Raw genomic sequence first — 1,142,910 nt, forward strand, 5'->3', positions numbered from 1 at the left:
CAGGTATCAGGCATCATCAGAACAAAATATCTTACCATAGTGAATGAGTGGGGGAGTGCAGAGTGGAGACCCAAAGCCCATTTATAGGTCACTGGACATCCCCATAGAGAAGGGTCTTGGGGTGGAAAGGAGACAGTCAGGGTGCAATGTAGCAATGATGAAAACTACCACTATTCTCTAGTTCCTAAATGCTTCCTCCCCGCTCCCTCCCACTGTCATGATCCAAATCCTACCATGCAAGTCTCACTAGACCAGCGGATGTGCACTGGTACAGATGGGAACTGGAAACATGGGGAATCCAGGGCGGATGATCCCCTCTGGACCAGAGGTGTGAATGGCAATACTGGGAGGGCATAGGGAGGGTGGGTTGGAAAGGGGGAACCGATTTCAAGGATCTACATATGACCTCCTCCCTTGGGGACATACAACAGAAAAGTGGGGGAAGGGAGACGTGGGACAGAGCAAGATATGAATAAATAATAATTTATAAATTATCAAGCGTTCATGAGGAAAGGGGTAGTGGGGGGAGGGGAAAATGAGGACCTGATTGATGCCAGGGGCTTGGGTGGAAAACAAGTGTTTTAAGAATGATGAGGGCAACAAATGTACAAAGGTGCTTTGACACAATTGATATATCTATGGATTGTGATAGGAGTTGTATGAGCCTCTAATAAAATTATTTAAAAAAAGAAAAATGCGGAGCTGAAGCCAGGGGCTTAAGTGGATAGCAAAAGTTTTGAGAATGATGAGGGAACTGAATGTGCAAATGTGCTTTACACAACTGATGTATGTATGGGTTGTGATAAGAATTGTATGAGCCCCTAATAAAATGATTTAAAAAAAGAAACAAACTTCCACATCAAGAATTAAAGAAAATAAAAGCAAAATAAACCCAACAAGCAGAAGGAAGAATTTAATAAAGAACAACAAATCAACAAAATTTATACCAGAACTACAATAGAGTAAATTAATAAAGCAGAGACTTGGCTTAGAAAAACTTAATATAATAAACAAACCTCTATCAAGGCTAACAAAGAAAAAGACAGACTCAGTGACCAATTTCAGGAGCGAAACAAGAATATCACCATAGACTATGAAGGTATCAAAGTGCTAATAGATGAAGAATACACTACAATTTACAATTTGATTGACATGGACTACTTTCATACAAACTACTACAAATCACTCAATATCATGGATGCACAAATTATAAATTTAAATATCTATATTATATAATTGAAGTGACAAACTTAAATCAAAGGAGAATGTATCAGGTGTTGGCAGGGATAAATGGATTAATAAGACAAAAGGAAAGTGGTTTTGTCTATAAAAGGTTAACTTTAGAAAGGAATCTTATACATAACTGAAATAATTTATATTTTCACTGTATCATAATCACTATACTAGCTTAATATTGTCCTATAGTTTTTAAGATTTTATTATTGAGGAAACTATAACAAGTACACCAACTCTATGTAATTTCTCATACTTGAATTAAATTTACACACATATCAAAATTTTTAATTAGTGAAAAAATAAAGGAGGAATGGCATTCTGTCACCTATATAATTACCAAAATAAAAAAGTAAATGTGGCATCATCTAGAAATATATTGAAATCAATTAATATTTTTTCAGAAAATTTATTTTTAAAATTCTCATGCACATAAAATATAATAGAGCTTTAAAGAAATTATTGATGTTTTTAGACTTCACATATTCATTAGCATGTGTACTTGTCATTTTCTTTGTCCTGAAGGATTTTCAGTAGAGTTTTCACAGACATGTAATGTACTCAAGGGGTTGTGTCCCCAAAGGCTCCAGGCTTTAAATTAGTAATTGTTTTTGGATTTGTTCTCATAGTTGCTGTTAAAAACATCTGGAGGTAATAATTTTCTTTTTGTACTGGTACAGGTATGCTTGTTTTCATTTTATATGTGAGGATCAATTTTTGTCATTTCAATAAAATAATCATTGATTAAATATCTACTTATTTCTGGGAACAGTGTGTAGTATCATTACATTATACTGCCTTGTCTTTCTATTGACCTATCAGAGAAGAGTTGGATAGTTTATGTAAATTTGCTAAAACCTCAAAGACAGTCAATGGCAAGGTTGGAATTTGATACCAGGCCTATTGTAACAACAGTGCTCCTATGCCATGATGATACTGCTAACAAATCCTGCTTAGAGACATCTGTTGTTCGGTGCTGCTGAGTAGCTTGTGACTTATAGGGAGGCTATGAACAACAGAAACCAGCAATAAAGCACTGTCTGTGCCTGAGCCGGTCTCACAATCTTTCCTAGGGTTGAGCCATTGTTGCATCCACGGTGTCAATTCATTTTACTGAGGGCTGTCTTCTTCTCCATGTCCCCTCTACTGTAGCCATTTACACTCTACATTTTAAAGCTTTTATCCAATCAATGTCTATGCCTAGGAAGACATTATCTTTATATAGGAAGACAATGTCTTTATCTAGGAAGACATTCGGCCAGAATGTTTCTTAGAAGAGAGCATGATGTGGCTTTGTCTCACATATTTTAGACATGTTGTCTTCAGAGACCAGTCCCTAGAAAAGGATATCATGCTTGGTAAAGTAGAGGGTTAGCAAAAATGAGGAAGATTCTGGACAAGATGGACTGATACAGTGGCTGCAACAATAACATAAAATAACTATGTTTCATATGAGTCTCTATGAGTTAGAACTGATTTGAGAGCACCTAACAAAAGTCACATGCCTAGCTGATAACGTTTCTATCTCTGTCTTATGCAATGATTAGGAAGCTAGGACTCTCCAATTCAGATATTTAATTTTATCATGTTCACAATGTGGTATGATTCTGTCCATTAATCCACGTGCAATATTCAAGGAACTCATTTTGGCTTTAGAGTTTAACAGCAGTGTGTCTGGTTGAGCCCATGGCTGCAGATGCTGAAGTATTTGCATGAGCACCTGTGAGGGCATGGGTGTATGTGTACATTTGCAGAGGAAGTTCAGTCTGTTTGACAGCGAATTCACACAGGAACAAATGGGTAATTTTGAAATTTATGGTTATCTTAAAAAGAGAAAATATGACAAATATTTGGGTTAGCATAGTCAATGAAACACAAGTAATTATATTCCTGGTATTCTCTGCATTCAACCAAGATCCATTTCACATCAACAGTAATAGTTCTTGTTCCACATCCTCTTCTGAATTTAGTCTGAATCTCTGGTAACTCCTTGTCATTTTACTGCCTTAACTATTGTTGGGAATTTTTCAGAACAGTTTTAATTGCATATGATAAATCTAAGATATTGCTGTATGATTTGTGCATTGTATTGGGTCGTGTTTTTTTGGAGTGGGTACAAATGTAGAATTCTTCCAGTCAGTTGGTCAAGTAGCTGTCTTCCAAATTTCTTGGCAAAATGAATGGATGCCTTCAGTGCTTCATCACCTTGTTGAGACACTTCAATTGATATTTCACTTGGTATTTCATCAATTCCTGGATCCTTGTTGCTGGCTAATGCTTTCAGTACAATTGGACTTCTTCCTTTAGTGTCACTGATTCTTGCTCATATGCTGCTTGTTGAAATAATGGAATCACATCTAGTTCTCTTTAATACAGATCTATATATTCTTCCCATCTTCTTTTAATGCTTCCTGCATCATTCAATATATTTCCTCATCAAATCTTTAAATATTACACTTTGAAGCTTGAATTTTTCTTGAGTTTTTCAGTCAAAGATACGCTGAGCAAGTTCTTCCTTTTTGTCTTTCTAACTCTAGCTCTTTACACATTTCATTAAAATATTGTGTTTGTCTTCTCTAGCTGCCCTTTGAAATGTTCTGCTCAGCTCTTGAATTTGTCTTGGCTATTCTATGATTAAGAGTAAGTTTCAGAGTCTCTTCTGACATCCACATTGACCTTTTCTTTCTTTCCTGTGCTTTTAATGAACTCTTGCTCTCCTCATGTGTGATATTCTTGAAGTCTTCCCCCAGCTTTCGGGTCCTCTGTCCGTAGTGTTCAATGGGTCAAATCTGTTCTTGAGATATTCTCGAAATTCAGGTCGTCTTCTTGGATACTGAAGGTCATATGTTGGGGACATGTTTTCAAGGAGGACTGGTGACATATTGATTATGCATTGGGCTGCTGACTACAAGTTAAGGAGCTTGGTATTTCCAGCTGCTCCTGGGAAGAAAGATGAGACCTTCTACTGTAAATAGTAACAGTCTTGGAAACCCACATGGGCATTTCCTTTTTTAAAATCATTTTATTGGGGGCTCTTACAGCTCTTATCTGAATACATACAAGCAGAAGCTATTTATACAGCTTGTTATATAATCCTTTCTGCCATAAAATTACAGAAAATCTAAGTTTCTCTGCTTCTATTTTAAAACTTTGTATTATTCCTGGTAACTAGAATTTAAAACTGTAGTGCTTTAAGTTTTTTTTACCTTTACTTCTATATCTAACTAGTCTTCATGTCTTGTCAACTTTTCCCTCATGAAACTTGTTGCTTGCATATATTTTTCTAAAACCTTAACTTTATTATCCTTCTTTCATTGTGCCCACTCTAAGCATAACTGCGTGTGGTAGTTACACGATTTTATGCCAACTTGAAAAAGAATGAAGGGGTGGAGTCTAGTCTGATAATCAGGTCACAGCCTGATTGATCCCTCCTCTGGAGCGTGGCTTTCTCATGAAGATTCTGGGAATTTCTTCCTCCCTTGAGGTGGGACACACTCTCTCTCTGCTAGATATTTCCTGTTGACAAAACACATGGAGCCATGCTGATGGAAGCCAGAGCCCTGGAACTGGAAGAGCTATACACAGACCTGCACCAGGGCTGAGATGTGTCCACTGACACTGAATCTACCACTGGTCTGTTATCATCCTACATTTGCATCATTGCATGTGCTGTGTGAGTCTAAAAAGGAATTTATGGACAATACCGGACATATAGGCTAATATTGGACTTATGGACTTCATCTGGACTGTGCTTGGATGTTTTCTCAATGTACGTTTGTTCTGATATATAGGTCTCCCTTACACACACACAAGAATCCATACACCAACTGTATCAAACACTTTGTACACATGTTGTCATCATCATTCCAAAACATTTTCTTTCTTTTTGAGCCCTCCTTGGTATTAGCTGCCCTTTTTTACTTCTCTCCCTTAAATAAATGATAAACTATTACTATTTTCAAAATATATACCATCTGTTCTCTCCCTTAACCCACTTTTCTGTTGATCTTCCCCTTCTGGGGTTGGTGGTGGGGTGTCTTATTGGTTGATCATTGATTTGGTTTCTCCTTTCTCCCCTTTCCCAGCCACCTTCTGTCTACCCTCATGGTATTACTACCCCCTTACTGTTCCTGCTGGGTTTATCTATTTGGATTCTGTGTTTGAGAACTCTTATCTGTACCATTGTACATGCTCTGGACTAGCAGGAGTTTTAAGGTAGAACTGGGGTCATGATAGTGGTGGTGGTGGAGGGGGTTGTGGAGGAGGAAGTATTAAAGAACAAAGGAATGTTGTGTGTTTCATCAGTGCTATACTGCTGCAGCCTGGCTGCAAAGGGGGCATTTCCATCCTGTCCTATAGGATCACTGTGTGTGAGACTTGACACGATGACAGTGAGTCTAGGTTTTGAGTTGGTTTGGACTTGTTTACATTTTCCTCACCTTCAACTTGCACATACATATGAGCAATTGATAGTCTTGTCTACAGTTGGTTCCTGGCCTAGTTTTAGCTGCTGATGTTGAGTTTCTTCATCATCTCTTCCCATAGATTAGTCAACTTGATTTCTGTATCTTCCATCTGGACAAGTCCATGTATATAGTTGCCTTTTGTGTTGTTGAAAAAGGTATATGCTAAGACTAAGTCGCTGGCCTTCCAAAATTCTATTATGCCATCTCCAGTTCATTTCTATTTTTATGGATAGGATTGGGTTGTGATTAAGCCCTAATCCCACACCCTTTTCCTTGGTGCATCTTTAGACTGGACCTGAATAAAGGGTATGAACCAAGCCATATCCTTTGTTCCGTGGGGGCATTTTTAAGTTTACTAGAGGATGTGTCTTAAGACCCCATTCTTTGTTGAGAGTATGATAAGCTGAAAGACAAACCCTACCTCCATCAAGCCATTCCTGAGTATATAGGAGCCATCTGGGACATGGAGAGAAATCCCAGGGACATTTTGAAGAGCACATCTAAGACCTTATCTGATGTGGTGGACACCACTGAGACCAGATGCACCAGAAACTGTGGCATGGAGACAGAAAAGTTCACCAAGACTATGAAGTCCCTTCTACTCTGGCCCAAGACTAAGGGACTGTGAGCCAGAGCAAGCGGTGGGCCGGCTTCCTGAGTCATGTATGTGAAGGCCAAGGGGTCATGTGACCAAGAAACACCGGAGCAGAGCTAGGTTTGTCTGCTGGCTGAGGAGAGGTGTTCCTCTGGACAAGTGACAGTATAGTTTTGCTGATCCTGACTTGTGGTGACCTAATTAACTCCCTGAATTGTAAGGACTGTGTGTGAGTTGTTGTGGCCAATGCAGCAAATTACCAAACCCAGCAAAGATTTGAGTGCTGTGGCAAGAATGTTGGTGTGAGGATAGAGTAAAGAAGGATGTAGAGTGAAGGCATTTGACCATGCCTGTGGCAATAGGGAAGCCAGGAGACGTCAGCTATGTCCACTTCCAATGCCATTTGCCACAGTGGAATTAGGATTGTGTTGGTGGATGAAAGGCATTCACTTTAGAACTCATAGTAGATCTCACAATTTGGCATGAGGAAGAGCTTTCCAGAAGTTAATGTCCTGTGAGTATTCTAATGGGGATGTAAATTGGTGAGAAGTAGAAAAATGGAATCCTCTGCTAACAGCTTCATGTCATGCAGAGTCCCAAGCAACTCTGGAGCAAGCCAAGACTTCCAGAAGTAATCTGACTAACAGGTCTGTCTGCCCCTTAAACTGGCCCAACTCTCCTGAATCAGATACACTGCTTGCTTATGAGAGGGATCTCTCTCTCATCTTCATCTCATCTCCACTCTTTTCTTTCCAGGACTCAAGCATCCTCACTTGTATCCTATCATGGTGAAAACGCCTTGGGTCTTGGATGTGCATTTTTTGGGATTTTGTGTTTGTGTGAAAACCACAGCCTGCAGTTGAGTGACAGATCTCCTCTGTCCTCTCAGTTAGCATGTACTGAATCCCGTCGTAAAACTAGCATCGATCATGACTGCAAATCCACTGTGATGTAAGAAATGAGACCTCACCTGCCCTGTGGATATTGATGTATTCTGACATATCTGCCTCTCTTTCATCATGGTTTTGGCTTAAGAATCTTGTGGTACTGGGCTTTTGATTCATGTAATGGCCATATTTTTAATATGATCCAATGAGAAACTATTCTTCATGGGAGATGTAAACTAACTACATGATGCAAATATAAGTTGAGCATGACATGCTTAAAAATCAATGTTTGTATATCTGACCTGACTTCAATGAATGCATATATATACATATATATATCAGTCTTATGTGAGATATAGTTTATAATAGCATTTTATGAAATAACAAATTTAAACATAATTATCTATGTTGAAATTTTTATTACATGCCCTGTACACATAAGTATTCAGAGTATAAGATTTCCATTCTAATTTCTGCTTGTTCTGCTTTCAGTGGGCACCATTTCCAATCACTATAGATGGAAACTGGAAACTACACAATTGTGACAGAGTTCATTATTTTGGGATTAACAGAGGATCCGACAGTGGGTGCTATTTTATTTGTTATGTTTCTGGCAATCTATGTTGTCACTTTCATGGGAAACATCAGCATCATCATGTTAATCAGAAGCAGCCCTCAGCTTCATACTCCAATGTACCTTTTTCTCTGCCATTTGGCTTTTGTGGACATTGGGTATTCCTCGTCAGTCACTCCTGTCATGCTCATGGGCTTCTTAAGGGAGGAAACAGCTCTCCCTGTTATGGGATGTGTAGCTCAATTCTGTTCTGTGGTCATATTTGGGACAACCGAGGGCTTCCTGCTGGCTGTCATGGCCTATGATCGTTATGTGGCCATCTGCTCACCCCTGCTCTACTCCACTCAGATGTCCCCTAGAATATGTATGATCTTGGTGGGAATATGCTACCTAGGTGGGTGTGTAAATGCCTGGACATACACTGGCTGTTTATTACGTCTGTCCTTCTGTGGACCCAATGTAGTCAACCACTTTTTCTGTGACTATTCACCACTGTTGAAGCTTTCTTGTTCTTATGATTTTACTTCTGACATCATACCAGCCATCTCTTCTGGCTCCATCATTGTGGTCACAGTGTTTGTCATAGCTGTCTCCTATGTCTACATCCTCATCACCATCCTGAAGATGCGCTCCACTGAGGGGCACCGCAAGGCCTTCTCTACCTGCACCTCCCACCTTACTACAGTCACTTTATACTATGGAACCCTTACATTCGTTTATGTGATGCCCAAGTCCAGCTATTCCTCTGACCAGAACAAGGTGGTGTCTGTGTTCTACACGGTGGTCATCCCCATGTTGAATCCTCTCATCTACAGTCTCAGGAACAAAGATGTCAAAGAGGCCATGAAAAAACTGATGGCTAGAACAAACTGGTGGTCTTGAATAAGTCTGATATTAAGAATAAATTTCACTTTACTTTAATATGTTTTCAAGTATACATGTAGATACATTATTTTAGGAATATTTAAATAGAAAATATCTGTTTCATACTTTCTCCCTTTCACATATTGCACCTGTAAGTACAGATATTTTGAAAAAAAGTTTGTGCTCCTTGAATGTAGCTAACATCTGTGGACACTTCTGAAATTTTAAAAATGGGAAATCAATATTATTGTGTTCCCCAAGATATCTGCCCCCGAAAGATATGATCTTCATGATTTACATACACAAAGGTGTAACTCATTGATGATGGTGGTTATGAACCATCACCATGTATGAACCAAAACTGACTCAATGGCATCGAACATCAATAGAGTTACCTGTAGTCAGATGTTTATAACCTAGATTCTCCGTCTATTGCAATTCTTCCATGACGCTCAATAGTACTTGCTTCTAAAAAAATGCCCATAATACTCAGCCAGTCCTTACATTTCACCTACCTAAGGGGACTTTTTCTCTCATACTTGATTATTCTCTAGACTTTGCATTTTTGCGGTTGTTGTTTTTTTCCAGTTTTTCTAAGCCATCTGCATTGTCGTTGATATGTGCCAACTGAATAGGAAACAACAGCAGCATTTATTCTCAGTCCAATTTTATCCTTAGTTTGTACAGTACTTTCTAATTGTCCATCAGTGCCTATAGCTACCTGTTTACTAGAATTGAAAACACAATGTTCATAATAAACAATGATGTAAAATAGAATTCTTAACTTATGCAAATGAAAAACACCTTTCAATACTTTAATTGTGAAATATTTAAGTGATATGAATAATTCAAAAGTCACACAACCCAGGCTTTGTTTTCTGCTATTTCTTGTAAGGTCACTTAGGAATACATTTTCAAGCCATTTAATTTCTTCAGAACTCTGTAATGAGTCTACCTTATGCCTGAAATTATGCAATGTAAGATGGAAGGCAAGGTATTGTCGTCTCCATGCAGCACAATTAGGCTTAGTTCCCTGGGGGTTACAATGAGAGCTCTGGGCCACCAGAGACCAGTAGCCCTGGACACCACTTCAAGTTTGCTCCGTTCCATTAGACACCAGGAGGGATGTCTCTTTAGACCTAGAGCTCATCATGATACACACAGTATATCTTTCATATTTTGGCATATTATTGGGACATTTGTGCTTTTAACAAATAAAATAACTAAATTTGTGTTGTTCGCATGTGTTTTAGAATGTAGATGATATTCTTAGAATAATTTCCTTTCTATTTGACACTACTTCATTTATACTTCTCAAAATTTGCCAAGTTCCACAGGTTTCTTCTTCCCTGTGTCTACAGAGCAGAAATAGTGCCAATCATGTGAGAATATTGATTCTGAAACCAGTGTGGGGATAAAGAAAATGAACAAATTGTTTCATTACTAAGAAAAATTAAAATTTTCTTTTACCTTTATTAATTCATTTGTAACTTTTCCTCTCGTTATGGAAATTTATGGCCTGTGTTATTTTACCCTGTATAGAATATATTATGCTCCTTGTAGGCAGGTAGGGAGTCCTGTGACATGGTTACATATTGGTTTCTGTTCCGCAATGTTGGCAGTTCGAAACCACCAGTAGCTCCATAGGAGAAAGACAGGGGGCATTCTACTCCTATAAAGATTTACAGTTGCAGAAACCCACAGTTTTTGTCACAGAAACACAGTTCTACCCTGTCTTATAGGGTTGCTATGAGTCAGTATTGACTCAATGGCAGTGAGTTTGGTTTGGTTCTATAAGCAGGTCTACTGGTGACAGTCTGCTTTCATCTTGCATGAGGAAGACTATTTCTCACTCAGTTTTGAACGATAATTTTGCTGGATCTGAAATATTTATTATGTATTTTTCTATGTTTTTTATTTTTGCTGTTGTTTCTATATGAAGCCCAGGACAATATGAACCTATAGAGACAACAACTAGAATAAGGGTTCCATGAGGTTGAGGGTGGGCTTTATTGGGGGTTACAATATTGCTTGATGTAACGGAACTATTAATGGTATGATGCCTGTATTAGTTCCTAATAAAATGATTTGAAAAAAATTATAAATTGGTGTGTGTGTTTGTTTCAATATTTTAAATACCTGATTCTGCTATCTTATTGCTTCCATAGATTTTAAAAGAAACATGATATAATTCTCTTTTTTTCCTCTCTACAGATAAAGTGTCTTTCTTTTCCAGCACTTTCAAAAGTTTCTCATTGCTTTGGTACCATCATTAAGTGGGATGATTTTCCCCCTTCTTTGTTGTTTATACTACTTGGTATTTTCTCAGCTTCCTTAACCCCACTGTTTATAGTCTAAGCAACAGAAAAAAAGCAGACAGCCCTCAGGAAAGTAATTGGCAGTTAAAATACACTTATTTCTCATCCATAATGAATAGATATTAAATAAAATAATTCTGAACTTTTAAAAATGTACAGGTTTGTGATACATAAAGGTTGAGAGTTTGGAGTACTTCTAAAAAATACCATCATTTTGTGTACAAAGCAATTGAGGTATTCTTTGCCTTCTATGAAATGGCTTCACCCTTTTTGTGCTACAAAACAGAATGCAATTTTAAAGTACTTGTAAATGTTTCAGATTTTAACATAAATGTGAACTGTTATAAAACATTTGTGTGTGTATATGTATATATATGTACATATGTGTAATACATACCCTTATATAGGCAGTAAGTATATCAAACATGTTTTCAAGAATATTTTCTTAAGAGTAGCTGCTTTGAGGAAGGAAAATATTTCAGTAATAAAGAGAAAGTAAGTCGGCTGCTTTTCTTACAGAGCTTAACACAAAAGTCTGGGACTAATTTTGAGGAAAAGACCATAATAAAGAGAAAATGGAAAACATTTTCTTTTTGCATTTTGTAGGAGTTTAATCATGTTCCCCAAGATGTGCTTAAGTCCCTACTTGTACAATGTGTGACTATGACTTTCTTTGGAAATAGAATGCTTATAAATGTAATCAAGTTAAAATAAGGTCATATTGGATTAAAGTGAAGTATAATTCAATGATTGGTATACCTATACAACAAGGTAAATGTGTACACAATAACAAAGAGATAATGTTATAGCATGAACCTGACAGATTAGAATATTGCATCCACAAAACAAGCAACAGCAAGAATTACTGGTAACTAACACAAGACTTAATTGGCAAGGAAGAATCCCTTTTGCGAGCCTTCAGAGATGCTATGGCTTTATCAGTGCCTTGCTTTCACACTGATAACCTCTACAACCATAAAGAATAACTGTATGTAGTCTTAAGCCATTCAGTTAAATAACCCTTTTTTACAGGAGTCATAGGAATCTAATTCGAATTTTGATACCAGGTAGTGGGGTGTTCCTATAACAAATACCTATCAATGTAAAGGGAGCTTTGGGCTAGTGTATGGATAGAAACCAAAAGAAATGTTACGGTGGCAAGATTAACACATACTAGAGGGACCCTGTAGAAATCAGCGCAGGAGAGTCACTGAGAGGAAATTCCACACTGCGAAGTCACAGGAGGAGCTTCATAAGTAGGTACAGATCCACTAGGTTTTGAAGAGCTGAGGGCTTTTGGCTGACCACTGTGGAGCCCAGCTAAGGCTTAACCTTATCCCTGCTACAGTCTCAGCCAGAGCTAGACTCCTACGACCAGCTCAAGAGCTTTACTTCAACCCAGCCACAGCTTGCCACTGCCTTTGGGCACCGTGTAAACCCCTCCAGCCCCACGGTCAGATGATCGGGGCTCATTATATCTTTACTTTTGTTTCCCTCTCTTTTTTATCTCCCACCCTCCACAGGCTCAGTGGGTTCATTTCCCCTCCCCCTCCGCTCTTTCCTCTCACATGCCACTGTTGGTCTCCAGGACACTCCCCGTGCCAAGGGCAATGATACCTGCTTCCACCTAGCTTGGAGAGTAACACCCTTTGCAGATTAACACTTGGCTGGGGAAATCCTGCCCATCTTCTGCTGCAGAGGAACTCATGCCTACGTTCCAAGGCATTTTAAGCAGCTAGGCAAAGTCCAGCTTTCCTAAGTGGCATGGGGTGTGAGGGTGCGCTGCCATGATCCCATGTGGTTCAGGGAACGTCCTCCTCCCTGCTATAGTGTCTTACACAGCCTAAGGCAGCTATGCGAAAACTCTCCAGCAATCCATGTTGCATTGGAAAATCTGCTGTAAAAGATTAATTTATGCTTTGGGCAAAAAAGGTCACTTTGAAGACGAAGGCGCATTTGACCCAAGCAATGATATTTTTCAATGACCTTATATGCATGTGAAATCTGAGCAATGAATCAAGAACAAATATCTTGATTCCTTTGGATTATGGTGTCGACAAAAAATTAAATGTACCATGTATAGCCAGAAGAATGAACACATCTGTCGTGGAAGAAGTACAGCCAGATGTTCCTTAATAGAAAAGATGTGAAGCTTCACCTGACATACTTAGGGCATGTTATAAATAAGGACAAGTCCCTGGGGGTAAGATAGGATGTTTGGTGAAGCAATTCAGTGCAGGAAAGAAAGACCCTTAATAACCAGTGGGTGCAAGAGTGACCTCAAACATGAACAACTATCATGAAGATTACCCAGGCCTGGGTAGATTCGTCCCTTGTACATGGACCCACTGTGATTCAAACTGAGTTGACAGAACCTACTATGCACACTTGGTGAGTAAGACTACTGATAAGAAACTGATGCAATAAATGAGATTTGTAGATAAATAAATCTAATGATGTACACCCAATTAAAAAAAAAGGATCCTTGCCTACCAAGGATTGCCAGAAGACCTGCACTCACTGAACACAAATAGGAGATTGCCACATAGAACAACCCCATCCAGAGGGAAACAAAGAAAACAGCTCTCAAGATAGCACTGGCTCAAGGGTGGAAATAAGGCAAAAACGAACACACACACACACACACACACTTACACACAGCATGCTGTTAAGAAAGAGAGATAGGAAAATACCCCCCCAAAAAAAGATACGAGATGACATCACAGAGTCCACAGAGGGATGTAATAACCCTAAATATCAATGTACTGAACTCAGGAATTAATAGGCGTATGCTAGCAACCTGGCTTACAAAATACAATCTGTCAATCTGCTGCCTACAGGAGACACAGCTCAAGATTACAGACAAAAATAGGCTGAGGATCAAAGGCTGGAGAAAAATATATCAAACAAATGGCAATTCAATACAAGAAAGAGTTGAAATCCTAATATCGGACAACATTGATCTCAAGGTGCAAGCCATAACAAGAGATAATGAGGGGCACTACATAATGCTTCAGGGAAAAGTAGACCAAGACCAGTGAGCATAATAAATATATATTCACCCAATGAGAGAAACATGGAATTCATCTAATATTCCGAAAGATGAAAAATGAAATTATAGGCTCAACTATTATAATAGGTGACTTTAATACACCACTCTCCGAGAAAGACAGATCACAGGGAAAGAAGCACAAAAGGAGGCTACAGATCTAAACATTAACATTAGACAACTTGACCTGATAGTTTCAGAGCTTTCCACCCAAAAGCAAAGGAATTCACATTATTTTCAAGCACATATGGCACAAACTCCAAGATAGACCACATGCTGGGACACAAATCGAATCTATGTAAATTCAAGCACATAGAGATCATGCAGACTTCTCTCTCTGACCATAATGCCATAAGGCTGGAAACCAACAAAAGGACAATTAAGAATACACGGGCAAACAATTGGAGGATCAATAACTATTGCAAAAGGAGTGGGTACTGGCCCAGATCAGAGATGAAATCAGGAAGTTTCTAGAAACCAATGAGAATGAAAATACGACATACCAAAACCTTTGGGAGACAGCAAAGGCACTTACCAGAGGAAGCTTGCTAGCAATGCAAGCATGTATGAAAAGGGAAGAGAGGCTTATGATTGATATGCTGACACAAAACTTACAGCAATTAGAGCAGAGCCAACAGGACAATCCAACTAATAGAAAAATAAAAGACATACCATATATATTCATGAATAAGCTGAGTTTATCAGCACAATTTTAATGCAGTTTTGCATAACATTGGGTGCCTTGGCTGATATTCTAGTCGACACACTAGAGAATAGATGGTTATAAAAATCAGGTGTGAGATTTATGAGAGGGAAAACAGCAAAACTATGCAAAAATGTAAGGCAGTTCTTTGAAAGAATAAACCAAATTGACAGACCTCAGGCAAAGTTCATCAAAGAAAGGAAGGAACAAATTTCAATATCAAGGATCAGGGATGATACAGGGGACATTACAACAGACCCTAAGGAAATCAAAAGGATAGTTTTACAGTACTATGAAGCCATGCACTCCAATGAATTCAGCTTGGAAGACGTATGTGATAGGTAGTTTTATTGTGCCAACCTGGCCAATTAAAACATGTGGGATTAACAAGGTTGCAGTTTGATTGGAGGGCTAAGAGATAAATGGCTCAGCAAACCCCATCTCTCTCTCTCTCTCTCACTTCCTTGCTTGTGATCGGACCAGCATGTGGCTCCTAGTACTCTGCCTCCACTTCTGAGCTACACTACCTGTGGTACTGCCAACCTGTGGATCATGTTGCTAGTGCTTAAGGTTCCCTCGAGACCTGCTTCATCATACTTGGGACTGTCTGATCTTGTCATCTTGCTGATTGTTGGTGACCCGCCTGTGTTTGCTGCCTGTGTCCAGGCTGCCTGAATTGCCGTACTGAAGACTCAGCTATCTGATTTCTTGACATTGGACCCAGCGGTTCTTGTGATTTAAAGGACTTCCAGTATATTAACAGTCAATGGAAGTGAGTTGAACTGAACCCTTTGTACTGCTGTTCAGGCTAAATAGCTGGGAAATTCCGTTGTGCTGTATATATCTATATCAATATCTCTATATCTAATTTATCTCTCTATATATATATATATAATGATAAGTGTCCTGGTTTTGTTTCTCTAGAGAACCCTGTCTATCACAATTTGGACAAATAGTTGGCAGAACAATCCCTCCCTACACTATCCCAGATGGATGTCAAGAATCTCAACAGACCCACAGCAATAGAAGAAACAGACAAGTTTATCAACGGATTATCAACTAAAAATGCCCTGGACCAGAGTGTTTCACAGGAGAATTCTACGAAGTATTCAGGGAGGAACTGACACCAATCCTACACAAACTCTTCCAGAACATAGAAAAATATGGCAAACTCTTTCTATGAAGCTGGTATAACTGATACTTAACAGGATATGGATCCTACAAAAATCGAGAACTTCAGACCAATATCCCTAATGAACACTTATATATAATCCTTAAGAAAACACTGGCCAAGGACGTGGCACCTCACAAGCTACATCTAGAAAACACTCCTAAAGGCCAACGAACTGACCTTGAACAACTAGCAATTTTTCTTTTAATATTTGCTATCTTTTTGTTTTGTTTTTTTATTTGTTTTGTTTTTTACCTTGTAAATTTTGTATGTTAGTGGCTTTTCTGCTTATCAGCGTGTCGATGTTGCTTCTGTCAAAGCCACGTTCTTATGTGCCACTTGGGCGCTATCAACGTCATCTGCATTAGTATGCACATATTACTATATCAGCAGGTCCACCTAGACAAGACAGGCTGGACAAATAATGAGAAAAGAAAACAACAGGACCAATGGTCCTGGAGGGACATGAGAGCGTGGGAGGTAGGGGAAGGGAGGAGGTGTCACCCAACACAGGGACAAGGGAACAGCGAGTGGTTCAAAACCAGAGGAGGGAAGGACTGGTAGGGCGTGACCAAGAGCAAGGTAACTGAGAGGAATTACTGAAACCAAAATGAAGGCTAAACATGGTAATGGGACAGGAGGAAAGTGAAAGGAAATAGAGGAAAGGAGTAGGATGCAAAGTGCATACAGAGAAGCCTAAATACAGACATGTACATATGTAAATATATTTATGATTATGGGGGCAATAGACTCATGTGCATATATTTATAGGTTCAATAGTAGGGTAGCAGATGGACATTGGGCCTCCTCATGCATAATCCCCCAATACAATAGCACCTCGCCCAGCTAAACAGTCATTGCAGGATACCCACCTTCCCGACATGATCACTGAAGACAGACGTGTGTGTAAGCAAACGTGGTGAAGAAAGCTGATGGTGCCCGGCTATCAAAAAGATATAGCATCTGGGGTCTTAAAGGCTTGAAGGCAAATAAGCGACCATCTAGCTCAGAAGCAACAAAGCCCACAGAAAAGCACATGGCCTAAGCGAATACAAGGTGTTGAATGGACCATGTAGCAGACACCAAGGAACAAAAACAATCATTGTGTGATCACCTTCCTCACATAATCGCTGAAGACAAAAGTGTGCATAAGCAAGTGTGGTGAAGAAGGCTGATGGTGCCCGGCTACTGAGAGATATAGCGTCTGGGGACTTAAAGGCTTGAAAGCAAACAAGCGGCCATCTAGTCCAGAAGCAACCAAGCCCACACGGAAGTAGCACACCAACGTAGGTGATCGTGAAGGGCAGAGGAGACCAGGTCTCCAACAACAAAGGTGGGGTGGTCATGAGAATCCCATCACCGTGAAAGAGGGGGAGTACATGACGGGGACCCAATGCCCATCTGTAGAGAGCTGGACATCCCTTCTAGAGGGGTAGTGGGGAGGAGATGAGTCACTCAGGGTTCAGTGTAGCAACAATGAAACTAAAAACCTTCCTCTAGTTCCTGAACGCTTCCTCCCCTCCCAATTACCATGACCCCAATTCTACCTTGCGGACCTGGTTATACCAGAGGATGTACAGCGGTGCAGTAGGGATCTGGAAACACAGGGAATCTAGGACAGACGAACCCCTCAACACCAGTGGTGGGAATGGTGACACCAGGAGGGAAGGGGGTGTAAAAAGGGAGAACCGATCTCGGAGATCTATGTGTAACCTCCTCTCTGGGAGATGGGCAATGGAGAGGCGGGTGAGGGGAGATGCCGGGGAGTGTAAGATAAGATATAATAATTATTTTTAAACTACCAAGGGACCAGGGGTGGGATCGGGGAGGGAGGGGGACAGGGAAAAAAAAAGGGAAACTGAGCTGATTCCAGGAACCCAAGTGGAAGGTGAATTATGAGAATGATGAGTGCAATGAATGTATAAGGGTGATTTGCTCAATTGATGTATGTACAGATTGTGATAAGAGCCTTATGAGCCCCAATAAAAAGATTTAAAAAAAATTAATTCACCATGACCAAGTGGGATTCATACTAGGGATGCAGAGATGCTTCAACATAAGAAACACCCTTAGTAGCATTCAATACATTGACATAAAAAATTATATGACCCATATGATAATAAAGATAGATGTGGAAAAAGCATTCAACAATATCCCAATCCAATTCCTGCTAAAGACACTCAAGAAGACAAGACTGGAAGAAAAATTCCTCAATAGAACACAAACTATATATGAAAAACCAACAGCCAACGTGGTAGTCAATGGAGAAAAGACGAACACAATCCCACTGCAAAAGGGGACCTGACAAGGATGCCCCTTGTCCCCATTTTAGTTAATATCATACTGGAGTTCCTAGCTAAAATCATAAGGAAAAGAAAATATATCAAAGGTATTTGTCTAGGAAGGAAGAGGTGGAACTATCGTTATTCCCAGATGATATGATTTTATATATGGAAAACCCCAAAAGTTCTACAAGGGGTGTATTGGAAGTGGTAGAGGAATGTGGCAGAGAGGCAGGATGTAAGATCAACAAAGAGAAGTCTATTGGACTGCTATACACATCAGACAAGACCGCAGAAGAGGTGATAAAAGGTAGTACCCTTCACAATAGCCAAGCACAAATAAAATATCTGGGGATATAACTGATTAAAAAAGCATAAGATCTGTACAAGGAAAACTACAGAAAACTAGTATAAGAAACCAAAAGTGATCTCAATAAATGGAAGAATACCCCATGCTGGTGGGTTGGAAGACTCAATGTAGTAAAATGTCAATTCTTCCCAAGGCACTATGAAGTTTAATGCAACCCTGATACAAATAGCATTATCTTTCTTCAAAGAACTGTTAAAACTGATTACCAACTTCATATGGAGAGAACTCCTCAAGAAGGATAAAGTGGCAGGGCTTGCTTTACCTGACTTTAGCACCTATATACAGTCACAGTGGTCAAAGCAGTGTGGTATTTGTATAATGACAGATACTCAGATCAATGGAAAACAACTGAAAATCCAGAAGTAACTGATCTTTCGTAAGGGTCCAAAAAATATCAAATTGGAAGCAGATGCCCTTTTCAACAAGTGGTGCTGAAAAAAATGGATATCTATCTGCAGAAAAAGAAGCAAGACCCTTACCTCAATCCATGAACAAGAATATACTCAAGGTGGATCTCAGATATTAGTTTTATCAATGAGGGATTTGGGACATCTGAGAACTTTGGTATAGGGAATACATAGGGAATACATAGGCTATCAGAAATATGGAAGGACACAAATACAGATGAGGCACAAATTCCTCTCAGGTGGGGTCTTAAAAAGGCTTGAAGATAAACAATGGGGCACCTAGTGGAGAAGCAACCAAGCCCACATGGAAGAAACACACCATCCTGTGTGATCATGAGCTTTTGGATCAGGTATAAGGAATCAAAGACTCAAAAACAAAGCAAACAAACAAAAAGCATATCAATGGGAATGAGGAGAAGGGCCAAGTGGAGACCCAAAGTCCATCAGTAGTCATTTGGACACCACCTGTCAGAAGGGCTACAAGGAAGAGAAAAGCCAGTCAGGGTGCAGTAGAGCACCCACAAAACACACATGTGTTAGTCTGGGTAAACTAGGGAAACAAATCCACAGAAACTCAGAAGTATAAGAGAGAGTTTTATATAAATGGTAAGTGTATATTAAGAAAGCATCCCAACCCAGAGCTGTCCAAGCATATAAGTTCAATATTAGCCTCTATGTCTGACACCAATCTACAAAGTCCTACTTTATCTCACAAAACACACGCAATGATGCCAACTGCAGGAGGAAAGCTGAATCAGTGTGTGTAAGCATCTCAGCGCTGGCAGGGGTCTCCACAAGGCTACTTCAGCGCCCATGGATGCATCAGGGTAGGCCCATGCGACTTCTCCTCAGGGATGTCTCAGAGGAAATGAGCCTTGCCAGCTGAAGGAGGGCACTGGCAAAGGCAGCTGCACCCTGGTCCGACCATCAGAAAGCAAGAGACCGGAGAATTAGAAAGGTGAGACTTACCGAGTGATTTATGTCTCTGCCTTTGAATTAATACCACATGTGTCTACCGACCAGGTTGGCACAATAAACCTTAACTATCTCACACAACCTTCCTCTAGTTCAGTGGTTCTCAACCTTCCTAATGCCAAGACCCTTTAATACAGTTCCCCCCAACCATAAAATTATTTTTGTTGCTACATCATAACTGTAAATTTGCTACGGTTATGAATTGGGTGACCACTGTGAAAGGGTCGTTAGACCCCCAAAGGGGTCACAACTCCTAGTTCTTTAATGCTTCCACTCCTCCCACTACCATGACCCCAATTCTATCTTAAATATCAGGCTAGACCAGAACATGAATACTGGTGCAGACAAGAGCTCGCAACACATGGAATTCAGAGCACATAAACCCCTCAGGACCAATAGGGGAGCAGCAATACTAGGAAGGTAAGGTTAAGGAAGGAGTATAAGGGGGGAACCTGTCACAATGATAAATATATGCCCCCATCCTAGGGGGATGGACAGCAGAAAAGTGGGTGAAATGAGATAGGAGAGGTGTAACACATGAAAAGACAATCGAAAAAATTTTATAACTTATGAAGGTGATTTGGTGAAGGAAGGGTGGTTGAGGGATGGGGGAAAATGAGGAGCTGATGCCAGGGACTCAAGAAGAAAGAAAATGTTTTGAAAAAAATGATGACAACATCTGTACAGATGTGTTTGACACAATATATGTATGTATGGATTAGTATAAGTTGTAAGAGCCCCCAATTTTTAAAAAGGCAGAAAAGATCAACGGTGTTTCAAAAGCCACTGTGAAATTTGTTCATAATCATAAAGTAGCTAAGGCTACTCTATGGAAGAAATGATGATGTCAAAGAGCTGCTTTGAAAATATTAAAAAACACCTCAAGAAGACAAAGCGAAATGTTATAACAAAATATGCAAAGACCTACATTTATACAACCAATAAGGAAGAACACAATTAGGATATCTTAAACTGAAACAACCCAAGAAAATATTCAAACCTATAGTTCAATATTGAAAGGCTCTTTAGGGAAAACATTGAATGATGCAGGAAGCATCAAGAGAAGATGGAAAGAATACACAGAGCCACTGTACCTAGAAAAGCAAGTTAAATTTCATCATTTTAGGAGGTAGTCTATGCACAAGAACCAATGACACTGAAAAAGAAGTTCAATTTGTACTGAAAGCATTAGGTGAAAACAGGCTCCAGGAATTGAAGGGATACCAATTTAAATGTTGCAACACGCTGATTAAGCACAGGCAGAATTTTATTATGTATGCTAGGAAATTTTAAAGACAAATACTTGGCAACCAACTGGAAAGGATCCATATTTGTACATAGTCTAAATAAAGGCGGGGCCGTCGACTCAATTACTCCCTCAATGCAAGAAGACTTTGTTCCATTAAACTGGTATTCCTGACATGATCGCTAAAGAAAAAGCTGGTGCATAAGCGAAAATGGTGAAGAAAGCTGATGGTGCCTGGCTATGAAAAGATATAGAGTCTGGGGTCTTAAAGGCTTGAAAATAAACAAGCAGCCTTCTAGCTGAGAAACAACAAAGCCCATATGGAAGAAGCACACCAGCCTGTGTGATCACGATTTGTCAAGGGGATCAGAAGTATCAGGTATCAAAGACCCAGAACAAAAAAATCATATCCATGTGAATAAGGGTGAGGGCTGAGTGGAGTGGATACCCAAAGTCCATCTGTAAGCTATTGGACATCCCCTCACAGAAGAGTCAGTAGGAAGAGAAAAGCCAGTAGAGGTGCAGTATAGCACTGCAGAAACATACAACTTTCCTTTAGTTCTTTAATTCTTCCTCTGCACCACTATCATAATCCCAATTGACAAATCTGGCTAGACCAGAGCACTCACACTGGTAGAGATAAGAACTCAAAACACAGGAATGTGGGACAGATAAACTCTTCAGAACCAACAATGAGAGTAGCGACACTAGGAGGAGAGAAAAAGGGGAAACTGATCACAACGACCAACATATAATCCCTTTCCCCAGAGGGAAGAACAACAGAAAAGTTGGAGAAGGGATACCGTGGTCAGTATAATACATGAAATAATAATAATAATTTATAAATAATCAAGGGTTCAAGAAGGAGGGAGGGTGGGAGAGGGAAGGGGGAAAAAAGGGAGCTGACCAAGAGCTCAAGTAGAAAGAAAATGTTTGGAAATGATGATGGTGCCATATGTACAAATGTGCCAGACACAATGCATGTATTGTGATAAGAGTTGTAAGAGCCCCCAATAAAATGATTGAAAACTGAAAGAAAGAAAGGTGTACCAACTGAATGCTCAAATTATAGAACAATATCATTGATATCATATGCAAGTAAAATCTTGCTGAAGATCACCCAACGATGGTTGCAGCAGTACATTGACAGAGAGCTGCCAGAGGTTCAGGCAGGATGCAGAAGATGATTTAGAACAAGGGATCTCATTGGTGATGTCAGATGGATTTTGGCTGAAAGCACAGAATACCAGAAAAATGTTTATTGTGTTTCATTGACTATGCTAAGGGATTCAAACTATGGATAGCCTTGAGAAGAATGGGAGTTCCTTAACACTTCAATGTGCTCATGTGGAATTTGGGCATGGATCAAGAAGCAGGTGTGTGATCAGAACAAGGTAATACTACATGGTTTAAAACCAAGAAAGGGTCAGGGTTGTGTACTTTCACCATACTTATTCAATTATTATGTTGAGCAAAGAATAGTAGAATCTGGCTTCTATGAAAAAGAATGTGGCATCCAGATTAGAGGATTAATTTCTAGGCTAAAATGTAGGTATCTGCTTTTACAGCCTCCCTGTATTGTTCCAGTACCCTCCTGTAGGTGGATCAATTATTTCTGGGTTTTCTATTCTGTTCCATTGGACTCTATCATTGTTCCAGGACTCGGCTTTCCTGGGTCTCTTCCCTTTCCATATGCAGTTGATCATTAGTTTCTCCATTTATTAAAAGAATGAAGTTGGTATTTGTGTTGGGATTGCATTGTATCTATAGATTGCTTTAGGTAGTATTTACTTTTTCACAGTACTAAGTTGCCCATCCATGAGTATGGGATATTCTTCCATTATGCGGTTCTATTTTGGTTTCCTGTAATAGTTTTCTGAGTTTTCTTTGTACAGATCTTTTGTTTCTTTGGTTAGGTTTTCCCCTATATATTTTATTTTTGTGTGGTTATTATGAATAGTACTGTTTTCTAAATATCTTTTTCAGAGCTCTCTTCACTGGTATACAGGTATCCAAATTCATTTCTGCTTGTTTATCTTGTATCCCCGCTAGTTTGCTAAATCCCTTAATAGGCTAAAGTCTTGGATCTTCATCAGCAAGTACTTCAAGTCCTCCTCAATTTCAGAAAGCATAGCTGTTTCATCTGCATATCAAAGCTTTTTAATGAGCTTTTCTCCAATCCTAATGCCATTTCCCTCAAATAAGCCCAGCTTCTCAGATTATTTTCTTTACCTGCAGATTGAATTAGTCTCATGAAAGTATATAATCCTATCATACACCTTTCCTGATTTTAAACCATTCAATAGCCTCTTGTTCTATTCAAACAGCTATTTCTTGGTCTGTGTACAGGTTCTGCATGAGCACAATAAAGTGTCCTGGAAATTTCATTCTTTGCTAATTATCCTTAATTTGTAATGATCTACACAGTCAGATATCTGTGTTTGCCTAGTCAATAAAACACAAACATCTTTCTAGGATTGTATTATTTCATCTAAGATCCATCTGACATCAGCAAAGATGTCCCTCATTGTACATCTTCTGGTGGTTCCGTACAAAACAATTTTCATAATATGCATAGTCAGGAACTCTCCTGTAGCTGAACAAATGAAGTACTAAGTCATTTTCAGCATATATTCATAGTATTCTAGAGTTTCAAAAGTTATTGCATTAAGTCTTAAGAAAAATGTTAGCATGAAAAATAATTGTGTATTATTAGGGATATATGTATGAAGAATTATTTTATTAAATGTCCATAACATAGACTTTTGTTTTATATCTAGTAAATACTGTTCTAGTTTAATTATTGTATTAGGTTGTGTTGTCTAGAGAACAAACCAGTGACACTCTACTATGTACAAGAAAGAACTTTATATCCAGAAGCAAGTTTACATCTAAAGGGTGTCCCAGCCCAGTCCAACTCAAGTTCATAGGCCCAATTCTAGCTGGGCTCTCTTCAGACTCAGGATGATCCCTGGTGGTGCTGTGGATCAGATATTGACCTGCTAACTTTAAGATAAGCAGTTCAAACCCACTTGTAGATACACAGAAGATAGATGTGACTGTTTGCTCAAAAAGATATACAGTTTTGGAAACCCTATAGGGGCACTTAGAGTTAAACTTGACACAATGGCAGATTTTTTAGTTTAAAAAATGTCTAAGAAGAAAATGTTGCTAAGTGTTGTAACGTTGATTTTTGACATGTAGCAGCCTCATGTACCATAGTTTTTGTTTGTTTTTTCTTTATTTCTCTTATTTTTCCCAACAGTTTTATTGGCATATAATATACACACCATACAATTGAGTAGTTCAATCATTCAATCATATCAAGGGTAATTTTTAATACCCACATCTATCTTAGAGCATCACTATCATGCCCCTCCACCACCACCCCTCCACCTATGGTACCACAGAATTTTCTAGTTTTTAATCGTTACAGAAGAAAATCACCAGGTCTTTCCTCAGAGTGACGGGGTGGGTTTGAAGTACTGACTTTCCAGTTAACAGCCCAGAGTGCTTAAAGAACTGTTCTCAAATGGAAAGTGCGTAGCACTAAATTCATACATTATAATAGAGTGTCAAAACTCCCACCTGAAGAACTTAGAAAAATAAGAGCACAATAAACCCAAGCAAGCAGACAGAAGTAAATAATAAAGAACAACAAACCAATGAAATTTATAACAGGACAATAGAATAAATTAATAGAGCAAAGAACTGGCTCTGAAAAACTTAATATAATAGACAAACCTCTACCAAGGCTAACAAAGAAAAAGAGAGACTCAATGACCAATGTCAGGAGTGAACCAGGAACATCACCACAGACTCTGAAGGTGTCAGAGTGCTAATAGGTGAAGTATACACTACAATTTACAATTTGTTTGACATGGACTACTTTCATACAAACTACCACAACTCACTCAATATCATGGATACACAAATTATAAATTTAAATATCTATATAATATTATTGAAGTGACAAACTTAAATCAAAGGAGAATGTATAAGGGGTTGCCAGGGATTAAGGGATGAATGAGGCAGGAAGAACGTGCTTTTGTCTATAAGAGGTTAAATTTAGAAGGAATCTTTATACATAATTGAAATAGTTTACATTTTGACTGTATCATAATCACTATACTAGCTTAATATTGTACTATAGTTTTAAAGATTTTATTATTGAGCACATTATGTAACAAGAACATCGACTGTGTAATTTCTTATAATTGCATTAAATTTACACATATCTCAAATTTTTTTAATTAGTGAAAAATAAAAGAGGAATGACCAATATTCGGTCACATATATAATTACCAAAATAAAAAAGTAAAAGTGGCACCATCTAAATATATATGGAAAACAATTGCTGTTTTTTCTCAGAAAGATTTATAAAAAAATCTCATGTACATAAAATGTAAATAGAGCTTTAAAGAATTTATTGATATTTTTAGACTTCACATATTCACTAGCATGTGTACTTGTCATTTTCTTTGTCCTGAAGGATTTTCAGTAGAGTTTTCACAAACATGTCATGTGCTCAAAGGTTTGTGTCCCCAAAGGCCCCAAATCACACATAAGTAAGGCTGTGCATTGCAGTCGTAGTTTTTTTTGGATTTGTTCTCATAGTAGATGTTAAAAACATCTGCAGGTAATCATTTTCTTTTTGTGCCGGTACAGGTATGGTTGTTTTCATTTTATATGAGAGGATAAAGTTTTGTCATTTCAAGGAAATAATCATTTATTAAATATCTATTTCTGTGAGCAGTGGGTAGTATCGTTACATTATAGTGTAAGATCTTTCTATTGATCTATCAGAAAGAGTTGGATAGTTTATGTAAATTTGCTAAAACCTCAAAGACAGTCAATGGCAAGGTCAGAATTTGATACCAGGCCTATTGTAACAACAGTGCTCCTATGCCATGATGACACTGCTAACAAATACTGCTTAGAGACATCTGCTGTTCCGTGCTGCTGAGTAGCTTGTGACTTATAGGGAGGCTATGTACAACAGAAACCAACAATAAAGCACTGTCTGTGCCTGAGCCGGTCTCACAATCTTCCCTAGGGTTGAGCCATTGTTGCATCCACGGTGTCAATTCATTTTACTGAGGGCTGTCTTCTTCTCCATGTCCCCTCTACTGTAGCCATTTACACTCTACATTTTAAAGCTTTTATCCAATCAATGTCTATGCCTAGGAAGACATTATCTTTATATAGGAAGACAATGTCTTTATCTAGGAAGACATTCGGCCAGAATGTTTCTTAGAAGAGAGCATGATGTGGCTTTGTCTCACATATTTTAGACATGTTGTCTTCAGAGACCGGTCCCTAGAAAAGGATATCATGCTTGGTAAAGTAGAGGGTGAGCAAAAATGAGGAAGATTCTGGACAAGATGGATTGATACAGTGGCTGCAACAATGGCTCAAACATAACTATGGTTTTACATGGGTTGCTATGTATTAGACCTGATTTGACAGCATTAACAAGAAAATCACATGCCTATTTAATGAAAGTTTCTAGCTCTGTCTTATGCAATGATTAGGAAGCTAGGACTCTCCAATTCAGATATTCAATTTTATCATGTTCACAATATGGTATGATTCTGTCCATTAATCCACGTACAATATTCAAGGAACTCATTTTGGCTTTAGAGTTTAACAGCAGTGTGTCTGGTTGAGCCCATGGCTGCAGATGCTGAAGTATTTGCATGAGCACCTGTGTGGGCATGGGTGTATGTGTACGTTTGCAGAGGGAGGGAGTTTAGTCTGTTTGACAGTGAATTCACACAGGAACAAATGGGTAATTTTGAAATTTATGGTTATTTTAAAAAGAGAAAACATGACAAATACTGGGATTGTGATTATTGTGGACTCTTGACAATAATAATGCTATAATAAAGAATGGAAGTTCTCAGAAATAAGTAAACTTTATATTAAATGGTATAGTAAATTATCTCTTCTCATTTTCTAGCATAAGAGTAAAGGCTGTAATTGATAAACATCTAGCGAAATTTTGACATATGGAATAAAAATTGCCTCTTGTTTTTGCCCTAAGTATCTCTTCTTGTTCTTTCTGTATCGTGTATCCTTGGTATTCCTTTGCTCCAGCCTATCTTTTTCAATGGTTTTTATATCACTTTGCTTTTAAAATTTATTTTTGGGCATCAGCTGTGTATTTAAAATATGTAAGAGCGTTATGGTTGCAGACCACAAAGCTCTTCTATAGAGAAACTTGAAGCACTGTATTGATCTGACTATGCATAGCTTATGGGTTGTAGAATATTAGCAGTGGTTTGATTGTGAAGGTTGCAGAGTTCTATTATCTCATGCAGATTAGCAATCCTAGAATCTATTTTACAATGCTCACACAACTCCTCGGGTAGCTCATTAACTTTGAGGGCAGCCCATTCCAATGAAAGTTTGAAAGTTCTTCCAATGTACTGAACAGGTATTTCATGTACCTGAAGACTAATAAGAAGTAACTACTGGAGTAGTGCAAAATAAATCAAACGCAACACGATATCTTTCATGAGCCATATCTCGCCTAAGCGATTAGTTTAAAAGCCATTTGCCTTCTGCTCCTCTCTACTCCGACCCTCAGCCAATTAACACAGAATGCTATTTACTACCCTTTTAATGGAACTAACATATTCTTCCCTTTCTTCTTCATACTTCTTGTCCATATTGGTTTTTAATTCTGTCATTTAATTCCAACTTCTACTACCAATAATCCTGCTCACTCATAGCCATTATAACCTACAAATACAAGTTCAAAACATATTCTCCAATATTTTCTCATATTTATAACTAAGGTTCTGCATTTTATTTACAATTTCATGAGACTCTTGCTACCTTTTGTTAAATCCAATTTATCCTTTTAGTAATGTCTACTCATCATTAACCTGTGCTGACCTTGGGAGAGGTGTCGTTTAAGTATGGGAACATTATGGGCCATTATTCTGGTCAAATTCCATTTTCTTCCACCCTCTGGGAGGCTGGATGTTCATGTCTGTCATCACCACCCTTCATCTCTCAATATGCTATAGTTGCTCATAAGACTTAGTGAAAGTATAATTTGCATAGCCCAAGCACTCAAATTTAGTTTATTTTTCAAGAGTTATGGACCATAGAAAAGGAATTCAGTGTAACAGTCTTATATTTTATGTAACCTCATGTAAAACAGCAGGTGTTAATTAAAAACAAACCAAACGCATTGCCATGTGTCAATTCCAACTCATCGCGACCCTACAGAGACCCACTGAGTTTCTCAGACTTTCAATCTTCACAGGAATATTTAAACTCATCTTTCTCCCAGTGTCCTTGAACCACTGTCCTTGAGGTTAGCAGTTCAATGTGTAGCCAGGAGAGGTGATAAATGTTGGTAGATTCTATGTTTCTTGACTATTAAATCCAATGATCCTATCTTCCACCCTCCTATAATCACCAACTCACATGATCTGAATTTAGAGCCTAGGCATTGTCATTTCCAAAAACTGTAGTCTTTCCATAATTTCAATTTTAAGCATTCCAAACGAATCACAGCCAGCTCTCATATTTTCATTCCCGCCAAGAGACTAAATATAGAAAATTTCCATCTTTGCCTAGCTTAAATTTAATGGCTACTTATTTTACTTTATATCATATATCTACCCTCAAATGACTTCTCTTGTTCGTAAAAAATATAATTACAATTTCATGTACCAAACACCCATATCTGTTCAACGAAAAATAGACACATCAATTCCTTGGGTTCTGGATACTGAAGGAGGCTCTTTATCATCTGACTTACAGACTTTCTTAACCTTGTGTGTACTTCTTCACTTAAAAAAATCATTTTATAGGGGGCTTGTACAACTCTTATCACAGTCCATATACATCCATTGTGTTAAGCACATTTGTACATTTGTTGCCATCATCATTCTCAAAATATTTGCTTTCTACTTAAGCCCTTAATATCAGTTCCTCATTTTCCCCCTCTCTCCCTGCCCTCCCCCCATGAACCTTTGATAATATATAAATTATCATTTTGTCATGTCTTACACTGTCTGACATCTCCCTGAACCCACTTTTTTGTTGTCTGTCTCCCTGGGAGGAGGTTATATGTAGAACCTTGTAATAGGTTCCCCCTTTCTATCCCACCTTCCCTCCACCCACTTGGTATCGCCACTCTCAGCACTGGTTCTGAGGGGTTCATCTTTCCTGGATTCCCTTTGTTTCCAGTTCCTTTCTGTACCAGTGTACATCCTCTGGTCTAGCCAGATTTGTAAGGTAGAACTGGGATCATGATAAGGGAGGGGAGGGGGGGAGAAGCATTTAGGAACTAGAGGAAAGTTGTATTTCATCATTGCTCCACTGCACCCTGACTGGTTTGTCTCCTCCCTGCGACCCTTCTGTCAGGGGATGTTCAGTTGCCTACAGATGGGCTTTGGGTCCCCACTCTGCACTCCTCCTCATTCACAATAATATGTTTCTTTTGTTCTTTGATGCCTGATACCTAATCCTGTCGACACCTTATGATCCCACAGGCTGGTGTGCTTCTTCCATGTGGCTTTGTTGCTTTTCAGCTAGATGTGCCTATTTCTTTATATGAATGGCAAAACCACCCTTTTACAAGTGCTATCTACATAAAATTTAATTTAAATAACCTTTTTGTACATGTAATGATCCAAAGTTGTTTCATGGTATCCTATTCAGGAATTATAGTGAAGGTAGGTGTATGCTATATAAATATGGCCATCAATGAGGAAGAAAAATGCTTCTTGAGCATGGAATCTAGGAATATGGTTTTTAGTTTTAGTTCATTTATGAGAAATGAATTAAAATGAGTTGCTTTTTACAGATATCAGTTTTTACCTTTGTGGAATGGGAGAAATGCAGTGGAATATTATGCCAGCCTTTGAATATGGACATCCCATGAATCCCTGTGGAAACTCTTATGCTGAAATAACTATCCAGATAGGTATGTCCCACAGGTATAGGAGGAAATATAGCCTGTCCACAGTCTAATTAATCCTCCACAGCTTATATAAAAGAATTCTTTTTGTCAGAGTTTCGAATCCAGTTACGCCTGAATTGGATCCTTTTTCCACGACTTTCTGATTATATCATTTGTGTTAAGTTATCTATTATTTTGAGCTTCTTTTATTCTCAAAAGTAAAATAATAATACTATTAGTAGTAACAACTCCAAGGGTTATTATTCCTAACATAGGTCTAGACTCATAGAGATGCTGACATAAAGAATTCATTTACATACAAAGCTTCTACATTTGTTTCTATGGCCCTTCCAGCCATAATTCTTTAGGTGATATATTAGAATTATGAGCTTTGCTTCTGTATACAATACAATTTTGGAGGGTGGTTTTTACTACACTAATGGACAAGATTCTTGTTGTTATTGTTAAGTGCCAATGAGTCTGTTGCAACCCTTAGTAATCCTGTGTGAAACAAACAAACAGCACCCGTTCCTGTGCCATCGTAGATCTGTTCTTATGCCTGAGCCCATTGTTGCAGCCACTGTGTCAATCCACCTCTTTGAGGCATTTCTTAATCCTGTCTCTCCACTTTATCAAGTTTGATGTCCTTCTCCAGGGACTGGTTTCTCCTGAGACCATGTCTAACATCCAAGAGACAACGTCTTATCATCTTTGCCATTTAGAAGCATTCTGTGTGTACTTCCTCCAAAACGTATTTGTTTACTCTTCTGGCAGTTCATAGTACTTTCAATATTTGTCACCAACACTACACTTCAAACACATCCATTTTTATCAAGTCTTCCTTATTCAATGTCCAACTTTCACATGCATATGAAGCAATAGAACATATCATGGCTTGGGTCAGGTGCACCTTAGTCCTCATAGTAAGCTCCTTTCTTTTCAACACTTTAAAGAGGTCCGCTGCAGCATATTTACCTAATGTGATCTCTTGACTTTAGAGTGCATAAACATTGAGTGTGGTTCCAGAAAGATAAAATCCTTGATAACTTCAATCTTTCCCCCATTTATTACGATGTCACCTATCAGGCGAGTTGTGAGGATTTTTGTCTTCTTTACATTGAGTTGTAATCCATACTGAAGGACCTAATCTGTGACATTCAAGTGCTTCATCCTCTTCACTTTCAGCAAGCAAGGTTGTATCCTAAGCCTTCCTCTAATCCTGATGCCACATTCTTCCTCTAAGCCAGCTTCTCTGATGATTTGTTCAGCATACCTTACTGAATAGGTATGGTGAAAGGATACAACCTTGATGCACACCTTTCTTGGCCTTAAATCATGTGGTATTCCCTAGTTGTGTTTGTATAACCACCTCTTGACCCATGTACAACTTCTGCATACGCACAAGTAAGTGCTCAGGAATTCCCATTCTTCTCAAGGCGAGCCATAGTTTTTATGAACCACACAGTTGAATACCTTGGCATAGTCAATAATAAACAAGAAAACATCTATCTAGTATTCTCTGATTTCAGCCAAGATCCATCTGACATCAGCAATGATATCTTGTTCCACATTCTCTTCTGAATCTGGTCTGAACCTCTGGTAACTCCTGGCTAATGTACTGCTGCAACCATTGTTGGGACATCTTCAGAAAAAATTTACTTGCATGTGATATCAATGATATTGTTCTATAATTTGTGGATTCTGTTATATCATCTTTCTTGGAGTGGATACAGATATGGATTTTTCCCAGTCAGTTGGCCAAGTAGCTGTCTTCCAAATTTCTTGACATAAATGAAGTAATGCCTTCGGTGGTTCATCACCTTGTTGAGACACTTCAATTGATATTTCAGTTGGTATTTCATCAGTTACTGGATCCTTGTTGCTGGCTAATGCTTTCAGTACAATTGGACTTCTTCCTTTAGTGTCGCTGGTTCTTGCTCATATGCTGCTTGTTGAAATAATGGACTGACATCTAGTTCCCTTTGCTACAGGGGCTCCGTGGGTTCTTCCATCTTCTTTTGAAGCTTCCTGCATCATTCAATATATTTCTCATTGACTCTTTAAATATTACACTTTGAAGTGTGAATTTTTCTTGAGTTCTTTCAGTCTAAGATATGCTGAGCATGTTCTTACTTTTTGTCTCTCTAACTCTAGCTCTTTACACATTTCAATACAATATTTTGTTTTGACTTCTCTAGCTGCCATTTTAAATGTTGTGCTCCGCTCTTTGACTTCATCATCTCTTGCATTTGTCATAGCTATTTTATGATTAAGAGTAAGTTTCAGAGTCTCTTCCAACATCTGCATTGACCTTTTCTTTCTTTCCTGTGCTTTTAACGAACTCTTGCTCTCTTCATGCGTGATATTCTTGAAGTCTTCCCCCAGCTTTCGGGTCCTTTGTCAGTAGTGTTCAATGGGTCAAATCTGTTCTTGAGACATTCTCAAAATTCAGGTCGTCTACTTGGATACTGAAGGTCATATGTTGGCTCTTGGGGATGTGTTTTCAAGGAGCCCAGGTGACATATTGATTATGTATTGGGCTGCTGATCACAAGTTAAGCAATTTGGTACCGCCAGCTACTTCTGGGAAGAAAGATGAGGTTTCTACTCTAAATAGTTACAGTCTTGGAAACCCACAATGGGCATTTCTTTCTTTTAAAAAAATCATTTTATGTACAGATGTGCTTTACACAATTGATGTATATTTGGATTGTGATAAGAGTTGTATGAGCCCCTAATAAAACATTTTTAAAACAAATCATTTTATTGAGGGCTCTTACAAGAATCCATACAAGAAGAAGCCATTTCTACATCTTGTTATGTAATAGTTTCTGCCATAAAGATACAGAAAATCTAAGTTTCTAGACTTCTATTTTAAAACTTCATAATACTTGTCTTGGTAACTAGAATTTGACACTGTAGTGTTTTATTTTATTTTTGCCTTTTCTTATATTTCTAGCCCATTGTCATGTTTCATTAATTTTTCCCTTATGAAACTTGTTGCTTGCACTAACTTTTCTAGAAACTTCAACCCTATTATCCTCATTTCATTGTGCTCAACTATAATGATAACTGTGTGTGGTAGTTACACAATTTTATACCAACTTGAAAAAGAATGATGGGGTGGAGTCTAGTCTGTCAATTAGGTCACAGCCTGATTGATCCTTCCTTGTGAGCGTGGCTTCCTCATGAAGATTCTCGGAACTTCTTCCTCTCTGGAAGTGGGACACACTCTCTCTCCACTTGATTTTTTCTGTTGACAAATCACACGGAGCCATGCTGATGGAAGTCAGAGCCCTGGAACTGGGGGAGCTATGAGGAGACCCGCACCAGGACTGAGATGTGTCTACTCCCACTGGATATATGAATGGTCTGTGATCATGCTACATTTGGCATTGTTGTGTGTGCATCTAAAGAGGAATTTATGGACAGTACCAGACATATGGGTTAATATTGGACTTATGAACTTGATCTGGACTGGGCTGGGATATTTTCTTAATATATGTTTGCCCTTTGAAATATAGCTCTTTCTTACACACACACATATACACACACACAAGAATCCATACATCAATTGTATCAAGCACTTTTGTACATATGTTGCCATCATCCTTTCAAAACATTTTCCTTCTACTTGAGCCCTTGGTATCAGCTCCTCTTTTTTTAACCTCTCTCCCCTTGATAAATTATAAATCATTAGCGTTTTCATATCTTACACTATCTACTGTCTCCCTTCAACTACTTTTCTGTTGTTCTTCCATCGCTGGGGGAGGGGGCAGGGTGTGTTATATGTTGATCATTGGATTGGTTTCTCCTTTCTCCCCCTTCTCCCCCGACCCTCATGGCATCACTGCACCCACTACTGTTCCTAATGGGTTTATCTATCTTGCATTCCGGGTTTGAGAACTCTTATCTGTACCAGTGGACATGCTCTGGACTAGCGTGATTTGTAAAGTAGAACTGTGGTCATGATAGTGGAGGGGAGGGGGCATTGTGGAGGTAGTAGCATTAAAGAATGAAAGCCCAGACTTCAACCCAGTGCCGCAAGGTGTGAATGCAATATCCCGGCATGGAGTAGGGAACCAGTGGAGAGGTCTGGGGGGTTGGCCCCAGCACCATAAATTAAGTGGATTCCTGCCCCTCCCCCAAAAAGAATTTGTTCCAAAGGACGACATTGACTCTGCAGCTCCGGGAGATGGACATATCTGATCAGAGCACACGGGAGCAGATGAAGGGGCAGGAGGAGAGAGTGGAGCACAGCCTGGCCCACCAGGCCATGAAGATGATGTTCCTGTGTAGAGCAGCCAGTCCACAGAGAGAACAACATGGCTGGCCCTACTATGAGAAATGATGCCCCTCAGTGACTAAGGGCGATACAGGGGACAGCACCGGAGACACAGTGTGGGAATTGCACCTGACCTGATCCCACCACACCGAGGCAAATCACTGGGGGAGTGCAGCGGAACAGCAAGGGAATGGAGTGGCAAGGTCCCCAGGGAATGCTGAAAGTGGACTTTGGGGCCAGGGCGTGGTGCCCCAACAGACTGGACTGGAAAACACTCCTAAAGGTCAGCAAACGATCCCTGAACTAACTACAAGCTTTTCTCTTAAAAAAAAAGAAAGAATGAAAGCAGGGGTGTCAAATTGGCAGCCTGTGGGCCACATGTGGCCCCCGAGGTAATTTTTTGTGGTCCACGATAAATAAAATGTAATGAGGGAATTGTGTGTACTGTATTGCCTCCATCTCGCCTAAGCGCTATTTGCTCCATAACAATTTGTTCTAATTTAATTTTATTTCAGAGTATCATGGGCCACAAAAAATCACCTTGGGGGCTGCATGCAGCCTGCAGGCCACCAGTTTGATACTTCTGAACTAGAGGAATGTTGTGTGTTTCACTGGTGCTATACTGCTGCCGCCTGGCTGCAAAGCGGCATTTCTACCCTGTCCTATAGGATCACTATGAGTGAGACTTGACACAATGACAGTGAGTTTAGGTTTTGAGTTGGTTTGGACTTGTTTGCATTTTCCTCACCTTCAACTTGCATGTACCTATGAGCAATTCATGGTCTGCTCTACAGTTGGTTCTGGCCTAGTTTTAGCTGCTATTGAGTTTCTTCATCTTCCCTTCCCACAGATTAATTTGGCTTCTATATATTCCACCTGGACAAGTTCATGTATATAGTTGTCTTTTGTGCTGTTGAAAACATGCTAAGAATAAGTCGCTGACCTTCCAAAATGCAATCATGCCATCTGCAGTTTCATTTCTATCTTTATTGACAGGTTTGGGGTGTGATTAAGCCCTAATCACATACCCTTTTCCTTGGGGGCATCTTTAAGTTTACTAGAGGATATATCTTAAGACACCATCTTTTGTTTCCCTGGGGGTATGATCAGCATAAAGACAAACTTTACCTCCATCAAAGCCATTCCTCAGTATATAGGAGCCATCTGGGACACAGAGAGAAATCCCAGGGACATTTTGAAGAGCATATCCAAGACCATTTTCTGATGTGGTGGTGGCCATGAGACCAGATGCACCAGAAACTCTGGCATGGAGACACAAAGGAGGAGCACCAAGAATATGAAGTCCCTTCCCATCTGACCAAAGACTATGGGACTATGAGACAAAGCAACTGGTAGGCTGGCTTCCTGGCTCATGAAGTGAAGGCCAAGGGGTCACATGGCCAAGAAACTCTGGAGCACAGAAAGGTTTCTCTACTGGCTGAGGAGAGGTGTTACTCTGGACTAATCACTGTATCCTTACTGTTTGCTGATCCTGAACTGTGGTGACCTAATTAACTCCTTGAATTGTAAGTACTGTCTGTGAGTTGTGTGTGGTCAATGCAGCAAATTACCAAACCCAGCATAGATTTGAGTGCTGTGGCAAGAATGTTGGTGTCAGGACAAAGTAAAGTCGGATGGAGGTGAAGGCATTTGACTGACCCATGCCTCGTGGCAATAGAGAAGCCAGAAAAAGTCAGCTATGTCCACCTCCATTGCCATTTTCCACAGAATTAGGATTTTGATGATGGATGAAAGGCATTCACTTTAGAATTCATAGCAGGGCTGGCAAGTGAGCATGAGGAAGAGCTTTCCAGAAGCTGATGTCCTGTGATTATTTTAATGAGGATGGAAATTGGTGAGAAATACAAATATGGCATCCCCTGCTGACATCCCTAGTTCATTCGGAGTCCTATGCACCTTGGGAGCATGCCAAGACTTCCAGAAATAACCTGACTAACATGTCTGACTTCCCCTTAAACTGGCCTTATTATCATGAATCAGATAGAGTGTTTGATTTGGGGAGGAATCTCTCTCCTCTCTCTAATCTTCATTTCCTCTCCACTCTTTCCTTTCCAGGACTCAAGCATCCTCACTTGTATCCTATCATGGTGCAATTGTCTTGGGTCTTGGATGTGCATTCTTTTTGGGATTTTGTGTTTGTGTGAAAACCACAGCCTGCAGTTGAGTGACTGACCTCCTCTGTCCTCTCAGTTAGCATGTACTGAATCCCGTCGTAAAACTAGCATTGATCATGACTGCAAATCCTCTTTGATGTAAGATATGAGATCTCACCTGTTCTGTTGAATGGCTGCTCTTGTCTGTGGATATTGACCTATTCTGACATGTCTGCCTCTCTTTCATCATGTTTTTGGCTTAAGAATGTTTTGTTACTGGGTTTTTAATTCATGTAATGGCCATATCTTTAATATGCTCCTATGAGAAACTATTCTTCATGGGAGATGTAAACTAACCACATGATGCAAATATGAGTTGAGCATGCTGTGCTTAAAAAGGAGTTTTGTGAGTATTTCTGATCTGACTTCAGTGGACACATTTGTATGTCTTACGTGAGGTATTGTATACTAAAGCATTTTATGAAACAACAAAATTTAACATAATTATCCATGTTGTAATATTTATTACATGTCATTGTAAACATAAGTATCCAGAGTATAAGATTTCCATTCTAATTTCTGCTTGTTCTGCTTTCAGTGGGCACCATTTCCAATCACTATAGATGGAAACTGGAAACTACACAATTGTGACAGAGTTCATTATTTTGGGATTAACAGAGGATCCTACAGCTGGTGCTATTTTATTTGTTATGTTTCTGGCAATCTATGTTGTCACTTTCATGGGAAACATCAGCATCATCATGTTAATCAGAAGCAGCCCTCAGCTTCATACTCCAATGTACCTTTTTCTCTGCCATTTGGCTTTTGTGGATATTGGGTATTCCTCATCAGTTACTCCGCTCATGCTCATGGGTTTCTTAAGGGAGGAAACAGCTCTCCCTGTTATGGGCTGTATAGCTCAACTCTGTTCTGTGGTCACATTTGGGACAGCCGAGTGCTTCCTGTTGGCTGTCATGGCCTATGATCGTTATGTGGCCATCTGTTCGCCTCTGCTCTACTCCACTCAGATGTCCCCTAGAATATGTATGATCCTGGTGGGGATATGCTACCTAGGTGGGTGTGTAAATGCCTGGACATTTACTGGCTGTTTATTACGTCTGTCCTTCTGTGGACCCAATGTAGTCAACCACTTTTTCTGTGACTATTCACCACTGTTGAAGCTTTCTTGTTCTCATGATTCTACTTCTGACATCACACCAGCCATCTCTTCTGGCTCCATCATTGTGGTCACAGTGTTTGTCATAGCTGTCTCCTATGTCTACATCCTCATCACCATCCTAAAGATGCCCTCCACTGAGGGGCACCGCAAGGCGTTCTCTACCTGCACCTCCCACCTTACTGCAGTCACTCTATACTATGGAACCATTACATTCATTTATGTAATGCCCAAGTCCAGCTATTCCTCTGACCAGAACAAGGTGGTGTCTGTGTTTTACACCGTGGTCATCCCCATGTTGAATCCTCTCATTTACAGTCTCAGGAACAAAGAGGTTAAAGAGGCCATGAAAAAACTGATAGCTAGAACACACTGATGGTCTTGAACAATCTGATTTTAGGAATAAACTCTGCAATTAATTCCCTGAGGAAAACAAAATATGGACTTTGGGGCCAGGGTAGGCACCTCATCAGACTCTACCAGAATATACTCATAAAGGTCAACAAACCGACCTCCAATTATTTATAGGTTTTTCTTTTGTTGTTGTTGTTCTTTTGCTTTTGTGCTTATTATTGTTTTTGCATGTCTACATAGATAAGATAGGCAGAAAAAACATTCTGAAGGAGAAAACAATGGGACTGCCGGTTATGGGGGGACATCGGCGAGTGCAGGTGAGGGAATGGTAGGGGTTGCCAACTAACCCGGGCAGAAGGGAAGAAGAAGTGATCTAAAATCTATGGTGAGGAGGGTTTAGGAAGTATGATGGGGCTTGATCAAGTGCAATGCAGGCGAGAGGAATTACTGAATCCTGAATGAAGGTTGAACATGACAGTGGGACAAAACGAAAGTAAAAAGAAACAGAGGAAAGGTGTAAGAGGCAAAGGACATTTATAGAGTTCTAATATAAGCATGTATTTATGTTAATATATTTATATAAAACAATAGGGAAATCTATGTACATATATTTATATGTTAAGTCATAAGGTAGCAAACGGACATTGGGCCTCTACTCTAGTACTCCTTCAACACAAAAACACCGTGTTCTAACAACCCAGCAGTCTGTGATGCTCACCTTCCCAATATGATTGCTGAAGACAAAATGGGTGCATATTCAAATGTGGTGAAGAAAGCTGATGGTGCCCGGCTATCAAAAGATATAGTGTCAGAGGTTTTTAAGGTTTGAAGATAAACAAGCAGACATTTAGCTTAGAAGCAACAAAACCCACATGAAAGAAACACACCAGTCTGTGTGATCATGAAGTATCAATGGGATTAAGTATCAGGCATCAAAGACCCAGAACAAAAAATGATATCTATCTGAATGAGGGGGAGGTCAGAGTGGAGACCCAAAGTCCATCTGAAGACAATTGGACATCCCCTCACAGTGGATCACAATAAAGATGAGCCAGTCATGGTGCAGTATAGCACTGATGAAATAACTTTAATCTAGTTATTTAATGCTTCCTCCCCCACCCCTGACCCCCTCTATCATGACTCCAATTCTACCTAACAAATTCAGCTAGACCAGAGCATTTACACTGGTACAGATAAACGCTCACAACACAGGGAATCCGGGTTGGATAAACCCCTCAGGTCCAATTATAAGAGTAGCAATATCAGGAAGGAAGGGGAAGGTGTGGGGAGGTAGAAAAGAGTAACTGATCACAATGATCGACCTATAACCCCCTCCCAGGGGGACAAACAACAGAAAAGTGGGTGAAGGAAGACAGAGGTCTGTATAAGACATGAAAAAAATAATACTTTATAAATATCAAGGGTTCATGAAGGGGGGGGGAAAGAGGAGGAAAATTAGCTGATACCAAGGGCTCAAGTAGAAAGAATATGTTTTGAAATGATGATGGCAACATATGTACAAATAAGCTTGACACACTGGATGGATGGATGGATTGTGATAAGAGCTGTAAGAGCCCCCAATATAATGATTTTAAAAAAGAATAAAATGTGTACAGTGAGTACCTTGCCTGTAGATGAAAGGATGACATACTAAGTAAATTTCAGTTTATATTAATATGTTTCAAGTCACATGTGGAAACATTAGGATAGGAATATTTAAGTAGGAAATAGCTGTGTTATACTTGCTCCCTTCCACATTTTCTGCATCTGTACGTATAGATATTTTGAAATAATCTTTGTGCTCTTTGAATGCAGTAACATCTGTGGACACATCTGAAACTTTAAAATGGGAAATCAATACTAGTGTATTCCCAAGGTATCTTCACCTTAAAGATATGATCTCCATGCTTTACAGACACTCTAAAACAGTGGTTCTCAACCTGTGGATCCTGACCCTTTTTCTTTGGGGGGGGGGGGGCGTCTAACAACCCTTTCATAGAGGTCGCCTAAGAAGTTCAGAAAACACAAATTTTCGATGATCTTAGGAACCTAGACACTGCTCCTCTGGCTGTCTCCAGATGGGTACGCCAACATGCAGTTAAGTCCACTTATGAATACCCAGCATGAAGCATGTTACCATGCTACACCATGCTTCAAGACAAAATTTATTTGTAATTAGAAATAAATATTTCACAATATATAATTTTGTTTTTGTGATTAATCACTATGCTTTAATTATGTTCAATTAGTAACAATGAAAATGCATCCTGCTATAAGGCATCATGCAAAAAAAATATAAGTGTGTGTATGCATGTGTATATGTATATATGTATGTATATATATATGTATATATATATATCATATTAAATGAAGGGGGAAGTGCAGAGTGGAGACCCAAGGCCCAAGTGTCGACCAATGGAGATCCCCTCATAGAGGGGTTTAGGAGAGGAGATGGGTTAATTAGGGTGTGAGGTAGTATCGATGAAGAACACAGCTTTCCCCCGGATCCTGGATGCTTCCTCCCCCCAACTACCATGATCCGAATTCTACCTTGCAGGGCTGGATAGGACAGAGGCTGTACACTGGTGCATATGAGGGTTGGAGGTACAGGGAATCCAGAGTGGATGATACCTTCAGGACCAAGGGTGTGAGGGACGATGCTGGGAGAGTGGAGGGTGAGTGGGTTGGAAAGGGGGAACTGATTACAAGGATCCACATGTGACCTCTTCCCTGGGAGAGGGACAGCAGAGAAGGGGGGAAGGGAGACTCCGGATAGGGCAAGATATGACAAAACAACGATGTATAAATTACCAAGGGCATATGAGGGAGGGGGGAATGGGGAGGGAGGGGGGGAAAAAAAAGAGGACCTGATGCAAGGGGCTTAAGTGGAGAGCAAATGCCTTGAGAATGATTGGGGCAGGGAATGTATGGATGTGCTTTATACAATTGATGTATGTATATGTATGGATTGTGGTAAGAGTTGTATGAGTCCCTAATAAAATGTAAAAGAAGAAAAGAGAAAAAAATGATTAGGGCAAAGACTGTACAGATGTGCTTTATACAATTGACGTATGTATATGCATGAACTGTGAAAAGAATTGTATGAGCCCCAATAAATTGTTAAAATTAAAAAAAATGATTAGGGCAAAGAATGTACAGATGTGCTTTATACAATTGATGTATGTATATGTATGGATTGTGATAAGAGTTGTATGAGCCCCTAATAAAACGTTTAAAAAAAAAAAGAAAATGCATCCTGCATATCAGATATTTATAGCAAAATTATAGTTATGGAGTAGCAACAAAAATAATTTTATGTTTGGGGGTCACCACAACATGAGCAACTGTATTAAATAAAGGGTCACGGCATTGGGAAGGTTGAGAATCACGGTTCTAAAAGTTATTGATGGTTATGGTTAGAACATTTCTGTTTCCCTGTGATCCATGCCGACCAATAGGGTCTCTTCTGAAGTTCCTCTGCAAGTGAATCTGATCCAATCAACTCAAAAGATATCTGAAGACATTTTCACGAAGCTACTAGCTCTTCTTTTTTTCCCCAAATCTTTTTTAAAAACTACCTTAAGGGATCAGGTCAGGTGCAATTCCCACACTGTGTCTCCGGTGCTGTCCCCTGTATCGCCCTTAGTCACTGAGGGGCATCATGTCACATAGTAGGGCCAGCCATGTTGTTCTCTCTGTGGACTGGCTGCTCTACTCAGGAACATCATCATCACAGCCTGGTGGGCCAGGCTGTGCTCCACTCTCTCCTCCTGCCCCTTCATCTGCTCCCGTGTGCTCTGATCAGATATGTCCATCTCCCGGAGCTGCAGAGTCAATGTTGTCCTTTGGAACAAATTCTTTTTGGGGGAGGGGCAGGAATCCACTTAATTTATGGTGGTGGGGCCAGCCTCCCAGACCTCTCCACTGGTTCCCTCCTCCACGCCGGGATATTGCATTCACACCTTGCGACACTGGGTTGAAGTCTGGTCCCACTTTCCCTGTGGAGATATAAACAATACCCTCCCCTTGGGTGGATTAATGCCCCATGACCCCACTACCCTATTCTTCCTTGATCCCACCACACCGAGGCAAATCACTGGGGGAGTGCAGTGGAACAGCAAGGGAATGGAGTGGCAAGGTCCCCAGGGAATGCTGAAAGTGGACTTTGGGGCCAGGGCATGGTGCCCCAATAGACTGGACTGGAAAACTCTCCTAAGGGCCAGCAAACCATCCCTGAACTAACTACAAGCTTTTCTCTTGTGAACTGTTTTGTTCTGTTCTTTGTCAGTGGTTTGTTTTTGTTGTTTTGCTGTCTGGTTGTATACTGTTGCTTTGTTTTCCTCTGTCTTGTGTTCGTGCATGTTAGTGACTCCACAGGTCTGTCTGAATAGGACAGGCTGGATGAACTATCTGGAGGAAAAACAACGGGACCGACAGTTCCGGGGGGACTTGGGGTGGGGGGGTAGGGGAGGTAAGGAAGTGGTGTTAACAAACCCAGGGACAAGGGAAAAACATGGGACCCCAAATGGTAGTGAGTGGGGAGTGGCAGGCATGGTGGGAAATGATCAAGGGTAAGGTTGCTTAGAGAAGAGGTATACTCTAGCCCAGGTGGCGATGAAGCATGGTAGTAGGGCAGGAGGAAAGTCAAGGGAGATGGAGGAAAGAGCTAGGAGTCAAAGGACATTCATGGAGGTCTGGACAAAGACATGTACATGCAAATATATATAGGAGGATGGGGAAATAGATCTATGTGTCTATATTTATAGGTCAAGTATTAAGGTGGCGGAAGGACCTTGGGCCTCTACTCAAACACTCCCTCAGTGCATGAATACTTCTTTTATTAAATTGGAACTCTATGATGCTCACTCTCCTGACACAACGGCTGGAGCCAAAGTGGGTGAACAAGTAAATGTGGTGAAGGAAGCTGATGGTGACCGGCTATCAAAAGAGATAGTGACTGGGGTCTTAAAGGCTTGAAGATAAACAAGCGGCCATCTAGCTCAGAAGCAACAAAGTCCACATGGAAGAACACACCAGCCTGTGTGATCGAGTGGTCCCAAAGGGATCAGTTACCAGGCATCAAAGAACAAAAAATCATATCATTGACTGCACATCTCCATGATAGGATCGCTGAAGACAAATGGGTGCATAAGCAAATGTGGTGAAGAAAGCTGATGGTGCCCGGCTATCAAAAGGGATAGTGTCTGGGGTCTTAAAGGCTTGAAGGTGAACAAGCGGCCATCAAGCTCAGAAGCAAAAAAGCCCACATGGAAGAAGCACACTGGCCAGTGCGATCACAAGGTGCCAAGGGACCAGGTATGTATGTATGTGTATATATGTGTATATGTATATATACCATATTAAATGAAGGGGGAAGTGCAGAGTGGAGACCCAAGGCCCAAGGGTCGGCCAATGGAGATCCCCTCATAGAGGCGTTTAGGAGAGGAGATGGGTTAATTAGGGTGTGAGGTAGTGCCGATGAAGAACACAGCTTTCCCCCAGATCCTGGATGCTTCCTCCCCCCAACTACCATGATCCGAATTCTACCTTGCAGGCCTGGATAGGACAGAGGCTGTACACTGGTACATATGAGGGCTGGAGGTACAGGGAATCCAGGGTGGATGATACCTTCAGGACCAAGGGTGTGAGGGACGATGCTGGGAGAGTGGAGGGTGAGTGGGTTGGAAAGGGGGAACTGATTACAAGGATCCACATGTGACCTCTTCCCTGGGAGAGGGACAGCAGAGAAGGGGGGAAGGGAGACTCCGGATAGGGCAAGATATGACAAAATAACGAGGTATAAATTACCAAGGGCACATGAGGGAGGGGGGAAAGGGGAGGGAGGGGGAAAAAAAAAGAGGACCTGATGCAAGGGGCTTAAGTGGAGAGCAAATGCCTTGAGAATGATTGGGGCAGGGAATGTATGGATGTGCTTTATACAATTGATGTATGTACATGTATGGATGGTGATAAGAGTTGTATGAGTCCCTAATAAAATGTAAAAAAAGAAAAGAGGAGAAAAAAATGATTAGGGCAAAGACTTACAGATGTGCTTTATACAATTGATGTATGTATATGTATGAACTGTGATAAGAATTGTATGAGCCCCTAATAAATTGTTAAAATTAAAAAAAATGTCCAAAGGAAAAAAAAAAAAACTACCTTAAGGAGCTCCTGAAGGGACAGAGTACTCTGAACGAATAGGGATGATTCAGCTCAGTGTGGGTAAAGAATTAAATTATCCCAGTGTGCACTTTTTGTAGGTTGCTTCAGTCTTGGAAAATGTATATTGTGTACATATATACTGTATGCTGACCCATTCTTCCAGTTCTAATGCTAAAGCCTCCGACACTGGAAAACTCAAATATCTTACCCATGATCTCACTGGAACTACTGCAACAGCCCTGAATGCTCTCCTTAGACCAGATTAATTCCCATTTTCAGAACTGAAGATACTTTAGTATCTAGAAATTAAACTGTTTATTCTCCAGTTAGTTTTCCTAGGTAAATATTTATTTTAATAAAAAGAGATACCTTTGTAGAAGGTGTTTTCCCTCTCAGCAAAAGCAAAAATACCAGATTACTCTGAATACAAGTTAGCTTGTGTTACTTTGATCTAATCATCAACAATGATTCTATTGGCGTCCACATAAAGATCACTTGCTTTAAGGAGTGGGAGAAGTGGCATGCCTTATTTCTTGACATCTGAATGGCAGTTCCATGATAGGATGTTGAAACTAAATGTCTGATTGTAGTTCCTTGAATTCAACTTCTCCAGGCTCCAGTTTTAAGCATCAAATTTTCTGAGCTTAATTAGTTTTTACCCCAAAGTAACCAGGAGTTGTTTGGATTTCCTCTATTCACCCCGATTGTTATACTAGTGGCTGCACATAGGACCAAAGAGTTCTACTCAAAAGCCTCAAGGATATCTTAATGTCCTCTGGAATCCTTTTCCTGTATCAAGGAAGAGAGATGGTTGCCCTTCTCTCCTGGAAGCTTGTTCAGCATTCAGGGAAATTAACCCACTTACCTACTTGAGGACATTTTGCATTTGGGGAAATTTTGCATTTCCCCTAGAGTTCACAAAAAGTAGGAAAGAAGAAATTTAATCCTTACAATATTTTCTTAAATATAACCTAAAATTATTTGGAGAGCAATTTTTTCCATATGTCTTAATTTAAGCTGTAGACAACCTCAACATGATTACCCTCATGAATTCATATGCAATTTGAAAGCTGTTATGACTTCTGCTTTTCAAAATGTGCTTTGAACTGCTCTTATACCTAGCTTTGTATTAATGAGGCAGTATTAGTGGAGGGCGTGTCTTAAGACAATCTCCTTTGGGGTATAAAAGAGATGAAATTAACAAACCAAGATGGGGGAACAGAGGTGCCAATGGTTTGAAAGTCAAGCAGAACTGACAAGAGAGAACGCTGACCTTTAGAGCTGACACCCTGGACTCCGGGCCTCTTACACTGTGAAGAAATCATCTCTGGTTAGTTAAAGACACCCGTTTTGCAAAATACACGTGATAAGTAAGACCGAGCTTTTGTCTTCCTACCACCAGGATGTACGTATCCGAGGGGAATTTGCGTTCTTTCAGGGTGAGCGTCTGTAGTATGTTATTTCCCTCGTGTGAAAGCCGCCTCTACTGCTCATCATTCAGCACACTGTTTGAATTGCTTTTCCAAGCAACACCCTTCCCCCCCCCCCCCAAACAGCAATGAGAATAGGAACCAACAGCTGCCAAGTTTATTCTGGCATCAGGCAACCCCGCGAGTTACTGAGTAGCCCTGTTCCGTGCCATTCTCTCGGCTGTCCTGCGCAAAGACAATGATGGATCTTTCTTCTGTGGAACCGCCAGCCTCTACCTTAAGACTGAAACCACCCACGGAGGTCGAGTCCATCCTATGTACGGTTTCCACGGCTTCACGTTGTTATAGGACTCAGATGCATATGAGACAAATGAAGATACCATGGCTGGAAGATCTCCGCAGTAACTGCCAGAGAAGTTGGGCAGTGAGAATTTCACCATAAAGCCACGTAGACCCAGTATCTTAAAGGGGGGGAGCAGCAATGCCTGCTGACAGACTCCCCATTACCAGTTACCATTGATCAAGGGCATGCCCTGCTCCTGTGAGTCTCGCTGCTCCCTGGCATAGCATTCCATCCCACCCCAGCCCCAACCTGTGAGGGAACCCAGCACAACCGCTGGCTTCTGGGCGATAGCTAATTGTGGGTAGCTTGGTGCAGACATAATCAGTATCCAAACTTAACTTTTTACCATCCTGCCCCTTATCCCATTTTCCTTCTTTCCTGCTTTATTCTCCGTGCCTTCCCCATCCACAGGCCTTCCATGAGCATCCTGGCTGCGCTTCATCTAAAACACGTTTAGTTGTTCCTTTTGGCAGTGCTGGGTACGTTGAAGATTCTTCACCAGCAGCCTAATTCAAATGCATTCTTCTTCGGTCTTCCTTAGACAATGTCCAACTTTCACGTGCACATGAGGTGTTTGGAAAGCCGGTGGTTTGGTTCAGGTGCACCATAGTCTTCAGAGTAACCCCCTCGTTTTTGAACACTCTAAAGAACTTCCGTGCAGCACAGTTCCCTAATGCAATGCTTAGCAATGTTCAGGGACACAACTGTCAAGAGATCAAATGATGCGCTTGTGCTTACTAGCCCTTTAATCCACAGGGAACCTGGTAAGCCTAGTCCCACTTTTGCCTGCAAATCTGTTTGCCTCAAGAATCTGTTTTGCGTGTAGTAATGTTGTTTACATGCCACTTTCTATGGGAAGCTTGGGAACCACAAATTCATTTGCCTTTGCCAACCTTTCTTTAAGAAGCATGGAGTCACTTGCGCTTACCTGTCTATTTTTTCCTCAAAGAATATGGGAAGAAGCATGGAGTCACTTGTACTTACTGGTCAGAATTTCTGTTGAGAGCATGGTAAGCACAGATCCACCTGTGCCTAACTGTTCATTTTTTTTTTGCACTAAAAGGACCATAAGCACAGAGTCACTTGTGCTTGGTGTCCCTTGTGCTACCTCTGTCCACATGGAGCTTGGTAAATACACATTATTTGTGCTTATCAGCCTGACACCCCCCCACCCCCCACCCCTGGGAGTGTGGTAAGCATGGAGTCACTTGTTTTACTACCAGCTAGGTTTTTCTCAGGGAGCTTGGTAAGCAGACAGCCACTTGTGTTTACCAGGTTCTTCCTTAGGGAGTATGGTAAGCAGGAGTTTACTTGTGCATACCTTCCCATTTGTAAAACCAAACCAAACCAAGGTCACCATAGAATTGTGCTTACCCGCTAGTCTTTTCCAAGAGACACACGGACCCAGAATTTGTGCTTCCCGGTTTGTGCTTCCTTTGGCCGCAGGATCAGCACCGAGTCACTTGGCAGAATGTCTGTTGGGAGCATGGTAGGCAGGGTCCCATTTTGGTTGCCAATCCTTTTCTCTTCAGGGAGTCTGGTAAGCATGGAACCTCTTTACTGACCAGCTGATTTTCCATGGGGAGCTGGTAGACACCAATCAATTTGTGTCTACCAGTCTTCATTCCATGGAGAAGGTAGTGAGCAAGGTCACATTTTTGCTTACCATTCCATTTTCCCCTAGGGAGAGTAGTGACCATGTAGTTACTTGTGCTTACTTACCCATTTTTGCATGAAGAACAAGGGAAGCACAGAATCACTTTTGTTTACCAGTTAGTTTTTCTACCAAGAGCATGGTAAACACACATAAACTTGAGTTTACCTGCTTGTTTTTATATCTGGGGTGTGCTAAGCACAGAGTCACTTGTGCTTACCAGCCTGGACATCCACTAGAGCATGGTGAAGCATAGAGCTACTTGTCCTAACTGGCCGCTTATCCACAAAGAGCTTGGTAAGCCAGTCCACTCTTCCTTACCAAGCATTGTCTCCACAGGGAGTCTGCTAGACACTGAGCTACTTGGATTTTCCAGCCTGTGTTTCCATGGAGAGCATGGTAGGCAACCACCCAGTTGTGCTTACTAGCCCATTTTCCATGGGGAAGGTGGTAAGCAAAGTCATACTTCTCTTTACCACTGTTTTTCCTCAGGAAGTATGGTATGCCCAGAGTCACTTGTGCTTCCCACCCCGTTTTACTTGGGGAATATGATAAGCACAGAGCTATTTGCCTTACCAGGTTGTTTTTAGTAAGGGAGTGAGGTAAGCGCACAGTGACTTATGCTTACAAGGCTGTTTTACTCAGGAGGCACAGTGCCTCCTTGTTTATCATGCTCCTGGACATAAAGTGAGTTTGTATTGACCGTGCTTAGCAATTTTAGGAGGATGGAGTGGTGAGCTCAAGTGTCTGCATACTTACCATACTCCTCATGGAAGCATGACTGCTAAGCACAAATTGCTCATTGCTTACCACGTTTATTGTCATTATCTCCAAGGCATAATGAGCCAACAAGAATAAGTGCTTTGTGCTTACCATACCCCCCCCCCCCAGTCTGGCAAGGATGAGTACCTATGCGCTATCATGCTCCTTGATGAACACTGGGCAGGTAAGCACATGTGATGCCGTGATTACCCTTTTTGTTGAAAAAATGCACTGGTAAATGCACAGTAAACACACATACTTACCACGCTCTTCATTGAAAAACAGGCCATTAAGCACAAGTGTCTGGCACTCCTGTCAAAGCTGGGCACCAATACAAACACAAGTGCTTCCATGCTCACCACTCTCCCCACGCAATAAGAAGGCAGGGAGAACAAGGGCGCCCACGCCCATAGGCACCCAAAGACAGGCTGGGGTGCTAAGCACAAGGGGCTCAGAACTCACCAGTAACTGTTTAGTGCATCAAGTGCATTTGTGCTTACCAAAATATTCATCAGAAAATGGGCTGGTAAGCACAAAAAATTGACCAGTAAGCTCAGTTCTTACCACACTCCCCATTAAACAAATGGGCTGGTAAGCACAAGTGCCTGGGTGCTTACCACCGTCCATGTTGAAGACCAGGCCAGTAAGCACAAGTCACTTCATGGTTTGCATGATCCCTAAGGAAAGATAGGTTGGTATGCATAAGTGCCTCCATGCCTACAACGTCCTGCAAGGAAAAATGAGTAAATACAAATGCTCCTTATGAAAAAAACAGGCCAGTAAGCACATATACCTTCGTGCTTACTAAACTCTCCACTGAAAAATGAGCTGGTAAGCACAAAGGGCTCCCTTCTTTCCATGACCACTTAGTATAAAGCTGGTAAGTATAAGAGCTTATTTTACTAAAAGGACATGGTAAGCACAAGTGCCTTTTTGTCTACCACATCTACAAGGAAAAATAGGCCAGCAAGTATGTGCCTTCATGCTTACCAAGTCCCCATTGAAAAACATGTAGATAAACACACCTAGCTCACTGCTTACCACACTTTGGGCTCAAGCATAACAATCCTTATGAGGATGGAAGAGGGCTGGACAGTGTTTTGTTTTGTTTTTCCGAGGGGTCATTGTGAACCAGACCTGACTCAATGGCATTGAACAATAGAGTTGCCTGTAGTCAGATGTTTATAACCTAGATTCTTCCTCTATGGCAATGCTTCCTTGATGCTCAACAGTACTTGCTTCTAACAAAATGCACATAATACTGAACCAGCCTTCCATTTCACCTACCTAAGGGGACTTTTTCTCTTATACTTGATTATCCTCTAGACTTTGCAATTCTGGGTTTGGGGTGCTTTGAGGGGGGATTGCAGAGTTTCTAAGCCATCTGCATTGTCGTTGATGTGTGCCAACTGAATGGGCAACAACAGCAGCATGTATTCTCAGTCCAATTTTGTTCAGTACCTTCTAATTGTCCAATAATACCCACAGCTACCTGCTTATTAGATTTTAGAACACAATGTTCATAGTAAATTATAATATAAAATAAAATTCTTAACTTATGCCAAGGAGAATCACCTTTCAATACTTTAATTGTGAAACACTGAAGTGACGTGAATAATTTTCTTTTAAGGTCTCACAACCCAAGCTTTGTTTTCTATTTCTTATAAGATCACTTAGGAATACTTGTTCAAGCCATTTAGGTTCTTCAAAACTCTGCAATGAGCCCACCTTATGCCTGAAAGTATGCAGCATATTATGGAAAACAAGGTATTGTCTTTTCCATTCAGTACAGTTAGGCTTAGTTCCCTGGGGATTACAATGAGAGTTCTGGGCCACCAGAGACCAGTAGCCCTGGACACCACTTCAAGTTTTTCCCATTCCATTAGACACCAGGAGGGATGTCTCTTTAGACCTAGAGCTCATCAGGATACACACAGAGTATCTTTCATATTTTGGCATATCATTGTGAAATTTGTTCTTATAACAAATAAAGAATTAAGTTTGTGTTGTTCATATATGTTTCAGATTGTAGGTGATATTCTTAGAATAATTTCTATTCAACACAACTTCATTTATACTTCTGAAATTTTCCAAGTTCCACAGGTTTATTCTGCCCTGTGTCTAAGGAATACTGATTCTGCAACCAGTATGGAGAAGGGAGGGATAAAGAAAATGAACACTCTGATTAATAAGAAAAGTAAACATTTTCTTTTACTTTTATTAATTCTTTTGTAACTTTTCCCCTCCTTATGGAAATTTATGACCTGTGTTATTCTACCCTGTATACAATATTTTATGTTCTTTGTGGTCAGGCAGGGAGTCCTGTGACATGGTTACATATTGGGCTGTGATCTGCAAGTTTGGCAGTTCAAAACCACCAATAGCTCCACAGAGAAAGACAGGGGACTTTATACCCCTGTAAAGAATTGCAGTCTCAGACACCCACAGGGGCAGTTCTACCCTGTCTTATATGGTCGCTATGACTCAATGGCAGTGAGTTTGGTTTGGTTTTGTGGGCAGGTCTACAGGTGACAGTCTGCCTGAGTTTTGTGTGAGGAAGACTTTATTTCTCCTTCACTTGTGAGGGATAATTTTGCTGGACCTTGAATCTTTGCTATGTTTTTTCTATTGGTTTTTTTGTCATATGAAACCCAGACAACAACTAGAATAAGGGTTCCGGGGTGTGTGGATGGAGGGTTGGAAGGGGATGGTAGCAATTGTCCAATACTGCTTCATGTGAGTGAACTATGTAAAGGTATAATGGCTGGATTAGCTCCTAATAAAATGGTTTGAAAAAAATAATTCTAGATTGGCGTGTGTGTTTGTGTTTGTGTGTGTGTGTTTCTCTCAATATTTTAAATGTGACTCCACTTTCTTCTTGCTTGAATGGGGGTTTTAAAAAGAAGTGTGTTTTAATTCTCTTTTATTCTATCTATGGATAAGGTGGGGTGTTTTTTCCTTTCTTGGCATTTTCGAGATTTACTCTCTGCTTTGGCTTTCTGTACCATGCTTAAGTGTATTTTTTTTTCTTTTGGCTGTTTATCCTACTTGCCTTTTCTGAGCTTCCTTAACCCATGGTTTATAGTCTAAGAAACAGAGAAATGCAGATAGTCCTCAGGAAAGTAATAGAGAGTTCAAATAAGCTTTTTTCTCTTCCACAAAGAATAGATAATAAAGAAAATATTCTGAACATTTTAAAATGCACAGCTTTGTGGTAAATAAAAGTTGAGACATTGGAGTACTTCCCCAAACTATCAACATTTTACATGCAAAGCAACTAAGGTATTAATTGCCTGCTATGAAATGGCTTCACCATTTTTGAAGTATAAAACAGAATGCAATTTTAAAGTACTTATAAATGTTACATATTTTCACATAAATATGAATTCATTAAAAAACATTTGTATGTGTGTATATGTACATATATGTAATACATACCCATACATAGGCAGTAAGTATATCAAAACATGTTTTTAAGAATATTTTCTTGAGAGTAGTTGCTTTGAGGAAGGAAAAAATTTCAATAATAAATGGAAAGTAAGACTGTTGCTTTCCTTACAAAGCTTAACACAAAAAAATTAGAACTAAGTATGAGGAAATGACGATAAGAGAAAATAGAAAACATTTTATTATTGCAGTTTGTATGAGTTTAGATGTGCTGAAATCCCTACTTCTACAATCTGTGACTGTGACCATATTCAGAAATAGAATGTTTGTAGATGCAATCAAGTTAAAATAAGGTCATATTGGATTGGCGTGAGCTCTAATCCAATAGCTGGTATGCTTATAACAAAAGGGAAATGTGTATACAATAATACTGAGAGCTAATGCTGGAATATTACATCCACAAGACGAGGAATGGCAAGAAATTACTGTCAACTACCAGAAGACAGAAGGGACAAGGAAGAAGCCTTTTTTAGAACCCTCAGAGACCCCATGGCCTTATCAGTGCCTTGTTTTCACACTGATAACCTCTAAAACCATAAAGAATAAATGTCTGTTGTCCTAAAAGTCCTTTAGTTACATTGTCCCTTTTGACAGGAGTCATAGGAATCTAATATGGATTTTGAGACCATACCTAACAATGTATATGGATTAAAAACTACAAGAAACGTTAGGTACTTGAGAGAAAAGGCCTAAGCTGACTTCAAAAAATTGGTTTAAATATGAATTTTAATGGTAAATTGTTGAGAGATCCATAAGGGAGAGAGAAGAGTTCTAGAGAAAGCTCTGATTGTCTTAAACATAGAGTGAGATGAATACACATATTGCTGTTTTGTATGATTTTCTGTATAAGAAATTCAGGAGAGTCAAATCTACAGAGACAGTAACTGGATTAATACTTACCTAAGGTCATGGCACCAGAGGACGGGGAACTGGGGAGCTAGCAGGAATGAGCAGAAGAAGACAGTGTTCTGAAATGGATGTGGCGATGACTGCACACCTCTCCTTACTGTGACTCACTGAATGATAACATGTGTGCGGTATAGGCCAATAAAACCATTCTTAAAAGCTTGTAACAGAAAAACATGACTTGTTCCCTCCCTGAAGATTTTAACAACTTAATGAAAACTATCTAGCTTGTGCTTTGAAAGTGGATAAAGAGAACCGCTTTTTAGGTGTTTTTCCCATGGAAACTGATATATTAAAAATGTCTATTTGGGGGGTGGTCCTTAATTTTATCAGTTAGATTTTTATGAGAAATCCAACATGCAGCCATTTCAATCAAGCTTCTCAATCTGCTTGAAAAGAATCAAGTAAAGTAGTCTATCAAAATGTTGTTGAAAATTTTCTCTATATTATAGCTGTTTTCTCTTTAAAATTTCCCCCCTTGATGTGTTTGTGCTTCTTTTTAATTGAGTAAACTAATTACCTGCCCTCTCTCTATCCTTCTCCTTTCCTCGCTCCTTTAGTAAAAGTCCCTCTTTCCCCAAATGCAATAGCTATTTTGCAAATATTTGGTTCCCAAGCAAATTTATATTACCACATATATATGTGCACTTGGGTAGATAGACAGAGATATATAATACAGCATCTAGAGATTTTATTAATTCTTCATCCACTCTGTAAAAGGGAAATGGTGATGTTAGCTAATTATAAGATTGCTTTAAATAGAGATTCATTATCTTTATTGGAAGTACTCCACATTCTCACTTCTATTTATCAAAACAATATGCATTTTAAAGGTTTGGATTTCTTTTGTTTAAATTCAGAGTGATGAGCCTATTTGCACGACTCATTACTTTGCGGAGGGCTGTCTGCATTTCTCTGTTTCTTAGACTGTAAACAATGGGGTTAAGCAGAGGTGTCAGCACTGTGTATATCACAGCCATCAGCATATCTTCACGAAACGATGCACTGTTCTTGGGTTTCAGATAGACAGAACAAGCAAATCCATAGTGAATGGACACCACCGTGAGGTGGGAGGAGCAAGTTGAGAAGGCCTTAGACCTTCCCTTTGCGGAGGGCATCTTCACAACCACAGACACAATGAAGACATAGGAAACCATAATCAGAATAAAGCTGCCCACCAGCACCAAGACAGAGAGCACAAAAATAACCATTTCATGGAAAAATGTGTAATCACAAGCAAGCAAAACCACAGGGGAGATGTCACAAAAAAAGTGCTGGATGGTTTTAGAGTCACAAAAAGACACGTTGAATACTATACAGACGATTGTGAGCGAAACCATAATCCCAACTGCAAAAGAGGCCAGCATCTGCTGAAAGCAAACCTTTCGGGTCATCCGAATGGGATAGTGCAGTGGGTTGTGGATGGCAATGTAACGATCATAAGACATGGCAGTTAAGATGAAACAATTATTGCTTGACAACCCGAAAAAGAAGAACATCTGCGTGGCACACTCAGGGAGAGAAATCACCTTGGTTCCCGATAGCAAGTCGGCCAGCATTCGGGGGATGATGACCATCGTGGTACAGGTTTCTGAAAAGGAAAGGCCACACAGGAAGAAGTACATGGGTGTATGAAGGTTGTGGCTGAGCTTGATGGCCACCATTATGAGCACATTTGCAGCTATGATGGTCACATGGGAGAGAAAAACCACCACAAAGAGGAGATGCTGTAGAGCTGGGAAACTGGTAAATCCCCACAGAAGAAATGTGTCCCCTCTCGTATGATTATTCATCTTCCTGCTGGGCTGAGGGCATTCCTCCTGTAATTTCAAAGCTGCTTGAGATCAAGATCTGAGATGATTATAAAATGTTCCTTCTGCATTTATGTCACCTGGCCTAATAGCAGAGGCTTCCAAGCCAAGGAAAGGTAGCTCAACATGAGAGTTAAGATATGGAACTACGTGCACCAAGCTGACATGAAAGACAGGAGTCTTAGTAGAAGAATCTATGTGCATTTCAGAGTCGTCACAAATACCTTCTTGGCGCCCAGTTGCATCAGTCCTCCGTCTTCCTCCCGCAGTCAGGGCATGCAGGAAAGAGAGAAAGTGTGCACTGGGGTGGGGGCAGTGCTCAAGTCCTGATCTACAGGACCATGCCCCTAATATCTATAAAATACTTAGGTATGATCTAAAAGTATCCAGGAATATAGAAGGCCTGAACAATTTTGACTGAATCTATAAAAACAATTCCTCCCCCACCACAAAAATTTTATTTTGGAAAAGTAAGGAACGTTTTTGAAAGGTAATTTTCTTTGAAAGAAGTTTCATCTTCAGAGATGTTCCTCTGTACTTCAGAGGATACCTGGCTGAGAGTTCTGCCAAAAAGTAGACCTGATAAAAGAATTTACAATATTAAAATTTATACTGGCTTCCGAACCATGAGATGATGTTAACTAAATTAAGATTTGAACTGTCTAACAACGGTCTCCCAACCAGGTGTAATTTGGAATTAAAATGGTTATGGAAATGCTACTTCAGTTCAGAATGGCATATATTTGTCATGATGGCCTGATCAATCCTTGTATTTTCAACAAAAAAACTCAGGTGTATTCTAACACACATTCTAGTCAAAAAGGGCTGCTTTGCAATACAGCCCTGATAAAAATTAACGCAGGGTTCCAAAGTTATTGTTTTCAAGTTATATTTTTATTTTCACCCTTTCTACCTACTCTGTATGTAAAAAGATAGCATGAATGCGATTGAGGATTATGCCTGCAATTTGAGTTTCAGCTCGGGCACTTTTGTACGCCAAAGGAAAGTAAGATAATAAGAAGCTTCATGGAGGGAGAAAGGCAGAGACAGAAACGCTGGGAAATGTTCTATAGGATGCACAGAGTTAGGAGAAAAAAGGAAGAGGTATACCTTTCATCGATGAGTTTCTTGATGCATGAAATTTCTGAGCCCAGAATAAAGTAAGAGGCAATTATGGTGAATGATTTTTTCCTCAACCTTTGAAATGTGCTGGACCATATGCTAGATGTTTGGTAGAATTATCTCATTTAACTCTCCAATAACTCTGTGAAGTAAGTATTTTCATCTTTAATTTAGAAAATATTAAAATCATAGAATAGGTAAGTCATTACCCACAACCAAAATATTATTCAGCAAATATTGACAAGTGCCTATTATGGGTCTAGCTATTTCAAGCTTGGGAAATGGAGGTGGGTATATATGATTGATCTCTTTTATCTCGGGTAGAGAAAAATGTCCTAAAGAAAAAAACCTTTAAGATATGTGAGAGTTGTTGCTTGGGTGCTACTTTGGAGTACATAGTAGGAAAGTCCTATCTGTAGAAATGGCACCCAGCTGCAGTTAAAATTCTAGTAAGCAGCTAATTTTGTAAAGATCAAAGAAAAGAAGAATTCGATTAGGTGGTAGTATCTCATACAAAAACTCTTAGGGTAATAATTTATAAATTATCAAGGGTTCATGATGTAGGGGGGAGTGACAAGGGAGGGGAAAACTGAGGAGCTGATGCCAGGAACTTAGGTAGAGAGCAAATGTTTTGAGAATGATGAGGGCAATTAATGTACAAATGTGTTTTACACAATTGATGGATGTATGGATTGTGATAAGAGTTGTATGAACCCCTAGTAAAACGATAAAAACCCTTAGTATGAACAAGCTTGACATGTTCAAGTAATATCAAGTTAGCCAGTATAGCCAGAATGCCACTCATCTAGCCTCTTCAATAACTTTTCTGATGTTGTATTTTTCCCATTTTTGAGAATAGAATGGCTTAGAGAGCTAGTGAATTTGTCAAAGTGATAAAGTTGGTAGTAAAATTTTTATTCACAGCCAGGAAGAGGGACTTTGGAAACCACCTTCTTGACTGCTAGATAAATCTCGTTCTGTCTTGAGGAGTGCCGCATGACATTCAGGTCTCACCACCTACTGCTCACTTCTTCATATGTGAACATCCCAGTGCTGCCAGCATGACATGATCTTTGAGACTCTTAGGTGCACACTTTGTTTCCTCTGTTCTTCTCTGTTTCATCAAGTGCCATTTTATTCCAAACACAAAACAGATTTCTTCTTCTCAAGGCTTCTTAGGAAATCTTCTCTAGCAACTCTGATACATTTCACTACTTTTTAGTCTGTATTCACATATGATCATATTATGGTAACATTTTTACATGTTTGACTCCTATATCATAAAAGCAAAGGCTTAGTAAGCAACTTTTGCCCCTAAATTGCAGCCTAAGACATGTCTGCATCATGCTGTTTCCATGAATAAATGGAGTGCCATTTTCCATGAACAATCCTACATTCCATGAACACATATATTATGTTCACTGACTAATTCTTCCCAATTCTACTGTTTCTCTATTGAGTATTTATTTTATTTGGTCTTTGATAAAGGTAGTTTGCTTCTTCCTTCAGTAGATTTGAAGACCCATGAAGATATAGTCATGTCACCTAGCAATATAACATTTGTAATTCAGTGTTTAACCCTTTCCTGAGTAATTGAATAAATCATGGTATCCATTCCCAAAATGAAAAACCCATCAAAATTCTAGAAGTGGTTGGTGTAAATAAAGCATAGCAGAAAATAATTATTTCATAATTCTAGACATTATATTTTGATTTTCACAACTAATCTGTAAGATTATCATGTTGAGTTGTGTTATTGTGATGCTAGAAGTCACTGATACTTATTTAAAATTCAAGAAGGATTATTCATGCTGAATAGGTTTCATTAGATATTACAGACTAAGACAGACTAGAAAAAGACCTAGACATCTAGTTTCAAAATTTTAACAAGTAGAAATTTCACGAATAGCAGCAAAACATTGCCTGTAGAGGTTAGTACAAAGAGGAAGATGCCCAACAAGATAAATTGACACATGGGCTGAGCAGTGGGCTCATGTTTTTGTTGTTGTTCTGTTGTAGCTATGGTCACTATGATGCAGAACTGACTTGACAGCACCTAACAACAAGATAGCTTGATTTACTGAGGCATCCAGACATACTGACACACTTGTCCTCTATCATGAGGCCTAGTGGAATTTCCTGGGGAGCCTTCCCAAACGCTATACATCCCTGCTTACATTCAAACCCTTGTCTCTGGATGGTCTTTCCAATAGTGGAGAATTAAGTTTCAAAAGAATGTGACATTAGTAGGTTTGACAAGTCTCACTGGGATTATTCTACTTTTTGTTTCAATAAATTTTATGGGTATCCAATACCTAAAGGAAATACTGATTGAGAATATGTCAATATGACATTATTCACTTGTAGAAGAAATTGAAGATGATTTCTGGCTAACATTTTACAATAAGTTCACCCTTCTTGATTTATACCACTAATATAAATGGAAAGGAACATAACTGTTTCTTATCGCTGAAACCTCTGTCCAGGGTTTGTCAAGTATCTGCAAAAGCCCTAGCAGAGAGCTGTTGTTTTCAGAATGCCTTCCCCTCCTGCCTCTTTTTCTACATAGCAAGACTTACAGGAATTTTGGACTGCTTTGGGATTTTGGACTATGTAGACTTCTTGTCTCATCTTCTTATCAAAGCGCTTGACAGTGGTCCCTGGCCTGCTTTCCTAGTGTACATCAAAATCATGGCTAAACTGGGGAGTGCTGGTCTATGATGTCACTTCTCCCTCCTCTCTGGAATGAATGGAAGGTTTCCCCCCTCCTTCCCCAAAGGTAGGTAACTTTGATTCCTGCTTATCTCCTGCTATCAAGTCAATCCCAGCCAATAGTGACCCATTATAACAGTGGTTCTCAACCTTCCTAATGCCGCAACCCTTTAATACAGGTTCCTCATGTTGTGGTGACCCCCAACCATAAATTATTTTCGTTGCTATTTCATCACTGTAAGTTTGCTACTGTTATGAATCGGGTGATTCATGTGAAAGGGGCGTTCAACTCCCAAAGGGTCATGACCAACAGATTTAGAATGGTTGTTCTATAAATTTACTCAGTCTGTAAACCATTAGGAAGTAGAAAATCTCATTTTTCTTCCCAGGAGAGGCTGGTGGTTCACCTTGCAGTTAGCAACCCAAAGAGTAACCCATTACACAGCCTGGGCATCTTTCTTTTTTTTTTTTATAGGGTTTGTGAGGCTATCATTTAAAAATGTTTTAATGTTTTATTGACATATAATGCATATATCATATAATTCAATGGTTTAAATCAGTGGTTCTCAACCTTCCAAATGCTGTGACCCTTTCATACAGTTCCTCATGTTATGGTGACTCCCCAACCATAAAGTTATTTTTGTTGCTACTTCATAACTGTACTTTTGCTACTCGCCTGGGCATCTTTCATTCCTGATTAATGGACACTTTTCAAAGAAATAGGCCCATATTTACCACCAAGTCTTTGGAAAACTGGATTTGATGAATATAAAAGTGAGAGTTGATAGAGCTTTTCTCTGTTTGTTTTTTTAATATAGTTTTAAATATATTGATACTTTAAATTATTTGGAAAATAAAGAATATTGTTTATGGAATTACAGGTATTACAGGTGGTTAGAATTACAGGTGGTTAGAATATTTGGGCAAATTTATACATTTCAGAGGTTCACAAGGTTCACATTTTTACTGGGTAATAATGGCTATTTGCTTCCCTCTCCATATGTAAAAAGCGAGTTTCCTTAGGTATTTCCATGAGGATATTTCAGATTCATGAAGGGAATAATTGCTGCTCTGATAAATCACAATTGCATAAATATGATGTAGTGGTTTTGAGTTTGAAACCACCAGCAGCTCTGCAGGAGAAAGACAGGCCTTTCTACTCCTGTGAACAGTTACAGACTCAGAAACCTGTAGGGGTCACTATGACTCAGCCTTGACTCGGTAGCAGTGAGTTTGGACTTGGGGGTTTTGGGGTGTCCACTCTGGCCAAGAGCTTTTTTAAGGGAGGGAGAAGACACATAAAGATCCAAATTGTTTATGGTTTAATGTATTAATTTTATATAGTGAAATTTGATGCCTATACATTTATAATTAGGTTATGGATGAAAGATGGAAATTTCTCAAGGAATTTATATTCTTTTTAAAAAATATTTTACTACCTTTTGCTGAATTCTATTGATTTGATGATAATATACAAACACTTAAATTGTTCTTGCTAAATGCCACTGAGTTGGTTCTGAGTCACAGCAAGGCCTGTACAACAAAACAGAACTGTCTCATAGAGTTTCCAAGGCTGTAATCCTCGAGGTCTTTCTACCAAGGATGGGCTCAAACTGCTGATCCTTTGAATTTACAATTGCACCAGCAATGCTCCATAGCTTTAAGATGACACTTGGAATTATATGTGTGTTTATTGTTTAATTGGATGGGATTGAGCAGAATTAGAGTCCGGAATTTGAAGTAAAGTTTTTTTAATCTACTGTGTAAATGTGAATAAATAATTTAATTGTTCTCCTCTATAAAATGGGCAAGAATATATACATTCTTGTTGGGTTGCCATAGCTATGCACACAAACTAGCATATAGTAAGTGTTCAGTACCTGCTGGGTCCCTTCTATTTGGTAAAACATACATCAAGTTGTAGGCGACTCTTCCCTAACAGACCTTCTAACGAGTTATTTCTCATACTGCCTCATTCCTTGGCCTACCACAACAAACCCCTCTCTATTCACTTGGCTTTTACCTGGTTTGCAGTCTTATTTTCTATTTACAATTTTTCTAATCTCCCCTTATCGTTTTTATCTATGTGCCAACTATTTCAGAAACAGGAAAACAAAAATAGTATTTCTCTTCAGAATGGTGTCCTTAGTGTCTTTAGGACCTTCTAATTTCTCCATTAATACTCATAGCTACTTGACTACTAATAGGCAAAAATCAACTTTTAGGATAAATAAAAAAATAAAGCAGAATTCTCACCTTATGTCAAAGGAGAATCACCTCCAATCTCTTAAAATCAGGAAAAATTAGGAAGCCTCACAACTCATACAAACTTTCTACAATTTTATAATGCTTTAAGGGATACATTTTGAAGCCATTTGGTCCTTTGAATGGCTCTGATGAGTCTGCCCTATGTCTGAAATTATGAACTCGCTTATGGATGATAGAGTATTGTCTTTTTCATTCTATATGGCTGGAGTCCAATTCACCATGGATTATAATGAGAGATTTGAGGACCCCTGAGGCCCTAACCCCTTGGCACTACTTTGAGATTCCTACTTTCAATCATATACCTGGAAGAGTCTCTTCTGTGTACCTAGACATCATTGTGATGCCCATAAAATATTGATTTTTTTCTTACGTGCCTTTAGGATTTTCAGTGGTTTATTTTTGTTTAACTGAACATGAAATGAATACGTTGAAATTCAACTTGTTAAAATATATTTCAAAATGTAGATGATTCCCCTTGTGTTTATTTTTACTTTCTATTTAATGCATTTTTAAAATGCTTTTGAAAATTTGTCAAATGCACAAATCTCTTCTGTTCTGCCCCAGGAATAGAGATAGGATCTAAAGAGGCTAGATATACAAAGCTATTTACCAGAGATTAAGTAAGACTAAGAGTTGAAAAATAACATGAATACATAATATGACTTTTGTGATTTTTTTTGATGAGTCAACTTACTGAAGAGGAAAATGTACTGTTTTCCAAATACTCACTTACTGCATTGTCATTTGAAAAACATATATTTAACTTAAAAGCATCTTACTGTGAGATATATTCTACATATCCACTAAGAAAATTGTTCAGAGCTTATCCAAAAATAATAACAACAACAAAACTCACTGCTATCAGTTCGATTTCAAGTCAATTATCATTCATAATGACTCTCGAACAGAATAGAACTGTCATTGTGGGTTTTGTACACTGTAACTCCTTACTGAAATAGCAAGCTTCATCTTTCTCCTCCCACCGAGTGGCTGGTGTTTTCTAACTGCTGACTTTGCAGTTCTGAGCTAATTGTGTAACCCTGGAGGTGTCTAGGGCTATTTCTGGGATCATATTGTTGTGTAATAAACCTCCCTACACTTTCAACTCACTAGCATTGAGTTGATTTCGAACTCATAACATACTATAAAAATTCCAAACTCACTGCCGAGACTATAATTCTTTACGGGGATATCCCTATCTTTCTTCCTCAGAGCTGTTGGTTGTATTGAACTGTTGACCTTGTTGATTACAGCTCAACTCCTATGCACTATGCTACCAGGGATCCCTTACCATCTTATATAACAGAGTAAAACTTGCCCTCTGGGTTTCTGAGGCTGTACATCTTTATAGGAGCAGAAAATATCATCTATCTCCTGTTCCCTATCCTTAATGGCTTTGAATAACACTTAGTATAGATGTGTAGGCAAGGTTTTGTAGATACAACAGGAAACAAAAAAATTCATTCACTCATAGTCTGAGTACTAATCCTGCCTATAGTGTATGAACTTAATTGGGGCTTTGGCCTCTCTGTGTGCAAATGGTAGGTGGATTCCAAAGTAAAGTATCACATAAGAGCAAGATAGATAATACATCATTTTTATACCCTGTCTGTTATACTTTATTCAATTCACTGAGTCAGACACAAATTCTGCACAAATTCTGAAAGAGAGAAATAATAAGTTTATCTTATTAAAATGTTAAGGGAGAGTTTAGATTCCTTTGGGAGCAAATGTTGACGAGTAACTTGCATTTCACTCATTTCTTTTTTTCCCTTGTAATATTCTAAATTTGTTTTACAATTTCCTTTTGCAATACATCAACCCACTTAAGGTTCCTGTGGAAGTCAGAAGCTGAGTAAGATTACTAGATGGTAAAATATAACATTGGAATCTTAAAATTAAATACTCCATATCTTTTTTTATTTGCTCATTTATTTTGCATGCCATTTAAATAAAACAAAATTTAAAAGGTGCAGTATATTTAATACATATAAAAATATGTATTATGAATGAAAGGATCTTATAGTTAAACCTCCCCCCACCCTGCAATTACAATACTATCTTTACATTATCATGTAGGTTCAATGAAGGATTAATTTGAGTGATATAGTTATGATCTTAGTATGAACCTTCAGTATACAGGGAAGACACAACAAATATGAATCAATGGAAGCACTTACTAATATATGTCAGGAAATTTAGAAGACAGCTTCTTGACCAGCAGACTGGAATAGATCCATACTTATACCCATCCAAAGAAAGGTGACTTAATAGAGGTAGTTCTATCCTGCCCTATAAGGTCGCTGTAAGTCAACATTGACTTGGTAGCAGTGCAAATAATGTCCCAGGAGGTTAACTGATAATGTTTTCAAACATAAAATGACAATGATGTTTCTAATGTGAACCAGAGACATATATAAACCATAGACTCCACAGAAAACATTCATAAGGAACTTCCGGGAAAATGGCGATTGAGTAACACATGCCAAAGGGACTCTGCAGAATTTAGCCCAGGAAAGTTACTAAGAGGGAAATTCGAAACTGCTGGATCACAGAGGTAGCATCGTAAAGATATGTAGGAACAGATCCACAAGGTTTTGAGGATCTGGGGGCTTTTGACTTACCACAGTGGAGGTTGCTGTGGCTTGACCTTAGCCCTGCCACTGTATCAGCCAGAGCCGGAACTATTTGGAGCCAGTGCAGGGGCTTTTTTCTCAATACAGCCACAGTTTACCACCCCCTCAGGGTAGGGATTAAACCCTTACAGCCCAACAGGCAAGGATCAAGGCTCAGCTTTATTGCTACTTTTGTTTCTCTTCTCTCTGTCGCCTTACAGTCTCGACAGGCTTATTTTTGGTCTTCTCTTTGTCTCTTCCCTGTTCTCTCACACACCACTGCTGACCTCCAGATCACTCCCCTTTACCTAGGGCATTTACACCTAACCCCCATTTAGGTGAGCTCTACCCTGTGCAGCATAGCCCAAGGCTGGAGAAATCCTGGTCAACTTCCACCAGGGGATATTCCACCCAACTTCTCACAGGTAAATTCCTGCCTGTATGGCTGGGGGAGCTACGATTTTTCTTCTGTTGCCCGATGTGACTGAGTGAATTTCCTCCCGACTACATTAGTGCTTCACACAGCCTAAGACAGCTTAGACAACACTCACCAACGTTCCAAGCTGCTACAGGAACCTCTTTCCAACCTCCGCAGTGATCTACCTACCTAGGGCAATTCCACCCACCATTCGCGGTGTTCTACACCAAAGCAGAAAACGCACCAGCTTTCTGGGTACTTGCCTTAAGAGTGAAGCCACAGGAAGATACAGTGTTAGGCTAATTCCATCATAAAATTAGCTGTAGGCAGTTTGAAGAAGCATTCATACGAGTCTTCCAGAAAGACCAGTGCTCCTCAATTCCCTGGAAAAAGGTACCTGGCTCCTCTAAAACAATGTACTGCAAACAGCAATCAGCCCCAACAACCTCAATGAAAAAACAGGAGAAACAAAAGGCAATGGCAGAAGATGTCCTGAACATAACAACATGCATAGAAGAAGTAGACATTGAGCTGCCCCAGAAAAAAATTTTCAGAATGCAGCTTGGAGTCATACAGGATATGAAGGAAATAATACAGAAAAAGGATGAAATGATAAAGGAGGTAAAGTCCACACAACAAAGGAAAATAAAAGAGCATAGGAAGAAGATAACAAAAACTAGTAGCAGACTCATGGACCTCAAGAATCGACTGGAGGAAGCAGGCAACTGCAACAGTGACTTGTAGGATAGCCAAGTAGACTTTAACAAATGTGAAAAAAAAATCTAATAAGATCATCAGAGAAGTTGAAGAAAATCCAAGAGCTATGTCTGATGCTATGAAGAGGAAAACATAAGAATAATTGGATTATCGGAGGAAGACACAAAAAATAAGTCATTGGAAACAAAAATTGTGAGAGCATTCTTGGAGGTAAACTTCCCCAGCTGAATGAATGAAAACCTGTCAACCATTCAGGAGGCTGAAAGAACACCAGCTAGACTGAATCCCAAGAAGTTATGAAGGCACATAATAGTTAAACTATCCAACTTAGAGGAAAGGATGAGAATAATGAGAGCTGATAGGGAAAAACAAGCAATAACATCAAAAAGGTTTCCAAATAAGAATATGTTCAGACCTATCAGCAGAAACTATGGAGGAGAGTGGAGAGTAACATGTTCCAAAAATTGAAGGAAAACAATGCAAACCCAAGAATACTCCACCCAGCTAAATTATCGATCAAGACAGATAGAAAGTAAGAGTCTTCCCAGACAAGGAAAAACTCAAAGAATACGTTAGAAGAAACCAAGCCCTAAAAAAGATCATTGCCAATCCAGTATGTGCAGAAAAACAACACTCACCAAGCATAAATAAGAGATCGCAAATAGAACAACATCACCCAGAGGACAACAAAGAGAAAAAAGACCCCAAGAGAGTATTGTGTTAGGGATGGATAGAAATCAAGAATGACACACACACACACATGCACAACAGTCTAATGAGAAAGTAGGAAAGCACCCAACACAAAAGGTATAAGATGACATCACAGAATGCTCAGATGGAGATAATAACCCTGAATATCAATGGCCTGAATTCAGGCATTAAAAGACTGAGGCTAGCTGACTGGCTTAGAAAACACAACCCATCAATCTGCTGCCTATAGGAGACAACTCTCAAGGCTACAGACAAAAATAGGCTGAGAATCAAAGGTTGGAGAAAGGCATACCAAGGAAACAGCAATTCAAAAAAAAGAGCAAGGATTGCAATCCTACTCTCGAATAAAATTGACCTCAAAGTGTAAACCATAAAAAGAGCTAAGGTGGGACATTATATAATGCTCAAGGAAATGGTAAACAAAGAACCACTAAGCATTGTAAACATATATTCCCTGAATGAGAGACCCACTGAATACATCAACCAAACATGCCAAAAGATAAAACAAGAAACCACAGCCTCAACAATTATTTTGGATAACTTCAATACAATGCTCTCTGAGAAAGACATATCACAGGAAAAGAAACTCAACAAGGAGGCTAGAGAGCTAAACACTACAATCAGACAATTTGACAGGATAGATATTTTCAGAGCTTTTCGTCCAAATACAAAAAGTTCACATTCTTTTTAAGTCCACATGGCACATATTCTTAGATAGACCACATGCTGGGACCCATAATTTCAAGCACATTATTATCATACAGACCACTCTACCAGACCACTGTGTCTTAGGGCTGGAAATCAACAAAAGGAAGATGAAGAAAACAAGAGCGAAAAATTGGAGGATGAATAACTCAACTGAAAAAGGAGTGCGTGCTGGCACAGATCAGAGATGAAATTAGAAAATTTCTGGAAAACAATGAGAATGAGAACACGGTGTACCAAAATTTATGGGACAGAGCAAACGCAGTTATTAGAAGAAGTTTCATACTAATACATGCACATCTGAAAAGGGAAGAGAGATTCATAATTGATATGCTGGCACAAAATTAATAACTAAAGCAGTCAGCAAGACAATCCTACTAATAGCAAAAGGAAATAATAAAATCAGGGCTGAGATTCAAAGGAGGGAAAATAAGAAAACAATGGAAAAATTAATGCTGCTAAAAGTTGGTTCTTTGAAGGTTAACAGACTGGTGGCAAACTTAACCAAATAATAGAGGGAACAAATTTCAATAGCAAGAAGAGGGATGAAAGTGGGGACATTACAACAGACCCCAATGAAATCACAAGGATAATTGCACAGTACTACATAGGATTGTACCCCCAATGAATTCAACAATTTGGAAGACATGGACAAATTCTTGGAAAAACAATCCCAAGATTGTCCCTAATGGATGTCAAGAATCTCAACAGACCCATAGCAATAGAAGAAATAGACAAGGTTATCAAGGGATTACAAACAAAAAAATCCCCTGGACCAGATGGCTTCACAGAAGAATTCTACCAAGCATTTAGGGAAGAACTAACACCAAACCTACACAAATTCTTCCAGAACATAGAAAAAGACGACAAACTCCTGAACTCCTTCTAGGAAGCTAGTATAGCTCTGATACCGAAACCAGGCAAGTATCCCATAAGAACTGAAAACTACAGACCAATATCCCTAATGAACATAGGTGCAAAAATCCTTAAAAATACTAGCCAATAGAATACAAAATTATATAAAACAATAACTCACCATGACCAAGTGGGATTCATACCAGGGATGCAGGGATGGTTCAACATATAAAAGACCGTTAGTATCATTCACCACCTTGACGTGAAAAATTATAAGAACCTCATGATAATATTGATAGTTGTAGACAAAGCACTCGACAACATCCAAAACCAATTCCTGTTTATTTTGTCATTGTACTTTGTTAAATCTTTTTTAGTGCTATCCTTAGGAGTACAAGTGATTTAAAAAATCCTCATTGAAATAAAGCTGATTCCAACTCATAAAGAGGGTTTCTGAGACTATAACTCTTTCTTCATAGGGTAGACAGTGGGTGATGGTTTAATACATCTGGCCAACATCTAGCTGAGAAGCAACAAAGCCCACATGGAAGAAGCACACCAGCCTTTGTGATCATGACATATCAATGGGATCAAGATTCAGGCATCAAATAAAATAAAACCTTTATCATTGTGAATGAGGGGGAGTGCAGAGAGGAGACTGAAAGCCCATCTGTAGGAAACTGGACATCCCCTTACAGAAGGGTCATGGGGATGAGATGAGACACTCAAGTTAAAGTATAGCAACAATGAAATATACAACTTTCCTCTAGTTCTTAAATGATTCCTGCCCCCACTATCATGATCCCAATTCTACTTTACTAATCTGGCTAGACCAAATGATGTACACTGTAACAGATAAGAACTGGAAACACAGGAAATCGAGGACAGATGAAGCCCTCAGGATCAATAACAAGAGTGGTGATACCAGAATGGTAAGGGTCAGGTGAGGTAGAAACGGGGAAGCAATCACAAGGATTAACATATAACTCCTCCCTCCCTGGGGGACAGACAGAAAAGTGAGTGGGGGGAAATGTTGGGCAGTGTAAGACATGACAAAATAATAAGAATTTATAAATTATCAAGGGTTCATGAAGGAGGGGTGGCAGGGTGGGAGGGGAAAAACTGAGGAGCTGATACCAAGGGTTCAAGGAGAAAGAAATGGTTTGAGAAAGATGATGGCAACAAATGCACAAATGTGCTTTACACAATGGATGGATATATAGATTGTGATAAGTTGTATGAGCCCCCAATAAAATGATTTTTTAAAAAGCCCTTCTGGTCTGGAAGGTAGCAATCCAATACATAACCTACTCCCCCACCAGGGCTCCTCGCAGTGACAATACATCCAGAGACCCTAGCAGGCACAAGAGAGGAGGATTTATATGTCCCCCATTCTGTTTGTTTTGACCCTATCACCCTTTGTCCACACTAAAGTTTTTCCATGCATTTTTCATGTTATTCTCTCTTTTCAGGTATTGAAACATCATTCACTGATGTAGTTTTTGGTGTTCCATATTTTCTAAGAATTTAACCCATCATTGCTTCAGTACACTAGATTATATTCTGAACATTAGCAAGGACTTTGCTAAGTACAACTATTTTATTAACATCCACAAGTACAATGCTATTTGCACAGAGGAATAGAAGACTAGAATTCACACTTTCCACAGAAGGAGAGTAAATTGCCATTCTCTTAACATCATGAAGCAATGAGACTATAGTACAATACTACAGTCCTAAAATTCTTGTATGGATTTCTAGAGTTCTTCCTGTGATTTCTTATCCTGATAACTCAGAGACAAGTTTTAGACCAATTTCCCCCTCAAAATTCTGTGTTAAGGCTACTAAGTACCTGAAAGTATAAAGTCTTTTATAATATAGAGTGAGGTGTCCTCGCCATTCCTAAAAGTCAGTGTTCTGTTCATTGAAGATCTTAATGAGAGTCCTGGGACCACGAGAGACCAATTCCTTGAGATCACTCTCTTAAATGTCTTGAGATTTTATTCTGTGATTCTATCACCCAATGTGATTCTAACAAAATGGTTTTCTAAATCCTAACATAACATAAAGACTTTTAAATGATCTTTGCTCTCATTCTTTTGAGCAATAATGCAAATTACTGAAATCCAATTTTTTAAAAATATGTGTTGGAATATAAATTATTCCCTCGAGCACATTTTACTTCCACAATTTTCTTTATTATATAATTTTGAAATCTTATGAAGTGACTTGGGTCTTTTTTTTGCCCTATTTTCAAGGCAAGAGAAGGGTGTGTCAGGAGAATATATTACCAGGGTATCATTCAGAAGAAAGTGAGCAGAAAGAAATTAATATAAAAAATAGAAATGAATATACTCTTTGGTCCCAGTGGTTGCCCTGTAATGAGATAATTCTGCTGTAGAAGACCTTGCTGAAAAGGAAAATCCACTTTCACCAAAATCACTAGTAGTTGCATGGCCATTAGTGATAGCTACAATGGTTCCTAATTTCCATTTTCAAGCTTGGCAAGTTTGACAAGCTTTCCAAGAACTAAATTTAATATAGTATACTATCAAATCTTAGCTCCAGAATAATATATATTATGAAGGCTATTGCCTGTCAAGGGAGGGAAAACTGTGAGCTCTAAAACAAATTAAAAGGCAGTTCTTTCGCATTCTAGCTGTTACAGATTTCATAGTGGTTGTCTATAACTATAAATTAGTACTTTTTAAAGGTATGTCTATATTTTTATATCCTTTTCCAGGCTACTGGGTACATACACCAGTTTCTTTAAGAGCTGGCTGCTAATAGCTCATAACTATATTCTTGAGAGCTGCAATAAGAAAAAAGTCATACTATTGATTGGAAGTATTTGGAAGTCTACAGTCTCCATTGAGTCTGCCATGGGCAGTAACTCAAAAGGAAATGCTTACATAATCAAACAATCAGATAAAACAAACAAATCCACCATGCGTCAAGATGTGACAGCTCTGAGGTGCCATTTCTTCTCTATGGTGTCCTGTGAGATCTGGATGAAGTTAATTTCATCTGAGCGCACATCTTCATTGCCTGGTTCTTCTATTGTTTCATGCAGGAAGAGATCTCACATAAGAGCCATGAATTGCTTGCATAAGAATTGTTGCACAAGGCTCTGATTTTGGAGAAGTTGTAATAAATTTAATGTGTACATGAGAATAAGGACTTACTGCATTTTATTAGGTGTCCTCATGTGTAATACAACCATTCTTCTGTCAGTTTGTTCTACTGGGGTGGTTTGTGTGTTTCAGTGACGCTGGAAGATATGCTACCAGTATTGCAAACTCCACTAGAGTCACCCATGGTGGGAAGATTTCAGTGGTGCTCCTAGACTAACAAGGATTAGGAAAAAAAGAGTCTATAGATATGCTTTAAAAATAAGACAATTAAAACTTTACGGATAGCCACAGAATATTGTTAGATACAATGCTAGAAGCTGAGATCCTAAGGTTGGAAAGCACTCAATATGCGACAGGAAGAGCTGCCTCCTCAAAGAACAGTAACTTTAATGACATGAATGAAATAAAGCCTTCTGGATCTTCATTTTCTTATGTGGCATAAATCAAAATGAGATGCAGCAGATGCAACATTTATTAGTAATCAAACATGGAATGTGCAAAGTATGAATTGAAGAAAATTGGAAGTCATTTAATATGAAATGAAAGGCTGAAGATTGATATTCCAGGCATTAGTAATTTGCAAGAGACTAGTATAGGATATTTTGAATCTGGCAATCATATGGACAACTATTCCTGGAATTGCAAATTAAGGAGGAATGCTGTTGCATTCACTTCTGAAAGAACAACTCAAGATCTATCCTAAAATGCATTGCTGTCCGTGGTAGGGTAATACCTACTTCCTACAAGGAAGGCTAGTTAATGTAATTATTACTCAAATACACCAACTGTACATGCCATAGATCAATAAATTGAAGATTTTAAAGAACAGCTGTAGTCTGAAGTTGATGAAACATACACTCAATATACATTGATGATTACTGGTGATTGGAATATGAACATTGGAAATAAAGAAGAAAGGATGGTACATGAAAACCATGGCACTGGTAATCAGAACAAAGCTGAAGATCACAGTGTTGAACTCATCAAGAACTCTGCCATGACTTATTCATTGGAAGTACTTTTTCTACTGCTTGCTTCTAGCATGAAAAACTGAAACAGTATTTATATGATGTAAACATAAAATTTGTTCTACTATAAGTTTCATAAATATCTTAGAATTTTCCATATAAAGTTATGTTCACATGGAGACAGGTTTTGTTTCTTTGTAAGTTCAGCTTATTTCAAGGTTTTGGACATCCAGAAAGATGTTGAGTAGAAGTCATCAGGATGAATGACTAGCTTTTTCCTAAATTTTAAAAAATGATGTTTGCTAGTTTTGCTATTATTATTCCACATACTCTCTTTTCTGATCTCTATTGGATTATTTGAAAGTACTTTAAAATTCCATTTTAATTAATCATTAAAATTAACTACATTTTTCTACATTACATTTTTAGTGGTTGCCCTGAGGATTAAAATACATGTCACGAGCATTTCAGTTTAGCTATAGTGAATATTTTAGTGGCTAAGATAAAATAGCAAACTTTATTATTTTCCTTCTACTGACAATCTGCTACAGTTACATATGTGTTATACTAATATAAATACCCCATGATATAATGTTGTAATTTTGTCTTATGCTTTATGTATTTTAAAAGAATTAGGAGGCAAAATATTTTTAACATTTTATTAGGGACTCATAAAACTCTTATCACAATCCATACATACATCACTTATGTAAAACACATCTGTACATTCTTTACCCTCATCAACTTCAAAGCATTTGTTTTCTACGTAAGCCCTTTGCATCAGGTCTTCATTTTTTCCCCTCCCTCCCCGCTTCTCCTTCACTCATGAGCCCTTGATAATTTATACATTATTATTTTGTCATATCTTACCCTGTCCCATGTCTCCCTTCACCCCTTTTCTGTTGTCCGACCCCAGGGAGGAGTCACATGTAGATCCTTGTAATCGGTTCCCCTTTCCAACCCACTCACCCTCTACCCTCCCAGTATCGCCCCTCACACCCTTGGTCCTGGAGGTATCATCCGCCCTGGATTCCCTGTGCCTCCAGCTCCCATATGCACCAGTGTACATCCTCTGCTCTATCTAGACTTGCAAGGTAGAATTCGGATCATGGTAGTTGGGGGGAAACGAAGCATTTAGGAACTGGAGGAAAGGTGTATTCTTCATCAGTGATACATCGCACCCCGACTGACTCATCTCCTCCCCTAGACCCCTCTGTGAGGGGATCTCCAGTGACTGACAAATGGGCTTTGGGTCTCCACTCTACAGTGCCCCATTCATTCACTATGGCAAGATGTTTTTTCTGATGATGCCTTATACCCGATCCCTTTGACACCTCGAGATCTCACAGGCTGGTGTGCTTCTTCCATGTGGACTTTGCTGCTTCTGAGCTAGATGGCTGCTGTTTACCTTCAAGCCTTTAAGACCTCAGACACTATCTCTTTTGATAGTTGGGCACCATCAGCTTTCTTCACCACATATGCTTACTCACCCGCTTTGGCTTCAGCGGTTGTGTCTGGAGGGTGAGCATCACAGAATGCCAATTTAATAGAAGAAAGTATTCATGCATTGAGCGAGTGCTTGAGTAGAGCCCCAAGGTCCTTCCACCACCTTAATACTAAACCTATAAATATAGGCTCATAGATCTATTTCCCCATCTATATATATATGTACATGTCTTTGTCTAGACCTCTATAGATGCCCTTCAGGAGGTAAAATATTTTTATATTAATGCACATATTTATAATTTTGGATTGCTTTCATACATCCTAGAAAATTAGAAATTTCGATTCACCTCTGTGATGCCTTAATATTAATAAAGCAAATCTCATTTCCCTGAATAGTAATTTTTTGTTTTGACCTTTTCAGAACAGGAAGTTGGACATGAGAATTTTTATGCAAAATAGACCCCAGGCAAGTTCTTCTTGTCCATATCACAGCTAAATATTCAGAACAGTGCCCAAACTATTGCTTTGTCACCATTGCAGATATGGTGAGTCACTCATTTTTCAAGATTCATTTGTGCTGTCTCATGGACTTCCAGCAAAAAAGAAGTAAATTATCTGAACACATTTTCTCTTATGAACATTAATCTAATTATGCAAAAATACCCTTTCCTTATTCATCTAGATTTAGGCTTGATTATCTTCTACATTTATTTGTATGTGAACATTTATAAGAAAATTTTAGTGGGGAGCAGTGAGGGAGGGAGAAAATGAGGAGCTGATACCAAGGACTCAAGCAGAAAATACATGTTGTTTTGAGAACGATGATGGCAACAAATGTATAAATGTGCATGACACAATGGATGAATGTATGGATTGTAAGAAGAGTTGTACAAGCCCGCAATAAAATGTTTTTTTAAATAGAAACATTTAGTTTAAAATTTCTTAAAATAAACACATATGTCAAAGTGTAGAATTCACTGTATGCAATCATAAACATCATAGACAAAAATTGGTTCCCTTTGCACACTTATAGAATATAAAAGTTTCTGGAAAAAAGGATTCAGGACAATACAGCAAAAGGGAGTTTCATTTTTTAACTGCTTCTACATCAATGTCTCCCTTATCAATTTTCTCTTCCTTATTAGTTAGCTTTAATTAGGAAACTGACCAGATAAACTACTTCTTTGAAAAGTGGGGACATTGTGTAAGATGGTGACAGAGTAACTCATACCAGAGGGACTCCACAGAATTCAGCCCAGGAGAGTTGCGTAGAAGGAAATTCAACATTGCTGGAATGCAGGAGTAGCATCATAAAGGTAAGTAGGCACAGACCCACAAGGTTTTGAGGAGCTGGGGGCTTTGGCTTACCACAGTGGAAGCCGGCTAGGGCTTGACCTTAGCCCCACCACTGTCTGCCAGAGTAGGGATCATTTGGAGCCCTTGAGGGGGCTTACTCTCAACACAGCCACAGTTTGTTGCCACCTCCGGGCAGGGACTAAATCTTTGTAGCTCCATGGGCAGGGATTGAGGATCAGCTACATTATTACTTTTGTTTCCCTCTCTTATCTATATCCCCCCCCCCCCGCACAGTCTAATTGCGTTTAGTTTTTAATTATTTTCCCTCCTCTTTGTCTCTTTCCTGTTCTCTCACACTCCACTGCTGACTTCCAGACCACTCTCCTTTACATGGGGCAATTATGTCTACATCATACTCAGCTAGGCGAGCTCCACCCTGTGCAGCCAGTCTGAGGCCGGGGAAAGGTCTGCCGACCTCCACCAGGGGATACTCTGCCCAACTTCTTACCAGAGAATTCCTGCTTGTGTGCCTAGGGGCCTAAGGCAGCTCAGCCAACACTTGTCAATGTTCCAAGCTCTTCAGAAACCTCTGCCCAACCTCCGCAACACACCAGCCTTCTGGCGCACTCCCCTGAGAGGTAAGTCACAGGAGAATAAAGTGGTAGGTTAACTCCATAGTGAAATTAGCTGTAGGCAGTTCGAAGAAGCAATCTTACAAGTCTCCCAGAGAGAGTGAGTGCGCTTTGACACACTGGAAAATGGCACCTGGCTCATCTAAAACAATGCAATGAAAACAGCCATCAGCCCCAACGACCTCAATGAAAAAACAGGCGAAACAAAAGGCAATGCCAGATGATGTCCTGAACACAATGACATGCATACAAGAAGCAGGCATTGAGCTGTCACAGAAAGAAATTTTGAGAATGCTGCTTAGACTCATATACGATACGAGGTAAACAATACATAAAAAGGTTGAAATGATAGCGGAGATAAACGCCATACACCAAAGGGAAATACAGGAGCTTAGGGAAGAGATAACAAAACCTGTAGCAGACACACGAACCTCGAGAATCAATTGGAGGAAGCAGAGAACCGAATCAGTTACTTGGAGGACACCAAAGCAAACTTTAACAAACGCGAACAAAAATCTCATAAGATCATCAGAGAAGCTGAAGAAAACCTAAGAGCTATATCTGATGCTATGAAGCAGAACAACATTAGAATTGTTGGCTTACTGGAGGAAGACACAAAAAAGAAGTCATCTGAAACAAAAGTGAGAGAATCCTTGGAGGAAAACTTCCCCAGCTTAATGAATGAAAACCAGGCAGGAGGCTGAAAGAACACCAGCTAGACTGAATCCCAAGAAGAAGTCACCAAGGAACATAATAGTTAAACAATCCAACCTTGAGGAACTGGAGAAAATCATGAGAGCAACTAGGGAAAAACAAACAATAACATATAAAGGTTCTTAAATAAGAATATGCTCAACCTATCAGAAAAAAGTATGAAGAAGAGAAAGTGAAGTAACATATTCCAAAAATTGAAGGAAAACAATGCAAACGCAAGAATATCCTACCCAGCCAAATTACCCAGCCAAATTATCAATCAAGCTAGATGGAGAAGGTAGAGTCTTCCCAGACAAGGAAAAACTCAAACAATACGTTAGAAGAAACCCCGTTCTACAAAAGATCCTTGCAGACCCAGTATGGGCAGAAAAAAAAATACTTACCAAGCATAAATAATAGACTATCACATAGAACAACCTCAGCCAGAGGTCAACAAAGAGAAAAAAGACCCCAAGATAGCATTGGCTTAAGGATGGAAACAAGTCAAGAATGATACACACACACACACACACACACACGAATGAGAAAAGAAGGTGGGAAAAGACCCAACACAAAAGGTATAAGATCACATCACAGAGTCTGCAGATAGAGATAATAACGCGGAATATCAATGGCCTGAATCCAGGCATTAAAAGACTGAGACTAGAAGACTGGCTTAGAAAACACAACCCAGCAATCTGCTGTCTACAGGAGACACATCTCAAGGCTACAGACAAAAATAGGCTGATAGTCAAAGACTAGAGAAAGACATACTAAACAAACAACAATTCAAAAAAAAAGCAAGGGTTGCAATCTTACTCTCGGATAAAATTGACCTCAAAGTGCAAACCATAAAAAAAGATAAGGAGGGACAGTATATAATGGACAATCCTTGAACCAACTACAAGCTTTTCTTTCTTGTTGTGTTTTGTTTATTGTCATTGCTTTGTTGTTGTTGCTTTGTTGTATATTGTTGCTTGGTTTTGCTCTGTATTGTTTTTGTGCATGTTCTTATCTCCGCATGTCTGTCTAAATAAGATGAGCTGGATGAACAATCTGGAGGAGAAAACAATGGGAGCAACAATTCTGGGGGGACCTGGGGGAGGAGGAGCTGGGGGGAAAGGTAGTGGTGTTAATAAACCCAGAAACAAAGGAATAAGTGGTCCAAATCGGTGGTGAGGTGAGTGTGGGAGGCCTGGTAGGGCATGATCAAGGGTAATGTAAACAAGAGGAATTACTGAAAACCAAATGAAAGCTGAGCATGATAGTGGGACAATAGGAAAGTCAAAGGAAATAAAGGAAAGCGCTAGGAGGCAAAGGGCATTTATAGAGGTCTAAATAAAGGCATGTACATTTGCAAATATATTTATATATGTGGATGTGGAAATATATCTATGTGCGTATATTTATAGGTTTAGTATTAAGGTAGCAGAAGGACATTGAGCCTCCACTCAAGTACTCCCTCAATGCAAGAATAGCTTCTTCTATTAGATTGGCATTCTATGATGCTCACCTTCCCGACACAACCACTGAAGACAAAGCGGGTGAATTTAAGTAAATGTGGTGAAGAAAGTTTATGTTGCCCAGCTATCAAAAGATATAGTTTCTGGGGTCTTAATAGCTTGAAGATAACAAAGCAACTATCTAGCTCAGAAGCAACAAAGCCCACATGGAAGAAGCACACCAGCCTGTGTGATCATAAGGTGCTGAAGGGATCAGGAATCAGGCATCAAAGAACAAAAAATCATATTGTTGTGTGCTCACCTCCCTGATACGATCACTGAAGACAAATGGGTGCATAAGGAAATGTGGCAAAGAAAACTGATACTGCCTGTCTATCAAAATATATCGTATCTGGGGTCTTAAAGGCTGAAGGTAAACAAGTGGCTATCTAGCTCAGAAGCAATAAAGCCCACATGGAAGAAGCACACCAGCCTGTGTGATCATGAGGTGTCGAAGGTATCAGGTATCAGACATCACCAGAATGGGAAATCACATCATGGTTAATGAGGTGGGGAATGCTGAGTGGAGACCCAGAGCTCATTTGTGGGCCACTGGACCCCGCTTTGCAGAGGGGTCTTGGGAGGAGACTAGCCAGTCAGGGTGCGACGTAGCAACAATGAAACATACAACTTTCCTCTGGTTCCTAAATGCTTCCTCTTCCCCCACTGTCATGATCCCAATTCTACCTTGCAAATCTGGCTAGACCAGAAGATTTGCAGTGGTACAGATAGGAATTGGAGGCACAGGGAATCCAGGGTGGATGATCCCTTCAGGACCAGTGGTGTGGGTGGTGATGTTGGGAGGGTGGGCTGGAAAGGGGGAACTGATTACATGGATATGCATGTGACCTCCTCCCTGGAGGACGGACAACAGAAGAGTGGGTGAAGGGAGATGTCGTCGGACAGGGCAGGATATGGCAGGATGGTAGTTTGTAAATTGTCGAGAGTTCCGTGAGGGCGTGGGGAGTGGGGAGGGAGGGGCGAAATGAAGAGCTGATGACAGGGGCTTAGGTGGAGAGCAAATTTTTTTTAGACTGGTGAGGCAATGAATGTACAAATGTGCTTTACACAATTGATGTACGTATGGATTGTGATAAGAGTTGTATGAGCCCCTAATAAACTTTTTTTTTTTAAAAGAAAGAAAAGTTATGCTGATCGTCTGTTTCAGGCTTCATCTTCAAAATTGCCTGGTCTCTTCTTAAATCAAGTTATCTATTTGTAAATTGATGATTTATTAGGGCTAAGTCTACATAAATATTTTGTAATGCATCACAGAGATAACAAAATGTATTCAGAGATAATATTTAGGTAACAAACAACTTTTTATTATACTTCTCAAGAATTATTTGAAAGTTATAGAACTATACATGGGCATCTATAGAGACACAAAAGAATAAATTGATCACTTGAGAATTCAGAGTCCTATGTGATTTGAACTGCTCTACGTCCACTCCGAACCATTATACTACTCCGTGGTGCACTTGAAATCACAATTGAATCTCCAGGGATTGTCTGAGATTTTATCCCCAAAAGGCAAACAATAATAAAAGGATAGCTACAGACTCACAGTGATTTTAGAATTATTACTGAAAGATGAGTAAGTTCTTATTCCTAGAGGTAAGAAGTTTGGGTGTTTGTTGTCAATATTTTGGTGACTGAATATGCTGTATGGATTTTCATTATCATTAAAAAAATACATTACTTCCTAAACTTGCCTGTACTCCATGCCAAGATTGGAAAATGAAGTAAATATAATCTAACAATCAGTTAGTAAGAAACTTTAGCTAATTTACTGTTTCCAGAATCAATTTTATGTGAATAAAAAGGAAACTTCAAGTTGTTAGGAATCCATCTGATCAGAAACCCACATAGTCATTTAAAAATATCTTGAAAAGTTGCTTGGCCATTGTGCTAATCAATTTACTAACGAGATGCTTTGACATTTATCGCTAGTAAATAGCTTGGCAGAAAAACTTACACTGTTTATAAGCCTGAATACTTTACCGCTAGACAAAACTTGGGATATAAAATCCCCAAAATTGGTGATATGAACCAATTTAGCCAACAGCTGGTTGGTCTTGTGTAAATTTCTAAAACAATTTTTAGGCTACACAATATTCATCTGTATTTTATGATCTTATTTATTTAGATGAATGTATTTTACTTATGACTTCATTATCAAAGTGCTTTGCATAGTAATTTGACTGATATTTCAAACTATAAGTAGACCCGAGCAACAATCAATTACAATTGCAGACTGTTGAGTGTGTATACATCATATTATTAATAGTATTTACAGTTCCTAGTTTGCTAATGTTGTAATTCTCAGATATTCCACATCAGATACTCAATATTTTGACTTATTTACTGTTCAAAGCATTCTGGATAGCAGGATATATATAATAAAAATAATTGATTTACACCAGAATCAATTTATGCTGGAGTCATTAAAACAAAGCCCTGCTGAAGTCCAGGACTTCCTGTATTTGATGAAACAATAACATATTAATTATACATATTTTAAAATTAAACAAATTTATAAGATGTGACTTCATTCATCTCTAATCTGAAATACGCTTCTGGTATATAATCAAAAACAATTGAATTATTTCTTTTTTTAAAAAAAATGAACTTACTTAACTGATTTCATTCATTCCCATTGAGTTAATTCTGACTCATGGTGACCCTATTGGGCAGAGTAAAACTATCCCTTTGGGTCTTCCAGGCGGCAATCTTTGGAGGAGCAGAAAACATCATTATTTCCCTGCACAATAACTGGTGAGTTTGAACTACTGACCCAGTGGTTAGCAACTCAAAGAATAATCCACTACACCACCAGGGCTCCTCTTATTTAACTAACAGACATCACAAAATACATAGCTAGCCAGACTTCTTTCATGTATTAGCTTCCAAATAGCTTTAGGGACCATCCAATACCCATCTATTCTCAAGTGCACTGGGTTTCAAGATAAGTACTACATATCTTCATTTATAATTGTTACTATATAAATATTAGATTTCCTGTAACTCATATTTTGATTCTAAACTTGCTGTGCAACCTTGTGCAAGGTGCATAACCTCTTTCAGACTCAGTTTCCTCAACCACAAAATAATAATGAAACTACTAACTATTATTTTATGCAACAATGGAAATATAAATGCATGAATAATTCTTAGCCCTACTATCATTTACAAAGTTGGGAATAATTACAGCTTTTTCTCAAGTTCATTACGAAACCTATGTTCTTCTTGGTCATTGTACTCACCATTCCTTTTAGTTACACTTATTGGTCTCTCTCTCTATATATATATTTTTTCAAACTAGTTGCTTTAATTCCAGATGGTACAGAATTCTGGGCATCACAGAGACTGAGCAGCTCTGGCAGGTTCTGGACTGGGTTCACTCTGACCTCACAGTTAAGACAGAAATGGCTGAGTGAGAAGAACTAAACATTGTATGATTTTTCTTCTTCTTTTTTACAAAAGTTTATTCTTAAATGTACAGCAGGCTCCAAGACAACACTTCATTCTAACTATAAGTGGCAACAAAAGTTCTAGTAGGGAATCTAGATGTCTACACAAGAACGGGATCAAGGGCCATCATTGCCTCAGCCACCAAGAACAGCTCACTTTTTGCCAGATTTCTTAATTCCACCTGTGGCCAGGGGCCCCTTCCCCGCGGCCTTCGCCTTTAGCTCCTCCAGTTTCTTTTGTTCTTCTTTCTGTTTCTGCTTGAAAGCCTTCTCTTCCTCGTCCATCTCCTTGTTCTGCTTCTTGGGTTGTTTCAGGGGCTTCTTCTTGCCACCTTCGCGGCCCGACATGGCGCCTGCCGCCCCTTCCCCAGACCTGCCACCGAAAGCCGGTCTCTATATTTTTATTCTTAATTTTTAAAGCATTTTAAATGCAATTTTAGAGATTAATGAAAAAGAGTCATACACTGACTTTTTGGTTTTGCTGCTAAAAACTGGATATAAAAATAAATAAAAATGGGATTAAGAAAGTATATGTGTACATTCATTTGCATATAAGTAAAATGTGTCATAACATGTTAACATGCAATGACACTTGAATGGTATCATTCTTTATACTGAATTCCCACATATGTATTAACACAAGTAAAGCCATACATAACTCCCTCAATGCAATATTTTTTTGGTTACAGGTCTATTTTGATGTCAACTACAGTGTCTCATGGATTCCCTGGTGGATGCAAACCACACTTCAGTGACAGAGTTCATTTTATTAGGTTTAACAAGTGATCCTACCCTTCAGGTCATCCTCTTCATGGTAATCCTGTGCATTTATCTGGTAACCATATCTGGCAATCTCAGCACAATCATTCTTATCAGAATCTCTACCCAACTCCATCACCCTATGTATTTTTTCCTGAGCCATTTGGCATTGGCTGATATAGGTTATTCATCCTCTGTCACACCCAATATGCTCATAAACTTCTTGGTAGAGAAACAAACAATCTCCTATCTTGGATGTGCCCTCCAACTTGGGTCAGCCGTTTTCTTTGGGACAGTTGAGTGCTTCCTTCTGGCTGCCATGGCCTATGATCGCTTTGTAGCCATCTGCAACCCACTGCTTTATTCAACCAAAATGTCCACACAAGTTTGTGTCCAATTACTCTCTGTGGCTTATGTAGGTGGTTTTCTCAATGCATCCTGCTTCACGGTTTCTTTCTTCTGTATATTCTTCTGTGGACCAAATAGGGTCAATCACTTTTTCTGCGATTTTTCTCCTTTAGTGGAACTTTCCTGTTCTGATGTCACTATACCTGCAGTTGTATCCTCATTTTTTGCAGGCTTCATCATTGTGGTCACAGTGTTTATCATAGTTGTCTCCTATGTCTACATCCTCATCACCATCCTGAAGATGCGCTCCACTGAGGGCCGCCGCAAAGCCTTCTCTACCTGCACCTCCCACCTAACTGCAGTCACTCTGTTCTATGGAACCATTACATTCATTTATGTGATGCCCAAGTCCAACTACTCCTCTGACCAGAACAAGGTGGTGTCTGTGTTCTACATGGTGGTGATCCCCATGTTGAATCCCCTCATCTACAGTCTCAGGAATAATGAGATTAAAGGCGCTCTCAAGAGAGAGCTTGGTAGGAAAATACTTTCTAAGTAAAATTTATTATGTTGAGTTTGATACAAAACTACTATTCATGTAATATTTTTTATAAAATTAGATATCTTAGCTAAATTTATCTGCATATCATTCATTCATTAAAGGAGGCATATTGATTACTTTAAGTATTTCCAATATTCTCTAGGTCAGTGGAAGATGCATGGTAAACAGACATGTACACTCCCATGTAATTTATCTCCTAGCATAGGAGACACACAGCACAATTAACAAGGAAGTGATTAGTATGGAGTGAAATGTGTGTCTCCCAAAATATCTGCTGAAAAACTATCCCGTATTCTTGCGTGCAATTTTGATAGGATATTCTTTGTTATTCTAATTAGACCATTCCCATGTGCTAAACCTAATCACATCTGAGTTATAAAAAATGCAGTCGTGCAGACACAAGAGGGAAGAGACGATATCCGATGATGATGACAGAAACACATGATGATTCTAAAAGGCCAGGAATTCCAAGGATTTCCAATGATTAAAACACAAAAGAGACAAAGAAAGTCCCTATAAAACCAAACCATTCATTAGAATTTCTAGCTTCCCAAAATGAAAAAAAGTCAGGATGCTTTTCCCCTACCTTTCCTACTCTTGTGTTATTTCGGAGTTTGTCACTATTTTAAAATTTCTATTTCATTTGGTCTACTGGTATTTTAGTCATACCTATTTGTCTGTGGTACCTAACACCAACTTCTGTATTAGCTTTAGTGAAGGCTCTCAGGGATGTGACATATGTATGTAATTTCCATTTTATAGCTATTACCAATTAACATGAAATATAGAGACCCAGAAAAAGAAATCATAAGTATCAAGGAGGAAATAAATGGCATGGAAAACAGACAAACAAAAATAAACAAGAAAAAATATATAGGAGAAGTAGCTAGTCCTTTGAAAGGATTAACAAAATAGATCATTAGCAAAATTAACAAAGGGAAAAATATGAAAATACCCAGAATAAGAGATGAAAATGGTAATGTTACAACAAGCCCAAATGAATTAAAAATAATAATGCCACAATACTACAAAATCTCAAATTCGACAATCTAGAAGAAATAGACAGGTACTTAGAAACACACTGCCACTCAAATTAGTGCAGACAAATATTGAGAAACTCAACAGACCCAGAACAAATAAGAAATAGAGCAAATTATTAAGAAACTACTAATCAAGAAAAGACCAGAACCAGATAGTTTCATGGGGTAATTCTACCAAATATTCAAAGAAAATCTGATACCAATATTACACAAACTCTTCCAGAAAACAGGCAGTACAGCTCACAATAGCAAGAAACTAGAAGCAGTCCATATGCCCAACAGTGGAAGAATGGATAAACAAATTGTGGTACATACACACACTGCACTACTACGCATTGCTAAAAAACAGTGATGAATGCATGAAACACCACATGACATGAAAGGATGTGGAAACCATTAGGCTGAGTGAAGTAACTCCATCACAAAAGGACAAGTATTGTATGAGTCCACTATTATAAGGACAAACAGCAATTAAACAAATCTTAGAGACCAATTGCTGAACAAAAGAAAAGTCTACCTACTGACCATGAACCATATCCCGCCTCCCTTTTATGTACCTCACAAAAGCCATCTTAAAAGAGGAGACCTCACATTGCCTGGGGACATTCCTTCAAAATGGTCAGATGGGAAGATACAATCCACTTGCGGTTATACAACATTGAGACAAGACTGGGACAAATTAACGGACATCCAGCCCATCCCCATCCCCACCCACAGGAGGGGAAGGACAACCTTGCTGGAAAATCAAGCCAAGGTAGGGGGAGCAAACAATGTTTGTGGGAGGGGAGAGGGAGCACTAGAACTCATGGTGATTACACACTCATGTTAAAATTGACTTAACCGTGGAGGAAAAACAGAAGTGTTCTAAAATTGATTGTGGTAATGATTGTACAAATCTTCTTAATATGATTAAACTATTGAATTGTATGATATGTGGATAAAGTGCCAATAAAACTATTTAAAAATAGAACTGTAGCTGTCTACCTCTCCTACAATCTTTATGTTAAGTTGTTATATGTGTAAATTTATATAACACAAGAAATTTCTATACCTTTTGCTTTATTCAATTATATCTAAAAAGAATTAAAAGTAGTGCAATATATTTTTAGATTAGTCCAGATATTGACATATTTAAATATTTCTTCATTTAGTTACAAATCCAAGTTTCTATTTCTCATCCTAAGGCTAGAGAACATCCATTTTACCTTACAGATGTTGCTTTGACATCTACTTCAGAGCAGGGGAAAAAGGCCATTCAGAGAGTAAATGCCCAATACGGTGAACACACAATTTTCCCCAGACTGTATTATTGATGTGTACTAACAAATGTTTTCAAAATTGAACCCTGGCAGAGGTCCAACCTATGGTGAGTTCCTGAATTCTGAGACCCACAGATGGTTTTCTCACTGAATACACACAAAAACACACACATATAAACTAAAATGGAATACACACACATCTATAAACTAAAACTGAAAAACACACACACATCTATAAACTAAAACAATGTTCCAGAAGCATACTAGGACCATCTCTTAAGAGCATTTATTGAACTCTGGCAATACCACCCTAGGCTCTATCTTTATAAATATATGTTTGTGTTTGCTACTTGCTTTTGTCCAAAGAATCCCTATTTGTAGCTTTTGTAAGTATGGTCTTTTTAAAAAACAAATTCCATTAATTCTCCATATTTGTAAATGTTCTTATTTCTCCCTTGTATTTGAGGAATAATTTTGGTAGATAAATAATTCTTGGTTAGTAATTTTTTTCTTTCAGAGTTTTCTGCATGCAATTCCCTTGCTTTCTTGCCTGTATGATTTTGACTGAATAATCTGAACTTAGTTGTATTGGCTCCCCTTTGTAGATAGCTTTTTGTTTTTCCTGTTCTCAGGATTTCATTTTGATGTTGGAGACTTTGATTATGATATGACATAATGATTTTCTTTTGATGTCTGCCCTGTTTATATTCTTTTAGCCTCTGTAATGGTTATTGTTGCCTCTTTCGCATGTTAAGTAAGTTTTCTTCTAGAAACTCTTGGATTATTTTCCCTCTGGTTTTTGTCTGTTTATGTTCAGGAACCTCTACTAGGTGCTTGTTATTCCTCTAGACGTTGTTGTTCAATACTATGTGCAACAGAAACAACGGTCAGGTGCTGTGGCATCCTCACAAGTGCTCCTGTGTGTGATGCAACCACTGTGTCAGCCCATCGTGTTGAAAACCTTCCTCTTTTTAACTGCCCACTACTTTATCAAGTAGGATGTCCTCCTCCAAGGACTTGCCTCTCTTGGTAACCTATTCAATGTATGTGAGGGGAAGGCTCACCCTTCTTGCCTCTAAGGAACATTCTGGCTGTACTTCTTGCGAGAGAGATTTGTTCCTTTGGCAGTCCGTGATACTGTCAATACCCTTCCCAGCACCATAATTCAAATACTCAATCTTCCTCTTGAGAGTGTCCAGGTGATTCTTGGACTTTCTGTGGACTTTGGGGGTTCTATTTATGGATTGCTCATTGAGCACACTGTTTACTGCCCCAGAGGACCACGGGAAAAATCCCAGGGTCTGCAAAAGCAGATACCTACACTTTACCCTGCTTTATAGGCTACTGTTTAAAAGTTTTTAACTTCCAGGGGGACACTGAGTAATTTCTTTTCTGAAAAAGGGGCAGTAAACGAATTAAATTTGGGAACCTATGATCTAGCAGTACCTATCGTACTGAGAGATTTGTCTTGAACTCAATAATATGGCCTTCTGTTTTTCAGTTCTACTGCTTTACTCTTTCAAAATCCAAACCAAACTCACTGCCATGGAACTGATTCTAACTCATGGTGACCCGATAGGACAAGGTAGAATTGCCTCTGTGGGTTTCTGAATGTAAGTCAATGGTAGTAGAAAGCCTCCTCTCTCCACCACAAAGAGCCTGGTGGTTTTGAACTGCTGACCTTGAAGATTATAGTCCAATGTGTAACCACAACATTATCAGGGCACCTCTTTCAAAGCATTATCTATTTCCAATATCTTAATACTAATCTTCTAGATTTCTATTTACTACTGCTTTTTATGGCTTCTCATTTTTAATTTATTTTGTCAGATTGTTTTTGTAGTATTTTCCTGAATGGTTGTAATGCTTTCTTTTTCCATGACTCTCTATCATTCTCTCCATCCACTGACAGTGCCTAAGAATCATTATTCTGAATTCATTTCCTGGTAGTTCCAATGCCTTTTCTTCCTCAATAGGTAATCTGATTCTGTATCATTGACACATGTTTGAATCATTCTGTTCTGTTTCCTCAGACGAACTGAAATAGTCTGTTGTCTCTAAGATATTGTGGTGTTTTTTTCATTTGTGTCTATTTGTTGATCAAGTAGTAACAGAGTGGGTGGTGGTCCTTTCCCACTAAGTATAGCTGCAGAAGGTAGAAGCATGTTTGGGGACAGTTGTCTTCATTGGGCCCATCAAGAAAATAATAATAATAAAACAAAACAAATGAATGGAAAACACATCACACACACACACACACACACACACACACACACACCATGAAACTGTAAATCAGAGCAAGGATCCTTTACCTTTCTCAACCACCAGGGTGTGCTTATCAAGGTTTTGCTAGTGTGCCCACTGGAGTGCACCCACAGACTGGGTGAGGTGAGAGGCTGTGACTCTTCTGCTTGTCAGGGCACTGTGGGGACTTAGGGATGGTTTCACCACTTTCATATCCAATGTCTCTTTGATGCTGGTTTATCAAAACAAGAAGGATGGGGGCTCAAATCCAACACAGAACCAGTCAATGCTTTTTATCAAGGCCCTACACAGCAGTTCATTTTTGCAGTTGCCAGAATTTATGGATATTTAGAATGAGTCCACCTCTTTGCAACTGTCCTGATGGTTTATCAAAATGAATGAACACACAAATAAATTAAAGAAGGAAAACGCCAAGCAAGTTCTTCCAACTGCTTTCTTTCAGCCCCAGAGCCCTCCAGGGGATTACAGCCTCCACTGGGGCTGAGGAGATCACGGCAAGACTCACTGATGTGGAGCATATCGCTGGGGGCTGATATACCCTCCATGCACCAAGGAAGTCTGTGGAACTGGGATGAGGCAGTTCCCCTGAGTCTGCCATACGGTATGGTGGTACAACCTGGTCTGCCCCTCTTTCAGCCTAGAATTGCAGCTCTGCAGTTGTGGAAGGAGGGGTGAAACTGGCCAACGGTTACACAAGAGCTCAGATGCTCCTCCATTCACCCATGGGCATGGGAAGTAAGGCAAGGACCCACCTTTCTTGCTGTTGAAAGTTGGAGATTGCCTTGCACTCTAAGCAGAGTTCGTTGCTTGGCTGTTGGTTGGCCAGTGTAGAATGTGTTGGTCTGCTTGGTCCCTGTGTATTGATTCTGCCTTTTGTTCTCTCAATCAGGTTTCAACTTATTTATCTTTCTTTTTTTCAGAGATTCAAGCATCTAGATTTTCCCTCTGTATCTATGTTCTCACATCTTTGTTGTATAGGGGTTGAGCAACTCATCAGTCTAGGCCACCACCTTGCCCCAAGTCTTGAACTTTTAACATAACTTGTAAAGCTATATGAACATACTGTAGTAATTTATGTGTCAACATGATAAGGCTATACTTCTCAGTCACTTGGCAGACACTACATATAACTTCCAATTTTGTGATCTGATGTGATCACAGCCAGTCAGTTGAAAGAGGAGTTTGTCAACCTTTTCAACCGTGAGTCAGCAGAGGCCTATAGCTTGACTCTAGTAGTATGCCTAATTTTACAAGCCATTCCCTTGAGATAAATCTGTATATGTATACACGAGTATTTATGTATAAACTTCACATGTTTTGCTTTTCTAGAGAACCCAGTCTAAGAAAGTAAAAAGAAAACATAAGGTAATACACCTTCATTTGATAAGTTCCTTTATGTAAATAATTTCTAAGCCCAGAATATAGTAGGAAGCAATTGTGGTACACAATGTTTTCTCAACACTTGAAATGTGCAGGACTATATGCTAGATGTCTGGTAGAATTATCTCCTTTAATTCTCTAACAACTCTGTGAAGTATGCATTTTTTATCATTTTTTAATCCCTAGGTTAAAAAAGCATACATAAAGGAATAGAATAGGTAAGTGCCCATCCACTTGGGAAAATACAAGGTGTTGTCACATGCATATGATCTCAGCACACAGAGAGAATAACATTATAATGGAAAAAGGTGCACGATTAAGAGAGAGCGGGTACCTATGGTGCCACTTTGGAGTATGTAGGGGGAAGTTTTATCTATAGACATGGCACACAGTGGCAGTTTTCATTCCGTTATCAGTCTATCATATACAGACTCAAGGGAAAAGCTATTAGAACATAAACAAAAACTATTAGAATGGACGAGTTTAACAATTAATAGCAAGTTAGCCACTATGTCCAGAATACCTCTCATGTAGCCTCTTCAACTACTTTTCAGTTACTGTATTTTACACATTTGAAAACAAAACAAAAGGGCAGTGTGACTTAGAGAGTCACTTAATATACCAAGATGATAAAGTTGGTAGGAAAATGATCTGTTATCACAGCCGGGAAGCGTGACTTTGGAGACAACTTTCTTGACTTCAAAAGAAACTGGTCTCTCTATCTTCAAGCCCCTGAGTTTGGCATTAAGGTAGTATCTCCTGCCACCCACCTCTACTGTAAGTAGAACATCCCAGTCCTGTCAGCATAACATCTTCTCTTCACAGATTATTTTTCTTTACTGTCCTTCTCTTTTCATAAACCGCACAATTCAAGTCTCACATTCTTAAAAGCCTTCCCTAACCACTCTGATCAATTTCACCCTTATTTCTTCTGTTTTTATATCTGGTTGTGTATTAGCCTTATAATGCCTGAATTTTTAATTTCAGGGGAAATATTGTTTTGTTTTTATTCTTTACTTTCATAGTTGTCAATATATATAAATATATACATTTAATTAAATGTCACAAAAATGTCACACTTGGCATTATGGGGGTAGGTGACATTACACAAGTTTGCATCATGTTGGCATTGTGACATTTCAATGAATGAACAGGAACTCTCATTTGATTTTTTTTTAATGTACTGACTAATTCTCCCAAAGTTTACCATTTCTCTATTAAGTATTTGCTTTATTTGACCATTTACCAAAGAAGGTTGTTTCCTCCTTTGATAGATCTTAAGATCCATTAAGGCACAGCTATGTCACCTAGCAATGCAACATATATGAATTCAGTGTTGAACCCATTGTTGCCTAATTGAATAAACTGTAGTGCAACAAGTCTTTATCTCAAAGATGGGTTCAAATTGCTCACTTTAATAAGAAAACCTACCAAAACTCTAGAAATGATCATCTTGGAGCTTAAAAATAGTTATTTTCTTCATTCTAGACATTATAACTTGATTTGCCCCATCTGTCTGTCCAATTGTTATGCTGTGGCTTTTTGTGAATTATTATAATACTGGAAGCTTTGCCTCTGGTATTTCAAGTGCCAGAGGGTCACCCATGTTGAACAAGCTTCAGCAGATTTTTCCAGATTAAGACAGACTAGGACAAAGGACCTGAAAAATCAACTTCTAAAACTTTGTCAGGTGAACACATTATAAATAGCAGCAAAAAACATTGCCAGTTGAATTGAAAAAGAGGAAGACCGTCAACAAGATGAATCGATACACTGGCTGCAACTATGCACTCAAATATAACAATTGTAAGGATGGCTCGGGACTGGGCAGGGTTCATTCTACGCAAAAGTACTTAACAAGATAACTTGATTTACTGAGGCACCAAGTCACGTTGGACTGGCACACTGGTCTTCTGTCAGGGTGCACACTGGAATTGGCTAGAGAGACTTTGCAAGAGTTTTTCATCCCTACTAACTCTCAATCCATGTTCTTGGTAGCTTTTCCAAGAGGAGAAAAGAAAGTTTCCTAAAAATGTGACATAGGTAGTCTGAAAAATGTGTGTTGAAATTCTGTTGCCTTGTATTTATTTCTGTTTATAATAAATTCTAAGTGTAATATTCATAGGAAGTATTGGGTAAGGTTGAGTATTGATTGAGAATGTTAATATAACACTATTCACATAACCACAGTGATGCTTATGGATCCTGAAAAACAGAAATTGAGCTTGTTTGCTGGCTAGTATTATGTGATAAATTCATTCTCGCCTTAGTTCCTATCACTGACATAGACTGAAATGGACATAACTGTTTCCTATCCCAGACACCCTTGTCCAGTGTTTGGCAAGCATCTGCCCTGGCAGAAAACAATTGCTCTTAGAATTCCTTTCTTTTCTTCTTTGAGATAGCATGACTTACAGGAATGTGGAAATGCTTCTGAATGTGGAAATACTCCTGTTATCTCCTTTGTCTCATTCTCTTTTCAAGACTCTAGGCAATGGACACTGGTCTGCTTCTGAAGATGCACATTAAAATTATGCGCAGACTGTGGAGGGCTGGGTCTACCATGTCCCTTTTCCCTCCTCTCTGGAATGAATAGGAAGGATTTTTGTTTGCTTGTTTGTTTTCTCCCCACAAAGTTAGCCTTAATCCCTGCTGACAGACTGCCATTAGGTGATTCTAACTTGGAGAAACCCTGTATAGTGTTTCTAAGACAGTAAATCTTTAAGGGAGCAGAAGGTGGGATGTTTCTCCTGTGTAGTGCCTGCTGGGATTAAACTGATAACCTTGTGGATAGCAACCCAACAAATACTCATAAGGTCACTGGGACTCCTTTATTTCTTCCTTAATGGACATTTTTTGAGCGGGAGAGACGTGGTGAATATTTAATACCATGTCTTGGGAAAACTGAATTCAATTCTCATTCGGCACAAAGCCAAACAAACAAACAAACAAACAAAAACCGAAAAAAAAAAAAACCCTCACTGCCATGAAGTAGAGTCTGACTTATCCTGCCTGACCTTATAGAACAGAGCGGAATTGCCTCTGTGGATTTCCAAGACTGTAACTCTTTATGGAAGAAGAAAGCCTCATCCTTTAGAGCAGATGGTGGTTTTGAATGGCCAACCTTTCAGTTAGCGAGTTGATATAGGATGTCTGTATGATTTCCTACCTAGTTTGGAAAACATTCAATTACCTAGAAAATAAAGAGGTATGCTTTCTTGAGCTGCAAGTGTGAATAATGGTTAGAACATTTGACCAAATTTACACATTGCAGAGTTCCATAAGTTCATGCTATTACTGGCTGAAAGTGATGATGAAAATTGCTTCATATATGTGAAAAGCTAACTTCCCTAGGTATTTCCATGAGAATATGTCAGATCCATGAATGCAATGATTGCTGCTCTTATAAATCACAACAGCATAGTTATGAAATTAAGTGCTCCCTTTGATCAATAGTTTTTTTTAAGTGAGGCGGAAGACACAAAAGATCCAGACTGTTTATGATTCATTGTGCTAAGTATGTATAGTGAAATTTGATGCCTACATGTTTATAATTAAATTATGGGTAAAACTATAAAATTACAGAAAGGATGTATTTATTTTTCATTTTACCCTTTTGTGCTCAATTTTGTTGATGCAGTAACATAGAGCAAATAGAACTAAAATTGTTGCTTTTGTTGGGTGCCATTGAGTTGATTCTGAATTATGGCAATCCTATACAACAGACTAGAACTGAGCAGGGCAACAAGTCTTTCTCCAAAGAATGGGTTAAACTCACTGACCTTTAGGTTCAAGGGCTTAACAAATGTACCAGCCTCCTTAGCTTGAAGATTACACCTGTAATTTCATAAGCCTTTATTGTTTAATTGCATAGGGATTGAGCAGAACTAGAGAGCAAGGCTTAAAGTAAAATTTGTTGTCTATCATCCCCTTACAGAAGGGTTGCAGGGAGGAGATGAGCCTGTCAGGGTGCAGTCAGCGTAGCACCGATGAAACACAACTTTCCTCTAGTTCTTTAAAGCTTCCTTCCCCCAACTATCATGACCCCAGTTCTACCTTACAGATCCGGCCAGACCAGAGCATGTACACTGGTACAGATAAGAGCTAGAAATACAGGAAATACAAGACAGATAAACCCCTCAAGACCAATATGTGATTGGCAATTCCAGGAGTGAAAAGGGATGGTGGGGGAGAAAGGGAGAGCCGACCACAATGATCTACACATAACTCTTTCCCTGGGGGATGGACAACAGAAAAGTGGGTTAAAGGAGACATTGGACTGTGTAAGACATGAAAAAATAGTAATGATAAATTATCAAGAGTTAGTGAGGTAGGGAAAGTGGGGGAGGGAGGGAGGAATGAGCTGATACCAAGGGCTCAAGTAGAAGGAAAATGTTTTGAATATGATGATGGCAACAAATTTACAAATATGCTTCACACAATGAATGGATGTATGGATTGTGATAAGAGTTGTATGAGCTCCCAATAAAATGATTTTTTAAAAACTCTGTCTATCAAGTAATTTAATCTTTTTGATATTAATTTTCTCTATAAGATGAACACAAAAATATATCTTTTCTTGCTTGCCATGGCTGTGCACACAAAGTAGTACATAGTAATTGCTCAGTGCTTGCTGTGTACCTTCATCTGCTGAAACATATATCAATTAATGACAACTCTGCCTTCATAGGTATGCAACAATACTCTCCTCTAACAAGTTATGTGGGAGCAAACCTCTCTCCTTTATCTGACCTTGGTCTGGGGTTTGCAGACTTATTTTCTGCTTACAGATTTTCTAATTCCACTTATTTTTTTGTTGATGGGCCAAATATGCCAGGAATAAGAACACAAAAATAGTGTTTCTCTCCAGCTCAATGGTGCCCTTAGTTTATCCAGTACTTTCTACTTTGTCTATTAATGCCCATAGCTACTTGGGTAATAATAGACAAAACAGAATATTCAGGATAAAGAGAAATGTAAAATAAAAGTCCCACCTTATGTCAGAGAAGCATGGCTTTCTGATCTCTTAAAATCAGGAAAATTTTAAGGAAAAAAATTAGGAACAATTTGAGGCTCACAACTTATTCAAACTTCTCTGTAATTTTTAAAATGCTATTTAAGGAACCGTGTTTATTCCATTTGGTCCACTGAATAGCCTTGCTGAGTCCACTGTATGTCTGAAAGCCTGAGGTTTCCTATGTAAGACAGAGTGTTGCCATCTCCCTTCTGCACGACTGGAGAGAATTTCCAGGAGGATTACAACCAGAGATTTGAGGGCTCCTGAGACCAGGGCCCCTTGGCATTACTCTGAGTTTCTCTTCTTTAGGTACCTGGAAGATGTGCTTCTGTGTACCTAGTCATAATTGTAATAGCCACAAAAGATTCAATTTATCATGACAGGCCATCATCATTTTCAGTGATGTTTGTTTATTTTTCTGAACAAAAATTAAGATATTGAAATTCAACGTGTTAAAATATATTTTGGAATGTGAATGATTCCCTCATATATATCTTACTTTCTGTTCAATCCCAGTTTTAAAAATATTTTTGAAAAAATTCCCACTCCCACAGGTCTCTTTTGTTCTATGCAAAGGAGAGTAAGGGCTTAAATTGACTAGACTTACAAGGCTGTTTGGGAGAGAATCGATAATAAGAAGGGTTGATTTTATATATAATATGATTGATGTGATTATTTTCTGATGAGACAACTCTTCTGTAGTAGGCCTTACTAAAGGGAAAAATAATTCTGCCACCTCCTGCTAAATCCTCAGTTTTTAAACTATTATTTTTAAGTATAAACTCCAAATAAAAGCATTTTACTTTGATTTCTGCATATCCAATAAATAGATTGTTCTGGGCTTATACTTTTGTCTAACAAACATCCCTGGCATGCATGGCTTTAGATAATACAATATTTATAGACATATATAGACAGGGTTTGGTATATAAATTAGGAGACATCAAAATTTTGTTCACACACAAGTCTGAATGATGATGATGGCTGTTGTGTGCATCTTAATTACTGTTTGGCTTCTCTATAAATATGGAACATTGATTCCATAGATGAAATCACATGAGAACAAGGCAGATACTGTATCACTCTTTAGACCTTACCTGCCTCAGTAACTTTGCATTCTATTCAACAAGGTAGCTACTAAACTCTGCACAAATTTTGGAAGAAAAACATAGTAAGTTCCTTTTATTAATTTTATTAATTCTTTAGTGAGGGTTCAGATTTTTTCTGGGAGCAAATTAATTTTTTTCTGGGAGTAAATTTATTTTTATTTTTCTCACTTTATTAAAAAATTTAAAATTATTTTATTGGGGCTCATACAACTCTATCACAGTCCATACATACATACATTGTGTCAAGCACATTTGTACATTCTTTGCCTTCATCATTCTCAAAACATTTGTTCTCCACTTAAGCCCTTGACATCACCTCATTTCCCCTCTCCCTCATGAACCCTTGATAACTTATAAATTATTACTTTGTCATATCTTACGCTATCCAACATCTCCCTTCACCCACTTTTCTTTTGTCCGTCCTCCAGGGAGGTTATATTTAGGTCCCTGTAATCGGTTCCCCCTTTCCACCCCACCCTCCCTCCACCCTCCCAGTATCACCACAAATTATTTCATTTTTTGAATATGCTATATCTTGCTTTACCATTTTCTTCTGCCCCCTATCAGTCAACCCATTTGAGATTCCTGTAGGAGGCAGAGGCTGAATAAGTCTATGAGGTGGTAAAACACTGGATTGGAATATACTTGGCATGCCATCCAGGTAAATCAACAAATTTTAAAAGTGTGGTGTATTTAATTTTTAAAAAATATGAATTGTGAAAAAGACCTTAAAATTAAGCTTTCTTTTAAAATAACACTAATACTTTTTTATTGTCACTGTAATATTCTAGGCTTAATGTAAATAATTAATTTGGATAATATAGTTATACTCTTAAAATGAGAATTCACAGTATGGTCAGGAAAAAAAAAGGGCAAACAATGACACTGTCCTAGATATGGGGGCCTGTTGTGCCCCGGGCATGAGGCATGGTGATGGTTGTTTTGCTGTTACTAAGTGCTATCAAGTTGATTCTGACTTATTGCGGGCCTTAAGTATAAGGGAACAAAATGAAGTGCTGCCCTTTAGTGGGCCAGCCTCCCAACCTTTGCTATGTTTGAGTCATTGTGTCCATCCATCTCATTGAGGACCTTCCTCTGTTTCATCAATCCTTTACCAAGTGTGATGAGCTCCTCCAAAGGATTACTCTCTTTTCTCCCCCTTCTCAGCTCTCCTCCATCCTTCCACTTCTGTCGCCTTCGAGTTACAGTTCTGGGGCAGTTTGTGTAGTCCAAGCTTCTCAGTGTTTGGGCAATTAAGATTCAGCAATTTCCCATGACATGACAACACAATGTAAACACCTCAATAAGAGATCTTTTATGAGCAGCAAATCAGTTGTAAGAAGACTGGGGTGGAAGATGACATTGAACGAAAGAATTTTATGTGAATGGCTATATTGGAATGAGTAAGATGTAAATGAAAATATTATTTTTAAAAAGGTAAATTACAGAAAAAGAAAGATTAGGGTGAGGTTGTTAGTTCTTATTAGGTTCCCTGGAGTCGGCTCCAACTCATAAAGATCACCGTGCAGTAGAATGACACACTGCGAGGTCCTACGTCCTGCTCACAACTGTTGTTGGAGCCCATTGTTATAGCCACTGTATCAATACAGATTGTCAACGGTATCCCTCTTTTTTGCTACCCCTCTACTCGATCAAGGTTGATGTCCTTCCCCAGGGACTGTTCTCTCCTGACAATATGTCCAAAGTCCCTGAGACAAAGTCTCACTATCCTAGCTTCTAAGGAGCATTTTTGTTTGTTCTTTTTTCAGTCTATTATACTTTCTAAATTCTTCATCAGCACAATATTTCAAGTGGACCATTCATCTCTGATCTTTTCTATTCAGTGTTCAACTTCCACTTGCATCTGATAAAAAATACCCTGGCTTAGACGAGATGTACTTTCTTCCCTCAAGGTAACATCCTTGTTTCTCAGCTCATTATAGAGGTCTTGTACAGCAGAGTTACCTAATGCCATGTGTCCACTGATCTCTTCCATGCAGCTTCCATGAGAAATGATTGTGAATCCCAGAAAGATAAAATCCTTGACAAATTTGATATTTTCTTGAATTATCGTGGTGCTGCCAACTGATCCAGTTGTTTGGATCTGTGTTTCTTACCTTGACTTGTAATCCAAACCAAAGGCTGGCAGCCTGATCTTCATCAGCAAGGGCTTCATATCCTCCTCACGCTCAGCAAGCAAGGTTGTGTCATCTGCATGTGGCAGGTCGTTAATAAGCCTTCCTGCAATCTTGATGCTGCCTGTTTCTTCATATATCCCAGGTTCTCTGATTATTTGCTCAGCATACAAATTGAATTAGTCTGATGGAAAGATACTATTTTGATTTCTTCATTTTAAATGATGCATTCTTCCATTGTTCTATTCACACAACTTTCTCTTCATCTATACACAGTTTCTGTGGGGCCATAACTAAGTGTTCTGGAATTGTTAATCTTCTCAAGGCCATCCATAGTTTGTTATGGTCCACACAGTCATAGGCTTTGCATAACATTAAAACACAAGTAAACAGATTTTTGTTGTTCTCTTCTTCCAGCCAAGATCCATGTGACATCAGTAACGACCATATATCCTCGAATATAAGCCTGTCTGAGTAAAAGCCGAGGTACCCAATTATTACCTGAGAAACCAGAAAAACTGATTGACTCGAGTATAAGCCTAGGGTGGAAAATGCAGAAACTATTGGTGAGTTTCAATAATCAAATGAGAATAAAATTACTAAAAATTGAGACATCAGTGGGGTAATGTATTTAAATATTTATTTTAAATAAAAACATAAATAAAAGGATAACAAGTCATTTAACATTAGTAAACCAGCACAGTAAGTGGAAAAGAGGTTCAACAAAAGCAATAAGGTATCAACAATGATACCTTAAGAGTACTATTTCCTGAGCTCAATCAGCAGCCAAGCTAAAATGCAAAGAGTTAAAATCTTTCAAAGCTGAATTCCTCATCATGATCTGTATCCCAATGCAGAGCTTCAGCTGGTATGAGATCATCATAGACGCTGTCTTCACTGAGATCGCAGTCATCACCATCACTGCTGTCATTTTCATACAAAGTACAATCTTCACTGCCATCCATAGCATTACTAAAACTACATTTCTGGAAGGCACGTCTCACCATGTCTTCTGGGATGTCTTCCCATGCATCTCGAACCCACTTTGCTATTACCAGTAACTCTATGTCAGGCTTCTTGAGATTTCCTCCTTTTGTTAGCTGGGCTTCACCAGATGACATCCATTCATGCCACATCCTTCGCATATGGTCTTTAAAAGGCTTATTCAAAGATACATCCAGAGGCTGCAGGACAGATATAAGCCCACCTGGAATAACGGCTAAAGTAACTTTACTAGATTTTGCCAATTTTTTTATGTCATCTGATAGGTGGGCTCTGAACATATCTCAAACAAGTAGCGATGGCCTTTTCTTTAAGACTGTTCCTGGTCGTCGGTTCCAAATTTCTTCCAGCCATTTTTTGTTCCGTCTTCATCCATCCAGCCTTTAACATGTGCACGCACATTAATTCTTGGTGGGAAATTGATCTTTTTAGGCAAGGTCTTTCTTTCTTTTTTTCCCCTTAGGGGAGAGCGCGAACGCAGCCCCCCACTACCACAAATTATGCAGTCGAGTTTCCCACATTTGGGGAAATCGCAGGGGTCAGCACATCCGGAGTGCAATGGATAAGCCTAGCCCTGGGAAAACCACCTTCGTGATCATGGTATCTCCCCTTAGGCAAGGTCTTTCTTTTAAAAATAATGATGATGCAGCTTAGTTCCATTAGCCAAACATGATAATACAACTGTAAAATGTTTGTTTTGTTTTTCATTTCCTGTGGTTTTGAGAAAAAATGTTTTTTTCTCCTAAAATTGCCACAGTTCTGTTGCTTGGAAGATCAAAAGTCATGGCAGTTTCATCCATATTCCCAATATCTGCCAGGTCATAATTATAAATCCTTCTTTGTTTTTTAATAAATGACTGGAATGCCATACTTTTTCTTCAAGGTCTTGTGGCAATTTCTGGGAAATCTTTGTTCTTTGTCTCAAACATAGGCCAAACCTATTCATGAAGGGGGTACACCATCCTGCTGAAGCAGCAAAGTTTTCAATGCCTGGTGCTTTACATTTGTCATCCTCAGCCATTTGTAGAGCACATATGCAGATTCCCATGCATGTTATGCAGTAACCATTTTGATGACACTCCATAACCCATTTATGCAATTCACTCTCTAGAGCCCCATAAAAAGATGTTAAACCACAAAGAGCTTTATAAGCTTTTGGAATCTGTTCCAAGTCAACCTTCAGTTTCTGCTACTCCCTCGCTGCTTTTCATCAACACATAATTCCCTACTTGCAATACTGTTATTGCTCTCTTCTGCTCTTGACACAACCCTCATTTTGAAACCAGACTTATGTGACCGGCATTTTTGTTTTGGTTCAAGAGTATCCATTTCTAATAGGATTAAAAAAAACAAGACTTTGAGAAAGAACTTTCATGGTAATGCCCCCCAAGAGACCAGAGGGGAGAGATGGAGTGCAGCCACAAACACATCCTTACCAGTTCAGCTGCCGGCACAAGTGAATCATTATGGGTGCTTCTGCGAATTGGAGCCGTCCACGTCATAGGATGACTCTGATTGGTTAGATGTGAGTAAACAATCATTCAAAGCCTTGCAGTGTCAGCGGGGCTTTGAATCAACAGCGGAGGAACGGCAATCACCAGCGAGATAATGGGCGCTTGTCCCGTTACCTCCCGGGGGGGGGGGGGGGAGGAGGGTGCAGGCAGATGTTACACCTTGCTGGGGTACCACTGACCTGTTTATAAGCCAAACCTCAATTTTTCAGCACATTTTTTGTGCTGAAAACTCGACTTATACATGAGTATATATGGGATATCTCTTGTTCCACGCCCTCTTTTGAATCCAGCCTGCACCTCTGGCAGCTCCTGTCAAGGAGTAGTATCAAGGTAGTATCGTTGGATGATTTTCAGCAACATTTTGCTTTCATGTATATCAATGATATTGTTCTATAATATGTGCATCCTATTGGGTCACCTTTCTCTGGAATGGATACAAATATGGATCTCTTCATGTCAGTTGGCTATGTTAACTGTCATTCAAATTTCTTGGCACAGAAGAGTGAATGTTTCCATTGTTTCACCAGCTTGTTGAAATATTTCTATTGGTGTTCTTTCCATCATTGGAGACTTGTTTTAGCTAATACCTTTAGTGTGTAGCTTGAACTTCTTCCTTCAATATCATTGGTTCTTGTTCATATACTAACTCCTGAAATGATTGAAAATTAACTAAATCTTTTTGATAGTTTATGACTTTGTTGTCTTTCCATGTCACTTTGATGTTTCCATCTTTTGCCCATAACATCTTTCAGTATTGCAACTCCGAGTTTGAATTTTTTAGGTTTTTTTTTCAGCTTAAAATATGTTGGGAATGGTCTTCCCTTTTTGTTTTCTAACTCTAGGTCTTTGAATATTTCATTATCATAGTTTGTCTTCTACATCTGCCCTTTGAAAAATATGTTAACTTCCTTTACTTCATCATTTCTTCCATTTGCCTTAGCTACTCTACTCTTAAGCACAAATTTCAGAATCTCTTCTGACATTTATTTTGACTTTTTTTCTTTCTTTCTTGTCTTTTTAAAAAATCATTTTATTAGGGACTCATACAATTCTTATCACAATCCATACATACATCAATTGTGTAAAGCACATTTATACACTCATTGCCCTCATCATTCTCAAAACATTTGCTCTCCACTTAAGCCCCTGGCATCAGTTCCTCATTTTTCCCCTCCCTCACCACTCCCTCCTCCCTTACGAACCCCAGATAATTTATAAATTATTATTTTTTCATGTCTTACACTCTCCAATGTCTCCTTTCACCCACTTTTCTGTTGTCCATCCCCCAGGGAGGAGGTTATATGTAGATCCTTGTAATCAGTTCCCCCTTACCAACCCACCTCCCTCCACCCTCCCAGTACTGCCACTTGCACCACTGGTCCTGAAGGGATCATCCTCCCTGGATTCCCTGTGTTTCCAGTTCCTATCTGTACCAGTGTACATCTCTGGTCTAGTCATATTTGTAAGGTAGAATTGGGATCATGGTAGTGGGGGTTGGGGGAGGAAGCATTTAGGAACTAGAGGAAGGTTGTGTGTTTCATTGTTTCTACACTGCACCCTGACTGGCTAGCCTCCTCCCCACGACTCTTCTGTAAGGGGATGTTCAGTTGCCCACACTCGTCCTCATTCACAACAATATGATATTTTGTTCTTTGATGCCTGGTACCTCATCCCTTTGACACCTCGTGATCACACATGCTGCTGCACTTCTTCCATGTGGGTTTTGTTGCTTCTCAGCTAGAAGGCTGCTTTTACCTTCAAGCCTGTAAGATCCCAGACGCTATGTCTTTTGATAGCTAGGTACCACCAGCTTTCTTCACCACATTTGCTTATGCACCCACTTTGTCTTCAGCGATTATGTCCGGAAGGTGAGCATCATGGAATGCCAGTTTCATAGAACCAAATATTCTTGCATTGAGGGAGTACTTGAGTGGAAGCCCAATGTCCATCTGCTACCTTAATACTAAACCTATAAATATATGCACATAGGTCTATTTCCACATCCTCATATGTAAATATATTTAAATATGTACATGCCTGTATTTAGACCTCTATACATTCCCTTTACCTCCTAGCTCTCTCCTCTATTTCCTTTTACTTTCCACTTGTCCCACTATCATGCTTAGCCTTTATTTGGGTTTCAATAATTCCTCTTGGTTACATTACTCTTAGGCATGCCCTACCTGACCTCCTACACTCTCCTCACCACCGATTTGGATCACTTGTTGTTCCCTTGTCCCTGGGTTTGTTACCACCACTACATTTCCCCCCACCTCCCACTCTCCTATGACCTCCTAGTCCCATTATTTTCTCTTCCAGATTGTTCATCTAGCCTATCTTATTTAGACAGACCTGAGGTGATAACATGCACAAAAACAAGACAGAGCAAAACCAAGCAACAAAATAAAATAAAACAACAAGCCAATGACAAAAAAAACCCCAAAAACACAACAAGAAAGAAAAGCTTATAGTTAGTTCAAGGACTGCCTTTTGGCCTTTAGGCATGCTTTCCAGTCAAGTCTGATGGGGCGCCAAGCCCTGGGCCCAAAGTCCGTTTTTAGTATTCCCTAGGGATTTTATTGCTCTGTTCCCCTTGCTATTCCATTCCACGCCCTCAGTGTTTTGCCTCAGTGTGGTGGGATCAGATTTGGCAGAATTCCCACACTGTGTCTCCAGTGTTGTCCCCTGTAGTGATATGGGTCAGTGAGGAGTGTGGTGTCTCAGAGTGGGACCAGCCATATGGTCCTCTCTGTGGAATGGCTGCTCTGAGCAGGAATATCATCCTCAAGGGTTGGTGGGCTAGGATGTGCACGACTCTCTCTTCCTCCCCTTTCATTTGCTCCTGTGTGCTCTGATCAGACATGTCCCTCTCCTGGGGCTGAAGATCCAGTGAGGTCCTGTGAAATAAATTCTTCTGCGGGGAGAGGCAGGTGTCCACATAGTTGGGATTGGGGCCGGCCCCTCAGACCTCTCCACTGGTCTTTCCTGTCTTTTCAATGATTTATTTTTCCCTTCATGAATGATGTCCTTGGTATCATGCCACAGCTCATCAGGTCTTCTGTGTTTAGTATTCTATGCGGCCAGCTGGTTCTTGAGAAATTCTCAAAATTCCGGTGGGAGACACTGAAGACTGTGATTTAGCTATCAAGGACTTGTTTTAGTTGTCTTTAGCTTCAACTGGAACTTACATATGAGTAATTCATGGTGTTTCACAGTTAGCCCCTGGCTTCCTTTGAACTACTGATATTGAGCTTCTCCATTATCTATTTTCACAGATGTAGTCAGCTTTATTTCTACATATTTCATCTAGAGAAGTCTATGTACATAGTTGCCATTCATGTTGTTGAAACACAGCCTTTGCAATGAAGTTGTTGGTCTTGCAAAATTCTATCATATACTCTCCAGCTTCACATCTATACCACAGCCATCTTTCCAACTACTATCCCTTGCTCTGTTTCCAACATTTGCATTCCAATCTCCAATAACTATCGATGCATTCAATTGCTTGAATGATCAATTTCAGACTGAAGCCTTTGTTAAAATCCTTCAGATTCTGCATCACTAGCATTCGTGCTTGGTGCATAAATTTGAATAAGAATTGTATTGGCTGATTTTGTCCATCTAGATGGATGCAACACCCTTACTAAGATCACTAGGCTAATCCAATGACGCTCTGTACTTGTGGTGGTGGTATCATATTTTCTATATGGAACTGAGAAGGCTGTGGCCCCATTTTTGTACCCAGACCTTTGTTTAAGGTGGCAACAGTGGCTCCACTGACAACATCCTGGGGTTTTTTCTGCATTACAAACAACTTTATTCAATTTAGAAAAACAGACAATTTTTTAAACATACCTAACCAAAATGGACATAATGGGAAATACAAATTCTAAATAGTTTGACATACTTTCATGTTACTAAATCTGTAATTAAAAATCTATCCACAAAGAAAAATGTAACTCCAAATGGCTTCAGTTCTTTCAAACACTTAAGTAAGAAGTAACGCTAATATTACACAAATGCTGCTAGAGTAGAGAAAAAGAGAAACACTTCCAGCTTGTTAACACCATTCACATAACTTTAATATAAAAACTTTACAAGGTTAATACAAGAAGAAAAAACTATAGGTCAACCTCTCTCATGAATTCTAATATAAACAAAATTTGTAGAAAGCACATTAGATTATGACCAAGTGTGGTTTATTATGGTAATATAAATTCATATTAACATTTGAAACCAGTCATTGTAATTCACCAAAGTTACACAATAAAAGTTTTGTGCCATTTTGGTGGACTCAGAATAAACATTTAATTTTATGTAACTCTCATTCAAAAAAAAAAAACTCTTAGCAAAGTAGGAATTCAAGGGAATCTACTTTACTGTGATGAAATGAAGCTTATAATTAACATCATTCGATTTTAAAAGTTTATTGATATAAACATTCACATATGATAGTTAAGTCATTTTTAAAAGGGTTGGATATGCATCATCACAATCAGTTCTACTGCTCCTGCCCTCCTCCCACTTTTATCGTTTGCTCCTCAATTCCCCTCACCCTTCCCATCCACCACCTCCCAGGCCCCAACCTCATTTTCTCTAAAGCATCACAGCGGTTATTGTCTCCTCTAAGCTTCCACTCCTTCTGTGCTTCATTTACTAGGAAAATGATTTTAAAAAAATAAAGGATAAAAAATAAACTAAAGGAAAAACAATAAAAATAAAAATAAAGCAAAACAGAAATATAAAAAAATAAAGAGTAAGAAAGAAAAGACCACAAGAAATATTTTAAAAGCCAGAGAAGGAATTTCTGTTATGTAACAAGTGAGAAATATATGAATCTCAAGCAATTCAAATCAGGTCAAGATTATCATATGATAACGTGATTCAACCCACCATATTCAAGTTTATAATAATCTCTGTCTGTAGTAAAACTGTCCGAATCCCTCACCAATGACAATTGGGGATCTGCCAGAGGCTTAATCTGGCAAGATGCTCTGATGATGGATTTTGGGCTCCCACTGTCCTCCATAGCCATCTGCAAATTGGGTGTTCAAATTGAACCACTCATACTCTTCCCTTCATTATATTTGAATTTTGTTATCATCTTTGGACAACGCAGGCTGGCTTGCTTCTTCCATGCAGACTTGGTAGATGCCCCACTTAGATGACTGCTTGTCTGAATACAAGCTTTTAAGACCCCATATACTTTTCCAATTGATAACTGGGCACCATGTTCTTTCCTCACCACACTTTGCTATAGCCCCTTAGCTTCAATGATCTCTTCATGAAGCCGAGTAGCAAGCAGAACCTAAGTCATCCTGAATGCCATTCCTTTGTTTTTCCTTAAAGAATAAAACCTGTTCATTAATAAATAACTCTTTTAAAACTCTGCCTCCCTCTTTTATTGACTACAGGATGCTAGCAGTCTGACATTTTTCTTTTTTTAGTTTGTGACTCTTTCAGTGCAAGTTGGCAATATATCTGCTGATATGGTTAATTAGATCCATGCATCACACGCTTAATCGCTTTAGTAAAGTTTACCTCATCAAATCCTCGATGTTTCTCCAGAGTATGCATTCGCATACCTTTGCATATATGAGGCTGAGCATTTTCCATACTATCAAGTTTGGGGTCCTTTTTGCTTCATGTATACACAATTAATCTGTTTTTCTCTTACATACGATAAACAGCCAAGAGTACCTAAGCTTACCTTTCAGACTTTTATTGCACATCTAAAATAAAGATGCTAGTTAATCAGTTGCAATTTGACATTTCACCCAGCAGCGGATCACAGTTCAGCAAAGTCCACTGTATAACGAGGGACACTTTCTTCAGGTTTCTAAAACATGTTCCTCACCTCTGTCTGTGACAGCACCAAAAGTACCTGTACCATTCATATTTCTGCTAACATCTGTTCACAGTGATATGTACATTCATCTTACTCGACACTTAAGACAATCAAAGCTCTCTTCAGAACTCTTCTATCTCTCTTGTGGATCCCTCAACAGATTTACCTTGAAAATTCATATTTTACCAAACTTTTCAAGTCAGTCTAGGCCTTTTCTTTCAAGTACCTGATATTTCCAGTAGTTTCTACCCATACACCAGCCCAAAGCACCCTCTACATTGATAGGCATTTGTTATAGGAACACCCACTACTTGGTATCACAATCCATATTTGTTTCCTATGACTCCTGTCAAAAAAGGACTGTTTAACTGAATGGCTTTTAGGACAACAGCCATTTGTGCCGTGTGGTTTTAGAGGTTATCAGGGAAAATAAGGCACTGATCATGGCGTCTCTGAAGGCTCTCAAATGGGATTCTTCCTTACCTCTTCTATCTTATGGTAGGTGACAGTAACATGCTGTTCCTCCTTTTGCAGGTGCAATATTCCGATCTGCCAGAGTCATCCAATAGCATTAGCTCTCAGTATTACTGTGTACACATTTCCCTTTTTTATAAGGATACCGGCCATTGGATTAGACCTCACTCCAATCTAATGTGATCTTACTTTAACTTGGTTACATCTATAAACATTCTACTTCCAAATATGGTCACAATTTCAGATCATAAGAGCAGGGACTTCAGCACATCTTGGGGAACATGATTAAACCCATACAAACTACAATAATAAAATAAAATGCTTTCAGTTTTCCTCATACTTAGTCTAATTACATATAGTCATCTCCTCATACTTAGTTCTAATTGTTTGTGTTAATCTTTATAAGGAAAGCAGCAGTCTTACTCTCTATTTATTAATGAAGTTTTTCCTTCCCCAAAGCAACTAACTCAAGAAAATCTTCTTAAAAACATGTTTTGATATACTTACTAGATATATATGGATCTGCCTTACATATATGAACACAAAAACACATATAAATGTTTTGTAACATAAATTCATATTTATGTTAAAAATGTAACATTTACAAGTACTTTAAAATTGCATTGTTTTGTAGTACAAAAAATGGTGAAGCCACTTCATAGCAGGCAATTAATACTTTAATTACTTCATAGAAAATGATGATAATTTTTGGAAGTACTCCACTCCTGCAACTTTTATTTAGCTCAAAGCTGTGAATTTTGAAAGGTTCAGAAGTATTTTATTTACTATTTATTCTTTGTGGAAGAGAAATAAGACTATTTGCCCTGCTGATTACCTTGCGGAGGGCTGTCTGCATTTCTCTGTTTCTTAGACTGTAAACAATGGGATTAAGCAGAGGTGTCAGTACTGTATAAGTCACAGCCATCAGCATATCTTCACGAAACGATGCACTGTTCTTGGGTTTCAGATAGACAGAACAAGCAAATCCATAGTGAATGGACACCACCGTGAGGTGGGAGGAACAAGTTGAGAAGGCCTTAGACCTTCCCTTTGCGGAGGGCATCTTCACAACCACAGACACAATGAAGATATAGGAAACCATAATCAGAATAAAGCTGCCCATCAGCACCAAGGCAGACAGCACAAAAATAACCATTTCGTGGAAAAACGTGTAATCACAAGCAAGCAAGACCACAGGGGAGATGTCACAGAAGAAGTGATGTATTATTTTGGAGCCACAAAATGGCAAGCTGAATGCAGTGAGAACAATACCTAGAGAAATCAAGAACCCAGCCACAAAAGAGGCTGTCATCAACTGACAGCAGATTTTGCCAGTTATCAGCATGTGGTAGTTCAGTGGGTTGTGGATGGCAGTGTAACGGTCATAGGACATGGCAGCCATGATGAAGCAGTTGTTGGCTGCTAATGCAAAAAAGAAAAACATTTGTGTAGCACATTCAGGAAGAGAGATAATGTTGCTCTCTGATACCAAATCCACTAGCATCCGAGGGAGGATGACCACAGTGGCACACGTTTCTGATAAAGAAAGGCCACAGAGGAAAAAGTACATGGGAGTGTGAAGGCTGCGACTGAGCTTGATGGCCACCATTATGGACCCATTTGCAAGCAGGATGGTCATATGGGAGAAGAAAATCACCACAAAGAGGAGACCTTTCAAGTCTGGGAAACTGGAAAACCCCCACAGAAGAAATGTAGTCACTGCTGTCTGGTTGCGCATCCTTTGGGGTGCTCAGCAACTTTCTTCCACAAGGTCCAGGTATGCTTCAGGTGAACACATTGAATTGCTTTTGGAAAACTTCTGCACTAACGTCAACTGGTCTTTAATCAAAGCCTCCCAATCAATGGCAAGGCAACTCTTAATGGGAGAGCCTGAGTCAAAGGAGCTAGATGCTTCTAGCTGATGTCAAGGTCAGTTGTCTAAGTGAGGAGAAGAAATATTTTAATAGGAGAATCTGTATTGTCATAGATTGAATCCAAATATTTTCTCAGAAATTACTCAATGAAGCATTCCTTTCCTCTATTCTATTTAGAACTCAGCCTCTGGCTAGATCATAACGTTTTATAGGCATAGAATGCCTCGTCTTTCTTCTGAGAAGCGGCAGGTAGCTTTGAACTGCTGATCTGGCTGGTAGCACCTCAACTCATAACTGTGCCACCAGGGCTCCAATTACAAATCCAAGGACTCTAAGGCGGGAAACTTGTCTTCTCCAGAAGACCTTCATCCAAGTCCCACAGGACTTTTGTAGACTGCCATGCAAACTCTCCTCTCACCGTTTCCCAGGGTATTTACCTCTAAATGGAAACAGTTTTTCAATCTTAATGCTTCATGTACATTTAATTTATAACTATCCAATTCTTGCCTCTATTAATAAAGAATCTCAAATTCCTCTGGCAAATGTCTAGTGCACAAATATCCTCCAACCATTGAAAGCAAGACTTTGAGACAGAACTGGCCTTATTTCCCCACATAAAAACTGTCCCCTTATATTTCCTATTTGAGTTATTTATAAACATCTGAGAGAACCCCAATAAGACTCCTTCCTCACTGTTATACCAAGTTATTGCTTCCAAAATGCCATTTTATGGCATCTCTATCTTCATTTTTAATTCCCTCTGTTGCTCTCAATCTATCAAAAAATGTGTTGCTTTTTCAGGTATTTTTCAAAAGTCTCCAACATGTTTATTTCATGCACAACACTGTGACCAGTTGTTGGGATCTTTAACACAGAATATATAAACTCACCAATAACTTTTTCAAAAACTGAAATCTACAGATTGCTTAAAGGATGAAATCCTAAAACCTCAATATGGTCTTCAATGCTCTTCCAACACGAATTCCCAAATGCCACTCCAGCTAGAGAACTCCTGGCTCAGACAGCAGTCTCCTTCATTTTCCCAATATATCATGACTGTCATGTGACTTCTTACATGATGAGATTCCCTATGTCTCAAATCACCCTACTCTATTTAACTTCCTACCTTGAAGCCCATTGACTCCTAATTTTCTCTCATTCATATTTCTTGAGATTACTGGATCATAAGTTTTAAAAAGTCACTGGATTCTATTCTATCACTTATTTGTACTGGTACTTCTACAGCTCTCTAGAACAACATTTCTCAACCTGTAGGTCATGACCTCTTTGGAGGTCAAATGACCATTTCACAGGGGTTGCCCAATTCATAACAGTAGCAAAATTACAGTTATAAAGTAGCAATGAAATAATTTTATTTAAATACATTAGGATATGTATTAAAGGGTCATGGCATTAGGAAGGTTGGGAACCACTGGAAAATGTACAGTAATGTTTTTTCACCTACTATAGCTTTTCAAGCCAGATGTTGAATCTCTGGTCATGCTACTTCTTTTCACTACAGACCTCTTTTTTAATATTCTTTACAGATTAGAGAATACTAATAACTGTTAGCCTTTGGTGTATGCTTTAGTTATACACTTTCATATATACTGTTAGCTATTATAAAAGATCAAAACTATTGGTATACTCATGGTTGTAATGGAGTGTCGTGGCTCAGTTACATAATTTTCCAAAGGTGATATAGCTGATAGTTAAAGGTGCTCATACTCACAAAGGCAGTGAGAGATCTGGAGACCTACTTGATTGGCTAGTCAATTATCTGTCCTCCACAAGTGCAAAGGCTCTAGCATGTCATTCAGTATCTTATCTACCCACGCACCTCTCCTACTAAGAAACTTCCCAGGCGGGGAATGTGTCACTGCTTCCCAAGCGTGAAATGACCTGTTGTATCTATTCCACATTGTACACATTGTTTTCTCTAACTTGCATAACCATTCCTGCTCTTCTCTGCCTGCTAAAACCTAGCTGTTTAAAAGATCATTCAAATACCACCTCCCCAAAGAAGCCTCGTTAAGCCTCCTGTGTTTAGTACTTTATTTTCCTAGGTATATATCCTATTTTCTTGTGATAAAGTCTTTTAAGAGCTTGACACACACACACAAAAGAGCTTGACACACACATGTTATACATAGAAGAGACTTAATGGATAATTTTGTATTACTAATTTGCAGGCTAAGTGAATACTTATAGGATTTTGAATAAGACTAGTTTACGGACAGGAGGAATGAATGAAATCCTATTTTCTTCAGAAAGCCTCACATAATTGTTTCTTAGGTATGAACCAATTATTCCGTAGTTCTTAATTTGCCCGACTTAGTATTTATTTCCTGGGGAAATGTACTGATAACCACCTGTTGGTCCCTCAACACATTTTAAGAATCATGAGGCAAGACCATAACCTCTATCAATGATAATACTTACCACGTGCTTCTCTAATTACAGTCAAGAACAGTGGAAAGGAAATACACCTGAACTAAGTCTTCTATAAAACTCCATCTGACCACAGACCAGGGAAGTGATGAGCCTTGCTAACTAACATACAGAGTGCATTGGAAAGTGGATTATTGCAGATTCAGTTAGGGTAACATTCAATACTTTGTTATTTGATATCTCTTTTGACCCATTTAAAATTTGTTCAAGTTTTAAATATTTTCTTTCTTTTGATTGAGGTTTTTCTCTGTTGTACTGTGTTATTTGCTAGCTTTTTTCCATAGGGGGTATGTTTTTCCATACACAAAATCCAAGATCTATAAGTAAATCTATAGAGACAGTAACTGCATCTTTGTTTCCTAGGAATATGACAGGTCAGGAGGTTGACGATGATGGGAAATAGGGAGCTAATAATGAGGACAAGAAGGAAGAAAATGTTCTAAATTTCATTTGTGGTAATAGTGTACAACTCTTCTTGATATAATTGAACTATTGAATTACATGGTATGTGGATTATGTGCCCATAATTTTTTTAGTTTTTTCATTTAAAAAGGATGAACAAAATCCACAATATTTCTCAATCCCTTGGAAGTGGTTTCCTTAGAGCAACCATCCATTCCCATGCACAACACTACCCTTGACAAATCATAGTTGACATGCATAAATGGTCAAATTCCATCGGGCATATCAGAATCACTGGAGGAAGTTTATTAAAATAGTATGTACTTAAACCACCATACATTTTGACAAGCTTCTAAATCTTCAGGCTATCAGGTATCAGGGAATGAGTTTTTTGTGGATTTTTTCCCAAAGAAATCCTGGTGGTAACATGCTGTGCTGCAGGTAGAACCCACTCAGCAAGAAGACAGATGGAGCAGTTTAATTCCTCAAACATTTATAACCATAAAATTTTAGGGGGCAATTCTCTGCCCTACTGGGTTCCTCTGAGAAAAAAATTTACTTGGATATGGTAGGTTTATAATTTTGTCATTGTACTTTGTAAAATCCTTTTTAGTGTTTTCCTTAGGAGTACAAGTGATAAAAAAAAAAAACCCAACAAAACAAAACACTACTCACCGAAAGAAAGCTGATTCCAACTCATAAGAAAGGTTTCCGAGACTGCAACTCATTCTTTATAGGGGTAGACAGTGGGTGATGTTTGAAAACTTCTGTCCTTCATCTACTGAGAGGAAACAAAGCCCATATGGAAGAAGTACACCAGACTGAGTGATCACGAGGTGTCAATGGGATCAGGTATGAGGCATCAAAGAACAAAAAAAATCATATCATTCTGAATGAGGGGAGTGCGGAGTGGAGACCCAAAGCCCATCTGTAGGCAATTGGATATCTCCTTATAGAAGGATCGCATGGAGGAGACTAGCCAGTCAGGGTGCAGTATAGCAATGATAAAACATATAACTTTCCTCTAGCTTTTAATGCTTCCTCCCCCCACTATCATGATTCCAATTCTACCTTACAAATCTGGCAGTCCAGAGGATGTACACTGGTACAGATAGGAACTGGAAACATAGGAAATCTAGGACAGATAAAACCCTCAGGACCAATAATGAAAGTAGTGATACCAGGAGGATAAGGGGAAGATAGGGTAGAAGGGGGGACCCGATCACAAGGATCTGTATATAACCCCTTCCCTCGCGGACAGACAACAGAAAAATGCGTGAGGGGAGACGCCGGACAGCATAAGACATGAAAAAATATTAATAATTTATAAATTATCAAGAGTTCATGAGGGTGAGGGAACTGGGAGAGAGGGGAGAAAATGAGGAGCTGATATCAAGGGCTCAAGTAGAAAGAAAACATTTTTTAAATGATGATGGCAACAAATGTACAAATGTTCTTGACACATGGATGTATGTATGGATTGTGATAAGAGTTGTATTAACCGCCAATAAGATGATTTTTAAAAAACACAAAAACTCTGGACTTAAAGTTAGCAGCCCAACATGTAACCCACTAGACACCACCAGGACTCCTCGCAGTGAGAATATACCAGTATGACTACCTATCCAGGTATATGACTATATACCTAGCAGATATTGGAGAGGAGGATTCATATGTTCCCCCTTCTGTTTGTTTTGACTCTGTCACCCTTTGTCCACACCACCATTTTACCTTGTGTTTTTCACATTATTCTCTGTTTTCAGGTCTTCAAACACCAGTCACTCAGGTAGTTTTCTGTGTTCCATCTTTTCTAAGAATTTAACCTATCATTTCTTCAGCACACTAGAATATATTCTTAACATTGGCAAGGAATTTTCTAAGTACAACTATTTTCTTAACATCCACAAGTACAACAATGCTATTTGTACAGAGGAATTGAAGACTAGAATTCACACTTTCCACAGAAAGAGAGTAAGTGTCCATTCTCTTAACATCATGAAGTAATGAGACTATAGGACAATACTAACGTAGAACAACTGCTGTATGGCTTTTTTGAGTTCTTCCTGTAATTTCATATACTGATAACTCAGAGATAAGTTTTAGACCAATTTCACCCTCAAAATTCTGTGTTCAGTCTAATCAGTACCTGAAATTATAGTCTTCTATAATATACAGTGAGATGTCCTCTCCATTCCTAAAAGTCAGTGTTGTGTTCATTGAAGATTTTAATGAGAGTCCTGGGACCACGAGAGACCAATATCTTGAGATCACTCTCTTAAATGTCTTGAGTCCTGTGTTCTGTGATTCTATCACCTAGTGTGATTCTTACAAAATGGCTTTCTCAATCCTAACATAATATAAAAACTTTTCAATAATCTTTGCTCTCATTCTTTTGAGTAACAATGAAAATTATTGAAATCCAATCTGTGAAAAGTATGTGTTGAAAAATAAATTATTCCCTCAAGCACATTTTACTTCCACAATTTTATTTATTTTATAATTTTGAAAATTTACCAAGTCCCTTGGGTGCTTTTGCCCTATTTTCAAGGCAAAAGAAGGGTACGTCAGGAGAAGTAATTACCTGGGGATTATTCAGAAGAAAGTGAGCAGAAAGAAATGAACATACATTTTGATCACTATGATTGCCTTGTAATGAGGCAATTCTGCTGTAGTAGACCTTGCTGAAAAGGAAAATCCACTTTCACCGAAATCACTAGTAATGCATGGCCATTAGTGGTATCCACAATGGATCCTAACTGCCATGCTTATCAATTTGGCAAGCTTTCCAGGAACTAAATTTAATATAGTATATTACAAAATCTTAGCTCCAGAATAATGGGTGTGTGTGTGTGTGTGTGTGTGTGTGTGTGTGTATTAAAGGCTGTAGCCTGTCAAGGGAGGAAAAATTGTGAGCTCTAAAAAAAAAAGGTATTTCTTTCTAACAGGCATTCTGACTGTTACTAATGTCATAGTAGTTGTGTATAACTATAAATTAGTACCTTTTGAAGTTGGTAGATATTTTTATACCCTTTACCATGCTAATGAGTACACAAACTAGTTTCTTTAAGAGCTGGCTGCTAATGGCTCATAGCTGTACTCTTGAGAGCTGCAATATGAAGAATGTATTTGGAAGTATTTGGAAGTGCATACTCTTACCTTAGAGTCACCCATGGGCAATAGCTCAAAGGGAAATGATTACATAATCAAACAAGCAGATAAAAAATGCACCATGCCTTAAGATATGACAGCTCTGAGGTGTCATTTCTTCTCTATGGTGTCTTGGGAGATCTGGATGGAGTTACATTTCATCTGAGCTCACATCTTCATTGCCTGGTTCCTCTCTTGTTCAAGCAGTAATAGACCTCACATCAGAGCCATAAGTTGCTTGCATAAGAATTGCTGCACAAGGCTCTGGTTTTGGAGAACAAGTCGTAAGACAGTCAATGTGTACAGGAGAATGAAGTGCCCTCTGTGTAATACGACCATACTTCCGTCAATTTGTTGTACTGTGGAGGTTTGTGTGTTTCTGTGATGCTAGAAGATATGCCCATCAGTATTGCAAACTCCACTAAAGTCACCCATGGTGGGCAGATTTCAGTGGTGTTTCTAGACTAACTAGGAAAAAAAGAGTCTGTAGATATGCTTTGAAAATAAGACAATTAAAACTTTATGGATAGCCACAAAATATTGTCAGATACAATGCTGAAAGCTGAGATACTCAGGTTGGAAAGTACCCAAAATATGACTGGGGAAGAGTTGCCTCCTCAAAGAACAGTAACTTTAATGACATGAATCTTCATTTTATCATGTGGCATAAATCAAAATGAGAAGTAGCCACTGCGACATTTATTAATAATCAAATATGTGACGTGCAAAGTATGAATTGAAGAAAATTGGAAGTCATTTAATATGGAATGAAAGGTTGAAGATTGATATTCCAGGCATTAGCAATTTGCAAGAGACTAGTATAGGCTATTTTGAATCTGGCAATCATATGGACAACTATTCCTGGAACTGCAAATTAAGGAGGGATGCTGTTGCATTCACTTCCGAAAGAACAACTCAAGATCTATCCTAAAATGCATTGCTGTCCGTGGTAGGGTAATACCTACTTCCTACAAGGAAGGCTAGTTAATGTAATTATTACTCAAATACACCAACTGCACATGCCATAGATCAATAAATTGAAGATTTTAAAGAACAGCTGTAGTCTGAAGTTGATGAAACATACACTCAATATACATTGATGATCACTGGTGATTGGAATACAAATATTGGAAATACAGAAGAAAGGATGGTACATGAAAATCATGGCATTGGTAATCAGAACAATGCTGGAGATCACAGCGTCAAACTCAGCAAGAACTCTGCGATGACTTGTTCATTGGAAGTACTTTTTCTACTGCTTGCTTCTAGCATGAAAAACTGAAACAGTATTTTTATGATGTAAACTTGCTAAATTAGTTCTAGTATTAGTTTAATAAATTTCTTAGAATTCTCCATAGTTTTACTTCTTTGTAAGTTCAGCTTATTTCAAAGTTTTGGACATTAACAAAGATGTTGACTAGAAGTCATGAGGATGGACCTTCCTAGCATTTTCCTAAATCATTAAGAATGATGTTTGCTGGAGATTTTACAAAGAGGCTCTGTATACCCTTTGCTGTTATTGTTATTTCTCATACACTCTTGCCTGATTTCTTTTGGATTATTTGAAAGTACTTTAAAATTCTATTTTAATTAGTCATTGAAATTAATTCTATTTCTCTGCATTGCATTTTTAGTGGTTGCCCTAAGGATTAAAATACATGTCACCAGCATTTCAATTTAGTTATAGTGAATGTTTTAGTGATTAAAATAAAATAGCAAACTTTATTAATTTCCTTCTACTGACATTGTGCTACAGTTACATATGTGCTATACTAATATACATTAAAGACCCCATGATATAATGGTATATTTTTGTCTTCTGCTTTATGTATTGTAAAAGAATTAGGAGGCATACAAAGTATTTTTGTATTAATGCACATATTTATTGTTTTGGGTTGACTTCATTCTAGAAAATTAGAAAGTCTCACTTATCTCTTTGATGCCTTAATGTCAGAGCAAATCTCATTTCCCTGTATAGAAACTTTGTTCTGACCTTCTTTTCAGAACATTCAGTTGGTCATGAAGACTTTTGATGTAAAATAAACACCGTGAAAATCCCCCTGGTCCATATCACAGTTGAATGTTCAAAATACTGCTCGGTCACCATTACAGATATGGTGAGTCACTCATTTTCCAAGATGGATTTGCAGCTTTCTCATAGACTTCTACAAAAAAAGAAGTAAATTCTGCACATCAATGTCTCCCTATAAATTTCCTCTTCTTTACTTCTAGATGAAATCATGAGCATATTTCATTGAATTTGGGCCATCATCAATTATTAATATCTGAAGGAGTCTTTAATAAGTTTTTTTTAAAATAGACTTAAAGGACAAAAATATAAATTGATGTCTCAACATAATTTCAATTAAGTTTAAGACATTATTATAAATGATACCAGCCATTTAGTCTATACCTAAAGAACTGAAGTTCCTGGAGTTTAACCATGTCGATTTATTATTGTTATTATTTTCCTTTATTAACTGTAAAAAAGTGGAAGTCATTTTAATTATATTTTATGATTAGAAAATAAAAAGTCAGAAGGAGCCAAATAAGAATTGTAAGGTGGATGTCTAATGATTTCTCATAAAAAATAAATAGAACGCTTATAAAATTGGCCCCGTTAGCTGATGGTGCCTGGCTATCAAAAGATATAGTATCTAGGTTCTTAAAGACTTGAAGGTAAACAAGTGGCCATCTAGCTCAGAAGCAACAAAATGCACATGGAAGAAGCACATTAGCCTGTGTGATCACAAAGTGCCGAAGGGCTCAGTTATCAGGCATTAAAAAAAATCATATCATTGTGTGCTCACCTACCAGATGAAATCGCTGAAGACAAATGGGTGCATAAGCAAATGTGGTGAAGAAAGCTGGTGGTACCTAGCTATCAAAAGACATAGCGTCTGGGGTCTTACAGGCTTGAAGGTAAAAGCAGCCTTCTAGCTGAGAAGCAACAAAACCCACATGGAAGAAGTGCAGCAGCATGTGTGATCACGAGGTGTCAAAGGGATGAGGTACCAGGCATCAAAGAACAAAATATCATATTGTTGTGAATGATGATGAGTGCGGGCTGGGGAGCCAAAGCACATCTGTAGGCAACTGGATATCCCTTTACAGAAGGGTCGTGGGGAGGAGACTAGCCAGTCAGGGTGGAGTGTAGCAACAATGAAACACACAACCTTCCTCTAGTTCCTAAATGCTTCCTCCCCCAACCCCCACTACCATGATCCCAATTCTACCTTACAAATATGGCTAGACCAGAGGATGTACACTGGTACAGATAGGAACTGGAAACACAGGGAATCCAGGGCAGATGATCCCTTCAGGACCAGTGGTGAGAGTGGCGATACCAGGAGGGTAAAGGGAAGGTGGGGAAGAGAGGGAGAACCGATTATAAGGATCTACATATATATTACCCCCACCCCAACCCCACATAAAAAGAGAAGGAAAAGCCCCCCACTTAACACCACACAGCAAAGTACTTTTGGTGCATGATCGGTCCCTCCCTTTAAACATCCCTACCATTCTCTGGAGAGAGGCAAGCAGCCTTCCCTCTCTGCCTTGGATTCTGAAGCAGTTCTTATTTGTCTCATCCCTGACCTGGCCAGACGTTTTTCTTTTATTTTTAATTTTATTATTATTATTATTATTATTAAAAGATACCAATGTGAGAGAAACCTTTTTTTAAAAAAGGCTCTACATATAACCTCCTCCCTGGGTGACGGACAACAGAAAAGTGGGTGAAGGGAAATGTTGGACAGTGCACGATATGACAAAATAATGATTTATAAATTATCAAGGGTTCATGAGGGAGTGGGGAGTGGGGAGGAAAGGGGAAAATGAGGAGCTGATGCGAGGGGCTTACGTGGAGAGCAAATGTTTTGAGAATGATAAGGGTAACAAATGTAGAAATGTGCTTTATAAAATTGGTGTGCATGTGGATTTTGATAAGTTGTATGAGCCCCAATAAAATTATTTAAATAAATTGGCCTTGTTGGATGAGAGATGCGAATGGAAGCGTCTTGGTGGAGAAGGCCTCTCTGGTGAAACTTTTTCAGGTGCTTTTCTGCTAAAATATTGACTAACTTGCTTAAACACTCTCATAATAAGCAGATGTTATCATTCTTTGGCCTTCTAGAAAGTTAACAAAGAAAATGCCTTAACGTTTGCTCTTGACTGGTTCGTTTAGCTTTCCCTGGACCACTGCCACGCCTCGGTAACCATTGTTGGGTTGTGATTTGTTTTCAGGTTGATGTTGGCAAAGACATCTTTCTTGTCCGGTTACACTTCTTCTGAGGAATGCATCAGGATGTCCTACTTGTTTAAAACCTCCATTGAAAGTGTTGCTCATATATGCAGCTGATATGGGTGCAACATTTTTTGCCATCTATTCAGCGGACAGAATTGTATACACTGAACCAATTAGATGTCTATGGTGTTGGATATTGTTTCTGCTGTTAATCATTAGTTAGCTTTAATTAGGGAACACACAAGATAAACTGTTTCTTTGAAAAGTGATGCTGATGGTCTGTTTCAACATTTCCTGGTCTCTTCTTAAATCGAGTTATCTATTTGTAAATGATGATTTATTTGGGGCTAGTCTACATAAAAATTTTGTAATGCATCACTGAGATATCAAAATGAATTCAGAAATAATATTTGGATAATGAACAACTTTTTATTGTACTCCTCAAGAATTATTTGAAAGGTATAGAACTATGCATGGGCGTCCATAGACACAACAAAGAATAAATTGATCTCTTGAGAATTCACAGAGTCCTATGTGATTTGAATTGCTCTACATCCAACTCTGAACCATCGGACTACTCCATGGTGTACTTGAAATCACAACTGAATCTCCAAGGATCGTCAGACATGTCATCCCCAAAAGGTAAACAGTAATAAAAGGACAGCTATAGACTCACGGTGATTTTAGAATCATTACTGAAAGATGAGTGAGTTCTTATTCCAAGAGGTAAGAATTTTGGGTGTTTGTTGTCAATGTTTTGGTGAATAAATATGCTCTCCTGATTTTCATTATCATTTTAAAATACATTACTTCCTAAAATTGCCTATAATCCATGCCAATATTGGAAAATTGAGTAGATATAATCTAGCAATCAGCTAGTAAGAAACTTTAGCTAATTTGTTGTTTACACAATCAATTTTATGTAAATAAAAGGGGAACTTCAAGTTGTCAGGATTCCATCTGATCAGAAATTCACATAGGCATTTAAAAATACCTAAAAAGTTGTTTGACCATTATGATAATCAATTTACTAACTTTGAGATGCTTGGATATTTATTACTAGTAAATAGCTTGGCAGAAAAACTTAAATTGTTTATGAGTCTGAATGCTTTACTGCTAGACAAAACTTGGGATATAAAATCAAAAAGTTGGTGATATGAGCCAATTTAGCCAACAACTGGTTGGGCTTGTGTAAATTTCTTAAAATTTTAGACAACACAATATTCATCTGTATTTTATGGTCTTACTAATTTTTATAAATATATTTTAATTATGGCTTCATTATCAAAGTACATTGCATAATTAAACTGATATTTCAAACTATAAGTAGACTCCAAACAATTATCAACTATAATTACTTGTTGTGTGTGCATATATGTGCATATCATATTATTAATAGTGCTTGCAGTGCATAGTTTGCTAATGTTTTAATTCACAGATATTCCCTTGCAGATGCCCAATATTATGACTTATTTACTGTTCAAAGCACTCTTTATAGCAGGATACATATACTAAAAATAAATGACTTACACAAGAACCAATTTATGCTGGAATCATTAAAACAAAGCCCTGCTGAAGTCCTGGGCTTCTTGTATTTGATAAAAATAATATGTTAATTATAAATATTTCAAATTTAAAAGTTTATAAAATATGATTGCATTCATCTCTAATCTGAAATACCTTTATGGTAGTATTATAAAAAACAATTGAATATTTTTATTTTTTAGAAAATGAACTTACTTAACTGGTCTCATTCATTCCCATTGAGTTAATTCTGACTCATGGTGAACCTATTGGGCAGAGTAGAACTATCCCTTTGGGTCTTCCATGCAGTAATCTTTGGGGGAGCAGAAAACATCATTATTTTCCCCTGCAGAATAGCTGGTGAGTTTGAACTGCTGACCCAGTGGTTAGCAGCTCAAGGTATAATCCACTACATCACGAGACCTCCTCTTATGTAACTAACAGACATTGCAAAATACATAGCTAACCAGACTTCTCTCACGTATTAGCTTCCACATAGCATTAGGGACAATCCAATACCAATCTATTCTCAAGTACACTGGGTTTCAAGATAGGTACTACATATCTTCATTTATAATAGTTACTATGGAAATCTTAGATTTCCTGCCATCCATATTTTGATTCTACACGTGCTACACAACCTTGTGAAAGTTATATAATTTCTTTCAGACTCAGTTTCCTCAGCCACAAAATAATAATGAAACTATTATTTTATGTAAAAATGGAAATATAAATGCATGAATAATTCTTAGCCCTACTATGATTTACTAAGGTGGGAATAATTACAGCTTTTTCTCAAGTTCAATACAAAACCTTGCTCTTCTTGGTCATTGTACTCACTATACCTTTTAGTTACTCTTATCAGTCTCTATACTTTTATTCTTCAGTTTTTAAAGCATTTTAAATGCAATTTTTTTTTAGAGGAGAGGGAGGGAGGGAGGGAGGGAGTGGGAGGAGGGAAGGAAGGAATGAGGGACTTAAATGCAATTTTAGAGATTAATAAAAAATGGAAAAGAATCATACACTGACTTTTTTGTTTTTCTGCTTAAAACAGTTTATAAATAAAAATAAGAAGAGTATATGTGTACATTCATTTGCATACATGTAAAATGAGTCATTGCATGTTCATATGCAATGACACTTGTATGGTATCATTCTTTATACTGAATTCCCACATATGTATTAACACAAGTAAAGCCATGCATAACTCCCTCAATGCAATATTTTTTTTGGTTACAGGTCTATTTTGATGTCAACTACAGTGTCTCATGGATTCCCTGGTGGATGCAAACCACACTTCAGTGACAGGGTTCATTTTATTAGGCTTAACAAGTGATCCTACCCTTCAGGTCATCCTCTTCATGGTAATCCTGTGCATATATCTGGTAACCATATCTGGCAATCTCAGCACAATCATTCTTATCAGAATCTCTACCCAACTCCATCACCCTATGTATTTTTTCCTGAGCCATTTGGCATTGGCTGATATAGGTTATTCATCCTCTGTCACACCCAATATGCTCATAAACTTCTTGGTAGAGAAACAAACAATCTCCTATCTTGGATGTGCCTTCCAACTTGGGTCAGCCGTTTTCTTTGGGACAGTTGAGTGCTTCCTTCTGGCTGCCATGGCCTATGATCGCTTTGTAGCCATCTGCAACCCACTGCTTTATTCAACCAAAATGTCCACACAAGTTTGTGTCCAATTACTCTCTGTGGCTTATGTAGGTGGTTTTCTCAATGCATCCTGCTTCACGATTTCTTTCTTCTGTATATTCTTCTGTGGACCAAATAGGGTCAATCACTTTTTCTGTGATTTTTCTCCTTTAGTGAAACTTTCCTGTTTTGATGTCACTATACCTGCAGTGGTGCCCTCATTTTCTGCAGGTTCCATCATTGTGGTCACAGTGTTTATCATAGTTGTCTCCTATGTCTACATCCTCATCACCATCCTGAAGATGCGCTCCACTGAGGGCCGCCGCAAAGCCTTCTCTACCTGCACCTCCCACCTAACTGCAGTCACTCTGTTCTATGGAACCATTACATTCATTTATGTGATGCCCAAGTCCAGCTACTCCTCTGACCAGAACAAGGTGGTGTCTGTGTTCTACATGGTGGTTATCCCCATGTTGAATCCTCTCATCTACAGTCTCAGGAATAATGAGATTAAAGGCGCTCTCAAGAGAGAGCTTGGTAGAAAAATACTTTCTAAGTAAAATTTATTATGTTGAGTTTGATAGAAAAACTACTATTCATGCAATATTTTAAAAAACTTAGAAACTGTAGCTAAATTATATCTGCATATCATGCATTGATTAAAGCAAGCATATTGAGTACTTTAAGTATTCCTGATATTCTCTAGGTCGGTGGAAGATGCATGTACAAACAAAGATGTACGCTCCCATGTAATTTATCTCCTAGCATAGGAGGCACACAGCACAATTAACAAGCAAGTGATTAGTATGGATCGAACTGTGTGTCCCCCAAAATATCTGCTGAAAAACTAACCCTTATTCCTGTGTAATTTTGATTGGAAATTCTCTTTGTTATTCTAATCAGAGTATTCCAATATTCTAAACCTAATTATTACATCTGAGTTATAAAAAATGCAGATATGCAGACGCTGGATGGAGGAATGATATCTGATGTGGATGACAGAGACACATGATGAGTCTAAAAGGCCAGGAATTCAAAGGATTTCCAGTGATTAAAAAACAAAAGAGACAAAGAAAGCCCCTATAAAGCCAAACCATGCATTACAATTTCTAGCTTCCTGAAATGAAGAAAATGTCAGGTTATTTTTCCCCTAACTTTCCTACTCTTGCTTTGTTTTGGATTATGTCAATATTTTTAAAATTCTATTTTATTTGATCTACTGGTATTTTATTCATATTTGTCAATGGTACCTAACAAGAACTTTTGTATTATTTTTAGTGGTTGCTAACAGGGATATGATAATTGTATGTAATTTCCATTTTATAGCTATTACCAATTAAAATTAATTATAGAGACCCAGGAAAAGAAATCATAAGTGACATGGAAAAGAAACAAAAATAGACAACAAAAAATAAACAGGAGAAGCTTGTTCTTTGAAAGGATTAACAAAATAGACCATTGGAAAACTTAATAAAGGGAAAAAAAGATGCAAATACCCAGAATAAGAGGTGAAAATGGTGATGTTACAACAAACCGAGAGAAATTAAAAATATTAAAACATGGTACTACAAAAAGTGTATTTCAATTCAACAATCTAGACAAAATAGTGTCCTAGAAACACACTGTCCACTCAAATTAGTGCACACGGAATTGAAAAACTCAACAAACCAATAACAAAAAAAGAAACAGAGCAAGTTATTAAGAAACTATTAAACAAGAAAAGACCAGGACCAGACAGTTTCACGGGGAAATTCTACCAAATATTCAAAGATCTGACACCAATATTAAACAAACTCTTCCAGAACATAGAAAACGGGCAGTACAGCTCACAACAGGAAGAAACTAGAAGCCGTCCATATGCTCAACAGTGGAAGAATGGCTACATTATGGTACATTCACACACTGCAATACTACGCATCCCTAAAAACAGTAATGTGGAAGGACGTGTGAAGTAACTCAATCACAAAGGGACAAATATTGTATGAGTCCACTAAAATAAGGGCAAACACCAATTAAACAAATCTTAGAGACCAATTCCTGAACAAAAGAGAAGTCTACCTACTGGCCATGAACCATATACCACCTCACAAGAGCCATCTTGAAAGAAGAGACCTCACATTGCCTGGGGACATTCCTTCAAGAGGGGCAGATGGAAGGATACAATCCACTTGCAGTTATACAACATTGAGACAAGACGAATTAAAGGACTAATTAAAGGACCCCCACCCACCAGTCACAGAAGGGGCAGGACAACCTTGTGTGGAAAATCAAGACAAGGTAGGGGGAGCAAACAATGTTTGTGGAGGGCGGGAGGGAGCACTAGAACTGATGGTGATTACTGAACTCATTTTTAAAGTGACATAACCATGGAGGAAAAAATTAATATTCTAAAATTTATTATGCTAATGATTATGCTAATATGGATTCTTAATGTGATTAAACTATTGAATTGTGTGATATGTGGATAAAGGGCCAATAAAACTTTTAAAAATTGAGAGAATTGCAGCTGTCTCTGTTTATCCACCTCTCCTACAATTTTATGCTAAAGTTGTTATATGTGTTAATTTATGTATTGCTTTATTCAATTATATTTTAAAAGAGTTAACAGTAGTACAATATATTTTTAGATTAGTACAGATATTGACAAATTTAAAGATTTCTTCATTTAGTTACAAATCCACGTTACTAATTCTCATCCTAACTTTACTTTATAGATGTTTGCTTTGACGTCTACTTTAGAGCACTGAAAAAGGCCATTCAGATGCCCATTACAGTGAACACACAATTTTCCCCAGGCTGTATTATTGATGTGTACTAAGAAATGTTTTCAAACTTGAACCCTGTCCAATCTATGGTGAGTGTCTGAATTCTGGGATTCACATATGGTTTTCTCACATGTGGTTTTCTCACATATGGTTTTCTCAAAACAAAAACAAAAAACCTGTAACTAAAATTGTATACCAGAAACATACTGAGACCACCTCTTAAGAGCATTTATAGAACTCTGACAATACAACGCTAGGCTCTATCTTTATAAATATATATTTGTGTTTGCAACTTGCTTCTGTCCAAAGAATCCCTATCTGTAGTTTTTATAAGTTTGTTCTTTTTTATTTTAATTCCTTTAATTCTTCATATTTGTAACTGTTCTAATTTCTCCCTTGTATTTGAGTGATAATTTTGGTAGCTAAATAATACTTTGTTCATAATTTTTTCTTTCAGAGTTTATATAATTCCAGTGCTTTCTTGCCTGTATGATTTTGACTGAAAAATCTGATCTTAGTTGTATTGGATCCCTTTTGTAGATAGCTTTTTGTTTTTATTGTTCTCAGGATTTGATTTTGATTTTGGAGACTTTGATTATGATATGACATGAGATTTTCTTTTGTAGTCTGTCCTGTTTATATTCTTTTAGCCTCTGTAATGGTTATTGTTGCCTCTTTCGCATGTTAAATAAGTTTTCTTCTAGAAGCTCTTGGATTATTTTCCCTCTGGTTTTTGTCTGTTTATGTTCAGGAACCTCTACTAGGTGCTTGTTATTCCTCTAGATGTTGTTGTTCAATGCTATGTGCAACAGAAACAACGGTCAGATGCTGTGGCATCCTCACAAGTGCTCCTGTGTGTGATGCAACCACTGTGTCAGCCCATAGTGTTGAAAGTCTTCCTCTTTTTAACTGCCCGCTACTTTATCAAGTAGGATGTCCTCCTCTAAGGACTTGCCTCTCTTGGTAACCTATTCAAAATATGTGAGGGGAAGGCTCACCCTAAGACTAGACTGAGATGAGCCGACTGGCTTAGAAAACACCACCCATCAATCTGCTGCCTACGGGAGACACATCTCAAGGCTACAGACAAAAATAGGCTGAGAACCAAAGGCTGGAGAATGTGCTACTAAGCAAACAGCAATACAAAAAAAGCAGGGGTTACAATCCTAATCTAGCATAAAATTGACCTCAAACTGCAAACCATAAAAAGAGATAAGGAGGGACACTATATAATGCTCAAGGGAATGGTAGGTGAAGAATCACTAGCATTGTAAACATATATTCCCCGAATGAGAGACTGATTGAATATGTCAACCAAATACCCCCAAAGATAAAAAAAGAAATACAGACTCAACAATTATAGTGGGTGACTTCAATACATCGTTCTCTGAGAAAGATAGATCACAGGGAAAGAAACTTAACAAGGAGACTAGAGAGCTAAACTCCACAATTAGACAATTTGACCTGATAGATATTTACAGAGCTTTTCATCCAATACAAAAAATGTCATATTCTTTTCAAGTCCCCATGGCACATATTCGAAGATAGACCACATGCTGGGGCTTAAGGCAAATCTACATAAATTTAAGCACATCGAAATAATACAGACCCCTCTCTCTGACCACTGTGCCATAAGACTGGAAATCAAAAAAAGGAAGACAAAGAAAGTAAGAGCAAATAATTGGAGGATGAATAACTCTCTACTGCAAAAGGAGTGTGTATTGGACAGGGTTCTCTAGAGAGACAAACCAGATTGCTAGTAATTATATATAAATATACTTATAAAGATAGATATATAATTCAAGAATAAACCGTTAAATTATATACAGATAGATAATACAAGAAATTAACAGTTAAATTATAAAGCAGTGAGACACTAGCAGTCCTTCAAATTTTGAGAGCTGCCAGTTGCCAGTCCCCTTCTGTAGAGAGAGCTGGGCTATATATACCCAGGCAGCAAACAGCAAGGCAGGTCCCCAACTGTCAGTTCAGTCCCCAACTCCAGAGATGAACATTCCAATCGTGTGGGCTTAAAGGGACCTCAACTTACAGCGACACAGTCCACAGGCTAGGCATCCCACAAGTAGTGAGGCACAGAACAACCAAGGTGAGGCTCACCGAGCCATTTATCCTTCTGCCCTTCAGTTAATCCTACTTGTGTTTATAGGCCAGGCTGGCACAATAAACTATAACAGAGTGCAAACTGGCGCAGATCAGAGATGAAATTAGGAAATTTCTAGAAACCAATGAAAATGAGCACACAACGTACCAAAACTTAAGGCACACAGCAAAGGCAGTCATCAGAGGTAGTTTCATAGCAATACATGCACACCTGAGAAAGGAAGAGAGACTCATGATTGATATACTGGCACAAAAATTACAAAAACTAGAGCAGAGTCAGCAGGACAATCCTACTAATAGCAAAAGAAAAGAAATTATAAAAATCAGAGCGGAGATCCAGGAGAGGGAAAATAAGAAACTTATGGAAAAATTAATATTGCTAAAAGTTGGTTCTTTGAAAGGATAAACAGAATCGATAGAGCACTGGCAAACTTAACCAAAGAAAGGAGGGAACAAATTCAATAGCAAGATTAAGGGATGAAAGAGGGGTCATTACAACAGACCCTAATGAAATCAAAAGGATAGTTACACAGTACTACAAAGGATTGTACTCCAGTGAATTCAACAATTTGGAAGACATGGGCTAAATTCTTGGAAAAACAATCCCTCCCTAGACTAACCACGGTGGATGTCAAGAATCTCAACAGACCCATAGCAATAGAAGAAATAGAAAAGGTCATCAAGGGATTACCAACAAAAAAAATCCCCTGAACCAGATGACTTCACTGGAGAGTTTTACCAAGCATTTAGGGAAGAACTAACACCAAGTCTACACAAACTCCTCCAGAACATAGAAAAAGATGGCAAACTCCCAAACTCCTTCTATGAAGCTAGTATAACTCTGATACCCAAACTGGGCAAGGATCCCACAAGAATCAAGAACTACAGACCAATATCCCTAATGAATATTGATGCAAAACTCCTTAACAAAATAACACAGAATATAAAAGTATATAAAACAAATAATTCACCATGACCAAGAGGAATTCATACAAGGGATGTAGGGATGGTTCAACATATGAAATACCATTAGTATTATTCTTCACATTAACATGAAAAACTCGAAGAACAACGTGATAATATTGATAGATGCAGAAAAGCACTCGACAACATCCAACACTAATTTCTGTTTAAGACACTTGAGAAGATAGGAATGGAAGGAAAGTTCCTCAAGACAATACAAGCTATATATGTAAAACCAACAGCCAACGTGTTAGTCAATGGAGAAAAAACTAACACAATCCGACTGAAAAGGGGGACCAGACAAGGATGTCCCTTGTCCCCACTCTTATTTAATATCGTGCTGGAGGTTTGAGCTAACAGCATAAGGCAAAGAAGATACATCAAAGGTATTTGTCTGGGGAAGGAAGAGGTGAAATTATCGTTATTTGCAGATGATATTATTTTATATATGGAAAATCCCAAAAGTTCCACAAGGGGAGTATTGGAAGCAATAAAGGAGTTTGGCAGAATGGGAGGATACAAGATCAACAAACAGAAGTCCATCAGACTGTTATACTATACACATTAGATAAGACCACAGACGAAGAGATCAAAAAGGTGGTACCCTTCACAATAGCCAAATACAAATTAAAATATCTAGGGATATACCTGACTAAAAAGACAAAAGATCTATATGGGGAAAACTATAAAACACTATTACAAAATAACAAGAGTGACCTCAACAAATGGAACAATACCCTATGCTCGTGGATTGGAAAACTCAATATAGTTAAGATGTCAGTTCTGCCTAAAGCACTATATAAATTTAATGCAATACCGATACAATTACCCTCATCTTTCATCAAAGAAATGGAAAAAGTTATTACCAACTTCACATGGAGAGGGAAGAAGCCCAGAATTAGCAGAGAACTCCTAAAGAAGAAGGACACCGTGGGAGGGCTTGCTTTACCAAACTTTAGCATATACTATACAGCCACAGTTGTCAAAACTGATGGTATTGGTACAATGACAGATACTCAGATCAATGCAAAAGAACTGAAAACCCAGAAATAAAATCATCAGCATACAGACAACTGATCTTTGATAAGGTCCCCCAAAAGATCAAATGGGAAGCAGATGCTCTCTTTAACAAGTGGTGCTGGAAAAAAATGGATATTTACCTGCAGAAAATTGAAGCAAGACCCTTATCTCACTCCATGCACAAGAATAAACTAAAGGTGGATCACAGACTTTGAAGTTAAACCCCAAACTATTAGCGCCATCAATGAGGGAATTGGGACCAACTTGAGAACTTGGGCGCAGGGGATACACAGGCTACCAGAAATAGGGAAGGACACACACACAGAGGAGGCACAAATTGGCAAATGGGATATACTGAAGATAAAACACTTGTGTACATCGAAAGAATTCACCAAGAGAGTAATAAGAGATTCCACAGACTGGGAAAACATCTTTAGCAATGACACATCAGACAAAGGCCTTATTACTAAAATCTACAATACTCTGCTAGCTTCTAAAAAGAAAAACACTAATAGCCCACTTGAGAGGTGGGCAAAGGACTTGAACAGAAGTTTCACAGGGGCAGAAATCCGAATGGCCAACAAACATATGAGAAAATGTTCCCGATCTTTAGCCATAAGAGAAATGCAAATTAAAACAACAATGAGGTACCACCTGACACCCTCAAAGGTAGCCCAATTCAAAAAATCAGAAAGCAACAAGTGTTGGAGGGGCTGTGGGGAGACAGGAACTCTCATCCACTGCTGGTGGACCTGTAAGTATGTACAGCCACTATGGAAATCAATCTGGCGATATCTAAAACAAATGGAAATAGAGTTACCATATGACCCAGCAATCCCCCTACTAGGTATATACCCAGAAGAGACAAGAAACAACCAAGGCTAGATATCTGTGCTCCAATGTTCATTGCGGCACAGTTCACAACTGCAAGGAGCTGGAAGCAACCCAAATTTCCATCAACTGACGAATGGATTAAAAAACTGTGGTATATACATACAATGGAGTACTATGCATCACTAAAAAGCAGTGATGAACGTATGAAGCACATAGCGGCATGGGAAGAACTGGAGGAAATCATGCTAAGCGAAGTAAGCCAAGCACAAAAGGACAAGTACAACATGAGCCCGCTGAGGTAAGTATTAAAAAAAATGGAAAGGGACATAGGGAATAAGCTGTATACAAACATTCTTGGGGTGCGAACCATGTAGTATGGCAGAGACCAGATCAAATCCAGTGATGCACATGGTAGACAACTGGGGAGGAGGTGGGGAAAGGGAAAAAAAGAGGATGAATATAAGGAAAATAAAGGGAGTGGGGGCATGGGGCACTAACTCACCCAATGGGAGAGTATGTTTATATCTCCACAGGGAAAGAGGGAACAGACTTCAACCCAGTGCCGCAAGGTGTGACTGCATCATTCCGGCGAGTAGTAGGGAACCAGTGGAGAGGTCTGGGAGGCTGGCCCCAGCACCAAATATTAAGTGGATGCCTGCCCCTCTCCCCAGAAGAATTTGTTTCACAGGACAACATTGAATCTGCAGCTCCGGGAGAGGGTCATATCTGATCAGAGCACATGGGAGCAGATGAAAGGAGAGTTGGAGAGAGTGGAGCACATCCTGGCCCACCAGGCCCTGAGGATGATGACCCTAATTAGAGCAGCCAGTCTACAAAGAGGACCATATGGCCAGCCCCACTATGAGATAACACGTCTCTCAGTGACTCATGGCTCTGCAGCACTGGAGACAGTGTGGGAATTGTGCCTGACCTGATCCTACCACACAGAGGCAAAGCACTGGGGGAGTGCAGTGGAACAGCAAGGGAATGGAGTGGCAAGGTCCCCAGGGAAAGCTGAAAGTGGACTTGGGGGCCAGGGCATGTTGCCCCAACAGACTAGACTGGAAAACACTCCTAAGGGCCAACAAATGATCCTTGAACTAACTACAAGATTTTATTTCTTGATGTGTTTTGTTTTGTTCTTTGTCAGTGGTTTGCTGTTGTTGTTTTGTTGTATACTGTTGCTTGGTTTTGCTCTGTCTTGTTTTTGTGCATGTTATTATCTCCACAGGTCTGTCTAAATAAGATAGGCTACATGAACTATCTGGAGGAAAAACAAGAGGACCAACTGTTCCGGGGGACATGTGATAGGGGGAGATGGGGAAGTAAGGATGTGGTGTTAACAAACCCAGGGACAAGGGAACAACATGGGATGCAAATTGGTGGTGAGGTGGGTGTGGCAGGCCTGGTAGGGAATGATCAAGGATAAGGTAATGAAGAGGTATAGCTGAAACCCATGTGTGGACGGAGCATGATAGTGGGACAGGAGGAAATTCAAGGGAAATAGAGGAAAGAGCTAGGAGGCAAAGGGCATTTATAGGATTCTAGACAAAGACATGTACATATGCAAAATATATGAGGATGGGGAAATAGATCTATGTGCCTATATTTATAGGTTTAGTATTAAGGTGGCGGAAGGACCTTGGACCTCTACTCAAGCACTCCCTCAATGCATGAATACTTTCTTCTATTAAATTGGAATTCTATGATGCTCACCCTCCTGATACAACCGCTGAAGCCAAAGAGAGTGAACAAGCAAATGTGGTGAAGAAAGCTGGTGGTGCCAGGCTATCAAAAGATATAGCATTTGGGGTCATTAAGGCTTGAAGGTAAACAAGTGGCCATCTAGCTCAGAAGCCACAAAGGCCACATGGAAGAAGCACACCAGCCTGTGCGATCATGAGGTGTTGAGAGGATCAGGTATAAGGCATCATCAGAACAAAAAAATCTTACCATTGTGAATGAAGAGGAAAGTGCAGAGTGGAGACCCAAAGCCCATTTGTCGGCCACTGGAGATCCCATTGAAGAGTGGTCTAGGGGAGGAGATGAGTCAATCAGGGTGCGATGTAGCATCGACAAAGAATACAGCTTTCCTCCAGTTCCTAAATTCTTCCTCCCCACGAACTATCATGATCCGAATTCTACCTTGCAAGTCTGGATAGAGCAGAGGATGTACATTGGTACAGAGGGGATCCAGGGCGGATGATACCTTCAGGATCAGGGGTGTGATGGGCAATACTGGGAGGGTAGAGGGTGAGTGGGTTGGAAAGAGGGAACCTATTACAAGGATCTACATGTGACCTCCTCCCTTGGGGACACACAACAGTAAAGGGGGTGAAGGGAGACATCGTACAGGGCAAGATATGATAAAATAATAATTTATAAATTATCAAGGGCTCATCAGGGAGGGGGAACAGGGAAGGAGGGGGAAAAAAGAGGACCTAATGCAAAGGGCTTAAGTGGAGAGCAAATGCCTTGAAAATGATGAGGACAAAGAATGGACAGATGTGCTTTATACAACTTATGTATGTATGGATTGTGATAGGAGCTGTATGATTCCCTAATGTTTTAAAAAAGAAAGAAAATACATTTCTGTTTTATAAAGCCACCCATTGTTATTTTTGTTACAGCATCAATAGGTAACTAAGACAGAATTATTAAAGTATCTAAAAATTAGTATGAAAATGAATATCTGAAAAAAAAAACCATATATATATACCATAGTGAATGGAGGGGGAAGTGCAGAGTGGAGATCCAAGGCCCATTTGTCGGCCACTGGAGATCCCCTCATAGAGGGGTTTAGGAGAGAAGATGGGTCAGTCAGGGTGTGATGTAGTACCGATGAAGAACACAGCTTTCCCCCAGATCCTGGATGCTTCCTCCCCCCAACTACCATGATCCGAATTCTACCTTGCAGGACTGGATAGGGCAGAGGTTGTACACTGGTGCATGTGGGAGCTGGAGGCACAGGGAATCCAGGGTAGATGATACCTTCAGGACCAGGGGTGTGAGGGGCGATGCTGGGAGAGTTGAGGGTGAGTGGGTTGTAAAGGGGCAACTGATAACAAGGATCCACATGCGACTTCCTCGCTGGGAGACGGACGGCAGAGAAGGGGGGGAAGGGAGACTCCGGATAGAGCAAGATATGACAAAATAACAATCTATAAATTATCAAGGGCTCGTGATGGAGGGGGGAAAAAAAGAGGACCTGATGCAAAGGGCTTAAATGGAGAGCAAATGCTTTGAAAATGATTAGGGCAAAGAATGTACAGATGTGCTTTATACAATTGATGTATGTATGTGTATGGATAGTGATGAGTTGTATGAGCCCCTAATAAAATGTTTTTAAAAATGAATATCTGCAGATATGAGTCTAATATCCATAATGGAATGGGTTCTACACTACTGTATAGCTTATAAGTCTTTTATTTATTACTTTTTGTTGTGAATTGAGTGAAGATTAACAGAGCAGATGATTTTACAGCCAACACTTCATGTACATTTTGTTTCATGTCATTCATTAAAATCACATCAATTTACCGTTTGCTATTTCCACGACTTCTTTCCCAACCCACTGAACTTTGTATTTGCATGAATGCGGTCCTTGTGATCATAATGGTGGATTATGCTAATACAGGTGGAGGAAAGACAGGATGTCTTACCTCCAGACATGAAGAATGTCTAAGAGCCACACGGGATATTATAGATATGAGGTTTAAATTTCATTCAGGGTAATGTTTCAGGTGTGCATATGAGTCATTTAAAATAAATGGATATATTATTTTATAGATAAAATAAATAAAATGAAATTATTTTAATAAACACCTTGCTCTGGCTGTTTTGTGGATAGGCAAGTCTAGATGGACAACTATAGCGCTGATGAGATGGAGGGAATGTATTTGAAAGCAATTTTGGAGATAAAATCAACCAGCATTGAACACTCGCTGGTGCACAAGAGTGAATTAGGGTCCCAAGTGCTGGCACAATGCTCAGCCCCAGAGGGTAAGCCTAGCCATTCCTTAGGAACTTAGGCAAGTAGTTTCACATATGAAGAGAACAATGTAAATGAGGGACCACTACTAAGTGGTTGTCTGTGAGACACATCACTCTTGCAGAGTACCTGGATGGCGGCAGCAGTTAATACTCTACACTCAGTCTAACAGTCTATACTCAGTCTAACAGTTTACACTCAGTCTAACAGTCTACACTAAGTCTGAACTGAAATTAAACTTGGATCTACTTTTACCAGTTAAGTATGCTTCAGTGAGTAGATTAAACTCCTAAATCTCAGATCTCATGTATAAAATGAGATGATTAGCACTACTACTCACACCAAATGATTGTGAGGCTTAAATGAGATGAGGTGTGTATAGTATTAAGCACAATGCTAGTCAAAGAGTAAGCTCTGAATGCAAGTTGATCATTATCATTAATAGTAAACCCCTCTTTATTCACTTAGTCATGTAATCTATAAAATAGTAAAAGTAGCAGTCATTCCTATGAAGTAGGAACTCTTTTTACTCCACAGTTCTCCGTTATGATATCTATTTGTTAACTTCTACTGGAAGCTGATATGTATAAGTATTAAAATAATTTGTTTCACATGTGTTCCACCACTTATTCCCTGAGGTACCAATTAGAGATTTTTACACATTTTACTACCAAGTCCCTCCCACTACAGTTGAGTTGACTGAAACACACAAGGATCCTATAGGACAGAATAGAATTTCCCATGGGATTTCCAAGACTGCAATTTTTATGACAGCAAACTGACATTTTTTTCTCCCACAAACCACCTAGCAGGTTTGAACTACCAGACTTTCAGTTAGCCACTGAATGCTTAATTACTGTGCCATACTTATAAAATGTGAAATGAATGAAGTTAAAGTTACATCATTACATATGAATTTTAGTCTTTGATATAAAATATTAAAGAAATAGAACCAATATTGAATTAGGAGAAAATTCATTTAACCCCAAAATTGTGAAATGAAAGTGCATCAACATCTATAGAGAAACAAGAATAAATAAATGTATGCATTTATATAGACATAAGAACCTTCAAAAACCCACTGTCATCAAGTTGAATCCAATTCATAAAAACCGTATATAGGTCTCAAAACTCAAACTCATTGAGTCGATTCTAATGCATAGTGACTCTATAGAACAAGATATGGAACTGCCCTGTGAGTCAGAGACTGTAAAATTTTATAGTACTAGAAAGCTGTGGTAGTTACGTAATTTCATGTCAACCTTATAAAAAGAATGAAGGAGTGGAGTCTAGCCTGGCAATCAGGTCACAGCCTTCCTTCCTCCATGGAGGTGGGACACACTTACTCTGCTTCACATTCCAGTTGACAAGCAACATGGAGCCATGCTGATGACAGCCAGAGCCCTGGAGATGTATCCACCGCCCTTGGACCTACAGGATTTTCCACCTACCAGACCATGATGTTCCTGCATTCGGCATCATTGAATGTGCTGCCTGAGTCTGAAAAGGAATTCATGGGCTAATATCTGATTTGTGGGCTAATATCTGAACTTATGGCCCTGATCTGGACTGGGCTGGGTTGTTTTTGTTGGTGTGTAATTATTTCTTGATATAAAGTTCTCTCCTATACACGTATGAATATTCCACGATTTGTTTCTCTAGTCAACCTGGACTAATACAATAACCTTGTGTCTTTTCCCCACATAAAAGATGATGTTTTTAAGTTTTTGGGAAACGGAATGAGAAGACTGAAATTTTTCCATGAATATTTTAAAGCCCCATCTTAATCCACTAAATTGATAGAACCTTTAGGATTAGTTGTATTTGCATGATTTGGATTTATCAATTTCCACTAGAGAGTATGATAATAATCCTTGGTGCTTTTGAATTACAGTTGAATCATTAAGAACCTTCAGAGATTTATTCCCAAAGCAAACAATTATAGAAAGACAGAAAGACAACATGGCTGCTATATAAACACCAACTGTGTCTTCCAATGTCCTACTACTGAATGATGCATAGATCCTTCTTTCTAGAGGTAAGATTGTATGTTTTGTGAATAAATCTGATGCCTTGACATTCATTTGTCATTTGAGAACACTGTACTCATAAGCCACAGTTGGGTAACCCAGCAGAAGTAATAAAATGGTTATCTAGCGAATAACTTCACCTGAATTAAGTTCCCACAGACAAATCAGTGTGAACAAAATGAGCATGACTCAAATTACTAAGATTCCTCACTTATCAATCCCTACAATGAGAAACATGGACTTTTAATATGCCCACATAAAGCATTCAGCCATACTCGAACAAAATTATTAACTTCCACATGCTTTGGGTATTTCTGATTTTAAATATCTTTGCAGAAAGATTTGCTTTGTTTATGGGTCTGAATGCTTTAGGGACACAGTAAACAAGACAAAATGAACAAAGCCCAGAATGAAACGCTAGAAAATGAGTGGATGATGTTCAATCTGCCCACTAGTTAAATGATCCTGAGCCTTCAACGTTTTTAAACTAGGAGGCTTTACCTGATTCAGTTGTCTATTGTACTGACCCATTTAAAAGCTGTTTTCTTTAAAAATAAAAACATGAAACAGAAATATACATGGAGTAAGCCTTCGGTGAATCCTCTGCAACCATAGGCCAGGTATGAGAACAGCCTTGCTTTCATGCAGAGTGCAATGGAAATTGGATTGTTTTGGGGGCAGTTAGGTTAACTTTGAACACCTTATCATTTGATCTCCCCTTTGACCCATTTTAAATTTGTTCTAGTTTTTAACAATTCTGCCTTCTTTTTGATTGAGGTTTTTCTGTATTACTGCTATTGCTGTTAGTTTTGTTTTTGTTGCTTTTGTAATGTTTTCTTGGAGGTATGGCAGGGGAGGTTGGGAGAAAGTGCAGAGCTAAAAATAATGGGCACAAGAAAGAAGAAAAAGTTCTAAAATTGATTGTGGTAATAATTGTACAACTCTTCTTGATGTGACTGAATTATTGAGTCAAATCTTGATGTGACTGAATTATTGAATTATTGAGTTGTCTGATGTGGATTATATGTCAATAAAACTGTTTTAAAAGAATAAGAGTTGTATGAGCCCCCTGTAAAATGAATTTTTAAAAATAGGATTGATAAAAAATGGGTGAAGGGAGAAAAAAAAATAGGATTTCAGTCTACAAGACTTCCACTAGAAAACATTGGTACAGTACGAAATAATTTGATTTATATAAATACATGTGTTTTAATTAAACCATTCCACTGCCACTGAGTCAATTCTCAATACAGGTTGTTTGAGACTGAAAATCACTAAATGGGTAGAGTTTCATCTTTCTGTTAGAAAGAGACTGGTGGGTGTGAACTGCTGACCTTGCTGTTCACAGCCCGACATAACCCATGATGCCACCAAGGCTCCTTGTATGTTAATTATATCCTGAATTCTAACCATATAGTGTCTTGCATAGTGATTAGATTGATATTTCAAATTACCTGATAAAACAATAATTTTTAAACATTTAACAAATTTATAATAGGTTCCAATTTTTTTCTACCTTAATATTTCTTCATGGTATTAATATCAAGAACAATTGCAGTTCTTCTTTTAAAAAACCAATTTCTCCATTTTATAAAAGTTGGCAGGTTTTGAGGGCCATATAACTAACTAGGCAAGTTGGCACTTTTTTTTTTCAAGCAGCAGCAATTTTTATTGAGAGACCTAAACTGAAAATAGGTTTAGAACATAATTAAAAAAAATAAAACAGCAAAAGTAGCAAAAAATATATGACCTTTTAAAAAACATTTTCCTTCTTTTTTCCTTTTTATCTTTGTTTTTAATATATAGCAACTGATGCCTCCCAGCCACCAGGAGCATCTTACCCAATGGGTAAATATCTGGTAACAACCCTTTTTAAAAAGACATGTAAATATATACTCAGATTTATACATTTTGTGTTTTCTTCATAGCTACGTACAAAGCCCCCAGGATGGGGCTGGGCCCCGGGGCCACAACACTGTACCCAGCCTTGTCCTCACCAGCCTCTGGTACCAGGTATTTGGTCAGTAAAGCAAATTAATATCAGAATTAATAAACCACTGGCACCATCTCTCTGGAGCAGAGGTCACCTTCCGTTGAGGCCCAAAGCATGGACACCCCACCCCACTCCCCACTGCTGCAGCCCTGAGGAGAGGCACTTCTTTTATACACGGATTGTCCAAAAATCTCAGGCGCCGGGTGATGTGAACATTTTGTACTCAACTACCATAAAACTCACAGGGAAGAAGACAGTATGGAGTTTAGTTCTATGTTGTAGCACAGGGTTGCCAGTTTTCCAGGGTCACAGCAACGGCTTGATTTCTTGCGTTTACTCCTTTCTCCCATCCCTTCGCCTCCCTTCCCCTCTTATTACAAAGCTCAACATTTTCTGATTTCAAAGAACTTTGTAATAAGACAAGAAAAGAAGTAGAGATGGATGAATAAGTCAATTGAGCTCAAAAGCTTTGTGATCTCTTATTCATCCATGTCTATATTCCAAGTGTACTTGCATTATTTAGTTACATTTATGGGCTAGATTCAAACTCCCTGTGTTGTTTCATGTTCTGATTACTATGTAACTTTCGGTAAGTCATTGATTCTTCCCTTTCTCCATTTTCTTTATAAAGGAGATATAATAAAAGAGCTTACTATTAAAACAGAACTATACACACAAACTCTCCATTCTAGAAGAAACAGAAATATATCATGAAATAAGTTATTTGCTGTTTCTAATGAGTGGAATTTATCAAATTTGAGTCCATCAAATATAGATGGACTCATTATACATAAATAAGCTTTGGGATTCTTAAGAAATGATTAAGCATATTAAATCAAACTTTGCTTGAATGATAACTTTGCTTATAATGAATTCCATACAGATATTAATGCAAATGAAATCACCAAATTCCTAACTCCTTTAATGTAATTTTGCATCACAGCTTCTTTTTATACCAGCTAAGTTGGGTTGTGGATTTCTTGGTAGATGGGAACCAGAATGTTCATAAATATGCATCTAGTAATTCTCTAGGTTTATATAAGTGCTTTTCTCCATGTTTGTACTATTTCCTTTAATTTTCATTCTTTTTTAGCCAGTGTGTTAATCTGTGTTGACTAGAGAAACAAATCCATTGACACACATATGTATGTAAGAAAGAGATTTATATACAAGAGCAATTGAACATTGAGAAAACATCCCTGCCCAGTCCAGATCAAGTCCATAAGCCCGATATTAGCCCATATGTCCAAGATCAATCTTTAAAGTCCTTTACGGACTCATGAAACACATGGAATGGCGCGGAATGTAATCACAGGCCAGTGGGTAGAAAGTCTTTGAATTTAGTATCATTGGAAACATCTCAACTCTGGCAGGGTTCTCTGCATCAGGGTGGGTCCACGTGTCTTCTCAGCCGCTCTTTGAATTTAGTATCATTGGAAACATCTCAACTCTGGCAGGGTTCTCTGCATCAGGGTGGGTCCACGTGTCTTCTCAGCCGCTATGTCCCCCAGGGTGTGAAGAGAGTCTCCCACCTCCAAGAAGGAAAAATCAGATTTCCCAGAATTCTCAAGAGAAGGCCATACCCACACAGAAGCCTCATTGGCCATGATCTGTTTGAGAGACTAGACTCCACCCTTTCACTCATACTCCTCTCAAATTGACAATTATATAACTACCACATCGAGATTAGACCATTTATCTCTTTTTCTGTTTTAGACTCTGCTTAACTTTTTAGCCATCTTGTTAATACATGTCTTCATTTCTTTTTAAAAAAATTTTTTTAAACTATTAGGGGCTCATACAGCTCTTATCACTGTCCATACATATACATACATCAATTGTATAAAGCACATCTGTACATTCTTTGCCCTAATCATTTTTTTTCTCTTCTTTTTTTTTACATTTTATTAGGGACTCATACAACTCTTATCACAATCCATACATATACATACATCAATTGTATAAATCACATCCATACATTTCCTGCCCCAATCATTCTCAAAGCATTTGCTCTCCATTTAAGCCCTTTGCATCAGGTCTGCTTTTTTTTTCCCCCTCCCTCCCCGCTCCCCCCTCCCTAATGTGCCTTTGGTAATTTATACATCGTTATTTCATCATATCTTGCCCTATCCGGAGTCTCCCCCGCCCCCCCCCCTTCTCTGCCGTCCCTCTCCCAGGGAGGAGGTCACATGTGGATCCTTGTAATCAGTTCCCCCTTTCCAACCCACTCACCCTCCACTCTCTCAGTATCTCCCCTCACACCCTTGGTCCTGAAGGTATCATCCACCCTGGATTCCCTGTGCCTCCAGTCCTCATATGTACCAGTGTACAACCTCTGCCCTATCCAGTCCTGCAAGGTAGAATTCGGATCATGGTTGTTGGGGGGAGGAAGCATCCAGGATCTGGGGGAAAGCTGTGTTCTTCATCGGTACTACCTCGCACCCTCATTGACCCATCTCCTCTCCTGAACCCCTCTGTGAGGGGATCTCCATTGGCTGACACTTGGGCCTTGGGTCTCCACTCTGCACTTCCCCCTTCATTCAATATGGTGTGTATATATATATATATATATATATATATATATATACACACACACACATATATATACATACACATATATACACATACACATATATACACATGCACATATAAATACATATACACACATATATCTTTTTTTTTTGCATGATTCCTTTATACCTGGTCCCTTTGGCACCTCGTGATCGCACTGGCCGGTGTGCTTCTTCCATGTGGGCTTTTTTGCTTCTGAGCTTGATGGCCGCTTGTTCACCTTCAAGCCTTTAAGACCCCACACACTATCTCTCTTGATAGCCGGGCACAATCAGCTTTCTTCACCACATTTGCTTATGCACCCATTTGTCTTCAGTGATCCTATCATGGAGGTGTGCAGTCAATGGTATGATTTTTTTGTTCTTTGATGCCTGATAACTGATCCCTTCGGGACCACTCAATCACACAGGCTGGTGTGTTCTTCCATGTGGACTTTGTTGCTTCTGAGCTTGATGGTCGCTTGTTTATCTTCAAGCCTTTAAGACCCCAGTCACTATCTCTTTTGATAGCCGGGCACCATCAGCTTTCTTCACCACATTTACTTGTTCACCCACTTTGGCTCCAGCCGTTGTGTCTGGAGAGTGAGCATCATAGAGTTCCAATTTAATAAAAGAAAATATTCGTGCATTGAGGGAGTGTTTGAGTAGAGGCCCAAGGTATATCTTCATTTCTATAATACGGCCTAATCATCAACCTCAATGATTGCTTAATATTTTGTTGAATGTATGTATTATAATTTATTTTTTGTTCAATAGTTCAATCATATCAAGAAGAGTTATACAATCATTAATTACCACAATCAATTTTAGAACTTTTTTCCCTTAGGCTCATTGTTACTAGCTCCCAATTCCCTGACCCCCTTCCAAATCCCCAAGAAAACAATTTCCACCGTGCGTCTCTAGTGTTGTCCCCCATGGTGCTATGGGTAAGTGAGGAACGTTGCTTCTCGTGGTGGGGCCAGCCCTATGGTCCTCTCTGTGAATTGGCTGCTCTGAGCAGAAATATTGTCCTCAAGGCTTGGTGGGCCAAGATGTGCTCACTCTTTTTCCCGCCCCCCTCATTGGCTCCTGTGTGCTCTGATCAGACATGTCCCTCTTCTTGAGCTGTAGCTTCAGTGCTGTCCTCTGAAATGAATTCTGGGGGAGGGGGTGGACAGGGAGCTGTCAACTTAGTTGGTAAGGCCGGTCCCTCAGGCCTCTCCATTGTATCCCTGCTTCATGTCAATGTGTTGCGTTCTTCTCTTAGAGCACTGGGTTAAAAACTGGTCCCTCTTTCCCTTCCCTGTGGTGATAGAAATAACACCTTCCCCTTGGGTGGGTTGGTGCCCTGTTTCCCTGGCTACCCATGTCTTTTTTTTGTTACTCCCTCCTTTTTAGTTGGCTACCATATGTATCCCCGAGTTTAGTCTGGCCCCTGCCATATTACCTGGACCTCACCGCAGGGATGTATGTATACAGTAGCTTGTTCCCTATGTCCCTTCGGAATTTTTGAGCTTACCTCAGCGGACTCATGTACTTGTTCGCTTGTGCTTGGCTTACTTCACTTAGCATAATTTCCTCCAGTTCTTCCAACATGGTGATGTGCTTCGTGCGTTCATCACTGCTTTTTAGGAATGCATAGTACTCCATTGTATGTATGTACCACGGTTTTTTAATCTATTCATCTGTTGATGGAACTTTGGGTTGTTTCAAACTCCTTACATTGTGAACTGCACCACGCATATTTTATTACTTATAATCCTTGGATCACACAGGCTGGTATGCTTCTTCCATGCCAACTTAGTAGATACCTCACTTAAATGACTGCTTGTTTGAAAACAAGCCTTTAAGACTTACACACTTCTTTCTGATAGCTGGGCACCATCTAGCTTCTTCACCACACTTTGCTATAGCACCCATATCTTCATTGACCTCTTCATGAGGTTGAGCATAAAGCAGGGCTATATCACAAAAACTCATTGTCCTTAGAACTTTTTTTCCCTATGATTTGCTCTGTTAGTTGAACTTTCCTATTCTGATATTAATATCCCTGCAGGTTAATATTTCACAGTATTTCATAAAACAATAATATGCTCATAATAAATATTAACAATATAAAGCAAATAAATTATAGCTGACTATTCTTCACTAATTAGAAATTATATAGTGGTATTAATATCAAGAACAATTATCTTCTTAAAAAAGATATTTAAAAAGATGAATCTATTTCACTGTATGATAAATGAATTATATGTCAATAAAACTGTTTAATACATAAAATGAAAAAGCCTTAGTTTAACTGATAGAATTAAGCCATTAATAACTTTCTGCCATTTGTCATCACAGGTGTTTTTTGAACCAGCTACATAGTCTCATGGATTCCCTGGTGGATAAAAACTACACTAGAGTGACAGGGTTCATTTTATTGGGATTAACAGATGATCCTGTCCTTCAGGTCACCCTCTTCATGGTCTTCCTAGTCATCTACCTGCTGACTGTCTTTGGCAATCTCAGCACAATCATTCTCATAAGAATCTCTTCTCAACTCCACCATCCTATGTATTTTTTCCTGAGCCAGTTAGCATTGGCAGACATAGGCTGTACATCCTCTGTCACACCAAATATGCTTGCAAACTTTCTAGTAGAAAGACATACGATCACCTATCTTGGGTGTACCATCCAACTTGGCATAGCTGTTTTCTTTGGGACATTTGAATGCTTTCTTCTGGCTGTGATGGCTTATGATCGCTTTGTAGCAATCTGCAACCCACTGCTTTATTCAACCAAAATGACCACACAAGTTTGTGTCCAGTTATCCTCTATGGCTTATATAGGTGCTGTTCTCAATGCCTCCTGCTTTACAATTTCCTTCCTTTGTTTATTCTTTTGTGGACCAAATAGGATCAATCATTTTTTCTGCGATTTTTCGCCTTTAGTGGAACTTTCCTGTTTTGATGTCACTATACCTGCAGTGGTACCCTCATTTTCTGCAGGTTCCATCATTGTGGTCACAGTATTTATCATAGTTGTCTCCTATGTCTACATCCTCATCACCATCCTGAAGATGCGCTCCACTGAGGGCCGCCACAAAGCTTTCTCTACCTGCACCTCCCACCTAACTGCAGTCACTCTGTTCTATGGAACCATTACATTCATTTATGTGATGCCCAAGTCCAGCTACTCCTCTGACCAGAACAAGGTGGTGTCTGTGTTCTACATGGTGGTCATCCCCATGTTGAATCCTCTCATCTACAGTCTCAGGAATAATGAGATAAAGGGGGCTCTCAAGAGAGTGCTTGGTAGAAAAATATTTTCTAAATGAAACCCGTTGGGTTTGATGCATCACTTAAAATTAAAATAATATTAAAATAAACTTATTTCCTATGTTTAAAATATATTTGTACGGCATTAGCCAACATAGAACTTAATAGAAAAGGTAGTGTGGATTTTCAGATAGTAAATAAGAGACCAATACTAACAACTCCAATGAAATTTATAATTAGGAAACACATATTGATTATATATAAAATTTATTAATCTGATGAAAATAGTTTCGATGTTTGTTCATGTATTATTTTTATGCAAGCAATTCTACATCATAAGTCAAGTTTATTGAATCTTTAAACCCTTAACCATAAGCCCAACTGCATCAAGTCAATTCCAATTCATAGCCTCAATGTATGCAGTTTCTTGGGCTGTAAATCTTTATGAGAAGAGATAGCCACAAAAGTGACTGTGCCCCTGCAAATGCTAAATTAACTTCTATATGTTTCTTATTCTTTGCTTTTCAAGTGTAAAATGGAATAGTTTATTTGTTCTACCTGGCCTGGAAGATTTTTTTTCTGACTACTTGTTTATCATTTTGTAACTGTCAATAGATACTATGCCATTCTATTTCCTATGACTTGTAGGAAATTTTGAGTTAATATTTACTTAACTTTTTGGTATTTAGCCCATTGAATATTGATGCTTTCATGTTGATATAATAAATTTAACTATTTGTAACTGTACAAATTCTCTTGGGCCTACGGAAAACTGCTGGCATTCTCATATCAAATATGCTTAAGTTAAATGAACAGGGAATATTGAGGAAATATGAAGCAAATAAATCTAAAAGTTTCTTTATTAAAGGATATTAATTATGTATTTTAATGAATTGAATTGAGTATCTCCCGAAATATGTGTTGGAATCTGACCCCTACCAATAATAATCTGATATAAAATGATCGCATTCAACCATGTAATGTGCTTGAGTCAATCAATTAATCAATTAGTTGATGTTTTGTAGTATAAAATAGGACCTAAACACAATCACTTGAATGACAGAAAAAGAAACACACACACAAACAGGCACAGACACAAGTGGAGAAGATGGACATCATACAGAGACTGTGGATGAGACAAGGAACCAAGGGATGCCTATGACAAGCTTTTTCTTATGATGTAATATATTCATGTACACCTTTATTAAGTGAACATTTATTTCATATACAAAATAGTCTTGCTATGTTTAATTACACATGCTTAAAGAGGACAAGGAAATTACATAAAAATAATCAATAGCAGTAGTTTTTCAAGAATATATGTTCTTAAAGAGAACAGTAGACTTGGTTCCTACAGTCAAAGCAATTAGACTGATTGAAAAATTAATAATTTATCAAAGAAGCCATTATGATTCTTATATGATATATATTATACCACTTAATTTGCTGTTGTAACCATATTCTTGAGGTATTAAATTCAAAACTATAGTGCTTTAAAAATAGGCATTTATTTGCTCTTATTTATGATCAAAATTATCTAAACTGTGTTACAAGTATGACCATTTTTAAAAACAATTTATTAGGGGCTCATACAACTCTTATCACAGTCCATACATATACATACATCAATTGTATAAAGCACATCTGTACATTCTTTGCCCTAATCAGTTTCTTTTTTTTCTCCTCTTTTCTTTTTTTACATTTTATTAGGGACTCATACAACTCTTATCACACTCCATACATATACATACATCAATTGTATAAAGCACATCCATACATTCCCTGCCCCAATCATTCTCAAAGCATTTGCTCTCCACTTAAGCCCTTTGCATCAGGTCCTCTTTTTTTTACACCCTCCCTCCCTGCACCCCCTCTCCCTCATGTGCCCTTGGTAATTTATACATCGTTATTTTGTCATATCTTGCCCTATCCGGAGTCTCCCTTCCCCCCATTCTCTGCCATCCCTCTCCCAGGGAGGAGGTCACATATGGATCATTGTAATCAGTTCCCCCTTTCCAACCCACTCACCCTCCACTCTCCCAGCATCGCCCCTCACACCCTTGGTCCTGAAGGTATCATCCACCCTGGATTCCCTGTGCCTCCAGCCCTCATATGTACCAGTGTACAACCTTTGCCCTATCCACCCCTGCAAGGTAGAATTCGGATCATGGTAGTTGGGGGGAGGAAGAATCCAGGATCTGGGGGAAAGCTGTGTTCTTCATCGGTACTACCTCGCACCCTAATTAACCCATCTCCTCTCCTAAACACCTCTATGAGTGGATCTCCATTGGCCAACACTTGGGCCTTGGGTCTCCACTCTGCACTTTCCCCTTCATTCATTATGGTGTATATATATATATATACACACACACATATATATACATATACACACATATATCTTTTTTTTTTTTTTGCATGATGCCTTATACCTGGTCCTTTTGACACCTCGTGATCGCACTGGCTGGTGTGCTTCTTCCATGTGGGTTTTTTTGCTTCTGAGCTAGATGGCCGCTTGTTCACCTTCAAGCCTTTAAGACCCCAGACACTATCTCTTTTGATAGCCGGGCACCATCAGCTTTCTTCGCCACATTTGCTTATGCACCCGTTTGTCTTCGGCGATCCTATCATGGAGGTGTGCAGTCAATGATATGATTTTTTGTTCTTTGATGCCTGATAACTGATCCGTTCGGGACCACGTGATCACACAGGCTGGTGTGTTCTTCCATGTGGGCTTTGTTGCTTCTGAGCTAGATGGCCGCTTGTTCACCTTCAAGCCTTTAAGACCCCAGACACTATCTCTTTTGATAGCCGGGCACCATCAGCTTTCTTCACCACATTTACTTGTTTACACACTTTGGCTCCAGCAGTTGTGAGTATGACCATTTTTAAGGAGAGAATTACCATGGACAAGACTGTGATATGAACCTTTAGTGTCCAGAACTGAAAGCAGACTTCTGTTCTTTAAAACCAGTCACTGTAGTGCTTCTGCTACACCATCACTAAGTAACTAAGACAGAGATACTGAATTATCTAAAAAAAGTTTAGGGGTGGGGTACTAGACTATTATATTCTTTAAGAGTCATTTAAAATAAATACATCCATTTTAATAGACATAGATATGAATAAAATAAAGTAATTTCAATAACTAACTCTAGCTGTTTTGTGAATGGGCAACCATGCATGTATGGGAAAGTCTAAAGTCTAAAGTCATAAGAACAACTATTCCAGTGGTAAGATGGAGAGTGGATTGGAAAGCAATATGGGATGTAAGATCAACAGAAGTTAATCACTAGGCTGAGCAGTGATTCTCAACCTTCCTAATTTTGAGACCCTTCAATATAATTCATGTTGTGGTGATCCCCCAACCACAAAATTATTTTTTGTTGCTCCTTCATAACTATAATTTTGCTACTGTTATGAATCATATGAACCCTGTAAAAGGGGCCTTACCTAAAGGGGTCACGACCCACAGGTTGAGAACCACTGAGCTATAGTATGAGAGGAAATTAGGTTTCCATGAATTGGTTTGATGCTCAAGCCAAGAAAGTAGACCTAGCCACTTTCAGGGAATTTGGCAAGCCATTTAGATATTGTAATAATTGCATAAACATATAAGTACATAGAAGTAGTCAGCAATGACTACTAAGTGGTCATTATTGCGACACATATCTTGAAAGGTGACTGGATGACAACAAAACTTAAAAGGAAACATTCTGTACTAAGTCCAATCTGAATTTGAAACCTGGATCAAATTTTACTAATTGAATACCCTGGAGTGAGAAGATTAATCTCCTAAGCCTCAGGTCTCTAACTTATAAAATGAGAATAATAGTAATATGTATCATACCAAGGAATTGTAGCAATTACATGAGCTTGGCAAAGAGTAAGTACTGAATGCAAGTTGGTTAGTATCATCAATGATAAACCCTAGTCTCACGAAGGTAGGTGCATGAGATAGGACTTTATAAATTTAGGAAATTCTATTGCGTCTTTAGGTTGAACATACCTACTCAAACCTCATTCCCTGAGTCATATAAACTATAAAGTAGTGGGCATTCCTTTGAGCAGTAGTATGAGAAATTAAAGTTTATCAAGAAGACATTTAAATTTTTTTACTTCATAGTTCTCTAAGAATCAAACATTCAAGATATTTATTTTATAACTTTCTCTAGAAGAAATATGTGTAAGTATTAAAATAATTTTGATCTTAAAAATCCAACTACATGGTATTTCGCCTCATATTCCCCAAGGTACCACAAGGAGATTCTTATATCTACTGCTACCAAACTCCACCCATTCTTGTTGTGTCAAGTCAAACACAAAGTGATCCTATAAGACAGAATAGGAGGGAGAAAAAAAAGACAGAATAAGAACTGCCGCATAGAGTTTCCTAAGCTATGATCTTTATGGAAACAGACTGCCACACTTTTTCCCCTGTCGTGGCTGATGGGTTTCAACCACCAACCTCTCAGTAAGCAGTTGAGCACTTAAACAATGTGCCACCAGGGTTTATATATGACTACAGATATTTTGAAAACAAATTCATGCCAACTGAATGTTGCTAAGTTTATATAGTTCTTAAAAATCATTTTATTGGGGAATCACAGTTCTTATCACAATCCATAAATCCGTTCATTGTGTCAAGCACATTTGTACATATGTTGCCATCATCATTTTCAAAACATTTTCATTCTACTTGAGCCCTTGGTATCAGATCATTTCCCCCCTCCCTTACACTCCCTCTCTCCCTCATAATCCCTTGATAATTCATAAATTTTTCCTCATGTCTTATACTGATTGCTGTCTCCCTTCACCCGCTTTTCTGTTGTCCATCTCCCTGGGAGTGGGTGTAGTTGATCACTGTGATCAATTCTCCTTTTCTTCCCCTACCTTCCTCTTACCCTCCTGGTATCGTTGCTACTCTTTTTATTGGTCCTGGGGGGGTTAACTGTCCTGGAATCCCTGCACTGCGAGCTCTTGTCTATACCAGTGTACATGCTCTGATCTAGTCATATTTGTAAGGTAGAATTAGGGTCATGACAGTGGGGAAGGAGGGTGGGTATTAAAAAACTAGAGGAAAATTGTATTTTGTTTTCTCAGTGCTACACTGCACTGACTGGCTTGTCTCTTCCTTATAACCCTTCTGTAAGGGATGTTCATTTGTCTGCAGATAGACTTTGGGTCTCCAATCCATCCTCCCCTGAGTTTGCATCTTTACCTATGAAATTTAGTCTTTAACCTAAAATATCAAAAGTGAACAGAGACCCAACATTTAGTTAGAAGATAATCTAATATACTCCCAATAATTATGTGATGAAAGTATACCTACGTCTTCAAAACTCAGTCAAACCCAACTCCCTGACATGGAGGCAATGCCAGCTCATGGCTACCCTACGATACGGGCTACGTCTATGGGAGGTGAAAACCCGTCTTTCCCCCAGGGAGCAGCAGGTGGCTTCACTGCTGATCATGCAGCGAGCAGCCCACTGTTTAGCCACTACACCACCAGGGCTCCTCACAATGTCTACAGTGAATCAAAGCAAAACAAATGTGCTCATACAGACTGAAAATACACAAACACACAAACCCCCAAACCAAACCCATGAATAGGAAGTCAATTCCAGATCACATCAACTCTATATAGATCAGGGACTATAAATCTTTATATCGCCTCATCTTTCTCCCACATGTACAAGAGGGATTCAAAAAAATTTGAGGAAGAATAAAACTAAGAGATAGTGTGATTTTTTACACAAACATGTTTAAGCTCCCTCGTGGACCACTTAAGAATTGATAGAACCTTAAAAACCAATTGTGTTTGTGTGATTTGAGTTGCTCAGGTTTCACTAGGGGATGTAATGATGATCTTTGGTGCTTTGTAATTCACACTTGAATCTTTGGAATCTGTAGAGATGTATTCCCAAAGGAAAACAATAATAGAAAGTAGTATGGCTGCTATATAAACATGACTTTCCATTTACTACTTACTGAAAGATGAATAATTATTTCCAGAGGTAAGAGGGTTTTTTTCTTTTGTGAATGAATCTGATGTACTGATACTCATTTGTCATTTTAGAACACAGAGTTCTCTTAAGATTGTGTCTGTATTCCCTAACCGTAGTTAAGTAACAGGGAAACACAATTAAACAGTCAAGAAATAAATAACTTTTACGGAATTAACTAAATTCCCACCAATAGGTTGGTGTGACAATATGAGCATGACTCAAATGATCACGATTCCTATTGGCACCCCTCATGATGAAAATATTGGACTTTATCTAAACATCGCACCCAGGAGCCTGGTGGTGCTGTTGGCTAACCATTTCGTTAGTAACAGCAAATCCAGGAGGGAGGGGGAAGCAGAGGGAAGGGTGTTCAGCAAGAGAAAGACGAAGCTATCTGCCCCCATAAGGGTTTATAGCTGTGGAAACCCTACACAGATGCTAACCATTGGAACTGACTTAATGAGTTTGGCTTGGTTTATATTTTTTTACACAAAGCATTAGACCATCAGGCTAATGAAGGCACCAGCTTTCAAATACACTGGGAGTTTAATATTTAAAGTATCTTTTCTGAAAGACTGACTTTGTTAATGGGCCTGAATAGAAGTCCTGGTGGCCTAGTATTAGTATTAAGCATTAGGCTGCTAACCACAAGGTCAGCAGTTCAAAACCACCAGCTGCTACACAGAAGAATGAGACGCTTTCTACTGCTTTAAAGAATTTGAGTCCTGGAAACTCATGAGGGGCAGCTCTACCCTGTCCTTTATGGTCACCGCTATGAATTAGAATGGACTAATTGACTTGATGGCAGTGACTACACACACACACACACACACACACACACACACACACACACACACAAATGCTTAGGGACACAAAGGCCAGAATGAAAAGCTAAAAAATGAGCAGATTATGACCAACCTGGTTGGGTGATTCTAGGTAAAGTTCCTAACTCAGCTATGTATCATGTTAAACAGAATAGGATTTCACTCTATGGAACTTCAACTAGAAAACATTGGTACAGTAAATAGGGGTTACAATTATCTAAATGAATGCACTTAAGTATATCCTGAATATTAATTCTATAGTGTTTTGCACAGTTTTTAGATTGATATTTGAAAGTACTTGTTAAAACAATAAACTATAATTCTTAAAAATATTTCATCAATTTATTCCATCTCTACCTTCATATTTTTTGTTTTATTAGTTATCAAGAGCTATTATTTTTCTCCTTTTGAACAATGTTTTCCCTTTTTTAAAAAAAGTTATTAGACTGTGAACTATATAACTAACTTGTCAAAAAACTCAGGCCCTAGGTGATGCAAGCACTAGTGCTCAACTACTAATTAATAGACTTCCATACAGATCACAGCTAAGAAAACATTGTGGAGCCTAGTTCTGCTCTTTAACATCAAATGTTGCTGAGTCCAACTTCACAGCAATAGCTTTGTTTTCTGCTGGGCCTTTTGTTTGTTTGTTTGTTTGTTTTTTTAGTTACAAAGACATGTACATCACTTTATTATAAGTATTATTTAATTTCAATTATTGGCTGGATGCAAACTGTCTGGGGTTCATGTCCTGATGCCACCAATTGGTATGTATTAATGATAGGTAATTTATTTGTACTTTTCAACTGACACCCAAATTAAAATAATAAGCAGATGTAGTTTTATTTTCTAGAAACTAAAATAGAACTGTATTTAGAAACTCTTCGTCTAGGAAAGAAAAAGAATATGTTGTTTGAAGCAAGTTACCTGATGTTTCTAATAAAAGCACTTGATCTGTACAAGAAATACAGATGGACTCATTACTGCATACAAATGTAAAAACTCTGGGACTCTTATAATAAATTCCATATAGGTATTAATGAAAATAAAACCACTAAATTCCTTAACTTCTCTAATATAATTTTTCATCACAGCTCCTTTTGGTACCAGTGACTTGTACCATCAATCGAATCAATTCCCTGGTAGATGGGAACCAAAATATCATCAGTGTCCAATAATCCTCTGTGTTTTAAATAGGTGCTTTCCTCACACTCGTTGTTCTACTATTTGTTTTTATTTTTCATTCTACTTTAGTCAGATTGGATCAATCTTTTGTTTCTAGATTTTCTCCTTTAATTGAACTTTCCTGTTCTGTTGTTAATTAGTATTCCTGCAGATTGATGTTTTGTGCTCCTTCATAAAATAATAATATGCTAATTAAAATATTTAATACATTTATAATAGCCAACTCTATTCTTCCCTAATTTGAAATTCATTGATGGTATTAATATTATTATCAAGAACAATTATATTTCTCTTTATAATAATGTCTTTGATTAACTGATAGATTTTATAAACTATATAACTAACTCAGGATCTCTCTCTTGTACATTAACTATCACACAGCTAAAGGGCTAATTTCTCATCAATTTCCAAGTATACGCAACTTTATCAAAATAATTATTTAGTTTCATTTATAATATACTTATTACAGTGCTACACTGCATTCACACTCCAATGTCTATATCATAATTATAACACTTCCTATGAAACCTTAGGTAAGTAATTTAACCTTTCCAGTATCCAGTTTCTTTATATACAATGGGAATAATTTATAAAATGAGAATAATGAAATACTGAGCATTATTGCGTGGAAAGTAGAACTACACACACTTCATGATTCTCATATATTTACAATTTAGTATGCATTAAACAAACAACCGCTATTAGGTTAATTTATATTACATAGTACCACATTTTTCTTTATTGATGTACTGATCAGTCCTTCTATTATTTGCATAGGTCTTATATTTTTCGATCTATATATTTAAAGGCACTTAAGTATACTTTATTGTGAATTAGATGAATGTTATCAGTCTTATATTCACCAATTTATATGTACTATCTCAATTTATACATTGGAGTCCCCTCAGCCATGCCACCTCCTGTTCATTCCTCCTTTTTCCCTAACTTGCTGGGCTTTGTCCTGAGTAATTGCTGCCTTTTGACCATAAATGGTTGATTATTCCACAGAGGAGGGAATTCAGTTCCAGATCTGCAGGGCTGTGAAGGATCATTGTCTTGGAACCCATTCATCTCCTCTTTTTTAAAAGGAGAACATTTATTGAGTCTTAAATGGGCAAAGACAGGACAACTTCAGAGATTTATCATGCAGAGGAGAGAAAATATTAGCAAGATGCCATAATGTGACTAAGCGTTAGCTGTGATATATAGTTTTAAAAAGGACATGGGCAAACATGAGGAGCTGATACCAAGGGCTCAAGTAGAAAGCAGATGTTTTGAGTATGATGATGGCAACAAATGTACAGGTGTGCTTGACACAATGGATGGATGGATGGATGGATGGATGGATGGATGGATGGATGGATGGATGGATGGATTGTGATAAATGTTGTACCAGGCCCCAATAAAAAGATATTAAAATAAAATAAAATATTTTTTAAAAGGACATGAGAGGTAAGCGAAAACCATCACATAAACTGGTTCATATAGATCAATAGAGCACAGTTACCAATGGGGCTCCGGGCATGGGATAAGGGCTGTGATTGGGCCGCTTGCATTATGTAAGGCAAAGGAGCAGATTACATTGGCACTAAAAGACATTTGGAAGGCACTTTTCAAAAAATCTTAATACTTAGTGACATATTGTTCATATACTATACAAGTCAATCATTTAAACATATATAATAAATATAAACCCTATATTTATTATTTTGTAAGCAATCATCACTGAAATATATTTTAGAACATTTTATTTAATCTTATACTCATTATTATTAGCTCCCCATTTCCTCCCAACCTCCCCTGATACAACTCTAAGAAACTATTAATCCAATTACTGTATCTATAGATTTTCCTGTCCTGGATTTCATATAAAGAAAATGTATAATCCCCTACCCCAACAACACTAACAAAATAAAACACAGCAAAACCTCAATCCAAAAGAAAGCAGAAAATAATCAAAACTAGAACAAATTTGGATCAAAAGGAAGAACAAATAAATGATAAGTTATTAAACTTTAACCTAACTACATTGGCACTAATCCACTCCCCATTTCTCTCTATCTGAAGGCAGCCTGTTCCCATTTCTAGTCAATGGTAGTGAGGCGTCTACAGAGGCTTAATCCACATGGAGACTCTACAAATTGACTTGGGGTTTTCACTGTCTTCCATAGTCTTCTGCATATTAGGTGGTCAGAATTCAAGCGGTAATACAGTTCACTCCTCTGGTCTTGGAATTTATTATTTATAATCCTTGGATCACACAGGTTGGTGTGTTTCTACTACGTGGACTAGCCTAAGGCCTCACTTCGATGGTTATTTGACAAGCCTTTAATACACCTGACACTATTCTTTCTGATAGCCAGGCACCATCTGATTTCTTCACTACACTTTGAAATAGCACCCATATTTTTAGTGATCTCTTCATGAGGGCAAATATTGAGTAGCGGTATGACATAAAAACTATTGGTTCATAGGCTAGGACTACAAATAAATGCAAGGTCAATATTCACTCATTTATCGCTGATTTATATATGTACTAGTCTACTTTAGAGATTTAATCTCATTTATAATATAATTACAGAAGAAATAGATTGCATTCTCACTCTGGGGTTCCCATCTTGATTATACCTCTCCCTATGTAACTTTAGGTAAGTGACAACCTTTTCAGTCTCAGTAGTTTCCCTATATATAAAATGGAATAAAATCCTTAATATTACTTAATGGGAATTAAAACAGAACTATACACACACTCAGTATCATTTTGCTTGGGAACATTATAAATTATTCCTATGGGGCATATGGTAATTCTATTCATAGTAGCATTAATTTAGCCAATGACAGAACTCAAAATACTGTTGAGAAAAGCAATGGGCCCATATATAGGGCAGTTTTTTAAACTAAAATACGTGGATTGTTGATTTGTACAGATTGAAACCTCAAGTGAGAGGACACATTTTACACAACAATGTATAGAGAAAAAGCAGAACTTTCAGAAATGCTCATTCACTAAAGCAGAAGTATACATGCTAACCTAAAACATTTCATTAAAAAACAAAGAAAACATGAAAATATCAAATATATGGTGGTCTTCAATTGCCATTTATTGAATCAAAGTCCAATATATTTCAAAGTCATAACCTTGGGATAGTACTCATCTGAGTCTTCTCACAGTAGGGTGTTTCAGTCATAAATCCATGGGAATATTTCAGTTCCTTTAATCTGCTACAGGTGTGTTTAAGGTAAAGTCTGGTTTGCTTAGTGGGGGTTCCAAATTGGATCCTTTTGGGTGTGGCCTATGAAGGATGTTGTGCACTTTGAAAAAAAATGTCTAATGTCTTGTTGTTTAGAGCACATGGCCTGGGTCACAAAGGGCTGCATAGAAACTCAGTCAAAAGTGCCTGATTAGGAACATAATACTGGGGAAAGCAGGGAGGGAGGGGAAAATGAGGTGCTGATGCCAGGGGCTTAAGCAGAGAGCAAATGTTTTAAGAATGATGAGGGCAACAAATGTACAAATATGCTTTATACTTTATACAATTGATGTATGTATGGATTATGATAAGAGTTGTTTGAGCCCTCAATAAAATGATTTTTTAAAAGATCATAATACCAAGTATACTGTCCATTGGGGGTCTATATAAGTAATGTTAAGTGTTGTTCCCAACGGCACATTGCCCCACCTGGCTTATTCATCAATGGAAATGAAATCACTTTCTTTGACACACACATGCCCTCCTAGCTCTGGACTTGAATTTCTGTTAAGGTTCACAGAGCACCCTTGTAGACTTTGTAGATTTAGGGTAACCATGGGACAATGTTATATGAAAGGAAATGATTGGTCTTCTCCCTCTACCTGCAACATGAGAAACTGACCCCCGCTGAATTTAGGCTTCCTCTAATGAAGTGTTTTCTAAGATGTACCAAAGAGGGGTGATATACGGATCATGAGAATTAGGTGGGCACATCACTTCATTGCCTGGGAGACTAGATAAAAAATTATACAAACAGAGAACAGATGCTTTCCTTTGTCTTGGCATTTACCCTTACAGTAGTAGTCTCACACAACATTTGTCCTTTTGTGATCAAATAACTTCGCTCAGCATAATGGTTTCCAGGTCCTATAATGTAGTGAAGTATTTTGCGGGCCCATCCCTGTTTTTGAGGGATACATAATTGAATGGATGTTTGTAAAATGTTAAAAAAAAAAGAAGAAAATAACATTATTTGAAGCAGGTTAACAGATGTTTCTAATAAAAGTAATTTTTAAATATAGTTGGACTCAATATTGCACATATATCCATTTCTTAGAGACTGTAAACACTACATTCCTTAAAATCTGATTGCTTGCATAAAAATTTGTTTATTATGACTTCTACATATATATTAACAAAAATGAAACTCATGACTTATTTATTGCACTTTTTGATCACAGGTGCTTTTAATACCATCTGCATACATTGCCTCATGAATTCCCTGATGGATAAAAACCACACTGAAATGACTGGGTTTATTTTATTGGGTTTAACAGATAATTCAATCCTTCAGGTCATCCTCTTCATGGTCTTCCTATTCATCTACCTGCTGACTGTGTTTGGCAATCTCAGCACAATTCTTCTTATCCAAGTTTCTTCTCAACTTCATCATCCTATGTATTTTCTCCTGAGCCACTTGGCTTTTGCTGACTTAGGTTACTCATCTCCTGTCACACCCAATATGCTCGTAAACTTTCTGGCGGAGAAACATACAATCTCCTATCTTGGATGTACCATCCAGCTTGCCTCAGTTGTTTTCTTTGGGACAGTTGAGTGCTTCCTTCTGGCTGCCATGGCCTATGATCGCTTTGTAGCCATCTGCAACCCACTGCTTTATTCAACCAAAATGTCCACACAAGTTTGTGTCCATTTACTCTCTGTGGCTTATGTAGGTGGTTTTCTCAATGCATCCTGCTTCACAGTTTCTTTCTTTTGTTTATTCTTCTGTGGACCAAATAGGATCAATCACTTTTTCTGTGATTTTCCTCCTTTAGTGGAACTTTCCTGTTCTGATGTCACTATACCTGCAGTGGTACCCTCATTTTCTGCAGGTTCCATCATTGTGGTCACAGTGTTTGTCATAGCTGTCTCCTATGTCTACATCCTCATCACCATCCTGAAGATGCGCTCCACTGAGGGCTGCCGCAAAGCCTTCTCTACCTGCACCTCCCACCTAACTGCAGTCACTCTGTTCTATGGAACCATTACGTTCGTTTATGTGATGCCCAAGTCCAGCTACTCCTCTGACCAGAACAAGGTGGTGTCTGTGTTCTACATGGTCGTCATCCCCATGCTGAATCCTCTCATCTATAGTCTCAGGAATAATGAGATTAAGGGGGCTCTCAAGAGAGAGCTTGGTAGAAAACTATTATTTTGATAAAATCTTTTATTCTGTAGGCTTTCATCTAATAACATACCATAAATATAGTCATAAAAGAAAATTTTGTTCTTGTGGTTAAAATACATCTGCACATTATCTGGTGTGGGACTCTGTTGTAAATAAGTAGCTGACTTTTCAAATATCAAAGAGTAAATTAGAGACCTTAGTATGTAGCCTTTAATGACTTTACAGTTAAGAAACAAATACTTTCATGTGAAAAAAAACCTTAATGTGTAATGTATTATGCTGTAAATGCTTTTGGAAAAGATGATCATATCTTCCCAACATATTTTTTAAAAAATCAAAGTTATTGCATTCCCAAACCATTAAGATTGTGTTTATTTTCAGCAGTAGCTTTTCCTGACATGAGCTTGACAACATTAATTATGCCTTGACTAAGTACATTATGAGAGGAAATTGCAAAATGGAACCAGAAAATAAAATTGCTAGATAGGTTATTCTCATAGAAAGGTTATGTTCTGAGGATACATAACATTCTTGTCTGTGCTGATGGTCTCTGACTCAAGCCTTTTTCGGAATTATGGGTATCCCCATAAAAGTATGGGACCTCTCTAACCTGTAAATTCTTCAACAAATTATAAGAGATAACTTCCTCTGTGGGAATCAACTGTACATTCCAACTCTTTAGTTACTGAGTGAACCAAACTCTTTGATTAACTTGCTTTTAGTCAGGTCATAGTCTAACAGAAACTTCCAGAGGACTGGATTGCTCTCAATATGCTTCTATATGTTGCTGGTTATCATATTTATTTCTGTTTCCTTGTCTCCATTTTAGTGTTTTAGGCCATGTACAAATTATCAAAAACTAATCATCTCCCTTCACCCTTAATCTGTTCTTCCCCAATATTCTATATCCCAGTAAGAAGGCTGATCATCCAGAACAATTATGTTTTTAATTCCTGTTTTACCAGAGGATGTAAAAGAGACACAGAAAGGTTAGCTAAATGTCTGGGCACTGAGGTACAATAGGGGGATTATCTCCTTCCAATGAGAAGCAATGAGTATTTTCTACTTTCACTGGGAAAGTATCAACAAGGCAGGTGGGAGAAGCGACTGTGTATCCAGTTCCATCAGTCTTTAACAAATTGGTGTGAATCAGTGCTCTACTCGTGCAAGTGTGGTGAGAAGAAGACCCAACAGGAAGCTGAACATACTCATTTGGCCCTCATACTACACCTGAGCCTGGGGATGACTGCTAAAAATATTGAGGATGGTTACACAATATGGAGAGAATAAATAATGTCACTGAATTGTCCACTTAAAAATGGTTAAAATGTAAAATATTTGGTCATATATATTTTGTCACAATAATTTTTAAAAGGAGACTCAATAGTCTTAAAATATAGTATTCAAAAAGTCCAGAACACAATTTGAAAGACCACTGGCTATACAAAGAACCAGAATTCTCACAACTTGAATGAGAAAAGACAATAGACACTAATAACAATATTAATCATGTGTTGAAATTATCTGTCAAGGATTTTAAAGCAGCATAAAATGTTTCATCAATTATTCACTAATTTTCTTGGAATAAATGAAATACAAAAAATGTGGTTGATAATTGCTGTTAAAGAGTTGTTGGAGTAAAACTTGCTTAACATAATGAAAGAAGAAAAGATATGCACTCAAGACAAGAATCCCAAGGGAAGCTTAGGAAAAACTAAATATTAGCTATAAAGAGTACCTATAAGATTAAACTGATTCACAGCAGAAATTAGGCAAGCAAGAAGAAAATGCGATGACATATATAAAACTCTGAAAGAAAAAAATTGTCAACCAAGAATCATATATCCAGAAAAATTGACCCTCAAAAATATGTATATATATATATAGAACATTTATAGATAAACAGAAATTAAAGGACTTTGTGAAAACCAGGCCAATCTTACAAGAAATACTAAGTTCATTTTTGGACAGAGAAGTAACAACAGCAGACAACAACCTGAATTAGCATAAATGACAATGCCACCGAAATGTTAACCCTGATACAGATAAACCCAAAGAAAAGCAAACTTGAAAGATTGAAAATATAGAACTAGAGATATCAATTTGTAATGAAATGACAAAGGAAAAGAGGGAACAGTGCAGTTATAGAACTTCCAAATGGAAAGAAAGGCAGATTTCAAGAACTTGGATAAACGGAGGACAATGTAAAATCAGAGTAAGGTTAGTAAAAATGGTGGAGGTGGAGGAGAACACCGAGCAGTGAAACAGTTCAAGGCCACAGAGGAAAACTGTTATACATACAACCCTGTAATAAGGATGATGTGCAAGTAGATGTATGAATAGACACGTGGGCTCTGCAAGTGTGGGAAGGAGAGAAGGAATGCATGTATAGCTGTATGTGGGTATTTACTTTTGCTACAACTATAACCATATATGTGGTACAGTACACAAGGGGAAATGTTATGAAACCTTGTTGGACATAACCAGGGGGAGAGGGCTGCTGGGCCCAAGGGCTCAGGACTATGGTCTCAAGGGACGCCAGGGGCAATTAACATAACATAGTACACAAAATCTATAACCTCCTTTAGTGAGTAGTGACGAGTTTAAAAAAACTCATGGACATAGGGGGACGGTAGGAAACTGATTACAATGATCGACACATAACCAACACCCCCACCCCTACCCAGGGGAGCAAACAACAGAAATCGTGGGGGAAGGGCAATAGCGGTTGGTGTAAGATATGAAAATAATAAATATTTATAATTTATTAAGGTGTCATGAGGGTGGGAGGGGGAGGGAGAGAAAAAAAGAGCAACTGATACCAAGGGCTCAAATAAAAAGTAAATGTGTAGGAAATAATGGTGGTAACATACATACAAATATACTTAATGAAGTTGATATATGGATTGTTATAAGAATCCCCCGATAAAATGATGTTTTTATTTAAAAAATGAACTCCTGAGCCGTCACCTAAAGTGCAATCGACAATAACGGTTATGTAAATAAATTACATTAAGATGCTTACTGGAACGTGTCAAAGCAGCTTTTACATACCAATGGTAATATACAGAAATATTTACGAGAAGGTGCAGTTTCTTGGGTTAATTGAGACCAGGATGTAACATGCTTGGTTTAGTACCTGTGTCTCAATGAAACGTGGGGTACTTAGCAGTCTCATTAGGTCTTCCATAAACGTTCTTTTTGAGGAGCAGGAAAGACTTCCAAACACTTCAATAAGGAATAATTCTATCATTCTAATTATTTTAGCAAACAAATAATCACTAAGTCAAAAGAATAGCTTTCCCCTATTATTTCCTCCTCCCACTCCAACACTCTCTTACAATTTAAGCCAAAGGTTATCTAAGTTGGAAGTTACCTTAGTATCATTATGAACACCCAGTTAAGTACATAACTGTTCTGAATATGAGACATGCTTCTAGGAAGTCAAGGATAGTCTCTTTCCCTTCCATTAGCTAAATAAAAAGGAGATATAAATCTAAAGAACGCCATGGCATACAGTGGGACACAGGAGGAGACAAACCAGGCAGGGTGCAGTATAGTACCAATGAAAAGTACAACTTTCCTCCAATTCAGTGGTCCTCAAACTTCCTCCTGCCACAACCCTTAAATACCAGTTCCTCATGTTGTGGTGACCCCCAACATTACTTTCATTGCTACTTCATCACTGTAATTTTGCTACTGTTATGAACCGTAATGCAAATACTTGATATGCAGGATGTATTTTCATTGTTACAAATTGAACATACATAAACATAACTAAAGCATAGTGATTAATCACAAAACAATATGTAATTATATATTGCGAATTATTTTTAATCATTTTATTAGGAGCTCATAAACCCTTAACACAATCCATACATACATCAATTGTGTAAAGCACATTTGTACATTCACTGCCTTCATCATTCTCAAAACATGCGCTCTTGACCCAAGCCCCTGGCATCAGTTCATTTTTCCCCTCCCTCCATGCTACCCCCTCCCTCCTGAACCTTTGATAATTTATAAATTATTATTTTGTCATATCTTGCACTATCCGATGTCTCCCTTCACCCACTTTTCTGTTGTCTGTCCCCCAGGGAAGAGGTTATATGTAGATCTTTGTAACCGGTTTCCACTTTCCAACCCACCCACCTTACACCCTCCCAGTATTGCCACTCACACCACTGGTCCTGAAGGGATCTTCCACCCTGGATTCCCTGTTTCCAGTTCCTATCTGTACCAGTGTACATGCTATGGTCTAGCCAGATTGGTAAGATAGAATTGAGATCATGGTAGTGGGTGTTGGGTGGAGGAATCGTTTAGGAACTAGAGGAAAGTTTCATGTCTCATTGTTGCTACACTGCACCCTGACTGGTTCATCTCCTCCCGAGACCCTCCTGTAAAGGGATGTCCAGTGGCCTACAAATGGGCTTTGAGTCTCCAGTCCACACTCCTCCCCTCATTCACAACAATATGATTTTTTGTTTTTATGATTCCTGATACTTGATAACTTCGACACCTCATGATCGCACAGGCGGGTGTGTTTCTTCCATGTGGGCTTTGTTGCTTCTGAGCTAGATGGCCACTTGTTTACCTTCAAGCCTTTAAGACCCCAGATGCAATATCTTTCGATAGCTGGGCACCATCAGCTTTCTTCACATTTGCTTATGCACGTGCTTTGTCTTCAGCGATTGTGGCGGGAAGGTGAGCATCATAGAATGCCAATTTAATAGAACAAAGCATTCTTGCATTGAGGGAATACTTGAGTGGAGGCCCATTGTTCATCTGCTACCTTATTATTAAACCAATAAATATGTGCACATAGATCTATTTCCCCATCTTCATATCTAAATATATTTACATATGTACATGCCTTTATTTAGACCTCTAAAAAGTCCCTTTGCCTCCTACCTCTCTCCTCCATTTCCTTTGACTTACCTCTTGTCCCATAATCATACTCAGTCTTCATTTGGGTTTCAGTAATTCCTCTTGGTTACATTACCCTTGATCCCACCCTACCAGGCCTCCTACACCCTCCTGACCACCGATTTGGATCACTCGTTGTTCCCTTGCCCCTGGGTTTGTTGACACCACTACCTTTCCCCGCTCCTCCCCTTTTCCCATGTCCCCCCGGAACCGTTGGTCCCATTGTTTTCTCCTCCAGATTGTTCATCCAGCCTATTTTATTTAGACAGACCTGCAGAGATAATAACAAGCACAAAAACAAGACAGAGCAAAACCAAGCAACAATATACAACAAAACACAACAACAACAAACTAATGACAAATAAAAGCACAACAAGAAAGAAAAGCTTGTAGTTAGTTCAAGGACTGTTTGTTGGCTTTGAGGAATGTTTTCCAGTCCAGTCTGTTGGGGCACCAAGCCCTGGCCCCCAAATCCACTTTTAGCTTTCCCTGTGGACTTCGCTGCTCCATTCCCTTGCTGTTCTGTTGCGCCCCTTTAGTGTTTTGCCTAGGTGTGGCGGGACCAGATCTGGCACAATTCCCGCACTGTGTCTCCAGTGTTGGCCTCTGTAGGGCTATGGGTCAGCGAAGGACGTCGTGTCTCATAGTGTGACTGGCCATGTCGTCTTCTCTATCAACTGGCTGCTCTGAGCGGGAACATCATCTTCAAGGACTGGTGGGCCAGGATGTGCTCCACTCTCTTCTACCACTTCATCTGCTCCTGTGTGCTCCAATTAGATATGTCCCTCTCCTGTGGTTGCAAATTCAGTACCATCCTCTAAAATAAATTCTTTGGGGGGTGGGGGTCAAGTGTCCGCATAGTTGAGATTGAGGCCGGCCCCTCAGACCTCTCCACTGGTTCCCTACTCCACGCTGGCATGTTGCATTCACATCTTGGAGCACTGGGTTGAAGTCTGGTCCCTCTTTCCCTGTGGAGATACAAACAGTACCCTCCCCTTGGATGTGTTAGTGCCCTGTGCCCCTGCTACCCATTTCTTTATTATTATTTTTTCCCCTTTCCCCACCTCCTTTTTAGTTGGCTACCATATATAATCCCTGGATTTGGTCTGATCCCTGCCATACTGCCTGGTCCTCACCCCAGGAATGTTTGTATATAGTAGCTTTTTCCATATGCCCTTTTGCATTTTTTTAAAAGCTTATCTCATTGAACTCATGTTGTAATTGTCCTTTTGTGCTTGACTTACTTCGCTTAGCAGGTTTTCCTCCAGTTTTTCCCATGCAGCGATATGCTTCATACATTCATCACTGCTTTTCAGTGATGCCTAGTACTCCATTGTAGGTATGTACCACAGCTTTATAAACCACTCCTCATTTGATAGAAATTTGGGTTGTTTCCAACTACATGCAATTGTGAACTGTGCCACAATGAATATTGGAGCACAGATCTCTGACTTTGGTTTGTTTATTGCCTCTTCTGGGTATATGCCCAGTAGGGGGATTGCTGGGTCGTATGGTAACGTGATTTCCATCTATTTTAGATACTGCCAGATCAATTTCCATAGTGGATGTACATACCTACAGGTCCACCAGCAGTTGATGAGAGTTCCTGTCTCACTACAGCCCCTCCAACACTTGTTACTTTCTGATATTTTGAACTGGGCTACCTTTGAGGGTGTTAGGTGGTACCTCATTGTTGTTTTAATTTGCATTTCTCTTAATGGCTAAAGATTGGGAACATTTTCTCATATGTTTGTTGGCCATTCGGATTTCTGGCCCTGTGACATTTCTGTTCAGGTCCTTTTCCCACCTCCTCAGTGGGCAATAAGTTTTTTTCTCTTTGGAAGCTAACAGAGCATTGTAGATTTTAATAATAAGGTCTTTGTCTGATGTGTCGTTGCTAAAGATGTTTTCCCAGTCTGTGGACTCTCTTACTCTCTCAGTGAATTATTTCAATGTACACAGGTGTTTTATCTTCAGAATATCGCACTTGTCAATTTGTGTCTCCCTGTATTTGTGTCCTTCCCTATTTCTGATAGTCTATGTATTCCCTGTGCCAAAGTTCTCAGGTTGGTCCTAATTCCCTTATTGATGGTCCTAATTGTTTGGGGTTTAACTTCAAGGTCTGTAATATACCTTGAGTTTATTCTTGTTCATGGAGTGAGATAAGGACCTTGCTTCATTTTTCTGCAGGTAGATATCCATTTTATTTAGCACCACATGTTAAAGAGGGCATCTGCTTCCCATTGGATTTTGGGGGGCCCTTATCAAAGATCAGTTGGCTGTATGCTGATGATTTTATTTCTTGGTTTTCAGTGCTTTTGCATTGGTCTGAGTATCTGTCATTGTACCAATACAACCATGCAGTTTTGACAACTGTGGCTGTATCCTATGGGTTAAAGTGTGAAACCAAGCCCTCCCACTGTGGCCTCCTTCTTGATGAGTTCTCTGCTAATTCTGGGCTTCTTGCCTTTCCATATGATGTTGGTAATCAGTTTTCTATTTCATTGATGAAAGATGAGGGTAATTGTTTCCAGATTGCATTAAACTTTATATAGTGCCTTAGCCAGAATTCACATCTTTACTACATTGAGTCTTCCAATCCACGAGCATGGGATAGTCTTCCGTTTGTTGAGGTCGTTCTTGGTTTCTTGTAATGGTGTTCTGTAGCTTTCCCCACATAGATCTTTTGTTCTTTTAGTTAGGCATATCCCTATATATTTCAATTTATGTTTGGCTATTGTGAAGGGTACCGCCTTTTTTATCTCCTCTTCTATGGTCTTCTCCGATGTGTATAGCAGTCCGATGGACTTCTGTTTGTTCATCTTGTATCCTACCATTCTGTCAAACTCCTCTATTGCATCCAGTACTCCCCTGTGGAGGTTTGGGGATTTTCCATATATAAAATCATATCATCTGCAAATAACAATAGTTTAACCTCTTCCTTCCCCAGACAAATACCTTTGATGTCTTTTCCTTGCCTTATGCCGTTAGCTTAAACCTCCAGCACGTTATTAAATAAGAATGGGGACAAGGGGCATCCTTGTCTGTTCCCCTTTTTCAGTTGGATTGTGTTAGTCTTTTCTCCACTGACTACCACGTTGGTTGTTGGTTTTTGATATTTAGCTGGTATTGTCTTGAGGAATTTTCCTTCCATTTCTCTTTTCAAGTGTATTAAACAGGAATTGGTGTTGGGTGTTGTCAAATGCTTTTTTCTGCATATATCGATATTATCATGTGGTTCCTATAGTTTTTACTGTCAATGTGGCGAATGATACAAATGGTCTTTCGTATGTTGAACCATCCCTCAATCCCTGGTATGAATCCCACTTGGTCATAGTGAATTATTTGTTTTATACACGTTTGTGTTATATTGGCCAATATTTTTTTAAGGATTTTTGCATAGATGTTCATTAGGGATATTGGTCTGTAGTTCTCGATTCTTGTGGGATCCTTGCCCGGTTTGGGTATCAGAGTTATACTGCCTTCATAGAAGGAGTTCAGGAGTTTGCCATCTTTTTCTATGTTCTGAGAGGAGTTTGTGTAGGATTGGTGTTAGTTCTTCCCTGAATGTTTGGTAGAATTCTCCAGTGAAGCCATCTGGGCCAGGGAATTTTTTATTGGTAATCCCTTGATAACCTTGTCTATTTCTTCTATTGCTATGGGTTTGTTGAGATTCTTGACATATTTTGGGGTCAGTCTAGGGGGGGGGGGAGTGTTTTTCTAAGAATGTGTCCATGTCTTCCGAGTTGTTGAATTCATTGGAGTACAATCATTTGTAGTGCTATGTAATTATCCTTTTGATTTCATTAGGGTCTGTTGTAATGTCCCCTCTTTCATCTCTGATTTTTGCTATTGAAATTTGTTCCCTCCTTTTTTGGTTAGGTTTGCCAGTTGTCTGTCAATTCTGCTTATCCTTTCAAAGAACCAACTTTTAGCAGCATTATTTTTTTCCACGGTTTTCTGATTTTCCCTCTCCTGAATTTCAGCTGATTTTTATTATTTCTTTTCTTTTGCTATTAGTAGTATTGTCCTGCTGACTCTGCTCTAGTTGTTGTAAATTTTGTGCCAGCATATCAATCATGCATCTCTCTTCCTTTTTGATGTGTGCATGTATTGCTATGAAACTTCCTCTGATAACTGCCTTTGCTGTGTCCCATACGTTTTGGTACATTGTGTTCTCATTCTCATTGGTTGCTAGAAATTTCCTACTTTGGTCTCCGGTCTGTGCCAGTACACACTCCTTTTAAAGTAGAGTTATTCATCCTCCAGTTGTTTACTCTTGCTTTCTTTGTCTTCCTTTTGTTGATTTCCAGCTTTATAGCACAGTGGTGAGAGAGGTCTGTATGATATCAATGTGCTTAAATGTACGTAGATTCGCCTTATGCCCCAGCATATGGTTTACCTTCAAATATGTGCCATGTGGGCTTGAAAAGGATGTGAAATTTTTTGTATTTGGATGTAAAGCTCTGTAAATATCTATCAGGTCAAATTGTCTAATTGTAGTGTATAGATCTCTAGCTTCCTTGCTGAGTTTCTTTCCCTGTGATCTATCTTTCTCAGAGAGCAGTGTATTTAAGTCACCCACTATAATTGTTGAGGCTGTGATTTCTTTTTTAATCTTTTGGAGTGTTTGGTTGACGTATTCAGCGGATCTCTCATTCGGGGAATATAAGTTTACACCGCTTCGTGGTTCTTTGTCTACCATTCCATTGAGTGTCCCTCCTTTTCTCTTTCTATTATTTACACTTTGAGGTCTATTTTACCGAGATTAGGATTGCAACCCGTTCTTTTCAATTGCTGTTTGCTTGGTATGCTTTTCTCCAGCCTTTGATTCTCAGCCTATTTTTTGTCTGTAGCCTTGAGATGTGTCTCCTGTAGGCAGCAGATTGCTGCTGTTGTGTTTTATAAGCCAGTCTGTTAGCTTCAGTCTTTTAATGCCTGAATTCAGGCCATTGATTTCAGGGTTATTATCTCAATCTGCGGACTCTGTGATATCATATTATATATTTTGTGTTGGGAGTTTTCCTACCTTCCTTTCTTAGTGGTGTGTGTGTGTGTGTGTGTGTGTGTGTGTGTGTGTGTGTGTGTGTGTGTGATTCTTGACGTCTTTCTATCTTTAAGCCAATGCTACATTTGGGTCTGTTTTCTCTTTGTTGCCCTCTGGGTGAGGTTGCTCTATGTGGCGGTCTCTTATTTATGCTTGGTGAGTGTTGTTCTTCTGCCCATACTGGGTCAGCAAGGATATTTTGTAGGGCTGGGTTTCTTCTAATATATTCTTTGAGTTTTTCCTTGTCCTTGTTTTCCTCTTACTTTTCTATCTATCTTGATCGATAATTTGGCTCGGTACAGTATTTTTGGGTTTGTGTTGTTTTCCTTCAATTTTTGGAATATGTTACTCCACTCCTTTTCTTCATAGTTTCTGCTGATATGTCTGAGTATATTATTATTTTGGAACCTTTATATGTGCTTGTTTGTTTTTCCCTAACTGCTCTAATGATTTTCTCCATTTCCTCAAAGTTGGATAGTTTAACTATTATATGCCTCGTAACTTCTTCTTGGGATTCAGTCTAGCTGGTGTTCTTTCAGCCTCCTGAATAGTAGCCTAGTTTTCATTCATTAAGCTGTTAAAGTTTTCCTCCAAGATTTCTCTTACTATTATTGTAGATGACTTCTTTGTTGTATCTCCCTCTGGTAATCCAATAATTCTAATGGTGATCTTCTTCATAGCATCAGAAATAGCTCTTAGGTTTTCTTCAGCTTCTTTGATGATCTTATTAGATATTTGTTCGTGTTTGTTAAAGTCTGCTTTGCTGTCCTCCAAGTCACTGATGCAGTTCTTCCACTCGATTCTCAAAGCCCATGTATCTGCTACTGGTTTTTATTATCTCCTCCCTAAGCTCTTGTATTTCCCTTTGGTCTATGGACTTTATCTCCTCTATCATTTCATCATTTTTCTGTATTATTTCCCTCTCATTTTTCTGTTTCCCTCTTATCCTGTATGACTCCAACCAGCATTCTGAAAATTTTATTCCATGGAAGTTCAATGTCTGCTTCTTCTATGCATGTCTTCATGTTCAGGACATCTTTTGCTTCTCCTGTTTGTTTTTTTGTTGAGTTCGTTGGAGCTGATGGCTGTTTGCGTTGCATTGTTTTAGGGGAGCCAGGTGCCATTTTCCAGGGAGTCAAAGAGCACTGCTCTCTCTGGGAAACTTTTAGGAATGCTTCTTCGAACTGCCTACAGCTAATTTCACTGTGGAATTAACCTACCACTTTATCTTCCTGTGGCTTCCCTCTCAGGGGTATGCATCCGAAGACTGGTGGATTTCCTGCATTGGTATTGCAGAGGTTGGGTAGAGTCTCCTACAGAAGCTGGGAATGTTCATGAGTATTGGCCAAGCTGCCTTAGGCCTGTGTGGCCCCCAGTGACATTAGACAACAGAGGGAAAATAGGAGTTCCCCCTGCCATACACACAGGAATTCCCTGGTAAGAAGTTTGGAGGAGTACCTCCTCTTAGAGGTCGTCAGGGCTTTCCACAGCCTTGGGCTAGCCACACAGTGATGAGCTCACTTAGCTGGGTGTGTCACAGGCATAAATGCCCTAGGCTAATGGTTGTGGTCTGGAAGTCAGCAGTGGAGTGTGAGAGAACAAGAAAGAGACAAAGAGAAAAAAAGTAAAAAGCAATCCTTAAACTTAAGTATCAATGTAGCTGAGCCCTGATCCCTGCCTGTAGAGCTAAAAGGGTTTGATCCCTGCCCCGAGACAGCAGCAAACTGTGGCTGTATTTAGAGTAAGTCCCCGTGCCACCTTGAAGTGATCCCGGCTCCAGCCAAGACAGTGGTTGGGCTAAAATCAAACCATAGCCGGCCTCCACTGTGGTGCACCAAAAGCACCCAGCCTCTCAAAACCTTGTGAATCTGTGCCTACTTATCTTTAGGATGCTCCTCCTGTGATCCAGCAATGTTGAATTTCTCCCTTACTAACTCTCCTGGGCTGATTTCTGCAGAATACTTCTGGTATGTGTTACCCAGTCGCCATCTTCCTGGAAGTCCCCATGTGAAATATTTATATGTTTCCCAAAGGGGTTGAAACCCACAGGTTGAGAACCACTGCCCTAATTCTTCAATGTGCCCCCTATAATGTTACCACTATCATGACCCCAATTCTACCTTACAAATCTGGCTAAACCAGAGTATGTACATGGGTACAGATAAGAGCTGGAAACACAGGGAATCCAGGACAGATAACCTCTGAGAACCAATATTGAGAGTAGCAATACCAGAGGGTAAGCAGAATGTGGTGGGGAGGGGGAAAGAGAGGGAACTGATCTCAATGTTCTACATATAACAACAGAAAAGTGGGTAAAGGGAGATATCAGTCAGTGTAAGACATGAAAAAAAAATCTATAAATATTCAAGGTTCATGAGGGAGGGAGGATGGGCGTGAAAGGGGGAAAATGAGGAGCTGATACTAAGGGCTCTGGTGGAAAGAAAATTATGATGGCAACAAATGTACGAATGTGCTTGACACAATGTATGTATGTATGTATGTATTGTAATAAGAGCTGTATGAGCCCCCAATAAAATGATTTATTTTTTTTTAATAAAGGTCAACTTGACCTTAATGAGTCATCTGTCACCATAAGTCATTTCTTTCTCTTTTTTTCATAAGTAATTTTTATACAATACACCAAATGCACTTTCCTCAAAGGAGCCAGCAAAAGGAACACTGGAAGATTTACATTGTTCTATTACGCTGCATATTCATCTATCACACACATAAAAACATCCACTTTATCATCATAGCATGCATTCAATTGTTACCTAACCAAAGAAGTGCTCAATGGTTTGCATTACGTTGGCAAGCTAAATGGACAGCACTGATTTTACAAAGTTTTCCTTGGAATTTAGCATCAATAGTTCTTTTTCTGAAAGGTGAGTGTTATATATAAAGATTTGCTAAAAGCAGAAATGAAAAACAAAAGGATGACTTCACTCTTGACCCTTATGACTCCTGTTGCTGCAACAAGAGCTCCCCTCACAATGGTAATCCTGGGCACCTACAGCATGCTTACCAGGAGGTCCAGAGGAAAGGATGAATGTTTTACCCTAATCAATGTAATTTGTGAGCTTGTGTTATTACAGATATGAAATCAGGAAGGAAACTGATGGATATCCAGACTGGGTGAGGTTGACAACCCCAGGTGCTCTATGCATCATCAAAAGTGACCTAAGCATTTAGGGAAAGGATATTTGAGTAGTCAGAATGCCTGGTCCATGTTGCATACCAAAAAAGACCTTAAACAAAAACCCATGTCTATAGAGTGAATTTCATCTCATGGTGATCGTATAAGATAAGGTAGAATTGCCTCTGTGGGTTTTTGAGACTGTAACTCTTTATGGGAGTAGAAAGTCCAATCTGTCTCCTGCACAGTGGTTGGTGGTTTCAAATTGCTGACCTTGCAGTTAATAGCTCAAGGAGTAACAACCCCACCACCATATGTAATAGGATACCACATCAGGGAGCTCAAAAAGGACTCTAGATTTTTGTTGTTGTTTTGGGGTTTTTGTTTGCTTGCTTGTTGTTGTTTTATATATACAGTAAGTCCCTGGGTTAGGATCTTCTGACTTACAGACAACTCTTATCTTCCCATCAATGTTATGTTACTTCCCTTACTTTGAAACAATAGAAACAGCAACTCTTTGCAACAAATTATTTATCGCATTCACCTTTATGTGTAACACAGGCAACTTTTAATTAATAAAAAGGCTTTGAACCCTTTCTTGCATTTATGCTGCATTCTTCTTCATAGAATCGTTTCTCTGATTATTTTCTCAGCATACAGATTACCATATAGATTTAAGTATAAACCAACCCAAATATAAGCCAATGCACCTAATTTTATCACAACAACTGCATTAAAAATGTGCTGAAAATGACAGGGAAGGAAGAGAGAATGGAGCACACCCAGGTCTACTAAACCTTGAGGAGGATAGCCCTGCTCAGAGCAGCCTATAATGCACAGAGAGAAGCAGATGGCTGGCCCCACTAAAACACAACATTTCTCACTGACCCATAGCTCTACAGGGAACAACACTGGAGACACAGTGCGAGAAATGCACCCAATCTGACCCCACCAAACCAAGAAAAACCACTAAGGGCCTGCAACAGATAGCAAGGGGAACAGAGCAAGGAAGTCCCAAGGGAATACCAAAAATAGACTTTGGGTCCAGGGCGTGGTACCCCATTAAACTCAACCAGAAAACACTCCTAAAGGTTAAAAAAAAACAAAAAACAAACAAAACAAAAACATACCTGGAACTATTAACAGGTTCTTTTTTTTGTCATTGGTTTTCTTATTGTTGTTTTGTATTCTTTTGTTGCTTTGTTTTGTGCATATTCTTCTCTCTACAGGTCTATCTACATAAGATAGGCTGGATAAACAATCTGGAAGAGAAAACAATGAGATAAAAAGTTCCTGAGGGACATGGGAGAAGCAGAGGCAGGGGGAAAGAAGTGGTTGTTAACAAACCCAGGGACAAGGAACAACAGGTGATCCAAAATTGATGGCAAGGAGGGTGTAGGAAGCCTGGTAGGGCTTTAACTAGGGCAGTGTAACAGACGAATTACTGAAGCCCAAATTAAGGCTGAGCATGATAGTGGGACTAGAGGAAAGCAAAAAGAAATAGAGGAAAGAACTAGGAGGTAAAGGGCATTCATAGAAGTGTAAGTACAGGCATGTACATATGTAAATATATTTATATATGAGGATGGGGAAATAGATCTATGTGCATTGATTTATTGGTTTAATATTAAGGTAGCAGATGGACATTGGGCCTCTAAGAACACTTTGTTCTATTAAACTGACATTCCATGATGCTCATCTTCTCAACACAATCGCTGAAGACAAAGCAGGTGCATAAGCAAATGTGGTGAAGAAAGCTGATGGTGCCCGGCTAGCAAAAGATAGAGCATTCTGGGATCTTAAAGGTTTGAAGATAAACAAGTGGCCACCTAGCTGAGAAGCAACAAAGCCCACCTAAAGGAAGCACAGCAGCATGCATGATCACAAGGTGTCGATGGAATCAGGTATCAGGCATCAAAGAACAAAAAATCATATCATTGAGGATTAGGGGGAGTGTGGAGTGGAGACCCAAACCCCATCTGTAGACAACTAGACATCTCCTTACAGAAGGGTTGCTTGGAGGAGATGAGCCAATTAGGGTGTACTATAGCAACAATGAAACATACAACTTCCCCTAGTTCATTAAAGCTTTCCCCCCACCTCCACTAACATGATCCCACTTTACATTACAAATCCTGCTAGATTAGAGGATGTACACTGGTACAGATGAGAACTGGTAAAACAGGAAATCCAGTACAGATAAACCCCTCAGGACCAATAATGAGAGTAGCAATACCAGGAGTGGATAGGGGAAGTTGGGCTAGAAAGGGGGAACCGATCGCAAGGATCTACATATAACCCCCTCCCTGGGGGCAGAAAATAGAAAAGTGGGTGAAGGGGGACATCAGACAGTGTAAGACATGACAAAATAATAGTAACTTATAAATTATAAAGGGTTTGTGAGGGAGGGGGTGGGGAGGGAAGGGGAAAAATAAGGAGCTGATAGCAAGGGTTCAAGTGGAAAGAAAATGTTTTGAGAATGATGATGGTAATAAATGTATCAACATGCTTAACACAATGAATGAATGGATGGATGGATGGATTGTGATAAGAGTTGTACGAGCCCCTAATAAAATGATTTTAAAAAGAAAAAAAAAGATATACTAGCTGTGGATGATCACATCAATTTACCTGTCTAATAATCCTTTCCTAAAAGTGAATTTGACCTGGTTAAAATGAATTTATATTAACTTAAAGGGCTTACATCTTTCTCCTCATAAGAATAATATGCTTGAGAATTTGACCTGATTATAATGAATTTATGTTAACTTATAGGGCTTACATCTTTCTCCTCATAAGAATAATATGCTTCCATTAAGAAGTTTCAAAAATGTGAGATTTTAAAATTGTGAAACTATTTGCCTCTATGTTAAAGGGTTTTTAAAAAGTGCTGAAAAACTTGCCTTATACACAGTATATACAGTAAATGAAGTATGGTGAATGGATCCACCCCTGATGCACACCTTTCCTGATTTTAAACTATGCAGTAGGTGTTTTGGAATCCCTATTCTTCTCAAGGCTATTGAATGCCCTTTAACAATCAATGAAACATAAGTAAACACCTTTCTGATATTCTTTGTTTTCAGCCAAGATCCATATAACATCAGTAATGATGTCCCTTGTTCCATGTCCTCGTCTGAATCCAACCGGAACCTCTCGAAGCTCCTGTACTACTGCAACCGCTGTTGGATGATCTACAGAAAAAATTTTATTTGCTATGATATGAATAATATTGTTCTGTAATTTAAGCATTCTGTTGGGTCACCTTTCTTTGGAATGGGTATAAATAGGAATCACTTTCAGTCAGTTGGCTGTCTTCCAAATGTCCTTGGATAGCCAATAAGTGTTTCCATGCTTCATCAGCTTGTTGGAAGATTTCAATTGATATCCAATCAATTTCTGGAGACTTGTTTTTTTTGTTTGCTTTTTTTCTCCTCTTTTCTTTTTTTACATTTTATTAGGGACCCATACAACTCTTATCACATTCCATACATATACATACATCAATTGTATAAAGCACATCCATACATTCCCTGCCCCAATCATTCTCAAAGCATTTGCTCTCCACTTAAGCCCCTTGCATCAGGTCCTCTTTTTTTTCCCCCTCCCTCCCCTTTTCCCCCTCCCTCATGTGCCCTTGGTAATTTATACATCGTTATTGTGTCATATCTTGCCCTATCTGGAGTCTCCCTTCTCCCCCTTCTCTGCTGTCTCTCTCCCAGGGAAGAGGTCACATGTGGATCCTTGTAATCAGTTCCCCCTTTCCAACCCACTTCACCCTCCACTCTCCCAGCATCGTCCCTCACACCCTTGGTCCTGAAGGTATCATCCACCCTGGATTCCCTGTACCTCCAGCCCTCATATGTACCAGTGTACAGCTTCTGCCCTATCCAGCCCTGCAAGGTAGAATGCGGATCATGGTAGTTGGGGGGAGGAAGCATCCAGGATCTGGGGGAAAACTGTGTTCTTCATCGGTACTACCTCGCACCCTGACTGACCCATCTCCTCTCCTAAACCCCTCGAGCCTTGTTTTTGGCTAATGCTTTCAGTGCAGTTTGAACTTCTTCCTTCAGTACCACTGGTTCTTGCTCAGATGCTTGCTCCTGAAATGGTCCAACATTGCCAATTTTCGTTTTGGTATAGTGATTCTGTGTGTTTTCTCTATGTCCTTTTGATGCTTCCTGCATCCTTCATTAGTTTGCTCATGGAATCTTTCAATATCGCAACTCAAAGCTTGACTTTTTTCTTGAGTTCTTTAAGTTGAGATATGCTGAACATGTTCTTCTTTTTAGTTTTCTAATTACAGGTTTTGCACACATCATTATATAGTTTGCCTTCTTGAGTTCACCTTTAAAATTTTCTGTTCAGTTCTTTATAATTTTTTCCATTTGACTTAGTTCTTCTATGATTAAGAACAAGTTTAAGAGTCTCTTCTGACACCTACTTTAATGTCTTTCTTTAAAATCATTTTACTGGGAGCTCATACAACTCTCATCACAATCCATCTATACATCCATTGTGTCTAGCACACTTGCACATGTGTTGCCATCATCATTCTCAAAACATTTGCCTTCTGTTTGAGCCCCTGGTATCAGCTCATTTTTCCCCTCCATCCCTGCTACCCGTTTCCTCATGAACCCTGATAATTTAGAAATTATTATTATGTTGTCATTTTTTGCACTATCCAATGTCTCCCATCCCCCACTTTTCTATTATCCAGCCCCCAGGGAGGAGGTTATATGTAGATCCTTGTAATCAGTTTCCCCTTTCCACCCCACCCTCCCCCCCCACCCACCCAGTATTGCCACTCTCACCACTGGTCCTGAAGGGATTGTTCTGCTTCCAGTTCCTGCCTGTACCAGTGTACATCCTCTGGTCTAGCCAGATTTGTAAGATAAGATAGAATTGGGATCATGATAGTGGGTGGGGGGAGGGAGAAGCATTTAGGAACCGAGAGAAAAGTTGTATGTTTCATCGTTGCTACACTGCATACTGACTGGCTCGTCTCCTCTCTGCAACCCTTCTGTGAGTGGGTGTCTAGTTGCCTACAGATGGATCTTGGGTCCCCAATCTGCACTCACCCTCATTCACAATCATTTGATTTTTTTGTTCTTTGATACCTGATACCTTCAACACCTCATGACCACACAGGCTGGTGTGCTTCTTCCATGTAGGCTTTGCTGCTTCTGAATTAGATAGCCCCTTGTTTACCTTTAAGCCTTTAAGACCCCAGATGCTATAGCTTTTGCTAGCCGGGCACCATCATCTTTCTTCACCACTTTTGCTTATGCACCCATTTGTCGTCAGTGATCATATTGGGAAGGTGAGCACACATTTTCAGAACATTTTCTTTCTACTTGAGCCATTTTCCCTTCCTCCTCCACTCTCCCTCATCAAGGATAATTTATAAACTATTATTATTTCATGGCTTATACTGACCGATGTCTCTCGTCACCTACTTTTATGTTGTCTGGCCCCCTGGGAGGGGGTTTTATGTAGATTATTGTGATCGGTTTCTCTAATGTCTTTCTAATGACCTTTGCATTTCTTCATGTATGATGTTCTTTATGTCCTTCCACAGCTCACCAGGTCTTTTGTCATTAATATCCAATGCAACAAATCTGTTCTTGACATTTTCTCAAAATTCAGGTGGGATGGACTCAATGTTGTAGTTTGACTCCCATGGACTTATTTTAATGTTATTCCACTTTAACCTGAACGTACACATGAACAATTGATGGTTTGTTCCGTCGTTGGCCCCTGGCCTCATTTTGGCTGCTGATGTTAATCTAATTTGACAGATATATTCAAGTTGATTTCTCTGTACCTCACCTGTAGAAGTCCATGTGTCTAGCTGCCATTTGTGTTGTTTAAAAAAAGGTATCTGCTGTGAACAAGTACTTGGTCTTGCAAGTTTTCATAATATGCCCCGCTTGATCATTGGCCCCATGAAGGAAACACAGAAGATCTGGGTGCTATAGCAAATGTGGTGAAGAAATTAGATGGTACCGGCTATCATACAGAATATCATCTGCGGTCTTAAAGGTTTGTTTCAAAATAAGCTCCCATCTAAGTGAGACTTCAACAAAGCCCCCTAGAGGAAGCACACCAAAGTCCATGATTCAAGGATTGGAAATTACATACCATACATTCTTGAATATAAGCCAACCTGAATATTAGCTGAGACACCTAAATTTTACCACTAAAACTGCATAAACAGTATGCTGAAAAAACTTGGCTTAAACACAAGTACATACGGCAATACAAATCTGATAGACTTAAATTGTGAGATTTTGGTATGCAGAAGGCTATGGATGCCAGTGGAAGCCCAAAATACATTTATAGGATTCTTCAAAGGGAATAAGCCTCCAATGATTTCTAATCATACTTGAGGGATGATAACTCTGCGTATCAGACAGAGTATTAGAGAGACAACTATAGTAGATTAAAATGATAGATCGGGCTTTAATGTTTAATACCTTGTCATTTGATATCCCTTCTGACACACTTTGGGCTGGATCTGGTTTTTACCATTTTCTGGGTTTTTTTTTTCATAATGGGGTTTATCTCTGTTGCATTTCTTCATTGTTGGTAGCCTTCTTGACTCTGTTAGGTGTCTTCTTTTTCTTTGTTTTTAAGTATATGAAGCCCAGGATGGGTGAATCTATAGAGATATCAACTAAAATAAGAGTTCTTGAGGGTTATTTTTGGGGAGGTGGCAGGAGTAAGAGGAAGTTGATATCAAGTAGTTTAAGAAGGAAAAATGTTTGGAAATTAATTTGGTAGCAATTTTACAACTCTGTTTGATGTGATTGAACTATGGAATGGTATGATACATGGATTAGCTCCTAATAAAATGGTTTGGAGAGAAAAATCATGAAAACTCCAGCTTTGTTTCTATCACTAAGAAAAAATAACTTTAAGATCTTGGTCCAATATTCCTACTAAACTTTTAGGTCAGCACAGCAACCAAAAGCAATGTTTGAAATCCTCTTCCCCATCTCTTCCTAAATTATTCACAAATATGAAGAGAATGATCTTGTCTGTAGTCTTTGAGACTGGAGGTAATTACCAACCACCAAAGCTTAGAAGATACGTGAGGTAATAGACAAGAGACTTATGCACACTCTGACAATTTTAATAAACTTAAGGAAATCACCCAGAAGCGTGACGAGACTCAGCCTCCTTTTTAAGCCGTTTAACTGATGCTCTAACCCTATACACCCGTTTGAAACCAGCTTCCCTGACTGGGGCTACAGTCCTTACTACTCATTTTATTACCCATTGTAGTAAGCCCTACACATAGGGGAAAAAGCTTAAAAAGGCGGATGAAGGCCCTCAAACCTCGATCTGAGATTTAGTGTATATGGTATTCAAGGTTAACAGTTGCAAGGTGCAGGCAGAGTCAGCGCGATGCCTGGTTCCAGCAGAAGGTAAATTTTCACAGCCAAGCCTTAGTAGCAGCCCTGTGGTCAATGGCCTAGAGGGCCCCAAAGGAGCAGTGTGCAGTGGGGGTGCATGGGAACAATGACCAACCTGGTGCCTGCTTCAAGTGTGGAGAATAAGGGTACTGGTCATAGAAATTCCACAGGCCTAGAGCTCCAACCAAACCCTGCCCAGTGTGTGGTCAGAGCAGTCACTGGAAGTCCGACTATCATTGGAAAAGCTACAGGTCACTGCATCTCCACAGGGAGGGATGTCCTTCCAACTCCTGACCCGCTGTTGGATTTGCTGGGGTTGGCTGAAGACTAGTGGGACCTGGACTTAAAGACCCCCATCACCCTCCCCAAGCCCGGGGTAATAGTCAAGGTAGCAGATAAGTCGATTTCCTTCTTAATAAACACAGGGGCTACCTTCTCTGTCCTGCCCTCATTTTCAGGGCTGAGCAGTCCTTCTTCAATCTCAATCATGGGTATCGATTGCAAGCCTTCCTGTCCCGGCGTACTACCCCTTTCTTTTGCTCCCTGGATGGTACACCTTTTATTCACTCCTTCCTTATAATCCTTTTGTGCCTGATCCCTCTGTTGGGAAGAGACATTTTAAATAAGCTACGGGCCTCTTTACACCGTACTTCTAGTCTCAAAGCACCTCCCAAGTAGTGCAACTTCACTGACTCCTTGCTGAAGCCCGTGAATCTCACCCAAAAGTACAGAATAAACTTCTCCTTTTCTTTCTCTTTGGCCTGGTCTCAGTTTAGCTTTGCGGTGAACTTAAGAGTTTTATGTGTCTTATGTGTTTTATGTGTCCAAGCTGAACTTGGAAAGTCACAGTACCTTCCCTATGATAAGAATTGCCACAGTGAAGGTATAACCAAATTATAGGTATTGCATTCTCATTATTCTCTTTTCTACTTAACCCTGTGACTCCAAGTTTTACCTGTCCTATAGCATTGCTAAAAGTCAGCAACAACTCAAGGCAGTGTGGGTTTTGTTTGTTTGTTTTGTTTTTAATACAATTGCTGAGTCAGAATCAACTGGATGGCAGTGAATTTGAGGGTTTTTTTCATGGAGATAAGAATGTTATTTCCATTGGTGGTGAGGTGGGTGTGGGAGGCCTGGTAGGGTATGAACAAGGGTAATGTAATGAAGAGGTATTGCTGAAACCCAGGTGGGGACGGAACATGATATTGGCAGAGGACTGCAGTGAGGTGGGAAGTACAGGTAGAGAAGGCTTTGTTCCTCCCCTCAGTAGAGCGCATATTCAGGATGGAATGGAGGATGTAGCTATAGGATACGACTATGGTACACAATGTGCTTACAAGAACTGACCCAGATGTGATAGCAGGAGATATTTCAGCAATATAAACATGACCACAAGAGAGCTCCAAGAGTGGGAAGAGGTCACAGAAAAAATGGTTGATTTTATTTGGTCCACAGAAGGACAAGTTCATTAAACAGCCAGTAAAGGATGAAGCATTCATACATCCACCCAGGTAAGAAGCCCCCAATAGAAGGAAGCTAACTGTTGGGGACATTTGTGTGGAGTAGAGGAGGGGAGAGCAGATGGCCACATAACGATCATAAGCCATAGTGGCCAGAAGGAAGCACTCTGTAGTACCAAAAGTGACATCAGAGCCAAGCTGGACTATGCAGCCAATGACAGGAATAGTAGTTCTCTCTTTCAAGAAACTCAGGAGCATGACTGGTGTGACTGATGTGGAGAACCCAATGTCCACAAAGGCCAAATGGCTGAGGAAAAGGTACATTGGAGTGTGAAGCTGAGGACTGCTTCGGATTAAGATGATTATGCTGATATTGCCAACTATGGTAACTATATAGACTGCTAAAAATACCACAAATAAGATGGCACATAGTGTGGGATTATCTGTTAACCCCAAAATAATGAACTCCGTCACGGTTGTATGGTTTTCAGTCTCCATCTATCCATTCATTGGTGCCTGGTGGCACAGAGAGTTGGGTGTTGGACTGCTAACCACAGATCTGTGGTTCAAGCCTACAAGTTGTTCTGTGGGACAAATGTGAAACTATCGTTTCTCATGAGAGTCACAACCTTGGCAATGTTCTATACAGTAGCCATGAGTCAGAATCAACTTAATGGCAGTGAGTTTGGCTATTGAAATAAGAACCTGGAGAGATTAAATTGCCTAAAATGACTCTATAATGTCTATGTCTAAAAATAACCTTACAATCAGATTTTTAAATGGAAACTTTACCTCATTTATATGGGATATTTCATGTCCACAAATTTTCTTTTCAAATTTACTGTTTAAAATGGAATGATCTTAGCATCCAGCTATTCTACTCCTATTTGCACCCTAGAGAAAGTCTTCCCCAGATGCCCAGGAGATATGTAAAAGGATATTCACAGCATCATTGATTCTAATAACAAATTTTTAAACAACCTAAGTGTGTTTTGAAAGGCCAGGTCTTGATTTTCTACTCCCATCTCAAATATTCTTCTTTCCCAGTAATTTTTCTTAGTAAATGCTAATTCCATTTGTCCAGTTGATTGGGCCAACAAACATTGAGTTAACTTTGGCATCCTTCCTACTTCTCCTGGAATAAAACAGTACATTCTTAGTTATAATCATTTATACCATAGTTAGACTATGTCTGCATTCAAGCTGAGAAAGTCAAGGTTATAAAGTATAGATTCTGGATATTCTGCTAAATCCAACAAGATATATTCCCCACACTATATTTTTGTATGTTGTGGGAGTGCATTAAACAATAAGACGAGTCCAGGTATTTTTATGGACTAAGATTAAATGGGGACCTGCAATAGGGTAAGTTTTCATTTAATCAGTTCTATAGTAAGGACATTTAAGGGAGTTTAGAAGGTAGAAATGGAAGTAATCACTCTAAAAAAGCTAAGAGATTAGAGTGAAAGACAAATTAGCATTACAGAAAAATGGTGACTATATTCAAAATAGAATACACAATCAAGGACAGGAAAATATAGGTTAGTAATTTTTAATCCTGTAAGAGTCAACTTAAACTTGCTTTTTCATCCTAAACCTCTATTTAAAGAAAGTAAAAGGAAATATCCATGCACAACAGTCAGCAATTATGCTTTTCGCCAAGTGTCGAGTTTGATTCTACATAATTATAAGTCAGTCAATGTTACATGTGCACCATCACAATGTTATATCATGTGATTAATAGTACTAGGACTAGGTAGGTTACAAAAGTCTTCTGATCTTTTATTTCCTTACCTGGGAATAATAATACATACCTCAGATGATCATTGTCTTAAATGATATAATGTAATCAAAGCCATCAAGCACTGTTTATACAACAAATAGATGCTAATGTATTAATATTTTACTTGGAAAAGTCAGCTTGTAAATTCTGGCACAAATAGAAGAATCAAATATTTCTGTACATTAATAAATAGCATGTGTGTCCTACTTATACATCCACTGAAAGGGTGGGGAAATGCAACAAGGGACTGTTATGGTGCACAAAGCTATATTTAAGAAAGACTGAAGTCATTTGGGATACAATCCCTTAATTACTAGTGTTGGAAAATTATATTGGCAATCCACTGGGATAAAAAAATTACATGGCGATGTACAGGTGAATATTATACCCTTGTATTCCCAAAGGGTCCATTTACTTTTTCATTAAAAATTTCCAAAAATAAATTACAACTTTTTGTTTTCTTTGGCAAGGAACTGATTTTTAGAGAAACACAATGTGGCTGTAAAAATCTTACCAGAAATGTGACTATATTCAGTGACCCAAGTTTTCATATCACACATGCTTAGAGATAATTTTGGTTTGCCAGTATAATTTGTTTCAAATAAGTATGCAATAGAATTGCAACATTACTTCAATGTGATGTCACTCAAACTTAAAAATAAATGTATTTTCTCTGTCTTATAGATTTACCCTATAGCATATAAGATTCAAAGGGACTTCAAAAAGTTCAGGGAAAATTCCATTATTTCTTAATTCTGTACATCTCACAAGTGTTAACAGGCATTTCTCATACACATACACCCCTTTGACTCACCAACATGTGTGCTTTCCAATACAATAATGACGCTCTTACAAACCTCTCACACATTGATTGACAGAAGGTCAAAGATACCTAGTGACAGTTTACTCTGATTGTGGTCCTAGACCATGGCCACACGGAAGAATATTATGAACCAACCATGAAAGCTAGTGATGAAGATACTGAAGAATTCTACCAACATCTTCAGTTGGAAACTGATCAAACTTGCAATCAAGATGCATTGATAATTATTGGCGAACGGAATGCAAAAGTTGCAAATAAAGTGGAAGGATCAGTAGTTGGAAAATGTCTTGGTGATAGAAATGAAGCTAGAGACCACATGATAGAATTTTGCAACACCAATGGCTTATCTATAGCAAATACTTTTTTCAACAATACAAATGGTGACTATATACCTGGATTTCTCTAGCTAGAATACAGAGAAATCAAACTGACTACATCAGAGATGATGAAGTTCAATATCGTCAACTAACATCAGGCCAGGGGCTAATTTTTTTTCTGATGGAGCACAATTCAATGTAAGAAGAAACAGTTGCAAACATCCTTTAGTAATTGGAATTTGGAATGTACAAAGTATGAATCTAAGAAAATTGGAATTAGTTAAGAATAAAATGGAATGCATGAGGAATATATATATTCTAGATGTTAGTGAACTGAAATTGATTGGTATTGGCCACTTTGAATCAGAAAATAATATTATTTACTATGCCAGGAATGACATGATCAAAAAGAATGTGTTGCTAAAAAAGAAGTTCTTCAACAAGACAGATTGACACAGTGGCTGCAGCAACAGGCTCAAACTTAAGAACAATAGTGAGGATGGAGCAGGACCAGGCAGTGTTTCCTTCTGTTGTGCATAGGGTTGCTATGAGTTGGAACTGACTTGAGAGCCATTAATAAAAATAACAAATAGCAGTATTCCCCAGCATGGGTGATACCACTCCTTAGGGAGTACATGAATGATCCACAGGCCTGCAAATGCAGATACCTAGACTTTATCCTAGATTATGGGCACAAAATTTTTAATGGTCAGGGTGGTCAGAATGATTTTTTTCCCAGCCAACAGGAGTGGTAAACCAAATAATTTTAAGGAATTTATGCTGTGTGTGTAATCATCATTATTTATAAAATCTTTTAGGATATTTTCTATAATATTTGCTTTTGAAATTCCATCACACATTTTTTGGGAAGTACTTTTTGTTCTTCCTGGTTAGTACTTAAGGAAACCAGTCGAGGATTCCTATCTTACTCAAAACTCTTTTCTCCCACCCTCACTGCCCACCAAATTACTTCATGAGGGTTTTCTTGTTCTATCACAACCCTCATCCCACTATTCTTGCTCTCTGTTCTGGAATTTCCACTAAATGCATGATGGAACTTGTAAATTTATTCTCTCTCTCTCTCTCTCTCTCTCTCTCTCTCTCTCTCTCTCTCTCTTTCTCTCTCTCTCTCTCCCTCCCTCCCTCCCCCTCCCTCCCTCTCCCTCTCCCTTTCCCTCTCTGTCTCTCTCATTTAGTCCAACTCCTTAACCTTTTGTTTTGCATTTAGGAAGTATTCATCACCTCAAGTTTTGAAATCACTAATAGAATTCTTCCTGAGTGTCCATTTTTGTTACTCAAACCTCTGTTGAGAATTTTCTCTTTTTTTACCCCTATAATACATTTTTTAAATCATTTTATTGGGGGCTCATACTACTCTTATCTCAATCCATACATACATCCATTGTGTTAAGCACATTTGTACATTTGTTGCCATCATCATCCTCAAAACATTTGTTTTCTACTTGAGCCCTTGCTATCAGCTTATTTCCCCCCCCTCCCTCCCTTATGAACCCTTGATAATATGTAAATTATTTTTTTCATGTCTCACACTGTCTAATGTCTCCCTTTACCCACTTTTCTGTTGTCCATCCCCTAGTGAGGGGGTTATATGTAGATCACTGTCATTGGTTCCTCCTTTCTCCCCCACCTTCCCCTTCCCCTCCTGGTATCACTACCTCATTATTGGTCCTGCGGGGTTTTATCTGTCCTGGACAATACATTTTTACAACTATCTGAAGTTGAAATATTTCCTCATCTTACATATATATATATACATGTTGCTGATACTATTGCCGAGGACAAACAGGTGCATAAGCAAATGTGGCGAAGACAGCTGATGGTGCCCAGCTATCAAAAGAGATAGTGTCTGGGGTCTTAAAGGCTTGAAGGTGAACAAGCGGCCATCTAGCTCAAAAGCAACAAAGCCCACACGGAAGCATACCAGCCTGTGCGATCACAAGGTGCCAAAGGGATCAGGTATATGGCATCATCCAAAAAATATATATAGTGAATGAAGGGGGAAGTGCAGAGTGGAGACCCAAAGCCCATTTGTCGGCCACTGGAGATCCCCCACAGAGGGTTCTAGGGGAGGAGATGAGTCAGTCAGGGTGCGATGTAGCACCGATGAAGAATACAGCTTTCTCCCAGATCCTGGATGCTTCCTCCCCTTCAACTACTATGATCCGAATTCCACCTTGCAAGACTGGATAGAGCAGCAGTTGTACACTGGTGCACATCGGAGCTGGAGGCACAGGGAATCCAGGGTGGATGATACCACCAGGGGTCTGAGGGGCGATACTGGGAGAGTAGAGGGTGAGTGGGTTGGAAAGGGGGAACCGATTACAAGGATCTACATGTGACATCCTCCCTGGGGGACAGACAACAGAGAAGGGGGTGAAGGGAGATGCTTGATAGGGCAAGATATGACAAAATAATAATCTATAAATTATCAAGGGCTCATGAGGGAGAGGGGTGCGGGGAGGGAGGGGAAAAAAGAAGAGGACCTGATGCAAAAGGCTTAAGTGGAGAGCAAATGCTTTGAAAATGATTAGGGCAAAGAACGTATAGATGTGCTTTATACAATCGATGTGTGTATATGTATAGATTGTGATAAGAGTTGTATGAGCCCCTAATAAAATGTTTAAAAATATATATGCATGTTGCTATTGTTAGGGACCATCATTTCCAACTTATAGCCACCCTGTACAACAGATGAAACATCAGGTGCTGTGCCACCCTTACAACTGTTATATTTGAGCCCATTCGTGCAGCCTCTGTGTCAATCCATCTCATCAGGTATATTCCTTTGTTTCACTGCCCTTCTATGTTACCAAGCATAAGATCATTTTTAGGGACTGGTCTCCCAGGGACTGGTCTCTCCAGTTAACATATCCAAAGTATGTGAGACTAAGTCTTGTTGCTTTCCCTTATCTAAGGATCATTCTAGCTGTATTTCTTCCAAGACAGATTGGTTGGTTCTTTTGACAGTCTGTGGTACTTTCAATATTCTTCACCAGCACCATGATTCAAATGCATTGATTCTTCTATGGTCTTCCTTATTCAATGTCAAACTTTCACAAACACATGAGGGGAATGAAAATACCATGGCTTGGTCCTCACCCCTGTGGCTGCACAAGATAGGAAGGCTCCGCTGTGATCCACACTCATGGAGCTGCTGGGAAGAATAGGATGGGGCTCCTGGCCCTCTCCCTACCCCACCCCAAGCCAGTGTTCTCTTCTTGAGGTGAGCCCTGTGAGGACGGGCAGTCAGGCACCCACTTGGACCTCCTGCTCCATACTGTTTCAGGGCTTGCACCAAAAGAGTGGGTGGAGCCTGAGGGGTGGTAGGCCAGCTCTCTCTGGGGGAATCACACAAGGTCCCAGGCCCCTGGGGAGGGCAGGTTAATCACGGAGCAGACTGTCAAGGGGAAAAGCTGAGAGCATAGAGGGAGACTGAAGGGACCTGCTGCAGCCCGGGCTCCTCACCAGCCCCTGAAATGAAGAGCAGCTGCTTCCTGGAAATAACCCTACTCACCCACCCTGTGTACACAGCAAGGCCTGAGACTCTTTCTGACAGGCTGGACCCCCACACACCTCTGACTTCTGCCAGGGTTGGGAGCCCAACTCCTCAAAAGGCGTCTCCTGAGAATTAAAATCAACACAGCTCCCTGTCTGGTCCAGGTGCCCGGCTTATACCATCCAACAGGAGACTAGAGAGCTTGCCAGGTAAACACAGGGCCTCACTAATTTGACCTGACTTTCAAAAGCTTAGCTGTGCCATCTTATTTCCAAAAGGGGTTGAACATAAATTTTGCCCCTGACACAAAACAAAGCTGAGAAGGCCAGAATGGACAGGGAAGAGGATGAATGGAAACCCAGGGAGTAAACTAGAAGAGTTCTCTTACATTGAAGGGGTTACAACCCAAATCACAAAACAAGATGTGTACCATTGGTAAAATGGGAAACTGCTAAGCTCTATAAACTTCCATCCAGACTGCAATTAAAAAGTAAAAGTATCTTGGAAAAGAAAATACTACGGCTTGGGCCACACATGTCTTAATGCTCAAAGGGACATCCTTACTCTTCAACACTTTAAAGATATCTGTGCAGATTTACCCAGGGAAATGCACTATTGGATTTCTTGAATGCTACATCCATGAGGATTGAATGTGGATCCACGTAAGATGAAATCCTGACTTCAGTTTTTTTCCTTCATTTATCATGTTATCTACTGGTTCAGTTGTGACAATTTTTGTTTGCTTTATAAGTTGCAATTCACACTGAAGCAAGTGCTTCAAGTCCTCCTCACTTTCAGCATGCAAGTTTGTGTTATCTGCTTATGTCAGGTTATTAATAAGCCTTCTTTCAATCCTGTACTGCATACTTCTTCATATAATCCAGCTTCTCTTATTATTTGCTCAGCATACAAACAACACACTTGCTTTCAAGTTGCCAATAAGCATTCCTCCAATCCTGAGACTGCATGCTTCTTCATATAGTCCAATTTCTTGGATTATTTGCCCAGTATACAGATGGAATAAGTATAGTGAAAGGATACAACCATGACACGCAGCTTCTTTATTTGAAACATAGTTCTGTTCCTACAACTCCCTCTGTTCATTTATAGGTTCTGAATGAGCAAAATGATGTATTCTGAAATTCTCGTTTTTCTCATGGTTATTCATAAATGTCTTGGTATAGTCAATGAAATACAAGTAAACATCTTTCTGGTATTTTCTGTTTTCAACCAAGATTTATCTGACATAAGCAATGATACCCCTTGTTCCATGTTGTGTTAGACCAGGTTAACTAGACAAACAAAACAAGGGACACTCATGTATACGATAGAACTTTATATCAAAGAGTAATTGTATATTAGAAAACATCCCCGCCCAATTCAGATCAAGTCATATGTCCAATTAGCCCATAAGTCTGATACTAGTCCATAAATCACTCTGCAGACATGCAGTCACATGCAATGATGTAAAATGTAAGAATATCACAGGCCACTGGGTGCAAAGTCTTGTGGATTCAATGGCAGTGGATGCATCTTCAGGGCCCTGGTTGCCATCAGCATGGCTCCATGTGGTTTGTCAGTAGGAATGTGTTGAGAGAGAGAGTAGGTCCCACCTTTAGGGAGGAAGAGAGGAAGCTCCCACAATCCTCATGAGAAGAGCATACCCACAAGGAAGCATCATCAGACTGTTCCCTGCTTGACAGGCTAGATTCCACCTCTTCACTCTATTTATCAAGTTGACACAAGATTATGTAATAACTACATATCTTCTGAATCCAGCTTGAATTTCTGGCAGCTACATGTAAATGCACTGATGCACTTGTTGAATTGTCTTCAACAACATTTGTATATGATATTGTTTGATAATCCAGTTTGTTGGGTACTTTCTTTGGAATGTGTACAAATACGCATTTCCTCTAGTCAGTTGGCCAGGGACTTGTCCTCCAAATGTCTTTGTATAGACAAGTGAAGGCTTCCAGTGCTTAATAAGCTTGTTGAAATATTTCATTCAGTGTTCTTTCAATTCCTTGTTTCTGGCTAATCCCTTCAGTACAACTTGGACTTCTTCCTTCAGTGGCATTGGTTCTTGATCATATGCTACCTTCTGGAAGGGTTGAATATAGACTAGTTATTTTTTATATAGTGACTGTGTGTTCCATCCTTCTTTTTTTTATGTTTCCTACATAGTTCCGCTTTGCCCATGTTGTTGCTGTTGTTAGTTCCAACCCATAGTGAACCTATGTATAACACTACCCAATCCTGTGTCATCCTCAATTGTGTTTATGTTTAAGCCCATTGCTGCAGTTACTGTGTACATCCATCTTGTCAGAGGTCTTCTTCTTCTTCACTGACCCCCTACTTTAGCAAGCATGATGTCCTTCTCTGGAATCTAATTTTTCCTGACAAGATGCTCAAAGTACAGGAGATGAAATATTGACATCCCTGTCTCTAAGGAGCATTCTGACTGTACTTCTACAAAGATAGATTTGTTCTTTCTTTTGTCTGTCCATGATACTTCCAATATTCTTCACCAGCACCATAATTCAAATGCATTCATTCTTCTTCCATCTCCCTTATTCAATGTCCAACTTCCAGATACATATAAGTTGACTGAAAATACCATGGCTTGGATCACGCATGCCTTAGCCTCAAAGTAATAGCCTTGTTTTTCAACACGTTAGAGAGATCTTTTGCAGCAGATTTACCCACTCCAATGTGGTCGTGTGATTTCTTGAATGCTCTTCCATGAGCAATGATTATGGATCCAAGCAAGATAACATCCTTAAAAGTTCAATTTTTCCTCCACTTATAATTTTACCTATGGTCCAGTTGAGAGGAGTTTTGTTTTCTTTACATTACATTGTAATCCATACTCAAGGCTGCAATACTTGTTCTTGATGAGCAAATGCTTCAAGTCCTCCTCACTTTCAGCAATCAAGATTGTGTCATCTGCATAATGAAAGTTATTAATAAGCCTTCCTCCAATCCTGATGCAGCACTCTTCTCTTTTGTTTAATCCAGCTTCAATGGTTATTTTCTCAGCCTACAGATTGAATAAGTATAGTGATAAGATACAACCCTGACACACACCATGAACAAGGAACAGGCTATCCATTTTGAGGAATTTTGCTCATAGAATCTTTTAATATTGCAACTCTAGACTTTATTTTTTTCTTCAATTCTTTTACCTTGAGATTTGCTAAGCATGTTCTTCTTTTTGTGTTTTCTAACTCCAAGTCATTACACATTTCTTTATAATACTTTGCTTTGTCTTCTTAAGCTGCCCATTGAAATTTTCTGTTTAACTTTCACTTCCTCATTTCGTTCATTTGCTTTAGTTACTCTACAATCAAGAGAAAATTACAGAGTCTCTTTTGGCATCAAATTTGATCTTTTATTTCCTGCATTTTAATGATCTTTTGTTTTCTTCATATATTATGTTCTTGATGGCATCCCACAGCTTGTCAAGTTTTCTGTTATTAGAGTTCAATAAATCAATCTATTTTTGAGCTGTTCTCAAAATTCAGTTGGAATACACTCAAGGTCTTATTTGGGCTCTCATTGATGTAGTTTGTCTTTAACGTCAACCCAGACTTACAAGTGAGTAATTGGTGGTCTATTTGACATCAGTCCCTGGATCCTTTTTGGCTGATGATATTGAACATCTCCATTGTCATTTCCCATATGTGTTAGTCTGGGTAGACTAGAGAAACAAATTCATAAACACTCACATGTATATAAGAGAGGTTTATATACAACAGCAATTGAATAAAATTGAGGAAAATGTCCCCATCAAGTCCATAAGTCCAATATTAGCCCATATGTCCAAAACCAATCTATAAAGTCCTCTTCAGACTCATGAAACACATGCAATGATGCTGAATGCAGGAAGATCACAGGCCAGTGAGTGCAAAGTCAGTGGCAGAAGCATCTCAGTGCTGGCTGGGGCCTCCATGTGGCTTCTCCAGATCCAGACATCTGGTTGCATCAGGGCAGGTCCATGTTGCTTCTCCTCAGGGATGTCTCACAGGAAGTGAGCAGAGAGAGAGTCTCCAAGGAAGTGAGCAGAGAAAGAAAGTGTGTCTTCTGCCTCCATGGAGGAAATCCAGGAATTCCCAGAAGAAGGCCATGCCCACACAGAGGCCTCATTGTCTATATCCCAATTGACAGCTAGACTCCACCCCTACACGCTTAATACTCTCAAGTCCCAAATTGACACCAGATTATGTAACTACCACACCACAGATGTAGTCAATTTGATTTCTGTGTATTCCATCTGGATAAGTCCACTTATACAGGCTTTCTTTATGTTTTTTTTAAAAAGGTATTTGCAATGAAAACACTGTTGGGCTTTCAAAATTCTATCATGGAGTCTTTAGTTTCATTTCTATCTCCAAGGTCATATTTTCCAGTTATTGTTCTTTCTCCTTTGTTTCCAACTTTTGTATCCCAATTGACAGTAATTATCAATGCACTCTGGTTGCATGTTTGGTCAATTTCAGATTGAAGTTGTTGGCTGGTAAAATTCTATTTCTTAATCACTAGCTTTGCTGGTTGGGGTGTAAATGTGAATAATAGTTGTAGTAATGGGACTTCCTTGTATGTTTATAAATATTATCCTATCACTGATAGCATTGTACTTCAAGATAGATCTTGAAATGTCCTTTATAACGATGAACACAACTCCATTCCTCTTCAATTTTTCATTCCCGGCATAGTAAACCGTATGACTATCTAATTCAAAATACCAATACCAGCCCATTTAAGCTCACTAATGGATTAGGATAGAGGCCCCTGGTGGTGTCGTGGTTACACACTGGCCTGCAATCTGCATGGTCGGGAGTTTGAAACCACCAGCAGCTCTGCGGAAGAAAGGCTGGGCTTCCTAATCCTGCAAATAGTCTTGGAAACCCTCAGGGGATCACTGAGTCAGCATTGACTCTAGGGCAGTGAGAGTTAATGCCTTTGGTTTCCATCTTTGTGCATCCTATTTCATTATTCATGATTTCCAGTTTTAGGATTTTCAAAATTCCTCAGAAGGGGACAGTTTGTCCCTTCTTCATAATATATTCTTAATCTGGAAGATCTGCTAAAAGCTTGGGTGATCCTGCTGGTGTCTGAAAACTCAGTGGCACAGCTTCCTGAAACATAGCAAACCACCACAATACAATAGTGGACAGACAAGTGGTGGATATATTTTTTTTTTTTTTCCGAATGTTGGGTGGTACAGTCAGTCCTGCGGTGCTCTCAATAAGGGCTACTCTCTCCACCCCTTTTGTCTAGGAGGAGTGTATCAGCAGAGTCTTGCTTCATCAGACCCAGCCTTCTTAGTCCTCCAGGGATATTTATATTTATGTTCATATGTATCACCTTTATTTTAAGTTTTTTATTAACTGTTTCCTTGGGAAATTTTTTTTTCTTTAATCCTCCCATTTGCTGATCCTTTTTCCACAGTATTAGTTATTTGGATTTTTAAAATGTATTAATTTATTCTGAATGATGTACTCAAATTTCTATTTTTAATTATATTTTAGTATTTATGTAAATGTCATAAATATTTACCACAACCACCTCCAGGCTCACTGGGAAAGGAACAGGATGCTCTGCCAAGTCAGAGTTCTAGTTTACTCCTTCCTCCTCCTCCTGGAAGTTGGCAGCCACCTGGAGTGCGGTCTTAGACTTAAAACTCCCCTCTTCTCTCTCAAAGGAAAACACTACAGCTGGCTCCTGCTCGGGACAAGGAATTGCTAAAATGACTAGTGTCTGCTAGAGTATCCCCCAAAATAGCCTCTCTGTTGTCCGGGAAATTTCTCCTGCTGACTTTTGCTTTTATCTCTAAGGTCTTACCAACCCTAGAACTTTTTGGCAGATTTCTCCTGCAAGCATGTTAGGCTGTGATCCATTACTACAAGGTGGCTCCTAGGAAGCTCCAATGATGTGATAAACACAGTAGCCAGAGAGACAGAGGGCAGTGAGAAAAATCACAGGAGTGAGTAGTTTATGATGGTAACATTTCTGATAAACAGAGAAGAATGCTGTATTATTTCCATAGATAGCTGGATGCAGAAAGAAATGTATAAACACACAAGAATGCTATCAATGGTTGAGTTGATATTGGGATAGGGTGTGGGGCCTGGTACCAAATAATGACTGGAGATTAAGGCAGTGATCTTGCTCTCTGCCAATGAAGGCAATCTCAGTTCACAGTGACCTTACAGGACAAGATAGAAATGCCCTGTGGGCGCCGAGCCTGTCATTCCTGGGAGTAGAACCCCTTATTTCTCTCATAGAGCAGCTCCTGCTCACCTTGTGATTAGCGGCCCAAGGTGTAACCACGATGCCACCAGAGCTCCTTTACTAATTGTACATACTGGATTCAAGTATGAGTGGATTTCAAAGAAGTTCATGGAAACCCTCCAATGTATTTTAATTCCAATTTTCCATGAACTTTGTCTTTTTCCTCCAAGAGCTTAGCGAAATAAAGAATGTTAAGTCACATCTCCTTGGGTCAAAGGTTGGGGCTACAGACTTTTGAAAGCCCAAGTCTTGCCCAAGATTCTGAGTTTCAATGCCATGCCTCACAAAGGCCCATGATGTTACCTACAAGGCTGGAAACTATGCAGAAGAGCAACGTCTGCATGGCCGCTGTGGCACCCAGTTATCACCTCATGGAAGTGTTTGCCACTTCAGGCTTCCTCTTTATTCCTAGCACCTGAGAATTTCATTTTCCTGTTTGGGAGCTTAACGACATTTAAAATAATAGTTTTCAAGTTTTTATTTACAAACACTAGCACACACACACACAAAGAAATAAAAAAGAATGGTTTCTTTCTTTCTAAATCCAGCTTTTTGGTTGCTGATAGTTAAAAAGGAATTTTCAACAGTAAGTTTGTTTTTGGTTCTGGAAAAATGAAAAACTCCTTACTGTAATGCAAATTATAGCAGGATGTGTTTAAGTGTGGGACTTCATAAACTGCTTGTACCTGGAACACTGAGATCTTTTATGGGTTTGGGGGGTACTGCAGTACTTTTGTGGTTTTTTTAAAGAATGCTTTGATTTCATTAGCTTTGATTACTAAGTCTACTCAATTTGTGATTGCGTATAGGAAAGAACACTTGTTTGTGATTGATTCAGGCAGGCATTTGTGTAAATCCTAATTTTGCCAATTCCTAACTTTATGGCCTTGGGAAATTAACCTAAGTCTCAATTTCCACATCTACAAAATGAAGATAATCATTATTAATTTATAGGGTTGTTATAAGATGTTACTGAGTCTGTTACAGACTGTGCCAACATATTTGGTGGTTTATACATTGTTGTTGTTGTTGTTGTTAGGTGCCATCCAGCCCATTCTGACCCATCGAAACCCTCTGCACAACAGAACAAAACCCTGCCAGGTCCCCTAAGCTCCTCACGTTTTTCCTATTCTTGAGTCCATTGTTGCAGCCACGGTGTCAATCCATCTCTTTTCCCTCCTTTCACTGCCCCTCTACTTTTCCAAATATGACATACTTCCCCAGGGACTGGTCGTTCCTGAAAGCATGTCCAAAGCATGTAAAATGAAGCCTCACCATTCTTGCCTCCAAGGAGCACTCTGGTCACACCTCTTCCAAGGGAGTACCATTTGTCCTTTTAGCAGTTCATGGTACTTTCAATATTCTTCTCCAGGACCACAATTCAACCACATCTTCTTTGGTCTTCCTTATTCAGTGTCCAACTTTCACACATACACGAAGCAATTGAAAACACCATGGCTTGGGCCAGGCATACCCTAATCCTCAAAGTAACATCTTTGCTTTCAACACTCAACATTTCAACCATTCAACAAGCAGTCTTGTGCAGCAGATTTTCCTAACGCAACTTATCTTTTGATCTCTTGAATACTGCTTCCATGAACATTGATTGTAGATCCAAACAGGACAGAATCCTTTTTTCCATTTATCATGGTGTTACCTATTGGTCCAGTCATGAGAATTTTGGTCATCTTTACAATGAGTTGTAACACATACAGAAAGCTACAATCCTTGCTCTTCATCAGCAACTTCTTCAAGTTCTCCCAGATTTCAGCAAGCAAGGGTTTGTTATCTGTATATCACAGAATGCCAATAATAATTGTTACCTTTCCTTTTTTTGCTCTCCCTCTATTTATGTTTTTCTCTGGCATCATTGTAAATGTCCGTCCTTTGCTCTTTAGGATAGTTTTCAAGTTTTTTTTTTTTCACATCACTGAAGCAAGCTGTGGTGGAGACAACTCAACTTAACTGGCACCAATGTAAATTTTTATTTGTTTTTACATCTATCTTTGTAGTTTGCTCTTATATATATATTTTTTTTTCAGTGTTCTGCCCTTTACTTTCATCTGGACTTGTTTTGGGTTCTGTTTTTTTCTACCTGTTTTGTTCTTATAGACTTTTATTTTTTGTGGTAGATAGGACTTCTTGGATTCACTTGTATATGGGAAAACAAACACTCCACTCTATTTATTTCTAAATTTAGGTTCCTAAGTAATTTTCTAAAACATTGGTTTTCTCTTATCAGGACAGTGCTATATGTGTTCATATTTTTAATCTCGTTCACATCGTTCTTGATTATTGCTGTTATTTACTCAGTCTAGATGAAGGAGATTTTTAGAGAAATTTGGGGCTTACCAATTAGCAGTGTAAGTGGCTTGCTCTTACTTCCAAACCTTTTTCTCTACAGTATAAAATTGAGGGATACTGATAGTACGGCTTATATCCATGTCTAGGTAAAATAATATTACATGAGGGTGCTTCCAAATTCATGGAGAAAGAATAAAAAGACAATGGAATTTTTCTGATAGTGCATTATCAAAGATTTAGCCCTATCCTTTGTATGTGTGAAGTTCCCATCACCTCTACTGAGTCCCTGTGTAGGGCAAATAGCATAGTTTGCAATCTCTCATAGGCATTCAAATGATGTAGCTTGGTGAAGAGTGACACATCATCTCCTTATTCACCTACTTCACCTTTTCCTCTTTTAACCACCATAAGGAAATGTAGAACTAGTTCCCAGATCACACTACTATCAAGGTTTTTCTAGTTTCTCCGCCTCTAGAATAATTCATTTGTTGCTACCATACCTCTCAGAATTAGATACCCTAATGTTTTCAGGGGGTTGAAGTATTTACTCTGTAGAGTATGTTTCTACATGTTGTTGTTGTTAGGTGCCACCAAGTTGGTTCCTACTCATAGCATTCCTTTGTACAACAGAACAAAACACCACCCAGTCCATGCCAGCCTCACAGTTGTTATGTTTGAGCCTGCCATTGTCACCACTGTGTCAATCCATCTTGTTGCGGTTCTTCCTCTTTGTGCTGCACCTGTATTTACCAACAATGATGTTCGTTTCCAGGGACTGGTCTCTCCAGATAACAGATCCAGATGAAGTCTCACCATATTTGCCGCTAAAGAGTATTTTGACTGTACTTCTTCCAAGATAGGTTTTGGCAGTCCATGGTACTTTCAAGATTCCTTGCCAGCACCGCAATGCCAGTACATTGATTCTTTCCCTGTCTTCCTTATTCAATGTCAAACTTTCACATGCATATGAGGTAACTGAAAATTCCATGGCTTGGGTCAGGGGCACCTTAGTCCTCAAAGTAACACCCTTGCTTTTCAACAATGTCCTGTGCAGATTTAACCAACACAGTGCATTGTCTGATTTATTGATTGTGAATCCTAACAAGGTGAAATCTTGGACAATGTCAATATTTTCTCCATTTATCATGATGTTACTTATTGGTACAGTTTTGAGGATTTTTTATTTCTTTCCATTAAGTTGTAATCCATATTGAAGGAAACCTTATTCTTCACCATCAAGTGTTTTAAGTCCTCCTTACTTTCAGCAACCAAGGTTGTGTCATCTGTACATTGAAAGTTGTTATGCAGTCTTCTCCAGTCCTGATGCCACATATTTCATTAGATAGTCCAGCATTTCTGATTATTTGCTTAGCCTACAAGATGGCACAAATATAGTGAAAGGATACACACCCGACTCACATTTTAAACCACACAGTGTCCCCTTGTTCTGTTTGCTCACTCCTCTTGGTCTGTGTACAGGTTCTGCATGAGCACATTAGAGTGTTCTGGAATTCCCATTCTTTTCGTGGTTATCCATAGTATGCTATGATCCACACAACCAAAGGCCTTTGCTTATTCAATATGTTTTTTTCAACCCAAATCCAACTGATGTCAGCAATGATATCCCTTGTTCCACATCCTCTTCTGAATCTGGCCTAAATTTCTGGAAGATCTCTGTCAATGTACTGCTAACACTGTTGTTGAGTGATCACCAGCAAAATTGTACTTGCATGTGATATTAATATTCTATAATTTGAGCATTCTCTTGGATCACTTTCTTTGAAATGGATATACATGAGAATCTCTTTTAGTCAGGTGGCCAAAGAGCTGTCTTTTACATTTATTGGCATAGAGGAGTGAGTGCTTCCAGTACATCACCAGCTTGTTGAAACATTTCAATTGGTATTCCACCAATTCCTGTAGCCTTGTTTTTAGCTACTGCCTTCAGTGCAGGTTGGATTTCTTCCTTCAGTACCATTAGCTCTTGTTCATATGCTACCTCTTGAAATGGCTGAATGTCCACTAGTTCTGTTGGGTACAATGACTGTATTCTTTCTATCTTCTTTTGATGTTTCTTCCGCCATTCAATATTTTGTCCATAAAATCTTTCAATATTGCAATTCCAAGCTTGCCATGTTGTTCCAGTACTCACCATTTGAGATATGCTTAGTGTCTTCTTCTTTTTGTTTGTCTAACTCTAGGTCTTTGCACATTTCATTATAACACTTTGTCTTCTTGAACTGCTCTTTGAAAAATTCTATTCACTTCTTTAACTTCATTTTTCCATTTGCCTTACCTACTCTATGATTAAGCACAAGTGTCAGAGTCCCTTCTGACATCCACTCTGATCTTTTCTTTCTTTCCTATCTTTTTAAGCCCCTTCTGCTTTCTTCATGAATAATGATTTGATGTCACCCCACAGTTAATGAGGTCTTCTGGTGTTCAGTGTGCCAGATCTGTTGTTGAGATGTTCTCAAAATTCAGATGTTATATACTGAATGTTACATTTGGCTCTTGTAGACTTAATCTAACTTTCTTCAGATTCCACCAGAACTTACATATGAGCAATTGATCCTCTGTTCCACAGTCGGCCCCTGGCCTGTTTTATCTGCTGACATTGTGCTTCTCCATCATCATGAGAAGAGCAGTGGGCTTCTTGGCCCATAGAGTGAGAAAGCTGTGTGTCTTTGGGTAGTAAGTTCACCTCTATTCACTTAATCTAGGGAGCTTGGATTGTTGACACATGGAGCTAGAGTGGACCACCTTTATCCCAAGGCATATGGTGCAGTGGAGTGCCCTTTGGGTATTTATCAGCAACATTGAGAAAGCTTTGTAATGTTGTTCTAGCAGGGCAAACGGGCTGCACAAACCAGAGAGAAGCATGCCTTTGGGCATGGCCTGGAAGAGCCTCTTCTGACCAGAACTGTATGCTGAACATATCTGATCTAAACACTAATCTGTGAACTTTTCTAATAAACCTATCAGTGTGAGCATTGTCTATGAACTCAGTGTGGCCATAGCAATGGATTCTTGAACCGAGGGGCCATGGGAGACAGTTGGTATCAGAATGGATAAAGAAGGTTGGAGAATAGAGGCATGCCTGAGCTTTATTTCATAGCAATTAGTCTTGGCTTGATATAAAGTTTGACTCCCTTTCCCTTTGTGAAGTGAGAGGGGGCCAGACCTGGATCCCATGCCAATCACTTAAAATATCCATAAGGATGTTATGGGCTTCTGGTTTTATATGCAGAATATTTAGATTCTCAAATGCCCCCAATGAGCAGTCTAGTAGCATGACTCCGTCCGTGAGTGTGATACCAAGTGATCTTTTACCTCTTCCTGCTTTCTAACACATGCTGCTGACATCTGGCTACATCTGATCTGCAGCCAGCATCATCTGACGTTTGGCAAATAAGTGAAAGAAAATGTCTTCTAGACTGACAGATTGTTTGCAAGCATGTAGGAAAAGTTTCCAAAATAAGGACAACTTTGATATCTAATCCATGTGTTGGAAAAAATGGTTCCTATACAAAGGAGAGAATATATTTGCAAATGAAAACCCAGACAGCAGGCATTTTGCTAACCAGGTTCACTCTAGGGCACACTGTGCTGCTGTGGGTGTAATGGGACAGGCAACTTGACGCCAGCATGACTGTCTGTGTGGAGAACTCCTCTCATCTCTCTAAGATATTTGCATGAAACCACATTCAGAAATATCATGTGAACAGGGTTGAATGTCTTGGTTAATGAATTACCTTCTTTTAAATTAGGTTCTTTCTGGTTGCCCACATTTATTTTTGTTTGTCTCAGCTTCTCCAAAATTTCAGAGAAAAAACTCAGACCTAAAATGCCTATAAGGAGGACCAAGCTGGTTTTACTGCTAGGAATACTCTGTTTGGAACAAGGACAATTTGTAACCCACTCTCGTCACAAAGGTAAGTTTCAAATGAAATGTTTAACTACTGTTTCTAAAAGAATAACCTTTACTGACAACCAGCATCATAATTGCACTCCATACTTATTTGGAAAATGGAAGAAGCAAATATATTTGAGAGATATCATTGTCTTTTGTGTAATTATGTAGGTCTTTTTCCCCCACTGCAGTAAGCACATAGCTAGTCACTGCCATCAGTTAACTTCAACTCACAGTGACCCCACCGAACTAAGCAGAACTGTCCCTGTAGGTCTCCAAGGCTATAAACCTTTACAGAAACAGAAAGACTCAGCTGTCTCCAGGAGTTAGCAGCCTAATACGTATTCCTTGCTCCTGTGGGTTTCCAAGACTACCTTTTTACAGGAGTAGAAAGCCTCATCAGTCTCCTGCAGAGTAGGTGATAGTTTGAATTGCTGACTTTGTGCTTAGCAGCCCACCGTGTAACCACTATGCCACCAGAGTTCCTGGTACACACAATACAAAAGGCAGATATTTAAAGCAGTGTGAAGAGATGAAGGAAGTTGAGTAATTCCAAACTGAGGCATAAGGATTGAAGGATTCATCCAGGCAAAAAGAGTGAAATGCTTATGAGTCCAAGCTTTTCTGGGAAATGTGGGAAAGAATGATCTGCAGCATGGGCACTGGATGGACCAGCCAGGAATGTCCAGACTCATTTTGAAATGATGAGTTGAAAAACACATTGAGGACGAACACCAAAACAGCCAATTTCTCAGAAAGTCTCCACAAAGAAAAGGTTGTCTTGCATTACTTGGCACTTTTTCTATTCTAATACCACAGCATGTGTGAATGAGGACACTGTCATCCTCAAAGGAACCGTATATTGCTCAAAGAGACATCCGTGTACAGAATTAAATTCAACCAAGATGCATTGAATTTTGTCTCATGTTCAACCTCATGGGTAGGATAGAAGAGATGCATGCATTTATAATCTAATAAATACTATGGTAATAACAAATCAAGCAAACAAATTTTGTGTAGCAAATATAGAAGACTGAGATATTTATAAGGTTCAGGTCTTATCTTTGAGGAGCACAATGTCTGGTTGGGGGGAAAGATGTAGAAATGACCACGATAAGTATCACAGGAAAGGTGTAGCCTGCTACTGGAAGCCCCTGAGGGACCACAGAGTCCAGAATCACAAAGGGGCTATAGTCCTGCTGACTCAGGGGAAGCCTACCGCTGAGCTTTACTCTCCCCACAGGAAAAGTAGATCTCTTCATGATATTCTTTTTCTACACAGTAAGTGCTGAGCAACCCTTGTATTGCATATTATATTGAATACCAACAAGTACCTTAATACCATTTTTGTGATATTTCTATGTGCCCATTGTCCTATACAGTGTGTTTGTTTCTTACTTAGAAGAGTTTTCTGCATCCTTAAGTCTTAGGAGCTACCTAACAAAAACAAACCCTCTAACACCCCGTAGAGTCTGTCTCATAATAATCTTAGAGCTACTCAATTTTTGCCTTATTTTTTCACCAGCTTCCACCTGTGGGCGGAGTCTAGTTAAACCACATCCTTGGAATTATTTTAACATTTTCAGCCGCATTGTTGGTGGAAGCCAAGTGGAAAGGGGATCTTATCCCTGGCAGGTGAGTCCCTGGGAACCTCATCTGATGCGTGGACTGTAAGCTGGTTCACTGTAGGAGCTTCCAGAATCACCTGCTATTTATTCATCAGTGTGCTCCTTCCTACCTACTTTTTTATCATATATTTCAGGATCTCTCATCAAAGATCCAAGTTTCTCCTTATGTGCATCAATTGAGTTTAGGAAAGGTGTGGGCAGAATAGCTGTGTGAACTCTTTAAGTTATTCCACTAATTAGAAATACCACCCCAAGCCTTCAGCTCCTAAGACAAATAATTTCATGCTGAGGAGCTGAAAAACTTCTTAATCTACAATTTTAAAAAATTCCGATTCGTTAAGTATCTTCAAAACAGGAGTATTTTGGTGTAGTTTCAAAAGACCGAGGAAGTCCAAGGTATCACATCCAAGGGTCTAATTTGTGTTTGAGGTGGAAGGTTTGTACCAGTACCTTCAGGCCTCATAGGATAGCCAAGAAAGTTGCTTCCTCAGTAACTAGCATCTAAGAATTCTCCCTCAATCTGATCTCCTGGTCCTTCCATCCCATGGAAATGACTTTGTGTTTCAGTTCCCAGTATCTTCCTTTATTGTCTTTGAAACTCTACCCATTCTCCTGAGAATTAGGTTCCATTCTTGCCTTTTATTTTTTCAAAGTGATTTCTCTTTATTTTTCTTCTCTTGGGTAAACCATGCTAACTTTTAAATCAATGAACCCTTGGTTGACCAAGTTGTGTTCAGTTGGTGGAGTGAATGACTAAGTCAATCAAGTTGCTGATTAGCAGAGTAACTTGATTAGTCAATTGAATTGTTGATTGATCAGTTAATCGGTCTAGTCAAATCATTGTCAACATTGGCTCACTAAATTCTACTTACTCTTTGCTCTAGGCCAGTGGTTCTCAACCTTCCTAATGCTTTGACCCTTTAATACAGTTCCTCATGTTGTGGTGACCCACCCACCCCCAACCAGAAAATTATTTTCATTGCTACTTCATAATTGTAATTTTGCTACTGTTATGAATCAGGCCACCCCTGTGAAAGGGTCATTCGACCCCCAAAGGGAACGTGACCCACAGGTTGAGAACCACTGCTCTAGGCTCTTCTTATTCTAGCCTCTTCTTTGAATTGCATTTTGTTCTATTTTTCATTAAATGGAGCCCTGGTGGTGTAGTAGTTTGAAACTACATGCTGCTCCATGGGTGAAAGATGGGACTTTCTGCTCTTGTAAACAGTTAAAGTCCTGAAAACTCAAAGGGGTCATTTTACCCTGTCCTATGTGGTTGCTATAAGTTATCATTGACTCTGTGGCAGTGAGTTGAGTTGATTATTAATAAATAGATATAAGTTAAAGGTAGTTATTCTAATATGTCACCTTTCCCCCCCAATCCTAACTATGGGAGAATATTCATTAAAAATATTCACTGGTATGCTTTCATTTATTTTAAGTCAAATCGAATACTGTAGAAAAGATAAACCAAGATAGTGAGCCTGTTGATGAGGTAGATTAAGGAACAGGTTTGACAAAGTTTTTGAAGCTAAATGGTTAGGAATTTAAGAATATGGTTATTGCTATTGTCGGTAAGTGCTCTTGGGTCAGTTCTGACATATAGAGCCCCTACATACAACAGAATAAAGCACTGTCAGTCCTCTATCAGCCTCGTAATTACTGTTTTACTGTTTTAGCCTGTTCTTGCAGAACTCTCTTTTCACTGACTTGCTACTTCATCAAGCATGACATCCTTCTTCAGGAAGTGGGTTCTCCTGACAATATTTCCAAAGTGCATGGGACACAGTCTCATCATCCCCTCTCTAAGGAGCATTCTACCTGTACTTCTCCCTAAATAATTTGTTGTTCTTCTGCTGGCAGTCCATGGTACTTTCGATATTCTTTGCCAACCCCATATTTCAAGTGCATCAATTCTGTGTTTTGCCTTATTTGTTATCCAGCTTGCATATACATGTAAGGCCATTAAAAATATCAACCTTTGGTCAGTGACATTCTTGCTTTTCAAAGAGGCCATTTGCAACAGGCTTGTCCAGTGAAATATATCCTTTGGATCCTTGACTGCTACTCCCTGGGTGTTGATCTGGATTCAAATAAAATGAAAGGTTGTACAATTTCAATCTTTCCTCCATTTATCATGATTGTGTCTATTTGTCGAGTTGTGATCATTTTGGTGTTCTTTACATTGACTTGCAATATATACAGAAAGCTGCGGTCTTTGATTTTCATCAGCAAGTGCTTCAGTCCTCTTCACTCTCGGCAAACATATGGTCCAGCTTCTCAAATTATTTCCTCAATGTGCAGTTTCATTAAATATGGCAAAAGGAGACAAACCTGACACACCATTTCTGATTTTAAACCATGCAGAATTCCCTTGTTCTGTTCAAAGGACTGCTGATTGGTCTATGGACAGGTTCCACATAAAGATAATGAAGTGTCCTTCAGAACGTTCAGACATAGCTTGTTAAGATCAACACAGCTAAATGCTTTTGCATAGGCAATACAAGAAAACATCTTTCTGGTATCCTCTCCTTTTAGCCAAGCCCCATCGAACATCATCAATGGTATCCTTGTTCCATGCCTTCTTCTGCATCTTGTTTTAAAGTCTTACAGCTGTTGATGTACTAGCTTAGCTGTTCTTAAATTACCTTCAGCACAATGTTACTTGCATGTGGCATTACTGATATTTTTAAAATAATTTCTGCATGTTGTTGGGTCATCTTTATTTGAAATGACACAAATATGGATCTCTTCCAGTTGGTCAGGTAGCTATCTTCCAAACTTCTTGGTATTGATTAGTGAATGCTTCTAGTGTTGCATCAGTTTATTGAAATTTAAATTAGTATTCCATCAATTTCCAGAGACTTATTTTTGGCCAGTGCCTTCAGTGCAGTTTGGACTTCATCCTTTACCATCATCAGTTATTGATCATATACTATGCTTTGGAATGGCTGAGCAGTGATCAATTCTTTTGGGGACAGTGACTCTGAATTCGTTCCATCTTCTTTGGATCTTTCCTGCATCTTTCAATATTTGCCCATAAAATCCTTCACAATTGAAACTCGTGGCTTGAATCTTTTCTTCAGTCCTTTCAGCTTGAGATCTACTGAATGTGGTCTTGTGTTTTGGTTTTCTAACTCCAGGTCTTTGCACATTTCAATATGACATGAGACACAGTATGACAGTAGATCTATATTATTCCCCTGAAAGGCTTGGAGAAATGAGAGTATATGTATGAAGTCCCCTAACCCTGAACTTTCTCCCAAATATCTTCAGCTAACTTTGGCTATACTTTATATGCTTTTACTTTTTTATAATGTTTATGTGTTAGAGCAACAGGTCTAGGTCAATGATAATTTTAAAATAAATATCTATAATATTGACAGCTAAGTATACTACAACCCTTAATTATTTCAAGTTAATTAATTGCCCTGCTGACCAAGGGTGGGGATATTCTGATCACAACATGATCGTCTTTCTATGATTTAGTAGGATGTGTTTCACCCTTTTACAGTCCAAGATTCCTAATATTTTTTAGTGAAATTTCCAGGTCTTTTGTATTTGTTTGGTTGTTTGTTTGTTTTCTAGCATATATGCAACTTTCATTTGGGGGGATGTCAGGGCATTAACTTGCTCCCATTTAAAGTATTTGAAATTCAGGTATCTCTGAAACGAAAGCAGAAGCATTTCTGTGGTGGAACCATCATCTCTGCAGAGTGGGTGATCACAGCTGCGCATTGTGTAGCAAACAGGTAGGGAGGCCTCACCCACCAATGAAGGTCAGTTCCTCTTCCCTTTCTTTTCGTGGCAGCTGCAAGGTGCTGTGTGGTGGATGCTGGGGCTACACTTTGTTGTAGTGGGGGAACAGTCTTATTACAAAACACCAATTGGGCTCAGTGTCATTGTGAGACAGTAAAACATACATTCCTTGCAGGAATAGAATGTTTACTTAAATACAACTATAAGTTAATAAAAAGTAATAGTTATCCATTATCAAAGTGAGCAATTTTTTTAAAGTACCACAAACATAAATTTGTCAAAGTTCATTATTGGGTTTCTTAAAATCCAATGGGAAAAAAGATACATTATGCATCATAAGAAATCAATTTGTAAAGACACTAAGCAGTGGCCAAGAAAGCAGGCTCTCTGTCATCCTTCCTATTGATCTTGCCTCGTAGCCTCCATCTAAAAACCCTCATCCTTTTATCACTTTCCTTTGTTCTCCAAATATTATATTATTTTGAATGTTCCTGGTACATACCATGATGCAGTCATATCATGTCCCTATATTTGTCCTCGTTCATTTACACTTTTCAACCATTGCCTGAAGGCTTAGTTGGTACAGGCACTAGTAAGTATCAACGGTATAATCCTTCCCACGGAGAGTTGCTGGCCTAAAGGAAGGGAACAGATAATTCCACTGCGATGGGGCAGGTGACAATGTTAGAGAGAGACTATGTTACTCGCTGTTCACTGCCATTGAATCATTCCAACTCACAATGACAAAGCAGAACTACCCATATGGGTTTCCAAGACTATTACTCTTTTTTTGTTTTCCATTTTATGGGCACGTAATACCCATATCATAAAAATCAATAATTCAATCACATCAAGAATCATACGATCATTATCCCAATTCAATTTTAGAACATTTTTCCTTTATCATAGCTAAATCACTTTTAAAATGAGTTATGTTTAAAAAGCTGTGTAATCACAATCAGTTATAGTGCTCCCTCAGTGCTCCTGCATACATTGTTTGCTCTCTTAATACCCTCCCCCTCCCTGTCTCCCACTCCCCAGCCCTACCTCCCCTATAAACCCTTGCCTCAATTATTATCACTATGTATCTACTCCTGACCTTGTATTTAGAAACCCAAAGGTAACCCACTGTGCCACCAGGCTTCCCGTTGTACTGCGTTAGTTACCTAATATAACCAAGTGTACCTAGAGTCACGTTGGGGAATGAAGAATACACCAAGAGGGCATTTCTAAAGCTATGAATCCATGTTCAATGTATCTTACCAAGCTCCTTTCAGAAAACACTGCCCCAAATACATGGGACTAGAATGGTCTTTACATACTAGCTCTCTACATTACAAAACAGAAAGTAGGGAAGGAGAAGATCCCTGCCTCCTGTTCTGGGGATCAGTCCGGAAGGCCAAAGCGCACAAACTCTCTGGGCCATCTGAGAAATGGCCCTTCACAATAAACACTGTGCATAAAGCCTCTGACATTGAAGCAGCACACTAGTTGAGAGTCATGAATCATTCCCACAGGAGCATACTGACATGGAGGCCAACCTCCTGACTAAGATGGCTGAATATTCTCTTCTGGGGCTTTACACCTCTGTTGTGGTGCTGGTTGTTTGTGCCGTCCAGTCAGTGCTGACCCACAGCTATCCTGGGCACAACGAAACATTGCACAGTCCTGCATCATCCTCATAATTGTTCCTGAGTTACAATGTATATGCATTCAATGTGTATGAAATGGAAATTCCTACATCTTCTTAGCTGTGTTGAAATTATTCTTATTTTCCTCTGCTTAGCAGTCATACATATCACATAGTTCAATCCTATCATTCGAAGAGGCCAGGTTGTCAACCATGATAGTGTACTCAGAGGTTCAATGAAAATCCATCCACTTTGCTGTTTCCTCTTCGCAGGAAGATTGCTTCATCATTGTACGTTACTGCTGGCGAACATGACTTGAGTCAGACAGAACCAGGAGAACAAAACCTCACCATTAAAACCATCATCAAACACCCCTATTTCACCATCAAGAAACCAATGGACTATGACATCGCCCTTTTGAGGATGACTGGAACTTTCCGTTTTGGTAAACATTTGAAGCCAGGAGAGAGTCCTTGTCTTACCCTGAATGATCAACCTTATGTGCTCCACAACTTTTGTTTCACAGCACATTCCCAGCAGTGCAAGGGAAGGAGCATATATGCCCCACAGTCTGGATCAGAGACTTTGCAGCAGGAGTGTGGTGTGAAAGACACTCTACTCAAAATTTGTTTTGCTTTGGTTCAGGATACAGAATCTGGAAAAGTTCGTCCTGAGAGATGGAGAGAGTATGTTCACAGAAGGTCTTCCTTTGTCTGACAAATGGCCCCTGGAGATGTCAGAAAGAAATGTCACCCCTCCCACATGGTTTCTAGAGATTAATTGTTAACTGGTGAATAGTGTATAATGCCCTTTATCCCTTTGATAAAGTAAACCCGTGTTTTCATTTCTGCAGGCCAGTTTGTGGGGCCCATGTGTCTTCCAGAGCCAGGAGAGCGATTTGAGGCTGGATTTATTTGTACAACTGCCGGATGGGGCCGCTTATCAGAAAGTAGGAACTTATATGTCATTTCACCTAATCACCGGTCAGAATTTCTTGAGGGATAACCAGAGATTGAATTGTTGATCTATTTTTTTAAGTTGTGTACTTATTTTTAAAGACGGGGAGAAAATCTTATTGTATTTAGATTTTCAGTTCTTTCCAAAAGAAACAAATCTAAATGAGGCATCTTCAACTCACAAAGGATGAAAGAGTGCCTTACCAAGACTCCTGTCTGTCTTTCAGATGGCCTCCTCCCACAAGTTCTGCAGGAAGTGAACCTGCCCATTTTGACCCAGAAAGAATGTTCAGCTGCTCTGTTAACCCTAAAGAAGCCTATCAGTGAGGGGACCTTTCTCTGCACAGGCTTCCCGGAGGGAGGGAGAGATGCATGTCAGGTAGGCAGGACTTATTAAGCTGATGGGCTCAGGCAGGGCTTCCTTTGTTAGCAGTGAGGTGCTGCTGAAAGCAAGCTGGAGGGGGAAATGGACTTTGGAAAGAAGGGTCAGGAATTATAAGGGACAAGATCAAATAAAGGATCCATGTAAGTAACCAATTGTTTCAAAGAAGAGTGAGCTCTCTTTCCTTCATTAGAAAACAAAGATAGAGATCATGCCAGCAATGAGTTCTCGCACCCCTGACGGCTGGCTCTTCACCACTTACAGACTTTCCACTTTGTAGCTAATGGGGAGCTTAATTTCCTCTACTCTTCCTGTAACCACGACCTGAGGTCAGTTTTACTGCTGGGCAAGGCTTCTTCTAAGACTGAGGAAGAAAGTCTCTTGCTTCGATGAAGGCCTGGGATGGGGGAAAGGAGATGGACGTGATGGGCTCAAGTTGGTATTTGAGGATCACATGGGAACTGTGCTTGTCAGTTCTTCGAGACCCCAAGTCCATGTGATTAAAAGTGAAGGAACTTCAATGATCCTCATTTGGCACTGGGTGGGGGGAAAGGGTGGGGACTTTAGGGCACAGATGCTGACAAAGATGGTAACAGAGCCTTTTGTCCCTGCAGGGAGATTCGGGAGGTGCCCTCATGTGCCCAAATAAGAAAGGAACCTGGACACTGGCTGGTGTGACCTCATGGGGCTTGGGCTGTGGTCGAGGCTGGAGAAACAATATGGACAGAAATGATCAAGGATCCCCTGGAATCTTCACAGACCTTAGTAAAGTGCTGCCATGGATCCAGAAACACATCCAAACTGGTAATGAAGCCAGGGTGAAAGGTCACGAAGCTGGCACTCAGGGCCAGACAGAGGCTCTGCGCCTGTTGCCAGGGTAGCACATAAGGAACCATCCTTGACCATGTCTGAGTCACTGGCGTTGAGTCAATTCCGACTCACAGCAACCCCACAGGGCAGGGTAGAACTGCCCTAGGGTAGAACTGCGGGCTTCCTAGACTGTAACTTTTCACCGCAGTAGAAAGCCTTGTCTGTGTCGCACAGGGCAGCTGGTTTTGAACTGCTGACCTGTCAAGTTCTACCTTTTCCAGAATGTCGTTCATAGTTGGAATCATAGAGGATGTAGCTTTTTTAAACACTGGCTTCTTTCATTTAGCAATATGCATTTAATTCCTGTTATGTAGATTATATATATCTTTTGATTTTTGATTGCTCATTTCTTTGTATTGTGGAATAGTATTCTATTATATAAGTGTACCATAATTTGTGCCATCATTTATTGAAAGACATCATGGTTTCTCCCAATTTTTGAAAATTATTAATAAAGCTGCTATGAACAATACTATACAGGTTTTTGTGTGGACATATTTTCAATTCATTTTGGTAAATCCATAGAAGTAGAATTGCTGGATCATGCAGTAAGTCTATGTTTAGCTTTGCTGGAAACTGTTAGACATACAAAGTGGTTGTACCATTTTGTTTTCTCACCAGAGTTCCTATGACCCATATACTTGTCTGCATTTGGTGTTGGCAGTGTTTCAGATTTTAGCCCATTGATAGATGTTTGGATTTGAGTCATTCTAATCATTGTATGTGGTATCTCATTTTAATTTGCAATTCCCTATTGATATATGATTCTGAGCATCTCTCCATAGGCTCATTTGCTAAGGGCATGCCTATCATGATGACGTATTCAGATATTTTGCCTGTTTTGTAATTGGGTGTTTGTTTTTGTTGAGTTTAAAGCATTCTTCATATATTTAGATACAAGTTCTTTATCAGATACATATTTTGCAAATATGCTCTCCCAGTCTATGACTTGTCTTTTCATTCTTGAAACAGTGTTTTTTACCAAAGTTTTATTTTAAGAAGTCCCATTTATCTTTGTTTATCTTTTATGGGTCATTCTTTTGGTGGTCTATCTAAAGATTCTGTACCAAACTCAACCTCCCCGAGATTTTCCCCTATCTTCTATAAATTACATAATTTTACATTTATATTTAGGCCTGTGATCCATTTTGAGTTAATTGTTGTGAAAAGAGTATTGCCTGGATCCAGATTTCTTTTTCTTTACGGGTGCTCATTGTTCTAAGTACAATTTGTTGAAGAGACCACCATTTCTCCATTGAATTGACTTTTCTCCTTTGTCAAAGCTTAGTTGGCTACGTTTGTGTGGGTCTGTTTCTGGCTTTCTATCATATTCCACTCATCTCCCTGCCTACTCTTCCACCATTGCCTTCATCACTGGGCTTACAATATATCTTGAAGTCAGGCAGTGCTAGTCTCTGTGTTGCTCTTTAGTACTATGATTTAGGAGGTCCTTTGCGTTTACATATCAACTTTGTTGATAACTGCAAAATAACTTGCTGGGATTTTTATTGATATTGCATTGAATCTGTATATCAAGTTGAAGGAATTAATATTTGATAAGATCTTCCTATCCATAAATTTGGAATGCATCTCCATTTATTTTGAGTTTTGAAATTTCTTTCATCAGTTTTGTAGTCTGCCTCATGTAAACCTTGAACATATTTTCTCAAATTTATATCTAAGTATTTCATTTTTCTGAATGATAATATAAGTGGTGTTATATTTCAAATTCCAACTATCGATTGCTAGCATATGAGGGGCTTCAAACATTTGTGGGGAAACTCCATTACTTTTTAATTCAAATTTTCCACAAGCTTTTTTGAGTCCCCTGGTACAGAGAAGTAATTGGCTTTTGTATATCCATCTTGGATACTACAATTTACTCCAGTCACTTAGTAATCCCAGCAGTTTTGGGGCAATTCTTTGAGATTTTCTATAATCATATAATCTATGAAGAAAGGAAGTTTTATTTCTTCCTTCTTAAATCTGGATGACTTTTCTTTTTCTTGTGGTACCTAGGACTTGCAGTACAATGTTAAAGAGGAGTTGTGACAGGATGACTTGTCCTGTTCCTGATCTTCAGGGGAAGCATCTAGTTTCTACTCATTAAGGGTGATATTACCTGGAGAGTTTTTGTTGATGTTCTTTATGAAATTGAAAAAGTTCTCCCACAATTCCTAGTTTGTTGGGCGATTTTATAATGAATGTTGGATTTTCTCGCATTATTTTTCTGTATCAATTGAAATGATTGTGATTTTTCTTCCTTAGCCTGTTAATTGTGGTGAATTACATGAATTTTTTAAAATATTGAACCAAACTTAAGTACCTGGAATAAATCCACTTGAATTTATTAAAATTTTAATACATTATAATTTAATATCTTCATAAAAATTAAAGTTTTATGAAAGACACTGTTACAGAAATGAAGTTATACACAGTATATAATTCTTTTTATACATTGTTAAATTTTATTTGCTAAAACTTTGTTGAGGATTTTTGCCTCCATATTCATGAGAAATATTGGCTTAAAATTTCTTTGCGTGTACTATCTTTGTCTGATTTTGGTATTAGGATAATGCTGGCCTCAGAAAAATGGGTTGGAAAGGGTTCTTTTCACTTCTATTTTCTGAAACAAACTGTAGACAGTTACTATCATTTATTCTTTAAATGACTGGTAGAATTCACTAGTGAAACCATCTGGGACTGGTACTCTCTTTAGTAGAAGTTTATTTATTGTTGCTCCAAGTTATTTAATAGCTATAGACCCTGTCAGATTATGTATTCTCCTTTTGTGTGTTTTGGTAGACTGTCTTTCAAAGAATGTACCATTAAATTTAAATGACCAATTTGTGAACACAGAGTTGTTCAGAATATCCCTTTATTACCTTTTTAATTCGTGAGATCGATTGTGAATGGCCCCTCTTTCATTTCTGATATTAGTAACTTATACTTTCTCTCTCTCTGTTAGCCTGGCTAGTGGTTTATCAATTTAGGAAACCAATTTTCAGTTTCACTGGTTTTAGCTAATAATTTTCTGTTTTTAATTTAATTGATTTCTACTCCAATATTAATTTCTTTTATTCATTTCTAGTATTCATTTATTATCTTTATTTTCTTCTGCTTGTTTTGAATTTGCTCATCTTCAACTTTTCTGAGGTGGAGCTTATTGATTTTAGATTATTCATCTTTCCTAATATTCAATGCTATAAATTTCCCAAGTACTTTTGCTGTAGCCTGCAAATTTTGATAAACTGTATTTTCATTTTCATTTAGTTAAAATATTTTAATCTCTTAAGAGACTTCTTATGCCCATGTGTTATTTAGAATTGTGTTGGTCAATCTCAAAATATTTGTGGATTTACTACTATCTTTCTGATATTGATTTCTAGATTAATTTGATTGTATTTATTATACTTTGCTTGATTGCTATTCATTTAAATTTACAAGGGCATATTTTATGCCTCAGAATATAGTCTATCTTGGTGAACATTCCATGTGGGCCAACAAAGAGTATATATTATGTTATTGTTGGATGAATTATTCTATAAATGTCCATTAAATCCAGTTAATATGATGCTATTCAGTTCTATTTTACATCTACTGACTTTCCGCCTACTGAATTTGTCAATTATGTACTCATAGAGACGCACTGAAGTTTCAACTATTTGGCTATTTTTCCTTGTAGTTCTGTCCAGGTTTGTCATATATTTTGATGTTCTAGTTATAGGTGAATAAATATTTAGGACAGTTATGTCTTCCTGGAGAATTGATTCTTTCATCACTATGTAATACCCCTCTCGAGTCCTTACAGCTTCCCTGGCTCTGAGAGCTACTTTTCAGAGACTAATATAACTACTCCAGCTTTTCTTTCAGTAGCACTAGCTAATCATTTTTACTTTAATATCTCTCTGCCTTTATATTTAAGATGGGTTTCTTATAGGCAACACATTGTTTGGTCTTGTTTTTTTATCCACGCTTGTGGCAGTCAGTCTTGGCCATTTAGTTGGTCTGTTTAGACTGATCACATTTAAAGTGATTGATAATAAAAATCATATTTATAACTCTTTTCTATTCATTACCTTTGCATCTTGTTTCCCTTCTTTTTCCTTTTTTGGTTGCATTCTTTTTCCTTTTTTCCCTTTCAAATCATTTTATTAGGACCTAATCCAGACATCATATCATTCCATAGTTCACCAGTCTTTCTTTTAATAAACTTTTCCTCCTTTTATTACATTAAAAAAGTAAAGTTCAATTTATATGCAATCGATTCCACCCATTTTAATTAACACTTTCCAAGTTTGGTAATTGAGTGCATGATTTGGGTGAGCAGTTAGAGAGAAACTGGTTTCCATTTCACATCACACACATTTTGATTTGTGACTGGTTGCACTGTAGCAGCACTCTTCCCACTTCCTGTCTGTGCTTACCATTTCTAATCCTTCTTCTTGCCTATCCTTTCCTGTCTTCTGAGCTGTATCCTGGGGCAAATTCTGCCCTATTGGTTTCTTATGGTTGGTTCTTCTAGTGCAGTGGTTCTCAACCTTCCTAATGCCGTGACACTCTAATACAGTTCCTCATGTTGTGGTAACCCCGTATGCGGACATATCTGCATGTGGGCAGACCTGCCTGAAGACAGATAGAGGAGCAGTTTCTCAGTTCCTAAGACCATCAGAAATATGGCCTTAGGCGACCCCTGTGAAAGGATCGTTTGACCCCCAAAGGGGTCACAACATATAGGTTGAGAACTGATGTTCGAGTGAGTTCATACCTCCCTGGTATTCACATTTTAGGCCTATCTATTGTTTGGCTATAGTTGTGTCACACAAGTGAGTTCAGTTCCCAGGTTTGAATATTGTCTAAGGGCCAAAGTTTTGGGCCTTCCTAGATTTTAATTGAGACTTTTAAATGATTCAATTTTCTCTTAGTATATCAATTATATAATTTTTAAAAGGTGTAGTTGTCCTAGAGTTTAGAATATGCATTTATAACTAATCTAAGCCTACTTTTAAATAATAATATACTACTTCACAAGGAGCACCTTATATAGGACTGGGAACCAGAAGGCTCCTTTTATTAATCAGACAGATGAGTTAATTCCAACTTTATTTCTGCCTCCAAGTCTAATTTAATCATTTTCTTAATTAACTGGTGGCTGCTGACCTCAATAAGACTATGCAAGCTATGATCGTTACATAATCTCATGTCAACATTGAGGGTATTAAGAGTAAAGGGATGGAGTCTAGCCTGTTAATCAGATCACAGCCTGCTGGTGCCTTCTTGTGGACATGGCCTTCTCATGAGGATTCTGGGAAATTCCTCTCTCTTCTTCACCTTCCTGATGAGGATTCATATTCAGAGAGCTGGAGAAGTCACGTGGAGACCAGTTGCTTCCACTGGTATTGTATCCACAAGACTTTACACCCACCAGCTCGTGATCTTCCTGCATTCAGCATGATATAATGTGCTGTGTGAGTCTGAAGAGAAATTCATGGACTAATATTGGACATATGGGCTGATACTGGACGTATGGTCTTGATCTGAAGTGGGCGAGAATGTTTTCTTAATATACAATTATTCTTCCATATAAAGCTCTTTCCTATACGTATATGGATGTCCCTGGATTTGTTTCTCTAGTCAACCCGTTCTAACACACAAGCCTTTCTCAAAGAGGCTTATTCAAATTACTTCAGTAAAAATGTATCATTGTTTTCAAGGGCATGATACAATGGCAGGTATCAGAGCCCTAAGTTCAAGCCAGCTACTTGTGAACCCATTTGCACTTATGGGCAAGTTATTTCATGCAAAATGAAGATAGACCAGATGATCTCTTCTTTCAAGATAGTCACTGACTGTTTCTCAGTTAGGCCATTCAATAAAGAGAGGAAAGCTATCTCCTTAAAACATCAGAAGCCCCAAGACGAGATTTTCATAGTTGCACGCTGATTTATTGACATATTGTTCAAATATCACAAACTTTGATTCACATCTTTTTCTCTCTTTCCCAGGCAAACGAAGCAAGAGTTCCAGAGGTGGGTATCTCTCCTAGCCTGTGCATGAGTGGACATTTAGCATTATGAATATGAGTTCCACTTATAATCAGAAGTCTGAACGTAATCTTCACCCTCACTAGGTATAAAATCACCACTAGGGGGACCCACAGTCATTCCAGCCATTGAGGTCTTCATGTGCCTAGCAAGAGCCCAGGCTTCCTGTCCACCCACTTCTTGTCAGTCTAGGACACCATTTTAATTCTACAATCATTTTCCAATTCCTTGCTTTGGATCAGTCACTCGAGGAATGAAGGTGGAATGATGGAGATGCTCTTAGTCAACTCTGCTCCTTGTCCTGAATGTGACCTACTTATATAGGATTCTTACTCTCTGAGCCATGTTATAATTCAGCAATGAATTTATTCTGTTACTGGTCAAGCTCCATCTCATATCTGGACTTCAATTTCCTTATCCATAAAAAAAAGAATTTGGACCAGATAGCACCTAAGGAAGGAGCTCTAGTAATGTAGTGGGTTATGCATTGAGTTGATAACCTCAAGGTTGGCAGTTCAAACCTACCAGCTGCTCTGAAGGGGAAAGATGAGGCTTTCTGTCCTGTAAAGATTTACAGCCTCAGAAACCCACAGGGGCAGTTCTACCCTGTTTTATAGAGTTGCTATGAGTCAGCATAAACTCAATCACAGTGGGTTGGGTTTTGAATTGGGTTCCTAAGGGATCTTTAGCTCAACTATTTAAAGGTCTATGGAACTATTTTAAAAAAAAAACACTAATGTAAGAAGATAGTAAGCAGAAAGCTCAGATAAATGAGGCTATTTGAAGCTGAAAAATACAAGGGAAGCTTTAGAGCAGCAGTTCTCAGCCTGTGGGTCGCGACCCCTTTAGGGGGTCGAACGGCCCTTTCACAGGGGTCACCTGATTCATAGCAAATTCAAAATTATAGTTATGAAGTAGCAAAGAAAATAATTTTATGGTTGAGGGGTCACCACAACATAAGGAACTGTATTAAAGGGTCATAGCATTAGGAAGATTGAGAACCACTTCTTTAGAGCATAGATCGCTTCTACGTTCAATAATTAAGAATTAGGAGGATTTTTTAAAGGCCCAACTATGATGTAGAAGAAGAAATGTGCTCCAAATCAAGGACTCATCTTTATTAAAGAATAGATACTAAAACGTACAGGTAGAAAAATGTAGGGCATAGTTGTGACTTGGCCAGAGGCACTGACATGTGGAATGTGTGACAGAATAGTATAAGGAAGAACATTAGGACGATAATTTGAGATCAAACTATGGAGTCAGTTGATCAATTACTAGATCAGATTATGTCAGTCAAAAAGGTCTGAGTCATTATCGAGTATAAGGAAGTTAATTAATTAGATCAATACATTGGAGCTTTATTGTAGCAGATCAATAATAACATTTATGAGGTGGGTTGGATGAGAAGAATATTTCAAGAGAGAATAAATAGAGGCTTAAATAAAGGCAAAGCTAAAAGAATAAAATGGAGGAAAAAGAAACAAAAAGAATGAAAACTTGGTAGTCAATTTGATTACTAACAGAGATTTAAAAAAACCTACAGCCTTGATTATCAATTACAACTCAATGTAAAAACAAAACCAAAAAACCCTCCATTCTGGACCACTAGATAACATCATGATAAACAAAGAAATGACTGACATTTTCCAGAATTTCACAGATCCAAAATCAATGCCCAAAGAAGAAACAGGCAAGAAGTCGAACAATATGTTTCACTGGGCAAAAGACCTCTGTAAAATGTTACAGAGCAAAGCTATCGCTTTGAGGGGTAAGGCAAGCCCCATATGCATACCGCAGGTAGACAGTGCATGCGGAAGACGGGAGAAGGACAAATGCATATCGACTCAGTGTTCATGGAGACGGCAGTCGGGAAATGCAAGGATGCACTGCATTCAGTAAATCTGCTGCACATGAACGCTTTAGAGTGTTGAGGAGCACTGTGAGGCACTGTGAGGAGCACGGTGCGCCTGACCCGAGCCAGGGTGTTTGCAGTTACTTCACATGAAAGTTGGACCATGGCTGAGGGACAGCGAAGAAGAATTGATGCATTTGAACCATGGTAGTAGAGAACATTGAAAGTACCATGGGTTTCCAAAAGCAAAAACAAATCTGTTTGGGGAAAGTACAGCCAGAATGTTCCTTAGACGCAAGGATGGGGAGACTGCATCTCAGGTACTTTGGACATGTCATCAGGAGTGACCAGTCCCTGGACAAGGACATCACGCTCGGTCAAGTGAAAAAGAGGAAGGAGCTCAACAAGGTGGACACAGTGGCAACAACACTGGGTTCAAACAGAACAACAATTATGAGAATGGGGCAGGGTCAGACTTGAGTCAAAATTGACTCAATGGTACCTAACCACAACTGGTCAAGTTGATGAAAAGCCATGAAAGAGGGAGGAGTTGAGGAAGGTACCAAAGTTTCGAGGCTGACGGTGCAGAAAGGAACATAAATGTCATGAAATCAGAAATGGAATCAATTTTCCCAGATCCAGAAGAATTCCACTGGGGGTATGCCACATTTTAGGAATACATAGGTGGAGATATCCAAGAAACGTTTGTAAAACCAGGTCTGATGTTCAGAAAGATTGAAAAAAAAGTTAAACAGGGGCCATAGATAAGCCTGGCCAGAGGGCTCATGTATCGAGAAAAAACAAGGACTCCAAATAGTATTTGAGGGACACCTGTATTTACAACCACGACTTGTCTGCCACTCTGTTGTATTGTGGTGGTTCATATGTTGCTGAGACGCTATGTCACTGGTACTTCAAATGGCAGCAGGGTCACCCAAAGTGAAGTATTTATAAGGTGGAAGCATAGGGTCAGAAAAAGAAAACTTAGGAGAAGAAACTATGTTCTCAAGAGAAAGCAGAACCTAAAACACAAGACAAAAAGCAAGTCTTCAAAGAAGAAATGACTATGTGAAGAAAGGTAGAATGTATCAGGTGTCAGTGAGGCCAAAAAGGAGATGAACCAGAGGTCACAATGTTTACAGATTCTGGAAGGAGGGAGCTAGCCTAGCTAGTCACCGCTGTTAGCACTGATTGTCTATGGCTTTCCTACCCAGCCTTATGCGGCATGCAGGATGGTGTGGTCAGCGGACCTGAGGGGAAACTGTCCTTCCCAGAAAGCCCCCACCTATATTATGAGAGCAGCCAGTAAGTAGTCCTCCTCTACCCCCTCTTCCTTTGCCCTCCTCCAGTCTGCCTGTGCCCCTTACAGGCCTGTGATAGCCAGTTTCTGGCTGGAAATAACACCCTCTCAATGTATCTACTTGCAGACTGTGTGTCTGGACCCTGTTAGTACCAAAGGAAATGCATGTGTTGCTCCATTTTTCCCACTTGGATGCAGAGTCTTGCCAACACAATTACTTGTCGATATATTCTTTAGGAGACAGGCTTATTGGTGAGTGAATTTTCAAATAGCAATCTGGAACTAGTGCACGGGAGGCGTACTGGGGCCTTGTTACGACATGCCTGGCACTGACACATTTGAGTGCCATTCTTGTCCCTAACTCTGAGACTCAGAATAGGGCACGTTAGCTCCGTGTGATACCTCCAAGGCCAGAGGCCAATTTACTTGTTGTACCTTCCAACCAGGCTTTCTGGACCCATTTGCTAGGCCTGCAGTCTATCCAGAATAAAATCAAGACAAACCCAGATTGTAGGAGCTCTCAATCCAGAGACTGCTTTTCTTTTTACTTTTTTTCATCAAGCGACAGAGACAAATACTCATACATAGACTATCATGAGACAGGGGTAACCTGAAACAAGTGGATTAAAGATTCTGTGGTTCTCAACTGGGGGAAGATTTTTCCCACAGAAAATATTTGGTAATGTTTTGGAAGCATTTTGGGTGGTTTCTAGTATCTAGTGGATGGAGCCCAGGAACGCCACCAAACCTCCAAGAGTTCACAAGATGACCTCAACCCCAAAGGAGTTTTAGTTAAAAATGTTAATACTGTTGAGATTGAGAAACTCAGGTTTGCATAATCCTGAAGTACAATGTCAAATTCCTTTCTTCTTAAGCCTTTTGATGAGCACTATTGCCTATATGCTGAAATAACCTTCCTTTTCTTGCTTCAGGGAAATTCTGTGGAGAAGACCTCTTTTCATCTGTTCGCATTGGCTCCGACTCTATACGACTGAAGTTCATCTCTGACAGCACAGATTATGCTACCGGGTTTAATCTCACCTACAAAGCTTTGAAACCAAACTATCTTCCCGGTAAAATCACTTATCTTTCCCATATGACCTCCAGGTGTTCTTTAAACCTCCAGGGTTCATAGGAATTATGTGGAGGGCCCGGGATACTACCTCAAGGCCTGCTGGGCTCTATAAAGGACGCGGAGTCGAGAGAAGCAGACTTGGGCTCATTGTGCCCGCAGCAGAACTCAAAGGGCCTGATGGGTTTGGATTGTTGGTGCACAACGCGCTTCCTTCATTCTGGTTGTGTCTGAGATTAATTTCAGGCAGAATTTAGGGGAGACAGGAGAAAGGATGAAAAGAAGTTCTTTTTGCTGGGGTAATGAGTGCCATTTGTTTGGATGCTTTGCCTTGTGTTTCAGACTCAGGCTGTGGCTCCTTAGTTGTCCTTTTTGAAGAAGGCCACATACAGAGTCTTCACTATCCTGGAAACTACAACAACAGGGCTAACTGTAACTGGATTTTTCAAGCCCCCAAGCATCATCAAATTAAGGTACAAAGTTGCCCTTACTTTCCTATGTTTTCTCCACAGAATAGCTAACATAAACAACAGGTCAGAAAATTTTATCTGATTTGTTCACTGCTATGTCCCAAATAGCACACACAATTCATTAAAAACATTGCCAACAAGTCAATTCCAACTCATAACAAATGCTTGCTGAATAATCAACCAGTTTTTCCTCTGCAACCACCCATTCTCACCACTAGGTGACACTGGCGCTCTTTAATTTGTTGAGTGCTGTCCTAATCTGTGGCTGATGATTCCTTTTATCAATCCCTAGTTAAGGGTTCATAAAGGAGGGGGGAACGGCGGGGGGTGGGGGTGGAGGGTGGGATGAGGAACTGATACCAAGGGCTCAAGTAGAAAGCAAATGTTTTGAGAATGATGAGGGCAACAAAGGTACAAATGTGTTTAAAACACTGGATGTATATATGGATTGTGATAAGTGTTGTAAGAGCCCCAATAAAATGATTCAAAAAGGGGGCACTTTCATAGAGACCCTTAGGACAGGGCAGAACTGCCACTGTGGGTTTCTGAAACTATAATTGTTCATGGGAGTAGAAAGCTCCATCTTCTCCCTCAGCGAGGTTGGTTTCAAGCTGCTGACCTTAGTGGCCTTGGGCTACTAACCATTATGCCAATGAAATGGACTCTGTGGAATGGGTTTGAGTGTTAAGAGCTTTAGAAACCTTGATAGTATACTGGTATGTACAGGGCTGCTAACTATAAAGTCAACAGTTTGAAGCCCCCAGCTGCTTCTTGGGAAAAAGATATGGCTTTCTACTCTCCTAAAGAGTTAAAGTCACAGTTCTACCCTGTCCTATAGGGTCACTATGAGTCAGAATTTTCTCAGTGGCAATAAGTTTGGATTTTTTTTAGTCCATTCTAGAAATAAGCATTTTCTTCTCTTAAAAAGGGGTTTTTTTTTAAGTTGTGATTTGAGTGAAGATTTACAGAGAAATGGGTTTTCTATCCAGCACTCCATACACACTGTTTTGTGACACTGATTACAGTCCCCACAGTGTCACCACCCTTTTCCTAGTGTGCCCCATACTTCCTTCCCACCCCCTTCCTGCTTTCTGCCCTTCATCCCTGAGCAAATGCTGCCCTTTAAATCTCTACAGATTGATGCTTCTACGGACTGCCACCTTGTTGATGGTCTCATTCTGCAGCCCGGTGTAGGGTCTGGTTCAGTTCCAAGCCTGAATGGGGTCTTAAAGACTGTGGTCAGTAGGGTTCCACCAAACTCGGTTAGACCAGTAAACTCGGTGTTGTTCATGAGTTTGCATTTTGTTATACACACACACACACACACACACACACACACCACCCCCCATCCAGGACCTCCTATTGCAGTCTCTTTCAGAGAAGTCAGACAGTATCAGGGGAAAATAAGCATTTTCAATCTTATCAAATTAATTAAAAACCGTTTAAAATACTTGAAATTAACTGTAACAAAGCCAATGACAATCAGCCCAAATCACCAAACCTTTTGAGAGAAGAGGGACAGAGTCAGTACGCGAAGAAAACTAGATTACAACAGGTTTAGGGAGTTATAGGTGAACTTAGAGGGGTAGTGGAAGAAGATGCACTGGTTGGTCATTCAAAGTATGGACGGCTTTGAATGTCAGGGGTAGAGTTTATTTAACATCCAACTAGTAGAAATTCTTGCTCTTTGTTTGTTTATTAAGCACTAGCAAGCCACCTAGGGTGCCCAGATAGCACAGCAGTTAGATGTCTGGGTGCTCATCAAAAGCTGAGTGGTTCAATTCCACCAGCAGCTCTACAGAAAGATGTGGAAATCTGCTACCTTAAAGTTTACAGCCTTGGACTGCCTATGAGGCAGTTTACTCTGTCATGGAGGCTCACTGTGGGTCAGAATCAATGCCACAGCCATGGGTTTGGCTTTTTTGGTTTAGCAGGTCACTTGTAGAGATGTCACCAGGCAGTAAAACAGGATGAGGTGGGAATTAGACATATAATTGTTTCTCTTGAAATAATATTGAGAATAAGAGAATGTATTAAGGGAAGCACAGAGGATCGTGGCTGACAAAACCTCAGCATTGTCTTATATGAGAGTAAGTTAAAAACAGCGCTGCTTCTAGGGTTCTATTTCCTGCATGCACTTGCGTATTTATCCCAAACAGAACACTTTTAGCACGTCTCTGTGATGGTTCTCTAATGCACAATAGTTGTTCCTTTGCCAGGAATTGCTGCAGCACAGGGGGTTACCCATGGGACTGCTAACCTTGAAGTTAGTATCCATTCAGAACCACCAGCAGCTCTGTGGGAGAAAGATTGGACTTTCTACCCCCATAAACAGTTACAGTCTCAGAAAACAACAGGGGTTGTATGAGTCAGCACTGACTCGATTGCAGTGAGTTTGGCTTTTCGGAGATTTTTGTTAGGGTGTCTTCTAAAAAAATGGTCCAATCAAAACTGGGGCCTCCCCGGGGATCTGCTAGGCCAGTTAAATTCGAAAGGTTTGAAGATCATGGCATTTTGGGCTCTAACAGGATGATCTTGATAGATTTTCTTGAAGGACACAGGGCAATAAGGGGGACATAGCAGAAAGAAGTTTTAAGAAAACTAAAACCTGCATTGGTAAGAAAAAGCCAGGCCAGTTGTGTGAAGGAGTTTTTCCCATTACAACAATGTGCCTGCTCCTGAGGGCTGTGCTACCAGGAGCGCTTGGTCAAGAAGCCTTATCCCATCTGGGATCTTGGTCCACAATGGTCTGAGAGACTCCAGGACGCCCCAAACTGCCCTTTGTCCTGGCGCAGAGCCCAAGTGCACTGCATTCCTCAGAAAAGGTTAGAGAGAAGGAAGTGCGCCTGCTGAAATGCACAGACCGAGATGGAGGAGATGCCCGGAACGAAAGCTCCGCAGTTTGCTGCTTTTGTTTAATCAGGTTTCTATGCTTTTATAGCATCGCTTTGTGAGGTATTCTTACAGTGAAGAGACAGACATCTAAGAGGCAGGAGAACCTGCTTGATAGCCAAGAGAAGTGAACCTTTCATTACAAAAATGAAGGGCGTCAAACCAAAGAAAATGCTTTCAGGACCTGTGATACATCACTTTTTCCTCAGTATTTCACCTCACCCATGATTCAACAATGAATGACGAGGAGCCGGGATACAGACTGACCTCTGAGATTAGATTCCAGAGCAAGCTGAATAACCTGGAATTACTTCCTCTTGGTGTAACACTGGTTCTTCTCAGCTTTCATTTCAGAGTCTGGAAACAGAAGAAAATGGAGACTGCACTTGTGACTACGTGGCAGTGCACGGGGATGTGGAACGGAAGGAGGAGATAGGTTCGTGGAGCCTCGGGGTCCTCTGGTTTGGGCTCAGCCTTGACACAGAGATTGTCCTCTGCAACGTGGGGCTGGGAGAGAGACTCAACCATTGGAACCAAAAGTGCTGAAGGCCCACAAGGAACTAGAGACGGGGAAGCCACGTGTTACTGAAATACACCCTGTGGGCAGAACAGTTCCCTGGGCTTTTCCCATGGGAGGGCTTGGGAAATGAAAGCAAAAACAAAGTCGCTGCCACTGGGTGGAACCCAACTCATGGTGACCCTGGAGGTCAGTGTAGAGCTGCCCCTGTGGGCTTCCGAGACTGTAACTCTTTACAGGAGTAGAAAGCCCCAACTTTCTCCCAAGGATCGGCTGGTGGTGTCAAACTGCTGACCTGTCAGTATTAAAATGCATGCATATTTGAAAGACACAAACTGCCTTACTGTTTTGAAAATGGATTGTGATGTCCATCAGAAATGCCCATTACTCAACGATTACCAATAGGATGACATTATTTCTCCTTTTCCTTGCCATGTTGCTTGGCCTGGCACTTGACAATATCTTGCCTGGACTTGGTTTGAGCCAGCTCGCTTGTGTGGCTTTGCCCTCCCTGCCCCTGTGCTGAGCTCCTCTGGCGTAATGTTCATCAGCTTCCAGTCAAATGAAAACATGACCTTCAGTGGCTTCCAGGCTATAGTCTCCTTCATTTTTGAAGCAGGTAAGAAGAGAGAAGTACAAACTCCTCGGGTCCCTTTCCTCATCCTCATAGGGTGGTAGTAGTAAATAGGACTGGATCTTGGTCTGTGGTAACTAGAGGGTGATCTTTGAAAAGTCCCCAACCTTACAATGGAACAGTGATGTAGGTCTAATAAGAATGTCCTCTTACAGGGCACTAACCCAACCAAGGGAAGGGTATTATTTATATCTCCGCTTGGAAAGGGGGACCAGACTTCAACCCAATATTCCAAGACTTGAATGCAACATACAGGCATGAAGCAAGGAACCAATAGAGAGGTCTGAGGGGCTGGCCCCAATACCAAATACGTGGACAGCTCCCCTGCTATGCCACTGCAGCAGAAGAATTCCCTTCAGAGGACAGCACTGAAGCTACAGCTCAGGGAGAGGGACATGGCTGATCAGATCACCCAGAAGCAAATCAAGGGGGAGGAAGAGAGAGTGGAACACATCCTGGCCCACCAAGCCCTGAGGACAATATTCATGCTCAGAGCAGCCAAAGCATAGAGAGGACCATAGGGTCAGCTCCACCATGAGACACAACGTCCCTCACTGACCCATAACACTGTGGGTGACAACACTGGAGACAGTAAGGGAATTGCACCCGATCTGACCCCAGCACACTGAGGTGAAACATGAAGGGTGTGCAACAGAATAGCAAAGAGAACAGAGCAATAAAGTCCCCAGGGAATATAAAAAATAGACTTTGGGACCAGAGAGTAGCTCCCCCATCAGACTCAACCAGAAAACACTCCTAAAGGTCAACAAACAGACCCTAAACTATTTACAGACATTGTGTGTGTGTGTGTGTGTGTGTGTGTGTTGGGGCTTTTGTTGTTTTCTTTTTGTTGCTTTCTTTTGCTCTGTCTTGGATTTTGTGCATATTATTATCTCTGCAGATCTATCTAGATAAGATAGGTGGGATAAGCAATCTGGAGGAGAAAGCAACAGGAATGACAGTTCCTGGGGGGACATGGGAGACGGGGAGACGGGGGAAAGGAAGTGGGTGCTAACAAATCCAGAGACAAAGGGACAAGTGATCCAAAATCGATGGTGAGGAGAGTGTATGTAGGAGGCCTGGTAGAGCTTGATCAAGGGTAATGTAACGGAGAGGAATTACCGAAACCCAAATGAAGGCTGAGCATGATAGTGGGACGAAAGGAAAATAAAAGGAAATAGAGGAAAGAACTAGGAGGCAAGGGTACTTATAGAGGTCTATACAGGCATGTACATATGTAAATATACTTTTATATGATGATGGAGAAATAGATCTATGTGCATATATTTATAGGTTTAGTATTAATGTAGCAGATGGACATTGGACCTCCACTCAAGTACTCCCTCAATGCAAGAACATTTTGTTCTGTTAAACTGGCATCCCATGATGCTCACCTTCCCAACACGACCACTAAAGACAAAGCGAGTGCATAAGCAAATGTGGTGAAGAAAGCTGATGGTGCCCAGCTATCTTGGCTATCAAAAGATATAGCATCTGGGGTCTTAAAGGCTTGAAGTTAAACAAGTGGCCAGCTAGCTGAGATACAACAAAGCCCACATGGACGAAGCACACCAGCCTGTGTGATCACAAGGTGTCAAAGGGATCAGGTATCAGGCATTATCGGAACAAAAAAAAAATCATATCATTGTGAATGAAGGGGGAGTGCGGAGTGGAGACCCAAAGCCTATCTGTAGGCAATTGGATATCCCCTTATGGAAGAGTCGTGGGGAGGAGATGAGCCAGTCAGTGTACAATATAACAACGACGACTTTCCCCTAGTTCCTGAATGCTTCCACTCCCCCCCTGCCCCCGCGACTATCATGATGCCAATTTTACCTTACAAATCCATCTAGACCAGAGCATGTACACTGGTATAGATAATAGCTGGAAACACAGGGGATCCAGGGCAGATAAACCCCTAGAACCAATACTGAGAGTAGCAATATCAGGAGGGGACGGGAAAGGTAGGGGAGAAATGGGAAACCGATCACAATGATGTACATATAACCCCCTTCCTGGGGGATGGACAACAGAAAAATGGGTGAAGGGAGACATCAGACAGTGTAAGACATGAAAAAAGAATAATAATTTATAAATTATCAAGGGTTCATGAGAGAGGGAATGTGAAGGGAGGGTAAAAAAATGAGCTGAAACCAAGGGCTCAAATAGAAAGAAAATGCTTTGAGAATGATGATGGCAGCAAATGTACAAATGTGCTTGACACGATGGATGGATGGATGGATGGATGGATGGATGGATGGATGGATGGATGGATGGATGGATTATTATATGAATTGTATGAGCCCACAATAAAATGATTTAAAAAAAAGAAAGTAGTGAGGTTTAACCCATTAACACCTGCTCAGTCATAAGCAAGTATGCAGCACATCATAAGGGCTCAGAAGGGAGACTCATTTTTTTTACCAAGCTCTATCCCCTAGACACTTGAATTACCCCACTTCCTTCCAAACCCTCATACCCATGATCCCTCTGAACATATTACACAACAACTGCTATCTGCTTCCCAAGCTATTTCTTTTTCTTAGGAACTGAGCAGGTGCTAATGGCAAAGACAGGTTATTGTTAAAGTGCTCCGTGTTTCATTCAAATGCCAAGAGACTCCAGTTGACTGAGGTGCCCCAGAAACTGAAAAAGATCTCCACATATAATTGTTGATAAATTCCCAAGCCTGGCATTCTTTTGAGAGTTAATCAACTGTCTACTCTTACCAACAGATTCAAACATTTCCACACCCAAGGATGAGCCAATACTTCTGGAGAGTCCCTGGAATGTACTACGTGGAGTAACTAATGTTTCTGGTAAGCTGGTCTGTCTAGACTATGTGATACAATGGGTATTTCAGTCAGGGCTCTACCAAGGAGCAAAACCAGTAAATACAATATCAGGAATTCGTGTATATGATTTAAGGGATTGGCTAAGTCTGAAATCCATGGGACAGAAATTCAGGTAGGAAAGCCCACAGGTAAGTAGGAGTTCAACAGTTAAGAGGTTCTTCCTGTTCACATGTACCAAATGCACACACAAAGGCGGTGCTAAGATATTATCTGGGCTTGATGGTGAGGAAGACCCAGACATGATAAAGATGCATCTCCATGCTCCCCTCCTAGATGACCTCCATGAAGTTACTTCCCTACCACCCAGATGTCTTTCCAGCTGGCTTGTGGAAAGCAAGGAAGTCTCAGGTGGCTCCTGGCCATGGCAGGTCAGCCTTCAGGCTGCCGACAAACATCTCTGTGAAGGAGCCCTCATCGGGAAGACCTGGGTAGTCACCGCTGCTCATTGCTTCTCTGATAGGTAAGCCCATCTGGGGGACAGAATGGAGTGGGGGCTGGTGGTTTCAGCTGGTTAATTAGTAATCATTCAGCCATCACCTCTGATACTGACCAAGGTCACTTCTCTGTTCATCACTGTCATGGGCAACCTCTCTTCCCAGACAGACCTTGAGCTCCCCAGGTGATCAGGCAGGTTCCTTCCCTTCACACTGTGTTCTACGACTTCGTGAAAACTAGTCCAAGGATGAAGTATTGCTTGGGAGAGAACCTTTGTTTAATATGTCAAAGGCTAAAAGTCCATAATAAATTCAGACACGGATTACTACCTAAAATGTAACGACATTACAGCAGACAGCAACCCCGCCATCACAGAAATGTACTGAGATAACCAGTGGAATATAAAATAAAAGGGAAGCCACCACCCGCTCTAGAACACAGGTAAAGGCATTCTTCAAATTCCAGAAGCTAAGGAGTAGTGCTATGTATGGCTCGGATGGCACCAGACCGAAGCAGCTATGTAGGTCCTGCCCCATAATGCCCCCTTAGGGGGAAGTGGTGTGGTGTCCAGGAACGTAGGTAGAGAAGCTGACAGAGCTGTCTAATATGCCCATACTTAGAAATGCTAGTGCTGGAAATACAGGTAAACACTTGTTCAACAATATGAATCTAATGGGGGTGTACATACATATAAACTATCTTCTCCAAGTATGCTCTGCCAACTCTCAAGTTCCCATCCTGAATGACTACTTGTAGATCCCACAGCACATGTCACCAGAGGTATGCTTACTGTGAAATTAGATCACGAAGTGTAAGCACAAATCCCATGCTTGTGAACGGATTTATAATGGCATACCCTTTTTCTCACAGAGACCCCAAAGTGAATAGGCTTCAAGCTATTCAAAACCTGCAGCCAATTTTGATGGTACCCTTCCAAGAGAGTTCAACAGAATGAAAAGTTAAATAATAGATTGTGATAAATAAAAACAGTGTAAACATTAAGGAAAAGTCAACAATAAGAAATGCAAAACTCCAGATAATGAAGTAAGGGGTATGATCTAGGAAGGGCCCAACAGACATTCACAGGATTGCAAGCAGTCTGTTCCTTAGTATGGATCCTGGTATCTGGATGTTCAACAGAAACATGTTTTAAATCGTTGACTTTCTGGTTAGCAAATGAGCACGTAACCAGGGAGCCACTCAGGCTCCTTTTATATATGTATATTGTATTCCATGTTTTAAAAAGCAATAACCAATAGCAAAGATAGTGAAGAGAATTTACTAGTGTTCACATTTAGTGTAGAGCAAAAAAATTATATTATCATGTTTATTATGTAATATTACAATTATATTATTGTTTCGCAGTGCTATAAATGTAAGATAGTATGACTCAAAAGGATAACATGAAAAAGCAAATATGTACTGGAAACAATAAGAATACAGTCAAATGGTCATTTTTTTAAAAAAATAATCATTTATTGGCCATATCGAAGAGTGTGAGTAAAGAGCGGGGTTGAAAGTATAAAATATGGAGCCAGATTGCCTGAATTTGTGGCCTTTTTCTGCAGCTCCAGGTATAACAACTCTGGCTGAGTTACTTGATCTCTGCCATGCTCTTGTTGTTGCTGTTAGGTGACTGGCAGGTCCGTTAGAGTTGACAGAGACCCTACGTGCAACAGCACGAAACACCACCCGGTCCTGCACCATCTTCACAGTTGCGAGGTTTGACCCCCTTGTTACAGCCAGTGTGTCAATTCATCCCCTTAACGGTCTTCCTCTTTTCCCCCGAAACACTACTGTACCAACCAATAGTCCCTTTTCCTGATCACAGTGGTCCTTATAACATGTCCAAAGTATGTGAGGCAAAGTCTTGCTATCCTGGCTTCCAAGGAATGTCTCGGCTGTACTTTCTCCAAGACAAATTTCCTAGTTCTTCTGGCAGTCCCTGGTTCTTTCAATACTCTTCACCAACACCATCATTCAAATGCATCAATTCTTCTCCGATCTTCCTTACTAATTGTCTAGCTTCCATATATGTATGAGGCAACTGAAAATACCATGGTTTGGATCAGGTGCACCTTAGTCTTTGTCACATCCCTCCTTTTCAACACTTTAAAGTGGTCTTGTGTAGCAGATCTGCCCAATGCAATACATTGTTCAACTCCTTGGCTGTACTTATACGAACACTGATTGAGGATACAAGCAACATGAAATCCGAACAACTTCAGTATCCTCCCCATTTATCATATTGTTGTACACTGGTTCGGTTATGAGGATTTTTGCTTTCTTTACACTGAGTTACAATCCAGACAAAAAGCTGTAGTCTTTGATTTCATTAGCAAGTGCTTCAAGGCCTCTTTGCTGTCAGCAAGCAAAGTTGTGTCATCTGCATATGACAGGTTGCTAATAAGCCAACCCAATCCAGATGCTATATTTTCATATAGCCCAGCTTCTCAAATTATTTACTCAGCATAATATTGAAAGAGCCTGGGGAAAGGGCACAACTCTGACTTTACACCATGCAGTGACCCCTATCTATTTAACTAGATAGATAGGGTCTCTGTACAGGTTCTGCATGAGCACAATTAAGAGCTCTAGACTTTCCACCCTGTCCAATGTAATCCATAATGTGGTATGAGCCACCCAGTGGATTGCCTTTGCAGAGCCAATAAAACACAAGTAAGCACTTTCCTGGTATAACCTGCTTTGAACCAGCATCCATCTGACGGCACTGAGAACCCTTGTGTCAAGCCCTCTTCTGAATCCAGCTTGAATTTCCAGTAGTTCTTTGTCGGGGTACCACTGCAGCCACTTTTGAATCATCTTCAACAAAAATGTACGGAGCATGTGATATTCATGATAGTATTCAATAATTTCCACATTGTATTGGGTCACCTTTCTTTGGAAGGGGTGTGAATATGGATCTCTTCCAGTCGGCTGGCCAGTCCTTCAAATTTCTTGGCATAGACTAGTAAGTGCTTCCAGTGCTTCATCAACTTGTTGAAACATTTCAATTGATATTCTGTCAATTCCAGGAGCCTTGCTTTTCACTAAAGCCTTCAGTGCAGCTTGGCCTTCTTCCTTCAATACCATTGGTTCTTGATCAGATATTACTTTTTGAAATGGTTGAACATTAACCAATTTTTATTGGTACCATGACCTTGTGTATCCCTTCCATTGGTACAGTGGCTCTGAGTATTCCTTCCATCTTCTTTGTAACCATGACAGCAACACACAAGCCACCACAAGCTGATATTCAAATCGTGGTGCTCATGTAAAGATGCCAGTTATGTTTTTGAAAAGGTATTTGCAATGAAGCTTTGTTGGTCTTGCAAGCTTTTATCATGTGATATCCATCTGCATTTCTACCAGCATAATAATATTTTCCAACTACAGATCCTTCCTCTTTGTTTACGACTTTCACATTCCAATCACCAGTAATTATCAATGCATCTTGATGACACATTCTATAAATTTGATACTGAAGAAGTTGGTAGAATTCTATTTCTTCCTATCTTCATAGTTGGTGGGCAAATTTGAATTGAGTTGTATTAACTGAATCTTTGTAGACATATGAACATTATCCTATCGTTGACAGCACTGTCTTCACGACAGGCCTTGAAATGTTCTGTTTGATGTCAATTGTGGCATCATTTCTCTTGAATTTTTAATTCCCTGTAAACCAAATGATTTTCCCATTCAAAATGACCAGTACCAGTCTATTTCCGCTCACTAGTGCCTAGGAAAATGATTTTTATTGTGCTCCATTTCAAGTTTTCCGATTCATACTTCATACATTCCACATTCCCACTGCGAATAAATGGCTGTAGTTGTCTCGTCTGGTGTGGAGGCATGCTCCATCAGCAAAGGAAGGACTGGAAAGCTGTGCTCCAGCCGCATCACTAACAGCAACTCTACTTGGAGGAGGCAGCTCTTCTCCACTCATGTTTGGAGTGCCTTCTGTTTGGAGGGACTCATCTTTTGGCACTATCTCAGACAACGTTCCACTGCTATTCATAAGGCTTTCGGTGGCTAATCCACCAAAAGAGGCCTGCTGATTTCTTCTTCCTCATCTGTTCTTAGTCTTAGTCTGGAAGCTCTGCAGAAACCTGCTCACGCCAGTGACCCTGCGGGTATCTGCAATAGCTGCACACAAACCAGCACAAGATGACAGAGGAGACCATCTCTGTCCTGCACCTCCTCATGTTGTACACCTTGCATTTGTTTATATAAAATGATTAAAATAGAGCTTGAGACAGAGTAGGTACCATTTTGCAAATGCTGTCTATTGTCTGTTTAAAAACGATCTCTGTTTACAAGTGCTGTCTGGCAAATTCAATTGTAAAATCGCATTCAAAATAGAATCCCCCAAATCTGGTCATTCATTTTGTAAGATATCTTCAAGATCCCTATGCATTAAGAAGCTTTATTGATAAAGAAAATACAAAAAAAGAGAGAGAAATGTACCTACATTTCCTGAATGGAAAATTTAATTGTTTTTCTATGTCAATTATCCCCCATCCTTGCTTATGAATTTAAATAAAATCTTATCATAATTCCAAAGTTATTTTTTTTCAAGAACCTTACAAAATTTAACCCAAAATTAATCCTGGAAATCTAGAATGGTATATCCAAGATTTTAAAATAATAAGTGGAAAACTTGTAATCCCAGATATGCTCTATAAATATCATTAAAAGAAGTAAAATATTTACATCAGAATAGACAGATTCATGTCACAATGACCAAGATTGCAGCTTGTTTCCCCCTGATCCCTGCCTGGTTCCGTGGAGAGCTTCTAACCACACAGATTGTAATGAGATGACCCCTTTGCTTCCACTCCTCAGAGGACAAAGTGCTGCTGCCTGGGTGGCGACTGCAGGTGTCCATGACATGGGCAAAGGCTCTGCTCAGGTAAGAGGCCTCTCAGTCTCTTGGCTGCCAGGTTTTCACCTTGAAGGCTACAGCCCCACTAGATGGTGCAGTTCCCAGTGTTGGCCTGCCTTGATTAATGGATATCCGTGGCCCTATACTCCAGTATAGGGTCCTCATTGTCATCAAGTCAATTTGGACTCGTAGTGACCCTGTAAGAGAGGACCGAACTTCCCCGGTGGGCTTCTGAGACTGTCCTTCTTCATGGCAGTAGGAAGCCTCCCCTTCCTCCCTTGGAGTGGCTATTGGTTGTGAATCATTGACCTTCCAATGAGCAGCCCAAAGTGTGACCACTATGCGGCCAGGGTTCGAGATCATAGGATACAGCTTGAACAGTATTTCCCTTCATATCACTAGAGAAGCGAGGGGATGCAAAATCAATTTCAAGTGTTTCTATTTGTGTACACTCGCCCACACTTCACAATGAAGGTCCTCTTCATTGTGCAATTTACCACTAAAGATGTCCTTGTTTCTAGAGCCAACAAAGAGGTGAATAGAAATATCAACGTCATTTAACAGGCCTTCCTTAGGCCCACCCTTGGCTGGAGCTAAGCTAAGGGATCAAACACCATCCCACAACACAGCAACTGCTGGCACCTCAAATTGTTTCTTCTTTTAGGGGAATTCAAGGACCCCAATCTCTGAACACTTCCACTCTTTGATGGGTATATTTCACGCTCTTTTTGTCTTATCAGAAAAGGTTTATCAAGCATGTTATAATCCACCCTGCCTTCAACATCACCACTCTGGACTATGACTTGGCACTGATGCAGCTGGCCGAACCACTTCAGTTCAATCAGCACATTCGCCCCGTCTGCCTACCTGAGAGAGGCCAGGTGTTGCCCGCTTCCAGCGTGTGCAGAGTTTCAGGATGGAGGACCCAGACTACAGGTCTGTGAAGCCCTTGCACACCATCCTGGGTTCCTTAAAGTACCTCTGTAGGGCTTCTCAAATTCCAACATCTTTATACCTTTGCTCTGCAGCTTCTCATAAGTCTGCTGTGGGGTGAAAAGGTAAGAGATGCTAATCCCCATTTGAAAAAAAAACAAAAACACAGAAAGGTCAGCAGTTTGAAATCACCAGAATCTCCCACTCCATGGGAGAAAGAGGAGATTTTCTACTCTACTCCTGTAAAGAGTTACAGTCTCAGATCCCCACTGGGTTTCTATCCTGTCATCTAGTGTCACTATGAATTTGCATCTACTTGATGGCAATGAGTTGAGTGAGAAGCTACATCATCTTGGCCTTCTAAATCATGAAGACAGTAGAACTGTTCAAGTTCTTCATAGGGTTTGTGAGACTATAAATCTTTATAAGAGCAGACTGCCTCATCTTTGTCCTATGGAGTGGACAGTAGGTTTGAACTGATGATCTTATATTAGCAGCCCAACACTTAACCCACTATGCAATCAAGACTTTAAAAAGTTCATGGACTCCCCAGAAGAATGTAATACAGAGGACAGCACTGAAGAGAGTGGTGGATCTGTTCAGACCACACTGGTGCAAACTAAGAGGGAAAGAGAGTTGACCTCATCATGGCCTACCATGGGTACAAATTATGAGGGAAAGAGAGAGAGTGTGTGGACCTCATCATGGCCTTCCCCAGGTACAAACTCTGAGGGAAAGAGATTGAGAGAGAGAGAGAGAGAGAACACCTCATCATGGCCTACCAAGGCCTGGGGATGATATCCCTGCTCGGAACAGCACATGCACAGAGAGGACAGTAGGCCAGGCCCCACCATGAGACATGACGTTCCCTCACTGACCCATAGTGCTATGGGGGAGAGCATTGGAGACACTGCAGAATGAGTGCCTGGTCTGCCCCCACACAGTGGGCAAAATGTGAAGGAAGTACAATATGGCAGCAAGGGGAGCAAAGTAACAAAGTCCTCAGGGAATCCTTAAAATAGATTTCTGACTCAGGGGACAAGGCTTGGCACCTCACCAGACACGATTGGAAAACACTAATAAGGACCACCAGATAGACCTCAACTACTATCTTTTTTTTCTTTTGCTCCAGGTCTATCTGTATAAGATAGGCAGGACAACAATCCCAAGAAGAAAACAATAGGCCTGGCGGTCCCAGGGGGATGAGAGAGGAGGGGCCAGGGAGGGGGAGCAGGGAGCAGGGAGTCAACACATTTAGGGATGAGGGAACAACAAGAGATCTAAAATGGATGATGAGGAAGGTATATAATGTCTGGTGGAGTTTCATCAAGTGCAATGTATCCAAGAGGAATTACGGAGAGCCAAATGGAGGGTGAGCATGATAGGAAGAAAGTGAAAGGAAATAGAGGAAAGAACTGGGAGGGAAAAGCTATTTATAGAGGTATAGCTATAGGCATGTATATATGCAAATATATTAATTTATAATGAAAAGGATAGAGGCCAATGTACATATATTGATTGATATGTTAAGTACTAAGATAGCATATGGATTTTGAGTCTCTATTCAAGCCCTCCCTGAACACAAGAACATTTTGTTCTAATAACCTGGCAATCTTTGATAATCACCTTCCCAAGCTAATTGGTGAAGACAAAATGGGTGCATAATCAAATGTGGTGAAGAAAGCTGAGGGTGCCCGGCTATCAAAAGATATAGCATGGGGGTCTTAAAAGCTTGAGGATAAACAAGCAGCCATCTAGATGAGAAGCAACAAAGCCCACATGGAAGAAGCATACCTGTGTGATCATGAGATATCAATGGGATCAGGTATCAAAAGATCCAAAACAAACAATTATATCAATGTGAAAGAGGGGGTTTGGAGTGGAGACCCAAAGCCCATGTGTAGACAATTGGACATCCCCCCACAGAAGGGTTAGACCAGGGTGCAGAATAGCGCCAACAAAACATACATCATTCCTCTAGTTGCTGAATGCTTCCTCCCCACAGCTAGCATGACCCAGTTCTACCTTACAAATCTGGCTAAACCAGAGTACACACATTGATACAAATAAAAACTCTTGACACATGGAATTCAGGACAGATAAAACCCTCAGGAACAGTAGTGAGAGTAGTGCTACCATGAAGGTTCGGGGACAGTGTGCAAGGAGGAGGAGGAGGAGGAGGGAGAGAAAGGGGGAACCCATCACAAGGTTGGATATATACAGCTGCCCCACCCCTTGAGGGTGATGACGAATAACGGAAATGTGGGTGAAGGTAGACAACGAACAGTGTCAGACATGAAATAATAATAATTTATAATTGATCATTATAATAATGAATTATAATTGAGAGTGAGAAGGGTAGGTGTAGGGAGGGGAAAAAGAGTAGCTGATACCAAGGGCTCAAGTAGAAAGAAAATATTTTGGAAATATTGATGACAACATATGTACAAGTATGATTAACACAGTTGAATGATGGATTGTTACATAATTTGTAGAAGCCTCCCAATAAAATGATTAATAATAACTTTTTTGAAGTTCATTGAAAAAATGAATTGGAAGCTAATGAATTTTTCCATGAGTTTTTTTAAGCTTCTGCATGTGTGTGTGCAAGCACAGGTGCAGTGTGATAGCTTACTGTTTTTTAGGTGCTGTCCAATAGGTTTCCATACATCGAGACCCTATGAAAGCAGAAAGAAACTGCCTGGCCCTTTGCCATGCACACATTTTTGCCATGTGTGAGCCCACTGCAGCCACTGGGTTAATCTGCCTCACTGAGGGGCTTCCTTTTGCCCCTGACCCTTTACCAATCATGGTGTCCTTCTCCAGAGACTGGGTCCCTCCCGAGAACATGACCAATTTAAGTAGGACCAAGTCTCCCATTAAGGAGTAGTTGGCTTATACTTATTCCAATACAGATTTATTTTTTCTTAAGGCAGCTCACGATATAGTCAATATTCTTTATCAACACATCAAGTCAAAGGCATCAATTCTTCTTTGGTTTTCCTTATTCATTGTCTAGCTTTCACAAGCATACGAGGCAACTGAACATCCCAGGGCTTGGGTAGTTCGTAGGATCCATCCTAATCCAATGTCTGCTGTCCTTCTAAGAAGAGACAAGAGGGCCATTTCTCTATCAGTCCGGAAGGATGTTTGTGGGGAAGAACCGCCATGTCCCCTCCCCGCCCCACCTTGTGCTTTGACAAAACCTCAGAGATGAGGCCTCCTGACAAGGCACCTGTGGGCTCATATTGGTGCAGCATTCATGATGTCTCTAGGGGGGTGCTGCTGTCTATATGGTCACAGTTACTTAGTTGAGAAAGAAGGCATGTGCAGATTTCTATAGAAATCATGATTATATGAAGGATTTTGGTAGCTTTAAAAGTGCAAAGTGACTGTGGAATGAAAGAATTTATTCAGATCATTCCATGAACATCACTGGCTGAACTATGAAGTATGACTGTGGGCTAAGGAGTAGTTTCTATTGATAAATAAACAAACAATTAACAAATGAAAAGAAGAAGAAGAAGAAGACCAGAGGCACACAGGGAGAACATTGCTTAACAACAGATTAGAGTGTTGCATCTACAAACCCAAGAATGCCAAGAATTGTCAGCAACACCAAAAGCTGTGAGAGAGGCATGGGACATCTTTGGCCCTAGAACCTGTCGTGAGCACCGCCCTGCGACGACTACACTTTGATCTGGAACTTCCAACAGCCAGAAATGTGAGCATATATTTCTATTGTTATGGGTATCTGCTTTGTAGACATTTTGTGACAGGAGCCTCCAGAACCAAATTAACACACTTCTTTCTCCAGTGGAGCAGAAACGTTTCCCTTATAAATCATTGTCCATATGGATAATATGCCCAAGTGATCCTTTGAAAAAATACTCTGTCTGGGGCCCTTCATTGACTTAACAAGAGATATTCATTGATTTCAAGGTGGAGAGGCATCCAAAAGACGACAGCAACTTACAATCCCCATCCTTGCCCCTGAAGCATGCCAGGAATATTATGGGTCACTCTCTCCGGAAATGGTCCAGAGAGTACTGTGTGCTGGCTTCCCTGGAGAGGAAGGCAAGAAGTCCTGCTGGGTAAGCACTCCCCCACCCTTTCTCCCCTGCTGCATTGGAGAGCTCCATGAGCTGCCTACTGTGGGGACGAGTCCAGTACTTTTGACCAAAGGTCTCTGCTGCCATACTGAGGGATACTCTTCAGTCTCTGCTGCCATACCGGGGATCCTCTTCAGTCTCTGCTGCCATACTGGGGGATCCTCTTCAGTCTCTGCTGCCATACCGGGATCCTCTTCAGTCTCTGCTGCCATACCGGGGATCCTCTTCAGTCTCTGCTGCTATATTGGGGGATCCTCTTCAGTCTCTGCTGCCATACCGGGGATCCTCTTCAGTCTCTGCTGCCATACCGGGGATCCTCTTCAGTCTCTGCTGCTATATTGGGGGATCCTCTTCAGTCTCTGCTGCCATACCGGGGATCCTCTTCAGTCTCTGCTGTCATACCGGGGATCCTCCTCATTCTCTGCTGCCATACCGGGATCCTCTTCAGTCTCTGCTGCTATACTGGGGGATCCTCTTCAGTCTCTGCTGCCATACCGGGGATCCTCTTCAGTCTGCTGCCATACCGGGGATCCTCTTCAGTCTCTGCTGCCATATCGGGGATCCTCTTCAGTCTCTGCTGCCATATCGGGGATCCTCCTCAGTCTCTGCTGCTATACTGGGGACCCTCCTCAGTTTCTGCTGCCATACTGGGGATCCTCTTCAGTCTCTGCTCCTATACTGGGGGGATCCTCTTCAGTCTCTGCTGCCATACTGGGGGATCCTCTTCAGTCTCTGCTGCCATACTGGGGGAAGCTATTTGTCAGTATCCCCAGTTTTCCACAGCAGGCATTTTTAAGAACCTTATTTTGGGAATGTAACAGAGCTTTTTAAAGAAACTCTGTATGAATCTCTAGACATTTTCTACTGTCAGCTAGGAAGTAAGCAAACGAGTCCTCCTCTCATCTTTGCAGTACTTAGGCTTCCTTTGTCTCTGACTCCAGCCAGCATTGAGTCACTATTTGCATTGACCTAGGTACAACAGGTAAGTAGATGGCTTCTGTAGATCAACCGTGTCATGCTGGCAGAGGTGGATTATAGTCAGTGAGACTCCTCAACTGTTTCCAAGAAAATTAATAAACATACATCTATGTTAAACTAGCAAACAAAATTATGTCACAAGATTAATTCTGCAGCTTATCTATCAAGGCTGATGGCCCACAAATCCTTACTTATTACCAGGAGGGCATTGCCAGTTTAGGAGCCCTGATGACACTGTCAAGTAAGCATCGGACTGCTAGCCAGAGGGCAGTGGTTCCAACCCCCAGCAGCTCCTCAGGAGAGCTGAGGCTACCTGCTCCTAGAAAGAGTCCCAGCTTTGGAAATCCGATAGAGGGCTGCTATGAGTCGGAATTGACTCAGTGGCAATGGGTTGGGTTGGGTTTGGGTTTTGTTGGGTTTTTTTGCCAGTTAAAGATGACAGGGTTGTGGCTCAATCATCTGCTCTCAGTGTGTAACGCCCCAGGACCCCAGTAGAAATGCTCTCTTGCCCCTCCCAGATGTCTTTCTCTTCCTCTCTATTACAGGCCATCACCATTTGGTCCTTTTTCCACTTCATGCTCAGTAATCTGAGCATTTCAGGAGAGCTTGTATGCATACCATAGTAAGCACCTATTCCTACTGCTTAGCTCAGATCTCTTATATTCCTTTAGGATGATGCTGGAAGCCCCTTGGTCTGTTTTCTGGAAGATTCTGGGCATGATGTCATCTTTGGAATAACTAGCCAGGGTATGAACTGTGGACAGATTCACCACCCAAGTCTATACACAAGCATCCACGCCTTCATGGACTGGATCAGTCTGCACCTCCATGACAACGGCGCCTGAAAAGGCTTTTTAAGGAGCTAATGAAACTGTCCCAGAAGGAACATTGGCTCACCTTCCCACAAATATCAAAAGCACCCTTGAAAACTCCCTTCTCACCTCCGTATATTATTAAGAATGTGTGCTGCTTTGAAACTTGAGGTCTTCTTCAGTACAAACAGATTCATTTGTGGGGATGAGGGTTTTTCTTTTCTATTCTGAGAGTTTTTAAAATGTGTATTAGTACTTGCTTGTTCATCATGAGGAAATAGAAACCAACATAGAGTATATGGCATTTACTGATAAGCATGCTTTGCATTCAATTTTTTAAAAATCAAAATGCCTGAGAGAATAACGATAGCTAATTCTAACATATACCTTCTGTGGTAGTTACATAATTTGTTATTAACTTGAGACTTAAGAGTGAAGGGGTGGGGTTTAGCCTGTCAATCAAGTCACAGCTTGTTGACCTCATTTGGAGGCGCTAAAGAGATAAAAAGCTTGCTGGAGGCAGGACACATATTCATTCCCTGTGAGACATTCCTTCTGACAAGACAAATGGAGCGACGCTAGAGCCCTGGAGTCAGAGCCATGTAGTGACTCCTGCCAGTGCTGAGATGCTTCCACTGCCACTAGATCCACAAGACTTTACACCTACTGGCCTGTGATCTTCCTGCATTCGGCATCATTGCATGTGTTGTGTAAGTCTGAAGAGGAATTTATAGACTGGTATCAGACATATAGGCTAATATCGGATTTATGGACTTGATCTAGACTTGGCTGGGATGTTTTTCAATATTCAATTGCTCTTGTATATAAAGCTTTTTCTTATACACATATCAGTCTCCCTGGGTTTGGTTCTCTAGTCTACCTGGATGAACATACCTTTTTATGTGTTAAGCTCTATTCTAAATATTTCACATAAATTAACTCAAAGAGTCATTGTGGAACCCTATGAGGTAAGTATCACTATCCTCCTCCTCGTTTGAAAAATGGTGAATCTGAGGCATGAAAATATTCATAAATATCCCCTGGATCAAATCTCTTATAAATTGGTGGAGCAGGGATTAGATCTCGGCTATGCTGCCTCTCAGGTAGGTATATTTGATATAATTATCCCCAGTAGAGAGATGATGAAGATGGATATCAGAATAATTATGCCATAGAGCTAAAATCCATAGCACATCTCCATTTGAAAAAATAAATCCTGTTAACAGGAAGGTCCCAAGTTCAGTTCAAGCCACAGGATTATTTTTTAAAGTAGGACCTTTAGGCCAATTCTTTTTCCCATAGACAATAGAATCCAGTGAAATACCTGGAATGCAAGAAAATGTGCAAGTAAGACAGGTTCTGGCAATAGGCTCCCAAAGTCAGAGCCATGTGAATGCTAGGGAGCACGAGTTTGCTCTACCAGGGATGTTGCCAGCACGAGTTCAAATCAAGTCTATGACAACTCGTTTGCTTGTTGGCTTTGGTTTGTAGTATGTGCAGCCATCTAGAGCGGTAAAGAGAAAAGTGAAGCCACATCCCTGATCCCATTCCTGATCCCTGAAGTGGGAATCAACTCCATGGCAAAGAGCCCTGGTCTCACTGGGAACACAGGGACAGTTATGGACTACTTCAAGACTGGGCCTGGTAAAATCCAGGACATCTGGAGTGCTCCAACATTTCTATGGGGTGAAAGTAAGATGGAATTGACTGAGAGTTACTGGCGAGGATGAAAGTGGTTTGAGAGCATGTTCAAGAGAAATGGGAGGAGGAATAATGCAGAAAGCATGGAATGAAGAGAATTTTATTATAACCAGGAACGTGTAAGGAAGAGTACCTAGTCCCTAATAAAATGTAAAAGAAGAAAAGAGAAAAAAAATGATTAGGGCAAAGACTGTACAGATGTGCTTTATACAATTGATGTATGTATATATATGAACTGTGAAAAGAATTGTATGAGCCCCAATAAATTGTTAAAATTAAAAAAAAAAAAAAAAGATAAGAGCCAGGGAGGCCCAGACCTCCCACAAGAGAGGAAATGAGAAATCAGAGCATAAACAGAGTAACTCAGGGAACGCTGAAAAGAGAAAAATAGTAGAATCAATAAAACCTGAATCTGTTTTTTTTAAAAGATCCACAAAATTGGCACATCTTTAGCCAAAGTGGCAAAGAAAAGATGCAAAGAATGTTTGCATTTATAAATAAAGTGAGAGTGAGGACATTAAAAAAAAAAAGAGTACCTATAAGGAGATATAGACTCAAGTGATACTGCCTCTATTATCATGGGAAAAATTATAGCACATATGTATACTAGTAGAAATGACCAAGGAGAGAGGGAGAACTGATGCTGAAGGAGGCAGATGGGAGAATTGCTGGGCATGTTCTTGAGCACATGAGAGAGGAAGAGAACTTGAACACAAGAGGTGCGTCTGGTCAGATTGGAACGCAACAGGATTGCCAAGTGCCAGGCAGGAAGGCTGAGAAACAGGTACTTTCTGAATTAATTTTCACCGAGGAATAATTTCACATTTGCTCTAAACAAAACTTCAGGCTAGCAAGGCTAACATCTCAGTGCAAACAGCCCTGCATCCAAAAGCGTCATTTGACATACCTGGGCCTCAGAATTTCCATGTTAAAACATGGGGTAGGGGGTCCTCTTTCCATTTGAAATCAGACATCAAACTTATGTTTCAGTGTTCTCAAAACCCAAATGCATTTCTGTATCATTGGCTACAGTGGTACAGAGGAAGCACATCAGGCTGGATTTAGAAACAAGGGGTTGAGTCAGCTTTGCCACTTCCAAGCCGTGTGACCTTGATCAACGCATGAAATCACTCAGAGATTCTAGCTCCAAATTAAAGTGGCTGTAAAATAATTAGAAAAAAATTTCAGCAAAATGTTTTGTTATGGGAAAATGCATTGTATTATAGTTCTATGACAATGACGGATTTTTGAGCCTGTGAATGGATGCATGTTACTGCTGACTTTATGGATGGCCTGTCCTGATTTGACTTTGCTAATGGAGGCGGACTCACAATGTACCAACTGGAATGAAGACTCTTTACATCAAAGAACGTGCTTGTCTCCTCAGAGCACTGGGCAGTACAGAAATTGGATATAAGTGGGTAGTATAGAAATTGGATACCCAAATTAGGGGGCTAAAGGCACGAAGTGGCTGGCTGACAAACCACATGATTACGGTGTAGGTGCTCACATAACTACAGTTGTTATGCATAGAATATTTTTGTTTTGTCATTTATAAAGTATTATGTTTAAGTGAGGCTGGAACATTTTGAGTTGTATGTACTTTAGTTTTATCCTGTTAGGCACAAATAGGGTTTTACTATTGTCTTTGTTTTACAAAGTATATATGGCTGAAGAGTTGTATAAAGGTGTCAAATTGAGAAGGGTGGTCTGTGGTAGTAAAATAGTTTCATGTCAACTTGATAAGTATAGTGCTGGAGTCTAGCCTGTCAATTAGGTCACAGCCTGATGATGCCTTCTTGTGGGTGTGGCCTTCTCATAAGGATTCTGGGAACTTCCTCTCTTTCTCCCTGGAAGTGGACTACACACTCTGCTTCTCCTTCCTGCTGGCAAGCCACTGGGAGACCTGCTGGAGACCTGCAGGACCCCTGGAGATGCATCCACTGCCCTTAAAATCATAGGACTTTTCAACCACCTGCCTGTGATCTTCCTGCATTCTGCATCATTACATGTGGCTGCGTGAGTCTGAAGATATTTATGAACTATGTGTTAGGCAGGGTTCTCTAGAGAAATAAAACCAGGACACATATGTATATATATATATGTATTAGAAGAAGGAATATAATAGCTAATTAGTCCACACAGCATTAAAGAGGGCTCAGGTCAACTCCCTTTTGTGGAACAGTTACTGTACTGAAAGTCCTTCAACTCACAGAGGGTGCTTTGGTCCAAGGCCAAGGAGCAGACAGCAGAGTCTTCCCTCAGGCAAAAGAGGGAGTTTGCCCAAAGGCAGCAGACAGCAGGATGGGTCAGCAACAGTCAATAGCACAGGAGCTTGGTGAAGCAGGTCCGGACAGGATATCAAACCCAAGCAAATATAAGGCTTGCAGAGCCATTTATCTCTTTGCCATCCAATCAAACTGCAACCTGATTAATCTCTGCCCACATGTTCCTATTGGCCAGTTTGGTACAATAAACCTAACTATCACAGACTAGTATCACACTTCGGGGCTAATATCAAACTTATAGGCTTGATCAGGACTGGGCTAGGATGTTTTTGCGATATACAGTTACTCTTTGATATAAAGCTCATTCTTATATGTATATGAGTGTCTCTGGATTTGTTTCTCTAGTCAACTCATCTAAGACAATCAGCATCATAATAGAAAATTTAATACAATTTGCTCAATTCTTCTTGGTTTCTTTAAAAAAAAAACTGTTAACAGAAACAAATACTTTTTCCAAAAGATCTGGGTTTTGCCCCATAAGAGACAATGAAGCAGAGGTAGAGGCAAGTTTGTGAGTAATAAAATGCCTTGTTGGGTGGGGGATTGCTTCCCCCGACTTTTGTTTGAGGATTCTCCCCTTCTCCCCTTCCTAGAACACAGATGTTTATCGACTATGAAAAAGCATTGTCCCGTGTGGACCCTAACCAACTGTGGATAGCTTTGAGAGGAATGGGAATCCCAAAACATTACATGGTGCTCACTTGGAACCTGTACGTGGATCAGGAGGCAGTTGTGTTGTTAGGACCAGTGAGTACTACATGGTTTTCAATAAGGAAAGGTATGAGTCAGGCTCGCATCCTCTCACCATACTTACTCAATATTTGTTCTGAGCAAATCATCATAGAAACTGGATTGCATGAAGAAGAAGGTGGCATTCATACTAGAGAAAGACTTATTAACTTGTGATAAGCAAGTGATGCAACCTTGCCTGCTGAAAGTGAGGAGGTCTTGAAGCACTTGCTGATGAAGATCAAGGAGTGCAGCCTTCAGTATGGATGACAACTCAATGTGAAGAAAACCAAAACCCTCACAACTAGACTCGTAGGTAACATCGTGTTCAATGGAGAAAAGATTGAAGCTGTCAAGGGTTTCATCCTACTTGGACCCACAATGCTCATGGAAGTAGCAGTCAAAAGATCAGACAACACATTGCATTGGGTCAATCTGCTACACGAGACCTCTTTAAAGTGGTAGAGAGCAAGGAGGTTATTTTGAGGATTAAGGCCCCTTACTCAAGCTGTGGCATTTTCTTTGAATCACATTTCACGTGCATGTGAAAGTTGGAGATTGAATAAGGAATCTGACCCAAGAAGAACTGGTGCATTTCAATTATGGTGCTGGTGAAGAATAATGTAAGTCCCATGGACTGCCAAAAGAACGAACAAATCTGTCTTTGAAGATGTTCAATCATAATACTCCTTAGAGTCAAAGATGCCAAGACATTGTCTCATGTACTTTGGACGTGATGTCAGGAGAGATCAGTCCCTGGAGAAGGACATCATTCTTGGTTAAGTAGTGGAGCACAAAAAAAAGAGACAACTTTCAACAAAATGAATTAACACAGTAGCTGCACTGGTGGGCTCAGACATAGAATAGCTGTGAGGATGGCTCGGGGCTGGGCAGTGTTTCCTTCTGTTGTACATAGATCTCTGAGTCGGAACCGACTCGACAGCACCTAACAACAACCCCTTCCTAGAGGTCATTTTTTCTCCTATTATAGATCTGAAGTTCATGGTCTCAGGCTGGCCAAGCTAGTGGAACTTTCCACAGTGAACTATACTTGTTTTCCCATTTGCTTCCCATTGTGGAGACAACCATAACAATGAACTCAGAATCACTACCTTCCAAAAACTCTAACCCAACCCCTATCACAGCAGATGTCACTTGGTAAGAGTTGATGCAATTGCTATAAATACTGGTGGAGAAATTGACTGTATGGTTGGCAGAGCTCTGCAGACATAGCTGCTCAGGAAAGATCCCCCTGGTGTGGGAGGGATGACAGGAATAGGACTCAACAAGCTATTCCTTGGACTCTTCCGCACCACTGTTGCTGGAAAACGCTCATCATTCCTGGTTTCTCAATCCTCTTGTTTTCATAGCCTCTTAACAGGTCAGACCCACATTGCCCAGTACAAGGGATCCCTATAGTTTACATCCTTGAAAAGGGCTGTCAAGGAAATCCAGATTTCAGCAATAGTCTGCACTGATCACTGTGCTTAGAGTGGGTGAAATGCTCCCCAGCGGAGTCTCATAAGGCTCACCGTGGTCAACTATGTCTGTCTGCTGAGCTTTGTTCAGGATGACAATTTTACAAAATGCAGGCTGCACAGGCTCAAGCCACAGTGAAGACAGAGCGACAATGTGGCAGCCTGACAGAGACAACAAGCTGAAGACATGGCCAGGTCACAGGAGGATGCTCCAGAAAGCCGTTCGCATTCGAACAGGGAACCACCATGAGAGTAATAAGAGCATGGGAAGCAGCTTTCTGTGATCCAAGTCACAGAATATGTTCTTTAAGGAAACAAGAATAGTATCTCATTTGGTGGCTGAGTTTCCTATCACTGCTGTAATAAGTATGAATTCATTCTCTTGCAATCCTGGAGGCAAACGGTCTGTGGTTAGTTTCAATAGGTTAAAACAGAAGTATGGACAGGCTGCTTCCTTGAAGAGGCAGCGAGGGAAGGATCAGCCTCTCGGACGCTGCAGTTTCTAGTGGTCACCTACATTCTTTGGGATGCGCTCCTTGCTCCATTTTCAGGGAGCCTCCCTTTAATCTGCTTCCATCATCACATCACTTTCTCCAACATCCCTCCATAAAGACTGTGTGATTCGATCAGAAAATCCAGGATAATTTCCCCATCCTTAACTTAATCACATCTGTCAAGTCCCTTTGCCATATAAAATAACATTCACACATTCCGGATATTAGGATTCAGGTATGTTGTGGGGGAGGACACTATTCAGTCTAAAACCACTTAGGATTAACAGCGAGGATTTAAAAGGCAGTCAAGTTGTTCATGGCATCGAATGGAAATAAATCATTTTCAAGGTTAAAAACCTAATGGAGGGAAAAATGAGGAGCTGATACCAAGGGCTCAAGTAGAAAGCAAATGTTTTGAGAATGATGATGGCAACAAATGTACAAATGTGCTTGACACAATGGATGGATGTATGGATTGTGATAAGAGTTGTATGAGCCCCATATAAAATGATTTTCTTAAAACCTAATGGAAAGTCCAAAAAAGCCTGAAATGTGCTTGGAGAGCTCACACTCCTCTGCTTGGACAGGGGAGACTTGGAGAAGGGGGCATGGTGTCTGCACCCACCAAGTGCAAGCTGAGGGGGTGGAGTCTCATATAGGCGCCAACAGTTATAACAGACATATTTCTCAGCAAACCCCAACTGAGGGTTTGATCTTTGCCAAGCTGGAGATTTAGAGATAGCAGCCATGTGTGCACAGTTTATTTTGAGTAAAAGAAAACTAATTAAAGATGATCCCAAACCCAGCTGCGTATATTGCATGTGAGGGGCAGCCATAGAGCATGCAGGAATGCTAAGAAAGGGGGTCATTGCCTTCTCAAACTGGGTGGGAGCCTAGGGAAATAGCTATATTCTACCTTGCTCTAAAGATTAATAAAGATTTGCCACCTACCCCTCTGGTGACACTGAAGAACCAGGTAGGGAGAATGAGAAGGGAAAAAGGCAGTTAGAAGCAAACCACTAAGAACGACTCAGAAGAAAGATACTTTGGATTCCTAAGCCAAAAATAAAAGCTCAAACAGAGAAAATTCATGCATTCATTCATTTTCTGCAATGAATTTTTATTGAGCAGTTACCAATCGCTTGACACTGTCCTGATAGGGGGCACTGTGGGCTAAGCCACAAGGCTGGTGGGTCAAATCAACCAGCTGCTTAGAAGGAGAAGGATGAGACTTGGAAATCCCAAGGAGCAGTTCCACTCTCTTCTATAGGCTCACTCTGAGTCAGAATTGACTAGATGGTGGTGGGTTCACTTTTTTCTTTTGATCCTGATACAGCAGGAGTTAAAACAGATCAAATAAGTCCTGTGCTTAAGGATAGAAAGGGGGAAACCGGGACTGTCCCTATCCCACTGGTCAGCAAGTATTTATCCAATACATACTGGAAAGTGTACTAAGTGCTATAGGGCAGAGACTAAATCATTCATTCACTCATTAAATATTTTTTTTGAATACGGACTATGTGATAGGCACTTGATAAACTATAGGAACAGGATCCTGCCATCATGAAACTTCAAACGTGGTGTAGAGTCAGTCAGTAAATCATCAAATATTCCAGGTATATAATTACAAATTGCAGTAAAAGCTACGACTAGAATGTGAAGTGTGCATGCAGTTAAAATTGGGGGATTGGAGAGGGCATGTCTAAGGAACTGATATCTGAGTTGAGCCCTGAAGACTGGGTATGAGAAAGAGGTGTTTGTTAGAAACTACTATAATTAGGGCAGTAGCATTGGTTCAGGGCTAGGCAACTAGAAGGATGTGAGAGAGTAAGGACATAGAACCAGACTCGTCAACGCCAAAGGTGGAATTGCAGGCCAGAGTCCTGGCAAGGACAATTCAAAAAATACTACAGAAACACATTCTCCATATATAAAAAGTTAAATTGAATCCTTGCCTCATTTCTCTCTCTCTTACACACACACACACACACACACACACACACACACACACACACACACACCCCGATTCCAGTAAAAACTGTAAGTCTTGACGACCGGCAAGATGCAAAGCAATAATGGCCATAAAGCCAAAAGAAAGACGGACAAACCTGACTGCATTAAAGTTACAAATTCCATTCATCAAAAGATGTCACCAAAACCAACCCAACAACGGCCAGGAAAGATTGAAAGGCGGGTGGGCGACCCGAGGCAGGAAAGGGAAGTGACAAACAGAGACCACGAGGCGTAGGAAAGACCCTTAAACATCGGTAGGAAACATCCAACTCAAGAGGAAAATGGGCAAGTAACCCTGAACAGGTTTTGTTTCGTTTTCGGGAAAAGAAACATAGGAAAGACGCTTCTCCTCGCGGAACCATTTCGTAAAGCAGAACGAGCTCAAAGCCCATCGTGTGGTCGTTGGTGGTGCGGCAGGCGCCCGGCGCTCCGCGGAGACGCGCCTTTAGCGGGGCCACGACCACAAGTCCCGCGGCCGCCATGGCCGTGAATCTGAGGTTGGCTTGCGACGCTCAAAGAGGAAGACGGCAGGGGAAGGCCCCGACGCCCGCGTAGGGGTCGTGCGACGGGGGGCTGGCCCTCCGCGAACCCGGGTGGGGGAGGGGAGGCCCGAGGTTCTGACGTGCCCTTGAAGAACCCCCATAACCGCCTCCCATGGGGCCAGGGGGTCGGTGCTTGTCATCCTTTCGCCCCCCAGTCGTGAGTGGCGGACAGAATGGCTGCGTGAATGCCTCTAACGGGATCCTCCCGCCGCACCCCCAACCCGGGGCCCGGCCCAAGCAGGCCCCGAGCGGGAGTCCTTACCTGTGTCCTCGGGGTTAATCGCCGTCGCCAGGCCTCGCTGGGGGCGCCTCCTGGCTGCCCAGAGGCCGGCTTCCCTCCTCCCCTCCTTCCTTCGTCCCACGTCGCCACCCTCCTTGGGGCGCTCCGAGGGGACGGGGCGCTCTGAGGGGACGGACGCTCCGAGGGGACTGGACGCTCTGAGGGGACGGGGCGGGAGCAGGGCGGACGGCCCCGGAATTAACCAGGGATGTTTCACCAGGGACTCAGAGGGCCTAGCGCCCCGACGGGCGCCCCCGAGGCCGAGGACGTCCCAGAATTCAGCGCGGCGTGAGGCCGGCCGGCGGGACAGAAGGACGGACGGGGCCCACGCCTCCGAGTGAGGGAGGGAGAGCGCCGGGACGCGCTGCTGCGGAGGAGCGGCGTGGAGAGCGAGGCCCTCCTGACCGCCAGGCGGAGCTGCCGGGCGGCACCCACGCGTCCGCCGACCGACCCGAGCGGGCGACGCGCTCCGGGCTCCTGGGCCAGGCCCTGCCCGACGACGGCATGTTCGGCTGCGCCTTCCCATTCCGGGTGCGCTCAGGGGGCAGCGTGGGGGGCCTGCAGAGCGCAGACTGGTGGGGAGCCGGATGGAGTCGGATGGGGCGGGCAGTGGGGCACGGGCCTAGAAAGGCCAGCTCCGCTCAGGCCAAGCTAGGACCCCCCAGCCCAACCCAGATCGCCAAGGAGGGCGCCGGGGTGGGTGGGAGGCCTGTGGGCCTGCCAGGCTGGGCGGAGATCAGGGACTCTCCAGATCCACACGTTCCACCGACTTGACATGGGGGTGCCCACCCCACCCCACGATTCTGCCCTGTATTTAGCTAGGGTCAGGGCATGAGCCTGGCAGCGCTGGGGGCCTGGGCCACAGGGATCAACGTGTGGCCTAGCCGCTGGCCGCTGAGTGCACAGGGCTCCATCACCTCCCATGAGGCAGTGAGGTCAGGCAGCACCCCCTGGGAAGAGCCCCATCCTAGCCAGCCAGTGTGGGAGAGGCGAGCCCAAGCCCGGGCCACCCGCAGCTGCAGCCGCCTTGGTGGGATGGAGTCTTCAACCCACCGCCTACAGCCTAGGCCCCATTTCTGCTCCTGGGGGTTGCCGTCTCCATTTGGAATTGCCTACTTAGAAGCAGTGACATTAGAGAAAAAGTGGCCCTCACCCCTTCCACTTCAAAGAGCAGATTCTTTTCGATGCTGGTTTTCCATCACCGTGGACCTGGCCTGGGCCCGGGTGCTGATTCTTTTCTCATATGGGCTAACCTGCCTTCACTTTTAGATTATTTCCTTCTGCCTCGTTTGTTTGTTTGTGGCATAACTTGGTATCTCCTAATGCTTTTTTGTGCGGGGAGAGTGCACTGCGCCTGAGGCAGGGGCTGCCCTGCTCACATTGTGTCTGTTCAGGACCCGTCCCTGCTCCTGGCCATCACTGTCATTGGGCTGACGGTGGTCATGGTGGCCCTGAAGACCAGGAACTCAAGAAGAAGAAAGCTGATCACCTTGCAGGATCCTGAAACCAAATACCCTCTGCCCTTGATTGAGAAAGAGGTACCGGGTTGGACCCCCTGCCCTCTGCCAGTAGGGGACAAGTCTTGCAGAATGGACTGGGCGGGGAGGGCAGTTAGAAATGTCATGGCCTTAGGTTTGTGACCCACTCCCCTTTTTTTCACAAGCTGGGGAAGCATCAAATGAAGCTCTTTTCCCCGGCATCTGAGTTGCCCAGCAAAGTTTCTAGTCCTTGTATTTTCTGGTGTTTGCCATTTGTTTGTTTTTAGGAAATCAGCCACAATACCCGGAGGTTTCGCTTCGGACTGCCCTCGGCGGACCACATCTTAGGGCTGCCTATAGGTGAGCGGGGTTTGGTGTCATCATCTTGCCTGGAGACTTGCAGCGCTAGACACTATTCCTAGCAGAAGCACAGCTGGAGCCTCCCGAGCACACGGGATGGGGAGCCAGGCACGGAGGTAGTAGAGCCCCTCTTCTCTTTGTTCAGTGTAGGCCCACACAAGAGTGGTGGCTCCGTGAGCCTCAGTGTCAGAGGTGAGACTAGAGGTCAGAGATCAAAGATATCATCCCCAAAATGGGGGGGGGGAAGGGTTTGAATCTCAAAATCATTAAAAGAAAGAAAAGGCCCAGGCTTACAGTTCTGATACGGAGTGGTGGGACCCCCGAGGGTATGGCCCGTAGTCATCCTTCAGACCTCCTGGCTCAGTTTTCAGTCACCAGAGAGGTCTGTATGGTGGACAGTCACACCGGGGAGGCACCCAGTCCTTAGAATTATCAACCGTCTGAGATTGAAGAGCGGCATTTGCCCATGACTGTTCTGAAGGCCAGAGGGGTCGGAAAGGAGGAGGAATGGGAATGGCAAGCACAGGGAGGAAGTAGGAAAAAAGCGCTACTCCATTGTGGGACTTGCATCAGTGATGTGAAGCAAAATGTGTATGCACTGCTTAAGGGAAAATGGATTTTCTTTGTAAACCTTTACTCCGTTCACCAGAAAGTTAAATAAAGAACTATAAAAATCTAGCCTCTCATCCCAGGTTCCTTGCTGGGTGACCTGAGGCAATTCCCTCGAACTCTCTGAGCCTCAGGCTATGAAATTCTGTTTCCCAAGCCCTTGGGCGATTATGAGGCTAAATTGCTTGGAAAATGTGAAAGTTTAGAAACTGGGAAATTCTGTGCACACATGATAGGTGTCTTGATTTCTTACTGCTGCTGTAACAAGCACACGTGTGTGGCTTTAAAGAACAGAGATCTATTTTCTTTGCAGCCCCATTCTAGGGGCTACAAATCAGACACCGCTTCTCCAACCACCATGTGTTTTTCTGTGGGAACCTTAGACCGATACCAGAAGGGAACCCATGATGAAAAGTAACCCTCACTATTTTAAGGTTCAAAATGATGGCCTGTTCGCTATAGCCATCAGATGGCTCAACTCAGTACTCCAAACCAAATTCACTGCCAATGATTCTGACTCATAGCAATCCTATAGGACGGATTAGAATGCTTCTTTGGGTTTCCAAGAGTAGATTTCCATGACTATACAGCATCATCCTTTTCCTCAGAGCAGCTGGTGAGTTTGAAGCATGAACTCTGTGGTTAGAAGCTCATAGAGTGATCCACTTTGCCACAGGCTCCCTAGTGAGGTACAAAAGCCTCAGCCGGACCCAGGAGCCCTGTGGTCTAGGGGGTGACACTGCAAGGTCAGCCGTTTGAAATCACCAGGTGCCCTTGGGAGAAAGGGGCGGCTTTCTACTCCGGTAAAGAATTATAGGCCAGAAACCCATGAGGGCAGTTCTATGGCAATGAGTTCAGTGTGGGTTGATTCTCAGGACCTGGAGGTCCAGAGACGCTTCGTAGAAAGTGTCGGCACAGCTTGCCTCCATGATGGCGTTCCTAATCCTTGGGCACAGGATAACACTGAACTTGTCTAGACCAGCTGAGGAAATTACACACTCAGGGCCCTTTTCAGTTCTGGATCCATCAGAGCTGGCTGTCTGGCTGCCTTCCATTCCTGTCTGGCATGGGGGGCTGTCCTCTTAGCAAGAAGCCTCAAAGGGGGAAAAAATTGTGAAATAGAATTTCTTAGAACCTGCCTTGGCCCGTCCTCTTCTCACTTGTCCTGTCACTTCCTCTCACTGTCATTGAATCTGTTCTTAGTGACCATATAGGACAGAGTGGAACTGCCCCTATGGGTTTCTGAGACGGAATTGGAACTAGAAAGTCATATCTTTCTCCCTGGGAGAGACCTGTTGGTTTTGAACAGCTAACCTTGTGGCCAGCTACACAACACAGAACCCACTATGCCATGGGGCTCCTCTTCAGGGCTGGTGTGGGGACTGCAAAGTTAGTTGGGACAAATTGATAGAAGATTCTAGGAGTCTCCTGCAAGGGCTCCGAGATATGGGGCCTGAGGAACTAGCCAGGCAGTCAATTTGCTCTGGGGACACAGCTATGCCAGGTTCGGGTTGTTTACATCTGAAAGAGCTATTCCAGGTTCACAGTTGGAGAGAAGCCACCTTAGGCCTGTGTTCCTGGGTATGCCTGGTGGCCAGCTAGGACAAGACCAGAGCCTTAGCTTGCTTTTCGTAACCTAAAGTGTTTGTGCCTCAGGCTTCAGGACCTCTTCAAAGACTCACGTATGCTCCTAACACAACTTGAAGGACCTGCACTTCTACACCACCACCCCTCTCTGCTTTCCTGTTCTCTTCCCTTCTGCGTACCTACGCCTGCTTGCTTTATCAGTTTCCTGTGCGCACAATTTCTACTTCCTGGGAAACTCTAGCCAGAGACTTTCTCTTGCCTCTAGGTCTTAGCATCTCTTAACTGCCACTTTTGCCCTGCCTACTAATTCCCTGAGACACTGAAGTCTCCCAGTCTGGATGGACCATCATTCCTTACTTAGAATGTAGTCATTAGTCATAGGTGTCAGGCTCCACCTGGACAAATCACTTCTACTGTACAAATGAAAACAAAACTCACTGCCATGTAGTCAATTCTGACTCATAACGACCTTACTACCCCCTCTGGGTTTCCAAGATTGCAACTCTTTACAAGGGTAGAAAGCCTCGTCTTTCTCCTTCAGAGTGGCTGGTGGTTTTGAACAACTGATCTCAGTGGTTAGAAGCCCAACGTACAACCACTGCACCACCAGGGCTCCTCACTTCTGCCCCTGGAGGGGGGAGAATTACACAGTGAAGACATAACAGTTAATATGAAAATAATTCATAATTTATCAAGGGCTCACAATGGTGGGAGGATAGGTGGAGGGGGGAAAGAGGAGCTGATGCCAAGGGCTCAAACAGAAAGAAAATGTTTAGAAAATGATGATGGCAACATATGTACAAATGTGCTTGATACAATTGATGTATGGATTATTATAAGAGCAGTAAGAGCCCCCAATAAAATGACTTTAAAAAACAAAAAATCTGCTGCCTCTCAACAGCATCCTGGGCCATGAAGACACAATGCACTTTCCAGAACTCTTGATCCACGTGTGTCCATGTCTGGTGGGCCTTGAGTGTCTAGGAGCCCAGACCTGTGACTTATTCCCAGCCCCATTGATAGATGTAGCCTAAGAAATGAGTTTAAGGGAATATGTTTTGTTTAAATAAGGATATGATCTTTCCTGTAACTTTTAATAGTTACCATTGAGCTTCGGTTGGTTCTTCCTGCTCCACAAAGCACATGGACACCATAAGCACAGTAGGCTTCCTGTACCTGGAGCTCACAACCACACTATGCTTGGGGCGTCACAGGTAGCACACCTTTACAGAGAAGGACACTAAGACCTAGAGAAGTGATTTGCCCAGGTAGTACAGGAGTGGCAAGGCCAGGCCTAGAGTACAAAACATCCTACTGGTCTTTCCCGCCCACCAGGTACCCTGCTGCCCATCTCACTGAAGTCCAGGACTTAGGGAATTGCTGTTTCCCCTTTATGCTTGCCCTGCTCAGACTGATGTTTGATTCCTTTTCTGTAGGGAACCATGTCCATCTCTTGGCCCAAATTAATGATGATCTGGTGATCAGGCCTTACACCCCAGTTTCCAGTGATGATGATCGAGGCTTTGTGGACTTCATTATAAAGGTAAATGGTGTCATCACTGCCTTGCCTCAAACTCATGGAAGCTGGTGAGGACCAAGAGCTGCTAGAGTGGAGGCAGAGGGCCTCTTTCCTGAGGGACATGTGCCCTGGATCTGGTTGTGCAGCAGTGTCATTTAGGGCGGAGCTCCAGTTAGCCTCATGGTGCCTTCCAGGATTGCTTGCAGCAACTATGAGCACAGGGGACTTTCTCGCCTGAATTCCCTGTGGCTGTGTGTGACTGTGACCTGAAGTCTGGGGATGTGAAAACCATGCGGTCTTGTCTTTCAGATTTACTTCAAAAATGTACACCCCCAGTATCCTGAAGGGGGGAAGATGACCCAATACTTGGAGAACATGGATATAGGGGACACCGTCCTTTTCCGAGGGCCAACTGGGTGCCTGTTCTACCACGGTCTAGGTATTGGGGGTCCTTCGACTGGGTCACTCCTCTTATGGGAGAAGATTCCTAGGGTGGTGCTGTTGATCTCGAAATCTTTACCTTGGGAGTCACATGGGATTGTCCTTAAAGGCTTCATTCATACATTCATGTATTAACACACAGCACATTTACAGCCACACCAGTCAATCATTCACACATTCACTCAGTGAGATTGTAAGCTCCATTAAAGCAGAGGAATGACGAGGGGCACCCATATCACTAGGTCCAACACAGGACCCTACGAGCACTGAGAGATGAGTGGGTGGTTGGATGGCCTCTACACTTGAGGCACTTACTCACATGTTCGTGGATTTACTCACCGCTGTAGTTAGGGAAGAGTGCCCCACGAGGCGCACATTGATTTCAGCTTGCCTTTCTCTTTCCTTGTAAGATCTAACAATTCCCTAAGGAGGCCACTCTGGCCCGCTTCTCTAGCTTATAGTGGTGCAGCCAAGCCCTTTGATAGATGTGACTCCAGGATGCCCAAGGAAAGGCTCTCAAGACAAGGCCTGCAGAAGTCAGAAACATCCTTTGTGTTTTTAGGGAGGCTTGCAATCAGACAAGACAAAAAAAGTGAGCCTGAAAGAAAACTTGTCAGTCACCTGGGAATGATTGCTGGGGGCACAGGTAAGAGGCACCTGAGGGGCTTCATCTCCAGGGTGAGCCCTGAGAGCTTTCTGACTTTGGAGTACCTTGATCTGAGTGATTCCTCCCTTGGTGGTTATGGGTGGAACTCACGGTCAGTGACAGGCCCTAGAGCTGGCTCTGTGTATCTTGCTTCCCCTCAACCAACATGGCAGCTGCTGGGAGCCCTAGGAACTTCTCCAGACAGGCTGAGGAACATAGAGGAGGGTGTGGGGCCAGACCGGGCAGGGCCATTCATGGTCACCCAAGGGCTCCTGGATTCAGTTCAAGCCTGACTTTCCACATCCCTTGAGCCGAGCACCTGAAAGAAGAGAACATGTATAAGGAACACCTATGATAGAACTCAGGAGTCCTAGTGGCGTAATGGTGATGCATTAGACTGCTAACTGCAAGGTCAGCAGTTCAAACACACCAGTAAGCCTCTGAAACCCTACATAGTGTCACTGAGGATTGGAATGGATCTGATGACCAGGGGGTTACTGTTGTGGTTTAAGGCCATAACAGGCCCTTTTAAAATGATCATGTTTACTCTTCATTCTGTTTCACAAATTAGGAAACAAGAGCTCAGATGGGCCAATGATTCACCCTGAGTCACATGGCTAGTGAGCTGGGAGGGGAACCCAGTTCTAAATGCTAAGCCATTCTGCTCCCATCTTGCCATATTAAAATGGGAAGGGGTCTGGATTTACTGTTGCTTCAGAAAGGAAAACCAAGATGCTGGGCTTTTCCTTACTTTGAATTTTGGGAAGTCCATCAGAAAAAGTATAATTGGGCCCATGAAAAATATCAGTTCTTTCGGGGAGGGACTGTGGGCACCAGGGAGGCAGGAAAGCTGGCCTGCCCACTTGTGTTTTAGGGATTACACCCATGCTGCAGCTCATCCGCCACATCACCAAGAACCCCAAGGACAAGACCAAGATGTCCCTCCTCTTTGCCAACCAGGTCAGTTCTGCCGAGTCAGCCTGGAGCTGGCAGTGGGCAGATGGAATGTGTGCTGAGCAGGGACTCTGCATTCATCCTTCTGAACTGAGTGTGCTCTGGCCGCCTGGGGCACGTGGTCGAGGGAGTGCTGAGTGGGTACTCCCAGGGCAGCTGGCAGCCCGAGAAGCTGAACCCAGGCCTGCTTTGGGCTCATTTTTTAACCCTGAGCACTATTTCTTCCTTCTTTAATTTTTTTCCCCTTCTGATTATAAAACGTTAGATGCCCTCATTAGAAAAATTTTGGAAAATAAGAACATAAAGAAGAAATAATCTCTTATAAGTATATCCCTGATAAATTATTCTTATGCGTATTATCCAGTCTTTTTATATTTATAGTTACATATTTTTCATTCACCATTACCACCCAGGCATTTTTTTCTCTCTTTAAAAGTATATAGTTGCCCACCTTCAAGATTATGAATGACGCTCATGAATAATTCTGCCCCTTGGCTTGATCGCCTTTAGATTATGAAATGGAATCCTTAAAGTGGAATTATCGGGACAAGAATAATGCTTCTGAGCAGTAACTCTGAGCCCATGACAAGTTACCTCTGGCTTTGGCTCCCTTCTGTCCAAATGAGGCTGCTGACTTTGTTCTTCTTTCTCTCTCTCCAGTATTGTTCTCCCAGTGTCTCTCTAGGCCTTTCCATTCACTGCTGAAGCTCCTGCCCCTGCACTAGGCTTGTTCAGTTGGGTTTGCCATGCCTGACGCCAAGTGTGGCTAAGGCTTCTGAATGAAGCCACCTCAGCCCATGCTGGGCTGTGGTCTGTCCAGTTGGAAGTCATTCCTGCCCTGCTAGAATTTACACCCTTCCAACTCCAGCTCCCACATCCATGTGAGAGCAGGCTATTCAGAGCAGCAGCATGCTAATTTCCTGGAGAGTCTTTGGCAGTTCCTCCAGGTGGAATGACAACTTGGGCAGGAGGGTACTCATGGATTTGGGAAGTATGGGGAACCAGTAGGAAGTCAGTCCCTGGAAGGTGTTCCTAATGTTGCTTCTCTTTTAGTCAGAGGAAGACATCTTGCTGAGAAAGGAGCTTGAAGACATTGCCATAACATACTCAGATCAGTTCAAGCTGTGGTACACCCTGGACAGGCCTCCCATCGGTAAGATCACCCCTGCCCCTACTTGGAGTCAGCCCCCACCCTGGACCCACCTCAGGGGCTGGACCGTTTTCTTTGTAGCACTGGGCTTGGGGTCTGAAGCCTTGGACTCTTCCCCCACATGGGTGTGGGAGGGTAGGAACTGAAGGATTGAGGATGAGCTATTTACAAAGCAACCCTGGTTGCAAAGTGTTAGCCATTGCAATGTCAGTTCAAAACCATCAGGCTTTCTGCCGGAAGGACAGGGCTTTCTACCGCAATAGAGAGTTATAGTCTCAGAAACTCAGAGGGGCAGCTCTACTCTGTGCTACACAGCCGCGCTGCATCAGAAGCCTTTTGCTGGCAGTGAGTGTGATTGATGAAGGAACCATGGCGGAGCTGTGGGTGCTGGGCTGCTAACAGAGAGGTCCGTAATTCAGACCCGCCAGCTGCAACCTGGGGAAAAGAGGCTGTCTGCTCCCATGAAGATGTACAGTCTTGGAAACCCTACTGAGGATCACGTGTCAGAATTGTTTCAGTGGCAGTGGCTTGATTTTTCTGGTTTGGGTTTATGAAACAATCAAGACCAGAAGCATTCTACTTCCTGCACAAGTGTCTACCTGGTACTGGGCTCCGCTGCATGGCCTCTCATGGCTGTACAGGGCATGATAATCCACACATCCATCACCCGCTCCGGACCCAGAACGGCCACTGCCCGCCTCCCCATTCACACCGCCACTCACAGAAATGGCAGCCTTCACCTCCTTCCTCACTCAGACGGCAGTCCTCACATGCTGATTCCCAGGTAGCCGCTGCAGCCCCAGCAAGCACCCATTGCACCCCCCACTTCAGATGCACCTTTCCCACATTGCAGAGAACTGCTATAGTCTTGCTGTACAGCTGCCTGCCCAACAGTGTGTCACCTGACTGAGCACATCTACAGATCCCATACATCTCTATCTTGTATGTTCTATCTTCACTCAGGGCCCCAGCAGTGAGGCTGGGGTCTGTGCTAAGAACTGCAGAGGGCTGCCTGACACCCAAATCCTGACAGTAGTGCGGACTCCTAAGCCTCAGTGGAGCACCCTCTCTGCCTGGCTTTGGGAGAGGGAGGACAGGGCCTGGGAAGCAGGGACTTGGCTTGGTGCCCCACAGCTCTTTTCTGCTTCGACTTAATTTCAGGCTGGAAGTACAGCATTGGCTTTATTACTGCCGACATGATCAAGGATCACCTGCCTCCTCCTGGGAAATCCACGCTCATCTTGGTCTGCGGCCCACCCGCCCTGATCCAGATTGCTGCTCACCCTAACCTGGAGAAACTGGGTTATCCCAAGGACATGATTTTCACCTACTAACACACCCCATGCTTTTAACAAATTGCCTGGCCCCTTTTATCTGCTTCAAAGTGAGTTCTGTATACCATGTGGAACTGTGGTGTTTACAAAAGGACCACTTAACATAACCTCGCACATGCACACTGCTACCCCTCCCTCTTTTGTGTGTGGTCCTAAGAAGGAGGGCTCAAGGGCTGGGGACAAAGTGGCTTCTGTGGACTCCTTCCTTGGGGAGGCCTGAAGGAGAGTAACTTTTTCAGGGGTTCATGAAATAAACAGGTACAAAGCAAATAGCCCATGAGGTGTGGCCCTGCAGGGACCCAGGGAGCTGTCAGGAGGCACTGCCCTGCCCTACATGGAGTTGGCTCTGGCATATCCATGGGGTTCAGAACTGGGAAATGTACCAAAGAATGAAGACAAACAAAGCCCTAGTAGGGTCACAACCAACTCCCAGTCAGTACTCTTGGAACTCCCATTTCCAGAGTGCTCTGTGGCTCCCTCCAGGTGCACCTGTGCGTTTCTGACAGGAGAGCCTGGATATGGGAACAGCGTTAACACCACGCACGCAAACCCTCGTCAATTTAAGGGTAGCAGGGCTCTGGGAATCCTTCCAAGCCTCCCTGCTCTTTGCATGTCGTCAAGTGGAAACGAAGGGCGCCTGTTGAGCACCTCTAAACACCAGGTGCTGGGGTAGCATGAGAGGGTGTAGGGGGTTATGTATAGCTCTTCCCAACTTACAAAGTGAGGGTCCAGATACGGTTCCGTAAAGCATTCGTCCCACTGAGCCCAGGCGACCCATGTGGCCACCACTGCCATCTGCTATTCACAAACACCATGCCCTGGCTCTAAGGTGTCCCCACAGAAGTCGCCCTGGTGGCACAGTGGCTAAGTATTCGGGAGGCTAAGCACAGGCTCAGCAGTTGGAAACTACCAGTCGCCGCACAGGAGAAATAATCCAGCCTTGAGGACATTGTAGAAATGTTCTACAATGGAGGCCAGCTGGGCGTGAGTAGAGCTGCTTCTGCACTTCATTTCATACGGTCGGAGGTTCTGTGGATTCTCCAAGTGTCCATGTGCAAACAGGCTCGGAGGCTGTCATCCATTCAGCCAGCAGGTGGCAGAGCTGGGCTCAAACCACAGCCTGTTTCATTCCAAGTCATTCCCTCTTCGCAATATTGTCAGGAGCAGTCATGTGTGCATGTCACTCAGAAAGGAAGGGACAGGGAGACAAATACCGCCTTAGGAAGGACTCTTGAATATAGTTGTGTCTTATACACAGGACATCTAAGCAGGATGTTTTCAGAGAATCTGCAAGGGAAAGAGCAGGTGGTACCCACTGGCTAGCATTTATCTACCCAATGTTCAGTGAGTGTTCAGTGAATGCCCCGCTCAGGGAAACCGATTTTACTGGGTACTGTCTGATGCAGAAGGAGCCCCGGTAGTGCTGTGGCTTAGGCATTCGGCTGCTAACTGCAAAGCCCACCATTGGAACCCATCAGCCGCTCTATGGAAAAAGAGCCTGTCTACATCTGTAGAGACAGTGTCTTGGAAACCCTCTGTAGGGCCAGCTATCAGTTGGAATTGACTCACTGGTGGTGGGTTTGGTTTGGGGGGTGATGAGTGAGACATGATCCTCATGAAAGACTGTCCCCTGGCCACTCCCTTTGTTCAAGGTAAGTAAGCTCCAGCAAGTTGGGTTACAAGGTCGTTGGCCTCACCAGGTTTTTCCTTCCCTGGGCCTCCTGTTCTTCAGTGACTCTCCAGCTGGAATGGTTTTCCACTCCAGCAGATTTGGTGATGTCTGTGGACATTGTGGGTTCTCCCAGGAGGTGGGGTAGTTACGGGCACCAGAGGCCATGCGAAGGATGCTGCTAGCCATTCCACGGTGCACTGGCCAGCCTCCGTCACAAGGAATGATTTGGACCCAAATAGCAATACAGAGTGAGGAGAGAAGTCCTGCAGTTTTACAAAGTGGTGACAGTTCCCAGAATGCTGAGGGGTTTCAGGTCCATCTAACAGGAATGCCTTTCCTCCTCTGGCAAGACGGTAAACCAGATTCATCTTTCAAAATCCTAGTGCCACCCCAACCACGGAGCTTCCTCAGTTCCCATCCACATCCTAAGAAAGATAATCCTGTTTTTTAGGCCTAGAAACCTCTATTGCAATGTCTAAACAAGCACACTTGTTTGAAACATGGCTACCCCCGCCCCCACCCCAGTAGATGGTAAGTGCCCTTAGGTGGGACCTTGGCACCTAAGAGAACAGGCTCGTTTGGGGGAATAGTGAGTTGTGGTGGAAACCTATGAGTTTGGGAGCCCATGGTCCTTCCAGTAAGGGAGACGTTGTTTTATCAATCACATCTGGGAAGTTTCTCTCTGGTCACAGTGAATTTTTCCATGAAAGCAGTTTCACTCAAACCTCATAGCCAATTTAAGTGAACTGCATGCGGCTGTGAAATTTTAATTCCTGCTCAGGAAAAATACTGCAATAACTGTTGTGATGTTGAACACAGCTTACAAGGACAGTGCTATGGGGACAACTCGAGTGTATGAGTGGTTTTCTTGCTTCAAAAAAGGTGAAATGTCAACTGATGACAAACCTTGATCTGGACATCCATCAAATTCCCAAATGGAAATGTGCATTTGGAGTTCATTCTACCAGGTCAGACTGTTAATCAAGCTTTCTATTTAGAGGTTCTGAAAAGATGATGTTAACAGCGTGCAACAAAAAAGGCCTGATTTGTGGCAGACAGGACTGGTTTTTGCACCTGCTCACACAGCCATCTCAGTGCATCAGTTTTCAGCCAAGCATGCCTCTCTTGCCCCACACACCTTGCTCACCCTTGTTCAGTGTAACTTCTTTTTGTTTCCACGAATGAAGAGGGACATGAAAAGGCAGTGATTTGACAACTTAGAAGTGGTGGGGAAAAAAGTGAGGGAGGTGCTGTCAGCTATCCAAAGAGATAAGTTTGAAAAATGTTTCCAAGAATGGAATCTCAGATTCAACAAGTGTATTAAGTACAATGGAGACAACTTTGAAGGTGATGGATTATTTGGGGGGAAACAATTTAAATACATAGCTTTAAAATTTTCAAGGGTTGTTTTTTTTGTGAGTGTGTGCCTTAGCAACTGTCCCACTAAAACGTTGGGAGTCCCAGGCCCAAACTCACCACCATGGAGTCGATTCTGACTTGACTCACAGTGACCCTCTAGGACAGGGTGGATGCTCCTTTGGGTTGCTGAGACTCTAGATCTTGACAGGAGTACACAGCCTCACCGTTCTCCCGTGGAGTGGCTGGTGGCTTAGAACCACAGGCCTGGTGGTTAGCAGCTCAGCACATAGCTCACTACACCCAGCAGCACCCATTACAGGGTGAGGGTGGCTATAGTGCAGACAGGCCCTTAGGAGACTGGCGGCTTCTTTTCTGCTCGCACCCTCCATGCCCAACCCCTGCCAGTGGGTGGAAATACACGCTCCTGCCAAACAGCTCAGCAGAGGGCACCCTATCACCATGTCACTGAGCTTGGTCACCAGAGATGATTCAGAACTTTTTTTTTTCTTCCCAGCAGAGCTTTTAAGAACCAACACCCCATCCCCTTCTGGTAGAGAGCCTCTCAGCTGTCACCAGGAACAGCATGAGCCATTGAGTCTGTGCACCGAGACCTCATTCCCCCCTCCTCAGAAGTGGTCTGCAGCCCATGTATAAAAATACAAAAGGCAGAAAAGCTGTGATGAGCACAGCAGGGCTGAGAACACAAAGGGGCACCGGGGCTGGCTCTTGGACATCTGTTCCACAGCTCTACTTGGCTCCAGCCAGCACGTGTGTCCAAGATGCCCCCGCCAGCCCCAACCCCAGCCCCGTCGGGGCTCCACAGATGGCTGTGTGCCAGCTCCTTATTGAAGTAAAGACTCTGGGCCCCTGCACGTGCCTCTCTGGGCACTGGGCCATGAAAGAAGTCATCTCCAGTCATCAGAGCCAGGAGGGGCCAGGCGAGAGTCGTTCAGCAGCTGGTCCTGGCTCAGCAGCGTCTGAAAGGACATGGCCGAAGAGGTAGTTGATCAGGGTTTGGGCCAAAGTAGCAGTTGATCAGGACTTTGGTCAAGACATGGGTAGCAGAGGAGCAATGGGCTTGGCCCATGTATGACCTGCAAATCCAATCTCTGGAGATTCTGAGTATCAAGTCAGAATAGATTGAGATGTAAGTTGTTTATACCTTAGAGGTGAGGTTGTTTTGAGGCCTTATCACAGGTGCTAAGGGCAAGGCCAGGCGGTTTCATGTCAGTGTGATAACCAAGCAGGGGATTAAGTGATGTCACTTGGATTCAGGGCCTCTCTTGCTCTTATCTTGACTGTGACCCTCTGCTTGCCATCAAATCTGGTGTGGCTCTTGGCAACACTGTGTGTGTCAGAGGAGAACAATGCTCCACAGGGTGGCTGATTTTTCAGAATAGATCACCATGCCTTTCTTCCAAGGTGACTCTGGGTAGCTTCAAACCCCCAAACTTTTGGTTAGCAGACATGCACATCAATCATTTGCACAACTTGAGACACAGCCTTCTTAGGGTGCCTTGGTTGATCAGCAAACAGGACAGCAGGCCTTACAGCCCATGGGCTCAGTGATGGGACTGTCCAGAAACCAAAGGACCCTAGAAGTTGAACTACAAACATCTGCATCCCTGCTATGCAGCCGGCTTTTTACTGCCGACTCTAGTCTTTGTACATGCCGTACATACTTGCAGACTGATTAGCCCCACTCTACTGATTGGCCCTAGACTCAGAGAGCTTATTTACCCAAGGTCTCAGAGATACTAAGAGGAAGAGCAAGAATCTGAATCAAGTCTACTGCTTCCCTCCCTTCCCATGAGGCCAAACTTCTCCCCCCCGACCCTGACCCCAACCCCCCAACATCATGTGCTCTCAATGAACAGGCGTATCCTTTATCTGCCAGTCAGAAGCAATATATGCACACAATTCTTGGGCAGTGAAGGCAGAATGGTGTTCTTAAGGCCAGAGATGAGGCCTGGTCTTGGGCTGACTATGCAGGCGAACCAGAGATCCTGAGTGCCTTAATTTCCACACTAGTTCTGTGACTGGGAAGAGGTGAGACGATGCAGTGGGACCCTTCAGCTTGCCTCTGCTATAGGCTCATGATCCTTCTCAGTACTTGTAATGTCTCAAGACCTAGCAGCGGGCCTGTGGGGCAGATATTTGGGCTTCTTTCTGAGGTACTTTCCCCAAGCTCCAGCACCATCCTCCTCTCTTCCCTCCAGCAGAGGCACTGACGGACGGGTAGGGATGACCCAGGCCTTCTACCCAAGGAAAGCCCTGAGACCCACACCACCTGGCCTACTGTGGAGAGAGAATCGGAGTCCTACCGTGAGGCGGTGAATGTCTTGGGAGAGGAGCCCTATCTGCGTCACAGTGCCTTCCGAAGGCGCCATCTGTAAAACGGGCGGCAGCCTGGTCAGCGCACACAGGCTCAGCTTGTGACTGGTGGAGACATAGCATGCAAGCCCTGTCCTGCTTGGGCCTGGCTTCTCCAGGGCATGCCTTCCTGGGCGAGGGCGAGCAGTGGATCAGGCCAGAGGCTGGGGTGGGGGGGTGGGGGGTGGAGCACATGCTGCTTCTGTCGCTAGGGGCTAGGCAGCGCTTCCTGCGTCCCACACAGGCACGCACACTCTCCCAGAGGCCCACCCAAGCCCTTTGGAAGCAGGCTTTCTGTACAGATTCCATGTTCCAGCTGTTTCCTGGAGAGAATGCAGCACTGATGAAAACCTCCAGGATGCTGAGCGGACTGAGGATTCCGGACCCCAAGAGGACCAGACACTAAGGCCCACCTACTACAGATGAACACCTAGGGGGCTGAAGAAGCGCCTTCCCTCCAAGGAGTCTCCCAACACCTCCTTCCCCCCACACCCCACAGTCCACCCTCCTCCTCGGGAAAGGCTGGTTTGCTCCTGCTCTAAACCTAGGTCAACATCATAGATTTGGAAGCATTCTTTGGGGACATTGAGTGCAACCCCTCATTTTACAGGTGGGAAAACCAGACCTACAAAGCAAATAGGCCTTGCTTGAGGCTGCACGCACAAAGTAGTGGCCAAACATTTTCATGCAGGACTTGAAAATGGGCCTCCCACCATGCCACAGTATGAGACAAAAGCCTGTCCTGGACGTGCCTCTCCACTGGCATTGCCCAGGTATCAGCCTCAAAGACCACCCATCACTCAGAAATCCTGGGGACCAGAGTTAAACACTAGTTGTGCCCATCAGTGAGCTGCTGCCCACATCTCTTGCTGGCTGGACTGCATGGAGCTGCTGACCCCTTTCATGCCTGAGCCTGGCTGTGGTTAAGAAGCAAATCTTGGCGTCACCACTACATGTGCAGAATCAGAGTGCCCACCATGCTCTCTCGGGCTCTGTCCTAGCCACCGGTTATAACATTGCTTATTCTTCTGCAGATGGGGCTTAGGGGCCCAGCAGACCCCAAAGCTATCCTGGGGTAAAGCAAGAGGCTAGATTGACAAGGTGGGCCTGTCCCTCAGTCCTGGGCTAAACAGGAGCCATTATCAGCCAGTCCTCTTCTAGGTCAGCAGCACACATCTGTTCCAGCTCTCCCAACACAGACCGGCTCCCACGTGGCCACAGGCACCACCAGCTCATTAGTAGAAAGGAGGGCAAAATGCAATTAGAACAGAGGCTCATTCCAGCAAGCCCATCTTTTTTGCCTCCCCACCACTCATTTCTCTAGGTGGTTCATGAGTTGGAAATGAAAGCCCACTCTGGGCTGTGCACAAACAGATGACTTAGAATTAGGATGTGGGCAGGGGTGATGCAGGGTTCCTTCTGTGAAGCAGAGGAGCACAGAGCAATGTATCTAGAAGATATGGGGGGTCCTTCCTTGCTTTATCCTCCTTGTCCATGCCTCTTGGCAAATCCTGAATGGGCACCTGACTGGGGACTGGGCTCAGTGCGATGCATAGGACTCCCTCCCTAGCTGTGCCCCAGCTTGCTTCCCACAAGAGTAAGGATCTATTGTTGAGTTTTCTTTCCATATAAATATTTTTTTATTACCAGCAAGATATGGCCACCTCTGTATTAAGGCACAACACAATTACACTGTCACTGCAGCAGAAATTCCTCCTGTTTGTCCCTTTACCTCAGCTAAGACTGTGGCATACCAGCCTAAGGCACTTGAGACTTTTTCCCTCTCAGCTGAAGATACAGTAGGTGCCACATGCTGAGCTTCTTGGTCTTGTCCATGGACTTTGGACCTTATGTCCAAGTTCATGTATTTCCACTGGTGCTGACGATGGACATTAAGAATTACTAAAATATATATATAAACATCTTTGGGGGGGTTTCCTTCTGAATGCACCTTTGGCAACAGTTCCCAGAGCCTGGCTTCTAGGTGAAGATGCAACTCCATATCCTGGCCACTCCTAGGCACAGTCCAAGGGCGCACAACTGCTGGAACGTTCTCTGTGAGGCATGCACATCTGCAGTGAGTGAGTGGCAGGCAAATGGTGACACGCGATGTTACTGTGAGCTCTCAAGGTGCACAGAGAAAGCAGGCGACAAGGGCATCAACTAGTCTGTCCCACCTGGTCCAGCCCATCTAGTTCAGTGGCATCAGGAGAGCCAAGGCACCGGTAACCACTGTACACGTTGTGACCATCACCAACACCATCCTGGGGCTCCATTGGGCAAATGTAGTCCGTCGATTCGTCAAACTTCTTTTTTCTTATGTTTCCAAAGTGTGAAAATCCTAGTTTCCTTGGCTAAAACATAGAAAATGTAGGATGATGAGAAGGAGCTGAGCAAGCTAGTGTGTGAATATAACTGACAATACATTTAAGAGCAGTCCACGAGGAAAGGAATACGGCGAACTGCTTCTGGACAAAGCATCCTAAAAAGAGAGAACTCCCTTGCAAGCTGGGGAGAGGCTAATACATAGCTAATCTTGAACAAAAGAGTCCTGGTGGTACACTTGGTTAAGTGTTGGGCTGCAAACCTGGAAGTCGGCAGTTCAACCCCAGCAGGCTAGGAAGGACATGGTTTAAAGATAGCCTGGTTCCAGTGGTGCTAGTGCTGGGACAGCCTCACAACCCTCTGACAGCGCCGGCTGGTCACCTCAGCACAGCGCAACAGGCCTGCTGTCGATCGGAGCATTCCTTCTGACCAACGTGCCACGGTACTGTGGCATACCACGGGCCTGACTCAAAGGTATCCAGAGTGGGGAGGACTCCTCTGCTTTGGAAAATTAGTGACAGCAGCAGTGAGGTAGAATATGCACTCCAACCACTTGAGAACAGATGCTGTTTGAGAAGTGCCTAAGTATCTGCGTTTCTGTGTAAAGAAATCGCAATTCCCTTCCTTGGGCTCTAGGCTGGTAAGGAACCTGCTTAGTAAAGACTCTCATGGCAGGAGCTGAGAGCACCTCCTTGCCTAGACTCCACACCCTGGTTTGGCTCCAGGCACCAGGCCAGCTGCTGAATACCCCAAAGACCAGCTTCAGGCACTGGGGCCCACCGCAGGAAGGGTCTGGAACTCACCCGGACTTTGGCTGTGGTGGTCAGGGGGGTGTAGGCTGGCATGGTCATTTTCTCTCGCTTTTCCTGTTCAGCCTCAGGGCCAATCAGGGCATTGAATTTGGTGGTCAGGTGGCGCCTGAGGAGTGTTTTCTGTGGCGGGATATTGAGGAGCATAGCCAGCGTGTCCCCAGTGAAGCGTGGCTCCAGGATCTAGGAAGAAACCATAGGCAAGGGTACTCAGTAGTGACCAGAGATGGCTCCAGGTGGCTCTGAGATGGCTCAGGCGATGCTGAGAAGTCAGCTTGGAGATACTTCCAGAGCCGGGGCTAAGGCTCATCCACTCAGTCTGAGTCTCACTCCCATCCTTCTGCAGGCACAAGGCCTGAGTCTCACTCCCATCCTCTGAGCAGACACTGACACTGACCGTCTCATTTTCACAGAGCATCAGAGAACTGTAACCTCCATTGGGCTGTCTTCCAGCGCCGTCTTCTGATGAGACACAAGCCCTTCCCCATTCCTCTGCTTTGCCTTCTATAGATAGACCTACTGAGGAGTCTATCATGGCAGGCAAGAAGTTACATTCTGATGACCACCCTCATCTCCCAAGCCCTGATACATGCTCCTCTGGCATCTGGTGGTGCTGCTCTGCTGAGGGCTGATCTGCTCACTCCCCCCTGGACTTGGACTCTCTCAGCATCTGCTGCTGAGGGAAGGCCTTCCAGAGGCCATCTTATTTCATGAGGGATACGAGTCTTCACTGGACATTATCAAAATACTCTTGTGGAGATTTTTAAACTTAGATAAGAGGAAATACATCTTTTACTAAGATCTATGTCTGGCCCTTTAGAAATCTGTTCTGAGAACCCCAGGTGGCAGCAGCTGTGGGCCGATGGGTGAGTCCCAAGAGCCACTCACAATGAGACCTCCATGGACACCACTCCCTCGGAGGTTGGGTGCATATTCTGCCAGGTCCACCGACCGCAACCACTCCATCACCCTGTGGTTGGACCACTGCACGACTTCTGAGGGAGAAAGGTTACTCTGTGTGAGGGAGAAGGAGAGGGAAGAAATTAGGTTAACAGGTCATCACCTTCCCAGGAAGATGGTTCAGGCAGTATAAATGACCCATGATACCTTATCAAAAGGAGAAAAGGCCTTGGGGCCCCAGGGACTAGTGACCTGGACCAGTTGGGATCACCTTGCCTGAGAATTAGAGATCGTGCTAAAACTGGCAGGATCTTCTATGATTACAGAATCCAGTCACTCCCAGTCAGTGATTCAACAGAACTTTGAAAACAACGGTCATTTTGAGTGTTTTATGGACACAGATTTCCCTGAAGCAGTTGAACAGTTTAGGGAAGCACGCATAAGAATGCTTACGCCTGAGTGTCCTTCAATGTTTCAGCAATATACCTGATATTTATATGGCATTCCAAACATCTTTGGTGAGTAGGCAGAACACAGAAGGTGGAAGGAAGGGGTCGATGTTTTATATCCCCCAGTAAGCTGAGTTAATCTTACTGAATGAAGAGTTAGACTTAGTTGCCAAGAACAGAGAAAACAGAGTCTGATTGACAGTCCTTTAGCTTCAAGGCCCTCAATGAACTCCTAGTGTCATGGAACATTATCAGGGACTCTGCTAGAATCTTTGTGTTTAGCTACAAAATTACTTCCCAGAAAACCTGCTCATGAAAACTCTTGCATAGCTGGGACTGGAGGTCAGTTGATTTTATTTTTATTCTGAAATGTAGTTTTGTTTATTTATGGTCTCCTTTCCCTTTCTTCTAATTTTCTTCTCCATTGCCCACTTTGACAGCATCTTTCTATTTTATTTCCATACCTTCCCATCTGTTTATGCAATCTACTTTATTCAACATGATGCCCGTGAAAGAGTGCCCTATGGCGTATAGCATGTGTTCAACCCAAACCCTATGCTTCCAAATTTTCCAAAGGAGAGTGGGGGTCTGGAGGTCTAATGCCATCTCAGGATACAAAGTATAATTAACACAAGGGCTTAAGGCACCATTAGACAACTGAAGAGCACCACACAGGGAAGAATTCCAAGCACTATGGCCCAGAATACAGCCCTTCTGTGATGACAGCTTTCTTGTTTTCTCCAGCATCATGCTTCCACTGTCCCGGCTCAGGTCTACTTGAACAAGCCCTGCCCGGTGCTCACCTCATCAGCTGGCCGCCGATGGAGACAATGGGGGTTGAACTTATTGACGTGAAGCACATGAATGGCACATTTGATGCTGAGATGATGTAGCTGACTGGTGACTTTTAAGAAGAGAAGGTCATTCTGGAAGAGGAAAGTCTTGGTTGATGAATCAGAGTGACAAAAGACCCCTAAGTTCCCTTCTCAGACCAAACATGGCCACGTCCACTGCACACGTACATACCAAGAAACTCTTTTACTGAAATAGTCTATACTCTGCTACTACCTAGTTGCCACTGAGTCCATTCTGGTTCATGTAGAGGAGAACTGCATTCCAGGGGCTTTCAGTGGCCGTGATCTTCGGGGAGTACATTGCAAGGCCTTTCTTTCGAGGTACTTCTGGGCAGATCTGCGATGCTCTGCCCACCTTTCAGTTAGCTTTTAACAATTTGCATCACCCAGGGGCTCCCTTCTATTACTAGGAAGCTCTTATGTAACAAATGATACCATTTAAAGACCTTGAGCATATGAAGGAGGAGGTAGCATCAGGTTTAAATGATAATCACCAGTCTATCTGAACTGAGTGCTCACAAGGATAACTGAAATATTTAAAGGAAAAATCCTTACCACAGTTAAGTATTGCAGCATTCGTCCATCAACTCTGGATTCATGGAATTGATCTTTGTATTGGGGTAAGCCAATATCATCAAGCCACCCTACAGAAATGGGAGGAAACAGGAGTGTCAGGGTTTAAGGCGATGGGAAACCGTGGAGGTGAGAAGGGAGAGAAATGGCAGCAAGTGGTCCTTTTCAGGGTCCTGTTTCCTCAAACGCTTCAGGCATCAGCCTGCCTGCACGAGGAGACAGCAGTCTTCGAGGCACCTTAGGAACAGCCAGAAATAACCTGTGCATGCCCCACTTACGTGTCACCCAAATGTGGTCCAGCAACGCGGACTTCTCTTCTTGCTTGGTATTGATGGCTTTCACTGCTAAAACCAGCTTCTTCCTGTGCAGAGGGTGTTTAATCCCTAGCTCCTGAAATCGACAGAGGGAAGACCAGACATTTGGGTAGGCAATTGGGCCCAGAGGATGCTGCTTTGGTAGAGCTACTCTGAGAGTGTGACAGTGTCTCGCTGCACAGTGCCTTGGGATGTTGGCCTGTAGTTGCAGAGGGAAGTTCTGCCTCCTCGGGCCTACAGTCCATCTTCTGTTGTTAGTGTGCATGCAGAAGGAGTGGGGGGAGGGACTTATCTCTTGGTGCTTTGCTTGGGAGGAAGTGGGAGCCACTTTGTCCGGGGTTCCACTCTTACCTTTTCCATGTCCTGAGGGGTAGCAGTCAATAATGTGTGGCCAGAGTTCACCCACTGCCTGGCAAAGATCACGTACTGACCAAGGCCAAAGTCCTCCAGCCACCCACACACACGCTCTGTGTTCCACTGGGCAAAGGGGGCATTGGCATCACTGGAAGGGGGGGGGGGGGATAGTCCCGTTAGTGTACAAGCCTGAAATTCCATCTGTATATAATGAAGTTTCCCCAAAATCTTTTCTTTTTTTCTAAAACAACCAACCCACCCCTGCCATGGACCTTATTGGAACACAGGTCCACTATAACAAAAGCACCTGAAGTAGACCACGGAATTTAATTTGCTAACATATGGGTGGAATTTCAGATCTCTATTTGCTTGGTGCATGGGGATATTCAATATGACTCTCATGAGGACCTGTTTACTTGTATCCTAGGTCGACTTATACAAGTGTATACACTACAATTGCATTAGGATGATGATCCAACATTCATGCTTAGAAAACATTAAAAACAACTCTCTAATTGACAATAGTCAATACATTATTTATTCAAGAAATGATATACTGCTAAAATCATTTCTGAATTATCTTCAGACATTAGACAGAAGCAAATGCAACCTATAACGAGTTACCATCTTGCCCTGACAATCATGGTACTGATTAAACAAACACACAAGCAAAGGGCAGCAATCCAGAAATGAAATGCTAGTAAGGTTGTGGGGAGATTGAAACTCTTACTCACTGCTGCTAGGAATGTAAAATGGTAAAACCTCTAAGGAAAATGGTAGGGCACTTCATTAAAAAGCTAGAAATAGAAACATCACAGGGCTCAGCAGCCCCCCTCTTCAGTATACAGCTTAGAGACGTAAGAGCCGTGACAAGAATATAGACCTTCTGCACACCCATCTCCTGACTCAAAATAGAAAAAGATGGAAACAGCCTAAGTGTCCATCAACAGACAAATGGATAAACAAATCGTGGAACGTACACACAGTAGGATCCTAAGCAATGGTAAAAATGATGAGGAAGCTATGAAACCCTCACGACATGGCTAAGTCTAGAGGATGTATGCCAAGTGAAATTAGTCAATCACAAAAGGATTCTAAAAAGTGAAGACTAACTTGACACCCGGAGAGACAGACACATTGTTTGATTGTTAGTAGATACGGGCGGGGAGGGCGGGTGAGTCACTAACTAGAGAGCAGGCATGTTGCTTCTGGTGAAGGGCAAAGCACTCCATGCACTCCATGGGTGGGGGTGGGGGTGGGGGTGGGGCTGGAGAGAGCGCACAAGCAAGGAAAGGAGAACCGCGGCTACTACAGCTTACAACACGGGTCACAAGTCAGAATTTGTAAAAGGACACATGCATAAGTGTGTAAGAATGCCAAGTAGGCATGCGAGGCAGTCATGTAAGATTACACTGGAATAGATATATAGGTATGGTTGTGGATTTTCCTACAACTATGAATGTAGGAAAATGTGCTGCATATATATTTAAAAATTTAACAGAGCACCAAGGAACACCACTATGGAAACATCTTAAACATAACCAAACACATTGTGGGACTGGGCTACAGGCCAGGGACCATAGTGTCAAAGGTCATCTAGACCAGTTGGCAGAATATAGAACATAAGACACAGATGTTCTACGTCTTATTTGGTTACGTAGCATCTGTGGTCTTAAAAATATCCATCAAAGATATCCTATCAGTCACTTCTTGTCCAAGCAAAAGTGAGGAAAACCAAAGCCCCAGGGAAGCAATTCGTCCAAAGGGTCTCAGTCCATATGAGCCACAGCCTCCTTCAGCTTGAGACCATAAGGATGAGATAGTGCCAATGCATTACTACCTGGCTAACGTGGGAGAGAAAAATGTAGACTAAAACTCAAATTCATTTAAAACTAAAACAATTAGACTTACTGGTCTGAGAGAGGGTAAAAGTTTGAACCCCTGAGACTAAGGTCCAAGGTCACACTCTAATGTGGGACTGAAGCGTAATACCAGTAACAACTGTCAGGACTATACTCCTTAGAAAAATCAACTCTCCGAGACCAAAGGGCAACAGGTGCCCAAAACCAAAGATGGAAATTGGGTGAATGAAAGCAGGGCAGGGGAACCCAGGGTGGAAGCAGGGAAAACAATGAACAATTGTTGCAGTCATGGTTTTACGAATTACTGAATGGAAACTAATTCAATGTATAAGCTTTCACCTAAAGCACAATTAAATGTGGGGAAAAAAGAAAAGACATGAATAAATGAAGAGCTAGATCATGTTCTGAGACAGGATGAATGGGTATTGTAAAGCCATCAATTCTTAACAACATCAATTTTTCATTTTAAGCGTGAATGTAATCGCACATGCAAAATACAAAAAAAGAGTCTGTTTTGTGGGGTGAGGAGACAGGAAGGGAGCTAGAGAAATCAATTATATATTCATTAAAAAATAAATGGGGATTTGTAGAATATAAAATACGAGCTATTCAGGAAAGATGCTTTTAGGAAACTACCTGAGGCATACTCAGTTTCCCCTCACTGTGCAACCCAATGCCATGCCAGAGGCCTATGGGCTGGGCAGCAAGGCAACGCTTGGGGCTCCGCTTTCTTTCTGAGGTGGACATTATGAGAGGCCCGAGGCCAGGCCTACCAGAAAGCCAAACCCATAGCATACTGGTATGCTGTTGTTTCAAAAGAAACTACAGCCTGGCCGTGCTGTTCTGAAAACAGAGGAATCCCATAAAGAATCTGAAATGACCAAACAGCACTAGCCTAAAACAAAGCTATGTGTGCCTCGAGGCAGCGCTGATCAGTTATGGCAAGGAGCCTGGGCTTCCTGGGCTGGAAACACAAGCACAGGCACAGGTTTAGTGAGGCTGGACGCTCACAAAATGTGTCTCTTCAAAGTAAAATATAAAATTTGAATATGGAATTAGGTACAAAGTAACAATTTACTTAAAATGAGAAAAGGTACAAGTCAAAAAGTTTAGGAGCCTTATTTTTTTTCAAGTATTTTAATTGACCTACTCCTAGTTACACTTGTTTTCCTGCCCTGGACTATTTGGCTGAACATTCTTTTGATTACTTCTTCACATGCCATTAATTGTACACTGTGTTCTATGGGGACAGAGGAAGATGGAGAAGAATCTGTATCTGAATTTGTATATTTCAAATGTGTCTCCTCTATGCCCTCATATTACAGTATGACCTCTGATCTTACATCTTCCCACTGCAGCACAGGCAAACTAGCACAATGGGAAACAGGAATAATAATGGAAAACATTTTTACGCTGGAGCAATTAGCAACAACGTTACTAACCGTACAGTCACTATAAACAACACACACAGAGAGTACACTAAACCCAAACTAATGACCCCCTACAAAATCTCCCCTTATCCAGATCCCCAAAATGTCTATAGCTATTCCAATATTATCTAATATAAGGGAAATTATAGACAAGAATTATTTGGATTAAATGAGTCAGTAACCATTAAAGTGATTATGCTTAAAATAGCTAACTTATGCAGATTTTTCTTAAAACACATGATTTTACACATCTAATAGCTGGTAATCATTTCTCCCAACTAGTGTCTCAGTCTGCGTATTTCTAATGTTGTTCTCCACTACCTCACATAGCACTGGTGCTAAGTGCTAGAAGGGAACGGCACCCAAACCTGTTGATAGCCAAGTCTGCCTCATGTGGTCTCCAAGGCTGTGACCTGCTGAGAAAGCGGGCTCTCGCGTCGTCTCCTTCACACCACTCACATTTCAGCTAGTAGCCGGCGGCTTTAATGGCTGTACCACCTGGGCTCCACTAAACTGCCACAAGACACGTCAGATTGTGATGTGACCTGGGACCTTGCATGTTCTTATCAACACGGTGGGCTCTCTCTGAAGGGGCCTGTGTAAGTAGGAGCCTTGAAACATAAACTTCTTTATAGCCTCAGCAAATCTGACTCTATGAATAAGAAGGTGAAGGTATGGAAATTAAGCCTGAAGTAATGAACTTCCTTTTTAGCAACCACACGGGGAAATTGGAGTTCCAAAGTGGCTTTACTTTCTAATCACTAAAATATCAGCTATAAGCTTAAAATCTAAATTAAGAGACTTCTTAGATATGTACATTTTCCTTAGTTCACTAATGGCTCTAAGATGGTCTCAGACCACAAGATTCTCTTGCAGCTAAAAGTTTACATTTACTGAGAGGGTCTATTTGTATTGGAAGCAAACATTGCCTTCTTTAATCCCTGGGGACTAGAGTACAGGAAGAGGGTCCATACATCCTCACATTCCTTTTCAGGACATCTGGAAGGTTTTGGGCGGGAGTGGTGGGGGGAGGGGTGGCACAACAGAGGGAGCAGTGTCCTGTGTCTCACGGGAAATAACTTACCAATGTTTAAAAACCAGAAGGTGACAAATTAGGGAAAAGAGTATCTATCTTTCTCAGCATCTAGTAAAATCATACCATATCCATTCTGCAGGAAATGCAGGTCCATGAGGCATTTAAGAAAGTGTTCTTCTCCCTTAAATGAGATCTGGATGGCACGTAACTCTGAGGATTAATATTTGACCAAATAAGATGTGTGAGTACTTGTGTATACATGTGTGTGAGTGTGTGTGCACCTACACATGTACATCTTATTCAATGAGTTTTGCACTTTGCACTGGTGTGTGGTTAAGTGAAACAGGGCCGAAATTAAGAAAATTCAAGTCAACGTTTGACTATTTGGCTACATTTTAAATATAAAAATCCAGTGAAATGGATTGCCTTGCGGAATGCCTCGAGAAGGACTAACCTTGGCCAAGTAACTCAGATGTGAGGTCGTGTGCCACGGGAGAGGATGAGCTCTCGGGGCTGCCTGATAGAAGAAGAGGTTATGCAAAGGGGGTTTCCTAAGATTCATAGTGTGTAGTTTCCAAAGTTTGAAGGGAAAACTCGTTCTTACAAAGAGAGATACAAAAAGAAAAGGAGACTCGGGCCAGTAGCTGGAAGGTATACTGACTGAGGGGCCCTTCAGGAAAAGGGATGTTTTTGATGCTTTCTGGTTAGGATGTGACATATACCATCATGTGACATGTAGCATTTTGATTCCAGCTCCACGCATCCCTCAGCAATCCCCTTTAGTTGCCTATGCTTCAGTCACGTTTGGCACACTGATGGCAGGAGGAGTACAGCCAGATGCAGTCTGTTCCATGCTGAGGCAGTTAGTTTAATGTGCCAACCTGGCCGATAAACACAGGTGGGGCTAGTTGAAGGGCGGAGGGATAAATGGCTCAGTGAGCCTCGCCTTTCTAGTTCTCAGGTCTCTTATTTTCTGATGGTTGGCCCAAGGTAAGCTGCCTTAGCCAGTTCCCTGCTTCAGCTGGCAAGGCTCACTTCCTGCAAGACATCCCTGAGGAGAAGCCACATGGACCTACCCCGATGCAGTTCTAGGTGCTGGAGCACCTGTGTGAAGACCCCTGCCAGCGCTGAGATGCTTACACATTCACTGACTCGGCTTTTCTCCTGCAGTCAGCATCATTGCATGTGTTTTGTGAGATGGAGGAGGACTTTGTGGATTGGTGTTGGGCATATGGGTTAATGTTGGACTTGTGGGCTTGAGCAGCACTGGGTTGGTATATTTTCTTGATGCACACTGAACCTTTATATACAACTCTCTCTTATACATGAGTTTCTGTGTATTTGTTTCTTGAAAGTACCCAGACTGACACACACATGGGCACTCTTCAACAAGTGTTTGTGACAAAAAGTGGGCTGATCCAGAAGCAGGTTAAGAGATTTCTGAAATATATTAGAGGAAGGTGACACTTGAGTGGCAGAAGGCTGGTTCTTGGTGTCGATGGACAATGGCTCATGTAAACTGCCTAAAAATTTTAATGAAAGGCTTGTGTTTAATCCCCGATTTACAAATGAGGAAATGGAGGCATAGAGGACATATAAAGCTTGGCTGGGATCTCACAACTGGGAAGCTGCTGAGTGGAAATTTCAACCCTGGTTTGTGATTCCAGAATGTGTTCTTATTGCTACATCAGAGCTTCTCAACACAGCATGCAAAGGCACTGCTGAAAGTGGAATACAGATGTGTGGAGCTGTAGAGCCTTCGGCTTCATGGTGGCCAGAGGGTTCCACCCTCTCCCAAGAGGCTTCACTGAGTCTTTTGTATTTACCTAAGTGTCCTTACAGAAACTTGTTGCCAGTGAATCAATTCTGCCTCATAGTGACCCTGTAGGGCAAGGCAGAACTGCCCAGTAGAGTCTTTCAGAGTGAAAGGCAGGTCGTTCAAATCTATCTAGCAGTTTCATATAAGAAAGACCAAGTGCTATTCTCCATATAGATCATGCCTAGGAAGCCCTACTGGGGCAGTTCAGCTCTGTCCTATAGAGTTACTATGGGTCAGAGTTCACTTGGCAGCACCTAACAACAACATTACCCTTACACAAGCAGATTGCCATACCTTTCTTCCCCGGACAGCCTGGTGAGTTTGACCTACCAACCTTTCATTAGCAGTGAACCATTTCACCACTATGCCACCAGACATCCTCTGAGTATTCTTACAAGCGCGAGAGATCTCTAAATGTGAAACGTGGAAAAGGTGGCTTTCATCTCTGAAGACTAGAACACCTAGCTCCCCACGTCAACTGGGTAAGGATTTCACACTTCTTTACACATGGACTGGAGGGAGCCTCACCTTTTCTGACCCTTGGAGTCTCTGGTTCTGGAGAGTCTTGGTCCTGCAGTTGCCCGGAGCCCACCTCGTCGAAACTCGGCCATCCCAGGTATATCAGTGTTAAAGTTTCCTGACTGAGTTCTTCGGATTCTGTGGGAAGGGAACCAGTGGGAACCATTGGGAGACAGTCTGAAAATGCCCAAGGAAAGACCATTTTCATGGGGTCACAAAGCTATGTACACATTGCCTGCGAGAGCTTCTTTTGAGGCCAGAGATTACAACGTGTGACAGTCCTTTGGCCAGATCCAACTCTCAATTCTGATCTTGCCTTCGGGTTCCAGGCCACTCTCATGGGATCTGTCTAAGGGAAAGTTAATGCCTGGTGGCAATTCAAAGTTTCCACCTCACTTCACAGACTGAGTCAACTGAGCCAGAAAACACTCAGCTCCCTGTCTTAAAAAATTTCTCAACAAACCACAACTGAGACCATAAGGAAGGAAGGATTTGGTTTCCTCCATATTTCTCTCATAAGGCACATGTATGCAGATTGCAGAGGGGGTGCTCGGTGTACGTGTGGGGTGGGGAGGTGATGACAGAGATGCAGGGAGGGAGGGATAGCTAAAATTAATGGTGACTATAATAGACGGGTGATTTCCATAGTTCCTTTTCTCTAAGGGCTAAAAAAGTAATTCAAGTTACTTTCTGTAAACATGACCACTTTGTGGTTATTGCATATATTCTTTATACACTAATAATTAACTCTAAGCAGTGAGGATTCCTGAACACCACCACCAACTTACTTTCCCCAGAACTTCTTGATGCCCTTGGGACTCCGTTTCCCCTCTGGTGTCAGCGGAGACTGGGCTGTCGACTCAGTCCCCGAAGAGGTGGATGAGAGGTCGGTGGCCACGGCACAGTCATCCCAACCACTTTCTGTCTCTCCTGAGGTTGAAAGAATGAAATGACATGGGAATGAGAAGTAGAGACATGGCTTTGAAAAACCTCCCCTGAGCTTGGTCATCTTTCAGCAGGAGTTGGGCAGGACTCATTCAACAAATTTCTGAACCAACATCTTAATGAGCATTAAGGGTTCAGGTACACCCCCAGTTTTGTCTCTGAAGAGTTCATTAATATTTTAAAGCTATGTGAGCTAATGGTCTTCCAATTTTAAGGGCCCAAGTACTTGCTGGTTAGTCTGACCAATAACTTGTTCTCCTTAGCCCAAGGGAGATAAAGGAAACCCAGGCAGGAGGGGGGATGTGTCTGAATGCTTGGGAAGAGCGTGATAGGGTAGGGGAACAAGGACACTGTCACTCTCCACCTCACCTGAAATGGGTACAGTACCTAATACAGGGGCACTGACACTCCGACCACGATCTCCAGCCAATCAAGAAGCAGAGAAGCCACATGAAGAAGCAAGAGAGGCCAAAGTCCAGCCCAACAGAGTTATGGAGAAGCAAAGAAATAAACAAAAGAGAGTCATCAAGCAAGAGAGAAAAATTCAAACAGAAAGAAAAATAAACCCACATGGAAGGAGGAGTGAGAGGAGGCCTCACTTGAAGGGGCTAAATGCGCCTGGTGGCACTTCCTGCTAGACTGCTGTGTTGGCACATAGGATGAATACTCTGGGCCACACACAGCTCTTGCTGTCTGTGCCAGGACACACTTGGAACAGACTGGAATGGTCCAAAGCTGCTGGTCCAAGTCCACAATCTAAGTGTCATCAGGATACATACATTCAGGGGCGTCTCTGCAATTCTTACAGCCATGGGAGAATGAGCCTCCCTGAAGCCAACACAGGATGGACCAGCTCAGGTACAGTCAGGGCTGAGGGGCCAGGGGTGAGGAAGGTTCTTCCAGGACAAGAGTGTCGCCTCCTGGGCCCCACTGAATCTGCTGCAGCTCTTGGGGAAAGATGGCCTACTATGGATTAAAAGCAGCAATGACCTCCATGGTTCCAGGCCTTAACCACCAAAGGCTACCTGAGGACCTGGACTCTTGCCCATTGGCCACGGGCTCCATTTCCCTAAAGAGGAGCCTCTCAGCCTTCACTTGGAAGAGTGTAAAACGTCATCATACTGGCAATAGGGAGGCTGTAGAGAAGAAGACAGAGACAGGAGGGAGAAGAGCAGGATGAAAGAGGAAGAGAGAGGAGAGGAGAGGACAGGAAGGGGGTGCCTTAGAGGGGCAGAAAAGAGGAGTGCTGGAAAGGAGGGCAAGAAGGGACTTGAGAGAAGAGAAAAAACAGAAGGGTGGAAAATTACAACTGAAAAGAACTAGAGAGGGGCAAACAGTCAGGTTTTCTGGGACTCTGAAGTGTTTCCCTACGGTGACAGCTTGCCCACACAGTCATTATCTCTAGAAGTGGAACGACCCTGAGGTAAAAGTTGTCTCAGTTACCCACTCCCATCATTCTCCAGCAGAGGCAGGTGCAGGGATCTTGTACAATAACGAGGTGTGCCGAGGACATGGTGCCTGAGGCTAACCGCTCAGGGTCTGGATACTCACTCAGTTTTAGCAGACTCTTGTTCCCTGGGGGGTCAGGCTGGGGGGCAGTGGGAGTGGATTTGGCAGCCTCTCCATTGGGCGTGGCTCCTGAAACCTTCCCAGATATTGTGGGGTGTTTCTGCTCTATCAGGAAAGGGCTACCCTATTAGAATGAGACAAAGATATCCTATCAGCCCTCAAACTCCTCAGACTTAAAGCTAAACAGAAAAATCTTAGATACAGGAATAGCCATTTTTCCTTTACATCCCTCAAAGACCATTTAGTCCAGCCCAGAAATAAGGACCAGAGTCAAGCTCAAATCCAAGGCTGGCTGCAGCTATCCCTTAAAATGAAGTAGAAATGTCTCACAAGGCCTTTTGCCATTTGTCCTGGTGCTCAGAAGCTCAAAGAACAACTATGAATCACCCAGAAGCTCTTTGAATACACTGCAAACCTATTGCTTTGTCATATATATTGTGTACCAATCCTGATAGGTATCGTTTAAGCTGTCTTTGGGCAGATGAAGAAAATAAAGCACAGTAAAATGATAATCTATCTCCCAGGTCACCCATTATCACCAGTTCCTAATGGAGTTGCCACAATTAGAATCTACAATTTCTTGGCAGAAGAGGAAACTGAGGCCAGCCTAGGGCTTGACCTTCCTATTCACTACAGGCTTGCTTTCCTGTGGATGGTGAAGAGGTGGTTATAAAGCTGGGCTCTCAAGGTCAGGAAAGACTTTAGCAAGGTTTTCCCAAGTTCACATATTATACAGATCTTGCCCAAGAGACGATTATGCTACAACAGGAGGACTTGAAGTGGAAGAGGAAGACTATCGTATGGTGATAGATACTTTGGAAAACATTAAGTTATGGGAAAGCAAGGAGGTACACTTACCTCTGGAGGAAATAACAACAGGAAGGGGACCAGAGGACTACATGCCAACAGAAGAGTTCTCTGAGAACTTCAGGTCACAGTCTGCATAAGATACAGTCTCCATGCAAAGGAGCTTGGTTCTAGGTCCAAAAAGCCTCGCAAAATAAAAAATTTACTTAAAAAAGGGATGAATTATAATATTGATTTGGCCAAGGAAGATATAATAGCACCCAAGTCCACAAATTTGAGTGAAGTATCGTGGAATGACTTCGAGTGAGAATAAAAGAAAAGAGAAATTGAGTACTGTCTGATTGGATACAGTAAAAAAGTATTATGAAAGATAAATAGATTTCATGACTAGGAGGTCAAAACAATAATGGGAAACTATAATAACTTGCATGTTTCCTTAAACTACAAAGTATTTGATACCTTTCTGAATTCAGTTCATTCTTCACACATTTGCTACCAATCCCTTAGAATGAGCTCAGGAAGGAGAGAGATGAGGCCAGCTCCACTGCCTTGAGCTGATGTTGACTCATAGGGATCCCTACAGGACTGGGCAGAACTTCCCCTGTGAGTTTCTGAGACTATAACTCTTTATGGAGTAGAAAGCCCTGTCTTTTTCCCATTGAGTAGCTGGTGGTTTTGAACTGACCTTGCAGTTAGCAGCCTAACTCATACCACTACACCACCAGGGCTTCTCAGAGATGAGATGAAGGAACTAAATTCTCAAAGAATCAGTGGGTAGAGTAAAAGTAACAGACCCTTGAGATGAAGACTATGAGGTTTCGAAGTTCATGATGATCCATGAGGTAGACCATGGAAATGATCAGGCATGTGGTCAAAATCAATAGGTCTCAAATGTTTCCCTCATGCACTGGCTGCTTCCTAATCACCTGGGTCATATGGAATAGCAATGGTAGATTTCAAGATTAAACTCTAGCCCCAGTGATTAGCTATACTGGTGGGACATCAAGGAGTCTGTATTTTAACAAGCTCTTTAAATGATTTTGACACACAGACTCAGGAACCACTGACTTTGGGAAAGCACTTTTTCAAAAAGTTCAGAGAAGTGGTAGGAATGGCTTCAAAACTCCATTTACACAGAGGTTCTGGGGATGAGGAGGAGTTCTCAAAAACAGATCTCTGATTATGTCATCAGACATGTGGCCCCCCAAAACAGGGCAGAGACAACCAAAAATATCAATGTGGGGCTGTCCGGGGTGTCCTCTGAGATGTAAAGATAATATGTATCTAACCCAAGAGGCAACCCAGATCTGTAAGAAAGACAAGAGAAGGCACCGGGGCTTTCTGAGATCTGTTGAGATCATGGAGAAAAGCTGAGAAGGAACGACCACTAGTGGAGACGGTAGCTCAACGATAGATACAACATAGAGAAAATAGAAATGCTCAGCTTCTGGTGCCTCCACGTGGAATAACCCTGATAGTGGGGAATTAGAAAGATATGGCATAAAACCAATAACCAGTTACCTTAAATTAGAAACAGGGGCAGCAAGCCAGAGTGGAAAGTGCCTAGGTTTTGAGTCAGACAAAACTCTCTAAGCACTCTGAACCTGTTTTATCACTTCTAAGTACAGAACAGTAATTCCTGCCTTAATATTGTTACGAAATAATATACAGGCTGGGTCTCACACACCATGGACAGTGAACAAACAGAAGCACAGAAAATATCACACATCTGGGTCCTAGAGTTATAGAAAGAACTAGAAGAGCAGTCACCACACCCAGAAGGCACAAGTCAGAATTCATCGGAAATTTCATGCTTAGGGAAGGTCCAGGACACAACCTAAAGACTACAAGGAAAATGCTGTTCCTAAAGCGAGAACGCAGCATTAAAGATTTATAATCCATGCACATGGGAAGAGAACGGTTAGCTCAGAGAACAGAGCACTCAAGAGGGAATAAGGAGCTGAAATGCCTAGGGGAGCATGGGAGACTGACTTATTCCAATGGCTCACAGGGAAAGCCTTCATCAATGGATGTACACTCTAAGGAGGCCCGGAAGATGTTTAGGGAATGTGGCAGAAAATGATTGTGCCGATTATATTAGTGGTCCTGGTAGGGTGGTAACACATGTGTGTTGAGAAGAGAGTAACCATGACATAACAGGATAAAAAGGATAGACAGAGCTATCAGTAAGTATGTGCCAAGGTCATAACATCCTCCTTTTACTGATTACCTCAATTGTTTTGCTAAAGAGTCATTTCACAAAGCCTTTAAAATGGAGGTGGTAATAAATCCTGACCCTTCCTACACAATGGAGGTCAAATATATAGCACATAATTGGTTGTACATACCGAGATAGTTAAGGTTTATTGTGCCAACCTGGCCAATAAACACATGTGGGATTAACTGAAGGGCCGAGCGATCAGTGGCTCAGTGAGCCTCACCTTTCTAGTTCTCGGATCTCTTGCTTTCTGATGGTCAGACCAGGGTACAGCTTCCTTAGCCAGTTCCCTGCGTCAGCTGGCAAGGCTCACTTCCTGGGAGACATCCCTGAGGAGAAGCCACATGAACCTACCCTGATGCAGCCCTGGGTGCTGGAGCAGCCTTATGGAAGGAGACCTCTGCCAGCACTGAGATGCTTACATGCTCACTGATTCGGCTTTCCCCCTGCAGTTGGCGTCATTGCATGTGCTTTCTGCGATTAAGGAGGGCTTTGTAGATGGGCGTTGGACATATGGGCTAATGTTGGCCTTACGGGCTTAGACAGCACTGGGTTGGTATGCTTTCTTAATGTATACTTAAAACCTTTATATAAAACTCTCTCATATATATATGAGTTTCTGTGGATTTGTTTCCCTAGTTTACCCAGACTAACACACATACCCCCCCACACACACACAAAAACGGGGGGAAGAGGAAGTTTTGCCTTTCCTCCAGCTTTCTTTTCCTTTACTGTTAAGAAGTTGGTTAAGAGTACAAAAACTGTGGTTTGCTCTATAAAAACACTCTAGCAAATAATACAATCACAAGCGGTCATGGGATTGCATTAACTGTACCTTGGGTTCCACCACCAGGGAGAGCTGGTTCCCATCGACACACTACAGAGCAGCAAGGAGGATTCAACCAGTATGTGGGGGGGAGAGAGAGAGAGAGATAGAGAGAGAGACCTGGTTAGTGACAGACAATAAAAACTCGGGGCCACTTGTCAGCTTAACCCCAAAAGGCTCCCTCCCCATCGTCCTCCCAGTAAATCACCATCCATGGCAGAAGACAAGAGGTTACTCACTCATGGCCCAACCCCTCCTCCAGCCCGCTTCTCTGGCAATGGCGGTTGGCTGCAAGGTTGAGGGCCACCAGTTCCCAATCTCTGTCTAGACTCTTCCAACAGTCTCCTTTCCAAATTCTAAACTATCCCATCCCCTACTCCTGGGATGATCTCCTTTATCCACATCGCTTCTTCATTTCAAACCTCTGCCAGGCTCCCAACTGCCCTGGGGATATGCGAGGCAGTTTCAAAACGTCCTTGGAAAAATAGAATGAAAAGATAATGGTGTGTTTCTAGGACCATTTTGATGCCCCTCAGAGAATCAGTGTTCAAGGTCTTCTATGGCTTGATCTGACTCATGGCTCTGACCTTGCCACCTCCTATTCCCCACTGTGTACCCAAACCTGCCTGGCCCACGGGGCTCTACAAAATTGACAAGCTCTTCTGCTCACCACTTCAACACAGTATTTCCTCAGTCTCTCTGCCTCTAGGTTACCTTGGGCTGACTGGCTTTCTGAGACTGATCGTGTCAGTCTTACCTCCCCAGCTTCCCTATATAAGCTTGAAGGAGGCAGGGACCAGGTCCTCCTGGACTGCACACCTCAGCTCTGTGCTGGGCACAGAGAAGCCACTCAGTCATTGCTATGTGCAGATTAATGAGCTGACCTTTTCCATGGATGCACTTCTTAAGTCTTCCAGGCTACAAGAGAGTTTCTTCTGAGCCCTTGGGAAAACACAAAAAGAAAGGGGACAGAAGAACAGTTGGAGAAGGAGGGCATTCGTGCAGAAGGCATTTCAGATGCTTAACCAGTGATTTGTCTGGGGCCAGGAAAAAAGGCACCCTCTAACAAGAACGACAGGAACTCTGGTGGTATAATGGATTACCTGTTGAGCTGTTCAACACAAGGTCAGCAGTTTGAACCCACTAGCTACTCCAAGGGAGGCTTTCTGCTCTCATAAAGATTTACAGCACTGGAAACCCAAAGGGGCAATTCCTACTCTGCCTTAAAGGGGCACTATGATTCAAAATTGGCTAGATGGCAGTGAACAAGTGAGCAAACTATCTCACAAGGCATGACACTGGCCCACCCTGGTAGATAATTTGATCTATTAATGTGTCAATGAGGTATCAGAGCATCACTTAAATCCATAGAAGTCTCAGACACTTCTCAAAAACCCTGAATACATTCAATTGTATTTCACTGCTGGGAGGTGACTACTCTGTCTGCGAGTCAAGAAGCATAATTACACCTTAACTGTGGGCCCCCAGAGCAGCCCTGGGAGGAGAGAGTTGGTGCCTTCTTAGAGTGGAGACAAGTATATTGGGCCACCAAGCTCCAAAACACCCTCTCCTGGGATCCTACACCCCTCGGTTGTGATTCTGTTCCAGTTAGTTTGTTCAGAGCAAATGTGCTTTCTAAAGGCTGCTTCACAGAGAAGGAAATGAAGATCCCAGTGAGAGTCAGCATGAGGATCCCAGGCTTCGTGATAGCCATTTCTCTCCATTCGAATGGAGACAGCAGTATCTGCCCACAAACGTGTCTCTTGTGAGTCTGGTCAGTGAAAGCTAGTTCCTCAAGGCTGATATTAACCACATTTTTCATTCTGTAAAATGAAGGGCGGGCCCACTACCTTCTCATACATGTTCATGTTTCTCTCGGGCTAATGGAGCAGGGGACCAACAGGACTCGATGAGTTCTAGAGTAGACTTGGAGAACCTAGGCCACGGTCTGCAGCAAGCTCTGCAGATGGCAGTGTTCTGGGAAAGCTTCCCTCATGTTTGTGGCTGGCATGTCCAGACACTCTGGCTGAAAGACAGTCTGCTCTTGGCAGTAAAGCTGCCATCTCTTTCCTACCTGGGGCCCAACTTGGAAATATGTGTTAAGAAATGACACCAGAAATTTGAAGAATTCTCCAGACAGGTGGCTCCACAGGCCAGCTCATTGTGATGTGAAGCTTCCTGAAGACAATTAGACTAACTTCCATGGCAGAGTAAATGTCCCTCTCTGGAGAGCTTGCAAGAACAGGAAAGTTACCTCAGAGGGGCTAATGGAAAAGACAGACACCCCCCCACACACACACACCCCAGTCCTGGATATTCTCCCAGCTTTGAGGAGCCAATCGAAGGTGGCCACACTAGAGGATGAGCTGCAGTCGCCTCTTCGCTGAGGCTCCACCCTCTGCCAGGTTGTGTCTCAGCAGGAATGGCCTCAGCTTGTGAAGAGGGCAGCACTAAACCAAGGGAGCTAAGACTGGTTCATGACATGGTTTGTGTGCCCTTGTGGTATGACTGAGGCCTGCACTGCCACAACAAAAGGGCAGACTGCCCAGGAGATGGTGGCCATGATCACTGTGCATGGCCAGGTTCTCCAGGCAGGGCCTGGGATCACAGCTGCCCCAGGAAGTGCTCAGACCCCCTACCTGGTTTCCAGGGATTTCTGGGGCAGAGGTGGTGGCTCCATCATGGGAGAGCTACATCTTGGCGGCATCTGCACCAGAAACAGAAGAATCACCATGAAGGGCAGTCATTGTCTGGGGCCTACCTACCGTCTTTTCCCCTTCTTGGACTTTTTCTTGTGAGGAGTTACCTTTCCCTACCTGGAGATAGCCATGGTGGATACATCCGTGTCAGTTCCTTTTCAAGGTGTAGAGGGCTTAGCACATGGGTCTCAAGGAGCCCCTTGGCCTCGTCCTCAGGGGCTCAGTCTGAGACAAAGGGCACATCCTAGCAGTAAAGCACTGTCAAGAGACTTAGGCCCCTGGGGCTTTAACGTCTCCTGCCCTCACTGCACTTGGTTCTTCATCTTTTCCTTTCAGTCAGTGAGCACTGCACACCCTTCCCTTTGGCTTGGGTTAGCCAGAATCAATTTCTATTGCTTATAATAAGAGCATCCTAATTAATAGGAACACCTACAAACATCGGCAAATCGTATGGCCTGCCACCCTTGGCTAAGCATGGAGGAAGTGTTCCCGACATCTGGGAGGCAGATAAGTAAGTTTGGATAAAAGCATAATGTACTATAGCCTCACAGTACTAAGATCCACAAAGTAACATGGGACTAGAGAGGAGGAAGCGACTCTCTCCCTGATAGATTAGAGAGGAGAACACTGAGAATCAGTGCACCATGAAGGCGAGAAAGAAAACAATTTCACAGGTGGGAGGAACACAAGAAAATGGTGAGGTGAAAAGGCCCCATCCTATGTTGTGAGTATTGCATGGACTGAAAAGAAGGCCTCTTTTCTCTAGAGCTGGCACCTTTTTCTGGCTACCGTAGAGAGAACACTGGCTGCACACGATAATCATTGAAAGACTGGGCTTTGTGAGTCAATGGGCCTGGGTTCAAGCCTGCAGTCTGCCATCTACTTGCCATGTGGCCCAGAGCACACTGCTTGTGCTCTCTGGACCTCTGCTTCCTCGCAATGCAAGGAGGAGGCCTGGGAGCTCTGGTGGCACTGCCGGGTAAGCGCTGACTGCTGACAGCTGGTCTGGGGCACACACAGCTGCTTCAGTGGCGAGGAAGCAGGATAACTCTTCTCATAAAGGTTTACCACCCTGGAAGCCCTACATAAGGCCAGCTAGGAGTTTGGATGGACTAGGTGGTAGTGGGTGTTGGGTTGGGTTTTTTTTTGGGGGGGGGGAGGGCTGGGGAGGTGGGGAGTGGAGCTTATGGAGTATTGTAAGGAGTAAGGTCCATGAGCCATGTACCCTGCCCAGCACAATGATCACACGGAGGCATTGAGCAAGTGTGTTACTACTCTGGTGATTACTAGCAATCTGTTGTGCTGGTTCTGATTCGGTAACTGGGTCATGGGGTGACGTTTGTTCCTTCCTGAATTAAAAAGGGTTAGCCAGAACTGCTAAAATCCTTTCCAGTGTGCCTCCCCTGGAATTTTGTGAATCTTAGGCCCCAGGCAGAAGTTATTGCTTCACCTGGGGTCTGCATCTGTGGTTTTGTTTGCTTATTTCTAACTAGACTAAGCCCAGAAAGATACACACAATAGGCGCAGATTAAAAACAAACAAAACTAAGTGTGGGACTCTGGAAGAGAAGGAAAACCCAGTGCTCGTTAGGCAATGCCCATGCTGCTATGGGGGCTGCAAAGGATGTCTGTGACGGAGGGGCGTGTCACATTAAACAGTGAACACTCTACATGAGCATGACTGACTTATTCATTCCCTCAACAACAGGCTGCTATCTGCTTCCAATATATCAGCTCCTGACAACCCCATGGGAACAGTTCTACTCTGACACACCCTGGGCTGGCAAAGGGTCAGAGTGGGCCCACTGGCAATTGGTTTACCGCTTGAAGAAACGGTGGCAATTACACAAACAGCACCTATGGTCTATGTTTACCTTCCAGAGAGGGGAGACAAAAACATACATAATTTTCTTTTCTGTTCTCCTGTGTCCCAGTACCCCCAGGTTGTCCATCTCAACCAGAACACAGCCTGACGGTTAAAGCCATGTTCCTCTTGTCCTCTCCCCAAAGCTTCTGGAGCCACTGATTTGGTGCTTTACTGCTCAAGAGGAGGAGCCTGACATGTATGCTCCAGACCAGATCCTCCCTCAAGCTCAGGGCAAACCGAGGGTCTGCTGAAGCCCCGTATTGTGAATGGAAGCACGGTACCTCTGGCTTAAATAATTCCTCAGGTCCTTTATTTACAGTGTTCCACTTTCTGAAACTTCCATCCAGTCCTTCTTCGTTGATGGTAAGCGGTCTTTCTGAAGGCACTGGAAGCATGAATGCACAGCAATGATCATTCCGATTGGTTCAGAAACCTGTAACTGTACCACTTAATCCTTCTACTGTTTCCTCTTCAGTAGAAAACAACTAAGTAGTTGATAAAAGGACATAAGAGTGTTCAAAAAAACGTGTTCAAAAGATTCTTCAGGACATCTAAGCAAGAGCTGTCACAAGGTCATCTCAAGATCAAGCATACCTCTCTAAGAGATTGGAAAGGCACCTGCTATCTCCAACCTCCTCATGGCTTGGCCACAAGCAATTAGGCTCTGAGAGTGACTTGACCTGGTGCCACCTCAAAAAGATCTCAAAAGATCTGAGAAAACAAGACTGCAATATGGGTGTTTGGGCTGGCAGAGAGGCCTTTGATGGTGACCAGCTAGCGGTAGCCCAGGCTGGCACTGGGCAACTTCCCAGATCAGGTGGAATGAAAGAGTCCAGATTACTCTCATGGAAGCCTTCTGTGAGTCCGCTGCTCATCAGTTTGCTCTGGTGAGAGCTCAGTGCAGTGGCATGAATCACAAGGATGGCTGTCTGACAGATGCACCACGGTATCCGTAAAAACACCAAAATTGCCTGAACATTGCATTTACTCTGAGCAGCAGATATGAAGCATAAAGAGCTCTCCCTATACTGTGAATTTGTAAAGCAGTCCAGGAACCCAAGGGCTCAAGAAAGACTCCCAAAGTCTATCATTTCCCGAGTTGACTGGAGGGGAGGTAGATTGATTTTTACTCCAGATTGAACTCTATTCATTGCCTCTATGGGATTATCCTGAGAAGATGTGCAGGAGACCTTCCAAGAGTAGGAATTCCCAAAGGTTAAAGGTTGAAAGCTTCATTTCCTTGGTGATCTGGGTAATCCCTGGCAGCTCTGAATTGATTGTCATCTGCTAAATTTCCTGGAAATCATTACTGCAAATGTCTCGAGTTCAGAGCCATCTGTCACACAGCTGGAATACTGTTTGGAGAAAACTGTAGAACGCCCACTTGCTTGTTTACCTTGAGTTGCCATCACGATCTCCTGCACTCTCCGGTACTGGTTCAAGAGCCCCCTCAGCTCCTCGATCCGACGGTCCTGCCACAGGGCAAGAGCAGATTTCAACATAAGCACTTTGAAAAGCAGCCCCGTGCTTTCAGAGTCAAAGGCACACAGAGAAGGAAACTCCGTTCATTATGGAACACTTCAAGGAGGAGGCACACTATATAGGTCCTTTCTATAGGGTCTGCCTCTACTGACAGCTCTGAGTCCAATCTCTATCTTAAAGACAAAAATATATCCCTCCTTGGCATAGCCCTCAAGGGATTTAAGCATTTCCGAAAGCATAATATAGTCTCTCTATATTCCTGAGCAGGGAGAAATTGACTTCCTAGTCTAAAGTCCTGCCTGTTCTATTTATTTATCCCAATATCCTCATTTATTCCTAGGCTCCTATTACAATTAAAGCAATTCCCAGAGGGGATCATTTATTGCAAGGCAGAGGCCTAGAGGGTTGGGGGAGATATATAGGTTCTGATGTGAGACAAACTTGGGTTTGAATTTTAGCTCTGCTATTTACTTGTTTACCTGATATAGGGCAAAGAGTAGTTCAGCACTTAGAATCTGTTTCCTCAGCTGTAAAAGGTAAGGGTGTGATACCTGGAGATGATCATGATTGCGCAGGAATGAGATGGGTAGAATCTATGAGGGCAGGGTAAACTGAGCCATTGCATGCTGCCTGGAGTCTCTCTGGCTGTTCTACTACTAGATCATATGCATAGGAGTGTGAAGAAACTGCTCCTGAGTTTTGCTAAGAGGATGGATCTAAGCAGTAGTTATGATACTGGCAGTAACCAAACTGTATCACCACCACATTACCATAGCCAGGCTGACATTAGTCTGCCTTTGGGAGACTTCATTCAGGCAGTTTCCAGGTCCCACAGCCAGTAACCCAAGGCTGAGGCAGAGTCTCTAGGAGGCAGAAGCTGGTTAATACTTTGCTGAGTCAACAGCCCAATAAGCATAGATTGTCCAGAAGATCAGAGGCCAGTGGGAACCAAACAGGACCAGGAAGTCAGAGGAAGAAGACAGTACCACTCAGTGACCATCTTACTTTATCTTCATTTTCAACAAGCAAAGTTTCCATTCCAATTTTCAGACGCTGAATTTCTTGTTCTAAAAAATTTCAGATATAGAAAGAATTAATTACATCAATTCCAAGAGTGATAATTACATAAATTCCTCACATAATAAGATGTTCCTTAAGTGCAACCAATAGGAGTTTCCATGTGGACAAATTACACACAGTCTGCATGATTTCTTTAAAGATCCCAGAATGGTGCCTGGCAGACCCATCATTAAAGAATTGTTGAACTACTAAATGAATAAACCTAATATTTTGATTTCTCTTTATAAACATTTATAAGAAAAAACAACATGCCATCTAGTCAAAGGTAGCATGGAAGGACCCCAAATCATTTACAACCTACATCTCACAGGAATGCAGCATTGGTAGTATCCTTTACACCGTCAGTAGGCATGTACTAGGTCTACGAATTGGTCTTCAAGAAAAACCATACATCATATGAGTTGTAACAGAGAAGCATTTTAAATTAGTGAAAATATGGCAATAATTGCACAATTCTCCTTGACATGATGAGCTACTTAATTGTATATGTAAATGATATGCCAATAAAACTGTTATTTAAAAAAGAATAAATAAAATAAAATAACTAAAAGATCTTATAGTTGAATATAGATAGCAAAGGAAATGTGAAAGAAATGGGCACTTCCTAATAAAATGTTAAATAAATAGATAGATAGATAAAGTTAGAGGAAACACACACAATAGAAGAATATATATATATATGCACTTGACTTCATTTTAAATTTAAAATGACATAGACAAAATTGACCAGCTATTGTTTAGCTACTATATGTAACCCTATGTTAAAACACACTCTACAGCTAAGGACAACCAACTGTTTAGTTGTAAAGCTACAGATTTATTTTATGGGCCAAAGGAAGCGCATCAGTCCTTGGTGGTCAATCCATGTCCTCATCTTATTCTGGATCCAACAGGGCCTTTTTCTTGGTTGTTTCTAAAACCGGTCTGGAGAGCCAAGACAAAGACTAATGCTTGGAGAAGCTGCAGGTCATCCTATCAAATATTTTGGGGTATAAAAGTTGGCACAAAATAGGCAGCTGTTTTCCAAAAACTCCTTTCTTAAACTAGTATAACTGTAATAGAATAAAGATATCTCTATAATAAATGTACAGGAAATAAGGGAGCAGACGAGTAGGCATCCCCTTTTCAGGATGCGTGTTCACAGGCAATAAGGACAGAAGTAGTGGGTTTGTGGACTTGGTGTAAAGAAGGGTGGCAATTCTTTTACAGAGTGAAGAAGACAGTTTGCTCTTTTTCTTAGGATCCTGGCAGTCTAGGACTAGTTGATCTGCCTAGTTTGGTAGGTGAGTTCCAGCTGGGGCCTGGCAAACCTAGATTCTTTAGCCAAGACTTAACCTGAGCAGAGGGTGACCAACGGACCAGGCCTAGGCGGCACCTGAAGATGAAATGAAGCAGGGTCTCAAAGGCCTGGACTGGAAGGAAGGATAAGGTGGAAGGAGAGGACAGTTGCTCTAGAAGTCATAAGAGTGGAAACTCACTGCCAAGGTTTGGCAATGCAGGTTTAGAGTATCCTAGGAGGACCTAGTCTCTACCCCAGGGGTGCTCAGCTTTTTAAACAGGGGCCAGGTCACTGTCCCTCAAACCCATTGGAGGGCCGGAGTATAGTTATAAAAAAAACTATGAACAAATTCCTATGTACACAGCACATATCTTATTTTGAAGTGAAAAAACAAACGGGACAAAAACACCCAGCGGGCTGGATAAAGGTCCCTGACTGGCCACACATGGCCCACAGGCCGTCGTTTGAGGACACCTGCTCTACACTATGCATTGATAGTAGTGACACACCTAATTACCTGGGAGACGCCGAGAAAGGCTTGGAGAGGCATGAGAATGCTGACTGCTAATTTCCTTCTCCAGCCTAAGCTGTTGTTTCACGGTTCCCCATCCCAGCCAGGGATCCAAGCTAGGCAGTGCTGAGGCTCAGATGAGACTTGGTAGTGGCACAAATTCACAGGACTATATGGCCTCCCGCCTCCAACCCCAGTATTGACTATTTTGTAAACAGCAGACATCCATAAATAGAAAATATGTGTCAATTCAAATATTTGAGGATTTATCCTCTATTTGTAATTAGTAAGACTTGGACTCTTCAGGGCCCATTTTATCCACTCACTTGTTCAGCAATATCTCTTAGAAGCCTATCATGGATTGAAATATTATACACAATCTTGAACAAGACAAACACACACTCTCCCCTTCAGAGTGGAGGCAATAGTTTATATACAAAGATCTCTCAAAATACAACCTTGGTAAGTGATAATAATGGCTATGAAGAAAATACAAATGATGCTGAGTTAGAGAAAAATAAGACTGTGGCACTTATTTGAGGTATGGTGGACAGTAAAGCCCTTTCTGGGAGGTAAAGTTTAAACTTAGGTATAAAGAATGACAGAGAACTTGTCTGTTTCTACAGCCCGAGGCCTCGTACACGTGTTAAGCAGATGGACATATGTAGAATGACTGAATGAGCTGCTGACGCCTCCCTTTGGTGCAGACACAGAAACAAGTGTTTTCAATCAAGTAAAAGAGGCAGGCATTTCCTACCTCCGCAGTAAAAACTTTAGCGGTGGTTACAAAGTGCTTCAATGAACACTGCTTATGTGAGGAACAGATTCAAAACGGAATCTTGGAGGAATGATTTGTGACAATGTTTTCACCACACAGCCATGACTTTTAGATGAGCCTACACACATGTAAGGGCACACATGCATGTGTGTCCCCACAGATACACACATGAGATGGCATCAAAAGGTCATGGACAATTTTTCCACGAACTTTTTGAAGCCCTCTCATTACATACACATCCATGAACACCAACACACTAAATGACACAAGCTGATACCCACCCATTCGTAGAGATATGTTAGAAGGGACAAGGGTAACTGCCTTCGGTCACAATGAAGCTGTTTACCTCTTTCAATATGGCCGTTATGGGTTGTGGTACGGGAGAGCTGGCTGTGCAGACGCTCAATTTCTGCATCCTTCAGGGCCACCTGCTCCTGTAGCTGGGCTACCTCAGCCTGGAAGAGCAACCGAGAATATGGACGAGGTCAGAAGGCTGACCATTCTCTGATGACTGGCTTGCAGCCAGAGAGCCCGGGTCCATTGGTTCCTAAGACCAGCTTGGAAATCAGCAGCGATGCTAGAAGCCTCACAGCCCTCCTTGCTGAGTGAAGAGCTAGTGAAAGCATTCACTCTTCTTGGCTAGTGCAACCCTACCAGCAGCACTGACTGCCAGTCTATCCTTCCCCTTCTTCCCTCCTACCTGACCAGGCTCTTGACCTGCCCAGCGCCCTGAGCCCAGCCACATCTAGAGCCAGAGGAGCTGGGACTGTGCACGCTGTGAGGGTTTCGAGAAGTGGATTTTCTCTTCTTGGATGTGGTCTTCTTTCTCCTAAGATATTTATGCGATAGCATGTATGCATACCATCATAATAAGAGACATGCAGTTTCATCGTCCCACCTCAAGCAGGAAATACAGTGGAAATAAAATCATGACTGGTGGATAAAGAGCGAGCCAAGAGCCGACGTGCAGAGATGGGTATGCTGGCATCCTGAAAGTGCTGGGCTTCATTAAACTATGGGACCACACCCCGGCGTTGCTGAACTGGAATATGAATCACCGTGAGGGCCATAGAAAGCTTTAGCAGGAAACTGAGGAGCTGAACAAAAATATCAGTGTAGGCTTTTATTGCAAGGAATCAGGACGATCTAAGAAAGAGGATTTGAGTTTTCAAACAACACTCACCCAGGTCTAAACCTCTGAACCACCCTGAGCTTCAGTTTCTTTACACTGAAAATGAGGATACTACGATACATGTATTTCCTTGGATATGTTTTATGGATTAACTGAGAAAATGTGAGCAAAGATCTTGGTATATTCTAGTGCAGAGAAGATGCTCAACACATGGCAGTTATTAAACAACTCTAAGCATTTCAAAGGTATACATGCCAGGGCAAAGGGCTTCGGTAATCTTAAAGGGGGGAAAAAAGCATCTTGGTTTTATAACAGGGTGGTACATCCACCTTCAAAGGTTTGCCGAGATAGGACCTGCATGAGTGGAGCACTCTGTGTGAAGGTTGGGAGCTACATGAGAAAGAGTCCTAGACTTGGTGACTAGGAGGTAAAGACATACCAGACTGGTTTCAGATACAAATGAGCCAGTATGGAGCTGACTATGGAGATGCCTGACTAGATAAAGGGGTCAGAACTAGACAACTAAGTAAGATCTCGGAAAAATTGCTTAACTTCTCCGTGCCTCAGTTTCTCCATCTGTAAAACATGAATATAATAGATGTAAATCTTGGGTGGAGCTCTGATGGTGTAGTGGGTTGCAAGTTGGTTTGCTAACCACAAGGTCAACAATTCGAAATCGCCATTCATTCTGCAAGAGAAAGAGAAGGCTTTCTACTCCTGAGAGGAGCTACAGTCTCAGAACCCACAGGGCACTTCTCCCCTGTCCTCTCAGGTCTGACTCTGAGTCGGAATCAACTCAATGGCAGTGGGAGTACATGGATTTTATGAGGATCAGATACATTAATGTTTGAAAAGTACTTAAATCATTCTATCATGCTACCTATCATGTATCTACTCCATCCTATAGCACTACTACGGGTTGGAATTGGCTCAATGGTAGTGGTTTAAAAACACCAAACTTCCAATAAAAAACAATAGCATAATTTCATTGAAAAAATTGATTAAAACTCTATTTTAGGAATACATTCATTGCTGAAAATAAGATATGCTTAAACAAAAAGGATGGCCAGTGGCACTAGTCATTTTAAAAAGGACTAGATAACACTGCGTTGACCGCGTCGGGGCCTGTCGCTCACTTGCTGCTAACATGCTCAGTTCACTGGCTCCTTCAGATACCTTCCTAGGGTTCAAGTAGACACTGTGGGTGCAGTGTGTAGGAGGAGACTCAACTGCAACCCTTCTGGAGCCCAGAGTCCTGCAGGCTCTTCTCGAAAGACCCTTCCCGTGCCCACATCTGTCTGCTGCAGTCCCTTTGTGCTCAGTGCTGCTGTCCGGCACACAGTGGGATAATACATTCTCATTTTTCAAGCTTCGGCTGCTGAAACCCCCAGTGTGAACACTGGGCTCCCCCAGCCAGGGCCTCAAAGTCCTCTCCATATGCATCAGAACTGCATCGTACCTTAGTAGCCTTGAGCTCACATTCATACTGATTCCGCTCATTTTCTAACTCCTCCACTTTGATTTTGAGGTGCCTGAGTTCTTGTAACAGCTCCTAGAGGATCAGGAAAGGAAGGCAGAGTTCAGTTGGTTAAAAAAGCCAGAGGTGTCCTGAGTATACAAACCTGGAAAAGGTCATGCACGGAGGACACCAGGGGCCGAGCAACAGCATCTAATCCCACACTGTGGTGTTAAATCTGTAAGCATGGTCCTTGTTGCAGGAAAACTGTGTGGCCATTTAAAATGAGAGGAATGTCTGAGAGCAGCGAGTTCCAACTACCAAGGAGAGAAAGGCGTCCTCTTCTCTTTAGAACCCTTCTTGCCTGCCCCTTTTTCAGAGGCTTGCATCCACTACCGTGTGTGTGCACACCGTGAACATTTGTGTAGGGGTGAAGCAGGTAACGTAGCAAAATGCAGGCTGGGAGCATCTCTCTGTGCTGACAATGGAGAGAAAGGGGCAGTGCCAGTGGAGGGGCCTCGTGATCTTGGAGGGCTTCACAGAGGAAGAGGCAGCTGAGTGGGATAGAAATGATCCACTAAAGGAACTAACACTACATGCCAAGTGTAGCGGCAAGTCATGAAGGAAAATGATTTTGAGGGGGTATCCAGGGAAAGGAAAGGCAGAAAAAGGTGTGAACTATTGTGCCAAAGCAGAGGAAGGGTTAAAGCATCCAGGTAAGGTGGGGGTTTACTATAAAGATTCTTGGTTGAGAAAATAAGGAGATCTGATACCATTCTTTGGACAGTGGAAAACCAATGCAGTGATATGTAAGCCTGACATAGGTGGAGCTGGTGAAACTGGGATTCCAGCCCATGTCTTTAAATTTTACAGACCCTGATTTAAAACAACACCTTCAATAAAAAAAGATATAAAGTCTCCCTTAATAATTGGTCCTATTGACTATAAACAATTTAGCATAAAGGCAACCTAAGCAACATACTTCCTCAACATCTACATCAGTGTATGTCACCTAACACCTCAGGATTGTCAAGTCCAAAACAGAGCCTTTACTACCTCTCTCTTATTCCTTCATTCCTGCCCCATTAAATAGCATGCCCGTTTATCGGATGGCTTGTGCCACAAACCTGGGGTCCACCCTTGGTATTTCCTTCTCCCCTTTTCCCTACACACCTAATTCATTCTCCACCCTTCCAAAAAAATAGCTTGAATCATTTCTCTCCAATTCTACACCATTGTGGTCTACCAACCACTTTTGGTAGCCTGGACAGTCTCTTCATTGGTTGCTCCTCTGTCTCCTCCTCCCTCTTCTATCCACTGACCATAAGGCATCCAGGGTACCAATAAAAAGAGGCTTCAAAGAGTTTGTGGAAAACATCCAGTATCCTTTAGTTCCATTTTCCCACACATTTTTGAAGCTCATTCATATGGTCACAACACAAATGTGATCAAGTCACTCCTTTGTTTCTCAAATCTCATAAACTACAACCGATGACAAATACAGCCCAGTCCAACCCAGGTCATTGTCATCATTTTCTTCTCTTTTAATTGTAGTAAACATACAACATTTTCCTTGTACAATTAACGTACATGACTTTAGTTACATGTGATAGAAAAAAATTCCTGGTGGCACAATGGTTAATCACTCATCTGCTAACCAAACGCGTGGAGGTTCAGAGGACTGGAGATCTGCCCCTTTAGCAATGACAGCCTAGAAACTCTGTGGGATGGTTCTACTCACAGGAAGTGCTAGTTGAAGTCGCCTCAATCCCCCGAGAAAAAGAACAATGTGGTGCAACTGTCACCACGAGTCTACAATCACCTTCATCAGAAACTCCATGCTCCTGCTTGCCTCCTCCCTCCTGTGTTATCATCCAGCCACACTGGGCACTTTTGCTTTTTTCTTGCCAACACGGTCCTTTACATATGCTTAGAGCCATCACACTAACTCCTACCCATTTTCCAAGCCTCCCTGAGCAAGGCTAGCTTCATCTCCACATTACCTCAAGCTTTGTGTGTCTCGGACACTCTACACCAAATATTACTTGTAGGATAGCTACCAGCTAGTTCTCTTGGTTCTGTGTTGGGCTGCTGTCCACAGGGTCAGCAGTTCAGACCCAGCAGTGCTAAGGGAGAACAATGAGGTTGTCTGCTCCCGTAGAGATTATTATAGGCTTGGTAACCTTAATGAAAGGACAGACTTCTATTCTGTCCCATGAGTTCACTATGAACCACAATTGACTTAGTAGCAATCTCCTCCTATACTATAACTCCAAGAGGAGTTTTGCTAGTTCCAAGTTCACATTGCTAACGTCTGACTATCCAGCAGAGTCAGGCACACACAGTAGGTATGCATTATGTATTGAACAAACACATGAACTCCAGTTATGGTCTAACTGGTTAGGGGCTTCTATATCCTCCTACTTCTGCTGTCACACCAGGCATCATATGCTAGAGAAACAGGTCCCTGCAGCATTCCACTCAGATAGAGCCTACCTGGGCTGAAGGTCATGAAAGCCACTCTAGTGGGATTGAGAGGTGGGAGTGGGAGGTAGCATATTTTTCTATAAAATTCAGATAATGATTTAATTGATAAAGCACATGGCAAACTAGAAATGGCAAACTGTGTTCTAGTTTCTCACTGGAAGTAAACCTCTTTAAAAATAAACTTGAAAGGATTCTTTCATGATGCTATTTTCCCCCTCAAGGAAAAAGAATCACATGGGATGAAGCATTATTTAGTCTCCCAGCCCAGAAGAAGGAACTGATATCTGAGTCAGGTACCTAGGAATCCTGATTTTTGTGCTTTTTTCCTTTTGGCACATATCTGGAGATTTTCTTTGGCACAAATGCCCATAATTGAGAGTCTGACACACCTCGTTCCCAGTCCTAAAGATGAGTATCACCACCTGCTCTAGGGTCTGTCTCACCTGCTCACACCCTGCTCAGTGAGGGCCACAAAGCTCACTTGTTTCCAGAGAAGAATGAGTCCCAAGTTATTCCCGGAGGCAAAAACGGAACCATGCTAAGCCCCACCGGCCCCTCCACCAGTGAAATGCCCCACACATGCATGCTCTGATATACTTAAGTGTGGTTCCTACAGGTGACCCCTCCCAACGGGCACAGTGCTGGCTGCAGGGCTGGGGCTCGGCCGCACCGTCACCAGCCGCCACCTCCTCGGGGTGGTCCCTACTGAGTAACTGGCGCTCTTGCATTTGCCTGTGGATGTCCAGCTGCAGCCTACACATCTGCTCCTGTAGCTCACTGATCACATTCAGAACTGACTGTAGAAAGGAAGAGAGAGGAGAGAAAAATCACGCAGGGTCAGTCAGTTCTCCGACACAGAACTCCTGCAGAGAGCAGCACAGAAAAGGAAGGAGCTTGCAGAGTGTAAGCTGCAGGAAGCACTCAGCCACCCCAGTCCATGGCCATCCACTCTGAACAGGACTCAAAAGGCGTGGCTTGTTTTCTGCTGCCTGCCTCCTCCATGGGAGACTGCTTTGCAATTTGAATAAATCCCCAACCTCAAGGAGCTCTTTTGCACCCTTTTGGAGGGTCATTCTTGCATGCCAACACTTGAGACACAGAGCCTAGAAGAAATCCTTCAGGAAGAAGCAACAGTAGAGATGGGGACACAAGCACAGATACACACACAGACACATCACCTTAGTATACCTGTGTCCATGCTACCCAGGCCAACTCTCCGACTCATATGCTCAAACGTGTCACCACCTCATGCACAGTTAACTAACATAGAAGTGGGCTTCAACATTTCATGGAAATTTTCATTATCTTTTCATTCCATTTCTGCACAAACTTTAGAAGCCCCCTCTTCCAAGGCACACACCACACTTCTACAGGCCAACAGTCCCAAACTTTCCCTCACACTCTAGACCAAACCTTATGCCTTCACTTCCCACTCCAAACCTGATGCTTTGTCACCTCTAGAATATTTAGACCTTTTATGACAACTTTGAAAAATAACTACATACCTAGGAATTAATGCCTATTAAATTCTGAATCCCTTTAACCAGCAAGTCGATTGATGTTTCTCTTACCAAGTCTATGGACAATGTCACTGCAGAACCCAACTGCTATAGTAATCTATGGGGAAGGATGGTGGCCCTCCTCGTTTCTCCCTATTGTTAAGTGAGTCGTGGTCAATCATTGTGGCCACTGCTCCCTATGTGATGTATCATAATTCTGGATTTTACAGGCTTGTAGCTATAGCCACATTTTGGTGGGGAGGGGGTTCTGGTAGAGGGTCTGAACCAAGTCACGCCATTTGCTTGAGGGCATATTTAAGATCCCACCTTAACAAAGAGTTGGCTTGCTAATCGCAAGATCAGCAGTTTGAAACCACCAGCTGCGCTGCTAGAGAAAGGTGAGACCTTCTATTGCTCCAGTGGGTTTCCAAGACTAAAACTCCTTATGGGAGTAGAAAGCCTTATCTTTCTCCCTCGGTGAAACTGGTGGTTAACAACCCATTGTGTAACCACTACACCACCAGTGGTCCTTCCTTATGACTTCTCTGGTATTAATTCTTCTAAACGAAATTATTACCACACTATCCTCAACTGCCTTCTCCTTCCACATTTTTAGACTTTTCAGTGCACATCTGGATGGACTGTCCCTGGCTTTTCATGATCTCATTCCCTCCCCACCCTCTCAGGCAGATACATTTCTAGGTCCCACGTACTGTGGCCATTATTCATCCTCAATGAGTTCCTCTCAGTCTAATCCACAAGCTTGTTCTCTTCTCTCAAGTTGATTGGTTCCCCCTTGAAGTATCATCCCCTACCTTCAGCAATTCTAGACTATGCAGATTCTTCCAATCTCTTATTACCCTTTAAATGTTAACTGATCTCTCCAGTCTGTCTAGGTCTGTCTAGATTCATTTTCTTGGGATTTGTACTATCAAAACTTCAAGGCCTTCTCTCACACACAATAACAACAACAAGAAAACTCAATGCCATTGAGTAGATTCTGGCTCATGGCAACCCTATATGACAGGCTAGAACTGTCCCTGTGGTTTCCTCACCTCTTTATGGGAGTAGAAACCCTTGTCTTTATCCTGAAGAGGGGCCAGTGATTTCTAGTCACTGACCTTGCACTCAGTAGCCCGATGCATAACCACGACGCAACCAGGCCTTCTTTAGCAACATCTAAATTTTGGATTAACAATGTTAAATAGCAGGAGAGCTAGGGAAAGATTACTAGGTTAGCTAAAGACAATCTTTAAAAGCGGGTCAGCAGATGGAATGATAATCATTCAAGTTTGTTTTTGTTGTTTTGTTGTCTGGTTGTATACTGTTGCTTTGTTTTCCTCTGTCTTCTTTTCGTGCATGTTAGTGTCTCCACAGTTCTGTCTGAATAGGACAGGCTGGATGAACTATGTGGAGGAAAAACAACGGGACCGACAGTTCCGGGGGGACTTGGGGTGGGGGGGATAGGAGGGGTAAGGAAGTGGTGTTAAAAAACACAGGGACAAGGGAACAACATGGGACCTAAAATGGTAGAGAGGGGGGAGTGGCAGGCCTGGTGGGAAATGATCAAGGGTAAGGTTGCGTAGAGAAGAAGTATAGCTGTAGCCCAGGTATGGACGAAGCATGGTAGTGGGGTAGGAGGAAAGTTAAGGGAGATGGAGGAAGGAGTTGGGAGTCAAGGGGCATTTATGGAGGTCTAGACAAAGACATGCACATGTAAATATATATGTATGAGGATGGGGAAATAGATCTATGTGTCTATATTTATAGGTTTAGTATTAAGGTGGCAGAAGGACCTTGGGCCTCTACTCAAGCACTCCCTCAATGCATGAATACTTTCCTTTATTAAATTTGCACTCTATGATGCTCACTCTCCTGACACAACTGCTGAAGCCAAAGCAGGTGAACAAGTAAATGTGGTGAAGAAAGCTGATGGTGCCCGGCTATCAAAAGAGATAGTGACTGGGGTCTTAAAGGCTTGAAGATAAACAAGCAGCCATCTAGCTCAGAAGCAACAAAGCCCACATGGAAGAACACACCAACCTGTGTGATCGCGTGGTCCCAAAGGGATCAGTTATCAGGCATCGAAGAACAAAAAAATCGTATCATTGGCTGCACACCTCCATGATACGATAGCCGAAGACAAACGGGTGCATAAGTAAATGTGGCGAAGAAAGCTGATGGTGCCCAGCTATCGAAAGAGATAGTGTCTAGGGTCTTAAAGGCTTGAAGGTGAACAAGCGGCCATCTAGCTCAGAAGCAATAAAGCCCACATGGAAGAAGCACACCAGCCTGTGCGATCACAAGGTGCCAAAGGGACCAGGTATAAGGCATCATGCAAAGAAAAAAAAGAATATATATGTGTGTGCGTGTGTGTGTGTGTGTGTGTGTGTGTGTGGTGTGCATATATGTATGTATGTGTGTGTGTATATATATATACCATAGTGAATGAAGGGGGAAGTGCAGAGTGGAGACCCAAGGCCCAAGTGTCGGCCACTGGAGATCCCCTCACAGAGGGGTTTAAGAGAGGAGATGGGTCAATCAGGGTGCGAGGTAGTACCGATGAAGAACACAGCTTTCCCCAGATCCTGGATGCTTCCTCCCCCCAACTACCATGATCCAAATTCTACCTTGCAGGACTAGAAAGGGCAGAGATTGTACACTGGTGCATATGGGAGTTGGAGGCACAGGGAATCCAGGGTGGACGATACCTTCAGGACCAGGGGTGTGAGGGGCGAGGCTGGGAGAGTGGAGGGTGAGTGGGTTGGAAAGGGGGAACTGATTAAAAGGATCCACATGTGACCTCCTCCCTGGGAGATGGACGGCAGAGAAGGAGGGGAAGGGAGACTCCGGATAGGGCAAGATATGACAAAATAACAATCTGTGGATTATCAAGGGCTCATGAGGGAATGGGGAGCGAGGAGGGAGGGGGAAAAAAAAGAGGACCTGATGCAGAGGGCTTAAGTGGAGAGCAAATGCTTTGAGAGTGATTAGGGCAAAGAATGCACGAATGTATGTATATGTGTAGATTATGATAAGAGTTGTATGAGCCCCTAATAAAATGTAAAATAAGAAAAGGAAAAAAAAAAGAAAATGATTAGGGCAAAGAATGCACAGATGTGCTTTATACAATTGATGTATGTATATGCATGGATTGTGATGAGTTGTATGAGCCCCTAATAAAATGTTTTTTTTTAAAAAAGAATTGTACGAATCTCCAATAAAATGACTTAAAAGGGGGAAAAAAGAATTTTAGGCTAAAAATGATATTTTTCCAAATTCTGTAAAAAGTGTCTATTGTAATCTATTTTTCAACAAAACTGTTTAACAACTGGAAACATTCTGATTTATTTTTATTACTCTGGAGTTCTCTAATGTGATAGTTCAAAATGATGTCTTTGTTAGTTATTAAATTAGTTGTACTAAAAAAATCATTCAAGTATCAAATACCTATTCGCTTCCATCCCATATTCCTTCATCTCATTCATAAGACTAGTCCAAGCAACACTTTGTAACACCTCACGGAAGTGAAGATTTGCCAGATGTACTACTACAAGATGCATTACCAGCCAAACCAATAAGGTTGATCTGATTTGACTAATTCTTAGTAAAGCCCTATGAGATAGTTAAAGCTTATGGTGCCAACCTGGCCGATAAACACATGTGGGGTTAATTGAAGGGCGGAGAGATAAATGGCTCTGATAGCCTCACCTCTGTCTACTGTTCTTTGATCATGGGACCAATGTGTGGCTGCTTTGCTTGTTCTGTGCCTCAATTTGCAAGCTACACTACCTGTGGGACACCAAACCTGTGGACTGTGTTGCTGAAATTTGAGGTTCCTTCAAGACCTGCTTCACCACACTGTTGGAATTTATGTTTCTTGAGCTGGGGACCGTCGGACCCTGTCCTCTGGCTGAATGTTGGTGACCTGCCTTACTGTTTGCTGCCTGTGCCCGGATAGCCTGAATTGCTCTACAGAGGACTACCTGGAAGCCCCCAAGACTTGAAGGACTGCCAATGTCTCACAAATGTCTCACGGGAGTGAGTTGCACTGAGCCATTTGTACTGCTTTATAATTTAATTAGCTCATTATTTCTTATGTTATCTATCTATATAAATATATATATATATAATTATTAGCATTCTGGTTTTGTTTCTTTAGAGAACCTATTGTACCAATCTGGCTGATGAACACATGTGGGGTTAATTGAAAGGCTGAGAGATAAATGGCTTAGTGACCCTCGCCTTTCTAGTTCTTGGGCCTATTGCTTTCTGATGGTTGGACCATCCTTAGCCAGTTCCCTGCTTCATTTGGCAAGGCTCACTTCCTAAAAGACATCCCTCAGGAGAGGCCACTGATGCAGCCCTGGGTGCTGGAGCAGCCATATGGAGACCCCTGCCAGTGTTGAGATGCTTACCCATTCACTGACTCAGCTTTCCTCCTGCAGTCAGCATCATTGCATGTGTTTTGTGAGATGGAGGAGGACTTTGTGGATTGGTGTTGGGCATATGGATTAATTAATTAATATTGGACTTGTGGGCTTGGGCAGCACTGGATTGGGATGTTTTATTTTATTTCTTTTTTTTTTCATGGTAGCATGCTCACCTCAGCCCTGCTTAGTGGTTCTCGTGGGGGAAGAGGGACCACGAGAGCAGGAAAGAACCTCAACTTTATTGGTAACCAAGGATTATAGCTCCTTCGGAAGGCATCATTACAGGTAACCACACGTCACAGGAAGGGGCAGTACAAAAGGCATACACATCATAGGAAGGGGATGGGGATGCTTTCTTGATGAACACTTATCCTTTATATAAATCTCTCTCTTATACATGAGTTTCTGTGGATTTGTTTCTCTAATGTATCCAGACTAACACACCCCACTTTAACATTCAAGTACCATCTCACAGATGACATTTGAAAGAACCCGACTTTCTCCTTGATTATTCTCCAGGAATATTCTAGCAACTCACTTCATTTTCCCGATTTCCTAAAATCTGCTTACAGCAAATGGTCCTGGGAGTGTGACTTTAAGTTATTTGGACCTCTTGGAGGCATAGGTGGGATGGATTGCATGTTTTCTTTGGTCTTCTTACTGAGAACAGAACTTTAAGAAATCCTTGAATTCCTCAGCATTGTCCTTCCCTTGGTTTGCTTTCCTGACCCTGTTCATGCAGGTGTACTGTTATTTGTCCTTGGCGTGTGCCCGTGTTGTTGTAGATGCCCTTTTGATAACTAGTTTCTTTCAGGGACCCTTTGGGCTTTTCCTTTCTGTTGGTATCGCTTATGAGATTACAGAGTCAGAAGGTACTGCTTTTAGCACAGTTTATCTTCTTCAGTCAACTTTGCTTTCATAGGTTCCCCACTCATTTTATTTCTAAATTTTCCAAGTTCTGATTTACCGAAGGCTCGGGGCTTGTCTGTTTGTGACTACTCTCAACTCTCCAGCAATACTGGTCATACTCTCTCAAGGAGCCCATCGGGTTTACTGCATATATTAGTTTCTCCTTTATTAGAGCGAGAGTGGCAATTTTCCAAGTTTCTTCCTCTACCCTCTGGAAAGAAACTGTAAACAGGTGAGAGAGAGAGAGAGAGAGAGAGAGAGAGAGAGAGAGAGAGAGAGAGAGAGAGAGAGAGAGAGAGAAATGATCAAATTTTTAAGTGTTTCACTAGCAGAAATGCTTAAGAAATGATCCAAATATAGCTGCTGTTCCACTCCATTACAGTGCCTTATTCTCTGCATCATCTCTATTTCTCTCTCTGCTCTGTGCGACTAAGGAGTGGGGAGGGTATCCTCAGCACTTCTTCTTATCTAGGTATTTCCCCTGTAACCGTCACCCCCAACTTGGCATTTCAACTTTAGTTTATAATTCTTTAGCACCAGGGCAATTCTTTCTCCTCTCTTCACAGGTTGTCTTTCTTCCCATAGGCTAGACCCAGGGGACATTCAGGAGATTCTCATTGCTGTCCTTGTTGCAATCTCAGCTCCCGGGATGACAGTGAAAGTCCTAAATCGATTTGCGGGTACTCACGTGGATTCAGTTTCCAGTGAAGCCCCTCTGACCACTGACCAGGAATGTGAATAGCCTCGGCATCAGTGCGAATGCATTGAAAAGTGGAATGATACACACACACATAGTGACGTTAAAATAGAATACCTTATCATCTGGTCTCCCTTTACCCATTGTAAATTTGTTCTAGTTTTTATTATATCCTGTTACCTTTTCAACTGTAGTTTCTCTGTGTTTTATTTTGTTATTGCTATTGGGATTTTTCTTTTTCTTTTTTTTTTTTATGTTTATCCAGGATCTGAAATCCAGGATAGGTAAAATCTATAGTGACAGTAACTGGATTCATAGTTTCTTGGAATTATGGCCGGGAGGTTGAGGCAAATGAACTAATAATGAGTGCAAGCAAGAAGAAAATGTTCTAAATAGATTATGGTGATTGAATCACAGCTTTTTGATATGTTAAGCTGTTGAACTCTATGACATGTGAATCATATGTTAATAAAACGATCACACGTAAAAGATAAAACACGAAACCCTACAAGCCCTCAGGAATCATTCCACAAGGTGCTACGGCAGCAGGGTACTTTCTTTGGGTCTGGTGTGTGGTAAGAGTCAGCACAGAAGGAGCATTCTGCAGTGCTATCGTTAGCAACACCCATGCAGCCCACCCACCCACCCACCCACTGAAATAGGAAATGCAATCTGTGGAAAACATCTCCGCTATATGGATGAAGTTTACTTCAGATCTGGTTACCTAAAAAGAAAAGGTTCCTGACTTTTCCAAACCACAAGCAATCAGCCCTGGGGGTAAGCTGGTTCTATGGAAAAAACAGCAGCAATGGAGAATGGGGAGGCTACATTCCCAGTGTCCATGCCAGTAGCACCTCCCATGACCTTAACCCGCAGAATGTCTCACTCAAAATAAACATCTCTGGGTACATAACAATGGCCCAACAAAAGGCTTGAGTGCTACAGATAGCTGGAACAGAGGTACGACAAGAATCCAGATTTCAAAAGATATAGCATCTGGGGTCTTAAAGGCTTGAAGATAAACAAGCAGCCATCTAACTGAGAAGCATCAAAGCCCACATGGAAGAAGCACACCAGCCTGTCTGACCTGAGGTGTAGAAGGGACCAGTTATCAGATATCAAAGAACTAAAAATCATATCAGTGGGTGCCCACCTCCCTGATGCGATCAATGAAGACAAATGTGTGCATAAGCAAATGTGGTGAAGAAAGCTGATGGTTCCCGGCTATCAAAAGAGATAGCGTCTGGGGTATTGGAGGCTCGAAGATAAACAAGTGGCCATCTAGTTCAGAAGCAACAAAGCCCACATGGAAGAAACACACCAGCCTGTGTGACCACGAATTGTCAAAGGAACCAGATATTAAGCATCAAGGAACAAAAAAAATCATATCATTGTAAATGTGTGAGTGCAGAGTAGACACAAAAAGCCTATCAGCAGCCAACCAGACACCCCCTTGCTGAAGGGTTGTGGGGAGGAGATGAGTCAATCACGGTGCAGGATAGCAACGATGAAACATATAACTATCCTCTAGTTCTTAAAGACTTCCCACCGCCCCCACTATCATGACCCTGATTCTACCTTATAAATCTGGCTAGACCAGAGGATATACATTGGTACAGAGAGCAACTGGAAACACAGGGAATCCAGGGCAGATGACTCCTCCAGGACCAGTGTTGAGAGTGGTGATGCCTGGAGGGTGGCGGGAATGTGGGGTAGAAAGGGGGAACTGATTACAAGAATCTACGTATAACCTCCTGCCTATGGGGATGGACAGCAGAGAAGAGGGCAGGGGGAGACGTTGGACAGTGTAACATATGACAAAATAATAATTTATGAATTATGAAGGGTTCATGAGGTAGGGAGGAGTGGGGAGGGAGGGGGAATATGAGCAACTGATATTAAGGGCTCAAGTGGAAGGCAAATGTTTTGAGAATGATGATGGCAACAAATGTACATATGCACTTGACACAATGGATGGATGGATGGATAATGATAAAAATTGTATGAGCCCCCAACAAAATGATTTAAAAAATAAAAAAAGAATCCAGATCATTGGCTATTCACTGACAGATCACAGGTTTGAATAGCTTAAAAAAAATCTCTCCACATGGAAACCTAATATCTATATAAGCAACTAAGAAGGGTCGTTATCTGTCAGGACAAAGGGCAGGAGCTCAGGATCTATATTGCTCCGGGCAAGAAAAACCTGCTGCCTTGAGCAATTCTCACTCTGACTCATGGTGACCCAGAGGACAGAGTAGAACTACCGCAAAGGGTTGGAACAGCCAAACTTTCGGTTAGTAGCTGAGTGCTTAGTCACTGCTCCACCTGAACTAGCTCCTTCATGCAGGAACGGCCCAAGAAAAACCAGCAACACAAAACCCTCACATTTAAAATCAATCCTTCAGGAAAGGAAGAACAAGACCACTAGCTGCTCTACGTCTGCCACAAGGATAGAAGTAGTCTTTCCTACTCTTCTTTCTTAGGAAGGAACTTGGTACTAACTGCATTCTTTCCCAGACAGACTCTTACACTCAAGCACCCACCCCACTGCCACTACAGGTTTAGAACTAGATAAATGACCCAGATTGGCCCAGTGAAGTGCAATCTGGAGGCTCTGCCTTAAACATTTGAAACTCCTTCTCCATACAAGAGGTGCCAGCCTGGTAGGATGGAATTTCTGCCTGATGGTGGCCATCTTTGTCACCACATGGGGAGATTCTTCCTGAGAATAAGGTTATAGTAGACCAAGGGATGGCAAAGACTGTTTTATAACTGTACTAAGAGGTCTCACTTGGATCTAGTCATATTGGATTTTTAAACTGTGTATTGTTAAACCAACCATCTTTCCTTTTCTTTTTTGGAGTGGTTTTGGGTTAAAATTCTACTAAACGTTTGCATGGAACTTATTGAATTCTGCCCCTAAAGTCACATTTAATCACACATCTTGAAGGATTGATAAAACAGTTCTAAACCAAAGGAAAACTCAATTGCGTCTGTGAACATTTCAGAAGCTGAATCCTCTACTTCATTAACATTTCACGTGGACAAGTGTGTGTGTGTGGCCATAACAGAATGTAAGCAATGTTTTCTAAGGATACCTTTCCATTTCCAGCAATGCTTATCATTTCAGTAAATGGTTCATGAATGCTAGCTATTATTATCCAGAGTTATGAAAGGACTGTATGAACATTATCTCCTTTGCTCCTTCTAACCCAGGAAGTAGGAAATATTATTTCCATTCTTCAGAAGACACAATAAAGGCTTGGAGATTAAATCACTTGCTTATCATCACAAAGCTACTTAGTAGCAGAGCTTGGGCGAAAGCCAGGAAATGATTCAAGAGCGGCACTCAGTCATTAGAATATACCACGTCTACTTCATTTGGCAACCATATTTATTAATGAATATGTTTAAAAAACAATAGAAGGACGATTTCTTGCACATTAAAAGTATTTCAATCACTAGTCTTTGCCAACAAATACCGAAGTAGGGTAGGTTTTAATGTACAATAATGGTTACACTTATCAGAAAGGATGGATATTGACCTTTAGGTTTTGGAGATATCTAAATGGGGGAAGGGAATTAAGAAAAGAACTAGCAACAAACAAAATGCCAGCTGTTACTTACGACAGGTGCTTGTATGGTTTTATTTGGTCTTCACCACACAGTCATTTTACAAAGAGGGATTAAGTAGCTAATGTGTAAAGGGTCACATACAGCTATTAAACAGTTATGTCCATAATAGAGTCAACAAGTTTCTAAACCCTATCTTCTTTCCATATTTCCTATTGTCAGCAAAAAGACAGGGTCTTCATACATGGTGTGACACACACACACACACACACACAAAAGGCTAACAAAGATTAAAATGGGCTGGCCACTCATAAAGGTGCTCTGTAGTTAAACTGCTCTAAACATTTATCTACAAGAGGTCTGGCATGTTCTAAACAATGGCATGAGGTCTCAAAAACATCGCCTGGTGATTATGTATAAACTCATCCATATGTCCATATGAGTAATCCAGAGGAAAGAAACACACGATCCCAGGATTCCATCTGCGTCAGGGAACACACATTAGAAAATGTGACCATGCTCCTTAGATACAGTGATGGCGGCCTATTCAGAGAAGGACTCACTGTACCATATTGTCAAAGCTCTCACCAAAGTTCTCCCTAAAACCCCTGACATCTGGTCTTAATTTTCCCACCACTGCTTCTCCCTCCTCACTTGTCAACAGTTAGAGAGAAAAAAGAAGTAGAACCCAAAATGGGTGGTTTGGGCATTGCTGAAATTTGCAGCCATGGCAAAATCTGACAGCTTGCTATGAACCAGATCATTTCATCCTCCAGAGTATAGCTGCTCCTGGTCCCCAGTGGCTGCCAGGACTAGGGTTAACCAGGTGGCCTAAGTCAATATTAGCATGCCCCTCCAGGTATGAATTTAAGATAGAGTACCCTTAGAATGCTGTGTATCACAAGTACCTCTGCTTTTCTCTGCTTCTCCTCTTGCTCTTTCTGCTCCTTCTCCATGCCAACCAGTTTGAGCTTCAGATCAGACACTTCAGTCATCAGATCAAGCTTCTGGGTTTCCAGAGATGTGCGACTTAGCAGTTCCTGCAGGCAAAAACAGATCTCAATATCCGTGAACCAGCGCAGCAACAAGGAAAACTCTAGCTAGTCTAGAGTACATAAGACGATTTTTACACTGGCCTCTGGACAACGCAGAGACTGCTGCATGTGGGCCACAGGCCTGTGGGAGGTGATTCTATGCTGATGTTAGGTCACTCCAGGATAGCACAGTCAATCCCTGCTGCTACCCGCTGTGCTCCAAAGGACAACGTGTGCTTCATTTCTCAAAACGTTTGCCTGTAAACATAATTTTCAATCATCTCCCCTTCCAAACAGAGGAGGTGGGGGTGGGGAAGGAACTAGTACTCTTCAAATTAATAAAAATTTCTATTTCCATTTTTAAAGCAAAGGTCTTAATCGAGACAAAAGAAAACGGGGCAGGATGGGAAGCTTATGTTATTAATAGAGTTGTTTTTGTGTATTGTTTTGTTTTTTAAATCAATAGAGATTTACAACCAAAGTTTCTAGGTTAGTGCCTGGGCTTAATGTTCAGCCCAATCTCTAATCAACCTTCGTGTACGACCTGGAAGGGAGCTAGAATCAAAAAGCAGATGCTCAGAGAGTATCGGGAGTACTTCCCCAAGTTCAAAGATTATTCAGTAATTGTATTATGAGAGACATCTTTCCTATAGTACATCAAAATTATGCAGTGGCCATTTGTATGATATGCGCAAGACGATGGTTTTGTCCTGGTTGGGAGGACAGACTAGGAGAGGTAGGACTCGGCGATGCTTCCTTCTATTGTACACAGGGTCACTATGAGTCGGAACCAACTCAACAGAACCTGACAATAACTATCACTCGGGCAGTGGTAGAGCACAAAGGTTTCCAGTTCTTGACAATAAGGTCAGTAGCTTGAAACCATTAGGCACTTCTTGGGAGAAAGATGAGGCTTTCTACTCCTGAAAAGAGTTATTGTCTCGAAAACCCACAGGGACAGTTCTAGCCTGTCCTAGAGAGAACCTATGAGTCGGAATTGACTTGCTGACAGTGAGTTGTTTGAGATGAAAAACAAAATGGCAGCTCAGAGTTCCTAAATATTATAAAGGATCTCAAGAAACAGGAGCATTTCCCAACATCTAAGTGCAACACATTTCTCCATCGAGAAAATGCAGTATCCCTTAACATTCAAAAACTTGGTGCTGCCACTGTCACTCGCTACAGCATGAAGAACATCCACGAGAGCAATAACTCAAATCAGAAGATACAAAAGATCTAAGAAACAGCACAATCAGCTGCCATAGACTGAACAGTTTATATCACCTTGGGTAGCCCATCCCACAAGATGAATGGTCTCATCATTCTGACACACGATTTGGATTTCGTGAAGTTTGAACAGTCCTCAGATCATACACCAAACCACATGGGAAAGGGAGTTGACTAGAAATACATGATACCCTAAAATGATGGCTCTCAGAACCTGAGAGAATCGGCAACGCTCAAGAGATACCTACAAGGCAAATAGTTGAGGCAAAACCAGCTGAGTACTGGACCATGGATGCCAGTTTTCCCTAAATCAGAAAGTCTTGAGACAGGCTTGAGGTCGGAGGCAGTGCCAGAACCATAGGCTCTTTGGCCATAAGAGGTCAGCTGGATGTGAACATAAAATATAATGGGGGTGGGGGTGGGGGGTAGGCGAGACTTAAGATTTGCTGAGTGCCTTTTGTGCCTGACACTGCTGGGTGATGTTCATAAATCCTTCCAGTGATTTAGCAGTAGTATTATTATCTCAATTTTATAGATGAGAAAACAGGTGACAGTGAGCAAATCTCCTGACCAAGGACATGATAATCAGCAGCAGAGTTACTTTTCAAACAAAGGTCTGTTTGACTCCAAAGTTCTTTTCTAAGGAATATATAACACTGTTTCCCAAACAGAGGAGGAAGTCAAAGTGTATTAAGGGATATTAAAAATATATGCTAAAAATGTCGATCAATTTCATATCAGCAAGATTTCATTGAGCACATGCTATCTACTAGAGACAGGTGCTTTAGGTAGGTCATAAAGACAGGTCCTCATACCCTTCTCAGGGGATGATGGCCCATGGAAATGAAGAGATCTCTGGGTAGTAACTGGAGTATATAATCTTCTGCAAACTCCCTTAGCAACATGCCTGTCCTTCTCTTTTCCTCCCCCATCTCATTCTGTCTGCCTATCCATTCTTCTACTTTGTTTCAAAAAGGAAATGAAGCGGTTTGGAAAACGAATATACCACATTTAAAGATGAATCACAGAAACTATAAAATGGGTAGGAAAAGAGGCTCAAGCCATAAAATCTTATACACACTCATATGAAACCCATACTATAAAGTTTTATGCATATTAAAAATGGAAAAATGCTAATTCAAAAGGAGAAATAACTAATGACACAAATAAAGGTTCATAAAGATTTAAAATCTGATTTGGAGTACTGGCTTCTGAGAAAAAAATTCCCCATGAGGTTTTTAAATATCTACTAGACACCAAAGACTGGTGGCATGACAAAAATACAATCCTCCAAAGTATGTCAGTATATTAAGATGATATTCATAACCGTTGGTTGTCTGATCAGCATTTGACAAACTCCTTCAACAGGACTCAAAAAAGTCTCAGAATTTATCTCCCTTGAAAGCTATTCTAGGTCTATTTTATTTCCATTTTTTGGTCCAAAATCTCTCTGGCTGTTTTAACTGCAAGGGTACAATTGGTCACACCAATGTTCCAGCTGATGAGAACAGAAATTGGTTGCACTGATGTTCCGATCGCCATTCCAATTGTCATGCCAGGGTTTCTATTGGACACACTAACATGCCAAATAGACATTCTAGTTGGGCATGCTAATGCTTTAATTGGAGACCTGGGGCTACTTAATTCTACACAGCCCACAAATTATAAAACTTTCACTTACTCTACCCTAGTTTATATTTATTACCTTTCAATGTCATTTCCCTTCATCTCTGTCATTGATAACTACTATCTACTCTCAGAATTCAAAATCTGCCTTCAACAAGCTTATCCCAATCCTGTGTCACTTCCAAATTTTCAGACCTAACAGAGCCCCATGTGCCCCCACCCACCATTAACCACTGTAACCTTTAAAAGGGTTATCGTAATAGACACTAACTACCTTACAGCCTTCAACTTCCAAATGCAATCCTGGCTTTCGCACCATATGAAATGTCCTTCCCAGAAATCTGCATTCAATGACCCAACATATAAATAAAACACCTTTCTCTATGTTTCCAAAATGCTTCGATTGCTATTTGTCCTCCTTGCTCATCTGGAATGTATGCTTTCTAAGGTAGCAGCACTCAGTTATATCACATACTCCCTACACAGTCAGAACTATCTCCCGATTTCCTGAAATATTCTGTCTTTTGATTAACAGCTTCTCTATCTACTTTGGCTGAATTCCATCTCCTCAGTAGTTTCAACATCTTCATTAATAAATTTTCCACTCAGTACCCACTGGGCCTCACAGTTGGGGACCTTTAAATCCAACAAGTTTTGCTTCTATTTTATTTCAGCTTCTCAGCAGCACAGTCACAACTGGGCTCTTGTCTTCACCCACGATGTGCTCATGCTGCTTCTAAAACCTTCCACTCCAACAAAAGTCTCCTATGGTCACAATCTTCTGCTCTTCCAACTGCTCTGCTGGCTCATTCAAGCTATCTCTAGAATCTTCTGTAGCCATCAGCGACTTAATAACTCCCGGTTTTCTAGTTTTCCACCTTCCTTTAAGTAGTGTTTGCCTTCGTACCCACTCCATACCTTGGAGTTAGTAATTTCAATTGTTCTCATATCTGTACCAGAAAATTCCTCATTCAGCTCACTCTATCCTCAGACATTGCTCCAGGTCTTTTCTACTGCCCTAAAATCTGAAACCCCACCCTGGGTCCCATTCTCAAAAAACCTCCTCTCATACTCACTGAATGTACATATACTCTTCTTTACTCCAGAGTTGCTCAGATTTGTCTGTCTGTCATTCATCTCTGAAGTCCCTGGTTTAGGGACAAGCAAGCCCACATGTCCTTTCCAAGATGAATTTGCCACGATTATGCACTGTAGTTTTTACCTTTAAAACTTTTCTTGATATGACTGAACTAATTAATTGTATGATATTTGAGTTATATGCCAATAAAACTGTTGGGAAAAAACCCCAACAACTCTCTAGCTCAGTAAGCTTCCACTTAAATGAGGGGTACCTTCCCAAAAGCCAGAACTGCGGCGGGGTGGAGTATGCATTTTTCCCACGAGGTGAGCATCAAGCAACAACCTCTGAGTTAGTGCACCCAAAGGCATCTCCTGAGAAGGTTCTCTCCGGTCACAGTTAATTTTTTCATGAAAGCAGTTTCACCAGAACCACCTTTTTTTGTGATGGCTGATTTAAGCAAACAATGTGTGGCTGTGAAATTTTGTTTCCTGCTCAGGGGGGAAAATGCTGCACAAACTATTGTGATGTTGAACACAGCTTACAAGAACAGTGCTATGGGACAAACTCAACTGTACCAGTAGTTTTCTCGTGTCAAAAAAGGCGAAATGGTGTTTGATGACAAACCTTGTTCTGGACATCTGTCAACTTTCTGAATAGATGAAAATATCTACTTGTGGTGCATTTGGAGCCCATTGCTCCTGGTAAGACTGTTAATAAAATGTTCTACTTACAGGTTCTGAAAAGAGCAACAGTGTACAACAACAAAAAAGGCCTGATTTGTGGCAGTTGGGGAACTGCTTTTGCCACCACGACAATGCACCTGCTCCCACAGCCATCTCAGTGTGCCTGCCGGTTTTGGGCATAAAAGCATCATGCCTTTCTTGCCCCATGCATCTTATTCAGCTGACCTCACTCCATGAAAGTCATTTTTGTTTCTGGAATGAAGAGGAACATGAAAGAACAGTCATTTGATGACTTAGACGAGGTAAAGAAAAACAAACGAGGGAGGTGCTGGCAGCCATCCAAACAGATGAGTCTGAAAAATGTTTCCAAGAATGGAATCCCAGGTTGGACAAATGTATAAAGGAGAGCAATTTGAAGGCGGCAAGACTGTTTTGTAAGAAAATTTAAATACATAGCTTTGAAAAAAAATCCATATTTGGGGGTGGTTACCCCCTTGTACATAAAAAATGAAATGTCAAAGGACACAGTGCTTCCAGAATTTGCTCCTAAATTGCCCTATATGACCCTATATCCTATTTCTGACCATTTCTCAGCCTCTAGGCTTTTCAAATATCCTCACATATTTCATGAACACACAGGTTGTCTTCCTAATTAAAGTTTTCCTTTCGCTTTGCTCACTGAGTTCTGGTCCTGCTTCTTCCTCCAGCCTGATAATTCAGAATGACTCCGAGTTATGTGGGTCTACAACTCCGAACGATGAGTGAATAAGTTCCTTTAATACAGTGAAGTATTTTAGCATTATTTTTCTGTGCCACTAAGTCAATTTTGACTCATAGCCCCTCTATCTGATAGAGGAGAATTTCCCCATAGGGTTTACTTAGCTGCTATCTTTATCAGGACAGATGAGCAGGTTGTTTCTCTTGCAGAACCACTGGTAGCTTTGAGTCCTTGATCTTTAGCACTTGGCTGCTAACTCAAAGGCTGGTGGTTCACACCCACCAGCAGCCCCCATACAAATTATAGCCTAGGGCATTCTGGGGGGCAGTTCCACTTTGTCATACAAGGCTGCTTGCAGAGTCAGAATCACAACACTGCTTTAGGATAGGGCCATATATCATCTACTCTGGCAGACATCTATCTCTCCCTTACCAGCATCTCCCACTCACAGGCCAATAACATGATAACATTTCAGACTTTCTGAAGGACCTTTCTTCTTGATCTGCCTTCCCTTCAAGCTACCACCCACCAACTCTGGAGTGTTCTCACTAGACAAATGCATGGTGTATGTAGTTAGTGTACATGGTATATGTAGTTAGTGTGGACTCTCTGTGGCCTCCCCGACCTCAGCCCTCACAGTTAAGCCCTGAAAAGAATAATTTATACCTACTTCTTTATCTTCCTGTCACTTCTCAACAAGATGTCCATATGACTGCAATCCAGCTTCAGCTTTACCCTGTGCAAATATCCATACAACATATCCCTCCAAACTCTAGGCCTACTCATCTTTCATCTGCTAGAACATCCTATGCTTCCAATTGCCTGTCCTTTCTTTTTCTTCTACCTCTCTTTTTCTGGTTTCTATCCACCTCTTAAGAAAACATCCTCAGATCCATAACTCTTATCTCCCAAACTGAAGTCTTCGGTGGAGCCAGGCTACTTGTCTGGGGCATAAAATTCCTGGCAAAGCTAGGCTTGTCCCCCTATTCCTCCCAATCTATGGTGGGGAGCTGCTGGAAATCTCTTGGGATAATTCATCGAGCATTTTGTATGCAGAGAAGAAGTATGCGGAGGTGTTCTAAAGATAGGGGAGGAGGTTCAAGGTTGCTTGTGTAAATGAAAGAAGGGAGAGTAAGAGGAGGAGATGGATGAGAGGTGGGTGGCTGTTTTTCTTACTGTGAAGGACTATGAAAACAGGGGAATGAAACTTTAGGGGGAAACGACAGGAAATAACAGAATTATCAGTAGCCTTTTCTGACTCTACCACTACCACTCCACCCCTCTTCCAGAGGGATAAGTCCATCTCCTTTCTCGGCGATGAAAGAACGCCTATGGCTCAGAGCAACCCCTCATTTCCTTTTCCCAAGCTCTGTTCCTGACTGCAGCTGATAAAAAGAACTTGTCTTTTAACTTGTTCTTTCCTTAAAGGACCACATCTTGAAGCAATTACCTCCATCTTTAAGTGCGGAATATGACACAGGGAGTTACTGACCAATGACGGAGGATTACACCCAGACTTGTAATCCGAAACCAGAATAAAAGAATGGGCCATGGAAAGACATGAAAGGAAAAATATGTCCCTTTGCCCTTTGAAGTAAAAGACTTGGGCCTTGCCAGGAAGCCTCTTTCTTAAATAACAGTTCAGAGAAGAGGTGCTTGTATAGTGGACTTTGGCTTGAGTCCAGATTCCATCGCCATAAATGTAATAAAAGGAGTTAAGGTGTCTACTTCGCATTGTGGTCTAGAGATAACCTCCAGTTATATAAACCCAAGGAGAGTAATTATTTCTGCTTTACAAATACTCCAAAGGGATATTTAAGGAATACCTGGTTAAGTCCCACTTTCTTCACCCACAAACCAGTGTCTTGCCTCCACAGGCAGATTTCTGCTCCCATAGGATCATATACATAACTCTGTTTAATAGTTTCTTGGGAACAGAAAGACCTACATAAAGGTGCTCTGAGAAATTCATCAGCCAAGTTCTAAGGACACGTTTTGTTGAGTTCACACACCTGGATACAATATCCCAACACTAAAATTCAAGGACAGGAACTTTGCTATGGCTCTAAGACAGCAATTCTCAACCTGTGGGTCACGACCCCTTTGGGGGTTGAATGACCCTTTCACAAGGGTCACCTGATTCATAACAGTAGCAAAATTACAGTTATGAAGTAGCAGCAAAAATAATTTTATGGTTGGGGAGGTCACCACAACATGGGGAACTGTAGTAAAGGGTCACAGCATTAGGAAGGTTGAGAACCACTGCTCTAAGGTAGAATCTATATTTCATCTCCATTTTCTTCAAGTTCATTGACTCTCACAGATCAATAGCAAGTAAGTGATTACAATATAGAACTCATGTAGATGGGCTGAGCAGTCCTCAGAATCCATCACTTTTCAGGCCTCACCTAAAAGGCAGTCAAAACAATGAAGTTGTCTGAACCCTGGAGCTCTGGCATGGGTTGACTGAAGCAGAAGCTGATGTGGTCCAATTTACTCCAAAATAGAAACTATCTCTTCCTAATGGAAAGGCTCCTTTGGAAAACATAAAAGTTGAGTGGGAGACCAGAACTTCCATCTCCTGAGAGATGCTCTTGCTGTTCCCTTCCCAACCTGCCCCACACTCTACAGAGGACTGCAAATGAGAAATAACCATTCATCTTTAAGTGCCTTCATACCTGTGTGGCCTGGCCCCTCTGCTGATCTTGTTTGGTTAGATTGCCTATCTAACCCCAAGGGTCTGCATACTTTCTCTTTCTGGTAACCAAACTCAAAAACAAACCCACTGCCCTGTGAGTATCTAAGACTGTAACTCTTTGTAAGTGTAGAAAGCCTTGTCTTTCTCCCATTGAGAGGCTGGTGGTTTTGAACTGCTGACCTTGCGGTTAGCAGCCCAACAGGTAACTAGTATGCCACCAGGGCAGATAGGTTAATTTGTAGAAAACAGATGGGGTCTGAGGAGATCAGTATTATGCAAAGGTCAGACTGACGGGGGTGAATGGTTCATGAGCGTTGGGCTCAAGGGTGGATAGGTTTTGCCTTGGGCTCATAGAGGGAGTCTGACATTGGTCAGGAGAAGAGTTGTGGGGAGAAACAAGCTAGTTGGGGCTGTCAAATCCCATACACCACAAGTGCTATTCAAAGAGATGGCTGGTCAGCAGAGGGGGATGAAGCCTAGAGTACAAGTTGTAGACTAGACTGGAGGTTCATGGGCCAAACTTGGCCTTTAAATATGAATATTATGGTTCCAATAGTATATAAAAGCATTGTGTAGTAACTCTTTTAGAAGAGTTAATAGCAGGCTAATCCCAAGGAGTTGAAAATAAAGATGTCTCAGATGTCCAACTATACCAAGATGCTATTCTGCTCTATGTTTGCCCCACTCCTCCTTCTCATGCCTGCTTTCTGTGATCTGCTGCAATACCCCACAGAAACTCACAAAACTGAGGAAATGTCTCCCAGCGTGGGGGTGCTGTTCAGTCCCAAGTCTACAGGTCAGGCAGAGGTAAGCCAAGTGTAGGAACAGAGCCAGAAGCCAAAAATGTGTCTTCTAGCTTCTACCAAAGTTCAGTCCGGAAATGAAGGTATGGCTTTCCAGGTGATATGACCTCTGTAGCACCAGTATACGCAGGACCCCAAACAAGGAAAACACAGGGTAGTGTCTTTAAGTCACACTCTACTAAGATAGAGTCTTAAAGTTGCTCTCAAGGGAAAGCATGCGGCTTGGTTCACACTCTCTACTAAAAAAAAAAATCAAAAACCAAACTCCGTGCCATCAGTGAGTTTGGACTCTTAGCAACCCTATAGAGCAGGGTAAAACTACTCAGGAGAGTTTGTAAACTTGAGTACAAAGCCTCATCTTTCTCCCAGAGTGGCTGGTGGTTTCAAATTGCTGGCCTCAAGGTAATGTCTTAATCTTACAGAAATACTGTCATTTGTAGAGTAGGGAATACCTTCCAAATTGGGATTATAGTGACTAACACAAAGTTCAGAATTATAATACATCATATAAGAAATTATGGCTAATATAGCAGAGAAGCAATATGCCCTCATGGAAGAAGCATACCAGCCTGAGGTCTTGGGGGGGGGGATCAGATAACAGGCATAAAAAGACCCCAAACAAACAAACAAAAACATAGCTCAGAACCAGGGGAGGTCAGAGCAGAGACCCGAAAACCCATCTGTAGACCATGTGACATCCCCTCACAGAAGGGTCACCAGGAAGGGATGAGGGCGTAGAATAACACCAATGAAATACACAATATTCCTCAGGTTCCTTGAGGTTTCCTCACCCCCCCCCCACTATCATGACCCCAGCCCTTCCTTTCATTTCAGGCTAGAGCGGAGCATGTACACTGGTACAGATAAGAGCTCAAGTCACACGGAACCAGGTTAGATAAAACTCTCGGGAACAGAAATGGGAGTAGCGAGACCAAGAGGGTAGAGGGAAGGTGGGGAGGGGAGGGGAGGAAGAAGGAACTGATTGCAATGAACGACACGTAACCGCATCACAGCCCCCAGGGGGATGAACAACAGAAACCATGAGGGAAGGGAAACAGTGGTTGGTGTAAGATATAAAAATAATTATTATTTTTTTAAATAATAATAATTTATTATTTTTCAAGGGGCCACAAGTGTAGGATGGGGAAGGAGGGGGGAAAAAGAAGAGCTGATAGCAAGGGCTCAAATAGAAAGTAAATATTTATAAAATAATGATGGCAACATATGTACAAATATGCTTGACACAATTGATGTAGGGATTTTTATAAGAACAGTTAAGAGGTCCCAATAAAGTGATTATAAAAAGAAAAGAAATTATGGCTAGAAGGACTATAATAATTGACTACAACTCAATTGTATTTATTAAAGTAAATCAATATTTTAAAAATAGAAACATATTGATATATAATTTTTAAACTAGAATATTATGGCCCATCAGCTGGGCTGAGTCACAGTGCCCCCTTTTCACAGGCTGCGTGCAGGGTTATCAGGATCAGATACTCAGGAAGAGCTTTGCATGCACAGGCAGTTAAGAGGCCCCACAGGGCCACTGACAGTTTAGAGCAGTGGTTCTCAACCTTCCTAATGCTACAACCCTTTAATACAGTTCCTCATGCTGTGATGATCCCCAGCCATAAAATTATTTTCATTGCTACTTCATAACTGTAATTTTGCTACTTTTATGAATCGGTGACCCCTGTGAAAAGGTCATTTGACCTCCAAAGGGGTTGCGATCCACAGGTTGAGAACCTCTGGTTTAGAGCTCTTCTGGCATGAGTAGAAGACCAGGTTGAGCTCAGGGCAGGAATGGTGTCAGGGCTGGCAGAAAGAGGAGACTATTTGCCTCAATTCTCTGCCTGTAGGCCATGAGTCATTCCTGTTCCTACCTCATAAGCCAAGAGCCCTGAAGCCTAGAATTTCTCAAACAAGGCCAAGCCTTGACTTGTCCCAGTGCAGAGGATACATACTCCCAGCTCTAGAGACCAAGGGGACAGTGCGCAGGTGTGAGCATCCACGGTTTTTACAAGCATCCTCAAGCTGACTTTTAGGAAAGAAATCACATATGCAGACAGCTTGGAAACTCGAGGTGGAATCCAAAGATCACAAGCTCAGGCGCCACCAAGCCTAACAAACACATGGGTGGGTGTTGAAGCTTCAAATGTACTAGAACTAGAACTCTGAACATGCCACGGGAGGAGGATTACATACTCCTATCATTTTACGCTTCAAAGATTGAGAGAACGCAATGAAACTTACGGGCATAAAAATAATTTAGTTCAGGAAGACCTCTGAAACCAAGTAGCAGCAAATAAGGAGTGGAAAATATCCAGATGCCATAGAGTTGATTCCAACTCCCAGCTGCCCCTCATCTGTCACAGTAGCATTGGGCTCCACAGGGGCTCCAGTGGTTGTTTTCTTTATGGAAGTGGCTGGTCAGGCCTTTCTTACAAGGAGCCTTTGTGGAGACTCTAACCCCAACTTTCTAGTTATTAGACAAATGTTTAACTGTTTGTACAACCTAGGAAACACACAAGTCAAGATAGCTCTTGTGTGACACATGCAAACCACATACCTACTAACTAGTCCATCTTACACTACAAAGGGCACTCAGAATCAGAAAGGATACAAAAGGTAGTCAAGCTTAAGAAAGTAAGACTTTTAAAAGGATCTAAAATGCAGTGGTGCCATGTTGTCCTCTCTCATTCATAAGGTGAGTTCAGAGGTGGTCAAAGGTACCAAACAGAAAGAATCAAATATAGTCCAGGTATCCTGCTTACAATATCGGTTCCCAAACTGGTTTGACCTACCATCCCCTTCTCAGAAAGAAAATTCCTCAGTGTACCTCTGGCAATTAAAAGCTTTCATACTATAACCCATAATCCAGGATCAAGTGTAGGGATCTGCTTGTGCAGCCCCCATGAATCATTCCAGTGCCACTCCACCCCAGGGACATAGTATTGCCTACTTGAGGAAACACTGGCTTAGAAGGACAATGACTTGGCTTTTCCCCAGGTGGTGCTGGGCACCGATAGCAGGCTTATGGACACAGAGATTCTGACAAGGGGTGGAGACATCGCCACCAGGAGCTATGCCCAGAAAAGGAACCCAGGTGGAAGTTGATAACTCTACATGCAAGCATGCTCCGACCCCCATTTCGTGGATCTGTGTCAGCCACTGCCTCTCTAACATTTTTCCTTTGGTATGTTTCTGAAGCACATCTTCCACATTCAAAATTTCTTAGTCTCTTTCTGAATTTTTTAAACGCCACCACACCATCTCTTTCCCAGGACCTAACTCCAAACCAACCTGAAAATTCAGTCTAGTGGGGTACTCCCTGCATCCTTCCTGGCAAAACTTCCTCGTCACTTGAGTGGTTTCTCCATCAGGCTCTTTTCTCTCCTGGGTCTTTAAAAGGAACAACTCACCTCTCATTGCTCCTGAGATTTTCAGGGAATATTATGAGCAGAAGCGAGCGAATACAATTTAATTGAAAAGCCAATGCAGCCAAGAATGTGGTAACTTATTAATCAGCGATGCAAACAAAGCAAACTAATAACAACTTCTGAGCTGTTGGAGCTAGTTTTTAGGAAGACATTTGCATAAAAATACTGTCTTGCCCTTTTTTTGGAAGTTCTTCAAATGAAACCGAGGAGTACCTGCAAACAAAAAACCCATCCTGAAATCAAAGGTCAGATTTCTAAGCCCATCTGTTCATTACCACACTGTCAAGAACCTATGTGAATCATATGCTGACAACGAAAATAAAACCGCTCAGCGCTTTGCGGGGAAGATGACAAGCAGTGTTCTAGTTCAGCCCACGCATTGTAAGGGGCTGCCTTTCATTCTTTAAGTAATTAGTGAGCATCCTTTGTGAGCCAGGTGCTGTACTGGGAGCTACAAATGAAACACACATCAACCTCGTGGTTTATTTTGCAAAATCACTGAAAATTACAAGATATATATTGATTGATTTTGTTTGTAATTTGTTTGTACATGGGTTCTGTAAAGACTTTTCATAAAAATTTAACATTCTTTCCTTACTTTAGTATATCATACCTAAATTAAACCCAACTCCCATCAGACCTATGAAAGAATGATTTAGACATCTCATTAAATCTGGAAGATAAAAATATAGTATCATCATTTTATTTACTATTGTTCTATAAGCTCTGACCAATGTAGTTAGTCCTGAAACAGAACGGAGACGTTTCTGTTTTTCCTTTACTTTAAGTGGCATATTAGTCATTACCCATAGATGATATGACTATTTCCCTGGTAGACTGTTACTCACCCACTGTTGGAACAAGATACTTGGCAATGGGTTTCAAGGGTTACAAGCTGTTCAACCTCTTTCCGTGCACTCAGGGACTCTCTCATCCACACTGTATTCTACATCCAAGATGCAGGACAGGAGATGAGGAGAAGAGGAGTGCAACCAGGAAACCAGGGAGGGCACAGGATCAGCGGTGGCATCAATGGATTGCAACATGTATGATAAAACGTTGGATGTAAAACTATAAGCCTTCATCTAATTCATAAAAGTTTTTAAAATCTATATTCTAAAATTAAATACTCATGGCAGCTCAGGATTTAGAAGAGGGTAAATTTTTCAAGAGTAGAATGTTTAAGTAAATTACATTATAATCACTCAAAAAATCAACACGTGGTAGTATAGACGATTCTATAGCAAGATTTTTAAATGGAAAAAACAGGATGTGATGGTAGTGCACTGTAAAAATGAAGCCGCATATTTAGACTTCACAAGGGAAGAGAATCATGATCAGCAACAACAGCCCAAGGCTGATTGCTATGATGTCAGACATATCACCACTCTCCTCATGCCTGAGCACTGCTAGTGTGACCACAGCAGTCACACAGAACTCACAGACCATACTCACAGTTCTGGTGTTTATTAGGAAACATTACAATTCAGGATCAGGAATAATTAAGGATACAATTCTTCAGTTAGGACAGCTTCCAGCCACATTCATAGGCAGACCTCTCAGCAATCAGCCTTTTGGACTGACCAATCACTGTCCTGGTTAGGTGTTACAAAGCCGTTTTTAACTGCTATCTACGCAGAGGCACCCTACTCTGTCAAAAGGTCTTGGCCCAAGGTGCTCAGTTCTTCAGCTCCATGGATCAGTAAGCCTAGCCAGAAAGTACACTATTCTGCTAGTAAGCCTTATATCTGAAGGTGCTCAGCTTTCTCCCTCTGTGAGGCAGAAAGCCCACCAAACCATTTCTTGCCAGTCCCCTACTGGTCTCCTAGTTCTGCCGCTTCTGCTTATCTACAACTACTTTGAATAAGTTTAGTCAAAGGGCAGGAGAACAGTTAATTTTCTTTTATCTTACTATCTGTTAAATTATTCTAAGATATTATTTATACTAGTTTTATCAAAGAAAATGTTGAGTAGGAGGGGGTGGGGTGAGAGTAGATAGGGGAAAGGAGGCACAAAACAAGCTGACAAGGTGGCTTTCTAGAATCCTGAATGCTACCCACAGGCAGACCAGGGTTTGTGTGATAAGATGGAGTTGGCATTGCCAGCAAAGTGCTCTTTTGCTGAGCCAGGCCTGGGGAAAGAACATGTCCTTCTGTTAATTTGTCTAACTAGCTCAACAGGTTATTCTCCTGCCCCACCCCCACCCCTGCCACTCTCGACGCTCCAGCTGGTTTCACCTGCTGCATAAACACTGAGCAGCCAATCCCACTTCCTGCAGGATGGGAAAGTAAGCAACAGGAGCTGTAACCCGGACACAAAGAGGGACTTCAACACATGAACAGGTCAGAACCCAAGGGCCTTCCTTTAGTCACACCTGCAAACCTGCACTGACCTGTTGAAGCATCTCTTCAGCAGCATTGAGTTTCACCTGGTGTCCTTCCAGACATACTTCTAGGTCCCGGATTTTCTCTCCTTGGGCTTCCACTTGGTCTGTGAGAACACTCACCTGTGCCAGGAAAGAAAACAAAGGTAGAGAAACAGAAACTCTGCTGGGGGCAGGAAACCTTCCCTGTGACACCACACCACTGGGCCTCAGGTGAAGAATGACTTTTCTGTTGCAGGGTAGGGAAGGTGACCTGGGTGAAGGAAAATTCAGGTGGGTTCTTACCTTGCCAGGGGGCGTCTGGACCACTGCCTAAACGATGTTAGTCACATTTCTGGTCCTTGACAGACTCAAGAAAAGCACCCAACAGCCAAGAGAACTCTCTGCCTCTGAACTGGCCCTGTTCCTGGCGCTCCTCTAAGAGGCTTCACTTGGCCCCAATCTCAAGGCACATCTCAGCAGGCTTGCCAGACTTCTGCCACCTCATGGGGTAGAGTAAGCCAAACTTCTGTGTAAACTAACCAATGGCCTTACCTCTTTCATAAGGGTGTGAGGACTGCTCACCTATCAGGCAGGTGTTTTGAACAACTAAAGAATGTCAGACGTAAAGGGCATGTACTAGCAATGACAACAATCGTATAACCAGCTCCACCTGCCACTATGGAAAGGAGGCAGCACTAGCATGTATGAGCAACTCCAAACAGACTAGGAGTTTGTCCACCAACTCCTGACAGACTAGAAACAACTAGGGTCAACTTCTGAAATTTCTGGTAAGAAATGTCCAAATTGGAAAGAGGGAACCGATTTCAAGGATCTACATGTGGCTTCCTCCTGGGGGATGGACAACAGAAAAGGGGGTGAAGGGAGATGTCAGACAGGGCAAGATATGACAAAATAATAATTTATAAATTATCAAGGGCTCATGGGGGGGGGAGCCGGGAGGGAGGGGGATAAAAAGAGGACCTGATGCCAAGGGCTTAAGTGGAGAGCAAATGCTTTGAAAATGATGAGGGCAATGAATGTACAGATGTGCTTTACACAATTGATGTTATGTATGGATTGTGATGAGTTGTATGAGCCCCTAATAAAATGTTTAAAAAAATAAAAAGAAATGTCCAAATCACACTAGGGTTATTTAAATAAGGATTCTTCAAAAATTCAGTTTGTTTGGTTATTACACTTTTTTTAAAAAAGAAGAATGTCCATGAGAATAAAACAGACGGCTCCTTTTTTTCCTAAAAATTAAATTGTAATGAATCCTCTCTAAAAAGGAACACAGTGACTCAACCATGCGGGTCCTGGTTAAAAAAGCTGTCCAATTCATACTCTCCGCCGCAAAATGCTAAGCAGGACCCCTTTCCATCAATCATGTCACTGGGGTGATGTTTCAAATGACACCTCCCTCTGAACATCTGTGTCATCATGGGTTATAAATTCTGGCTCCTGCTCTCTCTTTGATGGCAACTCCCACAAAGTTGCCACTCCAGCCACAATGGCCCCTGCTGTTCTTTCCACTCAAACAATACAACACACCTGCCTGAAAGCCTCCTGACTGACAGCCCCCTCTGCCAGGAGTGTGCTTCTCCAGTGTCTAGTAGCTCCTGGCCCTGCTTCCTGGGGTCTCTTCCTATCAGAAGGGTCTTGCTTTAGTTTCTCCATGGCACTTCTCACCACTTGATGTATTTTATGTATGTATGCGGTTTGTTTACCACTCAGTCTTCCTCTCACCTCTCCCTCCCCACCCTCCCCTGGCCCCACCTCACCCCTACCTCCAAGTGAACTAAAACTTTATAAGAGCAGGATCTGACTCTGTTCACTGATGCATGCCCAGCAACAGAAACCAGGGGCCAGTCAGCTGTGGACATTCCAATATTTTAAAATGAACTAATCAGTGGAAGAAAACACAAGGAAGCAAAATTAAATATTTGGTATTTGTTATATGAGGCCAATTATTATAAAACAGGGGGAAAGGGTAAAAAGGAAAGATGGGCGGAGGGAGAAATCTGCTTCTTTAAATGTTTAGGGTCTTCAATGTTTCTAAAATTATTATTGATTATTCTTATGTTCATAAAATGTTTCCCAGAAATAAGGGCAAGAGACGGAAAGAAACCCAAACCAACCAGGCGAGTACACAACTTCAGTGCCCCTAAGCTAAGGCCAGAGGCTGCGAAGGTTCTGCCCTCTCGGCACCCTCTTCAGTCAGCTACTGGTCGTGTTCACCATCTCCAGAGCTTTTCAGAGCTGGGACTAGGATATTAATCTTTGTATTCTATAAGTTTCAACTCAGTGTCTGAGTTCCCACAGCAGAGGGCCCCTGCTTCAGTGACAGGTTTTCCATCAGAATCCTTAACTTCGCAAGGGAATATAAGCTTTCAGAAGTAAAAAAACAATCCCTTTGTATTTCACCAGTGAAGGTTTCGCAGTTCCTCTCCTTAAAGCAGGAGTCATGGAAGAGTTTCTCCATAGTACCAGCTCCTGGGGATATGCATCAAAGCAATTAGTCTAGACTCAGTTCTAGCAATTTTAGACTCGATCCCGTTAGCATTCACCCTAGTGGATATGACACATGGCTGTTTTACTGGTGACACAGGACACATCTTATCTCCTTCCTCAGAACCCTAGGTGGCAGGGTCTAATCATGTTCATTCTTCTCTCTGACATGGAGCAGACACTGACTCACAGTGACTCTGTCTGCCCTAGTTGGATTGTTGAGACTTTAAATCTTCAGAGGAGCGGAGAGCTTCATCTTTTTCTTGAGGAGCACCTGGTGGGTTTGAACAGCTGACCCTGTGATTAACAGCTCAGTGTGTAACACCCTGAAACCCATCTGTCCACAGAGCAACCAGTTTGCAGGTGCTTGTTAATGCACGATAAAGAAATGGATAGATTCACGTGCGCCTAAACCCCAATTTACTTTCAACTTCATTTCAGGAAATGTCTTCTTTTAACAACATTCTCTGGGGCAGGGAGAGCCCCCTGCCCTTCCCTCCCACTCTGGGGAAGCTACGAACTAGAGGTAACAAGATAAGCTGGTTCTCACCAGGAAGACCCACCTGCAATATGAGAGACTCCTTGTCGCCTTCTAGACGAGCCAAGCGTTCCTGGTAGGTTTCATTACTAGCGGCACTGTGGTGGCTTCCCTGCGACTACAGAGGAAGAAAGGATGACACTTAGAAGATTGGGAAAACATCTCACCAGCTTTCAAATGGAGAATGCAAATTATGAGAGCAGTTTGGCTGATTATACGTGCAAAACCACCCACCAAAACAGGAAAACCACAGGGTTTCCAAAGTACTTTAAAGAGGACCAGACCAGATGCCGCTGAAAGGTGTGCCTTGAAAGTTGGCAAAACCAGCCCCTGAATGACCTCACCTTTGCCAGGGAGCGCCTGCATGGAGTTCCAGACCCAGTGCTGCTTGAATTGTCTCAACATGTTGGGCTAGTTTAGCTGGAGGCACTGGAGAGGCACCAGCAACAATGAGGGTCTGCGCTTTGAAGAGACCTGGGAACTGCTACCATTCACCAAGGAGCTAGGTAGGAACAACTCCTGCACAGCATCTGGTATTGACTTGATGAACTGTGGACCCATGGCACAGTCGTCAGCATGGAGGCCTATCGTGAATATGACAATGGGCTTGGAGAGTGGGGGTGCCCACAGCACAGTCCTTTGCTTAGTTGCATATTCCCTCCAGAAGTAGCTAACCTCATCCTTGGAAAAGCAATTTGGTAGCTGGGGTTGCATACCATGTTTCCACAGCACTAGAGCTGCGGGCAGTCATCTAAGACAAGTATCTTCAGAAGAACCCAAACAGGGGCCAGAGAGATCCCAATGCAAACTGGAAAGCAGTTACAAACCATGGAAAACAGAGGTTTGAAAAGGAAGGTGACGATCAAGTGGTCCCGAAGGGATCAGTTATCAGGCATCAAAGAACAAAAAATCATATCATTGGCTGCACACCTCCATGATAGGATCGCTGAAGACAAATGGGTGCATAAGCAAATGTGGTGAAGAAAGCTGATGGTGCCCGGCTATCAAAAGAGATAGTGTCTGGGGTCTTAAAGGCTTGAAGGTGAACAAGCGGCCATCTAGCTCAGAAGCAATAAAGCCCACATGGAAGAAGCACACCAGCCAGTGCGATCACGAGGTGCCAAAGGGACCAGTTATAAGGCATCATGCAAAAAAAAAAAAAGATATGTGTGTGTATATATATCCGTGTGTGTATGTGTGTGTGTGTGTGTGTGTGTGTGTGTACCATATTGAATGAAGGGGGAAGTGCAGAGTGGAGACCCAAGGCCCAAGTGTCGGCCAATGGAGATCCCCTCATAGAGGGGTTTAGGAGAGGAGATGGGTCAATCAGGGTGCGAGGTAGTACCGATGAAGAACACAGCTTTCCCCTAGATCCTGGATGTTTCCTCCCCCCAAGTACCATGATCCGAATTCTACCTTGCAGGGCTGGATAGGGCAGAGGTGGTACACTGGTAAATGTGAGGGCTGGAGGTACAGGGAATCCAGGGTAGATGATACCTTCAGGACCAAGGGTGTGAGGGGCGATGCTGGGAGAGTGGAGAGTGAGTGGGTTGGAAAGGGGGAACTGATTACAAGGATCCACATGTGACCTCCTCCCTGGGAGAGGGACGGCAGAGAAGGGGAGGGGGGAGGGAGACTCTGGATAGGGCAAGATATGACAAAATAACGATGTATAAATTACCAAGGGCACATGAGGGAGGGGGAAGCGGGGAGGGAGGGGGAAAAAAAGAGGACCTGATGTAAAGGGCTTAAGTGGAGAGCAAATGCTTTGAGAATGATTGGGGCAGGGAATGCATGGATGTGCTTTATATAATTGATGTATGTATATGTATGGATTGTGATAAGAGTTGTATGAGTCCCTAATAAAATGTAAAAAAAGAAAAGAGGAGGGAAAAAAAAGAAAATGATTAGGGCAAAGAATGTACAGATGTGCTTTATACAATTGATGTATGTATATGTATGGACTGTGATAAGAGTTGTATGAGCCCCTAATAAAATAAAAATGAGAGAGAATTTGCAGCTACTTTCGAAGGCACATCTGCCCTGGGTGTGGGCTCCAGGGAGGAGGAAGGAGGGTGGGAAGAAGTAGCAAGTGGCATTAAGCTGCCCAGATATCACTAACGTTCCCTCCTCCGTATTAAAACAAGGGGCCCACAGTAGGCCATCTGGAGGATGGATGAGATGAAAAAGCAGATCTTAGAAAATGGGGCCATGCCTATATAGAGGTCTAAATAAAGGCATGTACACATGAAAATATATTTATATATGAGGATGTGGAACCAGATCAATGTGTGTGTGTGTGTGTGTGTATGTTTAGTATTAAAGTAGCAGATGGACATTGGGTCTCCACTCAAGTACTCCCTCAATGCAAGAATACTTTGTTCTATTAAACTGGCATTCCATGATGCTCACCTTCCCGACACAATCGCTGAAGACAAATGGGTGCATAAGCAAATGTGGTGAAGAAAACTCATGGTGCCTGGCTAACAAAAGATATAGCATCTGGGGTCTTAAAGGCTTGAAGGTAAACAAGCATCCCTCTAGCTCAGAAGAAACAAAGCCCACATGGAAGAAGCACACCAGCCTGTGCGATCACGAGTTGTCGAAGGGATGAGGTATCAGACATCATCAGAACAAAAAATCCTATCATTGTGAATGAGGGGGAGTGCAGAGTGGGGACCCAAAGCCAATCTGTAGGCAATTGGACATCCTCTTAAGGAAGGGTCATGGGGAAGAGACAAGCCAGTCAGGGTGCGATGTAGCAGCGATGAAACATACAACTTTCTTCTAGTTCCTAAATGCTTCCTCCCCACCCCACTATCATGATCCCAATTCTACCTTACAAATCTGGCTAGACCAGAGGATGTACACTGGTACAGATAGGAACTGGAAACACAGGGAATCCAGGGAGGATGATACCTTCAGGACCAGTGGTGAGAGTGGCATTACCAGGAGGGTTGAGGGAGGGTGGGTTGGAAAGGGGGAACCGATTACAAGGATCTGCATATAACCTCCTCCCTGGGGGATGGACAACAGAAGAGTGAGTGAAGGGAGACATTGGACAGGTTAAGATATGACAAAATAATAATTTATAAATTATTAAGGGTTCATGAGGGAGAGGGGAGCAGCAGGGAAGGAGGCGGGGAAATGAGGAGCTGATGCCAGGGGCTTACGTGGAGAGCAAATGTTTTGAGAATGATGAGGGCAATGAATGTACAAATGTGTTTTACACAATTGTATGTATGTATGGATTGTGATAAGAGTTGTATGTGCCCCTAATGATTTTTTTAAATGCTAAATAAGAATCAGGGGGGGGGGGAAGAAAATGGGGACATGCCAGTGACAGTAACTGGATTGACAGGATAAGCTCCAGTGTTCATCTCCCCGAAGGAAGGCATGGTTGTGCAAAAGGAGAGGTCAGGGAGGAAACCCAACCACTTTCTCCTGAGCCCACTGGCCCACATTCTGATCTTCAGAATTAGCTCTCTAAGCTTACTCCATGAGTGACGACACCTACTTTCACCCCTGATCCCAACTTATCCAGTGTACTTCCTGGTGAGGGCAAGTGACAGGGCCAGGCCTGGTCCTAGAACAGAAATGAGAACCAAGCATTCTGCATTCAATCCCAGGAGTCCTACTAGTGAGAGGAGCAGTGCGTGTTTGTTGAAGACACTGAGGGAAGGCAGACCCCGGGGCCATTTCCCAGGGCAGCTGTACCAAGCACAATCCAGAGACGGGACATTCTGCCTGTTACCACCCCAGTGTCTTTTGTCTCAGCCTCTCAAGTCAGCTTCTTATTCCTGGTTATGGAAGCTCTTTCATGCCACAGACAAAGGGCCGTAACAATCTCAAATGACTTCTTTGTTAATGACAGTTTACTATAGTTCCATTAATTAATATTCTGGTTCTAGCATGGTCAAACTCCTGACTCGCATCCAAAGATAATAATTATAGCCTATATTTTTTCAGAACCTGGCAAGAGAAGAGAACAGTTTATAAGAACAGGTCAAATGTTTCTCTCTCAAAGAACCCTGAGGGATTCCCAAATCAGAGAGCCTAGAAAAAGCCCAGGTACAACACCCCAGTGAAGTTCTACATATTGGACCCTACTGCCAGAGTCAGTGCATGCTTGGGGTCACCCAGCACTAGTCAGCTGCCAGCTTTCCAGCAGGTGAAGGAGATATTTCCTTTCTAAGACACTAAAGAGTCACTACACCAATGGTCTCTTATTCAAATGGTATAAAGTGCATTCCTCATTATAATGAAAGGCCTACCCACACAATCACCAGGAGAGGCAGACGCTTTTATTAGTTGACAAAAAATAAGGGTAAGAAAGGACGATGACGCCATCCATGCCAGAGAGTCTGTAACACTTGCTAGAATTGGATCAAAAGCTTGCATCCACTCTGGTGGTGATGGAAAAAGAGAAGAGAGCAGTCAGTTCAAAGGGGCCCAGAACCGTATGGTTGAAAATCTAACTGCCTGGATGTGCTTCGGAGAAGGATGACTATTCCTAAGGCAGAAGTCCGGGAGAACTTTCTCGTGTTGCCACAGAAAGCCACTGTTTAAAGAGATAAACATCATCCATAAAAATACCCTTAGAGCTTAGAGTCAACAGGGCCCAGGAGAACCCCCTGCTTTCCGATAAGCCTTCAAAATAGGCCAAAGGCTAAAGGATGATACGGAACCCGGGTGGTGCCGTGGTTACTAACAGGTCAGACAGAAGTTAGAAACTACCTGCCGCTCCTTGGGAGAAAGAAGAGGCTTTCTACTCCTTAAAGAGTTAATATGCCCAAAGCATGTAAAACTTTGGTAAAGTGGAGGGGCAGCGAAAAAGAGGAAGGCTTTCGACACATGGGCTGCAAGAATGGGCTCAAACATAGGAACAGTCAAGAGTGAGCACGGCACAGGACAATGTGGTGTTCGTTCTATTGTGCAGGGGATGCTATGGGTAGGAACCCACTAGCTGGCACCTAACCACTGAGTGCAAGTCTTGGAAACTCACAGAAGTAGTTCAACCTCGTCCTCTAGGGTCGCGGTGAGTCAGAATTGACTCAGTGGCAGTCATTTTTTTTTTAAATGGGCCCAAAGCCAAGCAACTCTACAGAGACCAATACAATGTAATCCAAGCACACCGCAAATACACAGCTAACACTTACCTGGCACTAGCATGAGGGTAGGCACTGTTCACTGAACCTTACAGGTATTAATTCATTTAATCCTTCCCACAACTCCAGGAAATGAACATTATTTTTATTCTCACTTTGCAGATAAAGTGACTGAGACACAAAGTACACGAACAGACACAATTCATGATTTGCCTAAGTTACTCAGTGGCAAATTAAAAAGCTTTCTGTTGTCATAATTTCACTGAGGGCAGGCCAATTTCAAGCTTCATTTATTCTATGTTCTGGGATTGCACACTCATGAGAGAATTCACGTAGAACTTTGCTGCTGAAAAGAAAAAAGGAGGAAATATGGCCTGAACCGAAATGCTTCTTCATAGAAGAGTGGCTAAATGTACTAGGGTTCATGTATACTAAGGGAAGGGTCGCATGCTAAAACATGAGGTAGGTATTTATGTACCATCATAGAAACATAGGACATAATCAACGTTGAAAAGGGCAGGATGCAAAACACAGTGTGTTATCTGAAAACAATACTACCCAATTGCATAGGTATTTATATATGTGATGAAAATACAATGTAAACGTATCTAGAAGGTTACAGAGCAACAGTAAAACCATTAACAGCGCTCTCCTCTGGGGAAGAAGCATAACTATTTCTGAACCTATGGGAATTTGGGGGTGGAATGTTTAATCAAGGTACACTTTTACTTCAACCATAATTTTGTCTCTTAGGAAACTTACACAATACATTTCTTTGCTTGAATAATTAAAATGTATTTAAAAATCTATAAGCACTGAGAACAGTGGTCCCTGAACATTTTACTGTTACCTGCAAGAAATCTAAGGGGCACAATAATCCTCTCCCAGCAGTCATGCTGGTCCCTACAAGGAGGAGGCTCATGTAACCATACGGCCCAAGTAGGGGCTGTCACCTCCTTGGAGAAATCCTTACCTCCTGGTGACTTGGTCTAAGCTTAGCCTATTGGTCATCTCCCAGTCTCAAATCATTGTTCCAGGAGAACAGAGAACCTTCCTCCCACACAGTCCTCCAAATCCCCGCTGGTTTCTGACAAGCCTTTGAAAGGTATGAAACAACAGTGAACTCAGAAGCTATCCCGACAGAAGTCTGCAGTATGACCATCCTTTGCTTTTGCTGACAAGGTTAACTGTGGTCATCTTAAGAAACCAAAGCTCCTCTGCAGGGCACAGGCCAGAATAAAAGGGCACTCTACCTCGAAAGTACCTGAGGGCAGAGCCATGAAAACAATTCTTTTAGAACTATCTGATGAATGCTACTGCCCAAGCTGAGGATCTGCGTTTGGGAAAGGGGACTCTATTCCAGTAATTGGGCAACAGGTCCATTCCTTTCCGGAAGCCATTTCTGCATTATAAAAGAGCTGCACTATCAGGGAATAAAAGGTCAAATGGCTATCAAAATGGCCTTCCAATGACTGAAAAAATGTATTTTAAACGATAAGGATGTGACGCATGTAGTTCTCTGTCGTGCACCAATGCTAAAAGAACTTATTCTGTACAAGGGGGGACCTACCTCCTTAGTTCGACTAGTAGGTTGGCAATAAGAGGCTCAGACCAATACAGAGATCGCACAACTGGATCCCTGAGGTAGTTAGTTTATTGTGCCAACCTGACCGATAAACACATGTGGGGTTAATTGAAGGGCGGAGGGATAAATGGCTCGTTGAGCCTCACCTTTCTAGTTCTCGGGTCTCTTGCTTTGTGATGGTCATACCAAGGTGCAGCTGCCTTAGCTTCCCTGCTTCAGCTGGCAAGGCTAACTTCCTGCAAGACATCCCTGAGGAGAAGCCACATGGACCTACCCCGATGCAGCCCTGGGTGCTGGAGCAGCCATGTGGAGACCCCTGCCAGCGCCGAGATGCTTACACATTCACTGACTCGGCTTTCCTCCTGCAGTCGGTATCATTGTGTCTGTTTTGTGAGATGGAGGAGAACTTTGTAGATTGGTGTTGGACATACAGGTTAATGGGTTAATGTTGGACTTGTGGGCTTGGGCAGCACTGGGTTGGGATGTTTTCTTGATGCACACTTAACCTTTATATAAAACTCTCTCTTATACATATGAGTTGCTGTGGATTTGTTTCTCTAAAGTTCCCCGACTAACACAATCCCTGAGTGATTCCAGGTGGTAGTCTCCAAAAAGTCTTTTCCATATTCTGAGTAGCTCTGTGATACAGCAGGAGGGTACAAATTCTCCAGATCTCCATGCATAAAGCCAGAGGGAGAGAACAGTGTCTGTACTGCACTGAGAAAGAGTCAAATAGTCTACCGGCTAAATTTCTGTTCCTTCTCATTCTGTGATGGCAAGGAGAGGCGATCTAGCCTGTGGAGGACAGAGAAGACCTATAAAACCTGCTTTAGTTTAGTTGAATCTACTGTTGTGTGTGCCCAGAAGATCCACTGCCATCGACTTTATCCCAAAGTCATAGCAACACTATGTAAGATTTCTAAGACTGTATATCTTTATAGGAGCAGACCACCTCATCTTTCTCCTTCGGTGTGGCTGGTGGGTTTCAACAGTCAATCTTGTGATTCTCCGCCCACCACCAGGATGGTATAATTACCTTTACTGTAACCATGGAGCTAAGAAGGGGCTGTCACCTTCCTCGAGAGAGCCTACCTCCAGGCAACCTGATCTAATCTTGGCCTATCTTTCTTTAAAATTTTAACTCAAGGACCGAGCATGGTGGTAGTGGTGCTGTCAGTGGCCATGACCACCTCTATGTAGAAAAAGCTGGTTTGCTGTGAGAGTCAGCCCATGAAGCTAGCATACGTGTAAAAGAAACCGAGAAAGAAGCTGGTGGCTTTCTTGTCCCTGGCTCATACTGGCTAAAAAAATAATTCTCATCCCTTTCTGTGGTCCACCTTTGGCCTAGGTTTGTTCAACTGAATTTCTGTTACTTGTTAGTCCTGACTAATGTCATTTGTCTCAAAGGTTGGTCAAACAATTGACTAAAACTTACTCCTCTGGAAACAAACTTACAGTAAAGAACTGTTGCTATTTGTATGTAGTACTAACTTGTAAGAAAAACTGAACCAACATTTGTTTGCTTTGCTCACACTGGCAATTTTTAAGATGGTTGTTAAGTTCTGAGCCAACTATAGTTAAAGCCAGAATTCTGATAAAGGACCAACGGGGATCTACTCTGTGCACAGGGTGTGTCTGCGCAGGATGAACTGGGATAAAAAGGCATCTGGTCTCCTTTGTGTGTGTGATGGATGGCTTTCTAGTCACCACCTGTTGGTGTCCAGTCTTGTTTCCCACAGAGCTCAAGAAGGCCGAGACAGAACATTAATACTAGGTACAACAGACGCAGGGATATCAACAGTGGCCGGAGAGAAGGGTGGCAGGTTAAAACAAAACAAGAAATAAATAGTAACTACAATAGGGTTACAAGACATAAAGATGAAAGAGGACAATGAATAACAAAGGGTACATAAGATAAAAAACACCCAACAATGAATGAAGAGATTGTTTCGAAGAATTGTATGTCAGACATGGCTGTACAGTTGCAGATGTAACCAGGAGGCTGAGAGTTGGAGCTTGCCTGCTCCCGGCCTTTGTCCAGTTGAATTTCAAAGCAGACAGTACGTGCTTAGAGGAGAACTCTCCTCGGGGCCCTTTCACAGAGTCCCTATGACACTGCCTTCACTAGGGACAGTGGACAGGCCAATAATCATTAGCAGACTGGGGCTGCACCGAGCTATTTTCAATCTCAGGTAGAGCAATTATCTCAGGCTCCACATCGTTTACATAGAAAAACACTACATGCCACAGAGTAATAGAGCAATACATTAAAATGTAGGGTTGGGGGAGTACAGAAAGTCCTCTTTATAGCAGGATGCTCTAATAATGCCTCTGTGTAATATAAACAGTTCTGAATGATCATAGAGAAATAGAAATCATTTAAATGGCTTTGTTTAAACCAGAAGCTAAAAGACACAGTGCAGTTTATTTCTTCTACTGAAAGTTTTAATTGGCTCCTTTTGCACAGAAGTGGCAAAGTTTATGATTTAGGACATATCTGTAAAGAGCTATAAAAATTACTCAAGAGAACAATAATCAAAATACTTCCAGTCTGGAAAGAAAAAAAAATATATATGCCTAAGCACCAACACAAAGCTCATTGTGAGCTAAGAGCTCTGGATTCATGCCTCTGGCACACACCACCGAAAACGTGTTCACTTTTCCATTGTCCCTGAAGAGATGCCCACAGTTTGAGTCATATCTCCATGGCCATAATCTTTTCCTCCTCACAAGCATTTTACTACATATTTTATGTACTCTGTGCTTTATGTATATTTATAATTAACACAATGAGAATTTTAATACCCAGCATCAGCCAATAAATTCATAAAAGCTTGAATTACAATTTCTGTTCCAATCTGGAAGTCAGGTCAAATTTAGGTTAAACGTCAGCTTTCCAGCCCAATTGCTGGCCTGGCAGCCTCTCAAAGGCATCACCCTCCGACTAGCATCAGACTGCCTGGTCCCATGACACTTGCTCACTCTTGGCTTAGATGCTCCAGTGTGGCTGAAGAGGGAGAGTCATGGTATACTCCCAGCAGCCTTCTGAACAAAGTCTGAGTGCAGAGTCCAACTCCTGGGTTCTACCAGAACAGCGCACCCTTCACATGTGCTTTTGGGAAGGCTGGGTGGGGGCAACTCTGGAGCATTTCCTAACACATCCCAGGAGACCACTGTCCACACTGTGCAGTCAACACTGCACTTTGAAAAACACCAGGAGGGGTGGTTACAGAGCAGTCAGATTTGGCAGGTGAGAGGTCACAATGGGATGTCATTCTGTATGTGAGAAAGGAGCGTGGGAAAATTCTAAGCCAGTCAGCCCCACCGTGTGACAGCTCTGTGCTCCAACTTCAGTTGTACAGAGCTGGGAAGTGCCTCTCAGAGTTCCTGTTTTAGAGGTCTCAAAATAAACAGGCCTTCTTTTTATGAAGCCAAGTTCCTTAGTCTTCATCCTTGATGGCTCAGTGGTAGAATTCTTGCCTTCCATATAGGGCATATAGGGCATGTTTTTCATGTGCAGCTACCTCCCATCTGTCAGCGGAGGCCGGGGTGTTACTATGACGTCAGACGCGTTTCAGTGGAGCTTCAGGACTAAGAGGAACTAGGATGAAAGGCCTAGTGATCTCTTTCCAAGATCAGTGAATGAAGCACAGCCTATGGAGCATAGCAGTACTGTACTTTCTGCAGTTGATTGTGAGGCTGATGCGGAACTGGCATCCCTCCCTTCTGTTGTGTGTGAGCTGCCCTAAGTCAGGGTCTGAAGTGACAGCTACTAACCACAACAAATCTTTACCAGGCTAAATGGTCACAGTTTCTGCAGGAAAAATGTCAAAGTTAAAGCTCTGTCACCACTCACATGCCAACCCGTAACAAAAAAAACAAAACTGAACTGTCATTGAGCGGATGCCGGCGGCTCACAGCGACCCTATAGGACAGGGTCCAACTGTCCCTGTGAGCTTTCGAGGCTGTAACTCGTCACAGGACTAGAAAGCCTCATCTTTCTCCCTCGGAGAGACTAGTAATTTTGAGCTGCTGACCTCACGGTTAGCAACCAAATGAGGAACTACAACGCCAGCTTGGAAAATCTAGACTTTGCCACTAGCAGGTACCCTGATGCAGATCAGACTAGAAGGTCCTGGACAGAGTGGGAGAACAATTTAGAACACCACTCAACATAATTAAAAAGACCAAACTTACCAGTCTAAGAGTGACTGGGGGAATCGCTAAGCCCCAGTCACCCTCCAAGCCTGGAACTGAACTCACAACAGACAAGCCTATAAGTTGAACAATGACAACAGGGAGGGACAATGACTCCTTGGGATCACCAGCCAAAGAAATCAAAAGGGCGACATTTGCTCAGAGTTTGGAAGACAAGAAGGGTAGAAAAGAGGAACAAATGGGAATGGGAAACCACACAGAATGGTAGTGGGCTGAGTGATAGTGCATTGTGAGGATTGCAAACAATGTAATAAAGCAAAATGTTTATGAACAGTACTTTCACCCAAGTCACAATGAAAGGAAATAACAAGAATGGGACCGTAATAGTAATAATAGCAGGGGTGGGGTGGATCACCAAGGCTGTAGGGTAAATCCCATCACTGCATGCCCCAGCTTACCCTTCATGAAACTAACCAAGCAGGTTGTATATAATCAGGTAGTTGTAAAAGGAAAACCTCACCCCTACATTTATTGGTCAGGAATTTTAGGGCTTTCTGGCAGTGATTATAAAACCTACTTTTCCCAGGACAGTCTTTGGCACAGAATTAAATAACTTTTTCCCCAAATACAGTGTGAGGGAAGTGCAATCAGATATTTAGTTACCAAACATCCATCAAGAGAGATTCTGTCTTCCCTTTACTTCCCTATAACTTCCACATCTTGGTTTCAATTATATTTCAGGGGAAACTAAATGTTGGTTGTAAAGACTGGCATTATCAAATGAGCTAAACATCCACCTTTAGGAATGAACAAAGCAGAGTTAATAAATTCCTCTTGGTTAACCATGTTCATGATGCGTGTTTATACAACCCTGTCTTAGTGTGTCCCTGGCTCAAGCATTCCTGAAGTCCGACTAAGTGTTACTCTCTGTGGTAAACCAATGATTCCTTCAAACAGGTTTTGAGTCTTATGGGCATATGATAAATATCATCACAGACAATGTATGTAAGCCAACAGCAGAGGCATGGGGAGGGATCAATAAGCTTCACCTTTAAGGAAGAGCGGAGCGGCACTTCAGTGAAAGCACCACTTGAAGGACTGACTCTCGATGACTGTGAGGTCCCTTGGGACAGGGGTGGAGAACATCTGGCCGTGGGCCAGATAGGCCCTCAAAATCATCTATCCCAGCTAACATCGCATGCCTTACGAGAGAAGCAGTTCCAGACACCACATTGGGCGTGAGTTCCAAGGGAGAAAGATGAGGCTTCCTCCACTGCAAAGGCTTGCAGTTGTAGAAACCCACAGGGATAGCACTACTCTGTGCTATGGGTCACCATGAGTGGGAATCAACCTCATGGCAGTGAGTTTTGCAGGCTAATTTTTAAGTTCATAAATTGGTATGGCCTGCAAATGATATTATAAAGATCCACATGGCCTGTGGGAGAAAAGGGTTCCCACCACTTCCCTATGAGAAGAGGAAACGAAAGCACCTTTGGAAATAGTCCTCCTGACATGGATTAGCTAACAATGAAGTCTTCTTGACAGTGACCATCCTTCACACATTCTCATTTCTGGATGCCCTGAAGACTGTCTATAATATCTCCACCCACAGGGTGGGCATAATGAACATGGAAGCTCCTAACAGATCTGCTTGGGGAGCCAGATTCAGAGTAAGAGAAATATAGTTCACTAAACAAGAGCCTTTCCAAGTTGCAGACTTGGATAAGCTTAGTCATGGCTAAATTACCCCTTACCAGGTGCTTGGATACGTAAGTGGCCTACTGCACTGAACCACAGGAGAAAAAACACATCTAAGTAATCCAGTATCTTGATACAGAGATGATGTTAAAGTCATATGAGAGTAAAGTGAAGTGGCTCTTTGAGGCCTTTCTTTGTCTTGTCAATCCCAGTAGACAAGCTGACTGACTCATTATTATTGAAAACACCTTTAGAAGCAGAAAGGCAGCATTGGGTGCCATAGTTGGTGTTGGGAAGGAATAGAGATCCATCATGAGTGTTTGCAAAAAAAATGCCCAATGCCTCCAGGACTGCCTAGATTTTCCATCCAAGGAGCCAAAAATTGAACAAGCATGAGGGAAAGAGCCACCATAGCTAGAGAACACGGGATTAGGCGAGGGCTGGTGCTTTGGTTGCAGGAATGCCTCTGTCCCTAAGATTCCCAAATGATAATGAATTCAGGGGAAGTAGGTAGGAGAGTTTTGCTTGAGAAGTAGAGGTAGCCACAACATTGAAAAAACAAAAACTCGTTATCAAGTCCATTCCAACTCACATGACAGAATAGAACTGATCCTGTGGGTTTCTGAGATTGTGAATCTTTATGGGAGTAGTAGAAAACTTCATCTTGATCCTCTGGAGCAGCTAGTGATTTTGAACTGCTGATCTTGTAGTGAGCAGCCGAAAGGGGAATCCACTACATCACCAGAGCTCCAAATACAACATTTTAGCAGGGATTTTAAATATGACTAAAGGGAAAGATCCAGTGTGCATTGAGTTCAGGAGTGCCAGGGAAGAGTTAGGTTGGGAGTGGTGAGCCTATTCTTTCAAGAAAGCCAGTGGTAGAAGGAAGGTGAGTTATAAAATAGGCATGGGAAGTGCAGTACAGGGCCAAGGGCAGTTTTGTTTGATTTGTATTTCTCTATGAATTAAAGGAAAACATTTCTGCCCAGGGCAAGAAACAAATAGTCAGTGAGAAATTGAGACAGTAACAATCAGAGGAACAAGTAGATTGGAACAGGATGAGGTCGAGAGGACAGGCTACTGGAATATCTGTGCTGAGACGGCTCAAGAAACTAGAGGAAATTGATAAATGACAGCTCTCATGCAAGGGAAGCCTGTGTCTGGAGTTAGACTTCTCTGTGTGTCCATTTGTCTTTGTAGCTCCTCTTCCCAAAGTGGCCAGACTATAAGAGCAGTCATTTGAACCCCAGATAACACGGAAAGTCACACCTTTACAACCTGAGAGTTCATTGCACATTCTGCTGAGGAATTCAAGCCAAGGGCATGGGGAATCCATAGTGATCCCATTTTCTCTGTAACCTTGGGTTGGAATTTGCCTAAATTCAAGAGTGCTGGAAGCCAGAGAGCAGAGTGGAGATGTTGATAGTGCTGAACTTTATGCTCCTGGCAATGAACTCCTACTTAGAGGGTATTGGGTGGGCAGCACAGACCCCGCATGTAGTTATTTTTAGAAGTTTTCAATGAGGGTGTGGGTTGGAGCTACTGACATCAATGCTGCACAGGTGTGACATGTTTGTGACTCTGCCAAGAACCAAGCAGCTGAGTAGCAGTGGTCCTCTGGACATCTGTCCCTAGGCTCTATCTGTTGGGAAAAGAGTTGGAGAATAGGCGCTGTCTGGTTACCCTTGACCTGGCATCCACAACCAAGGTGGCAGACTCAGCAGCCAGCAAGGCTTCTGGTACCCTGATGGCCAGGTTATGGCTGCCTCTTCTAGCATTTGAGAAGGGGCTGATAGCTAAAGGAAGAATGGTCTGAGATGTACAAGGCAATAACCCCCCGAAAAAGCAATTTTTTTCAAAGCTATGTATTTAAAGTTGTTTTGTGTGTGTGTGTGTGTCTGTGTGTGTGTGTGTTTGTACATCACCTATAAAGTACTCTCCATTACACTTAATACATTTGTCAAATCTGCGATTCCATTTTTGGAAACACTTTTCAAACTCATCTATTTGGATGGCTGACAGCACCTCCTTCATTTTTTTCTTTACCTCGTCTATGCTGTCAATGTGGGGCAAAAGAGGAATGCTTTCTGTTTTTTTGCTAAAAACTGGCACACTGAGATGGTTATGCGAACAGGTGCATTGTCGTGGTGGCAAAACCAGTCTCTCATCTGCCACAAATCAGGACCTTTGTGGTCACACACAGTTATGCAATCTTTTCAGAACCTCTAAATAGAACGTCTGATTAATAGTCTGGCCTAGTGGAACAAACTCCAAATGCACTATCCCCCTCACATAAAAAAAAAAACAAATGATCATCATTTTGATTCCACTTGATGAGCTTTTTTTTGGGGGGGGAGGGCAAGATAATGATGACATCTTCCATCGGCTTGATTAATGTTTGCTTTGGGAGTCATAAGAATAGCACCATGTGTCATCACTAGTAATGACCTTGGGAAAACAGTCTGGGTTGCTTTGGAGCTGTTCTCTCAAAGGCATCCACTTGATGTTCTTTTTCTTCGTAAATCAGAACCCGGGGCACACATTTCACAGCGACCCTGTTCATTTCCAAATCTTCTGTTAAAATTCCCTGAACCATGCTTCAAGATAGTCCAGCTACCTCCCCATCTCTCCAATGGTCCATTGTCGATCTAAGAGCACAAGTGCATGAATTTTGTCGACATTTTCATCTGTTTGAGTTGACGGATATCCAGAACAAGGTTTGTCATCTATCGACATTTCACCCATTTTGAAATGAGAAAACCCCTCGTACACTCGAGTTTTCCCCATAGCACTGTCCTTGTAAGCTGTGCTCAACATCACAACAGTTTCTGCGGCATTTTTCCCCAAGCAAGAACCAAAGTTTCACAGCCACACGTTGTTCTCGTACATCGGCCATCACAAAAAAAAGAAGTTCAGGTGAAACTACTTTAAAAAAAAAGTTCACTGTGACCAGAGAGAACCTTCCCAGGAGACGCCACTGAGTGCACCAACCTGGAGTAAGTTGCTCGATGTTCGCCTAGAGGGTAAAATGTGTACTATGAAAGCTCTGCCCAGCAGCGCTTTTATCTATTTATTCGGTTGTTTGTTTTGGGGTGGTTTTTTTTTTTTGGTACTCTCTCATATTGCTAGGGAAAAGCCAAACTGGTCCTTCCTGTTTCCCTTTCAATTTCCCCCTTCCTGGTAATAGCCACTAGCAGTTAAACTTTTATTAAATGTTTTCTACATGCACAGTACTATGCTAAGCATTTTACTTGCATCATCTTACTTGATATCCTCATAAAAACCTGTATGTGCATGTACTGTTATTTTCCTTAGTTTTATAGATGAAAAAAAATCCAAGCTTTTGAAATAATATGCTGAAGATCACAAAGCCAGTAAGTGTGGCAAAGCCTCAGGATACTAACCCAAGGTAAATTCTGAATTTCATGGTTTACCTATTGCCAGTGTCCTATTTCCCAAAGGCCAGGGAACAGTCTCTTTTCTGAGCAAATGCCTTCCCCTAGCTCTGCGCTACCCTGATCAAAGGTGCCTTCCACCTTGCTCCAAAATTCAAAGACGGTCTTGCTCCAAAGCATTATCCTCTTAGACCGACCGGCCAGAGAGCCTGGTCTGTTCCAACTACCCAGATCAGATCTCATGCAGCCACCTCTCCTATACACCATCCCACTGCACCACAGAATGCTGGGTTCAGAGAAACCTGTTCTCCAAGCTCGAAGAAGCACACGAGTAGGGGTGGGTGACAGGTAATACTGGATACTTGGGCTAATGAGACCACGTCCAGGATGAGGGCAGCAAACGATTAAAAGGGAGAACATTTGATGATAGAGTCAGGTGAAGTGAGTGAAAATTTTTTTTAATGGGAATAAAAAGGGAGGTAGTATAATGTGCTTAGTAGATGACATAGAGGAGTTTCTGGGTGGTCCAAACGGTTCAGTGCTCAACTATTAACCAAAAGGTTGACAGTGTGAACACACCCAGCGGTACCTTAGAAGACAGAAGCGGAGTTCTAGTCCATGCTTAGTGTGCTATGAGTCAGAACAGCAAAAGCACTAGTGTGCTTGGGAGCTCACTGGGGCTGATACAAAAGTTGAAACTACAAAGGTAACTTGAGACTGGGGTGAAATAGCTTTCAAAGGCCAACTGAAAACTTGGGCTTTCTCCTCCAGGCAAAGGATAAATCCTGAGGGCTTAGGATCAGGGTCACAGGATGAAAGGGCTCTGGCAGTTATACTTAGGGTAAGGAATAATAAAGGCACTCTGATCATACTTGAGGCATATATCAAATACTTAGTGTTTTGCCTTTTTAACCTTAAGACATATATCACTCAACGACGTTTTCAGCCTCTCAGGTTTCTTTCGAAGTTATCCCAATTGTAGTACATGCTTCTACTGGGTGAAGATCGTAGAAACTGCACGAATCTGAAGACATGGGCTTCACTCTACAAATCTTGCCACCAGAATCCACTTGGGGCATAAATGTCCCACAAAATTGTACCAAAATCCCTATTTCCCCCAACTCCCCACCCCACTCAATTCCAGCATGCTTTACATACTGAATTACATGATCGCAATGAAAAACTACAAAGCAGAAAATAATTCAGTTATGAAAGCATTAAATGGTCCTTACAATTCTAAAAGTAGAATATCATTAAATGTTAAAAGAATATCATTAAAAGAACTAACTAAATGTCTCTTACAATTCTAAAGCAGAAGAAGAAAAACTCATTCTGGGGAGTCTGAAGCCTCTTGCTTAGAGCTCCTCTCAGCAAGCTTCAACTGTCCACAGCAGCTGGAGCTCACACCTGGGTCTCCAGACAGAAAGGACCCGCTTATGTGACATCACTTGCAGAGTTCACTCCTTTCAGAGAGATCTCCCCCACACAAGGTACAGAGTCAAGGTAGCTGTCCCAGGGGCTGGCTCATGGCACCATGACCCCTGGCACAACATGGATGCAAGCCCTCCTGGTTCTGAAACTTAATTTTGGTTGTGGAGAAATAAGACCTAGTGATGGGAACTAAACTCCTTACCTATTTCCCCAGAAACTTCCCAAGGTGGCTGCTTAAAATCCTAAGATGATGCAACGTTGCTAACATGTCTGGTCATCTCAGCATTGTCCTGATCCCATAGCTAAGTAGGGGTTAAGAACACACAGTGCTTCTGCTGAAGTATAAACCAATACTTTCCTACATTTTTGGCAGAAGGAATGAGGAAAGAGACCCTGACTGGGAAACAGAGAACAGGGTTCAAAGCTGGGCTCGCCCACTAACAGCTATGGCACTAATAACTGTGAGCTCCTTTTCCTCTCGGGTTCTGCTAAATGAGGGGTTTGTACCAGTTGATCCTTACAAACCTTCTATCTCTACAATTTTGTTCAGCTGCCTCATTTTTTCCCAACATAGCTTACCCTCTACCACATCACAGCCAAAGTAATTTTCTTAAAAAATAAATTAGATCCCCCAGTGTATTCCATGTCACTTCCCTGCTATAAGTCCTCCACTAGATAAACGGCACCACCCACAGTCCTGACCACCAGCCAGCGCTGTCCCGGGGGATCTAGCATCTGCCTGCTTCTCCTTTACATCTCTGAGTCACACTGGCTTTCTCTCAGTCTTGAAACTTTCCAGACTCCCTTGTTTTAGGATTTGGGCCCATACTATCCCCCTTGCCTGGAGACTCTGGATGGCGCACCCATTTAAGGAACCTAGATGCGAACCAAAGGGTTTCAAGTCAATCACTGAAAACCCTACAGAACAGTTTTACTCTGACATGGATAGGGTCACCATGAAGTAGAATCAACTTGATAGACAACTAATTTTGTTGGGGTGGTTTTATTTTTGGCCCTTTGTTTTTGTTGTTGTCATTTTGTTTTTTAAATAGACTCACTGTGACTTCTCTTTCAGATTTCTATGAGACACTATTTCCTCAAAGAAGGCTCTCTGGTCCTCCTCCTGTCCCCCTTCTCAATCACTCAAATAACTCACGGGTTTTCTGTTCTTCTTCCTCAAGGCACTTGCAAGCTTGTAATTGGGGGGGTCTTATTTTCTGGGAGTGTTGAGCCCCCATCTCCCAAATTAGACAGAAGTGTCTCAAAAGCACAGACTGTTCTCTTTTGCAAATTATCAGGCATCCCATGCCAGGAACTCCACGATAAATGTTTGCTGAACGAGTGATGGCAAAGGGCGCACACAAAAGCCAGCCATCTCAGAGGGCGAGAGACCTGCACGCCCCTTCCCAGTGAGATGCGTCCTGTCCCTCGGTGGTTACAATGTCAAATCTCTCTCTGCCAGCTGTCTGCCTCTGAGACAGTCAGCCTAACATGCCTCCGTCTGAAATAAATGCAAACCCACCTCTGCTGGCTTAATGGCAGCCACCAAAGAAGCAAGGGCAGGAGTTCCAAGGGGCCCCACCATCCCTTCCGTTCCTCGCCCCCACCAAACACTCGCCCGCATCCCCTAAAGGAAGGGCCAGAAACAGGCAGCCCAAACCATCCCCAAGTGGCTTCGCAGCATTCAAAGACAACTTGCAGCGCGCCTCCTTCAGAAGCGCAGGGGCAGTCTTGGCTGGAAGCAGACGTCCTCTGGGCACCGCACCGGGTAACCTCAGAGAGGAGGGTAAGTTCACCAGCTTCCAGCACGCTTAAAAGGCCGCGGCTTCCCGAGCGCCCTCCATCCGAAAAGCGGCAGACACACTTTCTGGCCCCAGGCTCGATGCATTGGACTGTAAGTGCCAAAGTTAAAATAACCAACTCCCTCAAGCCATTCTTGCCTTTCTCTACCGAGGCTCATTCACCAGCATGTCAGAGGAGAGACAAAGACAGCTGACTCTTTTCTCCCTGGTGCCTATAATTAGATTCTCATGAAGTTGGCTGCAACAGAGCTTTGCAGGACAAATACCTCCCCCTTCAACACACACACACACACACACACACACAGCTGAAACACTCCAGCAAATCTCACTGCTCACTCATCTATTGCCACGGGGACAGAGAAGAGGGTCAGTCACTTACCCTCTTCAGCCACGCGAAATGCTTGTAAACATCAATGTCCCCATCCATCCTGGGCACCCATGTCAGCAGCTAGATGCCTTGGTTGAAAAAGCCCTTTTTCTGGCTGGAGACCAAGTTCTCTCCCCTTCCTTGCCTCTGCCCTCCCGCCTCAGGAACGCCAAAGAGTGTTCAAATTTCCCCACTCCCCTGGCCTGCGTCCTTCAGCCTTTCCCTAAACAGTTTCAGACACACAACTACTCAGACCAGCCCGTGCGGCTCCGGAATCCTCCCCCACCGCCCCCACAGAGACGCACACAGTGACGGCCACGGGCACCACACCGGCATTCCAAGCCCTGCACAGCCATCCACGCTAACAAAAAGGGAAGGGAGTCCTTTAACAAGAATTGTGAACACACACAGAGAAAGAGAAAGAGAAAGAGAAAGAGAGAGAGAGAGAGAGAGAGAGAGAGAGAGAGAGAGAGAGAGAGAGAGAGAGAGAGAGAGAGAGAGAGAGAGAGAGACTGTCTTCTCAGTGTTAGTACCAGAGCCTGCCAGAGGGAAACAGTCCTGTAGAAAATCCGTCGTCTGGCTTCTCCCTTCTGGAGTGGCTGGAACTCATTACGGAGAGCCCGATTTCCTGTCTCTGCTTCCCTCTGCATTCACCCACAGGCTCCCAGCTGCTCAGTTTATTTGGGACTGGGAAGAAGACTAAAAATAAGTGCTGCTCTTGGAGGAGCTTGCTGGTTCCCACACACAGCCTGACCCCCACCCCGAAGCCCACGCCTGCCTACCCCTTTTTCCAGCAGGCACCGGGTTGTGCCCTGAGGATAGCCTATTGCTTCCAAAAAAGAACCGATTCGGAACCAATTTCAGTCTGGACTGTTGGCCCTGCTGGGTGCCAGGCCACATGCAGCGTGTTTTCTGTCCCTGGCAGCACTATTTTCCACAGAGACAAACTGCTGTAACCTCAGAGACCTTTGCCTTTTGGGGGGAGTGAGGAGGGGGGCAGTCTGGCTCAAGCTGCTGTCAGCAGCCACCACAGGGTCCCTGTGTCTGCATTCTGCAAGGTCCTTCACATCCTGGGCTGCTTTGCTGGCTCTGCTCTAACCTACGGATCCCTGCTTGCCTTACAAACTGGGGAGGTGGGAAGAGCCAGACCACCTCACATGTGTCTCCAAAAGACTCAGCTGGCTGCCTGGGTAGGGTGCCTTGGAGAGAAAGTAGCTGGCCCAGACAGGGGTGTCACTATTCCTCCTAGTGGGTCACATGCTGGCTTCTCAGATGACCATCACTGCCACCTCCTCCCCAGAGTACCCCTAAAAGCAGATTCCTGCCCAGTCCTTAATTTGCGGCCTTTGGCTATGAGTGATTATGAAAGAGCACTTTGATGTGGGTGTGGCAGGAACTGTGATTGCGTGAAGAGGTCCCAAGCTCTGTTGTGGGAAAGGGCTTGCAGAAGCACAGCTCAAGACTGTGCGGAGGGCTTTCCCAGTGCCCTCAGGGGCTTGAGCCTGAAGAGAATGGGCTCCTGGATACTGGCATGCCCCTCAGCACAACAGCAATTTTCACCACCACTGCCCAAAGGGACCAAAGACAAGGCAGGGACAATGCTTGATGGCAGAGTCCCCAGCAGGCTGGCCCTGCCCACAAAGATCACAGGGGAGGAAGGGATCTTTGGCCAGCAGCTGGCACAGGGGAGGACTGAATTCCTGGAGACACACCCTGATCAGAGGCCAGAAGGGAAGAGCTGGCTCCGCTGCCCATGCACAGAGCTCTAGAGCCATCCTCCTTGCCTCTGGCCTACTTCTAGACTCTGGCCTGAGAGCCAGCCAGCCCAGGTTCCCTGCAAAAACTATGCTGGGACATGCCATTGGTAGGAGCCCCAGGTACACCTTGTTATGTTAAAGGTGTACCTGGGGCTCTGGGGAGGAAGGGGCAAGGGAGGTGACCCTAAGGCTGAATGGGGCAGAGACCTGGCAGAGTACCAGCCCCAACAGGATCCCCTGAGAGAGTGCTCACTGTCCTTTCTTGGGTTCCAGTACAAAAGAGAAGGGAAGTAATCCAGACAGCATGGCTTCCTCTCATCAGACTTGCTCATTCCCACCTGTCCATGGGAGACATGGCTTAGGTGATGGCTTCCCAGGAAGCTTTCCCTCCCTGCTTCCTCTCAGTTCTTCCCCAACACCCAGGCTCCCCACTCTTTCATCACTAGCCTCATACTGAACCACCACGAACTGTTCAATGTCTGTCTCTTGCACCAGGTTGTATGTTGATGTCAGGTGCCCTTGTTGGTTCTGACTCATAAGTATCTATGTTCAACAGAAGGAAACACTGTCAAGTCCCTTACCATCCTCACAACCCTTCCGGTGTTTGCACCCACTGCTGCAGCCACTGTGATCCCCTCATCTCCAGGGGTGTGACCTTGCTCTTTTTCTCTGATCTACTGTATCAAGCAAGATATCCTTCTCGAAGGACTGGTCCCTGCTGAGAACATGGCCAGAGAACGTATGGTGAAGTCTCACCAGACCCACTTCTAAGGGGCATTCAGGCTGTACTTCTTCATGTTGTTCATGTTGTCTGATTTCTGCCTTGTTCTGAGTTTCATACCCATCACAGTTCTTGGTACGCAACAGGAACGTAGCAAACATTCTTTCCATGTAAGAATGAGGCTCAAACGGCAAAAAGGCCAACACAGGGCTAAAATTCTGCTTGGAGAAATTAGATACGTGAGGTCTTTTTTAAATTTTTTCCTCCAGGGTAAAGATGTTTGACTCGAAGAGAAAAACAGAGAGCCCACTTAATCTGTTAGTTTCATGAACATGTGATGAATGAGAGATGCAGAGGAAAAGGAGAGTAGGGAGGGATGGGATTGTGGCAATCATTTCTTTTAGAAGAATTAATACCAGACTAGTCCCAAGGAGTTGGAGGATAAAGATGTCCCAAATGCCCAATGTTATTCAGCTCCATCCCCCCTCGCGCCCCCCCCTCCTCCCGCCGACTTTCCCAAGATTCCGGGTTCTGCAATTTGCTAGAACATCTCACAGAACATCACGAAACTTTAAGAAAATGTCTTCTGTGGTTTAGGGTGCTGTTAAGTCCTCAACCCTAAGGTCAAGCAGAGATGAGCCAATGTGAAGTCCAGAACCTGAAGGCAAAAATGCCCCAAAGTCAAAGCAGATCTTCTACCACAGCTCAGTCAAGAAACAGAGATGGGTCAATACAGATGCGGTTTCTGTCTTTTAGCAGACCATACGCCCCAGGAAACAGAAGATAGTATCTTCACTCTTACCCTCTAGCAAAGTAGAATCTCAAGATAACCCTTGGTTCAAACTCTCTAGTAAACTCCAGGCTTAATCCCTCTCTAAACCTGTCCTCCAAAATGTATTACAGTCACAGACATAGAGTCCAGAATTATAATAGACCGCCTAGGGAGTTATGGCTAAGAGGACTAGTTTGACTATAACCCAGGACTCTTGATAAACTCTAAATTCTTTATATCTTTTATAGTATCCTTTGGAAACAATTCTTATCTGAGCTTTTTTAATCACACCAAAATATAATTTACTTGTAGTATAATTCAACTAAAAGGTTAAGTATAAAAATTGAGAAAAAAACCCCAAAGCTCAACTAAAGATCTAAGATCTGATCATTTATGTATAGCTGGTGAGAGAACACAGAATAGAGATTGAGATATTATGGACAATACTCACTAATCCTGGGGGACAACTGGGCTACAGTCTCACTGGCAAGGTATGCCCAGGGTTATACTGCTCCTGCCCAGAAGGATCCAAGACACTTCAAAATCCCCAAATATGTTCATAAAATGTACACATGAATACTATTTGTGTACATACACACCCGTTTTCTGAAAACAGAGCTTTTTATTGGGATATCAGAATAGTCTGAGTCCCAGAAGTCTTAAGAACCTATTTGATTTGGACTGAAGAGTTACTCCCACAAGTGTCAGGCTGTCCCTACAGGGCCTAAGCTCCCTGCTATTTGTGAGAGTGAAGCCCTATGGAACTCTCTGGGCCCATCTTTCGCAGAATGAAGTACCCAAGAGCCACAAGGAACACACAAATTCGAGTTGGACCCAGAAAGCTCTCAAGAGACTTCCCTAAAACACCCCACTCGCCTGCATCCAGATCCAATTCTGTCTGTGTGAAACATGAGGCAGCCAGCTAAGGGCAAAGGGCTGGTGACTAAGAGAATAGGCCTTCTGGGAGTGAAACCACAGTCAAGAGGCAAGGGGAATCAAGTTGTGCGGTTTAGGCAAGGAGAATGCACTGTAACTTGTCCAGTTACCCCATCCCTAGGCCTAGAAGAAAAACTCAGACTTAGCTACTTGGCTAGGATTTGTATTTGAATTTAAGTCCTAAAAATTGGTTTCTGGAAGGCTACCTTTTATAGAAGGAAGTCTGACATAAATTCAACCACCATTGAGCTCGGTGACCATTAGCCCACAAGGTAAAAAGCTTTGCCCTCAGGCAAAGTGCATTTAAAAGTGGATTCCAACCATTACCCTAGCCAACCCAGGGAGGGGTAGTCTCACTCTCAAGGGCTTGGCTAGGCGTGCCCTTAATGAGCATTGGGGTACCAAAGCCACAAGGCTCTTAAATCATACTCTGACTACCTTGGGCCCCAGAACCAGTTCTGCAAACTTTTCCAATCTGCAGTAGGATACTTATCTCAGTCCTTTGCCCGATTCCATAGTCCAGCCTGTGAGAGTGATAAACCAATCTACCACTAATCAGGATTTTGTGAGGATTTCCTTTTAATTCTGTATTCTATAATTAGCGATGTGGCGTGAGTGCTTTTGGACATCATTACAGTCTCATGTAGTCGGTTTTCCCTCTCTCCCCCAGATGACTTCTCTTTGTCCTGCTTAAGACTTAACAACGGGAGTCTCTTTGAAATACACTTGGGGGCCCTTTTTCACCTGGAACAAAGTCTAGGAATCTGAGCCTCAGGTTCCTAACATCTCACTCCTTGTGCTAGTTACACACTGCCAGTGCTTTATCAGGAGGAATTGTGCAGGACAGAAGTCTGTGATTGCTACCCCTACTGGCCTTTATTCTAAACTGACTTTTGGCCTCTTGGTGAAAGGCTGCCAGGATACCCCTTGTAGTGCAGATACAGCTTGTCTTCAGTGGGTAGACCGTGGGCCTGCTAAGAGAAGGAGGATGGAGAAGAGAAGCTTAAGGGGAGGAGACAAACAAAAAGGAGGCCAAGCCCTGCCCACAGAACAAGGTTCCTTTGGGCTGGGTGGAAGTTCCACTCAGGAAGCAGCAGCCTGGACACCGTAGTCTGTGTTCTTATATATGCAAGCAGGGAGAGCCCGGCTCCAAAATGGATTAGGGCAGGAGTCGGCAAGTTTTTCTCGTAACGGCCCAGATGGTACACAGTCTAAGCCTCTGTGTGCCACACTGTCTGTTGGAATCAACTCCGACATTTGGAGTATGAAAGCAGCCAGAAATACATAAATGAATGATTATAGCTGGGTATTCATAAAATTTTATTTATGAACACTGAAATTTTAATTTCGTATAATTTTTGCATGTCATGACACAGTCTTCTTGTAACCTCTCCCTCCCTCCAAATTTAGAAATCTTGGGCCATAAAAAATATGTAGTAGGTTCGGTGCAGGGCCTAGTCAGTTAACTCTTGGCTAAAGACAATGCTTCTCTAATTATAATAAATCACGGGGACTGGAAGGGCTGCCTGTAAAAATGCAGATTCTGATCCTGTTGATTGGAAATAGGGCTTGACATCAAGTATTTCAACGAGATGAAGCTGATACTGCTGGTCCAAGCACCCTACTTTGAGCAGCAATAGGTTAGTAAGCTTACTTCCAGCAGATCACTGAAGCATGGGGTATCAAGAAAGTTTGTCTGGAAGGATGAATTTCCTAGGACTGGCCAGTCTGCTTGCCTACCTATTAAAGGGTGCCTGAAAGGGCAGATGGTTCTTGAAGGAGTGACTGACAGAGCTTCTGTGTGGGTGGAGGATGGATGGGTGTCTACATGCTCACACTCAAGTTAAGCTAACCTGGTAGCATCTGCTACCACATCCCTTGGGCCTAAAGCAGAAATTTTAGTGGGGAAGGATTTATTTGCTCTTCTACCAGTGTTTGCACATTCTTGCACATTTATAAACATTGGTTCTTAGGCACTGAAATAGTCCCCTCAGGTCAGATCTGAAAGGAGGCAGCTCTCTTGAATTTAATAGGGTATAGTTTACTTGGTGGTGGAACGGGGAGGGGCGAGGGTGGAAATGATACAAAGCTTGGCAAATTAAAACAGCTATATTGACAATGGCTGAAGGCCCCCAAACTGGGATAGTACGTCAGGAAAGTGCATTCAAAACTTGCAAACCTGCAGGAAGCTTCTCTTGGGCAGGGCCTGGCAGACAGCTCTGAATCAGGAAATGCCCCTGGAACGGCAAGGGCCACCCTAACAGGGTTCTCGCAAATTGCACTGGAGTCTGGGAGTTTCCAGGGGATGTCTTGCTTTAACAATAGAAGACCAGGTCTATGCTCCTGCTACAGGGAGCATAGTTCTCAGCCCTCCACTGTCCCCTCCCCCTGACCCCTGCAATGGAGGTGACCCAGGACTACCCTTTGTCAATAGGTTTCCAAGGAAAAGGAGAAAAGAATTCTCTTTACCAGCTGGTTTGAGTGTACTGTCCAGCAGCTTAATAACAAGGAGAGATGTCATCTTTCTCATTTAAGAAGAGGACTGGGGAAAGTGTTATTTTCTTGCCATTGATAAAGCTTGTACTTTCTTGGGATTTAAACTTCCCTGAATTTGTCCCTGACTCCCACCTGGTGGTTTCTTCCAGTACTGCGCTGCGACAAAGCACCTCTCATTCCATCCCAGGCCCTGGAGCAGGCATCTCTCTAAGGAGCTAAATTCTAGAAAGAAAAGCTGACACCCATTAATCTCTTAGCTCTCATTCAGGATCATGACTGCCATACTGCCTGACAAAGACATTGCCAGGCTCGCACACAAAAGTCTGGATCCCTGTGGAACAGCCAAGACTTCCTCCAAGAGGTGTCCAGAGCACAGTCCCTCTATCGGCTCTCCACCAACCACTCCCCTTCACTCTGGAACCCAAGTTCTGCCCCGCCTTGTCCTCATTTTTGCTACTACTTGCAAACCTTTCCTCTGGCTTCATCTTCAGGCCTTGAAGCTGCCAGCCTTTAGCAAGGATTCCCTTGGTCATATCGAACACCATTGAACAGCAACACCATTAAATAGCAAGACCAACTGGCTGCCGGTCTTAGCGTGGAAATGATAGAGGTGGGTACATTTGGGGCTACTAGAGAAGATCCCTCTGCTAGTCTATCGGGAGACACTGCTGCTCTGTGATCTGCTGGGCATGTCCTGGGCCACTAGGTAACATTCTGTGCATCAGGCTGGGATCACTCTCTCCAGTTAGCTGGCTGTCCCTTGCACACTGGACTAGCCCTTCTAAGGGCTCCACTAATCAACTTAGTCCTAGATCTACCCAGCCAGCCTCCACCTAGCCTAGCCACGCAAGTGTGAAGGACTAATGACACCCCTTCCAGGACATGAGCACGTCTTACTCATGTACACCCCAAATCCTGGGCACAGTCATAGGGATGCCAAACCCTTCTTGCCACTAAGGCGTCCACAGAGCTCAGGGCCAATGAAAAGCACCTCTCTCCTTCCTGTCTTCAGGACCATCTGGCAGGGCTCAAGGGATCTTCTCCAGATATGCTGTATGATCTTGGAGGGCATTATCCTGCCCCTCGTGGGTCTAGGAAGAGCCTCGAGGAGGGGAAGGGAGCTGCTCCTTTCTAGAACTCACCTCTGTTCTGACAACAGAGACACTTCAGCCTCCTAGTGTGGCCTTCGACTTCATCCTCTATAAGCTACTGGCTCTGAGCTAAACCTGGTAAACTACATAGAAAAGAAGGCCTTTCTGATAGGGGGTTTGGCCATACAACTTGAAGAATGTAACTAATGGTCATTGAATTGTACATGTAAGAAACTGCGGAGTTGGCATATGCTTTGCTAAGTGTCTTTGCACCACAATTAGAAGAAGAAAAGAGAAGGCCCCACCATATCCAAGGGTAAAACTAACCTGCTACACCACAGGACAGGGCAGCCTCACTCTGATGCTTCTCTGGGGGCTCTGGATTCTAGGAAACTTTCCCTGAAAGCTTCACCTGAAGCTTTCATCAGTAGGTGCAGAATTCAGATGCAGACAGCGGTTCTTAACCCGTGGGTGGCAACCCCTTTGGGGGTCGAACAACCCTTTCATGAGTTTCGCCCATTTCATAACAAACTAATTTTATGTTTGGGGGTCACCACAACATGAAGAACTGTACTAATGGGTCGTGGCATGAGGAAGGTTTAGAACCACTGGTCTAGGCTAAAGAAAACTGGATGTTCCACTGCCTTTCACAGCAGGTTTTTCCTATGTACCTCAGGTACCAATATCTGTACCAGTATCCACAGACCACAGACCCTGGGAAGCAAGCAGGCAAGCAAGCAAGAACCCTACCTCTGACCACATGTCCTTTCTTCTTTGGCCTTAGTCAAACGGTCCTTGTAAACACCTGACCCAAGGGCAGCTAATCCACAATTGTGTTCAAACTCAAATAGATCATCCACATCGATTTCTTTCACACTTAGCATTTTACACAAAACTTATGAGACGTGCCACTCAGATTCCCATCTTCAGATTTGAGTTTTCAAGATAAACCAAAAACCGTGGGGCAAATATGGAAAGAATCTCTTGGTTAACAAGAAGAATCAATAAAAACCCTCAGAGATGTGGCCGCCACTCTGAACAGTCTTCCTAGGAGCCATCCATTCTCCCCTCTCAGCACCATCCTTTTGTGACAGAGCCCACTCTCACTGTGTGCAATGCAAGTGTTAACCTTCACTCTCTCAGCCTCCAGTGCAACTAGGACAAGCGTACGCGAACAAATCCTGGCCCCTGGGAGCAAATGGGAAGTCTGCCAGAGGAATTCAGAGAAGGGTTTTCCTTTCTGATTAAAAAAAAATTTTAAGGACACATTAAAAAAAGTCTTCACTATTTTTAGACATGGCGATGCCTGGATAAGGACACATTACCGGGAGTGGAAGCAGTCATCTTGCAACTAACTGTTAGCGTCTCCTTAGACATATCTCCTAACACCCTGGAGGTCTTCCTAGAGTCAGTGATTTTACTCTGGGCACCGCCCAAGCCCTGCATATCTTGTTAGTGATATATAAGCCCCTTTAATGATGGAGCCACTTTAACTGGAGAAAGTATCCCAAGGGATAGCAAAGTCACAAAGCAGAGTTTGACCATGTCAAGCCAATGATATGACAGAGCAGCAATTGAGGAACATGAGAGCCAGTATGGCTAGAGAGGACAGTGCAGACACCTTGACATCACAAATGAAACACACTCCTCAGCCACGCCTGATCCCTCCAATTTGCCTTCTTAGTTCCAATTCCAAGTTTCCATGTGATTTACTTGTTTAAGAAGGTTTAATAATGCAAATGAGTCTCTGAGTTTGAAAGCAGCGCTTCTCAAATTTGAGAGTGCATCTGCATTACCAGGGGGGAAGCTCAACAGATATTAGGGAGGGAGGGACCCATATGCTGCAGTTTCCACAGCTCCCCGGGGATGTTGACACTGCTGACCCACAGATCTCAATCTGAGAAGTGAGAGCTTCTAAGTCAAAAGTATAAAGCGAAAACACCTGGTGAGCTTGTTCACCGCTTTGAATCCTGTTTACATAGAGATAGGACTTAGAATGGCATGTGTGTACAGCTAGATTGTAAAATTGCTTTAGGTCTGCAAGACCTGAAATACAGACAGACTGTCTCTGCCCAGAATTAAAACTTTAACATTTGGCCTTGATATCTTAGAATATTTATATGAACTTCTGATCCCTAAAAGTAAACTATTTAGGTTGCTGATATCCATAATTACTCTAAAAGATTTATATATACAAATAACTTTTAGGGCCCTTCTCTTCAAAGGAGGGCATTGCCTCAACAGCTCTTCAAATCTGAATGCAAGATGTTTATTTTTTTTTCCCCTCCCCCTTCTCTTTTTAAAAGCTTTATTGTGACCTGGGTGAAGGTTTATAGAGCAAAGCTGTTTTCCATTCAGCAGTCGATACACATTTTATTTCACATCATTGATTGCAATCCCCATAATGTAACACCATTTGTCCCACTTCCTCCCTTTGTTTTCTGTTCCCACTCCTCCTCCTCTCCTAACCATTCTGAACTTTTGTGTTTGGGTAAATGCTGTCCATTTTTATTTCAAATGGTTGCTTATTCTCAGGAGTATCTACTTCCTTAGTGTTATTACCCCCCCTATACTCGCTACCATTGAGTCAGCTTTGACTCCTAGCAACTCTATAAGACAGAGTAGAACTACCCCTGTGGGTTCTGAGGTTTACAACCGTACGTGAGCAGAAAGCCTCATCTTTCTTTCATGGAGCAGCTGAGGGGTTTGAATTGTTGACCTTGTGGTTAGCATCCCAACACATAACCCACTATGCCACTAGGGCTCCTTGTTTCCACTATAGGTCTGTTAATTGTTGGGAGGAACACTGAGCTGCAGGGGTGAGTTCAATTGTAAACCTGAAGAGTACAAGCTGTGTTCAGCAAGGCACCTTTCCAAAATCATCAACTTCACCGATTGCACTTGAATCAAGAATATGGTTCATTTGCAGTTTCTTTCCCTTCCTATACTTACATACTCAAGAATGTCCACTTCTATTTGTCCCCCTTCTATTTGTCCCCCTTGCAGAGACTTCCCCCAGGAAGTCACTACTAGGAGGACCTTTCCAACGATGTTTGTCCTTCAGTCTACACTTTCAGCTACACTAAGGCTTAGAGACTAACAGGTCTCTTGGCTTGACTGAGAGAGAAGAGTTAGGGAATCTACATTCCACTTGAGGGAAAGGAAGCAATTCCAAGACAAAGAAACCTGAAAGGTCACAGAAGCAGTAAATAAATCAATGAGATGACCAGGATCTAGTTTATTGTAAGAAACGGGGCACTGAAGGAGATAGGCATGGTAGATTTTCCAGCCAGAAATTGTAACTCATCCAGTAGTACATGTAACCCTGGAGAAAAAACTCCCAATTTGCTCTAAGGAAAAGTCAGACAAAATGTGTAGTTGATGTTTCTTGACTGGGCTCTAAACACCTAGGAAGATGAGACTTAAGAAAAGGCCAGGTCAGAATATGTACAGATAAAGCACCAGCCCCAGTCAGTAGTGGGATTCCATAGACCACCTATTTATGTCCTTCAGTGGTTCCTCAGACAAGCCGTCAACAGCTACTCACCAAGCTTCCCTCAAACCACTCCTTTATGTAGGCAGCTGTTGGGCCTGGAATTTGGCTGAGGAGGGCTGATCTCTCCTGAGGATGTTCCAGCATCTCCAGGGCCAGCCTCAAATCTTCAATGAGATGGAGCACTGGGAAGGGCTTCATGTAGGCGGCTGGGGAAGATATTCCCGGCTCACAGGTACCATCGCTAATATTTGCACCTGCTTTAGTGCCTGTAACGAGAGAGAGGTGGGAGCCTCAGTAAGAATGGTGACACCATAGACAAGAACCTGAGCAAGGCAAGAAAGCAAGGTACTGAAAGGAGAAAGTAGATAAGAAGTCTGGAAAGAACACAGCCTACCTCTGCATCAAAACTCAAAACTCACAGTCTAAGTTCTACAGAATTCATCCTTACCCCACCTTGAGAGAGGCTTGACAGGAAGGGACTTGTCAGAGGTCAAACACTGTTGGCTGCAGGAAGTTCACACACACTATCGGGGACAACACAGGCCAGTGCTCACAAAGAATCCAAAGAATGCAAGTAAAGCAATCAGATGTCATTCTTCTGTGATTAGATGAATAAAAATGCTTATAGTTTAAAAATGAATGTGGTAGGCTGTTTGCACAGATGTCCACCAGTAATTCCTTCAAGTTCTGCCGTGGTATGTGCACTGGCCACTCCTCTCCCATCAGGAGGTGGATATTGAGTCCGGGCTGGCTTAGTGACTTGCCCCAATCAATGGAATGCAGAAGTGGCCTGACCCTCAAGAGCCCTGCATCTCTGCTCTCCCTCTCTTGTAACCCTTAACCAACACGTGAAACAGTTCAGTTACTTTGCTACAGACAGTCCTAACCGTTCCAGCCAGCTGCAGTGACGGACACGTAAGTGAAAACATCTTGGGTCCCCCAGCACCAGAGGAGCCACACCAACCTACATTGTATAAAGCAGGTATCTGCCATCCTGATGATCATTCACCACATTATGAAACTGTTAGCCAAAAAGTGGTCGTAGTTGTTTTACGCCACTATGCTTTCAGTTGGTTTGTTAAACAATTAAAATATCCAATTTGCTAAAGGGTCAAAAAAGTGAATTTATTTAAATCTTCCCAATTGAGAAGCCTCTATATCCTTAGACATATTTACATTTTCAAACTTGTATTAATTATTTACCTATCTTCACTATGGGCTATGAAATGGGCTGTGGGCTGCGCCCATGTCATTTTCAGCCGAGTTCCTAGCACCACGCCCATATCTAGTAGAGGCTGAAGAGACACTCACTCGCATAATGTCTGTCCGTACTTGTTCTTAAATGACTAGCTGAAGAGAAAGGGTGTGTGCCTTCCTCACAGGCCTGGGCTATTGGGGCAGACCTTTCAAATGCCATATAACCCAGAGGATGTTGTGTCTTTCTACATGCTCTTTAAAGCAAATGAGTGTTCTTTGCATAAGCATAGTGCTTTTTGTTTTTTCACACCAAAACAGGGACAACATAGGCAAAAAGGGATTTCTGTATTTCTTTCAGCAATAAAAAAAAAACACCTTAGGAGATACAGTGTAAATGGTGAAATTTCTAGGGCATTTGGATTGTTTATAAGGCTAGCAGGATCACATATCTGACATCAGGAATCTGCTGGAAAATGAGGGTTGAAGGGTGACCACATCCATGGCTACAACGCAGGGCTGGTGTCTCGTTTCAGGTTTCTTTACACTTCTCCAAGGACCAACTTCCTGTTTGCTTGGTAGGCTCTTGGAATGAGAAACCCACACAGAAGGAAACAATTACTACTTGATTGGTGGTTTGCTTTCTTAAAGTATATGCTACAGGGACTCATGGATCACAATCCTCAAGCAAGTCAGTGGCGCTGGGCACTTAGGATTCTGTCCAATTACCCTCCCTTGGATGTGTGCTCAGAATTTCTGGCTCCTACAAATCTAAATTGAGTTAACTGAGAAGGGCCATAACAAAACTTCAAGGAGAAAAGTGGGCACAAGCAGAGATAAGAGTCCCACCTACTAAACAAGCAGCCATCTAGCACAGAAGCATCCAAGCCCACGTGGAAGAAGTATACCAGCCTGTGTGATCACGAGGTGTTGAAGGGATCAGGTATCAGGCATCAAGGGACAAAAATCACAGGGTGGGGACTCAAAGGCCATTTGGACCTCCCCTTACAGAAGGGTCACGGAGAGGAGATCAGCCATCAGGGTGCAGTGTAGCAACAGTGAAACGTATCACTTTCCTCTAGTTCTTTAATGCTTCCTCCCCCAAACTATCATAATACCAATTCTACCTTATAAATCCAGCTGCACCGGAGGATGTACACTGGTACAGATGGGAACTGGAAACACAGGGAACACAGGACGGATGAACCCCTGAGGACCAGTGGTGAGAGTAGTGATACCGGAAGGGTGGAACAAAAGTGGGGTAGAAAGGGGGAACTGATTACAAGAATCTACATATAACCTCCTCCCTGGGGGGTGGACAACTGAAAAATGGGTGAAGGGAGACATTGGACAGTAAGATATGACAAAATAATAATGACTTGTAAATTATCAAGGGTTCGAGGAACATATCTGATTGGAGCACACGGGAGCAGAGGAAGGGGGAGGAGGAGACAGTGGAGCACAGCCTGGCCCACCAGGCCCTGAGGATAATGACCCCAATTATAGCAGCCAATCCACAGAGAGGACCATATGGCCAGCCCCACTATGAGACATGACATCCCTCATTGACCCATGTCCCCGCAGGGGACAGCACAGGAGACACAGTGTAGGAATTGCACCCGACCTGATCCCGCCCCACTGAGGCAAAGCACTGGGGGAGTGCAGCGGAACAGCAAGGGAATGGAGTGGCAAGGTCCCCAGGGAATGCTGAAAGTGGACTCTGGGGCCAGGGCGTGGTGCCCCAACAGACTGGACTGGAAAACACTCTTAAAGGCCAACAAACGATCCTTAAACTAACTAGAAGCTTTTCTTTCTTGATGTGTTTTGTTTTGTTCTTCGTCAGTGGTTTGTTGTTGTTGTTTTGTTATATACTGTTGCTTGGTTTTGCTCTGTCTCGTTTTTTTGTGCATGTTATTATCTCCGCAGGTGTGTCTAAATAGGATAGGCTGGATGAACTATCTGGAGGAAAAACAACGGGACTGACAGTTCCAGGGGGACATGGGATAGGGGGAGGTGGGGGGTAAGAAAGTGGTGTTAACAAACCCAGGGACAAGGGAACAACAAGGGATCCAAATTGGTAGTGAGGTGGGTGTGGCAGGCCTGGTAGGGAATGATCAAGGGTAAGGTAACGAAGAGGTATAGCTGAAACTCAGGAGGGGATAAAGCATGATAGTAGGACATGAGGAAAGTCAAGGGAAATAGAGGAAAGAGCTAGGAGATAAAGGGCATTTATAGAGGTCTAGACAAAGACATGTACATATGCAAATATATGAGGATGGGGAACTAGATCTATGTGCCTATATTTATAGGTTTAGTATTAAGGTGGCGGAAGGACCTTGGGCCTCTACTCAAGCACTCCCCCAATGCATGAATACTTTCTTCTATTAAATTGGCATTCTATGATGCTCACCCTCCTGACACAACCGCTGAAGCCAAAGAGGGTGAACAAGCAAATGTGGCGAAGAAAGCTGATGGTGCCCGGCTATCAAAAGATATAGTGTCTGGGATTGAACGGCTTGAAGATATGATTTTCTGTTCTTTGATGCCTGATAACTGATCCCTTCGTAACCTCAAGATCACACAGGCTGGTGTGTGCACACCTCCATGATACGATCGCTGAGGACAAACAGGTGCATAAGCAAATGTGGCGAAGAAAGTTGATGGTGCCCAGCTATCAAAAGAGATAGCGTCTGGGGTCTTAAAGACTTGACGGTAAACAAGCAGCCATCTAGCTCAGAAGCAACAAAGCCCACATGGAAGAAGCACACCAGCCTGTGCGATCATGAAGTGTCGCAGGGATCAGGTATAAGGCATCATCAGAAAAAAAAAAATCTTACCATAGTGAATGAAGGGGGAAGTGCAGAGTGGAGACCCAAGGGCCATTTGTTGGCCACTGGTGATCCCCTTACAGAGGGGTCTAGGGGAGGAGATGAGTCTGTCAGGGCACGATGTAGGGCCAATGAAGAATACAGCTTCCTCTAGTTCCTAAATGCTTCCTCTCCCCCTCCCCCCAACTGTCATGATCCGAATTCTACCTTGCAAGTCTGGATAGAGCAGAGGATGTACACTGGTGCATATAGGAGCTGGAGGCACAGGGAATTCAGGGCGGATGATACCTCAAGGACCAGGGGTGTGAGGGGCGATACTGGGAGAGTACAGGGTGATTGGGTTGGAAAGAGGGAACCGATTACAAGGATCTACATGTGACCTCCTCCCTGGGGGATGGTCAACAGAAAATGGGGTGAAGGAGATGTCAGACAGGGCAAGATAGGACAAAAATAATAATTTATAAATTATCAAGGCTCATGAAGGAGGGGGGGAAAAAAGAGGACCTGATGCAAAGGGCTAAGTGGAGAGAAAATGCTTTGAAAATGATGAAGGCAAAGAATGTACAGATGTGCTTTACACAATTGATGTATGTATGGATTGTGATAAAAGTTGTATGAGTCCCTAATAAAATCTTTTTAAAAAAATTATCAAGGGTTCAAGAGAGGGAGGGGGAAAATGAGTTGCTGATGCCAGGGGCTCAAATGGAAAGCAGATGTTTTGAGAATGATGATGGCAACAAATGTGCTTGACAAGAATGTATGTATGTATGGCTTGTGATAAGTGTGGTATGAACCCCCAATAAAATGATTTTTTTAAAAAAAGAGTCCCACTGCCAAGCAATTGCTGAGTCATCCCTCTCCATTCTGGGCATATTCTAATTTCAACACATACCCATCCAGCTTCATTATATTAATGCACTTTTGTATCCGCTGCTTTAAAGAGGTAGGGTGAGTTAGGCTTTGGAGGTAGGAGAAAAGAAAAAATTAAATTTTCATGAACTTCCTCTCACTGCTTGATCCTGACAAGTCTCCTCCCATTTCTGGGACTCTTCCTGACCTAAAGCTTGGTATTATTCTCTACCATGTAGTGAGTGTGTGTACATGGATATATGTGTACACAAGTCCCTCAGTGGTGTAAACAGTTTGTGCTCCTCTGCTAACGTAAACATGGGCAGTTCACACCCACTCGGCAGCACCAAAAAAGAAAAGTCCAGAAATCGGCTTCCACAAAGATTACAACCTAGGAGAGAAATCCTTGGAGCATTCGACCACAGCAGAAGTTTTCTTGTTGCTTACAGGGGTATACACACACACGTCTTTAATTCCTACTTATCTAGCAGTTTACTTTTATTTCATTGCTTTATCAAAATAACGAGCCAATAAATGCTAGAGGAAGTTGTGGTAGTTACATACTCTGTTGTCAGTTTGAGACACTTAGAGTGAAGGGGTGGTGGAGTTTAGTCTGTCAATCAGGTTGTAGCTTGATGACCTCATTTGGAGGCGTTAGGGAGATAAATAACTCATTGGAGGAAGGACACAGACTCACTTCCTGTGAGACATTACTGACGAGCCTGATGGAGCTATGCTGATGCAGCCAGAGCCTGAAGCTGGAGGAGCCACGTGGAGACCCAAGCCAGTGCCGAGATGCTTCTACCACCACTGGATCCACAAGACTTTCCACCCACTGACCTGTGATCTTCCTACATTCGGGGTCATTGCATGTGTTTCGTGAGTCTGAAGAGGACTTTGTAGATTGGTATCGGACATATGGCCTAATATCAGACTTAAGGACTTTATCTGGACTGGGCTGGGATTATTCTCAATATTCAATTTCTCTTGTATACAAAGCTCTTTCTTATACAGTTATGAGTGTTTATGAATTTTTCTCTAATCTACGCAGACTAACACAGAAGTAAATACAAAATAACAATATGTGAGTGATAAATTGTCCTAAATCAAATTATAATGGCAGTGTCAGCAAAATCCTAGATGACAGTTCTATTTGATCTTAATTCTAAACCAGATTGGTCATAGGAAAGAAATCTAAGGGAAGAAACCTCTAAATGCTATTCCTGGGCTTAGGAATGTAAATGGTATTGAATAGATAGGCATCAACATAAGAGACAATTGAATGGCACTAATAGAATCTCCTAGAAGATATTGTAATCAGCATCCTAGAGGTCCCCGTGACTCCTGCTCTTAGTTTTTAAATCATTTTATTGGAGCCTCTTACAGCTCTTATCGCAATCCATATCTATATCCATGTATCAAGAACATTTGTATATATGCTGCTATCATAATTTTCAAAAACATGTTCTTTCTTCTTGTGTCCTTGGTATCAGCTCATTCTCTCCCACACCTCCCTCCCTCATGAACCCTTGATAATTTATAAATTATTTTTTCATGGCTTATACTGACTGATGTCTCTCTTTGCCTACTTTTTAAAAAATATCGTTTTATTGGGGGCTTGTACAACTCTTATCACCATCCATCCATCCATCCATCCATCGTGTCAAGCACATTTGTACATTTATTGCCCTCATCATTCTCAAAACACTTGCTTTCTACTTGAGCCCTTGGTATCAGCTCCCTATTTTCCCCCTCCCTCCCTGTTCTCCCTTTCCTCATGAACCCTTGATAATTTATATATTATTATTATTTTGCCATATCCTACACTGTCCTATGTCTCCCTTCACCTACTTTTATGTTGTGACCGGTTCCCCCTTTCTCCTCCCACTTTCCCCTCCCCCTCCTGGTATCACTACTCTCATTATTAGTCATGAGAGGTGTATCCCTGTATTGCAAGCTCTTATCCGAACCGGTGTACACGCTCTGGTCTAGACGTATTTGTAAGGTAGAATTGGGTCATGACAGTGGTGGCTGTGGGGAGAGGAAGCATTAAAGAACTAAAATGAATGTTGTGTCTCATCAGTGCTCTACTGCACACTGACTGGCTCATCTATACCTAGTGACCCTTCTGTGAGAGGATGTACAATTGTCTATAGATGGACTTTGGGTCTCCACGCTGCCCTCCCCCTCATTCACATCAATATGATTTTTTGTTCTGGGTCTTTGATGCCTGATCCCATCGACACCTCATGGTCACACAGGCTGGTGATCCATGTGAGTTTTATTACTTCTGAGCTAGATGGTGGCTTGTTTATCTTCGAGCCTTTAAGACCCCAGACGCTATATCTTTTGATAGCCGGGCACCATCAACATTCTTCACCACATTTGCTTATACACACGTTTGTCTTCATTGATTGTATCAGGGAGCTGGGCACCCATTGAAAGCAGAAGATAACTCTGCTTTCTTTTACTTTCCTCTTGTCCCACTAACATGTTCGACTTTCATTGCATTTCAGTAATTCCCCTCAACTACATTGCACTTGATCAAGACCCACCAGGCATCCTACACCCTCCTTGCCATTGATTTTTAGATCAGTAAGAAAAAAAACAAGACGTTGAATACTGAAAGAACAGGACACTAACCCACCCAAGGGGAGGGTATTGTTTATATCTCCACAGGAGAGGGACAGGACTTCAACCCGGTGCCAAGACATGAATCCAGTATACCAGCATGATGTATGTACAGACTGTGATAAGAGCTTTATGAGCCCCAATAAAAAGATTTTTTAAAAAATAAATAAATAAATAAAAAGGAAAAAAATCAAGGGAAAAAAAAAAAGACTGTACACTTAGTTGACATCTCGACTGTGACTTCATAAATGACTCTGAGCCCAAACCAACCAGTTAAATCACTCTGGCCCACAGACACAAAGATATAGTACACATTTCTTTCTTTTCTTTTTTGTAGCATATTTTGGAGTAATTTGCTACTTAAGAATAGATAACAAGTTAACTACACAAAAATACCAGAACATTCTAAAAAGTTTATCAAGAGAAACTTGCCCATGCAATATTAAGAATATATGGTTAGGGGATGAGGGTGGAGAAGGAGGAGAAAGAAGGAACCCATTGGATATATAGCCCACCGCCCAGGGGGACGGAGAACAGAAATGTGGATGAGGGGAGACAAGGGACAGTGTAAGACATGAAATAACAATAATAATATATAATTGATCAAGGATTCACAAGGGTGGGAGGGTGGGGGAGAGAGAGGTCAAAATAGGAGCTGATACTAAGGGCTTAAGTATAAAAGAAAATGTTTTGGAAATGTTGATGGCAACATATGTACAAGTGTGCTTAATACATTTGAATGATGGACTGTCATAAGATTTGTAAGAGCCCCCTAATAAAAATGATTAATAATAATAAAAAAGAATATATGGTTAAAATTACTCACATAGAAAAAAAACACAAGATTATTTTACATCATACCCCAAAATAAAATTTAGACATATAAATAATAGAATGAAGCCATAAAAGCAAAACAGAGAAGATAGATTAAATTGGTTAAATTTTAAAGGCACAAAAGCAATTGAAGAAGGCATGAGTAAAGAGAACAATAAATCTTACTATATAAAATTAAGTACTGGAACATCAAAACCACAATAAAAATTATAAGATAAATTATAGCCTGTAAAATCTACTTGTAGCAACTATAAAAAAAGATCGATATATCCTTAATGTAAAAAGAGCATTAGATATCAAAAAGAAAAATGATCTCATTCATTCCTCACCACAGAATAAGTATTAGGCTTTTATGGGGAATTCACAAACAAACAAAATACAAGCAGACAATAAAAATACGGGAAGAAAGTATTTTTTCACTAGCAAACAGAACATGTAAAAACATTCTGTTTTCCCCTATGGAAAAAAATCTGAACATTTTATTGTATCTAGATAAAAGTTTACACAGAAAATAAGCTTCCCATTCAACAGTTTATACATAAATTATTCCATGACATTGGTCCCAAGTGGCAGAGTGGATTGGCGTTGGACTGCTACCACAATGTCAGCAGTTCAAGACTATCAGCTACTCTGTGAGGGCTGTGATGCTGGAAGTTATGTCACTGGTATTTCAAATGCCAACAGAGTCATCCACATTTCAGCTGAGCTTCCAGACTAAAAAAACACAATGAAGAAGGATTCAGATGCCCACTTCAGAGGAGGGAGTCACTCATGGAAAACTTCATGCATAGATTTGGAACACTGTCGGTTTCTGAAGGCTAATGGATGGAAAGAGAATATTGTCAGAGATTGTGCCGGAAGATGGGCACCTCAGGTTGCAGGGCACTCAAAATGTCACTGAGAAGGAGCTGTTTTCTCAGAGTGGAGTTCCTAATGTTGATGAAAGCTGGGTAAAGCCTGGGAGAGTGGAACCTTCAGAATCTTCATTTGCTGATGGGGCAGATAAGAGCTCTCAACAAAGAGAATCCAAGAAAGATAAACCCATCAGGAACAATAATGGGAGTAGTGATACCATGAGGGTAGGTGGAAGGTGTGGGAATAAGGAGGAACTGATATCAATCATCGAGACATATAAGCCCCTTCTCCCCCCAGTGGATGAACAACAGAAAAGATGAGTGAAGGGAGATAGTAGATGGTATAACATATGAAAATAATAATATACAATTTATCAGGGGTTCACAAGGGTGGGAAGGGAGGGGAAGGAGGGGAAAAAGAGGAACTGATACCAAGGGCTCAAGTAGAAAGAAAATGTTTTTAAAATGATGATGGCAACATATATACAAATGTGCTTGGTAAAATTGATGTATGGGTTGTGATAAGAGCTGTAAGAGCCCTCAATAATATTATTTATATATTTCTTAAAATCCAGTGCTGTCCGTGATTGTATTTCCTTGAAGGTGGATAGATATAATCCTATAATACAACTGTTATTCAAATTTATGCACCAACCATAAAAGCTAGTGATGAAGAAATTGAAGAATTTTATCAGTGACTTCATTTGGAAATTGATCAATAATGTAATCAAGATGCACTGATAATTGTAACAAAATGTGAAGCTCTTGTTTCTCAATATATCCTGCATCTAGGTCTACACACTTCTGAAGGTGGTATTTTCATCTCTCTGATCCTCCCTCACCACCATGTTTGCCATACTGTAGTAGCTTGATCTCTTTAGAGTATTGAAAAGGATGTTACTTTGAAGACTGGGGTATGCCTGACCCAAGCCTCACAGGCACGTGCAAGTTGGACCTTGAATAAGGAAGACTGAAGAATTGATTAACTTGAATGATGGTGCTGGAGAATATAGAAAGCACCCTGGACTGCTTCAAGGACACGCACGTCTGTCTTGGAAGAAGAAGTACAGATAGAGGGCACCTTCGAGGCAATGATGGCAAGACTTCATCTTACATACTTTGGACATGCTGTCAGGAGAAACCAGTCCCTGGAGCGGGAACTCATGCTCAGTTAAGTGGAGGAACAGAGAAAAAGAGGAAGCCCTGCAACAAGACGGGCTGACACAGTGACTTTAACAATGGGCTCACACATACAAACCATTGTGAAGATGACACATTAGCAGTGGGTTTCTGTCTGGGGATAAAACTAAAGATAATTTTTAAAATACTTTTATTGGGGGCTCTTACATCTCTTATTACAATCCATAGTCATCCAGTGTGTCAAGCACATTTGCAATATGCCGCCATCATCATTTTCAAAGCATTCTCTTCCCACTTGAGTCCCCGATATCAGCTCCACATTTCTTCTCCCTCCCTCCCCTGCATGCCCTTCCTCACAAACCCTTGATAAGTTATAGATTATTATTTCCATATCTTACATCGTCCTCCATCACCCCTCACCCACTTTTCCATTATTCGTGTCCTTGGGAGGGGGTTCTAGGTTATCCTTATGATCGATTGCCTCCTTTCTCCACCTACCCACCCCCTAATCCTCCTGGTATCTCTACTCTCCTTGTTGGGCTTGAGGGGTTATCTATCCTAGATTTCCTGTAGCAGTGTGCATGCTCTGGTCTTATCTGATTTGTAAGGTAGAGTTGAAGTCATGATAGTGGGGTGAAGGAAGCACCAAAGAGCTAGTGAAAGCTGTGTTTCATCAGTGCTATACAGCACCCTGATTGCCTCATCTCTTCCCTGTGACCCCTCTGTGAAGGGATGTCCAATTGTCTACAGATGGGCATTGGGTCTCCACTCCATGCCCGCCCCCTCCATTCACATTGCTTATGGTTTTGTTCTAGGTCTTAGATGCCTGATACCTGATCCCATAGACACGTCATGATCACACAGGCTGGTGTGTTTCTTCCATGTGGGTTTTGTTGCTTCTAAGCTAGATGGCTGCTTGTTTATCTTCAAGCCTTTAAGACCCCATTGTTTGAATGAGTACGTAAATGAGAATGAGTAATTTGGATGAGTAAGAGACCCAAAGGGGAGTGAGATAGTTAAAGTTTATTGTGCCAACCAGGCCAATAAACACATGTGGGGTTAATTGAAGGGCAGAGCGATAAATGAGTCAGTGAGCCTTGCCTTTCTAGTTCTCAGGCATTTTGCTTTCTGATGGTCAGAACAGGTACAATTGCCTTAGCCATTTCCCTGCTTCAGCTTGCAAGGCTCACTTCCTGCGAGACATCCCTGAGGAGAAGCCACATGAACCTACCCCAGTGCAGCCCTGGGTGCTGGAGCAGTTGTGTGGAGACCCCTGCCAGCGCTGAGATGCTTGCACGCTTACTGCTTCGGCTTTCCTCCTGCAGTCGGTGTCATTTCATGTGTTTTGTGAGATTGAGGAGGGCTTTGTTGATCAGTGTCGGACATATGGGCTAATGTTGGCCTTATGGGCTTGGACAGCACTGGGTTAGGATGCTTTCTTAATGTACACTTACCCTTTAGATAAAACTCTCTCTTGTACATATAAGTTTCTGTGGATTTGTTTCCCTAGTCTACCCAGACTAACTCAGGGAGATTCAAGATCAACATTCAGTTTATACCAGTGCTTTCGGTTCTCCTCTGCTTTAAAACTTAACACAAACTGAGAGAGCTCAGGCTCTCATTAGGGCAGGTAAAGAATGAACAAATGGATTACTCCTTAGACTGCTCAACTTTCCTTTTCCTGTCCTGCACATGAGGGAAACTTCTGGAAACAGGACAGAGCCAACTGAAGGGAGTGTCCTTCACTCACAACCAACACATGGAAAGGCTAACAAAGATAACACCTTTTTTCTGTTTGTTTTACAGAGTCGAGATTGAAGAAAGAAAAGAATGAGAGGGAGGAAAGGAAAGAAAAAGAAACTCTGTCTTCAGAAGTAACAAGGGAACTCAACAGTGCAAACAAGCTCAAACTGACTTTGGGGCAGCCCAGGGACAAAGACCCACGTATCAGTCCTGGGGGGTTAATGCTCCCAGTGAAAACAGTAAACAGAAAAGTGAAACTGCGACCCCTAGAGAGAGACAGTTTATGAAGAAGGGCCTGAACAGCTTGCAATTTGCTGGGAAGTGTGTTTATAAAAAATGTACACACACAATGATAAACCAACACACAGACACACAGATTGTCTTGCTAGGTGCCATGGCGTCGGTTCTAACTCATAGCAACGCTATGTAAAATGGAACAAAATGCTGCTATGTCCTGAGTCTCCTCAAATCGTTCTCATGTTTGAGCCTACTGTTACAGCCACCGTGCCAGCCCATCTTATTGAGGGCCTTCTTTACTGTCTCTCCACTTAACGGATCATGATGTCTTTTCCAGGGATTTGGTCTCTCGTGACAATATGCCCTAACTATGTGAGACCAAATCTGGTTATCTACATTCCTATAAGAAATATTCTGGCTGTACTTCTTCCAAGACAGATGCTTTTTCTTTTAACAATCCATAGTACTTTCAATATTCTTCACCAGCACCAGCATTCAAATACATCAATTATCTTGTCTTCCTTAATCAATGTCTAACTTTCACATGCATTATGAGGCAGCTGAAAATACCAAGGCTTGGGTCAGGCACAACCTAGTCCTCAAAGTAACAGCCTTGATTTTTGACATTTTAAAGAGGTCTTGTGCAGTACATCTACTGACTGCATTATGTTGTTTAATCTCTTGACTGCCACTTCCATGTGCATTGATTGTGGAGCCAAACAAGATTAAATCCTTGACTTCAGTCTTTTCTGTTTATCGTGATGTTACCTATTGATCCGTTTGTAAGAATTGTGTTTTTCTTTACACTGAGTTGTAATCCATATTGAAGGTTGTAAACCTTGATCTTCCTCAGCAAGGGCTTCAAGTCCTCCTCATTTTCCGCAAGCAAGGTTGTATCATCTGCATATCACTGGTTAGTACATCTTCCTGATTCTACAATCCTGATTCCACATTCTTCTAAATGCAGCTTACCTGATGATTTGCTCAGTATATAAATTGAATAAATATGGTAGAATACAATCCTGTTGCATACCTTTCCTGCTTTTAAACCATGCTGTGTCCTCTTGTTCTGTTCACACAAACGCTTCTTGATCCTTGTAAGGTTCCGTATGAGCACAATGTCGTATTCTGGGGTTCCCGTTCTTCTCAGAGCTACCCAGTTTGTTATGGCCCACATAGTCGAATCTTTCTGGTCTTCCTTGGTTTCAGCTAAGATCTATCCAACAGCAGCAATGATATTCCGTATTCCATATCCTTTTCTGAATCTGGCCTGAACTTCTGGCGCTCCCTGTCAATGTACCGTTGTAACTGTTGTTGAAGTTTACTTGCATGCAATATTAATGATTTGGGTTACCTTTCCTTGGAATGGGTACAAATACAGATTGCTTCGAGTCAGTTGGCCAAATAGCTGTCTTCTGAATTTCCTGACTTAGCTTGTGAATGCGTCCAAGGGTTCACCAGCTTGTTGAAACATTTCAACTGTATCCACCAATTCCTGGATTTTGGCTAATATGTTTAGTGCAGCTTGAACTTCTTCCTCGGTACTACTGGTTCTTGCTCATATGCTACTTCTTTTTGGTACAGCGATTCTATATTTTTTTTTCTGTATTATCTTTTGACCTTTTGATGGCTCCTGTACCATTCATTATTTTACTCATAGAATCTTTCAATACTGAAACTCGAGGCTTGAATTTTTTGAGTTATTTCAGTTTAAGAAATTCCTAGTATGATGATGAAACATACAGCTTTCCTCTAGTTCCCCCCTGCCCCACCCACTATAATGATCCCAACTCTATCTTACAAATCTGGCTAGACCAGAGGATGTACACTGGTACAGATAGGAACTGGAAACACAGGGAATCCAGGGAAGATGGTCCCTTCAGGACCAGTAGTGAGGGTGGTGATACCTGGAGGGTGGAGAGAGGGTGGGATAGAGAGGGAGAACTGATTACAAGGATCTATATATAACCTCCTTCCTGGGGGACAGAGAACAGAAAAGAGGGTGAAGGGAGACATTGAACAGTGTAAGACATGACAAAATAACAATATATAAAATACCAAGGGTTCATGAGGAAGGGGGAGGGGGAGACAGGGGAAAAATGAGGAGCTGATACCAAGGGCTTAAGTGAAGAGCAAATGTTTTGAGAATGATGAGGGCAACAAATGTACAAATGTGCTTGGCACAATGGATGGATGGATGGATTGTGATAAGAGTTGTACTAGCCCCCAAAAAATGATTTTTAAAATTCCCAGTGTGTTCTTCTTTTGGGTATTTCTAACTCTAGGTCTGTGCACATTTCATATTTTACTTTGTCTTCTCAAGTTGACCTTTGAAATCTTCTGTTCAGCTCTTTGGCATCACCATCTCTTTCATTTGCCTTAGCAAGTCCACCAAGTTCCAGAGTCTCTTCTGACATCCACTTTATTTTTTCTTTTGGATTTTTTTCTTACGTCCACTTTAATCTTTTATTTTTCTCCTGCCTTTTTAGGGACATTTTTCTTTCTTTCTGTATGGTGTTCTTGATGTCATCCCATAGCTCATCAGGTCTTCTGTCATTAGTTTTTAATCAATTAAGACTGTACTTGAGATGTTCTTAATATTCAGCTGGGAAATACTCAAGATCATAATTTAGCACTGATGGACTTATTTTTGTTTTTGCAACTTCAACCTGAACTTACATATGAATAACTGTCTGTCCCAAAGTTGGTCCCTGGTCTTGTTTTAACTGCTGATAGTGAGCTTCTCCATTGTCTCTTCCGACAGATGTATTCAATTTGATTTCTGTGTACTCCATATCTGGAGAAGTTCATGTGTATAGTCATCTTTTGTGTTGTTGAAAAATGGTACTTGTAATGAAGTAGTCACTGGACTTGCAAAATTCTATCATGCAATCTCTAGCTTCTTTTCTATCAAGAGCATATTTGCCAACTACTTATTCCTTCCTCTTTGTGCATTTTTCATTCCAATTGCCAATAATTATCCAGGTATTTTCATTATGTGTTTGGTCAATTTCTGAATGAAGACATTGGTAGAATTCTTCAATTTCACTAACTTTTGTTATTGGTGTGTAAATTTGAATAACAGTTGTTTGACTGGATTTCTTTGTATTCAGGTAGATATTCTCCAATCACAGACAGCATTATACTTTAAGAAAGATCTTGCTTGCAGTGTCCTTTTTGATGATTAATGTGGTGTCATTCCTCTTGAATCAGTCATTCCTGGCACAGTAAATGCTATGATTTCTATTGTTTTTAAATAAATCATTCTATTGGGGGCTCTTACAGCTCTTATCACAATCCATACAGCAATTATATAAAGCACATTTGTACATATGTTGCCACATCATTTTCAAAACATTTTCTTTCTACTTGAGCCCTTAGTATCAGCTCCTTTTCCCCCTCCCTCCTCCCCTCCCTTCTCACCCCCGTGAGCCCTTGATAAATTATAAATTATTATTATATCATTGCGATAGGTTCTTCCTTTCTCCCCTTTCTTCTCCGCCTCTCCCAACTTCCCCCTACCCTCATGGTATACTCTCAATATTGGTCCTGAGGGGTTTATCTGTCCTGGATTCTGTCTGTCAAGAGCTCTTATCTGTAACACTGTACCTGCTCTGGTCTAGCTAGATTTGTAAGATATAACTGGGGTCATGATAGAGGGAGGGAGAAAACATTAAAGAACTAGAGGAATGTTGTGTGTTTTATTGGTACTATACTGCTGGCTCATTTGGCTGGCTTGTCCCTTCTTTGTGACCCTTCTGTGAGGGAATGTCCAATTTGATATGATTTTCTGGTTCAAAATGGTTGTGATAGGTAGGTTTATTGTGCCAACATGGCCAATGAACACATGTGGGATTAATTGAAGAGCAGAGAGATAAATGGCTTGGCAAGCCTCGCCTTTCTTGTCTCTTGCTCTTTGAAGATTGGACCAGTATGCAGCAGCCTTGCTTGGTCTGTGCAAGCTACACTACCTGTGGGGCACCTAACCCGTGGACTGCATCACTGTAATTTGAGCTTCCTTCAAGACCTGCTTCGCCATGCTATTGGAGTATATATTGCTTGAGCTGGGGACTGTCAGACCCTGCCATCTGGCTGACTGTTGGCGACCTGCTTTGCTGTTTTCTGCCTGTGGCCAGATAGCCTGAATTGCTCTATAGAGGACTACCCTGTGGCCCTCAAGACTTGCCATTGTATTAGTGAGTTGCACTGAGCCATTCGTACTGCTTTATTATTTAACTTTATTTCTTGTTATATATCTATATAAATATATATAAAATCATTAAGTGTCCTGGTTTGGTTTCTCTAGAGAACCCTGTCTAACATAATGGCCAATGCTAGTTTATTTCACCTCACCAACATTTAGAATATGAATCTTTTTGCATTCTCGTTCATTTTTGACAACTTTCAATTTCCATCGAGCCATACTTAGACATTCCAAGTTCTGATTATTAATTGATACTTACAGCTGTTTCTTCTTGTTTTGAGTAACGCTCAATCAGCAAGTGAAGGTCCTGAAGGCTTTACTCCCAATGTTCCTCTATCCACGTCACTATGGTAGACTCTACTTTGAGAAGGAAGCTTCTTCACTCATATTTTGAGTGCCTTCTGACCTGAGGGGCTCATTTTCTGGCACTATTCCTGATAATGTCTGCTTCTATTCATGAGGTTTTCAGTATCTGGTAATATTTCACTACCATCCATAAGGTTTTCAGTGGCTAATCCCTCGGAAGTGAACAGCCAATTCCTTCTTCATAGTCTTTTCTTAGTCTGGAAGCTCTGTTGAAACCTGTCACTTGGGGTGACCCTGCTGGTATCTGAACACCAGTGGCGTTGCTTCCAGCATCACAGAAACACACACAAGCCACCACAGTGTGACAGATAAGTTGTAGCATAAGTAATCTGGCACGATGAAATTCCTAGAGTATACTTGACCAAAGAGAAAAAGCAAAGAAGGGTTGATTGTTTACCCTCCACACTATTTCCTGCTCCTCCTACTAAATAACTGTAACCATAGAAGAAAGCAAATCCAAACAGAACTGCCAGATTTTTTTAAATGAGAAAATGTGGGCCTTAATATCTAGATACAATGAACTAAACTAAACCAACACTAACTGGCTGCCATTGAGTTGAATCTGACTCAGAGCCTTAATAGGGCAGAGTAAAACTGCCCCATCCCCTAGGGCTTCCAAGGCTCTCATCTTTATAGAAGCAGACAGCCACATCTTTCTTCAAGTGGAATGGCTGCTGGATTTGAACTGCTGACTTTTTGGGTTGGGTCTCACTGCTACCTGTCCCATTATTTCTCAGAAAATAACAATTCACCTTATATTAAAGCCTCCAATAAAGTTTCTTTTCTGGGCATTATCTCTAGCACTCTACTTTGAACAAAGTACTCATTCAGGAAGAGAAATCTGCACACAGAGATTCCTTCTGCCTTGGATACACATTGAGATCACGTGGGGAATTTTACAAGACTGTTGTCTGCCACCCATCACCCTTCCCATCCCCCTCCCCAACTAGAGATTCTAATTGAATGGGCCTGAAGTGTGACCTGGAATAACAGAAAGAGACCCAGGTGATTGTAGTGTGCAGCCTAGATAGAAAACCACTGCATTAGCAAATCACTTTAATCAATATCCGTGATTGATTCTCAAAGAGGTTTCTGTGGAAAAAAAAAAACTTTAAAGAAGGCAAAAAAATTAACAACTATTTGGAGGAATGGATATGACCACATAAAATGCAAGTGTCGGAAACCTCTTAATGATCATTTCAAAATCAAGTATGCACTTGATAATCATTCATGTTATTCACAAACATTTTAATTCTCCTCTGTGCACAGAATTCTGTCCCCTGAAGTTATTCATGGCCATATGACTTTTTAGGGCCAATAAATGTATCACTTTCAAGGGAATGTCTTCAAGAGCCAGCATAAAATTCACCATATCTCATCTATCTGCCCTGCCCTCTGGCAATGGTAGAGACTCAAAATCCAGAGTAAAGATGACAGAAAGCAGATCTCTAGTACATCAGATAGAGATTTACGGTTTGAATACGAAGTGTATGAGCACACACACTAAACGGCTATAACTCAAAACTCACTGCCATCAAGTCGATCCTGACTCCTAGGAGTCTATAAGGGCAGGGTAGAACTGCCTCTGCACACATTGTCAACTTGAATTAGACGAAAGAAATGTACCATGTTCTTTTGGTAAAAGACACACTTAAATAAAATGGCATAGATAAAGGTTTGGAAATAATACCAACAATAACAAACAAAACAAAATAGTTGGAACAGCTAGATTGATATTATGCAAAATACCCTGTAAGGCAAAAAGCATTCCTAGACACCAAGATTGTCACTACATAGTGGAAAAAGCTTCCATTCCTCAGGAAGACATAATTTTAAACTGTGTTCACTTAATACAAAATACAGCTCAAAATATGTAAAGCAAAATATTCAGAATTAGGGGGGAAAATACACTGTCTAGTAGAATACTTCTAATATGCGTTTCTCTGCAACTGATAGGAGCAAACAAATAAGCAAAAGAGCCATAAAAAATGAGAAGATTCAAACAAGCAATTTTTCAAGTTGGATACAACAGGAAAATACAGTACATGCTGCACCTGATAACTAGAAAAATGCACACACACCTTTCAAGCACACGTGAAATATTCATGAAAATTAGCAATGTTCTAATCTATAAAGCAAGTATCAGTGGATATCAATGAATCTGTACTCTAGAGACGACTTTAATTGCAACACAATTAAGTGTGAACTTGATTTAAAATGTATATTGCTTGGATTTTGTCACTGGGCTTTAGAATAGATAATCCAAGAAAGCAGGAAAGAGAAAGATAAAGAACAGTTATGAAGAAAATCATATGAGGGAGGTTCAAAATATTCATAAAATAAATAAGAGGCAAACACACATACAATGGAGCCTGATGAATGATGAAGTCAGTTCTTCCACAGTAATACTTTTAAAAGGAAAACACTAGTTCCACATGGTGTTCCAGGTGAGTTCCTAGAATTAAAGCAAGTATTTAAGGAGCAAACAACAATTCCAATCTTGGTCAAACTTTCCCAAAGAATAGAAAATGATACTATGCTCCCGTAATAAAGTAAGAGATGGGATCTTCTAGCAAGAAAGGAAAATGAAAACTGTGCCAGTTGCTGTTGAGCAGTGGCTGCCACAGTGGGCAACGCCCCCGATAAGCCCAAACCTCCATTCCTCACTCTTTTCTGAACAAAGTGCCACCGGGGTTTACTCAACCCAAATCCTTAGTGGAAAATAGACAAGTCTAGGTCCCACTACTTGTTACTAAAGGATCCTGTCTCAATGGTTCAGCAAGCTACTGCTAACAAAAGTCAGTGGTTCAAACTCACTCAGAGGCTTTGCTGGAGCATGGTCTGGTGACTGCTCCTGTAATGATTACCCAAATCCCATTGCAATAGAGTCATTCCAACATGCAGGAGCCCGGCAGGACAGAGAACTGTCCCACAGCATTCCCAAGGCTGCAATCTTTTAAATAAATAGTCACATCTTTTCCCTGCAGAGTGGCTGGTAGATTTAAACCACCAACTGTTACATTAGTACTCAAGCCAAAAGTGCTCCTCCTGTAAAGACTACAGCCTAGGAAACCCAATGGGGAAGTTCCTCTCTATCCCATTAAGTCATTATGAGTCAGAATTGACTTACTGACATATAACAATACTTTATTACGAACCACTCCAATATGACAAGGCCAATCAAAGACTGTTCAGAGCATGATTCATCACCAGCCTTTAAACATTCAAGGCCAAGGTGATTAATCCCAGTCTCCATCAGAGTTTTCTTTGCCCAGAATTAACTCAATTTCAGTGTTTGGTGTGTTTGGCTTTGGAACAATCTTTATCAAGAATCCAGACACTAATCAGAACTGGCAGGAGTGTCCCAGACAAAGTTGTTGTTGTTGTTTTAACTGTCCTAAAACAATCCTTTTGGACTATTCCTAATCTGTGAGTACAGCTGGTAGATAAGTACATGAGTAACCTCCCGCCTCAGCAAAGAAGAATAACTAGCCCTGGATGCCCTGACCAAGTGGCTGGCTGATATACTCAAAGGTGGCCTCAATGCAGCCACTGAACCTGTTATTCCACAAATCAAGCCCTATGCAAAAATCAACCTTTGTGGCAGTTGCTAGAAGCCATCTGGAGGGATGTAATTAAGCAGTGTATAGTTCAATTTGAATTTTCATCAGTGTAATTCAATTATGGTGTTATTTGTGGCAAAATCACAGGGACTAATCAGAAGAAAAAGCACACCAAAGGTTAACATCATCCTGGAAACCATAACAATGACCTTTGATTTTAGAAACAAACCACTGCTGACATAAGACTTGAGGGTCTTCCTGAATTCCTAGTGAAAAACCCTTGGGTTCCCATTAATACATGGGATACGCCGACACAGCTTTCAAAAATTGAACTTTACAAGCTGCTTAATGCTCTCTCTTCTGCTTACATGGCATTCATAAGACCTAATCTCTATTTTGCATGCCTCCCAATTCCCTGAGTGTCATAAGATAGAGTCAACCATGCTATGGCTCTCCAAAAACCCAAGCCAAATTCGCTGCCACCAAGTTGATTCCAGCTCATAATAAATCCAGCACAACAGAGCAGCGCTGCCCCAGAGCATTTGAGAGATTGCAAACCTTTATGGGAGTAGAAAAATCTCATCATTCACTCTTGGAGTGGTTTCTAACTGCTTTACTCCAACACGTACCTCACAATGCCACCAGGGGCATATTTGGTACCAGTTAGGTCTTCTCAGACCTTCTTTTCAGACTCCTGCCTTATTTATAGGAGAGATGATCCCTTATATCATCTATATTGTCCATTGGTTTCTTTCCTTTACTAACATTTTGGGGAATAAGGGACACTTTGTTTTGTTTTGCTTTTTGCATTAAGGCTTAATTCTATGTGGGCCCGGCCCCAATGCCAACTACGAGGACACGTCTCCTCCTCCCAGAATTCACTTCAGAGGACATCATTGAAGCAACAGCTGAAGGAGAGGAGCACGTCTGGTCAGAGCACAACAATAGCAAAGGAAGAGGGTAGAATAGAGTGTGGAACACATCCTGGCCCACCAAGCCCCAAGGATAATATTCCTGCTCAGAGCAGCCAATATACAGAGAGGACCATAGGACCAGCCCCACCACAAGACATGATGTCTCTTACTGACCCATAGCGCTAGGAGAGAAAAACACTGTAGACACTGTGTGGGAATTGTGCCCAATCTGACCCGACCATACCACGGCAAAACACTAAGGGTGTGCAACAGAGCACCAAGGGGAGCAAAGCAATGAAATCCCTGAGGAATACCAAAAACAGACTTTGGGGCAGGGTATGGCACCCCATCAGATTCTACTGGAAACATTCATAAAGGTCAACAAACAGACCTTGAACTATTTATAGGCTTTTCTTTCTTTTTTTTTTTGTCATTGGTTTTTGTTGTTCTGTTTTCTTTTGCAGTTTGTTTTGCTCTGTTTTTTTGTGTGTGCTTATTAGTGTCTCTGCATGTCTATCTAGATAAGATAGGCGAGATTAACAGTCTGGAGGAGAAAATAATGGGACTGACAGTTTCGGGGGACATGGGAGCAGGAAAGGAAGTGGGTGTGAACAAACCAATGGACAAGGGAACAAATGATCTAAAGTCAATGGCAGGGAGGGCATAGGATGCCTGGTAAAGCTTGATCAAGGGCAATGAAACCAAGAAGAATCCGTGAAACCCAAATGGAGGCCAAATATGATAGTGGAACAAGAGGAAAGTAAATGGAAATAGAGGAAAGAACTAGGAGGAGCAAAGGACATTTAGAGAGGTCTAAATAAAGGCATGTGCATATGTAAATATATTTACATATAATGATAGGGAAATGGATATATGTACATATATTGATAGGTTTAGTATGAAGGTAGCAGACAGACATTGGGCCTCTACTCAAGTACTCCTTCAACACAAGAACACCTTGTTCTAATAACCTGGCATTCCATGATGCTCACCTTCGAGACAAGATTGCTGAAGACAAAATGGGTGCATAAGCAATTATGGTGAAGAAAGCTGATGGTATTTGGCTATCAAAAGATATAGCATCTGGAGTGTTAAAGGCTTGAAGATAAACAAGCAGCCATCTAGTTGAGAAGCAACAAAATCCACATGGAAGAAGCACACCAGCCTGTGTGATCATGAGGTGTTGATGGGATCAGGCATCAGGAATCAAAGCCCCAGAACAAAAAGATCTTATCATTGTGGATGAGGGAGGAGTGTGTAGTGTGTAATGGAGACCTAAAGTCCATCTGTAGACAACTGACATCTCCTTGCAGAAGGGTCACCAGGAAGGGTGCAGTATAGCACCAATGAAACATACAACTTTCCTCTAGTTCTTTAATGCTTCCTCTCCCCCATCCGATCATGACCAGAATTCTACCTTACAAATCCGGTTAGACCAGAGCATGTAAATAAATACAAATAAGAGCTGGAAACACAGGGAATCCAGAACAGATAAACCCCTTAGGACCAATAATGAGAGTAATGATACCAGGAGGGTAAGAGTAAGGTGGGAGGAGAAAAGCAGAACAGATCACAATGATCTGCATATTGCCCCCTCCCAGGGGGGATGGACAAGAGAAAAGTGGGCGAAGGGAGACATTGGTCAGTGTAGAACATGAAAACATAACAAAATTTATAAATTATCAAGGGTTCATGAGGGGGGGGTGGAATGAGGAGCTGATACCAAGGGTTCCAGTAGGAAAAAAATGTTTTGAGAATGATGATGGCAACAAATGTACAAATGTGCTTGACACAATGGATGGATGGATGGATTGTGATTAGAGCTGTATGAGCCCCCAATGACTTTTTTTAAAGGATTATTCTATAAATGATATCATATGCTACAAGTGCACAATATGGAACACATAACAGTAAAAAAATAAGCAAGGTAGGTAGAGAGAAAAAGGAGAAAACAGAAAAACAAAAATCAATTGCCACTGGGCCCACTCAGACTCAGAGTAATCCAATATATGAGAGAGAGCAGAATTGTGCTCCCTACTTTCAATGGCTGATCTGTTAGAAGTAGAGCATGCCTTTTTTCCTAGATGGAATCTGGAAGCTCAGCTGAAATCTGCTCAGCTTCACAACAATGCACAGGCTGTCCTGACAGACACTGAGCTACATTGGCGGAAATATAAAACCAGGCCTCTTAAATAGAAGGTGAGAATTCCAACACTGAATGACACAACCCTACAAAAGAGCAGTAGCCTAATTTTAAGACTAATTAACAAATATAAAAAATGTCTTGTATGTTTCATCATTGCTACACTGCACTGACTGGCTCTTCTCCCCACAACCCTTTTCATTTTTTTTAAACCATTTTAATAGGGGATCATACAACTCTTATCACAATCCATACATATACATACATCAACTGTATAAAACACATCTGTACATTCTTTGCCCTAATCATTTTCAAAGCATTTTCTCTCCACTTAAGCCCTTTGCATCAGGTCCTCTTTTTTTCCCTCCCTCCCAGCTCCTCCCCTCCCTCATGAGCCCTGGATAATTTATAGATTATTATACTGTCATATCTTGCCCTATCCGGCATCTCCCTTCACCTCCTTCTCTGTTGTCCGTCCCCAAGGGAGGAGGTCACATGTAGATCCTTGTAATCGGTTCCCCCTTTCCAACCCACTCACCCTCTACTCTCCCAGTATCGCCCCTCACACCATGGTCCTGAAGGTATCATCCACCCTGGATTCCCTGTGCCTCCCGCTCCTATATGCACCAGTGTACAACCTCTGTTCTATCCAGACTTACAAAGTAGAATTCGGATCATGGTAGTTGGGAGGGAGGAAGCATCCAGGATCTGGGGAAAGCTGTATTCCTCATTGGTGCTACATCGCACCCTGACTGACTCATTCTCCTTCCCTAGACCCTTCTGTAAGGGGATCTCTAGTGGCCGAAAAATGTACTTCCCCCTTCATTCACTAGTTAAGATTTTTTTTTTATGATGATGGCTTATCCCTGATCCCTTTGGCACCTCATGATCGCACAGGCTGCTGTGCTTCTTCCATGTGGGCTTTGTTGCTTCTGCGTTAGATGGCTGCTTGTTCACCTTCAAGCCTTTAAGAATCCAGACACTATCTCTTTTGACAGCCGGGCACCATCAGCTTTCTTCTCCACATTTGCTTATGCACCCGTTTGTCCTCGGCGATCGTATCATGGAGGTGTGCAGCCAATGATATGATTTTTTGTTCTTTGATGCCTGGTAACTGATCCCTTCGGGACCACGTGGTCACACAGGCTGGTGTGTTCTTCCATGTGGGCTTTGTTACTTCTGAACTAGATGGCCACTTGTTTATCTTCAAGCCTTTAAGACCCCAGACGCTATCTCTTTCGATAGCCGGGCACCATCAGCTTTCTTCACCACATGTACTTGTTCACCCGCTTTGGCTTCAGCAGTTGTGTCAGGAGGGTGAGCATCATAGAATGCCAATTTAATAGAAGAAAGTATTCATGCATTGAGGGAGCCCGCAACCCTTTTTCAAGGGGATCTCCAGTTGCCAACAGATGGGCTTTGGGTCTCCAATCTGCACTTCCCCTCATTCACAATGATATGATTTTTTTTGTTCCTTGATGTCTGATACTGGATCTTTTCGACACCTCGTGATCACACAGGCTGGTGTGCTTCTTCCATGTGTGCTTTGTTGATGCTCTATCTTTTGAAAGCCAGGCATCATCAGCTTTCTTCACCGCACTTGCCTATGTACCCATTTGTCTTCAGCAATTGTGTCGGGAAGGTGAGCATCATGGAAAGCTAGTTTAATAGAACGAAGTGTTCTTGCATTGAGGGAGTACTTGAGTGGAGGCCCAATGTCCATCTACTACTTGTGATAGGTAGGTTTGTTGTGCCAACATAGACAATGAACACGTAAGATTGGTTAAAAGGCAGAAAAATAAATCACTCGGCGAGCCTCGCCTCTCTCTCTCTTGCTCTTTGATCATCAGACTAGTGTATGGATGCAGCATCACAGTGTATACTGCTTGTTCTGTGCCTCCATTTTCAAGCTACACTACCTGTGGGACACCTACCCATGGATTGTATCACTGTAATTTGAGGTTCCTTCAAGACCTGCTTCAGCACGTTACTATAAGGTATATCTCTTGAGCTGAGGGCTGTTGGACCCTGTCATCTGGCTGACTGTAGGTGATCTGCTTGCTGTTTGCTGCCTGTGCCCAGATAGCCTGAATTGCTCCACAGACGACTACCCCGAGGCCCTCAAGACTTGAAAGACTGCCAGTGTATTAGCTGTCTCACGGAAGTGATTTGCGCTGAGCTATTTGTACTGCTTTAAAGATTAATTAACTGTTTATTTATTATGTTATCAATATAAATATATGTAAAATTATTAGTGTACTGGTTTTGTTTCTTTGGAGAGCCCTGTCTAACACACTACCTTAATACTAAACCTATAAATATATGCTCATAGATCTATTTCCCCATCATCATAAATGTACATATGTATATACCTGCATCTAGACCTCCACAAATGCCCTTCACCTCCTAGTTCCTTCTTCTATTTCCTTTTTCTTTCCTCTTGTCCCACTATCATGTTCAGCCTTCATTTGGGTTTCAATATTTCCTCTCGGTGACATTTCCCGTGCTCAAGCGCTACCAGGCATCCTACACCCTCCTCATCATCGATTTTACATCACTTGTTCCCTTGTCCCTGGGTTTGTTAACACCTACTTCCTTTCCCCCACCTCCCTCTCTCCCATGTCCTCCCAGAACCATCGGTCCCATTGTTTTCTCCTCCAAATTGTTTACCCAGGTATGCTCCCTTCTTGATTAGTTCCATTTTGGCGGGTTCAGAACATGCTGCTTCCCCACTGTATGACCCCAGAAATGTCCTCTGTCATAGTCTGCTCCAGTAAGGGGACAGCATGACACGTGTGTTGCATTTGCCCGTGTCTCCTTAGCTCCTTTCAGGGAGGTCATCCTCTAGTTTTTTTTTTTTAACAATTTATTGGGGGCTCACACAATTCTTATCACAGTTCATACATATACATACATCAATTGTATAAAGCACATCTGTACAGTCTTTGCTCTAATAATTTTTTTCTCCTCTTTTCTTTTTTTACATTTTATTAGGGACTCATACAACTCTTATCACCATCCATACATATACATACATCAATTGTATAAAGCACATCCATACATTCCCTGCCCCAATCATTCTCAAGGCATTTGCTCTCCACTTAAGCCCTTTGCATCAGGTCCTCTTTTTTTTGTTCCCCTCCTTCCCCTTTCCCCCCTCCCTCATGTGCCCTTGGTAATTTATACATCGTTATTTTGTCATATCTTGCCCTATCCGGAGTCTCCCTTCCCCCCTTCTCTGCTGTCCCTCTCCCAGGGAAGAGGTCACATGTGGATCCTTGTAATCAGTTCCCCCTTTCCAACCCACTCACCCTCCACTCTCCCAGCATCGTCCCTCACACCCTTGGTCCTGAAGGTATCATCCACCCTGGATTCCCTGTACCTCCAGCCCTCATATGTACCAGTGTACAGCCTCTGTCCTATCCAGCCCTGCAAGCTAGAATTCAGATCATGGTAATTGGGGGGAGGAAGCATCCAGGATCTGGGGGAAAGCTGTGTTCTTCATCGGCACTACCTCGCACCCTAATTAACCCATCACCTCTCCTAAACCCCTCTATGAGGGGATCTCCATAGGCCGACACTTGGGCCTTGGGTCTCCACTCTGCACTTCCCCCTTCATTTAATATGGCATATATATATACACACACACACACACACACACACACACACACACATATACACACAGATACACATACATACACACACTTATATCTTTTTTTTTTTTGCATGATGCCTTATACCTGGTACCTTGGCACCTCGTGATCGCACTGGCCGGTGTGCTTCTTCCATGTGGGCTTTTTTGCTTCTGAGCTAGATGGCCGCTTGTTCACCTTCAAGCCTTTAAGACCCCAGACACTATCTCTTTTGATAGCCGGGCACCATCAGCTTTCTTCACCACATTTGCTTATGCACCCATTTGTCTTCAGCGATCCTATCATGGAGGTGTGCAGTCAATGATATGATTTTTTGTTCTTTGATGCCTGGTAACCATCCTCTAGTTCTTAAATGCTTCCTTCCCACAACTACCTTACAAATCCGGCTAGACCAGAGAATGTACACTGGCACAAATAGGAACTGGAAACACAGGGAATCCAGGACAGATGAACCCCTCAGGACCAGTGGTGAGAGTGGCAATACTGCGAGGGTGCAGCGAAGGTAGAGTAGAAAGGGGAACCGATTATAAGGATCTACATATCTACATACCCCTCTCTAGGGGTCGGAAAACAGAAAAGTGAGTGAAGGGAGATGTTGGACAATGTAAGACATGACAAAATAGTAATAACTTATAAATGATCAAGGGCTCATGAGGGAAGAGGAGCGGAGAGGGAGGGGTAAAAAGAAAACCAAGCAAAAAAACCTTCACTGTTATCTACTGAATTGTGACTCATAGCAACCCTACAGGACAAAGTAGAGCTTCCCCTATGGTTTTTCTACTGTAATTATTTTTTTTCTTTGCTTTATTTTTATTTATTTATTTATTTGCATTTTATTAGGGGCTCATACAACTCTTATCACAATCCATACATATATATACATCAATTATATAAAGCACATCCATACATTCCCTGCCCCAATCATTCTCAAAGCATTTGCTCTCCACTTAAGCCCTTTGCATCAGGTCCTCTTTTTTTTCCCCTCCCTCCCCGCTCCCCACTCCTTCACGAGCCCTTGATAATTTATAGATTGTTATTTTGTCATATCTTGCCCTATCTGGAGTCTCCCTTCCCCCCCTTCCCTGCCGTCCATCTCCCAGGGAGGAGGTCACATGTGGGGGGATATAGAAATCCAAGTGAAAAAGAAGAAGGTTCTCAATGAGTTGGATTGACACAGTGGCTGCAACACTTGGATCAAGTATAGGGACAAATGTGTGGATGGCTCAGGCCTGGGCGGTATTCTATTTTGTTGTGCATAGGGTCACTATGGACTGAAAACTACTTAATAGCACCTAACACCAATAACGAACTTTCATATGCATATAATAGCCATGGGGTGATTAAATACCATATATACTCGTGTATAAGTCGAGTTTTTCAGCATTAAAAAATGTGCTGAAAAAACTGGAGTCCGGTTTATACACGGGTGAGTGGTACCCCAGTGAGGTGTAACATCTCGCTGCCCTGCCCTCCTCCCCCGCCCCCGAAGTAACGGGATGAGCGCCCGTTATCTCACGGGTGATTGCCATTTCTCCACTGTCCATTCAAAGTCCCGCTGACACTGCAGGGCTCTGAATGTTTGTTTACTCACATCTAACCAATCAGAGCCATCCTATGATGTGTATCTTTGAATAAGCCTTTTAAAGACCGTGTGCGAAGGATGTGGCATTAATGGATGTCATCTGGTCAAAGCCCAACTAACAAAAGGAGGAAATCTCATGAAGCCTGACATAGAGTTAATAGCAAAGTGGGCTCGAGATGCATGGGAAGACATTCCAGAAGACATGGTATGACGTGCCTTCCAGAAATGTAATATTAGTAATGCTATAGATGGCAGTGAAGACTGTACTTTGTATGAAAATGACAGCAGTGATGGTGATGACGGCGATCTCATTAAGGACAGCATCTATGATGATCTCACACCAGCTGAAGCTCTGCATTGGGATATGGATATTGATGAGGAATCCAGTTTGAAAGATTTTAACTCTTTACATTTTAGCTTGGTTGCTGCTTGAACTCAGGGAATAGTACTCTTAAGGTATCATTGTTGATACCTTATTGTTTTTGTTGAACCTATTTTCCATTTACTGTGCTGGTTTACTAATGTTAAATGACTTCTTTTATTTATGTTTCATATTTAAAATAAATATTTAAATGCATTACCCCACTGATGTCTCCATTTTTAGTAATTTTATTTTCATTTGTTTTGATTATTGAAACTCACCAATAGCTTCTGCATTTTCCACCCTAGGCTTATACTAGAGTCAATCAGTTTTTCTGGTTTCCCAGGTAATAATTCGGTACCTCAGCTTATACTCGGGTTGGCTTATATTCGAGTATATACGATATACCATCATGAGCATCAGACCAAAAAAAAAAGTCTTGTTATGACGTGTTTTGATTATTAATAATCATTGAATTTGTATCAATTTTAAGGCGAATCTGTTATTTTTATATAAATGGTTGTTTCTTGGGGAATTAAAAAAGACTGTACAATTCTCTTCCATTGAATAAATAACCATGTCTTCATGGAGTGGGAGAGCACAGTCCTGGAGTACTTGTTTGAGTACTTTAACAGATGCAAAAGCAGTTGTGTGCTGGTAGCGGTGACAGCACTGCCTGATCTTATTCCATTTCGATTAATAAAACAATATGAATAAAGAGGAAGACTTAAATGTTTACCAAAAATTCTGCAGGATACACATGTAGTATCTGCGAGATCATGGTGAGGTGCCACGATTTTCAGACTTTCTTCTAACTGTGCCACCCTCTTAGTAAAGTAATCCTCACTGGAGACTGATATGTAAGACAGAGGAGAGAAAATTTGTTCTGGGTAAGGGACGTGGAAGCAGAAGAAGAACAGTGCCTTCCTTCTCCCAGTGAACTCTTTCTCTTCTAAGCCACTCCACAGTGTGCTCCTGGGGTCCCCCACAGTGTGCTCCTGGGGTCCCCTACACGTTAATACCAAGTCAGGAATGAAAGGAGTTAGATGGCCCCCAGACTCAACTCTGCCATTTACCATGTCTATGACTTTGAATAGCAATATAATAATATCACTAACACTAATACCAACAAGACAATTGACCCACACCACTTGAGAATTTGCTAAGTTTAAGGTAATCCTCACAGTACAATGAGATAGACATAATCATTACCACTATTTAATATTCAAGGAAACAAAGGCTCAGGAGAATTAGAACTAGCCCAGAGATACCAGAGCTAATAATAAGTGGCTGAGCTGGGACTCACATCTACCAGTTTATGCTTAAAACCATAAAGATGAGTCTAACTCCTTGGTCCAGTTTGGTCTAGTCATTTTGAAAATAAAATGGTATTAATAATTTTGGTATTAAAAAGTACCTATCACAAAGGCATTTCAAAAATTATCATCATTATTTTCATCAAGAGCACAGGCTACTTGCCTCCAGATGCTAATGACCTCACTGTAGAGCTTACCCATTAAATATCAAAACCAAACTCATTGCCTTCGAGTCAACTCCAATTTACGTTGACCCTGTAGAACAGAGTAGCCATGTCCTGTAGTTTTCAAGGCTTTAAATATTTACAAAACAGACCAGCACATCTTTCTCTCATACAGCTGCTGGTGGCTTGAAAAACCCACCTTTCATTTAGCAGTGGTCAAGAGCCTTAACTGCTGCACCATTAAAATGCTTCATGTGTCAAATAGCTCATCTCAGATCTAACTATAAGAGATGGCTCATAGAACTTTCCAATCAATGGTTCTCATAAAAATTGTTAGTTGGGGTCATTACAGCAGACCCTAATGAAATCAAAAGGATAGTTACACAGTACTATGAACGACTGTACTCCAGTGACTTCAACAATTTGGAAGACATGGACAAATTCCTGGAAAAACAATCCCTCCTTAGACTATCCTCGGAGGACATCAAGAACCTCAACAGACCCATAGCAATAGAAGAAATAGAAAAGGTTATCAAGGGATTACCAACAAAAAAAAATCCCCTGGAGCAGATGGCTACACTGGAGAATTCTACCAAGCATTTAGGGAAGAACTAGCACCAATCCTACACAAACTGTTCCAGAACATAGAAAAATACGGCAAACTCCTGAACTCCTTCTATGAAGCTAGTATAACTCTGATACCCAAACCGGCAAGGATCCCACAAGAATTGAGAACTACAGACCAATATCTCTAATGAACAGTGATGCAAAAATCCTTAACAAAATACTAGCCAACAGAATACAAAAGTATATAAAACAAATAATTCACCATGACCAAGTGGGATTCATACCAGGGATGGTTCAACACACAAAAGACCATTAGCATTATTTGGCACATTGACATGAAAAACTAAGAACCACATGATAATCCCAATAGACGCAGAAAAAGCATTCGACAACATCCAACACCAATTCCTGTTTAAGACACTAGCGAAGATAGGAATGGAAGGAAAGTTCCTCAAGACAATACCAGCTATATATGAAAAACCAACAGCCAAAGTGGTAGTCAATGGAGAAATGACTAACACAATCCCACTGAAAAAGGGAACCAGGCAAGGATGCTCCTTGTCCCCACTCCTATTTAATATCATGCTGGAGGTTTTAGCTAACAGCATAAGGCAAAGAAGAGACATCAAAGGGAAGGAAGAAGTGAAATTATCGTTATTTGCAGATGATATGATTTTATATATGGAAAATCCCAAAAGTTCCACAAAGGGAGTACTGGAAGCAATAGAGGAGTTTGGCAGAGTGGCAGGATACAAGATCAACAAACAGAAGTCCATCGGACTGTTATACACATGAGATAAGACCACAGAAGAAGAGATCAAAAAGGTGGTACCCTTCACAATAGCCAAATACAAATTGAAATATCTAGGGATACACCTGACTGAAAAAACAAAAGATCTATACAAGGAAAACTATAGAACACTATTACAAGACCAACAGCGACCTCAACAAATGGAAGAATATTCCATGCTCTTGGATTGGGAGACTTAATATAGTTAAGATGTCAGTTCTGCCAAAAGCACTATATAAGTTTAATGGTATCCCGATACAATTATCATCATCTTTCTTCAAAGAAATGGAAAAACTTATTACCAACTTCATATAGAGAGGGAAGAAGCCCAGAATTAGCAGAGAACTCCTCAAGAAGGACACCGTGGGAGGGCTTACTTTACCTGACTTTGGCACATACTATGCAGCCACAGTTCTCAAAACTGCATGGTATTGGTACAATGACAGATACTCAGACCAATGGAAAAGAACTGAAAACCCATAAATAAAGGCATCAGCATACAGACAGCTGATCTTTGATAAGGGCCCCAAAAATATCAAATGGGAAGCAGATGCCCTCTTTAACAAGTGGTGCTGGAAAAAAATGGATATTTACCTGCAGAAAAATTAAGCAAGACCCTTATCTCACTCCATGCACAAGAATAAACTCAAGGTGGATCACAGACCTTGAAGTTAAACCCCAAACTATTAGGGCCATCAATGAGAGAATTGCGACCAACTTAAGAACTTTGGCGCAGGGAATACACAGGCTATCAGAATAGGGAAGGACACACACACAGAGGAGGCACAAATCGACAAATGGGATATACTAAAGATAAAACACTTGTGTACATCGAAAGAATTCACCAAGAGAGTAATAAGAGAGTCCACAGACTGGGAAAACATCTTTAGCAATGACACATCAGACAAAGGCCTTATTACTAAAATCTACAATACTCTGCTAGCTTCCCAAAAGAAACAAACTAATAGCCCGCTTGAGAGGTGGGCAAAGGACTTGAACAGAAGTTTCACAGGGGCAGAAATCCAAATGGCCAACAAACATATGAGAAAATGTTCCTGATCTTTAGCCATAAGAGAAATGCAAATTAAAACAATAATGAGGTACTACCTGACACCCTCAAAGGTAACCCAATTCAAAAAATCAGAGAGCAACAAGTGTTGGAGGGGCTGTGGGGAGACAGGAACTCTCATCCATTGCTGGTGGGCCTGTAAGAATGTACAGTCACTATGGAAATCAATCTGGCGATATCTAAAACAGATGGAAATAGAGTTACCATATGACCCAGCAATCCCCTTACTGGGCAAATACCCAGAAGAGACAAGAAACAAACCAAGACCAGACATCTGTGCTCCAATGTTCATTGCGGCACAGTTCACAACTGCAAGGAGCTGGAAGCAAGCCAAATTTCCATCAACTGACGCTTGGATTAAAAAACTGTGGTATATACATACAATGGAGTACTATGCATCACTAAAAAGCAGTGATGAACGTATGAGGCACATAGCGGCATGGGAAGAACTAGAGGAAATCATGCTAAGTGAGGTAAGTCAGGCACAAAAGGACAAGTACAACAAGAGTCCGCTGAGGTAAGTATTAAATAAAATAAAATGCAAAAGGGGCATAGGGAAAAAGGTACTATATATTAACATTTTTGGGGTGAAAACTGTGTAGTATGATAGAGACTAGATCAAAACTGGGGATGCACATGGTAGACAACAGTAGAGGAGGTGGGGAAAGGAAAATAAAAGGATGAATATAAGAAAAGGGGAGTGGGGGCATGGGGCACTAACCCACCCAAGGGGAGGGTATTGTTTATATCTTCACAGGGAAAGAGGGATCAGACTTCAACCCAGTACCGCAAGGTGTGAATGCAATATCCCGGCGAAGAGTAGGGAACCAGTGGAGAGGTCTGGGAGGCTGGCCCCAGCACCAAAAATTAGGTGGATTCCTGCCCCTCCCCTGAGAAGAATTTGTTTCAAAGGATGACATTAATTCGGCAGCTCTGGGAGAGGGACATATCTGATCAGAGCACATGGGAGCAGATGAAGGGGGAGGAGGAGAGAGTGGAACACAGCCTGGCCCACCAGGCCGTGAGGATGATGTTTCTGATTAGAGCAGCCAGTCCACAGAGGGGACAACATGGCTGGCCCCCCTATGAGACATGATGCCCCTCAGTGACCAAGGGCGAGACAGGGGATAGCACCGGAAACACAGTGTGCGAATTGCACCCGACCTGATCCCACCACACCGAGGCAAAGCACTGGGGGAGTGCAGCGGAACAGCAAGGGAATGGAGCGGCAAGGTCCCCAGGGAATGTTGAAAGTGGACTTTGGGGCCAGGGCGTGGTGCCCCAACAGACTGGACTGGAAAACACTCCTAAAGGCCAACAAACGATCCTTGAACTAACTACAAGCTTTTCTTTCTTGATGTGTTTTTTTGTTCTTTGTCAGTGGTTGTTGTTGCTGTTTTGTTGTCTGGTTGTATACTTTTGCTTTGTTTTCCTCTGTCTTGTTTTTGTGCATGTTATTATCTCCACAGGTCTGTCTAAATAAGACAGGCTGGATGAACTATCTGGAGGAAAAACAACGGGACCGACAGTTCCGGGGGGACTTGGGATAGGGGGAGGTGGGGGCGGTAAGGAAGTGATGTTAACAAACCCAGGGACAAGGGAACAACATGGGATTCAAATTGGTGGTAAGGGGGCAGTGGCAGGCCTGGTAGGGAATGATCAAGGGTAAGGTTACGTAAAGAAGAGGTATAGCTGTAACCCAGGTGGGGGCAGAGCATGATAGTGGGGCAGAAGGAAAATCAAGGGAAATAGAGGAAAGAGCTAGGAGGCAAAGGGCATTTATAGAGGTCTAGACAAAGACATGTACATTTGTAAATATATATATGAGGATGAGGAAATAGATCTATGTGTTTATATTTATAGGTTTAATATTAAGATGGCGGAAGGACCTTGGGCCTCTACTCAAGCACTCCCTCAATTCATGAATACTTTCTTCTATTACATTGGCATTCTATGATGTTCACCCTCCTGACACAACTGCTTAAGCCAAAGTGGGTGAACAAGTAAATGTGGTGAAGAAATCTGATGGTGCCCGGCTATCAAAAGAGATAGTGTCTGGGGTCTTAAAGGCTTGAATGTAAACAAGCGGCCATCTAGCTCAGAAGCAACAAAGCCCACATGGAAGAACACACCAGCCTGTGTGACCACGTGATCCCGAAGGGATCAGTTATCAGGCATCAAAGAACAAAAAATCATATCATTGGCTGCACACCTCCATGATACGATCGCCGAGGACAAACGGGTGCATAAGCAAATGTGGCGAAAAAAGCTGATTGTGCCCGGCTATCAAAAGAGATAGTGTCTGGGATCTTAAAGGCTTGAAGGTAAACAAGTGGCCACCTTGATCAGTAGCAACAAAGCCCACATTGAAGAAGCATACCAGCCTGTGCGATCACGAGGTGCCAAAGGGATCAGCAATAAGGCATCATCAAAAAAAAATCTTACCATAGTGAATGAAGGGGGAAGTGCAGAGTGGAGACCCAAAGGCCATTTGTCGGCCACTGGAGACCCCCTAACAGAGGGGTCTAGGGGAGGAGATGAGTCAGTCAGGGTGCGATGTAGCACCAATGAAGAATACAGCTTTCCTCCAGCTCCTAAATGCCCCCCCAACCCCCAACTATCATGATCCAAATTCTACCTTGCAGGACTGGATAGGGCAGAGGTTGTACACTGGCGCATATGGGAGCTGGAGGCACAGGGAATCCAGGGTGGATGATACCTTCAGAACCAGTGGGTGAGGGGTGATACTGGGAGAGTAGAAGGTGAGTGGTTTGGAAAGGGGAACTGATTACAAGGATCTACATGTGACCTCCTCCCTGGGGACGGACAACAGAGAATGAGGTGAAGGGAGACGCCAGATAGGGCAAGATATGACAAAATAATAATCTATAAATTATCCAGGGCTCATGAGGGAGGGGGAAGTGGGGAGGGAGGGGGAAAAAAGAGGACCTGATGCAAAGGGCTTAAGTGGAGAGCAAATGCTTTGAAAATGATTAGGGCAAAGAATGTACAGATGTGCTTTATACAATTGAGGTATATATATGTATGGATTGTGATAAGAATTGTATGAGCCCCTAATAAAATGTTAAAATTAATAAATTGCTAATTGTTATTTTGAAATAATTAGCCAAAAAGAGGAAATAATAGATGTAATTCATTATACAACCAGAATGAGGATATATGAGGAAATGAGTAATATTGCCTACTAACTAATGAAACATCCTATGTACAAATGTAAATAGAACACATGTGTAACAAATATTTATTGAACTCCTACCATGAACTGCAAACTAACTGAGGCCCTGGGAATGTAATAGCAAGCCCCTGTCCTCATGGAACTTACAATCTGGTGCATGAGGCAGTCAAAACACAGATGCATTAGGTTAGGTAGTAACAAGTGCTATGAAGTCATATAAAGTGAATACTAAAAAAAAGTAATAGGAGATTGGGTCAGGGAGAGCTTTCTGATAGGATGATACTTCAGCAAAAACCTGAGTGTCTGGGAGAAAATATTGTGACAGCAAGCTCAAGGGCACTGAAATAGCCATAGCCAGTGTGTGTAGCTCCAGTGAGATAATCCAGAGGAAGAGTGATTGGAAATATGGCCATCACATATGACATCGCTGGCTATGGTGAGAACCTCAGACTATGCTGAGAAGGGAAGCAAGACAAAGAGGAGATTTGAAAGTAGGCGTGATGTCATCTGATTAAAATTTGTAGACCCCAGATCAGTCCAGTCAATTAAGTATACAAGACTGACCTATAAACAGATAACCTGGGGTTATAAATACTCAGTTTTGGGACTGGTCTTGTCTGACATGTCCAAAGTACATGACTGCAAGTCTAGCCATTCTTGGTTCTAAGAAATCTACTTTTCCCAAAACAAATTTGTTTGTTCTCCTGGCAGTCCATGGTACTTCCGAGATTCTTCACTAACACTGTATTGCAAATGAAGTGACTGAAAATACCAAGATTTGGATCAGGCCCACCTTAATCCTCAAATGGACATACTTGCTCTTCAACACCTTAAAAAGATCTTGTGCAGAAGATCTGCCTACAGTGTGCTGCACCTGAAATACAGTGTGCTTCACCTAACAACTAGAAAAAAGCACACGCCTTTCAAGTACACATAATACATCAATAAAAATTGGCATTATTCTAATGGCAGCCATAAATGGCAGTGAATTCATACCATAGAAATGACTTTTAACTGCAACATAATTTAGAAGTCATTTTTTAAAATTGTGTTTTGAAGTATATGCATCAAAAACAGCAGAAAAGAGAATGATAGAGAACAGATATAAAGGAAATCATGTATGAATTGAGCTTCAAAAAGTTCATGATTTTGTTTGATTTCTTGAATGCTGCTTACATAAGCATTGATGACAGATTCAAGCACAATGAAATCCTCCACAATTTTCTCCATTTATCAACATCTTATCTATTGTTCCAGTTGTGAATGTTCTGATTTTCTTTACACTGAGTTATAAACCATACTGTGGCTATAATCCCATTTTGGAGGGTGTTATCTTGGACATGATTAAGTTGGGATTAAAACCTGTGTTAGTCTGGGTACATTCGAGAAACAAATCCACAGAAACTTATATGTATAAGAGCGAGTTTTATATAAAGGAGAGGTGTGCATCAAGAAAACATCCTAACCCAGTGCTGTCCAAGCCCACAAGTCTAATATTAGCCCATGTGTCCGACACCAATCCACAAAGTCCTCCTCCATCTCACAAAACACACACAATGAATGATGCTGACTGCAGGAGGAAAGCCCAGTCAGTGAATGTGTAAGCATCTCAGTGCTGGCAGGGGTCTCCTACCCAGGGCTGCATCAGGGTAGGTCCATGTGGTCCTTAGGGATGTCTTACAGGAAGTGAGCCTTGCCAGCTGAAGCAGGGAACTGGCTAAGGCAGCTGCACCCTGGTCTGACCATCAGAAAGCAAGAGACCCGAGAACTAGAAAGGGGAGCCATTTATCTCTCTGCCCTTCAATTGACCCCACATGTGTTTATTGGCCAGGTTGGAGCAATAAACTAACTATCTCAAACCCTGACCTTAATAGAAAGTGTGAACCAAGTTACACACTTTGACTCTTTGGGGGTATCTTAAAACTCTACTAGAGAGTATGACTTAAGACACTATCCTTTATTTTCCTTGGGGGTATGGTTGGCTAAAAGACAAAAACCACACCTCCATCAAAACCATTCCTATGTGTATAAGAGCCAGCTCAGACAGAGGTGGATGCTAACATAGGACACATTCAAATGGTCTCATCACAGACATAAACTATCATACCAAATACCAGAGTTCTACAAGTTTGTGCTCTTAAAAAAGAGATGGCATGAACCGCAAGAAAATCAAAAGGAAACACAATAGGTTTTCTAATGTGGAGGCCAACACATAGGTGGTTGGGATTCTACAGTCCTGATCTTACCTGCAATGATTCCGTCCATCTGCTCAAGGGCAGCTTCTAACACATGACTCGCATCGGAGGCCATGACTCCTACTGCTGTAAGGGACTGTGTCTCTACTTACTAAAAGTGGAAATACAAAATAAGGGAAAAATTAAGAGTTAGAATTGTGCAGATTAAACCACAAAACCCTGTTATTCCATCATTACATAACCTTCTTTCATAAGAATCCAGCCAATCTGTGGTGTGTACCGTCTCTATGCCCTCTCCCTCCTAGTAAGAGTGCTCCCTCCCTTTTCACAAGTCTTTAGCACATGCTCCCATTTGCTTTCAGGGCTCGCTGGAGTCATCAGGGTCAGCAATACAGAGGTGACATACCTCACTGTCATTGAAGATCTAGGTTCTAGAAGCTCCAATTATCACCCAGGGGAGAAGCAGGCAAAGTAGAGGCTCATCTCAGGCTTAGCAATGCAGCAGCACAAGCCAAGATGGCCACAGCAGCATCTGAAGTTGCCCCATACCTGCAACACTTTCCTTGGGACAGGGGGGGTGATCCAAGCCGAGAGGCCTCCACTGCCACTTTCAGCCCTTTTCTCAGAAAGCACTATCTAAGGACTCCGTTCCTTGTATCTTAGTCTCCGTTCCACACTACCATCTCAGAGCATGTACAATCCAGTCACTGCCCTAACACTGAATCTCTCCTCTAAGAGCCAATATCTATAGGATTAGGGGGGTGGCTTCCCCTTACCTTGGGGCAATTGGCTTCATTGTTGGGCAACCTTGTCTCTTAGAATGGTCTTTAAACTAACCAGTCTCTTCCTTCAGCCACCTCTCATTTTAGCTCCCACCTACTCCTGGGTAAAAGGGGGGTGGGACTTGAAAGGAATGGAACTCTGCTTCTACGTTGTATTTTCCAAGAAGGAAAGAACATTTACAACCTTTAGAGGCTTAACTCCCACCTATAAACTGAACGCTTAGAAAACCAAACTCACTGACAATGAGCAGATTTCAATTCACAGCAAGCCTACATAAGGTTCCCAAGGAGTTTTAAATCTTTATTGGGGGTAGTCAGCCTCATTTTTCTTCCGCTGTGTGGCTGGTGGGCTTGAACTGCCCATCTTATGATTAACAGTCCAATGATTATTACCCAAAATAAAGGCAGGAATAGTTATGTTTTCTCATTTGGCAAAACCTACGCATGTGACTAGTGAGCATGCATGCTGGGGACAATAGTGGGTCACACACTCAAGTACTCTGCTGGCGTGGAAATGGAAGATTCTGACACTCTCTTCTTATACCCTGTGATGATGTACCTTTGGAATGAAGAGAGGCAAGTGAGCAATATAAGCCACAGAGGAGTGGCTTTGGGGATGGTGCACGTAAGGATTCCAGGACACAGAGAACCACCCTGGATCCTAACAGTTACACTCAGAGGCTGAGTTCAGAAAAGCCTGAGTTCAAACTCAGCCCTGGCATTTACTGAGTCATCTCTCTCAATTTCCTCATCTATAAAATAGGGATCATAATAACACTTAACTCACAGAGCTGATAGATCATGATTAAATGGGTAATATGTCCAAGAGTGCTTAGTACACTGCCTTGCACATAGAAGTGTTCCATATATGGTAGCTAGCTTTTGTTTTGTTCTTCTTATCCTTTAGTGAGATAATCCCAGGAGATAGCAATGATCATGTTTATGCCAAGACAGCTCACTGGATGAGAGGCTTTCAAGTAAAAGGGAGTAGGTGATGGAAGGGAAAACCCAGCTGAGGCTGAGATTGGTTCCTTCAGAGGCAGGCATGGCAAGATACACAATTGTTGGGGGTAGGGTGGGGGCACTTTCAGGCAGTGATTCACAGTGCAAAAGCCAAAAGAGGAGCCAGGCAAGACCTAAATATGAAGCACAGGAGTGAAAAGCTTGGGGTCTGAGTGGAGTCAAGCTTATGTCCAAGCCAAGGAAAAGGTAGCAGGAAAAGGAGGAAAGGACAGCTAAAGTAGGGATTATAACCAGCAGATTCACCCCTATTTGGCCATACATTTGAAAGACTATTACTGTTTCCAAATGCGTTTCAATTGTTTTTAGGAAAACATATGAGCTTGCTACTATGATCTATCCAAGAGGTGCTGCCAGGTCTGGCCAGGCCAACTGCACTTTGCTCTCCCCAGGCTCCTTATGCTTTGGTGGCATCAGTCTCCTGTTCACTCCTGAACGCTTCAGGACTTGTCATCCTGCACACATCTGCAGCTGCTCCTACTCCTGCCTGAAGCTGGCTTGTGTGGTTTATTTTCATCCTGTAGGTCGCAGCTCCAAAGCCATCTTCTCCAAGAGAGAGGTCTTCCATCCAAATTTAGTAGCCTCTTTGAAGTAAAGCAATTCCAAAATATCTTGTGGATATCCTTACTTCCTTGCTAACTGGTAATCTTTTCCATGAGGGAAGGAGCACCCCTAGACACCGTGTGCCTTGCTCATAGCTGGGTCCTCAGGGTCTAGCACAATTAATAGAGCATTGCTGTGTATGAGGGCATTCTTATGAATGACTGAACAGATCCATGCAGCTAATATTCTTTGGATCCACTGCTGTGTTGGTCCTGATGCTGAGCAAGGGAGGGGTAATGATAAATCAGGCCCAGGGCCTGCCCTAAAAATTAGTCTAGTAGAGAAAACAAAATATATAAACATAATATACAGACACTGTGATATGATAGAAGCAGGTATGCAGTTTTTAAAAGGACTCACCTTGACGGATGAATAGGCGTTTCCTAAGAACATTACTGCACGAAAGGCAAGGAGACACGTTTAAGGGCAGGATATAGTTGACAAAGGTCAATGGTTGACAAGATTATACAAGAGCACAGAGCTGGTCAAGATGCATTAAAGCTCTGCAGAATTCACATTAAGTGTGACAGGGAAGATTAATGAGAGGGGTCTGGGTCCAGGGAATAACAAAGTGCCCTCAGATATAAATACAAGAGAGATCTATTTCAGCAGGCTGGGCCCTTTGATAAGCTCTAGCTGGCTCCATTTGGTTTCTTAGTGTGAAAAGCCAAAGCTTCTAAACTAGTTAGACGATGCCAAGTTCAGAAGGCCCAGGCTATGTCTCCCTTCAAGAGAAGGGCCATAAACACAGACTCCATGGGCCCTGTGCCCAGTGATGAGTTTTGACTTGGCAAAAAGCAGATTGGGTGGACCCGTGGGAGCTAGCTTCAAGTGAAACATGAGTCAAAGGTGTATCATATTTCCAAACCAGGAGTCTGGACCAGTAAGATAGGGAAGGCTCGGGATTGGAGAACCTGCTTTGGGCAGAGTCGATGAGCTCAGTTCTCACCTTGCTGGGTCTGAGGTAATAGCAGGACATCTGAGAAAAAGAAGAGCCCTGCCAGCCTCTGTCATGGGTGTGGCTGTGAGGCATCAGTGGTGTGGAGTACAGGTCTCGGAAGGGCTGAATGTGCCACACGTGTGAAGACTTTGTCCCCAACTGAGAACAAACACAATCTTGTTGGAACAGGGAAGCCACCAGATCACCAGCCATTCTCATTGTGTCAATTCAGTGCCATGTTGTTCCTTCACCACGGTCTAGGTTACAGTTCCCCATAAGTAATACACAATGGCATCATCTGTGCCCTTACAAAACTTTGGATCTCATAGGTGAACATGTCATCTGTCAAGATGTCACGTGGTGATGTCGTCCATGCCTGTCCTTCCCCACAGGGGTACTATATTCCCCCCTTAGGAGTCTGGGTTGCTCGAGGGTGGGAGGCTAAAGGGCATGAGGTTCTAGAATCAAAATGCCTCTTGGAGGGAAAGAAGGTTGAGAGGGAAGGCACAGAATGCAGAAGAGGCAATAATCCAAAGGAGTTGGGAAAAGAGCCAGAATCCAAGTCAAAGTCCAAATAAACAGCCGAAAACCGAAGTCATTTCAAAGCAGATGTTGGGAAGAGGAGCTTAAATAATTTCCCTACCAATGAGAGGGAAGCAATAGCAACCACCGGAAGGTCTGCCATAGTGCTGACAACAGAGAAGCACACAGTGTACCCTGGGGTCTCTAAGTGGGGACGTCCAACCAGCCTACAAGGGAGAACAGGTACAGAGAAAGACACAGTTCTTCACAGTCAACACAGTGAAGGTTGCTACACTGCGAAAGAGCAATTGTCATTCTCTGTGGACATTGGAATGTTCGTGCAACTCTGTATTTGAGGATGACAGCAAGCAGACCTCTGATACAAAGAAGCCAGCTCCTTCCTTACACAAAGACAAGGCACAGTGTGTTAGGAAAGAAAAGGTGTTCTCCATTCACCATCTGTCTTTCACCCACATGCTTTCGATCTGTCTATATGACAGTGGCTCAGGATGGGGTGCCTGTCCTCACAGGACTTTACCATTTCCTCTAATCAGGGAGATGACCTCAGTAGCTATGAAATCGATCAATGAGGAAGGAAAAGCCTTGTTTCAGAATGACAATGTCTGATGAAGTAAGTGTTAACCATATGAGCTATTTTATACTTTGAGGTCAATTAGGTCCTCTGCAGGACCTGCACGTACAGGTCACTCTTCAGCTGGTGCCCTCGAAGTAGAGCAGTGACAGGTATTATTCTACTTTCAAGTTCAGTGAAGCAAAATCAAAAGTAGACAGGAACCATTGATTACAGTAAGTCCTGGGTAAGTAAGGTGCGCCTGGGTAGTAGAAATGATGAACACACTTGGCTATTGAAGGAGCAGAAAACTGTTTAATGTGGCTCTTCTTGCCAAAGTCTCTGTAGCGCCCACCACATGACTTTTACCTGCAGGGATCTAGGCCAGAATGTGGGGGAAGACACTAAGATTCACCTGTGAGAATTATGAACAGGATTCATTGGATTGCCATCCTGCTAGATATAAAATGAACCTTCTGAGAAGCAGGCGAGGAGATTTCGCTACCAGTAAGAGCCAAGAATGGAGTGTGTTCCAGAGGGATTCCTGAGGTCCTTGCACAGTTAACATCCTTGACCTAGAAGACAGCTATGACACCACAGGAGCAGCAGCAGAATTAGAAGTCAGAGCATGAGGCAGAGTGGTATGGTGGACTTCCCAGGCCACAGAGGAAGTAAAACTGAGTACTTTGGGGCAGGAGGCTGGCTTGTGGAGTAGGGTGCCTATGGACACGTAATCAGGGTACCTGGACTTGCTAACAAACAGAGGTAAAGCTGGTGCCTTCAGGTTGTGGCTCACTGGAGTAGGGTACCTCTAGGCACTTAATTCCAGAACTGGGTTCACTGACCTCCAGATCTTGAACTGAATGCTTTCAGGCCGAGGTTTACCATAGACTGGCATGCCCTTTTGGCATTTATTAGCAACCCTGAAAGAACTTTGTAACATGCCCTAAATAACTGTATTTTGAGCATTCCTCACCTGCATAAACCATATAATAATGAGTATTATCTGCAAGTTGTGTGTGACCACTGCAATTAATTGTTGGACTCACTAACCAAAAACATACAAAATATTGTGTGTGACAGAACACAGCTGCTAAATGAAAGGTTGGACATTCAAGTCCACTTAAAGGTAAAAGGTACCTTGGAAGAAAGGCCTGGGAATCTATTCAAATCTTCCCCCCTCCCTCCACCCCCACTCCCTGCAATCTGTCACTGAAAATCTTTTGGAGACAATTCTACTCTGACATACATGGGGCTACTATAACTAGGAATTGATTTCATAGTAACTGGTACTGACTGGGCAGGTAAACCTTAACTCACTCCACCCCTCTATTCTCTATGGGGAAAGAACTAGTAGGCAAATGGGCCTTTATAGAGGTCTAAATACAGGAACGGACACAGGAAAATATATTTAACGATACGGAAATAGATTTATGTGCATATATTTATATGTTAAGTATTAAGGTAGCAGACAGACATTGGGCTCCTATAAAGGTACTCCTTCAAAGCAAGAACACTTTGCTCAGCTTCCCGATACGATCGCATAAGACAAAATGGGTACATAAGCAAATCTGGTGAAGAAAGCTGATGGTAGGGAGGAGGGAAAATGAGGAACTGATACCAAGGGCTCAAGTTGAAAGCAAATGTTTTGAGAATGATGATGGCAACAAATGTACAAATGTGCCTGGCACAATGGATGCATGTATGGATTGTGATAAGAGTTGTAGGAGCCCCCAATAAAGTTATTAAATTAAAAAAAAGAAAGCTGATAGTGCTCAGCTATCAAAGGGGTCTTAAAGGCTTGAAGATAAACAAGCGGCCATCTGTTGAGAAGCAACAAAGCCCACATGGAAGAAGCACACCAGCCTGTGTGATCACAAGGTATAGATGGGATCAGGTATCAGGTATCAGATATCAAAGACCCAGAACAAAAATCATTATCAATGTGAATGAGGGGGAGTGTGGAGACCCAAAGCCCATCTGAGTCACTCAGGGTGCAGTATAGCAACAATGAAACTCACAACCTTCCTCTAGTTCTTAAACACTTCCTCCCCACCACTATCATGATCCGAATTCTACCTTGCAAACCTGGTTAGACCAGCGGATGCACAGCGGTACAGATGGGAACTGGAAACCCAGGGAATCTAGGACAGATGAACCCCTCAGGACCAACAGTGAGAGTGGCGATAACGGGAGGGAAGGGGGGCTAGAAAGGGGGAACCAATCACAAGTATCTACATATAACCTCCTCCCTGGGAGATGGGCAACAGAAAAGTGGGTGAAGGAAGACACTGGGCAGTGTAAGATAAGATAAAATAATAATTTATAAATTATCAAGGGTTCATGGGGGGGAGCAAAGAGGGAGGAGGAGGGGGAAAGGAAAATGAGGAGCTGATCCTAGGAACTCAAGCAGAAAGTGAGTTAGGAGAATGATGAGGGCAACGAATGCATGAATGTGCTTTACACAATTGATGTGTGTGTGGATTGTGATAAGAGTTGCATGAGCCCCAATAAAATGATTTTTTAAAAGTTACGGTCATAAATAATTAAGAAAGAAAGAAAGTTACGGTCTCAGAAACTCACAGGAGCAGTTCTCCCCTGTCCTATTGGGACACTATGACTCATCATTGACTCAATGGTAGTGAGTTTGAGACAATATTTTATAAGTAGTTCTGGTGCCATAGCATTTACATGTTGGACTGCTAACCACAAGATCAGTAATTTGAAACCACCAGCCAGTCCATGAGAGAAAGACAGCTTTCTACTCCCATAGAGTTACAGTCTTGGGAACCCACAGGGATGATTCTACCCTGTTCTATCGGGTCGCTATGAGTCGGAATCAACTCAATGACAGTGAGTTTTTGAGTTTTCTTTCCATTTTAAAAGGAGCACAGGTGGCTCAATGGTTAAACACTTGGCTGCTAATCAAAAAAGTAGTTTGAACCCACCAGCAGCTCCACAGGAGAAATGATCTTATAATCTGTTCCTATAGAAAGCATAGCTGAGGAAATTCTATGGGATAGTTCTACCTTTCCACATGGGTCATTATGAGTCAGAATCAACTCAGTAGCTTAAGTAACATTCCAAATATTTTATAAACTACTTTTCTCTCAGTGAAAGTGGCTATATTTGCAATTTTTGTTTTGGGCTAGCTCACATTCTTGGATGGAAGCAAAGCGTAGGAAAAGATCTAGGAGTCTCCAGTATCCCTGGCTCCACCTGCAGCTCCTATTCCTTGGAAATAGCTGGGTCCAATCTTAGAGTTGATTACTCAGTGGCTGCATCACTGCACAGCAGGTAGGGCCCAGGGGAGGGCGTCTGTGCTCCCTCACCTGGGAAACACCAGTCATACAACCACCACTGAAACCCTTCGGCCAATAGCCCTTTCAATCACTCCCTGCTTGGTACGTTACTCTGCTTGGCATAGTACACACCCTTCCATTAGCTACGTCTTCCAACTTGGGAGTCGTAGTCATCCACATCCCACTGCAAGGCATGTATGAAAAGAGTAACCACAGGTACTTTCAGCTCCAATCAGCTCAAGTCCATCAGTGTTTGCCATGTGACCCATGACCCAAGGATTCCCCTGGAAGAAACACATGATCTGATCCACTGTCCCCTCTGATCCATTTCTGAAGTGAGAGGGAGGTACATCAGGAGAACATGATGTCCATATATGGACAGAGGCAGGAAAGATTTCCGCAAGTCTAAGGAATAAAAGATCCAGTGCCCCCAATTCAGGAAACCTTTGCAGTATTTTGCAAGGAAACATCACATTGCTCCTTGCCTAAACCATACCTGCTTTATTTCAATTAGCTAATAGAGCAGGACAAGGAACCAAAGGTTGAATGACCACACCACCACCCAACAACAGATCTTAGATTCACCTCATGCCTCTCTCTTCTCCCAAATAGCCAATAGGTGGCCAAGAAGAGTCTCTCAATCACAACTAGAAGCCTTTCCCCCTATAATTTCCAGACCTCAAATAAACCATTCAATCAAAACCAAATCCATCTCTATCGAGTCAATTCCAACTCACAGCTACCCTAGATAGGGTTTCTGAATGTGTAACCTTTCAGAGAGCAGAAAGACTCAGTTTTCTCCTGAGGATGGACGGACTGTTGGGTTTGAATGACTAACCTTGATGTTAATAGTCCAATATTCACCCAACAGTGCCACCAGGCTCTTTCTTCCTGCTACTCTCAAGCTTGGGAAGGTACCTTCTAAAACTGTGGTTCTCAACCTTCCTAATGACTTGGCCCTTTAATACAGTTCCTCATGTTAAGATGACCACCACCCCCAACTATAAAATTATTTTTGTTGCTACTTCATAACTGTAATTTTGCTACTGTTATGAATTGGGTGACCCTGTGAAAGGGTCGTTTGAACCCCAAAGGGGTTGTGACCCCCCAGGTTGAGAACTGCTGTTCTAAAAGAACATAAAGAATTTACTTTCAGGAGAGTTGCACAAAAAGTGATTTATAGCTACAAAAAAGCAAAAACTAAACAAAGATGGAAGAAGACAGACATGAAAGAAATTTGATAGTGGCTAAATTCTTAATCACATCCCTTATCAACCACTAACAACTCTTCTTTTAAAGGACAAGAAGAAAGAGCACAGCACTTGAAGCCAAACACATTGATTTAAAACCTAGGCTCCACTGCATAGTGGGCACAAATGGTTAAGCATTTAAAGACTAGGTGGAAGGATGGAAGTTCAAACAAGCCTGGCAATCTACTCCCAAAGGTCATCGCAGCCTTGAAAACTCCAAGTTGCAATTTACTCTGCATACATGGGGTCGCCCTGAGTCGTAATCAACTCCACAATAACTAATGAACCTCAACTGTATCACCTTATAAAATCAGCACAAAACCAACCCCATCATTAATGGGGAAAGCACAAGTGAGAGATCAGGTAGATATAGCGCACTGAACCCAAACATCGAATTTAGCTATCCACTAGAACAACAATACAAAAAAGCCACACCCTGGCTGTCAATTCTGAGTTATAGCAACTTTACAGTAGAACTGCCCCATAAGTAAATCCTTATGGAAGCAGATCGACACAGAGCAGCTGGAGGGTTCAAACCACTGACCTCTCAGTTCGCCTCAGAGTGCTCACTCACTGTGCGACCAGGGATCTTCATACAACAACCGAGGACATTATTTTGAAAAAACATACCCAGAGGGACATGAAAAATGATAGGAGATACAAGCACAAATAAAGGCAGCCAGTTCTGAATTCGGTCCAAAAGCATTGTGGGAGGAGTCTTTTCCAGTAATATGAAACGGACTGAACACCCTAACAGAACATATGTAATTGGCGAAGAACCCTTTTACATGAATAGATAGAAAACCAAGAAAATGAAAAAACCCTACTGACCTCCATAAGAGGACTCCGATACTAAATATTTACTGGAGAAGACTGCTTCATCTTCCTAACGAGGAACAGCTAATGAGTTTGAACTGCTGGCGAACAGCCTGCAGCTAACAGCCAGCACATAACCCACTACATCACCAAAACCCAAATCCCCAAACCTATTGCCTCTGAGTCCATTCCAATTCAGAGCTACTCTACATAGAGTTTCTGAGGCTGAAATTTTTCTCAGAGCAGACTCATCTTTCTCTCAGAGGGCTTACCACCTAAACCCACATCACTACTAGGGTTCTTTAAAACAACTTCAGGGCACCCAAACAGTTGTGTAGTGAAGAAAAAGTAACCATAATCCTGACAATAAAAACACCACACACTGATTTCATCAAAACAGTCTTGGCAGATGGGATGGGAAAGTGATTGTGAGTATTGAGGCTACAGTTGGAAAAGAAGATAAATCCTCATCTTCTATAATGGGAACTCTTAAGTCACTCTACCAAAAAACTAAACTCACTGTCATTGAGTAGATTCCCACTCATACTGACTCTATAAGACAGGGTAGAATTGACCCTGTGAGTTTCCAAGACTACATAGTTCTTTATGAGGATGGAAAACCTCATCTTTCTCTCATGGAGTCCATAGCTGTTTCGAATTGCTGACCTTGCAGTTAGAAGCCCAATACGTCATCACCGTGTCACCACAGATCTTCTTAAATAACGAGATAATAGTCAACTACAAACCAAACCAAAACAAACTCACTGCCATTGAGTAAATTCTGACTCATAGTGATCCTATAAGACAGGGTTAAATGAGGCTATAAAACTTTACTTTAAAAAAAACCCAACATTCTAAAGGTCTATAAAACCTTTTTTTTAAGTCTCATCTTTCTCCCATTAGTGACTGGTAGTTTCAAACTGCAGACCTTGGGGTTAACAACCCAACTTGTAACCCACTATGCCACCAGAACTCCGTCACAATAAACCAAGTGCATAGCACGTATGTTTTTAGAGATGGAGTGAAAATGCCACCAGGGGTGGGTAGGTGGGGAGATGGCTACTTTTTGTAAACCATATACAATTATGGCTCTAGATTGTTTGTACATACAATAATGGTAAAAATTAATCAAAAGGAGATCATTTATGTGATAGGGCTGGCACAATGCCTGGCACATGGGTGACATTCAATTAATTTGCCTCCATTCTTTCCTTTAGCTACATAGCCTACTGGGCAGGAAAAATGGGACTTCAAAAAGTCTGTGGATAAATTCCAGTATCCTTTCATTCCATTTTCCACAATTTTGTTTGAGGCCTCCTCGTATCTATTAGCTAAGGAGCCCTGATAGTGCAGTGGTTAAGCACTCAATTGCTAATTGGAATGTTGTTGGTTGGAAGCCACCAGCCACTCTGCAGAAGATGAAGTCATCTGCCTCCATAAAGATTACAGCCTTGGCAAAGAATGTACGGATGTGCTTTATACAATTGATGTATGTATATATATGGATAGTGATAAGAGTTCTATGAGCCCCTAATAAAATTTTTTTAAAAAAAGACTACAGCCTTGGAAATCCAATGGGGCAATCCTATTCTGTCCTATAGGGTCACTATGAGTCAGAATCAACTCATCAGCAAAAGATTTGGAGATCTGTTAGCTACTTGCTAAGAATTTATCCAACATGATCTCACTTAATCCTCACACACTAAGGATTACGCTCCCCCTTTACAGACCAGCAAACAGATTAGACCATTTGCCATGGATGTACAACTTCTTCCTCCCAGTCTTTCACTATTCCTTGAAACAGGAAGCCATCAAAGGATTTGAAATGAAGGAGCGACATGATCGGACTTACCTTTTAAAGAAATTGGCTTCAGGGAGACCCAGGCGAGAGAAAGATGGGTCTGACCAGAATGGTAGTAACAGAGGTTTCAATTTTTAACATATGCTGCGGGTAATGCCAGTAAAACTCACTGGCAGACTGGGTGTGGCATAAGATGCAAAAGGGAGAAGGGAGAAATTAAGCATAACTATCAGGGTTTTATCATAAAGAAGTGAAAGCGTGGGAAGGATTGTAGGAATCTGGGGTGCACAGAAGGTGAAATTAAGAGATTGGGCTTGGAAATGTAAAGTTTGATGCCTAAAGACACCTACACTGTTCCAATCCCTGGAAAAGGACATCATGCATGGTAAGTAGAGAGCCAGTGGAAATGAGCAGGACCCTCAAGGAAATGGCTTCAACAATACACTCAAACAAGACCACTTATGAGGTTGGTGCAGGGCTGGGCAAGGGTAGCGTTTTGTTCTGTTGTACAGAGGGTCACTATGAGTTGGAGCTTATTCCATGGAGCCTAAGATACAACAATGACACCTAAGAAGAGTGAGCATTTAGAAATAGGAGTCTGTTGCTCAGGGAAGAAGTCCAGGCTTGAGCTCAATGCGGGAGCCATCTACATAAAACTAGTATTTAAAGAAAGACATGAGGTGGCTGAAGAAGTGATGGATGTGAACAGAGAATCAACATCAGAGAGAAGAGGCCCCAGAACTCTCCCAATCACTCCAATACTGCTGCCAGTGAGGAGAGGAACTGACAAATAAGAGTAAGAAGGAGTAGCCAAGAGAATGGAGGGCACCATGTCCTGGAAGCCAAAAGAATTGCAAGGAAGGACTTGTGCTCAGGTGTGCCAAATGTTGCTGAGTCAGCCCAGAAACCAGCTTCTCTCCTATTGTGCCTGGCCATGATCTCACCAGCTCCCACAGCCTCACCTGGGACCATTACCTCATCCTAGAGGACTCCCAACAACCCCCTAACTGGTTGCCCTGCTGAAAGCAGCCCTCTCCATTTACCCTGCACTGAAGAGCCACCCAACACAATGGTTCTGAAACCTTGGTCAGTATCAGAATCAGCTGGGGAACTAGTCAAGCACCAGAGGCCCAGTCTCAAACACAGAGAAGAGGGACTAAGCCATTGATGTTTAACTAGTTCTCCAGGTGAGTCTGATTCTGACCAAGCTTTGAGGACCAATGATGAAGTATACATACAGCTTTGAACCAGAGCTTAGATTCCTGAGAAAAGAAGCTGAAGGCTAAGTGGAGATATTACATCGTAGACACCCAGTGGGTTAAGACACCCCTTTCTTCTTTCTGGAAGCACACCCTAGGACCTGAGGTCTGACTAAAGTCCCACACAGCTGGTGTTTGTCCCCACAGAGAAGAGGCCCAGAGGATGGGCACAGGCGTTAACTTTCTGATGTGACGGAGAAGCCAAATGTGGGCAAAAAAGGAGTCAGTAGAACGGGGCCTGGAGGCTGAGAAAGCAGCTATTGGGATTGCTGAATGCCTGTCCTGTTCAATACAACTGAGGCAGTAGAACTGTCAGTCCTTTAGCCTTAATTGAATAGAAGCTTAAGTAGCCTATGAAAGTTTAAACAGAGCTATAAAAAAGAATGCTACTGGTTAACAAGCATGCTTACCTCAGCCCAGCTAATAATGGTATCAGTACCTCTTAATAATGAACATTCACTTTTTTATATTTTTCTTTGGGGTTTTTAAAAAATCATTTTATTGAGAGTTCTTACAGATAGCACACATTCCATAGTTCAATCACATCAAGCAGTATTATACAATTGCTACCACAATCAGTTTCAAAACATTTTCTTTCTTCTTGGACTCCTTGATATCGGCTCCCCTTTGTGCCCTCCCTCCCTCCCTCCCCCACTGCACCCCCCAGGAACCCTTTTTTTCTATAATAGTTTGGGGAGTTGCCACATCTTTCATAAGCCAATATATCCATTCACATACAGTTCTATTGTTTGAACATTTATTTTAAACCTTTACCACTTCAAAAGTTTTTTATATACAAGACTTCTCATCTAAATATCCTAGATCTGAAATGGGTGGGGGCCAAATCTCACCAGATTCATCTAAAGGGCCCCAAACCTAAGTGCAGGCTGGCAGGTGGGTGGTGGCAGGGGCCTAATGCAATATTTCTTGCTTAGCGCCTTTTTCTCGCTGTACCAGGTTAGTGAGTTGTATGCACCGGGCATACACTGCCACTCCCTACTGGGCGAGTTCCAAAGGATCCCTAAGAATGTCTGTGCTGGTGCCCAGCTTTGCTGATCATGCTGAAAGTGTTTCCTTTTGCTTTCTAGCCCTTCCATTAAAAAACTCAGCCCCTGTCACATGTCACTGCTCCTCGACCAGCTGCCTCTGGCACATCCAAACCCAGATGCTTCCACTTAAGCCCTCTTCCAAAAAGCTCCAACCCTTCTAACCAAACCACAGCCCTTTAAACCAGGCTCCAGGCTCCCAAATAGTTATTCCACTAACATGTAATGAGAACAGGGGGTGCTCACTCACAGAACTTAACACCCAGTCTCTAAACAATGCAAGTAATAACACAGGCACCTCACCTTCAGATGTCACAAGGCCGAACTTCCTCACAGACTAGCTGTCCCACACACTGAGAAGCGACATCCACCCTTGTAACTAGAAATGACAAGCTCCTTCAGAGAACCACCACTCTCAAGACATGAGCCTGAGACTCTGCGAGCCCAGCCCACAAGGAGGAGCACAGGGTCTGGCCAGGGAATGACTGTGAGTCTGAGGTTCTGATGGCTCACACCCAGAAAGCACATCTGACCTCTGGGCTTAAGAAACACTGAAAAGCTGATGATGTTCCCTTCCAGGTAGTTGCTTCATATTTTAAAATACTTGCTTCACCTTTCTCTGATGCTTCTCACCTTCTGTGACTGCCTCTTGACATTCCACCCCCAAGGTGGCCCCTTTCCCTAAATTCAAAGGCTAACTACTTCTCAAAGTCTCTGAGCATGGTAAAGAAGCCACAGTAATCCTCAGGACCAATACCTGTGACTTTCCCCAGGCCTGCTGACAAATGGTTATAGGAGACTTCAGAAAGACAAACCATGCAGGTACTCCAGCGCGGGAGAGGGACTAGGAGTCGGGCTGGGAGACAGCCAGGGAGGAATGTGTGCCTTTGCACGGAGTGGGATGTGAAGCTAGCCAGGGTCAGGAAGTGGAACATCGTCAAGTCCCACACATCCACTCTATGTTAACAGTGGGGTGGGGCCCATGGTAGCCACTTGGAGAACCTGAACTGGCAGGTTCTTGTTTTTCCCCCAAGAGGCTCAGACATACCGGATCTAAGAAGTGAACATACATGAGAATGTGCTCTTCAAGGATGGGGTGTGAAGGACCAGGACTAGGTATGCAGACAACCTAAACACTCTACAATGTAGGCTGCCTGCCCGCAGGAACACTGCCAAGCAGGACACATCAGAATGATGGCAAATGACATGGCGCTCAAGCACCTTTCACCTGTCTGTGAAAATGATGAGAAGCAGCAGCCTCTGAAGTTACGCTGTCCTCTGTGTCTCAGTGAATATTCACAGCAGTTCTGTGAGGGGTCTGTTTTTCGGCTCCATTTTAAAAAGGAGACAAGACAACAAGACACTACTCAGGCCACAAAGCAGATGAAAGTCCTCTTTAGTGCTGCAATACTATCTAAGTCAGCAGTTCTCAACCTGTGGGTCGCGACCCCTTTGGGGGTCAAATGACCCTTTCACAGGGGTCTCAAAAACACATATTCCCGATGGTCTTAGGAACCCAGACAGTGCTCTCCTATCCATCTCCAGGTGGGTCCACCCACCTGCAATATGCCCACATATAAGTGCCCAGCGTGAAGACTGTTACCCATGCTACACCATGCTTCAAGATAAAATTTCATTTATTTGTAATGAGAAATAAATATTTCACAATATAATTACATATCGTTCTTGTGATTAATCACAATGCTTTAATTATGTTCCATTTGTAACAATGAAAATACATTTTGCAAATCAGCTATTTACATGACGATTCGTAGCAGTAGCAAAATGACAGTGATGAAGTAGCCAACAGAAATAATTTTATGGTTGGGGGTCACCACAACATGAAAAACTGTATTAAAGGTTCATGGCATTAGGAAGGTTGAGAACCACTGATCTAAGCCCTTGTGTGTTCTCCCCACTACACTCTCCTGCTCTACATGTTTGCTTAAAACAGGTGAAAGGTCATGACAGGTGGTGAAGCTGGTTTCCGCATTCAAACCAAACAGGGCTCAAAGTACAGGGGCGAAGAGGTGGGGACGGGGGCGGGGGGGCGATTGGTGCTGGCCAAGAGGATTGTTCCTCTTCACATAATCATGGAGACAATGCTCACTGCCCCGATCCTCTTCAACTCTATTACAGAACAGTACTTTACTCACAAAAAAGAGATACCTAGAAGAACTCAACAGCAGGAAACAATTTAGCTATTAAAGTGCCTGACCCACAAAATCAGTGCTATTTTAGATTCATTTATCCATTTAAAAATCCTGTTTGTCTCCTAGTATCTATAACTCCTTTGGTAGATGGTATGGCGGGGCCTTGGGGGAGGACAAATGTTAAGACTGTTCTATCTACCAGGGGCCAAACAGCTTTCATCTCTTGTCCAAGGCAATTAGAATGTGAAGTCTGCCAGTAGAACTGGGCCCTTTGCTGGAACTCATTAGCCATAGCCAATGAACTCTGACTTTTATCAATTTAGACTTCAAAGATTCATAGTTTAATGCTTTCACTTCAAAGCCCTGGTATTCCTTTTGTGAGAAGAAAAACATTTCCCTGAAATTCTCATCATTTCAAAAACTTAAGTTCAAAACCCAAACCAACAGCCATCTAGATGAATCTTTTTAAAATTAAATTCAGAAGGCAATTGCTAATGCCCATTCTACAATGCCAAGTCTGTACCCTACATTCATCTTACTCAGCTCCCCTCTCAGGGCTTCCTTTGTTTTTCTTTGACTCAGTTTCCCTTTTGCTACTACTGCCTTAGCCTATGTTCAAGCCCTAAGATGGTTTCCTCTCAGCTGTGCAAGTCCAAACAGGTGTCTCTGATAGCAGTTCAAACTGGTGAAGATGGCATCCAGGGCCCTTCGTGGTTGTCCCTTCTTAATCATTGCCATGGTTAAATCAACTCACTTGACACCTAGAGAGTCTTAGAGAAAGAGGAAATGACCATGTTGAACTGGATGGCACACTGGTGAACAGTACCCCATCTGCTGAGGGTATGAGCACTGATCACCAATGAGGAGGCCCCATGATGGCCTCGGATAACATCTTTTTTTTTTAAACATTTTATTAGGGGCTCATACAACTCTTATCACAATCCATGCATATACATACATCAATTGTATAAAGCACATCTGTACATTCTTTGCCCTAATCACTTTCTTTTCTTTTTTTACATTTTATTAGGGGCTCATACAACTCTTATCACAATCCATACATATACATACATCAATTGTATAAAGCACATCCGTACATTCTTTACCTAATCATTCTCAAAGCATTTGCTCTCCACTTAAGCCCTCTGCATCAGGTCCTCTTTTTTTTTTCCCCTCCCTCCCGGATAACATCTTTTAATGCACAGGGTGCCCTCTATCTGGGAGCCCGGCTCCTCAGAAATCAGCAGATAACCATGTAATTCACTTTCCCAGGTGAGGTCATGGCTGGAAGGCAATCTGGAGAGTAGGCGCTTGTATCGTGGTCACTGTACAATGCCTGCCAAAGAAAATGATTACAGTGGTGTCTAGTTTATAGACTAGCCTTGGTCAGCAAGATTCAGGCCTGAGGCAACAAGCATCTTCCCGTAAGTGGATCATGAGGGTGCCTAACTCCAAACCTGCCCTCTCTGAAGGCCTTTGCGTCCCTTCTCTCCCCTGCCCACACCCCATACCCTACACTTTCCCCATGAAAGGCAGGACCAAGAACTTTACTTTTTATTCCCCTACTGACAGGGATCTCCTGGCTGTCTCTCCCCAGGACATACGCTCCAAAGAAAGTACCACTCATTTCCTTTCCCACAGCAAAGTGTCTCTCTCTCTCTCTCTCTCTCTCTCTCTCTCTCTCTCTCTCTCTCTGGATGAACAAGGGGACATTAAGTCATTTCGGTGCCTCATCTGATAACAGATTGAAAGGAATGCTTCAATGCAACACTAAATTGAATGCTTCCAAAAAGTTTCATCTCAGAAATCCATGACATATATATATATATTTACAACATTTTTTAAAGGAAGAAAACTACTACCTAAAAGAATAAAACCAAGTAGCAGTTGCTGTTGAAACTGAGTAAGGGGATTTCTTCTACTTATGTGCATGTTGGATTTCTTAATTATAAGTTTTTAGAAAGAACTCACCACCTAAGGATTTTGGTTTTCGCAGAAGGACACAAAACTCTACGTTCCCTTCAAAGTAACCAGCAGAACTGAGAACTGAACCCCATCCTTGACTGAAGATGTCCTGTATGCCAACACCCAACCTAACTCCCCTCATTTATGCCTCATTCTCATCTAACCAGAGCATAAACCATTATCTCTCACTAGGATTGTAAATGCTCTCTCCTCTGGGATTCCTACCACTAGCAGACTTCCCTCCACTCCTGTTTTGCAAAGCAAAGTACAATTCACAGAGCTTATGACATCACCGTTCTTAGCTCCTAAACCTTCTGGGACTTTTCACTGTACCCAAGAGAAAAATGACACATTCTGTAGTTCAGTCACCAACGTCTTCTAATATGGTCCACCCCACCTGCACGCCTCACTGAACTGAGTTCTCGCCACACAGGGTTACTTCCCAAGAGACAAATCAATATAAAAGATGATTTTGTCTCAAATGATTGTATTTCCTTTACTTGGGGTAACTTCTATCTATACTTGCAAAATCCCACACATGCTAAGGCCTTATCTAAATGCATTTCTCCATGAGGCCTTTCTTGGCACCACAACCATGAGTCCCAGAAGGTGCTGGATGCCTCTGTTCTGCTCCCAACATGGCCAGTACCCCGCCTTTCTCTTTCATATAACTCTGCATTAGTTTTCCCTCAGAGTGTCCCCCTTCTAGATTGAAGTTCTTGAGTGCAAAGATTAAGTCATGTTCACCTTTCTATCCTCAGAACCCAGCAAAGAATTTAACATAGGCTGATACTTAGTAAACATTTTATGACACAAAATATCAAATGTATGTATATCTGAGAGGAAAAGGGAGAAGTGACCAATGGAAACAGACCTTGGCCATGTTCTGAAATAAGGGTGGACATTGGCACTCCCCACCGGACATTTTCTCTGTATCTGAGCCCCCCCCCCCACCCCTCTCTCTTTTTTAAAATACTTTTATTGGGGCCTCTTACATCTCTTATCACAATCGATACATTCCTCTAATGTGTCAAGCACATTTGCCGCCATCATCATTTTCAAAGCATTCTCTTCCCACTTGAGCCCCTGATATCAGCTCCCTATTTCTTCTCCTTCCCTCCCTCCCTCCCTCCCTCGCTCACGAACCCATGATAATTTACTGGGTTTTTTTTGCACATCTTACATTGTCCTCCATTACCCCTCACCCACTTTTTCATTATTTGCCCTCCTGGGAGAGGGTTCTAGATTGGCCCTTGTGATCGATTTCCCCTTTCTCCCCCTACCTACTCCTCCGGGTATCTCTATTTTCATTGTTAGCCCTGAGGGGGTTATCTATCCTGGATTCCCTGTGTTTCGGGCTCTCGTCTGTAGCAGTGTGCATGCTCTGGTCTAATCCGATTTGTTAGGTAGAACTGAGGTCATGATAGTGTGGGGAAGAAAGCACCAAAGAGCTAATGGAAAGTTGTATGTTTCATTGGTGCTATATTGCACCCTGACAGGCTCATAGCCCTTCTCTCTTGAAGCCTAATATTTAGAGGCAAAGGCAATGCTATCATAAGAACTTGGCCATAATAGAGTCTGGCATGAGCAAGAGACATATTGATGAATGCAATTACCGTGTAATTCCCAATGGACCAATGAGAGATGAGGCTATAACTTCCCCCCAGTGATTGATAAAAACAAGTATTTCTATTCCCTTATTTTAGAGTGCTAAACAGCAAGGGCAGGGAGGAGGAACAGATGTGAACTGTTAGTTTTCTCTCCCATCTAGTGCTTTTGGGGCCTCGTGCTTAACTTTAGCCTACAGGAAGCTTCCTCCTAGGTCCTAGTAGCTTCTCAAGCTGTTTATGGGAGCACAGGTCTCAAAATTTAGTAGGCTCAGGGTAAATACTAATTAAATCAACTGAAATCTACCATGTCTTTTGAATGTTCATATCAATATTTTGTGCAATAATTTAATTTTTACTTGATGCAATACAAATTTTTTGTATGCCAGTACACAAAACCAGAGTGAGTGTCTTTAAAGACCAGCTTGTAAGCAGCTGGCAACAATAACATGGGTCTGCCTCCGTCCAGGGGAAGGGTGCTTCCTGCCATGAGGGGACATGGCCTCCTCAGGAGAGACCGCTGGAGAGTGTCTTACCAGGGTATTAGCAGCTGTCTTCACTGGAGGTCTCAGGACTACATGGGAGCCAGATGAAGACATCACTCAAAACCCACATCTGCCAAAGAGCCCAGGCTTACAAGTAAGCACGTTAGTCCACAGCTTTTCTGGGCTGAACCTTTGGACCAAGTCAATCATGTTTCCCCCCACTGTGGCTGGAATAGATCTACAATTCTGCCCGCCTTGACAGGACCAGCACAGTGTGCTTCTCCATCTTTCACCACCACGACACAGCTTCCAGCAATGTGCACCATCATCCTTCACCATGATACAGCTGTGTTCCCTGTGCCTTGCTCAGTGAGGGTTTTGGAAACGCTCTCACCAACTGTAAGAAGCAGCCTCTGCTGTAGGGATGCTGGTCCTTGTTCTGATCCCCTGGGCTTCCTCTTCTCTCTCAGTCTAAGAGGGACTGCTCTACGTGCCCAGACATTAAACAGCATTCAAGTAAGGACGGTTTATAATATTCCTTTATCTGCATTCTTCGTAAGTCAAGTCAGATTCAAGGACCAAGGCCATTTTCTGAGGCTGGACTTTGGGATACAACAAGAAGGAAACCCTAAGACCCAGTAGCCGAGCTGGCAAGCTGCTTTCAAGGAGTCAATAGGCCTGGGCCCAGCCCTCTTCATTTCAACCCAATTAAACCACTCCAGGAAATGATGGAGGGAACGGCTGGGCAGGGTCAGTCCCTTAACCTCAGCTCAATAGTCACAAGACACTTTACACTCAGATCACTTTCCTCCCAGAAAGCCCAAGGCCAGACAGTGGCTCAGGGGCTTTCCCAAGAATAATGGTGGTGACCAATCATTTTATATTAGGCTCACTCTCAATACTGTAGATCTACTGAATCCAGGGGGCTTTACTGAACTCTGTATCAAGAGTGGAAGTGTGTGGATGTATGTACACATGTAAGTCTTAACATTTGAAAGCACTGGGAGAGGAGAAGAAAAGATAAACAGATAAGTAAGAGTGGTTGTGGTCTGAACCGCAGTTTACTGCAGATTAAAGAGGCATAGGCCCACCAGAGGGCTGCAGTGCTCTAGGTATCCCCTTCCCTGGAAGTTTGTCTGCCTGGCCTGAGTGGAAACTCACAAAATCTTCGGAGGGTCTCTCTCTCACATTTCTCCACCTCTTCTTTTACATAAAGGCCCATATTCTCTCTTATAAGAGAGCAGTTCCTCAATTTCTAAAGAAGTGGAAGATGTCAAGGTCTGCGTGACTAAAAAGAGCCATGAAAGGAGGTAGCAATACAGATATCAACGTCTCTGCCCCAGCCTAGTTTGGCCCCGGACGTCCTGACAGAGTGAGGCACTGCATTCCCTGCAGAAAACAAGCCAGTTCCTGTGAAAGAGTTCAAGCTTGTGAAGTCATACTGATGGGGTCTAAATCCTGCCTCTGCTATGAGTTACTACTAATGTTTTACCTTGTTTTATATGTATTAATTTCTCAGATTGCAATATAATGGAGATAACAATACTTGCCTCAGAAAACAACTACTATTTTAGAAAATAGATTTGCTATCAGGTCTGTTGGGATCTGGGAGGTGGGGGGGGTTAGGGGGTGGCACAGGCTTCCTTTGAAAAGCCCGTCTCAAAATAGGCAGTCCCTGAGGTCTATACCGGCTGGAGCCTCTGTGTCTCTAGCAATGCCTGGCATGAAGAAAGCATCTCTGGAGCCATGGGAGCTGAAAACTCAAAAACTCACCACCATTGAATTGATGCCGACTCATAGCAACCCTATAGGACAGGTTAGCACTACCGTTGTGAGTTTTCCGAGACTCTAACTCTTTACAAGAGTACAAAGCCTTGCCCTTAACCCATGGAGCAGCTGGTGGTTTCAAACCACTGACCTTGTGGTTAACAGCCCAACTCACCCCGTATGCAGGAGCTGAAAGTGTCCTACATATCATGTGTCTACTCTTACAGTCCCTTGGATGCTTCTTGTGCCATTCCACCAAAGTCTCACCTGCTTAGCAACAGTGATCAGGATACATTTATGATGCCCAAGGTCCTTCGAGGAGGGAGGTTCGCCTAGCAAAGAATTCAGAGGCAGAGTGATGGGTTTGGCAGACATCAAATGCAGAGGTTAAAGCTGAAGCTGGACTCCAGGGAGTGAGGAAGTACAAAGAGCCATGTCCTGACCACGTTCACAGCTGGTTCCGCCCTTGGCTCAGGAGCTCCCTGGGCCCATGCATTTGGTCCAGGAGAACTTGTAGTAACTCCAGAGGTGGTCTTGAAAGATGACCAAGTTGTCCCAGTGTCCCTGGGAAATCCCACAATTGCTCTTAGTGAATACCACCCTCTGGGAGGACAACCCAACAGGCAATGACTCCTGTTGATTCACTTAGAAAAGGCCCACCCAGTGTTGAACAGAAATGCAACAAGATGCATTACTCAAGTAGCTTGCATAGCCTTTTTTCAGGAACACTGTTCCTCATTCAATTGTCGCTTGGTTTCAATGGATCTTTCAAACATGGGTAAACAGATTGCTTGAAGACTGGATTTGTGACACCAGAGCAACCGTTAAGATGTTTCCAAGTGCTCATTACTACCAGGCAGGGCATGGAGGGAGTACGATCCCTGACCCCGCACAAAGCTCTCTCTCTCTCCTGAAATCTGTCAACAGGAGATCTGCAGTCATCACAGGCCAGACACTTCTCTATCTTAGGCCCCAACCTCCCAGGACTTCTTCTCAGGCTCCCTCTAGGCTCCAGAAAACCTTCTCATCCTGAAGCCTGAATGACACCAGACTTATTCCAGAGGAGCCAAGGTTGTAGTTGCCAGGGCTGGTTCCGGACTCTGAAGAGAAGCCCAGGTGGACAGAGAAATCAATTCTGGGCTGCTCTGTTCAGCAATAAGGACCAGTGTTTCACCTAGGCTCAATAGGATACAGGATATAAAGAACCCAAATTGATTGGGCAGCCCCTATTAACACCTGCCTGCGGAATGCCTGCATCTGTCCAGCCCTACAACAATGCTCTCCTTTCACACAAGTATACAACACCTACTCCAAGTCCCTGCTGAGCAGGATCTCAGGGAGCACTGAACTATACCTGCCTCTCTTATCCACCTCCACAGCTCCACCTGTGTTACTGTGCAGATTTCTCCCACTCGAATCCCTCATCCCACCTTTCCAAACCATGAGCAACACCTTCAAGGACTGACACCCTGAGATCCTATCAGGTGAGATGGACCATAACTTGTTACTAATGATGAGTAGCCATGGGTGAACCTATTCTTTGTATAAGTCAAAGAAGATTTGGGGTTATCTTGCATCATTCTAATATACTTGCGTGAGTGGAAGAGAAAATAAAGGGATTCAGCCAACGATTCAGAAACTGCCCTTCACACTCAGAGACAGTTTCTATGGTACCAGAAAAAACTAAGCAGCCCACTCCTTAGAGATTTACTTCTTAGATTGGTGTGTGTGTGTGCACAGACACAGAGAAGGAGTCCTGGTGGTGCAGTGGTTACACATTGGGGCTGTGATCCAACTAACTGCAAGGCCCGCTAGTGGAAACCAGCAGCACCCTTGGGGAAAAGATGGGACTTTCTACTCCCATAGAGTTAACGTTTTCTAAATTCACAGGGGCATTTCTACCTGGCCCTAAAGGGTGCTATGAATCAACACTGACTTGATGTCCGTGAGTTTGCTTTTGTGTGTGTACACACACATACATAGATAGGAGATGGGATGTGCTTTACGAAAATCTGGCATGCCCACCACCAAGTGTTTCTCAAGGTTACTATCATCTGATGTGTGCTGGCTGACCACCTTCCTACCTCAGCATGGTAAGAATCAATCTTCATAATCTAAACACTAAATGTGATGGCAAGACAGAGTGGAAAGAAGAAAGGTTGAGGAATCCAGTAGACATGAGTATAAATCTCACTTTAGCTACTCATCATCTAGGGAATCCTGGGAAAGCTAGTTATCCGCTCTGAGCTCTAATTTCCTGCTTGGTTACCTGGCATTCAGCCTCTACACTAAAAGGCATCTGTGAAGTTTGGGACAATATAGATAACTCCATGCTAAAAGCCTGATGCATCGTGGGTACTTAATAAATGGTCATTAACCTCATTTACTCCTCAGTTCTAGCCAAACCAAACCATTGGCTGTTTTCTGCATATGTCTTTAGCTTATTACTCCCACACCTTTCTGGGTGCATTGCTGTTCCCTCTACCAGGAATTCCCTCCACTCCTATTTCTATGTGGTTATTCCTACCTGTCCCTAGAACACCTCTTTGTGCCAGATTCCAGATACCCAGTCTCTTCATTTGAATCTCCTTGTAGTTATTACTGCCCGTCTTAAAGAAGGGGGTACATTCCTTAAGCATCTTGCAGGTAGGGGCATGTCTTAGTCATCTCCTATTCCCATTATCTCAGTTCTCAGCACAGATAATGGTCAAAAAATATTTGGTGAATGAAATAATAAATGAGGTCACGAGTCCATAGACTACAGAATACTTAATTATTTTCTACCTGTGCTCCTAAAACAATGGGAGTTTCCCCAGGCCCAATACTGCCAGTGGGGCTTCCCAGGGCTCTCTACCTAACACCTTGCCAAGAGAGCATGCCCCTCAGACATCCATGTTGTTTAACCACAGCACCCCCCATTCCTATCCACTGCACCCCACATAAAACCTCAAACTACTTGAATAAGGTCCTGGCACTCATAGCCCTTCTCAGTCTTCTCGAAAGGCTAAAATTCTGCTATGTAGTGCAGACTACAGACAAACAGTCAGACGTCACAGTGCTGGAACCAATGCCCTCCTGGACTCCTCCCTTCTACACCCATCCTACCCTCTTGACACTGAGTCCAGTACTTCCAACCACATGGTCCCTCTTTCTCCAGGTCCCAGGATTCTGCGTTCTCAAGATCTTTGAAGGGTGGCCATTAGTCTGTAAGACTCTTCGTGCCTCCATTAGGTGGTTAGGCCATGGGAGGCATGAACAAAGAATACACACAGTGGTCACTTATTTGGAAGCACAGCCTTAGTTTCAGCTGAGAGAAGCATTTCCTAAGACCTTTCCCATCTCCCTGCCCACCACTGAGCAGGACATCCAGCCTGGGACTTGCAGACTTCCATACAACTTTGCTAAGGCTTGCCTCCTCCAGACTCACCTGCATTTCCTTGTGTACATGCTGCAAGCCCTCTCTCTGCTCGAAAGCTACCAATTATCTCCCACTCTTGGCAAGATAAAACCCAGTTTCTTAGGTTCAGCATTAAGGCCCTTTTCCCTGTATAACCCCAGGTTTGTTCAAATTTTCACTGGTCTCCTCACTATCACATGCTCATATCTGCCCACTCCTACTTGTCTGGTTTTACTCACGAGCTTTCATTGACTAGGAATACACATAGCCTTCTTTTCCTCTGCACCCCCCCAAAAAAAAATCCATTAATCCTATTAAACTGAACTCTGGTTACATCCTCTCAGGACCCAGCCCAATGGACTTACCTATAAAGTTAGAATTCTTTGTCAAAATCCTACTGTACTTTTAATTAGAACTACATTCTTTCAGCAAATCCAATTTCTTCTGGTATTTTATAAGACAGGCTTGGACAACATCTTCTTAAGGTAGACTCCAAGACACCTCCTGGTGTTAGAGACAAGGCCACCTGATCCTAGAGCTATTCGGAATGTCTTACATTGTGTGTCAAATTAAAACCTGCCTCTTCTTTAGTTCCTTCTCCTATAACCCCTTTAGACCCTCAACTCTGAGCAACACAGGACATGGCGGCTTCCTGACCCACCTGAAGACAGGGATCGCAGTCTGTGTCTTTCCGGTTCTACTCAGGTCCTTTCCAGAGCTTTCAGGACAAGGACCACAGTTTTGCAACATCTGAGATGCCTCCTCCACCTCCCAAAACACAATGCCAAGGACACCCCTGCCAGGGTCACCAATCTTGACCAGTGGAATGAAAAGTAAGATGACCTCTTACCGACGCCTAAACCCTCGATTTCTATGAATGCAGCCAGGCTAAACCAATTTACCTTGACTTTCCACGTGGCTGAGTAGAAAACTCACTCAATTGATTTTTGGAGCCTAAGGGCAGGACTTTGCACTCACCACTGCCACGTCTCATCAAGCTGATTTGAGCTGCAAACACACTCTGTTGGCTGCTCCTGTCTTGTCCACTGGTGACCAGCCATCTGAAATCAAGCTATGACTGACCTTGCACTGCCCTTTTGCCTCCTGGACTTCCTGCTCCCATCTACCACATCCTCCTTTACCGAGTCATACCTGGATACCCAGAGAAATGCCCTCTGAAATTCCAGGGTAAGCTCTCCAGATGTGCTCTAGACAATCTCTCCCCCCATCCCAACCTCCCAAATCTAAATGAGAATAGTAATAAAATTATTTACTTACAAAGTGCTGAACACTATAGTCAACTTTATATGTGCATTATTTCATTTAATCCTCTGAGCAACCATACGTAAGTGGCCCCTTATTGTTCCTATTTAACAGGAGAAGCTTCAAAATTCAAATAAGAAAATAGACTTCCTCAAAGGACCAATAGCAATTGTTTGTCCAGCAGGGATGAAATGGATGCCAATCCAATTTAAAGTCCACACTGTAGAGTGACCAGAGTCATCAGGGGCCAGGGAGGCCAGATCCTCGTGTTGGCAAAAACCTGCTGAGCTAGCGAAGAGGGAGCAGGAGAGTCACTTTCCTCCACCTCCAGATGCAGGACAATAGCCAGTGCGGCTGGGGTGCCAGCACACTGTGCAGCACCCGTGAGCCGGAGCAGGGAAACCTAGGCAACTGACACACAGGATTGTTGTTGTCACAGGACAGCGTTTCATCGAAGAACCAGATGTCTTGGCTGGGTGCAGGAAGAGTTTATGTAATAAAACACTTTCATGACACCCATCCAGTCAAGGTCTGGTGTCGCAGCCAAGAACTACTACTCCTTTCCATGCTTTGGTAAATATTGACTCGGAAGAATCTGTCTTTCCTACCCAAATTCAAGTTCTAACTTCTCACCTCCCTCCACTCCAGTCTACTCTCTACAACCCTCGCTACCCCAAACCTGACATGCACTTATCCCTGCTGCTCACAGAATTAGGAGTTTTGAACCCCAAGTCCCAGTGTATCTGGGGAAGTTGTGTCTTGCCAAGGGCCCAACAAGTTTCACTCTCAATAGTGTCCCAATTTGGACAATAAAATAAACCGAATACATTGAGACCTTAAAAAAAATTCTGCACTGCTCCAACTCTTTCTTCCCTCCCATAAAATGAGAAGAACGCTAGCCATTCGGAGTTCGGTGCCATCGTTCCCTCTGTAGGCAGCTTTCAGAAATCAGACTATGTATTGTTTCCTCCAGGAAGCCGTCTGGCACTGACCGAGCTGTTCGTGCAGCTCCCTTTGGTTCAAGTGAGGCCTTGGTTTGGAGCAAGAAAACGTGCCCCCTGAAGGGAGGAGCTCAAGACAAGGAATCTATTTTTGGTCTCTGTAGTCTAAACTGTGGTTCCACCTCCTCTGTTCCCTTAATCCCGACAACAGACTGCTTGGTTCCTTCAAATCTTGTGCCACATGTGCACACAGATACATACACGAGGGTTGTTGTGCTGAGGAGCCTCTCGCACTCGGGAATTCCTTTGGCAGTGTTTTCTGGGCCTTTATGCTAAAGCTAGCTTGAAGGGGGTTACACAGGGCTCTAAATCAGGGTGGGTCCTTCCCAGCTGCATCTGACTGGGACATCCCAACCGCACAAACCTATTAGATTATATCTTTACCTTCAAGACTTCAGGTAGGAGTTCCAACTAATTCCATTAAAACAACACTGCCTCACCCAAGCAACAGATAACCAAAAACCAAACTCACTGCCACTGAGTAATTCTAATTCATAGAGACTCTATAGGACAGAATGGAACTGCCCCCTTTGGGTTTCTGAGGCTGTGAATCTTTTCGGGAGCAGAGAGCCTCATCTTTCTCTCTTGGAGTAGCTCGTGGTCTCCAACAGCTGACCTTGTGACACCACACTCCACTACACAACCAGGGCTCCTTAAATAACGACAAGCATTGGGTATCCCTGATTGAGCAGAGCAACCCTGGGACTTAGGCCATCTCCTTCCCTCTCTCTCTGCCCTCATTCCCAACAAAAACCAGATATAGCCAAAGCAGAACCCCCCGGGGAACAGCACAACAGTTGGGGAGGGGGAGGTAGGAGACCAGAATGTGTTTTGGGTTTTGTTTTTTTTTTTAAACATTTTATTAGGGGCTCATACAACTTTTATCACAATCCATACATATACATACATCAATTGTATAAAACACATCTGCACATTCCCTGCCCCAATCATTCTCAAAGCATTCGCTCTCCACTTAAGCCCCTTTGCATCAGGTCCTCTTTTTTTTCCCCTCCTTCCCCACAGGATGTGTTTTACACCCAAGGGCCTCACCTGGGCTAACAAATCTCTTCCTGGATATTTTTTAATGGGACCATTACATGAATCATTTCTATGACACAGACAACACAAATCTCAGGTCTGCAACAGATGGCTGTCCCTGAACTCTTACCATGGTGGGGAGGAGGCTCATGCACACTGTAGTCTCAGGATAAAAGGAAAAACTTAGAAATACTCAAAGCAAGATGAAGTAGAAACTGCTAGCCACTCATTGCACGCTTCCAATGAGACAAAAAGGTTTGACCAGTTTTCCCTCAAGTTGATCCTCGATTTATTTTCTTCTTTGTTTTCATTCAACACTTACAAGGTGATAGTCATTAATCTAAGTGTTTCTCAAGCAGCCCAACTTTAGTAAATCGAGATGACCACTGCTCCAGGGTCTATGACAAAGGTAGGGCGTGTTCTGAGGGGGGATGGAGGCAGAGAAAGCTGGCTGGCCAGAAAGGAGGTGTAGACATGGTAGACAATGGTGGAGGAGGTGGGGAAAGGAAAACAAAAGGATGAATACAAGGAAGAAAAGGGTAGTGGGGTCATGGGGCATTAATCCACCCAAGGGGAGGGTATTGTTTATATCTCCACAGGGAAAGTGGGACCAGACTTCAACCCAGTGTCGCAAGGTGTGAATGCAATATCCAAGCATGGAGGAGGGAACCAGTGGAGAGGTCTGGCAGGCTGACCCCAGCACCATAAATGAATTGGATTCCTGCCCCTCCCCCGAAAAGAATTTGTTCCAAAGGACGACATTGACTCTGCAGCTCCGGGAGATGAACATATCTGATCAGAGCACGCGGGAGAAGATGAAGGGGCAGGAGGAGAGAGTGGAGCACAGCCTGGCCCACCAGGCCGTGAGGATGATGTTCCTGAGTAGAGCAGCCAGTCCACAGAGAGAACAACATGGCTGGCCCCACTATGAGAAATGATGCCAATCAGTGACCAAGGGCGATACAGGGGACAGCACCGGAAACACAGTGTGCGAATTGCACCTGACCTGATCCCACCACACCGAGGCAAATCACTGGGGGAGTGCAGCGGAACAGCAAGGGAATGGAGTGGCAAGGTCCCCAGGGAATGCTGAAAGTGGACTTTGGGGCCAGGGCGTGGTGCTCCAACAGACTGGACTGGAAAACGCTCCTAAGGGCCAGCAAACGATCCCTGAACTAACTACAAGCTTTTCTCTTGTGAACTGTTTTGTTCTGTTCTTTGTCAGTGGTTTGTTTTTGTTGTTTTGTTGTCTGGTTGTATACTGTTGCTTTGTTTTCCTCTGTCTTGTTTTCGTGCATGTTAGTGTCTCCACAGGTCTGTCTGAATAGGACAGGCTGGATGAACTATCTGGAGGAAAAACAACGGGACCGACAGTTCCGGGGGGGACTTGGGGTGGGGGGGTAGGGGGGGTAAGGAAGTGGTGTTAACAAACCCAGGGACAAGGGAAAAACATGGGACCCCAAATGGTAGAGAAGGGGGAGTGGCAGGCCTGGTGGGAAATGATCAAGGGTAAGGTTGCTTAGAGAAGAGGTATACTCTAGCCCAGGTGGCGACAAAGCATGGTAGTAGGGCAGGAGGAAAGTCAAGGGAGATGGAGGAAAGAGCTAGGATGCAAAGGGCATTCATGGAGGTCTAGACAAAGACATGTACATGCAAATATATATAGGAGGATGGGGAAATAGATCTATGTGTCTATATTTATAGGTCAAGTATTAAGGTGGCGGAAGGACCGTGGGCCTCTACTCAAACACTCCCTCAATGCATGAATACCTTCTTTTATTAAATTGGAACTCTATGATGCTCACTCTCCCAACACAACGGCTGGAGCTAAAGTGGGTGAACAAGTAAATGTGGTGAAGAAAGCTGATGGTGGCCGGCTATCAAAAGAGATAGTGACTGGGGTCTTAAAGGCTTGAAGATAAATAAGCGGCCATCTAGCTCAGAAGCAACAAAGTCCACATGGAAGAACACACCAGCCTGTGTGATCGAGTGGTCCCAAAGGGATCGGTTACCAGGCATCAAAGAACAAAAAATCATATCATTGACTGCACACCTCCATGATAGGATCGCTGAAGACAAATGGGTGCATAAGCAAATGTGGTGAAGAAAGCTGATGGTGTCCGGCTATCAAAAGAGATAGTGTCTGGGGTCTTAAAGGCTTGAAGGTGAACAAGCGGCCATCTAGCTCAGAAGCAAAAAAGCCCACATGGAAGAAGCACACCGGCCAGTGTGATCACGAGGTGCCAAGGGACCAGGTATAAGACATCATGCAACAAAAAAATAAACGATATAAGTGTGTGTATGTATGTGTATATGTATATGTATATATATACCATATTAAATTAAGGGGGAAGTGCAGAATGGAGACCCAAGGCCAAAGTGTCGGCCTATGGAGATCCCCTCATAGAGGGGTTTAGGAGAGGAGATGGGTTAATTAGGGTGCGAGGTAGTACCGATGAAGAACACAGCTTTCCCCCAGATCCTGGATGCTTCCTTCCCCCAACTACCATGATCCGAATTCTACATTGCAGGCCTGGATAGGACAGAGGCTGTACACTGGTACATATGAGGGCTGGAGGTACAGGGAATCCAGGGTGGATGATACCTTCAGGACCAAGGGTGTGAGGGACGATGCTGGGAGAGTGGAGGGTGAGTGGGTTGGAAAGAGGGAACTGATTACAAGGATCCACATGTGACCTCTTCCCTGGGAGAGGGACAGCAGAGAAGGGGGGAAGGGAGACTCCGGATAGGGTAAGATATGACAAAATAACAATGTATAAATTACCAAGGGCACATGAGGGAGGGGGTAAAGGGGAGGGAGGGGGAAAAAAAAGAGGACCTGATGCAAGGGGCTTAAGTGGAGAGCAAATGCCTTGAGAATGATTGGGGCAGGGAATATATGGATGTGCTTTATACAATTGATGTATGTATATGTATGGATGGTGATAAGAGTTGTATGAGTCCCTAATAAAATGTAAAAAAAGAAAAGAGGGGAGAAAAAAATGATTAGGGCAAAGACTGTACAGATGTGCTTTATACAATTGATGTATGTATATGTATGAACTGTGATAAGAATTGTATGAGCCCCAATAAATTGTTAAAAAAAGAAAAAAAAAAGAAAGGAGGTGTAGAAGAGAGAGGCGAGGAGAACTTCAGCCTTACAGCCACTGAGTCTCTGGGCCGCTGTGCAGAGTCTAGATAAGGTCCTCTCACTGCATGTGACAACTGTGGTCTTCATCCAGCCATCTGGGTCCATCACACAGGCCTTGTTTGGAGAAAGACCACATGGCTGGCTTGCCTTTTTCAGCAATCTGCCCCATCCCCCCATCTCTATGCCAACACCATGCAGGAAGCTCCTCAGAGTCAGACTGGATGTGCCCCTAAAGTTTAAGGAGACATTCTGGGATCTTGAAATGTATTTTCTCATGGAATTGATAAATGACTGGTGGTTGCAACCCCTCAAAAAATCTGACTGAATACATAAAAGGGGCTTTAAAAATATTTGGGAAAATGGAATTAAAAGATAATGGAAAAATAAATAAATAAATAAATAGAAGATCATGGAATTTGCCCCACCAGCATTTTGAAGGAAGGCCTCTTGTGTGTACCCACCCCGAGCACTAACAAATAATACAAGAACACATAGTAAATATAAGATACAATAAACACACTTCTTACTGCTCATCAGCTCCATGGGTAGTGGGGCCTCGGGACAAAAATGAAGACTTAAGGACCCGGAACTTCTAATTAGGGTCTCCAGGCCCCAGGAATGGCGGCTTCCCAGGAAACACATTGCCTAAGCCCTTGACCTGTTAGGTTCCAGCATTAGCTGCTCTGCGGACTGAATTCACCCCACACCTGAGATTTTTTCCACTTCTTATTGCCTAATGGGATCTCCATCCGGGTCTTCTGGAAGTTCTCCACTGGCCGCACACTTGGTGGTACAGAAGCCAGAGGGCCCGGAGAACAGGGTTCTGCCACCCACAGCAGACTTTGGGTATGTTTCATTGGGCTTCACCAATCTTGTGGGCAAACAAGACACTATTCAAGACTGCTCTGATTCCAAAAGAGCCAATCATCCTATTTCCCTTCCCCCTTCCAAGGAGCTCCACCATGCTCTCACGCTGCTAACAATCGCCTTATTCTTTGCCCAGCAAACCAGCACAGACTATCAGTGTCTGATGTGATTCTGTTCTGTCTCCCTCAAATCTAACACTCACCAAGTCCTGCTGCATTGCTTGGCAAGCTCAGTCACTCTCTTCCCTCTTTTCCATCCTCACTGTCCTCGCCCTCATGAAGTCCCATTCTACTTCAAGGGGTTATCCCAATAGCCCTTTTAACAAGGAGTTCCCCCGTCTGTCTAAATCTGCCTTTGCCAGCTCTTCCTCCTCCTGAAAACGTGACTTTCACTTTGTTTGTTCCAGACTCAAAAACCTTCAATCGCATCATGATAAAACAAATTATTTAGCAACAGCTTTCAAAGCTTTCCTTAAACTCTGCTCAGCCTGAGACTCCAGCTTTAGCCTTCCTGGTGCCCCCTTCCTCGGCTCCATGACTCTCCTTGTGTGGGCCCACCCCTTCCTGGTTCTGCTCATGCTCCTTCTTTCATCGCATGCACCAAATGACCCGCTGGCTGCTCGGGGACTTGGTGGGGCAGAGTAGGGCTGCTGTTTGGGTATCAGAGGCTGCAAGTCTTACAGAAGCAGAAAGCCTTATCTTGCTCCCCAAGGGAGCTGGTGGGTTCAAACTGCTGTTCTTGTAGTTAGCAGCCCAATGGATAATCCACTAAACCACCAGGACTCCTTTAGCGAGGTGCACACATTAAAACCAGAGGACTGTGAGCTAAAAAACAAAGGCCAAGAAAAGTGCAACTCCCTTAAGGAAAGAGGAAATGGAAAAGCAAAGCAAAGCTGTCAAGAGTCTCTGACTAGTTGGGTTCACACCAACTGGTGACTGTCACATCTTGAAGGAGGGTGCAGAGTCGGCGGAACTTTACAAATGTTTAAATGTCTTGTCAGTTGTGTTTATATAAACCCTTCCTTCTTGTGCTTTGCAATAAATCCACTAAAACAAGTCCAATAAAAATCCACTGAAGAATGTTAAGCAAAAGAATGTCATGAGCAGATTTGTATTTCAGAAATCCAAGCTCTGATAAACCAAATAAAAGAGCACGTCTAAGTGTTATCCTAAATATTACAATCTAAAGGGCAGCCTTCCTCATGCCCAAAGCTGAACGCTCCCAGAATTGTTCCTGCCACCTCACCTCTAACCCTAGCCCATCAATTTACAGAGTAACTTAACCTCCACTCCACTCCTACTGATTTTCTTTCTTTTCTTTCTCCTACTGATTTTCTTTCTTTCTTTCTTTTTATCCTACTGATTTTCTCTGGGTCTCTCCTACCTGTCCCAGGCTCAGTCTCCAAAGAATGCCTCATCTTTTCTACTCTGAAATTGGCCTTTCAGTCCCTACCTGGCATCCCTGCTCCCGAGTGACTTTTTACACTGGTCATTTCTTCCACCCCTCACTGCCAGAGGCCTAAACCACGCTTCCTACCTGGCAGTCCTCAGAATCACCTAAGGGAACATTGTAAACAAGAGAGAGAAAAGACTCTAGACCTACAGGCCTATTGAGTCTGAACAGTTTACAAAGCTCCTGAAAGAGGAAAAGCTGAAGCAGTCAGGTTTGAGAACCACAGCTCTAAAGCTTTGCTATAGAAACGAGAGTTTTTAGCACCATTTGGGAACTTGTTAGAAATATAGACTCCCATGCCAGAAGGGAGGGGAAGAAGGGTGGAGGAAGGGAGAAAGGGGGAACTGATCACAATGATCCACAACATAACCATACACCCCTCTACAGCAGGAAGAACAACAGAAAACATGGGGGAAGGGAGACCAGTCTGTGTGAGAGATGAAAATAATAACGATGTGCAATCTATCAGGGGATTAAGAGGATGAGGGGGTGAGAAAGGGGGGGGGCTGATACCAAGAGCGCAATAGAAAGTAAATGTCTAGAAAAGAATGAAGTCAACAAATGTACAAACATGCCTGGTTCAGTTGATGTATGGATTGTGATGAGCTGCACAAGCCCCCAATAAAATGATTTTTAAAAAGAAGAAGAAATAGACTCCCAGAAGTGGTGCAACCACCACAGAAAATGATACAGTATTACAAAAGAGAAGTAGACTACTTTATGATCCAGCATCTCCACCCTTAGGACTATAGCCTTCCACCTACCTGTTGCATCAACGCAATTCTGACTCAGAGCGGCTCTAGGACAGAGAAGGTCTGCCCCTCATAGGGTTACCAAAGCTGTAAATCTTTACAGAAGCAGGCTGCCCCACTTTCTCCTGAAGAGCAGCTGGTGCATTTGAACTACTGACTTCTGGTTAGTAGCCTCATACTTTAAACAATGTGCACGCGAGACTTCCTTGGAATATACTGACACGAACAGGCATTTGAATTCCAGCGTTCATGCAGCTTTATTCACAGCAGCATAACAATAGAAACCACTCAAGTGCCTGTCAACAAATGAATTGATAAGCCAACAGTGGCACATGTGGACAATGGAATATAAGGAGGTACCCCCCAAAACCCAGAATTGCACTGGGCAGCATTTTCCCAGCTAAGCAAGCATCCAGTAACTTGCTCTGAGTTAGTGCACCCAGTGGTGGTGCCTGGAAAGGTTCTCTCTGGGCACAGTTATCCTTTAGTAAAGGCAGTTTTGCTTGAACCTCATTTTTTGTGATGGCCGATTTCAGAGAACAGTGGGCGGCTGTGAAATTTTGTTTCCTGCTTAGGAAAAATGCCATAGAAACTGTTGTGATGTTGAACACAGTTTACAAGGACAGGACTATGGGAAAAACTCAAGTGTATGAGTGGTTTCCTCATTTCAAAAAAGGTGAAATGTCGAATGATGAAAAATGTTCTGGACATCTGACAACAACCAAATGGATGAAAATGTCAACTTGTAGTGCATTTGGCTTTTGTTCCACCTGGCCAGACGATTAATCAAGCTTTCTATGTAGAGTTTCTGGAAAGACTGCATAATAGTGTGCGACAAAAAAGACCTGATTTGTGGCAGAGAGGGTACTGGTTTTCCCACCATGCCAATGCACTTGCTCACACAGCCATCTCAGTGTGCTAGTTTTTTGGCAAAAGGCAGCAGGCCTCTCTTGCCCCACAAACCTTATCACCTGACCCTGCTCTGTGCAACTTCTTTTTGTTTCTGAGAATTCAGAGTGACATGAAAAGACAGCAGTTTGATTACAATGCAAAGCAGGTGAAGAAAAACAAGGGAGGTGCTGTCAGCCATGCAAACAGATGAGTTTGAAAAATATTTCCAAGAATGGAATCGCAGATTTGACAACTATATTAAATATAATGGAGAGTTCTTAGAAGGTGATAAGGTTGTTTAATAAAAAAATTAAATACACAGCAAGCCCACATGGAAGAAGCACATCAGCCTGTGAAATCATGAGGTGTCACTGGGTTTTGGTAACAGGCATCAGGAAACCCAAAACAGAAAAACAAATAAAGCCAGATTGTTGAGAATGAGGTGGGGTCGGAGCAGAGACCCAAACTCCATCTGTATGTAATGGGACATCCCCTCACAGAGGGATCACAGGGAAGGGATGAGTCAAACAGGGTGCAATAAAGCACCGATGAAACACACAACATTTCTGTACTTCATCAATGCTTCCTCCCCTCCCCACCCCACCCCCACTATCATGATCCCACAAATCTGGCTAGACCAGAGGATGTACACTGATACAGATAAGAGCTGGAAACACTGGGAATCCAGGACAGATAAAGCCCTCAGGACCAACAATGAGAGTATCAATACTAGGCGAGTAAGGGGAAGGTTGGGGGAGAAAGGGGGAACACGATCACAATGATCTACATATAACCCCCTCCCAAGGGGAAAAGTGCATGAAGGGAGACATCAGACAGTATAAGACATGAACAAATAATAAAAATTTATAAATTATCAAGGGTCCGTGTAGGAGGAAAGGTGGAGGTGGGGGTATGAGGAGCTGAGACGAAGGGCTCAAGCAGAAAACAAATGTTTTGAGAATGATGAGGGCAACACATGTGCTAGACACAATGGATGGATGGATGGATTGTGGTAAGAGTTGTACGAGCCCCCAATAAAATGATTTTTTTTAAAGTCACTACAATTAAAACCCAAGTGTCATTAAAAAAAAAAACACAGTACTCCTCTCATTCCTTGAGGTTTCCTCACCCCCCCCCAACTATCAATGACCTTAGTACTGCCTTTCACTGCGGGCTAGACCTAGCATGTGCACAGGTGCTACGAATAAGACCTTAGAGCTCATGACAACAGAATCCAGGAACAGGGATGGGAGTAGCTATACCAGGAGGGCAGGGGAGAAGGTGGAGAGAGGGGAGGAAAGGGGAACCGATTGTGAGGATTATCGACAGATAACCACACCCTCTCCCACATCCAAGGGGAACGAACAACAGAAACCCGTGGGGAAGGGAGAGAGCAGTCGATATAAGATATGAAAATATTAATAATTTATACTTCATCAAGGGGTCACGAGGGTAGGGGATATGGAAGTGGTGATAAAGAGGAGCTGCCAGCAAGGGATCAATAGAAAATACATGTCTAGAAAATGATAGCAACATGTGTACAAATGTGCTTGATATAATTGATGTATGGATTGTTACAACAGCTGTAAGAGCCCTCAATAAAATGTTTTTTAAAAATTTAAATACATAGCTTTGAAAAAGAATCCTTTTTTTAAGTACTCCCTTGTATTACGACACGAAAGAAAGGAAGAAAGAAAGAAAGAAAGAACCAGACCAAAACCAGGGATGCACATGGTAGACAATGGTGGAGGGCGGGGGGAGAGGAAAGCAAATGGATGAATATAAGGAAGAAAAGGGTAGTGGGGAGGGTATTGTTTATATCTCCACAGGGAAAGAGGGACCAGACTTCAACCCAGTGCTGCAAGGTGTGAATGCAATATCCGGGCATGGAGTAGGGAACCAGTGGAGAGGTCTGGGAGGCTGGCCCCAGCACCATAAATTAAGTGGATTCCTGCCCCTCCCCCGAAAAGAATTTGTTCCAAAGGACGACATTGACTCTGCAGCTCCTGGAGATGAACATATCTGATCAGAGCACACGGGAGAAGATGAAGGGGCAGGAGGAGAGAGTGGAGCACAGCCTGGCCCACCAGGCCGTGATGATGATGTTCCTGAGTAGAGCAGCCAGTCCACAGAGAGAACAACATGGCTGGCCCCACTATGAGAAATGATGCCAATCAGTGACTAAGGGCGATACAGGGGACAGCACCGGAGACACAGTGTGGGAATTGCACCTGACCTGATCCCACCACACCGAGGCAAAGCACTGGGGGAGTGCAGCGGAACAGCAAGGGAATGGAGTGGCAAGGTCCCCAGGGAATGCTGAAAGTGGACTTTGGGGCGAGGGCGTGGTGTCCCAACAGACTGGACTGGAAAACACTCCTAAGGGCCAGCAAACGATCCCTGAACCAACTACAGGCTTTTCTCCTGTGAAGTGTTTTGTTTTGTTCTTTGTCAGTGGTTTGTTTTTGTTGTTTTGTTGTCTGGTTGTATACTGTTGCTTTGTTTTAAAAAAAAAGAAAGAAAGAAAATGCAGGAACATAGTTGGATTTAGAGAGGAAAATGCTAAGTGAAATAAATCAAGTTCTAAGAATATGATGCACGGAGAAGACTGAAGTTGTCAAGGCTTCTTCTTACTTGGATCCACAATAAATGCTCACTGAAGCAGCAGTTGTAAGACCAAACAACACGTTGCCTTAGGTAAATCTGCTGTACAACTCCCCATTAAAGTGTTGAAATGCAAGGCCGTAACTTTGAGGATTAAGGTGGACCTGACCAAGCCAGGGTATTTTCAATTGTCTGATACACATGTGAAAGTTAGACACTGACTAAAGAAGACCAAAGAAGAATTGATGCATTTGAAGCATGGTACTGGTAAAGAATAATGAGAGTATTATGAACTGCCAAAGAACAAACACATCTATGTTGGAAGAAATATAATAAGAATACTCCTTAGAAGCAAGGATAGCAAGACTTCTAACGTACTTTGGACATATTGTTAGGAGAGACCCATCCCTGGAGAAGGGCATCATGCTTGGTAAAGTAGAGGGGCGCCAAGAAAGAGGAAGACCACCAACAAGATGGACTGACACAGGGCTGCAATGATAAAGCTCAACCACAACAATTGTGAGGATAGGACTAGACCAGGCAGTGTTTCATTCTGTTGTACATAAGGTCACTGCGAGTCAGAACTGATCAGTCCACAGTACCTAACAACAACACAGGAATATTGTACGACCCCTCCTTTGTGAGAAGACAAAGAGAGAAACAAGAAACTAATTTTCATTGGTGGTTACAGGAAGAAGGGGTGAGAAGGGGAAAGTATGCTTTAGAACATGTTAAAATATATTGTTATTTGGGGTAATTTGGAAGTATTAAATACAGATTATTTTAAACACAATTAAGGAGCATGCTGAAAAATTGTGATAAATGTAATATCTATGAATAATGTGGATGGCAACTGTCACCCCTCAAATCATTGGGAAATCCATCTGCAGGGCCCACATATGGATTAAGATCAAAGCTGAGGGATGTGGATACTCCTGTTTTCAGGCAGAAAGCATTATAAAGTTGATCACAACTGATGTAGTTAGGTCTCAATGCAAATTGTATCATTTAAGCTCCCTCTGACCCATTTTAAAGCCTGTTTCAGTTAAAATAAAAAAGGGGAAATACACATGGATTGAATACCTGGGAAAGCCCCTCTGACCATGGACCAGGGATGTGAGTAGCTTTGTTCACATGCAGAGTACGTTGGGAAGAAGACTGTGGCAGATGGAGTTAGGTTAAAATTTAGCACCCTATCATTTGATCTCCCTCATGACCTATTTAAATTTGTTCTCATGCTTAATATTTTCTGCTTTTTCAATTGCAGCTTTTATCTGTTTTACTTTGTTATTCTCGTTAGTCTTGCTTGTTCAGTTTTTAATGTTTTTCTGTAACATGAAATCCAGGACAGTTAAATCTATACAGACAGTAATTGGATTAATGGGTCTTTGGGGGCTGTTCAGAGGGATGGAGAGTTAAAAGTGATATAGGTACAAGAGTGAAGAAAACATTCTAGAACTGACTGTGGTAATGACTGTACAACTCTTCCTGATGTGACTGAACTATTGAATTGTATGACATGTGAATTATATGCCAATAAAGCTGTCAGAAAAAAAATCACTGGTATGGGGATCTTTTCCTGCTTACACATTATTTGTATTTTTGTATATATGTTATTATGACTTTATCCTTACCACCTTAGTGTGATTTTGTTTGTTACTGTTTTCTGTTGGGTCTCCCAGCTGTGAAGCACAGGAGAAGTGGATGCATAATAATAACAGACACAAGGAGACATAGGGACTACAGGGGTGGGGAGTAAGTGATAGGGAGGGACAGGGAGTTTGTGGAGTAAATAATGAAGGCAGGAGGTGGGGAGAAAGCACTAGAATGGGTTGTGATTGCAGAACTCATTTTAAAGATGATTTAAACATGGTGGCATGGGGGAGTGCTCTAAAACTGATTTGGTAATAATTGTACAATTCTCCTTGATATGACCGAACAATTCAACTATTGAATTGTATCATATGTAAATTATGTGCTAATAAAACTGTTGGGAAAAATCATAGGGGATATGCAATTTTGCAATAACTGTAACAACTAAAATTTTCTGTGCTAAATATGTACATATATATGAAAGCATATGTAACTATTCAGATGTGCATGTAAATCTGCACGAATATATGTTTATGTGTACTGCCTATGTATTAAAGATAGAATAAAATACATGGGTACAGCTATATTTCCTATATAAACAAATACTTCATAGAATTGCTTTACTGGGTCTGAGTGCTTCAGACCTCACTGGGCACAAAAAAGTTCATAAAGACAATATTCTTAAAAAAAAAAGACAATATTCTTTCTCATTTGGTGAGTAGCATCTGGGGTCTTTAAAGTTGCAAGCTGTCATCTGAGACACAGCTATTGGTTTCTACTTGTCTAGAATAAAAGAGCAAGAAGGAAAACAAAGGTAAAGATTCGAAGGAGAAACTAGTCTATAAAAGTAATAGTGTGCACCAAAGGTTCTCAAACATATTTGGCCTTCTGCCCTTTTTCAGAAAAGAAAAAATTATTTAGCGCCCACCCCCCACTAGAAATGAAGTCTTTGTACTAGATCCCATAGCTCAGTATAAAATATAGGTATCTGCTTCTGCAGCCCCGAGTCCTTCCAGTGTGCCACAAGGCATCGCGCATTTTGGGAAACACTGATCTACACAAACAGTCTCACCAACTGGAGACCAGAAGTAGATGATGCCTACTTACCACTACTGATCATTTGGCCAGGGACTCACTGGTTAAAGTGAACTCTAGATGGTTCGAGATAGAATGGGAGAAAAACGTAGAGCAAAATGCAAACTCATTGTTTAAACAAGGCCAGACTTACCGGACAGGGAGAGACTATAAGGACCACCAAGATTAATGCTCCAGGAGACCCTTTAATTTTGAAACTCATGGGGGATGGACAACAGAAAAGTGGGTGAAGTGAAACATGTAAGACATGAAAAAATAATAATTTCTAAATGATCAAGGGTTCCTGAGGGAGGAAGAGTGGAAGAGGAAGTGGGGGAAATGAGCTGATATCAAGGGCTCAAGTAAAAAGAAAATGTTTTGAAAATGATAATGGCAACAAATATACAAATGTGCTTGACACATGGATGCATGTATATATTGTGATAAGAGCTGTATAAGCCCCCAATAAAATGATTTTTTATTGAAACTCAGCCCACTCCCAGAGGTCACCTTTCAGCCAAATGACAAATTGATCCATAAAAAGAGATCTATCCACAATGGATGAATGTATGGATTGTGATCAGAGCCCCCAATAAAATGATTAAATAAATAAATAATGAGGGAGAGATCTATCATCACCTGTGAGTATTGTGCTCTTCTAAATAATTATCTAAGTGAAACAAGCCAGTAAACATTAGCCCTGTTCCAGAAAGGAGGGGAACAGGGCAGGAAAGCTAAATTAATAGCAAGAGAACCACCAGAATGGAAATAACAGGCACGCTGATATATTATGGGACACATAATCGGTGTCACCTAACAATATGTACACTCAAATCGTACTGCCATCAAGTTGATTCTGACGCATAGTGATCCTCCAGGAAGAGAGTAGAAGTGCTCTCTTAGGTTTCTGAGGCTGTAAATGGAAGCCGACTACCTCATCACAGCTGGCGGGTTTGAGTTAGCAGTTTGCAGTTAGCAACCTAACTTGGAACACGCTACGTAGCCAGGGCTTCGACAATATGTACTGAGCTTGTTAAATGAGAGCCAAATTTGCTGTGTTAACTGTCACCCAAAACACAGTAAAATATTTTCTTAAAATGAAATGTAGACTCTCAGTTCCCAACCAGGGCCTACAGAGTTCTTTAATAAGACCTTGAAGTGATTCTTACGTTCAAGTTTGAGAGGTATTGCCCTGAAGTGTTGTCTGACCATACATTCCCCAGATTTTGACTATTTTGCTACACAGAATAAAACCTGTGTGAAGTAGAAACCTGCCAGAAAAGGAAATCTCAAATATTTTCCACGAATAGAAAATGACAGAAAAATGGTAAAGCGGCAATCTGTCAAAGGCAGACAACTGGAAAGACTCAGAAAAACAAGGCAATCGCATATCTCACCAGTTTTACTGTAGTAGGCTGGGGGTGGAAGGGGCATAGAGCCAAGGTTCTTAAATTTGAGCTCACAGAATCTAAATCAGCCCTTCTCCCATGCCTCAGACTTTCATGGCCCAACGGGACTAAGGTGTCACCAGGTTGGCTACCTACCGCAGGGCCCAAGCTGGGCCACTCACCATTTCACCCCACCTAGCGGCCTGTCCTGGCTACAAACTTCTCAGTCCAGGTCATATCTCTGCCTCAACACAAGGAGGAGAAATCCTGGGAAAACCCACACAAACATTCCCTCCTTCTCTTTGAAATTATCCCCGCAGTTACAAATCCCAGGAATTCCCCATAACACTGTATTCTACCTTATTGTCATTTACCTCATTCCACTTGGTCTTAAGATCACAGTGTACCTGCCTTTGCCACCCCAGGCAAAAAGAGACCACCCTGGGACTCAGCGTGTCTCTCCGGTGGCAATAAGTTAGTAACTGGCACATCATCAGAATTGAAAACAATAACACATGTTTTCCATGAAACATAAATGAAGGCAATAAGGGAAAACCTCGCCCATCTTTCTTCAACCTCCCACTTCAGAGGTATTTAAACATGAATTTAAGCAGAACGAACATGAGCTCCTCCCAAGAGAAATGATTTCTAAATCACAGAACATTATGTGTTTTCAATTTACCAATAATCATCAAAGACCGGGCATGCCAAAGATGAATTATGTCTACGGCCAACTACTTTTCTGTGATTGGGCACACAACTTCACAAAATGTAACATAAAATGTGGAAACGGTGAAGAAAACTGCGTATACTCAATTTAGGCATGGGAGCGCAAGACAAGATAATGACAAAGATAGGAAATAAAGAGATGGGAATGGAGAGGGACCTGTACCAAATACCCAGCTGCTTTCAGAGTAAAAATACAACACTCTGGAGATTAAGAGGATTAAACATTGCTGGCATGCCTGTTTCAACCCACCCTGGAAGTTTTCTACTCTTTAAATATATAATCTCCTTATTTTCGTTTGAGGAAAAGCTGCAGGTCTGGAGTCCGAAGCTCATTAATGCGGGGCCTGGGAGGGGATGCTGGTTCTCAAATGGGACCATGCCCCACCTTTCTTAGCCTACTGGGGCACAGCGGCCTGAGTTTTTGAGACTTGTGTTGTGTTTTGGTAATTCTGCAAAGTACAGTTTAGAATGGGGCTCGGCCGAGGTCTGCCTGGGCAAATCGGGTCCTTCGCTTCCTCCGGTCCACCTGGACACGCCGGCCGCGAACTCTTGAGAGGACGTGCCGCCCTCCCCATCCCCAGGGCCATGCAGGCACCTGTAGGCGGGTGGAGCTCCCCAGGCGTCAGCTCCCCCCCGCCCCCCCGTGTCCTTGTCAGAGGAGGGGAGGTGAGGAGTCCCCGACCTCGTGCCGGGAGCACACTCTGGGGCCCAACTGACACAGTCCCCAGGCCGAGCGGATCCTGGCCGCAGGGACACCTCGGTCGTCGGGCAGCGCCTCGACGGGGGCTGACCGTCGGGGCGGCGCGGCAGGCCGGGGGCGTGAGGGGTGCCCACTGACCTGAGTCCGGGGCCGCGGCTCCTCTCCGGGCGACTCCCGCGTCCCTCCCACCTCCGAACATGAGCGCTGAGCGCTGAGCACTGAGCTCCAGGCCACCGACCCGCAGACCAACTGACTGACCAACCAACGGACCGACCGGCAGCGGCCGGGGCCGCAGCCCACGTGACCGGGGCGGGGACCCGCAGGAGGCTCGTCCGGAACGTCAGCTCCCCCACCCCTGGGACCTTCTCCAGGGACCGCCCTGGGCCGTGCTCCCCCCGCCCCCGCCCCAGGCCCGGACACCACCCGCGGCGACCCGCCGGCCCGCGTTCCCGCCTCAGGGACCTGCTTCGTCGGCCCTGCCCCCTCACGCCCTCCCCGCCCCCAGGGCCCCTCTTCTACGCCGGGCCTCAAGCCCCGCCCCTGAAGACCACGCCCCCGGCCGGAGCTCCGCCCCCTCGCTTAGGGCTTCCGCACCCTTGTAGTCCCCGGGAGGCTCGGGAGCAGTTGTCAGCGCCCTGTGCTTTCCACGCGTCTGGGCTTCTTCGGCTGCGCTCCCAGACCGCAGGGGGTGGGTGTGAGGCACCAAAGGGGGAACTTGAGGCCAGAACTGCACAGAGAAAGAACCCGAAGAGAACGCGGACTAGAGGCACCCCCAGATAAGCACCTCGCCGGGCTTGCGGATTTCCCCAGACCCCCGGGATAAGAGTCAAAAGTGAGGTTGACCTGAGGCCGCCCCGTTCCTTTCTTCCGGAGCCTCCCAGGTTGGTTGACTCGGGTCATTCTGGAACTGCGCGCTGGGCTGCGCTGGGACTCCGCGCCCGTGGCGTAGAGGTTCCCTCTAGTGGTTGGTGCCAACCAGAACCACCCTGAGACGAGTCCTTCCGATCCCTGTCACCTAAGGACGGTTTTCATGTGAACCCAGGAAAAGTGTTGGCGAAGTCTGACCGCAGGAATTATGCTCAAAATCAGAAAGAACTGAGCCCTGGAGTTCCGCTCCAACACCTAGCCCTGTCTAGGGTGCATCCCCTTGCCTAGCTTGGGCAGCTGATTAAAGTCCTTGTGGGTCTCAGGTGTCAATGCCCCAGGGACTCTGGCATAGTCTCCAGCACTGGCTGGAGTCACCACAGGCCTGGCTCAACTTATCTCTCTCTCTCTCTTCTCTACTCTTCTCTTCTCTCTCTCTCTCTCATTAGTGGACTCCAAAGGACACATCCATTCCCCAATCAAATAGACCCTTGTGGTCTGCAAGTACCAGTGTGCACAGAACACTTTTACATCTGAACAGAAATTAAGCCATCCTGGCAAATACGAGGCGTGTGGTCACTGCAGGAACGTGGCCAGCAGCAGATGAACGACAAGGCCAGCAGAGGAAGGCTGGGGCCCATAAGAGTTGTGTTACAACACGACACCCTTCAGTTCAGGTCTCTCTCACTTCCTTAAAATAGCAGCTGAGAGGCTTTTGTGGACCAAGGCTGCTACGGTTCACACGAGTTCATGGGTGTTCCGAACCCCACTTTAATGTCCAGAGCACCCACTTCCCTGACCCAGCTCCTAGGGGGAAAAAAAAAAAAGCTTAACTAGAACTGCCCTTAGAACCACATCAATTACTTTTTTTTTAATGTTTTACAAAACTAAAATGGTGTCAAATACTGGTTCTCACACTTTTCTGCACTTTGGAGCCACCTGAAGAAGACAGACATTCCTAACTCTCTGCCATCTAGTCAATTCCAATTCATCGTGATGGGCACTCTGCCCCCTGTGGGTTTCTGAAACAGAAACTACTGGAGTAGAAAGCTTCACCTTTCTCCCAAAGAGCGGCTGTTGGATCCACACCGCTGACCTTGTGGTGAACAGCCCAACTCATAACCCACTACACCACCTGTGGGAGAGGGAAGGTTAAAATGTACTGAGAACTGGTCTCTGCCACCAGAAGTCCCAATTCAGTGGGCAGGTGGGCATGCCCTGGGCCTCAGGATTTTTTAAATCTCCACAGGTGATTCTTACCTGAAGCACAGTTTAAGAACCACTGATGTAGATCGTGGGGACTTTTGTCCTCGATTTAATCTAGATTTAATCTAACAGAAGAACTCCGAACTGAAACATACACCCATAAGAAGCCCCCCCAAAAATGGTTTCCAAAGCCTGCATGTTATCTGTTTCCTGCCTTGGCTGCCCAGAAACAAATTGGCATGTTCACAGGAGCTTCCAGGAGAAAATGGCTTAACCCCAAAGAGTGATTAGCACCGGGAAGGTTGTTAGGCGCAGGTGTACTCTGTGGATGTGTCAGATCAAACACGTTACAGTCTTCCTGTGCCTCTCTGCCTGCAAAGAAATCATGTACACATGCCTCACACCTGTTGATAATGTCACCCTACCTTCATCTATGTGACATACAACATTCCTTATCTCTATGAAATAGGCAATGCCATTTCACTCATGGGTAGATAAATGTCCCCAAACCTGTGGAGCAGAAGATAACGTATGTGCTTCATTCCACAAAGGAGTTGGGGGACAGTGTATCACTTTATTAAAGATTAAAGAGCTCCAGTGGTCCAGTGGGAGGCCTGGTGGCATGGTAGTTACACGTTGGACTGCTGACCACATGACCAGCAGCTCCGCGGGAGAAAGAGTTAGTCTTGGAAACCAACAAAGGCAGTTCTACCCTACTATCTAAGATCGCTATGAATCAAAATCAACTCGATGGCAGTGAGTTAGTTTTTGTTTTTTGAGTGGTCCAGTGATTAAACCCTTAGCTGCTAATCATAAGGTTGACAGTTCAAACCCACCAGCTGCGCTGCAAGAGAACGATGTGACTTATAGGGTCAGAATCAATAATTGTAGGTTTGGATTTAGGGATCACTTTATTAGGACTATAGATAATTCAGTTTTATCTACCGGGTAGTAATTCCATTTTGACAAAGATCTATTCAAATGCTATGGGGAATAGACAAGAGGAAAAAAAATCTCTTCACTGCCTGTGATTCTGGCCTGAGCTTGGCAGAGATGAGAAAACAGCTGCAAACCCACAAAGCAAACCCTCTCATGTGACCAACGTGGAAAGACAGGGGCCTCAGCACATGACCCAGACTGGCACCACAGCCTTCACTTATGACCCAAACTTGGCTGGACCAAATAAATGTGTGGGAAACCTTTTGAGGAAGGCCTTCTTAAGGAGCACAGCTGTGCTCTGGCCCGTGCCACATGGCATGCCTGCTGCCTATAAGCTGGCATTCATCCAATTGCAGAATATTTGCCAAGGGCCTCAGCATGTTGGGGATTGCTCACAGTGAACCCAAACAAGGCAGCACACCCGGAAAATGATACTGAAGGGATGTGGGCAAATGTAACCTGATGAGGTGTATTTACTTAAGGTCAATTTTATGGTATTTAAAGAAAGAAGGGGATTGATTATAAGACATATGAGGCTAGAAGATGGTGTCCTACTCCTTAGGCTGGTCTTCCAGAGGAAGTAGTTTTTGAACTACCTGTAAGAAGGTCTTTTCCAGACAAGAAATAAAGAGGGAGACCAGCATTTTTCAGGCTAAAAGACTCTTGGAGAACAAACGTGTGCTGGAGGCTTTACTGGGTAATGGGAAGACTGTAGAATTTGCAGCCCGCTCTTTCACTTTGTAGCTGTTTCTTTGAATAACTGATTATATCTCTCAGATGACAATTATAAAATCTATTCTGCATAGATCACACAAGGGTGAGATAAGAATTAAATGATATAATTTGAAGATGTTATTGTTATGGTCATGTTATTATTCATTAGCATACCAACCTGATTTAGTGGAGGGGTAAGACTAGGAGACATAGAAATTAAACATCAATAAGAAATAGTACTTTAATTGGGCAATGAAAAGTGGGAGAATACCAATAGGGCATTTGAGAAAGACATGAGAGTTTGAGCAAAGGCGAGAAGAGAGAGAAGCCAGTGTGTATTCAGGGATGACATACAATTCTGATTGCTCTAGGGCAGTGGTTCTCAACCGTCCTAATGCCGTGACCTTTGAATACAGTTCCTCATGTTGTGACCCCCCCCCACCATAAAATGATTTTTTTGCTACTTCATAACTGTAATTTTGTTACTGGTATGAATCAGGTGACTGCTGTGAAAGGATCGTTCGACCTTCAAAGAGCTGGGGACCCACAGGTTGAGAACTGCTGCTCTAGGGGGAGCTTAGAGTTAATGCTAAGAGAGAATGAAAAGAAACAGCTTGACTCAAGCAGGAGGAGAATGTGAAAGGCGTTGAAAGTCAGGAGATTAAATGGGTGATAGAAGTTGTTGGAAAATTCTGAAGGAGAGCCTCTCATGTAAGCACTTGGAAGATCCCCAAAGCAGTGACATCTGGAAAAAAGATGACAATCCCATTTCTAGACCTTGTTCTTGTTGATCATTACAGGGATGCTGTCTTTATTCCACCTGCAATTTTCTCTTTGTCTGGAGTTTGTAAATGATCTGGTTTCCATCATTCCAGGCATAGAGCTGCTTATCTCTGGGGTTGTAGTGAATCATGGAGTGACTTCTCTGTCGCTTGGGGAAGAACAAGTTGGGCAGATGTTCCTCATTGACAGTGCCCAGTGGATCATAGACACAGGTGATACGATGGGGGCCTTGGCCATTAGATCTATAGACCACGTAGAGAACCCCACACATGAGGAATGAGGCTTCAGCATCCTGACTTCTGCAGGGAGTGTCCCATGAGTGCTCCACTCCCAGTGAGCCAGGTTCAATTTTTGTGAGGACCAATTGGCCGTAGACACCTGGCCCTGAGTGGATGGCCCAGAGACCATGCTCGTCCACAGCCAGGTCAATGTAAGTTGAAGGGGAGTGCTGGTAGACCAATGATCTGCCTGCCCCTCCTGGGAGCCACATTCGATCTTCTACGACTCTTTTCTGCAAATTATATTTTATTATCTCGTTGGAAGTCCCTTGGTTGTGAAAAAATAGGAAACCTTTGTAGATCACTTGGCCTGTTCCCTGCCAGGAAAGCGTGAGGATTAGCTTCCGGGGAGCTGGCTTGGTGCTGTCCTCCATGAAAGCTCGAATATTTGCAAATTCCCAAACCGTGTTGTTTCTGGATCCAATTAAGAAATACACTTTTGCAGAGTTGCTGGCAGCGTCTTTCATCCAAGAACCATCCATGTCCATAGTCTTCCTCACTATCTTCAGGGACTTGATGCCCATCAGCATGTTGTTACAGCCTAGCAGAGAGTAGAAAAGGGGAAGATTATACACATGAGATGCCTGCTTTCTGGGAAGGCTCACCATGTGAGTTCACCCCTGTTTCCTTCTAGCTCTAGAATTGCTCAGAAGGAAATAGTCTCAATTTTTTTAAACCTTAAGTGAAGAGCTTCCCTCTGAAAGACCTACAGAAAAATAGAACAGAGGCATTTCTTAAGGCACAGGGCATTTAAGTCTCAGCAAAATCCCACATCCAGTATTTTACCTACTTATTGTCACTTTTTTCCTAAAGTAGAACTAATGTACATGGTTGATGATCAGTCATAATTTATGATTTCACTAAATTAATCAGCTAATAAATGAAGAGAGTTGTGGTCCAGATATAAAGGTCATTTTTTCATTTCAGTTGATAGAAGTAGCTATTTCTTATGTCAGAACCCCTGTTTACTCTAGAGTACTTATGACTGACACAGTGAGAATGATTTAAGTGTGAAGCCACTTAATTCAATTCTTTGTACCAAGATTTTATTAGATAGCTGCTGTTTACTTAGCTTATAATGCCCTTGGACCAGTTCTAAGTATTGGGGATCAAATACATAACATCCATCTTAACCTTGTAGAGATCTGAAATTCCCCCCACTCCTGCTTCAATATTCAGTTTTCCCTTCCTGGATCATTTCCATAAGGCTTATGACATAAGCAAGCAAACAAGCTGTGGGAGTAGTCATCTTGGAATAACCTTCCTGTATGACCTCATTTTCTCTGCTTCTTTGTAAAATGAAACACCTTTAAAGATAAGTTTCTTCACATCTACTTCTCCTTTCACTCACTCACTGCCAAGGAGTCAAGGCTAGCTTAAAGGACAACCCTATAGGACAGCGTAGAACAGCCTTCATAAGTTTCCAACAGGAGTAGAAAGCCCCAGCTTTCTCCTGTGGAGTGGCTTCGAATTGCTGACCTTGCAATTAGCAGCCCAGTGAGTAACCACTATGCCACCAGGGACCATATTCAAGTCCCTTTACTCAGACTTCAGTTTGCTCCTACCCACTTCTTGAAATTGTTCTTGTTAAGGTCACCCACAATCTTTATATTACAAGTAAAGACCCCATTTCAATCTTCACCCTCAACCTCCAAGAAGAATTGAACTACTTGATCACTACCTCACCTTGAATCTCTTTGTGTTTGTCCTCCCATATTTCTGTATCACCCCCATTGCCCCCCATCCCCCGAATGTATGTGTATATGTGTGTGTATGTATGTGTGTCATCATAGGAAAAGGTGGAAAATGGTGGGCCCAAGAGTGCCCAGAAAGGGCACTAGGCTTTCCGGGACCCAGGCACAGGGTGTGTGTTAACTGCTCGAACTAGGAATCCCTCTTGCCTGGGAGGAAACCCCATAGGCTTGCAACCCACCCCCATAAGACTAGATCTAAGAATAAGGTCTCACCCATAGAAAACATTCGTTTTAAATGCAGCAGGAACTAACACAAACACAAAAAACTCAGTTCTCTTCCTACACCCTCTTCACTCCTTTCCAATGCAGAACTCTTGGAGAAATCGCAGCTAAAGAGAGTGTCGATAGATGATTTTCAAGAGGAAGCATGATTCTAGGAAGAAGAACAATGTCCTCTATTGTTCTTCTACCCCTTTTATTCTAGGTAAGACCCAGAATCAAGAGTCAGAAACCCAGGTGCTCTGGACTCAGGCGCTCTGGACTCTGTATGTCCTCCTAAAGAGTCCATTATTGGGAAGAGGCAAGAAAAAAAAAAAAAGAGTCTGTTATCAATCTGGTGGTAGTTTTCCCAGCCATAAAATAAGGGTGGGTTCTCTCCATGGTGTCCTCGGGGTTGCTATTCTACAATTCTTACAAATTGGTCTTCTCCCTACATGGTGATGGAGTCTGGAGAGAATATACCTCCAGCTTTTGAGCAAATGGATAAAATCCAAACTGCCTCCTGTGCTTCGCTGGAGAAGAGGTAATTATCAGTAGAAGAGCTGAGGAAGGATACAAAATGAAATTTAAACCTTTGGGTTTTGCTAAAATGCAAATTATTAAACAGAGCCGATGACAAGCAAAGTTGTACCTGCAAACCAGAAAGTGACAAATCTGTGGCTCTCCCTCAGGCAGAACTGCAGACAAGCCATTAGGCAAGAATTTGGCCCAAGGCCTCCTAGGGCATTCACATACAAAGATCACTTATTTCAATTTTTTTCATATTTTTTTTCCTTATTTAGCAGCAACACTCTTCAAATGGGATGAGGCGTTCCTCTCTTGAGGGAAGTGATATTTGATATTCTAGAAATATCAGTCTGATTGCTGTTAGAGAATGCATTGAGTGTGGGGAAGTGGGGGCAAGAGAGGACACAGGGCAACCAGGTTTGGTGTCTATAACGGTAACCCAGATGAGAGATTCTAGAATAGTGATGGGCATTTGTTAAGTGTTCCCCCAACAGAAAGACATAAGTCCAAACCCATACCTGTGCATTGGAAATGGTTTCTTATGTTAATGAGGCCATTCTTGTGTAGATAGGTTCTTAATCTCATCCCTACTGAGCCAGAAGACACCAGTGTAAAGAGCCATCTATAACTCAAAGAATGTTAAGCAATGTCATGGATACCAACTAAGGCTGCTTCTCTACCACTTAAGGCCTGATTTGAACTTGCCTTCTCTAAAGCCACCGAGTGTGGTGTTTTTTGATGGCAGCATTAACACCCTAAGACAGGAAGGATATGTATGGTTGCAAGAGACTGTTGGGAAAGGACTTAGATTTTACCCATACTTTTCCTTATCTCTTCTCTGCTAACTTGGGAGGCAGCCAGTGCCAGATTACCCAATAATTAAGAGAAGCACAAGTGCAATTATGCATACTTAGTCATGTGTACTTGGTAAAATAATGCTTGGAAAAGTAGAAGGGCAGAGAAGAAGACGACCCTGGACAAGATGAAGTGACCTAGTGGCTGCACAATGGGCTCAAACATAACAATTGTGATGATGGGGCAGATCTAGGTGGTTGTACACAGGGTCACTCTGAGTCGCAATTGTCTTGACTACACCTACCAACAACAGTAGTAATGGATACTGAACCATGTCTGGATACCACCCGGACACATCTACTCATTCTTTAAAAAAAAAAAAAATGTCCTGAGTCCTCCAGAAGAGTTTGTTCCTCCTTGTTATGTGTCCAAGGCATTCTGCAAAGCCCTCACCCACGGCAGTGATCGTGCTGAATTGGAATTGATTATTCATTCTGTTTCTTTGCTGTGTGTTTGTCATTTTTTCCAGACAAGCTGGGGCACATGGAGATCTGGTGGCATAGGATCACTATGAGTGGAATCAACGTGATGCAGTGAACTTAAATGTAAATAGTTTAAATGTTTCATGCAAAAGACAGAGAGTGGCAGAATGGATAAAATAAACAAGCAAACAAAACAACTTGCACAACATGGTCCACTCTTTTGCTGTCTATAAGAAATATATTTTAGGCATAAGGATACAAACAAATTGGAAATAAAAGGATGGAGAACAATATCCTAAGTAACCAGTAAACAAAACAACAAAATCAAGGGTGCCCATATTGATATTAGATTTAAAAAAACTTTAAAAATCTATTATATGAAAAAAATCTATTATAAGAAATAAAGGAGAGTACATGGTAATGAGAGTAACACTATCAATAAGACATAAAAATTCTGAATACATATGCATCCAACAGCAATGTCACCAAATAATATACATGAAATAAATAAATATTGAATAATATGAAAAACAAAGTAGGTAACTCCATGATAATAGTAGGGGACTTTACACTCCACTTTAAAGTATATATAGAACATCTAAAAAGGTCAGTAAAGACATTGAGAATTCAAATTAAACCATGTTCCAATTGGTCCCACTGAACATATAGCGAATACTTCATTCCGCATCAGAACAATATATGTTCTCCTCTAGCACATTTGTATCACTTTCCAGAATCAACCATATGCTAGGAAACAAGTTTCACCACATTTTAAAATAATGCAATAAAAGGGCAGTTTACAAAGTTGGAAAATTTCCATTATGTTTTCATTCCATTTTCTCATGAACTCTTTGAAGCCCACATGTATACAATGCATCTTCTTTTACAAAAGTTAGAAATTAGAAGTTAGAAATTAATAACAAAAATTAAGAAAAAGATACATGGAAATACTACCCTACTATAAGGCTTTGGAACCATAGAAGAAATTGAAAGGGAAAACTTTTAATTCCTAGAATTAAAAAAAAAACGCAACATATCTAAACCTTAGAGATACAACAAAGCAACAGTGGGCGATTCATAGCAATAAATGACTATATTAAGAAACAAGAGAGGTCTAAAATTATTAACAGGAACTACCATCTTGAACACATAGAAAAAGAAGAGCAAAAGAAGAAAAAAGGAAATAATGGATATTAATGCAGAAATAAATGAAATAGAAAAACAATTGGAAGAATCAACAAAGCCAGAAGTTGGTTTTTTGTAGAGATTGATGAAATCGACAAACCACCGACTAGATTGACAATAGAGTACAGAGAACTCCTGAGACTACAGATCAGAGACTCTTAAATCTAGAAGTAGATCATCTTTTGGAGAAACAGCAGAGTGGCTTCTGGATAGAGAGTGTGTATGTAGATATATGTGTACCCATGCACAAACATGCACTTCTGTGTTCTATATGTACACATGCATGCACACGTTCAAGCTCTTCTTTCACGATAAATGCATCTGTTACACATTAGAATTCTGTATGTTTTAATCTACTCGTTACAAAATAAGGACCTTGAGACTTGATTCACAGATGTTTTTTGACTTTCACTGGGTTTCTATATGTTTGTTTTTGTTTTGTTTTTAATGCTTTGAATGTAGGGCATGCTCATTTATAATACCTGAATAGATCTGTGAGACATTTATATTGGCAGCGGCAAGTTTCCTTCTTTGAAACATCATCTAACAAAAGATATGGGTTATTTAATTCGGGAGGAAGAGGGCTACTTGCATGTGTCTTTGCAATAAAGAGAGCTGAGCAAAAGAGGAAGTAAGATAAAGCCTGCTTTACTGGTTTGTTGTGACTACCTTGGGGATTTTCTTCAGGAACATTTGTAAATTAAAAAGAGGCTAATGTTCTCATCAACCTAAGAATGCTACATTCTCAGCTTGGAAATTTGAAGCAACAGTGCTTTGCCATAAATCATTCAGTACAATGCAAAAAAATGTTGCTGATAAAAATTATAGCCCTATGAACGTCAAAAAAATCCTACCACAGTGAATGAAGGGGGAAGTGCAGAGTGGAGACCCAAAGCCCATTTGTCAGCCACTGGAGACCCCCTCTCAGAGGAGGAGATGAGTCAGTCAGGGTGCGTAGCACCGATGAAAAATACAGCTTTCCTCCAGTTCTTAAATGCTTCCTCCCCCACCACCACCCCATACCATGATCTGAATTCTACCTTGCAAGTCTGGATAGAGCAGAGGTTGTACACTGGTTCAGATAGGAGCTGGAGGCACAGGGAATCCAGGGTGGATGATACCTCCAGGACCAGGGGTGTGAGGGGCAATACTGGGAGAGTAGAGGGTGAGTGGGTTGGAAAGAGGGAACCGATTACAAGGATCTACATGTGACCTCCTCGCTGGGGGACCGACAACAGAAAAGGGGGTGAAAGGAGATGCCGGATAGGGCAAGATATGACAAAATAATAATTTATAAATTATCAAGGGCTCATGAGGGAGGGGGGAATGGGGAAGGAGGGGAAAAAGAGTACTTGATGCAAAGGGCTTAAGTGGAGAGCAAATGCTTTGAAAATGATTAGGGCAAAGAATGTACGGATGTGCTTTATACAATTGATGTATGTATGGATTGTGATAAGAGTTGTATGAGTCCTTAATAAAATGCTAATAAATAAATAAAGACTGAAAAAAATTATAGCACTAAGGAATGATTTTACTATAAAAGTTAAATTGCATTCAAATAATGTTCACTCACTTCAAAGATTTTTATCTAACCCCAAAACTTCCCTGAAGAAGGTGGCCCTCACATGAGCACTATTTGGGGATCATCTCTAAATAAAGACATGGGGAAAACTCTATAGAAAGGGCTTAGTTTAGACTCTAGAGCGACTATCTAAGTTGTCATCCTCAGAATCTGTACCTTAGTAGCAGTTGCCTGGGAAATAGCCCTAGATTGTGAATGAGAATTATTTGAGCTAATGCTAGAATTTCCAGGAAGTATCCGGAATCATAGATTGAGCTTCCCCAGAAAGTTGCGGAATTCTTTTCCTGGAGGCAATGTATATGTGCAGATTAAACCCTGGATCTGACCTCTTGCAACCCCTCCATAACTCACATAATTCCAAGGTGTCTTCCAATACAAAGGTGCCAATTTGGGTCTTTAGAATTTTAGTACAAGTCCTATTACTGACATAGTTTTTCTAGATCAAAGTTGAAAGATGGTAATATTAGAGGCTTCTAAAAAAAGGGCAGGTACAGTTGATTAGGACCAGCTGGATCTAACAGGTAAGTGTATTGGGGTTGGCAAAACTCTGAGATGCCCTGACAAATCCCTGTCCTCTGGGTACACACACACCCTGTACAAAACACTCCCCTTGAGTGTGCATGGGACCTACGAATAGGAAAGGATATCACTTTAGGTTACATTATATGGCAAAGGTGAATAGATTTTGTAGTTGTAATAAAGGCCCCAAATCAGTAGACTTTCAGTTACCCAAAAGAGATATTCTTGTGGGTGGGCCTGACTGAATTAGGTAAAAGCTCTTAAATAGGGACTGAACACTCTGGGAAAAGGGAAACTTTACTCCTGGCCTCAAAACAGCCATATTGTGGACTGTCTTGTCAAAGGTAAGGGCCTTCAACCTCCAACTGTGGGCTACAGAAACGTCCCCCAACACACACACAAAAAAAGAGAAAAAGAAAGAATTTTCCCTAGGCTGTCCCCACATATTATTATATGCCAAACCTAAAATGCCCCTTGCTACACTTGGTTAATTGACTATACATTTGGAGGTCAACTACTTTAAGGTTACCTCCCTGAGGGTTATCAACCATCTAGAGCAATCACACTCTGTAGTCTGTCCCACCTTAAGAAGGGCCCACTCCCTTTGATAAGGACAGTGGATTATTCCCTTGAAGGAGAGCCCAAAGACAGGTCAAGGCTACCCAAGGAGGACCAAGGTTTGGCTGTATCTTGAATCTAGAGCCCGCCCATCTTGTCAAATGTGTACCCCTAGTGCCGCCCCTTCCTATTGTGTGTACACCCCTAGCCTGTCCCCCTTCTATTGCATGTATGCCTTTGGTACAACCCCTTCCTGTTAGGATGTAACTAGGGGGTCTTACATGTCCTCAAAATGTATATATGCTGTGATTGGATATATATTCATGCTTTCTGCTCGGACCTGGCTGCTGAGATCATGACCATCCTGAATGTGAGCATTCACATGCCTTATCTTGTCTGATGTCTCTTTAATTTAACCTGTCAATTACACAATTTCCCCTTGGACCTGTTCGATTGTGGGGGCTGGTACCCCACATCCAACCACAAAGAACCGAATTTTGCCAACAATTTCAATGAGCTTGGAAGTGGTCTCTGAGTTCTACATTAGACTGCAGGTAGGCCGACATATAGATTGTAGCTTATGAAACCCTGAACGGAAGAGCCAGCTGAAAAGTGGGTGGACTCTTGATCCACAGTAATGATGTGATAATAAATGTCTGTTTTTGACATTGCTATGTTTATGGTGATTCATTACACAGCAACAGAAACTGAATATAGGTATAGTTGTTATCAGAACTAGCAAGAAAAAGTAGAAGAGGACAAAAGATATAAAATACAAAACATCTATAACATCCAGAGGGTCTTAAAGGCTTGAAGGTAAACAAGCAGCCATCTAGTTCAGAAGCAACAAAGCCCACATGGGAAGCACACCAGCCTGTGTGATCATGAGTTGTTGAAGGGATCAGGTACCAGACACCAAAGAACAAAAAATCAAATCATTGTGAATGATGGGCAGTGCAGATTGGGGACCCAAGACCCATCTGTAGGCAACTAGACATCCGCTTACAGAAGGGTCACAGGGAGGAAATGAGCCAGTCAGGGCGCAGTGTAGCACCAATGAAACATACAACCTTCCTCTAGTTCCTAAATGCTTCCTCTCCACCCCCACTATCGTGATCCCAATTCTACCTTACAAATCTGGCTAGACAAGAGGATATACACTGGTACAGACAGGAAACGGAAACACAGGGAATCCAGGGCAGGTGATCCCTTCAGGACTAGTGGTGTGAGTGGCAATACTGGGAGGGTAGAGGAAGAGTGGAGTGGAAAAGGGGGAACCAGTTACAAGGCTCTACATATAACCTTCTCCCTGGGGGCGGACAACAGAAAAGTGGGTGAAGGGAGACATTGGACAGTGTAAGATATGACAAAATAATAATTTATAAATTATCAAGGGTCATGAGAGAGTGGGGAATGGAGAGGAAGGGTAAAAAATGAGGACCTGATGCCAGGGACTTAAGTGGAGAGCAAATGTTTTGAGAATGATGAGGGCAATATATGTACAAATATGCTTTACACAAGTGATCTATGTATGATTGTGATAAGAGTTGTATGAGCCCCTAATAAAATGATTTAAAAATAAGAATAATTTATAAATTATCAAGGGTTCATGAGGGCGGGGGGAAGAAGGGAGGGGGAAAATGAGGAACGATACCAAAGGCTCAAGCAGAAAGCAAATGTTTTGAGAATGATGAGGGCAGCAAATGTACAAATGTGCTTGACACAATGGATGCATGTATGAATTGTGATGAGTTGTATGAGCCCCCAATAAAATGATTTAATTAAAAAAAATACAAAACATGAAAGGGGTGGGGACAGCAGAAAATTAGAAATGATTACTCCTGAACAGAGAACCTCTAGAACTCACAGGTCAGAAAAACACTAACCACACAGTTGTCCTGTTCCCAGGCTTTTCTCTCCCTAGAGCAGCTCTGGGAGACCTCATCCGTGACCCCTTGATAAACAATTTTTATGGTCTCTGTCATGGAAGTCCTGACCTCGATCCTGTGAAACAGAATTGAGGATGTCATCATGTTCATTGTCAGACTAAATGTTCCCTTGGTGACAGAATGAGGTGCTAATCTGTTTGGGAATGCGATGGGGGAGAGGCAAGGCCAGATGATCAGTAGGAAACTTAGTATAGGATGCAAGCATATCTTACTACCTCCTATATCTCTACCAGGCAGCACTGACCCCATCCAATAATAGGAAGCAGTGAGTGTCTCCACCACAAGTCTGTCAGTTTGTCACACTGCGGTGGCTCGTGTGTTCCTGTGATGCTGGGAGGTATGCTACTGTATTTCAAATCCCAGCTGCGTCACCCAACGTGAGCAGATTTCAACGGAGCGTCCAAACTAAGAACAGACTGAAGAAGGAATAGGGTGATCACTTCAGAGAAATTAGCCACTGAAAATCTTCCGGATAGCAGCAGAACATGGTCAGATACTGGAAACCGCATAAATGGCAGTAGAGCACTGACAGTGCCAGAAGGCGAGTCCCGCAGGTCAGAAGACGCTCAAAGACCTGCCTTCTCAAAGCAGCGTTGAGCAGAATCATATGGATGGAATAAAACCTTCTGGAGTGAAACATATTGGATCTTCATTTATTGATGAGGAGAAATGAGAAGCATGTCTACTTAAAATGAGAAGAGACAGATCTAACTATTAATAATTGGAACTTGGAGTATAGGAAGTCTGAGTAGAGGAAAATTGGGATTCCTGAACAAATGAAATGGAAGGTGTAAAGATCGATACCCTAGGTGGACTGGACTTGGTCATTTTGAATCCGGCAGCCATATGGTTCACTATGCCGGGGATGACAGCTTCAAGAGGAAAGACATCGCAGTCATCATTGAACAGGACATTGCAAGATCTACTTGAAGTGCAATGCTGTCTGTGATAGTATAATATCTATCCATCTACAAGAAAATCCATCCAAGTATTATTAAAATTTATGTACCACGTACTCAAGCTGGTGATGGAAGAATTGAAGTATTTTATCAATGTTTTCGGTCTGGAATTAGTCAAATATGCAATCAAGGTACATTGAAAGTTATTGGCAATTGTGGTGAAAAAAAATTGGAAACAAAGAGGAAGGAGTAGTAAATGAAAATGTCGTCTAGATGAAAGAAATGAAACTGAAGATTGAATGATAGAATTTTTCAAGATTATCAACTTTTTATATCAAATATCTTTTCCAACAATACAGTAAATATACACATGAATCTCCAAATTGAATGCACAGAAATAAAATTGCTTACATCTGCGGAAGGACAATGAAGAAGCTCAATATCAACAGCTAAAACCAGGCCAGGGGCCAAATGTGGAACAGATCATCAATTGCTCATGGTGATGTAGTGGTTACATGTTGGGTGCTAACCACAAGGTCATCAGTCCAAAACCACAAACCTCTCCAAGGGAGAAAGATGGGGCTTTCTATTCATAAAGAGTTATAGTCTCAAAAACTCACAGGAGCAGTTCTTCAGGGTGACGTTGAAGAAAACTTAAGTCCAATAAAGCCATAGTATGTCCTATAGTCTATACCACTTGAATTTTGATACCATCTCAAGAAAATTACATTAAGAATATCATATGTGGAAGGACATGAGAGTGTGGGAGGTAGGGGAAGGGAGGGGGTGTTGGCCAACCCAGGAACAAGGGAATAATGAGTGGTTCAAAACCAGTGGTAGGGAGGACATGGGAGGACTGGTAGGGAGTGACCAAGGGCAATGCAACTTAGAGGAATTACTGAAATCAGAATGAAGGCTGAACATGGTAGTGGGACAGGAGGAAAGCATAAGGAAATAGAGGAAAGGAGTAGGAGGCCTAAAGACAGAAATGTACATATGTAAATATATTTATGATGGTGGGGGAAATAGATCTATGTGTATATATAGAGAGAGAGGTTTAGTAGTAGGGTAGCAGGTGGATATTGGGCCTCCTCGCACTCATTCCCTTAATAAAAGAGCACTTTGCTCAGCTAAATGGTCATTCTATGATACCCACCTTCCCGACATGATCGCTGAAGACAAATGTGTGCATAAGCAAACGTGGTGAAGAAAGCTGATGGTGCCCGGCTATCAAAAGATATAGTATCTGGGGTCTTAAAAGGCTTGAAGGTAAACAAGTGGCCATCTAGCTCAGAAGCAACAAAGCCCACAGGGAAGAAGCAAACAAGCCTGTGTAATCACGAGGTGATTAAGAGATCAGGTAGGAGACACCAAAGAACAAAAACCCTCATTGTGTGATCACCTTCTCCACATAAATGCTGAAGATGAATGTGTGCATGAGTAAGTGTAGTGAAGAAAGCTGATGGTGCCCAACTATTGAGAGATATAGCATCTGGGGTCTTAAAGGCTTGAAAGTAAACAAGTGGCCATCTAGCCCAGAAGCAATAAAGCACACGTGGAAGAAGCACACTAGCATATGTGATCACGGGGACCAGGTATCAAGCATCCAAGGGGGGGGGGTGGATCATATCATCATGAATGAGGGGAGCACGTGATGGGGACCCAATGTACATCTATAAACAACTGGACATCCCTTGCAGAGGGGTAGTGGGGAGGAGATGAGTCACTCAGGGTTCAGTGTAACAACAATGAAACTCACAACCTTCCTCTAGTTCTTAAACGCTTCCTCCCCACCACTATCATGATTCCAATTCTACCTTGGCAAACCTGGTTAGACCAGAGGATGTACACTGGTACAGATAAGAAGTGGAAACACTTGGAATCCAGGATAGATGATCCCTTCAGGACCAGTGGTGAGAGTGGTGATACGGGGAGGAAAGTGGGGATAGAAAGGGGGAACAGATTACAAGGATCTGCATATGACCTCCTCCCTGGGGGATGGGCAGCAGGAAAGTGGGTAAAGAGCTATGCTGGGCAGTGTAAGATATGATAAAAATAATAATTTGTAAATTATCAAGGGTTCATGGGGGAGAGGGGAGTGGGAAGGGCGAGGGTAGAAAAAAAGGAAAATGAGGAGCTGATTCCAGGAGCCCAAGTGGAAAGCGAGAGTTCTGAGAATGATGGGGGCAAAGAAAGTATAAGTGTGCTTTACACAATTGGTGTGCGTGTTTAGATTGTGATGAGAGTTGTATGAGTCCCAATAAAATGATTTTTTTTAAAAAGAATATCATACGTACAGAACAAGTGATCCAAAATCAGTGGCGAGGAGGGTGTAAGAGGCCTGCTAGGGATTGATCAAGGGCAGTGTAACAGAGAGGAATTACTGAAACCCAAATGAAGGCTGAGCATAATAGTGGGACAAGAGGAAAGTAAAAGGAAATAGAGGAAAGAACTCGGAGGCAAAGGATATTTATAGAGGTCTAAATGCAGGCATGTGCATATGTAAATATATTTAGATATGAGGATGGGGAAATAGATCTATGTGCATGTATTCATAGGTCTAGTATTAAGGTAGCAGATGGACATTGGGCCTCTACTCAAGTACTCCCTAAATGCAACAACACTTTGTTCTATTAAACTGGCATTCCATGATGCTCACCTTCCTGACACGATCGCTGAAGACAAAGTGGTGCATAAGCAAATGTGGTGAAGAAAGCTGAGAGTGCCTGGCTATGAAAAGATATACATCTGGGGTCTTAAAAGCTTGAAGATAAACAAGAAGCCATCTAGCTGAGAAGCACAAAGCCCACATGGAAGAACCACACCAGTCTGTATGATCACAAGGTGTTGATGGGATCAGGTACCAGGCATCAAAAAACAAAAAATCATATCATTGCAGAGTAGAGATCCAAAGCCCACCCGTAGGCAACTGGACATCCCCTTACAGAAGGGTTGTGGGGAGGAGACAAGCCAGTCAGGATGTAGTGTAGCAAAGATGAAACCTACAACTTTCCTATAATTCCTAAATGCTTCCTCTCCTCCCCCACTATCATGATCCCAATTCTACTTTACAAATTCAGCTAGACCAGAGGATGTACATGGGTACAGATGAGAGCTGGAAACACAGGGAATCCAGGACAGACAAACCCCTCAGGACCAATAATGAAAGTAGCGATACTAGGAGGGAAAAAGGGAAGGTGGGGTAAAAAGGAGAAACTGATCACAAGGATTTACATATAATGCCCTTCTAGGGGATGGACAACAAACAAGTGGGTGAAGGGAGACGTCGGACACTGTAAGATATGACAAAATAATAATAATTTATAAATTATCAAGGGTTCATGAGGGAGGGATGGGAAAAATGAGGAGCTGATACCAAATGCTCAAGTAGAAAGCAAAATGTTTTGAGAATGATGATGGCAACAAATGTACAAATGTGCTTGATACAATGGATGTATGTATGGATTGTGATAAGAGTTGTGCAGTCCCCAATAAAATTATTTTTTAAATGAATATCATACGTGAAGAAAGCAAAGGGTCATTAAAAAGACAGGAAAGAAAGAAAGGTCAAAATGGATGTTAAAAAAAACTGAAACTTGCTTTTAATTGTAGAACAGCTAAGGCAAATGGAAGAAATGATGAAGTAAAAGAGCTGAACAGTAAATTTCAAAGGGCAGCTCAAGAAAATAAAGTATTATAATAAAATGTGCAAAGGCCTAGTGTTAGCAAACCAAGAAGGAGGACCACGCTCAGGATATCTTAAACTGAAAGAACTGAGGGACAAATTCAAGCCCTGAGTTACAATGTTGAAATATTCTATAGGCAAAATACTGAATGATGCAGGGAATGTCAACAGAAAATGGAAATAATACAGAGTCTTTGTCCTGAAAAGAACTAGTTGACATTCAAGAGGTAGTATATTATCAAGAACCAAGTCTAGGCTGCACTGAAGGCATTAGCCAAAAACAAGGCTCCAAGAATTGACAGAATATGAATTGAAATATTTCAAGAAGCTAGTGAAGCCCTGGAAGCACTCAATTTTCTATGCCAAGAAATTTGGAAGACAGCTATCTGAACAATTGGTTGAAATAGACCCATACTGGTACCCATTTCCAAAGAAAGATAACCCAATAAAATGCGCAAATTATAGAATAATATCATTGATATCATAGGCAAGTAAAATTTTGTTGAAGATCATCCAACAAAGGTTACAGCACTACATTGATAGGAGCTGTCAGAGGTTCAGGTTGGATTCAGAAGAGGACATGGAACAAGGGATATCACTGCTGATGTCAGATGGATCTTGGCTCCAAGCAAAGAATACCAGAAAGATGTTTACATGTACTTTATTGACTATACAAAGACAACTGATTGTGTGGACCATAACAATCTAAGGATAGCTGTGACAAGAATGGGAATTCCAGAATACTTCATTGTGATCATGTGTAAAATGTACATGGATCTTGAGACAGTTTTGCAAACAGAACAAAAGAATACTGCATGGTTTAAGATCAGGAAGGTATGTGTCAAGGCTGTATCCTCTCGCCATACTTTTTCATTCTGTATGCTGAGCAAATAACAGAGAAGCTGGATTACATGGAGAAGAATGTGGTATCAGGATTGGAGGGTAATTTTTAACAACCTTTAACATGTATATGACACAATCATGAATGCTGAAAGTATGAAAAGGTTGAAGCTGTCCAAAATTTTATCTTGCTTGGATCTACAATCAATGCTCATGGAAGCAGCAGTCAAGAGAGAAAATACTACTGCACAAGGCCTCTTTATTCAGGGTTGAAAAGCAAAGATGCTACTTTGATGACTAAGGTGTATCTGACCCAAGCCATGATATTTGTGGCACTTCACATGCATGTGAAAGTTGATGCTTGACTAAGGAAGACCAAATAAGAATCGATGCATTTGAATTCTGGTGATGGTAAAGAATATTGAAAGTATCACGGACTGCCAAAAGAATTTAAAAAATCTATCTTGGAAGAAGTACAGCCAGAATGCTTCTTAGAAGCAAGGACGATGAGACTGGTCTCAGGTCCTTTGGGCATGTTGTCAGGAGAGAGCACTCCCTGGAGAAGAACGTCCTGCTTGGTCAAGCAGAGGGCCAGCAAAGGAGAAGAAAGTCCTCAAGAAGATGGGCAGACACAGTGGCTGCAGCCTTGGCCTCAAACATAAGAACAACTGTGAGGATGGGGCAGACAGGGTGGTGCTTCATCTGCTGTACATGGTGACACTGAGTCAGAACAGACGCAACCGAATAACAACAAACTCTGTGAAACCGTTGACTTTACATAGGAAAACCATCAAATGAGAACTCCAGAGGCAATAGGCACAGAAGCAATATTTTGTTAGCGGGTTCAAGAAGGATTTTCATTTACCATTGAAATCAAACTCACTGCCATCAAGTGGATTCCAACTCAGAGATGCTCTAGTTGAGAGTGGAATCGCCCTGTGGATTTCCCCAACGATACATCTTCACAAGAGTAGAAAGGCCCAGCATGTAGCCCATTTCACCACCAGGGCTCTATATCGTGGAGCTGGGAAAGGGACTGGAGAACGGAACAGACAATGGGAGCTGAACAAACAGAAAGCCAGGTCTTCCCTGGGTTCTAGCTGGACTAGGAAGAAGCAACTTTGAGGTTGTTCCTACTAAGGACTTAAGGGGTGAAGACGATGAGAAAAGGGTAATAGGAACTAGTGAGAAAAGAACAGGCCTGAGGGATGGGGTGTGCTCAGCAGATACAGTCTGCCGGAGGTACGTAGGGATCCTAGCCAACATCACAGTTTAGGTTAGGGACCTGGCTGATCCCTGGAGTATTCTAGCTCAGGCTGCATTAGTACTCAAGCCTTCGCTCCAGTCCAGTTTTCTTCTTTTCTTCCCCTCACTGCACTCTTACCTGGCTGAGAATGGGTCATCTCTAGACTGAGTCACTGCTGTGGCTGACAACAATCACTGTGACTAATTGCTTTGTATAATAGATAAGGTATCTCCTCCTCTCTCTTTTCTGACTCAGAGGGGAAGATTTTTTTTTCCTTGCCAAAGACTAATTGTCCGTGCTGACAATCCATCCATCCATTTGTTTACTTAATTATTCACTGACCATTATTTACTGAACACAAACATAGCATAGAACAAGCCAAGCATAGTTAAAGCTCTCCTAGAGCCAGTCTTCTGGAGGGGGAAACAGAAAATAAGTTGTAAACAAACAAACAAGAGCATATCAGCGGAATAGGGCTCTGAAAAACCAAAACAAGCTCCTCTTCCTGGGTCTTCTAGGTCAGCATAGGACACACATCAACCACAAAATCGCTGGTGCCAAAAACTGGAGGAGCGTTCTGGGCGCAGTCCTCTCAGGCATCTTTGACATTTGTCAGTAATCAAGCCATATGGAGCCCAACTCTCAATGGCTGTAAATCCATCTGTTCTATTTCACTGCACTGACTCTAAACGCTGCCAGCATCACTTGTTGCCCAAATTACTGCAACAGTTTTCCCCTAGTGTGGGAGGAAGACTGGGCTTTCTACTTCGCTGAACAGTTACTGTCTTGGAAACTCACAGAGGGTCGGTATGAGTCAGCATGAACTCAATGTGGTGAGTTGGAGTATTGCTTTCTTAATCCCATTATGTCAAGACCCAGCTTAGAATCTTTTCATGGTTCCCTACCATTTCTCTAGTAAAGTTCAACTCTCTCAGCGTAGCACTCAAGGCCCTTCGGTACTGGGGTTCAAGGTCCGTCGTGATCAGGGTTTTCCTGACTCTCTCAACCTCCCTTGCCCTAAACAGCTTTCCTTAAGCCACTTTCTGCAGATCTACAAACACGTCGAGGTGCTACACCCCATCCTCATGTATTTGCTATGTTGTGCCTTCACTTGAAGTACCCTAGGCCCCTTCTTCTCGACTCTAATTCTTCATTTCACACTCAGATCTACTGTGTTACCTCTGTCTTCTCAAGGGTCCGTGGAGCACCTCCAAGATCACAGGAGCTGACTCTCCCTTTTCCCTATTTCTTTGATGGAGCTCATTGAACCAACGTACAAATAAAGGCTTTCTCCTTGAAATGAAACCAGCTCAGCGCGTAGGCTCGAAGGCTAGGGACGAGGCTTCCTCAAAGTCCTCATGAAATGGACTCATGCTCAGGCCATTTTCCTTCTCATTTATGCTTTTGCGGCTTGATACTTTGTAGAATTTGAGCTCATTTTTAATGGCCTGGAAGTAATCCTAATGGATTACAAATTTGGAGATAAATGCCTGGAAAACATCATCCCAGAAAGCACACACACAGTCATTCACTGTAGTCCCTGGCCCTCGGGGGAGCTGTTGCCATTTAGTTTCAGACTGTTGTTGGCACATTTGCAGCAGCTCCCGATTCACCAGGTGCTAGACGTAGAGTGGACACAATCTACCAGCCAGTCACTCGCTGTCCCTGGAATAACAAGGGACCACCTAACCTACACCAAAGGTCTGTCAGAAAGTAGCCATCCTTGGCTGACCTCTGGCAACTCGGACTTTCTGTAAGGCCTTTTGGAATGCCCCAGGCAAAGAACAATGGTTTTCTGAGAACAGATTTAAAGAACAGTGGTTTTCTGAGAACAGATTTCCCTTTTGACACCTGTTTCCAGATAGGATTCCTCTCTCAGCATATGCACACAAGAGTACATGCCCAGTTCTAACTCCCTTACACAGACCCCCTGACTACAGCGAATCTGCCCCTCTTTGGGTGTGAGAGTCCCTCGAAGAGATTATAAAAGACAAAGTTGTCTTACTTGCATTCAGCAAACTCCGGATCTTCTCTTCTTCCGCTTCTCGGACCAGAGTTTCTGCCAGGGTCTTGTCTTCCGATTCTACACACATGTCCGACTCTCGGAGGTACTCTAGGTAGTCAACCTCCCGTTGGGCACGTTCCACTCTCGTTGCCAGGCTATCTACTGCACTCTTATACTCACTTGTGTAGGTCAAGCATCTTCCCAGCGTAACGGATATGTTTTTCGAGAACTCGCGGAATTCTTGAATGTATGCCCTTGTTGCTTGTGTACATTTTTCCAGCCCTTGCTTCAGTCAGAAAATAAAATCCCAAGTAAATTATTTCCAAGTCTTTAAATTACCCAAATATTATAAATAACTATCATTCATATAATATGTATGCACATCTTAATAATAAAAAAGTCACCTGTAACAATGGCTAATGCACAGTTTGGTGTCTCAAATGTTAGACTTGTTTCTGGGCACATTAGACCTGTTGATTGCAAAAATGGCACCTGTTTTCTCTTATTGGCTCTAGTTTTTGAGAAATAGAGAAGATGCCATTACAACGCTTCCCTCTGCTTACCCATAAAAAATCAGGGTATTTTAACGTAGTGTCACAGCTAGCCAGAGATAGGAGAGCGCACGGTGGCTCTATTTAAAGTAGTGTGTGTTGTACTAAATATTTAGGTCAAGTTATACTTCACATGTGTGGGATAACCGAATGGGTCCAAGGAGCAGTTGTGTAATTGAGGGGTGAATTAAAGAAACAACAGACAAGCATGTAAGGGCTCACTGTTTGGGCCGCGTCCGGACCATGCAGCCGCCTCCCCTAGCTCTGCGGAAAGATGGCTTGCTGGACTATGCGGCCCCTTCCCCTCCCCTTCGCCCCCCCCCCCTCCGTCACCTCTCAGGTCCAGAGCTGGACTGTGCAGTCCCTGCCTCTAGTATCCCATGGATCTTATCTCTCCGGGCTGGGTCTGTACAGCCCTTCCCTCAGTGTTCCAGGATGATTGACTCACAGACCACATCCTGACTCAGACCCTGCAAATGCAGCACCAGAAGGCCTTCCTTCCCTTCGTCGGCACATACATCCTGGGCTCAAGCCCTATATATGTCCCACTGACTCACTGCCAGGCACAATTTCCCTGACCTAATTTGTTGGGTCTCAGAACCCACTGGGGGGCTCAAAATGCCCGTGTCCTTCTCTGCTCTCCCTTCCCTCCCGGGAATTCTTTCCCTGCCTCAATAAAATCTTTCTCAACTTCACATTCCTGGCTAAATTCTATCTCTGTTCTGCGTTGGTCATCAACCTCTCATCTTGGTGCTGAAAGACACAGGACCGACAAGAGGGGCCTCTGTGCCGGCCTTCTTCTGGCCGGTGTGCAGCCCGATCCTCTATTTCCAGCCTCTCACTCACCTCTTCCACGGTGACTAGAACCAGAGTGAGGGAGGAATGTATTCTCTCATAAACTTATACAATCTTACATAAGGTATGTTGCACACATAATATAACAGGAAGGGGTTATAGTAGAGGCATACACAGAACAGGAGTGGAGTGAGCTAGGGGTATACATGCAATAGGAAAGGGAGGTACGAGAGGCATACATATGACAGGAAGGTACATATGTAACAAGATGCGTGGGTTCTAGAGTTAAGCTGGTGGCCTAACCTTGCTCAGCTGAGTTGGCTTGGCCTTAGGGAAGGTCCCTGAGCTCTTCTCCAGGAAAACAAACTATGATTTTTATCAGAAGGGAGTGGGCCCTACTTAGGGTGGATAAACAATAGGGTAACCTTCAAGCGTATATAAGGTAGAAGCAACCACGTGCTTGCAAGCAGCACCTTAAAATTGGCAATGTCAGGGGGGTGGGCATTGCGGGGATTAATGTTAATTGTGAGAATGTGACTGGGACTCATCTCTAACTCACAAGTGTGAAGGCCTCCCTCTACCCTGAAACCTGGCCTCTCAGGCTTCTTAAATCTGAGAATAAAGAATTTGTCCACATATACTCGCGTCCCTGTTCTCAGTTTCCTACACATATGGTGTCCTTTGATCCAAAGATACATTTGAACAGTGCACATTCCATGAACTTGTATTTCCCCAAAGTATCACTTCACCTTTACTAGGAACTGAATAGCAAGCAGTTCCAATCTGTTATCTTAAAAAAGGACCAAAAGCAAGAGCTACTACTATACAATAAATAAAGAGTCCTGATGGCACAATGGGTTATGTTTTTGGCTGCTAACCCCAAGGTCAGCTATTTGAGCTCCCCCACCTCACTGCCTCACTGCAAGAGGAAGAATAGACTTTCTGCTCCTATAAAGATTTACAGCCTCTAGATAAGGTGGGGGGAAGGGAGACTCCGGATAGGGCAAGATATGACAAAATAACAATATATAAATTATCAAGGGCTCATGAGGGAGAGGGGAGCGGGGAGGGAGGGGAAAAAAAAGAGGACCTGATGCAGAGGGCTTAAGTGGACAGCAAATGCTTTGAGAGTGATTAGGGCAAAGAATGTAGGGATGTGCTTTATACAATTGATGTATGTATATGTGTGGATTGTGATAAGAGTTGTATGAGCCCCTAATAAAATGTAAAAAAAAAAAAAAAAAGATTCTTTTGACCCTTGCAAAAAAAAAAATATTTACAGCCTCAGACCCATAGGAGAAGTTCCACTCTGTTCTACACGGTCACTATGAGTCCCAATCGACTGGCTGGTAGTGAATTCGGTACAATAAATAGAGTGTCCTGTCAGAACATTTGGGTCTGCCAGAGTTCAAACTCCTTTATTAAAATTAAAATGTTCCAGTCTTGTTATGAGACAGCACAACATCACCACCTGTGCACAGAAACTCTTAAAAGAAAAGTTAAAATTTATCTTATAAAAAAGCTTGGACTCAACCTCACCTCTGAAACATTGAAGATGAATTATCCATTGACTTCTGTATATTAAAATGTTTTCTGACATGTTCATTGCATAATTTGAAGAAAAATTTTTGGATCTTCAAAATATTTACAAAAATAACCACAAGTCTTACATTTCTGACACTCAAAATTGCCCTCCCACTCTCTATACATGCGCCTTTTCAATTCACACACACACACACACACACACACACACACACACACACACACACACACTTCCCAAGCTGTGTTCTGGCTCTGTAGTATCGAGCTTGTAGTCTCTGTACACATGGCACAGCCTCCCGCACCAAAACGAAGAACCTGCTGCCATTTGGTTGATTCTAACTTATAGTGACCCTGTGACCCTGTAAGACAGAGAATACACTGAAGCTACAGCTCAGGGAGAGGGGCGCATATGATCAGAGCACACAAGAACAAAGCAAGAGGGAAGGAGAGAGAGTGGAACACATCCTGGCCCACCAAGCCCTGAGGATGATATTCCTGCTCAGAGCAGCCAATACACAGGGAGGTCCATAGCGCCAGCCCCAACAAGAGACACGACATCCCTTACTGACCCATAGTGTATGTGGGACAACATTGGAGGCATGGTGCAGGAATTGTGCCCGTTCTAACGCCACCACACTGGCGTGAAATGTTAAGGGCCTGAAACAGAGCAAGGGCAGCAAAGCAATTAAGTCTCTGGTGAGTACCAAAAACAGACTCTGGGGCCAGGGCATGGCACCCCATTAGACTCCACTGGAAAGCACTCCTAAAGGTCAACAAACAAACCTGTAACTATTTATAGGCTCTTTGTCTTTGGTAGTTGTTTTGTTTTGTTGTATTGTTTTGCTCTATCTTGTTTTTGTGCTTGTCTCAGCATGTCTATCTAGATAAGATAGGCAGGATAAACAATCCAGAGGAGAAAACAACAGGACCGAAGGTTCCGTGGGGGGGGGGTGGGACACACAGGAGAGAGGGAAAGGAAGAAGGGTATCAAACAACCCAGGGACAAGGGAACAACAAATGATCTAAAATCGATGGCAAAGAGGGTATAGGACGCCTGTTGGGGCTTGATGGAGGTCAATGTAACCGAGAGGAATTACTGAAACCCAAATGAAGGGTGAACATGATAGTGGGACAAGAGGAAAGTAAAAGGAAATAGAGGAAAAAACTAGGAGACAAAGGGCATTTATAGGGATCTAAATACAGGCATGTAATATGTAAATATATTTATCTATAACAATAGGGAAATAGATCAATGTACATATATTTATCAGTTAAGTGTTAAGGTAGCAGACAGACATTAGGTCTCTACTCAAGTACTCTCTCTATGCAAGAACACTTTATTCTAATAACCTAGCATTCTGTGATGCTCAGCTTCATGACACAGTCGCTGAAGACAAAATGGGTGCAGAGCAAATGTGGTGAACAAAAAATCATATCAATGTGAATGAGGGAGAGTGCAGAGTGGAGACCCAAAGTTCATCTGTAGACAATTGGACATCCCCTTACAGAAGGGTCACAAGGAAGAGAAGAGCCAGTCAGGGTTCAGTATAGCACTGATGAAACATACAACTTTCCTCTAGTTCTTCAATGCTCCCCCCACATACCCACTATCATGATCCCAATTCTACCATACAAATTTGGCTAGACCAGAGGATGCACACTGGTACAGATAAGAGCTGGAAACACAGGGAATCCAGGACACATAAACCCCTCAGGACTAATAATGAGAGTAGTGAAACCAGGAAGGTAAGTGGAAGGTAGGGGGACAATGGGGCAACCGATTATAATTGTCTACATATAACCCCTCTCAGGGGGACAGACAACAGAAAAGTGGGTGAATCGCTCAGTGTGAGAAATGAAAAAATTTTATAAATTACCAAGGGTTCATGAGGTAGGTGGGGGGCGGGGAGAGAAAAAAAAATGAGGAGCTGATAGCAAGGGCTCAAGTAGAAAGAAGTGTTTCAAAAATGATGATGGCAACATATGTGAAAATGTGCTTGACACATGGGAGGTATGCATGGATTGTGATAAGGGCTGTATGAACCCCCAATAAAATGATTAGACATATACATATAGAGAATAACTGCCCCTTTGGATTTTCAAACCTTTAAATTGTTTAAAGGCTGCATGATACTGATGGGTTGGAACCACTGGCTTAATTCTTTTTCAGATACTTCTTAACTTTTTTGTGTTATCCTATAATTTGGGGGCCTGAATTCTCCTATTTAAAACTAGGTGGGGTGGGAAGGGTGAGCTGGTTACAAGGATCTACATGTAACCTCCTCCCTGGGGGATGGACAACAGAAAAGTGGGTGGAAGGAGACATTGCACAGTGTAAAATATGACAAAATAATAATGATTTATAAATTATTAAGGGTTCATGAGGGAGGGGATAAGGGAGGGAGGGGAAAAATGAGGAGCTGATACCAAAGGCTCAGCTCAGCGAGAAAGCAAATGTTCTGAAAATGATGATGGAAACAAAGATACAAATGTGCTTGACACAATGGGTGCATGTATGGAGTGTGATAAGAATTGTACAAGCCCCCAATAAATGATTTTTTAAAGTAGGATGATACATGAATTAATTAGTATAACTTACTAACTGAAAATAGACTGGAACACTGTATCTAAGAAACCAGAGCTGATGCAGTCGGTCCAATACAAATTTCTGAATCAGGGCCTCAAATACCTCCAGAAACAGGGCTAAAAACCAAGACACCAGAAAAAAAATTCATTTGTTGGTCTGTGCAATTTTTCCAATCAGAAATATTATTGATATAGTTAGTATTTAAACCAAGAAAAAAATTCCCATGGAAATAGACAAATACATATTAATATATAATCTATAAAATATAATGCTACATTATATATGTTGTGAAATATATGGGGGTATCACCCCCAAACCAGAACCTTTTTGTCAAACCTATGTATTTAAAAATTTTACAAAACTACTTTATCACCTTCAAAATACTCTCCATTACATTTAATATATTTTTCAAATCTGAGATTCCAATTTTGGAAACATTTTTCAAATTCATTTGTTTGGATGGCTGACGGAACCTCCTTCATTTTTTTCTTGACCTTTTCTGCATCATCAAATCACTGTTCTTTCATGTCCCTCTTCATTCGAGGAAACAAAAAGAAATCACCCAAAGCAAGTAAGTAAGTGTGAGTAAGGTTGTGAGACAAGAGAGGTATGCTGTTTTTTTCTAAAAACTGGCACACAGAGATGGCTGCCTGCGCAGGTGCATTGTCGTGGTGGCAAAACCAGCCTCCCATCTGCCACAAATCAGGCCTTTTTTGTTGCATACTGTTATGCTATCTTTTCAGAACCTCTAAGTCAGTGGTTCTCAGCCTTCCTAATGCTGCAACCATTTAATACAGTTCCTCATGTTGTGGTGACCCCCCCAACCATAAAATCATTTTCATTGCTACTTCATAACTGTGATTTTGCTACTGTTATAAATCAGGTGACCCCTGTGAAAGGGTCGTTCAATCCCCCCAAGGGTTTGTGACCCACAGGTTGAGAATCAATGCTTTAAATAGAAAGCTTTATTAACAGCCTGACCTGGTGGAATGTACTCCAAATGTACTACAAGTTAACATTTCATCCATTCAGGAAGCTGATGGATGTCTAGAACAAGGTTTGTCATCAATTGACACTGCCTTTTTTGAAATGAGAAAACCACTCATACACTTGAATTTTTCCCATAGCCACTGTCTTATAAGATGTGTTCAACATCACAATCGTTTCTGTGGCATTTTTCTGACCAGGAAACAAAATTTCACAGCTGCATACATTTTTCTTAAATCAGCCATCACAAAAAACAAGGCTTGAGCAAAGCTGCTTTTCATAAAAGCTGTGATCTTCCTCCACTCTGCCCATTGCATTTCTGGTTTTCTGGGGGGTACACCCTCATTTGAAGAGGCTTCAAAGAGTTTGTTGGAAAATTCCATTAATATTTAATTCCACTTTCCCACAAACTTTTGGAAGCCCTCTTGGTATTTTAATTTGTTGATATAAACACATTTCTATTACCAATGTATACTCCTATGACATAATTTTGATAACCAGGCATCTGTCCACAGAATTGTTATCTTATATATCTTATCATTTATTCTATGAGACTTTTTTTCCCTTCAAACCCTGCTTAAAAATAATTTTATAATTATAGCTTCTGGTTATATTCTTAGGCTAGATTTCCAGAAGTAAGCTCTAGCAATAGCACCTGGCACAGGCCTAGTATGCAGCTGGTACTGAAATACTTGTTGAATGAAAGGAAAAATGAATGAAGGTTGGAGAGGAAATGGCTGGATCATAGGGGATTTTCATACTTAAAGCTCACTTGACAAATTGCTCTACATAAAAGTTGTAAACATTTACACTCTACACAGCAGTATGGAAGATGGCTCATTTCTTTTGAAGTCAAATAGAGAGAGAGAGAAAGAAAGATTAATTCCCTAACCCCTTAGTTCCTCATTCTTTTCCTAAAATACACCCCGCCCCCTCAATGGGCATTCTATCCCTTGGTTTTTATATATCTTCATTTAACCACCACCATCTGTGGCCTAGGTCTACCTTCATCTCTATGTCATGACTGAGGTAGAAGACCACCGCAAACCATACTCTGTCTTTTTCATTTCCACACTCAGTGCTATAAAAGTGTTAGTTGATACTTTATACAGATGCATAAGCAGACCATGAACTCTTAAGATGCTCAAGAACACTTGGAGGGATTTGACTGACTTGATCCCAGGGTAAATTGGTGCAAAACACAGGGACCAAGGATGAGCACGACTCCAGCACTTTTATGGGGTGAGACCAGGGGCTGAGGGGGTGATGAAAGGGTACATGAAGAAGCAGTAAGAGGCCAGTTGTGTAAGACCATTTCCTCTACTGACTCCAGCCCCTGAATCTGCTGACAAGACAACCTTAGGACCTGCTCTGCCAAATTATTTTACTGTGATAATACTTAGAGGATCAAATAATTTCAACTTGAACCCTTTTCAGGTAAACATAGAAAATAAATACCGGAAATAAAGGTGTCTTTGAAAGGAGAGACACAATTGGTCAGAACTCAACATGTACAAAAGCCAAGTAGTTGAAGTCAGCATCAGGAGGGTGGCAAAGGCTCGCTGCCCATGCCTTACACGATGCTTGATTTTGCAAACTGTGACGGGGTGGCAGCTGCAGCATATGGATAAGAGGACTCCAACACTTTCTGTTTAATATCACTGAAATCTGCTCATTTCTAAATCCAAGTTCAGTTTGGCAAAGGGAGCTATGGCTTAGTTTCTCAGTACACTGACCTAGCAGTTAAGGATCCTTGATGGTGCAGTGATTAAATCACTTAGCCACTAACTGGTAGAGTCATTAATTCAAACGCATCAGCTGCTCATGGTTGAATGGTATGGCCATCTGCTTAAAGGTTTACAACCTTGAAAATCTATGGGACTGTTGTTCACTATCCCATAGGATCACCAGGAGTCGGCATTGACTTGGCAAGGATTAGCTTGAGTTTTTGGAGGGGGGGGGACCTAGCAGTTGATTACCCAAAAAACCCAAACTAAATAAAACCCATTATGATCCTGCAGTAGTGAAACAGGAGGCTGGACACATTTTTAATATTCCTATTTTTAGAAATGAATTAATCAAAAGTAACACTTTGGAAATGTACTCCTTATCAGGTAATGCTATATGTATGGATTAGTTTATTAATTTTCCAAAGATTCCAAAGTGGTAAATTCCATTATTATCCCCATTTTCCAGATGAGGAAGCCATCGACTTAAGGCTGGGAGTGGCAGAGCCTGCACTCACTCGGATGTCCTGTGACTGCGACTGCGGAAGCAGATTGCCGGGTGTGGGCTCCAATCTGTCAGCCAGTAGTCAATCACTTAACCATTGGTGGCCTCAGGAACGCCACATTTATCAATTACCCCCTGGAGAAATGACCTCTCAGGAGAGTCAAGTGTAAGCCAGAATGTGACTTCTGGAGGCCGTGTCCCCACATAAGGTACACAGATGTCACCTACCTCCAGGACTTGAAAGCGCTGGTAGATGTAGTGCACCATGGCTGGGTCTTGGGCGCACCTTGGCGGAGGGAGAAAGGCAGCAAGGAACAAAACCAGGAAAGCAGAGGCTCCCCTCAAGGCCATCATCGTCCTGAGAACCACCCGGGGTGGAATCTGACCCGCTGTCCTTCTCAAGAAAGAGCCGAGGGGCCCAGGTGGTGGCAACTCCTTCTTTCCGCAGCTGTAACAAACCCTCTCAAAACACTGTCTTACACAGCCGGGGAGTAATGTCCGCTTGTTATTCCACCAGATGTATGAGCTCAGCTTGCAAGCTGATGATCAAGTCCAGCTGTTAGCAAGAGTCCCTGGAGCCCTTGCACGCAGATTTGGTGCAAAGAGCTTTCTGGGTCCAGCATCTGTTGCCACCACCCCGGAAACACACGGACCCTCCCCAACCTATAGTTTGCACTCTTCTTCCAGGCGTGCATGCGTGCATGCGCGTGTGTGTGTGTGTGTGTGTGTGTGTTGGGGGGGTGGGGCTGGAGAGGACCACCCCCCTTCTGCCCCCAGCCATTTCTTTTTAATTTTTGCTTTCCTCCTCCCTAGTAGATTCTGCCATCCAATCACAGACCTGATCCAACACAAACCACCCCTAACTTTTCGGAGTTGGAATCTCAGTTTAGTTTCTGGCAACATTTCCCAAGAATCCTTTTCCCAGAATTCCTGTTGGGAGGCCCACCCCTCCCCCAGACTTTCTTTGCATTCTTGCAGCTCTTAAAGGCATAGTGTGGAAACCTAACACTGCTCTGTTCCTCTTTCGGAATGGCGAGTGTGCAGAGCGAGATTGCTCTTGGGGAGAGAGCACCATGGGCCACAGTGTGACAGCCGAGACTTCTCAGGATGGAGCGCAGGGGAGTTTAGTAAGTTACCTATGAGAGTCGTGCTTCCAGGGCCAAGCCATCCAGCTAGGAAACTCTTGTATGAAAGTCTCTGGGTGGTGCAAATGTTAATACACTCGGCTGCTAAACAAAGTCTGGTGGTTCAAGTCCACCCAGCGCTGCCTCAATGGATGGTCCTGCTAACCTATGTCTGAAAATTCCAGCCATTGAAAACCGTGTGGACTATAGTTCTCCCGGACACACACAGAGTCACAATGAGTTTGCATTGACTTGAAGGCAAGTGGTTTGATAGTTTCAAGACAGAACTAACTCAGAGCCAACATTCCACTTACCGTGAAGGTGAATCTTATTCCTGGGAAAAAAGTGGTAAAAGAGTCCAATTTTGCCTTTACAGTTCGGGGCGCTGTCTGGTGGCACAGTGGGTTAAGCATTGGGCCGGCCATGGAAAGATCACCATTTCAAACCTACCAGACTCTAAATACTGCCTTGGACACACTGTGGGGCAGTTTCCCTCTGACCCACAGTGGGACCCACGGTGAGGGTCCAGCTCTCTACTTAATCTCTTCTTTCATGGATAGATTCGTCCATGGTTCTTTTTCAATCACCGACCTAAGTGAGGCAAGTTTGAGGCAACTATGGGAATTCGCATTGGCCCCTGGAAGAGACACTAAAGGACACATTGTTTTCCCCAAGTCCTTGTCCCGGGATCTGTTCTTCTCCACGTCTTTCTCACACGACTTTATCCCTTAACTGACCAAACCCTCTCAAAACGCACTGCCAGTGCGTGCCTTCCAACTCAGAGTGGCCCTGTAGGGTAGGGTGTAACCCCCCTTGTTTCTGCAGCTGTACAGGAGTGAAACCTTGGAGCAGCCGGCGGGCTGGAACCACTGACTTGTGGTTAGCAGCCCAAGGCATCACCATGTGCCACCACTGCTCTGGAACGGTTTCTACCCACTTGTCATTTGTCCCAATAACAGGGGCAATTGAACCACGGACCTGGGCTCTTTCTCTAAGTTAGACTGCTCTTCCAGAAATTTCTCATGTTTTGCATTTTCAAATCAAGTCTTCAGCTGCAAGTGCTCCGATTAATTTCTTTTTCTATAGCACCTTGAGCATTAGCTTTAAAACTGAAACAAGATGTATAAGGTTTAGTGAACGAAAACTCAGATTGGCTCACAATTAACTTTTGAGTTGCAGCAAAGTTGATTATTTATGCATGCAAACATTAATTTCACAAGGACACTTTCATCCCCTTTTAATGAAGTCTAAAGAGAAACTGGAGTCCGTCTGAGGGACTGTGATAGGAGGCCTTGGTTCCAGGACCAATCTTCAGCTTGCTTCAGGAATGGATTCTGTTCCAAAGAGCTTGTCTTTTGAATCCTTCAGTGGGACCTTGCAGGTTCCCCTGCTGTGCCTACCAATGACTGGAGGGGGGGGGGGGGCGCGGGCACACTCCCTCTGCAGCCACCAGCTCCGGAAGGACAAACCCAACCTCTCTGAGCTCTCTGACCACACCTGGTCTGGTTTTGTTTTCTGCTTTACTCTTGGTGATACCAAAACAAATGTCAGAACCAAATCCATTGCCACGGAGTTGATCCTGATTCGTAGCAACCCTTTAGACGGGTTTGAAGGCTGTAAATCTTTCCGGGGCAAACAGCCTTAGCTTTCTCCAGAGGCGTGTCTAAGCCATGGCCTCTAGGGGGCGTAAACGACTGACCGTATGGTTATCAGTTCAACCCTTATCCAACGCAGTGTCACTAGATCCCACAAAAAGCTCTCAAACCCCACAGTTTGCAACCCCAGCTCCTTAGGAGAGATGAGCCAGGGGGCAGACCTGTGGTGAAAATCCTCATGTTCTTGTGATAAGAAGTTTTATATAAAGGAGGGAAGAAAAAGCTTGTTGTGGAGATGCTCACAGTTTTAACAGACCCACAGTAACTTTTCTATTCAGAGCAGGCCAGACCCATGGGCTCTGCAGTGATGAAGTTAAGAAAGAGGACTTGGACACCTTAGTCTGTCCTTGGGTGAAGACAATTAGCTTGGCTCTGTGACCCTTTTTACATTTAACTCTGGCATCGACCACTGCGCATGCTAGCGAGAACAGTGAGCAAGCTCAGTGACGCTTGCTTTTTCTTTTGCAGGTATCTGAGCCTTCTGCTTTCCTGCCCCGGGATCCTGAGAGGAGAAACCTGCTGATTCCTCAGTGTGCTTGGCTTCACTAGACCTTGACCTGCAAGACCTGCATTGATTGGTCTCAGTGACCAATGGCTGGCCCAATTAGCCCACCCAGGCTAATCTCATCACCAGGTCTCCACGTTCCTTTTGAAGTTCGAGAGCCTTCCCTATACCTATCCCCCTCCAACTCTGTTGATCCAAGTAGGGATCAACTATTTTAGACTGATGACAAGACTGTCTTTCTGGGGAGACAGAGCCCAGCTCCCCAAAGAACCTCTTGTCTGCGGTACTCGAATCCATGACTGAAACAGAATTTCTCTCCATCCTTTTTTTTTACTGTCTCATTTTCTCAAGCATTCCCCCTTTATCTCTCATTCTCCATCCTGCCCCTGCCTAATTGCTATTAGTCTTAAAGTCATCCTCAAATCTTCCACCCTTTTGCAAGTAATTGCATTGTTTCCTACATGAGTGATTGGAGCAGCCTCTAATTCCCCATCTATGTCTCTTTAGATAAAGCATTGGCTGATTTCATGCCAAGACAAAAGCTCTTTATAATTAGACCTTAGTTAACCTCTTGCTTCATTTCTTACCATTTCCCATATCCAAGCTCCACAAAAGCCACATCTGATTATTCCTAAACTCTCCATGCCCATCGACATCATGTGTTTACTTATGTAGGTCTCCCCCCGCCCCCCACCTAGAGATTTTCTCCCATTGGTAAGTAGTGAATTCTTACTCATCCTTCTTGTCTCATACCACCACCTCCTCACCCCCACCCCAAACAGAACAACATTTTCCCTTGTTGTTTTCCATGACACATCAAGCCCAAATCTAGGAAACTGGAGGCAAAGGCAGAGCTGGACATTGGTAGTCTGGTGGAGAGGTGGGGGCGCTCTGTGGGGCAGTGGTGTGGAAGATGAGCGGCCACACCCACCCCTGCTGCCGAAGGAGGCAGCAGGGGCACAACATGGAGAGTTTTTCCAATGCAGGTTTCTGGGATATTCTTGGCCAGAAATAAATCGATAAGGGAATCTTCCTGGGTGATAGACTGATGATTTCCAGGCCCGTCTTGAGCAGTCAAACCTTTATTTCTACTGGCCTAGTAGAGACATTGCCCACCACATCTGTCCGTTTGTCAGACTGCGTGGGCTTGCATGTTGCTGTGATGCTGAAAGCTATACAGCAGTATTTTAAATACCAGCAGGATTACCCATGATGCACAAGTGTCACCGGAGATTCAAACTAAGAACAGGCTAGGCAGAAGGAATAGGTTATGCAGAGGGACCAGGAGGATAAAATATGGCACTTTGGGGAGAAAGTTGCACCCGATCCAAGCCATGGCATTTTCTTTCTTCTTTTTTTTTTTAACATTTTATTAGGGGCTCATACAACTTTTATCACAATCCATACATATACATACATCAATTGTATAAAGCACATCTGGACATTCTTTGCCCTAATCATTTTCAAAGCATTTGCTCTCCACTTAAGCCCTTTGCATCAGGTCCTCTTTTTTTTATCCCCTCCCTCCCTGCTCCCCCCTCCCTCATGCCATGGCACTTTTAATGGCCTCACATGCACGTGAAAGCTGGACCCTGAATCAGGAAGCCTAGAGAGGAGTCGAGGCCTCTGAAGTGTGGCTTTGGCAACCAGGATTGAAAGTACTACAGACTTCCCGAAGAGTGGACAAATCTGCCTTGGGAAAAGTACAGCCAGAAGGGTCCTTAGAGGCAAGGATGGCAAGACTGGGTCTCACACACTCTGAACAAGTTATTAAGAGAGATTGGTCAAAAGAGAGAGTTGAGTCTTGGGGGACGGGGGCGGATCAAGCTTGGTAGAGGCTCAGAGAAAAGGAGGGAGACCGTCAACGAGGTGGACGGACACAGTGGCCACAGCAATGGGGGCATGGTGAGGAGGGCGCGCCTCTGAGCAGTATCTCCTTCTATTGCACACTGGGTCACTGTCAGTCAGAACTGACTCGATGTCATCCAACAACCACGGGGCACTTCCACCCGGATCAGATATACAACAGACATCTCAAACTTAGCGTGTTTATATTTTGTCTTCTTCCTTAAACTTCTTCTTCTGTATTCTTTATCTTAGCAGGAAGGACCACCTTCTCCCTGCTTACGAGTACAGAAATGTATGAGGGCCATCTATACCTTTCCCTCACTCTTACTCCTATATCCAGTCTGTGAATCAGTTGCCAAGACTTTTGACTTTTACCAACTAACTATACTTCGAATCCGTCCTCTTCTCTGCTTATCCCGCTCCGAGTGACTTCTTTGCTTAGGGCTTCTTCACTTCTTACTTGAATTCATTTAGTTTATAATATTTGGGAGTTCTTATTATGTTGCAAGTATAGAATTAGGCACTGGAGATATGATAATAGACAAAATAGACACAGGGTATCGCCTAGTAAGGACACCCTGCAGTGAATTATAGTTATTTTAATTATACAAGGAGAGAAGTAGTACTGGATATCATGGCAACATGAGCTGGGGAAATCAGGGGAGACTTCCCAGAGGAGGTGACATGTAAACTGAGATTTAGTGGTTGAATAGGAATTAGCCCAATGAAGTAGATAGGGGAGGGGAGAGGTGGGGTTTCTTTAGGCAGAAGTCATAACATGTACAAAGAGCTCCCAGTCAGAGTACTGAGCAGGATTGAGAAACTTCCGTGAACTCTCTATGAATGAGCCGTGAATGTTGAGTCACTTAAGTTTCCCAGGCAACATACTCTGAGATCAAATTGAGTGTACCTGGGAGGGAAGAACCATCATCAGGCAAAGAGAAGTTCAACTCTAAAGCAGGTGCAGCTGAGGCAGGCCTCTGCCACCCCCACGGGAGCTCGGGAGTTAGGAAGCCCCTTCAGCTCGCGTCTCAAGGTGAGGCAAGGGGCCATGGCCGTGGTACTCCGGCATCAGCAGTCATTGGAGGCCGCCTGTTTCTGAGGCAGAGGGACTGGGAAGGGCCTCAGCTGTGGGCTGTGGGAAGCTACATTCACACAGCTGAGGTCAGGAGTGCCCTTGTCCTAAGGAAAGGGAATAACTGAACTGAACAACGTACATTACAGTAGGACAAACAGGCCAGTCCTTGTCAGGTTTGTAGGACACATCAAAGATTGCAGGTGTTAGGATAAGAACGATTGGAGAGTTTCCAGTGAGTAACATAGACACATTTGCATGGATTCACAGTTTCTTATAAGTATTGCGCGCTAACCCATCGCACCACGGGAGCATTCAGTTAGCAAAGTTTCTTAAACTGTCGGTTTTGACCCCATGTGGGGTCACATAACTGGATGTGGGGGCATGGGAAAATTGGCAGCAATAAAAGGTTTCTGAACACCCAACGACCAAAAAGGAATTTGTTATCAAACCGTAACGAATTCCAGATGTTTCCGGCAGCTCTTGCCCCTGCTGCAAAATTTCTCAGGCAAAAATGGGTCGTGAGTGGAAAAAGCCCCAGCAGCTCAGGTAGAGGACAACACAATTGATTCATGGAGGGAGGCTGCTCCGGTAATGGAGCGGTTAGACTCCAGGTCAACCTGGTGGTGCCTGTGTGGTGGTAGGGGTGGAGTCCAACCTGTCAATCAGGTGTTAGGCTGGTGATGTCCTTTTTTTTTTCTTTCAGGTTTTCTATTTTATTTATTTTTTATAAATCACTTTATCGGGGCTCATACAACTCTTTTTTTGTAATTAGCATTTTATTTTATTTTTTTAACATTTTATTAGGGACTCATACATCTCTTATCACAATCCATACATACATCAATTGTATAAAGCACATCTGTACATTCTTTGCCCTCATAATTTTCAAAGCATTTGCTCTCCACTTAAGCCCTTTGCATCAAGTCTACCCCCCCCCCCCGCTCCCTCATGAGCTCATACAACTCTTATCACAATCCATACATACATCAATTGAGTAAAGCACCCTTATATATTCATTGCCCTCATCCTTCTCAAAATTCGCCTTCCACTTGGGTTCCTGGAATCAGCTCATTTTCCTTTTTCCCTCCCCCTACCTCCACATTCCTCCCTCCCTCATGAACCCTTAATAATTTATAAATTATTATTTTATCTTATCTTACACTGCCCAGTGTCTCCCTTCACTCACTTTCCTGTTTCCCACCCCCCAGAGAGGAGATTATATGTAGATCCCCGAGATCGGTTCCCCCTTTCTACACCCCATTCCCTCCTGGTATCGCCACTCTCACCGTTGGTGCTGAGGGGTTCTTCTGTCCTAGATTCCCTGTGTTTCCAGATCCCACTGTACCGCTGTGCATCCTCTGGTCTAACCAGGTTTGCAAGGTAGAACTGGGATCATGATAGTTGGAGGGGAGGAAGCGTTAAGAATTAGGGAAGGTTGTGAGTTTCATTGTTGCTACACTGAACCCTGAGTGACTCATCTCATCCCCACTACCCCTCTGCAAGGGATGTCCTTTTTATAAGGGAGACACTGGACATTTCTCCCTCCCTGGTCATTCACTCTCCCTATTGCTGGCATTCTGTGTCTGCTGCCAGCAGAGGCCCCAGGTGGGTCACTGACCCAGAGAGCTAACCTGGAAACTGTGTCCTGTTGGCTTCTCACCAATCTTAGATCCATGGGCCTCTGCACCTACCAGCCTGGGGCCTCCTCATGTTCTGCTTAACATTTCTGTGTCATCAGCCTAGAGCGACATGAGTCTGAAGAGGCCTCGGCTCCATTGAACGAACAGACTTGAGTTGTACTGAGCTGGGATGCCTTCTGGATATAAAATTATTTCTGATATAAAAATTCTTTCTTACCCACCTCTGAGTGTCCCTGATTTTGCTTCTCAGCTGAACACAGATGCGGTGGGGAGAGATGATGACAGCCACTCTCCACTATGGTGTTCTCGGTGGAAAGAGAACTAATTGGATGTCTTTGAGAACTATTTAGGATGTCAGGTAGACAGGACGTGGTTATTGATTAAATGGGTAGAGAGAGGAAGTACAAGGTGGTCGACCAGATTCCTGTGTTGTTGACAACAGCCTGCATGTTGACCCCCTCTAGTCTATCACACAATTGCAGTGGTGGCAATAGAACCAACATGCAAACATCATTATGTAGTTCTCCTGCTTAGGAGCCTAGACTGTCTGCCAATTTCCCTTTAATAAAGTCTAAATTTCTAAGGCTTGTCCAGAGAGAGAGAGAGAGAGAGAGAGAGAGAGAGAGAGAGATGCATTCCTAACAGAGGGATGGCATACAATGGTCCTTTAAAAGTCGCTGTGGCCAGCAAGCAAGGCTGTCTCTCAGACATAAGTGTGCCTCTCCTGAACCCAAACTCTTGCTTTGCTTGCCTTTGCCGTCTCCCACTCCACTCTTGAGTCTTACTGGACGCCACCCTCCTGCTTCAACCAATTCTAGAATGAGACCAACCCTCTTGGTCTAGACTTGTTTCCTGGCCTGGCCTCGAAACCAAGCCATGCTCTCCTTCACCTTGCAGCCATTGGAATCACCTGACGGCCTCTCTGCACAACGCCTGAAATTTGGCATGACTATATATAAACATCCCAGCTCCATTATAGGCTCTTTATTGAAAAAATCATTTTATTGGGGGTTCATACAATTCTTACTACAATCCATATATACATCCATTGTGTCAAGCGCTTTTGTACATTTGTTGCCCTCATCATTCTCAAAACATTTGCTTTCTACTTGAGCCCTTGGTATCTGCTCTTCAGTTTGCCCCTCCCTCCCCACCACTCCCACCCTCATAAACCCTTGATAATTTATGAAGTATTATTATTTTGCCATATCTCACACTTTCCAACATTTCCCTTCGCCCACTTTTCTGTTGTCCATCTCCAAGGGAGGAGGTTATATGCAGATCCTTGTAATCAGTTCCCCCTTTCTACGCCACCTTCCCTCCACCTTCCCGGTATCGCCACTCTCACCACTGGTACTGAAGGGATCATTTGTTCTGTATTCCCTGTGTTTCCAGTTCCTATCTGTACCAGTATACAGCCAGATTTGTAAGGTAGAATTGGGATCATGATAGTGGGTAGGGGGGAGGGGGAGAAAGTATTCAAGAACCAGAGGAAAGTTGTATGTTTGATCATTGCTACACTGCACCCTGATTGGTTGGTCTCCTCCCTGAGACCCTTCTGTAAGGGGACTAAGGGGATGTGCAGTTGCCTAGACATGGGCTTTGGGTCATCAGGTAGTTTATTGTGCCAACCTGGCCAATAAACACATGTGGGGTTAATTGAAGGGTGGAGGGATAAATGGCTCAGTGAGCTTTGCGTTTCCAGTTCTTGGGTCTCTTGCTTTGTGATGGTTGGATCTGGGTGCAGCTGCCTTAGCCAGCTCCCTGCTTCAGTTGGCCAGGCTGACTTCCTGCAAGACATCCCCCAGGAGAAGCCACATGGACCTACCCCGATGCTGCCCTGGGTGCTGGAGCAGCCATGTGGAGACCCCTGCCAGTGCTGAGATGCTTACACATTCACTGACTTCGCTTTCCTTCTGCAGTAGGTATCATTGCATCTGTTTTGTGAGCTGGAGGAGGACTTTGTGGATTGGTGTTGGACAGATGGGTTAATATTGGACTTGTGGGCTTGGGCAGCACTGGGTTGGGATGTTTTCTTGATGCTCACTTACCTTGATATAAAGGTCTCTCTTATACATGAGTTTCTGTGGATTTGTTTCTCCAAAGTACCTGGACTAATACAAGTCCCCACTATGAACTCCCCTTCATTCTCTATGATATGATTTTTTTGTTCTTTGATGCCTGGTACCTGATCCCTTTGACACCTCATGATCACACAGGCTGGTGTGCTTCTTCCATGTGTGCTTTGTTGCCTCTGAGCTAGAAGGCTGTAAAGGTAAACCAGCCCCTAACATATCATCATGGGTCCAGTAGGTGCAATTGTACAGCGATAATAAGTAAAGATTATAGTAAAGTCATAGAGAGCATGAAGGATAGAAGAGAGAGAGAGAAATAATGGAGTCAGACACATTTCATGGTAGCAATGCTCACCTCAGCCTCACTTGGTGGTCCACGTGGAGTGAGAGATTTATTGTTAACCAAGGGGTTATATTCTCTGGGGACATGCAAGTCCCCTAATTACAGGTGAAGACATATGTCACAGGAAAGGGTTGTGCTGTAAGTAATACAGTAATGGGAGGAGGGTGATCTAGGGGTATCCACGCAATAGGAGGAGGAGGGATTGGGGGTATATATGTGACAAGAAGGGCAGATCCTAGATTCAGGATGGCAGCTTAACTCTGGATGTCACAGAGCCGGTTTTGTCCTGTTCTCTGGTTCACCATTATCAGTAGGGTGTAAACCCCACCTACAGGAACCAAGCTAATGGTCGCAAGCCTTTAGTGAGAAGCAGCCCATTGTCCTTAACAGCAGGGAGTGGGCCCTACCTCTGGTGGGACCAGACAATCATCTGGCAACTGACTGCCTTCAGGGATGATGTGTCTAAGGATTTGACCTCCCACCATATGTTGGCCAAAAGCCTCTAATGTTTGGCATTTTTTGGGGGGATACAAAGCTGGGGTAAAGTCTCTTTATAATCCCACAGATGGCTGCTTATTTATTTTTAAGCCTTTAAGACCCCAGATTCTATATCTTTTGATAGCTGGGCACTATCAGCTTTCTTCACCACATATGTTTATGTGCCTATTTGTCATCAGCAGTTGTGTCGGGAAGGTGAGCATCATGGAATGCCAGTTTAATAGAACAAAGTATTCTTGCATTGAGGGAGCACTTGAGTGGAGACTCAATGTCCATCTGCTACCTTAATACTAAACGTACAAATATATGCACATAGATCTATTTCTCTACCATTGTATATAAATATATTCACAAATGTACATGCCTGCATTTAGACCTCTATAAATGCTCTTTGCCTCCTAGTTCTTTCCTCTATTTCCTTTTACTTTCCTTATAGAGACTTTCTTAATGGACTTTAGCATAGACACCCCCCCAAATCTTTTAATTTGGTGGGCTCATTGCCCTCTAACTCTTAATAAACTCGACAGGTTTGAATGTTCAACATATCACTATAGCTCAACATGTCCCATCTACCTATGAAGACAAAGCTCTTAGAAGGGTCAGATTTATGAGGGCTTTCAAGAAGTTCCTGAAAAGAATGGAATAAAAGATAACGGACTTTTCCCAAGAACTTTTTGAAATTCTCTCCTAAATCTGATGCTTCTGAGACTTTCGTCACCATAGGCATATGAGATATATTTAACCCCAGTGATAGGTTGAACCATCAAATGCAAGATTGCATACCAGATATCTCATTTCTCTATCATTTCTAGACAATGAGACAATCTTCATAAATACATGTCTAAGAGAAAAATAAAAATTCTATTCCCCTAGAAAATGCCCAAACAGGTTGTAGTTTAGTGAGAATCTGCCCTAACAGATTTCAACCTTATTTTTGTTTTTAAAGTCAGTATACGTCCCACCCACCCACCCAGGTACTCAGCTCTTGCCCTGCTGGTGGCATGCCTGTGAAGGGAGGTAGATAAGCAGGAGATGGAACTAAAGTGGCGGAGTGGGGACACCCTAGCAACCCTCACGTATGTCCTCAACCCTACCACTGGGGGTCACTTGAGGGCAGCAAGCTTTGAGAGGTGGGACATGGGGGGAATTCACTTTGGCCAGTGTGATTCTGCCCTCCTTTAGGCCAAGTGGAGCCACTCATGGAGTACCTGTTATTTAAAAAACAAAAACAAAACACTAGCACCTTAAGCACTTTTGTCCCTCCTGTCCCTGTGCCAACATAATGTCCCCCGTGGAGACTTGAACCCAGTGCCTTTTCCTTGGCCATCAGAGGCATGTGTAGAAGTGACTGTAATGCTACCCTTCGATGTTGGGGGTCAGCTCACAATGGCCACCCTGTCTTGTCCGTGTTTTGTATAATAAAGGCTTGTGCCTCCGCTCAAAAAAAGAGAGAAAAGTCCATATACTGCTTCTTAATGACACAAGATGACCAGCAGGTGACCATGATTGCGTCAACTAGGTTTGAGTTGAGCCCTACCTGTGTAGGCTTCAGAAATTCCTGCTTCCTCCCTGCTTGCTGGCTCAGCTGCTCTTTGTCCCTCCTCTGGGTTACCGATTCACTTCAGTAAGTCATCAAGGATCTACTTTGTTAAAAGCACCTTGTACTGCGTTTGGGTTTGTTATTCTCATTTTTATCTCCAGAATCCTTTCAGACCATGACCTCTGGAACCTCTCTCCGTTCCAAGGTCATGGACCTTAGTAATGACTGGGCAGAGGCGTTCCATCCCTGTGGCCCCATTGAGCCTGTGGGATCTGTTTGGGGAAATGAGGTGAAAGCTCATCTGCACGCTCTGTTGAGAGTCTCACTCTTCCCTTGAGCTCTGAATTCTGTCCCAGTTCTGTCTGCACCCCACTGGGCTCTACCATGCTGTTCCCTCAAAGGAGGAACAGCGTTTTGAGCAGGCAGAGAAGGCTGGGAAGTGCTTTTCAGAGTTCAAGAACCATCTTGTTTCCTCTGGGCTGTAAAAATGATCTTTTTTGAATATTGAGCAAATTATAGTTTACATGAAATCCCAGAAATCCCTCTACATTTTAAGGAGGAAACCATCTTCCTGTCCATCTTTCCTTTCAAAGAGATGGTAAGAGATCAACCTGAACCCTCAGTCTGTCTAGGAAGAACTTTGCCAGGACCGTCAAAATCCACACTTTGAGATCTCACAGGAGTAGATAAGGGGGCACCAAAAAAAGGGGCCAGTCTGATGCAGATTGGTAAAAATGTCAGGGGTATGGCCTTTCTGTAGGCTGAAAGGCAACAGCAAGAGTCCTTAGGAGACTGCTTTTTGTAAAGGGGGATGGCCGGTAGGGTATGACTCGTTTATAATCAGCACAGTGACTGCTATGTGTCATCCCTGCAGTCTTTAGCCAATGCTGTGGGCATACGAGAGCATGCCCCTGCCTCTGAAAACCTCCACAGTCACTGCCACCGAGTTGATTCTGAGTCGTAGTACCCTACAGGACAGCGGAAACATGCTCTTTCGGAGTATCTAAGGCTTAGACTTTCTTCCACAGAGAGACTGGAGGGTTTGAGCCCTGGGGTAGCCCATTACACTAGCACTTTCAATTTACTGGGAAGAGCACCCACATACACATATATGAAACAATGGCTGGAGGATCAGGACTGTTTGTCTGGGAGAGGTGCTCCACAAACTGCCTCCTTCCTTCAGTGCTGTGCTGTTCCCCTAGACGCACTGACCTTCTAATTGGCTTCTCTCATCTCATCATCTTTCGAAAGGTTATGAAGAAGGGAAGAAGATGGGAGTGAGGGGAGATTAGGTGGTCTGTGGTATTTAATAGGGACGAACTGCTATTTCAGCTTGCAATCACAAGGGACAGGCACGTGGCAGGGGGGATTAAAACAGATACTAAGAATTTTATGATTGAGGATTTTGTGGAAGCAGTTATTAGGGCAGATTGCTATTTCTCTCTTGAGTAGTGGGTAATTTAAAAACTTTTAGCAATTTGTGTCACGTAGAAACTCCCTGTAAGGCTCCATAAAACTAACCTGATGGAGAGCAAATGCTTTGAGAATGATTGGGGCAGGGAATGTATGGATGTGCTTTATACAATTGATGTATGTATATGTATGGATGGTGGTAAGAGTTGTATGGGTCCCTAATATAATGTAAAAAAAGAAAAGAGGAGAAAAAAATGATTAGGGCAGGGACTGTACAGATGTGCTTTATACAATTGATGTATGTATATGTATGATCTGTGATAAGAATTGTATGAGCCCCTAATAAATTGTTAAAATTAAAAAAAAAAAAACTAACCTGAAAGGCCCATCATTATTAGGACTTGCGGTGGCTCCAATCCTTGTCAGATAACTTCTGATCATGAGGTCCCTTTGCCCCGGCAGTCACCAGTCTTTCTATTTGTCAAGAGCCTCATGATTTGATCAGAGTGAAAAATTCCAATGATGCTCCCTTATCTTTATTACCTTCTCTCCCTCCTCACTTTTAACCGGAATCTACTCAGAGCCGCCCTCTCAGTTCTGGCCAGTTTTTCTTAACGCATTGCTGGAATCCTGTCAAGTGTCTGGCTGACAGAGTTGGTGGTCCCTAGCAGAGTCAAAGAGGTTGCCCTGTCTTCTCAAAGCCCTAGGACAGGGACAGCTGCTTTCCCAGGATTCCCCCATCGGCAAAGCCACAGCCTCCCTCAGTTCATTGAAATAAAACCCTGTGGTGCACCAGCTCCCAGAGTTCATAGACCTACCCAAACCTCTCATCATTGTCTGTGTGGTTTGGCCTCTTAAACTCACCTGAGCCGTTAGTGTTCTCATAAACTGATTTTCACTGGAGGCCAGTGTCTGGTCCTAACTGATTCTCATCACCTGGGCATTCCAGATGTGGTTGGTTGGTCTCTGGGGGGTCCTGCTGAGTTCCTTTCTCTTCAGTATCTGGTAACCCATTTCTGTCAAGAGCTTCTGGAATACTGCCTGTTCACAGAGAGGGCTTGGGAGGAGAGGTGCATTGACGAGGGAGAGGGGACTAATTAGAAAGGCATTATAGGGGATAGGATGTAGGTTAGTAACATCCCATGGAAACTAGAGATGACTTTCTGGCCAGGAAATGACATGATGCTACTGGGTGGTATTCATAGGGCTCCTTCTTAGCTGGGCCAGGGCCAGGTCTGATACACATACCTGGCAAAACTGGGTCTTACAGAGGCTCTATTTTCCCCCAAACTCCGACCCCAGCATAGGACCTACCCTATTGAGCAGTCCTCCAAGTGAGGCCTTTGGGGGCTCTATCAGTGTTGAGTTCATTGGGAGCAGAGCTGGAGAAATGAAGGCCAAGGGGAGTCTGCTGTTGCCACACTACCGCCTTAGATCATCCCAGTTCAGTGTCCGAGGCCACACAGTGGGTTAGTTTTATGCAAACAACTATATGTTGGAGGTCTTTCATCACTAGAGGGCAGACACTTTTCAATGCTTTTTAAAACTATGGCCAAGTGAGTCTTCTTCAGATTTCAATGGGAATGTCTTCATTTTCCTTCTCCACCTGTCTCCTGATAAATCTGATTAATATTCTTGACCAAATGGACAAGGAGACTTAATTAAAATCTTTTTTTCTATGTAGCTTGAGGCACAAGGATGGCAGATTTTGGAATCGATAAAGCATCATGCCTTGGGAATATGCATAGTACTTACAGGCCTAGTGGGTGAGCGTTGCCAGAAGGTGCTTGCTCTAGGCGGTCCCAGACTCTCCTATTTGAAGCTATTGGGAGCACAGAGCTGAGAGTTGTAGACAAATCTATGAGCTTCCAGGGAGAAAGCTTTCTATCACAGCCTTGGGCAAGGGATTATAGCTGCTACTTAAAGATGCAGGCCAGGGAAGGAGACAGCCCTGTGTCTCTTCCCACTCCTGTGAACCAACCTTTCCCCTCGACATCTTAGAGCTACTTGGTTTAAAATCTCCTTCAAACTTTGAGCCTCTCTACTTAAATCTTACCTTAGTGCAAGAAGGGTTTGTTCTAATAATGTGGCATTATATGATACTCACCTTCCTGACAGGATTGCTGAAGACAAAATGGATGCATAAGCAAATGTGGTCAAGACTATACTTTCAGGGATCATTTCTATAGTGAGCAAATGTGGTGAAGAAAGCTGATGGTGCCCAGTTATTAAAAGATATAGCATCTGGGTCTTAAAGGCTTGTAGTTAAAACAAGCAGCCATCTAGCATGGAATCAACAAAGCCCACATGGAAGAAGCACACCAGCCTGTGTCGGTCAATGGGAAGAGGTATCAGAAGTTCAAAAACAAGTAAACAAATCAATTTGAGGGGGCGTGGATGTCATGGAGACCCAAAAACCCACCTGTAAGATAATTGGATAGTCCCTCTCAGAAGGGACACATGGAAGGGATGATAAATCCAGGGTACAGTATGGCACTGATGAACCACATAACTATCCTCTAGTTTTGTTTTACCTTATTAAGTGTATCAGATTTGCATATGCTCATTTGTGCATTTAAGATCATTTGGCACATAAAAATCAAGGTAGATAAACCTTCAGAAACAGTTACAGAAATAATGTTTCCCTAAGGGTATGGTAAGAGAGGGTTTGGAAGAACTGATAGCACTGATGATTATATCATTCCACTCAATGGGACTGAATAACAGAATTGCATGTGATGTATTGGATATACTGATTGTGCAAGATATGATAAAACAACATCATAAAAGAATAAGGGTTCCTAGAGGGTATGGTGAGAGAGGGAGGGGTACAAAGGGGAGCTGGTATCAAGTTCAAGAAAAAAGAAAATGTCTTGAAACTGATTGTGGTAGCAATTGTACAATATTGCTTGATGTGATCGAACTATGGAATGTTGATATCTGTAAGAGCTCCCAATAAAATGATTAAAATTAAATAAAAGAGAGCTCCTTCCAGGGAGCCTTCTTTGCTTCTGCTCTCTTCCCTCCCTTCAGCTCATGTGGGAGACTACAATGAATTCTTTGGGCGTGCACTAAGAGAACTTAGGTTGGTATTTAATTAAAAATTAAATGTCCTCCACTGCCAGTTCTGGTTTATCATCCATATTAGACATCATTGGTCATTAAACAGCCTTTTTAGGTAAGACTCAAGATCAAATTCATTTTGGATCACTCATTAAAAAATGTAAATCCACCGAAGAGAGGCTGGCAGAACCCCCCCGATGCTGGAGTGTACTAGAAAGGTTCCAGAGGTGGTCAGTGGTCTTCTGGCCACCATAAATCAGGCCTGTCTCCAAGCATCACTGTCCATAGTCAACTAGCTTGAGTTACTTCTGCATTTTCTTGAAGTCAGCTGGTCTTCACCACTACTTAGGATTACCAGAGGGTGGCAAATGTTTTAGGATTGGAACGCAGAGCCGTGAGAGCATGCACTAGAACAGTTTTAAGTGGTAGGTAAAGTTTATTTAATCTTCTTCCCCGGTCCCAAACCACTACGCAATTATAGCTTCAAATCTGAAATCTCTCTCCCAAACTACTGTTTTACCTTGTCCTCCAGGAGTCAACAAAGGCCATGTGTTGAAGGTTAGTGGGAATCTTCTCTTTTTTAAAATAAATGCCTTCCCCAAGAGGGTATAAGTTGGGCTGCTAAATGAAAAGTTGCTAGTTCAAACCCACCTGCCACTTCATAGAGACGAGGTCGTCTGCTTCCTTAACTATTTATTACCTCAGGCACCACCTTGTCCTGTAGAGTCCATGAGTCAGAATTAACTTGATGGAAGTTGGTTGAGTAGTGGGTCAGAGGGCTTGCCTTTACCATAGAAACTTGGAGTTCACGGTTGAGATTTCCTAAGCCTGGTCTTTTCCAACTCAGAGTGGACCCTAGGAGCACACTGGACCCGATGTTACTTCACGTAGGGAAACAGCTGCTGGCAGACAGGTTTGTTGGAGGGTAACATGGAACATCGTTCAGATCCTGGAGACATCAATACCAAGTGTCAGTGGTTGCCCAAATGGTATTGACTCAGAAGCTCCAGAGGGTTTGTCCTGGCTGCTACAGCCAAAACAAAGTCTCCTCAGGGCCAGGAGTCGACGAGTAGCCATGCAGAAGGCTGGCAAATGTTAGCCGAACTAGGAAGAGCCAAGGGACCCACCCAGCAACAGGCAGCTTCATCCTGCACACCCCCCAGGGCCAGCTGTGCGTCACACATAAATGCCACTGGCTCCTTGATGCTATTTTCAGGGTGGAAAACAGTATAAGGGAAAGTTTAAATGTCTTCCTGTTGATTTTACATAAATACCAGTCTTTCAAAGGCCATCGGTGCTATTCAAGAGAGTGTAACACAACTTTGCAGAGAACAAGATAAAGCAAATTTATGTTTTAGAAAAATACTGAATTTGGTTGAAATACTTTTTTGGGGGGGAGGTTTGAGATTCTTTCAACCCTGGGTGATCTAATTAAGGGATTAGCATACTGCTGTTCCTCTCCCTTTTTTAATGTGATGGCCAAGACACCTCCTTTCCTTAAAGGGGCTTGGTCCAGGACTGTCTGGATTATTGTTACATTAACAGTGTCCATCCAGGGGAAAAAGTACTGGTCATAAAGTTGGATCATAATATGTATTTGCTGCTTGATTGAAAAAGCCTGTGAATGGGCTTGGCTGGAGCCAGAAGACCCAATGAGCTCTCAGCGGAGTTCCAAGGTCAGCAGTTAGAAAGCACTAGCTCTTCTCCAGGAGAAAGACAGGCATTCTACTCCGGTAGTTAGTTTCAGAACCCCCCAGGGGGCAGTTCTACCCTGTTCTCTGGGGTTGCCATGAGTCAGCATCAAGTAATTTTGGTTTTCTGAGTTTATGGCAGGGCTGTCACTTTTCTTTGACCCTGTCATTTCAAGAATTGGGACTGGGGTTAGCGGAAGAAGAATTAGAAGATCCTGTCAGAGAGAAAACCTGAATCTCAAAGGGCCCCTCTGACCACTCAGCCTCTGGTTGTACCCCAAGCCAGCAACCAGCTCAGGGACCATCAGAAAAGGAGAGATCTTGAAGGGATAGCAAGGCACAGGGGGAAGCCATTCCTTCAGGCTTGAGTGCAGGTGGCAGTTCCAGAGGCTAGACATTCCCAGGCTGAATATTTACAACGATTGTCCACGCCCTTCTGTCCTCCACCATCCCAGTGGCCTTGAGCGAAGTGGTGGCTATGGGCAGCTACACAACTCCCAGGATCAATGTACAGGTTGCAGCCCTGGGCAGTGTGTGGCCAGATGCACACCCATGTTCACTCTCTCGAAGATGGTTTGGAAGATTCTCTCACAGTGGCAGAAGGAGGTGGTCAGGGTGGGGGGCCAAGGGCAGTGGACTGGGATCTGACTATTTGACGCGTCAGAATGGCCTTAAGAGAGGGAGGGGCAGACTGGAGGAGGCACTGTGGCCATCCGAGTGTCGGGGGTGACAGAGAAGAGCTGCAGTCCTTCACACAGGATTTGGCAAAGCCCCAGCCCCGCTCCGTCAGCTGCAACGATCCCTTCTAAAGCGAGTTGAAGAAAAAGGGCAGGTTGAATTCTACTTAATATTTTTCTAGGTATATTCTTAAGCATGGGACTTTATTGTTTTGACCTCTACCTTGGCTCAGATTTGGAAAAAAGACATCCAACTCAAGCAAAATGAGCATCGTGTTTTTTCTCTCCAGGGTTTCTCATGACGTCGTAAGCTCCGTATCAATTATAATCATTAACTCAGTGGCTATTCTCCAGGCTATACCGTGTAACTGTTCGAGTAGCCCTTCCCCACCCTTCTCTTCCCTCTTACACCCCTCAGCAGGCATGGTAAGCACTAAATGCGCACTGACAGTGCCAACTCTCTAAAGAGTCTTCAGACTGCCCACTGTCTCCTCCATAAAGCCACACCTTCTGATTGATACGCCATTCTGTTGCATCTCTTCGACTTGAATTCAGCCTTTTTGAATGGACCTGTGACTTGCTCTTAGCCTGTGGCAGAAATAACTGATGCTTCAGAGATGACCTACAAGAACTTGCAGCATCTACTGGGCTCCTTGAGATGTTTGCTCTGGAGTGAGCCCTTCACTATGTAAGATTTAGTCTGTGGCTGACCACCTGGTGACCTCCACGTTTTGAGGCAACTCAAACCACTCATGTCAAGAGACGTGTGAGTGAAGGTGCCATCTCACGCAGGGGGGCGATCAGAGGATCAAAGGGCCACGGGGGGCCTCTGACTGGAGGAGAGAACATGTACCTAACCCCAGCCAGCTCAGAATGAAAAGGGAAACTAAATTATTACTTAAAACGACGGACAGTGTTGTAGGGTTTGGTACATAGCAATATGGAACCATAGCACCCACCCTCACAGGATAGAACAGTATGTATTTTCCATATCCATCTTCTGTCAGAAGGCTTGAAGTGAGTAATGGGGAGAGTGTACCTTTTTCTTCTCTTCACATGATGTGGTCATTACATAATTTCATGTCAACTTGAAGATATATAAAAGCGTAGGGGTGGTAGTCAACCTGTCAGTCAGGTCACAGTCTGATGGTACCTCCTTGTGGGCGTGGCCTTCTCAAAAGGGGGGTCCTGGAAACCTCCCCTTCGCTCTCTCTCTGCCTTCACCTTCCTGCTGGCTGACTGATAGCTGCCAGAGTCATCAGCATTGGATCCACACGACTTTGCACCCACTGGCCTGTGATCTTCCTGCATTCTGCATCATTGCATGTGGCTGCGTGAGTCTGAAGAGGGATTTATGGACTAGTATTGGAACTATGGACCTTGGTTGGACTGGGCTGGGCTATTTCCCTGATGTACAATTACTTCCTCATATAAAGTGTTTTCTTACACATATCATAGTATCTCTGGATTGGTTTCTCTAGTCGACTTGGCCTAACACACAACATAGATATATGGATAGTCAAGAAGTCTAAATCAGACCATTTTCAGTCATGATTGTCAGAGCATTTGGGAAACAGTCACATTGTAGATATTGTTCCTTTTCCCTCCCCAGCTCTCTCCATTCACGCCGCAGTGGATTTCTGGACCCCACTGTCTGCTGAACAGTGAACCCCAGTTCACCGCTGTGGGAGGTGCTTTGTCGACAACACACAGCCAAGGAAGACTTCCTATAGGGCAATGCAGCGAGAGGAAGAGCATCACCTGGGTGGGGAGACCCCCAGGCTGTCTCCATCTCTAGGCACCAGTTTTCTCCGAGGTCTCTTTCCACTCTCATTTCCATTTTTCCAAGGCGCTTACTTTTCTTCTCTATCCTGAAAAGGGTGGCGAATCTCTTTCCCCGCAAGGTCAATGAGACAGAGGTAGACTTTTTCCAAAGGAATATTTACTAGGAAACTAAAGGGAAACCAAACAGAATACAAGAGTCAGAGTTGCAGGTGGGCTCAGGGAGTTCAAATTTATAACCAGCCTGTGGCCACGGCTAGACTGGCGAGTCACCTGCCTGCCACTAGACAGGCCTCTTAGCCAGTAGCATACACAATTGGTTAGAACCCCAGGCCTGCTTACTTTCTGGGCAGGATGATCCTGGGGTGGGGAAAAATAGGCACAGCTGCCCCAGGATCTCATGGCTGCCTTCCATTGCCAAGAATATGTCATGGTTTACTGGGGGTGGCTGCCTGTTATCAATTGGAGCCGCTCTGGCTTCTTTGGGAGCATCCTTCTGGGCTCATCTGCCAGGCTCTAGAGACAATATTTCCACTGACTGTCCTGTCAGCACTAGCCCTTCATGCTTTGGTTCTATTCATTGATGTGGTGATGGACGTGAGTGGGCAAGGGTGAGGAGACATCTGAGCAAAGAAAATTGAGCACTTTTTTACATCATCAGCCATTGATAGGACCTCGGAGTACCTTTGGATCCCTATTGTTGAAGCTAATCAGAGAGGATGTGTAATCGGCAGGGCTGGGGATGCATGATGCTTGAGTATAACAGCACTGTCCTCACACGACCAAAGGCATCCATCTTTTTAGACAGACATCAGATAGATAGGGGGAGGGGTTCTTAAGCCTGGCAAACCCAGGCAGCGATGACAAGAACTTCCTGAAAACATGTTTCTACCTGGTCAGTCCCACACCAGAATGTTAGTTCAAATTAAAACAATGAGCTGCCCAGCAAATGGGACATGTGTCCAACTTTGAATTCTTCTTTGGAGACAGTAAATGGAAAGGGAAATGTTACCCCATGTTACACAAGTGGTACAAATGTGCATATTGGGGTGCCTTGTACCCCTAATGGAAGAGAGGGACCACGGGTGACAGTCCTCCTCCCCACAAGGTATGCCGGGGCCTTTGGTTTCATTCCTCTGGAGGCTGAAGCAATGGCGATGAGGAGCGTGGCTGGCAGTGGGTTAGAGGCCATGGCCATGAAGCAGGCTGAGTCATGGATGAGCTACCTGGGGAGAGCCCTTGACCTTCACTCTTGTAGGTATTTCCATTCCCCGAGTGCTGTGCAAGTGTCTGCATATGTCTAGAAGTAAAAAGGAAACATCTGCCTGCGCAGCCCAAGGCAATTGATGCCTCGGGGCTGTTGCCTATGGAAACACCCCTGAAGGCACTCAGGCCAACGGCTGTGACTTCACTCAGGGGACGCTCATGCTCACACTCTGTGACCTTGTCTCACACAATGAGGGCCGACTTTTGACGCTGCTCCCTCAGTGGACAAATGTACATGGGAAAGGACACTCCTGAATGCTTGTGCCATCGAGAGGCAGCACTTTCTCAACAGGCATGAGAACTGACTTTCACTCTAATGCCAACACCAGCTAAAAAGAAGTAGCTGCTGGTCACCTGGAAACCGGCGCTGGGGACTCTGACTCCGTGGGCTTCTTGGGCAGAAAGGGGGAGGTGGTCAGTCAGTGCTTTCTGCGGTGTACACGGGTGGGGCAGTGAGTTTGCTGTGAGCTTGCTCTAGACACTTTCCCCCAGGGGAACAGCCTGCCCATGTTAGTACTATCTTGAGGTCATTCCTTACAAAGCCGGAGTACTTTTGGGGGTCAAATTATTTTCTAGAAACAGTCATTAGCTCAAAGGTAGTCCAGTGTGGATTTTGATCTACTGCCTACTTAGCACCTGGATGTTTAGATATTCTGTCCTTCCAGGGCATTCTGGTAAATAGCAAACAGCAATGTCCAAGTAACTGCTGCCACGGCAGGTGCTGTGTCCCTTCCCACCCGGGGGGTCCTATCAGCCCATCACTAACAATCATGGTACTCTCATTCTATCTGTTGGTTTTTCATCTATAGTCCAAATTTGGTCCTTGGTCACGAGAGAGAGGCTTCTCCTTGCAGCGTACCACCTGGGGCAACTCCCCCGAGGGAGGCGGGACTGTCCATGTTCACCAAACCCAATCTGGAAAGAGAGTCCGTTATTGCTGCGGTCACAGCTGAGGGTTTGGTCACTATACTCGTCCGGGTGTTGTTGGGTGGGAAGAGTGAATTAAGGTCTTTGTAAGATGGTTGTCCTCCTGTTTCCTTGGCGCAAGCAGTCTTCTTACCCCATGATCACCGTTTCTGCAAGAAGGAGAAACAAAAAGGACATTTGGGTTTTCATTTAAAAAAAAATTTTATTAGGGGCTCATACAACTCTTATCACAATCCATACATACATCAATTGTGTAAAGCACATTTGTTCATTCATTGCCCTCATCATTCTCAAAACATTTGCTCTCCACTTAAGCCCTTGGCATCAGGTCCTCATTTCCCCCCCTCCCTCCCTGCTCCCCCCTCCCTCATGAACCCTTGATAATTTATAAATTATCATTTTGTCATATCTTGCCCTATCCATCGTCTCCCTTCACCCACTTTTCTGTTGTCCATCCCCCAGGGAGGAGGTCACATGTAGATCCTTGTAATCGGTCCCCCCTTTCCAACCCACCCTCCCAATATCGCCACTCATACCACTGGTCCTGAAGGGATAATCTGCTCTGGATTCCCTGTGTTTCCGGTTCCTATCTATACCAGTGTACATCCTCTGGTCTAGCCAGACTTACAAGGTAGAATTTGGATCATACTAGTGGGGGGGGGGGGGGCGGAGAAGGCATTTAGGAACTAGGGGAAAGTTGTCTTTTTCATCGTTGCTACATGCACCCTGTCTGGCTCCTCCTCCTCCTCCCCGAGACCCCTCTGCAAGGGGATCTCCAGTGGCCGTCTCCACTCCGTACTCCCCCCTTCATTCACTATGGTAAGATTTTTTTGTTCTGATGATGCCTGATACGTGATCTCTTCGACACCTCATGATCGCACAGGCTGGTGTGCTTCTTCCATGTGGGCTTTGTTGCTTCTGAGCTAGATGGCCGCTTGTTTACCTTCAAGCCTTTAAGACCCCAGACACTGTATCTTTTGATAGCCAGGCACCATCAGCTTTCTTTGCCACATTTGCTTATGCACCCATTTGTCTTCAGCGATCTTAATCATGGAGGTATGCATACAATGATATGATTTTTTTGTTCTTTGATGCCTGATAACTGATCCCTTTGGCACCTCGTGATTGCACAGGCTAGTGTGTTCTTCCATGTGGGCTTTGTTGTTTCTGAGCTAGATGGCCGCTTGTTTACCTTCAAGCCTTTAAGACTCCAGATGCTATATCTTTTGATAGCCAGGCACCATCAGCTTTCTTTACCACATTTGCTTATTCACCCATTTTGTTTTCAGCGGTTGTGTCAAGAAGGTGAGCATCATAGAATGCAAATTTAATAGAAGAAAGTATTCTTGCATTGAGGGAGTACTTGAGTGGAGGCCCAATAATCCTTCTGCTACCTTAATACTAAACCTATAAATATATGCACATAGATCTATTTCCCCATCCTCATATATAAATATACTTGCATATACACATGTTTTTATCTAGACCTCTATAAACGTCCTTTGCCTCCCATCTCTTTCCTCTATTTCCCTTGACTTTCCTCCTGTCCCACTATCATGCTCAGTCCCCACCAGGGTTTCAGCAATTCCTCTTTGTTACATTACCCTTGATCATGGCCTACCAGGCCTCAAACACCCTCATCACCACCAATTTGGATCACTTGTTTTTCCCTTGTCCCTGGGTTTGTTAACACCACTTCCTTACCCCCCACTACCCCCTCTCCCATGTCCCCCAGTAACTGTCAGTCCCATTGTTTTCTCCTCCAGATTGTTCATCCAGCCTATTTTATTTAGACACACCTGTGGAGATAATAATATGCACAAAAATAAGACAGAGCAAAACCAAGCAACAATATACAACAAAACAACAACAAACCAATGACAACAAAACAAAACAAAACACAACAAGAAAGAAAAGCTTGTAGTTAATTCAAGGATTGTTTGTTAGCCTTTAAGGGTGTTTTCCAGTCCAGTCTGTTGGGGTACCATGCCCTGGCCCCAAAGTCCACCTTCAGCATTCCCTGGGGACCTCTCTGCTCTATTCCCTTGCTGTTCTGTTGCAGCCCCGTAGTGTTTCGCCTCCATGTGGCAGGATCAGATCGGGTGCAATTCCCACACTGTGTCTCCGATGTTAGTCCTCTGTAGAGCTATGGGTCAGTGAGGGGCGTCTTGTCTCATAGTGGGGCTAGCCATGTCTCTGTTGACTAGTTGCTCTAATTGGGGTCATCGTCTTTAAGGCCTGGTGGGCCAGGATGTGCTCCATTCTCCTTTACCCCCTTCATCAGCACCCGTGTGCTCTGATCAGATAAGTCCCTCTCCCAGAGCTGCAGATTCAATGCCGTCTTTTGAAATAAATTCTTCTGGGGGGAAGGGTTTTCATTTCTTTAGCAAACCTTTCGTTCATCTGTACCAACCAAGTGCCGGGTGATGTGAGAGATGCTGGGGACACAGGGCCCGGGAGGGAAACACAGGCTCTGCTTCCAAAGGGGCCTCGCAGAGGAGGGAGTGTACCTCGGGGAGCTGAGTAGGAGAGGGGTGTCTAACATGCTGTGGGCGAAAGGGGATTGAGGGAGTCCATGGAGATGATCCGAAGGCTATGTCTTGAGCTGGGCTACCTAGGCTGGAAAGAGGTCTGTGCGACAGAGAGGCGGGGAGGCCCTTTCAGGAAGCGCCTGTGGAGAATGGAAAGCACAAAGGCCCATGGGCCACGGCACTGAAGAAATAGTAAGAATTTGGTGACTGGACTGTAGTGGGAGGAGAGGAGGGGCAGGGGTTGAAGCTGAGGAGGAAATACGAAATCTGAGTGGCCTGCTGTCCATTCCATGTTCCCAAGCTGTGAGATGTGGGCTTTCTTCTTCTAATGGAATTCCAGGTTCACACTAGCAGGGTCTCTTGTGTTTCACACTCAGCCCAGCTTAAAACTTAATTCAAACTCAGGACATCTTCCCATACCGACCTAAGGCTATCCATGCTGTCGTCACAGAGTGAAGGGAAACTGGAGTCAGTTCCATGGATAAGGTAATAACAGAAGCTGTACATACACACCTGGAGAGAAGAGCAAACATCCTGCAACTCATGTATACGTACTTCATGTCAGAAACAAGCTCCCAGGTGAGGCTATAACTTAAGAGAAATCATGAAAGTCACGATTGTAGAAGGCAAGCCATATCCAATTTTGGCTGTTGGCTTTAAAGTGTGAAGACCCATCTAAAATCTCACTGCCATTGACTCGATGCTGACTCACAGGGATCCTACAGGACAGGGTAGACCTGCCCCTGTGTCTTTCAGAGACTCTCATTCTTTACAGAAGTAGAAAACCTTATCTTCTCTCCGCAACCCAGAGAGGCTGCTGGTGGTTTCAAACTGGTGACCTTGAGGTTAGCAGCCCAAACATATAACCACTGCCCAATCATGGTTCCTATAGCCCGTTTTGTTTTGTTAAAGGGGGTCTAGGAGAACAGAGAAAGTGGCTATGTCTCATATTGTGATTCAAATACGAGTTTACAGCTGCCCCTCTGGATCCCTCTCCTTGACTTTCTAAGCCACTGCCCACAGCAGGCCACTGCCATGGCTCCTCTCAACCAGGAGAACCATGCCTGCTGCCATGGCTCCTCTCTCAGCTAGGAGAACCACGCCTGCTGCCACGGCTCCTCTCTCAGCTAGGAAAACCACGCCTGCTGCCACGGCTCCTCTCAGCTAGGAGAACCACGTCTGCTGCCACGGCTCCTCTCAGCTAGGAGAACCAGGCCTGCTGCCACGGCTCCTCTCTCAGCTAGGAGAACCACGCCTGCTGCCACGGCTCCTCTCTCAGCTAGGAAAACCACGCCTGCTGCCACGGCTCCTCAGCTAGGAGAACCACACCTGCTGCCACGGCGTCTTAGTCCCCGAGATCCCAACAGCCCCAAGGCAAACTACTGAGGAGTGCATTCCCCCAGGAACACTCGTCTGGAATCCTAGTTAACAAGGCCCATGTCACATTCCTTTAGAGTCAAGTCCTTACTGGCACTGGGTTCTGGTTTTCTTAGTTCATTGTGTACCAGGCACTTGGACCAACTTTTAAAAATGTGGCTCTTTACTGGAGGATACAGAAATAGAGGGACTCATTTGCCCAAAGCCACGAGCTGGGAGTTGCAAGCGTCAGCATTTTATCTGCCTCAAATGCAGCTTTGGCCACTCCCCCTGAGACCGTCATTCTCTGGACAGTGAAAATTCAGTCAGACGAGGTGCTTTCAAGAAACTCCCGTTTCAACATGTGGTGGGTGCCACATCGCCATGTTGCTTCTGAGATTCTTATTCCATTTCTTTGGATTTCCTCAGCTCCCTGCAAGTGTATCTATTTCCTCTCTCTCTGCCCTCCATCAATTCTTGCACAACCTGTCTTCCCAGTCAGGACTGCAGCGTTCCATTCACAGACCACTTTGCGGCTCGCTCTCCCAAAGGGCCAGGCTTTGTGACCAACTCTAGACTTGCTTTGTTAAAGTTTTGTCCAAAGTTTTCCTGGAGCGAGGGCTGGGCTAGGAACTGGCCACTCTTTTACCATGTGTCCTGCCTCAGGGATTCCACTAGCAGAGGCCATAGCACAGCTGCAACCTGACCTACCTCCATGGCGGACCTTTGTTCACCGAGACAGATGTCCTAGTGTCTGAAATCACAGGGAACAAAGCTCAGCCTCTGGGAATGTAGTGGCGGGGTCTACTATGCCTTCCCTTCTCTAGGGAAAGCCCTTCAGCCAGGTGAGTCTCCTTGCTGTGATGACACGTGGTCCCAGCATCCATCCCTTGCTTTCCTTCTCGGGACAGTACTGCTGAGACCCCAGAATACTTTGGCCTGACAGCTTAGGAGACGACAGGAGAAGGCACTCTTAGTACATTTAGCAGAGTGGTGGGTTCATGCAAGAGAGGTGTTTGAGAAGCGTCCTCTTCCTTACTTCATTCTAGTAACAGTAAGGCATGCAAGCTAGGATCGGAAAAGCAGTAGTTTCTAGTCAGGGAAGAAGAGCCATCTTGAGTATGATTTGGGTGAATTATCCGGTGGTCCAGCCCTGTTTGTCCGTCTTTTGTGGCAGAAAGAGAATGGAAAATAAACAACTCAACAAAATAAATACACTGAAGCACCTTATTGAAGGATCTTAGCACAAGAAACTCCATTTTGAATCAGGCGCTTCCATGTTAGTTCTTGAAACTTACCCCTCACCGACCTCCCCCGCCCTTCGGTACACCACAAATGTCCAAAAGTGCGCGTTCTTACTAACAGGATGCTTGCTCAGCTAGTTTGCCCAACTCCCACCCAATTCCCAGAAAATTTAACGACTGCTTCCCTTTTTTATTATCCCTTGTGTAGGCACATTTCTTCCCCCTCCCCCTGTGCCTGCCAGCCAGGGGGGTATAAGAACACAGCTCAAACTTCCCTCTGTGCGGCTTCAATAACTCAATGCCCTGAGTTGCTGATCCCGCCCACAAGCTTCTCAATAAAGCCTGCTTCTAAAACTTTGTTAATCGGATCTCTGGTTCTGTTTCGCGCCCAAATAAACCTTACACTTATTATTATGAATTACATTCTGTCTCCAAATTATGTATTGAAATGGTAACTCCTCTACCTATGGATGTTAATACGGATTGGAAATAAGGGTTTCTGTCTTATGGAAAGGAGACCACACCAATAGGTTAGGTTCAGAGTTATAAAAGGAACACATTAGGGACACATGCATGCACATAAACACACAACATCGAGGACAACAGATGCCACATAAGAATCATCCATAAGTCAGGGAACTCCACAAGGAAGCCTGGAGCTACTGACGGGGAAAGAAGCAACACAGCCGCAACACTGACTTAGAATTGTAGCCTCCAGACCTGTGAGAAAATAACTGTTCTTTAAGGCCACTCTCTTGGGTTACAGTTAAGTGACTAAGAATCCTGGCAAACTCCTACAACCCAGAGGGTTGTTTCTATAAAATGAGGTACAGGGAAAGATTTTTCTACAGCTTAGTGGAGCACTGACTCAGCGGGGTGTTGCTGGAGTGTGGGGTTAGGAGGGCCCCCCACAAATCATCACAGGTACGGTAGGCGCAATTGTACAGCGATAATAAGGATTATAGTAAAGCTACAGAGAGCACGAGAGATAGAGGAGAAATACTGAAATAAACGGAGTCTGACACACTCATGTTAGCATGCTCACCTCAGCACCGCTTGATGGTCCTAGAGGGGGGAGCCCAGCCGTGAGAGCAGGAGAGAGCCCCCACTTTATTGCTAACCAGGGGTTATATCTCCTTCGGGGGGCATGATTATGGGTAATCACACGTCACAAGAAGGGGCATTACAATAAGCATACGCATCATAGGAAGGGGATGTATGATAGGCATAAGTGTGACAGGAAGGGGATGAGCTAGGGTGTGCCCATAGGAATGGGAAGGTCTAGGGGTAACAAGATGGGCAGACCCTATATTCATGATGGCGGCCTAACCTTGGTCACCCTTGGGCGGGTTTGACCTCTCTGGGGTCTCCTACAAGGAAACAGTCAACTACTATCCTTATCAGAAGTGAGTGGGCCCTACTTGTTGTGGGATAAACAGTGGTGACTGCTTGGTCTAGATGGCTGGTAGCTCTTAGGGAGAATGACCCCTGTACTACTCCTGATGACCTCCAAGTGTATAGTCATTCACAAGCAGCTAAGTTTGGCATATATTTAGGAGAGACAAGTGGGATGAAATCCTTCTGTTTTCCACACTGGAGGAAGCTGGGATAGAGGGTTCGAGGGTGATGTCACTCAACACCAGTGGTAGCTTAAGCATTGGTAGCTATAGCGTTGGCCTAGCTGGTTCTTTTGCTAGTGCCTGGCTCGGTTCATCGGACAGGAGCAACAATGCTTCTATCATCAGGGGCAGTGGCCTCGCAGGCAACACACGCTAGTGATTTAGAAGGTACCAGTAACCACTGCAGCAGCAACGGGAAGTGGTTACATCCTATCTGAACAGGGAACATTTTAAGTGAATTAATTGTCCTGAGCCATATAGATCTGATTAGAATGAAATTGACTTAAAACCAGAGATGAGAACTGTCCCAGTGAAAAGTGTAATGCACAGTGACATTTTGATCACAGAAACGACAGTTGATATAAGACAGACCATTGAAATCGACCCCAAATTAAGAACATGAAAAGATGGAGAACATTAGATGATAACTTCTTGTGAATCTGCAAATAGGTTTGGATCGCAGGAAGCATCTCAGGGCTTTGAGCTGAGAAGCTTGTCAGCCATGGACTGAATGCATGACTCAGGCTTCAATGTATATTTAATCCTGTTAAGCTTGTATTAAATTTTTTTTAATTTAAAAATGATACACATTTTGGGATTTAACTGACTGTTTACTTACAAATATACACAGAGGCATCATGCTTTCCTGCATAGAACCTGTTTACCTTTTCTCTCTGTCCAAAGAGGGCTTGGGACACAGAAAATGTAAAATTCAATACTATTTATTGATCACTGAAAAGTCCTGATTTATCCTAAAAGCTCTGTATTCCTTATCTCATTTAATCCGTGCTACAACTCTCTGTAATAAATGACACAATCTCATTTTTCCCAGAGGAGTCTAAGGAGACAAATAACACAAGCAGTAAGTGGCAGAGCCAGAACCTGCCTCTAGACCTTTAGGGACCCAGATGGACGAAGGACAGTGCTCAGGAGGGCAAATGATCGCCTATCGAAGGCGAATGCCACTTCTTATTGTTAGTAGCACCCGAGAGCACCTTTCTGAAATGACTTCTGAGTTGGGGAAAGAATTCTGAACTGCCCACACTTCGAAGGGAAGTGGGTTCAGATTCATGGTCGAGCTGCTGTCACCCAAAGGACTGGCTAGAAACAGGCGAGAAACACGAGAGATGTGAAGAAAGGTCCTTTCACAGTTTCTCCGATCTGAACCTAAGGTCAGGAATTACAGCGAGGCCCAAATGATCTAACAAAGTTAAGAGGAGGGTATCTGGAGTTTGTTACTGCACGTCTACTTCCCATCATCCGATCTATTCGTTGGCTTGTTCAACACACTTTCATTCCTTGAGCACCAGACAAATGCACTCAGCACGAGGAACAGGAAGATGGACAGCACACACCCTACTTTCAAAGAGCTCACAGTTGTCAGTACATGCCTGTAGAGTCAAGGGTGATAGGAGAGAAAAGTGAAGTCTAATCAGGAAACAATCAGAGCCACTGTGAGTGTGTACAAACACACAAATCACAGGATGAGCAAAGGAATTCCGGGTTATGATAAAGAAAAAATGGGTCAAGGTGGAAAGGTCAAAATTAATGTGATACACTGGATTGGGCAACTCCGTTCCATTCGAAAGCTTGGCGTTGTTTCCCACCGGCATCAGAGTGGGTAGAAGCCACTCATGAAACAGGGCTGCCTTATTCAATCAGAGCTCTGGTGGAAAAGCCGGGCCTCAGTCCTGTGTGTGCACAATGATGTCACCTCCAGAGTTTGGGACTCAAATTTCTGAATGGCCGTCTGCGAATCTCAGCTGCAATTGGCAGCTTGGGTTATAATTCTATTCTTATTAATTGGAAAAGTAACTGACACCCAGGAAAAACCAGAAACCAAACTCACTGCCATCGAGTCGATTCCTACTCACAGTGAGGCAGGGTAGAACTGATTCTGTGTCTGAGACTCTAACTCTTTACAGGAGTAGCAAGCTGGAGTGTCTGGTGTCTCACCGTATGGTTTACAGCCCTCCCTGGAACCCACCAATGCCACCAAGGCTCCCTGGAAAGGAAGGATGCTGTTACGGCATGCTATGAGTTGATGCCGACTGAAAGCAACCCCCAGGACAGCAGAAACCACAGGGTTTCCAAGGATGCGATCTTTTTAGCAGGAGCACTGCTGGGGCAGAGGGTTAATGAGAGGGCAACTGATGGAAACATTGGCGGTTTGAACCCACCACACGCTCTACAGGAGAAAGACAGGCCGTGTGTCTGCTTCTGTAATCATTTATAGCATGGAGACCCCCCGGAGCAGTTCTATTCTGTCTTCCAGAGTCACTATGAGAGGGAATGGGGAATGGGCTCAAAGGCAGGGAGTCATCTTTCGGGGATGAGATCAGCTGTGCCCTCCATGGAGTTGCTGGTGGCTTCCAACCGCCTACATTTTAGGGAGCACTGGAGAGCTAGACCCTGTGCCACCAGGTCTCCTTCCAGAAAGGAATGCAATAAGAATGATACATGATACTTTGTGTAAATGAGATTTAGTCGATGCAATAGTACATTTTATTACATGATACTGATTTGTTTATAATTTTTATAAATGATGAATAATCTGTTAGATTACTAGATTGATGGTTTTACTAAATGTATTTTGTAAACTTTAAATAATTAAACTTATAAGCAATGTTTGAATGCTTAGGAAAATCCAATTTACCAAATTTATCAATTTTTTTGAGATGTTGGCTGCTGAAGAGCATAATCTAAATATTTATGTAAACAAAACCCAAATCATTGCCATCAAGTCAATGCTAACTCACAGCGACTCTATAGGACAGGATAGAACTGTCCCTGTGAATTTCCAAGATTGTAACTCTCTACAGGAATAGAAAGCCCCAATTTTCTGGAGCAGCTGGCAGTTTTACACTGCTGACCTTGAGGATTACAGCCCACTAGTAAGCACTACAGCACAGGACTCCTTGAATCTAAATGTAAGAGCTTATTAGTATTGTTAAGAGTTGTTAAATACCTGAGGGAAGATTGTTGCTTGTTAACACCTACTGTTCTAGGTGTTTGAAATGTCTGACATAAGATATCTAACATTTGTGAATTTAATTTGAAATATTTAAGGGAAACAGTCAAGCAATCATTCAACTAGTATTTAAATATTTAGATGATTTTTATTTGCAAAATTTACAAAGGTTTTTTTTTTCATTTGAAATGTTTAAGAGAATTTGATTAAGTGTGAAATTAGTGTTTAGAAACTGAGGAAAATTTAATCTGTCAAATTAATAAGCGAACTTAGAATTAATCAAAACAAGTGAAATGTTCTAGTTTCAGAACAGAAGCCTTAGGTTTATAATCATTATAATAGCTAACATAACAAAGTACGTATCAGGTTGTTGTAGGACAGTGCTTTTCAAAACGGGTGACACTGTCTCCTGGGGGGTTTGGCCCTAAAATGACTTGCGGCGATTTGCCAAGATCCACCTAAAAATGGGTGCATCGTCCACGGCAAAACAGGACATCTTATGGCGTGCTTTACATGTGCAAAGAAACTGAAAAAAGAAACAAGCCTGACCAAATGATTGTGTTAATTTATTTCCTCCAATTGACCTGTCTGTAAAATTACGATTAAATATTTCTATCTATGTAAACCTGAAAGTATAGATGGTTATTTTGGCAACATAATAAGGAAAAACAAGCCAACAACTCTCTCGGGGTCTATGTGATCTGAGCTTCTGCTCAACCCACTCCTTTTTGGATCACATCTTCTTCCGTTCACTCTGTACCCCCATTAGTCTCCTCACTGCGCCTTGTACAAACTTCCTCTGATTTGACCATTTCTGAGCCTGAATAGTCACCTGCTTTCTCCCTCCTCATTGTTCCCAGGTTTTCAGCTGTTGAGACCGCCACAAGCTCTGCTGACGTGGCTGGTGCTGTCATGAGTCCACTTCAGCTCGGGGAGGCCCTCTGGGCGCGGGGCCGAGCTGCTCCCGAGGTCTGTGCTGAGCCCTTTCAGGAAAAGATCACCGGTCTAGTCTTCTAAGAAGGCTAAGAGGATCGAACCTCCAACCTTTAGGCCCTTAGCGGTTTGCACCACACAGGGATCTCTTCCTTGACAATTAACTAAAAACAAAGCGAAGAACTAGCAAAACAAGACGGTCACACTTCTGATCCCCCGTACTTACTCTACTGAGTTTTTCATAGCCTGTGTTACTTTTAATATTACCTAATATGCTCAATTACAGTGTTTAGCTCCTTTCTCTCTCACTAAAATGTAAGCCTCACCAGATAAACTTTTTTCCCCCTATTATTTCCCCCCAGAGTGCTAAATCGATATTTGGTGGTTGAGTGGTAAATGCTTGAAGCTTCCCATTTTCCTTTGCAAAAGGGTTTTCATATAAAAAAGCTGATTGATAATTACTTGAACAGATTGACAAAGCACAAAAAATGATGGAAGAAATTCACCGAAGCATCTTGATAAATTGCTGAGATTAGCTGACAGCACAGCAGCCAACATGACAACCGATCTGCGCATGTGAGAATTCTTAGCTTTCTGGATGACACGGTCCAGGGTCTTCCAGCCTGCCTTTTAAACGACAGTTCTCTTGCAAAGACGACCGTGTGGACTGTCTGGGCTTTGAGTCCAACAAATGTCATCTGCTAACTGGGACCTTGGTTGCCATTGTCTGCACTCTCGTGGGTGCTGCTGTGCACTTGGGGAACTGGGGTCCGGAAGGGAGACAGGACTCATTTAGTCCTCAAGATAATGAGGTTTCTTTGACTTTCCGAGCTACCACTGGACTTCTTTTATGCTTTAATGGAACCACTATGCTTTTAGATTTGAAAATATGACATGCAGAATCTGTTTAAGAAAGAAGTAATTGTTTCCAAGTTGTAAGATAAAGAAATTGGAATTCTATCTAACAAAAATTTATTCAGTGCTGACTTTGTACCAGGCATTTTGCCAGGCACTTGTTATGCAACACTGAACAAGGTGGTCTCTATCCTCAAGGAGCAGATGAAGGTGCTGTGGCCAACTCATACACAGAGCAGATCAGGTGGCACCACCAAATTCTGGGGTTCCAGGAGGAGAGAGCAACAGCAAGAGATGCTTGGCTTAACCAGGGAGGGTATTCAACATACTTTCTCAAAACGATGACAACAGAGCACAAGAAGAATTAAAGCATAAACAAGGGATGAACAAATAAGAAGTCCGGTGTGCCTCAGCATTTCCCATGAACCTGGGCTGCAAAGCTCAATCACAGTTCGTAGCAATGATCAGCAGTGAGCCCCAACCACCTATCTGTAAATACACCAACTGAGTGAATACCGATAGACTCCACTCTTTACCCAGAACTGGGGTACATAGTCAAGAGGGAAGACAGAGGAACCCCACTAAGCAAAAGCAAGAGGTCACTGCGGATCACAGTCAGCATCTTTTTAAAAAAAACTGTAAAAATCATTTTTTAGGGGCTCTTACAGCTCTTATAACCATCCACACATCCAGTGTATCAAGCACATTTGTTCATATGTTGCTATCATCCTTTTTTTTTTTTTACATTTTATTAGGGGTTCATACAACTCTTATCACAATCCATACATATACATACATCAATTGTATAAAGCACATCCGTACATTCTTTGCCCTCATCATTTTCAAAGCATTTGCTCTCCATTTAAGCCCTTTGCATCAGGTCCTCTTTTTTCCCCCTCCCTCCCGGCATCCCCCTCCCTCATGAGCCCTTGATAATTTATAGATTGTTATTTGGTACACAGTCAGCATCTTATGGGAGCATTTAGTTCTACGGGATAAGGGTGCCGTTAAAGTGAATCCTGAGGATCACATACGGTGAGAAAGCAGAGGGAAGGTATTCCAGGCGAAGGAAAAGATATTAAAGGACAATTTTCTTTAAGAAATAGAAAGATGGCAGGTAGTCACTGGAAGATTTTCAACGGGGGAGAAATCGTCAAACCTAAGAGTTGTTTGTATTTTGCCCTAAGACGAGTGACTTAGATTGAGAGGAAAGGAAACTAGGGAAACCACTTCAGTGGACACAGCTGCCACAGACCACTGATGAAGAGCTGTCAGGCACTGGGCAGCCTCCTTCTTGGGCTCCTGCTGGGATCAGCCTCACCTGGCTGGTGCTGGGATGACCCCGGAGATGGCCTTGGCTCCCACTAGGTGCTCACCGCTCAGAGGACGGGGTAGGCTTGACGGCTTTCTGTGACGGCAGGAGCAGTGGACCGCCGACTGCACGAGACGGCCTCGCGCAGGAATCCTCAGCTCCCCTTCATTTCACGGTGTGGTTTCTGGATGTGTCTTTTCATGCCGGGAAGAATTTTCAGGAGTAATTTAGACACTGGAATGTGATTGTATGGGATAAACACATCTAGCGAGTTGATCAGAATTTCATTTTGAAAAATTAAGAAGATGCTGTTTTTATTTTATTTTAATGTGTCTGGTTGTAGCTCTTACGTCTCTCTGAAAGGAGCCCAAGAGTGAGAGAAAGAGACAGAGAGATGGAGATGAGGCTGAGGTGAAGAAAAGAATGAGCAGTCAGAGTAAAATTAATGTCGTCTGGCTCCCCTAAGTTCCCAGTTACCAGCCCCAGTGCTTCCTGGGACCGAGCTGCATTTCAACCCTTGATTCCAAGTTATTTCCATGTATCTTGGTAAAATATCCAGAGAATTAAAACAGGAGGCATGGGCATCAATGCCATTCCATGTTTCCAAAGTGTCCATGGCTTCCTTGGCTCTCCACAGGAATGCTGGCGTGCAGCAGAACACAGGTACACAGGGAGGTGGGGTCAAGGATTATTCTTGAACTTTCTGGACCTGGGCATGGCTTGCAGAGCCCCCTTCGAGTTTGAATGTCCACTCTTCATCCATGGCCTGTCTTAATGGTCTCTGCCTTTGTCTTACTTCCATGCCAGTGTTTGCATGATTCATTTTGGTGACCCACCACATGTCTGTCCGTCTGTCCTCCTGTGGTGGCTTGCATTTTGCCGTGATGCTGGAAGCTCTGTCACTGGTATTTCAAAGGCCAGCAGGGTCACCCAGAGTGAACAGAACTTCCACACTAGAAAGCAAACTACAAAGAAGAAATAGGCCGTCCACTTGTGAGGAATTAGCCATGGAACATCTGAAGGACAGAATTGCGACATTGTCAGATCCTGAAAACCTCATGAGAAGAACAGAGTGTCGTCAGAGAGAGTGCCAGAAGATGAGGCCCTCGGGTTGGAAGGCCCCCAACACAGGACGGAGGAGGAGCTGCCTTCTCCAAGCAGAGGCCCCAGAACGACACGGTGGAGTACGGCCCGGGGAGTAAAGCTTTCATTTGATGATGGGGCATGACTCAAAATAGATGAAACTGCTGTAAGCATCAATTAGTAATCAGAACGTGGAATGTATAAAGTATGAACCTAGGAAAATTTGAAGTTGTAAAAAATGAAATGGAATCCATAAAGATTGACATTCTAGGCATTACTGAGCTAAAATGAACTGAGATTGGCTATTTTGAATCAGAAAATCAGATAGCTTACTATCCCTGGAATGAAACAATCAAAAGGAATGGTATTACATTAATCAAAATGGACATTTCAAGATTTATCTAGAAGGAAAATGCTGTCTGTGATAGGATTATATCTATCTACATTTGAGGACATCCAGTCAATACAACTATTATTAAAATGTATGTAACACCCACAAAATCTAGTGACAAAGAAGTCGAAAATTATCCCAATGTCAATTTTGGTCTGAAATCAATCAAACATGCAATCAAGATGCATTGATAATTATTTGTGGTTGGAATGCAAAAGTTGGAAACCGCATGATAAAACTTTATAAGGCCAATGACTTATTCATAGAAAACGCCTTTTTAGGAACACAAAAGGCAGCTTATACACGTGGAGTTGTCTAGATGGAATACACAGAAATCAAACTGATTACATCTGTGAGAAGAGGTGATGGAGATGGAGAAGCTCAATAGTAACTGCTAAAACCAGGCCAGGGGCTGACTGACAAACAGACCTCCAATTGTTCACATGAAAGTTCAGTTTAAAGCTGAAGAAAATGAAAACAAGTCCCCAAGAACCAAAACACTATCTTGGGTGCATCCCACAGGCCTTCTGACCACACGGAGGATAGAAGATCGGATGAGCCGCGGGTGACACCAGGAACGCCCTGCAATACGAAAGGGAACGGTGCCTGAAAAGACGGGAAAGAAAGCAAACATTCGTGTGGTGGTCAGAAGAGCCTCGGAAACTTGCACTTACTCATAGGGCAGGTAAGGCACATGGAAGAAATGTTGAAGTCCAACCGCTCAATGGAAAATTTCAAAGGGCAGCTTGAGACGGCAAAGTGTAAACAAGCAGCCATCTAGCAGGGAAGCAACAAATTCACACGGAAGAAGCACCCAGCTTGGGTGGCCACGAGGTGTCGATGGGATCAGGTATCAGGCATCAGAAGATGCAAAACAATCATATCAGTGCGAATGTGGGGAGTCAGAGTGGAGACCCAAAGCCCCCCTGTAGACAACTGGACATCCCTCACAGAAGGGCCACAAGTAAGGGATGAGCCAGCCAGGGTGCAATACAGCACTGACAAAACACAACATTCCTCCAGTTCCTTGCTGTTTTCTTCACCCACAATATCATGACCCCAGTTCTACATCACAAATCCATCTAGATCAGCGCATGTACACTGGTACAGATAAGAGTTCTCAACACATGGGATCCAGGACAGATAAACCCTACAGAAACAATAATGGGAGTAGCGATAGCATGACGGTAGGGGGAAGGTGGGGGAAGAAGGGGAACCAACTGCAATGATTGACATTTGACACCTGCCCCCCCACTGCCTCCTAAGGGGATGAACAACAGAAATGTGGGTGAAAGAAGACAGTGGATGGTGGACGATATGAAAATAATAATAATTTATAATTTATCAAGGGTTCATGAGGGTGGAGGGAGGGGAAGAAAGGAGCTGATACCAAGGGCTCAAGTGAAAAAACATGTTTTAAAAATGATTATGGCAGCGTATGTACAAATGTGCTTGATACAGTTGATGTATGTATTGTTATAAGAGCTGTAAGAGCCCTTAATAAAATTATTTATATATAAAAAAGAAAGGTTCCCCATTACCACCACCACCCCTTACCCTCCTTATTGGTTCTGAGGGGTTTATCTGTTCTGGATTTCCTGTGTTACGAGCTATTATGTATACCAGTATACATGTTCTGGTCTAGCCAGATTTTTAAGATAGAATTGGGGTCATGATAGTGGCTGGGGGCGGGGAAGCATTAAAGAACTAGAGGAAGATTGTGTGTTTCCTCGGTGCTGTACTGCACCTTGACAGGTTTTTCTCTTCCTTGTGGACCTTCTGACAATTGACTACTGATGGACTTTGGGTCTCTACTCTGCCTTCCCCCTCATTCCCATTGATATGATTTTTTTGTTTTGTTTTAGGTCTTTGATGCCTGATACCTGATCCCATTGACATATAGCCCCCCTCCCAGGGGGATGGGCAGCAGAAAAGTAGATGAAGGGAGACTCATTTATTGAGCAAATTTTAGGTGCCAGGAACTTTGATAGTTTTTCACATACAACGATGAGCAAATTCCCTACATTAAACAGTCACGAACCTAAGATTCCAGAGTGGAGCCAGAGTGTGCATCAGTCTCTCTCTCTGTCTCTCCCCATCCACCTCTCCCTGTCTCCTCTGTGCTGCCCTTCTCTGACTTCCTAGTTCTCTTCAAGGGATTTCTGTCACAGTGTAGTTCTGGAGGGCATCAGATGTAGATTCGAGGTCACTTTTTCAACATACACGACCCATCGTAAATTCAGCTTTATCATTTCACCTGCCTCTCCCCTGGGCAGGAATATTTAAAATCAAATCCCAGACCTGATGCCATTTTACCTATAAGTAAATATGCATGCAGCACTAACAGAAAAAGACGGCCATTAAACTGTAATTACACTTAACAAAATTAACAGTAATTTGTGAACTTGAACGAATACCTATTTGTGTTTAAACTGCTTACATTATCTCGAAAATCTTTGAACAGTGGTTTGCTTGAATCAAGAGTCAGTCAGCCATTGAATGTAGTTGATAAAAATATTTCCTGTCTCTTGTAACCTGTCATTCCAGCACCACCCGCTTTTCATGCTATTTATTCTGTATAAGTCCCCACATTTCCAAAGGGACTTTCTGCATTCTCATGGGATGGCTTAATGACCCTCAAATTTCCTATAATCTGCAGGTGAATCCAAAGGAAGACCAATGTTAAGTCACATGAAGATCTTCAAGAAGTCAGGGGATGGACTGCAAAGGGACGAAGCCCTCCCTGCAGGGCCAACAGAGGGAGAAGACTTATTTCCCTTAGAGCTGGTACCCAGATTTCTAGTTTTCTAACTGTGAGAAAATAAGGTTTTGTTTATTCAATAAAGTTTTGTTCCTAAAATACTTGTAGTATTTTTGTTCTAGCAGCACTAAGAACCTAAGACAACAACATGGTCAATAATTGCGTAAGTGTTGTAACATTTTCCACACTGAGGACAGCGGGAAGACGTCTCAAATGACTAGATCAGAGGTCCTGATGTCTTTTTTAAAAATTTATTTTCCCCTGATATCTTAAACCTCCGATTAAAATGCATTTCTTGAATTTTCACTTATATGACAACTCACAATAAATTCCTCTTATTGTTTAAGCCAGTTGGGTTCGGTGTTCTGTTCTTAGAAACTGAAAGCATCGTCCTTGACCAAAGCGCCAAGGGCGATACTATCCCACTGGAAGCAATTTGGGAAAGTAAACCTATTCAAAGTCAGCCTAATGGACAGACCAAGGCCAATGTGGAGAAGCTACTAAGAAGTCACTCTGACTCTTTAGAAGCAAAACTTTGGCAACAATTAGAGCTGCTGCAGAAGACCTTCTTAAGACCAGGTGCCAGGGATTGGGAAGATTGCCTGTGAGATGGGCCTATACTGAGCACCCACGATTCTACGGGGAAACCGAAGAAGTAACAGTGTCCTGGGGGCAGCTCATCCATGAAAGCCCACTGTAGGTAAAGAATCAGAAGGGAAAAACCTTTCCATCCTGCAGACTGCACAGCCCACTGGCTGTGACTGCTGGCCCGGCTGACATCGCAGCGGGTGTCTGAAAGCTGAGACAATCTTGTAGGAGACCTTGACGCTTGAAGCTAAGGTGTTGACAAGCAGCAGCTAGCATTTATGAGATTTTTCTAGGTGTTAATTGCTTAAAAATCATTATACACATAGGTTTCTTTCATACGTGATGGGCATTTCTTATTTTAGTCTGTTGTGTTCCCTGGATGATTTCTTTCTTTATCTGTAACATCTATAATGCTGGTTAGTTGCTCTTATCTAGTCCTTTTACAATGAAGAACTGTGTTCTTCGTGCAGTCTCCCTCTGCTGCTGTGTGTTCGTGACGATTTTCTAACTAGATCCCTCTCCAGAGCTGAGATTCTGACGAGGAGTTTGGTCAGACTTGGCGCGTACATTGTGTTGCTAGTTTTGATGGCAAATTAATCAAAAGCAAACGAGGAGCTGATAGCAAGGGCTCAAGTAGAAAGCAAATGTTTTGAGAGTGTTGAGAGCACCAAATGTACACATGTGCTTGACACAATGGATGGATGTATGGATTGTGATAAAGAGTTGTATGAGCCCCAATAAAATGGTTAAAAAATAATAATCAAAGGCAAACCCACTGCTACCAAGTCAAAATTGATTCATGATAATCCTATTGGACAAAGCAGGTCTGCTCAATAGGGTTTCCAAGGCTGTCTGTCTTTCCCAGGAGCAGATCTGTCTTTCACATAGCGGCTGGTGAGTTTGAACCACCAACTTCTTGGTGAGCAGCTCACTGTTTTACCCACTGTGTCACCAGGGATCCTTGAGTCTTGCTAACCAACAACCCAAATGCATTGCTACTGGACTCACAGTGACTCTACATTGGGATTCTAAGACTAAATCTTTGTGGGAGCAGGCAACCTCGTCTTCCAGAGGAGCAGCTGGGATTTGAAGTAGTGACCTTGCAGTTAACAGCCCAGTGCCTAACTCACAGCCCCTGGGCTTCATTTGATCCTAGTATATTTGCATTCTAACAGTTTGCCACCCAGTACAGTAATCGTGTGATTTATCTGGATTGTTCAGACAAAACTCCTAAGCCTGAAAGCAGGTTATGTGTCCACCCTGAACCAAACCTTGACTGCACGACTTAAACCTACAACACGTAAATGCTTGTGGAAAGGAGGATGTGGTTGCCTCTATCCAAACCAAGCAGACAGAGAGGAAGAGGGCGGTCCTCAAAGAAAATGAGGTTCTCTAACCATAAGGGCGAAGGGAAGCTATAGAAGCAAATTACAAATGGTCAAAGCTCAAATCACACTCTGATTTGAAGGACTCAAGTCTTTGTAGCCGCAAAGTTTAACCTTAACAGAATACAACATTAGAAAAATCCATTTGTGGGGAGAAAAAAACCTCCACAAAACATAACATGACTACTAAAGTCAAAATGAGTAATCCATTAGCTTTCAGGATTTAAAAGATGGCTCTCAGCTAATCAAGTACACTGCATTTTGTACATTGCACATCATCCTGGTTTTGAAAATGATGGTTCTACTGAAGTAGATGATTAGATGGGAAAGAAACAGCAAAGCAAATTAGCAAACAGAATCACAAATGAAAAATCACTTGGGAATGTGTGTCTTCAGAAATCGTGAATTGGTACCTAGCGGGAGGGAAATAAAAGAAGGTTCTTGGACATTCTTAGGTGTTCTCTCAGTTTTCTGTTCTTCAGGGAGTGGAGGCATGAACAGCAGCGAGGGCTAATCTCTCAGAACCAGCATAGTGGCATCACCCGTCAACCACCCAGAGCTCTGAAAGCAGCAGCTGACTGCACAGCACTGGGTCTCAGCAATTTGCTGAGCTGTGGGGCCATGTGCAACTGGTTTTTCTGGGGAGAATGAAAAATAAAAGGGTAGGCTGCCTGATCCATGTTAGTGATACAGTGCTAAAGAGAGAGAAAGTCTTATGGGTACGGAGAGAGGTCCACCACTGGATCCAGTCTGAAAACCCTGGGTGCCCATGTCCGAGCATGGTAAAAACAAGGCTATGGAATCAGAAGAACCTCAGCTCTGAGGTGTGCCAGTCAACACTGGCTGCCATAATAAACGGCAAGGAAAACCCTCATAGGGAATGTTAACTGTTGGCAAAGAAGCCCAACGCACTGCCTCAGCCCTTGAACTTTCTCATGCTTGGAACTCACCCAGCTCCCTCCCCTCTCCCTCCTTTACATGGATGTGGAAGGTGGACAGGGCCTGCACTGGAGATCCCTGCCTGCTCCTCTTGGTGATCCTGCTCATTCTGTGACATCCTTGCTCATGCAGTTAAAGTATAAAAGTTACACCCACCAGCCATTGGGGCCCACACCTTCTGGAAGGCTAGTGATTCTGGGTCGCTGGCTAACAAATTTCCCCCCTTTCAAGTTCTCCAAGAGTGCTCTGCTATCTGGTCATTCCTGAGTCACGGCTTGCTGTTTCAAAACAACCCGCTAATCTTAGAGGCTTAACACAATACACACTTATTTCTTGCCCCTGGATTTGTGGGCTGGCTCAGCAGGATCTGAGACAGGTTTTCAGTGTCTTCTCATTCCGGGCCCGGGATGAAGAAAGAGCTAGTATCCAAAATGGGTTGTTCCCATGATGTAATGCTTCTTCAGGTTGTAGCTGGCATACTCATATTGCCTCAGGCATATTCTGTTGGGCACAAAAACATCATAGGGCCAAGTCCAAAGTCATCGGTGGTGGTACAAGACCTTGATAAGAGTGTGGATGGGGACATAAAATTATGAACAAATAATAGCATCTACCTCAATATGCCTTATCAATAGTTACCTCATGATGCTGAATATAAGTTAATTCATCCTCTGCTTTTTTATCTTTCAATCTGAGAAGTTGAGACACGACTGTTGCCCTCAGAGTAAGGCTAAATTAGAAGCTGCATGTGTGATACTGTACACACAGTGGCTTGTTAAGAGTAGAAACTTGTCGTTAGAAAGGTCATATCACATAACTGATCTGAGGAACGACAGGCAAGGTATGCTGGCTTGCCAACAAGGCCGTGACTTGCACCGAGAGAAGCCGACACAAGAACTGACAGGCCAGAGGGGCACAGTCCCGGGCAGCAGAAGAGGAGGTGGTAGTCAAATAGGCATCTAAGGACCCAGAGGTGGTACAAAAGGCATCGTTTCAACACTCCTAAATAGTGAGCGGTGAATGAACAGATGGAAGGGCAGGCTCAGACCACTACAGGTCTCTAGTGTGAGGCTTATTATGCCCTTATCTCCCCGATCTTAGGTCAGGTGGGCAGATAAGGCAGATGAAACCTGCCCTGCCTTACACCCTTGCCTGACACACACGGGGTCGCTGCGAGTCAGAATGGCATCCACAACAACTGGGGAGGTGTGGGGAAGCGGTAGAGAGGCAGCCTCGAACTCAGTATGTCTAACTCAGAGTTATGTTCAAGGGCCTATAGAGAAAGGTAAGTTCCTTCTAGAGAGTCCTTTCTACTCTGTAGTAGAGGAGAGTGTGTCCTTTTATCAAGGGATTCCAGTAAGTCTAGAAAACAGAACCAGGCAACATAGGAGTAGGCTGTCATTCTCAGCACAGATGGGCGTGGAACAGTGATTAATTGTAATGGCAAGAAATGGAGCACACGGTCATCCTGTGGGTTGAGGGGCCCTTTCTGCAGAGCAGGGTGACTGTGCCTTCACGCTGTGATGGGTGTGCCTTCAGGGAAGGGCCACAGGAATTTGGAGTCTTGAGCGATGAAGATAAGATCTGCATGAGATGTCTGTGTGCGCTCAGCTCATTTAGGAGGAGACATGAAAGCGAGGACATCGTGTCCTTGTCCCCCCATGACTCAAGCCATGGCCTCACACTCGAGTACAGCGCCTGTACCACCAAGGAGCATTCTAGCTGTACTTCTTCCAAGACAGATTAGAAAACACCAACTAAGTGTTAGCTATTACTATAAAAATAAGGATCCCTGGTGGTGCAGTGGGTTACACAGCAGTGTTGGACTACTAATCACAAGGTAAGCAGTTTGAAACTAGTAGCTGCTCCACAGGAGAAAGATGAGGCTTTTGACTCTCATGAAGATTTAGTCTCGGAAACTCAGGCAGTTCCACTCTGCTCTACAGGGTTACTGTGAATCGGAATCAACTCAGTGGCAGTGGGTTTGAACTGAAGAGTTCTTGGGGACTCAGTGGGTTAAGTATTGGGCTGGTGACTGGGAGGTCACTGGTTCAAAACGACCAACTAATCACTGGAAGAAAGATGAGACAGTCTGCTTCCATAGAAATCGATAGCCTTAGAAAGGGTTGTGCTCTGTCCTTAGGATCACAAGGCCTTGAAATCAGTGGGTTTGGTTTGGCATTTTGTTATTGTCACTCTATATTACTATTATTGTCACTGGGAGAAAGATGGGGTTTTCTACTTCCATAAACAGTTACGATCTCAGAAATTCACACGACCCGTTTGCCCCGCCGTGTAAGGTCACCATGAACTGGCACTCGGTAACAGTGACAGATTATTGTCATCATTCCTCTTACTCTCATCCATGAACACTAAGGGAGAAGCTTGGGATCAAAGACAGCGAGTCTTTTTCTTCCTCCGTCTACTCTGAGAGCTGGGCCTTCTGCCACTGTGGTTGTCAGGGAGCCCACCTCTGAGCAAATGGAGCGGGCAGTCATTCCAACACAAAGAAGGGGAATAAGAGGAGCCGGTACAGGAGAAAAGGGGCAAAAAAGAGGGAGCCAATGGCATTAGGGGAGCATGGCACTAATCACCCAGGGGTAGGGTACTGTTCATGTCGCCACAGAAATGGGAGTTTGAGTGCACCTCCATCATGGCATGCCACACCTTGAGAACAACGTAACCCCATGGAGCAACTCATGAACATAGATGTCTCCAGGGTCCGCCCAATCACAACCAAACTGACCCCTCCCTAGAAAAATGTGCTACAGAGGGTAACACTAAACCTACAAGTTGGGGAGAGGGGCCGGCCTGCTGTGTCCCAAAGGAAGCAAAGAAGTGAGGGACTAGACCCCATACTGGTGAATCAAGTCTTAAGGACAACTTCCCTGCATAGAGCTGCTAAGGCACCAGGAGGACTGTAGGGCTGACAATAGCTCGAGACATGATATCCCCCCATGGAGCAATACTGGGGACACATGGCAGTGAGTGAGGCCGGTCTGAGCCCCCCACAATGGGGGAACCAAAAATGGAAAATAACATATCAGCAACAGGAGCAAAGAAAAGACACCAAGCCCCCGAGGAGTGCCCAGAATAGACGCCCGGCTAGGAGGAGCAGTTCCTGAGAGTCCCAGGACCAGTGGGGAGGTAACCATAAAGGTCAGCCACATACCTAGAATTATGTATGCTTTTTCTTTCTTCTCCCTCTTTTCTTTTATCTGTATTATTGTTATTTTGCCTACCTATATGAGACAGACATGGGAAGCAAGTCTGAGGAGAAAGCAACAGAACTGACAGTTACGTGGGGACTTGGGTGGAGGAAGCAGAGGGGACTTGGGTGGGAAAGGAGCAATGAACAAACAATGCCACAGACAGGGGAACAACTAGGGAATTAAAATCAATAATGAGGAGGACATAGAGACCCTGGGGGTGTTGGAGCAACAGCAATCTGGCTGGAGGAATTACTAAGAGGTGGAAGAGAGACAAGAATGATGGTGGAGCAGGAAAAAGGTAAAAGGAAACAGGAAAAATCTAGGAAACAAAGCTATGGATACAGGTATTAACATAGGTGTGTACATATGTAAATATATTAATTCATAAAAAGAGATATGGCCTATGTACATAGATTTATATGGCAATACAATGAGGAAGTGGATGGACTTTGGGCCTCTGTTCAAGCCCTCCCTCAGTGCAAGAACACTTAGTTCTAACAACCTGACATTCTGTGATCCTCACTCTCCTGACACAATTGCTGAAGACAAAATGGGTGCGTACGCAAATGTGAAGAAGGATGATGGTGCTTGGCTATAAAAAGATATAGCATCTGGGGTGTTAAAGGCTTGAAGGTAAACAAGCGACCATCTAGCTGAGAAGCAACAAGTCCACATGGAAGAAGCACACCAGTGTGTACGATAACGAGGTGACGATAGGATCAGGTAACAGCCATCAGAAGACCACAAACAAAGAAAACATATTGTTGAGAACTAATGGGATTGGAGCAGACACCCCAAACCCATCTGTAGACTATAGGACATCCCATCACAGAAAGCTCACAAGGAAGGGATGAGTCAACCAGGGTGCAGTATAGCACCAATGAAACACATTATATTCCTCTGGTTCATTGAGGCTTCCTCACCCTCCACTATCATTACCCAAGTCCTACTTTCAGTCCTACATTCTGGCATGTACACTGGTACAGATAAGCGCTCAAGACACACAGAATCCATATCAGATAAATCCCTCAGGTACAGAATTGGGAGTAGCAATATCAGGAGGGGAGGAGAAGGTGGAAGGAAGAAGGGAGGAGAGGAAACTGATCACAATGAGCGATACAATACACCCTTTCCACCACCACCCCGAGAGGGATGAACAATAGAAATGTGGGTGAAGGGAGACAGCAGTGGGTATAAGATATGAAAATAATAATAACAACAACTTATAATTGATTAAGGGCCACCAGGGGGTGTATAGGGAAGGAAAAAAGAAGAGCTGATACCCATAAAATGATGATGGTAACATATATACAAATATGCTTGAGACAATTAATGTAAGGATAGTTATAAGATCTATAAGAGCGCTCAATAAAATGATTTTTAAAAAACAAAAAGCCAAAAAGTTCATGAAAAAATTCCATGATATTGATTAAAGATTTAAATGTGCACCCTGAAATTGTAAAGATCACTATGGAAAAATAGGCACAAACTTAAGGGCCCCTACTACATGTCATATACACACTACCAAACACAATGAAACATATACACAAATCACAAGACAAAATAGATAACTGTGGCCTCCTAAAAAAAAGGCCTCTTGTGTGCATGCGTCACAAGATTTTACCAAAAACGTAAAAAGAGAACTCACAGACTTAAAAACATTTTTTGGCAATGACAGTGACATATTGAACAAGGGACTAGTATCTAAAATTGGTTGAAGATTTCAACACCTCAACAACAACAAAAAAGACAAATAATGCAATTTTTAAATGGACAGAGAACATGGGCACCTGGTCACCAAAGTTTACCTTCAGGCAGCCAACAGACACATGAAAAAAAATGCTTGTGATCATTAGCCATTTGAGAGATATAAATCAAAACCTTGATGATATACCAACTCACCCCAGCATTGATAGCAAAATTAAAAATAAACAGAAATAAGAAATATTGGAAAGGGTGCAGAGAGATTGGACCCCTCATAAAAGCTGGTCAGACATGAAACCAGTAATACCACTGTAGAAAGCGGTATGGCACTTCCTCAAACCCTGGAGACTAGAAAGACCCTCTGACCCAGAAAGGGGAGAGGGTGTAAGCAGCAAACTCCCAGCATTCATACGTTAAGGAATCTGGGAGGCCAAGGCTCCCGTGGAGGAAACCTTCACACTGGACATGGCCCCACTCACATGCTCTTAAGTAAGTTATTGTCCTCCTTGTCCCCTCCCACCCCCATACTAATGCCAAATTTAAGGTGCTGTTTGCAAACACATGGTTGCTCACTACACTTTTCATTTTTTTAATTAAAAGATCATTTTATTGGGGGCTCTTGCAACTCTTTTAACAATCCATCCATCCATCCGTTGGATCAAGCGTCTTTGTGCCTGTGCTGCCCTCATTTTTTCCTAGGCATTTACTTTCTATTAAGCCCTTGGTATCAACCCTTTCCCCCCACCCCCTCCTGACCCTTTGATAAATTATAAATTATTATTATTTTCATATCTCACACCAACCAGTCTCTCTTCCCTCATGGTTTCTGTTCTTCCCCCTGGAGAGGGGTGTATGGCTATGTGTGGATCATTCCAATCGATTCCCCCTTTTCCCCTTCCTCTCCCCAATGCTCACTGTACTCTTGAGGGTCAAGGGCTTGAAGGTTATCTGCCTCAAAAGCAATCAGACCCTATCATGGAGGTGTGCAGTCAATGATATGATTTTTTGTTCTTTGATGCCTGGTAACTGATCCCTTTGGGACCACTCGATCACACAGGCTGGTGTGTTCTTCCATGTGGACTTTGTTGCTTCTGAGCTAGATGGCCGCTTGTTTATCTTCAAGCCTTTAAGACCCCAGTCACTATCTCTTTTGATAGCCGGGCACCATCAGCTTTCTTCACCACATTTACTTGTTCACCCACTTTGGCTCCAGCCGTTGTGTCGGGAGAGTGAGCATCATAGAGTTCCAATTTAATAAAAGAAGGTATTCATGCATTGAGGGAGTGTTTGAGTAGAGGCCCAAGGTCCTTCCGCTACCTTAATACTTGACCTATAAATATAGACACATAGATCTATTTCCCCATCCTCCTATATATATTTGCATGTACATGTCTTTGTCTAGACCTCCATGAATGCCCTTTGACTCCTAGCTCTTTCCTCCATCTCCCTTGACTTTCCTCCTGCCCTACTACCATGCTTCATCGCCACCTGGGCTAGAGTATACCTCTTCTCTAAGCAACCTTACCCTTGATCATTTCCCACCAGGCCTGCCAAAAAATCATATCATTGACTGCACACCTCCGTGATAGGATCGCTGAAGACAAATGGGTGCATAAGCAAATGTGGTGAAGAAAGCTGATGGTGCCCGGCTATCAAAAGAGATAGTGTCTGGGGTCTTAAAGGCTTGAAGGTGAACAAGCGGCCATCAAGCTCAGAAGCAAATAAGCCCACATGGAAGAAGCACACCGGCCAGTGCGATCACGAGGTGCCCAAGGGACCAGGTATAAGGCATCATGCAAAAAAAAAAAAGATATAAGTGTGTGTATGTATGTGTATATGTATATATGTATGTGTATATATGTATATATATATCATATTAAATGAGGGGGGAAGTGCAGAGTGGAGACCCAAGGCCCAAGTGTCGACCAATGGAGATCCCCTCATAGAGGGGTTTAGGAGAGGAGATGGGTTAATTAGGGTGTGAGGTAGTATCGATGAAGAACACAGCTTTCCCCCAAATCCTGGATGCTTCCTCCCCCCAACTACCATGATCCGAATTCTACCTTGCAGGGCTGGATAGGACAGAGGCTGTACACTGGTGCATATGAGGGTTGGAGGTACAGGGAATCCAGGGTGGATGATACCTTCAGGACCAAGGGTGTGAGGGACAATGCTGGGAGAGTGGAGGGTGAGTGGGTTGGAAAGGGGGAACTGATTACAAGGATCCACATGTGACCTCTTCCCTGGGAGAGGGACAGCAGAGAAGGGGGGAAGGGAGACTCTGGATAGGGCAAGATATGACAAAATAACGATGTATAAATTACCAAGGGCATATGAGGGAGGGGGGAATGGGGAGGGAGGGGGGGAAAAAAAAAAGAGGACCTGATGCAAGGGGCTTAAGTGGAGAGCAAATGCCTTGAGAATGATTGGGGCAGGGAATGTATGGATGTGCTTTATACAATTGATGTAAGTATATGTATGGATTGTGGTAAGAGTTGTATGAGTCCCTAATAAAATGTAAAAGAAGAAAAAAATGATTGGGGCAAAGACTGTGCAGGTGTGCTTTGTACAATTGATGTATGTATATGTATGAACTGTGAAAAGAATTGTATGAGCCCCAATAAATTGTCAAAAATAAATAAATAAATAAATAAAAGTTAAAAAAAAAAAAAGCAATCAGACCCTATTGTCTGTCCCACCCTAAGTAGGGCCCACTCCCTTCTGTTAAGGATAATTGATTGTTTCCCTGGAGAAGAGTTCAAAGACACCTGAGGTCAAGCCAACTCAGAGGACCAAGGTCAGGCTGCCATTTTGACTCTAAAGACGGCCATCTTGTTGCATATGTGCCTTCCTGTCACATGTGTGCCCTTGGTACACCCCCTTCCTATTTTATGTATACCCCTAGCTCGTCATCCTCCTGTTACCTGTATGCCTATGGTTTAAGGTGACCAGATGTCCCACTTTTGGCGGGACAATCCTGATTTTTGTAAAGAATGCACAACAAGCTATGGAATGACGAGAGAACGGGAAGAGAATGTACTCTTTTCGGCTGCCATGTGGCTATTTCGCCAGGATATGAGTTTTATATTATTTTTGGTAATTTTATAATGTTACACTTTAATAATAACAAATAATTGTTGAGAACTGATTATCGAGAACTGCTTATCAAAATTCGCATTGTTGATCAGTTGTCAGAATTTGACCACTATTGTTTAGACTTAATGAACAATGGCATTTTTGGCATTGGCAAGGATTAAAACATTTTGTAACTGTCTCTCAGAGGTTATGTTAGGTAGGCTAGCATAGGGCTGGGGAATGTCCATTAACGCATGTCCAAAGGGCCAAGCTACCTGAAACAAAGGAGTGGCACACTGCACATGCTCAGAGGTTCAGGTTTCCTGCCAGTAGGCATGGGTGGACGCTGAACCTGGATTGGCCCACCTAGGCCAGGTGAATTCAATTCAGCCAATGGGGTTGATCAGGGGTCGTCCACCACGCCTCTCCGTGGAATCCTCGAAAAGGCAGGAGCCCAGAGTCGAGACATACTTTTTCTGCGTGACACTGCATGTTCGGGAGGAGTCCTATGGGTGCTGGGTAAACCTGAAACTTCTTCCAACTCTCATAAAACCCACTTGGATCACGAACCAGGCTTCGGCGTGAATTCTTTCTCGTGCGGAGCCAAGGACTGAGGTAAAACTCTATCTCCAGAGAGATCTAACAGATACACATTGTACTGCATGCTAGTGCTACTTTAAAAAATGATGTCAACAAATCAGCTATTCAGATAATCTATTTATTTATTTCATAAATACATAAATTTTCTTGAATTTAGCAGACAGTACTCATATTATTTATATTTTATAGTGGCGGCAAAAAGTCTAGCTCTGCCTTGAAAGTGACACGACTTAGGTTACGGCAAATTCAGAGAAAAAATAATACAAGTTAGTATTGTTATTATTTAGAAAGAAATATAAAATTAAAATTAAAACAATTAAAAAATAGTTACTTGATAACAATGAAATTAATTTGATTTATAAACTAACAATAAAATGTTAATGTAATTATGTACCTACTTGCTGCATTTTTAAGCAATATGTATATAATAATTTATAATATAATTTAAATTTTTAAAAGATTTTTAACATAATGAGTAAGAAAAGAGGGTGCAAATTCAATGATAATCTAAGAAGTGAATTTCCTTTTATTAAAAAAACCAAAAGCGATTACATGGTAAAATGTGAGAAATATAATGGTGAGTTTTCTATTTTGCACGGTATTTCAAAGCACTTGGAGACAAGAAACAAAAGATATTTCAATACTGCTACCTCTTCCTCCAAAATACAGGAATTTTTTTGGAAAACAATTTATGGAGACGAGAAAAAGAAACTAGCATTAGCAGAAGGACTTATGTCTTTTCATGCTATTAATCACAATCATTCCTTCAGATCTATGGACTGTACATCACAAGTTGTCAAAAAGTTATCCAACCAAAAATTTGCCTGTGCTAGAACAAAATCCGAGGCAATTGTGTGTAATGTGCTTTTCCCATATGCATTTTCAGAATTAAACAAAAATCTAGAAAAAACTAATTTTATATCCATATATTCTGACGCATCTAATCATAAGGACATAAAGTTATTTCCAACCATTATTAGATTTTTTTATTTGGAAACTGGAATAAAAATTAGAATTTTAGATTTCATTTCTGTGCCTGGCGAAACTTCTGAAGTAAATTTTCAGTTCCATTATTAATATTTTGGAAAAAACAATTTAAAATAGAAAATGATTGCATATTGTGCAGATAACACACATGCAAATTTTGGAGGAAAAGTGAGAAGAGGTACAAATAATATTTTAAATAAATTAAACAAAAACCTTAATCAAAACATTATTGGTGTTGGTTGTGTAGCTCACATAATACATAATGCCATTCAAACAGCTGCTGATTTGTTGCCCATAGATGTGGAAAATATTGTTATTAAAATCTATTATTATTTCTATATATACACACTGTGAGCGTTGAAATGCTTAAAGAACTTTGTTAAACTGGAAGTTGAATATCAGAAAATACTTGGATACAGTAAAATACGCTGGTTACCTCTTTTGTCAGCTGTCAAAAGAATTTTGAAAATACAAGAGCCTTTGAAATCCTACTTTCCAACACAGGATAAATGTCCTAGAATTTTAGAAGAGTTTTTTGAAAAAGAATCTTCAAAAATTTGGTTAGAGTTTGTACACAATAAAGCAGCTCTTTTTCAAAATGCTATAAAACATATTGAAGGTGACAAAAGTTTGGTAATTGAAGTAGCAAATGAAGTTAATAATTTAAAATTTCAGTGTCAAGAGCAGTTAGAAAATCATTTTCTTCCGTTAACTATCTGTAATAGTATAAGCCAACTAGAAGAACAAGGTGCAATAAATCATGCAGGTATCATGAATCACATTAAAAAGTTCTATAGTAACTTCATAGATTATTTAGAAGAGTGGACGGTACATTACAATGATATTGAACATTTTCATTGGGTTATATTAAAACAAGAACTTAATTGGAATGATGTGCAAAAATCATTCGATCTTATTACTCAAAATTTCCCATATAGTAATAATTCCAAAAATGGTCTTTTTAGTGAGGCACCATTATTAAAAATATATATATTGACAAGGAAAAGGTTAAATCTTGGGCATCAGCAAAAATCACAATAGAGAACAAATGGTTAGAAGTATTTCATCATTTTGAAACAAACCATGTTCCATTCAATAATGCACTAAAAATTGTGGAATACGCGCTATCCTTACCAGGAACTAATGCTGAGACTGAACACGTTTTTTCCTACGGTAAATAAAGTGTGGACATCAGAAAAATCTCAATTAAGAGTTGAGACTTTGAAAGCCATTTTATGTGTGAAATATAATTTAACAAATTCTGGTGAAAAATTTCATGACCTTTTAAACAACGACAGTAATCTACTAAAAAAATCCACTCAAATGAGAAATATGCCAAAGAATAAAATACTATACATAATTCTCAATGTATTATATTTGTAAACTATACTTATGCTGAAATAAAAAATTACAATACTATTTTTGCACTGTATGACAATTATTGTTGCTCTATGGGAGCTGGAGACACAGGGAATCCAGGGTGGACGATACCTTCAGGACCAGGGGTGTGAGGGGCGAGGCTGGCAGAGTGGAGGGTGAGTGGGTTGGAAAGGGGGAACTGATTACAAGGATCCACATGTGACCTCTTCCCTGGGAGAGGGACAGCAGAGAAGGCGGGGGAGGGAGACTCCAGATCGGGCAAGATATGACAAAATAACAATCTATAAATTATCAAGGGTTCATGAGGAAGCAGGGAGCGGGGAGGGAGGGGAAAAAAAAGAGGACCTGATGCAAAGGGCTTAAGTGGAGAGCAAATGCTTTGAAAACGATTAGGGAAAAGAATGTACGATGTGCTTTATACAATATATGTATAGATTGTGATAAGAGTTGTATGAGCCCCTAATAAAATGTTTAAAAATATTTTTTTAATCAAGAGCCCCACCCCACCCTCCATCAATGGTGTCCCACTTTACCAATGTTAAAATCTGGTCACCCTACTATCGTACAACCCCTTCCTGTTACTTACGTGCTTACCTTGGCCTATGTGCTGAGATCATATAAACTCATTAGATTACATTACGCTCCTTTCTCTGCTTGGACCTGGCTCCTGAAGTCATGACTGCAGAGGTGGGCCCTTGAATGCTTTATCTTGTCTGATGTCTCTTTAATTTCCCCTCAATTACACAAATGCCCCTGGGACTCATTCAATTGTGGGGAGGTTGCTCCCCCAAGGTAGACAAAGAGGGAGAGCCTCAAAAAGGTGGACGGACCCAGAGGTGGCAGCAATGCTCAAACAACAATTGTGAGGATGACTGAGCAGTGTTTCACTCTGCTGTGATGAACTGGAACGGAGTTGACAGCACCTAACCACAGCAATGTAGTATCAAGAAGCCAACGAGTTAAACTATCTAAGCCACAGAGAGGAGTAAGGCTCCTTCCCAAAGACATGCAACTTGTAAGTGGTAGAGCTAGGACAGAAACTCAAGTGTTTTGACAGCAGTCTGGGCTTCTAAATGCCATGATCCCCTGGGCTGGGTTCACCAAATGAAAAGACACAGCTCTGGCTTTGATGGTGGCCAGGGCCTCTGGAGAATCCTACCAGAGGAGACTCTCTTGAAAGCTTGTTGGCAAAACAAAGTCCCTTGTCCCCAGTCACCAACCTCTAATTCCTAGTGCAAATCCTGCTTTGGAAAATCTCCAACCCCAGGGAAGATAAAAGGCAGTCAGGGTTCCTGCCTGTCAATCCATTCCAGCATGGCCCTTTTTGTGGCAGAGACTCCAGGGAGGCCACAACCACAAGACAAACATTCTGCAGGCTCCACTCAACCTCCAATGGGAAAGCGTGCCTGTGGGCCTCCATTTGCTATGGAAATTGGGCAATTTTTCACTTAAAACCATCTGAAAACAAACTTTAGTAACTTCAAAATTATGTATTCACAGAACATTTCTAGACTCTGGAATGGGATTAGATGGTAATGATTTAATTGATGGTTAAGCGTGTAGATAAAATGAATGTGCTGAATCCCTTCCGTAATTATCTCTCTAAGGAGGCCCAACAGCTGTAATTACTGTCTGAGGCCAAAATTACAAACCAGCTGTAGTTTTAAGAAAAATGTGCTGCAGCCCCCGCTGGGTCTCTGAGTAAAAGCCAGCCACTGCCAGCACAGGGGACCCTGACGTTGTTGTTGTTGGACGCTCCTGTGGCTATCTTATGCTGCTACAACCACAGTACAATGAGTAGATGGCATACAGAAAATGATTTCTTTACAGGTTAGGAAGCTAGACGTCCAGATGCTGGCTGCTAGATCTGGGGTTCCACAGGGGAAGGTTGTCTCTCTTGTGGCTCGGGAGGAAGTCTTGGCCCTTTGGAACATCTGCTCCGGAGCACTCTGGGGTATCTCGGCATCACTCTTCCCCATCTCTACTGCTTTCCTTTCTGTGCTTAATCTCTTCTTCATCTCAAAAGAGACCGACTTAAGAACCACCCTACACTAATGCTATCTCAATAATATAATAACCAAAGGCTTGCAGGTTAGGATTTATAGCACACAAAAATTGGGGGACAAAATCAAATCAGTAACAGGTGCCACTGAGTCAGTTCTCTTCATAGGGATTCCACGTGATAGAATTGCTCCATAAGGTGTTCTAGGCGGTAATCTTTATCGGGACATATCATCAGGCTTGTCTTCGAAGGTACCTCTGGGTGAGTTTGAACCACCAACCTCTCTGTTGGCAGCCGAGCTCTTTATTTATTTTTTGTGCCACCATGCTCCTTAGAGGCCCACTAGGACAGATCAAAGGACATATCACTATATCACTAAACAGTGCACACTGCTATGCCCTTCCTTCCTTCCTTCCTGCCTGCCTGCCAGAATTGGTTCCTCCTGCCCCTTCTCTATCAGGGAGAGTCCTTAGATGAGCCAGGTCACAGGGATTTTTCAGCCGGAGGGCCCAAAAGCAGACTGGATCAAGGAGTACTCTTAAATTTTGATTCAGTTCAGGGATGACAGAGGAGCCTTCCTTGGCCTATAGGTAGACCGGTGGTCTCCTTGGTAAGTCAGTCTATGCCTTGTTAGTGACCAATACAAGAGATCAGTTATGAACCTACTTCTGGCAACATCTAACTGGATTGGTGACCTTCACTGAGCAAGCAACTGCAAATCATCACCAATTTCTTTGCAGATGCTAAGTGTCTACTTGGATTGTAATGTAAAATCGATGTTTATATTAAACCACCAACAACTTTATGGAATGCTGTATACAAGGGGGTACGCCTCACCCCCACTTCCCAAAAAAATGAAAAGGGAAAAAACCTCTGTTGGACAGAACTTTTGTAGTATGCATTCTTCTCGCTAGGCCAGCACTGAGCAACTCACTCTGAGTTAGTGCACCCAGTGGTATCACCTTGGAAGGTTCTCTCTGGTCACTTAATTTTTTTGGTAAAAGCAGTTTTACTTGAACCTTGTTTTTGGTGTGATGGCTGATTTCAGAGAACAGCATGTGGCTGTGAAATTTTGTTTCCTGCTTGGGAAAAATGCCATAGAAACTGGCTGTGAAATTTTGTTTCCTACTTGGGAAAAATGCCAGAAACTGCTGTGATGTAGAATACAGCTTACAAGTGTACAAGTACTTTTCTCATTTTAAAAGGTGAAATGTTGATTGATGGCAAACCTCCTTCTGGACGGCCGTCAGCTTTTTGAACAGATGAAAATGCCAACAAAATCCGTGCACTTGTGCTCAAAGACCAATGAAGGACCATTGAAGCGATGGAGACCTTATCTAGACTACCTTGGAGCTTGGTTCAGCGAATTGTAATGGAAGACTTAGGAATGAAAAGGGTTGCTTCAAAATCTGTGCTTTGGGTTCTGACTGACCTGCTAGCAAAAAGAACATCGAGTGGAAATATGCTGTGCTTTGAAAGAACAGATCCAAAGCGACCCAGACATTTTCCCAAGGTCATTATGGGCTATGAGACATAGTGCTATTCTTATGACCTGGAAAGCAAACATCCATCAAGCCAGTGGACTATGTGATCGTCACCTCACCCCCTACGTCCCCGGCCCAAGTTCAAGTGAAATAAAAGATCAAGACCATGCTCATTTGTTATGCTGATGTGAGGGGGATAGTGCATGTGTAGTTCGGTCCAACCTTCTCAGACTGTTAATCAAGCTTTCTATTTAGAGGTTCTGAAAAGATTTTGTAACAGTGTGACAAAAAAAGGCCTGATTTGTGGCAGATGGGGGGATATTTTTGCCACTGCAACAATGCACCTGCTCACGTAGCTTTCTTTATCAGTGCACCAGTTTTTGACCAAAAAAACAACCCAAACAAACAGCATGCCTCTCTTGCCCCACGCACCTTATTCACCTGACCTTTGTGTGACTTCTTTATGATCCTGAGAATGAAGAGGGATATGAAATGACAGAGATATGATGTCATAGAAGAGGTGAAGAAAAGAAACAAGGGAGGTGCTCTCAGCTATCCAAACAGATGAGTCTGAAAAATGTTTCCAAGAATGGAATCTCAGATTTGGCAAATGTATTAAGTGTAATGGAGAGTACGTTGAAGGTGATAAGGTTGTTTTTTTTTTAAATTTAACTATATAGCTTTGGGGGGGGGGTTCACCCTCATATGTGCCAGTTATTACATGAAAGATTAGGATAGGAAGTCATGGGTGAATACAGCAAGCTTGACTCCTGTAAAAGTGGATTTGGAATATGCCAAACGTTCAAGACAACTTGGGTTCAGACATCTGGATCGGGCTCTAGAGATGGCATTGAGAACAGAGTTTTAGGGGACGAAGTGGGTTTGATGCAGGTGAGAAAGCACATGAACTGCTGATTTAAGCAGAGCCAGTTAGAGACAACTGGCCTTGGCTCTTGGAGCCTGTGCTCATTAGATTTTATGTCAACTTGGCTGGACCTGGATTCTTAGTAGTTGGCAGTTGAGGTCACGCCCATGATGTGATCTAACATGGTGTAATCAACTTCATGTTGGGTCCTGCTATGAGCAGCAAAACAATGTGGGGCAATTAGGATGGAATGCAACTTATTATTTTTTAAAAATCATTTGATTGGAGGCTCTTCCAGCGCTCATCACAACCCATCCATCCATCCATTGTGTCAAGCACAACTGTACATATGTTGCCATCATCATTTTCTCAACATTTTATTTCTACTTGAGCCCTTGCTATCAGCTCATTCTCCCTCCCCCCCCCTTATGGTCCCTTGACAATTGGTCCTGAGGGGTATATGTGTCCTGGATTCTGTGTAATGAGCTCTTATCTGTACCAGTGTACACACTCTGATCTATCCGATTTGTAAGGTAGAATTGGGGTCATGACAGTGGGGGAAGGGGATGCATTAAAGAACTAGAGGAAAGTTGTATGTTTTATTGGCGCTATACTGCACCCTGACTGGCTCTTCTCTTCCTTGTGACTCTTGTAAAAGGGGATGTCCAATTGTCTACAGATGGGCTTTGGGTCTCCAATCCCTCCTCCCCCTCATTCACATCGATATGGTTTTTTTGTTTTGGGTCTTTGATGCCTAATACCTGATCCCTTTGACACCTTGTGATTACACAGACTGGTGTGCTTCTTCCATGTGGTCTTTGTTGCTTCTCAGCTAGATGGTCACTTGTTTCTCTTCAAGCCTTTAAGACCCCAGACACTATCTTTTGATAGCCAGGCACCATCAGCTTTTTTTTTCTTTCCCATTTACTTATGTACCCATTTTGTCTTCAATAATCATGTCAGGGAAGGTGAGCATCACAGAATGCCTGGTTACCAGAACAAAGTGTTCTTGCATTGAGGGAGTACTTGAGTGGAGGCCTAATGTCCATCTTTGCCTTACTACTTAACCAATAAATATGTGTACATACATCTATTTACCCATCATTGTATATGAATGCATTTATATATGTACATTTCTGTATTTAGAACTCTATAAATGTCTTTTGCCTTGATCTCCTTTTACTTTCCTCTTGTCCTACTTTCATGTTCAGCCTTCATTCGGATTTTGGTAATTCCTCTTGGCTACATTGCCCTTCATCAAGTCCCTATGCCCTCCTTGCCATCAATTTTAGATCACTGTTGTTCCCTTGTCCCTGGGTTTGTTAGCACCCCCTTCCTTTCCCCTGCCTCCTCCTCTTCCGTGTTCCCCCAGAACCATCAGTCCTGTTATTTTCTCCTCCTGACTGTTTATTTCACCTATCTTATCTAGACAGACATGCAGAGACAATAATGAGCACAAAATCAAGACGAAGAAAATATAACAACACAAGAAAACAAAAAACAAAACAGCAATAACAACAAACAAAACACTAACAGGAAAAAAAGAAAAGCCTATAAATAGTTTCAGGTCTGTCCGATTACCTTTATGAGTGTTTTCCAGTTGAGTCTGATGGCCCTAAAATCTATGTTTGGTATTCCTCAAGGACTTCTTTGCTTTGCTCCCCTTGCCGCTCTGCTGCATGCCCTTACTGTTTTGCCTCGGTTTGTTGTGGTCAGATCGGGCACAATTCCCACACTGTCTCTCCAGTGTTGTATCCCCTAGCATGATGGGTCAGCGAGGGACGTCGTGTCTTGTGGTAGGGCTGGCCCTATGACCCTCTCTGTACTTTGGCTGCTCTAAACAGGAATATTGTCCTGAGGGTGGACCAGGAAGTGTTCCATTCCCTCTCCTTCCCTCTTCATTTGCTCCAGATCAGAAGCGCCCATCTCCCTGAGTTGCAGCTTCAGTGCTGTCCTCTGAAATGCAGAAGCAACTGCTTACTCAGGCTATAGGCCTGATACTATTTTCTGGTGTGTGGGGCCTACTTCGTATATAGGTAGACAATGTGGAGAGCAGTTTGCTTCTTGCTGGTGTGGATCCTGGATCTGGATCATTGACCAAAAGGTTCAATGGACTTGAATCGACAGCTGCCATACCCTAGGAGCCATCAGAGCCTGCCATGTGATCTACTGACCTTGTATTCGTCTTCTCTGCCTGGTTCAGCTGTGGTCTGACTGCTTCTTGGCTGGACTGCCCTGGTAGCTACGTAAGTGAGGCAAAGCCTCCAGCTTAATTTCTGACCCATGGTTTTGAACTGGACTGGACTATTTTCTTGGTATAAGTTTATGTGGTGTGTGTGTGTGTGTGTGTGTGTGCATCCCAAGTTGCCCACTAAGTGCATAGGCTGTGCTCATCTGATTTTTGTTTCTCCTACCTCTTACACCATGGCTCCTGTGCCCTCTCCTTGATGTGCTGAGCGTTTTGTAGTTATGAATGAAACACATAAGACTAGACCTTTTTCCTTTATAGTACTTATCACCACTACTATTAATCATTCTGTTCATTATGCGTGCACTCATGACTATTTCGTTCCTCAAAGTTTCTGACTGGTCTACATTAGTGTTTCCCAAAGTGAGGGGCTCCACCCCCTGGGGCCCTGGAACGATTCAAGCGGCCTGCCAAAGCAGATGCTTACACTTTCTCCTGGATTTGGGCTACGGGACAAAAGGTACTACTTGCCAGGGGGTCATGAGTAATGTTTGCTCTGAAAAGGCAGTGGTAGGACAAATACATTTGGGAATCTACGTCCCAAATGGTTAACACTCTTGGCTGCTAACCAGTAGATGGGAGGTTCAAGGCCACTGAGAAGAGCCTTGACAGAAAAACCTTGTTGACCTGCTATTTAAAACTCACAGCCACCACATTCCTAGGGAACACAGGTCCACTCTGGATCACTGCACTGGAACCGATGCAATGGCAGCTAGTTCTGTCTTGCTATACAGATGGAAAATTCCACGGGAGAGGGAATCTCTTCTTTATCTCAAGTGCCTGGCAGAGCGCTTGACATTGGTTTAGAAATATTTGGCTTATGAATGAAAACAATTGCTTAAGAGGAAGAAGGCATGTATGACTAGCATGCTCCATTCAAAAGTCCTCAGCTCCAGTCCCAAAGGGAATTGCTGCTGTTAGGTGACATTCAGTCAGTTCCAACTAGAGAAACTCTAAGTGCAACACTGCCCGGTCCCTCCACATGCCCCCAATTGCTGCGGTTTGAGCCCACTGCTGCAGGCCCTGTGTCGCTCGGTCTCCTTGAGGGCCTCTCTCGTTTTTGCTGACCCTTTACCAAGCATGATGTCCTTTTCCAGAGTCGGTCCTCCCGATGACACGTCCTAAGTATGCCAGATGAAGCTTTCCCATCTCTGCTTGAAAGGCTCATTCGGGCTGCGCTTCTTCCAAGGCAGACTTGTTTATTCTTTAGGCAGTCAAGACCATAGTCAACAATTTTTGCCAACACCATGATTCAGATGTGTCCATTCTACGGTTTTCCTTATTCATCATTCAGCTTTCACATGCCTATGAGGCAACCATGGTTTGGGTCATAGAGGAAGGAGTGCTCAATTCAAAGTCCCCCATCCCCCCCATATTCTTCCATTCATTCATCACCTCTCTTTCACATGTTTTCCTCACTAGGTTGTGAATTCCTGGAAGACTCCTGGTCTTTAACTGAATCCTCTGTGTCTACACAACTCCTGATACAGATCAGTCCTAAACACTTACATAAATCAGGACCCCTGGTGGTGAAGCACTTTTGTGTTGGGCTCCTAACTACAAAGTTGGCAGTTTGACTTTATCAGCCATCTCATGGGACAAAGATGATGCTTTCTACTCCTGTAAAGAGCTACAGTCTTGAAAATTAATGGGAGATGCTGTTGCTTGTCTGATAGGGTGGCAATGAGTTGGGACGGACTCCATGGCACTGAGTTTGGAGTTTCGGTAAATACCTAGTAAGTGTTTACTGAATAAACTCATCAGTATCCAGATGGGCTACATGTAGTGATATCAATGGCCAATGGGGGGCAGCAAAGGGTAGCAGAGTAGATGGCAGTGAATGCAGGAAAGGGCTATTCATTTGCTTTGGGGGGGATTTGGTACTGGAACTAATGTTCTATTTCCCTGTGACTATGTGGCCATGATGGGAGCACCAGGGCTGGAGAACGTGGCTGACAGGATCCCAGTGAAGCAGAGTCACACACAAGGGAAACGGATTTGAATGAGGAGCTAAAGAAGCAGTAGGCCAATGTCGGGGTTGGAGCGGTTATCATAACTCGCTGAAATCCAGGATCCCAAGCAATGTGTATAGCGATGTGTGTGAGCTCAAGCGTGACAGTCCTGGCAGCACATACCCTGGGCTCTGAGAGCTCCAATCGTAGTGTCCTGTCTGGTGACAAATGTCCCGAGGCCAACTTCCATCCTGGTTAGGGCTTAGTGACAGTGGGGTGTCAAATGCCTTTGTGTAGTCAATAACACACAGATCAACATCTCCCTGGGATTTTCTTTGAGCCAAACCCCATAAGATGCCAGCAGTGGTACCTCTGTTTCATGCCCTCTTCTGAATCTAGCTCGAATGTTTTGATAGCTCCCTTTCTATCTACTGCGGCACCACTTTAAAACTATCGTCGGCAAAATCTTACTTGCGTGTGATATTCATGGTATTGTTCAACATCTTCCTGCATTCCACATTCCTTTTCATCGGAATGTGCACAAATAAAGATCTCCCACAATCAGACAGCCGAGACGCCGTCTCTAAATTTCTTAGCAAAGATAAACGAGTACCTCTAATGTGTCTCCACTGGCTGAACCATTTCAATTAGCATCCGTCTATTTTTCCTTAAAGTGTTAAAGAGCAAAAATGTCAATGGGAGCACGAAGGTGTGAGTCTGACCCAAGCCATGGTACTTTCAGTTGCCTCATATGCTTGTCACAGCTGGATAACATATAAAGAAGAAGGAAGAAGAAGAAGAAAGACACTTTAGAACTGAGGTGTTGAGAAAGATGTACAATCTACCATGGCCTGCCGGAAGAACAAACAAATGTGTCCTGGATGAAGTCGAGTCAGTCAGAATGCTCCTTAGAAGCAAGGATGACCACACTTCTGTCTCATGTACTGCAGACACGTCACCATGTGGCAAAGGGCAGCATCCTCAGTAGAGCTGAGGGTCAGCAAAAAATTAAATAAAAAAAAAAGAGGAAACAGTACTCCCCAACACCACCCCGCCCCCGCCCCCAGTGAGGTGGATTAACACTGTAGCAGCAACAATGGGCTTAAACATGGCAACACTTGTGACAATGGTGCAGGACCAGTGCTGTTAGGAGTCAGAAGTAACTGACAGAACTGAACCTCAAGGGTGTGGCAGGGGTCGGGGGAGAGTGCATAGGAGACCAGTGATGTGAGTCAACTGATGCTCTCAAGTTCTCTGTCAGGTTCCATCACGGGGGGGGGGGGGGGATTGGCAGGGTTGGATCTTTCAAGGAAGGCTCCTTTCCCGGCTGACCGATTCTCACTGGCAAACAAAGCCGCATGTGCAGAGGTACAAGAAGAGCCAAGCGGAGAGCGGGCCATCACCGCGTGCCCGAGTCGGTTTTTATCTGTAAGTCATTCTTGATCTCAGTGGAAGGCTTTGGTATTCGGCCTTAAATTGCTGCCCTGTGATGCCTAGGCTGGCTTGGGTCTTTAGAACTGGCTAGAAAATGGCTTGTTGCTCAGGATGAATGAGAGGTCAGTACTGTGAGAGAAATATCAGGCAGACGTCACAGCTGGAAGTCTGGGCAGATGTTGCTAAGTGAGCAAAGGAATAATGGTGTTTTCCTTCAGTCCGGGGATGGGATCGTCCTGAGATTGAAAACAGTATTGTCCAAACCAAGCAGCGGCTTGTGGACTTTGGTTGGAAATGAAAGGCCAGTTGACCAAGCTGGCAGGACACATGTCCCTTGGAGGTGCTGTAGTTCTCAGAGGCTTGGGTTTTGCGGTTACGGGTTGACGTTAAGGATGACCAGTCACAAAGTCCTGGTTGTGAACAGAGTAAGGAGCCCTTATGCTTTGTTTCCTTAAGAAACCGCTTTACTGACGTATAATGGGCACAGCCACAGCTTTATGAATTTTTGCCCATAAAAATGGAAATGACCCTAAGACAAAAGAAAAGTCACAGTGCAATGTACCCCATCGTCCCAATGACGAAACACGCATGGCCTCTGTTTAAGTGCGTGCTTCCTAGAAGCAGCAGCTCAGCTTCCCATACAGGCAGAAAACCAGCATCAGTTTTCTTGGCTCAGGACTGGAGTAGGGCCCTTTGGGGAAATGGAGAGAGAAATGAAGTTCTTTATTTCGAGAGGGAAGTTAAAGGGTGCTGAGAAGGGCGAGGTGCTGCTGAGAGACCGGAGAGCAGAAAAAAAAAAGTTCCTTCCTCACCCTTTTCTTTCCACCCTTGGTACATGAAAAGTTGAATTAAAAAGTAATGGCAGTTTTCCAAAGACTCTGAAGCTTCTTCCTATTTCCATGAGCACTTCTCTCACTAGCATTTCTGACGGCGTGGTCACAACAGTGCTGGTAAGAGCTTTCTAAACATGCTGAGTCTCTCCATCCAGACTTCTAGCAATAGAACATTTCTACCTTTTCCTTTAGTCTTTTCTTTCTTTTAAAAAATGAAGATCTTATTTCTAAAGCTCGTGGTAGAGTCTGACCATTCCAGTCCCACCATCTCTATCATTTCTATCGTGGCATAGCTTGTCTAAGCATCTCATTGCTTCCACTTTGTCAGAATTCTGCTTAGCTACACATTTTCTTTCTCTGATTTAAAAATATTTTTTTCTTACCAGTACTTCCTCTCTGAGGAGCCCTGGTGGCACAGAGGTTGAAGTTCTTGGCTGCTCATGGGAAGGTTGGTGGTTAACCCACCAGCTGTTCCATGGGAGGAAGGGATGCCGGTCAGCTCTGTCAACATTTAGTCTTGGAAGCTGAAGGGTGGGTTCTACTCTGTTCTATAGGGTTACTTTGAGTCAGAATAAAATACAGCACTGGTTGGTTTGGTTGAACTACTATTTCTATTTATCAGTTGATACCTTGAGAAAGGACATGTTAACTATTCAAAATCCCCTTTCTCACTGATGCCCAATTACTGCAAGTCCAGCAGTTTAAAACCAGGGAGAGAAAAAAGGCTTTCTAATTCTGTAAAGAGTTACAGTCTCAGAAACCCACAGGGGCAGTTCTACACTGTCCTTTTTGTTTGTTTCTTTAAAGGAATGATGAATTTGTCCAGATTTTCACCCCTCTATCATTGCAACCAGTTGTCTACTAGGCAGGGTTAGCTGTGTTTCGCCCATGTCATCCTACTTCTTTGTGTCAGTGACAGATTCAGAAACTGGCATACTTGTGGCCATGACATGTGAGGGGAAAGTCGCTTGAGGCTTGAGAAATTTTGCTCCTGAGCTTTGGGGTCCTAATGATGCAGTGCGGTGAGGGTTGAGCTCTGACCAAAATATCACTGGTTTCAAACCCACCAGCTGCTCAATGGGAGAAAGATGAGGCAGTCTGCTTCTGTCGAGATTTGCTTTGGTTTTTATTAGGTGCCATCGAGTTGATTCCACCTCACAATGACTATGCACAATAGAGTGAAACACTGTCTGGCCCCACGTCATGCTCACCATTACTGTCTGTTTGGGTCCACTGTTAAAGCCACGGTGCCAGTTCATCTCACTGAAGCTCTTCTTTTCCGACGACTTTACCAAGCATGAAGCCATTTCTCAGGGACTGGTCTCTCCTGATAATAGGTCCAAAGTATGTAGGACACAGTCTCACCACCCTTACCTCCAAGGTGTAAATCCTTACAGAAGCAGACTGACACATGGTTCTCCCATGGTTCAAACAGCCTCCTTTTCAGTTCGTGGCCCAGCACTAAGCCACTGCGTGGCTCCAGCTATGGACAGCCCATTAATCTACTGCCCTCCTAAGGGATCTGTTCACATGTTTGGGTACCAGCGCTACCTCCTAGGCTACAGATACTGCCCTGGGTTATTCTGCTTATTCTTGATATAGAAGTGACCTCAGTTGAGTGTATCACTATTGTGGAGCTTTCCGTCTGGTCTCCTGTGCTGAAACTACTTGGCTCACATCACATTTAGAATCATCCAGTGGCAGGGTGGTTATGAGTTGGGCTGAGATCTGCAAGATCAGCAGTTCAAAACCACCAGGTGCTCCTCAGGAGAAAGACTAGACTTTATACTCCTATAAAGCGTTACAGTTTCAGAAACACAGAGACAGGGACAGTTCTACTCTGTCCTCCATTGTCACTATGAGTTGGAATAGACTCGATGGCAGTGAGTTTGAGTTTTATAGTAACTGTGTCACTAGGGGGCTGTCTGTTTTGCCTTGCTGTTGACCTCTATTCTGCTCTTGGTGTGCATTTAAAAAAATTCTAGATGAGTTTACTTAATATTTGGACATAGTCCTCAAAATCTTGCCAGATGTTCTACATTCCTGGCTAAGAATGATTTCTTCTGGTACCTTAAGCCTTGGTCCAGAGCTTCATCCTTGACCTTAACCTGAGGGCAATTGTTGGTCATCTTTGAGATAGTCGCCTGCCATCCTGTACCCCAAAGAGGGTCTAGAAAGGCCACTGCTACTTCCAAGTCCTTCATATTCTCCCCCCAAACAGCCACTGCCTCTGCAGACGCACCCCCCATGTGTGGCTGGGTGGATGAGGAGGGAGCCTGAGCAGTTGGGCAGGCTCCTTCATACACCTTATTCACCATGAGCGGGCATCTGCCTGTGGTCCTCTGGAGTCGACAGCTGCTCTAGGCTCACAACATGGAACCTTTAACCATAGTCCACAAATAAGCAACTTTCTTCACACCCAAATACTTAGGGCTCCTCATTCATTTTTGCTTCCTTTCCAGAAAGTCTGGCTTCCTCTAGTGGGATCAATCTCACGGACGCTGTGCCTATTGTGGTGCTCCAGTTGTGATAGCTTCTTTTCTAAATACTGGGGTTGACAGTATTGCACAGCTTCCTGTTAGTTATCCAGTCAGTCTGAGGCAAACTGAAATAAATGGAGAGGCTGTGATGTCTTGCAAAACTACTCATGGAGCAATAATGGAATGGATTTTCACAGAAGCTCAAGAGCTCTCTGAAGGATAACTCAGATGTTAAGGAGCAGGAGGGACCCTATGATGAATTAAACATAACTTTTGTTTTGGGTCTAAGGTAACTCCTGGGACCTTCAGCATGAGGCCCTTTGGGTCTTTGCTCTGAGCTCTGCCATCAATAAGACTCAGCGGGCCTGTGTTTGCTTCTCTTGCCTTATTTTACTGATTGGCTTCTTACTCCCCTGCTTGGCGTACATTGTCTCTTAGTACAATTTTAGTGGGCTTATAAAGTGGCTCTCAATGTCTGCCAAGGCTTCCAGAGCTTCTTGTTAGCCCATGATTTTTTACCTCCGGGTTCTGATGATGCTTTATTTTCTTGCTATTTCCAAGTTCTTCAGTGGAATGGGATTGACAAACTCACCGTGGATTAGCAGGCCATGTCATATATCGTGGACAGCTCATGCACTGGCTACCTTTGGTGCACGCACTCCTTGTGATCCAGAGAGATGTACTGTACAATGGTGGCGGTTAGGGTTGCTGCTCCACAGATGGTCACAGTGCAGCTATGTGTGCACCAGGACAGGCTGAGATTGGCAGGCCCAGTGAGAACATGTCCAATTCAATCCCATTGTGGGCCCTTCCTCTCATCTGCTCCGTGATTCACTGAAGCTTCACACGACTGGCCTCCCAGTGGCTAAAGTCTGATGACCAGCCGGGAAGTCTTTCTGCACCTTAGTCCTCTAGCTCAGCTTATGGCTTCACCTTGCACCTCCCAGCTTCTCTTCTGATTTGCTGCTGCTTGACTTAAACTTTCTTGGCCTGGGGCCCACTTCCATGAGGTGCTTTTGTGGTGGCCTTGGCAAGGGTGATCCAGTGTTTGGGAGCACTGGCTACCTCCCTGGCACCAGTGTGAGCTACTGAAGTTGGACATGTTCTGTCTTTCCATCACTCACTCTTGGCTCTGACATTGACTCTCCCCAGCCTCCGTTACCTTATGTTCTACAGCAGACATCGTTGCTGGTTTCCCTGAAGGATTACATTCCAGATCTGGTTATGGGTCTCAAAGTATCACAAAACGACAGTAGGTGGAGTTTCTGTTTTGTGTGTATGACTCCACTAGCTTGTATAACCCCATTTTGTCTAATTTCGTCCATTTGCTCCTGGAATGTTGTCCTCTCTGGTCAGCTGCACTTTTAGGAACATTTTCCAGACTGCTTCGTGCCTCTGAATGTCTTGGGTTTTGTCTGACTGAAGCCAGAAGGCGCAGTGAGAGGCTTGCATTCTGAGCGGAGAAGGAGCCTCGCATAATAGCACGAGGCCTCCTTCAGCACTCTGGAATAAATGCTCAAAGACGGCCCCAGCTGGAGTTGCTGGAAGTGAATATGTGAGGCTAGGGAGTCAGGGCTGGGAGGAGAGGATTAGTGGGAAGACATTTCTGCAGCAAGGGCTCATTTTGCAATGAGAGATGAGAGCTACAGCGAGGAGGGACTTGTTCTATTTGGGTTTCAGGGGCAGGACAAAAAGGTGCACAAGATGACAGGAAGCAGGGCTCTGCTCTGAGAGGAGCACTTTTATAAGGCAGAGGTCCATCAGGGCTGAATCCTTCCAGACAATCTGATTAGTATTGGTTGAAAAATCAGAATAGAATATGCATGCTGACCAGAGGCACTGGCAGAGGCAGTTGGCAGAGACAGTTGGCAGGCCACCACCATGTGCAGAAAGTATGCAGAGAAGAGACCCTGAAAGAGAGGAGGTCGGCCACTCCGGTTGACCTACTTCTGGATGCTAAGGGAGGCTGCTGAGGGGGCACAAGAGAGACAAGATTACTTCCTAACCTTTCCTGTGGAGCAACATCTGCTCGCAGACACCACGGAGGCACAAAGGAGCCCCAGTGTGTCTGTTCTGTGAGAAGAGCTAGGGTGGGCCCAGGGTCCTTCGGTCAAAGCCACGCAACAATTATCCTCTCTCTTACCCAGATCTTCAATGTTTTCTTTCCTATCGGATTTTCCCTTGGCCACGAAATACTCCATTTGCTTGCTTTTGAAGTAAAAAACAAACAAACCCCAAACCCATCTCCCATGATCCTTCACTCGTGAGCTTCTCTCCCTTTGAAGGCGTTGTGTGTAGTCAATCATTAACCGGAATTCTTCATTCACAATTCCTCCCTCCCTGTTTTTCTCTCCTCTGGATGGCTTTCAGTACCACCCCTCTGCTGAAACTGCCCTCCTCTGGGGGAAGGAGACCAAATGGCAGGCTCAGACTCATAGTAGCCAGCCCAACCCACCCCTGCACCCAGAAACACACCCAAGAGTGCACTCTAGTTTTCTCAATAAGTGTGAAAATTCTGAAGTGAAGGAGAGGATGAAGTGATTTTTTAAATCACTTTTTTAGGGGCTCATACAACTCTTATCACAATCCATACATACATCAATTGTGTAAAGCACATTTGTACATTCATTGACCTCATCATTCTCAAAACATCTGCTCTCCACTTAAGCCCTTGGCATCAGCTCCTCATTTCCCCCCTCCCTCCCCGCTCCCCCTTCCCTTATGAACCCTTGGTAATTTATAAGTTATTATTTTGTTATATCTTGCCCTGTCCGACATCTCCCTTCACCCATTTTTCTGTTGTCCATTCCCAGGGAGGAGGTCACATGTAGATCCTTGTAATCAGTTCCCCCTTTCCAACCCATCTTCACTCTACCCTCCCAGTATCACCACTCACACCACTGGTCCTAAAGGGATCATCTGTCCTGGATTCCCTGTTTTTCCAGTTCCTATCTGTACCACTGTACATCCTCTGGTCTAGCCAGACTTGCAAGGTAGAATTCGGATCATGAAAGTGGGGGGAAGGAAGCATTTAGGAACTCGAGGAAAGTTGTATTTTTCATCATTGCTACATTGCACTCTGACTGTCTCGTCTCCTCCCTGAGACCCTTCCGTAAGGGGTTGTCCAGTGGCCTACAAATAGGCTTTGTGTCTCCACTCCACATTCCCCACCTCATTCACTATGATAAAATTTTTTGTTCTGATGATGCCTGATCCCTGATTCCTATGAACAGGCTGGTGTGCTTCTTCCATGTGGGCTTTGTTGCTTCTGAGCTGGATGGCCGCTTGTTTACCTTCAAGCCTTTAAGACTCCAGACGCTGTATCTTTTGATAGCCTGGCACCATCAGCTTTCTTCACCACATTTGCTTTTTCACCTGCTTTGTCTTCAGCGGTTGTGTCGGGAAAGTGAGCATCATAGAATGCTAATTTAATAGAAGAAAGTATTCTTGCATTGAGAGAGTACTTGAGTGGGGGCCCAATGTCCTTCTGCTACCTTAATACTAAACCTATAAATATATGCACATAGATCTATTTCCCCATCCTCATGTATAAATATATTTGCACATGTACATGTCTATCTAGACCTCTGTAAATGTCCTTTGCCTCCCAGCTCTTTCCTCTATTTCCTTTAACTTTCCTCCTGTCCCACTATCATACTCAGTCCCCACAAGGGTTTCAGCAATTCCTCTTTGTTACATTACCCTTGATCATGCCTGACTAGGCCCCCCACACCCTCCACATCACCGATTTGGATCGCTTGTTGTTCCCTTGTCCCTGGGTTTGTTAACACCACTTTCTTTCTCCCCACCTTCCCCTCTCCCAGAGGAAGTGATTTTTAAGTGCTATGAAGTGTGCCGTAGATTTGGACAGACTCGGCTGTGTCGTCAGATTGTTGGAGCTGGGTTAGTGGTCCAACACGGGTGTCTCTGTTACTCTGCCTCTGCAGCGTCCCCAAATCCTTGATCTCCTTTCTATTCCTTGTTAGAAGGACATACCTGCGTTCTCTTGGTTCATTTTCTGGAATTTTTTCTTTTTCAGTCACTCACTCTCATGCTCTAAGGGAAGGCACCCACCAGTCTGAATTGGGATCCCTTCTCTTCAATCAGAGTCCCAGCCGACAGAGGAGCTCTCTCACACGGATACACTGGCCACTGGGGCAAAACGCAACCTCTTCTCTTGTCAGTCAAGTTCAGAGTTCTCTTGACATGCTCTTCCTCCAGGGACTGGGGGCTGGAAACTCAGGCTATTATAGCCTCTTGTCAGTGTATTACAGGCATAAGCCTTTTCATTAAAAAACGGGTGACCGGATCTGCACCTTTCACACCGCCTTATGACCAGAATGGAAACCAACTGGCTGTTTCTCTCTTCCCCATCCTATGTATGAAAGTTGGGCGGTTCAAATATAAGTAACTTCGATACAAGTGTAACTTATTTTCTACAAGAGTATTAGTTAGCAGGTAATAGACGAATGAGCACATTTTCTTAAGAATACACAGAAACTCCAAATACCCTGTCATTTTACTTTGCTTCCAAGGCTGACAGGGCCGTCTATCTGGTCAACATAAAGGCCTAGGTATCACCTTGAGCCTTCCCCACTCTTCCTGACCTCTCTTCCCATTTTGGCTCAGTCCATTCTTCCCAATTAATCCACGTACCTCTCTCCTCACCCTGCAGAGCTCATGCTGCTCCCTGCACTCCTCTCTGCCTCAGCCTCACCCACCCCTCCAGTCCATGCTCCCGCAGTCAGTGTGACCGTTTCACAACACAAATTTGATGGTGCTGCAGCTCCTCTTAAAATTATTCACAAGCTCCTCAGGGCCCCGGCAGACATATCCAAGCTTCTCATTGGGTCTTGACAACCCCTTCCTTTCCTTTCTGGCCCTCTCCTGTCAGTGAACTCTCTTCCTGAAATTGCTTTTCCTTTTGCCCGGTAGGAGACGCTCCACTCATGTGAAGAACCACTTGCCTGAGCTCGGCCAGGCTCTAGCCTGTCTTTGGGCAGTGGAGAGACTTAGACATGCTGTTTGGAGAGAAAAGTCCCAGGAGAAGGACATCATGCTTGGTAAAGTAGAGGCAGCCAGAGAGAGGAGGGGCCTCGTTGGGCTGGACTGACAGCGGCTGCAGCAATGGGCTTAAGTTTAGCTACAATTGTGAGGATGGGACAAGACAGGGTAGTTTTGTTCTGTTCTGCACAGGGTCGCTCTGAGTTGGTACTGACTCGACAGCACCTAACAACAACAACAACAGAAAATAATAATTTATAAATTATCAAGGGCTCATGAGGGAGGGGGAGCGGGGAGGGAGGGATAAAATGAAGAACTGATGCCACGGGCTTAAGTGGAGAGCAAATGTTTTGAGAATGATGAGGGCAATGAATGTACAAATGTGCTTGACACAATTGATGTATCTATGTATTGTGATAAGAGTTGTATGAGCCCCTAATAAAATGATTTAAAAAAACCCCAACAATGAAGGGGGGAGGGGGGAGGGGGGAAGGGAGCACAAGAACTGATTGTGATTACACAACTCATTTTAAAGGTGATTTAACCATGTTCTAAAATTGATTGTGGTCACGATTGCGTAAATCTTGTTATGATTGAATGAATGAACCATTAAATTTTATGATATGTTAAAAAAACACAACAGAGTTATCTAAAGCCTTCCTGGGTTTTCCAGTCAGGGAGCCAGGCTCAGAAATCATCAATCCAAATGGAAATCTGCATTCATCCTTCGAAAAATGTCCTGAAATACAGAGGCTGTCTTATCTCCTGTTAGAAAATTCACTCCAAATATACCTATTTTAGTGCTTATTATCTACCTGTCTCCAAGGTACTGCCCTCCCCACCCCCATCCCCCAAATTATTTCCCTTTGTCTGGAAGCTATTCCATCACTTCGTTCTCACAAACTCTCTCTTTCCTCAGTTTCTTCAACCACATCCACCCATCCCACCCCGAAGCTATTCAGCAAGCGTGTCCCACTTCGCAACAGAGAACCCTAAAATCCGAGGCCACCTAAGTGTGGAGACGGCCGTGAGAGAGGAAGGCCCTCCAGGAGATGGACCGACGCAGTGGCTGCAACAACGGGCTGCAAGCAAAAGGAACGATTGTGTGAGGATGCCACGGAGCATGCAGTGTTTTGTTCTGTGGTGCACGGAGTCACTGGGTTGGACAGACTCTGTGGTACCTAACAACAACAACAACAACAGCAGCAGCAGCAGTGAGAAATATGGAGCAGGTGGCGGTAACCATGATAGGTGGCTCAGTCCTTAACGTACAAGGCCTGTTCTCCAGGATGGAACTAGATGACAGCTGCGTCTTACCCAAGTTGGTTTCTTTTGAATAGGCCCACTTCCTCACACTTTTCTGGGGCATACAGCCCACTCCTGGCCATTGCTGGACCAATTCCAGTCTTACAAATGGCAGTTGACTGATTAATCAAAGCGTTCACATCCGCCCCTGGCTGCAATGCTCAAGGACTCGCATTTACCTCCTCTAACGCAGGGCTCGGCTCGGCACTGTATTGTTACACAGGGCCGTTGGTATCAGTCACTAGGTTCCCAGTTCCTGCTGCCCAGGAAGTCCTACCCAGCAGGACAGTCTCCTGGGCTCTCATGGATTCAAACACAATCTGTAAAGACAGTGAGTGGCTTTAGAGAATTATGGACTTGAAGCAGTAAGAGGAACATCTTCTGGGCTGAGCAGCCCTCGAAGATTCCCATGTGATGCACAAGTCCTTTTCTTCCCTATTATTTCTTGTCCGGCTTTCAAGGCTCTCCTCCAGCAGCTTTAGCGCTAAAAGCCATTTCTCTGCAACAAAACCCACCTTTCTCAAGGCATTTGCTAGTAACTCTTTCACAGCTACATCACAGGCGAGGGGAGTGGAGTCCGGAGCTGGGTGTCCACTATGAGGAAGGACATCTGCTCTACCTGGGCTCTCACCATGGAATTGTGGCAAAGAAATTGAAAACCAAACCCATTGCTGGCAAGCCAATTCAGACTTCGTGAGGGGATCACTCAGAGGAGACCTGCCCCTGCTGAGTCTGCAAGGCTGCAATCCTTACGGAAGGAGACCACCACTCCTTTCTCCCGTGGACCAGCTGGTGGCTTCAAACCGCGAGCCTTTTGGTTCCTAGTGCGCACTCACCCCGGTGCCACGCTGGATCCTCTGTGACGGTTGGCCGAGCCCTGATTTCTTCTAACTTATCCCGACAGGATCGGGTTTCCTTGCTTTCCTATTGCTTACCCTGCAAGGATCTCTGGATCCTCAAGCTTGAGAGAAGACTGAGCTCAGGTAAACTCACACCCACACAGGTGAGCTGCTTCCATGCTTGGGAGTGCCACATTTCCTTTTTGGCAGTGGGATAGTAGGAGCCATTGGCTCTCATCCTGGATGTGAACATTCTGTAGCTTTAAGGAAAATAAACTTTACAGAGATGATCAGATACTTTCACCCCTGTGGTAATTACATAATCTGGTGTCACTGGGCCTTGAGAGGATCAAGAGTGAAGGGGTAGAGTTTAGTCTGTCAATCAGGTCATAGCCAATGAGGCCTCTGTGTGGGCATGGCCTTCTCCTGAGAATTCTGGGAACTCTGGTATTTTCCTCCTTGGAGTCAAGAGAGATTTGTCTCTCTGCTTACTTCCTGCGAGACATTCCTGAGGAGAAGCTACATGGACTTGCCCTGATGCAGCCCTGGGTGCTGGAGAAGCCATGTGTAGGCTTCTGCCAGCGCTGAGATGCTTAAATGCCACTGGATCCAAAGACTTTCTACCCACTGGCCTGTGCCTGTCCTGCACTCAGAGTCATTGCCTGTGTTTCCTGAGTCTGAAGAAGACTCTATAGATTGGTAGTGAGCATAAGGCCTAATATCGGACTGATGGGCTTGGACTGGGCTGGGTTGGGATGCTTTCTGAATGTACAATTACCCTTTATATAAAACTCTCTTATACACATGAGTTTCTATGGATTTGTTTCTCTAGTCTACCCAGACTAACACAACCTCCAAATCCATTAGCCCACAGCTGTTGAGACGAATCTGACGGCTCATGGCAACCTCACGTGGTACAGAGCAGGAAGCGTCCTTCACCACATTTGCTTATGCACTCATTTTGTCCTCAGTGATTTTTGTCGTGAAGGTGAGCATCACAGAATGCCTGGTTACCAGAACAAAGTGTTCTTGCGTTGAAGGAGTACTTGAGTGGAGGCCCAATTTCCGTCTGCTACCTAAATAAATACCATATAAATATATGCACATAGATCTATTTCCCTATCATTCTATATAAATATATTCATTTAGACCTCTATAAATGTCCTTTGCCTCCTAGTTCTTTCCTCTGTTTCCCTTTACTTTCCTCTTGTCCCACTACCATGCTCAGCCTTCATTCAGGTTTCAGTAATTCCCTGGGTTTCTTGCCACCCCCTTTCCTTTATCCTGCCTCCCCCTCTCCCACGTCTCTCTGAATGGTCAGTCCCATGGTTTTCTCATCTGGAATGTTTATCCCGTCTATCTTATCTAGATAGACATGCAGAGACAATTATAAGCACAAAAACAAGAATGAGCAAAACAAAACAACAATGACAAAAACAACAATGAAAAGCCTATTAATAGTTCCAGGTCTGCTTGTTGACCTTGATGAGTGTTTTCTGGTTGAGTCTGATGGGGTACCACACCCTGGCCCTAAAGTCTATTTTTGGTGTTCTCTGAGGACTTTATTGCTTTGTTCCCCCCTTGGTGTAAATAAAATCTTGTGCTTTGTAGGAAAAAAATTCCTTTTGTTATGCATTTCAATGATCAATGCCATCACATTTCTTAATTTTGGAATTTACTTAAAATGGATAAAATATGTAATTCTACATATTCTGCTCACTGCTCAGTCCTTAGCCAAACACTTAAGCTTTAACTTAAAGATAAAATAAAAGGTAACATTAGAGTTGCTGAAATATGGTTACTAAACAAGCATTAATTTTTGTTTTCACTCTACATAAATGAATCTCAGTACATGGTAAGATAGGTTGATGGGGATGAATATTATTATGTAGCTGATCTCTAATCCTGAGGAACTATTCCTTTATCAACTAAAGGGATAAAGAGATTCTCCTAAGACCCCATAAGTCTATGGATTTGGATGTTCTCACGGGGGGTTGGGGTAGGGAGCTATAAGCAAACAATTGAAAACCAGTGTTTCCCTAACATTCTGCAAAGTCTGTCTCAGCGAAATGAATATGTCTGCCTTCAAAATCTCAGTAAATTAGATGTTGTCTCTTTTCCAGCATTCCTGAAGGAGCAATACACTTAGTTCTGTTGTATCAACAAGGGATCATTCCGTGGTTTTGGGGAAGCAGCATTCAATAATCACTTCCCCTGGAAGACTCCTTTCTGGAAGCAGCAGCCTTCCTGGGGAGCTTCTGCTGGGCTTCGCCCCTCTTGCCCTAGCGGGCTCTGTGTCCCCAGGCTCTCACACAGAGGTCTGATGTTTTCAGACAAGTTCCCATCCAGTTGACTTCAACTCACGACGACGCCACGAATGTCAGAATCGTGCTGTGCTCTGCATGGTTTTTAATACCAGTTTTTTGGGAAATGGATAACCATTTCTAAATCTTCTCTAGGATTCGAACCACCAACCCTTTTGGCAAGCATCCAGGCATGCTGCAGCACCCAGGCAGCCTAATACTGTCAGGTGGTGCTATGAACCACTGGTCCATTCATCTGTAGAGGGAGAATAGGCCTATTCAGAGGTATCAACAGTCACTTCTGAGTGGCATCCTTGGAGGAAGGGAGAGCGGAAGGGTCGAGCTCACTGCCATCTAACTTCTCACAATTCACTACTCAAGTGTGTAGCAAGGTCAGCTTTGGATGAGAGGGAGCGTCAAGGTGCAGGTATATGATTAGGAGCAAATGCTTCGCATCTTTCTCAATCAATTCAACATCAGAAAGAAGACTTGCTTGGGAAATTCAGACAGGTCTTGGCTTTGTTTGCTGACTATTTCCTCCACCAGCTGGAAACCCAAATGACCCATGAACACTGGCCTCGCCCACGTGTCCTAACTGCATTCTGGCTACTTAAATCTCTTGGCAACAATTTTAAGAGGTTTGTGAATATTTTCCAGATCCCAAACATGAAGCACATTTTTATGTTCTCTGCTATCAGTTTTGCTTCAGTAGCCCCGCAGGTGCTTATGAATATTAATCTACCAATTAAAATACTTTTTTTTGGGGGGGGGGGAGAAGTCCTTCATGCTGTCTAAAAGATACCGTCTCACTATCTCGTTTTTCTCTTCTGTCTCCAGGCGTTGGTAGAGGTATTCATGGCCCGTGTAACATTAGCTTTACCCATGTAAAAATATTTCCTTGGTCAGAAGTTGGTCTGTGTGGTAATGTCATTGTCACCTCCTGCTCAGTTCCTGGGCAGGGTGCAGCAGCCTACCATTCCCCACAAGGCTCTATGATGTTTCTGCTTCCTCCTCCACGCGCTGCAGATTTTGTTTCGGAGATCCATGTGCTACAGAGTAGAACGGACCCACAGGTCTTCTTGGCTGTCAGTGAGGGGAAAGCAGATCACCACGTCTGCTTCTTCTGCCGTGTCAATGGGTGGGGTGGAACCTGCTAGCTACAAGCTGAGCACAAACCATTTTTACCACCCAGAGACCTTTCCTCTATGAAAGAAGATACCAAGGTACCTCCTGCCCAACCACAGGTCGCTGGAGGGACGCCTTTACTGTTCACTAAGGTGCCTCTGAGGAGCGCGGGCGGAGCACTGGGTTACACACTCAACGGCTAGTCACAAGTCCAGCCATTCCAATCTACCGGTGCTGCACTGGAGGCGGCTAGACAGACTACTTCGGTAAAGACTTGAAGTCTTAGAAACGCCAAGAGGCAGTTCTCCCCTGTGCTATAGGGTCACTGTGCGTCAGCATTGACTCAGTGGCAGTGGACTGGGTAAGGTGCCTCAGTTGCTCTGAACATTTTCAAAGCCACTAGCATCAGGAGGTGCTTCACGGGAACCAAGGGAGAGGATGATCTCTTCTCGTGCCCTTCTCCTACATGGAGAAAACGTAACCAAAGCTTGGGCTTAAGGGCCATTTCCACTTGAATTGTCTATTACAAATACTTCTTCAGCACCTTTTAGACCTTGTCATGAGCTGACTGCGATACTGGACTGCACTAAATATGGGGGGCTGTCGGCTTAAGGAAGAAGCCCTGGTGGTATAAATGGCTGTGCACTTGGCTGGGAACCCAGAAGCCAGCAGTGTGAATCCATACAGTCACTCCAGAGGGGGAAAGACCTGGTGCTCTGCTCTCATACACACATATATTTTTAAATCATTTTCTTAGGGGCTCGTACAACTCATCATAATCCATCCATCCATCCATCCATCCATCCATCCATCCATCCATCCATCCATCCATCGTGTCAAGCACATTTGTACATTTGTTGCCATCATTATTCTCAAAATATTTGCTTTCTACTTGAGCCTCATTTTCCCCTCCCTTCCCACCCCCCATGAACACTTGATAATTTATAAATTATTATTTTGTCATATCTCACACTGTCCGACATCTCCCTTCACCCACTTTTCTGTTGTCCATCCCCCAGGGAGGAGGTTATATCTAGACCCTTGTAATTGTTTCCCCCTTTCTACACCACGTTCCTTCTACCTTCCTGGTATCGCCATTCTCCCCACTGGTCCTGAAGGGATAATATGTCCTGGATTCCCAGTGTTTCCAGTTCCTATCTGTACCAGTGTACATCTTCTGGTCTAGCTGGATTTGTAAGGTAGAATTGGGTTTATGATAGTGGGGGAGCGGGGGAGGAAGCTTTTAAGAACTAGAAGAAATTTATATGTTTCATTATTGCTACACTGCACCCTGACTGGCTCATCTCATCCCTGCAACCATTCTGTAAGGGGATCTCCAGTTGCCTACAGATGAGCTTTGGGTCCTCACTCTGCACTCCCCCCTTATTCACAATGATATGATTTTTTGTTCTTTGATGCCCGATCCCTTTGACACCTCACGATCACACAGACTGGTGTGCTTCTTCCATGTGGGCTTTGTTGCTTCTGAGCTAGATGGACACTTGTTTACCTTCAAGCTTTTAAGACCCCACATGCTATATCTTTTGATAGCCGGGCACAATCAGCTTTCTTCATCATGTTTGCTTATGCACAGACTTGTCTTCAGTGATGGTGTTGGGAAGGTAAGCATGGAATGCCAATTTAATAGAACAAAGCGCCAGACTTGATTTGATGGCACACAACAACAATGAAGCTGAGGAACCCTGATTTCTCTTGTCATCTCATTCATCAGATATTAATTCAACATCTATGGTGAAGAGCCTTGTTGGCCTAGTGGGCTAAGCATTGAGCTGCTAACTGCAAGGTCAATGGTTCAAACGCACATGTTCCTTCAAGGGAGAAAGAAAACCATCTGGTCAATATTCAGACGTTTCAGAAACCCAAAGGGGAAGCTGTATTGTGTCCTACAGGCTTGCGACGAGTCAAAATTGAGTCTGTGGCAGTGAGGCTTTGTTTTGATGGCAGGGACTGTTTTCATTTTCTGTAAATCACTTCCTGTCGTTTCTCCATGCATTGACCTACATGCCACGAGCACATAACACAGAGGTCAATGATCAGTGACCTAGCTCAGGTCTTACAGAGAGAAAGGCAACAATTACAAATGTTCCCTTTGCATAGTGTGAGAGAATCTTAAAGGGCTGCATATCAGTCACAGATGGAGGGATCTCGTGCTCTGTTATAAAGGACGTTTCACTAGATTGGAAGAGGAAGTAGAAGTCTTTCCCAAAGTGGAGGAGGTGCAGATGTAAAGGTCCTAGCTTCATCCCTCAGGCTAACCACCTTCAGTTTCAGATAAATTGAGGGAGAAGTTGAAGGTAGTTGTGGTCGCTGTGTGAACAGGGGGTTAAAGAACAATGTAGAAATAGTCACATGATTCTCATAGCACCAAGTTTCCTGCAGCAACCGAGTTATCTCCACGTGCCCAGAAGAGGTGGAAAGGAAGTGAGAGTGGTCTGGCAGAGCGTCTGAGGGACTTCCAACAAGGAGCAGACATCCCTGACCTTCTCCTGCATCAAAGAAAAGCCCAAGCCAGGCATCCAATAGGAGGTGTCGTCAGTCCACAAAGATCTGTAAGGTCGTCAGGAACCAAAATCAGGTCTTGTCAGCCTAAGAGATGACCAAGCACCCACGATGCAGTCCTCTTGCCTGGCTCCTGCTGACAGACAGGCCACATGTGACAGCGAGATTCAGTAGCACAGGCAGCGGCGACCAAGTGTAACGCCCAAAGATAGAGGCCAACACGCCCAGTCAGATGAAAACATACAGGCCACTCATTGCCCCGAGGACCTTCGTCCTCTCCCCTCCAGCTCGACTCCATGTTGGGAGGACGGAGGAGAGGAGAGCCTCTGCAAAGAGGGAAATGGTTCCCGTAGGAAATGTTAACTTTCCACTGCACTGACTCGAAGAGATTACGATAACGTGGGAAAGAGAAGCATTCACTAGCAGAATCAAATCTGGTTTTTCCTTTCTGTTCTTTATCAAGAGGGTGTCAGTGTGAGACAATAAACATAGATTTTCTTGCACTATATTTACTTCAATATTTTTTGTTCCTTTGCTTTCTATCCAGAACCGTGCTCTCTGAGATACTGATCTGTTATGCTGAGTTAAAGGAAGGGCAGCATGTCACATGCGTGAAAGGATGGGCTGTCATGCCAGTTTGTACCTGCCACCCAGCTTGAAGGCAGGGACAGTATTTCCTGGGCATGTCTGAGTCCATTGTTGTGGCTACTGTGTCAGTCCACCTCATTGAAGGCTGTTCTTGTTTTTGATGACCCTCTACTTTACCAAACAGGACGTCCTTTTCTAGCAAATGACAGGTCCAAAGGAAGGGAGCGCTAGGTTTCTCTCCTTAAGGGGCCAAAACGTGATACGTGAGAACGCCCTCTCTTGAGGTCAGTCTATACTGTACAGTAGCTGCTCCCTCCTTCTGTTGGCAACTGTGTAAGCCTGAGTGGGAGAAGGGCAGAAGCTCACTGAGGAGATCTCAGCAGACAGCCAGAATAGCTGGGCGCAGGCTTTCCTCAGCTTTCGGCATTGGCATTGGAGTTGACAAGTGAGAACTCTGTCCCCGTGTGCAGAGCAGATCTGCTCCCCAGGGGGTTCAAGGCTGGGCCCCAACAGAAGCAGCTTTCCAGGCTTGTCTTCAGAGGAGGTTCTAACGGTCAAGCACGGCTCCACCCAGAGGCTCCTAGTCATGTGTGCACACGTGCATATAGGTATCAAAGGCAGAGCTGAGACAGAGGAAGACATATCTACAATTCAACACTCCTTGCATAAGAGTTTGGGGGTTAAAACCCCTTAGCTCTGTCATTCAGGATAATGCTAATCACTGTTATATACCATATACACTTGAGTATAAAGTGTACCAGCATATTTTTAATGCAGTTTTTGTGGCAAAATTAGGTGCCTTGGCTGATAGTTGGGCCGGCTTATACTCGAGTATATACGGTAGTCTCTTTGTACGATCATTTATCTTCCTTAGAAAACTAAACTTTGTTTGATCTAGCTAAATGGTGTCTGTTTTTCCCGACAAACCATGCTAACTTCTCGTTAATAAAAGAAGTCAAGGAGCACGACACAAGGAGGTAACAAAGACTTTAAACCATTTCTTATTATTCTCCCAAGTCTCATGATATAGGTCAGCTTGCCATCCAGAAAGGGGGGAAGGATTCGGGGACATGGCTGGGCCAACCGCATCTTCTCCTGGCTATACAAGCAGGGTGCCCTGCTAAGGGAGCCCACTCTGCCCTGAGGCCGCATGGAGGGATGGCCCGAGCCCCAAGCCTCAGGCATCCTTCTCTGCAGGAGTTTACCTAGCTTGATAAGTCTTCGGGCATCGCAGAGAGGAAAGGGAATGGCATTGGCTGACCTTTAGTGTGCAGGGAAGCTGTCCAGAATCCCTGAGAGAGGAACAGATTTTTGAACTCATTGGCTTTGAAGACTCCATCTGCCACCTGCACTAGCAAGGTCAGGGTGTTGTGGATGCGGTCCCAAACAGGCTGCCAGCCCTCTGTGAGCCACAGGGCTCCACCCCAACCTGGTCCCTCAGTCCTGAGAAGTGCAATGCACCAGCCAGCCTTTCCTCCTCCCCCTCCCCCTGCCCTCATTCACATTCATGTGCTTGCCCACACAATTTATGAGGCGTGAGATTTCATTGTTCTTTTTTTGGTTTTATTTTAAAACAGGAGTGTGATAGGTTCTTAGAGAGGGTAGCTGCAATGTATCCTTAACTCCAACACAAAGAAGAAGAGGTACAGAATTGAAATATAAGCACCGGTGCCAAGTGCTGAATGACCTCTTCCCTCTTCTGCGATGAGGGCTCGTTAGGTGGGCAAGTGAGGAGTGGCGGAGTCCTCAACCTTGCTTTCCTCCCACATGCCAAAAACCACGGCTTAGGTCCCCTTGTCTCATGAGGACTTACAGCAGTCCTGCAGAATCTGGGCTCTACATCCTGACTGATCATCCTGATTGATCATAAACGAGCATGCTGTGTTTCGTATCCTTATATATCAGATTGTTTTGAATCCTCAAAACCACTGTGGCAGGACAGATATTGTCAGGGCCACTTTCCTGCTTGCTCGTTGCCAGCAAGTCAATTCCTGACCCCTAGTCACCCCTGGGGAAAGAGGAAGTCTGCTCCAAAGTGTGTTTCAGGTAAGGTGACCAGATTTTAACATTTGGTAAAGCAGGACACCATCGATAAAACTCAAATCCTGGTGAAATAGCCATATGGCAGCCAAAAACTGTATACCCTAGCTTGTCGTGCATTCTTTCCAAATAATCGAGACTTTTTTGAAACGACACAGGAAAAATTGTTAAAAAGCGGGACTGTCCTGCCAAAAGTGGGACGTCTAGTCACCTTCGTAGGCTGTAATCTTTTTTTTCCCAATCATTTCATTGGGGCTCATACAACTCTTATCACAATCCATACACCGATCCATGTGCCAAGCACATTTGTACACATGTTAGCATCATCATTCTCAAAACATTTGCTTTCTACTTGAGCCCTTGGTATCAGCTCATTTTTCCCTCCCTCCCCCACGATAATTTATAAATTATTATTTTTTCATTTCTTTCACTGTCTGATGCCTTCCTTCACCCACTTTTCTGTTGTCCGTCCCCCAGGGAGGAGGTTTTGCCACTCTCACCACCGGTCCTGAGGGGTTCATTTATCCTGGATCCCTGTGTTTTCAGTTCCTATCTGTGCCGGGGTACATCCTCTGGTCTAGCCGGATTTGTAAGACGGAATTGGGATCATGATAGTGGTGGCGGGCGGTGGGGGGGAGGAAACATTGAAGAACTAGAGGAAAGTTATATGTTTCATCGTTGCTATACTGCACCCTGACTGGCTCGTCTCCTCCCCTCAGCCCTTCTGTAAGGGGATGTCCAGTTGCCTACAGATGGGCTTTGGGTCTCCACTCTGCATTCCTTGTCATTGACAATGATATGATTTTTTGTTCTTTGATACCTGATCCTATTGATACCTTGTGATCACACAGGCTGGTGTGCATCATCCATGTGGGCTTTGTTGCTTCTCAGCTAGATAGCCACTTGTTTATCTTTTTTAAAAATTTAATTATTTTACTGGGGGGCTTGTACAACTCTTACCATAATCCATATATAATCCATATATAACTCTTATCATAATCCGTTGTGTCAAGCACCTTTGTACATTTTTTTGCCATCATCATTCTCAAAACATTTGCTTTCTACTTTAGCCCTTGGTATCAGCTCCTCATTTTCTCCCTCTCCCTCCTTGGTCCCTCTCCCTTATGAACCCTAGATAATTTATAAATTATTATTTTTTGTCATATTTTACACTGTCTGATGTCTCCCTTCACCCAATTTTCTATTGTCCATCCCCCAAAGAGGAGGTTATATGTAAATCCTGTAATCGGTTCACCTGGCTTGTCTATCTTTAAGCCTTTAAGACCCCAGATGCTATTACCTTTTGATAGCCAGGCACCATCAGCTTTGTTCACCACATTTGCTTACACATATGCTTTGTCTTCAGCGATTGTGTCCGGAAGGTGAACATAATGGAACGCCAGAGTAATAGAACAGCGTGTTCTTGCAGGGACTGAGTACTTGAGTAGAGGTCCAATGTCCATCTGCTACCTTAACACAAAACCTATAAATATATGCACATAGATCTGTTTCCCCATCGTCATATATAAATGTATTTATACATGTACATGCTTGTCTTTAGACCTCTATAAGTTAGGCTGTAATCTTTATGGAGCAGAATGTTGGGTCTTTCTTCTACAAAGCTATAGTGTGTGGCTCACATGACCAATTTTTCAGTTAGAAGCTGAGTCCTGGGCCACTTTAGAGATGAGGAAACAGATTCAGAAAGATACCAAATAGCCGGCTAGCGGCCACATGGGCTCAAACATATGAAAGACCACGAAGGTGGTACAGTTGGGCCACTCAGCAGCAACCAAACACAGCAACCTCACCAAGGAGGCAGGACGGGGCTCTGAATCTAGGTCCAACCAATTCCAAAGTGAGTGCTCCTACCGACCGTCTACTGCCACCTTTCTCCTTACAGGTGTTCGCAAAGCACCAGTGACCTCTCCAAAAGATTATGTTTAATCTCCTCTGGTTCCATTGCCCCAATTCTGCCAGTGAAAAGTATATTTTTAAAAGGGAGAGAAGCACTCCCCCTCTCGGGCTGGAGCTGGAGGCCTGGGCAGGAACTTCAAAGAGACAGAGCCACAGAAAAGGGCTGTTCTGCCCTCCATCAACCTCATAAAGGATGCAGGTAGTTTCAGTTCTTGAGCTCTGTTGCAACCGTTGGGAAATGAACTCTGTATTTGCAGAAGTTAATTCTAACTGCTGTAACAAAGGGACTCTCAAAACATGCTTAATGGTTTTAACCCGGTGGAAGATTTCTCAAAGACGTAGTTATCTAGTGCAAATTTTCAAAAAGCCATGAGCTCAGGATTTCAGGACTATCTCCCAGGTGACCAAAATCTTACAGCTGGGAAGGAAGCTACCAAGGCCGCTTTCCGCACCTCCTCCGTCTGAGATGCACATGTGCTGTCATTCAGGAATAAGCACTGCCGTTATTTCCTGCCCAGGTACATGGCCACCAAACCCAAGCTCACCTATCATCGCCTCTCCCGATTCCTGTTGAGTAGCAACATAGAGTCGCACTATTACAATTAAGTATAAGTCAGCAATCACTTATGAAGGTGCAGAACGTCCATTCCTGTTGCCTGGGGACTGCTAGAGCCTAGGCAATTTAATGAGTCTTGGATGGACTCCTTAGAGAATTCCATCAAAATCCTATGAAATTGGGTCCAGTTTAGTAGCTGCCACCCCCCAGTTATTTCTCCAGAGGTTCACAGGTCCTGTGTGTCCCCTTAAGGGATTAATTTTAAGACGGGGGGGGGGGGCTTCTATGACTTAAGGAGAAAGATGTCCTTAGGGGCTTGTAACTTAGGGGTCCCAATGTGAAGAACCACATGGCTGCCCAAAGAACAAACACATCTGCCTTGGAAGAAACACATCCCGAATACTCCTTAGAAACGAGGACAGTAAGACTTGATCTCATGTCCTTTGGACCTGTTGTCAGGAGAGAGGATTCCATGGAAAAGGACAACATGCTTGGTACAGGGGAGGCTCAGAGAAAAACAAGATCTTTGACACAGTGGCTGCAGCCAAACAACACTTGCGAGGCCAGCACAGGATGGGCCAGGGTTTTATTCTGTGGTCCATCGGGGTGCTATGAGTTGGGACCACCTCAATGACACCTGACAACAATAGGCTCACCTTCATTATCTTATGCCCAGAGGCCCTGGTGTTTAGAGTGACTCTATAAGCTTTTGCCCTCTAGCACCCTCTCCATCCAAAGAGCCTGTCCATCTGTCTTCAGAGCTGGCCTTGGGGCCTCTCGCCCTCTCTAGTTTCCCCTTGGCCTTGCCTGGTTATCTGTGCAGAGAAACCCCCATGGGGCTGGGCTGCTTGGTCTTGGCCTCTTTCAAAGACCTTGCAGGAACAGAGCTGCCTGCACTGGGAGACAAGGGGGCACATCTCCAGCTGGAATTCATGCTGTTCCATGTACAGCGGGAGCCTGCGTTTTGGCATTCCAGTTCCCAGGGGCTAAGCTTTCCTCACGTACTGAAAGAAGTGCTGTGTAGACAACTATCTCAAAGCCCAGCTAACACCACCTTCCTTTGCGTTCACGTCACATTTCATACACAGGCTACGTCTTATGGTTGCACCTGGAACAGTGACTACGCATCATCTTGCTTTCTCTTGCTGCCTATAGCTCCTTCAGAAAAGGGGCTGCTTCTTATTCACACCTGCATTTTCTGTGCCTCATGTGACATTCAACCCTTAGAGTAAACATACTTAGTCAATGCAACTTATTGTAAAGAGAGTGAGTTGGTAAATGAACAGGGGAGTCAAGGAGAGGGTGAAAGGGTGCGGGGAGGGAACGGGTACAAAGTAGATGATGGAGGACGAGAGTGAATGAGTGAGGGTATGAGCGGTGTTGAGATGGCCAGCTGCTTCTAGAACCCACTCTCCACTTTTCTCGTGGTCACAGATCCCTGGTTTTCAGTTGAGCCTATTGCCATCCAACAAAAAGCGTGCCTTTCCCACCTTCTGCTGCGACCAGAATGGCCACGTGGTTAAGTTCTGCACAGTAACATGTAAGTAGCACTGTATAGGAGACATCAAAGAAAAATTATCTTTTGAAAGTGTGTTTCCCCCTAAAAAGTGGGTTCCCTCAATTCCTTGTTTCTGGAAAACATGTGATGGTCGGAGCTCAGCAGCCACGGTGCACTCTGAGGAGACCTCCAGGAATTGAGCCACCCTGGGGCCATCACGCAGGTCCCCGTGGATCAGGGAGCTGCTTGAACTCCCCTGAGCGCCAGCCTCATGTGCTAGGTGCTGTCAGTTCTAGCACACAAAGTCGAACCTGATTCTGACCAACTTGCAGATTCAGATGAGTGCAGGGGCCAGGTCTCCTTTTTCCCAGCCCAGCCTTCTTTCCGACATCAAGTGTAAATCCCTATTTGATTCTCAACGCTTGCCTGGGATCAGCAGACGACTTCCAAAGCCAACCCAATCACAGACTCCTGGCACAACACAGTTTTGTTTTGTTGTTTTTACTATATAGATCATTTTATTGGGGGCTCTTACAGCTCTTAGAACAATCCATACATCAACTGTATCAAGTATATTTGTATGTATGTTGACATCATTATTTTCTAAACATTTACTTTCTATTTGAGCCCTTGGTATCAGCTCCTCTTTTTCCCCTCCTTTCTGCCTTCCCACTCTCATGACTCCTTGATAAATTATAAATTATTATTTTTGTATCTTACACCAATTGCTTCCCCCACGGTTTCCGTTGTTGGTCCCCACCCCTGGGTTGGGGGGTGGTGGTTATGTGGCACACAGTATTAGGAGACAAGCAAAGCGAGGGAGGGATCCTTGATGGATGCTCAAACCTACCACGCTGTCAGTGAGCACAAGACTCGAGCTCAGATGGAATGCAAGTCCCCGGGGCCCTAAGACACACAGTGAGGGCAATCCTTCTAAAACTGTGGGCCATAGATCACACCCCGACTTGATGGCTCCTAGATTTCAACAGTGAAGCAGCTATTCTTCTTCCAAGTGGGCCATGACAGGATTAGGGTCTTACCTCCATCAAAGAATGCCAGTGTGCGATGGGCTTGCGAGGATACGACAGCATTTCACTCCAATGATCTCTGCCCAGCCGCTCAGCCTCGTTGCCTACTTGACACACGCCGATGATCTCATTGTGACCTACACTGTGAAAATGGTCCACAATAGGTTTTTCTTCAAATTTTGGTATTTAAGCACAACAACCACTCAATTGAACTGATAAAAGAATTAGGGAGGGTGGTTTTTTCATCCCCTAACTGAACTACAGGCTTAATCAAGCCAATACTGTACTTGGGGTTCCAGGAAAGGAGAGCCGAGTCTGGTCCTCGCACAGCCTGACTTTCACAACACCACTTCTAGGGACACCTTCAACAAAGCACCTTGTGATGCAAACGAAGATTCTGCTTGCTCTTCTTCTAGAACTAGGCTGGCCACTGGGCCTTCAACTCTGGTGTAATGGACAGGGGGGCCGTCTGAAAGAGTGTTGTGCACTAATGGATACTCAAGTTTCACAAGAGGCGAGGGGGAATGAGTCAGGGAGCAGCTTTGTGCCTGTAATGGCCAGCTTACAGAGAGAGCAGAGGGCGGGAGTCCTGGCTCTTCTTGAGCCTCCTCTTTTTAGAAAGCACGTGGTGAGCTCCTCATTTCCCTCCTTCCTGCTAAGCCTAGGTTAGGTTCTTTAACCCAATATGATTTTCCAATTGCAGAATGATCCTTAAGAGTCTTTATCCTCAGGGGCTAATATTCTGAAACTTTTCCCCAGTGGAACGTTTCCCTCGGCCAATTGTTTTTGTCAATCTTTGGCTAAAGTTATCTGCATGGTAATTGGCATGATATAGCTTATCCTTTTACTCTTTGGAATCCAATCTCACAGACTCAGTTTTCCTTCCTTCCTCTTTTTCTCCTTCCTGTATACTCGAGTGATTTTATTCTCCTTCAATTTCTGTGTAGGGAGGGAGCTTGAAGGACATTTCACTCTCTGCTCATTAAAATCCCTCACATGCAGAAGCCCTATGAATTCTGCCATGGATTTTTCCAGGCTAGATTCATGAGTTTACTGAGAATTAGATTGAAGCAGAGCTCACATAATCAGATTTGTTGATGAGGGAAACTTGGCAACAGCTTGAAAAATGCTGGCGTATTCTTCCACGGTTGGTGGGCGATGTCCCCTCCTGTGGCCTGGCATTCTCGATGGAGCATGCTAGTTGGAGGAGACAGGACAAGGTCTACTGCCCAGCGTGGGCTGTCACCCCCATGGATAGCTGAGCCAAGCCACAAGCTTCTTGGGCTGAAAGATGGTCATGTTTTACCCAGACATTTGCTGGAGAGAGTGATTGGGGCACTGAAGTTGCCTTAATGACAATGTTTCACAGGGACATGGGTGCATTTTTAAAGCTAAAAATAGTATTCGTAAAATCATATTAGAAGCCAGAATGATTTTTCATTTTTGTGCCCAGACCACGTGGGAGGATTCCAATTAAAAACAGACTTTGCATTTCAGTCTAATGACTGGTTTAACATGTATAATTCCCCCTTGCTACTTCTGTTGCATATTAAAATGACTGTTTTTCAAATCTATCCTTTAAATACACAATTGGCTACAATGCAGGCTATAAATATCTCTTCTGTGCTGTATTAATTAAAAAGTCGGGCATCTTATACATTTTAATGCACTGTCATCCATACGGATTCTAGCATTTCCAAGAGAACATTTCTGTGTTTGCTTTCAGACTTAAGTGGATGGAAATGATCTTTATTAAACACTTAGGCAGGAGTTATGAATTTAAGAATGTTGATGGCTGAGCTAAAGTAATCACTCTGCTGTTTGGAGTGGAATCTCTCCAATGAAGGCTAGGCGGATTGCTGGGAGAAGATAAGACCGGCGGGCCCACAGGTCAGGCTGGGGTTCTGGGAGGTGCACAGAGAGTGAAAGGTGGGGGCGTGGGGTCACAGGTGATGCAGAAGGAGAAACAAAGGAAAACGGGGAGGGAAAGAGTGGAAGAACAGAGAGGTGCTTGGACAGTCAGACTCTGCAGTGTGGTCCAGAAAACGGTGACTTCTTGGAAATCTACTTTTGACACATCCCTCATGGGGCTCCTCTCCTGTAGCCTCGGACACCGGCTAGGAAGCTGTGCACTGCACACCCCTCTGCCCTGCACCCCCCTGGGTCCAGCTGCCTTGTATTAAGAAAGAGCGGTGGGAATCTCACCGGTCGTAGTCCATGACGGCTATGGACAGATGGATTTGGTCAATGTTCTCAGGAGGGACGTCAAAGACTATGGCTTCATTGTAAACAGGATTCAGCGTGTTTCTCTTGGTGGATGTTTTCCTCTTCTTCAGCCGTCTGCCATCACACATCAGTGAGACTTTCACGTAGGGATCTGGAGGGGTGCCGTGAGAACAATGCAGATTTAAGCCTGGGAGCTGAGTCCTACAGAGCCGGCCTGGTAGCACAGTGGTTAGGAGCTCAGCTGCTATCTGAAACGTTGGAGGTTCAAACTCACCAGCCCCTCCTCGGGCGAAAGATGTGGCAGTCTGCCTCAACAATTTCAGCCTAGGAAACCCCGTGGGTCAGTTCTATGCTGTCCTACAGGGTCACCCGAGTCAGAATCAACTCCACAGCACAGAAAAACAACAATACGAGAGGGCAAATTCCTTTACCTGCCCTGGACTGGAGTTGAGGGATTTTTATTAAGAATATGCCTGGGCAGTGACTAGAGGCAAAGAGAATTCATTCATTCGCGAAAAAGCACAGGCCAGTATCTACTCCGGAAGTATGGCATTTAAAAACAGTGTGCAAACAGCTGTTGCTGAATCAGGCAACAGTGCAGCTAGAAATCAAAACCTGTCTGGCTGCAATAAAAAGAAACAGATAGGCACTGCCAACAGGCTGCAGGGCCCCAGCTCGAAGCCCCTCCAGGCAATCTCAGCCCTCCAAATGGGGCCTTTAGGAAAGGGGCTCGTGTGATTCTTTGATGGCTGGGAGGATGCCTGAGAGTAAAGTAGTGTAGCTTCCAACCCGAGTGCTACTGGCAGTCAGAAAAAGAACGCAGAGCAGCACGGCCAGGAAAGACAGGGCACAGGCTTGGCCCTGGAGGATGCTGCGACTCGGACGGGACAAGGCCGGCCTCTGCGCCAGGCGGGCTCTGCTGTCCTCACTATCCTCCTCTCAGTGGAGACTTCGCCTCTCTCCACCTGCCTGTCCGTGTCCTGCCCCGACTCCAACACCACCGCTTAGGAGGGAGAATTAGAGGGCCAAGGGGGTCATGCACGACTTTTTTCTGGCTGGGAAAACAGTAGCGTGCAGGAAGTGGAATACACTGCCTCTGATGGTCTTTGATGTCCATGACTGCGAGACAGTGGACCAGTGTTCTGTGGCCCTGTATGAGACAAAACATCTGCTTTGCTCAGGGATCCAGACAGAACAAATCAAACTCCCTCCTCCACCGCCCAGAGTAGCCCAGCGGAAGAAAAGGTGTCCACTCTTGCGACACCCTAAAACCTCTCTGGCCACAAAGTACTCTATACAGCCTAGATCGCCCTGTCTGCGAGTCTGCAGACATCCATGTCCTGTCTGACGTCAGCAAGACCGATCAAGTCTTTCGCCTCAACTCAACTCTTTGTTCAAGGAGCTCTAGCACCCAACCCCATCTCGCTGTAGAGGTGGTTTATATAGTTGGAGATGCAAGCTAGGGCATTTCTTGTGTGTAGGTTGGGGCAGGGAGTGGGCAGCAAAGTTTTGTTAGAACGTAGAATTTAATTGTACATTGCTTTCAATCTTCAATCAGACTGGGAGGGTGACCGCTTCTAGCTGAGGGAAGACTTCATGAGATGAGGGCTATTAGTGTGTGCGAAACTGTAGGTCTAGCTCACAGTTCTCTGGCTTTCCCCGGAGAAGACCTATGAGAGATTATCAGTGATGGTCAATGCTATGTAGCATTTAGCACTGCCACACAGCTCTTCTTACTGCTTTTACTAATCTTACAACACCCCCGTGAGCCCGATACTATTATTATTCTCATGTCTCAGATGGGGAATCAGAAGACCAGAGAGGTTAAGTAATTTGCCCAAAGTCACACAGGTGTCAGGTGGTGGGCTGGGAGAATATCCAGGAGATTTGGTTCCAGAAGACCAAGCACTTTATTCTCACACCAGACACTTCATGAGGCTCAGAACCAGAGGTCTCAATCCTTACTGCCACCAGTCCCGACTCACAGAGACCCTGCCGAACTGCACCTTTGGGTTTCTAAGGGTTTAAGTCCTTACAGGAGCGGAAAGCCTCATCTTTCTCCCAAAGAGCGACCGGCAGATTCAAAGCACTGATTTTGTAGTTAGCTAGCAAGCACGTAACCCACTATGCTACGAGAGCTCTTCTCAGGAGGCTTGGATTCAGGACTCTCACCTGACGCTCCAGTGATGTCCATTGCCTTCAAATTCCGTGCTTTTATGACGGTGATAGTCAGCCTGCCCGCCGTGGGAAGATAGCAGAGAGAAAACATCAACTCTCCGAGATCCACATTGTCCTGTTGAGGAAGCCCAAATGGGAAGGTTAGAAAGTGAGGATCAGCCAGAGGCCAGCACTAGGGAGACCACCCTGCACCCTCTGCTCATCTCCCGACTCCTCAGTCTCTTCCCTTCTCAGCCACACAGAAACGAATGAAGCCCTGCATTTTCTTAAGAAAAAGAATGCTGGTGGTATGGTGGCTACTGTTCACCTGCTGAGTGGCTGGAGGTTCTAACCCACCAGTCATCCCATGGGGGAAAGATGAGGCAGTCTGCTTCCACAGTCACAGGCCTGCAAACTGTATGGGTCGTTTGACACTGTGCGCTCCCCTGATCAAAATCCCAGTGCAGAGGACCCACCACAGCCTTAACACCCCCCATAAAGTCCCTCCTGGGGATCCACTCATACCCTTGCACACAACCCACATCCAGCCTCTAGGACGAAGCTGTGTACAGGCCACCACCGATCTACAAACACACAGGCTCATGTGGTGGGCAGCCTTTCACAGAGATCCAGACCAACTCCCACACATGATGTGTCTGTGTGCCACAAGCAGTCTGTAATGCGATGTTAACCTAAAGGTTGTTGGTTTGAGCCCAGCCAGCTGCTCTGTGAAACAAAGGGCTAGCACACTGCTTCCTTCAAGAAAACCCAAGGGGGCACTGTCTTCTGGGACACAGGGGTTTATCATGTTAGTCAGTCCAACCCTGGAATTTGACCGCAGTTCTCACACAGCACCTGCCACACAGACCTTCTCCCCACCTCGACCTCCACCACAGGCCCCAAACACACCCACACAGTCCACTGTGGCACCTTACATAGACCTCCGTATGTACATGTCACCATCGACAGCCCTCGCATAGGCCCCTTGAGAAAGAGGGAAACTGAGGACTAGTTTGACAGAGTCCTCTGAGGCCATGGGAAAGTTCACACAAGTGACTTGCTCATTAGGTGTCACTGAACTAGCTGACTCAGAGCAAAACCATGCACAAGACAGCCACGAAACACGGCGGCATCCTCCTCCTAACCGTGGCTTTGTTTCAGCCCGCTGCGGTCTCACCAGGCCTGTCCACTTCAGCCAGGTCGGTTTCACCAGGCCCGTTCACTTCAGCGAGGTCGGTCTCACCAGGCCCGTCCACTTCAGCGAGGTCGGTCTCACCAGGCCCGTCCACTTCAGCCAGGTCCTCCTTTTTCCCCGGACCCTCTCGCGACCTGGTTCTTCTCCAGGAATTGTTCCCACCTTATAAGGTGGCCAACGTACTCGAGACAACGTCTCTCAACATCCTCACTCATAATTCTAAGGAATATTCTGGCTGTCGTACCTCTTCCAAGACAGGTTTGTTGTTGTTCTTTTTAAAATAATTTTATTGGGGGCTCTTGACAACTCTTGTTACAATCCATACATCAATTGTATCCAACATATCTGTACATATATTCCATTCTTCTTTTCTGGACATTTACTTTCCATTGAGCCCTTGGGATCTGCCCTTCCTTTTTCCCTCCCTCCTCCCCACCTCCTGATAGATTGTAGATGGTTAATTATTTTCAAATCTCACACCGACGGCTGTCTCCCTTCCCCTCTGGTTTCTGTTGTTCTTCCCCCTGGATGGGGGTGTGTGGTTATGTGCCATTCATTGAGATCGGTGCCCCCTCCCTTTCCACCTCTCCCTCCCTTCCCCCTACCCTTTTGGCATCTCTATTCCCATTCCTGTTCCTGGGTTCCATGTGTTGTGAGTTTCATCTCTTGCCTGTACCTATGCATATGCTCCCATCTAGTCTAAATTGGGAAGCAGCACTGGGGTCATGATAGTGGGGGTGAGGAGGCCTCAAGGGATCAGAGGTATATTGCATGACCCATTAGTGCTCAACTGCACCCTGATTGACTCACCCTCTCCCTGCGACCCCTCTGTGGGGGGGGGGTGTTCCATTGTCCGTAGATGGGCTTTGGATCTCTGTCCCTACCACCTCCATTCTCACCAATGCATTTTTGTTTGCTTGTTTACTGTTTGTTGTGAGTCTTCTGATGCCCATTACCTGTTCTCGATGACACCTCTTGATCACACCGGCTGGTGTGCTTCTTCCATGTTGGCTTGTTGCTTCATTGTTGGATGGCCGCTTGTTTAACTTCAAGTCTTTAAGATTCCAGACACTATCTCTTAATAGTCGGGCACCATGCTCTGTCTTCCCCACATCTGCTTATGCATCCATTTTGTCTTCAGTGATCGCATAGGCAGGGTGGGTTGGGCAGGGTATCACAGAATGCCAATTTGTTAAAACAAATGTTCTTGAATTGAGGGAAGGTATGAGCCAAGGTCTAAGGTCCATCTGCAACTTCAGGGTATTGCCTTATAAATATATGTACAAAGACCAATATCACTATCGTTATGGATTAATGTATTTACATAAATGTACACCCTCTGTTAATCTCCCTATCTATGCCTTTGCTTCCTAGAGCTTGTCTCTTTGTCCTTTGCCTCCTCCTGCCCCGTCATCACTTTCCCCCTTCTTCCACCTCTTAGTGCTTCCTCTCCACTAGTTTGGTGTTGCTCTAATACTCACAGGATCTCAACCCTCTCCTAGATGCTGGTTCCACTTCCCTAGTTGTTCCCCTGTCCATGATGCCTTCCGCTCGCCCCACCCTTCTCCCCACCTCCTTCTTCCCCCTTTACCTTCCAGGGCCATTGACCCAATTGCCTTCTCCCCGGGGTTTCCTCCCATGGTCCAACCCATATAATTAGGCAAACCATCCATGTCTTAGTCCGAACAGTAAGAAAACATACGGCTGAAGAATGAAAAGGAAAAATAAAAAGATGAGAGAAAAAATATAGAAAGAAAAAGGGGACCCCCCCAAAAAAAACACCCCTACATAGGTCCAGGTCTGTTTGCTGGTCCCCATGAGACCCTCCCCCTGGACCTGTGGGAGATCCGGGGGCTGCCCCTCCTCGCCTGAAGTCCATTCTTGGGGCTCCTCAGGGCTCTGTGGCTCAGCTTACTCCAGTTGCTGATCTGTTATGCTCTATCCCCCCACTGTCTCCCCACCATGTATCCCCATTATTGACCCCTGTCTCCGTATGCTCCAGTTAGAGGACAACATGTCATGAGCTGTTGGCAGTTCCACAGTCCTCTCTGTGCCCCAGCAGCTCCGTGCAGGGACCTCATCCTCTGGGCTTGGTGTGCCCATATGGAGTCTAGCCCGACTGCCTCTTTCTTCTTCCTGGTTTGCTTCCATATGGGTGTGGTAGGTCGGTTCCTTTCCTCCACCGGAAGGTCTGGTGTCCTTCTCTGTGGCACACACTTCCAGGGTGGGGTCAGGCTGGTTCTGGTTGGGGCGGGCCCTGTAGTCCAGTCTTTTCATGCATTCCTCCACGTGTCACGTTGCCCTCCTGGTTTGGTGTGTCATGGTGAGGTCTGTATGCACGCTCCAATTCTGTGGAGACATGACCGACCAATACCCTCCCCCTGGGTGGGTTAGTGCTCTGTTCCCCACATGTCATCATCTCAGTTTTTCCCCACCCTCATTTTCCCTCCTTCTTCCACCCCTTCCCCTTCTTTATGTTGGATTCAAATGTACCTCCCTGGGTTTGGTGTGACCTCCCCCTGACTACCTGTGCTTCCACCTGAATATTGTGAGATAAAGGTCTTTTCTCCTATTTCTGCTGTGCTGATTGTACTTCCCTCAGGGGGCTCATGTCATACTTGTCCTTTTGAGATTGGCTTACCCCACTTAACATGATTCCTTCCAACTCTTCCCATGAAACAATGTGTTTCATGTGATTGTCTGTGCTTTTTAGTGCTGCATAGTACTCCATTGTGGGAATGTGCCAGAGTTTTCTAATCTACTCGTCTATCGATGGACATTTAGGTAGTTTCCAACTCTTTGTGATTGTGAATTGCACCGCAATAAACATTGGAGCTCAGATTATTGGTGGTGTTTTATTTCTAATCTCCTCTGGGTAGATGCCCAGTAGATGGATGGCTGGGTCATAAGGTAGATCAATTTCCATTTTCTTTAAATATGGCCAGATCACTTTCCACAGTGGCTGTACATATCTATAAGACCACCAGCAGTGGAGGAGGGTTCCTATTTCACCCCATCCCCTACAACATTTGTTGCTCTCCGATTTGCTGATTTGGGCTATTCTCAGGGGTGTTATATGGTATCACATGGTTGTTTTCATTTGCATTTCTCTTATGACTAATGAATGGGAACACTTTCTCATGTGTTTGTTGGCCATACAGCTCTCCTCCCTAGTGAAAGTTCCTTTGCCCACTTCCTTAGGGGGTTGACTGTTTTCTTCTTTCTGCAGGCCATGAGGGTGTTGTAGATTTTAGTAATAAGCCCTTCGTCTGATGTGTCATTATTAAAAAATCCTCTCCCAGTTTGTGGGTTGCATTGTTACCCTCTTGGTGAAGTCTTTCAAGGCGCACAGGTGCTTTATTCTTATTAAATCCCATTTGTCGATTTTCAGATCACTTGTGTGTACCCTTCCCTATTGCAGTGAGCCTATGAAGCCCCTGGGCCAGTGCTCTGAGGCTAGTCCTGTTGCTTTTTCTGGCGGTTCAATAATCTTTGCTAACACCATTATTCAAATGTATCAATCCTTCTCCAATCTTCCCTAGTCATTGTCTAGCTCTGGCATGCACCAGGCAATTACAAAGGGCTTGAATCAGGGCCACCTTAGTCATCAAAGTGACCATTTCCTCTTTGTGTGACACATCAAAGAGGTCCTTCGCAGCAGCCGGCCCCATGCAATACTTGATTTCCTGGCTACTGTGTCTACGGACATTATTGCGGATCCAGTCAAGTGAAACCCTCGAGAAGTTCAAGTTCTTTCCTCTCTTTCTCGGGATGTTGGTTATTGGTCCGGTTGTGAGGATTCTTTCTGTGGAGGCCTAAGCCACACTGAAGGCTGTAGTTGCTGGTCCACATCAGTAGTAGGTTGCTGTTCACAGTAAGGGGTGCGTCACTTGCATATCAAAGGTTATTCCTGGGACTTCTTCCTATCCTGGTGCTGCCCTCTTCTCCAAATAGCCCAGTTTCTTGGATTATTTGCTTGTAATGCAGACGGAATAAGTATGGTGAAAGGATACAACCCTGATACGCTCTTTTTCTGATCTTAAACCTTTACTTACATGGTAGAATATACCCAAGAACAGAGAAATAGAAATACTGGAGATACAATGGTCATTCAAGCACAGAAATGTCCCTGGTGACAATACATCACTGAACCTAAAGTTGCTCAAAGTTCACCTTGTGCAGACAAACACACATTTAGCCAAGGGAATGTGGTTGTCTCCCCTTGTTTCCTAAGAGCTAACTTTAAAACCCTAAGAGTTTCTGAGTAAAGAAGGTGCCTTTATTACTTAAAACCTTGAGACAACACCTGGGGATTGGCATAAATGAGTGGAGCCCGGCCAGGTCACTGGATAAGAGCTGCCCTTAGGGAGGGAGTGGGAGCACGATTCAAGTCCATGGTCAGCCAATGGTGAGTTCCATGCTCTATTTCTCTTTAAGCCCCACTGAAACTACCTTTTCCGTTTGTTTTAGACACAGTAGCTCACCACCATGCAGCCAATTCTGACGGACAGCAATGCTCCAGGACAGGGTGGGGCTGTCCCTGTGAGTCTCTGAGACAGTAACTCTTTACAAGAGTAGAAAGCCGCATTTTTCTCCCACAGAGCAAGCTGGTGATTTCAAACTGCTGGAGCTTATGCATACAGATTCATTGCTTAAATAAACCCTATAAGCTTTAGTTATTTTTTTTATTACTCCGACACCTACAGTCCCCTCAAATGTCCTACAGTGCCTCGGCATGCTCTAGTATAGGGACTCTCGCCCCTGAGCCCTTCACACCTGGTCACACAGCGTTAGTGCAGAGCAGCACCCGGCTCCACTGCACCTGGAAGCACGTAGCCCCTCACAGAGGGAACTGTGTAGAAGGGGCCTGCACAAGCTGAGAACCCTTCTGCCACACCTGGACCCTTGCCTGATCCCACCTAGCCGCGGAGAGAGTCCCCCCACTGTCACCACACAGCCCGTCTCACGGGGAGAAGGGAAGAGACTCAGACCTGCAGGTGCTCCTCACTCAGTGGGCCCCTTGGGCTTCCAGCTGGCCCCAGCTCTGGCCTTCCTTCAGTGTGTCTCTGAGGACCCCATTTTCCCTCCGCAGAGGAAGACATTGCCTTGGGCCCCTTTCAGCCACTCAAATAGGTCAGAAGACACATTCTCTTTCTGTGTTAGCCCAGGGACAGTGTAAGCAAAAAAGGAGGGGGGGGCAGTTCATTTCATTTCAATTTCTGAGAGACACCTGAGGTTCTCGAACTGGGTGCGTGTGTCTAATTAATACAGTTTCGTACTGACAATGCTCCAGGGAGTCAGGAGTTTGCCCTCAACATCCACAGCCTCCCCGCCCCTTCTCAATGCTCTAAGGAGGCTTCTATTTTTACAAGCACAGATTCAGCTCTGGAAGGTCACCTTGCCCAACCTCCCTGCCTTGACTGCTTCCACAGGAGCGTGAGGCAAAGGGAATCTATTTGGTCTCTAAGGCAGATGGATTGCTCTGTGTCTTCACGTATCCCTTGCCTTGTATCTTGCATAAATCACCTCACCCTGCAAGACAGGCTCTCCAGGTTCCTGGAGCCCTGACCTCAAGGAGCCTGGGTGGAGGGTGGTGAGGGGGTGTTGCTGGAGGGGGACCCAGGAGCAGAGGTGTCACTTTCATTTCCTCTCCCCTCATGCTGCCTAAAAAACTCGATCTGACAAAGTCAATGGGAAAGTAATCAAAATCCTGACTATACAGCTTCAAATCATGAATCCTTCCTGCATATATTTGCCAAGAGCCCTCAATATGCAAGTGCTACGTAGGGTTGGGAATATAAAAACACCTAAGAGTCCAGGCCCTACACATAATTAAATATGGTGCGTTGGATTACCTTTGTGCTAAGCATGTCCTTCCCCCCCACCCCCCACATGAGCCCTGCTCACAAATTTTTTAAGGATGTGGCTGTTAAACCATGAGTTAAAAGAATAATAGTTAAATCTCAGACTAGGGTGATATATTCGGAATGTGAATGAGGGCTAAATAAACAACAAATTGAGATGTATTTATCAAAGAGAAAATGCTTGGTAGTTTTTCAAATGCTTGGTGTGTTTTTAAAGTGCTTTTCAAAAGAAATCTCTTTGAAAATTTCCCAAGTTATGTATTTAATAAATAGTGATAGAATAGAAATACAGATCTCAAGAAAAGAAAAATAATCCCCTTCCATAATATGAGAGACTCTTTGGGTGGTCCAAATGGTCCATGTGTTTAGTTGCTGAGTGAAGAGTTGGAGGTTTGAGTCTCCCCAGAGATGCCTCAGAAGAAAGGCCTGGAATGACACTTCTGAGGACTCAGTCACAAAAAACCCCATAACGCACAGTCAACTCAGACTTACATGGAGTACTCATGACTGTGGATGGCAACTGTTTTTTACATATAGACAATATGTATATATGTATCATTTATGTATGTGTATGTATATGTGTGTGTCTATATACACGTGTGTACATCTATATATGCGCATGTATGCCTGTGTGTGTATGTGTATGTGAGAATGCCAGAAGGATATTTGCTTGTGTTTGACGGACTATACAAAGGCATTTAACTGTGTGGATCATAACAAATGATGGATAGCATTGAGAAGAATGGATATTCTAGCACACACTTCATTGTCCTCGTGTAGAACCTATACATGGATCAAGAGGCAGTTGTATGAACAGACAAGGGAATACTGTATGGTTTAAAGCCAGAAAAGGTGTGTGTCAGAGTGGTATCCTTTCATCATACTTATTCATTCTGTGTGCTGAGCAAATCATCAGAGAAGCTTAATTTTAAGCAGAACACAGTATCAGGATTGGAGGAAGACTTATTACCAACCTGAGACATGCAGATGACACAAACTTGCTTGATGAAAGGGAGAATGACGTGAAGCACTTGCTGATGATGATCAGCCTTTGGTAAGGATTACAACTCAGTAGTAAAGAAAACCAAAACCCTCACTACTGGACCAAACAGAGAAGAGGTTGAAGTTGTCAAGAATTTCCCCTTTAGTTCCACAATCAATGCTCATGGAAGCAGCACTCAAGAAATCAAATGACAGATTGCCCTTGTGAGCCACAGCAGCAAGGAGCCCGTGACTTAGCAAGCGCAGAGGAAATCCTTGCTGCAATATTTCTCTGAAATGTCTGTAAGTCTCACCTATAATATTAACACTAACGACCCAAACCTGGCCCATCTGTAACACAGAAGCTGTTAATGAGTTGATTGTTCTGGTTTCTCAAAAATTTAAATTGTATTTATGATACTCACCCTAGACATGACAAAATTGGCAAAAACACCCTGTTTCAGTGACAGATCCTACTAATAATTAACATGCACTGTTAAAGGAACTGTTTATTACGCTTTATATATAGATATTAGCATGATTAATGGCGTTGGAAGTATGCCTGGAGGATGCTGCTTCCTGACTGGTGCTAGAGCCTGAGCGAACCCAGAAGCCTTCAGGGAGGGTGGGAGGGAGTTCAAGCAGCCCACTCCCTTCTCCGAGTTATTCCCTTGTACAGTTCTACATCTCATTCCATAAGCCTGGACTCGCTTCAGAAAGGACTTACTTTGACCAAGGATATGTTTAGCCAGGGCCACACAGGATAACAAGCACACACACGTGTAAAGCATTACAGGGTCTACACATTCACCACCTTCTCCTAGCTGACGCCAAAGGTTGTATATCCATCCAGGCCTCTCCCTTGAGTTATAAACTCCTTTGTGCAAATGCTTAAGTTAAACTAAACACCATACTCACTGCCATTGAGTCGATTCTGACTCATAAGGACTCTTATAGGGCAGAATAGAACTGCCCTTGAGTTTCCAGGGCTGCAACTCTTTACAGGAGTAGAAAGCACTATCTTCCTCTTGTGGGATGGCTGGTGGTTTCAAACTGCAAACCTTGCGGTTAGAAGCCCAATGTGTAACCATTTTACCACCAGGGCTCCTCATGATTACATTAGATGCCTATTAATTATCTAATTGGCATCTCTATCCTATTTCATAAATGGAGTTGATTTTTCCTCCTTTGCTCCCAGCCTTCCTACTCACACCATCTTTCTCTCAGTTTGGCAGTAACATCCTCCCAGGGGCTGATGCCAAAACCTGGTAGCCATCCTGTGTTCCTCCTCTTCTCTCGCCCTCCTACAGCTACAAGAATGCTATTTCTAGCTCTCAAAATATCCAGATTCTTATCAATTTCCCCCTTCTCCAGTTGCTACCCTATTCCAAGATCTCGCGCAGATGAATTATGTACTTTGTTTTTGTTTTTCCAGGTAAAGCAAACACTTTACTGGTGAAAATACGAGAGAATAAACTTTAATGGCAGTTTTCCTGAAAAGCTGAAGAGCAAAAATTACAGTAAAATACAATTCTTTTGTGACAGGAGGAGGAGGAGAAGATAGGCATTCATGAGGCAGAATGGCCACTGTGTTGTGTTCATATCAGGTGATTTACATAATATACCAAGATCACAGTTATGCAAGGTAGAAGGAAGCCCCAGCTGCTTGCTTATATGCAACATGGTTCCAAGTCTGGGATGCCCAGTCTGTCCCAACCCACTGGTGAGTACTCAGAGAGAACCTCCAAAGAGAGCTGGGTCCACCTGCAGAGGGGAACAGACATTTCTGTCCTTGCCTGCTACTCTACCTCTGAATTAGGCTTTCCCACAGGGCTGCCAGAGCAGAAGCCAGTAGCTGGGAAACGACCCTTAAATCCCTACCATATAGGGAGCCAGTTTAATACTACAGCAGGGGTAGGTTGAATTTGCTGGGTCGAACATGGTACCAGGTCAGTTGTCCTCCCTATAGACATGACCTGAATTTGTACTAGGTGTAAGAATCTCTTAGTTGTCCCACGACAGACATTTCTTCCATGACTTTTTGAAGGTTAATGGGGGTCTTCTCCCTCTTACACATCATTTGTATTTTTGTCTTTATACTAATATGATCTTATCCTTACCACCTTAAGAGTGATTTGTCTTTCATTGTTTTCTGTTGGGATTCCCATCTGTGAAGCACAGGAGGAACGGATGTATAATGATAGTAATTGATACACGGTGTTATAGGGAATTCAGGTGAGGGATGAGTGACAGGAGGAAAGGGGATTTCAGGAGTAAACAATGAAGGCTGAAGTGAGCACTAGAACTGATCGCGATTGCACAATCCAGTTCAAAGGAGATATAACCATGGGGGCTCTAAGGTAGATGTGCGGTTATTGGATAATTCCCCTTGATGTGAGTGAACGACTGAACTGTTCAATCGCATGATAAGTGAATTATGTGCCAATATGACATTTTGGGGAAAAAAACAACAAGAATGACAATGATTCAATTTGAGCAACCTGTTCATTTCCCTGTAAAAGGAGGGAACTCTGACTTGTCTTGAATGACAGTGTCTGGCTTTCCTGTGTCCCGTTGAGATTTGAGTCATCATTTATGTTAAAACGTTGCCCAATAACATCAAAGTACATATGGTGAATCTGGCAGATACTCTATTCTATGACATCATTAAAGAGCAATATATATTTGTGACTGCTTACTAGGTCTTCAACTTTTCTTAGCACTAGAAGATAAAGGAAAAAGCTCTTACGAGCGGCATCTACCCCATAAACACTGATGTCCTCGGAGAAAGGGCTAAGTGTACAGCACCATCAATCAGTGGTAGCAGATCACTCACCGCCAGAAAAGAGAGCTATGACCCAAGTGTAAAGAGCTGAGCTCTTTGTAAGGTGCGTGCTCATCTCGGGCAAGTTCTCATGACTGATCATTAGAAACGTTTTTTCTGACCACCGCTTTTCTGTAAATTTGTCATATTGTGGTGGCCTGTGTCTTGCTGGAATCTCGGTCACTGGTATTTCAAATGCCAGCAGGGTCACCCAAAGTGCACAGGTTTCGGCAGCGCTTCCAGACCGAGAGCAAGCTATGAAGAAAGAATTGGCCTTTAACTGCAGAGGAAGTAGCCACTGAAAATTTTATGCATAGCATCAAAACACTGCCAGACACTGCAGGCCTAGCACGAGAAGCAGTACACTGTCGGAGACGGTGCCAGAAGCCGAGCCCCTCAGCCCAGGAGGCACTCCAAACATGGCCGAGGAAGGCCTTCGCAAAGCAAAGTCTGCCATAAGGACATGGGACGGCTATGTTCAGGTTGAAGCTGCACAAAGTCTTTAACTTTGAGTCTACCCCACCTGAATCTTAAGAGCATCTCAAGAAGAGATTTTCTTCACCGAACAACAATGACAGAGGCCTGATGAGCTATGAGAGGACACGAACAGCATCCATAAAGAAAGCAAAAGGTCATTAAAAAGACAAGGAAGAAACAGCAAAGTGAAGGCAGAAGAGAAGCTGACACTTGCTCTGAATCGTAGTTGCGGCACATGGAAGAAATGATGAAGTCGAAGAGCTGAACAGAAAATTTCAAAGGGCATCTCAAAAAAGACAAAGTAAAAAATTATAATAAAATGTGCGAAGCAAAAGGACAAGTACAACAGGACTCCGCTGAGGTAATTTTATAAAAAAAAGAAAGAAAGAAAGAAAGAAAAGAAAGAAAAGAAAGAAAGAAAGAAAGAAAGAAAGAAAGAAAGAAAGAAAGAAAAGGAAAAAAATGCAAAAGGGGCACAGGGAAAAAGCTACTGCATTCAAACACTCCAGGGGTGAGGTCCAGGCAGTATGGCAGGGGCCAGACCAAATCCAGGGATACATATGGTAGCCAACTAAAAAGGAGGGGGTGAGAAGTTAAAAAAAAAAGAGATGTGTGGTGGGGGAATAGGGCACTGAGTCACCCAAGGGGAGGGTATTGTTTGTGTCTCTACAGGAAAAGAGGGACCTGACTTAAATCCAGGGTTCCTGGATGAGAATGTAGTGAGCTGACATGGAGTGGGGAGCCAGTGGAGGGGCCTGAGGGCTCGGCCCCCATACCAGCTATGTGGACAACTGTCCCTTCCCCCTCGAGGAGAGGGACATGTCTGATCAGAGCACACGGGAGCAAATGAAGGGGGAGGAAGAGAGGGTGGAGTACATTCTGGCCCACCAGACCTGGAGGACGAGATCCCCACTCCAAATAGCCAATGCACAGAGTGGACCATATGGCTGATCCCACTATGAGACATGATGTCCCTTGCTGACCCATGGCCCTACGGGGGAAAACACTGGAGACTCAGTGTTGGGATTGCCCTGGACTGACCCTGAGACATCGAGGCAAAACACTAAAGGCGTACAGCAGAGCAATGGGGGAGCAGAGCAGGGAGCTCCCGAGGGAGTGCAAAGGATAGACTCTGGGGCCAGAGCGTGACACCCCATCGGACTTGACTGGAGGACACATCTAGAGGTAAAAAATCAGACCTTGATCTATTTACAGGCTTTTCTTTCTTTTAAAAATTTTTCTTTTTAAAAAATTTTATTCTTTTATAGGTCATTGGTTTTCTTTTTTGTCATTGTTGTGTTCTCTGTTGTCGTTCTGTCTTGCTATGCCTTGTTTATTGGTGCATATTATTATCTCTGCAGATATATCTAGATAAGATAGGCTGGATGAACAGTCTGGAGAAGAAAACAACAGGACCGACCAATGGTTCCGGGGGGACATGGGAGACGGGGAAGTGGGGGGAACGAGGTGGTGTTGACCAACCCAGGGACAAGGGAGAAAAAAGTGATCCAAAATTAGTGGCAAGGAGGGTGTGAGAGGCCTCATAGGGAATGATCAAGGGCAATGTAACCGAGAGAAATTACTGAAACCCAAATCAAGGCTGAATATGATAGACAAGAGGAAAGTAAAAGGAAATGAAGGAAAAAACTAGGAGACAAAGGGTATTTATAGAGGTGTAAATACAGGCATGTACATATATAAATATATTTATATAGGATGGTTGGGAAATAGATCTACGTGCATAGATTTATAGGTTTAGTATTACAGCAGTAGATGGACATTGAACCTCCACTCAAGTACTTACTCAATGTAAGAATACTTTGTTCTATTAAATTGGCATTCCATGATGCACACCTTCCTGACATGATCGCTGAAGACAAATGCGGGCATAAGCAAATGTGGTGAAAAAGCTGATGGTGCACGGCTATCGAAAGATATAGCGTCTGGAGTCTTCAAGGCTTGCAGGTAAACAAGCAGCCATCTAGCTCAGAAGCATCAAAGCCCACATGGAGGAAGCACACCAGCCTGTGTGACCACAAGGTATAGAAGGGATCAGGCATCAAAGAACAAAAAATGATATCATTGTAAATGAGGGTGACTGCATTTTAGAGACCCAAAACCCATCTATAAGCAACTGGACAACCCCTTACTGAAGGACTGCAGGGAGGAAATGAGCCAGTAAGGTGCAGGGTAGTAACAATAAAGCATACAATTTTCCTCTAGCTCTTAAATGCTTCCTCCCCCCACTATCATGATCCCAATTCTACCCTACAAATCTGGCTAGACCAGAGGATGTACACTGGTACAGATAGGAACTGGAAACATAGGAATCCAGAACAGATGACCCCTTCAGGACGAATGGTGAGAGTGGCAATACCTGGAGGGTGGAGGGAAGGTGGGGTAGAATGGGGGAACCAATTACAAGGATCTACATATAACCTCCTCCCTGGGGGACAGACAACAGAAAAGTCGATGAAGAGAGACATCAGACACTGTAAGGTATGACAAAATAATTTATAAATTATCAAGGGTTTATGAGAGATGGGGGGAGTGGGGAAGGAGGGGAAAATGAGGAGCTGATATTAAGGACTCAAGTAGAAATGTTTTGAGAATGATGATGGCAACAAATGTACAAATGTGCTTGACACAATGGATGGATGGATGGATTGTGATAAGAACTATAAGAGCCCTCAATAAACTGATTTATTTTTTAAAATGTTCAAAGACATGGAGTTAGAAAGGAAAAAAAAGGAAGAACATGCTTGTCCTATCTTAAACTCAAAGAGCATAAGAAAAAATGAAAGCCTTGGGTTGGAACATTGAGCGATTCGATGGGCATAACATTGAACGAGGGAAAGAATACAGAGTCACTGTTCCCAAAAGAACTTGTCAACATCCCACCATTTCAGGAGGCAGCATCTGAGCAAGAACCAATGGCACCGAAGGAAGAAGTTCAAGTTGCACTGAAAGCATTAGTCAAAAACAAGGCTCCGGGAATGGACGGAATACTAATGGAAAAGTTTCAACCAGCTGAGGAAGCATTAGGAAGCACTTTCTCATCTATGTAGTAAAGAGACTTTTAAGAGCATGTAATAGGCGATATCACTGATGGTATTGTGGATATCAGCTGTAAACAGAAAATACCTCAATATGCTTACTTGTGTTTTATTGCCTACGCAAAGGCATTCAACTGTGTGGATCACAACAAACCGTGAATACCCTGGAGAAAAAAGGGAATCCCAGAACACCTAATTTTGCTCCTGTGGAACCCGAACACCAATCAAGAGCCAGTTGGGCAAACAGAGCAAAGGAATCCTGCATGGTTCAAAACCAGGAAACGCGTGCGTCAGGGGTGTGCCCTCTCACCACACTCTCTCGCTCTGTGTGCTGAGCAAATACGAAGAAGAACGTGGCGCTAGTATTTGAGGAAGGATTATTAGCCAGCTGAGTTATGTAGACGACACAACTTGCTCGTGGCAAGTGAGGAGGAGTTGGAGCACTTGCTGATGAAGATCAAGAATCGCAGCCTTCAGTGTGGATTAGAACTCAGTGTAAAGAAGACCCAAATCCTCACTGCTGGACCAGCGGGTAGCCTCAGAAATGGAGAAAAGGTTGAAGTTGTCAAGGATTTCATTTTGCTTGGACCCACAAATCAATGCTCATGGAAGCAGCAGCCAAGATAAGACACGTTACATTGAGTACATCTGCTGCACAGGACTTCTTTGGAATTTTGGAAAGCAAGAATGCTACTTTGATAACTAAGGTGCATCTGAACTGAGCTATGGTATTTTCAATGGCCTCATATGCATATAATAGTTGGACATTGAACCAAGAAGACCAAAGCAGAATCTGTGCATTTGAATTATGATGCTGGCGAAGAATACTGGAAGTCCTATGAACTTACAGAAGAACAAACAAATCTGCCTTGGCAGAAGCAGTACAGCCACAATGCTAGTCAGAGGCCAGATTGGCGAGACTCTGTCTCATGCATCGTTGTGCAGGTAGACAAGTCCCTGGAGAAAGCCATCATGCTTGGATAAGGAGCAGGGAAGGGAACAAGAGGGAGGCCCTCCACAAGAGTGATTGACACCATGGCTGCATCAAAGGGCTCCAGACTGGGCAGTGTTTCCTTCTGTTGAGCACCGGGTCCCTATGAGGCAGAATTACGTCACGGGCCCCAACAACATGATCTCTGAACCCTTAAAACACGAACCTCGTGTGCTGATTAAGAACAAGTGATACTACTCTAACATCACTTCCCTTTTTAGTAAGGGCTATTCGACTCATACGCTGGGAACGTTTTAGGCACCATAAACTGTGGTCTTTTACAAAATAATAATCATTTATAAATTATCAAGGGTTCATGAGGGAGGGGGAAAAGGGAGGAGGAAAATAAGGAGTTGATACCAAGGGCTGAAGCAGAAAGCAAATGTTTTGAGAATGATGAGGGCAACAAATGTACAAATGTGCTTGACACAATGGATGGATGGATGGATTGTGATGAGAGTTGTACGAGCCCCGAATGATTTTTAAAACATGTGGTCTTTTACACAGTATTTGGTAAACTCTCCCCTTGATAGCCTTGTAGGTAAATCGAGGCCAGAATAAAGTAAATTCATATGTAGTGGTGCAGCCATGCTTAAAGGTTGCTGATTACTGATTAAATCCACATGGAGATTATCCTGTTACACAATTTTTAATAGTTTGAAAGAAGAAATAGAATAGAATTAAGCTATTCACTAATACTACTTAATCCAGCACACTATGAATAACCCTAAAAGCAAAACCACTGCCCTTGAGTCAATTCTGACTCATAAAAAACGTTAAAAAAAAATCACTGCTATTGAGTTGATTCTGACTCATAGCGACCCTATAGGAAAGAGTAGAAGTCCCCCCATTGGTTTCAGAGACTTATTTCTTTACAGGAGTAGAAAGCTTCATCTTTCTCTCACAGAGAGGCTGGCTGGTGCTTTAGAACTGCTGGAATCTGAAGCAAATGGGAAATAAGCGAATTCCAAGCTTTGGTGCACCTAGTCCAGGAATCTAGGCATTGACATTTACCTGAATCTTTTTCTATTAACATACTTCCCTAAGAGATACCTTGAAGTTCAAGTGTTATTGTTGTTAGATTCCAACAAGCTGTTTCTGACTTCACAGAGACTCTGTGTATATAAAAAAGGAAACACCACCCAGTCCTGTGCCATCGCTGATTTTAAGCTTATTTCCACAGCTTCTGTCAATTCCTCTCACTGAGCATCGTCCTCTCTCTTGCTGACACTCTCTTCTTATCAAGCGTGATATCTTTCTCCAGAGATTGGTCCCTTCTGATCTGTCCAAAGCACATGAGAGTCTTGCCATCTTTGCTTTCAAGGGCTATTTTGGCTGTGTGTCCAAGACAGATTTGTTCATTCTCCTGACATGGCAGCCCACGGTATGGTTAACATTCACTGCCACATCCTAATACAAATGCATCCATTCTTCCCCACTCTTCTTATTTCCTGTCCAGCTTTCCCATGCTATGAGGCAGCTGAAAATGCCACGGCTCGGTCAGGCACATTTTAGTCCTCAAAGTGACAGCGTTGCTTTTTACACTTCAAAAAGCTCATTTGCAGCAGATTTGACCAAGGTAATATGAGTTTGGTTTCTTTTCCTTTTCTTTTTAACCATTTTCTTGGGAGCTAATGCAGACATCATATCATTACATAGTTCCATTGCATCAAGCAGTATTGTACAACTGCAACCCCAGTCAGTTTCTAAACATTTTCTTCCTTCTTGAACTCTGTTATCAGCTCCCATTTGCCACCTCTGCCACCCTGTCCCCCTCAAGAGCCCTTATTCTACTTGTTATCTCTCCAGGTACATTAATCCTGGGTGTCGGATAACAAAAACCAACAATTCAAAAGGGCTGCCCACGATGACAAAATGCATCAGAGATATACTCCAATATGGAAACAAAACAATATAGAAAATGTTGAAAACCAGATCAGGCCCAACATGTATCAGAGAGGGGGATCAAGTGACAAGATTTCAACCATGCAAGCCAGGTTTATCAGTGTGATGTCCTATAATCATCTCTCCAATACTCTTGTGTGGTAACCAGTTTATTCCTCCTATCCCTCCATTATGGATCCAGGGAGATCACCGGAGGCTTACTTCCTGTGTGGATCTCACAAATGCATCTTGGGCTTCCGTTGTCATCCATAGCCTTCTGCAAACCAGAATTTCACAATTTAGGATCTGATACTATCCCTTCCATCCACTTTGGATGATATGATTTACAATCCTTGGATCATAGGTTGGTGTGCTTCTTCCATGTGAATTTAGTTGACATCTCATTTAGATGGTTGCTTGCTGGGAAACAAGCCTTTAAGACTCCAGATGCTATTCTGGTAGGCAGGCACCATCTAATTCCTTCACCACCCTTTGCTATAGCACTCATATCTTCTGTGTTCCCTTAATGAGAGCAAGTATCAAGCAAGACCATGATGTAAGAATCAATTGGTCTTAAATTGGAGCTAGGATTTAGTGCAAGCCCCAAATCCATTTCCTGAATCTATATTTTTTTTGGCCCTTGGCTCCCCTTCGAGGCCTCTTTGTTAATTTATGGTGGAGTCTTATCGATCATCTCTCAGGAACATACACATTTGATTTATTATGAAATATTGTATGTTTATAAAAATGCACATAAACCTACCACCTTTCAAGGGTGAGAATACTACCAATAGCATTGCCAATGTCTGTGTTTTTTATGATCCCATCCCTCCACCTCCATCAAAGTCACCAGGACCCTGAAGGTTATAATTTCCTTCATCTCCCAACTCTTTGATTTCTTGATTCCTAATTTAAAAAAATCATTTTATTGGGGGCTCATACACCTTATCACATTCCATATATACATCCATTGTGTGTCAAGCACATTTGTACATTTGTTGCCATCATCATTCTCAAAACATTTGCTTTCTACTTGAGCCCTTGGTATCAGCTCATTTTCCCCTGTCTCCCCCCTCCCCCATGAACCCTTGATAATTTATAAATTATTATTATTTTGTCATGTCTTACACTGTCCGACAACTCCCTTCACCCACTTTTCTGTTGTCTGTCCCCCAGGGAGGAGGTGATACATAGATCCATATAATCAGTTCCCCCTTTCTACCCCACCTTCCCGGTATCGCCACTCACCACTGGTCCTAAAGGGATCATTCGTCCTGGATTCCCTGTGTTTCCAGTTCCTATCTGTACCAGTGTACATTCTCTGGTCTAGCCGGATTTGTAAGGTAGAACTGCAAGCATTTAGGAACTAGAGGAAGGTTGTATGCTTCATTGTTCCTACACTGCACCCTGACTGGCTCGTCTCCTCCCCAGAACCTTTCTGTGAGGGGATTCTTGACTCCTACTTCTATGGGCACTGTTGTGGATCCAACTAAAATGAAACCCCCGGTAGCATCAATCTTTTCTACCTTTTTCATGTTACTTGCTAGCACGAGGAATTCTATGTTGAAGGGTAATCCGTACGGAAGTCTCTGAGCTTCATCGTGAAGTCCTTCCCTTCAGCACACAAGGCCGTGCCATGAGCGGACTGCAGACGGCTAGAGTCTCCTCCACCCTGGCGCCTTGTTTCTTCATACAGCCCAGCGTCTCAGATTAAGTTCTCTGCCTACAGACTGAATAAGGATACTGGGAGGATACATTTTTTTAAAGTACTCCTTATTTTCCCATGGAGTATGTCTAGTCAAAGAATGCCCTGAGTGACAAGATCAGTCTGCACACGTTAAAGTGAAAGGGATACGTTAGCATTGAATTTGAATGTTAAATAATCTACTCTGAAAGTATTTTTGTAGATCCATCAATTGTCAGAACAACCAAACAAAAGTAACTGGAGATGAAACTGTTCTTATTCCAAGGCCTCGGAGGCAGCAGAGAATCCTCAGAACCGTGTTCCCTGCGTGCTGCCAGCAGTACATTTCAATAGCTTTTGAGGCAAAGCAAACATTAAGGTAAGTTGGAAATAATTTAGAAACCAGCCTGAATTCTCAGCATCCTTGTCATCTGAAAAATTTCCATCAAAACTTAGAATTCAGGCAGTTAATGGGAAACAGGAAGAAGGGATTCTCATCATGATGAGCTGTCGAATGGAAGCGTGGTAAGGAGTCTATTCAACTCACATGCGCAGTGGTGTGAAAATCACAAAGAAAGATGGCATCTGTAATTCTGTTCCTTGGACTGCTGCATATGGGCATCCCTTAGCTGGCAGACGCATCACTCCAGCCTCTGCGGCCACCTTCAATGGCCAATGTCTTATTCTACCATGGATGAAAACGAGCAGGGTATTGAGTTTTATTATTATAATTAATGGCTTGCATTGGAGAAAAATATGCTCCCACGTTCCTGTCCTCACCAACTGCTCCTCCACCCTATCGCTGAGAGCTCGGTGTAGTCACCCAGTCATGTTCACTCTATCTCAAAAACGTGTCTTGATTACAGTCCTTCCTCTCTATGCTCTTTGCAACAGTCTCTGAAACACTACACCCAAACCATCCCACACCAAACCAATTGCTGGCAAGCCAATTGGCAACCAGGGAAACTCCTTATATGTCAGAGTGGAACTTGTCCCATAGCGTGGCTCAGGCAGAACCCGCCTCGCCAATCCACCATCCATGTGGAAACAAACCTGGTTGCATCGCCCCGTGCTAAAAGACGTCAATGGATCCCCACAGCTCTTTGGGCACTGAAACTCTTAGCACAGCCTGTAAAAGACGACTTCTCCAGCTGTTCTCTCTCTCGGACATACCCAATTTCCCAGTCGGGCTGAACTATTCTTAACTCCTCCCCACCTTACCCTTTCATGCCTCAGTGTGTTGCTTCCTTTTCCTCAATGGCCCTGCCCCCGTCTCTGCTGGAAACATTTTCTTTTGAATCTCTGAAGTCCTACCCCGCAGTTTGTTCCCTCTGTGTGAACTTCAGGCTCTCTCCAAGCCTAGGCTCTTAGCTGGCACCCCTTTTGTCCTATTTCGATTACCACACGAAATCAGAGTTATTTATGGCAGACTGTGAAGTGCTGAAGGCAGGAGCCGTACCTTCTTCACCTTGGTATTTTTTATTTTGGGGTATGGTCATTTTACAAAGGATAACCTCATGTCGCGAAGAGTCGCCATCAACACGATGGCAGTCAGGTGTTTTTGTTTGGTTTTTTTGGAGCCTCAAGTCAGAGAGATGAAAGTTTCCCAGGGGCTAGGCCTCAGACCAGGTGGCATGAATGAAGATCCCCCAGTGCATCCAAGGAGGCAAGTCCTTGTAAGGCCCAAAGTTTCTGGTTGGTAACGCTGAGTCAGTCACCTGCCCGCTCATGGAGGCCCCAGCACAACAGGGGCTGACTCTTGTGGTCCATAGTTTTCTTTTCAGAAACAGATGGTCAGGGTTTTCTTCCTAGTCCATCTTAATCTGGAAGTTCCACGGAAAGCTGCTCATCACTACATCAACACACCACCTTCCAGTGACTGACAGGCAGTGGCTATGCTTGAGGTTCACTGGTGGGACAACCACATGGAAGTCAAGAATTCTACCACGGAACCACCTCCTAAGAGATTCGTAGGGGCCATTCGTGGAGAACGTGGCTTAATTCTCCTTTTCTTGTGTGGTGGAAACTTGAGGAAGCTTAGAGGAGATGAAGTGGAAACAGAAAAGCTCCATTTCCCCCTCCTCTTTCACTGCCCAAGACCTCTACTCTCAGGACTGATCTCACACAACTTTCATCAGCTTTTTGCCTTTGCAGCTAGTAGGAAAAATAAAAGGTAAAAGGAAAGAGAAATAAGCTACCTTGAAGTAATCCTATTTGAGAACTAGGGCAAATGGGGCTTTAGCAAAAGAGGATCGGCCTTTCCAGCAAGCATCAGCACCAGACTGCACACAACACAATTCTCGAACACCCTTTAGGGAGATAAGAGCTTTTGTTGCAATAAAGGTAGCGTAGGTAACCCCAGGAGCCATTTTAGATGCACTTTAAATAGGAATAATAATTGCTTTTAAATTTCATGAAAATTAAACTAATAAATGAGGGTTAATTAAAAATATTGCCACAAAATCATAGCAATCTTTACAAATAAACAAACTTATCAAAATGCAAAGCTGTTTTTATTTCTTTACTTTAAAAAATCACTTTATTGGGGGATCATACAGCTCTTATCACAATCCAAACATACAGCCCTTGTATAAAAAAAAAGATTACAGCCTTGAAGCGGGGGGGGGGGGGGGGCGGGGACAAAGGGGAGCTGATACCAAAGAGTAAGTAGAAAGGAAATGTTTTGGAAATAATGGTGGCAACATATGTAGAAATGTGCTTGACACAACTGATGTATGGATTGTGATAAGAGCTGTACGAGCCCCCAATAAATGACTTATTAACATTTGAAAAAGAAGGAAAAACACGTGAAGCTCGTTTCTCCGCACATCCTCCATCTGGGTCTATATATTTATGAAAGTGGTGCTTCCATCTCTCTAAGCTCTCTCCACATTCTGCAAGTTTCAATTTAAACCACGTCGAAGTGGCAGTTTTGTCATTTTCAAGGGACTCAAACCATGTTCCTGTAAAATATTCTTGAGTTCGGGGAACAAACAGAAGTCTTCGGTGGTAAAATTAGGGCTGTCGGGTGGATGGAGTGAGGTTTCTCTGTGAAATTCTCATAAGAAAGCCTTGCTACCCTCAAAGAATGAGCAGGTGCACTGTGTGGGAGGGCGGACAATCCCGTGGTGCAAGTCTCTTGGCCTTTATCTCACCAATTCAGTTTTCATTTTCTGAATACTTCTTTCTAATAAGCTCCCATCATCCTACTTTGTCCTTTGAGAAAAGTTATGAAGATTACCCCAGCCACTCCCAACTCACGGCCACCAAGTTCATTCTGGCTCACAGAGACACAAAATAGGTCCAGGGAGAACCGCCCTTGCTTGCGAGACTGTCACTCTATGGGAGCAGAAAGCCTCATCTTTCTTCCTCAGAGCAGCTGGTGGTTACGAAGTGCTGACCTTTGGGTTAGCAGCCCAATGTGTAACTACCCCCCACCCCAAACTTTCTGAGCTTCGTTCTCTGCCTTGCTCATCCTTCTTAAAATACTTGATCCACCTAAAAACGTCTCTTTCTTTCTTTTATACTGTGGGGCAGTGTTCTCACAGAATACTGCAAAGCTTCAATGATTTGGAATTATGTCCACTTGAAATTTGTTAAAAATTTGTTATTAGCCCTGACCTCAAAACCTTTCCCGCCATGGAACATAAAACATCCTCAAGACTAAGACAAGTGTACTCATATTACTCATATTACTGAGAGAACATGTATGCTGAACCACCTACTGATCTCACATTCTGTGTGGAATAAACCCCTGCAGGCACCAACTGATATCCTACTAGCAATACTTTTGGACTTACTCTCATATTAAAGTATTTAAGATTGTCTGAAATATGTACGAACCCCCTATCTGTGCCGCTGCTCCCACAGTTCCTATGGCTCACGGAGTAGGTCTATAATTATTAAACTCAATAGCAGTAGTTTCGACAGAAAGTATAAACTGATCAGGGACAGGGGAGAGCAAGGAATTGCTTTAAGCAGTTCAAATATATTGACAGTTGGAGATGCTGTCACACCAATTAGCAAGTTGAATAAAGATAGCAAGAAGAATTTCCTAGGCTATGGGTAGAAATGCACAGGGAAGGAGATAAAGTGTCCTTTAACTAGATGGTTCTAAGAGATAAAGGGTTATCAGCTATAATCAAAGATACTGAATCACTTGCTCATTATTACCAAGAGCACTAGAGTAATCTTGAGTTGGTTCAAAGATACTTTTCATTTCTCTGTGCTCTCTCTGATGGAAATTTCATTCAAAGATAGCGATTTTAGAATAAGCCATACAAGCCTAGGAGACTTTCCGAACAAACTCTCATTCCAAGTTCCAGGAGCTGGCAGCTAGTCTGCAGTTTTTCGTCATTCTGTGTTCCAATAGACTTGTAGGCATTTCTACACTTGATCTTAGCCAAAAGGCTGAGAAGCAATTGCCGGCATTGCTAGAAAAAGAAAGTCTACTGCTACAGAGTGTTCACTTCTTGCTAAGAGTCCACAGTCATTTAGAAGGCTTGAGTGATTTCTTGAGTGATGCTTCACACCAATTAACAAGCTGAATAAAGAAAGCAAGAAGACTTCCTAGGTTATGGATAGAATTATGCAAGGAAGCCGACAAATAAAGTATTCTTTTAAATAGTATGATGCCTATCTGGGTACCAAGATTGCCCAGATGGTTTAGGGAATTCCAAGACTCGGCAAAGGGATAGGCTATAGGATGTAGGACTTTTCTGTTTTACCACAAAGGCATAGGTCTCATTCACTTATAACATCCAGCAATTAATATCTATGTGTGTTGTCAGTCTAGGTAGACTAGAAAAATCCATAAACATGCATATGTGTATAAGAGAGTTTTTTATAAAGTGTAATTGTACATTAAGAAACCATCCCAACCCAGTTCAGTCCAAGCCCATAAGTCTGATACCAATATATGAAGTCCACTTCAGACTCACAAAACACATGCAATGATACCGAGTGGAGGACGATCACAGGCCCGTGGGTAGAAAGTCTTTGGATCCAGTGGTGTTGTAAGCATCTCAGCGCTGGCAGGTTTCTCCATGTGGCTTCTCCAGCTTCAGGGCTGCATCAGGGTAGGTCCATGTGGCTTCTCCAGTTCTCAGGGCATAGCACCATGTGTCTTGTCAGTAGAGTGTCTCCAAGGGGGTGAAGTAGTGAGAGAGAGAAGCGTCTTCCCACTTCCAAGGAGGAAATCCAGATTTCCCAGAATTCTTAGGAGAAAGTCATGCCGACACAGAAGCCTCATTAGCTAAGACCTGATTGACAGAGTCGACTCCACCCCTTCACTCTTAATCCTCTTGAGTCCCAAATTGACACCACACTATGCATTCTATTGAATGTAAATTATAGCTCAATTAAATAGTCTTTTGATATAGCGGTAAGAAAGATCTAAAAAGTAGAACATACTCTCACTCTTAGTGGCTGTAAAAATACAATGTTCTCTGGAAAAATAAATTTTATAAAACTTCATTAAATGACTTTTTATAAAGTTGGGTAAATGGAAACCTTCTAGTATCCTGGGTAACATTTTAAAGAGGCCAATTCACACTAAAAGTGTGCATATATATGTGTATGTATATATGTATATACATATATAAATATATACACACTTATATATGTACACTTTTAGTATATATATTTCCAAATCAAAGTTCACTTTTAAGCACCTTCTCTAAATTAACCAAAGGCTTATTTATAAGGTTAAATAGATGCAACCACCTTCAGTGATTTGTAGGAATAGATGGGAGATTCGCTCCCAGATTATACAATAAGGGAGTCTTGGTGGAGAGTGGTTGAGCACCTAGCTGCTCAATGAAATGTCAGCAGTGTGAAGCCAGCAGCCACTCCCCAGGAGAAAGATTTGCTTCTGTAAAGATTTCTCCCTTGGAATGCCTATGAGGCAGTTCAACCTTGTCTTACAGGGTCCTTCGGTGCCATTAGATTGGCCAGCAATGGACGTCAGACAGTGAAATGTATTTTAAGGGGCGGTGTCAGCATACTGATATCGCACTGTGAAGGAGGCCTAAGGAACCTAACAGAAATTTGAAAAGGAGACCAAAATTGATAGATAGTCCCTACTTTACAATAGTTACTCGCGAAAAATATGAAACGCAAATGCAGGAAAGCCGAGAAGCATACTAAGATACGATAAAGATGTTTCTATTCGATGTTGTTGTTAGGTGCCGCCCTTAAGTTGGTTCCGACTTCACGGGGATCTTCGTACAACAGAACAAAACACTGCTGGGTCCTGTGTCCTCCTCACTATCATTCCTGTGCTGGGCCCACTGTTGCAGTCACGGTGTCAACCCGTGTCTGTGAGGGCCTGCCTCTTTTTCACCGGCCCTCCAACTGTCCATGAGAGCCTTCTCCAAAGACATCTCTCCTGAGAACATGTTCAGAGTAGGCGAGACAAAGTCTCGCCATCCTTGCCTCTCTGGAGCATTCTGCCTGCACTTCTTCCAAGAGAGACTTGTTTGTTCTTTTGGCAGTCCATGGTACAGTCAATATTATTCTTCAGCAGCATAATTCAAACACACCGATTCTTCAGTCTTCCTTATTCGATGTCCAACTTTGACATGCATGTGAGGTAATTGAAAATACCCTGGCTTGGGTCAGGCGCACCGTAGTTATCAAAATAACAGCCATTTTAAAGAAGTATTATACAACAGATTTACCCATTGTGATGCATCGTTTGATCTCAAATGCTGCTTCCATGAGCATTGATTGTGGATCCAGGAAAGACAAAATCCTTGACAATTTCAATCTTTCTGTATTTATCATGATGTCATCCATTGGTCCAGTTGTGGGGATTTCGGTTTCCTTAGCATTGTACTGTAATCCATACTGAAAGCTGTGATCTTCATCAGCAAGTGCTTCAAGTCCTCCTGACGTTCAGCAAGCAAGGTTGTGTCGTATGCATATCTCAGGTTGTTAATAAGCCTTCCTCCAATGATGCTGGATTCCTCATCATATAATCCAGCTTCTCTGATTATTTGCTCAGTATACAAATTACATGCTTATATTCTCTAAGAACTAAAAATTTATTAAATCTCTAATATTTTATTTTAGTAACAGAATTTCAAAACAATATGTTCCTTCCATCAATATCATATTTAATTTAATTTTTCATTTTCTTTAATTATAGTCCTTTCGTATACAGTAGATCCTATAATCAAGAGGTTTAGTGTAAGAGAGCATTTACTTGAAGATGACAATTAACTCTTTGCAAATTCAAATTATTTCCATCTTTATTCCAATTTTACAATATTTCTAAGACCTATACTTAATTTTCCCACTTCTCTGTCAGTTTGTCATACTGTGGTGGCTTATGTGTTTCTGTAATGCTAGAAGGTATGTCACTGGTATTTGAAATACCAGCAGGATTACTCATGGTGAACAGGTTTCAGCAGTTTCCAAACTAAGAACAGACTAAAAGAAGGAACCGTCAATCCACTTCTAAGAGATCAGCCACTCAAAACCTTATGAATAGCACGGAAACATTTCCTGGTAACAGTGCTAGAGACTAAGTCCAATAGGCTGCTAGGCACCCAAATACAACAGAGGAAGAGCTGGTTCTCACAGATGACCCAACAGACCAGCATTTTCGGGACCTGCATTTGCTAGTGGGATATGACTCAAAAGGATAAGAAACAGCTGCAAACATCCATTAATAATTAGCACACAGAATGTGCAATGAATGATTCAAGAAAAACTGGAAGTCATAAAAAATGAAATGGACCGCAGAACCAGACAATTTTATACCTTATTACACCAGAACGACAAGTTCCAGAGGAATGTTGTTTCATTAATCACCAAGAAGATTTCAAGATCTATCTTGAAGTTCAATGCTGTCAGTGATAGAAGATCTATATACCTACAAGGAAGACAATTTAATAGAACTATTATTCAAATTTACTACAAAAGACAGAAGAAATTGGGGACTTCTGCCAGCTTTTTCAGTCTGAAATTGATCACACATGTAATCAAGATGCACTGATAATTACTAGTGATTGGAATGTGAAATCTAGAAACAAAGAGGAAGGTGGGTACTTAGAAAACATGGGCATGGTGATAGAAATTGTGATAGGTAGGTTTACTGTGCCAACATGGCCAATGAACATGTAGGATTAATTGAAGGGTGGAGAGATAGATGGCTCAATGAGCCTCCCCTTTCTTGTCCCTTGCTCTTTGATGATTGCACCAGTGTGCGGCTGCATTGCTTGTCTCTGCCTCAATTTGCAAGTTACACTACCTGTGGGACACCTAACCTGTGGACTGTGTTGTTGTAGTTTGAGGTTCCTTTAAGATCTGCTTTGCCCCACCACTGGAATTTACATCTCTTGAGTTGGGGACTGTCAGACCCTGTCATCTGGCTGACTGTTGGTGACCTGCCTGTGCCCAGTCTGAATTGCTCTACAGCGGACTAACCGGCAGCCCTCAAGACTTGAAGGACTGCCAGTGTATTAGCTATCTCATGGAAGTGAGTTGCACTGAACCATTTGTACTGCTTTATAGATTAAGTAACTGTTTATTTCTTATGTTATCTATCTATCTATCTATCTATCTATCTATCTATCTATCTATCTAATCATCAGTGTCCTGGTTTTGTTTCTCTAGAGAACCCTATCTAACATAATTGGTACCAGGAGTGGTTTTAGAGAAATCAAATCATAAATAGGGGCTTCTTACAGTGGCTCTCCAGCTTGATTAGGCTTAACAGCACCGACAATGCTATTTCTACCCCTAAAGGCATGGCTAAGTCTGCTACTCTTACTAATCCATGGTGTGAAGTAGCATTGCTAATCTCTACAGTAGCACCACCAATAGATGAAGTGCTGGTTAAGGGAGAGGCTCTGGGTGATAGAATGTTTGATATTTTCCAGGAGTTTTGTCAGGATGACAGAATAGGGAAGCTGGTTGGCTGGTCCTCCTTACAATGCAAAGTGTAATTAAGGAGAGGGAAGCTGGAGATCACGTGATGAACTTTTGCAAGACCAAGAACTTCTACGATGCACAAACCCTTTTTCAAAAAAACACATTTACTATTTATGTGGACCTTTCTCAATAAAATGGATAGGAATTAAACTGACTACATATCAAACGAATACTTTAAAGTCAAATCGTGATAGGAGATGATGAAGCAGTTCCTTATCATTAGCAGCTCCTTAAAACACAGCCAGGAGTGGGCTGTCAACTGGCTATGTGCAAGTTCAAGTTGCAGCTGAAGAAAATGAAAACATGTCCACACAAGCCAAAATATGACCTTAAGCATATCCCATCTAAATATAGAGACCATCTCAAGAACATATTATGCATTGAACACTAATGACAAAAGAGCATACGAGTTGTGGGAGAACATGAAAAATTTCATATGAGGAAAGCAAAAGGTCCTTAGAAAGAGTGGTAGTTACAGATCTCGTGTCAGCTTAAGGGTATCAAGAGCAAAGGGGTGGAGTTCAGCCTGTCAATCAGATCACAACCTAATGATGCCTCCTTGTGGGCAAGGCCTTTTCATAAGGCTTATGGGAACTTTCTCTCTCTCTCTCTCTCTCTCTCTCTCTCTCTCTCTCTCTCTCTCTCTCTCTCTCTCTCTCTCTCTCTCTCTCTCCCTGTTGACAAGCCACTTGGAGACTTGCTGAGACCTACGAAGAGCCCCTCTCTCTGCTTCACCTTCCTGTTGGTGAGCAAGGCAGCGGAGACCTGCCAGTACTGAGATGCTTCCACTGGCATTGGATCCACAAAATTTTGCACCCACCAGTCTGCTGTGATCTTCCTACATCTTGCATCATTGCGCGTAACTGTGTGAGTCTGAAGAAGGATTTTTTGGCTAACATTGGACTTATGGACTAATATCGGACTTATGGACTTGATCTGGATTGGGCTGGGATGTTTTCTTTCTTTTTTTATTACAGTTTTTTTGCTTGTTTGTTTATTTAATCATTTTATTGGGGGGCTCGTACAACTCTTATCACAATCCATACATACATCTATTATGTCAAGCATATTTGTACATTTGTTGCCCTCATCATTCTCAAAACATTTGCTTTCTACTTGAGCCCTTGGTATCAGCTCCTCATTTTTTCCCCCTTCCCTCCCGCCCCCCCCTTCCTCATGAACCCTTGATAATCTATAAATTATTATTATTTTGTCATATCTTACACTGTCCGATGTCTCCCTTCACCCATTTTTTTGTTGTCTGTCCCCAGGGAGGAGGTTATATGTAGATCCTGTAATTGGTTCCCCCTTCCCCCCCCCACCCTTCCTCCATCCTCCTGGTATGGCCACTCTTACCACTCATCCTGAAGGGAATCATCTGTCCTGGATTCCCAAGGGATGTTTTCTAAATACAATTACTCTTTGATATAAAGCTCTTTCTTTTACATATATGTGTGTCTGATTTTGTTTCTCTAGTCAACCTGGTCCAACACAAAGAGAGTTAAACAAACATAGTACACTCAGTAGACTGATATACTTGAAGTCTTTAAAGGGTTTCTAATATTAAAAATAGAGCAAATTTTAATCTTTCTTCATTTTCAGATAAGAAAAGGCAGAATGTGCTCTGTTATCTATTTATATTTTAGACTGGATGTCTATATCCCCAGAGAATCATCGGCTCCCACCCCCATCTTGCAATTTCACCACACTGTTTGCTTCGTTTCCCTTCTTCAGAGCCATGAAGATAAACAAGCTTGTCTTGTTATGGATTGAACATATCTCCACAAAATCTGTGTTGGAATCCTAACCTTCATGCTTGTGGAGAGTAATACTATCTGAGATTAGGGTTTTCTTTCTTAAATTAATGTGACCATATTGGAGTAGGAGATCATATCCCCGGCAGGGCGTATCTTCAGCTTAATCACTTCTGTAATCTAAAAAGAGCAGATTAGGCATGCAGAAAAGCAAGGGCCAGTGGGGGGAGATAAATGCTGCCTGAGAAGATTTTAAGGACCTAAAGACTACTCTGGCAAGACAAACGGAAATGAGGATCCTCGCCCATCACCATCACCATCACCATCACCAAAAGAGAAAGAGCTTCCCGCTAAAGCCAGTGCCCTGAATTGGGACATTTAGCTTTCGGAATTGTGAGGCAATAAATGTCTGTTCTTTAGAGTCCCTCGCTTTTGGTATTTGTTACAGCAGCGGGAGGTCCGAAGACACACCCATTATCATAGCTTCCCTTGTCCTAAGCATTCCAGTTACTGGACGGTTTCCCTGCATAGGAGAGCGGAGGGTGGGATTGGGGTGGGCTGAATCTAAGGGGAAAGGAGTCGGGAAATCTGCAGAGCATGTTCACTGAGACACAAGCTGATAACGAAATACGAAAACCCTACCCAAGAAGCTGCTCTAGGAGGCGAGTCTGGACGGAAGGTTCAGTTTAGGACAGATTCTCTCTCCTTTCATTTTCCCTCTAGCATTTGCTCCCTCCTCCATCTGTCACAGCTGCAGAGCTTTCCAGCCATGAAGGAATCTGACCCCGAATTCTATTTTCATCCTAGTGATGCCTTGAATTTATCAGAAATAAATGTAGCCACCAAAGATGACTAATTCTGCTCACGCATGTTAGAGTTTTCAACTGGGGTCACAGAAGGACCTTAAATCTCCAGCCACAGGAACAGTGGGAAGGCAGTGGATGGTCAGAGGAGACTTTCCAACAAGCCAGTGAAGAACTACAGGAGACAGTTTGCTTCTTTGTCTTACTTTCCATTTTTCAACCTGAAGACTGAAGGTTAAATATAAACAGGTCTGGGATTCTATCCCAGTTCTGCCAGCCTCTGGTTATACAAGTTTGGCTTAATTATTTAACATGTGTTTCCACATCTGCAGAGTAAGAACAAATTTACTGTTTGTTGTTGTTTGTTTATTTTAAACAGACATTAAAATAATGTATGTCCCTGACACTATAAATTTAATAAAATGTAGTTATTAATGATTGACCAGGCCTCCTATTCCTTCCCACACCTTTGACCTATGGGTTACGTGTTGGGATGTTAGCTATACAGTTGGCCAGTAGCTCAAACCCATGAATCCCTCTGTGGAGAAAGATGAGGTTGTCTGATTCCATAAAGATTTCCAGTCTAAGGAAACACTGGGAATCCGGGCAGATGATCCCTTCAGGACCAGTGGTATGAGTGGCAATCCTGGGAGGGTAGAGGGAGAGTGGGTTGGAAAGATGGAACCGAGGACAAGGATCTACATGTGACCTCCTCCATGTGGGACGGACAGCAGAAAAGTGGGTGAAGGGAGATGTCGGACAGGGCAAGATATGACAAAATAATATTTTATAAATTATCAAGGGCTCCTGAGGGAGGGATGAGCGGGGAGGGAGGGGAAAAAAATGAAGACCTGATGCCAGGGGCGTAAGTGGAGAGCAAATGTTGTTGAGAATGATAAGGGCAGTGAATGTACAGATGTGCTTGACACAACTGATGTATGTATGGATTGTGATAAGAGTTGTATGAGCCCCTAATAAAATGATTTTAAAAAAAAGATTTCCAGCCCAGGAAGTCCTCTACGGGGTCACTGTTGTGAGTTGGAAGTGACTCAATGGCAGTGGGGTGGGTTTGGTTTATCAGCAAATGGCTTCCCTTCCTATCTGATACAGAAAACGGAAGTCATTACACACAATGTCTTCAGCTTGCTACCAAACTAACTGTAAAGGACTCTGCCTCTCTGTCTTCCTGCCCACATGGGAAGATGTGCTTCTCGTCCTGTCAAGCGACTGAATCCTGACGGATTCTTGTAACAGAAATACCAGTGTGGGTGACTAACAAGCGGCCATCTGCTGCTCACAGTTCAGGAGACTCGCCAGGCTCAGGGCACTAGCTTGAAAGAAAGGCTTTCTCTTGGTCGGCTCTGAGGAAAGATTCTTGTCTCTTCCGGCATCTGTAGCCCCTTTGTTCCCTGATGGTCTTCAGGAGGGACTTATGCTCACTCCTGTGTCTAATCTGCTGTTTTCACAACTCAGAAGTTATTAGGCTATGGATACATGCTATATCCGTATGGTTTCGTTAACATAACCAAGGAAACCCTAGCCCCAAATTTGACGACAGCCACAAGTATGAACCAAACACTAAACCAGTTGCCATCTGGCCATTTCTAATTCCTAGTAACCCCAGCGAAGAGTAAAACTGTCTCATAGGGTTTCCAAGGCTGCACTGTTTAGGAAGCAGATTGTCACATCTTCCTCTCAAGAAGTAGCTGGTGGGTTGGAACCACTATCCTTTGACATGATGTACAACAGAAAAACCACTGGGTCATCTTAAGCCCATTATTGTACCCACTGGGTCAATCAATCTCTGATTGATGGGCAAGGAAAAATCTAACAAAGAGCGGTAGGGCTGTGTCTAGTATCATGCCAGAGTCGAGCTCCTCAGGCTGGAAGGCATGCAAAATACAAACTGGAAAGGCTTGGCTCCTCAAAGTCCAGTGCATTTCAATCACATTGATGAAACCCTCATTTACCGCTGTGGTATAACTCAGAATGAGAAGAAACCACTGAAAACATTCATTAATAATAACATGGAAGACACAAAGTATAAACATGGTAGGAAATGAACAGAGATGGGTATCCTAGGCATTAGTGAACTGAGAAGGGCTGGCATTGGCTATTTTGAACCAACCAAATAGTTCACTGTGCTGGACAAATTGAAGAAGAATGGGGTCACATTCATTGTTAAAAAGAACATTCCAATAAGAGCTCCCAATAAAATGATTTCCTCAGGAGTGCTTCTGGTAGAGGCTGACATGAGGTGCCACGCCCTGGGTCCAAAGTCCGTGCTTGGGTATTTATTCCATTGCTCTGCTTCCCCTGCTGCGACGCTGCACGTCCTTAGTGTTTCGCCACAGTGTGGTGGGGTCAGATCAGGCACAATTCCTCTACCGTGTCTCCAGTGTTGTCCCCCTTCGTGCTATGGGTCAGTGAGGGATGTCCGTCTTGTATAGTGTGGGGCCGGCCCTATGTACTAAATGACCTTAAATATACAAATGAACATTGTGGGAGACTAACAGTGAGGAAAATATGACCAGGAATATATTCCTTAACTTATAACAGAGGGAATCTGGAAAGCTAACATTCCACAGTAGAAAAGACATGACTTTGGTAAGTTAGAGATAAAGTCCAAGCACGTTATCCTGCTTTAACTATCATTCCCACAGGTTCTTCCCTAAGTGCTCTGCTGCCTTGCAGGGAGCACATGGTGGATTCTGCCTCACTATAGGAGCAGCCATTCCTTGATGATCTCCTCCCGCCGTGGCACACCCCCCCCTCCTGCCTGTCCCCAATGCAGGCATTAGGTTTCCTCACCTGTGAGATCAGGGACTTTACTGTGGTTACCACCCACTCTGTGATGTATGTAACTACTGAATATGCATGCCTTATGACTACCTATAAATTCCCCAAGACAGTAAAGACTCCCTCTCTCTTCTCCGACCTCACGTGGACCACCAAGAGGGGCTGAGGTGAGCATGCTACTAAAAAATAAAATAAAATGATTTTAAAAAACAACAATGAAACCGGAGAAAAACATTCCAAGATTTATCCCGAGGTACATTGCTATCAGTGATAGGAAAATATCCATATACTATCTGCAAGGAAGATTGGTTAATATGACTATCAATCATATTTATGAACCAACCACTAAACCACTACCTCTTTCAACAACAAAATTGGCAACTTTACATGTGGACCTCACCAGGTGGAACACAGAGGAATCAAGTCACCACTACACCTGATGGACGGTGCCATGGAAGAGCTCAAAATCATCAGCTAAGACCAAGCCAGCAGTCAGCTGTGGAACTGACAACCAATTGCTCATATGCAGGTTTGAGTTGAAGCAGATGAAAAGGAAAACCTTGAGTATATCGCACTGGAATTGAGAAAATATCTCAAAAATATATTTGCTGTATTAACACTAATGACCGAAGAGCAGATGAATCATAGAATGATATCAAGATTATCACACATGAAAAAAGCAAAAGATTATATAAAGGGTATAAGGGAAGGAAAGAAAGAAAGAGGATGTCAGAAGAGTGCCCTTTAAATTGAGGCACAGAACAAGCAAGGCAGCCGCATGCTGGTCCAATGATTAAAGAGCAAGACACAAGCAAGGCGAGACTCACTGAACCATTTATCTCTCCGCCCTTCAATTAATCCCACTCGTGTTTATCGGCCAAGCTGGCACAATAAACTATCGCAGGATGTCAGAAGATATTTTGAAACTTGCTCTTGAATGTAGAGTATCTAATACAAAAGGCAGAAATGATGGAAACATCTAAATGGCGGCAGCGATGGATGTAGATACCCTAACCGGCACCACCAGCAGAGATGGTTAGAAGTCTTTGAAGTGAAAAAGTGGCATGTAGTAGGGCTCTGGGCCCGGGACACTGTGGCTGCTAACTGTGCCATCTATAGGAACCACATTATGAATCTCTGCATAGTGTCAAGCTAACCAGGCATCTGCCACATTGGAAGAGTGTACCGTTACCTGGGGAGTCTGTAACCAGGCTTTTCAAGTCCACTGCATCGCTCGCTGGCTCAAAATATGGCAGGTGTGTCCATTGGACAAAAGTATGGGCACTAGAAAAAATGAAAGATATAGTGTCTGGCATCTCAAAGGCTTGAAGGTAAACAAGTGGCCATCTAGCTCAGAAGCAACAAAGCCCACATGGAAGAAGCACACCAGCCTGTGTGATCACGAGGTGTCGAAGGGATCAGGTATCAGGCATCAAAGAACAAAAAATCATATCATTGCGAATGAGGTGGGGGAGTGTGGAGTAGAGACTCAAAGCCCATATGTAGGCCACTGGATATCCTCTTACAGAAGGGTCTTGGGGAGGGGACGAGTCAGTCAGGTTGTGATGTAGCAATGATGAAACATACAACTTTCCTCTAGTTCCTAAATGCTTCCTCCCCCGCCCACTATCATGATCTCAACTTTACCTTACAAATCCAGCTACACAAGAGGAACTGGAAACACAGGGAATCCAGGGCAGATGATCCCTTCAGGACCAGTAGTGAGAGTGGCGATACTGGGAAGGTGGAATAAAGGTGAGGGAGAAAGGGGGAACAGGTTACAAGGATCTACATATAACCTCTTCCCTGGGGGATGGACAACAGAAAAGTGGGTGAAGGGAGACGTCGGACAGTGTAAAATATGACAAAACAATAATTTATAAATTATCAAAGGATAATTTATCTTGAGGGAGGGGGGAAAGGGGAGGGAGGGGAAAAATGAGAAGCTGATGCCTGGGGCTTAAGTGGAGAGCAAATGTTTTGAGAATGATGAGGGCAATGAATGTACAAATGTGCTTTACCCAACTGATACATGTATGGATTGTGATAAGAGTTGTATGAGCCCCTAATAAAATGATTTTAAAAAATGAAATCGTCCTTCAAGCTTAAATGTTCTGCTGTTCATTTACTGACTTGCCCTCCTGTTACTTAATTATACTTGGATAGAACTATGTCTCTGCTGCCTTGTCTTTTCAGTTTGTTGTGCTCATGCAACCAAGTCAAATAAAAGTCCGGTTGGATTCTGAAATGGGGAGAAAAAACCAGCTCAGTGGAATATTTCATTATAATGAAATATGCAGAGTCCTGGAGTTGGAAAGCCATACTTGGAATTTCTCAAGCCAAAAGATGTGAAGAAAAAAATTCAAGCCTTGAGTTGAAATATTGAAGGAGTCTGTGGGCAAAATATTGAACGCTAAAGCAAGCATCGAAAGAAGAAAGAAAATATACACAGTCACTGTCCCAAAAAGAACCGTTCGACATTAAACCATTTCAAATGGCAGCATTCAAGGGTAGATGGTATGAAAGGAAGAAGTAAACAACAACCTCCATTCAAGGTATTGTTGAAAAACAAGCCTCTGGGAATTGACGGAATACCAGTTAAGATGTTTCAACAAATAGATGCAATGCTGAAAGTACTCATTCATGTATGTCAAGAAATTTGGAAGACCTTACCTAGTCAACTAACTGAAAGTGATCTTATTCATGCCCGTTCCAAAGAAAAAGTGATCTCAAAGAATGTGAACATTATCAAACAATGTTGTGCAAGTAAAACTTTGCTGAAGAGGATTTAAAAGCCCTGGCAGCACTATATGGAAACTCCAGCCAGATTCGGGAGATGTGGGGCAAGAAGGTCGCTGCCAATACTAGTTGAATCTTGGCTGAAAGCAGAAAATATCAGAGCTATTTGGCTGGGTTTTAAGAATAGTTTAACTGGCTTAGACTTTACATGCCATACATCTAATCATTCAATCATATTAGGAAGAGCTGTACAGTCATCACCACAATTTCAGAACAGTTTCTTCCCATATTCATTATTGTTAACTCCCATTGACCCTTGTCCTCCCCTGCCATGATCCTACGTAATTATTAATCCACTTACTGTCTCTATAGATTTATCTATCCTGGATTTTGTATACAGAAAATCTTGAAAAACAAACAGGAGGCAAATAAACAAACAAAAAAACCCAGCAACCGTGAGTAGACAAAGCATAGAAAAACCGCAATAGAAAGAAGGCATAAAACATTTAAAATGGAAACAACTTTAAAATGACTCTGAGAGGCGACCAGAGGATAAGATATGACACGTCCACACATCCATCCAGTGTGTCTGGCACATTGTGCATTTGGTGCCATCCTCATTCTCAGCATCTGCCAGGATGAACTTTCCATGCTCTCCGGCGGACAGCAAGGCTCTTCACATACCTCTACTATGTCCGGAGTGGACTGCATTTCACTTGCCTACACCTTACTGACTACACGAAGGCATTCAGCAGTGGATTGCAACAAACTCTAGCTAGCATTTCTAATAATGAAAATACCAAAACACCTAATCGGGCACAGGAGGGAACTGCACACAGACCAAGAAGCAGTTGTTTGAACAGAACAAAGAATAGTTTGTAATTTAAAGTCAAGAAATACGTGGGTCAGGATTGAGTCCTTCCTCCGTACTTACGCAGTCTGTACACTGGGCGAATAATCTAAAGAACGGACTGTAAGCAGACCACGGCGTCGGCATTGGAGGAAGACAGTACTCGACACCATGCGGAAGACAGACGCAGCCTTGCTTACGGAAAATGAAGAGGGCTGACAGCACTTATTGATGAGCATCACGCATCACGATCATCATAGATTATACATCAGTATGGATTATATATTTCAACAGAATGAAAACAAAGCAAAAATTCTCACCACTGGACCAACAGATATGTGGGAAAATGACCGAAGCTGTCAAGTATTTTCTTTTACTTGGATCCACAGTCAAGGCCCACAGAAGCAGCAGTCAAGAAAAACAAAGGACATGTTGCATTTGGCAAATCTGCTGCAAAATTCCTTTAAAAAAAAAGACTGCATCATAGGAAAAAATATTACATCAGCAGTTTACTTCCCATAGACTTACAACCAAATCCGACCTACTGCCATTGAGTTGATTCTGACTAATATCACGGGGATCCTCTGTAGCAGCGGTTCTCAGCCTTCCTCAGGCCGTGACCCTTTCATACAGCGCCTCATGTTGTGGAGACCCCAACCATAACATTATTTTTGTTGCTACTTCATCACTGTCATTTTGCTACTGTTCTGAATCGTCATGTAAATATCTGATATGCAGGATGTATTTTCATGGTTATACACTGGACATAATTAAACATAATTAAAGCATAGTGATTCATCACAAAACAGTATGTAATTACATATTGTGAAATATTTATGTTTCCCAATGGTCTTAGGCAACCCCTGTGAAAGGGTCGTTTGACCCCCAAAGGGGTCGAGACCCACAGGTTGAGAACCACGGCTCTATAGGGTCATCAAGATGATAAATCCCTACATAGCCTATGCTTTCTCCCTCACAGACGCTGGTGGGCCTGAGCCACCAACCTTGTGGTTAGCAGCACACCACCAAACCCACAGCAGCCCCCAGGGCTCCCTTTTCCATTGGCTCAAGATCTTTAAAACTCTCTGAAAAGCTGGGTATACTTATTACTGGCTCATCTGCATGATCTTATTTGGGGAGACAATGTTTAGTCACATGAGTAATTGAAAACATTTGAAAATTCGGGCCTTGATGACCAGGGTAAGATTAATATTATTTTTTGTCTGATCTCTGGATGTCCAAACAACCAGACATTGGCACGTGTCACCTCATCTCCCAGGGTATGACAATACCAATCATAAGGAGTTCTTGACAATTTCCCTAGACACCACCTTGCAATCTCTTCTCTACACAACAGCCAGAGGGTTATTTGTAAGATGCAAATTGGATCATGTCCCTGTCCTCCTGAAAATCCTTCAATAGCTTTCCAGTGTTGGTTTTTGAGAGAAAAATGACAAATACTTTACATGCTTGTTTTTCCAGCTTACAATACCCTTTCCACACCCCTCTGCCTTTTCTTCTGGTTCACATCTGTTCGCACTTGGGCCTCAGCATCAACGCCGCTTCTCCAGGGAAGGTTTCACTGGATCCTCAAGTCAGGTTTTGCCTTCTTGCTGCAGGTCCTGGATGGAGCTCCTTGTATGTTTTTTTTCCTCTCATATCATTTCAATTCAGTAACGACCTATGTAATTTACATATATCTATTTCCTCTCCAAAGGCCTGGAATGTAGGAGCCATTTAACATAAAGATGCTATGAATAAAAGGTTTAATGTTTCATTCTTACACCCAGTATATGTTCCTGTATGCAGTTTAGAGATTATGCTTCAGACCCGTGGGTGGCCAATGCCAACAAGGTTACCCCCTGATGCCTTTATCAATCTATATCCCAGTAATCTATGTGTGTTCCACAAGTGTATGCAACCTGCTCTTCATTGTTTCCACAGCGCTTCATGTCTCACCTCCCCTCTCCATTGCAGAGAACACAGGTCACATCATTCTATACTATCCCCCACAGTCATCAGAGACCCCCCCTCATGGTTGATTCACGGGTAATTCTCCTATAGCATGAATATGAATGTAAACAAGGAGCCCAGCTGGCACACCAAGTTTACAACTGGCTGCTAACCTACAGGTGGGCTGTGCACCCACAGAAGCAAGCCCTGGTGAATGGTTTCAGTAAAGTGTGCAGTCGAGAAAGCTCTATGCAGCAGTTCTACATGGCAAAGGCACTGCATGATTGCAAAGGTTATACTCCAGGTGTCTAAGTCTTACTGTTTAAGTTTACTTCATCCAGAGATACAAGACAAGGAAATGTTTAATAAAGCACATTCATTGGCGTCAGTACCGGATGCAGTGCAATTTGCAGCTATGCAAATCTGGCTACCCTGCTGGAGAGACACTGAGCTCTCTCCACTTCAGATAGACAACAGGTGCATAGAAACTGCTGAGGTTCTAAGTGTCTATGTGTTTACAGGTCTTCAAGAAGGAAAAAGTCTAGTTTCTTTCAAAGCAAGGATGCCAGAAGTCTGCCTGAGGCAGAAACTGTTCTCTGGATAAATTCTCCCAGCACTTCACAAACACCTACATTTCCCAAACCCTCAGGGAGAATCATTTGCCTGTGGAGTCACTTGGAGTTGGGCCCAAGAGCTGCACAACAATTCAATATACAATGGCCAACCTGGACCTGCAGAGGAAAGACAAGGTCTGGTGATTCCTCGCCTACCATTTCCCATCCTGTCTCCCTAGAGAATCTTCTAATTTCTAACTACCAGCTTATCTGGTGGTGCTGTTGGGTAGTGTTAGACTGCTAATGGGAAAGATGTACAGCTGCGGAGAGCCTCTAGAGGGATCACCATGTTTAGAACTGACTTGATGAGCGTGGGTTTGGGGTCTGGTTTTGTTACCTAGTGTATGCATACAGCTGATTCTGAAGTAGAATAGTTAGCTGTCTTTTTGTTCCTGCCTTTGTCTTCTCTCTCAGGGCTGAGTGCCACAATTGTGCCCATGTTTATAACCTACACAGCCATCTTCCTAGCTCTGTGCATTCAAATACCAACATCGCTTTCACAGAAACCCACTGTTTGTCTGAGGATACATTGCTCAAGAGTGGCCAAATGTTGACAAAATACAGCTTAGCTTCCTCTCAGATTTCTACTTCGATCTTCAAAATTGATGAGAATTCTGGAAAGTGCATCATTAATCCCATTACATCACCTTAGTGAAGATACTGGAGGGATGTTTACAAAAGGAAATGCATTCCCCCCCCCAAAAAAAACACCCCCCAAACAATATAAAACATATTAATGATGATCGTGGAAGGCTCTGGGCAGGGACTGAGCCGTCTGGAACTACCAGCCGACACACAGCTCGCACAGGGCGGGGGAGCCCCAACTCAGGAGCTGCTCTCAAAAGTGGGCCAGCATCACCACTGTCTGGGCCCATGCGTATACTAGACTTCACACTGGAGCGGCTGCCTGAGGCCTCCGGGCCTCTTGCACTGACAGCCAGGGTCTGATCCTGGCTAGCCACATGCCCGGTCAATTACCACTGATGGCAGATGCTCCAAGATGTGGTCACCGCGCCAGATGCCACACCGACAGTACTTGACGTGCATAAAGAACTTAGAAACTAGTGCATTCTTAGTGCATCCCCCCACCAAAGTTCAGGATATCCAACCACTAAGAAATAGCAATAGATAGCACTTGTCTTCTCGAGGAGTCCCTCCACTATTAAAAACGATTTCAAAACTTTATAAGGAAGTGTGAGTTTTTCGTTTGTAGTTCTGAGGACAGGCGCATCCTATCCTAAGAACCACCAGGCTGAGGACCACACACTAACGTAACCAACACTCAAAACTCTGACGAGCGTTTAGCAGTCAAGGCCAGCGGTCTGTAAAAGCTGCTGTTGTAGACATGATTTAGACATGTTTGAGAGAACCACGTGTCTCTCTTTGAAGGCAATGTCAAAGAGGCAGGCGGCATTTGCTCTCTCTCTCTTACCGCCCAGAGAAAAGCCAGCTCCGTGGCTGAAACTGGATGGTGGCACCCAATAGCAATGCCAGTCACAAAAGGAGCCGTGGACGCAGACACTGAACGCAGGGACACCTCGATGGAAGAGGGCCCTTGGCAGTGCATCAGCGTGGCTCCTAGGACTGCCTCGGGGGGGTGGGGGTGAGCTGGACCTAGCAAGGAGCCCGGGGCGTAGTGGGTTATGCATTGGGCTGCCCACAACTCCCAGCTGCTTCCTGGGAGGAAGATGAGGCTTTTTGCCCCTGTCATGATTTACAGCCTCTGAAAGCCATAGGGACAATTCTACTCTGTCTTATACGGTCACTTTTAAGCCCCGGTGGCGCAGTGGTTACACATTAGGCTGCTATTGATCGCAGTTCTACCGGGTCCTAGAGGGTCACTAAGAGTCAACACCAACTCAATGGCAGTGAGTTTGATTTATTAGAGAGAATTGGCAGGGAGTTTTTTGAATGAGGATACAGACGAGGGCTGACACACATGCAGGAAGACTGACTCATAGCCTACAAGACAGTGCGGGGTCTTGTGAGCAACTCTGGTAGGAAGCTGTTCTGACCATCTTTCCATCTTTCAAACCAGCAGTGTTCAAATCCCCATTCGGTGTTACCTGTTTCCTAGTGCTGGGCCAAAATAGCGGGCCTTGAAGAACCAACAGTGATGATCTCAGTTTGGGAAGCCAGAGACCAATTAAAGGGATTGGCTGTGTGTGTGTGTGTGTGGGGGGGGTGTCTATTCTTCTTAGCAGCCCAGGCTTATAGATGGTTCCCCACATGGTCTCCCTGTGTCTGTCCTTCCCTTTTAAGGGCACCATCCAGAAGAGATGAGGCAGAGAGCCCCTCCAGGCCTTATTACCATAACAAAAGACCCCCTGCTGCCAGCTCTGGACACCCCATGCAGAGGTTAGGACTGCACCTAACTCTCTGGGGACATTCCATCCCTGACCCCGTTTCCTAGGAGAAGCGGACTGCTCTGATGGGGAGCAGAAGGAAATGTGCAGGAGTCAGGTCTGGCTTCCCCTCTGTTACCTGCACAGTTCAGCAGTGGCTGGAGGCTTGCGGGTAAGCAGGCCTGTGTTTTCAGAAGACAGGCTAGTGAGCCTTCCTTCACTGCACCATGAGCTCTTCGCAAATGTCAACAATCTCCCTGAGAGACTTATCAAAGCAATATTTCCAAGTAGATGTCATTTCCTCCTGGAGAGGAATACTGTGTTCAGTTGCCTCTAGTTCAGTAAGTTGGTGCCCTTTATTGATTAGTTTTCTAGAGATCTGTCTGGCCAGACTGCCTCCTGTTGGGGATCTGAAATATCATCTATCCACCTACATCAACGATGAGATGGACAAGGCATTGTGGGCAGATCCTGTTGACATGACCAACACCTTGGATGGAGGGGCTCGCGAATGAACTCAATGGAAAGATAAGTGAATTCTCAGAAGCGTACTGGATTCAAAACACAATACAAGCTATTTTTCAGTCAAGACCTTCTGAAGGTATTGTTCCAAGTATATTTTTAGACCAGGGCAGATATTTTAAAGTGTAATACAGTGGAGAGAACAGAGGACTTGGAATACAGGCTTTTAAATTGACTCATGGTCAAACTTTGCTTCTCTCCTTATTGCTTGCGGAAGATTAACTGGGAAACCTATCTAAGGGCACTGACGTTGATGTCTGGCACATAGAACGTGTGCGTCAAAGTTAAATTTGAGTTCTTGTCTTTCTCCTGAGGAAACTGGCTGGGAATCTAGCTCCAGGCTGGTCCTCCATCTGAAGGCTAACACACTGTAGCTGCTCCCTTGGATGATTTGTAGGAAAGAAAACATTTTTTTTTTAATTAAGAGATTTTGTTTTGTTTTGCATTTCCAATAGATGCAACCAGTCCCGAGAAGGGAACTTCACAGATGGATGTCAAGGGACATGAGAATCGAGGGCAAAGAATGACATGCAAGGAGTGGCTTTTGCTGGACAGGCGTGGGAAGGGTGGTGGCTAGCACTGGAGGGAGGAGCTTAAAGCAGCTGAATCCTCACAGCCAGGACGTCTTTCCTGAACTGTGGAGCTGCCCTCCGGGATGTCTCCCTTGCCTGGCTGGCCCGAGCCAACGGCAACTCGGGTCTCTCCTCTGCTGACTCTCTCTTCTGTACCGGATGCAAAGTTTGTGTTGCTGTGAGCTGCTGTCGGCTCAGTGTTTGACTTATGGAAACCCATGTCACAGAACACAACGTCCCCAAAAGGTTTCCTAGGCTGGAATCTTTAAGAATGCAGATTGCCGGGGCTTCCTCTGGGAGAGCCACTGATGGGTTGAACTGCCAACCTTTTGGTAAGCAGCTGATCACTTATCCACTTCACCAACAAACATCCCATTGCTATTACGTGCATTCCCACTCTTAGTGGCCACAGAAGAGTCACCTCATAGGGTTTCCAAGGCTCTAAGTCTTGGCAGACGCTGAAGGCCAATCACCAGGCTGCTGTGGAGCTGCTGGCCGGTAGATGCAATCCAAGCTACTGCTTGGCGGTCCAACGCTTCATCACTGTGCCACCAGGGCTCCCCCGTGAGGGGTTGGGGTTGGCCTCCAGGAAGCAGTGTTGACAGCAGACCCCTGCTCAAGCAGGCTTCTCAGCAGCCACTCAAGTCACTTTTGTGGGACAGCTCTGGACATGGACTCCAAGCGCACATCTGAATTTTTTGATTCCTTTGAAAGTCACTTCCCCCAAAACTGTGTGCAACCCCAAACCACATCGTGATGTGTGTCCCCTTTACCCATGGGCCCAAAGCACCCCCCCAAACCTCCAAACCCACCCCTAGCTATGGCTACCTATCTTCCTCAGCCTGGGGAGTTCAGCCTCTCATTCTTTATCTAGAGTCGGCCAAACTGACCTCAGTTACTTACGTAACCAGCAGAAGTGAGAAATTCAGAGAGTAAGATAAAGGTCCGATGCTCACGTCCAGGTATGAAACTTATGAGACAGTGAAAGATGAGAACCCACTTTTTTTTTTTATAGAAAAAGAGCAACTCAATTTCCAAAATCCACCCATGCACTATCTGAAAATATAGAAGGATTCTCTTCTACTTAAAAAAATAAAAGAGGTCTGATGACTCTGATACCTGGAAGGGATTAAATGCTAAAAATTGTTCAAGGTATCGAGAATGCTGAGAGAGCACACAGTTCACGAGGCAGAGGGTAGTTAAATCCAGTATGAAATTCTAACAAGAAACGAGCTCTTACAAAATGCTCGGGATCTGTGAGTCACCACACCCTCCTCCGTTAAATGGAAAAGCAATGTTCTTTAAGAGCAGCACGATGCCGGGGCCTCGCCGTCTGACCCAGGGTGTCCACAAAGACTAAATGCCCCGAAAGCGGCTGAAGCGGATCTGAACTGAAGGACGTGAACTATGAATTCGATTCTCTAATGCCTCCTTGTTTGGGGTGAAGTCATGCTGATGGCCAGGTGACATTTGCAGTACCATCTGGTGACATTTCTTTTTGGGAAGAGATTAATAGAGGCTAGGGAGGGTGATGGGATTGGAACAGGAGCCACTGCAAGGCTCTCAGGTGGCTTCCTACAGCCAGAATCCATCTTTGAAGGCGGGCCATCTATTTTCTTTCTTTTTCTATAAGAATGTGGTCAAGCAAATTATTATATTAAACATTGCATAACTGCTTAGGGCTCTTTCTATGCAGAAAGAATCACTTCTAATACTGAAAACATCTATTCATGTGAACCCCAGGTTTGAAACAAAGCCCTTGCTGGGAACCATTGCACATCTGTGAGTTGGTTATACTACGGTCGGTCCCTTGCGTGTTGCTTTGATGCTGGAAGCTATGACACTGGTCATCCGACCACCAGCAGGGTCACTCGTGGCAGACAGGCTACAGGCACTTCTAGACTTAAGGCTAGGAAGGAAGCCCTGCTGATACAATCCTAAAACTTAGCCAATGGAAATGTGGTGGATCACAAAAGAACGCTGTCCAAACGCACATGCTTTTGAAACATCACCGTGAAAGACCAGTCACTGGAAGGGACATCATGCTTGGAAAAGTGGAGGGCCAACGAAGACCAAGGAGGACCTTCATCAGATGGACTGACACCGTCGTCACAGCAATGGACTTCAACACGCCGGCAATCACGCACACAGCGCAGGGCTGGGGAGGGTTTTTTCTGCTGCACACAATTCACCGTGACTTGGAGGGGACTCGAGCGTAATGAGCAACAACAACAACACCTTCTTAGGAAATTGTCTCCTCCCTCCTGTCACTCGACCGGGATCAGAGGGGAATAGATGTAGACACAGCTGAAGCGATGCTCCTTGGAGCTGTTTCTCATTCTGGTGACCCACGTGGAGTCTCCGGCCGACTTTCCTCCATCAGTTTCCATGAGAATGTCTCTGCCTATCCTTAAGGACTGTACAAAGAACAGATGCTTCCCTGGGCCCTGGACCACATGCTTTGCCCTCATGGGGTTCCTGATCATGGCCTTAGTTTGGCAAGATTCCAAAATTTCCTCTATTCTGCTTCCCATCCCCTCCACAGGTTTTAGGCTACATGTGTGCTGAGGGGATACTCTAGGCCAAAGTGGAAGCACCACAGAACTACAAACCCTCCCTTTTCAGGGCCAGCTGCACCTTACTGCAGAGGCACCACCCCAAGACCACGGAAGCTGCATCCCAGACTGCCTAATGCCTGTGTCTGCACAGACTGCCCTGCTCTAAGTAGATGACTTTAATGAGATTGCACATCCCCTCACAGAAGGGTCACAAGGAAGGGACAAGCCAGCCAGGGTAGAGTACAGCACTGATGAAACATACAATATTACTCTAGTTCTTTAATGCTTCCTCCTACCCCACTATCATTATCCCAATTTTAGCTTACAAATCTGGTTAGACCAGAGGATGTACAGATAAGAGCTGGCAACACAGGGAATCCAGGACAGATAACCCCCTTAAGAAAAATAATAGGAGCAGTGATACCGTGAGGGTAGAAGATTAGGGGGGAAAAGAGGGAACCAATCACAATGATTGATGTATAGCCGCTGCCCCCACCCCAAGTGGACAAACAAAAGAAATGTGGGTGAAGGGAGACAGTGGACAGTGTAAGAGATGAAAATAATAATAATCTATAAATTATGAAGGGTTCGTGAGGGAGGAAGGGAAAAGGGGGGGAGCTGATACCAAGGGTTCAAGTAGAAAGAAAATGTTTTGAAAATGACAATGGCAACATACGTACAAATGTGCTTGACACAGTGGATGTATGGATTGTGATAAGAGCGGTAAGAGCACCCAATAAAATGATTTCTTTTAAAAGAATACTTTAATGAGAACAGTTTGAAAGCAGTCATCACTATTAGTCACTCCCAGGTTCTCTGCCGAACACCCTGAACAGGACTCCCCAGATCCCGGGAAGAGAGGCAGGAAGACAAGCTTCCTCAGAAGGCTGCCCACAGCCGCCTGACCGACAGGGAAGATCCAATCCTAGGGAACATGGTGAAGGATCCAGGCCATGTCCAGAGCCGTCAGACCCAGGGACCTCACCCACATGCAGAGGGGTCCTGTGAGACACACCACTTGGTGCTCTGCTTCTTCCTTAAACAAAGTAAAGCGAAGAAACAAGCTACAAAGTCATGTTCACGTTATTATTACACGCACGGAGAAACGGCAAACAAAGCACCATGAAAAAAACTTCTTTAGAAGAGACAAGCATCGAAGTTGTAACCGTGTCATCGTGGACAGAGTGGTCATGGCAGTGGTCAACACTGACTTCTTACTCAGTGTTTCCTGTTCTTCTAATTTTCCCGCATCTTCTGCATTGAGCATCTTATAAAATAAGGGAGGAAACCAATTAATTTTTTAACAAGGAAAATACGTTTGAAGGTTTAAAACACTAAGCTTGTAATGAGACTCAGTTGAATAGGCAATATTTTCCAGCGTACATTACAGAAGCCATGAGACCAAAGGGCCAAGTCTGAGTACACACCACATTACCTCAAGCTCCCTGGGGACGGGGCTGTGTCCTATACACACAATACATGGCCCATCCACGCTCCAGAGAGAAAACAGAGCCATTGCTGGCTGGGGCTACATCTAATCGTCTGCTTCTGAATTAATATGTCAATTATTACTTATTTTCAGCCGCTCCTTCCCATTGTGTCACTGAAGAAATTGTCCTGCCAAAAGCCAGTCCACACCACACAGTCTTGGGGGATCTCAAGGGCAATTAGCATGACATAGTTCTCAAAGGCAAGGCTCTGCACCCCACTTGGATAAGTAGCGACTGGTTCTTCAAAGCTACGGGGACATTACTGCATCTAAGGTACAACTGTGGCGCTCTCGCTGTCCGGAGGAAAGAAGGCTGATGAAAACTGAAAGGCACGTGGGGACAATTAATCCAAAGGCTCAATGGACTAGGGAAATATCTATCTCCACAGCCCTGTGCCCCAAAGAATGAAAAGGTGTCTGGTTACCGCGGCCACCTCCTTCGCTAGGACTGCATGACCAGGCCCTGGCTAGAGTGGGACATGAAAATGGCAAGGAACTCAAACCCACCCAGCAGACGAGGGGGACTGCTCAGAGAGAGGCTGGTGGGCTCCCCCAAACTCGGGCCTCAGTCGCCCTTCAGGTTTGGAACTGAACTCACCCATGTTAGAATAATTTAGTCACAACCTTTTAAATGGAAAGGGCGGTGTTGACCCAAGGACAAAGGTCAGAGAGTTAGAAGAGAAAGAAAGAGAAAAACACACACTGGCAGTGGGATAAGTGATGGGGAAGACTGCCGTGAATAAACAAACAAACTATGAATTGTTGCATGTAAAACTGATAATATGCTCTATAAAGCTGCGCTAAAGTCATACTTAAAAAAATCAAGAAGCCGATATGACAAAATAACGATGTATAAATTACCAAGGGCACATTGGGAGGGGGGAGAGGGGAGGGAGGGGAAAAAAAAAAAGAGGACCTGATGCAAAGGGCTTAAGTGGAGAGCGAATGCTTTGAGAATGATTGGGGCAGGGAATGTATGGATGTGCTTTATACAATTGATGTATGTATATGTATGGATTGTGATAAGAATTGTGTGAGCCCCTAATAAAATGTTTTTAAAAATCATGTATTGTAAAAAAGAAAAAAGAAAAAGAACGAGGAAAAAAAAATCAAGAAGTCACACTATTCTGGAACTCACACCGCTCACTCTCGAATGGGCTCCCACTCACTGGGCCTCCTGCACCAGCTCCTCCCCAGCGGCGCTGCCCCTCCTCTCGGCAGCCAACTGGGTCACAGACGACTGCATCACAGTGCTTTCTCACCTGCTCCTTCTCGTTCACTCTTGAGTCCGGTTTCTGTTAAAGAAACTGAATTCATAGTTTGAAACCTTCCAACAACAACAAAGCTCCAGCTGACACGGCTTTATTTTATGTGGGCATTCTTGCAAATATTTAAAAAAAGGAATGATGCCTTTTCTACACAAATTCATGGAAGCTTCAGAGGAAAGAGTATCTCCCAGCCCCAGCTATGAAGTCAGCCCTACTCGTCTGACTCCAAATCCAGGAATGACCGCTGCAGGAAAAGGAGATCGTGCAGAAATTCAACCCAATGATATATTAAACGGATAATACATCATGACCAAGTGGAACATATCTCGGGAATGAAGAGTTGGTTTAGCAACGTGATTCATCGTGTTAACACAGTTAAAAGGCAACTGTGCCAACGTGCCGGTGAGAATGTAGAACAACTGGACCGTTTTCTACGCTGATCGTCATAATGTTCATGGTACAACTATTGTGTAAATCAATTGAGCAGTTTCTTAAAAAATTAAGCATATGTCTACCATAAGACCCAGCCATTCTGACCGGTGCTGAGAGTGGTGATTCCAGGAGGGTGGAGGGAGGTTGGGGTAGAAAGGGAGAACCGCTAACAAGAATCTACAATATAACCTCCTCCCTGGGCGGACGGACAACAGAAAATGGGTGAAGGGAGATGTTGGACAGTGTAAGACATGACAAAATAATAATAATTTATAAATTATCAAGGGTTCATGAGGGAGGGGGAGCAGGGAGGGAAGGGGGAAATGAGGAGCTGATACCAAGGGCTCAAGTAGAAAGCAAATGTTTTGAGAATAATGATGGCAACAAATGTACAAACGTGCTTGACACAATGGATGGATGAATTGTGATAAGAGTTTATGAGCCCCCAATAAAATTATTTTAAAAAACTCAGCCATTCTATTCCTAGGATATTACTTGAGAAAAATGAATGCATATGTCATAAAGAAAAAGAATGTTTATAGTTATGACCTTTGCCATAATCCAAATGGAAAACAACTCAAATATCCATCCAAAGACAATGGCCAAGCAATAGAACAGTATTCAGTCATAAAAAGGATTCAATTAATAACACACACAACAGGGCTAAGGCCTAAAACAATCCTGCTGAACGAAGACGCTGAACAAAACAGTACGTACTATATAATTTCATCTCTATAAATGCAAACAGATCTCCAGTGATGAAAAGGGATGGACGGTTGCCTGAGGACTGGGGAGTGGACGGCCGGAAGGGAAGTAGCAGAGGGTTAAAAAACAGGTCTAAGGACGGTTTCCGTGGAGACGATTACCTTCGGTATCTTGATTGTGAAGACGGTTTCACAAGTGCTACACATATGACAATTTTTGGCAAACTGTCCACTGCAAACATATACCTTTATTGTACATTTGTTTTTCTCAATAAAACGGTTTGTGCCACTCTGTAATGTGCCGCTTTCTACAAATCGTGAGCACATTCACCTGAGTTAAAAGTAGGAGATTCAAATCCCTCAGAAGAGCTTTAACTAAAGACCCGGTGATTTACTTCTGGAAAATGACCCAGTGAAAACCCCAGGACACACAGGTCTACCTACATACGTGAGGCTACACTGGGATGAGCTCCATGGCAAGTGGAGAAAAAAAATCATCTCCCTCCTAGCCTTCTAGTGTAGTCTGGCCCTTCCCTTACCGCCCCATCAGATCCACCATCAATTCATCCTCTGTAGGTCAGCTGGACTGACCTATTTAAGAACATAACTACCAATATCACTTACTCAACCCTCTTTTAAAAATTACTCTTAAAAATACAAAGGTTTATTTGGGGGGCATACAATGCTCTTAAAAATCATATTACTGGGGGCTCATACAACTCATCACAACCCATACATTCATCCATTGTGTCAAGCACATTTGTACATGTGTTGCCATCATCATTCTCAAAACATTTCCTTTCTACTTGAGCCCTTGGTATCAGCTCGTTTTCCTCTCCCCCCTTTCCCACACACCCTCCCTCATGAGACCTTGATAATTTATAGATTATTATTTTGTTATATCTTACACTGTCTAATGTCTCCCTTCACCCACTTTTTTGTTGTCTGTTCCCCAGGGAGGGGGTTATATGTAAATCATTGAATCAGTTCCCCTTTTCTACCTCACTTCCCCTTACCCTCTACTCTCATCATTGGTCCTGAGGAGTTTATCTGTCGTGGATTCTCTGTTTCCAGCTCTTATCTGTACCAGTGTGCATGCTCTGGTCTAACCGGATTTATAAGGTAGAACTGGGATCATGATAGTTGGGGGGAGGAATCATTAAAGAACTAAAGGAAAGTTGTATGTTTCATTGGTGCTATACTGCACTCTGACTGGCTCATTTCCTCCCTGCAACCCTACTGTAAGGGGATGTCCAGTTGCCTACAGATGGGCTTTGGGTCCCCACTCCACCCTCCCCCTCATTCACAATGATAGGATTTTTTGTTTTTTGATACCTGATCTCTGATCCCTTTGTCACCTCGTGATCACACAGGCTGGTGTGCTTCTTCTATGTGGCCTTTGTTGCTTCTCAGCTACATGGCCGCTTGTTTATGTTCAAGTCTTTAAGGCCCCAGACACTCTATCTTTTGATAGCTGGGCACCATCAGCTTTCTTCATCACATTTTCTAATGTACCCATGTTGTCTTCGGCGATACTATCAGGAAAGTGAGCATCATGGAATGCCAGTTTAATAGAACAAAGTATTCTTGCATTGAGGGAGTGCTTGAGTGGAGGCCCAATATCCATCTGCTACCTCATACTAAACTTATAAATCTATGCACATAGATTTATTTCCCATCATCACATATATTTACATATGTACATGTCTGTATTTAGACCTCTATAAATGTCCTTTCCCTCCTAGTTCTTTCCTCTAGTTCCTTTTACTTTCCTCTTGTCCCACTATCATGCTCAGTCTTCATTTGCGTTTCAGTAATTCTTTTCAGTTACATTGCCCTTGATCAAGGTCTCCCAGGCCTCCTACACCCTCCTCACCACTGATTTTGGATCACTTGTTGTTCCCTTGTCCCTGGGTTTGTTAACACCACTTCATTTTCCCTGCCTCCCCCTGTCCCATGTGCCCTCCCCACTGGAGCCATCAGCCCCATTGTTTTCTCCTCCAGATGATTTATCCTGCCTGTCTTATCTAGATAGATTTGAAGAGATAATAATATGCACAAAAACCAAGACAGAGGAAAACAAAGCAACAAAACTAATGAAAAAAAAAAAGGCCTGTAAATAGTTCGAGGTCTGTTTGTTGACCATGCAATGCCCTTATTCTTGGTGCTACCTGAGTTCTAATGTCTTGTCTATTTTGCGTCTTTCTTTCTAACCATCTTTCTTACTTTGTTCCTGGAGATGCTCAAAATGATTCGCTGTTCTTGGCCTGTGTATCTATCAATTCTTTTTTCCCTTCTGCAGACCAACTCCTAATTATCCTTTAATTTCAATTCTGATTTGACTTCGTCCAAGTAGCCTTTGTTGATGTTCCAGATTCTGCTCTTGGCACCAGTCTATGTCTCCCTCAGAACACCAATCACACATGTGTGCAATTTTTGTGTGTGCAATTTTTTTTTACTACCTGTTCCTTCTTCCCACATTCTCATCTCCCAAGTCTACAACTTCCAAGAGGGTAGAGATCCGTATGTACTCGATGCTTTTTGAACTGCCTAGCACATGATGGGTAGTTAAAAACATTGGTTGGAAAAATGATTGACAAGACTACAGCTCACTTCCTGACCTCTCAATTGTATTTGTCTCAACCTACTCATGCAAAATCCATCCTTCCGTATCTGACAGTCAGGTGTACTTTTCCTGTAGTTAGTTAGATCTCTAACTGGTAAGACAAGAAATTGAGATTGGGGTGGGGGATGGGGATAGAAGGGGAAAAAATGAGGAGCTGGTACCAAGGGCTCAAGTAGAAAGAAAATGTTTTCAAAACGATGATGGTAACAAATGTACAAATGTGCTTGACACAATGGATGTATGTATGGATTGTGATAAGAGCTGTATGAGCCCACAATAAAATTATTATATAAAAAAAAGAATTTGAGAAAATGCTAGGAGGCCACATCTGACCTCCTCTGACAATACAAAGGAGGAGAAGCCATCTTCACACCAGTCCATGGTCTACTGACAAGAGGGGAAGGTCAGACCTGTCTCCCCACCCTCCATCTTTATTTACCCTATTCCAATACCAACCACTCCTCTCCATGATTCTCTGCTTCTCTGCTCCATCCAGTAAGCCAATGCAATGGTCACACACAACTCACAGGCAATACTCACAATCATGGGGGTTATTTGGGAAGTTGGGAGAAACACAAGGTCTTCTACTCCCGTGAAGGCTTACAGTCTCGGAAACTTACAGGGCCAGGTCTACCCTGTCCTACAGAGTTGCGATGAGTCAACATCGACTGGGTGGCAGTGAATTTTGTTTTTATTTGGGAATTTAAGTCGAGATGACAAAATATTAAAGATATAGTCTGTGGTACACAGAGGCCCCTTTCCTTGCTCAACAACCAAGTCTCTCTCTCTCTCTGGTCCTCAGTCTCTCAGCCACATGGCCTCTTACTTGTTCGATAAGCCAGGAAGTCCACCCAGTGCTCTGTCTCCTCGTCTCTTGGTCTCTGGTCCCAGCGCTGCTGCGGTCCCTCTGCTCTGGGCATGGCGTGGCCTCTGCTGCCTCCATCTCTTCAGGCAGAGAGGGATCTTGAAAGTGCTCCCCAGTGGAGTCTTCTTTCTCCGGGGTCCCAAGAATTCTCTCTTCCAGCTTCTGGGACGTGTCGTTCTCATATTCAGAGGAATGGCAAACCCACCAACCCCCGAGCTCGAGGCTTCTATGCCAGTCATTTGGTCGGAGTTATAGAGAAATGGATTGAAAAGCCTTATATAAGGAATTTCATTTTACCACAGAAATACACAAGAGGGGCATCTTTAAGTATTAAGTACTTTAAAACTGAAGTATTAAGACTTATACTAGGAAAGTAAGAACTAGTTAAATGGATAGATTATTTGGGCCTTTTGACAAGTGGGAGATTTATTTGAGTGACACATTTATTCTGGAAGTTACTCTCAAACAGTTAACAGAGGAGGAATCCTAATGGAGGTGAGACAAGAGAGGCAGGGCTTGGGGGAAATGAAGCCACTGTGCTTTGCTAAGCCTGACCCCTGATGCACACGCCATTTCAGCAAAGCAGAGACCCAGATTCTGGGTGTAGCCGAGCACGTGGGACTTAGAGGGCAGAGACTGCAAACAGGGAGTCTTTCCAAAGTAGCTTCCCAACTGCCCGCTTTCTCCTCCTTTCCACTACCCCCACTCTGTTTATTTAGTCTCCCCTTAATTAGAGCATTTCAGCATGGAAGCATAATCCAATCTGAAAGGAAATTTCCCTTGAGAGCCATCTGTCAGAATTAGACTACACTTAGCTACTGGACAGCGAGGCTGTATTGTAGCTACCACAGACGGCTTCGATCCTCGCAAGGCTCAAAACTCATTTTCCAAGCATGCAAATGCCAATCCATGAAGCAAAGCCTTTCTGTCAGGAAACTGGCTGGCTGTTCTGGACAGTAATGTTTCCAGAGATAGAAGATCATTAAAAGCAGTCCCCAGGGGGGCACTGTACCTGGCTGGCTAGTCTCACCTTTCTTCAGAGATGAAACTGCTGTGCTTGACAACTCTATTAAGCTGTCTTACAGTTGCTACAGGTCCCCTCCCACCTCCGTCTAGCAGATGTCCCCACCTAGTCAGCTGCGGAGTCATCGGACTGCATGAAGGGGTCTTGAGTGCAGTCCACTTCAGCTTCCTGCCAAGCCAGCCTCCCTCTTGGCAGCTCCAACTTGCCAAGGCAGCCACTTGCCTGTGGGGGTACTGGTCAAGGCAGCAAGCAGACTCCTGTGTAAGGAAGGAATGGCTTGGGAGCAGGAAAAAGGGTCTTTCTCTCCAGAATTGAGTCCCACACTCTCCTATGGTCCCATCACATCTTTCTCATGGTTTTGCAAATTACACTGCTTTCCCCTGCTGGACCCCTTTACCAGGCCGGCACTCTCATCCCTTAGCTGCTATGTGTCTGCTGCTTCCAGCTCATTTCTCAGAATTCTCCTTGACTAGTAGGCCTCACTGCCATTGAGTTGATTCAGAATTATCAAATCATCTGCGATTTTAACTCTGCAGGAGCAGACAGCCTTACCTCTCTCTATTTGGGCCTCCCACCTGGGATCCACTGGCTGGTAGGTTGGGCAATCTCCCCAGGGGGTCCTGCGGCCAAGGACAAACTCAAACCAGAAACCAAGCTCACTGTCATCTTGTCCGGTTCAGCTCATGGCTACCTCACAGGGCAGAGCAGGACCTACTCTGTGGCTTTCCAAGGCTAAATCTTTACGGTAGTAAAGCCTCATCTTTCGCCTGCTGAGTGGTGGGTGACTTCGAATTGCTGACCTTGTGGTTGGCAGCCCAATGCGTAGCCCACTAGCCACCCGGGCTCCGTGATGACAGACTAGTACAGGCTAGAAAGGCCATTCTCCCTGAATCAAGATGGGACATCTCTGTGGATCCTGCATGCCCGAGTTCCCTGGGGGCTGAGGCTCAGAACAGCTTTAAACCACACTCACATCTTTGTTTCCCTTGTTTCCCTAATGTATTCTGCTTCACCTAGCTCTTTACAGGTTTCTCTCCAGAGCAGTTCCTCAAAACATCATCTACCCAAGAATCTCGCTCAGCCTCTGCTTCTAGTGAATCCGATGGATCACAATAGTGGAGTTGCTTTCACCTCGTTCATTCACTCCAAAAGCACTCTGAGTGGACAAATCTCTTAGGAATATCTAAGCTTTTAGATGAAAGACTGAGCCTACAGTCACAGACTGTCCTCTGTCCACTGGTGTTGCTAACTGCTGTCAACTTGATTCTGACTCATGAGCCCAGAGTAAAACTGACCCGAAGGATTTTCAAGGCTGTGAACGTTCAGGTGTAGATATCCAGAGCTGTCTTCCAAAATGCCTCTGGCCAGGTTCAAACTGAGAACCTTTCTGCTAGTAGTCAAGCCAGTCACGGTTGGTGCCCCCAGTGTTATGCCCAGTAAGCCTGGATGGATAAATGCAGTGTAAAGTGATAGCGAATGTAAAGGGGCAGAGAAGAGAAGACAGGGAGCGCTTGATCAGCTCTACGTCAATGTAAGGAGAACTTGCTTAATAAGGTGATGGTTGAGCCTCCAGTTTCTAAAATGATTAACCTTTAGTTAAACAGGGGGTGTGGGGCAGGTTAGGGCACTGCAGTCAGAGAACAGCATGTGTACAGAACAAATACACAGGTGAGCGGTTAGAGGGGTTTCTTGTTAGAACAGCAGAAGGAACTGAGTGTCCAAAACATATGGCAGGCATTGCTACTGGAGCCTGGTCTTCTCATTAGTTGAGCCTTGCTTGATGTTGCTTCTAAAGCCTGCCCAACACAGCCCACTAGTCAGCTGCCACCAGTTGACTAGAGTTGGCACCCAAGATGAAAATTCTTTTGCACATATGCCTTTGCATCTTTATAAACACACACACACACACACTACAAACATACTGTTAGCCTACCTACTACAGTATAATTTATACACTTTAAGTTGAACACTCAGATTCGGTCAGCCTTTCAACTGACTAATGGTGGGTGGCAGAAATAGCTGATTGCAATGAATCAGAAAGGAATAAACTAGGACAGGAGGAAGACCTAAATATGCTAAAGAATAAAGACTGTGAAACGTTAGTGAAATGGATGTGACAGGTGGTGGAGCTGGTGTCAGCTTGACTATGTCAGGATATGAGTGGTCTGGCAGGTAAGGCCTAATAATCCCCCATGATGTGATCTAACACAATGCAATCAACTCCAGGATGGTGTACAAGGGACTACGCACCCCTGCCCCCAAACAGATAAAGCTCCCCTGGGCACAGCTTTTGTAGTACAATTTTTCCCGCTAGGCAAGCATCGAGCCACTCCCTCTGAGTTAGTGCACCCAGTGGCGCTACCTGGGGAGCTTCTCTCTGGTCACAATGGATTTTTCGTACAAGTCATTTCACTCTAACCTCGTGCTTTGCAATGGCCAATTCAAGAAAACTGCCTGTGGCTGGAAGTTTTGTTTCCTGCTGGGAAAGTGCCACAGAAACTGTTCTGATGTTTGACACAGCTCACCAGGACAGCACTATGGGGAAAAAACATGTGTATGAGTGGTTTGCTCATTTCAAAAAAGGGTGAAATGTCAATTGATGACAAACCTCCTTCTGGACACCCATCAACTTCCTGAAAGGACAAAAATGTCAATTCCTAGTGCATTTGGAGTTCGTTCCACGAGGTCAGACTGTTAATCAGGCTTTCTATTCAGATGTTCTGAAAAGATTGCATAATCAGCATGCCTGATTTGTGGCAGACAGGGGACTGGTTTTGCCACCTCGATAATGCACCTGCTCACACAGCTGTCTCAGTGCACCAGTTTTGGGCAAAAAACAGCATGCCTCTCTTGCCCCACACACCATACTTACCTGACCTAACTCGGTGTGACTTCTTTTTGTTTCCACAAATGAAAAGGGATATGAAAGGACAATGATTTGGCAATGTAGAAGAGGTGAAGAAATAAGCAAGGGAGGTGCTGCCAGCCATCCAAACAGTTTGAAAAAGAAATGTTACCAAGAATGGAATCACAGATTTGACAAGTATATTAAATATAGTGGAGAGTACTCTCAAGGCGATGAAGTTCTTTGTTATAAAAATTTAAATACACAGTTTTGAAAACAAAATCCAGTTTTGGGGGGCACCCCCTCAAATACAGTGAGCACATAAACAATTGTAAGGTTAGGGTTGAGTGCAACCCCCTCATTCAGGCCACAGCGCTGATGCCACCTGAAGGAAGTTTCCATGGGGAGCAGCCTACTTCCACGCTGTTGTGGAAAAGCTCGTTTGTCGCTGGGTCTGGAGCCTGCGTCGGACGCACTGATCGCCAGTTCTGTAGACTTAAGCCTATGGCTTACTACCTTGCCTGCTGACTCTGGGAGTCACAAGTGGTCTGACGTTTGACCTGCCTGTCTTCGATTTATTCACCTCTATCTCTAATTTTCTACATATGTGTGTGTCATGTATGTCATTGGTTTTGTTCTCTAGAGAACCTACCCTAACACAGTGATTAGTAACAAAAACATAAATAACTCAAGAAATTCTATTTAACCAACTCTTAGTTTCTAGCACAGCATCTTATTAATCAACACATTTCCCCTCAAATTTATTTTAGCTGGACTGTGTATTACACTGTTTATTAGTTATGTTGTGGTTGTGGTTGTTAGGTGGTATGTGTTGTTAGGGCCTGACTCATAGTAATCCTATGTGCAACAGAACAAACACTACCTGGCCCTGTGCTAGTCTCACAACTGTCATGTTTAAATCTACTGTTGTAGCCAGCATGTCCAGCCATGGCGATAGACTTTATTTTCCAATGTTAACACAGATGAAGCTGTTCTACCAGTATCAAGAGGTGATTGTGTGGTAGTAGGAACAGCTTTTCTGAGGACAAATAATTAGGGGCATATTATAGAACATTTCAAGGACAAGAGTAAAAAGTCTAAAACGTTGGGGTACCCCGTACAGAATGTCTAGCAGAACAGTAGTCATCAGGGATCATTTGCATTCAGAGAAGTCTGAAAATAAATTTAGCTGAAATTCCTAAAACTTCATCGAGTTATCAGTTGGCTTCCAAAGCATGCTCAGAGCTGTGCTGGCAATGACGTAATAACATCCAAGCCTGTGATCCTTGACGATGCAGAGAAGGAGTGGGAAGGGGGAGGTGGCTTCTGTGTTGTTCCTAAACTGATCTCGTTCTAAGATCAAATAGATGATCTCCTTCAGAGAGAGAAAATAGAGGCAAAGACATCTGAACTTCTTCACCTTCACATGTCTACATCTATAATCTTAACTATATAAGCTCCCGCGTGGTGGGCCCTGGGCCTTGGGTAGGACTCTGGGTTACTGGGCGTCCAATGAAACAGGACCCAGACTAACATGAATTTACTATCTCAGTGCTCCCACTGCATTAGGATGACAGGTATTAATCTGACAGGCCAGGATCTGCCCTTGTATATTACAGGAAATTTTCCCCTAGCGCCAACTCCCATGCTCATTGTAACAGAGCTCGATAATTTAAGGATTCAATCTGTACAAAGCAACAACTCATAGATTACAGCTGGATGATACTCACAACATCCTCTTTTCAACAGTACCTTAATTTGTTGTTGTTGTTGTTTGGTTTTACAAACCATTTTACTAGGAGCTAATCCAAACACCATACCACTCCATAGTTTAATCCCATCAAGCAGTATTGTACAATTATTACCAAAATCAGTTTCAAAACATTTTCTTTCTTCTTCACCTCCTTGATATCAGCTTCCCCTCACCCCAGCATCCCCCCACCGTACTCTCGGAAATTCTTGTTCTAATTGTTGTCTCTAGGTTCATCAATCCTGGGTTTTAAATATAGAAAACCACATAGTAAAGATTCAAGAAGGCTACCCACAATGAAAAAATACAACACAGATAAGCTCCAATATGAAATATAAAACACAGAAAATATTACCAACCAGACAAATCCCAAAGTGTATCATAGGAGAGACGAAGTGACAGGATTTTAACTGGTAGAGTCGGCTTTAACATTTGAATCTATTATACTCACGTCTCCAATACTCTCTGTCTGATAACCAGTTTATTCCCACGCCTCATTATGGCTAGAGGAAGATCACCAGAGGCCCGTTCCCTGTGTAGATCCTGCGATGCATTTTGGCTTACACTGTCATTCACAGCCTTCTGTAAACGAGATTCTCACAATTTAAGTCCTGTTACTATTCCTTCCTTTGGATTTCGATTACTGTATATACTCACACATAAGCCTAGTTTTTCAGCACATTTTTACTGCATTTTTGTGGTAAAATTAGGTACCTTAGCTGATATTTGGGTCAGCTTATACTCGAGTATATACTGTATATAATTTAGAATCCTTCGAGCCCAGATGTTGGTGTGCTTCTTCCACATGGGCTTAGTTGACTTCTCACTTAGACGCTTCTCGTATGAAAACAAACCTTTAAGACCACAGACACTATTCTGACAGGCATCTAATTTCTTCATGACATTTGTATTTTTAATTATTTATCTTTTCATACTTTATTAAAGCACCATATCATCTATTTTTCCTTCATGAGGGTGAGTATCGAGCAGGGCCACGTTGTAAGAACTAATTGCTCTTAGATTAGAACTAGGATTAGGTTGGAGGCCAACATCCATTCCTGAATCTATGCTTTTTTGTCTGCCTCTGGGTCACCAGAGCGACATCCTTGTTAATTTATGGAGAGAATCTTATTGGTCATCTCCCTTGAGCATAAAGACCTTCTGCTAATACTGTCATTGATTAACCCATGGTACTAATTTTTAAAACACTATTGAAAGAAGGAGACTGGACAAGTGTAGGCTAAGTACCTATTGCAATACCTGATCACTCACTTGTACCGAATAAATCCTTACATGCCTGGACACTACTACACAAACAATAGGAGTCAGTTGTCAGGCAACCTTACAGTAATATTCACTGACACTTGTCATTCACAGATCTGCCAGAATAATACACATCGTAACACAAGCAGGGCACTGAAGTCGTAGGTCAATGTTGGTCCACCTACAGACAGTTATATTCTTAGTACAGCTTCTTCACACACAATGTAATCACAGTCTTAGCACCTCAGGTTACAAATGTGTTTGAGCAGAGTCTAGTTCAGCCAGTGGGGTTTCCACATCAGGTCCCTCGGGAATGGCCTTTGGAGCATGTTGTGCACCCTGAAGCTCCAGGATTCAATGCCCCAGTGTTCTACGGCACTTGGCCTGGGTCCCCAGGGGTTGTCCAAAATCCAGGGCCAATGCGGTTTATTAGCTGCCCATTACCAGGCATACTCCCCTCTTAGGGTCCTTGAAAGTATTATTAGTCATTTTTCCTCCACGAGGAAGCTGGTGCGTCCCCTTCTTTTCTACCAACAGACATGCACTTGTCTTATCTAGACGTGCATATGCCCCCCCCCCTCCAACCTTGACTTTCTAGGAATGTCCTAGGGGACCTCATCATAATTTTATGTGACAGCCACTAAGAGGTCATCTTCCCCTCCCCCTCTCTTGAAAATCTGGTCCCAGCTGACTTGAGGACCCTTCTGCCAAAATGATCTTCAAGATTCACCCAGAGGGAGGATGGTGCATGGTTCATCGGCACCAGTCAGGCTCTCTACCAAGCTGTCTGACTAAGCTGGCCGTCAGACTGGGTGGCCTGCAAGCCCGAGCATGTCCTGGGTGTTAGTTCCTATACAGTGTCTGTCCTTTTGTGATGGACTAACTTCACTCAGCATAATGATCTGCCCATATCATGAGGTATATCATGGTTTCATCATGTTTTTAGGGATGCGTGCTATTCTGTTATGTATATTTAGTTATTTCCCCCTAAAAAGAATTTCTATTAATTTCTTTTATATTTACATAGAGCAATATTCATGTTTTTGATTTGAATTCTACAAGTTTTGACATATGCATACAGATATGTATCCATCACCACAATCACATTATGGAATGGTGCCATCACCTCCCCAAATTCTTATATGTTGCCCCAACTGCTAGCAATCTTCATCTGTTCTCGGCCCTTATACTTTTGCCTTTTTTTCAAAGTATCATTAGGCGCCCTGAGGGGATTGTGGATCCACATTTGGCTGCTAACTGAAAGGTAGGCAGTTCAACCCATTTACCGGTGGGAGAAGAGACTGAGGAAGCGACTTCTCTAAATATGACAGCCTGGAAAACCCTGGAGGGCAGTTCAACACGGTCATCTCAGTCAATTCTATGAGTCAGAAATGACTTGTGCACATGTAATAATGTTAACAACACGGTATCTTTTTAGTCTGGCTTCTCTGGCTTAGCATAATCCATCTGAGATCGTCTATGTTGCCGTGCATATACATTACACATGTACACTGTGTTATTTTCTCCACTAACTAGTGATTCGCTGTATGGCTCTAACGGTTGTCGCTTCATCTGCCTATTAAAGGACACGCAGGTTGTTCACAGCTGTTAGTGATCACGACTACAGCTGCTACAAGCATTCACATGCAAGCTTCTGCGACGATTAATTTTTATTTCTCTTGTAAGTTTATTCTTTATCAAATTCATTAAAAGCATGATTAAATTGTGTGTGTGTTTATTAAAGAGCCTTGGTGGTGCTGTGCATTAGGCAATGGGCTTCTAACCCAAGGCTGGCAGTTCAAAGCCATCAGCAGCCCCGCAGAAGGATGTGGCTCACCACAAATGTTTACAGTCATAGAAACCCAAAGGAGCAGTTCTGTGCAGTCTCTTAGGGTTGCTGAGAATTGGACTCAACTTGATGGAAGTGGCTGGGAGCCCGCCTACCTTCTTTGAGCACTGATATCACCTCCACTTATGGACGCTGGAAGCCCAAGAGTGAACGTGTCTTCTCAGCTTCCTCACTATCTTCCTTCTTGCCCTCCTGAGTTCCTTAGATGGGATACTGCAGATTAGACTCTGATTCAGTGAGATGCTCCTAAGTATTCCCTTCTGTGCCACCAGGGCAGACCCTACAGACTAGCTAACTTAACGTACATTTATAACCTGTTCATCTGTGTCACATTCCAGCACAAAGACCAAACTGCGATTCACTGTTGTGGCGCTAATTCTGAGGCACAACAGCCCAATAGGATAGAGTATTTTTTTTCCTTCTTCAGGGTGTTCATTGAATGCCTGAAGTCCACTGACCAAGGATAGGAACAGCCTTTCTCCGCCACAGAGTGCATTAAAGTCTAACGGGGATTCGAAGGCTGCATTTCTCATGGAAACCGACGGCCATCTATTTCTCCTAAGGAGTGGCTAGTGGGCTCAAACTGCTGATTTTCCACTTAGCACAAAGTGCTTCCCCACTGGGCAACCAGGGCACAGAGCCAAACAAAGGAAACATGTGTTTTCACTGTCTTTCAGGAATTTGAGAAAGGTTATACGAACAGGTTTGGGCAATAAGAAATATGCAGAAGAGAACAGTGTAATTTATATGAAAATACTTTTGCTTATGTACCCCTGGCGTGAAAGTGTTTCACAGGCGGATAGCATTGCCTCTTGCTACTTTCTATTTGCATCAAATGAAGAAATAATATCTAGGAACACATATAGTGATCTGATGGAAAATCTTCTATAAGCAGTTTGGATCGAGTGATTCTATAAATGCCCGAATGGTTTGGAGAAAGAATCAGGTAAAACTGTTAGGAATGAAAACTACACTAATTGAAATGTGAACCTCAATAGACTTTTTAAACTGATATGATTAGAAACTGCTAAGGAAATAGTTATTGAACTAAAAAACAGATCTAACGAAATCGTCTAAAGGATTCTTAACAATAAAATCCAAGATCAGAGGGAGAAACTGTGTCAGAGATTAACTTCTGAGTTCCCAGGTGCACCAGGCTATGGATGACGATGAAAGTCTCTATCCTTTTACAGAGCCCCCACATAGACTAAGTCCATTGAACTCGCTAAATCCACTGTGGTAGTTATATAATCTGTGTCAACGTGAGGGTGTTAAGAGTGAAGGGGTGGAATCTGGCCTGTCAGTCTGAGATGCCTCCTTGTGGGAATGCACTTCTCTGAACTTCTGATCTTTCTCCCTAGAGGTAGGCCACATTCTCTCTCTGTTTCACCTTCCTGTTGACAAGCCACATGGAGCCACACTGATGGCAGCCAGAGCCTTGGAGATGTGTCTACCACCACTGGATCCACAAGATTTTCCAGCCACCAGCCTGTGATCTTCCTGTATTCAGCATTATTGCTTTGTGAGTCTAAAGAGGAATTTATGGACTAGTATTAGACATATGGGCTAATATCAGGCTAATATGGACTTGATATGGGCTGGGATGGCATGTTTTCTCAATATACAATTGCTCTTTGCTACAAAGCTCTCTCTTACACACATATGCATGTCTCTGAACTAGTTTCTGCAGTTAACCAGGACTAACATATTCATAACCGAGGATATGTGTTATCTTTTACCCAGAGTGCATTAGATGCCGATTACTGAAGGGTAAAATTAAACATCTTCCCACGAGTTTTTCCTTTTAGCCCATTTTTACCTTGTAGTTTTTATCGCATTCAACTATCTTTTGAATTGAGGTTCTTCTTTGTTTTATTCTGTTGTATTGGCGGTCTCTCTCCTTTTTTTTTTTTTCTCTCTCCTTTTTTTTTACTGGAATTAGTTTCTTTATATGAAACTCAGGCTAGGTAAATCTATAAGACAGAAACTAGATTAATAGTTTTAAGAGAGATTGGGGGAAATGGGGAGCTAATAATAATAGATTCAAGAATGAAAAAATACTCTAAAAGTGATTGGAATGATGAATGCACATGCTTCTTTAATATATTTAAGTACTGAATTGTATGATTTGTGAATTATAATGTCAGTAACACTTAAAAAGAAGAAATTGCCAAGAATGTTTAAGCAATAGAAATAATAATAAACAAAAACATGGAGAACAGAGTAAACAGTTCTGAAAATATTTTAAAAGATTTACAGAAAACATGAGGGGAACTTTCATCTTCAAGGGAAAAACTGCATACCATTCATATCATCACCAAACTGCAAAGAGAAATCTTAAAGCGAGGCACTGTCATTCTTTAAAAAAAAGTCAAGCTACAGACCAGTAGAACCCTTGCTACTATGATCACCTTTGAGTTCTGGAAATGAATTCATTCCCATCTCAATTTTCAACCAAAAATGTAGACAGGTCTATAAGGGGAGCAAACACACGAGGGAGGTACAAACATTTTAGGAGAATCAACTAGTTCAGATCTAAAGGGCAGCACTGATTCAAGGACAGGAAGAAATGGAAACAGGAAACAGTATGTGGGATAAGTGATGCTATATTTTTGGGATTGCAATGAATGATATGAAACAAAGTGTGTAAGAATTGTTGAATGAAAAACTGATCTGCTATGTATACTTTCACCCAATTCACAATAGAAACAGCCCTGTAAATTCTGCTACAATAACTAAGAATTGAGAAATGAAAAAGGGATTATATTAGATTTCAGTTGATTTATCTAAAGAAATCTATAGGCAAGATTGTTGGTCTGGGTATTTTAGAGAAACAAATCCACAGAGACTCATATATAAGAGAGAATTTTATATAAAGGGTAAGTGCACAGCAAGAAAACACCCCAATCCAGTGCTGCCCAAGCCCACAAGTCCAACATTAACCCATGTCCAACACCAATCCACAAAGTCCTCCTCCATCTCACAAAACACACACTATGATGCCGACTGCAGGAGGAAAACTGAGTCAGTGAATGTGTAAGCATCTCAGCGCTGGCAGGGGTCTCCACACGGCTGCTCCAGCACCCAGGGCTGCATCAGGGTAGGTCCATGCGGCTTCTCTTCAGGGATGTCTTGCAGGAAGTGAGCCTTGCCAGCTGAAGCAGGGAACTGGCTAAGGCAGCTTACCTTGGGCCAACCATCAGAACACAAGAGATCCGAGAACTCAAAAGGTGAGGCTCACTGAGCCATTTATCCTTCCACCCTTCAATTAACCCCACATGTGTTTATCGGCCAGGTTGGCACAATAAACTAACCATCTCAGCAAGGAACCAAACAAACCCATTACCATTGAGCTGTTTGCACTCATGACGGCCCTACAGAAAATAACAGAGCTGTCTGTGTGAGTTTTAGAAGCTATCCATTTCTATGCGAGCAGAAATCCTTATCACTCTTGCTCAGAGCAAGGCTGGTGGTTTCAAACTGCTGACCTCATAGTTAGCAGCCCAATCAATATACAACACACTATGCAACCAGGGTCCCTAAGAAGACAACTGACTATCTCTAACTGCTAAAAAGATGATTAATAGAAGAGTTAAAGATCACATATACTCGTGTATAAACCGAGCTTTTCAGCACACTTTTAATGCAGGTTTTTCCCCCCATAAAATTAGGTGCCTCGGCTGATATTCAGGTAGGCTTATACTCGAGTATATATGGAATAAATTTATATTTTAAATCAAATACAATTCTGAAATAATGACACTTTCAGACACACACAAAAATAAGAGTTTAACTTCAATCACTACTTTTCTTGAGGAATTTCTCAAAGATATACTGAACATGGAAAATAATCTCAATATGGGTGCTATAGCAAAGGGTGGTGAAGAAATTAGATAGTGCCCAGCTATCAGATAAAATAGCATCTGGGGTCTCCAAGGCCTGTTTCCAAACAAGCAGCCATCAAATGAAAGGTTAACTAAGTCCACATGGAAGAAGCACACCAATATCAGTGACGAGAGGTGTACAAATAATATAATCCAGAGCCAAGCGAGGAAATAATATCAGAGCCTAAACTCTGAGATTCTAATTTGCAGGAAGCTATGAATGACATTGGGAACCGACGATAGATTTATAGGATCTACATAAGAAATAAGCCTCTGGTGATTTCCATTTACCCATAATAGAGGGATGGGAAGAAACTCGTTACCAAACAAAATGCACTGGAGAGATGACTAGAGGACATCAAAATGATAACCATGACTTGAGCAATTAAAACGGTCACAGTTGATCCCCCTCTGATGCATGCTGGGCTTGAACTGGTGTCAACATTTCTTTATTTTTTTGTTTGTTCATATTGGGGTTTATCTCAGGTGTATTCTGTCATTGGGGGTGACCATCTTGCATATTTGTTATATGCTGCTCTGTTTTTCAGTATATGAAACCCAGGACTGATGAACTTATAGAGTCAGCAAGGAGAATAAGGGTTTCTGGGGAGGGCAGTTGGGGGGAGGGGGAGGAAGGAGTTCAGGAAGGAAGAGAATGTTCTGAAACAGACTGTGGTGACCAGTGCTGCTTGTTGTGACTGAACTGTAGAATGACGTGATAGCTTGTATTAGCTCCCAGTAAAATGGTTTTGGAATAAATAAATTGATTAATTAAATGAAAAGAAAATAATCTTGAAGGAAAAGCTGAAGAAATGGTGAATAAAGAAAAATGGTAATTGCCTGGTAAGTTTAAGTAATTTTGACTACCTAAAACATTAATATTATTTAAAAAGCAAAGCAAGATAGAATTATTAAAACAAATCATGCTGTAATCAGGAATGGGATGATTAGAGTCAATGGTTCTGAGATATAACTAAGAGTTTTGAAAGAGGGTTAACATATTAACTTTTATGCTTTATAAAATTAACAATGCATATCATAATTTGGGGGGAATTATTACATTAATAAAAATAGAGGACATACACTTCTAAATTAGAATTTAGAAGCTCAGTTCAAAAGGAGGCAAAAGGGGAAAAGACAAAGGTTAAAATAAGTCCAATGCGTTGTTTCTGATGGGCGCTGAATTGATTTTGATTGGCAGTGACCCTATCCGATAGAGCAGAACTATCTCTCGGGGCTTCTCAGGCTGGAGATTCACAGGAGCAGTACAACCGGTCTCTTTTCATCTGCGGTCAGATGTCACCCATTAGCCTTTCCTTAGCCAATGCTCCACCACAGCTCATTTAACACAGTACAAAAGTGTAGAAACAAATCCAAATTAAAATATACAAATCTCAACATAATCTCAAATTGTTGAACCCAAAGTGCATAATAACCAAACCAAGTGCTGGAGAGAGTCAGCCTGCTCTATTTGATTACTAATCCCAATAATGGAATTGTAAATTGGTCAAACCACTGAAAAATAATCAACTTCACCCCATCTCCTCGAACCCTGGGGCCAGTCCCAGACCTGCTTGAGTTGGGCAGCTGGAACTCCCTCAAAGGAATTATCTTTTCATTCCATTTTTCCATGGAAGGCCCCTTGAATGTTCACAGAGGGCCAGGGTGCTTGCTCCTCGCAGTTGAACCCAATTAGGGCAAGTAGACACCGGGGCTGAACTTTAAAATAGCCTGAGCTCTGTTTCATTCAGTTACATACTAAGTTACATGAGTATCATGATTTTATCGGTATATCATATTCTGTGATGTGTTAGTGGATATTTAACAACTAGTTGAGATAAGGATAGCTTTTTATTGTTAAAAATCATTTTATTGGGGCTCATACAACTCTTACCACAATCCACGCATACATCCATTGTGTCAAGCACATTTGTACATTTGTTGTCCTCCTCATAATTCTCCAAACATTTGCTTTCTACTTGAGTCCTTGTTATCAGCTCATTTTCTCCTTGCTCCCCACACCCCTCCCTCATGAACCCTTGATTAATTTATACATTATTATTATCTGTCATGTCTTACACTGTCTGACATCTCCCTTCACTCACTTTTCTGTTGTCTGTACCCCAAGGAGGGAATTATATGTAGATCCTTGTGATCGCTTCCCGCTTTCTACCCTACCTTCCCCTTACCTTCCTGGTATAACTACTCTCTCCTAAAGTGTTTATCTGTCCTGGATTCCCTGTGCTTCCAGTTCCTACCTGTACCAATGTACATCCTCTGGTCTAGCCAGATTGGTAGGTAGAATTGGGATCATGATGGTGGTGGGGGAAGCATTCAAGAACTAGAGGAAAGTTGTATGTTTTATCGTTGCTCCACTGCACCCTGATTGACTTGTCTCCTTCCCAAAACCCTTCTGTAAGAGGATGTCCAACTGCCTACAGACGGCTTTGGGTCCCATTCCACACTTCCCCTCATTCACAATGATAGGATTTTTTTATTCTTTGATGCCTGATAACTGATCGACACCTCGTGATCACACAGGTTGGTATGCTTCTTCCATGTGGTCTTTGTTACTTCTCAGTTAGATGGCCGCTTGTTTATCTTCAAGACCCCAGACACTATATCTTTTGATAGTGGGGCACCATCAGCTTTCTAAATCACATTTGCTTATCTACCCATGTTGTCTTCAGTGATCGTGTCAGGTAGGTGAGCATCATGGAATGCCAGTTTAATAGAACAAAGTGTTCTTGCACTGAGGGAGAACTTGAGTGGAGGTCCAAGAGACAAGGACAGCTTTAATTGATGATTCCTGCTGGTTTCTGTGTTGGAAATACTCCTACTTGAACTGATTCAAGATGTTAATGTGGTATCACTGAAGGTGGGGTTAACAAAAGATGTTCCCAATAGGCTCATACAAGCCGGTGCCACAATCTGTATTAGCCCATTTTAGTCACCATTTCACATAAACTTGAAAATGCTAAGGGCTAATTGGTCAGCTGACTCTAGAGAACTGATATGTACAACAATATCCCATAGGAAAATCTGCTTTCCAATTGACCACAGGGAAGCAATAGTCTACAATGAGCTGAGCCTGTCTGTCACTGGGTCCAGTGAGCTGGGTCCTCAGCACCTCATTATTTTCCCCCTGTAGATTTTATAAATGTTAGCAATAAAAATATTTGTGGAAATTTAAGGTCATAAATCCCAAATATTAAAGGGAATGTATGCTGTTGTAAACTATTTTTGCTGAGTTGAGAAGTTGATCCTGTGGAAAATGATGTGGCATCTCCTCCAAATCAGAGACTAACTGGGAGGGTAAAGGGTCCCAGAGAAACCACCCAGGCCTCTAATAAGACACCAAGAAGCCAATGTAGAAGGAGGTTCCCAAAAGACTCACCACTCACTCAACCAATGAGTCGGTAATGAGCATGATACACTACATGTAACAAGTTTATGTTTCCTGCAGACAACAGGCTACTAAACCACGCCTTCCTAAAGTCTGACCTACCCTACCAGCTATCTTCTCGTCCACTGACTGATAATATCTCCACAAAAGTGTGTTTGTTATACTCTTATTGATTGGCATGGTGTTAGTAGTTGAGAGATTTAATTACAGTATCATTGCTTTGCTCAAGAATTGCCATTTTCCGGGGCCAGACCAAATCGAGAGATATATATAGTAGCCAACTAAAAAACAGGGGGTGTGGAAGAAAAAACATGAGTAATGGGGGAATAGGGCACTAATCCACCCAAAGGGAGGGTTTTATTTATATCACCACAAGGAAAGAGGGATAAGACTTCAACCCGGTGCTCAAAATCTGAATGCAACATAACTGTATGAAGCTGGGAACCAATTGAGAGGTCTGAGGGGCCGGCTCCAACCCCAACTACATGGACAGCCTCCCCTCCCCACAGAAGAATTTATATCAGAGGACAGCACTGAAGCTACAGCTCAGGGAGACGGACATGTCTAATCAGAGCACATGGGAACAAATGAAGGGGGATGAAAAGAGAGAGGAATGCATCCCAGCCCACCAAGCCTTGAGGAGGATATCCCCGCTCAGAGAAGCCAATGCACAGAGAGGACCATAGGGCTGGCCCAATTATGAGACATGACATCCCTCACTGACCCATAGCCCTATGGGGGACAACACTGGAGACACAGTGTGGGAATTGCGCCCGATCTGACCCCACCACACAGAGGCAAAACACTAAGGGTGTGCAACAGAACAGCAAGGGGAGCAGAGCAAGGAAGTCCCGAGGGAACACTAAAAATAGACTTTGGTGTCAGGGCTTGGCACCTCATCAGATTCCACCAGAAAATACTCCTAATAGTCAACAAACATACCCTGAACTATTTATAGGTTTGTTTGTTTTTTGTTGGTGGTATTCTTGTTGCTGTTGTTTTGCTCTGTGTTGTTTTCTGTGCATATTATTATCTCTGTAGGCCTATCTAGATAAGACAGGAGGGATAAACAATCTGGAGGAGAAAACAATGGGACTGATGGTTCTGGGAGATCTAGAAGGGTAGGCGAGGGAAAGGAAGTGGGTGTTAATAAACCCAGGGACAAGGGAACAAAAAGTGATCTAAAATCAATGGTGAGAAGGGTATAGAAGGCCTGGTAGGGCATGATCAAGGGCAATGTAACCGAGAGGAATTACTGAAAACCAAATGAAGGCTGAGCATGATAGTGGGACAAGAGGAAAGTAAAGGGAAATAGAGGAAAGAACTAGGAGGCAAAGAGCATGTATAGAGGTCTAAATACAGGCATGTATATATGCAAATATATTTATATATGACATTGGGGAAATAGATCTATGTGCATATATTTATAGGTTTAGTATTAAGGTAGTAGATGGACATTTAGCCTCTACTCAAGTACTCCCTCAGTGCAAGAACACTTTGCTCTATTAAACTGGCATTCCATGATGCTCACCTTCTCAACAAGGTCGCTGAAGACAAATGTGTGCATAAGCAAATGTGGTGAAGAAAGCTGATGGTGCCCGGCTATCAAAAGATATAGCATTCGGGGTCTTCAAGACTTGCAGGTAAACAAGTGGCCATCTAGCTCAGAAGCAACAAAGCCCACATGGAAGAAGCACACCAGCCTGTGCAATCACGAGGTGTCAATGGGATCAGGTATCAGGCATCAAAGAACAAAAAATCATGTCCTTGTGAATGAGGGGGAGTGTGGAGTGGAGACCCAAAGCTCATCTGCAGGCAATGCTTGACACAATGAATGTTTGTATGGATTGTGATAAGAGTTGTACGAGCCCCCAATAAAATGATTTTAAAAGGGAAAAAAGAATTGCCATTTGTTTCCTTCACAGTAAGATTTAGGATTAAATTTCGTTGCTAACATTTATAATGTGTATAAAATGAAAATCTTCGAGAAATAAGGAAAACAAACCAAGAACAAAAATTGGCTCTGAGTAGCACCCCAAACCCAGCCAGCTCCTCGAGCCTCACCTACGGAGCTCCTCACAGGGAGCTTCGTTCTGGTCAGTAAGTGCTTACTAAGTGGCCCCCGGTCCGACATCATGCTAGAAGCTGCGCACAGGATGGGGAGCCACCAAATACTGTCTTTGCTCTCACAATTCTTCAATGGGGGAAAATGAAATAGGGGGAAAACATAAAAGAAGGTATGATGGGTAATGAAGCGAGTGATGAGTGCCGTGGTAGAAAATACCCCCCAAAGAGTTCTCTAAGTAGCATTTAATCTGTGACCTACGAGATAAGTAGGAGTTGGGAGTTAGACTCTGTAGCACACACAGTCACGGAGTTGGGGTCAATTTAATAATAACTGACAAAAACAAGTCATCAGGTAAGGAAAGCGAAGTAGGCTAGTGGGTACCTTTTCCTAAACAGACTCAGTTGGTGGTTGAAAAACTGAGTTCTAATGCCTATTTGGTCATTATTCAGCTATGTGACCTTTGTTGAATCTCTTAATGGCTCTCTGATTCAGTTTTATCTGCTAAATGAAGATTAGATGATAGGACCTGTAAGGTTCTTTCGGGCTATTAAATTGTAATCCCAAATACATAATACATTACTATTCATTTAGTACATGGAAAACAGCTCTTCCAAACAAGATTTGAACAATAGCACACAGCATGCTCCCAGCAATAGGGTAAACGCGATGCTCATGGAAACTTCTCCAGGTGAAAACACTGGGTTACAAAATCATTTTTCATACATAGCTCAGCTGTTTGGACAGAAATGAAATTATTCAGTGACCAGAACAACAATAAACCATAAATCTAGAAGGCTAAGCAAACGCTGGGGCTGAAACTTGATTAGAGCTGGCTTAACACTTAGATTTTAGAGGATAGCAGGAGAACATCAAACTATGCTGGAGTCTCAAAGCCAAAGGTCACATCTTTAAAGGACGTACAAAAGAAAACTTCTGCCCAGCATAAGTAGATATCGGGGATACATGCCTATCCGGTCATACTGTAGGCACAACAAGTAAAAGCACCACCCAATTGACAGTTTCTAATCATTAATACAAGCACCGTTAAGCACCTCAGTATTCAGTCTAACGTGGCCACAGCTAGGCACTTCGAAGGACCAAGCACAAATCATCTCGGAAGGAATGCACTTTAAACCATGGCTTCAACATTTCTACTCACAAAGTATCAAGTTAGATGAGCTCTCAATCACAAATCACTAAAAACAAGAGGCAGTAAGGTATGATGAGTTAGTCAATGGAATGCCAAATAAATTAAAAAATTAAGAGCTGCAGAGATTAAATTGATTAGTTATGAGTAATAAAATATAAAAGTAACTATGTATGACTTGTTTAAAGAGGAAACTGAAGTTGTATTGAAGGGAAAAAAGGTTCATATATGAGACAAATGCTAGCACACATCAAATAATACTTGGAAAAACTCAAAAGAAGTAAGTGGCTGGGAATTTTCAAGGACTAGTTAAAACAATCTCAGATTCAGACATGTGAATGAGTTTCAAGCAGAATGAATATAAATAAATGCCTACTGAGCAATATTAATGCAATGACAAAAAATTGAAGAAGAAAAGATTTTGAAAATAATCAGAAAAATTACGTACAAAGGAATAACTATTAGAGCAATCATGAATGTGCCCAAAGATGGCGAAGTAAGCTTTAAGATGGCAGAATCAAAGTAAGAGTTTCATGGCCCCAATTTTTATAGCCAGAAAAACGCTAGGAGGCCCTCGCATCCTGATCACGAGGTTCTTGGAGCTCAGTGTCACGAAGTCGGTTCTGACCCAGTGATCCTGTGCACAACAAAAGGAAACACCGGCTGCCCCACCTTCTTCACCATTGTGCTTATGTTTGAGCCCATGGTCGCAGCCACTGTGCTGCTCTATCTTGTTGGGAACCTTCCTTTACGTTTTATTCCCTTCTACATCACCAAGAATAACGTCCCTTTCCATACTCCTGTCTCTCCTGATCACATGACCAGAGTGCGGGAGACAAAGTCTCGCCAATCTCACGTCTAGGGAACACCCTGGTTGTACTTCCCCCGAGAAGCTGTTTGTTCCTCTGGGAGACCACGGTCCTTCTAGTATTCCTCACCAGCACCACACGTCACATGCGTTGATTCATCTGTGGTTTCCCTTCCTCAGTGTGCAGCTTTCACATGCACGTGAGGTGACTGAAAAGACTATGATTTGGGGCCAGCAGCACCTCAGTCCTCAAAGTGACAGCCGTGCTCCTCAATACTGTAAAGAGGTCTTGTGGAGCAGATTGACACAGTGCAAAGCATCATTTGATTTCCTGACGGCTACTTCTAGGAGTATTGACTGTAGATCCAAGCAAGAAAAAATCCTTGATAACCCCCCCACCCCCCATTTATCATGATGTTATCTATTAGCCCAGTTGTGGGGATTTGGGTTTTCTTTACATTTAGTTGCAATCCACACTGAAGGGTGCAATCCTTGCTCTCCATCAGCAAGTGCTACCAGACCTCACTTTCATCAAGCAAGGCCGCATCAGTTGTACAGTACAGATGGTGAATAAGCCTTCTCCCAACCCTGGAGCTGTGTTCTTCATATAATCCAGCTTCTCTGATGATCTGCTCACCACACAGTTCGGATAAGTACAATGAAAGGATGCAACCCAGACACACACCTTTCTTAAGTTTAAACCAGGCAGTTCTATTCTCCTTTGTTGATTTGAGCCACTGCCTCTTGATCCATGAACATTTTCTGCTCCAGCACAGTGACGTGCTCCGGAATTCCCGTCCTTCCGAATGGTACCTGTAGTGTGTTATGAGCCCCTCATTCGAATGCCTTTGCACCGTCAATCACACACAGGTACCCCCTTTCTGGTGTTCTTTAATTGCAATCAAGAATGCTAATGAATAAACTGAATTCCACAAGAGCTATCCAACCCAACCTCCTAAAGACTTGTCATAACTTGACAATTCAATTCTAAAGCCTATAAGAAAATTAAAATATCAGCCAAGCCTTTACTGAAAAAGAAGCAGGTTGACTGATTTGCTCTTTCAGATGTGAAGGCATCACAGAACAATAGTAAATATAGTCAAATAGAACAACACAAACAAAAGGGGATCTAAAAACAGGCTCCTCACATATGGAAATCTACACAGATAGTGTCCGCACTGCAAATTAATGGAAGAATATACCACAAAATAGGTTAGCCATATGCAAAAATAAATCAGGGTTCCTACGTTACACCATACAAACAATACCATTTTGAATGGCCTATAATCATAATTGGTGGAGTTAAAACTTCAGAATTTTAAACAAGAAAGCTAGAAATATCCTTATGGCATAGGTTAAGGAAAGAATTCTTAAACAAGACACAAAAATTCTAATTCAAAGTAGAAATATTAATACATTTTACATATTAAACTTTAGATCCTCTATTCATCAAAGTCCGTGATAAGGTGAGCACAAAGATAGCCATGAACTGAGAGATGATGTTTCTCTTGCACAAAGCCAACAAAGTACTTGCACTTAGATGATATTAAAAACATAAATCAATCAATGTAGACAACAAGGGAGAAATTTCTGAATAAGCATTTCACAGGAAAGAAAACAATGATCAAAAATAGATATCCACAGCTGACAAACGTGGGCAGGCAAGGAAATACAAATTACATAGCACACGACATGCAAGCAAACACACAGATCTTCGACAGTTAGGCAAGTGCAAGTGTCGGGAGAACGTGGAACATCAGCAACTGCCAAACCCCAGAAGTAGTTTTACAACCGCTGTAGAAAAGAACATGCATTACCCAGAACACTTGAATACATGCATACCTGATCTGTATCAGGGATATATCCTGGAGAAATTATTGCATTATGTTAGCCAAGAGACATGGCAAAGAATATTCTTTGCAGTATCATTCAGAATCATGCACACACACACACACACATACCTAAACATCTATCAACATAAGAATGTAATTTGTCATACATTAACGCAATGGAACATTACACAGTGAAAACACATGAAGCATAGCTCCATTCATCTCCATTGCTGACTTTTTAAAAAATCATTTTATTAGGGGCTCATAGAACTCTTATCACAATCCATACATACATCAATTGTGTAAAGCACACTTGAACAGTCATTGCCCTCATCATTCTCAAAACATCCGTTCTCCACTTAAACCCAAGAAAGCATTGAGAGGCAAAAAGGAAAGTGAAAACTTAAGCAGCAATGAATTTCTGTTGAGGATGATGAAAGAATTTGGAAAGAGATATTGCCGATGATCGCAGAATATGGTGAATGTAATGATCATTATGGAGTTGTACACATAAAATGATTAAAATGGCCCCCACAGAAGCCAAGAAAGCTATGAATAGCATAAGCAATCAAAACTAAACCTTATATGTGTCTTATGTAAGCGTCACAATACAAAAAAAAAAAAACACAACTCAGGACAGGGGTTTCCTCTCGGCAGGAGTGGCCCAGGAAGGCACTGTGATGAGGGCAGGTACGGCAGAGTCAGCGGCGGCACAGGAATTTCTGTTCTTAACCTGGGTAGTGGGTCCACTCTTTTTTACGGTAATTTTCCTTTAGTAATCTTTGAGTGTACATTAATGCAACATGTAATAGTGTGGTGGAGTGAAATTTCTTTCTTTCTTTCGAAACCATAGTATTGGGAGGTAATACAGATATCATATCATTTCGTAGTTCAACCACATTAAGCAGTCTTGTACACTGCCACCACAGACAGCTTCAAACACTCTCTCCCTCCTTGAACTCTGATAGCAGCTCCCTTTCCCTCTTTCTCCCTGCTGCATTCCCAGGAACCCTTATTCTATCAGTTCATCCAGGCTGGGTTTCATATACGGAAAACCATATAACAAAAACTCAAGAGGGCTACCCACAACGACAAAATATATCAGAAACCAACCTCAATATGAAACACACACAATGTGGGAAACCAGATCAGGACCAACATGTATCAGAGGGAAATCGAGTGACAAGGTTTTAACCATTCAAGTCAGAGTTATCATTTTGACCTCCTGCAGTTATCACCCCAATACCCAATGTTTGGTGATGAATGTATTCCCATGCCTCTATTACAGATAGAATCACTGGAGGCTTATTTTCTGTGTGGATCTCACAAGCGTATCTTGTGCTCCCACTCTCATCCATAGTCTTCTGCAAACCAGAATCCCACAATTTAGGCTCTGAGATGATTTCCTCCTTCTGCTTTGGATTATCTGATTTACAACCCTCAGGTTACAGATGCTGGTGTGCTTTTTCCATGTAGACTTAGTTGACATCTCACTTAGATGACTGCTTGTTTGGAAATAAGCCTTTAAGATCTCAGATGCTATGCTATCTGACAGTGGGGCACCATCTAGTTTCTTCATCACACTTTGCTTTAGCACCCATAGAAATTTCTTAAGATGGCTCTTCTAACTATAACTCCCAACAAATGATTGAGTGGGACTCCAGATCTCTGTCTGAAGTGGTGGAGGCCAAGACCAGAGGACCTAAAAGACTGTGGGACAGAGCAGTACCGAGACTATGGGACTGTGAGACAGAGGGACAGGTGGGCTTCCTGGTTGAGAGACCAAGGACCATCGAAAGAATGCTGGCTGAGGAGAGATGTTTCTGTAAACTAATTACTCCATCCTTACTATTTACTGATCCTGATTCCTGGTAATCTACTAACTACCCTAATCAACCAAAACTCGCAACTCACTGCCATCAGGTCAAAACTGATTCATAGTGACCCCGAGACTGCAACCGGTTAAGGGAGTAGAACGCTGCTTGTGGTTTCAAACTGCTGACCATACAGATTGCAACCCAACACATAACCACTACACCACCAGTTGGGAGTACTGTCTGAATTCTGTGTGGCCACTGCAATGAATCACTGAACACAGCAAAGATGTCGAGTGGCGCGGGAGGAATGGTTGGTGTCAGAATAGGTAAAGTGGATGGAGACTGGAGGTACGTTTGAGCCCTGCCTTGTGGCAACTGTGAAGCCGGAGGTCAGCTATGGCCCCCTGCCATTTACTACAAAAATGTATGTTATTTTATAGAAATGGAACCCCAGTGAATCTCAAACCTTCATGTTTAGTCTCTTTACAAAGTCATACTCAAGGAAGCACAGCCAAAAGAACCTGAAAATAATACTTTTTCATTGGAATTAAATATATAGATGGCAGTGTGGTAAGTTACACAATTTCATGGCAACTTCATAAAAGATCGATGGGGTGGAGGCTAGCTTATCAATCAGGTTACCATCTGATTGATCCATTCTTGTGGGCGTGGCCTTCTCATATGGATTCTGGAAACTTCTCTCTCTTGATTCTGCTATCAGAGATGCAAGTCACACACTCCCTCTGTTTCACCTTCCTTCTGACACCACATGGAGCCACACTGATGGCAGCCAGAGCCCTGGAAATGTGTCACCACCATTGGATCCACAGGACTTTCCACTGACTGGCCTGTGATCTTCCTGCATTTGGCATCCTTGCATGTGCTGTGTTAATCTTAAGGGGAATTTATGGACTAGTATCAGTCATATGGGGTAATATCAGACTTACGGACTTGATCTGGGCTGAGATAGTACGTTTTCTCAATATACAACATACAATTGCAATATATGTGATATAAAGCTCTCTCACACACACGAGTGTCTCTGGATTTGTTTCTCAAGTCAACCCGGTCTAGTCCAGGCAGATTATTAGATCGTTTATAATTCCACACACAGGACATCCTCTCCTCTCCTGCTGGCCATACAACGGCCCAGATCAATGTTCGGAATGTTCATAGCTGACCTGAGGAATCAAGCAAGCATTTCAGGGCCTTCAAGCTTATTACGAGTTCCTAGGTGGCACAAATGGTTAAGTGCTCAACTAACTAAAAAGGGGGCAGGTTGAACCCGCGGGGAGCCTCCTCTGAAGACAGAGCCGCTAATATGCGCCTGACCAGTCTATGGAGCAGTTATGGGGTCATCGGGAGTTAGAATGAATTCATAATCAGTGAACAATAACTTATTGTATTACAAAGCTAAATATTTAACTTCATTCATAATAATTTAATAAATACCTTCACATTCTGCTCAGTTCTAATGGAAAGTCAGGATTGCCTAACAATGGGCAGAAAACTCTTAATGCCTAGAGTGCGATGGAATAGCAATGATCTCAGGACCAAAAATCCTCGAGAGCTGGCCACCCTCCATTCTGGTTCAACAGGAAACCCCTGCAGGAGTTTCCACCACAGATCAGCCGTATCCAGATTTCTATCAGTGACTCTGTATTCTGTATTGCTCTCTCCTGAAAGTCTTTAAAAGGCAATTAAAAGCAGGGTCCCTGTTGCCCTTTCTAATAATTACTCCAGCCAGTTTAAAGAGTTTATTTGTCAACAGAGATGAACTGATGTCATACTAGGTGGTGTATCCAACCTTCTCCCTCCCCTTCTCCTCCCTTACCTTGCGATCAGACATAAGAATAAGACTCATCATTGGTTGCTGGCAGGGTCTCTGATTCAGGCATCAAGAAAACTTGGCAAATACCTCAGTAGAGGTTAATCCTGGGTCATTTACTTCTCGGGATAAGTAACTTGCATTTTCGATTTTTTTTTTAAGCATCATACCGTATATACTCGGGTTCGGCTTATACATGGGTCACTGGTACCCCAGCGAGGTGTAACATCTCACGGGTGATTGCCGTTCCTCCGCTGTTCATTCAAAGCCCTGCTGACACTGCAGGGCTTTGAATGTCCTATGAGTGGACGGTTCCAATCCACAGAAGCACTGTAGTGATTCACTTACGCCAGCAGCTGACGTGGTAAGGATGTGTCTGTGGCTGCGCTCCGTCTCTCCCCTGTGGTCTCTGTGTTAATTCACATCCTGCATTTCCCACCCTAGGCTTATACTTGAGTCAATCAGTTTTCCTGGTTTCCCAGGTAATAATTAGGTACCTCGGCTTATACTCAGGTGGGCTTATACTCGAGTATATCCGGTAGTTCATAAATACAGCAATGAAATGGAGTTTGGAAAGGCATACTTGCTTTCCTCAGCATTCCTTTTTGGGTTTACTGATATTACAGCCATTCAATATTGAGGGATCTATTCTTCCCCAAGCTCCCAGATTACCTTAGTTTTGTAAAGGGCATCTTCTCAAACTCCTTCTTGCCTTCCCTCATTATTAAGATGAAGCCTAGCCAATCCCCATGTTACACGTCACTGATTTCAGTGGCTGGACAGTGCTGCCTCGGGCAGCTAGTGACATGGCGAGAGAATAAATGAGGTCATGATTGATTCAGGCCCTGCAAGCTACCTCAAGGGTTGATGCTGACGACAGTCCTGACAAACGTCCCATCCTCACAAACAAACAGGAGGTCATGGAACATAACATCCTTGACACAAGAAATATAACATTCTTGAAAGAGCTCAGATCCAAATAACATGTATCATCTCTGGAGCTTGGGGCCCTAGTGAAGAGAGCTCATCCTGCTGCTGCTGCCAGGACCTAACCTTGCATGGAAGCTTGCCCCATAAGTCTGTCTGAGGTATCTAATGCTGCTATAGCAGAAATATTAAAAGTGGCTTTAATAAACAGAAATGTATTTGCCCACAGTTTAGCAAGTTACAAGTCCAAATCCAATGCACCAACACAAGGAAGTCTTTATCTCTCTGTTGGCTCTGGGGGGCAGGCCTTGTCTCATTTCAACTCTGGGCTTAATGTTCCTTGGAAATCTCCATTTGTCTCGGTATCAATCTTCCCTTGCACATAGGAGGTTCTCAACACAGGGACTCTGGACCTTCTTTCTTGGTGGTAGGAGGTCCCACCCTCTCTCTGCTAAACTTCTCTTTTAACTCATAAAATAAAGGGTGATGCAGGCAGCACTCCAGGGAAATTCCCCTTATCCTGGATCAGGGCTTTGTCCGGAGTAAGGGTGTTGTGGCTCACCTCAATCCTGCCTTATTCACATAAAGACCTCAGCAGCATAACTAACCCTGCCTTATTGACAAATAAAACTCGAGCCAAACTCGACGCCAAGTTGTATCATTATATAACTCCCATAGCACTGAGAACAAATAGTTGGTGGGGGCACAATTCAATTTATGAAAATATCTATTCCATCCCGAGTGGTCTGTCCTTCCTTCCTGGGTACAGTGGCTGCTTTCAGATCTTCCCTGCCCACCAGTCCCCCGACACATCTGATGAGAAGGGTCCCAGGTCACCAAATGTGACTGGTGTGGGGGAGGACCAGTGTGGCACCCACAGGGGAGTGAGGGCTCCTTCCTTAGAGGGCTCCAAACTCAAGCCTGACCACAGCAGCTGAGCTCTGTCAGGCTCGTGGTATTTGCCTTCTTCGTCTGCTGGCTTTAGAAAGGTTGATAATCAAGACAAGGTAAAAACCAACACCAATAACATAAATAACTAAGATGCGTTAAGGTTGTGTCAAGAAATGCAGAGAGGTAAAAGAAACAAAGACTTCAAAATAGCAGTTATCTTAGAAAGTGATCAACATTATTTTCTATGTCTGGGGTCCCAGTGCACCTCTGCCCTAGCTCATGAGCTCTAAGTTGTAATTTACTTGCTTTTTTATTAAATCATTTTATGGGGGGCTCATGAGATTTGACTTTCTACAGATTAGCTTTTCCAATAGCTGAAGCATCTTTTCAGACTGAATTCCTTGTGACTTTGAGTCTATAAGCTCTACATTGAAACATGGGGTGCCAACTCACTTCATGGTAAAGAAAAGACTGAAATTGGCAAGGTGTGCAGTTTATTTGGATCTACAATCAGTGCTTCTGGGAGCAGCAGTCAGTAGGCAAAGCTTCTGAAGAGGCTCTCTTTACACTGTTAACACACAAAGATGTCAGTCTGAGGACTAAAGTGTGCCTGATCCAAGACTTGGTACTTTCAAACACCTCCTTAGACAAATGAAAATTGAACAATGAATAAGGAAAACCACAGAGAATTGATGCATTTGAATAATGCTGTTGGCAAAGATTACTAAAGACTGCTACGAGAAGAAACATCTATCTTGGAAAAAGTACAAGCAGGATGCGCCAGACTTTGTCGCATGTACTTTACAGTCATCAAGAGAGACTAGTCACTGGAAAAGGACATCATGCTTGCTAAAATAGAGGGTGAGCAACAAAAGAGGGAAGCCCTCAATGAGATGGTTTGACACGGAGGCTGCAACAACAGACTCAATGGTGAGCATAGCACACAGGACTTGTCAATGTTACCTTCTCTTGTACATATGGTTGACATGAGTCCCAGTCAATTGGACCACACCTAGCCACAGGAACAACTCTTCTCTACCACATCCCATTCTTGAGTTTAAAGCCAAGGACCTGATCAAGAGAATTACCACTGAGCTACCCTGAGAATCAGCCAAGAATGCCATAGACGACTGTTAAATGGATGTCAGGACCCACTTAGCAAAACAACCCAAGAAAGGGCTAAAGTCTGGGATCTTAAAGGCTTGGTTATCTAGCTGTGAAGCAACAAAGCCCACATGGAAGAAGCACATCAGCCTGTGTGATCATGAGGTGTTGATGGGATCAGGTATCAGGCATCAAAGACCCAGAACAAAAAATTTTATCAATGTGAATGAGGGGGAGTGCAGAGTGGAGACCTAAAGCCCATCTGTAGACAACTGGACATCTCCCCACAAGAAGGGTCACAAGGAAGAGACAAGTATGTCAGGGTGAGTATAGTACCGATGAAACATACAACTTTCCTCTAGTTCTTTAATGCTTCCTTCCCCCCACTATCATGACCCCAATTCTACCTTACAAATCCAGCTAGACCAGAACATGTACACTGGTAGAGATAAGAGCTGGAAACACAGGGAGTCCAGAAGAGTAAACATCTCAGGTCTAGTAATGAGAATAACAATACCAGGAGGGCAAGGGGGAGGTAGAGGGAGAAAGGGGGATCCAATTACAATGATCGACATACAACCCACTCCCAGGGTGTCAAACAACAGAAACGTGGGTGAAGTGAGACAGCGGTGGTGGCAGACATGAAAAAAATAATACTTTGATATAATAATATGTAGTATTGTATATAATGGTAATAATAAATTATCAAGGGTTTATGAGGGGCGAGGGGAGAAAATGAACTGATACCAAGGGCTCCAGTATAAGGAAAATGCTTTGAAAATGATGATGGCAACATCATAAGCTTGACACAAGGGACGTATGTATGGATTGTAATAAGAGCTGTAAGAGGCCCCAATAAAATGACTTAAAAAAAGAAAGGGCTTAAGGGGTAAGGTTAGCAACATCTTCCACCTCTCCAATGAGCTAAGAATCAGATCAGGGAAAAGAGAGACTGCTCGCCTCTAATACTGTTTTGTTTTTTTTTCCTGAGTGAGTGAGAAAGTGAGTGAGTGAATAAGAGTGAGAGAGTGAGTGTGAGTAAGTGAGTGAGTGAATGAGAGTGAGTTAATGAGTGAATTAGGGAGTAAGTGGGAGAGTGAGTGAGTGTGAGAGAGTGAGTTAGTGAGTGAATTAGTGAGTAAGTGGGAGGCTGAGAGAGTGAGTGAGAGATTGAGTTAGTGAGTTAGTTAGTGGGAAGGTGAGTGAGTGAGTTAGAGAGTCTCTAATACTGTTTTTGTGAATAATTCTTGGAAGTTAAACACTGAGCAATGCTAATGGTATGTTTCTGGAAAGACACAAGGAGGTTTTGAAATTACAAGGAGCTCCTACGTGTGGCGCAAACGTTCACTGCTTGACTTCTAACAGAAAGTTTGCGGGTTAGAGTCTACCCAAAGGTGCCTCAGCAGAAAGGCCTGGTGACCTACTTTTGAAAATCAGCCACCGAAAACCCAGAGTACACGGGGTCCTCATGATTTGGGAGTCAACGAAATGGTCACTGGATTGTTCTTCTTTCTAACAACAGACATGCTTATATACTGACATGGATTTTATACTCCCCCCCAATAAAACATGGTATAAGTAATCTATTTCCATGCTACCCAAGAAGTCCCCCACCTACCCTTGCCCCCTCCCAAAAGGAAGAAATGCTGGACTCACATTGGTGACATATTCAATGTCCTTCCAAAGGATGCACTCCCTGGGGAAGTCAGCCAAGTCTAGGAAGTGATCCACCACCACTTGGCCAATTAAGTCATGGCGCGAGAACCTGTCAAAGTCGTACACGGAGAAGTGGAGCTTCCGCACAGCGAGGTCATTGTAGGGAACGGGGAATAAAAACACTTCATCAAACACGGGGTTCAGGGTCTTTCGGTGAACCTTAGTCTGGTGTTTGGTTTTACGGTCGGGAAGCAAATAGATTTTGACGTAAGGATCTGAGGTCCCCGAGAAGTCCTTGGCTGGCAAGTTGACAGCTTTGTGAATCTTCACGATGAGCTGCTCCAAGTCACAGTCGTACTTTAAGATGAAGTTCAGTTTCCCACAGGCTTTGCTGTTGCTTCTCCTCCCATCCTCGTTATCCACTGACCTCTGCTTATACAACTCCGGCTTTATTCGACCAATGCCAGTCAGCTGCTCCTGCTTCTGAAGCTGCTGGATGTTGAAGTCTGGGTTTGACAAGTTGAGCTGTCTTCGGATTGAATTATGCCTTGGGTGAAGAGCAAGAGAGAACAAAGTTATAAACCTCATCAGCTACGGGCCCTTCAGAAACTTGTGATGTAGGTCGACGGCTGTGTTCCGCTAAAAGCTTAGATCTGTAGGCTTTTTGTTTTTGTTTTTGGCCTACATTCAAAATACTCATCAGTGTGAATAAGCTGCTCCCTAAGGTTTAAAATTAAGGGTTGATACCAGGAAATGAACTTGCTAATGTGATCGTGGGGCTTGAGAGGTTCAGTACAATTTCTAGACTGTCTAAAATGCCACTAAAGAATGTACAAGAGGGCTTCAAAGATTAGTGGAAAAATTCTGTCACCTTTTCAATCCCATTTTCCACCACCTTTTTGAAGTCCCCTTGTATTTGACTGGTGAACTATAAATATATGCACAAACTATATATATATATATATATATATATATATATATATATATATATATATATATATATGGTGATAACAATATATATATATTGTTCTCCTCTACATATAATTACATCCTGAGATTAATCTACTAGCTAAACATTTCCTTTAGGAGAATGAAGCTTTCTCTAAATTAACTGGACATCCCTGTCAATACCTTATAGCTTTAAAAGAATGCACATTCTTTTTTTGTCAAAATCTGTAATTCCATCACAGGGACCTTGTTGTTGCTTGTTTGTGAGTGCATGTGATAGGGGCAGGTCTGCTTTTGCTGTACCACGCAGGCAATCAGTGGTCTGGAGATAGGGTTTACTTCTGAAACAATCATTACAGGGCATGAAAATTCAAAGTGAGCTGCTATAAAAAAATGCACGTAAGGATTGAAGGCTGGATTCTGACCTCTGCAAGTTAATTGTGTGCTAACAAGAGGCTCCGCCACTCGCTGTCCGTTTGCTGTACTGTGGTGACTTATGGGCGCTATGGTTGCTGTGAGGCCGGCAGCTCTGCCACCAGTATTTCAAATACCTGCACGGTTCCTCATGCTGAACAGAAATCAGCACAGCTTCCAGACTGAGACAGACTAGGGAGAAAGGCCTGGAGATCTCCTTACAAAATTAGCCAATGAAAATTTTACAGATGACAACAGGCCATTGTCCACCTTGGATGCTTAAGAAACACCAACAAGGATAAATAGCTGGGAGGCGGGGGAGGCATCATATTTGGTGAAAGAGAGGTCTGGGTGAGGGTGAGGGAGACGTTCAGAGAGCAAAGTAGCACAGATGCCGAAACTATGGACTTTAAGTGCTGCAAATCATGAGGTTGATAGAGGACAGAGCAATACTTTGTTCTTCTATTTATAAAGTCACCGTGAGTTCGAGATGACTTGACAGCCACTATCTATCGACCCACCCACCCAGTTGTATATCATTTATCTACCAAACTACCTATTGACACACCTAAGCAAGTCTATCCTGTTTGATTTGGGTTAGAAGTCTCTTTTAAAACTACCTTATCTGTGTGGATCGTCACAAGTTGAAAGAAGCAGTCTTTATACATGCAGTTGTTTTTTTAAAAAAAATGTTTTAAATAATGTCATTGGGGGCTCATACAACTGTTATCACAATCCATACATATATCAATTGTGTAAGGCACATTTGTGCATTTGTTGCCCTCAACAATCTCAAAACATCTGCTCTCCACTTAAGTCCTTGGCATCAGTTCATTTTCCCTCTCCCTCCCCACTCCCCTTCCCTCATGAACCCTTGATACTTTATAAATTAATATTTTTTCATATCTTGCCCGGTCTGATGTCTCCCTTCACCCACTTTTCTGTTGTCCATCCCCCAGAGAGAAAGCTATATGTAGATCCTTGTAATCGGTTCTCCCTTTCCACCCCACTCTCCCTCCATTCTCTCAGTATTACCACTCTCTGCACTGGCCCTGAAGGGATCCCTGTGTTTCCAGTTCCTATCTGTACCAATGTACATCCTCTGGTCTAGCCAGATTTGTAAGGTAGAACTGGGATCATGAGAGTGGAGGAGGAGGAAGCATTTAAGAACTATAGGAAAGTTGTGTCTCATCGTTGCTACACTGCACACTGACTGGTTCGTCTCCTCCCTGTGACCCTTCTGGAAGGGGTGTCCAGTTGCCTACAGATGGGTCTTGGGTCCCCACTCTGCACTCCCCCTCTTTCACAATGATTTGATCTTTTGTTCTTTGATGCCTGATCCCTTACTTTTGCTTGTTTTCAGCTCAGAGTTGTCATTACATTGTATTGTCTATAGTCACTCAATAACCGTCATTACAATTGCCTTTCTACTAAAAAGTTAAAGGGAACAGACATTCTGTCTCTAAGGGGTTGGTAAATACTTGGAGAGGTAAACATTTGGATGCATCTCCATTTCCATTCTTAAGACTGCTGTATGAAATAAAGATATAAAAATGGGATCAATAGCCCCAAAACATGTTTGAAATCACTGTCCTATGTCATCATAGAAGCTTTTCTACTGATCATGCCTCTTCTTCCTAAAATGTCCTCCCTCCTGACCACTTACCACCCACGTGGAACCACCAGAGCATAATCACAGAGCAGCCACCTGAACTTGTCACAGCCAACAAAGTTTAAAGCAGGTAAATGCACCTCCTGTGCACCCAAGCAAATTACATGTGGTCTGCAAGAGGTTGTAAGATTTTAATTCCTTACAGACAAATCTACGATCTTAATGTTTCTCCCTATCTTTGTGATGTCTTGTGGGGAGGGGAGAGCAGGGGATGCCATGAATGTGCTTTAAAGTCTATGGCCCTCTGAGCTTGACCGTCAGGGCATTCCCATGTTCAGAAGAGGAACTTTTCTCATGCGAGATTAGGGCTTTAATCTCCGTAGGAGCTCAAGGGACAAAGAAAGAACCAGGATATAGCAGTAAGTACCCAGCACTGGGCGGAGGCCATGAGGGGCTGGCACCAGCTCTGTCTCCCTCTGCTACTGCTTCCTCTCTCTAGAATGGTTTCTTATTTTTACTTTTTTAAGGGCTGTACGCACTCTCATCTTCAGTCACTTCCCACCTATTCCCTCACACTCTAAGTGCTGTCTCCTCAGTGGCACTGCTTGAGAAATAAAAGCACACCCTCAGTTTGTGCTGCAGGAAGAATCCTGCATCTACTGTCAGCCAGGAGACTGAGACCACAGCTTCTCCCCTAAGGTGCCACTGCGCAGGCTCTGCCTCACGAGTTACTTGGTTCTCTGAGTAAGGGCTTTAGATTCACCACAGTAAGCTTGTCTTAACCTCTGTCTTTAAAACTAAACTTGGTCACATAATTTTTCTTAACTGTGGAGAAAGTTTGTGTACTCAAAAGCGTGCCAATTCAATAATTCCTACCCAGAAAATCCAGTAACACTGATTACCTTCTTCGCACCGTGCAACAATTTTTACTCCTTTCCCAAGGGATTCTCCTCCCCTTATCATTAACACATCTCCTAAAACTACCCACAACGCAAACTTGTCTCCAAAAACTACCCTCAATGCAAACTCAACATCTCCTAAAAATGCCCTCAATGCAAACTCAACGTCTCCTAAAAATACCCTCAACACAAATTCAACGTCTCCAAAAACTGCCCTCAATGCAAACTCAACGTCTCCAAAAACTGCCCTCAATGCAAACTCAACGTCTCCTAAAAATACCCTCAACGCAAACTCAACGTCTCCTAAAAATACCCTCAATGCAAACTCAACGTCTCCAAAAACTACCCTCAATGCAAACTCAACGTCTCCTAAAACTACCCTCAACGCAAACTCAACGTCTCCAAAAACTACCCTCAATGCAAACTCAACGTCTCCTAAAACTACCCTCAACGCAAACTCAACGTCTCCAAAAACTACCCTCAACGCAAACTCAACGTCTCCAAAAACTACCCTCAATGCAAACTCAACGTCTCCAAAAACTACCCTCAATGCAAACTCAACGTCTCCAAAAACTACCCTCAATGCAAACTCAACGTCTCCAAAAACTACCCTCAATGCAAACTCAACGTCTCCTAAAACTACCCTCAATGCAAACTCAACGTCTCCAAAAACTACCCTCAATGCAAACTCAACGTCTCCTAAAACTACCCTCAATGCAAACTCAACGTCTCCTAAAAATACCCTCAATGCAAACTCAACGTCTCCTAAAACTACCCTCAATGCAAACTCAACGTCTCCTAAAAACACCCTCAATGCAAACTCAACGTCTCCTAAAACTACCCTCAATGCAAACTCAACGTCTCCTAAAACTACCCTCAATGCAAACTCAACGTCTCCTAAAAATACCCTCAATGCAAACTCAACGTCTCCAAAAACTACCCTCAATGCAAACTCAACGTCTCCTAAAACTACCCTCAATGCAAACTCAACGTCTCCTAAAAATACCCTCAATGCAAACTCAACGTCTCCAAAAACTGCCCTCAATGCAAACTCAACGTCTCCTAAAAATACCCTCAACGCAAACTCAATGTCTCCAAAAACTGCCCTCAATGCAAACTCAACGTCTCCTAAAACTACCCTCAACGCAAACTCAACGTCTCCTAAAACTACCCCCAACACAAATTTAATGTCTCCAAAAACTACCCCCAAAGCAAACTCAACGTCTCCTACGTAAAACTGTCCCTGCTTCCCTCCCTTCCATTATTTTGTGAGATCATAGAGTATTTGTCCGTTTGCACCTCACGAATCCCATGCACCATACTTTCAAGGTTCATGCATTTGGACTTCATGACGGACTAATATTCTATTGTGTATATATACATACACACCACATGCTGTTTCTTCATCTGCTGATGGGCATTGCGGTTGTTCCCAACTCTATTGTAAAAGGTGCTGCAGTTGTGCTCACTTTGGCAGCACTTACGTGGCAATCAGAACAATGCAGAGATTAGCATGGCCCATGTGCAGGGATGATGTGCAAATTCTTGAAACGTTCATATTAAAAAAAAAGTGTTTCTGGGGGAGTGCAACAGAGCAGCAAGGGAATGAAGTGGCAAGGTCCCCAGGGAATGCTGAAAGTGGACTTTGGGGTCAGGGCGTGGTACCCCAACAGACTAGACTGGAAAACACTCCTAAGGGCCAACAAACAATCCTTGAACTAACTACAAGCTTTTCTTTCTTGATGTGTTTGTTTTGTTCTTGGTCAGTGGTTTGTTGTCTGGTTGTATACTGTTGCTTTGTTTTCCTCTGTCTTGTTTTCGTGCATGTTATTGTCTCCACAGGTCTGTCTAAATAAGGCAGGATGGATGAACTATCTGGAGGAAAAACAAGGGGACCCACAGTTCCCGGGGGACTTGGGATTGGGGGATGTGGGGGATAAGGAAGTGGTGTTAACAAACACAGGGACAAGAACATAGGGAACAACACAGGACCCAAAATGGTAGTAAGGGGGGAGTGGCAGGCCTGGTGGGGAATGATCAAGGGTAAGGTTACGTAAAGAAGAGGTATAGCTGTAACCCAGGTGGGGACAGAGCATGGTAGCAGGACAGGAGGAAAGTCAGGGGAGATGGAGGAAAGAGCTAGGAGTCAAAGGGCATTTATAGAGGTCTAGACAAAGACATGTACATGCAAATATATATATATATATATATATATATATGAGGATGGGGAAATAGATCTATGTATCTATATTTATAGGTTTAGTATTAAGGTGGTAGAAGGACATTGGGCCTCTACTCAAGCACTCCCTCAATGCATGAATACTTTCTTTTATTAAATTGGCACTCTATGATGCTCACCCTCTCAACACACTGCTGAAGCCAAAGCGGGTGAACAAGTAAATGTGGTGAAGAAAGCTGATGGTGCCCGGCTATCAAAAGAGATAGTGACTGGGGTCTTAAAGGCTTGAAGATAAACAAGCGGCCATCTAGCTCAGAAGCAACAAAGTCCACATGGAAGAACACACCAGCCTGCGTGATCACATGGTCCCGAAGGGATCAGTTATCAGGCATCAAAGAACAAAAAATCATATCATTGGTTGCACACCTCCATGATACAATCGCCAAAGACAAACGGGTGCTTAAGCAAATGTGGCGAAGAAAGCTGATGGTGCCTGGCTATCAAAAGAGATAGTGTCTGGGGTCTTAAAGGCTTGAAGGTGAACAAGCGGCCATCTAGCTCAGAAGCAACAAAGCCCACATAGAAGAAGCACACCAGCCTGTGCGATCACAAGGTGCCAAAGGGACCAGGTATAAGGCATCATGCAATATATATATGGTGTATATATATACACCATAGTGAATGAAGGGGGAAGTGCAGAGTGGAGACCCAACGCCCATTTGTCGGCCACTGGAGATCCCCTCACAGAGGGGTTTAGGAGAGGAGATGGGTCAGTCAGGGTGCAATGTAGTACCGATGAAGAACACAGCTTTCCCCCAGATCCTGGATGCTTTCTCCCCCCAACTACCATGATCCAAATTCTACCTTGCAGGACTGGATAGGGCAGAGGTTGTACACTGGTGCATATGGGAGCTGGAGGCACAGGGAATCCAGGGTGGGTGATACCTTCAGGACCAGGGGTGTGAGGGGCAATACTGGGAGAGTAGAGGGTGAGTGTATTGGAAAGGGGGAACTGATTACAAGGATCCACATGTGATCTCCTCCCTGGGAGACAGATGGCAGAGAAGGGGGGGAAGGGAGACTCCGGATAGGGCAAGATATGACAAAATAACAATCTATAAATTATTAAGGGCTCATGAGGGAGGAGGGAGTGGGGAGGGAGGGGGAAAAAAAGAGGACCTGATGCAAAGGGCTTAAGTGGAGAGCAAATGCTTTGAAAATGATTAGGGCAAAGAATGTATGGATGTGCTTTATACAATTGATGTATGCATATGTATGGATTGTGATAAGAGTTGTATGAGCCCCTAACAAAATGTTAAAAAAAAGTATAGACTCCGGATAGGGCAAGATATGACAAAATAACGAGGTATAAATTACCAAGGGCACATGAGGGAGGGGGGAAAGGGGAGGGAGGGGAAAAAAAAAAGAGGACCTGATGCAAGGGGCTTAAGTGGAGAGCAAATGCTTTGAGAATGATTGGGGCAGGGAATGTATGGATGTGCTTTATACAATTGATGTATGTATATGTATGGATTGTGATCAAAGTTGTGTGAGTCCCTAATAAAATGTAAAAAAAGGAAAAAAAGTATAAAGAACAAAACAGCTATCAACTCACAAAAAAGTGCTTAAGTAAACACGGGTACTGTAATATTTGTACATATATATATATTCATCTTTAAAGTACATGATGTGACTACTTAGCAAAGGCACATATTCTGCTTTACTTATGCAGTTTCTCAGACTTGAAATCTGAAGGGAAACATATTGCTACCGGCTTTTTCTAAGTGCAGTAGCTTTACAGAGTTTGGGGCGGGGAAGGCACACATAAGGAGAGCCCTGTGTTTCAATGCCCCAAAAGAGACACCATGTTCTCAGAGCCAAAATGCCACGCGGCCCCCTACAAAAATCCAATATATCCCACAAATATGAATCTCATTCTATACCCAAATGTTATGTAATATTGGCTTTATTCCAGCCACTTTCCCTCCCAATTAAAATGACACTATTTGGAAAACACAATTGAATCTATCTGTAAAGTAGTGGCTGAAAGCTGATAGTAAAGACTGTAACTGGCCTGATAGCTTCTCACTCCCTGGGGCTCCATTTGAATTGCTTGCAATTTCCTTTCAGGAGAGAACTAGAGATTATGGGAGTTAAGGGTAGAATGGAGAAGCCCTGTGCAGCTGGAGGAGGGTAACCAGGAACTTCCCTGCAGAACCCCTGGAGCTCGCTGGGCTGAGAAAAGAGAAAGTAGAGCAGGGAGGCTGCCTCAGCGATATGAAGAAGTGTCCCAGGACATGGGAAATCTATGCTCTGTAAGTCTCAGGCTACACAAATGAAGGAAGAAAAAGCAAGACAAGAGGAGGAGGAGGGAAAGATGCTAAACAGGAGTATGGTACTCCCTTCCCAATGTAGATGAGGTATTTGGATATGATCATGGAAGTGCTCCCCAGGGAACAGTTTGGAATTGTAATGCCACTGACTTTAAGGTAGTGTGGCAAGGTGGGGATCCCGGACTGAAGCACCCAGTCTCTGAAGAGCTCTGAGGGGTCCTCCTTCCTGGTTATCAACACTTTCCCCAATACTGCTTACATTCCATGCCTCTTCCCACCTCCGTATGTCAAACAGTGTTCAAGCACTCATTGGTATAGGCTTAAATTGACCCCTTGCTTGCAGTTGGCACCACTTGCCAGATTAACCTTCTAAACAACAATCTGACCACCAATATAACTGGCTTTTCTTCTGTAGTTTCCTCAAAAGACTTAGCACATACAGAAGTTGGCACATAGCAGTCACTACTCTAGACATATGTGTAGAGTATACAGACATGCATGCCACGCACATATTGCTATTGTTAGTTTTGAGTTGGTTCTGATTCATGACAGCACTATGTGTACACCGTAGAACTGTTCCATGGGGTGTTCCATGATTAAGAAGCTGATTACCAGACCTGTCTTCTAACTGGTCTGTCTTTCTTTATGTGGGCTTGAACAGCCAAGCTTCAAACTAGTAGTTAAGCACTGCTGTACACCACCCAGGGGATCCCTATGAACACAGTTGATGTTGTTGTGGAGGCAGCTCTGATTGATTCATGGCTACCCTATGCACAATTAAAAGAAATACTGCCCAGTCCTGCACCATCCTTATAATTGCTTTTAAGACTGAGCCCATGCTGCATACATGTGTCAATCCATCTCAAGGGAACTGCTCTTCTTCAATGCCCCTCCACTCTACCAAGCATGATGTCCTTCTGCAGGAACTGGTCTCTTCTGACAACATGTCTAAGCACATGCTCACCATCCTTGCCTCTAAGGAGCATCTGCCAGTACTTCTTCCAAGACAGATTTGTTGGCTCTTTCGGCAGTCCATGGGACTTTCAATATTCTTCACCAACACCATAGTACAAATGTACAGTTTCTTTCTTAGTCTTTTTTTTTACAGAAGAATACACACGAGCGTTATTCTAGATTTTTAAATTTCATCTCTAAATGCTTAAATTTAATTTTACAGTGTTAAAAAACAGGCAAAACAAAACAATCTATTGTTTAGGGAGATTTGGCAAAGTGGTAAAAACTATATAGAAAAATATTGGGCTGATTAACCCAAGGAGCCTCTAAGCAGAGTGTTCAATCTCTACTTCTGTTTTTAACCTTTTTAAAAATCACTTTATTAGGGGCTCATACAACTCTTATCACAATCCATACATACATCAATTGTGTAAAACACATTTGCACATTCATAGTCCTCATCATTCTCAAAACATTTTGAGAATTTGCTCTCCACTTAAGTCCCTAGCTTCAGCTCCTCATTTTCCCCCTCCCTCCCCCATTCTCCCTTCCATCATGAACCCTTGATAATTTATATATTATTATTTTGTTATATCTTACACTGTACGACGTCTCCCTTTGCCCACTTTTCTGTTGTCCATCCCCCAGGGAGGAGGGTATATGTAGATCCTTGTAATCGGTTCCCCCTTTCCACTTTCTTGGTCTTCTTTATTCAATGTTCAACTTTCACATACATATGAGGCAAGTCAAAATGCCACAACTTGGGAAAGGCAGACTTTAGTCCTCAAAATAACATCTTTGCTTTTCAATACTCTAAAGAGATCTTGTGCTGCTTATTTACTGGTATAATGTGTCATTTGATCGCTTGACTGCTGCTTCCATGTATATGGACTGGAAAAATCCTTGACTTCAATGTTTTATTCATTTATCATTATGTTATCCATTGGTCCAGTTGTGAAGATTTTGATTTTCTTTACATTGAATTGTAATCCATACTGAAGGCTGTAATCCTGGATCTTCATCAGCAAATGCAAGTCCTCCTCATTTTCACCAAGCAAGGTTGTGTCATCTGCATATCACACCTGTGATTAATAAACCTTCCTCCAATCCTGATACCTCATTCTTCTTCATATAATCCAGTTTCTCTGATTATTTTCCGAGCATACAGTTAAAAAAATATGGTGATAGGATAAAAGCCTGACACACACCTTTCCTGATTTTCAAACATGCACCATTTCTTTGTTCTGTTTGCACAACTGTCCCTTGATCCATGTACAAATTCTGCATGAACACAATGATATGTTCTGGAATTCCCATTTTTTTCAAGATTATCCATAGTTTTTTATGATCCACACAGTTGAATGCTTTGGAATAGTCAATACGACACAAGTAAACATCTTTCTTATATATTTTAAATCATTTTATTGGAGGCTCATACAGCTCTTATCACAATATATATATACATCCATTGTGTCAAGCACATTTGTACATATGTTACCATCATCATTTTCAAAACATTTTCTTTCTACTTGAGCCCGTGGTATCAGCTCATTTTTTTTCCTCTCCCTACTCCACCCTCTTTCCTTCACAAACCCTGGATAATTTTTAAAAATTATAATTTTTTAATGTCTTACACTGACCGATATCTCCCTTCACCCACTTTTCTGTTGTTTGTTCCCCAGGGAGGGGATTATACATAGATCTTTGTGATCACTTCACTTCTCCTTACCCTCCTGGTATCGCTGCTCTCTTTATTGGTCCTGAGGGCCTTATATGTCTTGGATTCCCTGTTTCCAGCTCTTATCTGTACCAGTATACATGCCTCACTCTAGATTTGTAAGGTAGAATTGGGATCATGATAGTTGGGGGGAGGAAGCATTAAAAAACTAGAGGAAAGTTGTATGTTTCATTGATGCTATACTGCACCCTGACTGGCTCATCTCTTCCCTTGTGACCTTCTGTAAGGGATTTCCAATTGTCTGTAGATGGGCTTTGGGTCTCCCTTATGCACTCCCCCTCATTCACATTGATATGATTTTTTGTTCTGGGTCTTTCTCGTATTCTTTTCACCCAAGATGCATCTGATAGCAGCAATGATATCCTTTGTGCCACATCCTCTTCTCAATCTGGCTTGAATCCTCTGGATGATCCTTGCAATGTTCTTCTACAACTCTTTTTGGATGATCTTCAATACAATTTTACTTGCATGTGCTATCAATGGTATTGTTCCATAATGTGAGCATTCTGTTGGGTCACCTTTCTTTGACAGGGTACAAACATGGATCTCGTATAAGTAGTTGACCAAGTAGTGATATCCAAAAGTTTCTGGCATCGATGAGTGAGTGAGTCCAGTGCTTTATCAGATTGTGGGGACATTTCAATTAGTATTCCGTCACTTCCTGGAGCCTTGTTTGGGATGAATGCTTTTAGTGCCGCTCGGACTTCTTCCCGCGTACCGTTCGTTCTTGCTCCGCTGCTGTCTCTTGAGCGGCTGGATGTCAATCAGCTGTTTCTGGCACAGCGGCTCGGTATTGTTCGCAACTTCTTCGGATGCTTCCTGCATCATTCACATTTTGCCCATAATCTTTCAGATTTGCAACTTGACGTCTTCATTCTTTTCTTGAGTTCTTTGTCGAGCATATTCTTCCTTCTTGGTTTCTTAACTTTAGGGCTGGACATATTTCATTACAATATTTTACTTTGTCTTCTTGAGCTGACTTTTGAAATTTTCTGTTGAGCTCGTTGATGCCATAATTTCTTCCATTTGTTTTGGGGACTCTTCAGTCAAGACCAAGTTTCAAATCTTCTCTGACCTAACACTGTGATCTTTTCTTTCCTGTCATTTTAAGGACCCGTTGGATTCATCATGTGTGATGTTCTTGATGTTATCCCACAGCTCATCAGTCTCTTGTCAGTAATGTAAAGTTGGATGGGATATACTCAAGGTTGTATTTTGGCTCCCGTGGACTTGATTTCATTTTCTTTAGCGTCAACAAATTTACATAAGAGCAACTGTTCCACAGTCAGTGCTTGGCCTGGTTTTAACTTCTGATATTGAACTTCTCCATTGTCTCTCCCCACAGATATAGTCAATTTGATTTCTGTGCATTCTGTCTGGACAACTACGTGCATCGTCACTTTTTATGCTGTTGACAAAAGTATTTGTGTTGAAGAAGTCATTGGTCTTGCCAAAATTCTACCATGTCATCTCAAGCTTTGTTTCTGGCACTAAGACCTTATTTCTTATGTACTGTTCCTCCTTCTTTTTTTCCCCAACTTTTTCATTGCAATCACCAATTAGCATCATCGAAACTTGATTGCGTGTTCGATCAACTTCAGACCGAAGAAGTTGATGGGCTTCTTCAATTTTTGCATCACTAGCTTTCATGTTTGGTACATAAATTGGAATAATAGCTGTGTTGGTTGGATTTTCTGAAATGCAGATAGATGGAGTCCTATCACAGAGAATATTGATTTCAAGATAACTCGACGTGTCCTTTATTGATGATGAATGCCACGCCATCCCTCGTGCTTGTGTCGTTCCTCGCATAAAACATATGCTTTTCTAACTCAAAATCGTCAACACCAGTCCATTTTGGGCAACTAATGCCTAGACTATCAATCTTTATGCATTTCATTTTTAATGACATCCAATTTTCCTAGATTCGTACTTATTAGATTCCAAGCTTGATAATTAATAGATGTTTACAGCTGCTTCTTCTCATTTTGAGTCATATCTCATCAGCTAATGAAGCTCCCAAAGGCTCTGTGCTTACAGGCTCTACTTCATCAGCTTCCCTGGGGTGAAGTCTACTTCGAGAAGGCAGCTCAGCTCTTCGTCGGAATCGGAGTGGGCGTGCAACCTGAGGGGCTCATCTCACGCACTGTCTCTGACAATGTTCTGCCTCTCGTGACTAGAGCTTCAGTAACTGACCATGTTCCCAGAGGGTTTCCGGTGACTCATTCCTCCGAACTGGACAGCCTACCCCTTCTCTGCAGTCTTTTCTCTGTCTAGAAGTTCTGATGAAACCTGTTCACTCTGGGTGACCCTGCTGGCCTTTGAAACACCACCGACATAGCTCCCAGCGTCACAGCCACACAGAGCCACCACAGTACTGACAGACAAGTGGTGGGTGAACATAATAATTGCAAATAATTAAACCACAATAGAGGAAAGAGAATCATTGGGCGGTGCAAATATAATGTATTAACCAAAAGTTTCGAGGTTCAAGTTTGACCAAAGGAGCCTCAGAAGAAAGGCTTGGTAATCTACTTCTGGAAAAAAAAATTAACAAGCAGTCATCACAAAATCTGTGGAGCACAGTTCTTTTCTGCCGCACATCCCCGTGAATCAGAAAAAAGTCAGCAATAGCTAGAAAAGAGAAAAAACACATTATCTCGAGTTTCAAGGTCGCATAGAAGGTGAGGGAAGTTTAGGGAACTTCCATTTTTGAAGCTGTTTACTACTCTGAAGAAATCATTAAATGAGTGATTCAAACATCGTTATGTAGACTTAATCCTTGCTATTGTTGTTAGGCGCCGTCTAGTCAGTTCCACCCAGTCACCCTATGCCCAACAGAAGGAAACACCGCCTGGTCCCACTGCATCCCGGCACTGCCCACTTAGTCCTGGCGCTGCGGCCAGTAATGGCACTCCAATCCCAAGCGCAGTGGTCGTCTTCTTCCAATCCAGTCACTGTGGTCCTGTGACTTTGGATTTCTTAATCCAGAGAGAACGTCAGAAGTCTAGATGTGAAGGTCTTAAAGAATGGGAGGCCTGACCTTCAGCCAGCCTCACATCCTTGCAGGCTCTTCCCAGGTTATACATCTGACCCTTCGTGACCTAATGTCAACCAGCTTATTCGTTCATACACAATCCGCTCTGCACATCTGCATAATGCATAGAAACAGATGTGACCACACAGAGCTCATAAGTAAGAGCATAGGATTGGCAATAAAGAAACGGATCGTTGCTCGATTAGAAATAGTATGGTGAGGGCATGAGGCTAACAGGGAGCTGACATCAAGGAGTTGAAGGAAGAGAATGTGTTGAAACCGACAGAGGTAGCAATTTTACAATACTGCTGGATGTGACTGAACTGTGGGATGATGTTAATATCTGTTTTATCACCAATAAAAGGTATTTTTTTTAAAAGAAATAGCTCGGTCCTGTAAAGGAGTAAAAACAATGCAACATGAGAAAGAACTAAGTGGGGGTCAAGGGTGACCCTATGGAGGACAGGACACAAACTTAGGTGTCAGGGACCCTTTCTGAAGAGGTGACAGTTCAGCTGGAACATTAACTCTACAGAGACAGTAACTAGAATAAGGGTTCCTGGGGGGTTATGGCCAGGCAGGTAGGGGGTGGGGTTAATGGGGAGATGATATCCAGGAGCCCAAGAAGGAAGAAAATGTTATGCAATTGACTGTGGTGAGATTGTACACACTGCTTGATGGGACGGAGCTATTGAACGGTATGATGTCTTAATAAAATGGTTTGAAAATGAAGAAGGTTGCAGAGGAACAAGGCAAGGTAAGGAGAAAGAAAAAGCAGCCCACTCTGAGGAAATTGCGGCAACATCAGAATGGGCTTCATATGCGGATAGAAGTTTTTAAAAAAAGGTCGGGGGCTGGGGTGGGGCGGGAGGGTAAGACTTCGCTGTGAATGGTGATCTCTGGTTTTGTGTAACCTTGTCGCCTTGCCCAGGAGGTGAGGTTGACAAGGGCAAACAATGATGTCATATGCAGGGCCTTAAAAGACCTGAGACAGGTGTGGTGTTACAACTGTGATTTTTTTTTTCTTCAACTCAAAATTTTACCTAAAAAGTTTGAGAGAGCGCCCAGAGGTGACATTCAACCAGCCATTTCGGGCCACGGGCTTTCTCTCCTTGAACCATAGTCCAGTTTATCCGCAACTTGGTGGAGAAGGCCCCGGGGCTGGTGAACGCTGCTGTGACTTACTCGAAGCCTCGACTGGCCACATTTTGGCACTATGCCAGGGTGGAGCTGGTTCCTCCGACCCCTGCGGAGGTCCCTGCAGCGATCCAGAGCCTGAAGAAAGTAGTCGATAGTGCTAAGACTGGTCGCTTCAAGCAGCTCACAGTTAAAGGAAGCTCTGCTGAGTGGTTTGGTGGCCACTGAAGTGTGGATGTGGTTTTATATTGGCGAGATCATAGGCAAACGAGGCATCATTGGCTATGATGTTTGAAGACCAGTCTTTAACATCTGATTATATTTGGTTTGCTCTTTGAGTTTTCTTGGACCATGTGTGATCAGTCTACTCTAATAAAATAGATCATCTAAAAAATAAGTTTGAGAAAGCTTAAGAAAACAGGATAGACTCTCGTGCATCTTGGGATGTGAACCAGGAAATGCATTAGATGGCCTTTCAAAATTTTCTCTATTCTGGGGATCCAGAGGTTTTCATACAAACAGGATGGAGATATTTTAATGCGCCGCGTGCTGAGAAATTCTGTGAAAATTAAAATATTCACCTATCCAAGTTATTAGGGTCATTATACAAAGGGATTCTGTTCAAACTGAAGAGAATTCACCCAGATTTTCAGTGGTTTTACAGAGGAATGGAACTAACTGAGAACACAAGCTACCATGTTTGATTTTTTTAATTAATAAATCATTTTATTGGTGCTCATACACCATGTTTGATTTTAATGTATAACAAAGGTCACCCTGATAAGGAATTTTCTTAGAAGATAAAAAAAGCTCATGTTTAAGACATCCCAAAATGGCCTGAAAGGGCCAAGGGAGATTAAGATTTCTGAGGCAAGTGCTGCTGCAGAAGCTAGGGCAGTCTCTGTGGCGGGTGAGGATGCCATAATGACTGTGTAAGTCTTGGGAGTAGCGGCCACCAGGGACAAGGGACAAGGGCTGCAGGGAGAAAGCAGTGAGGCAGGTTGCTGTTGTCAGGTGCCACCATGTCCATTCCAACCCACAGCTACGCCTGCGCCCAAGCACAACTGCCTGTAGCCCTGCTGGTGCAGCGGCAACAAATTGGGCTGCGATCCTCATCGTGTGCGGTTAGTTGGAAACCACCGGCTTCTCCTCGGGAGACACAGGAAAGAGTCTGTCTCGGAAACCCACAGGGGCAGTGCTACCCTGTCCTACAGGGTTGCTATGAGTCGGCATCGACTCGGTGGCAGTGAGTGTGGCTTCGCTTTAATGCTCACAGGGGCAGACCACACGCACGGTGGAGCCCGCTAAGTGGGTTCAAGCTACCAAGCGTTTGGTCCACAGTTGAGCGCTGGACCACTTCACCAGGCATCTTCCAGCAGGGCGTACTGGATGTTTTGTTGATAGAAAGAAAATAAAAGAGAGGGGTGGCGGGAAAGAGACGGTGGAAGAGAGGGGGAGAAGGGAAGGAGGGAGACACGGCAGAGAGCAAGGAGCAGAATGAGAAGGAAGAGAGAAGAAATGGGTAACTAGAAGAGCAGCCTCTATAAATTCAGCTCACTCAGCAACGAGCACCTGCCCCCTCCCCAAAGTGGTATCACATACAGTACTTTAAGAAGAACTTTAAATCATTGGAGAGCGCTGGAGAAATTTTCATTCATTCTCCACTCTCAGTAAGAATAAATTAGAAGTCTGTACACCACTCACATCATAGCGAGACCGTGAGGCAGAGATAAGTATTTCCAGACAGAATTCCTAAAACTAGGTCAGTAGTAATTTAGGTATGGAGGTTTGAAATGTGCAATGGTGCGAATTAATTGTTAGTATTAGGTCAAGTAGAGCTAGAAAGAGTTTATTCTTCTTAAGACAGTTGAATTATTTTAGCTATCCAGTAAGATCATGATGCTAAAATTAAAATAAACATGAACCTAAAATGCATTTTACCAAGATAATTCCCCAAAATCCTTTTATTTTTGTGTCTTACACCAAATGTCCCAAGTCCAAGGTGAAGGGATCTATAGTTTATATCAATACATGGGTCATATTTATGGACTCACACACAGCAAAATGACTGTCCATTTTTCTGGGATAAATGTTAGATAGGGATATTATTGTTATCAATGCATTATAAATATGGCAGTCCCTGGATTTATAAACTACTAGAAATATAGTATGATCCCTCTGAAGGAGCCCCGCTAGCATAGCGGGCTACACACTGGGTTGCTAACCGCAAGGTCAGCAGTTTGAACCCACCAGATGATCCAAGAGAAAAAGGTGAGGCTTTCTGCTCCCATAGGATTCACAGTTTCGGAAAGCTGCCTACGGCAGTTCTGCTCTGTCCACAGGACTGCTACGAGCCCAAAGAGACTTGATGACAGTGAGCTTGGTTTGGGGTCTAGTTTCGGTATTGGTGGAACCCAGACCAGAAAAATTCCATACTGAGTAGAAGCAGGCAGGAGACGATTTCAACAGTGGCTCTACTTGAAAGGCTCTAGTCATGACAGGATCGGGAGGGTTGTATTAGGGATCTCGACACCGGCACCAATGCCAGGGCAGCTCGTGTTATACTGAAGCCTTAAGGCTGAGGAGAGATTCTCGGGCTCCGATCTAAGGATTTCTCTACATCAAGTGGCAAACAACCATCCGCTTCCTCACAGAGGAATAGCGTAGGCTCAGCTCTGATTCAGAAATGGAAATGATGCTAAAACAGATTTCTGAAAAAAATTACATTATAAACTGTCATATTCCATCCCACTTAATGTGAATGAGCTGAGCCTCTAGGATAAACTTGATTACCATAAAAAGGGTGAAATCTTATTTCTGTTTCTAGAGAATAAATAAAAAAGATTTAAAAAAAACAACCCAGATTCTCAGACGGTGCTTGTACTTTCCAAATCACAGCACATGCTGTTCCTGTGGCTATCACTCAAGCAAATGTTTTCATTTTAAAGAAAGCTGCTTCCGGAGTCTCTCCCTGAAATCTCTTATTGAAAATGGGTTCCTACAGCCTGTGGTTTGGAACTGCCTGTGGCGTGTCAAACCCGCGCCTGGGGGGAGGCTGGTCCCAATGATGAGGACGGCGACAACAGCAAGGAGTAAAGACAAAGTGTCGGTCACGTTGTGAAGCGCCGTTTTAGACGTCGGCACGATTGCCATTCCCCTTGAACAGAAAGGAAATTAAAAACAGACCAGGTGAAGGAATTTGTCCAACATCCCATGGCGAAGTTCACAGGATCCCAGAGTGCAGGCTTGTAGCCATCACTCTGTCTGCTCTCTGGTACTCAGGAGCACAGCGTATCCAGACGGTGCGAAGAGAGCGACCCTAGATCTGCCGTCATGGCCTGAATTGTGTCCTCCACAGTATGTGTTGGAATCCTGACCCCCATCCCTGCGGATGTCATCCCTTCTGGGACATGGTTTTCTCATAGTTTAAGAATGCCACATCACAGTGCTAAGATGTGCCCTCCATCTAATGGCTTCTGAGTTATAAAACAACGTGGAGTAGAAACAGAAGCAGGCGGAGGCAAGCAGAAGACAGACTCTATCTGATAATGACAGGCCAGGAGCGCCAAGGGTAGTTGGCTCGTAGAAGCTGAACAGGCAAGGAAGCATTTTCTACCAGAGCCACATCCTGCATTTGATCTTGTAGCTTGCTTGACTCTGAGCACATACGTCTTTGTCTCTTAAAGTCACCCACTTGTGGCATTTCTGTGACAGCAGTACTCGGGAAGTAAAACTGCCTGGGTGTTCCTTTGGCTCCCTTAAAGCTGGAAAAGGACACGGACCTCCAGCCGCACTGTGACATCTGAAGCGAACCTGTGTGTGACAACTGTGCTAGGTGAGGGACAGAGTGAACAAACTCGAAAGCACCAGGCCCTCTGGGGAGGAAGATGAGGGTGCCGACACCCATAGTGTTACATCTCAGAAACTCATAGGGACAGTACTACTCTGTCCTATCGGCTCGCTAGGAGTCAGAATCAACAGGAAGGCTGTAGGGGATCATGGCTATGAGCTCAGGTTCTGGGGTGGGTGGAAAGAGGGTTCAAATCCTGTTCTGGGCACTTTGGGGCTTTATCTCTTTAAGTTCCTTCTTCTGTAAAATAGTGAAAGTATCCATCGCACACAAAGTTGTGAGCTGTCATAGAAGCAAACGCATTCAACATAAGCATTAGCTTATGAAGTTCTTAGTGCCGTAGTTGACACACAAAACAGGAAAACAAACTGGATTCTGACTCACAGTGACCTACTGGACCGAGTAGAATTCCCCTGTGGGTTTCTGAGACTGAATCCACAAGAGTGGAGAGCCTCATCTTTCTCCCTCAGAGTGGCTGCTGGTTTCCAACCACTGAGCTTGCAGTCAGCAGCCCCTGGCGTAGCCCACTGTACCACCAAGTCTCCTCATAGCTGATATATCGTCGTCGTTAATACTGGCACTGTTAGCTATTATGAGCTCAGTAGATACTAAACAGAGACTGAGAAGCGAATTTCAGCTTAGGAAGAAACACGCTTCCCCATATCCACGTCTCCAATAGTGGACAGATAGCTAGACGGGTGCAGGCTCCTTGGTTAACCAATGCCACGGCTGCCAGGGGAGGGGCAAGGCAGGGGCCATCCTGCATCAGAAAGGAAGGTAGTGTTACTGACCGAGCAGATGAGGTCGGCTCTGTGACTTGGCGCTGGACTCGGACGCCATGAGCACAGTTCTCCTGGACCCCTGGCTGGGTGGAGAGGGGAATGTCAGGGGAGGTGTGGCTGATCTTCATGGAGGAGTCGGGGCAGGGCGCGGGAGGGTCCAGGACGCCCTCGCTGTTCTCTTGCTCATTGGTCTCGGTGTCCGTATAGTTAAGGGGCTCCTGGTTGTTGTCTTTGCTACCAGAGAGCAGACCGCGCTCTCGCCATGGAACCCAGCAGAGCTTCCAAGACACGAAGAGAGACACACCAAAGAGAGCGAGGCCACAGGCAGTGACCACAAGGGTCAGCAGGCTCACGGAGATATCTGCAAAGAAGCAAAGATCACGGGTCAATCGGATTGTTCCCTCCACACCCGCATTCCTTCAGCCCTCGGGAGCGTTCTCTGGGAAGCCCAGGTCACTTGATTCTGAGGCAGAAACCATGAAGATTCCGAGATAAGCCATGAAGCCTGAGAGCAGGAGAGCAGAGGAGATAACCCACAGGCTGGGTTCAGAAGGATCGGATCCTTTTATCCGAAGAAGAATCCCATTGCCATAGAGTCAGATTAGACTCATAGCAACCGCCTGGGAGAGACAGCACTCCACCAGAGAGTTGTTCCCAAGGCTATGAGTCTTTGGGTGCAGGCTGCCTTATCCTTCTCCTGTGGAGTGGCTGGTGGGTTCAAACCACTGACCTGACGGGTATCTGCAGAGTACATAACCACTGAGCTACCAGGGTTCCTTTCTATAGCAAGAGACGGGGTATATGAGATTCAGCTGGACGAGTCAGGTAAGACCCTGTCCTGCAAGCAGCATGAATCATTGACAATATATGACCAGGACAGTTTCAACTGTCCTTAAAAATGACTCTGTCATCTCCCAGAGCTGTTTGGGAATGGCTTATGTAACAGCTTTATAAAAACCAGTTCACCAAAAAAAAAAAAAAAAACAGTTCACCAGTAACCAGTGGCCACCATGCCAACACCAACTCCTGCTGACCCTGTGTGTGTCAGGGCAGAAGGGTACTCACAGGGCTTTTAATGGCTGATTTTAAAAATATTATAAATAAATCATTTTATTGGGGGCTCTTACAGCTCTTATAACAACTCACACATCAATTGTATCAAGCATATTTGTATGTATGTTGCCTTCATCATTTTCAAAATAGTTTCTTCCCATTTGAGCCCTTGGTATCAGCTCCTCTTTTTTCCCCTCCCTCAACCCACCCTCCCAACTTCATGGACCCCTGATAAACTATAAATTATTATTTTCATATCTTACACTGACCGCTGTCTCCCTTCATCCATGTAATTGTTCCCCTGGGGAAGAAGGGATTGTGTGTCATTGTAGTCCGTTCCCCGTTTCTCCCTTCTCCCCACACTTTCCCCCCATGCTCAGGGTATCACATTGCTATTCTGAGGGGCTTATCTGTCCTGGATTCCATGTGCTGAGAGCTCTTATCTGTAACAGTGTACGTGTGCTTCGGATTAGCCAGGTTTGTAAGATAGAACTGGGGTCATGTTAGCGGGGAGGAGGAAGCAGCAAAGAACTAGAGCAGCGGTTCTCAATGTGTGGGTCGCGACCCCTGTGTGGGTTGAATGACCCATTTCACAGGTGTTGCCCGATTCATAACAGTAGCAAAATTACAGTTATGAAGTGGCAATGAAAATAATTTTTTGGTTGGGGGGGTCACCACCACAAGAGGAACTGGATGAAAGGGTCGTGGCATTAGGAAGGGAGAACCGCTGTTCTAGAGGAAGGCTGTGTGTTCTTCTTCTTTCCTTGTGGCCCTTCTGGGAGGGGGTCCAATCATCTTCAGATGGACTTTGGCTCTCTACACCGACACTGGCTGATTTTCTAAGGAGTAAATCACCAGAATTGCATTCCAAGATGCCTCCGGTGGACACTAACCTCCTGGTTAGCAAATAAGAGCACGTTACTCATTTGTATCTGCTGGAGAGTACGTGCTTATACGCTATCTTTGTTATTATGCTTTTACAACTTGGATCTGCGTGTACGGGGAAACACTTTCCATGTGCATGTGCAGTCCGTTGCCATTTCGCGTGGTCATGCCATTCACCTGTACACGAGTAGAGTTTGTAGAACAAAGATGCGCACTGGCAGCATCAATCCGCCAGGCACTTCAAAGGCATTTTGGGAACTGTCTTCAAGGAAAAGCCAGTCAGTGCTGACCACGACAAAACCCAGGGGAAAGATGGGGCCCCGAGGGAGGAAAAGGTAAACCCCAAGTGCAGAGCAGCAAGGGGTTAAGGGTCCGGGGTGGAGTCCGTGAGGTCACAGTGAAAAGCAGAGAAACCACGCCTCTGCCCACACACAGTCTGGCGCTCCCTCAGTAGACGGGAAACTGGTCGGTGCAAAGGTCTTGATAGGTACCTCCTGGTGGAGGCAGAGGGAAGAGGAGTCCAGTCCCAAATACCCGGACTGCCACAGCAAACTCTAATGCCCAGATTAAAGCTCCCCTCAGTACTGCAAGCCCGTAACACACTCCATAACAGAAACCATCTCTGCAGCAGGGCTGCTTCCCTACCGCTTTTTAACCACTCTCCACTGTCCAGACACAAGCATCCAAGGCGTGTGACAGAGGAGGGGCATGGTAGGAGGCTGGAGCTCTTAGGAAGTCATGTAAGTACTATATTATACTACATCAAAAGATCACTCTCACTCCAGTGTCTCTTCCAAGGGAGGGACTGAAAGCATACTGTCAATGCCCCATCCTGGTCTTGGCCGTATGACATCCCAGTCAATAAAATACAAGTAGATGTAACCCATGCCTTGAGACAACCAAATCCTCACCACTGGACCGATAGTTACCATCGTGATTCGTGGAGAAAAGATGGACGCTGTCAAGGATTTTGTCTTGCTTGGATCCACAATCCAGTCAAGAGGTCAAAAGACATGTCCCACTGGGCAAATGGGCTGCACAAGACCTCTTTAGAATATCGAAAAGCAAGGATGTTACTTTGAGGACTAAGGTGTGCCTGACCAAAGCCAGGTCTTTTCAATCGATTCATCTGCATGTGAAAGTTGGGCACTGAATAAGGAAGACCGAAGAAGAATTGATACACTTGAATTAGGGCACAGATCAAGCATCATGGACTGCCCCAAAGACCAAAAGATCTGTCTCAGAAGAAGGGTAGCCACAACGAATGCTCCTTGGTAAAGATGGAGAGGCTTCTTCTCATGCACGTCGGACATGTCAACAGAGGCCAGTTCCTGGAAGGACTTCATGCTTGGTAAAGTGGAGGGCCGGGAAAGAGAGGCAGGCCCTCCACAAGATGGACGGACACAGTGGCTGCAACAACGGGCTCACACATAGAATACCTCGAGGATGGCACTGGACCCTGCAGTGTTTCCTTCTGGGACGCGCACCCACTGTCACTCACGCTGAGAAGGGCTAGGAAACGCCCACGCATGACAACCAAAGAATGGTTTCAGGGCAAATGAGGCACAGCCCCAGCTCAGAAAAGGCTAACCAAGCTGAGAGATCACCATAAATGGCCTCTGGCATGAAATAGGGGAATGCAAAAAGCAAACAAACTTGTAGACATTCTTCCAGAGGGTTTGGGGAAGTCGTGTTTACCAGTGAAATGTAAGTCTGGTTGCAGCAGTAGTCAATAACAAGCACCCTTCAGATCTCATGTGACTCATAAGAGACCGCAGTCCCAGAACACCCAGCCCGCCACCTCACCACAGAGAAAAGAAAAGGCATCGTCAGGAGGCCAGGGCTCAGAAGACACACTATCCACGTGCCCGCTCCTGCAGTCAACCGGTTTTAAAATTTTACAAATCAATGAACAAAAGCCTCTGAATAAAGAACTCAAACAGGGAAGGACTAGAAATAGAGATAGAAAATGGTAATAAGGTATTTAATCTAACGAATCACTGCGGATGAAGGACTGAAACTCCTGGGCGGTGCTTGACTACCAGGAGAGTAGCCTGTGAGTCTAACGATTGGCAGTGTGAATCCCCCAAGAACACCACGGAGCAAAGGCCTGGTGATCTGCTTCCAGAAAGACCATGGCCAAGAAAGCTCTCTGGAGCATTTTCACTCTGAAGCATGTGGAGTTGCCATGAGTCAGAATCAACTTGACAGCAAAAGGCAGCTTCTGGAGCTTAATGAAACAGTTAAGGAAAAGAAAGCAACTTTAAAAGAGAAAGGGAATAATAATTAGGCATACACTAATATTCCAATGCCTTCCATAAAACATGGCAGATGTGTGTGGGGAGAGGGCTGTAAATCTTCTCAATTTTGACAATTTAAAATTTAAAGAAAAGCTGTCAGAAACTGAGAAGCAGAAAGAGGCAAAAGAGCTGAAGCAATAGTTAGAGTTTGCTGTCAGAAACGAAGAAGAAATACTGCCTCCTTGATGGACACTCTGTATATTTTAAGGTGTCCCTGGAGAAGGACACCACACTTGGTACGGAGGCGGGACCGTGAAAGAGAGGCCCTCAACAAGATGGATGGACGCAGTGGCTGCAGCCATGGCTCAAACACAACAGCCGTGAGGATGGAGCAGACCAGGTAGGGTTTTGTTGTTTTTTCACAAGGTTGCTTTGAATTGGAACTGACTGGAGGCACTAACAGTAACAACGGAGGAAGAAATCATGGGTGATCTGCTCTCATAAAGATGACAGCCCAGAAAACCCCTATGAGGCAGGTCTATTTGTTGCGGAATGGTTGGTATAAATCAGAATTGGATAATATAATAGCTAGGTTTTGTGTCTACCTGATGGGGCCAGGATTCTGAGTTGTTTGGCAGATAAGACCTAGTGATGCCCCATGATGTGATCTAACACAATGTAATCAATTCCATGATGGTATATGGTGTGAGCAAATAATCAATTAGGTTGGAATACATACCTAATTAGGTATGATTAGGTTGGAATACAACTCCCTTATACAGGTCCCTTACAACCATGAAGCAGTTGAAAGGATGCTTCCTTGGGGCTGTGGCCTATTTCCTGTATAAGTGGACATGTGGAAAAGCTTGCTGCTTTTTGCTGGGTCTGCATCCAGCATTTAGCTCATCAACCTCCACTTCTTTGAACTTGAACCAATGGCTTATCATGTTGTCGGCCGAGCCCTGGAGCTATTAGTGGCCAGATAGCTAAATTAACATTTGATCTACCAACCTTTGATTCATTCATCCGTCCAGTAAGAATCCTAACCTGCTGATCTTGGATTCATCAGCCCCTGAAGTTACCCGAGTCAGGAGAAGCCTCCAGCTTAACATCTGACCCTCTCCGGATCTGCAGGGAATCAGCCAGACTTGTTTGCTTCTATAACTGTGCGATTGATTCACTTTCTTAATATCAATCTCTCTGTCTCTGACTCGGTCTCTCTCTCTCTCTCTCTCTCTCTCTCTCTCTCTCTCTCTCTCTCTCTCTCTCTCTCTCTCGTGTGTGTGTGTGTGTGTGTGTGTCACTGGCTTTGATCCCAGAGAACCTAGCTTAACACAACACCCAATAAAAACACACTACAAGTATTTATTTTTACATTGAAAACCTGTGGGAAAATACCAACCCATCACTGGCAATATGGAATTAGGAGAGATTTTTCCTTCTGAATTAAGTCTTCTCAGAGAGGACGTAGTTAGAAAAGGAAGCAATGAAAGCATTTTTTAAAAGTCATTTTACGGGGGCTCTTACATCTCTTATGAGCTGCAAGTGGAGTAGCATATTCTGGTGAACTTGGGTTTGTAATGTCAAAACATTTCTGAAACCAGTCCTTATTTAATCCTGCTCCTTAATTTATAAAACAAATAAGTTCATGGAAGCCACTACAATAATGAGTCACAATCCCCAGCATCACTTTCCTTCCAAATCAAACCTACAAAAGCCACCCTCCCTGGTCTGCTCATCTTCGTTCAGTGGAATCCAAAGGTGTGGATCCAAGAGCAAAATGTAAGGGCACTGCCATAGGATGCGAACGTTTCAGTTCACTGGTTACCAATGTGAAACACACAACTCATCTACTACCCTACTCATTCATCCAATAAGAAATGTTTTTAAACGCCCACGATGCTTTCTCAGAAACAGGACCTTAGTGATTTGCACGTTGTGCAAACAGCACATTAAAATCTTTAACGATCCCATTTCCAACTGTCTTCATCTTTGCTGAGCACCACACCTCCTGCGGCTGCTGAGGGAATAGGGACAGGGGCAGGAACAGAGCAAGAGAATGGCGCAGTGAAAGAGGGCTGTTGACTGTGTCCAGATAACTGTCCCAGGGCCTTATAGCCGCCGCCGCCACCTGCCCACCAGACAAAGCCCAGAAGCCTCTGTCCAGAGTCATGACCTCTGCTCACCCACTGGTATCCCACCTATGATCCAATTCTGCAAACGTCTGGGTTTGGGGTCTTTAAAACCAGTAAAGAGAAATAATAAGACAAAAAGGAGAGATGATTTCTCATTAAAAGAGAAAAACAAAACAAAAAAAATCTGTCCTACCCCCCAGGGAAATCACAGGGGTCAGCACATTCGGCGTGCAATGGACACGCCTCGCCCTGGGAAAACTACCTTTGTGATCATAGTATCTCCCCTGCCAGGTAAGGATAACCAAAAAATCTTAAGGGACCACAGGCAAGTGAGTGTATGCAGCCAGCTGTTGCCCTAAGTGACATTATGTGACACATGCTTGTATTTATATTTATGGGGGGGGGGGAGATAACCACCCTGTCATTATTTTTGCCAGTTGGCTTCACACTCGTGATGCTCCTGTAACAGACAGATAAGCAAGGAGAGGCTGGGGGCCCAGTCTTCATCTCTCTCCAGTCAGTCCTGTCCCTTCTCCACTTCCTAGGGCTCACGGCACTGAACACCGTGCAGGGCAAGCAGAAACATGGATGAGGCTTTGTGATCCCTCCTCCAAGCCTTCCTGGCCCAAGCTCTCCCCTCTCAACTGCCCTCCCAACATCTTGCTGTCCCAAAGGGCTACACTTAGAGAGATTACCTTGAAGTGGTGGTGGCTTTCAAATACGGAAATGTATTCTCTCATAGCTTATTGGGTTTAGGGGCCAACAAGTCAGTTCCGACTCATAGTGACCCCATGCCCAGCAGAATGAAACACCGCCTGGTCTGGGCCAGCCTGAGGATTGTTACATCCCAGCAGTCATTGAGGCGATCCATTCTGTTAAGGGCCTTCCTCTTCTGTGATGCCCCTCGACTTTACCAAGCACGAGAGCCTTGCGAAGGACTGATCTCTCCTGGTCACATGTCCAACCGCGAGTCAAAGTCTCCTAAGAAGCATTCGGGCTGTACTCCTCCCAAGACAGATTTGCGTTTGTCTTCTGAAAGTGTGCCATCCTTTCCCTATGCTCCACCAACCCCACAATTCAAATGTGACAATTCTGTGGCCTTCCTTAGTCACTGTCCAACTTTCCCATGCATACGAGGCCAGACAACACGTAGAACAGACAACACGTAGCCTTTGTTCTCAAAGGAATGCTAGTAAAAAGAACTTCAGTGGTGGTACTGACAATTCAGAGTCCTACTGGATCCCAGAAATTGGGCACATGACCTGATCTATGGGCACTGATAAGACTTCGCGTAGAAGAAAAGTCAAGTTCTACTTATAACCACTAATCATAGAGAAAGATCAAGTCCAGGGCATTTGACCAGGTGGGTGGAAGAATTCCCCCTTAAGAAAGGAGGGGCTGGTGTTGCTGTGTATACTTGTACAGGTTGCATAGGGCACAGTTTTTGCTCGATTGTACTTAGCACACGAGGGGAAGATCTCAAACCTCCCAAGAGCTCTAGGACTAGTTTTGCCATCATTTGTTCTTTGTGACCTTGGGTAAGGCCTTGCCTATCTCTCACCTCATCTCTCATGAAGGGCCTGGGCCTGGCTCGCCCATTCTGTGGACTCTGTGAAATTGCCAAGTAGTCTTGGGTCACAGCATTATCTGCGTGTAGGCCTGAAGTCACAATAATAATTCCCACCAGTAACCACAAGCCAATGAGTATGACCTACCTGGAGGCTACCACGGAAGGCTCTTGTACGGCCTTTAGGCTTTTTAAATTTTGTAGCAGCATGGCTCACGGTGCAAATTGCAAGGATTAAGGAGCATTAGCTTGGGCCTGTAGGGGCCATACCATTATTAAGGTACCTAATCAGGTAAACAGAGCGCTGGCCGTCTTAACTCTCAGAAGCCTGTGGACTGGTAAAATGAGTTAGAACATGGAAATGGGCTAATGGCATCCATTGCATTTTGGCTGTGAGGCTCTACAGGAAGGGCCATTTGCCATACTACTGTGCCTCTGACCCGCAGACGCTTTCCTCAGAAGGACGAACGCCCCGATGAGACTGCCTGCGCTAATGAAGCAGCTGGGCTAAAATTAGCCTTGACAGAGCACTTTCGGTGGCACCTTCTATTTGCAAAGTGCTGCCTCATCGGTGTGACCGTCTTCTCTTCACACCGGCATCGCCACCTCTGACTCAGCCAGGGACACAGCTTGCTGAAGCTACCCAGTAGCTGGAGCTGCAAACGCGGGAGCTTAATTTTTGCCCTTGTGTCCATGAACGCTGACCTCCTGATCCTGTTGCACCTGAGTTGCATCAGGTTTGATGTTTGTCCTCCATTCTCTTTTGTCTCTGTCTCTGTCTCTGTCTCTCTCTCTCTCTCTATCTATCTCTCTCTCTCTCTCTCTCTCTCTCTCTCTCTCTCTCTCTCTCTCCTTACTCTGGGGGAAAAAATCCACTTAAAAATACTGTGCCACCATTGTAGGTTCATCAGAGGTACTAGTGATATTTACATTATTCTGGGGAGCATGGTATTCAGGTCTGTGTGGAATAAACGGAAATGCTCAAGCGTGCTAGGATTCGTGTGCAGTGACAATCAATGTGCAGGATTTTGACATAAGGAGCGCTTGGTGCCTGACAAGAACATAGTGCAACGACAGCACACAACCTGTGTGGGGCTGGACCAAAGAGGTCATGGACCCTCCTCTGTGTCCCTGTGGGAAATGGTGCCCACCCCACCCAGCGTTGCTGCTGAGGCTGCAAGGCACTGGGGCTTAGCACTGTGGGGAGGGGAGGGCTGTTCTGTGTTCACTCTCTCAGTGACCCCTGGGAGACTTCAGGTCACCAGTTCCCTCTCAGGGGTCATTTTCTCCCCTCTACAATGGGAGGGGGTGTAGGACCCAGTGGTGTTTTGTTTTATTGTCCATATGGAGCTGACCCAATGGCGGCCAACAACCACAGCTTGGGGTGGGCCATAATGGTGCAGTGGTAGAATTCTTGCCTTCCATGTGGAAACTCCTGGTCACAACATATCATGTACCACCGACACCTGTCTGTCAGCAGTGACTGCACAGGTTACCATGTTGGTGAACAGGTGTGAGTGACTCTTCCAGCTGAAGATGGACTAGGAAGAAAGGCCTGGTGATCTACTTCCAAACACGAGTGCATGAAAGCCCTATGGCTTACAACACTCAGATCCAAAACTATGGGGACACAGGATGGGACAGCACTTCATTCTGCTGTGCATGTGATGGATGACTGATTTGGGTGTCAACTCGATGGCAGAGAATAACAATAACAAAATGGAGCTTCTCTGAAAATTAGACATGTGTAATTATATATGTATGCAAAGAGCTCTAATGGACAGCAAGCTAAGCATTAGGCTGCTAATCTCACGTCAGCAGTTCAAACCCAACAGCCCCTCTGAGAGAGGACAATATGGTAGTCAGTTTCTGTAGAGATTTACAGCCTCGGGTACTCCATGGAGCGATTCTACTCGAGCCCGCAAGGTTGCTATGCATCCGAATCCACTCAACGGCAGTGGGTTATATATGTCTCTGTGCTGTCATAGAGCACCTGCAATTCTTTTTAAGCCAGGCACAGCTGCATCAGCCTAATACTTCACACCTCCCACAGGACTCACCCCAATTTTTCATTCAGACTCCTTTCCTCAGCTGGATCCAGCCTTGTTTGGATCGAAGTAGTGTTTAAATCTCCCAGCGAACCCCTAGAAGATCAGAAAGGTTGCTGACAAACCACCCGATGAACCAGCATTGAGAAAACTCTCCTGAGGCAATGCACAATGTTCAAGGGAGCCGCTGCCTCCCTCTCCTGGCTTCCTTCCATCAGGCTGATTGCTCCCTAAATGCCCATGGCCATGTCCTCACCCTCTGAACTGCGTCTTCCAGAGAGATGTGCTCACGTCCTAGCCCAGGTCGCTGTGGGTGCAACTCTGCTTCGGAAGAGGGTTTTAAAAGATGTGATAAGATAGGTGAACACAAATCAGGCTGGACCAGAGGATATACACTGGTACAGATAGGAACTGGAAACACAGAGAATCCAGGTCCAATCATCCCTTCAGGACCAGTGGTGAGAGTGGCGATACTGGGAAGGTGGAGGGAGGGTGGGGTGGAAAGGAGGAACAGATGACAAGGATCTACATGTGACCTCCTCCCTGGGGGATGGACAACAGAAGAGTGGGTGAAGGGAGATGCCAGACAGTGTAAAATATGACAAAATAATAATTTATAAATTATTAGGGTGTTCATGAGGAAGGTGGGAGTGGGGAGGGAGGGGGGGAAATGAAGAGCTGATGCCAGGGGCTTACGTGGAGAGCAAATATTTTGAGAATGATGAGGGCAATGTATACACAAATGTGCTTTACACAATTGATGTATATATGGATTGTGATAAGAGTTGTATGAGCCCCTAATAAAATGGTTTAAAAAGAAAGATAAGTGAACATGGAGCCATACTAAAATGTAAAAAAACCAAACAAATCCACTGCCGTAGAGTAAATTCTGACTCACAGTGGCCCCATGAGTTACTGAGTAGAACGGCTCTCTAGGGCTCTCTGGGCTGTAATCCTGACAGAAGCAAATCCCAGGACGTTCTTCCATGGCATTGCTGGTGGATTTGAATTGCTAGCCTTTAGGTTAGGAGCCAAGCACAAACCATTGCATAGCCCAGTGTGAGGTTGGATAGCCCACCCAGAGCTCAGATTCTTAAACTGAGTAAAAATTTTATCTCTAAAGTATCTTCTATATTAGCTGGCATAAGATCTGGTATCCAGGGGATACTCAATGCTTGAGGATTGATGAAATTATGAAACATGCATCATTTCCACTTGACGTTCATTCCTTACTCCACTAAAGAAAGCGCTTCAGAGAGAGCAACTGATAAAAAATGTTATGTCTTTAAGTGCATAGACAGAACATTAAGACTACCTTTTCATCATGGAAAATGAGAGGAAGTCTCATAATCCTCTCACCACTTAAGACTCTGCACAGGTAGTAGAGGGGACAGAAAGACACATGGGCTCTGGAGGCAGACATCATTTATTACATTAACTTCACCCTACACTGTATTGAGTAGTTTCTCCTGGGGAGATTAAGTGGTGTCTCTTGATACCAACTCACTGGAGAAGTGTGATAATACAGACATCCCCTAGAGATGATGCTAGTGAGCAGCACCCCCTTTCTGCTCTCTCCCATGGCACATGGAAGAGACTGAGACATGGAGTAACCCATTCAGAGTGTACCCGAGAAATTACATCTTCAGAAGTTGCCACAGCCTGGCAATGTCTGCAGGTAGTCCTGTCTCTGTGGCCAACACTACAGTCCCTGCAGCACCTCTCCTGAGAAACTTTTCCAAGTCACTGCTGCATGCTGAAGTCAGAACAGAGTGGGCGGCTGCCTCCCCCACCCCTCCCCACACTCCCCCTTCATTTATGACTTCAACACATTAAACTTACTTTACATGTACTGGTAAATACAAAGGCTAAGAGATCACGTTTTTAACCAGTGGCCAAAAGTTGAAGCCACACTGAGGCTTGACACAGGCAAATCCTTGACTTGGAGGTACATTTGAACTTTAAATATAAAAGTCCAACCTCATAAGAGGTTACGGGCTGTGAAAGTCTGTGTTGTTAGGTACAGCCCAGAGTTCAAGCTAGAACATGCAGTGAAAGTATATCCACAAAAATGACAAGAGGGTTTTCATATTAAGCCTTCCTGTTTTGCTCTACTTATTTAAACCATTTTATTGGGAGCTCCTAAAGCTCTTATCACTATCCATACATATATCCATTGTGTCAAGCACATTTGTGCATTTGTTACCAACATCATTCTCAAAACATTTTCCTTCTACTTGAGCCCTTGGTATCAGTTCCTCATACCCCCCCCTTTCTCCAAGAATAAATCTTTTTGTTTAATGTTTTATTAGGGGTTCCTACAACTCTTATCACAATCCATACATACATCAATTGTATAAAGCACATCTGTACATTCATTGCCCTCATCATTTTCAAAGCATTTGCTCTCCACTTAAGCCCTTGGCATCAGGTCCTCTTTTTTTTCCCCTCCCTCCCCGCTCCCCCTTCCCTCATGAGCCCTTGATAAGTTATAAATTATTATTTTGTCATATCTTGCCCTGTCCGACATCTCCCTTTACTCCTTTTCTGTTGTCCGTCTCCCAGGGAGGAGGTCACATGTCGATCCTTGTAATCGGTTCCCTCTTTCCAATCCACTCTCCCTCTACCTTCCCACTATCGCCACTCACACCACTGGTCCTGAAGGTATCCTCTGCCCTGGATTCCCTGTGCCTCCAGCTCCTATCTGCACCAATGTACATCTTCTGCTCTATCCAGACTTGCAAGGTAGAATTCGGATCATGATAGTGGTGGGGGGGGGGGGGTGAGGGGTGAGGAAGCATTTAGGAACTAGAGGAAAGCTGTATTCTTCATCGGTGCTACATCACACCCTGACTGGCCCATCTCCTCCCCTAGACCCCTCTGCAAGGGGATCTCCAGTGGCCGACAAATGGGCTTTGGGTCTCCACTCTGCACTTCCCCTTTCATTCACTATGGTAAGATTTTTTTGTTCTGATGATGCCTTATACCTGATCCCTTCGACACCTCATGATCACACAGGCTGGTGTGCTTCTTCCATGTGGGCTTTGTTGATTCTGAGATAGATGGCCACTTGTTTATCTTCAAGCCTTTAAGACCCCAGACACTCTTTTGATAGCCGGGCACCATCAGCTTTCTTCGCCACATTTGCTTTTTCACCCGCTTCGTCTTCAGCGGTTGTGTCGGGAGGGTGAGCATCACAGAATGCCAATTTAATAGAAGAGAGTATTCTTTCATTGAGGGAGTACTTGAGTAGAGGCCCAATGCAAGACTAAATCTTAATAGGAGAAGAAAGCCTCATCTTTCTCCCACAAAGTTGCTGGTAGATTTGAACTTCTGACCTTAAGGTTAATAGCTAAATGCACAATCCTTAGCCAAACTGGATGTTAGAAGGCCAAACAAAGTAACTGTTAAAAGAGACTCCGAAACTTACTCTTGATCTTAGAGTAAAGAAAATGGAAGAAATGATGAAGCAGAAGAGCTGCACAGAAAATTTCAAAGGGCAAATTGAGACGGCAAAGTGAAGTATTGTAAGAAAATGTGTAATGATCTAGAGTTAGAAAACCAAAGAGGAAGAAGACACTCAGCATATGTCAAGCTTAAAGACAGGAGGAAAGATCAAGCCTTGGGTTACCCTAGTGAAAGATTATATTATCAAAATAGTGAACTGTGGAGGAAACATCAAACAAAGAAAAGCAGCCATCAAATAAGGGAGGTGTCAGCAGAGTCCACATGGAAGCAGCACACCAGCCTCTGAGATGCAAGGACTGCAAATAATAAAGTCCAAGACCAGAGAAGAAAACAGTAGAGGAGCTTAAACTCCGACCACCCAGTTTGCAGGAGGCCATGGATGACAGTGAAAGCCCAAAATTACATCTTCAGGGTCCTCACATGGATCAAACCTCAAGTGAATCTCCTCTGACCACTGACCAGGAATGTAAGTCTTGTTTTCAGAGTGTATTAGAGAATAGATAATCCACATGTAGTTAGGCTAAAAATTACAAATTATCAAGGGTTCATGAGGGAAAGATGGTGGGAGAGGGGAGGAATAAGGAGTGATATCAATGGCTCAAGTAGAAAGAAAATGTTTTGAAAATGATGATGGCGACATATGTACAAATGTGCTTGACACAGTGGATGTATGGATGTGTGGGATACAGAAAGGTTTTTCCCTAGCTTGTTCCCCCAAGTATATGCCAAACCTAAGACGCAGCTTGCAACACATGATAAATGACTGCACACTTGGAGGTCCACTGCTTAATCTTTTTGAAAGTCATCAGCCATCTAGAGCAGTCAGACCCTATAGTCTGTCCCATCCTAGGTGTGGCCCACTCCCAGATGATAAGGATAGTGGAGTGTCCCCCTGAAGGAGAGCCCAAAGACAAGGTCAAGCCAACTCAAGGACCAAGGTTAGGTTGCCATCTTGAATCTAGGGTCTGCCCATCTTGTCCCATGTGTACCCCTAGTGCCTCCCCATCCTGTTGCATGTATACCCCTAACTTGTCACCCTCCAATTGAGTGTATGCCTATTGTTTAGCTCCTTCCTGTTATAGATGTGGTTACTTGTAACCAAGGGGGACTGAATGTCCCTGAAAGGTATATATACCATGAATGGAACTATATTCCCACTCTGCACGTACCCGGCTGCTGAGATCACGGCAGTCCCAGAGGTGAGGATTCACATTCCTTACCTTTAATTTTACCCCTTAATCACACAACCACCCCTTGGACCCGTTCGATTGTGCCCCACATGTACCCCACATGTATGGACTGTGAAAAGAGCTGTAAGCACCCCAATAGAATGATTTTTTTTAATTAACACCTTATTAGTTGTTGACCCTTTGGACCCATTTTAAATTTGTTCTAGTGTTTAATATTTTCTGTTTTCTTTTCAATTAAGAATTTCTCTGTTTTTCTTGTTGTTATGGAGTTTGTGTTTTTGGGTGTGTGTGTGTGTGTGTGTGTGTGTGTGTGTGTGTGTTCCTTTTTGTTTTTGGATGTTACTCTTTACATGAAACCCTGGAAAAATAAGTCTATCGAGACAGTAACTGAGTGTGTTAGACAGTGTTCTCTAGAGAAATGAAACCAGGACATGCATAGTTTTAAATACATGTGGGTAGGTTTCCACGGAGAGAACTAATATAATGACTATTTAGTCCACACAGCAACACCGAGGGCTCAGTTCAACTCCCTTTCCTGGGACAGTTAATACATTAAGGTCCTTCAACTCAAACTGTCTGCCAGTCCAAGGTCAAGGGAGCAGAGAGCAGTCTGCCCTCAGGCAAGACAGGAAGAGTTGGCCCCCAGCCAGCAGACAGCAGGGCGAGGCAGCAATAGCCAGTAGCACTGGAGGATAGCAAAGTAGGCCCCAATGGGGTCTGGAGCTCTAGTGATGTACACAGGACAACTCGGTGGATCCACTAACAGTGTGGTGAAGTAGGTCTCAAAGGAGCCTCAAGCTCTAGCGATACACGGCAAGGAGACATGATCCACGGGTTGGCTTGGCCCAAGGTAGTGCAGCACAGGGTTGAGGCAAAGAACTCACTCAAGCAGCAGTATCCTGGTCCGATCATCAGGGAGAAATAGACATGGTGCTATCCTTAGATAACATTTATCTCAGTTACCCTCCAGTCAAGCTTCGACCTGATTAACTCTGCCCACATGTTCCTATGGAGTCCTCGCTGGCACAATAAACCTATCACACTGAGCTAATAGTTTCTTGCATCAATGGCAGGGAAAATCGGAGGAGGTGTGGGGGGGGGGGCTAATAATAATGAGCACAAGAAAGAAGAAAATCTAAAATTGTCATGATGAGAGCACTTTAAAAAATCTGTTTAAATGAGTAAGTTATATGATATGTAAACTGTATGTCAATAAAACTGTTAAAAACTTTCAAAAATTACTTTTGCAGATTATTGTTAACTACAGACTAACTTTTTTTCAGAAATCCTGTATTTAACGTGTCACTGCTACCTTAAAAGCTTTGGATGATTGTTATAAGAACTGTAAGAGCCCCCAATAAAATGATCTTGAAAAAAAAAAAAAGCTCTGGATATCTAGTTTTCATTCCTTTACAATTAAAATACCATTTCGTGCTTTGTGAAGGAAAAAATAGAAGATGCAAAGAATACACACAGTCAGTGTTCCAAAGAGAATGACGACACGAAGGGTATACAGAATGAATTATGAGGCTCTCCAACGCGAAAACAAAACGAACAAGAACAACTACCATCAGATAAAATCACATTTTCTCGAGCGAAAGACCTACGTTTTCTCATGACTGTCCTGAGAAAGGCCGAGCAAGACAAATTTTAAAAAAGGCTCATACCCAGATACCTCGTTGTAAATTATCCAACCTCCAAGACTAGAAAGAAAACCATAAAGAGATGTAGAAGTCGGCTATTTTCTGACTCGGAAGAAAGTCTATAATTCTAAGAACGCCATGGAAGTAGACCTTTAAAATTCTGAGAGAAAAACATTTTCATTCTAGAATATACGCTCAGCCAAATCGTCAATAAAAAGGAAAGCAAAATAAAGGTGTTTTAGAAACACAAGTACTTACTACTCATATTTACACCCTATGTCCCTCATCTGAAAAATTCACTGGAGACTGTACTACAGTCAAGTGAGAAAAATCAATATGTACCTAACCTCCACGTACAGTGACATGAGGTCCCAGGAGATCAACTGTAAGCTAGACATCTTCTGTCTGGGTGGGAGCAATAATGGTCATGGGAAGAACACAGGCAAAAAGAAAGTAGATTCCCAATAACTAATGTACAATTAGGAGACTGGATTATACTTAGTAATATAATAGAAAACAGGCTTCTTTTGTTTAAAAATACTTACAAAATAAACTTTTAGGAAACAAACTTTTTAAACATAAAAGTATAAGAACCACAAAATGCTTTAAAAGAAACGAATAATCAAATGGGAAGGCAATCAAAATACAGCAGGCTTTTGCACATTTGGCCACATGTAATTGGAGAATCTGGATATAAGGAACAGAACCTTGGAAGCAGCCCAGGGTCAGTAGGAAACTTTTTCCTTTTCCAGGCATCAGAGTTCAGTAGTGACTACGTTTGTATACAAAGTATTGTAATGGTGACAATAGCTCCAAGTCTGGGTGCTTCCTAAGCGCCAGTGCTGTGGTAAACTGTTTCCTATGAGCTCCTCATCAGGGGAACCCCAGGATGACTCAAATTAACAAAGGAGGAAGTCAGGTCGAGGAAGGCAAAGCTTGAATTTCTTTGTATGTGCAGAAAGGTGAAGCTATGTCTTGTTTTGTTTTGCTGAAAACAGAGCCAAACCTGTTGTCAGTTTGACTCAAAGCAGCACTATTGGAAAGAGAACTGCCCCCTTGGGTTTCTAAGACTGTAATCTTTATGGAAGCAGACTGCCACAGCTTTCTTCCGCAGGCAGCTTGTGGGTTAGAACTTCTGACCCTTCGGCCAGGAGCTGAACACTTAATGCCCAACAGTATCACCGAGTCTCCTTCAGCTAGCTGAAGGGTACTAGTAGTTACTGAACTCTTCCAAGACCCTCTTAGCTAATGTGATTGACACTAGCTAGTCATGGGCAAAGTTGGTTAATGCAAAACAACAACAAAGACCCCACTTTTTTTTTTACATTTTATTAGGGGCTCATACAACTCTATCACAATCCATACATATACACACATCGATTGTATAAAGCACATCCATACATTCTTTGCCCTAATCATTTTCAAAGCATTTGCTCTCCACTTAAGCTCTTTGCATCAGGTCCTCTTTTTTTTTTTTTTTTGTCTCCTCCCTCCCCGCTACCCCTCCCTCATGAGCCCTTGATAATTTATAGATTGTTATTTTGTCATATCTTGCCCTATCCGGAGTCTCCCTTCCCCCCCTTCTCTGCTGTCCATCTCCCAGGGAGGAGGTCACATGTTGATCCTTGTAATCAGTTCCCCTTTCCAACCCACTCACCCTCTACTCTCCCAGCATCGCCCCTCACACCCCTGGTCCTGAAGGGATCATCCACCCTGGATTCCCTGTGCCTCCAGCTCCCATATGTACCAGTGTACAACCTCTGCCCTATCCAGTCCTGCAAGATAGAATTCAGATCATGGTAGTTGGCGGGAGGAAGCATGCAGGATCTGTGTTCTTCATCGATACTACATTGCACCCTGACTGACCCATCTCCTCTCCTAAACCCCTCTGTGAGGGGATCTCCAGTGGCCGACAAATGGGCCTTGGGTCTCCACTCTGCACTCCCCCTTCATTCACTATGGTATATATTGCATAATGCCTTGTACCTGGTCCCTTTGGCACCTCGTGATCACACAGGCTGGTGTGTTCTTCCATGTGGGCTTTGTTGATTCTGAGATAGATGGCCACTTGTTTATCTTCAAGCCTTTAAGACCCCAGACACTATCTCTTTTGATAGCCGGGCACCATCAGCTTTCTTCACCACATTTACTTGTTCACCCGCAAAGACCCCACTTTTAAACCTGAAATAGTTTACTTTATTGTAAACATTTTATTTTAGCCTTAAAAAAAAAAGATTCAGGGAGGAGGGGGAAGATGGCCGACAGGGACACCCGCATACTCTGAGAGCTCCTCCAAACAAAGCGGGATTGGCGACCAGGTAGCTGAATAGTAAGAGTCTGGTGAGTGAAAAATCCCCCTGGGACAGCACCCCAGTCCTACCCCACGTATTTGTCCGGAGCAGGGGTCTAGGTGAAAGAGGACCGGACTAGTGGGACATCTCTGGCCACTAAGCTGCCGTGAGCTCACTGGCGACCGGCTTAGGCTCCATCCCCAAACCGGACGCCAGCCCAGAGCCGCTTGCCTGCCCTGCCTACTCCAGCGGCCCACTCCCCACTCCCCACTCGCGGATCCCCACTGGGAGAGAAGCTTTCCTCTCCCGCAGTTCCCCTCTCCCCGCAGGGCAGTGATCTGCCCTCAGGCCCACGTCCCTCCCTCCATTCATCCAAGCTCAGGGGAGCGGACCCGCGGGTTGTCTGGCGACCCCCACGGGGGACCATCCACCCGCACCGCTGCCGCGGACCTCTCCACCTGCCCTCCATGCGCTGGCCTCCCACCCCCGCCCGCCCCCGCCAGCCCCTGGCAGCCTAGCGCCAGCTCCACTCCTGGCGGGGGCCCTGCGCTGAGCACTTCCTGCCAACAGGAGCCATAGCCCAACCCGCGCCTGTCCCGGACCCTGAGCTTCCGCGGAGCGCCGCGCCCCGCGCTGCTGAGTCTGCCCACCAAGGGCCCCTCCCTGCGCAAGGCATAAGAGTAGGTGCCCTCCCCAGGGTGCTGTGGGGACCCCGGCGGCCGCAACTCTGAGCCTGAGCGGAGGAAGGGCGCCATTGCCCCCTGCGGTTTCGCGCCAAGCCTCCTTTGCCGGCGCCATTACCCCCTGCGGTTTCGCGCCAAAAGGGCGGAGAGCGAACACCATTGTTCCCTGCAATGTCCCGCAGCTGCCTGCGCAGCTATCCAAGGGGCCTCCCCGCGCCCGCTCACAGCCCGGGCAGATCAAACACTCCACCTGCAGTGGAGCCTGGGTCTCGGCTTTGCAGTCCCTGAGGAGCCGTCAGTGAGCTCCAGCCAGCTCTCACCACCTGGGGCCCTGTTGGGTCCCCAGTGCCAGCCCTAAGCCTGCCGCAGCCCGCCCCAGCCACCCCAGGAGACGGCACAGTGGCCTGAGCCTCCACACAATAAGGTTACTCCTGTCTCCCAGAAGCATGGGGCCTATTAAAGGATCAAGGAAAAAACAACAGACCACATCACTCCCAACAAAAAAATCAGAAAAACGAGGCACTTTAACAGACCTAACGTCACTCATAGAAGAAACAGATATAGATCAGCCACAAAAGGAAATCTTCAGAACTCTGCTTGCAGTAATACAGGAGCTAAGAGAAGCAAACCAAAATAAGGATGCAACGATAGAAGGGATGAAATGCACAATAGAGGGGATGAAGTCCACAATAGAGGGGATGAATACTATCCACCAAAAGGAACTGCAGAAACTAACAGAGGAGGTAGCAGAGGCCACACAAAAGGTCACAGAAGCTATATCTAGGCTTGAGGAGGCTGAGAACCGTATCAGTGAACTCGAGGACGCTCAAACCAAACGAAGCAAGCGAGAAAAACAATCAGATAGGAAAATTAAAGAAACAGAAGACAGCCTGAGATCAATGACAGATGCTATGAAGAGGAATAATATTCGAATAATCAGTCTACCGGAACACAACATAACACACAAATCGACCGCCAAGATAGCAAAGGAATTCCTGGAAGAAAATTTCCCCAACCTAACAAAGGAGAATCCGACTCTCATACAGGAAGCAGAGAGGACGCCGGCTAAGCTAAACACCAAGAAGAACACGCCAAGGCATATAATTGTAAAATTATCCAACTTAGAGGAAAAAGAGAAAATTCTACGAGCATCAAGAGAAAGGAAGACAGTCACATACAAAGGAGCGCAGGTAAGGTTATGCTCAGACTTATCAGCAGAAACCATGAAGAGGAGGAGAGAATGGAGCAACATTTTCCAAACACTGAAAGATAAAAATGCCTCCCCCAGAATCCTGTACCCTGCCAAGTTATCCATTAAGATAGAGGGTAAGATAAGGGTCTTCCAGGACAAGGAAGAACTCAAAAAATATACTGCAAGTCACCCGACCCTGCAGAACATACTGGCTGACTCACTATGGCCAGAAGATCAAGCTCCAACTAGAACCACCAGGAGACCACCATATAGCCCATCTCCATCTAGAAGCCAACAGGCCAGCAACACGTACCAGGACAACACGGTCTCAGATGGAAAAGAGGACAGGATAGAAACCCTCCACTCAAACGCAGTACACTGATATGAAGGAAGATAGGCAAAGACCCAAAACACAAAACAGAATATGGCAACCATGAAGCCAGAGATTGTAATAATCACTTTGAATACAAATGGGCTCAATTCATATGTTAAAAGAAAGAGGCTGGAGGATTGGATTAGAAAACATAACCCATCAATCTGCTGCCTGCAAGAGACACACCTTAAGCAAGCAGACAAGCATATGCTGAGAATAAAGGGCTGGCAGAAAGTTTACCAAGCAAATGGTAACTCCAGGAAGGCAGGAGTGGCTATCTTAATCTCCGACAAAATGGATCTCAAGATCCAAAACATAAAAAGAGACAAAGAGGGACATTACATAATGCTCAAAGGCTCAGTAAACCAGGAAGCAATAAGCATACTGAATATTTACGCACCTAATAATGGTGCGGCAAATTTCGTCAAACAAACTATTAAAAAAATGACAGAAGAAATCACGGAAACAACAATAATAGTGGGGGACTTCAACACTCCACTATCAGAGAAAGACAGGTCACAGGGAAAGAAGCTCAGCAAAGAGACCAGAGAGCTAAACAATGTAATTAGGCAACAGGGCCTGATAGACATCTATAGAGCCTTTCATCCAAAAGCAAAAGGTTTCACATTCTTCTCCAATCCACACGGATCTTTCTCAAGAATAGATCACATGCTGGGGCACAAGGCCAGCCTGAGTAAATTCAAACACATAGATATTATCCAGACGTCTTTCTCAGACCACCATGCCATAAAGCTGGAGATTAATAGGAGGGCACCCAGAAAAGCAAGGGCCACCAATTGGAGAATAAACAACGATCTCCTGCGACATGAATGGGTTAAGGTCCAGATCAGAGAGGATATCAGGAAATTTCTAGAAACTAATGAGAACGAGCATACAACATATCAAAACTTATGGGACACTGCAAAGGCAGTTATCAGAGGTAGCTTGATATCACTGAATGCATACATGAAAAAAGAAAGGCGTATGACAGATATGTTAACACAAAACCTCCAACAACTAGAACAGAGTCAACAGAACTACCCCTCCAATAGCAAGAGAAAAGAAATAATAAAAATCAGGGCGGAGTTAAACCAGTGGGAAGACAAAAGAACAATGCAAAGGATTAACGCAACTAGAAGCTGGTTTTATGAACGAATTAATAAAATTGACACTCCCCTGGCAAAGCTTACCAAAGATAGAAAGGAACAATCATCAATAGCCAGGATGAGGGATGAATCAGGGGCAATAACAACAGACCCCAATGAGATAAAAAGGATAATCACAAAGTACTATGAAGGTTTGTATTCTAATGAATTCAGAAACCTGGAAGACATGGATAAATATTTAGAAAAACAATCTATCCCTAGATTATCTGAGACAGAGATCAAGAACCTCAACAAACCCATAGCGAAGGAAGAAATAGAGAGTGTCATCAAAAACCTACCAAGGAAAAAGGCCCCAGGGCCAGATGGCTACACAGCAGAATTTTACCAAACATTCAGGGAAGAGCTGACACCGATCCTCCACAAAGTATTCCATAACATAGAAAAGAACGGCAAGCTCCCAAACTCATTTTACGAAGCCAGCATTACCTTGATACCCAAACAGGGAAAAGACCCCACAAGTGTAGAGAATTATAGACCAATATCTCTAATGAACATAGATGCAAAAATCCTTAACAAAATATTGGCCAATAGAATACAAAGGAACATCAAACATATATCATTCACCACGACCAAGTAGGATTCATCCCAGCGATGCAGGGATGGTTTAACATCCGAAAATCCATCAATATCATACACCACATCGAGAAGAAAAAGGATAAAAACCATATGATAATATCCATAGATGCAGAAAAAGCATTTGACAACATCCAGCATCCATTCCTAATCAAAACACTCATGAAGATAGGATTGGAAGGTAAGTTCCTCAAGCTCATACAAGCTATCTATGAAAGACCAACAGCCAACATCATAGTCAATGGAGAAAAGACAAGAACAATACCACTGAAAAAGGGTACAAGACAAGGATGCCCCCTGTCCCCTCTTCTATTCAATATCGTTTTGGAGGTTCTGGCTAACAACATAAGACAGCGGAAGGACATCAAAGGGATCCAGCTGGGAGAGGAGGAGGTGAAACTATCGCTATTTGCAGATGACATGATCCTATACATTGAAGACCCCCAAAACTCCACAGTTGGAATACTTACAGCAATAGAGGAATACGGAAGAGTAGCAGGATACAAGATCAATAAACAGAAGTCGGTAGGGTTTCTATACACATCGGACAGGGCCATGGAAGAGGCGATTAAGAGGGATGTACCCTTCACAGTAGCCAAGAACAAACTGAAATACCTAGGAATATACTTAACAAAAAATACTAAAGACCTATATAAGCATAATTATAAAACCCTATTACAGGAAACCAAAAGTGACCTTCACAAATGGATGAAGCTCCCCTGCTCATGGTTAGGTAGGCTGAACATAGTAAAGATGACAGTTCTTCCTAAAGCACTCTACAAGTTCAATGCTATACCAATCCAATTACCATCAACCTTCTTCAAAGAATTGGAAAAACTGACCACCAACTTCATATGGAGAGGGAAGAAACCCAGAATTAGCAGAGAACTCCTCAAGAAGAAGGACACAATTGGAGGACTCGCCCTACCGGATTTTAATGCCTACTACACAGCTACAGTGGTCAAAACAGCATGGTACTGGCACAATGATAGACACTCAGACCAGTGGAAAAGAATAGAAAGCCCAGGAGTAAAATCATCAGCATATAGAAAACTGATCTTCGACAAGGGTCCCAAAAACGTCAAGTGGGAAGCAGATGCCCTCTTTAATAAGTGGTGCTGGAAACAATGGATATCCACATGTAGAAAGTTGAAACAAGACGTCTACCTCACCCCATGCACAAGAATACACTCAAGGTGGATCACAGATCTAGAAGTCAAACCCCAAACCATCAGGACCATTAAGGAGGGAATCGGGACTAATCTCAGAGCACTGGCCCAGGGAGCACATAGGCTCACTGCAACAGGGAAGGGGACACACACAGGTGATCTGGAAATCGACAAATGGGATCTAATAAGAATAAAACACCTGTGCACCTCGAAAGACTTTGCCAAGAGGGTGACAAGGCAACCCACAGACTGGGAGAAGATTTTTAGTAATGACACGTCAGACAAAGGGCTCATTACTAAAATCTACAACACCATCATGACCTGCAAAAAGAGGAAAACATTTAACCCCCTAAGGAAGTGGGCAAAAGAAATGAGAAGAACTTTCACTAGAGAGGAGATCAATATGGCCAATAAATATATGAGAAAGTGCTCGAAGTCCCTTGCCATAAGAGAAATGCAAATCAAAACAACCATGAGATACCACCTACCACCCCTCAGGCTAGCCCAGATCAGTAAATCAGAGAGCAACAAGTGTTGGAGGGGCTGTGGTGAAATAGGAACCCTCCTCCACTGCTGGTGGTCGTGCAGATTTGTACAGACACTGTGGAAAGCAATCTGGCGATACCTAAAGAAAATGGAAATTGATCTACCTTACGACCCAGCCATCCCTCTACTGGGCATATACCCGGTTGAAGCAGCAAATAAAACACAACCAGTCATATGCGCTCCAATGTTTATTGCGGCACAATTCACAATAGCAAAGACTTGGAAACAGCCTAAGTTTCCATCGATAGACGAGTGGATTAGCAAACTTTGGCACATACACACAATGGAGTATTATGCAGCACTAAAAAGCACCGATGAGCACATGAAACACGTTATTTCATGGGAAGGGCTGGAAGGAATTATGTTAAGCGAGGTAAGCCAGACCCAAAGGGACAGGTACAACATGAGTCCCCTGAGGTAAGTACAATCAGCATGACAGAAATGGGGCATTAATCCACCCAAGGGGAGGGTATGGTTTATATCTCCACAGGGAAAGTGGGACCAGACTTCAACCCAGTGTCGCAAGGTGTGAATGCAATATCCCGGCGTGGAGGACGGAACCGGTGGAGAGGTCTGGGAGGCTGGCCCCAGCACCATAAATTAAGTGGATTCCTGCCCCTCCCCCGAAGAGAACTTGTTCCAAAGGACGACATTGACCCTGCAGCTATGGGAGATGGACATATTTGATCAGAGCACACGGGAGCAGATGAAGGGGCAGGAGGAGAGAGTGGAGCACAGCCTGGCCCACCAGGCTGTGATGATGATGTTCCTGAGTAGAGCAGCCAGTCCACAGAGAGAACAACATGGCTGGCCCTACTATGAGAAATGATGCCCCTCAGTGACTAAGGGCGATACAGGGGACAGCACCGGAGACACAGTGTGGGAATTGCACCTGACCTGATCCCACCACACCGAGGCAAATCACTGGGGGAGTGGAGCGGAACAGCAAGGGAATGGAGTGGCAAGGTCCCCAGGGAATGCTGAAAGTGGACTTTGGGGCCAGGGCGTGGTGCCCCAACAGACTGGACTGGAAAACGCTCCTAAGGGCCAGCAAAGATCCCTGAACTAACTACAAGCTTTTCTCTTGTGAACTGTTTTGTTCTGTTCTTTTTCAGTGGTTTGTTTTGGTTGTTTTGTTGTCTGGTTGTATACTGTTGCTTTGTGTTCCTCTGTCTAGTTTTCGTGCATGTTAGTGACTCCACAGGTCTGTCTGAATAGGACAGGCTGGATGAACTATATGGATGAAAAACAACGGGACCGACAGTTCCGGGGGGACTTGGGGTGGGGGGTAGGGGGGGTAAGGAAGTGGTGTTAACAAACCCAGGGACAAGGGAAAAACATGGGACCCCAAAGGGTAGAGAAGGGGGAGTGGCAGGCCTGGTGGGAAATGATCAAGGGTAAGGTTGCTTAGAGAAGAGGTATACTCTAGCCCAGGTGGCAATGAAGCATGGTAGTAGGGCAGGAGGAAGGTCAAGGGAGATGGAGGAAAGAGCTAGGAGTCAAAGGGCATTCATGGAGGTCTAGACAAAGACATGTACATGCAAATATATATAGGAGGTTGGGGAAATAGATCTTTGTGTCTATATTTATAGGTCAAGTATTAAGGTGGCGGAAGGACCTTGGGCCTCTACTCAAACACTCCCTCAATGCATGAATACCTTCTTTTATTAAATTGGAACTCTATGATGCTCACTCTCCCGACACAACGGCTGGAGCCAAAGTGGGTGAACAAGCAAATGTGGTGAAGAAAGCTGATGGTGCCCGGCTATCAAAAGAGATAGTGACTGGGGTCTTAAAGGCTTGAAGATAAACAAGCGGCCATCTAGCTCAGAAGCAACAAAGTCCACATGGAAGAACACACCAGCCTGTGTGATCGAGTGGTCCCAAAGGGATCAGTTACCAGGCATCAAAGAACAAAAAATCATATCATTGACTGCACACCTCCATGATAGGATCGCTGAAGACAAATGGGTGCACAAGCAAATGTGGTGAAGAAAGCTGATGGTGCCCGGCTATCAAAAGAGATAGTGTCTGGGGTCTTAAAGGCTTGAAGGTGAACAAGCGGCCATCTCGCTCAGAAACAAATAAGCCCACATGGAAGAAGCACACCGGCCAGTGCGATCACGAGGTGCCCAAGGGACCAGATATAAGGCATCATGCAAAAAAAAAAAAAAAAAGATATAAGTGTGTGTATGTATGTGTATATATGTGTATATGTATATATGTATGTGTATATATATATTATATTAAATGAAGGGGGAAGTGCAGAGTGGAGACCCAAGGCCCAAGTGTCGGCCAATGGAGATCCCCTCATAGAGGGGCTTAGGAGAGGAGATGGGTTAATTAGGGTGTGAGGTAGTATCGATGAAGAACACAGCTTTCCCCCAGATCCTGGATGCTTCCTCCCCCCAACTACCATGATCCGAATTCTACCTTGCAGGGCTGGATAGGACAGAGGCTGTACACTGGTACATATGAGGGTTGGAGGTACAGGGAATCCAGGGTGCATGATACCTTCAGGACCAAGGGCGTGAGGGACGATGCTGGGAGAGTGGAGGGTGAGTGGGTTGGAAAGGGGGAACTGATTACAAGGAGCCACATGTGACCTCTTCCCTGGGACAGGGACAGCAGAGAAGGGGGGAAGGGAGACCCCGGATAGGGCAAGATATGACAAAATAACGAGGTATAAATTACCAAGGGCATATGAGGGAGGGGGGAAAGGGGAGGGAGGGGAAAAAAAAAAGAGGACCTGATGCAAGGGGCTTAAGTGGAGAGCAAATGCCTTGAGAATGATTGGGGCAGGGAATGTATGGATGTGCTTTATACAATTGATGTATGTACATGTATGGATTGTGGTAAGAGTTGTTGGAGTCCCTAATAAAATGTAAAAGAAGAAAAGAGAAAAAAATGATTAGGGCAAAGACTGTACAGATGTGCTTTATACAATTGATGTATGTATATGTATGAACTGTGAAAAGAATTATATCAGCCCCAATAAATTGTTAAAAAAAAAAAAAGATTCATCCATCTTTTGAAATAGGGAAGCATTTGCTTCTTTGGGTATGGGTCCTCAGAATTAAAATTTCAGACTTTGTTTTCTATTAAAGATGCCCATAGTACAGTTGTTCTCTGTGTGCACCTTGCGCTATCTTTACAGAAGAATACGGGATTAAAGAAACTGGCGGAGCAAGCACTCTGAGCGGAAAGACCTTCTTGATCTTTATCAAGGTTTTCACAGTTGCTCTTCTACTCTGATTCAGCCACAATTTTAAAACGAGGTGCCTTCACTGCATCTGAGGAGTCCTTACTGGTGCACACAGTTAAGCATGGACCGTTCTAACCCATCCAGCGGTGCTTCGGAAGACAGCCTGACAATCTGCTCCCCAAACCCGCAGCCTGGGGACCCAGTGGAGCAGTCCTCATATGCGGTGAGGAGTCACCGCGAACCACAATCTACTGGAGGACAACTAACAAAACAACACTGTGTCTCACAACGCATTCCGTTCAATTTCCAGCAACATTGTTAGGATTCGTGTTTTCTCAGTACATATACACCACTTAATTTAGTTGCATAATTGCACAACTAAAAGTACAACTAGAAGAAACAAATGTGGGAACAAAACTAACCACTGCTTGCTAAGCACTCAGCTTTCCTTGTGGGGCATGACTGTGAATAGCCTGCTAACTGCGAGCCCACAATCAATGCCATGCTAGCTACTGAAATGCCTTCTAGGATGCACAGAAAGTCCTTATAGCTACAGCCAATCAGAGAACTGGAAACAAGAATGCATCGCGTGTGCCAAAAATACAGTTCATGGGTGTGTACCACCAGCAAACGATAAGAGTGTCCACTCCTATACAGAGTTACAACACTGGAAACCTATAGGAAGTTCTACTCTGTCCAACAGGCTTGTTCTGTCTCAGAATCAACTCATTGGGTCACCTGTGGTGGACTGGTTTGGGGAGAGCTTCTAGAACAAGACAGACTGAAAGGAAAGGTCTGGGGATGGAGTGCCCCAAATTAGTTCATGAAATCTTTATGGATCACAGAGTATTGTCCAAGATCGGGCTGCAGTTGAACATCCCAGGCTGAAAGGCACTGCACAATGGCCACCACAGCAAACTCATGCACACAACCAATCAAGAAGCTAGAACACGACTGAACAAGCGTTTGTTCTGTTAGAGGTCCAGTCACCGTGAGTTGAAGTCTACGCGGGGGCAAGTGGCAACAATCTAAAAAGGATCCGGCTTAAAAAGAAAAAATCGAAAGATGGGATCACTGAGGTGAAACATGTTGGGCCTCCCTCCAGCAGGAAGATTTATGTTTTCATAACGTGGAAAATAGTTGCTTTTTCAACTTTATAACACAAGATGTGATAGAAGTATTAGAAGAAAGTCTCCAATACCCCAATTAAGAACCAGTAGACTCTATAAGCAGGAGGATTTTAACTGGAGGAAGCATTTGAGGCCGGCAGGTGATTCTCCCAGGGCAGAAACAGCAGCTAAGTAGCTGGGTCACGGCCAAGGACCACAGCAGGAAACAACAATTAGCAACTTGAAGCAATTTTGCGTTTATAGTCCTTCGGCAAGCAAAGTGCTGTTTAAGTAGGCCCCTGTGCCATACTTATACGGGTCAGTACAGAAGATATGGATAGAGGCCAGGTCTCTACACTGGGAAATTCACACACATTTCAGTCCACGCTCTTGGGAAGCAGAATGAAATTATTTAATAATCTCCTTGCAAACCTAACGGGTGGGGGGAGGGCAGGACAGGAAGCAAGAGTCATTTACTTATTTCCTGATGACCCAAAAAGCCAGACTTCACAGCTGCCTAAGAATTTACATAATGATTGTGTCTGACATCCCAGTACTTTGGCACGTGACCTTATTGTTGTTATTGTTAGTTGCCAGCTCTGAAGCAAGACAACCTTGCCTGCAAAGGAAAAAAAAAACCAAAAACATTGCTGGTCCTATACCATCTTCCTGGGTTTTGAGATGTTTGAACCCATTGTTGTGGCGGATCCAGCTATGCACGGCATGTGGCAGGCAGCCTCAAACTTCCAGCTCCAAAAAAATCCCTCCATGGCCAGCTTTGAGTAAATGGTCTAAAACTCTACTCCAGAGGCTGCACCATATCGCGATCCGAGGAGGGGGCTTTGAAAAGTTTATGGGGGGAAAATTAAGTGATCGTGGCATTTTCCCATGACCTTTTGGAACCATGCGCTTACTTTCACTACAAACTGGCTGCCCTTTTAAAGAGGCATAAGGTATATGATAACGAAAATGTAAAAGTTATGCAGAAGGGCTTGTTAACCAGAAAGTGCCAAAATAGCGAAAATGGTTGTGCTGGAGTCATTAGGATTCCAGTCAAGAGCCGCACCTTTCCACGGCAACATAATTGCTGTTGGAAGCGTGGAGCTGGCAAAGAGCAGGAGCTCTAACGAGTTCTCCAGACTTAAGAAGGGAAGTCTGTTCTGTTGGCTCTCATCCATCTATCTAATCTATCTATCTATCTATCTATCTATCTATCTATCTATCTATCTATCTATCTATCTATCTATCTATTCATTTTATTGAGGGCTCTCCTGGCTCTTATAACATTCCACACATCAATTGTTTCAAGCATATTTGTATATAGGCTGTCATCATTTTTTAAATTTTTATTGGGGGCTCAGACAACTCTTTACCACAATCCATACATACATCAATTGTGTCAAGCACATGTGTACATTTGTTACGCTCATCATTCTCAAAAACACTGCTCTCCACTTAAGCCCCTGGCATCAGCTCCTCATTTTCCCTCTCCCTCCCTTGGTAATTTATAAATTATTTTGTCATATCTTACACCCGTTCCCTCAGGGAGGAGGTTATATGTAGATCCTTCTAATCGATTCCCCCTCTCTACACAACCCTCCCTCCACCCTCCTGGTATCGGCACTCTCACCACTGGTCCTGAAGCGATCATCCGTCCTGGAATCCCTGTGTTTTCAGTTCCTATCTGTACCGGTGTACATCCTCTGATCTAGTCAGATTTGTAAGGTAGAATTGGGATCATGATAGTAGGTAGGGAAGAAGCATTTAGGAACTAGAGGAAAAGTTGTAGGTTTCATCGTTGTTACACTGCACCAAGTGGCTGGTCTACTCCCTGCAACCCTTCTGTAAAGAGATGTCCAGTTGCCTACAGATAGGCTTTGGGTCCCCACACTGCACTCCCGCTCATTCACAATTATATGACTTTTTGCCTTCAGTGATCGTATCAGGGAGTGAGCACACAATGATAAGATTTCTTGTTCTTCTGATGCCTGATACCTCATCCCTTCGACACCTTGTGATCACACAGGCAGATATGCTTCGTCAATGTGGGCTTTGTTGCTTCTGAGCTAGATGGCTTCTTGTTTACCTTCAAGTATTTAAGACCCCAGGTGCTATATCTTTTGCTAGCCAGGCTCCATCAGCTTTCTTCACATTTGCTTATACATCTGTTTTGTCTTCAGTGATTGTGTGGGGAAGATGAGCATCATGGAATGCCAGTTTAATAGAACAAAGCATTCTTGCATTGAGGGAGCACTTGAGTGGAGGCCCAATGTCCATCTGCCACCTATACATATATGCGCATAGAACTATTTCTACATCCTCATATATAAATATATTTACATATATACATGCCTTTATTTAGACCACAATATATGCCCTTTGCCTCCTAGTTCTTTCCTCTATTTCCTTTTACCTTCTTCTTGTCCCACCATCACGTTCAACCTTCATTTGGGTTTCAGTTATTCCTCTCAGTTACATTATAATTGATCAGGTGGGGGGGTGGAGGAAGTGGTGTTAACAAGGGAACAAGTGATCCAAATCGGTGGTGAGGAGGGTGTAGGAGGCCTGGTAGGGCATGATCGAGGGTAATGTAATGGTGTGCTTCTTCCATGTGGGCTTGTTGCTTCTCTGCAGATGGCTGCTTGTTTAACTTCAAGCCTTTAAGACCCCAGACACTATATCTTTTAATAATCAGTCACCATCGGCTCTCTACACCACATTTGCTTACGCATCCATTATGTCTTCAGCGATCATGTTGGGAGGGTGAGCATCACAGAATGCCAAGTTGTTAGAACAAAGTGTTCTTGTGTTGAGGCAGGGCTTGAGCACAGGCTCAAATTCAGTCCACTTCCTCAATGTATTGCTATACAAATATGTACCTAGGCCAATACCTTTATTTTTATGAATTAACATATTTACTTAAGTGCACACTTATGTTAATACCGGTATCCATAGCTTTGTTTCCTAGCTCTTTCCTGTTTCCTACTACCATCCTCCTGCCCCACCATCACGCTTATTGGCTCTGAATTTTTCCTGTTCAGGAATCCCTCTCCATTCTGGTGCCTGGGTGGAAACACATTTGGATACATCGGGCAGACAAGTGAATCCTGTGCTCTGGTTCAGGTGGTTGTTAATGTTGTCGGGTGGCAGTCAGGTTGGTTCCAACTCACAGTAACCCAATGGACAAGAGAACCAAACAGGGCCAACTGATGTGTCCTGTGCCAGCTCACAGTCATCATTATGCGTGAGCCCCTTGAGGCCACCATTGTGTCAATACATCTCAGTTGTCTTCGTTTCTGCTGACCCTTTATCAAACATGATGTCTTTCTCCAAGGACTGGTCCTTCCTGATAACCTATCCAAAGGCCATGAGACAAAGTCATGCCAACCTCGCTACTAAGAAGCATTCTGGCTGTATTTCTTCCAAACCTGATTTGTTGGTTCTTCTGTTCTGGTGGTCCATGGTCCCGTCAGCATTCTTCACCAGCACCTTAATTCAAACGCATCCACTCTTAGGGCCTTCTTTATTCAGTGTCCCGCTTTCTGGTTCCGGAGAGTCTCGCTTTCAAGCAACTCTTAAGCATACCAGAGGATTCTACCTGTACTCCTGCATAAAAGCAGAACATCACTCTGCCACAGGGGTATGCATTCAGAAAGCAGCCACCACACATCAGGGGTCCCTTGATGGCAACTGGTCGTCACAGTAGATTCAGTAGCGAACTGGCACCAGCTTATAGCCATTCATAAGAGCCAATGGTTAAATGATCACAAAACTTGCAAGGTGGCTATTAAAAGAGTCATAATTAAAAATCAAAGGTTATAAACTTAAAATTAAGTGAATTTCATTTAAAACAAAGGTAATAACTATTCAAAACTCACCATCTCCTGAGACGTTTACTACATTCAACTCTGGTAGGCATTCGATATAATAAGGATGGAAATACCTCTCCCCAACTCTCCCCTCAGTGGTGCCAGCTAAAAAGGGCCACGATGAGAGCATTTACACCACAGAAATTATATAAGTCTTAAATCAGGGCTTTGTTTATTCAATTTCCCAGTCTTGTGGTATAGATTAAAAAAAACTGACAGCCAGATGAATGAACCAATGTGTGTTGGAAGAAGAGTAGCGTTAGAAGCAAAGAAAGTGATATTCCACTTCTTAAACTTTGGACATGCTATCAGGAGAGACAAGTCCAAGGAGAATGACATCATGGTTGGGAGTTTCACTCCACCACAATAAGAAAGAGCACTGTGAAAAGAGGAACATACACAATAAAATGGACTGACACAGTGGCTTCAAATAGGCTCATGACAACTGTGAGGATGTCACAGGACCAGGCAGTATTTCGTTGTTGTACATGGGGAAGCTAGAGGTTAGAGCAAGCTCCGTGTCATCTAGAAAACAATTAACCACAAAGAAAGTGACAGAGAAAATGTTAGTGTCGATTTAAAGCGTCTCATGTGCATACACAGTATTCTATGACAGAACAGATTAAGGATATAATTTTCCTGTATTCAACAATTATCTGACTTAACAAAGAAGTTGTTCACATCATTGATGAATGAATGAAATTCTAACATAGTTCTTGTTTCACTTTCATCTTGCTGGCTAACATCCATGAAAGTATCAGTCAACATGCATATTGGATCTACACTTGATTTGTCACCTGCAAACTAAGGTTGTGATGCATATAAGAAATATTGTATCACTTGATCTCCCTTTTGATCCTTTTAAAGTTGTTTCAGCTAAAAAAGAAGTAAAGGGGAAACACACTTGGAATTACGCCTCTGGTGAATCACAGCCCAGGGATTCGGACAGTACTACCATCGTGCAGCACGCATTGGAATGTGGATTATTGCAGATGCAGTTACATTAAAATTTAACACCTTATCATTTGATCTCCCTTGGACTCGTATTAAATTTGTTCTAGTTTTTAATATTTTCTGCTTTCTTTTCAATTGAGGTTTATATTTTACTGTTACTATTACTTGTTTGGGGGGGGTGTTTTTTTCCTGTATATGAAACTCAGGATATGCAAATCTATAGCAAGAGTAACTGGATTAATGGTGTCTTGAGGAGAAGGCAGAGGAGGCTGATGGGAAATAAAGAGCTAATAAAAATGAATACGAAAAGAAATGTTCTAAAACTGATTGTGGGGATGATGGTACAACTCTTAATATGACTGAACTAGGGAATTATATGACAAAAACACTGTTGAAAAGAACTTAACACAAAACAAAGAAAGCGTCCCATGAGAATCAACTATAATGTAATTAATAAATTATTATAAACTATGATGACGATGCCCATCATTTATATCAGTAAAATTTATATTGGAAAACATGTAACAGCACACCACTACCCAAAGGCACCTCAGAATAAGAGTCTAGTAATGTATTTCCCCCCGGAAAAAAAAAGCCATTAAAAACTCTGTGGGGACTTCCGGGAAGATGGCGACGGAGTGACACATACCAGAAGGACTCTGCAGAATCCAGCCCAGGAGAGTTGCTCAGAGGGAAATTCAACGCCACTGGATCGCAGGAGGCGCATCATAAAGATAAGTAGGCTCAGATCCACGGGGTTTTGAGGGGCTGGGGGCTTTTGGATTACCTCAGTGGAAGCCGGCTGGGGCTCCACCCTAGCCTAGCCGCTGTGTCTGCCCAAGCCGGGACCATTTGGAGCCTGTAGCAGGGTTTGGCCTCGGAGCAGCCACAGTTTTCCCTGCCTGCCTCAGGGCAGGGACAGGGCCCTTGAGGCTCCACCAGCAGGGACCGGTGTTCAGCTGCATTGTTGCTTCTGTTTGCATCTCTGTTCTATATTCCCACGCAGCCTTGGAGGGCTGCGCAGGGGCTTTTTCGGGGCACAGCCACAGCTTGCTGCGCCGCGTGGGCTGAGCAGGGACTGAACCCAAACCCCCACAGCTCCATAGGCAGGGATCAAGCTTCAGCTACACTGTGGCGTCGGTTAACATCTCTGCTCCCTGTCCCCCCACTTCTCTGGGGGCTGCTCAGAAGCTTTCTTGCGACTCTTCTTGGGGCTCAGCTACGGACTGCCGCTGGGGCTTGGGGCAGGAAGTGGGCCCTTGCAGGTCCACAAGCAGGGAGTGGGACTCAGCTGCACAGTTGCTTTTCCTTCCCTCCCTTCCCTGTACCCCGGCACAGTCCTGTCTCACTGTTTAATTTTTCTCCCCCTCTTGTTCCTGAACTGCTCTCACACTCCATTGCAGACTTACAGGACACTCCCATTGCCCTAGGGCATTTGCACCTGGGCCACACCCAGCTAGGTGAGCTCCACCCTGCATAGATAGCCCAAGGCTAGGGAAAGGCCTGCTTGCTCTCCAGGGGATACTCCTCTGACTCCTCACCAGGGACTTCCTGCCTGTGTACGTGGGGACATAAGGCAGCTCAGCCAACACTTATCAATATTCAAACCAATAGCAGGAACTTCAGCCCAGCCTCTGCAACACTGGGGCAGGCAGCCGACCTGCCATCTGGGGCACTCCCCTGATAGGGAAGCCACAGGAAGATAAAGTGGTAGGTTAATAACCTAGCAAAATCAGCTGTAGGCAGTTCGAAGAAGCATTCCTGTAAGTCTTCCAGAGAGAGACTAGAAAATGGCACCTGGTCCCTCAAAAACAATTCAACGCAAACAGCCATCAGCCCCAACGACCTCAACGAAAAAAACAGGAGAAACAAAAGACAAAGGCAGAAGATGTGCTGAACATGGCAACATACATAGAAGAAGCAGACATTGAGAAGCCATACAAAGAAACTCTCAGAATGCTGCTTGGAGTCATCCAGGATATGAAGGAAACAATACAGAAAAAGGATGAAACGATAGAGGAGATAAAAGTCATACACCAAAGGGAAATACAGGAGCTTACGGAGGAAATAACGAAAAACAATAGCAAAATCATGTTCCTTGAGAATCGACTGGAGGAATCAGAGAACAGCATCAGTGTCTTGGAGGACAGCCAAGCAGACTTTAATAAACCTGAACAAATATCTAATAAGAGCATCAGAGAAGCCGAAGAAAACCTAAGAGCGATGTCTGATGCTATGAAGTGGAACAACATTAGAATTATTGGCCTACGGGAGGAAGACACAACAAAGAAGTCATCTGCAACAGTAGCGAGAGAATTCTTGGAGGAAAACTTCCCCAGCCTAATGAATGAAAACCAAGCAACCATCCAGAAGGCTGAAAGAACACCAGCACAATGGGACCCCAAGAAGAAATCACCAAGGCACATAATAGTTAAACTATCCAACTTTGAGGAAAAGGAGAAAATCATGAGAGCAGCTAGGGGGAAAAAAGCAATCACATATAAAGGTCACCACATAAGGATATGTTCAGACCTATCAGCAGAAACTATGAAAAAAAGGAGAGAGTGGAATAACATATTCCAAAAGTTGAAGGAAAACAACGCAAATCCAAGAATACTCTACCCAGCCAAATTATCGATCCCAGACAAGGAAAAACTCAAAAAATACATTACAACAAACCCAGCCTTACAAAAGATCCTCGCCGACTCAGTATGGACAGAAGAACAACACTCACCAAGCACAAATAACAGACCAACACATAGAACAACTTCACCCAGAGCACAACAAAGAGAAAACAGGTCCCAAGATAGCAATGGCTTAAGCATGGAAAGAAGTCAAGAATGAAACACACACAAAACACATACTACTGATAAAGGAAAGTAGTAAAACTTCCAACACAAAAGGTATAAAATGGCATCACAGAGTCCGCACATTGAGATAATAACCCTGAATATCAATGGCCTGAACTCAGGCATTAAAAGACTGAGACTAGCAGAATGGCTTAGAAAACACAACCCATCAATTTGCTGCCTACAGGAGACACATCTCAAGGCTACAGACAAAAATAGGCTGAGAATCAAAGGCTGGAGAAGGACCTACCAAGCAAACAGCAACACAAAAAAAGCAGGGGTTGCAATCCTTATCTCGGATAAAATTGACCTCAAAGTGCAAACCACAAAAAGAGATAAGGAGGGACACTATATAATGCTCAAGGGAATCATAGACAATGAACCACTAAGCATTGTAAACATATATTCCCTGAATGAGAGACCAGCTCAATACGTCAACTAAGCACTCCAAAAGATTAAGAAAGAAATCACAGACTCGACAATTATAGTGGGCGACTTCAACACACCACTCACTGAGAAAGATAGATCACAGGGAAAGAAACTCAACAAGGAGACTAGGGAGCTAATCTCCACAATTAGACAATTTGACCTAATAGATATTTACAGAGCTTTTCATCCAAACAAAAAAAATTTCACATTCTTTTCAAGTCCCCATGGCACATATTCGAAGATAGACCACATGCTGGAGCATAAGGCAAATCTACATAAATTTAAGCACATTGAAATAATACAGACCTCTCTCTCTGACCACTGTGCCATAAGACTGGAAATCAACAAAAAGAAGACAAAGAAAATAAGAGCAAATAATTGGAGGATGAATAACTCTCTACTTCAAAAGGAGTGCATACTGGTGCAGATCAGAGATGACATCAGGAAATTTCTAGAAACCAACGAAAATGAGCACACGACGTACCAAAACTTATGGGACACAGCAAAGGCAGTCATCAGAGGAAGGTTCATAGCAATACAAGCACACCTAAGAAAGGAAGAGAGAATCATGATGGATACGCTGACACAAAATTTACAAAAACTAGAGCATAGTCAGCAGGACAACCCTACTAATAGCAAAAGAAAAGAAATTATAAAAATCAGGGCTGAGATTCAGGAGAGGGAAAATAAAAAAACTATGGAAAAAATTAATATCGCTAAAAGTTGGTTCTTTGAAAGGATAAACAGGATCGATAGACAATTGACAAACCTAACCAAAGAAAGGAGGGAACAAATCTGAATAGCAAGAATAAAGGATGAAAGAGGGGTCATTACAACAGACCCTAATGAAATCAAAAGGATAGTTACACAGTACTATGAAAGATTGTACTCCAATAAATTCAACAATTTGGAAGACATGGACAAATTCCTGGAAAAAAATCCCTCCCTAGACTATCCTCGGCGGACATCAAGAATCTCAACAAACCCATAGCAATAGAAGAAATAGAAAAGGTTATCAAGGGATTACCAACAAAAAAATCCCCTGGAACAGATGGCTACTCTGGAGAATTCTACCAAGCATTCAGGGAAGAACTAATACCAATCCTACACAAACTTTTCCAGAACATAGAAAAAGATGGCAAACTCCCAAACTCCTTCTATGAAGCTAGTATAACTCTGCTACCCAAACCGGGCAAGCATCCCACAAGAATCGAGAACTACAGACCAATATCCCTAATGAACATTGATGCAAAAATCCTTAACAAAATATTAGCCAACAGAATACAAAATAAAACAAATAATTCACCATGACCAAGTGGGATTCATACCAGGGATGCAGGGATGGTTCAACATACGAAAGACCATTAGTATTATTCGTCACATTGACATGAAAAAGTATAAAAATCACATGATTATATCAATAGACGCAGAAAAAGCATTCGACAACATCCAACACCAATTCCTGTTTAAGACACTAGCGAAGATAGGAATGGAACGAAAGTTCCTCAAGACAATACAAGCTATATATGAAAAACCAACAGCCAAAGTCATAGTCAATGGAGAAAAGACTAACACAATCCCACTGAAAAAGGGAACCAGACAAGGATGCCCCTTGTCCCCACTCATATTTAATATCGTGCTGGAGGTTTTAGCTAACAGCATAAGGCAAAGAAGTGACATTAAAGGTATTCGTCTGGGGAAGGAAGAGGTGAAACTATCGTTATTTGCAGATGATATGATTCTATATATGGAAAATCCCAAAAGTTCCACGAGGGGAGTACTGGAAACAATAGAGGAGTTTGGCAGAGTGGCAGGATACAAGATCAACACACAGAAGTCCATCGGACTGTTATACACATCAGATAAGACCACAGAAGAAGAGATAAAAAAGGTGGTACCCTTCACAATAGCCAAACACAAATTGAAATATCTAGGAATACACCTGATTGAAAAAACAAAAGATCTATATAGGGAAAAATATAGAACACTATTACAAGAAACCAAGAGCGACCTCAACAAATGGAAGAATATTCCATGCTCTTGGATTGGGAGACTTAATATAGTTAAGATGTCAGTTCTGCCAAAAGCACTATATAAGGTTAATGGTATCCCAATACAATTACCATCATCTTTCTTCAAAGAAATGGAAAAACTGATTACCAACTTCATATGGAGAGGGAAGAAACCCAGAATTAGCAGAGAACTCCTCAAGAAGAAGGACACCGTGGGAGGGCTTGCTTTACCTGACTTTGGCACATACTATGCAGCCACAGTTCTCAAAACTGCATGGTATTGGTACAATGACAGATACTCAGACCAATGGAAAAGAACTGAAAACCCAGAAATAAAAGCATCAGCATACACACAGCTTATCTTTGATAAGGGCCCCAAATATATCAAATGGGAAGCCGATGCCCTCTTTAACAAGTGGTGCTGGAAAAAATGGATATCCACATGCAGAAAAATGAAGCAAGACCCTTATCTCACTCCATGCACAAGAATAAACTCAAGGTGGATCACAGACCTTGAAGTTAAACTCCAAACTATTAGGACCATCAATGAGGGAATTGGGACCAACTTGAGAACTTTGGCACAGGGAATACACAGGCTATCAGAAATAGAGAAGGACACAAACACAGAGGAGGCACAAACTGACAAATGGGATATACTGAAGATAAAACACTTGTGTACATCGAAAGAATTCACCAAGAGAGTAATAAGAGAGTCCACAGACTGGGAAGACATCTTTAGCAATGACACATCAGACAAAGGCCTTATTACTAAAATCTACAATACTCTGCTAGCTTCCAAAAAGAAAAAAACCAATAGCCCACTTGAAAGGTGGGCAAAGGGCTTGAACAGAAATTTTACAGGGACAGAAATCCGAATGGCCAACAAACATATGAGAAAATGTTCCCGATCTTTACCCATAAGAGAAATGCAAATTAAAACAACAATGAGGTACCACCTGATACCCTCAAAGGAAGCCCAATTCAAAAAATCAGAAAGCAACAAGTGTTGGAGGGGCTGTGGGGAGACAGGAACTCTCATCCACTGCTGGTGGGCCTGTAAGTATGTACAGTCACTATGGAAATCAATCTGGTGATATCTAAAACAGATGGAAATAGAGTTACCATACGACCCAGCAATCCCCCTACTGGGCATATACCCAGAAGAGGCAAGGAACAAACCAAGACCAGACATCTGTGCTCCAATGTTCATTGCGGCACAGTTCACAATTGCAAGGAGTTGGAAGCAACCCAAATTTCCATCAACTGACGATTGGATTAAAAAACTGTGGTATATACATACACACACATCACTAAAAAGCAGTGATGAACGTATGAGGCACATAGCGGCATGGGAAGAACTGGAGGAAATCATGCTAAGCAAAGTAAGTCAGGTACAAAAGGACAAGTACAACATGAGCCCGCTGAGGTAAGTATTAAAAAATTTTTTTTAAATTTTTTTAATGCAAAAGTGGCATAGGGGAAAAAGCTACTGCATACAAACATTTCTGGGGTGAAGACTGTATAGTATGGCAGAGACCAGATCAAAACCAGGGATGCACAGGGTAGACAACAGTGGAGGAGTTGGGAAAGGAAAATAAAAGGATGAATATAAGGAAGAAAAGGGGAGTGGGGGCATGGGGCACTAACCCACCCAAGAGGAGGGTATTGTTTATATCGCCACAGGAAAAGTGGGACCAGACTTCAACCCAGTGCCGCAAGGTGTGAATGCAATATCCAGGCGTGGAGGAGGGAACCAGTGGAGAGGTCTGGGAGGCTGGCCCCAGCACCAAAAATTAAGTGGATTCCTGCCCCTCCCCCGAAAAGAATTTGTTTCAAAGGACGACATTGATTTTGCAGCTCCGGGAGATGGACATATCTGATCAGCACACACGGGAGCAGATGAAGGGGCAGGAGGAGACAGTGGAACACAGCCTGGCCCACGAGGCCGTGAGGATGATGTTCCTGAGTAGAGCACCCAGTCCACAGAGAGAACAACATGGCTGGCCCTACTATGAAACATGATGCCCCTCAGTGACTAAGGGTGATACAGGGGACAGCACCGGAGACACAGTGTGGGAATTGCACCTGACCTGATCCCACCACACCGAGGCAAATCACTGGGGAGTGCAGCGGAACAGCAAGGGAATGGAGTGGCAAGGTCCCCAGGGAATGCTGAAAGTGGACTTTGGGGCCAGGGCATGGTGCCCCAACAGACTGGAAAACGCTCCTAAGGGCCAGCAAACGATCCTTGAACGAACTACAAGCCTTTCTTTTGTGAAGTGTTTTGTTCTGTTCTTTGTCATTGGTTTGTTTTTGTTGTTTTATTGTCTGGTTGTATACTGTTGCTTTGTTTTCCTCTGTCTTGTTTTCGTGCATGTTAGTGTCTCCACAGGTCTGTCTGAATAGGACAGGCTGGATGAACTATCTGGAGGAAAAACAATAGGACAGACAGTTCCGGGGGACAGACAGTTCCGGGTGGGGGAGGGGGAGGAGGGTAAGGAAGTGGTGTTAAACACAGGGACAAGGGAACAATATGGGACCCCAAATGGTAGTGAGGGGGGAGTGGCAGGCCTGATGGGGAACTATCAAGGGTAAGGTTGCGTAGAGAAGATGTATAGCTGTAGCCCAGGTGGGGACGGAGCATGGTGGTGGGGCAGGAGGAAAGTCAAGGGAGATGGAGGAAGGAGCTGGGAGTCAAGGGGCATTTATGGAGGTCTAGACAAAGACATGTACATGCAAACATATATATGAGGATGGGGAAATAGATCTAATTGTCTATATTTATAGGTTTAATATTAAGGTGGCGGAAGGACCTTGGGCCTCTACTCAAGCACTCCCTCAATGCATGAATACTTTAGTTTATTTAATTGGAACTCTATGATGCTCACTCTCCCGACACAACTGCTGAAGCCAAAGTGGGTGAACAAGTAAATGTGGTGAAGAAAGTTGATGGTGCCCGGCTATCAAAAGAGATAGTGACTGGGGTCTTAAAGGCTTGAAGATAAACAAGCGGCCATCTAGCTCAGAAGCAACAAAGCCCACATGGAAGAACACACCAGCCTGTGTGAGCGAGTTATCTCAAAGGGATCAGTTATCAGGCATCAAAGAACAAAAAATCATCATATCATTGGCTGCACACCTCCATGATAGGATCACTGAAGACAAATGGGTGCATAAGCAAATGTGGCGAAGAAAGCTGATGATGCCCGGCTATCAAAAGAGATAGTGTCTGGGGTCTTAAAGGCTTGAAGGTGAACAAGCGGCCATCTAGCTCAGAAGCAACAAAGCCCACATGGAAGAAGCACACAAGCCAGTGTGATCACGAAGTGCCAAAGGGACCAGGTATAAGGCATCATGCAAAAAAAAAAAAAAGAATATGTGTATCTGTGTGTGTGTGTGTGTATACCATATTGAATGAAGGGGGAAGTGCAGAGTGGAGACCCAAGGCCCAAGTGTCGGCCTCTGGAGATCCCCTCATAGAGGGGTTTAGGAGAGGAGATGGGTCAGTCAGGGTGCGAGGTAGTACCGATGAAGACCACAGCTTTCCCCCAGATCCTGGATGCTTCCTCCCCCCAACTACCATGATCTGAATTCTACCTTGCAGGGCTGGATAGGGCAGAGGTTGTACACTGGTACATATGAGGGCTGGAGGCACAGGGATCCAGAGTGGATGATACCTTCAGGACCAAGGGTGTGAGGGACGATGCTGGGAGAGTGGAGGGTGAGTGGGTTGGAAAGGGGGAACTGATTACAGGGATCCTCATGTGACCTCCTCCCTGGGAGAGGGACGGCAGAGAAGGGGGGGAAGGGAGACTTCGGATAGAGCAAGATATGATAAAATAATGAGGTATAAATTACCAAGGGCACATGAGGGAGGGGGGAAAGGGGAGGGAGGGGAAAAAAAGAGGACCTGATACAAGGGGCTTAAGTGGAGAGCAAATGCTTTGAGAATGATTGGGGCGGGGAATGTATGGATGTGCTTTATACAATTGATGTATGTATATGTATGGACTGTGATAAGAGTTGTATGAGCCCCTAATAAAACGTTAAAAAAATTCACAGATAAAAAAAACAACTCTGTGGGGCGCAGTTCTCTTCAGCCATGTGTACATGCACACACACACACACACACACACACTGATGGGGCTCAAAAAGGTAGTCAGAAGATTCCATTATCTTTTCATTCCTTTCTCCCATGAACTGTTGAAAGCATGCTGTGTGTGTGTGTGTGTGTGTGTGTGTGTGTGTGTGTGTGTGTGAGAGAGAGAGAGAGAGAGGGGGGGGGGGGTTCTGTTTCTCGGGAGAGTTCTAAGACAACCTCTGCAGGCAGGTGGCTCACGGTTCAGTATGAGAACTGCAGTCAAATATGTACAACATGCAGCATAAGCAGGTGGCTTCCTGTTGTTGTGAGGTGCCATCGCATCAGTTCCAACCCATAGTGACCCTATTCACAACAGAATAGGGCTCTGCTGTGCCATGTCCGGTGCCATGCTCACAATTGTCCCTATGCCTGAGCCCATTGCTGCAGCCACTGTGGCAATTTAGCTTATTAGGGCAGCAGTTCTCAACCTGTGGGTCGTGACCCCTTTGGGGGATGTCGAATGACCCTTTCACAGGGGTCGCCTGATTCATAACAGTAGCAAAATGAAGTAGCAACGAAGATAATGTTCTGGTTGGGGGTCACCAGCACATGAGGAGCCATGTGAAAGGGCCGCGGCCTGAGGAAGGTGGAGAAGCGCTGCGGCCCCTCCACTCCATCGAACGTGCTGTCCCTCTCCAGGGTCTGGTCTCGCCTGACATGTCCAAAGTCTGTGAGTTTCATGAAGTCTTGCCACGCTTGCCTCCAAGGAGTGCTCGGGTCTCACTTCTTCCCACACAGATCTGTCTGTCCTTTTAGCAGTCCTCGGTACTTTAACTCTTCTCCAGCACCTCAATCAAACGCGTCGATTCTTCTATGGCTTTTCTTAGTCAGTATTTGACTTTCATTCCGTGTCCAACTTCCTAAGCCGCCTACTCTTTTAAACAGACTAGAGCTGGCCTCCTCAGGCCGGTCACATGGTAGCTTCTTCCTGTCTCTCTGACTCACTTTTTCTTAGGTTCACATGAGCCTCACCCCACTGGCCCTTTTGCCAACTCAGTTTCTTTGTTCCTAGTGAAAATAGAAGGAAGACGTGTTGGCTATTATGAAGGGTCTCATGAAAATGTTGCTGAGGTGACGAGTGGTCCACAGTAAAGGAGCGTGACAAGCGTGCAAGAGAGTAAGCACCTCTTCTTGTCTAAGCGCTCCAAACCATCTGCTAAATTGGTGACGGACGTTGTCAGGCATGGACATGAAGCTCACCGGCCTTAACTTTCAAGATTCCCCGTATCCTTCGCTGGGAGGACTGGGCCATCTGTCTCCCTGCTGGCACTGCTCCTGTGCCTATTGGATGTTTCCTGGCATGTCTTATCATCACGTCCTCTTCTCAGGCAGGGACACATCTCCCTTCTTGGTCTGAACATAAAAGAACGCATTTCTGATTCTCCTTTGGATGTTACCAAGCTATCAACTCATTCCGAGCGTTCCTAAAAATATCTTGGTGGCATATCCTCCCTTAAAGTTCCTAGACGTTATATTTGCCTGGCCCCTTCATTCATGGGCTTGTAACCCTTTAAATCTGTGCTCATCAGAGAGCACTATTTTCTGAGATAAGGCAGTGTTTCTCCCTCCTCCGCATTCATAAGAGTTAGAATATGAGTCTAAAAATCCTCACATTGCTCTTGAACCATTCGAATTTGAGTACATGAAATTATATTTCGTTACATTCACTTAAATTTTCCCCTGTATTATAGGACACACTCCCAGCTATATCATGTCAAATATAATACATGTGAGAGATAATAAATAACAATGATTTTTAAACTAGTTTATCAGTATAACCCTTTGGATAGCTGAGACTTCAAAACTCTTTACAGGAGCAGACAGCCTCATCTTTTTCCCCTGGAGCTGCCAATCTTAAAAGGAGCAATCAACTGTTTACCTGACAGAGACACCAAGGCTCCTGACGTACAGGCACAGGGAGAGGGAAAATGCACAAGCGCACAGAAAGGGATACTGAATACAGGTGAAGGAGAGCCCAAAGTTGAGTCTTAAAAGAACCCCGCAGCAGAGGAGGGGTAGAAGGGCAAAGAGAGCCATTCTGGGCTGAGGAGATAGCTTGAATTACGATCGTGATGTTGGAAACTGTACAGCAATGCTCTACTGTTTGTAAAAAGCAAAGGATGACATGCTGGGCAACCAGGTTCGTTTCCTATACGTTACGCCAAGGAGCGTGGGACTTGATCTTGCAGCCAACTGGAACGGTGGAAGGGCTTTACAAAGGCGAGCAGCAGGGTCAGGTCTTCCTTTTCAGAAAGACAACTCTGGCTTCTGAGAAGAACGGATTTGATGGGTGGAGAGCGGAGACGGAAAGCACGTTAAAAACTGCTGTAGGTGACAGGCTCGAAGGACTGAATTAAAGTGGTGGAAAAGGAGCCCGAGTGATGTCCTGGGTTATTATGCATTAGGCTGCTAACAGCAAAGTCAGCTGTTTGAAACCACAAGCTATTTCTTCTAAATCATTTTATTGGGGCCTCATACAACTCTTATCACAATCCATATACATCCATTGTGTCAAGCACATTTGTACATTTGTTGACCTCATCATTCCCAAAACATTTCTTCTCCACTTAAGTGCTTGGCATCAGCTCATTTTTCCTCCTCCCTCCACGCTCCACCCTCCCTCATGAACCTTTGATAATTTATAAATTATTTTTTGTCATATCTTGCCCTGTCCAACATCTCCCTTCATCCACTTTTCTGTTGTCCGTCCCCCAGGAAGGAGGTCACATGTAGATCCTTGTAATCGGTTCCCCCTTTTTAACACCCCCTCCCTCCTCCCTCCCGGAATCGCATGAAGGCATCATCCGTCCTAAATTCCGTTTCCAGTTCCTATCTGTACCAGTGTACATCCTCTTGTCTAGCCAGATTTGTAAGGTAGGATTGGGATCATGATAGCGGTGGGGGGGGCGGGGGAAGCATTTAGGAACTAGAGGAAAATTGTATGTTTCATTGTTGCTATACTGTACCCTGACTGACTTGTCTCTTCCCCACGGCCCTTCTATAAAGGGATGTCCGGTTGCCTACAGATAGGCTTTGGGTCCCCACTCTGCACTCCCCCTCATTCACAATGATATGATTTTTTGTTCTTTGATGCCGGATACCTCATGCCTTCAACACCTGTGATCACACAGACTGGTGTGCTTCTTCCATGTGGGCTTTGTTGCTTCTGAGCTAGGTGGCCGCTTGTTTACCTTCAATTCTTTAACACCATAGATGCTATATCTTTTGATAGCCAGGCACTATCAGCTTTTTTCACCACATTTGCTTATGCACCTGCTTTGTCGTCAGCGATTATGTCGGGAAGGTGAGCATCATGGAATGCCAGTTTAATAGAACAAAATGTTCTTGCATTGAGGGGGTAATTGAGTGGAGACCCAATGTCCATCTGCTTCCTTAATACTAAACCTATTAAATATATGCACATAGATCTACTTCCCCATCTTTATATACATATTTACATATGTACATGCCTTTATTTAGACCTCTATAAATGCCCTTTGCCTCTTAGCTCTTTCCTCTATTTCCTTTTTCTTTCCTCTTGTCCCACTATCATGCTGAGCCTTCATTTGGGTTTCAGTAATTCATCTCAGTTACATTACCCTTGATCAAGCCCTACCAGGCCTCCTACACCCTTCTCACCACCAATTTGGATCACCTGTTCTCTTGTCCCTGGGTTTGTTAACACCACTTCCTTTTCCCCCACCTCCCCCTCTCCCATGTCCGCCCAGAACTGTTGGTCCCGCTGTTTTCTCCTCCATAATGTTCATCCAGCCTATCTTATTTAGACAGACCTGAAGAGATAATAACATGCCAAAAACCAAGACAGAGCAAAACCAAGCAACAAAAGAAAACAACAACAAAAACCCAATGACAAAAAAACACACAACAACAACAAAAAAGAAAAGCTTGTAGTTAGTTCCAGGACTATTTGTAGGCCTTTTGGCATGCTTTCCGGTCAAGTCTGATGGAGCGCCAAGCCCTGGCACCAAAGTCTATTTTGGTATTCTCTGGGGACTTCATTGCTCCCAAGCTATTTCTTAGGAGAAAGATGAGGCTTTCTACTTCGTAAAGATTTATTGTCAAAAAATACTTACAATCTTGGAAACCTACAAGGGCAGTCCAACTCTGCCTTAAAGCAACACTATGAGTCAGGATTGATTTGATAACAATGAGTAGGAATAAAGACAGAGCACAGAAAGGCAAACACCAAAATCACTGTCATGGAGTCTATGCCGATGCACAGTGACCCTATAGGTCAGGGTAGACTGCCCCTGGGGTCCTCCAGGACTGTGGCTCGGCGTGATAGTAGCAAGCCCCATCTTTCTTCCGAGGAGTGGCTGGGGGTTTCAAACTGCTGACCTTGAAGTTACCAGCCCATCTCATAACCACTATGCTGTCTGAGCTCCGCAAAGATAGAGACAAACTTTGGAAATGCTCATGAGATAAAACTTGGTGAGAGTTTGTGAAAGGGGCAGCAGGGGAAGCAAAGGAAGGAAATCCCCAAGGAAATCTAAAAAATAGACTTCAGACAAGGGAGACAGGGCTTGGCACCTCATCAGACCCAATTGGAAAACATTCATAAGGGTCAGCAGACAGACCTGGAAGTATTTATCAGCCTTTTTCCCCCTATGTTTTGCTCTATGTCTATCTATATAAGACAGGCAGGATATACAGTCCAGAGGAGAAAACAAGGGGACCAGCAATTCCCTTGAGGGGACATGAAAGAGGAGGGGGTGGGTCGGGGAGCCAACAAACTCAGGGACAATGGAACAACAAGAGATCTAAAATTGATGGGAGGAGGGCATAGAATGCCTGGTGGGGGTTGAGCAAAGGCAATGCATCTGGGAGGAACTACTGAGAGGTGAATGGATGGTGAGCATGATAGTGGGACAGAAGGAAGGTGAAAGGAAATAAGATGAAAAAGTAAGAGGCAAAAGCTATTTATAGAGGTAAAGGTATAGATATGTATATATGTAAATATACTAATTTATAATGATAGGGATAGAGATCAAAATAAATATGTTTATATGTGAAGTATTAAGTTGGCAGATGGACTTTGGGCCTCAACTCAAGGCTTCCCTAAACACAAGAACACTTTGTTCTAATAACCTGACATCCTTTGATACTCATCGTCCTGACACGATCACTGAAGGCAAAATGGTACATAAGCAAATGTGGTGAAGAAAGCTGATACTGCCCGGCTATCAAAAGATATAGCATCTGGTATCTTAAAGGCTTGAAGTTAATCAAGTGGCCATCTAGTAGGGAAGCAACAAAGTCCACATGGAAGAATCATGCCAGCCTATGTGATCATGAGGTGTCAACAGGATCAGGTATCAGGTATCAAAAGATCCAAAACAAACAATTGTATTGATGCGATAAAAGAATGGAGACCCAAAGCTCATCTGTAGACAATTGGACATCCCCCCACCGAAGGATCACAAGGACGGGATGAGCCAACCAATGAAACACACAACATTTCTCTAGTTCCTGAATGCTTCCTCCCCGCCACAATCATGAGTCAGTCTACCTTACAAATCTAGCTAGACCAGAGTCCACACATTAGTACAGATAAGAACTCTCAACACATGGAATCCAGCAAAGATGACCCCCTCAAGCAGTAGTGGGTGTAGCGACACCATAAGGGGCAAGGGAAGGGGAGAAAGGAGATGCCGAGCATAGGATGGATATATAGTCCCCAAGGGGACGAATAACAGAAACATGGGTGAAAAGAAACAACAAACAGGGTAAGATATGACATAACATTAATAATAGTAATATATAATTGATCAAGGATTCATGAGGGTGGGAGAGTGGGGGAGGTAGGGGGGGGGAAGGAGCTGATACCAAGGGCTCAAGTGAAAAGAAAATGTTTTGGAAATGATGGCAACATATGTACAGGTGTGCTTAATACAACTGAATGATGGATTGCTGTAAGATTTGTAAGAACCACCAATAAAATGATTAATTAAAAAAATTACAAAATCTTTCCCCCAAAAAGAATCTGTGTCAGGAGATGCATTATGGTGACTCCCAGTTTCTCCTCTAAGTGATTGGGATGGTGTTGGCATTATCCATCAAGATAAAAAAAAACACAGATATGATTTATTCATTCGCATACTATTTGGGCATCTACTATATTCCAGATGTTGCCCAGGACTGAAAATATAATAGTGGATGTTACAGTTAAATACAGAGCTTACATTCTGAAAAGGAAAGGCAACCAAAAAACAAACTGAAAGGTAACAGAGGCATATAATCTCAGACAGTGAGACACACTATGAAGAAAATAAAGCCAAGCGTGGAAAGGGGAGCTAAGGGGCCGGCCTGAGAAGGGGATGACTGAGCAGAGGGCTAAAGGAAGCATACGCTGTTGAGCCACCTAGAACTTGGGGGAGGAGTATTTAAGACAGAGAATAGCAAGTATAAAGGTCAACATTATGACTACTTCTGGGCACACTGAATTTGAGAAAACATGAAGCTCTTTGGGTAGAGAGGTTCAAGAGCTAGATAAATAAACAGGGCTGATGTTCAGCAGAGGCTGGGCTCAAGTGTGAATCTAGAACGATTGCATATTAGGTGGGGGTGGACCTTGAGAGTGGAGCGGCAAACCCGTTGGCATGTAGTCAATTACAACTCACTCACATAGACCCGAAGACAGATCAGGACAGCCCCATAGGGGTTTCAAGACTGTACAGCTCTACAGAAGCAGACTGCATCTTTCTGGTGGCTTTGAACCAATGACCTTTCTGTTTAGCAGCTGAAGACTCCACCATTACAATGCTAGTGCTCCTTTAGTGGAGGGGACCACCTGGGAGACATGCACAACACAAGAGAAGCAGCGGGTCCAGTCCAGTCATATAACTCCAGCCTTCACAGGCAAATGGGAGAGAAGAAATCCATATAGGAGAAAGGGCAGAATGGGATTCAGTGTCCCAAAATCCAAGAGTAACAGAAGCAGAGATCAAACGCAGCCGCATGCCAGTAACTGAAGTGTGGCCACTAAGTGTGGCGGCTAGCAGGCCAAGTGGTGAGTGTGGGGACTGTGCGACAGGGACTTACAGAAGGTAAGGAAGAAACCCAGCAATATCTAAAGGCATCTTCTAAGAAGCGTGGCTTTCCCATTTGGAAAGGAGATGGAGGACAGCAGAATGAACATTGACGCTGGCCAAGCCCAGAATTGGCAAATCAGGGAGACTTAGCCAGAGAAGTGTTGGCAGGCAAGGAATATCCCCTAAACTGGAGCAGAGGCCGTAACATTCTGCCAGCTGGCTGTGGGCAGCTGTAGCTTCCAAGAATTCATTGCAGCCGCCAATGACCCTAACTTCACATGGCCGGGATGCTAGATGATCGAGTAGTCCTCACGCCCATGGACTGCAAGGCCTTTCAAGAAGCTCTCCCAACTCGGGTGTCATGGGAGATGTGTGCGCAAAAGAAACTCAATGATGGTTGTTGGCTGAGGGGCTTGGCCGTCAGGAAGAAGTTAAGAAGTCACCATTAGGTTTCCTGGACAGTGGACTTGTGCGGCACTGCTCCTCATTCCTTCGTCTACACCATAGGGCACCGACTCCAGAAGCCCGAGGTCAGATCCAGTTAGCCTCATCAGATAGGGCCGTGTGAGCGGCAGACAGGGAAAACCTCCCGAGGGAGGGAGACCAGGGCACGGAGCTGTGTGCGGCACTATGAAAATAACAGAGGCGTGATCAAAGACGACACCGCCATGACTGGTGTGAATTACAGACACGCAAATTGGGTCCTGAAATATCAGAACGAGAGTGCTCCGCTGGAAGGAAAGAGAAACCAGCCTCTGACTAATCAAAGGCAGTTCCACGTAGCCCAGCAGGTAATACACTCATCATGGGAATTTATCTCCAAGGGTATGTATACAAGGTAGAAATAAAAATAGACTTCAAACATCTTAAAATATATATTAAAGAATAAAACTTTCTCTTTTTTTAAGGCGGCTTCTTCGATGAAGATAAGTGATTTGGAAACCTTTCGATTCTTGTACATTGAGCTTGGGTAGCTTAAGACCTTACCTGTCATCCATCCCCACATCCTCATTCAAAACTTCCGGAGGACCACTTATGTTCCAGCCATGGGACTCAGAACAGCACTTCTGCTTCCTGGAAAGGAGCCAATCTACAAGTTCCCGTCAGCAATTCCTGTGATACCTGAGGCTGTACCCACTTTTGTATCCTAATTGCCTTTCGAGGAAATGCAGACTGGGTTCTTACTCCACCCCAATTAGATTCTTCTTACAATTTGAACCCTCTTGGAGATACGTGATTGGGCCATCATGACTCAACTACGCAAGCCAAGAGCAGACAGATGGATCGTAATCTAAAAAGTAGGGACTAACAAATGTAATCAATCTCACAATTTCAAAAGAAGATTGGAATTACTACATACTTCAAAACGTGCATTTCTAAAGCTCAACTCAGCCTCTTGAGCTTTCTTTCTCTCCACCTGTTCCTAATTCTGCCTTCTGTAATCACCCAATGGCCTAAGTGAAATACAGATGTCCTGCATTCATCCACGTACCATGGATTTTATCATAAAACAAAGTCCTACGGCCATTAGGATAAAGAAATCCTTAATATGGTCCACAAAGCCATACTTATCTCTGGCTTTATCTCTTACATCCCCACTCTCCCTCCCAATTCAACTCCACCAACCCTGAACTCACTCCAACGTATGTCCCACGTAAAGCCCCTGTACATGTGATTTTCTTTGTTAGTAACACTTCCCAATGTCTCGTCTGAATTCTCATTTCAATAGTTTCTCAGAGGTTAAATACTGGGGAAGCCTTCTTTCATACCACTCCTATAAAATTTGGATCAGGTGGTCCTCTAATGTGTTTCTACAACACACTGCATCCCCTCTTACTGCACAGAACTGAAATTACATGTCTGTATCCTCCACTAGGAGGACCAGAACCTGTCTTTCTTGTTAGCTACACTATCTCCAGCACCAAGGACAGCACCCAGCACAAAGTTTCCTGGTTGAATGTGATGGATAAACAGCTAAATTGTGTTCTATTCTACTTTGGAAAAGGGAGAGGTCAAGGAATCCAGGAAGGGAGGGGGGGAATATATGGAAACTGATTGTGGTAGCAATTGTACAATTCTTCTTGACATGATTGAACTATGGGATGATATATGTATTAACTCCCAATTAATAGTACATTTGAAAAAAAGATTAAGTTTGGAGAAGAAAAAGAGAAGCTAAAATAATAATAGACCAGAGAACCAGAAAGGAGGCATGGAATTGGGGAATGAATAAAACAAATAGAAGCAGGAAAAGTTTTTTAAAAGGTGGGTGGGAAGCAGGTAGTTTATATGTACAGATTTTTTCTGAAAGATTTCTGTTGAGGGGAGTAATAAAGTAATCAGCATTAATTGAGCTCTAAATGCCAGATCCTACACAAAATACATGATCTCATTTACACCTTCAAATCAGTTGTGGCAGCCCCCGGAGAGTCAGAGTAGAACGAGGCTCCATGGAGTGTCCAACTCCTGGTTCTGGGGAAGCAGACTGACAGACTGCCACAACTCCCTAAAAACACTGTTTTTCAAGTAAGTGAAGGTGCCACGAAGGTAGATAACTATGAATCAATCTTTGAACCCCACTTAGAAGCACTGCTCTTCCTTGGAAATAATCATTTACAAAGTATTCCACTGTATTACAATGGTAGATTTATGGTAAAACTTCGTAAGTTGCAAATCTTTAAAAAAAATTTTATTACTTTTACTGTACATTAGCTGAAGTCTTAAAGATCATATTTTTATTTCCAACAAGTCCTACACATTCTGATTCAATTGCTCAATGCAATCCCTTCAACGTACATTATTCATTCCATTTTCTCCCTGTTCCCTGTTTCCATTCCTCCATCCTTCCTAACCCTAAATAATTGATCATTCTAATACAGTAATGAAGCTCAGTTCCAGACTTGAAGGATAAGAGGTATAGAATTGGGGTCCCATCCGTCTCTATCTGGCCAGTACGCCTGGTTTCTTGGATGATTTCGAGTTCTGTTTCACATTTCGCTCCAACTCTGTCCAGGACCATGTAATGTGATCCTTTCAGAGCAGTTGGCAGTGGTAGCTGGGCACCATCTAGTTCTGGCGTCAGGGTTGTGGAGACTGATGTTTGCATGGTCCATTAGTCCACTGAACTAATTATTTCCACCTGTCTTCTGATTTTTCATCACTCTACTTCCCTCTGGACAGGGAGAGACCAATAGTCGAACCAGAAATAGCTGCTCAAGCCCTAGTCTAATTAAAATCTTAAGTGATCTGACCTGATAACTGCCAACTGTAGTGGCCACACTTCAGTTACTGGGATGCTGCTTTTGGACAGGTGACCACTGCATCCCACTCTTGAATTCCGCACACCGAATCTCATTCTGATTTTCTCCTTCCATTTGCCTGTTAAGTGTTGGAGTTCTATTGTCAGACTTGCCCCACTGCTTCTCTTGTGTTGTGCACGTTTCCCAGATGGTCTCCTCCACTAAAGGAGCACTTGTAGTGCACTGGGTAAGCACTGAGCTGCTAACAGAAAGGTCCTTGGTTCCAAGCCACCAGAAAGATGTAGCAGTCTGCTTCTGTAACACTGTACAGCCTTAGAAACCTATGGAGCTGCTCTAGTCTTAGGAACCTAGTCCTAAGCAACCAATCCTGTGAACTTTGCCTATGTCCTTATTATTTAATCCTAGGGATTTTTTAATAGAGAAATTTCTGTCTTCTACCTCTTCTGAGAGGAAGCAGAATGTCCTAAAGTTGGCAGAACCCAGTGCCCTTGTGCATAAGGGGCTTCTCTAGTCCATAATTTACCAAGATTGCAAATAGGGTTAGTAGTGCTGCTATTGTGTGTAAAAAGTAATCCTGGTCCATAGTACTTAGTCCAGTGCTGACTTTTCTATGTTTTAACAATACCCCTAAAATGTCCACTTCTGGGAGAGCAGAGTTTATAGCAGATATAGGCCTCCAGTAAAGTACCCATCAGGACCAAAAGAAAATGCTTTCCAAAGCTATGGATGGAGGCATAAACATAAGTGTGCACTTATGCAAATATATTAATTAATAAAAAGAGGTATTGGCATAAGTACGTGTATTTATATGGCAATACATTGAGGAAGTGGGATGACACTGGGCCTCTGCTCAAGCCCCGCCTCAATGCAAGAACACTTTATTCTAACGACCTGACATTCTGTGATGCTCACTCTCCCAGCACAATCGCTGAAGACAAATGGGTGCACAAGCAAATGTGGTGAAGAAAGCTAATGGTACCTGGCTATCAAAGGATATAATGCCTGGGGTCTTAAAGGATTGAAGTTAAACAAGCGGCCATAGAGCAGAGAAGCAACAAGCCCACATGGAAGAAACACACCAGCCTGTGTGAACATGAGGTGTCGACAGGATCAGGTAACAGGCATTAAAAGACCCAAAACAAAAAAAAACATTTTGTTGAGAATGAGGTGGGTCAGAGCAGAGATCCAAAACCCATCTGTAGACAATGGGACATCCCCTCACAGAACGGTCACAAGGAAGAGAAGAGTCAACCAGGGTGAAATATAGTACCAATGAAACACACAATATTCCTCTGGTTCCTTGAGGCTTGTTCACCCCCCACCATCATGACCCAAATCCTGACTTTCACTGCAGGCTAGACCTGAGCATGTACACAGGTAGAGATAAGAGCTCAGGACACACAGAATTCAGGTCAGACAAACCCCTCAGGAACAGAAGTAGTAGTGATACCAGGAGGGAAGGGAGAAGGTGGCAAGAGGATGGGGGGAAGAGAGACAACAGTCAGTGTAAGATATGAAAATAATAATTTATCAAGGGGTTTCTGAGGGTGGGAGGGGAGGAGGGTAAAAAGAGGAGCTGATACCAAGGGCTCAAATAGAATGTAAATGTTTAGAAAATAATGATGGCAAGTATGCGCCAATATGCTTGATACAATTGATGCATGGATTGTTGTAAGAGCTGTAAGAGGCCCCAATAAAATGATCTTTAAAAAAGAAAATGCTTCCTAAATCAACATTAAAAGTGGACTTGAAATTACAATTCATATTATGCTATTTTATATGTTAAAAATATGTTCTATAACTTTTCCCAAACTTCCTAACAGTAAAATAGCTCTGTGGTGGCAGCTGGCAGTGAAAGATGTGAAGGAAAGAAGGTTGCTCCTCAGGGAACAAAAGCTCACATAGTAGCTACTACGCTTGAAGCTCCTTCATCTACAAAGTCTGTCCTCCACAACTCAACAACAGCCTCTAAGGGGGGGGGGGGCTCTTGCCTCATCCCGCATCTTCCTTGTGTTTTGAATTTATATGTATAAACAAACCTACTGCCCCTGAGTCAATTCTGACTCATAGCAACCTTATCTAGGGTTTACGAGGCTACACATCTTTGTGAGAGCAGATACACACACACACACACACACACACACACACACTCCTTGTGAGAATATATACGCCGAAGCCAGTACATGTTCATGAAAGCAGATTTTCACAAGTGATTAATTTGAACAGATCCAATTTCTCATCCAGCAGTGGTTACCAAGGACACCGCGTAGCCGAAATCACTGGGCTCCGACTGCTTGTTAAATCAGGAGATAGTAGCAGAGCTGTGGCTGGAGGATTACTGTCTAAACAGCCTAGGCAGCAACAGTGCCTCCTCAAGTCCTGAACTTAGTTATAAGCATTCCAGTCTATAATAAACAGTAAAAACATGCAAAGCTTTTTCTGGGTTTGAAAATTCAGTGATTAGAAAACTGGTTGGAAATGGCTTCCCTTTGATTCACTTTCTGGTGAAGTACCGCCCGGAGAATGACCACTGATTTGGCCTCCTGATCAGACTGTGCTCACCAGAGCAGTTACTGATGTACTCGAGCGACCTCACTGACTCGGTCCCATACCACACAGCCCACCCCTGGACACATACCAATACAGGGTACTACTGATCAGAGGAGTCTCGAATGTGCCTTTCAGGGCCAGAGAACTCTAATAAAAACACCCCAAACAAAAACCCTTTGCTAAAAGAGCACTGCAAATGGTTTTTTTTAAGTGTACATAACACTGGATATGTTTTATAATTTATTACCATACATTTAAAGATAAACCTTACAAAGGATACTCTCCCCCAGAAAGACACAAGTCAAGTTTCTTACCAATGTGTGTGACTCTTCACACTTCAATTCTCTATCACCCATTGCAATTATTTTGCCCCACCTTTTAGTTTGTCTTGATTTTGTCTACAATGTCTTACAAAAGATAAAGCAATTTGTTATGGTCGTGTTTGTCAATTTTGGAGTTGTTGATTTGGGGATCCTGCTAAGATGGGTCTTGTCTATCTCAAACATGGCAGAAATTGATAGTTGGCACCCAATATCTATTTTTATCTTTCTCCAAAAATATAGAACTGCAACTTATTGGGGTTGACAATAAGCCACACTAGAAGATTACCTGCTTTCTGGCATCTCCTGAGATGATTACATGCTTGTTTCTCCAAAAACGTATTGTGTGACCGAGACACCACTTCGCATCCATTAGAAGGGCCATAATAAATAAATAAATCATGGCAAGTGCTTGGGAGGCTATAGAAAATGGGAATCCTCATACAGTGTAACATAATGCAGTCACTACGGTAGTTCCTCACCGTGTTACATATGGAGCTACCATAGCACTTGGCTACTAATCGAAAACATTGTGGCTTAAGCCCGCCAGTAGTTCTTGGGGAGAAAGGACCTGAGGATCTCACCCCATCAAGAATGTAGCCTCAGAAACCCTGTAGATAGAGGCAATTGTACCCAGTCATTTATGGTCACTGTGGTGAAGTGAAATTGATTGGAACAGCATGAAATGATGGGATGGAACCCTGGGAAGAGAGTGGTGCGAAACACTGGTATAAGCATTTCCGACGGAGAAAGAGAAAGGTTCTAGGCCCCTTCAAAGAAGAGGAGTCACTGGCGCAGCACATTCGACATCTGGCCCAAAGTGGCAGAGGACCAGACCAGCACCAGAGGCCAGACAAGGAAAGCAGACGGGAGAGCGAGTGCAGGAGCCCTGCCGGGATGAAGAAACCGGGGAAGCAGCGGGCAGGGCTCCTGGTCCATGAGGGGAAAGGCTGAGGGAACCAGTGTCTGAAGGGCTGAGGACCAGAAAGAGACTTGGCTGCTGGCTGAGGAGAGTGTTGCTGTGGACCAATGACTTTATCGTTAATGCTTTCTGAATCTGTTAACTTCCCTACGAAACCACCTTACCTGGGAGTACTGTCTGTGAATTCTGTGGGGCTACTGCAACAGATTATGAAACCCAGCAGAAAGAGAGTGCTGTGGGAGACAAAGTTGGTGCCAGAAAAGGTAAAGGAAGATTGGGGGATGGAGGCATGGCTGTCTGACCTCTTCCTTGTAGGACGGGCCTTGGCCTAATATGGCGATCGCTTCTCCTTCCTTGTGTAGCCAAAAGAGGCCAGATATGATCTCTGCCATTAAGTCACTAAAACTTGAAATCAATTCGACAGCACACAAAACAAGCCAGGCCCAGCAATTTCATACGAAGATACTCAATAGTAGTTTATACATACTGAGATAGGTAAGGTTTATTGTGCCAACACATGGTATTAATTGAAGGGAGGGGAGCTAAATGGCTTGGTAAGCTTTGCCCTTTCGGTTCTCTGGTCTCTTGCTCTCTCATGGTCCGACCAGTTGCGGCTGCTTTAGCTAGTACTTTACCTCAGCCAGGCTACCTGCGAGGCATCCCTGAGGAGAAGCCACCACATGGACCTACCCCGATGCAGCCCTGCGTGCTGGAGCAGCCGTGTGGAGACCCCTGCCAGTGCTGAGATGCTTGCACGCTCAATGATTCAGCTTTCCTTCTACAGTCTGCGTCATTGCATGTTTTGTGAGTTTGAGGAGGACTTTGTAGATCGATGTTGGACAAATGGGCTACTGTCGGACTTATGGGCCTCAACTGGACTGGACTGGGTTGGGATGGTTAATGTAAAATTAGCCTTTATATAAAACTCTCTCTTCTATGAGTGCTTATGAATTTTGTTTCTCCAGTCTACCCAAACACACGTACACTGGAACAAATACTTACATATAAATGTCTATAGTATCATGATGCATAATACTTCCAAACGGTTAAGATCCCAAGTTATTTATCCATTTATTGGTAAATGGATAAATAAAATATGGTACATTCATATAGAATACTATTGAATAATAAAAAGGAAAAAATAATTGATAGCATGCTATGTCATGTTAACTTCAAAACCAGTATGCCAGGTGGAAAAAAATCAATCACAAAAGAGACCACATATTACATGATTCCATTTACATTAAATGTCTTTAAAAGGCTAATTTAGCAAGATAAAATTAGACTGGCGGTTGCCTGAATGCACTAAGAGCGTTTGGGCATGCGGACTCTTATTTAGGTGATGAGATGTGTGACACCTTATTTAAAGTTCTATTTGTCCCAGGGCTCCAGGAGAGGGTAGATTAGAGGCACCTAATTGTGTATCATGTAAGAGGGCTCCTGCATTTTATAAAAATTGGGGTAGTTATAATTGTACAACTCTTGTTAAGTTTATGTAAAATTATTGAATTGTACACTTGAAATAGGTGAATTATATGTTAAGTTAAATATGCCTCAATAAAGTTATTTTTATTATGATTTTTTTTCATTAGGGGCTATCTTTTTTTAATCATTTTATTGGGGCTCACACAACTCTTATCACAATCGAGACATCCATTGCGTCAAGCATTTTTGTACATTTGTTGCCATCATCATTCTCAAAGCACTTGCTTTCTACTTTCATTTTCCCCTCCCTCCTTGCCCACCCTCCCTCACAAACCCTTGATAATTTATAAATTATTATTACTTTGTCATATCTTACACTGTCCAACTTCTCCCTTCACCCACTTCTCTGTTGTCCATCCCCCAGGGAGGGGATTAGATGTAGATCCTTGTGATCGGTTCTCCCTTTCTATCCATTCCCTCCACCTTCCCGGTATTGCCACTCTCACCACTGGTCCTGAGGGGTTCATCTGTTCTGGATTCCCTGTGTTTCCAGTTCTTATCTATACCAGTGTACATCCTCTGGTCTAGCTGGATTTGTAAGGTAGAATTGGGATCATGATCGTGAGTGGGGAGGAAGCATTAAAGAAGTAGAGGAAAGTTGTATGTTTCATCGTTGCTACACTGCACCCTGACTGGCTCGTCTCTTCCCGCAACCCTTCTGTAAGGGGATGTCCAGTTGCCAACAGATGGGCTTTGGGTCTCTGCTCCCCACTCTCCCTCATTCACAATGATAGAACTTTTTATTCTTTGATGCCTGATACCTGATGTCTTCGACACCTCATGATCACACAGGCTGGTATGCTTCTTCCATGTGGGCTTTGTTGCTTCTCAGTTAGATGGCCGCTTGTTTACCTTCAAGCCTTTAAGACCCCAGACACTGTTATCTTTTGATAGCCAGGCACCATCAGCTTTCTTCACCACATTTGCTTATGCCTACATTTGTCTTCAGTGATTGTATAGGGAAGGTGAGCATCATGGAATGCCAGTTTAATAGAACAGTGTTCTTGTATTGAGGGGGGTACTTGAGTTGAGACCCAATGGTTTAATACTAAACCTATAAATATATTCACTTATATCTATTTCCCCATCGTCATATATAAATATAATTACATATGTACATGCCTGTATTTAGACCTCTATAAATGCCCTTTGCCTCCTAGTTCTTTCCTCTATTTGCCTTTACTTTCTTCTTGTCCCACTATCATGCTCAGCCTTCATTTGGGTTTCAGTAATTCCTCTCGGTTACATTGCTCTTGATTAAGCCCTACCAGGGCTCTGAATACTTTTAAAAGTATATGAACTATAAAATCTTCTAAAGGATAATCTCATAATATATATCAAAATAGAAGGGGGACTTCCATTATGTTTTCATTCCTTCTTTCTACAAATTATTTTTAAAAGGTTTTCATTGTGAATTGGGGGAAGGTTTACAGAGGAGATCAGTGTTCCATTCAGCAATTCATAGTTTGTTTCATGCCACTGACTGCAATCACCACAATGTAACATGACTTAGCCCATTTCCTTCCTGTGTTACCTGCCTCCATTCCTTTTTCTTTCCTAACCCATTTGAACTTTGCCCTTAAGTGAATTCTGACCGTTTGATTTCAAATGGTTGATTATTCTAACTATTATTCTAATAATCCCTAATATTATTTCTCCCATTTTAGGTCTGCATATTGTTTGGCTAACCATTGATCTGTTGGGACTAGCTTATTTCCAGAACTGAAGAATGGCTAAGGGCCATAGTCCTGGGAGGCTATCTGACTTGTAAGCCTGGTCATTTTTATGATTTTGAGCTTTGTTCCCCCTTTTCTCTCCCACTCTGCCTAGGATCTCCTAATGTGATCTCTTTCAGAGTACTTGTTAGTGGTAGCCAGGTACCACCTAGTTCATCTGGTCTCAGGTCAGGGAAAATGATGTTCCCATGGTCCAGGAGTCTATTGGTTTGTTTCCTGTGTCTCCAATGTTCATTACTTCTTTCCTCCAGAGCAAGAACAATAGCTGCAGCTTAGATGGCCACTCATCAACTTTAAGACTACAAAGTAGGACGTAGAGCACTGGCTTTATGCCCAGCGAATCATTCCCTCAGTGTTTGGTTCTAAGAAGCTTTCAAAGCTTTGCTCCCTCGATGTTCCATCACATTCATACACATGTAGCAACAGCCCCTTTCAAACGTTTCAAACACGCACATACATGTGGGTATACTCCCATTCTCCCTCCCACACCTGTTCAGCTTGCTTTTTTATCCATACATGTACTCATAGATCACCCTTACTGCAGGATTGTGGATACACCAGTATTTGCTTCTGTTGCCTTTAACAGCTGCACTGCTACCAGTGTCTTCTCTTGCCTCCCCCAATTTTCACTGAACTCCTCTTTACCCAAGTTAAGGTGCCCTGGTGGTGCTGTGATTTTGACACTGTTCCACCAGCTAGGCCAGTGCTTCCCAGAATAGGCTCGACAGTCCCTAGGGGGGAGGGGTCCACTGTAAGCATGCAAGGGGAACTGCAAAGCAGATACCTACACTTTATCTTGGGTTACTCTCTATAGTACAAGTTTTAATTGTCAGGAGGGCCATGAGTAGTTTTTGTTAGGTTGGTTGGTTTGGTTTTCCCCGGAAAATGGGGCAGTCAGACAAATAAATTTGGGAACTAATGCTCTGGGCAGTAAATTGCCCTTCCTCACCCTCTCAATCCTGTAACCATCGTGCTTTTAGCACAAAAATCTTTTCTTGACTCTTTACAACGCTGATCTCATGCAATATTTGTCCTTTTGTGACTGACAAATTTCACTCAGCACAATTTCCTCCAGGTTCATCCATGTTATGGAATGTTTCACAGCTTCACTATTATTCTCTAATATTGCACAGAATGTTCTTGTAAGTACCATACACAGTTTGTTTATCCAGTTTTCCACTGATGGGCATTCAGGTTGTTTCCATCTTTTTGCTATTGTTAATCGTGTTGTGATGAACATGGATGTGCAGGTATCTAGTTGTGCCAACAACCTTTTTGAGGCTCCTTTGTCTTTAATGTGCTAGGCCTGGATCTAGTGTTTCCATTTCTTGTAAATATATTAATAGTGACTGCGGATAGTCAATGTGTTGGTGGTCTTTATCTAATTCTTATACCAATTTAAGCTGTTTTCTGAAATGCAAATTTTACACAAAATTTGTATTAACTATTAAGGTTCCTTCAAATAAGTGGGATGACACTTTATTTTCATGTTGTTTTCAGTTGCTATGAAGTCAATTCCAACTCACGGAAATCCTATGTGTTGGCAGATTGGAAGCAGATTGCCAGACCTGTTTTCTGAAGCACCTCTAGGTAGATTTGAACTACCAACCTTTCACCTAGTAGCCAAGTACTTAAATGTTCACACCACCCAAGACACTCTTCTGATAAACTAAATATAACAATAAATCTGGGTCGATAGTTTTTAGATTGGAGCTCTAGGTGATGCAAACAGTGAAGCACTCAACTACTAGCCAAGAGGTTTGGAGATGAACCCACCTGTAGGCACCTAGGGAACCCAAGTGGTACAATGGTTTACACTCTGGGCTGCTAACCACAAGGTCAGCAGTTCAAACCCAGAGTTACTCCTCAGGAGAATGATGAAGCTTTCTGCTCCCATAAAGTTACAGGTTTGGAAACCCAAAGGGGCAGTTCTACTCTGTCCTAGAGGGTCACTGTGAGTCAGAATCAGCTTTATGGCAGTGCGTTTTCAGTTGTGTATTTATAGGTATTTGGGAAGACAGGCCTGGAAATCTGCTTACATGAAGGTCACTTGAAAGCTCTATAGTGCAGTTCTATTCCGCACACACAGGAAATGACTCAACAGTAGAAACACAACACAGTTTTTTGTTTGTTTGTTTTTACCTTCCCTTTTCTTTTGTTTTTAAATCAGTGTATTGGGGGCTCGTACAACTCTTATCACAATCCATACATCCACATACGGTTTTTATTGAGAATAATTCGTTCACCACTTTTAAACTTCTAAGTGTTATATCCCTTCTAAAATAATTTAAATATTCACACTTTCCACTCAATTTGTATGTCCACATTATAAGCCTATGTGGCATTTTAATATTTTCTAATCTTGTCCAACTCTGATACTGTTTCCTCTGTCTCATCTTTTTACTCAGTCTTCATATTCTCTCACAGTTTTCTTGGTCAGAATAGTGAATTATTATTCATTTGAATGCCAAAGGAACACCGCCTGCTCTGCTTATCACACATCACGTTTCCCTCGCTTTGACTTTTGACTGTCTCATTTCTTCTTTTAGTCTCAACATTTCTACCTTTTTTATTTGATTCCATTTTTTTTTCATTTTAAGTGCGTGAATTTAATCTTGGTTTATTAATATTCTATAGTTCTACTTAATTATAATAAAAAGTCGGGATTAGGAATTCCATCCAAATATGGCTTCCGTTGGATTCCACGACTTTTGAGTCTGTTCATTCCCACTGCATTTTCAATGTCTATAAATTCAGTTTCCAATTCTAAGTTTTCTTTTTACTCAAAAGAGCTCTGAAAGTTCAACTGTCAGGTGTTCTTCTGTTGTTGTTATATCTGTTATTCATAGTTTTATTCGGTCCATAAGTGTGGCCGATATACCTCTACCTTTGGATTCAAGGCTTCCTTCTTATGGCCTGATTCTGTGCTGATCATTTTTTTTTATCATTTTATTGGGGGCTCATCCAACTCTTCTCACAATCCATGCATACATCCGTTGTGTCAAGCACATTTGTACATTCACTGCCCTCAACACTCTCAAAACATTTGCTCTCCACTTAAGCCCCTGGCATCAGCTCATTTCCCCCCCTCCCTCCCCACTCACTCCCTCCTCCTTCATGAACCCTTGATAATTTATAAATTATTATTTTGTCATATCTTACACTGTCCGACATCTTCCTTCATCCACTTTTCTGTTGTCCGTCCCCCAGGGAGGGGGTTATATGTAGATCCTTGTAATCGGTTCCCCCTTTCCACCCCATCCTCCCTCCCCCCTCCTGCTATGGCCACTCTCAGCATTGGTCCTGAAGGGTTCATCTGTCCTGGATTCCCTGTGGTTCCAGTTCCTATCTGTACCAGTGCACCGCTGATCATTTTTCTAAATGTTCAACAAACATTATTTTTTCCTTGGTGGAGTAGAAAATTCCATAACCATTTCAAATAAATCAAATGTGTTAACTGTATTATTGCTATCCTTCATGTACTGATTTATTTAGTATCATTTATGTGCTAGGTTTTCAGTGAAGCTTATTAAACTTCCATCATAATTCTACTTTTTTAACTTCCTTTTTTACAGTCTTTACCAATTTGACTGTTTAAATATTTAAATACTGCTTCATTCATTAAAAGTTAAAGCTTATGTCTAACTATTCATTGTTTATGGTGCCATTTGTCAACTTCAAATGGGTCTTATTTAATGACCTTTTTCATGATCAGCATGTTGATTATAGAAATGTTTAATTAGCATGAAAATTTCAGAAAAAAGAACAAATAAATCAACATAAAACTCACAAAGTATTTTCCATTTCCTATTGTAATAAATGTCATAAAACTATTTCCTAAACATCTAAAAACTCAAGTATTATAGCGCCATCTCGGATCTTCCTCTGGCATTCCTCCATATTCTAACTACATTATGACTGCTTCATAACTTTTACTGGCATGTAATGCACATAGCATACAAGAATTAAATCATACTTAGAAGAGCTGTGCTAGCATCACCACGATCAATTTCAGAACATTTCCTTCCTTCTCATAAGCTTCCTTAATGCCACTCTCTACCACCCACTTCTCTAGCCCTGCTGGCGTAGGGGTTACGTGTTGAGCTGCGATCCCCAAGGTGAGCAGTTCTAAACCACCAGAGGTTCCTTGGGTGAAAAGTGGGACTTTTGACTCCCGTGAAGAGCTGCAGTCTTGGAACCCCAAAGAGGCAGTCCCACCCTGTCCTGTAGGGTCTGAGTCAGCATCAACTCAGTGGTAGCGAGCTTGTTTGTCTTTGCCTCTCCATGAGGTCCCCTGATCAAATCTACTGCTGACTTGCTGTGCTGCGGGAGGTGCCCCAAAACTCGGTTGGTTAAACTGTCCAATTTAACTTCCTAATTTAGAAGTATGGAGGCACTGTGAAGACAGTTGTGGCCGAGTTATAAAAATATAAACTACGTTATGTATTGGGCTGCTAACCAAAAGGTTAGCAGTTCAAACCCACCAGCCACTCTGCAGGAGAAGGACGAGCCTCTCTACTTCTGTAAAGAGTCTCATAAAAACCCACGGGGGTAGGTCGACCCTGCTCGTGAGTCACCGTGCATCAGAATCAACTCATGCCAGTGAGTTGGGTTTGGTTTGGAAGGCAATATTAAAAATTAAAAGATCAAAAGGTCAATGTAATAAAAGGGGAAAGGAGCGGTGACTTTAATCTTCATTGGTCTGCAAGTGAGTCCTTTACATCGGACCCTAACTTCCCCGGAGACGACCCTCCAGTAATCCACACACAGACAGCCTCTTTCCCAGAGAAGCCCGGGGATGTCCCTACCGTCCGCATACGGGAGGGGAACAGATGAAACATTTGGCAGAGTTTCTCATTTTCTTCATAGGCTCTCCGAGACAGATTCCTTTACATGAGGAAATTTAGCCCCCTTGAAATTAAAGTCAAACACAGAGAGCACTGTTAAAATCCCAGAATGAAGATGACCTATCCACTGGCGACATTACAGTGACATTAAGTCGAACGTGCCGGTCACAGTGGAGCAGGTTAAAGCGGACCAAATAGCACTGCCTTCTCCTTCCCGCTCCAACACTCAGGAAGTCTTCAAAGCCAGCTCTGCTGTGTTCTCAGCCGACATCCATATTATTTGAAATATTTAGAACTGAAAAAATACTGAATTTGGAATTTTCTGAATAAAGTGTTAAAAGTAGTTCTAATATTGTCTCCTTGCTCATGTTCCGTCTCTCTGTTTCACAGGGTTTCCTGACAAGAAGTGAGCATATTAGCATGAATGATTTACAGCCTGTGGGAAGAAACATGTTCCTCTCTGGCCTCACAGCCTAGTTAGCTTTTGCAGCGTTTATTTACAGTATGGTTATCCTAAATTAATAAATGAAAGTCACATAACACGTTCCTTACCAAAGAAGGCCATGATTTTAGTGCGTGTTAGGATCCTACAGTTACATCCTACAGCTCAGTTTTCTACATAATTCATTGTTAGCTACTCCAACAACAGCCGCCTAATACCCACTGTGGTGAAAAAGAATCGATGGTAGACAGTAAGTGCATTTTCGTGCTTGGATTCCCTAGCCTAACGTTTTATAAAAGTTTTATAGAGCGAGGTTGAGCAATCACTTTGGCAGTGAGGCCATAAGAAGTCATTTCCATCCATGAAGGCCGTAAGTGCATGTCATGTGCAACCATGGCTGTACACGGACACACGCAGAGGAATTGTATTAATTTGTATTATCCCAGAAGATTCTGACGTAGATAGTCTGTCTGTAGGTAAGGTTGTTGAATCTTTGAAAATTCCCCATGTAATTCTGGAATTAAGAATTACTCCCTTGAAGCCTCTGAATTGGAAGGAGTCTTAGCATCCAATCATTTCTTGCTTTTCTTGTTTCTTCCTGCAATGAACCTAATAAATCATCTGCTGACCCTCCCAGGCACTCATGCCCAAAACTTGGGGATTAGGATCCCTCTACTTCCTATCAGTGGCTTGACCATTTTACCTCTGAGATATTTTTAACACTTGTCCCCTTTTCCATTCCATGTCTTAAAGCATCCCATCATCACTTCTATCTAGGTGAATGCTGAGACTCTACTGTGCTACTGGGTTTGGGTGTTTTTTTTCCATAACCTCCCCCGGCTGTGCATCTCCTCTTACCCAAATGCACCAGTAGAACACAACTACTCACTTTAGTGCAGTTATCAATGATTCTTCATGTCACTGGCCTCCAGTCACAGAACATCCATGTAGGCAATCATTCCGAAATGCAGTTATCTGTTTGCAGGTATCTCTTTTCTTCAATCTGCCTTCACTACAGGCCACACACTAGCAAGTGCAGGCCTTCCACAATCTTGATTTTCAACCTCTTATTCTCTGGCCCTCTCTTCTTCCTTGGATTCCCAACTACTGTCCGTCCCATCATCGAGGATCAAGAGTCTATGAACCCTACCACGTCTGCACTATGGATCCAACCACACACCTGTCCACTTTCTCCTTACTCACATGATATTCCAGTCCCTCGACTCGTCTGTCACACTCTCACTGTCACACATAAGCACAACTCATATCAAACACAAACTTCTGTCTCTTCCAGGCGCACACACACGACACCTGTGCTGATGGATGTCACTCTAAATTCATGATCTCCAGCTTCAAATGGGACCTTAATGTGGACTGGCACGAATACTTCACATATCAAATCCATTCAATCTGCCACTCTCCTTGACAATTATTTATACCCTCCTGCTTTCATAACAGCATCACCTCCCACCCAGACTCACTCGCTGCTTCCTACTTCACTTAGAATAGGGACAGTCATAAAACACAGTCTTATAAGATTCTCAAACCAGACATATCACCCGTGCCCAAACACTCTGCCTTAACTCCTTGACAATGAGTGCATTGTTGACAAACAGCACACCTACTCAAGCACATCACTCAGCAATGCAGTCCTCCCGATCATTTTACCTCTTACACTCATTCGGCATTTTTAATCCTTTTTGAAAATCCTAGTTCCAGCTTAAGAACAATTAGGTCTTACATCATGGCCCTGCTACATATTCACCTTCATGAAATGATCACTGAAGAAAAGGGTGCTACAGCCAAGGGTGGTGAAGAAACCAGATGGTGCCTGGCAATCGATCAGAATAGTGTCTGGGGTCTTAGAAGCTGGTATTCAAGCAGCCATCTAAGCAAGTAGTCAACTAAGACCACACAGAAGAAGCACACCAGCTTGTGTGATCCAAAGATGACAATTACAAAACTCCAAGTATAATGAGGAGAAAACATCAGAGCAAAAATTATGAACAACCAATTTACGGGGGGCTATGGGGGATCAGGAGAGCACCAAACCCATCTGCAAAGGATCTGGTCAGACTGAGCCACTGGCAGATCTGCTCTAGCCACAGGCAAGGTCACAGTCAGCTCTACTGTCAGACAGAGACCACTGTAATCTTGATTGGGCCAGATCTAACCCAACACTTGGCCAGCTGACCACCCTATACACGTGACCTGATTTGTTCTGGGTGCAAGTGTCTCTCAATGGTTCCATGATTGCAATTTCTTCCCTGACTTTTTTATGATTGTTGGCCTGGGTGGGGGGGGTGGTCTTTGCCTTCTCGTGCATTATTAGTATTTTTTTCTATATGATATTATGTTTTTCCCCTTACCACCTTAGTGGGATTTTGTTTCCTATTGCTTTCTGTTGGGTCTCCCAGCTGTGAGGTACAGGAGGAAGGATGCACGATAATGATAATGGATACAACGAACATAGGAAATACAGGGGTAGGGGGATGAGAAGGAGGGAATGGGGATTTCAGGAATAACTAATGAATATGGGGGGAGGGAGCACTAGGATGGACTATGACTGCCTAAATCATCTTAAAGTCGAATTGACATGGGTGAGGGGGGATGCTCTAAAACTGATATGGGGGTGAATGTACAATTCTCCGTGATATGATTGAGTGACTGAACTATTGAATTATATGATATGCAATTTACTTGGAAATAAAATTGGGGGGGGGGAATCAAGATTCCTTTATGATCTATTTACATTTGTTCTAGGTTATAATATTTTTCTACTTTCTTTGAGGTTTTACTCTGTTAGTCTTGTTAGTTGTGTTTGTCTGCTTTTAAATGCTTTTTTTATACGTAAATCTACACTGATAGAAACTGTATTAATGGCTCCTTGGGGGATATAGCTGGGGAGGTTAAGGGGAAATGAGCTAACAATGATGAGTACACAAATGAAGAAAATGTTCTAAAATGGATTGTGATGATTGTACAACTCTTCTTGATGTGACTGAACTAATGAATTGTATAATATGTGAATTACATGCCAATAAAACTGTTGGGAAACAAACACCTCTTTTAAATAATTTTTTTCTCTTTTATCCTTCATAAGAAAATTCAAAAAAAGCTATTTAGTATCTACTCTCCTCTCATGCTCTTTTGAAGAAACCCTAATTAGCCTCTCACAAACCTCTCTAGCCCAGAATTCCTCCAGAGCCACTCATTCCAGGTCGTCCGTGAACCTCAGGTTGTTAGATGCTGTTCAGTTAGACGCTGTTGGTCTACAAGCTGCAATTCACGTAGTTGACGGCTTCTTCCTCCTGGAAGGTTATTTTCTTCACTTCTGGCCACCACACTCCATATTTTCTCCCAATGTATCCCCTGCTCCTTCTTGGTCTCCTTCAGCGCTCCCTTCCCACCTTCCTGATCCAGCTGCCGGACCTCTCTGTTTTATCTTGATGCACCCTTCCGTTAGCTCCTGCTGCTTTGACATCTATTGGCTGGTGGCTCCTACGTTTACAACATTCGCAGTCCAGACTCTTTCCTGGACTCTCTGGAAGTACAGCCAACGCCCTATCCAGGAAAACGTTCCAGTAACCCTTCCCTCGTGGTTTTGTCCTCATAGATTCATCCCATGACCTTATCACGGATTTCTTCTACCTGAAAGTAACAACAAAACTTCCCTTACCAGATGCTGTCCTATTTTCCTTGCTCATCTCCAGAAAAACGCCTTGAAAGGTTTCTACCTATACCACCAATTCTTCTCTCCCGTTCTTAAGACTATTCCAGCCAAGGGGAGGGCCCACCACGCCACCAAACATCTCCTGATCACTGCATGACTAAATCCAGTCTTCATTCCACCTGACTAACACACACAGCAGCGAATTCTTTCCCCTTGGTGTACGGACAAGGGTTAATGCTCCAAAAACTCACCTAGGCAGGCACCCTCCCAGGTGTCCTTCTGCCCACCTGGATGATACCCTTTCCCCACAGAGAGCCAGGGCTCCTCAACACAGAGAGATTGCGAATGCCTCTTGCTCCCTCCTGATCATAGTACAGGGTCGTGAGCATCATCATGTGGACGCTGGGTTACTGCAATGGCCTCCTAGTTCTTCTCCCTCTTCTGTCCATGTTCTGTATGCCAATCACAGTGAGCCTTTCCATACCTAAGTCAAATGACATCCTGATTCTGCTTAAAACCGGCTAATAGCTTTCCATCGAGCTCAGAGTGAAAGTCACATTTTCTACAATGGCTTAAAGGGACCAGCCTCTGGCCTCACCTATCACGACTCTTCTTCCCCACTCCACACAGTCCCACTGGCCTTGTGACTTACACTCGAGCATGCCGGCCACGCTCCTGCAGCAGGACCTTGTGTCTGGTGTCCCCCCGTCTTTCCCCCTGAAATGCATATGCTTTGCCCGTTACCCATCTAGTGTTTATTCAGGGATCAGCTTTTCAGTGATGTCATTCTAGTCTCGCCAAACCTTTCCTTGATTTATTTTTTCACTTATTACTTACCATCCAACATACCATTTAATAAATTTAGTTATGCTATGTATTTTCATTTTTCCTCACAAACACGTACGTTCCTTTGAAGACAAGTTTGTTTGCTGCTTGGTTCCCTGATGTATGGTCTATACTGTATCTAAGTATCTAATCTAGGTATCTTATCTTAGGGTTTTAGAAACTTCCTAGAATGTCCTTCCAGCCAGGCTAAAAGCTCTAACCTGATCATCAAGTTCTCCAGGACGCCTCTGCACACCCCACACTAAAACCTGCTGCCATCAGGTTGATTCAGACTCATGGCAACAGTATAGGGCAGAGTAGAAGACAGGCTGCTAGCTGAACTTTAAGCTCTGTGTCACCAGGGCTGCTTCAGTGAGGGAAAGATAAATTCCATAGAGTTTCTAATCCCATCAAGAGTTCAAGTCTCAGAACTCCAAGGCACAGCTCTACCCTGTCCTACGGGGCTGCTATGAGTCCGAAACAACTCAAAGGCAGTGAGTTCAGATATATGATTGACCGCTGTCAGACAACTTGAGTTCACTATACAAAATTCCTTCTATAAGCTAATTCAACAGACTATTTACATTCACACTAACCCAAGTAGGTAGGAAAAAAATAAGACTCTCAAAAAACAAACCGGTATATGGCAGGGAATAAACATAGAAAAGTCATGTAAGAGGCAATATGAGCAGATGTGAAATATTAAGAATACCCTATCTTACCAACAAATACAAAATGAAACAAGTAACCACCTCCAAAGTCCAAAACCAAACCTGCTGCCATGGAATTGATTCCAGCTCCCGGTGAGCCTCTGTGGGGTTCATGAGGCTGTCAGCAGGTGCGCCCATGCTTTGGAATACTATGCAGGCATCACAAGTCAGTGACAGTCCAGCTGCCTCTCTCAAGAGCCCAGTGGGTTTGAATTGCTGACCTTGTGGTTACCAGGCCAACGTTTACCTAACAGTGCCATCAGGGCACCAGAACCGCTGACATTCTGTCAAATTAGCATACTTTTGCACAAATTACACTACTTAATGCTGAAGAAGATGTCACCGGGTAGCGCAGACTGCTAAGCTCTCACCAGCCAACTGAAAGGTTATCTTTTTGAATCCAGTGATACTGAATTCCAGAGAGACTCTGGAAGAAAAGCCTACAGATTTGCTCGGCAGAAGTCACACCCAGTGAAAATTACAGGAGACACAGACTCATTCTCACCCATGACCTCACAATAAGTCAGAAAGAATTCAGTGGCAGTTGGTTATTTATTTAGTCTTTTTCTTTCATTCTTTCTTTTAATGCCACTGGATTTACTATTGACATGTGAAAGGCTTCATGACATAGATCTACTTAGATGGAAAGCAAGTTGAGCAGATTTTTGATAATTTATTATTAAGGAATTTCTTCAAGCAGGGTGTTTGTTATTAGGTGCCACCCAGACTGTTCCAAAGCACAGCAAGCCCATAATCAACAGAACATCACTTGTCCTGCACCCGCCTCAAAGCCACTGCTCGGTGGGAGCCCACGGTGGGAGCCCACTGTTGAAGTCACTCTGTCAATCTATCTCATTAAGGGTCATCCTCTCGTTCACTGACCCTGTTTCATCCAGCATGATGTGCTTTCCCAGAGTCTGGTCTTTCCTAATAATACACGCGAAGCATGTAAGACAAAGCGTCACCACCTCCTGGCACTCCACGTCTTCGCCAACACCATTGTTGAAAGGCATCGATTCTTCTCCAGTCTCGCTTATTCACGAGCAGGCTTTCACATGCACGCGAGGGTGCCTGAAAAGATCACCGATCAGGTCAGGTATTCCTGAGTCTTCAAAGTGACATCTCTGTTTTTTACCATTCTAGAGGTCTTTGGCTGCAGATGTGCCCGGTGCAATATGGTGCTTAGTTTCCTGACCGCTGCTTCCATGGGCACTGACTGTGGATCCAAGCAAAATGAAATCCTGGACAACTGCAATCTGGTGGAGAACTACAAATATAACAATTTATGGATATAAGTATTTATATTTATAATCACTGATAGGAATCAAAAACTGGAAATGTTCTCAAAGAATGGCCAGGGGAAAAAAGATATAGCCATTCTTTGGAATATTCTGTCATCATCACAACAATCGTACAATGATTATTAATGATAGAAAGCTATACTAATGGTAGTTATAAAGGCTAACATTTATTGAGTATTTACCACGTGCCAAATACTGCGGAAAGTATTGTAAATCATCATAAGTGCTAATATGAGGTCATCAGATTTGTTGTTGGTGGCGGTGTTAGGTGCCATGAATCGGTCCCGACTCACAGCAAACCTGTGTACAAAACACTGCCCCATCTTGTGCCACTCTCACAAGGGTTCCCATGTTTGAGTCGATAGATGCAGCCACTGTGTCAATCCATCAGGTCCAGGGTCGTCTTCTATTTCGCTGTCCTGCCACTTTACCAAGCATCATGTTTTTTCTTGGGACCGGTCCCTCCTGGCAACCAAGTCTCACCATCCTTGCCTACAAGGAGCATTCTGGCTGTATTTCCTAGAGAGATTTGTTGGGTCTTTTGGCAGTCTATGATACTTTCAAAATTCTTTGCCAACACGATAGTTCAAATGCATTGATTCTTCCTCCGTCTTCCTTATTCAATGTCCAACTTTCACATGCCCATGAGGCAGCTGAAAATACCATGGCTTGGGTCAGGTACACCTTAGTACTCAAAGTGACATCACTGGTTTTCAACACTTTAAAGAGGTTGTGTGCAGCAGATTTACCCAATGCAATGAGCCGCTTGGTCTCTTGACTGCTGCTTCCATGAGCACTGATTGTGAATCCGAGAAAGAGAAAATCCTCGACAACTTCAATCTTTTCTCCATTTACCATGATGTGACCTACTGGTTCAGTCGTGAAGATTTGGGTCTTCTTTGCATTGAGTTGTCATCAGTATCTTCACCAGCAAGTGCTTCAAGTCCTCACTTTCAAAAGCAAGGCTGTGTCATCTGCACATTGTAAGCTATTAATAAGCCTTCCTGTGATCCGATGCCACATTTTTCCTCATATAATCTAGCTTCTCCGATTTTTTTCTTAGCATACAAAGTAAAACAGTGTGGTGAGAAGAGGCAGCCCTGACACACACCTTTCCTATTTAAAACATGCAGTATGCCCTTTTTCTGTTTGCACAACTGCCTCTTGATCCATGTGCAGGGTCAGCATAAACACAATGAAGGATCTGGGATTCCTATCCTGTTCAAGGCGATTCATAGTATGTGATGGTCCATACAATTGAGTGCCTTTATGGAATCAATAACACAAAACTAAATATAGTTCGGGGGTACTATGCTTTCAGCCAAGATCCATCTGACATCACCATGATAAGCCTTCTTCCACGACCTCTTCTGAATCCACCCTGAACCTCTGGCAGCTCCCTGTACTGCTGCCATCCTTGTGGAAGGATCTTTGGCAAAATTTAATTTCATGTGATATTAATGGTATTGTTCTATAACTTGAACATTCTGTTGGGTCACCTTTCTTTGGGATGGGTACAAATATGGATCTTTTTCAATCAGTTGGCTAAGTAGCTGTCTTTTAAATTTCCTGGCATAGACCAGAGAGTGCTCCGATTGCTCCATGAACTTGTTGAAACATTTCTATTGGCATTCCATTAATTACTGGAGCCTTGTCTTTTTGCTAATGCCAGATTTAGCAAATGAAAATACAGGATATTCAGTTCAATCGAATTTCTGATCAGCAAGAGATTATTTAGTAAAATGCATGCATATCCCATTCAATGTTATCCACTGATTATATGAAATTTAAATTGTATTAGACATCTTATATTTTATCTAGATACTACCCTGTTTCCCTGAAAACAAGACAGTGTCTTATATTAATTTTTGCTCCCAAAGATGCGCTAGGTCTTTTTAGGGGATGTCTTATTTTTCCATGAAGAAGAATATGGTACACATTTATTGTTGAACAACAAAAAAGGAAATGTATTAGCTGTAAACGGTATGATAGTAGTTGTCATCACAAACCAGCATAACCAGACAAACTGTGAATCCAACAGTATCAAGAATTTCTTGCTACTCCTGCCCCGTGCGACTCACTGTCTAATTGTGAGTCAGCCAGACTCCATCAGGGCAGAGCAAGCAGCAGGCGGCAGCTTGTCCTGGCGGCGGCACAGGCTCTCTGATTAAAAGAGACCTCGCACTTCTTGTCTGCTCTGACTGCGCAGTACCCGCCACTACAGTTCAGAGTCCAGAGTTACAGTAGCTTTGGGGGGGGCCTTATTATCGGGGAGGCCTTATTTTCTGGGAGGTCTTATTTTCAGGCATGATGTGTTATATTTCAGACAAGAGGCAAAACTCTAAGTAGGTCTTATTTTCGGGGTGTCTTACTTTTGGGGAAACATGGTAATAATCCAGATAGTAGTAAACCACTTTATTGATGAGGAGGCTAGAGCACAGGGATTACATAACTTGTTCATAGAAATTCTGCTAATAAACAATGATAAAAATCTAACTCTAACAAAAAAGTAAATTAGATAATTTTATCTATAAATAGTCACTAATGGGTAAACCGTATTCATGCCCACAGGTCCAGGGCAGAAAGGAAATGTGGATGGGTGATACTATTCCCAACAGCAATCAGTTATTAAGCAGTCACTCTGGGCACTGTGCTGGCTGCAGCAACCTTGTACTCCCATTTTACAAAGGAATGGAACGGGGCGTTAAAACGCCTTCTCAAGATTGCAAAGCTAGTAAACAGTCTCAAGATACTAACCCCCAAAGCTCTCAGCTATATGCTGATTTCCTGGGTGAGTTGTTAAGGGTTGATATATTTTTTTCTTTCAGATGGTTTTATCATTACTATAAAAAGTTCTAGTGTTAAAAATGCATGGGGAAGGACATACAAATATTTTTTTACACATTTTATTTATTTATTTATTTATTAATAAATGTTTTTATTGGGGCTCATACAACTCTTATCACAATCCATACATACATCAATTGAGCAAAGCACCCTTATACATTTGTTGCCCTTGTCATTCTTTTTTTTCTTTTTTTACATTTTATTAGGGACTCACACTACTCTTATCACAATCCATAAATATACATACATCAATTGTATAAAGCACATCCATATATTCCCCGCCCCAATCATTCTCAAAGCATTGGCTCTCCTCTTAAGCCCTTTGCATCAGGTCCTCTTTTTTTTTTCCCTCCCTCCCCTCTCCCCCCTCCCTCATGTGCCCTTGGTAATTTATACATCGTTATTTTGTCATATCTTGCCCTATCCGGAGTCTCCCGACCCGCCCTTCTCTGCCGTCCCTCTCCCAGTGAGGAGGTCACTCTTGGACCCCTGTAATGTTACGCCTTTCCAACCCACTCGCCCTCCACTCTCCCAGCATTGCCCCTCTCACCCCTGGTCCAGAAGGTATCATCCACCCTGGATTCCCTGTGCCTCCAGCCCCCATATGCACCAGTATACAATCTCTGCCCTATCCAGTCCTGCAAGGTAGAATTCGGATCATGGTAGTTGGGGGGAGGAAGCATCCAGGACCCGGGGAAAAGCTTTGTTCTTCATCGGTACTACCTAGCACCCTCATTGACCCATCTCCTCTCCTGAACCCCTCTGTGAGGGGATCTCCATTGGTCGACACTTGGGCCTTGGGTCTCCACTCTGCACTTCCCCCTTCATTCAATATGGTATATATATATTATATATATAATATATATATATATATTATATATACACACACACACACACACACACACATACATATACACACATACATCTTTTTTTTGCATGATGCCTTTATACATGGTCCCTTTGGCACCTCGTGGTCGCACTGGCCGGTGTGCTTCTTCCATGTGGGCTTTTTTGCTTCTGAGCTAGATGGCCGCTTGTTTATCTTCAAGCCTTTAAGACCCCAGACACTATCTCTTTTGATAGCCGGGCACCATCAGCTTTCTTCACATTTGCTTATGTACCCATTTGTCTTCAGCGATCCTATCATGGAGGTGTGCAGTCAATGATATGATTTTTTTGTTCTTTGATGCCTGATAACTGATCCCTTCGGGACCACTCGATCACACAGGCTGGTGTGTTCTTCCATGTGGACTTTGCTGCTTCTGAGCTAGATGGCCGCTTGCTTATCTTCAAGCCTTTAAGACCCCAGTCACTATCTCTTTTGATAGCCGGGCACCATCAGCTTTCTTCACCACATTTACTTGTTCACCCACTTTGGCTCCAGCTGTTGAGTCAGGAGAGTGAGCATCATAGAGTTCCAATTTAATAAAAGAAAGTATTCATGCATTGAGGGAGTGTTTGAGTAGAGGCCCAAGGTCCTTCCGCCACCTTAATACTTGACCTATAAATATAGACACAGCGATCTACTTCCCCATCCTCCTATATATATTTGCATGTACATGTCTTTATCTAGACCTCCATAAATGCCCTTTGACTCCTAGCTCTTTCCTCCATCTCCCTTGACTTTCCTCCTGCCCTACTACCATGCTTCGTCGCCACCTGGGCTAGAGTATACCTCTTCTCTAAGCAAACTTACCCTTGATCATTCCCCACCAGACCTGCCACTCCCCCCTCTCTACCATTTGGGGTCCCATGTTGTTCCCTTGTCCCTGTGTTTGTTAACACCACTTCCTTACCCCCCCTACCCCCCACCCCAAGTCCTCCCGGAACTGTCGGCCCCGTTGTTTTTCCTCCAGATAGTTCATCCAGCCTGTCCTATTCAGACAGACCTGTGGAGACACTAACATGCACGAAAACAAGACAGAGGAAAACAAAGCAACAGTATACAACCTGACAACAAAACAACAACAACAAACCACTGACAAAGAACAAAACAAAGCACTTCCCAAGAGAAAAGCTTGTAGTTAGTTCAGGGATCGTTTGCTGGCCCTTAGGAGCGTTTTCCAGTCCAGACTGCATACAAATATTTTAAGAGAAAATGCGATACCTAGTCTTTGAGGTTTCCTTCAGTTCAAACGAGTCAAATCTATAAAATACTTGAAAGAGTAGATTGTCATGCACATGTATGGCTTCAAGGAAGATCAATTATCATAGCGAAAAACATTTTCACAACTCAATTGTGATTTCATTCAGAACTACAGTTGCCATCAAATCGACTGACTCAGAGGTACCTCATGTGTCTCTATAGAGATTGCAATGATTTTTCTCAGAAGTTGATGGGCCAATATTACTTCTAGCCTTTCAATCAGTAGCCAGAGACCAAGCAATTTAATCCTCTGCACCACCCAAGGGCTCCAAAAACACACACAAAAAAACCAGTGTCCCTGCCATCGAGCCAATGTTGACTCATGATGGCTCTATAGATACAGACTCTGTGCTTATGCTTCCAAACTGGGACTGGTCATCTGGCTATGCTTCCCACTGAGCTCTCTCCTTCATACACGTTGGCTTGTAAAACACACACATCTACACCAATGTTCACGGCAGCACCTTCCACAACCGCTGAAAGGCAAAAGCAACCGACGTGTCCTTCAGCAGATGAGTGGCTAAACTAAATGCTGTGGACACATACAATGGAATATTACTCCGCCGTGCAGAGAAATCCAGTCCTGTGAGTGCAACGTGGATGAACCTTGAAAACATTAAGCACAAACCTGCCGTCATCCGGTCTATACTGACTCATGGGGACCCGGGATGGGGTTTCGGGGGTTGTAAATCTTTACCGGAGCAGACAGCCTCCTCTTTCTTGGACTCCCCACCTTTCTGTTAGTAGTCCAACACCTACCCAACATCATGCCGAGTGAAATAAGTCCGTCACAAAAGGATAAAGATTGTATTATCCCTCTGATATGAAATACCTAGAATAGACAAATGTATAAAGATCAGAGCTTGAAAGATGCAGGAGCAATGGGGGAGGGGTAAATAATGTTCAGGTAGCATTGAGTTTTTGTTCATGGGGATGGAAAATCTGACAATGGACATTGGTAGGGACTGCATAACATGACAAATATAACTGGTCTTCTTGAATGGCTCACTGGAAAAACAGTGAGTTGGCAAGTGTTGTGTATCTATATTTCTCCAAAAAATTTTTTAATGTTTAAAAGTCAGTTACGATGTGATTATACAGGGCTTTTTGGGTTTTTAAGCCCATCCTGTCTGAAAGCACATGCACCCACAAAAGCTCAAAGGGCCGGTATGTTTTCTCACAGACAGAGCAATGCTGTGCTCTACACACAAAAGGAATTTGTAAGGTGATTCCTCTTAGCTGTCAGCTTAATTTTTCCTTGATAACAGCCCACATCAAAAAGTTTATGCTTTTGATTATTTATTCTGAAAGAGCCAGCTGGCCACAGGGTTGTCTCTGATGCCTTTACCACAATTTGCTTTTGTTTTTCCTCTCTTGATAATTACCCTCATGTCTAAACCACTCACTAGCCCATGTAGAGGAATCCCACAGAGATGAAACACACTTGTTTAAATCAAATATTTATGGAGCAGTCCTTAAATATCACTGAAGTAAATGCAAATTAGATCTTCACGTAGTGTACCTTCAGTATGCCACTCATTTTCTAAGCAGACTCTCTAGGTCTTGATTGCAATTAACATTAATTTTTGAAAATTAACCCTATTGTGCATAATCACACCCAATGCTTATTCACAAAAATTCAGTTTTTTTAAGACTGATTCTCTTTTGACTATTTTTGAAAGTGTGAATCTGGGTTAGGGCTTAATTTCAATATTTATTTTGGAGACCTTCCTTAGAAACGATATTTAATTACTGTTTTACATCACATCTTCTAATCAGTGATTTCACTAGAATTAAACACAAGGGGACATTATCCCACATTCTATTCTTTTCATAAAATACTACTTGGGCCATATTTTCTCAATCTGTTCTCCCCCAACCCCCAACCGTAGATGAATGTACATCAGAGTCTCATGACATTTTGAAAGCATCTTGGGTGAAATAGTCAAAATAAAGTAAAGAAGAAGTTGATATAGATTCTAATTGTCCAATAGTATAAGTCAAAGTCCCTGACTTTTGACACTTTTTTTTTTTAGTTTGCAAGTCAGGTGAGCTGAGCTGAAAAGAGTTGGGTGGGTTCACCCTGTGCCTTGAGAGTTCCTTTTACCTAGCTGCATGTTAGGATGAATTGAGAATCTTTCTAAAATACTAATTCCAGGCCAGCACGCAGAGATTCTGACTTAGTCTAAAGAAGAGCCCAGGCATCGGTAATGTTGTGTTGTTCGTTTTATTGGTCATTTGTCTACTAATTGGAGCTCCCCTGGAGTTTCTAATGTGTACTCAAAGTTGAAAGCCATTTGTCTAGAAAAACACTTCTCTTGATAAGAGTAATGTCTGTTTGGAGGGAGGCGTCACTAGTGATGAGTCATAAAGTTCTCCTTCATACCATGACACGATCAACATTTTCTAGATCCCAGGGTACTGACAAAGAGGCCCAAGGAGTAAGTCTCCAGAAACAAAAATGTGGAGAAACCAGTAGAAAACTAGGATCCTGAGTAAATGAATTCATAACTAAAACACTGAGATAAATCCTTACAGCTACCAAGAATTTAAACTGCATTTATGAATGAAAACCATGATGCAAGTACCGGATAGAGAAGATCTACTGAGACTGGGACTTGGGGGAAAGAGCTAGGGGATGTTCATGGCAATAACTCCTACATCCTCAGCACATGTGACAAGGCTGCCTAAAAAGCTACCACTTGGACCCAACTCTGTTGTTCTTTAAAAGAACCCATGCCCTTGAGCTTCGGCCCTCACAAACAGAGCTTACCAAACTTTAATGTGCCTATGAATCTTGCTTGGAATTGAAGATTTCCTGGGATCTTGTCAATATGAGGATTCAGCTCTCAGTGGACCTAGATTCTGGGTTCTAACAAGTCTCCAAAAATTATTGAGGTGGCTGCTCCACAAACCAGCACTTTGAGCAGAAAGATCTCACCAGAGTTAGGAGAATGGAAGGACATCACTCGTGCAAGGTGCCTGACACACACACTGTTGGCACCCTCCAGAAGAACAGACTTATGAGGGAAATGATAAATCATGCTTGCATCCTAGAAAGCATATGATTTGATCCTCCTTTCCTATGCAGATCTGAAAAGAAAGTGTCTAGAAGATAAGAAAAGGATGAGATCAATTCTTCTTTAACTAAATGAAGCACACTCAAGATCAACAAGTGTAAGTTAAAGAGCACTTTTAATTCCATATAAGGGAACCCCTTCTAACAATAAATACTGTTCTATAACCAAATGGAATTCATGAGAAGAGACAGTGAAGTCCCCAGTCGTGAAATATGAGCATAGACCAGCTGGTGATGTTAAATAGGACATTCAGAAAAAATTATAAAAGACATTTATGCTCAGGTCACTATTAAACTAAGAGACTACTTGGCTATCTACGAGGAATCGCACACTTAATATGGACTGCATTCCCCATTTTGAAAACAAGAAAAACTTCACAATGTACCTTCCCATCCAACCCTGTCCTTCCCTGTCTTCACCTACTTAGTAAACGGAGTTGTTTAGGTGAAAAGACCTTGAAGTTAGCTTCAACTATGTCTCAATGTCCCGGCATACCCATTCCAACACCAACTCTACAAGTCGAAGCTTCAGGCCATGCCCACAAACCGATTACTTCTCACTATCCTCACAGCAAACCTGGCCCAAGCCACTATTCTGTCTGGATCACTGCAACAACCTCCTAACATATTCTGTCTTCATCCTAACTCTTCCACAATCTTCTCTACAATCTTCTCTACATCACTAATATAGGAAACAAACAAACAAACAAGCCAGCAGCCCAAGTGTTGTTATTTTTCTGCTCAACATCTTCTAACGGTTCCACATCTCCTTCAGAATTTAAACCAATGTACTTGTAATGGTTTACAAGGCCCTATACAATGTCCTTTCCAACTCTTGACCACATTTTCTTTTCTTTTCATTTTTAATTTCACAGTGAATTAGGTGAAGGTTTACAGAGCAGACCATTCAGTTTTATTTGTAACAATTTATACACATTTTGTTTCAACTCATCTATTTCAATCCCCTTAATAGGTCATCACTTATGGCACTTCCGGTGTATCCTGTTTCCCTGCCTCCTTCTTTTTTAACCCTATGGACTTTGTCCTTGGGTAAATGCTGCCCTACTGATGTTAAATTATTGATTAATATCATGCAGAGGTGAGTTCCATTCCAGACCTGAAGGGTAAGGACCATAGTCTTGTGGGGGGAGGGGTGGTGTTGTCCCACCAATCTCTTTATTTGACCAGTAAGTCTCTTTCATGATTGATTCTGAGTTCCGGTCCACATTTTCTCCCACTCTGACTAGGACCTAATCTAACATGATCCTTTTCAGAGCAGTTGGCCGTGGTAGGTGAGAACCATCTAGCTTTTGGTCTCAAGTTGTGGAGACTGATATCTGCATGGTCCATTAGTGCACTGGACTAATTGGCTCCATTTGGCTTTCATTACTCTTCTTTCCTCTGGATGGGGGGAGACCAATAATTGCACCTTAGATGACACTCCCAAGCTTTTAAGACCCTAGTGGATAATTAGCAAAATAGGATGTAGAACATTGTCTTATGTTATGTCAATGGATCTTGGTGCCCCTGGGACTAAGGTCCTAAGTCCCCAGACACATTGCTTCATTCTCACAAGGTGTTTAGTTACATCTAAGAATTTTCTGTAACATTGCCCCCGTATGGTCCACCACATTCATGGATATATTTACAGCAAAGGCAAATACACATACACAAATATCACCTGTTAGCTATAAAAATATCCCCCATGAGTATTCTCCCACCCAACCTCACATACCTGTCCAGCCTTCTATTATAGACCTGTTCAGTGTCTACGATCAATTACTACGATGGCAGGATTGTGTATGAAGCAATATTTACCCCTATTGCCTTTCACGCTTGCAAACCTCCTAGTGTCTTCCTTTAACTCCTTCGTTTTCTTCCTAGCCCCCCTCTTGTTGCATATTGACCACATTTCTTATCACTTTCCATCTTTCTCACTCTGCTCTGGACACCCTTAAAGCCAGGTGCCTTCAATCACATGCCTTGAGATCCACAAGGACTACAAGTTTACGTCCTACATCACCGATACATGAAACAAACAAAAAATGGGTGTATGATCTGTTCTCATCTTATATTCAGATTCCCCTTCTTCCACTCTGCCTCAAGTACACGCCATACCTACAGACGAGTCGGTCACAAAAAGTATTCCCATTGCTCCCACATTCAGCTTTAAGAATCAGTTCTTCACTTTCCACAAATTGGTGCAGATGGAAGACGAGGTGAGGCCTGATGTCGTCTCATGCTTTCATATCACGCTTTCAAGTCATCTGTTAACACCAAGTGAGGGGAGACTCGGTGCTATACACCCTTGGTCACAGAACTACAACTGCCCCTGTAAAGAACGGTGCTTCTGACGGCTCGGGCCACTGGCCTGACGCAGCTGTACTCCACCTTTGAGACAATGAACAGATACTCTCGAGGGAGTGCCTTCTGGTGCGCGGAGGGAGTTCATCTATTTTTCTTCTTCTTTTAAAACCAAACTTCCTTATTTGACCACGAGTGGGAGGCCATAGACAGACACCAGCCAAAGTGACATTCAGGTGGGTTCATTTGCAAAAATGGAAGTCCTTCACTTGACTGAGAGGGCTTTCTAGGGATCTGTGTCCCGGAGCTACGATGCATGGCTGTGCTGGTTTACATAACACACCAAGAGGGGCACCACTCACACAGTGGTGTGTGCTGCAGCTATCTGGCTACTCAGGCTTTACGGGCTCAGAGATTACAGCCACGTGTGTCATAGACAGCCAAACAGCTCTGCAGAGAAAGAAATGCATTAGAAATAAGAATTACTGTCGGCAATGATGGGAAATTTGGGTCTGAGCACAGGTGCCCAAGAAGAGAGGGGTACTTTGGTTGTTGTCTTCGGCATCGTTTTCCCTCTTGCCTTGCACTCAGAGGCATTCTTTGCCACCACGCCTCATGAGCAGGCTACATCTACCAAAAAGCCAATCAAAACAAACAAATCCACTGCAATTGAGTCCACTCCATTCATAGAGACCCTGCAGAAGGTTGTCAGGGCTTTGGACATCTTTATAGATCAGGTAACAGGACCTCATCTTTCTCCCTCTGAGCAGCTGGTGGGTTTGAACCCACGACCTCTAGTTAGGCGTCTAATGCTTACCCAACAGCACCACCAAAGAGCCAGAACTCACTACCATCAAATCAATGCTGACTCCTAGTGACCCTATAGGACAGGGTAGAACTGCCTCAGTGAGTTTCTGAGACTGGAACTCATTTTGAAAGTAGGAAGCCCTATTTTTCTCCTGAGAATAGCTGGTGGTTTCAAACTGTTGACCTTGCAGTAGCAGCCCCAGGCTTAATAACCACTACATCACAAGGATTCCAAAGGGCCAAAGGGCATTAAAAAACAAATTCTCTGCCATCAATTCCATTCCAATTCACCCGAAGCCCATGTATGGTAAACATATAGTAGCTCCCCAGGATTTTCTTGGTTGTAATCTTTTCAGAAGTTCAGTGCCATCCCTTTCTTCCATGGCACTGATGGATGGGTTTGAACCAACAACTTTTAGGTTAGCAGCTAAGAGCAAACTGTTAATGCTGCTCAGGAACCTGGAGTGGCACAGTGCTACCTCAAAATTCCTGTGCCCTACATTGGGAAAACAGACTGGTGCTTTCTCTTAGCCAAGAATGAGATGTGTTTTTTCTCTACTCTTCCTCTGCAGCTGCCGGTGCAGAGGCTGAGGGGCACCTGTGAACACACAATCCAGTTTCTGGCCTAAAAGAAGCGGAGGCAGAAAATGTGCCGAAAGGATGAGGCGTGTTAAACACGTGATTCAGAGATAGGCCTCCATCCATCTTCTCCTGCAAAGCCAGTGCTTACATGGGATAACAACATGAGCTCGTGGTGTGGGAGGAGAGCATTTCAACGCTAAAACCTGACCTGGGTGAATCACTTATAAATCATGTTCTTGTTCCTGCCGCGTAATGACATAGCTTTCCCTACAGAGGGCTGCGTCCTGAGGTTCAACCCAGGAGGCACATCGACTTCTGCTCCTGGGCTCCATCCAGGTCCGGAGGCACTGTCATGCATGTGTGCCGCCGGGCAGCATGCTGCACTGCATCAAGCAGCCAGCCGGACACAGGCTGGACATTCAACCTCTGAGAAAATCATCTGGGGGTCAACAATACTTCTCACCTTGATTCTCTGCTTTGAAGTCCCACCTTCCTGATCATCTGATTTTAAAAGGACTGTGAGTAGGGGAAATCGGGTAACAACTTTTAATGTACGACCTCCCTACGTCACGCAGACCTGTTTGGAGTCTACTATGAAGGGCATGCTATTTAAGTCAGGCCTAGTGTGGAGCTCTTTATGAATCGAAGGATTCTCTAATGTATAGGATCTTTGCCTATAATGGATTTACTTAAAATGAGGTACACTCATCCTGGAGAATTTGCAAAGCGACAGCTCATTTTCAAAATTCAGACACAGGAATATCAGGGGAAGGCCATTTTCTCACCCCAGCTTGAACAATGCCTCCACAATGCTGCCTTGTCGTTATTTCCGTTAGGAGAATACTCAAGAAAATGCTCTTTCCCGGAGAGAGACGCGTCTCAAGAAAACATTTAGAAAGGCTGTGTCTTCCAGTAACCAGTAATGGATGGAAAGACGTGGGGGAGACCCTTGAGGAAACAAATCGCTCGACTAAACTTCCTCCTCTAAACCTTAATTGGTCAAATGCCAAAATAAATGAACTTTCCAAAGTTGAGAGCTTCGCAACTTTCACGAGGGATAAACTGCGGGGACACAGACCTGAAGCTGCCAGGCCGCCTACCCTGGTATGATGGAGCAGAGCGCCCAGGCCCAGGCCGCCCCGGCGCCCCGCGCGAAACCCACAGCTCGGGGTCCCCAGCCCACCGCTGGCTCCCGCCCCGCCCTTCCCACCTCGGACGCCCGAAAGGATCCGGGAGTCGGAGCCAAGAAGATCCGCGCCCAGTGGGATCCGGAGGCATCCCGGGCCGTCCCCAACTCCCAACTTCCCAGAGTTTCCTCCGGCCTCGCTCCCCTTCCCGAGGCTCCGGAGGCCTCCCCAGGCCTCCCCTCGCCCAGAGCGCTCGGCTGGGGAAGGGGGGCGCGGTGCTCCGGCGCCGCCCCCCGGACCCCGGGAAGGGGAGAGCGGGTGGCGGGCGTGGTCCCTCCGAGCCGGCCCCGGCCCTCTGGGTTGGCTTCGGTGCAACAGCTCCCACTCCCGAGTCCCGGCCCGCACCCCGGGCCGCCCCCACCGCAGCGCGCCTCGTTCTCCGGCCCGGGGCCCAGGCGCAGCCCCGTTCCGCGGCCCGGGCCCCGGGCTGGCGCCCGGCGTGGGCGGCGCTCACCTGGGTCGCGGAGCCGGGGTCTGGCGCGGTCCCGCAGGTGGTAGATGAAATCCGGGCAGCTGTCGTGCTCCAGGGCCCCGCGGGCGCAGAGCTCGGCCAGCAGCTGCAGCGCCTGGTGACAGAGCGCGTCCCTGGCCCCGGGCATCGCCCCCCCGCATCCTCGGACCGCGCCGGGCAGGCGGCCGCGGGAGACAGCCCTCCGCCTGCCAGCTCAGCGCGGCCGCCGCCGGGGAGCCGCCGAGGAGCGGCCCGAGCCCGAGACCCGCCGGCCGGCGCTCCCACCGGTTGCATGCAGCTCTCCGCCAGCCGCGCGGTCCGGCTCCCTCCGGCTCCCGCCCGGCCCCTCCGTCCCGCCCCCGGCGCCCAGGGGAGGCGGCGCCGCGCGCCCGGGGCGCTTCTCCCCCCCACCGGCGCTCCCCGCCCCTCGCGGCCGCTGGGGGGCGGGGCCGGGCCGGAGCGCGGGGACCCCGGCGGAGGCGCCGGCTGCGGGGCGGGGCGCGCCCGGGACCTTAAGGCAGAGCGGGACGGGGCGGGGGATCCGGGGACCCGGCTCTCGCTCGGAGCGGCCGCGCCCAGGCTCGGAAAGAGTGAGCGGGCGCGCGCTCTGGGCGCTCCCCGCCCGGCCGCGAACCCAGCACCCCCGCCCGCGCGTGGGGCCGGAGCACGTTCTGGGGCGCGTGGTGCGAAGAGCGCAGTCTGGACCACACCCGCCTGATCCGGAGAGCCGAGGCTGGGCTTCGAACTGGGAAAGCGCCTCTGGGCCATCCTCTTTGGGCCTAAAGGTGCCAGAGGACCAAATACAGGGGTCGGGAGCAACAGTCGCCAACAAAGGAAAGATCGCTCCAGCGCTGGGCTACCCCGGTGATTTGACCACGTAGAGGCTTGTGGAATCAGAACCACGTCAAACAAAAGGTTCCTGGAAAAGCCTCACCTGGTGCTACACAGGTCTTGCTCCCAATCACAGAATCTTTCAAGGGAAGCTCAGGGCGCCTCTCATCTGCCTATCTCTTGGACCTTTCAGGCAGTGAGCCCAGAAATAACCACCAAGCACTGAGTTCTTTTGTGTGTGTGCCGGGCACTCTGCCACAAGCTTTTTAGATATATAATCTCATTTAACTCCCTTGATAACCCAACAGGGTCAATGTAAGTATTTTCCCCATTTTACCAATGAGAAGGGGCTTCAGAAAGGCTGTCCCTTGCCCAAGTTCATACATAAAGGAAAGGGTTAATTTTGTTTTGATTTTTTTTGGTGGTTGTTCTGCCTTTACAGAATACGAATATCCAGACCCCACTCTGCCAACAAGTTTCTAAATCATAAGGTTGTGCTGTTGTCACTAGATGCTTACTGTGCAGAAAGGAGGTCATTCCTGATGCCAGAATGTTTCTCCATCAGGAAGCCCTGAGAGCTGTTGTGCATGGTGCTAGAGCCCCAAGGAGCTTCTTTTAGCAGAGAACTTAGAGTTGTGATGGATGGCGCACAGAGTTAAGTGCCTGCCTACTAACAGATATTTTGACAGTTCAAACCCACCCAGAGATGCCTCAGAAGAAAAGCCACAGCTTAAAAAAACCACCACCATGCAGAGCATGAAACACATGGGATCAGCATGAGTGGGAATCAACTGCAACAGGTTGGAATGGTTACGTTAATTCCAGAGAGGTTTGAAAAGGTACCATCTGTCCTAGAGGAGTCAGGAGGGGAAAGAAAGGAGCTGAGAGGGACTTGCGGAGTGCGTAGAATAGAAGCTGGTTCTTCGAAGGTGGAATCACTTAGCAGAGTCTGGAAAGACTATTACCACAGTGGACATGAGGCACCAAAGAGAGTGTGATGACAGATCTGGCAGAGTGAAGGTGAGGAAGAGTGTGTTGTTGAAGTATCACACCGAAGCCACTGTCAATGTCTAAGAAGGACTAATGGCAATGAGTTCAGTTATGAAAGTACTTAAATTACGCAAGATAGGACGGACCAAACGGAAGGCACTGGTTGACGGGCGAGAGCAACCAGATTCAAAAAGCGTTTGGGAAATGTACATGTGCGCTTGACACGATGGATGGATGTAAGAATTGTACAAGCCCCAATAAAATGATTTTTTAAAGCATTTGGGGAAATAATGAGGGCGAGTGAAAGAGGTAGAAATTTCAAAGATGTACCTGAGTCATATGTGATGACATACAGGTGGCACTTAGAAATGCAAGGCTAGGGCTTTTAGGAAAAGGGCAGGCTGGTGTCATCAATGGAAAGGGGGCTGAGTTGCTACCTCAGATGGGCAAAGAACATTTACATCTAAAAAGGGGCTGACCAAGGAGGAACCAGCAAAGGAGAGTCAAAAAGACTCAGGAAGAAAAACTGGGCAAAAGAGAGGCATTGGAGGTCAGGGGTGGAGGAAAAGTTGATAGAGAAGTTAACACCAACAACGGCCAATAGAGTTTTAGAGGGGAAATTAAGTAACAGTGCTCTGTGGATGTAGGTAGTAGCAAATTCATGACTTAGAAAATTCACTGTGCAACCTAGTGCAAGATATTTAACATTTCTTTGATAATATGTATATCTTTGGATTATTATAAATACTAAACTGTGAGCTACAGCCTTTCTAGTTTGGAGTGAATTTTTCTTGAGAGATGAGAGCCAATGAAGAATTGAGTCCCTCTAGACCATGTGAGTTCATTCCTGGTGTTATGATCACCAATTACAAATTCCTAACTCGAAGTTCTTTGACTTTAAAGAGTAGGGGGATTTTGTTTTGTTTTGCTGTTGTTTTAAGTTCAGCATTTAAGAGATACACCTTAAAAGGAAGATCTTGAAGGGAACAGAAGGCAAGGTTCAAGGTCAAAGGGCTTGGCCTCCTTGCAGGCCCTCCTCCGCTGTCATTGCCTAGTCGGCAGTCAGGACTCCACGCTTGTTCCTTTTTTCCAGGACAAAGGCACAGGCGCGACCAGAGGTCAGATTTCTGCTAGCTGAGAAAAACCGGGATGGACCTCAGCACTCTTGACCACCAGGTGACATGTTTTGGTCTTGTTGTTTTTGCTTTTGAATAATTTTTGCCTTCAGGGAAGCTGCCCTTCAAAGTGGCTGATGCACCTCACCCTTGTCTGGTCTGGTCATCTGCCACAGTCATTCTGAATGCTCAAGAGAAAGAAGTCAGTGGTGACATATCCAGCTATTGAAGAAGAAAAATATCCCACTCGAGCAGAGCCAAAGCATCCACATCCCACGTCTGGAGCATCTTTCCCCTAGATTACTTGTTTGAAGGAATGTCGTCCTCTGTTACTTAAACCACCTTTGAGACCATGTCTTCTATTACTTGCTTTCAGAGGTTTCTATGTCAGTCTAAGGTCCCAGTTGCCAACAATAGACTCCACTAGAGAGTTCAAGCAAAATGTAGGAAAGAGTGTGAAAGAATCCCTGCAGTGAGCCAGGCTCAGGGTCAGGAAGCCAGGAACAATATCCATATTGCATCAGCAGGCAGCCACAATAGAGACTCTGCCACCTCCACCTCTGCTGGCTGCAGGCTCGGAGTTCATACTGAGAGAGATGGAGCACAGGATTCACTCCTTTACCTGTGCCACCTCGGAAAGCTAAATCTCCCTCCACCACCTACACAAGAACCAGTTCTTTACAGCACCTCTTTTTCCTTCTGAATTAAAGTCGAAGGAAGGAAGGAGTGCCAAATTGGCCAAGGTTCACCACACTCGCGTCTGCCCTAGCTGCAAGGGAATCTAGTAAAGAAAGAAGGTTTCTCATTTTTACCTCGTGGCATCATGGTTCAGAAAGGGGGATTTCAGTCAGCTCTTGTTGTGAAACAAAGGACCTCAAAAATGAACAAGGAGCATTTATTGTGTCTGAGAATTAAAAATCTGGGAGCAGCTTAGCTGGGTGGTTCTGGCACAATGTCTCCCATGAAACTGCAGTCACATGGTTGACCAGGGCTGCATCGTTTGCAGAAAGTCGTCTGAGTAGAAACCTTGGCCGAGTGTCGACTGAAAGTGTCAGTCCATCACCAGGTGGGCCTCCCCGCAAGGCTGCCTGACATTCTCAAGAGCTGGCATGGGTTTCCCCAAGAGTGACTCTGATTCAACAGCCCAGAGAGAGATCCCAAGGTATAAGTCGAGTTTTTATAACCTCATCTTAGAAGTGGTAAAGCATCATTGCTGGTGCACTCTGTTACATAATGTTGTATTGCATAATGTTGTATTCTATTGCATGTTACATAAACTGACCCTAGTACCGTGTGGGAGGGAAACACCAACATAGAATGCTTAAAAGGAGCTCGGTGTCCAGAAATTGTGCAAAACGTTCATTCGAGTGCTGTTCTCCAATATGTTTCACTTTACTCATTACATTCACTGCCATCAAGTTGAACCCAACTCATAGTGACCAACCCTTTAAAATAAAAGATGATTCCATTTTCAGTTAGCCCTATCTTGAAGCTTTGGCCAGTCCAGACCCCTCCTGGTTTTGCCAAGAACTGACTAGATCAATCTTTCTGTGCACAGATCGTGTGTTTGAGTGCTAAAATATCTAACTAATGTACTTCGTAAGTGGTCTTTCTACTACCAATCTTGCTTCCCATAAAACTTTCTCCACAAAGCAGATATGGTGATGTGTTAATTCAGGAGTTCAAAACACCTCAATTCCTTGCTTAAACCTCAGAAAATTTCATTACACTGGGAGGGAAACCCACACTCCTCTCTTTGGTCTCTATAATGTCCAGCAGAACTGAGTTTCCCTCTCCCATCGTAGCACCGTCTTATTCCACACCCTACCTTGCTCCGTTCATTTAGTTACATTGCTCTCTTTCTGTCTGCAGACAAATTAGCTTGTCCTCAACTGAGTAAGGTTTCATGTGCTCTCTTCTCTACCCGTTGTACCTCCATAGCTTTCTTACTCATGGCTCCTTTTTGCCACATTTTAGTGTTGGCATCACCTTCTCATAGAAGCCTGTCCCAATGACCTTATCTAAATAAACACTCTATTTCACAGCAACCTGATTCCTTCATATTACTTAAAAAATTATTGGGCTTATTCATTCCCATCATAAATATTTGTTGAGCATCTCCTGTGTGCCAGAAAGTGCTGTTTGCTGAATATCTGTGTTGTTGTTGTTGTTGTTGTTTTTGTTTTCCCTAGTCCTCGCCATGCTCTTACCGTGGGTAGGATGTTAATTCCACGAGATTAGGAAACTTGTCTACCTAGTTCATGTCTAAGACTCTAGCACCTCGGACAGCGCCCAACACAGAGGAAACATCCTGTATCTGTTCAATGACAGCAGGTAGAAAATAATGAAGGGTAGTGCTCAGATACAGTTGGGCTGGGATAATCAGGAGGATAATCAGGGGTCGGAACTTTGCAAACATAGGAACCAGTGTCATAAAGCCCAAGAAGAATGTTCATCAGGGAAGCAGAATCTAAATGCGCAGTCTCCAACAGGAAGCAAGACTGAAGAGCCAGTAATAAGATGGGGGAAACTAGTTTGTGGAGTCAAACTGAAGCTTCCCTTCCTTGTCACCCCTTTTACTATCAATCTTATCAACACGGACACAAGCTCTCTATAAAATGTCAGCTAAGCTGCACTTTCTTCCGGTGCATAAAATGTTCAGCAATTCAGGTTTGTCACCAGCAGCGTGCCCACTGTTTGTCATGGATCAGATGATTAAATTTTTAAAAAATGCTTGTTAAGTAAATATTTAATGATTGAGTGACCTGGTTATTTCATGAAGCCTCCAGGAAAACGATATGAAAAGTTGTCGGTTATTTTGTCTGTGAATGTGAAACCAAAGTACCTGAGGACCATGACCTTTCCTGGCTGACTTAAATTAAAATGCATTATGCTTGTCTGTAAAATTATAGGAAAGCTGAGATCAAAATGGATAAGAAAACAAAAGGGCTCAGAAATAGATTTGTAATTGTGAAGCCATGTTTGAAATATTTTACCTTCAATTTCTTTACTCTCTGAGCTGGTGCCTGGTGTGATAAATGAAGCCCTTGGTCAAGATCAAAGTGACCTGAAAGGGCTACACTCTCAGCTCCCTACAGATCACTTTAGGCAGATGAATTGAGAACCTCCTAGATTACAATGTCAGACACGGTGGACTTTATAAATATATTAAGTCAATTTCCTACTTTGTAGAACATTGTACTCCCAGAGTGGGGCACATGTGTGGACACCGAGTTAAAACCTGTGACTTTTGATAGAATTACTAAACAACAATTAGGAATGGAGAGAGTAGTTCTATCTAGAAAAATTGATCTATTTGTTTGCATGGCTGTAATAAAGTTCCTTAATATTCCTAAAAACCAGTGTTCTCATGGCAAAATCTCAGTGTTTGAGAAGACAAGGCCCTTTGGTGGCACTAGCAGTATCACACTGGCTCTTAACATATGACTCATTTGTGTCGCATATATTAGCCACAAGTCCCCTGACTGTCATGGGGGTACACAGAGAGTCTCAATCCCAGAGCTGAGACAAGGATACTCCCTGGTCTGCAGTAAGCATTGGTTAAGTGTGTATTGCTTGGTTGACCTCTGAAATAGATCATCCTCTTCTATTCTTATCTATCTGAAACAGGTAAAATCCAGATCTGCAAGCTGACAGATTTCACACAACCCAATTCAAAGACACATACCTTCAGGAATCTATTCTTGTGCCCAGGCTTTGCTCTCCTGAATTCATCTAAAAGGCTCAATGTGCACCCCATTTGATATGGATTGATAAGTCTTCCTTTTCATAACTGATATAAGCCCCTCCTCACTGACCACTCGTATTCTTTACCTGTTGGGCCTGAGACCATGGGGAATCTATGTACATGTATGAATATGTCTTCAAAATATAAGTTTATTGAAGCAAATGTGTGCACACAGAAAGTGAAATTTAAGAGTGTGTGTATTCAAGATGTACACGAGATTGTGAGTGTGAGTTTAGTCCAATGGAGAACAGGAGGAGCTTGGATTTTGTTGTTATTGTATTCTTTTTGCAATTTAAGTGAGAATGTATGTTTTTTTAAAGTTCACCAATTTCTATATGTACAAGAGCGCTTCAAAATGCATGGGAAAAAAATCTCAATATCTTTTGTACCATGTTTTGAAGCACCTTTGTATAATTCAGTGACACCGATTCTATTCCTCAAGTTATGCAAACGTCCTCCCGCTCCTTCCCCAATCCCTCCACCAGGAAGGGACTCCTTTATGCCCACCAGAGTTCTAAGGCAGCTTCTGTAAATAGAAGCTACCCACAAGCTACTCCATGTATCAGAAGACCAAACAAGTGTGGAACTTCATCCCTCTAGTTTCCTAGTCCTTGGTCCTCCATTCGGTATTCCTGGCGAAAGACTTATTAACTGTCAAATTTTAGATAGAGATGGCCAAAGAAAAGCTACTGGTCTCAGGTAAGCAAGATACAGGGTCAACCCCAATCAGAGCCAAACTGACCCCTCCCTAGAAGTATGTGCTACAGAGGACCACACTAAACCCATGGGTTGGGGGGAGGGGCTGCCATGCCACACCCACACGGAAGCAAACTATAAAGGACAACGAGAGAATAAGGGTCTAGACCCCATATCAGCGCACTAAGCCTAGAGGACGACACCATTGCATGGAGCAGCTAAGGCTGACAGAGGCCAACAACAGCTTGACACATGATGTCCTCTCAGTGGAGCATACCATGACAGAAGACAATACTAGAGGCACATGGCGGGGAGTTAGTTGGTTCTGAACCCCCACAGTGAGGTGAACCAAAAAGGGAACAGAACAAATGAATAATGAGAGCAAAGCCAAGCCGCAAAGCTCCCAAGGAGCCCCCAAACTAGACTTAGGCTAGGAGGGGCAGTTCCAGGAACCATCCCTCCCCCCCAGGACTATTGTGGAGATATTCATTGAGGTCAGCGTATGGACCTGGAATTATGTATACTTCCCCTGCCTCCCCCAGTTATTTTCTTCTATCTCTTTTATTCAATCTTTTGTTTTGTCTCCATTACTGTTGGTTTTGCCTACCTATATAACAGAGGTATGGGAAGCAAGCTAGAAGAGAAAGCAATGGAACCAGTGGTTCTGGAGGGACTTGGGGGAGGAGGAGGCAGAGGAAGGCATTGGTGAGCAAACAATACCATAGACAGGGAGCAACTAGAGAAATAAAATTAACAATGAGGAGGTTGTAGAGATCCTGGGAATGTTGGAGCAATAGCAATCAAGCTGAGAGAAATTACTAAAAGGCAGAAGAAGGCTGAGTATGATGTTGGCACAGGAGGAAGGCAAAAGGGAAACGGGAGGTCTAGGAAGCAAAGCTATGGGTAGAGGTATACACATAGGTGTGTACATATGTAAATACTTTAATTCACAAAAATAGGTGTATTGGCCTATGTGCATATATAGTAATACACTGAGGTAGTGGATGGTAATACACAGAGGTAGGGCCTCTGCTCAAGCCTTCCCCCAATGCAAAAACAATTTGTCTAACAACCTGGCATTCTGTGATGCTCACCCTTCCGGCTCAATCACTGAAGACAAAATGGGTGCCTAAGCAAATGTGATGAAGAAAGCAGATGATGCCTGGCTATCAAAAGATATAGCATCTAGGGTCTTAAAGTCGTGAAGTTAAAAAAAGCGGCCTTCTAGCAGAAAAGCAAAAGCCCTCATGGAAGAGGCACACCAGCCTGTGTGATCATGAGGTGCCGGTGGGAACAGGTAACAGGCATCAGAGGACACCAAACAAACAAAAAAATTGTTGGGAACAAGGAGGGTCAGAGCAGAGACCCAAAACCCATCTATAAACAATGGGAGACCCCCTCACAGAAGGGTCACAAGGGAGAGATGATCCATCCTGGGCGTAGTATAGCACCAATGAAACACAATATTCTTCTGATTCCTCGAGGCTTCTTCATCCCTCACTATCATGAACCCAGTCCTACCTTTTGCTGCAGGCTAGACTGGAGCATGTACACAGTACAGGTAAGAGATAAGAGCTTATGACACACGGAATCCAGGAATAGGAATGGGAGTAGTGATACCAGGAGGGTAGGGGGAAGGTGGGGAGAGAAGGGGAGGAAGAAGGAACTGATCTCGATGATTGACACATAACCCAACACTCCCTCCCCCATCCCCCAACCAACGGGGATGAATAACAGAAACCATGAGGGAAGAGAGACATTGGTTGGTGTAAGATATGAAAATAATAATTTACAATTTATCCAGAGGTCACAGGGTGAGGGTGGGGAGGGAGGGAAAAAAGAGCTGCTACCCAGGACTCAATAGAAAGTAAATGTTTAGAAAAAATGATGGCAACATATGTACAAATATGCTTGATACAATGATGTATAGAGTATTATAAGACCTGTAAGAGCCCCCAATAAAAATCTTTTAATAAACTTTTTTTAAAAAAGAAGATAGTAAGCAAGCAAGCTTGGCTGTCTGTCAAAAGGATTATTCTTTGAAAACATTTTTTTCCCCTGCACATTGTTGTTTTTCAGGTTGGGCCTACTCTTTTCCCAGGGTGGGAGGGTGGGGAGTGGGTTGGGGTAGGTGAATGAATGAATCACTTGTTTTTCAAACACAAATATAGGATCATAAAGCAGCAAGTAAAACCCACACAGTAGCTGAATTGTTTTTGGTTTTTGTTTTTCCAATTTAAGGCAAACTCTTCTTAGTGACTAAGTGTGGGTTAAGGCCCAACAGGAATAAAGTCTAAGCAGGTTCACCGCTGGCCTCCAGACACCATCCCCTGAGTATTAATATTCATATGGGATTTTCAGGGAACACAGAGCAGTCTTATGTCACACCACTAATCCTGTTTCTGGGTCAGGATGACTCCTGAGGCAAAAGGAGCCTCTCTGCTCCGGAGAAGCTTACGGTTTCTTTTCCCGTCCACCATCACCCTCACCTTTGCCAGCATTTGCTGTTCTTTTACAGAGCAAGGAGCTAATAGAGAGCCCATCCGTTGGCGTTGTTGCTGTTCTAAGCACTTTCCAAGCATCAACTCACTGCATCTTCAAAGTAATGCTACAAAATAGGTGCTATTATTATCTCCACTTCTCAAGCCCGGAAACTGAAGCCGGAGAGTAAATCACTTGGCCAAGGTCACCTAGCCAGGACGAGGCATGGCTGGGATTCAAGCCCAGGAAGTTTGGATCTAAACTAGGTGCTGTTGAGTCGACTCTGACTCACCGTGATCCCCCATGTGTGTTAGAAGAGTCCTGAGCTCCACAGATTTGTACCAACTGATTTTTCTGTAGATCACCAGGATTTTCTTCCAAGGCATTGTGCATTGGGTGATCTTGAGCCACCAATCTATGTGTCAGCAATTAAGCACTTGATTCTCTGCATCACTGAGGAACTCTAGTGTGGCTCCGGAACCTGCTCTATGCGCGGCAACACTGCCTTGCCTGACTGACGAAACCTCTGTTACAAACTAGCTCTAAAAATGGACTAGTAATGTCAATATTAAATAAAGTCACAGGTGAAAATGGTACAGAACTTTGGCAGTTATGTATTTGGAGACGAATTATATAAGGGGGGAAACATTGTATCAGCCAACGGCTATAAGAGAAGAAATATGTGCTTTCTCTGTCTCTATTCTGTTATACTACCAACTTGATATTTCTGAGTACAAAGCTTTACCTGTCCATCTATGCTCTCAGCTCTGTTGAGGCCTGGGAATTGAATTCCCTAAAAGCACAAAGAAAGAGACTTACTAATGAGGGGACTGATGTGTATGGGCGGAGCAGGGAGTGCAGTTAGGAGAATGGCGTTTCTACAGCCTTTGGTAGGTGAGGATGCTGGACCAGTGAGCATCTAAAGTGTCATTCGCATTTTGCTGAGTGGCTTTACAAGATTGGTCTCAGAGTTTTAAACATTGTTCCCATGTAACTTTCTTTGTTTTCATGGTATGTCATTGAGAAGCTAGGAAAGGCCAGCTACAGTCATCTACGTAAGCTTATGTGCTGTCTCTTCTAAGAAAGACTTAATAAATATCTGTAGAAGCATAAAAATAGATAGTTTGGTATAACTGCCTCTGGTGTTAAGGAACCTTGGAAACACAGTGGTTAACATATTTGACTAGCTACTGAAAGGCCAACAGTTCGAAGTCATTATCCACTGCTTAGAAACATATTATGTTCATCGGCCTCTGTGAAGATTGCAGCTTTGGAAACTCAATGGCGCAGTTCTGCGCTGTCCTTTGGTGTTATTATGAGTCAGAATCAACTCAATAGCCATGCATTTTGCACACTGAATTATGCCACAATGCATCCTTGAAAATATGGGGGGGGGGGGTTCAAAAAATTTGTGGGAAAATTCTATTATCTTTTAATTTCCATTTTCCATGAACTTTCTGAAGATTCCAACTAGGACTGCAGCTCCCACACTCTGACTTAAATGGGGCACCAGTCAAATCTCTGACCTGGTTTCCAACACAAAGTTCGCAGCTAACCATCTATGACATGGTTGATTATTTTTCCCATTGAATCAATTATCTGCTGTCATATAACATATCACTCTAAAAACTAGTAATTTAGGACAATGAACGTTTCTTCTCACCTGTGGGTCAGGAGGCCATGTGTGGTTTGGCTGCGCTGCAGTCAGCTGTCATCCAGGGCTGTGGTCGCAGCTGAGAGATTGACTGGAGTAGGATCCCTTCCAAGTTCATTCTTGTAGCCATTTGCAGATTTTAGTTCCTTGCAGGTTGTTGGACTGAAAACTCTAAGGTCCTCAGTGATTGGTAATGGCTAACAGCCACCCTCAATCTCATGCAATTGGACCTCCCCATTGAGTAGTTCACAACATGGCACCTGGCTTTCTTCAAAGTTAGTAAATGAGAGAGACTTCCCAAGATAAAAGCCAAAGTCGTTTTTGGAAATTAATCTTGAACATGATATACTTTACCTCTCTTGTATTCTGTTAACTAGAAGTCGGTAATTCTGGCCTGTGCTTAAGGGGAGGAGTTTAACAAGGGCATGAATATCATGAGGTGGGATTATTGAGGCCTTCTTAGAGGCTGTCAACCACACCTAATTAGGACAGCATCATTCCAAGTGTGGAAATCATTGATTTGTAATCCATACAAGCATTTGTCATTGAAAAGCTTTTTAAAAAATCATAGGGATTCAATAGGACAGAGTGGAACTGCCAGTGGATTTTCAAGGCTGAAATTCTTTCCCCCTTATTTAGTAGCCCAATGCATAACCCACTATGCCATAAGGATCCATCATTTGTAATCTAGTCGTCCCCCAAATCCTCTAACCCTCAGAGAGAAACGCCATCAACTGTTTTGACAGTCACATCTGCGTGATGGGATTATTTTGAAAGGGATCTGTGAGAGAGAGGAGTCGGAGTGGTTGAGTGGTTGGACCACGTGGTTGCTGAGTGAACATCACCAGACACTTCATGAGCGGAAGATGTGCAGTCTGTGTTCATAAGGATTATAGTTTTGGAAACCCTGTGGGGCAGTTCCACTCTGTCCTACAGAATTGCTATGAATTCAAATCAATTCAGTAGCAGCGGGTTTGTCTGGTTTGTGGGAGGAGGAAGAGAAGGACCAAGTAGTGAGGGAGGTTCTACTTAACAGAGTATACATATCTACATAGTAAAGTATAATCTATGTATTTAAAAACAACCAGATGTACTTTTTAATTAGTTTGGATTTAATACACATAACATATCATTCCATATTTCAATCAGGTCAAGTAGAATGTACAATTGCTACCACACTCAGTTTCCAACCCTTCTTTTGCTATACGGACTCCTTGAATTCGTCTCCTCTCCTCCCCTCCCCCAAGCCCTTTAGTCCACTTGCTGTCCCTATATGGTCATCAATCCTGGGTTTCATGTACCAAAAAATGGAAAAGCATACAAGAAATATTTCAAATTTAAGAATAAAGCTTCCTAGCATTAAAGAAAAGGAAAGGTTATTAACAAAGAAACAGAGGCTAGTTTAATAATAGTTCTCAGCAGTGTTAAATACCAGAAAATAACAGAGCAATGCCTCATAGGTTTGCCTTTTTAAAAAGTTTATGTGAAGAATTTTGTCTTCTGCTATTTTTCTATTCATAAGTGGTGGCAATAAAAAGATATACATGGATTTCCAGAGTTCAGCAAATCTACCGTCTTTGTATGTAGTTTCTATATTTCTGCCTTATTCCAGCTAATCAGGCAAAGGCTCAAAATAAAGAGTCAAAGAATGTGGACTTCATCATATCAAATGACTGAAAAAGAACATTAAAATTATTAAAAGACCAAATTCATTAATCCATTCAACAAATTTATTTATTGAATATCAACAATGTGCCAGGCATGCTTCTAGGCTTTTAGGATACACCAATCAATAATCATTAATAAAGACATATGCTCTCACTAAAAAAAATTGTAGTGATGCCTTATGTGGTATAGTAATTTACTCATTATGGTTCATCAAGCCATGGTCTTTAGAACTCACATCAAACCAGAAAGAGGAACCATGCAGATTTGGCAATTTCCTCTTTCCTTGATGAGCTGTAGTACAAGAAGGTGGCGGAAGATGCTGATAAGATTATATGAAGCAGTTATGAGTGCTTATTAACAGGGTTGATTGTGGAAGTAAAAACTTGGAATCCTAGCAAGGGGATTGGTCAATTTTGCCATCCTACAGAATAGAAAATGAGCCACCTCAGAAATATCCCTAAGAAAGAAGAGTCATGAGTGCCTTTGGATACTGGGAACTCTGTGTGCTGAACCTCATTTATTCAGAAACAGAAAACTGACACCAGAGAAGCAACCGAGGAGTGACAAAGCAACAGCAGCAGAGCAAACACATCATGAGACAGAGCAGTGGGCTTCTCAGCCCATGGAGCAGTACAACTGAATATCTTTTGTCAGTAGTCTTTCTCATAGAGTAGGGTGCCCCTAGGCACTTAATTGGGAAGGTAATTTTGTTGACACTCGGTGCTTGAACTGAGTGCCCACAGGCTTATAACAGAGTGGTATACTCTTTATCTGCAGCACTAAAAGAGCTTTGTAATATTTTCTGAGCAGGGCAGAGACCAAGGGGCCTTGTGGCTGAGAAGCTGAGGACCAGAGAGAGACTTGCTTGTGGGTTGTTATAACTGAAGAGCAATATCCTGAATGTTTCTGATCCAGAATTGTAACCTGTTAGCTAGCCTAAAAAACTCCACAATCATGAGTGTTATCTGAGTTCCATTTGGCTCTTTCAATGAATTATTGAAGCCTACAGAGAAGGGGAGTGCTATGGGAAGGATGGTTAGTGTTAAAATGGCAGAAGAGAAAAGAGGATCGAGACCCGTCTGACCCTTGTGTCATGAAAATCAGTTAGGACTACTGTTGATGGTGATTCTCCTTTTTCCCTCTGGTGAAGTCAGAGGAAGTCTGACATGGCCACCGTGCCCTTTATTACACCTTACACTGTGGATCTAGAGCAATGTTTCCTAAAATGGGCAATACTCTCCACCCCCACCCACCCACCCATGCACCCCCATGGGACATTGGATCCAGGAGCACTGCAAAAGCAGATACATTTGGAAATGTTGATGGCAACATATGTACAAATGTGCTTAGTACAATTGAATGATGGATTGTTAGACGATTTCTAAGAGCTCCCCAATAAAATGATTAATAATCATTTTTTAAAAAGCAGATACTATGCTTAGTCTTGTGTGTGTGTGTGTGTGTGTTACAGCTTTAATCTTGGTCATTCCTGCTTCAGCACAGTAAGAAATATTGCACATGATCAACGTGTTTTGTTCTGGGGTGGGGGGAGGGGAGGGAATCACCTTAGAACGTACAACCCAAGTTGGTAAGGTAAAGGAGATGGGTAGTGAATCCACCCCGTGCCTTTGGCAAAATGCAGGAGCCCCCACCCCCCAAGATACCTTGAGTCCAGCCCCTCCGGGGAAAAAGGGGGTACATGAACTCTCCCCTACTCCACAGGTGCCTCCCTGGGACCCAAAGCCCACAGTACCCTCCAGCTTGCAGCTCTCACACAAGCCAGTTTCATATGCTTGGTCTTAATAAGGCAGTTCCATTGATTGCAATTTGGACTTGTGAATGGGTGGAGACTAACCTGTCAATCAAGTCACAGCCCAATGATGCCTTCTGGGAGGTATAGCCTTTTTATAAGAGAGATACTGGGGACCCCTCACTCTCACTCACTCTGTCCTTCGCTCTCCTGCTCACTAGGACTCTGCTTGCCTCCAGGGGTGGCCCCATGAGGCCCACTTGACCCTGAGAGCTCTCTATGCCCTGCCATGTTTCCATTGACCTTGGAGCCCTGGAATTCTGCGCCCACTGCCCTGTGATCTTCCTACTTCTTGCTTCACCTTTCTGCATATCAGCCCACAGCTACGTGAGTCTGAAGAAGGTTCGGCTGGCATTGGATCCATTGGACTGAGCTAGGAAGGCTTCTTGATATGATTACTTCTTTTTCTTTCTTTAAAAATTTTTATTGGCATATAACTCACAAATTTTACAATTCAATAGTTCAATCATATTTAAAAGAGTGGTACAGTCATCACCACAATCAATTTCAGGACATTTTCTTCATTTGTCTACTATCTAACAAAGAGCAGCTTCCAATTTCCCCCAACATCCTGTGGGGTACTCCCAAGAAATCACTGATCCAGTTACGGTCCCTGGATATCATATAACATACACAGAAAAACCTTTTTTAAAATCAACAATAATAACAAAGTAAAATAGAAAAACACCTCAATAGAAAAGACAGCAGACAATATTAAAGGCTGGAAAAAATGTAAAATGGGTTAAAGGGGAGAGCAAATGCTAAGGTGTTTATTTTAATGTAACTGAATCTGCAGTCATCCACTTTGCCATGTATTCTTCAAGATAGCAAGAAAACTCACATCCTTGTTCTGTGATAAGAGAGGATTCACCAGAGGCTTAATCCATGTGTATTTCCCCTTCACTGAAACAGAACCAACTTTCAAATGGGTCAAATGGGAGATCAAATGATAAGATACTACATTTTAACTTACCTACATCTGCCATGAATGACTTCACAATGCCCTCTGTATGCTAACAAGGTTCTTGAGCTAAAGCTCTTTCTTATACATATGGGGGTGCCGCTGGGTTTGTGTCTCCAGGCAACCGGGCCGACATCCTTGGATCATGGCGACAGTACAAGAGTTTGTAACAATCAGGAAGGCACTGAGTAATGTTTTACTCTGAGAAATGGGCAGTAGGTCAAATCAACTTGGGAACCTGGGATCTGTAGAAAAGGGAATGGCCAGGTTATGATGTCCACATTGACACTCTAGAGGCAGATGTAGCAATCTTAAATAGGCCAATGGAGACAATGCAATGCTACATCAGAAGAAAATATGCCTTGAATATGTAGATTTTAGTCTCAGGCTATAATAATAACTTAGTAGTAGTAAACTTATTAATATTGTCCATCAATAGTTATCGAAGGAGGAAAGCCACATAATCACTCCTATGGATAGTTAAAAGCAGTTCATCAAATGTAGTCTCTATTTTGAAGAAAAGTGAGCAGGGGCGGCAGGTGGGGGATGCAGTGTTTAACATTAGAACAATGATCAAAACCTCGAGGCAGCATTGTGGAAGCTGAAACACCTAACATACTTTTTGCAGGACAAACACTTATTTTCAGTATCTTCATTATCATCTAACAATAGTTTGTAAATTTGTTGTATAATAAAAGAGCTAAAGGTAAATAAGTTACTTTTATTAAAATAAGGGCTAAAAATACCTAAGGAATTGTTGATTTGTTGATAAAAATGAACAAAAAATTTTAATAAAATATTAGAATGAATAGGATGTTAGGAAAATATTCATATGCAAAGATGTTTTTTAAATTATGAGTTGTTTCTTTTCCCTAGCAATCATCTACTAAAAATATTATTCCCATTTCATAAAAAAGCTAATTAATTTTTTTGTTTTATTTTATGGAAAAACACTTGAGCATTGTTCACACTTCATATTTATAGAATTAAAAGTATATGAAGATATAGAACTGGAGATTAAATGGAGTGACAAACCATTTTCCTGAATTTTAAACATTATCAAGGTAATTATTTGATTTTTCTCAAATAACTCAGAGGCTTAATGTGTCCAATAAAAATGTTCCAAAATAACTCTTCCAACTTCTTCCTTATGAAGGAATCATGATAACACAGCCACTTAAAAGGGATATAGTGTTAAATATTGAAAAACAATTATTTGAAAGTTTGGGAGGACAATGTCCTCCAAGACAATAAAGCCTGTAACAAACTCCCAGTTGTCAGGATGCTGTGTATGTGTGGCAAGAGTGGACAGCTACATCAGAGGAGCAACGTAAGCACTTTAAGAACTGGCACTCGTGTATATAAGAATTCAATGTACAGTTAAATTTTCATCATAAATCAATAAGATATTCAATGCGTGAGATAGGAACAACTGTTTAAGCATTTGGTGGAATATAAAGCTACACCCCAATGACGCGGCACCGTTTTTAATTCGAGGATGAACTACATGAAGTGCCGTAGCCCAAGCTCTAGGTGAGCAGTTCGATGAACCGGGGAAGGGGTGCTTTTTCCTTAGTATAAAAGATGAGAGAAATCACAAACAAACAAATGAGATGTCATTATGTAAACATTCAAAACAATGGTTTCATCAGAAGAATAATATGCCTGGAATATGCAGACTTTAGTCTTAGAATATAAGAACAATTTATGAGTAGTAAGCGTATGACGATGGTTCCTTCTCACTCAACGCACTCCGAAGTTAACAAGCCATGGGTGACCTTGAGAGGGAAGGGGCTTCCAGAATGCTTCATTGTGCTCAGAGGGAACTTGCTGTGGACCACAGGCAGCTGTGCAAATAGAACAAGGGAGTACTGCATCCTTTAAAATGAAAAAGGTGCGTGACTGGGTTGGCTTACTCCATCTGCATGCTGAGGAAACCGGAGAAGCTGGATTCAACACCGAAGAATGCGGCATCAGGATCGGAGGAAGGCTTATTAACAACCCGCGATATGCAGAGGACACCCTTTGCTTGCTGAACGTGAGGAGGACTTGAAGCGCTTGCTGCTGAAGATCAAGGATGGCAGCCTTCTGTTCGGATCATCAGCCACTGTCAAGAAGACCAGCATCTTCACAACTTGACCAACAGGTAACATGATTAATGGAGAAAAGGTTAAAGTCGTCAAGGATTTTGTCTTGCTTGGATCCACAATCAATCGTCATGGCAGCTGCAGTCCAGAGATCAAAGGACAGACTGTCTTGGGTCAATCTGCACAAGACCTCTGTAGAGTACTGAGCATAGGATGGTGCTTGGAGGACTAAGGCGCCCCTGACTAAGGCCACGGTATTTTCAGGTGCCTCATATCAGTGGTGGGGTTCAAATAACTTAGGCAGCTCCCTGCCTTCATGGCCAATTTTAAGCATAAACAAAATGATACACTGAACGGTAGTTTATTATTCCATAGAGTTAAATAAGAACAATAAAAGATGCACGCAAAAGCAGATTGTGTTATGCAAGTTTTAAAATACTAAATGAATTCCTGACAAAAACAACAAAACTGTTGTTTAAGATATTTCCATTCTGCTTTTTGATGGGCATCTTCACCGGCAATATTCTTCACTTTCATCCGAGCACCATCGGCCGTTTGGTTCATCCTTACCGATCTTTTCACTGTAGGCGTAGGATCCCATTTCTAGACAGCAGGTCAGTTAGACAACAGTCATGGTGTTTGATACGTTACAAACAGGTGACTTCTTTTCTCTGAACATATTATGTTCATCTTGGAAAAAACCCCTTCTGCTTCTGCTGAACTTACAACAATTGTTCTGATAATATTTTTAGCTCTTTAAACACTTTCAGGAATTGCATTCTTAATATGGTGGGAATTTAGGGCATAGCACAAAGCTGAAACGAAGGACAGTGTGTCACCCTGGCTGTTTGGCACTTTTCCTGTTTACATTTTAGGTACACAAATGTATAATCATGCTATGTAAATAATTATGCATTCTATTTTCCACTAATATTGTATTGGAATATCTTTGCAATATTATTAAATGATTTCTATGAGACTAATTCACAATTGTAAAATATATATATTAAGAACCATCAATGTTGAACTATTATTTCTTATTGTTTTCCATAAGAAATTAAGTTGTATATATAAAACACACATATAAATACCACACAAAGGCATGCAAAACTTTTTTTAAATGACTAGAGAAAAATACTCAAACTCTCATTTTCTCTTTATGGGTACATTATGAGTTTCTTATTATTTTTGTATTTTTGAACTTTCCTGAGAATCTGATATGTTTGTAATACGTAATAAACTGTTGACAAAAAACATAAAGGGATATGTGTAGAATCTTGGACACATTCATTTGTTCATTCATTATCTACTTATCAGATGTCCACTAGTTCTGGGCCTTGTGTTAGGGCCTCTGTGTTCAAAGGGTGAGCAGACCAGGGCTGGGTGCTGTTCCAAGACGTTACGGTCCTTGAGCCTGTCTTTCCTAACACTATCGCAGTCAGTATAAGTAGGATGCAGTTTCCTCATACTCAGCAAAATCGGGGGTGGGGAGGAACCTTCGCACAAAGAAAACCAAGCAACCAATTGTAGCTTTTTGTCCCTCTGCTCCAATAGGCAGCCCTCCTGACTGTCCACAAGTCCCCAGCACCCTGGCCTATCCACCCCTGAGCAAGAAAAGTGGCATCATTAGGAGCAGCCAAATTGCCAAGGGAAATGGTCTTTCCTCCCTGACGTGCTACTATCTCCGCAGCTCAGTTTAGCGGGACGCTATGCTGGGTCCCCCAGCGAATGAACTGTCTCTCTGAAATAAGCTCTAAATGCCTTAGGAAGCTACTTTGCCTCCCAAGATTTTGCTTGTATTTGTACAACACAGTGTGTCCGTGTTGTGCACAGAATCCATGTGTACTATATTTCCCCAATGAAATCTTATCATTTCTCCCTATAATGTATTTGATCCATGGTTCCACTATTATCTGGGGAAGAATATTACCACACACCCCCACCCCACCCCCTGCACAGTGACATGGTATCTGCCAGCCAGGCATGCAACATTTGGTGAATCTCTTCTATGTACCAGGACTGATCCTAGGCACCTGGAATCCTGAGATGAATGAGGCAGGGGCTGTACTGTCAAAGCCCAGCAGAGGGGGAGGTTATAACACAATGAAAGTTGAGGGCTATGTGTGAGGCGTGTACAAGAAGCTTCGGAAACAAAAGGAGAGTGCGTCAGAGAAACTTCTTAAGCATCTACTATTGTGCTAAGTCTTCAGTGACATGTAGAAATTTGAATAACAAATGGGGAGCGGAATTTCAGGCAAATAAGGTCATCTGAAAGGTAAGTAACCCTGCAAGAATACTCTCAGGTGTAGATCAGGACACCATTGATGGATGATTTGCTTCCATCGACGCTTTGGGAGAATCAGAAAGCAGGTGAGCTTGTTGTGTTTGGTTTTTGTTTTGCCATTGTTTTTCCCGTGCTCCATGTTCTGACAAGTTAGCATGCAGTTTTCTGAATTAAATATTTTTTCATAAAACATTTTATTGGGGCTCCTACACTACAGCTCTTATCATAAGCCACACGTCAATTGTATCAAGCACATTTGTACTTATGTTGCCATCATCATTTCCAAAACATTTTCTTTGTACTGGAGTTCTTGGTATCAGCTCCTCTTTTTTCCCTTCCCTCCCTCACTCTTCCACCCTTGTGAACCCTTGATATTTTATAAATTATTTTTATTTTCATATTTTACACTGTCTGCTGTCTCCCCTTCACCCATGTTGCCGATGTTCATCCCTCTGGGGGTGGGGTGAATTTTTTTATAGCTATTAATTCAATAAATCCTCATGATAACACTATGAGGGAGGAACTAGTATCACTTCTGTTTTACAGGAAGCACACAGAGAAGGTAAGCGACTCTCTGCCAATGACAAACCAGAGTTCAAATATATAGAAAGTTTCGGTCAAAAGTTTACGATTATCATACTACTGTGGTAGTTATATAATCATTTGTCAATTTGAGGATTAAGAAGAAAGGGGTGGAGTCTAGTCTGCCAATTGGATCATAGCCAATGAGGCCTGTGTGGGCCTGGCCTTCTGAGAATTCAGGGAATTCCTGGATTTCCTTCATGGAGAGTGGAGACACTTCTCTGGGCTCACTTCCTGTGAGACATCCTGAGGAGGAACCACATGGACCTACCCTGATGCAGCTCTGGGAACTGGAGGAGCCAGGCGGAGACTCCTGCCAGCGCTGAGATGCTTACAGTGGCACTGGGTCCAAGGACTCTCTGCCCACTGGCCTCTGATCGCCTTGCATCCGGTGTCATTGTATGTGTTTCCTAAGTCTGAGGAGGACTTTATAGATTGGTATCAGACATATGGACTAATATTGGACTTACGGGCTTGGACTGGACTGGACTGGGTTGGGATGCTTTCTTAATGTAAAATTACTCTTTATATAAAACTCTCTCTTGTACACATATGAGTTTCTATGGCTTTGTTCTCTAGTCTACCCAGACTAACACAGTTATAAACAATACCCAAAGTATTCATAATTTTTTAAAAGGTGCCTTTGAGTCACTTCCGACTCATGAGAGTCTCCTGTGTGTGAGAGCAGCACTGGGCTCGGTAGGGTTTTCTATGGCAGATTTTTCTGAAGTAGGTGACCATACTTTTCTTCCAAAGCACCTTTCAATGGACTTGAACCTCTAATACTTAGGTTATCAGCCAAGTGCATTAATTATCTATACTGCCCAGGGACTCCCAATGGGGGGATCACAATCAGAATACATTTAAAAAAACCCACACCATTGAGTCAATTTCTCCTCATAGCAACCCTATATATAGAGTTTTGTTAGCTATAAATCTTTACAGGAGCAAGAGAGCCTCAACTTTCTCCTGTGAAACAGCTGGTGGGTTTGAACAGCAGCTGCCATGACTCATAGTCCAGTTTTATCCAACAGTGTTGCTGCGACTACATAATGACTCCCACAAATCAGTAAGACAAAATACAGAAAAACAGCCCCTAAAGGAAAAATCTGAATTGGCAAGAAGCCTGCAAAGAGATAGTCTATCTCACTCAGAACCGGGAAATCAAAATTAAAGAAACAATAAAATGACCTTTTTTTCTCTCCTCAAAGTGTCATATATTAAAAAACATGACTATAAATTATGGGCAAAGATTTGGGGGAAATGGAATTGCCATACATTACTAGTAGGAATCTAAATTGGCATAGCAATTTTAGACAACAATTTGTAGCTGGTAGCAAAATTGAAACAATACAAATTTATGCTGCAGCAGTCTACTGGTACACAGGCAAAGTACAAAAGAGTCTCATATAGACACTTCACAGACCGCGAGTAATGAAGGTAATTACTCTGTAGCTTGTGGCCCGGAAAGCTGACAGCACGTAAATGTTTATTACAAAGGGATTGGATTTTTTTTAAAAAAAAACTTGATATATTTGCAGCCATGTAATGAAATACCCTACAGCGAACAAATATTTTGAATTAGATTTATATTGTTTAAGCAATCTGTAAGCAATCGTGTGCCCTCAAAATACGGGCTGGAATCCTGACACCTACGCATGCAAATGCAGGAGCCCTGTTGGGGGAATAGCTGCTAACCTAAAGCTCACCAGTTCAAACCCATCAGCAGGTCCACTAGAGAAGCAATCCAGCAGTCCGTTCCTTTATAGTCTAGGAAGCACTATCGGATGGTTCTGCTCTGTCATAGGAACACTATGAGTCAGAACGGACTGGATGGCACATGCCTGTGGATGCAATTCTATTTGGAGATGGGTTTTTGCTATGCTCGTGAATCACACTACCCAGAACTTACCACTTCTTAGTGACTGAGTGATGTATAGATAACAGCTTCACAGAGTAGCAAGTGCGAAAGAGGAAAAACAAATGTCTCCGGATGATTGCGCAGGAAATAATGAGCAGACCCTGAAAGGGACAGGCGCTTCCCTGCAGAGCTGAGAGAGAAGCTCCCTGTAGCTGGAGCCTTGTATTTGAACTTTTAACCTTGAAATCTGTGAGAAAGTAACGTGCTGTTCTGTAGAGCCCCCACCTATGGTATTGCTATGATAGCAACGCTGGGTCGCGGGGGAAGGGTCGATGTCATATTATTGTTTGTCCTTTCCCATACGCTTACTTTTGTTTATTAAGAGGCAAAGGAACAGGATCGCCTCTCTTACTATGTTCAGTGACAGCATAAAGCACGACTAGATATCCTAAATGCGTCAGGCTCAACTGTGTTTTCCAGTATTCCCTGCTCCCCTGCCTTTTTAGGGGTATGCAATGAAGACCTGAAGACTTGGCATTTTTAAAATGCAAAATACACATACATCCACCATGGTCTTAGCGCATTGGTTCTGTGCCTAAGGATATCTCTGCTATTTGTGCTGCTTGACTCTTCAAATGGGCCAGCCAAAGTCTACCTTTTTTATCATAAGACTTGACAAAAGGCCCTAGAAGTAACAAAAGTACTTCACCACCCTCAGTTTTCCCCACCAAGTTACCAGAAATGCTAGCGTTAGGAGACAGTCCATCTGCGTTAGTATGCGGCAGTTTAGGCAGTAGCTTGAAGACCACCAGCAGCTCAGCAAGGGGTCCTGACTATCCCCCTGCTCAGCTCTTTGGTAATTCTACAATTACATTGTGTCAACAATAACCTGCCAAACCCAGTACCATAGGGTTTCCTGGTATGTGCTATTTATAGAAGCAGACTGCCCCATCTTTCTCTTGGTGCAGCTACGGGGTTCAAACTCCCAACCTTTCACTTAGCAGCAGAACGCTCGATCACTGCACCACAAGGGCTCTTTATTGGCCGCTTTAAGGAAGACTAAAGCACAGATTTCTTCCACTTTCCACCAGGGTGGCATGCTTTAGGCGTCCTCCGCCTTCACTCACCTCTCTTCTAATGGAAGCATGAGTGTCTTTTTATTGACCCAGGGGAACCAGGTGCCTGCCCGCCCTCCCTCCCTTACTGTGGGCCTGTGGTGAGGACAGAGACTACAGAGCAGTATCTCCACAGCCTGCTTCCCCAGCAGCTGATCACCAAGCGCAGTGTCCGAGCAGCTGGTGCTCATCCATTCACCCTGGGTGATCGCCAAGGCCAATTAGGACTGTGAACTCCTAATTGCCTCATTTCTAGCCACACTTTAAAGTAATTAACAAGTAATTGAGTAATGCGTTAATAATACCCTTGATCATTTTTCTAATGATCAGCTTCTGCATTTAGTCATCTTTATGACATGTGGAAGCATGGCGCCTCAGGTCCCATCGTGTTAATAGCCCCCAAGCTGGTCCTGTAAGTAATTATTTCTTAACAGGTACATTCACGTTCCTCCCTAAAGCAAAAAGGGGAAAACACATCAACTTCCAAACAGAAGTTTGTCAGATCTCTTTTACTTTCTGTCTTGTCCTATCCCTCTCTCCTCCGATTTATTCTCCCACGCAAACTCACATGGGGTACCACCACCCAAGAGGGAGTTCTAATCGCAGGGATGTCTTATCTTATTTCTTGACCACTCCTGTTTGCGCACTTCTTTCGGTAGTAAAAACACATTCCTGGACTCCCCATTTCATCAAATTATACCATATATTTAACTATTAGATATGAAAGGACTTCTTGCTTAATCATTGGGTTTTGATTCAACGAGATGGTCATTACATAACTACCAGACAATCAATAAAGTTATAGACAGTGGATGGTGTAAAATAAAAAAATAATTTATAAAGTAACAAGGGTTCACGAGGGTGAAAGGGGAAGAAAGAGGAGCTGATACCAAGGGCTCAAGTAGAAAGAAAATGTTCTGGAAATGGTGATGGCAACATATGTACAAATGTACTTGATATACGTAATGTATGGATTGTTATAAGAGCTATAAGAACCCCTAACAAAAATGATGTTTTAATTAAAAAATAAAGTTACAGGCAAAAGATATCAACGGTCATAAATGGATCCTCGAAAGAGGTTGAAACGTGCAAGTCTCAGGATGACCCCAGCAGAGGGGACTGGGGTGGGCTCGGAGTCTTTGAGAAGGGTCAGAGCAGGGAAGTGTAGAGGCGTGGCAGTCATCCTTACTGGCAGCTGGAGGAAAGTGCCTCCGTCCTAGAAGGGGCCTCCAGACAGTAGATTTCAGCATCGGGACACTCAGCCATCCTCTCTCTGTCATCCTACCTGGTCTTGCCGCTCCTACTCCAGCACAGCTATGGTGGCGTCCTGACACCGTTGGGGTGGCTGTGTGCATTTGCTTCAAACTGCTCTGCAGCGGAATGTTTCCTTCTTGGGAGGGCAGTGTTCATTTCACCCTTTCAGCCTCTTTTCCAGGAACGTGGTTCTACTCGCTTCCAACAAACACCAACCACATTTTTCTTTTAAGAGGTCTACTTATCTAAGATGCTTCATCTAGAACACATTGTAATGTTGGCTAACCAAAATCATGTGCAATTCTAAGGAGAAAAATTGAATGTTCCCATCCCCTTTATCTATCTCTTGGACTGCACTGTCCAAAGAAAAGAACTATAGTGTGAGGGTCAGGTGGTGTGGATTTTATTTTTTTAGTTAGAATTTCAGTGGCATCCTAATTGTCAGTCTCAAAAGATATGTTTTGGTCCTCAGTTTATCTGGTCATGCTAGAATGATTTTTATTCTAATCTTAGAAAACCTCTTCAGCCTTTCTCATTCATTTTATTGACTTCAGATATTCTCCAAAATCTGTGTCCTCGCTAGCTCATTTTTCTAAGATTCTAGTGTCCTCTTTTGTCTATTCTTAGAGCACCAGGATAGTGCCCAGACAGTAACTCAGAAATTATATTCAGTGTCACTGTTCTTTATTTATATTTAATTCAAATGCTTATATTTATTTATTTAATCATTTTATTAGTGGCTCATACAACTCTTATCACGATCCATACATACATCAATTGTGTAAAGCACATTTGTACATTCATTGCCTTCATCATTCTCAAAACATTTGCTCTCCAATTAAACCCCTGACATCAGGTCCTCATTTTTTCCTCTTCCCTCCCCTCTCCCACCTCCCTCATCAACCTTAATAAATTACAAATAATTATTTTGTCACATCTTGCCCTGTTCAATGTCTCCCTTCACCCACTTTCTGTTGTTCATCCCCCAGGGAGAAAGTCATATATAGATCTTTCTAATTAGTTCCCCCTTTCCAACCCACCTTCCCTCTAACCTCCCAGTATCACCATTCACACCACTGATCCTGAAGGGATCATCTGCCCTGGATTCCCTGTGCCTCCAGCTCCTATCTGCATCAGTGTACATCCTATGCTCTATCCAGACTTACAAGGTAGAATTCGAATCTTGATAGTGGCGGGGGCGGGGGAACGTGAGGGTGAGGAAGCATCCAGGATCTGGGAGAAAGCTGTATTCTTCATCGGTGCTACATCGCACCCTGACTGACCCATCTCCTCCCCTAGACCCCTCTGCAAGGGGATCTCCAGTGGCTGACAAATGGGCTTTGGGTCTCCACTCTGAACTTCCCCCTTCATTCACATTGGTAACATTTTTTTGTTCTGATGATGCCTTATACCTGATCCCTTCGACACCTCGTGATCACACAGGCTGGTGTGCTTCTTCCATGTGGGCTTTGTTGCTTCTGAGCTAGATGGCCACTTGTTTACCGTCAAGCCTTTAAGACTCCAAATGCTATATCTTTTGATAGCTGGGCACCGTTAGCTTTCTTCACCACAATTGCTTATTCACCCACTTTGTCTTCAGCGGTTGTGTTGGGAGGGTGAGCATCACAGAATATCAATTTAATAGAAGAAAGTATTCTTGCATTGAGGGAGTACTTGAGTAGAGGCCGAATGTCCTTCCACCACCTTAACACTAAACCTATAAATATAGACATAAAGATCTATTTCCCCATCCTCATATATATATATTTGCATATGTACATGTCTTTGTTAAGACCTCTATAAATACCCTTTGCCTCCTAGCTCTTTCCTCTATTTCCCTTGACTTTCCTCCTGTCCCACTATCATGCTCCATCTCCACCTGGGTTTCAGCAATACTTCTTCATTACATTACCCTTGATCATGCCCTACCAGGCCTGGCACACCACCTCACCACCAATCTGGGTCACTTTTTGTTCCCTTGTCCCTGGGTTTGTTAACACCACTTCCTTAACCCCTACCCCCTCTCCCATGTCTCCCCAGAACTGTTGGTCCTGTTGTTTTTCCTCCAGCTTGTTCATCGAGCCTATCTTATTTAGACAGACCTGAGGAGACAATAACGTGCACAAAAACAAGACAGAGCAAAACGAAGCAATAATATACAAAAAAAGAACAACAAACCACTAACAAAGAACAAAACAAAACACAACAAGAAAGAAAAACTTGTAGTTAGTTCAAGGATCCTTTGTTGGCCTTTAGGAATGTTTTCCGTTCCAGTCTGTTGGGACACCACACCCTGGCCCCAAAGTCCACCTTCAGCATTCCCTGGAGACCTTGCGGCTCCATTCCCTTGCTGTTCACTGTACTCCCCCAGTGCTTTGCCTCGGTGTGGTGGGATCAGGGCGGGCGCAATTCCCACACTATGTCTCCAGTGCTGTCCCCCACAGGCCCTGGGTTAGTGAGAGGCCTCATGTCTCATAGTGGGGCAGGCTATGTGGTCCACTCTGTGGACTGGCTGCTCTAATTGGGGTCATCGTCCTCAGGGCCTGGTGGGCCATGATGACCTCCATTCTCTCCTACTCCCCCTTCGTCTGCTCCCATGTGCTCCAATCAGATATGTCCCTCTCCCGGGATTTTTTGTTCTGATGATGCCTGATACCTGATTCCTTCGACACCTCGTGATCATACAGGCTGGTGTGCTTCTTCCATGTGGGCTTTGTTGCTTCTGAGCTAGATGGCCGCTTGTTTACCTTCAAGCATTTAAGACTCCAGACACTATGTCTTTTAATAGCCAGGCACCATCAGCTTTCTTCGCCACATTTACTTATGCACCCATTTGTCTTCAGCGATTGTATCAGGGAGGTGAGCACACAATGATATGATTTTTTTGTTCTTTGATGCCTGATCACTGATTCCTTCAGCACCTTGTTATCTCGCAGACTGGTGTGCTTCTTCCATATGGGCTTTGTTGCTTCTGAGCTAGATGGCCGCTTGTTTACCTTTAAGTCTTTAAGACCCCAGACACTATATCTTTTGATAGCTGGGCACAATCAGCTTTCTTCACCACATTTGCTTTTTCACCTGCTTTGTCTTCAGTGGTTGTGTCGGGAAGTTGAGTATCATAGAACGCCAATTTAATAGAAGAAAGTATTCTTGCATTGAGGGAGTACTTGAGTGGAGGCCCAATGTCTTTCTGCTACCTTAATACTAAACCTATAAATATATGCACATAGATCTATTTCCCCATCCTCATATATAAATATATTTGCATATATACATGTCTTTATCTAGAGCTCAATAAATGCCCTTTGCCTCCTAGCTCTTTCCTCTATTTCCTTTGACTTTTCTCTTGTCCCACTATCATGCTCAGTCTTCATCTTGGTTTCAGTAATTCCTCTTGGTTACATGACCCTTAATCACGCCCTACCAGGCCTCCTACACCCTCCTCACCACTGATTTGGATCACTTGTTGTTCCCTTATCCCTGGGTTTGTTAACACCACTACCTTTCCCCCCACTTCTTTCTCTCTCATGTCCCCCTAGAACTGTTGGTCCCGTTGTTTTCTCCTCCAGATTTTTCATCCAGCCTATCTTATTTAGACAGACCTGTGGAGATAATAACATGATCAAAAACAAGACAGCAAAACCAAACAACAATATACAACAAAACAACAACAACAACAAACCAATGACCAAAAAAAAAGAAAGAAAACTTGTAGTTAGTTTACGGATTGTTTGTTGGAATTCAAATTCTTTTAATGCCCATATCTATAGGTCTGGTTCCTACCTCTTTAAAGAATAATTCTGCTATGTACAAGTGATCTATGAGTGCATACATTGGGCATATCTTAACACTTATACTCAAATGTATTATGTAAATTAGACACAGTATGTCCCCTTTCCCTTGATCAGACACTCCTATATTCTCTCTCTTTGGTAATTGCATACCAGACAAAAACATCACCAAGACATTCTAGGCTCTCCCTGGTCATCTCACATGGAATCAATCACCAAATCTGTTTATTCTACTTGCTAAGAAGCACTCAAGTCTCTCCACAATTCTCCACATTGCTACTGACTCTTGTAGAAGCCTCATAAATTCTCACCCAAATCTCTTTAATAGCTTCATAATGGATTTCCTCACTCCACTCTCCCTTCCTCCAATTCATTTTCCAAGCCTGCTTAAAAACACACATCTAATCTTATTGCTCCCTTCCTTAAAAGCCTTCAACTTCCGATTGCCTGCTGGAAAATGTTCAAATTCTTCATCATAGCATTAAAAAACAAAAAATAAAAACTAAACAAAACCTTCATAAACCAACCGTTGTCCAACTCTAACCTCATCCCTCACTCCACTCCACTGCAGACATTGTGTAAACTCCAGAACCTACCATGTTTTCTGGGGAGTTGCTGGCAGTGTTGTGGTTATATGGTAGGCTGCTGCAAGGTCAGCAGTTCAAAATCACCAGCCACTCCTCAGGTAGAAAGATGAGGCTTTCTACCTTTAAGAGTTATAGTCTCAGTATTAACTCAATGCAAGAACATGTTGTTCTATTACATTGTCATTTCATGATGCACACCTTCCCAACACAATCTCTGGAGACAAATGTGTGCATAAGAAAATGTGATGAAGAAAGCTGATGGTGCCCGGCTATCAAAAGATATAGCATCTGGGGTCTTAAAGGTTTGCAGATAAACAAGCGGCCATCTAGCTGAGAAGCATCATATCCCACATGGAAGAAGCAGACCAGCCTGTGCGACCACAAGGTGTTGAAGAGATCAGGTATCAAACATCAAAGAACAAAAAAATCATATCATTGTATGGTTGTAAACTGTTGTTTTGTTTTCCTCTGTCTTGCTTTCGTGCATGTTAGTGACTCCACAGGTCTGTCTGAATAGGACAGGCTGGATGAACTATCTGGAGGAAAAACAACGGGACCGACAGTTCCGGGGGGACTTGGGGTGGGGGGGGTGGGGGGGTAAGGAAGTGGTGTTAACAAACCCAGGGACAAGGGAAAAACATGGGACCCCAAATGGTAGAGAAGGGGGAGTGGCAGGCATGGTGGGAAATGATCAAGGGTAAGGTTGCTTAGAGAAGAGGTATACTCTAGCCCAGGTGGCGATGAAGCATGGTAGTAGGGCAGGAGGAAAGTCAAGGGAGATGGAGGAAAGAGCTAGGAGGCAAAGGGCATTCATGGAGGTCTAGACAAAGACATGTACATGCAAATATATATAGGAGGATGGGGAAATAGATCTATGTGTCTATATTTATAGGTCAAGTATTAAGGTGGCGGAAGGACCTTGGGCCTCTACTCAAACATTCCCTCAATGCATGAATACCTTCTTTTATTAAATTGGAACTCTCTGATGCTCACTCTCCCGACACAACGGCTGGAGCCAAAGTGGGTGAACAAGTAAATGTGGTGAAGAAAGCTGATGGTGCCCGGCTATCAAAAGAGATAGTGACTGGGGTCTTAAAGGCTTGAAGATAAACAAGCGGCCATCTAGCTCAGAAGCAACAAAGTCCACATGGAAGAACACACCAGCCTGTGTGATCGAGTGGTCCCAAAGGGATCAGTTATCAGGCATCAAAGAACAAAAAATCATATCATTGACTGCACACCTCCATGATAGGATCGCTGAAGACAAATGGGTGCATAAGCAAATGTGGTGAAGAAAGCTGATGGTGTCCGGCTATCAAAAGAGATAGTGTCTGGGGTCTTAAAGGCTTGAAGATGAACAAGTGGCCATCTAGCTCAGAAGCAAAAAAGCCCATATGGAAGAAGCACACCGGCCAGTGCGATCACGAGGTGCCAAGGGACCAGGTATAAGGCATCATGCAAAAAAAAACACAACGATATAAGTGTGTGTATGTATGTGTATATATGTGTATATGTATATATATACCATATTAAATGAAGGGGGAAGTGCAGAGTGGAGACCCAAGGCCCAAGTGTCGGCCAATGGAGATCCCCTCATAGAGGCGTTTAGGAGAGGAGATGGGTTAATTAGGTTGCGAGGTAGTACCGATGAAGAACACAGCTTTCCCCCAGATCCTGGATGCTTCCTCCCCCCAACTACCATGATCAGAATTCTACCTTGCAGGCCTGGATAGGACAGAGGCTGTACACTGGTACATATGAGGGCTGGAGGTACAGGGAATCCAGGGTGGATGATACCTTCAGGACCAAGGGTGTGAGGGACGATGCTGGGAGAGTGGAGGGTGAGTGGGTTGGAAAGGGGGAACTGATTACAAGGATCCACATGTGACCTCTTCCCTGGGAGAGGGACAGCAGAGAAGGGGGGAAGGGAGACTCCGGATAGGGCAAGATATGATAAAACAACGAGGTATAAATTACCAAGGGCACATGAGGGAGGGGGGAAAGGGGAGGGAGGGGAAAAAAAAAAAGAGGACCTGATGCAAGGGGCTTAAGTGGAGAGCAAATGCCTTGAGAATGTTTGGGGCAGGGAATGTATGGATGTGCTTTATACAATTGATGTATGTATATGTATGGATGGTGATAAGAGTTGTATGAGTCCCTAATAAAATTTTTTTTAAAAAGAGGAGAAAAAATGATTAGGGCAAAGACTGTACAGATGTGCTTTATACAATTGATGTATGTATATGTATGAACTGTGATAAGAATTGTATGAGCCCCTAATAAATTGTTAAAATTAAAAAAAAAAGAAATAAAGAAATGCACCTCTAGAGTTTCTTCTAGTTCTTAAATGCTTCCTCTCCCCCACTATCATGACCCAAATTCTACCTTACAAATCTGGGTAGACCAGAGGATGTACATTGGTACAGATAGGAACTGGAAATACAGGGAATCGAGAACGGATGACCCCTTCAGGACCAGTGGTGAGAGTAGCGATGTCTGGAGGGTGAAGAGAATGTGGGGATGGAAAGGGGGAACCGATTACCAAAATCTACGTATAACCTCCCCCCTGGGGGATGGACAACAGATAAGTGGGAGAGGGGAGATGTCGGACAGTGTAACATATGGCAAAATAATAATGATTTATGAATTATGAAGGGTTCATGAAGAAGGGGGAGGGGGTGGGGGGAAAATGAGGAGCTGATATTAAGGGCTCAAGCAGAAGGCAAATGTTTTGAGAATGATGATGGCAACAAATGCACAAATGTGCTTGACACAATGGATGTATGTATGGATTGAGCCCCCAATAAAATGATTTAAAAATTTATAAGAAAGAAACTTTAGAAACTTATTAAATTAAATAAAGTTATAGTCTCAGAAACCCATGGGGCAGGGCAATTCAACTCTGTCCTATAGGGTCACTCTGAGTTGGAATTGACTTGATGGGAGTAAGTGAGTTTTTTGGATCATCTTTTCTCATACGATCATGTCTTTCTCCTGCTGATCTATTTAGAACATCCTTTCCCACACATGGAGAGTGTATCTGGGAAGTGAGTTGTGCTTTCCTGGCATTTCTCATCAGACTGCTTTCCCAGAGGAGGAGAACTGCATGGTGAGAAATGGGTGGCCCTTATCATTGGAGGGCTAGAAAGAAATTGAGATTATAGTTAGTTCTTAGAAATAAAGAAATGCACCTCTAGAGTTTCAAAATTGAACTTAGGCAAAATAAAGAGTGTAACATATTCTTAAAAGACAGAAGTGTACATTTGCTGCTGAGGCAATCCAACAAATGTTGAAGGGAAAACACTTTCAATTATTACCTTTGGAAAACAGAGAGGGACCAAATCAACACACTTGCAACTTTAATTTCATGAAAAGCTGCTCGTAGGAGAATAGATTAAAAAGCAACCATGGGCTCATTCACTGCCATTAGTTTCTGAATGCAGGTAGAAGCTAGCCAGCTGGCAGGTCTTTTGACTTACTTGAACCCCTGCTGTCTGACTACAGCCACCTGTTTTCCTGGAAATAGACAAAGCTATGAGCCCAAACTACTCACAGCTGCCTTCCTAGATGGAAGGGGCCTTTTTGACTTTCATATCTCTGTACCTCTCTCCTTTATAGCCCTCAAATAAATTATTATGTTCAATTTGATGAAATTTATATAGCCACTTTTATCATCTGAGGAGGTTTTATAGTCATCTGAGTCTTAGAAAAAATCCACCTGGAATGAAGACCTATGCATCTATCTGTCCTGCACGAGCTAAAGCCTGTCCGCCATTTATGTATGATCTTTTAGGAAATACATCCAGCTGTTGTTTCTATGGGTTTACAATGCTAGAACATGGTATTTGAAGGAATACACACCAGTGAAAAATGCTGTGTAGTCCTTCAGAGGGGGGAGGGGGGCGGGGAAACTCATAGTACAAATAGAATACATCGATACTTCAAAACAGAATATTAAACTGAAAAATCAGTACAAATAGGCCAAAATAAACACAACAATTTAATGTGGGAAATAAGAGAGGGCTTTTAAAAATTCTAAATCCTTTTCACTGTGAATAGGATGCTGCATTGATAATACACAGCAGGCAACCATAATTAAAAAGATTACTAGAGTAGGGAGTCTTTTTCAATATAAAAGTTGTGTTAGGCATGGTTCTCTAGAGAAATGAAACCAAGACATTTATATATGTATTTGAGAGGATAGGCTTATACAAGGAGAAGGAATATACCAGCTAATGAGTCCACATAGAAGTACAGAGAGCTCAGTTCAACTCACTTCTGTGGCAGTTAATGTACTAGAAGTTCTTCAACTCATGTGGGCTGACAGTTTCAAGGTCAAGGAAGCAGCCAGCAGAGTCCTCCCTTGGGTAAGGCAAGCAGAATCTGCCCACAGACAGCAAGCAGCAGGGTGGGTCACTGACAGCCTGCAGCTGGGACCATAGCAAATCAAGCCTGGATGGTCTATCCAATTCAAGCAATGCAAGGCAACAGGATCCACCCAGCCTCAAGCTCAAGCTATGTATGCACCAGCAGTGTGTCGAAACAGATCTCAAAAGAGACTTAAGCTCTAGTGACATGATCCATAGGTTGGCCTGGCCCACAGGTAGTGTAGTGTACAAGTTGGGGCAGAGAACTAGCTAAAACAGTAGCACACTCTGATCATTATATTTCACAAAATGAAAAATAATCAATAGAGGCGAAGTACAGAAGAATGCATACTACCAAAAATGAAATTTCAGTTTACTTATTGAAACAAACCACTCTACTAGATTCCTGAGCAAGAAGACAGTCATTATGAGAAAAATCATAGATGATAAATGTACACACCTCAAGACCTGAATAATTCAAGGCATGAGAGAAGAGAAGACACGGAGAAGAAATGTGAAAAAAAAAAAAATAGAGGACCTGAAAATTTCTCTGAGCTGGTAAACCAAATACTAGATAAATTTTGGAGAAGAATCTGCATATATTAAGGAATAAAAATTTAAAATCAAAAGATAAAAGCAAAATCCATGGAAAGGCTTTTAAAATTTTATTATTAATAGGGAGTTAATACATGTACCATATCATATGATCGTTCAATTGTGTCAAGCAGTATTGTACAATTGTTGTAACAATCCACTTCCAAACATTCATTTTCTTCTTGACTCCTTGACATTTTCTCCCTTTTACCTCTCATCTCCACCATCATTGTACACCTACCCCCCTCGCCTCCCTCATGAAACACTTACTCTACCTGCTGTCCCTATAGATGCATCAATCCTGGGTTTCATATACCAAAAGCCAGAAAGACATATCAAAGTATAATCCACATAAAAAGAGCAGTTAGCTTAAAAAAAAGAGTAAGATTGGCATCAATATCCTCATTTATGATATTGGATACACAATACTAATGGAGCAATATTTTTTAATTTTTGAGGAAAAGAGATGATATTTATATAGCCAATTAAATTTTCTTCATGTGGAAGTGCAAAAAACCCCATACTTTTGGACATTCAAATACTTGTGCATTAATATATCCATATTTCTTTTCTTGCAAAAAATACTTAAAATATTCTGACCAAATTAAATTGCATTAGCATAAAGATTTCAAGATGGTGAAATTTTAATATATAAGAAATAGTAGCAATCAATGATGAGGAATGCTAATGCAATCTAAATAAGGAGACCGTGGTCCTAGATATGCTGAAAATTTTCAAAAACTTTTTAAGTAAAAAGGACATAATGTAAGAAAAGCCTTAATAATAAATTACTACTATAACATGGTGGTTAAAAGTATAGTTTCTCACACTTAACAGCTATTTCTATAACTTTTTAGCTCTTATAATCAAGGAAAAATGATTTAATCTCTTGTATCTTGGTTTCCTCAGTTTAATAGGGCTATTAATGACAACTCCTTTGTAGGATTTTGAGAAAGTTGAATCAATTTAAAGAATGAATTCATTGAAAGGGATTTAAAGAGCGCTTCTCACATATGAAGTGCTCAGTAAACATCTCCTTACATCATCATTGCTGTTATGATATCACTTAAGTATTGACACTACTAGCGAAAAAGACAAAGTTCAACATGGTTATTAAAATTCAAGAAATCACTAGGTAACTTGAAATAGGTTGTAGAGTTTTGAAACCATCTGAGAAAGGGGGGCGGGGGAAGACAACTTGAATCTAAAATGACAAATGATGAACAATGGAGTCTATTTGGGGGAAATCATGATGGGCTCCATTGGGCATATTTTGAATTTGAGATGACGATTTCTTGCTCATTGCCTTGAGTAAGTGATAGAAGCTTGGGAATTCAGAATTCCAAATATAAATTTTAAAAGATGTGCTCTACTGTTGGACAAGGAAATCTTTATTTTACCAAGTGGTGGCAGACGGCATCAAAACCAAAGGCATGCACAAAGTGAGACTCCGAGTTCGGAAGGGACATAAAGAGACTGTCCTAACGTTGCTCAAATCCAATGGTTCCAGAATTGGGCATTAAATTTGGGGTATGGCACCAGGACTCAAAATTCAAGTGTAATGAAAACCAGAGCAGTAGAGATGAAAGGATTGGTGATTGCCTTTATGAGACTGCTTACATTTTCATTGGGATAAGGTTCTCAGTGTTTCTGAGCTCGATCGTAGTTAAGCACACATATGCATGCACAACCACGTAGGGACACCACACAAAGCTGCACTGCTAGAATGAAAGGTTTGGCACATGACATGTGGTCACACTACATCCTGGCCATCCTGTTGCAGATGGACTTGCACACACTGGGTGATCGCAGACTGTATTCGTCGTGGCGCGTGCACAATGGCTGGCGCTAGGGTGTTTGGGTATAGAGGGAGTAGGATGCAGGATGCCAGCTGACTGATCCTGGCCTCATCAATATACTCAGGCGGATGGACATGTGTTGGGCTGCCGTGTGCATACTGGTCTGTTGAAATGTTACAGCATCCATTGGGCTGTTATGGTGCGCTCACACCCACCAGGCCTCTGCAAGGTAAAATGGTTACTGTGGTTCACGCAGAGGACTGTCAAGTACGGGAGGCTGAGAGATCCTGGGCGGTGAATGTTTCTATGGGCTGTTATGATATATACATTCTGCTACACTGTGGGCTGTTGAGGCAGGGTGTGTAAGGCAGACACACACAACTGGCCTCGCCAGTGTAAAACAGCTCTCAGTGTGCACTCAGGCTGACAGATAGGCTGCACTGTCACAGTGCGCACTGGTTGTCATGGGACATGCAAATGGATATGTTGGGTTGTCACAGTGTGAAATGGACTGGCATGGTGCACACACACGCTGGCATGCTCTGGCCTGGAATGGCACATGCTGTTACATTTGCAGGTAGAAGAGCATGTCAGGTTGCTTTAATATCAACTACGTTGGCATGGTGTACGCAGGCTGACACAGGAAGTGACATCGTGTATATGAGCTGCCAATATGTCGACAGTTGACAAATAAACTCGTTAAATCTGTTTCCTGTTTCATGGCCCAGTGATGGGTGTCTCTAGCTCCTCTATTAAACAGCCAGGAAGGGCTAATAGCATCGCTTTCAGTACAAGTTGAGCTAATATGCGTGCTTAAATTAGCATGTCCTAAGAAAGTGACCAAATGAATAAAGACATTTCCCCTCAAATCCATATGAACAATATCTTAGGTTTTCATTCTTCAATCAGTTACTTGGTTTATATGTTTTCTGGGCTTTTCTTACTTATCTAGGCAGATGGCAATAAACATATTGTGTTTTCCCTAACAGATAATTTGGTTTCTTACACGCAGAGTATACTGTGTTTATACTAATACATTGTAATATTTATCTTTCACTTTTTGAGGCTAAATATATTTCCAAAGTTTAAAGAAATGATTGATAATTTTTAAGTGGTAAGGATCAAAATAAAATAATAAAAGCTACATTTTGCATACATAAACTCTGCAATACAGGCTGAGTATTGATGAGACGATACATCCCTTTGTAACATCACTCATGAAAGTCGAATACAGGAGGACAGGGCCAAAAGTGCAAATGAAAAAAAAAAGAAAACACCACATGTATTAAAGTCTCTGATAATGTCACCTCACATTTTTGTCCAAGTGAACACAAGATGCACTGAAATGTGCCCAAGGCATTTAAATTACTATACTAGTTGTTACAGTTTTGAGTTCTAAAAGGAAGCAGATCTTTAGTTCAGAAACAGTCCAGTGAATTAAAATGAAAATGGCAGGAGCATGCGGAGTGTGACCAGTAGCCACTGCAAGTCGGTTGTGAAAAGAAATTCAATGTCAACTCAAGTCCCCGTGGACTTCTTCTTTTCTCTCTGTAGGGTGGGTATGTCGTAGGAGACTGATTTGACTGGTGGAGTCTACATTTCATTTGAAAGCATACATGTGCAATATTAAATATTAGTTGTAAAGAATAAGAAAAAGGGATATCAAAAGGTACTGATATGAAAATAAGTATATCTGTGGAAGAAAAAAAGAGTCTACACATGGATTCACGTACAAATGCTGATTACTATTAAAACACTAAAACTCACTGATGTTTAAAGTTAGTAAGGAAAATACTAGAAAAAATTAATTTGGGGCATTTAGGTTTTTACTTGGGAGACAATAATGGTCGGTCTCCACAATATTTTTAAATGGCTTGATAATCTAAAAGAGAAACATAAAATAAAAATTCCATAATAAAGCAGAGAAGAATATTTTGTTCTTTTTAAGAGAAGATATAGCATAAAACAGAAGTCATGAAGAAGGAGATTGGCTGATTACGCATAAAAATAAAACATTTCCCCAACTACTTAAGAGGTCATATACAAAGTTCCAAGACAAATAGTAATAAAAATAATAGTATTTTTGCATGCCATATAATTCCTTGGGGCTTTTCATTTACTACTTAATTCCCCAAATTACTCCATATGGGAAAACAGTTCTTTTCTTCACAGTTGTAAAAACTCATCAAAGTTACTCAGCTAGAAAGGGATACAGCTGAGACTTGAAATCAGGAGACTTTGACTCTAATGGCCATTTGCTTAGCCAATATACTACATGATCAACCTAATATATACTATGCATATTTATTTATATATATGTGTGTGTGCTTAATAATTTTTTTGTATCATAAAAATTCTCTGATCTCAGTAACACCATGGGCTAGGCAGGCAGACTGCTGTTTCGGCCTCACAGCCTCATGGTCTCTGTTCGGCCCTTCTGTAGTCTCAGAGCTTCGGCTTCTGGCGCTTCTGGTCTTGGCCTCCTCCCCTTTAGACAGAGTCAAACATGCTCTACTTGCAATTATTCTGGGATTTCTCTTTCCCTGCTGTGAAAGCTCATCGTGACAGCCAAAGGAAGGGCCAACAAAACGGACTAAGCCCCTCCATTAGTGCTACAAAGCCTTCTTTTCAAAGTCCCACCCAATCTTTTGGTGGAAGTTAAAGAGACATGGATCTGAAAAAAAACTTCACAACAACCAAATCACTCCTGACTCATGGAGACTTTAACGGACAGGGTTGCATTGCCTCTGTGGGTAACTCTTTTTTAGGAATACAAAGCCTCTTCTTACTCCCTAGAGGAGGCTTGTGAGTTTGAAGTGATGACCTTGTGGTTGGCAGTCCCATAGAAGAGCCATACTAGGAAATGCCGCTGCACTACAGTAAAGCAGAGGGTTAGTGAAAAAGAGCAAGCGCCTCACCAAGATGGATTGACACCCCGGCTGCAAACAATGGGCTCAACCATAACAATTATGAAAATGACCCATGATAACAGTGCTTTGTTCTGTAGCACACGGGGGATCTCTGAGTCGGAACTGACTTGATCGCACCTAATCACTACCGAGGATGATGTCCTGCTCTAGGCACTGGGCTCCCTCATCACACGCCCAAAGTGTTTATGAGCAAGACTCACTAGCTTATCTCCTAAGGCGCATTCAGCTATACTTCTTATAGAATCCTTTTTTCTGGCAGTCCATAGTATGTATAATTCACCAACATCATAATTCAAATTCATACATTTTTCTTCAGTCCTTCTTATTAATTGTCCAGGCTTCAAATGCATTTAATCAGATGCACCTTGGTCCTCAAAATGACGTCTTTGCATTTGAACATTTTAAACAGCTTTGACCAATTACGTGTCGCTTGATTACTTGACTGTTGCTTCCATGGGCGTTAATTGTAGGGAAAAATCATTCTTCATAAATCAATATTTTCTCCACTTGTCATGATATTTATTGGTCCAGTTGTAAAGATTTATGTTTATCATAACTGAAATATCAACGTACCTGATGGTCCAGTGATTCCATTCTTGGTTTCTAGCCAACAGTCATTTATTTTTGTCATTCACGAGAGGCACATACAAGAATGTTCACAGCATCACGATCTATAACAGCCCCCAAATGGAAACTACATAAAAGCTCATAAAAAATGCAATGGGTTAAAAAAAGTCTCTCCCTTGCAATGGGGTTCCATTCCTACAACTCTGTCCTCAATCAGTTCTATATAAGTCAAATACCTTTATTTTCCTTATCATTGCCTTTTATTATCAGCATCTCTATAAATCACAGCTTTATTTTTCTTTAGGTGTTATCATAAAACTGATAACATGAGAAAATTATTTGCTGCAACATTCTAGTATAGATTACCAAAGACGTGATGTAAAACAAGCAAACAGTGTGGATCGATCATGTAACTCAGAATTTGAATACATCATAAGTCAGGACTACTTATAGTCACCCAGAGAATACTAGATAACATGAGGATGAACAATCTACAACTAGACGCAGCAACTCCACCCCAAAAACTCAAACTCCACCCCCAAAATAGAGGCAACTCAGACTCACACCAGAAATAGTACAATGAACAGAGGAAGCCCGACAAACAAAAACATACTCTAGTGTAGTTATTATGTTAGCTATTTAAAGTACAAAATTGGCCAAACTAATCACTGCTGTTAGACATCAGTGTAGGCTACATAATGATAAGAAACGGCAGAGAGAGGTAATCTAGGGTCCTGGCAATGGCCTTTAATAAAAAAGTTTACAGTATTACATTTTTTTTTGGTGAAAGTTAATATAGCAAGTTAAATTCTAATTCCACAATCTCTACACAAATTGTTCTGTGATGCTGACTACATTCTTCATAATGGGTGAACACTCCTATTATTCCCTCCTTTTGTGCCATTTCCATCCATCTAGTCTTCCTGCCTGCTTATCGTCTCATCTGAGTTTTAAGTTTGGTTTCCTATATGTGATTTTTTAAAAAACAGAACACAGTACTCGTGGGTGACATGATTTTGTGAGTCAGGACGTTGTTAGCTGAGCTATGATCTCAGAGGCTGGTTTCAGTTCCACCTTTAAAGAGTATCTCAAGGCGAGGTGACGTATCCAGAGACCCTGGGGAGTTGTACAGTCTCAACCAATTCAGAAAGTCTGGGTTGGTTTGTTTTGAAGGAATTTTAGGTTCTGTTTGAAATTTTCTTCCATTCTATTGGGGCACATTTACTGTGTGGCCCTGATCTGAATGGTGGTCATGGTAACCCGGCACCATCTAGATCTTCTGCCTCAGAGCAGTGATGAAGATAGTCAGCGAGCCCTGGTGGTGTAGGGAGTTATGCGTTGGGCTTCTAGCCACAGGGTTAGCAGTTTGAATCCACCAGCTGACCTGTGGGGAAAAAGACGAGGCTTTCTACTTTGTGACGATTTCCAGTCTCAGAAAGCCACTGAGAGGTTCTACTCTCTCCTACAGGAGTCAGTCTCACTCCAGGGCAGTGAGTTTGGTTTTGAGAGTTTCCCAAAATGGATGTTACCATCCCCTAGGAAGGCACTCGAACAATCCAGGAGGGCTGCAAAAGCAGATGTTCATACTTTATCCTGGATTATGGAGTAGAGTGCAAAAGTTTTAAACTGTGGTGGGAGACAGGGCTTCAGAGTGAATTTTTTTTAACTATCAAGTGGGCAGTAATCCAGATTTTCCTTGGCTCATTGTGGGGGAAAGGAGGGTCCCCAACAAATCACCACTGCTCTGGGAGGCGCAATAGTATGGTGACAAGTAAAGATTATAGTGAAGTCATAGAGAGCATGAGAGATAGATGAGAGATCAAAGCAATGGAATTGTTAGATTTCTCTCTCTGGTCTAAATCTCAGCCTCGGTTCTTGGCTCCGCGCGAGAAAGATTTCATGCCGAAGCCGGGCTCGTGATCCAAGTGAATTTAATGAAAGTTCAAAGAAGCATCAGGTTTTGACCATGCAGCCTGGCAGAGACTGCCCCAGGTCATGCAAGGATCTCTCTCCTCCCACGAAAACGACCAGACCACCAAGCAAGACAAGCCAAAAGACCAAGAGCCCCTCTCCCTTCAGGTCCCTGCCTTTTAAGGGTTCCCAGGGGAGGTGTGGTGAACGACCCCAGGTCGATCCCATTGGCTGAATTGCAGTCACCTGGCCCAGGTGGGCTGCTCCAGGTGTAACGCCGATCTGGGCCCACCCGTGGGAAAATCCAGCTTTTGTCCTTTGCTGGCTCTCCTGGGCATGCGTAAATGGACTTCCCACTTCCCTAGGCTAAGCTACCTAACAGAATCAGACACAATTCATAGTAGCATGCTGACCTCAGTCCCGCTTGGTGGTCCTTGTGGGGAGAGCATAGGAGTGAGAGCAGGAGAGAGCCCCAATGTTATTGCTAACCAAGGGTTATATTTACTTAGGGGGCCATGATTACAGGTAACCACATGTCACAGGAAGGGGCAGTACAATAGGCATACACATCATAGGAAGGGGATGTACGATAGGCATTAGTGTGACAGAAAGGGGATGAGCGAGGGGTATGCACATAGGAATGGGAGGGACTAGAGGTATATGTGTGACAAGATGGGCAGACCCTAGATTCATGATGGCGGCCTAACCTTGGTCACCCTTGGGTGGGTTTGACCTGTCTGGTGTCTCCTACAAGGAAACAGTCAAGTACTATCCTTATCAGAAGGGAGTGAGTCCTACTTGTTGTGGGATTAACAGTGGTGACTGTTTGCTCTAGATGGCTGATAACCCTTAGGGAGAATAACCCCTGACCTACTTCTGTTGACCTCCAAGTGTATAGTCATTCTCCATGTGTAGCAAGCAGCCAAGTTTGGCATGTATTTCGGGGAGACAATTTGGGAGAAATCTTTCTGTTTCCTACAGGCTTGTGACAAGTATAAACCAACAGCTTTAACACTGTGTCTACAAATTATTCACCAAGGCCATATCTTTATAAACTCCATTAAGCCAATTAGCTGAAATGTACCACAAGACAATGGCCCAAATCTGTCAGACCTAGAAAATCAATCCCATGAGGTGTTTGGTTATGTCTAAGAAGAATCTATAGCTGTGCCTCCTATGTAACATACATATACATATTCATTACCCTTATATATACCCACATACTTATACATATCTAAGGGTGTGTAAAAAAGTATTGCTACTAGTATTTCAGTTTGCATATGCACATGTTTATTCCAAAGAAAACATGCTTAAATACATCTGTGCCATCAGTGGGTAGCTGCGGGCAAGTTTTCTCAGTAATTCATGCAATATTAGTCTCATTAAGATACTTTCAAAAAGTATCCAGCCAAAACAGTGGCTTCCAGAGAGGCAATCTGTGCAACCAGTTAAATTCAAGGCGAAAGGTCAATTTAGAAGGTTATAGAGACTTTTTTTGGATTCTGAAGGTGTGGATTTTTCTTTCCCCCTTGTATTTTTGATTACCCAAACTACACACACACACACACACACACACATACACACACACACACACACACACACACACACACACATATTCATTGTTATCAAGGGGACGCCTACTCATGCTGACGCAATAGGATTGCACAGAGCTGGCCCTACGGGTTTCTGAAACTACCGTATATACTTGTGTATAAGCTGAGTTTTTCAACATATTGTTTATGCAGTTTTTGTGGTAAAATTAGGTGCCTTGGCTGATAGTCGGGTTGGCTTATACTCAAGCTTATAGGTAACTGTATACAGGAATAGAAAGCCCTGTCTTTATCCCACGGACCGCTGATGGTTTTGAACCGTGGACCGGACCTGGTGAGTCACAGACCAACACAAATTCACTATGCCACCAGGGCTCCAGCCCACAACTCAAAGCACATTTAAAAGCAGTATAATTTGAGTCCCTCAGGAAGAAACTGTGTTTTTGAAGTGGTGTAAATTAAAAACACAGACTGCTTGGGGGAGGGGTTATAGGAATGGTAAGAGCAACTTCGGAAGTGTCTAGACATAGAAGGAGGATGTTGAGAAACATCACATTTTGATATTTTTGTTGAATTCAAGGCAAAGATGTCAGTTCTCCAGAGCTTTTATAATTTTATATAAATATTCTGCTCTCCTACCCTCATATGCCTACATATATACTTGTACATATATGTCTTGTTATTCTTGTTATTTCAAGGTCTGCTGTCTTAGTGTGTTAGGCATTCACCCCCTAACCTGGAGGTTGGCAGTACAAAGACAACAGTTGATTACAGGAGCAAGATGAAGGTGTCTGCTCTCCTACAGATTTACAGTTCTGGAAACCCTCTGACGCAATTCTACTCTGTCCTATAGGGTCATAGCACATAGGTACAAGTAGTAGGAAAACATTTACTTGCAAATATCAATGCCTCCCTCTTTCTATCCATGTTAGCCTATGGAAGACATGGCTCGAAGGCTGGAAATCAAATTGTTAACACCGTGTGTGTCTAGAGATGGGTGTTGGAGACAGTAGCAGGAGTGAGAAAAGCACTTTTCACCTCTCCTGTTTTTCATTTCTGTACCATTCAATTTATTTTTTATTAATTTTGCTACTCTTCTCTGGTGAGGGAAGAAAGTGAGTATCTGTTCAAACATCTTTCTATTTGTAAGTAGGCATAAACATCTATTATAATTTTTCATAGTCTACATTCTGAAACCTTTATCTTTCATTCAATAAGATCCATCCATGACAATAAGTAATCCATTTTTAAGACCTGTATCAAGTTCTTATGTCATAATTTACTTTAGAATTTATTTTTTGATTGTTCAATAATACAGTTTTATTTTTGAGAGATTTTTATTGGTCCATAATTTATATATCATACAATTCAACAGTTCATATCAAGAAGAGTTGGACAATTCATTTTGGAACAATTTGTTCTTTATTGATGGATATTAAGATTATTTCACATTTTCAATATGGTAAATGAAGCAGCAATGTATTTACATATATTTAAGATATATTCCCAGAAGTGGATTACAGGAGGAAAGGTTTTGCATTTTGATACATATGGCTGTATTATTTTCCTAAGCGGATAAAGTGGTTTACGATCAACAACACTGCATGAGAAGATTGGCTGACCTGCCTAATTTAAAATTTGGTTTCCCTAATAGTTTTAATCTTTGGCAGTTTAATATTGGGGATTAGATTATTCAGATTTTATTAGCATTGTTTTTATTTATTAGCATTGTTTTATTCAGATTTTATTAGCATTGTTTTTATTTATTAGCATTGTTTTATTCAGATTTTATTAGCATTGTTTTATTAGCATTGTTTTATTGTAATATTTTTATATGTATTTGTATTTCTTTGGTGAATTCTCTTTTAAAATATTTTGTCCACTTTTCTATTAAGACATTAAACATTTTCTCTATTGATTTTGAAGAGCTCTCTGTTTATCTGGGATATTGATTTTTTGTCTGACATCCACTTTGTAAATATTTTTCCAAGATGCCTTCTACCTTTCAACCTTTTATGGTGTTTATTTTTTATATTGAAGTTTCATTTTTAAGTAGTCATTTTACCAATCTTTCTCATTATATTTTTGGATGTTTGAGACAAATTTAAAAGACTTTCTCCAATTAAAGATTATAAAAACATTCACCAATGATTAAATGTGCTATGATTTCAACAAGAATTGAAGAATCCAGACATTATTTTTAAAGGAAAACTTAATTTACTCAAATATCCTTGTTTTATCCCACTAATTTGTGAAAGCATCTTTTAAAAAGTAAACTCTTCATAAAGACTTAGTTCTAAGTATGGAGTATATTCTTCCCCATTTTCTGTCTTTGCCCCAGTAACATATATTTTTAATTTCTTTAGCTTTATCATACACTTTCATACTCTTACATGCTAGAATAACCCACTCACAACAGTCTTATTTTTCAAAAATGTTGGAGAGTTTTAGAATTTCTTTGTAACCTTTAAAAAATTGTGGGATAGGTTTATCAAAACTGCATTCCGTAAAAAATATAGAATGCTGATCTATTTACATTATAAACAATTTCTATGCTAAACAATACTTGCCTATTTCTAGTCATCAGTAAGATTTTCAAGGTTTAAAATTCATTATTTATCTGCTTTCTCTTTTCAGCTGAAGTTTTCATCTTTTTTACTTTGTTATTGTTAGTTTTTGCTCTTTTGATTCTCTGTATATGAAATCTAGGACAGGTAAATCTAGAGAGACAGTAACTGCTTAATGGTTCCTTGATGCTATGGCAGAGGAGGTTGGGGGAAATGGGGAGCTAATACCGATGAAGACAAGAATGAAGAAAATGTTCTAAAACTGATTATGGTGATGATTTTACAACTCTACTTGATGTGGTTGGCCTACTGAATTGTATGACACATGGCTTATGTGCCAATAAACCTGTGGGAAACAAATTCATTATTTGTGCTAGAAACAACTGGTTCATTAGTTGTAATAGCAAATTATGATGTTTTCTATTACACCTTCCAAATGATTCTTATAGAGAACATATCTATTAATGAATGCATATTAAATTTGTAACCTGTGGCCCTACAGATTTTTCACATAATTTATATTACTATCCCTTTTCATGATTTTCCACATATGCATGCATGAGTAAGTCAAAAAAGTTTTGCCACTGGGCTCCAGTTCATCATGCATAGGTTTATTCCAAATAAAATATATGTAAGCATGTCTCTGCAAACAATGGATGGATACAGACAAATTCCCTCAAGTAATACAGTTGCTTCAGTCTTTTTAGGCTACCCTCGAGAAAAACCTCCAATCAAAAGAGTGGCTTCCAAGGGAAGTAAATGTAAGACAGAGAGGTCAGCTCAGAAATTTATCATAGTTGTGTTTTGGAATTTCAAACTGATAATCTTGATAGACTTTTCTCAAAGGACATGGGATGATCATGGGGGATATATCAGGGAGAATTTTTAAGAAAATAAAAAACTGCACTTGTGAGAAAAAGGCCCAGAAATTTGCACTAAATAATTTTTTTCCCATCTCAACAATGCACCTGCTCATTGTTCAAGGGTAGTGTGGTAGTTATATAATCTTTTGTCAATTTGAGAGGATTAAGAGGGAAGGGGTGGAGTGTAGCCTGTCAATCAGGTCATGGCTTGATGACCTCATTTGGAGGTGCTAAGGAAAGAAATAGCTCACTGGAGGTGGGACACACACTCACTCCTTTGGAGTGACACGTCTCACTCCCTGCAAGACATCCCTGTGGAGAAGACACATGGGGAGAAGCCGATGGAGCCAGACCTGTGGAGCCAGAGAAGGCATGAGGAGACCCCTGCCAGTGCTGAGATGCTTACACCGCCACTGGCTCCACAAGACACTCCACCCACTGGCCTGTGATCATCCTGCATTTGGTGTCACTGTATGTTCTCACGAGTCTGAACAGGACTTTATAAATTGATATCAGACATATAGGCTAATATCAGACTTATGGACTTGATCTGGACTGGGCTGGGATGTTTTTTCAATATTCAATTGCTCTTGTACATAAAGCTCTTTCTTATACACATGAGTCTTCCTGGATTGTTCTCTACTCTACCCAGACTAACACAGGTAGTAATAGGAAACATTATTTATCCACCTTAAAACCTTGATCTTGCCCTTCAAGCTCAAAGAACACTTCAAAGAAGCACAATTTGAATCCCTACCAGATGTCAAAACTACCAATTTGGTGTGGTGTAAATCTATGCACATAGAATTCCCTGGGGGATGAGTTAAGAAATGGAAAGACCACTTTCAGAAATATATGGTGGATCTGTCAAGAAATAATAGCTTTATATGTTGAATATTGTTGCTAAATAAAAGTCACTATGATTTGTAACATTATAAAATTTTGTAGCATTATAGCTCTCTTCGATTTGCTATGATTTTATAACTTTGTGATTGAACTATTTTACATATGAGGGGGCTTTAAAAAGTCTTGGGAAAATCCCATTATCTTTTAAATTGCATGTTGTTAATGAACCTTCCTCCTGTACTGATGTCACATATATTCCAGTTTATTGGATTATTTGCTCAGCCTACAGATTGAATAAATATGATAAAAGCATACAACCTTGACACACTCCATGTTCTGATCAAATAACTGCCTCTTGGTCTGTTTACAGATTCCACAAAAGCACAAAGAAGTGTTCTGGAATTACTTTTCTTTGCAATGTTATCCATACTTTGTTCTGATTCACACAGTCTATTTATTACCTTTGCATAGTCAACAAGATACAAGTAAACACCTTTCTAGTCCTCATTCTCTGCTTCCAGATAAATTCCACCTGTGATCACTGATGATATCCATCATTCCATATCCTCTTCTGAACCTGATTCAAATTTCTGTTGATGCTTTCCTACAACTGTTATTACACTTGATCTTAGCCAAAAGGCCGAGAAGTGATGCTACAACTATTTTTGAATTACCTTCAACAAAAAATGCTTGCACATAATATTGATATTGTATTTCCAAATTCTATCGAATCACCTTTCTTATGGTACTGGCACAAACACAGATCTCTTCCAGTCCATTGGCTGGGTATCTGTCTTTCAAATTTCTAGGCACAAATAAGTGAGTACACTCAAAGGTGCATCAATTTGTGGAACCATTGCAATTGGTTACTGTCAATTTCTGGACCAATTCCTTTAGTGCAGCTGAAACTGATTTCGTCAGTACCATTGGTTCTGGATCTTATGCTACCTAGTGAAATGGTTGAATGTTGGCAAGTTCTTTTCAGTATAGTGTCTCTTTTTTTTTGTTGTTTGCTTGTTTTTAAATCACTTTATTGGGGGCTTGTACAACTCTTATCACAATCCATATATCCATCCATTGTCTCAAGCACATTTGTACATATGTTGCCAATACCGAATGCATTTTTAAGCAGCTTTTACAAAAAAAAATTATTGGGGGCTCGTACAACTCTTATCACAATCCATCTATCCATCCATTGTGTCAAACGCATTTGTACATTTGTTGTCCTCATCATTCTCAAAACATTTGCTTTCTACTTGAGCCCTTGGTATCAGTTCCTCATTTTCCCCCTCCCCATTCCCTCATGAACCCTAGTATAGTGTCTCTTACAGTGTATTCCTTCCATCTTCTTTTTATGCTTCCTGTATCTTTCAACATTTTGACCATAGGATACTTCAGTATTGCAATTCAGGGCTTGGATTCTCCATCCCCTCCATTATTTTCAGCTTGAGATAAACTTACTATCTTTTTCCTCTTGGGTTTTCTAACACCAAGTCTTTGTACATTTCATTATCATGTTTTACTTTGCCTTCTTGTGCTGCCCTTTAAAATTTTCTGTTTAGCTTTTTTATTTTATAATTTCTTCCATTTGCCTTAGCTACTTGTGTTAGTCTGGGTTGACTAGAGAAACAAATTCATAGACACTCATATGTTTATAAGAAAGAGCTTGAAATACAATAGCAATTGAATATTGGGAAAACATCCCAGCCCAGTCTAGATCAAGTCCATAAGTCTGATATTAGCTCATATGTCTGATAGCAATCTATATAGTCCTCTTCAGACTCGTGGTACACATGCAATGACATCGAATGCAGGAAAATCACAGGCCAGTGGGTGGAAAGTCTTGTGGATCCAGTGGCAGTGTAAGCATCTCAGCACTGGCAGGAGTTTCTATGTGACTTTTCCAGGCATCAGCCTGCCATGTGTCTTCTCAACAGCGATGTCTCACAGGGAGTGAGCAGAGAGAGAGAGTATCTCCCGCCTCCAAGAAGGAAATACAGGAGTTTCCAGAATCCTCAGGAGAAGGCCATGCCCACACAGAGGCCTCATTGGCGATATCCTCTATACTCCTAATCCTCAAATTGACACCAAATTATGTAACTACTACACTACTCTACTTCATGCTCAAGAGTAAGTTTCTGGAAATGGTAGCTCTGGGCTTCAGGGCTTGGGACAGGTGGTAGAGGTGGCATGGAAGAAGTGTCTCTGACCTACTATGAGGTAAAACAAATATAAATGAGAGATTCTCTTCTAACTTCCAAAAATCAAGTCGAAAGATTGACCTGTTCTGGTTCCTCATACTTTAATTTGAATCTATTTGAGGTTCTTTCGATAGACCCTGAAGTGACAGGTAAGAAAATAAAAGATGTTTAGGCAGTACCTATCTTGGTGCATCCTGACAAACATCAAGATGACACTGACAGGGCACAAAAAGCTTTTGATGCTGTATGTGATAATACCTATGTACCTATAAGAAAAGCCAATAACTATAACTATTATTTAAATGCATGCACCAATCACTAAAGTCAATGATGAAGATATTGAAGAATCCCCCCATTGTCTTTAGTTTGCAATTGGTCAAACATGCGATTGGGATGCATCGATTATTACTGGGGTCTGGAATACGAAAGTTGGAAACAAAGTGAAGCGATTAGTAGATCATGCAGATGTTACCACATATAGCACCGTGCCTCAAGACGGATTCAGAAGGGCTCTTTACGAAGAAGAATATGCAATGCCATTCTCTGGCATAGCGAACCACCTGATTGTCCAGCCCAACATGGCCCAATGGCAGGCCAGCTCAGCTTACCAATGCCTAAGATAGTGATCTTTATGCATTGTTTCATAACTTCCAATTTCTCTGGATTCATATTTTGTAGATTCAAGGTTTTGATCATCAATGGATGTGTGCAGCTGTTCTCTTTGGCATCAAGCCCCATCAGTAAATGAAGGTTCCGAAAGCCTTGTTCCAGTGACATGACTATGGGTAACTACTTTGCAGAGGATGCTCATCCCCCATCATATGGACAGTGTCTTCCAAGCTGAAGGTCATCCTCTGGCATCATATCAGACAGAGCACTGCTGCCAAGTATACAATTTTAGTGGTTAATTTTTTAAAAGTTGGATTGCCACTTCCTTCTTCCTAATCTGTTGTTAGTCTGGAGGGTCTGTTGAACCTATAAGTCTTTCTTGTGCATGTTTTTTTATATATAGGGAATCTTATAGAGGTAAATCTATAGAAACAGTAACTGGATTAATAATTTCCCACTGACATGTCAGGGAGGTTGGAGGAAAGAGGAGCCCCAAACCAGTACAAGACAGAAAAAAGTGTTCTAAAAATCACTGTGGTGGTGATTGTACAACTCTCAATATGATTAAACTATTAAATTGCATGATATGTGGATCATATGCCAAGAAAGCTATAAAAAGATAAAATATAAGATGCATTAAAAATGAATCCAAAGGGTGCTGAACCATGAGAACATCCACCTCCATGACCTTGAGACCAGGAGAGCAAGGCCACTTAACCAATCACTCTGAAAGGGATCTCAACAGAAGATCCTAGATAAGAGTGGGTGGAAAATGTGAAACAAAATTTTAAAATATCAGAGTCATTACCTGTCTGAAGGAGACTGCTGGAACCCCTGAGATTGGGGTGTTGAGGCCATCTTCAGATCTTGAACTCAACTCACCTTAGCGGAGCAACTTCAAGCCAAACAGTAGTCAGGACTAGAAGGTGAACGGTAACACCGAGTGGTGTGCACTACTGAGAACAATCTACTACTGAGAACACATGAGATTAAAAGGGGGAACATTTGCCAAGGATGAAGCTCAGAGGCAGCAAGGGAGAGGAAGTAAAGATGAATGGAGACAGAAAGCAGAGGGAGGGAGGGAGAAGAGAGCTGTTGCGTTGTGTGGATGACAGTGAAAACTACACCGAATATGGATGAACTGGTGGATGGAGAACAGATTCGTTCTGCAAATTTTCAGCCCCGTCACAATAAAAAGTTTAAAAATAAAAATATGCTGGCATAATTTTTTTCTGGTTAAGTATTTAATGAGTTTTTAAAACTACACTGTATATGTGTTTTGAAAGCTTTTGAAGTGTTAGAGCACTTAGAGGTTCTTACATATTCAATGTGTCCTTAATTAAAGATCTAGAGGCACTGGATTAAGTTTGCAATTAATGTTTAAATGTTTGGGTAAATTTGATCTCTTTAAAGCATACATTTTGATTTGTTTGTGTACCTGCTGTATAAATATTCAGTGGAATTAATTAATATTTAAATGTGATTAATATCCTGGAAAATAAACTAATTATAAATAATATTATTTCTATTTTTTCAGAACAGAAATAATATACATAAAAAGTAATCTCAAAATAAAAAAGTCTTTTCTTTCTCCTGTTTTTTTTCCTGCAAAAATTTTGGCTCTTGGTTTTTCTATAATAATTTTGGAAGTAACTTAGTAAATTCTGTGAAAATGCGCCATAGGGCATTTTGATGAACTCCATAGGTTCATGTGGAGTGAATTTTCTCCTGAGGGCTTAGCATCTCTTCACTTCCTGTTTTAGGAGGAATGCTTGTAATAGTTTCCCAGTCAGTATGATCTATTCTTGTATTCAGGGATGCTCATGAAAACTCTAGTGTCCATTTTATTCTCATATGACTTGTTCACTCTCCTATCTTTCAGAACTAATCTTTATTTTCCATATTAAAAATTCCCTTTAATATGCTTACGGGTGGATTTTCTTATCTCTCATGAAATTGTGAAGCATGTCTTTGGCATTCTCCTATAAAATCTTGTTGGGATGTTAATCAGAACTGTGTATGACCTCTAAAGTAACCACTGGGAAATTCCTATCCACTTTGCTTGATATTTTTGATACCTCTGGGAGTGTGACCACTGACAACCTAAGAAAGATGATGTTCATATAATACCAGTATTTATGGGCATCTGTTCCGATGCTCTGGGGCTGCAGCGGGTTGGACACTGGGCTGCTGATGAAAGGTCGGCAGTTACACCCACCAGAGGCTCTGAGGGCGAGAGGTGCAGTTTCTGCTCCTGTGAAGACTTAGACATTCACAGTCCTAGGGGGCAATTCCGCTGTCATATAGGGTTACTGCAAGTTGAATAAAAATGGCAATCAATTTGGCTTGGCTTAGCTTGGTTTGGTTTAATTCAGGCTCTATGCCACCCTACCCTCTACCTATTGTCTCCTTCCCTCCTCCTCTAGTTTTGGGATTTCCCGTACTTGTTGAAATTCTCGTCAATGTAAACCTTTGGCCTTGAATCCTGGTCCTTTTCCTTACTGCTCCTTTGTATTATTGGTCACATCCTTCTAACAGTGTCCTTGGCTCCCAGCCCGGGCTCCCTGTTGGGGGCTCACTTCCCCTACCCCTTCCTGTCTTCCGTCACTTTGATTTCACATGTAAGGTGTTTGGCAGCCTCTTCTGTTTTCCCTTCCAGCCCTGGATCCACTCTAGCCAGGCTTAGCAATATGAGTTCTCTACGTCACCAGAAGAGGAAGTTTGGGCATTATTAGATGATCATTCTCACAGTAATTGGTATATACCCACTAGATGAATAAAACAGTTAATTAATGACTAGATAATAAATTAATAAAACTTTAAGTGAAATTGTATATTTACCAAGATTTTATTGTTTTCATTACAAAACTATGTCTTGTTATTTTATCCTGGTCCCTTTGTGTGTGTGTGTGTGTGTGTGTGTGTGTGTGTGTGCGTGCGTGTGCATGTGTGTTCTATGTTGAAGGAGAACTTTTGTTTAGGCTCTGTGTTTTTCATTAATGCACTAAAATAGCACTGATTTTTTAAATGTTCTTTTGTTTTGCAATTGGCACCATTTCTCCATGAAAAATTAATGCTGTTGCTTTTTGCCAATTCTTTGAGGTATTCTAACTAGACAGATATTATCTACAGAAAATAAAATATTGTTCTTCATCTTTCCAGTATTTATTGCTCTAATTTGTGAGCATCAGAAAACAGCATCACTGGCCAGACACCAGTGCCACAACAGTGAGCATCCGTGCCCCTGAGGATGACAAAGCACCTTCATCAGCAACGTGTGCTGCAGGGCACATGCAATCAGTAGACCCACGAGGCCTGTCCTGCACATATGTGGCTTCGAGACACAATCAAGGGAGATTTGCAGGGTGGGAAATTCCTAGTGGTAGATGAGGGGAAAATACAGAGAAATCTGTTTTATGACTCAAAACAACCAAACCAAACTCACTGCCAAAGAGCTGATGCTTTATAGCTGACCCTCTAGGACAGGGCAGAACTGTCTCTGTTCGTTTCTAAGGCTTTATGGGGCTGCAAAGCCACACCTTTCCCCCAAAGCGTGGCTGGTGGTTTGGAACTGCCGACTTCATGGTTAGCCGCCGACTCATCACCCACTACCCAGCAGAGTTCCTGTTTGCGACTGTTCATATGTTACGTGGCCTCTGTGACTAGAAGAGCGTGCTATAGTTGATGATTAAAGTGTACGAAAGCTGAACGGTTGGGGTGAAAATGCAGAATTAGAAGCATCCCTGAAATTGTAAAGAGGAAGGCAGAAGACCAGAAACTCAAAAATTAAGATAACTCCAATCTCAACCACAGAGAAATGATATCAAGAGATTCAAGAGCTATTGTACTTAGTTCAAATCAGAAACAATGAAAATGATCTGTATTCCCAGACTTTAGAACCTTACAAAAAATTTAGAAAATCATTTATTGGGGGCTCATACAATTCCTATCACAATCCATATGTACATCACCTGTGTAAAACACATTTGTCCATTTATTACCCTCATTATTCTCAAAACATTTGCTCTGTACTTAAGGCCCTGCATCAGCTCTTCATTTTTCCCCTCCCTCCCCGTTTCCTCCTCTCTCACAAACTCTTGATAATTTATAAATTATTATTTTGTCATATTTTACAATGTCCGATATATCCCGAACATTACAAATGGATACTTCTCTTCTTCTCCTTAATTAATAGGTTGAGGACTAGAACAATACTGCCATCTTTCTACTAAGTCACATAAGAATGAGTTGCAATGATCTCAATGGCAGTGAGTTTTAGGTATTTGAAATGGCTACCAGGACCATAATAATTAATTAACTACATATCTCAACTAATGCTTTAGGGCAAAATACAAGGGACATATAAAAATATCTTATAACTGTATGGAAAAGGTACTAACCTTTCCAATAGATGCCACAGCTATAGCAGAAGTCAACCACAGAAAATCAACCTGAAAATAATATTATAAGTCATGGATATAAATCTAGCCTGTCTGTAATTAAAGTACCAAAGAAGACGGGGGGAAAATGAAAACAAAGCACAGTTATAAAACCAAGAAATTAATCTAAAACAGTATGCCTAGATTAATAAAAAAAAGAGTTTGGAAGCCTTTTAACATGGCTTTGCAACATTTTCATCAAAAGAAAACAGTTGCTAAATTTTTTAAATTAGAAATTCAAAGAACTTGCGTTCCATGTAGCCATGAAGAGATCCAACATTAAAAGGTAGAAGAAAAGGAATATCTTCACTTTTACAACTCCGAGATTAGAGGCCTGTCGAGTCTGGGGAAATGCTTAAAGCACATTATGGGATATGTATTCTCACCACATACCAATTATCTTGCTAAGTTACTGATCTCTTTGAAGGCAGAAGTAAAACATTTTGAGAAATCATCAGAGAACATTCCCTGCCACTGGTGACTGCTATGATGATTGATGGAGCAAGTTTTACAGAGAAATGTACATTAGGGTGATAAATGGCAAACATCTTAACATGATGGGCTAGCAAGAGACAACTGTGAGGTAGGAAATATCCTCTGAGAACGACAGGGAATTAGAAAAGGAGCAGAAAATGTGTTTTAAGATAAACAAGACATTGTCAGACAGACGAGATGCAGGTGCCACTAGAAAAGAACAGAGAAAGGGCTTGATGGCAAAACAAACTCTAGCTCCCCAGAACGAGATGCAAAGCAGGTCGAGATGGTCTGTAACTGTTGTTTGTAACAGGACATCACGATTGAATGAAGGCACTTAGGCATTAAGTTCAGATGTTTTAAAAGATGGGCTATTCCCCTATGGAGGGGACCAACAATATACGTATGCTTTTGTCCTCTGACTCAGCAGTTCCAGTCCGTGGATTTGTCCTGGCAAACACCTCTCCAACTATAAATCAGTATACACCCAGGATACGAATTTAGCATGGTTAGTAATTGTAAAATCTATTGGACTTTGGAACAACACAAATTTCTGTCAGTAAAAGATTCATTAAATAAACGGTGTCACCTAATGAAATACTGTGCATCTATAAAATATAATAAGAAGATTTCTATGAATTGATTTCCATTTTAATGTCCATGGTTAAGTAAAAACATGTGGAGAAATGTGTATATAGAGAAAATGCTTCATTTTGTGTGATAAAAAGAGGAAATAAGAATATAAATATATGCTTCTTGTGTTTGCAAACTGAAACAATGATTGCCATCAATTAACATTGGGGGTTGCCTCTTGTGGATACTTAAGTGTGCAGGAGTAAGATGAAGAGAATAAGGTCTTCGCTATATCTTTATATGAATTAACCTTTCTTTTCTCATAGTTGACCTTTACTTGGGTGTGCATTTTCATACAATTTTTATTTTTGAATAATGTAAATATTTTATATTCCACAAACACAATTAAATAGACAGGATAGAAGAAGCAACCACTTAAAACTGAATATAAATATACAGACACAGAGTTACTTGTATATCTTAAATCTTGAGTAGCAAAAAAAAAATCTTGAGTAGCATCTGTTCTGCAACTCGAAGGCCTCCTAAGAATATCAGTAGTGTCAATCTGAAATAAAGTGGACCATGTTTGACGTGCTACACATCTAAGGTCATGATGAGTCACAGCCGACTCAAAACAATTCTGAAAGGGTTTTTGTGTATACTATGAAATAAAGCAAATATGTAATTATCTTAAATATTAGGTAGCAATATTTCCATTGTAAGAAAAAGGAGAGACAAATAAAATAGAAAAGGTAGTAAAATGCCCAAGATGTAAAATGTTAGTTTCTCAATATAAGCATTAACTCATCATTATATGTATTTTTGTCTGGTTCTGTTCTTTAAAAATGCCTAATCACAACCATACCCAAAATGAACATCCTTAATGTTCAGATTTTGATTTCTAAATAGCATTGTTAACAAAATTGTATTAGAGAAATGGCTGATTTCAAGTCTCCAGCAGAGAAACTACCACATGGTTCTTAGATATCTTGGTGTATAAGGAGACAAAAGTATGTAAGGATTCGTGAAACCATATGAAAAGGATCCAGGAGCCAACTCAAAGGGCCTCCCACCATCTACGTTTTGAACAAAAAAGCAATGACATCTTTATAACTGACTATTTGTAATAAAATATAGATTATTTTTTATCATAAAATTGACAACAGTAAAAGTTTTCTGAATGCACAACCAAACATTAATTTAAAATAAAACATATACGATGACAACATATGTACAAACATGCTTTATACAATTGTATGGAATGCTATAAGAGCCCTCAATAAAATGATTTTTAAAAATAATAATAATTAAATAAAACATGAAATAAAACAAATAATAATAATGAAATAAAACATATAACAACATGCCTGCCTGTGCTGCATGGTATCACTTCACTGCAATCTTCCGTCTCTCGTTCTGAACACACATGTGCCTGTAGCCAAAAAAAAAAAAAAGAGAGAGTTGGATGTCGTGTTTTACAATGTATGGTACAAACCATTAAGTTCATTAAAAGCCTCATTTTACTTATAAACTTATTTTACATACCCTCACACCAGGGAAGACCAAAGATGAATGGATACATTTGCACTACAGTGCTGGAAAAGAATGTTGAAAGTACTATGGACTGCCGAAAGAACAGAAAGTCTGTCTTTGAAGAAGTAGAGCCAGAATGCTCCGTAGAGACAAGGACGGACAGACTTCTCTCACATGCTTTGAGCATGTTGTCAGGAAAGGCCAGTAAGAAAGGGGAAGGCTTCCACATATGGCTTGACACAGTGGCTGCAACAATGGGTTCAAACAGAGCAACAATTGTGAGGGTGGGGCACGATCGGGCAGTAGTCTGTTCTGTTGTACACAGGTTCGCTGTGAGTAGGAACCAACTCAACGGCCCCCGACAACATGTACCTGAGGCTGCATAAAAATGTCTCTGGCAAAAAGGGGTCCAGAGTGGAAATGACTTAACAAGCCCTGCAATGTGTCAGATTTGACTTGAAAGCAACAGATGATGGAACATACAAGTAGAAATAAAAATTAATCAATTAAAAAGTTTAGAGTTTGGGACAGAGATGTGGTGTAGTGATTATAAGCGAATGTTGTGTGTTCAGAACAAATGTTGCAGTGAAGTGAGATGCAAGGTGCACAAGCAATGCCATACATGCTTCAGATTCATTAGACATCTGATTTTAAGTTACTTTGAGTCCTTGTGTGCTCAGAAATCTTTTACTGTTGTTAGACTTTTTCATCATTCCCACATCCCGTTACATAACCCTATATGGGGTTGTGAATCTCGGATCTAATGGATAGTGTGAAACTGGGAATTTACTTGATATGGCTTTTCTAGCCATAGTCTTTATAAATCTCACCAAATGATTGGGTAGGACCTTGCAAATAGGGTGCTTGGGATTCTAGCAGGGGGGTTGGTCAGTTTTGCCATCCCAGTAAGCCATCTCTGAAGCAGGCACTGGGAAGGGGTGGGCAAACCTCACAGTCACCAAGATGGAAGAATAACCACTGGAGCATTCCATTTAACCCTGAAATTCCTGCACGGAACCTCTTCAATGCAGGAGATAGAGAGTTGCGATGCAGGAGGAGTGGGGCAGTGAAGTGATATGAAAGCGGAAGCAGCAGGGGTGGAACCAAGGCCATCACGAAAAGGAGAGTGCGCTTCCAGGCCAACAGAGCAAATACAGTTCAGTGCCTTCCATGAAGAGGCTCATATGCAGAGTGGGGCACCTGTGGGCTGCCTTCAATGCCTTGTTCTGGGGAGGTAGGTTTGCTGACTCACTGAGCTAGGATGGAGAAGCCCTGGGCTCAGGCTCAGGGTGAAGTGGTGAGCCCTGTGGGTGTTTATCAGTGTGCTAAAGAAACTTTGAAAGACTTGCCTGAGTAGGACAGAGATGCCAACAGGCCACATGCCCGAGGAACTATGAGTCAGAAAAAGGCACCTGTAAACAATTGTTGTATACTGAGCCTTTCTGATCCTGAATTGTAACCTGTAACTTCCCTAGTGAACCCCATAATCATGAACTCTCTCTGAGATCTTTTTGGCTGCTGCAATCAAACTCAACAGAGAAACAGAGTGTGAGGGAGGGAGTTTGTGTGAGAATAGGATACAGAAGGGTGGAAATTGGAGACATGTCTGACCTCTGCCTCATAGGAATCAGCTTTGTTGAGTTTGACTCGTGTTCCCCTTTGTGAAGTCAGAAGAAGGCAGACAATTCCTCCATGACACTTTTATACACGTGTTTTAGTGGCATAAAGTAAGTTGGGAATATATAAACTGTAAAGCAAATATTATGGGTTGAGATATGTTGCATTCAATCTATTGCTATATTTTCCAGGTAAGTAAATATAAATATGTACTTAAACTCAAGGAAGGGATCAAGACTAGAGATTTAGAGACTTATGTTTGGAAGGTGCTATAGTTTATTGTGCCAGCCTGGCCGATAAACACAAGTAGGATTAACTGAAGGGCAGAGGGATAAATGGCTCGGTGAGCCTCACCTTGGTTGTTCTGTGCCTCAGTTTAAAGGGGTACACTACCTGTGGGATGCCTAGCCTGTGGACGGTGTTGCTGTAAGTTGAGGTCCCTTTAAGCCCACACGATTGGAATGTTCATCTCTGGAGCTGGGGACTGACAGTTGATGACAGTTGGGGACCTGCCTTGCTGTTTGCTGCCTGGGTATATACAGCCCAGCTCTCTCTACAGAAGGGGACTGGCAACTGGCAGTTCTCAAGCCTTAAAGGACTGCTAGTGTCTCACTGCTTTATAATTTAACTGTTAATTTCTTGTATTCTCTATCTGTATATAATTTAACAGTTTATTTCTTGAATTATATATCTGTCTTTATAAATATATTTTTATATAATTACTAGCAATCTGGTTTGTCTCTCTAGAGAACCCTGTCCAATACATTTTGGTACCAGGAGTGCTTCTAGAGAAATAAACTATAGCAGAAGGTGACAAGTTATATAGTAGTTGAAGTTATGTACATAAATGGGATCATTTAAATGTTTAGAATAAGAATAGATTTGAAATTTAAATGGTGGATGATATAAAAATCTAGTATAAGATGGAAAAGAGGGAGGTACAAAAGAACTCAGAAAATCTCAAGATAGAAGAATCAGTTAGCAGAAAGCCAAGTATAAAAAGAAATGAAATTGGCTTATTGAATTTAGACATTCAAAAGTGTTTTTGTGGATTTAACAATAACCATTTTAGCAGAGTAAATGTTGTGGAAAACACACCATGTTAAGTTGTATCATTAATAATTGATGGAGTAGTGAAAAAGGGCAAGTAGCGCACTCTTTTAAGATGTTCTGAAAGGATAGAACCAAATATCAGTTGAAGAAGGAAATGTCTGTCAAGGGAAAATCTTTGATTTGGAATGTGAAAAATCCCAATTAAAGACTGTATGAAAGATAAAGTTGGAGGGGGTGTGGTGTGATAGGAACTCTCATTCACGGCCAGTGCTCTCGTCGATATGTACAGCCACTATGGAAAGTGATTTGGCAATTCCTTAAAACAGATGGAAATAGAGATACGTTACGATCCAGCAATCCCACTACTAGGCACATACCCAGAACTAAGAAACAGACATGAGCACACATGTGTGCTCCAGAGTTCATTGCTGCACACTTCACAATCGCAAAGAATTAGAAACAGCTTAAATTCCCATCAATAGATTAATGGATAAAAAAAACTCTGGTATAAACACACAACAGAGTACTACACATCCCTAAAAAACAGTGATGAAAAGATGAAGCACCTTGTCTTGTGGAAAGAGTTGGAGGAAATTATGTTAAACAAGATGCAGAAAGCACCTGTGCTGAAAGACAACTTTTGCCCCTCTCTCATAGGCCTTTATAGCCCTCAGAGGGTTGGAGAGAGAAAAAAGACAGCAATGGGAGACCAGGGCACTCATCCAACCAAGGGTAGGGTCTTGCTTATGTCACCACAAGAAAGGGAGAGAGAGAGTAGACCTCCTTCCCGTGTGCCAATCCTGAGGACAATCTTACTGTTTGGAGCAACTCCATCAGAAATGACTGCAGGGCTGGCCTCAGCTGGAGACATGATGTCCCCTCCCTAGATGACAGTGCTACAGAGGACAGCACTGAGACACAACAAGGAGTGTCGCCAGCCTGACCTGCCCACGTGGGGCAAACCCAGAGTGGGAGTGTACCAGAACAGGTTTTATAGGAACAAAGGCACAAAGTCCGTAAAGAACCCCAATTCTAGACTTTTGACTTGGGGGTGAGAGCATGGCTCTTCATCTGAACTGGTTGGGGGATCACACTGAAAGTCTAAAGTTGTAGCGGTGGGGCGGGTGGGGCTGCCCTAGACCGCTCCATTCCGGACTGCAGAAAGAGCAGTGGGACTTGAGGACTTACAGGGTGTAAGTGCCGTTAGGTAAGTGGGTCACGGGATATGGAGTCCTGAGAGAAAGGGGGACTGGATTGGTGGTTTATGACGTATCCTTCTCTACTTAACAGAGAGATGCTCATCTACTCTGGGTCAGGATAACAGTTAGACTTGGAACTGTTTGTATGGTCTTTCTTTTTGTTTTTTCTTTTGGTGTCTATCTGTACAAGATAGGCAGGATGAGCAATCCCAAGGAGACAGCCATGGGCCCTACAGCAATTGGTTCTGGGGGAGGTATGGACGGGTCTGAGGGAGGGGAGCAGTGAGCCAATAACAACAGGGACAGGGGAATAATAAGGCAGTGAGGAGGGTGTAGCATTCCTGGTTGTATTTGATAAATTGAAACGTATCCAAGAGAAATTACTGAGAGGTGAACGATGGGCAAACATGATAGTGGGGCAGGAGGAAAGGAAAAAGAAAAAGAGGAAATAAGAAAGTCAAAATTATATATAGGTATAAATATAGATATCTATATATGTAAATATATAAATATAGGTATATTTATTACATACAATGTATATGTAAATACAACAAGGAAGCAGATACACTTTGCCTCTACTTAAATCTTACTTGGTACAAGAACAGTTTGTTCTAATAATGTGGCATTATATGATACCTTCCTGACACAATCGCTGAAGACAGAGCGGGTACATAAGCAAATATGGTGAAGAAAGCTGATGGTGCCCAGCTATGAAAATATATAGTGTCTGGGGTCTTAAATGCTTGAAGTTAAACAAGCAGACTTATAGCAGGGAAGCAATAAAGTCCATATGGAAGAAGCACACCAGCCTATGTGATCATGAGGTGTTGAAGGGGAATAGGCATCAGATATTAAAAGAGAAACAATAAAATTGACATAAAGAAGCATGGACATGGTGGAGACCCCAAACCCACCTGTAAGAGAATTGGACAGTCCCTCACAGAAGGGCTACAAGGAAGGGATGATATGTCTAGGGTGCGGTATAGCACTGATGAAATACATTGCTATCCTCTAGTTCTATAATATTCTCCTTACCATTATGGTCTTTGTTTCACCTTATTAATCTTGTTAGACTTGTATATGTTCATTTGTATAATTAAGATCATTTGATGCATGAATGCCAAAGTAGATATCTCTTCAGAAACAGTAACAGGATCAATGATTCCCTGAGGGTATGGGAAGAGAAGGGGAGTGAGGGGAAGGGAGAACTGATAGCAATGATGACTGTATAACCCCATGCAAGGGGAAAAAATTCCAGGGTTTTAGGGTTGGGGAGGGAAGAAAGGGATAAAGGGGAACTGACATCAAAGAATTAAAGGAGAAAGAAAATGTTTTGAAACTGATGGTGGCAGCAATTGTACAAGTATGGATGATTTACTTGAATTATAGATAGTTATAATATCTGTAAGAGCTTGATTAGTTAAAATAAATAGATTGAAGGAATACACAGAGTCACTGTACCAAAAAGAACTCAGCGAAGTCGCACCATTTCAGGAGGTACTAGATGAGCAAGGACCAATAGTGCTGAAGGAAGATAGTCAAGCTGCATGGAAAGCACAAGCCCAAACCAAGCTCCAGGAATTGATGGATTAACAATTGAAATGTTTCACCAGCTGATGTTTCAACACTGGAAGCACTCATCTATGTCTAGAAATTTGGATGATAGCTACTTGGCCAATTGACTGGAAGAAATCCATATTTGTACCCATTCCAAAGAAAGGTGACTCAACAGAGTTCTTGAACTATAGAACGATATCATTGATATTATATGCAAGTAATATGTTGTTAAAGATCATCCAACAACAGTTGTAGCAGTGCATCAACAGGCCCGAGGTTCAGGCCAGATGCAGAAGAGGAGGTGCAACAAGGGATATCACTGCTGATGTCATGTGGATCTTGGCTCAAAACAAAAAATACCAGAAAGATGTTTACTTGTATTTTACTGACTATGGCAAGGCATTTAACTATGTGGATCATAACAAATTATGGGTAACCTTGAGAATAGTGAAAATTCTTGATTGTGAACTTCATTTGCTCAGGCAGAACTGACTTGTACCTGGATCAAGAGGCAGGTGTGCTAACAAAACAAGAGAATACTGCATACTCTAAAATCAGGAAAGGTATGCATCAGGGTTGTATATTTTCACAGTACTTATTCAATCAGTATGCTAAGCAAATATTCAGAGAATCTGGATTATATAAAGAAGTATGTGGCATCATGAGTATACTTTCAATCACCTCATTTGCATGTGAAAGTTGAATATTGAATATGGAAGACCAAAAAAAAAAAAGGAACTGATTCACTTGAAATGTGATACTGGAAATGAATATTGAAAATACCATGGACTGTCCAAAGGACAGACAAGTTTATCTTGGAAGAAGTAAGGCCAGAATGTTTCTTAGAGGCAAGGATGTCAAAGCTTTATCTTACCTACTTTGGACATATTTTCAGGAGAAGGACATCATGGCTGGTAAAGGGGAGGGGCAGTGAAAACGAGGAAGGCTTTCTATGAAATAGATTGGCACAGTGGCTGCAACAATGGGCTCAGTCATTGAACAACTGTGAGGCTGGTGCAAGACCGGGCAGTATTTCATTCTATTGTGCATGGGCTTGCTATGGGTTGAAACCAACTGGATGACACTTAACAACAACAACAACAACAACGATAACAGAGTCTAGATGGAGGGTTTAGCCTTGGGCAATGGGAAGGGAATCTTCTCAAACAGAAAGAAGGGGTGGAGAGCAGGTAATTTCCATAATCTGCAGAGAAAACTCCGGTGTGTTTAGCGTGGTCTTCAAGTTTCAAAAGGATCTTCACGCACTCCTCCTTCCTCTCACCTCAATTCTTAACATATTTCCTTTTCTTCCCATCACTCATTGTGCTCCACATGAATCTACTGGCTGCTCCTACAATGTACCAAGCCCCTACTGCTTCAGAGATTAAGATCTGGAAGTTCTGCTTCTTAAAATATGCATACTTCATTCCACATGCTACCAACTACCACTGCCATCCCAACTTGTCACAAAGCTCATGGAGCAGTAGCCATCACACAAGGAAAAACGCCACTAAATCTGAAAGAAATTTGGCAAATGTCCAATCTCCAGAAAGCATCCCATTCTTACAAAGGGTTTCAAATTTGAATAATACCCCCTTTACATATTTATGAAAATGATATGCTACATCTCATGGAAATGTGAAGTAAGAAGACTTCCCAGTCAGAGGTAAACTCCTGTGGAGAAGCATTCTGCAGCGTATCTTCCTATAAATCTCTATTAACTGAAATGAAAAATTAAGGAAGTCAGCAGGGATTTCTTTGAAGTATTTCTTTTCAAGCATGTTTCCTTGATAAAAAATACTAAGCTGGAGGGTGAAAAATTCAGATAAGAACGAGAAGAAAAAGAAGTCATTAGCAATGAGAAATATAAACCCTTGCAGAGACACAGATAGGAGATAAAGCAGGTAGTTCAGGCAAATAGCCCAGAACAGATGTAGACACCTGGACGATGAGCTCAGGTAAAGGTTGTCCAGCCAGCCCTGTATCTCTCACTGGGAGGAAACAGGGAAGAATATTTCATGGATCTAGAAAGAGCTCAAGATTACTTTGGTAGGGATTATGATAAATGAGGCATTTTCTCCATTAATCTTATAGAAAATATGCAAAAGCCCATTTACCTAGACAGGGTGTTAGAAATGGTATAGTAGCATCAATAAATGTTGCCACGACTCAGAGGGCCAAGAATCCAAATGGGAACAGGGAGTCCAAGATGCAGATTCTGTTAGCCCAAGTGCTATTGATATGTACAGAATGACCGGGGACATTTGTCAGAGAGGGACAAAGTGTCTTCGTGAAAGATGCAAAAGACACGAAGATGGAAAAGAATTAAAAAACAAAGCGTAGTGTGAAAGGACTAGTAGCATCCATGAAGAGTGAGATCCATCTGGAATCTGCCACTTTTCAGCAACAGGATCATTCTGGGGAAGTGAGTCCTGGCGGGGCAATGTTTAAATGCCGTGCTACTAACCAGAGAGCTGTTGATTGTAACGCAATGGTAGATATATATATATATAATCGTTAGTCAATTTGAGGGTTACGAGTGTAGGGGTGGAGTCTAGCTTGTCCATCAGATCATAGCCAATGAGGTCTCTGTGTGGGCATGGCCTTCTCCTGAGAATTCTGGGAAAGCCAGTACTTCCTTGGAGGTGGGAGACACTGCTCTCTCTGACACACCCTGGGAGACATAGCAGCTGACAGGACACATGAACCCATCCTGATGCATCCCTACGTGCAGAGAGCCATGCAGAAACCCCTGCCAGATACGAGATCTTTCCAATGCCACTGGATCCAAAGACTTTCTACCCACTGGCCTGTGATTTTCTACATTCGGCATCAATACATGCATTTCATAAATCTGAAGAGGACTTTATGGATAGGTATCAGACATCTGGGCTAATATCGGGCTTATGGACTGACTTGATCTGGACTGGGCTGGGATATTTTCTCAATGTTCAATTGCTCTTGTATATAAATCTCTTTCTTATGTACATATGTATGTCCATGGACTTGTTTCTCTTGTGTACCCAGACTAACACACCCACCCAGAGGCCCCATGAACTAAAGACCCAATGATCTGCTCCTATAAAAATTGAGCCTAGTAAATTGAATGGGGCAGTTAAAATCAAGTAGGATTGCTCTGAGTCTGAATGGACTCATTGGCACACCACAACAGACAACAATTCTGGAAACAGGAAAACACCCAAAACATGGCCCACAGTCTGAATATGTTTGCGTACTTCCCCACGGTATTTTTAATTTGTTCCTCAGTTTCCCTTTGAAGCCTTGATGGCACTGTGGGTTAGGCACTGGGCTACTAACTATAGACGAGGCAGTTCAAACCCACCAGTTGCTCTGTGGGAGCAAAATGAAGCTGTCTGATTTCTTAAAGGTCTACGATCTCAGAAATCCTACACAGGGTCATTATGTGTGGTCATCAACTTGGTGGCAGTGGGTGGGTGGGTGGGTTGGTTCTGTTCCCCTGGTTTTCTGAATACTGTAGTTAGGCTTGATTAGATTCAGGTTTAATCTTGGAGGGTAGGAGTGGAAATCCTTTCTTTTTTCTTTACTTAAAAAAATCATTTTATTGAGGGCTCTTATCACAATCCATACATCCATCCATTGTGTCAAGACATTTATACATTTGTTGCCATCATCATTCTCAAAACATTTGCTTTCTATTTGCACCCTTGGTATCAGCTCCTCATTTTATGCTCTCCATCCCTGCCCTCCCCAATGAACACTTGATAATTTATAAGTTATTATTATTTTGTAATGTCTTAAAATACTACTACTAATAATGTCTTTTGTCTTGAAATCCTTTATACGTGGCACAGCCTGGATTCATTTGGGAAGGCACACAGTGTCTATTTATCTAAGATTGACCTGTGCTTTCAGTTGGTAACAGCTTGGTCCCTGTGTTCTAACATTTCCTATTTGCCTTTTATGTTACGGTTTCATCAACTAATTATTTCATTAGGGGTTAACAATGGCTATTTTTCTAATTACTTCAGTCCTCTCTTGTTATCTAGAATTCTTTGGTAAGTTTTTCTGGTTAGATAAGGCAGTCAGGTTACTTTCAAATTGGATTTGAATAGAAAAGACAGGGTATTTGTTTAATTCTTTCTCTTTTGTTATTAATTTTCAACATCAGGAGCTGATGATCTGGTTGGTCTACTCTGGGAAGATCTGTGGATTTTCCTCCGCTCTCTCTTTCAAATGTCTGTACAGGTTCATGGGTAGTTATTCAAGTATGTTTATGTTTCTAACTACTACAGTTGTTATTCTTTTTGATATGGCTAATGCAAGCTCCTTCAATTTGGCCTCTGTCTTAAAGATTTTTTAAAATATGTTTTTTTTAGTAAACAAGCAGCCATCTATCTCAGAAGCAACAAAGCCCACATAGAACACATCAGTCTGTGTGATCACGAGGTGCTGAAGGGATCAGTTATCAGGCATCAAAGAACAAGATATCATATCAGTGCGTGCTCACTTCCATGATATGATCGCTGAAGACAAATGGGTGCATAAGCAAATGTGGCGAAGAAAGATGATGGTGCCGGGCTATCAAAAGATATAGCATCTGGGGTCTGAAAGGCTTGGTGTGAGTGGCGATACTGGGAGGGTGGAGGGAGAGGGGGTTGGAAAGAGGGAACCAATTACAAGGATCTACATGTGATCTCCTCCCTGGGGGATGGACAACAGAAAAATGGTGGAGGGAGATGTCAGGGAAAGATATGACAAAATAATAATTTATAAATTATCAAGAGTTTGTGAGGGAGGGAGGAACAAGGAGGGAGGGGTAAAAATGAGGAGCTGATGCCAGGGACGTAGGTGGAGAGCAAATGTTTTGAGAATAATGAGGGCAATGAATGTACAAAAGTGCTTTACACAATTGATGTATGTATGGATTGTGATGAGTTGTATGAGCCCCTAAAAATGATTAAAAATTTTTTAAAAGAGTAATTATAAAGAGTCCTGGTACCAGATCCACAGAAGAAAGATGAGTCTCCATACTCCCACAGAGTTACAGTCTCAGAGGGCCACGGGGGCAATTCTACTCTGTTGTGTAGGGTCGCTGTGAGTTGGAATTGACTTGATGGCAGTGAGTTAGGTAGAGTTATAGAAACAAACAGAGTTCTTCAGTTTCCACTATTATTGGCATCTTTCATTTGGATTATATAATGTTTATAATTAATGAACTATTGTTGATAAACTATTATTAACTAAATCCATAAATTATTCATATCTCTCCAGTTTTTGTCTAATGTCATTTTTATGTTCCAAGATCTTGTCTAGGAAATCACATTAAATTTAATGCTTTAGGCTGTGACAGGTTCGATTTCCTTCCTTTTGAAATTCTGGTGGCCCTGTAAGATAAGCATTGAGCAGCTACCAGTAAGGACGGCAGTTCAAATCTAACAGCCGCTCACTCCCCCAGAGAGAGAGGCTGTCTATTCCCACAAAGATTTACTGTCTCAGAAACCCTTTATAGAGTTGCTACGAATCAGAATAACTTTATGGTAATAAGTTTTTGAGTTTTGGAGAGTAGTTGTCAGATATTTTGTATAATATCCCTAAATTAAGATTTGTCTCCAGTTTCTTCCATAATTAAACTGAGGATATAGATTCAGGAAAAGTGATTACAAAATAAAGTGGCAATTTTTTCATATCGCAGAAAGAGCATCAATATGATTTATCACTGTTGATGTTGACCACCTGGCTAAGAAATGTGTTCCAGTTTCTCCACTGTTAAATTATTCTTTTGGCCCTTTTTCCATAGTATGCTTTTTGGAAGGAAATAACTAGGTAAAACTCAAGATGTGGGGAGTTTTGGAATTCCACATAATTATATAAATTATCTGAAAATCTTCTGCAAGGGTGATTTGTCTAATTCACTCATTTGTTTAACAGCTATATAAGATCATTTGTTTATGTGATAGTATAGACTCGTGGATATTCATTATACCTACTGGGTTATAATCCATTACTATTTTATTTCATTGCTCATAATGATTGGCCATTGGGAGCTCTTGCGGTTGACTCCTCTGTCTTTTACACAGAATCTCGTCATTTTCTATGAGCATGTGTGTTGGTATACTTCCTTATCCTCTGCTCCTATCAAATACTGCAGCTTCTCTTGTACATTTTTAGCCTCAGTCAAATAACTGGGGTTCCTTTTACTGGAGAATGGTAATCAGAGTTAAGCTATGGATGTTAGGTGTGTTTGTTATTGCTGGGTGTGGTCACTTCTAGAACATTTCAAGTAACAAATAAGGAAATATGAGCCCATCTGTACATGGAGAGCTATAAATAAGAACATAGAGTAGATATATTCATCCCTATTTGTATAATGCTACTGGTGTTCATATTGATGTCTCCATCTCTTTTCCATTATCACATGGATCATTCTAGACTTCTCTCCTTACTCGTGTAATGTTCCACTCCAACAATGAGAAACCTGCTTCCCACCATTCACCACCCATTTCCTTAATTTGTTCAATTCCAGTACACACATATAGGAAATGCCCTGTGGGAAGCAAATGATCAACTGGAGGATGGTGATTATATTACTTTATTTTTATTACTTTATTTTTTATTTCTTTATTATTACAGTATCTATTCCTTTCCAAAGTTACTTGAGTCAGCATCTTTGCCCCACTCCCTTCAGTGTGGTTGCTCCATACATTTGTAATGCAATTAGATTCTTTTATTATAGTCTACATTCCATCCTAGGATCTCTTGACCTTCTACATTTTTAAAAATTTGCATACACTAAGGTTCATTCTGCTACTGTAAAGTTTGATGGGTTTCCATAAAGGCACAGTGTCGTGTATTAACCATTGCAATACCATCTAGTTTTACCACCCTGAAAAAACAAACAATAACCCTGTTTCACTTGTTCAGCCTTTTCCAGTCCAAACCTCTGGAAACCAATGACCAAAGGAATAACCGGAGCGTGTAAACTTTCAGCGAGCCGATACGATCTTGGAAAAGATGAACAATATAGGAGGATTCCTATTTCCCCGTTGCAAAGTTTCGAACACTGGCAGTGAAGACACACGGTAGTGGCATCCACGTAAACATATAGACCAAAGGAGTAAGCTCGAGTCCAGAAATAAACTGATATGCCTGTGATCAACTAATTGTTTAAAAGATCGTCTAGTTAGGAAAATAATCTCTCATGCAAGAGACTGGGTCAACTGGATTTACATGCCAAAGAATGAAGATGAAGGCTGACATCACATGCTTTTCAATATTTCATACAAAATAGATCAAGGACACAAATCTGTGACTAAATCTCTGAGGAAATGGAAGACTAAAACTCTGAGGAAAAACAAACAAACAGAAAAAAGACAGTAAATCTTCATGATCTGAGATTTTGCAATTGTTTCCTAAATATGCATTCAACAACACAATTAATAAGAGAAAATGGGTAAGAAAATGAGTACGAAATGGGTAAGAAATAGAAATTTTTGTGCAGTAATGAATACTATTAGGAACGTAAATGTCATAGTGTCAATAGACCCACAGAACTGGAGAAGATATGCATCTGCAAACAATATATCTAATAAGAGTCTAGTACCCAGAACTATTGTAATGCAATAGAAAAAACACAAACAAGCCAGTTTAAAAATAAGAACTTGATAGACTTTTCCTCACTGATATACAAATAGCTGTATATATAACATATAACACATGAAAAAAGGCTCAATATCATTAGCCTTTAAAGAAATTATAAGTCAAAATCACAGTTAAATATTATTTTATTTGTAGTATCATTTTAAATAAAACTAGAAAAAATATTGGCAAGGATGTAGACAAATTGAAACTCATACATTGTTGGTGGTACAGCCACAATGCAATACAGTTGGATAGTCTTTCGAAAGATAAACATCACATTACCACATGACTGAGAAGTTAGGCTCCCAGGCATATTCTCAAATTAATGAAATACAGGCATCTTACAAAAATGTGTCGATTGATGTTCTTCTTAGCACTATTCACAATATCCCAAAGGTGGAAACAACTTAAATATTCATTGACAGAGAAGTGGATAAAACAAAATGTGGTAGAATACTTTTGGAACATAAAAAACAATGAAGAACTGATGTTGCTAGTCAGAATATAAAATTGAGGTTAGTGGGCTGCTAACCACAAGGTCAGTAGTTCTCTTCAGGAGAGAGAGGAGTTTTTCTGCTCCCATTAGGCTTTACAGCCCCAATGGGGAAACTAGTTCTTCTATGTCTTCCAGGGTCCCTGTGAGTTGGAATGAACTTAATTGAAGTGATTTTTTTCCCTCTTCTTCTTTTTTTAATGTCAAAGGAGAAGGAGCCCTGCTTGTGCTGTCATGTAAGTGCTAATGGTTCAAACCGACCAACTGCTCTGAGGGAGAAAGATGAGGCTGTTGGCTCCCATAAAGATTTACAGTCTCAGAATCCCTACGGAAGGTCGCTATAATACAAAATCAACTCAATGGTCACTGACGTAATGCAAAAAGGTCAACATTGTAACCAACAAGGACTCGTGTTACAGTTTTATCAAACAGCCATTGGATAGGGCTACAACATGCCACTTTAAGTTTTCTACATTTTGGAAGAAAATTCTGGTAGCAAACTCAATGCCAAAGACTTCAAGAACTATGAGACAGTGAGATAGAATCAATTCATAGGGCCTTCTAGCCATATTCTCTTTTATGTAAATTCTAGCCTCTCTGCCTATGGTTATAATCCCATTCTGGAGGGAGTTCTCTGTCACAGGATTAAGGTGGGATGTGCTATGAGTTTCAACATTACTAGGAGGTATGACTCAAGTCACCACCTTGTGTTTTCATGGGATATGGTCTACTGAGAGACAAAAACCACAACTCCATCCTCTGTGTGTAAGAGGCAGGTCAGAAGGAGCATAGAAATCCCAGACCATCAAAGAAGCAGGGCCACCAGTGGAGCATATTTGAAATCTCAGTCTGAAATGGAAGAAGCCAAGACCCGAGGCACCAAAGGCTGTGGCAGGGAGACTATGGAGCCATGAGATAGAGGAGCATCACTAACCCTATGAGACTGTGAGACAGCGTCAGGATACAGAGTAACGGGGCTTTCCTGGACCACAATGGCAGAAGCCAAAGGATCACATGGCTACGAAACTGAGGACCAGAGAGAGAGAGGACTCCTAACTGAGAAGAGAAACTGCTGTGGACCAATAGCTGTGTCCTTAACTGGTTACTGATGCTGACTTATGATAACCTGTTCACTTCCCTAGTAACCCCCCATAACTATGAGTTTTTTCTGTGAGTTCTGCATGGTCACGGCAACAAGTTATTGAACCCAACAGAGATGCAGAGTGCGGTGGGATGGACAGTTGATGTCAGAACAAGGTGGAGGCCTGTCTGACCTTTGCCTCATGGCATGGGGACACCAGAGGAGGTCAGGTATGGGCCTCTGTACCATTTCTGAAGACAGTGATAGGAAGAGAGGAGTGTAATTAAATAATATATATTTAAAGGGGGAGGGCATAAAATAATAATATGGAAGGCACAGTCAGAGCCATGTCAGTGCAGGGAATATGTCGTTGGAAGTAAGAGGGTTAGTTAAACAAGCCTCAGATGTTTCCTTACTGCCTGCATGTCAGTGTCCACAGTTTCTTCTGGTTCTGTCACACAATTGTAGGGCTGCAGTAATGCAATAAAGGTTACAATATATTTTTAAATGTCCAACAATTTATGCCAATTTCTGTTATGGTTTCTTTGCCCATTGCCTCAAAGATATCTTGAACTGCCATCAACTTTGCATTTTGACAAGCTGCATGAAAATTTCCATGGGGTGGGGGGAGAAGCATTCTCTTGATCGATCTTTTAGTAGCCAGAGAGTATCGAAATAAGTTTTAAGAATAAGGTAATAAGGCAAAAAAGAAATCACACAGAGCAGCAATCAGATTAGTGAACACCTTTCCAACTGCAAGAGCCACAGGATGGCATGTCAGCCCTCACTGGATGAATGAATGCAACCATAAAAAATCATAAGTTATCATAAAAAATTAGCTTTGTGGAAACTTCTCTCCCCATTCTTCCTAATTTGAATGGAAACTGATTTTCTCTGAGTTTTAACTACTGTCTTTTTTTATCTAGCCCCTATTCTGCCTCTTCTATGAATCTCTCTAATCTGTTAATATTTTTCTCTCCTCCCACCTCCTCTTCTACTGCCATTTCCATATTTTAGATCGGAAAACCCAGAAGCTGGAGCCTGTGTGAGACGGAAAGCTGTCGAGATGGAAAACTCAAGTATTTCCCACTAATCAAAGAGCAGGAGAAAAGTGGCAAGAATGCACCCTGTCAAAGGTGGAAAACTTGCCAGATGTGGAAAACAAGGTAGTCCCTTTGGCTCTCACAGATTTCATATGTTTTGGATTGCAATCTTGTTGTAGCCTATGTGTCTTATATATGCGCTATAACATTCGCTTTTAAAATATTAATCATTTTATTGGGAGCTCTTACAGATATCATAACTTTCCATAGCTCAATCCCAACAACCATTCGCTTCTTGATAGCAATAGCTGGTTTATAATTTCATTGGTCCCTCTAGATTGGTCCAGTCATCTTTGAAAATTGTCTGATTGTAGTTAGTGGTAAAATTATTACATAATTAATACATTGTCTCAGGTTTTATTTACTGCATATTTGATCACTAAAACAATGGATTTTGTTTGTTTGTTTCATACCTGCTATATACCTTCCCACCCAGCCATTTATCCTAAAAATGTCTACTTCCAAAATATTAAGATCAAATATCATCCCTGAGAGATTTTCCCGAATTCTGTGAGGAGCAGAATTATTATGATTTCCCAAAGGCTTAACACAAGCTCTGGCATATGGAGTGCACTTGATACATATTTGTTAAGTAGATGAGTATGACTTTGGGGTCCCATAGGACGGACATCAGGTGGAACTGTCCAATAACGGTTTCTCTAAGTCTGCAGCTCAGGAGAAAATCCAGATTTGAGGTAAAAATTGGGAGTCACCCCAGTTATTGGAAGAGAGCTGATGTAAGAGACTGGATGGGACTGGAGGGATCAGCACACTTCGGGGAAAGAGGATGTGCTTGTGAGGCTGTGGTGATAATGCAGTCATTCTTCAGAAGAACAGGTGTCATTCCCTCCCCTGACCCAGCAAGACCTCATCGCAGAGCAAAAGCAAGGCGCTATCGGTTCTCTCCACTACAGCCACATCTTCCTGTTCTCTTTGGACAAAGAAACTTCTGGGAAAGTTTTATGATATAATAAGAGGCAAAACAGCCAACAACAGCATTTATCATTCATGGGAAAACACTTTAATAATTTACTGCTTCAATTAACATTTGCTGTTAATCAAGACTTCATGTCTGAAAGCATCAGACCCAGGCTCAGCGGGTCGGTTTGAAATCCAACTCCATCTGACTGTCATGGAGCCCAGTGGGTGGACACAAGGAGACAAATGCCAGGCAGAATGAAAGCTGGCAGCAGGGCCACCTCCCAAAGCAAGCTGCTCCTGGGATCCGGGCACCCGGAGAGTTAGGAAAAGCAAATACTTGCCTCCAAATGGGATCTGGACTTTTAAAAGGAAATAACAGAAGAGTTTCTCAACATGAGAGAAATATGTTACTAATTAATTTACTACTGGGTCTCTGTTACATGCCACTTAGTACAAGATTGGGTCATTCTTCCATTTCTTCCTCTCCCACAAGCTGGAAAGCATTCTAAAATGGAAAGTTTTGTTCCCATAATCGATCATTTATAATCTGGTCATTTACTGACAATTGTCTCTGCCAAAAGGTAGCACTTCTTTCCTCCTACCCATACATGTCCCCATAGAAAGAATAAAGAAAAATAGGCTTTTTTATCATTTACTTTTTCTATCATTGCTCTCAGGCGCCCTCGTGGTACAGGGAAGGACATGTTGGGCTGCTAACCGCATGGTTATCTGTTCCAAGCCAGCAGAACACCCACAGTAGAATGACACCATTGTCTGCTCTTGTAAACAGTATGGTCTTGGAAACCCCACTGGACAAGTCTACTAGGTCCTTGCAGGATTGCTATTCTGACCTTAGAGGCATCGACTCAAGGACAGTGTATTTGTGGATCCTTGGTGCTCTGGTTTTCAGCTGCATACAATTTTTAAAAACTTGAACTGTAATAAGGGTGCATTAGGGATGAAACAAAATGAATAGATTACTAGAGAGCAACAAATGATCTGAGTCTGCTTTTGGACTTAAGTCAACCCAAACCAAACCCGCTGTCATCAAGTCCATTCTGACTTACGGTGACCTGAGAAGACAGAGGAGAGCTGCCCCTGTGGGTGTCCATGGCTGTATGTCTTTCTGGGAGCAGAGAGCCTCACCTTCCTCCCTTGGCAAGGCTGGTGCTTTGAATGACTAACTTTGTGATTAGCAGCCCAAGCCCTAAACCACTATGCCCCAGGGCGCTCATCTTGAATTTACCAGCAGCTACTTAAGCTCCTTGAGCTTCAATTTCCTTATCTGTAAGGGGGAGTAGCATATAATATAACCCAGAAAGTTGCTGTATTAGATGAAATGATGAGAGTGCATTTTGCATATTATTTTATCTCCACTAACTACTGAGGTGCATGTAGTGCCCTCATGGAGCAGAGAGAAGCCATCACATCTTCATTTTCCCAATTACTCGCTTCAGCCCTCTCATGTACGCAACAAACCTTTATGGCATCGCTACTAGGTACAAGGTACTATTCCAGGAACCGAGGATCCGTGCAAAATCTTTGCTCCCATGTAATCTACAGTTGCATCCTGGAAGAGATCCTAAAATGGCTTCAGTTTCCATACAGTCCACTGTTCACTTACCTGGCACTCTTCCCCAGAAGCTCTAAGTAGTAGCTAACTTAGAGGGCTGATAGACCCAAAGGTGGTGGTGATGGTTAGGTGCCATCGAGTCAGTTCCAATTCATAGTGACCCTATGTATAACAGATCGGAACACTGCCTGGTCCTGTGCCATCCTCACAATTGTTCTTATACCTGAGCCCTTGTTGCAGCCACTGTGTCAGTTCATTTTGTCCAGTGTCTTTCTTTGTTTTTAAAATCATTTTATCAGGGGCTCACATAACTCTTATCACAATTCATACATACATCATGTCAAGCATATTTGTACATTTGTTGCCCTCATCATTCTCAAAACATTTGCTTTCTACTTGAGCCCTTGGGATCAGCTCATTTCCCCCCCTCCCCCACCCTAGCTCTATCACAAACCCTTCATAATTTAAAAACAACTATTTTTTTCATGTCTTACACTGTCCAATGTCTCCCTTCTCTTTTTCTTTACACCTCTACTTCATCAAGCACGATGTGGTTCTCCACGGACAGGTCTTTCCTGACAATATGTTCGAAAGACGTGAGACAAAGTCTTGCCACCTTTGCCTCTAAGGAGCTTTCTGACTGAACTCCTTCCAAGACAGATTTGTTTATTCTTTTGGCAGTCCATGGTACTTTTCAATATTCTTCACCAGTATCATAATTCAAATGTTCAATTCTTCTTTGGTCTTCCTTATTCGATGGTCAACTTCACATGCATATTACACAAGTGAAAATACCAGAGCCTGGGTCAGGTGTTGCTTAGACCTCAAAGTAACATCTTTGCTTTTCAATACTCTAAAGAGGTCTTGTGCGGCAGATTAACCCAATGCAATGTGTTTGATCTCCCGACTTTTGCTTCCATGAGCACTGATTGTGGATCCAAGCAACTTCAATCTTTTCTCCATTTATCATCTTATCTATTGGTCCAATTTGAGGATTTTGGCCTTTTTTACAATCAGTTACAATCCATGCTGCAGGCTTAAATCCATAGTCTTCCGTAGCAAGCACTTCAAGGACTCCTCACTTTCAGCAAGCAAGGTTGAATCATCTTCATATCAGAGGTTAATAAGTTTTCCTCCAATCCTGATGCCACAATCTTGATATAATGCAGCTTCTCTGATGATCTGCTCAGTGTGGTGAGTGGTTACAACCCTGACACACACCTTTCCTGATTTAAAGCCACGAAGCATTCCCTTATTCTGTTCACACACTTGCCTTTTGATCCATGTACAAATTCTGCATGAGAACAATTAGGTATTCTACAATGCCCATTGTTCTCAAAGCTATTCATAGTTTGTTATGATCCACTGAGTCAATTGTCTCTGCATAGTCACTAAAACACAAGTAAACATCTTTCTGAGACTCTCTGCTTTGAGACAAGGTCCATCAGCAATGACATCCCTTGTTCCGCATTCGCTTCTGATTCCTGCCTGAACTTCTGGCAGCTCCTTGTTAATATACTGCTGCAACTGCTGCTGGTCTTCAGCAAACTTTTACTTTAATGCAATACTAATGATGTTGTTCTATAGTTTGAACAACAGGTAGGTAGCTTCCAAAAGGTAGGTACGAAAAGGTAGGTAGATACAAATAACTAAGAACTAGTTGTTGTCAGGTTCTGTCAAGTTGATTCCTACTCATAGTGATTCTGTGTACACAAATGAAACACTTCTTGGTCCTGTGCCATCCTCATGTCACCCAAGTTATTTACTGAAACTTAATGTAGTTAACAAGCCAATCATAGCAAATGAAGTTAGTCTAATTTACACCATCTCTTTGACCCTCACCTAAATCCCTTTGGAATTTTATTTTTACAACTTGCTCCACTTCTCAAAGGCAAGCAGGTTGGGTATAGCCATCTCCACTGATAACACTAAGGACCTCCTATTATTTACCTAACTGTTAACTAATGCACCCAAAACTAATTCCTGTTAATTGATAAGTTACCAAAGATATCCTGAGACTAAAACCTGTAAGAACCATATTGTCGTGTGATTTCCAAAGGTAAATATGCATTTCCCATGATTATCTTGAGATCTAAGTTGATATAAAGCATCCATGTGTGACTCCCTAAGGTGTGAATTCCAAAGTAAAAGGTATGCATTTTCCCTGTATCCTCAATGGAAACAGGACAGCACAAAGCCAGCCTGCGTGGCCATCATTTTCCTCACCGGTGTTCACCTTCTAAGTAAAAAGGTCTGTGGCTCCCTCTAACCTGGAGTGGGTCCGTTGCCTGTGCCATTCCAGGGTGACGCAGTTTGGACGACACGAGTGTTATGACCGAGTCCATCATTGCAGCCACTGTGTCAATAGATGCCATCGAAGGTCTTTGCTTTTTTCACTGACCCTCTACGGAAACAAATATAAAAACATTCTCCTCAATTTGATTCGGATTCACTGTGACCCTATATAGGGTTTCTGATGTTGTAAATATGTATAGAAGTAGCTGGTGGACTTGAACCATTGATTTTGTGGTTAGCAGGTCAGTGCTTACCTAACCGATAAGGGCACCTTTCCATGGTGGTAATGCTGGCTTGGAAATAGCATGACTACAAAGACTGTCTGATGATGTGATCTAGAATGAAGATCTCAATAGAAGAACTAGAGGTGTGGTCATGGGCAAAGGAAATTGTAGTACAGAGGCCCTCAGGTAGACCAGAAAGAGAAACAATATTCAAGTTCCGTCCAAAAACAGAAACTTGGGAGTGCAGGGAGCACAGGGGAGGAGAAGGGAACTCAGGAGGTGTGTAGGACCAAATCTTTATTGGTTGATATTTATTTCACTTTTAAAAACAGTTTCATTGGCATATAATTCATTTTTAATTAAAAATTGTTAAGAGTTTAATTTTTGTTATTTTTTAATAACACCTCCTTCACTTCTCCCCAGTCCCCTTTATTCTGTTGTGCTCACTGCATCCCAACTTTCTGTTTCTGAAAGAAACTTTAATCCTCTTTCTGTTTCTGATTCACCTTAGGGCCTCTGTACTCTGATCCCTTTGCCTCTTGGGAGGGGTGTAGGACCAGACCTTGTAGGGCTTTATAAATCAATTGAAAAAAATCTTATTTTATTATGAACATGATTTTCAGCCTTGAGAATGGCAAAGCTTATGTGCATTTTTAAAAGTTAAATATCTACTGTGTAGAAAGTGAATCCTGCAAGAGTTTGGAGGTCGTTTCCAGCAAACCAGGAAAGCAATTTTCTGTGGCCTGAACATTGTAAGAGAAGGAATAAAGAAGAGTAAATGGTTTCATTTAGGTTTGCAGGTAGAATCATTAGGGATTCACAGGAGTATAGAAGAAGGGAGTAAGGAAAGCAAAACGGAGGATTCTGGCTTGAACATCTTTGAGAAATGCAGTTTATCCCATTTCAATCCAAGAACCCCAGGGACTGTCTAGGTGAGACAAGTACCAGCCTTGTTTCCAAAAACATAAGTAGAGCGAAATCCTAGAAAGCATGTCTATCTTACAAGCTCTATTGTTTCCAGGTGAGTATATTCTAAGTCTATTCTGGTTTCAGGTGAGCATATTCTAAGTCTATTCTGGTTTCAGGTGAGCATATTCTAAGTCTATTCTGGTTTCAGGTGAGCATATTCTAAGTGTATTCTGGTTTCAGGTGAGCATATTCTAAGTGTATTCTGGTTTCAGGTGAGTATATTTCAAGTGCTGCTTGTCCATAGCTGTCATCTTCCCAGAAAGACCCTTTACTGCTAAGGCAGGCCGCCTCCTTGGATTCCAGATGCACAACTCGGTGCATCCCAACACACATGGACAGCATTCTCCCCGAAGTTCCACTGGGGTGGCCATTTCTACTGCATGCACCAAAATCAACCACAGCTGAAAAAAACTGTCCCATTCCCACTTACGGACCACTATGTTGCCCTCTGGCTCCCATACCGTCCTCTCATGAGAGCTCCACTTTTGACCCCAGTGTGTCATTCTCTGCTTTGAATCTCATGTTTGCCTGTGTTAGACAGGGCTCTCTAGAGAAACAAAACCAGAATGTTAATAATTTTATATATATTTATACAGATAGACATATAACATAAGAAATAAACAGTTAATTAAATTATAAAGTGGTACAAATGGCTCACTGCAACTCACTCCCGTGAGACAGTTGTGAGACCTAGCAGTCCTTCAAGTCTTGAGGGCCACCAGGTAGTCCTCTGTAGAGCAGTTCAGGCTATCGGGGCACAGGCAGCAAACAGCAAGCCAGATGACAGGGTCTGACAGTCCCCCTAGCTCAAGAGATGTAAATTCCAATACTGTGGCAAAGCAGGTCTTGAAGGAACCTCAAATTACAGTGATACAGTCCATGGGTTAGGTGTCCCACAGGTAGTGTAGCTTGAAAATTGAGGGACAGAGCTAGCAAGGCAGCTGCTGTATAATTTATTTAACTGCTTATTTCTTATGTTATATATCTATCTGTATAAATATATATAAAATTATTAACATTTGGTCTGATGATCAAAGAGCAAGAGACAAGAGAGGCAAGGCTTGCTGAGCCATTTATCGCTCCACCCTTCAATTAATCCCACATGTGTTCATTGGCCATGTTGGCAAAATAAACGCTGTGCTAGTCTGGGTATTTTAGAGAAACAAATCCAAAGAAACTCATATGCATGAGAGAGTTTTATATAAAGGGTAAGTGCACATCAAGAAAGCATCCCAACTGAGTGCTACCCAAGCCCACAAGTCCAACATTAACCCATATGTCTGACACAAATCCAAAAATGTCCTCCTCCATCTCACAAAACACACACAATGATGCTGACTGCAGGAGGAAAGCCAAATCAGTGAACATGTAAACATCTCAGCACTGGCAGGGTCTCCACATGGCTGCTCTAGCTCCAGAGCTGCATCGGGGTAGGTGCATGCGGCTTCTCCTCTGAGATGCCTTGCAGGTAGTGAGCCTTGCCAGCTGAATCAGGGAACTGGCTAAGGCAGCAGCACCCTGGTCCATCAGAGATCAAGGGACCCAAGAACTAGAAAGGTGAGGCTCACCAAGCCATTTATCCCTTCACCCTTCAATAAATCCCACATGTGTTTATCGGTCATGTTGGCAAAACAAACTTTAACTATCGCAGCCAGCTTAATAAATTCTAGCAGGTTTTTCAATGATCCAATCTCCTTCTATAATTTATCCCATGTCTTCTTTCATAGTTAACACACTCTGAGCACAGACAGGTTGCACTTGGCTGCATCACGAGAGTAAAACACCCTTTTAAAGCCTAATCACCAATCAAGTGGGCCTGCTAGCAAATAAAATAAAACACAAACATCTCATTACCAATAAGTCAATGTTGACTCCCAGTGACCCCACTGGACAGGGTAGCAATTTCCCTATCCAATGGAGTCACTACACCAGCCTACTGATGGAGTGGTTATGCACTGGGCTGCTAACCATAAGATCAGCAGTTCAAAACCATCAACAGCTCCAAGGGAAAAAGATGAGGTGTTCTGCTCCATTGAAGAGTTAGTCTTGGAACCTGCAGCTCTATTCTGCCCTATAAGGTCACTGTGAGTTGGAATTGACTTGATGGAAATGATTTTTTTAAAGTGAGTTTACTAGCAGTACATTTAAATAAGCAAAACAGACCATTCCAATGATTTGTTCGCAATAAAGAAAATATCATACAGGGGGTTGGTATATCCACCAACAGAAAGGGAAGATCACCCTGACTTAACAGTTTCTGCCTCAAAATTTCCCCAGTTATAAGTAGTAAAATTGAACGTTTATCTACTCCCCTTAATTAAAAAGTGGAAGTGTGTTTGTGTATAATTATTCTGAAGAGCACACATAGTAGATGAGCCTAAATTAGTCGAGAATCTATTAGAGAAAACGTGAATGGTGTTTCAAGGTAAAACATGAGAGGACTTCAAAAGCATTTGTGGAATTAAAAGATAATGAAGTTTTTCTGCAAATATTTTGAAGTCCTCCCCACTTTGTTAAATAATTTTATTGGGGGCTCGTACAACTCTTATCACAATCCTTACATACATCCATTGTGTCAAGCACATTTGTACATTTGTTGCCATCATCATTCTCAAAACATTTGCTTTCTACCTGAGCCCTTGATATCAGCTCATTTTCCCTCTTCCTTCTCACCCCCTCCCTCATGAACCTTGATAATTTATAATTAGTATTATTTTGTAAGTCTTACACTGTCCAACATTTCCCTTCACCTGATTTTCTGTTGTCCATCCCCCAGATTGGGGGTTATATGTAGATCCTTGTGATCGATTCCCCTTTTCTACCCCACCTTCCTTCCACCCTCCAAGTATGGTCACTCTCAGCACTGGTCCTGAAGGGATCATCTGTCCTGGATTCCCTGTTTCTAGTTCCTATCTCTACCAGTGTACATCCTCTGGTCTAGCCGGATTTGTAAGGTAGAATTGGGATCATGATAGTGGGGGTGGTGTGGGGCAGGGAGCATTTAGGAGCTAGAGGAAAGTTGTATATTTCATCACTGCTACACTACACCCTGACTGGCTCGTCTCTTCCCTGTGACCCCTCTGTAAGGGGATGTCCAGTTGTGTGCAGATGGGCTTTGGGCCCAACTCCACACTCCCCCTCATTCACAAAGATATGATTTTTTGTTCTTTGATGCCTGATATCTCATCCCATGGACACCTCGTGATCACACAGGCTGGTATGCTTCTTCCATGTGGGCTTTGTTGCTTCTGAGCTAGATGGCCGCTTGTTTACCTTCAAGCCTTTAAGACCCCAGACACTATATCTTTGTTAGCCAGGCACCATCAGCTTTCTTCACATTTGCTTATGCATTGAAGTTCCCTTTTAGAGAGGTTTATTAAGAGTTTAAACCTCACCAAGGTGAAGGATAGGGGTCAAAGTAGAGACCCAGAGCCCAGCCATGGACAATTAGACATTTCTGCACAGAGGGGCTTCACGGAAGAGAAGATATATCCAGTGAGCAGTTTAGTACCAATGAAATACACAACACTCCAATAATTCTTTAATCCTTCCTTCCCCCAATATTATGATCTCAGTCCTACCTTGAAAATCTCACTAGAATGGTGTACTTACATCAGTACAGACAAGAGCTTTCAATATACGGAATTCAGGATAGACAAACCCCTCAGAAAGAGTAATAGGAATAATGATTCCAGGAGGGTAGCGAGAGGGAAGGGGAAGGGGGACGGGAGAATAGATAGCAATGATTGCAGAATGACCCCTCTCAAGGGGGAGAAACACCAGGATAGTAGGCATATGGATAGAATGGGCAGTGTAAGATATGTATAAATAATAATAATAATGTGTAATACATTGAGGATTTGTGATGGTGGCATGGTGAAAGAGGAAATAAAGAGGAGCTAATAACAAAGGACTCAAGAAGAAAGATAATGTTTTGAAATTTTTGATGACAACATTTGTACATGTCCAATTGATATAACGGATGTATGGATTGTTATAATATTATCTAAGAGCCCCCAATAAAATAATTTTTAAAAAGAGTTTAAAGAACAATCCCAATCTGGAATTTAGTGGTCCATCAACATGAAGCCATGAAGTGTGAGGCATAGTAACTCTACAGGCATATCTGGAGGGTTTGAGGCCCCTGGTGGAACTGCCAGGCACACACTGGACTGCTGACACCAAAGCAGAAGTTGGAATTCACCAGCCACTTGGGGCAAAGATGAGGCTATCTAATCCTGTAAACGTTTACAGTCTCATAACCCTATATTGGGTCATTCTGAGGCAGAATAGATTTGATGGTAATGGGTGTTGTTTGATTTTTTTAAATATACTTAGAAAATTTTCCCCACTTTTTAATTGTAAATTAGGTGGGGTGGGGGGATACATTTCAGGTAATCAACTTCATACTAAATGGTTTCAAGTACTAATCGAGTCTCTAAAAGTTTGCCTGCTCATGGATTATTGTTGTTGTACTTGTCAAATCAGTTCCAAACCATAGCAGCTCATGGATTGAAGACTTAGTATTGTGAACATGTCAATACTGTCCAAAGCAATCTATACATGCAATGCAATTCTGATCCAGAGCCTACCTTTATTCTTTAAAGAAATGGGAAAACTAACAACTAACTTCAAATGGGGAGGGGGGTAACCCCAGATAAACAAAGAACTCCTCAAGAAGAATAAAGTGGGGAGGCCTATCATATCCGAACCGCAAAACCTGCTACACAGGCACAATAGTTAAACTCACCTGGTACTTGTACAATGACAGGTATGCAGACCAATGGAACAGAATAGAGAAACCAGATACAAACCCATCAACCTAGAGACAACTGATCTTTGACAAAGGGCTAGAGAATATTAAATGGAAAAGTAATCATCTTTTCAACAAAAGGTGCTGGCAAAATTGGATTTTCATCTTTAGAGGAGTGAAACAGGACCCATACTTTACTCCAAGTTCAAGGAGAAAAATGAACTCAAGATGAAACAAGGACCTAAAAGTTAAACTCGAAGCTATAAAGATCCTTGGTGAGAAAATAGGGACAAACTTAAGGGTCCTATTGCAGGGCATAAACACACTATCAAATATAATGATGGTTTGATTTTTATATGGGGTTTAGACCAAGAGAAAAGTTTACAATATTCAGAAGTTGGAGGTGAGCTTTTTTCACAGTGGGGCTGTTGGTGATGGGGTTACAGTCTCTGTGTTCCAACAGCTGGGCTAGGAGACTAGTGACAGGGCAATGTCAGGATAGGACTTGTTCTGAAATCAGATAGCAAATAGATTTGCTAGGTATTAACTTATCTTCAGGTATAGATTTCATAAGAATCAAATTTCATTAACATGGTAAGTAAGATGAATGGAAAATAACAAGCTAGAGGCAATATATTTTCTGAGAGCATCGTGCATAAGGGACTTTCAGGTAATTATTATGTCCCAGCCTCTCCAGGAACAAGATATATACCCTGCATCCGCATGAACACAGAAAAAAGATCCTGTGAACAAGCTGCCAACATCGGGTCTTACAGGAAACAAGCATTCCCATTAAGGTAAATTATTCAGCACAGGAGAGAAAAAGAAACTGCAATTCAGAAAGGCAACTTCAAACTCAATATGGAGTCTAGTACCATGTCAAGACTTAAGATGGAGCTAAAGCGCTATTTTCAGGCTGCCCTATGCACTTATATCAAGCTCCGCAGATTTTAAACTCTCCTACAAGCCACTGAGGATTCTCCAGGAACACCATTTAGATTTGGTGGCAGGTAGAGAGCATGTCACTGAGTGAGATGGACTGATTTGCAAACGAATTACGGCAGGTAGCATGTAGCTTGCATCTAGCAGGAAAACCAAATCAAGCCAAATCCACCGCCCTCGAGTCAGCTTGACACAGAGCAGCCCAATAAGCAGAGCGGAATTGCCTGGGAGGATTTCCTAGGCTGTAAATCTTTACAGAGGCAAACCGCCAGTCACCTCTTTCTCCTGTGGAGCAGCTGATGGATTCAAACTGCCACCCTTTGGGTTAGTAGATAATACTTTAAGCCCTGAGACACCTTATAGCAAGGAAAGAGCCTTTTAGGTGACTGCTGTAGAGCAGAATAGATGCAGGCTAGACGCAGGCTAGAGCCAACTGTTCCTTAACACAATAACGGTGAAGTTTACCGTTTCAAGATGGACATGGCCCTCTGAATTTAGTTCATCTTTATTGCCTTTCAAAACAGTAATACTTAGGATCCTTATCTGGACGAGATTCATTTTTCAAAACTCAAAAGCAAAGCTCAGTGAGATCAAGTCAATTCTGACCCTACAGGACAGAGTTGAACTCACTGCCCCTGTGGGTTTCTGCGAGTGTAAATCTTGATGAGAGTAGAAACCTCATCCTTCTCCCCAGGTGTGGCTGGTGTTTCCAAACTTCTGACTTGGTGGTTAACGGTCCAACATGTAACCACTACACCATTAGAGCCTCTTCATGATAAACACTAAGGGGCTGGGGAGATGAGGTTTGGCTTTCACAACACAGTCGAGCTAAAATTCTGAGCTTATTTGTGCCACATACTTCCATACTGAGATGACCTGATCTTTCTGAGGGCATGCTTCTGTTAGGGCAGTTCTTCACGTCTATTCTGAGGAAGTCTAGGGAGGGGCTGGTGGAATGGCACGGGGAGGGCTTTACTTTCCCTGGCTCCGTGACGGGGTGCGGATTAAGACATAGTGAAGGGTTTTAGCCCACATGAATGATTAAATCACAACTAGTTATCGGTAGTGACCACTCCTCCAGGAATCCCTCTGTATACGGGAAACTCAGTTACCTCTCACAGATGAGCAGTCCTGTTACACCCAGAATACAATTTAAAGCTAGAAACTTCCTCCTCACTCTTATTTCTTGCTCAATAGGATATGTGTGCTCAAGCAAAATCAGTCTTATGTATACTTTGCTCCACTGTCTGTTATCAAAGTAGACATTACCAGTCCAATGGGATAAATCTCAGAGGGACATATCAGCAGATGAGTAAAGAAATCGCTATGTTTAAAAAAACAAATCCAAGACTCAAAGGCAAATGATGAACTTGGGGAAATATTTGCAAAGGATAAAACAGGCCAAGTATGAATATATTTAGTATAAAAATTCAAATGAAGACAATGGTAGTAATTTTTCACTATTAGAGAAAGTAAAATTTCAGAAAAAAATGTTTAAATGAGAATGCCAAATTCTGACAAAGGGTACAATAGGTTTTCTAGGCAGAAATTTGGTAATGGGTTTTAAAGGCTTTAAATATATTTCTATAGCCTAATTGAAGATTTTTACTTCTGGAAGAGATTCTAAGGAAACAATATAAAATTAGATAAAAGATTTAATCACCTTGCTAGCCTTTGAAGCCTAATTTACAAGAACAAGTCAAATGTCCAATATTTTTAGGATGATTAGAAAAATTATAGTCAATTCTTAGTGGGACATGATCCTACTATTAAAGATATTGGTCATGGAAAGTTTTTAATGCTACAGGGATACTGTTATGCATGTTTCTTTTTAGATGAGAAATATATTAATTTATATACATAATGTCATTTCAACTGTTTCAATTCCATTGCAAACGAGCTGGAAAAGGAATATATAAAAGCATTGTCAGTAATTGATTTAAGGGGGTAGGATTACTTTTCTTCTTCCTTACACTCTGTGGCGTCCTTAATTAGTACAAAGGGTCAGTTCCACAGGCAGCCCCTGGCTTGGGTTTAGCTACTGTTAATGAGCTTCTTCAACACTTCTCCACGCTCACTTACCAAAAACCAACTCAGTGCTATCCAGTGATCCAACTTGTAAGGACACTACAGGACAGAATAGAAGTGTCCGCATTTGTCACTCTGCAGAAACAGAAAGCCTCCTCTTCCTCCTCGGGGTGTGCTAGGGGCTTCAAACTGCAGATCTTGCTTTGAGCAGCCCAGTGTACAGCCCATGATGCACCAAGGCTCTTCCCACATATGCAGTCAATTGATTTCTTTGTACTCCATCTGGAGAAGCCCATATGTACAGTCACCACTTGTGTTATTGAAGAAAGATATTTGCTATGAACAGTTGTTGGTCTTGCAAAATTCTATTATGCTATCTCTAACTTTGTTTCTACTAACAAAACTTTATTTTCCAACTACTAGTCTTTCCTCTTTGTTCCCCAACTTTAGCATTCCAATTGTCAATAATTATAAATGCTTGATGATGGCAACGTATGGACAAATATGCTTGATACAATTGATGTATGGAATGTGATAAGAGCTGTAAGAGCCCCCAATAAAATGATTTTTAAAAATTGATCATTGTAAATGCTTCTTGATTGCATATTTGATTCTGTATAATAAAATAAAATAATAAACAATTGGAGAAAAAACATTAACCAAAGAGCATGGTTGTCACTGAGTTCACGGAGACAAAAGAAATGCGTTAGGACCATTATTACAACAAGCACGGCATCCTTGGACCAAATGCTTTCTCTTCATAGTTGAACACATGAATAAGCAGATACTAATGAATTGTGCGTCCCACAAGAGGATGCTGGGTGGTTTAAAATCAGAAAGAGTGTGTATCAATGTTGTAACCTTTCACCGTTAGTCAATCTATGTGCTTAGAAAATAATCCAAGAAACTGGATTTGAGACAGAATAATTAACAACCCGAAATTTGTAGATCACTTGCTAGCTGAAAGTGAAGAGAACTTGAAGTACCAAATGATGCCGATATAAGTGTGACTTATACCTCAACATAAACAAAACAAGCATCCTCACAAGTTCATCAACATCATGGTCAACAGAGACAAAAGAAGCTGTCAAGGATGTCATTTTACTGGCTCCAAATTGCCCATGGAAGCAGCAGTCAAGAAATCAAAGGACTGTTACATCGGGCAGATCTACTGAAAACTCTTTCTTGAAAATATTGAAAAGCAAAGATGTGACTTTGAGTACTACCCTAGCCACGGTATGTTTAATCACCTAATATGCATATGGAATCTGGACATTGAATCAGGAATACTAAAAATGAGCTAATGCTTTTGGATTATGATATTGAAGAATAATGTTAACCACACCATAGACTCTCATAATAACGAGCAAACTTATCTCGGAAGAAGTACAAGGATGCTCCTCAGACATGAGCATGGCAAGACTTCATCTCATATATGTTGGAAATGTCATCGAGAGGAATCCGTCCCTGGAGAAGGACATCACGCTTGGTAAATAAGAGGATTGGAATGAAAGAGGAAGATCTTCAGGGAGATGCATTGACATAGTTGCTGCAACAATGTGCTCCCACAGTAGACTTTATTGTGGAGATAGCATAGGACCAGATAGTACTAGTTTTGTTGTACACAGATATGGCCACTATGAGAGTGAGCTAAGTCAACAGCTTCCAACACTAACATTACCACAGGTGAGTGGACAGTTTTATTTCAAAGCCTTGATCTTACATTCAGATTCAGACCTAGAGGACTGAAAATCCTTATTTAGGCTTACATGCACACTTCTAAGGGCAACTTCTAGGGATCTCTCCTGAACTTACCGTATGTGTTAGTCTAGGTAGACTAGAGAAACAAATGTATAGACACACTCATGGGTGTATAAGAAAGAGCTTTAAATACAAGAGCAATTGAATAATGAGTAAACGTCCCAGCCCAGTCCATATCAATTCCATATGCCTGATACCAATCTATAAAGTCCTCTTCAGAGTCACAAAATACATGAAATGATGCTAAATGCAGGAAGATCACAGGCCAGTGGGTGGAAAGTCTTGTGGATGGTCTCTACGTGGCTCCTCTAGCTCAGGGCATTAGCGTAGCTCCTTGTGTCTTGTCAGCTGTAATGTCTCCCAGCAAGTATGTCTGTGCCCCACCTCCAGGGAGCTATTTATCTCCTTTTGCACCCCAAAATGAGGTCATTAAGCTGTGATGTGATTGACAGGCTAAACTCCACCCCTTCACTCTTAAGTCTCAAATTAACAAAAGATTATGTAACTACCACACCACAACTCCAATCCATATTATCTTATGCTTAACATAAATTGGAAGAAGTATGAATTCCTCTACTGAGTAACTGCTTTGTATGAAAAAACACCTTTTAAATTAATTTAAATACATCTTCCCTTACATCTCAAGATGTCTAATTTTTATAAAAGAATTTAACAAAATTTAAGACTGCAAGTGTGGGCAGAAATTAGGGAGAAACTGAGTATCATGAGGCAAAATAAGACCAGGGCCCTACAACTTTCAATTACATATAAGTTCAGGTTAATGCTGAAGAAAATTTAAAACAAATCCACAAAAGCCAAAATCCACAAAAGCCAAAACATTGAATCTGAATACAAAATATAATATCTCACCTGAGATGACATTATGAACAGATTTGATGTATTGAACCCGACGAGTGCTGGGATGACATCAAGCGTATCATACTTGAAGAAAACAGGTCATTAAAGAGATAAAAACCAAAAGTCCAAAGTGGATGTCAGGCACGACTCTGAATGGAGAGTAGTTAATGCGAGAGGGAAAAATTGATGGCAGAAAATGTCAAGACAGTTTAAGATGACAAAGTAAAGCATTATAATGAAATGTTCAAAGTGGGAGAACACGCTCAGCATTTCTCAAGCTGAACAAACTGAAGAAAAGAAAGCAAACCTCTAGTTGAAACCGTGATGGATTCTACAGGAAAACACTGAATGATGCGGGAAGCATCAAAAGAAGGTGGAAGGGACAGACAGAGCCACTGTAGCAAAGAAATTGGTAGACATTCAACCATTTGAAAACATATGGCATTTAGGTACTCAACGAAGACATTCAAAGTGTACAAAGGCATTACTTAACAAGGCTGCAGGAATTGACAGGCTAGCACCTGAAACGTTTCCCCAAATGGATGCAACCCTAGAAGCACTCACTCTCTCTGCCAAGGAATTTGCAAGACGGCTACCTGGCCAGCAAACTGGAAGAGATTCCTTTCTGTGCCCTTGCCAAAGAAAAGTGACCCAACAGAATGCAGAAATTGTCTAACAACATTATTAACATCGCACGCAAGTAAACATTTGTAAAAATTAATGTAGCAGTGGAGCTGCCAGCAATTCAAGATGGGAGACACAGTGTGGGAACTGCGCCCGATCTGATCCCAACACACTGAGGCAAAATACTAAGGGCGTGCAACAGAACAGCAAGGGAAACAGAGCAATGAAGTCCCCAGGGAATACCAAAAATAGACTTTAGTGCCAGGGCTAGACACCCACCAGAGTCAACTGGAAAACACACCTAAAGGTCAACAAACACTCCTTGAACTAACTACAAGCTTTTCTTTTTTGTGGTAGTTGTGTTGTGGGGTTTTTGTTTTGTCATTGACATTTTGTCGTTGTTGTTTTGTTTTCTTTTGTTGCTTTGTTTTGCTCTGTCTTGTTTTTGTGCATGGTATTATCTCCACAGGTCTGTCTAAATAAGGTACGCTGAATGAACAATCTAGAAGAGAAAACAATGAGACCAACAGTTCCGGGGAAACGTGGGAAAAGGGGAGGCAGGGGGAGGGCGAGGAAGTGGTGTTAGCAAACCCAGGGACAAGGAAACATCAAGTGATCAAAACCACTTAAGGTGAGGTGAGGAAGGTGTAGGAGGCCTGGTAGGGTGTGATCAAGGGTAATGTAATCAAGAAAAATTACTGAAACCCAAATGAAGGCTGAGCATGATAGTGGGACAAGAGGAAACTAAAAGGAAATAGAGGAAAGAGCTAGGAGGCAAAAGGTATTTATAGAGGCCTAAATAAAGACATGTGCATGTGTAAATATATTTATATATGATGGGGAAATAGATTTATGTGTATATATTTATAGGTTTGATATTAAGGTAGCAGATGGACATTGGGCCTCCACTTAAGTACTCCCTCAATGCAAGAATACTTTGTTCTATTAAACTGGCATTCCATGATGCTCACCTTTCCGACACATCGCTGAAGACAAAGAAGGTGCATAAGCAAATGTGATGGAGCCGGCTGATGGAGCCCGGCTATCAAAAGATATAGCATCTAGGATCTTAAAGACTTGAAGGTAAACAAGTGGCCATCTTGCTCAGAAACAATAAAGCCTACATGGAAGAAGCACACGAGCCTGTGTGATCACGAGGTGTCAAAGGGGTGAAGTAGCATGCATCAAAGAACAAAAAAAAATCATATCATTTTGAATGAGGAGGAGTGTGGAGTGGGGACCCAAAGCCCATCTATAGGCAACTGAACATCCCCTTATGGAAGGGTCACGGGGAAGAGACAAGCCAGTCAGAGTACAGTGTAGCAACGATGGAACATACAACTTTCCTCTAGTTCCTAAATACTTCCTCCCCACCCCCACCCTATCATGATCTCAATTGTACCCTACAAATCTGGCTAGACCAGAGGATCTACACTGGTACAGATAGGAACTAGAAACACAGGGAATCCAGGGTGGATGATCCCATCAGGACCAGTGGTGAGAGTGGCGATACAGGGAGGGTGGAGAGAGGGTGGGGTAGAAAGGGGGAACTGATTACAGGGATCTACATATAACCTCCTCCCTGGGGGACTGACATCAGAAAAGTGGGTAAAGGGAGATGTTGGGCAGTGTAAGATATGACAAAATAATAATTTATAAACTATCAAGGGTTGATGAGGGAGGGGGTAAGGGGAAGGAGGGGAAAAATGAGGAGCTGATGTCAGGCGCTTACCTGGAGAGCAAATGTTTTGAGAATGATGTGTGTAATGAATATACAAATACGCTTTATACAATTGATGTATGTATGGATTGTGATAAGAGTGTATGAGCCCACAATAAAATGATTTTTTAAATTCAAAATGGATTAAGAAGAGTACATGGCATATGTAAATATATTTATATATAATGATAGGGAAATAGATCTATGTACAAATATTTATATGTGAAGTATTAAGGTAGCAGATGGACATTGGGCCTCTACTCAAGTACTACCTCAATGCAAGAACCATTTGTTCTAATAACCTGGCATTCCATGGTGCTCACCTTCCTGACACAATTGCTGAAGACAAAAATGGGTGCAATAGCAAATGTGGTGAAATATGGTGAAGAAGCTGATGGTGCCCGGCTATCAAGAGAGATAGCGTCTGGAGTTTTAAAGGCTTGAAGTTAAACAAGTGACCATCTAGCTCAGAAGCAACAAAGCCCACATGGATAAAACACACTGGCCTGTGTGATCATGAGGTGTCGATGGGATCAGGTATCAGGCATCAAAGACCCAGAACAAAAAGTCATATCAATGTGAATGAGGGGGAGTGCAGAGTGGAGTACCAGAGCCCATCTGTAGACAAATGGACATCCCTTTACAGAAGGGTCACAAGGAGGAGACAAGCCAGTCAGCATGCAGTATAGCACCGATAAAACATGCAACTTTCCTCTAGTTCTTTTTTTTTCATTTTCTCTAGTTCTTGAAATGCTTCCTTCCCCCCACTATCATGATCCCAATTCTACCTTACAATTATGGCTAGACCAGAGCATGTATCCAGGTACAGATAAGAGCTGGAAACACAGGGAATCCAGGACATATAAGCCCCTCAGGACCAATAATGAGAGAAGTGATACCAGGAGGGAAGGGGAAGGTGGGGGGAGAAAAGGGTATCCAATCACAAAGATCTACATATAATCCCCTCTTAGGGGGACAGACAACAGAGAAGTGGGTGAAGGGAGACATCTGTCAGTGTAAGACATGAAAAAAATTATCATTTATAAATTATCAAGGGTTCATGAGGGAGGGTGTGCCAGGGAGGGAGGGAAAAAAATGAGGAGCTGATACCAAGGGCTCAAGTAGAAAGCAAATGTTTTGAAAATGATGATGGCAGCACATGTAAAAATATGCTTGACACAATGCAGGTATGTATGGATTGGGATAAGAGCTGTAAAAGCCCCCAATAAAAGGATTTTTTTAAAAAGAAGCAGAGGACATGGAACAAAGGAGATCATTACTGACATCACACGGATCTTGGCTGGAAGCAGAGAAGACCAGCAAGATGTTTACTTGTGTTTTATCGATTAATCAGGGCTGCCTCCTCTCCCCAGATTTACTCAATCTGTATGCTCAGCGCATAATCCAAGATGGTGCACTATATGAAGAGAAGAAGACAGGAAGATTAGAGGAAGACTTGTTACAACCTGAGAAATGCGAAGCACAGGACTTTACTTGCTGAAAATGAGGGCCGGAAGCACTTACTGATGGTCTCATCACGGATTACAATTCAATTAAAAAAATAAACACCCTCACAGCTGGGTAGTAGACAATATCATAACAAGCAGAAAATAAGAATTGAAGTTGACAACTCTCATGGACAGAGCAGTCAATAAATAAAACAGCATACGGCATTGGGCAAATCTGCTGCGCAGAACTCTTGAAAGTCTCAGAGCAAAGCTGTCCCTCTGCGGTCCAGGGTGCTCCTGGCCCAGGGTATTCTTAATACCTCGTATGCATGTGGAAGCTGCATCGTGAATAAGGATGAGGAGGAATAATTGTTGCTTTGGAACTATGATGTTGGTGAAGAATACTGGAAGCACCCTCTGCTGCCAGGAGAACAAACACATCTGCTCAGACGCACAATAAAAATGCCTCTTAGAAGAAAGGCTGGTGAGACTTTGTCTCGTGGACTTGGGGGATGTTATCATGAGAGAGAGGTCCCTGAACTAGGACATCATGCTTAGTAACGAGAGAGCCACTGAAAGAAAGGGAGACGCTCACTGGGATAGCTGCGACTGTAGGTTCAAACAAAGATTCCGAGGATGACGCGGGACCTGGCAGGGTTTCCTCCTGCTGCCCACGGACGGAGTCACTCACTATGAATCGCAGAGTGCACTGCCCACAGCAACAGCAGTACGTATCACATGAAAGTGCATGATATGAGTCCTTTGTTTCCTGGCTCCGCTTTATGTGCTAGTTGTATGGATCCAGGTCCATGTTGGTAGGTGGAGTCATCAGGACTACACCTACACGCGGACATCCTCACCAGACAATGTCATTTGAGCTTTCAGCCATCATACACCTTTTAAAGAAAGCCAAGGAGAAAATAGTGCACTATGTTTACTCATCTAGCCACCATTTGCCATTGTAGTTTCCCCTCATTTCAATAGAGTCCTTGTGGACGAATTTTTCTTTAGCCAGATGCACTTTCTTTATAACTTCTTCCCGAGGCGATCTTCTAGTGACACATTCTATTTGTCCATCATTTGAGAATAGCTTTATTTCACTGTTTCTCCTGCTGGTGTTCATCATCTATAGTTATTGGATGACAGCCCTTTTCTTTTAGCTCTTCAGAGATAATGCTTCACTCTATTCTGGCTTCCTCGGCTTATGATGAAAATCGGAAATAATTTGAATAGCTGTTCTCCTACACAAGTATATAATGTGGTGTTTACTCTGGTGGTTTTCTTTCTTTTTAAAATAATTTTATTGGGGGCTCGTACAACTCTTATCACAATCCATACATACATCAAATGTCAAGCACATTTGTATATTTGTTGTCCTCATCATTCTCAAAACATTTGCTCTCCACTTAAGCCCTTGGTATCTGCTCCTATTTTCCCCTCCCTCCCTGTCCCTTCTCCCTCATGAAACTTGATAATTTATAAATTATTATTTTGTCATATCTTGTACTGTCTGACATCTCCCTTCACCCACTTTTCTGTAGTCTGTCCCCAGGGAGGAGGTTTTATGTAGATCCTTGCAACTGGTTCCCCCTCTCTACTGCACCTTCCCTCCACCCTCCTGGTATCACCACTCTCACCACTGGTCCTGAAGGGATCATCTGTCCTGGATTCCCTGTGTTTCCAGTTCCTATCCGTACTAGTGTACATATGCTGGTCCAGCTGGATTTGTAAAGTAGAATTGGGATCATGATAGTGGGTGGGGAGGAAGCATTTAGGAACTAAAGGAAAGTTGTGTGTTTCATCATTGCTACACTGCACCCTGACTGGCTCGTCTCCTCCCTGAGAGGATGTCCAGTTGCTCTGGCAGCTTTTGAGATTTTTAAAAAATCTTTCATGTTTAACAGTTTGATGCAGCGGAACAAGGTCTTCTTTGCATTTATCTTGTTTGGAATTTCCTGAGCTTCTTGAAGCTATGAGTTTATGTTTTCAACGAAGGGAAGTTTGGACTATCACTTACTCAAGGATTTTTTTCTGTACCAACTTATTTCTCTTCAATGACATGGATGTTAGCTCATATGAAATCACACCTGTTCTTTGGAGACTGTATGATTCCATGAAATTATCTTCCAACTCACTGGCTCTCCTTAGTCATCATTTCCATTCTGCTATTGAACCCATCCAGTGATCTTTTTATTTCAGATATAAAATTTAGATTTGATTCTAAGTTAGCATCCCTGTCATTTCTCTGTACTTAAGAAATGCTTACCACAATCTAGGAAAATGTGCATACAATAACTGCTTTGTTGTTGCTGTCTGTGGCTGAGCCCATACATTGAAGGTTTCTTTGGCTATAATGTGTCCAGGGGCAGAGCTCCACATCTCTTCATCCTTGGAGAGACTGGTGGGTTTAAACCACTGACCTTTGGGATAGCAGTTGAGCGCTTAACTCTTGGACTACCTGGTACCTTAGAGCTGCTTTTGTCTTTGATATTTCCAACACCTGGGTCATCTCACCAGTTGGTAGTCTTTTGTTTTCCTTTAGGAATTGATCATAGTTTTTAAAAATCTTTTTATGTCATATTCTGGACATCTTGAGTATCATGAGAATCAATCAATTGTTAAAACTTTCTGGAAGATGTTGATTTTTATGTGGTTTTGTTTGCTTGTTTTAGAAGGCGGTCAACTTAGTTAAATTCAAACAGCAAGTTCTTTTTTTACCCTTGAATTATTTTAAAAAATCATTTTATTTGGGGGTTGTACAACTCTTATCACAATCCACACATATGTCCGTTGTGTCAAGCACAGTTTTACTTTTGTTGCTATCATCATTTTCAAAACATTTTTCTCCCTGAGCCCTTGGTATCAGCTCATTTTCTCCCTCTCTCTCTGATCCTCCCTCCCTCACAAACCCTTGATAATTTATAAATTATTATTTTTCATATCTTACACTGTCCGATGTCTCCCTTCACCCACTTTTCTGGTGTCTGCTCCCCCGCGAGAGGCGTTATATGTAGATCATTGTGATCGGTTCCCCCTTTCTCCCCCACCTTCCCTCCACCCTCCCGGTATCGCCACTTTCAATATGGGTCCTAAGGGGTTTATCCGACAGCATGTTCTATGTTGCTTTCTATATTAGTTTAGTTTTCAAAGCCATTTAACGTTGCTCTCAGCCAGTTCCAGACACGTTCAGACAAGAGTGGCCTGAGGAATGGAGCAGGTCCCATTTCATGTTTGCCCTCATTTCTCGTCTTCAGGAGAGTGTTTTGCTTCTTCCACTCACCCAATTCTTCAGATGACTGGTGACCCTGGAAAAGGGGTCTATGAGGGAAGTCTCAGCGAAAAATGGTCAAACAAATGTTGGAGAGAAAAGTTTACCAATTAGGACACAAGGCTTTTAGGCCATCAAAGGAATTTGATGTAGTCTAATTGGCTCCTAGAAAAGACATCAGTTGTACCAGATATTAACTCCCCAAACTACTAAACTACACACCATTGTGTTGGCTCACAAAACGTCCGTGATCTGAGCGGGAATCTTCCATCAAATTGCCCTGCAGTGACAGCCCCTACAGGCAGCACGAGAGCAGTTCGGCTAATGGTTCCATCAGGTAAAGGCTGACTTTTTCTGGGTCTGCTCTTTGAATCCTTTCTGAGCCATCCACATGTGTAAGGCCTCTGGTCTATTATCGGAGTGTAATCTTTTCACTTTTCAAAATAGCTCCTCTCTGGAGCCAGAAGGCTTAAATAGGGCGCTGGAGTGCTAATCAGCTCCTGCTTGTGTGGGGATGGCAAGCCATCTGTGGGACAACTGAAACAGAGAAGCAACGCTGCATCCCTTTGGTCCGACCCCAGGAGGCAGCTCTTTTTCCAAAGGCACTGACCAGGGTTCCAGTTAGGGTGAAAGTGGAGAAAGCAGTGGTATAATATCTACTTCCGCTCTGGATTAAGAGAGCAGGTGCCAGCGCTTCGTTTCTCTTGTAGCTATTTCAACCACTGTTGGCACCAGAAGTTTCTGGACTCAATCGTTACCACAGCATGAGGGAAAAGACTTCTGGGACACATGGCTTTAGTTTCTTTAACTATTCCTTAGTCTGGAGGTACATGCAAGTCCTATCTAGTATTGCTATACCAGGAATATCACAAGTGGATGGTTTTAGCACACGTAACCTTATTCTCTCACAATTTAGAAATCCAAATTCTGCCACCAATTCAAGGTGAAAGGTTCTCTCCACCAGCTCTCAGGGTGGGAAGGGGGCTTGTCCCTTGTCAGTTCCGGTTAGCCCAGCATCCACCTTTGGTGATCTCTATCGCTCCCAGGGGTAAGGTGGTTCTCAGTACAGGGATACATTCTGGTCTCAGCTTCCCCCCCCCCTCCGCCCCCGTGGTGGTAGTCAAGTACATTCTTCTCTACTAGCTTCTCCCTTCCTTTTTCTCTTGAAGATAAAAGGTGATGCAGGTCGAGCCCCAGGGAAACTCCTCGTAAGGGAGATCCAGGGTGAGATCTGCATGAGAGTGTTGCATGGCACCTAATCCCCTTTCAACCAAGTGGCTGATCACCTCAGGGAGGATGGTCACATCATTACATAACTGTCAAATTATATTAATATTTATGCAACCGTCAAACTTCTGAGACTCACGACCCAGCCAAATAGACACATAATTTGGGGTAGGGGGGTAGGGGATATGAATCAATCCATTAGACTCACCATGTTCACTATGAGCATCCAAAAAGTTAGATATAAATTCCTTCAAGAAAGGCAATTTTGTGATAGTTACATAAATTCCTGTCAACTTGAAGATATATAAAAATATAAGGTAGAGTTTAACCTGTCAATCAGACCTCCCTGTGGGCATGGCCTTCTCATAAGGAGGGCCCTGGTAACCTCCTCTTCTCTGCCTTCACCCTCCTGCTGGTTGACCCTTGTTGCTGCCAGATCCCTGTAGATGTGTCCACCACCATTGAATCCACAAGACTTTGCACCCACAGGCAGGTCATGTTCCTGCGTTCTGCATCATTAATTGGCTTCGTGAATGTGAAGAAGGACTTATGGTCTAGTGTTGGCCTCATGGGCTTGAGTTGGACTGGACTGGGGAGTTTTCCTAATATGCAATTACTTCTTCAAATAGTTCTCACTGCCATCCAGTCAGTGCTGACTCAGCAATCCCCTGTGGGTTTCCGAAACTCTGTTTGCGGGAGTAGAAAACCCAGTCTCTCTCCTGTAGAGCTTCTGGTGATTTCCAACTGCCGACCATGTGGATCACGGCTCAAGGCTTAACCACTAAACAACCAGGATTCCAATTTCTTCTTCATATAAAGTCCCTCCTTACACATAGATGAGTGTCACTGAATTTGTTTCTAGCCAGTCCTGCCTAACACACATTTTAATATATATTAACCTTATTTTTCTTTACATACATTTTCAGGACAGCCTAGCGGCCATTCCAACCACAGCTTCTTGTTTCTCATTTTTTTGTATTAACTTAAGAAATCCCCTGGTTAATTCTCCTTCCAGGGAGTGAGGACAGTCTAGTAGTGGTGTTAGCAACAGAGGCTTATACATACGAGAATTGAGTCCCAGGTTCCTCACATGAGACAGGGAGAGAGGCCCACAAAAATGTCCAGAAGTGGGTAAAGTCACTGAATGGATGTAGCCTTATCCCAGAGAGACCCAAATGACATCCCACTCCACACCACCCACATTCAATCAACAAAGATCCTACTTCCAAAAATAGTCACACTCACAGGTACAGGGAATTAGGATGTCAATATACCTTTGGGGGAACACAATTCAAACTACCATACTGCCTTTGATATGGTACATGTAAAATGTGTTGAAATTTCACTGCCCAAGAACCACAAAAGTAGTAGTTTGAGAAATCTCCATTCCGCCTAGAGAAATAAGAACATTCCCTGAGCTCCTGCACCTGTTCCATCTCTAGACTTGCTCCAGTTCCCAGCAAGACTATCTTGTGTTTTCTTCATCTCTGGATTCCCCATTTCTGACCTGGTACCAGGCACGGAGCATGTGTGATCATGGTTACTGAAGCGGCTGAACTGTGCATGGGCCAGGAATCCCCTTTGCGACCTCAGGGGAGAGAGGTCTGGAAAGTGGCCGGGCTTGCTGACAGCCCACCTTCCTCCTCTCTCTGTTCCCTTTCTCCCGAGTCCTGCCCTACAGCTCTGTGCCCTAAGAGACAAGACACCAAATCAGAACGGAGGGTCCACTTCCCATAAACACTGAAACTGGCCTCAAGCCTGCCCTGGTCTTTTGTTTTCTCTTCGTTTTGCTTTGGTTAAAAAGAAAGCACACACAGAAAACCCGTGACTCTCCCCCTCCCCCCAACACTTTGGCAATGCCTGCAGACCTGAACACAACTTTTCTGGATACTCTTCTGATACATCTCATGCCCTTTGTTTTATTCATGAAAAAAATGTTTATTCATTTACACGTACTTCTCGGTGAACAGAGAGTGCCAGGCTTCTTTCATTTGGATACGTCCTTTCATATCTGAGCTGATTAAATAGCTCCCTCTACAGTCTCCTTGGAATCTTCAAGTTCCTCTCTTTTCTTCTTAGAGAGTCTACTATGAATCAAATTTTTATTTCTTGGAATTTTCCGATGCTTCCAAAGCTTGCATTGCATTTGGAGTCTCGTGGTGCAGAACCAGGGCCACATTTTCTCTGGTCTTGAGGGCAGCTACCACGTCAAATCTTTCTCATCTTGTGCTGTCTTATCTTATGCCATCTTCAAATCTTTCTCATCTTGTGCTGTCTTATCTTATGCCATCTTCTTATCTCTTACAGCCATTTTATTTTTTCTGATTTTTATATCACCAATGAATTTCTCCTGCCTGGTCAGAATTAGATCCTTAATAGCTAGGTGTCCACGCCCTTCCCCCTTTTCAGAACACTTTCAAAAAGAACAAGGGTCTTCCAGATTCTGCTTCCATTCAAAGAATGTTCATCCCTCTTCCATGTCATCTTTATGCCAGGCTTATCATTGGCATTGGCTGTGCATCATTGGGTCATTTATTGCATAAGAAAGCATGTTTTATTGATCACCTATTAGAAAGGGGGCATTTGCCATGAAGTAGTCACTTTCTTTCTCACGTAGACTCTCATTTGTGGGGTTTCCAGAATTACATCACTTCTTTGTCTCTCTCCTGTTAGCTTTCCCCAGAAGTTCTGGGGTGTGTGTGTGTGTGTGTGTGTGTGTGTGTGTGTGTGTGTGTCCATGGTCCACTCTTAGGTCTGTGGATTTTCTTGCAGGCACTCGCCTTCTTCACGTGTTAAGAATATGTTGTTCTCACTTCCTGTCAGATTTTTGTTGGTTTCCTTGCATGCAGATCACTTATGGCTTGGAATTCATAGGTAAAATTCATAGGCAAGTTTCTTCATATCAGGATCACTGCAGGCAGGAAAACCAGCATCAACCTGGCAATAGGTTCACCTGCCTGGGAGGGGCTCTGAAAACTGCATGCCTCTCTTGGCTGCTGCTGGTTGTCAAGTCATGCCCACGATTCGTTGTGTCTGAGGAAAATCTAAGGAGAAAGGCAGCAGAAGGAGGAGGAGGAGGAGGAAGCTGTTGTACTGTCTGGAGGTGGGGTGCAGGGAAGGAACATCTACAGCCCATAACACTCTAAAAAAAAACTGGAGAAAAATGTACAGGGGCCCAAAATGTCAGTGCATAGATGGCTAGATTAAATTTCAAGGATACGGCCACAGGTTCAGTAAAGAGAATTTGCATTAACAAGGCTCAATCGTGGTGGTTAAGAGTGAGTGGGCTCACTTGTTACTCTCTGTGTATAACTCTGGTTGTAAGCATACTGAATTTACCCTATAAATGAGATAGTTAAACTCAGTTTGCAATATAAAGGCATGCATCTGGAGAAGCTGTGTTAAAGGCTCACCTCTCACTCACTGAGAGTCTGTGCCAGCGCATAGTGACCCCAAGGGCAGGGCAGAACTGGCCCTGAGTTTCTGAGACTGTAAATCTTTATGGGAATAGAAAGCCCTGTGTTTTTCCCACAAAGTGACTGGTGGTTTCGAACTACTGACCTTGCAGTTAGCATCCGAATGTGTAAACACTATGCTACCAGAGTTCCTAAAGACTCACCTATAAATCATTCATTCCTAGTGTCAGTCCTTTTTTAAAATAAAAAGTGGAATTGAAAAAGTAGATAATTCCATGTACATATATGTGTTAGTAGACTAGAGAAACAAATCCAGGGAGATTCATATGTGGGTATGAGAGAACTTTATATCAAAGAGCAATTATACATTGAGAAAACATCTCAGCCTAGTCCAGATCAAGTCCAATGTAACCCCATATGTTGATACTAGTCCATAAATTCCTCTTTAGACTCACACAGCCATGCAATGATGCTGAATACAGGAAGATCACAGGCCTATGGGTGGAAAGTAATGAGGATCCAGTGGTGGAGGAAACATGTCAGCACTGACGTGGGTCTCCATGTAGCTCCTCTAGCTCCAGGGCTCTGGATCCATCAGCATTACTCCATGTGGTTTGTCATTAGGAATACAAAGCAGAGAGCCCTGTATTTGGCTTCCAGTGAGATATTTATCTCCATCATGCTTCCAAATGACGCCATCAAGCTGCAACCTAATTGACAGGCTAGACTCCACTCCTTTACTCTTAATATTCCTAAGTTGACACCAGATTATAAAACATATATAAAACTCTGTGTTAAAACATATAAAATGCTGTTTATATGTAAAGAGAGCTATACTCTTTCGGTTCTCTGTGCAGCACCATATTTGTTTGAAAGAGGAAGTTCTTACGAAAAGATGGATACGGAAAGAGGGTCCAGAAGAAAGTAGATGACCCATTTTATATGACAAGAAGAACAAAAAGAAAGAAAGAAAAAGCAGGCAGCAAGTGTACCCTACCAAAAAAGAATCTGTATCTCTTTGGGGGTACACAGAAAAATTACAAGATTTTTACAAAGTCCATCAGTGGGGAGTAGGAATAATGTAATCAAATTATAACTGAGTCACATGAGATTTGACAGAAATGAAGAAAGATAGGACATAAGATTCTGTGAATGAACTGGGGCCACAATGTAGAAATCTCCAAAGAGAGGGCAGAATGGCACAAATGAAATAGGATGAATTTGGGTTTACAGATTTTGTTAAATAAAATGACTAGATCAGTCAAGGACAAAGACCTGATGATCTCAACCCAGTAGAGTGAGCTCAGTAGAAAATGACTTAAGAGAACCCCCCAAGGAGTAGATGAAACTCGGGGTCTAAAATGCAGACTAATTTTAAGCAGTCCCTGCAAGCTTGGAAATTCTTTTTCTAGAGATCAACCGTGATACATTTAAATTTTGATTTACTTAATGAGGTTAAATTCTTTTTTTTTACATTTTATTAGGGGCTCATACAACTCTTTCACAATCCATACATATACATACATCAGTTGTATAAAGCACATCCGTACATTCTTTGCCCTAATCATTTTCAAAGCATTTGCTCTCCACTTAAGCCCTTTGCATCAGGTCCTCTTTTTTTCCCTGCTCACCCCTCCCTAATGAGCCCTTGATAATTTATAGATTGTTATTTTGCCATATCTTGCCCTATCCAGAGTCTCCCTCCCCCCCCTTCTCTGCCGTCCATCTCCCAGGGAGGAGGTCACATGTGGGAGGTTAAATTCTTTAAGTCTTACTTTGAGCTGGGAATAAAACGGTAGAAACGTTTCACAATTACCTGATGTGAGTGGGGGATTATGTCAACTAGACTCTCCTGGTTAAAGGTCAAGATGGAGACCAACCTATCAATCAGGTCGCAGTCTAATGGCATCTCCTTGTGGGTGTGGCCTTTGTATAAGAAAGAGGCTGAGCAGAGTCAAATCCACATTGGACCTTTGCCTTCTGCTGGAGCTAGATCTTGCATCTGGTTCCTCATTCTCCTGTTGTGTGGCCTGCCGATTGCAGGAACCATCAAAAAACGATGGAAGGAGGTTTCATTCAGTCGATTTCAGATTCCTTTACCTCTGCATCCACCAGCCTGTGCCCCTCACTGCCTCTGCTTTGTCATCCTGCTTTCTATTCGCCAGCTTCATGAGTCAGGAGAAGCCTGACTTGAACTGGAGTGGATTTACCTATGTTTACAATTATGTAAGACATTTATCAATATAAATCTTTGATATAAACATGATTGTCGCTGATTTTGCTTCTTTGAGAATGCAACCTAACATATCCGAGTTGGGTATTTTCCCAAGGTCGTCCTTTGAGATCCCAATTTGTGCCCTGGCGTGTGCTCCTGCCCCTTTCTAGCACCGAGGCTCTATCACACTCTTGAAAAGCTCATAACTAGTATATTACAATTCAGTCCTTTCATGAGGACTCTCAGTCTCTGACCAAATGTCAAAAATGTGCCCGGGCATTTACTTCCAAATAGCATCATCACTGCACTTCACCCACATGCCAATACATCATTCTACTCTTGGGGTTCCCATCACTGGCTGCTCACTTGATATTATGCTTTTTCAATATTGCGGCAAAAGGATACCAATTCAAAAATGTAAATTAGTCAACTGCTGTTGACTAGTATTCTCTATGCAGTTAGGAGAAAGGACACAGACCCGCTAAGGGCAAAGACAGCACCACGGACAGCACCATTCTTTAATAAATGAGCCGTCAAAGATACAATCCTTACTTGATATTGAAATAAATATGCAGAATTAGTTTAAGAACTTGTCCAAGCAAGCACGGATGACTTTTCCAGAACTGTCACCGCAAGCGTGTGTGTGTGCTTTTTTGTTTTGAAGGTGGCAGGAGTGGGGTATGGTGGTGGCTCACGGTGGCATGGAGGGGCTGTTCTTTCTTTTTGTGGTCCAAGTGCTCTTGCAACATAGTGAGTTATAGGAGGAACCATATTGTGGCTGGGGAGACTGTAGACACCTCTGACAGGGGAAAGGTAAATGAAGTCTTCATCTCTTACCTTCATTGTCTTTCTCTGTAGCTATGAAATCAGGGATCACTTCCCTGAGCTCTCATGCTATATCTCTATAATGGAATGGCAGAACTGTATAACTAGATCATGTCTGGGTTCCACTATATGACACTCTATTTGTTATTAGGTAACTTTTAGTTGATTTTTGGCCCCTTGAGGCCCAATGTGCTAGAAGAGAGTCTCCCCATAGGGTTTTGAAGACTATAATCATCCCAGGAGCAGACTGACAGGTCCTTTCTCCCATAGAGCCACTAGGTGGGTTTCCATTGATGAACTTTCAGTTAGCAACTAAGTGCCTAACTTGCCCCACCAGGGCTCCTAGAAAAGAGAAGCTATTTTGCCCAGATTAGAGTCCATAAAATATATGATTGCTTTGGAGGTGTGGGGTGAGGGGAGGGGTTGAGTAAAATGGAAAAAACTTAGAAGACAGAGAACCCACTAGCAGGGCTAGATGAGGACTGATTGAGTGGAAGGCGGTGGCCTGATATCACTTGGATGTGATCACATAATAATGGCAATTTGCTTTGGATATCTTCAAAAGAAGCATAATATTCTGAATAAGTAGAGTAAAAGTTCTACTCAGAAGATTTTGGTTTAAGACGACAGTTCTTGCCTTCTGTCATCCTTGAAGTCCACTAAAACGCTAGTAAAATACCGTAAGACTTGTCAATCAGCACACACAGGGAACGACAGCAAAGACAACAGAAGGTAGAGGGAAGGTATGAGGACACAGTTTCAAAACAAACAAAAAACATTTCAACATATTTAGGGAAACGGAAAGCAGATGGAAGAATGATGACAAATACAATAAACTGGAGGAAGTCGCAGCCTGAAGACAATTGCAAGGTACCACCGAGGGAAGAGGAAGCCATAGGCCTCCCCAAAGCGTAGAATCAAAAGATGGGGGTTAGAAGGGAGGCTAAACACTAAAACGCTGAATGAAGATATGTGTAGAGAACAGACCCTCCAAGTCCTCCCCTTCACAGGCAAATTGAAGAACCCTTGTTTTTATTAACTAGGAGGATATAAATCTCCAAGAAGTTAAGTAGAGTATTAGGGAAAATCTAAGGCGCCTAAGGAGGTTGGTGTCATATCCTAGTTATACTCTCCTTTCGTAAATGTGCTCCCATGGTAAGACTTCATTTTAAGAAAAGGCTTTAAGTTAATAAGCCCACCCATATCCACAGAGCGTTTCATCATTCCCCTCCTCCCCTTATTCCTAAATATAAGTGGTTTGGGTGTTTCTTGCTATGTCACACATTGCTCCAGAACCTAATAGCTTATCACAACACGTTTACTTCCTCACATAGTTTATAAGCATAAGGAATTCAGAAACGGCTTAGTTGGTTGATTCTGGCTCAGGGTCTCTCGTGCAGATGTCAACTGGAGCTTCAGTGACCTGAAGGCTTTGCCAGGACTGGAGGAGCCATTTCATGTTGCTGCTAGCAAGACACTCAGTTCTTCACTGGATATTGTCTAGAGGCCTGTTTCTCATGAGGTGGGTTTCTCCCCAAGGTATGGTAGCTATATAATAGCCCCCAACAAGAAACAACCCAGATGTTCTTCCATGGGGAATGGTTAAAGAAACTTTGATAGAGGGTAAGTCAAAAAGGATTGCTACTAGGGGTTCCAATTCATACACGCAGGGGATATTACGTGTTGAGCTTCTAACCACAAGAGAGCAATCCAAAATCACCTGTTCACTCTGAGGGGGGGAAAAGTGAAGCTTCCTACTTCTGTAAAGAGGCGCAGTCGCAGAAAACCACCACAGCAGTTCTACACTGTCCTTCACGGTACCCACGAGTCAGAATCCACCCAACGGCAGTGAGTTTGAGAAATGTGTTTAGACATGTCTCTGTGATCCAAGAATGGCCACAGCAAGTTCTCTAGGTAATACAATTAGTTTAGTCATGTTAGAGTGGGTTCTGGAAAAAAAGAAAAGAAAAAGAAAGTTGCAACAAAACAGTGGTTTCCAGGGGGATCTGCTGAGCCATTTGTTAATGACCTGTGATAGGTAGATGACAAAACCTTGCTATCTGAAAGTGAGGAGGACTTAAAGCACTTGCTGGTGAAGATCAAAGCTTGCATCCTTCAGAAGGATTATAGCTCAAGGTAAAGACCAAAATCCTCATGATGGGGCCAATAGGTAACATCGGGATAAATGGAGAAAAGACTGAAGCTATCAAGGATTTTATCTTGCTTGGATCCACAATCAATGCTCGTGGAAGCAGCAGCCAAGAGATCAAACTGCATGTTGCATTAGGTCAATCTGATGCACAAGACCTCGTTAAAGTGTTGAAAATCAAGGACGTTACTTTGAGGACCTACGTGTGCCTGACTCAGCCATAGTATTTTCAGTTGCCTCATATGCATGTGAAAGTTGGACTACTGAATAAGAAAGACTGGGGAAAATTTGATGCATTTTTAAACTAGGGTGTTAGCAAAGAATATTGAAAACATCATGAACTGTCAAAAGAACACACAGATGTACAGCCAGAATGCTCCCTGGAGGCAAGACTGTTGAAATATCATCTCTTCACCCTGGAAAAGAACTCCATGCTTGGTAAAGTAGAGGGTCAGCAAAAGAGAAAACTTCTACAAAATGGATTGACACAGTGACTGCAAAAGTAGGCTCAAACATAAGAACAACTATGAGGAAGGTGTAGGACCAGGCAGTGTTTAATTCTGTTGTACGTAGGGTCTCTTTAAGTTGGAACCAACTAGACAGCACCTAACAACAATATATTTGTGTTAGACCGAGTTCTATAGAGAAACAAAACCAGGACACACACACACAATCATAAGTTTTCCTTATTCAATAGTCCAACTTTCATACACACACACAGAATTGAAGAATATAACAGCTAATATGTCCCATATAGCAGTACAGTGGAACAGTTAATATACTGAAGTCCTTTAAATCACAAGGGCTTCTGGGCCCAAGGTCAAGGGAGCAGACAGCTGAGTCTTCCCTAGAGCAATGCAGGCAGCCCAGCCACAGGCAGCAAACAGCAGGGCAGGTCATCAGCAGTCAGCAGCTCAGGAGCTTAGCAAAGCAGGCCCAGATGGGATATCGAACTGAAGCAATACAAGACAATAGGATCCACCAGCCTCAAACTCAAGCTATGTATACACTAGTAGCCTGGTGAAACAGGTCTCGAATGAACCTCAAGCTCTAGCATCAGGATCCACGGGTTGGCTGTCCCACAGCTAGTATAGCTCACAAGTTGAGTCAGAGAACCAGCTAAAGCAGCTGCATGCTCGTCCGATCACTAAAAAACAAGAGAGAGAGGGACAGGCCTTGCCAAGCCATTAATCTCTTTGCTCTCCAATCAAACTGTAACCTTATTAATCCCAAATGTTCCTATTAACCAGGTTGGCACAATAAACTTAACTATCACAGCACTCATCTGTTTTCTGCTCATATGTTTTCATGGTTTATTTTTTTCTTTAATTATTCATTTTTATAACATTTTTATTATAAAGTATGTGAGTGAGTCTCTTTTTTATTTCTTACAACTGTATGTGAATCTACAATTATCTCAAATACAAAGGCTGAAGGCACAAACACAAATACCACTCTGCAGCAATATTAACTTCATTTTCAAAGATGAAACTGAAATGTCTTATAAATTGACATTATTTTGCTGTTGGGTTTATTCTTCTCACCAGAATAATGAAAATAAATGCGAACTGAACATGTTTTTAAAACAGGTATTTTAATTCCACTATCTCATTTGATGCTCACCATAATAGCATGGAATAAGTAACATTATCCCCATTTTAAACTTGAGAAATCTGATATTAAAATCCCAAACCAAACCCATTGCTATGGATTTGATTCCAACTCATAGAGTGACCCTATAAAGCAGAGTAGAACTGCTTCTTAAGGTTTCTGAGCTTGTAAGTCTCTATGGGAACAGAAAGTCTCACCTTTCTCTTTCACAGCAGCTGGTATGTTTGAACTGCTGCCCGTGTGGTTTACAGTCCAGTGCTTAATCCAATACACAACTAAGGATCCTTAGTTGAGAGTTAGAGAAGTTACATAACTTATCCAAAATCACAGTTATCCTACCCCATAATTGCCTTCAAAGATCATCTCTCCGGAGCATTACTTGTGCAAGATTGAAAGTGAGGAATATGAGATTTGAATTGTCTTTACCCCTCACCCAGTTTTCTCTCATATCTCTTGTCCGACACTGTTACTCTATGTTCTAGTGCAGACACTCCTCTTGTATTCTAGAAGCATAACAGGCAAGCTGAGCTTTTTCTGCTTCACTGACTAGTCTAATAAAATTCAATATCTCTTAAAACAAGTTTCTAAATAGCTTATGGGAACACAATCAGGCATTGCCTACAGCATCCAGGGTTTGTCTTGCTCTTATGAACCTTTCAGTAAAGGTAGCTGTCTCCACCCACCCCACCCCCTTCCCTTCATTTTCCCCATTCTCTGATGATTCTGGGTAACTAAGGAGTTTATTCTTAAATTATATGAATAATAAAAATACTTATAGTATTATAATTAGTAAATTTATCCAGGAATGATTCCTCTGCCTGCTATACCCAACATCTTGCATTTTCATGCTTCAAGATATTGAATTATTGAATATTGCATAAGCCTGAGAAATTCTTCAGGATCAGCCTAAACTGAGATCAGCTATTTGCTCTTGATAGTTAACAGTTAGCTTTTATCAGCTTGCTTTTCTATACAAAGTTGAACCCAGCCAAAGAAACAGTGAGAGTTAAGAAGGCTGCAGTTTGCACACCTCAAATTGGGACTTGATACAATAATGAGACAGACTCCCTTAGAATATTCTAGAACAGGGCTTGTAATAGACAATGTCAAAATTGAATACGGGGGTTAGTTCCAACTCTGATATTACCTATGAACTCTCCAACTCTCACTCCAGAGCCTACAATTTAAACAGCATCATTCTATTTCTCTTAAGTAAAATAGAGTGTTCTTTTTGAACCTTATGCAAACAACCAGTGACTTCCAGCATGGTGAGTACGAGAAAATTGAGGGCAGACTTTGGTCACACTTCTGTGACTTCTCTTTCCCCTATGCCACCTTTGTGCTTTGGTAGTTGCTCAGTATATTTTAGCTAAACAAGAAAACAAAAACTCGATACTAAGAAGTAAATAATTCTGAATGGAAAAATGTAGACATCAGTCTCTATCACCAAATTTATGTAAAGAAAAAGTGACCAACATATCCAAGCAACTCCTTCTATTCAACTCTTCCAATGGAAACTCAGCAGTCACCAATGCCAATGCTCAAATTCCTGGCAAGATGGAAGTTCAAACTAAGGAGGTCAAACTGTGGATTTGCTAATTATTCCTTAAAAGCATATCGTTTATTATAGTAAAATATTTGCTTTTGACATTATTCTGTCTTGTTACTCTAGGAGAAACTACAAAAATATATGAAGGAATTGATACTTTCTTTATATGTCATCTAAAGATATTCTGGAATAATATCCTGCAAAGATCAACACAAAAGCAGCCTGCCATTAAATCCTGTCTTTGACTTGTGAAGCCCGAAGTGTCTCCTCAAAAGATTGCACAATGAGGACATGATGCTGTTTCTCACAAGAATGAAATTTGTCATCATTCTGTCAGCCACCTGAGCACTCTGTGGTAGAATTCAACCGACATTTCTTTTCTGGAAAACAAACACACACACACACCCCACTGCCATCCAGTCCACTGACTCATAGCAGCTCTATAGAACAGAATAGAATTTGCTCAGTGGGTTTTTGGACTATAAATCTTTGTGAGTAGAAAGCCTCATTTTTCTCTCTTTGACCTTGTGGTTAATAGTCCAATGCATAACCCATCACCAGACATGGTGAATTCATCAATTCAATAATAATTTGGAATACATTCTAGAAGAAAATGTGTAATTTCTCATATAATCACAAGCCATTAAAGGGCACTTATCTCAGGCCTTCTTGAATGTGATCAAACAGAATTAAAGAGTTATCAAACAATATCACTAATGTAACACTCAAGTACACTTCTGCTAAAGATAACTCAAAAACAGTTTTGGCAGTACATCAGTGGGTCCAAGGGGTCCAAATGGGTTCAAGGGGAAGTTGTGTAATTGAGGGGTAAATGAAAGAGACATTAGACAAGATAAAGCATGCAAGGGCTCTCATCCTCAGTCAGGACTTCAGGAGCCAGGTCTGAGCACAGAGAGAGCAGGTAATAGAATCTCACACGCTTATATAATTGCAGGCACAGAAACCAAAGTAAGCACATAATAACAGGAAAGGGTTGTACAATAGGCATATAGGTAACAAGAGAGGGACGAGTTGGGGGCACACATGTGACAGAAAGGCACATATGCAATATGCAATGAGATAGGCAGACTTTAGAATCAAGATGGCAGTCTAACCTTTATCCTCTCTGAGCTGGCTTCACTTTAGGTGTCCTTGAGCTCTCCTCTAGGGGAACAATCTATTATCCTTATCAGAAGGGAGTGGGTCCTACTTAGGGTGGGACAGGCAATAGGATCTGACTGCCTTTAGTTGACAACCTTCAGGCAGATAATCTTCAAGCAGTTGACCTCAAGAATATAATGAGCAATTTTGTGTTTGCAGACAGCACCTTAAATTTGGCAATATTGTTCAGAGACATTGAGGGGAATAACTTTTACTTAGGAGAATGTGAATGGGACGAATCTCTAACCCACAACTGTGAAGGTTTTCTCCACAGGAGCTTTGGCCTTCCAGACTCTGTAACGTATGAATGTTAAGAGTTTGTCCACATAACCTCTCTTCCTAGTTCTGTTTCCCACACATCAACAAAGCCAAGCTATATTCAGAAGAGGGCATATCACTGTTGATTTCAGATGGATCTTGACTAAATGCAGAGGATATCATAAAGATGTCTGCCTAGGTTTTATTGATTATGCAAAGGCATTGGACTGTATGCATTGTAACAAACTGTGGATAACACCGCAAAGAATGGGAATTCCAGGACAATTAATTGTGCTCATATGGAAGCTGTACATGGACTAAGAGGCAACGGTGCAAACAGATTCTTCGTGGTTAAAAATCAGGAGAGGTGTGTATAAGGTTTGCATACTTTCATCATAATTATTCGGTCCATCTGTATGATGCACAAATAATCTGAGAAACTATATGAACAGCTATATGAAGAACACAGCATCAGGACTGGAGAAAGAACCAACACCCATTGACACGCCGATGACACTACTTTGTTGCAGGTCACAAGGACTTGAATAGTTATTGCTGAAGATCAAAGGTAATGACCTTCATTATAGATTCCATCTCAACATAAAAAAAAAATCCTCACAACTAGGCCAATAGGCAACGTCACAGAAAATGAAGAAAAGTTGGGGTATTGTCAAGGATTTCATTTTACTTGGCTCCCCAACTAACAGCTACAGCAGCAGCAATCAGAAAGTCAAATGATATATTGCATTGGGGAAATCTGCTGCAAAAGACTTCTTCATTTTTAAAAAATAAAGATGTCACTTTGAGGACTAAGGTGTACCTATCCAAGTCATTGTATTTTTCAATCGCCTCATCTGCCTACAAAAACTGGACAATGATAAGGAAGCCCAGAAAAGAATTAATGCCTATGAATTATGGTGTTGGTGAAGAAAACTGAATGTAACATGGATTGATAGAAAAAGAACAAGCCGATCTTGGAAGACAGGTAGCCTGAATGCTCCTTAGACATGACTTCATTCCATGTACTTAGAACACATTATCAGGAAGAATTAATTCCTGGAAGAAGACCCTCCCTCCAAAGAGCTGCACTTCCAGGTTAAGTGCAAGGCTGACATAGAGCTGCTTCACCTACTCCACATACTCAGGAGATTCGCTTGATGCTCAGCAGAGTACCCACCTGATGCTAGACAACATAGATATTGAAGCTACCATATTTGTAATGTTTTGTTTTTTTGTAAAAGTCCGGGTGGACTAGAGAAACAAATTCATAGATACTCATATGTGTATAAGAAAGAACTTCATATAAAAGAGCAATTGTATACTGAGAAAATATCCCAGCCCTTCCAGAACCAGTCCATAAATTCGTTATTAGCCCCTATGTCCAATATCTATAAATTTCTCTTAAGACTCACAAAACACATGCAATGATGCCGAATGCAGGATGATCACAGGCCTGTGGGTAGAAAGTCTTGTAGATCCAGTGGTGGTGTAAGCATCAGTCCTGGCAGGGGTCTCTATGTGGCTCTTCCAGCTCCCGGGTACTAGCATAGCTCCACGTGTCTTGTCTGCAGGAATGTCTCCCAGGGAGTGAGCCTATGTCCCACCTCCAGCCAGCTATTTGTCTCCTTAGTGCCTCCAAACGAGGTCATCAAGCTGTGACCTGATTGACAGGATAATCTCCACCTCTTTACCTTAACAGTCTCAAATTGACAACAGATTATATAACTACCGAGAGAGCAATTTGGCATTATTTGCTGTGAGTTGTCGTAGAGTTGATTCTGATTATTCTGGCCCATGAGTTACAGACTAGAACGACTCCCATAGGCTTTCCTTGGCTATAATTCTAACTGAAGCAGATTGTCAGGCTTCTCTTGAGGTTAGTTGTGGAGGACAAACTGCGTGCCAACTCGGAGCTTTGGGCATTATTCAGTGAAGCTGGGTATCAGTAAAAGCATTGTGGGGTAGGCATCGAGCTGCTGACTGCTAGCGGCCTGTGGTTCAAACATACCACCTCTCTTTGGGTGAAAGACGATGCTGTTTGCTGCTGGAAAGGTTTACAGCCTCAGAAACCTTACATAGGGTTGCTGTGGGTAAGAATTGGCTTGAGGGCGGTGAGTTTGGTTTGGCAGCAAATTGAGGGAGCTTATAGAAAGAACTTTAAAAACACAATTGTTTGTTGACTATGAAATTCAAACTTTTGAATTAGAAAAAAATACATAATAATTCTAAAGATGTCATAAAGATATTCATTATAATGCTGTGTATTATGAGTTAGAAATTCATAACTCTCCCAAACTAAAGAACTGACCACATGATTAAGGTATAGACACTTCTAAGAATAATCCACAAATAGGAGTCTGTACAGATACGCAGGGTGGTGCAGTTAGATCTGGCTTTTGCCGGACTGTGTTTTCCAGTAACTCAAGATGGGAGCACGCTGAGAAAGGAAAGCTATCCCACCGTGGGTCAAGTCTCCTAATAATTTAAAAGATCGTGAGGGTTTTCGGGTTCCGATGGGGCTGCTGGTAACCATACTGGACCCAAATGGATCTTGAATCCCATACCTCGAGCAAGTGAGCAAGACTATGCTTGAGCTAAATTTTCTGGAACCCTTGACCTTCACTGAGGTTGTGGTCTACAGCTCCCATGGGTTACAGGCCAAAGGGGTGCTGGAGTCTCTGGCTCTGTGCCACTGCCAGCGACAAGAACGAGGAATGCCTGAGGAGGCCATGAATGCCCTCAAATGACCTAGACCTTGGATTCCAGGAAGCCAGTTCCTAGCCAGCCTCACTAGATGAGGACCTAGAAGAGTATGGGGTGCCTAGCGCTGTAGTGGACCCAACCTGCTTGCAACTCTGCTCTAACCAGACACGTAGGAGAACAATGACTGGGGGCTACCTCGCTTTGAATTCTGCAATGAATACTTATTTCCAAGGTGTAAATTTAAGGTCTAATTTTTAAAAACCTTAAACCCTTAAAGCATATTTAATGATGTGCAAAATGCTAAGTATTATTGTTAGTTTAAAATGCATATCATAAAACTGAAACTTATGATCCTAAATGCCTCATGTTTGCAGGAGGTTAAGTACATGCCACGTACACATACACACAAGAACAACAACAACAAAAAGAACTCATAGCCATTGAGTTAATGCTGATTCAGTCACGACTGTAGACTTCTGAGATTGGAACAGTTTACAGTATTTCTCCTGCAGAGTTGCTAGTGCTTTCTAACTGCCATGAGGCTCGCAGCCCAACACATAAGTAACCACTACACCACCAGGGCTCCCACAAACAAGAATGGTATATTCATAAATGTGACAGAGAATAGGCTCTAACCAAAACTGAGGGACAGTGATCACTCAGAGAGAATTGGACAACTACAGTAGATAAAAAGGATACATCTGACGGTTGAAACCTTGTCACCTGATCTCCCTTCTGACACACTTTGGACTTGATCTGTTTTCAAATATTTTTCTCTGTGTGCTTTTTTCCCCATATAGGGGTTTATCTCTATGGGATTTTGTCATCGTTGGTAACTTTCTTGATTCTCTGTGTTTCCCAGTATAAGACACCTCAGATAGGGGAAATCTATATTGATAACGACTATAATAGGGTGCTGGGGGGTGGATTCCATGGGAGAGCTGGAGGGAAGGGTAGGGGGAGCTGATGATAAGGACTTCAAGAAGGAAGAAAATGTTTTGAAACTGATTTTTGTAGCAATTTTACAACACTGCTTGGTATGATTGAACTACAGAATGGTAAAATGGATTAGCTCCTAAAAAAATTATTTTGGGGAAAAATGTTATCTTTATCTCTGAAAAGCTGAATTATTATTGCTTTGTTTTTTATCCTTTTTCTTCATAAATTTTCTTTAATGGGAAGCACAGTGAGACTAAAACCCAACCTTAGGGTCATTCTGTTTTACAAATCAACGAAAAAACATTACATTCAAAATATATTCTTATGTGCATGTATTTTAAAGTAATAGAAAATTTAGAGAAGATTCATTGATGCAATTTTAGAAAAGGAGTAACAAATTCTACTAGAAAAGTAAAAATTGAAATAAAATAGAAAAAATAGATTAAGAAATGAATAGGTAATTTATAAATAAAATAGAAGATTTTTAAAAAATTAAAAATCTAGATAAAGTAATTGAAAAACAATTCACGGCCATCAAGCAGATTCCAGTTCACTGTGACCCTATAGGACAGAATAGAACTGCCCCTGTGGATTTCTAAAGCCAAAAACCTTTGTAGGAGTAGAAAGCTTCATTTTTCTCCTACTATAAGTACCTCAGAACAAAAGACAAGAAAAGTCTTAAAACTAATCTAAAGGTAAGGTGAGGTCATAACTGATATTTGAAGACATTAAGAATCAGATACTGGACTATTAACTTTCTTTAATCACAACAAAATATTACTACTTTTATCTATTCTTTATTTGCTCCATCTGATATTGTTCTAAGTACATTATACATATTAGTAAATTCAATCTTCATAATAACTCTGTAGAAGGTCATTGTGTGTCATCAAGTCAATTCTGAATCACAGTGACTCTATATATGTCAGAGGACAAATGACCTGTATGTTTTCCTAGGCTGAAATCTTTACAAGAGCCAATTGCAGGTCTTTAATCTTGCAGAGTGGTTGGTATGTTCCACTACCAACCTTTTGTTTAGTGGCTGTGGTAGTTACATGATCTTCTGTCAACCTGAGACTATTAAAAGTGAAAGGGTGGAGTTTAGCCTATCAATCAGGTCACAGCTTGATGACCTCATTTGGAGGTGCTAGGGAGATGAATAGCTCACTAAAGGCCAGACACCCTCTCTCTGCTTTGTCTTCCTGCTGACAAGCCACATGGATCTATGCTGATGGAGCCAGAGCTGGAGAAGCTACATGGAGACCCACACTAGTGCTGAGATGCTTTTACCACCACTGGAACCATGACTTTCTACCCACTGGCCTGTGATCTTCCTGCACTAGGCATCATTCCATGTGTTGGGTGAGTCTGAAGAGGAATTTATAGACTGGTATTAGACATATAGGCTAATATCGGACTTGAACTGGACTGAGCTGGGATGTTTTATCCATATATAATTGCTCTTTTATATAAAGTTATTTCTTGTGCACATATGAGTGTCCATGAATTTATTTCTCTACTCTACCTGGACTAACACATTACGGTACATTGGGAGTGGCGTACTAGAGAAACAAATCAAGAAGATGGAGAGTGGATGCTTGTCTGACCTCATGGTAGCTTTCTTCTTTGGCTAATCAGAGGTCAGATGTGGCCATGAACTTTACTGGGTTGTTTTCTGGAAAGAATATGGGAAGTTAAAGTTTTATTTTGGTTGTTATTTTTGGTTAACCCTTTGTGAAATGGCAAAAATGTTATAAATGTAAATTTTGAGCTAAGTAGGGGAAATTGCCCCTTGAATTTCTCAGAGACAGTGCAGCTTAGTGAAAACAGCTGACAGGTCAAAATGGCTGACAGAAGGCCTGGCCCTGGCTTGAGGTAATGCATTCAGAAGCCTAAGGCCTACTTTGTATCAATGGAATAGTTTAGATAAGGATTAAGATAAATAATGATATATTTGATTGTTTTAAGATTGAGGTTAGGATCTGGCTCTACTAGGTTTATACTGTTTTCTTCTGCCTATTGTTTTTGATATAATGATTGATAGACATGATTATTGGGAAGTAAAAATAGAGAGTTTATAAGACTACTTGCCTTTAACCATTAAATTGGAATTTATATGGGTTGGGACATGCCTGCAAAGAAAGTTCTAAAAGGATAACCCCCACCCAGTGTCTTCAGTGCTCAGGACATTGGAAGGTGAAGAGACTTGCCTAGGGTGCTGTTGACAGATTGAATAAAAAAGTAACTCTTTGTTTTTTTGAATTCTGAACTAGTGGTTTGTGTCTGAGGCTGGGAAAATTTGGAACATGGAAAAAACCTGGAAAGTCTGCTCTAGGACTGAACTGTTAAAGGGATCCTGTGAGCAAGCTGAAATGCTTGCTAGGTGACCACCTGGATCCACTAGTTGCATGGAAGTGAGAAAAGTGCAGCAATAAAGAGATGGGTTAAGTCTGGCACTGACTCCCATGGATCTGGTTCACAGGGACTGGAGGGGAAATTGAGAGTGGGTTGACTGGCCTGAAGTTTATGACCTAGCACAAGGGGGAAAGGGTTCTGGGAATTTGGGATGAGGTCCCTGGTCTAAAGGCAAGGCCACCAATGGTCACCATGGTGAAGCTAAGTGAGGCAGCCCACATTGAGTTGACCAGAACCTGACCAGAAGAGAATACTTTTGAGTCTGTGAACATTGCTGCTGGCTTTATGATCTGTCCTGATTTGACTTTACTTATGGATATGGATGTCACAAGGTTCACACTAGAGTGATTCTTCACATCAAAGAACAGGATTGTCTTCTCAGAGCACTGGGTTGATTTAAGTGGGCAGTATAGAAATTGGATACCCCAGATAAAGGCATGAAGTGCCTGGCTTTCAGACTTTCATAGGTAGGGGAATATATTCATAGGATTAAAGGTGTAGGTGTTACTTAACTGCAATTATTAGGCACAGAATATTTTTGTTTTGTTCATTTATAGAATGTTATATTTAAATGAGGGTGGCACATTTTTGGCTATGTATTTTAGTTTTGTCTTGTTAGGTACAGATATGATTTTATTATTTATTTGAAAATTATATATGGCTAAAGAGTTGTGTGAAAGTGTCAAGTTGACAAGGGGTGGTCTGTGAGAGTAACATAATCTATTGTCAACTTGAGACTTAAGAATGAAAGGAGGCAGTTTATTCTATCATGTTGCAGCTTGATGACCTCATTTGGAGGTGCTACGGAGAAACATTGCTCACTGGAGGCCAGACACCCTCTCTTCTACTTTGACTCTCTGCTTCATCTTCCTGCTAATAAGCCACATGGAGCTACGCTGATGGAGTCAGAGCCCTGGAGCTGGAGAAGCCATGTGAAGACTCACGACAGTGCTGAGATGCTTCCACTGCCACTGGATCCATAAGACTTCTCACCCACTGGCTTGTGATCTTCCTGAACTTGGTGTCATTGCGTGTATTGTGTGAGTCTGAAGAGGAATTTATAGACTGGTATTGGACATATGGGCTAACATCAGACTTATGGACTTGAACTGGATGGAGCTGGGATGTTTTCTCAATATAAAATTGCTCTTTTATTTAAGACTCTTTCTTATACACATATGAGTGTCCATGAATTTATTTCTCTAGTCTACCCGGACTAACACAGCTGCCTAGCACTTAACCAATGTCCCTTACACTATAAGGTGCTCCTAATGAAATCATTTTGAAACTGAGTCTGTGACAACATAAATAATTTGCCCAGATGTTATTGAAATTAGGATGAGAATTCTTTGTACTTAACAGCTTCCAATTGTTTCTTAGATCCTTTTTTTACACAAACTAGACAATTGAAGATCAGAATAATTAAATAACTTCTGCAAAAACATATAGCTAGGTAATGGGAGATCAAGTACTCTGTGTGTGTGTGTGTGTGTGTTGCACCATGCTAGAACACCATTCCACAATCATAATGAATAAACCTCATCTTAAGTAAATATCAATAACTAGAAACCTGACCTATAAACTAGATTTTTTATTTTCTACCAAAATTTTTAATTTTATCTGTTTCATAAATATTTTTTCTAGCTGTTTTAAGTTCCCTATTCCATTCTGCCTTTTGTATGTTCATGTGAAACTAGACTGCCCACATCACTGTAAAGGAGAGGAAGAGGGTAATGGTGTTTTTAAGCATTTGGTCATTTGTCGCATATGGAGCAGAATGGTGATTCCATTAGGTCACATTATTCAATTCCTATCCACTTTAAAACAGAGGAAGAAAAGATTGTAGTTCAGAAAAAGAGCCCTAGTGGCAGGCAAGAGAGGCCTGGTGGCATAGTGGTTATGTGTTGCTGGGATCCTGATGGTCAGTAGTTCGAAACCATCAGCTGCTCTGCAGGAGAAAGACAAGGCTTTCTACTCCCATAAAGAGTCTCAGAAACTCCCAAGGGCCGTTCTACTTTTCCAGAAATTTCTCTGAGTTGCCATGAACTAGATGGCAGTGAGTGAGTGTGTCAGGTAAACTTTTCCTGTGTCTAGGCATCTCTACTGACTCATGGGTATCCAAACTATTTGTTTCTCATTTTCATCTTCTGCAGAAAGGGAAATCTCTACTCTACAGTGCTGTTTTGATGATTAGAAATGACTCCCTATGGGATGGGAAGGAAAAACAGATAGAAAGAGTAGGGTGGATTCAAGATTTCTCTAAAAGTAACTTTCAGAAGCATATAACAGTTTAATATAACCTACCAAAGAGTTAAATCATGAATACAAACTACAATATAGTTTAGTACAGGATTAAGTACATAAATTATCAGATTAACATAGTTAGAAGCTCCAAAGAACATAAAGATATTCAGCTCCAAAGAACATAAAGAGACATATATATCAAAGTAATCAGTATACAACCGTGTAATCTTAATTGCTTTAGGAATGTCAGAATGTATTCATTATTTTAAAATGACACATTTTTGGAACTTCTGCTTTGAGACAAAATGGGATAACAGAGATTGAATTGACCCTCCTGCCTGAAACAAATACAAAAAATGGATAATAAATGAAATAATCTTTAAAAATATTTTATTGAGATATAATTCATATATAATATACTTCTATAGTTCAGTTGTATTAAAAAGTTTCATAAACACCACTACAATCAGTTCTTCCTTCTTGGAATCATTATTTGCTCCCCATATTCCTCCAACCTCCCTCGACCTCCCATTATCCCCAGTAAGCCATTAGACTGGTTATCATCTCTATGTATTTGCCTATCCTGAGCTTCACATATCAAACATATCAAAAAACAAAAATGTATCCAAAAACAGAAACAGCAAATATTTTATTAAAAAGAAAGAAAAGGACAACAACAATTTTAAAATAAACTGGGGTGGGCGTTGGGAAACTTTGATAGAGAAAAATGCAGGAAAATTAGGACAAATTTAAAAGTCAAAGGGGAGATTAAACGATCAGGTATTACATTTTAACCTAATTACCATGGCCATAATCAAGTTTATAACCCTCCCTGTCAGATAGCAAGACTGTTCACATCCCTCAGCTATCGTGGGTGGGGATTCACCAGAAGAGGCTTCATCCATGTAGGAAACCTGCAAATGGATTTTGGTCTCTCACTGTCATCCATAACCTTCTGCAAAATGAGTGTTCACAATTTAAGTTCTGATACTATTCCCTCCTTCAGATTTGGATTTTATTATTTAGCATCCTTGGATCATACAGGCTAATGTGCTTCTTCCACGTAGACTTAGGTGATGCCGGACTTACGTAGATGGCTGTTTCAATACAAGCCTTTTAAGACCCCAGACACTATTCTTTTTGATAGCCAGGCACCCTCTGGTTTCTTCATCACACTTTGCTCTAGCACCCATATCTTCAGTGATCCCTTCATGAAGGCTTAGCATTGAGTTAAGAGCCAGGTCATAAGAACTGGTCGTTCTTAGGTCAGGGCTAGAATTAAATGCAATTCCAAAATCCAATTACTGTCTATGGTTTATGCATGTCTCTCGTTTACTTTGGAGGCCTCCTTATCATTTTAGGACAGAGAACATTTTCAATCATCCCCCTGGGGCATAAGGTAATTCTAATGATATTCTCATTAATTTATCCAGTGTTTCAGAATTTAACATACTGTTGAGAAAAGGAAGTTAAACCATTAAAACCGGCTCCGACCTGAAATCCATGAGCTGTTGACTTGTAAAGACTGAACTCTTAAATGATCGAGCACTGTTTATATTGACCATGCAGGTTAGTACTAGGGAGGAAATTCCAGTACCCTTTACTCACAATAGCAGAACCATGTCTATAAGATTAATACATGTCATAGTAATGCAAGGAGGGCATTAAAATAATAAACATATGGTGATTTGGGCCACTTTTCATTGCGCAAAACAAGCAATCCTAACTACGGTCCAGTGACTGCCACTTCTCCAGCCTGAGGTGGCTGTCATCTGTTTCTTCTCACACCAGTGAGTTTCAGGCTTAAGTCTACGAGCTTCAGGTTAAGTTTGAGGTAAATCCCCATTCATTCAGTGGGGTTTTCACATTGAGTCCTTCTAGTGTGGCCTATGAGGACACTGTGTTTCCAAAAGGGCAGAGTCTAAGGTCACCAAGCGCTGCATAGACTCTAGGTCAAAATATCTAAGTAGGAACACAGTACCGGGCTTATTCTCCCCTTGCATTCTGTATAAGTATTGTTCAAGTCCCTTCCCGATGGGAAGTTGGTCCTCCCCATCTACCTACCAACAGGAGTACACATGCCTCCTTCAAGACATAGATGCTTCCCTTCCCCCATCTTGACTTAACTTTCCAGTGATGTTCCCTTACACCCCTGTAAGAATGTCACAATGTTCGATAGCAGTAAATAGATGGTCTTCTCCCTTTTTCCCTTCTTGAAAGTGTGGCTCCAGCTGAGGTGAGGTCTATTACATGGGGGTAGATCTTAGGATGTGCACATAAGGGCGGCGATGGTTGGTTTGTGGATGCTAACCAAGCACTCTACTCCTGCTTGAGAGGCCGTATCAGAAGTTTACAGTTTAAGTCTGAGCGGAGAGGACTGCCTATGAGGTATTTTTCCTTCTAGTAATGGGCTCATGCCATATTTGTCCTTTCGTAATTGACTAACTTCACGCAGCATAATGGTGAAACAGTGGTTTCTAAGAAAGTGGGCAGCAGGCAACCTCAGGAAAGGCATTCCTTATAGACAGCAAACTACTGAGGTCAGGTTTACAATTGCCACAACCACTTCTTTGTTAGCTTCCAGACCTGGAACAAAGAGGGAACCAAGGGACCACCAAGTTGAGAAGGGAACAAGGCTGTTACAGTAAAACCCTGGATCTGGGCACTCATCCGTTCTAGAAGGAGTGTCGTGTTGAGATACGATGCAGTCAAGTTCCGAAGCAATTTTTCCCATAAGAAATAACTGAAAACGGATTAAGCTGTTCTCGACCACCAGGTTTTTACTCTAACCTTGCCTTTTCTTTTTAACAAAACATTACACCAAAATTTCAAAGTAAATAAGTTGAGTTAAACAACAATTTAAATAAGAAAAATATTTAAATAATTTTTAACAACTACAGTAAGGTCCATACCTTGAGATGGATGAGGATCTGGATCTGTGGACACGGAGGTGGAGAGGAGGGATGGAGAGAGAGTCATTGTTTGGAAGGAGAATCCCCTTCCAGAAATCAACTGGGAGCTGCTTTTCAGGAGACTTTTCCCTTCTTTGCCTTTTTTCACTAGGACCTGGCTAGCTTCCCCCCGCCCAGCCACCCCCTAAAAATCTGTCTAATGTGGTCTGCTGTTGGCCTTTCCTTAACTGTTTTCTAAAAGGTTTTACTAAATTATATCAACAATACTGATAACATGGTTATCAGTTCCTTATCATGATGATTCTTTTCAAAAACTCCTTAGGACCCATGTTTTTTTAAAATCTAAAAACTACAAAAAGCCACAAAAACTAAGAAAATAATGGCAAAACACTTGGAACACAGCTGCAAAAGGTTTAATTTAACAACGCCAACTGACGCCCACTGACAGAAACACGAACTGCTCACTTACACAAATTACGTGCATCCGGTGATTTCAGTGTTTTGTTCGAGTTCCAATACAAAATGTTATCCAAATTTCGCACTGAAATCCCATTATGTCGATTACTGATGTGGCCGAGTCCGGGGTTCTACGGGAGTGTGCGCAGACCAGAGGAAAGGATGCTGCACGACAGCTGCAGACAACTCGGCCAGGTGCACGAGGACCACCTGCAGCTGGGTGAAACACCTCCCAAGGGGATTAGGTGGGAACCGTCCCTGGCCTCACACAAGGCCCAGACCGGGGCTTGTGGCCTCCGTCGTAAATTAAGCCGAAACCAAGCACTGATCCACTGCTGTGGTTCATCTTGTAGTTCTTGTTCTGGTAGTCAATGGCTCTGTCCTTAAGAAGCTGAAGCAGGTTACTGGAATCTCCCCTGGGGGTCATTGGAGGCCTGTGAACAGAGTTATTTGGAAATGCATACAATCAGATGACTGTTTGGGTAAAGCATAGCTCTCCCCACCCCAACCCGCCCTGTGGGTTTGTACGGAGCAGCTTGTCAGTTCACTCATCCAAGAACAAATGAAAGAGGAGCTCGTCCACATATATTAGTTGCATGTGGGTATTTACGCCCCTGGAAATCATGAAGATAATGGAGGCGGTGTTATTTTTGAGGTCACGTCATCCACCTGCTGAAAGCTAATGCTCGTTTGCTATTTTAATGAGCAGTGCTCGTCAACTTGACTGGCGCGGCTCGGAGACACTCTTCTCGGAGGCTACTGTAGCAGCGCTTCCGCTCACTCGCGTGCTGTCTCCTTGGAGTCTTCTCTAACATATGCGCTTCCCAGGACGGAGCCCCAACAGCGTGATTCAATTCTGCTTTTCACTTAGGTTCATTTCTGATCCCCCATTTTTCTACAATTCAAATAAATCAAAAGCTTGCTTTCTGCTACTTTTATGAAGTGTCTTCTTTTGGACTTTAATAGGTGAGTCGAGCTGCAATCTGCGCTAGTTCAAGCGGAATGCTCCTTTGACGTGGGTTTGGTGAGACTTGCTTCCACAGGCTTTGGACGAGACTTCTGGAGAGCCCAGTTGTTAGCAAAGACCTCCTGCTTGGTGAAATAGAGGGGCAAAGAAAGAGCCAGATACGGAGGCTGCAGCGATGGGGTCAAGCCTAAGGACAACTGTGAGGATGGTGCAGGACCCAGCAGTGTTCTGCTCTGTGGTGCATGGGGTCCAGGAGTCGGAGCTGATAAGACTCGAAGGACCGAAGGACAACAGAACTTCTCCTGTTAGTGTTTTTCTTCCTCACTGAATTGAGAAAGATCCAAAGACACAATGTCAGTTTCTTATATGTGTTTGTTTCTGCCTTTCCTAACCATGTTTGGTCAAGAGCAAAGTTTGAGATATTGTTTACTAATTAATGATCACTAAAGAGTAGACCTGATGTAGTGGGTTACTCATTGGCTGCTAACCACAAGGTCAGCAGTTCAAATCCATCAGCTGCTCTGAGAAAGATGAGGCTGTCTGTTCTTATAAGGATTTACAATCTCACTGGTGGAACACCTGAAGCCCTTAGTGACCCTTTAGACATAAAAATTCAGTCACCCCCGTCAACAAAATATAGGCCTATAAACCAAAATTCTGTGCCACCAAGTGAATTCTGACTCACTGTGATCCTATAGGACAGAGTACAACTGCCTCCTTTGGGTTTCCAAAGCCGTCAATCTTTATGGGCTGATAAAAACCTCATCTTTCCTCTTCAGAGCAGTTGGTGGATTCAAACTGTTGACCTTGAAGCTCCATGTGTAACCCACTAAGACAGCAGGATTCCTTAGTCCTCCAAGGGAAACAATAACAGTAGAGTGGTATGCTCACCTTAGAATAGGCAATCATCTAAGAAAAGGGCACAGCATATCCCCAAGGACAAAGTTGAGAGAGTTCAGAAGGAAGGATATAACAGATACCATCCAGAGAACTGCTGCCACAGGGCAGTCAGTATGAATGTAGTGTCTTAAGGTTCTGACAAAACTGGACTTGGCTCTGGATTTGATATCAACACCACTCACTATTGGTTAGCTTTGTAAAACATGTGTGCCAGTTCTAATTCGAGTCATTGTGAGATGTCTTCCTTGAAAAAAACGCTGTCAGGCTTGACAAATAAGATGCCAGCGTAAAGAGTGACTGATCAAAGTAACCAAGAATAGTCCGTCGTGAACAAAGACTGTCACCGAAGATGCCCTCCTGCCCTGGACAAGTCCCCTCTCTGTCCATGGAGGAAGTGTGAAATAGTCATCATAAAAAGATACCAACTAACACATGGGCTGAGGACACGAGCATGTGTGAGACTATCTTTGTTTTCCACATACTACTTTTGAATGTGTTTTCGTCTCATTTGTAATCAAATTGTAAAATATGAATGCTTATTAAATAGCAGATGAACACCCTAAGTTAAGCCATTTTTCCTAGAACTCAGAGTGAGAACTGACACCACAAGATACAGAGCGGAGCTCTCATGCTGGTGGCGTGCCAGACACAGGTGGCTTTTCTTTCAGTAGTGTAAACCATAGGCTCTCAAGGTGCTATTTGGGCAAAATTCTAACGACCAAATTTCTCACTTTGTAATCTTGGGCATTTCACGTCCTTTCCCTAGGCCTCAGTCCCTTCAACTGTAATTAAAACAAAGACATCATGTCCACGGGTTCATGAGGTAAATGATCTAACACACTTAAGGAATATTAATTGTTATTATAATAGTTAGAGCCAGAAAAGAAACTTAGATATCATAGAAGTCAAAATGATCTTCCTCCAATGTCTTGTTTTCCAATTTAACCCAAAATAAGTAGATGGTTGCGTAACTTCTACTAATCTGTTATCTAGCTTAAGTGTATACAATTGCTGTTTTAACCTGTAGCCTTTTCATAGCAGTTAGCTCCTATGTGAATTAAAAAAAAATTTTATTGGGGGCTCATACAACTCTTATCACAATCCATATGTACATCCATTGTGTCAAGCACATTTGTATATATGTTGCCATCATCATTTTCTAGCTACTTGAGCCTTTGGTCTCAGCTCATTTCCTACCTTCCCTACCCTCCCTCCTTCATGAACCCTTGATAATTTATAAATTTTTTCCTATTTGAATTTAAACTTAAAATGCATTAAAAATGAAATACACTCAAATTATAATCCGTATATTAACAAAGATGAAGTCCCACAAAATCCCTATTCTCATCTGCTTCCATTTCTTTTTTTAGACTCATATTTCCCCTAAGTGATAAGCATACATGGGATGTTACCCCTTTTAATTAGGATATGTTATATGACAAAGGAGATAGAGTGTCGCCTCCATGCGATTTAAGATACGTTTTGTCCTATAAGACTCCTCAGTAGCAGACCGGAGAGACTTTCCCTGGCTGGCCTTGAAGAAATAAAATACCATGTTGGGAAAGGCTCTATGGGAGAGTCGCGTGACCAGAGTAAGGTAAATTCAGTCTAGCGCTGGAACAGTGCCGCACCGGGCCACTGACCTAAGGGTGGGTGGGTGGAGCCCATCTGGCGTTTGTGTGCCACAAAGACCTGACAAGCTACTCCTGTGAACACTACAGCCTAGAAAACCCTCTCTACCCCTTGTCTATCCATTTGTCCTACTGTGGAGGTTGGTGTGTTGTGCTAGAAGGAATGTCCCTGGTATTTCAAATACTACCAGGGTCACACAAAGCGAACCTAAGAATAATTGTAAAAGGCGAAAGAGTATATGATCTGAAGAGAAACTGGGTCACAAGGAAGGGACAAGTCAACCAGGGAAGTATAGCACCCATGAAACACACAATATTCCTCTGGTTCCTTGAGGCTTCCTCACCCCCCCAATTTCATGACCCCAATCCTGCCTTCCACCACAGGCTCCTTTCACAGAGCTTGTACAGATATGAGCTCAGGACACACAGAATCCAGGTCAGATAAACCCCTCAGGGACAGAAATGGGAGTAGTGATACCAGCAGGGTAGGGGGAGGGTAGGGAGAGAAGGGGGAAAAAAGTCATGGGGGAAAAGAGACAGTAGTCGGTGTAAGACATCAAAATAATAATTTATGATTTATTAAGGGGTCACGAGAGTGGGAGGATGGGGGAGGGAGGGGAAAAATGAGATGATAGCAAGGGTACAAATGGAAAGTAAATGTTTAAAAAATAATGATGGCAACATATGTATAAATATGCTTGGTACAATTGATGTATGGATTGTTATAAGAGTTGTAAGAGCCCCCAATAAAATGATCTTTCAAAAAAGAGAGAGAGAAAAGAACCACTGTGCGGCTGGCTCAGGACCAGGCAGTTTCCTTTCTGCTGTCATGGGATCTCTGTGAGTCAGAACCCCCGGCTGGCACCCAACAACCACACAAAACCCTAAGGGGCACTTCCAGTCTGTCACAAAGGTCGGGGGAGGGAAGGATCCAAATCAATCCCATGGCACCTAGCCACTGCAACAACAGTTAGGCAATACCCATGTCCCTGCATTTAAAGTAAGCCCAAAACTTAAGAGAGGAAAACTGTGCAGGCAACCTCTGGGACCTGAGAGCAGCCCCCAGCTGACATCCAGCCAGGAAACCAGGACCTATCCTGTACATGCCTGGAAACAAGCGCCAACAACAAAGGCAGGTGCCTAGAAGACCCTGAGCTCCAGGAAGATGTGCAGCCTGGCTCACATCCTGCTGATAAGTCTTGGGAGACACCAAGCTTCTAGGCCACTGAAACTGAGACAATAAGTAGATGCTTTTCTAAATGACTGAATCTATGGAAATTGCTAGACAGCACTAGGGAACATACACACATAGAAGGTAGTTTCTGAATAATGAACCCCAATCATTTTGAACACCAAGTCTACTAGCTAGAGCTCAGGATTTGTCTACAGTTCCTTTATTTTTAGAGGGAAGGAATATAGTCAAAATACCATATTCAAATGATACCTGATGCACCTTTTTCTCCCCTATATTGTGTGTATAGGCCCTTATGTGGTGCAGTTCGTGTGTGACTCCCAGCCTATAGGTTGGCAATTGGAACCACCCCAGCTGTGTCTCAGAAGAAAGTTCTGGCAATCTGCTTTGATAAAACTTGCTGCTCTTGCTAGGGGCTCTTGAATTGATTTCAACTCGTATCGACTCTATATGACAAAGTAGAACTCCCAAACATGGTTTTTTTGTGTGTGGTTGTTTTGGCTGTAATCTTTTTGGAAGCCAAACTCCAGGTCTTTCTAGCATAACCCACTACCATTGAGTCTATTCTGACCAATCCTGTTCCTATAGGACAGAACAGAACTGCTCGTTTAGGTTTCCAAAGCTATACCTTTATGAGAACATAAAACCTAATTAATCTTTTTTCTCACAGAGGGGGCAGTGGGTTGGAATTGCTGACTTTGAAGTTGGCAGCCCTACACAGAGCCCACTACACACCATCAAGGTTTGTTTCCTTCTACCATGAATCAACTAAAGCCAAAAAAAATTTTTTTTTTAAATCCCACTGCCATCAAGAAAATTCTCAAAGTGACCCTAAGGGATGGCTGTGAATTTCTTAAGATTTCTGACTCTGTAAATCTTTCCGAAATCAAGAGAGCCTCATCTTGTTCTAGTTGAGCAGCTGATTCTGAATTGCCAATCTTGTCATTAGGAGCCCACAGCTTCACGCATTGTGTCACCGGGACTCTCGATGGAGCAGTTCAGTGGGTTCCTGTACTTTGGACTGGAAGCGTGTGATTAGGAGAGTTCAGTCCCTGGAAAAGGGCATCGTGCTTGGTAAAGGGTCATCACCAAAGAGGAGACCCTTAAGGGGCTGGACTGGCACCGTGGCTGCCACAGTGGATGGTACCAGGCCAGGCCGCTTTTGTCTGCTGTACATAAGGTTGCAACGAGATGAAATGCACTCGATAGCACCTATCAGCTTTTGGGTTCGAGTCTGAACATTTAACTTCATACCACGAAAACCCTACAGAGGAAGTCCACTCTGTAACACTGGGCGGGGTGGGGGTGGGGCTGAGTTGGAATCAACTCAAAGGCGACAGGGAGGAGTGTGTGTGGTATCTTTTTAAAACAGAGTGCCTCGGTTCACTTGTCTATGTTTGGTGGTTTTAACATTTTTTTCTCCATCTATTTTTTAAATGTGTAAAGCCTTGAAATGCTTCCAAAACTACAAAAAAGGCATAAGTATTGGTCTACCACCTCAATGCTTCCAATCCACTCTCCCTTGTGCCTTACAAGTAACCACTTTCATTAGTGGATGGTTTATCCTTCTCATGTTTGTTTGTTTGAATAAGAAAATTTAAGTATATCTTATTTCTCTTTTGTGCTTACAGAAAAGGTAGTGCACCATGCATACTCTTTCAAACCTGGCTCTTTTTACTTAACAATAAATTATAGGAATCATTTCACTTTCTTTCATTAATATATAATCTTCGCTCCTCTCTGCGGGCACATAATACTTGTTTGTGTGAAAATAATAGAATTAACAACCAATTTCCTGAATGAGTACATGAACATTTTAATTGTTTCTAATATTTTGCAATTACAAAAACAAACAAACACTGCAAAGAATAACATTTGTGTGTGTTTTTTAAATTCTAGGAGTGTTATCTAGATATTAGCTTTCTGGGCCAGAGGTAAGTTTAGATTACTTAACTTTTGTGTGTCTCTGCTTTTACATTAAAAATGGATAGTAATACTACACTCTCATAGAATTCCTATGCAGATGACAGGAGTTAATATATGAAAAGCAATTGGAACAGTGAAGCCATTGTTGTTGGGTGCCACGCAGTTGCTGTGAGCCATATGGGACCTGTGTACAATAGAAAGAAATATTGCCCAGTCTTGTGTGATCCTCACAATTGTGTGAAAAAAACTTAGATCGCTCACTCACTGCCACTGAGTCCATTCTGACTCACAGTGATTCTGCAGGGCAGAGGAAAACTGCCCCATGGCTTTCCGAGACTGTGAATTTTTACAAGAGTAGAAAGCCACACCTTTCTTCCCCCCAAATTAGATAACTCTGGCTATATTTTCTATATCAGGAGTTCCTGGTTGGTCCAACATGCTGTGCTATTAAGCCAATGGCTGGCACTTTGAATCTATTCAGAGAGACTTTGGAAGAAGTCCTCTTAGAAACTCAGTCATTGAGACTCTACGCAGCACAGTTCCACGCTGACGCACACTGGGCGGCCAGGAGCCAGAGACGACCTATGGCAACGAGCATGCTTGTTTTCTATAATCCATTAATATATTTTTGAGACTCAGATGAAAGCAGAGTTTTAACCTTTATGCAATCAAATCTATTGATATATAAGTTTTAATATTAGCTTGCTGCTGAGCTTAGACCCAAGATTATATAAAAGCACACTTATATCTTATATTTGTATAGTGTCTGTTTTTTAGATTTAGAATCTTAACCCTCCTGGAATTTGTGTATAACAATAAGAATAAATGAATATGTACCTGAAAACACATGAGAGGCCTTCAAAAATTTCATGGAAAAAGTCCACTATATTTTAATTCCACGGTTACATAAACTTTTTGTAGCCCTCATTATGTGTATGTGTATAATTTCCCCAAAGAAGTTAGCCAGTTGAATCAGCATCCCTTCGTAAATTATCTATTTTAGCAATTAATCAGGCGCCCCGGTGGTGTAGCGGTTACGAGATCGGCTGCTATCCAACAGTTTGAGGTCAACAGCTTGAGACCACCAGCGGCTCCTTGGGGGAGAGAGGAGGTTTTCTATTGCATAAAGTGTTACAGTCTCAGAGCCGCACAGGGGCTGTCCCACCCTGATCTATGGGATGACGATGAGTTGGCCTAGACTCCATAGCAGGGAATTTTGAGAGCAATTCATTTCAACACTTATACTGGTATACTACTTTCTGCCTTTCTAACCGGACACAATGTCCACTATCTGATTAGATGAAGACTTTCTGCTGCCTCCATCTAACTCTCAAAATATCAAAAATAATCAAGACAAAATATCAAGACAAGAAGGACTACTCCTTTACCAGCTCCAAGAAGCTGGGTCTAGAAAGAAAACACATCGCAATCCTTAAGCTTTTGGTGCCATCTAGTGGACGGTTCTCAAGGATAACACTTTCCTCTCACCTAGCTTCCTAATCCATTAGAGCAATTTAAAAGATAAAAATTTAATCCCTGTAATAGATCAGATTAAAATTATATTTTAAATTGTCTAATGGATAATTAAGCATGGTGACTGTTTAAAACATAAAATTTAACCCCTCACACATATGATGGCCCTGTGTCTCCAAGCTTTTATCTTCCCTCTAACCTTTAGGCCAAGAGCCGATTGGCGCTATTGGGTAGGCCATGGACGTGGACTGCTACTGGCAAGGTCCATGCCGCTCAGCGGGAAAAAGACTAGGATTTCTGCTCTGGCAAAGATTTACAACCTTGGAAACCTTATGAGTTCAAATCCACTTCATAGCGGAGGGTTTGTTTTGTTTTTGGATAGCCTTCAGGTGCCAACAAAGCTCTCGTGGTGTAGTGGGCTACATTTTGGGCTGCTAATCACAGGGCAGGTGGTTCAAATCCACCAGCTGATTAACAAGAGAAAGATGAGGCATCTGCTCCTGTAAAGATTTAGAGCCCCGGAATCCTAAAAAGACATTTCTACTCTGTCCTACAGAATCATTGTGACCTGAAATCGACTTTAGTTTTTTATGTCAGGTGTTAAGGATATAATGCAAAACATCAACATGCCTCTTCTCAGAAATGTCAATGCTTACAATTAGCAGTAGAGTTAAGTACCTGTTAATAAGCAAATATGGGGAACACAAAAATCAGAGATGGAGAAATCTGTACAGTTAGCTAAAACAGATACAAATGGACCTTGCTGTATTTAAAAATTATAAGTACCCACCAAAATCCCAGAATTTTCCCCCAAAAGCTATGTATTTAATTAAAAAACCAAAATAACCTTATCACCTTCAAAGTACTCTCCATTACACTTAACACATTTGTCAAATCTGTGATTCCATTCTTGGAAACGTTTTAAAAACTCATCTGTTTGGATGGTTGACAGTACCTCCCTCATTTTTCTTCATCTCTTCTACATCATCAGATCGCCGTCTTTTCATGTCCCGCTGCAGTCACAAAAACAAAAAGAAGTAGCACGAGTGAGGTCAGGTGAGTAAGGTGAGTGGGGCAAGAGAGGCATGCTGCTTTTTGCCAAAAGTTGACTCCCTGAGACGGCTGTGAGCAGGTACACTGTTGTGATGGTGAAACCAGACCCCTGTCTGCCACACATCAGGCCTTTTTTATGTTGCAGACTCTTATGCTATCTGTTTCAGAACCTGTAAACAGAAATCTGTATTAACAGCTTGACCTGGTGGGATGAATTCCAAATGCACTACAAGTTCACATTTTTATTCATTTGGGATGCTGACAGATGTCCAGAATGAGGTTGGTCATCAATTGACATTTTACCTTTTTGAAAATGAGAAAAACATTTGTACATTTGAGTTTTCCCATAGGGCTGTCCTTGTAAGCTGTGTTCAACATCACAGTGGTTTCTGTGGCATTTTTCCTGAGCAGGAAACAAAATTTCACAGCTGCACGCTGTTCTCTGAAATGAGTCATCACCAAGAAACAAGGTTTGAGTGAAATTGCTTTTATGCAAAACTTCACTGTGACCAGAGAGAACCTTCCTAGGCGATGCCCCTTGGCGCACCAACTCAGAGGGAGTTGCTTTATGCTCACCTAACGGTAAAAACTTGTATTGCAATTTTTTTCTGGTTTTGGCGGGGGTACCCCTCATTGAAATATCAGGTTGTCAGACTATCATGGGTGCCATGATGCTATAATTCTGGAAGTTAAGTCAAATGTATTTTCAATCTCAGCAAGTGGCCAGGTTTCTGTGGCGATTTCAGGTTAAAACAGACTGGGAAGGAACAGGTGAGCCACTTGTGAAAAATTAGCCACTGAAAACCTAATGAATAGCAGAGCAGTCTGAGGTAGTCTCAGAGGTGGGAAGGCACTCAAGATATGACGTTAGCATTGACCATAATGATACGGTTGGAGAAGAACTTTCAAGACCTCCATTTGCTGATATAGCGTGACTCAAAATGAGAAGAAACCATTCCAAACACCTATTAATATTTAGATCATGCAATGTGCATGGTATGCATCCAGGAAAATGGAAGTTGTCAAGAGTGAAAGGGAATACAAGACGATCAATATCCTAGGCGTTAGTCAGTTGAAATAAATTGGTACCAACCATTTTGAATCAGACAATGATATGATTTACCATGCCAGGAAGGACAAAATGAAAAGAAAGAAACTCACACTCATCCTCAAAAAGAACACTCCCTATAAGGAAGACAAATTAATAAAACTATTATTAAAGTTTATGCACAACTACCAAAGCCAATGATCAATATATGAAAGAATTCTACCAACTTCTGTAGTCTGAAATTAATCAGACAAGCATTCAAGATACAATGATAATTAATAGTGAAGGTGGCCATGCACAAGTTGGATAAGAGGAAGAAGGATCAGACGTTAGGAAATATGGCCTTGGTGATAGAAATGATGCTACAGATACCATGATAGAATTTTACAAGACCAGTGACTTCTTTATTGCAAATACCTTTTCCAAAAAACACAAATGGTGACCATATAGGTGGACTTTGCCAGTTGGAATACACAGAAATCAAATCAAAGCCATCTGTGGGAGGAGACAATGAAAAATTTCAACACCATCAGTCAGGACAAGTGGAAGAAAATGAAAGCAAGTCCATTAGAACCAACAGGCAACCTTCAAGTACATCACACCTAAATTTAGAGGCCATCTCAAGGGCAGGCTCGATGAACTGAACACTATTGACTGAAGTCCAAACCAGTTGTGGGATGACATGAAGCATATAATACTTAAGGAAAGAAAAGGGTTGTTTAAAGATGGGTGCAAAGTGAATGTAAGGAGAGACTCTCAAACTGACTTTTGACCGTGGAGTAGCTAAGGCAAATGGGAGAAATGATGAAAGAGTGAACAGAACACGTCAAAGGCAGCTTGAGAGGTCCATGTGGAGTGAAATGTGCCAAGACCCGGAGTTAAAATACCTAAGAACATGCTCAGCCTTTTTCACGTTAAAAGGACTGAAATGAAAAAAAAAATCAAGCCTCAACTGAAAGGATTCCAGGGGCAAAATAATGAATGATGCAGGAAGATGGATGGAATACAGTGTGGGAACCAGAGAGCAGGAAGAGAGTGAATACGGATGAATCCTTTATTCTAATATGTTAAGGAGCCTGGCAGGCTAGGATTCTGGGGTGGAGGAAGGCCTTCACCCTTGTGAGTTAGAGGTGAGTGCCAATCACATTCTCCTAATATCGTTCCCCACTACATCCTCCCACCATAGTGCTACCTGTAAGATACCCCTTACAAGCACATGGAAGATCGCTATGGAGCCAGCAGCTTTAACTGCAGGATCAGACTTGTGCTATGGCTCTCTAGGCTCAGAGAACAACCGACCTGCCCCAGGCACTGGTGTTAGGTTACTCCTCCTATGTCCTCAGGGACCTTTAGGGTTAGGGTACAGGCTACTTTGTTACCTATGTGGTTACCTGTAATTAGGGGGCTTGCACAACGTGAGTGTATGTAAGCAATGATTAGAAATATATTCTCTCTCTCTGCATGGACATGGCTTCTGAAGTCACCGTGGTCCCAGAGGTGAGCACTTGCATGCCTTATCTACTCTGATGTCTCTTTAATGTTACCCCTCAATTGCGCAACCACCCCTTGGGCCTGTTCGATTGTGGGGGCTGATACCCCACCATACACAAAGTCACTGCACCAAAAAGAATTGGTCAACATTCAATCACTTCAAGAAGTTGTAATGGTAATTGAAAGAAGGCCAATGAAGGCACTGGTGAAAAATATGGCTCCAGAAATTGATGGGCTATCAAGTGGAACCTTGTAAACCAACAGATGCAGTACCAAAATCACTCAATTGTCTACAATGAGAGATTTGGGAGATAGCTATCTGGCCAAGCAACTGGAAGGAACCCATATTTGTATCTATTCCAAAGAAAGGCAATTCAATAGAATTTGAAAATTATCAAACAATATTAATATTATACATAAGTAACTTTTTGCTGAAAATTACCTCAAAAAGCAGTTGTAGAAGTATATAAAGTTCTGTCAGAAATTTATGCCAGACTCAGAAGAGGCCATGGGACAAGGAACACACTGGTCAACACACATATTGGTGCCTAACATGCTAGGCTTGTCTCTGGGTATACCTATGGATTCCAAAATGATATGCTTCCCCATCAGCTCTAGTTTTTGAGATAAAGGACATGTTCCATGTTCAACTCTTCCCTCTACTCACCCATACAAAGTCAGGATATTTTGATGTAGTGTAAGCTAGCCTGAGATAAAGGAAATGTATGCTGGCTTTAGTTGTGTTGTAATAAATATTTAGGTCGTTATACTTCCATGGTGTCCTTTAATCCAAAGATATATTTGAACAGTGAAAAGTACATGAACTTGGAATTTCTCTCAAGTATCACTTCACCTTTATTAGGAATTGAATAGCAGGCAGTTCCAATTTGTTACCTTAAAAGGGGGCAAGAAAATGGGGGTGAGAGGCTACCCATGGGCAAGGGACCAATAAGTGAACTAGAATCAATGGAAGAAAGGTCATAGGATGCCTAATGGGGCTCAATCAAGGGCAACGTAGCAGCAAGGAATTACTCAACACTAATGAAGGCCGAACATAATGGTGGGACAAGAGGGAAGTAAAAAGGAAATAGAGGAAAGAACCTGGAGGCAAAGGATATTTATAGAGGCCTAATTATAGGCATGTACATATGTAAATGAATATATAATGAAAATGGAATAGAACTATGTACTCATATCAATATGTTAAGAATTAAGGTTGCAGATGGACATTAGGTCTCAACTAAAGTTACTCTCTTAACACAAGAACACTTTGTTCTAACAATCCAACAATCTGTGATGTTCACCTTCCCAACATGATCACTGAAGACAAAATGGGTGCATAAGCAAATGTGGTGAAGAAAGCTGATGGTGCCTGGCTATCAAAAGATATAGCATCTAGGGACTCAAAGGCTTAAAGATAAACAAGTGGCCATCTAGCTGGGAAGCAACAAAGCCCACATGGAAGAAGCACACCAGCCTGTGTGATCATGAGGTGTTGATGGGTATCAGGCATCTAAGACCCAGAATAAAATCATACTCAATGTGAATGGAGGGGGCATGGAATGGAGACTAAATGCCCATCTATAGAAAATTGGACATCTCCTCACAGAGGGGTCACAAGAAAGAGATGAGCCAGTCAGAGTGCAATATAGCACCGATGAAACACACAACTTTCCTCTAGCTCTTTGGTGCTTCTTGCACCCCACTATCATGACCTCAAGTCTACCTTACAAATCAGATTAGACCAGAGCATGCACACATGTTGCTACAGATAAGAGCCCGCAACACAGGGAATTCAGGATAGATAAACCCCTCAGGGCCAACAAGGAGAGTAGAGATACCAAAAGGATTAGGGGAGGGTGGGGAAAGGGGGAATTGATCACAAGGATCAATCTAGAACCCCCTCCCAGGGGGATGAATAATGGAAAAATAAGTGAGGGGCAGTGGAGGATGATGTAAGATATGGAAAAAAATAATCTGTGACTTATCAAGGGGGTGGGAGGGAGGGGAAAGAAATGGGGAGCTGATATCAGAGGCTCAAGTGGGAAGAGGATGCTTTGAAAATTCTGATGCTTGACCCATTAGAGGAATGTATGGATTGTGATATGAGATGTAAGAGCCCCCAATAAGAGTATTTCAAAAAGAAAAAAGGGGGGGCAATAAATAGTTACTGTACAACTAATAGGAGTAGATCTGGTGGCACCGTGGTTACACATTGAACTGCAATCGAATGGTAGGCAGTTTGAAAACACCACCAAACCCTCGGGAGAAAGACGAGGCTTTCTACTCCCATAAACAGGTACAGAGAAAGACAAGGCTTTCTACTTCCATAAACAGAGTCTCAGAAACCCGTGGGGGGGGGGGCAGTCACTCTGAGTCAGCATTGACCTGATGGCAGTGGGTACAATGAATAAGCAGCCCTGATAGCACAGTGTTTGACTGCTAATCAAGGTCAGCTACAACTTCTCCACATGTGCACAGAAATTCTTAAACAACCTTTTTCTTGTTCCTAAATCATTGAAATATTCTCAGCTTTCAGGTAAAATGTCCATATTTACACACCTAAAACAGAATTATTTTTCCTTTTCCTCTCAGCACATCACCCAGGCATGTCTCAGCAATCACGGTAGAATGAGACAAAAGAATTAGCCCCTCACCTGGACTATTAGTGCATGATGGGTAAAGAAGTGCCAAATAGCTCTGGTGTCTACTCGAGTGACTTCCTCTTTGGAGTATACATTACACAGTTTATTCCAGCTTCTATATGTATTTTTGCCTGTTCAATTTTTCTTATTGTTTGACCACGAACAGATTTCATGTTCTCTGTCTTTCTTACTTGCTGATTTACACTTTGCTATTCTTCATTTCACCCCCCCTGGTAACCAGTTTCAAGGTATGCACTTTTAATTCAATAATTCAGTGATTCATCTGTGTTCCTTATCTTTCACTGCCATCACATCCTTTCTGGCTCATAGAGACCACATAGGGCAGAGAAGAACTGTCTCTGTGAGTTTTTGAGACTGTAATTCTTCATGGGCGTAGAAAGCCTATTTTTTTAAGCGTCAGGACCACTCATGTTTGTGAACTGCTAATCTTGTAGTCCACTTTGGCTTAAACTCCTAACAAAAAATAATCTTGGTGCCAAGCCCCCCTTTTCCCCATTACCCAACCCAAATTCACTACCATAAAGTCGAATCTAACTCAGTGACTGCACAGAACAGGGTGGACTCGCCCGTGGGTTTTTGAAACTGTAATTCTTTAACAGGCGTAGAAAGGCTCATCTTTCACCCGTGGAGCAGCTGGTGGTCTTGTAATGTTGGCCCATGAGCACTGAGTGATAGGAGGGTTAGAGCTCAGTTCCACCAGGACATATTGCTCTTACATACTAAACCTTCACCATTCTCGGACACTGGAACTTCCTATTTAAGCGGCTCAAAAGCCTCAATCTAAATGTAAGTAATTATCAATAGCTCTCTCTCTGCATGTTTCCTTAGTCAACATGAATCCAACAGCCAATACTGCATGCTGTTTTTGTGTTTGGCTTGCTGGTCTGATGGTAGCAGTGTCTGATATTCAGTGGGTATTCCATAAATCTGTTCAGTGGGTTGGATCCATGGATGAGTGGATAGACAGGCAAACAAGATCAAAGACGTTGCAAATAGTTATTAAGTAACCTGTCCAAGGTCACAGAGAGTATACAGAGGACTGGGGTTCAATGGTGGATTCAAATACAAGCTTTTAGTTCATGTTTACCTGATTCCTTGCTACTTATTTTAAATTGCTCCATTCTATGGCAACTCCAGAACTTCCATGGGTGCATCAGTCCCTAGGTCAATTAGAAACAAGAGTAACACAATAATAGCCATGATTTTATAAAAATCCAGGGAACCCATACTAGGTGCTTCACTTATGAGTTAAAGTGAAGTCTAAGCAAATTTAAGACAAAGAGTAAGAATTCCAAACCTTATTGGATTTAAAGGAATTAGGCAGATTTAACTACCTGCCTCACTTCAGACTTGTTAGAAATTGTATACTGTGCTTGTTAGTGGAAGTTTTTGGTCACCCTGCGTGTCAAGAGATGGAGAGGGCAGAGAAGCAGAACATAAATGGAAACTACAAAGGGTTAAACACAAAAGTCAAAAAGTATTTCTACTGTGGTCCCAATTCATACACGCACAGGTTTGTTTCCAACAAAATGAATTTAAACATGTTTCTGTGACCAGTGGGGGCTGCAGACCAGTTATCTCAGTAATACACTTGTCTTAGTCTCCTTGGGTTTGACCTTCAGAAAAAGGCCTAACCCAAATAGCGACGTCTGAGCTGCACAGTTAATTCAAGGCACACAAGTCCATTCAAATCATTATGGCGATTGTTTCTTAGGATTCCAAAGGCTCGATTTTAGTAGATTTTTCTCAAAGGGCAAAGGAGGATCACAGGGGCTTATTACGAAGAAGTTTTAAGAAGATTGAAAATTACGCTGGTTAGGAAAAGCCCAGGGAAACTGCATGCTTTCCATCACAACAGTGCACCTGCTTATGCTTCAAGGGTACCGAGGATTGCCCGTGGAGCATTTAATTGAGAACCCTTACCCACTCCACCCTACAACTCTGATCCTACCCCTTTAGACAATTGTTTTGTTCCCAAACTCACAGAACCTTCCAAGGAATATAATTTGAGCCCCTTGAGGATGCCCAAACTGCCATTTGGATGTGCTGTGAACAAAGAGCACAGAATTCTCCAAGAAAGGGTTAGACTACAGATGGATAATGTGTGGAAAAACAATAGGTTCACATTTTGATATATTTGTTTTAGAAAGGTTTCTATGACTTTGTGGCAACATAAATATTTTTAACCTATTCTCTTATGTCTCCAAGATTCCAAGCTGGGTGATTACAGCTTGATTTTTAAAATCGCACAATTCTCGGCAGTACTGAAGAAACTCACTAGGAATGGAAATGATTAATTCAAAGGAATCCGTGTTAATGCTGTGTACAGAATGCTGTGATTCACCATTTTAGGGTCTCCACCGGGCGCTGCAAATGCATTAGCTTCCCATGGCCTTCGGAAACTTCATGTGTACAGGACAAACCCCCCCCCAAAACTGTAATCATTTTTAAGAAAATTGCCCAAATAGCAGAATTGGGACTCCTACATGTAACCAAAAGATTCCGTGATTTTCCACTTTTAATAGTCTCCATACATTATGATGAAATATCACTATTTCTTTCTAATGTTTTTCCTGAGAATTTCTTTTTTTTAAAATCTCTTTAATTGGGGCTCATAAGGCTCTTATCACAATCTGTACATACATACATCAATTGAGCAAAGCACCCTTATACATTCGTTGCACTCGTCATTCTCATAATTCACCTTCCACTTGGGTTCCTGGAATCCCGAGAATTTCATAAATGGTCCTCAGAGCTTTCCTCCCCATTGAGATGAATAAATATGATGGTGGATGTATTTGAAGGGTCACCTTTGGTCTGTACTTCCTCCAGAGGTCTCCAGTGTGGTACACTGTAAGTTACTTCCCTGGTTCAGAAATAATTTACCTTAAATAGATTATGCAAGCAAATCACAATGTCTTTGGATTCCACATGTATATAACAGCAGCACAGTCTGATTTACTTGGCGAGTTCCTGAATATTCCAAGGGAGGAAACATCTATGAGAACATACCAGTGTTTCCCCAAAAGGGAATCTCTATGGAGAAAGAGAAGGTAAATTCAGAATGCCCTGTAAGGCAGCGTTTCCCAAAGTGGGTGTGTGTGTGTGTGATCCAGGGGGTCCGCAAATGAGGGCACCTACTTTATCTTGGAGTACGGGCTAAATAGTGCAAATTTTTAATCGCCGGAGGTGTGTAGGGTAATTTTTCTTCTGAAAATGGATGGTGGGAACCCAGGCTTTAAGGTAAGACTTAAAGTGGAACAGATGAACCATAAATAATCTAAATATTGAGAACTGGTAGAGAGGTCTCAAAAAGGAGAAATACAGGCAGAAGTCGTCCTTTCCCTGTTTTTAAGAGAGACCAGTGCTAGAGAAGGACATCATATTTGGCGAAATAAAGGAGCAGTCAAAAAGAGGGAAATCTCTCAATTGGATGTACTGATACCATGGTGGCAACAATGGGCTCAGGCCTAAGAACAATTGTGAGGATGCCAGAGGACTGGGCAGTGTTTGGTTCGGAAATGTGTCAGTATGCACTGGAACCAACTCGGTGGCGCCCAACAACAATTCTAGGCAGAGGGGAAAGGAAGAACCACTCACCTACAGGAAACTAAGAATGCTGTCTCTGTGCATTTTTACGACAGCCCCTGCACCTACAGGATTCAAGAGACATGGGACACAAAATGGAAGTGTGCAGGCCTCAATTCTGTGGGAAATATTCAGAAATGCTGCTGGTGGCCACATGGACAGTTTGGATGGTCCTGGAACCGGTTTCAAGCAGAAGGTGGAGGAAGTAGGGATCTCAAGAATAGACTAAGGTGGAGAATTTCAAGGCTTGGGCTATACACTGCAATTCTGTACATTTTACTCCGCGCGTGAGTCCTGGACAACATGTGGTATGCTCTGTCTCATCATTACAAAAAGAAATATCTATTATAAACAAGAGTTCTCTCCATTAGCTCTCTTAGAATAATCAACTTTTCTACAAAGACAACTTTTAATACATTATTTTTCCAGAAAAATATTCAAGCTGTTTTATTACTTTCATATTTGGCAAATTCCCAGCCTTCGTGTGTCTATGATCTCTTGAACTCAGTTCTAAGTTATACAAATCTTTATCTCCAAATTTTATACCAATATTTTGAAAAAGTTAAGTTTCAATATCCAGATTAATATTTAGAAATAGCTTTTTCAATCACTCATTGAAAAAAGTTCATTACTGCTATGCCTCAAAAGGGATGACCAAGGGGAAAATGCCAACTCCCTCTGTAAGTCAGTTTTGATATGCACGTTACTGAGATGACGGTGAGCCAGGTGTAAGCAATCTAGAACAGCAACTGTTCTATTAACTGAGATTGCGTCAAATATAGCAAGACACCAGTTATGAGTTACTAACTACAAGGTTATCAGTTTGAACTCACCAGTCACTCAAGTGGCGAGAGATTTCCTCTCATGAAGATTGAGGCCCTGAGAAACCCAAGGAGGCAGTTCTTCTCATCCTATAGGGTCATGATGAGTCAGCTTTGACATGTTGGCAGTTGGTTATATTGATGAGAAAATAGATACTGAGGGCTGAATAATTATCAGGATAAGCCAGAATATTAGTAAGGAAGAATGCTACATCTAATAGTTTCAATAGGGGAGGGAGGGAAAAAAAGAGGAGCTGATTCCAAGGACTCAACAGAAATTAAACTAGAAAAGAATGATGGCAACATATGTATGAATATGCCTGATACAATTGACGTAGGGATTTTTAAAAGAGCCCCTAATACAATGTACTTTCAATAAAAATAAAGGTACAGGGGAAGAAGTTGGAGGGCAATGGGGAGCTAATAATGTGTAAAAGGAAGAAGATGTTTTAGAACTGACTGTAGTGATAATTATACAACTTTTAAATATGACTGAACTATTGAAAAGTATGGTATGTGAATTATATGTCAAAACTATTTTTTAAGGTAAAAACATTAAAGTTTCACTAGTTTTTTAAAAAATTAACCATAACTGGATACTACGTAAAGCTCTATTTTCTTTTTTAAAAATCATTTTATCAGGGGCTTATTCAATTCATCACAATCCATACATACATCCATTGTGAAAAGCACATTTGTACATGTTGCCATCATCCTCAAAACATCTGCTGTCCACTTGAGCCCTTGGTATCAGCTCATTTACCCCTCCCTCCCTCCCTCCCCCCACCTCATGAACCCTTGATAATTTACAAATTATTATTTTGTCATATCTTACGTACTCTCTATATCCACTTTTCTGTTGTCCACCCCCCAAGGAAGAGGTTATATGTAGATCCTTGTAATCGGTTCCCCCTTTCTACCCCACCCTCCCGGTATCTATCACCACTCTCATCACTGGTCCTGAAGGGATCATCTGTCCTGGATTCCCTGTGTTTCCAGTTCCTATCCGTACCAGTGTACATCCTCTGGTATAGCCTGATTTGTAAAGTAGAATTGGGATCATGATAGTGGAGGAGGAGGAAGCATTTAGGAACTAGAGCAAAGTTGTATGTTTCGTCGTTGCTACACTGCACCCTGATTGGTTTCTATTCTCTGCAACCCTTCTGTAAGGGGATGCTCAGTTGCCTACAGATGGGTCTTGGGTCCCCAATCTGTACTCCCCTCATTCACGATATGATTTTTTGTTTTTTGTTGCCTCATACCTGATCCCTTCGGTACCTCGTGATAACACAGGCTGGAGTGCTTCCAGGTGGCCTTTGTTGCTTCTGAGCTAGATGGCTGCTTGTTTACCCTTCAAGCCTTTGAGACCCCAGATGCTATATCTTTTGATAGCCGGGCACCATCAGATAAAGCTCCATTTTCATAATATTTGTCTTATAGAACATGCCAATGCAGATGTACCACCAATTGAACAGATGTTAGCATTTTGTCATTTTTGCTAAAGATTTAAAGAGATAAATCATTATAGATTCCAATAAAGTTCTCTTCCCATACCATCCTCAGATCTCTTCTCCTGCCTTTCCTTCTCAGGATAAAGAGGATCTTAATTTTCTCTGCATCACTCCAATGATACATTTTTTACTATACTTATTCTTACACTATTTTCCATTTTTCACCAAACAAGTTGATAGTTATTTATATTGATATATGTGGATCTGGTTGATTACCTTAGTCTGCACAAAGAATTTCATTTTCTGAATAAACCTCCATTGGTCCACTCCAGGTAAATTGTTTCTACTTTTTGACAGTGTTGTAATGACTGATCTTGGACATCTCGTATATATGTGCAAGTTTGTTTAGGTTCTTTCTGTTAAGTGAAATTTCTGAGCCATAAAGTTTCCCAATTTTACTAGACAATGCCAAATTTAGTTCCAGTAATTGCATCATTTACACATCGACTAGAATGGTGAGTTCTTTAGCTCACTTTCATCCTTTAAAAATTAATCTCTAAACACTCTTTTGGAAGTTATTTCAATGCATATATTCTTCCAATCTACAATTTGACATTTAACTTCAATGCCTTTTATCATGTTTTTATATTGTGGAAAATTTGAATCAGTGGTTTCTTTATAGTTGTGTCTTAAAAAATTCTCTACCCCAGTGTTACATATATCTTCTGACATTCTTCTAAGTGTTTAAACTTGTCCTCTTCACGTTTATGTCTTCAAACCATCTAGACGACACTTTTAAATATACTGTGATGTAGGGAGCTCATTTAATTTTTTAAAACATTTAAAACATTTGTCATAAGTACATTTTCAGGTACAACTGAGTCTGTCTATATCTGTCAGGTTACTTTACTACCACTTGTTATCTGGTGAGTCCTTCCTAAATTAATTTTAATTGCCCGGCTATCCCCAAGGTCAGCAGTTCAAATTCACCAGTAGCCCCACAGTACAGATGAGGCTTTCTATTCCCATAGTCTCAGAAACCCAGAGGGGCAGTTCTACTCTGTCCTATAGGGATTCTGAGTTGGCACTGACTTGATGACAATTTGCATTTTTGTGTGTGTGTTGGGCTGCTCTTCTTGCTCTTTATTCCATCAGACAGGTTTTTAGAATTAGGCAAATATCCCAGTTAGTGTTTTTAACGTTTCCTAATTTGATGAAATGCTATTTTTTGTTTGTGGCAGGATGACCAATTCTTTTACTTAGTACTCCATCACTGATCAACACAAATGAAGGGTATTACAATAGAGGAGATTGGAGCTCTGCGGGAGAAATCAGGTTGTGACTCTTTGAAGTTGTACTTATTTCCAAATGAATTTGGTGAGGTTGAGAGTAATTTAACAAAAACTTCCTAACCATGAACTTATAACTCTCCATTTTAGTTCTTCCTTGTGTACTTCAAGAAGAAAAACCATCTACCCACACCCACCCCCTCCTCCACTCTCAAGTCTTATTACACAAATCTTGCTAGAATAATTGCTGGGCCTTGTTTAAAAAGCTAGTTCTTGCATTTCATCTCCTGGCCCACTAATGTGACCACTCCATTTATTCAGCTACTAAGTTTTGTTGAAAATCATAGTTTTAAAGAGTTATCTGTGTGAACACATTGCCTGTGGTAGTTTGCAGCTGTTAATTGTTCATCTGTTTCTTCCAAAAATCTCATTACCCTGAACTCGAGTCCTAATGTTTGAACCTGATCCTTTTCTCTGGGGGCTAGAGCCCCTTGGTTGTAGTTTTTCCTTTTTTTTCTCCTTCAGATAATTGGGGGTCCAAGTGAGTTAATGAGTTAATTCCATAGGTGTTGGATGGAAAAGTCATTTCTTACCTTCAACTTGCAACAGATCGTTCTAATCCTCCGGAGGTGCCCTGGAGGAAGCCACTCCCGTTTTTCTGCTTTAAGCCTTTTTGCTTACCTCGAGAGTAAGTACACTCAACCCATTCCCTTGTCTCTTGTGGACAGGAAGATCCAGCCCCTCCTATAAGGTTGAGCTCCTCATATGTTAAAATGCCAAAACCATTTAGGGATTCTCTGACCTTTGCTCCCAGAGCTGATATGCTGCTCAATTTTGATTCCTCCACCCTAGATTAAGCAACCCAATTCTCTCCATAGTAACCAGTGCTTGGTTCAACAGCAAATTGTTTAAGTAGCTTGGAGTTAGGAAAAGTCATCGTGGTCCAAATATCCACCATTTTGTGGGTAGTGAAAATGAATGCTATTGATTTATAACTTTTATTTTTGCAGCTTTGTGGTTGGCCAAAAATTTAATATTCCATCGTTGTTCAACACAAGAATGACTTTATTGAGGGGGAGGGCAGGAAATTCTGCAGATTCTCAAAGAAATGGCCCCAAGGCATAATATAGCCAGCATTATCCGTTTGCTCTTTTACATTGACCAAATGAATAGACCTTTCCTTATACACAAGCGTTTCTAAGTGGTTATTGTTGTTGCTGCTGTTGTTTCAGCTGTTCATACTGAAATACTGGTAATCAGGTTGAAAAATGATACCATGCAAGCTTAAGATTCGAATACATCAATTCCCTCCACCCCGTAGACTGATTCATCTTTCCATTTTAGGTAGCTAGATGTTGGTGTGCAAAACACAAGTTAGAAGCACTTGCTTCATTTATCAAATTGTTTTAAGGACGAAGCCTCTAGGAGAATATCTACTTGGAAATATACCACCGCCAGCAGGCAGGCTCAAGTCTAATACTTTGTAACATGAACTTGTTGAACGAAATGTTAACAATCCCAAAACGAAATTAAACGAGTTTTAACCTTTTCCTCGCAAAAGCATAAAAAAACGACAGAGGCATCTAACAGGAAATTCTTAAAGTAAATCCAACTCTTCTTTGAACTAGTCCTTGTGCCGTTTATGCTGCACAGGTTCTCCTTTTCGCTAGCTTCCTTTGAAAGCGGATTCTGCTCTCAAGTTCCTCCTTCAGTATCTGCTCCGGCCTCCCCCTCTCTCAGCTCGGCTCCCAAGTCGGCCTCCCCCTCGGGGCACCCTGCGGCCCGACCTGCTATAGGAATCACGTGGAGGAGGGCACCCCCTCTCCATGGACGGGTGGAGCCCGCGATCGGGCCTGCCTACCCGTTCGTGACCCCTGGAATAGCGGTCGCTACGGCCACTGGTGTAACTGTCGCGGCCGCTGCCGTAGGCGTCGGGGGAGCAGCCGCTGTACTCCACGTAGCGGCCACCTCCGCTGTGGCCGTAAGATGACGCCGGGTCCCGCCCCGGCGCGGCGCCGCGCGGGTCCCCGTAACTCTCGAAGACATCTCGGTAGGAGCCTCCGCTCGGGTGATCCAGGTAGTCACGGCTGCGACCCCCGTAGTCGTCTCGGTCGCTGTAGCCTCGCGATGGGCAGTCGTCGCGGGCACTGGAGTGGCCGTAATCACGGTAGGAGTACTCTCTCGGCGAGGGCGCGAAATCCCTGGGGTCGCGGCTCGGGTAGTCGCGGCTCGAGTAGCTATCTGGGGGCGAGTAGCCCTCCTCCCGGGGACCCAGGTAGGGGTCCCGGCGAGACAGCGGCGGCTCCCGGCGCAGCGGGCCCACGTAGCCGTCTCGCCCCCTCGGGGCCGGGGCGCGCCCGCGCATTCCACCACTGCCGCTGCGAGCTGGGCCCGATGACGGCACGACCCGCTTGGAGGGCGGCCCTGCGCGGCGCGGGGACGGCCCCCGCTTCATGGGCATCGGGGCCCGCGAGGCCCTGGGGTCGAAATGCTCGCCATAGGCGCCGTCATCCAGGGGTCCACCCCGGGAAGGGAGTCGCCGCGGACCACCGCCCCCCCGGACCCCACGCAAGCCCCGGGGGCGGCCGCGGCTGCGGAGAGGCGGCGGGCCCCGTCGGCCGCTCTCAAACGCCGGCTTGGTGGCCTGGGCCACCTTGATGGTCTTACCATCCAGGGACTTGCCGTTCATGTCTCTGGCGGCGGCCTTGGCGTCTGCTGGGCTTTCGAAGGTGATGAACGCGAAGCCCCTCGACTTGGAAGTTTCCCGGTCTTTCATCAAGAGCACCTCGACGATGCGGCCATATTTGCCAAACGCGGCTTCCAGGGCTTTCTCGTCGGTTTCGAGGTTGAGCCCGCCGATGAAAAGCTTCCCGGGGCGATCCGCTTCAACCATGTTGGCGTGTGAAGGGGTAACTCGACGTGAGAGCCGCTGAGGTGGTGTCTCTCTCGCCGTCGACGGCCTTCTCACTGCGGGAGTCACGGGCGACTCCTACCGGTCAGAGGCGTGTCGTTGCCCGTGCCTTGTGCGCAGGCGTTGGAACGTTCGGGCCGCTCTCTCTCGCTCTCTCTCTCTCTCTTTTTTTTTTGTCTCTAGGCCCCCGGTCCGCCCGCTCGGTGGGCTCTGGCGTGTTGCGATTGGTTGGTTCTGCCAGGGAGGGGCGGGGAGAGAGCGGATGGGGACCGCCCACCCCAGAGCATGCGGCCGCTAGGAGTCAGGCTGCCCAGCTCTCCGCTTCAGTTGGAAACAGCCCTTCGCTGCAGCGCTGCCCTGCAAAAAGCCGTTAGCCGCGGCGAAATCATCTCCATTCGGTTTCGAGGGAAGAATTATGAGTTACCCAAATCATTTTCAGCCCCCAAAAGTCTATTAAAAATGCAGTAACGCCCATATGAAAGAAAACACTCATCTTGTACGCAAAGCATGTTACGATTTATTGGACTTAAAAAAAAAAAAGATTGATTGGACTTGCCAAAAAGGGAAGGCAAGACTTAGCAGGAATGGTTTGGTGGAGGAGGAGGAAGAGAATTCTTATTTTCGGAAGGTAAATTCTTTCTATACCATTCAAGTTTTCAACCTTCCAAAGGGCTCAGTAATACTATATTCAGACTTCACTTTAAACAGAAAGGGCAAAATAAAGTCCTAATGAGAATACGCATTAAAGTAGCGCCCACGCTCAACAAATTGAAGACTCCACCTCTTCCACTCTTGACTCTTTTATTTTTTTCTCCGCGAAGGAAAACTTTTGGGGGATCAATGGGATAAGTTATACAATTCACATTCGTCGTACACACGTACAAAGCATAAATTGGTAATAAATTGTGCCTGAAATTGTAATATAAAATTTAGTGTTGAGCCCCTAATAAATTGTTAAAAAATTAAATTTAGTATCATTTGGGGGTTTTTGTTGTTCAAAAGCATAATCTCAAATTTACAATATGGTGGAAAATGGTTAACTGAACAATCATTGCAGTCTGTATGTGGATATATATGTATAAATATACATGGGATATTATATATATGTATTTATATATGTATATGTGCTATACAATGTTGCAAGAGGTAGTGGAAATCGGTATCGTGTTCTGACTTTAATAGGGAGTCTTTTAATATTGCAGAAGAGCCAAAAGGCCGAAAAGTCATGCTGAGAGTTTTGAATGTGAGTGGAAGTTAAATTTTTTCTTCATTAGTTGATGTGATGAATTGTGGTAAAATATTTTTATTCTTAAATCATCATTGTATTCTTAAGGTGGGGATGTATTCATTTTAAAACACTGATGATTTTGTTCGATAATCTTTGAGAAATATTACATTTCTGAACTTAAAGATTATTGGTGTATAATTGTCCTTCTCCTCCTAGAGAAATTTTAGCTTTTGTTTTATTTGGGTAAGCTCATGTAATGTGGGTTATTTTTATCTTTTAAAAGATTTACAACTATTTTTTCTGACTTGCCTGAAAAATCATCTGTGCTTGTGTATTGGTTTTATTTTGCTACTGATTCAGACATGTTTTGGGGCTTTATTACTTCTTGAATGGTAAAAATTTAAAGATATGATTTATAGTTTTATAACATACATTTTCCTAAGAAGCTATCCATTTATTTATTTTATGTTCATAGAATTTTCTTATGTTTTTCAAATTTGATTTGTATTCATAATTGTTTTTTCCTTGTGTGATCAATCATGCCAGTTTTTAAAAAATCTTATTCTTTTTTAAAGAACCACCTTTTAAACTTTAATTGTTCCTCTGTTTTGATTTTATTTGCTATTGTCTTCTCTTCTACATTCTACAATTTACAACTTGTATTTAAAAAAATCTTACACAAGATATTTGGCTCATTAAGGATTCTAAAATATGTGTCTTCTCGTTTAAGGCCCAAATCACTTTCAAGTACTGGTTTAGCAGCATATCCTGAGTTGTGATATATGGCATTTTCATGGTTCAGTTCCTAATGTTTATTTCCATTATTTGTTCTTTGTCATATTAATAGCATAAGTGTGTATTTTTCAATTTTCAAACATTTGAAATTAAGTTCTGTATGATTCCTATTCATTGGATTTTGCTGAAACATGCGCTGTGTTCTAAGAAGTGGTTTTGCATTTTTTTCCCCTCAAATGTGCCATGTATGCTTTAGGACAGAGTGTATTCTCTGAACATTGAAGGTGGAGTCCGATGCTTTTATTGAGACGTTCAAGTTTTCCATATCCTAGCTTATTTTTTACCTGACAGAATTTAAAATCACTGAGGATAGTGTTAAATGATCCCTCAGGAATTGTTGATTTGACTATTAAAGTTTGCTTTATGTCAATTTTTGCTTCATATGTAAAAAAGGCTATATTGTTAGATGTACACAATTTTTGAAATGTTATGCTTTGTTACTGAATGCCTTTTATAATGTAATGATCCATTTTGTCCACAGGAACATTTTACTTTATCTATTTGGGTTGCTATATATCTTAGCATCTTTTCCAGATTTATTTCTGCCAGTTTATTGTGGGCTTTCTCTTAATCATGCCTCCTTTTGCCACTTTTTCTTCATCTTTCCTGCCCTCTTTTGTCTTTATTCCTTTCTTTTCCTACATCTTTGAAATTATACTTCCTTTTGCTATCCTTTGCTTTTTCCCCTTTGAATACTTTTAATGTTATTGCAAGTTTTTAATGTTATTATTGAAGATTAAATTATAAAGAGTAAAGTACAAAACCTTAAGTTTACTGCTTAATTTTCACCCATGAAAACCCTCACTTATTTCAAAACAATCCCCGAGAGCCCCTCTGCCTTTTGAAAGCAGTACCGTTCTCTCAGAGGACATAATTTCATTATGCCTTTTCTAAAAACTTTAAATAAGTGGAATTACATGAACGCCTTTGTATCTGCCCCCTGGGTGGGACAAATGGTTTTCAAAGTCCAAGTCCACTCACAGAATCCGGGGACGAAAGCCTGGTAATCTACGCCCCACTCACACACAAAAAAACAACACTCGCACACATTGAAAACCCCGTGTACGGGAAGCTAAGGCATAAGGCGGTAAAATGATCACACAATGCCACGCACCTAATAAGGCAGGAGTCCAACTCCACTTTAATTCCATAGCACATTTTAACTAGGTTGATATTAATGTCATAGATTTTACTCAACCACATTTACTACACAAACTCTAGCTTCCATGGATAGAATTTTATGTATTTAGTGCCCCAGACATGCATATGGAAAAGACTGACTCAATTTTTCTTTATTTTTAGGACTACTGGCAGCACCCCTATTGTATAAAGTTAAATGCAGGCGTGAATATAGGTGAACTGGAGAGAAACTCACTCACTGCCAAGTTCACTCACTGTCATTGAGTCAATTCTGGGTGATAGATTTCTGAGGCTGTAAAGCTTCATAGGATTAAATTCTACCTTACAAATCGGATTGGACCAGAGTATGCACACTGCTGCATGAAAGAGCCCGCAACACAGGGAGTCCAGCATAGATAACCCCCTCACGGCCAACAAGGAGCGTGGAGATACCAGGAGGGAAACGATCACAAGGATCAACCCAGAAACACTGCCAGGGAGTCAAACAACAGAAACGTGGCTGAGGGGTGAAGGAGGACGATGTGAGATATGGAAAAAATAATGTAAAACTTATCAAGGGTTTGTGAGGGAGGGAGGGCAGGGGAGGGAGGGGGGAGAAATAGGGAGCTGATATCATGGGCTCAAGTGGGAAGAGAATGCTTTGAAAATGATGGCAGCATATGTGCAAATGTGCTTGACACACTGGAGAAATGTATGGATTGTGATAAGAGATGTGAAGAGCCTCCAATAAAAGTATTTTAAAAAAGCTTCGTAGGAGCAGAAAGCTTAATCTGTGCAGAGAAGGCATTCCCCAGGAAGCTCCTCATTGAATTCACTAGTTCCAGCATGCTCTAAAAGAGAAAACTTGGAGGAGTTGAAGGGAGGCCAGAGAATATCCAAGATGAAGTAAAGAAATGTACCTCCATATAGGAGAGGACATTCCAAGAACGAAACACACCCTCTTCCCGTAAAGAATCAAAGTCCTCCAAGATTATGTTTCATCACGTTGGCGAACGCAAGGTCGTCACCTCCTCTGGGTAGAAGTCCTTAAATCGATCCAAGACCCCACACTCTTCAAACTCAGAAGGTCCAGGGGTTTCTGGCCCTCCCGGGACCTTAACTCAGTTTCCCTTAACTTCAAAGGTTTCAGTGCTCTCTGCGTCAACCCGTCCCAAATGACTGCATAGAACTTGATTATCCAGCCAGCAGCGGGCTGCATTTCTGCAGCTCCAAGTACCCACTCGTTTATTAACACGATATTAAAATGTACCAAAAGGCCAGTCACCTTGTCACAGTCCCTCACTGAGTCAAATACATTTCTGCTCACCTTTGGGAAAGCAGCTTCACATATTCCAAAGTTTAAAGACCTGGGAAGCCAATGGTCTGGAGTGGCCTGAGGCTGAGCGCACTGCTCTCCGGGTGGGGTCGTTCCCTTTCCAGCCATGTGACCGCCTGGGGCCCCACCCAACGCCCCAGGGGACGCCCCACCGGGAGCCCAGCGCGCAGGCGTGGCCGCGTAGACATCCTGGCCGAGCAAGCGCGCGTATGGTGCTGCTGAGCACAGGGTTGGAACTTGTGTCCCCTACCCCCTCCGCACACCCCGCCCCGGCGCCCGCTCCAACTGGCACTAAGTCAGTTTAGGGTGTCTGAGGCAACTGAGCTGCTTTCCACAAACCAAGGCACCTGGGCCCTTCTGAATCCAGACTTCCTTCCGGTAGTGGCCCAAGGTCCTTGCCGCAGCTCCTTATTCGAGTAGTAATTCACAAAGAAGCAACTGGAAACGCACAACTCCAGGAAGAAAGAGAATTGTGGGACTCTATCCGCGCCTCTAAAGATTTACACCCTCAGAAAACCCAAACATATGGGGTCCATGTGAGTCAGAATCGACTTGGATGGAAGTGGGCTTGGCTGCGGAGACTATGATTCTGGAAGCCTCCAGCGTTCTGACTTGAAGGGTTCCAATTCTCCCCCTCAGAGCCAGCTGGTGGGTTTGATCTTCCCGTGGCGCCTTTAGCAGCCCAGGGCTCGTCCCACAGTGCAGGTAGGCCTCCTTAGTATGTAGGACGGTGGCGAATAATGCAAGCGCTCGCAGGAGTAAGTCAGTTTGACTTCGCTTTATTCACCTCTCTAGTTCCTCTTTATGTCCCATCTATGCCAAATGTCAAGGAGATCTTTGCTCTATGTAGCTATCAGCTCCAATAACATCTGTACATTTTCACGATCGCAATTTGTTCACTTCTAATGGCGGCCCTGCAACATGGATCTAGAAGCCATTTACCAGTTAAGAGGATTTTTTGATCTGCAGACAAGGAGGAAAACTGATACTTTGTGATGAATTAAAGGAGGCTGTTAAGTCTCCACAAAATTGGGAGTGTGCATGCAGACCACATCATGGGTACCACACCTTGAGGGCAACGTAACCATGTGGAGCATCGCATGAACTGAATGGGCTAAGAAGAAAAAAGGCGGCGGCCCATCCTTGGACATTGCTCCCATAAAGAGGTGAAGTAGAACAGACATATTACAGAGACATAATTAACTGTATCTAACAGGTATTGTGTGCAATATCTAAGGTTCTTCAAATCAGGCATCTGTCACTAGGACTCATCTTCAGCCTGGTAATTCCAAGTGGACTTAATAAGTAGGGATGGGTTGCTAACTTCAACAGCTGCAAGCAGTTTCTGAGCTTCCTCATCAAATGTCTCTTTGGACAACCTGCAAACAAGGAAATATCAGTTTTCGTGCATTTTATTTTCCCATAAACCCTCTCTGCAGAGAATTTATTTCAGGGGGTGAGGGAAGCAAAGGACGTTGAAGTACAGGGAATATTAACATGACTGAGGAATGGGGGAGGGAACTGTGAGGGAAAGCCATTTGATGAAAAATGGAATAAAAGACAATTATCCCATCTTGATTCAGTTGATCTATCCTTTCAGTGGCTGGAGGTAGATCCTTAGTGATTTCACACATTTATAGATTACAGCATTAGAACCGGTCAAACAAACTAGCCAAGTTCAAACCAACAAATGGCAGGGTCAGAATTCTAATTCAAATAATCTTAAACACTATGATACAGAGGGGAAAAGAGAAATTTTGCTAAATTTATTGTGGTGATGATTGTGCAGTTCTTCTTGATATGATTGAATTGTATGTAAAGTGGATTATGTGCCAATACAATTGTAAAAAAGCTGGAAGGAAAAAAACACTGTTAGAATTCTTGTCTCAAAATTCAAGGTGTATGGGGGGTGGGGTGGAGCACAAAAAATGCCCCCAAATAGACAAATTACTAAAAAAAAGATGAAATCCAGAGCAGCAAGGAGAGCAAAGCAATGAAGTCCCCAAGGAATACAAAAAAATAGACTTTGGAGTCAGGGTGTGGCACTCCATCAGACTCCGACAGGAAAACACCCCCTAAAGGTCAACAAACAGATGTGGAACTAATTTTAGTCTTTTCTATTTTTTTTGTCATTGGTTTTCTGTTGTTGTTTTATTGGTTTGTTTTTCTCTGTCTTGTTTTTGTGCTTTCTATTGTCTCTGCATGTCTTATCTAGCTAAGATAGGCAGGATAAACAATCCAAAGGAGAAAACAATGGGACTGACTGTAGGGAGGGTGTACATGGGAGAAGGGGAGAAGAGGGAAAGAAAGGAGAGTGTCAACAAACCCAGGGACAAGGGAACAACAAGTGATCCCAAATTGATGGCAAGGAGAGTCTAGGATGCCTCGTGGGGCTTAATCAAGGGCAATGTAGCCCAGAGGAATTACTGAAACCCAAATGACAGCTGAACATGATAGTGGGACAAGAGGAAAGTAAAATGAAATAGAGGAAAGAACTAGGAGGCAAAGGACATTTATATAGGTCTAAATGCAGGCATGTATATATGTAAATATATTGATATATAATGGTAGGGAAATAGAGCTATGTACATATATTTATATGTTAAGTATTAAGTTAGCAGACAGACAGTGGGCCTCCACTCAAGTACTCCCTCAATGAAAGAACACTTTGTTTTAATAACTTGGCATTCCATGACGCTCACCTCCCCAACAGGATCGCTGAAGACAAAATGGGTACATAAGTAAATGTGGTGAAGAAAGCTAATGGTGCACGGCTATCAAAAGATAAAGCATCTGGGGTCTTAAAGGCTTGAAGATAAAAACAAGCGGCCATCTAGCTGAGAAGCAACAAGGTCCACATGGAAGAAGTACACCAGCCTGTGTGATCATGAGGTGTTGATGGGATCAGGTATCAGGTATCAAAGACCCAGAACAAAAAGTCTTATCAATGTGAATGAGGGGGAGTGCAGAGTGGAGCCCCAAAGCCCATCTGCAGACAATTGGACATCCACTTACAGAAGGGTCACAAGGAAGAGACGAACCATCAGGGTACAGTATAGCACCAATGAAATGTTCATCTTTCCTCTTGTTCTTTAATGCTTTCCCCCATTCCTCACTATCATGCCCCCAATTCTACCTTACAAATCTGGCTAGTCCAGAAGCCTGTACATGGGTTACAGATAAGCGCTGGAAACGCAGGGAAGCCAGGACAGATAAACCCCTCAGGACCCATAATGAGAGTAGTGATACCAGGAGGGGAAGAGGAAGGTGAGGGGAGGAAGGGGGAACTGATTGCAATGATCTACATATAACCCCTTTCCAGGGGGACGGACAACAGACAAGTGGGTGAAGGGAGACAACGGTCAGTGTGAGACATGAAAAAAAATTTATAAATTATCAAGGATTCATGAAGGAGGGGAGGGAGAGAAAAATGAGCTGGTATCAAGGGCTCAAGTAGAAAGAAAATATTTTGAAAATGATGATGGCAACAAATGTACAAATGTGCTTGACATTATGGATGTTTGTTTGGATTGTGATAAGAGCTGTATGAGCCGCCAATAAAATGATAAAAAATAAAGATGAAATCAGGTTTACTCTGAACTTAGCAGTAAATTGATTGCTCTCAAATTCCTTCATTACAATAAACTTTCCCTCAGAAACCAATAAAGACTTACCCTAGTATTTGCAGTGTACATTCAGGATATTTCAAAACTTCATATAACTTCTTAATCCCTTCACTTCCTAAGGTATTTTGTATGAGATTTATATTTGTCAGTCTTGGGTTGGTGCTAAGAGCAGAGGAGAGAGCATCACAACAGAGAGAAGTTAAACCACAGTCTCCCAACCTGCAGGGAAGGGAGACATAGACATCAAATAACATGATTTTTAATCTCGACAGAGAGCAAGCCAACAGACAATCTGTGAGCCTAGAACATGGAATACTATCACTTCAGAAGTTTAAAAAGAAAAGCACAATTAGGATAACTTCAAAGACTAGAAACATTTATGATAATCTTTATTATATATATATATATAATAAAGATTATCATAAATGTTTCTAGGCTGAGAATATAACTTTCTATTTAAAAAATTGCAAATTCGTAATTTTAGCCCAGGAAATAAGTAAAGCATATAGGATACACTATAATGCTATGAAACAGATGAATCAATGATCTAGATGTTTGCACATGTATATATTAATAAGAGATTTGAGAACCGTGATATTGAGAGTTTAAGAAGGTATATAATGAATTCTCTAGCACCATATCCCATAGCATTTATGCAAATAAAAAGTATGCAAAATTAAATATGTGATAAGAATATTCATAATTCTATGGTATAATTCAAATACATTAATTATATATAGGTGAGAATCAAGAAAAAATTGAAAAAAAAATTGAGTCGATCCTAACTAGTACTGACTCTACAGGCAGGTTAAACTGCCCCTGTGAGTTTTTGAGATTGTAACTCTTCACAGGAGTAGAAAGTCCCATCTTTCTCCCAAGGATTGGGTAGTGGCTTCAAACTGCTGACCTTGAAATCATCAGCCCAACACATAACCACCACACCACCAGGGCTCCTTTTAGACGAGAAGGAGACTAGTTAATGGAGACAAAACTAAGCAGGTAGTAGTCAGCCTGTTGTGAGCCCTTGTACAACTGATACCATGAGTCCATGAAATGAGAGGTATGCTAAACTCAATTTTCACCCTAATTTATTCACCTAGCCTTTGAACAACTTAGTGCCTTTATAGAGGATGCATATACAGTTAAGTTGCTAGTAGTTGGAACTCACATTGTGATATAGTGAGTTCTATATTTTATATAGTTCTATGTAAATTATATTTCTATATAGTTCAATATAGTTTTATATAAAACTATATTTTATATAGTTTTAGCCAGTCTTGTAATGCTCCCTAAGTGAATGGGTGGGACTATGCAAATGAGGTTCTTTTGGCCAACCAAAGGGATTGTATATCTTGATAAGAATGTAAATAAAGTCCATGGCATCTTTGTGAGGGCTGGATAATGCAAATTGCGTCTATAGAACCCTAGGTAACATAAAAGGGGATTGGTTTGTAATGAGGGGATGAGTCAGTTTTGCCAGCTCACTAGGCTTAACATGAGCTATCTTAGAGGCAGGAAGGGGGAAAAGGGTGTGTGGGTGGCAGTGGGGTCAAATGTCTCAAACCACCAAGCCTTTGGACCTGGGATTCCTACACTGAGAAACGTCTTGACCTTGGAGGCAGAGAATGAACCGTAGCACCTTGCTCAGATGGTGAGAGATGGCAAAAAGCAATGGCAGAGAAATGGCGGCAACAGAACAAGGAGCCCTGCAGGAGTGATCACGGTGGGTTTCTGGGCGTTCAGAGTGAGAAAGCTGATGAGCTCCATGAAGGAAGCTTGCGGGCAACGTGGGTTGGCTCTCAGCACCTGGTAGAGTTCAGTTTGCTGCCCCACAGAGCTAGAGCTGAGTGCTCTTGAGTCAAAGCCTACTGGTGGAATGGGATGTCTCTGGGCACTTATCTGCAGAGCTAAAAATTGCTATTACATTTTCCTGACTAGGGGAGCATTGAAGGGCCAGAGAGAGAGGAATTCCTGTGGGCCCTGCTGCTAAGTAGCCTTTAAGAACTGCATCTTGATTTGTTTGGGGTTCTGAACTGTAACATGCTCCTTCCTTAATAAACACGAGTCATGTGTATTGTCTGTGAGTACTGTGTGGCAATTGCAATGCATTGTTAAACCCAGAAGAAAAGTAAAACTTGCCATTGGAGGGACAGTTGGTGTGAGAATTGGTAAACGGGTTGAAGACTAGAGGCATGTTTGACCTGTGCCGTGTAAGAATCAGCCTTGGGCTATCGGTCTGGGTCCTCCTTCTCTCATGGCATTACAGGTGGTAACATGTCCCTATGCCATTCCACTAAAATTACGACACAAGGCACAAAAATACACTAAATGAATTCTTAAAGCACAAGAATTATAAGACACTAAGAATTATTATGACATATAGTCATTAATTTGTAGCTATTAATAACAGTGATGTTGCAGTCAGGTAATCATTGGAGTGTTTAACCACACGATCAGTGGTTTAAACCCACCAGCTGCTCCACAGGGGAGAGTGGAGGCTACAGCTCCTGTAAAAAGTTATGGCCTCAGAAACCCAATGTGGGGTTTCTATGAGTTAAATCAACTAGAGAGCAGTGGGTTAGGTTGTTGCAGTGTTGTTGTTTTGTTTTTTTTTGGGGGGGGGGGTTAACAACAGTCTCAAATATATAAAACAAAACCTAGCAACTACAAAGGGAAATACAAATATAAAGTCATTATCATGATTTTATATACCATCCACTGTAATTGAAAAATCTTATGGCAAAATTTAAAGTAAAAAATGTGAATGTATGAATATAAGTAGCAATAATCAAGTAATGAACTATGTAATACAGCAACAAACTTCATATTCTTCTGAAGTAAACATGGAACATGTATAAACACTGGCCCTATCCTGAGCCATGAAGCAAATTTCTTTAGAGTTTTAAGTACTGAAATAATAAACAACGTATGTTCTTGGTCTACAATAGGGATCATTTTTAAAAGATAAGAATACCCTCTTATTAAAAAATTGTAAGAAACATGTTTTGAAATGACTTATGCATCAAAAAAAAATGATAACTCTAAAATATTTTGGATTAAAAATTAACAATGCATATCAAAACAAAACTTATAAGATGAAGGTAATACTGTCATTAGAAGGAAAGTAATAGCCTTATACACCTCTGTTGGAAAACAACATATATGAATTAAATATCCACATCACTCAATTCTATAAAAATAATGGTAAAATAACCTCAATAAAAGTAGACATAAGTATAAGACATATTAGTGGAATAGACATATACAATAAAATATAAATGAGAAAGAGCATAAAATTTAAATATCAAGAAATGAGAAAGAAGACAACAACAGATCCTTAAGAATTTAGGAAAATGATACTTGACATTAAAAATTTAGATAAAATGTGAAATATCCAAGAATATTATCCAAAATAGCTTGATAAGGCAAAGAAAAGAATGAATAAATATATAACTTTATTTTAAATTGAGCCTAACATTTAAAAAATTAAAACCACACACTGGAAACTGAGAGTAGTGACATTAGATGATTTCCCCAGGAGTTTCTACAAAAATCAAAGAAGAAATTATTTCATTATTATACAAAATTCTTCTAGAAAATAGAAAGGTAGAATCTTGAACTAGTTTTTAAGAATTGTAATCTTGATGCTAAAACTTGGGGTCAACACAAGGAAAATCTAATGTTAATTATGAAGAAATATTCCAAAATTTTAGTATATTAGCAAAATGAATGGAACAATCTATGTAGAAGAAAGCATGATCAAATTTGGTTTTAGAACCAAAATTCAAAGTTGATATCATTGTCATCAAGTCAATTCTGTCATAGCAGAATTGACTATAGGGTAGAGTTGAACTGCGCCCCCTTTTGAGTTTCTAATGTAAAATGTTACAGGAACAGCTGGTGGGTTTTTATGACCTTCCAAGTTAGTGACCCACTATTCTCCCAGGGCTCCTTAAAATTGAAAATACACAAATCAATGTAATTCCAGTGCTTGGTGATTGATAAGCTGGAACACTCTTGATTTTAAAAGAGAATAAAAGTACCTTAGATTATTAGGAGCAGAAGGGAAATGCTTTAAGTGGATAAACTGGTAGAGTTTGATTGGCATTCAAAACTGGAAACAACACAACGACACCCCTCTAATATACCTTTAGGTCGCTCTTTGCCTTGGTTCATTGAAGAAATAGCTAGTTTCCCCTAGTTTTCTACCCCAAAGCGCTTGTTCTTTTGTCCAGGTTGACTGGTATTTTCTGGGAAAGTTGTAAACAACTTCTTTTGAAACCTTTTGTTTGGTTCAGGACTATAGCCTGATCTTTTTGCCAAAAATAAGTAAGTGCCTTGAGTCATATGTGTCTCATAATTACCTTATAGGGCAGAGTAGAGCTTCTCCCTAGTTTTTGAAACTTTTTATCTTCATAAGAAGAATTAGCCTCATCTTTCTCCTGCACAGTGACTGGTGGGTTGGAACTGCTGACCTTGTGGTTAGCAACCTAAAGCATAATGTACTACACTGGGGATTGGTGAGATTGTGCAAATGAGCTCTAATCTGTTATGCAAATGAAGTGACTGTTGCTTACTGAAGATTAGTCAGTTCATGGCCCTAATGAAAATCTAGGCCTTGAAATTGACAAGGAGTTTGTGTATTTATGCAGCCAATCCCAGTTTTTTTAGAGAGAGAGAAAGAATCAAACAGCGTAAACAAGGAACCTCCTCAAAGAGCTATAACAGGTCAAGGGCTGTATTACTGAAGACAGCAATGGCAGAGCCCACAGCTACAGACAGTAGGACCAGGAGGAGCTTATCCTGAGGGGCTGAGAGGAGCTTGACCTCAGAGAGCCATGATGGGGCATGGACAACCAACAGGAGCTGAAAGAGCTGCCCATGGGGAAAAATGAAATTTTGTCTACATGCTTCCGAATCCTGATTTCTGAGTTATAGCCTATTGATTCTAATCTCAAGTTTTAAATGGTTCCATAATGATCATTGAACTCTAGGTATGGTCTGTGAGTTCTATGTGGTCATTGCAACAGATTAGCAAACCGGGAAGAGAAGTATAGAGTGCCGTGGGAGGAACCACTAGAAACAGGAGACTACAAGTACAGCTGCTCTCGACCTCAGGCATCAGCTTGAGCTGATCCTGGTCACTGTCACCCCCACAAGCTCCACCGGTGCTGGTATGATCAGCACTCCTACAATTTTACACACATGTCAGTTACACCACGTATTTTAGCAGTTAATAGGACAACAGCAACAAACACACTCAGAATAGGAAGAGGGGAGAGTAATTCGCAAATAATATGTTTATCTAGAAAAATCTAAAATATAAGAAAAGGAACTGGTGAACAACTGTTCACCAAATAAAAATAAATATCTAGAAAAATCCAAAAGACTCATAAATAAAATTAGAATCAATAAGATACACCTAGATATAAAATCAGCACACAAAACAATGTTTCTCTATACACCCTTTCCTCACTTAGTGACTGATTAGGTTTCAACGACCAGCCATTATGTGAAATTGCAACTCTGTAAAATAGAGGATGACTACATCCTTACATATGGAATTAAATAATAATTATTTACATATATTATAAATTATATGATTACATAAATTCCAAATTATGTCATCAAACTGCCAAACCACAGACAATCATGGCCCAGCTAAGCTGGCACATAATCATAACCATCAAAGCCAGTGTTACTCTCACCTTGTCCTCGGGCATTTTTTATTGCCAGATGTTTGTTGTTACTGCACACAAAACAGTTGGGTAGATTTTTGTGTGTGTGTGTGTGTGTGTGTGTGCATGTTTGTAACTTGATAACTAATATCAACGTTGATTTGGAAATGGAAAGGAGAAAAAAAGCCAAAATTCTCATGAGAAAAAAATTGAGCAGATGTAGTCTGATCATTTTCCTCTTTGGTCAGGCTAATCAGAGTGGCCAGTGGAATCAAATATTCTTGTGAAAGCCTATTGGAAGTCAAGACTGTATGGAGGTAAGGGGTAGATACTATTGGACAGCCGCCTGGATGGGTTCTTCACTCCACGATGTTTCACAGACTAGAACACAAGACCCTGTCTACTCTTTACGTGGGTCTCTCTAGAAGGCATACTTAGAGCCTGCTGTAAAATGGTAGTTCCCTCAAGTTCAGTGTTCCCGTCCTATGGTGCACATTAAAGCATCAACCTGAGCCTTCTGCACCACCCTTTTGAGACTTGGGCTGCTACTACAAGCACATTTATATGCATGCTACTTACTTATGTGAGCAATAGAACCCTGTGTCCTTTGCCAGCCTCAGTAAAAACAAAAAATCAATGATCAAACTTAAATGTTACACCACCATTACTGTCATGGTAAAAACATAGAAAGCACATAGGCAAGCAACACTTTCCTGTAAGAAATGGAAAATATTTATCTTAACTCTTAAATTATTAATGATGAAACATTTCACTGTACCTGGGTTTCCACACGTGTAGAGCTAGATTCTTTATCCAGAAATCAATAATTCATGTTATACAAGCAAAAGTTTATCAATTGTTATAAGTTCAAAATAAAGAAAAAAAGTTTGAAAATCTAAACTATATTTAACTGAACATAAATGCTTCTATACAAAACATAGAATGATATCTTATTAGCTTGAAAGCTTTTTGAGAGAAGAGAGAGCATTTTCCAGATAGAAGGTAATTTAATAAGCAAAATTAATTCAAGAAAGATGGAATATCTGAATAATGATTGAACATGGAGGGTCTAAAGAGCATACTATTTATTTACTACGCACACTGCCCCAGGCACAAAGTGGGGAAGGCACAAAAATGTGAAAAATCGCTTCTATACTAATGAACATGCAGCACATTAATTTAGATATACAGAAGTCAGGTTTTTAATTGTGAGAACAGTTTACCTTTCAGCCCGTTACTTTTTATCCTCTTCCTATCTGTTAAACTTTCAACTATACGTGATAGCATTTAGGGATCATTTTCCTGATGGAGACTCTGAACTCACCCGAGGCTCTGAATGTGGCAGCCTGGATGCTTCAAAGCCTCACACAGAATCTTCACTCCATCGTCCTGTAAGTCATTTTTCCCAAGGTCCAGGAGGCTCAACTTTGAGTTGTTAGAAAGCACAGAAGCCAGATCTGGACAACATGCACTGGTGAGAGAACAGTCCGTCAATCTGCAAGAGGGAGAAAAGGAAGCCTTTCAGTTGAGGTTCAATTAGTTTCCTCCTAGGAGATAGCTCCAGGTATTTGAACCTGTTTTCTCACTCGTCTCTATCTACAATCTGTGTGTGGAATTCCGTCTTAGCTGTCCAGCACTGCTATGAATGAATACCACACATGAGTGGATAGCTTTAACACATTTCTTTTCTGTAAATGTTGCTGCTAAGGGCCATCAAATCAGTTCTGATCCATAGGAACCCTTGTGGGAAACTAACACTGTGGGAAATAGAATTGGGACTTATTCCCAGACTGGTGCGGAGGGAAAATCTGGAAGGCCAGTGTTCCACGGTAGGAAGGCCACCACTCTGGGAGTTGGAGATACAGTCCGAGTACACGTTCCTGCAGTAGTCTATATCATCTCCGCAGTGTCTCCCCTTAAATTGTGCTGCCTGAAAGGGAGCAAATGGTTGATTCTAGCTCCCTATCGATGCAGACATTCCTATTGGGTCCATTTCTCCTACCGCAGCATAAATCCCTCCTGTACCTTCCTCCTATAGCAGATGGAACTTTACCCCCGATGCCTGGATTCAAAATGTTTGCTATAAGCCTGAAATTTTGGCTATATTAATTGGATCATGAAGTTTTGCCTTGACAGCTTTCAATGTATAGAAAATAACCACTTTGCCCTGTGACTCTTTTAAGTTATATATAGAAAACAAAAGGGGGATTTGTGGGGAACAGATTTCTCCCAAGTCATCTTCCCCAAATATATGTTAGACTTAGGACACTGCTTGCAGCTAATGGTAAGTGATTGTCCAGTTACCTCCCTGAAGGCAGTCGGCTGCCAGACTACTGTCTGGTCCCACCACAGTAGGGCCCCCGCTCCCTGCTGTTAAGGAGGGAGCTACTTCTCCTAAAGGCTTGCAGTCATCAGTTTGGTTTCTGTAGATAGGGTGTACACCCTACTGATAATGGTTTCTATGGAGATCAGAGAACAAGTCAAACCTGCACAGTGACACCCAAAGTTAGGTTGCCATTCTGAATCTAGGATCTGCCCATCTTGTAACATGTATAGCCCCAATCCCTCCTTCCTATTGTTTGTATGTCCCTAGATTCTCCTCCTCTCATTGCTGTATAACCCATAGTGCAACCCCTTCCTGTGATGTATGTAATTAGTGGGCTTGCAGGACCCCCTAAGATATATAAGCCTTGGTTAGCAATAATGATCCCTCTTGGCCTCTGTTCGTCTCTCCCCTCTTCTCCATCCTCGCTCCCCTGCTCCTTTTCCCTTTGCCCTTCTTCCTCTCCCGTCTCCTGCCCTCTGGTCTCCCATTTCCACGTGGTCCGCCAAGTGGGGCTGAGGTGAGCATGCTACCATGAAAAGTGTCTGACTCCATTATTTCAACCTCTCTTCTATCTTTCATGCTCTCTATGACTTTATTATAAAAAATACAAATCATACAATTGTGCCTATCGAACCTGTGATTAGTTGTGGGGGGCTGGCCTTTCTCCCACAAACCCTATGTACAACAGAAGGGAACACTGCACAGCCCCGAGTCATCCTCACAATTGTTATGTTTGAGCCCATCGTTGCGGCCACTGTGTCAATCCAAACATGATGTCCTCCAGGGACTGGTCCTTTCTGATATTGTGGCAAAATAAGTGAGATGAAGTCTTGCCTTCTAAGGAACATTCCGGCTGTACTTCTTCCAAAACAGATTTGTTTTCAGTCCATGGCACCTTCAGTATTTTTGCCATCACCATTATCCAATAATTATATATATATAATATTTTCATTAATATTTATAAACAATTATTATAAATATTATAATTTAGGAGGCATGAAGTCCAAATCCAGGCACCAGCTCTAGAGGAAGGCTTTCTTTGTCTGCCAACTCTGTAAAACATCTTAAATCTACTTTCCATAAATACTCGTGCATAAGCCGAGTTTTTCAGCACATTTTAAATGCAGTTTTTGTGGTAAAATTAGGTACCTTGACTGAAATTCAGGTCGGCTTATACTCCAGTATATGCAGTACTTGTTGAATTTCTTTTATATGTCCAAAGAGATTGATTCAAGATACAGCCTACACTAATAATCCATCATTAACGTATCAAATAAAGACAACCCATTCAAAACTGGGCTTATAACCACTGACCTAGAAAGTTAGGAAATACAACACACAACTCATACTCTTATCTGGCAAGGAGACACAGTTCAATCCACAACAAATGTCCATGATCTAACATTACTAGCAAGTGGGCTATCTTTCTGAGCAAAGGAAGCCAAAGGTATAAATAGTTTTTCTTGAGAACCATTCTTCTCGATCAAGATATGAAAACATATTTCTGCCAGTACTAAAAAAGCGGATATAAGCTTTCTCAAAGCACCCACAGGCATCTGCGCGTCCATTAAATGTATGTTTGAAATACCATACTTGATCAAAAGGCTGAGAAATGATGCATATGTTTGAAATAAAGCTTTCCAGGAAACTCTCAAATTGTTCTGTACTCAAAAGACAAAATCTTTATGTAAAAATATATTTATCCCAGTTCCTATTTTTGGGTTACTTACCTGAGAATATTTAATCAATGATTTAATTATTCTTGGTTTTGACTGTCTGCTGTTTTAAATCTGATAAGCAGACTTCTCCAGCTTGTTTTAGGCAAAAGGAGTCAGAAAATCAACAGTCTCCCCCACCCCCAACAGATATTTAGCTATAAAACATTCTGTGTATATTTCTCATGACCCTATAGTTGAAGCTAAACTAAAGCAAAGTAAAACAAACAAACAATTCTAAATCCTAAAGTCTGCAATTTGGATGCCCCAAAGCATCACACAACAGCTTTGTTCCATCATCTTTTAGATAATTTGACCCCAGATTCAGATGTGCCAGGCTCCAGTTGAATAGAAGTTAAGAGATACTCACTGCTTAAAGAAGTGAACAAGAAGAATAATTGAGGCCATTGAATCATAATGTTAGTGAAAAAAATATTGACTAGATACATCACCGTCCGCAAGAAAAATGAACAAATCTGTCTTTGAAAGAATATAGCCAGAATGCTCCTTAGAACCAAGAGGGTGAAACTTTCTCTCCCTTATTTTGGTCACATTATCAGACAAGACCAGTTCCTAGAGAAGGCCATCACGTTTGGGAGAGGGGTAGCCCTTCGAGCTGGACTGACCCAGTGGTTGCAACAATAGGCTCAAAAACACCGCCCGGACAAGGCAGTGCTTTCTTCTGCTGCACCCGGGGTTGCTGTGAGTCACAACTGACTGGATGGCCCCTGACAGTCAGTGAGATGAAATGACGAACTTCAACCTGGAAGAAGAACAACTGGGGGAAGCTGAAATCTTTGTTGTGCCCCCAGAGATGTATAACTTTGAAAAAAACAGATTGCATAGTAGGATAACCTACCTACTTGTCAACATCCCAGGTCAAACACCCTTTTCTCCCTCTTGTCTCCTAGGGTGTCATACTTGGGAACCTTAGGTCTGCGACTGGATCTCAGTTCTCCAGAACTTTTCTTAGGCAGATCAAATACTAACCTTTGGACACAGTGCATAATGGGAGTACCCCGATACTGGAGTAGCTACATGAAGTAGAAGAGCAAGCAAATGGAGTAAGAGAAATCAAATAAAGGAATATTTACTCTTAATGCATATAACAAAAGTGACCACTTCGATCAGGGAGGAAACTGCGGATATGCCATAAATGATTTTGTGATAATAGGACCCACATAGGGGAAAGTCAGTTGTCAATGTGCCATCAAATCAATTCCAACTCATGGCAAGCCTTGTGAGAGGGCTGGACTGCCCTATCGGGTTTCTAGGCTCGAATTGGTATGAAAGTAGGCTGCCATGTCTTTGCTCCTATGATGGTGCTCAGGATTTCACTGCCAGGGCTCCTAATGAATAGAAGATTACATAAGTGAATATTTTAAAACATTCCAAAAGTATTTCTAACTATAACAAAAACATTGTAAGTCATGAAGAAAATAATGATTCTGCAAGAATTTTCATTTTTATCTTCTAAAAATGACTTAAAAGTTAGAAGTCAAGTAACAAGCTAGGAAACTTATGCATAATGCATATGTGATATAGATAACTACAATGAGCTCTTTCGGATAGTCAAAAACAAGATATAGTAGAAAAGTGAGCCTGCGAAGCAATTTCTAGAAGAACAGTATCTAAGAGCATGTGAAAAGATGAAATATGAAATAATTTTTAAAGCTACTTTTCAGCTATCTAATTAATACTGTTTTAGATGATTGTGAGTACCTCTATAGGGTCTTAAATACATATACCCTTAGTCTCCTGCCAAGAATATAAACAACTTTTCTGGGAAGCAATTCATATCATTAAACAAAATAAAAATTTGACCCTTCAAGTCCATGTCTAGGAAATTCTCTGAGATATGAGCAAATGTTTTAGAGTATTATTATTTTTGTTCTGTAGTATTCACACCTTTCACTCAGTTACGGGCCCAGACTATGGTGTTAGACAGGTGGCCCTTAGACTTGAGTCTACCATTTTATTTTTTCATAAGTTTAACAGTTGTGTTGACATATGTCCCATACTATACAACTCAATGATTTAAACATATTAAACCACTGTTGTAAAACCATCACCACAATCATTTGAAGACAATGTCCTCAAGCTGATAGTCATTATTATTAACTCCCCATTTGCCCATAATCGTCCCTGCCATAACCCTAAAAATCTCTTAATCTAGTTGCTGTTTCTATAGACTTACCTATATTGCATTTCATACAAAGAGAAACACACAATGCCCCACCCACCCAAAACAAAACACAGAAAAACCTCAATCCAAAAGAAAGCAGAAAACTAAACTAAAACAAATGAAAAATTGGTCGAGAGAGAACAAATGATAAACCCAAACCAAACTCACTGCCACCAAGTGGATGCCCATTCATAGGGACCCTATGGGACAGACAGGGTAGAAGAGCCCATGACTTTCCGAGACAGTTTGGTTTTTGTTTTTAATGAATAAGAACTTTTTCTGTTAGTAGTTTTCTAGATATAATATCCACATACCAGGCATTTCCATAGTTAAGTCACTTTTAAAAAGAATTGTAGATACATCATCACAATCAGTTCTAGGGCTCCCTTCCCCTCCAGCATTCATTGATTGCTCCCGAATTCCTCTCATCTTCCTCAAACCCCTGCCCCAAATAAATAATTGCATCAGGTCTTGTATCTATACATCCACTCCTTCTGTACTTCATAAACTGGGAAACCTAACAGAAACAAAAAATAGACAGAAAATAATACAAAGATATAAAGAAAAAATTCAAAGATATAAATAAAAAGTAAAGAGTAAGAAAGAAAAGACCACCAACAATAGTTTAAACAGCGGAAGAAGAAATTTCTGTCATGGAAAAAGTAAGAAATATTTCAGCCTAGAGCAAACTCAGGTTGGGTCAAGAGGAAGGTCAAGTGGTCGAGAATCATATTATACGGTGGTTGGATCCACCATAATCGAGCTTACATTAATCTGTCTGATAGTAAATCTGTTCTCATCCCTTGCCTGTGTCCAGAGGGCATCTACCAGCGACTTAATCTCACTAAATACTCTCTGTGCAGGTGAATTTGGGGCTCTTACGTGTCCTCCTTGGCCTTCTACCAATTGGGTGTTCACAATTTAAGCTCTGCTTCTTTCCCCTTCGTCCCATTTGGATTCTCTTACATGTCAGCTTTGGATTTCAAAGGCTGGTGTGCTTCTTTGATATGGATTTAGTTGAAGCCTCACTTTGATGGCTGCTTCTTTGAATACAAGTCTGTAAGATCCCAGCCACTATTCCGGTCAATCAGTAGCTGGCACCACCTGCTCTCTTCAGCACACTGTGCTGTAGCGCCCTTCTCGTCAGTGTTCTCTTTATGACGAGGAGTATCAAGCAGGTCTCTAAGAGCTAACATCCTGGATAGGGGTTAAAATTAAGTGGGAGCCCAGAATTCATTTTCCAAGACTAACTTTATAGAAGTAGAAAGCCCATCTTTCCCCCATGGAGCAGCTGGTGGTTTTGAACTCTTGACCTTCTAGTTGGCAGGCTAATGCATAACCACTACGCTGTCAGGGCTCCTGAACAATTGTTAAGGTGTTAACTTTTAACCTAATTACATAAATTAATTTTCCTGTTCACCTTGATAACACGGCTGTTCACATGCCTGGTGAAAGGAGATTATCTGGAGGTTGAATCCACGTGGGGATGCTGCAAATGGATTTCTGGCTACTACAAACCAGGTGCCCAGAATGTAAGTGCAAACATACTCCCCTGCTCTGGTCTTGGGTTCTAGTATTTACAATCCGTGGATGACACAAGCTGATATGCTTCTTCCGTGTGCACTTAGCTGATACCTCTCAGAAGGCTACTTGTTTTAAGACAAGCCTATAAGGCCCCAGATGCTATTTCTGCTAGCCTGGCACCACCTGATTTCTTCAAGACACCTTTCTGTAGCATCCATAACTTCAGTGATCTCTCCAGGGGGCTAATAGGACCACTTGATACGAATGAATGGTTCTTAGGTTTGGGCTATAATTAAGTGTGAGCTCAAAATCAATTCATATACCTATGGTCTACTTTAGGGACATCAGTATCATTTTACTGGGGAACATTATCAATCCTCCCCATGAGGCACATGGAAATTCTATCGACAGTATCGTTGTTAGCCAATGGTATAGAAGTCGAAAGGCTATTGAGAAAAGGAAAGTAGACATATAGAACAGCTTTCAGATGAAAACGCATAGATTGTTGGCTTGCACGGATTAAAACGTAAGTGACTGGACACTATTGAAAACTATGGCCTAACTGAGAAGCATCGGAAGTTCTGTCATCCTTCTACGCCCTATACTCTTCATGTGCTCAAGTACTATGCCCTCTACCATCGATTTGATTCAGACTCACAGTGACTCTATGGTTTCTGAGACTGTAAATCTTTATAGGAGCAGCCAGCCTGTTTTTTCCTATTGAGCAGCTAGTGTGTTTAAACCACCAACCTTGAAATTAGCAGCTTAACGCCTATCACCTAGTGCCACCAGGGCTTTTTAAAAATCATTTTTAAATCATTCATTTAAATCATTTTAAATCAACTCTTATCATAACCCATCCATACATCCACTGTGTCAAGCACATTTGTACATTTGTTGCCATCATCATTCTCAAAACATTTGCTTTCTACTTGAGCCCTTGGTATCAGCTATTCATTTTCCCCCTCCCTCCCTGCTCCCCACTCCCTCATGAACCCTTGATAATTTATAGATTATTATTTTGTCATATCTTCCACTGTCTGATGTCTCCCTTTACCCACTTTTCTGTTGTCTATCCCCCACAGAGGAGGTTATATGTAGATCCTTGTAATTGGTTCCCCTTTCTACCTTACCTTCCCTCCACCCTACCTGTACCACCACTCTCACCACTGGTCCTGAAGGGATCATCCATCCTGGATTCCCTGTTCCTATCTGTACCAGTGTACATCCTCTGGTCTAGCCAGATTTGTAAAGTAGAATTGGGATCGTGATAGTAGGGGTGGGGATGGGGGGAGGAAACATTTGGGAACTAGAGGAAAAGTGGTATGTTTCATCATTGCTACACTGCATCCTGATTGGCTCATCTCCTCCATGTGACCCTTCTGTAAGGGATGTCCAGTTGCCTACAGATGGGCTTTGTGTCCCCAATCTGCACTCCCCCTCATTCACAATGATAAGATTTTTTGTTATTTGATGCCTGATACCTGATCCCTTCGACACCTTGTGCTCACACAGGCTGATGTGCTTCTTCCATGTGGACTTTGTTGCCTCTGAGTTAGATGGCAGCTTGTTTACCTTCGAGTCTTTAAATCCCAGACACTATATCTTTTGATAGCCAGGTTCCATCAGCTTTCTTCACCACATTTGCTTATGCACCCACTTTGTCTTCAGCGATCGTGTTAGGAAGGTGAGCATCATGGAATGCCAGTTTAATAGAACAGTGTTCTTGCATTGAGGGAGTACTTGAGTGGAGGCTCAATGTCCATCTGCTACCTTAGATCTATTTCCCCATCCTCATATATAAATATACTTACATACGTGCAAACCTTTATTTAGACTTCTATAAATGCCCTTTACCTCCTAGTTCTTTCCTCTATTTCCTTTTACTTTCCTCTTGTCCCACTATCATGCTCAGCCTTCATTTGGGTTTCAGTAATTCCTCTCAGTTACATTACCCTTGCTCAAGCCCTAATAGGCCTCCTACATCCTCCTCACTTGTTTCCTTGTCCCTGAGTTTATTAACACCATTTCCTTTCCTCCCACCTCCCCCTTTCCTATGTCCCCCGGGAACCATTGGTCCCCTTGTTTTCTCCTCCAGATTGTTCATCCAGCCTATCTTATTTAGACAGACCTGCGGCAATAATGGCAAGCACAAAAACAAGACAGAACAAAGCACAACAACAAAAGAAAGCAAAACAATGACAACAACAACAAAAATAATGATAAAAAAATATTTTTAAAAGTCTGTAGTTAGTTCAAGGTCTGTTTGTTAGCCTTTAGGAGTGTTTTCCAGTCGAGTCTGATGGGGTGCCACGCCCTGGCCACAAAGTCTACTTTTGGTATTCCCTGGGGACTTCGTAGCTCTGTTCCCCTTGCTGTTCTGTTGCATGCTGTGAGTGTTTTGCCTCGTTATGGTGGGGTCAGATCGGGCACAATTCCCACAGTGTCTCCAGTGTTGGAGGGCTTCTTAGTAGTACACTGAGTTACCTAGAACTAAGGTAGCCAGTTTGGTCTCAACAGGCACGATTCTACAGATAAATACATTTAGGAAAAAGCCCAGCATGGAGTAAGAGCAAAATCCCTAGAAATTCCTAATGCCATCATGATGTTTAAAATCATTAAAGGTAACAGTGAGGAGGAACAAGCGACAAAATATATTCATTATATTCCATATTAAACATTAAAATGTATATAAAATATAAGAAGTACTAGACACTTACATAAGTCTCTGTAGAATACACCGTGGATGTTTCAAGCCCAAACTAATACGCTCTACTCCACTATCTCCCAAGGCATTGTCTGCCAGTGATAAATGCTTCAGGCTTTTACTTTGGATGAGCACGGAAGAGAGATCCACAGAACTTGCCACCATGAGGCCACAGCCTTCAAGGCTGAAACACAAAGACACATGGGAAGAATGAGTTCAAATTCATGCTTCTCTTCACAGTCACTACATACCCTCAAGCCCAGTCATCCCCATCAAACTCAATTGCATTATAAATACAACAGCAGCTGGGAACAAAATGTGATTAAACAAAGTCTAGGAGGGAAGAGAAGTTTGGGAACTAGATAAAAAAGAATGTGAGAGGAGAGGTCACAATGGTCATTATACACATGGTGAATGACATTACATGTGAATATGAATGAAACCAAATATTGGAATGCTAGAAAAACAAGAAGACAGTTATATGGCTGGGAATGCCTGTGTGTGTGTGCGTGTGCGTGTGTGTGTGTTAGTCTGGGCTGACTAGAGAAACAAATCCAAAGTCACTCACATGTATGTAAGAAAGAGATTTATATAAAGAGCAACTTTATATTAAGAAAATATCCCAGTCCAGTCCAGACCAAGTCCATAAGTCTGATCCAAAATTAGCCTATATGTCTGATACCAGTCTATAAATTCCTCTTCAGACTCATAAACCACGTGCAATGATGCTGCATGCAGGAAGACCACAGGCCAGTGGGTGGAAAGTCTTGTGGATCCAGTGGTGGTGGAAGCATCTCATTGCTGGCAGGGTCTCCACGTGGCTCCTCCAGCCCCAGGGCTCTGACTCCTTCAGTGTAGCTGCACGTGGCTCGTCAACAGGAATGTGTGGCAGACAGAGTGTGTCTGGCCTCCAGCAAGCTATTTATGTCCTTGTTGATCGCCAAATGATGTCATCAAACTGCGACCTGATTGACAGGCTAACCTTGACCGTTTTCTCAAATTCAGAGTAGGCTGTGTAACTGCTACAGTGAGTGTGTGTGTGCATGCATGTAGAACTTCATTTGCCAATGACTCAATCAAAAGGGAAGTTAAAAGCTGAGACTAGTAGTATCACATTGACCTCTGCACACGCTCCAGCAAACTGAGGAGGTGGATTAGTTTGCATCTGGGTCCTGCTCACAAATTATCTAACAACCTTCCTGGTGAGCTGTACACGGATTTCATCCTATAGCACCCAATGAGATGCAAAAACAACATTTCTAACGGTATGTCAAAACAAAGATTAGCAGCAAAATGTCGTTAAACGGACAGAACAATGACTTCCTACAACAGGAGCCACGGACTCCAAACAACTTGATTGCTCACGATGTTTTCAGAGCTGCCTGATTATCAGACCAGGAGAAGTTGTTCTCTTCTTCTTCAGGGGACCCTTTAGTAAATATTTACAGTGAAATAATCACATCAACATGAGTGATTGTGCATACCTGCCAGGGTGTCAATGTTCCAGGCTCAGCAATTGAAAGTTTTCTGAAATGCTTTATTTCTAAATTTTCAAAGTTCTTACAATAATTAGGGATACACTGAAGGAAAATCAAGGGGAAAAAAGTACCAACTTCTCAATATTTTGATTGCCCACGGCATCTAAAATCAGTAGGGAGAATAAAGCATCAAAGTGGAATTGTACAAAAGTTAAACCGCATGATGTATGCACAAAACAGATTAAAGTACATAGTCAATTGCACTCCTCATAACTCAGAGCATGAAACCTAAAGCAAACAGAATACTAAAACTTTTCCTACATGAAACATTAATATAAGCCACGTAAGGCTATTAATTGCTCCCCCCAAGCCACCCACACTGGGAAACCCCCCAGTCTTAGATAACACAGTGTTAGAAGATTACTATCAAGCACCCGGGTTACTGGTACAAGAAGGCCTATCAGCCGATCTGTACAGGTGATTTCCCACTCAAAAGTCTGAAAAGTGGGTTTAATCAGTGAACGACACGGTCAATGTCTCAACTGAAAAATTCTTTTTGGACCTAGAATAGTTTCCATTATAATCAATAACAAAGACTTACCTCAGACTCTGAAGTTTGCAGTTTGGGTGCTTCAAGGCTCTGCATAATGACCTGACGCCAGTATAATTTATATCACTCTTTTTCAGGTCCAGATGCATCAAGTTCTGGTTCTCAGTCAAAGAACGAAAAAGACTCTTGCAACCATCAGGGAAAGAAACACTTCTCAACCTTCAGGGAAAAATACACAGAGGGGCTGGTGTTACACAATCATTCCTCTCACAGGCTACTCTAGCTCTGTGATTTTGAATCCAATTGTTTATTATCTAACTATGCTGCCAACTCTTATCTTACTCCGGGTTTCTCCTTTCAAGGTATGGCCAAGTGAAATTACTTGCTATGACTCTGTAAGTAAAGGGTAGAGTACTCTAACCCAGGGATTGGCTACCTTTGCTATTCCACTGCGTTTAACGAAGAGCCATGTAAGAACCAGGAACAGGTAACCCCCAAGACCGTCGAAAAACAAGAGCCACCAGCAGATTCCTGCCTGAAGTGGTGGAGGCAGCAGAGACAGCAGAGAATGCAGCACCAAGACCGAGTGGCAGGATAGAGGAGCTGTGCTGAGACCAGGAGACAGAGCGGTGGGCTTCCCAGCCCTTGGAACATGTAACACCGAGTGCCTTCAGACAGGAGGCTAGCTTGCAGAATAGGGTGCCCTGTGGCCATTTATCAGTGCCAAAGGAGGCCAAGCGGGGCAGAGGGCAAGGACCATGCTTACCAGCATGGTTAAAAAGAGGCCCTTCAGACATAAAGGACTATATCTCCTGAATGCTTTCTGATCCTAATCCTGTCAGCATCCCTAATAAACCCCATAATAGTGAGAACTGTGCGTTCTCTGCAACCATTGCAGCAGGTTCTTAAATTCAGCAGAAAAGTAGAGTAGTGTGGGATGTGGGAGGTTGGTGTCAGAGTCGGACATAGAAGGTCAGAGGCTAGATGCATGTCAGATCTCTCCCTCAAAGGCATCTGCATTGGGCAGATGTGGAGTTGGATTCTCTGGGCTCCTTTTGCCGGTGGAAGAGGTCAGACATGGCCCCCCACCATTTCCTCACAAGGCCAGGGAATACAATCAACTTTCAGACAGTTCTGAGAAAATTGCATTATAACTTAGCCGTTCCATTATATGCTGACAAAGGACATTTTTAACCTGGAAGGCAAAATAGGAAGGCCATACCAGGAAATGGAGAGGAGCCTCTTTAACTTTGTAATCCCAGGATTGGTTCCCCCAAATAATTGAGAACATTTCAACATTAGTTCACAAAACTGAAGTTATCAATAGGAGTCCATAGTTGATATCATCTATTTGGGATTTATCATTAGAAAAACACAGGATTGAAGAGTATGCCTGGCCATCCCATAACTTTATTATATTTACAGATAGCCCAAAGAAAAAGGTGAAGTTAAACTTGCCATTGTAATAATTCATATTTTCCACCTAATTCCATCTGTGTCAGCTATGTCTGATTCTTCTATAGAGCTCTCTGCAAACCTTACATGGTCCTACAGCTCACTAACTAGTCCCAAGCTTCCTTTAATGACAAAGTGCCCCTCCTTTTACCCCACTGTCTCCATCTCTGGACACTCTCCTAGCCAACAGCACAGGGAAACAAAGGTTTTACCCGTTTTGAACACTCACCATCATCACCTAGTGAAAGTACCTAATGTATTCAATAAATACAAATTAGAAAGATGATCTCACTTGTAAGAGGAGAGGAGGACCTAAGTAAATAAGGCCACAATAAGGTGGGAAAAACGAAACAGCCTTATAATGTCTCCTCCACCCCTCCAAGGTACGCAGACCTTCTAAAAGATGACAACTTACAACTCAAACTGAGGCATTAGCTATTAAGATTTAGATTGGTGAAAGACAGTCTAGAGACCATGTATGTGGTTGGTAATGTGTGTGTGTGTGTGTGTGTGTGTGTTGCGGTGGTGGGGTGGGGGTGCAAGGTGTGTGTATTCACGGCATGTTGTTTGAGAGCCAGTGTAAAGAGCTCCCAGGAACCTCTTAATCACAACATACACTTCTTTCCAAGGCCAGTCCTCTAGTTGCTTGAACTCTAAAGTCAGAATCCATTAGAAGCATTATATTCTAAGGAAAACATTTGGTAAGAAGCCTGTTAAAAGAAAATGAACATTTGCCTTCGCCACTAGCCGAAACAATATCAAGCATTTGCTCCGTGTTCAGTCTGCCCTGCTGAGCTCCTATTGGACTCTCATTGCAGAGCATTGAAGACAGAGGGAAATACGGTTAGTTCACTTCCTACTGGAGACACACACACAAATCTATCAGTACTTAGAAAAGCAACAGCACACACACAGAATCTATGGTAAAACCAAACAGACTGCAAATAGTGGGAAACTTTTTAGAACGTTCATAGATTGCTAGTGGGAATACAAAATAGTACTGGGGAAAAGCGCTAGAGAGTTTCTTAAAAAGTTAAACGTACTTCTATGATCCGACAATTGTACTACGGTATTAATAAAACAGATGCAAACATTAGCTACAAAAGAAGACTTGCCCGAGAATGTGCATGACAGCCTTATTTGTTAAAGCCTACTGTGGCAGTTACATAATCTTTTGTCAATGAGTGCAGGGGTGGAGTCCAGCCTGTCAATTGGGTCAGAGCCAATGTGGCCTCTGTGTGGGCATGGCATTCTCCTGAGGATTCTGGGAGCTCCTGTCTTCCTCCTTGGAGGTGGGGCACTCTCTGCTACACATTCCTGATGACAACCCACATGGAACGACACGTGGAGACTCCCCGTCAGCACTGAGATGCTTCCACTGCCACTGGATTTACAGGACTTTCTACTCAATGGCCTGTGATCTTCCTGCATTCGGCATCATTTTATGGTTGTGTGAGTCTAAAAAGGAACTTATGTACTAATATTGGACAGGTGGGACTTATGGACTTGATCTGGACAGGGCTGAGATATTTTCTCAGTATACAATTGCTCTATGGTATAAAGCTCTTTCTTGTACACATATGTCTATGAATTTGTTTCTCTAGTTTATCCTAACAAACCCACAATTGGAAACAACCCCAGGGCCTATTAAATAGAGATGGATAAACAAATTGTAGTACAGATGTACAATTCAATGCTAAGCAGTGACACAAATTACTGAAACATGCAACATGGAAAGAAGTTTTAAAAACATTTGTTATGCAAAGACACATACAGAAATGCATACTGCATGAATATTAATTTTCTGAAAACAGATAAAATTCAACTTTGGTTTTAGAAAATTTGAAAGTGGTTGTTTAGGACTGTTCAGAATGAGAGAATTGACCAGAAAGAGATTTAAGAAAATTTTTTTGTGAGATGAAATATTTCTCTCTTATTTTGGATGTTTAATAAATTTATACTGTTATTGATTGAACTATTTCAGCCCAAAATATATGTTGTAAATTCTAACCTCAATGCCTATGGCTATAATCCCATTTGTGAATGAGGTGTCTCTTATTATGTTAATGATGGAGGATTAGTGTACCATGAATTTGAGACAATCTCTTCTGAGATACAAAAGATTAAACTACAGGCTAGGAAGCAGAGATTGGGGAAGAGAGCTGCCAAGCTACTTGAGCACTGCTCAGGCACAGAAGTTAAGGAGACAAGGATATTCCGCTAGAGCCAACCAAGAAACTCTTCCTTTAGAGCTAGTACCGTGAATCTAAATCTATAGCTTCCTAAACTGTGAGCCAATTTCTGTTTGTTTAAGCTACCCATTTGTGGTATTTCAATTATAACACCACTGGTTAACTGTGAAATACACAATAGCTAAAATTCAATGAACTGAACTTTTAGCAGCTGTGCACTGATCGCATGTTATTTAGTCTTAAATAAAAATAATAATTGGGGAAAGAATGAAACATGCCAGTGTTCTAGAACATGTCTTTAAAAATATTTTGTTGACCTGTCTGGAATGCCTTAGTTTTGAGCCCTTCGTCATTTATATAATCCCCAAACTTCAAAAAGGTATGAAACCAGCTACTAGGCTCTTTTGGCTCTTTTCTAGGTCAAGTTAGTTGGGCTCCTGTGTCTCCAAATACTTGTTTCATGCTATTACACTATTTTAGTGAACAAATTCTAAGTATCAGCTTACTGTTGGTTTCTCCCAATAAGCAGGCGTGGGAGTAAAACAAAGGAAGGTTGAGATAGCTCTATTACATTTTCTAATGCCACACTTACAGTAGTCTTTGTAGTCGACAGTCTGGATGCTGCAGTTCTCTGTAAAGACTCATCACTGCTAAAGCATCCAGGTGGCTTTGGAACAGGTCCAGTTCTTTCAAGTATCTGTTTCTATGAAGCATAGAAAAGAGGTCTTGCCAGCAATGAGTAATGTGATCATGATCTAGTCGCCTCAATAATTGGAAAAAGAAAAGACCAATTAGTCAACTTTAGCCCAGGCAGCCTAGAAGACCTATGGGGATACAAAGACACCTTGGACATGGCGAGGATCTGCAGTGCAGCTGTAGTAAGGGCAGTCTACCTGCATTCTTGGCTTTTGAGAGAGTTTTTTGTCATTCCTCCAATGGTTCCCCTATGCCCCATCCATCCCATACACACACACCACCACCACCATAACGCCTCCCCCCCAAAAAACTCAAGAATTTATGATGAAGAACAAAATCTTCAGATAGCCAAAGAACCAATATAAAAAAGAAAAACTATATGACCTCAAAGAGTAAGATTAGAATTAGGTAAACATTAGGATTAGGTAAACATTAGGGGACAGTAAATTAAAAATCCACAGATGTTGAGCCTCAGTTCTATAACTTACTAATCAAGTCAATTGACTCTAAACAAGTCAATCAATTCTCTGAGTGCATATTTTCTATAAAATAGAAATCTCATCTCCCTTTATAGGGCTGTAAAATATAATAATTTATTTAGTGAGTTAGTGAAAGTACTCTGTAAACTTAAAATATATATGAAGAGGGATTTATGGACTAGTCCACTTCCGACTGCCCAGACATACACATCAGAGATGAGACCTTTCATAAAATGAAAAACAAAGGCTAACCTACATCTAGGCCATGGGGAAAGTGAGTCAGGCCATCAGAGTACAGCAGTACACAGATGACAGATGTATGCCAGGTTCTGCAGGAAGAAATTGCTGGTTCCTTATTATCCTGGAGGATATTAAATATACTAACTAATGTGGATGCAAGATTACACGATCACATGATCCACTGAGGTGAAGTACTCATTCCTAGCTGTTGGGAATATGGCCAACTGATAGTTCCCGGATAATATCATCTCCTGGCACTGCTTTCAGGCAAGAGAGTCATCTTACACACGTTTTTACCCTTTCCGCACCAGCAGCTAGACTGGCTAATAAGTTGGTTAAATGCTTAGCCTCCTAGCATAAAGGTGGGACAACTTTGAAGGTTCATACTGGCTGTTGGACTTCAGCGAAAGAAACTCCTTTTCTTGAAGAAAATCATCCTTCACCCCACTATAAATGACGTCCAGGGAACTGACCCAATACACTTACCAAATAGAATCTCGGGGCTTGAAGTCCAGCATCTTCTCAAATGCGACAGTCACAGTTATTTTAATTTTCAATAAAGAGTTGCAGTGCTTAAGGCAAAATGAAGACAGAAGAAGATCGGTTTTTCCACAAATATTAATGACAATATTTTGGAAATGACTCATTGCTTGAATTATAAATTCTTTATCTTGAGTCTCAAACAGACAGTGAAACAACTCGAGAAATCTCGACTGTGGTGGAGGACACAGATTGTTTCCAAGTGTTTCCACCCAGTGGAGGAAATCCCATTTTATTAGCTCCAGTGACATGGTACAGTTAAAAATGTTCTCCAATTGTTTTACTATTTGTTCATTCAGAAGGCCAAACAAAAAGTATTTCATTTGCATCAAATGGGTGTTTTCATAAGTTTTGCTTTCAAGTAATTCCTTTAAGTTTTCAAAGGACTGGAAAGAATATTTCATGGTTTCCCAACTGCCTTGCAACATATAGAACATTGCTGCAAAAAACTCCTGAACATGTAGATGAGCGAATACGTAGCAATCTGAATACGCCGAATCCTTTTGAAAAATATTAGTGTCCAGGAAAACTGAGATATCAGATGGTTTTAAGCCATGCCTTTTGAGATTGTCCTTATAAAACACATATGTCATATTCCATATTCCCATGGCAGCCAAGTGACACATGTTCTTCAGTGGGATTTGGCCAGGTAGACTAGGGCAGCTTCCATCTGCAGGAGTGAGCAAGCTACCGAAAAAGCAAGTAAATAGAGATGTGGTGGTTTGGCAGGTCAAGGTGACGTTAACTCCCTTCTCCATTTTCTGTGTCAGAGCAGTACAAATGATCCTGCACACTAGGGGGACTTGGCACATGTTCAAAAGTATTTCATTGTTTCTTATTGCGGCGAGTGCATTGATGCCCCAATCTTTGCTTGCACAAACCTGGGAAATATACTCATGCATTTCATTCTCAGGCATTCCCAGGAGGTGTATAGAAACATGAGTCTTCAACAAAGATCTTAGTTTCTTATAAGCTGTGCTTCTTGTTGTCACCAGTAAGGAGGACTCGGGAAGCATCACCCTCCTCAACAAACTACTCATCAGGAAGGACACGGGTTGTTCAAGAGTCCAGTTATTGCTCAGTTCAATTTCAGGTTCCTCAAAAGCAAAGTTCAGTTCATGAAAACTATCAACAATAAAAAGGAGATTCTTTGGCTGGAACAGAATCCTTTCGATGGCACCTTCTCCCATTGGCCAATCCTTTGATATAAGTTGAACAAAGCTCACCTCTTTGAGCTGGTTAATTTCTCTTGCATTGAGATAGAAAACATACAGAAATTTCTGCTGATAGAGATTGCCCTCTGCCCAATCTAACATTACCTTCCTCATCAGAAAGGTCTTTCCAATTCCAGCAGGCCCATGCAGCACCACGGTCACATGCGGCTTACCAGTTTGGGGATCCACATCAAACAACTGGTTCATCAGTTCTTGGAATCTCTGAAAAATTTCACCACAGAAACTTGTATTGTCTCCAAACAAATTGTTCTGGTCCTTCATGGTGCCGAATTTTTTCTTTATTTGAATTCTGTATTCTATTCCACCCTCTAAATAAGGATGAAGCAGAAGAAACAAAGCAACAACAGTGATACATGTGATAAAAACAAATTCTTTGAATTGCATTTGGTGTTATGAACAAGAAATAATATAGGCTGAAATAAAATGGAAACCAGTTTAAATGAGTATGTAGATAAAATACCTCGGTAGATTTCGAGCATGCATTAGAATTAGTGAAAAGCAGAACTGACCATGCAGAATGAATTTGCAATGGAAAATTTAAGTTAGATTCTCTCAAAATTTTTTCTCCTTTCTACCAAAAGAGAATATATGTGTGGAGAACAGAGTCATCAGTTATTATTTTTTTAAAGGAGCAAAATTAAATATAACAAGGAAGAGCTAAGAAAGACTTGGAGCTACAGGTGAAAATAACTTACTGTGTGCAATTAAAAACTTAAGAGAGATCAATGCTGAACTGAAGTACAGCTTGAAGAGTGTCTTGAAGTGGAAAATGCTTAAAAGTTTCCAGAGTACAATGAAAACATAGCTTCATTATTACCTAGATAATTATAGTTCCTTTTGACCACAATTTATATATTACTCAGAACTCACCCAATACTTACCTAGCACTGCCTCCTGATCTTGCTGGACCTCTTTGTCCTTGGTGTCCTCTGGTCCAGTGGTCTGGGCTGCAACATGAATAGATGAAAGGCCAATTTATCAATAGATACATGGGACTTACCAAGAGCAAGTGACGGCCAGAATAGGGAGGCCAGCACCTGCATTTCAATGACCCATCTCTTACTGTCTGGGTTTGGGAAAACTAGAGTCAAGAAAGTCTCAAACTCAACCAGCTTAGCTGCAGGACAATTGGTGTGGTTCCAACATAAATGAAATTGGAAACCTCTTCCCCTGCTCTCAAGCCCATAACTCTAGGGCAAATGGTCTAGTCCAAGCCTGTTTCCTCATCTACACTTACCTCAAAGGATTGCGAAAATTGCAGCTGTATTAGCAATGCATACGAGTAAGGCATTTTTAGATAAGATGGCCTACAATGTATCATACCAGAGAATGACTGAAAACACTGGTTTGGCTTATGTCCCTGACTTATATTTATCCCACTCATCACATGTCAGCAAAGATGATAAATTACAATTAAGATTCTAAAATTTTAGCCTATTGTGTGACTTTATTAATTAGAGTTGAAGACACATCGGGTGATGGAATCATTTCTATCATTCAATTTCTTTAATATCAGATTAACACAAGAAAGATCTAGGCTGAGTAACAGTACTCAAAATCCTCTAGTCTCTTCAGTGGCTTTCAAATGATCCCTCAAAGCCCCAAATATGCATTACTCCCCTGAGGCTTATGAGCCACTGCATGATTTCCTTCCTAAGTCCCACGTACAGATCATTCTAATGAACCCCAGGAAACAGTCCCTCCAGATTTGCCTGTAGCATCGCTTACAGCTCATCTCTGCTTTTGCCTTCTTACAAAGATCCTTCAGATTCATCTTGCCAAAGAGTTTGAGAGTCACACTCCAGCTCTTCTCTCCTGGATAATGGTCTTTCATCAGGTTAGCCAGATCCTCCCTGTTGGCCTTCTTCACTTCAGACCAAGGTACATGGTGGTGTTCAAGTTCTAAGTCCTCCTTTAGAAGTAACTTAAATTTTTTGAACTCATCTTTGTTCAACTCCTGCAAATATAGCAGCAGGCCAAAATCAGGAAAGAATGATGATGATGATGAGGATGAAGCTGCCATCTGGTCCCAAAGATCAGTAGGGAAAACTAGTCATGAAAACAGAATAAATGAGACTTATATAAAGTTAGAAAATGAAATCCCTATGAAAATACAGACTCATTCAATATTTTGTTGCAGGCAATTAAATAAAGCTCAACAATTTCCTCATACCCTTGTAATATATTTTTCATCACAAAACTATCTTTCATCTTACTTTCTCAAGATTGACTTCCAAATGCATCATTTATGAACTATAAGAAATAAAGACAGCTCTCTGAATCTCAGGATATCAGAGCTAACCTCGGAGGACCATAATGTGAATTAAGTAAGCTGAGGTTTGTACATAACCTGCTCTAGAACAGACTCTTATTAGTATTGGTAACATTGCTTCCCCACCAAACCAAACATGGGACTTGATTACAAAACTCTTCTATCCTCATATTCTTCTATCAACATATTATCATGCTTGAAGCACATGCAGTAACAATATGCCACCTTCTATCTGTTTCAACTTGCCTCATGTATGTGACAGGTGGACATTAAATACGGAAGACAGAAGAAGAATCAACGCATTTAAATTGTGGTGGAGACAAACATTGAAAGTACCATGGACTCAACAATAGACAACACAATCTGTCCAAAGGACTAAACAGTCTGTCTCAGAAGAAGTATGGCCAGAGTGTCCCTTAGAGGTAAAAATGGAGAGACTAAGTCTTACATACACTGAACATGTCAGGAGAGACTGTCCCTGGAGACGGACCTCGTGCTCGGTAGAGGGCAGTGAAAAAGAGGAAGACCCTCAGTGAGTGGGGTTGAAACCGTGACTGCACCAATGGTGCCACGTTTGTTCTACTGGGCATAAGGTCGCTATGGGTCGGAACTAATACCTGTTCTAGTCATGTCATACCTGCCCACACTTCCATATGCAGTCACTGATGCTGTGCTTTTTAGCTTACAAGCTCCTTTCATACACGCACGCACTTGCTTACACATCAAAATTACTATGCATTCAATGTTAAAGCCATCGAAAACAGGATTCTCTCACATCTATGACCTCGATTCCCATGACCTTATTTATTATATTCTAGCATTTCTCTCTGATGGCCTCACCTCAGATTTCACCAGAAACCCTTCACCCTGTGGCAGTCACATGAGTTGAGGCCACCTTGAAGGTATGGAAGAGTGCAGGGGTGCTGTTCAACCTGTCAAGCAGGTCACAGCCTGAGAGTACCTCCTTACAAGGGTAACTTCTCATAAGGAGAGCCCGGGGAACCACCCCTTCGATCCCTGCTTTCACCTTCCTGCTGCCTCACCCTGATTGCTGTCCTGTGTCCACCACTATCGGATCCACACGGCTTTGCACCCATCAGCCTACGATGTCCCTGCATTCTGTATCATTGCACATGGCTGCATGAGTCCGAAGAGGGATTTCTGGCTGAGTGTCAGACGGGTGGACTTGAGTTTGACTGGGCTGGGATGTTTACTCCATAAACAATTACTTCTGGACATACATAGCTCTTGCTTACATATATCTATGTGTCACTGGATTTGTCTAACCAACTGGGCCTAACACACCCTAAAATGACAAACTCCTCTAACCTATTTTTCACAAATGCTATCTATTGAGAAGTTTCATGCCTTCTCACCCATTGCTTCAGTTTTCCATTAATTCCTACTTTTTCGAACCCCATGTTTTCTCATTTTATCAGCTGTATTAACTCTCATTTGAAACTTTTGTATTCAGCATGAACACTCTAGTTAATCACTTAAATCACATTCTTTCCCCAAACTCAAGTTGATTCTGACTCATAGCAATCCCATAAGGCAAGCTAAGGAAACCCCTGTGGGTTTGCAAGAATGTAACTCTTCACAGAAAGTAGAAAGGCCTGTCTCTTTCTCCTGTGGAGAGGCTTGTGGGTTTGAACTGCTGACCTTGAAGTTAGCAGCCCAACTCATAACCACTATGCCACCAGGACTTCTCTTCAGAAGACACACTATATTGTAAGTGGAGGAGAGGGGGCCAGGGAATGAAGCATAGAATGCAGCACTGAAAGTTTCCCACCTAAAATAAATAAGAGAAAGAGATGTCCCTTTTATAGATGAATTTCTAAGTAAGTTAGGTAGATATTCTCCCTCCAAGAGCAATATCCCCCACCTGTCCAGTCCTGGCTGCACTGTGACTTGCTTCCAAACAGAACAGTCAAGAAATGAGAGTGTCTACAGTGGAGAAATCTAGGAAACACTACTTTGGCCAGGTGATCCAAGTTTATATAATCAGGGATAAGCCGGGTTGATAGTATTTGATGTGATGAGGATGACTTCCTTTCTGTGGCCCTCATCCCTCAACCTATCTATCATCTTAATCTCACTGTGAGGAAAATGTCAAACAAACCCAAACTAAGGAGAATTCTACAAAATATCTGACCAGCACTCCTAAAATCTGTCAAGATTCTTAAAGGAAACATCAAGGTCAGAGGATGCTAAGATGACTTGATAACAAAATGTAGTATGGTATCATGGAGGGGATCCAGGGACAGAACAAGTTATTAGGGGGAAACTAGTGAACTATAAAGGAACGCTGGTAGCGTAGTGGGCTATGAGCTGGGCTACCAACCATAGGTCAGCAGTATGAAACCACCAGCTGCTTCATGGAAAGACATGAGGTCTTTTGTTCCATAAAGATTTACAGTTTTGGAAACTTCATTCCTAGTATTATTTAGTTATTTTAGTAGTGACAAATACACCATAATGATATATTGACAAGAGTGGAAATTGAGGTGAGGGTGGATGGATATTTGTTTAATTGAAACTATTCTAAAAACAAATACTATGCTAATTTTTGGAGCTATGAATACCCTATGATCAAGCATAGACTTTTTAAAGATCTATATGTGATCAGTTACCATAGCAACTTTAAAGATTAGACAGAAACACTAGAGGGCAGTCAGTTTATGTTAACAGAGGAAGGAAAACTCAGAAGTAAGAATAGTTGCAGAATAGGAATAATGCTACTGAATGTATATGGAGAAATTGTTGGTGTTTTACCAAGCATAGTCTGAAATATAACAGAATTAAAAAGGAGACAAGCAACAGAAATGTGCATACTCCAGGAAATAGACATAAAAATAGCCCCAGCGACATTGTTCGTGAAATTTCTGAGCACTGACCCAAATGTCGACCGACAGCAGCGGTCTTTACTTGGGAGACGGTCTCGGAGGAGGCAAGAGCGGATAAATGCTGACCCAGCACAAGTGGAAGGAAAACCCTGGGACTGAAGAATGAACACCTGTTCTCACACAGAAGAGGGAGGCCCTGAATTCAATTAGGCTGTTTGTGCGCTCTAACCTGTGGTGAGAGTAGGAACGCTTCCCTATTACAGGAATGGAAGCAAGGCAGCAAGCCGGTGGAAAGCAACAAGTGGCTGTTGGAAGTGTATTTGTTTGCACATGCGTGCTGTGGAGCTACTCTGCCCGGGTGAGTGTGTGAGTGTACTGAAAAGACCCCCTTCCCTCTTGGTACTCCCCTAGCTCCCTCCAGCACCCACCCAGGACAGCCAGTGGCATTCTCCTCTGGGGACCTGGCAGCTGCTTTTCTTGGGCCTCAGCCTCCAGTCCCCTTCCTGTGAATACTAGAAGGCCTCAGTTTTAAAGAGCGCTAAACACTCACAGAGGATCATTCCCTACCTTGAACGGGGGTCACAGTGGTCGTCAGCGACAATGACTAAATCCCAGCGCTGAGAGCCATGAGTCAAAAGCCGTGCTCGCTGTTGGATGAGTAAGGCGAACTCGAACTCAGGCTCTCGACCTTTACTCTTCTAACTGCTGGGTGGGCTGGGTTCCCGAGCCTCCCTTTCCATTGGATGGCTGACAAGGCGGTGCTACGCCTGTTCTCAGCCCCTTGCCCCGTTCAGACGCGCTCTACCATATGTTTCTTGTAGAAGTCTGGATTTCAAATTTGGGAGTCAAGGAGCCCAAGCACATTTAAAGAAATCTCACGCCCATTAGGATCGGAGAGGCAGGCTTTTTACAATAACCCCCACTTTCTAGTCCTCTCGCCTGGGCCTGATGCCCATAGAGTGTGTGGGATAGAGAGTGGGCCAGTCAGTTGAGGCAGTCAGTCTCAACATCAACACTTCTGGCCACAAGCCTCCATTCTCTGGTTTAGGAGAAGCCAGCAGTTGGAAGCAGAGAACATGGAGCCCTAGTGATGTAGTCGGTTATACACTGGGCTGCTTACCACAAGGCCAGCCTTTAGACTCTGCCCTTCCAAGGTGCACGATATCCTTCATTGGCCATACTAGGAGGATTTAATGTGGAAACTCCACTAAGAAAACTAGGCTTTCTGGACATCCCTTTACAGAAGGGTCTCAGGGGGGGGACGAGCCAGTCAGGGTGTGTTGTAGCAATGATGAAACATACAACTTTCCTCTAGTTCCTAAATGCTTCCTCCTCCCCCACTCTCATGATCCCAATTCTACCATACAAATCTGGCTAGACCAGAGGATGTACACTGGTACAGATAGGAACTGGAAACACAGGGAATCCAAGGGGGATGATCCCTTCAGGACCAGTGATGTGAGTGGCGATACTGAGAGGGTGGAGGGGAGGGTGGGTTGGAACGGGGGAACGGATTACAAGAATCTACAGGTGACTTCCTCCCTGGGGGACAGATATTAGAAGAGTGGGTGAGGGGAGATGTTGGACAGAGAAAGATATGATAAAATAATAATTTATAAATTATCAAAGGTTCATGAGGGAAGGGGGAGAGGGGAAAAATGAGGAGCTGATGCCAGGGCTTAAGTGGAGAGCAAATATTTTGAGAATGATGAGGACAATAAATGTACAAATGTGCCTTACACAATTGATGTATGTATGGATTGTGATAAGAGTTGTATGAGCCCCTAATAAGATGATTTAAAAAAAAAAAAAGAAAACTAGGCTTTAACTCAAACTCACCTGTAGTAGATTTAAGGAATCACTCTACTCTCTTGGCCTTAAGGCTGAAATACCTTAGTGAAGCGGTTCTCAACCTGGGGTTGAGATGACCCTTTGGGGGTTGACTGACCCTTTTACAGGGGTTGCACGATTCATAACAGTAGCAAAATTAGATATGAAGTAGCAATGGAAATAATTTTATGGTTGGGGTCACCACAACATGAGGAACTGTACTAAAGGGTTGTGGCATTAGGAAGGCTAGGAACCATTACCCTAGTGTGAGACGTAGATGACTGCAATGCCAAAGTCATAAAATTGTCATTGGACTTTGGTTCATATCTCTTGATTTGAGGGTGCCCAATGAATGATGGTACAGGACTACAATATATTTGCCATTTTAATGCCTTCCTCCATTTAAAAAAATGACATGAATTAGTCTTTTAGGCATGGTTATTTCTTTGTGAATGAATATTATTGAAAGTTTTGCCCTATCACCAACCCCCATTGTTCATCTAGTGTCCAGTCACTTCAGGTATTAATCTGTACAAGTGAACAATTCCTGTATTGCTTGCTGTCTCAAGCCAGCCTGTACTTGTATAATTTCCCTTTCTCAACAGTTTGAAGCTTTATACCATTGACTAAATTAATGACACTACCAATAGAGTTACCGTATGCGCTACAGAGGTGCATTATAATGTTCTGTATCATAAAATGATGGTGTCTCTAAAGTGAGTCACATAGATATACTAATGGCTTGGGGTTCTCAGTTAATTCTAATTCAATCTGAGAACAATTAGTTCTTGTGGCCCTACTCTATACTCACATTCATGAAGAGATTATTGAAGATATAAGTGCTAGAGCAAAGTGTGGTGAAGAAATGGTGCCAGGCTATCAGAATGGATAGTTTCTGAGGTCCTAAAGGCTTGCCTTCAAACAAACAGCCATCTAAGTGAGAGGTCAACTAAGTCCACATGGAAGAAACACACCAGCCTGTGTGATCCAAGGATAGTAAATAATACCCATATAGATGTTTAACAGAGAACAATTCTTTCTGTGAGAATGAACCATTGACTTTAATTTTCAATTAAAAGCCCTTATTTTTCCCAGTAATCTTCAACCTTGGAACAGAGAAACATTATCAGTATATCTTTGGGAAATGCCTTAAGAAATTAGTTTTCTTTGTTTTAAAATCATTTTATTGGGGGCTCTTATGGCTCTTAGCACAATCCATACACACAGCCATTGTGTCAAGCACATTTGTACATATGTTGCCATCATCATTTAAAAAATTTTTCTCTTTTTTATCATTTTATTGGGGGCTCATAAAATTCTTATCACGATCCATACATACATCCATTGTGTCAAACACATATGTACATTTGCTGCCATCATCATACTCAAAATATTTGCCTTCAGCCCTTAATATCGCCTCCTCATTTTTCCCTCCGTCCCCATACCTCCTCCCTCATGAACTCTTCATAATTCATGAATTATTATTTTGTCATATGTTACACTGTCCGACATCTCCCCATGCCCACTTCTCTGCTGTCCATCCCCCAGGGAGGAGGCTATACGTAGATTCTTGTAATCAGTTTCCCCTTTCCACCCCATATTCCCTGCACCCTCCACCTAAGAAATTAGTATTCTTAATGAATTAATTAGCAAATAAATTGCTGAGACAAAAGCCTGCTTTCCACATCCCTCTCACAGTAAGATTTTTTAAAGTCCAAGTCCTGGAAATTATGTTATACAAAATAGTCTAAGACACTATTTTTAAAAATGAGAGTGTAAATTAAATGATAACACCAATAGATAAAATGTGATGCTTTGTGTGCCAGGAATAAATCCTGAAAAGTACATCATGTGGATATTCCAAATTACTCCTAAGCAATCAGAACTCCAGTGTGCATTCATATTGGCCCAACCTCCAGTTGGCTGTGGGGCTACTCTCTCTAGCCCACATTCTTTATGGGCATCAGGCCTATAAGGAATTCTTATTGATAAATATCTGTGCGTGCATGAATTTCTCATCTCTGCATTGCCTATGTGCTAGGGACGACTTTAGGGACTCTGGTGGCACAGTGGATTAAGTGTTGAGCTGCTAATCAAAGGTTCAACCTCACTGCCGGCAGAAGATGACACCCTCTGCTCCTGTATATCTGGAAGCCCTTTTATGGGGTCGCTAAGAGTTGGAATCCACTCACTGGTTTGGTTTGGGTAAGGTCTACAGTAAGCATTTTAGTTATGTTAGTTCATTTAGTTCTAATAGCATTCCTGCTAAACAGTTACTATGATTGCACCTATTTCAAAGATGGGGAAGCAAACACAAAAAGTTTAAGTCATATAGCCAAGATCACACCAGAGTAAGCGTGGGGGCACCAGGCTTCAACACAAAAGTACCATTTTTTAAAAAAAAAATAAAAGATCATTTTATTGGAGGCTCTTACAACTCTTATAACAATCCATGCATCAATTGTATCAGGCATATTTGTACATATGTTGCCATCATTCTTTTCTAGACACTTACTTTCTATTGAGCCCTTAGTAGCAGCTCCTCTCCCCACCCCCTCATGACTTTTTGATAAATTATAAATTGTTATTATTTTCATATCTCACACCGACTGCTGTCTTCCCCCATGGTTTCTGTTGTTGGTCCCCCTGGAGGGTGTGTGTGTGTGTGATTATGTATCGATCACTGCGTTCAGTTCCCCTTTCCTCCAGTACCATGTTTTTAACTACTACCGTAAAGGTTTCTTCTACCCAATGTCTTCATTTTGGACTCAGAGACCCCTATATAGCATTTCCTAGGTTGTAATTTTTTAAAATTCCAAACAGTTTTATTGGCACATGATTTACCTATATAATTCAATAGTTCAATCATATCAAGGTGAATTGTACAATCATTACCTTATCAGTTTTAGAAAACATTCCCCCACCCCGGTAAAATCGCCTTTAAAATGAGTTGTACAATCACAGTCAGGTTTAGTGTTCCCTCACCATTCCCACCTTCATTATTTACTCCCAGAGTTCCCTTTCCTGCCTACACCCACTACCCCCCTCAGCATCCCCTATAAACTCTTGTATCAGTTATTATCACTATGCATCCGCTCCTGTACTTCACAAACTGGGAAACTCAGGAGAACCAATAAAAAACAAATTTGAACTAAGGTGGTAAGGATAAAATAATAAAATAAAGAGAAAAATACAAATAATGAGTAAGAAGGAAAAGACCCAACATTGAAAAAGCCAGGGAAGAAATTTCTGTCATTGAGCAAGAGATACTTGCACCCAGAAGCAATTCAGGTCAGGTCTACAGGGAGGTCAACTGGCCAAGTTTCGAGTTAAATCTAGCATAATCAATATTATAATGGTCTCTGCCTGAAAGTAAACCTGTTTGAGACTCTTTGCCTGTGCCTAGAGCGGATCTGCCAGTAGCAGTGTGACTAGATACTCTGCAGATGGATTTTGAGATCCCACATTCCTCCATAGTCTTCTATCAATTGCATATTCATAATTGTAGTTCTGATACTTTTCCATTCACCATATTTGAATTTTGTAATTGTCATCTTTGTATCATACAAGTTGCTGTGCTTCTCCCTTGTGGACTTAGCTGACTCCTCGCTTAGATGGCTGCTTGTTGGAATACAAGCCTTTAAGACCACAGACACTATTCCAATTGATCGCTGGGCATCATCTACTTTCTTCACTACACTTTGCTGTAGCACCCTCATCTTCAGTGATCATTTCATGAAGGTGAGTATCAAGTAGGGCCATGTTATAAGAACTAACTGTTCTTGAATTGGAGCTAGAGTTAAGTAGGAGCCCAGACTCCCTCCATCTGCTTATCCGGGGGTTTGCATGCCTTGGGTTTACTTTGTAATATGGCAGAATCAAAACCCTGAGAGACCAACTGCCTCAATAATAGGCTGTAAATCTTTACCAGAGTAGATAGCTTCAGCTTTCTCCTGCAGTTAGGCTGGTGGGTTTGAACAGCCAACCTTGCAGTTAGCAGTCCAACACTTACCGACAAAAGTTCCTAGTCTAATAAAATATTTGAATGCCACTGATCCAGTTCAAGTATCTAAATTTGTTGTTGGATGCCATGTTGTTCACTCTGGCTCATAGCAACCCATGTACAACAGAACAAATTGCCCAGTCCTGTGTCAACTGAACAATTGTTAATAGTTGAGCTACTGAGCCACTGTGTCTATCCACCTCATCGAGAGTCTTTCACAGTTTTGCTGACCCTCCATTTTACCAAGCATGATGTCCTTCTCCAGGGACTGGTCATTCATAATAACATATCCAAAGTATATGAGACAAAAACTTGCCATTCAATGATTCAGGGACATGAAAAGCATGTTCTTGGATAACACATTTTTTTGCTGGTCCTAGGAGACTGAGAAAGGGCTCATCCCCAGGGCTCTACCTCAGTCTCACTTTGCCTGACTTGGCTGGGATAAGTAAAGAAAGCCAGATCCCACCAGCATGTTTGAAGAAATGGGTCCCAGAGGCAACAATCAGATAATTTCCCTCCACCTCCAACCCCCAACACAACAACCAAACTCACTGTCATGAAGTCAATCTGACTCATGGCAACCCTATAGGATAGAGTAGAAATGCACTTGTGGGTCCCCGAAAACTGCAGCTCTTTACAGGGGTAGAAAACCTCTTTTTTCTCCTGCAGAATGGCTGGTGGTTTCAAACCGCTAACCTCAATTTTAGCAGCCCATCGCATAACCACTACGCCATCAAGGCTCCATAACAATAAGCTAAAACTTGAAAGATCCTCTCTGTGACGGCCAAATTCCAACCTCGACCTCAGAGACATTGTTGGGACCAGAGGTAATAGAGGCCTGTTCTGCAGAGCAACACGTTGTAGGGCGCAACCACACCTCCCAGCTAACTGTCCTCGGATCCACATTCCACATTGTTGTTGTTAGCTGCCATGGTTGGTCCTGACCCATATTCAACCCTCTGCACAACAGATTTTGTGTTATCCTCAAATTGTTCTTCTGATTGATCCCATTGTTGAAGTCACTGTGGCAATCCATCTTGCGTAGGTCCTTCCCCTTTTTTGCTTTACAAAGCATGATATCCTTGTCCAGGGACGTGTCTCTCCTAAAAACATGTCCAAAGTATGTAAGCGGAAGTCTCACCATCCCTGTCTCTAAGGAGCACTCTGGTGTACTTCTCCCAAGACAGATTCCTTTGTCCTTGTAGCAGTCTATAATACTTTCAGAATTCTTTCCCCCCACATTTCAAATGCATAGATTCTTCTTTAGTCTTCTTCATTTAATGTCCAACTTTCACTTGCATAGGAGCCAAATTGAAAACACTCTGGTTTGGGTAAGGCGCACCTGAGTTTTCAAAGTAACATCCTTGATTCTCAATACTCTAAGTAGGTCGTGGACAGCAGGTTATCTAATGCAACACCTCTTTTGATCTCTTGACTGCTGCTTCCCTGAGTATTGATTTTGGACCCAAGTGTAAGGCAAGATCCTTGACAACTTCGATCTTTGCCCCATTTATCAGGATGTTACCTACTGATCTAGTTGTGAGGATTTTGGTATTCTTGGCATTGAGTTGTAGTCCATACTGAAGGCCGCAGTCCTTGATCTTCATCAGCAAGTGCTTCAAACCCTCTTCACTTTCAGCAAGCACGGTTGTATCATCTGCATATCACAGGTTGTTAATAAACCTTGCTCCAATCCTGATGCCTGTTTATTTGTCATATAATTCAACTTCCCTGATGATTTGCACAGCATACAGATCGAGTAAGTATGGTGAGAGGTTCTAACCCTGATGCACATCTTTCCTGATTTTAAACTATGTAGTTCTGTTTGCACAACTGCCTCTTGATCCATGTGCAAGTTCTGAATGAACAAAATTAAGTGTTCTGGAATTTCCATTCTTTTCAATGTTATTTGTTGGTTATGATCTAAACAGTGAAATGCTTTGGCATAATCAATGAAACACAAGTAAACCTCTTGCTGGTATTCTCTGCTTTGAGCCAAGATCCATCTGACATCAGCAATGACATCCTTGTTCCACATCCTCTTCTGCATCAAGGAGCCTGCACTTTTGGCAGCTCCCTGTCCATGCACAGCTACAATCGCTGTTGGATGGTCTTCAGCAAAAATTTACTTGCATGCCATTGTTCTGTAATTTGAACTTTCTCTTGGGTCACTATTCTTTGGAATGGGTACAAATATGGATCTCTACCAGTCGGTTGGCCAAGTAACTGTCTTCCATATTTCCTAGCATAGATGGGAAAACGCTTTCAACGCTTCATAGACTTGTGGGTATATTTCGATTGTTGCTCCACCAATTCCTGGAGCCTTATTTTGGCGAATGGCTTCAGTGCATCACTTGCGTGTCAGTTTGTCATACTCTGGCAGCGTGTGTGTTGAGTTGGTGCAGGAAGCTGTATAACTGGCATTTCAAGTGCTGGGAGGGTCACCCAAAATGAACAGATTTCAGTTGAACTTTCAAACCAAGAGCAGATAAGGAAGAAGGACTCACTTGGCCCCCCACTTCGGAGGACGTAGTTGTGGAAAAACTTGTTATGCATAAGCGTCGTTCCGCACTGGTGTGTTGTAAAACGAAACAAAACATACTGCTTTCGAGTTGATTCTGACAGCGACGCTGAAGGGCAGGTTAGAACCGCCCCCGGTGGGTTTCGGAGACTAACTCTCCAGCCCCCTTTCTCTAGCAGAGCGGCTAGAGGTTTCCACCTTCTGGTTAGCAGCCCAAGATTCTTGACATCTCCAGGCAGGGTCGCTACTTCTTCCTAAAGTCCACCCCGCCCCTTTGCTGGATCCCCGCAAAGCAGCTCCAGGTCATCAGAGGCAGTGTCAGGGCCGGCCGCTCACATCCTCAGTCCCGCAGAAGGTCAGGGCAGCCCCTCCAGGACGCACAGGACGCACAGGGCGCACAGGGCGCCGACGTTCCTGGCCAATCAGAAGCCGCGTTCTCCCCGCGCGCTTTCTTCGCCGCCGGTTGCTCCCGTCTCCTTGGAAACGCTCCGACGGTCTACTCCCAGGCCGGTAACTTCCGCTTCGGAGGCGGCGGGTCGCAGCCATTGTTTGCCGGAGCCCAGTGTCTAGACGGGCTCTGGTTCCGTGAGTGACGTGGCTCCGGGAGGCCGAGGCCGACGTGGACTCGGGCGGGGATAGCTGTGACATCAGCAAGCGCGTCCGAAAGGGCGGGTCGGGCACCGAGAAGCGGGCCCAGGGAGCCGTGGTGGAGGTGGGTCCTTGCAGCCATTCTCCCAGCGCTGAGGCCGAGCAGCCCCGGGCCCGGGACCCCGGTGCTGGGATGTGGGAGGGGTGGAGGCGGACTCGGGGCCGCGGGGGTCTTCGCGGCAGGACCCGAACCCGGACCAATCGGTGACCCCGCGCAGAGCAGCAGAGGCCACTTCTCCAGGATGATTTGCGCGTCACGTTGCGCTGGAAGAAACTAACCCTGCCCTCCTCTCGGGACCCACATGCACCACCCTTTCTCTGGAGACTTCACCAATTAATTACCTGACCTTGCCCCCAGGAGCTTATAATTAGTAAGGAAGTACTCAGACTAACGAAGGTGCATGTTCCCGTTTTACTGGTGGAGAAACTGAGGCCCTGAAAAGTCTAGAAATATAGTATTGGTGCCAAGGCTGGCCCAGTAATCAGGTTCGGAGTGCCCCAAGATCTACGATCTTCCATACAGATTCCAGTAAATCCGGTATTTATTACAACTCGCAGAAGGATTCGTTTTGCTATTGAAATTAATTGAGTAAATAAATATTTTAAGCCTTGAAACAAACTGTTTGTGTCTTGCTGTTATATCTATTATTTTTTGGTTCCCATGTTTACTAGTAATCCACGGCCATCTTGCAGTTCAGATGCGTTGAATGATATAGAGAGCATATACATCCCTGAGGGACTAAATTATTAGGTTGTAGCCTTTGAAATTTCGGTTGATATTCTTAATTGCCATCGAGTCATTGCCAACTCATGGTGATCCCAAGTGTGCAGAGGGAAACTGCCCCGTGGAGTTTCAAGGCTGTGACTACGCAGGAGGTTGACACGTTTCTCTTCCACGATGTCTCTGGGTTTAAATCGTGAACCTTTCCATTAGTTGTTGGAAATTGAACTGTTTTTGCCAGTCAGTTTCTAGGCGGTCAGCACTGAGCTTCCAGATATTGATGCTCACAGCTCTTCTTTCCTGACCATTGAAATGGAACTGGAATATTCCAATCTATATCCAGAAGATTTGGGGGTCACACCCAATTAGTATGTGGAGATTTTAATGAGTTTGGAAAGCCCGATGCATGACTTTTCACTCCTTCCTTCATTCTTCTCTCCCAGCTCAGCCTTCTCAGTTCTCTGCTCTCCCGGACAACAGCACAGAGAAGGAAGGAATGTCTACTGCTTCCCTGGAAGTCTCATTCCAGCTGAGTAAGATTGTCATTTATAACATGCCCCTGAATTCTCCATGTGCAGTGGGGATTAGTGGGGGAGTAGCAGTGTGAACAAATGGATGAAGCTGCATGGAAAATGCAGTTTAACCGACTCCTGGAGGGTAGGACATCCAGGCTTCCAATACATAGAACCATGTTTGGCATATAGTTGCATTAAGTGTTTCATCAGGGAATCAATGGCTGGTATAAGTATATATTTTTTCATTTATCATATAATGAGCATTTCCCAAGTATTTTTTGTAGTATAAGTTTTGGTGACCACATGATGTTCCATTCTAGGTATATCCTATGCTGGATTTAAATTTGATTTTGTTGGAGAAATGTTAATTATTTTCTAATATGGTATTTTTGCTATTATAAGCAAACTTATAAGACAAAAACAAATCACTGCCATTGAGTAGACCCTCTAGGACAGGGAAGAGCTGCCCCTGTGGGTTTCCAAGACTGTAGCTCTTGTTGTTGTTGTTTTACTGTACCTCAATGAAAGGTCAGTGATTTTTATTAGATTTTAATTTTCATCTTGAATGATTCACAGAGGTAAAAGGACACAGAAGAGGAGAGGTAATTCTACATCTTTACATCATCATTATGTAATAAACACATACTTAGGTTTGTTTCAGATGCTTAAGTTTAAAATTATAAGTGAGGATATAAACCCCAATGATCACTGTAACTATGGGAGTAGAAAAACCTTGTCTCTCCTTTGGAGCTATTGCTGGCTTTGAATTGCCGACCTTGCAGTTAATAGCCCAACCAATGTGTAACAATTATGCCACCCAGGCTCCTAATACTTGTAGTAAATGCATAAGTCATTAACTGAATCCCTTTGTTTCCTCAAGCTATACTCTAGGAAATAGGATGGAAGAATCAAAGAATATATATATTTTTAAGATTTTTGACAAAATCACCAAGTTCTTTTTGAGAAATATTACATGAACTTGGGCTTCAGTTACGTAGTGCTTACGTGTTGTGCACCTGAGAGTAACAGTTTTAGACTCTCAGGGGCAGTTCTACCTTGCCCTAACAGGTTGCTATGAGTCGGTGTCGACTTCATGGCAGTGAGTTAGTCAAACTCCTATAGCCACTTAAGGAATGATGCTATCTGGCTTGCCTTGAGTAATATTTTACAAAATTTGCCTTGGTTTGCATTTCATGGGTCTGAATAGACTCGGTAGCAAATAGAACTTGAAAACCTTTACTGAAGTTGACAAATTTTCTTTTTTTTAAAAAATCACTTTTTGGGGGGTTCATACAACTCTGATCACAATCCATACATACATCAATTGTGTAAAGCACATTTGTACATTCATCATTCTCAAAACATTTGCTCTCCATTTAAGCCCTAATGATCAGCTCCTCATCTCCCCCTTCTTTTCCCGCTACCCCCTCCTTCATGAACCCTTGATAATTTATAAATTATTATTTTGTCATGTCTTACACTGTCTGATGTCTCCCTTCACCCACTTTTCTGTTGCCCTTCCCCAAGGGAAGAGGTTATAGGTAGATCTTTGTAAATCAGTTCCCCCTTGACCGTTCACATTCTTTGATGAATTGCCTCTTGACAAAACCTATTTTACTGGATTTTTAGGTCCATTTGATATCAGGTACTCTTTGAATATAAAAAATATAAATCCTTGTTATATCTACTGTAAATATTCTTGTTTATCATTTTACTTCTAAGGACTTCTTTGTTTCTATACACTTAAGTTTGTATCAGGTGAACCTACTTTCTTATGTATATGGTTTTATGCTTTGAAAACTTCTTAATCCTCAAATCTAATGCATAATTACTTTCATGGCATTCAAATATTTTTTATAGTTCAAAGTATTTTAGATTTTTAACTCAGAATTATCAGAAATGATTTGGTGTAACAAAATACAAGAGAAATTAAATATTTTCTTAGAAATGTTTAATTTTTACTTTGATGATATGCTACCTTTTCATATACTAAATTACTAATGCATACATACATACATATGTACATCCAGGCGACTTTTGAGTATCTTTTTCATAGACCTAATTCTCAAATTTTATACTGGTATCTGAGTATTTCTATTGTTGTGCCTTATCAATAATGCAATTAATGGCAATAAGAAGGAATTTGGCTTTTCTTTAAAACTCAGTGAGGGGATAAAAAAAGGATAATGTAACCAAGAGGAATTGCTGAAACCCTGGTGGGGACTGAGCATGATAGTGGGACAGGAGGGACGTCAGAGGAAATTGAGGAAAGAGCTGGGAGGCAAAGGGCATTTATAGAAGTCTAGATAAAGACATGTACATATGCAAATATGTTTATGAGGATGGGTAAATAGTTCTATGCGCCTATATTTTTATAGGTTTAGTATTAAGGTAGCAGAAGGACATTGGGCCTTCACTTAAGTACTCCCTCAATGCAAGAATACTTTATTAAATTGGCATTCTATGATGCTCACTTCCCTGACACAATCGCTGAAGACAAAGAGGGTGAACAACCAACTGTGGTGAAGAAAGCTGATGGTGCCCGACTATCAAAAGATACAGCATCTGGGGTCTGAAAGACTTGAAGGTAAACAAGTGGCCATCTAGCTCAGAAGCAGTAAAGCCCACATAGAAGAAACACATCAGCCTGTGTGAATACTAGGTACCGAAGGGATCAGTTATCAGGGATCAAAGAACAAAAATTACATAGTTGTGTGCTCACCTCCCTGATATGACCGCTGAAGACAAATGGGTGCATAAGCAAATGTGGCGAAGAAAGCTGATGGTGCCTGGCTATCAAAAGATTTAGCATATGAGGTCTTAAAGGCTTGAAGGTAAACAAGCGGCCATCTAGCTCATAAGCAATAAAGCCCACATGGAAGAAGCACACCAGCCTGTGCGATCACAGGGTTTCGAAGGGATCAAGTATCAGGTATCATCAGAACAAAAAATCTTACGATAGTGAATGAGGAGGGGAGTACAGAGTGGAGACCCAAAGCCCATTTGTAGGCCACTGGACAATCCCTTACAGAAGGGTCTTGGAGAGGAGACGAGCCAGTCAGTGTGCAATGTAGCAATGATAAAACATACAACTTTCCTCTAGTTCCTAAATGCTCCGAATCCTACCTTGCAAGTCTGGCTAGACCAGAGGATGTACACTGGTACAGATGGGAACTGGAAACACAGGGAATCCAGGGCGGATGATCCCTCAGGACCAGTGGTGTGAGTGGCGATACTGTGAGGGCATAGGGAACCTGGGTTGGAAAGAGGGAACCGATTTCAAGGATTCACATGTGACCTCCCTGGTGGATGGACAACAGAAAAGTGGCTGAAGCGAGACGTGGGACAGAGCAAGATGTGACAAAATAATAATTTATAAATTATCAAGGGTTTATGAGGGAGATGGGAGCAGGGAAGAAGGGAAAAAAATGACCTGATGCCAGGGGCTTAAGTGTCTGAGAGCAAATGTTGAGAATGATGAGGGCAATGAATGTACAAATTTGCTTTACACAACTGATGTATGCATAGATTGTGATAAGAGTTATATGAGCCCCTAATAAAATGATTAAAAAATATTCATTAGTCTGTATATGGCTGTTCATATTATTAAGTTTTAAAATTGTACATTTGTTTTCATATATTTATTTGCTTGTATTTGCTAACATTTGAAATTCAATGAAGTAATTTAGAGGTCAAGCATATAATCATCACAAAGTATCTCAACTTACATTTACAGTAGCAATAAAAATACCTTAAAAACTTATGTATAAAAAAACTTATCTAAAGTACTTAGAATTAACATAAACATTTCAAAATTTTATTGGGAGGGCTTGAATAATAGGAACTGCTCTATTGTAGATAAAGGAAATATAATTTTAAAAAAATTAATGTAATTTTGTTCTTTTAAGTTTAACTATATTTTCAGTAAGTTCTTAAGATAGTAACAGAATTTTGGTGGAAGGTGTTGGACGATGGAAAAACTAACAAACTGATCTTCAAATGAATTTTTCTAAAAACAGGAAAATTCATGGAAGAGGGATGTTTTTGTAGCAGTTATACTCTAAGCGTTTTGTGCACATCATCTAATATACTAGTATCCTTGTGTATGTTTTTCTAGGTTACAAACCGAGTAGTGGAATTCCTGGATATTGTAGTAGAATTCCTGGATATTGGGCATAGTTGCTAATCGTTTTTCTTTTCTTTTCTGGAACTTCTTATATATAGTCATGACCCCAACAGATAGTTTTGTGTAATTACATTTGCAAGTGCTCTCAAATCAGCGATTTTAATTAATTAGTTAAAATCAGTGATTTTAAAGAGTGAATTTACAATTAAATTTCTAGTTTTAATGAGAATGCTGTTATTTGCATGTCTTTATCCTCATTTTACTAAATTACATTGCTTGCAGTCTTAAGTGAAAAGTGCATGTTGACTTTTAAACATAAATTAAGATAATTATATTTCATTATATAATTAAATTTGAATTATATTTTCAATGATATATTTTATATTTATATAAGTGCTTATTTTTATTTTCCATTTTGACTCTTTTACTTCTGGAATAATCCACCCCTTCACCATGCTATTACATGCTTTGGTATTATAGCAGATTGAGTTTTCCCACAATAACTACACTTTTAATTGATCCCATCCTTTCTGTTTTTATAATGTGGCTGACTCTTCCCACCAAACGGTGGAGTCTGTTTCCCATTGTCTACAATATGAGTGGGATTTGTGATTGCTTCCGTCAGTGGAGTACAGCAGGGATGCTGTGCGAATTGTGAGGGGGAAGTATACAAACTGCTGGGGCAGCCTCCGAGCTCCTCTAATTTCAGGATTGGGGGCGGGGCTGGGGGATGATCAACAGCATAACCCAGGGCTGATTCCTGCAAGATGGAAGTCAGACATACTTTTCTTTCCATATGTTTTTACCGATTCTGACACTAGCGTGCCCTCCTATGGCACTCTGTTCTTCAGTGCTAAATTGGATAATTTCTTACAACGGCCCACAGAATTCACAGACCATATTCACATTTAGGGAGTGTACTAGGGAAGTAACAGGCTACAACTCGGGATCAGGATCAGGAAGCCTATCGTGCATATTTTTCATTTCCTTTCAGTGATGCAAACCTCTTCTCAGGCCCTCAGGCTCCTCTCGATTCTCTGGGGACAAGTCCATTCTGAAGAGGACTTCTGTCTCTTGGCTCTCAAACTTGGTTCTGACCATTGTCTGTCATGATCAAGTGATACAAGGCTCTTTATTTTTTCCAGTAAGTGCCTGATTCCCCAACTCTGCCTGAAGGTGTTTAACTCTCTCTCCATGGGTTGAAGCTTAACTCTGTCTCTGATCCTGAGGCACCTAACTACCAGCCTAATAAAATGAGTTATTTAATATACTCCTATGTCCCTTTTCTCATTCTCCTCCTCGTCATGTTTGCATTGTCAAAAATTATGGTTATGGGTAGATCCCTGTCCCTCTCGCTGCTGTTGAGTCAAGGTGTGCTCTCTTTTTTTTGTTTCTAAGGGGTTTTGTTTTATAATAACCATAAACATTACCAAGATATTTGATCATCTTATCATATCTTTTGCAGCGTTCCCTGGATTTGTTTATATTCTTAATTGGCTTGTTAGAAAAACAGGTATGTCTGTTTAAAATATTTAGACTATTGATAGAAATATATGTATTAAATGGAAACCATAGAGGAAAAATGGAAGTCGGAGGTAAATAATAATGTGGGATTTCATAGTTTCTTTTTACTCTGGTAAATATTTGAAATTTTCCATGCTCATGTTTATAATCTTGAAGTAGTCATGTCAAATCATAATCAGCTTTGGGTGGTGATATAAAATGGCTTGTTATTTTATCTCTCATAAAATAAAATGACTGCTAATACAGTATAAGATTTTTCCCTTGGACTTAATTTTTCTAATATATTTTTTTATAACTTAGTCTGTCCTTTAATTTTTAACCTTTTAACATTCATGGTTTGAGCCATATCTCTTATAAAAGCAGTGATTCTGCTATACATTACAGCTTAGTTATTTTATTTGTATCTATTTTATATAGTTATTATACCTGTGAATTTTGTATCTAGATTTCCTGCTTTCATATTTTCAAGTGAAGAAAAATGATTGAAACATATTTTTTAAAGTATTTTGGTGTGGTAGGTTTGATGTGTTTATTAGTAAGTTAAATGTACATGGCCGAGAATTTCTAGAAACTTGTAAAAAATATTAGGAGTGTTTAGATATATATGAGGGAGATTCCAAAAAGTTCATGGGAAAACATTATCTTTTAATTCCACTTTTCCATGAATTTTTTGAAGCCCCCTCATGTTTAAGAGAATTGTCTACTGCTGTATTATGATCGTCAAAAGGCTGGAAACCGCCTTAAAGTTCATTGGTACATGGAAGCAGCTAAACTTGGAACATCATAAAATGAAGTACTAGACAACTTTTACAAATGAGTTTATTAGTTACACTGTTGCTGAACAAATGCCCCCCAAATTTAGCAGCTTATACAACAAACATTTGTTATTTCCCATGCTTGTTAAGTGAGAGGAATCTGAGGTTTGTATAGTCGATTCTTTCTGGCTCAGGTCTTTCACACTAATGTATTAGGTGAGCTGTTAGCAGGGGTGCAGTCATCTGAACGGGTCACTGGAGTTAGAAGATCTGCTTCAGCTGGTTCATTCACATAGCTTTTGTGAGGAGGCTGCATGTCCTTCACTGTGGGCAGAAGGCCCCAGTTCCTCTCCACACTGGTCTCTTCTAAGTCTCCTCAGGGCATGGCAGTTCACTTCTCCCAAGGAGAACGGTCCAAGAGACACACAGCAAGGAAGAAACTGCCATGCCCTTTATGGCCTGGTTTCCAGAGTTGCACAACACCACTTCCCATTTTGCTTAAAAATTTTTTTTTTAATTTAGCAAAAGTCAGTCACAAGTCTGCCCCTCATTCAAGGTGTGGGACTTTGACATCCTTCTCTTTAAGAAGTACTTTCAAATACTTTGTGCGCATATTGTAAAACCACCACAAATAAGGCTTCAAATAATCAATTATAAAACACTAATATAGGCACTATTGAGCAATATTGTTAATTGGCAGTTCTGGCCTGAAGTATGCACACCTGGATCCATATCCCATCTGCTATCTTCTAGCTCTGTAATTTTGCAAATTTACTTAATCTCTTTCCATCATTGTTTATGAATTAATAAGATGGGAACAATAATAATACAACATAGAATGGGTTTGTTAATTGAAATACTACATGAGAAACACCCAGTGGTTAACAGATATTTGAATATAGTATTCATTTGTTTGAGTACTGTATTTCTGCCCTTTGCATTTTCTTCCTTGTTGGTTCTTTTTCTTTCTACTTTTTTTTACCACTTGTATTACTTGCTAAATGTACTTTTTTTTTGTTTTTGTTCATCTTCTTACTTAGATTTCTTCTGGAAATCCTGATTTTTGACCAGATGGCTATATCATTTGAAGATGTCACTATTATTTTTACGTGGGAGGAGTGGAAATTCTTGAATCCTTCTCAAAAAAATCTCTACAGAGAGGTCATGTGGGAGAACTACACAAATGTCATGGCAACAGGTAGTTGGCCAACCTCTTAGCAAATTGGCTTAATTTTCTACTTGAACGTTTTGTTGAATATTTTTTGTGTGAGTGTTGTACTAAGAATGGTGAAATAGTCTAAAAACATATCTTAAATGACAAATGAAGCAAGATATATTCCAAGTCCCAGTGGATAGCTTTTTTCATGTGTTTGTTTCTAGTTGTTTTCTGGTGTACACTTAGAGCTCAGATCTCCAGACGGAGTCAATTTGTGTAGTTGCAAATTTACTTTCTCTTCACATGATTTGTGCAAATTAGCTATTGTTGTACAACAAACTATCCCAAATGTAGTGGCTTAGAACAACAGACTTGATTATTTTTCATAAATCTATTGTGGAATGGCTTGTTTGGGCCTGTATGCTTAATTCATATATATGGCCGTTGCCTCAGTGTGAGTGGGGATGTGCTGGCCAGATGCCCCTCTTTAAGCAGGCTAGTTCAGGCTCATTGACAGAGAGGGCAAGCCCTAATGTGGAAGCACTTTTCAAGTTTCTGCTCTTAGGACTTTTAATGATGTCCCAGTGACCACGAATGTTGCATAGCCAGTGTCCAAGAGGACAAGTAAAAGTATAGATAAACACAGACTAATGCAGACACCTGACACACAATCTACTATACTAGAAGACAAAAATATATAAAAATAATCATTCCATTTCTATAATGACCCAAATAGATTGACTAATTACATTTCAGTCTTTAAGGGTATTTTCACGAAACAACTGTACTCTAGTAGATACTTAAGATATGTTTGTAGAGTGAACAAATGTATAAATGAATAAAGAAGCAAAAAATTAATATTAAACCCAAATGGTGCAAGCAGAGTCATAACCCTTCTTTTCCACTTCGACATGTGTTCATAATACCTATTCTTGTCCTTTTAAATCAGTTTTTATGGTAGTTAATATTTTATAGTTGCTGATTTTCCAGTGCATTTTTCCATTCAACAAAGATTGCTGCAATGCCTTGATATGTGGAAATACAAAGATAAATTACTCCTGTCTTCATTGAATTTATAAATCTTTGAGGGCCTCTTTTTACATTCTTTTCTGTTTTTGATAGCCCACCAAAAGAACTGGACCATGATCTACAATTGGATTTAATTTTTTTATTGCAATAGAGCCTACATGCTAGTTATCTTACTGTCAGACATAGAGAAGAAAGAAATCACGAAGGACAAATAATGCAGATTATTTCCAGATTAAATAAAATGTTAAGTTCTTCCTATAGTTCCAGAGGCCATTGATGATTTGGAAAGTTTTAAATACAACGTACAACTCACAACAGGATTCTCTGTGCTTATTCTTCTAGGAAAGTGGAATGAGAGCCACAGACCCCAAGAAGAAAGATTTAGATATTTAGGATCTGACAGTGTTTCCTGTTGGCAAGGATGGAAGAATGTAAGCACTCAGATATGTGAAAATCAGAACAACATGGAAACTGTTCAGGAGGTACATGCCAAGAACCTAATGCTGAAAGACCTTTCCTATTGTCAAGAATGGTTAATATTCTCTACACAAGTACCAAGATATGGGAACTATGAAATGAAGTTTGAAGGCAAAAGTCTCAGGAACTTTAAATGCAAAAAGTTTATACCTTGGAAGTCCTTAGAAACAAAAAATGCTCAAGATTATGGGAGAGAAATATATATGAGTGGTTTTTCGCAAAGTTTTCAAGGAAACAGATACTGCCTTGCCATATCCAGGAAAAGTCACGCTGTGGAAAAAGAACTGAAGCTCCTAGTTCATTCATACATCCCACTAGAAGGAGTCCTTCCAAAGTTCATTGGAGAGACATGTCAAAATGATCTACTGAGAAACTCCATAGAAGAGAAATACTGTGCGTGTCGTAAATGTAAAGAAATGTCTTACTGGAACTCAGAGCATGTTCTCTGCAAGAGAAAGCCATTTGAAGAAAAGCTCTATCAATGCTCTATCAGTACAGCATGCTTCCCCCAGAGATCGGATCTGTACAGACATCCAAGAATGCACACAGGTAAACATCTGTGTGGATGTGATGAGGTCAGTCGTCACTTTAGTCAGAACTCAGGTGTTCACTTTACTCACACAGGCCACCCAAGGGAGGTGCCTCATACATGTAAGGCTTGTGGTAAGAGCGTCCATCACATCGCTAGTTTCCACAGTCGTCCAAGAGCCCGCACATCAGAGACACTCTGTCAGTCTGAATGTGATGAGGACTGCGGTAGAAAGTCATTGCTTCACATTCACCGAAGGCTTCACGTAGGGGACAAACCTTTCAAGTGCAACCAGTGTGGTAAGAGCTTTAGTCGGAGTTCAGTACTTCGTGTTCATCAGAGAGTCCACACAGGAGAGAAACCATATAGGTGCGACGAGTGCGGCAAGGGCTTCAGTCAGAGCTCAAACCTTCGAATACACCAGTTGGTTCACACCGGAGAGAAGTCTTACAAATGTGATGACTGTGGCAAGGGTTTTACCCAGCGTTCCAATCTCCTCATTCACCAGAGAGTGCATACTGGCGAGAAACCCTATCAATGTACTGACTGTGGAAAGGGCTTCAGTCACAGCTCAGATCTTCGTATTCATCAGAGGGTTCACACGGGGGAAAAACCTTACATCTGTCATGAATGCGGGAAGGGCTTCAGTAAGAGTTCAAAGCTTCACACGCATCAACGGGTACATACGGGCGAGAAACCCTATAAATGTGAAGCGTGCGGCAGGGGATTCAGTCAGCGTTCACATCTTCTCATTCATCAGAGAGTCCACACAGGAGAGAAGCCCTATACATGTGCTGAGTGTGGGAAAGGCTTCAGTCACAGCTCAAATCTTCATATTCATCAGAGAGTCCACACCGGAGAAAAGCCTTACCAGTGTGCTGAATGCGGGAAGGGCTTCAGTCATAGCTCAACTCTACGGATACATCAAAGAGTCCACACAGGAGGGAAATCCCATACATACCATGAGTGTTATAAGAAATTAGAGAGAAAGCCATATCTTGATGATAATCGCAGTAGAGAAAACTTGTAGTTTTATTGAGTTAAAAAACTTTAGTCATGACTCAATCTTTATGTCACATAAATGCTGCTCGGAAAGAAGTCATACAGCATTAACCTAAATAAATCCAATAAATCTTTAGCTTTATGAAGTGACCCTTAGGATTCTTCTATATTTAAATTAAAGTATACTTGTTTTTACAATAAATATAATGTATAATCATAAAATTTATAAAAGATTAAGGGAGAAAACATTCTAGTTTTTTTCTTTCCTTTGCATTTGAATGTTCTGGAACTCATGTTCAACCCTGTATTAAAACATTTTCTTAAAATGTGGTGTGAATTGAAATTGGCTAGCCAGCTCTGAGACAGCATCTCTTGATTCCCTCAGGAAATATAGAATGCACAGAAAAAGGAAAACACAAAGAATTTGTAACCCAACTTTATTGTTTCACATGGAATAATTATCTAGGTTTCCTGTAGAATTCAATTGCTCATTTTTAAAAAGTCCACCTGATAGTAAATATCTTATAATACTTTAGATATTTTATCTCAGTCAGAAAATGCTGAAACCAACTTGTTTTAAGGTGGTTGTACTCTGAAACAACTGCATTTCACCCCATGAACCCAGTTTTTTTTTTACTCTTAGGTTCACACACAAAATAACTGGAGGCAGAATATTATTTCCTTAAGCTATTTAAAGTGGGGGAAAGGTTGGAAGAACATTGACAGGAGTAAATACTAGGAATTTGCTGGTACGGAATAAGAGATCTAAGCAATAGAATTTGATTAATGTCAGAACAAATTTGTATTGAATATATTACAATTTGATTAATGTCAGAACAAAGTTGTATTGAATATATGCTAACTTAAAATTGAATTTAGCTACATGCAACAATAAACTATCAATCAAATAATGTAAGGAGACAATTTGGCCAATATGCAAATGGAGTAGAGTCAATAGGAATACAAAGCCTGACAATACTGACACACATATAATGTTTGAATATCATTGCTCTAGAGAAAAGGGAAAACATGGACGTATTTGATAATATCAATGAAAGGGGTATTTTCCTGAAGATTTAGATACTTGTAGCCCTGAAAATTAGCTATTTGAGCAGACAATATATTTGAAATAATTTGAATCATAACAAAATATTAAATGTTTTATCCTAGTATCGGGAGTTGGGATACTCCCTGAATAACAGATTGAAAAATAGAACTAGGAGACATTCGAGGATGTAGCTATGAACTTAAATGGAGTAGAAATAGCTGAATCTCCCACAAAGGGCCTTGTTTAAGGACATGATGCTAGAGAACTGTAAGAACTTTCTCTGGGTAAAATGACTTCTCAACAACTCTGTGCATATGGAGCATCTTGGCTTTCTATATTGACCAAATGGCTGTATAGCATGATATTTAAGGAAAAACCAAAACTTGTTTAGCTGGTTCCTACTTGAAGATGGCTTCACGGGGTTCCAAGGCTATAGAGAAACTAGTTCTAAAGAAACAGACTGCTGCTGCTTTTTGTTGGAGCGTCTCGTGGGTTCTAACCGATATCTTTAAATTAGTGGTTGACTAGTCACTGCTACTGAGGCTTCTCCCAGTGAACCATACCACAACCAAAGCAAACCCACTGTCTTGTTAATTTTGATTTGGCACCCCATACAGAATTTCTGAGGCTGTAAATCTTAAAAAGGAGAAGATGATTTCAGAACAAAATACTGCCATCAAGTTGATTATGACTTACAGAAACCCTATAAGACAAGGTAGAACTGCAACTGTTTGAGTTTCTAAAACTATGGAAGTAGCTCCTCTTTCTCCCATGGAGCTGGCTGGTGGTTTTGAACTGCTGATGTTTTGGGTTCACAGCCCAGCAAGTAACCGCTATAATCACTACTCCACCAGGGCTCCTGATAGTCTCATAGCTGCTGATGTTCTACCCCTGTGGGGTGGTGTCATGGTTATCCATTGGGCCAAGTGCAAGGTCAAGGAAAGACAAAAGAAGGGACAGGAACTGCTATGCTATTTTTCATGAAAAGAACTCAAAAGATGGGATGAACAATTAGAGAGGCATTTAGAAACCCAGAATTATATTTCATTGAAGCCGATGAACGCATTTAATTAGAAAAAAGGAAATGAAAATAATAAATCTAAAGGAATTATAAACTTGAACTTACTATCAAAGAATACCTAGTACAAAAAACATTTCATAAATGTAAGCTGTGCAGAGTGCTTTACATTGAAGTCAGATTTATTTAATCAGCTGAATTGTGAAGAAGAAAAAAAACAACCAACCACTAAAAATATCACAAAAAGGAAAATCTTTAGCCTAGTCTCAGGCCTGTAGGATACATGAGGATCCATATGGGAGAAGCACTATATTCATGTAAGGGAGTATGAAATACTTAAGTCTTAATATTATAGAATTAATAGAAAAAAGACGAGAATACACAGAATGGTAAAGCTTTCAATACTAGACCAGAAAATTCATACTGAAAAGTTTTGCGTCTCTATTATATATGAAAAACTAATTTCAACTTACATACACAGACGAACTTATACTTGGAAGAAACATAATGAACATAACAATGGGAAAACACAATGTATTTCTTAGCTTATGCGCACTTAGATCATTGACATTGGGCGAAAAGCCTGTGTGTGTGTGTGTGTAATTTATTCTGGGGAATTTATATATATGGCTTCAAAAAGGATTGAATCCAAGTCTGTTTTCAAATGAAGAAATGAGAAAAAGATAGGGTAAATCCTAACAATGTAAAGAACGTGGGAAGGCCTCCAGTTGAAGTGCAAAGTCCAACCATCAGAACCATTAAAATAGAAACCCTATTGCATGTGATAAATGTGGCAAAATTTTGTTAGAATAAGAACCTTACCATAATTTAGAGAGTTCATACTAGGGCTAAAACATTAAAATGTAACAATAGCATTTTTTAGAAATTCAAACCATCAGAGGGTCCATTGAGAAATTCAATGAAGGTGAGAGATAACACTAAGAAATCACATGTCAATGAATACCAGAATGTTTTTTCTAGAGAGAGAGCTTATTCATGTGTAAAATGTGAGAAAGAGTTTAGCTAGAGTATGTACTTATTTGGCACCAGAGAATTCATACTGCAGAGAAATACTATGTATTTGTAAGGAGTGGGAGAAGCTTTTCCAAGAGTGAAACTTTCATGCTACATCAGCGAACTCATACTGGGGAGAGGCCTCATACATGTAGAGAATGTTGGAGTATCTGCAAGAGCAGGCTTAATTAAATATAGGGGAAAATCCTTAGGGGTATAAAGAATGTGTGAAAGTCTTCCATTCAAATGCAGGTTTAATTAAATGTTGAGATTTCAAGTGGCAAAGCTTTCCTTAGGAACAGAAACCTTAATAATACACCAGAGAGTTCTTCCGGAGGAAAAAACAACACTATATAAATGTAATCAGTGTGAGAAAGTCTTCATTAGAAATGCAAAGCTTAATGCACATATCAGAACTCACATTATGGAGAAAAGCTAGAACTCAAATGATTCCCAAGTGATTATATATCATTGAACAACTGTCTTAAATGGAGACAAATCTGAGTTTATGTGATGTGGAAAAAATTTTATTTGGAGTACATATCTTAGTTGATATTAGAGAATTAATAATGGGGAGAAACTCCGTCCATGTGAGAAATGTAAAAACACCTCATGCAGCATCAGAGAGCTTACGTCAATGAAAAATTCTGGCATACAAATAATGTGGAAAACGTTTTCTTTGAAGCATAAATTTAAATATCTAGGAACTCCTACTGGGAAGAAGCCTCATGAATGTAATGAATATAGGAAATCCTTTAGTAATAGTTTGTACTTACTATACACCCAAGCATTCATACCAGAAAGAAACCCTACATATGTAGCGAATGTTAGAAATCACTCAATGACCTCTTGCTCCAAATGAGAGAATTTATTAATCTCATTCATAGAGATAAGATTTCTGAAAGTAAGCAGCAAAACAGACCTTCTGCTATCATCTGACTTTGGGATATGCCAGTCTTAGAACTAAACACAAATCTGTAAGAAAAATAAAGTACATGCAATATAGGTTTAATATTTTATTCTTTAATATCAATATGCATTATTAGATATTACATCTTATTAAATCTGCAATCTACATGTTACTGATATGTATTTCTTATATTCTTATATTCATAGGAATTTGTTTAGTTGTAAAACAGCAGGAGCTCTGATGGTGCTGTGGAGTAAATGTTGGACTATTAACCACTAGACCGGTGGTTCAAATGCACCAGCTGCTCCAGGGGACAAAGTTGAGGCTATCTGTCTCCTTAAAGGTTTACAGCTTGGAAACCCATGTATTCTGTCTCAAAAGAATATTCTCTACTTTTCCACCCAGGTCTGTAATTTATTATAATAGCTACAGTATGATTATAGGATTTATAAGAAAATTAACAGGTTGCAATGCAACAAACTGACATGCCCTTTTGAACCTTTCTTAGCAGACCTGAAAGAACTTTGGGCAAAAACCCAAATCCACTCAGCTCCACTTACACGTGCCAGCAAGCTGAGCTTTCCCAATGAAGTCACGAAGTATCCCATTCCGCAAGTCAGTTTTCTGCCCCAAAGCATGAAGCTTTACTTACTGTGAGCTGAGAAGTGCCTTCGTCTGTTTCACGCACTAGCTTCTGGTTCTACTGTGGCTCCCCTGATGTCACAACTGTTGTCTGGATTTAGGAGATTTTTTGTGCCGGGATCTCATATTCCAGAGGATCTGATCCATTCTGGTTTTTGCTGGTAGTTTCCTTCCTCCTACTTCTCAGAGGGCTCATTTTATACCCAGCAGGATGGCGATGCAATGAAGTTGCTTCACAGTTACTCACAGGTAAATCTGATCAGTATTTCCCCACCTTCTTACCCAGAGCCACGCAAGAAAAGGTCATTTGGGGGAATTGCAAAGAATTTGGCTAGAAGAGACATATTAAATAATTAAATAATTCACTGCTCCTGCAACCTACATCAGGACACTACATAGGAACTGACGATGGCAATGGACTGGGTAATATAGCAATTGGTCTTAACTGATAATGTGTCCAAAGTCAGAATCTCATTATCTTAACTAGTAAGAAAATTTTCTGGTTGAATTTCTTTTCTCTCCTGAGTTTGAAAAATTTTCCAAGAAGGGAATCGCAGATTTCACAAATGTATTAAGTGTAATGAAGGGTACTTTAAAGGTGATAAACTGATTTTGTAAAAAAATTGAAATACTGTATATACTCGTGCATAAGCCAAGTTTTTCCAGCATATTTTTAATGCAGTTTTTGTGATAAAATTAGGTGTCTCAGCTGAAATTCAGGTTGGCTTATACTCGAGTCTATATGGCACATGGATTAAAAAAAAAAATTCAGTTGTTTTTTTGGGTACTGCCTCATATATCAAGCAAGCATCTCAGGCCAGTTCCAGATCAAGTCCATAAATCTGATACTAACTCTCTTCAGACTCATGTAGTCACATGCAATGATGCAGAATGCAGGAAGATCACAGGCCAGTGGGTCCAGTCTTTTGGATCCAATGTCAGTGGATCCATCAGGGCTCACAGGTCTCAGTGTGGTTCTAACAGCTGTCTCAATGACTCAACAGCAGGAAATTGAAGGCGGAGAGAGAGAAGGGGAGGTTCCCAGGACTCTTCTTATGAGGTAACACACACAAGGAGGTACCATCAGGTTGTGACCTGATTGACAGGGTAGACTCCACCCCTACACTCAAGCTGACATGAAATTATGTAACTTACCACAAACCACCCTTTGTCAAGTTGATACCTTTATACAACTCTTTAGCCATGCATAATATTTTAAATAATAAAATCGTATTTGTACCTAATAGGATAAAACAAATATATACAACTCAAAATGTGCCAGTCTCATTTAAATATAATATTCTGTAAGTGAACAAAATAAAAAATATTGTATGCCTAACAATTGTAGTTAAGTGAACACCTACACCATAATCCTATGAACATATTGCCCCACCCACGAAAGTTTATCAGCTAGCCACTTCTTGCCTTTATTGTCCCATTTTGGGTATATAAATTCTATCCTGCCCACTTATATCAACCCAGTGCTTTGAGGAGACAAGCATGATGTAAAAATTTTCATTCCATTTGGAACAGTGTGAGTTCACATCCATTATTAGCAAAGTAAAATCAGAACAGGCCATCCAAAAGTAATAAGCAATATGAACCAATTCACAGGCTCAAAAATCTTATCTTTATTTGGTCAAGTGTTGGTCAACTCACTATAGGCTACCTCACTTAGCCTCACCAGGGTGCCCATTGGCAGCTTCGCCTTTTGACCATGGGTCTCATCACAAATTGTTAACAACCCTAGCCTCCTTAGGCTAGGTCATGAATTTCACACCAGCCATTCCACTCTCATCTTCTCCTCCAGTCCCTGTGAACCAGGTCTATGGGTGTCAGTGGCCAGACTCAACCCATCTCTTTATTGCTGTATTTTTCCCAATTCCACTCAACAAGTGGATCCAGGTGGTCATCCAGAAAGCATTTCAGCCTGCCCACAGACTCCAACATTCAGTCTAGAGAGGAGAGTCCTTCATGAAATTTATGTAACTACCACAGCAAACACATAACCCATTATGCCATTAGGGCTACTTATTTATTGTACAGTAACTCTGATTTTAGCCCCCTTTAAAGAAAAAAATTGCAGCTGCCTGCTATTCAGTTCCCAATAAAGGTGGAGTGATCCTTGGAGAAAATTCCAAATTCATGTACTTGGCACTGTTCAAACATATCTTTGGATCAAAGGCCACCATGTGAAGTATAACTTAATCTAAATATTTACTACAACACAAACTACTTTACGTAAAGCCGGTGCACACTTCCTGTATCTCAGGCTAGCTAACATTAAAATATATTGATTTCTTTATGGGCAAGCAGAATGAAGAGATATATGGCATATGGTAAGCATATAAAAATCTAGAGCTGATGGCTTAAAAACTGGTGTCATTTGGAATCAGCATGTCACATATACCCAGAAACAAGTCTAACTTTTGCGGCACTAAAATGTGTGTTGGCCCCTGTAATACTTCAACAAACACAGAACAACAACAACAAAAACAAGTAAGGCAAAATACCATTTAAGAAACCAGGATTCTCATGGAAATGATATGGGAAATCATTGGCTTCACATTGTAGGCACAAGAAATAATAACACCATGTAATGCAATAATTGAAATTCATTTATAAAAACAAATAAACAACCCACTGTAAAGAGACATAAATCAGTACAAAAAGGAGAGCTGGACTTTCCAAAGTATAAATCAGACTAGGAAGAATGAGAATCACTTAAAGTTCCTAATCGGATCAGTATCAGTCCTCAATCAGGTTATTTTTTTCTTTCTTTTTAAATCATTTTATTAGGGGCTCGTACAGCTCTTATCACAATCCATACATATATCCTTTGTGTCAAGCACATTTGTTGCCATTTTCAAAACATTTTATTTCTACTTGAGCCCTAGGTATCAGCTCATTTCCCCCCACCATCATGAACCCTTGATAATTTATATTTTATCTGATCTTACACTGTCTGACATCTCCCTTCACCCATGTTTCTGTTGTCCGTCCCTCAGGAAGGTTATATGTAGATCCTTGTAATCAGTTCTCCCTTTCTATCCTACCTTCCCTCCCCCCTCCCTGCATCGCCTCTCTCACCACCAGCTCCTGAAGGGATCATCTGTTCTGGATTCCGTGTCTGTACCAGTGTACATCTCCTGGTCTAACCAGATTTGTAAGGTAGAATTGGGGTCATGATTGGTGTGGGGAGCGTTTGGGGGAGGAAGCATTAAAGAACTAGAGGAAAATTGTATGTTTCATCATTGCTACACCACCGCACCCTGACTGGCTCCTCTCCACCCTGTGACCCTAATGTGATTCCATTCTTCGAAGCTGATGTGAATGGACTACATCAGTGGGATCCCTTGTCTCTGACTTTGACTAGGTTTACCCACCTAGGGATTGGGGGTAAGGTGGGTATTGTGGAGCAACAGGAGAGGAGAAGGTTTAGAATGACTGATTTCCTGCATCTAAAATCAAAATGGTCTTAAAGTGTCCTCTCCACATGATTTTTCTCTTCTATCTTTTGGTAATGGTTCCTTTCTTCCTCTTGCTTTTTCAGGACTAAGTATAAAATGTTCATCTGTTAGTAGCTCTGTGACATATAGCATGATTTATTATGGATTCCCTACACTCTGACTCTACTTTTTAAAAGTACATATAATAGGTAAGCTGTTCTATTTCTCATGGACTTGAAGTGCCAATTTATGAAATGCTAAATTCTTATAAACAGTGAAGTCTATTTAGAATAAATTCTGTCCCAGGGATAACAAATATTAAGCTACATTACTAGTATAACCAGATTACCATTTTATACTTGTTTTAAACAATGTTCACATTACTTTAGCATCTTCTTATAAACTTTGTAAATCATACTGAAAAAATTTTGCTAACTGGATACTTGACTAAAATTAAAAAAATGTTTTATAGTCCATGTGGAGAGAACCAACATCCTTACAGCATTTCCACCATTCAGAAGTCTATCTTCCCATTTATTCCAGATCCTTTTTAGGGAACTGAGGTATACGTAATATATTTGAAATGATTAAATCTAAATTTTCCAATTGATTTTATTAGGTTACTCTGATGGATAACCATACTAGTGGCAAATTATTTTTCCTTTTCAAATTTCATTTATTTTCTTTGTTTTTCATATTTCAATTAGCACTTGCAGAGTCCCAATTGTTGCATAAACTCCTCTATCTTTTGCCATTAACTTCAAGATAAAATCCAAACATCTATGGAGACATATAAGATCTTTTATAATCTATCCCTCAGATCTCCCTACAGCTTGATTTCTAGGTATTCTTGATCTAGTCTCAAGGTATGTGGGGCCGGCCCCAACAACAGCGATATTGACCCCTCCCCCAGGAGCATGCGCTAGAGGACAGCCCTGCAGATCTAGCCCGGGGAGAGTGACAGGTCTGCCCAGACCACTGGGGAGCAAAGTAAGAAGGAAAGAGAGTGGACAAGCATCCTGGCCCACTATGCTTCCAGGATGACATTCCTGCTCCAAGCAGGCAAAACAGAGGACCATAGGGTCAGCCTCACAAGACACGGCGTCCCCTTATGACCCACAGTGCTATGGGGCAGCACCAGAGATAGTGTGGGAATTGCGCCCAGTCTGACATCCCCTTACACCCTTACCCCTCAGCTGCGTGTATACACACACATACACCACCTTCTGGCCTTACAGAACAGCAAGGGGAGCAAAGCAACAAAGTCCCTGAGGAATTCTGAAAATAGACTTCAGACTCAGAAGGTAGGGCTTGGTATTGCATCAGACCCGATCAGAAAACATAAGTGTCAGCAGACAGAACTGGAAATATTCACAGGCATTTTTTCTTTGTTTTCATGTCTATCTATATAAGATAGGCAGGATAAACAACCCCAAGAAGGACGACAGGGTAGAGGTGGTGGGGAAAAGGGAGTGGGGAACCAACAAACCCAGGGATAAGGGAACAGGAGATCTAAGATTGATGGTGAGGAGGGCATAGTGGGGTTCGATCAAGTGCAATGTAACTGAGAGGAAATACAGAGAGCTAAATAAAGGTTGAACATGATAATGGTACAGGAGGAAAATAAAAGTAAAGAACTAGGAGGCAAGACATTTATAGAGGTATAAACATAGGCATGTACATATGTAAATATACACACACACAATAGGGATATAGGTCTATGTACATGTATTTATAAGTATTAAGGTAGTAGCTGTACATTGTGCCTCTACTCAAGTCCTCCCTCAATGCAAGACACTTTGTTCTAATAACCCAGCATTCTGTGATGCTCACCTTTCTGTTACAATCACTGCAAACAAAATGGGTGCACAAACTAATGTAGTGAAGAACGCTGATGGTGCCGGCTATTACAAGATATAACATCTTGGGTCTTAAAGGCTTGAAGATAAAATAAGCAGCCATCTAGCAGTCAAACAACGAAGCCCACAGGGAAGAAGCATACCAACCCATGTGATCACGGGGTGTCTACAGGATCAGGTATCAGAAGACCCTAACCAACCCTTTTGATGCGAACGAGGGGGGTTGAAATGGAGACCCAAAGCCCCTCTATAGATAATTGGATACCCCATCACAGGAGGGTCATAAGGGATGAGCCAGTCAGGGTGCAGTATATAACAGAGGGAACACACAACAAGCCTCTAGTTCTTTAATGCTCCTCCACCCCCATCATGACTCCAGTTCTCTTACAAATCTGGCTAGATTAGACCATGCACACTGGTAGGGATAAGAGCTCTCAACACACAAAATCCAGGACAGATAAACTCCCCAGGACCAATAATGAGAATAGTGATATCATGAGGTTAGGGGGAAGGTTGGGGGAAAAGGGGGAACTGATCACAATGATTCACGTACAACCCCCCTATCCCCCAGGAGGACAGCAAATGGTATAAAATATGAAAATAAAATTACAAATTATCAAGGGTTCACAAAAGTAGGAGGGTAGGGAGGGAGTGGAAAAAAGAGATGCTGATACCAAGGACTCAAGTAGAAAGAAAATGTTTTGGAAATGATAGCAACATATATTCAAATGTGGATACAATTGATGTATGGATTGCTATAAGAGCCCCCTATAAAATGATTAAAATAAAAATTTAAAAATATTGACTGCTATCAAGTGAATGTTGACTCATAGTGACCCCATTGTGGGTTTCCAAGACTGCACCTGTTTATGGGAATAGAAAGTCTTTCTCCTGAGGAGCTGCTGGTAGTTTCAAACTGCCGACTGTCTGGATTAAAACCCAACACATAACTGTTAGAACAGGAATAAAGGAAAGTGGACTCGTAGCGTGGTTTTTAATTAACAGGTTTTATTAGAGTTAACGACATGCCTGGGTGATGAGAATGCAATGAGTAGAGGGGCAGGGTGAAGGGAGATTGGAAGACAGTAGAGAGAATAGCCAAAAGTGAGAAAGGAGAGCTAGAGAGGAAGAGACAGAGGGATGGACCTGTGACCACAGGAGAAGGTGAAAAAGGTCAGAGAACACAAAGGAACTCTGTGTTAATAAACTTTGGGGACAGAAATAAATTATGTCTAAAAGGAGTCCGTGACCACCCCCACTGGCTGTAGCACCGAGAACAGTGAGGAGAAGGGGAAGATTTCGGGGATGTCTTGAGGTGAGGTGTCACGTTATGGAGAAGGGGTTAAAGACGCTGGTGTGGCTGAGAACCACAGCATTACTGCTGGACCCTTTCATAGCCACTGTATAAATAGAGATACCATGTATCAATCGGGGAAATGTGGGCAGTGGGTTTAAAAATAACAAAGATTTGTGTGGCTTGTGTGCTAAGTGAAGACCCTCAGAGCTGAACTTGGGAGTTGGTATAGGAGGATCTTGAAACAGATTTCTAAACGATAGGAAACTCCTCTCCCATTTTAATTACTTCAACTAAAGAATTATAGCTGGCAAACATTTTTACATTGGCTCAAATCATGGGGTTCCCTCACATGGCTTATCATATTCAAGTCAATGTCTAATTTGTAAAGATTCTACTTAATCTTCCTTTCTCTTTTAAACCCAAGTTGTTCACCAACAATAATGAAATCATGGAGGTTGAATGAGCTTTACTCTCCAACTACCAGCAATTTTGCATTTCTCCTTTTGATAGTATTTCTCACAAGTATGAAGCTGTTGGTGTTTAATAAGGTTTGAGGTCCTGTTGAAGGTTTTCTCACATTCCTCACACTTGAACGGTTTTTCTCCCGTGTGAATCATTTTATGTCGAGTCAGCGACGAGTTCCGGGTGAAGGATTTGCCACAGTCACCACATTCAAAGGGATTGCCTCTAGAATGGAGTACTGGATTTTGATTGCAGTCTTCATTCTTATGGAAGGTGTCTCCATGTTTACTTCTTTCACAGATCTTCATTTCAGTATGAATCTTCTGATGCTTCGTAAGGTTTGTCAGTCGGTTAAAGAATCTCCCACATTCATGGCATTTATATGGTTTTTCTCCTGTGTGAATGATCTGATGTCGAATAAGAGATGAACTCCGATTGAAGGCTTTTCCACACTGAAAACACTCATATGACTTCCTTGTGGTCTGAGTTTCTTGGTGCTGAATAGTATCTGTACTCTGGTTCAAGGGTTTCCCACATTTATTAAATTCTGAATGTTGCTTACCCACCGAGTGTAAATTAAATTTGAAGTTGATTTTAAGTTTGTCACACTTTGGGAATCCCTTTCTCTTAAGAATTTTCTGTTGTACATTATTAATTGAGGTAACTGACTTAACATTAAAACTTTCCTCATATTTAGTACATTTAAAATCTTGCTCCTCGGTGGGGATTATTTTAGGAATGTAAGTTTCTTGTGGCAAATGTATGTACTGATTTTCCTGATTTCCATAAACCCAACCGTCATCTTTCCAGGCATCTACGGAAGAGAGTCTATTTGGCACAATCACTTCATGGGATGACTGTTCTCCTCCAGAAATCCTCTGCTCGGGAAGTGAAGTTTGGTTTTCTGAAACAGTCTCTCTCTCTAAAAAGAAAGGTTAAACTATGTCAGGGTCTACGTAGGTTTTATCAGTTTCATAAACAGAATGAAAAGGTGAGGCAACGTATAGAAAAGCTAAAGGAGGCAAAAGTGCTATAAGGAGAGTTGGGAGATTATAAAATAAAAGAGTATTTTTTAGAAACACTAAAAAGAGAACGACAGGTGTTGGTGAATTATGAACTGGAATAGAGTGGCATATTATAGTTCCAAGTTCATGACTAGTCTGTAAAGATTCTATTTAATCTTCCTTTCTCTTTTAACCCAAATTGTTCACCAACAGAAACCTCTCCTAAACTATCAATTTAATCACCACTTTAAAACATGTCTGTATTTTTCGGCACCCCACCTTAACCAGTTGAAAGGCAATTTGTAATCATTGTGCCCCTGTTCTTTGTCCAGCTGCAATGAATTCCTATACATTACAAGGAGAAAGGATTGCAAAATAAGATAGCATAGAAATGATTTTTGCTCTGGGCTATTTTAACATACATCTATGATATTTTTCTACTGTGTTTCCTGGGATCTAAAACTATCTGCTCTGATTGAAACTAGGTTCGCTTTCACTTTGTCTTTACTTTCTTGCTTTGTTAAGTCTACTTTATTTCTCTAACAATTTTTAGAAATGTAAGTTTACTAGCTTTCTCTTTTTCCATATAACCTCAGGTGATTTTTCCCCCCCTCTGCTCTTTATTGAATATCTTCACTTGACCATTTTACTCTCTGCCAACTTATATAAACAAGAAACTCAGGGTATCCCTTTTTATATGGAATTCCTTTCAATGCCTAGTTTGGTCCAACAAGTGACTGTTTTAATAATATTTATACGTACTAATTTTCTCTCTCTCACTGCCAAAGAGACAATGCCAACTATAGGAATGAGAACTGTCCCTGTGGCTTTCTGAGACTGTAACTCTCTGTATGGGAAGCAGAAAGTCTCATTTTTATCACATGGAGCCACTGGTGGGTTCCAACTGCTGACCTCGTGGTTTGCAGCCCATGCATAACCAATATAGCAGCAGGGTTAAACTGGGTTTTAAAGAAAAGCTTAAAAAAACCATTATCTTCCATTTCTCATCTATAATCTGTGCTTATATACAATTATTTAATAAAAATTACTTTCACCTAAAAATACCTCTAGAGATAACTCTAACTTTGTCAAGAATATATCAATTAAGCCTGGGTTAGTATAATTTCTAGAAGAAGCTATCAATTGTCTGAACAACACAGAAGCCCAAGCTAGAAACTATCTTACTAAATCAATCTCTTGGTGAACCTAGGAGAATACACACACATACACGTCAAAGAATAACCAAATCACTCAGATGCACAATTCAATTTAAGAACTAGTGATGCACGTTTATTTGAAACCATAGATGGTAAATTTTGATAGAGAACATAAAACCAAAGTAGGGAGAGCTTTGATTAACATGCTAAACTCTATAGGGCAAATATCTGCTTTTAGAAAGCCAGAGGAAAGAACATGTTCAGCATATCTCAAGCTGAAAGAAATGAAGGAAAAATTCAAGTCTGGGCTTGTAATATTGAAGGATTCCATGAGCAAAATACTAAGCAATGCCTGAGGCCTCAAAAGAAGATGGACGAAACACACAGAACTACTGGAACAAAAAGACCCGGCTGACATTCAAACATTTCAAAATACAGCGTGTCATCAGGAGACAGTGGTACTTGAAGCAGTTAGTTTATTGTGCCAACCTGGCTGATAAACACATGTGGGATTAACTGAAGGGCGGAGAGATAAATGGCTCGATGAGCCTCACCTTTCTTCTCTCTTGCTCTTTGATCATCTGACCAGTGTGCAGCTGCCTTGCTTTTGCTGTGCCTCAATTTTCAAGCTACACTACCTGTGGGACACCTAACCTGTGGACTGTGTTGCTGCAATTTGAGGTTCCTTTAAGACCTTCTTCGCCAGAGAATTGGAATTTACAACTGACTATTGGAGACCTGACTTGCTGTTTTGCTGCCTGTGCCGGGATAGCCTGAATCTCTCTACAGAGGACTACCTGGGGGCCCTCAAGACTTGAAGGACTGCCAGCGTCTCACAACTCTCTCACGGGAGTGAGTTGCACTGAGCCATTTGTACTGCTTTATCATTTAACTGTTCATTTCTTGTGTTATAAATATATATATAAAATTATTAGCAATCTGGTTTTGTCTCTCTGGAGAACCCTAACACAGTGCTGAAGGAAGATAATGACACTGAAGCCATTAACACAAAAATAAGGCTGATGGAATAGCCATTAAAATGTTTCAGTGAGCTGATGAAGCATGGGTAGCACTCACTTGTCTCTGTTAAGAAATTTGGAAGAAAGTTACTGGGCCAACCAACTGGAAAAGATTCTTATTTGTGACTATCCCAAAGAAAGGTTACCAATAGAGTACAGACATTGTCAATATCATTAATATCATATGCAAGCTAAATTTTGCTAAAGAGAATTCAACAACAGTTGCAGCAGTACATTGGCAGGGAGCTGCCTGGTCAAGTGGAGGGCCAGTGAAAGAGAGGAAGGTCCTCCGCAGGAAGAACTGACACCGTGACCACAGGGGCTCAGGCATAGGAACCTTTGTGAGGATGGTGCAGGACGTGGCAGTGGTTCGTTCTGTAGTGCACACTGTTGCTACAGGTAGAAACCAACTCGATGGCACCCAATGACGACTTGGACTTCGTTGTTAGTGCACAACTTTGAATAGGAGAATTAGCTGATCTTTCTTGTCATTGGATATAAATATCGTCCTAACAATGACAAGACTGTGTTAGGATAGCTTAGGAAATTCTCTTTTTGATAACTTAGATACTATTGCTCTTCAATTTGTTATCTTGCGTTACTGTGATTTTTTGTGGTTTGTTATTTTGTACCTACATCGCTATGCCTTGGAAGTGATTCGGCACCTAATCTCATCCTGACATCAGCGACCACAGAGGCGGCTTCAAGTTTGGGGGAAAATTGGAATTGGATTATAAAAAGATTTTTTCCCCACAAACTTTTGGGAACCCCCAATATGACCATCTAATTAAAAATGGGCAATAGCTCATTTCCATTAGTGTCACTGATCTTTGTATGTTCTATTTCATTTTTGACAATTTCTAATTGTCCTTGACTTAAACTTCATGCATTCCACAGTGTATGAGTGGATGTTTACAGCCGTTCCATCTATTTCCAATCAAGCTCCGTCCCTGTGAGAAAAGAGGCTTCTCATGTGAGAAGGTATATTCACTGGGAGTACCTTTAACGTGAGGAGCCCATCTTCAAGCACTAACATCAGGTGAAGACGGGCTGAAAGCAGAGAATCAAGGAAGATGTTCCCCTGCGTTTACTGACTGAGCACAGCCATTCAGTTGGGTGGATCGCAAACTATGCACACTGTTACAAAGACTGGGAATTTCAGGATGCTTCATTGGGTAGTGTGGAACACCATACACACACCCACACACAATTGTCTGAACAATACAAGGGGCTACCCGGTGGTTTAAAATCAGAAAGGCATGTTTCAGGATCATATCTTTTCACCAGACCTAACCAACTTGATGCTAAACAAATAATTGAAGGTAGCGCACTCTAAAATAACATAGGATTGGAGGAAATTCATTAATCACCTGCAATATGTAGACGACACAAGCTTGCCCTTGCTAAACGGGAAGAATCCTTGAGTTCCTTACAGATGATGATCAAATATTAAGAGTCTTCCATATGGAATACATCTCAATATCAAGAAAACAAATATCCTCACAACTGGATCAATAAGCAGCCTCATGAGAAAACTCTGAAGTCAAGGATATCTTTTTACTTAGATTCACAATCAACGTACCTGGGAGTAAAAGTCAAGAATTCAATGATGTGCAAATCCTGCTGCAAAAGATCTTTTAACAGTTTTAAAAGCAAGGATTTCACTTTGAAGACTGAAGAAAAATGGAATGGTAGTGTTGAGGAAGAAAACTAAATAGACCAGAGACTGTAGGAAGAACAAATATGTCTTGGACAAAGTCCACCTAGACTGCCTTTTAAAATAAGGTGACCAGATGACCCAATTTTGTCGGGACAGTCCCGATTTTTGGAAAGAATGCACGACAAACTAGGGTTTTCGGCTGCCATGTGACTATTTTGCCAGGATATGAGTTTTATCAATGGTGTCCCGCTTTACCAAGGTTAAAATCTGGTCACCTTACTTTAAAAAGGAAGATGGCAAGACTTATTCTTAGGGACTTTGGGCACGTTATTGGGAGGGGCCAGTCCCTGAAGAACAACATCATGCTTGATGCAGTGTTGGAGGAAAAGATGATGCTCAAGGTTATGGTATGGCACCATAGTTGCAGCAATCGGCTCAAACATAAACTTGTGAGGATGGCACAGGAGTGGACAGTGCTTTTTTTATTTTGTACCTAGAATGCAATCAGTTGGAAGTGACTCAGCACCTCATCTTGTTACCGAATCCAGTTTGGGAAATGGCTCCCGAGGTACTGTTCTTCTCTCTTTGAAGACACATGAACTGAAGGCAAACGTAGTTTGCTCCTAAGTACCCACTACATCTTCACAATGCAGAGACAGGGAAAGCTACAATAAGCGCTCTCAGTTGAGGAGGAGGAAAGTGGAAGGCATCCAGTAGTAGTAATTTGGCTACTAGTAATTTGCAATTTTGATTCTTACCAGAAATAGTCCTTCTTGAGATTTCTCCCTCTGTGATCAGTGGCTTTTTCTTACTCTCCAATACGGAAGTCTCAACTGGTTTGGAAAGTAGATAGTCTATTTATGGAGGAAAAAATGTCAAATGGAAAATGTGCGATGCAGACGTGTTTTCCCCTAGGTTGTCCCCCATATTGTCTGCTGGGCCTAGGATGCTGCTTGCAAGCACAAGGTGGGTACATGTGGAGATCGGCTGCTTAGAAGTTATCTCCCTGAGGGATCAGCCATCTGGAGCAATCAGACTCTATAGTCGTCCCATCCTAAGTAGGGCCCACTCCCTGCTGAAAAGGATAGTGGATTGTGTCCCAGAAGGAGAGGCCAGAATCAAGGTCAAGCCAACTCAAGAAGGACTAAGGTTAGGCTGCCATTTTGAATCTAGGGTCTGCTCATCTTGTCACATGTGTACTCTTAGTGCTGCCCCTTCCAATTGTGTGTACACCCCTAGCTTGTCCCTCTCCAACTGATGTATGCAGATGGTACAACCCCTTCCCACTATGATGCAATCAAGGGGCTTGCAAGTGTCCGAAAGTGTAGCTATGCCTTGACTGGAAATATATTTGCTCTCCCTGAATGGACCTGGTTGTTCAGATCATGGCCATCTGGGAGGTGAGCAATTGGATGCCTTATCTTGTCTGATGTCTCTTTAATTTTACCCCTCAATTACAAAACCGCCCCTTGGACCTGTGCAACTGTGGGGGTTGATACCCCACAGGAAAAGAATTCCATCCCAAATGAGTGGCTTAAGAGCTATAGAAAGATAAAGCTAAGAGAACACCATGAACCTACATTGTTTCTGGTTATACATCAGAAAGAACTGTTAACCAGATAAAACAGGAAGATTTTATATCATGCTCAAAGGAAGTTGGAAACCCTGACCAAACCCGAATGCACGTGACTACTTCCGTAGTCCTATAATTGTTAACAATAGGTGAAGAAACTACTAATGAGTACATAAGTATATAGAAGCCACCTTGACACAATGAATTGAAGTTCCTGTAGTTCTCCAGCATCACATCTCTGTACAGTTTCTTTACATTAGGGTCCAGTTGTCCCCATTCTTCCTCACTGAATTCTACAGTCACATCTTTGAAGGTCACTTGTTCCTAAAACATTGAATTCCATTTTAATCAAATATCGCTCCCAAAAATATTAAGGAGGATGATTTGGGAATAATAGAGGGGAAACAGAGAAAAGATTGAAGTTATCAAGGATTTCACTTTACTTGGATCCACAATCAAGATCCATGGTAGGAGCTGTCAAGAAATCAAAAAACAGGAAGCGTAGACTTTAGAGTAGTTTACAATGAGGAGAAAAACACTGTTGAAATGATTGTATCACAGAAGATTACGCAAGTGTACAATTTACACACACAAAAAAGGAGTTTGGAAATAAGAATTTGTGGTAGGTTTGAGGGAAATTTATAATGAAGGCAGGTTCTGCCGGAAGTGGTAGGGCATTTTCTAGTTGGAAAACACCGCCCTTTTCATTTGAGTTTTGTGGGCCACTGCCCCTTGCCGATTGCCCCAACAGAGTAGTGCTGCTCCTCATCAGTCTCTAGCACGTTTGCTTTAATTCTTTGTAGCAATGTATTCCTAGCTGAAACAGTATTTGGCTGTGCTTGTCTGTCTACCTGGACGAGAACACAATCTCCATGCAGACAGTTTGTCTTGTTTATCATCTTTCCAGCCCTTGCCAAAGGGTCGAGCAAAGTCACCAATATAAAACCAAACTCACTGCCATGAGTCCATACTGACTCATAGTGACCCTGAAGGGCATGGCAGAACCGCCCCGGTGAGTTTCCTAGGCTGTAACTATTTATGGGAATAAAAAGCCCCGTCTTTCACCCAAGGAGCAGTTGGTGGTTTCAAACATTAAACCTTGCAGATTGCAGCCCAACTCATAACCACTATGCCACTAGAGCTCCCAAGACCAGCTATTAGGGACCACATACTCCTTCTTATTAATGAATAAATATTCCTTCCTGTTCCACAAGGGTTCTTATAACCTCACTTACTCCATTTCTCTCTAGCATCTACAAGACTGTCTTTATTGGCTCTTTCCAGAGACTGTCTTTGTGAATAAGTTGTCTGTATTAGTTTTGTCTACTTTCTCATCTTCTATCATTCAATCCACTGCAACTTGGTTACTATCTTCATGGCATGCTTTTTAATATCTATCTCCATGGTGATCAATGATTCCTGAACCACTAAAACATTTATTATAATTCTCCTATCCTTTAGACTCAGTGACATTGTATTTTCCTGATTTTCCTCTTCTGTTCTTTCTTTTCAATATCCTTTAAGATTTCTACTTTTGACCATTAAATGACATTGCTCAGGATGTTGCCTTTGGCCTCCTTCACTCTGAATTCTAAATATTCATTGGGTATGTATTCTTCTAATAATTTCAACTACTTTCCATATTCTTGCGGGATCAGATGCACAGGGAAAATTGAGTGGGTTTCAGAACATTAATAGAAAATGTAATTAAAATAAATAATAATGAAAGTTTTCCACAAACTTTTTGAAGCCCCCTCAGACTAGGTTAAGAAAAATGTTTTCCAAAGAGTTAGTGCCAATCCTGCATTCTAATTTCCAGGGGCAGAATAAGAGTCTCTTGTTCTCAGATGAAACTATAGTTAGCAAAAGTTCAAAAGACCAACAAAGTAAAAGCAGGTCACATTAAAGAAAGGCATACATTAAAAAGAGAACAAACCAAAGGCATACATTTTCAGTAACGAGTGGAAATAATGCACCTGCGAGAAGCCTGTGAGTGAGTCCGTCTCCACTGCCTCCTCCTTGATGCTCCCCTTCTGGAAGACAGACCCCATACAGGGTGGACCTGAGGAAAATGGAGGTCAGTATTAGGAGACAAAATCTGCTTTAAAGCAACTTGTGATGATCCGTGGTGCTTTTTACCATGATTAGTAAGAATATGCTATATTATCTCCCCCCACAAAAATCTGTTACTCTCCATTCATGCAAACAGGCACGTGCTTTACGTCAAATCGCATTCCACTCACCTCACACCTAAGTAATTTCTGAAGATGCCGGATCCTCAGTTTCCCCAATGCTCCCTCATTCTCTCACATGATCAACCACAACAGTCACCTAACAGTTCCCCGAGTTCCAGAACTTTCAAACCTACAATCTCCACCAGATGCCAGCATCTGTAAGGGCTCCGGGAATAAATATTTTAGGCTTTGTAAGCTATATAGTCTCCACTCCTTCTTGCTGTAGCATCAAAGTTAGCGACGAGACCTAACACATGGGCACAGGTATCTTCTACTACAAATGATCCCATGGGCCATAGTTTACTGACCCTTGTTCTACACTGATGCCAACATAGTTAAAAAGCCACCTAAGATCCCCCAGATACCATGAGTTCTATTTAGATTGCTTGTAGAATAAAGCCCATTATTGTAATTTTTTAATTTCACATTGATAGATTTCATTTTGCCAAAGATTGCTAAGAACATCTGTGCTTAATTAAAGCATCTATTAGAAACCTGTATTACTAATTTAGTTAAAAAATGTAATGGCGTTCTATCCAGGAGTTCATATTTGAATGATAATTTGGTGCTTTAAAAGATGCCTCTATAGCATATAATTGTTATGAAAAATATTAGGTAACTCCGAATGGACTCACTCATTCACTGCCATTGAGTCAACTCCCTGTGGGTTTCCTTGACTGCAACTCTTTTATTTCTGTTTTTCTGGTATCACTAGAAATTTATTTTTCTGTTTTGCTGATTTTGTAAAACTGCATAATTCAATAGTTCAATTATATTAAAAAGTGTTGTACAATGATCACCAAACAACAATTTCTTCTACTCATTGTTATTAACTCCCCATTTACCTCAACCTTCCTCCCCTACCATGTCCACAAGAAACCATTAAGCCAGCTCCTGTCTCTATAGATTTACCTATCTTGGATTGCATATACAGAAAAAGAAACTCCAACAATAACAAAATAAAAGAAGGAAAAGCCTCAACTGAAAGGAAACAGAAAATATTAAAAACTAGAACAAATTTAAAATGGGTAAAAAGGAAGATCAAATGATAAAGATAAAATGTTAATTTTTCTTTCTTTTTCTTAAAATCATTTTATTGGAAGCTATTACAGCTCTTATCACAATCCATACATCCACTGTGTCAAAACATTTTTTCTACTTGAGCCCTTGGTATCAGCTCATTTCCCCCCTCTCATGAAACCTTACTTATAAATTATTTTTTTCATGTCTTACACCATGTCCCTTCACCCACTTTTCTGTTGTCTGTCCCCCTGGGACAGGGTTGTATGTAGATCAAAGTGATCAGTTTCCCCTTTCTCCTCCCCACCTTCCCCTTCCCCTCCTGGTATCGCTACTTTCAATATTGGTCCTGAGGAGTTTATTTGTCCTGGATTCCTTTGTTTCCAGCTCTTACCTGTACCTGGATACATGCTCTTGTCTAGCTGGATTTGTAAGGTAGATGTGGGGTCATGATAGACAGGGGGAGGAAGCATTTAAGAACTAGAGGAAAGTTGAATATTTCATCAGTACTATACTGCATCCTGAGTAGCTCATCTCTTTCTTTTGACCCTTTTGTGAGGGGATGTCCAATTGTCTACAGATGGGCTTTGGGTCTCCACTCTTTACTCCCTCTCATTCACATCAATATGATTTTTTGTTCTGGGTCGTTGATGCCTGATACCTGAATCCATCAACACCTCATGATCACACAGGCTGGTGTTTCTTTCATGTGGGTTTTGTTGCTTCTGAGCTAGATGGCTGCTTGTTTATCTTCAAACCTTAAAGACCCCAAGTGCTATATCTTTTGATAGCTGGGCACCATCAGCTTTCTTCACATTTGCTTATGCACCCATTTTGTCTTCAGCGATCGTGTCGGGAAGGTGAGCATCACAGAATGCCAGGTTATTAGAACAAAGTGTTCTTGCATTGAGGGAGTACTTGAGTAGAGGCTCAATATCCATCTGCTCCCTTAATATTTAACATATAGATATATGTACACAGATCTATTTCCCTATCGCTATATTTACATATGTATATGTTTGTATTTACATCTCTAGAAATGTCCTTTGCTTCCTAGTTCTTTCCTCTATTTCCTTTTACTTTCTTCTTGTTCTACTATCATGTTCAGCCTTCATTCAGGTTTCAGTAATTCCTCTTGGCTACATTTCCCTTGATCAAGTCCTATCAGGCATCCTATGCTCTCCTTGGCACTGATTTTAGATCACTTGTTGTTCCCTTGTCCCTGGGTTTGTTGACAGCCCCTTCCTTTCCCCAGCCTCCCCCTTTCCTTTGTCCCCTCAGAACTGTTTTCTCCTGTGGATTGTTTATCCTACCTATCTTATCTAGACAGACATGTAGAGACAATATTAAGCACAAAAACATGACAGAGCAATACAAAACAACAACAAAAAACCAATGACAGAAAAAGAAAAGCCCATTAATAATTCCAGGTCTGTTTGTTGACCTTTAGGAGTGTTTTCCAGTCCAGTCTGATGGGGTGCCACCCCAAAGTCAATTTTTGGTATTCCCTGGGGACTTCATCTGTACTAATTCATTGCCCAATGCTGTCTGACAATAAGGCAATTCTCATCCCTTGACTGTGCTCAGAAGGGATTTACCAGTGGCTTAAGCCATGTACTCACTCTGCTGGTGAGTCAATGCTGACTCACAACCCTGGAGATTTGGGCTGTGATCTGCACGGTGGGCAGTTTGAAACCACCAGCTGCTCCTCAGGACAAAGACTGGGTTTTCTACTCCTGTAAACAGTTATAGTCTCAGGAACCCACAAGGGATCACTGAGTCAGCACTGACTCAATGGTAGCGATTTTGGGGACCGTGCAAATGGATTTTGGGCTTCTTCTGACATTCCAGCTGCAAACTGGGTGTTCACAATTTCAGCTCTGAGACTATTCCCTCCCTTGGATCTGGACTTTATAGTATTTACAATCTTTGGATGACGCAATTGATGTGCTTCTTCCATTGTGGCCTTAGTTGATTACTCACTTGGATGGCTGCTTGTTTTGAAGACAAGCCTTTAAGAAACCAGATACTATTCTTACTGATAGCCAGGCATCATTTAGTTTCCTCACCACACTTTACTCTAGCACTCATCTTTTCAGTGATCTATCTCTTCATGATAAAGCCCATTGGTAATACAACGTCCCTCATGAGTTTACTCTTGATATCCTCTAACTGTAGAAAAAGATAGCTTTTCTTCATATGGAAGAGCCAACTAGTCTCATTTCGACTTTCTACATTCTTACCTTTGTCTTTAAGCATGTCAAACATATCTTCCATGAGGGTCACTATCTCTTTGCTGTTTGTTGGATGTTGTAAATTCACCCAAGTCCTGACCTCTTCAGGAACAATTGTGAGAAACTGTTCCAGGACCAATATCTCTATGATCTGATTCTTTGTATGAATCTCTGGTTTCAGCCACTGAAGACAGAGCTCCCAAAGTTGGCTGAGGGATTCATGAGGTCTAGCCATTTCCAGGTACTGGAACTGTCTGAACTTTCGACGAGAGGCCTCTGAGTCACATAGCTCCATCACTGGGATGTCTTCCTTCTGCCAATTCAGGACTTCACTTTTTTCACACAGAGCCAAGGTTTGAGGCTTTAAGATGGACATTAATCTTTTCAGAGGCTGCATCTTCCAAGATAGACTTACCACTGCAGTTCAAATTCTTATCAGAGGACTCCAATAATTGTCAAGCTCAGGCTAAGCAACATGTGATTGGCACCAAATAATATCTTAATCAGCAGAAAGTTCCAGAAGGTTCAAGTATAAAGTCAATAGGGAACTGTAAAAAGAAACAAATATGACTCATTGAAAAGAATATGCATTAATGTGGAGTCAAGAAACAAAATATAGTTCAATTTCTATTTTTGAATTACCTAAGGAAAATTAATATTATAATTATAGATGCTTAATTATATTAATGTTATAGACACTTCCATTGTTTCTTACTTTAGGGAAGGAAACCAAATGTAAGACTAAGAAACAAATAGCCTATCAATGTTTACTGTTTAAAAAACCTCATGGATGTTTTCTTTTGGTGGGGAAAGTGGGGAGTGCCATGTAACAACTCATTTTTGCTTTAAAACTAAGCAAAGCAAATTGCCAAGCAAGAGATCCAGAATTATAGGCTAGATATACCTAGAAAATCTCTTAAACTGCTCATTAAAACACCAATAAAGTTATATAAAATGTGCAAACCTGGACAATAGCTTTATAATTACAAATTAATGTAAGACACAATCATACACACACACCTCTGGTGTTGTGGATTATGTAATAAGCTGCTAACTTCAAGGTCAACAGCAGCTCTGAGGGAGAAAGATGAGGGTATCTGCTCCAGTAAAGAGTTACCGCCTTGGAAACCCACAAGGGCAATTCTATTCTACAGCATCATGATGAGTCAGAATCTACCTGTAGGGGAGCTGTGAATCAAAATAGAATCTATGGCAGTATGTGTATATGTGTATAAGTTTCTATGAGTGATTTCATTGTTACTACCACCACTTGTATTGTGGTGGCTTGTCTGTTGTTATGATGCTGGAAACTTGGTCCCTGGTCTTTCAAATACCCATAGGGTCACCCCAGGCAAACAGATTTAATGAGACCTTCCATACTAAGAACAGACTATGAAGAAAGAATAGGCTGTCTTTATGGGAGAAATTAACCACTGAAAAACCTTATGAATAGTAGTGGAATATTTTCAGATATAGTTATAGAAGATAGGTACTCAAAATATGACTGAAAAAGAGCTGCCTTCTCAAAGCAGAGTGGACCACAATGATATGGATGGAGTTAAACTTTAGGGAACTTCATTTGCTGATGGGGCATGACTTAAAATGTGAAAAAAAAAAGCTGCAAACATCTACTAATAATTGAAACCTTGAATGTATAAAGTATGAGTCCAGGAAAATTGGAAATCATAAAAAATGAAATGGAACATGTAAGAACTGATATACTAGGCATTAGTGAGATGAAATGGACTGGTGTTGGTCATATTGCATCAATCATGATTTACTATGCTAGGAATGACACATTTAAGTAGATTGGTGTTGGATTCACTATCGAAAAGTACATTTCAAGATCGATCTTGAAGTACAATGCTGTCTGTAATAGGATAATATCTATCTGCACATAAGGAAATCCAGTCAATCTAAGTATTATTTAAATTTTCATACCAACCACTAGAATGAGTGAGGAAGAAACTGAAGAATTCTACCAATGTCTCCAATCTGAAAAGTGATCAACCATGCAATTAAGATAATACTGGTAAATATTGGGGATTGGAATATAAAAGTTGGAAACGAGGGCAAAGAATGTACAGATGTGCTTTATACAATTGATGTATGTATATGTACAGATTGTGATAAGAGTTGTATGAGCCCCTAATAAAATGTAAAAAAAAAAAGTTGGAAACAAGGAATGAACAGTAGTTGGGAAATATGTCGTTGGTGATAGAAAAAAATGCTGGAGATCACATGATAGAATTTTGCAGGACCAATGACTTCTTTATCGCAAATACTTCTTTAAACAGCATAAAACACAACAATGCCCATCGACTTCTCCAAACAGAATACACAGGAACCAAATCAACTATCTTTGTGGGAAGAGATGTTAGAGAAGCTCAAAACCAAACCGGGCAGACTGTGGAATAGATCATTAATTTCTAATACGTAAGTTTAGGCTGAGGCTGAAGAAATTTAAAACAAGGCCATGAGAGTCAAAAAATGACCTGGAGTATATGCCATCTAAATGTGGACTAACGGAGCACTAATGACAGAAGACCTGAGGAGCTGTGGGATGACATCAAGAATATCATACATGACCAAATAAAAGGTTATATTAAAAAGACAGGGATAAAGGACCAAAGTGGGTGTCAGAAGAGTCTCCGAAACTTGCTCTTATTCATAGAATAGCTAAATGGAAGAACTGATGAAGTAAAAGAGCTGAACAAAAAATTTCAAAGGACAGCCTCAGAAGACTAGGTGTAATGAAACGTGCAAGACCTGGAGCGAGACAAGGAGATACTCAGCATATATGAAGCTGAGAATAGAAGGAAAAAAGTTCAAGCCTCCAGTTGCAATATTCAACGATTTTGTGGGCAAAACATTGAGTGATGTTGGAAGCATCAAAAGAAGATGGAAAGAATAGAGTTAGAAAACAGGGCTCTGAGAATTGGTGGAATACCAACTGACTCATTTCCACAAAGTGATGAAGCACAGGAAACACTCCTTAGTCTATACCAAGATATGTGGTCAACCTAGTAGAAGAGATTCATATTTGTACCCATTCCATAGAAAGGTGACCCGCAGAACATGGAAATTATCGAACAAGATAATTGATATCATACATATGTAAAGTTTTGCTGAAGATTATTCAATAATGGTTATAGCAGTACCCTGACAGGGAGCTGCCAGAAATTCAAGCCAGCTTCCATGTGGACTTCCAGAAGTGGACATGGAACAAGGGATATCATTGCTGTCATCTGATAGATTTTTAAGCAAGGAATATCAGGAAAAAAAAGTCTAATGTTATTTGATTTTGTGGATCATAGCAAACTATGGATAACATTGAGAAGAATGGGAATTCCAAACGCTTCAGTGAGCACATGCATAACCTATACGTGGATCAAGAGGCAGTTATGTGAACAGAACAAGGGAATGTTTCATAGTTTACAATCAGGGAAGGTGTCAGGGTTGCATACTTTTACCAACTTGTGCAATTGTATGCTAAGCATATATGAGAAGCTGGAATATATGACGAACACAGAATCAGGATGGGAGAAAGGCTCATTAACCTGCAATATACAGATGATACAACCTTTCTTATGAAAATGTGGACTTGAAGTAATTGCTGATGAAGATCAAGGATTGCAGTCTACAATATGGATTACAACTCAATGTAAAAAAGATCCAAATCCTCAAAACTAGACTAATAAGTAAAATAGAGAAGACGGAACTTGTATAGGATTTAATCTTGCTTGGATCCATAACCAATCCTCATGGAAGTATCAGTCAAGAAATCAAATGGTGCACTGCACTGGATATAAATCTGTTGTATAAGATGGCGTTTTCAAGTTGAAAAGTTATAAAGTTAAAAAGCAAGGATGTTTGTGTGAGGACTGAGGAACCTGACCCTGGCCATGCTATTTCCAATTACCTCATTCACATGGAAAATTGGAGATAGATGCATTTGATTTATAGTGCTGGTGAAGAAACCGAAAGTACCACAGTCGGTCCCAACAACAGATCTGTTTTAAAAGTACAGCCAAACTGAGGACAAGGAAGGCAGCTTTCTTTGCTTTAGCAGACTTCTCCACGTTCAGTTTCCTCTGCTGTGAGGAGGCATGTGTCTGTTCAGTTTAATAAAAAGAAGCCTGAAAATCAGTGTGGTATATAATATACCCTGTAACAGAGCTTTGTCAATTACAGTATTACAATTTTTTATTAAATGGTCCCTAACTCAATTAGAAGGTTTGAAAGCCAAACAGGAACAAAACAGCGCAGCAATGAAAAGAAAAACAGAGTGTTCTTGATGCCTTTGAGAAAAATCAGAACATCCTATAGGGTGACTTAGTTTCCAGATCAACAAGCAGTGTGGCAATCTAAAAGGGAAACAGTCCCAATGATCAGAAAGTCCTTGTTAAGTACTACTTTTTAGTTATGATGTTTCTTTCTATGCATATAAATCAAGAAAATACCTATCTGTAGCCATGGTAGCCATGGTAATGTCTGAAGAGAAATATTTATATTGGATTCTGAATACAAAATGTCCCTGTGGTGGAACTCTTACTATTCATGCCTGGTGCAGTATACCGTTCCTAAGTGTGTAATCAAACCAGGAAAAAGTTAATTTAAAAAAGTGAAATACACACACACGGAAGTACAGCCAAAATGTTCCTTAGTTGTACAGATGGCAAGTCTCAAACATGAGCTATGTTGTCAGAGGAAATCAGTTCCTGGTAAGGGACATTGGGCTTGATAAAGTGGAGGGGCGGTGAAAAGAGGAAGATCTTTGACAAGATACACTGATGCTCAGGCAGCAGTGAAGGTGCACAGCACCCGGCGGGGTCCTAGTCTGCTCTGCATACGGTCGCTGGGAGATGCAACTGACTTGAAAGGCACCTAACAACATTTCGTTAAGGTAAAATTAAAAAGTGCATTCCCGAACTCTAATATTTAAGAGGTTTTATATTTTAAGAACTTACTACGGGTAAGTCTGCAATGCCTACTACAGGTTCGAAGGAGCGATTATGTAGACCATATTCAACCATACCTAAAGTCACATTTAGTAAGTTTTCTAAGGAGGTTATTGGATAGAAAACACAGCTTGCCAGTAGGGGTGTGTTGTGTGTTGTGTGTTGAAAGTGAACTTCCTGGGATTTCCTCCCTCCGAGAAAAGGTAGCACTGTCTCATTAGCATATGGGGTGCGATTGGTTGATAGGTTTTCTGGATAGGACCTCCGGAATGGATAATGTCAGGCAATTTGGGTTGGGTCAGACCAATCTCTAATCGTCTTTTGATATAATCAATGGATGGATCCTGTGAAGTCGGGTGGAGATGAGTTATCCTCGGTGGAATGAATCAGGTGAGATAATTCCGGATAGGGCGGTCAGACCTCATAGAGTATCCAGGCCTCTAGCTGACCCTGACAGGGAGTTAATAGTCGTTCCCCCACCTTCGGTGGAAGAGCTCAAAGAATATCACCCCAGTTCAAAAATATACGAGGCCCCCATAGGTGGTGACGAGAGGAACTTGGATGGAAAAGCCTTCCAATTTAGCTAGTATTTTTAGTGACAAGTTCATAAGCTCAGCTTTCCAGGCCACTTCAAACTGCTTGCCCAACTATAAGCCTCACGGCATTCGCGGAAGTCCGATAACAGCTTTCTATCCAATTCATAGTGTCCTCAGGCCTGATGCAATTTACCAGTCAGTGGTCATTTTTAGTATAAACACTGCTACCTAGTAACATAGTTAACATTGTACTTTCAGAATTGCCAGGAGAATAGACATTGAATTAAGTGTTCAACATGCAAAAGGGGGAAAAAAAAAAGTTTTGTTAATCCTTTAACCATAGTGACTGTGCTATTCAAAAAAAGCAAAATTAAACCTCACCGTCATCGAGTCAATTCCGACTCATACCGCTTCTACAGCACGGAGTGGAACTGCCCTTGTGGGTTTCTAAGACTAAATATTTATGGGAACAGAAAGCCTCGCCTCATCATGGTCCTTCAGAGCGGCTGGCGGTTTCAAACTACTTACCACGTAGTTCGCAGGCCAATGCTTACTCCGCTAAGTAATTTTAAAAATAATGATAATAAAAGGAGGCAATGTCCGATTCCAGAAATATGGCTCGTTATATTTTAGGGAGTGGCCATCCACGACTGGAATGCAAACTCACTGCATGGAGTTCATCTGTCCTGGGCAAAAAACCTGTCTTGCTGGGAGCAGCTGGTGGCTTCCAATTGCTGTTCTTGCAGTTAGCAAATTCTTAACCCACTCTGCCACCAGGGATCCCTTGGGAATGCAAACCAAACCAAACCAAACCAAACCAAACCAAACCAAACCAAACTTACTGCCCTCGAGTCAACGCTGACTCACCGCGACCCTCACTGGATTTCTGAGACGGTCACTGCAGGACTGGAAAGACCAGGCTTTTTCCAGAGGAGCGGCTGGTGGCTTCGAACTGCTGACCACGCTGCTCGCAGCCCAACGCGTAACCACCAGGGCTCCTTGGGAAGGGAAGGTGAAATCAGCTTTCCTCCATTTTACTTTCCAGTCAGTCATTTCTAAACAGGTTGATGGAGATGTGTATTTGCCAAGTTTGCCCCGTTACGGCATGGAAAAGGGAACTGCAGTGGAGCTCTATTTGCCACATCGAACCTCCTTCCACGCCTCCAACCCTCTCCGCAGCCCAGGCCCCTTCCCTCTGCATGGGCTCTCGCTCCCTGGCCCAGGTGTTCAGGCGCAGGCGGCCTACCCAGATGCTGGAATTCGGTTAAACGGAAAACAGAGAGAAGCTGAGGGGTACTTCGCAGCGCTCAGATGCCAGTGACCCCAGTGGCACGCCCCCGCCCTCCCTGCCACTCCCTAAGGCATACTTGCTAGCTCAGCTTCGCGGCACAGTCAAGGCTGACTCAGAGGGGAGCCCCACGATTGGCCGTTGCTCAAGGTGAGCGGCGCGCCTTTGGTAATCTCGCAGGAATTTAAGACCAACCCCGCGTTAACAGCTGCGGTGTGCTCGGAATGTCCGGAAAGCCCAATCCCGGCCGCCCCGGCGCGCACGCGCGTTAGCCGCAGAAGGGTACCCACAAGCCCCCGCGGTGCGGCTCCGGAAAGCTCAGTTCGTCCTTTCCCGGGCCGGCTGAGGTCCGCGCTTCCTGTCTCCTCGGCCCTCGTCTATAGGTAAACACCTGACTCTTGAAGCAACGAATGGAATCATGCACTTCAGAGAGGTGCTCTGCAAACTTCAGTCGTTTGTTTCATCTTAGCAGAAAACGGAACCACATTTTTCTTACTTTTCACTCCCAATAGCCGGAAACCAATAACACTGACCAAATTTTGACAAAGTATTGATATATTCATGGTTTTCATTGGTTGATTCATTCTTCTTTTTTTGTATGTTTGTTTGTGGATCTAGTAGATTTTGTAGAAGATCTCACCCTGCTCACCCTGCTCACCCTGCACTCTGTTGGGTCATGGTTTTAGGAATGGATCAGGTAGATGTCTCCCAAATTTCTTGGGATAGAGAAGTGCTTCTGGTGCTGCGTCAGTTTGTTGAAGCATTTCAATTGCTATTTGTCAAATCCTGGAGTTTTGGTTTTCACCAATGCCTTCCGTGCAACTTGAACTTTCCCCTTCAATATCATAAGTTCTTGATCATTTGCTACTTCTTGAAATTCCTTTTGCCATAGACTTAAGTGTGTCCATTCTACTGTTCTTTTGATGTCCCTGCATTGTTCAATATTTTGCCCATAGAATCCTTCAATATTGCAACACGAGGACTGAATTTTTCATCAGTATTTTTCCCCAGCTTGAGACAAGCGCTGACTTTTCTTGCCTTTTGGTTTTCTAACGACAGGTCTTTGAAGAGTTCGTATCCTTTATCTTCTCTAGGTACATCTTGGACTTTTCTGTTGAGCTCTTTTATTTCATTATTTCTTCCATTTGCTATTACTACTCTATGTTCAAGAGCAATTTTCAGAGTCTCTTAGCTATCCATGTTATGGTTTGCTTTCTAAAAAATTTAAGCCTTTTTATTGACATATAATTCATATATTATACAATTCAATGACTTAAACAATTAAAAAGAATTGTGCAATAATTACTGTAATAAGTTTTAAAACATTTTATTTTTCTTGTACTAATAGCTTCCTATTTCCCACCAATCTCCCCTACTATGATGCTAAGGAATTATTAATAAAGTTGCTGTCTCTGTAGATGTACCTATCCTAGATTTTATATAATAAGAAAAACATTAAAAAAAACCCCCCAACAACAGTAACAAAAACCTCCACCGAAAAGAAAGCAGAAAATAATAAAAACTAGAATGAATATAAAACCGATCAAGAGGGAGAACAAATGATAAGGTGTTATATTTTAGCCTAAGTACATCTGCACTTGTCCACTTTCTAATGTACTCTGCTAACAAGGCTATTCAAATCCCGGATCAACGGTTACAGGGGATTCACTAGAGCAGTGGTTCGCAACCTTCCTAATGCCACGACCTTTTAATACAGTTCATGTTGTGGTGACCCCCCCCCACCATAAAATTATTTTCATTGCTACTTCATAACTGTGTCATTTGCTACTGTTAAGAATCGGGTGACCTCTGTGAAAGTGTTATTTGACCCTTAAAGGGGTCACGACCCACCGGTTGAGAACCGCTGCACTAGAGGCTTAATCTGAGCAGAAAATCTGCAAGTGGACAGAAGACAACTGCCGCAGTAGATTGCCAAATCTGTCTCCCAGGAATTAGAGCCACTGGGTGGATTTTAAATAGTATCCTCGTGTTTAATCATTTTGGCCTCCAGGACTCCTTCATTATTTACTAAACCTACTGTCAGTGAGTTAATTCCAACTCATAGAGACACTATATCTAGTTTCTGAGACTGTAATTCTTTTCAGGAAGCAGACTGCCTCATCTTTCTCCTGTGGAACAGCTGGGGGTTCTAATTGCTGACCTTGAGGTTAGCAGCCTAGTGCCTAACTCACAGTGCCACCCACATTTCTTTCATTGGTCATACTCACTCACTGCCACCGCGTCAGTGCTGGCTCATAGCGACCCCTGTGGGTGTCTGAGACAGTAACTGTTGACGGGATTAGAAAGCCCGGTTTGGTCTTTCTCCTTCGCAGCTGCTCCTGGTTTCAAACCGCTGATCATTTTAATCACAGCCCAAATTTGTAACCACTACACCACCAGGGCTCCAGTTTTTATTAATCAGTAGGGAAATGCAAATCAAAACCACAAAGGGGTATTACTTCACACTCTACAAGGATGGCTATATGACCAGTAAACGTATGAAAAGAAATGTTTGTGTGGATGTGGAAAAATTGGAATCTTTGTTCATTGCTGATGGGAAGGTAAAATGATTCAGTCACTATGGAAATTTTGGAAGTTCCTCAAAGTTAAACATAGAAGGACTATCTAACCCTGCACCTCTTAGGTATGTTCTCCAAAAAATTGAAAGCAGGTACTCAAACACATGCATACACACTTAGAGGTTCTTTCCACAATAGTTAAAAGGAAGAATTGTGCAAATGTCTAACAATGAATGTGTGGATATGCAAATAGTGGTATATATATATATATATATATACAATGAAATAGTAGCCATCAAAATAATGAAAGACTGGTATGCTAAGTGTAGATGAACCCCAAATATTACACTAACTGAAAGAAATCAGATACAAAAGGTCACATATTGGTTGACTTGTTTTTATAAGAAGTATCCAGAATATATTAGTCCATAAAGAAAGAACATAGATGGTTGTGGGGTTTTGTTTGCTTGTTGTTTGAGGTGGAGAAGAAATAAGGGAATAGAAAGAATTTACTTAATGTGAAGAGACTTTACTTTGGAATCATGGGAATATTTTCTAACTAGGTAGAGTGGTGATTGCTCTCACAATGAGTGTACTAAATGCCACCTACTTGTTTACTTCAAAACTATGTGTGAATTTCATCTCAATATGAATAAATTATTTTAAACAGTTTTATTTTTAAAAACAGATTTACAAAAGTTGAGACAGAACAGAGCTTTCCAATGTGCTCCACACTCAGTTTTTCCTAGATTTGACATCTAATATATTTGCTGTTGCTGTTATTAGGTGTCTTCTAGAAGGTTCTGAGTCATAGATACCTTATGTGTAACAAACGAAACGTATTAGTTTGGTACATTTATTCAAATTAATGAACCAATATTGATGTATTAACTAAAGTCACACTTTACTCATATATCTTTTTCATTTTTTAACCCATTGCTCTTCTTCTTATTATTAGGCCAAAGTTTTGGGGGAGAAAGATCACGGGGGTAAAGTGACATTTTCATGATGTTATATTAAGTATAAGGAGCCCTGGAAGTGCAGTGCTTAACTTCTTGGCTGCTAACTGAAAGGTGTGTGGTTTGAACCCACCAGCTGCTCCAAGGGGGGCGGAGGGTGGGGATGTGGCAGCCTGTTTCTGTAAGTACTAAAACTAAACTCACTCCCGCTACAGCAGTGCCTGACATATGCAGGAGAGATGCCCCTGAGAGTGTCTGCCACTGAAACTCATCATGAGAGTCGAAAGCCCCACCTCCCCGCTTTTCTCCCACAGCTGTTCGTTTTGAACTGACGACCTTGCAATTAGCAGCTCCACATGTAGCCACTATACCACCAGAGCTCCTTACAGCCCTGGAAATCTTATGGGAGCAGTTCTCCTTTGCCCTAGAGGGCTGCTGTTTAAAAAAAAAATGGCGAGGGTGTGGTGTCTGGACTTTCAACTTTATAGGAGGAAAAGAAAATAAAGATCATCACTATCAACTGCCCAAGGCTGGTTGCTAGAAGGGGTCAGACATGCTCCAGCCCCCAAACGGGTTACTAATTTTGACACTAACCGTCCCTCCCATGACACTCTCTACTTCTCTGCTGGGTTCATAATTACTTGTGATGGCCACACACAACTCATAGATAATATTTTCAATCATGGGGTTTATTAGGGTAAAAATTGCATTGGTAACTGCAAGTCTGGAGGTTATAAGCTGAATAACTGCTTTTTGGGAGGAAAATGAGGTTATCTGCTTGCATACGTTTTATAGGCTTTGAGACCCTGTGAGTAGGAATCAGTTTGATGGAGTGGGGAACAGATTATGAGCCAGCATCAGAAAAGGCTCAGGCTGCCGTTTTTCTATCAGGAATGCCACTTCTCAGCTGTGCCCACAGGCAGACCTCTCTCTGTCCTTCTACCCCTCAGTCCCTCATCCCTTCTTAGGCATGTCAGCCTAGCCTCAGCATGCTCAGGCAAGGGTGGCTCAGGGCCAGCCCACTCTGCAAGACAGCCCCCTACCTGAAGGCACTCAGTTCTTTTCCTCTGTGAGTTGGCACACCCACTGTAACACTTTGCTCCATGGCCTTGGAAGCCCACTGTCATGTGCCAATCTCTGGGTTCTGCTAATCTCTGAGGCCACTTCTCACCACCCTGTCTCATCTCCAGTGTTAACAGCTCTGTATCCTGGGTCTTGGAAGTTCTCAGCACAGGGTGGTAGGTACTCAACACAGGGCCAAAGGATGTACTTCATGCCAGTCTCTGAGATGGCTCAATTCAAGTCTAGTGGCGTGGCAAAACTGACCAATCGACTCAGCAGGGTCCCATATACTTTGTTCGAACATTATTTGTACTTTTAGCAAGCTGTCCAGTCGTGCTTGGTGGACCACAAGTAACTATTTGCAATCTTTTGGTGAGCCTCATAAGACCATAGCTGGAATGGCCATATAAAAGTGATTAATCACACCACAACAATATCACCAATCGCATCTAATCATTTTCTGTCTTTATCTTATTTCACCTCAACTAGTACATATTTTTGAATGAGACTTTTTATTGATCATCAAAACCCAGATTAGAGTTTTTCTACTGGAATGCAACTCCAGTGTTTTTAAAAATAGAAGTTAAAAATATATATTAAAGCACATTTTCTGTATAGAAACACCCAGAGTTGGACTGAAAACACTCAGAGTTGGATATGATGAAGTAAAGTCAATAAATAGTTTTATTTAAAAAAACTCATTTTATTCAGGGCTCTTACAGCTCTTATAACATTCCATACATCAATTGTCTCAAGCATATTTGTCCATGTTGCCATCATCGTTTCCCAAACATTCACTTTCTTCTTGAGCCCTTCATATCAACTCCTCTTTTTTCCCGCCCTCACCTCCTCCCACCATCCGACCCTTCGATAAATGATAAATGATTATTGTTTTCATGTCTTGCACTGACCACTGTCTCCCTTTACCCACATTTCTGTTGTTCATCCAACTGCGGGAAGGGATTATGCGTTGATCATTGATATCAGTTCCCCCTTCCTCTCTACCTTCCTCTTACTCCCCAGGTATCACTCCTCCCATTTCTGTTCCTGGGGAGTTTATCTGACCTGGATTCTGTGTGTGGTGAGCTCTTATCTGTACATATGTACATGCTCTGATCTAGCCCGTAGTGAAAGGCAGGACTGGGGTCATGATAGTGGGGGGAGAGGAAGCCTCAAAGAACCTGAGGGATAGTGTTTGTTTCATCAGTGTTACTCTGTGCCCTGGTTGACTCATCCCTTCCTTGTGACGTTTCTTTAAGAGGATGTTCTTTTGTCTACAGATGGGTTTTGGGTCTCTGCTCCAACCCCCTGGTTCTCAACAATATGGTTTGTTTGTTTGTTTCTTGGAGGGGGGGTGTCTTCTGGTGCCTTTTACCTGATTCACTCGACATCTCATGATCACACAGGCAAGTATGCTTCTTCCATGTGGGCTTGTTGCTTCTCTGATAGATGGCTGCTTGTTTAATGTCAAGCCTTTTAAGACTCCAGATGCTATATCTTTTAAAAAAATAATTTTATTGGGTGCTCTTACAGATGTCATAACATTCCATAATTCAGTTAGATCAAGCATTGTTGTACAAATTCTACCACATTCAGTTTGAAAACATTTTCTTTCTTTTTTTATAAATCATTTTATTGGGGGCTCATAGAACTTTTATCACAATCCATCCATCCATCCATTGTGTCCAGCACATTTGTACATTTGTTGCCATCATCATTTTCAAAACATTTTCTTTCTATTTGAGCCTTTGGTATCAGCTTCTCATTTTCACCCTCCCTCATGAACCCTTGATAATTTATAAATTATTATTATTTTTTCATGTCTTACACTGACCGATGTCTCATTTCACCCACTTTTCTGTTATCCATACCCCTAGGAGGGGGGTATATATAGATCATTGTGATCAGTGCCCCCTTTCTCACCCCACCTTCCCCTTACCCTCTTGGTATAATTCCTTTCATTATTGGTCCTGAGGGGTTTATCTGTCCTGTATTCCCTGTGTTTCCAGATCTTACCTGTGTACATCCAGTGGTCTAGCCAGATTTGTAAGGTAAAATTGGGGTCATGATAGTGGGGGGTTAGGGGGAAGCATTAAAGACCTAGAAGAAAATTGTATATTTCATCAATGCTATGTTACACCCTGGAAGGCTTGTCTCCTTCCTGAGACCTTCTGTAAGGGTCCAGTTGCCTACAGATGGGCTCTGGATCTCCACTCTGCACTCCCTCTCGTTCACAATGATATGATTTTTTGTTCTGGGTTTTTGATGCTTGATACTTGATCCTATCAACACCTTGTGATCACACATGCTTGTGTGCTTCTTCCATGTGGACTTTGGTGTTTCTGAGCTAGATGGCTTCTTGTTTATCTTTAAGCCTTTAAGACCCCCAGATGCTATATCTTTTGATAGCCAGGCACCATCAGCTTTTTTCACCATAATTCCTTATGCACCCAATTTGTCTTCAGCGGTTGTGTTGGGAGAGTGAGCATCACAGGATGCCAGGTTGTTAGAACAAAGTGCTCTTGTGTTGAGGGAGGGCTTGAGCAGAGGCCCAAAGTCAGTCCACTTCTTCAATGTATTGCCATATAAATATATCTATATAGGTCAAAACTTCAATTTTTATGAATTAATGTATTCACATAAGTATACACCTATGTTTATACCTCTATCCATACCTTTGCTTTCCTGTTTCCTTTTACCTTCCTCCTGTCCCATCATCACACTTACCCTTCTTTTGCCTCTTAGTAATTCCTCTCAGCTAGATGGCTGTTGTTCCACCACCACCAGAATCTCTACATCATCCTCGTTGTTACTTTTAATTTCCTAGTTGTTCCCCTGTCTATGTTGTTGATTGTTAACCTCTCCTTTCTCTGCCTCCTACTCCCCCTCTCTTCCAGGTCCCTCCAGAACTGTTGGTCCCATTGCTTTCTCCTTGGGCTTGCTTCCGTGACTGTTTTATATAGGTAGGCAAAACAACATTAATAGTGACAAAACAAAAAGAAAACAAAAGAATTAATAAAAAGTAACTAGCAAAAAAAGAAAAAAGAAACAAAAAAGCATATATAATTCCAGGTTTGTCCACTGACTTTTATGACTATCTGTCCACCCGTCCTTTGGGGACTAAATAGTTTTAAATGGATGCATGCATGGTTACATGAATTCATGAGTGAAAGAAACAAGAAGTTCATCTAATAAATATTTTTTCAGTGGGCAAGTCGATGTGAATTCTAACTAGACTCCTGGAAATTTCAAAATGATTACCATGTTATTGATTAGAACAGTATGTAGAAAAGGGAAGTTGCTGTCATTCAGTTTATTTGGACTAAAAGTTTTTGTGAAACTATAATAATTCTGGAAATTATCATACTATGGTGGGACTCTTAGTACTACATGGTATGCATATATCTAAGCCTATATAAAACTCTCATTTCTAAAATTCTAATTTCTCAAGGGAAACTCATTGGGAAAACTGAGTTTATTCAAAGAGAATGGCCAGGTGAATCTTGGGAGCCAAAGTATGTTAGATAAAGGAATAAGAGGATGATTGTCTAGGAGAGCTGAATTTGCGAAAACACAGAATTGATGTTCAGAGAACTGTGATATGGAAAAGTGCTGAAGATTGCTGTAGGCATAAAGAGATGAGACAAAATGAGATGGACAATGAGATGAAGACAGGAACCTTAACTTTAATTTACTGTAAGAATAATCTTTTTAATAGTTAAAAACATCACATGCTTATATAAAAGAATGATCCAGAGAGTAATGAACTCATCATTCCACGTACAATCAATGCTGAATAATTACTCAATATAGATATTATGAGTGGTTAAACTACAAATTAAGTTTGAGTTATAGGACTGGAATTCCCTTTCAGCACTTATTTACATTTTGGAGTGATGATATGAAAGACTTATTTTTTCTGCCACTTTCAGAGTAGAACCTCATGAACAAGGGAACATTATTGGCTTTAATATTTTTAAATATTTAATATTGTTTCACAGGATGAGATGATCTGGATCATAAGTGACTCCAATATTAAATGATTCTGTGTCTTAATGAGAGTTTATTTCCAGTTTTGCATGACATGGAATCCAAACTTGAAATACGTTTGATGTTAGAACCAAACATATAACTCAAATGTTATTTCAAGACAACCAGTTTAACAGGGGTACCCGCCCCCCCCTAAACCCCTCCACCCCTCCCCACACATGCACAGAGCAAAAAACTCCACTGGGTCTTTTCCTGCTAGGTGAGCATTGAGCAACTGGTGAGCTGATCTAGTGCAGTGGTGTCACCTGGTAAGGTTGTTTCTGGTCACAGTGATTTTTTTCTTCAAAGCAGTTTTGCTCAAACCTCGCTTTATGTAGCAGCCAAATTAAGAGTACAGTGTGCAGCTGTGAAATTTTGTTTTCTGCTCAGGAAAGATGCCACAGAAACTGTTGTGATGATGAGCACAGCTTACAAGAACAGCACTAAGGGAAAAACTTGTGTACAAGTGGTTTTCTGGTTTCAAAAAGGTGAAATATTGATTGATGACAATCCTCATTCTGGACATCCGTCAACTTCCTGAATGGATGAAAATATGGACATGTAGTGCATTTGGAGTTTGTTCCACCAGGTCAGACTGTTAATAAAACTTTCTATTTAGAGTTTCTGAAAAGATTGCCTAACAGTGTGCAACAAAAAAGACCTGATTTGTGGCAGACGGGGGACTGGTTTTGCCACCATGACAATGTAACTGATCACACAGCTATCTCATTGCACCAGTTTTTGAAAAAAAACAAAACAAAACCAGCCTGCCTCTCTTGCCCCACACACCTTACTCACCTGGCCTCACTCCTTGCAACTTCTTTTTGTTTTTGTGAATGAAGAGGGTCATGAAAGGACAGCAATTTTTTGAGTTGTTTTTTTATTTTAAAAATTTTTAATCATTTTATTGGGGGATCGTACAATTCTTATCACAATCCATACATACATCCATTGTGCCAAGAACATATGTACACTTGTTACCATCATCATTCTCAGAACATTTGCCTTCTACTTGAGCCCTTAATATCTGCTGCTCATTTCCCCCTCCCTCCCCACTCCTCCCTACCTCATGAACCCTTCATCATTCATATATTATTATTTTGTCATATATTACACTGTCCGACGTCTCCCCCGCCTTCTTCTCTGCTGTCCATTCCCCAGGGAGGAGGCTATACGTAGATTCTTAAATCAGTTCCCCCTTTCTACCCCACATCCCCTCCACTCTCCAGGCATCGCCACTCACCACTGGTCCTGCAGGAGTCATCTGTTCTGGATTCCCTGTGTTTCCAGTTGCTATCTGTACCTATGTACATCCTCTGGTCTAGCCAGATTTGTAAGGTAGAATTGGGATCATGATGGGGGCAGGGGAGGAGGCATTTAAGAACTAGAGGAAAGTTATATGTTTCATTGTTGCTACCCTGCACCCTGACTGGCTCATCTCCCCACAACTCTTTCAGTAAGGGGTGTCCGGTTGGCTACCAATGGGCTTTGCGTCTCCACTCTGCACTCACCCACATTTTCAATGATATGATTTTTTGTTCCTTGATGCTTGATACCTGATCCCTTCGACAGCTTGTGGTCACGCAGGCTGGTGTGTGTCTTCCATGTGGGTTTTGTTGCTCCTGAGCTAGATGGCCACTTGTTTACCTTCAAGCCATTAAGACCCAAGATGCTATATCTTTTGATAGCCAGGCACCATTAGCTTTCTTCACCACATTTGCTTATGCACATGTTTGTCTTCAGTGATCGTATCACGGAGGTGGGCTCCCATAGATATGATTTATAGTTCTTTGATGTCTGATAACTGGTCTCTTCTGCACCTTGTGGTCAGACAGGCTGGTGGGCTTCTTCCATGTGTGCTTTGATGCTTCTCAGCTAGATGGCTGCTTGTTTATCTTTAAGCCTTTAAGACCCCAAATGCTATATCTTTTGATAGCTGGGCACCATTAGCTTTCTTCACCACATTTGCTTATGCACACATTTGTCTTCAGTGATCATATCAGGAGGGTGGGCACCCACTGATATGATTTTTAGTTTTTTGATGTCTGATAACTGGTTCCTTCTACAATTCGTGGTCAGACAGGCTGGTGTGCTTCTTCCATGTGGGGTTTGATGCTTCTTAGCTAGATGGCCACTTGATTATCTTCAAGTGAAAGGATAGCAATTTGACGATGTAGAAGAGGTGAAGAAAAAAGAGTCATTCGAACAGATGAGTTTGAGAAAATGTTTCCAAGAATGAAATTGTAGATTTGATAAATGTATTAAGTGTAATAGAGAGTACTTTGAAGGTGATAAGGTTGTTTTGTAAAAAAAATTAAATATGTATCTTTGGGGGAAAATCTGTTTTTGTGGGGGGCGGGAGGCAGTAGCCCCTGTATATCCATGTGTCTTAATTTTCTAGAGCTGCCATTACAAAATATCACAGAGGAGTTTTAAAGAATACAATTTACTTTCTTATCGTCTAGAGACAAAAAGTCCAAATACTCTGTGTTGATCTTTTCTGTGAGCCTCTTTCCTGATGACTCACAGCAAGTTTGGGTGTTTTCTTTTCCTTTTTGCTGCTTACCAAATGCATCTTCCTCCATCATCACATAGTGTCTCACTTAAGCATCCGTTTCTCTTTTGGCCCTCCTTTATTGGACACCATTCAGAGGGTTTAAGTTTAGGAACTCTTAATATGACCTCATCAACATAAGAAAGTAAAAGAACATACCTCTAGAAAAAGATTACATTCACAGGTACCAAGGTTAGAACTTCAATATGTATTTTACGGATATATTATTCAATCCATAGAGCCATGGCACCCGAATGAAAGAAAATATTCCTCAAACTAGCGCTTGAAGCCTTTCACAATCAGGTTATAATGTTACTTTTCAACTGTTTATTTCTTCCCTATGTTCCAGTTATTGTGAGGGCTTCTCAGTTTCTAAAACATGTCTTCCTCTTTTAGGCTTCCTCTTAAAATGAATACATTCACACCTCTAGAGAAATCCTGTTCCTCTATTAAGAAAGTTATCATATATCTAAAGAAGTCATTGCCTCTGAGAAGAAGACTTTGTTTTAGTTAATTTTTTGAGAGCCCCTTTGACATCCTTGTTCCTCAAGCTATAAATGATGGGATTCAGCATTGGCGTTACCACTGTATAGAATACAGATATCATCTTATCCCTCTCTTTTGTGGTCTTGGAGTTTGGTCGCATGTAAGTAAATATTCCTGATCCATAGAAAAGGACAACGACAATGAGGTGAGAGCCACATGTAGAGAAGGCCTTGAGCCTTCCCTCTCCAGACTGCATTCTGAGCACAGTGGAGATGATATTCCAGTAGGAGACAAGAATGAGGGACACAGGAGCTAGCAGGATCACCACTCCCATGGCAAAGATGGCCATTTCTGTGCTGTAGGTGTCTGCCGAAGCCAGCTTCAGCAGGGCAGGAGGTTCACAAAAATAGTGATTGATTATGTTCTGTCCCCGGTATGGAAGACAGAAAGTAAAGGTAGTATCTACCAGTGACACTAGAGCCCCACTAACCCAGGACCCAATAGCCAACATGAGACATACCTGCTGGGTCATGATGGTGGAGTAGTGTAGGGGCTTGCAGACAGCCACATAGCGGTCATAGGACATCACTGCCAGCAGAGCACACTCTGTACACCCCACCAGAAGGAAGACAATTATTTGTGTCATACACCCCAAAAAAGAGATGGTCTTTTTCTTTACCAGAAGGTGGACCAGCATTTGAGGAACAATACTAGTAGAGAAACAGAGATCCGCAAAAGAGAGATATCTCAGAAAAAAGTACATGGGAGTATGAAGTCGAGAATCCATGTGGATGAGAATGATGATGAGCAGGTTTCCAAGCACAGTTAACAGATATACACAGAGAAAAAGGATAAATAGTAGGATTTGTGTCTGCAAGTCCCGTGACAGGCCCAGGAAGATAAATTCTGTCACAAAGGTTTGGTTTTCTTCTCCCATTGATATTTATTCCTGTGTGCCTATTCAGATAAGCAAAAGAAAAACCTATAAATCCTAAAGAAAAGATTGATGTTTGTAGGCTTTTGCTATACACTTTGTGTTAATTTATAATGAAGAGAAATTTTGTTCTGATCAGATAGCTATAACTGGAAGACAACCTTCTCTCCAGTTCCAAAGCTTATAGAGCATGATGCTGTATAAGTCTTCTGGGAAACTTCTGCTACTAGAATATGAAATTTTATGTGGATCTTACTAAATGCAGTTATGGAATGAGGTAACATGGCAGTCATGTGATGATGTAATCATCTTCCATTTTGTGATTTGATGTGGTCATCCTTCATATTTGCATAATACAGATTTTTAAAAATAATAACTTGGATTTTGGAACCTAGCCATGTTGATAGGTGATGAGTACATGTATGGATGTCTGTGGAGATTTCAAAAAGTTCATTGAGAAATGGAATTTAAAAAATCAAGGATTATATCTATGAAAATTGTGAAGGCCCCGCATACATGCACTTATCACTTATTGACATGGCCAGGTTTCAAAGGTCAGATTGTTATACAAAAAATCTGTATTATGTAAAAATAGAGGATGGTCACATCAAGTCAAAAAATAGAGAATGATTACATCATCATATACTGCTGAGTTACTTTAATTGCCACACCACTGAGAGTCATGGCCTGGCATAGTTGAAAATTACCTTAACTATCACAGCCAACTTTCCTGCCAAATTTGGACATTATTAATGTTAGTAGTTTTAAAACTGTCCATGGTGTTGATCGCAGCCTAATGCATAACTGCTACACCACCAAATGGGGAGTAGGTATACACATATAATTAGGAAATGGTTGGTTAGTGTAAGGAAATTAGTCATGCATAAAATTATTCTATTAACTGTTCATACTCCAAACATACCCTCTGCCCATCTGAGACTGTAAATCTTCATGGGAGCAGACAGTTTCACTTTTCTCCCGTGAAGTGGCCGGTGGATTTGAAATTAGCAGCCCAAGGCCTAACTTACAGTACCGCCAGGGCTCATGTGTAATTATAGCATATATTTGAAAAAATGTGAAATAATTTTCAGGCATTAAATTTGTTTAGTACCTGGAAATTGATTTTCAGTTTTCAAATGTATGCTCTAGTTAAATGGTGGCATAGTGGTTATGCTTGGGATGCTAACCGCACAGTAGTTGGAAACCACGAACCTCTCCATGGGAGAAAGCGCATTTGAGGGACAACGCTAGTAGGGAAACAGAGAGCTAAATCACTTCACGGCTTTCTACTCCTGTAAAGGGTTAAGTCTTGGAAAGTCACAGAAGCATACATGCTATGAGTCAGCATTGACTTCATGACAGTGAGTTTGGTTTGGAAACTTAATTTGACCTTGGAAAGGCAAACTTTGCATGAAAATAAAGCATGTACACTAAAGAGAATACTACGAGGATAAAAAAGTTTAAAAAATTGATACCAGGGTCCCACCTCATACATACACGAGTTTATTCCAAACAAAATAGATTTAAACATATTCCTGTCATAAGTAGATACCAGCAGAAAAATTCTGTCATTATTACAGTTGTCTTAGTTTTGTTAGGTAGTCTTAAAAATAAAGATACACTTAATGACATGGGAAAAATACTTTTGAGATCATGGTTCATATAAAAATTTTATAACCAATTCATTCCATGAAATCATCTTTATTACCTAGTCTTCTTTAAAAGACTGGTCTTCCTTAAGAGATAATATGCTTTTCTGAAGCCTTCTTTTATTATAGAACATTATCTAATCATCAAATTTATGAAGAGATTTCTCTGATATTGGAGATGTGTTTTAGATCATTTTAATAGAAAAGTGAAGGTTTAAAAGTTGTATGTATCGTATGCTCTCAAATAAGTATAAGTGAACAGTGAAAAGGGACATGAGCACAGTATCAATGACATTTTTGGAAAATGTCTATTTCTCCAGCTGTCATTAGGTTTACAAAAATTAGTGAAATATTTATCCCAAAGAGTCATTTCCTCTCTCATAGGGCTTCTGATTATAGGAATAACTCACCTGTTTTTAGGACTAGGGCCCCAAAGTGATGTCTGTCATTTTCTTTTCCTCTTCTCTGTTTCCGTGCTATGTGAGCACTACTGATTCCTCCGGATCCTACAGCTAATGATTGTTATTATTAAAAACGTGATAATCATCTCCCACTGGTACCTTCCAAAAGTGATTTTGCCAGTGCCTTGGGGATCAATGTTAATGTTTTCAAAATGTACCAAAGAAGCCTGGAGAAAAATTGTCTATGATTTTAAAAGCTGTTAACTCTGGATACTGGAGTTTTGGTTTTTCTGTTACTGCTATTTTGTAAATATAAAGTTATTTTTCCTTTAAAAGGCCACATAATGCCATTACAATTATATATTAAAAAGGGAAAATCACTTCACTACTTTTACTTTCAGCCTTCACAATATAACTGGAATCATACTCAGACTCTTGCTGAAAACAAATATAAAACTGGATAAAACACAAGTAACAATGGGTTTCAGACATAACAGAAGCTCGGGAGCTAATCCTACATAAAAAGGAAACCAAGTGAGTTTCCTGGTCAAAGTGGTTGGAGCCTGGGCAGAAAACACTAGCTTTGCTTAGCTAAGGAAACAGAGATCACGAATTGGTACTGACAAAGCACATGAAAGTGGTGGAAGAGAACACCAGATACCAGAGAGGCAGAGAGAAGGAGCTCTAGGAATACACATACCTTGGTTGAATATTAAACTGTGCACACACACTGCAAACCTGCACAGCCCAACATAGAACAACGACTGGGGAGTTTCTGGGAGCAATTATGGGATTTTAACTGGCCAGACAGGAGAACACTCAATGAACACCCTCTCACTAAGACGATACCCTAGAAAGGACAGGCCTTAAGTGTAAAGCTATGGTGAGTTAAAGATACGTACTGTAATTCTCAGTGTAACTACTAACATAGAAAACAAAGAATTGCAGGTAAAATAAAAAGTACAACATTGAACAATTTTCAAAATATTTGACCAATTCAAAAGAATGCAGAAAAAAAGAGAATATAAAAAGGATAGAAGAGCAGATGGGAAAATAGGGTGGGGGAAGAAAGATGGTAGGTTCAACTCCTATCCTACCTATAATTACATTAAAATAATCTGGACTGCTACACATCTTACATTGTGGATGAACCTGCAAGACACTATGTTGAGCAAGGTAAGTCAAAGTAAGTAAATCACAAAACGAAACAGACTATTGTACGTTCTCATTTTTGTGAAATGACACGAGCAGCCAAATACACAGCAACTAACGTACATTATTGGCCAGGGGGCTGTGCGCGGAGAAAGAGGGAAGCTCACTTTCTAGATGGTTTGCTGTTAGATGCCAGCGACCGGGCTCCGACTCAGGGCAACCCTATGTCCCACAGAAACACTGCCCACTGCTGCACCATCTGCACAACTGTTGTGTCCTTTGTTGGAACCCCGGTGTCAACCCATCTTGTTGAGGGTCTTCCTCCCTTTTATTGCCCCTCTACATTACCTTACCAAACATGATGTCCTTCTCCAGGGACTGGTCTCTCCTGACAACATGTCCAAATTACATGAGACCAAGTTTTACCATTCTTGCCTTTTAGTAGTATTCTGACTATGTCTCTTCTGAGACAGATTTGTTTGTTTGTTTGTTTGTTTTGGCACTCTACAGTACCTTTAATATTCTTCACAGCACCACAATTCAATTGCATCAATTCTTTGGTCTTTTATTCAGTGTCCAACGTTTACATGCCTATGAAATTATTGAAAATACCATGCCTGTCTATCAAAAGATATAGCATCTGGGGTTTTAAAGACTTGAAGGTAGACAAGCAGCCATCTAATATCAGATGCAGCAGGAGGAGGTGCACCAGCCTGTGTGATCACGAGGTGCCAAAGGGATCAGGTATCAGTCATCAAAACAAAAAATCATATCATTGTGTGCTCACCTCCCTGATACGATCGCTGAAGACAAATGGGTGCATAAGCAAATGTGGTGAAGAAAGCTGATGGTTCCTGGGTATCAAAAGATAAAGCATCTGGGGTCTTAACATATTGAAGGTAAACACCTGGCCATTTAGCTCAGAAGCAACAAAGCCCACATGGAAGATGCACACCAGCCTGTGTGATCACGAGGTGTTGAAGGGAGGTATCAGGCATCAAAGAACAAAAATTCATATCTATGTGAATGAAGGGGAGTGTGGAGTGGGGACCCAAGACCCATCTGTAGGCAACTAGACATTCCTTTATGGAAGGGTCATGGGGAAGAGATGAGCCAGTCAGGGTGCAGTATAGCAATAATGAAACATACAACTTTCCTCTAGTTCCTAAATGCTTCTCCCCTGCCCCCACTATCATGACCCCAATTCTACCTTACAAATCTGGCTAGATCAGAGGATGTACACTGGTACAGATAGGAACTGGACACACAAGGAATCTAGGATCCCTTCAGGACCAGTGGTGATACCAGGAGGGTGGAGGGAATGTGGAGTGGAAAGGGGGAAATGATTATAGGGATTTACATATAATCTCCTCCCTAGTAGATGGACAACAGGCAAGTGGGTGAAGGGAGACATTGGACAGTGTAAAGATATGACAAAATAATAATTTATAAATTATCAAGCGTTCATGAGAGACGGGGGAGCTGGGAGAGAGGGGAAAATGAGAAGCTGATGCTGGGTGCTTATGTGGAGAGCAAATGTTTTGAGAATTATGAGAGCAATGAATGTACAGATGTGGTTTACGCAATTGATATATACATGGATTTTGATAAGAGTTGTATGAGCCCCCAATAAAACGATTTAAAAAGAAAGAAAGAAAGAAAGAAAGAAAGAACTATGGCTTGAATCAGGCACACCTTAGTCCTCAAAGTAACATCCTTGCTTTTCAATACTCTAAAGAGGTTTTGTGCATCAGATTTACCCAATGGAATGCATCATCTGTAGTGCATTGACTGCTGTTTTCATGAGCATCGATTGTGAATTCAAGCAAGACAAAAACTTTTACAGCATCAATCTTTTCTCCATTTACCATGATGTTTCCTGTTGATTCGGTTGTGAAGATTTTGGCTTTCTTTACACTGAGTTGTAATCTATACTGAAGGCTGCAATCCTTGATGTTCATCAGCAAGTGCTTCAAGCCCTTCTCCCTTTCAGCAAGCAAGGTTGTGTCATCTGCTTCTAGATGGTAGATACTTGTTATTCTTGATGATGGAAAAGATAACACCTAATTTTGGTGAAGTATGTATAGCTTGATGAAGGCAAATGATATTATTAAAATGTACTCAAGTAAAAAGAACATTTTAGTAATTTCTGTGTCATATAACCACCAAAAATATGAGTGCAGGTATATATATATAAACACAAACATACTTACATATATATAAATTTATGTGTATTGCTATGTATGTGTGACTATATATGTGTGTCTATACAGTTATCATTATATGTATATGCATGTGTGTATATTTATTTATATATAATAAAACATATAGAGTAAACAGTTGTAGATACTTCTTAGATATAAGCAAGCACTTCTAGAGACTTATTTCATGAAGACTAAGTGGTCCTGGTGGCACAATGGCAATGAGTTGGGATGCTAACCCAGTGTCAACAGTTTGAAACTGCCCTCTGTGTCATGGAAGAAAATGAGACTTTCTACTTTTTCAAAAAAAAATTTAGTCTCAGAAACCCATACGGGGGCAGGTCTACCTTGTCCTAGCATTGCTATATGAGTTGGAAGCAACTCAATATCAGTGAGTTTGGTTTTAGGATAATAGTCTTGTGGAACAACTCTGCCACTTAGCATAATATAATCCGTAAAGTTTATGTTCTATATCTTAGCTTGGTAAGTAATTTCTGGGTACTTAAAAGCTTGCAAGTTGTCATCTGAGATACACCTATCATTCTTTATTCATCTGAAGTAAAACAGAAAGAAGGAAATCAAAGACTCAAAGAAATTAGTCTACAGGACCAAAAATGTACATGAAGTGTGACCTCATCTGTCCTCAGACGAGAAGTAGTTGGTGGGCAGGTACCACTACTGACCTTCCTGATGAGGGTCACAATTTAGCCATCCTGATTCGAATGGAACAAAAATTCTTAAGTCCAGCCTTAATAGACTGATTCATACTGTATAGCGACTTGAGAATATTACTCTTAGATAGTCTTCAAAACTTGAATAGAAATGAGCCCCTTAAGGTCAACCTGTAGCTTACTAACAGGTTGGATCACAAAATTAAGTTAATCACTCATGAATGCTCCACTACAAAAAATCTGCATGAGACCAAATGGTCAACTTTACTTTTAAAACAAAGATGAAAAAGTTAGAGAACAGGGAAATGAGATGAATGGAAACAAAACAACCAGAACAGAAAAACTGAGAAGGCTATACATTAAGAATGTATCCTAGAGAGGAGATGGGTTAATTAGGGTGTGAGGTAGTATCGATGAAGAACACAGCTTTCCCCCAGATCCTGGATGCTTCCTCCCCCCAACTACCATGATCCGAATTCTACCTTGCAGGGCTGGATAGGGCAGAGGCGGTACACTGGTACATATGAGGGTTGGAGGTACAGGGAATCCAGGGTGGATGATACCTTCAGGACCAAGGGTGTGAGGGACGATGCTGGGAGAGTGGAGGGTGAGTGGGTTGGAAAGGGGGAACTGATTACAAGGATCCACATGTGACCTCTTCCCTGGGAGAGGGACAGCAGAGAAGGGGGGAAGGGAGACCCCGGATAGGGCAAGATATGACAAAATAACGATGTATAAATTACCAAGGGCATATGAGGGAGGGGGGAATGGGGAGGGAGGGGGGGGGAAAGAGGACCTGATGCAAGGGGCTTAAGTGGAGAGCAAATGCCTTGAGAATGATTGGGGCAGGGAATGTATGGATGTGCTTTATACAATTGATGTATGTATATGTATGGATTGTGGTAAGAGTTGTTTGAGTCCCTAATAAAATGTAAAAGAAGAAAGGAGAAAAAAATGATTAGGGCAAAGACTGTACAGATGTGCTTTATACAATTGATGTATGTATATGTATGAACTGTGAAAAGAATTGTATCAGCCCCAATAAATTGTTAAAATAAAAAAAATTAAAAAAAGAATGGAAAAAAAAAGAACGTATCCTAGATAGCAAAATTATTTGCGTAGAAATCGTTAATGGGAGCTTACAGTGCTGTATAAACATCAACTAAAAGCACAATAAATTATTTTTTTAACAAGTAACTGGATTACATATTCTAGTTAAAAGACAAAGATAATCACAATGTAGAAATAAAACTTGACTTAATAGTTGTCTTTATAACATGTTATCTATATAGGCACAGTTTGTATACATAGACATAGTTGTGTAGGTAAAAGTATAGAAAAAATAGATATCATAGAAGCTCTAGTCATTTCTGGGATGTAAGTCTGGGATGCAAAGCTATTATTATATAGAGCATACTATCAGAAACCAAAAGGGATATTTAATAATGGTTAAAATGTCCATCAAAAAACTCCAAACAATACTAAATATATATGCACTTTAAATGAAAGTTCAAAACACATAAAGAGAAATCGATAGAACTAAAAGGATAAAAATACAAATCCACAGATACTATTGGAAACTTCAGGGGACCTCTCTTGGAAGAACAAGTAGAAAGAAAACCGGTAAGTATATAGAAAGCTTGAACAACACTAACAACTAACTTGGCCCAATTGACCTATATAAAAAACTCCACCCAACAAGCACATATATATAAAATATATTCCTTTCGTATGCAAAGGGAATATTCACCAAAGATAGATCACAGCCCAGGCAATAAACCTCAATACTACAGGATTGAAATTATATCAAATATATTCTCTTACCATAACAATAACAAAACCAATAATAAAATAACAAAAGCCAATAACAAAAATACATTTGGAAAATCCTCAATTGTTTGGAAGTTAAATAAAAAAAAACTTCTAAAAGCCCATGGCCAGGGAAGAATTCTAAAATATTTTGAGCCAAATGATTGCAAAATATCGATGTATCAGCAAATAGAATTATTAATATATCATCAGCAACAACAGCAACAAAAACATAAAGAAAAATTTCAAAAACATTCAAATAAATCACTCTTGGAGCACTGACCTGATCGAGAGTGTAGAAGAAAAAGGAAAATTCCATTCATTTTATGATATTAGCATAAGAAAAATACCCATGAATATACACGCAAACTCTATAAAATACAACCCGAGAGAGTGCAACAGTATTCCACAAGAATAAAGCATCCCCTTCAAGGGAGTTTATTCCACAAAGTTTCCCATGGTGAGCTGATATTAGAAGTCTGTTCTACAGTAATTTACATACATTATTTGAGTTCATAAAAATAAACAGCTCAAAGGATTAAAACAGATGAATAAGAATCAAACCTAAGTATAGAAGTGAATGAATGAGAAAGGAATGGAGCAAACAAAGGAGGAAAGATAAATTATTTTAAAACTGTGTTAGGACATTTGACTACTTTTTAAGACCCATACATTCTCACATCAATCCTTATTTCTCCCCTGCTTAGGGTAGTCTTTCTAAAGGAGTGAACCCATTAAAGACTATTAGAAAAACAAAACAAACAAACAAAAAACCTCACTGCCATTGAGCCAATGCTGACTCATAGTGCCCTGGTCTCCAATATCGTAACAGTTGACAGAAGTAGAAAGCCCAGTCTTTCTCCAGTGGAACTGCTGATGGTTTTGAACTGCCAACCGCGAGGATGGACCTCAGCCCAGCGTGTAATCAGTATATCACCAGGACTTCACATACATGAAAATTTATATGGAGAGGTTTACAAGGATTTCAAGGAAATGGTGCACACAGTTGTGGGAGCTGTCAAGTCCCATATCCTTGGGTTAAATATCAAGCTGGGGACTTCTGATTCCCATGGATGCCAGGGCTGAGCAAGCCCAAATCAGCAGATCTTCTAAAGGGAAGGCCCACATCAGGGCCTTGGATGCTGCAGACTGGCCAGCAGTGAGGGAGAGGACTAGCACTGGTCCCAACTCCCTCTTTGTCTGGCTGCATGTGCAAGGCCTAGCACCCTGTACATTTCCTTTTCCTTATATTCTTGTTTCCTGCCGTGTCTGTTTCACAAGGAATTGCCATCTACAGAACATTGAGCTAGAAAATGACAGATTTAGCGATCTACTTTGTCCTTAATAGAACTCTGGCTAGCTGTATGAATGATTCAGCAATTGCTATTGGATATTTTATAGGGATTGGTTCAGAATTATGTTTTATTGGTAAGTCAGACTTCTGTACATTATATTATACCACCAAGGAACAATCAGTTTGAGTCTGCCAAGACACTGAGAATCATAGTTTAGACAAGTTGACACTTAACATTATCACACCCTTCAAAAAATTCAGATGGGCTAATATCTCAATATAAAATAGACAAAAGGAAAATTTATTTACCTCCTTTATTTCTCAGTTTCCTAGTTTGCAAAATGACATTACCATAATATGATGGAATGTATGTGAAGACTAGGTTGGGAACTTGATGTAATGTAGTTTGTACAATGTCTGACAACTCCAGTTAAAAACAAAACAAAAACATCAGTTGCTATAATGATATTCTGGTGATGATGCTCTGATATATATTTAAAAAGTAGATCTATATTTTCCTAGAAAGATATATGAAACTCTCTTGAGTTAATAATAATGTGGTTGATGTGTGTGTCTGTAGAAAGCGATATCTATGATTTCATTAAATAATAGCCTTATTACATTGATATATTTTCAATGAAGAGAGACTTTATTTAAGGTAGAGACTATATTCAGGTAGCGAATCTCTCTGAATCTCAAGGGTAGTACTGTGCTTTTTCATGCACATGTGTGTATGCACTGTGTGTGTGTAAACTGGGGAATATGTGGTTTATTTCACAACAGAAAAGGAGAGTAATAATTAAGGCAACCAATTTCAGCAGGGCTTTGAACAAGTTCTTTACAGTTCACTCATGACCAAAGAAGCAAAACTAGTGCCGACTTGAGTTTGGAAAATGTGGGCATATCTACATGATGAACATAGCAGGGATATTTCAGAGGGAAACTTAATCTTCCTGAGAGAAAACAAGAGCAGTGTGTGTGCTGCAAAGAAACCGAATGAGCAGAGTTGCGAGCAACAGTACCCCATTCAAAGGTGGTACCTGATTGCACCACTTTGAGTGTGACACCTTACAGTTCTGGCAATAATCCAACCTCATGCATCAGGCTCCTGAACAGGCTCACGATCCCTCTTCTGAGTCTTTAGTTCCAGGGCTTCGATGTGCAGCTTTCCCCATTCTGGTTACCATTCAGCATATCCATATTTACAAATTGGGTTCTGTTTCAGTTTCACTATATTGGTCCTGGTGACCAGTTCACCCAAGTTTGAAGCCCTGGCGCTAAGTAAAATGAAATATAGTATAATTTATATTATAAAGAAGGCCAAGGTTTCAAATAGTCTTGTAAATTTTTCTACTTCAATAATAGGATCTCCTTTTCTGGTATGGAGAGAAAATGAGGGAGAATAATAATAATAATAATAATAATGGGGAGATAGAGTAAAGACAGTATATGTTAGAAGAAAACAGGAAGGAGAAGCTAACCAGAAAGGACAGGTATATAGGGAGGTGGAGAGAAAGCAAAGGAAGAAGGATACCGGGAATCTGCAGGTCTGGTTGTTTCTCTAAGTGAAAGAACAGGCAATGGATCTTTTATCCTTCTAAGACTCCCCTAAGAATGCAATAGGGCCTTGTTAGTTATTGTTTCACACCCATGTCTACATGGGGACTCTTTCTTCTCATATATACACCATTATGAGCATTTTCATATACCAACTCATTTCCAAAGTCACAAGTCTAGTGTCTCATGCAAACATGCACTCACATGGTCATATAGATATACACAATTATTTTATATACTCATGTATGCACCCTCATAGCCAACAGATCTTTCACAATAACAAAATGTCACAGAGTAAAGGCTGAGTCAATTAGATGGTGACGAAGCTGGGTCACATTGCCTGACATGCACTGAAATAATTGATTGAGTATGGGGTTCAGTAAACTGGCACCAGTAGGGGGAGTTATACCTCCCTATGACCAAAAGGGTAGCAATAATTATTTTCCATCAACTCTCCTCTGTCCATCCGAGGCCACCAAGTATGGGAGTGGTAAGGTCAGAGTTCCCAGAATATATACTCTTGGTTCCTAGACCCAGGGCATGCTCAATATTTCTAGTTTTGTATCAGATCTTTTCCAGTCCAACTAATGAAAATGAAAAAACAAACAAACACAATAACCCCCCAAAACAACAAACAATGAAGACCAAAGTGCAGGCAACTAGGGGACCAGGAGAATTAGATAGAGTTGTCAACAGTAAGAGGAAAATAAGATAGGAGTGTATAATCACTAAAGGCAAAAAATCTAGAGAAGGATTTTGAGCCTGAGGTTCTGGAGGGGATGTTTGGGATAGAATAACTTTTTGTGAAAAAATATGAAAGTGTGTGTTGGAGAGTAAATGAAAAAAGTCCATTTTTCCCACCATTCTATCCCCGCTGATGCCGGATAAAACCTCGTATCTGAGAATCCTGCAGACTCAGGCTCCTTAGAAACCTTTCCACTCTCACCTGAGGGCCGAGGCAAGGCAAACACAGGACTGTGGGGTCACTGGCAAAGGAGCCAAGGAGAGAGTGTAGGAAAGGACGGTTTCTGTGGCCTGCACATCAGCAGTTGAAGGACAGCTTGACTTGTGGGCTGGCTTCTGAGTAATGCCTCTCAAAGGCATTACTAGTGGCACTTTATCCATCCCACTCCATCCCAAGACTTTATGCTTTACTTTGTATTACTAAAGGTTCAAACTCCAATTCTCCTAGGTCTACATTCCGAGCAGAGGTTTTTCCTTCGAGAAAATATTTAAAGGTGAGGTCCTGAGAGTGATGTAAACAAGGACTTCCCTAGAGCTTAAAGAGCCATCAACTTCATTACTCTTCCATCCTCAGAGACATTCTAGGGGATTTTGATGTATTTGAAATCAGAGACTAAAATCTCCAAACCTTATTCATCCCTTTTCAAGTCCCACTCTGATATCATTCAAAATGCCATCAGCATATGTATTCTCAGGGAGTCACACGTTTTCTAATTTACGATTTTGTTTACCTGGTAGTTCAAGAGGAATGCAAAGAGCAGACAGTAGATCATCTGAATGAAGGCTTTATAATTGAATCATACAAGTCTATGTCAAGGATTACACCTTATATTTTGGCATATGATTGCCATGAGATTACCTTAAGTGGCAGTTTAAGTTGGTGGACCAAACACCAATGACAGGAGTTGCTCTGAATATGTATCTAGATGAGTGTTTCATTACTAAGGAGCCCTGGCGGTGCAGTGGATCACCAGTGGGGCTGCTAATGGCAAGGTAGGTGGTCCAAGGCCACCAGCCACTCCTCAAGAGAAAGATGTGACTTTCTGCTCTTATAAAAACTTACAGAAAACCCCCCAAAAGGGGACAGTTTACTCTGTCCTATAGGCTCGCTATGAGTCAGAATTGACTCAGTGGTGGTAAACTTGTGATCCTTTTTACTTGATATAAAATCAACATTTTTCTTTTATGGTGACAATTCACAGTCCAATGTTATTTTATAGAGAGAAACTTTAATCTCTTAAACTATTAAAATGTTTGGCCTCATGAAAATGACACTCCTCCTATCATTCTCTAAAATTATTTGGAAAATTCCAAACAGGGATTTTTATACACCACTCTGATCAGGATCACAATAGAAGGTAATAGACAAAGTGAAAGAAAAATGTAGAATAAAATTCAAATCATAATACAGACCATATATACTGGTCTGATAGAAATCGGTGACCCTGCCCCCTCCTCTCTAAGACTAGAGTCCTTATACATCCTTCAGATCTAGAATAGTCCTACTTGTGGAGATCATGTCACACCAAACAATGAATGAGACTATACAGCCAAAAATTAGCATCCACGAGGAAGGCGCTCCCCAGAATATCAATCATGCAAGACCAAAATGGCAGCCTTTGATCATAAACAAAGTTCAGAAGGCAGGAAGGGACAGAAAGATGGAGGAATAAAAATGGGGATTCCAGGGAGAAGTAGGAAGAGTTATGGCACATTGAGGGGATGATAGTGAATGTCACAAAACAAAATGTGTGTGAGTTGTTGGGTGGGAAATGAATTTACCTTGTAAATGTTCAATGAATATTCAATAAAACAAAGCAAATTTTATATACAAATGATGTAACCTTAGTAAACGAAGGTCAAACAATTCAAAAGCAAACTGATAGAAAATTGAATTTTATCAGATGATTATATAGCCAGGTGTGTTTCTAGGAACTGCTCTGACGTTCTACAATAATACCACATCATCCACCACATTAAGTGTCATTAATTTAGGGTGTTTTTTTTGGTGACTCTTGAAATGATGTTTTATTTTAATGTAACAATCACATCCCATCTTATTTTAATTACCAGGGAAGGTAGTCGAATTTTTTAATGAGAGGAATTATTTTGATTTCCTCCCTTGAAAAAAAAATAATTTTAAAGGGGGCTCTTACAGCTTTTATCACAATCCATATATACATCCACTGTGTCAAGCACATTTTTACATATGTTGCCATCATTATTTTCAAAATATTTTCTTTCTACTTGAACCCTTGGTATCAGCTCCTCATTCCCCCCCTCCTTCCTTCACCTTCCCTCCTTCATGAACTCTTGATAATGTATTAATTATTATTACTTTTTTCATGTCTTACACTCCCTTGATCCACTTTTCTGTTGCCCGTTCCCCTGGGAGGGCGTTATATGTAGATCATTGTGATCAGTGACCCCTTTTTCCCCTCCAACCTCCTCTTACCCTCCTGGTATCAATACTCTCATTAATGGTCCTGAGGGATTTATCTGTCCTCGATTTCCATGCTTCCAGCTCTTATCTGTACCAGTGTAGATGCTCTGGTCTAGCCAGATTTATAAGGTAGAACTGGGGTCATGATAGTGAGTGGGGGTGGAGGGTGGGGAGGAAGCATTAAAGAACTACAGGAAAGTTGTATATTTCATCGATGCTATACTGCACCCTGACTGACTCGTCTCTTCCTTGTGACCCTTCTGTAGGGGGATGTCTAATTGTCTACAATGGGCTTTGGGTCCCCAGTCCATACTCCCCCTCATTCAAATTGATAAATGATTTTTTGGTCTGGGTCTTTGATGCCTGATACTTGATCCCATTGACACCTCATGATCACACAGGCTGGTGTGCCTCTTCCATGTGTTATTTTTTGCTTCTCAGCAAATGGCCACTTTTTTATCTTCAAGTCTTTAAGACTTCAGACGCTATATCTTTTGAATGCTGAACAGCATCCGCTTTCTTCACCACATTTGCTTAGGCACCCATTTGTCTTCAGTGATCCTGTCAGGAAAGTGAGCATCACAGAATGCCAGGTTATTAGAAAAAAAGTGTTCTTCTGTTGAGGGAGTACGTGAGCAGAAGTCCAATGTCTGTCTGCTACTTTAATACTTAACATATAAATGTATGTACATAGATTTTATTTCTCCATCATTTTAAACATATAAATATATTTACATGTGTACATTCCTGTATTCAGACCTCCATAAATGTCCTTTGCCTCCTAGTTCTTTTACTTTCTACTTGTCCCACTATCATGTTCAGCCTGCATTCGGGTTTCAGTTATTCCTCTTGGCTACCTTGCCCTTGATCAAGCCCCACCAGGCATCCTGTTTTGTTCACTGTGGCTGCACCAAAGCAAGCACTGTGGCTGGTAAAGCAAGCACTCTGGTTTTGTCCTTCATCTTGAGGAGTTCTCTGCGAATTATGGTCCTCTTCCTTCTCCATATGAAGTTGGTAATCAGCTTTTCTAATTCTTTGAAGAAAGACAATGGTATTTATATCAGGATAGCATTAAACTTATATTGTGCCTTGGGCAGAACTAACATCTTTACTATATTGAGTTTTGGGCTATTCTTCCATTTGTTGAGGTCACTCTTGGTTTCTTGCAATAGTGTTCTCTAGTTCTCCTCATTCAAATCTTTTTTAAAAACAGGTATATCCCTAGATATTCCAGTTGTGCTTGGTTATTGTGGAGGACATTCCCTTTTTGATCCCCTCTTCCGTGGTTTTGTCCACTGTGTATAGCAGTGCCATAGACTTCTGTTTGTTGATCTTGTATTCTGCCACTCTGCCATATTCCTCTATTGCTTCCAGTACTCCCCTTGTGGAGTTTTTGGGAATTTCCATATATAAAATCATATCATCTGCGAATAACAATAGTTTCACCTCTTCCTTCCCCAAATGAATACTTTTGATGTCTTTTCTTTGCCTTATGTTGTTAGGACCTCCATTATGATGTTAAATAAGAGTAGGAACAAGAGGCTTTCTTGTCTGGTCCCCTTTTTCAGTGGGATTATTTTTGCTTTTTCTCCATTGACTACCATGTTGGCTGTTGGTTTTTCATATATAGCTTGTGTTATATTGAGGAATTTTCCTTCCATTCTTATCTTCTTCAGTGTCTTAAAGAGGAATGTGTGTTGGATGTTGTCGGATGCTTTGTCCACATCTATCGATATTATCATGTGGGTCTTATAACTTTTCATGTTAATGTGGTGAATAATACTAATGGTCTTTTGCTTGTTGAACCATCCATGTACCCCGGGTATGAATCTCACTTGGTCATGGTGAATTCTTTGTTTTATATACTTTTGTCTTCTATTGACCAGTATTTTATTAAGGGTTTTTGCACTTATATTCATTAGGGATATTGGCCTGTAGTTCTCAATTCTTGTGGGATCCTTGTAGGAGGCCGTAGGCTGGTGAAGGTGTTAATTGGTGAGTGACTAATTAGTCCCCTGTGCCTCTGTTTACCTTGCAGTTAAAAGCATTATGAGATAACTCAATTGTTTATGACCTCTTTGAGATTCTTTTAAACCCTGCTTTTAGTATTCAAGTGTTTAGACAGGGGTCTAGTTAAGTTTTACAGAGATAAGAGGTTCAAAATATTTTTTAGAGCAAGTGCTTTAATGTTTCTTTTGTAACCATTTCCTTGTAAAAAAAAATATAAAAACCAAGCTTCGAATATACTCGGGACTTCAGTCCATCAGATTGTTGTCCTCCCAATTCCATACTTTGTATTTGTCTCTTCTTTCTTTTCCTTTCATCCGAATGCCTCGTTTCAGATGCAACTTGATGTGGGGTAGCTGGTCTATCACCTGCAGATCCTTACCTGCTTTAGGTATCAGAGTTATACAAGCTTCATAGAGAGTTCGGGAGTTTGACATCTTTTTCTAAGTTCTGGAATAGTTTATGTAGGATTTGTTTCAGTTCTTCTCTGAATGCTTGGTAGAATTCTTCTGTAAAGTCACCTGTCCCAGGGAATTTTATTTTTGATAATCCATTGAGAACCTGGTCTATTTCTTATATTGCTATGGGTTTGTTCAGAGTATTGACATCTGTGAAAGTCTAGGGAGGGATTGTTTTTCTCAAGTATTTATCCATGTCTTCCAAGTTGTTGAATTTATTGGAGTTTAGGCCTTTGTAGTACTATGTAATTATCCTTTGGATTTCATTAGGATCCATTGTAATGTCCCCTATTTCCTCCCTGATCCTTGCTATTGAAATTTGTTCCTTCCCTTCTTTGGTTAGGCTTTCCAGAAATCTATCTATTCTGTTAACCCTTTCAAAGAACCAACTTTTATCTGAATTACTTTTTTTCCCATAATGTTTTGTTTTCCCTCTCATGAATCTTAGCCCTGATTTTTCTTTTGCTATTAGTAGGTTTGTTCTGTTGACTCTGCTCTAATTGCTGCAAGTTTTGTGTCAGTATATCAATCATGTCTCTCTTTCTTTTTCATGTGTGCATGTATTGCTATCAAATGTCCTTTGATGACTGCCTTTGCTGTGTCCCAAAGTTTTGGGTATTCCATGTTCTTATTCTCGTTGGTTTCTAGACTTTCTAATTTATTTCTTAAAAAAAAACGTTTATTGGGGGCTCTTACATCTCTTATCACAATCCATACATTACTCCAGTGCTTTGAGCACATTTGCACATATGCCACCATCATAATTTTCAAAGCATTCTCTTCCCACTTAAGCCCCTGATATCTGCTCCACATTTATTCCCCCTCCCTCCCCCCCACCTACTCTCCCTTACAAACCCTTGATAAGTTATAGATTATTTTTTCCATATCTTACAGCATTCTCCGTCACCCCTCACCCACTTTTCCGTTATTCATTCCCCTGGCAGGAGGTTATATATTGATCCTCTGATTGGTTCTGAAACTTCCTAATTTCATTTCTGATATGGGTGAGTACCCATTCCTTCTGCAATAGAGAGTTATTCATCCTCCAGTTGTTTTCCCTTGTCTTCTTAATCGTCCTTTTGTTGATTTCCAGCCTTATTGGTTGGAGAGAGAAGTCTGTATTATCTCTATGTGCTTGAATTTACAATGATTTGACTTGTGTCCCAGAATGTGGTCTATCTTCGAGTATGTGCCATTGGATCTTGAAAAAAATGTAATTTGTTTTGTTGTTTTTGCATTTGGGTGGAGAGATCTGAAATATCTATCAGGTCAAGCTGTCTAATTGTAAAGTTTAGATCTGCAGTCTCCTTGTTAAACTTATTTCCTTGTGATCTATTTTTCCTGGAGAGTGGTGTATTAAAGTCACTTACTATAATTGTTGAACCTGTGATTTCATTTGTCATCTTTTGGAGCATTTGATTGATGAGTGTCTCAGGTCTCTTGTTGGGCATGTATATATTTATTATGTTCACTGGTTCTTGGTCTACTGTTCATTTGAACATTATATAGCTCCCTTCCTTATCTCTTGTTATGGCTTGCACCTTGAGATCAATTTTGTCAGAGATTAGGATCACAAGCCCTGCTTTTGTTAATTGCCATTTGCTTGATATATATTTCTCCAGCCTTGATTCTCAACCTATTTTTTCCTGTAATCTTGAGATGTGTCTCCTGTATGCAGCAGATGGGCTGTGTTTTGCATATGAGTCTGCTAGTCTCTGCCACAGAAGAAGGCAGGGGATCCCCCTCACCTGAGCCAGGTGGAACACCATGAAAGGTGGGCAGAGGTTTCCTCAGTTGAGTGGAGCACCACAAAATGCAGGCAGGAGTTCCCCCAACTGCTTGGAGGGTCTTGGAGGGTAGGTGGGAGTTACCCTAACGATTTGAATGGGATATTCCCCCAGCTGTTTGGGGTGCAGCAGAAGGCAGGTGGGATTTCATCAGTTTCCTGTAAAGCCACAGAGGGCAGGCAGGAGCTCAGCAGTTTGGCAGGAGGAGTTGCCCTAGGTAGAGGGGAGTTGTCTGGAAGCTGGCAGTGGTATGTGAAAGGAGAGGGAAAATAAAACCCAGCAAGGGGGGGGGGGGATACTGAACCCACTGACACTGGTGGGAAATGGAAAAGAGAGAGTAAGGAGATAGCTGAGCCTTGATCCCCTGATTGTGGGGCTGGAGGGGTTTAAACCTTGCCCACAGGCAGCATCAAGCTGTGATTGTGTTGAAATAAAGGTCTTAGGCAGGACAAAGTAGCCTGACATGGGGCGAGACTGTGAAGCTGCTAAGGCTAAACCCTAGCCAGCCTCTACAGTGGTAAGTCAAATGCCCACAACTCTCCAAATCCTAGTGGATCTGTGTCTACTTATCTTTATGATGCTCCTCCTGTGACCTGGAAGAGTGGAGTTTCCCTCTCAGTGGCTCTCCTGCACTGATTTATGCTGAGTCCCTCTGGTGGGTGTTATTCATTTGCCATCTTGTTGTAACTCTCTGAGAAGCTCATCAACTCTTGGACCAAACTCTTGGACCAAACTCAGAAGCCTCAAGCAGGTTCAAACTAATTTGAGTTTTATAGACCTTGTAGTTTGGTTCATATACTATTTGTAGTTTAGTTTTAGTTTCCTAGTACATATAAATCTATTCATCAGCAAATAAGTGGGTTATGTTTTATGGCTAACATGATTTATTTAAAGTCAGTCATCTAAATGACTGCTTGGGTAATTTCCACTATTTAAACAATAAACAATGTCACAGATATATATATTTGCACCTATATCTTTGTGGCTTTGTCAAATATAGTTAAAGTAAAAGTTTCATGAGATTTAATCACTGAGTCTAAGGGTATATACCATTTAATTATTGACCGATGTCAAATTGCTTTATAAAAATTGTATTAATTTATAGTCCTATCAAGATTGTATCAATAGGCATTCCTTTTTGGTTATAACTTTACTACATTTTGATAATCGGTTCAGTAAAATATAGTATCTCAATTTTAATCAACTGTATGGAGCTAAAATTATGTTTCAGTATAGCATATATTTACTGATTATTAGCACTTATATTTCTGTGAAGTGATTATTTCCTTGCTCAAGCAACTACTTTTTTTAGTGAGTGAGTGAGACAGTGAGTGAGTGAATCAGTGAGTGAGTGAGACAGTGAGTGAGTGAGACAGTGAATGAGTGAGACAGTGAGTGAGAGAGTGAGACAGTGAGTGAATCAGTGAGTGAGTTAGTGATACAGTGAGAGAATGAGACAGTGAGTTAGTGAGACAGCAAGTGAGTGAGTGAGTCAGTGAGTGAGTCAGTAAGTGAGTCAGTGAGTGAGACAGTGAGTGAGACAGTGAGTGAGTGGATCAGTGAGTGAATCAGTGAGTGAGTGAGTGAGACAGTGAGTGAGTGTGTGAGACAGTGATTGAGTGTGTGATACAGTGATTGAGTGAGTGAGACAGTGAGTGAGATAGTAAGTGAGTGAGTGAGAGTCCAAGCAACTACTTTTATTGGTAAACTCATTTTTAGTTTATAAATTTATGAAATCCCTTAAATAATATAAAAATTGGACATTGATTTTGTTTAATATTGTTTCCTACTTTTCCAGTTGAATTTCTTCATGGATTTTTAAAATATATCCATGAAGAAATTTTAATAATATGTATGTGTTAAATTACTTATGTCTATATTTAAATGACCTTGATGGCCAAGTAACTATGCTTGTTTAAAAGCACCTTTTTTATTTTCCCAAGATTTTCCTTATTTTGTTTACATGAATGGTTCCATTTACAATTTGATAGATCTAGAATTGACTTTGATGTAAGATGTGAGGTAGGAATCCATTTTAATTATTGTTTCCAAATAGTCAGCTGGAACTTCTCATAGAAATTGATTTTAAATTATCTATACATTTAAAATATTCCATATGAGATAAGAAACTATTGGATTAGATCTACTTTTATACTTGCTAATCTGTTCCTTTCTGGCTTTGTACTTTTGTACCTTATTTTAATTTCTTCTCTTTGAATCACAGGTAGAAATAATTAGTTCATTAGACTCTTCAGTAAATAACACATGAATATGACTAATGTGCTCAAGGTATCTCTCTTGTTGAATTTACATATTCATTTCTTTTATTTAATTTTGCTAAATTTGTTCTCACCCCTCATTCTCATTGCCCCTCTACCATTCTACTGAGTGTTAATGCCCTTTAACATAGTCTTGCAAAATTCATTTGTCTCACTCATCAATTTTAAGTTATATTCATAAATTTAAACTTATACTGGACATATGCTTAGTTTCTCAGCCCCTCATCTGGGACAATTCCAAATTTTTAAAATGCTTGTAGGAAAAAACCAAAAGCAGTTACTGGCAACTCCATTTGTACTCATGACAATCCCATATGTGCTCCATGGACTTTTTAATGGCTAAGTGTTTGGAAATAGGTCAAATGTCTTTCTTTTCATGAATCTTTGAGTGAATACAAATGTCTCACCATTTATTTAGCAAACAAATGAGTCATTTGCACCACCAGGCCTTTCTTCTATTGGAAAATTGATGCAAAATTTGGGGCACATTTTGATGTGGTTCCTTTTGTTCTTTCAAATGTGGCATTTCATATCAAGTTGTTACCTATCCTTCATTTGTTGTTGTTTTTAGGTGTTAAGTCACCTTCAACTCATAGTGAATCTATATACAAAAGAATGAGACACTGCCCAGCCCTTCACCAGCCTCACAATTGTTGTTATGTGTGAGCCCAGAGTGGCAGCCACTATGTCAATCCAGGTCATTCTTCATTGACCCTGAATTTACCAAGTTTAATGCCTTTTTCCAAGGACTGATGATCCCACCTGAAAAAGTGACCAAAGTTAGTCAGAAGAAGTCTCACCATCCTTGCTTCTAAGAAATAGTCTAATGGGTCTTCCTCCAAGACAGACTTTTGAATTCTTCGAGCAGTTTATAGTAATTTCAAAATTCTTTGCCAGCATCATACTTCAAATGCATCAATTCTTCTAAACTCTTCATTATTCATTGTCCAGTTTTTGCATTTATACATAAATTTAGGTGATTGGAAATACCATGGCTTGTGGTTGGAAATACCATGGCTTGTGTCAGGTACAGTTTAGCTCTCAAAGAGACATCTTAGTTCTTTAACAGATCTCTTTTGAAGCAGATCTCTCCAGTGTAATTTGTCATTTGGTTTCTTGGCTATTGCTTTCAGGAACGTTGATTGTGGATCTAAGTAAAATGAAATCCTTAACAACTTCAATCTTTCTTTGTTTATCATGCTGCTGCTTATTAATCCAGTTGTGAAGATTTTTTTTACAGAGTTGTAATCCATACTGAAAGATTTTGATCATTATGAGTAAGTGACTCATGTCCTCTTGACTTTCAGAAGGTTGTGTCATCTGCAAACCATAGGCTGTTAAGGAGTCTTCCTCCAATGTTATGTCTAGTTCTTTGTCATATAGACCAGCTTCTCGGATTTGTTTCATTTACAGATTGAATAAGTAGGGTGAATGCAGACCTTCCCTGATTTTTAAACCATTCTGTTTTTTTCTTGTTCTGTTCCAATAACTGTATGGGTCCTTTAGTAAAATGAAGTGTTCTGAAATTTCCATACTATGAAATGTTGTCCATAATTTATTATGATTTACATAGTTGAATTATTTGCATAGTCAATAAAACATAAGTAAACTTCTTTCTGGTATTTCCTGCTTACAGACAAGATCCATCTGAGGTCAGCAGCAATGTCCCTTGTGCCTTGTCCTTTTACAAATGTGGCTTGAATTTCTGACAACTCTCTGTTGATGTACTGCTGTAAGTACTCTTATCAGCAACAAACTTTAACTTGTATGTAGTATTAATGGTATTACTAGACCAGGGGTCCTCAAACTGTTTAAACAGGAGGCCAGTTCACTATCCCTCAGACCATTGGAGGGTCATCCTATTGTTTAAAAGAACTATGAACAAATTCCTATGCACAGTGAACATTTCTTATTTTGAAGTTAAAAACAAAACAGGGCAAAAACATCCAGTGGGCCAGATAAATGTCCTCAGCAGGTCGCATGTGGCCCGCGGGCTGTAGTTTGAGGATTTTAGACCATCAAAATTTAACTTATAAGTGGTATTAATGGTATCCTAATTTTAAATTCTGTTGTATTACCTTCAGTAACAGAATCATTTTCATAATTTTTACTGATAGATTTCTTGAACAATGCCAAACGTATTATAGTTTCCTCCAAAACTTCAATATACTTGTGCACTGAAAATCAAGAGGATGTGAAGTGCTTATTGATAAGATTATAAATGAAGTCTTCAATATGGGTCACACCTCAAGAGTACAAACAAAAATCCTCACAACTAGGCCTATAAACAACACCATGATAAATGGAGAAAAGTTTGAAGTTGTTAGGATTTCATTTTGCTTGGATCCATAAGAACAATCTTTGGAGCAGCCTACAGGAAATCAAATGACATATTGAGTTGTGTTCAACATCAAAGATGGCACCCTAAAGACTAAGATGCGCTTTACCCATACCATGGTATTTTCAATCACCTCATATGTGTTCATGAGCTTTCTAATGAATAAAAGAGACCAAAGAAGAATTGGTGGAGTTGAATTATGGCAATGGTGAAGATGATTGAAATTACTATGTGCAGCCAGAAGAACAAACAAATTTGTGTTGGAGGAAATATAGCCAGAAAGTGCCTTAGAGTTGAGAATGGCTTCGCCTTAGGTGCTTTGGGCATGTCCTTCGGGAGGACTTGTCCCTGGAGGACATCATATTTGGTAGTGTCAGTGAAAGTGGAATCCCCTCAATGAGACAGCTCGACACTGTGGCCGTAAAAATGGTTTAAGCACATGAAGGATGCTGAGGATGGTGCAGGACTGGGCAGCGTTTTCTTCGCTTATACATAGATTAACTGTGAGTTGAATTGACCAGCTGACACCTAGCAGCAACAAAAGCCCTGCTTATAATAACCAGAGGAAATACTTATTCAACTCTTAATGTGTGTATGCATTATACTAATAAGGTTTCTGTAATTATTATTTTTATGGGCACATAACAGGTACATTCTACAGATGATATGATTATTTTTTTAAATCAGAAAATAAACCTGGGGTGTAACCTAGCATTTTTCATCCAGAAATCAAATGCTTCACCTCAACCATGCAATACTCCCCTGAAATAAGACATGTATTGAAAACTGGCACCAGATCCTGTAACCAGGAATTTAAATAGTAACTAAAAGTGATTTTTCTGTCCTCCTTAAATCCATGAGGGAATCATTTGAGAGGAAACTGCTAATGACTCAGAAATCCTCAGGAGCATTGCTCTAGAGGTCGACCCAGGTGTCTCCTCACTCACTCCGTTTGAGTGGAACGATTGTTGTACAAGGGACCTGAGGTCGATGACAAGCCCTTTGCATAGAGCATAAAGGCAAGGGAGATGTGCAGGTTCCCATTCCTGCGTGGCCTTTGAAGATTTTACTGAGCTCTCTACCTTTCTAAGAAGATACTCTTGTCTCCACCTTGCCCTTGCTGCTGAGAATGCACCCGTAACATTTTCCCAACAGCGAGACACTCTACTGGCTTTGGGATTCTGATTTAGTCTGTTTTTTTTTCTCTAGCCGATGAGAACATATTAGTGAGATTATGAAAGGGAAGGGAAAATAAGCCAGACCTGAGATACATTGTATGTTCATTGGTTTTAATTTCTTCATAGATTTTAATTTTCAACTCCAACTAATATTTTTCCCTAGCAATCTAGTTTTTAGTGTTAAATTTTATGTTAATGGCTCTCACCATGGTTGTGTCCACGGTAGATCACCTGTTCATCAAAACATGATTACAACCTTGAATTTCTTGTGAAGAAGAATCCCGGTTCTCTACCGATCGAGACATAAGCAGGACCTCCAGTAACTCCTTTCCATGAGATTCCTAGTATTGTAATGAGGCTGGATTTGGAAAACAGTAAGTGAATGTAGAGGATGGGATAAGTGATTCTGAATATAAAGGATTTTAAAAACAGAAGATCAATGATTGTTTTCTCTGAGTTCTTATAGGTTTCCTCAGTCTCCTCTTTCTAAAAGACGTGCTAGATTAAACAGGGTTTCAGTAATCCTGCTGTGTAGTATCATATAACATTTTAGAGAAATTAATGCACAAGTTGGGGTAAAACTTGGGAAAGGGAGTATGGTGAGAAACAGTTGATAGAAAGCATGATTTTCTCACCTAAGATTCCTGACTCGGGACAGATTTACAGTCACCTGAGGAGTATCTTCTTTTCCACATGTGCCTGGGGGAAAAGCATGCTTTTAAAAATCAAAGCAGGAAGGCTCTGGTGGTCAGCATTCTGATGCTGTAATCTCCACATCTGCGGGAACCTCTGTCACCCGACCACACACGCTGCTCTCTGCCTCATAGTCATAAGTCTCTTTATGCTTCGGCTCAGGTCAAACCAGCTGAGGAAATATGTGGTGATTACTCTTACATGACAGGATTTTTCTTATCTTCTGTGAATAAATATGATTCAGGTGTAATCCTTGTCATTGGACATCTTGCATTCACAGAGGAATACAAATAATTGAATTTAATCTGTTAGTGCTAAGACAGAGGCAAGGACTTTTTCTTATTTTGGGCATTTCATAAAAATTGAATCATAATTATGTGCTTCTTTGTTAATTGGCTCCTTTCACTTTGTGTATGTTTTCAAGTTTCATCCCTGTTTTATCTTGTATCAGTAAATCATTTATTTTTATGGCTGAGTAATATTCCATTCAATCACATTTTCCTGATGTATTCATCAGTTGATGCACTTTTGGGTTGTTTCTACTTTCTGGCTTTTATGAACAATACTGCTATGAAGATTTGTGTACAAGTTTTGTGTGTGCAGAAGCATGTTGTTCAGTCTCTTGAGTAATACCTAGCAGTGGACATGTTGGGCCACTCTAGGTTTCACTTTTTGAGGATTTGTTACATAGTACTCTCAGAATGTCTGAGAATTCAAAATTTTATACATCATCATCAAAGCTTGCCATCGCCTGTCTTTCAGAATACCGCCATCCTAGTGAGTGAAGTATCTCTTTGAAGTTTTGATTTGCATTAAAACTCGATGGGCCAGTTGTACTCTGTCCTAAAGGGTCACGATGAGTCAGCTTAGACAGCAACAGCTTTGCTTTAGTTTGGTTTTATGTGCTTATTGACCATTTGCTTATCTTCCTGAGAAAATACCCAATTCTAAATTGGTTCATTGGTCTGTTCTGAGTTCTTTATGCCTTCTAGGTACAGCTCTTTTATTAGATCCATAAGATGAGAAATCTCTCCCAGTCTGTGCTTATTTTGTTTTTGTTTTGCTTTCTAAATGGTATACTTTGAGGTAGAAAAGTTTTTAATTTTGACACTGTGCCCATTTACTTGAAATATGAATGATTAAACATTTAAAATTCAAATAGTCTATTTTGTTCAATACAGGGGGTGCAAGAAAATAAAATAGAAATGTGGAAGAAAGATGAGGAATTTAAAGTCCCTTTTGGATATTTTGAAAGAGTTTCTTACAATCAAAAATACTTGGAAGTTTATGACACTGGAAACAGAATCAATAAATTGATTCAACACTCACCTGCTTAAGTTGATGTGAAGATAATCGATACTGCTGTCCCCTAAATTGATGCATGGATAATGCTAATGTAACCATTTATGATTGTATAATTTTATAAGAGAATGTTTTTTATTTTATAAGATTTTCCTGATGAAAACAAAGCACAAGCACAGTTTGCAAGGGATTTAATCTCTGGAAATAGTGGAAGACGATGGTGGACTGGAAGTGGAGGCATAGAGCTGGGTTTGGATTGAGTAAGAACCTAGCCAAGTGGTGGTTTAAATGAAAATTCTGTTTCGTTGCTGCATTTCTTGGTTTAGAAGCTCATTCACAATTGAAATGAGCAGAGAGCTTGAGCTGGAGATAGAGTTGCCAATGGAATTACCATGTATACTTGTGGAAAAGCCGAGTTTTTCAGCACATTTTTAATGCAGTTTTTGTGTGAAAATTACATGCATTGGCTGATATTTGGGTAGGCTTATACTCGAATATATACGGTATATGGTAGGAATTTGTGACGTGGTTTTTCTTTTGCATCAACATCAATAGTCATCACCTTAACCTTATGTAAGGATGATCTACGCCTCCTCACCCCAGATAAATACAATCTATTGCTATATTTCCAGAAAGGAGAAATGCAAAATAAAGAAATGGTTGCATTTGCTGTACTCTTCTCTTCCCAGATCACACCAATGCATCAACTTATAAAGAATTAACTTTTGCAACACTGAAAATATTCCAATGAAATGAACATAAATGGGCTTCTGGAAATGCTTGACAGTGGTTAGAGGAAGATCCTAAACGTTCTAACTCTGAATTATATATTTTGTCGGCCATCCATCATTTACATCATTGTGTAGCATGCAGTGAAAAGGGAACACCAGCTATGAGACAGACCAACGAGACACAGGTGGAAGAATTCATCCTCCAGGGACTCTCTGATGACCCCTACACCCAGAAACTGCTCTTTGTCTTATTCCTGTTTGTCTACCTGGTCACTGTGCTTGGAAATCTACTTCTCATGTCCATTGTTTGGCTCGACTCCCGTCTTCACACACCCATGTATTTTTTTCTCTGCAACTTGTCTCTGGCAGACCTCTGTTTCTCCACAACCACTGTCCCTCAGGCCCTCGTTCACCTAATGTCCAGAAAGAATACCATTTCATTCCAACGTTGTGCAGCTCAGCTTCTATTCTTTCTCACTTTGGGGGGGACATAATGTGCCATTCTGGCAGTGATGTCCTATGACCGATATGTGGCCACCTGCAGTCCTTTGCATTACTCCAACGTCATGACCTGGAGGGTGTGTGTCCAGCTAGCCGCAGGGTCATGGAGCAGCAGCCTTCTTGTGTCTATTGTGGACACCACCTTCACACTGTAGTTACCTTACCGAGGCAGCAATTCCGTCGCTCATTTCTTTTGTGAGGCCCCGGCCCTGTTGGTCCTCGCCTCCGCCGACACTCACAAGTCTGAGATGGCCATTTTTCTGATGGGGGTTGTGATTCTCCTCATACCTGTTTCCTTAATTTTGGTATCCTATGGCAACATTATAGTGACTGTGATTAGGATGAAGTCAACTGCTGGGCGGCTGAAGGCTTTCTCTACCTGTGGCTCCCACCTCATGGTTGTCATCCTGTTTTATGGGTCAGGAATTATCACCTACATGACGCCAAAGTCTTCCAAAGAACAGGAAAAACTAGTGTCTGTGTTCTATGCAGTGGTAACTCCCATGCTTAACCCGCTCATCTACAGCCTGAGGAACAAGGATGTGAAGGGGGCTCTGAGAAAAGCAGCCTCAAGGAATGTCCTGTGCAAACTTGAGTTCAACCTCTGAGAGTGAATGAAGAGACACTGCTGCTCCCTATTTGTCTCAGACTTGAGTGAGTAGTTGTCTTCCTTTTGAATCTGTGGTGAAATTCTCATTTTGCATCTAGTGCCTGCATCCGCGCTCCATTTTTCATTCCAGACTTCCGTTGTGTGGGAGGCCAATGACTCGTGGAGCAATAAGAAGAAACATTTGCTTTTTTCCTGCTTGGTTATTGGCATCTGAGGATGAGAACATCTCTATCTGGACAAGATTCATAGTCTATAAACCCAGGAGCCCAGATATAGACCTTTTAAATTTTGTTGTATATTTCCATGTATCTAATTCTGTTCCTCCTCCAACCCCTTTGTTGCCTGGAGTTTCTGGAACTTCTGCATCATCAAGTGCTCTAAGAGGAACACACGTTGTTTGGGTTAGGTGCTGTTGAGTTGATTGGGACACAACAGCGACCCAATGGGACAGAGCATAAGGGCCTCCTGGAGTTTTCGAGGCTGCTCTCTTTAAGGAAGTGGATTGGCAGGTGTGAGGGGTAGTGTTTCCTGTGAAGGTTCTGAATGGCATGGAACCATGATCCTTTTGGTTAGCAGCTGAGCCCTTGATTTGTGGCACCAGCGCTCCATTAACCAACAATCACTTACTGGGGACTACATAGGATATGTGTGTCTTTGATGTGGGTACTATAGAGCCTGATTATAATTAAGCAGACTTTGCCGATTTCTTGCCTATCATACTTGCTACCTGCTGATGTCGCCGAGCTTGTCTTCCTTAGAATGAACTAAGAAGCTCCTCCTGAGTGGCTAGTCGTGATACAGAGAGAGCCAGACACAGACAAGACTGAGCAGTAGTTTATTCAGCAGAGATACGCTTCAAGAGCGTGAAACAGGTCCCCTCACAAGTTGAAGAACTTGTTTGAGGACAAAGTACCGATTTTAAAGAGGACTGCTGGCAAAGTTCCACTGGCTGGTTGACGTCACTCATGTATTACTAGGAGCCCTGGTGGTGCAGTGGTTTGAGCACTTGCCTGCTAACCACAACGTTGGTATTGGTACCCAGTAGCCACTCTCTCAGTGGAAGATCTGGCAGTCTTTGCATTCGCAGAAAACGCGCGAGCTTGTAAACCTCTGTGGGCCATTCTACTCTGTTATACAGTGCTGCCGTGAGTTAGAAGGAACCATCCCAGGACCTTTAGTACTTCAGAGGAAGGGGAACTTTGTGTAGAAGATTCAACTTGTTCTGACAGGTTTTTGCCAAACTCGGGGAAAAGTCCTAAAAAGAGACTATTGTGTTGGTGTTTTGATAAGCAATCTTGAAGAAGAAGAGATTTTCATTTAATCAAAAGGAATTTCAGAAAAAATGTAGACAATAAAGAATGCTGGGATTATTTACACCAGTTTCTCGTAATCTGCCCCCTTCTGAGAATGGGATGTTCTGTAGACTATTTCTATCAAGGAACTCTTACATCCCAAAGTAAATAGTTTGAGATGAAGGCAATTATCAGTATAGAGTTTTCTTTCTCCAGATAAGGTCCAAACTAATATGGTAGCAAACAAAAAACCCATCAGTTGCTGGCCATTGAATCATGTGTACTTGATGAATCACTGGAGATTTTAAATGTCTTTTATGATCTCTCTTTCTAACTGGAATGTAAACACCATAAGGCATGGGATTTGTTTTTTTTTCTTCGCTAATGTATTCAGGGCCCAGGACAGTGCCTGACACATGCTGGTTGCTGAATAAATTATTTGTTGAAAAAAATGATATAATGAATGAAAATAAAATACTATTTAAGCAATCATTAATTTAATTACCTTGTATACAAAGAGATACAGGAAATTTGACAAACAGAGCTATACAAAGCATATTAAAAAATGAATGGTGTAGAGTTCAAGAAAGTTTAAAATGAATTTCAAATGGCAGGTGATAGGTAAGTCACTTATCGCCCTTCAGATATGTTCCCAATTAGCGACAACTAGCAGCGCCCTTGGATTCTCTGTTCTCACAGTCCCACAGTATGGGCCCCTATACTTCCTTTGTTCACCTTTGTCCCTTAATTCAGAAAAAAATTCCAACAGAAAGTTCCAAACTCAGCATGAATACTGTGGCTCTTGGGAAGTGTACAGATCAAAAATCCATTTTGGAATTTTGTTTCCTTTCCTTTTGTCCTTGCATTCTGCTGCTTCCATTTCAACCTAAGTTGGTCTTAGTTTCTGAAAACCCAGCGTCCTGTTAATGACCCTCTTCAATGCAGCCTTGACTTCACTGTTCCTTAAGCTATAGATGATGGGGTTCAACATGGGAGTCACCACCGTGTAGGAGAGCGAGAGCACTTTCTTGCTCTCAGGAGAGGTGCTTGACCGCGGACGGAAGTACGTGAGGATGGCAGTGCTGTAGAAGAGGGAGACAACCAAGAGGTGGGAGGAACATGTGGAGAAGGCTTTGCGTTTCCCCTCCACTGAGGGCATCCTGAATATAGTAGAGAGGATACGGACATACGACCCCAGGATCAGTAAGAAAGGGAAGAGGATAAATAAGACAGTAGCTGTCAGAGCCTCCAGTTCAAACAGGGAGGTATCAGCACAGACCAAGGCAATGACAGGGGGGCTGTCACAGAAGAAGTGGTTCACCCTGCTGGGGCCACAAAATGGGAAGCTGAAAATCCATGTCGTCTGTACAGTGGCCACTGGAAAACCTGAGAACCAGGAAGCAGCTGCCAGCTGGAAACAGGCCCTGTGGTCCATGATGAGTGGGTACCGTAAAGGGTCACAGATGGCCACGTAGCGGTCATATGCCATTGTGGCCAGGAGGCAGCACTCGGCAGCCCCAAAGAAGAAGAAGAAATACATTTGAGTGGCACAGCCAAGAAAGGAGATGGTTGTGTCCTGCATGACCAGGGTCCCCAGCATCTTGGGCACAATGACCAAATTGAAACCTATCTCCAGGAAGGACAAGTTTCTGAGGAAGAAGTACATGGGACTTTTAAGAGCAGAGTCAGCTGTAGTGACCAAGATAATGAGGACATTTCCCATTAAGGTAATCAGGTGAATGGCCAAAAAAAGGAGAAAGAGTAAAGCCTGGAGCTCAGAGGGCAGGGTTGAGAAGCTCACAAGAACAAACTCACTGACAATTGTCCAATTTCCCCACATTATTTGGCCCAAGATTTCATTAAGTATTCAGAGCCCAGGGGAATGAGGGAGGAGTCTGTATGTTTTCTAGACTCCTCTCATGTCCTGCTTCCAGTTTTGAAGTAGTCTAAATGTTGGACTACTATCCCTAAGGTGGTGAGTTGAACTCACCACCTTTATACCGGTTCCTGTAAAGATTTTAGCCTCAGAAACTTGATGGAGTAGTCTCCCCTGCCTTAGAGGGTCATTATGAATGGGGATGGCCTTGTGGGCAGTGGATTTGTTTGTTTTGTATCATGTCCTTTGAAAGGGAGCATCCCGTGGACTCCTTCTCCACATTTCTTGTTCGAATTGTTGATGATCAAGCTGTTGTGTCCTCCAAAATGCAAAAACAAAAAGACAAAACAAAAACAGATTGGGTTCACAATCTGAGGGAACAATACTAAGATTTTAGATTGAACTGAGACATACCATATAGGGATAGTCTGACTTTTTTTCTGCTTTATCATCAATGGACACAACTACAGCTACACATTTGTACACCTATAGCTTCTTTCTCTTCAACAATTAATGGTGCTTAAAAAAAGACAACCCAAGAAACAAAAACAAAACAAAACATATTCAGGCATTTCTTAATAGAGAGATCTTGATGCATAATAAAAGGCAATTTCCTCCCGCCTCCCTGCAGCAAAACAAAAGAATGGGAAGAAGAAAAATCAAGGAAGGGGACCAAAATTAAATATTTTGAAGAAGAGATTTGAATTTACCTCAATTGTCAAAAGCTCATACCCAGGAAGACCTCAGTATGGTAAAACAATCTCCATTTATAAACTGAAAAAATTGTAAGCTAAGGAGAAAGAAATGAAACACAAGACAGAAACTATAGCTATTTTGATCCCAGGGTCAAAGAGTTCTCCATGTGGTTGAATGAGCCAAAGATAACACTGACTCAAGATAGTGTCAGATCTATGGAGAGACTCGAGATGTATTCAGCGTAAGTCAATGTCCTTTGATTGGCTTTTGTAGTGCACACTTTTAGTCTTGACTATCAAGTTTTATGAAGCTCACTGAAAGATGCAGGTGTTACTAACAAGATCCAATCCTGTGAAAAAGAAACAGAAAATTCTATCATTGCACAAATGACTAAGCTTCAAAATGGTAGCCCTGAATTTTTGACTGATGACTAAAATCAAATGAAGAATAAATCAAGAGCTCTTTGCACAGTAGCTAACACACTGGCAGTAACGGGTGTTACTGTTACTACTACAATATAACCCTACACCTATTGTCCTCCTTAAAACCACTTATTGTCCAACTTGTAGTCCAAAGTCATGGTAGTCCTTGCTGTTCACTTCCTAAGGTAAAATAATTATTTATTTAATAAAACAAATATGGATTACCTACTATGTGCTTTGGTCAGTTTTAGATACTGGAGTTGATACCTAAGTAAATAAAATATAAAAATCTACAGTGTTATAAAGCCAGCTTTTTAGCAAGGCAATGAGACAACAAATAAAGCATGGAAGTAGAATGTATAATAAATTAGGTAATGATAAAGCAATGTAGAGAAGAGGATGCCAGGGAAAGCCTTACTGAGAAGGCGGTGTTTGAGGAAAATCCCAAGTAGGCTCAAGAGGTAAAGTGAGGAGGTGAAGGAAAGTGTGACCTAAATAACAAAAGAAGTGGACGGATTCTATTTGTTAAAGATTTTGACTCATAGAAAGGGGGGACCGATTACAAGGCTCTACATATAACCTCCTCTCTGGGAGACGGACAAGAGAAAAGTGGGTAAAGGGAGATGTTGGACAGTGTAAGATATTGCAAAATAATAATTTATAAATTATCAAGGGATCATGAAGGTGGGGATGGCGGGAGTGAAGGGAAAAAATGAGAAGCTGATACCAGGGGCTCAAATAGAAAGCAAATGTTTTGAGAATGATGATGGCAACAAATGTCAAGTGTGCTTGACACTATGGATGGATGGATTGTGATAAGAGTTGTAAGAGCTCCCAATGAAATGATTTTAGAGAAATAAAACAAGAAAAAATATATTTGGACTCATATATTAGTTTTTGAAAACAACTAGGCATTACTTTCATGAAATCTTTTTGAAACGTCATCTTATTTCATGGTAATTATTAACATGAACTATTCTATGTGATTTATGTGCCTTATTTCATTTAATTCATGTGGCACTGGGCAGATATAGGTTTTCCTATTAGGCCAATCATAAAATTGGGGACTCTGAGCCAAAGAAAGTGAATACTTTTTCCTTTGTTGGACAGCTAGCCATTGCTGGCATCAGGCTGCCTGACTTTAATCCATGGATTTAAACATCAGGTAAATACTTCCACCCATTCTCAGAATATGAATAAATTTGAGGCTACCAGGGCAGGCAAGTAGGAATATCTAGAATGAAGTAGGTAGTAAGAGCACAAAAACCAAGACAATTTCTAAAGTTAGGGACTATTAGACTTATTTTACCACTTTCATAGTCTTTATCTTAGACTAATAATTATGAACGTATATTTATGTTTCATAATCTTGGTACTGTTGTGGCACAGTAATTAATGTGCTTGACACAAACCCAATGGTTAGTAGTAGGTACCCTACACTGCTTCAAGGTAGAAAGACGTGGGACTCTTGCTTATAAATATTGATAGCCTTGGAAACCCTGTGGAGGCAGTTCTGCTTTGTCCATTGAGGTTCACTAGGAGTTAGAATTAAATCCAAGAGAACATTGTTTCTCTTGGTCTCCTATTATAGTTTAAATAGTAAACTCCTTGAGAGTAGACAATATGTCAAAATTATCTCTTACTCAAAGCTTATTCCAATACTTTGCAAAGGAACTTTACTTGATAAATGAATAATAAGAAAAATGTATGAAATAATCAAGGAAATATTTATACATTTTTTCTTTATAGAGTCTTTTGATAGACGATCTTTGCAGGCAGTGTGATAATATAACATGTGCAAGGCATTCTAATGCAGGCATAGTGAGCTCCATAAATATGAATTTTGACACCAAAAATGTGTGATAGGGTTTCATACAATTTGCACAGACTTCAAGTATCCTCTTGTATTGATTGTGGGTCAGAGCAGACTTGATGGCCCCTAACAAAATCTTGTATCTACCCCATTTCAGCAAATGCCACCTTCAGTTGGGAAAACTAGCAACTCTAGTATAAACCCTGAATTCATCCCTCAAACCTGATTCTCCTTCTTCCTAAACACTTGGTCAATGCCATCTTCTCCATCCTGAAGACCACTACCTTTAGGTTCTATTTTCTCTGACCTGGAATTTTATAGGAGCCCACTGCCAGATCCTTACCTAAAATCTATCCTCAACTCATACGTTATCTTTGGGACAACTTTCATTCAGTCACTTATCTAGCATTTTCTGTCACTTCCTACTGTCCTAAGCTAAAGTACAAATCTTTTAACAAGGTCCTTGTTTATACTTTTTTGTTGTGTTTCCGTTTCAAATTCCCCACACAGCTAATGCTTGAGTCTCACCAAAATACTTGCTGTTTATTGTACACGGTATATTCTCACACTGCCTTGCATTTGTCCACATTTCTCTCTACCCTTGGAAATCTCTCTCTATAATTATATAAACCTTTCTTATTAATCAAGTCTCATTTGAAGTATCAGTTGTTTTTCTTTATAATGCTTCCTAGTCTTCCCATGACAGCCTCAAGAACTATTATATCACCTAATTTCACTCTCTCATAAAACTTTTGGCAATCCTTTTTAGAGCACTTTTGTATGGAGTGCTTGGGTGGTGTACATGGTTAAACTGCTTGTCTGCTAACTGAAAGTTTGGCAATTTGAGTCCACCCACAGGTATCTTGAATAAAAGACCAGGTTACCTCTTCCCGAAAAGCCAGCCATTGAAAACCCATGGAACATAGTTCTACTTTGATCTGAATGGCATAGCTGTGAATCAAAGTCAATTTGATAGTAATGAGTTTGGTTTTTTATTGTTTTTGCTTTGTTGATAATTACATATGAGTGCATCTATTTATGTTGTCTAGTTCTTAATGCTATGAAGGCTAATACAGCTGTTCATTTCTGGATCTTTTGTACTTAGCATATTTAATTTTAAATATGTAGTAATTAATGTAGCTTAAGCTTTTATAATGGAGCCCTGGTAGCATAGTGGTTATTGATTGGACTGCTAATTGCAAGGTTGGCAGTTCAGAACCACTAGCAGCTGTACAAGAGAAAGATGAGGCTTTAGAGCCCCATTAAAACTTATAATCTCAGAAACCCACAGGGGCAGTTCTCCCCTCTCTATAGCGGCACCATAGTCAGAATCAACTCAATAGCACTGAGGATTTTTGTTGTTGTTGTTTAAGTTTTAATAGTTTTATGAACCATTGGATCTCTAGTTGAACTTACAATATTATATATATGCATATATATGTTAAGGTTCCTCAAGGTAAGTTTATTTCATTAAACATTTTGTTATATGATATCCAACCTAAGAAGATATTTTACAAGCTTTATTTGAACAGCTTTGGATAATTCAATGTACCATTATGTTCATTCTTCTCAAATATTTCATTGTAATGATTTCTAGAACAGAACTATGATCTTGGGGACATGCCAGTTAGGCTAGCTCCCAAAACGATTTTGACATCAACTATTCAATTTATATTCCTTAAGCCAATTTGTTCTACAAATAAAGGCCACCTAAATTTTTTATCAGAGACTTTAAATCATCTGATATATGGATTGGGTATAATTAAATACCACTGTGTATACTGACATTTGGAATGTATGCCTGTTGTTAATATAACAACAAACATCTCTTGAATGTGTTCATCAAATACTTGAGTGAAATGAAGATAAACAATATTGATGCTAATTATTTAATTAAAAAACCAATACCATAAGGATTAACACCAATCTTTCATGAACAATTTCACAATATACCAATGGACAATATATTACCAAACTCATTTTATGAAGCAAGTATAACCCTGACACCTACCAGGCAAAGACATCACCAGAAAATTAAAGATCAATATCCCTGAGGAATACAGACACCAACATTTTCACAAAGTTCTAACCAACACAATTCAACAAACAATAAAAAAACTAATACATCACGAGCAAATGGGATTCATACCAAGTGTTCAAGGATGGTTTAGTATTAGGAAAGCAATCAACCACCACAAAACAAAATCCACCACAAAACAAGATAAAGTTAGGAACCGTATGAATACATCAGCCAATGCAGAAAGGGCATGTGATATAATTTAACATCAATCCTTGATAAGAAGCCTCAGCAAAAAAGGAATAGAAGGGAATTTCCTCAACATAATAAAGGCCATCTATGCGAAACCAGTGGCTAGCTTCTCACTTAGTGGAGAGAAATGGAAAACATTCCCTCTTTTAATGGGAATCAGACAGGGTTACCATTCTTATTAAAAATAATAGATAAGATAAAGGGCTAATTTCAAAATTCTATGGCAAACTACAATATTTTGATAAGAAAAATACAAATACAAAAAAACCATCAAGAAATGGGCACAAGACAACTTCCTAAAGATGACATCCAGTGGCCAAAAATTATATAAAGAAATGTTCGCATTGATTAGCTATATGAAAAATACAAATGATAACAATGAGTTACTACCTCACACCAACACTCTTAGCAAATTCAAAGACACAGAAAATAATAAATGCTGGAGAGAATGTGGAGAAAATGGAATTCTCATACATTTTTGGTGGGATTGTAGAATTATACAAATACTATGGAAATCAGCATGGCACTTTTTAAACAAAGACAAATACAAACACAAATACCTTATGATCCTGCAATCTCTTTGCTTGGTATATGCCCTAACAAGATAAAGACTAAAACACCAACAGATAGATGCACACCTAAGTTTAGTGCAACAATGTCTAAATTAGCTAAAAAGATGGATACAATAATAAAAGACAAAACAGATTACAGAGTTGTGGATAAACAACTCTGGTACATTCATGTAATGGGATAGTATGTATCCTTATAAAACAATGTCAAACACCTCAAGACATAGATAAAACTTTAATGAACATTATGCTTGGCAAAGTTTAGTAAATTTCATAAAGATCAATATTCTATGACACCAAACTTATAAAGGACAAAAGTAGTTTTCACACTAAAGGATCAGACTTTAAAGACTAGGACGGCAAGGTCAGGAAAGTAAGTGGGGAGCCAGGGTGGGAAGAACAAACACAAACAAGGACCATATATAAGGAGGGGTGGGCGTGCTTCCTGGGATACCGTCCCAATTTGCTGAGCTGAGCTGTGCAACCTCATAGAATCTGTTTTTCTTTGTATCCATTAGAGTCCACAAACAAAAGGGAATATATCGATAGGTCAAGACAAATAAGTAATGTTAAAATTGAGATAGAGGTAGACAGAGAGAAGGAGCGACATAGGCTAGAAATCCTCTAGGTTCCTTCCCCAGGAGATCTCAACACTGGTCTGAGGGACAATCAAAGAAGGAGAAGGGAAACTGAAATAGACTTGGGTCCTTTTGTGACAAAACAAGTTTGTTTGTTGTTTGTTTTAAACTGAATTCCAAAATCCTTGTAAAGAATATTTTCTGGCCACCCATTTCCTTCAACTGGGTATAATTAGTTACTCAATTCCTTGTGGTCTTAGTAGCTCTTCAGGACACCCAGTGGTTTTGAATCATAATTATATATGTCTTTTTCTGCAGATTGTGAGCTATTTGATGACACAAAAGAAATTGTATATATTATGGTTTCCTCATTATATTGCCTGACACCTAATAAATAACAGTAAACAATAAATAGGTGCAATGTTCAATTATGAATTAACATTTATGTAAACAATAGTTAAGTGGACTAACTAATATGTTTAAAAGTTAATGAGGTTCCTTATCATGAAAATTCATAGTGAATTTATGGTGGTTAAATTGATCACTGTTTCTTGTTTGCCAAACTTCCTTTGAACAAAATTCTAAATTATGATCTGGTAAGAAATATAGGAATACATTAACAATGATTACTTTTGTTATTGTTATTATTACTATTATTATAACAGCTACTCTTTATTTATCAACATGGCTAGGTCAAAAAGAGAGTAGCTATGTGAAATTGGTTTATGTGAGAGTCTGGGGCTGTTTCCAGCCAGTCACTCAAGGCATGTTGGGTACCCACCACATGCTGGCGATCTGAGAGGGATGGCTAGGCTCTCTTTCCATTGCACCATACACTCCATAGTGGACAGTGGTGGTGGGGTGAGATGTTGCATGGGATCCTTCCTCCTACCCGTGACCAGACAGACTCTGTTTGCCCCCATCAGCTCCAGTCTCCCCACATAGCTTCTTTTCCTTTCCTGTCCCCTTGTCACCTTCACAACACCGGCCTCTTTAGCACTTTTGAGTCTCTGTCTGCCTGCAGCCCTGCGTTCTGCTGTGGCCCCATACCTGCGCCCATGGCCACATAGAGATGTTGCGAACAAAGAAGGAGTCTCATGTCTGGCCACAGCCCTTCACGTGGCCTCAGAGACTCTGGGGCTGCCTGCATGTCATCTGGTGGCCTGTGGATGGCACTCATGGAGTGCCTCATTGGAGGTACTACCAGGGACAATTTTTCACAGTTGTGGTCAATGCAAACTCCCAAGCAACAAAAGAGTGAGGAGTAGCTGTGTTGATGTTGCTAGAGTTTCAAGAAGACCCATAACCAATGTACATGATATTGTATAGGTTTTTATAAAAAAACCTAATGAAGAGTAGCTGAGACCAATGGCAGTAGAATCCAGAGAAAAAGCATAACAAAACATGAGAGTGGTGATATCGGGAGGGTGGAGGGAAGGTAAGGGATATCGGGGGAACAGATTACAAGGATCTACATATAACCTCCTCCCTGGGGCACGGACAGTGGAGAAGTGGGTGAAGGGAGAATTCAGATGGTGTAGGATATGCCAAAATAGTAATAATAATTTATAAATTATCAAGGGTTCATGGGGGAGACCGGAGCGGTGAGGGAGAGGAAAAGATGAGGAGCTGATACCAAAGGCTCAAGTAGAAAGCAAATATTTTGAGAATGATGATGGTATCATGTGTACAAATGTGCTTGACACAAGGGATGTATGTATGGATTGTAATAAGAGTTGTATGAGGCCCCAATAAAATGATTAAAAAAAACATAGTTGGAGAATTTCATAAGTCACACCCAACCCAGCTCTTAGACACTGGTCTACAAGTAACAAAAGGAACCAAGAAAAAGGCTTTTAGGTAAAAAATCAGAAGTTATTTAGAGGAATCTTTGAAAATTCTATTAATAAATCTAAGGAAACTGGCATATGCCTAACACAGTAGTCTTTTTTAACTTTTAAAGTAATCACTATATTAAAAACAAATGCATCTCATAGGTAATTCCAACATTTAAATTAATCAGATTGAACATAGAGCAGGGTCACTCTGAGCCCCATTTGCCTGGCTTTGTACCTTTCTCCTGCCTCCTAAGATGTCCCCACACCTTTCATCTTCAGACTCTTGGGCTACAAGGGATACAGGATGAGAATGTGATTCAGGACTCTGTACCAGCATTCTTCCTATCCTTCCAACTCCGCCTTTCCCTTTACTCATCATGTTCTCTCTCTTATTCTCCATTTCCTGCCTTTGAGCTATGCCTCTTTCTCTTTTACATCTGTCATCTTGCTCTTCTGTTTCTGACTTTCTATTCCTTTCCCCTCCCAAGTGAGATGGGGTGGGAGAGGGGAAGTTGATGGAGAGATTTTGAAGACTTGAACTTCTTGTAGCCCTATTAGTGTAGTCAAAGTGGCAGATTTGTAATTCAGCTACTCTTTTACTGCTGGTCTTGCACAGCACCAAGTGTGCTTGCTATCACAGTCATTACAGAGAAGGCGGGAGAAAATCGGACGTGGAAAGGAAGGTGACAGAGAATCTTAGTTATGGTTGCATGCTTGCTTATATTACTGTCTGGAGTGCCCCTTGTAGGACATATTAAATTAAAAACCAAAAACAAACTCACTGCCATCGACTCAGTTCTGACTCACAGTGACTCCCTTTGGGTTTCTGAGATTGTTAACTGTTTACAGGAGTAGAAAGCCAAGTCTTTCTCCTGTGGAACTGCTGGTGGTTTTGAACTGCCGACCACATGGATCACAACCCAAGGTGTAACCACTACACTAACAGGGTCCTTGCATATCAGATAACATACTTAAAAAAGAACTCTGTAAAACTACCAAATAACAACCATTTGAGGCCACATAATTATAAAGGCAAAGGTACAGTTTTGAGTTGAAGTTCTAACTATTATTTTTATTTTTGCTGTACGATTGTGACCATTTTTGAGTTGTGATTTCTTCAACTGTTCAGTTAGGACATAATAAATCCCCTACTCACCTTACAGAATGGTGGCAAGAATGAAGTGAGGCCCTATATGGTCACACACGCTTTTGACATTCTAAAGCAAGGCACGTGATTGCTCACTATCCTTTCCCCAGGACCATCAAATGGTAAGCTCTAGGAAACTCACTGTGCTTTACTTGAGACTTAAGAGCTCCTTATTGGTCGCTCCGAAAGGCGTCCGGGAAGATGCCTATTTTGGCGGTGAGCCATTATCCTCTTTTTAATGAATTTCAAATCGGTGCCCTTTCCTCTCATCCTATACTTACCTCCGTGAAGCGACACTTGTCTGTATCGCATTCCAGACTAATTCTTGCCTGTGTTTGTCGCCCTAGAGATGCCTAGGCTGCATTTGACTGAGGAGACACAGAGGAATCCTATATACCTCTGGCTGTGCTCGTCTTGATCCACGCTGCCGTGGAACTCTGGCCTGTGTGTATGTCACATTCTGAAGCTTTCCTCCAGGATTGGATTAAGAACCTGGCAAATCTTGGCCTGTGGCTGGACTGGTCCCTTTAAAGAAGCCTGGGTAGCAGCAGTTACTGCGGGAGAAGTTCTAGGATGGGCCTTTGTCAATCACTCTAGAGAATTCCAGCCTGTCTCAGGACTATTTCAGTCCCTGCTGTTTACTGTGGGGATCTCATTCCCCAATGCGCCTGCGTTCTGATGTGAAATCATGGAGTCACTGTGAATTCTGAGGAGATCCCAGGAGTGGGATTCTTTGAAGCAATACTTTGAGGAAGGTCTTTATGGCAGCTTCAACATCTCCTGCACTTGGGGTACAAGAGCAAAGGGACAAAAGTTGATGGCCTGCTTATTCTCCCAGGTTTGTAGCCAAGAAAAAGGATACCTAGAGCATGCCAATCTTTTTCTACATCCCCTCACTTTGATTCCCACTGGCCTGGTTTCCAGCAACGTCTCTGGCCTGTTCCTGAAGTTTTCAAGCATGTTGGGGAGAGCTCATTAAGCACCCTCTGAACCAAAGGGAGACCAATCACATAAAGATTTATAAATACGAGGTCAGAGATGTTTTGATAGGGTTGATTACCGACTCCAGAATCAGATGAGAAGAAGAAAGTCAATTGATTATCTTAAAATCCTGCACTGGATGCAAACTGAAATTGAGGGAGTAAGGCACAATTCATCCTTCGCAATGAAGTTTCCCTTAGATAATCAGAGCTTCTTCTAAAGACTTGGATGGGTCTCTGAACTTCATTTTTAACAGCGCTTATGAAAAGCTAATGTATTCCATGTTTCTTACTGAAAGCAGTAACCTTCTTTGACTTCAAAGAAGTCCACCAAGCAAATGAATGAATTCACTCACAAGACATTTAAAATACGGATCTTCCTTCTAAGCTGTCCATGCCACTATGGGGTTTGCCATTTTCCATCCGGATGCATCAGGGCAGTGAATTCATTTTGCACTTTGCTCTAGGGAAATGCCCTTGTTCCCACCAAAAGTGGTCATAGTGAGGTGAGTCAGGCAATACAAAAGAATCGCTGTTTATCGTTCTACTGGATAGCCCCTTTTCTTTACCCAGTGTCTATCAAAATCTCTGCCAGCTTCTATGTTACCCTTGGATAAAAACCAAAGCTAGTGTGAGAGTAGCAACAGGACTTGCCCAATTCTCTCCACATCCTCTCTACCCCATCTTGTTCCAATTACAAGGAGGAGCAATTGTATTATATGCTCCAGTGGCTATAAATTAATTCTTAGATCTATTTTGAATGTTCATTAATTAATTACTTCAATGAATATTTGTTGAAAGCCTCATATGTACCATGTGCTGGGGATGCAGTAACACATGTAATAGACTTCCAGTCTCATAATAGCCCATTAAATTTAGAGAGGAAGACAAACATCAAAGAACCATGTAAAAAACATTAAACTACAATTGTAATGAATGTATGACTAAAATAACAGGACGTGTCTATGAATACAGCATTTCCCTTTTCTTTCCCTTGGATAATAACTCAATCAATGTTATTATGAACAGCAACCCCCAAAACTTTAGCATTCTCTTTGGACAGCTGAGAAGAAGCCTTTAAGAGGTTAACTAATCAGCATGAGTTATATTTTTCAGTCCTAAAAATCTCAAAGGAGCTCAATATGAAAGTGGGAAATGAAGAAAAAGAACTCCCCTTCACTGAAGTTTGAATTCATGATTAACTAACACACAGGCAAAAACTCCACTGCTGAAGAGTTTATTCTGACTCACAGAGACCCTATAGGATAAAGTAGAACTGCTGAAGAGTTTATTCTGACTCACAGAGACCCTATAGGATAAAGTAGAACTGCTGAAGAGTTTATTCTGACTCACAGAGACCCTATAGGATAAAGTAGAACACTGCTGCATAGCGTTTCTGAGGCTGCAGATCTTTATCGAATTCTTCAGAGTGGTTAGTGGATTGGAACTGGCTACCCTTTGGTGGCAGGTAAATACATACGCAAGAGAAGAGGTATTTATATTCTGAAGGAGCCCTGGTGGCCTAGTGGGTTATGCATCGGGCTGGTAACTGTGAGGTCAGCAGTTAGAAATCAGCAGTTAGAAATCACCAGCTGCTTCTTGGTAGAAAAATGAGGCTCTCTACTCTTATAAACAGTCACATAAAAGGCTTTCAAGATGGAGACTCGCAGGAACAGTTCTATTCTGCCCTCTAAGGGTAAAGTGGTTTTTGTGCTGTGCTGTTAACTGCCAGATCAGTAGTTCAGAAATACCAATTGCTTCTCAGGAGAAAGATGAGACTTTTTTCTCTTGTAAAGAGTTACTGTCTCAGATATCACATGAGTAGGTCTACCCCATCATCTAGGATCACTATGTGTCAGAATTGACTCAATGACATTGAAGTCATTTGTCATATTGGTTCATTAGATTTAACTAAACTCAAGAGCATTGAGTTCAGTCTATGTGGTGTGTTGTATAGCCACCATTGCATAGGAATAGTGTCCCTGCCCTCACACTGCTTTGTGCTCTGCCTATTCACTGTTCTTTCCTCTTGACGCCCTGGGCGCCACCATCGCTAAACTTGTAGTCCCATATTAATATTTTAATGTCGAGCTTTGCAGAAAATAAACTCTTCAGAAATATGCATATCATAGTATAACAGAAAAAAATTGTGTAGCTTTCGTTTTGTTTGCCAAGTACATTGGAGAAGATACACATGTAAAATAGTTGCTCAATGTGAATTATGAGGTTTTCTACTGCCATAATGAATTACAGTCTGGAAACCCACAGTGGCATTTGTACCCTATCCTGTAGGGTTGCTATGAGTCAGTATTGAATTTGATTTTTGGGTTTTTTGTGTTGTTAAACTAGGGTCTTTAGGTACTGCAAATCATGGATCCAGTTCCTTGCTAACCAAAAGACTGGAGTTGAGATGTAGTCAATTAATATGGCCCTTATAGCTACAATCCCTTATGTGATATATTATAATTCTGGACTCTGTGTCTGTGGCTATGTTCCCATTTTGGAGGGAATCCTCTGATATAGCATCAGGGTATATGTACATCCTGACCTTGAGGGTATCTTTGGACTAGAAAGATATTATTTATGACACCAACCTTCATTTTCCTTGGGGGTAAGATTGGCTAAAAGAGAAATCACACCTCGCTCAAAATCATTCCTCAGTATACAAGAGCCATCTGAGACACAGAGAGAAATTGTAGGACCTTGGAAGAACATTCCCAAGACCTCTGTCAGAAGTGGTGGAGTCCATCAAGACCAGATGTACCACAGTCTGTGGCATGGGGACTCAGAGGACCAGTGCCAAGACTGCGGGGCACCTTTTCATCATCAGCCTGTGACTATGGGACTGTGAGACAGAGGTAGACGCAGGTTAGCTTCCTGGCCCACAGAGCCAGAAGCCAAGGCATCATGTGGCTATGAGACTGAGGATCAAAGAGAGGCTTGACTACTAGCTGAGGAGGTGATGCTATGGACCGGTGACTGTATCCTACCACATGAGTGAGGGGCTGAAGACCAGAGAGGGATTTGATTGCTGGCTACAGAGGGGTATTGTGGGCCAATGGGTGTATGCTTACTGTTTACCCATTTTGACTTGTTCCTTAATAAATTCCTTTAATGTTGATTATTATCTGTACTTCTGTGTGGCCATTGTAATGAATTCTCAAACCTAGCATAGATGTAAAGTATCGTGGGAGGAATGGTTGGTGTCAGAATAGTGAAAGGAGGATGGAGCACAGAGGCATGTCTGACCCTGCCTTGTCTCAAGAGGGAAGCCAGAGGAGGTAAAATATGACCCCTATGCTGCTTATTGTGAGAGTCCACCCAGAGGCCCCCTTAGAAAATAAGGCCTGGTAAATCTACTTCCAAAAAAGCAACCATGGAAACTCAGCAGAGCACAGTTCTGCTTTGATGCCCATGGGATTGCTGTGAGTCAGTCAACTCAGTGGTATCTAGGGCTTGTTAGATTTGGAATGGGGCTATGAAGAAGAAGGTGCTTTATGCAGCTTGGTGTATCAGATGGACCTTGAAAGATGTGATGGATTTGGTTAAAATAAAGGGGGGAAAATAACTGTCAGGAAAAGAAAATAGTATATCATCAATTGCTAATCATCTAAACTATGAACTCAAAAATTTGCATGAAATGCACAACTCTGATTTATTCACTTGTTCCTTCCTCTCCCTTCCATATGCACTACATTAAAATTTCATTAAGGTCTTATTGTTAACTAGTACATTTAAAACATACAAATATCTGATGACAAATGTTTTGCACATAGCTATGGGACACGTGAAGCTCTGGTGGTGCAGCGACAGTGCTTGGCTGCTCACCTGCAGTCAGCATGTGGAACCCACCAGCTGCTCCGCAGGAGAGAGATGCAGCAGCCTGCTTCCCTAGAGACTTACCACCTTGGTTACCCCAGATGCAGTTCTATGCTGTCCTATAGAGTGGCAATGGGTCACAATCAACTCCATGGCTTTTTGTGTAAGTGTGTGTGTTTGCATGTGCATTCGTGTGTGTGTGTGTGTGTGCGTGTGTGTAGGGAGACAAACACCCTCCCATCTGCTTGTGGGAATACAAAGGTCTACAGTCATGTTTGAAAAGGGTTGCTCATATAGTAAAATTTCATATGGAGTTATTCTTTATCCATGAAATCAAGTTGCTAGTTTTCTTTCAGTTACATTGGCAGAAATATAAAAATATATGTGCATAATTCTATTTTCGATAGCATGATATTTAATAGCAATAATTGGTTAAAGAAACTACCATATGTTATACTCACAAAACCGAGTATGAAGAAGTTATAATAAAGCATGAACAACCTTTAGGTTATTAGAGAAGACCTATGTTAGAATCAGGTGGGATCTTGTTAAGCTTTGGAGTGGGGAGCACATGATTATGATGTATAAAAATTACTTAAACAAGGTAGGAGCACCTAAACATGAGATACAGCGTCCATGGAAGTTCACCTTACCTTCCTGGGGGTTATAGATGCAGAATGGAAATAATTATTGGGGGTATAAAGATGTATAAATGAGGATTGATGATCCACTTGTTATATCCACACGAAATACCAACAAACTCAAAAGAACCAACACTGCCTCATGGGCATGAGAACTGAAATGAGACAGTGAGCAGAACTATGCATTGGTAGGGATTATAAAAGTTTTTATCTGCTGAGTAGATTCAGATTTGCTTAAAAGAAATGAAAGTGACAAGATGTTTTTTCATGAAATTTTCTGACTTTCATTATGTGAGTTCCCAAGTTCAAATTGCAAGCAATTTCCTAAGTCCACACTCATGCAGCTGAAGTGAACCTCTGAAGTGACTTTGCTACAGAAGTTTGTACTTCTAATTGCAGCAATAAAAAACCAAAAAACCAAAACTGACTTTAAATTTGGAATGCGCAAGGAAAAGAGTTTGGGAGGTGGTAACGAAAGTTCTAAACTATGTCTGTGCTTCTTGCCCTCACTGAGAATTTTAATAGTTGTTTCAGCAGCTGTATTTATTTCTAATGGAAATACAAAGAGAGCCAGAGTAGAATCTCATGAACTGATTTTCCCATAGTCAGTAGACCTGAAATCGTACACATTCTATGTCCATGGCATGTAGCTTCTGAGACTTAAGGCCTTGTGAAAGGTCCGGCCAAGAGCATTCTTCACTTCAGTATTTCTCAAGCTATAAATGATGGGGTTCAACATGGGAGTCACAACTGTATAGGACAGTGACAGCAGCTTTTTGCTCTCAGGAGAATTATTAGACTTAGGTCGAAAGTAGGTGAGACTTAAGGATACATAGAAAAGGGAGACAACGAGGAGGTGAGAGGAGCAGGTAGAGAAGGCCTTTCGCTTCCCTTTAGCGGAGGGGATCTTGAGGATGGCAGCAGCAATGCGCGTGTAGGAGCAGAGGATCAGCATGCAGGGTGTCATGACAAACAGAACGGTTCCAACGATGGCGTAGATTTCAAACTTTGCTGTGTCAGCACAGACCAGCCTCAGCACAGGTGGGCTGTCGCAGAAGAAGTGGTTCACCTTGTTACCACAGAAAGGAAAGCTGAAGAGCCACATGATCTGTACAATACCTACTGGGAAGCCGGGAAACCAGGAGGCAGCAGCGAGTTTGGCACAAGTTCTTTGGTTCATGATGACGGGGTAGTGCAGGGGGTTGCAGATAGCTACATAGCGGTCATATGCCATGGTGGCCAGGAGGGAGCATTCATCCACTCCGAAGAAGAAGAAGAAGTACATTTGAACAGAGCAGGCAAGGAAGGAGATGGTTGTGTCCTGGGCAATCAGGGTTGCCAGCATTTTGGGTACAATGACTAAGTTGAATCCGATTTCTAAGAAGGACAAATTTCTGAGGAAGAAGTACATGGGACTGTGCAGCATAGGGTCAGCCAAAGTAACTAAAATGATGAGGCTGTTTCCCATAAGAGTGATGAGGTAAATGATCAGGAACGTCATGCAGAGTAATGACTGTACTTCAGTAGGTAGGGAAGAGAAGCTCATGAGGATAAACTCACTTACCTTTGTCCTATTTTCCTGAGCCATAGGTGTAGGCATATACGCTCAGCTGTGAACATGGAGAGAGATTTTATATTGGAAGTGTCTGATTCTGGATTTTTTGTTCACATTGCATCTCAGAGTTAAGGAAAAAAACAGTCAGAGTCAAACTCTGAAGCGAAAAAGAATAAAGACACAAGCAAGAGTGGTTAACATCTAATCTTTGAGATGTGCCCATTTTAGCTCATGAATAAATTAATGAGTGAAAGGACCACTAAAGGGCACATTCTAGAAGAAAATGATATTCTTGGAAATACCTACAATATTAGACACACTCACATGCAAGTGAATTTATAAAACAATTAAAATATAATTATACATAAAATGAAGAGACATGGATTTAAAATACACACTACTATGCCAGAAATGACAACTTGAGAGGAATGGTGTCATATCTGTTGTTAAAAAGAATATTTCAAGATTTTCCCTGAAGTGCAGTGTTGTCAGTGATAGAATAATATCCATATGCCTACAAAGGAGACTAGGTAATAAGAGCATTACTCAAATTTATGAACCAACTGTGTTATCTGGGTTCTCTAGAGAAATATACACAGTTTTATATACAGAAAGTGGCTCACAGGGTTGTAGAATTGGGTAAGTCTAGTTCAGTTCAAGTCCTTGGGGCAGATGTTAAGCTGTGATGTACCATGACTTGAGCACCTATTGAGTATCTGATGAACCAAGAAGCAGGAAAACTACAGGCTGGTGGAGGCAGAGGCATATGAATGCAAGGTCAGGAAGTGCTTTGGTGATGTAGAGTTGAAGGAATCCAAGTTCAGCAGGCAATATGGCAGGCTACTGAAAGCTCCTAGGGTTAGCAGACAAAACACTAGGTTCATTACCACACTTTTCACAATAGTCAAAAGGTGGATACAACCAAGTGAAGGTATAACTGAATGCTAAATAAAATATAACCATACAATGAGATTAGTGAGTCATGGAGAGATATGAAGTCCAGGTGAATGTTAAAACATGGTCAAAACCTGAAAGCATTATGCTGAGTTAAAGAAATCAGTCCCCAAAGCACGGACACTATGTGCTTTTAGCTATATGCTACAAGCAACATATATGTAGAGGAGTCCTGGTACTCTCGGGTTACATGTTGGGGTTATTAACCTCAAGGTCAGCAGTTCAAAACCACCAGAGGCTCTGTGGGAGAAAGATGACATTGTTTACTCCTGTTAAAATGTACTGACTCAGACACCCCACAGTCAGTTCTACTGTATCATAGAGGATGGGTATGAAAAGGTCTGGATTAGATAGTAAAGTGTGTGGGGGGGGTGTGTGTATGTGTTTTTTTTAATCTATGGTTCCCAGGAGTGGAAATCAGGTAGAAACAGTAGGAGTTTATGTTGAAAGGATATTGATTGTATGCTAATGGAATAGAGTCATTTGTAAAAGAATAGTGACGATGGTGCCACAACAGGAAATAAGTTATCAATGTCATTGAATTACACATGTAAAAAATATTGAATTGATGAATGCTTGTATTTTCACCACAATAGAACATAAGCAACAAAAGAGGAAGTAAACAATTAAACTTTTAAAAAGCTCCATCATGTTATTTTACTCACATGTTCATCACAGTTGTAATTTCGTATTTTTTAACTTAAAACAACCAAAATGTACATACAGATTTAAATAAAATAAAACAGTCCCTCTGTTCAGAAAACATGAACAAATCTATTAAAAACAGATCAACCGCAGTAGAAAAAAATCCAACCAGACAAGCAAAAACTAGAACTAGTGTGTGAGTTGAGCAATCTAGCCATATAAATTGAATTTTTTAATATACTAGCAACCAATATGGGAACACAACATTAAAACTGCATTACTATTTACAATCACTCACCAAAAGAAATACTTAGATGTAAATATAACAACTACACAAAACTAATGAAATTAATCAAAGATCTAAATAAGTGGATTAAAAGATTCACCACACTAAAGATATTAATTCTTCCCAGATATATAAATTTAAGCTATTCTTATTAAAATCATAGCAATATTTTACATATCAGGTAAGATTATTTAAAAATTTGCATTTTTAAATAACTAGAATAGCAAAAAACAATAAAAAATTTTTTTGGTTGCGGTTAGCTGCCTTTTCCTGTTGATACTGACTCATTGCAATCCCATGTGTAGAGAACAATCTTCTTTCCACAGGGTTTTCAAGACTACAACCTTTCAGAAACAGAGCGCTAGACGTGTTTTCTAAGGTGCTTCTGTGGGAGTTCGAATCATTAAACGTTTGGCTAGTACCACAGCACTCAACCATTTACTAAATTGAAACAATTTATCTGTATGAAAAATTTGACATTATACAACTACCTGTAGTAATTTGTATCTAATACGTTGGTCAATTGAACAAGATAGAGAACACAGATATAAGCCCCTAAAATTATATGCTCAACTGATATTTTTACCAAGGTGCCAAAGCAATTCAACAAAGGAAAAAAAACCCCCCAAAACTAGACTCATTACCACTCGCTGAATTCTAAGTCATAATGACCCTATAGGACAGGGTAGAACTGCCTCCATGGGTTTCTGAGATTAACTATTTACAGGAGTAGAAAGCCTTGTCTTTCTCAACACAGGAAAGATAGTCTTTCCAACAACTAGTGCTGGAACCACTGACAGTCCTGAGGCAAAAGTAATGCACCTCACCTAACTCTCACCCCTTATGCAAAAATGAACTAAAAATGGACTATAGAGCTAAAAATCAAATGTAAAACTTTTATCTAAAAAATAGACAATCTTTGGGATCTAACACTAGGTAGCGAGCTTTTAGACTTGACATCAAAAGTAATCCAGAAGAAAGCGGATGGTGCCTGGCTATCAAAAAATATATTGTCTGGGGTCTTAAAGGCTCAAAGTTAAACAAGTGGCCATCTAGCAGAGAAGCAACAAGTCCAAATGAAGTGTTGTCTGGAGGGTAATAGGCAATAGAAACCACAAACAAACAAACCCATATAGTTGAGAATGAGTAAGGTCAGAGCAGAGACTCAAAACTCATCTGTAGACAATGGGAACATCCCCTCACAGAAAGTTTACAAGGAAGGGATGAGTCAACAATGTACAGTAAAGCACTGATGAATCACAAAATATTCCTCTGTTTTTTGAAGCTTTCTCACCCCCACTATCATGATCTCAGTTCTGCCTTTCACTGTGTGGTAGACTGGAGCATGTATACATGTACAAACAAGAGATAAGAGCTCATGACACACAGAATCCATGAACAGGAATGGGAGCAGTGATAACAGAAGAGTAGGTTGAAGGAGAGGAGGGGAGGAAGGGGGATCTGGTTGCAACGATTGACACATAACCCCTGTTCCCCCTTCCAGGGAGACAAACAACAGAAACTGTGGGGGAAGGGAGACAATGGTGGATGTAAGATATGAAATTAATGATAATTTTTAATTTATCAAGGAGTCATGAGGGTAGCGGGGGGAGGGGAAAGAGGAGCTGATACCAAGGGCTCAATAAAAAGTAAATGTCTAGGAAATAATGATGGCAACATATGTACAAATAAACTTGATACAATTGATGTATGGAATATTATAAGGGGTATAAGAGCCCCTAATGATCTCTAAATGAAAAAGAAAAGTGCAATCCAAATTTGATCAATTAGGTCACACCAAAATGAAAATTAAATTTCTAACCAAAGAGCATACAAAGAATTATTAAAATTCACCAGTAAAACAAACTAAAAAGCAAACTACATAAAGGGATTTTCCTGAAGAAATTATGTAGATGGAAAGAAACACATGAAAATGTTCACCATTATTTGTAAGTAGTGAAAAGCATGTGGAAACCACAATGATAGCTGTACAAACCTATTAGAGTGGGGGAAAACCAGTGACATCAACAAATTCTAGGAAGACTCAGCATGTATGGTAAGGCAGCATTTCTAGAAGCAAAGATTCATTGTTTTTACTATATAAGATGTAAATATTTTAATTAAAAACTGAGAAAGAGAATTAAAGAAAAATTAAACATGGGAATATTTCTTTAAGTGTCAAGAGACTCCTAAAGATTCTCCAAGAAAAAAAAATAGGCAAATATATCATCTTTGATTCACAAAATCAGAAATCAAAATAGCTAAAAAAAATCTATGATAATATATATGAAATGTATAAAAGTTCAAAGTCACAAAAACTCAAATATAAATTTTTTTTACATTTTATTAGGGGCTCATACAACTCTTATCACAATCCATACATATACATACATCAATTGTTTAAAGCACATCCGTACATTCTTTGCCCTAATCATTTTCAAAGCATTTGCTCTTCACTTAAGCCCTCTGCATCAGGTCCTCTTTTTTTTCTTCCTCTCCCCCCACACTCCCCCCTCCCCCATGAGCCCCTGATAATTTATAGATTGTTATTTTCTCCTTTGCTTTTTAAAATATAATACTTATTTTGAACAAAAGTAAAAGAATATAAACATTTAAACACTGTGGGTTAAAATAATTGGTTTTTACAGCATTTATCCAAACTGCACAAGCAATTCCACATTTATAATTTTAGATGTAGATTAATATGGAAACTTTGCTTACTGGAATTTCCTTGGTAGTTTTAGCTACATATAATAGAGTAATTGGAAGAAATAAACAAGCAATAACAGCCCAAACAAATTATATGAAAAGAATAGCTTAATTAAATAAATTTCGCTCAACCTGCACTACGGAATGTTATGTATTCATTTAAAATTATGTTACTGAAAAATACTAAATGGCATGAAGAATTATTCAGTATACTCTTCTCAGTCAGTAAAGTAGCCTAAAGTATTATGCTCAATGTAAAAACATTAATTTAAAAAATATGTATTTTAATAAATATAATAAAATATGCTATTTAATTATTAATATCTTAGTTGTACAATAACTATTATTTAAATATATTCTTTGTGATTTTTATGTCTTACATTACCCACAGTAAAATGCATTACTTTAAAAATGAAGACTTGGGGAATCCAGGACAGATGACCCCTTCAGGACCAGTAGTGAGAGTGACGATAACTGGAGGGTGCATGGAAGGTGGGGTAGCAAGGGGGAACTGATTACAGGGATCTACATATAGCCTCTTCCCTGGGGGATGGAAAACAGAAAAGTGGATGAAGGGAAATGTTGGACAGTGTAAGATATGACAAAATAATAATAATTTATAAATTATCAAGGGTTCATGAGGGAGTGGGGCGTGGGGAGGGAGGGGGAAAATCAGGAACTGATATTAAAGGCTCAAATAGAAAGCAAATGTTTTGAGAATGATGATGGGAACAAATGTACAAATGTGCTTGACATGATGGATGTACGTATGGATTGTGATAATAATTGTATAAGCCCCCAATAAAATGATTTATAAAAATGAAGACTTAATTATTTTTAAGGATAAAATACTTTTAACCTAAAACAGCCCATAAAAAAGAAAGGAAAAATGAAAAACTGGAGGAAATATATGCTGTAATAGCAACAAATAATAAAGATGTGTTTTTCTACTTCATGTGTATAAGTAGACATGTAAATAATTTGGAAAAGATACAACCATCTCCAAAGAAAATTAGAGTAACAAAAAAAAATCAAGGCTAGTAAGCATATAAACAGTATCCTGCTGTTAATAAAATAAATAAAAGTTAAGATAAAACAGGAAAGAAATGGGAAAAACTATAAATATCCTTAAGGATACATATACTTTGATTCAAGAATTTGTTCAAGGAGAAGCAATGGAGACTATGATTGAATCTGTACATTTGTTCAGTGCCCACACTTATAGTGATAAATTGGAAACAATAGATAGATGAATGGCCCATTAATAAAACATGAATTTAAGAAATATCATATAATTATTTAAGTCAGTTTTGAAGAATATTTAATATTGCAGTGCAATACCCATCATATGATATTAAAGGGAAAAATCAAGTACAACACTACATATATTGGATACATTTCTAATTTTGTAAAATATATGAATGCATTCAAAGACCGAGTATATATGAAATTTTAGCAGTGAATTATTTTCACGTAATAAAAGAAGGAGACGTATTTTACCTTTTGTACTTCTGAATTTTGTCCAATGAGTTAGACTTGTTAATATCATAGCAAAAGGGCAGCGATAAAGATGAAAACAACGACGATCAATATGAATGGTGATGGAGTTGGCAACATTTACGGAGTATGTGATAGAATTAGGCTTTGTGCTTTACATGCATTCTCTCATTTTGTTCTCACAACTGTATGATTTAAATGCCATTATTATCCTCACTATATTTAAGAGAAGTATATGGAAATTAGAGAAAATAAGTTCTTTTGTAACTGAGGATATTTGTAATTATTTACATGGAGAGTAAATGGCAGAACTTGTACTCAAAATTATAATGAAAAATTTAATAATAAAAGCAACATTTCCTCCCTAACCAGGTATAGAATGTGAACCTAACATCTCCTCTTTGGTTGCCCCAGTCTTCCCTCTTCTTCAATGCTGAGGTTTGTTTTTTTTTTTACCATTTATTGGGAAAGCCAATTCTATTCTGTGTCTTTGCACTTCACATCCCCTCTGCTTACAAATGCCCTCTCTTCCACCTGGCTGACTTCTTTATTCTCATTCTCACAACTCATATCTGATTGCGGAGTGATATTTCCAGAGAAGATTAGTCTCTCTTTTATCCTATATGTTAAAAAGTTAAAAAATATTGAGATACTTTCATCACTTATTTACATTTAAACTACCCCAGCCAATCTGTAACATGTCAGAGCAGGAATTGCTTTACTCATCTTTTATAGGAAGAAGCACAATGCTTTCCTAAAACGAGCTATTCATTTGTGTTTTGAAATAGTTGCATATATGTATGAGTTTCATAAAGTTCATTCTTTGTGGAATTTCCATTCATTATCTGAGTACTTACTTTTCTAAGAGGTTGCTCTCTTTATAGTCACAATTTCACTGGCAGCTGCATTTCAGTACAACTGTACAGTGTGTGGTGCTGGTGGAGAAGGATAGGGGAGAGAAAGAAGGAGAGATAAAGGAATCAGCTGGAAACTATCGAGGGGCATCATGAGTACAATGTGAGAGTCCCTATAGATGTCTGCGGTCCTTAGGCTCCTTGCCATCCCCATAGAAACTCTACAGGGATATATGCTTGCTAATCATATGACTGACTATCCACAGGAACATGAATCTGTTCTAGGTCTTCCGTGCCAATAGAATGTGTCAAAACCAAAAGAACAATAAAAAACAGTGTGTTCCTGACATCTTCTGTCCCATGTTTTTCATCGAGGCAAGTCTTCCCTCAGTAACTTTGTTGAAAATGAAGACCTGAAGGGAGGGGGTGGTGTGTGTGTGTGTGTGTGTGTGTGTGTGTGTGTGTGTGTGTGTGTGTGTGTAAGTATTCCAGATTTCAGCACCTGGAATTTGACTTCCTAGGAAGTTTTAGACAACAGAATTGGAATAATTAAAAATACCCTAACCTTAGATAACTGAATACTCTTAATCTCTTTGCAGCAACACATTTCACTTATGCCATCAGAATAAGTTTCATTCTGTTGTACATAGGATCACTATGAGTTGGAACTGAGTTGACTATGAATAACAACAATGAAAACAATCAGGTTGCTATGAATAAAAATTGAAAAATTGAGGACTATGGAAGAGAAGGACTAATGAGATATTACGAGTGTGGGGATGATGTGTCCCAACAAAACCCGCCCAAACCTTGTTGAGTTGAGCATCTTAACCTGTAGAGGGGATCCCTCACCTTTAGTGATAAGTCTTACCTGGGCTAAAAGGGAGATCTGTCTTGCTCAGTTCTTCTTGGCACCTTATTTTTTTGTGAGCACATTCTTGAATAACTGAAGAACTCTGGAGTCTTTGTCACAAGAGCCAGAAGTCTCATTCTCAGTATTAAATAAGCCATTAATGGCTGGAAGTGCAGTCACATCATTGCTGTCTTCTCTGTGTTAGACATGGTTACCTTAGTAGGCCATGTTCCCAATCCTGACTTTAGAAGGTTTATTCCCAGCTGTGCCTTTTAGTCCTCAGGGCCTAAGTGCTGGCACTTGTATTTTCTCCCAGGTATACAGAGGCACATCCTAGCTCCCTTTCCTCCCTTCCTCATGGGAACTTGACCCTTCTTGAATCTCCTGTCTCTAAAAAATGTCAGATGCCCACAAGATAAAGTTCAAGAAAGGAAAACCAAGCTCTAGAGTGAACAAATATAACTGTACTCACACACACAAAAAATCCCCACTAAGGTTTTAAATCCTATCATTGGACCACTCTGGATTATGATACTTTTAGCAATATAACAGCTTCTTGTTCCAATTTCCATGTTTCACAATTGTGTTTGTAGCTAAACATTTAAATTATGATAAAATGTGTTGATTTACATTAATAAAAGTCACCAAAATAAATAATCATACATTATATATTTAGTATTTATTAGATGTTGTGCTCTTCTACTCATTCATCTCAACTCGGTGCACTGCCATTGAGTCAATTCTGATGCATAGACCCTGATAGGAAAGGTAGAACTGCCTTTGAGACTGTAACTTTTAATGATAGGTGAAAGATTCATCTTTCCTCTGATAACAGCTGGTGGTTTTGAATGGCAACTTTGACCATTAGCAGCCTAACACATAACCCACTATGCCATCATGACTCCTGTTCTATTCATTAGGCTGTAGAAATAAAAAGTTAGGTGCATATGGTTTCTGTACTCATAAAAATTGTGACAGAAATAATTTTAAAATGCTTGAATTTTTTCACTTTAAATTATGTTTTGAAATAATTTTATATTTACAAAACAATTACAGTGTGGTGAGGAAAGTTCCAGTATCGGTACACTTCACCCAGGTTCTCTTGATTTAAACATCTCATATAACCATGATTTATTTGTCTGACTGAAAAGGTAACATTTGTGTGATATTATAGTCTTTATTAAAATTTGATCACTGTGTTAGACAGGGTTCTCTAAAGAAACAAAATCAGGGAACTTATGATTTTACAGACAGATAGATACAACAGAAGAAGTTAATAGCTAATTGCAGTACAAATGGCCCAGTTCAATTCATTTCCATGAGACAGTGAATACACTGGCAGCCCTTTAACTCACGAGGGCTGCTGGGTGCAAGTCAAGGAAGCAGACAGCTGAGTCTTCTGTAGAGCAATACAAGCAGTCTGGCCACAGGCAGCAAATAGTAGAGCAGGTTACCAACAGTCAGCCAGATAACAGGTCTGACAGTCCCCAGCTCAAGTGATGCATACACCAGCAATGTGGCGAAGCAGGTCTTGAAGAAACCTAAAACTATAGCGACACAGTCCACGGGTTGGTGTCCCACAGGTAGTGTAGCTCACAAGTTGAGGCATTGAACTAGCTAATGCAGCCACACGATGGTGATCATCAGAGAGCAAGAGACAGAAAGGCGAGGCTCACCAAGCCATTTATCTCTTTGCCCTTCATTCAAACTGCAACCTTATTAATCCCGCATGTGTTTATTGGCCAGCTTGACACAGTAAACCTACCTACCCATCACAATCACTTTCCCCAGAAACATCTTTTTCTGTGTTCAGCATTTCATCTAAGACTGGGTTTTCTGCATTCATTGTGTTTTAGCCATAGTTTTGTACAATGATAGTTTCTCAGTGTTTCCTTGTTTATTATGACCTTGACCCTTTGAAATATTATTGGTCAGCCAATTTATAGAAAGTCCTCCAAATAGGCACTGTCTTTTTGTTGTCATTGCTGTTGTTGATAGGTGCTTTCGAGTAGGCTTTGACCTAGAGGAACCACATGCACAAAATGGCCAAACAGTGCTGGTCTTGTGCCAGCATCCTCACAGTTGTTTTTGTGCTTGAGCCTATTGTTGCTGCCACTGTGCAAAGTCATCTCCTTGAAGACCTTTCTCTTTTTCTTTCTCTACTTTACTGAGCATGCATGGTGTTCTTTTCTAGCGACCAGTCTCCCTGGCAACATGTCCAAAATACATAAGACAAAATGTTGCCATCCCTGCCTCTAAGGTGCACCTGACTGTACTTCTTCCAAGAGAAATTTGTTTTTCCTTTGGCAGTTTACATTATTTTTTTGGCAGTCTACAGTATCTTCATCACAAGCACCAGAATTCAAATGCATGGGTTCTCCTGCTGTCTTCCTTATTCAATGTCTAACTTTCACATGCATATGAGGCAAATGAAAAGACCTTCGCTTGGGTCAGTCACACCTCAAAGTAACCTCCATGCTTTCCAGTACTCTAAAGAGGTCTTGTGCAGCATGGTTACTCAATGCAATGCACCATTTGAGCTCTTCACTGCTGCTTCCATGAGCACTGATTGTGGAACCAAGTGAAACAAAATCCTTAACTTCAAACTTTTCTTCATTTATCCTGATGTTGCCTATTTGAGAAGTTTGATCTTTTTTGCATTGAGCTGAAATCCATAAAAAAGGCTGCAATCCTTGATCTTCACCAGCAAGTACTTCAAGTCCTCTTTACTCTCAACAAGCAAGGTTGTGTCATTTATATATCTCAGGTTGTTAATAAGCCTTCCTCCAATCTTGCCACATTCTTCTTCATATAATCCAACTTCTCTGATTAAAGGCTCTGCATACAGATTGCTTAAGTATGATTAAAGGATACAACCTTGACACACACACCTTTCCTGATTTTAAAACATGAAGCATTCCCTAGTTCTGTTACCACAATTGACTCTTGCTCTATGTATAGGTTCCTCATGAACCCAATAAGTGTTCTGGAATTCCCATTCTTCTCAAGACTATCCATGGTTTGTTATGATCTACACAATTGAATGACTTAGCATAGTCAATGAAACAAAAGTAAACATCTTTCTGGTATTCTCTGTTTTCAGCCAAGGTCCATCAGATATTAGCAATGATATCCCTTGTCTCATATTCTCTTCTGAATCTGTCCCGAACTCTGGCAGTTCCCTGTTAATGTACTCCTGCAATCATTGTTAGATGATCTTCTGAACAATTTTACTTGCATGGGATATCAGTAATATTGTTCTAAAATTTGTGCATTCTTTTGGTTCACTTTTCTTTGGAATGGGAACAAATATGAATCTCTTGCAGCCAGTTGGTTAAGTAGCTGTCTTCCAAATTTCCTGGCATAGAGGAGTAAATGCATCCAGTGCTTCATCAGCTTGTTGAAATGTTTCCATTGATATTCCATCAACTCCTAGAGTCTTGTTTTAGACTAATGCTTTAGTCTAAATTCTTCTCTGCAGCATCATTGATGATTGCTTATAAGCTATCTCTTGATGGCTGAATGTCAACTAGTTATTTATGGTACAGTGACTGTGTATTTCCATTTTCAATTGATGCTTCCAGCACCACTTAATATGTTGCCTATAGAATCTTTCAATATAGAAACTACAGGGTTGATTTTTTTCTTGAGTTTTGCCAGTTTAAGATATGCTGAGTGTGTTCTTCCTTTTTGGTTTTCTAACTTTAGGTCTTTGCACATTTGACTTTGTCTCCTCAAGCTGCTCTTTGAAATTTTCTGTTCAGTTTTTTGACTTTACCATTTCTTCCATATGCCTTAGCGGCTCTATGATTAAGAGCTAGATACAGAGTCTCTTCTGACATCCATTTCGATCTTTTCTTTCTTGTCATTTTAATGACTTTTGTGTTCTTCAGGAATGATCTTGATGCTCTCCCATAGTTCATTATGTCTTCTTTCATTAGTCTTAAGTGCAGCAAATATATTCTTAAGATGTTCACCCAATTCAGATGAGATTGACTCAAGGTCATATTTTGGCCCTAATAATCTTGTTTTAATTTTCTTCAGCTTTACTCTAGATTTCATGCAAGCAACTGATGACCTGTCTATTCCACAGTCAGCTCCTAACCTGAATTCAGCTGCTCATATTTTCTCTATTGTCTGTTTGCACAGATGTAGTCAATTCGGTTTCTGCGTATTCCATCTAGAGAAGTTTATGTGTATAGTTGCCATTGGTGTTGTTGAAAAAAGGTGTTTTCTATGAAGAAGCAGTTAGTCTTGCAAAATTCTATTATGTGATCTCCAGTTTCATTTCTATTACCAAGACCATATTTCCCAACTACTGTTCTTTCCTCTGTTTTTACCTTTTGCACCAATCACCAATAATTATCAATTAATTTCGATTTGTTTGGTCAGTTTCAGACCACAGAAGTTGGTAGAATTCTTCAATTTCTTTATCACTAGTTTTTGTGGTTGGTGCCAAAAATCCTATCACGGACAGCATCGTACTCCAAGATAGATCTTGAAATGTCCTTTTTGACAGTGTATGCAACACCATTCCTTTTTGTGTGTATCATTCCCAGAATAGTAAACCATATGATTTTCTGATTTAAAATGCCCAATAGCTGTCCATTTCAGCTTACTAACCCCTAGGATATTGATCTTTTTTGCATTTACTTTTTTGAGGACTTCAATTTTCCTAGATTCATACTTCATACATTCCAAGTTCCAATTATTAGATTTTTGTTTCTTTTAACCTATAGTTGTGCCCCATCAGCAAATGAACATCTCAAAGGCTCCACTCCCACAGTCTGCTCCTGTCACCATGGTTTGCTCTACTTTGAGAAAGCACGCTGCATCAGTCACATTTTGAGTGCCCCCCTGCCCAAGGGGCTTATCCTCTTGCACTATCTTCAACAATGTTCTGCTTCCATTCAGCGGACCTTCAGTGTCTGACAGGATGTTGATGCTCTGCATAAGGTTCGCAGCAGCTACTTCCTTTTTAAGTGAGCAGCCAATTCCTTCTTTGTAGTCTATTCTTAGTTTGGAATTTCTGGTGAAGACTGTTCACGTGGCATGACTCCGATGGCATTTTACATACCAGTGACATAGCTTCTAGCATCACAGCAACACACAAGCCACCACTGATAAGTAGTGGTTTTCATGATTATACTGGGTTTACGGATTTCTGTGACTAATATGGCAAAGGTCAGGTACTCTTCTAATATCAGACGAGACTTTGCATGATATATCAGTGGTTATGTTATCCTGGATGATTTTGCTGAGGTGGTATCTCTATTACAAAGTTACTCTTTTTCTTTTTCTATTCTGTATTTATTAGAAGTAAGTCCAAGCTATACTCAAGCAAGGAGAATTAATCTCTGCCTCAAAGAGGAGAAAGTCTGGATTTTGCTGATATGTACACATTAATTTTTTAATAAAAAGAATTTGAAACAAAACAAAATTTACACTCCAGTTTCTTTTTTTTAAACATTTTATTAGGGGCTCATACAACTCTTATCACAATCCATACATATGCATACATCAATTGTGTAAAGCACATCCGCACATTCCCTGCCCCAATCATTCTCAAAGCATTTGCTCTCCACTTAAGCCCTTTGTATCGGGTCCTATTTTTTTCCCCTCCCTCCCCGCTTCCCCCTCCCTCATGTGCCCTTGGTAATTTATACATTGTTATTTTGTCATATCTTGCCCTATCCAGAGTCTCCCTTCCCCCCCTTCACTGCCGTCCATCTCCCAGGGAGGAGGTCACATGTGGATCCTTGTAATCAGTTCCCCCTTTCCAACCCACTCACCCTCTACTCTCCTAGCATCGCCCCTCACACCCTTGGTCCTGAAGGTATCATCCACCCTGGATTCCCTGTGCCTTCAGCCCCCATATGCACCAGTGTACAACCTCTGCCCTATCCAGTCCTGCAAGGTAGAATTCGGATCATGGTAGTTGGGGGAGTATACTCCGGTTTCTTATCCATTCATTCCAAATGTCTCGAGAAAATGGCTGTCTCATTTTCCCATGGATAAAATGTGAGATACCTGGTGTGTGAATGAAATGAGATAAACAGTAATAAACATGCCTTACCCTGGCAATGTCATAGAATGTAAGTTTCCATCAGAAATTACTATTTGATCTAGGACTTGAAGGTGTTTGTCAAGGAAGCATAGGAACATTAGTTGGAATGATGACCATTACCTCAATCCTGCCACCAACACAATTTCTGTAATCATGTTAAATTTTTGTAAGACTGACTTATCCTTTAATGTACCAAACTCTTTGCAGATTTGGTATTTTCATAAAATATTTTATATAGAGAGCAACATTTACTAGTGATTACCTGGGGCTTAGTCACTTTGAAGACTAAGCTGTATATGACCCAAACCATGGTATTTTCAATAGCCTCATACGTAGGTGAAAGTTGAACATTGAATATGGAGGACTGAATAAGAATCAAAACATGTGAATTATGGTGCTACTAATTGCTTCCTATGTATGTGAAAGTTGAGCATTGCATAATGAAGACCAAATAAGATTCAAGATATTGAATTATGGTTCTATTGAGGAATATTGAAAGTGCCCTGCACTGACAAAAGAATAAGCAAACTAGCTTTGGAAGAAGTATAGCCAAAATGTTGCTTGAAAGTGAGGATATTGAGACTTCATGTTGGAGATGTTATCAAGAATGATCAGTCCCTTCTTGGTCAAGTGGAAAGGCAGCAAAACAGAAGAAGATCATCGAGGAGATGGACTGACACAGTGTCTACACCAGTAGATTCACATATAACAGTTATGAGGATGGCACAGGACCAGGTGGTGTTTCCTTCTGTTGTGCATAGGGTCGCTATGATGGCGCCTGAAGTCAACAACAGAGGTAGGAGGGCAAGGGAGAAGGGGTCTTCACAGTGATAGAAAAAAACTCACATCGATTCAGAGAAGGGCCGCACAGCTAGTTATTGTAATTGCAAGTAGTTGCTGTCAATGCATTTTACACCTGTGAAAAGGAAGATACACTTACAATAACTCTGTGTATATTTTCTCCTACTATTCACTAATCAATCTTCTGAGGCCACATTAAAAGTTATCGGACCTCCCAAGGAGGTTTTCTCATTCCCCAAATATAATCTAGAACTCCATTCTTTTATTCTTTCACAGAAAAGATATTCTTTTCTTTCATAATAATTATATACATCTATAATTACATATTTACTTGTCCAATTAAAAAAGTCTCTCATCCCCATCAGACTAGAACCTCCTTGAGGTCAGGAGACTGTTTTGTTCACCAAAGCACACCCAGTACTTTGGAGTTGTAGTGAGTCTGGAAGCAATGAGAGCCCTAAAAGGGCTCTTAGGAAAACACAGCCCAACCCACCCACCCACTCCCACCCACCAAAAAAAAATTTCCCCTTGGTGTCTTGGTCTTTAGCCCTGGTTCTGGGTGCAGAGGCAGAAATTTATATTGGATAGACAGCATCAGTTTCTTTGTGGTGTTCCTATGCATTTTCAGTTATTATATTAAAGTAATTTAATAATTTATCATCATCATTTTAAATATAAGGAGAATTGAGACCCACAAATTATAGGATAAGACATTAAAAAGAAGGTAAGAAAGATCAGAAAAAGAATTTGGTACTAAGTGACTTCCAAGGGGAGTTGTATATGGACCCAGGGTGGCTAGTGAGTTATGCACTGGGAGGCCAATTTATCAGGTCAGTGGTTTGACCCCCCAGTCAGCCTGCAGCCTCTGGAAACCCAAAGGGTCAGTTCTTCTCTGTCCTCTAGGGTCCTTCTGAGTTAGAGTTGACTGGATGTCAGCACAGTTTTCTTTTCAGTATGGCAAGCTGTGCACTATACGGAGATCACCAGTTGGGTACAGCAAAGCTAGAACACAGCTTGAGAAGAATGGAAAATAAACCAGAAATTAGAACAGGCACATACAGAAAAGATGAGAAGAAAATTTAGTGTGTCAAAAGTATGAGCTATAGCAATTTCTATAAATATTTTGAATATCTAAATTTTTATTCTCAAACTATGCAGTAAACATTTCAGACTATATTATAATATATAGAAGTGGATGGATCATTCATGTTCAATGTTTCCAAAGTGATTTTGGTATTTTAATTTGAATAAAGGTGTTTGAACTCTGACAGATTTATTTAGGGTTTCAGACCATTTGAATTTCTATTTATTGTGCCAAACTGACTACCAGTCAGTTGATTATGACTCATAGTCACCCTATAGGACAGAGTGGAGCTTCTGTGGGCTTCTGAGGCTGGACATCTTTGTGGGAGCAGAAAGTCTCCTCTTTCTCATGCAGAGGAACTGGGGAGCTCGGATTGCTGACTTTGTGTTTAGCAGTCAAACACACAACCCATTATGCCATCTGGATCCCGTATTTATTGTACAGTAACTTCTATGTCAGCCCCTTTTGAAGATAACAAGTAGCAGCTGCCTGCAACTCCATTCCTAATAAAGGTGATTCTTGAGGGAAATTCAGATTTACCCAGAATCAAGTCTAACATTTGAGGCACCAAAATTTGTGTTGGGCAGTGTAATAACTCAGGAATAAGGATGTGGCCAATGATATTGACATCGGATGTGAACATTGGAACATAGGATAAATAAGGAGAATTTTTGCATGGAAGTGTTAACAGGATTGAGATGCTGACCCAATACTTCAATAACAGCATCTATCCAACTGTAGAATTAAAAGATAGTGAGGCACTTTGAACAGCACTGTCTCTTTTTGTTCCATTACTATCTCTTTACTTCTCTGTCTCAGTCAGGGGTCAGCAGCTCATAGAAGGCAGAGAGCAGCATAGTTGTACATTAGTATTCAGCCTACAAATGTTCACTGATAGGAGAAAAAGAAATGATCAATAAAAGGCGGGGTAAACATTAGGAATAATAATGAGAAAAATTTTGTTGCAAGATTTCGAGAATGAGTTTGTCTCAGAGCATGTGCTAGACATATACATTGACATCCAAGCAAAGATTTTCTTGGAGGCTGTTGAAAATATGGAACAAATATTTGGATGAGAGGTCAGGGCTAGAGAATACAGTTTGGGGATTAATCATTCATGTAATCATTTATGGAGTACCTACTCTGTGCCAGGCAAAAGCCCCGAGCTTCAGGAATGTAAACATGAACGATGAACTGTCCCTAGGATTCCCTCCACGCATGTAAAAGGGAAACCACAGAGAAATTGGGAAGCTAATAATGAAAGCAGGAGGGGCAGGGTATGCTAGAGGGTACACTGACTGTGAAGAAGTATACACAACACTTTCTAAAAGCGACTATGGAGGTGTACGTGGATTCCATATCAATACAACTACTGGAATACAACAATAACAATAAAAATGAGATCACAATATCTTAAATGTTGTAAGAGTCATATACCAGTCTGTATTCTACACATATGCAAAGGAAGAGCAAATATTAGAGTAAGATGTTAAATGATAATTTGGAATTATCATCGGTAACTCCTTGGTCTGAGGAGGACAATGTGATAGGCAGGAATTCTACAGAAGAGCTGAGCAAAGATGAAACAGATGAACATTTTTGACCTTACATGAAGACAACCTGTTCCAAGTAGCTTTCTATAGAAAAACAACAGTAGCTTTATAAGCACTTTCAATGATACCAAAAGAGTAGTTCACCATACATCCTACACAACATGCATGTGTGTGCATTGCAATGCCCTTTCTCTTATGATCTATTAGAGCTATCATTTATTTTCTTCTTATCTCATCCTGGTTTCTGCTTTCATATTGTTGAGAAGTTGGAAACGAACTTAAGATTTTATTTTATTTTTAAGTCAGTTTATTGGGGGCTCATACAATTCTTATCACAATCCATACATATATCCATTGTGTGAAGCACATTTGTACATTTGTTGCCATCATTCTCAAAACATTTGCTTTCTATTTGAGCCCTTAATATCATCTCCTCATTTCCCTCCTCCCTCCCCACTCCCCTTTCCTCATGAACCCTTTATAACTCATGAATTATTATTATTTTGTCATAACTTACACTGTCTGACATCCCCCTTTACCCACTTTTCTGTTGTCCATCCCCCAGGGAGGAAGTTATATGTAGATCTTTGTAATCGCTTCCCCATTTCTACCCCACCTTCCCTCCACCCTCCAGGTATCGCCACTCTCCCCACTGGTCCTGAAGGGGTCATCTCTCCTGTATCCCCTGTGTTTCTAGTTCCTATCTGTACCAGTGTACATCCTCTGGTCTAGCCAGACTTGTAGAATTGGGATCATGATAGTGGGGGGAAGCAGGCATTTAAGAACTAGAGGAAAGTTGTGTTTCATCTTTGCTACCCTGCACCCTGACTGGCTCATCTCCTTCCCGCAACCCTTCAGTAATGGGGTGTCCAGTTGCCTACAGATGGGCTTTGGGTCTCCACTCTGCACTCACCCTCATTTACAATGACATTATTTTTTGTTCTTTGATGTCTGATACCTGATCCCTTTGACAGCTCGTGGTCACACAGGCTGGTGTGCTTTTTTCATGTGGGCTTTGTGACTTCTGAGCTAGATGGCCGCTTGTTTACCTTCAAGCCTTTAAGACCCCAGATGCTATATCTTTGGATAGCCGGGCACCATTAGCTTTCTTCACCACATTTGTTTATGCACATATTTGTCTTCAGTGATCATATCGGGAAGGTGGGCACCAACCGATATGATTTTTGTTCTTTGATGTCTGATACCTTGTCCCTTCTACACTTCATGGCCACACAGGCTGCTGTGCTTCTTCCATGTGGGGTTTGTTGCTTCTGAGCTAGATAGCTGCTTGTTTATCTGCAAGCCTTTAAGACCCCAGATGCTATATCTTTTGATAGCTAGGCACACCATCAGGTTTTTCACCACATTTGCTTATGCACACATTTGTCTTCAGCGATCGTGTCAACAAGGTGTGCATCACGAAATATCAATTTAATAGAACATGTGTTCTTGCATTGAGTAATTACTTGAATGGAAGTCCAATGTCCAACTGATGCCTTAATACTAAAACTATAAATATATGCACGTATATCTATTTCCCAAAGATCCCATATAAATATATTTACATATGTACTTGCCTGCATTTAGACCTATATAAATACCCTGTGTCTCCTAGTTCTTTCCTCTTGTCCCCCTATCATGCTCAGCCTTCATTTGGGTTTTAGTAATTTCTCTTGGTTCCATTGCCCTTCCTGAATTCCTACTAGGCCTCTCACACCCTCCTTGCCACTAATTTTGGATCACTTGTTCCTCCCCTGTCCCTGTCCAGACTGTTCATCCAGAACTATTTTATCTAGAAAGATCTGTAGAGATAATAATATGTACCAAAAATCAAGTCATAGCAAGACAAAGCAACAAATGAGAATACAATGATGACAACAACAACAAAAAAAACAACCAATGACCCATAAAAGAATAAATTAATTACAAATTTTAAAAAAAGAAAAACCTGTAAATGGATCAAGGTATGATTTTTTACCTCTAGGCGTGTCCTCCAGTCAAGTCTGATGGGGTGCCATATTCTGGCCCCAGAGTCTAACCTTTGCCCTTCCTCGGGAGCTTCCAGCTCTGCTCTCCAGTTGCTCTGTTGCATCCCTTTAGTGTTTTGCTTCTGTGTCGCGGGGTCAGTCCAGGTCAATCCCGACACTGAGTCTCCAGTGTTGTCCCCCGTATGGCCATGGGTCAGCGAGGGATGTCGTGTCTCAGTGGGATTAGCCATTTGATCCACTTTGCACATGGGCTGTTTGGAGTGGAGATATCATTCTCCAGGCCTGCTGGGCCAGGATGTGCTCCACTCTCTTCCTGTGCTCCCTTGTGCTCGGATCACACATGTCCCTCCCACCTAGCTGCAGCTTCAGTGCCTTCCTCTAAAGGAAATCCTTCTGGGGGGAGGGACAGTTGTCCACATAGCTGGTATGGCGGCTGAGCCTTAGGCCCCTTCACTGTCTCCCCTCAGAACTTAAGATTTTAGGTTCAGATACATCAATATTCAAATCTAAGGTCTTCCACTGATAAAATTGTGTCTATATATTATCAAATATGTGAAGACAAAATGAAAGTTTAGTTAAAAAATTGCTCAATTTATCTGCCAGTACATTAGCTCTTTAATTTTTTTCTTGATACAATTGGTAGCAAACATCTGTTGAGAATTCTGCATAACTGACATTTTACTCCAAACTGCAAGCATAAGTGGTCCACATGTGGAGGTGGTGGGAGAATATTTGATTGCTCTACATAGTGCTTCTGCTGCTACAGAACTGGTTCCAGACTCTAACCAAGGGTTTTATTATTCTCACATAATCTTTGCATCAATCCCATGAAGGACTACCAGCCCATTTCTAGAGAAAACGAAGTCACAGAAATTTAGGTATTTGAATGATCTGTCATATCTGGTTAGTAGATACAAGGTTTGAACCTACGTGCAGGTCATTCAAGTTCCAAATTGTTCAGAGGAATTTTATTTAATTCCTAAAAACAAACACCCCAAAGCCAATAACTCAAAAAAGGATAATGTGTGGATAAAGAATAAAGTCCACTAATATTTACTATAGTTAAATGAGTAAGGAAAAGGAAATAGAATGGAGATAGGTTAGAGCTGAATTTTAAGGGGGTTTGGGTGACAGGCTAGTTAGTTTTATACTGAAGAGAAGGGTAAGTCAGAAAGATTTTAACCATGATAATGACATCTCATTACATTGGTGTTTTAATAAGAATGCAGGAAAGTACGTGGAGGATGGATTGAACAGAATGAAGTATGGATGTAAGTCTGGGCAATGATTAGAAGCTGGGAGACCAATTAGAAAGCAATCTGATAACAATGATTCTGGTGCGAAGTATGAGTAATATGTCAGGAAGGATCTGTCAAAACCCCAGGAACAGGTAGGGTCTCTAAGAAAAAATACACACGGAGAGGAGACATTCCAATGACTGAACTCCCAGGTCAAGTGTTGAAAAAGACTTAAAAAATTACACAAGGAACCTGCCTTTGAACATTTAGGAGGAATAGCAAAGGAACCCACAGTTATGGAAGACAAGATAATCAAACATTTCAGGAGGAATTTTCTATTTATACAAGTATCAAAGAAAACCTGAAAAGTATTTCATTTCCTCAAGAATCCCTTTCAGATCAGTTTTCCAAAGTGGAAAGGCTTCACCCTAGATTATTGGCTAAAGTACCAAGTTTTTAATTGCCAGGGAGGTACTGAGTTAGTTTTTTGCTAAAAGGGGCCAACATTTTTGGGAACTGATGCTTTAGACCAAGATCTGTACCAATCCTGGGACCACTGGACTGTAGTAATTCCTCCAGATTGTCAGCTACCATACAGTCACTGGGGACTGGAAGAGACCCCGGAGACCTGAGTATAAAACTCCAGCAGCCTATGAAGGGAACGGAAGTATTCTCTCCCTCTGATGCAGCTGCATTACCATCACTGGCTTCAATCCTCAGCCTCCTGCATCACTGGGGTTTCAAAGGAACCCGTGTATTTAAAAACACCATTTTATAGGGGGCTCTTACAGCTTTTGTACCACTCTGTACATCAACTATATCAAGCATATTTGTACATATGTTGCCATCATCATTTTCTAAATATTGTACTTTCTATTTGAGCCCTTGGTATCACCTCCTCCCCCCTCCTGTGACCCTTTGATAAATTATAAATTATTATTGTTTCATATCTTATACTGACTGGTTTCTACCCACATTTTTGTTGTTCATCCCCCAATCGCCCCCCTCCCCGGGGATGGTGGTTGGGGGTTATGTGTTCATCATTGTGATTGGCTCCCCCTTTCTCCCTTCCACCCCTCACTTTCTCCTTACCCTCCTGGTGTATTAATGAGCAGATACAGGTTGTAACTTCATTAAAAAGTTGCTATTGAAGCACACTGCTGTTCAGGGACCATAGTTAACAGTGGTCCCCAGTGGCCCAAGCTGGGACCTGTTGGGAAAGCCTAAGTGAATATTCAAGATCAGACTTAGGCAGAAAGCTAATGAATTTAGGCTGCGGAACCACAGCACTTAATAAATTAATGCACCCAGGCTGCTGAACCGTAACTCCGATAAAAGGCTGCCACACAGTCCAGCTTTGAAACTAGTTTCTACTGGCCTGCTGACATGCAGGATGGGTAAGGTCCAGAAAACCAGTCAGTCTGTTGTCCTGATGCTTTTTATGGGAGAGCTTCAATTTCAGATATTAAGTGATATTTTTCCATTGTCCAGAATTTGGGCCTCAACTACCCAATTTGTGAAACTTTGGACTACTCATATACCTTATGGGTGCGTCCTTCTGCCATGTATTCTCCACATCCGTGTCAAATCTGATCACTACTAAATGTTGAAAAATTTTTAATGGATCTATATAGTTCAGAGTAATATTCAAACCAGGAATTTCTGATTCATTCCAGTTCAACCCTCTGTTGAGAATTTATCTTTTCACTCCAGATAAGCTTAATCAGAGTCTACATTTTAATAAAATCTGTAAGAATCATCAGGGTAATTTGTTACACCGAAGAATCCAATTCAGTGTATCTGGGATAGAAAGCCAAGTTCTTCAGCAGGAAGTCAAACTAGAATGAACCGGTTCGAAGTTCTTGTTCCCACACCTCAAGCATAGGAAACCTTGAAAGACTGACTTCTAATAACCTTCTCCAGCGAATTGTGCTCCCTTTCCTTCCGTACGGCACATTTCACCATTGCAGTTATCACCATTCACAGCACCCACATTGATATCAGCGTCTCATCAAGGTCAGCATTTCCATAGAAGTAAATGACAACACTGATCTTTCATGACTTAAGTTCCCAGCATGGATAAATGACAGGCGGGCTTCCAATGTCATACTTTTAAGGAGCAGTGATTTTGTTTCATCAAATTGGCAACATATTGCGATCATTATGCACTGATACTATTGCTGTGCTAAAGGACCCGTACTCACCACCGCATTTCCAACTCCCAGAAAGCAAGTCAGAGAAACGAAAATGAAAGGCATATCCACGCACAGTTTATTCATCAAAATAAAAATGAATATGCTGCTAAGTGATCAAGCGGCTCATTTTATGACCCAAGAAGTAAACTAAAGCCTTTTACAACAATGAGTGAATTGCATCATATTAGATTACAACAGGCAAAGAAATGCGTCCGGGGGCAGAAATTTGTTTACCATCAGTGTTTTTGATGAGACCCGATCCTTGAAGAATTCATGACATTGAGAGTAACATCACAGCCATGTAAGACTCACACAGGCGGGTGGGTGACCTCCTAACCTTCCTGCCCCAGGTCTTCCTGGGGGTCCCCGCCCCGCGGGAACCCTCCCAACTCTCTCACTTCTGTTTTCCAGGCCGGCTTCCTGGCCGCAGACCTCCAGCCCCAACGTTCCAGTGATCACGCAGCGCCATCTCTACGACCCTCCCCTTAGGTCACGCTGGGCATCAGCGAGTCTTCCCGCCTCAGTCTCCCCTCTCAGCACATCCGGGAAGGGCCCGTAAGCCCGACATCCCTGGGACGCCCCAGGAGAAGTGGGCATGGCCCCCCGGAAGTGACGCACCTTGACGTGCGCACGTACGGAACTCTGCTTCCAACTGGTGTAGATTCATCCCGGAAGTTAAAGTTCCTTGTAATTTCCACTTGTTGGAAGAACTTGAAAAAGGACAAAAAGGAGTAGGCGATGGCACTGCTAGCTGGAGCCTTGACGAGAAGATACGAACACTTACGGGGTGGCCAGGCATGGTTATTGTACCACCAAGGATAAGTTATAAAAGTATTATGGTACAGCCTGCAGATAGAATGGGGACCAACATACCCAGAAGCCCCTACATCAATTACATTTTCAACCAAAATGATTATATATGAATACGGAAGTCCAATGGAATGGTGGGTGCACCGCAACAACCCCAAATGCAAAGTGGCAAAATTTGTGTGCCATTAAAGTTACACTGAGACAGCTAACGTAAGGTGGCCAGACGTCCTGCTCTTGGCGGGACAGTTTTGATTTTTAACATTTTTTCCCGCTTCCCGTGGCGTTTTAAAAAAAGTCCCAATTTTTGGAAAGAAGGCACGACAAGCTAGAGTATATGGTTTTTTGGCTGCCATGTGGCTATTTTGCCAGGATATGAGTTTTATCAATGGTGTCCTGCTTTAACATGCTATCCAAAGAAAATATGATGTTTCTATAGCTACCAGAGGACAAACATGCGGTTATTTTAATACATCTCAATTTTAAATCAACAACCTTCTAATGAAGATAATGTCTTGATTAAGTAAAAGTTTATACTGATAAGCATGACGTGGAAATTTAAAATAGAGGTGCTTACTACACTGCACACATTATTATTTCAGGTAATAGGAAAACACAATGTTCTGTTTTCTTTAGTTTTTGCTGTGTAACTAAAAAGTAATTTCAGGAAGGAAAAACCATCAAATTGGCAAGCTCAAGAGCTGCGGTTGAAATCGTCTAACTCCTCAAAAAATCCCAAACCAAACTCAGAGGTTTGGATTGATTACAGCTCATAACAACCTTATAAGACAGAGTAGTACTGTCCCTGTGGGTTTGTGACACTGTTTGGTCTTAAGCAGTATACTATTGAAGCAGATAGATGCAATTATGAGCAGTATAAAATGTGTTCAGGATTAATATATTTGTGTGTGTGGTAAAATATGTATCACGAAAGTTTTTTGTTTCATTTTAAAATTCTATACATTTTGGCTCCCACTTAGTTCTACCCTCAATCTGAGAACAACTCGTTCTTATGACATGGCCCTTTTCCACGGCTGCTCTCAGGAAGGGATCACTGAAGATATGAGTACTATAGCAAAGGGCGGTGAAGAAACCCTATGGTGCTCAGCTGTCAGAAAGAATAGCACATGGGACTTGAGGGCTTGTTGTCAAGCAAGCAACCATCTAAATAAGGCATCAGCTAAGTTCACACTGAAGAAGCACACCAGCCTGTGTGATCCAAAGATTGTCAATAAGAAAATCCAAATCAGAATGAGGAAATGGTGTCAGAGTTTGAATTATGAATACCTAGTTTGCAGAAGGCTGTGGATGACATCGGAAGCTCCAAATCCATTTATAGGGTTCCCACATGGATGATGACTCTGGTGAATCACCTCTGATCATAGTCCAGGGGTGTGAATAGCCTTGTATCAGGCAGAGCGTATTATAAAGTGGATTATTGCAGATGTAGTTAGGTTAAAATGAAACACCTTATTATCTGATCTTCTTTTTGACCCATTATAAAGCTGTTTTAAATTTTTTAACTTTCTTTTAGTTTGGGGCATTTCTCTGTTTTGCTGTTGTTTGTTTGCTACTTTTTTGTGCTTTGTATGACTCTCTGTATATGAAATCCAAGACAGATCAATCTACAGAGACAGTAACTGGATTAATAATTGCTTAGGGATATGGCAGGGGAGGTGAGGGCTTAATGCAGAACAAAATGAGTACAAGAAAAAGTGTTTTGAAATTGACTATGGTGATGGCTGTAAAACTCTCCCTAATATGATTGAACTATTAAACTGTACGATGTTCGAATCATAAGCCAATAGAATAATGAGATATTTCTCCTTCAACCAGTTTTAAATGCATAACTCAGTAATATTAATACATTCATAATGCAGAGCAACTATTACCATTATATATTTAAAACAGGAACAAAATTTATCTCCCAATAGAAACCCAGTAAACTCTTAAGCAATAACCCCTCCAGATTCAGGTAACTATTGCTAAACCTTTGTCTCAGAATTGTCTGTTCTATATATTTCATATAAGTGAAATAATATAGTATTGAAATATTTTTGTGTGTATACGCATTATATCACTTCGCATGATGTTCTCAAGGACCATCCATATTATAGCAGGTATAAGAACTTATTTCCTGTTGTGGCTGAATAGCATTCCATTGTTTGTGTGTGCCATATTTTGTCTACTTACTCATCTCTTGATGGGCACTTGGGTTGTTTCCACAATTTTAGTATTGTAAACAATGCTGCAACGAATACTGGTGTATGATATCTATTTGAGCCTCTCCTTTCAATTTTTTGGGGCATATACCCAGCTGTGTAATTGCTGGTCATATGGCATTTTTTATTTAATAAATCGTTTTATTGGGGCTCATACAAATCTTATCATAATCCATACATACATCAATTGAGTAATGCACCCCTATACATTCATTGTCCTCGTCATTCTCAAAATTCGCCTTCCACTTGGGTTCCTGGAATCAGCTCATTTTCCTTTTTACCTTTCCCCCTCCCTCCCCGCTCCCCCCTCCTCCATGAACCCCTAATAGTTTCTAAATTATTATTTTATCTGATCTTACACTTCCCGGCATCTCCCCTCACCCACCTTCCCGCTGCCCATCCCCCAGAGAGGGGCTTACACATAGATCCCCGAGATTGGTTCTCCCTTCCCTTCGGGTGACGCCACTCTCACCGCTGGTCCTGAGGGGTTCATCCGTCCTAGATTCCTGTCATATGGTATTTTATCCTTACTTTCTGGGGAACCCATGAAACTATTTTCTACAGCTAACTGCACCATTCCTGTCAGCCATAGATGAATATGTGAATTTCTCAACATCCTCTTTTATATGCTTTGTTTCTGTTTTCCTGAAAATAAGCATCCATCAAAAACTCCAAAAGCACTGTCATTGAGTTAATTCTGATGCATAACGACCCTATAGGACCGAATAGTACTATGGGCTTCCGATTGTAACTACTTATGCCAGTAGAAAGCCTCATCTTTCTCCAGCAGAAAAACTGGTGTTTTGATTAACTGACCTTGTAGTTAGCAACCCAACTCATAACCCTCTGTTCCACCAGGGGTGCTGTAACCCTCCTAGAGGGTGTGAAGCGTTATTTCATTGTGGTTTGAGTTGCATTTCCTTAATAACTAGTGGAAAGGTCCCTAGGTGGCGCAAATAACATATTTATCAACCAACCCAACTATCAACAAGCTTAGGAACAAACACAGCTTTAAGGACTTGGGAAATGAACAGCGAGATAAATTATTAGGAGAAGGGATTGCTAGTTTTCCTATTTGCTGAGTGAAGTCAGTCCAATGTAAGATAAAGTCTCCAGATGACTTTTGATAATTTTCATTGTTTTTGTGAAATATGTAAAACAGCTTATAGCATGAACTTGGGAACATACAAAGGGACAAACAGAAGCAGAAACAAGGTGGACAATTCCTGAAATGACTTGCTCCCAGGAGTGTCAGAATGTCAATTAAACAAATAAGTCAAAGAATCAAAATATTAAATGCAAGGAGCTTGGCAGATGGTAGTGATAGAACTAAATTAACTGCTATTTCTTAGTTTCTCAAATATCTCTTTGTCAGATAAATGTCCTCCCAACAGAGATCTAAGAAGAGGCAGAGAGGAATCCCAAGTATGAAATTGACGGTTCTCCATTGAACATCCTTTAGTCTTACCTCTTTATGTTACAGAATGCAGTTTCTGAGACCTATAGCCTTGCGGAAGGTCCGACTGAGAGCATTCTTTACCTCACTGTTTCTCAAGCTGTAGATGATGGGGTTCAGCATGGGTGTCACAATAGTGTAGGATAATGACAGCAGCTTTTTGCTTTCAGGGGAATTATTAGACTTAGGTCTAAAGTAAGTGAGGCTCGAAGATACATAGAAAAGGGAGACAACAAGAAGATGGGAGGAGCAGGTAGAGAAGGCTTTTCGCTTCCCTTTAGCGGAGGGGATCTTGAGGATGGCAGCAGCAATGCGCGTGTAGGAGCAGAGGATCAGCATGCAGGGTGTCATGACAACCAGAATAGTCCCAATGATGGCGTAGATCTCAAACTTTGTTGTGTCAGCACAGACCAACTTCAGCACAGGTGGACTGTCACAGAAGAAGTGGTTCACCTTAGTGTCACAGAATGGAAAGCTGAAGAGCCACGTGGTCTGCACAGTAGCTACTGGGAAGCCGGGAAACCAGGAGGCAGCAGCCAGTTTGGCACAGGTTATTTGGCTCATGATGATGGGGTAGTGCAGGGGGTTGCAGATAGCTACATAGCGGTCATATGCCATGGTGGCCAGGAGGAAGCATTCAGCCACTCCGAAGAAGAAGAAGAAATACATCTGAATAGCACAGCCAAGAAAGGAGATGGTTGTATCCTGGGAAAGCAAAGTCCCAAGCATTTTGGGTACAATGACTAGATTGAAGCAAATCTCCAAGAAGGACAAGTTTCTAAGAAAAAAGTACATGGGGGTCTGCAACATAGAATCAGCCAAGGTAACCAAAATGATGAGGCTGTTTCCCATCAGTGTGACAAGGTAAATGATCAGGAACGTCATGCAGAGTAATGACTGTACTTCAGTAGGTAGCGAAGAGAAGCTCATGAGGATAAACTCACTTGCCTTTGTCTTATTTCCTTGAGCCATTGGTGTAGGACTAAGTACTCAATTTTGTACATCGAGAGATATTTTGATCAGAAGAGTCAGATTCTGGCTTTGTTGTTCAGATTTCATCTCAGTATTTCTAGAGAAAGAGGGAAGTTCAGAGTCTAAATCCGAAGAGGGAGGGCTTTATGAATTTTAAAGAGTATAGACAAAGGAAGAATGGCCAGAATATAGATTGACCTAGAGCAACTTCTGGAGTTTATTTTTCCCTCTTTGAACATTAGCATGTATGAAAAGGAAAAGTCAGGACCATGAGCTGTTCAATCCCTGAAAGGGCCCCCAAAGCACATGTAACTCCCCCAAATACCTAACATTTAATAAAAAGCCTCTCTCACTGGCATTGAGTCATAGGGTAGAACTGCCCTTGTGAGTTTGTGAGACTGTAATTCTTTATGTGAGTAGAAAGCCCTATCCATTTCCTTTGGAGCAGCTGAAGGTTTCGAACTGCCGACCTAGCAGATCTTAGCCCAGCGAATAATCCCTGTGCCACCAGGGCTCCTTAAACACAGCCTAGTGATCATTAATTATTAAACAATACATGTGAATTCATAAAACTTTAAGTATTTATAATTAAAATACTAAAGAGTGCATCTAATGATTCTTCTGATCTTTGTGAACCCTTCATGCCTGTCTAGACATTAGGATGGAGAATAAGCTAACATGTATCGAAGGCTATATATATGTCAGCTATTACACATATATCAAGGCATGATTTAACTGTGTATATACTCATATTATAGATATTAAACTGGGTTCAGGGAAATGGGGAAACTTGGTCAAAGAAACACAGCAATTAAATGGAAAATCCGGAATCAAAGTTACATCTATCATATATCAGAATCTGAAAGTATACTTTACCTGGACTTTCCTTTCTTCAACTAAGGGTTAATTCTTTAATAGAAGGAGAGTAGAAATGTCTACAAAATCACAATGTAGAAGAAACGTGAACTGTTAGCACCAATAGCATTTACATAAAAATATTCAAGAGCGATCCTGAACTCATGTGGATCTCCTTTATAAAAATGTGTTTAGTTGTAAATGGATTAGTTAGGGTTTCTCTGCCCTTTTTATCTTGGCAACCTTGAACTTGGGAGTTTTCACAGAGAATTGGTGAAGTCGAGTTAGAAACAGGGTTGACTGAGAGATTGGTATAAATGAAAAAAAGAATGAATGTAATTAAGGAACTATTGCATCTTAAAAACATAAACTAAAAAAAGTCATATATAGCAGCAGTGACAACCCCCCCCCACCGCCCAAGTTAACACCAGATAAATGAAAATCAAAGATGCCGTCAGTCTTTACTACATATACAAAAATTAAAATGGTTTCCAATGCCATGTTAAGGAGTTTGAAATTTATTAAACAGATAAAGAAGAACTACTGAAAATTTTTACCAGGAGAGCCATATTGTCAGTTATGCCATATAGCATGATTACTTTGATGTCTATGAATGAGTGGCGTGATATGAGAATAAGAGACAGACCAGATCATTATGCTTAGATTTAAGAACCACTGTGAGGCTACACCAATAGCTCATTCTTTCCTACTTCTTTAAAAAACATGACCCACTTTCTACTTTGTTACAATATTTGCTAAAGTAAATTTAATATGTCCATGCACACCTATTTCCTGCCACGCACTCAATTTTAGTAGTGGGGTTAAGTGATAGGCAACAGAGTGGTCCTAGATGAAAAAACAATACCCACTATCTATCACTATTATTTAGTCTAAGCTGCTATAGTATCTACTTTGTGGCAAAATTAATTCTTACCTTTTTATATCCTTTTCATCGCTACAATTCCAAACCAATTTGGAAGGGTCCTGTATTTTTTTCAGTTCCCATGAAATTTATTCCGACACTTGACCTGCTTGTGTACCATGTCGAGCTTCACACAATACATTTATCATCAATAATGCACATGTAAACCTTTTGGAAATGAATCATTTGATCCTCTGGACAGATCAGAATTTCAACCTTTTATCTAGTAGTGAAGCATGTAACTGTTCATGCCTCTCAGTATAAAAACTCTTCTACTGTTCCACACTTTGTTTTGAAGTGTTGCTAAATAGGAAAGGAGAGTTATGGGAGTATAAATGAGAATAATACTTATACCTATGTGCAGTAGCTTTGATTTTGACTCACAGTTGGTGTCAGGTGTCATCAAGTTGTTTCCAACTCTTAGTGACCCTATACACAGCAGAACAAAACACTGCCAATCCTGTGCCATCCTTTCAATTGTTCTTTTAAAAAATCATTATATTGGGAGCACGTACAACTTTCATTACAATCCATCCATCCTTCCATCCATCCATCCATCCATCCATTGTGTCAAGCACGTTTGTACATTTGTTTCCCTCATCATTCTCAAAACATTTGCTTTCTACTTGAGCCTTGGTATCAGCTCATTTTCCCCCTCCCTCTCCACTCCCCCCTCCTCCATGAACCCTTGATAATTTAAAAATTATTGTTATTTTGTCATATTATACACTGCCTGACATCTCCCTTCACCCACTTCTCCACTGTCCATCCCTCAGGGAGGAGGTTGTATATACATCCTTGTAATCTGTTCCCCCTTTCTCCCTCACCTTCACTCTATGCTCCCGGTATCACCACTCTCACCGCTGGTCCTGAGGGGCTATTCTGTCCTGGATTCCCTGTGTTTCCAGTTCCTATATGTTCTTATGTTTGACCCCATTTAAGTAGTGTCTATTCATTTTATTGAACACATTCCTCTTTCCAACTGCTCCTCTACTTTACCAAGCATGATATTCTTCTCCAGGGACTGGTCTATCCTGACAATATGTCTAAAGTACATGAGACGAAGTCTTGTCATCCTTGCCTCTAAGGAGCATTCTGGTTGGATTTCTTCCAAGACAGATTTTTTTTTCTCTTGGTTGTCCATGGTACTTTTAATATTCTTCAACAGTACCATAATTCAAATACATTGATTCTTCTTTGGTCTGCCTTATTCAGTGTCCAACTTTCACATGCATATGAGCCAAATACTATGGCTCGAGAGCAGCACACCTTGCTTCTCCAAGTAACATTGTTTATTTTTCAACACTTTAAGGAAATCTTGTGCAGCAGATTTACCCCATGCAATATTTCATTTGATCTCTTGACTGCTGTGTCTGTGAGCATTGATTATGCATCCAATCAGCACAGAATCCCTGTCAGCTTCAGTATTTTCTCCTTTAGCATGGTTTTCTCCTTTACCACAAACTTCTGGTATAGTTGTGAGGATTTTGGTTTTCTTTACATTGAGTTGTAATCCATACTGAATTCTGCCATCCTTGTTCTTCATCAGCAAGTATTTTTAAGTCTTCCTCACTTTTAGCAAGCAAGGTTGTGTCATCTGAATGTTGCATATTGTTAATAAGCCTTTCTATGACAATTATTTGCATTATTCTTCAGATAATCTGACTGCAATTATTATTTGCTCGAAATATATATTGAATAAGTATGTTGAGAGGATACAACCTAAAATCGTTCTTGATTTTAAAACATGCGGTAGCCTCTTTTTCTGTTAGCACTACTGCCTCTTGATCCAAGTATATGTTCTGAATGAGCATAATCAGGTGCCCTGGAATTCCCATTCTACTCAAGGCTATAGTGTGGTATGGTCCAAAATTCAAATGCTTTAGCATCGTAAATAAAGCACTAGTAAACACCTTTCTGGCATTCTCTGCTTTCAGTCAAGTTGTATCTAACATCAACAGTGACATATCTTGTTCTAGGTTCTCTTTTTAATCTGATCTGAATCTCTAGGGGCTCCTGTCAATGTACTGCTGAAACCATTGTTTTTACTTGATTGTGATATTAATGATATTGTTCTATATTTTGGGCATTCTGTTGTGCCAACTTTTTTTGGGAATGACTACACATAAAAATCTACCCCCACTCCTCTCACTACCATGACTCCAATTCTATTTTACCAATCTGCCTAGGGCATAAAATGTATACAGGTACAGATAACAGCTCAAAATATAGGGAATCCAAAACATATAAACCCCTCAGGACCAATAAAGGGAGCAGTGATGCTAGGAGGGTAAGGGTAGGAGGGGAGGGAGTAAGGAGGAACCAATCACAATGATTGACATATGGCTCCCATCTCAGGATGATGGACAACAGAAGAGTGGGTGAAATGAGACAGCATTCAGGGAAAGACACGAAAAAATAATAATTTATAAATTATCAAGTGGGCAATTGGAAGGGAGGGAGAGGGGGGAAGAGAGAGCGATACATGAGGAGCTGATGGCAGGTGCTCAAGTAGAAAGAAAATGTTTTGAAAAAGATGGTGACAACATATGAAAAATGTGTTTGACAAAATGGATATATGTAAGGATTGTGATAAGAGTTGTAAGAACCTCCCCCCCCCTTCACCAAAAAAAAATTAGGTTGGATAAAAGAAGTCAAAATTAAGGAGGAAAAAAAAGAATCTCTTCCAGTCAGTTGGCCAGACAGCTGCGCTACAAATATCCGGCATGGATGAGCGAGTGCTTCCAGTGCTTCATCGCTTGTTGAAACCTTTCAGTTGGTATTCCATCAGTTCCTGAAGCCTTGTTTTGGGCTAATGCTTTCAGTGCAGCCTGAACTTTTTCCTTCAGTACGATTGGTTCTTGATCATATGCTACCCCCCTGACATGGCTGAATGTCAATCAGTTCTTTTTGGTGCAGTGATTCTGTATATTCTTTCCATCTTATTTGGATGCTTCCCGCATCCTTCTCTATTTTGCCCATGCAATCTTTCAATATTGCAACTTGAGGTTTGATTTTTTTTTTTAGTTCTCTCAGTTTCAGATATACTGAGCATGTTCTTCCTTCGTGGTTTCATAACTCCAGGTCTTTGCATATTTCATTATAATATTTGACTATCTTCTGTAGCTGCCCTTTAGAATTTTCTGTTCAGCTCGTTGACTTCATCATTTCTTCCATGTGCTCTAGCATCTCTGTGATTAAAAGCAAGTTTCAGAGTTTCTTCTGGCATCCACTTTGATCTTTTCTTTCTTTCCTGTCTTTTCAATGACATTTTACTTTCTTCTTGTGTGATGTTCTTGATGTCTTCCCACAACTCATTGGGTTTTCTGTCATTAGACTTCCAATGCATGAAATCTGTTCTTCAGATGTTCTCAAAATAAATAAAGGTTGTATTTTCCAAGTCATCGCCACCATACATAGAATTTCCCACACTGAAAATCTTTATGGGAGCATATAGCCTCATCTTTCTACTTCAGAGCAGCTGGTGGATTTAAACCACCACATTCGAGTTAATAGTCCCAGGTGTATCTGTCTGGGTAACTGGTCTCACTGCACTTCCTCCCTTCCCTTCCAATCTAAGAACTGTCTACTGCATCAAAATGTATTATAATCATTTCTTCTTCCTTTTTTCTCAAACCAGTTTTATTGAATTATCATTTCTTCTTACCTAGTCATATTACTAGGTAACACACATTTAAGGGCTCCCTCTTCGTCCAGCAAAGCTATCATTGACAATTGATTGGAAATCAGTTTTCCAGCATAACCACTGGATCTCAAAATTAAGATCTTCAGGAGTTACTGTAATACAAAACCAATCCCCAAACCAAACTCACTGCCATCGAGTGATGCCGAATTATAATGGCCCTATAGAATGGGGTAAAAATGCTCCCATGTATTTTCAAGACTGTAGTTCTTTACAGGGGTAGAAAGCCCTATTTTTCTCATGAAGTGGGGCTGGTGGTTTTGAACTGTGACCTTGCAAATGAGAACCCAATTTGTAACTACTACACCACCAGGGCTCCTACTACAGTGTAGGTAAGTAGAAAATCGATTCAAAGTAAGAATGGTGTAAAAAGAATGAGGTTTGTCAAAGTAACGATGCAAAGGAAAACATCCATGAATTAGCAGTTAGCATGGGCTTTATGAAATAAGGAATATAATATGAAATCATGTGAAAAATCAGCTTTAATTTAAATTTAATTGAAGCGCAAGCTCATGCAGATACAATATTCTGATTGTTTATGTATTTATGAGTGACTGATACATATACCAAAAATCCATAACATTTTAAAACATAATAAAGGAATAGATGCAACACAATATACTTGTTATAAAATATTTAACTGTTATTTGATAATCTAGCCTCTGTCTTCAAATTAAATAAATGGAGTAAAGGCATATGAGATATGGATAAAATAATTTATACTCATGACCCCTGAAGTACAGAGTGTCCATCTACTCCTTCCTCCTCTGGGACTTATTGGACAGTGGCTTTTCCACTGACAGGGCTTATAGCTGTCAGGAGGGGTCATAAATATTAGTTTGAAATGAAAGAGGCAGTATGTGCCACAAATTATTGTTTTCACAGGAAGTTGTATGAGGTAGTATATGTTTCCAACCAATGTGTAACAGAATCTGTAGGGACATATACATTCCACCAACTCTTTCTCCAGCGTACAGGAATCTAGAGGACCAAATGTGCGCCAATAATCTGATTCTCTTCGACCTCCAGACTCTAGAGGGACACATTCACTGAGTAACTGAGATGGGTTCCATTAATTAAAAAAGCATTTTATCAACAAATAATTTAAAGTAAAAAATAATTTGGTCATAAAAGGTTATTAGGATATATTCATGATATCAAACATGCCTTACTTGTGAAAAAAAAACCAAAAATAATCTGGGTGGAAGAAACACCTAAACATCTTTAATTCATACCCTTTAAAAGTACAATTAAAAATTGAATCAGTAGCTAAGAATGTAATAAATCTTTTCAGATATGAATATATGGAAAAAAAAATCGTGGTAATCAAATTAAAAGTCTGTGAAAATCTGTGCTAGATACAGAAGCAAATGAAATAAGACTATGTTTGTGAAATGACACCTCCATGGTTTTGATAATTATAAATAGATAAAATTATAAGAGAAGCACAAAAGTCAGGAGGCATAAATAAATGAATTCCTAGGAATTCTAGAATGTCAGATCAGAGCAGACATATATAAAAAATCTGCTTTGAAAGTAGAAAACATGCCTGAGCTAAGAGAAGGTACTTGTTTTAAACTGAAAGCCTTTGATAGTGTCAAACAAAATAAATGGAAATATAATCACACAAACATGTCTTTATTTTTGTTATTTTTCTTTTCATTTGTAAAGAAAAGTTATATTAAGCAGCCACATAGGAAACAAAAATAAAGAAGCAAAACCACACAAACCACAACCCCCAAACCTGTTAGGCTACCTACTAGGAAAACTTGCTCTCTTAGGAGAGCAACACATTTGTGATGGCCAACAACCTGACAAACACACTTGTAAAATTTGGAGAAAAAAGTCACTACTTTAATTGGTACCACAGTGGAACTAGTGAAAATATATTAGCTTGATTTTCAAATCAACTTAGAAAATAAAATACATAGAGGATGAAAGAAACATAATTGATGGAGTAAATCAATTAAAATTATAAAACTAGCAATTAAACTAAGAATTGGTTCTTTGAATATTAAAAAATGGAAATAATTCATTGGCTAATTTAATGAAGAAATGGATAAAACCAAAATATGCAAAATGCAGAGTAAGACATGGAAAACAACTCATAAAGAATGGAATTTTAAAAATTGTCAGAAAATGTGAATGTACATTTATCTTAATAAAAGGATTATAAAAGTAAAATGATAGACGTATAATAATCACAAAGTTCAGCCATGGTTTACAAAGATAAAAATAAGAGTTGATGAAAGTAATTTTATGAAATGTTTAAATCAAGAATGCCATGAGTCAGGATAGTTTTATGAATTTGTTGCTTCTAGACCTACAAAGAGTAGATAAATATTGCAGAAGACATTCTGAATAGAGATAAATATGCAATGTTTTCAATTGATATTGTGACAATTACATATACCTGTTTCTAATATAATACTAAAAATAATCCCAAATACTAATCTCACTTTTTAACAAAGGGCAGAAATAGCAAATACATTGAGACCATAGTTAATACAAAATGTGCTCATACACGGCCAAGGAAGTTTTATTCTAAGAATGCAGATATGAATTATAATTAAGGACTATTTAAATTTAATTAATCTCATAAAATGAAAAGGTAATATCAATTTCAGTAGATCCTAAAAATGTTCCATGAATTCAGTATTCATTTCTGATATAAAAATTCTACACCCAGGAAAGTTTTAGTAAATCATGAACAAAAGACTATTATCCTAATGCAATCTCAATGAACTACAAAATAGTCAATACTGTGCATAGCTGTTTAATGTTTTTTTAAATTTGAAGATCATGGGACCCTTTTATCATTGCACAAATTCTATCTGTTCCCAATGTTAATAAATACAGATGCGTAAAAATTAACATAAAATATGGTTTTGAGGTTCTAGATAACTTGACTAGTTATAGACATTGTTAAGGTATGGGGCCATCATTTGTTTTTGGAAATCACGGTTGGTGTGAGATGACAAAACAAGTGAAGTTTAAATATCAAAAAAGAAAATGTGAAATTATCATTACTCAAAGAATAAAAGCTGTGAACACTAAGAAGTTTTAATATCTTCATCTTAGAATAATCTTACTTGGCCATGGACGAGCATGTTTTGAACTAAGAGTCGTCTCCGTTCATTTGCTATTTCTACCCTGTTCTTTGGGCTTTTTTGGAGCATTATATTCTGAACTAACTGTAATATATGATATATTAAAAATAAAAATGTTCTATAACCATAACGAGAATAATGAGAATATTCATATAATGTAAAAGAATATAATCAATGCCACTGAAAAACTTGTGTGGAAAATTGTTGAATGGAATCTAAACTGCTGTGGAAACCATAATAAAAAATACAATAAAATATAACTTTTCTAAAAAAATCAATATTTTTCCTAAATACAAGGAAAAAACAGTTCACAAATAGGTTAAAAATTGTCCATAGAACACAAAAACTTTGGAATAATCATAAAATGTATATTATATTCTTAAAGAAAACTTTAAGAATGTTATAAAATCATCTTGAACAAATTGAGTATCATATTGAATTTAGGCTGTATAAACAGTGTGAAAATGTAAATTTTATTAAATTATTAGAAATATTTAAAACACAAAATAAAATTACAATTGAATGCTTTATTACGACAAAATAATTCTAACCTAAATAGAAACTGAGAGGTTATAAACACCAAAAACATTAAAAGAAGAAGCAGAGGAAGAAGTGTGTGTACTATTATATGTTAAAATATTTTATAGTAGATTTTCATTTATAATATATAATGTAATTATGTAATATGTATTTATAATATATTTATGTATATATGAAGCATAATAATTTTATTAGACAAATTATAGAAATATAAATACAGAATTTGTGCAGACAAAAAATAATCAATAGCTTTGAGGCAATATAAAAAATATTAAACTCTTACCTTCTATAATACAAAATGTATATTCCATAAAGATTTATGATTAAAAGATAAAAATTAAACTATCTTTGAATATATAGGAAATATATATTAGATGTTGTTTAAATGCTGAAAGTATTTCTAATTAGTATATTGAAAGATAATTCATTTTTAAGGTTGATTGATTTTCCCAGAAAAAAATTAGATAATTTTGAACATGAAATCCCTCCACCCTCAAAGTAAGATGAAAATTAAAAAGAAAATATCTAAAGATCTAATGTTAAGATATTCTTATGATTCCCCAAGGGAAAATTTGAAAAATGATGTAATTATGCTTTTGAAATGAAAATTATATAAAATATCAAAAAGTTAAAGTTATAAAAAAGTAAATATAAATTTAAATATTTTTAAATGGTAAGGAAAATAAGCACTAGAGGTCAAAATGACAGGTAGATTTTATAAGATATATATGTGCCCCTTAGAACTAGTAATTTTAGACTAATTTTGGTGGTTCTAAATTTTAGTTAGCAGAATGCTCATTTCAGCTTTACTTGCTATCATGAGATGGGAAATAAATAACTAAAAGGGACAAAAATATTTTATTGGTTAAATATTTTTATGGTGTGATTACAAGTGTTTCAAATTTCTTCTTGTGTTTCATATTTTCTTTATCTACCTGATGATGTATTATTCTGTGTTCAGATGAACAGCTATATGCTATTGAGAATCTGGGTAATACACAAGACTCAAATTTTTAAATAACTGACACACTTAGAAAGCATGTGTAATACTTCAACAAATAGTAAAATATGTCTGTCTCATTTATTTACAAAGTGCTTAGACAAATCGTTGAGGAAAAAATTGTACCCCTCCACTCCCCCAACACAAAGCAACAACAAAAAGGTAGGCTTTGGGCTACTAACCACAAGGTTGGCAGTTCAAGACCAGCAGTCATTGTATGAGAGAAAACGAAAGGCTGTCTTCCTCCAAAGTCTTACCATCTCAGAAACCCTAGGAAGCAATTCTATTTTGCCCTGATGTATATCTAAGGCACAAAGATACAATTCACTCAACATTTCCATAATTAATAAACATCTAAATCTATTTAATTTTCCTAATAAGCACATAAAAATATTCGATTTTATTTATCACCTTCGTTGAGTCAATGCTGACTCATTGCGATTCCCTGTGGGTTTCTGAGGCTGTTTATGGGACTAGAAGTCCCAGTCTCTCTCCCACTGAACTGATAGTGATTTTGAATGCCGACCATGAGGTTGGCAGATGAACGAGTAATCAATATACCACCCAGGTTCAACAATTTTCTTTATAAAAGTAAATAAAAACTAGGAAGCAACACGGAAATTAAACATTCATCTTACTTCAAGAAACAATTATAATGCTCAGTGCTAATGATGAAGTGGTTTCCTGGATAATGAAAACCAGTTTGGAAAAATTGTGCAAAGGTCCTTAAAGTATTGGTACACATTATTTAAGGACGCATTCTACATTTTTAACTTAAGCCAATAAATTGAGATGTAGGTAATGATTTTTTTCATATGTCTGTCCAAGCCACATCATTATAGTGACAGATTGAAATATCATTAATATGGTAATTACTTGGTTCATTACGATGCAAAATTTTAAAGGAATATCATGAAAGTTATTCCTGAAAGCACATTTAGGGTTTGCTAGAACACATGCTTAAAACATTCAAGAACATGAGTATGCATGCAAGGTTTAAACTTTCTCAATTAGTACATGGGGGGAAAATGACAGAGGGTATATGCAAAATTTTAGCCATGATTACCTTTAAGTGGTAAGGAAAATGAGAGAATTCACTTAATTTTATTTTTTCTGGTTTTCTAGTTCTCTTACAATAAGCTGAGATTTTCTATGTAACAGCAGTAAAAGCATTGACGATCAAACAGCAATGATGACCACGTGTTGGGAACATACACTGCTGTCAGTGGTGGTGCAGTCCACTCCCACTTGTGGTGACCTGAGGGGCTGCACACTAGAACCAAACGCTCCAGGAGGTTTTCTTGGCTATGATCTTTCAGCAGCTGATTTCCAAATGTTTCTTATAGAAACATCTAGATGGGTTCAAGTGTCACACTTCCCACTAGTAGTAGACGAATGTTTTACTGCAGTAAAGGTAGAGCCAGCACTCGAAACCATAATCATAATAAAAATATAAAAACAACACTTGAGTTTCCAACAAGGTTTCCAATATAGATGTAATCTATTCCTTGGGTCTTTATTTTTTTTTCTCCCTGTGCGATTCTAGTATCTTATTCTTCACTAGTGGTTAGCTTCATAGCATTTATTGAACAAGCTTGTTCTATAGCAAGAGTTGGTAAAAATGTAACATATTATGGATACTAAATAAGGTTTTATAGAAATACACCACTGAAGTACTTAATACCCTTACAAATATCATACCTAATACATACAATATAAATAAAAATATAAAACAATAAAACCAAATTCAACCCTATAGGAGAGAGTAGAACATCCCTTGTGGATTTCTGAGACTTTAACTTTTTATAGGAGCAGAAAACCTCATATTTCTCCCATGGAGCAGCTGGTGGGTTCATACTGATGACCTTGTGGTTAGTGGTCCAACTAGTCACCCATGGTACCACTAGGGTTCCTTAATAGATACATTTATTTGTATGGGCTTGTCTATACTTGTATGACTATATTATATAAAATATATACAATATTATAACAAATTAGTGTGGCTGGGTTCAATAAATGTCCATTTATGAACACTGCCATTGGCATTTCAAACTTTTCAAATATGATTCTCATTATTTCATTGTCATTGAATCAATACTGACTCTTAGTGACCCTATAGGACAGGGTAGAACTGCCTCTGTGAGTTTCTGAGACTGTAACTCTGTGGGAATAGAAAGCCTCCTCTTTCTTCTGCAGAGCTGTGGTCACAGCCCAACTCACAACCATTATGACACCAGAGCTACTTTAAAATGTTCCAAAATTCTTCTTTGCTTGTGGGTAATATAAAAACCGTGATGGGCTGGATTTGTTTAATGCATTGTAGTCTTCCAACACCAGTCTCTGACTTTGAATAAGATATCACCTCTGCCTACACAGACCCCTCCGCCACCTGGCTGAATTCATCCTTCACATCTTAAAGCTCAGCTCTGTCTTGCTTAGGAATCTTCTAGATAGGGTTAGTCACTATCTGTGTTTTCCTGTATTCCTGTAAGAGAACTTTAATTACTCTGTCATATTTTAACTGCTTCTTTATATCTGAATTAATCATTTTAATCAGAAGGATAGGTCTTATTTAGCACAGTGTCTGTCCCAAACAAGCTGATATCATGTATATTTGGATAAAGTAATACAAGGATGTTGCAAAGAATATTCCTTTTGGAATTTCTACCTGCCATTAATATTCTTACTTCTTTAAGTCACAATATTCACTGAGAGTCTATACTCATTCAAAACACTGCATATAATTGCTTTCACTAGAAGCTGTATCTATGACAGATATATGCGTTGGTGGGAAAAAGATTTGGAAGAGAGAGAAAAGGGTTGTCAAAGAGCTTGCTGTGTTTCTACAGACTGTTTGAGAACTACGAGGGAATAAAGAAGAATCTGGGTCCACGGTGAGACATGTAAACGCTGGTGGCCCTCACAGTCTGCCCATAAATGCATTGCCATTTCCTCTTGAACTTCTAAGGAAGATCCCTTCCTATCACATCACTAACTGTCCCTGGGAACATCTAGGCATTCTATGCCCATAGAATTTTCTCCTAGAGATAATGTTCACAATGTTCTTGGTCTCATGCCTTCCACTGAAGCAAGTCTTCCCTGAGGTAAAACCAAAGCACCAAACTCATTGCTATTCAGTTGATTCAAACTGACAGTGACCCATAGATCAAGACCTGGAGGGATGGATATGTGCACATATTGCCCCCAAAGTGACCAAGCATATATTTATATATATTTATACTCTGGTATAGAATTTATATATACTTATTCTGTATGTGAATCTGGAATTTTCTTCACCCCAAATTCTTCAGGGGACAAAATAGGAGAAAAACCAAACCCAACTAAACCAAAAACAAACTTAAGTCACTGGGTAATCTGAACCTTCTTTACGATGACATCAGTAGGGAAAACTGAGGTCCAAGAGAGAGGAGCTAATGAAATCTTCCAAGTATGGGCATAGGAATAGAATTAGATGTCTCAGACCTTTCTAGGTGAGCAACTGAGCCTCTACAGGCTCCCTGGCTTATCTGGCCCTTGGTGAGGAGTCTTTCCTGGGGCCAACAGGTAGCTCTGTCACTTCCTCTCTGCTCCACATCCTATACCTTGCACATGTCCTTGAGTCCTTGAAGAGCTATGGATTACTGTCTCAAGAGCTAGAAGAGGAACAAGGGAAGTCTTGCTCAGTCTTGAATGGCTCAAACCATAGCCAGGCCACTGCTGTCTTCTCTGTCAGATATGACTATATGGGTTGGCTGTGTTCCCAGTCCTGGCTTTAGGAGATTCATTCCCAGTTGTGCCTGCTTTGTCCTCAGAGCCAGTCAAAAGGCTCTTACTTGTATTTTCCCTTAGGTGTTTCTGTGATCCCCTTAGCTTCCTTTCCCGTTAGGAATGTGACCTTTAGTGAATCTACTGTCCTTTTTTGGCCTTGATGAAGGTTAGATGCCAACAGAATTAAGTTTAAGATAAAAAAGCAACCAAACAGCACTCTAGGCTAGAGGAAGTAGCAATGTGTACAGAAAAGCCCCAAATGTTTGGGTTATGAGTGATTAATTTTAATTTAATCCCAGCTCTAAAATTCATTGACTTGTGATATTTCACCATCTTATTAGAACTCTCGTGTTTCTCTAGATTGTTTTAAGATGCTTGTTTTACAAGGTTGGTCCAATGAAATGCAATATATTCATATTTGTGTTATATTTGATCATAATCGACATATTAACATGCCATATCAGTATTATCTTGACATAACCTGTGACAGAAAATAATAATTAATTTATTAAAAGTATATATTAAGATATTGCTACATGCCAGGCATGATTCTAGACCCTGAGATCTTGACGTGAACAAAACAAATCTCTTGCACTTATGAAACTCACCATTTAATGGAAGATAGGAGGTAAAGAGAAGCCAGACATGGAACAAATACACCATGAATACATAAGATTAAGTTGCTGCTATTTTCAAAATACTATATTGAAGAAATAGTGAAATATTGAAAGAAAGAACCCAACCGAGTAGACTTGTATTAATCTAGGATCTATTTTTTTGTTGAATATTAGTCTAGTCATTGTAAAGTCATGTATAATCAGAAGATGTAATCCCTTGTCAAAAGAGTAACCAAGTAAATGGAAGTTATTTGGATTTGGAAATGGATAGTAAGGGATACAAACTCAAAACAAACAAACTTACAGAATCTCACAAACAAACTCACAGAAATTCCAGAAGGAATATTCTTTGCAATATCCTTGTATTATTTCATCCAAATATACATGATATCAGCTTGTTTTGGACAGACACTGTGCCGAATAAGACCTTTCCATCTGATTAAAATTATTAATTCAGATATAAAGAAGCAGTTAAAATATGACAGAATAATTAAAGTTCTCTTGAAGGAATACAATGCTGACTCATAGTGACCCCCTGTGGATTTCTGAGTAGAAAGCCCAGTCTTTCCCCCAGGGAGCTGTTGGTGGTTTCGAACTGCCAACCGTGCGGATCACAGCTCACCATGTAACCACTACACCACTAGGGGTCCTTAGTATGCAATTGCAATTCATAAAATCGTTTGATCAAAACTATATGATTAAATTTAACTCAGTTTTTGCTGACCGAAACCACTCTTTTTATTCAACTTCCTTGCCTGGGGTTAAATATTTGTTCTCCTAGCAATCTTATTGTCTGACTGTGTTCATTACTAGAAACAACAGTCAACCAACAGAATGTGTTCTCTGCAGCCAAGTCAGAATGTGGAAGGAAGGTAGTATTTTAACAAACATTTGGTGTTAAATGGCTTTAAGAAATGTTACTTTCATGATAGTTAAACTCACCAGCATAGAGTCTAATCCAATAAGGATATCAAAACAAAATCCCATAAAAACAAACCCCTGACTCTTTATCTAAAGTTTCCTAGGCAGCCAAGAGGATTTCATTTACATGAGCAATTTCTAAAGAAAGAGCCTTGGTGTTAATTTTAATTACCAGCCCCTTCATGGAAGAATGTCTTCCATCAACTTTGACATCTTTGTGATCTGTTCTGAAAAATATACATTGTACACATTCTTATATTATGATTGTAAATATTGTATCCCTACTGAGAACCTTTGTCCACCTACAAACTATCCCACTTGTGGCCTCAACCAAAAAATTAACCAAACGCACAACCGTTCAACTGAATTATAACTTCCTTGTTTTATAAACTATATGAATCTATGTGAGAAAATTTTAGTTGGAAATCATCAGTTCTTGCTCATATGGGAACTTGTGTCTTTCTACACCTGAGTATACTAATTTTTCTACTCTGAATGAATTCTCTTCAATTCTTATGAATGGAATGGATAAATTCTGGAACAATAGAGATAGTGATTCCTACTTTAAGAGCCAAATAATTTTAGAGATAGGGGAGATTATGAATATATTTATTGTAGCACAATTATTTACAGAATGGTAAGAATTATCTTAATTCCATTATCAAGGGACTGATTAAAAATTTTTCATATCATGGAATACTGTGATATAAATATATGTTAATGTGGGATAAACTCCAAGATATATGTTATGTGGAAGAACAAGGTAAAAGAACATTATATGCATACCACATAAGCAACCTATGTTTTATAGAAGTATACACACATACATATAAGATCAATAAGTAGAAATGTTCTGAAATAACACATAAGAAATTAATTATAGTTATTGACTTTGAGGCATAAAATCTTGAGCAGATAAGTCAGTAACAGAGAAAATTCTTGATTGTACATAGTTTTATATTGGATTAATTCTATCATGTGAATTTATAACATCTTAATAAAACAGGACAATTTATGAAACAAACATTTCAACTTTGATTCCTGGTCTATTAAAGAGAAAAGGTGTCATGTCCTACAACATGGCAAATAAGATGAGGTTCCATCAAGACACTATTTGAGCTGGAACTTGAAGGTTGACAGCAAGGAGGGGAGGGGCAGTCCAATGGACTGCATGAGCACCACCACTATTCCTGCAACCAATGCCATCTTGGCGATAAATCGAAAATGCCTTCACAGTGACTTCTTGCTGCTCCTCTAGTGAACTAAACTCCTTCTTGCCACAGGAGCTTCGCAGAGGCTGAGTATTTAGCTTTGTATATTCTCATCATTTTTACCTGGTAAACTACTATTTAGCTTTCTGATAAATATCACTTCCTCAGAAAGACTCCACTAATCCCCTTATGTAAGAATTCTCCTTTTATTCGTTATCATAGAATTTTGTTCTTTTCAGAACAATGATATAAATTTATAACTGTCTATTTGTTTGTGAATTCTTTGCTTAATTCTATTTTTGTTGAATTGCAATTTTCTGGATGGCAGGGGCTATGTTTGTTTATCACTCTTTATCTAGCAATTGTCAGTTCAGCTTAATTGTGTCATAGGGCCTACGAAACAATCGTAACAGTGAGAAGTTTCTTTCTAATATATCTTAGCACGGAGGCTCTGCTGAAAACTGTACATGGAAGCCTCTATTATCAGATAAGTTGTGGTTGCAGATAAGAAGAACTGGGAATTGAACTTGAGTCTCCTGCATACAAGGCAACAATGCTACCACTGAAGCACAAGTGCCCTGTAGCAGTTATTGAATTGTGGTGTTATAATAAAGTATATTAAATGTAATTTTCAGTTTATAGCTGTTTACTTTTCTCTCATTTACTAGGCCAGCACCAGCTAGATTAAAACCAAACAACCCCCATACTAGTAAGCCTATTTCTTATTGGACAGATTAGAACTGCTCCCTAGCGCTTCTCAATCTGTAGATCTTTGCAGGTACCAACAGTGCGATCTTTGCCCATGGAGCAGTTTGTAGATTTGACTTGCTGACCTTAAGGGATCCTTACAACTGGACAGCAGTACCTTATTCACCACTGTATCTTTGGCATGCAGCATGTAAATTAGATGATGGAATATAAGATAAATCAATAAAAAGTTTTGTCAATAAGAATGAAAAATATCAAGAGGGAGTGGAGAGAGGGGAGGGAGGGGAAAAGAGGACTTGATGCAAAGGGCTTAAGTGGAGAGCAAATGCTTTGAAAATGATGAGGGCAAAGCATGTTCAGATGTGCTTTATACAATTGATGTATGTATGGATTGTGATAACAGTTGTATGAGTCCCTATTAAAATGCTAAAAAAAAAACTCACTTGGTTACAAAAGAAAAAAAAGAATGGTAAATAATGAGAAAAAAGCTCAGATGTGATGACTGAAAGAATGGATTTGGGTTCTAAATATATCTTGGGTTCAGAATGTAAGTAAATTTTGGGTTCAGAATGTCAAGTAGGTATTGTACACAGGGGTTGGTGTTTTTGGTCTATTGTGATCCTCATCTAACCAGTTTAACACAATATTGAGACTCTGATCTATATCCATGCTCTGCTTCTATTTCAACCAAGTTACCTACATTCTCAGTGCAACTCTCTCATTCTACTGGCTCGAATAGTGTTATTCATGTTTTGACTGTATATATATAAAATAGCCTCATACAATACATTAAAGATAAAGCAATTTGTTTACAACTTTGGGGTACAGTAGATATCTATCATTTTTAGGTGAGGTATTTACCTCAGTGTATGAAAAACCTCCCACAAACCTTACAAACAACATACAGATATTAGTTCAGAGAAGTATATTTGCAATGCTTGCTGGTAACTCCAGATAGTAATCCTGGTATGCTTTGGAGCTAAAATTTTGATAGACTGTTAAGGAAAAAAACATGTTTACAAGCCAAAGAGAATTTTAGGTGGGAAACTGCTTATCAGTTTTAAATATATTTGCTGTACTTTATGTCACTGTGTCTAGGCAGAATGGCAGAGAAGATTATTTCCTACATTACAGTTTGGGAACACGGTGTTAGAAAAATGCCCATAAACAGAAATGTATTAGAAGGGGTTAGAAATATAGAATTAACCTTTGTGAGAGAATTATGTGACAGAGATTCTGACTTTGGAATGAATCATTCATTTAAGCACTTGTTGAAGCATTATGCACATCAATACGGACATGAATAAATGTATTTCTTACACACTGGAGATAGAAATTCATTTAAAGCATCTAAAGTCTTTAACAGGACACACCTTGACAGGATCTGCCTGAAGTTTAGTTCTTGTAGAAAGGTGAATAAATTCAATTTTGCTTAGAACAATCAGGGAGGGATTCTGGAAATAAAAGCACTGGATATCTAAAGGATAAATCATAGCTGAATCTTGAAAGCTAAGTAGAAGTTAACTTAGAGTAAGGAAGGTGTACCTGGAAAGGAATTTAATACAGAGAAATTGTGTAAAACATACATAATAACATTTTCTGCTATTTATTTGTGACAAGTAGCTTTTTAATTCAGAGGATAAAAATAACTTTATAACTCCTTTTGAGATTCTAAATAAATAACTCATCAGAAAAGAGAAAGACAGTAGACTGAATAAGCAAAACAAGAGTTAGTTCTTTGATGTATAATTAGCCTAAATTTGTTCAATTTGCCTTTCTCAATAGTGTTTTAAAAATTGGTATTGTGGGCTAATCAATGACACTTTTAACAGAAGGTCCTTATGCTCCAGGGAGATGATCAATACAATTTTCAACCACAAATTAACATGGATATCTCTAAGATGAACCAGAGGCAGATAAAAAACATATAGTATTCAGGGATGCATTTTGTTCTCACACTTAATCCTAGCTCCAATCTTAGAGTAATTAGTTCCTATGACATGGCCCTGCTTGATACTCACTCTCATGAAGGAAACACAGAAGATATGGTGTTACAACAAAGTGTGATGAAGAAATTAGATGGTGCCCCATTATCAGATAAAAGAGCATCTGGGACCTTGAAGGCTTGTTTCCAAACAAGCAGCCATCTAAATGAGATGTCAACTAAATCCACATGAAAGAACCACAGCAACTCATGACCCAAAGGATTTTAAATTATATAATTCAAATCTGAAAGAGGGAATAGTATCAGAACTTGAATTATTAAGATTCTGGTTTGTACAGGTCTATAAATGACAGGGGAAGCCCAAAATACATTTGTAACATCTATATAGGGAATAAACCTCTGGTAATTTCCCTCTATCCATACTTGAGAGATGGGAATGCATTGATTACCTGACAGAGCGTATTGGAGAGATGACTTTAATGGATTAAAATGATAAATCTGACTCGAATGGTTAAAACTTTGTTACTTGATCTCCCCTCTGATACACTTTGGCCTGATCTGGTTTTTAATATTTTCTGTGTTTTTATATTGAGGTTTATCTCTATTATATATTGTCATTGTAGACAGCCTTCTGGAATCTTTGCTGTGTTTTTCTGCGCTTTTTGGTATATTAAACTCAGGATTGATGGATCTATAGAGACAATAACTAGAATAAGAGTGCCTGTGGGATACTGTGGGAGAGGTGGGGTGGTGGTAAGGGGGAGCTGATATCAAGGAGTTGAATAAGAAAGAAAATGTTTTGAAATAGATGTTGGTAGCAATTAGACAATCCCGCTGGATGTGATTGAACTATGGAATGGTATGATGTCTAGATTTACTCCCAATAAAATGGTTTGGGGAAAAAATATGCAACATATACAATAGAGACTGTCTGCACAGAAAAAGGAAAAAGAGCTGATTCTTTGAGAGGATTATCAACACTAAAAGTCCATTTCCTTAACAAAGGAAAAGAAGATGCAAATATCATGAATAAGAAACAAAATGAAAAAGGAAACAAATGGGTGACATCACAACAGAACGAAATGCAATAAAAAAAGATAATAACATAATACTATGAAGGACTATAATCCAACAAATTTGAAAACCTTGAAAAAATGGATAAATTCCTAGAAGTACACAACCTACTTAAATTAACAGACTGATGAAGAAAACTTCAACTGACCCATACGGAAAAATAAAATCATTAACACACTCCCAATGAAATAAAATTCCAAGACCAGACAGCTCCACTGGGGAATTATACCATGCATTTAGAGAAGAGTTAAAACCAATTCTACTCAAACTAATCCAGAGTATGGAAAACGATGGAAAGCTCCCTAACCCATTTTATGAAGTGACTTACCCCTGATACCCAAACAATGCAAAGACGTTACAAAAATAGGAAATTACAGACAGTATAGCTTATGAACGTAGATGAAAACATTTTCAACAAAATACTAACCAGTTGAATCCAAAATATATACAAAAATATTTGTAATCAACTGGAATTCATATCAGGTAGGCTACGATAGCTCAACATTAAAGACAATCAATGTAATTCACCATGTAAATAAAACATAAGCAAAGAACTACATGATCATATCAATTGATACAGAAAAGGCATTTGACAAAATCCAACATTCATACCTGATAAAATCACTCAACAAAAGCAGAATGGAAGAGGAATTCCTCATTATAATAAAGGCCCCAAACACAAAACAATGGCCCAAACTTCCTCAATTGGGAGAGACTGAAAGCATTCTATTAGAGAGTCAAAATCAGAACCATACAAGTATGCTCTACATTGCCATTCTTATTCAACATTGTGCTGGAAGTCCTAGCCAGAGGTATTAGACAACCAAATGAAATCAAAGGCATTCAAATTGGCAAAGAAGTAAAACTCTCTCTATTTGCAGATATTATAATTTTGCAATGGAGAAACCTTCAAAGACTTGCAAACAAAATTGTAGGGAATAATGACAGATTCATCATGCAAAACTCAATCAGATTACTGCATACAATGGAAGAGAGCTCTGAAGAGAAAATCAACAAACAATACCATAATTGGGAATAGAAATACCATATGTCTAAGCAATCCCTCTCCTTGGTATATTCTCTAAAGAAATAAGGAACAAAGCACGAGCAGACATACGCATGCCCATGTTCATGGCAGTACTATACACAACAGCAAGAAGATGGCAACAGCCTAAATCCTTCTCAGTGGAAGAATTGATAGATAAACTTTGGTATGTACACACAATGGAATACGGTGCATCACTAAAGAACACGTTGCATTGCTAAAGAATAGCAATGAAACTGTATGGCATGGATGGATTTGGAGGACATTATACCAAGTGAAGTCAGTCAATCACAAAAGAAAGAATATTGTATGAGACCACTGTTATAAAGAAAAATTCAAAGTAAAGGTTTTTGTGCCCAACCAGACTTTGAGGGTTACCAAGGATGGCAGGGAGAGAGGGGAAGGGAAGCAATGTGCTAGAGCAGGAGTCGGCTAGCTGTGGCTCCAGGGCCATAGCTCTTTTGGAAATAAAACAAACATAGCTACATCTGTGACATTTTTTGAGTGTTAGTCAAGTAATGGTGATTTCATTTGTTTGTAAAAATATATTTATGGATCTCAAATAATTTTTTAATTTTTGTGAGGGACAACTCTTCAGTCTCAAAGGTTTGCCAACCCTTGTGCTGTAGGAAAGATGGGTATTAACTTATGTGACAGGGAGAGGGTCACACAAGCTACTGTGAGGCCTGGTCAGTTATTTATGTTGTTGAGTACAAAAATGCTGGTCTTAAACATTAACCTCTACCTAATCATAACAAAAAGTTATCAGATGAAACAAGAAATAGCTCAGCCCACAATACCCAAACCAAAAACCCAATGCCATTTAGTTGAATTCCAACCCATAGCATCACACAATAGATAAGGTATTAAGATCAGTTTTCCCTAAAAGCAAAGTAGTGCAAATCAAACTTTCCATGGGTGGAGAATAACGGTAGTAGCAAACATCTGCTGAGAATTATGTGAAACTGATATCCTACTTTTAAACTGCAATAAACTACTACAGAAAGGGCCATGGCGATGTCTAAGTGATAGTTGTTAGAAATAATTTGCCCACATGGTTTCTGTGTGGCCACAAAACAATGGGTTTAAAACTTTCACAGTGGGGCTTATTAATTTCATTTTATAGGGCATCAACCCCATGAGATAAGGACCGTCTCTTCACTTGAAGATAAGGAAATTCAGGGTTACATTTAGAGTAATTTACACAAACTTACATACCTACCACATAGGTCATTCAAATGCCAAATGGTTGATAAACTAAAAAGGCATGGTGTTGGGGGGAAGGGAAGTAGTTCAGAATGCCTGTAGTTGAATGAATAAAGGATGATTAGAACTGAAATTGGAAAGATGAACGAGAGTTGAATGGGACTTGTATGAGACATTAGTTTTATTTTGAAAGTAAACATGATAATGACAAACCACCCTGTCTGTGTCTTAGTGCTCATTCTGTGGTGATACTGATTTGAATTGGAACGAAATGCGTGTATACATCTATGTATGTGAAACATAAATGGTAGAGTGTGACTGGAAACAACAAGGCCAATTCACAAGTTTTACAATTAGTTAATTCTAGTTGGAAACATAAGTCAAAACCATGGTAACGAATGCTATCTGCAATCAGTATCGCACACAGAGGATGAACTTTCAGGATAAATTTCATTTACAAGGACTTGGCACAATAATCCAATCTGTGCACAGACAGGGAAAACAACAAAGGAACCCATGGGAAGCAAGTTGGTCAAGAGTTTCAAGAGCAAATTTCCAGCAAAGAAAATCTAAAGAACATTTCAGTTCCCCAAGCATCCCTGTAGGCCAAGATCTGCACCCCACCTGGGATCAATGTACTATGCTGAAACTTTCACCCACAAAAGGTCCCTATCTCAGAGCATTGTCTCTGAGAGCTGAAACGGGCCCTAGAGACTCGAGAGTAAAACCCCCATTGCTAAGGGACTTAGTTTTTCTTAACCTTCTGATGCACTTACACTTGTTATTACTGATGTCTATCCTCATCCTCCCCTCTTGTGACCTCATTAAAAAGTTGTTAATGAGGAGCTGTGCTGTTCAGAGAGCACCGTTAACTGCGGCTCCAGCGACCTATCCTAGGGTCTGGTAGCAAAGCCTAGGTGAATAGACAGGGGAGAGTGCTAATGAGCTCAAGATTACAGAACCACAGCTCCCAGGGAACCCCACTTGGCAGCCAGGTCAACTTTGAAGCTCAAGTTCCTGCAGGAATGCTGCATGGGTGAGGTTCAGAGCAGTGACCGTTTTCCCCTGAGCTGTAAACTCTCCGCTTCCAGCCTGCTCTGCTCACTCATTTTGATGGAGAGTTTCAGTTTCTGAGCTGCGGTTGTGTCACACACTTTGTGACGTGTGAACAATTGCACAAGACTTTTAAGTAGGCTCTGTCCTATGGGCTGTGAACCTGTACTACTCATTCTCTGCATTGTTCTCAAAGCAATCTTTCCCAAACGCATAGTTCATCGTTATTTTATGCTTAAAATCTGAAGAGGAATTTATAGACTGATATTGAACATATGGGTTAATATTGGACTTATGGACTTGATCTTCACTGGGCTGGGATGTTTTCTCAATATACAATTACTCTTTTATTTATTTTTATTTATTTATAGCTTATTTTTTAACAATTTATTGGGGCTCATACAATTCTTATCACAGTTCATACATATACATACATCAATTGTATAAAGCACATCTGTACAGTCTTTGCCCTAATCATTTTTTTCTCCTCTTTTCTTTTTTTACATTTTATTAGGGACTCATACAACTCTTTATATAAAGCTCTTTCTTATATAAAAACAAATACAAAAAAGCCACCTCCTAATGGATTTATATAGCTGATGAAACAAGATTCAAATTCCTCAGTATACAAGACCCTTCCATATTTGACTCTGGTCTGTCTCCCAACTGCTTTTCCTCAGGCACTTTCCCATATTATCATATTATTACCATAACCACCAGCACCCGCACCAGGACCACCACCACCATCTTATAAACATTTTTATAGTGCTCATTATGCATTCAGCAGTAATTTAAAATTATGCTTCACAAAATACAATCAGGTGTGTGCTATAATTATTTTGACACAGAGGCAAGATACTATGTAAATTGGCTCATGCCCTTGAGTCAATTGTGACTTAACACCTTATAGTACATGAACCGAAGGGACGCAGACTGCCACTCAGGGGCTTTGAACTGTCAATATTTTGGTTAGCAATTGAGCACTTAACCCCTGCAACACCAGGGCTCCTCATTGTTTTGATTTGCATCCTCTAATGTGCAATGATTGTGAGCACTTTTTTCATATGATTGTTGGGCCTCAGAAATGACCTTTATTATGCAGTGTCTGTTCATGTCTTCTGCCAGTTTTAAAACTGGATTAGTTGTCTTTTCCTTGTTGAGATGTTGACATTTTAAAGAAACTTTTAAGACTAGTTCCTTGTCTGATATATCTTTGCCAACCCCTCCCCCATCTGTGGGTTCTCTTGTTATTCTTTTTGTTGAAATATTTTGCTGCACACCAGTTTCTAAATTTTAGGACATGCCAGACATCAAGTTTGTCTTCTGAAGTTTGTGTGTTTTCAACTAGGTTGGATAGTGTATTAGGGACTTTAAGTTTGTCTCATTTTTTCATTGATTCCCTCTGCCCCCCTTGTATTTATTTACTATTTTAAACACTCATTTTATTGGAGGCTCTTACAGCTCTTATCAGAATCCGTACATACATACATTGTGTCAAGAACAGTTGTACATATGTTGCCATCATCATTTCAGAACATTTTCTTTCTACATGAGCCCTTGAACATCAGCTCATTCTCACCACCACCCATTCCCTCCCTCATGAATCCTTGATAATTTATATATATATATATTTTCATGTCTTACACCAACCACTGTCTCCCTTCACTCATCTTTCTGCTGATCGTCCCCATGGGAGGGGGTTATATGTCGATCATTGTCATTGGTTCCCCCTTTTATTTCCCACTCCCACCTACTTTCCCCTTACCCTCATTGTATTGCTACAGGTCCTGAGGAGTTTATCTGTCCTGGACTCCCTGTGCTTCGAGCTCTTATCTGTACCAGTATAGCTGGGATTGGGGCTGGCCCCGCAGACCTCTCTATTGGTGCACTGACTCATTATAATGTTTAACTTTATCTTCTTAAGCTAGCTTTTGAAGTTTTCTATTCAATTTTTTGACTTCATCATTTTTCATTCGCTTTAAGCCCTCTGATATCCACTTTGTGCTATCTTTCTTTGAAAAGATTACTTGGGTCTTTTATTTTTTTCCTGTGTTTTTAATGACCCTTTGATTTCTTTGTGCATGATCTTAATTTAATCCCACAGCTCATATAGTCTTTGGTTTTAGTGTTCAAGGAGTCAAATCTTAAGATGACTCTAAATTTAGATGAGATGTACTTGTGGTTATATTTTAGTTCTCCTGGACTTGTTTTAATTTTCTTTAGTTTCAACCTGAACTTGAAAATGAGCAATTGGTTATTTGTTCCACAATTGACCCTGGCTTTGCTTTGTAGGATGATATGAAGTTTCCCAGTGTGTCTTTCCACAAACAAAGTCAATTTGATTCCTGCTTACCTTTGTTTAGCAAGCTTCACATGTATAGTTGACCTATATGTTGTTGAAAAATCCTATTTGCAATGAAGATGTTGTTATTCTTGTAAAATTCTACCATGTGATCCCCAGCTTATTTTCTATCACTAAGGAAGTATTTTCCAAAGACTGATCCATCTTCTTTGTTACAATTGTCACAAATTTTAAACACATCTTGATCTCATGTTTGAGTAATATCACAATAAAGAATTTTCCAATTCTTCAATTTATTCATCTTAGGCTTTAGTGATTAGTGCATACATGTCAATCTAGGTATATGAAAGTCTTTTTAAAATATGTGTTTAGATATTATTCTAGCACATACAGCATTGTACATCAAGATATATCTTGAAATATTATTTTTGATGATGAATCATTCTTCTTGAATTTGCCATTCCATGAATTTGAAAACCCTATGATTGTCTGATTCAAAATGGCCAATACTAGTCCATATCAGCTTACTAATGCTTAGCATCCCATTTAATTTTTGATCACTTCCAACTTTCCTTGATTGATACTTTGTACATTCTATGTACCAATTATTTTATTTTTTTGGTGATCCAAATGGGTTTTTATTAAGGAGAGAAGAAGGTGACAGAGATAGAAGAGAAGAGAAAGAGGGGAGAGAGGGGGGAGCGGGAAAGAAAGGATTGAGAGAGAGAGAGACCACAGGAAAAGAGCCTATGTACCAATTATTAATGAATGTTTGCTTCTGTTTTTTTTTTCTTTTTCACATTTTGAGTCATGTTCCATCAGTAAATGAAGGTCCTGAAAGCTTTAATCCGTCCACTTCATTGATGTCAACTCTACTTCGGGTATCAGCTCTTCCTCAGGTGTATGCTGACTCTTCTAACCCGAGGGGTTCATCTTCTGGCACTTTATCAGACAATGTTCAGCTGCCAGGCATAGGGTTCTCAGTGGCTAATGCCTTAGAAGTGGATCTTTCTCTTAGTCTGTTCTTCGTGTGGTAGCTCTGTTGAGACCTGTTCACAATAGTGCCAAAGGGCATTGGCTATTTTGAATCAGAAAATCATAAGATTTATTATGACAGGAATGACAGATTCGAGGAACAGTGTCACAGTCATCAAAAAGGAATTTCAAAATCTATATTGAAGTACAATCCTGTGTGGGATAGGTAACTTCTATCTGACCATAAGGAATTATTACATAATACAACTATTACTTCAAATTTATTCACCAACCATTAAAGATAGTGATGAAGAAATTGAAGGATTCTACCAACATATTCAGTCTGAAATTGGTCAAACATGCAATCAAGATGCATTGGTAATTATTTGCAATTGAGTGGAAAATTGGAAACAAAGGAAGGAACAATAGTTGGAAAATATGACCTCAGTGACAGAAATGAGTGCATGACGGAATTTGGCAATGCCAGCAACTTCGTGATCACAAATACCTTTGCCAATACAACAACAGCGACTATTCACTTCAGCAGATAGAATACTAGAAATAAAATAGACAACATCTGTGGGAAGAGATGATAGAGAAGTTCAATACCAGCAGCTAAAACCAGATCAACTTGGGAACAGACTATCAATTGCTCACATGTAAATTCAGCTTAAAGCTGAAGAAATTAAAATGAGTTTACAAGAGCCAAAATATATCCTTGAGGGTAGCCCACCTGATTTTGAGAATATCTCAAAAATATATTTGACACATTGAATAGTAATGATAAAACCTGATGAGCTATAGGATAACATTAGGAATATCATACATAAAGAAAGCAAAAGTTCATTAAAAAGACATGAAAGAAAGAAAATATCAAAGTGGATGTCAGAACCGACTCTGAAACTTACTGTTAATCAAGGAGTAGCTAAAGAAAATGGAAGAAGGGATGAAGATAAGAGTCTGAACAGAAAATTCCCAGGGGCAGCTCCAAAAGACAAAGTAAAATACTATAACAAAATGTGCAAAGCCATAGAGTTAGAAAACCAAAAAGGAACGACAAGCTCAGCATAGCTTAAATGGAAAGAACTCAAGAAAAAAAGATCCAAGCCGCAAATTGCAATAATAAAAGATTCAATTGGCAAAATATTGAACGATGCAGGAAGCATCAAAAGAAGGTGGACAGAATGCACGGAGCCCCTGTAGCAAAGCCAACCAGTGGACATTCCATCATTTCAGGAAGCATACAAGCAAGAACCAATGGTATTGAAAGAAGAAGTTCAAGCTCCAGTGAAGGCATTGGCCAAAAATAAGGCTCCAGGAATTTGTCTAATATCATTTGAAATGTTTCAACAAGACGGTGAAGCACTGGAAACACTCATCTATGCTAGGAAATTTGAAAGACAGCTATCTGGCCAACTAACTGTAAAAATGGTATATACCTGTGCCATCTCCAAAGAATGGTGACCCAACTGAGTCTGCAAATTATAGAACAATATCATTAATAGCATGTGCAAGTAAAATTTTGTTGAAGATCATCCAACAATTGCAACAGTACATAGACAAGGAGCTACCAAGGGTTCAGGCTGGATTCAGAAGAGGATGTGGAACAAAGGGTATCATTGCTAATGTCAGGTGGATCTTGGCTGAAAGCAGAGAATACCAGAAAGATACTTGTGTTTTATAGACCATGCCAAAGCATTCGGTGTATGGATCATAACAAACCAGGGATCCCACTGGGAAGAATGGGAATTCCAGAAAACTTCATTGTGCTCATGGAGAATTTCTACATAGGCCAAGAAGTGTGTGAACAGAACAAGAGAATGCTGCATAGTTTAAAGTCAAGAAAGATGTGTATCATCTCACCTTACATATTCAATCTGTATGCTGAGAAAATAAGCAGAGAATCTAGATTATTTGAAGAAGATTGAGGCATCAGAAGTGGAGGAAGGTTTATTAACAATCTGTGATATGTAGATGATACAACGTTGCTTGCTGAAATCAAGGAAGACTTGAAGCATTTGCTGATCAAGATCAAGGATTGAAGCCTTGAGTATTTAATGTAAAGGAAACAAAAAACCTTACAAGCGTACCAATATGATAAGCAGAGAAAAGATTGAAGTTGTCAAGGATTTTGTCTTGCCTGGGTCCACAATCATTGCTTGTGGAAGCAGCAGTCCAGAGATCACAAGCCAATAGTCCTGGGTGAATGTGCTGCACAATCTGTTGACGTGAAAGGATTTCACTTTGGGTGATATAGTGTGCCCGATCATGGTATTTTCCATTGCCTCATATGCTTGTGAAAGTTGGACATTGTCTAAAGCAGAGCAAAGATACCATGGACTGCCAACAAGGACAAACGCATGTGTCTTGGAAGAAGTACAACTAGACTGCTCCTTAAAACAAGAGTGATGAGGCTTTGTCTCAAGTACCTTGTCAGGAGAGAGCAGTCCTTGAAGAAGGACCTTATGCTTGGTAAATAGAGTGGTAGCAAAAAAGAGGAAGACCCGTAATGAAATGGATTGACATAGAGGCTGCAACAATCAGCTTCAACCTAAGAACAATTGTGGGACGGCGCAGGACTGGGAAGTGTTTGGTTCTGTTTACACAGCGTTGCTATGAGTCAGAACGCACTGGATGGCACCTAGGAACAGAAACATAAGATCATTTTGAGTTGTAACTGACTTGATGGAAATGCGTTTGGTTCTATTTTTCAGTGAAACTTGAACTTTTCCTTCAATACCATCAATTCTTGATGCTAACCTGCCTCCTGAAATGGTTGAGCACCGACCATTTGGTACAGTGACTGTGTATTTCTTGAATCTTCTTGGGACGCCGCTTCCATTACCCAATAGTTTTCCCACAGTCCCTTCAGTCTAATCATCTGAGGGTTGACATTTTCTTCAGTTATTTCAGCTGGAGAAGTGCTGAGCATTATTGTTTTTAGGTCTTCATGAGTTAGCCTTTGAATCTTCTGCTCAGGTAGTTCACGTCAACATTCTTCCTTTTATTTCAGCTACTCTCCTCTAAACAATATGCATCCCTATTTCTTGGGATATCTATTTTGGTCCTTTTCTTTCTTCCAATTATTTAAAAAACCATTAACCTGTTGCAGTAGTCTCTAAATTCAGGTGGTATATTCTCAAGGTCATATTTTGGCTCTCAAGGGCTTATTTTAATTTTCTTCAGCTTCAACTTCCATATGAACAACTGACGGTCTGAGAGAAGTACGGTTTTGGCCACCTAATGATATTGAGCGGGTCTGCATGGTCTCTCCACACACGTAATAAATTTGATTCTCATGTTTCCATTTGGTGAGGTGCACATGTTTGTCATCATTAAAATTGTTGACAATGGTACTTGCAATGAAGAAGTTGTTGGTGGAAAATTCTATCATGTGATTTCTGTCACAAAGGCCATCTTTTTCAACTTCGGATCCATCTTTCTTTCCAACCTCCCCATACAAGTAACCAGGAATTGTGGGAAGAAGAATGAACACATTCTAATTGTGGTGTTTTCAAAGAATATCGAATGAACCACAGACTTGCAGAAGAACGAAAAAAATCTGTCTTGAGAAAAGCACAGCTAGAGGGCTCCTCAGAAGGGAGGACGGACAAACTTCAGCTGGCTGACTTTGGACACATCATCAGGAGGAGCCAATGCTGCTAAGGGTTATCGAGTTGGATACAGCAGAGGCTTGGCAAAAACGAGAGAGAGCGTCCGTGAGATGCATTGACACAGTGACTGCACCACGTCCTCAAACACAGCCTTTGAGGATGATGTGGGACTGGACAACATACCATTATATTACACATCCGGTTCTTCAGGATTGGAACTGACTTTATAGCACCTAACCGCAACACTGTATCAAATTCTTCCTCTTCATAGCACTTTAAAAAATGATACTCCCTCTGGCATGTCCCTAACTCTTCACCTAGTTTTAAAATGAACAAAATGACATTATCTAGGAAGCTTGCCTTCATTATGTTTCTTCTTTATTGCATGATTAAATTCCAAAGAGCACGCTGTTAATACAAACATTTTAACTAGCTTTGTGTTTTGGTCAAAACCTTCAAAGTTGTTAACAATTGCAAAGACACATTTTTTTTCTAAATTCTTTGTATACACTTCCCCATCCATCATACCATGCTGCTGCAATATTTCTGATGCAATGGACAATATTTAGTCTTTCCCAAACCATCCTCGGTTGTACACTATACCTTTGACAAACATTGACTATATATAATAATGATTGTTGAACATTGAATGGCACCTTGAGCCACAGGCTTTAGAATAGGAATATTTTGTTTTCTTTTCCTGTAGACAAATTACCTTCACATCTAGAATTCATAGGTTCCTAAACTTATTTGGCCTATAGCTCCCTTTGCAAAAAAAAAATTACTCACCAACTCCCTGGCAATCAAAAAACTTTTGTACTGTAGCTCATAATCTAGGATAAAGTGTGTTTGGAGCCTCCCAGGAGTTCCAGAGCCCCACAAGGGGCAGTATTGTCCACTTTGGGAAACTGGCTAGATGGTGGGGACACACAAATGAGTTATCCAGAAGCAGAAGATTCTTAAAAAGGAATTACTTTTTGCCTACAATAGTTCTTTATCTGAGGTAGGAAGACGTCTAACTGGAGGGCTTGCATAACTGGATTCATTTAAAGCTGGCAACATTTCCACCTAAACAGAAGGTCATGCTGTCGATAAATGCCTTAAGTCGAGGCAGTGCTTTGACCTTGTGATGAATGTAGGCTCTCTCTGGCATTTTCTTCTAATATAATTGGGTCTAATCCACTGTAAATATTTGATCAGACAAATTGTTTTCTCATTAGATGGTTTAGTCAAATTCAATTGAAAAGAATATAACAACTTATTTGTCAGCATTAGAATCTTCACCTTGTATGTATGTGTGTTTTGTGATAACTGAAGGAGTCCTGGTAATGCAGTAGGTTATGCATTGGACTGAGAACCATGAGGGCAGGAGTATGAACCATCTCCATGCAAGAAAGATGAGGCTCTCTGTTCCCGTGCTGGAAACGCAGGACAGCTCTGTCCTGCCCTTGCTAGTTAGATAGTACCATCATGTAATGAAGCACTTGGTGCAATCAGTAACTAAGCAAGGTGTCCTTTCTACTTAATTTTCTAAAATAAAAATATTTTCTCTATCATGGCAAAAAGTTGATTTAAAAGTCATTAATTTTAAATATTCAATGGTCTGCAAAAAGTTTGTGAAAAGTTTCATTGCCAGTCATCCAAACACCTTTATATTGATAAGATTAACCCTTTCCATCACCCTCCAAGATCTTTTCATTCTCTTTGCAGCCAGTCTCCAACTGCAACCAGTGGTCCCGGGTACACGGGCCTCCTATCTGCCCCTTTCATTTCCATTTGTCTAAACCCCTATAAATGGAGTCACACATTCGATAATCTATGGTGCCTGACTTCTTTCACTCACCATCATGATTTTGAGCTTCAAGCATGTTTTTGAATGTATCAAAGTTACCCTTACTAGTTTGGTTGCTGAATATTATTACATTATGGAATATAACACCCCTGTTCCAGTTACTGATCTGTTAATGCCTCTCAATTTTAAATCTCCTATTTGTGCCTACTCTGTGAAATATGAATCTGACTTTTAAAAAATATTTTTTTCTGTTCCAGCTGTTACTAAAACTTTGGTCATTAGGGGGCACTGGTGAGAGACTGCACTTTTGTCTCCTGCTTCTGGGGTGCTCATTCAGCAACTCTTGTAGTTGATATGCAGCCTGTGCTGTATTCTCCAGAGCCTGGTTCTTCCAGTGCTCGCAACCCTGCAGTCTGGGCACCCAGAAATGAACCGCTTCTCTTGATACCCATGTTCTAGGAGCATTTGTCGCAGAGTGCCTCCAGGGGGATGCCTCCCTAGGAACAGCTTTCCTGGCTCCCTAGAAGACACCTTGCTGGCAAATTTCAGACTGCAGATTTCTATCAAGGTTCCTAAACATGACCTTTTGCTGTTAATGAGCCACAAAGTCTTCCTTAGGTGTGCTGTATCAGCTCTAGGGATGGTGCCTCTATCTTCTCTGTTTTATTCATATAATTTAAAAGTTATTTTTATGTCTTACCAGCAAGGCCCTTGCCACAATAACCCTCTGCTGTAGTTAACAGTTTGTTATATTAAAATTTCCCTGCTCAAAGGGACCAGTTATCAGACATCAAGGAAGTAAAAATCATATCAGTGGGTTCCCACCTTCTTAATATGATCACTGAAGACAAACGTGTGCATAAGCAAATGTGGTGAAGAAAGCTGATGGTGCACGGATATCAAAAGATATAGCATCTGGGGTCTTAAAGGCTCAAAGATAAACAAATGACCAACTAGTTCAAAAGCAACAAAGCCCACATGGAAGAAACACACCAGCCTGTGTGACCACGAGCTGTTGAAGGGATCAGGTATCAAGCATCAAGGAACAAAAAATCATATCATTGTAAATGTGGGTGAGTGCAGAGTGGAGACTCAAAGCCCATTGGTAGCCAACTGGATACCCCCTTACTTAAGGGTTGTGGGGTGGAGATGAGCCAGTCAGGGTGCAGGGCAGCAATGATGAAACATATAACTTTCCTCTAGTTCTTAAATGCTCCCCCCCAACTACCATGATCCCAATTCTACCTTACAAATCTGGCTAGACCAGAGGATGTACATAGGTACAGATAGCAACTGGAAACACAGGGAATCCAGGACAGATGACTCCTTCAGGACCAGTGGTGAGAGTGGCGATGCCTGGAGGGTGGAGACAATGTGGGGTAGAAAGGGGGAACTGATTACAAGAATCTACGTATAGCCTCCTCCCTGGGGGACGGACAGCAGAGAAGAGGGCTGGGGGAGACATCAGACAGTGTAATATATGAAAAATAATAATAATATATGAATGATGAAGGGTTCATGAGGTATGGGGGAATGGGGAGGGAGGGGGAAAATGAGCAGCAGATATTAAGGGCTCAAGTAGAAGGCAAATGTTTTGAGAATGATGATGGCAACAAATGTACATATGTTCCTAACACAATAGATGCATGTATGGATTGTGGTAAGAATTGTATGAGATCCCAATAAAATGAAAAAAAAATTCCCTGCTTAATTTGCTGTGCGTTTCTCTCTTAACTGGGTCCAGATTGATAAAATACTGGGCCAGTACCAAGAGATAGACTTCCTAAGATGGGATTTTGAATTATTTTGGTTATACTTTTAGCTTTGAATACAAGAATAAATTAGATGCTAGCAATCCTTGGCAGGTGATAGCATCACAACTAATAAAATGACTACCTGTGGTTGATTGTATTGAAGTGTGAAATGAATTAATTTCTTTGGAGTTCAAGTAGTCATTGCACTTATTTGTTAGATCTGCAACAAGGACTGTTGGGTAAGATAGGTTATTTTAATTGCAATTGAATGCTTACAATGACAAAGTGAAAAATTCAAATCTATTCGATCTCATTTGAGCTCACAATCTGAGACCCAAAGTAAGAGAAAGGCCTGGCCTGTTTTAGTTACAGGGCTGATAGTGCTAAAAACCAAGTGCAAAACTTAATTGTGTGAATTGCCAAGATGCAGTTATTAAATCTATGAACAAATGTCTCATTTGAAAATTAGAGTAGACAAATAAATTAGAATGTTCACTGATAAAGAACTGACTCTTGACATGGGCTGAACTCAGTTGAAATCAACAACCTGGAGTTCCTCACTCTCCATTAACCATGGAAGTAGCTCAGCAGAGACTAGTCTTCTTCTGCTTTGAAGCCTTGCCACATTCTCACCCACTTAGCATGGAAATAAGAGAATAGAACTACATCATCAAGAAAATAATTGGTGGAATACTACACACCCCTAAAAACAGCAGTGAAACTATGAAATACTTTATAACACAGAAAGATCTTGAAAACATGCTGAGTGGAGTTAGTCAATCACAAAAGTCAGACTATTTGAGCCCACTGCTGTAAGGACAAACAACAGGACCTGCACAAGTTCAGGCTTACAGGGCATCAAGTCTGCAGCCAGACATCCTGGTAGAGAGCCCGACTGGTGTCAGGAAACCACACACTAGCCTCTCTAGGTATATAACTTGAGGCCACTTAGGTGGAGGGCTCCTTAAGTCAACTGGGATTAAATTGTCAAGGTATGGGGAGGGGATGCTGATCATTTAGTGGTTGTCATGTAAAGTTTTAATGAAGTCCTGAGACAGGTAGACATCCCGATCAGAGGAATGATGGATATTGATGGGAAAGTCAAGTCAGGAGAGGGCAAATGGAACAGGCACATCTGGGAGAACACAAGTGCTTGTCTGTTGGTAGAAAAAAGGGAAGGACCAAACTTCAAGTAGGGGGAGGGGAGAAATGACTAAAATACTTACAAAGACCCCCAGGGGGCGGCGTCCCTGGTAATGTGCATTTTAAGAACAAGTAGTTCTTACCTCACGGTCCCAAAAGCCACATTGGCCCAAGTTTCTGGACATATCCTGGGATCCAGGCCATGTGCTATAGAAGACTGGGCCACTGAATCCTACATCTATCTTCAAGGTATTCCAAAGGGATCTGATGTGGAAACCCTACTAGGTGAATTGGACTCTACCTCAAACACCCCTGCAACCTGAGGACTTAGGACTGCAAATTCATGGTGTTTGAAGAAGCAGAAGACAGTTATAACAAGAATATTCAACTCTCAGTAGGTCGACAAGCATTGAGTGATTACATCGATGTCCCATGCGATGTATTAAGATTTATATTATTCTGACAAACCTGTGACTGGCATTCTCAGCGAACAGTATTGTAACTTTTCCATGACAACCAACTCCCATTGTTTGTGTAAATAACATCCAGGTATGAAAAGATTTATTCTGTATAATTGAATAAGGTATTGCGATATGCACATTGGACCAATATCCCTTCTCAACAGCCTTTTCAAAATTAGTACCAGGGGTTAATCAATGACGATTTAACAGAAGATCTTTATACTTCAGGGAGATGATCAATAAGACCCTCTACCATAAATCAACAAGGAGATTTCTAAAGGGGCCAAAGGCACATATATATAGGAATTTTGGTCTCACACTAAATCAATTAGTTCTTAACTCATGGCCATGCTTGAAACTTACCCTCAGAAGGTATGGGTGGTACAGCAAAGTGTGGTGAAGAAATTGGATGGTGCCCGGCTATCACATATAATAGCATCTGGGATCTTAAAGGCTTGTTTCCAAACAAACAGCCATGAAAGTGAGATGTCAACTCAGTCCACATGGAAGAAGCACACCATCATCAGAGACTGAAGGACTGTAAATCCTATAATTGGATGCTGAAGGAGAGAATAATATTAGAGATTAAATTGCAAGATTCTGGTTTGCAGAAAGCTGTGGATGACACTGGAAGCCCAAGATACATTTGTGAGATCTACACAGGAAATAAGCAATTTTCCTTACATCTATACTTGAGGGACGGGAATAAATTGGTTACCATACAAAGTGTATTGGAGAGATGACTATTGGAGCATAAAATGATAAAAACTAGCATGAACGGTTGAAAATTTATAAATTGATCCCACCTCCAATTCATGTTCGGCTCGATCTGGTTTTCAACATTTTCTGTTTTTTTCTTCTTCTCATATTAGGATTTATCTCAGATGTATTTTATCATTGTGGGGAGCCTCTTGAATTTTTGTTATGCACTTTTCTTGCTTTCGGTATATGAAACCCAGGACTGATGAGCCTATGAACTGATGAGCAACAAATAGAATAAGGGTTTCCTGAGATTAATCATATTTGGTAAGCTTTTACATGCTATTGACCATATTTATTTCTTGTTTGTATTCTGGGATAGTGTAAATTAAAGATTTAATTTACTTATCATATATTTATTTTCAATGTACATCATATATTTAAAAACCTTAAACTCATTGCCCTTGAGTCAGTTCCAACCGGTGGCAACTCAAATGTTATAGAACAGACTGCCAATAGAACAATAATTTCTTGGTTGTAATTTTCATAGAAGCAGATCATTAACCTTTTTTTCCTGTGGTGCCTCTTACTAGGTTCTAATAAACAACTCTTAGGTTAGTAGTGTTCAAATTATTTACATATATAGGCACATGAAAATTTTCCATTCTTAAATAATTTTTTTTTAGTTTTGTGTTTTCTGGGAGATTAATTTGCTTTTTTAGAAACAGTCCATTTTATGAGCTGTAGAAGGACTTAATGTCTGAGGCCCTCGGTGTGTGTGAATAGAGCAGTCATAAACTACTTAACTCCATCTTAAACTCTTACTATTGGTAGATGATGTAATTTATACATAGAAGATCCTAAAGACTCAAATACACACACATACACACATATAATAAAGAGTCAGCCACGTGCATGATACATAATTCTCAGTCACTGCCGTGGAGTTGATTCTGACTCATAGTGACCCTATAAGACAAGGTAGAGCTGCCTCTGTGGATTTCTGAGACTGTAACACTATGGGAGTGGGAAGGTTCATCTTTACTCTGAGGAATGGTTTGTGGTTTAAAGTGTCTTACCTGTGGTTAGCAGCCAAGCATATAACCAGGATTCCAGCAGAGCTTGTAGGATAAAAGATCAGCATGCAAATATCAATCAACTTCTTGAATATTAATGAAGAGAGGTCTGAAAAAGGATTCAATAAAACAGTTACATTTATAATGGCCACACAGCGATGAAATACTTACAAATAAACCTAACCAGAGAACAAAAGACTTGTAAAAAGAAAGCTACAAAACACTAGTAGTTGAAAGAAACCAAAAGACACTTACGTAAATGGAAGGGTATTTCTTGTTCATGGATATGAAGCATCAACATACTGAAAATATTACCACATTCTATAAATATAATACAATTCTAATACAGATCCTAACTCTATTCTATTAAGAAATGAAAAAAACCCTGTTTATTAACAACATATGGAAAGAGAAGAGACACGTATAAACAAAGAACTTCTTAATAAGAACAAAAAAGAGGCCTTTGACTTCCCCACTTCAAAGTCATAATAATTAAAATAACATGGTACTGGTACAATGATGGATACACAGATCAATGGAACAGAGTAGAGAATCCAGAAATAAATCCACCCACCTACAGATTACTGCTCTTTTACAAAGGGCCAAAAAAGCATTACATTGGAAAAAAGATAGTCTCTTGAACAAACAGCACTGGCAAAATTGGCTTTCCATCTGCAACAGATGAAACAGAACCAATACTTCTTCCCATGTATAAAAAGAACTCAAATTGTATCAAAGACCTAAATGTAAATCCTAGAGCTACAAAGATCATGAGTGAGAAAATAAAAACAAATTTAGGGCCTATTGGAGGGCACAGATACACTGCAAAATATAACCAAATAAATATCCACAAAATTTTGAAGACAAAATTTATGACTAAAATAAGACACTTATGTGCATCAAAAGACTATCAAAAGATTAAAATGAGAACCCCTGGATTGGGGAAAAATACTGACAATGACACCATAATGGACATGGAATAATCTCTAAAGTCTATAGAAAACTGAAAGATTCCTCAATAAGAAAAAAGATGAATAACTCAATTTAAAAAGTGGACAAAGGCCAGAAATAGACACTTCACCAAAGATGATATCCAAATTTCCAATAAACATATGAAGAAATGCTCACGATCACTAGCCATTTGAGAGATGCGAATCAAAACAGCGCGGTGCTAGCTTGCACCAACAATGACAGCCAAAATAAAACACCACCACCAAATGCTAGAGAGGGTGTGGAAACATTGGAACCATCATGCACTGCTGGTGGACTGTGAATATGTAAACCCTGTGCAAAGTGACAGGGTGCGACCGCAAACATTTGAGAATAGAGATTCCATAATATGCAGCAATTTCTCTGCTGGGCATATACCCTAAAGAAGTAATAGTGACAGCATGAAGAGACACATGCAAACCCATGTTCATCATGGCACTGTTCCCAATAGCAAGAGTTTGAAAACAACCCAAATCCCCATCAGTGTAAGAATGGATAAAGAACCCTTTGCACACACACATGATGGGATATGCAACCCTAAAAAACAATGCCATCAAGAAGCACATGACACAGATGGGCCTGGAGAACATTATGCTGAGTGAAACTGGTCAATCATAAAGGAAGAAATATTGTATGAGACTTTTGTTATAATAAATATTGGGGGAAAAGTACAAAATTGAGACAAATCCTTTCATACCAAAGAGAAAAGGAAGTTACAAAAGCAGGGGTTGGAGAGGATGGGAGAAGAGGGTAAAAGAGGGAAGATGACCCTATAGGCTGCAGGGTTGGCAAGTATTAATATGGGTGAAGGGAAAGATAGGTAATCCTAAAGCAGGAGGAGAGAGTCAAAGGGGGAGGGTAAGCTATCAGGTGGTGAGATAAGTAGTTTAAATGGTTGAATACAAAATTGATGATCTGAAATGTAAAAATCACCTAATTCACGATAAAATTTAAAATTATTATTTGTCATCCGTGGATCATACAAGCTGGTGTCTTTCTTCCACATGGACTTAGGCAACACCTCACTTTGATGACTTCTTTTTTTAAGACAAACCATTGAGACCCTAACATTATTTTTTCTGATAGCTGGACACCACCTGATCTCTTCACCATACTTTGCTAGAGTACCCATATCATCAGTGATCTTTTCATAAGGGTGAGCAATGAGTATAACTATGTCATTCAAGACCAGAGGAGGGATCAATATTAGAGTCTGAATTCTGAGCTCTCAGTTAGTAGAAGGCAACGGATCACAGTGAAAAACCCAAATCCATTTGCAACATCCCCATGTGGATTAAGACATCAAAAAGCACCACATGACACAGATGGGCCTGGAGAACATTATGTTGAGTGAAACTGGATTAAGCCACTGGTGAATCCCTTCTGATCTCTGACAGGTGTGCATCCCTTGCTACCATACAGTGTGCATCAGAAAGTGGGCTAAAACAGACATAGTCAAACTAACATTTAACACCTTATCATTATCCCCCCCTTTGACACATTTTTTCATTTGTTGTATGTTTTATTATTTCCTGAATTCTTTTCTATTGAGATTTTTCTGTTTTCTTTTGTTACTCTTGTTGAGGTTAGTTTGTTTGTTTTTGTGTATATTTTTCTTCATATGAAATTTGGGATAGGTAAATATATCGAGACTATAACTAGATGGCAATGAGTCAGCAGTGGCCTGAGAGTTATGGCAGAGGAATTAGAGAGAAATGGAGGGTTAATAGTAGTCCAAAAAAGAGGAAAATGATCTAAGATTGGTTGTGGTGATGATTGCACAATTCTTAAATGTTTAAATAATCGAACTCAACATGTGGATTATATGTCAATACAGCAGTTAACAAATTAATGGCAGGTGTTTACCACAAAACGTCATTTTAAAAGGACATTTAAAGTGTCTTTTGGATGATATATTTCATAAAAATAAAATGGAAATGAAAATAAAGTCCTGACGTGCACTAGAGCCCCTGGTGAATTTTAAAAGCTGCGCTTCAAACAGCAGTTCCGCTAACTTGGATGCTGACCTCCCCATAATCTGAAAGAAGATATTCCTCTTTGTTCCCTGAGGCCTGTCACCTGGAGGATATCACAGTCTGCTTCCAGAAAGACTTTTCCCTATGGTCAACCAGATGCACAATGCGCTAACTTATACATAAAGGTTACTGGTGCATAAACTTATTAATAAATCTTTGTAATGAATCCCCAGCAACAAATGATTGAGCAAGTAATTTTACTAAAACTGTTACCAGAAAAGCCTGTCCCACCACTGTCCTACACTGAAGGGCACCTTCCTTTAACCAACCATGTAACCCCATCTGTGTATCATCCACCGATCCCTGCCAAATTGCTGCTTCTATATCCCGCATTTGTCTTCCTTGATTTTTAACCTATTATGATTTTATATTTGTCCTCATTGTCTGACAGAGCAACCATTTTCACTCTGTGAATTTGTACATCCTCCTGGTCCAAATAACGAGCCTGGTGACTCTGTTGAGTAAGCGTTGGGTTGCTAATCTCAAGGTGGGCGGTTCAAACCCACAAGCTGACCCTCTGTTCTCCGGGAGCAAGATGAGGCTGTCTGCCCCAGTAAAGATTTACAGATTTGGAAACTCTTTCCAGGGTCTCTAAGGGTGGGAATTAACCAGATGGCAGTGGATTTTTGGTCCAAACACTCTCTATCTCTCAATAAACCTCTGTTGATTTTGTCTATAAAGTCCGCTTCAGACTCACAAAACACATGCATTGATGCCAAATGCAAGATGCTCACAGGCCAGTGGGTAGAAAGTCTTTGGATCCAAAAATGTTGTAAGCATCTCAGCACTGGCAGGGATCTGTACGTGGCTTCTCTGGTTTCAGAGATCTGGTTGCCTCAGGGTAGGCCCATGTGGTTTCTCCAGCGCAGGACACTAGCATAGTTCCATGTGTCTTGTGAGTTGCAACATCTCCCGGGGAGTGAGCAGAGGGAGAGAGGTGTCTCCCACTGCCAAGGAGGAAACACAGGAGTTCCCAGGATTCTCAGGAGAAGGCCATACTCACACAGAGGCTGCATTGGTGACAGGTCAGACTCCACCCCTTTGCTCATAATCCTCTCAAAATGACACCAGATTATCTAACTACCACAATGAGTTTTCCTCAAATCCTGAGACCTCATTTTTCTCTCTTTAAAAAAAAATCATTTTTAGGAGCTCATACAACTCTTATCACAATCCATACATACATCAATTGTATAAAGCACATTTGTACATTCATTGCCCTCATCATTCTCAAAACATTTGCTCTCCACTTAAGCCCCTGGCATCAGCTTCTCATTTTTTCCCCTCCCTTCACACTTCCCCTCCCTCATGAACCTTTGATAATTTATAAATTATTATTTTGTCATATCTTGCTCTGTCCCACATCTCCCTTCACTCACTTTTCTGTTGTCTGTGCCCCAGGGAGGAGGTCACATGCAGGTCTTTGAAGTAGGTTCCCCCTTTCCAACCCACCCTCCCTATACCCTCTTAGTATCGTCACTCACACCACTGGTCCTGAGAGAATCGTCCGCCCTGGCTTCCCTGTGTTTCCAGTTCCCAACTGTACCAATGTACATCCTGTGGTCTAGCCAGACTTACAAGGTAGGATTCAGGTCATGCACGGGGATTGGGGGTGGGGTGGGAGGGAGCATTTAGGAACTAGAGCAAAGTTGTATTTTTCATTGTTGCTACATCGCACCCTGACTGGTTCGTCTCCTCCCCACGACTCTTCTGTAAGGGGATGTCCAGTGGCCTACCAATGGGATTTGGGCCTCCACTTCGCACTCCCCCACTCATTCACTATGGTAAGATTTTTGGTTCTGAGTATGCCTGATACCTGACACCTTGTGATCGCACAGGCTGGCGTGCTTCTTCCATGTGGGCTTTATTGCTTCTGAGCTAGATGGTCACTTGTTTACCTTCAAGCCTTTAAGACCCCAGATGCTATATCTTTTGATAGCTGGGCACCATCAGCTTTCTTTGCCACATTTGCTTGAGACCTCATTTTTCATTATGTAATCTAGCCTCTAAGATTCTTTGATCAGCCAACAGATTGAATAAGTATGGTGAGAAGGTACAGACTGATGTAACCTTTCCTGATTTTAATCCACACAGTATCCCCTTCTTTGATCAACTTTCTTAGGCTCCACATGAGCTACAATTTAGTGTTCTGGAATTCCCTTTCTTTGCAATGTTATTCACAGTTTGTCTTCACTTTATCTTCTTGAGTACACTATTGAAATCTGTTCAGGTAATTTACCCCATCATTTCTTCACTGCTTCAATCATTCTATGTTTATTAACCATTAATTCTCTTTCAGCCATCATTGTGTGGTGGCTTATGTGTTGTTGTGAGAAGATTGAAGCGGTCAAAGATTTCATCTTGCTTGGATTCACAACCAATGCTCATGGAAGCAACAGCCAAGAGATCAAATGACTTATTTGGGGAGCAAATCTGCTGCACAAAACTGCTTTAAAGTGTTGAAAAGCAAGGAGGTTACTTTGAGCACTAAGGCATATCTGACTCAAATCATGACATATTCAGTTGCCTCATACACATATGAAGGTTGGACATGGAATAAGGAAGGCTGAAGAATAAGTATTGAAAGTACCATGGATTGCCAAAAGAACAAACAAATCTATCTTGGAAGAAACATGGCCAGAGTGCTCCTTAGAGGTAAGGATGCTTGAGTCTTAGTCTCAAGTACTTTGGATATGCTGTCAGAAGGGACAAGTCACTGGAGAAAGACATCCTGGTTGGATTGACACAGTGGCTGTAACAATGATCCCAAACATAAGAATAATTGTGAAAATGGTGCAGGCCCAGGTGGTATTTTTCTCTGCAATATAAATTTGATGGCACCTAGAAACAACATAACATGTTCAAGAGCAATTTTCAGTTTCTTCCGACACTGATGATTTCCTTTCTTGTCTTTTTAATGACCTTTTGTCTTCTTCATGTGTGATGTCCTCCCACAGCTCCCTTGACCTGAGTCATTAGTGTTCCACATATCGAATCTTTTCTTGAATTCTCTAAATCAAGGTGGGAAATGCTCACTCTTGTCTTTCAGTGCTCATGAACTAGTTTTAGCTCATAATTTTCTTCAATTTGAATTTGCATATGAGCAATTGATAGCAATTCTTCCACTGTTGTCTCCTGGCCTTATTTTGGCTGATGATGTTGAGCTTCTCTATCTTCTCTCCCACAGATGTAGTTGATTTGATTCCTGTGTATTCTATATGGCAAAGTCTACATGTATAGATGTTGTTTATGTTGTTGAAAATAAAAGATGTTTTCATAGAAGAAGTCATTGTTCTTGCATAATTCTGTCATGCCATCTCCAGTTTCATTTCTGTCACCAAGACCTGTTTTCCAACTAATCATTTTTGTTTCCGCCTTTCACCAGTAACTATTAATGCCTCTTGATTATATGGTTGATCAATATGTCTATGGAAATTAGTAAAAACAAACAAACAACCAGTTCATTTCCACATCTTTTGCATTAGTGACTGGTATGTAAAATTTGAATAACAGTCATATTAAATGGTGTTTCTCCTAGGTACATTAAGTAGAATCACAGAATTCTACTTCAGTAGTGATCTTCACATATCCCTTCTGATGTTGAACATGAGGCTATTCCTTCCAAATTTGCCATTTTTGCATAGTAGACCATATGAGTATCTGAATCAAAATAACTACTAATTAATCATAATTAAAAGTATAGCATGTAAATAATATTTTTGTATAAACTTATTTATACTTTAAGAATCTGTGCAAATAACTTTAAAGAATTTGACTATTAACTGAAAGATTGGAGATTCAAATCACCCTGACATTCCTCAGAAGAAAGGTTTGATCGTCTACTTCTAAAAAAGAAATAGCCACTGAGATCCCTATAGCACGTAGTGCTGCCCTGAGACAAAAGGTTTGCTAGAAATTGGTGTCAACTCAAAGGAAACTTACTTTTAAAATATACTTTCCCAAAACAGGGTTGTTTTAGGCTTTGTTCCCTAGAAAAGCAAAACCAGTGAAGCTTTTTTATATATAATTTACTGCAAGAAAAATGGCTCACACAGCTGAAGAAGTGGGCAGGTCTAAGTCCTGGCAGGTTCCATGTCTGTGGGTCAGATATTAGGCTGGGGGCTTCTTTTGTGTGTAGCTGTGAGGGCTAATGAATCCAAGATATGCAGAAAGATGATGACCTTGTGATTGCAGAGGTGAATTAATACAAGGTTGGCAGGTCAGAGGGCAGGCTGCTGGCAACTCCCAGGATTCATGGACAGTTTTGCCGGCCATGGACTCAAGTCCAAAGAACAGGAGGTTGAGAAGCCAGACTGAAAAAAGCCAGCCACATTTCAACAATGTCCATTTATATTAGAAGGAGACCACCTCCCCAGGGAAAGTGCATCGGGGCTGTGATCGTAAGGATGGTGCAGCTCACACTAATGTTTTAAAAACTGATTAGCAGCTCATGGAAGCTCCCATTGGACAGGCGATCACATTTTGTTAGAGCACATCATGGGGAACGTCCAAGGTCTAAGTGTCAAACCACTGAGAATCACGGCCAAACCAACTTGACATAAAACTGATCACAACTGTTTATGACAATGTCGATGGCTAAAGATATTTGCAGATATTCTTTAATGCTCTCATACCTCCTTACTTCCAGGAAACCTGGTGGTGTTGTGGGTTCAGTGGCTGGCTGATTAACTGAAGAGATCACCAACCATTCCACTGGTGATAGGATGAGGTTATCTATTCTGGTACAGATTTACAGTCTCAGAAGCCTGTAGAGTCGTTATAAATCATAATTAACTTGGTGACAGGTGTGTGTGTGTGCATGTGTATGTACCTGCTCATTGCTTCCTCAGTGTCTGCAGACTTAGTTACTTCTCCATAACTTTTTCATTTTATGAGCACTGAATTTTGTCTCTATTGTGGGATCAGTGAGACTTATGAGCAACACACGGATACAGTGGTAATTGCCCAGCTGTGCTCATTTGATTCTCATTATTTAAAGTTTGAGGAATGCGTCCTCTCCATCTCTTAGGAGAATCTCTCTTAAGCTCAAGATTTCAAAGATCTTTCTCTTATTTCTCCAACATGTCTAATAACAATAATTCCTCTCTTCCCAGTCTTGACAGATACAGAGTCAACACACATTTCTTGAAAAATAATTTCTTGAGAAATAATCAATATTTGGAAAGGAAGTGGGCGTTAATAAATCCAGGGACAAGTGATACAAAATCAGTGGTGACGAGGGTGTAAGAGGCCTGGTTGGGCTTGATCAAGGGCAATGTAACCTAGAGGAATTACTGAAACCCAAATGGAGGCTGAGCATGATAGTGGGACAAGAGGAAAGGAAAAGGAAAATGAGGAAAGAACTAGGAGGCATAGGGCATTTATAGAGGTCTAAATCCAGGCATGTACATATGTAAATATATTTATATATGATGGTGGGTAAATAGATCTCTGTTCACACATTTATAGGTTTAGTATTATGGTAGCAGATGGACATTTGGCCTCTACTCAATGCACGAACACTTTGTTCTGTTAAACTGGCATTCCCTGATGCTCACCTTCCCGACACAATCACTAAGACACAGTGGGTGCATAAGCAAATGTGGTGAAGAAAGCTGATGGTGCCCAGCTATCAAAAGATATAGCATCTGGGGTCTTAAAGAAGCAGCCATTTAGCTTAGAAGTAACTGGTGGCCACATGGAAGAAGCACATCAGCCTGTGTGACCACAAGGTGTCGAGGGGATCAGGTATTAGGCATCAAAGAACAAAAAAATCATATCATTGTGAATGAGTGGGAGTGCGGATTGGGGACCCAAAGCCCATCTGTAGGAAAGTGGACATACCCTTACGGAAGGGTCATAGGGAGGAGATGAGCCAGTCAGGGTGCAGTGTAGCAATGATGAAATATACAACTTTCCTCTAGTTCCTAAGTGCTTCCTCCCCCCACTATCATGATCCTAATTCTACCTTACAAATCTGGCTAGACCAGAAGATGTACACTGGTACAGATAGGAACTGGAAACACAGGGAATCCAGGACAGATGACCCCTTCAGGACCAGTGGTGAGAGTAGCGATTCGGGGAGGGTGAAAGGAATGTGGGGTAGAAAAGGGGAACCGATTATAAGGATCTACATATAACCTCCTCCCTGGGGGATGGACATGGACAACACAAAAGTGGATGAAGAGAGATGTTGGACAGTGTAAGACACAACAAAGTAATAATAATTTATAAATTATCAAAGGTTCATGAGGGAAGGGGTGGGAAGGAGGGGAAAAATGAATGGATACCAAGGGCTCAACTAGAAAGCAAATGTTTTGAGAATGATGATGGCAACAAATGTGCAAATGTTCTTGACACAATGGATGTATGTATGGATTGTGATAAGAGTTGTATGAGCCCCCAATAAAATGATTTAAAATAAAAAGAAAAATAATCAATATTTATTTAGAAAATCTAGATTCCACTATAGAATTTATTAGGACATACTGTATTCTGCAACTACATATTTATACACTTAATCCTAGCAACAAATCTCTGAGGTAGATATTATTTTTACAGATAACAAAATGGAAGTTAAATAATTTACTCAAGGTTACATAATAGAACACAAACTTTGTGACTTTGGAACTCACGTTATTAACCTTTATATTGTACTGCTTACTCTGGGCTCAGCATGATGGGAAACAATTTCACAGATTTTTTAAAAAATTCTGAAAACATCTGAAATACCTATCATTATCATTTTACATAAAATACACTGATAAAAATATATGTAATAAAACTCTAAATTAAAGATAATATTATCTATAGACATGGAACTCCTAACTATGAAGGTATTGGTCCTTCTGTGATTTAAAGAATGTTAAAGAATGTTACCAGGAGGGGAAGTCTATCTTTATTTAGCTCCTACCATGTTTCAGGTACTTTACATATATTATTTAATCCTCTCACCAATCATGTGAGGGTTCTGAACTCCATTTCACATATGAGGAGCATATGACTCAAGGCCTTGCTGGTGGTGTGGAGTTTAATTTTTGGGTGGTTAACAACAAGGTCAGCATTTCAGTCACCTGCAGCTTTTCCAGGGACAGCGGAGGCTTCCCAGTCCTGTAAAAAGTTCTAGTCTGAGAAGCCCACACAGGTATTTCTACCCATAGAGTTGTTGAGTCAGAATGGACCCCAGCGTAGTGAGTTTGGGGTTTTATTTTTGTTTGTTTTAAGGCTCAAGGAAGTTAAGTAACCCAAGATTACATGACTGAAGTTACAAGATTACATTACAAGCCCTCAGCTTTCTTTTGTAATACCAATGAAACATAATGGAAAGAAGTAGAGACTTTGGGGGAAGAAGTCATGGAGAAAAAAGTATAAGTGTGTAAGGGTATCGTGGCGCATCTTTCATGTAAATTTTCTAGTAAAATTCTATCTTATGAGTGAATCAGACATACCCTTTTGTTTCCTCCGTCCCATTTTTCTTTTCTCTTGTATCTCTCTTGGTCTCCTGGGCTGCTGCCTCAGAGCCATCCCAAAGGGTCAGAAGGCGGAGGGTAAAGTGAGAACCAGAGGAGGGAGGTTCAGGATAAAAGAAATCTTTCCTGGTTTGTCAGACTTCTCTGACCATGGAGAAAGAGAAGGTGGAATCTCTGTAGCATCTTTCTTTGTCCCAACGCTTCAGGTTTCTTATACACAACTCCATCAGTCCTCTCTTATCCAGCCTGGCCATTTCAGGAGGCGCTTGAATCAAAGACACCAGAATAAAGTAGGTAGATTCTGTTTTCTTCTGCATCCCTCTTCATGTGTTAATTCTACCATATTATCTCTGCTACTGCTTCATACTTGGTAGTTCTATTTTTATGTAAAACCAAAGAAATATCCAGTGCCAATGAGTCAATTCTGGTACATAGGAACCTTCATAGGATTTCCTAGACTGTAGATATTTACTGCTGCAGCCAGCCTCGTCTTTTTCCTGTGGAGCAGCTGGTGGGTTTGAGCTACTGACGTTAGTGTTAGCAGCCTAAGCCACAGTACCACTATGACTTTCATATTCCTATATACACCTCACAAGCACAAAACTGTTATCAATATTTTTGGCATCTAGTCCATTCCATTGGTATTTAGACGGTTATCAGTTTACTTATATTTTTTGTTCATGCCTCATTTCTTTATTCATACTTTGTTGCTGCCACCCCACCCCCACCCCCTGCTACAGCTTTCTGATTTCCCATTTCTTGTCTATTGTCTCCATGCTTGATTTCTCTTCCCCTACTCTTCTGTCACTGAATACATTGTCCACGACATATGTTCATCCTTCCCAAACAGCATTCATCTCACCCATACAGGTTTAATCTCCCGGAATTAAATTTAACCGTCTTATATTTTATCATGTGCCTGTGTATCTACACACTCATTTTCATTCAATGTCTATATTCCCTATATATCATTACTATTGTCAAAATTTCTGGTGATCTCTTTACAGTCACTATTCCTGATCATTTTTACCCACATTCTTTCACATTCTGCCCTCTTTATGTTTCAATCATAGTATCTACAATTCAACTATTTTGTCCATTCAAACTTTTCATCACTTTTTACCACCCATTTAGGAAATATCCAACTCTTGCAATATCTTTACTGATGTATTACTATAAGTATATCCTAAAAGGGGAAGCACCATCAAGAGTGGAGACAGCAATATTAGTAAGCAATCTGATCATGTCTACAGAAGTATGGGTATGTCTGAAGAAGGGATAACTAAGAACCTGAAATATGAAAGATAAATATCAATTCTGAGGTGGAGGGGTGGGCATTTCATAGAGAGAAAAGTAACATAGTTAGTGACTACTAAGATATACACAGAAAAAGAAAGGCAATGTGCTATTATTAGATTTCTGTGGAATGTTGAGGGAAAAATAAAATATATTTTGATGTGCTCTAAGGTTTTTGTTTACATGGATCCTATAAAACTAGATGGTCAGTGAGGAGTGATATATTCAGATATTTACATAGAAATCTTCTAGAATCCGGTAGAATTAGATTGACGAGTATTAAAGTGTAAGGCAAAAGATCACGTTAGAGACAACGGAAATAGTTAAACCACAGACGAGCAAGGCTCCGATTCACAGATGTGGCAGAAGGCAGTAGCATCGGAGCAGAGGAAGGCAGAAGATGTGATAGATAATTAAAGAGACGGGACTTGCCTTAATTGTGGATGTGTGTAGGAATGGTTACTAGGAAACTTCCAAGTTTTTGAGCTAGGTGGCTGTATGGAAATTTATAGCATTCATGCTGATAGAGGAACACTAGACGCTGGCTATATTTTCTGGACATATTTTACTTAGAGATTTATGTGACGTTTAAGGAATTTTATCTACTCATTACTATGACCGTTAGGGATCAATAGGGCCACTTAAGCAAGAATGTCCATCTTTTGTTTCAACCTTAGGGATTGTGACAGTGTTCTCGCAAGTAGAATGGTATGTAGACTTGCTTTGGCTACAATAGGAACGATACTAAGAGGCATAAACCTAATGAGCCCTGATGGCACAGTGTGCATGTGCTGGGCTGTTAACCGCAGGGTCAGACTCTAGCCAACCAGATGCCTTGTGGGGAAAATATGAGGCATTCAGGCCCCTTAAAAACCCACAGTGGGCAGCTCCACTCTGTCCACAAGGTCTCTGTGAGTTAGAATCTCAAGGGCACTGAGTTGTATCAAACATGATCAGGGGAGAGGAGTGAAGGAAAGGTCACAAAGCCTTCCGTAAGTAGATGACACAAGAAGGCTTAGCAGGAGTTAGCTGGAGCCATTGGTGTTGTAGCGTGACCAAAGCTACAGAAGTTATACACATGCTGTGTACTGACAGGTGCAGGATGTAGAATATGATGTAGGCTTGTCAAGAAAGGAGACTGCACGATAACACTGGCAGATCAGAAAATGCCTGTGTGTCTCATTAAAGAACTTGAATTGTGGAATTGTGGAAGGAGGGTCAGCAGGCATCGCTGTGTTGTCAATTCTGACTCAGAGTGCTCCTGTAGAACTGCCCCATTGGGTTTCCAGGGCTATAATCCTTATGGAAGCAGACTTCCACATCTTTCATTTGCTGAGTGATTGGCGGGTTGGAATCCCCCACATTTCAGTTAGAAAGACGAATTGCTTACTGGTTGTGTGACTAAAATGCCTTTTGGAGTTTTCAGCAGGGGAGTAAAATGACCAATTTGAACCTTACAGGAGGGAATATGGGCAGAAAGACCAGTTAGGAATCCATGTATGCAAGGTTATTTTATTCATGTGCAGAGTATCAAATGTAGATATTGAGAAGAGAGGGAAAATTAAAAGACTAAAGGCAGCTCTATGGACAGAAAGGTCGGAGGACAACGGATAGATGGTGAGGCAGGCATGCAAGAAAAGAGAAGGTTAAGACTGCGAGTGACAAGCGTAGGCTCAAGGTTCTGATGTACGTGAGATAGTGTGGGATGTAGGGATAGCCATGTCACCTTAAGCTGTCAGAGATGAGAAAATGAACATATGTCCCTATCACTGGATGATGAACATCTTGAGGATGGAGCACATTAATTATTTTCATCAGTACATGCTTCTCCAAGAGGTAGTCAGACTTTTAAAGCCATTTATGTGTGTCTACTTTTGTCTTAGCTCATTTCCTGTCTAAGAATATGACCCGAGACTGCTGATTAATTGTATGCATTGCATGCTATCAGCATAACTCTGACCAAGAGAAGGAACTTGCTGTTGCCCCTGAAGATACTGCGCTTTCATTTCCTGAAAAGCAGCGTGGACAAGCCCAAGGCCATGGAGCGGAAGAACCAGAGTGGGAGGGTGAGTGAATTTGTGTTGCTGGGTTTCCCAGCTCCTCTGCCACTTCGAGCATTACTGTTTGCTCTTTCTCTGCTGGCCTACGTCTTGGTGCTGACTGAGAACACACTCATCATCATGGCAATTAGGACCCATCCCACTCTCCACAAGCCCATGTATTTCTTTCTGGCTAATATGTCCTTCCTGGAGATCTGGTATGTCACTGTCACAATTCCCAAGATGCTTGCTGGCTTTGTGGGGTCTGGACAGAGTCGCGGACAGTTCATCTCTTTCGAGGGCTGCATGACACAGCTGTACTTTTTCCTTGGCCTGGGTTGCACTGAATGTGTTCTTCTGGCTGTGATGGCCTATGACCGTTATGTGGCCATTTGTCACCCTCTCCACTACCCTGTCATCGTCAGTGGTCGGCTGTGTGTGCAGATGGCAGCTGGCTCCTGGGCTGGAGGTTTTGGCATCTCCATGGTCAAAGTTCTTCTCATTTCTCAACTCTCTTACTGTGGCCTCAACCTCATCAACCACTTTTTCTGTGACGTCTCCCCTTTGCTCAACCTCTCATGCACAGACATGTCCACAGCGGAGCTTACAGACTTTGTCTTGGCCATTTTCATCCTGCTGGGCCCACTCTCTGTCACCGGGGCATCCTACATGGCTATTGCCGGGGCTGTGATGCGCATCCCCTCAGCTGCTGGACGCCACAAAGCCTTTTCCACCTGTGCCTCCCACCTTACTGTTGTCATCATCTTCTATGCAGCAAGTATCTTCATTTATGCCCGGCCGAAGGCACTCTCCACTTTTGACACCAACAAACTGGTCTCTGTGCTCTATGCCGTCATTGTACCGTTGCTCAACCCCATCATTTACTGCTTGCGCAACCAAGAAGTCAAACGAGCCCTGCGCCGCACTCTGCATCTATCCCAGGACCCAGATATTAACCCCAAGAAAGCTAATAGAGATGGATAAGAGGGAATTGCTAAGCCTTCGAAAACACTCTCACATTTTGGACCCAAGTCTTCTATGAAGTCCAGTAGACCTCTTAGAGCTTAAACTGGAAGCTATAATTTCACAGGCATTATCAAAGAACTGTGGGCAATCCTTATAACTAGTTTGGGGTGAGGAAGGAAAGCGTGAATTGCAAAGGAATCGTTGACTTTCTGTAGGACAGAGCTGTAAAACACAGCACTGTCTACGTTGTATGCTTTATTATAATTTATATAAAACGGATTCCACCAATCATGCATCCTGAAGGTGTGGAATAGATTAGCCATGAGCAAAAGAGACACTAGCAATTGAATAATTTTGATCCTTAGATAAGCTAAGCTAGCAAATGTACAACTGGCTTCATGATTTTCCAGAATATGCTCCTGGATTTTAGTTCTGAGGCAGATGCAGCAGGAAAGAGAAGCAGGAAGAAGCCATCAAAGATGCGTGGACCGTGTTATGGAAACTCTCAGAGGATTTCTGAATGCAATTCTGCTAGCCTGCAAATTAAACAGGGGGCTAAGGGGTGGTGATGCTAGTGTGTTCCAGTGAAAGGAGATGGGAAACCCGTTTATGTGTTGACCACTAGCTTCCCTTCCTCACTACAAGCTCCAGGGAGACACGGAACATATTTGCTTATTCATCATTTTATAATCATGACCCAAAGCCGTATCCAACACACAGCAACTATGAATTTGGAGCCAGGTATGCAAATCATATAGATTGTGTAGACAGCAACAGGAGCTAGATTTCTCAGATTTAACAAGGTCCAAATTGGCAAAGTCCGAAGTTGGAAAGAAATTGGGCAAATGGTAAAAATATCAAAACTATTTTGATTTATAAAGATTTAACTGAATAGGGATTTTATTTATAGTGGTAAATTGTTGAAATAAACTGAACTTCCATGAGATTGATTAAATAAATAAATTATAATCAATACATTAAGTATTCTACTACGTATACATGGCAGTGAAATGATCTAAATAGAATTGATGTCTGAAAAAATATTTCTGCTATATAAAATGAAAAGACAAGATTAAGGGACAGTATTAAGAGTATCTTTCATATTTATTGGTTTATACAGAACTAGAATGATTATATCTTCAAATATATTAGCTGTAACTATGTTATGGGCCCTTACTCATATTAATTGTTTTTAATGGAAAAGGCACTGTAATGAAGAGCTATATTTAAATGAAAATAACTTAACTGACAATCTACCCAACTTTATTCATCTGGACAGAGAGATGGTTAGAGGGTTGTCAGCATTGCGTTTCAGAAATGTAGTAACTCCCTAGTCACTCAATTTCCAGGATCCTGATGACAGCTTCCTGTACAGAGGTGGTCTCTGCAGACCTGGGAATGAACTGTTGTCACGGCCTATCTTTTCATAGTCTTCTGCTGCTTGATAGAATATGAGAAATGATAGTAACAAGAATATGGAACATTATTTGCTAGTTCCTCCTTACTAAAAGTTCTTACGTTGCAATTTGTGCCAAAGCAGTTATAAAATGTTGGAAATATCCTCTAAGAATTTTAAAAATTATTGGCTATTAAACTTATCAAAAGTATATGTGAGAGCGCTCATAACATGATCTTAAAAAAAGGAGTGTATATTCTCAATTGAGCCCATGGAATAAGGAAATGAGATTAGAGGTATGGAATGGGAGTGTCCTCCTCCCTTGGGGATCCCTACTACATGAACATCCTTCATAGGAAAAGTTATGTTGATAAGAGGTAAAAGCCTGAAGGGGTTGTCTTCCTTGTGCTTTTATTTTTCAAGCTATAATAAAATGCATTATTTTTAAAGTTAAAAAATATTACTTTCCATTCTGACTTAAAATTTGAAGTCGAAGACTTCAGGTGTAGGAACGGTGTCTAGCACCATAGCCTGAGCAGGACACAAAAGACAGCGAATGAGAACATGTGTGAGTCCATGTGCAGGATGGAGGATGGACACATCTCTTGATTTGGATCAAATTGTGGTTCTCACGTGACCCTCTTGGTTCATGTTGAAGATGAGGTCATAAAACATGCAAAGATTTTTTCAAACGAAATATTAAGCATCGGGTTAGGTATTTTCCATCCATCATTGATATATATATTTTTTCTCCTAAACTTCCACAGGACTTTGATGGAATCCTGGTTTTTTTCCCCAGACCATCTTTGTAGCCTGACAATCTTTTAAAATATTACAGAGATAATGCGACTCTTATAATTCTTGTTTGCCAACGCAGTGTCTGGGAGAGTTTCCAGTTGCTTGCACCAGCACGAGTAGGTATGACCGCTGGGTCCAGACTGGGCCATTCAGCTGGGACTGCTACTCAGAGTGGCCAGAGACAATTGCTATCTAAAGAGCAAATTGATACAAATATTTCTTAGTCTCACTTTCAAGTATGTTCATGAAATGGTCTCAATTTTTCTTTTGGTCTTTTATGGTTAGTTTTAGGTATCAGTGTAGGTAAGCCAGCTATTTGATCAAATGCTAATCTAAATATTGCGGTGAAACTATTTTGTTCATGAGATTACTATCACCAATTAGTATGCTTTGAGTAAAGGGGAGGCCTCCTCCATTATTGGAGATTTTAGATGAAGTCTTCCTTGAGAAGAAAATAATTCTGTCTCAGGACTATAGTATCAAGTCCTGTTGGTGCACCCTGTGGATTTCACACTGAAAACACCCCCCAATCAATGGAGCCAATTCCTTAAAATGAATGTCTTAAAAAATAAGTCTAATTGGCTCTGTTCTTTGGAGAACTTTGACTGATAGAATATCTTTAAAAATTATTATGAATTAGGTGGGGCTTATATTTCAGACAATCAATTTAGTATTCAACAATGCAAACTGCTTATCAAACCATGCCCCTCTCCTCTGATTTATTTTCTCCCTCTTGTAGGATACTTACTCTCTTGTCCTTCACCTAGGATAACTAACACCTGTGTACCCTCTAGCTCAGGGTCAGCAAACTTTGGAGAGGGAAAAGCCAATCCTGTCCCTCACACAATTTAAAAATTATTTGAGAGTCATACATACATTTTTACAAACAAAAGAAATCACCATTGTCTGCATAATATTTTTATTTCCATTTTCAATTTTACTTCCGAGTTACATACATGTGCAGAAAAAGTCACACATGGCCCGAGGGCCAGAGTTTGCCAACAAGCTCTTGCCTAGTGCTTCCTCTTTCCTCCCTGCTCCTCCTACCCCTGGTCGCCATCAAAGTCTGTTTTTTTTGGCAGGAAAACCTTTCCTTTGATTTTTTTTCTTTTATAACAGTGGTTTCATACAATATTCACAATATTCTTTGTGATTGAAGAACTTCACTCAGCATAAGGCCTTCCAAATCCACCCATATCATGAGGTGTTTCACAGTTTCATCATGTTTTTTTAGTGAGATGTGACATTCCATTGTTATGTACCAAAGTTTAGTATCCTCTTGTCTACCGATGGACATTTAAGCTGTTTTCATCTTCTTGCGATTGTAAATAGAGCTGCAATGAACATGGGATCGAGCCTTTATCTGGATCACTCTTCTTCTAGGAACCCCATGCAGATAAGTGTTAGATTGTGATTAAATAACTTTTATCTTAAGCTTAATTATTAGTTTTACTGTTGTCTATCATTTTACATTGTGGACAACATTTCCAAAACCTTTTCTTGACAAAAGCATTTAAAAAAATAACCATCTTGGTGATCAGAAAAATTAGCATCTGGGGTCCTGAAAGCTTGCCGTCAAATAAGCAGCCATCTAAGTGAGGCATCAGCTAAGCCCACATGGAAAAAAACATACCTACCGGTGTGATCCAAGGATTGGAAATAATAAAATCCAAACCCAGAGGAGAAAATGGTATTAGAGCTTAAATTTGCAACACCTCTAGTTTGCTGAAGAGTCCAGAGAAAACCTAAACTCTACTCTCAGGATCCCCACGTGGATGAAGCCTATGGTGAGTGCCTTTTGACCTCAAGCCTGGGGAAGTGACTAGCCTCGCTATTAGACAGAGCATTACAAAGCGGACTATTGCAGATTTAATTAGGTTACAACAAAACAACACTTTATCATTCGATCTCCCTTTTGACCCCTTTTAAATGTGTTCCAGTTTTTGGCTTTCTTTTCAAATTAGGTTTTTCTGTGTAATTTTTTGTGTGTATGATTTCCTGTACTGGAAATTCAGGATAGGTAAATTGATAGAGACAGTAACCGGATTAATACTTTCCTAAGGGCAGACACAGGAGGTTGTGGGAACTAGTAGCTAAAACCAATGAGAACAAGAAAGAAAACCATATATCCTGAAATTGTGGTAATAATTGCCCAAATCTTTAATATAATTGAACTGCTAAATGTTATGGTATGGGAACTAGATGTCATCAAAACTGTCAAAATAAAAAATGACCATCTCTCTGTAACACTGAAAACTCTATTTCTCTTTATTTGAACACTGCCCCGCGCCCCCCGCACCACAGTCTGAAATACAAGGATAGACTGAGAAACTGTCGTATCAGAAGAGACTAAGGACACATGACAATTTTAAGTAATCTTTATGATATATCCTTGATTGGATCCTAGAACAGGGAAAGGACATTCATATTATAAAGCAAACAGGCAAAAGATTAATAAAACCTGGAATATTATTAAAATTTTAATAAAATCTGGAATAAGACTATACCAATAGTAGTCTTAGTTTTGGCAAGTATACATGAAGATGAAGGATGAGATTATTGGGGAAAGTGAAACTGAGGAGAAGCATATGGGAATTTTCTTTACTATCTTTATAACATTTCTGTAAATATAAAAAATAATTTCAAAATAAAGATTTTATTTTAAAAGTAACATATCCTGCAACTTTATTATTAGTTTTTCTATAATAATATTTACTAGAATTTTCCTTTGTTCCATTTGCTTTGTAATAATAAAGGTAATATGTCCCTTCCATTTCGGCTACAGTGATGTGTACAATAAACAGTCTGCTTGTTGTGCTATGTTGAAAACTGCCGGGATTTCAACTCTCATGAAATGCATGCATTGATACTGTTTTTATTTAGCTGATTGGTAGAAAAGCATGAAAATAAAATACAATTGACACACAGTTGCTTCTTTATACCTTTAGTGAATCTGACAAAAACACTAGCACCCACAGTATCACTAGTTGGTGCTGGCAAGCATGTGCGGGCATAATTTAGTGCAGAGAAGGAAGGGTTTGCTGCATGGTATCCTCCCTGTTTCTTAGCATCATTCTTGAGTGCACAATGACCTTCCTTGATGTTCATTTTCTATAATCTCACTTCAGGTAGATCAGGGGTATGAGAGAGAGAGAGAGAGAGAGAGAGAGAGAGAGAGAGAGAGAGAGAGAGAGAGAGAGAGAGAGAGAGAGAGAGAGAGAGAGAGAGAGAGAGAGTTTGCCAGCCACTTTCCCACCTCTCTTCAGCTACCATTGATAACTCACAAACAAACCCACCTGTGGGTCTTCATTCTCACAAAACTTCCAGCAGTTGATTCTAAATTTTATGATTCTTTGCTGCACACTTGTGAGCAGAGACTTGAAGAGTTCACCAGACTAGGACAAGTTCTTAGTACATAGTACACACGTAACAAACGTCCATTAAAGGATTGACGGCTTCCTGGAATTCAAGGCAGGGAGTGTAACCTCCAGCTACTGTGACCTCTTGCTACAGTTTTCTCATTCTTGCATGCTCTTACAAAGAGCTCTGTGGCATAGGGGTTATCTGTTGGGTTATTAATGGCAACATCAGCAGATTGAAAATACCAACTACTCCATGGGAGAAAGATAAGTCTTCCAACCCCATAAAGATGTCCTCCCCACACCCCACAGGGGCAGTTCTCCTCTGTCCCTTAGGGTTGCTGTGAGTTGTAATCAACTCAATAGTAGTGAGTTTGGTTTGGTTTTGGTAAACTCTTATCTAATAGACATTCATATGCTCTGTTTTAAGTACTTTTTCCTGTTATTTCTGGAGTAGGAGGCAACATGAATTTCCTGGAGAAAATAAATTTAACATATTTGAAGAGAAAAATGAAAATAAAAGAAAGTCCTACAGCAAAATGAAAACGAGAGGCTCGTCATTCCATCTTTTCTTCTCATTAATCTGTAAGCTTTCCTGTTCTGGCATCGCTATACCCAAAGCTCTCTTCCCTATTCTTCCTGAAATTCTGGCTGTATTTAATATCTAGCGCAGATAACGTTTTGCATTTGCGTAGTCATCACAAAGCAGCACAGTTTTATACATGGCACTTCTCATTCTAACTCCAGGGATACGGAGTTTGCAGTGGAATTAGCATCATATTTTATGGATAAAGTGAGGGGTGAAGATCGTTTTATCATATCAAATGTCTAACAAAGAACTGAATTTAGAGTAGAAAGTCTTTGGACAGCTGAACCAAATTATTTCTTATAGATTATTTTCTACCTATCTTCATTTTATGAGTTTGGGTTCCCAAATGAGAATGTATTTCTTCCTTATTAGAGTTGCTTGGGTATGTTATTTGTCATAGTTTGTACTTACCCTTGTTATAGTTTGTACTTCTTATTTTATTTACAACACTCTAGACTTCAGGAAGGCATATTTTTATTCCAAAGAATGTATAGCACTGTGACCAGTATATAAGAAAAAAAACAAACAAAAACAAACTCACTTCCATTGAGTCAATTCTGACTCATAGTGACCCTTCACAACAGGGGAGAAATGCTCTTGTTCTGAGACTGTAACTCTTTTTTTGTTTTCCAATTGTGAATTAGATGAAAGTTTACAGAGCAGGGAAGTTTTCCAGATACTGTAACTTTTATGGGAGTGGAAAGCCTCGTCTTTCTCCTGGACCTGTACATAAGAGCTCAATAAAAGCAGAAAGCCTATTTTATATAAAAGGTAAACAAATAAAATATGTGTTACTTTAGTCGTTCACTTATGTTTCTTATTCTTGTGTTTGAGTAATTCAATGTTATATTACTTGACATAGTTACATAGGAGTATAAGGAAATGACCACACACCATTCATAGGTCCAGATAAGCCTGGTCCAGGTATAAACAGGAATGGATAGTGGATGGATTTTCACCTTCCTTGTCCAGATCCCCTGGACATAGTCTTGGCAGCACACAGAGAGTTTCCCTAGAGTTAGACCAGACTGAGTGTGAGGGAGTCTCCTGGGAAGATGGATGAGCACTAAATAAATATATTCCCCTGCCCAGGTTTCTGCCTTCTTGACTTAGGGCTGCAGTGCCTACCATGTGGCCCCAGGAAAGGCCAGACCTTCAAGAAGTACAACAATCTACAGACCAGTCTGTTTTCCCATTATTGGTGTAAATATCTGGAGAACTGTCCCTTCTCAAAAAAGAAGTGAGATGGACCAAGGTGAGTGCTTGACAGTACCAAGGTAACTGCCTGATCCTTTAAGAAATTCCAAGGAAGGCAAAGAAGGATTTGGGGTAGGGGTGGGGGATGGCTATACTTGAAAAACAGTATTCTTGGAGAGGAGAAAGCGATTTGGGGGAGTGCCTGGAAAATGAAGATTCTGTGCATCACAGTGCATCTTCACTTACATTTAGGGGAGTTTGAGCATGCCCGGAGCTTGTGGGTGTTGGACCAGGGCACAGAGGATAAGTATCTTGTTCCAATAGTTTGTCAGTGTCTATGTTGTCTCTTGCAAACAAGCACAAACAGAAATGAAAAAAAAAGAGAGAAAAATCCTAAGCATAATAAATGATACTTCTTTCCTAGGACATCATGGAGAAAACTGTTAATCCTCTATCCGTCAAAGTCTAGCCAGCTGAAGACACACATGTGGAATGAAAGCCGGAGAATATAAACAAAATGGGAGTGTGCGCGAGTATCTGAAAGCAATTCGAGTGTATTGAGAAAGCAATAGAGAGAAGATAAAGAGGAAAATATGAGTGATCTACAACTTGGATGTTCAGATTGCTTCATTCCACAAAAATAACACGAGAAATGAGTAAAAGAGAATAAATGATTCTGTGCACAAGTGCACATGTGGATAAAAATATGTGAGTAAATGTCATTGAGTGAACATATTTGAGTGTTATATGACATAATCTAATAAAAACAAATGCTATAGGGAACAACCATGGACCCAGTACTATGTAAGGTGCTTTTTAATACATCTACATATTTAATTCTCACAAGTCACTGAGAGAAGGATTCTTACCGTGTTTTCCATTTTGCTTGAGAAAACGCTAAAGCACATCACTGTTAAGTAGTCTGACATAGCTAACAGGTGATGGAACCAATCCCCAAGCCTTAGTCTGACTCGAAAATCAGTGTTCTTCGCCACTGTGCAAAGGTGAATATGTGAAAAATCATGTGGCTGATGGTGGAAATGTGCAGTAGTACGAACATTTTGAGGGACAGGAGCCTCTCCTTTGGATGTTATTTCCTGAGTACAAAAAGGGAGAAACTAGGGATTCCCTGAACCAAGAGCAGATTCTTCCCCCTCTCTCCTCAGGAAGAATTTTGGTCAAAGGCAATATTAAGGTAGGCCAAGCACTCCCTGTTCCTGAGCTCCTCAAAGACAGAATGTGGGTTGTAGGTGAGAGATGAGGGGGAATCTCTTTCCATCCAGAAGGGAGCACTGTGCACTATGGCCTCTGAAAAGGAGATCTCAATAATCTGTATTTAAGCAACTTAACTGACAGCCCCTTGCCATGAGCTATGGTCAGAATACTTCTAGTCTAACAGGGTATCATAGTTCACCATGCTGAGTCAAGAAAACGGCAAAGGTGAACAGAGACATTAGTTTGCAAAGGTAAACAATGATCAGAGGGCAGGACTTGATATCAGACCATGTGGATAAGTGCTGTTTTTAATGGATCTACACATTTATTTATATGCTTTTAAGAGATGACACAGTAGTACTTATTTCAACTATAGACTGAAATATCTGGGCTAAGTCACAATATTCTGCCTTCTAGTCTTACATCCTCCTGCCTCCTCTTTCCTCATCTCTCTGATGAGGAGCCAATAGGAGATATTCCAACACATTGATAGAGAAAGTGCTTGGAGAACAGAGCTCACTTCCAAGGTTCTTGTGACTACGCTTCTCATGGAAGAAGTCTGAGCATGAGTCTAACAGGGCCTGATAGGGGTCTCCTGTGAGCTGAAACCCCGAGATCCCACTTCTCTGCCCTGACCTATTTCTTTTGCATCCCAAACCTCCAAGTCATTGGACAATTCACTTGTTTATTCAATATTTAGTTCATAGACACACATTTGTCAGTTATTGTCTTGGATATTGGCCATAAAGTGATAAATTCAAAAAGCATGATGTTGTAGAAGCTTACAATGTAGTGGGAGCAAGCTTTCTTTGTGACGGAGTTGTGCACTAGAAAGAGTGAGTGTGCTGAACAGACACCTGACCTAGCTTTATCAAGCTGTCTGCTGGGTGAAAACATGGAGCTGGTAAGGTAATTAACAGGGAAAAGTAGAATGGGAGGAAGGTTGCGTATATTCAAAGCCATGGGAGCTAGAGAGTTAGTGTGCTTGGGGAACAAAAACTGGTTGAATATGTTTAGAACAAGGATATAATTTCATAACAAGCTATAAAGCTGGAGACACATGTAAGGGTCAAATAATAACATGCTTCTTGCGTGTGATAAGAAAAGCATCCATATTTTATCTAAAGGTAATGGGAGAGCCATTGAATCAGCTTTCTAATAGTTTATATTATTTCACAGACTTTGTTGAAGAAACTTTTTTTCTTATCAGAGTTGTGTAACCAAGATATCACCAAAATAGTAAATTTTTAATCTGACGTTATACTCACAGAGCTCGGTGAGTCCTTTACACCCACCGAGTGCCATTAAGTCAATTCTTTCTAACATCGACCCTATAATTTGGAGTAGATTTTTCAACTAGGGTTTCCAAAGCTGTAAATCTTCATGAAAGTAGAGCCTCGTTTTTCTTCCATCAGGTGGCTGATGGGTTCAAACCACTGACTTTTTACTTAGCAGTCCAACCCTTAACAACTGGACCTCACAGCTCTCGTGAGTCCCTCAGGAATAAGTCTCTGTGCAGCACGTTCTAAAGCACAGATATAAAACCAGCAAGTGAGAAATGGGTCTGTGTTCACTGACATTGGAGCTGGGAATGACATGGGTGTGATATTGTCATGTTGTCATCGGTGAGTGAAAGAGAAATGGGTACGTTTTAATTCTGGGGTCTATCTTTAAAAAAAATAATTTTAGTTGGGGTTCATACAGCTCTTATCACAATCCATGCATCCATCCATTGTGTTAAGCACATTTGCACATTTGTTGCCATCATCATTTCCAAAATATTTTCTTTCTACTTGAGGCTCATGGTATCAGCTCATTTTCCCCTCCCTCCTCCCCCCACCCCCTCTCCCGAACCCTTGATAACTTATAAATTGTTATTATATTTTCATGTGTTACACTGACCAATGTCTCTTCACCCACTTTTCTGTTGTCCGTCCCTTAGGGAGGGGGTTATATGTAGATCATTGTGATCGGTTCCCTCTTTCTCCCCCCACCTTCCCCTTACTCTCCTGGTATTGCTAATCTCATTATTGGTCCCAGGAGGTTTATCTGTCCTGTATTCCCTGTGTTTCCAGCTCTTATCTGTACCCATGTTCATGCTCTGGTCTAGCCAGATTTTAAGGCAGAACTGGGATCACGATAGTTGGGGTAGGGAGCAAAAGGGAGGAAGCACTAAAGAACTAGAGGAAAGTTGTATGTTTCATTGGTGCTATACTGCACCCTGACTGCATCATTTCTTCCTTGTGACTCTTCTGTAAAGGGTTGTCCAATTGTCTAAAGATGGGCTTTGGGTCTCCACTCTGAACTCCCCCTCATTTACATTGATATGATATTTTGTTCTGCATCTTTGATACCTGATACCGGATCCCATTGACACCTCATGGTCACACAGGCTGGTGTGCTTCTTGTATGTGGACATTGTTATTTCTCAGCTAGGTGAGTGCGTGTTTATCTTTAAGCCTTTAAGACCCCAGATGCTATATCTTTTGATAGCTGGGCACCATCAGCTTTCTTCACCACATTTCCTATGCACCCATTTTGAATTCAGTGACCGTGTTGGGATCACTGAACAAAGTCATCTTGTGTTGAGGGAGTACTTGAGTAGAGGCTCAGTGCCTGTCTGCTACCTTGATACGTAACATATAAATATATGTACATAGATATACTTCCCTATCATTATATATATGTTTACATATGTGCATGCCTGTATTTAGATGTGCTTCATATCATAAAGTAATTCCTATAGAAGAAATTCGTTATGAGCTTCATTCAGAGAAAAGACTGAAATTCTAATTGACACCTGTCTCTTGACACAGCCTTTTTTCATTTTCTGTGGCATTGCCACAGAAGACAATGATACTTGTTGGTGCGTTTCGTCATGGTGGAGGGAAACATCACTCTGGTCAGTGAGTTCATCCTGCTGGGCTTTCCCACGGCCCCTTGGCTTCAGATTCTTCTCTTCTTCTTATTTCTCGTGGTCTACCTGCTGGTGGTAGTTGAGAATCTCACCATCATGCTCACTGTTTGGATCACTGGCTCCCTCCATAAACCCATGTACTACTTCCTGAGCAGCATGTCCTTCCTAGAGGTCTGGTATGTCTCTGTCACAGTCCCCAAGATGCTGGATGGGTTTCTTCTGCAGAGACGGCGCATCTCCTTTACAGGCTGCATGACCCAACTCTACTTCTTTATTTCTCTGGCATGCACAGAGTGTGTTCTCTTGGCAGCCATGGCCTATGACCGCTATGTGGCCATCTGTCACCCTCTTCGATACCCCATTATTATGACCACAGGCTATTGTATGCAGCTGGTGGCTTTGTCCTATATGAGTGGCTTCATGGTCTCTGTGATCAAGGTCTATTTCATTTCACATGTGGCCTTCTGTGGCTCCAATGTCATGAACCATTTCTTCTGTGACATCTCTCCAATCCTCAAACTGGCTTGCAAAGACATGTCCACAGCTGAACTAGTGGACTTTGCCTTGGCTATTGTCATTCTTGTATTCCCACTCATCACCACTGTCCTCTCCTATATCTACATTGTCTCCACGATCCTGCGCATACCTTCCAACCAGGGCAGGAAGAAGGCCTTCTCCACCTGCGCATCCCACCTCACTGTCGTCATAATTTACTACACAGCCATGATTTTCATGTATGTGCGGCCCAGGGCTATTGCATCGTTCAATTCAAACAAACTGATCTCCGCTGTGTATGCTGTGCTCACGCCCATGCTAAATCCATTCATCTACTGTCTAAGGAACCAGGAAGTCAAGAACGCTATCAAAAAGACTGTGGGGGGTGGCCCATGCCTCCTGTCTTGAACTCTGCTGCCTTGAGGAGACCAGGTCTTTATCAGGATATCATTTTCATGATCCTCCATATTAGCCCTAGGGGAAATTATATCATGTGGAAAATAAAACGTTTGAAAGTAGAAACAGGGCACTCACTATGTATTGCTTTACTATGAAACATTATTATTGCACACTGTAGATACTTAATAACTCACTTCCATGAGTAGATGCTGACCCATTGTGATGCTAAAGGACAAGGTAGAACTGCTCCTGTGAGTTTCCAGAACTGTAACTCTTCAAAGGAGTAGAAAGCCCCATTTCTGCAGATACTTAACAAGTGCTTTGAAATGACATAACAATAAAAATAATACCTCAAGCGCACTCTGCTGCTATCATGTCTGTTCTGACCCACAGTGGTCCTGTATGACAGAGTATAACTGGCTCACCGGCTTTCCAAGGCTGTGATCTTTGAAGACACAGACTGCCACATATTTCCTCTGTGGAGTTGCGGGTGGGTTCTAGCCACGGACATTTCTGTTGTCAATTGAGTGCTTAGCCACTGTGCCACCAAGGCTCCTTGATATGAGTAACAATGGTGACTATTTCATGATCCTTTCCAAATTTGTGTCTCCTACAAGGATGATAATAGCTCATTTCTTTTGAGAGTTGTGGGATCAATATGAGAGTTTTATGAAAGATGGAATCATCAATCTTACTGTAACATTTGCAGTGGATGTTTTTATTGAGATGATTTATTTTGGGTTCTTGAATTCCTGTAACTTCCCAAGTTCTATCATGATCATCATCTGCAAAACTAAAGGGCTAGAGATGCATCAATATATGTCTGAGATGAAACTCTCGACACACCAATGTAACTTGGGCTCTGTGGACAAATTAGATGGGAAAATATATAACATTCATAAGACAAAGGGGAGTGCTGGATATCATTAGGATATCTGATAAGTAGATAAGAAAACATAGCATATCAGAGAGAATTCTGAAACATTGCTTAAACTGAGGCTAAAATATCTACCCAACATCTAGATTTTTACCATTTACATGGGAATTCAAAACTAATCTCTCAATTTTCAACTATGCCATCCTCAAATTATTCAATATATCTGAAAAGATGGCTTTATATGCAACTTTTATAATGCTCCTCCACTGCTTAAGAATTCTGTTTTAATTAAATAAGATTTACTCATTAAACTATTATTATTTTGGAGTTATTCTGGCATACTTGTACCTTTCTGGTGTACTCCCCACCTACAATAACGTAACCACACAAAGTTATATATTGCTGATCTCCAATATGAAACATTCACTCAGAGGATGAGCTAGGTGTTGGGCTACTAACCCTGTGGTCAGAAGTTCAAATTCACCAGCTACTCTGTGGGAGAAAGATGTCTGCCCTTATTCAGATGTGCAGACTTGGGAACCCTGTATAGAGTCGCTACGACTCAAGCTATTCAATGGTAGTATTTTTGTTTGCTCTTTGTCTACTTAGTGACGACAGTATATTAATTCTTACTTCACTCACTCCAGGTGAATGGAGATCACTTATAAGGTGAAGCAGACAAGGGTGAATTGACTTTGAATGTTCAGGCTTAATTACAGAACCTTTGAAATTGGAACAACCGGTATTAACTTATGTGTTTGACTCTTCACTTGATTGTGAGTTCTTCTAAGAAAGAAACCTGCCACAATGTATGATATAGTGGCATTTATTCTGATTATTGTTTATTTTCCATGCAGCCAACCTAACAACAACAGCGACTAGACAAAACATAGAAAAGCCTCAACCAAAAAGAAAGCTGAAAGTATTTAAAATGGAAACAACTTTAAACATGATCAAAAGGTAGATCAGCTGATAAGGTATTACATTTTAACCTAATTACATCTGCCATAATCAACTTTACAATGCTTTCTGTCTGATAGTAAGGCTACACACATACCTAGATTGTGGTCAGCAGGGATTCAATGGAGGCTTAATCCATGTGAAGATCCTTCTAATGGATTTTGGCCATCCACTGTCCTCCATAGACTTCTGCAAACTGTCTTACTACAACCACTTCACAAATGAACTAGATGTTCACAATTTAAGCTCTAATACCATGCCCTCATTCAGACTTGGATTTTATTATTTGCAATCCTTGGATTACACAGGCTGGGGTGCTTCTTTTATGTAGACTTAGCTGATGCTTCACTTAGATGGCTGCTTATCTGAGGATAAGCCTTTAAGATGCTAGATGCTATTCATTTTTATCGTGTGACACCATCTTTTTTTGGGGGGTGGGACTTCAGGTTTGTTTGTTTGTTTTAACCACACCTTCAGTGATGTCTTCATGAGAGCTAGCATCAAGCCAGGCTATGTCTTAAGAACTAACTGATTTTAGATTGGAGCCAGAAGTAAGTGGGAGCACAAAGTCCATCAGAAGAAGTTCTTTTTAACTTACCTTTGAATTCACATGTATTCATATAGTCTTAATGGTAATAGTCATCTCATTTTCAAAGTTCAATTTTGAGTTGACCTAAATCTTTGACTTGTCCGAGCAGGGTTGGAGTAAAGGAATTGCAACTAAGAAATGAGAGATTTTGTGGATAATCTTCTACTCTCTGAAAATATCTAAACTGTTCAATGTGTCCATTTTTCAACAATCAAATTAACCAAATTAGTAAATCTCACAAGCTAGTTATGGACACACATGGAAAAACACATTATCAGCAATGGTTCCAAATTAAGCACTCAGCTGCACCGAAGGCATTAGCCAAAAACAAGATTCTAGGAATGGATAGAAAACCAATTAAAATGTTTCAATAAGCTTATGAAGCACTGGAAGTTCTCACTTGTCTGTGCCAAATAATTTGGAAGACAGAAATTTGGCCATATGACTGGAATAAATCTGTATTTGCGCCCACTCCAAAGAAAGGTAACCCAACAGAATGCTCAAATAATTGAACAATATTATTGATATCACATGAGAATAAAAATTTTCAGAATATAATTCAACAGTGGTTGCAGTAGTACATTGGCAGGAAGCTGCCAGAAATTTAGGCCAGATTCATAAGAGGACATGGAACAAGGGATATCATTGCTGATATCAGACAAAGCAGAGAATACCAGAAAAATGTTTACTCATATTGACTATGCAAAATCATTCGATTGTGTGAACAATAACAAACTATGGATATACTTGAGAAAATATGGGAATTCTAGAACACTTCATTGTGTTCCTACAAAACCTGTCCATGGATCAAGAGGCAGTTGTGCAAACAGAACAGGGGGATACTTCCTGGTTTAAAATCAAGAAAGATGTGGTCAGAGTATTATCTTCTCACCATACTTATTCAATCTGGATGCTGAGCCAGTAGTCAGAGAATCGAGATTATATGTAGTTTCAGGGTTAGGGGTAAGCTCATAGCCATCTTCAACATTCAAATGACATAAACTTACATGCTGAAAGTGAAGAAGACATGAAAACTTGCCTTTCAGCCTTCAACATGGATTACAGTTTAATGTAAATAAACCCCAAGTCTTTACAACGGGACCAATAGCTAATATAGTGATAAATGAGGAAAAGGCTGAAGCTGTCAAAGACTTCCTCTTGCGTGGATGCACAAGCAATGTTTATGGAAGCGGCAGTCAGGAATTTTGAAGGTGCATTGCATTAGGTGAATATGCTGCACCAGACCTCTTTAAAGTGTTGAAAAGCAAGGAAGTTATTTTTGAGGAATAAGGTCTACCTGATTCAAGCCATGGTATTTTCCATTACCTTATGTGCATATGGAAGTTGGACGTTGAATAAGGAAGACTGAAGAAAGAGCAAAGCATTTAAGTCAGGGCGCTGGTGATGAATGTGAGGAGTGCCATGGACCGCAAAAAGAACAAACAAGTCTGTCAGAACAAACAAGTGCAGACAGAATGCTCCTTAGAGGCAAAAATAGCAAGACTTCACCTCACATCTTGGACACGATATCAGGAGAGATCCGTCCCTGGAAAAGGACACCATGCTTAGAAAAGTAGTGGAGCAGCAAAAACAAGGATGACTCTCAACAAGATGGACTGACAGAGTGGCTGCAACAAAGGGCTCCACTATGAGACCAATTGAGACGATGGCGCAGGACTGGCTGGGTGGGGTTTTGGTCTATTGAACATGAGGTTGCTATGAGTCAGGATAGACTTGATGGTGCCTTACAGCATCAACAACAAGCTGATGGAACCTACCCAGAGGCTTCCTGGAAGAAAGACCTAGCAATCTGCTTTCATTAAGATTAAAATCAAGGAAACACTATGGAGCAGTTCTACTTCATCACATGGAGATGCTATGAGTCAAAAATGTATGGCCCCCATGCCAGGGGGACCAACAACAGAAAAGTGGGTGAAATTAGACGGCAGTCGGTGTAAGACATGAAAATAAAGAATTTCTAAATTATCAAGGGGGGCATGGGGGAGGGAAGGTGGTAAAAGGAGGGGGGAAAAGTGAGGAGCTGATGCCAGGGACTTAAGTAGAAAGAAAATGCTTTGAAAAAGATGATGACAATATATGTACAGATGTGTTTGACAAAATGGATATATGTATAGATTATGATAAGAGCTGTAAGTGCCCCCAATAAAATGATTTTAAAGATAATGGACTCAACAGTATAACAATAGTATAGAATTTATTAAATTAATCATAAAAATATAGTAATAACTGTATTTTCCTGTTAGATTTTATAATTATTTTAATTG

At 41.8% G+C, this 1,142,910-nt stretch overlaps 25 protein-coding genes, 3 non-coding genes and 3 pseudogenes across 35 annotated transcripts; 14 read left to right on the top strand and 17 right to left on the bottom strand.

The window, feature by feature from the left end:
* Positions 1-3,212: 3,212 nt before the first annotated feature.
* LOC142446713 (olfactory receptor 5P80-like) lies at positions 3,213-8,637 on the top strand. Its single transcript, XM_075548459.1, has 2 exons — positions 3,213-3,248; positions 7,699-8,637. Exon 2 carries the CDS (start codon positions 7,699-7,701, stop codon positions 8,635-8,637), a length of 939 nt encoding a protein of 312 aa, XP_075404574.1. The 5' UTR covers positions 3,213-3,248.
* Positions 8,638-37,087: 28,450 nt separating this feature from the next.
* Positions 37,088-38,017, top strand: LOC142446714 (olfactory receptor 5P80-like). Its single transcript, XM_075548460.1, has one exon. The coding sequence runs from the start codon at positions 37,088-37,090 to the stop codon at positions 38,015-38,017; it is 930 nt and encodes a 309-aa protein (XP_075404575.1).
* A 15,512-nt stretch (positions 38,018-53,529) lies between these two features.
* Positions 53,530-54,495, bottom strand: LOC142445835 (olfactory receptor 10Z1-like). The gene has a single exon (XM_075547713.1). It carries the CDS (start codon positions 54,493-54,495, stop codon positions 53,530-53,532), a length of 966 nt encoding a protein of 321 aa, XP_075403828.1.
* A 25,297-nt stretch (positions 54,496-79,792) lies between these two features.
* On the bottom strand, positions 79,793-80,161 carry LOC142446715 (translation machinery-associated protein 7). The gene has a single exon (XM_075548461.1). The coding sequence runs from the start codon at positions 80,126-80,128 to the stop codon at positions 79,934-79,936; it is 195 nt and encodes a 64-aa protein (XP_075404576.1). The 5' UTR covers positions 80,129-80,161; the 3' UTR covers positions 79,793-79,933.
* Positions 80,162-80,498: 337 nt separating this feature from the next.
* LOC142446716 (olfactory receptor 5P76-like) lies at positions 80,499-81,391 on the top strand. Its single transcript, XM_075548462.1, is given in 2 exon segments — positions 80,499-81,353; positions 81,356-81,391. Coding segments are annotated over 2 exon segments (891 nt in total).
* Positions 81,392-97,116: 15,725 nt separating this feature from the next.
* Positions 97,117-97,283, bottom strand: LOC142447319 (U1 spliceosomal RNA). The gene has a single exon (XR_012784061.1). It is a non-coding gene; the product is annotated as a U1 spliceosomal RNA (small nuclear RNA).
* Positions 97,284-105,270: 7,987 nt separating this feature from the next.
* LOC142445836 (olfactory receptor 10R2-like) lies at positions 105,271-106,230 on the bottom strand. Its single transcript, XM_075547714.1, has one exon. It carries the CDS (start codon positions 106,228-106,230, stop codon positions 105,271-105,273), a length of 960 nt encoding a protein of 319 aa, XP_075403829.1.
* A 13,165-nt stretch (positions 106,231-119,395) lies between these two features.
* Positions 119,396-120,352, top strand: LOC142446717 (olfactory receptor 5P76). Its single transcript, XM_075548463.1, has one exon. It carries the CDS (start codon positions 119,405-119,407, stop codon positions 120,350-120,352), a length of 948 nt encoding a protein of 315 aa, XP_075404578.1. The 5' UTR covers positions 119,396-119,404.
* A 20,050-nt stretch (positions 120,353-140,402) lies between these two features.
* LOC142446718 (olfactory receptor 5P76-like) lies at positions 140,403-141,380 on the top strand. Its single transcript, XM_075548464.1, has one exon. The coding sequence runs from the start codon at positions 140,433-140,435 to the stop codon at positions 141,378-141,380; it is 948 nt and encodes a 315-aa protein (XP_075404579.1). The 5' UTR covers positions 140,403-140,432.
* A 7,911-nt stretch (positions 141,381-149,291) lies between these two features.
* LOC142446719 (olfactory receptor 5P76-like) lies at positions 149,292-154,744 on the top strand. Its single transcript, XM_075548465.1, has 2 exons — positions 149,292-149,300; positions 153,821-154,744. The coding sequence occupies exon 2, from the start codon at positions 153,833-153,835 to the stop codon at positions 154,742-154,744; it is 912 nt and encodes a 303-aa protein (XP_075404580.1). The 5' UTR covers positions 149,292-149,300; positions 153,821-153,832.
* A 20,827-nt stretch (positions 154,745-175,571) lies between these two features.
* LOC142445837 (olfactory receptor 5P4-like) lies at positions 175,572-177,214 on the bottom strand. The gene is given in 2 exon segments (XM_075547715.1): positions 175,572-175,844; positions 176,444-177,214. Coding segments are annotated over 2 exon segments (1,044 nt in total).
* An 11,142-nt stretch (positions 177,215-188,356) lies between these two features.
* Positions 188,357-188,484, bottom strand: LOC142447719 (small Cajal body-specific RNA 4). The gene has a single exon (XR_012784378.1).
* Positions 188,485-195,592: 7,108 nt separating this feature from the next.
* On the top strand, positions 195,593-234,711 carry OVCH2 (ovochymase 2). Its single transcript, XM_075547717.1, has 19 exons — positions 195,593-195,680; positions 197,184-197,293; positions 200,947-201,038; positions 202,949-203,121; positions 203,530-203,625; positions 203,860-204,011; positions 204,629-204,818; positions 210,890-210,913; positions 213,998-214,088; positions 214,211-214,335; positions 215,016-215,156; positions 215,498-215,628; positions 218,860-218,953; positions 219,522-219,653; positions 222,404-222,635; positions 227,804-227,870; positions 228,584-228,779; positions 232,719-232,870; positions 234,538-234,711. Exons 1-19 carry the CDS (start codon positions 195,593-195,595, stop codon positions 234,709-234,711), a joined length of 2,460 nt encoding a protein of 819 aa, XP_075403832.1.
* Positions 234,712-235,679: 968 nt separating this feature from the next.
* Positions 235,680-254,281, top strand: CYB5R2 (cytochrome b5 reductase 2). Its single transcript, XM_075547718.1, has 10 exons — positions 235,680-235,781; positions 244,441-244,899; positions 245,598-245,741; positions 245,969-246,041; positions 249,674-249,780; positions 250,066-250,195; positions 250,760-250,843; positions 251,718-251,803; positions 252,851-252,950; positions 254,109-254,281. The coding sequence occupies exons 1-10, from the start codon at positions 235,680-235,682 to the stop codon at positions 254,279-254,281; spliced, it is 1,458 nt and encodes a 485-aa protein (XP_075403833.1).
* A 1,095-nt stretch (positions 254,282-255,376) lies between these two features.
* PPFIBP2 (PPFIB scaffold protein 2) lies at positions 255,377-437,181 on the bottom strand. 4 transcript variants are annotated; one of them, XM_075546129.1, is made up of 26 exons: positions 396,463-396,595; positions 393,160-393,259; positions 354,767-354,981; positions 323,928-324,020; positions 320,884-320,997; positions 306,087-306,218; positions 291,581-291,673; positions 289,336-289,444; positions 286,347-286,408; positions 285,256-285,331; positions 284,141-284,244; positions 281,934-282,001; positions 280,179-280,236; positions 279,304-279,345; positions 275,426-275,567; positions 273,718-273,859; positions 272,939-273,067; positions 266,261-266,411; positions 265,874-265,985; positions 265,578-265,666; positions 264,972-265,094; positions 263,708-263,833; positions 262,814-263,002; positions 261,863-262,039; positions 259,637-259,702; positions 255,377-258,289 (listed from the first exon to the last, which is right to left on the bottom strand). In XM_075546129.1, the coding sequence occupies exons 2-26, from the start codon at positions 393,221-393,223 to the stop codon at positions 258,218-258,220; spliced, it is 2,748 nt and encodes a 915-aa protein (XP_075402244.1). In that variant the 5' UTR covers positions 393,224-393,259; positions 396,463-396,595; the 3' UTR covers positions 255,377-258,217. The 4 variants fall into 4 exon arrangements, with proteins under 4 accessions (XP_075402244.1, XP_075402245.1, XP_075402243.1 ...); XM_075546128.1 differs by lacking the exon at positions 396,463-396,595 and adding an exon at positions 437,036-437,181 and having other exon boundaries at positions 255,378-258,289; XM_075546130.1 differs by lacking the exons at positions 354,767-354,981; positions 393,160-393,259; positions 396,463-396,595 and adding an exon at positions 343,980-344,124.
* Positions 437,182-440,775: 3,594 nt separating this feature from the next.
* Positions 440,776-469,143, bottom strand: OLFML1 (olfactomedin like 1). The gene is made up of 3 exons (XM_075546132.1): positions 468,829-469,143; positions 459,907-460,192; positions 440,776-442,222 (listed from the first exon to the last, which is right to left on the bottom strand). Exons 1-3 carry the CDS (start codon positions 468,952-468,954, stop codon positions 441,432-441,434), a joined length of 1,203 nt encoding a protein of 400 aa, XP_075402247.1. The 5' UTR covers positions 468,955-469,143; the 3' UTR covers positions 440,776-441,431.
* A 20,407-nt stretch (positions 469,144-489,550) lies between these two features.
* On the bottom strand, positions 489,551-749,406 carry SYT9 (synaptotagmin 9). Its single transcript, XM_075546133.1, has 7 exons — positions 749,146-749,406; positions 663,836-664,187; positions 643,944-644,490; positions 561,071-561,191; positions 558,878-559,049; positions 556,685-556,814; positions 489,551-491,874 (listed from the first exon to the last, which is right to left on the bottom strand). Exons 1-7 carry the CDS (start codon positions 749,288-749,290, stop codon positions 491,866-491,868), a joined length of 1,476 nt encoding a protein of 491 aa, XP_075402248.1. The 5' UTR covers positions 749,291-749,406; the 3' UTR covers positions 489,551-491,865.
* On the top strand, positions 649,278-649,381 carry LOC142447533 (U6 spliceosomal RNA). The gene has a single exon (XR_012784226.1). It is a non-coding gene; the product is annotated as a U6 spliceosomal RNA (small nuclear RNA).
* On the top strand, positions 658,785-659,503 carry LOC142444279 (ATP synthase F(0) complex subunit g, mitochondrial pseudogene; annotated as a pseudogene).
* Positions 670,284-670,438, bottom strand: LOC142447371 (U1 spliceosomal RNA; annotated as a pseudogene).
* A 145,465-nt stretch (positions 749,407-894,871) lies between the features above and the next one.
* Positions 894,872-896,056, bottom strand: RBMXL2 (RBMX like 2). Its single transcript, XM_075548466.1, has one exon. It carries the CDS (start codon positions 896,054-896,056, stop codon positions 894,872-894,874), a length of 1,185 nt encoding a protein of 394 aa, XP_075404581.1.
* Positions 896,057-901,813: 5,757 nt separating this feature from the next.
* NLRP14 (NLR family pyrin domain containing 14) lies at positions 901,814-931,201 on the bottom strand. The gene is given in 12 exon segments (XM_075547719.1): positions 901,814-901,931; positions 904,227-904,397; positions 911,181-911,351; positions 914,131-914,244; positions 914,246-914,287; positions 916,911-916,922; positions 920,327-920,497; positions 922,393-922,560; positions 926,581-926,751; positions 927,890-929,486; positions 930,060-930,125; positions 930,907-931,201. Coding segments are annotated over 12 exon segments (3,096 nt in total).
* Positions 931,202-943,149: 11,948 nt separating this feature from the next.
* ZNF214 (zinc finger protein 214) lies at positions 943,150-955,423 on the top strand. 2 transcript variants are annotated; one of them, XM_075546136.1, is made up of 6 exons: positions 943,150-943,365; positions 944,466-944,555; positions 949,678-949,807; positions 950,129-950,176; positions 951,983-952,140; positions 953,470-955,423. In XM_075546136.1, the coding sequence occupies exons 5-6, from the start codon at positions 952,014-952,016 to the stop codon at positions 955,161-955,163; spliced, it is 1,821 nt and encodes a 606-aa protein (XP_075402251.1). In that variant the 5' UTR covers positions 943,150-943,365; positions 944,466-944,555; positions 949,678-949,807; positions 950,129-950,176; positions 951,983-952,013; the 3' UTR covers positions 955,164-955,423. The 2 variants fall into 2 exon arrangements, with proteins under 2 accessions (XP_075402251.1, XP_075402250.1); XM_075546135.1 differs by lacking the exon at positions 949,678-949,807.
* A 6,993-nt stretch (positions 955,424-962,416) lies between these two features.
* Positions 962,417-985,695, bottom strand: ZNF215 (zinc finger protein 215). 4 transcript variants are annotated; one of them, XM_075546140.1, is made up of 7 exons: positions 985,600-985,695; positions 985,100-985,230; positions 979,151-979,283; positions 975,224-975,309; positions 973,439-973,571; positions 972,433-972,528; positions 962,417-967,756 (listed from the first exon to the last, which is right to left on the bottom strand). In XM_075546140.1, the coding sequence occupies exons 4-7, from the start codon at positions 975,296-975,298 to the stop codon at positions 966,819-966,821; spliced, it is 1,242 nt and encodes a 413-aa protein (XP_075402255.1). In that variant the 5' UTR covers positions 975,299-975,309; positions 979,151-979,283; positions 985,100-985,230; positions 985,600-985,695; the 3' UTR covers positions 962,417-966,818. The 4 variants fall into 4 exon arrangements, with proteins under 4 accessions (XP_075402255.1, XP_075402253.1, XP_075402252.1 ...); XM_075546138.1 differs by having other exon boundaries at positions 978,745-979,283; positions 985,075-985,230; XM_075546137.1 differs by having other exon boundaries at positions 963,917-967,756; positions 978,745-979,283.
* Positions 985,696-997,121: 11,426 nt separating this feature from the next.
* Positions 997,122-998,066, bottom strand: OR2D3 (olfactory receptor family 2 subfamily D member 3). The gene has a single exon (XM_075548467.1). It carries the CDS (start codon positions 998,064-998,066, stop codon positions 997,122-997,124), a length of 945 nt encoding a protein of 314 aa, XP_075404582.1.
* Positions 998,067-1,024,918: 26,852 nt separating this feature from the next.
* Positions 1,024,919-1,025,866, top strand: LOC142445841 (olfactory receptor 2D2-like; annotated as a pseudogene).
* A 2,180-nt stretch (positions 1,025,867-1,028,046) lies between these two features.
* On the bottom strand, positions 1,028,047-1,029,000 carry OR10A4 (olfactory receptor family 10 subfamily A member 4). Its single transcript, XM_075547720.1, has one exon. It carries the CDS (start codon positions 1,028,998-1,029,000, stop codon positions 1,028,047-1,028,049), a length of 954 nt encoding a protein of 317 aa, XP_075403835.1.
* A 15,439-nt stretch (positions 1,029,001-1,044,439) lies between these two features.
* On the bottom strand, positions 1,044,440-1,045,408 carry LOC142445843 (olfactory receptor 10A2-like). Its single transcript, XM_075547721.1, has one exon. The coding sequence runs from the start codon at positions 1,045,406-1,045,408 to the stop codon at positions 1,044,440-1,044,442; it is 969 nt and encodes a 322-aa protein (XP_075403836.1).
* A 27,185-nt stretch (positions 1,045,409-1,072,593) lies between these two features.
* On the bottom strand, positions 1,072,594-1,073,556 carry LOC142446724 (olfactory receptor 10A5). The gene has a single exon (XM_075548468.1). The coding sequence runs from the start codon at positions 1,073,542-1,073,544 to the stop codon at positions 1,072,594-1,072,596; it is 951 nt and encodes a 316-aa protein (XP_075404583.1). The 5' UTR covers positions 1,073,545-1,073,556.
* A 51,312-nt stretch (positions 1,073,557-1,124,868) lies between these two features.
* OR6A2 (olfactory receptor family 6 subfamily A member 2) lies at positions 1,124,869-1,125,852 on the top strand. The gene has a single exon (XM_075548470.1). It carries the CDS (start codon positions 1,124,869-1,124,871, stop codon positions 1,125,850-1,125,852), a length of 984 nt encoding a protein of 327 aa, XP_075404585.1.
* An 11,414-nt stretch (positions 1,125,853-1,137,266) lies between these two features.
* LOC142446726 (olfactory receptor 6B9-like) lies at positions 1,137,267-1,138,208 on the top strand. Its single transcript, XM_075548471.1, has one exon. The coding sequence runs from the start codon at positions 1,137,267-1,137,269 to the stop codon at positions 1,138,206-1,138,208; it is 942 nt and encodes a 313-aa protein (XP_075404586.1).
* The last annotated feature ends 4,702 nt before the right edge of the window (positions 1,138,209-1,142,910 follow it).

Source organism: Tenrec ecaudatus, chromosome 4, assembly GCF_050624435.1.
Source record: "Tenrec ecaudatus isolate mTenEca1 chromosome 4, mTenEca1.hap1, whole genome shotgun sequence".
In the NCBI taxonomy this organism is placed as follows: Eukaryota; Metazoa; Chordata; class Mammalia; order Afrosoricida; family Tenrecidae; genus Tenrec; species Tenrec ecaudatus.

Bases quoted from the DNA above. Each gene is read 5' to 3' on its own strand.
- CYB5R2 (XM_075547718.1), top strand. From the start codon at position 235,680: ATGGTGAATCTGAGGCATGAAAATATTCATAAATATCCCCTGGATCAA. The intron at 244,900-245,597 runs GTGGGTGGGAGG...GTGTCTGTTCAG, and splicing joins TCGCCAAGGAGGGCGCCGGG to GACCCGTCCCTGCTCCTGGC. The intron at 250,196-250,759 runs GTATTGGGGGTC...TTGTGTTTTTAG, and splicing joins CCTGTTCTACCACGGTCTAG to GGAGGCTTGCAATCAGACAA.
- RBMXL2 (XM_075548466.1), bottom strand. From the start codon at position 896,056: ATGGTTGAAGCGGATCGCCCCGGGAAGCTTTTCATCGGCGGGCTCAAC.
- LOC142445836 (XM_075547714.1), bottom strand. From the start codon at position 106,230: ATGCGCAACCAGACAGCAGTGACTACATTTCTTCTGTGGGGGTTTTCC.
- LOC142446715 (XM_075548461.1), bottom strand. From the start codon at position 80,128: ATGTCGGGCCGCGAAGGTGGCAAGAAGAAGCCCCTGAAACAACCCAAG.
- OR2D3 (XM_075548467.1), bottom strand. From the start codon at position 998,066: ATGGGAGAAGAAAACCAAACCTTTGTGACAGAATTTATCTTCCTGGGC.
- PPFIBP2 (XM_075546129.1), bottom strand. From the start codon at position 393,223: ATGGCCTCCGATGCGAGTCATGTGTTAGAAGCTGCCCTTGAGCAGATG. The intron at 265,095-265,577 runs GTAAGGATTTTT...TTCCTCTTCCAG, and splicing joins TGCTGCAATACTTAACTGTG to AATGACCTTCTCTTCTTAAA. The intron at 262,040-262,813 runs GTGAGTTCCAGA...TCTATGTTTTAG, and splicing joins CCACCACAGCCAAAGTCCGG to CCAAGGAAACTAGGATTTTC.
- OVCH2 (XM_075547717.1), top strand. From the start codon at position 195,593: ATGCCTATAAGGAGGACCAAGCTGGTTTTACTGCTAGGAATACTCTGT. The intron at 215,629-218,859 runs GTACAAAGTTGC...GGTTCTTCTCAG, and splicing joins CCAAGCATCATCAAATTAAG to CTTTCATTTCAGAGTCTGGA. The intron at 219,654-222,403 runs GTAAGAAGAGAG...TCTTACCAACAG, and splicing joins CTCCTTCATTTTTGAAGCAG to ATTCAAACATTTCCACACCC.
- OR10A4 (XM_075547720.1), bottom strand. From the start codon at position 1,029,000: ATGTGGGGAAATTGGACAATTGTCAGTGAGTTTGTTCTTGTGAGCTTC.
- SYT9 (XM_075546133.1), bottom strand. From the start codon at position 749,290: ATGCCCGGGGCCAGGGACGCGCTCTGTCACCAGGCGCTGCAGCTGCTG. The intron at 664,188-749,145 runs GTGAGCGCCGCC...GCTTCTTTGCAG, and splicing joins ACCCCGGCTCCGCGACCCAG to ATATCTCCGTGAGCCTGCTG. The intron at 561,192-643,943 runs GTGAGTCCAGCA...CTTCCTCAACAG, and splicing joins ACATTGAATATGTCACCAAT to GACAATGTGGATCTCGGAGA.
- LOC142445835 (XM_075547713.1), bottom strand. From the start codon at position 54,495: ATGAATAATCATACGAGAGGGGACACATTTCTTCTGTGGGGATTTACC.
- LOC142445843 (XM_075547721.1), bottom strand. From the start codon at position 1,045,408: ATGCCTACACCTATGGCTCAGGAAAATAGGACAAAGGTAAGTGAGTTT.
- LOC142446719 (XM_075548465.1), top strand. From the start codon at position 153,833: ATGACTGGGTTTATTTTATTGGGTTTAACAGATAATTCAATCCTTCAG.
- OLFML1 (XM_075546132.1), bottom strand. From the start codon at position 468,954: ATGATGGCCTTGAGGGGAGCCTCTGCTTTCCTGGTTTTGTTCCTTGCT. The intron at 460,193-468,828 runs GTAGGTGACATC...TTCTGACTGAAG, and splicing joins AGCGCTTTCAAGTCCTGGAG to CAAGGGCTGGAAAAATGTAC. The intron at 442,223-459,906 runs GTAAGACAACTT...ACTCTCTGCTAG, and splicing joins CCGGAGTTTGCTGAATGCAA to GCTGTAACAACATGCTGATG.
- LOC142446726 (XM_075548471.1), top strand. From the start codon at position 1,137,267: ATGGTGGAGGGAAACATCACTCTGGTCAGTGAGTTCATCCTGCTGGGC.
- ZNF214 (XM_075546136.1), top strand. From the start codon at position 952,014: ATGGCTATATCATTTGAAGATGTCACTATTATTTTTACGTGGGAGGAG. The intron at 952,141-953,469 runs GTAGTTGGCCAA...TTATTCTTCTAG, and splicing joins CACAAATGTCATGGCAACAG to GAAAGTGGAATGAGAGCCAC.
- LOC142446724 (XM_075548468.1), bottom strand. From the start codon at position 1,073,544: ATGGCTCAAGGAAATAAGACAAAGGCAAGTGAGTTTATCCTCATGAGC.
- LOC142446717 (XM_075548463.1), top strand. From the start codon at position 119,405: ATGGATTCCCTGGTGGATGCAAACCACACTTCAGTGACAGGGTTCATT.
- LOC142446718 (XM_075548464.1), top strand. From the start codon at position 140,433: ATGGATTCCCTGGTGGATAAAAACTACACTAGAGTGACAGGGTTCATT.
- LOC142446714 (XM_075548460.1), top strand. From the start codon at position 37,088: ATGGAAACTGGAAACTACACAATTGTGACAGAGTTCATTATTTTGGGA.
- OR6A2 (XM_075548470.1), top strand. From the start codon at position 1,124,869: ATGGAGCGGAAGAACCAGAGTGGGAGGGTGAGTGAATTTGTGTTGCTG.
- ZNF215 (XM_075546138.1), bottom strand. From the start codon at position 979,132: ATGCAGCCTCTGAAAAGATTAATGTCCATCTTAAAGCCTCAAACCTTG. The intron at 975,310-978,744 runs GTAAGAATGTAG...CATTTTCCTCAG, and splicing joins TGACATGCTTAAAGACAAAG to GTCCACCCTGTATGGGGTCT. The intron at 973,572-975,223 runs GTGCATTATTTC...TCAATGTTTTAG, and splicing joins CACTCACAGGCTTCTCGCAG to GAACAAGTGACCTTCAAAGA.
- LOC142446713 (XM_075548459.1), top strand. From the start codon at position 7,699: ATGGAAACTGGAAACTACACAATTGTGACAGAGTTCATTATTTTGGGA.